The 1,153,433-nt window shown below is 36.3% G+C and overlaps 23 protein-coding genes and 1 non-coding gene across 32 annotated transcripts in view; 15 read left to right on the forward strand and 9 right to left on the reverse strand.

Moving 5' to 3' along the window:
* Positions 1-18,782, forward strand: part of LOC112048724 (ATP-binding cassette sub-family G member 1) — a 44,590-nt gene extending 25,808 nt beyond the window's left edge. For both annotated transcript variants that reach the window (XM_024086378.2, XM_052883590.1), the window contains exons 3-11: positions 3,405-3,522; positions 5,840-6,029; positions 8,408-8,553; positions 11,442-11,680; positions 13,467-13,711; positions 14,960-15,128; positions 16,096-16,352; positions 17,309-17,532; positions 18,205-18,782. In XM_024086378.2, coding sequence (XP_023942146.1) covers positions 3,405-3,522; positions 5,840-6,029; positions 8,408-8,553; positions 11,442-11,680; positions 13,467-13,711; positions 14,960-15,128; positions 16,096-16,352; positions 17,309-17,532; positions 18,205-18,397 — 1,781 coding nt within the window. In that variant the 3' untranslated portion in view covers positions 18,398-18,782. The remainder of the gene's footprint in view (positions 1-3,404; positions 3,523-5,839; positions 6,030-8,407; positions 8,554-11,441; positions 11,681-13,466; positions 13,712-14,959; positions 15,129-16,095; positions 16,353-17,308; positions 17,533-18,204) is intronic.
* A 1,958-nt stretch (positions 18,783-20,740) lies between these two features.
* Positions 20,741-118,372, reverse strand: LOC112048705 (polypeptide N-acetylgalactosaminyltransferase 2). The gene is made up of 10 exons (XM_024086354.2): positions 118,117-118,372; positions 56,047-56,276; positions 54,639-54,737; positions 53,941-54,008; positions 50,058-50,245; positions 30,167-30,280; positions 27,655-27,833; positions 26,593-26,799; positions 25,488-25,660; positions 20,741-24,111 (listed from the first exon to the last, which is right to left on the reverse strand). The coding sequence occupies exons 1-10, from the start codon at positions 118,207-118,209 to the stop codon at positions 23,837-23,839; spliced, it is 1,626 nt and encodes a 541-aa protein (XP_023942122.1). The 5' UTR covers positions 118,210-118,372; the 3' UTR covers positions 20,741-23,836.
* Positions 118,373-122,831: 4,459 nt separating this feature from the next.
* LOC112049579 (kinesin-like protein CG14535) lies at positions 122,832-535,933 on the forward strand. Of its 4 annotated transcripts, XM_052883591.1 has the most exons (10): positions 122,832-122,976; positions 163,865-163,950; positions 204,468-204,540; positions 253,050-253,429; positions 468,073-468,235; positions 517,761-517,964; positions 525,399-525,492; positions 530,039-530,236; positions 531,191-531,406; positions 532,158-535,933. In XM_052883591.1, the coding sequence occupies exons 2-10, from the start codon at positions 163,874-163,876 to the stop codon at positions 534,833-534,835; spliced, it is 4,083 nt and encodes a 1,360-aa protein (XP_052739551.1). In that variant the 5' UTR covers positions 122,832-122,976; positions 163,865-163,873; the 3' UTR covers positions 534,836-535,933. The 4 variants fall into 4 exon arrangements, with proteins under 4 accessions (XP_052739551.1, XP_052739553.1, XP_052739554.1 ...); XM_052883593.1 differs by lacking the exons at positions 122,832-122,976; positions 163,865-163,950; positions 204,468-204,540; positions 253,050-253,429 and adding exons at positions 388,487-388,607; positions 400,205-400,373; XM_052883594.1 differs by lacking the exons at positions 122,832-122,976; positions 163,865-163,950; positions 204,468-204,540; positions 253,050-253,429 and adding exons at positions 388,489-388,562; positions 400,205-400,373.
* LOC112048696 (prostaglandin reductase 1-like) lies at positions 139,492-140,545 on the reverse strand. The gene has a single exon (XM_024086342.2). It carries the CDS (start codon positions 140,539-140,541, stop codon positions 139,534-139,536), a length of 1,008 nt encoding a protein of 335 aa, XP_023942110.2. The 5' UTR covers positions 140,542-140,545; the 3' UTR covers positions 139,492-139,533.
* Trnal-cag (transfer RNA leucine (anticodon CAG)) lies at positions 181,397-181,480 on the reverse strand. The gene has a single exon. It is a non-coding gene; the product is annotated as a tRNA-Leu (tRNA).
* A 56,146-nt stretch (positions 535,934-592,079) lies between the features above and the next one.
* On the forward strand, positions 592,080-598,085 carry LOC112049575 (transmembrane protein 50A-like). Its single transcript, XM_024087518.2, has 4 exons — positions 592,080-592,326; positions 593,360-593,491; positions 593,907-594,042; positions 597,622-598,085. Exons 1-4 carry the CDS (start codon positions 592,231-592,233, stop codon positions 597,729-597,731), a joined length of 474 nt encoding a protein of 157 aa, XP_023943286.2. The 5' UTR covers positions 592,080-592,230; the 3' UTR covers positions 597,732-598,085.
* A 2,133-nt stretch (positions 598,086-600,218) lies between these two features.
* Positions 600,219-608,376, forward strand: LOC112049572 (transmembrane protein 50A-like). The gene is made up of 4 exons (XM_024087516.2): positions 600,219-600,453; positions 602,060-602,191; positions 603,171-603,306; positions 606,883-608,376. Exons 1-4 carry the CDS (start codon positions 600,358-600,360, stop codon positions 606,990-606,992), a joined length of 474 nt encoding a protein of 157 aa, XP_023943284.1. The 5' UTR covers positions 600,219-600,357; the 3' UTR covers positions 606,993-608,376.
* Positions 608,377-608,515: 139 nt separating this feature from the next.
* On the reverse strand, positions 608,516-621,766 carry LOC112049571 (nidogen). Its single transcript, XM_024087515.2, has 7 exons — positions 621,561-621,766; positions 614,395-614,891; positions 612,649-614,306; positions 611,480-612,475; positions 611,088-611,262; positions 610,355-610,639; positions 608,516-609,731 (listed from the first exon to the last, which is right to left on the reverse strand). The coding sequence occupies exons 1-7, from the start codon at positions 621,756-621,758 to the stop codon at positions 609,521-609,523; spliced, it is 4,020 nt and encodes a 1,339-aa protein (XP_023943283.2). The 5' UTR covers positions 621,759-621,766; the 3' UTR covers positions 608,516-609,520.
* Positions 621,767-623,438: 1,672 nt separating this feature from the next.
* On the forward strand, positions 623,439-628,428 carry LOC112049568 (chorion class B protein M2410-like). 2 transcript variants are annotated; one of them, XR_008251100.1, is made up of 2 exons: positions 623,439-623,859; positions 628,062-628,200. XR_008251100.1 is itself a non-coding variant. In XM_024087511.2 (2 exons), exons 1-2 carry the CDS (start codon positions 626,882-626,884, stop codon positions 628,365-628,367), a joined length of 357 nt encoding a protein of 118 aa, XP_023943279.1. In that variant the 5' UTR covers positions 626,622-626,881; the 3' UTR covers positions 628,368-628,428. The 2 variants fall into 2 exon arrangements, 1 of the variants encoding a protein (XP_023943279.1); XM_024087511.2 differs by lacking the exon at positions 623,439-623,859 and adding an exon at positions 626,622-626,932 and having other exon boundaries at positions 628,062-628,428.
* Positions 628,429-628,765: 337 nt separating this feature from the next.
* Positions 628,766-663,284, reverse strand: LOC112049569 (chitooligosaccharidolytic beta-N-acetylglucosaminidase). 2 transcript variants are annotated; one of them, XM_024087512.2, is made up of 16 exons: positions 663,145-663,284; positions 658,598-658,662; positions 655,306-655,439; positions 654,657-654,787; positions 652,913-653,018; positions 650,843-651,009; positions 645,398-645,506; positions 637,745-637,866; positions 636,673-636,807; positions 636,080-636,185; positions 634,400-634,575; positions 633,427-633,525; positions 631,412-631,532; positions 630,898-630,990; positions 629,925-630,072; positions 628,766-629,088 (listed from the first exon to the last, which is right to left on the reverse strand). In XM_024087512.2, exons 2-16 carry the CDS (start codon positions 658,651-658,653, stop codon positions 629,004-629,006), a joined length of 1,788 nt encoding a protein of 595 aa, XP_023943280.2. In that variant the 5' UTR covers positions 658,654-658,662; positions 663,145-663,284; the 3' UTR covers positions 628,766-629,003. The 2 variants fall into 2 exon arrangements, with proteins under 2 accessions (XP_023943280.2, XP_052739555.1); XM_052883595.1 differs by lacking the exon at positions 663,145-663,284 and adding an exon at positions 661,775-661,949.
* On the forward strand, positions 663,103-667,598 carry LOC112049570 (transcription initiation factor IIE subunit beta). Its single transcript, XM_024087514.2, has 6 exons — positions 663,103-663,244; positions 664,100-664,204; positions 665,458-665,620; positions 666,136-666,245; positions 666,675-666,852; positions 667,317-667,598. Exons 1-6 carry the CDS (start codon positions 663,183-663,185, stop codon positions 667,575-667,577), a joined length of 879 nt encoding a protein of 292 aa, XP_023943282.1. The 5' UTR covers positions 663,103-663,182; the 3' UTR covers positions 667,578-667,598.
* Positions 667,599-683,274: 15,676 nt separating this feature from the next.
* Positions 683,275-691,114, forward strand: LOC112049578 (uncharacterized). The gene is made up of 7 exons (XM_024087522.2): positions 683,275-683,502; positions 684,322-684,462; positions 685,331-685,462; positions 686,557-686,705; positions 688,006-688,157; positions 689,553-689,736; positions 690,580-691,114. The coding sequence occupies exons 1-7, from the start codon at positions 683,425-683,427 to the stop codon at positions 690,725-690,727; spliced, it is 984 nt and encodes a 327-aa protein (XP_023943290.2). The 5' UTR covers positions 683,275-683,424; the 3' UTR covers positions 690,728-691,114.
* A 2,517-nt stretch (positions 691,115-693,631) lies between these two features.
* LOC112049574 (spermidine synthase) lies at positions 693,632-700,642 on the reverse strand. 2 transcript variants are annotated; one of them, XM_052883442.1, is made up of 4 exons: positions 700,627-700,642; positions 699,223-699,433; positions 698,574-698,699; positions 693,632-696,624 (listed from the first exon to the last, which is right to left on the reverse strand). In XM_052883442.1, the coding sequence occupies exons 2-4, from the start codon at positions 699,424-699,426 to the stop codon at positions 696,088-696,090; spliced, it is 867 nt and encodes a 288-aa protein (XP_052739402.1). In that variant the 5' UTR covers positions 699,427-699,433; positions 700,627-700,642; the 3' UTR covers positions 693,632-696,087. The 2 variants fall into 2 exon arrangements, with proteins under 2 accessions (XP_052739402.1, XP_023943285.2); XM_024087517.2 differs by having other exon boundaries at positions 700,520-700,636.
* A 1,985-nt stretch (positions 700,643-702,627) lies between these two features.
* LOC112047642 (ubiquitin-like-conjugating enzyme ATG10) lies at positions 702,628-708,673 on the forward strand. The gene is made up of 2 exons (XM_024084818.2): positions 702,628-703,134; positions 707,903-708,673. The coding sequence occupies exons 1-2, from the start codon at positions 702,815-702,817 to the stop codon at positions 708,108-708,110; spliced, it is 528 nt and encodes a 175-aa protein (XP_023940586.1). The 5' UTR covers positions 702,628-702,814; the 3' UTR covers positions 708,111-708,673.
* Positions 708,674-714,474: 5,801 nt separating this feature from the next.
* On the forward strand, positions 714,475-715,872 carry LOC112047633 (facilitated trehalose transporter Tret1-like). Its single transcript, XM_024084805.2, has one exon. It carries the CDS (start codon positions 714,577-714,579, stop codon positions 715,786-715,788), a length of 1,212 nt encoding a protein of 403 aa, XP_023940573.2. The 5' UTR covers positions 714,475-714,576; the 3' UTR covers positions 715,789-715,872.
* A 13,381-nt stretch (positions 715,873-729,253) lies between these two features.
* LOC112047646 (phospholipid-transporting ATPase IF-like) lies at positions 729,254-746,305 on the forward strand. The gene is made up of 16 exons (XM_024084826.2): positions 729,254-729,503; positions 731,641-731,766; positions 734,453-734,674; positions 736,469-736,648; positions 737,391-737,696; positions 737,848-738,095; positions 738,295-738,711; positions 738,821-738,992; positions 739,155-739,345; positions 740,096-740,377; positions 740,958-741,094; positions 742,304-742,439; positions 743,030-743,175; positions 744,112-744,279; positions 744,917-745,072; positions 745,819-746,305. The coding sequence occupies exons 1-16, from the start codon at positions 729,254-729,256 to the stop codon at positions 746,009-746,011; spliced, it is 3,330 nt and encodes a 1,109-aa protein (XP_023940594.2). The 3' UTR covers positions 746,012-746,305.
* A 14,021-nt stretch (positions 746,306-760,326) lies between these two features.
* Positions 760,327-762,694, forward strand: LOC112047635 (facilitated trehalose transporter Tret1-like). The gene is made up of 2 exons (XM_024084807.2): positions 760,327-760,844; positions 761,208-762,694. Exons 1-2 carry the CDS (start codon positions 760,700-760,702, stop codon positions 762,473-762,475), a joined length of 1,413 nt encoding a protein of 470 aa, XP_023940575.2. The 5' UTR covers positions 760,327-760,699; the 3' UTR covers positions 762,476-762,694.
* A 545-nt stretch (positions 762,695-763,239) lies between these two features.
* On the forward strand, positions 763,240-772,696 carry LOC112047634 (retinoblastoma-binding protein 5 homolog). The gene is made up of 11 exons (XM_052883646.1): positions 763,240-763,410; positions 763,498-763,523; positions 764,195-764,389; positions 765,765-765,971; positions 766,689-766,870; positions 768,234-768,353; positions 768,772-768,965; positions 769,529-769,704; positions 770,632-770,745; positions 771,769-771,889; positions 772,568-772,696. Exons 1-11 carry the CDS (start codon positions 763,392-763,394, stop codon positions 772,642-772,644), a joined length of 1,431 nt encoding a protein of 476 aa, XP_052739606.1. The 5' UTR covers positions 763,240-763,391; the 3' UTR covers positions 772,645-772,696.
* Positions 772,697-774,352: 1,656 nt separating this feature from the next.
* Positions 774,353-798,752, reverse strand: LOC112047632 (remodeling and spacing factor 1). 2 transcript variants are annotated; one of them, XM_052883645.1, is made up of 25 exons: positions 798,391-798,752; positions 798,127-798,314; positions 797,077-797,273; positions 796,135-796,255; positions 794,451-795,928; positions 794,156-794,226; positions 792,509-792,681; positions 790,782-790,950; positions 789,604-789,702; positions 788,914-789,077; positions 787,555-787,732; positions 786,806-786,927; positions 785,779-785,898; positions 785,029-785,150; positions 784,673-784,782; positions 783,727-783,829; positions 782,827-783,055; positions 781,925-782,171; positions 781,274-781,349; positions 780,264-780,364; positions 780,098-780,141; positions 779,681-780,007; positions 778,823-778,898; positions 778,119-778,221; positions 774,353-777,844 (listed from the first exon to the last, which is right to left on the reverse strand). In XM_052883645.1, exons 1-25 carry the CDS (start codon positions 798,533-798,535, stop codon positions 775,126-775,128), a joined length of 7,482 nt encoding a protein of 2,493 aa, XP_052739605.1. In that variant the 5' UTR covers positions 798,536-798,752; the 3' UTR covers positions 774,353-775,125. The 2 variants fall into 2 exon arrangements, with proteins under 2 accessions (XP_052739605.1, XP_052739604.1); XM_052883644.1 differs by having other exon boundaries at positions 792,470-792,681.
* A 269-nt stretch (positions 798,753-799,021) lies between these two features.
* LOC112047640 (uncharacterized protein CG5902) lies at positions 799,022-815,784 on the forward strand. Its single transcript, XM_024084815.2, has 4 exons — positions 799,022-799,362; positions 800,961-801,046; positions 803,737-803,967; positions 804,852-815,784. Exons 1-4 carry the CDS (start codon positions 799,169-799,171, stop codon positions 805,004-805,006), a joined length of 666 nt encoding a protein of 221 aa, XP_023940583.2. The 5' UTR covers positions 799,022-799,168; the 3' UTR covers positions 805,007-815,784.
* A 1,121-nt stretch (positions 815,785-816,905) lies between these two features.
* On the reverse strand, positions 816,906-822,324 carry LOC112047639 (uncharacterized). The gene is made up of 4 exons (XM_024084813.2): positions 822,037-822,324; positions 820,252-820,423; positions 819,336-819,467; positions 816,906-817,696 (listed from the first exon to the last, which is right to left on the reverse strand). Exons 1-4 carry the CDS (start codon positions 822,147-822,149, stop codon positions 817,466-817,468), a joined length of 648 nt encoding a protein of 215 aa, XP_023940581.2. The 5' UTR covers positions 822,150-822,324; the 3' UTR covers positions 816,906-817,465.
* A 991-nt stretch (positions 822,325-823,315) lies between these two features.
* LOC112047638 (poly(ADP-ribose) glycohydrolase) lies at positions 823,316-834,851 on the forward strand. Its single transcript, XM_024084812.2, has 12 exons — positions 823,316-823,440; positions 824,775-825,052; positions 825,729-825,887; positions 826,592-826,701; positions 827,116-827,259; positions 827,903-827,985; positions 828,474-828,636; positions 828,800-828,930; positions 829,626-829,813; positions 830,519-830,759; positions 833,544-833,689; positions 833,996-834,851. Exons 1-12 carry the CDS (start codon positions 823,398-823,400, stop codon positions 834,773-834,775), a joined length of 2,466 nt encoding a protein of 821 aa, XP_023940580.2. The 5' UTR covers positions 823,316-823,397; the 3' UTR covers positions 834,776-834,851.
* Positions 834,852-836,516: 1,665 nt separating this feature from the next.
* On the forward strand, positions 836,517-852,125 carry LOC112047641 (poly(ADP-ribose) glycohydrolase). Its single transcript, XM_052883727.1, has 11 exons — positions 836,517-836,871; positions 843,676-843,936; positions 844,070-844,228; positions 845,017-845,126; positions 846,528-846,671; positions 847,387-847,463; positions 848,472-848,637; positions 849,010-849,140; positions 850,001-850,188; positions 850,996-851,233; positions 851,776-852,125. Exons 2-11 carry the CDS (start codon positions 843,709-843,711, stop codon positions 851,868-851,870), a joined length of 1,536 nt encoding a protein of 511 aa, XP_052739687.1. The 5' UTR covers positions 836,517-836,871; positions 843,676-843,708; the 3' UTR covers positions 851,871-852,125.
* A 14,418-nt stretch (positions 852,126-866,543) lies between these two features.
* On the reverse strand, positions 866,544-1,117,580 carry LOC112047644 (CUGBP Elav-like family member 4). The gene is made up of 10 exons (XM_052883728.1): positions 1,117,537-1,117,580; positions 1,063,774-1,063,899; positions 943,011-943,090; positions 874,383-874,553; positions 873,550-873,664; positions 871,996-872,169; positions 871,257-871,346; positions 868,861-868,938; positions 867,199-867,375; positions 866,544-866,829 (listed from the first exon to the last, which is right to left on the reverse strand). Exons 2-10 carry the CDS (start codon positions 1,063,877-1,063,879, stop codon positions 866,702-866,704), a joined length of 1,119 nt encoding a protein of 372 aa, XP_052739688.1. The 5' UTR covers positions 1,063,880-1,063,899; positions 1,117,537-1,117,580; the 3' UTR covers positions 866,544-866,701.
* Positions 1,117,581-1,153,433: the final 35,853 nt, after the last annotated feature.

Consider the following 1,153,433-nt stretch of genomic DNA (forward strand, 5'->3'; position numbering starts at 1 on the left):
CACTCGATCTTGAGTTAGTTTCAGTGTGCTCGTGGCGTTCGAGCCGTCCTCATCTCTTGTTATGTAATTCTTTATGGGTTACTTGGGACAGGCGGGGAGAGTGACTTGAGTGGAAAAGGGGAGTACCTTTAATCCTACACACATCGTTCACAAGTGCGTGACTTCACTCAAGGTCATTCTCTGCCATTCTAGGGTCTTATTTTGATTACAGTTTGATTTGTTAATTAAGTTGTCCTGACAAATGTTGTGAATCTTTGTTCGACATTAGTTTTCTTATTTTTGTAATCACCTTCGAGTCTGCTAAAACTTCCGTGTTTAAAATAAGATAAGTATTTTTTATAGGAACTGCAGTATTTACACAACGGGTCATAAGGTCCTGATATGCCAGTGTTCAATTCCACCTGTTAATAATATTTGATCGTGTTCGTGTGTGAATGCAGTGATTTTCATACAATAGCTGGGGTCAAGAGAGGTCAAACATGCTGCTCAATGATTTTTTGTTTAGCTAACATTGTTAACAATTGATTCTACGTGTAAATGCACAATAAGCAAAAACTAAATAAAATAAAAAATATCTTATACTTAATAGTATAAAGCGGAAGGTTTTATTTTATGATTCTTTATAGACGCTAATTAGCTGAGCTAAATTTAGCATTTTAATGAAGATGAATTCAGTTATAGTGAATGGATCTTAATGTTTTTTTTAACTGACTTCAAAAAAAAGAACGTTCTCAATTCGAGTGTATGTTTTTTTTTCACCGCCTTCAAACTGATCATCAGTTAGATTATAATAAGATATATAGAACTTAGTATGATGTTATTTTTCGCTTTTTAGTTTAGTCAGTATGTTTTTTTAAATAAAATTTTTGTTTAACCCCTTATTTGCTAAGTTTACTACTTAAAACTTACTGCTAAGGATATTTTACACATTGGTTCATTAGTGAGCATATATGTCTAACACCAGATACTGGGGTTCAAGTCTAACATATACTGAGTTTTTTATTTCTTCCAAGTGAAAACTCAACCAGTTGTTAGGAAGTTGGTACATCCTCGTGCTTCGGAGAGCACGTTGATTGTCATTAACCCTTAAAGGCTACAATGATTTTGTATAACACTATGACTACAATGGGTGTAAATACACCCGGTTTAAATTATTGGAATTAATTATGTAAATAAACATATTTTAATTTACTTCACTATATGTACTTAATTATTGGATCGTGTTTTTTGGTTTTTTGATGTATTGATTTAGATTTTCAAAAAAAAACAACCATATAAAATTGCCCATGAAAAATTATAGTAATTTTGAATGAGTATGAAGAAAATTCAAGTAAAAGTTAATCAAAGTAGTCATTGCCAACACTTTATACATCTTCTTCATGATTATCCACATCAACAAAGTTCACTTCTTCCGCCAACACTTCATATTTCAATGCCAGTAATACATATTCTTCCTCTCGGTACCTCAGTCGATAGATCATAAAAATAGCATATAAATGTAATTACACTGAAATAATATAATTATATAATGATGAACCTGGCATATTTTGCACACATTCTAAAAATAAAACTAAAAAATTTCATTACATACACTGTAATTCAGCACTGTACCCCACTAATCCACTATAACTACAATGGGATTAAAAACACTAGGTCGCGAGTATATCTGGAAACCAGGGTTCGCACAAAGCCTCCCTGTGTGTTCTAAGGTCACTCTTGACTTAAGACACTGCGTTAAAAACGAAAAAAAGATAAGGACACAAAACTTAGTCACCTGGGTGTAAAAACACCGTTGTAGCTTTTAAGAGTTAACATCATATTTGCCTGTATAAAAACCATGTAATTTACGAGTACTGACTTAATTTACTTGTACCGTTTCCAAATAAGCCAGTTTCTATTTTAGACTTCGTCATTGTACCGACGACCTTGAACAATCAAATACAACAATTTCAAATAATAAATTATTAATTAAGTACCCAAAAAACTAAATGGTATTTTGTTGCAAATTCTTAACATATTTTTTTTAGTGTTACATAAGTTTCATTTTAAACAGATAACCCGTTTCCGAGCGAAAAACCAAGTTCGAAACGTGATAAAAACAGCACTTTTTATTTGCTATTTAAATAAAAAAATACTTACATCTTTAATTGTTTACAGAAATATAAAACGTTTACATTGTTTTTCAGAAACTAAAGCTTTTACTGTATTTAATTTAAAATATTTGGTTCAGATAATTAGTCTAAAAATAATGTTTTTAAGAATATTTTCACGATGTATTAGGCGATAACGCAACCAAGGGTTAACTTGTTATTAAATGAAATAAATAGATAGATAGGCATATATTTTTTTTTATTATTGAGAAAGAATACAATAAGGAACTTAAGCTAAGTTATCCTAATAACTATACAAATCATGCCCACGTGGAATGATGGCAAGAATACTGGCTGCATTTCCGCGTTGGACAGCTAGGCTGATCCTTTGCGCAAAAAATGAGCCAGCCCTTCTGTCACCAACGATAATTAAAATTAAAAAAGAACCTACAAAAACTTCGATACTACGTGCTGCCTCATTCGTAGCAGTTATTTTATAGGGAAAAATCTCTTTGAACTAAAAATGTTTGCCATCAAATAAGGCCATAGCTGCATTCAATCGTAGAATGCGCCGGCTTGAGCAAGTCTAATGATTGGGTTGGACACAGGATGTAAGCTTTAATGCAATCGCGGACGCATTGCCGGATGTGTCTCTTTGGTGCTATGTTGTGCTACCGGATGTCCACAATGCTTGCGTGGAATTCCGTTTTACACAACGTGGAACCAAGATTTATTCATTTCGAATTCTATATTTTATTATTTATATTTTTGTATTCCATCTGCCTCAAGCGTGTTCTAGCAGTTCGGACACCTTGTCAGGAAAGCTCCGTCTTTCCTGACAAGGTGTCCGAACTGCTAGAACACGCTAATCTGGAAAAAATAGTTGTTACTGACAAGGAAAAAAACCGCGAGGGTGCAGCCCGGTGCGTTGGTCTGACCATGGTCTGTAGCCATATGGTACAAAGATTACTACAATCGCAACCGCTTCGAAAATTAAATAATGTATCGGAATGACATTTGGTATCGACAGGTACATTTTTTTTGCGCGCTTTGCGATTAAATAATAAGCATATTTAAACTGATATTTTAAAGAGATATGGTTTTAATTTTCATTTCTTTGTTATGACTATTCGTAACAAACAATACAAACTTCCTCCGATATCCAGATCTGAAGTTACTGGACCGATTTTAAAAATTCTTGCACCAATTCTACTTTATCAGCGAGCAATAAAACTATATTTGATCTCTCTATTTCCATGGTAATGAAAACTACGCGGGGTCTGCTATTTATCATAAAACATCGTTTTGTTTCAGTATCAAAGCTAATCCTGCGCGGAATCAATGGTGAATTCCGCTCCGGACAACTCACAGCCATTCTGGGCCCCTCGGGGGCTGGCAAGAGTACTTTACTCAACATACTAGCGGGATACAGGTGCGTACTATACTAAAGACAAATTGTATGTGGCATGTTTCGTTATCAACCCATATTCGACCCACTGCTGAGCTTGAGTCTCTTTTCAGAATGAGAGGGGTTAAGCCAATAGTCCACCACGCAGGCCCAATGCGGATTGACACACTTGTCAACATAGCTGGGCACCGTTAATCAAATAGTTAACTTCGTTATTCGTTAATCTGCTACAAAAAAAGTTAGCTTCGTTAAACGTTAAAGCGTTACATTTCGGAAGAATTAACGCAAGTTAACGTTAATTGTTAATTCGTTAATATGACTGTGTAATATTACATTTTTATATCATTGTGTGAGATCACCATTGGAAAAATAAGGACGAGCACTGGGGAAGAGTGCCATAATTTATTTTTTGTTGATTTTATCTATATTTAACATAAATATAGCAATTTGTTGATTTCTTTGAAAAAAAAAATCATTTATCATTTCTTACTTGTCTGAACCTGTTTTTCGCGTCGCGCGGTAAATAGTAGGCATTGGATTAACGATTAACGGACTTCTGCATATTAACGGAAGTTAACGTGTCCGTTAATATTTTTAAAAATTAACTTAAAAGTTAATCCGTTAATCAAAATGTTAATTTCGTTAATTAACGATTAACGGATTAACGAGTTAATGCCCAGCTATGCTTGTCACACACAGAAAGTTTCTCTGGTATGGAGGTTTCCTTCACCGTTTGAGACACATGATATTTAATGTTTATCAACAAACAAAAAGATGCAGATTCATATGGAGAATTTAATGTCCATACCAGTGTAGTTGCAGTGACTAGACCGTGGTATTCGTCAAGGTAGTTCAACCTCGCCGGATCTCTTTAATGTGTTTATGAAAGCGCACTAAAATTGGGAGACATCTCGAAAATTGTTATGAATGACGCCGCGCGGTTTCACCCGCGTGGTTCCTGTTCCCGTAGGAGTATGAGGATAATATATGGCCTATAGCCTTCCTCGATAAATGGGCTATCTAACACTGAAAGAATTTTTCAAATCGGACTAGTATTTCCTGAGATTAGCGCGTTCAATCAAACTAACAAACAAACTCTTCAGCTTTATATATTAAAAAAAAAAAGATAATATTATATGTATTTCATTTTAACCAGCTTTGAAGGTAGCTTTATAGCATCTTTTTTCTGTCAAGTAGGTATACTCAAGTAGCATTTTCGATTTCCCTGGTAACAACTAACAATAGCTTCATGAGCCTATTCCCACCATAGAGTCTGGTAGCGGAAGACAAAAACAAACACAATGTCAAGTTTTTGTATGTATGTTTTAATAATTACAACCAAGTTGTAGGTAAATCTACTTTTTATAATAAAACAACTTAGTAAATGCTTAATTAACTCTAATATTACTGCATAATAATAATTAACTTTAATAATACTTATGTTCATTTTTACTACTACACGACTACCTACTAGTTACAATACCCTCAGAGGATTCCATTGTAGTAATTATGTAATTACATTTAATTTATGACATGTATTTTTTATATAATGGAAATATAACTATAGTGATTATATATGAATAGTAGTAATGTAAAAAAAAATATCTGCTTGAAAAAAATTATGGTACTATGTTAGGGGATTCGCGTATCTTATACCTATGAGCTAAGCTTACTTTATCTACTAGCTGAAGCCGTGCGGTTTCACCCGCGATTTCCCGGTCCCGTAGCAATACGGGGATAATATAATAATATATATAGCCTATAGCCTTCTTCGATAAATGGGCTATCTAACACTGAAAGAATTTTTCAAATCGAACCAATAGTTCCTGAGATTAGCGCGTTCAACCAAACAAACAAACTCTTCAGCTTTATAATATTAGTATAGACTATTGCTTTTTATTTGGAACTAGCTGACGCCACGCGGTTTTACCTGCGTGGTTCCCGTTACCGTAGCAAAACCGGTTAATATAATAATAGAGCCTTCCTTGATAAATGGGCTATCTAAAACGGAAAGAACTTTTAAAATCGGACCAATAGTTCCTGAAATTAGCGTGTTCAACCAAAAAAACAAACTCTTCAGCTTTATAATATTAGTATAGACTATTGCTTTTTATTTGGAATCAAGAAATTACTTTTTTAAAAAGAATAGTTGCCATATCTCTTCAATATGACAAATAGTCTAATTTTTCGTCAAGATTGTTATTAGTAGGCAGGACCACAGAAAAAATTTGGTTTCAGTCTCAGTTTCGTCTATAAAATATCCTCCAATTCATCAACACATCTTCAATGTACAGATTTTTAAACCTGTTACAGTTTTATTATGTGTAAATTTTCTCCACAGAGTGAATGGCGCATCGGGTCTCATCACAACGAATGGTCAGCCGCGAGACCTCAAGCTGTTCCGGAAGCTGTCCCGCTACATCATGCAGGACGACCTCCTGCAGCCGCTCATCACGGTGCAGGAAGCCATGACCATGGCGGCTGACCTCAAGCTGGGAAATGACATGAGCACGCAGAGGAAGACTATTATTGTAAGCAAGAGTTTAACAATCATCATCATCTGATTTGCAAAATTCTCTGGTATGCAGGTTTCCTCACGATGTTTTTCTCCACCGTTTGAAACACGTGATATTTAATTTCTTAAAATGCACACAACTGAAAAGTTGGAGGTGCATGCCCCGGATCGGATTCGAACCCATAGCCTCCGGAATCGGAGGCAGAGGTCATATCCACTGGACTATCACGGCTTTATAACAATCATACTGGTAGAATGGTTTTCATCTTCATGTCATCATACTTCGTATACAAACGTAGACATCGGTCTAGGTCTGTCTGGTGGGAGGCTTCGGCCGTGGGTAGTGATCACCCTACCGGCAAAGATGTACCGTCAAGCGATTTAGCGTTCCAATACGATGTCGTGTACAAACCGACGGGCGTGGATTTTCATCCTTCTCCTAACAAGTTATCCCGCTTCCATCTTAGATTGTATCATCACTTACCATCAGGTGAGATTGTAGTCAAGGGCTAACTTACCTATAAAGAGTAAAATAAAAATTTTAATAAAAAAATACAACCGACTTCAAAACCTAAAAACGTACCCACTAAACTAAAAAGAGAAAAATAACATCATAATATGTTCTACCTGCTGATCAGTATGAAGGCGGTGCTAAGCCGGTGATGTATTAATTCGAGCCATGTGTGAGCCATGTAATGTGGTCCTGTCAGAATGGCTTAAATTAAGAAAACACCGGCTAAGCACCGCCTTCATACTGATCAGCAGGTAGAACATATTATGATGTTATTTTTCTCTTTTTAGTTTAGTGGGTACGTTTTTAGGTTTTGAAGTCGGTTGTATTTTTTTATTAAAATTTTTATTATTTTTCCATTTTTAGTGTAAAATTTCATCTCAAACGAATACATCAGACCCCTAATGACAGTCACAACCCATCTTGTTACAAAATTCACAGCAATACAAATTAATCAAGCCCAAACACAAGGTAGCTACCGTAAACCGTTAAGGGGTTCCCTTATATGACCTTGGTCTTCATCATCAGACCCCTAATAACAGACACAACTCATCTAGGTAGAAAGTTCTCAGCAATACGAATTAATCAAGGCCAAACACAAGGTAGTTACTGTAAACTGTTAAGAAGTTCCCATAATTGTCCTTGGTCTTCATCACCAAACCCCCAAATGACAGTCACAAGCTATCTATGTGGAAAGTTCTCATTAATACAAATTATTCAAGCCCAAACACAAGGTAACTGCTATAAATCGCCGAGGAGTTCCCTCGTCTGTTTTATGGCTCCATCATCAGATCGATTTTAAACCTTCATGAAATTGTAGTGCTTAAAAGTACTAAATGGAAAAGTTTACGAACACACGAGACACCCATATAATTTTCGAAAGTTCCCCTCAATTTCTCCAGGATTCCATCATCAGATCTTGACATGATGGCAATGGGACCAAATGGGGACTATACCGTTTTAAACAAAAAAAGAATTTTTGAAATCGGTCCAGGCATCTTTGAGTAATCGGTGTACATACATAAAAAAAAAAAAAAAAAAAAATACCGACCGAATTGAGAACCTCCTCCTTTTTGAAGTCGGTTAAAAAATGGAAAGCTATAGACGCATTGAATATCCGTCGTATTCTCTCAAAACAGAACAATTTATGCATGGAATCTGTCAAGAAACAATACAAGAAGATTCGATATTCAGTATCCTGACGCGTGGCTGTTTTTCCAGACCTTAAGGACAGGTTTGACAACAATTGTCAACAATTGTGTTGTTGTACAGTGACGTGCACAAGGATTTTAATTAGGGTATGCACTATACGTACAAATAGTACAAAATGGCGAATTTCTTTCTTAGTCCAGGCTCGTAAGGAGCCCTTAGGGTAGGCAGTGCACTTATGAAGTGCATGCCACTTTATACAATAAATATAAATAAGATGTATGTATAATGTAGTGTCTGTATGTGATTTCTAAATAACTGTATTTTTCCAAGAAGCGCTATTTACACGAATTGAAACATAATCAAGTTTTTCTTTAAATTTTTATCTGTTTGTTTGTCCGGGCTAATCTTTGAAAACCGCTCTTTCACTGGAAGTTAGAGAAGGTTATTGAAGAACATATAGGCTACTTTTTATTCTGGAAAATCCATGGTTCCCGCGGCATTTGAGAAAAAGTAAATTTCACGCGGACGAAGTCGCGCGTTAGTTAAGAATAAAATAATACGCATAAGCATATGAAACACTCTCCTACTGCGTTAAAAAATAAAAAACTAGTGAGATGTATGTCTGGTCATCGCATAACAAAGAGTACAAGACAAAAATATATGAATAGGTTTTTTGTGTAGGTTATGTTTACTACAATTGTGTAGGTTATGTTACTCTGTGTATATTTCAGGTAGAAGAAATAATCCAGTTGCTCCGACTGGGCAAGGCAAGGAACACGGCGAGCGAGCGACTGTCAGGTGGGGAGAGGAAGCGGCTGTCCATCGCTCTGGAGCTACTCAACAACCCGCCGGTTATCTTCCTCGATGAGCCCACCACGTGAGTATTGCCGTGTGTGTTTGTGGATATAAATAGTTTTTTCACTACTCTTGTTCAAAAAACACTGTCATATTACCACTCCACAGCGGGGCTAAATAAGCATTTCAGATTCTAGGGATTCTAAGGATTCGTAAATAGTTTAATCATGCTAAAATAATGACCTCTATAAAATTAAGGAGGTTTTATTCGTAAATAGAATTATCTTATGTGAGTACGAGTAAATTGATAAAAATTTGAAATTGGACCGAAATGTAGCGTTCTTGTCTGTGGAATGCGTATTTTTTTATTATTTTTATAGAGTAGCAATCGGAAAGTACTTATTATTACAATCAGATGAATCTTCAAAGATTAATATTTTTTTAAGAAAATCTAAAAGATAACACATGATAGACAAGGCTAATAAAATATAAACTCTAGAACTTCATTGACGTCTGAAAAGGCTGTATGGTCAACGATCTTTGACTGTCCCTATATTTTGTTGGGAATAAAAAAATTATAGAAATATTTATTATTATTATTTTATTATTGAATTATTTTATTTTCTCGCAAAAAGTATAGTGTAACATGCGGGGCTAAACCCATTATAAACTCGGTTACTATTTAGCGGTCCTCGCCTTACGGCTTGTGCCCTAAAAATATATCGTATACAATGGGTCTTTTTAGCCCCTTGTATAACAATCTACTATTTTAATAATTTGTTAATATGACCAATATTCCTATTCCCCTCCAACTAGACAGGAAAGACTGTATTACGAGTAGGAGTGGGTACGACTATAGACCAACGGGGCGGGGATAGAACCACCACCCCTCGGCGATGAGTCCGATCGCTTTACCGTTGAGCTATTGAGGCTCTGTGGATATGTGTGTCTATTTGTGACATTGTAGCTGCTAAACGGTAGAATAAGGATAAATGCCGCTTTGTAAGTCAATCTTTACTATTATTATAATGTCACGGCTAAACGAATCGATGAGGATAAATGCCGTTTTGAAAGTGCCGTTTCCAATTATAATTATAACCTATTAAAAAACTCGAGAGATTGTTGTTTGTTTGGACGCGCTCATCTCAGGAACTGATTCGAATTGAAAATATATTTTTCCATAGGTTGACGAGTTGGTTAATTTATTTAGGCTATACAACATCACGCTACGAACAATAGGAACGGAACATCAGTGACTAATGTGGCAAAAACGGTAAAAAATATTTCTCCGTAGACATTCATTTTTTACAAATGATTACTATCAATTTCGTGAGCTACTCACAAAAATTTAACTTGATAGTTATTCATCTCGACGAGACGATCAATTTTTTTATTTACGAAAATTCTTGATTCTGGTAGCTAACTGAGTTACCATCAGAAAATAAGAATTTCCGGGCGTCGGAACGAGATAATTTACCACGCAATTTGTAGGATATTGTGGCATTAAGTTGTATAACTATTAATTAATCAACAGTAAATAAATAGTGCTTAGTAACAACTTTTGATAAACTACCCTCTCTATATTTCCTAGTAACTCAGCTAGCTACCAGAATCACTGACTATTCCATTGCGTGCGCTGCGTGCCCATTTAAAAATGCAAAGAACGGAATCGATATGAGCTCCCCATTTTTGGCGTCGCTTTTGATACATAGTATCTAACTAGGCTTATTTTAAACATTATCTTAACATGAACAGATATTCATCATAATAATAACGCCGAGTCAACATAACATTATGTGAGGAAAATTATATCCGCCATAATTATATTTAGTCAGTGACATACTCGTAATGACTACCGTCTTCGTTATAATTATTCTATACAGTACCTATATATGATTGACTAGATAATATTTTAAATAAACTCAAGAGTTTTTTATACCATTAGCTGACGCAATAGCAGTAGTCTTGAGTAAAAAGCCATTGGTTATGTAACATTTTTTTTTTATTATTTACTAGTTAGCCTTTGACTGCAATCTCACCTGATGGTAAGTGATGACACCATCTAAGATGGAAGTGGGGTTACGCGCTAATCTCAGAAACTACTGGGCCGATTTGAAAAATTCTTTCAGTGTTATATAGCCCATTTATTGAGAAAGGCTATATTTTATCCCCGTATTCCTACGGAAACGGGAACCACGCGGGTGAAAATTCTAGTAGCGATATAACCTTAGAATGAGAGATACCTAATAAGCCTGACAAAATTTTAACTTCCATAAAATTACGAGTCTATACATTAGATCCTCCTATAATAAAAAGTGAGAAAAGTGAAACGTGACAGCCCAGTGTGAGAGGTGATAGACCAGTGGACGACCTCTGCCTTCGATTCCGAGGTTTGAATCGAGTCCGGGGCATGCAACTCCAACTTTTCAGTTGTGTGCATTTTAAGAAATATAACGCGTCTCAAACGATGTAGGAAAAACATCGTGAGAGAACCTGCTTAACTGAGAATTTTCTTCGTCTGGGAAGTCTACCTACCAGCATAGAGCTAGCGTGGTGGACTATTGGCCAAACCCCTTTTTTATGAGAGGAGTTCGTACTCTGCAGTGAGCCGTATATGGGTTGTAATTGTGATGATGATAATAAAAACTTAAATAGTCTAATAGCTTACGTAAAGTGTTAAACTGTGTGCGTGGCGGCACCTGAACTGGGTCCTAACTGAAAATCAGTGCTGCATACTTTTTTTATTGAAAGTATCGGCAAAATGCTGAGTTGGGGCCTTTTTCTAGATTATGCCACATATTACAAGGCATTCTTTAGTGCTCCACTGTTTGAGTGGTCAGTTAAGCCAAAATATGTTATAATAATTTAGATTTAATGTGATATGTGGCATTACTTAAAAATAAAGATCTTTTCTTTCTTTCTTTCTTGTTTAAAAAAAAAATAAACATATTTTCTAATACTAACTTCTAGTGGATTGGACGACGTCGCCTCATCGACATGCGTGTCCCTCCTCAAACGCGTCGCCCGAGGAGGTCGCACCGTCATCTGCTCCCTGCACACTCCCTCTGCGCGGCTGTTCGCAGTCTTCGACCATGTGTACGTGGTGGCTGAAGGGAAATGCGGATACCAGGGCACGGCTGCTGGAGTCATACCATTCCTGAAGGAACTGCACCTGCCTTGCCCAAAAACTTACAATCCTGCTGACTTTGGTAAGTATGTTTTGCTTACTTAGGTTTTCGTATCTATACTTATATTATAAAGCTGAACAGTTTGTTTGTTTGAATGCGCTAATCTTAGGAACTACTGGTCCGCTTTGAAAAATTCTTTCAGTAAATATTTATCGAGGAAGGCTATAGGCTATATATTATCCCCATATTCCGACGGGAACAGGCTAACGGGCTTCAGCTTGTCTCAAAAGAAAAAAACCGGAAGGCGCGAATCAGAAGGGGGTGAAACATGGTTTGAAAATTTGTATAGAAAGTCCTTATTTTTTTCAAGTTACGTTTGGACAAATTATTATGTGTATCATTTAAGATTTTCAAAATTGTACCCATAAAATGTTAAAAAGGGTTTTAAGGTTTTTTTAATAAAAGTTTTGGCTAGTGGGAGGCTTCGGCCGTGTTACCACCCTACCGGCAAAGACGTACCGCCAAGCGATTTAGCGTTCTGGTACGATGCCGTGTAGAAACCGAAAGAGATGTGGATTTTCATCCTCCTCCTAACAAGTTAGCCCGCTTCCAGCTTAGACTGCATCATCACTTACCATCAGGTGAGATTGTAGTCAAGGGCTAACTTGTACAGAATAAAAAAAAGTCGTTCATGTTTTGAGTTTAATTTTTAACCAAATTCAAAAAAACGAGGAGGTTTCTCAATTCAATCGTATATTTTTTTGTAAAATGTTTAGTGGAGTAAACTTATAACATATGCGAAAATGTAAATAGAAGGGAATGAAATAGGGGTTGAAAGTATACATAAAGTTCCACGCGGAAGTCGCGGGCGTCCGCTAGTCTATACTAATATTATAAAGAGGTAATGTTTGTGGCATTGTAGGGGGTAATCTCTGGATCTACTGAACCGATTTAGAAAATTCTTTTACCACTGGAAAGCCACGTTATTTGTGCGTGTCACAGGGTATATTTTATCCCTGTATTATCACGGGAACGGGAACTACGCGGGTGTTACCGCGGGGCGTCGGCTAATATTACATAGGCGTCGAAGTTAAGCATGTAATTACACCATCATTATCATAACATGTTTTAATTAGATTTATTGTGTTTCTGGGAACAAACAAGTTACATTGTTTTAGAATAATAATAATCATTAATTTATTTCAATTCAGGTTATTCATGTCCGTTTATAATGTATGTAGCTTTATATTATTTTAACAAGATTTTATCAAAGAATTAATTCTGTTTTTTGTGGTTCTTTATCATAACTGAAACTTATAAATGACATAATTATCTCTAAAGTACTACTAGTACACAAATGTTAATTATTATTATAATATTTGACACCCACTTATTATAATATGTACGTACAATAATTTGAATTTTAAGAACACAATAGATCTTTTTTTCCCTTTTAGATTTTATTTAAATTTAGTAGGTAATTAGTAAAATTTTTTACTTAGTCTATAGATATGTATTTAGTTTAGAGGTATTATTTAATTACTAGCGGACACCCGCGACTGCGCCCGCCCTTCATCATCATCAACCCATATTCGGCTCACTGCTGAGCTCGAGTCTCCACTCAGAATGCGAGGGGTTAGGCCAATTAGTCCACCACGCTGGCCCAATGAGGATTGGCAGACTTCACATACGCAGAGAATTAATAAAAATTCTCTGGTGTGCAGATTTCCTCACGATGTTTTCCTTCACCGTTTGAGACACGTTGGAGGTGCATGCCCCGGACCGGATTCGGACCTACGCCCTCCGGAATCGGAGGCAGAGGTCATATCCACTGGGCTCGCCCTTAAACCACTTTAATTTCTTTCAGTCATAGAAGTGTCGAGTGGTGAATACGGTTCGCACACTGATTGCATGGTAGCCGCTGCAGACAACGGGAGGAGTCAGAAATGGAGGCAATACGCGACAGAAGAGGTTTACGAGGAAATGGAAATGGAAATAGAGCAACTGAACACTGGAGTGGTGGACAAACATAGTTATAAGTATGAGAGCACGCCGTGTCAACAGTTTTCCGTGCTTTTGAAGAGGATGCTTCTGCAAACTGTGAGAAATAGGGTAAGATTAAAATCGCACTTTAGGTATCATAATCATTAACAGCTGATGGACGTCTACTGCTCGACATAGGCCTCTTACTGGACCCCTAAACACCACGGTCTCAAGCCGCCACCTACAAGCTGCTCCCTGAAATTCGTTTGATGTCTTCGATCCACATAGTGGGGGTCGACCAACACTGCGATTTCGCCATTCCTGCACCTTGCGATCCCAACCCAAAGGCTTTTAGAACTATATGCCCTGCCTATTGCCATTTCAGCTTCGCGATTTGCTGAATTTTGTCAGTATGGTTCTTCTACGCATCTCCTCATTTTTGAGTTCATCACGCAGCAAGCATATCTCGCTCCATCACCCGCTGAGTGACTTTGAACCTTCTTATGAGGCCTAGGTATAGTTAGCGACCTAGTCTCCGATCCGTAAATCATCACGCACGTTATTTAGGTAATATAAATAGAGAATAAATGCAAGTTTCTCTGGGTCCGAGATATAGATCTTTTGGATTTTAGAAATAGAAATTTTTAACTGTGTGCAAGCATGATAAAGCCTTTATTCCCGTAAGCCGTAGTTCCCGTACCCGTGATAACGTGGCAGCCGTTACACGAAATCTATTGAAAAATTGCGCCTACCTTTAAATTTGCCGCAAAGTATTATCATAATTGCAATTGCTATCTTCTCTATCATCATAAACACCTGCGTAGTTAAATATAGCCTTTGAGACTCTGAAATGACGTGGCTATCGGGACGGACGTCTAGTAAAAGAATTTTCAAAATCGGTTCAGTAGATTAACAGATTAATCTCTTTATTAAGCATAGATAATCGAATTTAGGTGGATCGTCAATGTGTTATATTGGATACATTGGGAAAACAACAAATCGATAAACACCTTGAGAGCGATATAATAAAATTAAGTTTTTTCTATAAATGCCATTGCTGATTTTTAAAATTAATTGAATCAATGTAAATTGAGATGATTTTATTGTCAATTCTGACTACCTACTCGTACAATAAATCATCATCATCATCATCGTCGTCATATAAGAGGATGGACGTCCACTGCTGGACATACGCCTTTTGTAGGGACTTCCAAACATCACGATCCTGAGCCGCCTGTATCCCTGCGAATCCGTGCGACTCGCTTGGTGTCGTCAGTACACCTGGTCGGGGTCGACCAATTTTTTTAATTTTATACAGTTGACTGAAATTATCTTAAGATATTCTGAAATTGGTAATATTTTCTGTTTTTCTTTTAGGACTACCTGTGGCTGCGAGTTTGCCTCCATCTGTTCTTGGGTGGGATCGTTGGCGCCCTGTTCAGCAGTATGGGATACGATGCTTCCAAAACTCTATTCAACTTCGGTTTTTGCTACGCTTGCATCATCGTTATGTTGTACACGACCATGATGCCTATATTGTTAGCGTGTACGTAATCATGATTTGTTTTTTTTTTTTTTTTTAAAAATACTTTACTAGTACACAATACATTTTTAATTATTTGTATGTATGTGTATTACTAATACTGTGGCTATTTTTGTTTTACGCCACCTGCTGATGTCCTTAAGTTTACCGAAAACTAAATCGAAGGTTGCCTGGAAGAAATTGCTACTTAGCGATAAGGCCGCCTTTTGTATGCTGATTTATGTTTTTATTTCAATTGCGTGTGTGCAAATAAAATACCTATATCTATCTATCTATCTATCTATCTATCTATCTATCTATCTATCTATCTATCTATCTATCTATCTATCTATCTATCTAATATATTATATGATACTCATAAATAAAATAGGTTTCTATTGGTTGGTTTTAAAAATCGGTTCATTAGAGATTGCCCCCTACAATATCACAAACTTTATTAGTACATACCTATAGTAGTTTTCTGTTTTAACACATTATTATCAACCTATTGATTATAATCTTATGTTAGTCATTTAGTATCCCTTTGAAGTTTTCTGAAAACACTAGTATTGCTTTAAAACTAAGAGGCCATAATACTGAATTTTTAATTTGTTCTAAAATTTACTACAATTAACATTGTATTGCATATTATCTGTAATAACGAACTCTTTGTCATCCAAATGTTATATTACTAGTTGCGCCCCCTTTTTCTGGTTTAAAAATAGCCTACAAATTGATCCAAGTTATAATCTACCTCCATTCCAAATTTCAGCTATTTCAGAACAATAGTCGCAGCGTGAATGAGTAACTAACATTCATACCACAAACATCACTTTTTTGCAAATCTCGAGTTTTTAAAGGGCTTAGTAGTTGCGACGTTATAGAGTAACAGACATCCAAACATCCACACAAACTTTCGCGTTTATAACATTATCCTACTTTCTAGAAGGAGTAAGGATAAGTCTAGTTTCATTTTCTTTTATCTTTCCAGACCCATCAGAAGTGCTACTAGTCAAGCGGGAGTACTTCAACCGGTGGTACGGTCTGAAGCCGTACTACGCGGCGCTGGTCGTCTCCCGCACTCCCCCCACCATCTTCTTCTGTCTCCTCTACGTGGTCATTGTGTACCCTCTCACCGCGCAGCCCATGGAGGCGGCGAGGATCCTCATGTTCATCACTATATGTATATTGACGGCGTTGATATCGGAGTCTTTGGGGACGCTGATCTCTTCTACGTTGAGTGTTGTGGTTAGTAATTGAAATGTCTTTGTTTGTGTTTTTTTAGTTTATGGTAGGCGTCTACTGACCACATCGTACGTGTCGCACGCGTCGCATCGATTTAATTTGATTTTTAATTTTATGGTAGATAAAATCCATTCGATGCGATTCGTACGGTGCAGATCAGTGGACGCACTTGTATGAGTTTCTATACAATTAATGCCTACTAATATGCGTTTGATTGGATCTGTGGACGGTTGTCGATATATGCAACTAGCAGATGCCTGCGTTTCCGTACATGTATATATCTGTTTTTTACAAATCCCGTGGGAACCATAAATTCTTCCGAGATAAAGTACCTAACTTATGTTCTGCTCCAAGGTCCACTTTATTTCTATCTCTACTAATATTATAACGCTGAAGAGTTTGTTTGTTTGCTTGAACACGCTAATCTCAGGAACAACTGGTCCGATCTGAAAAATTCTATTATCTACGTATTCTCCGAAAATATTCATTTTGCTTGGACATTTTAAAGTAATTATTCTTAAAGAATATAATCCTCGAGTTATGGGAAATACTCCCGAGCATCCTGTATAATAACTAGCAGACTCCACACGGTTTTACCCGCCCGTATCAGAACCCATTCAATGCAAACAAACAAACGATGAAAGCTTTCCCATATTAGTATACATTATGTGATTTGGATTTTCTTTGAAATACACATTTCTTAAAAATCCTATCACTGAATTACCCATGACAATAGACGTGTACAAACGTAATATATTAACGCTTACAATACCTTCTCCTTTCTCATAAACTGTCTCTCGGCAATCTGTCATGTCGTCATTGAGCCTTTCATATGCTGGTTATTAGATTGTATGAGTAGGTACATTCTATCGATCTCCTATTACGATATATTCTATTTCTTTCTTTCTTTCTTCGTTTCTTTCTTGGGTAGCTCTCTGAGTATTGATTTTAATTTTCAGAACTCCATGTTCGTGGGGCCGGTGGTCTCTGTTCCACTGATGCTGTTAGCGGTGTACGGCATCGGCAGCGGAGATGAATCTCCTCCCATCATCTGGCGGCTGGCGCGGGCCTGCTCCTTCATGAGGTACTCGCTGGAGGGCCTCGTGGTCGCGGTGTACGGACCTCCGAGGGATGACCTCAAATGCCCGAATGAGGTCGTGTATTGCGAATATAAGAATCCCAAGTAAGTTTTTTTTTTCAATCAATCAATCAATTTTTATTTCGCCAGTATATGGTATATAGGTCTTTTATATTATATTTAAACACATATCCTGCCATAATTGGCGTGCAGAAGTTAACAAATCTTACAAATTAATTTACAAATTACAAATTTACAAATAATAAAAATAAAACAAAGTTCGACTTAATTAATTAATGTTAATATAAATGTCACTATTATGGTTAATGTCCCTATTATATTTTTTCACTCATGTAATCATTGAGTAACAAACATCAAATACAAACTTTCACATTTATAATACTAGTAGGACTACTAGAATATATACTACGTATATATAATCATAAATCTATAATAACATTGTTTGTTTGAACGCGCTAATCTCAGGAACTACCGGTCCGCTTTGAAAATTTCTTTCAGTGTTAGATAGCATTTATCGAGGAAGGCTATATAATATCTCCGTATTCCCACAGGAACGGGAACCACGCGGGTGAAACCGCGTGGTGTCAGCTAGTTATGTATAAAGACACTCAGACACTGGAGAATCCATGTTCATCACACAAATGTAATAACCAATTCATAACCGCCAAGTACCTATTGATTATTGATGAAAAATTATGAATAATTGTTCAAGTATATTTATTTATTTATTTATTTATTTATTTATTTATTTTGCAGATATTTCATCAAAATGATGGGTATGTCAGGGGTATCGTTCTGGGTGGACATCGGCGTGCTGATCGGCATTCTCTTCGCGATGAACCTCGCCGCCTACTACCTGCTGAGACAGCGCCTGTCTCCCAACTACGCCTTCCGTGCTATCAAGTATATTGGCAGCTTTATCAAGAACAAAATGAGCCTAACTATGTAATTAAATAAAAAAAAAACATTATTCCTACACAAAAAATGTAGACGTACTGACAAATAGTCAATTTTGTAAATTATTTATCAAAAAAAAAATAATGTTTACATTCACAAACGATTTATATATTTCAAAATAATTGTGCCTTTTTGTCATAAAAAATGAAAATATGTTGTTAAAAATTACCTTGTGAAATCTGAATGGATAGTCTATTTTTAACCGACTGTATGTATGTTTTTTTTATGTATGTCCAGCGATATTTCCGTTATTTATGGATCGATTTTAAAAAAATCTTTTTTTGTTTAGAGGTTTTACTTCCAGGGTGGTCCTATTTTTTCATATCAGGATCTGATGATGACATCCTGGAGAAATCGAAGGGAACTTTCGAAAATCGAAGGGAACTTTCGAAAATCGAAGGGAACTTTCGAAAATCGTAGAGACGGCTAGTGCGAATGTTAGTGTTTTCAGGCTTCAGTTTTAAAGATTTAAATCGTTGCTTTATTTTTTTTATTTTAAGGATGTAAAAGTGGACTATTCAATATTATTTTTATATCTACTATTTATGAACATACTATACATACACAGTACACAGTGACATTTATTTTTAAATTATCTTTTATGAGACTAATGTACAAAAAACAGCTCTAAATGAAGCGAGCGTCAGTGATATTTTTAAATCCTAGATACAAATAATATTAATTATATTCATATATTATTAAGGAAATTGTGATATTAATAAGTGTAACATAACGGATTCATGTGTTCCATTATTTGATTTCAAAAGTAAGTGCATATACATAATATTATCGTTATGCATTGTAAAATTAATGTTCTTAGTTATACTGGTTCATTTTTGGTTCATTTTTGTAAAATATTAGCTAAAAAAGGAATTATGCTTTTATCATTTAATATTTTTATAAAAAAACAACAAATCTTAAAGCTTTTTTGCAAAAGTAGTTCGAAAAGAAGTTGTTTCGAATCTAGTACAATTTACGAAATCCTAGGGATTTAAGAATATATCTCATTTTGTAAGTACCTTATAACTATCAATAAGGCTCAATTCACACTGCCGCGAAATGGAATGGTGCGAAAGCGTCAATATTGTCTTATTTCGCTGGTTTTTTTTTTCTTTATAAGAACTTGAAGAACTAGACACCGCTACGTTGTAGAAATTCGTTGGCTGCACTGCTATATAGAATGCCCTTCCAGTTTTCGTTGTCCCTACCACTGACAGTGTGGGTATCAGTAAATAGGCATCTCTTAGGCAAGCGCGTTCTACCATAGGCTGCATCATTACTTACCATCAAGTGTGATTGCAGATAAGCGTTTGCTTATACCATTAAAATCTCGCAAATGCGTTATTTTTTGGTTCATATTTAATTTGTATATTATAATAAAACTAACATTAAGTTCGCCTTCATTTCATTCCACGGCAATGTTTGACTTGTCCCGAAAGATTCCGCGGAAAATAGTATAGACGTACTCTATAAGAATAGTTATAGCTTTATTTAGTAAATAAATTGTATAATATCCTAAACGGTGTTAAGACTGGTATTTTTTGTAAGTGGTAAAATAAATAAATATTTTCTACTTTTTTTTTCTATTTTATCCCTCCTTTGTCAATTGATATGCAACTTCTTACAGTTGAGCATATGATAATTTTATATATTGTATTAAAGTTGAGCATATGCGAAGTCACACTGAGTTGTGTAACTAATAATAACTAATAAGATTAAGGCTTTTCACCAGTGTGACTTCGCATATGCTCAACTATAAGACAATATGTAACATTATTAAAAGTAGCCCATTTACCATGCACTGGTGAAGAACCTATTCTTTTTGAATATGGAAAGTATAAAGTCACCTAGAAAGCATATGAGAACTCAGACTGATTACCTTACTCGTTTGAGATATGTAAGTATAAATGCTCATCATAAATCAACATATCAGTGGCACATAAACATGCACACCAGCAAGGCCTTGTAACCCACCCACACCGTGATAGGTTCATTCATACATTCAGCTCTCGCAAGTTGAAGCGAACAACACATGCAAGCGAGTGTATTTTTTTAGTGTGTGAGTGGAGGGGTGTGTGTATAAAAAAAACATTAAAGAAAATGTTTTATTTTAAACATGTTTTTCTTTTTTATTTTATATTATAAAAAGGAAATATTTGTATTTATGTATATACGAATAAACTCAGAAACTACTATACCGATTTGAAAAATTGTTTCACCAATAAGCTACATTATCAAGGAGTAACTTAGGCTTTTTTATCTCGGTATCCCCACGGCTACTTCATTATAAAATTAAAAAATAAAATGTCGAATAGAAATAATAATAAAAAGACTATTATTCAAATTTCGTTTATTCGTCAAATCTCACTAAATAAAATCACCATCTCGTTTTTCAAACACACAAATAAGTACTCATAAAAAAAATCTGACTAGAGTAGTCAAGTTACAAAAAAAATTTGAATTAGAATTAACAAATAAGTATGATTCAAGATCTTTTGTTTAATGAACAATCAACAAATCAAATAATTTTATTTTTGTATTGTTTTTTCTGTCTATTTCTACCATTAAACTATATTTAAATATAATATTTCACTTACTTTTCTTATGCCAGTTTAAACTAAAAAGATTCTTCTATATTTGTATACCTTTTAAAGTTTGTGGTATAAAAATTAAAGCTCCGAGATGAAAAAATGAAGTAGCGTCCTAAATACATTTTGCTTGAATTATTTTCTTAATAAAGTCAAAGATCCTTATTAGAAACGACCTTTACCCATCTAACTATTGGATGGCAAGTGTTTGAAATAAAATTTAAAGCGGAACAATGTTTTAAAGCAGATGTTAAAAATATATTAGGAGTAGGTTGCCTAAATAATTACTGGCCGAACAATCTTATAGTTATTAATTATTATCAATCCATATTCGGCTAACTGTTGGTCACGAGTTTCTTTAGTAATAATTTGACGGGTTTTTTTGGCAATTTAATAGCATTAAATTTTTTAACGATTTAATTTAAAACACTTTATTCCAATATGAAGATGGGTGATGGTCATTTTTAATCGGGAACTTAGACTAAGTAATTGTTCATAATGATTATTTACTTACATTAATTATAGGATGACGTGATTATATTAACTTAGATAATAGTATAATACATAGGACATAATTACATTTTATATATATATTTACTTACTAGGTACATTAAATCACGAATCTTATCATTATGTATGGAATGTGAATGGATTTGATAAAATTTACAATTATCTTTTCAACAATTTACTATAATTAACATAAAAACTTAACAAAATCTAACTAAATAAAGCGAAAAAAAATGTATTACAAACAAAAATGTATGGATTCAAATAATATGGTATTTTAACTAAAAATGCAAATATATGTACGTGACAGAAAGCGATAAAAGTGAATTAAATTAAGCAGAAGAGACAATAATTAACTTAATAATATGATAATAAAAAGAAATCGATGAAAAATAATCAAAAAAATAGTAACACAAATATTAATTTAAGTAAATGGAACATTGTGCAATTCAAATAAACTTATTTATTTATATTTATTTACACTTCATACTTTTGTATATTTTAAGAATAAAAGTGAAAAATAACCAAGTAAAATTAAGAATATAAAGTAAACCTTTCAGCAAGCATTAATTATAATTATATTATTATTTTTAATCCGGCAACCAGTGCCGGTCCAGTCACTGTCATGGCACTACTATCTAATGCTGAATATTTTAAGATCTTCCAGTAAATTATATTAAACAGTAAATAATACAATAGTAATCATCGTAGAGTAAATTTGCCTTTTAAAGTAACTTGATCAATCAATGATTAACAAAAAAAATTGTCATTAATTGGCAGGTACTAGGTACTCTGTTACATTGAAATGCCATTGTTACTTTAAATTACAGTAAAATTAAATTATTACTATATAATGTTTCTTATAGATAATATTCGAGAATTTGTTCGAGATTTTGTTTTTAATAAATATATAATATTTTGGGTATAATATTTTCAAAACAGTTATTTGCGTTATTCTGATAATAATCGAAATAGATCTATTGTTCATTTTAGAAAAAAAAAATGCATTTTATCGTGATATTTTATCTATTGCTTGCTACTTCTGACAGGTCATTTGATTATTTACATAAAAGTCCGCATTCCACAACCCCGGCGCTTATAAAGAAACTTAAATACTAATGTAAACTATGGTAACTAGGTTTTTCATATGTGTAGGTATCATAAAATTAAACATATCAATTATTTATCGATATTATATATATTTAGTTCTTTAGGGATATAAATAAAAATATTATATAAAAGTGACAAATATTGATAGGTATATTTTAAGTGTTAACCTGGATTTTGTTAATGAAAACTGAATACTAGGTAAATATGTATCATAAAGAAATATTACTTCAATAAACTTCGTTAATATGGGTTAAGCGACAAGCGTGTTACTGATAAACAGACAGATAAATTTAGATTATAAATATTTTTAAAGGAATAATTTGTTCACGTCAAGACTGAAAAAAATAGGTAGGTAATAAAATTCGTAATTAAAATAAGAAAAATAACACAATTAATAAACATAAAATATACTTAACTAAATTTACATCAACAACAATTACGAATACAAAAGTATACTTTTGATAATAATAAATAAAATTTAATTTAAAAAATAAACTAAAAATTCAACGATTTCGTAAAACATAACCTAATTTGTATTACTTACCTAAATTGATGGAATGTTTTTCTTAGCTAAGGAAATTTTACTATGTTTACTCATAAGTGGGTAGATATAAGATAGATTTACTTTTCATATAAAATATAGTAAGTAATATATTTATAAAATTTATAAGACGTTTTTATTCTAAGCTCAAATCTTAACTGATATTTTATTGGATATACCTACTAATTAAGCAATATCTTAAGTTATACAAATATACATATTATATTCAAGTATGTTTACAATATATATACCTACACTGTTTCAGTAAGCCTAAGCAATGAGATATTCAAGTAGTTAGAGTCACTAAAAAGACGTACATTTTCAAGTGCTCACAAGTCTTCTTGAAATTAACTATAATTAAGTAGAATTCAAATATTCGAGAAAAGTATATTCTTAGGAAGTGTATAAAACTTAGCACTTAAATTAATTACGAGTAGTTATAGCTGCCATAATTTTTACATTATGAGATTTTTACTCGAGCCAGTCCTTGTGATGATAATCATAGAAACATATCGAAAATAACATTTAATTCGAAGGTTTTTATGAATTTAAAAAATATATTTCACAGAGGAACAACCCTTACAAACCGTGTAGCGTCACCTTGTTCATCCAACAACTTATTCATATGCATCAAGCTTTAAGTCTCTAAGTGTAAACTCTATTTTTACACAAGAATAATTCAAAATTAGAACGTAAATTGTTGACTCAACTTTTCATCATCACACTGTTCCAAGTACAACGCAGGCCGATCCGTGTCTAGGCAAGCATTTAATTTCACGTGCCGGAGTTGAAGACCCCTCCGTCTCCAGAGTTGCGTATCGTCCGAGGGGTCACAGGCGACCAGAACTGCTGTGATGCGTTCGGCAGGTGACAGAGAGATGCAGAGGCTGTGGTGACGTATTAGACCATTGTCGAAACGCCACTCCTGGTTTCCACCTGTGTTGTGGCAAGGATACATGCCTGGAAGGAGAACAATATTATGTTATAGAAGACTCTGCCAAGAATAATAAGGGTGAGGCCAAATAAGCGTAATTTTGTGAGTTGTCAGTTGCGTAATTTTGATCGCAGAAATTCGTGTTTTAAACGAAACACAATTTATTTTGCGACGTCGTGTGGCAGGAACTAGACTTTTGTATGAAACCGAATGCAGCAGAAATTACGCGACACAATTATCGCGAAATTAGTCACAATCACGCTTATTTGGCCTCATCCCAAGTATTTTCTAATAATGATAAACTTTAAATACAGAATTTTATACTAGACTAGCTGACGCCGCGCGGTTTCACCCGCGTGGTTCCCGTTCCCGTAGGAATACGGGTATAATATATATGTAGCCTTCCTCGATAAATAGGCTATCTAACACTGAAAGAATTTTTTAAATTAGACCAGTAGATCCTGAGATTAGCGCGTTCAATCAAACAAACAAACAAACAAACAAACTCTTCAGCTTTATAATATTAGTATAGATTATGTACTACTAGGTACATAAGTAGAAAGTCAACTTAACTGTAGATATGTATTATGGCAAGCTACGATAAATCATTAATTTGTTGGCATCGTATTGTATTACCATGTATCTAACTAAGTTTGGGTGTAGGCGTTTGTTACCTTAGTCCAAAATGATTTGAAATTCACCGACAATCATAACCTAGAAACGTGTCATTTCTGTGACACGATACGAACGAGTAGGTTTACATACTCACATAAGTTTGCCATTCTGAGATTGATGCTCCCTAGTACACAAGTCACATTCGAGAGCAATGTTCAAGCGTGGCTGAGTGACTACGAAAAACTGACTTCAGGAGAGCTATTCTGAATCGATGCTTTGTATAGTTCGTAAGTGCGAGTTTCGAATTCAGCTTTATTTTTCTCTTTCTATAGTATTGTGTTAAACAGAGAGAGATTGAGATGAATTCGAAATTCGAATTTTCGAGTTGTACAAAACATCGTTACCGAATAGCCGCCCAGATCAATCTTAAAATTCTATCCATAAAATAAGATTCTCCCTACGAATGACGACAACTTCGCATTACGAGTAAATGAATGGAATGGTATGTTTCTATATTCTATGAAATATTATGTTTTGTGTGTAAATGCATATTCAACATAATCAAACATGGTATGGTGGTTTTCTGATGCCTAAAGCTACTACTTTTGGTTTTGACTTGCTTACAATAGTCTTAAGATGTTAAGTCTGGCACAGTTTTAAAAATAAATGATCTAATAAATATTAAGTGATTCTTGATTTTATAGACAAATGTTGCCATTTTGGTTGACTTTGCTTCCTTCCTAACCTAACCTTCTGCTTCGAAATTTAATTGAGTATGGCTACTTACCCACAGTGCCATCAACAAGATGACCCATGGTGTCCAAACACTTGGACCCTTGTCTAATGGCATATGATCCTCCTCCTAATGCTGGAACTTGTAGCTCCGGATACACATGCTCAAGGTACCATCTGAAGGGTTTGCAGTGAAGCTTCTCTCTGATTGCCACACGTTCCGAAATGCTGGAAAAATTGTGAAAAATATTGAGCATTTTTATGTTGAGGGTTGTTACTACGTAATTTATAATATTTAAATAATCTTGTTTAGTTACTCGTAACAACGCTTTCAACGCTTTAATTTTCAGTAATTTGAAGATTATTTCCCATACAAAATTATGTATAGATACCTACTTAGATTTTACCCTGAATAAGTTTTTCTAAAACTCTTTTTGTCTCAAAAACCTCTGTGTAAAAGCGAATTACCCCAAGAAAAAGTGTATCGCTGTATCCCACAGTGCGCCTTCGTTTTCATTTAGAGCAGAGGTTCCCAACTGTTTTTTCTCATAGACCACTTTCTAATTTAACTGGTTCCGGTGAATCCACTGCTAAATTTCAATCCAAAACTCGACAAAAATATGATTAGCTGAATCAACATCACAGAATAACAGTTAGTTAATAATAAAGTGATTGTGAGTGTGAATTGATTATCTGCTTAGTTATTTAATTAATTGATTGTGCTGTTTGTATGACAAAAAGTAAAACTGTCCAGGCAAAAGGTCATTTCAGCCAACTTTAATTTTTGATATCTAGTCACAGCACAAGGAAGCAATCAATTCCCCATTCTTTTATTTGAAAATTCCCCATTCGGTATGAAACCAGATATATTTTCCTGGACCCCTACTTATATATCGTGAACCCCCATTTTTATGTCACATCCACGTAGTCCCCCGCCGAGTCTTCTGTAGACCCCTTGGACCACTTTGGGAATCAATGATTTAGAGATCATCAATTTAATAGTCATCATTGCTTTTAAATGGCGGTCTCGATCCGCAACATCCAGCGGCTCCCTGCAACCCACTTGATGTCCTCCATCCATCCAGTAGAGTGTTCGACCAACACTGGGCTTTCCGGTGTGCTGCACGAAGTTATACAATACTTTTCAGCATGAAACTTACTCTCCATATTCAACCTGTTTGGCCAGAGGCTGCGACCGGTAGTACAGCTCCTTGTAGTCGTCCATCCACACCTCGGCAGCTCGCCTGGTGTTCCTCGCGAAGACGGCGCCGGAGCCCCCGGGGAAGGTGTATGGATGCCGTTTGCGGAAGACGTGCCCTACGCGCGAGCAGGGCACGATCTCGAGCGATCCGCCGCATTGCCATACCCTGGAATATTGTGATATATGTATATGAGTCACTCAATAGTCTGATTTTGTCTATTTCAAGTACCTACTTACACAAAACGTAAGACTGATAACGTAACAAATACGAGTTATTTACGAGTTATTATATTTACCAATGGTCAGCATTTGTTCTCAACTCATCAATCATTATCAGCCTATTTTAGCCATATCGTAGCTTGAATAACCTCCTTACAGGAGATGATATATGAAGCTCAGATCCACCCTCAGACTAAATACATAAGGACTAGTTTCGCACCCAAATTCACGAACAAAATTTTCTGAGGAAAACGAGCTTAGATTTCATACATATCTTATACTAAACTAGCAGTTTTTGTTAGTTTTTTACACCATTTAACTACACAAAAAGGTATTTTTACGGAGGTTTTTAACCGACGGACACGATTGTAAACTATAAAACATCGATCGACTTTGACAGAAAAATAATGCCCTGCAAGGTAGGTCTTTATCTAATTAGTCTGAGGATCCACCATTGTTGCTCCAATGCGGGTTGGTGGTTTAAGGTTTAGATTACTGTCAGGTGATAATTGGGGTGTAACACCACCAACTTGCCAACTCTGGGCTTAATGTTACTGAAAGTTTATTAGAAGAAAGAAAAGCTTATTTCACAGCTCGACCAGAGCTTGAATCATAATCCAAAGCCACACTAACGAGACAGTTCGAGGCAACTCATCAATAATCAATAATTTTAATAAATATCATCACCAAAAATGCTGGACATAGATCCCGTAGGCTGTACGAACCTCCAAACACCAAGATTCCGTTCGCCACTTTTAAATTAACTCACTCTTTTGAACACTTTGTTAGTTTTGTGCCTTACCTAAAAGATATTTCCAGATTTTCGCCACCCCATACATCCATCTTCATGTCGTATTTGCCCAGTTTGTTGAAGTAGGTGCGGTTCATACTGAACAGTCCCCCAGCGATCATGGGGGTCCGGATGACCTGAGTGGGGTCACTGAGACGAGAACTGCGCTCAGCTTGAGACAGGTATACCCACTGGAATGTAATTGTTTTCAAAATTTATGAGTTGAAGTTGAGCGTCCAACCTTAAGCTGCAGGCAAAATTCGCTTTTTCTCTTTTAGTTTTTTCGTTAAATAGCTCTTTTATTAATGGTTAGTTCATTAGTCGAAGCACTAAAACTTACTAAATCATATAAATAAGTAGAAATGTAAGCATAAATATTTTCTTTCTAGTTCTGTAAAAATATTAAACCAAAGGCATTTAGTAGGATGCTCTCCTGACTGACATTTTCTCGTAATTGGCCCAGTAAGGGTTGGCAGATTTATATGCTTGATTTATATAGCTTGGTAACTTCGTTCATAACATTCCCTATGGACCGCGGGGGCCGGGGGGCGTGTAACGATAAATGGAAAACCCACGACTGATGCTCCTCACTTCCCCGCACGCACGATTTCACACCCGCACAATAGTTCTCCCCGTCGCCCGCATATCATGGGAGTGTCATCAACGAACTTGCCAGACTATAGTAACTTGGATTACATTAAAATCTTATTCCCTAGTTTTTTTCTCTTCAGTCAGTACATGTTTTAACAACATTCAATAGAACACTTTCGTGCCATTTTCAACATCATCATTGAGCTGAGCTGAGTGCGAGTCTCCTCTTAGAATCAGAGGGATTAAGACGATAGTCCACCACGCTGGCCCAGTAAGGGTTGGCAGATTTATATGCTTGGCAGACTTATGACATTTTAATTATCATTTTCTCTTCAGACTACCATCTAAGGTAAATAATACAATTTGCAAAATACCATCTAAGGTAAAAATAAAACGTTTATAGTTGATGAGGAACAGGGCTTGCAGTGTCTTGTATCGGCTAATTTTATGGGGAGCCTCATCAGAAGTAGATTTAAAGTAACAGTGGAATTCATAGACGTTGTAGGGGAACCCCTAGGGGAACATTTACCCGCTGAGTGTCGGATTCTCAAACGCATAGAGTTTAAATTCGACACTCAGATGAACGATCCTCTTGAGGCACCCCCACAATTATGAATTCCAGTGTAAGATAAAAGTTGTATTTTGCCCAAGAGGAAATTTGAACTCAATAGCACCCAATAACAAAGCCACAGCACAGAGAGGTCAAAAGATCCGTTCACCGCAGTAACGCGATATAAAAGTCTAGGGCATTGAATGGTAAAAATAAATTCGGTCAATAATCGAGTCGATTGGAGAGGTGGTTCACCTTGAGCACTAAGTTTCAGTCCAAGCCAGCGCAGAGATCGGCCGAAGCGCCTATGTAGGTACAGGAAAGTGTCCATAGTGATGACTTCGATAACTCCGGATATTGACGGCTTCCGTGGCGCAGTGGACTTACCAGACGGAAGTCTTGGGTTCAATCGCCGGCTGGGCTGATATAGTCTGGTCTGGCTGGTGGGAGGCTTCAGCCGTGGCTAGTTACCACCCTGCCGCCAAAGACGTACCGCTAAGCGATTTAGCGGTCCGGTACGATGTCGTGTAGAAACCGAAAGGGGTGTGGATTTTATCCTCCTCCTGACAAATTAGCCCGCTGCCATCTTAGATTGCATCATCTCTTACCATCAGGGGTAGACTAGTCAAGGGCTAACTTGTAAAGAATAAAAAAAAATCTTTCGCAGTGGTGGTGATACCTCACTTGCTGTATATGGATGACCTCAAATTGTATGCTTCAAGGCGATCAGATTTGGTGTCATTGTTGAAGACCCTAGACCTAGACCCTAGACCTAGACCCTAGACCCTTATTGGTACCTTGGAATGTCAGAAGCACTTGGTATTGAGGTAGGGAATATGGAACAAAAGAAGGAACAATTTTTTAGCCGCCTGAGAAAAGTCCTAAAATGTCTGGCGTCATCGGCGTCATACTGTCATTAGGCGGTAATAAAGCGTGCCTTCAATTTCTGTGTCATGCCCTTACTCATATACACGTTTGGCAATCTAAAGTGGACGCAAACTCAACTGGATTCCCTGAACTGTAAAGTTCGCAAACTGTTGACGCCATATTGCATGCATCATTTCATCTTTGTTTTTGGTTTGAGGTTGTACCTACTATTGTTAAGATAAATTAGGTTAATAATCAGTGACGCAGCGTGACTTTGAGGGGTCCTGTATCAAGGGAAAATATTGCTTTCTTTTTGTCTATCTGCAGGTTTTTAATTAATTTTTCCGTTAAGAACCAGATCAAGTGAGATTGTGGATTACATTTTACCAATTTTCGGATTCACACTTAACTCTTTGTAATTCCCCTGCCAATCGGGGTCCCCGTATCGTTGATACGCCTGATACGGTGGTAGCTACGCATTTGTTCTTAATCGACGCAATTGGAGAGGCGATTTACCTTGAACACCAGGTTCCAGTCAAACCCGCCGCGCAGGTCGGCCGATGCGCCGATGTACTGGAAAGTGTCCATGCTGATGACGTCAATGACCGGACACACCACCCTGGTTGGATCCTGGAAAAAAGGATAACGAAATTTGAAAAACCAAGTGACAACCAAAGTCAGAAACTTAACGAAAATTATGTTATCCTTTTACTGATTGCTTATCTACGCTAATATTATAAAAGGGAAAAGATTTGATTGTTTTTTTTGTATTGAATAGACGCGGAAACCACTGACCCGATTTGAAAAATTCGTTCACCAATGGAAAGCTATCAAGTAACATAGCCTATGTTACTTATATTTTATACATTAGCAAATTACGGTTCTGGTAGTACGTAATATGATAATGAAAACATTTCATTTCAGATCAGGGACCCATAAACAAAATACAGACGTACTGTTAAAGAACTTGAAAACAGCAATAAACACTTTAGAGAAAACTATCGGATGCTCGCGGCTTCCCAACCCTATTCCGAAGTATCCTATGTCCGTCTCCTGGTTCTAAGCTACCTCTCCGCCATTTACATAACCATCAGCCATCGGTCTAGCTGTTCTTGGGTTATAAATAGTGTAACTAACATGACTTTCTTTTATATGTATATGTATATAGATTTAAGTTCAGAATCTGGTGCTACCGATATTGGCGTACAATTTCGCAGAAACCCGATAAAAAGCGATGCTATCTACTGTTGCATTTGTCTACCTGTTGTTCTTGACCATATTGCACAAGTGGCTCACGTATTTGTATAAGGTTGCCGTCGGGATGTAGGCTCGATAGCCGAGAGTACGTGCTTCAATGACTATGAATCACCGTCAAGCCATATAGGGCATCTCTCAGACGATCAATATTTATTCTTTAAGGAGCTTCACACCTGACTGTGTGAGCAAACGTTACGCAGTTTATGAGTTTACTCAGTATTTATTCTCTTACCTATTGTCAGTTTAAACTGTACAGTTTAATCATCCGTGTGTAGTATTCGTCTTTAACTGTACAGCTTTTTCTAATAATTTTAATAGAATTTTGTATTAGATAAAATTGTACAGTTAAAACTGTAGCGCCTTTTAGATCTTTCTCATTCAAATGGAGATGCCCACCGGCCCAGGGAGCCCAGGTAGACCCCCGTATAAAAGTAAATGTAGATAATAATAATATGATGTATAAATAAGTATCGGGTTAAATAATTGGCTTAATAAAAGTATGTTTTTTGAAGAAAGTACATCTATTTTATCATTGTTCTAGGGAAAAATGTTCGCCGGTATACCAAAGCTGCAAAGTGGCATTCGAAGCTGTATTGTTTTTTTCTGTAACCAACAAGCCTATCAAACAAGAAAACGAACAAATAAACCCATCATATTATCAAAAACTATCGTAAAATGCAGGCTGCATGGTCAACGATCTTAGCTTGTCCCTGTTGTGGACAAATTAAAGATGAATTAAAAATGTCATAAAACGTAGCAACAATAAAGTAATGATTTCATTATCAAAGTAGAATGATCAAGATTCTTTAGATATGAGTAAATTGCCGGGTTGTTTATGGTAGGCCTGGGCCGGGATTGGGCATTCCCTTTTATGTAAATTGTGATGGAATCAAATAGCTGATAACGATAATAACAATGCATCTCGCACTAACGAAGACGACAAACCGGTAGTAAAACCCATACAAACAGACAAACTTGACGTTGACATTGAAGCAAGAGAGCTTGTTTACTAACTAAGCCTACTTGTAGTTAACGCATAGGAATTTGTATTCGACGTAATCACATAACATAAAGCACTTAAGGGCTCCCGCACACGGGCCACCGGCCACAACCACAAAACGCCGTTACCGCCATATTTATTGTAGTTTTCATACATTTTATATGGACACGCTGCACATGGTTGACGCCGGTGGCCACCATACGCTACAATCGCCGGACCGAAGTTTATATAAAATGTATGAAGGAAATATGCCGGTAGTGGCGTTTTGTGGTTTTGGCCGGTGACCCGTGTGTGGGAGCCCTAAGCTGCGTTTAAGCGCGACGTAATGGAACAAGAGCCTGCGATAACCTGACTTTAATTTTATATAGGCTGAATGTTTATCAACCTTCTCAATTGTCGAAATATAAATTGTATTTTTTAAACCTTTACCCTTTTAAGTAAGTGTCAAGTAACATATTGGCTATCCTATTTAGGTATGGTAGAAGCTGATAAACCCTTCCTTATCTGAGTTACTATTGGCAACACTAGGCTCCAAGTCTATAAGACCCTGGTCCATTAGACTGAATAAGTTAATTACAGGTCTTACGTAACACGAATAATCTATTTCACCTTTCAACTTGTGACGTAACCTTTAATTATGGAGCATGAAACCGCCGGTGTAACTCAATATCCTAATTAGATGACACAACTGCTACAGCGGCAGCTCCCTACTGCGCAACTGATAGAAATTAGCGCAGTCTAAGCCCTCATTCGCACGAGAGTTTTTTTGACGGACGATAAAAAAGCGTTTAAATAAAACAAACATTCCCAAGCAATGATAATTTTATGCTATACTTGTAGATACTCGAAGGTTACGTCCGTACAAAATCACAGCAAAAAGTGATCCGAATTTAGCTACTCCACTGAACGCACACATGCACAATTTTGTCTTTAAATCCATTATAATTTATCTATATATAGTTTTTAAACTTCCTGAACACACAACTCGATATTGTACGTCTACAATTAATAATTAATTATTAACAAATAATTAATAAATATCGTCATATTTAGGAATTATTTGTTAAATATTGTCATATTTAGAAATTATTTGTTTAAATAACTTGCATTATTTAGCGACTAAATGAAATTAAGTGAATTTTCTACATATGCCCGCCATAGTTTTTGCGCTAGTCCCCCATCTCTAGTATAAACTATCATTGTTCCCATACGTTCATATACGACAGCGTTTTTAAAACACGACGCGTTTTTTGCGAACAGTGTTGCATTTTCAATTTTGGGTGTTGGAAATAGACCTTCATTTAACGTACTATATTTGAACGCTTTTTTGACGTCCGTTAAAAAAACTCTCGTGCGAATGAGTGCTTATCTAGACTTGTTGTTCCGTTTCAGACCTCTTGCGCAATACACGTTGTATAACGGTGACACCGTGCTAGGTAAAGAGATGGTTGTAAGATATCGTACACTTAAAAAGCACATAACACGCATGAATGGATACGCACTTATCCATTTATACGTGTTTTGTGCTTTTTAAGTATATAATAAAGTAAAAAATATGTAAAAAGTATATAAAAAGGGTATTGGTAAAAAGAACATTTTTTCGAACAGTTTGGAGTCATCAGCATTTTTTGATCTCTATTTAAAGTTGTTAATTTTTGTAGTTCCTTGTAGTTTAAATTTAAGGTTAAACGATTTGTTATTTTTAGTTAGTTTGAGGGAAATATGTGGTTCGTGCATGTAGCCATGCTTCTTTCTACAAACGCTAACGCTAACTAAGAAAATGTATGGGAATGACAGATGCGATCGATAACTAATTTATCCAATACAATAAAAATATAACGACCAATGGCTAGAAAATGACATTCCCATACATCTTTTAATTTTCGATGCGTTTGCGATTTTAGAAAGAGAATCGACGTGCCACATGGCTACAGACCCTGGCTCTATACGTGGCTCAAGACTTACAAGAATGTTGTTTAAGATTGATAGCAGTGTGATAAGTGATAATTTTTTTTTAGGATCAATAATTAGTGTCAATGCCTCCACGGCTAAGAGATGGTAACTTAGGTTAGTAACTAACAAAAAAGGCATAACTTTATATTATATGCATTAGATATTTCAACACATTCATCATTCATTTTAAAAACCAATTTGATGTCATTACCCACTCAAATTGTATAATCACTGCTATATTAATTGTACATCGTTGCTTGTTACCTGCTGGCCTATTTCCTATTTTGGTCTTTTATTTTTTGTCATCTACATACAAAATACAAATGTCATCCGGTGCTTACTGGTGGTAATATAGTATGTAGATGACATTTTGTCAATTGATTTGTTGTTTATTTTAATATGTTTGTAATAAAGACCAGAATAGTGAATAGGCTAGATCAGCATGTCATAATGACGGTGGGCTCTCACACCGAATGCCAGATCCGGTTGTCGTGACATTCGCATACGCTCGCCGTGACCTTGACACGAGCTCACACAAAGACATCTCCACTTGATTGACGGCTGCAACCTTGCCTGCGGCTTCGTTAATTGGAAAATCGATTTTGAAGCCATTCTTAAACAGGTGGAGTGTTACGTGTAATTATTATTAGTAACTAGCGGAGGATCGCGATTTTGTCACTGTGCAAAGAAAGTAATTTAGTATTAAGGTTTTCCTACAAGAAGGAATACAAAAATACATAGTCGTGTCGTTTTTTCCTGTTTAAATTTTGTTTATACTTTGTTCATCAGTTGGAAGAGGTACATCTGTTGTAAGGACTTTCAAAGGGAACTGTCCTACGCCACAGTTCTGCCTAATGTATGCAAAGAGGTTCTCGTGATGCATTCAGAGTTGGAGCACTATGGGAGTTTTTGTTGGAATGAGACCGATATGATCTTGTCACGATAGGGCATAACCACGAGGACGACTGGACTATGTTACATCATCATCATCACCATCATCATCATCACCACCATCATCATCATCATCATCATCATCATCATCATCATCATCATCATCATCATTATTAACTCATATCCGGCTCACTGCTAAACTCGAGTCTGGCCCAATGCGGATTGGCAGACTTCACACACGCAGAGAATTAAGAAAAGTTTCCTCACGATGTTTTTCTTTCACAGCTTGAGCCACTTGATATTTAATTTCTTAAAATGGACACAACTGCAAAGCTGGAGGTGCATGCTCTGACTGGATTCGAAACCTCACCCTCCGGAATCGGAGGCAGAGGTCCACTGGACTATCACGGGTCGCTTATTTGCAGTATCTACCTGCATATATGTATGTTTAATACGACAATTAGAACTGTCCAATGTCATAAAACTAACAAAAGTGTATCGGTCAAGGCTCGAAATTAAAAGTAACGTTATCTTGATGCAACCCGTTCACTTCATGTTAATTAATTAGACATTACTTATGCTAATGTTTATTTTAAACGACCACGTTTAGTGGATAGCTTACTCGGGTCATAAAGTCCAAGGTTCAAGATTTAGAATTGGCCAAATTTTTCTTGAGATTTTTTTTTATTAAACCTCACGAACTTAAAAAAAAGCATCGCATATATATTAAGAATGTATGCGATGAATCAAATCTTGTTAATGTTTTAATTACGTTGGATTTTTCCATTCTCATTTTATTGAAAAAGAAACTTAAGCTTTTTGTCTTAATAGTGCCCACGTGGAATAGCAACAAAAATACTGGCTGCATATCCGCGTTAGACAACCAGGCTGATTGATCCATTGCGCAAAAAAATATTACTAATGTCGAAATAAAAGCTAAACAATTTGACATTAAAGCTCTAATTTGTTAACACGCATAAAGGTCTTTCGTTTTTCAACTCGCAATCCATATCGCATGTAATTGAACAACTGTAACTAACGTACTGCATTACGAAATCTATCAAGTATGAACCTCTCATCAGCATAGCGTCTAGATCACGGAACATTCTCGAATAATGCCGAGGTCAAACTTGAGAACGCAAGGAGCGACAGGAGAGATGACACTTAACTTTACCAAAGTACTAGACCAAACAAAACAAAATTTTGTACACTTTGCACTTTCATATATCTAATCGTATTTTGTATTTAGGTGATAGCCTCTTTTGTCAGATTTCATGAGAAAAATTGTGTAAGAGCATTAAATTTATGGTCTGTTAAAGAGTGACAAAGAATCACAACAATAAGGTTAAATATAAAGAACGTTAGAACCTTAAGGATTGTATAACCTAAGTAGTTAGTAGTACATTAAGAACGAAAAGTATTTCGTCAAAAAGATTTGAAAATTGCAAAACACTCAGTGTCCACTTAAAGGAGAGGATTGTCGATCTCAGTCAGGAAATATAACAGATCAAAACTTTACAGTGTGTTCAAGCACCACGTCCCACTAATTGCCATGTGTCCGTCAACCAGTCGTAGATGTCAAGCGTAATGTGCTTGCAATTTGTCTACTCGTAAACGAGGTGCTCGTTTATAAACTAGAATGCGATTCCGAAACAATGATAGTGGACGTTGTAAAGTCGTTGCATGCTGAGGGTGAAGGGACGCCGATGATGCAGCTTGCGCAACGTTGCATCTTCCGTTCACTATGCTTAAGTAACTCGCTGTGCGGTACAAGGCATAAGCGGTAGCGGGGCGGTAATGTTAACAAAAGTTGTAATAATTAAAAGTTAGTTTTGTTTTCAACGTCATCCACACTGGAGGACAATTTTCAAATTTATGAAATATTATCAGAAATGTGGCCAGTTTCTCTTAGCTACGATTCCACTAACGATCGCGTCCAAATTTCTTTTTTATTTTTTTTTTCTTTACAAGTTAGCCTTTGACTACAATCTCACCTTATGGTAAGTTAAATGATAATGCAGTCTAAGATGGAAGCTAACTTGAGGAGGTCGCTGGCGTCCGCTAGTGGAAAATATGACAATATTGCAACACTTACGTAAGTCTAGTAAGTGTTGCATTATTGTCATGAACTTGTCCGCCCTTGGACCTCTTTAATCCAGCCCTTACAGTAGTATCGCTGTAAAAATGTTTCCCAACATTTCCCTTCACTGCTCTGCTGCTTTTGATCGTAGCATGATGAAAAGTATACTATAGCTTGCCCAGGAGTATGATGAATAATTGTACTAAGTTTCATTAAAATACGTCGAGTAGTTTTTGCTTCTATAACGAACATACAGACAAAAAATTTACTGATTGTATTTTTGGCATCAGTATCGATTACTTATTCTTTAGTCTATGATTTCGATCATTTATTCTTTATTCTATATTTACCACTCCATTTCCTATTAATTGCATACTTGGTTATGGTTTCGTACTATGGTGCTCGTTGTCCGTTGATTTAAAACACTTCTCATTCCATAAACTGGGTGAAACTCGTTTAGAAACAATCGAGAAATTTTGGAAGTACTTTCAGGCGGACTTAGTATATTTTAATTTTGATTTTCTATTATTTTAATCGCCTCTGAATTACGGCACCGCTGAAAACGTACTGTACAATATGTAAAGTGTGTGGCAAGCGACTTTCAAGTTTCAATCTAAATCGTTTGTGCAACAGAGCCGGTCAAGGCGCGCTCTGTGGGCGGCTCTTGTAACCAGCGCATTCCAGATATCGACAGATAAGGGCCATATTACTTAATAGGGCAGATGAATCATTAGTCGCTACTAATTACCAGTGGCGAAGGATGGAATTTTGATTAATATAATAAGCAGTCCCAAATAAAATGAAATTTATACTGCGTGATACTCCACAACTCCTGCAAACTCCCGTATCTCATACATTTTTTTTAATTTATTATGGAAAACAAAACAGCTTTACATATTACTTCAAATTAAACTTATCTAGTTGTTGACATTAAGCCAGCGAAATTTTCACATATAAATTAAGAAATAATTACAAAAGTACAAAAAAATTAAATCATCCATACATTTATAATTATATATTCATTACAACAATGAATATGTATGTATGGGTTTTAAAAAGGTAACCCGGCGGGAATGGGCAGACTCTTCGTCGCTGCTACGTATACATAAATAGAACTTGTCTTTCAAGTATCGAATGCCACGTTTGGTCCAACAATTAGGCTCTATGGCTCCAGTGCGACCAACTCATGAAGAGAAATAGACAAATTTCAACCAATGGCGGCGCAACCGGAAATACCGCAATCTTTTTCATTGCGTTGGTACGAACGATTAGGACAACTACTACGCAATTGGACGACATTTTATCTATTTTATAGTCCTGTGAAGAGAAATAGACAAATTTGCACAATAGCTGTGCAACCGTAAACACTGCTAATACCGCAATGGAATACTTACTGCGTTGCTAGTACGATCTGGGACAACGCCGATGGCATTGGACGACATTTTGTCTATTTCTCTTCACCTTTTTATACTTCTGATCATGAAATCCCGTGGTCTAGCCCTAGACCGGGCTATGAAATATTGAGGTATATTTTCCCAAGAATTTTTCGGCCAAAAATTCTGAACCTGAAGTTGGGATGCTGGGGTGGTATTACATTTTCGTACCTCGGAGCACGTTAATATCTTAGACAAGATCACTTGACCACCAACCCGGATTAGAGTAACATGGTAGCTTTAAGCTCCATTTATTCCATTTCGTATCCATGTGTGAATATCACCTTTAGAGAATAATATCATTTTCTAGGTAAATCCGGTCTAATTTAGAACATTGCTTTCCATCAGGCAAGATTTCCAAACGCAAGTTTTCCTAAACCGAAGGTTGCCTTGAAGAAATAGCTACTTAGTGATAAGGCCGCCTTTTGTATGCTAATCTCTTCTTAATATGTTTTTATTTCACTTGTATTTGTCTTTGTGGTGTGCAAATAAAATATATCTATATATTTACTTATATAAAAGAAAAACAACACTGACCTTAGTACTTCAGTACGGTTGTACAAAAGATGTAATATCAAATGAGATCTTAATGATTTGTCCACTAAGAAGCCATGCGAACACAAGTATATTGCCTTGAGTGTGGAGATCACAGTACGATTACATTGAAGTAAATGTTACATGCTAAGTGTTGATTTGACTGTCTGTTTATTACCTGCTATTGTTGTTGTAAAGTTCAGCAAACAATAATGATTGAAAGTCAATTGTTGTAATAACAACACCTTTGATCATGAACTGTTTAATAAAATAATTTTACAATAGGCGAAAGACAGAGAGAAGGTTAACAATTCATCGTGTATATATTTTTATGTCGTCGTCGTCATCAACCCATATTCGGCTCACTGCTGAGCTCGAGTCTCCTCTCAGAATGAGAGGGGTAAGGCCAATAGTCCACCACGCTGGCCCAATGCGGATAGGCAGACTTCACACACGCAGAGAATTAAGATAATTCTCTGGTATGCAGGTTTCCTCACGATGTTTTCCTTCACCGATTGAGACACGTGATATTTATTTTTTTTAAATGCACACAACTGAAAAGTTGGAGGTGCATGCCCCGGACCGGATTTGAACCCACACCCTCCGGAATCGGAGGCAGAGGTCATATCCACTGGGCTATCACGGCTTTTTTATCCACTGGGCTGGTATTTTTTATGTATGAATAGTGAATACTTGTAACTTTTTACTGAGTAGTTCGATTTTGATAACTTTTTTTACTTGAGATGTTCTGTTCTAAAAAAATAGAGTGTGTCAAAAGACACCCAAGAGAAGAAGAACTTTCGCGTCAGTCATCGAAATTGGATGTCACTTGGTCGCTAACTATGGGCCTCATAAGAATGCTCAGAGTCACGCAGCGATGGAACAAGCTATACTCGGAGTATATCTACGTGATCGCATCCGAAATGAGGAGATCCGCAGAAGATCCAAGGTCACTGACATAGCTCAACGAGTCGCGAAGGTGAAGTGGCAATTGGCAAGGCATTTAGTTCGAAGAGCCGATGGACATTGGGGTCTCAAAGTGCTGGAATGGCGACACCGCACTAGAAAGCGCAGTGTTGGTCGGCCCTCCACCAGGTGGACTGACGACATCAAGAGAGTCCCAGGAAGTCGCAGGATCGTGATGTTTGGAAGTCCCTACAAAAGGTCTATGTCCTGCAGTGGACATCTATCGATGTGTGTGTGAAGTGAAAGATTTTTAAAAATAAAAATAAATATATAACAATTGTACCTATCTACTTTTAATTTGAAATTATATTTACATCAATCATTAACAAAAATTAAGTAAATGAAAAAGAGAAGTCTATTTATTTTGATGACTTCCTTACCTTAAAATATTAATGACAGGAAGTAGCTCATATTGTATTAAATCCCTAGTATTCAAGTAACTCATAAATACTAGTAAAACAAGTTAGGATCACGACTAAATAACATTTTACTTCATTAAATACATTATTTATTATAAGTATTTCCGCGGTTAACTTTAACAGATGACGTGGGCCCAGCTAAATAGAGCATGAAACAAGTTTCGAGCGTTATGCAAAATCATGATCTATGGCGTTACATTATCTTGTTCCAACCCGGAAACTCAAACTCGATCAGAAACTTTAGCCTAAGTACAGGCCCCCGGCCATAATGTGTCCGCTCACTAAGGCTGTTTACAGACGGCGAAAGATAAACGAGCGTTTTTTGTGCGATAACGCTCTTTAAAGATCAGCTAAAATTGGCCAAGTGCTGTCATTAATGAACACATACGTTAATGATTGCAGTACTATAGTAATAAAGTTTATATTAACTCAATTACAATATCGTAAATATAGCGCAACTGCTGTTTTACTTCGTACGCACATACCTACGAAAGTACGCTACGTGTTGACGTCACACAGATGTGGGTTGTACTGTAGCGCTATTCTGTAGCGATGTTTTTGTAATTTGACCGGTGACGTTTCTTTTTTTTTTCTGTCTGAGTAGGTGCCGATAGCTCCCTGCGGAACCACTACGGCGTCACCGGGGGGTAGTGACGTTTCTGTGGTTTAATTTTAGAAGCCTATAGCAATACACAATTAGAATTGTTTTTGTTAAAAAGCTAAACTTTAGGCTATTGAATAATACATCGTTATTTGTATCTAAAATATATAATCTTGTCACAGAAATAAACCTTTATTACTAAGAGTCCTCTTCCACACTAGTAGTTACATTGAGACGGCACCATAAACTACGACGGTAACTAACAGTGGAATTCATAGACGTTGTAGGGGCACCCCCAGAGGATCATTCACCCGCTGAGTGTCAAATTCTCAAACAAATAGAGGTTAAATTCGACACTCAGCGGCTGAATGATCCCCTGGGGGTTCCGCTACAATGTCTATGAATTCCACTGTAAGACACGCGATTAGACGGCAAGTCTGTAATGACCCTATCACGCATGGCGTAACTGTTGTAAGTACAACGTCAGTGATTTATTACTGAAAAAAAATAAAACAATGATTTTTAGAAATCAAAATGTAAATAAGAAAGCTTTTGTTTAAATCGTAAAACAAAGCATTATGGTATTAAATTTAAAGAAGAAGAAGACCGATTTTTTTCATTTTATGGGAGGATTTTCTACCATATAACAATGGATCTATGGTAATCAATACGTTGGCAGATTTCCATTCGGTTCATTGAGATAGTTTTCTAATTGTATTGTTAGAAGATGAAACCTTGCATTTCCCTGACTTTTCTATTTATAGTTTTCCCTTCAACACCATGATGAATAGAAACGCGTTTTCTAATTTACATTAGTATTAAGGTACATTTAAAATGTAAACAAAGTCGTTAAATAAAATCGTCGTAAATACTGCGATAGGACGTAGGAGGGATAATAGGAATAGCATCTACAGGCAGGAGTCGAACTTATGACTTTCAACGTAAGTCCGGCCATGGAGTAATGTAAATTAAGCTACAACTTGAATCTTATTAGACAAAATAACCGTTGTTACGTTATAGTTAAGTTTTTATAACTTTAAAAGTGTTACAGAAGTGACCACATTAAAGTGAAGTGAACAACGTAAACGAAAGTGTTTAGTTAAGTAAAGTGTAATGTTGTAATGAGTCAAGGCCGAATGCACTTGCACACTTTAGTACTTATATAAAGTTTTTATACGAGTAGGTACATTAGGTAATCGATCAGTTTTTTCTGACATTAAATTGTCTACTTAACTATTTGTAGTTTATATAATTTTATTAAGTAATGATTATTTATTAGTTAATTTTAATCGAAAACGTTTTAAGTTATTTGCTTATTTCAAATTAGTTTTAATCAATATTATTAGGAAATGTTGGTTCAGCTAATGACTTCGGTTTTCAGATGGGTGACCTACTTTAGAGGTCTAAAAAGAACCTGTAAAAATGTTTAATTTCTTGGAGATCTGATTGACGATTCTTCCATGCCTAAGGAGATCTGAAAAGAGCCTAAGATGAAAATCCTCGGCGTAGTATGCGCGGTGCTTTTACAAGACGGAAGTCCTGGGTTCGCTCACCGACTGGGTCGAGTGAGGTTTTATTAATTGGTCCAGGTCTGGCTGGTTGAAGGCTTTCGGCCGTGGCTAGTCACCACCCTACCGGCAAAGACGTATCGCCAAGTGATTTGTCTTACAAGTACGATGTCGTGTAGTTTGTGATGCCTCTTCTATGCCTCTAAGGTCCAAATAAAATTTATTATGATTACTTATGCCTTTAAAGACTCTTGTATGCTTTTGAGATCCAAATTGAGATCGCTTGAGAATTATTCTTTGTTTGGGAGGTCCGATTAGACCCTTTAATACTTCATGCCTCAGAGGTCAAGGTGAACAGAGCTAATAATGATTCTTTTACACCTTTAAGTCCGAAATAAAGTGTTTCTATGATTTCCCTACAACCGGCTATACATTTAAACAATTGAAAATCTGTCCGTATCTCCACCTATACAGAATTTTAAAGCCGGATATATTCAGCAGTGGCGAAGCGTGGAATAAAGATGAAGGTAAGCCGTCCCAAAGAAAAGGAAAATTCATATTCAGCGTGATACAAACCGGTTTATCATATTATATCCATACATATTACATATCTATATTAATAAGCGTATATTATAAGGCTGAAGAGTTTGTTTGAACGCGCTAATCTCAGGAACTTCTGATTTGAAAAATTCTTTCAGTGTTAGATAGCCCATTTAACGAGGAAGTCTATAGGCTATATTTTATCTCCGTATTCTTATGGAAACGGGAACCACGCGGGTGAAACCGCGCGGCGTCTACGAGTGTATTTATATTCATTACAACGAATATGTACAGATTTTCAAACGGTAACCCGGTGGGAATCGGTTTGCTTGGCCTCTTCACCGCTGATATATTGTCATAATGTCAACGGGGAAAAGTATTCAGCCTCTGTATGTTTCCGCAAAACTCGATAGCTATTGATTGCCTTGAAACATTTACAACAGAGCATTTCTATATAAGAACGATTCTCATGGAAACAGGAAATTTCAAGCATTAATGTAATAAATAAACAAAACTAAAAAAGAATTTCTGAAATCTGTCCATAAATGACGGAATTATCGCTGGACATACATAAAAAAAACATACATACAGCCGAACGTAGAACCTCCTCTTTTTTGGAAGTCGGTTAAAAATACAAAAAATATATATAAATTAACACTATAGAGATGAGACCGGTTTACTAATTGGTATTCAAATTCCGATTGTTTTTTGTTACACTTTTATGCCATAACTATACATCGGGTATTTGTTTTCACACGCATTGTCATGGCGTACAGAAAAAGGCATTTAATACCTTTCTAGACCATAAAAAAATGTTCTGTTTCATTCCAGGTTTCATGCAGTTTCTGAGGGATTCTAAAATGACTTACAAGTTTTATTTCAATGAGTTGGGATAAAGGGACCAGCAACATTATTATGAAAACGTGTTAGGAATATAATCCTGCTATATGTATAGTGTATACCCTGTTATAAGATGAAGAAAAAACAGTACGAAATAAGCTTAGTTGAATAAACATTTATTTAATCGTGTTGAAATAGTAGATTGTTATACAAGGGGCTAAAAAGACCCATTATATACGAGGTATTTTTAGGGCCCGAGACGAAGGCGAGGGCCGTCTAAATAGAAACCGAGTTTATAATGGGTTTAGCCCCGCGTGTTACACTCTGCTTTTCACTACGATTGCGAGAAAATAAAATAGTTTAGTACAATATTCAATGATTTATTTTAATTGAAAATTAAATATACAAAGTCTACAATTTTGGATATTAAGGGAGATGCTTTTACCCGGCAACATAATTTCCGACTACTGTGAAGATGAATAATGATAATAGTTTAAAAACCTCCTTTCGTTGTTGTTTTCTCCACTTTACCTAGGTAGGTATTTAAGTAAATGCGTCTCGACTTTGATGGTAACAGATTGAAAATTTCATCCATCTCAAAATTTGGATCACCATTCTTACTAGATGAAGACAACAATAACAATTAATGTTGGACAATATATAAGTTACCGTCACAAATTTACAATAAATTTCTTAAAAAAATCAAGTGTGTATTTTCACGCCAATTGTTTTTTTAAATTCTCGCTTTTTAATTTAATTTTTTTCACATGAGAAAAAGGCAAAGGTATACACCGTAAAGGATGTCCCATGTCTTCAAATCTCGCTCTATTCGCAACTCAATAAAAATTAAATAAAAAAAAAAGCATTCCACAGACAAGAACGCTGCATTTAATTCCAATTTAAAGTTTTTTATTTTTCAAAACAATCGGGGCCTTACCAGACCTATAATGATTCCATTTTCGAATAGAACCTCCTTCGTTTTGTAGTAGGCTAGTACTTGGCTAGTACTCGTAACAGACAAGAATTAAAAAACAAAATTACTTTAGCCCCTAGAGGCTAAAATGCTTGTTTAGCCCCGCTGTGGAGTGGTAATATGACAGTGTTTTTGAGCAAGAGTAGTGAAATAGTAGTTTTATAAAGGCTAACACGTCCAGCGTCCTACGTCAATTAAATAGAATGCCGCATCGCGCCCGATCTTTTAACTTCGATATTAAACCTTGGTATTACCTACTTAAATATTATATTCAAACAATACACACATCACTACTTTATAGTGTTCAGAGAGCATGGGTACGGTGACAGTTCGTTTCACTCTTTAAAGTTTGCCGCGATTTGAAAGAAAGAAAGAAAGAAAGAAGAAAGATTTACGATAATAGTACGTATTATAAACTTCAAGGCAACTCACCATACCCATGCTATGTGAAAAACACTTTAGAAAGCGTAATGCCACGATACTGTCACATTATTACGTATATGTATGTACCTACTTACAATATAATGTTTATAACATCGATAATTGAGTACTAGGTCTCACTTTGTAAGACAGACCTATCCTATATCGATGGCTTATAAATTTCCATCTGTATATCAGTGGCTGCTAAGTAACGGTTTTTTTGTACTTAAATGGTTCTTGATGTCACATGCCTGCCTCTGTGTATCTGTAAAATCTCATTTAATTTTTTATTTCTGCAATAAAGTTTTAAAACAACAAAGAAACAAGTGCAGAATCTTATAGACACGCCAAGACGGCTTTACAGTCTTGTTTTATTTTAGGTCTAATTATAAATTAATAAGCATTCTTTCCTCCATACAAATAGAATGCGACCTTCACGTCCTTGGCTGCATACTTTTAGAGCTGCCGACTTCCGGGCTGTCTGCGGTACGTTGAGACCGTAGACAGAGTAAGAAATAGACAACGGATTGGCATGCCGTTATCAGTCAAAATATATTCGATTTAGACATCACAATACACTACACTGAAACTAACTTTTACTAATCTAATTAACAAACTATCTACTAGATAAATAATAATAAGGTAAAGGAAAGACATCATGAGGATAGCTGCATACCTGAGAATTTTCTTTATTCTCTACATGTGTGAAGTATGTCCATCCCGCATTGGGCCAGAGTGGTGGAATTTTAGCCTAACACCTCTCATTCTGACAGGAGACTCGTGCTTAACAGTGAGCCGAATATAGGTTATTAATAATGATGACCCAAAGAAACGGCACCCATCACAACACCGAATCTCAAATAGTCTTGTTTCTTTACAGAGTCCACGCATAAGTTGTTCTCTTTTTGAGGAAGTGTTAAGAATGCTATCTAATCGTCTATTCACTTCTCTGTCTACGTTTGATACACTGTCACTGACCCACGATGTGTCACATTGCACGTCTGGCATACATTAACAAGCTCCAAACAATGTCATTGTCTAAAGTATTTAAACTATTACATCGTGCATGTCATTGTCCAGTATCACTATTCTGTATAGATAGTGTTTCACCGCGACAATGTGATGTGATGCGACATCAAATACGTTATTATATCTCTCTCTAGCACAGTATTGTGATAGTTATTATGAAATAGAGACAAAACACTACAAACAAGAAATCGTGTCTTTTTACGTTGTTACTGCACAATATATTTGTAACACCTGTCGCTGACACTATTTTATAATAGTATCTGAACGCAAACACAAATTATAAACGCAAACTTTTTTTCGGAATTAAATGAAAAGAATTTTTTTCGGTGACCTGTTAAATTCCTTTTCCACGAACCACATCGCAGTTACAATACACTTTTCAAAAATATGTTTACTATCCGCTAAACTTTATTAATAACTGATGGTATACTAATTGATAATAATACGCAAAATAAAATAACTTTTCTTTATAAAAAGAAGTCAATAGGTGTGAATAAAGTAAAGCTACCATTATGTACATTTCTGCTACCAAAGGATCATTGCTTATTCACTTTAAAGGTTGTCACTGAAAATACAGCCAGTGAAATTATAATAAAGTCGGAGCTACATATAGCTTCAAACATTTGAACACTTGCGAATGAAGTTAGTAATGGGACTTTCAATCTTCGTTATATATGCGAGTAAAGAGTTCTTACACCGCCCGGCAAAGAGCGGTACTTATCGAATTTTGTGCAGGTATATCAAATCTTTCGAATGCATTGCAATGCAAAGCACTCTAGCAGGTTGCTTTACTAAGTGCATAAAGTCTGATATTTAAACGCTCAAATATTAGAAGTTATATGTAACGCCGGCTTTAGCTGCGTCAAAGGTAAAATATGCATGTAACATAGGACGGCATCGGGCGTCCATACATAATTTGTTTAAGCCACTTGTATTTCTACATCCTCAGGTGCAGGCTCAGAATACAAAAAAACACAGTATATTGCTGGGACAATTTTTTCGTTTGTTTCCTTGTGTGACGACTTCTTTTTATTATATTATATTACTTCGTCCGCGTGAAATTCGGTTTTTTATAAATCCTGCGGGAACCATGAATATTTCCGGGATAAAAAGTAGCCTATATGTAGCTTAATAACCTCCTCTATCTTCCAATTAATTTCTCATTCAAAGCCATTCCAAAGATTAGCCCTTATAAGCAGAAAAACAGACAGTTTTTTTAAAAGCTTTTGGTTTTAGCCCTATTTAGCTCTTGAGAAAGCATGTTGACAGGGGCGTAGCTACCACCGTATCAGCGTATCAATGATACGGGGCCCCCGGACTACACGGGCCCCTTACGTGTGAAAGCAAAAATTTGTAAAATGTAATCTACAATCTCACTTAATCTGGTGATTCCCGGGAATATAGGGTTTTACTTCGACCAAAATGACAAAATAGCAATAATTTTTTCCGAGTTTTAAATATTTTACAAAGTTAAAGCCACTGTCATATTAATTAAAAGTCAGCATTTTTGTTTCTTATGTATGAAATCTTTAACTAAATAAAAAAAAAATTAAAACCCAAGTTTTTGACTTATATCAAGATGGCGCCCATAGAGCAACTATGACATGACAATTGACAGCAAACGTCAAATCGACTATTGCATTGAAAAAGACATAAATCCGCCATTTATACCCACATTAGTGTTGCATTTCTTGGGAGAGAATGAATATTATTTCGAAAGAAAGTAAATTCGTAGATTTGTATAATCAAAAATAGTTAAAAAGAAATATTTTCTTTTATTTCCGCCATGGTACTATGACTGATCCTGGGCTGCATACAATTTTGGACCATCTTCGTTCAACTTGCAAGATTTAATTACACAGAGGCCACTCGGCATGGAGAAACTAAAAGCTTCTAAAAAGTTAAAATAAACAAAAGGAAGCGAGAACAAAATAACAAAATGTAAAAGCTATTGCGCAAGAGATATTGCTCTGCATAGGATTGGTTCCTGGTAGCTGTAACATTGCATAAGCAGAGGCTAATCTATGAGCTATGCAAAATGCGGATGCGACGCCGTCTGCATGCATATCATGATAAATGTACTACGTAGAACAGGAAGCTGGATACACTTGTGAGTTATGACCACATTGGAATGCACGTTTTTATGTGCCGGAAGATCGGTATTGTCTATATAATAAATAAAAACATTTTTTTACAACATTTAAGTATGTAGACAGCTAATCAAAGTAAAAATAAAAAAATATATATTTTATGTAAATTGGTACACAATGTTTAAAATGTCATTGAAGCATTTTTTTATACTTATTAAAAATTCCATCCCTAAAATGGGTTGCCTAAAAATATAAGACAGCCCACTATGACCCTGTGGATAAATGGTCAACAGTTTTAGGTAAATAAAAGAAGATAAAGTTATAAGAAGATACGTGTTGATTTGCGCAACTAGCCTACAAAATCATATTATTCATTTATAAGGTTAATCTCACTCAAACCTATCATTAAAATTTACGACCTCCATGATCAATCAATTGCTTAACAATCGTGACAGTCTAAGTTTCTCGTACACATTTGAACTTCGTAGCAGAAATTGGAATTTAATAACATGCTCGTTTCACGGACTTACCGTTAGCTAGATACCGCACGCCATCCATTATAACATACACACAAGGTTTCACCTGAAAACCAGCGCCACAGCTAGCTGTCGCATCGTGCTGAGGTGGATACCTTTTTTGTCCACGACTATCCAAGATATTCTGTTTGTTGATGGATTTATTGATTTTTGTATATTCTGTTTTTTTTTTATTACATGTGTGTGGATAAATGAAAGTATAGGTATTCTATTCTATTATATTCTATATAAATCTTACTGGAATCTAAAGATCCGCAACTGCTGGTGGAGAGGTAACGGGCCAAGGCTGACTACCTACCTTTTAACCGATTTCCAAAAACAAGGAGGTTCTATGTTCAGCTGTATGTTTTTTTAAATGAATGAGTCGAATTCATACTAAGTATTGAATGAATGAGCGGTGTCTAGCAAAATTTTACTCTGTGGTGGATTCATACAAATGGATGTTATTTCCTTTCACTATTTACTTGTGGAATTTAGCAACTTTGAGTTACACAGTTACAAAATCATATCATATCTGCATATTTAAATGGCGTTTAGAAGTCCAAGTATGTAGGCGCCTTGATCTAGAATGCGTCATTTAGCATCTCAGCCTTGGTTACAAAAACGTTACATTGTTTTCAATATTCTTGTATTTTAATCACCTACAGGGTGTTCTATTTTCAAAATTTAAAATTCTAATTCAAATTTAATTTATTTAAATTAGGCTTATTTTACAAGCACTTTTGAAACGTCAAGTTATGTCATGGTGGTAAGTAAAGCCCCGCACGCACGACTTCACACCCGCGCAGTCCTTTCCCCCGTCGCCCGCATATCATGGGAGTGTCATCAACGAACTTGCCAAGTTATAACCTAACAGAGACTCGATGCGTTCGAGATGTGGTGTTGGAATGTTACGTTTACCGTGGACTGCCAAACGTACAAATGTATCAATTCTTTCACAACTTCATATTCAAACACGTCTCTTAACCATTTGTTTACAGCAGTTACAATTAAGGAAATGCCTACCGTGCTCGATGGAGGATGGGGGTCAGAGTCAGTCGTGTCCATAGGTAGAATCGAAGTTTGGTTCCAAAACTCGATACCCTGACCGAGGTGACCCCTAGGTGGTGCTAAATGAGTGACATATCCTGGGGTCGCGGCTTAAAATACCACCCTGCGATCCAAGCCGCGTCGCCAAATGACTGAATAGACCACGCCGTAAGAGAGGCTCTTAAATTCTCCTTGTCATTAGGTCTCTTTCAGCTGGTTCATGAAGCGACGCGATACCAAATCACGAGGGACCGACTGTAGAAAGACCGTAATGAAGAAGAAAAATCCTGTTATGGAACTCCACTGACCTCCTTGATCCTCTGCAGCAGCGGCTCGAGCCAGAGCACGTTGCACTCCACGTGCGAGTCGAGGAACGTGAGCACGGGCGCCGTGGCCACGTCAGCGCCGCGTACTCGCGAGCGCATGAGGCCTTCGCGCTTGGAGTTTCTGATGACCTGGACCTTGCGTATAGCCCGCAGCGCCGCGCCGTCATCCGCTGCAAAGAGTTTTTTTTTAAACGATCATAATTATCATTTAAGTATATAAATAAATAAAAATAAAAAGCCTTTTATCTCGCACATAAGTAAATGATACATAGTGAACTTGTAGTAGATAACTAGAACTACTACAAGTTCTAGAACTAGGTTAATAAAATTGTAAGTTATAATCTATACTAATATTATAAAGCTGAAGAGTTTGTTTGTTTGATTGAACGCGCTAATCTCAGGAACTACTATAATAGGACCGATTTGAAAAATTCTTTCAGTGTTAGATAGCCCATTTGTCGAGGAAGGCTATAGGCTATATATTATCCCCGTATTCCTACGTACAATATAAAACGAAAAAAAATTAAATTTTCATTAGTACATTCTCAAGTAAGTCACTTTAATATAATATATAAAAGTTTTAAAAAAATTGTGCGAACCCCTCTATTTGAGAGTGAAGGCCTCCGCCAGAGATGACTAGTAGTCTCTATCTGTGGCTTTTTTCCTCCACTGTTTTCCAGCTATCCTTTCTATGTCGTCTGCCCATTTACTTCTAGGTCTACCTCCCGGCTCACTTTTGAGCACCCCTCTCAGAATGAGAGGGGTTAAACTAATAGTCCAACATGCACTGTGCGGATTGGCAGAAATCACACACTTAGAATGAAGAAAATTCTCGGGTATGCAGGTTTCCTCACGATGTTTTTCCTTCACCGTTTCAGACACGTGACATATAATTTGTTATAATGCACTTTACTGAAACGTTGGAGGTGCATGCCCCAGACCAGATTCGAACCTACGCCCTCTGATTCAAAAGCAGTGATCATATTCATTAAGTCAATAGTCAATATTCATTTATTTCAATTAGGCTTAGTTAACAAGCACTTTTGAAACGTAAAGAAATAATAATATTAGATAATGGTGATAACAATTAGTTGAAAACTTAAAATTAAAGTTACGAGGATTCCAAAGTGTCTATTGTCAGTCACTGATGATCACGTAAGCTCACATGCCTGCAGCATTAACGGCTTGAAGACATAAAACTGATAGTGTCTTGGTCAACACACACACGATCAGTTTTATCGGCTGATAAGCTGTGGGCTTATCGGATGGTGAATGGCTAATGTAAGCTATCACGGCTTCATGATCACATCTGATAGTGATTACACACATTTTTTTATCATCCCAAGCCTGCCTACCCGCACTGGGTGGGTCTAAGATCCATATCCCTTCTCTTATTAGGAGGCCTGACCCTGTTTTTCATAAGTAAAATCTGTTATGTAAATACTTACACAGCAAGTACATGGTCTATACAACATTGAATTCAAGAGCTGCCAAGTAATATTTGCAACAAAGTGAAATTAATTCTGTACGCCCATTGTTACATATAACAATACATGCGAATATTGCTCGCTACTCGATTATACGCCGTTTAGAAATTATAATTACGCGTTTGTTGGGAACAACATTGTTTGGATTAAGCTAGCTTTTGTGTGCATAGCTTTCCATACATATATTATTTTAATATACCTTTGGTGTAGTATGTAAGGTCCTGGGTTCGATTTTCAGAAGCAACTTATTTTTATAATGAACTGTTCTGGTCTGGTGGTCAGAAATAAATCTTTGACGGTAAGACATAATAATACTAGCCTAGCTATATACTAGACTAGCCTAATGATTATTTTATACTATAGATAGACGTGCCTACAAAATCACCGCAAAAATCACACATGCACAATTTTGTGTTTAGTTACATAACATATTTATGTATTTATAGTTTTATACTTCCTAAACACACAACTCGACATTGTAGACAATATTTAGGTATTATGTTTTTAAATAACTTTAATTGTTTTAAGCGACTAAATGAAATTAAGACAATAATTATGCACATTTGTCCGCCTCAGATAAGGGTATATCTCTAGTATACAATATCGTTGGCTATATTTATTGCCTATGTTTATCTCCAAGGTCCAATGAAAGATTAATGAAATTGGTTTAGCAGTGTCAATAAACCCATATTCGGCTCACTGCTGAGCTTGCGTCTCCTCTCAGATGAGGGGTTAGGCCAATAGTGCACCACGCTCGCCCAATGCGGATTGGCAGACTTCACACACGTAGAGAATTAAGAAAATTCTCTGGTATACAGAATTAGCATCCTTCAAAATCCGTGGCGCAGTGGCGCAGTGGTATGCGCGGTGGATTTACAAGACGTCCATAGTTCCACGGTCGGTATTCAAACCTTAGACCCATCAGAATCAAGTCCTAACCGTTGAGCTACTCGAATAGAGGTTTATTCTTTATAGGTATAAATGCAAACGATCATTCATCACAAAATCTCAAAAACCGTTTGACGGCCTCCGTGGCGCAGTGTTATGCGCGGTGGATTTACAAAACGGAGGTCCTGGGTTCGATCCCCGGCTGGACTGATTGAGGTTTTCTTAATTGGTTCAGGTCTGGCTGGTGGGAGGCTTCGGCCGTGGCTAGTTACCACCCTACCGACAAATACGTACCGCCAAGAGATTTAGCGTTCTGGTACGATGTCGTGTAGAAACCGAAAGGGGTGAGCCTCCTCCTAACAAGTTAGCCCGCTTCCATCTTAGATTGCATAATCACTTACCATCAGGTGAGATTGTAGTCAAGGGCTAACTTGTAAAGAATAAATAAAAAACATACAAATACTTATAGTATTAGTATAGCTACACAAACACTTAATCTATACTAATATTATAAAGAGGAAAACTTTGTTTGTATGTTTGTTTGTTTGTTTGATTGTAATGAATAGGCTCAAAAACTACTGGACCGATTTTAAAAATTCTTTCGCCATTCGAAAGCTACATTATCCACAAGTAACATAGGCAAAACTTAATTTTGGAAAAAATAGGGTTCCATAAGATATTGGGGGTTTTCGGACACAAGGTGTAAAAAAACAACCAGAAAAGTAGGGTAGGGGTAGGTAGGAGTAGGGTAGGGGTAGAGGTAGGCTAGGGGTAGGCTAGGGGTAGGGTAGGGGTAGGATAGGGTAGTTGAAAGTTTACATCGAGTTTCACGCGGATGAAGTCGCGGGCGTCGGCTAGTATTTCACACAAAGAGCTGAACACAATGAAGCAATACTGTTAGAAGCTAGACTTGATTTCTCAGACTGATCTACGTTTCCGTTCATTACAATGTTAATACTTTTGAATGCTGTAAGTTGTTCCTAAGTGATAATTATAATTTAATTATTACCTAGGAAAGCCTGAGTACTTTTATGATAATGTAATTAACTTTCTAATTAACCAACCTTTAACGTTTTTTTTAAAACAATATAAAGTTTACAATACTTGTGCTATTATGTATTCTGTGAAAATGGTATTTGGTCATTCTATCAGTCAATCAATTAATCAATCAATCTATCAATCAATCAATCAATGAATTTTTTTAATTGCAGATTCCAGACCTACATGTTATTTTACATGATGTTATTGTTTATTATTTACATTTACGAAGACTGTTAGCCCATACGTAATTAAAGTAGCCAATTATGGATTGTGGACGGTGGTAGCATTGGAAGGTAGCAGCTCTCAAGTGTCCAGACCCTCAAATATTCAGGTATAAAACTAATTTATTTTAATAATTTCTTCGTCATCGTTCAATGGCCTTTTGGCAAAATGCATAACAAGCTAGGAGAGCTTAGGAGAGAGATTTTATGGGAACATTTAGTACTTACGATTATCACTAAAGTCATCCACTAAGATAATTTCCTTGATTAAGTGTTCCGGACTCCGGTTCAGGACGCTGAAATAGAAAAAAAATCAAGTCTGCTATGTCTGTATAATAAAATAATTGTCTATATAAAGTCTAACTGTGATTTTAAAATATGCTATCTTATAATGCTTACACGATACTAAAACTCTGGCAATATTTGTTAACATTTTTGTCTGTGTGTCTCTTTATCTATGGGACGGCTGAACCGATTTTAATGGGACTTTCACTGGTAAATACATTTGGAAGAAGAGATTTATTCAGCAGAGATATACTTTTTATCCCAGAAAATCCATCGTGTCCGTGGGATTTGTGAATAATAACTGAATTTCACGTGGACAAAGCCGCGAGCGTCCGCTAATTTTATTATAATTACATTGCATAATGTACTAATTTATACATTTTCATTAAAATATTCTCTTTGTTTAAGTTTAAAGGTGTGAATGTTGGTCGAATTATACCTAATGCTGCAGGTTACATAGTCTGTAACAGTTATTATGTATTAGTTCGTTATCATCAATCTATCTACTAGTTCACTTATTGCTATAAAAAAAAAATAAAAAAAAAATAAAAATAAAAAAAAAATAAAAAAAAAAAACCGACCGAATTGAGAACCTCCTCCTTTTTGAAGTCGGTTAAAAAGAAAATAAAGGTATTTATTACCTGACGATGGTGCGCAGGAGCGTTGAGCGAGCTTCATTATGGAATGTGATGATTACGCTTGTCTGAGGTAGATCTTCGTCGTACTTCTTGAGACGGCACCTGAACGATACACAATGGGGATGATGACTAGGTTTGAATATATTGATTTTTATGATACATTCAGGTAAATAAGGTCAATGTTAACTAATTTATACATAAAAAGCAAAGATTGTCTGGATATTTGCAAAATAAATAAGATTATAAAATTTCAAAATCTATTAAATTTTTTTTATCGCAATTAGATGAAAATTCATAAAGTTTTAGCTTCCTTTCATTAAATGTGACATTTTTCAATAAATGAACTATAAACATAAACGCACAAATAACAAAGATATTAGTAATTTTGTTTGAACGCCCATACAAACCTAACGATCGAGCGAGCGAGCCAATGACGTCACTAAATCGCGCCATTTTGTATGGAGCGTTTTTTATGGATCCGGGGCAGCGCCGCAAATCTGACCCTTTAAATCCCTGTAGCTCCGAAAGTAATGATCGCAGATACCTTGTTACTTTTACAAAATTGCTTTGCTCTTTGCTCTGTATACTCTTAATTTATATACAATTTAAAAAACTGTCATCATCCCTATTATAGAGTTATATAGAGTTAGAGTGGATCATCCTTTTTGAAAATAAATTCGAAAAATAATGCTAAAACATGTATTCTAATCGAAGAAATTGAATTGGTCTCTTGGTTTTGAGTGATGAATAAAAAACTGATTCTTTCTAGTAATAACAGACTCTGAGTTATGTTACTCGTAATAACAACTTTATCTAATTAATTAACGACGGTATTTGTTTGCAATGATCGTGCTCCAAATACGTTTTTTAAATTGGTGCACTATAACTCTTTAAATGGAAATCGCTACTTAACGGTTATAGTTTTCCTTCTAATTGCATGATACCATATCACACTTTTGTGAATTTATTCATGGATCCATAAATAACTCGTTTAGCTGGTAGGTATTTTAGTTGGCTGGAAGACACTTGACTCTACCAAAAATTTCCACCTAAAACCTATAATATTTTACAAATCGGATCCCTGAAACGAAAAATAGTGTTTTCAGACCCACCGTATTTTTTAAAGGCCTATCTAAAAACACCCCACAATGCATAAAAAAGTAGAACAAAATTATACCCACTTTACATGTAGGTGCCTAAATTTTTTTTTCAAGATTTTATTTTCCGACTTTGAATTGAATTACTTAATGTACATTCCTTTGCAAAATTACAGCTTTTTAGTATTAAGCGTGGATACCTAAACCTTGTACAAACAGGCATACAGACAGACAGTTATGGTGAAACTGTAAGGCGTTGAATACGGAAGCCTAAAATTAATTTAATAAATTTAATTTGAATTCAATTAACTTACATAGCATTTCTAGTATCCGGCACAGCCCGGTTGCTAGGCAAGTTATCCGAGGCTGCCTGGTTGAATCGATTCCTCACGTAGGGGTCATTGTCCCTCGACCCCCCCGCCACGTAACCCGCCTCGTCAAAGTACCTCCCCGTACTTCCGGTGCCGTACTCTTCCGGTGACGTCGGACTGCTCTCCGGTTCCTCTTCGTGTTGCTTTATGAGCCGGAGTGCTATGTTCTCCTCCTGGAACAAGAGATGAGAGACTTGAGATATTTAGGTTCTACTTTCACACCATACTTCCAATCTTAATCTATACTTATAATAAAACTGGTCGAATTCTATACATTTATTCGTAATTTGAGATTTTACTTATACCATTTGTAACAACAAACGTTAGCGTGGCATAACGGACGACAGCGCCATCTAGAATCTATACTTATAATACGAATTCTGTACATTCTGTACATTGAAGATATTTTGAAAATTTTTGTTGGGACATTATATAATCGATACTGAAGCTAAAAATATTTTTTGTTGATTTTTGGTCTGTTCGTGTTTTTTGTTATTCGGGCAGCACGCTGAAACTACAGAATGAATTCAAATGAAACTTGGCACCGTTTAAGACAATAATACGGACAAGGTTATAGGATACTTTTTATTGCGAAAATAAAATGAGAAGGGGGTGAAATAGGGGTTGAAAGTTTGTATGGAAAGTCCTTCATTTCACAGTAAAAAATACGAAATATTATGTAATTCAAAAATTTTTATGTGGTGAAATAGGGCTTGAAAGATTTCATTGATTTCCACGCGGACGAAGTCGCGAGCGTCCGCTAGTATATAAATAAGAAAGGTCATTCATCACGAAATCTCGAAAACCACTTCGTAAAAAGATGAAATTTGACAGGGAGTTAGTTTAAAGATAGTAGACGTCCGCTAAGAACGGATTTTGCGACAGGGCTGGATTCAGGAGGTCTAAAGGCGAAGTCGCGGGTGTCCGCTAGTATATTATAAAGATGGCAGTCTTCAAGCGAAACTAATTAATTGTGTTTCATTATTTAAAAATATTTGTTCCAACTAACGTAGTTTCCTAAAAATATTTTTTTTTAAATCATGACCAATAGCTCCATTTTCCCTCTAATTAATTGTTATTTAAAAGTAAAGTAATTAATTTAATTAAAAAAGTGTTTTATAGTTTTTTTTGGCATATCTTTTAAATATGACCAATATTCCTATTCCCCTCCAATTAGTCGGGAAAGACTGTATTAGGAGTAGGTACGACAATAGACCAACGGAGTGGGGATCGAACCACCACCCCTCGGTGATGACTCCGACCGCTCTTACCGTTTAGCTATTGAGGCTCTATAGTGTAAATTAACGTTTATTTTTAGGTAAGATTATTTGTGGATTAGATAAAAACCGGTTAAGGTTTGCTACAAGTTGTAAGAATGCTACAATCTTATCGTCACATAACATCAGGTGAGATCCACGTCTCGATCGCTAACTTGTTTAATAAAATATACCAAAGGTGTCGATTGGACTTTAAACCAGTCTAGCCGCTACTAGATATCCATCAAACGCGCGATAAAAACGTCAGTAGTGATAGACTGAGGGCCTGTAATAGCCAGACATACTCCTATCTCATGCCCCTAACATAGATATGTACAGTAGCAAATTATAAAGTTTGGATCATCTTAGCTTTGAAAGATAGCAGGCTACAGATACTAAATTGTTTATGTGTTAAACTTAATTTTTTGACATTACAGGAAGGATATCATGAGGATGTCTAATGTTACCAGATCGTTAAATTCGTGGCTATCCTTTGCTAGAGACCATTAAAGTTTTCTTGAAAAAAAAAAGGAGTCGTTCAAGTGCGTCCACTAAATGCGATGCGTCCAATACGTCCGATGCGGGTATATGGACGCCTACGTTTAAGGACATGATTTCCCATATAATGCTGAGGAAAATATTAAATAGATATACTTAGATAGTGTAACCAGGGCTGGTAAAACCTACCATCTTCCAAATGATCCAAACCATGCTCCAAACACCATATTTGGCTGGATATGGAATGACAAACATTCAACCATCCTTAAAATAAGGTAAGTCTGGCAATCGCATGCTTTCAGTCATTTATGTTACGAGTAGTCCACGACGCAATCTATACTAATCTATACTAATCTATACTAATATTATAAAGAGGTAAAGTTTGTAAGTTTGTAAGTTTGTCACATTTTTCAAATGGGGTAATCTTCGGAACTACTGGTCCGATTTTAAAAATTCTTTCACCAGTAGAATGCTACATTATCGGGGTGTGCTATAGGCTATATTTTATATTGGTATCATATATATTAGCCGAGTTATCACAGTTTTTGTCATACAGGTCGGACTGAAAATCCTCTTAAACAGACTTATTCGCATGCGCTGCCTTAACTATTGTGTAAAATTGAAATTAATGTATGGAGACTTTATGTATCTTTAAAAGTTATACAAAAAAGTCCGCGACACCATATATCTATCTTCTATATATTAGCAGATATAGTACCTTTTGTGTTTTAAAAATTATTAATTTTATATACTTAGGTTTACGTCATTATTTATACAACTAAACTTTAATCCTTATTAAAATAAATTATTTAATAATCACAAGGATATTATGGAGATAAGATTTGCTCTTTACAGTATGTTAATTACTTAAATAGTTTCGGAGATAATACAAAATTTCTAAAAGACGCAGAAATTCCTCTATATGACGCCCGGCGCTTTCATTTACGTAGTTCCCGTTCCCGTGTGAATATGGGGATCAAACATAGCCTATGACACTCGCAAATAACGTAGCTTTCTATTGGTAAAATAATTTTCCAAATCGGTCCAGTAGATCCAGAGATTACCTCCTACAACCACACGAACACACCTCTTTATATTATTAGCATAGAAGTCTCTATTTCTCTTGGTCATACCACCACTCTCGAAGGACTGGACCGATTTTGCTAAGGGTAGAGTACGGGTAGGGAAGCGTAGGGGTAGTGTAGGGGTAGGGTAGGTTTAGGGCCGGGTTTAGGGTAGTAATAGGGTAGGGGTAGAGGCAGGATAGTGGTAGGATAGAGGTACGGGTAGGATAGGGAAGTGGTAGGGTAGGGGTAGGATAGGCGTGAAATAGGGGTACGGGTGGGATAGGGGTAGGAAAGGAATAGGGTACGGGGAGGGTAGGGGTAGGTTGGGGTTAGGGTGTAGGTAAGGTAGGGTAGGGTAGGGGTAGGGTAGGGTGGGGGTAGGGGTAGGGTAGGGTAAGGGTAGGATAGATGTAGGGGTTGGGTAGGGTAGGGTTGGGGTAGTGGTAGGGTAGGGTAGGGGTAGGGTAGGGTAGTAGTAAAGTTGACATCGAAAATTACGCGGACGAAGTCGCGGGCGTCCGCTAGTATTTTATAACTGTGTTATTTGTAAAGTTTTATGTGGGCAAATAAACGATTCATTATGACATACCTACTCGTAGTTAGGTATGCTAGATCGCCAAGCCCAATAGCCGGACAGACTAGTCTGTTTAGCCGGACATTAGGGTGAAAAGGCCTGACACTCATACCGACACATTATTGAGGGTTTTGTGTAGCTGTAGGTATAGTACGTCAAAAAAACGTATACGTAAAATAAAGGTTTTTAACTATTATATTAAACATTTAATTTATTATTAATAGTTATTAATCATTCAAATAAAGTCATTAGTAAAAATTAAGTTCTAGAAATGTAAAAAGCCTAGCAAAAGCCGGACGCCGTTTATTTTGGCCGGACACGCAATCAGAAAGCCTAATGTCCGGCATTATCCGGACGCCTGGCAACGCTACTCATAGTTAAATCTTAGATTAATTTATTTATATGTAATATTTATATGTAATGTATTATTTATATGTAATGAAGAACATAGTCCCAACATTAAAATATGGCAGTAAAGCGAAACTCATCTATAAATTGTGTTTTCCTATAAAAAATTGTTCCAATTTAGTTTCCTAAAAATAACATTCTTGATGACTTTGTCGCATGACTGAACATGATATAGATCACTCGTAGTTTGTAAATGCGAAGGTGAACGCCCACATTTGACGACCACCGGCCATGTGATGTGCTATTCGCCTTGACATATGACACCGACCCCGGATAATGTATTAATTATACAAATAGACCAGCTTTTGTATAGGATCATATTTCGCGATACACTGTTTTGTTATCTCGAATATGAAGTAAAGTTTGATTGCTTAGAAATTTCCAATATTGAACAGAAGTAGACGTTGTTTGGAGAAGTTTATTATGAAAAAAGATTAATCGATTTATTAAAAGGTTGTGCAAGAAATGTTTTATTTTTATTTATAACTATGTTCTTTACTTAAAAATTATGTTAAATTTGTAATTTGTAAATATAGAGATTTTCATTTAAAATTGACAACCTTAATACCTAATTTTAAATAATATTATGACGGTCTCCGTGGCGCAGTGGTATGCGCGGTGGATTTACAAGACGGAGGTCCTGGGTTCGTGTAGAAACCGAAAGGGGTGTGGATTTTCATCCTCCTCCTAACAAGTTACCCCGCTTCCATCTTAGACTGCATCATCACTTACCATCAGGTGAGTTGTAGTCAAGGGCTAACTTGTAAAGAATATAAAAAAAAATTGTTTTATGGTTTATCTAAATAATGCTAGCTACCCACTATACATTATGCCTATGTGCCTGCAGCGCTAACAGTAGGACTTATCGGATAGTGGGTGGTTAGCATTAGCGCTCTTTCCCTCTCTCTCTTCTTCTTCTCGCAATCTTGTAAACAGCTTTACCACAGTACTGTGGCTTTACGAAGAAAGATGAAGGCAAAGTAGTTCATAGTAGAGTATGGATTTTGGGACAAGGTCGGATTAAGGAGGTCTAAAGGTGGGTGAAGTCGCGGGCGTCCAGTAGTCTTTATATACATATTTTTGTTTCATTAAAAACAAAGTAATTTTATCCTACCACTACAATTTGTTTTTTCTTAGCAATCATACTTTATTTATGAGAATAATAAACATGTAAATTAAAATAACAGTAAAGTAATAATAAATCTTAAAAGTCCAAAGGTTATATTAAATATTTTTTTATAAATTAAGTGAAACAAGTTTGATTGACACCTGATTGTGATGAGAAGTGGTGATGCAATCTTATTAAAAACAGAATTCGATGTATATTTTTGAACAATAGCATATATTGCGAATTTTCACAATGAAAAATACAATGGTTAGGTTATTTTTTGGATTTTCTGTGCATTATGGAAAAATATCGTTGCATATTATCAGCAATTTGTCTTCGCATTTGTGGAATAATGCAAAGCATTGTCGCATCTTCTTGAAAAAACCCTCTATAAATAGTTAAATACATAATCTCTTTAACATAAAAACGGAACCAATAAAAAAAAATCAAAATTGGTTAATAAGTAAATGACGACGCGTACATTTTTTTATGAACAAAAAATAAAGTAATAAAAATATGCGTCGAATTAAAACCTCCTTTTTTTTGAGGTCGGTTAAAAAAACACCAAGTGGGTCATTAGTTTGTTTCGTCAACGTACATTTATATAAAAAATCAAGTGACTGTTGCTTAACGAAAAGCCTATCTCACATACTAAGAGTTCAAATTAAACCACAAATGGATATTACGTGCTCACAAAACTTACGTAATAATGTTTAGATTATGGTAATTACTCTTTTGTATGTTTACTAAAATTGTCTATTACGCGTAAGCTAATACAAGATCATGTTAAGATTTAAGAATTTTATTATAAACATAATACGAGTAATCTGCGTAATTTAGGATTACGAAATTACGAAGAATAAATACTTGTATTTATTTTAATGATAAAATCTTTTTTGAAAGTCAAAGTTTAACATTTTTTATTAAAAGTAGATATTTTATGGGGGTTTAAATACAACGGTAATAGTAGATTGTTATACAAGGGGCTAAAAAGACCCATTATATACGAGGTATTTTTAGGGCCCGAGACGAAGGCGAGGGCCGCCTAAATGGAAACCGAGTTTATAATGGGTTTAGCCCCACGTGTTACACTCTGCTTTTCACTACGATTGCGAGAAAATAAAATAGTTTAGTACAATAGTCAATGATTTATTTTAATTGAAAATTAAATGTACAAAGTCTACAATTTTGGATATTAAGGGAGATGCTTCTACCCGGTAACATAATTTCCGACTACTGTGAAGATGAATAATAAGTATGTAAGATAAACGTGGGAGATAATAGTTTAAAAAACTCCTTTCGTAAGTGAATTCTTTCGTTGTTGTTTTCTCCACTTATAAAATTTTTCGTAGGTAAGTAACTATTTAAGTAAATGCGTCTCGACTTTGATGGTAACAGATTGAAAATTTCATCCATCTCCAAATTAGGATCACCATTCTCACTAGATGAAGACAATAATAACAATTATTGTTTAAAAATATGTAAGTTACGGTCACAAATTGACAATAAATTTCTGAAAATAATCAAGTGTGTATTATTCACGCCAATTGTTTTTTAAATTCTCGCTTTTTAATTTTATTTTTTTCACATGAGAAAGAGGCAAAGGTATTACACCGTAAAGGATGTCCCATGTCTTCAAATCTCGCTCTATTCGCAACTCAATAAAAATTAAAAAAAAAATAAACGCATTCCACAGACAAGAACGCTGCCACCAACCAATTTAAAGTTTTTTATTTATTTTCAAAACAATCAGTGCCTTACCTATAATGATTCTATTTTCGAATAAAACCTCCTCCGTTTTATAGTAGGCTAGTACTTGGCTAGTACTCGTAACAGACAAGAATTAAAAAAACAAAATTACTTTAGCCCCTAGAGGCTAATATGCTTGTTTAGCCCCGCTGTAGAGTGGTAATATGACAGTGTTTTTGAGTTGAGACAAGAGTAGTGAAAAGTTATTTTCTATATTCTCCGCTGCACGACGTGGTATTTTATTTACAAATACGTGCGATACTTAAGTCGGTAATTTTGGGGGGATTTTTGGCGATTTTTGGGGGGCGGGGCTTATCAGGGCGTTTGCCTATAAATCTCGTTGATATCATGGACGTTCAAGTGGATAAATAAATATATAAATAAATTAATTAAAATATTTGAGGCTTGAAATTTGTAGCCACCGTGGCCAAAACTCCTTCCTACCTAACGTAGGTACTTATCTATGGTACCATTTATTCTTGCTATCGTCTAATCTACCAAATCTAATCGATTGCCATGACGCTTTAGTAACTGCAAATTTGGCATCCCGGGCTCCCCTACTATAAATAACATACAGACGAAAAAGTTTCACACAATCGAGTCTTTAGTCTTAATACCGGTTTCCTAAGAAACAATTTGTCGTGTGATACTAGATTAAGAGTTTAGAGCATATCACGAGGCTCGAGTCAATTGAGATTAAACCGCTAATTGCCGTGTTTCCCACAATTCTCTCAATTTTCGACGACGAATGAACTGAATGACACTTTGTTCTGTTTTTCTCAACCACTTTACACATTTCGACATAGAACGAGATAATTTGTTTCCATTCTGAGAGGCTATTTATACAACAGGTGATAACAAAAAACGTATCTCGTGTAGGTCGGTACTATACGTTTTTTGTTATATATTATATAATCTGTAAAGTGAAAATGCATATTGCAGCCTACCTATCATCCAGTGGCTCCATGTAACCCGCTTTATGTCCTCGGTCCACCTAGTGGGGGCTCGACCAACGCTTTCCGTTGCGGCGTCGCCATTCCAGCACCTTGGGACCCCAACGTCTATCGGCTCTTCTATCTATGTGCCCAATGCCACTTTAGCTTCGCAACTCGCTGAGCTTTGTCAGTTACTTGGATTACACCGAGAAATTCCAAGTATAACTAGCTCCATCACCTGCTGAGTGACTTTTAACCCTTGTAATAAGGCCTATAGCTAGCGATCAAGTCTCGGTTCCGTAAGTCATCACTGGCAACACGCACTGTTCGAAGGCTTTTATCTTCAGGCACTGAGGAATTTTGGACGCAAAGATGTCGCGGATTTTTCCGAACGCTGCCCGGCCGAGCTGGATTCGGCGATTCACCTCTTTCTCGAAATTGGACCAACCTAACCATTTCTCCGCTGTACAAATTAAAGAGAAACTAAAACGTCTTACAACAAGTCCAGATATTTATTACGTAAAAAAACAGTTTAAAGGTCCAATGAATCGTAAAATAACTTCGTCCGTCAGTAATATAAGTCGTTATGATACGTGTACTGTACTTACTAGTAGTAAATTGTAATGCACGCGCAGTGTTACAAGGAAGCGTGATATTGAAAGTGCAAGTAGATGCCACTATGTAGTGAACCAGTGACCGTGACGGTTACGGTGCGTGTACTATACGTAACGAAAAGAAAACTTTTGTTTGTTTATTGACGCTAAACAAAATGACTGCCTTACTGATTAGCGGTGAGACAAAACAGTGGAAAACAACTAGCGAGAGTAAAAACGTGCAAATTACTGAATACATTTATTTATTTTCAATTGCGTATTTTTTTTTAGATTTTGACGACACAGTTGGTAATGCTATTGTTTTCAATATAATAGTCCTGTGTACGATTCAAACCTCGGATTAATTTAGGATTTTATATATTTTAAACTGTCTCAGTTTAGGTCCGTTAAAACCATACCTTCAAACGATTTAGCGTTCCGTTCCGGTATGCAACGTAGAAATCGTCAGAGGTATTAAAGTTGTTGCACTTTCAAATAAGTTCGCTACCATTTTAGACTATCGCCATTTAACGTCAGGTCACAGACAAAAGCTAACTTATCAATAAAAAAAAACATATATTATACCAGAAATAACCACATGATATTTTTTTGTATGAGATTATTGAGTGTGGTCTCGTTTTATAAGTAAAATTCCTATTTATAATTATAATAATAATACATGTTTTGAAGATAACCAAATAATATGAACCACAGCTTTGGCTTTTGCGTTTTCTATAATATATTCTGTGGTTAGAACTATAGAGCTATAGGACAGGCCTTTGCGGAGACTCATACATGTATCTAATCATCATTATCAACCCATATTCGACTCACTGCTGAGTACCAGTTTCCTCTCAGAATGAGAGGGGTTAAGCCAATAGTCCACCACGCTGACCCAATGCGGATTGGCAGAGATTATTATTTACATGAAAAAAAAAATATTCAAAACGACATACGTTTTAAATCAAGCAATGTTTTCGTATAATGTAAACACAAAGATAAATTATTGCTATTGAAAAGAGTTTTTGTATTCTTTTGTGGGTGGAAAATTTTTCATGATTTTGTACATCTGTGTACGAAGGAATAAAAATAAACTTGCGTTACCGTTGAATGTAAATTATTAGTTACGTATGTTTATGTATTTCTTTTCGTTCGTAAAAAAGATTCACCCAATTTTTTTTTGTGTTTAAAATAAATTTGTTACTTTGTTTTTGCGTTCTGTCTTGAGTTTTTGTGGTTGTCGTAAATACGAAGAAAAATTTATTACAATTTTGTAATAAATTTTTCTTCGTAAAAATATGGAGGCCATTTTATCCGTATAGCTTATCTTAATTTATAATTCTTCTGTACGTGTTTTTGTCAACTAACTCCTAAAAGGCTGTTTCGATTTGGAAGAAATGTTGTGGGTATTTTTCAATGGGTTTTCAGAAGGTTTGAAAACACAATTGCACCCGGTATCACCCGGTAGCGCTGCCACATACCGGGTCCATTTGTCAGGTTAATTAAATTTCAAGGCGATGTTAATGCTAGGTCAGACATAGGAGCTAAGCGTGTTGTGCCTGTAATTTCACTGGCATGGCAACCGTACCGCAATCTTTTTTTTTATTCTTTACAAGTTAGCCCTTGACTACAATCTCACCTGATGGTAAGTGATGATGCAATCTAAGATGGAAGTGGGCTAACTTGTTAGGAGGAGGATGAATATCCACATCCCGTTCGGTTTCTATACGACATAGTACCGGAACGTTACATTGCTTGGCTGTGCCTCTTAGTCGGTAAGGTGGTAACTAGCCACGCCCGAACTCTCCCACTAGCCAGACCTGAACTTAAGAAAATCTCAATCGGCCCAGCCGGGGATTGAACCCTGGACCTCCGTCATATTAATCCACCGCGCATATCACTGCGCCACATAGGCCGTAAAAAATCCGTAATTCTGCTTGGTCGCAGAACTAAATAAGGCTGTAGGACATCCTCGAGTCATCTCATTCAATCAAATTTAAGTATTATAATTTAATTTAAAATATCATAATTTTTTTTAAGACCTTTGTATACTGAATCAGCAAAATAATCAATTTGATATTTCAACCCAAATTTCGTTCAAATCGGTCTACATAAGCCGGAAATACGTAAGTAGAAACGGATATAGGTTTTGCAGTTTGCAATATTGTTTTCGTATTATATCAATAGTTTATTACTTTAAATAGGACCTATAATTTTCAACATTAAATAATAATTGGTCCGTGCATAAACCAGTGAACACTAAAATGTAAAAGTATATCAAAGTGTGACCGAGACAATGAGAACCGGATCTAGTCTCCAAGGACACCACTTTCATAATGATTTGTTATGCAACCAAATTAGTGTGCTACTTATAAGTTAAAGACACTAATCTAAACTAGCGTTGCCCAGTGGTTAAACCGTAGACTCAGACGAATTAACCTTTCAGTAAGATCTATAGTTGAGTTGAATTTAGATTTATTTTTTTATTTTTTAAAAGTAAGCCCTTGGATACAATCTCACCTGATGGTAAGTAAGCTAACCGGAACGCTAAGTCGCTTGGCGGTACGTCTTTGCCGGTAGGGTGGTAACTAGACACGATCGATCCCTATCACCAGCCAGACCAGGACCAATTAAGAAAACCTCAATCAGCCCAGCTGGGGATCGAACCCAGGACCTCCGTTTTGTAAATCCACCGCGCATACCACTGCGCCACGGAGGCCGTTAGAAATAGAGTAACTAAGCCTATAACACTCGGGGATAGTGTAACTTCCCACCATCTCGCACTGTTGGGAAGTTTGCGAAAACTAAAATCCACGCGGACGAAGTTGCGGGCGTCCAATATTTTATCTAAAAAATGTAAATCTTGATATTTTTATCAAATTCCCTCGCGAATATAATCTCGTCTGCATTTGAACTCTGATACTTTATCTCCCCTCGCAAATATCTGTGAGATATTTTTAGAAATGCGGAGGTTGGTACTTTACAGCCTTGCAATATGAAGTTACGAGGAGTTTCATAACCTTTCGGATGGTAATTGGCTGGACGTCGCGTGGGTTGGAGAGTTTTATTTCATCGTATGACTTATGAAGGGTAGAGGTGAGTGAGGAGAACCATCGCGAAATATAAAACTAGCAGAACCTCGCGGTTTCACCAGTGTAGTGAGAGGTCTTTGAAAGATATAAGATATCTGCCAACATATTTCGATTTAGGGATCTGTTTGTAAAATATTAAACTTTTAAGAGCTAATTTTTGTTAGAGTCAAGTCCCCACCCCCTGCCGGCTAAACGGTTTTCTATAGATACGTGAAAAAGTTTACGAGAGTAGGATGTATAATGCAATTACAAGAAAAACTCTAATAGCTAAGTAGCTATCGCTATTTAAAGAATCCACTAATATAAAAAACGTAATTGTAAATCGAACACTGCATACTAATTCCGTTGTTAATTAAAAAGGTAAAGTTATCAGTAAGATACCTCAGTCTGTTAAGACTTAAAAGATGAAATTTGGTATGTGTGTGTAAATTAATTACGTATAAAAAAGTAGTGTGAAAAAAACATTTGGTCAAAACAACAAACAAACACAAAAAAAAATTTGGTCTTCCTTCCCAACATGCAAAGTGAGGATGAATTTTTTAAAGTCTAGGTATCCCATTGTGTGGGGATTATCGGTATTTTTATGCATTACATAAGGGATTAAAGTGCTAACTTAATCTACGGAATCCTACACTGCGCGTGGCTCAATACGCACAAGGCCGTTTTTTATAGTTATTGTTTTTTAAAGTTATTTTAAGGAGGTGATAAAGTGAAGTCGCAAACTTAAAATTAAGACTTTAAGGATTTCGAAGTGGTACCAAGCGGTGGTCCGAGAAGATCAATGTTTAGTTAGTTGATTCCGAGGTATCGTGTATCCACTTCCAATGAGAGGTAAAAGTTGCTTTAAACTTAGACTTAGAGTCCAAGTTTAGACCAAACTAGTAGTTTATTACTGAGGCCGACAACAAACTCCGATAGATAGTTACTAAGATTAGCTGGAGATATCTAAACTTAGAATTGAACTTTGACTGTTAGCACTACGCCCTTATTTAAGTAGGGTGTACATAAATTATATTGTTTCATTGTAACGTTCGAAATAAATGTTAAATTTTTGCTTTTCACGATTTTCTTTGTAAATATTGTTACAAACAAAACGTAAAAAATAATAAACAATTTCTATATCATTTGAAGCGCCACTTTTGTTATTCTCTGGTTTGCTATGAATGAATGTAATGGTAATGTGAATAAATTACGTTTGTCATAGTGGCGTCCACAAGCCTAATAATTAGGGTAGACACGTAGAAATGCAAATTATACAAACTGGATTTTTTTTTCTTTAGTAGGTATGGACATGTGACGCGATTTGCATAATATATTAAATGCATATGTATAACAAAATAGTAAAGTGCCCTTTATCGGCGTAGAAATTGGTTTTGTAGAATCTAAATTTGCTATATACCGGTAGGATGGCAACCAGCCACGGCTGAAGTTATTTTACTAAGACAATATAGACTTCTCAGTCACATATTATGCAATCGCGCAATGCAAAATGGTATAAAATTCAATACATTGCCTAAATATTATATTTTAGATACTTCTCCTGTGATTCTAACCTATATTTTGTGAGAATACCAGTTTATACACAGGCCGATTTTATTATATACCTAATTAATTATTATAGTCTCCACAACCGGTTGTACGAACCTGTACAGACGGGTTTCGATTTTTTTATTATACATCGCGGTCATAAAACTATAAAAGTTCGATCTGCTAGCCTATCATGTCTTTTGTTAACGAACAAAATTCCCCATTGCAAATTATAGCTATTATCGGACATGAATTGATTAAAGTAATAGAAGTTACAAAGTATGAAATAGGACTTCATTCTATTGGGTTAAATATAACAAAGGTCATATTTCCAACGAAGAATGGACTCCGTATACCATTACCTACACTGACTATTTATCTATGTTTGACTAGAGTACCATATGTATTGAAACTAACAAGTTTTATATTTAAACAAAGAGTTGAAGCCTTGAGATTTGGAAAATTCAACCTATAGTGTGAATTTCAGCTCAATGGAATATGCAACCTATACGTATAGTATGAACTTCAGCTGAATTTTTTTTAGCTTATATAAAATGACACAGGTGTGAGCCAACACAGTCTTTTAGAGGACCTTTTTGAATGGTAAACTATGAACCGTCATTCTGAAACGACGAAACCGTTCAGACGAACGGTTGATGATTTTAAAGTAGAAAGCTAAGTACTATTGGAGTACTACTATATACTCCCCCTCTCCTACAAGGAGGCTTGGCCCTGTAGGCCCCTCAAAATAGGCTTATAATGATGATTGCATGTACTATGGTTTCAAGCTAAAGCGTTTAGACTACAGCCAGAGATAAGTACCGTTGGAAAGAAGTCTAATCTAGAAGACTAAAAAGTGAGTCCTTACGATCCAAATAAATAACCTTACTCATTACAAATTAAAAAGATATTCGGGATTCAGCTATTCCAGCTTATTTACTGGTCACCCTAGCGTCAGTGGGAGCGAAGGCCAGCCAGTAATCGCTATCTCCTTATGTTTCAGACAAGCTTCCAATCCTAGGTATTCCGTAAACGTGTTGTGAAAGTTACTTTAGCTTTCCTAGTCACGATGGTGCATAGGCTGTGCTTTGTTCCCTAGACATTAAGATCGTTGCATTGTAGCAAAAAGGACAACGTTCGTTGCGAACTAAACTCATCGCTATAATATAATTTGTACTAAGTATTATATTATGCAACCAATATTTTATTAAACAAAACGTAGTACTTAATCAATAAATTTTAATATTTTTATCACTAACAAACTTAAGCTATACTCCGCGCCACAAAACAAGTCCACCAGACGCGGCGCTAATGTCTTAATGGCGGTTATTATCATTTGTGTAAGGCGCTGTCAAATTAAGTTTATGTCAGATTTTAGCCGGGGGACTTTTTTCGTAGTGCGGAGTATAACCTATCTTACCAATCATTCCCACGTGGAATTAAGAATACTGGCTATAATATCCACGTTGGGCAGCCAGCCTTTCTGTCACCAGTCGAAGTAACTAGCCTAGTAAAGAGTTTTTCTCGGATAATAGCGAATTAGATTAATTACTAACCATTGTGAATTTCTCAAAATAACGCCTGCTATTCAATATTCAAAACAAAAGTAAGCTTTTTTAGTTCAATGCAACCCATAAACAAATCGAAAGTTGTAAATAAATAATCAAAACGAGTAAATAAGAATGATTAATCACACCTCCCAACTGAACAAGATGACGGCTCAATGAGTGATCAATCTTAAGAATAAATGAATGATCGTTCTGCAAATACAGCATTACACGTATATTATAGACTAGAATGATGTGACATTGTAATTAATTGTTTCAAATGGGGGTATCTATTGAATTTGTAAGCAATATTGAACTTAAAAACTGCTTCGTTAATACAGTGATTAGCTTAAGTGGTTTTGGATCACGAGGTCCTAGGTTTATCTATCAGATACTGAGTGATAGCTTTATACTTCTTCTCAGACATTTTCAGTGAAAATTCTCAGGTCGGAGTTGGGAAGTTCATGGTTTTACATTCTCATGTCGGAGTTGGGAAGTACGTTGTTTTACATTCTCATGTCTGAGTTGGGAAGTTTTTGGTTTCACATTCTCATGTCGGAGTTGGGAAGTTCATGGTTTCACATTCTCATGTCGGAGTTGGGAAGTTCTTGGTTTCACATTCTCATGTCGGAGTTGGGAAGTTCTTGGTTTCACATGCTCATGTCGGAGTTGGAAAGTTCATGGTTTCACATTCTCATGTCGGAGTTGGGAAGTTCTTGGTTTCACATTCTCATGTCGGAGTTGGGAAGTTTTTGGTTTCACATTCTCATGTCGGAGTTGGGAAGTTCATGGTTGTACATTCTCATGTCTGAGTTGGGAAGTTCATGGTTTCACATTCTCATGTCGGAGTTGGGAAGTTCTTAGTTTCACATTCTCATGTTGGAGTTGGTAAGTTCTTGGTTTCACATTCTCATGTCGGAGTTGCCCCTCGGTTGCGCACCTTTCACTTTTCAGGCGTAAGTATTGCGACGTACGTTAGTGTTTGTGCGGGGCAACACCTATATTAGACAGTTGATCGGAAAGAGTAAACTCCATTCGTCCGTCGGAGCTGACATACACTTTTTTTTTGTCGTATAATAAACCACAACCTGGTTTAGGGATTTTCATATCCGCTCTTCTATGAGTAACGCCTGGCCATGCAGGGGACATTTAAAATAGACTGAAAATTATGAAACGCTGAACTTTCATTTTGGATAGGTTAATGGATAGGTCAATGGTTTAGTTATACAGTCGTAAATTGTTTTTATACTAAATCTAATTTAGCTTCGAGCTTGATAGCGAAGATAAAACCTAAGCACGTGTCGAAACGAACAATAGCTTTCAACATTGCTGGGGTAATAGCTAATTGTTGTACGATTATATACACTTTCAGCTTTTGTTACACAATCTAGGTAATAGATAGATTTACCTGAATCTTGAATTGAAATAAGTTTTAATTTGGTATAGCTTTGAATATGGTTTTATATTGCCTGTTTTCGTGGTTGCATTTGGAACGGGGTCCTAGTTGAAACAGCGCTGTATGCTCTTTGCTTACGGGGAGCATATAGCAATGTATGCTCCCCATAAGCAAGCTAAGCTAAGCTGGAACCTTTTTCTAGGTTATGCCACATATCGCAGGGTATTTAAATAATTGTGATGTGTGGCACAATGTAGCGATAAAGACATTTTCTTTCTTTCAAATTAAATAGGATATTTCGCGTATTATACAAGACGAGAGGAATTATTGGCATTATTTTCTATAGTTCTGTATAAGGGTAACGGAGGGGAACAGGACAAGCTTTCAACTTGTCAACGTTAAAAATGTTATCGCCGCGTTGCAACGACTTGCGGTACGGACGGCTTCAGTGTGCTCGTGGGGTTCGAGCCGTCCACATCTCTTGTTATGTAATTCATTATGGGTTACTTGGAATAGGCGGGGAGAGTGACTTGAGTGGAAAAGGGGAGTGTTTGTTAACAGTCAAAGGATCCTTTAACCCTACACACATCGTTCACAAGTGCGTGACTCCACTCAAGGTCATTCTCTGCCAATCAGGGTTTATTAATAACATTCTTAGTGGGAATTGTTAGACCTGACAGACTTTCATTCAATAATTGTGTTTGCAGACAGCCGCTTCTGATGTCAAACCCCTTTGACTCCTACAAAATCCTTTACTATATCGAGGTTTTCGGTTTACCTGATGTAAGGTTAAACTTTAACCGATAGTTCGATTTCCTAGGTCAATGCCGGTAGCAAGGTATTACGAACCGATTACCGGAACGAAAGTTGATAAGTTGATTACACATGTGATGTAAGTGACTTGTATTAGCTTATTACGCCATAAAACTAAGTAATAAATAAAAGTCAGCAGAGCAACGAAATGCTTTTATATAAAAGGAAGCGTTTTTATAGATATGATTTGATATATTATGGCTGTGAGAAATAGTCAACTGTAAATTAAGATGTGCGAATTTCGTGATTTGGTTGAAAGACTTATCTAATTTTCAAGACATTCGTTATTTTATTTACCTATCAGTCAAGTCTAGCTACTTTGTACAATGAGGTAAAATAATGGGGATGATGACTAGGTTTGAATATATTGATTTTTATGATACATTCGGGTAAATAAGGTCAATGTTAACTAATTTATACATAAAAAGCAAAGATTGTCTCTATATTTGCAAAATAAATAAGATTATAAAATTTCAAAATCTATTATTTTTTTTTTATCGTAATTAGATGAAAATTCATACAGTTTTAGCTTCCTTACATTAAATGTGACATTTTTTAATTTATGAACTATAAACATAAACGCACAAATAACATAGATATTAGTAATTTTGTTTGAACGCCCGTGCTAACCTAACGATCAGCGAGCCAACGACGTCACTAAATCGTGCCATTTTGTATGGAGCGTTTTTCAGGGATCCGCGGCAGCGCCGCAAATCTGACCCTTTAAATCCCTGTAGCTCAGAAAGTAATGATCGCAGATACCCTGTTACTTTTACAAAATTGCTTTGCTATTAGTATACTCTTAATTTATATACAATTTAAAAAACTGTCATCATCCCTATTGAAAACGTAAATCTATACTTCTATACTAATATTATAAAGCTGAAGAGTTTGTTTGCTTGATTGAACGCCGAATCTCAGGAACTACTGGTCCGATTTGTAAAATACTTTCAGTGGTAGATAGCCCATTTATCGAGGAGGGCTACGCTATATTATATTTTCAAAAAATTAGGGATGAAATTTCAATAATGTAACCCAAGATGTACAAAAGTTTTGTTTACATAGCGTGCGCTGCAAAAACTATTGAAAAATAAAGTACTGGGAATCTGGGAAATTTCATGAGACGAATTTAACGGCGTTATTTATTGTTTTTTGCCGAAATCTGCCTCACTGTTTGAGGCAAGCATAGCATTGATTACGTATTCATAAAAAACAACCCTTTTTTGCCAGATTGGTAAAAATAAAAATAAGTTATGTTGCTTTAAGTGATCAGTGTAATGGTAGTTATATTTAAATAAATCGTTTATGTCTTTGTGCATCTAATTGGGAGGACATAAGGTAAGAAAACCAGCAGGTCTGGTGTGGTCTGAGAATATCGACAAGCAATTTAGAGGTCTGAGGATATCGACAAGCAATTTAGAGTTCCGGTAGGTTGCCGCAAAGGAAAAAATCACAGGTATACAATAAATCGTAACTAATATTATAAATACAAAGGTAAGTTTTTTTGTTAGTTAAGATATCACGCCTAGAGCACTACACCGATTTGTATAAATTAATTATTCGTTGGAAAAATACATATTTAACCAAAACGCGAAATAAGTACGCTGACGAAACTAAATTATCACATAATGTAACTTATGTATTATGTATTATGACTTTATGTATGTAATAAATATGTATAATAAATACATATATAAAATAAATAAATAATGTATTACATGAGAACTTCATAATAATTCGCTGCGGAGCAATTACTGTAATGACCACTCGTAGATCAAATATGATGTGATTTAGTTACGCAAACGAATATTACGTACAGTAATTTGATTTTGCTTTGCACACTACCTAACTATTCAGTCTCAACGAAGGCCGCTTCGAAAATTCAAAAATGTATAGAAATGACGTTTGTTATCAGGACACGTTATCAAGTTGTCTATCTGATCTGTCATTCCTAGACATTTTTCTGGTTTTCGAAGCGTTAGCGATTGTAGAAAGAGAATCGATGTGCCACTTGGTTACAGGCCCAGATAACCATGAAACGTATCGCTTGAAGTAGATTTCCTCTTCATTGTAAGCGTCAGTGTCCACGGATATAAGAAGCACCGTTTAGTGTTTTATGTTTTGTGGTGTTATCTGTTTATATGTATTGTGTTCAAAGTCACAAGGTAAATACCAGCTGCTTGTTAGTGAGCCTAGAACGAAGAAAGAAGAATAATATCAAAAATAATACACATAAAAATTAATAAAGAACGTAAACTTTCTACATTTAGTTTCACGGAACCCTGTCATATACGTGTTCACACTTGACCATTCGTACAATGTTTTGTAATGTTTCTTCTTAAAAGTAGATCAAATTAATAGCGCGTTAATCTTACATTAGTCACACTATTAACACTCTTTTGTGTCTCTAATGGATCGATTATTATCTTTTAGATAAGTAGCAGAGATATACTTCGTGTCATGTAAAATGAGAACTCGAAAGAGCCTCTTACAATTTTTTAGAGTTTCATTGAAAGAAAGACTTCGTAATTGGTTTGACAGGAGAGCATTTATTTAAAAAGTAGCAAACGTCCTGCAGTTTCACGCGCGTATTTCCCGTTAACGTATAGGAATACCAGGATAAAATATACACTCACAAATAGGTACCGTGATTGGTAAAAGAATTTTCTAAATCGTTTCAGTATAACCAGATATTACCCTCTAAGATCTCACAAACTTACGTGGGAGATTCATATTTTAAACTAACATGAAAATATACATTGAACACAAATAATGTGCAATACCAAATTACTAGTAATGGCCATTTTTTTTTAAATTTACCACACACAGTTTTCAAAGAGAATAATTTCGAAGTCTAGAATGATGAGTGTGAGAAGTTTTTGAGATGAGAATCATAATTGCATCACGACGTTAGATACAAATAGGAAATGATCTAAAATAAAGATTAAATCTTTATTTAGTGCGTGAGGTTTTCTTCATATGTAAGACTATTGTGCATTATAATATTACGAAAGCACCATTGTGTTATATCGGTAGCATTGTCCGATTTTATTTTATAGACAAATTAACATTTTGCAAACTTATTGTGTAAACTTATTGTGTTAAATATCGTTAACCTACTTATCTCAGAAATATCTATGTGTTAATTACCTACTAGAAATAATTAAAATGTAAAATACGAAAAATAAAATTCAATTTATAAGTATAACTTTAGATACTAGAAAGAAAGAAAGAAAGAAAGAAAAGTTTATTCAGAATACGAAAGAAAAGAAAGAAAAGAGAGAAAAAAAACAATAAATTAAATACATTGCAACTTGCATGATGTGATCCTAAAAGGGTCACCACTCAGCATATTATCACTAGCGGATATCCGCGTACCCACAGCAGTTTCGGAGTCTATTCGTAACACACAAACAATCATATCTTACGTCTTTATAATATGTATTATTTGGATAAACACGAAAGTGTGTGACAATGTAAGGATGACATATTAATTGATTATGAAACACGGCTAAACCTCACGTGATATTAGGTCGGAGTATGCCCGACTAGTTTCGAACCCATACGGGGCCCTTAGTCATGAGCTGGTTCTTGCATCCAAACACGTTTGGATCGTGCCGCGATGAATTAATATTAATAACACTTAGATAGTTTAGATTCTAAAATAAGGATGACAGTTATATTTCTATATTTCATCCTACAAAGTTGTCGTTGACAACCTCAAAAGGAACCGGACTTATCACCGAGAGGTGGTGGTTCAATTCCCGTCGGCTGGTCTTTTGTCGTATCCACTCCTAACATAGTCATTTCCGAGTAGGAGAATGGGAATATTGGTATTTTTTAAAAGATATGGCAAATATTATTTTTTTTAATGCCCTTATATTGGCAATTAAGCCCCGAGCGCAGCAATGCTGATTGGCGGCAGTATTAAGCGGGCGAGCTCTTTCACAAAAAGCTTTACTACAAATTCTATACACATTTAACAGCCTCCGTAGCACAGTGGTATGCGCGGTGGACTTACAAGATGAAAGTCCTGGGTTTTCACCCCGAAACCGGAGCATCCTCAGGAGATGTTGCACGTTGTAGAGTCAACATCTCCTGAGGATGCTCCGGTTTCGGGGTGAAACGTACGTAGAGAGTATTTTGTCGGACCTGGGTGACGTTGTCGCATGGGTTCGCCGAATTTTCGCGGATGATAGCAAAATAAATAAATCATTATATAACCCCTTTCGGTTTCTACATGAAATCGTACCGGAACGCTAAATCGCTTGGCGGTACGTCTTTGTTGGTAGAGTGGTAACTCTAACTAGCCACGGCTGTAGCCTCCCACCAGCCAGACCTGGATCAATTTAGAAATCCTCTATCAGCCCATCCGGGGATCGAACCCAGGACTTTCATCTTGTAAGTCCACCGCGTATACCACTGTGCTACGGAGGCTGTTAAATGTGTATAGAATTTGTAGTAAAGCTTTTTGTGAAAGAGCTCGCCCGCTTAATACTGCCGCCAATCAGCATTGCTGCGCTCGGGGCTTAATTGCCAATATAAGGGCATTAAAAAAAATAATATTTGCCATATCTTTTAAAAAATACCAATATTCCCATTCTCCTACTCGGAAATGACTATGTTAGGAGTGGATACGACAAAAGGTTTTAAGTAACTAACATAGATAATAAGAAATATTGTTATTTACTAATTTTTAGGTTTAGGTATACACAATTAACATACTTATAAGAGAATTTTACTAACAAAATGAGTCTTGGTTACTTTAAATAAATGAATTATTATTATTATATTTTAAAAGACCAGCCGACGGGAATTGAACCACCACCTCTCGGTGATAAGTCCGGTTCCTTTTGAGGTTGTCAACGACAACTTTGTAGGATGAAATATAGAAATATAACTGTCATCCTTATTTTAGAATCTAAACTATCTAAGTGTTATTAATATTAATTCATCGCGGCACGATCCAAACGTGTTTGGATGCAAGAACCAGCTCATGACTAAGGGCCCCGTATGGGTTCGAAACTAGCATCCTCAGGAGATGTTGCACGTTGTAGAGTCAACATCTCCTGAGGATGCTCCGGTTTCGGGGTGAAACGTACGTAGAGAGTATTTTGTCGGACCTGGGTGACGTTGTCGCATGGGTTCGCCGAATTTTCGCGGATGATAGCAAAATAAATAAATCATTATATAATCATGATGAACTTCCGCAAAGTAACGCCTGCTTCTATCCAATACCGAAAGGGGTGTTGATTTTCATCCTACTCCTTACAAGCTAAGCCGAAAGGGGTTGTTTTTTTATGCTACTACGCACAAGCTAGTCCGCTTTCATCTTAGATTCCATCATCACTTAACATCAGGTGTGATTGTAGTCAAGGGCTAACTTGTAAAGACTAAAAATAAACATACAGGGCAAACTGAATAAAAACTTGTTTGGGCATAACAAAGTACGTTACAATACAGTTTGTTGTTAAGTGATTGCCGACACGAGAGTTGGATGATAACGCGACGGTATGTGCAGCATTACTCACAACGTTATCAGCGCAATAACTCAGCTCGAGTTCACGGCGTGATCTGTATAACTGTCCCATTGGTTCAGTCGTTATTATGTGGCTACGGACAATGAGGTACTGGGTTGGGCTAAGAAATATTGAGTGTATATTTTTGTTTGCTAGAAATTTATACTAATATTATAAAGAGGAAAACTTTGTTTGTATGTTTGTTTGTTTGTTTGATTGTAATGAATAGGCTCAAAAACTACTGGACTGATTTTAAAAATTCTTTCACCATTCTAAAGCTACATTATCCACAAGTAACATAGGCTTAATTTTATTTTGGAAAAAAATAGGGTTCCGTAAGATATTTGGGTTTTTCACAACACACATCTTGGACACAAGGTGTAAAAAATCAACCAGAAAAGTAGGGTAGGTAGGTAGGAGTAGGGAAGGGGTAGGGGTAGGCTAGGGGTTGGCTAGGGGTAGGGTGGGGGTAGGGTAGGGGTAGGATAGGGGTAGTTAAAAGTTTACATCGAGTTTCACGCTGACGAAGTCGCGTGCGTCGGCTAGTTTTCAATAAAAGGCTGGGGTTCGATATCGATAACCTTCGATTTAGTAATACCTTCTAACATGGTTACTTCTAGATCAGAGTTCCCCTAACTTTTTTGTGTCGTAGACCCCTTGCCATGTTTTTCCGTGTTGGGTAGACCCCGTTTTTACCTGATATTGATATCCTGTAAATTTCTGACTGAAGTGAATTTAGTGTTAAAAACTTAAAATAAAAACACATTTTAATTTATACATTTATTAATTGAATTTTAATTAAAATTACTCAAAATCAAATTTCGTATCTGTTATGTAAAATATACGTAACATAAAATAAACTATAAATAAAATAACATACGCAATAAGTAAATATTTTTAGTGAGAAGGATGAACCTGATGCTTTAATAATAAAGATATAAATAAAATAGTATTATTTAAGTAAATAGGTACTATCAGTGTATGTGTTGAGATCCACTGTCGTGGACCCCCGTTTTTTCGCTGACGTAGACCCCTTGCAGGTTGTCATAGACCCCTAGGGATCGATATAGACCACTTTGGGAATCACTGTTCTAGATAAATCAATCAATCATTAAATCTACATTACAACAGCGTTGTAGCTCTGAGGTTCAAAATATACCCTCCTCTTTCATTGCATATTTGAAAAGGAAACCCTTCGTTGCAAGATAAATAGGTACATACTTAGTACAGCTTGCATTTTTTCAAAATTAAATCATATTTTAAATAGCAATTCAAATCATGTATTATGTATACTTTTTATTATTTCGAGGCCTTTATTTATTTGTTCAAAATGAGGCAAATATTTCAGAGATAAAAATGATTTGAGGCTAATAATTTAGATGTAAGTATTTGCAAGTAAAACATATAGAAATTTAATCGTTTGCCACAGAGAATCGATGTTTTATGGTGTAATTAAGTAATCAAGAAATATCTTTGGTAGGCACCTACGTTCAATGAAGGTTTTGATCAATTTTGGCGCAATTACCATTCGCAAACCTGTTTTGAACTCGTGAAATCGAGCGAAAGTTTAAGATTAGAGACGTTAGAAACAATTACGCGTTTAACTGGTGTATTCATTACATAACGTATATAGCCAGAGGTATTTTTGGTACATATATTATATACTAGCCGACGTCCGCGACTTCGTCCGCGTGGAATTTAGTTCTTCACAAATCCCTCGGGAAACATGGATAAAATCTATTTCCATTCCAAATTTCAGCTAAATCGCTTCAGTAGTAGCGGCGTTATAGAGTAACAAACATCCAAACATAGATCCAAACATCCATACAAATTTTCGCGTTTATAATAAAAAAAAAATTCGTTATTAAAAAGTTATGACGTGACGAGGAGGTAACGTGTTAACCGATTTTGGTTATTTTTAACCGACTTCCAAAAAGGAGGAGGTTCTACGTTCGGCTGTATGTATGTTTTTTTTTTTTATGTATGTCCAGCGATAATTCTGTCATTTGTGGACCGATTTTGAAAATTCTTTTTTTGTTTTGAAGAGTTTGATTCCAGGGTGGTCCCATTTTTTTCATGTCAGGATCTGATGATGGCATCCTGGAGAAATCGAGAGGAACTTTCGAAAATCGTAGAGACGGCTAGTGCGTTTGTTAGTGTTTCCATAAGGTGTTTTAAACCACTACAATTTTATGAAGGTCTGGAGTTGGTCTGATGATGGAGCTGATACACAGAGTATGGAACTCGTCAACGATTTACAGCAGGTACCTTTTGTTTGGGCTTGATTTCTTTGTTTTGATGAGAACTTTCCACCTAGATAGTTTGTGACTGTATTAAGGGTCTGATGATGAAGACAAAGGACAGTGAAGAGAACTCCTCGACGGTTCACAGTAGCTACCTTGTGTTTGGACTTGATAAATTTGTATTGATGAGAACTTTCCACCTGGATAGGTTGTGACTGTATTAGAGGTCTGGTGATGAAGATGAATGAATGAATGAATGAATGAATGAATGAATGAATGAATGAATGAATGAATGAAATATACTTTATTGTACACCAAAAATAATAATAACAGGCAAGAAATTAACTTAAAAACTCATGTACAATTGGCGGCCTTATCGCTAATGAGCGATCTCTTCCAGACAACCAATCGAAAAAAGAGAAAATAAATACAAGGAATAATGCATAATGACGGGTGTACACATAAAAAGAGAAGTAGAAGATATATTACACTTAGATAATAATATATAAAATCAAAATCAATATATTTATATATATATATGAACACATACAAATATACATACATACCTACCAACAATTACATATATTCCTACATAAATAAGGATACTTACAAATAAATATATATATATATATATAACATAAGCATACATACGAAAATTTTATTTAAATGATTTTATTTAAGATGAAGGAGAGTTAAGGGAACTCCTCGACGGTTCACAGTAGCTACCTTGTGTTTGGACTTGATAAATTTTATACTGATGAGAACTTTCCACCCATATGGATTGTGACTGCATAGGGGGTCTGGTGATGAAGACGGAGGACAGTCACCTTTCACGTTTTTCTGAATATTCATATTACGTGTGGATGAAGGGGGAGTGAAATTTTGTATATGAGTTAAGGTAGTATTTTTAAAATTGGATAGAAGGACTTAGATACTTATCATAAGAAAATAACGTTTCAACTAATTGCTCATTAATTTTTTTTTCACACTCAGTTAGGTGTGCTAACACTAAAAATTAAAAAATAAAAATTTTAATAAAAAAAATTCAACCGACTTCCAACTCAAAAATTAACCTAAACTAAAAAGCAAAAAATAAAATCTTACCTATGTGCTACCTTCTGATCAGTTTGAAGGCGGTGCCAATCCAGTGTCGTGTTTTAATTAAAGCCGTTTCTGAATGAACCACAGAAATTGTGTAATTTAAACGGCTTGAATTAAAACATCACTGGCTTGGCACCGCCTTCAAACTGATCAGAAGGTAGCACATAGGTAAGATGTTATTTTTTGCTTTTTAGTTTAGTTTAATTTTTGAGTTGGAAGTCGGTTGAATTTTTTTTATTATTTAATGTTTGTTTGCCAATCTGCATTGGGCCAGCATAGTGGACTATTGACCTAAGCCTTCTCTTGATGGAGGAGACTTGTGCTGAGTAGCCTAGTACCACTGTGACTGGCGTGTAATATTGAAAAAATGTTTTTAGAAGTCTAGGTGTTACGGTGGAACATACATACATAGACTGCCAAAATCATTACCCTTCCTTTTGGTTTCGCTGTAGTCGGGTAATAAAATTGCCTAACAAAAATCGTTAAAATGTGCATAAGCATATTAACCTAGTCTTTGCTACTTGTATTATTATGAGATTACTTTTGATAATAACATTATACATATTTCATGAGTTTCGCATGATATTATACCATACTGTTGTTTAGAGAAAGTACATAAAGAATATAATGGGACATTTTGAAATCTATGCCATATGGAATAAGGACTAATATTGTAGAAGCGATAATACGGGAAACATTGTTACCGTGGTCTAACATTTATGGTGTGTTCTGGTTTGCGATAGCAAGGTAACGTGCTTTCCCACGACTGTCTAGCGCTGGCGGTGCATTGGCGATTACATTTTTAGGGTTCCGTAGATAAACCAAAAGTAAAATGCGAAACCCTTTAATGAATGAATGAATATTTATCCTCTTAATAAGCATTTTTAACCGACTTATGTACCCATTTACAACGATTATTACAAAAAACCTGAAAATGTAACCATTTATAGACCTATTCAAATATTGGAACAGTTATTCTACGATGGAAATGGACATTTTTCTTTCGAGTTTCACTTTCCATGGATGAAAATGTCACCACATTATCGACAAAAGGTAACAATTTGTAGCAATAAAACACACAAATTTTCGATTTCCATATTTGTTTCAAGCGCACTTTTTATAGCGTAAAGAATTTTGGTTAGGGCTGTCACATTATGAGTAAAATGGAATTTACTAATATTTTTTCCATAACAAAACATAACAGGTATCATTATCGTCATCATTTAGACAGCCCACTACGGGGCCAGGAAACTATCATTTAAATACTCTATCATAACCAAGAACGGCTGTCACTAGGCATCGGATGACATTTTTACATACGATCTCAATTTCATTCAATCAGCATGAAATAAATAGTCAATACGTGACTTAAGAATTAATAACTAATTGATAAGTTTAAATAAAAAAACTAGTTGATAAGTTTCGTTTAAGTTAACATACGTCAAAGATAGTGTAATTTTTTTGCACGTCATTATGTTTTACATCTGATATACCCGTAAAAGAGCCAAAAAATAATAAGTAGGCCGTTTAAATAGACCGATAACGATGAAAAAAAAGAAAAAAAATGCTCGAAATTTCAATTTCTCAGTATTTTTTTTTAATAGCACCCATAGACAGCCCTGGTCCTCATCGTGTTCTAAATGACGCTACTAACTGTTGAGCGGTTTTTGGTTCTTTATTGTGCACTCAAAAACTGTGACCCACATTTTAGAAGAGTAAAAAGTGTATTGTGTAATAAAATGACGCAGTGAAACCGAATTAAGTCATTATAACATCGTTGTAAGCGGCGTGAGTGACTTTAAATACTTTTACTAGGGTGAGAGAGATACGTGATAGCCCAGTGGATATGACCTCTGCCTTCGATTCCGGAGGATGTGGGTTTGAATCCGGTCCGGAGCATGCACGTCCAACTTTCCATAGGAGTGCATTTTAAGAAATTAAATATCACGTGTCTCAAACGGTGAAGGAAAAACATCGTGAGGAAACCTGCATACCAGAGAATTTTCTTAATTCTATGCGTGTAGTCTGCCAATCCGCATTGGGCCTGGTGGACTAAATGGCCTTACCTCTGTCTTCCGAGAGGAGATTCGACCTCAGCAGTGAGCCGAATGTGGGTTAATAACGTAACTTGGGTGAGAGAGTTTAAGGGGTTTTGTAAAATTAAACAAAATTTTAAAATGAAAAAAAAGCGGACTCCACATACCATCAATTTTAATTTGGTGGTACCTATTACCTCCGCGATGGGGTTATGACTAGATTTGAATATATTGATTTTTATTAGACATTCGAGTAAGTAAGGTCAATATTAAATAATTAATACAAAAAATAAACAATGATTGGATGTTTGTACAATAAGTACGATTAAAATTTCAAAATCAATTAAAAAATCTTTTATCGTAATTAGATGAAAATTCATACAATTCGAACTTACATTTTTACTTATAAAAGTATATATAAATGCACACATATTTTGTTATTTGTGCATTTGTATTTCTGTTTGAACGTCCACACAAATCCAACGATCTCTTATAACTATGACGTCATACCTTTGTGCCATTTAGTATGGCATGTAGTATGGTAGCCATTTAGTATGGTAACCGTGGCAAAAATTTATCTTATTGAATTATTCGATGAATTAATAGTTATTTCCGTTAGCTTACGGGGCATCAAATGCAAAAAAAACATCATAGTTTATATCCTTAAATAGGTATTTCTGGAGTTATAAATGGGGTTATTAACCCGACTTTATTTTATATAACCATAAATATAAATGTACATACTCGTACATAACAAAACAAGTGGAAATAATGTAATGAAATAAATTTTTTTTATTTAGTTTTTTTGGAGAGTAGATGAAGTAAATGGGTACTTAAGTTTACTGGCTTTAACCATTAACGGTGAAAGAAAACGTGAAGAAACCTGCATGCCTGAGAAATTTTCAAACAAATAAGAAGGACGATTAAAGAGCAAATGCGACCCCTGAATCCTTACAGATGAAAACTCTTGAAAATTAATTATATCGCTGAGTACTTTCTGTCCCTCGTGAGTAGGTACTTACTTTCCAATTAAAAGAGAACGTACAACTTCCCGGAACATTACATTAATTTTTTGTAAGTACTTTGATATTAGATATTAACGGAGTCTGGAATTTTTTGCAACTTTTTATCACTTTTCTGCTTTATATTTTTCGTTGATTAATTTTAATGGAAAAAACTTTTCGTGGCGACCCAGTTTTAGTTTGATGTTTTATTAAATTTATAACGGACTTTTAAAAGAGACTATAATAGGTATATTAATGTTAGAATCAGAATCGTTTATTTGCAAGAAACATTACATTTAGTCATACAAAGATGTTCCTATGTATTATTAAGTAATAATGTTTCACCATTAATAGGTACACAATAGGTAGGTATAGGTACAAATATTATAAAAATAAATGAAATTAAATGCTATTAAGTTAAATAGAAACAGAATTATATTTTTTTTGAACCATAAGGAAAGTACTCTTCTATGGAGTAGTAACATTTTTGTATTAAATTTTTTTAAAGAGTTAAAATAATAATTATTTTATTAAATTATTAATTTTTAAGGAGTTAAAATAAAATAGTTTGAGACACGTGATATTTATTTTTCTTTAAATGCACACAACTGAAAAGTTGGAGGTGCATGCCGCGGATCGTATTCGAACCCACACAATCCAGAATCGTAGGCAGAGGTCATATCTACTGGGCTATCACGGCTCTTTTAATATTTATAGTACAATGTAATCATAATTTAAAAAAAAAAATATATATTAAAAAATATTTGCAAAATTGTCAGTCATCAAAATAGAGAAGGCCAAGTGCTGCTTATTTTGATGATCTTTGTATGTTCGTTCGTCATGATTAGCACGCAAAAGTCAAGTATTAAACTTGAGATTGTAAAAATGTGGGTTGCAAAACGATCAGCTGTCAGTTTTGTAACTTAATGGCGTTGTGGTCACGACATACCTACTCGTTCTTTAAAATGTTCATCACCCTTAGTACAAAATTTCACTCTTAGTACAAAATTTCACTCTTAGTACAAAATTTTACTCTTCGAACAAAATTTCACTCTTAGTACAAAATTTACATACCACGAAACTAAGAGAAGTTTTTGATTCTTGGCAATACTTATCTATCAAAATGAGAGTTGAATGAATTTAAATTGCAAAACGTTTTATACAAGCGATTTGAGTCGAGTTCTATGCTTACACATTTTTGTATTTCGATAGGTAAGTCATCAACCCCCATATTCGGCTCACTGCTGAGCTCGAGTCTCCTCTCAGAATGAGAGGGGTAAGGATAGGTAAGTACCTGACTAAAAATAAAAATCCTGGATTGAGAATACCACATATTGTATTAGCAGTATGTTTGATAGGCTAATACAGAGTTTCTCAAAGTGGGGTACGCGAACCCCTAGGGGTTCGCCATTCGACGGCAGGGGGTTCGCGACAAGATTTACGTAATAGTGGTAAACGTCAGAATTAAGGTTAAAATTAATGGACTAATACAATAAATTAGTTCTTTTTTTTTCACAAGTTGGCAGCATTCTCTTGATAGTTGCCACAAAATATTGATTTTCAAAAATGTTACACTTCATAGGAATTCGTAGCAAAATTTTATTTGCGAGTAGGCATTGAAAGTGACGTGACATTTTGTTTTGACGAATACCATTTCGTACTAGGGTGAGACATGCAAAAAATATATTAAGTGGTTTTATTGGTATCTTCAGTGAAAGGTAATAAAAAGTGACCAAAAAGAAACTTAAATAATAAAATCGTTCTTGAGCTTCAACAGAGTAGTTATCAAGTATCCTGTTTCAGTTTATATCTAGCTTTTATTTGATTAAGACATAACTACAGTTCGTTACATATAGGATGGTGCGGGTGACAGTTCGTTTCAGTCTTGAAAGTTTGCCGCGATTCACGATAACGATGTTATATACGCATAGCGACCAACACACGATCAATTTTATCGGATGTCAAGCCGTTAGCGCTGCGGGCACGTGAACTTGTTGTATGGTGGCTGCATTAAACACGGTCGTACCTTCGGTAAAAGGTAAAAGAGTAGTAGAGAAATAAATAGATCAAGTAGCAAAAAATATTAGACTCCGAAATAAAACTTCTAGGTTAGGTACCAATAAGCAAGCGTCACTTTAAGTTTCCTAACTTTGTAGTACATACTGGCTTTGATAAAGCTTTATTGCTTTTTAGTTTTGTCAGCCGAGTGATCCGACCAAATCCAACTGAGTTCCTGTGCTTGTATTTGATATAATGAATTAGCCATTTTCTATTGAACTTTGGAAGATTTGACTATAATACCTGAAACAAATAAAGATCTAAAATTAATAACTGAAACTGTAGACCTACTTACTTACGGTTTAATGGTATAGAAGATCAACATTTGTGAAAACTCATTTGAGGTGTACCTACTGTCATGCTTATTTCTGAAGTCATTGCTGTATTGCTATAAATTGACTCCTGTTGAAGTCAGTTAAAATGTAGCCTAATTTACCAGATACATAATTGTAACAACAAATCGACTGACATATTATACATCTAGATATACTTGTACACTAATATTTTAAAGAGGTAAAGTTTATGGTATTGTAGGGATAATATCTGGATCTACTGGACCGATTTTGAGAATTCTTTTACCACTAGAAAGTCAGGTTATGTGCGAGTGTTAACTGCTATATTTTATCCCCATATTCTCAAGGGAATGAAAACTACACGGGTTAAACCGCGGGCTGACTGCTGCTGTCATAAATACAAACATAATGTTACATAGACTGTTAACAACCTAGGCTGTCAATACATTAGTCTATAAATACAAGCCTCGGACAAGAGGCTTGCAATTGGGTGCTACAGTAGTGCCTATAACTAAGAAGAAACAGTGTTCAACCCTGAGGAAGTAATTAACCGAGTGATCAATTGATCATCAGAGAGTACGCAAACATTACACTGCTAAGACCACAACACTTCCTTTTTGGTACGTATTTGGGTAAAAATCAATAAATGACGAAGTTGATCGTCCATTACTGGACTACAGCATAATTTATCGTGCTACAATAGGTCAAGATCGTGGCCTTATCCAACTATAATAACACGAACACTGTAATGCACTGTGATTTGTGTTTAATAACCCGAAAGCTTGCGTAATTCAGCGGATAATAACCCAACTTGATCGCTCACAATAACAGAACGCGCCGAACAATAGTTGTTAGTTCCATTACAACATACCTACAATGGAAGACATGGTATGACCTTGGCTTTATCTATCTAATAAACCATCTGGATGCTAATTACAAAAACTGTTTAATGGTTCTAATTAGATGTACCTACCAATATTTTAAGAGCAGTGATAGACCAGTGGATATGATCGCTGCCTTCGTTCCGGAGGGCGTAGGTACGAATTCGGTCCGGGGCATGCACCTCCAACTTTTCAGTTGTGTGCATAAGAAATTAAATATCAGGTGTCTCAAACGGTGAAGGAATAACATCGTGAAGAAATCTGCATACCAGAGAATTTTCTCTGAAGAATAGAAAAAGAGAAGAGAATAGAGAAAATTCACGCAGCGAAGAGGATAGAGAAAATTCTCTGGTATTCTCTGGAAAAGTCTGCCAATCCACATTGGGCCAGCGTGGTAGACTCAACAGTAAGCCGAATATGGGTTGATAATAATGATGATGATCCATATTTTAAGCGGTTCCGGATCGTTATGTTTGGAAATCCCTAAAATAGCTAAAATGGCAATGGATGCCTATCGGCTGATGGGATGACATTTTTAATGCCTGGCACAAAGTATTAAAGATTATCGTGTGTGCTGTGTGCAATGTTCTCTTAGCTCCTTTATTTTATAATAATAAATGAAAGTTAAGTAGAAAACCATCAACTTAAAAGAACAACACTTCGAAGAACATACCAGAAACGCGTCCGACTAATTCCACCCCGAATCTGCAGCAACCTGAGGCGCAATCCATTCAGACCATTCAAAACCGGTACACACCAATCCTATTCTGAGGTAGATAGATAGTAATAGAGATAGAAATAGAGAAAGAGATAGAGATAGAGACAGAGATAGATATAAAGATAGATATAGAGATAGAGAAAGAGATAGAGACAGATACATATATAAAGATATAGATACAGACACAGACACATACATATGTACACAGACACAGATAGAGATATCTAATATATGTATAAAATTCTCGTGTCGCGGTGTTCGACATTGAACTCCTCCGAAACGGCTCGACCGATTTTTGTGATCCTTAGCGTGATTGTCGGCCAGGGTGGAGAATCGACCAACATCTATTTTTCATCCCCCTAAATGTTAAGGGTAGTCCACCCCTAAATTTTTTTTTATTTTTTAGGCAAAATTTTTTGTTTTTATTTTTTTATGACACAGCATACAAAAATACATACAACCCTAAATTTTCACCCCTCTACGATCAACCCTTATATTTTATTTGTTAATTAAAAACTATAATTTTTTTGGTAAATTTTTTTTTTATTTTTTGATGACTTACAATAAAAAATCTCATAATACTTTCAATTTTTCACCCCTCTACGATCAACCCCTATTTTTTATTTGTTAATTATAAACTTTAATTTTTTGGCAAAAACCCTATAATAGCCCTTTTCTTTTTCCCATACAAATGATTTGTAACTAAAACGTAGTCAATTTGAGCTTTATTGTTATTGTATAAAGTTCATATTAATAATAATTAGAAAACGGGGTAGGGGTAGGGTAGTGTTAGGGTAGGGTAGGGGTAGGGTAGGGTAGGGGTAGGGGTAGGTTTGGGGTAGGGTAGGGTAGAGGTAGGGTAGGGGTAGGGTAGGGTAGGGGTAGGGTAGGGGTAGGGTAGGGGTAGGGTAGGGGTAGGGTAGGGTAGGGGTAGGGTAGGGGTAGGGTAGGGGTAGGGTAGGGGTAGGGTAGGGGTAGGGTAGGCGTAGGGTAGGCGTAGGGTAGGCGTAGGGAAGTGGTACGGTAGGCGTAGGGAAGTGGTACGGTAGGGGTAGGGTAGGGGTAGGGTAGGGGCAGGGTAGGGGCAGGGTAGGGGCAGGGTAGGGGCAGGGTAGGGGCATGGTAGGGGCAGGGTAGGGGCAGGGTAGGGGCTGGGTAGGGGCAGGGTAGGGGCAGGGTAGGGGTAGGGTAGGGGTAGGGTAGGGGTAGGGTAGGGGTAGGGTAGGGGTAGGGTAGGGGTAGGGTAGGGGTAGGGTAGGGGTAGGGTAGGGGTAGGGTAGGGTAGGGTAGGGGTAGGGTAGGGGTAGGGTAGGGGTAGGGTAGGGTAGGGGTAGGGTAGGGGTAGGGTAGGGGTAGGGTAGGGGTAGGGTAGGGGTAGGGTAGGGGTAGGGTAGGGGTAGGGTAGGGGTGGGGTAGGGGTAGGGTAGCGGTAGTTGAAAGTTTACATCGAGTTTCACGCGGACGAAGTCGCGGGCATCCGCTAGTAGATACATAAAAAACGACAACTCTAACGTCAAATAGTTGACGGAACGGGCGAATAAATAGCAAACAGGCATTTAAAGCGATTAGGCAAATGTAATTACTATTGTTATACTAGCTTCATTAAGAAATTATGACGTTAAGTTTAACCGTGTTAAACATTCAATAACATAAGAACTCCAATGTCAACGTGCAACTGTTAATAGTCTCGTGTGAACAATGGAGCAATTTTCCAATACAAATATTTTCCACGCACTGCAACTATACGAGTTTGCAATGTCGTGGTTAGGTACTAAATTATTGTTGCAATTTTTTGTGCAATTGAATTGTATAGGATTTTGTCAGAACTCTGTGTTGCAGATTTCTATCTCTTTGTCTATGTTTAGCAGTTTACTTTCGTAGATAATATTTAACTTTTTTAAACCTGGAATCAAAATAGTGGTATTATAAGTTTACTGTGTTTATTTGTATCTGTTCTGTAAATCCGATTAGGTAATCACACAAAAGTACGATTTTCATTTGCCATTTTTTTGATATGTAATTCATTTTAATATACCAATATTATCCTTTCTCTCTAAATAAGTATTTAGAATTGTGTATAGAGGCTTAATCTTAATCTATAATAATAATAGTAATAATAATAAAGCTTTATTTAATTCCATATAAACCTAAAACTAATACACAATCTTAAATAACATGAAGAAAAATTAAGTTGTTAATCTAAATTTAATATTTACAAGATTTTTCTTTTCTTTTTAATTAAAGTTTTATATGGACCCCCTGAGGGTAAAAGCCTCCTCCAATGATTTCCACCTTTCCCTATCTTTAGCTACATCTTGCCATTTGACTCCTGCTTGCGTCTCTATTTCATCTGCCCATCTAGCAGCTGGGCGGCCTCTCGCCCTTGTGCCTATTGGACCACCCCATTTCAGCACTCTTTCGGTCCATCTTTTGTCCGTACATCTGGCTAGGTGACCTGCCCATTGCCATTTCCTTTTGAGACAGTAAGTTAAAGCGTCTGTTACCTTCGTTTTATTACGGATATCCTCATTTCTTACCCGGTCTTTTAACTTTATGCCTAAGCAACTTCTTTCCATTCTACTCTGAGTAGTCTGGATTTTTCTTCTCGTTTTAACATCAAACGTCCAGGTTTGGCATCCGTAAGTGAGACAAGGTAGTATTTCCGAATCCATAACTATCTTTTTAGATGTTAGCGGGAGCTGTGATTTAAATATTTCTTTACGAGCCCAGTATTTGTTCCAGCTTATCGCCACTCTCCGGTCTACTTCTGCCATATTTCTCTCATTGCTGAAAGAAATCTGTTTACCTAGGTAGAAGTACTTCTCTACATATTCGAGGGGGATGTTATTTACCAAGATAGGTGTCTTGTTGTGATTCGTCATTACTTTCGTCTTGTCCAGGTTCATCTCTAGTCCAACTTTTATACTAGCCTGGTGTAAGTCTTGTATCATTTTATTTAATTGAGTTGAAGTTTCCGAAAATAGAATGATGTCATCGGCAAACCTGAGATGACTCAGAAAGTTATTGTTCATTAGAATACCTTGCTTAGACCATGGCAAATTGTTCATTATGTGTTGTAGTACAGCTATGAACAGCTTTGGAGAAATTGGGTCGCCCTGTCTCACACCTCTATTTATATTAATTTTTGGACCAACTCTATCTAATTTGACTCTACTTGTCATATTTGCATATATGTTTTTCAAGATATTTATGTATTTTTCGTTTATATTTTGTGCATTTAGTGCTTCCCAAATGCTGCAGTGGGATATAGAGTCGAAGGCTTTTTTGTAATCAATAAAAGCTAAGTATATGGGTCTACGAAATTCTAAATATTTCTCTATCACCTGGTCGACTACTTGGATATGATCTACTGTGCAGAAACCGCCTCTAAATCCAGCTTGCTCTACAGGTTGGTGAAGGTCAATGTCTGGTGAAATTCTTTCGAGTATACAAGACGCAAACAATTTGTAGAGACAAGACATAAGGCTTATCGGTCGATAGTTCCCAATGTCCGCTGGGTCACCTTTTTTATAAAGCAAAATTATTTCGGATTCCGTCCATGAATGCGGAACACACTGTTCTTTTAAAATTTTGTTCCATAGGAGAGTGATAGGGGCCAGGAGTAAACATCTGCCGAGTTTTATAAATTCATTTGTAATACCATCTGGCCCTGCGGTTTTTTCCGGTTTTAATTTCATTATTTGTTTTAGAATTTCAGGCCCTGTGAACTCATCAATTATAGAGGTATCGCTGTTTTGGGTGGTAATATTTGTTTGATTTGATATTTCCGGTTGGCTATATAGTTTTGCATAAAATTCTGTAGCTATATCTATAATTCCTAATCGTGATTTGCATTTGGTAGAGCCAGGCTGAAGTAATCCATTCCTTTGTTCTATTCAATTCTTTATAAGCTCTTTTTGCAGATCGAGATTTTCCGAGATGTTTTTTTATAGTGTTTGTTCTGTAGGTGTCGTAACATTTCTTTATTGCTTTGTCTGTCGTTTTGTAAAGTTTTTTAAGCTTTTCTTTTTCGCTTTTATTCAGTTTAAGTTTATTTTGAAGTGTATTTCTTTCTTTCATAAGATTCAGCGCTTCTTCTGAAAGAATGCTGCATTTCTTTTTCCTTTGAATATCCTTTAAACTTTTAAGCACACAGTAAATGATCTTTTGGCAATATTCGTCAATATTATAGTTTTGATGTGCTTCCATAAGTTCTGGTATACAACTATTTAGGTTTTCAAGGTATGTTTCTTGCTCTTTCAATGTTTTCAAGTTTTTAATAGTGCATGTAAAGTTGCGCCTGCTCTTTTTATTTGATTTTAAATGGAGTGTGGCTCTCAACATCCTATGATCAGATCCAAAAGGGAAGGACGAGAGCACTTCATACTTGGAGAATAAGTGGGGTGTTGAGGACATTATATAGTCAATCTCATTTTTTGTGTTTTTGTCTGGAGAGATCCATGTCCATCTGTTGTTAATTTTTAACTTAAACAAAGTGTTTATAATTTTTAGGTTGTGCTCGTGTGCATATTGGATAAGTCTCTCTCCGCGGGTGGTCCTTTTTCCAGAGCCATATTTTCCTGCAACTGTATGTTCGTGTTTTTTGGGTATCCCAATCTGTGCGTTGAAATCTCCCATACAAATTATATATTTTGTGGAAATAGAGTCATGTGCTTTCTCTAAATCGTCATAGAAATCGTCTATGTCCAGTTGGGATGAACTTTCTGTAGGTGCATATGCCTGTATTATAGCAAAAGGTAAGTTTTCAAGTTCAATTTCTAGTACGCAGACTCTTTCAGATATACCAATGAATGTTTTTATGTACTCCTTGAATTTTTTCTTGACGAGAAATCCCACGCCGTTCAGACCTTTGGTTTCGCCTAGATAGTACATGATATAATTATCTTCTTCAATAATACTCTCTCCTAATCGGCGAACTTCACTCAGTCCCAGTATATCATGGTTGATATTTTCTAGAGCTGTTTTCAATTCTATTAATTTTGTTACTGAAGATAAAGATCTGACATTAAAAGAACAAATATACAAGTTATTTTTATTTGGTGTATGTATTTTCATTGGAGGGTTATAGTCTACTATCCCCGCGGTGACCAGCCGTACTGGGGAAGGTTTATTGTAATTTTTATTGGCAATTTTGCTTTGTTCGGTGACAGTGGGGTTATTTTCGGTAAATTGGGGAGGCGATGCTAGTTGCTAGTCTTCATTTTCACTCAGGAGAGCAGCAGAAGTAGACGGGTTTTGTTTGGTATCGCTACTTTTTTGTAGATAGCGATTTATAGAGCTTTGGCTTTTTTTATGGGATTTATTTTTCTTCGCCAAGTGGTAATTTGGGGCTGGCAGAGTTTGTTGTAGATAAGGACTGCTCATTTGGCTTGGAGGGGTAGATTCTAATTCCCGCTTTCTCGAATGTTGGGTATTTTTGGCTCCCTCTACCGTATTGTAACTGCCTTTATTACCTTCATAGACCACTAGCCGGTCCTGACGAAGATATGCTATCTTACCGTCGCTACGAGCTTGTTTTAATTGATCTTGAAGTAATTTTCTTTTTTCTAAAACTAAGTGTTTGACGAATGGGAATATCATTTCTAATATTATGCCGATAAAAATATAAAAATAACATACTTTATACTTAAGCGGTTGAGGGTCTGGATCCCAAAGCCACCACGGTCCTAACTCCATAGTTGGTTACGGTACTCATCTATAGTAAGAGCATGAGCTGACAAACTTTCAGCTTTTATAAAATGACGAAGGTCTGGCGGTCGCTGGCTCTCCGTCTCTGTCCATCTTACATTGTAAGTAGAACGATATAGTTTATATATTTCATTTTAAGAAATTGCCATTTTGTTATTTTGTTAAAAAGTTTAACAGAGCGCAACCGACGGCCGTGTTTTACGTAATTTGTGCTTATTCTAAGCTTATGTAAATCATATTTATAAATGGTAGTACTTCCCCGTACGACCTACTACAATACCATAAAACAGTTTGCATCAAAATGTCATATTAGTGAGGTATAACATACGTAGTTGATTCGTATTTTTTCCTGTATAAAGGCTTCGTTTGATATTAACCTTCATTGCACTTTAAATTTTTTTGTTTTGAAATGTTACTTCGATGCTTTATACCTACTTATTATTATATATATTTATATATTACTAGCGGACGCCCTCGACTTCGTCCGCCCTTAGACCTCCTTAGTCCGGCCCTCCCGCAAAACCCGTTATTAGTGGACCTCTATCTATAAACTACCTCCATGCCGAATTTCATCTTTGTATGTCAAACGGTTTTTGAGATTTCGTGATGAATGACCTTTCGTATTTGTATATTAAGATCAATTTATCTGTCCAGGCTAATCTCTAGAACGGCTGAACCAATTTTAATTATAATATAAAGAAGGTTATGGAGCAACATATATTTGTTGTCGATTTCAAGCGAACGAAGTCGCGGGCGTTCTCTAATATTCCACTTATAGATACACTAACTAAGTGTACTTATATATAGATAATAGTTACATATACCTATATGTATAATGTATATGTAACTGTTATCTATATAATACAAGATACCGACATTTTAAAAACTAAGTTCAGTATTATTCAGTGAACCGTACCACTGTTACGACTTCTAAGTTGTTTTTCTATTAATTCTATAGAAGGCGAATATAACCGGTCGTTGACTCGCTGTTTTAACAATAGCCTCCGACCATAGAGATTAATTTACCAAGAGTGTAGAGAAGCTAAACAATTACATATGTTGTAGCGTATAAATTATAGTTTTCTTGTCTTACTTCTTTTTCATCTTCTTCTTATTATTTGTACATAAATACTATAGAACTACATATTTGGATGCTTGGTTAAAAAAAAACAAAATGGTGGCCCGAAAGCTGTCATGTTCTACATTTACAAGTTTTTACTTAAATTTTAAAACTGACTGTTACGAAAACCACTGACGATATAAATTGACAACATTGTCACTTACGATATTGGACATCTCTCTCCTTATCTGTCGTATTATCTCTAATACTCGCTCGCTTTCACAATGTAACTTTACGACGTATGTTATAATATAACCGGACTGTTTGTTGCCGAAAGCTTTCTTGTGATTGGTTGACGTGAAACTGTCAACTAGTCAAATTACTTAACGGTTACTTTGTTTATTAGTTTTATCTCACTTTAGTAGCCCTACTTTATAGTAGGACTACTTTCAAAGTTGCTATAATATAAATAATCGCGTCATTATTTATATTATTATGATTTATTAATAAAACCACAAAGCTAGTATAGTCAAAAAGAGACCAGGTCTTCGTAAAAAGTAATAAATAAATTGAAATTAAAGACGACAAAGTGGCCTCTTTTTTCATAGTATGTTTTTGTCTACCAAAAAGTTGAAATATCTTTGTACAGATACCGAGAGGAAACAGTATAAAAAGTATCTTTTAGCCTGTCTCGATGAATTTGGACCAATTCACAACAATATATTTTCAAAGGTAACAAGTAAAAAGATACTTTCGAAGAGCTCGTTATTTTTGTAAACGCAATTTAGGGACAGTTCTCGTTTGGATGTTTGCCTTGTAAATATTCAGTAGGTAGGTACCAACGGGCGCGCCGTGGTATTACTTTTTTATTTTTTTTCTCTACAAATATATAATAAACGTCTCATTGACTACAGTCTCACCTGATGGTAAGTGATGATGCAATCTAAGATGGAAGCAGGCTAATTTGTTAGGAGTAGGATGAAGATCTACACCCCTTTCGGTTTCTACACGTCACCGTGCCGGAACGCGAAATCGCATGGCGGTTAGGACCCTCTTTATATCCGAAAGTCCTGGGTTCCATTCGCAATCAAGATGCAACTTTAACAGTGACGGAAGTAACTGATTTTATCGGAGAATGCTCAACTAATTTTCATTTCCCACAGGATATTAATGTAAATAGCACCTTCATTAATTGCATAGATACTGTATGGTTTGCGTAATCAATAACATAAAAGCTGATCTGTATTTCAATGGGGATCTCCAAAAGTCCAGTAGCCTTTAATGAAGCCTTCGTGTTTTAAATTCCGTCGGAAATTGACACCAATGCGATAATCTCAATTTAAATAACTTTCGCTCTGTTTCACAAAAACCCGATTAAAAGTGCCCTGTACAATGTGGGTACATTGTATTTATTCTACTAACATTATAAATGTAAAACTTTGAATGTTTGTTTGTATAAAAGTTTTGATCATATTTAGTATTTAGGTGGAAGGCTTCGGCCGTGGCTAGTTACCACCCTACCGACAAAGACGTACCGCCAAGCGATTTAGCGTTCCGGTACGATGTCGTGTAGAAACCGAAAGGGGTGTGGATTTTCATCCTCCTCCTAACAAGTTAGCCCGCTTCCATCTTAGACTGCATCATCACTTAGCATCAGGTGTGATTGTAGTCAAGGGCTAACTTGTAATTAATAAAAAAAAAAATAGTACTTGTACAGGTCTAAGTATAATTTGAAAAATTAATTAAACTTTTGCTTTTAGTCCCTATTCGCGAAATATTTAGGAGACAAAAAGTAGCTCATATAGTTCTCTAAGGTGATAAAGGGTAACAGACAGACAGACAGCAAACTTACTTTAAGTACATTTATAATTGTGTATATGTTAAGAAAGACCGTACTAGTATAGGAAACAAAATAAATAACTCAATATATTCATCATCATCATTAGCAATCCATATTCGGCTCTCTGCTGAGCAAGAGTCTCCTTTCAGAAATAATAATCACGTGTATCTAACGGTGAAGGAATAACAACGTGAGGAATTTTTTTTGAAAAATTTTCTTAATTCTTTGCGTGTGTGAGGTCTGCCCATCCGCATTGGGCCAGCGTGGTGGACTATTGGCCTAATCCCTCTCATTCTGAGAGGAGACTCGAGCTCAGCAGTGAGCCGAATATGAGTTGATAATAATGATGATATTTTTATGCTGTAATCTGTAGCAAGGCGAATTAAAATGATGCTGGAAGTCAGCATGACTAAATAATATGACAGTTACAATGTCTAGTAACAGATTACATGTATCTAACGCGATTATAATTAGAATCGCTTATGTATCATTAACATGTTAACAAATGGTTTTATTTCCTAATAGACCTTCTAAACTTTACTATATAAGTTTACAACATAAATAAATCACGAATGACGTAAGCAAATGTAAGTAAAAGTTGACTTGTTAAGAAATAATTGGGCGGTGATTAGTTTGTGCTACAACACGAGAACTGAGACATAGGACCTCAGAACTAATCGGTTTACTCAGACCAATTATAGAAGGACCAGTCATCATCATTAACAATCTATATTTGGCTCACTGTTGAGCACGAGTCTCCTCTCAGAGGTTAGGTCTTAGGTTAGGTCCCTGTACCTCCTGGGTCTACATTACATAATTGTAATGATGAAGATGATGATGGATTTCTATACTTCGTGATTTTGAATCGTTGTTTGATTTTGGTTTTTGTGCGTACCATGTAAACAGTGTAAATATTTCTGACATATAATTTTAGATAAATTTAACTATTCAATTAAAGATTATATATAATCATACAATTAATATGCATTATTTTGCCTGAACGTTACCGATACGAGTTTAAATGGTTAAAAACCCATACAGTAATAAAATACTACCACGACGTAATCTTTATAAAATTATGCAAAATCGTATAATTAATATGTATTTTTTGCGTGCAAATTGTTGATATGTACGGTGGTTACAGTAATAAAATTAAATTAATGAAATTAAATTTATTAGGACAATATACAATTACGCATATCACTATCTAGCCTAAAGTGTGTATAGCCTCTGTTATGGGTAGGCATTAAAACACCTAATTGCATCATTTACATTAATTACATATAAATACTTCGATAATAGAGGCTCAATAGCTCACAAGTAAAGCGTTAGGACTCATCACCGAGGGCTGGTGGTTCGATACTCGCCCCGCTAGACTATTGTCATACGTCATCAACCCATATTCGGCTCACTGCTGAGCTCGAGGCTCCTCTCAGAATGAGAAGGGTAAGGCCATTAGTCCACCACGCTGGCCCAATGCGGATTGGCAGACTTCACACATGCAGAGAATTAAGATATTCACCGATTGATACACGTGATATTAAATTTCTTAAAATGCACACAACTGAAAAGTTGGAGGTGCATGCCCCGGACCAGATTCGAACCCACACCCTCCGGAATCGGAGGCAGAGGTCATATCCACTGGGCTGACTATTGTCATACCCACACTTAATATAGTCACGACTAGTTGGCGGGTAATGTGAATATTGGTCACAATTAAAAAAAAAAAAATTTGAACACACATGCTCATCACACAGATATTTTGCAGTTGCGGTAATCGAAACCACAACAAAGTTTCTACCTACTGCAAGGGTTGCCAACTTTACTGTTTTAAATAGTTTTAACTACAGTTTTTCACTAAATTATACTTTTTACTGTTGAACAAAGATAAAGTACACAAAATACTGTTTACAGCATCAAAATGCAGGCACATTATTATTTCTTTCAGTAATTAATGCTAAGTGGCGGGTGAATAGAAATAGAGGATCTATCAATTTAATAAAAAATGGGCTCCTCATTCATTTTAATTTCAGTTATAAATGTGATGAGGCGTACGAAGTTTTTAAAGAGATTGTAAATTAAAGTAAGTTGTGCGAGAAGCTCTAAAAATATGTATTTAAAACAATAAATAAATAAAATACTGTTCGTTTTTCTGTAATACTGTTTAATAATCTTCATAGACCTGAATATACTTTATTTCTTGTAAAGTTGGCAACCCTAACTGCACCAACAAAGTTCCGTTTTCCCGTTTTGAGCTGTACGGAATCCTAAAAACGCACACATACACAAAAAAGTAATAAATTAGTATTCCAATGATAATTTAACTTTGAATAATAGAAGAAAACGAAACGCTGCATACTTAGAAAGATCACCGGATTACCAATATAGTATTCCCTACACGAATATGAAAGTAATCTTAACTCCTCACTTGTATGCAAGGCACGGACGTTTGGTACGGATAATTTACGTTTCGGAATTTGGTTCTTATAATTGTAAGCATAAAGTTACTTGGTTCAAAGAAGACTTTAAACACAGGACCTACTTTTTTGACCACGATTTTTGTGTACCAGGAAGTGGATGCTAAAAGGAAAGTAGAAAATTTCGAAAAATTAAAATGTAGTGCACCAATTTGCCCCTAATTTATCAGGGTTTAACAATATACAGTCTAACTATACTAGTCTTAACAAATATTTTATAGAAATAAGACTTGATTTTTTTCAAGCTTTTTTCAAAAAGCTCCCAAAATGTAGGGCCGATTTTAATTTTTTATAAGTTAACGTAGAATACGTATCGCTTTTTCGTTACGTGAATATATCTGCCATTTCATATTAAACAACTTCGTTCCATAAGTAAACAAGATCAGACTGACTCTGGGGAGAGGTAAGGTTTGATTGTTTGTTCGTTTGTTACGAATTGGCTTGTGCTGGACCGATTTTTTTTAAGTTATCCGTTAACGTTTAACCTAAACTTTGTAAGATGAAAATTTGTGCCAGTTTTTTAATTTTTTTAATTTTTTACAAAGTTAGCCCTAAGTAAGCATTACAGAACTGAACATTAAAGAACAAAACCTGACTCTGGGAGAGATCAGGCGCCGTATCGACGAACACGTATCCTCCCCGACATTGGACATAATAAAACGTAATAAAAACAAGAAAATTCAAATAAAGAACGACAATAAAGTTTCACTCGCTGCAATAAGGCTCGATACTGCAATAAGGCCACATTTCCCTTAGCACCGGTTCCGATAAGCCACCGGATAAGCTTTAAAGGCACTTCCATATAAACCAGCTCGACATCGAGGTGTGGAATAATAAAATCAGTCACAAACACCTTTTTTATCCGCGTATAACTTGTAGTCAGTTAAATCGGCTTAGAATGTGTGGCTGGATTGAAATCGGGATGTTTTCGAATGATGAAACCTTTTTTGATTGATTTGAAGAAACCGTCATCGCGTCTTTACCTGTCGATGTTACGACCTCTTTGGCGCAGTAGTAATACTGTGGTTTAGCGACAGAGTGATACTGGATTCGATTCCCTGGTCGTCCACTGCAGGACGTAGGCCTTTTGTAGAGACTTCCAAACATCACGATCCTGAGCCACCTGCATCCAACGAATCTCTGCGACTTGCTTGATGTCGTCAGTCCACCTGGTGGGGGGGGTCGACCAACACTGCACTTTCTAGTGCGGGGTCACTCTTCGAACTATGTGCCCACCAGATTCAGTTAAAGGTCAGGTCTAGGCTAGTGATAGACATTGGCCGTGGCTACTTATTACCCTACCGGCAAAAACTTATCGCCAAGCTTTTAAGCTTTAAGAATAGATTAAGGTTAAGGGTAGAATTAACATATATACCTCTTCGGAAGTAAATCCGCTTCCATGATAGACTACTCGTACATCGTCATTTATAAATACATCACCTTTGAAAAATCTCAATTACATTTTTAATAATAAATGTTGAAGCGGCTCAAAATCAGTTTTTATTTATTTTAAATATTTACATTTAGTAGTTTAAATATTTATATTTATTTAGTTAAGTAGTAGGTAACTTTAACGCAGCCGCTGTGCATTCGTCTGTGGCAACAGCACATACTCGTAAACGTGTGAACGGACATTGAAGACGGATACCGTCTTATTTTCAATCCTTTACATTAAATGGCTATTTTCAACCGACAATTCCTTACAACATTTATCGAATTTGTATGCGTACAATATAACAGATTAAGGAGTATGTTAATCTGTTATATTGTATGCACCGCCGATTTCTTTGATGTATTCACCGCCGATTTCTACACTGTTTACTAGCCGATTTACGTACGTACAGTGCGTGTTGCCAGTGATGGCCTATGGTTCCGAGACTTGGTCGCTAATTATGGACCTCAGAAGGCTAAGAGCCACACAGCGGGCGATGGAAAGAGCTATGCTAGTATCTCTGTGTGATCGAATCAGAAATGAGGAGATCCGCAGAAGAACTAAATTCACGGTCATAGCTCAACGAGTTGCGAAGCTGAAATAGCAATGGGCGGTCTACATAGTTCGAAGAGCCGACGATAGTTGGAGTCTCGAGATGCTGGAATGGCGACCCCGCACTAGAAAGCGCAGTGTTGGTCGACCCCCCACCAGGTGGAATGACGACACCAAGCAAGTCGCAGGTATTCGCTGGATGCAGGCGGCTAAGGATCGTGATGTTTGAAAGTCCCTACAAAAGGCCAATGTCCTGCAGTGGACGTCCATCGGCTGATATGATGAAGATGATTATAAAATACTCGAAAGAAATTAAGTGTAGGTTTAGTAGGTACTTAATACAATAGATTTAATAGAGTCAGTATTGTCTTTTATTTTTTTTAAATTAAGCCTCCTCTTTTTTGGTAAATCGATTTCCAAATAGATTTGCGATAATCTGTTGCAATGTCCGTTTAAAAACCAGTCTGCTCCTCTGCATTGTAATTAAATACATATTCGTGATTGTTGGTATCCAAATAAAATAACATAAACAAATAAATGCGTTCAACGTCCCTTGCCTTCCGTTTATTTGAACGTTAAAAACCCGATAAGATAAATTTATTATTGTGTTATACCTAACAGTTGCATTTTATGGCGGTGTAATATCTTATATTTTATGGACTTCTCAAACTCATTTTTTATATAAAGCGAGCAAGATGGAATTTAAGAAGAACTTGGTAGAGTGAATAAGCGTGCTTAGCGAAAGACTTAAGCTTTCGCTAAGCAAGTCACTTGTTCTAAAGAAACTCATGTTGTAAGGATCTATCTTACACACTTAATTTTTGGATTAACATTTAATATACTTATATTAAATAAGCATGTACTTGTATAATGTATACTTAGTAGTTACTTTTAGTAATAAGGCTATTGTTTCATTTTCATTTCATTTTTTATGTGTATTTTTCTTAAATAAAGATTATTATTATTATCTTTAGAAATATTAAAGCCGTGATAGCCCAGTGGATATGACATCGGCCTCCGATTCCGGAGGGTAAGATCTATATAAATATATATAGATCTTACCACCCCTCTCTCTGATGTTATGTGACTATGCGTTCCTAGACCTTAGTAAACCGTTATAGAAATTATACAATTTGCATGTATAGTTTTAATTTAATGTAATTAAAAAAAAAACATTTTAATTTTTTCATTTTCATAGTTCCTACTGCCTACCCTACTTTAAAATCTTGTGCACGCCTCGGCATGAAAAAGGTTACGACCGAAACTGGAGCAACCGAACACATTTGAAAATATAAGTTCATATGACCACGGAACTGAATCTAAGAGCTCCCATTTATAAAGTAACGCATATACAAAGCTGAAAAGGTCATCTAAATATACATTTTAAATTAATTATTATTTTTGTATAATGTAGGTCATCTTCCATTGAATACTCAATTGTGGAGAACGTTTGACACAAATATTATTCAAATGGTTGTAAATTTACATAAATAACTATGTACCTTGGAAGATTTGGAGGTTGATTGCCTTGACATTTGACTGCTGATACGATTAACATTTAATAAGATTTAAACTAATTTAGATTTTTTATATTAACATTCCACATAGTTCGAAGAGCCGATGAATGTAGGGGTCCCAATAGCGACCGCACCGGAAAGCGCAGTTTTGGTCAACCCCCCACTAAATGGACGAGGACATCAAGCGGGTTGCAGGGAGCCGCTGGATGCTAGCGGCTCGAGATCATTGTGCTTGGAAGTCCATGCAAGAGGCCTTTGTCCAGCAGTGGACGTCCATCGGCTGATAGTGATGATGATGATTATGATCAATAAAGCCTCGTTGTTCCAATAGTTAACATTAGTAGCTTCGGATCATAAGTTCGTGGGTTTAAACCCTGGGTTATGAAAAATTTTGGATTTTTTTTTAATTTTTCGTATAAGGTTCTCAACCCAGAAATACCTGATGTTAATTTTTTACAAGCAGACGTTAATTATATGAGCAGGCGCTAGAGTATAACACTTACCTACTAAGAATTTCTGGGAAGAAAGAAAAGGTCGATATTTCATTAAGTTTTAGACTAATCATTATCAGCATTATCTTATAATATTAATTCCTTGACTTTTCGAAAGTGAATGTATACTAAGCCTAATACAAATAAATGAATATTGACTATCGATTATGGACATACCAAGGATTCGAATCCAGGACCTGAAGTCACTTAGCCCAACCACTGGACCAACGATGCAGTAGACTGCACTAATTTTATTTGAACTAAATAGTTGTAAGTTATTGAACCCAGTTAAATTACTTCTAGACTATAATTTGCTATTTGATTTCTCCACAGTCTAGAATATCTACACAAGTTAGCAGGTTTAGATTAAGTTAGTGAAACCGTATTTATTTGAATTTATTATTCCTGCTTTCTGTATCTAAGAGTCTTTTATAACATTTCTAGATATTATTATTATTAGATATTATAATAATATTATATGCATATAACATTATTATAATATCTTCGCGCTTCTTGCAAAAAATAAAATTAAAAAAAAAAAAATATATGCAGAAGGCGCCTTCGTTCGGGTGGAATTCGGCTTATTTCGAAAATGTCCTTGCCCTGTATCGCTAAAATATATTCTTTAATATAATACTAGTCTTTGCCCCGTAGTTTGCCTCGCGGTTTTAACCGCGTTTTTCTTGTTCCGTTTAATTAAACAATAAGTTTTGCTACATTTAAAAAACATTGTAGACATAATGAACAGATAGATTGGTTCAAAAACACATTTTAAAGAACACTGTTTTTATCAAAACCTTCAATTCGGTTATGCCGAAAAGAGGTCGCCGCTGCATCACCGGGGGTCGTATACCCCCGGTGATGTAGCGGCGACCTCTTAAATCAGAAATAATTTTTATTTTAACTTTATTTACAATATTTATTTACTAAGCTTCAATACGTTCCAAATTCGCATTCACTTTCCCTCCTAGCGCAACGATATTTTATACTATAGATATGTTACGTGCCTACAAAATCTCCACAAAAAGTGATCCGAATTTAGTTACTCCACTGAACGAACATATGCACAATAGGGATGATGATTAGGTTTTAATTTAATGATTTTCATGATACATTCGAGTAAATAAGGTCAATGGTAACTAATTTATACTTAAAAAGCAAAGATTGACTGGATATTAGCAAAATAAATAAGATTATAAAATTTCAAAATCTATTAAAAATCTATTACCGTAATTAGATGAAAATTCATACAGTTTTAGCTTCCTTACATTAAATGTGACATGTTTCAATATTTGAACTATAAACATAAATTCACAAACAACAAAGATATTAGTAATTTTATAACTTTTTTATATCATCCCTATTTTGTTTTTACTTACATTATATTTTATGTATATAGTTTTTACACTTCTTGAACACATAACTTAACATTGTAAACAATATTTAGGCATTATTTGTTTGAATACAAATGAAATTAAGACAATAAGCACTTTTGTTCGTTTTGTTTGCACGACACTTTTGTTCGCCTCAGTTTCGACGCGTTAGTGTCATATCTAATGGTATAAAATCTTTGTTCTAGCGAATAACTTGCAACTTTGAGCATGGATTTCGAGTTACAAAGAAAGCGTGTATGTGTAATATAACGTGACGGGCAATGATAATTTTATACTGTAGATCGGTTACGTCCTTACAAAATCACCGCAAAAAGTGTTCCGAATAATAGGCTACAACACTAAGCGCACACATGCACAATTTTGAGCGCCTCACTTTTCATGCTTTAGTAACACATCTAACAGTTTTTAATATCATTGGTGACGGGTAGCAGCGACAGTGAATGTACCATCATTGGTAGAGGATACACCTCGAGCAGGTCCCAGGACTCGTGACCTTGGGTAAAGGTTTTAGATCCCTTTAGAATTGATTACACTCACCTGCCCGACTCCTTCCCAAGTTACTGAGATGCAAAAACACATTTTTAAATTCCATTCTTTCACACATACAAGTACATTGCTCATTGTACATCAAATCAAAATTCATTTATTTCAAGTAGGCTCAAGCACTTTTGACACATCAGTTGACTATTTGTAAAGATTTTACCACCGGTTCGGAAGGCAGGTTCTGCTGAGAAGATACCGGCAAGAAACTCAACAGTTGCTCTTTTGAAATGAAAAAGTCATACAGTATTATAATTTACAATTGATAACAATTACAATTTCTTATAGTTTTACTTCCTGTGTGATGGTGGAAGCTGATCCAATGGCCTCCAAGCACCTTTATCGTTAAGGAACTCATCAATAGTGTAGTAACCTCGACTAAGTAAATGTTTTTTAACACATTGCTTAAAGTTGTGCATTGGCAAGTCCATCACAGTCTTCACATCGCTCTACACATAGAGACATTCAAACGCCTCACACAAAGTATACAGGAAAAGCAAATCAATAATTTATATGCAAGTTCCTTTGCCCAGCCCTGTTCGATACGCAATTACCTTGCGGAAATATATTAAATGGGCGTCGAAACGTGTGGCAATTTGTAGGAAAATTGATACCGATTTTTATCGGCGTTTAGTAATGCGAGCTCTTAGCTTGCTTTTAGCCATTTTGACTGACTTTCAACAGGCGGGAGTTTTCGAATTACTTTAGACCAAACATAGGATTTATTGGTTGTGGATATGACATCCGATTCCGGAGGGTGTGGGTTCGAATCCGGTTCAGAGCATGCACCTCCTTACCAAGGATTTCCAAACAACACGGTATTGAGTTGTCTACTCGTATATTTAGCGGCTGCAGATCCGGATAAATCGATTGTAATTTTTTTTTTATATCTACAAACAAAACATAGTTAATTTTACAGTTTTTGGTTTTGTAATTTTAATGTTTATTTCATTATTTACAACGGAGTGATTTAATTTTAATAATTAAGCAATCAAAATTAATAATTATAAAATCATAGACTATTTTAAAATTCGATATCTACGAATGGTTATTTCTTACAAATGTTATTTACAACCAAGCGATGGTCATAGTGTGCTAAATTGTAATATGACTGATGTCATCCTGCCAATATTACATACTTCCTACTAATATTATAAAGGCGAAAGTTTATATTGATGTATGTATGTTTGGATGTTTGTTACTCTTTAACGCTACTACTACTGAAGAGATTTGGCTGAAATTTGGAAAGAAAATAAATTTTACTCTGGATTAACACATAGGCTTTATTCCGAAAAAATCATAGATTCCCGAAATTTGCGAAAAATCTGATGATTTTGGTGGTATGAATGTTTGTTACTCTTTCAAAGGCGTTTCACCTGAAATTTGAAGTAGAGATAGATTATAATCTGGATTTACTACTTTATATCCCGGAAAAATGGTTCCCGAGGGACTTGTGAAAAACTAAGTTCCACGTGGACGAAGTTGCGTCCGCTAGTTATTTATACGTGTTTATTTTTTCAATTCCAAGTACCTACGTGAATAGTAGGTACTTGGAATTTTGCTTCATACAATATTCTGTAATATTTACATTCATTGTGACTAAATTTATTTTTAGTTCCTGACTCTCCCCTAAATAAACATCCCTTGCCATGCGGTCACTATCGATCCACAACCTTTTATTTGAAACGAAGCTACCAACTTGTATTGGTCTCTTTCTATTACATTAATCCGTTTCACCTTTTCCCCGATAAAGCTGTCTCCTTCTCGCATGAATAGTAAATTAACACGGTCAAAGAGGAAAACGATTGCTGACAACTGGTTTTAAAAAGAAAAACCGGCTTAATATAATTATTAACTATTGTTATTATTGGAGTATACCTAAACTTTGTACCTAACATCTATGGCACTAACACTATAAGAAGCCCGTTATAAAAACTTACTAATAATGTTGTAACATATTTTTTTTTTGGGGAATATACTTAGTATATTTGGAAACTTATAAAGTCAATTTTAATTTCATTCGCAGAATTAACATAAAAAAACTAAATTGCGATTTTTATAAAGTAAAAACCTCAGCTTTTTGCTAATAACTCATAACTCATTCGGAGGCGTTTAAAATATTAGTGGCAAGTTTTCCATTGATCATAAATATTTATAGATATCGCTAAGAGCGTAAACAAATAAACAGTAAAACTTCTTCAATAACCATGCAACCAGAGCTGTACCTGATATGTGTAAAAGAAAAGCTTAACCGACTTCAAAAAAAAGGAGGAGGCTGAAATTTGGAATGGAAATAGATTTTGCACTGGATTAACACATAGGCTACTTTTCATCCCGGAAAAATCCATGGTTCCCACGGGATTTGTGAAAAACTGAATTCCACGCGGACGACGTCAAAAGTTTAATTATAAATATTGTAAAGTAGGTATTTAAGATTATTGTAAGGTAATAATTCTATGTAATTTGAAATATCGCATTGTTTTGTTTTGTTTTATCCTATTCTTATATTTAATTATCTTTATTGTAATTGTATACGATATGTTTTTTTTTATCTTTATTTAAAAGGACTTTTATACAAGGTACATGTCAGCCCTATTATTACAAATCTAATTATAATTCACAAAAAACTTATAATGATCTATTTTTAATACAATTTATGTATCAATTAAATAGCATTTTAGCTAAATCAAAATTCGGTTGTATTTGCGAGTATGGTTGAAAATAATAATCATCACAATAAAAATCAGTAGTGCTCAGTGGACCTTATCTTATCATGGCCGAATGTTTTGTGGGCCATGCTTCCACTGTCGCGAGATAAGTTGGTGTGCACTTCTTATCAGTAAGGAAGCCATAAGATAGTAGTATAATCTAGATTCTTGCAGTAGTCTGTGCAATGCAAGTAAGTATATCTCTTGAAAACATAGTTTGAAAATGTAAGAAAGTAAATCATATATTTTTCGTACATTCAGTGTTCCCGTAAATGCTGTTACAGTAGATATATATCGATCTATCGTCATCAACCTTTATTCGGCTCACTGCTGAGCTCGAGTCTCCTCTCAGAATGAGAGGGGTTAGGCCAATAGTCCACCACGCTGGCCCAATGCGGATTGGCAGACTTCACACATGCAGAGAATTGAGGTAATTCTCTGATATGCAGGTTTCCTCACGATGTTTTTCCTTCACCGATTGAGACACGTGATATGTAATTTCTTAAAATGCACACAACTGAAAAGTTGGAGGTGCATGCCCCGGACCGGATTCGAACCCACACCATCTGGAATCGGAGGCAGAGGTCATATCCACTAGGCTATCACGGCTCTATCGATCTATACTTGTAATAAAACTTTAACTGGTTAATTACGGTACATTAAAGATGTTTTGATTTATTTATTTCAAGTACGTTCAGTTTACAAGCACTTTTGATACGTCAGTTTGTAAAGATTCTACCACCGGTGCGGAAGGCAGGTTCTGCTGAGAAGAAGCCGACAAGAAACTCAACAATTGTAGCTCTTTTAAAAAAAAACATGCAGTTGTAATTTATTTTATTTGACACACACAAAAAGTACACAATGATCGTGGACAATGTGTATATATGTAGTGGTATAGTATACGCCAAACTTATATTAGGGATGATGACAGTTTTCTATATTGTATATAAATTAGGAGTATGCTAACTGTAAAGCAATTTTGTAAAAGTAACAGGGTATCTGCGATCATTACTTTCGGAGCAACAGGGATTTAAAGGGTCAGATTTGCGGCGCTGCCGCGGATTACTGAAAAACGCCCCATACAAAATGGCACGAACTAATGACGTCGTAGGTACATAATGATCGTTATATTTGTAAGGGCGTTCAAACAAAATTACTAATATCTTTGTTATTTGTGCGTTTATGTTTATAGTTCATAATATATTAAAAAATGTCACATTTAATGTAAGGAAGCTAAAACTGTATGAACTTTCATCTAATTACGATAAAAGGTTTATAATAGATTTTGAAATTTTATAATCTTATTTATCTTGCAAATATCCAATCAATGTTTACTTTTTGTATATAAATTGGTTAACATTGACGTTATTTACTCGAATGTATCATAAAAATCAATATATTCAAACCTAGTCATCATCCCCATTAATACTAAACTACAAATAGGTACTGTATGACTTATACTTGAAAACTGAACAGTCAAAATGCTTTTATCTTTATCTTGCGACTATTCTGTCTATAAGAGCTGAAAAACCAATACGCGTCAACCTAATGTGAATTTCACGGACACTTTCACAATTACCACTTGTTATGTTGTTTATATAACAATTTACTCAATTTGTTATGGACAATACAAGCTAGGTAGAAAGAGAAAGAAATGACGTGCCTAAATTGTTCAGCTGGATCACCAATCCAAAAGTCACCTAATATACAAAAATTGTAATATTCTGGTTAATTTAAGATTACTTCCCAAACCTTATTTTAAGATTTTTCCTCGTATTTCAAACATGCGGATGCTCGTGACTTTTTCCGCTTGAAAATCGACGTAAACTTTCAACCTCTATTTCACCCCCTTCTATTTATATTTTCGCGTGTTATATATTAGATATATAATTTTTACAAACCATTATTTTATAAAATACAGACTTATAACATAATTAATTATATTATTGATAATTTAACCTTTAACTTCTGGCATGCTGATGTTTGATAACGGCATTACGATGCCTTTTTTTTGGTAAAGTTCGTTTTGTCCATTTTTGACAAACTCTCTGGCGTAGAAAAGTAATGTTGGTTGGTTTTTAATCGAGAGGTCCTGAGTTCGATTTACAGTTCGGGTTTTTATTAGTATTTTTTTTGTTTTAAGATATTTTTGTTATCTCATTTTGTTTTTCGTGACTTAAGACTGTATTTTCTTGGACTCATTACGAGTATAAATGAAAAAAAAATAGAAATAAAAAAAACGTGGAAAGTCGAGGCGGGTCACTAGATTGCTTTGCAATTTACAGAAACATAACTCTTTTGAAAGTTAGTGAAAAAGAAAAGTATAATATTTTACTAATTACAAAATGTTAGAAACATTGACATTGCTCGTTAGTGTGAAACGGATCTAAATTAAAACAATTACTGTCGTAATAGTAATGAATTACTGTTCGGATCGCTCGAGGAGATATTTACTTTTTTTAAATTACACACGCAACGGAACTCGACAAAAAAAGCGAAGATGATACGAAAAGTGAATGTACTCGTTGCGTGAACGTGTTACATTTATAACTGTAGGGTTGCCAGCGTACATTTTTTACATTGGTTTTTTGTTTTGATTTATTTTTTGTGCCCATTTAAAAAAAATAAACGTTGTTGTCACCACATTACCAGAACTATTATATTTAGTTTTGTAAAGTAAAATTATGCTAATATGCATATCTAAAAGTGAAATTGAGTTTACATTTTTTGTTAGATAATCTTTCTTTGTTAGAAAATAATAATGTAAATATGAGGTAAGTTTCTTTCTTACAAGTAGGTACCTATTTTCAGATTAAACAAACAACCGATCCTACAATTTACTTTTCCGAATTCAGACGAAGCCGTCTGCGCCTTTTTCAGTGTTATCATAAAGTGTTATCATGTACATTGTACAATTATTAATTATAATGATTTCACATCAGAAACAAACACAAAAATAAATGTATAAATTTTCATCCTTTACTTTTACTTTTTCAAAATATTTGTTTTACAAGACTTAATTTGTTGGGCTTTGTTACATTAAAATAAATAATGTAAGAATAAAAAACTCTATCTATACTAATATTATAAAGCTGATTTTGTTTGTTTGTTTGAACGCGCTAATCTTAGGAACTACTTGTCCGATTTGAAAAATTCTTTCAGTGTTAGATAGCCCATTTATCGAGGAAGGCTATAGGCTATATATTATCCCCGTATTCTTACGGAAACGGGAACCACGCAGGTGAAATCGCGAGGTCTCAGCTAGTAATCGATATATTTGTAAGTGGCAGCCCTAATTTAAAATCAACCTGCCAAAACCCGACACGCGATTACAAGCCGAACTTTATGAGAATAAAAATGAAAGCTGCGTGCACTGACGGACGGATACTGTGTGTGTTTGTTTTGTTGTGACTTGTGGCGCTTGCGCACTGTTGAACGAGGCTAACAATGATAAGCGCGCGCTGGAAGTGGGAGATAAATGAATGAAGTGAATGAATGAGTGACATTATGAATGAAGTTGATTTAGGTTTTTATTCAACGATAAATTAGCTTACCGGTCTTACCCGATGTTAGTGATATTTTTTTCTGTATTGGATCATTAAATATTATAAAATAAAAAGTATATTTAGATTTAAGAACCTATACAAGTTTTTACGATGGTACAGTTCGGTATAATTTTTTACAAGACTTTTTCAATTTGGTCTTAATGAAAGAAAAATAATTAATTACTATTTTTTTTTCCAAAACTTATTTCATATTTCCATAAATTTTGTCATAATACAATGATAATTTAATTCATTTTATTAATCTAGGTGTATTAACGACATCCAGCGAGTCGCATGGATTCGCTGGATGCAGTCCCTACAAAAGGCCTATGTCCTGCAGTGGACGCCCATCGGCTGATATGATGATGACGATGATGATGATGATGATGATGATTAATAAAATATACACCTTAAAAAATTCAATTACAGCAGCTACAGCGTTGAAAAATGACTTAGGAATATTTTGTAATACGAAAAATTACTCGGCAACTCTTTTTTTTTCAAATGTATCAAGATTTTTGTTTTATGTCCTTAGGTAATGATTCATATATTTATCTTCAGTTTGATTTATTATTATTTATAGCACAAGTAAGTAGTAGACTTAAGGTTATTAAGCTGGATTTTATATATTTTATATTCAACATTATAATTTTATTATGTGACTTCCAAATAGGCGTGTAAACTTGAAGTAGGCACTTAAATGTAAGCTTAACCACAGTATATCTACATCGTAGTACAACTATTAACCTACATAACTAAACCGAGAAGTGTTTGCTTTCTAGACCAGGAAAATTGTCAACTAAACTTTGTATCAAGGTAAAAGTTAGCATATTTAGCACTGAATATTATACCTACCTACTTAGTGCATATTATTCAGAGTAATTTTAAAATTCTGTTCTGTCTGTCTGTTCACGATAATCTCCAAATACTGAACACATTTAAATGGGATTGCAACGGTAACGGTAGGTAAGTAGATAGGTATATAGGTACGGAACGAAATATAGGCGTTGCTTTTTTGAAATCAGACGTAGGTTTAAAGTTTATATAAATAGATATAAATATATACAGACAATACACAACCACTACCTAGCTCACAAAGTACTAGTTAACGTAACTTATATTATATAGCTTATGTATATGCTTATAATAAACCACCGGTACTGGAAAACATCAATGGTAATCATACAAATATTTTCCAGTGGCGGGAATCGAACCTACGATCTTGTACGGCCTGTCACTGCCTAAAAAAAAAGTATCGAGTGTGCAAACCACATGACTGAAGTCAAACGTCTTATGTTCTCCCTTTCAACGTTCACATAGCGCGATCACACTTTTCGTAACGCATTCACCAGCTTACTAACGTTAAAGAAGTTTTATTTCAATAACTTTAAATAGTTTAAAAAGCTAATAAACACGCTTTTAGCACGTACTAAAAATTACAAATATTTGTTTTAAGTCACGTGACTACTTTTTTTCGTATTCCTGACAGCAGACCCTTTCATTTGATATCCATATCATGGGGGTGGATTTCAAACAGCCAGTCCGTCATCATCGGGAGGCCGTCATATTGGATTTGTAATGACGTTTCTAAGCTAGTCATGTATTGTCATCAGAACACAGAGCGTGTGCAAAATTTCATCCTACACAAGACCGGGAAGTGGGTCAAATGAAGATTCCAAGATTTGTCTTTCCTACATAGTTATATTGGGGAGGCCGCCATATTGGATTTGTCATTACAAACGTTTCTTAGCTAGTCATGTATTGTCATCAGAACACAGAGCGTGTGCAAAATTTCATCCTAATCGAAAACCGGGAAATGTGTCAAATTGAGATTCCAAGATTCTCTTACATACATAGTTACAAGTGAAGCTAATATAAAGCGTGTAAAAATGGAATTCCACAAAGTGTTATTTCCAGTTATTTAATTCGGTGTATTAAATGTACTGAACTTTTATTAATTACGCGACGCGAACGGTTAATACATTAAGCGGATTATAATCTCTCCTTATCTGTGCACGCCATCTTGCTGCGACACGCACAAAATATTTAAGTTAAATTAAGCTCAATTATTTTGTAAATCAATACAAAACACGCTCAAAATACTTATAATGTTCAACCCTATATTTAGATGCTCGTTAGTCCTTTGGTTGGCATGTGCGTCTTCGGATCTCGAGTCCAGGGGTCCTGGGTTGCTATGAACTGAGCTTTTCTGTCTTCGAAGAAATTTTTGCAGTTGAATTTTCCAGCTTGGAGTTGGTACGTTGGTCTTTAACTGTCGAATTGGTGATGAACGTTTTAAAGTCATTATGTTATAGGAATCCGCTCAAACTCGACAAAAGTGTACTTACGAGCGTCGCAGGGACGTAGATTTTATAGAAAAGATAGAAGACAAATAAATTGTTAATCGGTAATATTTTAACTTTCAGTGGGGAAAAGCTATGGATTTTTATCAATACTTCAGATTATTCAAATGGGCAAATAAATGTTAGGAATTATTTTACGATTAACATATGGAAATATAAGACGTTTTCATTACTTCAGCTTGTAGAAATCGACAGAAAATATTAGGGATTATTAGAGGGGTTTTTTTTTATTCTTTACAAGTTAGCCCTTGACTACAATCTCACCTGATGCTAAGTGATGATGCAGTCTAAGATGGAAGCGGGCTAACTTGTTGGATGAAATCCACCATCCTTTCGGTTTTTACAGGACATCGTACCGGAACGCTAAATCGTTTGGCAGTACGTCTTTGCCGATAGGGTGGTCTAGCCATGACCGAAGCCTCCCACCAGCCAGAATTTATATCCTCCAAACTAAATCATCGTCATTATCAACTCATATATGGCTCACTGCTGAGCTCGAGTCTCCTCTCAGAATGAGATGGATTAGACCAATAATAATATAATAAATACAGCAATGCTGTATTTTCTAAAATAAGGATTGTGGTACTTCCCCGAAAGAGCTCTATCATAAAAAGGTCTACTACTAGCTAACTTAACAATAAAGAAATATATTATAATTAATGTTATCATAGGTCACAGTTAATAGGTTTTTCATGAAGGCCGGGGTTTCACCGATACCAGAATAATTATGTAATTCTTGATAATGTATTATTATTATGATTTAAATCATAATTGTCAACTAATTTGAAAGGCCCAGTGGCGTGCAGAAGCAGCAGTTTTTAACAAGAGTAGGTTCGTTAGAGACTAGACTCCGCGCCACTTAACGAGTCCCGTAGACGTGGCGCTAATGTCTTAATGGCGCTTATTGCCATTTGGTAATGGCGGTCTTAATGTTATATATGTAAGGCGCTGTCAATTTTAGTTTAAGTTTTAGCCGCGGGACTTCTTTGGTGGCGCGAAGTCAAAACGTAAATCCTTCTTAAATTTGTCTTTTCATTAGTGTACTTTTGATTAATTGTTTAAGTTTACAGCGCTGATCCAATGCGGTAATGCGGTTATTATAGGATAGTAATTGATATACTTAAGTATAAGTATGTTTATAAATTTCCTCAAGAGCATGTATATACCCATATCATCATCATCTCCTTACCCTTATCCCACTTAAGTGGGGTCGGAAAAACATGTCAATCTTTTCCATTCGTCTCTATTACTCGTCAACTCATCATCCACTCCTTTTACACACATGTCCTCCTTCACACATATATTAATAATAATAAAGAAAGTTGTAAGTTTAGTGTACATTTTCTATTTTATGATCATTTCATTTAAATTTTCCTTAATTACGTTAAAAATTTCCATTTGTAATAATTAAACACCGCGAACATTGTACCTATACGAATAAAAAACTATCGTATACCTAAATATATTCAACATTAACACAATCATCACATTTATTTGTAAATTTTTCCTTCCCAAATTGTTTTTATTAGGTATTTAATGTTATTAACCCTACTGTGGAGCCGTGATAACACAGTGGATATGACATCTGCCTACCATTCTAAAGGCCGAATTCGGTCCGGGGCATGCACCTTAAACTTTTCAGTTATGTGCATTTTAAGAAAATAACAACATAACAACTGTCTCAAAGAGTGAAGGAAAAATTTGAGGAAACCTGCATTCATGCAGCAGATCCTCAAACGGGGCATGCACCTCAAATATAAAGCCTTAAACTAATAATAACCTAAACCAAACGTAAGCCACTTCTTTGACTATGTGACAGCCACTGCAGTACACAGGCCTTTCGTAGAAACAAACATCTACAATTTCGGACGAAAAGATATCGCGAAGCTTTGCGAATGCGGCCCAGCCGAATTGGATTCAGCGGTTTACCTCCTTCTCGAAATTGGACCTACCTAACTGGACGATATATCCTAGGTATATGTATTCGTCTACAATTTCGAGTCGAAATGTGAGTGATGATCTATGTGTTGTAAATCTATGTCTAAAGCATATTTTTTTTAAATATTTCTCGGGAGGTAGCAACGCCTGTTGCCTGGCTATCGGTCAAGTACCTTTTTAGGTCAGACCAGTTTACCTTAATATGAAATATAAAATTAAAATAGAATATTTGCTAATGTTAATTATTGATGTTTGAGGGAAATATTGCCGAAACAACATAATGTAATGTGGAATTCAGGAGAAACTTAAATATCTATAATTGTCCCAATATGAATAAGTCCAGTTTGGCGTCGAGACATTAGGTTCGTGGGGCAGGAGCGCCCAACCCTCTCCACAAGGATATCAGCAAACGCCTAAGGGAGGCAACAGGCGACCCTCGGGCAGGCAGCTTTCTCGCGCAACGAATTTCTATTGCAATTCAACGCGGGAATGCTACCTGTGTGATAGGCACCCAAGGGCCAAGGTTGATAAGCATGTTTAAGTATTAATTGATTATTAAACACGGCTAAAACTCACGTGATATTAGGTCGGAGTATGCCCGACTAGTTTCGAACCCATACGGGTCCCTTAGTCACGAGCTGGTTCTTGATCAATTAATATGAATAACACTCACAATAGTTTAAATTCTAAAATGTTTTTAAATTAATTTATTTAAATTTTATTACAGATTAGATATAGATTTAGTTAATTTACTTTAATATACATGTAATGTTGTTTCGATGTAAATTGTAAAATGAATTGTTAAATAGCTAATCTATGAATGTAATAAGCTCATCGAGGACAATACGTACATATGTTTTCTGTGACAATACTCAGTATTTAGTAGAGTAAAATTGCTCAGCCATTTTAAGGGTTAAAATGGAGCCCGGATAAACAAACATTTTTTATCCGGGCAAACAAATATTTTTATTGATATGTAAGTATGTACCTGGTACATACATACTTTATAATAATAGAGTAAGGAAGTAAAATCGGTGTCTAATTTACTAAGTATAAATTTTAAAAATATATACGGTCTAATTGAGAAACCTCCTCCTTTTTTGAAGTCGGTTAAAAATAAAGGTTCTGAAAGTTACCTATTAAAATGTTTATGTTTTTAGTTATTTAGTTATATATTCAGTTTAAAATCAGCGCCGTGGTAATAATACCTATGCTTTTATCTACGGCATATAACCACCCTTTCTTTTTAAGGGTTACAGGCAGGCATGCTGTCATTAGGTTAACGTACTGTCTGTATCTCATAAATTTATTTTCTTTCTCAGTTTATACAATACTATAAGTAAACTCGAAAAAATAGTAAGTAATTTTTTTATCTACTTATTGATTATGTTTGTTTGTTTATTTGGTCAAGTACTAATAGGTAAATGTGATTTTCATACAGTTGTTTCTGGTCCATTTTAACTGGTTTCAGGTTCACTGAAATCGATTGTAAGCGGATTAATAATATAACCATATTCTACCCGGACGAAATCGTATTCGCGTCACAATAAGTTAAGTTATAGGACATTTTTAATATTGTAAGTATCTACAACATAGACCTGAAATCGACAAGGTTTCATTTATGGACCTGAACTGGGTCCTAACTGAAAATCAGTGCTGCATACTTTTTTTATTGAAAGTATGCGGTAAAATGCTGAGTTGGGGCCTTTTTCTTGGTTTTGCCACATATTACAAGGCATTCTTTAGTGCTCCACTGTTTGAGTGGACAGTTAAGCCATAATATGTTATAATTTAGATTTATTGTGATATGTGGCATTACTTAAAAATAAATATCTTTTCTTTCTTCTTTCTTTTCTTTCTATGGCGCATATTTTCCGCATCAAACTCTAACCTAACCTAACTTATCCTATCGACTTTACTTAGACCTAACTTATTTACGTTCCACGACCAGAATAGCTACAACTCCTGCAGACTACGTCATGCGCAATGCAGACCTAACAGCTGATTTTATAAACAGAAAAAAAAAACTACCTTATTCGGCGTAGACTCCGGTTGCATGTAGTAGAAAAGCACAAAAATCCACGCAGCACCAAATAGGAACAAAATTTTCACGTTCCTACGCATTTTGGTATCCTTTTTTGTTGAATTTCTGTGACACTTGACACTCGCGCGTAATTTTTGCGGTGATTTTGACACTGGGATCGTTCGCAGCGCGCGACCGCGCGTTTCGCTGCGGCGTACCGACTGGTGACTACAGACTACAGTCTACAGACTACGCTACGGGTAGTGGGTACTGTACTACTGTGGTACTGTTGTCGGTCATGCGCGTAGATACTAAAATAGAACGGCGTGCATTGTAGGGTTACGGCATTGTTTCTAACCCTGATAACGCTTTTTGACAGTGAAAGTGCAGTTTTAACTTTAATTTCAATATCGAAATTAGTTTATTTGAAGTATGCTTAGTTTACAAGCACTTTTCTAACGTCGAGTTGGTTGTTTGTTGAGACTAACACCGGTTGGAAAGGCATGATTTGCTAAGAGCCAGTGGTAAACTCAACAGTTGCTCTTTTATATTCATAATATTTTAATCCAATTAGCCCCAAGCATCTTTGTCAAGCAAGACAAAGCAGCAATTTCACCCCCGTAGCTCCCGTTTGCCGTAAAAATACACGGATAAAACGCCTATGTTACTCACTGATAATGTGACTTTCTATTTATACGAAAAGCCGACGACCGTTGTCGCATGGGTTCGTCGACTTTTCGCGGATGATAGCAAAATAAATAAGATATTATCTATTTAAAATTATCACGGTTTAGTAATTTTGGTGTGAAAGCATAACAAACAGAACATTTGGACTTACAAGTTAAATATTAGGTAGGATCTTAGGCGAGATCCGGTCCGCAAAGTCGGACAGAAAACCTTACTTCGAAACCGGAGCAACCTCCAGGAGAGGTTCTACAATGTTCAAACGCAATCTACAAAGTAAAATTCTATTTAATTTAATACCTACTATTGAATAATACTTGTATTGTATTTTTTAAATTAGGCTCACATTATTAACTGTTTTGAAGCTTAAGATTGTATTTCTGACGGTTCAAAACTCTACAGAAAAGTGTCACCAAGATATATCGCAGTTGCTCTTTTAAAATAATCTCTATGTATAGTAATATTATAAAGAGTTAAAGTTTGTGGTATTGTTTGGGATGTATTTACTGAACCGATTACAACTAGAAAGCAACGTTATTTGTGTGTGTCATAGCTTATTTTATATCCGGGTTTTCATACAAAGGTGGTGAAAATGCGGGGATCGGAGACCAGCGACTTCAGCATTGTCGGAAAAATTCATTCAGCTTTCACATTTCTACGAAACAAAGGAGATTAAAGACTACCATAGAAAGATACGCATCGAATTTCCACCCTAAGTTCAATTTAGACTAACAATTCCTTAGAGATGCAAATTTTTAAGACCCAGGCAGGCTGGGCTTGGAAAATTAAAATATTAATAGTCAACCAGACCTTTTTTAAACCCCGATGCGTTAAAGAATTCCGGAAGGTGTGGGTTCGAATTCGGTCCGGGGCATGCACCTCCAACTTTTCAGTTATGTCCATTATAAGAAATTAAATATCACGTGTCTCAATCGGTGAAGGAACAACATCATGAGGAAACCTGCATACCAGAGAATTTTCTTAATTCTCTGCGCATGTGAAGTCTGCCAATCCGAATTGGGCCAGCGTGGTGGACTATTGGCCTAACGCCTTTCAGTCTGAGAAGAGACTCGAGCTCAGCAGTGAGTCGAATATGGGTTGATAATGATGACTAATCATTAAAACCGACGGTTTCAACCAGAATGCTCTCTGAAGCAAGGGTGTGATAATACAACCAACTCCCTAACTCCGGGACCTCTATTTAAAAGTAATTTCATTATTATAATCCTACTAATATTATAAACGCAAAAGTTTGTATGGATGTTTGGATGTTTGTTACTCTTTTACGCCGCAACTACTGAACCGATTTGGCTGAAATTTGGAATGGAAATAGATTTTACTCTGGATTAACACATAGGCTACTGTATGTTCCAAAAAATCCATGGATCCCGAGGGTTTTGTGAAAAAGTAAATTCCACGCGAACGAAGTCGCGGGCGTCCGCTAGTAATGAATAATTCTATAGAATAACCCGACCCAGCACTTGGTACAAGACTCGTAGCCAATGGCGTGCATAAGGTATTCAACTAGGGTATGCACTATAAGTAAAAATTGGAAAATCCTATTAAGTATTCCAACATAGGTTTGCATCGAGTCCTTAGGAATATTATAGTCGCTTCTGAAAGATTCTTATTAGAATAACTTCTAAGTAGGTACAGTACATGTAATTCTGTGTGAAAAACCGAGTCATAATAATAAAACCGTATAGTGATTATACCATAATGATAACCCGATGACCTTATTCTATCTGTAGCATAGGTATTGTAGATGCCATGTAAAAAGAGAAATGAGCTGCTATGTGACATGAAATCGTTATTAAGGAAAATAGCATGTATTTGTGGTTCTCTACAAAGAGACCCTGGGTTCAATTCCCAGTGCAGGTTCAGTTTAAGATTTTATAATATATTCCAATTTGGCTCAGCAGGCTAATTCACTAATTTTGACGTGATAATTACCATAACAAAATTGAGATTGTATGTAACAAATGTAAATGTCATCCGGTGTTTACTGACAACCCTTTGTAGATATCATACTGTAGGTAAATGACATTTCTCAATTGATTTGATGTTTATTTTAATAGGTTGATAATAAAGACTAAATTAGTGAGGTGCTAACATGCGATCAGTATAGAGAAATGTAGACAAAATTTCGTCCAATAGCGTCAAAGTTATCCCACCTCTTCCGGAGCGGTATTTTCGGTTGCACCGCCGTTGGTTGAATTTTGTCTATTTATCTTTACGACATTATCTCGCTGGTCAGCAAATATAACCTATAGTGAAAGAATTTTTCAAATCGGTTCTGTAGTTTCAGAGCCTTTTCAATGCAAGCAAATAATCAAATCTTTCCTCTATAAAATATTACCTATGCACTCATTTTAATGACGATAGTAGCGCCATCTTACTGAAATTTAAGTTACCACGATGTCACGTACACTACGTCACTCACTCAGAGTCGTTTCTCGTAGTGATTCAACAATATTACTCAAGATGGCGGTGTAATCTAAATACATTACGTTATGCGAGTTCTACACAGTACACTCGCGGTAAAATTAGACTGTTACATTAGAAGCGTTCCTGGGCTTCATCATCATACTCATCATTATCATCATCATCCTATTTTAACTTACTACAGGGCCAGACCTCCAGGCCATATCAGAGAGGAGATATGGAGCTTAGACCCGCCACGACGTTTAGAAAAATTGTTTAATTACCTTTGTTAAATTTTATTTAAAAGTTTTCTATGAACTCCTACTTTTATCAATTGATATCGATATATTTCGGACCCTTATTTCATGTACTACAAGAAAATGAAATTGTAAATAAATTTAATATGAGTCAAATAACTTAGGGATTTTTTTTTCAGAAGAATGAAAAACTAAGTAACTGGTTTCGAACCCAGGACCTCGTATACGAAATCACAAAGCCTAATCAACGTGACTAGCAAATAGCTTTTTAAAGTATTTAGATACCTATAAAATAAAGATAACATAAAATATTCTTGTGTCGCGATTCGTTAGTAATCTATACAAATATTATAAATGCGAAAATTAGTATGTCTGTCTGTTACCTTTTCACGGTTAAACGGGTGAACCGATTATGATGAATTTTGGTATAATGGTAAATGGGACCTTGTAGCAAAACATAGGGTATTTTTGTATCTAAAATAAAAATAGAAGAAGGTGAAATAGGGGTTCAAAGTTTGTATGGAAAATCCTTACTTTTTAGAGTTACAGTTTTAAAAATTTGTGCATAGATCATAAAAAAAATATATTAAATATAATGTGATTGAAGAATTATAAAAATCTACCATTATACTAATATATTTTATCAAAGAAGAAGACTTTAAAAGAGTTTGTGTAATCTTTGGATCTAATGTACCGATTTTGAAAATTATTTTACCAATAGAGAGCTAACCAACCGTCTCTTTTTTAAAAAAAACTTTTTTTTTTGTTTACTTATAGGTTACTAGTAGGTGTCTTCACAAAGCATACTGCATCTCTTGAACAAATTTGTTCAAGAGACCATAACACGACCTCTCATGTGAAACGCCTTTAGTCCATTCATTCAATCCCGAGATATCCCGGACCCGGTCCCTGAGTCAAGTCAAACTCCCCGAGTCCAGATCTACGCGGTTAAAACCGCCGGGCGTCTGCTAGTAGTAACATTTTGTTACTTGTAAAGGTGTCTTCACAAAACACACTGCAGCGCCAGATTTGTTCAGTGAGATCACTATACCACTCATGTGAAGATAGTCCATTCATTCAATTTCGATCCCGAAATATCCCGGACTTGGTCTCGGAGTCAAGATCTACGCGGGTGAAACCGCCGGGCGTCTGTTTTTTTCACTAAAAAATTAATTTAGCTTTGGTTACTTGTAAAGGTGTCTTCACAAAGCAAACTGCATCGCTAGATTTGTTCTGTGAGATCATAGTACGACCTCCAATGTGAAGCGCTTTTACTCCATTCATTCAATCCCGAGATATCCCGGACCCGGTCCCGGAGTCAAAACTCAAACTCCAGAGTACGCGCGCGGTCCGTCGGGAGCGCATGTCCCGCTCTCGGCAGCTCCCCGTAACTTATTACGATAAATCGGAGTTTAAATTTCGAACGTAGTGTTCTCAGTTTTCCATTATGTTCTGATTGGATTGGACTGGAGTACACTGTGTTTGGCGTTTACATTGGAATCGGTAAGATAAGATTTTTAAATAAGGAAGCTTTTTTAAATTGTAGAGATAGTTTTTTTTTATTTAGAACAGTTTATTGAGTGTGCCAGATTCAGGAAAAAATATTTTTATTTAGGATAGTCCATTTATATAAAAAAGTTATGGTGTTCCGTACCAATCAAATACTTCGATTAATATTAGGAGTGGAGAATAAATAAATTAGTCTAAGTTCCATCATTACAATTATAATTTGCATCTTCTTAAGTTATTATATTATTCTAGTTAATATCTAGAAAAATGTGGCAAAAAATAATCAAGGAAGAATGTAAATATATTAGAAGACGCCTGCGAGTAGTAAATCTGTGACAATTTCATTCCAACCCTAGTGGCGTTTAAAGTTTCTAACCTATACCTTCTCTAATACCGGTTCGAACCCAAGAACTCGTCAGGGTAGGAAGTGCATTTTTGTACCTATGAATTGCATGCATGTATATTGATAACTTTGACCCTTTTGTGACAGCTCCAGGGAAGTAATACTACCGTTATATTTTCTGCCGCTAACCAGCACTGCTGTCTTCTATTATTTCATCGACAACCAAGACCTTCAAATCATGTAATTAACCATGAGGCTTCGAGGGTTGAGCAGGCCCTTCGTTGCTCTGTTTTACGAGTGGATTTTCAACTTACCTTTCGTCTGATTGAGTAATATAGTAATAGTCAATAATTTGAAAATAAAAAGTTGAAATCAGATGTTCCTACCAGCACGCTTATTCACTATCTTTGACATGCTAGTTAACATAATATGAAATTGAGATTCTATGTAACCAAATGTTATCCGGTGCCTACTAGTGGATATCATAAAGATGGTAGATGTAATTTTGTCAATTGATTCGATATTTATTTTAATAGGTTGATAATAAAGACGAAATAAGTGAATAAGTTTGCTGACCAACATAGATCTATGATAATAATTGACAACAGTACAATTGACGGACAAATTAAGTCATAAACAAAAATATTTTTACAATCCAAATTAGGTAGTGCGTGTTTTCACAAACATACAAACTAACTCTTTTTTTTATTATATTGGTTAGATAGATGGATTTCTGTTTAATTAATTATAGCAACTGTAAAGATAACGAATTATTATTTTTTTCCATAAACTCGCGTGTATGTCTCTTTGAACATTTTACCCCAATTAATTTATTTTTTAAAGTGGCGCTGAAGTATACTCCGCGCGCCCTTAAAAGTACTAAACGTTGTATTTTTCCTCTGTATTATTAAAAAAAAAACATGCTGGCTGTTTTGAGGCCAATAAGATAAAAAATAAGGCATATTTAGTATGTGTTATTATTAAGTTATTAGAAAAATTAATGAAAAGAATCCATAAGATCGTCAAAATCTGAATTTAAAATCCCAGAATAATCCGATTTGGGAATCGAACCCAGTGCCCAACTGCGTCAGAGAAAATATAAATGTTCACAAATTGACGTCAAAATTGTGACTCAATTTCAATTTGATGGAAAATCAGGTAGTTATTAATTAGTAACGAAATTTTCCAGGGGTTTATTTTATAAATGTAATCACAGGAAAAGCCGTTTTCATAATTTTCCATACGCAATATAAAGGCTGTGTGTTACCGAAGGCATGTATTTAATTTTAATTATTCATGTTGATTAATATAAAATATGGTTATGAATAATCTTGCTTACCGCAACAGCGCAGCGCAGGTTTGGGTTGGATTCCATTTTGTATTATTTTAGCCATTTTTATTACATTCCTAGTTATCCTATACTAATATTATAAACACGAAAGTTTGTATGGATGTTTGTTTGATTAGGCTGAAATTTGAAATGGAAATATAATTTATTCTGTTACTTTTCATCCCGGAAATGTTCATGGTTCCCGAGGGATTTGTGAAAAACTAAATTTCACGCGAACGATGTCGCGAGCGTTCGCTAGTCTATATACCTGTCTTCGCTGATAATTCAGCACCATAATAATGATGATGTAATAAATTTAAAAAATTCAAGTTTTATTAATTAATTAATTTTAGGAACTGCCAAAGAACCTGGCTGCTACGCCACCTCCGAGATACAATTTTTTTTTTAAAGTATTTTTGTCATATTGTTTTTATAATATGACCAATATTCCCATTCCCCTCCAACTAGTCGGGAAAGACTGTGCTAGGAGTGGGTACGACAATAGACCAACGGGGCGGGGACCGAACCACCACCCCTCGGTGATAAGTCCAACCGCTCTTACCTTTGAGCTATTGAGGCTAATTACTTCTGCACCATGCAGATACCTTCAAAATAACCCGATAAATGCATTTCAATATTGTTTCAGACAATTAAACAATATTGTTTGTTTTTTATTTATTAAAAAAAAATAGTTATATTTACTTATTTAAATAAAATACATTAATCGTATCCTCCATATCCTCGAACTATGTGTTCCGACCATTGCCACTTCAGTTTCGCGGCTATATCGGCAATTTTGATTCTTCTGCGATCAAGCCTTAGATCCGTAGATCACTAGCAACCCGCACTGTAACAAAACTTAGGTACGTCTTCACTAAAAAAAATTGTAGCATGCTAAAAACGTGCTATTAAGTATGCTCCATATGAGCATGCTTATCATCAGTTTACATTAGCTAGCAATAAGCATGCTATTTATAAGTATTCTCCTGAATAAGCATGCTCAAAGCAAATATTCCAATTACACATGCTATTTTTGTATCTATCGCTCTCTGTCTATAGTATCGTGTTAGACAGGGAGAGATGAAGGTGAAGAAGATACAGAATAGCAATGCTGATCGACTAGCATACTCAATAAGCTAAGCACGCCCCCTTCCACCCGCGCAGCAAGTAGCATGCTAATAAATCGCACGACTGTTGATTCTTGAGTAAGCTCTAAATAAGCATGCTTATTATTAGCAATGTTGCGATACACATGCTAATAAGTAGCGACTGCTCAATAGTAGCATGCTTTCGTACTTGAAATGAGCATGTGTAACAGTAGCTTTACGGTTTGGTGGGGCTAAAACGGGAAAATTAATAAAATAATCATCATCTTTAACAATCCATCTTCGGTTCACTGTGGAGCACAAGTCTCCTCTCGGAATGAGAGGGTTAGGCTAATAGTCCTCCACGTTGGCCCAATGCGGATTGGCAGACTTCACACACGTAGAGATTTAAGAAAATTCTCAGGTATTATGCAAGTTTCCTAACGATATTTTTCCTTTACCGTTTGAGACACGTGATATTTAGTTTCTTAAACTTCACATAATTGTTGGGGGTGCATGACCAGATTCGAACCTACGCCCTCCGAAGCCACATCCACTGCGCTATAACGTCTCTCCAGTGACGTCACTTGAGACACGTGATAGCCCAATGATGTAATAACAAATAAGTATTCAAAGATTAGCCCGCCAACCCACATTAGAGCAGCGTGGCGGGTCCAAGCTTAACATCTCTATCCTATAAGGAGGGAGGCCAGGTCTGAAATAGACTGATAATAATGTTGATAATTACTCAATAGATTAATAATTGTTATAGGTAAAACATGATTTATTATAGACTTTTGTTTAACTTGTCTGATACTAGGTAGTAGGTATTTATAATGCCACCCTCACCCCTAAGCCGTCACGTGCATTCTCCCTCACAAAAATAAAACAACCCTTGAATTGTGCAGTACCAGCACATTCTTTGAGTACTCCTCTAAATATTCAATAGAAGGTCAATTTTTAAATAAACAATGATAACTACTAGTAAATTAAAATAGGGAACAATTATTTCTCACATTGCGTTTCTACGTACGAAATGATGGGTTCTTTATCACTATTTCAGCATCTCCCCCATATTTGCGAAGTATTAAACACACATTTATGAGCCGTGATAGCCCAGTGGATATGACCTCTGCCTCTGATTCCGGAGGGTGTGGGTTCGAATCCGGTCGGGGCATGCACCTCCAACTTTTCAGTTGTGTGCATTTTAAAAAATTAAATATCACGTGTCTCAATCGGTGAAGGAAAACATCGTGAGGAAACCTGCATACCAGAGAATTATCTTAATTCTCTGCGTGTGTGAAGTCTGCCAATCCGCATTGGGCCAGCGTGGTGGACTATTGGCCTAACCCCTCTCATTCTGAGAGGAGACTCGAGCTCAGCAGTGAGCCGAATATGGGTTGATGACGTAAACACACATTTAATCAAGTTATAAATTAGTATCTCCTTCAAGTTTGCGAAGTATTAAACACTTTAATCAAGTTGCAAGAACCAGCTCATGACTAAGGGCCCCGTATGGGTTCGAAACTAGTTCATAATAAAATAAATAAAAAATATATGATCATATTAATAACTTTAAAAGATTTATATTCTTAAATGTATATCAATAGCTGGTGGGAATGCCTAAAATGTTCAGTTTCAGGATTTTTCCTTTATGACAGTCTCATATATCCCATAGAACCTCAGTTGCAAGTTCTACATAATGATGATTTAGGAGGAGACCTCATATCAAAGTTTCCTATCAAATGACACCCCACATGGCAGTTTTGGGGAAGTTTTCTCGCTATTCCAAAATCTTTTGTGATTTATAGACTTAAGTAAAGTATCCTAATGTTTATATGATAGTACCTACTCGACATCCTAGGCGTAGTGACCCTGATTGTCTACAAGTATATGTACGTAGTATACGTACGTAGAGCCGTGATAGCCCAGTGGATATGACCTCTGCCTCCGATTCCGGAGGGTGTGGGTTCGAATCCGGTCCGGGGCATGCACCTCCCACTTTTCAGTTGTGTGCATTTTAAGAAATTAAATATCACGTTTCTCAATCGGTGAAGGAAAACATCGTGAGGAAACCTGCATACCAGAGAATTATCTTAATTCTCTGCGTGTGTGAAGTCTGCCAATCCGCATTGGGCCAGCGTGGTGGACTATTGGCCTAACCCCTCTCATTCTGAGAGGAGACTCGAGCTCAGCAGTGAGCCGGATATGGGTTGATGACGATATGTACGTACTCAAACGTACATATTCGTACTTAAACGTACGTATTTATACAAAATAATATGTACTTTAGAATATTAATCTTATTTACTAGCTGACGCCGTGCGGTTTCTCCCGCGTGGTTCTCGTTTCCGTAGGAATACGGGGATAATATATAGCCTATAGTCTTCCTCGATAAATGGGCTATCTAACACTGAAATTGTGTTACATAGCCAACGCATTTTCCAAATCGGACCAGTAAGTAGTTCCTGAGATTAGCGCGTTCAATCAAACAAAGAAACAAACTCTTCAGCTTTATAATATTGGTATAGATTAATCTGCTGCAAATCCTACTTCCTACTAATACTATAACCGCGAAAGTTTGTATGGATGTAACTCTTTAACGCCGCTACTACTGAAGCGATTTGGCTGTAATTTGGAATGTCCATGGTTCCCGTGGGAAGTCGCGGGCGTCCGTTAGTTTTGTTATATATATAGAATTTTTTACAAATTTAGAAAAAAATATGTGTAAACGTTCGTCACCACAAATTGGTAGGCAGACGCGGGTCGCATTGTGTCAATTAGTGTCGTAATTAATATTGCGTGACACTCACAATCACCGCGGCTTCATTATTTGAAGCGCCCACCGTGCGGGCGCGCTGTGGCAAATATGGCACACATTTTATTACAGTTTAATTTAATTAATATTTACAAAACTGTTTAAAACGGTTTAAAGAGCCGTCCGTGCGGGCGCGAGCTGTGACAAATATGGAACACATTTTATTAGAGTTTAATTATTTTTTACAAAAAATATCTAAAACGGCTCAATATTTGAAGCGACTACCATGCGGTCGGTGTGGCAAATGTGGCACATTTTGTTATACTTATGTTTAGTTTTAAAAAAAATATTGGTAGTTATACCTCTTAAAGTTGTCGTAATTAATATTACTCGGCAGCAAGAAGGGTTATGTTTCGTATCTTGTATGTATGTATGTAACTATGTAATAACCCAAACCGCTGAACAGATTTATTATCATTGATCGCTTCAAGTTTTCAAAAGAGCCAGTGTGTTGGTCTAAACACCAAATTCCCGTTGTGATAGTAAAGAGGTTTCATTGTAGTGAGTCATAAAAAAGATTAATGATGGTCGTGATCAAAAATCCTTAAACAGTAGTAGAATGCCTACCACGGGTAGACCTCCTTCATTTATTAGAAGCATGAAATTTATCAGCCCTTGTTCATAGATCTTCTACTTATAGATTATTTTAAGGCAGAAGACAATTATGGGCTTTGCGAGGTATACCTAAGGCTTTAAAGGTTCAAGGACAGTGTGCTTATATTTTATGTTTATAGAAAATTATGTTCGCAGTTCCAGTCATTTTGCACACGACAACTTTTCGAAAAACAATCAAGTTTCGTTACCGTACTTGCTTATGGTAAAAGCATGGGCTGGCCAACATTTATCTTTATAAAGTAAGGGAGATCTGCAGGCTAATTCACTATCTTTGACGTATGCTAGTTGACATATACGAAATTGAGATTTTATATAACAAATATCATCCGGTGCCTACTGGTGGATATCATACAGTAGGTAGATGACATTTCACAATTGATTTATTTATTTTAATAGCCTATTCACTAATTTGGTCTTTACTAAATTTAACAGCAAATCAACTGAGAAATGTTATCTAGCTACTGTATGATATTATCCACGAAGGGTTGTCAATAGTCATCGGATGACATTTGTTACATAAAACCTTAATTTCGTATATATCAACAAGCACACGTCAAAGATAGTGAATTAGGCTAGTCCATAGACGCATTGATAGAAAACAAAAATAGGTCTCTGTGCCGATTATGTCACTTTATTTTGACATATCACTTCAGTGTGGCCCTCTACAAGGAAACAGTTTAAGTGTGTCTAGATGTCACTTTACATCAAAACTTTAGATTAGGAATGTCACTTCGATCACTTTGGACTATTTTATGTGCCCACCATAGTAGATGAAATAATTTAATATGTGCATTTAATATTCCTGTGCGTATATGCTATGAGAGCCGTGATAACCTAGTGGATATGATCTCTGCCAATTCGGATGGTATAGGTTCCAATCCGATCCGGGTCATGCATCTCCACCTTTTCAGTTATGTGCATTAAAAAAGTTAAATACCAAGTGTCTCAAATGGTGAACGAAAAACATCGGAACCTGCATACCTGAGAATTTTCTTAATTCTCTACGTGTGTGAAGCTTGGCAATCCGCATTAGGCTAGCGTGGTGGACTCTTCATCCATTCAGCCTTCCCATTCTGAGAGGATATGCTCAACGCTCATAAAGTTTTAGGATTCTCAGACGATTCTTTCCCGTGGTTCTTGCAGAAACGGCTTTAATTAATACGCCACTGGCTTGGCACCGCCTTCAAAGTGATCAGAAATAATATCGTAGGTATGTGCTACTTGCATTATTTTTGTGATTTTGAAGTAGGTTGATTTTTTTTCTAAAAAAGATTTTATTAGGCTAACTGTTTGGTTGTGTGCATTTTAAGATATCATATCATGGTGAAGGAAAAACATCGCGTATATGACATATTATTTTTAAATTGTTTAGTTTTTTGTTTTTTGTAATTCAATCTACTTAGATTGAATTAGGTAGTAGTAGTAGGTCTAAAACTAATTTTTTTTTCTGTTTTTAGTGTGTCCTGGCATAGTGAACGAAAGCGCAATTTCGGGCAATTCCGTTATTTTCATTTTAATACAAAATTACTGAACCGATTTTCATAAAAATTAAATGGGACCAATCTGGAAGTATACTCTTTCAAACGAAAAAAGAACTTTGCAGAACTTATGACTTAACAAAAAGAAACATACGCGTCGAATTGAACCTTCTCCTTTTTTTGAGTCGGTTAAAAATTGGCTAACTACAAGTAAATTGCGTCAAAAAAAAGCAATTTCATGGCACCAAGCAATATATCCATGTCTGTACAGCAGTAAAGCACAGTTCCTTGTGTTTAGCGGCTGTTAACTTTATTGGTGCGGAAGCGAAGTTATTTTTACAAATGGCAACACATTACTTTGACGAATGGTGAACACCGATTCGCATGTCCTAGCCTTTAATGATACGCTTTTACACTGTTTTAGGATAATAACTTTCGTTTGAAAATCAAATTTTACTAATTTCGTAAATGCGAAAATTTTGGATGGATGGATACTTAACCAAGCCACCTTATTTCGATAATTATTGATATGATGTCATAAGGTAAAGAGTTTTATTATTTTAGCTTACTAGTGGATGCCCGCGACTTCGTCCGCATGGAATTTAGTTTTTCACAAATCCTTTGGGAACCTTGGATTTTTCCGGGATAAAAAGTAGCCTATGTGTTAATCCAGGCTATAATATATCTTAATACAAAATTCCAGCTAATTCGGTTCAGTAGTCGAGGCGTGAGTTACAAACAATCATATCATTAAAATCATCAGTTTTCGCAAATCTTGGGAAACCATGGATTTTTTTGGGATAAAATGTAGCTTATGTGTTAATCCAGAGTAAAATCCATTTCCATTCCAAATTTTAGCCAAGTCGCTTCAGTAGTAGCGGCGTTAAAGAGTAACAAACATTATTTATGTTATAGTAGTGTGTATTGTGGTCGAAATTCAACCGTCATCTATACTAGTATAATCAGCCAGGCTTCTCTTTGTAGACCTACCACGCTGTGCCTATATGGGATGGCGAGCTTAGGATTATACATGTCGGTCCCAGTGGAGTGCACTTCATACATGCATTAAAGTACTGCATACCCTAACAAATATTTTGGTTAAATTGTCTAACTAGTGCATACCCTGATCTACAACTTTATGCACGCCCCTGGTCGGTCCCGGTCATTATCCTAAATATCTGAATGTTAAATAATTTCACATTAACACTCTGAGCCCACCAACCCGGATTGAAGCAGCGTAGTAAGTCTAAGCTCTAGGTATATCCCCTCTTCTACAAAAAGGGAGGCAGGCCATGTAGTTAACCGTTAATTAACATCCTACTAATCCTACTAATATTATCAACGCGAAAGTTTATATGGATAATGGTTTATATGGTTTAAATAAGTTGTAAAAATAACTACAAATTAATGTTTGTTTACGTACAAACGTCTCTTATATGTCTTACTATGCATTTTCTTCCAAGATGTGGTCTACACGGCCAATTAACTCGCGCAAGTGGCACGCGCAAGTGGCAAGCGCGAGTGGCACGAGCAAGTGGCATGAGCAAGTGGCGTCTCGCGGGTAGTCTGCCGCGACGCAAGTGACCCTTCACAGACGTCACGCCCCGACCGTGACAAATGGGAGTAGGGATGACCAGCGTAAAGTTAATATTATTACCGTAGTTCATGCAATATCCATACTAATCCTACAACTATTCATCATCATCATCATCATATCAGCCGATGGACGTCCACTGCAGGACATAGGCCTTTTGTAGGGACTTCCAAACATCACGATACTGAGCCACCTGCATCCAGCGAATCCCTGCGACTCGCTTGAGTCCGAAATTCCTCAGTGCCTGAAGACAAAAGTCTTCGAACAGTGCGTGTTGCCAGTGATGACCTATGGTTCCTACAACTATTATAAACGCGAAAATTTGTATGGATGTATGTTACTCTTTAACGTCACCTTAATGGCTCCACGGAAGATCAGAGCGGTGTCCTCACGGACACTGCAATATGCTGAGTGGAGACTCTTTTAGGATCACATCATGCAAGTTGCAATGTATTTAATTTATTGTTTTTTTTTCTCTCTTTTCTTTTATGATGTGTATTCTGAATAAACTTTTCTTTCTTTCTTTCTTCCTTTCTAACACGAGCCGCACTAATTTTTCTGTACTTCCCTCTGGTGCGAGGTTTTTTTGACCTCATACTAGAACTTTGTGGTGTGGTACGAGGTCCATCAACCTCGTAACCCTTGAAGATGAGGTCAATTGACCTCGTACCGCAGCGAACGCGTTAACGCCGCTACTACTGAAGCGTTTTGGTTGAAATTTGGAATGGAAATAGATTTTACTTTGGATTACCACATAGGCTTTTCATCCCGGAAATCCATTGTTCCCGCGGGATTTGTGAAAAACTGAATTCCACGAGAACGAATTCGCGGTTGTCCGCTAGTAATGCTATAATCTTAGATTAATAAACATACACTGTATTCTGAGGCTATAATGTGTATAATTTTCTATGCCTCTTTCAATATTTTACTTTTTATCCTAACTATTTTAAAAAACTATTTTAAAAAAATATAAAAAAATGATGTGTGTGGTACCAAAATGGTCTCCACTCAGCATGTGCTACGCTAGTGATGGATGCACCAGCGCAGCGCTGGTCTTCCGTGGAGCCATGTGGTGACGCGGGCGGAAACAACAAGAAGAAGTGTTACTAATTAATAATTGATAATAAGAACATAATAAATAATCATATAAATATATATACCTTTATAATTATATTTTGATTTTATTAATTATAAATTAACAGTTTCATACAAACTTTCATCCCCTATTTTATCTCTTTAGGGGTAGAATTGATTAAAATCCTTTCTTAGCGGATGCCTACGTTATTACATCTCTTGCCATGCCAAATTTCAGCCCGATCCGTCAAGTGGTTTGGGCTGTGCGTTAATAAATCACTATGTCAGTGAGTCACCTTTGAGTTTTATATATTTAGATTGTATCAGAATATTTAACATAGAAATTAGCAATTAATTAGAGTATGGATCGGTTATTAAGTCTATGCTGTTTTGCTGTTTTGGTTATTAAGTCTATACTGTATTGCTGGTTTGGGCGTACTCTTCTATAATAAGATCCGCAAGACTGTGATGGACCTGCCAATGCATAGCTTTAAGCAATGTGTTAAAAACATTTACTTAGTCGAGGTTACTACAACATTGATGAGTTCTTTAATGATAAAGATGCTTGGAGGCCGTTGGATCAGCTTCCACCTTCACACGGGAAGTAAAACTATAAGAAATTGTAATTGTTATCAATTGTAAATTATAATACTGTATGACTTTTTCATTTCAAAAGAGCAACTGTTGAGTTTCTTGCCGGTATCTTCTCAGCAGAACCTGCCTTCCGAACCGGTGGTAGAATCTTTACAAATAGTCAACTGACGTGTCAAAAGTGCTTGTATACTGAGCCTACTTGAAATAAATGATTTTTGATTTTGATTTTGATTTTTTGCTGTTTTTTTCAAATTTGCTTTTTGTCAACCCTACTGACCAGTGAAACGAATTATTTTAACTCCGCAACCTATAGGCTATTATGGGCGGATAGTAAAACATCTCAAGCGTACACTACCAGTTATTGTGTTTCAGAACACTTTGAAACGTGTGAGGTCTGTAGGTAAAACATATTTTACTTGTAAATTTACCCAATACTCTTCATTAACATCGATCGTCTATTTTAACGACCAGACCCCCTCTAGGCTAAGCACGATATTAATTAATTAATTAAATTAAAAATTAACTAGGCTGATATTTTGAACTAAAGTCTCCGACATAGCTCAACGTGTCGCGAAGCTGAAGTGACAATTGGCGGATCACATAGTTCGAAGAGCCGATGGCCGTTGGGGTCCCAAGGTGCTGGAATGGCGGCCCCGCACCAGAAAGCGCAGTGTTGGTGGACCCCACACCAGGTGGACTGACGACATCAAGCGCATCGCAGGGATTCGCTGGATGCAGGCGGCTCAGTATCGTGACGTTTGGAAGTCCCTACAAAAGCCCTATGTCCTGCAGTGGACGTCCATCGGCTGACATGATGATGATGATGATGATATTTTGATAATGACTATTTAAAATATCTTCAAAATAAGTGTCTGTCAGTGATTTCAATATAACCATCTTTTCTCAAGTGCTTAATAGTTGTTCACACGTTAATAACACAAACAAGGTGTTTTATATTTTTTGTCTATCTGTCAGTTAATCTTTGTAACGGCTGAACTAATTTTGTTTGGATTTTCACTGGAAGATAGAAGAGCAACATGCTACATAATAGAGAGCACAAATAGGATACTATTAACCCGGAAAAATCCATGGTTCTAGTTCAAAAAAACTGGCGAGAACTAAAAAATTCACGTAAACGAAGTCGCAGGCGTCCGCTATACAAAATTATACAATGTAGGTCAACTAAAACAAAGAAAAGTAAAATCGTAATTTATAAAGTTGTGGTGTAATTTTCTTAATATTTCCCTCGGTGAAAATGCAGTTTGGTCCATTTTAAGGCTTTTTGTTTTGAATACGTAGTAGGATCGAATTGAGTCCTTTGAACATAATAGAGCCACAATTAAAATTATGTAAACCAGTAGGTCAACTGAGAAAATTCTTTATGGTAAAGAGTGGAAAGGGACTCCTTTGTTTTAACTATGCTGTATAAGGACTTTTTGTTTGTTCCACGAAACTCACATAACTGTTTGCTAAATTAAAAATAATTTAGAATTTTGTCATCTACTTGACTTGAGTTTGCAATAATAACGGAAATATTTTATGTACTTATGTACTTAAATTACTAGCTAATTTCATGTTTTGTAATTTCATTTAAAAATTCTAATCCTCACTCCGTGTTAGCCTAGTGGATATGACCTCTGCAGCTCTAACTTTTCAGTTGTGTGCATTTTAAGAAATTAAATATCACGTGTCTCAAACGGTGAAGGAAAAATATTGTGAGAAAACCTGTATTCCAGAGAATTTTCTTAATTCTCTGCGTGTGTAAAGTCTGCCAATCTGGATTGGGCCACCGTGGAGGACTATTGGCCTAATCCCTGTCATTCTGAGAGGAGACCCGAGCTCAGCAGTTAGCCAAATATGGGTTGACAATGATGAATCTTCACTACTTCATTAACGTGAATTTTCGGAGAATTTTATTAAAAGATTAGGTATGTTATTATTAATTGAACAAATCCATTCTTACTAACTTTATCTGTTTATTCTTCAAAAGTGTCCATAAAAAGCCTTTATAAAATTAGATTAGATTTGGTTTTCGAGTAAATGGTAAAAAAAATAAAAAAACAAAAAAAAATAATTATACGAAAAGTTTCGATTCGAAAGTACAGGGGGAAAAATAGATTTTGTCTCCCGCAGGGCCCAACGGTTATCATTATCTATGCATCAGCCAATCTACGCGTCGCCGCACCATGCATGCGGTGGACTATGGTTCTTTGCCCGACAATGGCGCCCATTGTTGCCCTCGGCACAATAGTGCCATGTCTACACTGTGTAACTTCCAAAATTTACTCAAATTGGGCGCGACAGCTTGCTCCCGTGGTTTGAATTTTTACAGTTATTTTATTTGATTTCAATGAAACTTTTTTTAGGGTTTTTTGTTCCTTGTATAATCATAAAATCAAACAATATCCTTACAGAACAATAAAACAATTTTAAAACAATTCTAAAGTTCTGTTTACTAACAATTATGAAATGTCAATTTTGACCATTTGTGATTAGTAATAAAAAGTAAATATCGGATGTTTTTATATTTACAAAAAAAAAGTTTTGTGATTGTCCTGGAAATCCATCCTATTTTTGCCATCGACAAAATACATTGAGCGATAGTTATTCACTTCCGATCAGATTGCTTACCTTCATGCTCCCTATTTAACTAGTTCTATTAAGAAAATACTTTAAAACTACAAATTTAAAATAAAACAAAACACAAACTTTAACAGTTCAGAGTACCTAGTGGACGTTTTCAATGTTTTCATACTGTGCATGTGCATGTGGAATTGAAACAGTAGTGCCACTAGATGGCGCTGTTAGAATTGATCAATTCCTTAGATATTTGCGTTTACGGTTACTTGATCGACACAGTATGAAAACATACAACTGCTACTAGACACTGATATAAAATATCGAAATTTTTCAAGTGTGCATACTCATACGAGTATCTTTGAAGAAGGTAATATTCTTGCAAAACCTCAAGACATAAATTATAATATACCTATAGTCCACAACTTTAGGTTTTTTACACAACAATAATACTACTCAAAAAGGTTCTTTTAAGCGACACTTTTCGTTTCGATTCACATACATTTTATTTTTAATAATAAGCTTTACGGCTCTGGGTTCTAGCCCTTTTGAGTCCGGATTCACATACAACAAATTAATTATCACGGACCAATTATAGAAAGACCTGCCCCGCAAGACGTTACCTCTCTGTCAAACAACCAACGATCTAACGCGTTATCGATTGTATCGATGTTTCATTGTTGTAATCGTTTTCGTCGTCTAAAAAGCTCCCTAATAATTCCGGTTTGTGTAGTAAGTAGTCAGTCAGTCAATGGCATGAAAAACGGTCAACAACTTCTAATTCACTAAAAGATGACGTGACGTTTAATTTGAAAATATTTCTATTTTATTTTTGTTATTCTTTACATGGTAGCCCTTGATTTCAGTCTCACTCAGTAACTGATGTTCAGTCAGTAACTGATGATGCAATCTAAGATCGAAGCGGGCTAACTTGTTAGGAGGAGGATGAAAATCCACACCCCTTTCAGTTTCTACACGACATCGTACCGGAACGCTAAATCGCTTGTCGGTACGCCTTCGCGGTCGAAGCCTTCTACCAGCCAGACCTGAAACAATTAAGAAAACCTCAATCGGCCCAGCCGGGAATCCAACCCAGGACCTCCGTCTTGTAAATCCACCGCGCATACCACTGCGCCACGGAGGTCGTCAAAAACATAATTATAATTAATAATAAATTAAAACAATATATAAAAGAAAAATCGATTCTATTCTTCTAACGAACGAACGAACAGCAAAACATTGATCCATTAATTGAATATTCTGTGTACAGATTATAATTATTATTTATTCTTGTTAAATTTTTTCGATGTGTGAGTTTACCTCGTCCCCCTCTAAAAACGACAGACAATTTTGTTGCTGCATTTGGGTGCGATGCATTTCCATGTCTAATTCCTCTATGTTAATTAAATAGAGTTTGCAGAAATACAACACAAACGACATAAAAAGAACCTTAAATACCCCAAGCAGACATGAGTCACAAACCATTTTGAAAAACAAAGATTGAGTTTTATGGGTGTTAATATGCATTTATAAAATTAAATAAGAGCTTTAATTAATTTTATAAATCGTATTATCGTATTATCATATCAAAAGAAGAAAGAAGTTGTAATTCAAATGATGTTTTCTTTTATTATAATGTGAATAAAATATTTTCATTTATTGCAGAATTACCTTAAACTATGATTAATTTTTTGATTTTGTATTAAGTGAAAGAAGATTTGAGATTTGACAGTTTACACTTCACAGCACAGAACACTACTTTATTTTTTGTCTGTGACTAATACTCCTACTTCACAGTATTCGTTAACTAAATCCAGTTTGTTGTGCGTATTTTCTTCCCTTATAATTTTTGTTATTTCGTTTTGTTCTCGTTTCGTTGTTATTGTTTATTATTGTTATTTGTTGTTCGTTTACTGTTTTTAATTTTATTTAGCTTAGTACGAAATTAAATTAGCACTTTAAATCTTAATATTTTACAAATAGAGGCCTAAATTGAAAAGTAGTGTCTTAACAAACTCATCAAATTCTACATAAAAACGTATATCTAACAATAACCCACACTACGAGAAAACGAGTAAAAACTACTTGTCAAGTTTTTAATTTACGCCTATAATCGCGTACATAATTTTCATAGTCAAGCTACAGTTTTCTATTAGTAATTGAGTTACAGATAGAAGGACAGACGGACATGGGTATGGGTATCTTCAAGTCAAGAGTGAATAGGCATCTTCTAGGCAAGCGCGTTCTACCAAAGGCTGCCTCATAGCTTACAATCTAGCGTACAGCTAAGCGGTGCTTGCTTATACATAATAAAAAAACAAAACTATAAGGGTTCTTTATTGACCACGGAACCCTAAATATAAGTGAAACATTATCTGTTCGATAAATAACAGTTTATAGGAACATAAAATATAAAAAAAATTGTCTATCAAAGGAAGTTTTATTTCATGACAATATTCGTGAATAATGCTTTAGTAAAATGTTGAGCACCCCTGAATCATATGTTTTTGTTTATTTACATTGTTTAAAATACCTACCCGATCTGACTATAATAACATTATCGTGTACTCTCATCCTAATCCACATTAGGGTGCTAACGCGTCAATCACCAAGGGTAGGTATTACAACAGTGGATACTCTTCAACTCTTCAAAAACAAAATTGCACCCCCTTTAAATAAACAAAGAGACTCCAATTTCGATCCTCGTCGAATCAAAGTTTGAATTTTTCATTAGTAGTTCTCCTTTGTAGCGCGCGATGTGAATCGATAATAATTGAATTTTTTAAAGCGGATTTTCGGAGCAAAAAAGCTTAATGAAACTTGTTTGTAAGTTTTATTGTTAAACTAATTCCTCTTTAGAAAAAATATGTTCCGTCAACAAGAAAAAAAATTGTGTTTCTAATGATTGATGTTAAACATTTTTTAAGCAAAACTAAGTACAACATTTTGTGGACTTATTTTCGAGTTTAGAAGAGTATATAAAAAAATCAGATATCTATGTAATGAAATATTTATTAAAATTCTAACACTTTTTTTACACTAATTATACTTTTACAACGGCTTTCCCGGTGTTGTCGCCATTCAACATTCCCAAAAACGCATCAAAAATGTTTTCAAAGCCCTCAGTTATGTGCTCTCTTGTCTTCAAATTCCCTGACTTGATCCACTTCGATATATCCGCAAATGCTTCTGGCCAACGGTCTCGCCATCGTGATACTAAGAAACCTTCTACTTTCAATTGCTTCATCACTATTGCTACTTGTAATATAGTAGCCTTCGGTAGGTTAGTTAAGTCATCATTGTAAGAACTAATACTTCCGCATACTGATACCCTGCCAAAGTCATTCATTTGGCTTATAATAATGCTACTTATTTCACCTCCAACATTATCAAAGTAACAATCAATGCCTTTGGGCGCAGCGTCCTTGAGAACCTTTTGTACATCAACAGTTTTGTAATTGAACGCTTTATCAAATCCAAGGTCCTTTTCCAACCAGTTAACTTTGTCGTCGGAGCCTGCAAAGCCGATCACTCGACAACCTTTTATCTTAGCGATTTGTCCCACTAGAGAACCTACGGCTCCTGCAGCACCAGTTACGACGACGGTCTCACCAGGTTTAGGTTGACATATTTCTAGAAATCCAAAGTAAGCTGTCGCACCTGGCATTCCCAAAGCTCCAACACCTAATGAACTCGATAATCCTTTGAAATCTGGCAACTTGTATAGCATATCAAATGGAGAATTAGCCACGTTAGCATTTATGATACTATAGTCACACCAGCCCTTGTGTGACATAACTCTTGTGCCAACCGGATACCGCGGGTCCTTCGATTCTTCCACCAATCCAACTTGAAATGAAAACTGATCAAATGGCACAGGAAACCGTGAGGTATACGCTCTTATGTATGGATCTACACTGACCCATTCGGTTTTAACTAAAATTTCACCATTCTGTATCGGCGGTAAATCACTCTCGACTATTTCGTAATCATCACGTTTAGGTGCACCCACAAAGTGTTGTTTGACAACGTATTTTCTAGCTTTGACCATTTTCTGTAATTGTTGAATCACGAATGAGTAAAATTCAACACTACGTTGATATAAAAATACCACAATTATCATAAGACTATTTGTCAGATATACATTAACTTATCAATAAGGCCAGGCGCGCACTACAAGTCTTTCGCGGCGCGGCAGAAAAATCTGCGATATATTGCTGTGCAGCAAAACAAATTAATATCAGTAAATAAATGGTCATAATATAAGTAGCTATTAGTATTAGTAGAAGCTGTATTTCTGCCGTTTTAATTAGAGCACGCAAACAGAAAAAGCAATTTTGAGTGGAATACCCTCGTCTGCTTAAACTAAAATAAATAAAGATTATTTTATAAACATCGTTTTGTATATACTTGTACAAGCAAAACGCCGTGAGGTGCTTACAGTCAAAGCTTTTATATAATATCATGTTAGATAACAATAGGAAGATGACCGCTGCAGGACTTTGTCGTTAAGTTAAAGTTTGAAGTCCCACATTTGACCGCGCGGCGGAACACGCGTGTGGTGTGTTCTCGACCTAATACTTATCTGTCGATAAAATTTGTGTCATAGTTTATTCGTAACAATAGTAATTAAAGTATTATTCTTATAATTATAAGTATTATTGCTACACAGTGTTATTAGAATTTTACTTTATTAGTAATTTTTTAAATGTTTTTTTTTTTATTTTTACGTAGAAAAAAAAACACCCTCCCTGATACCTAACTTATACACGCAACTTCATCGTTAATTTCGAATTTCCATCATTCGGTTCGTCCATTCTGGCCAAACATCTATTCATCTAATCTTTACATCATCATCATCATCATCATCAGCATCATGTCAGTCGATGGACGTCCACTGCAGGACATAGGCCTTTTGTAGGGACTTCTAAACATCACGATACTGAACCGCCTGTATCCAGCGAATACCAGCGACTCGCTTGATGTCATCAGTCCACCTGGTGGGGGGTCGACCAACACTGCGCTTTCTGGTGCGAGGCCTAAACTTTTATTTATGTTCATAACATATTAAATATTTGGTAAAGCTATATTTTTTTTCTGTAAGTCTAGAGTTTATTTCTGGAACTGGAACGTATATTATCTGGAACGTATATTTTTCTTTTTAACGCACTCCAACCATATTTTCTTTGAACTTCTTCTTTTCTTGTATACTATCAGTCTAATAAAAAAAAATAACATTTGACAAAGACTTTGAAAGATTTAAAATTTCTTGTTATTTATGTATAAAGGTATCTTTATTTTTTTATTGTAATTTTTACGCGGAAAACCGCGGGTGCCAGTAAAAATAAAATCAAAATGGTTTCTCGCTTATTGCGTCGTTTTCAGCGAATCCGCTCGTTAGGTGCATTTTGTTTTGGTTCTTGCTTACATCGGGAATTCAGGTTAAGTTGATAACTATCCTGAAAGCCGTCGGTAAACTTTGCGGTTATGGAACTACGTACGCGGAAATGGAGCTTTTATTTTTTTTTTGTATTTCTTCATTTCTCGCGTAAGGGGCAATTTGGTAACGATGCCCATCAGGTTTGGCTTACTCGTAGTTTACGGTGTTGCATTTCGCGATTCAGATTTTTTTTTATTATTATTTACAAGTTAGCCCTAGACTACAACCTCGCCTGATGGTAAGTGACGAAGCAATTTAAGATAGCGGGCTAACTTGTTAGGAGTAGAATGAAATCCGCACTCCTTTCGGTATCTACACGATATCGTACCGGAACGCTAAATCGCTTGGCGGTACGTCTTTGTCAGTAAGGTGGTAACTAGCCACGGCCGAAGCCTCCCACCAGCCAGACCTGGACCAATTAAGAATTGTCCCAGCCAGGGATCGAACCTAGGACCTCTGTCTTGTAACCGCGCATACCACTGCGCCACGGCGGCCACCATTTTATATTCCAGCCATTTGGTAGGTATTTGGAACGTTTCCCGGGTGTTTTGATAATTAGTGATTTTATAGATTTGATGTGCTATTTGTTTTTTACGATAAGCGGTCGCGACATTGCAATTCGCGACCGCGTAACTTTGACGCTCGCGCGACCAAAAACATTTATTTGATGATAAAATATTTTTTTACTTTATTAACTATAGAAAATTTTATAGTTTTAGCACTCAAGCCGAGGCTAGTCACCACACTACTGATCCAAGCTACTTAGCACTCTGGTACGATGCCATGCTGTTATGTGATTCCGCTATTTTAAACTCGTCGATGTAATATTCGCCTATAGCAAGTTTTATTAGAATTTGAACTTTATTTCTAAGGGATGCCAAAAATAAAATGTCACTAACAACGAAGTTGCCATGGTAAGGAGCGATGTCACATCGCTGTAACTTACAGAATGCCTATTAAAATACCTATTACCTATCTATACTAATATTATAAAACTGAAATGTTTGTTTGTTTCTTTGTTTGAACGCGCTAATCTCAGAAACTACTGGTCCGATTTGAAAAATTCTTTCAGTGTTAGATAGCCCATTTATCGAGGACGGCTATAGACTATTTTCTCCACGTATTCCTACGGGAACGGGAACCACGCTTGTGAAACCGCGCGGCGTTTACTAGTTATATATTATATACCTATATATTTCAGTCCTACACTCATGTTTAGTATATTTTGAGTCAACAGTACAAAGTTTTTCAAATAAATAAAAAAAAGAGATTTTTACTGCAAGTAGGTAATACGGGATAAAATGCACTGCAGTTCACGGCACTGAGTGATTACGTGTCTAAAGGTGTTGTACGAGACTGCTACTACTCGTAAACGTCTCGACGTATTATCCTTGATGCCTTACTACTTACTACTTACTACCTAGTGTAGCCTAATGTATAACGTTTTTTTTTTTTTTTTTCTGATTGTGTAAGTGCCGTAGGCTCCTTATGGGACCTCAGCGGCGTCACCGGGGGGTTTGGGCGAGCGCAGAAGCATCGCCTGATGGGGCCCGAAGGCAGAAGAAAGTAGTGGGCGGAACGACTCTCTAAGGGCGTCTCCTCTGAGACTCAGGCCTCGACTTAGAGGGCCGTTCGGGAAGGGTGTTTTGGCCTGAGTGTATCAGTCCGGGCGCCCCCGAGATCGTGAGTTAAAAAGCCCACGTCTAGGTGACGTCAGATATCGGGGACCTCGTCTTCGCCGGCGAAGACGCTGTGTAGCTTGTGTTTGTGTTGCCTGGGAAGCATTGTCGTTCGTTATGTCATCGTCAGATGTATAACGTACGATCAGGTACTTTAATGTGTGCACTATCTCTTAGACTATTGTTCTAAGAACACTCGTAAGAGACTTTTTTATGTTATACAACCTTACCTTACGTTACCAGCCGATAGACGTCCACTGCTGGACATAGGCCTCTTGCGTGGACCTCCAAGCACAACGATTTCGAGCCGCCAGCACCCGCTTGATATCCGCGGTCCACCTAGTGGGGGGTCGACCAACACTGCGCTTTCCGGTGCGGGGTCGCCATTCCAGCAACTTGGGACCCCAACGTCCATCGGCTCTTTGAACTATGTGGCCTGCCCATTTCCATGTGGTGAGTTTGAGGCGGCATGTAGTGTCAATTAAACACGTCTGACTGCGTTGAAAGAACTTTATTAACTATGACTAAATGGCTATTCATTACGATACATACAGTACAGTACTAATCTATGTGTAAGTGAGCTAAGAGCAGTGATAGCCCAGTGGATATGATCTCTGCCTCCGATTCCGGAGGGTGTGGGTTCGAATCCGGTTCGGGGCATGCACCTCCAACGTTTCAGTTGTGTGCATTTTAAGAAATTAAATATCACGTGTCTCAATCGGTGAAGGAAAACATCGTGAGGAAACCTGCATACCAGAGAATTATCTTCATTCTCTGCGTGTGTGAAGTCTGCCAATCCGCATTGGGCCAGCGTGGTGGAATATTGGCCTAACCCCTCTCAATCTGAGAGGAGACTCGAGCTCAGCAGTGAGCCGAATATGGGTTGATGACGACGAAGTGAGCTACACTACAGTCACTTCAGCTTCGCGACTCGTTGAGCTATGTCAGTGACTTTGGTTCATCTGCGGATCTCCTCATTCCTGATTCGATCACTCTCCACTCCACAGAAACTCCAAGCATAGCTCGCTCCATCACCCGCTGAGTGATTTGATCCAGGCGAGCGCTTGGCTGCAATCATACTTGACAGTTAGCGATGATGCAGCCTATGGTGGAACGCACTTGCCTAAAAGTGAAGGTAGAAAGATTCAAATCTGTATATTTGTTTTTACTTATAATACTCGTAGATCTAATCGATTACAATTTCTAGATCTACATTAGTAATTATGAAATATAAATTTTAAATTATGAAAATAATTATTCATTTAAATATTGATAGAACTAATTTATTTTCGCTCAAATCGACTTTCTTATGCAACTGTTATAGTAAGGCTGAACAAAGGAAACTAATAAAAAATTCAATTTATCGACTCAATGAAAATCCAATTACATATTGTTTATTTATTTAGAGAGGGTGCGTTTTAGTGCCAATTTTGGATTGAGATAGGGAGCGTAACAGAGTGAGTAAAACTTTTTTTTGGGCTCTACGAATAACTATTATATTATTTCATGACAGACCGTCTAAATTATAAACATACGATATCTGACAGATCAATCATATTGCTTATTAATTAGCTGTTACTTTTCAACCGATGAAAATCGGATATTTTTTATGTATGAACACGCGTAAGATTTTGCTGTCCGATTTTGATAATTTTAATAATAACTTTACCGTGACCCTACCTTCCATGATCACTTTGAAGTCACGATTTGAATTTTCAAAATTCAATATTCTTTGAAATTATTGAAGGTGTTGATATCCCTCGATCCCTCGTCTGTATTCCATCAACAGATCGATTCCAAACTTTCATTAAATTGTAGTGCTTTAAAATACTAAATGAAAAAATTTACAAACACACTGGGCACCTATATAATTTTTCAAAGTTCCCCTCAATTTCTCCAAGATTCCATCATCAGATCTTGACATGATGGCAATATGACCTTCAAAACAAAAAAAAAAAAATTGAAATCGGTCCAGGCGTCTTCGCTTCGCAGGAGTAATCGCTGTACATACATAAAAAATAAAAAAAATACCGGTCAAATTGAGAACCTCCTCTTTCTTTAAGGCGGTTAAAAATTGTAATCGATAGAAACTGCGCTATGCAATAGCAACTAAACTGTGTACCCATTTCATGTTACATTTTATTCATGTAACGGACATGAAACGTAAAATCAACTAAAAACGTGCGGCGTTCAAATAGGCGTTGACAAGCATTCAGCCTCTGGTTTTTTTTATTTTTTTAGCTTTCAGTCAAATATTTTCCAAGCATTTAGCAGCAAATATTTTTTTACCGTGAAATTCCCTAGTTTTCACCATGAACGCACTGAAGGGTACAATTTGATTATGTAATGCATTTTTTTTCATAAAAAATAAAACGTCGAATCAAAAAGGTTTTATACATTTTCTGTTTAACTATTTTTTTTGTGAAATTGAAGCATATTTAGAAAAAAATGTTAGTTTTTTTTATTCTTTACAAGTTAGCCCTTTACTACAATCTCACCTGATGGTAAGTGATGATGCAATCTAAGATGGAAGCGGGCTAACTTGTTAGGAGTAGGATGAAAATCCACACTCCTTTCGGTCTCTACACGACATCGTACCGGAACACTAAATTGATTGGCTGTACATCTTTGTCGGTACGGTGGTAACTAACCACGGCCGAAGCCTCCCACCAGCCAGACCTGGTTACTTTATTTGTTATATTAGGTATGTATAGCTAGTTGTAATTCGCAGATTGGTCCGGATTCCCATGAATATCAGGAGGCTTTACCTATGGCAAAATTCATTTAGATCCGCCCAGTCGTTTTCTATTCAGTTTTCAGAAGTAGGACGTACATTGAAAAGTTGAAATTACTTCCCTTGAAGAAACTGATGAAATTTAAAAAAATCTTTTCATGTGAATTCCGGAGGGTGTGGGTTTGAATTCGGGTTCAAATGCACTTCCAAATTCTCAGTTGTGTGCATTTTAAGAAATTAAATATCACGTGTCTCAAACGGTGAAGGAAACACCCACCGTGAGGAAACCTGCATACCAGCGAATTTTCTTAATTCTCTACGTGTGTGAAGTCTACTAATCCGCATTGGGTCAACCTCTCAATCTGACAGGAGACTCGAGCTCAGCAGTGAGCCGAATATGGGTTGATAATGATGAATGATGGATCTACTCATAAACTTAACCAACGGGGCGGGGCTCGAACCACCACCCCTCGGAGATGAGTCCGACCGCTCTTACCGTTGAGCTATTGATTGTCACGATGTATGCAGAAGGCTTAGATACTGATTGTTACACTACAGAATATGCGTTACCCATCTGGACAAGCCCATCAAATATCCATCAAACAATCTGTGTCCGCACACACCATCGGCTCTTTAGAGCGCATCGCCACAATGGACCCATAGAAACTGTACAACAATGGTGTCGGTCGAGTCTACGCTATGCAGCTTCCCAATTTCCCGACGATGGCATGGATTCGTTATAAGTATTTTTCATTGAATGAAAATAGAATTTATTTAGGCAAAGTGTTTAAGAACCGTGATAGCCCGGTAGATATGACCTCTGCCTCCGATTCCAGAGGGTGTGAGTTTGAATCCGGGGCATGCACCTCCAACTTTACAGTTGTGTGTTAAGAAATTAAATATCACGTGTCTCAAATGGTGAAGGAAAAATATCGTGAGTAAACCTGCATACCAGAGAATTTTCTTAATTCTCTGCGTGTGTGAAGTCTGCCAATCCTCGTTGGGCCAGAGGGGTGGACTATTGACCTAACCCCTCTCAATCTGAGAGGAGACTCGAGTTGAAATATGGGTTGATAAATAGCCAATGTTGGCAAAAGCAAAAACAAATGAAGCTTCATTCCCGGTTTGCTAGCCGGAGTCGATGCCTGGTCGTGGGTTTGATTTCTGCCCGTCAAGATATATTGCCCAATTCACACGATTTTCAACTTACTCGCTTTTCGACAAAAATAAATACGAATTGCATACCTTAAAATCACTTCAAAATATCAAATATCATTGTTATGTCAGGTAACAATTTTCATCGAATTCGGAAGCTAAAAATGTATGAGTTTAAAATTACATTAAAAGATTTTTAGTTAATATTGGCCTTATTTACCCAAATGTGGGATATAAATCAATATTTTCAAACCATCATCCCAATTAAATAAAATATCAGCTGTCTATTAAAAAAAACAACAAATCGGTCCATCCGGAAAATCGATAACAGCGTTTTAAGCCTAGTAATTTTGGAAAATGGGAGAAAAAGAAAGTACCTCTTTATTTTTCCCCGTTTTAATGTTAATACGTTACATACAAAATGTTTCCAACATGTACTTTGAACATACATACCCAATCAATTTAAAGTGCATCAACATACCCTGAAGCCATTGTAAATATGAACCGAGTGTTTAAAAATAATCCACCGCCAAAGCATTTTGAACCTTCGTATTACAAATATTATTGATAATTTAGTACAAAGGTTAAATTTAAAAGCGAATTGTAAATCACTCGGCCGGTATATGAATGATTTTTAATCCAATGTTTTATACTCGCCTTGCATCACTGGAATAGAATGGTAGGTATACCCACCTTGAAACTTTATTTATAACTTCATCATCATCATCATCATCATATCAGCCGATGGACGCTTACTGCAGGACATAGGCCTTTTGTAGGGACTTCCAAACATCACAATCCTGAGCCGCCTGCATCTAGCAAATCCCTGCGACTCTCTTGATGTCGTCTGTCCACCTGGTTGGGGGTCGACCAACACTGCGCTTCCTTTCTCCTTTATTACTAAATTAATAAAATAAAATTAAAGTATGTACACAGCCAAAATGTTATTTATAAATTATCATAATAAATCATAAATGTAAGCTACGAAAGTTCATTACTAAAATCCTAAATCGGAAGGAAAATTGGAATATGGCAATTTGCCAAGGCAGATTTTTGCGATCGTCCAATGTATTTCTAGAAGAACCGCGAAAATACCTAACAACAGAAGAGATTGGTTAGGTTATGGTTGTTTTGTTGTCATCAGTCATCCATCTAATAGGGGACTAACATAGCACTTTGCAGGGTTGCCACTATTTGGGACCCCAACGTCCATCGGCTTTTTGGACTATGTGCCCTTCCTATTGCCACTTCAGGTTAGCAAATCTATCTTTGCTGCTTAGCTAGCTTATGATGTGACGTTATCTTTGGTTCTTCTGTGGATTTTCTCATTTCTGATCACACAGAGATACTGTGTGCATAGCTAGTTACTTAGCCCCTATTCGCACGAGAGTTTTATAAACGGACGTTAAAAAAGCGTTCAAATACAACAAATGCATTCCCAAGTATATTATGTTCACAGGTACAACGTTTTTAAAACTTGACGGTATTTTTCGAGCACTGTTGCATTTTAAGTTTTGGGCGTTGGAAATAGACCTTCATATTATATCTTCTCATTGAATTTTGAATTTAACTATATTGTTAAATTCAAAATTCAATGATTTCAAGTAGGCTCAGTTTACAAGCACTTTTGAAACGTCAGTTGGCTATTTGTAAAGATCCTACCACCCGTTCGGAAGGTAGGTTCTGCTGAGAAGAACAGGCAAGAAACTCAACAGTTGCTATTTTAAATAAAATCATACATATTTATAATTTACAATTACAATTTCTTATAGTTTAACATCCTGTGTGAAGGTGGAAGCTGACCCAATGGCTTCCAAGCGCCTTTATCTTTGAGGAACTAATCAATGGTGTAGTAACCTCGACTAAGTTGTGATCCGAACCACATGGTCTAACCACTGGACCAATGAAGCAGTCATTTAATGTATGTAATTCGTGTTAATTCAGTTTAACGCGTGGATCAATCGCGCACCGCCCTCTATGCGCCGGCGCATTATCTAGTAGGTAAACACTATAGATGTTGGTAGGGTTGCCACCGTTGAAAGTTATCTATACTAATATTATAAAGCTGAAGAGTTTGTTTGTTTGATTGAACGCGCTAATCTCAGGTACTACTGGTCCGATTTGAAAAATTCTTTCAGTGTTAGATAGCCTATTTATCGAGGAAGGCAATAGGCTATATATTATCCCAGTATTCCTACGGGAACGGGAACCACGCGGGTGAAACCGCGCGTCGTCAGCTAGTAAGTTATACGTGTCGCCAAAGTTGTTGGAGTGACAGATCTTGATCACATGACCTGTCGATAGTAAATCTCATTCCCGTACATTTTTCTAGCGTTTGCGATCGTAGAAAGAGAATCGAAGTGCCACTTGGTTACAGGGGCAGGATCGTAGTGTTTGTTAGTCTGTACAAATGGCAGTTGTCTGTACAAATGGCAATGCAGTGAATGATCATTGATTACTAACGAAGATTGCCACTTAACATATTTCTATAAAAAAATACGTATGGCATTCGGAGACTGCAGCGGTAAAGATATTGCATAACATTTTTTATCAGCTTATGCAATTATAATTATTTATTTATTTTATTTATGCAGTATTTTTTTTTGCTTTAGAAAATAATAAAAAATAAAAGAATAAATAAATAAAAAAAATATTTAAATTGTCGTAACGTTTGAACCGACTCTGGTTTAATAAGCCTCCGGACGGCCTCCGTGGCGCATTGGAGGTCCTGGGTTCGATTCCCGGCTGGGCAGATTGAAATTTTCTTAATTGGTCCAGGTCTGGCTGGTGGGAGGCTTCGGCCGTTAGTTACCACCCTACCGGCAAAGACGTGCCGCCAAGCGATTTAGCGTTCCGGTACGATGCCGTGTAGAAACCGAAAGGGGTGTGGATTTTCATCCTCCTCCTAACAAGTTAGACCTTCCATCTAAGTCTACATCATCACTTACCATCAGGTGAGATTATTGTCAAGGGCTAACTCGTAAAGAATAAAAAAAAAAGCTTTGCCCCTTAGTTTCACACTTGTCCAGTTGAGTCGATATCCTTACCTTACCTTAACAGCCGATAGACGTCCACTGCTGGACATGAGTCGATATGATAACGTCGAAATTTGTTAACTTGATTATAAAGCTGAAGAGTTTGTTTGTTTGTTTCATTGAACGCGCTAATCTCAGGAACTACTGGTCCGATTTGAAAAATTCTGTCAGTGTCAGATAGCCCATTTATCGAGGAAGGCTATAGGCTATATATTATCCCAATATTCATACGGGAACGAATAACCATGCGGGTGAAACGCGGCGTAAGCTAGTAGCTTAATAAAAAAAACAGTTATACACTTTTGTCGTTGAATAAAATAACCTACTAAGCGAATAAACCTCCAACATAACATTAATTTACTAGTCCGTATGTAATAGTAAATTAACAAGATTTAAATTCCAACGCAACGTTTACAGAAGCCCTGCAAGTTTACATCGTTCTGTTTACAGTTTACACAAACCCTATCAAGGTGTAAGAATAACATTAGGCACAGTCGTTGAACCGCACACCTTTGTAGTTCACCGTTCTGTATATAAACAAACAAAAAAAAAAAACTAAAGGCGTTCCTGTTTATTTATGCATGGAGAAAATAAAATTTCAGTACTTGTTAGGGCGCTTTCACATTGGTGCACGAACGTTTGTGTAAACAATGATCGCGTAAATGCACTGATTAAGTAGGAGCGTTTTGACACTTGATAATAGCTCTACGAATAAAAGTAGGATCGGCATTGGATTCAATTTCTATTTGAAAGAAAGAAAAAAGAAAGAAAACATATTTATTTTTAAGTAATGCCACATATCACATTAAATCTAAATTATAACATATTATGGCTTAACTGTCCACTCAAACAGTGGAGCACTAAAGAATTCCCTGTAATATGTGGCAAAACCTAGAAAAAGGCCCCAACTCAGCATTTTGCCGCATACTTTCAATAAAAAAAGTTTGAATTTGTTATTATTCGTACAGTCTTTTCGCTAATTTGTAGAAAAAAGAAAACATTATTGTCATATTTAGCGACATGGCTATTTTCAAATTGATATTGTAAACAATCTAATACTCTAGCGCTTAATGTGTGCGGCTACGTATTACGAGAGGTTAAAGTCCTATGAAGTATTGAAATTTTCTTCCTCTAAATAACTTTTTAATAGCATCTCGGATAACGTTTCTTAACCTCGAAGAGTAACTTTGAAAACAAATGTATTTAAGTGTAAATTAAAGGCATAATAAACAATTAACGACATTTATCACTATGAACATACATGATGATTAGTTTAGCTTTAACGTTTTACATGTTTTGTGATTATTATGAACATACTAGTACCGAAGGTGACACTTAACTAGAAATACCTTACATTACGTCAAATGTAAACGCTCCTTTAGAATAGCCCTCCCAATCAAATGATTGCACCAAAATCAATACAACAGTATTTGCAACGCATTTGCAATAATATATTTTAGAGACCCCTTTTAATTTGTAACATTAAAGCAGTTTGTGCGCGTTCCGGCTCACAAATACGACCCCCTATTTATTTAGGCCCGTCAATAAGCGAGGCCCTATATGGGCCCTATTATGTTTGCTTAAAAATCAGCATTAGTGTAAGAGCCCCCGCAAGTTTCGTGCAAACAGTTTGAATGCAATATTTGTAGCACAAAACAATATTATTGCTCGCGATTTCGCTTCTTTTTAAATAAAAGGTATTATGTTCTTTGCTGTGTCTCTTACAATACGTATGTATAATTTTAGATTGATCGGTTAAGTAGTTAAGGCATGGAAGTGAAACAAACAAACGAAAGGCTCACTTTCATATTAACAAGTCTCTCATTTATTTATTTAGCTTTTTTTAATTTTTAACAATGTGAATATGAAAAATATAATACAAAACACGATTAAAAATTTATAAAAAAAATAAACCCTCCCAGTGCGGGACATTTGAGTGCCTAAGCAACCGGTGGTCAGGGCTCCAGAGTGAGGAACTTCCTCACAATACGCGCCGTCTTAAGAATCACTGCCTTTTGTATCCGACTCTTGATCCAACAGTTAAGTGAAAGCTTCTCGAGATGTTGGTCGAAGCTTTTCGCTATAAGACCATTGACTGAAACAACAGTATTATTAAGGATACATATTTATCATTAAATTATTTATTGACTGTTTATATTCGAATTTTCTCCTGTAAACATAGCTTTGAGATTTAAGCTTAATCTTCTTGTGAAAATCACTTAAAAATAGAAGTCAAAAACTACAGCACACAGTACAAAGCGAAGCTGTTAAGCCGATTACAATACCAACGATTTAGCTTCGGTTTTCATAAAATATCACAATAGCTTCGGTATTCAGACAATTTTATATGTTGTGTATGTATTAATTTTACACTAAAACCATATACATGTACACCAGTTTAACTGTGTTTCTCTTGCACGGAACTTATTAAGTTCTCTTTTAACTCATATTTTAATTTATTAAGTTGATTACTTTGTATGGTTAATGTAATTTTTCACATTTACATCTCTAAACATTTCGATGTAAACATTTTGTATAGACACACGTCTCTCACTTACTACTCCACTTTCATTTGTGAAAAGTGCGTAGGAAAAAAGCAGACATTATAAAAATCATCATACATTGTGATACGCTCCTCACTATTTCTCTGCTGGCTCTTACATAGTATTGACAATAAATAATAAGTACAAGTGTATGGAAATTTAATGTGTGAGTGCATGAATGTTTTGTGTGTGTGCATATTTATTGAGTCCGATGGGAGAAGTGTAGTGTTTTGTGATTATTAATACCTACTTGAATTCTGCAATGTTGAAATTGTCAATTCTGCAAATTACTGAAGTTTGCGAGATGCGAAGTCGATAGGAGCTGTTAGGGGCAGAATCGATCGATCGATTTTTTTATATTGTTTCTTCTGAGCAATTTTTGTAGTTCTTTGCAGGCTTCTCTCATTAGATCCTCTCTCCTCAGTAAACCAATGGGATCGAACCACCACCTCTCGGTAATGAGTCCGGTCCTTTACCACTGAGCTATTGAGGCTATACTAAGTGCTTATGACTTAGAAGTTAGTAGTCATTTATGAATCATGTTTGTTGTCGACGTGTCAATGTTCGGTTTACGTAAGCAAATACCGATGTGCAACATTATAGTGTTTCCTGTTCGGGTTTTGTTTCTTAACATAAACGTGGATACAATGTCTCTAACATACAGTGTATGTGACAACTACTGTTAGAATGAGTGTCTGCGAGAGTCAGATACACCCCATTTTATGCAAACTTTTATTCTTTACAAGTTAGCCTTGACTACTATCTCACCTGATGGTGAGTGACGATGCAATCTAAGATGGAAGCGGGCTAAATTGTTAGGAGGAGAATGGAAATCCTCACACCTTTCGGGTTCTACACGACATCGTACTTTCATGCAAAATCGCTTGGCCGTACGTCTTTGCCGGTAGGGTGGTAACTAGCCACGGCTGAAGCCATCGGCCCAATCTGGAACAATTAAGAAAACCTCAATCGGCCCAACTGGGGACATCCGTCTTGTAAATCCACTGCGCATACAATGCGCCACGGAGGCTCCTGTAAAGACTTACATTGTTCTTCTAAATCGTATTGAAGCATGGTGGGTCTTAGCACCATATCCCCTCTTCTATATAATAGCAGGTTGGGCAGTATACTGAGCCCCTTAAAATAGGCTGATTATGACGATTGATGGTGTTAGATTAAAATGAATTTATTGTACATATTATATCAAAAGGTTTAAGCAGAAATATATTTAGGTTAAGCCAGTCGAGAGCCGTGATAGCCCAGTGGATATGACCTCTGCCTCCGATTCCGGAGGGTGTGGGTTCGAATCCGGTCCGGGGCATGCACCTCCAACTTTTCAGTTGTGTGCATTTTAAGAAATTAAAAATCACATGTCTCAATCGGTGAAGGAAAACATCGTGAGGAAACCTGCATACCAGAGAATTATCTTAATTCTCGGCGTGTGTGAAGTCTGCCAATCCGCATTGGGCCAGCGTGGTGGACTATTGGCCTAACCCCTCTCATTCTGAGAGGAGACTCGAGCTCAGCAGTGAGCCGAATATGGGTTGATGACGTGACGTAAGCCAGTCGGTATTGTATAAATAAAACATACGGGAAAACCAATCGCAAAGAGGTCCATCCACTTACCTTTTTACGATTGTACGGACCCCGCTCAGACCGTGAGCTTAAATAACTAAGGTTCTAGTTAACAATTTAGCGAATTTTCGCGATGAAGGAAAATGTTGCTACAACATTTGTTGTACCTCATTTCAGGAAATTTCTTGAAATTTTCAAATCGATTTCATATACGGAGTGGGTACTGTCTGGATACTTTTATTGGTGCATTACTTTTTATTGAATTGATTAAATTTTTAAAATATTGATTCATTTCAATTGGCTTATTGAATTCATGCAAACATTATTATATCTTCGTGAGCCCAGTGGATGTGACCTCTGCCTTCGATTTGGATTAGGTGAATCCGGTCCGCGGCATGCACCTCCAACTTTTCAATTGTGTGCATTTTAAGAGATTTCATGTCACGGGTATCAAACGGTGAAGGAAAATTATCGTGAGGAAACCTGCATACCTACCTAAGAATTTTCTTAATTCTCTGTCTGTGACGACTGCCAATCCGTATTGGGTCAGCGTGGTGGACTGTTAGACTAATCCATCTCATTCTGAGACGAGACTCGTTATCAACAGTAAGCTGAATATTGTTAATGAAGAAAAGATAAGTCTACTTATTTTTTCTTCCACAAAAGGAACAAAATTATATATAACTATTTTTTAAATAATCGAAATTTGTTGCTATAAGCTTTCGCTTGTCTTTTGATTCAAGGATTATAATATCTGAGGTGGAGCGTTAAAGGATGGGATCTCAGAACATTTGTCACGATGTAAACTTGTTTATATATCTAACACAAAAAAAACTGAGCCAGCTTCGCACCAGGAGGAGTGGTGTTTTCATTATGTTTAAGTGTTTTCATATGTTTTTCTATGTAGAATTAGGCATAGCGGTGGTACATCCATCTCCGATTGATTTGTGTGAGCTAGGTACAATCTAAAGTCTGTTATACCTATACAGTACTGTATCTTTAGTGTGCCAATAACAATAAACAAAAATAATAATTAATTAATTAATTAACAAGTGTAATGTCTAAAGTAAACCTGAATAAACTTAGAAATCTTCATTAATGTAGAAAGTAATTTAAATAAGTAGAGTGAAGGTCGCCATTAACGGTCAATTATTCTCACGTTTCTGAAAAGCAAACAGCAGTACCCAAGCGGCATACTATACAAGTCATGTACATAGTGACCAACAGACGATCAATTATCGTCGTGGGTGCTACAGAAACGTGAGAATAATTGACCGTTTGTGGCTAGCATTAGACACCAGGATTCATCAGGAGGCATCAGGATTCTGTAACGATCTTTTTATCACTTCGACACTGAGCTTCGAACTCGTATATATCGCTCTCTGTCTATAGTATCGTGCTAAACAGAGGGAGATAGAGGTGTATTCGAAACTTGCTTTTGCAAAAAAACATCGTCAGAATAGCTCCCTTGCTCTTTTTTGTACGCTTTTCCATAATGACGTCACAGTGATAATGCGTGGGTTGGCTTAATTTGTTTTTTCCTCATTTAATTCGAGTGCACGCCAACTATACAACAACACTAGAGGGCGTGGAGTCGCATAATGTTTACCACTTTACACTTTTCTACTTGATTGGACATTATGAATAATGGCTGGAGGGTGTGTTGAATCAGTTTAGCTTCTTCAAGTATTAGTTAGTCCCTTAGAAACTAACTGACTCTGTAGTTTAGTGGTTGGGACTTCAAATCACAAGGTCCTGGGTTCGGGCTGTAAAACACTGAAGTTTTCTTTCTTTAAAAAAAAATCAGTAAAAATTCTCAGCTTGGAATTTAGGAAGTCGTTAAGTGGGTCTCGTGATATTGAACCCTAACCCGTATTAGGGCAGCGTGGTAGGTCTTTAGACTCAATCTGCTATCAAATCTACAACTAAACCAGACTGCGTAGAACCTAAAGAGCAAGAAAAAGAAAGAAAGAAAGTTCATCACTTTACACTTTTCTACTCGATTAGACATTATGAATAAATGGCTAGAGGGTGTGTTGAATCAGTTTAGTTTCTTCAAGTGGTTGTTTTTAAGTTTTAGCTGGTGGGAGGCTTCGGCCGTGGTAAGTTACCACCCTACCGACAAAGACGTACCGCCAAGTTCCGGTACGACGTCATGTAGAAACCGAAAGGAGTGTCGATTTTCATCCTCCTCCTAACAAGTTAGCCCGCTTCCATCTTAGATTAGGTACATCATCACTTACCATCACGTGAGATTGTAGTCAAGGGCTAACTTGCAAAGATTAAAAAAAAAGTATTCATAGATACTTGAAGAACTCTCGTAAAGACTATTATGAAGATACCATAATTTCATAAAATAATCGGTTTTATACGACTCGTATTGGGCAGAAAGTCGCAGACAAAAGCTAGCTTTGAAATAATACGAAAATCGAATAGCATTCTACTAAAGTATTTTCCTGAATTTTCCAACAAGCAACTCGGAATTCAAAATTGAAGATTAAAAATGCAAAGTATGCAAAACAAGAGGGAACCGAGTCGAAGCTACGTTCGGCATCATCGGATGCGATCGACGAAGCTGATCTTATCGCTCGGAATAGAGATGTGATGGACACAGCTCTGATATTCGAATTCAATTGAATACCTATTTCAGTTTTGTAGAGTTTGCTATTTTGCTACTGAAAACCGCTTTCAATATACAGTAAAAGCTCATTATTCGCGGGGGATACGTTTTTTTTTTATTCTTTACAACTTAGCCCTTGATTAAAACCAATTTGCAATTTAAGATGGAAGCGGATTAACTTGTTAGGAGGAGGATGAAAATCCACGCTCCTTTCGGTTTCTACACGACATCGTACCGGAACGCTAAATCGCTTGGCGGTAAGTCTTTGTCGGTAGGGTAGTAACTAGCCACGGCCAAAGCGTCCCACCAGCCAGACCTGAATCAATTAAGAAAACCTCAATCGGCCCAGCGCATACCACTGCGCCACGGAGGCCGTCAAAAGTTCTTTACATGTGCCGCGAATACAGAAACCGTGAATATAGAATGGTATTTTGTATAGAATCAGAATATAGTAAAATTTTATTCATTCAACTTCGTCCGTCTTATTCTTCATTTTAAATGCTGCCGGGTTCTACGCCGACGTTGCCAAAAACGTAGCCATGAATAATTAATCCACCAAGTATCGTACCAATCAAAATCTATCAAGTGCTATTGGAAAACGATCGAGCAAAACCGTTCGTTATAGTCCAATTGTCGAGCTGATTGTCCCCAATCGCCCGGGCACAGCCACTTTACCTATAAAATTGCAATATTGCACTTAAATAGGGTGCCGGAAATGGTATATTTCAGTCTCGCCAAGCAAGGCAATAAACATCTTATTCCTTTTCAATCTTCTGTCATTATAGCGTCAGAAATAACATAATTCATATTTATAAATTATATGCTCACTCATTATCTATACTAATATTATAAAGCTAAAGAGTTTGTTTGTTTTTTTGATTGATTGAACGCGCTAACTCTCAGGAACTACTGGTCCGATTTTAAAAATTCTTTCATTGTTACATAGCCCATTGATCGAGGAAGGCTATATATTATTTCCATATTCCTACGGGAACGGAAACCGCGCGGGTAAAATCGCGCGGCGTCAGCTAGTGATTTATAATTAACCAATTGTCAATTACCGTTAAATATAACTTAAAACATGATCGATAATTTTGTAAAGCTTTGAACTATTACCCCTTTTAACCCTTTGACAAAGCCTTGAACTATTACTTATTAACCCTGTAACCAAAGAAACTGACATAGTTCAGCGAGTTTCGAAGCTGAAGTGCCACATAATTCGACGAGTCGGTGGATGCAGGGGTTCCAAGGTGCACCAGAAAGCACAGTGTTGGTGGACCTCCCACTAGGTGGAGGACATCAATTCAATTTCAATGAAGGGTTGCCGGTGGCTTGAGACCGTTGTGTTTGAAAGTCCATGCAAGAGGCCTATGTCCAGCATTGGACGTCCATCGGCTAATAATGAACGCTTGTATGCATACAATTACATGGTATGATAATGATGATTTTTGACGCAGTAGTATGCGCGGTGGATTTACAAGACGGAGGTCCTGGGTTCGATCCGCAGCAGGGCCGATTCTTCTCAATCGTAAATGGTCCAGGTCTGGTTGGTGGGAGGCTTTAACCGTGGCTGGTTACAACCCTACTGGCAAAGACGTACCGTCAAACGATTTAGCGTCCCGGTACGATGCCGCGTAGAAACCGAAAAGGGTGTGGATTTTCATCCTACGCCTAACAAGCCCTTTTCCATCTTAGATTGCATCATCACTTACCATCAGGTGAGATTAATACCATGCAATTTTAACCAATAGCCCGCAGCCACTTTACCTATAAAATAGCAATATTGCACTTAAATAGAATTCCAGAAATGGTATATTTCAGTCTCGCCAAGTTTCAAGGCAATAAGCATCTAATTTCTTTTCAATCAGCTGTCTCCTTAACGTCGGGAACGATGATATTGGAGCGTCAGGACTTGAATATAACGAAGTATTTCTTCTTCCCAGCTGACTTTCTTTCGCTGGTAAAAATTCAAATATAATGTCTACGACTAGAGCAGATTTGAATACATTTTCTTTTTAAACTACGATAGATTTAAAGTTTTCAGTTAGTGTTGTTAGTCAGAGAAAGAAAGAGTCAGAGTCAGAGAGAGAGAAAGAGAGTCAACAGAGCCGTGATAGCCCAGTGGATATGACCTCTGCCTCCAATTCCGGAGGATTTGGGTTCGAATCTGGTCCAGGGCATGCACCTCCAACTTTTCGGTTATATGCATTTTAAGAAATTAAATATCACGTGTCTCAAACGGTGAAGGAAAAACATCGTGAAGAAACCTGCATACCAGAGAATTTTCTTAATTCTCTGCGTGTGTGAAGTCTGTCAATCCGCATTGGGCCAGCGTGGTGGACTATTGGCCTAACCCCTCTTACTCTGAGAGAAGACTCGAGCTCAGTAGTGAGCCGAATATGGGTTGATGATGATGATGGTTAGTCAGATTGCCTCGTTGGTTAGTCTTTGTGGCGTCGGGTAGCGTCACCCTAGGTCGGGCAATGAAGTACTTTTTCTTGAGTAGCTTTTTTATCTTGTAAGAAAATTTAATAAAAAACCTCAGCCCGAAATTAGGAATTTGGTGGTGGTGGTGACAAAACATTATCAGCAGCATGGTGGGTGTTTAACTTGGCATATACTCTAGTCCCGCATGTTAGCGCTTTTGTATGTAGCCCGTGACTTACAAATATTACATATATAAAGTCAATGTGAAGTATCAAATCCTATTTTACCACTTTAGGGGGTGAATTTGAAAAATTTTTGAATTACATTATATTTCGTATTTTTTTCATGATATATGAACAAATTTTTAAAACTGTAACTCTAAAAATGAAGGACTTTCCATACAAACTTTCAACACCTGTTTCACCCCCTTCTTATTTTATTTTCGCAATAAAAAGTATTATGTAACCTTCTCCTTGTAAAAAGTATTATGTTTATTATGGTCTTAAATCGTGCCAAATTTCATTTGAATTCATTCAGTAGTTTCAGCGTGATGCCCGGCCAAGAAAATCACGGACAAACAGACAGAAAAAAATCGAAAAAAAATATTTTTGCCTTCAGTATCGATTATATAATGTCCTCCAACAAAAATTTTAAAAATATTTTCAATGTACAGAATTTGACCTGTTACAGTTTTATTATAAGTATAGATAGATAGATAGATATAGATGGCAATGAGATACATAAACATGAAAGCATTTCCCGGTATCTGAGTAGAAAAACTCCAAAGAATTTCCTCAATTTAAGTTGCTCAACTTTATTTTTTGCTAGCATCTTTTATATTCATAGCACAAAACATTCCGCCAGATTCTTGAAGTTGATGAAATAATTGCAAATTGTTTCAAAGCAGTTGCGAAACTTCGAAGAAGGGAAATAAACTCGACAAAGTCCTTGCAAACGAAAACTCTGAAATATTCTCTTCTTAGAGCTGTTCATATGTGTAGCATTTCTAAAGGTTTATGATCTTTGACAATATAGAATAATAGCTGACACCACGCGGTTTCACCCGCGTGGTTCTCGTTCCCGTAGGAATACAGGGATAATATATAGCTTACAGCTTTCCTCAATAAATGGGCTACCTAACACTGAAATAATTTTTCAAATCGGACTAGCAAATCCTGAGATTAGCGCGTTCAAACAAACCAACAAACTCTTCAGCTTTATAATATTAGTAAAGATAAGATTATACATCTTTATAATATTGTTTAATTTTTGTGATGTATGTATAATAAAACATACAACTACACCGAGTTTTTTTTATTTTTTTGTTTTTTTTTATTGGTGATAGCTCTTACAATCTTACTACAAAATAATAAAGAGTAGTTTATGAAAAAGTTGTAAGAACTTACTTACAACATACATTAATAGGTATAGATATACAATATATACATGCACAAATCTATACTAATATTATAAAGCTGAAGAGTTTGTTTGTTTGTTTGATTGAACGCGCTTATCTCAGGAACTACTAGTCCGATTAGAAAAGTTCTTTCAGTGTTAGTATTCTTACGGGAACGGGAACCACGCGGGAGAAACCGCGCGGCGTCTACTAGTAGATAATGTTCATAAATATCTCAGATTTATTTATACGTATATCTATGACAAGTGCACACAACATTCACTAATAAAAATCACGTACACAGTCAAATACAAAACAAGCAACAAAATAATATAACTTACAATTTATTAATGTTTTGTGTAAATTGCTTGCAATATGACGAATATTGTTGAAAGTCCAGGGAAAAAGGAAGCCGCTTATGAGCTTATATTATTATATCCTTCGTAGTTATTTAGGCTACCTATTTATTTATAAAAGTTTTAACATTACAACTGGATTTGTCCGCTTTTGTTCAAAGCTTACTTACTTGTGAGCGTGATAATAAAGATAACTCCAAACCCGCTGAAAATATTAGAAGCAAAGTTGTTTTGACGGTTGTATTATATCTATACGTCTAGTACTTTCTGAGTGAATTCATTTTTCTATATATCTTTCCTCGTTCTGTATATATTCATATATCTAACCGTGAATAGACAGACTAACAGTCAGACACGTCAAACTTGTAACTATTAAAGGACTCAAAAGTGATTACAAATTTAAGAAAACTAATGTCAAACAAAGCTTATGATTCACAACACTTATCAGGACAACTTAAATAACAAATCATACTGTAACCAAAATTAGACCCTAGAATGGCAAAGAAGCACCTTGAGTGATGTCACGCACTTGTGAACGATATATATAGGGTTAAAGGATCCTTTGACTGATATCAAACACTCCCCTTTTCCACTCAAGTCACTCTTCCCGCCTATCCCAAGTAACTAAATAATTACACAACAAGAGATGTTGACGGCTCGAACGCCACGAGCACACTGAAGCCAACACGAGATCGAGCGACGTCATATCCGTCACAGACTACTATTTCCTACACTATTTATTAAAAACATGTAAATTTAAAAGCGGCCAACGCGGCGATAACATAACGCCCCTCTTTTTGCGTCGGGGTTTAAAAAAGTTCTATCAGGAATATTGCCAAAAGAAAAATCAACCAATAAAAGAAAACATCCCTAAAACCAGACATAGACTGTTTTCAGAACAAATTGTATGCCAAACGTCCTCAAACGTTGTATTTGTTACTCTGCAAACGTTTGGTTTGTTTTGCCGACACTATCTCTTGTTTAACGAACGAGAGAAGAGGCTCGAGGGCCTATACAATGTCGCTGACGTCACAGGTACCTCCTCTTTGATGAATATATCCCGTGCTTGTCTATTTATTTTGAACCTTATCACTACGAGCGCAAGGTTGGAAATGTGTTTATGGTTGGAATGTTGACGCCACTTCATTTATTAGTCGAGAGATGAGAATGATTGTTAGAAATCACTGCGTGGATGAATTTTTTAATTATATTTTGTTTTCGAATCCATGGTTTATTTTTTGATACCTGTACAATGTACATAAAAATGTACATAGTACACAAAAATGTACCTAAATAGGTCTGAAGAAACTGTCTACTGGCGACTAGGCAGGTTTGCACTGATCGATTTCGTTTTGATGGTGAAAACCTGCCCTAAAAAAGTAAATTAAACTATTGAATTCCCTAACTAGCTACACTTTCATCATAATCATCACAATCCATATTCGGCTCACTGCTGAGCTCTATTCTTCTCTCAGAATGAGAGGGGTTAGGCCAATAGTCCAACACGCTGGCCCAATGCAGATTGGCAGACTTCACACACGCACAGAATTAAGAAAATTAAATAAATGGTATGCAGGTTTACTCACAATGTTTTTCCTTCACCGTTTGAGACACGTGATATTTAATTTTTTTAAATGCACACAACTGAAACGTTGGAGGTGCATGTCCCCGACCGGATTTTCTGGGCTATCGACAACAACATTAAGCCTAGCCTTAACTTGCTCAGAGGTTGATATAAATGCGATTGTACAACCACATTTATATTGAATAGAAGCAGGCGTTACTTTGCGGAGGTTCATCATGATTATATTATGATTTATTTATTTTGCTATCATCCGCGAAAAGTCGACGAACCCATGCGACAACGTCACCCAGGTCCGACAAAATACTCTCTACGTACGTTTCACCCCGAAACCGGAGCATCCTCAGGAGATGTTGACTCTACAACGTGCAATTGCAAAGAACTTTGCAATTATTAATTAGAGAGTATTTTGTCGGACCTAGGTGACGTTGTCGCATTGGTTCGTCGACTTTTCGCGGATGATAGCAAAATAAATAAATCATTATATAACCACATTTATGGTTGGAACCGGAGTAGGTACCTACTTAAAAACCGGAAAAGTGTGAGTTGGACTCACGCACTGAGGGTTCTGTAAAAAAAGGAAGATTATATTTTTTTAGGAATTACATTATTTTGGTTCTTGGATTTTTTCCATTTCATAACCTTTAAGACATTGTCAGGAGAAAATTAAAATTGAAACTCAAAATATAATGCGAAATGTAATTAATATTCAAACGCGGTATGAGACGAGAGCCATTCACGACAAAGTCTTTGAAGTGTCCAAAACACTGCTTATATGAGCTCTCGTAGCTCAAACTCACAACTGAAGTACTGAATAGTGTTCTTGTTCCAGAGGACAATCATGAGCGAGAGCGGGACGAGGGGCGGGCGGCGGATCCCCACCCCAATGCCGCCGCCCAAGGTGGTGCATCCTGCCCGGTAGGTGACAATTCACGAATAAATCGTATCTTAGAATACCTGCAGGGTAAAAATACGCAATTTTTTAAATGATCTTTTACTATTTTTTAATAAAATTGGTATATTTCGGAACCTTACCTACTCCGAGTATACAGGGTGCTGGGCAGTATTTCCCATAACTCTGGGGTTATATTCTGTAACGAAAATTAACTTAAATGTTCAAGGAACATGTAGAAGTGTTTTGAAATTAATATTTTCAGGGGTAAAAAAGATTTCTTTTGTAAATAGATCTTAAAATGTGTCCCTAATACGCATCCCTTATTATTATGACGTAGCCAAACTTTGAAAATGCATGGATAGATGATGGTGATGATGATGTTATACATGCATAGTCGGAATTATTTGAATTATTTTATATGAAAACATAAAAAGCTTTTATTTTTTAGTAAAAACATACCTATTAGTTATGCAGTAGGGCTCCTATAAGTGAATTCGTCAACACCTTAAAGTTATGGAAAGTACTCCCGAGCACCCTGTATTGTTCTAATAGACGAAATTCTTATCCATACTAATATTATAAAGCTGAAGAGTTTGTTTGTTTGGTTGTTTGTTTGATTGAAAGCGCTAATCTCAGGAACTACTGGTCCGGTTCGGAAAATTTTTTCAGTGTTAGTTAGCCCATTTATCGAGAAAGGCTATAGGCTATATATTATCCCCATATTTCTACGGGAACGTGAACCACGCGGGTGAAACCGCGCGACGTCAGCTAGTTGTCTATATACGAGTCAAGCACTCTATTGTAGTACTCAACTCTATACCTTTGGCAAACAATAGTCTATGACAGGCTTGGGACAGAACAGATCCTGGTCTATTTCGAAGCACGTAACGATTGTCAATATCGTCTGTTTGTCTTGAAGCAATTCCGAGGTCTCGGTGCGCGAAGTTGTAATTCGTATTGTTTCTAATCGTCTTAGTTCAGTGTAGTGTTGGCCAGTTAATGTTTATTGTTGGCTAGTTTGTGGACTGGATTGAACGGGGAATTGGGGAATATAAATTTGTGTTTAGTGTTACATTTTTGGAAAGGACAATGGGCAAAAGCTGTATCGCTGCAATGAGTAAATCGAAGTTGTGTCAGTCAGATTTTCATGAATATAATTCATTTTTTAATTTATAAATGTTACTTTAATTTTTAAGATATCACGAAAACACCGTCATTAAAAGTAATAAAAATAAAATACTATTTTGTCTTTAATAAGGTCGCCATGTTTTGAATGTTGTCATACTTGAATGTTTACTTACATGACATATAACATGTCACTTCATATATTTTCATTTTATTATCTATATAACGGATTTGGCATCAACGTCAATGGTGAGTACATCACTCAACTACGTTTTGCCGATGATGTAGTCATTATGGCAGAGACTCTGGAGGACCTTAGTACCATGCTCAACGACCTCAGCAGGGTTTCTCAACGTGTGGGCCTAAAAATGAACATGAGCAAGACGAAGATCATGACTAATACTCATGTACCGCTCCACCCAGTTATTGTTAAGGACTCTGCGCTCGAAATTGTAGACGAATAAGTACATATACCTAGGACACACAGTCCAGTTAGGTAGGTCCAATTTTGAGAAAGAGGTGAATCGCCGAATCCAGCTCGGCTGGGCAGCGTTCGGGAAACTCCGCGACATCTTTTCGTCCGAAATTCCTCAGTGCTTGAAGACGAAAGTCTTCGATCAGTGCGTGTTGCCAGTGATGACATATGGATCCGAGACTTGGTCGCTGACTATGGGCCTTATTAGAAGGCTCAAAGTCACTCAGCGGGCGATGGTGCGAGCTATGCTTGGAGTTTCTCTGCGTGATCGAATAAGGAATGAGGAGATCCGCAGACGAACCAAAGTCACTGACATAGCTCAGCGAGTCGCGAAGCTGAAGTGGCAATGGGCGGGCCACATAGTTCGAAGAGCCGATGGACGTTGGGGCCCCAAGGTGCTGGAATGGCGACCCCGCACCGGAAAGCGTAGTGTTGGGCGACCCCCCACTAGGTGGACCGAGGATATTAAGCGGGTTGCAGGGAGCCGCTGGATGCTGGCGGCTCGAGATTGTTGTGCTTGGAGGTCCATGCAAGAGGCCTATGTCCAGCAGTGGACGTCTATCGGCTGATAAGGTAAGGTAAGGTATCTATATAATTTCTAAATAATCGACGATTTGATACCGCTATTGTCCACGTTTATTTTGACCGTGAGACAAATAAGACTCCATAATAATATTTATAATAATGCTTTTTAACCAGCGTTTTAGTTTAAACATTCTCCTGTTAAACATTACGTTTTGTGTAGGTAGGTAGGTAAAATGTGTAACTCTACACTTGCTGATTACCACGAAATGCGATGAATTATCATTGGATGGTAAATCTACTATATAAAAATAAGTTTGGTTTTCTTTCCTGACGCTATAACTCCAGAACGGACGAACCGATTTCCACGGTTTTGCATTCGTTGGACAGGTCTCGGGCTCCGTGAGGAATATTATATATAGCAAAGAAAAAGGGGTAGAGTAGGGGTAGTCATAAGTCAAAGCGAAGCTTGACCGAGTCCGCTAGTTATATATAAAAGTCTTCAAAACATACATTCAATTAAGCTTTATTACATTGTGACACAGTAAAGTTGATACCGATACAAATCTTCATAGTCACTTGGTCAATGTCCTTTTACACAAGATTACATTACATACAAAATCATCTAGTAAGCCTTACTCAATCCTAAGTTCTGCGCCTGATTGGACTTTATTAATGGATACTTATGAGAAACATTATAAAATCCCAACGGATGTCGCTATTCCGAGATCTAGACCAGACATTTTCCTTTGTCCAAACAAACTAAGCGAATAGTACTTGTAGAGCTTACTGTGCCGTGGGAGACTAACATTCCGAAGGACCACAGTATAAAAGTGAATAATATAAACAAATGAACTAATTAAAAATGGCTATGTCGTTAGTGCATCGCCTTAATACTCTATCTTAATCGGTGGTTTATTTAACATAGAAGTTCGAAGAGCCGATACACGGTTGGGGTCCCAATGTGCTAGAATGGCGACCCCGCACCGGAATGTGCCGTGTAAGTCAACCCCCCACGGGGTGGACCGAGAATATCAAGCGCGTTGCAGGGAGCTGCTGGATGCTGGCAGCTCGAGACCGATGTTCTTGGAAGTCCATGAAAGAGGCCTATGTCCAGCAGTGGACGTCTATCGGCTGCTAATGATGATGATGATGATGTTCGCCCTAATAGGCATGCTAGTTAGTTATTATTAACAACCCAGATCACTGAATCAAAAAAATTCTGTTGTATTAAAAAAAACTAAATTCAAGCGAACGAAGTCTTGGGAGTCCATTATACAATACACTGATCATCAATTTTAATTATAGTAAACGTCACGATAGACGCCGAGTTACCCAGTAAGCGATACGCTTGTAACCCGATACAAACAAAATGAGAAGTCAATCCCAATTCTCACAGTGCTATGGTTGCATCGCACTACGGGTAAACGCACGAAAAAGAATTTCAACACAAATAATTCACTACATCGAATTCATTTTATTCTTCTAACCACGGATTAACGTCCTGCAGTGGACGTCCATCGGCTGATATGATGATGATGATGACCACAGAGAACTCAATTATTATTAATGAAAGCTTGTTACTTAGTTTATTAGTATACCAAATTCAAAGTAGTGTAGTCGTTGATACTAGATAAAAATATTTAAACTATTCAAATATTTTAACAAACTGATATTATAGTACATATATGGTGTGATATTATAGTACAAAAAGTTATTTTTGTCATTGTTGAACCCGTGTTAGCCCAACCTTTTCATTTGATAATAACTGAAACTCAGCTAAGTGTGAACACACCGTAAAATTTTTGGCCTCAAAATAGAGAGTAAATTCAAGTTTCGCGGTTAATTGCCACAACTCACCGCAGCGGTAAACAGTAGTGCGCGTTATTTAAAGCCACACGTGTACGTCTCCTAGATAGTCACGTTCTTGGTAATATCGATTCAATTTACATCTCCAAATAGTTCCTTTGAATCAATTGAATGTATTATCTCCGTAGCCCGTTATCTATCGCTTATCTCAGAAAGCATGTTAAATATCCCCTATTGACGTACTGTAAGTATAGATAACTAGCCCACGTAGTTTATATTTCAGTGATAATAAAGGAAATAAAATATAGCCTATGACACTCACAAATAACGTGGCTTTCTAGTGGTAAAAGAATTTCCAAAATCGGTTCAGTAGATCTGATTGCCCACAAACTTTACCTCTATTTAATATTGGTATTGAAGTATAGATTAAATCAATATAATTTTTAGTAGCGCAAATAAATAAATAAATATTATACTACTAATATTATAAAGCTCAAGAGTTTGTTTGTTTGTTTCTTTGATTGAACGCGCTAATCTCAGGAACTAATGATCCGATTTGAAAATTTATTTCAGTGTTAGATAGCCGATTTATCGGAGTATTCATACGGGAACCGGAACCAAGCGGGTGAAACCGCGCGATGTCAGCTAGTATGGTATAAATTTCTTAGTTAAGCCATGTTTCACTTACAAACATTGTAAAGCACAAAACACTGGCAGGGTAGGGGTAGAGTAGGGGTAAGGTAGGGTAGGGTAGGGGTGGGTAGGGGTAGTTGAAAGTTTACATCGAGTTTCACGCGGACAAAGTCGGGAGCGTCCGTTAGTAATGTATAAATTGTACATGTATGCGCTTTGTGGGGTCACTAAATTCGGATCACTTTTTTGCAGGTAAAATAATATATCGGCAGAGGTTGTATCCACTGGGCTATCACGACTCTGATTTGGTACCTTATAAAGTGAAAATCGAATTGAGAATCTTCTCCGATTGTGGTAAAAAATAACATTTCGATTGTCAACTTTGGTTTTCCAATAGAAGTCGTAAAAACTTGAAACCTCTGTCAAACTTCGGCTATTGGAACTTCCGAATAGCATGTTCTGCTTAGATTTGAATTGTTATAGAGTTCTGGCTATTCTGAATTCAGGTTCTTAACTTTGTATGTACACTAAAGTTTGATAATTTGGAACAAAATATAAAGTTTTTAGAACACCGTGAAAATATTAGATATTGAACATTTTAAAGCTTTTCGCTATACTGCCTTTGACTAGAGCTGTGATAGCCTAGTGGACATGACTTTCGCCTTCGATTCGGAGGGCGTAGGTTCGAATCTAGGTCATGCACCTATAATTTTTCAGTTATGTGCATTTTATGAAATTAAATATCACGTGTCTCAAACGATAAAGGAAAAACATCGTGAGGAAACCTGCATACCTGAAAAAAAAATCTGTCGGTCTATGATTTCAATCTTGGTCTATTAATAAATAAAATACCCATAATGAACTTCCGCAAAGCATCACCTGATTCTATTCAATATTATCGTATATAGTTCGTCATACATCCACCTTACCGTGTTGTGTGAAATCGTGCACAATTTTATTAATTATGCGCATCTACTTACAATAGATAAGCACCTTACACAACAAACCTTTAACCCTTTACCCGTTGTGAATGTTAAAGTTAATAGCTCGTTAATGAAGTAAATGAAAAATAAGCCACATGAAACTTGAAGAAAGATTAAAAGTTTATAAATGTCCGCTTTTTTCTCACAACTACTGATCGGATTTGGTTCGACGATTGGACATCTTACATACACATAATCAAGTCAGTCCTTCACTTCCTTCACTTGACTGATTTAAGATAAAGATGCAATTTAAGATTGCAATTGACGTTCAAGTCAAGTACTGATTTTACCTATTCTTTCACCAATAGAAAGCTACATTACCACTGAGTAACAAAGCTTTTATTAGATCTCCGTTATCCCAAGGAATCGGGAAATACGTGGGTAAAACCGCAGGTCAGCTAGTAATACATACAAAATCTTTGTATGAAACATAAACAAAACCTTAATACCATCCATCCAATTAAATCAATTAATTCACAGCACGATCGGATTGAATTGAACGAGTGCGTGATTTTTATTGTGTCAAGCAGTCATTAGCGAACGTGAGGCACACGAGTTCGTTATTTTGAAACATTACCATTCAATACGTGTGCCCCGTTCGATTAGAAGTCACCCAATTGTGTTTAGACATAATGATGATTAAGGTAATCATAGTTTAATACGTTGTAATACAATACGTGTGGCCTGTTTGATTAGAAATAACTCACATGTGATATTAAATACTTGTTGATTCCGTTATCTTATAGACGATTAATTTAATTGGAGATTAACTTAATCAATTATTTATTCTACTCTTATTAAAAATGTATGTATGTCTATTTTCTATTTCGGGAATTATTATGTGAATAAAATTAAAAGTAACCTCAAATTAGATATTTATACAGAAAGTTTCTTGTCAAACTCACATGTTGCACAAACGCACGACTCGGCCCGAATCGGCATAAATCATTCTCTCAAATTCATATTGATGGTTACAGAAAAACGCATTATAGAATTAATTTTCCAGCACAATTCAATTACTCTATTTGCAATTGCTCAACCTCAGATGAGATCGCAGTTAACAAATTAATCAAAATTATCAAATTGTTTTTTAATAAGCAGTATCAAAGTTTTGTTACTTCTAATCAGTCACAGCATACATGTATACGAGTCTCGGAGCTCTATAATCATTAGTAATGTGCACCGCTGGATGCGTCTGGCGTGACGTGAATGCATCATCGTATTGATTGACGCGATGACGGTGACAGGATGTGTGACACAAAGCCTGCCTGCGTTGTGGGATGCGATGATTTTGCATGATGCGATCATATTTACAACCTATTGCAGGAGGGTTAAGATTTTAACCCGCGATGCAAAAAAGGAGTGTTATAAGTTTAAGTAATAGTGCTGTTTGTGACAGATCTGATTAAAGGCGAAACCCAAAATAACATAATTATTACATTATAAGGAAGAGAGACCAATATTTTCATTCTAGCTCTAAAAAAACTTCACTAAAGAGTTATATACTCTTTATTTTTAATTTTTTCATGAATTTGTGTCTAAGTATGAGTATCTGGGTGTATTTTGTCGAACCTGGGTGACGTTGTCGCATGGGTTCGCCTTATTTTCGCGGAGGATAGCAAAATAAATAAATCATTTATATTCACGACGAACTTTCGCAAAGTAACGCCTGCTTCGATCCAAGACTTCACACACGCAGAGAATTAAGAAAATTCTCTGGTATTCTCTGGTTTCCTCACGATGTTTTTCCTTCACCGTTTGATACACGTGATATTTAATTTCTTAAAATGCACACATCTGAAAAGTTGGAGGTGCATACTCCGGACCGGATTCAAACCGACAGCCTCCGGAATTGAAGGCAGAGGTCAAATCCACTGGGCTATCACGGCACAGTAATACTTAAATGTGCGATAAAATTCGTCTCAGTCGTGAAATTACTCCCCATAGAGTTTCCAACAGCAATAACTCATACAGTTACATCCAAATCTTTTATCTCGGACTCTAAAAGCAAATATTCTAAGCTTTCAAACGAAACTCGTTCTATACAACTTGTGTAACTACCAAAGTTGCACCTAGTTCAGAATATAAATTGAATAAATTATTAAAATTTACACGGGAACTCTTCAAAGCCTCTGTGTAAGTTATTAGGCACCGAGCGAAGTTATTAAATACAGTCGTACAAGTGCCGAATAGAATTACATGGAATTTCAGAGGGACTGCGAGCTTATGTGAGCTATAACTTATATTTAGGGTTGTCCCAAATAATCCAAGACAGTCAATGGTGAAATTATAGTTGTAGTTGTAAGCTAGAGATGAATGGTATCGTAGTGTTATCCAAAATTATCGATCGTTACGACAATGTATTTATAAACAACCATATAATGATGATCACAAAAACGACAATTAATCACTGCCCCCTGGTGTGATTGTTGGTTTGAATCGTACAACGAGATAGGGACTTAATTACTCAGCTGAGTTTTGCACCTGATGTTAGGTATCGATGAAGTCTAAGAGGTTATAAAGACAGGGTCAACTATTATTGTTTTCTGATTTATATGAGGAATTTTGTGATTTGTAAATTATAATTTACAGTTCAGTTAAGTACGTTCAGTTAGTACAATAATGATATCCTGTCTTGAATTCAGAAGAAAACAGAACCATTGCTTCCATGAATCTATATGTCAAGTCAACGCCTTAATGTTAAAGTAATTGTCATTAAGTCAACGCACGGTTCTCGAATGAATTGCGCGCTATTCGCGAGTGATTCAGCGAAACGCATGCCACTTGTAAATACCATAAACAAATGTGTAGACTACGCGATATTCAATCTTGGTTACGTTTTTTTGTTAATATTTGACAAGTTAGAGATATACCTAGACTGCGATCACACCCGATGATAAGTGATGATGCAGTCTAATTTAGAAGCAAGCTTACATGTAAGAGGCACAAGTTTAATCTAGCGGTGCCTATGAGACTCTGAAGGTTTTTACGCGAACGAAATCGCATGGACGGTACGTTTTTGCCAGTAAAGTACGCCTACAAGCAGTCCATTCTTGAGCCAATTTAGGAATTACAAAATTCTATACTGGCCAATACTAGCCAGCCGGTATTCGAAGGCGATCGTCGTCGTCGTTATCAACCCATATACGGCTCACTACTGAGCTCGAGTCTCCTCTCAGAATGAGAGGGGTTAGGCCAATAGTCCACCACACTGGCCCAATGCGGATTGGCAGACTTCACACACGCAGAGAATTAAGAAATTCTCTGGTGTGCAGGTTTCCTCAAGATGTTTTCCTTCACCGTTTGAGACACGTGATATTTAATTTCTTAAAATGCACACAACTGAAAAGTTGGAGGTGCATGCCCCGGACCGGATTCGAACCTACACCCTCCGGAATCGGAGGCAGAGCTATATTTATTCTATCGAAGCCAATACCTCTCTGTTAAGAATCACAACACTATACCAACAGCCAAGTTTTGACGTCCTCCGTGGCGTAGTGGTATGCGCGGTGGATTTACAAAACGGAGGCCCTGGGTTTGATCCCTGGCTGGGCAGATTGAGATTTTCTTAATTTGTCCAGGTCTGGCTGGTGGGAGGCTTCGGCCGTGGCTAGTTACCACCCTACCGACAAAGACGTACCGCCAAGCGATTTAGCGTTCCGGTACGATGCCGAAAGAGGTGTGGATTTTCATCCTCCTCCTAACAAGTTAGCCCGCTTCCACCTTAGACTGCATCATCACTTACCATCAGGTGAGATTGTAGTCAAGGGCTAACTTGTAAAAAATAAAAAAAAAAGTAAAGGTATCATTCAAATGCTACCTTTTTCTTCTATAAATAATTGTGACAACCCTGAGCTTACCGAAATCGGATATGGGTATAATAACACCGTGTATTGTGGGATATTGCGGCGTCTCCTAGTTCGGTTCCGATACACGTCCGGTATAATAACCGGCTATTGGTTTTAGTTATTAGCCACGAACATACTGCAAGATATTTTGATACAGATTAAATAATATTTATTAATGTAAGCCAGAAAAGAGCAGTGGATATGACCTCTGCCTCCGATTCTGGAGGGCGTAGGTACTAATGCACCTCTAACTTTTCAGTTTTGTGCATTTTAAGAAATTAAATATCACGTGTCTCAAACGGTGAAGGAAAAACATCATGAGAAAACCTGCATACTAGAGATTTTTCTTAATTCTCTGCGTGTGTGAAGTCTGCCAATCCGCATTGAACCTCTAACCCCTCTTATTCTGAGAGGAGACTCGAGCTCATCAGTGAGCCGAATATGGGTTACATGGCTATGAGAAACCATAATTATTTTGACGGACACATTTATGTATTGTACAAAACGTGCGTTCCCAACTGTACTTACGTGGTTTAAATAACAAATATCATTGTACTATCGCCGCAAATAGTTTATTGTGTTAAAAATAAGTTATGTGCCATTAGGAATGATAACACGGCAGTTAGCCGATAACCCCCGCTGTCTGGACAAGGTTGTGGGTGGTCCTACATAACCCATAAACTAATATTTAAGATCCTTTGTAAACTTGATGTCTGGTATTCAATAGTTCAAAGGTTACAGAAGTGTCGTATAAGTACCTACATACGTGTAGATAGATACGAGTAGGTACCTATTTTGTATATATATATTTATACAATATTTTCTTATATTCATTGCTATAATGTATGTACTTAGGTATAATACATTATAACAATGAATTCTTGCTAGTTAGTCTCATTAAAACTTAGAACGGTGATTCAAACAATTTTTTATACGCTTTGTTAATTCTATCACAGGATTGCTTTAAAAACAAAAAAATAAATGTAAGCTTGGCAACTTCGTTCGTAGCACTCCCGATGGTCCGCGCGGGCCGGGGGACGTGTAGCGATGAATGAAAAACACACAACTGATGCACCTCAGTTCCCCGCACGCATGATTTCCCACCCACGCATTCTTTCCCCCCGTCGCCCGCATATCGTGGGAGTGCCATCAACGAACTAGCTAGTCTATAGTTCGAATTCGGACCTAATTAATTAATTAATCGCAACTTTACATTCGCTACTTTAAATATTGTCAAGATCAATTTCAGTTTTTGTTTTTTTTTTAAATTGATCTTGACGCTAAATCGCGAACCTCCCAATCTTAAATTTTGACCAGCTATGACTGGAAGGTCTTTAAATATTATCATCATCATCATAATCATAATCCAATCCACCCAATAAAATTATCTAGTGGATAATTAACTTTATTAATTAATTAATTTTTTTCAGAATTTTAGCCCAAGGTAAATCTAACGGAATACTAAAATAGGCATAAACCAACCCCATTAACTCTCATAATATAATGCAATGTACAAACTTGCACCTCCATTTAAACTTTACCCGACGTCATAACGTTAAAACACTTTTAAAATTGCTATTAATTAAAGTCAGAACTATATAAATACTCCATTAAATTCATCAAAGGGTAGACATAATATTATGCTCTCACTCTAACCATAATGGCAACTAACGATAGAGATATAGGCTTGCTGAAAGAAAAAAACCCAGTCAAGCGCGAGTAGAACTCACGCAGAAGGGTTCCGCATTTGATTTGCAAATACAACCGCTTACATTGCTTACATTAGGTACGTTTATGGGGAAGAGCAGATTACATATGTAATGTAGTGTCAGCTTAAATAATACTTACGTAAAGTTGTTCTAGCTCAAATGCTAAATGTAAAGTAGTTAATTCATCTCTCCTCTTGCATGGACTTCCAAATAATACGGTCTCGAGCCGCCAGCTTCCAGCGGCTCCCTGCAACCCGCTTGATGTCATCGGTCCACCTAGTGGGGGGGTCGACCAACTGCGCTTTCCGGTGCGGGGTCGCCATTCCAGCACCTTGGGACCCCAATTATAATATACTTTGTATTTTTTTTATATTTTTCCTTTATGTTTATTTACTTATTGTTGGTCTTTACCTTTGGGTGTCCATTTCCTATTCACTTACCACAACTCATATTCTACAACTCACAATTTGTAATCATCTTCATACCTAACGTACCATGGACATTTAAAACAAAAAAAAATATTACGAAGTTATAAGAAACGTAGATCTAAACTGAAAATTTCTGTGCAATTTTATTATATAACATTACATACTTGAGTTTTTATAACAGGGTAAAAAAGCTCTTTATCATTTTACTGTTATAATAACAACATCAAGGTAGGACGGAACCCTAAAAAGTGTTTTTTTTAATGCATGCTACATTTAAAAGGGTTATTTTAACGTAAACGCTAAACGCATATGATAGTATGCCCTTGTAAATTATGTTGATAAATCAAAAGTTACGGTTATGACCCTTCGCACGTTATGTTACGTTGAAAAGTTAAACCGCAAAAGTTGGCTTTTAATAGCGTTTACAAAATAAAACTTTTAAAAGCAAGCAACATGCTAAAAAGGTTTTATTTTTAATAGTAAAATATTTGTGAAATTTAAGTAGCACGCCCCACATAGGAATATCTGGATGAGTTAAAGCACTATATAGTACGAATTGGCTTACTGATTAATGTAACAATTTCATGACATTTTTAGGACCAGCCTCGTCGGTCCAATAGTTTGTCTGTACGGCGTCCGATCGTGACATTCAAGGTTCGAGTCGTGGGCTTTGAAATTTTTTTTTCTTCCAAGGTCACCTTAAACCTCAAAATAAATCGCTTGGCGGTATGTCTTTGTTGGTAGGGTGGTAACTAGCCACGGCCGAAGCCTCCCACCAGCCAGACCTGGACAAATTAAGAAAACCTCAATCTGCCCAGCCAGGGATCGAACCCAGGACCTCCGTTTTGTAAATCCACCGCGCATACCACTGCGCCACGGAGACCGTCAGGCCGAGGTAAACAAGACTCACGACGTTGGTGGTAGGCTTTATGGCAGGGACACCAACGTTTGAAGGCAGGAGGGGTTTTTAGCCGGTGAGAGTCCGGCACTACCTGACACATGTCAATGAGGATTTTCCTCCCTACGGAAAGAAAAGGTTAGATATTGGACCATGGACGGGACCTTTAGGGCGTGTTCTCGCGTGTCCTGTGTCGCGTGAAGTGTTGTGTTGTTGTTGTTATTGTTGTTGTATAGGCGGTGGTCTTCCACTCACCATCAGGTGGGCCATCTTTTGATCTATTCACTAACTTTGAGTAACTTTAGTGGATATACACGAAATTTACTGACTACGAGTACTTAACTATTGTGAATAATTCTCAAGTCACATAATTTCGTCTTCATTGCTAACGACTCAAAATTACGAACCAGTGTGTTTGCCATTGCCTTTACGGAAAATGTGGTTGTTGTTTATTTGATGTATTAGGTGGCTAATAGACCAAAGTTAGTTAATAGGCCAGCAGTTTGCAAGTTAGAACTTTAATTATTATTATAAAAAATCATCAGGATAAATTGTAACAGACGATTTGTCACTATTCATCACACCAGATGCTCAACCATACGGGTTGAAAGTAAATATTTTAATGCAAGTGGTAACCGGTAGGTGATGCGTTTAAAAAATTAATGCATTTCATGTGAGTTGGCGGCTTAGAACCGCGGGTTTTCGATGACAGCACGATAAACAGAGGCACACGTGTTGTGGGCGGTGGGGCAAGTTACAACCAGTGGCGAGTTGAAATACTCTGGTGGACAATGGCGTGCACAGGGCTTTTAACTACAGTAGGAACAAACGCCAATATGAGAGTCAACCAAGTTTAGAAATCATCCGATTTCTTGCGCCGCAAGATCGAATAAAAGAGTAAGTTTATTTCGGAAAGCGGACCCAGTGGGACCACGAAAAGATCATCATTATCAACCCATATTCGTCTCACTGCTGAGCTCGAGTCTCCTCTCAGAATGAAAGAGATTAGGAAAATTATAGTCCACCACGCTGGCCCAATGGGGATTGGCAGATTTCACACACGCAGAGAATTTGGAAAATTCTCTGGTATGCAGGTTTCCTCACGATATTTTTCCTTCACCGTTTGAGACACGTGATATTTAATTTCTCAAAATGCACAAACTGAAAAGTGGTGAGGTGCATGCCCCGGAACGGATTCGAACTCACACCCTTCGGAATCGGAGGAAAAGATCATGTCCACTGGACTATCACGGCTCTCCCTGTTTGAAACAACGAATATCTAACTAAGCGAACTACCCAACTGGGAATTGACTTGGAGGGAGGGGAAATCAGTCATTAATAATTCCATGGCTATGGGATCAGACTCAAATCCTGGGATCATCCAAATTCTCCACCAGATACCCAACTTCATAGGATAGAGATCAGAATAAGCGTGTCTTTCCCACTAAAATCGGATTATATGTGTCCACTACTAAAACCTCGCATTAGCCACCTTCAGTGCATATTAAAGAAGGCTCCGGACCCTCAAATGACTTCCTTACCAATGCCTAAGCTAGCCCAGCTAGCTAACTCGCCTGCAGTCCGCGTTGAATTCCGTGTATCCCCGTTGAATCTAGCAATCGCTCAATCCGCTTTCCGCTTGTACCATGTACCGTAGCATCGCTACGCGCCGTCGCCTTTCTTTTTAATAATGTGTGAACACCAGAAATACATAAATTTCATTTTTTACCGCGGCTTTTACGCTATTGTGGCATTAAAAATGACTGCAATAATGCTCCCGGCAACCATAATACACTTCTCCTGCTTTATTGACTTGAGTGATTGCTCAGTGGAGATTTATTTGATTTATTTTACAATGGCATAGTTATCTATCGTCATCAACCCATATTCGGTTCACTGCTGAGCTCGAGTCTCCTCTCAGAATGAAAGGGGTTAGGCCAATAGTCCATCACGCTGGCCCAATGCGGATTGGCAGACTTCACACACGCAGAGAATTAAGATAATTCTCTGGTATGCAGGTTTCCTCACGATGTTTTCCTTCACCGATAAATTCCATAGTTAGCTACTTACATACTAATATTATAAAGGCGAAAGTTTGTGTGGAAGTGTGTACGTTTGTTACTCCTTTACGCTTTAACTACTTGACCGATTTGGCTGAAATTTGGAGATTATCTTGTAAAAAAAATAGCCGAATTGGTTGAGGAACTCATTTGGTGATTCATTTTTATGTATACAAGTAGGTTACATTATTTTATTTAATTAATATAAATATTGTTTTTTTATTATTACTTGTATAATGTAATTATTGCACGTCTGTTGTGATTGATCCACATCAATTAATCAACTATACATTACCGCATTCTGGCAATAAATGATTTTGATAGTGGATTCCCGTTGTCCGTGTTGTTGTCGTGTTTTACCTGTATAGTTACCGTTATTGTGTATAAAAAGTGGTATTATATAGTCTATGTTACTCGCTGATAATGTAGTTTTCCAAAGTTCAGAACATTATTATTTTTTAATTAGTCCAGTTGTTTCTGAGCCTATTCACTGCAAACGTACAAACAAACAAAAAATCTTACTTCTTAGTAATAGGTAATGTTAGTGCAGACCTTTGGTATTTTAATGTGTAAAAATTTGTACCTCAAGATAGTATACGTAATAAGAAATAAATTTTAAACAAGTCATAAAGCATAGGTACAGGAAAACTTAAGAAAAATGTATACCACTCTTCATTGGTGAAGTCTCTTTAAACAAAGAGCAACATCATTCCAATCTATATTAGAAGCTCGTCGTGCCTGTATCGTTTTATTGCGTCTGATAAAAGATTTCTAAAGAATATAGTCTGAGCCGTAATATAAGGCATTTTTCCATAGTCCCTCCATTATAGACGCTTCAATGGGTAATGCAAGATGAGACGCCATAAAAGGACGTAACTGGAAATGACATTAGAAGCGCATCAATATTTACGATTTACAGTATACTTTTACTATAAAAATCTATCTATACACATACTAATACTAACATATAAAGCTGAGGAGTTTGTTTGTTTGATTGAACACGCTAATCTCAGGAACTACTGGTACGATTTGAAAAATTGTTTCAGTGTTAGATAGCCCATTTATCGAGGAAGACTATAGGCTATATATAATCCCCATACTCCTACGGGAACGAGAACCACGCCGGTGAAACCGCGCGGCGTTAGCTAGTTCAAATATAAAATCGATTGTTACGTAACAATACTTACTATAAAGCTGAAGAGTTTGTTTGTTTGTTTGTTTGATTGAACGCGCTAATTTCAGGAACTACTGGCCCGATTTCAAAAATACTTTCAGTGTTAGATAGCCCATTTATCGAGGAAGGCTATGGGCTATATATTATCCCCATACTCCTACGGGAACGAGAACCACGCGGGTGAAACCGCGCGGCGTCAGCTAGTTCAAATATAAAATCGATTGTTACGTAACAGGCACTTTTCAAAAGTCGAATAAGTTCGCTGTTGATTTATAAGGCAGAATCTACTGAGAAGTGCAGAAAAGAAATTCAACATTTTGGAGATTTTGTAATCATAATTAAAGCAAGTGTAATTTTCAAAATTTTATTACCTCTTTTGTGATGGTGATGTGATTAAAACCATTAGTTTTTAGTGTTTTATGTTCTGTGATCTAATTGGCTCCAAGCATTTAATTATTTATTTTATTATCATTCTCTCTATTTCATGGTATCATGGTAACCTTGCAGCATAAGTAGTACGTAAGTACTTATCTACTATAAATTTTGAATAAACTTTATACTCAATCAACTCTTCGAATTATGTGCCCCGCCTATTACGACCTTTAACTTTGCTACTAGTTGAGCTATGCCAGTAACTTTGGTTCTTCTGCGGATCAGTTCCTTCCATCACTCACTGTGTGAGTCCCATAGTTGACAACTTCTTATAATTCGATGCACACTCAAAAAATGATGACGTCATGCGTCGTTCCCTCGCTCTAGGGTTGCCAACTTTTTTACAAGAAATAAAGTAGGTATATTCTGGTCTATGAAGATTATTAAACAGTATCTACTTTAGAAAAACGAACATTTACCTTTGAAAAATGCAACCATTCACCATCAACCATCAGTATTTTCTTATGACGTTGTCACGTTCAACTATCGTCAGTAAACCGACTTTACAGACAATTGATTTTTTTAATTAAATTAAATAAAATTTCGATTTTGCGACATCGGTTTTCTCTAAATCCACGTAAAACTTGTCGTCACTCGTGTCCCCCCAAAGCGGGCGTTTCAAAAGACCTGCAATACAGAGCCCTCGAGCCTCCAGTGGGGGGTCATTTGGATGAACTGGCGATACTTTGAAATGTTAAGCATCCGATCTTGATTACGCAGTAATGAGGTACCTATAATTCAAATTGTTCACCCTTGTGGTTGCCGAGCTTTTTAGATGTTCCTTCTTTATAAAGGGAAATTCAACTTTAATGGACATATTTTTCAATATTAAAAATTAATAAATGTTATTTTCTCTCTGTCTGCATTTACTTATATTTTATTAACCGATTTCAAAAAAAGGAGTGGTTCTGAATTTTGTGTGCGTGTGTGTAAGTATGTTTGTACCTCTTTTACGATGCGGCTACTGAAGCGATTTGGCTGAAATTTGGAATGGAAATAGATTTTACTCTGGATTAACACATAGGCTACTTTTCATCCCCGAAAAATCCATGGTTTCAGCGGGATTTGTGAAAAAGTGAATTCCACGCGGACGAAGTCGCGGGCGTCCGCTAGTAACTAATAAAAGTGTGGTAATTGTTTGTAACAAATTTTAATTAATTTCATGAAAGTATGTTTATGGTACTTTATATTAAAAAAAATCAATTAAAAAATTTTCATCTGTCTGCCTGCGCGGCTAATCTCTAAAATTGCTCTAACAATTTTGATGTAACTTTCAATAGCAGATAGCTGATATTATAACCATGTATTATCATGTTGCTGAGCATTACATATAATTTGCAAAAATAATATACCTAAATATCAAAAACTAAATTTGTCAGAAGTGGGATTCGAACCCACGCCCACAGAAGTGGACTGCGACCTGAACGCAGCGCCTTAGACCGCTCGGCCATCCTGACTATGATATTAATGACGAAATAGCTGATAGTTTGCTTAAAACTAGCTATGCCCCGTGGGTTTACCCGCAAAGACAGATTTTTGTGGCAAATAACTGGTTCCGTCCAGTTACCAGACCAATAACCAACAGTTACTAAAACCCTGTCTGTCTATCTAAAAACTGTACAAACTAAATCTTTGTCTAGCGAGAATTGTGTATTTATACCTAATGAAATACATTAGCTACTCAAACACTTAAAAAAATTTTGATAACCCAGTGGATATGACCTCTGCCTTTAACTTGAAGGGCGTAGGTTCGAATCCTATCCGGGGCATACCTCCAACTTATTAGAAATTAAATGTCACGTGTCACAAACGGTGAAGGAAAAACATCGTAAGGAAACCTGCATGCCTGAGAATTGTCTTAATTTCCTATGTGTTTCTTCCAATCCGATTTGGCCCAGCATGGTTGATTCTGAGAAGAGACTTGTGCTCAACAGTGAGCCAAACATGGGTTGTTAATGATGACTCAAACACTTACGAGTATCTATTCCTAAAACCAGTTCAAATAAACAAATCTTTCATTTGTATAATATTGCTGCAGAAGTAATTAGTGTTTTACGATAAAAACTGAACAAACAATTTACTTTCTGATAATGAAGTGTACAAAAAAGTGGGCGATCTTTCTTAAGAGTTCGTTAATATTAATTATAATTAATTGGAGTTCAAAGGGTAACTGACGGCATGCCTTTGGTAAGATAAGAGATGAGACAAAATCTTTGTTTTATGCACAAATCAATAACGACTTATATTAAATAGTCTGTGGTTTTCTGTTAGTATATATACTCGTACATAAGTACTAAGTATATGCAGTTCGCTTTAGCTAGGTTTAGCTACTAAATGAACATTATTTGGTTTTCCTTGTTCATGAAATTCTCAGTGTCTTATATACGAGCAAGTAAGTACTTCTAAGAAGTTAATCCGTTGTTCCATAAAATAATTCTATTTCAAGTTTTTTTTCTCTGAACCGGCTTCAAACTATATAGTTTTACCCTTCATTATTTCAAACGTCGTTTGACAGAGTATTTTTTGACATACTTACGAGTGGCGTAGGATGGAATTTTGACGAAGGCAAGCCGTTAAAGAAACGGAAAATCATACCGCTTATTGCAAACTCCGGATTCTCATACATCCTTACATATTATATTCATAACAATAATGAATATATTATTATGGATTTTTAAAAGGTAACTCGGTGGGAATCGGCCTGTATGGACTCTTCGCCGCTGATACCTATATATATATGAGTCGGTTAAAAATAGATAACAACTATTGCAACAAAGTGTTTTTATTGGTAACTTTTTAGTTATAGCGAAAGTTTAAAGTGTTTATTTAGGAAGAACTTTATTACGGAATAACTTTTGTTTATTGATGTTTGTTTTGTTTTAATTATTACCTATAGGTATAAAAATAATTATAGTAATGACAATATGAAAAGTTACGAGTTTCACTTCCAAACGTAGCTAGCTTTAGATACTATATGTTATTGAGTAATAACATTCCATTTTCTCCCAAGCATAGTCTGCGAGTGAAACGTTCCTACATCTAGCGACCTTTGCTCAGCATAGCTGTTTTGTTTATTGCCTGTTAATGCATGTTTCGCATAGCCCAGAGTGGGCGTTTTGCATGCCTCGCAGTTTACGCAAATCCCACGGGATTATTCAATGAATTTCTCTTTGCGTCAAACGTTTACGCAGCGACTGTGAAAACTTTGAAGTCTGATCTTTTCCTTTTTTCCACACCGCGGAAATTGTGGTTTTTTTCCCTCATACTGTTTAGGTGTGGCTTTAGCACGTTTGTTATGTCACCTCTGTGTAACTTGCGTGGTTAGGTGTAACTTAATTCGTAGTGACGCGTTTTCCCACTGACATGGCATGTTTTAAAAGGTTTCAAAAGGGACACGGAAATTGTACATGATGGTTACCTAGCGTACGGTCGACAGGGAATTTGCTTTGTATCTGCAGAGGTACACGGAGAGCATAGGTAATAAGGTGAATTGTGTGCGATCCGCTTGGAATGGCTCCAAGCTGTGGTAGTGATTTTCGTGTGAAATATTTTGTATGCATTTTTACATTAGGACAGTTTAATTTATGTAAACTCTTCACGCCGCTAGCCTCCTGGTACCTGGACGCAGAGCAAACAGACAAAAGTATTCTTTCTTCTTCTTACTGCCCCGGTGGTTCAGTGGTTAGTCTATACGTGCCATCAGATCACGAGGTCCTGGGCTCGATCCCGGGGTCTATAAAATTTTAACTTTAATAATGTTTGTAAAAATGTGGCTGCGAAGTAAAGAAACTGGCAACTGGTTATTTCACATAATATTATGCCGAGGATAATATTTAAAAATACATGGATGGTTGAAGGTTTAAACTCTACCTTTACTTTACTAAACAAGACATGTCTGAGTTCTAAGTCCTCTACCCTCCCTAAAACCAATGAGATTCAGCTAAGAATGCTACTTACTTGTTTCCTAGTGGGGAAGACAATTTCCTTCACAGCAGCCATATTTGTGTGTATTTTTTGCTGAATACGCGTTTATTGTCACGGCAATATGGCCCTGACGTCCGGCGTTCCCCTTTGATCCGCCATGTGGTTCCGGCGAACACACGTGCCAACATTGAGATGGTCAGTTATTGCTTTTCTGGCTACATCATGTTTATATCATTGCCACCGCATTAACGTGCACGGGAATTTGCACCGTGTTACTTGAAAATAAAGATGAAAACTCTATGAATGTTTAAAGCTATTGTCATCAGTGTACAACGATTTGATGTTTCAAATTTGCGCACTCTAAAATGACTCATAATGTCATATACATAAGAGCTATAAAAGAATGCACCGCGGTTCAATCATTCAGAAAGTATCCACACGTAAATTTAGACTGTATGGCTTTGGAATAGGGTCTACTTTTATATGAAGTGGTTAGTCGATTCAGTATCCATTTGGAGCCGTTTAACTATCAATGAGTTGCAGGTTATGAATGCGTCGACAAGGCAAGCCATTGAGGGAATACGTATCTCGAGACAATAAATATGGATTAGGACCTTTATCTCGAACGATGTATCGCTTCTTTTGATGTTGCGCTGATACAACAGTTAGTAACTGTTTTACTTTCAGCCTGAATACTAGCTGGCTTATTCAGTATTGTGGTCTTTCTTATCAACCTATTAAAATTAACATCAAATCAATTCACAAATTGACATTTACCTACTGCGTGATATCCACCAGTAAAAATTGGATGTCATTCTTACCTAAAATTTCAATTCCGTAAATGTCAACTAGCGTATGTCCAAGTTGAAAGTTTGTATGGAAAGTCCTTCATTTTTAGAGTTACAGTTTTAATGTTCATAAATCATAAAAAAAAATCAAAATACATATAATGTAATTCAAATTTTATTTAAATTCATCCCACTAAGTGGGGAAATAGGGCTTGAAAGTTTACAATGATTTCCACGCGTACAAAGTTGCGGGCGTCCGCTAGTCTATACTAATATTATAAAGAGGAAAACTTTGTTTGTAAGTTTGTATGCTTGTTTGTTTGATTGTAATGAATAGGCTCAAAAACTACTGGATCGATTTTAAAAATTCTTTCACCATTCGAAAGCTACATTATCCACAAGTAACATAGGCTAAATTTTATTTTGGAAAAAATAGGGTTCCGTAAGATATTTGGGTTTTTCGGACACAAGGTGTAAAAAATCAACCAGATAAGTTACTTATTTTGCGTACGCTGCCTAAACTATAAAAGATAAAACCATAAAATGTTCTAATTAATTGTAGATCTTATAAATATCTACAAAAAAGTCCGCGTTACACTATATCAATCTATGTCGAGTGAGGCACAACAACCATTTTCTTAATTAAAAATCTTAAATTTTTTTGTTTAGGGGTAGGGGTAGGGTAGGGGTAGTTAAGAGTAGGGTAGGGATAGTTGAAAATTTACATCGATTTTAACGCGGACGAAGTCGCGGGCGTCGGCTAGTATTTTATATTTTTACTGGATAACACCTAATCAATTTAGATAGCACCCCCATTTATTTGTATACATATAGTTATACCTGGGGTCCTGTGGGTCCTGAAAAAGAACTCTTGTCGCTTCTTGCAATCATTTGAGATGTGGGGATTAAGGAAAATGATGAAAATATCTTGGAATCACTTTGTCTCAAATGCTCAAGTGCTGGAGAGAACAAACTGCAAACGCGAGCTTATGACAACTATAATGAGGCGGGAGGTTGCATTTTTCGGACATCTGCAAAGAGGACCCCTCTACGAGTTTCCTAGGCTGATCCTAGAAGGCAAGATAGTCGGAAAAAGGGCACAAGGACGGCAGAGACGTAAATGGGTCTCAGACCAATTATTGTATAGGACCTGCCTCGCTAGACGTTACTTTTCTGTCAAAGTATATGATCAACGATCTAATGCGATTATAAAAACTGTCTCTATAAAATCGATGTTAAAAGTTGTAATCCTGTTCGTCGTTTAAAGAGCTCCGTAAAAATACCTTTTTGTGTAATTGAATTGTGTAAAAAACGGGCAAACACTTGAAGTTTAGTATAAAATTTATACCAAATCTAAGCTTGTTTTCCTCAGAAAATGACAGACAATTTTGTTCGTGACTATGAGTGCGATACAGGTCCTTCTATAATTGGTCTGAGAAATGGGTGGACGATATTAAGGAGTGGACCAAGAGTAATTACAGCCAGCTGTAAAATATGTCAAATGATCGGAAAAGTTTTCTCCATCTGACCGCCAAACTTCAGTTTGAAGAGGGCACCTGATGATGATGATAGTTATTTTTTTTAAATTCTTTACAAGTTAGCCCTTGACTACAATCTCACCTGATGGTAAGTGATGATGCAGTCTAAGATGGAAGCAGGCTAACTTGTTAGGAGGAGGATGTAAATCCACACCCCTTTCGGTTTCTACACGGCATCGTACGGAGGAGTTATACCTAGCTACGCCACTGGTCAACAAATAACAGAGTATAAGTTAAACAAAGTTGCTTGCTCTCACTTTAAGCGCATGACCTCATAAAGAAATCCTTAAAGCTTAATATAAATTCCATGTGCAAACAATTATGTACGTATTGTTGAAGCAATATGCGATCAAAGCGTAGGAAGCCGTCGATTGATCGAGTTGAAACTCTTTTTAATAAACATTCCCGCCAATATTTCGCCGAAACGTGTTTCCAATCGAGATCGGGAAAGCATCGAATTAATTCTCGGTAAAATGAATCGATATACGAAGCACCTGTGAAAAAGTATTTATGTATTTTCTTTTAATGATCGTCACGTATGCAGTGCGTACAGTGTGCCTAGTGGGAGTTTTCAATGTTTTCATACTGTTACTATCGCGTTGACGTAAACGTTAATTTATATGGAATTGAAACAGTTGTGCAGTAGTGCCACTAGAGCGCTGTTTCAATTCCTTAGAAATTCGCGTTTACGTCAACGCGGTCGTCACAGTATCGAACTGCCTCTAGGCCCTCAGTTCTTATATGACTAAATACTAATTTACACGACATAATATTGTACCTACCACAGAACATTTTTTTTATTCTTTACAAGTTAGCCCTTGACGATGAAAGCTGTTAGGAGGAGGATGATTTGAAAATCCACACTCCTTTCGGTTTCTACACGACATCGTACCAGAACGCTAAATCACTTGGTGATACGTCTTTGTCGGTAGGTTGGTAACTAGCCACGGCCGAAGTCTCCCACCAGCCAGTCAGCCAGCCAGCCGGGGATCAAACCCAGGACCTCCGTCTTGTAAATCCACCGCGCATACTACTGCGCCACGGAGGCCGTCAAACATTACTACTACTAAACATGGCGGTGGTCGTTTTAAGGTCGTTCAGACCTCACTTATTATTATCAGGTATTTGCGTTGCATTTTTGGGTTTGCAGAGAATCAGAGGGTAGGTAGGTACTTATTGCATTGAGATCGCAACTGCAGTTTGTCATAACCCTCTAAACAGCGAGGGTGAGTGCACTTAATCGTCTGCCAGAGCGGTCCTGTGACAATAATAGCCTGGGGTTAGAATGGGGTGCATTTGATCGCGGTTAGGGTGTATTGATAAGGTCTCAAAGAGGCATAAACTGCGATGATGTATGGGAGGTCCGACGAGCGTATAGTTCGCCCTAATCGTTTATCAGAATTCTATACGTAGATGGCATTAGTAGATAATAGTTCATATTATGTGCCGATTTACTGCAAATCATATCTACATAGTTCGTAGATACTAATGTGTAAATGCAAAACTAAGTCTATCTGACTGTTTGCTACTTTACCACTGAACCTTGAATGGAGATGGAAACAGGGACGAACTTTTCAATGTCAAGGAACATTCATGTTATTATCAGTTAATCAGCGGAAATTATCATTTAATTATTCCTTATAAAAATTATTAACTTTTCTCCTATTATTAAACTGTATAAAAAATAACACGATCATAGAAAATTTAAATTTAGTTTTGTAATAATATTAAAGTCAAAAGGGATCCAGGTAGCATTCTCCTTTGCTAGGATAAACAGCAAAACAAAGTCTACTTTTCATCACGGAAGACATCAAAGAATCAAACAGTAATCGCAAGTAGGATCAATTAGCCCCACTACACTGTAATCTTTGGCCCCGGAGTCAGACAGTTAAAATATAAATTCAAATTGGCTGTGAGCGCCATCTATGAGAGTGATTGTGCAACATGCATGGTTTTTGACGTAGTTCCATACTAGCAGGCTAGATGGCGCATTTCCCACAGTATTGTGTAGTTTTAGGTTTCGTTACAAGATGGCACTAGTTAAAAAAAGAGTTCATTTTGTTATTACAATAATAATTATTATGCTAAAGAAAATTAAAATTGGTCTCCTTTTAATGCGTTTTTGTAAGCTTTACTTGTAATTAATATTAATTTACACACAATTAACCGGATCGGACTTGAATCCGAAATGTCGAGGATTCCATCTAATGCTTAGAGTTTTCACAAAGAAAAAGGAGAGTTTTCCAAGATTTTAAAATATTTTGCAATATACATAACTAAATATAATATAGGCGCGTAAAACAATTTTATTTCAATACTAAAAAGTGAGGTTTTAGATTATCCGATAAAGGACCAAATCTCCCTTTTATTGGCAATGCGACCTAAAGTTTAGAACCACCACACTGATCCAATATGGGTTGGTGGGTTGAAATTCCTAATGACTATTCAGTACCTATTCACTCGTATTTTTTTTCTTGGTCAACTTGCTTAAACTGTTAAAGAAACAACAGATTATTCGTTTACCTTCTGTATTGTCTAATGTTGAATGCACAATATATGCACTAATTTGTTACAAAGGCTATAGTGTGCACAGAGGGAGATATATTACAATACATTGCATTGTTCTTAATACAAAAGGGATCTAGTTACAGTACGTCTTGTAACTGATTGGTATCTACTGTCGTCCATGCTAAGGTTGCATTGACATAAAGGCGATGACTTATGTCATGTCATATGTCATCACCCTTGACTACAACAATGTCACCGGATGGTAAGTGATGATGCAATCTGATGATGATGATGGATGATGAAAATCCACACTCCTTTCGGTTTCTACACGACATCGTACGGAACGCTAAATTACTTGGCGGTACGTCTTTGTCGGTAGGTACGTCTTAGTCGGATAGTTCAGTAAAGGTTGGATTGGCTTGTAGATGATGACTTATGTCATGTCATAGGCTAGTAGTTCTATAGTTACCTAGCTCACTCGGCAGTCTTTGTTAATTATGTAAACGAATATTAGGAACTATATTTTGCTTTTTGTTGGTTTTGATTTAACTTGTCAGTTAATTGACTTATTTTAAAAAAAATATCGAAAGCTATGTTTTTACCGAGTAACATATGCTATTTTATCACCTTATTAAAGAAAAAAATAAAGAATTAATAAAAAAATCTTTATTTTATAAATCTGTTATTATGCTTTCATCCTATAGTTTGGCGAGTTCGTTGATAAGACTCCCATGATATGCGGGCGACGGGGGGAAACACTGCGCGGGTGTGAAATCGTCTGTGCGGGTAAGTGAGGTGCATCAGTCGTGGGTGTTTCATTCATCGCTACACGTCCCGTCCGCGCGAACCATTGGAAGTGTTATGTTATGAACGAAGTTGCCAAGTTACCTACCTGTTTATGAAGTTTTGGATGCAAATAATTGTTTATAACTCTTAAATTACAAACACATTTCAGTTTTAACTGATAAAGTTGTAAATATATCTAAGTTCAAACAGTTTCTTCAGAGTTCGCTACATTGGTTTGCAAAGTTTTGTGTAAAACTTTGCATGTTCGGTAAACTCAACTTAGGCAATGTGTTCAATTCTATTGTGCAGACTACAGTAGATAGTTCATTTTGTGCAAACTTTTTCAACTGGAATGGAATAACAGAAGTTTAATGCCTTGTTTTGTTCATTTGTCGTCAGTAGGCACCCTTACGATTCATCTGGGTTTTCTTATCAGTAACAATTGATTATGAAACACGGCTAAAACTCCCGTGATGCAACGTCGGAGTATGCTCGACCAGTTTCGAATCCATACGGGGCCCTTAGTCATGAGCTGTTTCTTGTAACGCGGCACGATCAAAACTTTGTATCACGTGAGTTTTAGTTCAATAATCCATGAATTTAATATCTTAAAATGCACTCAACTGAAAAGGTGGTGGTGCATGCCCCAGACGGGATTCGAAGCCACGCTCTCCGGAAGCAGAGGCAGAGGTCAAATCCACTGGCTCACGCACACGGCTCTTTAAGAAATTAAATACCACGTGTCTCAAACGGTGAAGCAAAAACATCGTGAGGAAACCTGCACATCGGAGAATTTTCTTAATTCTCTGCGTGTGTGAAGTCTGTCAATCCGCATTGGATTAATGGCCTAACCCCTCTCATTCTGAGAGGAGACTCGAGCTCAGCAGTGAGCCGAATATGGGTTGATAATGATGAATCCATTAATATGAATCAGTCTTTTTTTAAGGTTTCCCTACCACATAAAATACTGCGTGGCGGCAGAAATAAGATTACCCGGGTAAACTTAGTCACAAAAAGCTTTATTTCTAAGTTCTACGCTATTCTATTCTCGTCCTATAAAACTGATCGTGTGTTGGTCGCGATGTGGATGACATCATGCTGATCGCGACCAACACACGATCAGTTTTATCAGACGTCAAGCCGTTAGCGCTGTAGGCATGTGAGTTTACTTGATTGTTAGTGGCTGACATTATATAAAAATCATGTGCACTCGTACTTATATATTTCTTGTATCTGCTGACATGGACTGAAAGCTTGCAAAGTTTCAAATCACCCCGAAGCTACAACGAAATGGCTAAGTAGACACGATAAAATAAAAATAAATGACTCGCTCGTTTCATACGGTCAACATAATACGGTCCTTAGGACCTATATAAATACATTTTTCTATAATACATATAGCATAGTGTTAAGTAGTTGGCAGATATGAATAGTAAGGTACGATATAATGAAGCATATGATTTTCTTTGTTTGTTTTGAGATTCGTGCAGATTTTTGTGACGAGTAGCCTAGTGGATAATTGGATATGACCTCTGTCTTCGATTCGGTGGGCGTAGGTTCGAATCTGGTCCATGGCATGCACCGCGGGGTGGTGGTTCGATCCTCGCGCCGTTAGTCTACTTCGCACCCACTCCTAATACAGTCTTTCCCACTAGTTGGAGGGGAATGGAAATATTGATCATATTTAAAAAAGAAATATGGCGAATATTCTTTAAAAAAAAATTAAGTGGTGTGCATTTTAAGAAATTTAATATCACGTTTCTCAAACGGTAATGAAAATACGTCGTGAAGAAACCTGCATACTTGAGAATTTTCTTAATTTTTGAAGTTTGCCAATAGCTTATTGAAACATTGTTTTAGCATTTGACAAAGAATAATTCATAAATTCTGGAAGCTGACCACCTGACTACCTAGCTGTTAAAAAAAATTCGAGATGTTGGTTAAAAGATTTATACTTTTACAAGTGAATGTGAAGGTACGGTAACATGAACTATGCGGGTGAAACCGCGTGGATTCCACTAGTATACACTAAATGTATGCATATTAAAGGAAAAGCCTTTTTATTTAAGCGAGTTCCCCAACAACAACATTGCAAATAAAACCCAAGTTAGTAAACTTCCTGACTTAAAGAAGTCGTAGATTTTAAAAAGTTGCTTTAAATACTTTAATTAAACTTGATCCCGAAGCATTCGTAAGCTTTTTTGCTTCTATCGGAATTTGGAAAAAGTAATACTTTAGTTTCATTAGTATTCGTTCGGAATACTTTGGCCTTATAAAATATCAGAACGTTGGTTTACATGTTTTTTTAATTTACCAAAGCTTTTAACCAATATTCCCAGTCTCCTGAAAGCACTCGGACATACTTTAAGAGGTGGGTAATAGTCCAATTACATAGTTGGTTTAGTGGATTTGGACAGAATTAATTCCTAGATTCGAGTCCTTGGTCCTGGATATGACATACCATGCTTTTCTTTTTTTTTAATATTATTATTATTATTATTTTTTCTTTACAAGTTTGCCCTTGACTACAATCTCACCTGACGGTAAGTGATGATGCAGTCTAAGATGGAAGCGGGCTAACTTGTTAGGAGGAGGATGCCCTTTCGGTTTCTACACGGCATCGTACCGGAACGCTAAATCGCTTGGCGGTACGTCTTAGCCGGTAGAGTGGTAACTAGCCACGGCCGAAGCCTCCCACCACCCAAAAGCCCGAAGTTGATAAGCTAGTGGTGTTACACCTCCGTGCCTTGGAGAGTAGGTACTGCCATCATCATTAACATTTGAAAGAGGAATACCCATCCCCAGCCCAACCTTCTCTAACCACACGGCAATTTACTTATACCTAAAAATATTTTGATCATCATCATCATCATCATCATCATATGAGCCGATGGACGTCCACTGCAGGACATAGGCCTTTCGTAGGGACTTCCAAACATCACGATACTGAGCCGCCTGCATCCAGCGAATCCCTGCGACTCGCTTGATGTCGTCAGTCTACTGACGACATCATATTTTGATAATTCTACTTTAATAATGAAATTATTACTTTATCGAAAAAAGTTTGCTACATTTTTTATTCATCTTTAATTTGTCCACAACGGGGACTAGCTAAGATCGTTGACCATACTGCCTGAGTTTTACGATATTTTTTGAAGACTTTTGATTGGTTTGTTTTGTTCGTTTTCTTGTTGTGTTAAGCTTTTTAGTAACCGAAAAAAAAAACAAAAAAATAGTACAGTTTCAAATCTTCGCCGCTTTGGTACACCGGCACATTTTGCCATAGAAGAGTGATAAAAGAATGTATTTTTCCTCAAGAAACATACTTTTATTAAGCCAATTATTTAACCAGATCCTTGTTTATAGATGATATTATCATATCTATATACTTGTATGGGGGTATACATAATACCTATGTTCTCTGGGCCGACGTTGTATGGGCCAGTGGGCATTCCTCTTTGGTCGTCAAAGAATTGAACGTTATCATCCTAAGCCCGTCATCTCGCATTGGAGTTGCGTGGTGGGTCTAAGCTTCATATGCCTGGGTTGGGAGTAGGGGCGTTAAATTAGGCTTATAACAATGAATTATATAAGCCCTGATAGCCCAGTATATGATATGATCTCTGCCTCCGTTTCCAGAGGGTGTGGGTTCGAATTCGGTCCGGGACATGCACCTCCAACTTTACAGTTGTGTGCATTTTAAGAAATTAAATAACACGTGTCTCAAACGGTGAAGGAAAACATTGTGAGGAAACCTGCATACCAGAGAATTTTCTTAATTTTCTGCGTGTGTCAAGTCTGCCAATCCGCATTGGGCTAGCGTGGTGGACTATTGGCCTAACTTCTCTCATTCTGAGGAGACTTGAGCTCAGTAGTGAGCTGAATATGGGTTGATAACGAATATCATCTGCCAGAAATTCACGCCATTTCTATTAACGGAATATGGAACACAGCACTGCAACTCTGAATATCAGCCCTAAATCTCGTTGACAGCTAATTTTGTGTATAAATATTCACAAACAGACCGACAAGAGAGCCAGACCGCGTTAAGTGTGGAAATATTGTGACAGATGTTGGGAGAGTTATTTTTATTGGCGAGGGTGGGAACTAACTCACAGCTTCCCTAACCACTTACTTTTACCAACGCTACTTCTGTGAGAGAGGCTTTAGGTCCCCTTTGTCAATGAACAGGACCGTTCGGTCCACAAATTACTCGTATTTAGATGGGATTTAAAAATATTTTGTTGAGTTCACAAATTATTTCCTGGGACTTAAAATATCTTGACATATTTCTGTGGTATTATAAAAAAAGCGAATATGACTTTATTTATTGCACTTACCAACTAAACACACAAACACACAAGCTTAAAATAAACTGTCACAGTTATCATATTGGAAACATATCTCGGAAATAATCTTTACTTATTAATAATCTTACGTGTTCCTCTCTCTTAAATCTTTCTATCAAGCAGTACCAGGATTTTCATCTTGACGAAATTGAATGAATTAATTTTATTCGTGGTCTGATGGACTACATCAACACAGATGATTCTGTATATCACAAACCTTATCCTTTTCGTAGACTTGTTGCTTATCGGTTTACCAGTACCAGACGTTGTGTCAATTATAATTTGCGGAGAAGAAGCAATCATTTTGACTATCACTCAAAATATTTCTATCTTAATTATTGTCGTATTTTCTCAATTTTCTCTGAAATAATTTTGGTTACGGCTACCAGCAACCTACACAGGAGTGGTAGGAGTAGAATTAAATTAGAGCTCGACCGCGTAAGTACTACTGCCATTTTTCTTTTTGGCGGGTGTAAAGCTTTTAGCATTTTCTTTGCATATCATGCAAAAAATTACTATTTTGCAGATGATATTTTTGTACTTTTTTTATTATATGGAATAAGCTCGCGTTTGACCACGATCTCACCTGATGGTAAGTGTAGATGTGGCCTAAGATGGAAAGCGCTTGCCTAGAAGATGCCTATTCACTCTCATCTTAAAGATGCCCAGGTATTAAGAATTAGGAAACACTGACTTGACAACAGTTTACTTGTTCCAATATCTATTAATTTTATTAATATTAGCTTATTTTTAACCGACTTCAAAATAAGGAGGGGGTTCTTAATTCAGGTGTTTCTGAAAGAACTTCACGAAAGAACACTGTCTGAAACCTTACCTTACCTTACCTTATCAGCTGGTAGACGTCCACTGCTGGACATAGGCCTCTTGCATGGATCTCCAAGCACAACGGTCTCGAGCCGCCAGCATCCAGCGGCTCCCTGCAACCCGCTTGATATCCTCGGTCCATCCAGTGGGAGGTCGACTAACACTGCGCACTGTCTGAAAACTCTAAATTAATTTAAACTTTATGATCTTCTTACACGGCTTAGGATCCCATCATCAGATCCTGACATGATGACAATGGAACCATTTCGGGAGTGTACCCTTTCAAACAAAAAATCGTAATCGAGTAACATACACACAAAAAAAAACATAGACTTAAATTGAGAACCTCCTCCTTTTTTTGAAGTCGGTTAATAAAAATATTTTAGCGCTTTCTAGCTTATTTTGAATGGCTTGGATTTGTTAGCAAAGGTGACAATCGGCTATATCAAAATCAACAAGACCTTAGACTATCATACCTAATTTACATCATGTAACATAATCGTAGATCACATAAGTATGTCATGTTTTCTTACGAAATGCAACACGCGGTATTCAGAGCGTGTCCTATAGAAAAAACAATGAAGAGGCATGCCCTAGTCATGTTAGAAATGTGTAACTTTCAAAATTGAGTGCAAAGTAAAGCTGACTGTTTTATTATGTAAATAAGGTTGTAAATCACGTGAAGGTACAAAGGGCATCGGAACCAAAGTCGGCGTACATGGTCTTCAAAGGTAAACATTGAACACGTGTTATATAGGGTAACCATAATTTTTTAATTTGAAATAATAAAAACAAATTATAAATAAAAAATCAACTTTTAATTGAACAACAAATTATAGTAAATTATTTTTGAAAGTATTTAAATTTTGATTTATAGTACCAGATGCCCGCAACTCTGTTCGTATAAAATTCTGGGGTATTTGTGAAAAACACATGAAATCTGTTAAATACATCCGTAAACTATTTTTAGAAAACAGTAAACTCTGGGTTTATCTTTCGAGTGACTAATCATTCTCTCGTTTTCAATCATATTAATTTAATTTGTTACTACTATGATTGGTAACTAATTAACTTAATTTAGTGGTAAGTAGCTTTTTATTGTTTAAAAATCAGTCTATAGTTTAGCCATGAAAGCGTAACAAAAACAAATAATATTCTCATGTTTACTTTTTTCATAATCATCATATCAGCTAATGGACGTCCACTACATAACACAGGCCTTTTGAAAGGACTTACAAACATCAAGATCCTGAGCCATTTGCATCCAGCGTATCCCTGCAACTCGCTTTCTAGTCCGTGGTCGCCATTTCTTGGGACCCCAACGTCGGTTCTTTAAACTATGTACCCCACTCATTGCTATTTCAGCTTTGCGAATCGTATTTAATTGCGTGTTTAATGTAGAATAGAGAGAATGTGGTAAAGTAAATAAATTACAATCTATTATTTTTTATTATAGCTGTCAGTCATATTAATAAAGTTTTAATGATTTTATTTAATTACATTACATTGCTTTATTGTTCACGCAAAATTGTGGACTATTCCTGTAGGAACAAAAATCATGCAGTCTGTAGTTATATCCGCCGGTACGGTTTTGTTTGAGGACGGACCGCGTGTCGAGCGTGTCTATGATTGGTTTGAGCACGAATCACACCAATTGTCTTATAAGCACTCTTTACATGGCTTTGTTTATGAACTTAGCTTCTTACCTTGTTTTGGCTGCTACATATTATGTACTTCAAGGTAACCTAAGAAAACGCAAGCAAAATCAAGATAATCTATACTAATATTATACTAGAGGTAAAGTTTGTGGTGGTATTGTATGGGGTATCTCTGACACCCGCGATAGCCCAGTGGACATGACCTCTGAGTCTGATTCCGGAGGGTGTGGGTTCGAATCCGGTCCGGGGCATGCACCTCCAACTTTTCAATTGTGTGCATTTTATGAAATTAGATACCACGTGTCTCAAACGGTGAAGGAGAACGGTCTGAATGAGAGGGGTTAGGCCAATAGTCCACCACGCTGGCCCAATGAGGATTGGCAGACTTCACACACGCAGACAATTTAGAAAATTCTCTGGTATGCAGGTTTCCTCGCGATGTTTTCCTTCACCGTTTGAGACACGTGATATTTTAATTTCTTAAAATGCACACAACTGAAAAGTGAACCGGACCGGATTCGAACCCACACCCTCGAAATACTAAATCGCGATAGACCAAAGTTTCATAACTTAACGGTTAAATTCTCTCTCGTATGGTAACACGTAGACTAGTTACATTAAATTACATTAAATTACTGTGAATAATTTTATTACTGGTTCGTTCCGAACTAACTATACGTTTAGGTGATAGGCAACAAATGTTTTGACGTGTAAAATTATGTGGAATTAGTAATTCGTGTAAGTGTGCTGTTAGAGCATTTGCCTGCACGAACTCAGAGCCAAATTGAAAGTGCGTTATAATTTGCTTGTTGTTAGAAAGTTCAAAGTTGCAACACGTACGATGCGGTCTAAGTTGAAATAATTAATAATAAGTTTTTTTTTATTCTCCAAAGGTTAGACCTTGACTACAATCCCACCTGATGGTAAGTGATGATGCAATCTAAGATGGCTGCGGGCTAACTTGTTAAGAGTAGGATGAAATCCACACTCCTTTCGGTTTCTACAAAACATCGTAATGGAACGCTAAATCGCTTGGCGGTACGTCTTTGTCGGTAGGGTGGTAACTAGCCACGGCTGAATCTTCCCACCAGCCAGACCTGGACCAAATAAGAAAACCTCAATCAGTCCAGCCGGGGATCGAACCCAGAACCTTCGTCTTGCATATCACCCGAGCATTGCGTACCCCTGCGCTACAAAAGCCGTCACGTTCTCTTTAGTCACAGATAATAATTAATGAATACGTATCGAGTAAAATCTATCTATACTAATATTATAAAGCTGAAGAGTTTGTTCGTTTATTTGATTGAACGCGCTAATCTCAGGAACTACTGGTCCGATTTGAAAAATTCTTTCATTGATAGATAGCCCATTTATTGAGGAAGGCTATATATTATCCCCATATTCCTACGGGAACGGGAACCACGCGGGTGAAACCGCGCGACGTCAGCTAGTACAAAATAAAACGGTTGGTATAAAGTTACCTCTAAGACCGGACCTTTTCCACCCCCTATATAAACGTCTAGAACCTTTACTTGAGAAAATTAATAAGGACACAGACAGCCTCCGGCACTGTCCCGGGCCGCGGAAACCGCTACCATTTCAACCCCGGACAAAAAACAGAGGGTTGTAAGTTTGACCGATGAGTTTGTTTCAATATCAGTATTTTGACAGTGCCAGTACCTATATGTATATACTGCAGACTATATCTTCCTACTAATTTGTTACTCTTTAACGCCGCAACTACTGCACCGATTTGGCTGAAATTTGAAATGAAAGATTTTATTCTGGATTTAACTCTTTATTTAATTTTACTCTGGATTAAATCATAGGCTACTTTTTACCCCGCAAAAATCCATGGTTCCCGAGGGATTTGTGAAAAACCAAATTTCACGCGGACAATGTCGAGGGCGTCCGCTAGTTACTAATATTTTATATTGGAAAGATATGATTGTTTGTTTGCATTGAATATGCTCCAAAACTACTGAATTGATTTGAAAAAATATTTCACTGTTGGGAAGCTACACTATCTCCGGATGCTTTAGGCTATATTTTATCCCCGTATTCCTACGGGAACGGGAACTACGTGGGTGAAACTGCATGGCGTCTGCTAGTAATATTTATGAGAACCAAAGTTAGTTGTGTAGTAGGGCGTAAACTCTGGATCTACTAAACCGATTTTAAAAATTCTTTAACCACTATAAAGCCACGTATTGTCTAGTGGTTATCCTGTGTAACTGGGGATTTCGAGGTCCTAGGTTTGATTTCTGGGTCAAAATGAAGTATTGAACTTTTCTTTCTATAAGGAAATTTTCACTTAGTTGTTAGTAGGTGCTGCGGAGGTCAGAGCAGTTTAAGCATTCGCTTCCCGCTTATTATTATCAACCCATATTCGGCTTTCTGCTGAGCACGAGTCTCCTCTCAGAATGAGAGGGGTTAGGCCTATAGTCCACCACGCTGGCCCAATGCTCAATCACACGTAGAAAATTCTCAGATATGCCGGTTTCCTCACTATGTATCCTCCTCCTCAATAATGATCGTTAAAGAGCTAAAAACTAAGGCCGCCAACCCACATTGCAGATGCGTGGTGGGTCAACATCCATATCCCCTCTCCTGTAAGGCTTAGAGCTTGGCAACTTCGTTCGTAACACTCCCGATGTTCCACGCGAGGCGGGCGGCTTGTAGAGATGAATGAAAAACCCACGACTGATGCACGTCATTTCCCCGCACGCACGATTTCACACCCGCGCAGTCTTTCCCCCTGTCGCCCTCATATCATGGGAGTGTTATTAACGATCTTGCCAGACTAAAGGCCAGTAGTGGACAGTTAAAATAGGCTAAAGATGAATTACTAGTTAAAACTAAAAGTAGTTTTTAAAATGAGTTTCCATAGTAACTTCTTATAGTAAGTCTGAACCGAAAGCCTGCAAAATTCAACTATCCTTCCCGTCTAACAAAGTTACCGCACGCCTCTTGGGGGCCCGTCTCAGTGCCTGTTAATTATGTACAATATCTTACACCGCCGGTGTTAAAATATTTACTTGTTCATAGTGTGATGAAGTTATTTTTACAAATATTCACTGTTTTTTAAGAATTTTTAAAAACATTACTATCACATGTATTGAGAAGAACTTTAATAAGTTAAGGCCCTGTAGGCTGTAGGCTTAAAATACGAAATATCCCGAGACGAGAGTAAAGTCGACCGATATCGAAAGTATCGCTGTTTTCGTTGCGTATTGCGTTGCTCCGTGGCGCTGTGGTATGCGCGGTGGATATACAAGACGGAGGTCCTAGGTTCGATCCCCGGTTGGGCAGATTGAGATTTTCTTAATTTGTCCAGGTCTGGCTGGTGGGAGGCTGCGGCCGTGGCTAGTTACCACCCTACAGGTTCCAGTACTAAGCAGCGCAGAAATAGAATAAACTTGTACGTCATCCAAATAAACCCGCTGCCATCTTACAGTAGAATTCATCGACGTTGTAGGGCCACCCCCAGGGGATTATTTAGCCGCAGAATGTCGAATTTAACTTCTATTTGTTTGAGAATTTGACACTCAGCAGATGAATGATCTCCTGGGGGTGCCCCTACAACGTCTATGAATTCCACTGTTAGACTGCATCGTCAAGTAATATCAGGTGAGATCGCAGTCAAGGGTTAAGCAGTAGTAAAACATAAAAAAACCACCGTTTCCGAATCCCGTCCCGCGATCAAATCCCGGCAAGAAAAGGAATGGAACTTGAATTCGTTAGCGCATAAGCGTCATAAATAAAACAAAGCGGGCAAACTTTGCGCTGTTCGCCTTCTGAGGTCACGGCGACCTTATTCTGGAGGAATGTTTGTGAAAACTATGCAATTTTATTTTATAGTTTCTTTTTAATATACTAGCGGATGCCCGCGACTTCGTCCGCGTGGAATTTAGTTTTTCACAAATTCCTCGGGAAACATGGATTTTTCCGGGATAAAAAGTAGCCTATGTGTTAATCCATGCTATAATATATCTCAATACCAAATTTCAGCTAATTCGGTTAAGCAGTCGATACGTGAAAGAGTAACAAACATTTATATCATTAAAATCATCAGTTTTCGCAAATCTCTGGATTTTTTCCGGATAAAAAGTAGCATATGTGTTAATCCAGAGTAAAATCCATTTCCATTCCAAATACTAGCCAAATCGCTTCGTTAGTAGTGGCGTTAAAGAGCAACAAACATCCAAACATACATCCAAACATCCATACAATCTTTCGCATTTATAACATTAGTAGAAAGTAGGATTATCAGATGCCCGCGTAGCTTTTAGCTGATAGCCCAGTGGATATGACCTCTAACTTTGATTCGGAGGGCGTAAGATCACGTAACAGTGAAGGACAAACATAGTGAAGAAACCTGCATGAGACTGCATGCATGACATGCAACCTGAAATTCTCGTCGTATGTGACGTCTGCTAACCCGAGCTAGGCCAGAGGCGTGGTAAACTAACTCCTGTAATTCTGAGAGGTGACTCGTGATCAAAAGTGAGCCGAATTTGTTGTTAATGGTTACTTTCTTATTTTTGTTATTTCTCAAGTTAACAAAGTGACGTTGAAATTAATACTTGATTAAGACTAGGTATTTAAATTTTTGCCTAAACTGTACAATAATCATTAAACTGATGGATTTCAGGATTTAAAAAAAGGTCCAAGTACTCCAGTTCTCAAGATACTTACTAGAAATTTGTCAGCTTCTTTTTTCAACTTTTGCATGGTTCGGTGCCATAGCAAAGCAGGAATCTAAATATAATCGTTTAAAAACGAAAATGATTTCATTTTATCAGTGAAACAATGTAGGACACTAACGTTTTCGCAGTGAAATATTTGATTTGAGAACAAATCCGAACCGCTCTGTAAACACAGGAAGTCCAGAATAAGTGTCCAGCGGCGCAATTTGTCGGCTGGACGTTTGGCCGCTCTCCGCAGGAAATGAGCGTATTTGTCTTACCTGGCTGAGGCGTGGCCTCACTTATAACGATTAATAATTTTCTCCTAAACAAATTGTTCAAAATGAAAATTCTTTTATATCAAATAGGCTCACTGAAATTGGACATTTTATTAATTGTATCGATTTCTACGTTATATCTTGTACATATGCTTTCTGTGGTTATAATTACGATTGAAACAGATAGCACCAAAGCTTGTTTTACAAGTAAAGATTTTTTTTAAGTAGTCTTAATTTACAAGCAATTTGAAACGTCAAAGTTCTCAACTACCAATTCTGAAGGCAGGTTCTGCTGAGAAGAGCCGGCAAGTACTCAGCAGTTGCTCAAAAAATCATACATACTATAATTTACTGTTGAAATCATTAAAATTTCTTCATTTAGTTTATCGACCCACTACAGGGCCTCCCTTCTTGTACGAGAGGGGTTATGCAGCTTATATGTATACAGCACACTGCACCAATGCGGGCAAGGCATAGGGTGCAGATAATGTATCTTTAGCAACCATTATCAAATGTTTTATATTTTTTTTAGCATAGAATGATTCATTTTATTTCAAAATGTACATTATAAACACTTAAATTAAATTATAACTAAGAATTACAAGATTAATAAAGTCTAAATTTTAAATAAATTACAATTAATATAACAAATACGCACCAAATTATCAAATGTTAAAAATAAAGACAGGCAGCAACGCATAACGTGCCTGTTAAGGCACAAGGTTGCAATACGAGTTCCATCAACTTCCCAATTCCGGGCTTTTAACTGAACATTTCTTCTTAGTATCTCATAACCTTACAGGGTTTGAATACAAAACCTTGAGGTTCGAAGGCACATAGGCTAACAATTAACCAGGACAACGGAGTTACTAAATTGATATTAATTAAAACAAATGTCGATTTGTAAATACTGTTTTATACTGCCTTTTCTTAAAGTTTACTCTTGGAAGGAGCGTTACTAAATGCCCATTTTGTACTTATAAAATTTAGATATTTATCTTCTTCAATCGCTTGCAAGCTTTCAATGACCATCAATCAAAATATTTTCAAGCAAGCTCACATCTCCTTGTGTCTCCAATATTTTTTTCTGGAGAAGTTTTTGGTCTTAGGACAATGTAATTTTGGAATGTGTTATAATGATATTTGAATGCTATGAACTCTAGCAGTCCGACCACACACTGTTCTCTCAGAACCATATTCATAAATTTAACCGCTAGCATAAGAGTGTTAATTATTAAATGGCTTATATTATATTTTAGAAGACGAATACTTATGACTCGCACTTCAACATGCAATGATTTATTGGTGTGTAAAGTATGCGGATGTTTATGTCTTATTTAAGAAACTACTTGATGGTAGGAGAGCCCATGGTCCTAAATGAGGAAAATAAATAAAAAGTCGATCATGGCTTGATAAATCATCATCATCATTAACAGCCGATGGACGTCCACTGCTGGACATAGGCCTCTTCCATCCTCCCACAAACAAAACAGTCTCGAGCCTCCAGCATCCAGCGGCTCCCTGCAATCCGCTTGATGTCTTCGGTCCACCTAGTGGGGGGTCGATCAACACTGCGCTTTTCGGTTCAGGGTCGCCATTCCAGCACCTTGTGAACCCAACGTCCATCGGCTCTTCGAACTATGTGACCCTGTGTGGCTTCAAAAATACCATGTTTTTATTTTTTACTCTCCAATTTCCTTTATTTTACGCTCTTTTTGACTTGGAATTTTCAAGAAAACTATACTACATACTTTACTTACCTTATCTGTTGTTCTGGTTGACTATTTCTGAAGTGGGTGTTTTTTTGGTTGCCCTAAACGTACCAATATATACCCACACAACAAGGTATGCTCACTTAGGTTCATCTGCCATGCTCGAATAAGTCCAATAATCCCCACATCGGCTCCCCTACTATAAGCTTATATGTGACTTATTTGTTAACTGATAATAAGTTGAAAGCTACTAACACAGTGGTGCTAAATCATATCTACCTACAAAATTCATAGAAATTTACTGAACACAACTTGAAAGGACTGTAAGAAGTAATATTATAAAAGAAGAGACATCGTATTCTATCCTAGTCAACATATTTCTAATAAATAGTTTATGATAAATAGTTTATGAAATATAAAAAAATAAATAGTTTATGAAATATACAAAACCAAATTTAAATGAGGCTTTCATTGGAAAATAGAAGAGGTTATTGAGCAACATATAAGCTACTTTTTAACCGACTTCAAAAAAAGGAGGAGGTTCTCAATTCGTATGTTTTTTTTAACGTTTGTGACCTCATAACTTCATCATTTATAAACCAATTTCAAAAATTCTTTTCTTGTTTCAAGGAGTATACTTTCAGATTGGTTCCAAAACTTTTTTATGAAAATCGGTTTCGTAATTTCGTGTTAAAATTAAAATAACTGAAATACGTCTTTGAAATAGGTTCCATTTTCATGTTAAAAAGGTTATTATCTTCGAAAATCCATGGTTACAGCGGGATTTGTGAAAAACTGAATTACACACGGACGAAGTCGCAGGCTACCGTTAGAAGTAAATAAAATAATATAGCTATAAAACTTGTATTTACTTATTTAGTAACTACAAATAACAAGCAATTAACTTTATACAAGTTAGAATAAATACGTTGAACCTGTAAAACATTGACCTGTACAAAAGCAGTTTTATAGCAACTGTTTTTCTAAGTATCTCTTTAGCCATAGTAGATATAATTTAGCAGATTTTTCATATAGTAGGTATCTACAGTTCAGTTTGAATTACTGTTGATGTTGTCTTGTTATTCGGTATTGTTTTATACTATAAAACAACTTTAGTAGACAGAGTATAATTAACAGAGTCGCAGCTAAAGTTAGCAATAACTTACAAAGTTTATTATTATTTTTAAAGAATATTTGCCATATTTTTTTTTTAAATATGACTAATATTCCCATTGTCCTTCAACTACTGAGTGGGTACGACAATAGACCAACGGGGCAGGTATCGAACCACCACTCCTTGGTGATGAGTCCGACCACTCTTACCGTTGAGCTATTGAAGCTCTATTTGATTTTGATCATGTAATCCTTAATTATATTTTTTCTTTTTCAGGTCTGCTTTACGATTGGTCGGGTCCGAGGCCTCATACAAATTAAGCCCGTATGAAATGGAGGCTCTCAATGCGGTAAGATTTGTCTGTCTGTATTTATATAATCTAAAAGCGATCTATGCTTGGAGTTTCTCTGCGTGATCGAATCAAAAATGAGGAGATCCGCAGACTAACCAAAGCCGACTTAGCTCATGGAGTCGCGAAGTTGAAGTGGCAACGGGCAGGCCACATAGTTCGAAGAGCCGATGAACGTTGGGGTCCCAAGGTGCTGGAATGGCAACCCCACACCGGAAAGCACAGTGTTGGTCGACCCCCACATTAGGTGGACCGAGGATATCAAGCGGGTTACAAGGAGTCGCTGGATGCTGGCGGCTCGAGACCGTTGTGTTTGGAGGTCCATGCAAGAGGCCTATGTCCAGCAGTGGATGTCTATCGGCTGATAAGGTAAGGTAATGTTAGATACAGACGCTGGAAAGACATTTTAATCATTAGCTGTTCCAAATAATGAAATTGGACTAAAACGTGTTTTGCTATTTGTCTGAATGTCAACCTGCTGTTCTGCGGTAAAATCGATAAGACCGTGAGGTCCTGGTTTCTGGTCCTGGGCTACGTAAAACTGAGTTTTTTAGTAAAAACTCTCAGCCCGTAGTTGGGATGTTTGGTGGTGATCATTAAAGATTTAAATATGATTGTGTTGTGCCCTCTGACACGAATAGAAGCAGTGTTGGTATAACTCCAACATTCCTTTTCTGTAAAAATCTTCAAATAGGCTGATTAGTATCAGATGACACCTGCCTTCATCATTATGAACCCATATTTTGGCTCACTGCTGAGCTCGAGTCTTCACTCAGAATGAGATGGGTTAGACCAAATAGTCCGCCACGCTGGCCCAATGCGAATTGGCAGACTTTACACACGCAGAGAATTAAGCAAATTCTCAGGTATGCAGGTGATACCTCATTATGGTTTTTCTTCACAGTTTGCAACTCGTGATTTTTAATTTCTTAAAATGCGCACAACTGATTGAAGGTGCATGACCCAGACCGGATTCGATCTCATACCTTCCGAAATCGGAGGCAAAGGTCATATCCACTAAGCTATTACACCTGCCTTATTATCAGATAATACCTATCTTACTACCGTGCTTACTCAAAGGAAGGAGATTAACATTGGACGTCATCGTTCCTTTCATTCCAATGGTCCTAATTAATTTGACGCCGACAAACTCGCGGCTAATAATAAAGATAAATAGTCTTAATGAAATATTATAAGATTGATGTATATACGTCAGGATTAGTTCAGCAGTGGGATCAAATTAGATGGAGGGCAAACATAGTTATCTCGAGGGATCCGCAGAAAACAAATAGTGTATGCTTATGAAGGGTCCGCGCGGTTACCATGCATCCTGGTATAAAGGGACCGTCCTAATTTGAGACGTTTGTAGCGGTTTCAGGGTCCGTGAATGATACTTGTAATTTATTTTTAGAATACTTGTGCTTTTGTATAAGAATTGTACTATTAAATAATGAGCACCACATCGGTTTTTTTCATATTTTCGTTTTTGCATCTAACATGTTTTATTATCATCAATTTACTTAAAATAGTGGTAGTGGTAGTAGCAGCTAGTCATGTTATTTGACCAAAATACCGTTATTTAGGTTATTTCTATATGATTATATAATTATTATATATTATATATAATTATGCTACATGATGATAACAAAAAACCACTGCCACTTGATGTAAAATGGAATGATCAAGATTAGCGCTGCAAATGCCAGTAGTTTTAAGCAATCTGTGCTCTAACAATAAAGGGCAGAGCAACCCTTCCTTCTGCAAAGTTAAAGCGATGTGACATCGCTCATTTCCATGGCAACTTCGTTATTAAAGACATTTTATTTTTGGCATCCCTTAGAAATAAAGTTCAAATTCTAATAAAACTTGCTATAGGATATAGAGCACTGATAGCTCAGTGGATATGACCTCTGTCGCCGATTCCGGAGGGTGTGGGTTCGAATCCGGTCTGAAGCATGCACCTTAAGTTGTTGTGTAACTTTTCAGTTGTGTGCATTTTAAGAAATTAAATATCAAGTGTCTCAAACGGTGAAGGAAAACATCGTGAGGAAACCTGCATACCAGAGAATTTTCTTAATTCTCTGCGTGTGTGAAGTCTGCCAATCCGCATTGGGCCAGCGTGGTGGACTAAGGCCAAACCCCTCTCATTATTAGAGGAGACTTGAGCTCAGCAGTGAGCCGAATCTGGGTTGATAACGATAGGCGAACGATCGAACGAACGAGACGAATGAACGAACGAGCATCGACGAGTATAAAAAACCAAAATCACACCCCAGAAAGTATTTAAGAAATAATATGCCCGCTAAGCTTTTAATAGGAGTCAAAATCGTATAAAATATGAACACCTAATAAGTTTAATAGTTAATTTCTGGTACTCTAAAATAACATTAGTCTTGCCTCGTTAGATATCTGTCTCAGATATGGTCTGGCGCCAGTCTCTCGGAGGTAATTCCCTTAATCGTAGACAATGGATTCACGCCCCGTATGAATCGGTTCATTGTTTAATTTGCGCGCTCCTAAGAAAGGCGATGCTAATCGTGACTCTACGAAAAGGTTTTATTCGACCATAGTAAGACCATAGTTTTGACCATAATCGGACTATACATGAAAGGAGAAGAAGAGTGTTAACATGTTATGACGGAATTGATAGATACGTTGTGACTGTATTAGGGGTCTGGTGATGAAGCCGAAGGAGAATTAAGGGACCTCCTCGACGGTTCACAGTAGCTACCTTGTGTTTGGACTTGATAAATTTGTATTGATGAGAACTTTCCACCTAGATGAGTTGTGACTGTATTAGGGGTCTGGTGATGAAGCCGAAGGAGAGTTAAGGGACCTCCTCGACGGTTCACAGTGCTACCTACACAGTACATGTGCAGTACACACCTTGTGTTTAGACTTGATATATTTTATATTGATGAGAACTTTACACCCATATGGGTTGTGACTGCATAAGCGATTTGGTGATGAAGACGGAGGACAGTCAAGACAATTCAATTTTTCTGGATATTCATATTACGTGTGGATAAAGGGGGAGTGAAATTTTGTGTATGAATTAAGAAGTATTTTCAAAATTGGGATTGTAGGACTGGTATGCAGGTTTCTTCACGATGTTTTCATTCACCGTTTGAGACACGTGATATTTAAATTCTTAAAATGCACACAACTGAAAAGTTGGAGGTGCATGCCCCGGACCGGATTCAAACCCACACCCTCCGGAATCGGAGGCAGAGGAGATATCCATTGGGCTATCACGGCTCAGTAAATATATGTACTTATTGAAAGTTTGATGGATAAGGCTATTGTTAGAGAGTCAAAAAACAAGTTAAGTATCACTAAATATCAAGGTTACTGCTACTAATTCAATCTGGCATAAGCTTTTCCTTCACAGCAAGTTTAAAAGAAAACGTCATGATGATGATCATTCATTCTGAACATAAATCATACTGCGAGTCGATTTACACTGCCGGTATATTTCTTTTTAGAGATTTTTACACCCCTTGACACCTTAGCACCCCTACTATTTGCTCGGACAAATAACAGTTATTGTTTTTTTTTTATTTTTAAAAAGTTTTCAGTGGCCACTATAATAATCAGTAGTTGACACTAATATTATAAACAGGGAAGATTTGTTCTTTTATCTGTAACGAATAAACTCACAAATCAAAAACATATACTTTATTCCCGTATTGGTATACATGGGCATTGAAACTACGTGAGTGAAACCGCGAGGTCACAGACTGAAAACCAGAGCTGTATACTCTTATTTTATTTGGAGTAGGTAGAAAATGCCAGGGCCTTTTATTAGATTGTGCGCACATTGCAGGTTATTATTTATTTTATTGTTTTTAATTTTGGATTAGCAATTCAAATATTGTGAAGTGTGCAAAACATATAAGTAAGGTTCTTCTATTATTTCTTTATTTCTTTAAGTTCTGCTTAATAAATAATAATTAGATACATTTAGGTATATCGGTACATAAGCTTCACGTCTGGTCTCATTTCTCTTGTTATCTTTATATTGTCCCGTGGGGTTCACATGTGCACATGTTTTACCCCAACACTCAGTGGAAGAAAAGCGAGTGCACCTGTGTTCGCATAAACATTCACGATTCAGAACTAACTTATTGTTCGTCCAGGGAAAGAAATTCACATTTTAGTTGTTTGTCCGTGATTATTTTTGTTGAAATCTATAAAAACCGTAGCGGTTTTTTAAACAGACACTCAAAGTGAAAGTGATAATGTTTATTTTAAATATTTATTAACATTGAATTGTTATTATACATTATTGTTATTGTGGTGATCACGTATAACTTAAAATTAACTTTACAATTGTTCTAAGCTTAAAACTCATCTCATCATCAACGTTCGATATAAGTAATATCGTGTTATATAAGAATTAAACTTCTGGAAGCAAAATAAATGAATCTTTTCGAAATTTCTCTCCTGCTGTCGAAATCTCACATAAAAGTCGATTTCAAATGTGCACTTTAGTAAGAGTGTCGAATTTATTTCCCCCTACACAAACTTCCGACACCATTTGAAATTCATTCTTTAGGAAACGTGTGATGTAATAAAAATACCGTTAGATCCGAGGTAGTGGGTGCATGATAAATTATGCACCCCTCGATTTAAAGATTGCTCGGTGCATTAGGGGCCCACTTTTGATGTATTTTTTAAAAGAAAATGGGAGTCAAACGTGTATTATGGGGTAATCGAGTGATATAATTATTCTATTAGGCAATTGAATTTGCTTAACCCTAATTATTTTTGGTTTTTAGGGTTTCATGTTACAGTTACTTTAATGTTATGTTTTTTATTTGCGATTGATTGCAATCTCACCTGATGGTAGCGCAAATTTCGTAGGAGTAGATTGCGTACCTATACCTTAAGGTAGTCAAAGCTATAAGGAAGTCAGTCTAATTTAACATTCCAAAATTGTATACATCCGTTGAAAAGGCATAGGTAACAAATGCATAACGTTGTCTGTAACTATTAAGTAACTATTTACGTAAAATGTAGATTAGTCAACCAATCTACATTTTACGTCGTTGGTTTATGTGCAAGGACAAGTCTATACGCCTTCGAATTTTGCTTCTGAAAGTGTTGGGTAAATTAGTGATTTTGCACCCCCTTATTAAGCCGACCATCACGATCTTTAACATTTGATAGTGATCTTTACCTACAATATTAAACATTTTAATTCTAAGCCCGCATTAGATGTTATCGTGTTGGATATTATACTCCTTCTCCTCAGAACCTCAGCAGTAGATCTCTACTTCTGAGGTTTTAAATGTACAGCGGGCGATTAAAATGAGATGACGCCTTTTTCTAGGTTATGCCACATAATTTATGTAATATGTGACATTTATTTATTTATTTATTTTATTAGGATAAAAGGATATTACAATTTCACATGTTAATGATTTACATTGAAATAAATATATGAGTAGTTATTGCACAGCTAATTATAGGTTAACACAGCGTACACAAATTAATATTATGTCAATACTACAGTTGTCAGAAATGAATAAATGTCAAATTAAACAATGCAAATTATTATGCAAAATATGTCAGACTACAATAAACTAAAAGCAATAAAATTAAAAAAACAAGTCACATAAAATTAAATATAAGAAACAAAAAAATGATATCTAAAAAATTACAAAAAAAAAAACAAATTACATTAATAAAGATTACAATACAATTACAATTAAAATATTATGTTATTACTATTATAACATGTCATTAATATAGGTGAATTATAATTATAATTACTCAAAAATAAAGATATTTCTTTCTTTCTTTAGGGTTATGATGACTGCCTCTATTGCATACGGTACTTACGGTACTTTAGATATTACTATGACTCAACAAAAGCCCAGTAGAGAGCCACTAAATCTTCCACTACACTTCCAAAAATGATAGACACTCGTTTTTGTTTCTCGCCTCGCCCCCCTACATTGGTATTTGCTGAATCACCGCAACCTAATAAAGTGTGAATTACGTTAAACTGGGGTCCATTCGTTTTCCTCTAATGTTTAGATTTTGCAATTTAAATTAGGGATGAGACGATGACTAGATAGTTTAGTTTCTAATTACGTAAATTTTAGGCGTCATTATCAACCCATATTCGGCTCACTGTTGAGCTCGAGTCTCCTCTCAGAATGAGGGGTCGGGCCAATAGTCCACCACGCTGGCCTAATGCGGATTGGCAGACTTCACAAACGCAGACAATTAAGAAAATTCTCTGGTATGCAGGTTTCCTCACGATGTTTTCCTTCACCGTTTGAGATACGTGATATTTAATTTCTTAAAATACACACAACTGAAAACTGTACATGCTCCGGACCGGATTCGAAATCACACCCTCCGGAAACGGAGGCAGAGGTCATATCCACTGGACTATCATGTCCTACTTAAGTTGAGATCCAATGCATCTTAGAATTTTAATGTTTAATTCTCTAGTTAAAGATGACTAATTCACACAACTGAAAAGTTGGAGGTGCATGCCCCGGACCGGATTCGAACCCACACCCTCCGGAATCGGAGGCAGAGGTCAAATCCACTGGGCTATCACTAAATTTTAGTAGTAGTAGGTATAGCCAACGACCTTTTATCGATTTAGATTCGAGTCAGCACAAAGGTTTCAGCTATTTGTTACCAGAGAATTATTTTGGTCATATTGCCCAAAACTCGCCGCCTTCCTGACAACTTGGATAAACTCATAGTGTGGTCAAATGACCACGCGGCCTATCATCTAGCCGCTGATCTGATTTTTATTTATTCATTTAAGTAAACTCAGTTTTTTGTTACGTCATAACTTCGTTATTTCTTAACAAATTTTGAAAAATCTTCTTTTGTTTGAAAGAATATACTTCCAGATTGGTAATTTTGTGTTAAAATGAACATAATGAAATTGCCCGCACTGTGGCGCTTTCGTTCACTATGCCAGGACACACTAAAACAGGAAAATAAAATCTTTTTAACGAAAAAAATCAACCGACTACAAAATCACAAAAATAATCTAAAAAGCGAAAATACCATAGTATGTATATATTTCTGATCACTTTGAAGGCGGTGCCAAGTTAGTGGCGTATTATATAAAGCCGTTTCTGAAAGAAACACCGGAAAGGACCGTCTATTACTGAGACGGGCAGCGTGACGTCAGGAATGTGTATTCAGCAATGAAAATCTTCGTATAGTTCCAACAAAGTGTATTATCACCAACAAAGATCGCGCTCGACTGACTACCAGACGACAAAATAATTACCGACTATGACTCAATCAGTTTTACAATTCAAAATGGTTTCTGTATCTTACAACTACTTTTTAATTATACAGTTTTACGGCTTAGTCTAACATTATGAAATTAATATCATTATAATATTTAAATTAATTATAAAATGTAAATAGTTTACTTTAATCTGAGTTTAAATAATAAAGCTAAAGATAGAATCTTTAGGTTTAGTCAAATCAGTATCTTATAAACGAAAAACTGTAATCATGACATTGAAGAATAATTATCAGCAAATAACAGACAATGTTTATAATAACATATAGATAGTTTAGTATATTTATAGTTTGTTAGATGGAACTCGTAGGCCCTCGTAACACGTCTGAAAATTCTAAAACTTTATGATTTAAATGGCTTGAGTTATAATACATCACTGTGTTGGCCAGCAGTTGTTTTGGCAAATTGTTTACAAACATAATTTTGCACACTTTACGTTACAAAATTCATTAACACGTTCGGTACTGATTTTTCTGTACTTTCCTCTGGTGCGGTACGAGGTTTTTTGACCTCATATTAAAACTTTGTAGTGTGGTACGAGGTCTATCGACCTCGTAACTCTTGGCGACGCTAGGTGGACGAGGTCAATTGACCTCGTACCGCAGCGAACGTGTTAAATATGTTCTACTCAGGACAGTTTTCGTCAGCCAAGGGGACATAATGTTGGAATAATCTTCCCACGTGACACCTCATTGCCCTGCTCGAGATGAGAACTAATTTACTGTGAATCGCTTCTTTTGTGCTCTTGTCTGTGGAAAACTCGTTAATTTACATTTTCCCAGAGACATTGTGTTTGATTGTCAGAGACCGATACCAGAGTAAAGATATCATGTATATGGACCAAGGCGCGTTTGGAACCCTCGTAACTTTAATTTTAAGTATTCGAATGATTATTATCACCATTATCGTATGTTTAATATTATTACCTGACGTTTCGAAAGAGCTTGTATACTAAGCCTATTTGAAATAAATGCATTTTGACTTTGACTTTGACTATACGTGCCGATACGGTGATAACAAAGTTAATGTAAGAAAATTTGTGAAAATTCTGACTTTTTTCATAATGTCTCATCGTTCTTACTAAAAATGGACCAAAGTATCACCAGAATGTACGAGTTATTATGAAGGTGCAGCTAATTAAATTAATAATGATTTAAGCAAGCGCGTGACTGCAATCACGCCTGGTGATAAGCAATGATGCAGTCTATGTTGAAAGCCACTTACCTAGAAAATGCTTATTCACTCTTGACTTAAATATATTCACGTGGTAGGTAAAACGACGAAGTACGCTTCCAATATACTTTATGCTGAGCATCGTTTTTTCTCTTTATCCTGATCCAAAACACATTATGCATAATATAAGTACATCCTGAAAGACGAAGAGGCTGTCGGGCTCTCATCTCTGGAGAGCATAATGAAACCCTTCCCAAAGATCAAAGAATAACGCAAATGTCGCATTCGGTTCTCTTCGCACTTCAAACCAATGGACCAATTACATACTTTGAATATCAAAGCATCCCATTAAGAGAGGTTCTCTCGTAAGTGTTTATAACAAAATATATTATATTAATATGAGAAATTCTTGTATATATCACTACAAAAATATACTTTCTCTATATAATCGTATCATTGGTATAAGTGTCTGTATAAGACACTATTTTTTTTATATTCTTTACAAGTTAGCCTGTTGACTAGAATCTCACCTGATGGTAAGTGATGATGCAACAATCTAAGATGGAAGCGGGCTATCTTGTTAGGAGGAGGATGAAAATTTACACCCATCGTACCGGAACACTACAACAACTACAACGGAAATCTAGCTGATATTTTGAAAAATATGAGAGATATTTTCCCACAAATCTCACTACATTTCCGATTCCTTGCGGATTGCGGAATTACCACAATTTGCGGCACATTCCTCGCTCGCAACGCACGTCCCCTAAAATCGATGTCGCATCTATCAGTATCGTAAATTTGACTATAACAACGTGCTTCCTGCGTGGCTATGGCGTGGGGAGTAAAAATTAATAAGGGGAAACGTGATTTTAACGAGTCTCAGACAAATTGATGTCGAATGTCGACCGATCGTTTGTTGTTGGAGTATACAGAGTGTGTGACAGATGTGTTTCCGTATATGCACTGCGTAAATTCTTTCCTTTTTATTAAAAGAAAAATATTTCTTCATTATCATCATTATTATTATCCCGTTCTCGTCAGAATACCAGGAAGTAGTTAGTGTCTATAATACACACAAATAACGCAACGTCTTTTGCGGCGAAGACGAGATCCCCGATATCTGACGTCACCCGGACGTGGGTTTTTTAACCCACGATCTTGGGGCACCTAGCTACGGGTAAAAGACGTAGGGGTAGACCTCTGACTACTTGGCTGACTACGGTCCAAAACGATCTAAAAGAACTGGGATTCTCTGACGAAGACGCATACCAGCGTTCGAAGTGGCGCCGATTGATTGGGAAAGCAGACCCTGGGTAACGGGAATATGCGAGGTGAAAGAAGAAGGTCTCGGGGTACCTGGACTGATGCACTCAGGCCAAAATACCCTTCTAGAACGGCCCTCTAAGCCGAGGTCCGAGTCTCAGAGGAGCTGCCCTTAGAGACTCGATCCGCCCACATCGTCTGCTTCTGCCTTCAGGCACCATCAGGCGATGCTTCTGCGCTCGCTCAAAACTCTTGGTGACGTGGTTTCTATCCGTAAAATTAAAAAAAAAACATACTTAGATAAATAGCCGAACATAGATTAGCAACTCCTCCTTTATAAATCAGTTTAGTAGATCCCTACAATACGACAAAGTCTACCTCTTTAAAATATTAGTGTAGACGATTATTCCAAACGAGATTTTTTTTGCTTTTCTCAGTAGAATCTACCGTCTGCAACGATAGAAACTAGAAACGGACAAAATTGGCGTTTCAAAAATACTCAAAATGAACCAATTTAATTTAAATATAACTAGATCAACAAGGCACTTTTATATTTATACAGATATAACTAGATACATGTAAACACTGACAAAAAGAAATAGCACCCAATACATTTATCCCATACAAATACCTATTTATAATTGGCACTCGGCAGTAGCACCTGAGCCACAATTAAGTACGAGTATCAATAAGGGCGTATTCATATTGATCAACACGTCACGAGCGAAGTGTGTGTGTGTTGTGTACACACGCCAACTATCTTGAACGGTGTTCATTGTGTGCGTGGATCATTATTTTATAGATTATATCTATCCTATTGAGCCTGTTTGGTTTCCGATCACGAGGATCGAATCCTGGGTTAAATCCTGGGTTGATACTGAGTTTTCTTTCTTCTAAGAAATTTTCAGTTATTTTAGTTAGTTAGTTATTTTGGCTGGTGGGAGGCTTTGACCGTGGCTAGTTACCACCCTACCGGCAAAGATGTACCGCCAAGCGATTTAGCGTAGCGCTACGATGTCATGTAGAAACGATAAGGGGAGTGGATTTTCATCCTCCTCCTGAAAAATTAGACCGCTTCCATCTTAGGTTGCATCATCACTTACCATCAGGTGAGATTGTAGTCAAGGGCTAACTTGTAAACAATAAAAAAAAAGTTTAATTCTAACCTCGAAGTTGTGGTCCTACCGTCCGTTAGCTCTTCGAATTACGAGTATTTGTCCTGCCCTCTTAAACATCACGACTCGTTGAGCTATGTGGGTGACTTTGGTTCTTTTGCGGATATCCTCAATTCTGATTCGATCAGAAATCTAAGCAAAGCCTGCTCCATCGTCCTATTACTTATACAGCCTAACGAGTCGCTAAGCTCAAGTGGCATTGGGCGAGAACATATTCCGTAGAGAGACGTCGGAGTTCCAAGGTGTTGAAATGATTGCATATATTGGTTGACCCTCATTATGTGGATTGACTATTAACTAGAAAGGATTCTGTGGATGCATTTGGCTCAGGGCTGTTGTGTTTGAAAATCGTTACAAAACCTGCAGAGTTCAATCGGCAGATGTGATTGTTTTGTGGTGGCTATCCTAATTTTTCTTCTGCTACATTGGTAAAACAAAATTTGATGTGAAAGAAAAATAATTTTGTCACGTTTTTTTTCGCTTGAAAGAAAACTTGTTTTAATAAAACATATGAGTTAAGGTGAATATTTAGTTGAAATATGTTTATTTATATAAATTGAATCGAAATAACATTTCCATCAGTCATTTACAAATTTTTGTATTCATACAAACACCAGGTAAGTTCCAGCAGCGAGGAGTCTACGCAACCCAATTCCTAGCGGCTTAGCTATTAAAAATCAATACATATTTGTAGATATTTAATAATTATAATTTTATTAATACGCTACAAATATACCTATATGTATCATATTACCACAACATTTCTACAATCTTTACAATAAGCCCCTTTGCGCATGACATGAAAAACACATGATCAGGTAACCTATTACAAAATTTCAGCCTTCGCTACTGGTACATAAGGTGAGATTGCTCTCTACACCGCAATCAGTGTCCAAGATTGCAAGTTCAAAGTACAGACAACTCTGGCAAGTACAGATAAGTCTTTGTTACGCGCAAGAGTTTGAAGTCATCTCGCTTGTCTTGTGTGTCAAGACGGCTTTTTGTACTTTGTCTTAGGAATGCCGCCAGACACTGTTACAACGAGCTGTACTTTGTTTGTTTTTTCGTACCTAGTGTTTTTTTTGAGCATATGATGAGAGTTTTTGATTATTTGTTGACTAGGTCTAATCATCATCATCATCTTTATCAACCCATATTCGGCTCACTGCTGAGCTCGAGTCTTCTCTCAGAATGAGAGGGGTTAGGCCAATAGACCACCACGCTGGCCCAATGCGAATTGGCAGACTTCACACACGTACAGAATTAAGAAAACTATCTGATGTGCAGGTTTCCTCACGTGATATTTAATTTCTTATAATGCACACAACTGAAAAGTTGAAGGTGCATGCCCCGGACCGGATTCGAACCTACACCTTCTGGAATCGGAGGCAGAGGTCATATCCACTGGGCTATCACGACATCAGGTCGAGGTCTAATAACAAAAGTTAATACATACACAATTATGAAGCCGAAAGTTTGTGGTATGCTTAAAATTTAAAATCATTCTAAAATAGACTTGAAAATATTTTACTAAATACAGGACCTCTCTGTAACAATTAAGGCATTTCTAGCTGCGCTAGAGACATCAAAGTAGTTAAAATTATTTAAGACCGCATTCAAACATAAAATTATCATTAAATAATAAAAATATAAAAGGAAAGAGCCTAACCTAACCTAACCATCACTGCAGAAGTAGGTACTACATTGTTCATCAGAATGTAATTATCCACGTAAACACAACTATGTAGTCGAATGCATCAAGCTTGAGGGTACTCGAGGATTTGCTTACATGCAGAGAGATTATACCTCAAACTGAAGAGGTCTCGAATAATTGAGACCGGCATCGATGTAACCACCCTCTACCATGTTGGTGAAAACCAAAACAGAGATCAAAGCGACAATGCGGGAGGGTGAATTTGTCTAGGTGATTGTCTGTAAGGGCCCTAAAGAATCTAGATGTGACTGTTTTATTTTGTTGATTATTTTTCCATACTTTTCTTAAAGTCAAAGTCAGAATTCATTTATTTAAATTAGGTTTGGTTGACAAGCCCTTTTGATACGTCAGGATAAGTTGACAAATTAAAATAGAAAGAAGAAGAAGAAAAGAGGCCCTATGGTCAGCATCAAGAAGGATATTCCTTCTAGCCTAGACAGAACTTTTAAAAATCTACTTATTTTACTTTTTGGAACGGTCATTCTCGCAAATGGAAATTTCGAAAGAATTTACAAATATTTAATAAAACTTTGTCGTATGTTTGTGATGCATTTAATTATTGTTTTTTTTAACAAAAATAAAAAAAGGTATCCAATTTTTTTTTTGTGCAGTGTAGTTCGTGAAGCTGTACAGCTTTGTAATGGTATTTTTCAGAGATGATAATACGATTTGGACAGTAAATTATTTATTTTTAAATTATTGTATTGCAACGGTGATGATTAAGGTCTTAATAATAAAATTAATCGTTATCAACCCATATTCGGCTCACTGCTGAGCAATAAAATTAATGCTGATTTTGAATGCAAACAAGATACTAATTCGCTTTTATCTTGTTCGAAATCAAATTTAACTATTTAAATGCGATACTGTACGCTTTCAGAGTAAAAACGAATCCAACGCGGGCGATGTCGCTGGCGTTCACTTGTTTGAAATAAATGTATGGTTATTTATTATTATTGCCGTATCCAGATTTCCTATATCCATCTATACCTACGCAATAATAATTGCGGAGAGTGTTACAGCGCACGTCATTAAATACGCAACAAACTGACACCCCCGATGAACGCGATTCATAACTACAACAATCAGGAGAGTATGGTAGAAAACATGAGAATTTATTTAAACTACCCGTGCATTTTATGTATTCTATATAAGGGAAAAAAACTAACCCCTATGTGATGCACTTTAATCAGACGCAAGTATGCAATACAAAAAATACACCGTAAAAGTATTGAAACATATCTAGAATTAAAGATTTTTAGTGTCCAATACGTATGTAAAAGGTTTTTAACGTGTGCCGTTGCCGCTCGGATTCATCAGGAATAAAAAATATATGGAGAGGAAAATGCTTAAAATTCATTCTCCTCTTAAGTTAGTTTCTAATTATAGACAGTTTTAATATAGCTTATAGCACTCGGGAATAGTGTAGCTTCCCAACAGTGAAAGCGTTTTTAAAATCCGTTCAGTAATTTCTGAGCCTATTCAGTGCAAAAAATCAAACTTTCCTTCAAACGAATCAAACGAAAGACGGTATTTATAAAAATATTTTTATAAACACCGTCTTTCGTTAACATTTCAGATGCATGGTAATAATAAAAATAAATAATTTGTGAATATTTTTATCATGACAGGTATCATCACAAAGCATATACGAAACCAGGAAAGCCAACAGGTTACAGGATTTTTTTTTATTGAAATAACGTCTTTCCTGCCTTATCCACATTTGTCCACTGAAAATTGGCCGTTATACGTAATAATACGTATTATCAAATTATATATTATTTTGGCACCCAGTTTCCCCGACGAGGACAGGTGTCGTAACTAGCACTCTATATTGTTTTTAATTTAGATTGTGTCTTTAAAACATCCAATTAATGATTGTGATGGAAGTTTCACTTGATTTTTTTTTAAAACGTGCTTGTCACATCCAGTAGCAGTAAGTCGGTGTATTTAATAAGTGCGGCGAGCGATACAGCGCACGTCATTACGCCGTAAAGGGCAACACGACGGCGGTGTGCTTTGTATCGAATCTTTATCGGCTTTTTATATCCCACCTTCCGTATGATGTTTGTCACTCTTTACGACTTTTTTTCCAATTTGTCAGCACGGTAGGCAAAGATCGGTGACCATAAAGCCTTATTGAAATATTTTTACATCATGCGGAGAAAAGTAAGCATTGCATTAAAATTATACATTTCACACATTGTTTTTAAGCCATTTTCCATCGATACTTTCTACTTGTTCCATGCAAACTTGTTTGACCGATGGACCTTCGGGTCTCTAGGGTCGTCTGCATCGAAATGTGACGTGATCGGTAGCAGCGAAAGTGATTGTACCATTATTTTGTTTTAGAGGAAACACCTTGAGCAGGTCCCAGGACTTGTGACCTTGGGAGTAGGTTTAAGGGATCCGTTTACCACCTTCCCTGCCCGTCATGTTCTCTATGCCCACACTAAACAATTTATGATAAACAATAATTATAACACAAAACATTTTCAATAATAAAAACACAAAATATTAATTGACTAAATCACTAACGCGACTGGCAGTGTGACGGTGTCTACGCTGAATAACAAACAACTGAGCCCTGAGCTGCCTAGCAAATTAATCAAAGTATGTTGGCTGTAGTCAAAAATAATACAGGAGTATAAATAATATCATAAACAAAATGGCGCATCGCTCTTTGTCGACAAGTTGCCGGATTCAACGCTTGATCCGACCGTGATGTAAAACAGTGACAGTCCATCATCCGGCCGCGGAGTGAATAATTGAGATAATTCCTCACTGTGCACACGCTATCAATATTATTTAACCTACTGAAATAAACAGTGGCGGGAAATGATAATGTAATCCTATTAATATCTATTATAAATATGATTTCGATGTTTGGAAATTCGTTATAATCAAGTATTAGAATTATTAATGTAATTAATGTGATTAAATACCTAGTTAAATAGTTCAACAATTCGCGAAGCTGAAGTGGTAATGGACGAGGCACATATATCGAAGAGCCGATGGTCGTTGGAATCGCAAAGATATTTTTTTTTTATTAAATGTTTTTCAGATAGCACGTGGTTAGTGACATTTTATGCTAGATACTCATGAAACAAAAAAATCAGCTATCTAACACTGAAAGAATTTTTCAAATCGGACCAGTAGTTCCTGAGATTAGCGCGTTCAATCAATCAAACAAACAATGATACAAACTCTTTAGCTTTATAATATTAAGTATAGATTAAGTTTACGACTATGTTATAGGTTATATCGTATTAAGTATGTATGTGTTTAGTGGCAGCAACAAGATCAAGGTGTGTATAGAAAAATTGTAAATTGCTCTTGCGTAATTCACACCCAACAATTGAGGACGCTCTATGTAAAATGTATATTCAAAAATATCTACAAAATATCAGTCAATGCGTAATTCGTACCCAACTATTTTGGGAGCTCGGTTGTAAAAAGTATTTTTAAAAAATATCTACAAAATATCAGTCAATGCGTAATTCGTACCCAACTATTTTGGTAGCTCGGTTGTAAAAAGTATTTTTAAAAAATATCTACAAAATATCAGTCAATGCGTAATTCGTACCCAACTATTTTGGGAGCTCGGTTATAGAATGTATTTTCAAAAATAGCTACAAAATATTAGTCAAATTTTAAAACGTCAATAGAAGCAACGTCACCTCTGGGGCCAGTTACGGGCAAATTGTTTCCGTGTTCAGCAGATGTGGAGTCTGTAAATTGCACACCTTGTTCGAAACAGGGGCGCACCATCTGGCATGATGGTCGACATGTCACCACTAGACAAAGGAAAATAATTTAGACAGAGATTAAAGAGATGATATTCTTGCTATGTTGATAAAAGGCTAGGATTCAAGTGTGTTACAATGTCAGGCTAAGTCACTATCTCCATGTTTAGCTAAGCTAAGCTAAAGATGTATAGCAACAATTTTTTTTTTAAATAGGTCGGTTTTAATATATAAATGCGAAATCATTCATCACGAAATCTCAATAACCGCTTGATGTATAAAGCTGAAATTGGACAGGGAGTTTATAGTACGGATTTTGCGATAGGGCCGGATTAAAGAGGTCTAAGGGCGTATGAAGTCGCGGGCGTCCGCTAGTGTTAAATAAACAACCTATTTCATTTGTATTTATCAAATTTAAAAACTTTGGTTTAGATGTAATTAAATGAGAATGTATTCGTTTATGAATTTGTATTCGGATTGGCTGCATCCCTGCTGTGTGTCCCCTCTATCTGCCTATTATTCTTTAATCTGTGTGTATAATATAGAACTATAAGCCTCAATAGCTCAACGGTAAGATCGGTTGGACTCATCACCGGAGGGGTGGTGGTTCAATCCCCGCCGCGTTGGTATATGTATTGTCGCACCCACTCCTAGCACAGTCTTTCCCGATTAGTTGAAGGGTAATGGGAATATTGGTCATATTTGGCAAAATTAAAAAAAAAATACTTGCTAAGTGAGGACAAGGACTTTAAACAGGTTTAGAGTGAAGTTGCTTTTGTTGCATGCCAACCGCGTATAAAACAAACATAGCTATTTTTAATTAATTAATTTGAAATGAAATGAAATGAAAATGAAATGAAAAAAATGAAAATATACTTTATTGTACACCACACAGAAACATACGATACAGAAAAATAATGGAAAGAAAGAAAAATGCACAATAGGCGGAACGGAATTTGCTAGGTTAGTTACTTTTATTAAATGATCTTTATGGATATAGCTTACTGTATCGTTTCCCATAGCACAAAAAGCTCTAATAATAGATAAAAAAATGATCCAATTATTTTTCGTAATATTAAAAAAAAATCATGACGCTTATAATCATTTCGTCTCAGCGTCTCTATAATGAAAATCCTTAAAACCCCTTTCAAATTAACCGATCACAATCGACCACATTGTCATAATGTAAAATCGAGTGCCTGTACGGTTTTACGGACGGATTGACAGAAATAAAAGCCTACCGGTGTAAACGAAACGACTGCTAATGAAAACATTTTTATTTTGTTTTTCCGTTTTTCATACGTTGATATTAGTATGGATACGCTTTCTGATTCAACGCGTATTATTATAATGAACTCTTCATTTTGTGAGGCAAGCTTTGAAATATCTATTTTTTGTATATTTTTGCCTTTTAACAAGATTATGTTAGAAATATTATCTATTAGAATATTTTTTCTATGAAACGCTTGTTAGCGAGTACGTAAATTCTTTCGTGTCAGAATTATAACGAAGCATATCAACATTAGATTTGTTCAGTGAATTTTGACAACGTATATATTTTTAAATGAATCTAACGAATAGCTGTTTTTCTACATCTTTTCTACTTATTCAGATTATTCAAATACAAAATTTGTTACTTGGTGGAATATTTTGCATAGTGTAGGTACTATTCTATTCACATTTATTTTTAATATCGTTTCTTTTAGTAGAAACACATATCCAAGTCACGTTTATTAAACTAGATAGTATTAGAAGTAGTTTCCTTCTTAATCTTGCTAACAGTGAATCTGTTTAGCAAGATTAAGAAGGTTTCTTTATCATACGTCTCCCTTTGTATCACTCTAAATAATTTATCAAAGCGTTTTGTACCGATGGTAGAGTCTCTACAAATATTCAAACTTAACGTTTCCAAAATGCTTGTAAATTGTAATTAAGCCTAAAATAACTTTAAGTTTTTTTTTTAATTTAAATTTGACAACAGCCCAGTGGGCCAGTAAAATAATAGGGCATGTCCACACTGGTGCTCGTCACGCATACGCCGCGCGTTTTCATCGCTCGTAATAATCGCTCGCACCTGTCACCCGCGCCGCGCGGCTCGCTCCGTCACTGTCCGCCGCCGCACGAAACACGAAGCGTGTAAACAAAAACATCTACGCACTTACACGTGAGAGCTAATCAATACCCACCAGTTATACATGTTGTTAAGGATTACTGGGCTTATTGTTTTGAAAGTGATAGAACAGGTAGCTATGTCTGATGTCTGCTATACTCGTTTAGCAGATGATCAATTTGCAACGTATGTAATGTACCAGCAACGTATTACTTACCTATTTTTCATCGGTAACCCTTCGACCTTTGTCGCGAAGCTGAAGTGGCAGTGGGCAGACCACATAGTTCGAAGAGCCGATGGGCGTTGGGGTCTCAAGGTGCTGAAATGGCGACCCCGCACCGGAAAGCGCAGTGTTGGTCGACCTTCCACTAGGTGGACCGAAGACATCAAGCGGGTTGCAGGGAGCCGCTGGATGCTGGCGGCTCGAGACCGTTGTGTATGGAAGTCCATGCAAGAGGCCTATGTCCAGCAGTGGACGTTCATCGGCTGACAATGATGAACCCTTCGCCCGATCCTATCAGATCCAAAAACAGCACAATGTTTAGAGGTAGAATAAGGATGGCAGTAGTAATTCTTAGGACGAACTCTGTTACAGTTACTAAAATATTACGTTTATGAAAAATTTCAAAATGGTCGATGGATTCAAATCAGGCTATGATTTCAATCCAAAAGTACCTACTCCATCGTTCTATTACTAAATAAACTCAAATTCAGGACAAAATTAGGTTCAAACTCATAATCTTCGTCTTAGGTAATAAACTTAATCGTATAATATAAAGTTACAATAATATTATAATTAATAAGTAGGTATCCAATCCAGTTTGACATAAATATACTCACTGAAATCTGTTAATACTTTTACTGCCCCAATACATTTAATATTCATAAAATATGAAAAATAATAAAACCGAAAAGATAAATACATTTTTTTTATTAACGGACAATAAAATTTTCATAACCGCCGGCCAGTGGATAAAGTCCGTCCAAAACGCCAATCTCAAACCCCGATTTACCATTCTGTTCAATTATTGGTATAATCCGGCGCTCTTTAAAAGCAATTAATATTCCATTGATCCGACCAGCCCCGCACCGTCGTGTGCCATCCATGTGCCATCCGTGTGCCACCTGAGATACGTACATTGATTTTAATACTTATCTCTCCGCATTCAATCACACCGACGTTTCCCAATCTGTATTGATAGGGGCGTGTGTTATTGAGTCGTTATGTGGCTTTATTTTTAAACGGATTTAAAAATTCAAATGAAAACATTATTAATATAGTGATCAAATAATGATGAATGATTGCATGGCAACCAATTCATATGTTATTGAGTTGTTATGTGGACATGGCTTTTTTTGTAAACGGATTTAAGAATTCAAATTAAAACATTATTATTAAAGTGATCTAATGATGATGAATGATTGAATAGCAACAAATTCATGTGGACATTATGTGGAAATGCTTTTATTTTTTACATAAAAAAAAAACCTCACTTCCCCGCACGCACGATTTCACACTCGTCGCCCGTATATCATCGACATCATATAGGAGTGTCATCAACGAACTTGCCAGACTTATAGCAACGCTTCTACAAACAACCTTAAGGTGGGTACAGATTGGTGCAATGCAACATGTAATGCAACATGCAATGCAAGAATTTGACGTCCACATTGCTGCAATGTATCACGAATGCTCGTCATTTGGACGCCTCGCGCGCACGAACTCGTGAGCGGTTCGATCCGAGATTTGTCGGTTTTTGTACGAACACAAAGGGGCGCGCAGTGTGCGCAGGACTGAGTTGACTGATTCGTAGTCAATGCGCGTACCGCGCGCGCCACACGTCCAAGGCAGCAGCGAACATGCAATGTAAGGCAGAATATTACATTACATGTTGCATTGCACCAATCTGTACCCACCTTTACAGTGTGGGTCATCAGAAAAGTTTAAATTTCGAATACCTATAGAATGTTCAAAATAAATATGAAGACAGGCGCCCAAGGCATGAGATTACAAGATATCAAATCATAGAGAGCGTTAGCAGCGCGGAGGGCGACAGATTGTATTAGTTGCCGCGGCGGCAGCGATTCTGCGTACGCGGAAGATGGATCATTTCTCACTGCACTTACTAAGAGAACACGATAAAATCTCACATGATGTTATCAACCCATATTCGGTTCATTGCTGAGCTAGAGTCTCCTCTCAGAATGAGAGGGGTTAGGCCGGATTGGCAGACTTCACACACGCAGAGAATTAAGAAAACTCTGGTATGCTGGTTTCCTCAGGATGTTTTTCCTTTACCGTTTAAAATACACACAACTGAAACGGAATCGGAGGCAGAGGTCATATCCACTGGTCTATCACGGCTATAATCTCACTTACTAACTTTGATTAGAGTTCTGAATAGAAGGTTCTATATTTAACCCTATATGTATGTATCTTTGTATGTCCAAGATTTAGGTATTATTTGCTTAACTACTCGTTGGCTTTGCGGGGATTTCATTTTCGAGCTTTGGAGACCGTTTATTTTGGTTTAAATTTAGAATAGTAGGTATGTCAAAACTTCTTTTTCGCTCAGACCAGACAACACACTAAAGTACGCAGCTACCATGCTCGGAAATGTTTTAAAAGCATCTTGCAACCTTCAGATAGCTCAGAAGTGATATCGGTTTGTAATAGCTAGATAACTTTAAAATGTTATATTATTGAAACAACAAATGCTTATTTTTCAGTGACAGTTTTGGAATATAATTTAAAAGCAGTTTGTTTAAAAAATAATAGTAGTTCTGAGCAAATAGTCCACTTAAAACACACAAATTACTCCCACAATATTTTTAAAATCGATTCAGCTATTTAGGCGTAACAAAAAACTCAAATTCTCATTTTTATAATTTTAGTTAGGATTTTGCACATACTCGTAGTTTATTGAAGGATATTTTCTTTCTCCATGGTAGGGGTAAAACAAACCCTCGAATAAATTGACTGCAGGGCGAAGAGCTGTAGACTGTGCACTCGAGTGGACCGCGATATTAACATCTAACCTATCGTGTCCCGGCGGTTTTGTCCGATAAAATGTGTTTTGTCGACCCACCATTGTGACTTTTGGCCTTTTGTTGCCCCTTTATTTAGTTGTATAATATACAGGGTGTCCCGTAATTAATGGATAAAATAAAAATTGTAGTTACACCACCTAACTATATAAAACTAATTTGAATAGTTTTGAAAAATTTTTTAGGGTAACCAAGTTATATTTATATAGATCTGATTTTTGTTATTCAAATTAGTTTTAGATAAATAAATTGTTTATCTGCCATTTGCGTTTTTTTAACGCAAACGTATTTTGCGTTTTTCATTAAATACGGGACACTCTGTGTAATGAATGTAAATAAACACAAAATAATTGTGCATGTGCGAGCTTAGTGGAGTCGCTAAATTCGGATCACTTTTTGCTGTGATTTTGTATGCACGTAACATATCTGTAGTTTAAAATAATCATTTTCCATTGGGCTATCACATCTTACGCTATTACATCTTGATAATGATGATGGTTATACTCAACAACATAACACCAGCAATCCTGTTAAAACATTGACTACTCTCTACTATCGTGAGATCACCCAGTTCGCGGAACGGGTCGGAGGGTGCTGGAACGCTAACTCGATATCGCCCCTAACACGAGAGATTTATTAATCCGTCTCCTTAACGCGCTTTAACTGGGCAAATTGAAAAATTATGTGCCGACGTCTTAATCCCCTCGTCTGATCTAGGGACTCAGTTAAACAGTTTGAAAATTTAATACAATATGCTATCCCTTAACGTATTTAACTATAATTTATATAATATACACTAAGTCGGCCGATTGGTGGAGTAGGTAATGACGGAGAGTGTGTAGGTTTTTGAGTCCAAACCATTTTTGTTTTTTGGAAAATTTGGAATAGAAATAGATTTTACTCTGGCATAACACATAATCGTAGGCCACTTTTTATCCCGAAAAAATTACGGTTCCCGTGGAATTTGTGATAAACAGAATTATTTCACGCGAACAACATCGCGGGTGTCGGCTAGTATCATAATATTTATTATCTACATAAAATTATTAATTCTACACTACTTTCTGTGTTGCCGAGCGCAATATGCAATTTCTTCCAAGCATCTTTGTCATTATTAAAATAACTCAATTGACAATAAATGTATTTAAGCTTATACCTTGCCAAGTCCATGTATACTAATATTATAAAGCTGAAGAGTTTGTTTGTTCGTTTGATTGATTGAACGCGGTTAGGAACTACTGGTCCGATTTGAAAAATCTTTCAGTGTTAGATAGCCCACTTATCGAGGAAGGCTATAGCGCTATAGGCTGTGTACTATCCCCGTATTCTTACAGGAACGGGAACCACGCGAGTAGCTAGTAAACATTTAATTTACTAGCGGACGCTCGCAACGTTGTCCGCCTTTAGACTTTCTTAATATAGGCTTCTTGCACAATATGTTCTCAGCAGACGTTTACTAACTACAAACTACCTCCCTGCCGAATTTCTTTCGAAGCGGTTTTCGAAACTTCATGAAGTAACCTTTCGCTTTTATATATAGAAATTTTGGTCAAACCCCGAGCACTAATACGCTAGTCATTACAATAATAAAGTATCTATCCGAAGAATCACACGAAATGAATTCTATATTATGATACTGCCATACTATTGATAAATGGTAAAATCCCCTGTTCCCACCAACCAGTACGAAGAATAACAAACATATTAGCGCCCCAAAGTTATCCCCCACTGCCTGCCACGTAGACTAATCCCTCGCTCGTCAATCAATTACTAATATAGTTTTTACCCCCTATACACCCTCCAGTATAGAGGTTGGATTCAAATAATATGGTTCTACTTCAAGGTTTGAGTTAGTCCCGATAAAGAGTTCTATATGGTCACTTAACATCCGATATTAATAAACACAGTCGTATTATAGTGGTAATTAAATAAAATAGCTTGGAAATGAAATGTATTACATAACTGGCTACTTACACCTATTGTTAGATGGTGATAAACTAAAATAGAAAAACTTGGCTGAGTTTGTTGTAGACCAAGGTGCGTTTAGAACGCGCGTAAATTAAGTTTTCGACTAATTATCACAATTAACTTATAACATATACCTAACGTTTCGAAAGTCCTTGTAACTAAAAACCTTTTTAACTTGGCCTTCCTCGAAAAATGGGCTATCTAACACTGAAATCATTTTTCAAATTGGATCAGTAGTTCCTGAGATTAGCGTTTTAATCAAGCAAACAAACAAACAAACATATGAACAAACAAACTCTTCAGCTTTATAATATTAGTATTGATATACTTTTCCGTAACCATGATACAGGCTATCATGGGTACAGAAAAATATATATTTTTCCTACGGAAAATTAGCAATTCATAATATAAATCACGGAATAAAATAGGGCCTTCCATATTTCCCGTGGAGAGAATAATTGTGATTCAACCTACCTAGCATGAAATCAATCAATTTAGTCAATCCAGACAAAAAGTTTTCTTTTTACACAATAGGATTATTTCTATGAGCTCAAGTTTAATACTTAAAGCTAAGTAATGAAACAGTTAGTCACAAATTAATTATCTCATTTCGTCTGATACTCGTATCTATTTATATTAATTAGTGCTCGAGATATAGGCATTAGCTAATTAATCTATCGCACTGAAGATATTAAATGTTGCCATTCATCCATTTAGTTATTCTTAGGTAAGAGATTTTGATGATTGAAATATGAAATAAATAAAGGTTAATTATAAATTAAATATAATGGTTAAGATTTGATTTTATGTTTGGTTGTTACGTTTTAACTCAAAAACTAATCAACATATTTTAAAAATTCTTTTACCTTTAGAAAGCTACATTTTTACCGAGTAACAGGCTATACTTTTTACCCGTATAGAACTGTGGGTGAAACCGCGAGGCGTCGGCTAGTATTTAGATATTTTTTGCACAATATCGAACCAAATTATTTCCAGTACAAAGTACAATATATTCTAAATCTTTTTTAACCAAATCCTTCTATCGACCAGACATATTATGGCAAGATTATAAGATCATCATCATTATCAACCCATATTAGTATAATATTAGTGATTTAACTTTAACCTAAACTTCTAATATATTATTACTATACTAAGATAATGTCCAATTACTTAATCTTAGTCTTTCACTAACTATTATGTCTTTAGGTCACTTCACGTGATCTTCCATGTAGCACTTAACACTACACTATCACTAGTCACTTACACTCTGGCTCTATTTTTTTATCTTTAAAAATGAACTGTCAAAAACAACATATCTTTTGCTTCTCAGAAAAATTGCAAAGTTTCATCATCCGCCCTTATTTTGGAGTCGATTATAAGACAAAGTCCCCCTCAACCATTACCCACCATTTATCACTTATTCCGAGTTGTTAGCGAGTTGGTTCGTTTCTTAGCAAACTATACGGACCCTCCGCTAATTACTTCGAGCAAGAAAAATATTAAGTTATTATGATTGTTCTAGGCTCCCTGCGGATTAGTGCCGCTTTATAAACTTCTACTTTTTTTTTCTCGCGGCTTCGTCCGCTTCAATGTAGATTTTGTTCTGTTTTTAGTATTATTTTAAGGTAAGAAGAAAATTGTTAAATGTTTTGATAGAATCTAAGATTAAATGAAGTAGGTAGGTACCTACAACATACATACAGAATCGATACAGTTTGCTCATTTGTTATTATCATAAAAACTCTCAGAAAAATCATCCCTCATTGGAGAGGAATAGGTGTAAATAGTAAAAATTGATTTTACTCGTATGTCATGTTTAAAAGACAACTAAAATTTTTACACAAGCATTTTTTAAATATGCTTTGAATAATTTAGAAACACCTCTACTATGTGGAGATTTTATTAAAAAAGCAGATCTTGTAAGAGGCTGGTGAAATCTGAAAGGTTGTGACGTCACAACAAATTGCCTACTTTACGGAGGTTTTATTAAAAAAGCAGATCTTGTAAGAGGCTGGTGGAATCTGAAGGGTTGTGACGTCACAACAAATCAACGTCAGACACACGCGAAGTTATAATTGGCGGACACAATCAACAAGACAAACTGGGCTTAATTAAACACTGTCGCAGTTTAAACAAAAAGAGGGCACAAAAGGGTGGCGGCTTTAGAGACACGCACACATACGACATTTTTACTCGTTTGAATTGAATATTCTTTATTGTTTTTTTTAAATTTAATTCTTAAACAAGATGATCCTCGAATGCTTTTTTTCGCTGGGAAATGCTTTTACGCATTCCGGGTCTAAAGTGTGTAGATGTGCGTAAAAGCCCGCTGATTCGAATAAAAAAATTTAAACCAATGCAAGCTACATCATCAATGAGTGACAGAGGCTATAAAATGTTGAAAGTGAACAGCTTATATAACTTGATGTTTTTTTTTTAACATTAAGGAAATATTAAAGTAATAAATAGACATTTATACAATGACAAGATACAATTATTTTGCTGTAATTATAAAAAATTAAATTAAGTAACTAATTAATTAACTAGTATTATAGAATTATGGGTAAAATAGGTGCTTGTGTGGTTCGTACAAACGAAAACAATCTGCGTGAAAAGTTATGCAAGAACTGATAAACATGCGGGCGAAGTCACGGACGTCCGCTAGTAAATAAATAAATAAAGACTACGGCTTAGTGTATGAAATGAAATCCAAAGGTTTACCTTTCTTAATATTTTTAAATCCGGCTTAAGGAGAGCCCAGACAGGAGAGCGCCCAACCCTCTCTGAAGCATTCCAACAACATTATTTCACGTGCTTTTGTGACCGCAAAGGGCAAATTGTTTACAAGCCACGACACCATTACGACAATATCGTATCGTCTTCGTTTAAAAAGTACTAATTCCATACAAAAAGTTATTTAGTTTGTTAAGATTCACGAATGAAATTTCAGACTACACTGAATAGAAAAACTTTGCCTTCGATTATAATTCAATTGAAATTAGATTTTTATGGTAGTTACATAAACCTTGTGTTACATTTTTAGTTTTTAATTCATTTCAATCAGTAAGAAAAAAGATACTTTCGGAAAAAAATATATAAATAATTTAATTGCGAAAGTGTGTTTCGATAATGACATCTTTTTAACAAAAAAACTGACTTTAAAATCACAAAAATAAACTAATAAGCGAAAAACAAAGTTGTATTTGCTACCTTCTGATCACTTTGAAGGCGGTCCCAGTGACGTATTAATTAAAGCCGTTTTCTGAAAGAACCACGGGAAAGAACTGTCTTTATATCCAAAAACTTTATGATTTAATTGGCTTTAGTTAATGCATCACTGTGTTGGTACTGTCTTCAAAGTGATAACATTCACTATAAGTTAAATTCTAACGCAGAATGAGTTTTGCTTGTTTGCAACAAGAACGAACAGAGCGAACAAGAAGAACCAGTATTGAATAAATCCATATAATCAATTTACTGCCCATTAAAAAAACTATAAATCAATAAAAGTAATTATAAACATGTACATTAAATTAACATAACTTTAATGTTTACTTAGTTGATATTAACAGGTACGATTACGACTATGCTTTACCCTAACGGAAGAATTACTGATAGTAGCCTACGGTTAGGGTCACAACACACTATGTCATTTCACCCGCTCGTTTCTTACCGCTTACTCGTTGATCCAGTGGAAAGCTTAAGTGGCTACAGATCAAAATACATGTCCTGGATCGCGAAAGAAATACAAGAAATTACTTAAAATAGTGCTTTGTTTGGGAATGGTTCTCCACTTATCTGGTGGGTCATCTGTTTGGTATGTTAATTATTACTATGAAAATTACTTGCAAGGAATCACCTGCGTTCACTAGTGTGGGGTGATTCGTTGCGCGAGTGAAAGGACTACATTTGACTCTCGCTCGCGTCGACAAATTTGGGAGCGGTGGGCTGAACAAGGAACGTGGCCATGGTGGCAACGTGGCAAGGGCAAACCCAGTGGTCAAGCCAGCATAGTGTGTTGTAGCCTTTACGAACACATTACCTTTGAAGCTATAAAACCAACGTCGGGTTTTCATGGGATTGCTCATAAATGGACAGATAAAACTGCAGATACACTCATATAACTAAGTATGACAGTATGACAGGTCCTTAAATTTGACAACAACAGCCACGGGCTGTTGTTGTCAAATTTAAAGGATGGAAGCATTATAGTGCTTGACCAGACTGGTAAGAGACACCGCATCTCGTCAATGAAAGAGATGAATGCTATCCCGACGTCCACGCAGAATGCCTCTGTGCCTATTGCTGCTCCTTCAGCCACGGGTGATGCTTCTCGGGACACCAAGGGTGTCAATGCCAGGTTGAAGAGAACGGGCAGGAGATAAGCCGTGTATAGCCGTCTTTCGTATTTCGTGAGCTATGTTTCTCATTGATCCGTTTTATTTGGTATTATGATTTAATTCACAATTTTAGTTTATGTTTAATTAGTTTGTTTCATTCAATTACTTATTACTTATTAGTTATATTTAGAAAACGCAGGTAAAACTTTAATTTTGCAATTATATTTTGACGTCTGTAATTTTAACACATCACACTGACATTGACAAGAGATAGATCTGTCAAAGATTATTAATCAAAGTCAAAATGACAGTTTGTCTAAGTTTATACCACAGATGTTGCTATATTTTTTATAAATCCTCTGAGACTAAAATAGACAATCATATTCTTACTTTAGTTTGCTGTAAATTGTAAGATTGTAGATCTGTTTGTAGTTCTTGTACTAGCTTAGTTTATTTTTATTTGTAATTTTGCTGTAACTGATTTTTTTTTTTTTTCTCTTGTACTTTAATATACTTTGTTTCTCTTTTTATTTTTGTAAATCTGTGTAAATGTATATATTTCCTGTATATCTTTATTTGGCTGCTGGCGGTTTAGGATAAATAGGTGCATTTTTTTTTAGCATTTTTAGACACTTATCATAATTTATTTATTATTATTATAACTATTTTATATATAAATATTTTTGTATTTGTTTAATATTTTTAATTATGTCATGTACCAGTTTAGATAGTGATATATTTTTGTCTATGTCGTCTAGTGATAATAGTTTCCACAGTACATCTTTCCTTCCACTCGATGAAACCCTTGATTCTCACTTCTCGGATTGCCAGAAAAACTTTAATGTTATCCACATTAATGCACAAAGTATCCCGGCTCATTATTCTGATATGCTTGCGTCTTTTGATTCCCGTAATATTCATGCCATTCTTGTTTCAGAATCGTGGCTTAAATCTTGTTTACCATCAACGTCCTACTCGTTGCCGGGTTTTAGGCTTATACGCAATGACCGCGTGGGTAAGGGTGGTGGTGGAGTGGCGATCTACTTGCGGTCTTATATTTCTTTCTCTATTGTTGATTCGTCTCCACAACCTCCTTCACCTGATGCGGCTGAGCACCTGCTGCTAGAAGTTGTCCTATCGCAAACAAAAATTCTTCTTGGCGTGTTCTATTGTCCACCATCTGTTTCTAATTACTTTTACTCATTTGAAACTTTACTGGAACAAGTAGTCCCCTTGTATAGTCACAGCATAATTCTGGGGGATTTAAATACATGCCTAATTAAAGATGACTATCGCAGTAAGAAGTTAATGACTGCAGTTGAATCATGTAGTTTATCTGTCCTGCCACTTACTGCTACACATTATTCTCCTGGTTGTACTCCATCTCTTCTTGACCTTATTATTGTGTCTTCTCCTGATTTCGTCTTCAAGCATGGTCAATGTCCAGCTGAAGCATTTTCGTATCATGATTTGATTTATCTTTCCTATAAATTACGTCCTCCTAAGGCAAAATCGAGAATACTTCTGCAGCGTAACTTTGCTGGAATTGATAAAAATCGCCTTTGTGATGATGCTACGAATTTGGATTGGTCTGTTATTGCAGATGCAGATTCAGTTGATTGCAAGGTAGACTTATTTAATACCCTAATAACTCAGCTCTATGACGTGCATGCTCCGGTAAGGCCGATTAAAATGAAACACCTACCTGCTCCTTGGCTTACTGATGATATAAAAATTTATATGAACAAAAAGAATTCTGCAAAATATAAATATAAAACAACTGACTCTGAAGCGAATCGTCTTAAATATCATAAGGCTCGGAATCGCTGTAATACATTATGTAGAGATGCACAACGACGCCACATTTTTAAATCAGTAGAAAATGGCAATTCTGCCAAAACTTGGAAATTTCTAGAATCTCTTGGAGTTGGTAAATCTTCCCCTAATAATCCTATCAATATTGATATCGAACATCTGAATAAACATTTTGCTACTTCCGATACGATTGATAGTATTGATAAAGAACGTACACTTAACATTCTTTCTTCTGCTTCAACTCCTAATCATTTGCCCTTTTTCTTTGAGTCTTTCACTGAATGTGATGTTAAGAAGAGCATTTTATCGATCGTCTCAAATGCTGTCGGTTCTGATGACGTGAGCCGTAATATGATCATTCCCATCATTGATATTGTTATCCCAGTTCTTACCTATATCCTAAATTATTCCATCCACTCCAGTAAATTTCCTGAGGCATGGAAGAGTGCTCAAATTATTCCATTACCTAAAAAAATTACCCCTAATTCCTTCTCAGACTTTCGACCTATTTCAATTTTGCCTTTTCTGTCAAAAGTCCTTGAAAAATTGGTTTTCCGACAGTTGAGTCTTTTTCTTAGCAAGCATTCCATTCTAAGTCCCTTTCAATCCGGTTTTCGCCCTGGTCATAGTACGGTCACAGCTTTAGCAAAAGTTACTGATGATATCCGCTGGGCGATGGATAATAGACAACTCACAGTCTTAGTTCTGCTAGATTTTAGTAATGCTTTTAACACTGTTGACTATGACATTTTGTTGGGTTTATTATGCTCTCTTAACATATCTCCATCGGTGGTTGACTGGTTTCGGAGTTACCTCAATGGCCGTAAACAGCGTATTCGCGTTCACGATTCTTTCTCATCTTGGTGCGATGTTTCGGCCGGGGTACCTCAGGGTGGCGTGTTATCTCCTTTACTCTTTTCCATATTCATTAATTCTATCACTCAATGTTTCACTTCTCTCTACCATATGTATGCAGATGATGTGCAAATATATTGCTCGTCAACTCTTGAGAACCTTGGCTCTGCTGTGTCTGCTATTAATAAAGATCTAAATGCAATTTCAGTATGGAGCAAACAGTATGGGCTTAAGGTTAACCCTATTAAATCAAAAACAATTATTATTGGCAGTCCTAGTCTAATCTCAAGAGTTGTTTGGGGCGACGTACCACCTATTATTTACAACGGTGTCATGATACCGTATTGTGATTCGGTTAAAAACCTTGGAGTTGTTATGGACAAGGAATTATCGTGGTGCATGCATATCAAGGAGTTGAGTAGGAGGACGTTTGCGACGTTGAGTTCGTTACGACGCCTACGTTCTCTTCTTCCAATTCCTACCAAAGTTATGTTAGCAAATTCTCTCCTACTCTCTGTTCTCGATTATGCGGACGCAAGCTATCCCAGTTTGACTGAGGACTATCTTAATAAACTTGAGCGACTTCAAAATGTTGCAATTCGGTTTATATTTAGCCTTCGCAAATATGACCATATATCTGAATTTCGTCAGAAACTCAAGTGGCTTCCTATTCGCCGTCGCCGGGATCTGCATGTACTTTCTCTTCTGTACTGTGTGCTCTTTAATCCAAAATATCCTCCTTATCTTAAGGAGAAATTCACATTTCTGGGAGTGCAATCAGAGCTAAGAACATGTCGTGCTCTTACTCTGTGTATGCCTTTCCATAGGAGTAAATTTTATAAGTGTTCATTTGTTGTTCGTGCTATTAAGCTATGGAATGCACTCCCAGTCGACATTCGGAAATCCAAATCCCTTGACATGTTTAAAAAATCCGTTAAGACATATTATCTTAGTCACTAGTTACATATTTTATTTTATTAGAATATTTATCATACGACATAATGATATATTTATATATTAGTTTATTTTATGATATTTATAATTATTATATAATTTGTGTATTATGGTTTATGTATTAGTGTGTAGTTATTTGTATGTATGTATATGTACAATATTATTACGTACACACCACCTACAGTTGTCCTAATAAGTTCCTAAGCCTAAGGTTGCCTGGAAGAGATCGCTACTAAGCGATAAGGCCGCCTTTTGTATTCTACTTTTTCTTGTGTTTCTGTTTTGCTTGTTTTCTTTTATTTTTGTGGTGTACAAATAAAGTGTATTAAATAAAAAAAAAAATAAATGACACTTCCCATCCATCCCCTACTTAGTACTTATGCATCCTATATCTAAGATAAGATAGATACCACAGAACAGAAAACGCTCTAGCTGACGGTTTGTAATGTGATTTCGTAGATACGCTCATTTCTAGAGTCATTGCTATGATCTTTTTTTTTTGTCACTCTACTATGGTAAGGATTTTCATGCGGTTTTCACTATTATGGTGAAAGTTTATAAAGGTATATCATCATATTTAGCATGATATCAAAAACTGCCTCATTGGTCCCGTGGTTAGCTAGTTCAACTACGGACAATGAGGTCCAGGGTTCGAATCCCGGGTCAGGCCAACAAAAACAAATTGGGATTTTTCTTACAAGGAAAAACTTAATAGCAGCCTGGAGTTGGGAAGTTGGCGGTGTTAGTACACCCCCGTGCCTCGGAGAGCACGTAAAGCCGTCGGTCCTACGCCTGATCTCTCACCGGTCGTGTCGGTCTGCCGTCCCATCGGATTTCGAGAGTGAGGGAAGAGAGAGTGCACCTGTGCTTGCGCATACACTTGTGCACTATAATATCTCCTGCGTACATGGCAAATCTCACCATGAGATTAGCCGCCGTGACCGAAAAAAAAAAAAAAAAGTCGGTCGGGAGCATATTATTATTATCAAAATCATTAGTTTTCGCAAATCTCGGGAAACCATGGATTTTTCGGGATAAAAAGTAGCCTATGAACAACACGAGAAGAGAACGGGGAGTGTTGATCGATCGTCAAGGAATTCCTTAACCCTACATCCTGTAGTCACAAGTTCAGGACTCTGCTCGGAGTTTTTCTCTCTACCACGCAATGGACCCGTCACCAGCACGGTGAATCCATGGAATGCTAAGATATTCGTCTCATAATCCAGTGTAAAATCTATTTCCATTCCAAATTTAAGCCAAATCGCTTCAGTAGTAGCCGCGTTAAATAGTAACAAACATCCAAACAGCCATACAAACTTTCGCGTTTATAATATAGATAGGATTTAATTTGTTGATGTTGACTTAATACCTATCAATATTGAGGGTTCATGTGGATGTACTCAATAGCATGTAAGGTTCCGCCTCTCTTCAGCACTTTAGCTATTAAAGGTAACACATCCTTATCAATTACGGATGACGATTATCTGCAAACTGAACCAAAACTAACATAAATATATGGATACCAAATTAAATGTCAGTCGATGTTGTTATTCTTTGATGGCGTCGTCCAAAGGAAGCATTAATTCAATAACCTTTCATCACGCCATAAATTTGCTCGTAAAAATGCACTTTACACTGGCTGTGGATTTTTCATATTGGTTTTTTCACGTCCGTGCTTAGTAATAAAAGAAATCACTTAAAAATTGCAGCTGGGCTCGCTGAGGGATGATTTCTTACGGCTCGGGTGACACACTGCTAGGAAGATTGGCAAGCAATACCTACTTAATTTTAGTTGGTACTCAAGTAGGTACTAGAAACAAATAAAACCACCGATGGTGAAGAGATGCCGTCAATATGAATGAGAAACTACCGCTTGGCATATGCTTGTAATTTGTGGTATCGGCAGACTTCTTGCAATCTCTTAGTGTAACCCATATCCAGGTTACAGGATCCGGGTTAGGATTTAATATGGGTCTTGTAGTTTGAAGACGATATTCCAAAAGTTGTTAGGTAATGTTAAATGGTTATACGCAATTTCGAAATTGAGTACGTGTTTCTTTAATGATAAATGGTTATTTGATTTTATATTAATTCTAAAATTAAGATGGATAATGTAATGACATGTCTTTGCTAAATAAGCTGATGGACCAAAATGAGATCCAAACCCACGTAACTTTCATTTTAAGTTTTCAACTTTTGTTATATAAAAATAATGTAAAAATAAACAATAATCACATGACTTTTATGATCACAGAACATAAAGCACATGATTGCTTTATGTTCTGTGATCATGACGACTAAAAATGAACAAAATATGTCTTGATTATTTTTATTTGAAAGTATTTAAATTTCTTCACAAAGTAGCTTTACGCTCTCGCCGTCCGTATGTCACCAAGCAATAGGGAAGAAACAACAGGGTTCCGTTGAATAAAATCTGGAGGCACACTCCAGGGGTCGCCACTCGCCGGTTCAGCGCGAGCAATAGAAGATTAATACTCGCTTCCTTTGTTACCCCTGACAAATAACGGAGGGACAGTACCCCTGACGTTGCTGCGTGATGCATCATCTTGGATTATACAACCTTTGCTTTAAACATCTTGTACCTAAACTTGTAAATAAGATAATCCGATTTAGTAAGTAGAGTTTAGGCTTGCTGTATATTGGTCAAGTGGTGATCTCAAATTAGTCTATGTGGCTTAAATTACGGGGTCCTGAGTTCGAGTCCTAGGCTGCGTTATGAATAATTATGAAAAATTCTCACCCTATTGTCATACTCACTCCTAACACACTCTATCCGACAAATTGGATTTAAAAAGTTATAGCAAATATTCTTAAAAACAAAAAAGGCTTTGAGTGTTAGAAGCTTTATTTTTTTACAAGTTAGCCCTTGACTACAATCTCATCAGATGGTAAGTGATGATGCAATCTAAGATGATATCGGGGTAACTTGTTTGGAGGGGAATGAAAATCCACACCACTTTCGGTTTCTACACGACATTGTACTAGAACGCTAAATCGCTTGACGGTACGTCTTTGCCTGTAGGGTGGTAACTAGCCACAGCCAAAGCCTCCCACCAGCCAGACCTGGACCAATTGAGAAAACCCCAATCGGCCCAGTCGGGGATCGAACCCAGGACCTCCGTCTCGTAAATCCACCATTCGAGGTCGTCGAAAATATAAAAAATCACGGACATCAAATTATACACAGAAACGAAAGAGAAACACAACCTAATTTTTTAAAATCGGTTTAACAAAAAGTATTGAACCCAAAAGAGATTTAACGAATATCATTGTCATCGCTATAAAAATACTATAAGGTAACGGTTTACGAGTTATTCTCACAGTAGAGTTATGTTCAGAATAAAGACCTCAGTCAAGTTATTAGGTACTTGATGTAAGGTGCCATTTAATTAGATTATTCATTAAAGCAATCAGCCTGTGCCGACAGAATCAACTCCGACGCGATCCGTAACCTCATTACCGTCACTTAGTAATTAGATACCTTTAGCGTGCGCCCAAGAGAGAATTATTACTATAAGACAGTAATCATGGTAATAACATTATCACTACAAGTCACTAGTGATCGGTAGTCCAGTGGATAGTTTATTCGTAGGCTTGGGACGATTTGGACTTGGGTTATATAATATTGAGATTTTTACTATCTCAGTAGCTTGAAGTTGGTCCTGGTGATATCAATAACATCTAAATGTGAACGTTACACAATTATTACCATAAGCACGCCAACTCGCATTGGATCAACGTTGTGGATCTAAAATCAAAATCTCTTTTAGATGAAAAGATGGCTCTACGATGAACCATTAAAACACTGGGCAGATGATTAAAATAAGTAACTAGAGGACTGCCTGCTTCATTGGTCTAGTGTTTTTACTTGGTTTCCAATAATGATATGCTGGTTTGTTTTCCTTACTAAACTTTTTCTTCGAAATTTTTTTTTAGTGAAAAACGCTTCTATTGGGAAGTTGGTGACTCTACACCTCTGAGTCTCAGAGAGCATTTTAAATTGTTAGTCTCTATCATCATCATCATGTAGAAATCGTTGCAAAATCAAATACTCTCGTCATTGTGCATGGAGGAATATGGTGGGTTGAAACTCCATAACCCCTCTCCAAGAGGCCTAGGGAGGTCTAGCCCTGTAGATGATTGTTAAAATAAGCTGATAATGATGATAATAATGAAACGAAGCTGGATGACTTTGTTCTCGTTTATATTAGTATGATTTCCTCGATATAACACTATGTTATATTCGTCTCCAGTATGACCTTTACAATTTGTGAGAGTGTGTCATAAAATTAATGGAAACATACGCAAGAGACAAGTGGCCAATTAAGTGTAGTCTATATTAGGTTAGCACCTAATAATTTATGTCTCGGTATTCCCTCATCTAATCATTATTCAACGTATCTAGTCCCGCCCTTACATTGTACCACTTAAGTACAGCGCCCTTCGCCTTGAGGTTAGAAGAGCTAATCTTTTCATTACGTCGCCGTCAAGGGCACTTGCCATGTGTGTTAGGGCAAGTATACACAAGTATAGTTCAGATAATTATTATATTAGGCATTTTATTTATTTATGTAAGCATTATTTTACAATTCTAATTATATAATATTTAGTACATGCTATATAGTTAAAGTTCATCTTACAGCTGGGCAAAGGCATAATAATAAATAGCACACGTTGGAAGAGGAAGGGGGAGGCCCCTTCCTCTTCCAACGTGTGCTATCCATAGCTGATCGGGTTCAGTATGTACCTTCAAAGGCAATCAGACCGTCTTTCCATCTATTAATCGGTCTGCCTCTTTTTATTTTTGCGTCTCTTGGGCACCACGATATTGTTACACTACTTCAGTCATCCCAGTTCCATTTCAACCGCTTTGTTATTTTCCCTCCGTCTTTCACTTTACTTTTTAGTCGAATATGTGTATTTGGCACTTTTTCAATATCCTACATTATATTTTTAATTTGTTTTTTACCCGACTGCAAATCGGTTAGCCGCTATGCTATCAAAAGCTGTTTCAGCATATCACGCTTTACTTCAGCTGCTTCAGATATTGTGCATATGCTTCAGAAGTAATAAAAAAAATTAAATTACATAAGAATGCGATCATCACAATTTGTAGAGCAGAAAGACTTCTATCGAATAAATTTACTTTGTCGATCAGCTTAAAAATAGTTGTAAAACTAAAGAAAATATAAAATCGCATGATGAACTATTTCCTAACCTATTAATATACAAACATGTAAATTTTGTTTGTATTTTGTCATCATCATTATCAGACTCAGACTAATTAAAGACCAGTATCGCACCCAAATTCACGAACTAAATTGTCTGTCATTTTTGAGAAAAACGAGCTTAGATTAAACTAGAAGTTGTTGACCGTTTTTTTATACCATCAACTACACAAAAAGGCTCTTTAGCCGACGAAAACGATTACAACTATTGATTCTATAGAGACAGTTTTTTATAATCGCATTAGATCGTTGATCATATACTTAGACAGAAATGCAACGTCTAGAGAGGCAGGTCTTTATGTAATTAGTCTGAATTTTCAGACGATAGACGTCTACAGCTTGACATAGCATTCATGTTAGGACTTCTAAATACCACAGACTCGAGCCGAATATATCCAGCAGCTACCTGTTAATATCTTTATGACATCGAATATACATGACGTAGTGGTGTTCTGAGCCGTGATAGCCCAGTGGATATGACCTCTGCCTCCGATTCCGGAGGGTGTTGGTTCGAATCCGGTCCGGGCATGCACCTCCAACTTTTCAGTTGTGTGCATTATAAGAAATTAAATATCACGTGTCTCAAACGGTGAAGGAAAAACATCGTGAGGAAACCTGCATACAAGAGAATTTTCTTAATTCTCTGCGTGTGTGAAGTCTGCCAATCCGCATTGGGCCAGCGTGGTGGATTATTGGCCTAACCCCACTCATTCTGAGAGGAGAATCGAGCTCGGCAGTGAGCCGAATATGGGTTGATAATGATGGTGATGGTGTTCTATGCTTGTACTACTTTTAGTTTTGACTTGCCCAAGTGATCGAGGCAAAATTTTCAATTTGAATTTAGAATAAGCCAAATATGATAATAACAGACATGTATGTGTCCAAAGCCTTACATTGTTGTGACTTATTAAAGTAATGTTACCGCTTACTTACCCTATGTTTTAAAAGTCATGAACACGATCTTAACGTAATATTATACACTTATATGAATTTCTATGAAAGTTAAAAGCCCTTTTTTCTAAGTATTTGCGCATTAGAAGGGTCGTCAAAGGTTTCAAGGGCCCGGTGAAATCTTTGACGAGTATTACGTTTCGAAAGTATGTATGTAGTATGAATATAGCCAAAGCCCTACTATTATTTAATTATAAACTACATATTATTTTAATAAAGAAGTAGAAACGGAGTGGCTACATTGAATTCAGTTTTTTTAGTGGAGTATTTTTTTGATAAACATAAAATAAAAAAGAATTGAATTCCAAACTTACAAAATTACTATTAGGTATATAAATAGTATTTTAACGGCCTCTGTGGCGCAGTGGTATGCGCGGTGGATTTACAAAACGGAGGTCTAAGGTTCGATCCCCAGATGGGCCGATTGAGATTTTCTTTATTGGTCTGGTTGGTGGGAGGCTTCGGCCATGGCTAGTTACCACCCTACCAGCAAAGACGTACCGCCAAGCGATTTAGCGCGTTCCGGTACGATGTCGTGTAGAAACCGAAAAGGGGTGTGGATTTTCATCCTCCTCCTAACAAGATAGCCCGCTTCCATCTTAGACTGCATCATCACTTACCATCAGAATTAGTTGGGGGGCTCAAATGAAGGCTTAAGATTTCTCACAAAAGAAACAAAAATGCTCGCTTAAAATAAATACGACTGTGATTTAACATAAGTAGGATAGAAAGTGACCGAGGAAAAAAAGAGATTTTTGAGTTTTATAATTTCTGAAGTGAAAACTCTGGCAGTTTTTATGATTTTTTTTTCCCAGAGAAAGAAAATTGAGATTGTGGATTACCTTTTACTAATTTTTGCTATCATACGAAAGGGGCCCATGTAGTCCGGGTAGCCCTGACACGACATTACACTACATAGGTTCCGGAAGCCCAAGTGGATAATATAAAACCTTATTTTCATACAGTAAGTACTTACATCGTTATAGATTAAATACACTTGTTAAACCTTAAACCTAATTGCACCGATTTCTAAGAACATCACGCGAAAAAATCATTAACATAATATTACAACGTCCAACGAGGGAACAAAAGGGAAGCATTATGAGCGATGTGAAGGTAATCAATTAACAGGTGCATTGCCACAGAACATTGAATCACGTAGAAATGGCAAGGTAGTAGTTACGGAGATAAGCATGAAAGTAAATACTACGTACGTTCAGAACCCTAAAAAGCAAGTAACAAATATTTTAAAACTAAAGATATTTTGTGGAAAACATTGAAGCCTCACAAAGCTGCTTGTTCAGTCACTCATAATCGTTAAAGTTTATAATGTGGATGTAATTGTTTGTTAATTATATTTACGAAATGATATCTATTTCGTAATAATGGTAAAGAATATGATGAAGAAGGAATTTGATCTAAAAATTCCTGATGGATAACGGCGTAAGGGTGGCCAGATAATCGCGATTTCCTGGCGACTCTAGTGGGAAACCGAAATAAGAACTAAATGGAAAAGTTCTCCGAGATAATTTGTTTTAACAACCAATATACTGCAACCATTCAGCGATGTTACAAAGTTTGCTAGACATCGCTTCGTTAATTGTTACCAATAAGCCTTCTAACCTTAAATTGCGATACCCTTAATTAATTATCCTTTAAATTGTGGCTCGATTTCTATCACAGTTAATTTTCAGTAAAACAGATAAACAGTCGTTTCCGTAGGGTCCCGTGTGTCAATATTTGGTGTTCCTACAAGCAGCGACAACTTCGAACAAAGATATCTTACATGGAACTGATAAATTGCGCATGCAGGTGCTTTTGATGTAAACTTTGGAACTCAAATATTTGTTAATCGTATATTGTGCATTTGTTGTGTAGATATCCGAAGTAGGGTCTGTGTTGTCTGTGTCTGAGTTTACTCGACTTAATTTGTGCTTGCCTCTTATCTACTTTTGAAGCTGCGATTGTGATTATCTTTAAAATCATATAGAAATCTAATAAGTATAAATAGTCTTAGAGTTAAACATTATCAACTTTGCTTAAATCCGCATTAGAGTCTAAGTCTCAAATTCTTCCATAAGAGAGAAGAATCGCTATAATATCGTCGTCATCAACCCATATTCGGCTCACTGCTGAGCTCGAGTCTCCTCTCAGAATGAGAGGGGTTAGGCCAATAGTCCACCACGCTGGCCCAATGCGGATTGGCAGACTTCACACACGCAGAGAATGAAGGTAATTCTCTGGTATGCAGGTTTCCTCACGATGTTTTCCTTCACCGATTGAGACACGTGATATTTAATTTCTTAAAATGCACACAACTGAAAAGTTGGAGGTGCATGCCCCGGACCGGATTCGAACCCACACCCTCCAGAATCGGAGGCAGAGGTCATATCCACTGGGCTATCACTGCTCTTATAATATACGCTATAATATACCTTGTGTTATGTATGTATATTTTTTATTGTACCTTGAGTTTATTCGTGCTTTCCTTTTACCTGTTTGTTGAAGCTGCTGTTGCGATGATTATCTTTGTCTTATAACGATTGTCACAAACTCAAACATTACCAACCTAACGGACGCATTTTAGAAACATTGTTTGAAGTCCAAGTTGAAAATTCCTATATGAGAGAAAATACCCGTACATCATCATGATCATTAATGATGATAATGACTGTAGCTGTCCAAAATGCGGTTATAACTTATAAGTGGTCAGATTGAGGGCTTTGGCTAATCTACTTAGGTATATCCTTTAGCAATCTTTTAAATATTTCTTTACCATGGACCCCAGAAGGAGTAGGTACAAAATCGAACTAGAGAAGATTTATAACCATTTATTGCATTGCTTTCCTACGATCACGCTGAATATGTTAACAGCGAGGTCGCACCCTCTATTTGACCGTTTATAAAAGCAAAATAAGGAGTATGAAACTTTTTGCAAACGGGGAAGAAAAACGACCTCGGGGCAGCCCGCTATCAAAAGTAGGGATCAGTCGACGTGCGTACCGCTGAGCGAGCTGTTAGCATTCAGAAAGACGCCGCGAGCTGCCAGATAACACCAGCAGTCACGACCAATGAATGACCAAGATTAGTCTACTTGATGACTGTTTCTTGCAATGCTCCAATGTACGTGCCGTGACACGGAGCCAAGTGACGCATGCATCCTAATGCGTTCTAATTTATATCTAAATCTATACTTCTATACTTACTAATATTATACATTCGAAAGTATTTTAAATAAGAAAGTAGTCTATCTGTCTGTCTGTTGCCCTTTCATGGCTAAACGGCTGAACCGATCAAGATGAATTTTGGTATGATAGTAAATGGGACCTTGGAGAAAAACATAGGGTACTTTTCGATCATAAAATAAAAATAGAAAGGGGTGAAATAGGGGTTGAAAGTTCGTATGGTAAGCCCTTAATTTTTAAAGTTACAGTTTTAAAAATTTGTTCGTAAATTATGAATATAACGTGATTCAAGAATTTTTAAAATCGAACTCATAAAGTGGTGAAATAGGGGTTGAATGTTTACATTGATTTCCACGCGGACGAAGTCGCGGGCGTCCGCTAGTTCAAATATATATTATATAATATATTTCAAGTAGAATTTGGAATCTTCACTACGTGATTAGTAACCTCCTCAGAAAGATGAAAATCATTCTTGAATTAATTCAATTCTAATCTAAGTTTTGTTGATGATTGTTTTTTAGGATCGTGGTATAAGAAGTTAGGCAAATTGTATCAAATTGAAATTTAGAATATAAATTCGCTTATTTATATACGCAAGTCCAAGAAGGGAGGCTTGCAAGCCTATTCACTACCTATGGCGTTAGTTGCTTAAAGTTAGTGAATAGGCCTGCTAGTTGGGCGGTTAAAAATAGGCTGATAATGAAAATTATAAAATATTAACCCTCTTCGGAGTACGTTAAAAAGGCCTACAGAACAATATACAATGGTACCTATTCATTACTCAATCATTGTTGTTAATATTGTACCAGATTTATTTTTGATTTTGTCCTCACTGTTTGCAAACAAAATGACAATGTATGCCATTTTGTATGATGTATTTGTATTAATGATAATGTAGGCGAACGAAGCGGTAACTGCGTTCCACTGTATTACGTGCTCGATGATCGATGGGCGCCGGTTAGTTAGGGGTGAATAATATTCGGTGTACTGTCCACCGGTTTCAGAAACTTTGATAATTGACAGATTTTCCTAATGATCAAAGTTCTATGATATGAAAATTAGTTGCAGACACCTGCAAAAAACTTTTACTCTTTGTAATGGTATTGCATTTTCAAATCTTTTTTTCATTTATGTTGTCATTACTAATAGGTTATTTTTTATGATAAACAGTTTATTTACTAAAGGTGACAATGATAAATGGATGATGAATAAATTTAGTACTGACGACTTTCATATTTTCTGCTATAACTGCTCGTAAATGCACATATAGGTACGTTGCACACGTTGTTACTAGCATTGTTAAAATATAATAAATAAATTATGAAAACTTTTACTAAAGGAAGAGAAACAATTCAATTACCATTTTATAAATTGTATTAAACACAGATGTTAAGGGTCAAAAACACGACCGTAGATATATGGGCGGACTGAACACCGAGGTCATGAGTTTTTCTCAGCCACTAGACTATTGCCGTACCAACTCCCAACAAAGTCTTTCAGACTAATGGAGAGAAACGAGAATATTGGTCATAGTTAAAATACATGGAAATTTAAAAAAAAAAGAAAAGAAGGCGTTACTGAACGATTATTTACATTACATTTTATTAACAAGTCTTATTAACATTGATTTAACTGTAGATTTGATCAATCTTTCTGGAGCTGGGACCAGGGGTTCTGAAATTCATCGGTAAATATAAGCTTACCACCTTTTAAATTGAGCGATATTTCGGCAATTTTTTTTGGAGATGCACTCCGTTGAGGTTTTGTTGTACATGTCTGTCCTGACGTTAATACTCGGATTTACCTCGCACCAAAATTTCGAAGCTTTTCCATGAAGGAAAGTTACTGCTTAAAACAAAAACATTATGTCTTTAAATAACATGCACCAATACTAATGCTAATTTATTACTACGCTACGGACCAAGCATAAAAATTCAAAAAATTCAAAATTCAGTTATTTCAATTAGGCTTACTTTTAGTTAGTCGAAAACTTACGAACATACTTATGGTCCAATAATGGTACCTAAGTGGAAAACACTTGCATATAAACAGAACAACTTTTTCCTTCTAGACTAGTACACAGAAATGCTATTTGGCGGCAGAAGCAAGCATGGTAGTAGTACTTCCACGGACGTGCTGTCACAAAAAGCCAGTATCTATGTGTCATTAGTAGATCACGTAAAAATTACCTACACCTTTTATCATAGGTTTCAGTTTCAAATAGTGACACATATGCTGAAGCCAGCTAATGTCGGTCATACATTCATTCATTCATCCATTCATTCGTTCATTCGTCAACGCAGCGCTGATGGTATCACAGAAGCTCGCGGCTTCTTTCTGAATGCTAACTTCGGGCCACGACTACCAATGCAATATTATATTTTAGTTCTATGCTATAAGCGTCAGCGTCGAGCGTTACACTACTAATGCATTTTTTTTATTGGAAACAAAGAGTTGCTGTTACAAATAATTTGGTACGAATAGTTTCGGTATTGTTTATTGTGATGGAAATAAACGATACTAATATATAAAGCTTAAGAGTTAGTTTGTTTGTTTGATTTATTGAACGCGCTAATCTCAGGAACTACTGGTCCGATTTGAAAAATTCTTTCAGTATTAGATCGCCAATTTATCGAGTAAGGCGATAGGCTAGGTTATATTATAACCGTAATCGTACGGGAACGAGAACCACGCGGGTGAAACCACGCGGCGTTAGCTAGTGTAAAATAAAGTTTAATAACATGGTCTCAAAAGTATACAACTAGATCGTGTACTGCAGATGTTACCAACAACAAATTCACGCTATTTTACAGCTATTTTTGACGCTCAAAAATATCGCTTTCAACAAATAAACGTCTCAAGCGTCGCGTTAGTTTTGTGACCTAAGAAGCTCGTTCTTAAAACACTCGTATAACTGATCCCTACTTTGATATCTTCATGCCCTAGGTTAGTTTACTTAGCTGTTTTATACTCTTTATTTCTGTTATTTTCATGTTTTGCAACTTATATTCCTCACGCAAGAACGTTACATTTATGTTTGAAGATGAAGGAATTTCTGACTGAATTAGGTCATACTCGTAGCTTGATATTGACACTTCCATAAACAAGAACTGTAACAAATTAAATACGAATATGTGTTTATGGCATGTGATGTGATAGCCTAATTGCCGTGATAGCCTAGTGGATATGACCTCTGCCTCCGATTACGGAGGGTGTGGGTTCGAAACCGGTCTGGGGCATGCACCTCCAACTTTTCAGTTGTGTGCATTTTAAGAAATTAAATATCACGTAGCTCAAACGGTGAAGGAAAACATCGTGAGGAAACCTGCACACCAGAAAATTTCTTAATTCTCTGCGTGTGTGAAGTCTGCCAATCCGCATTGGGCCAGCGTGGTGGACTATTGGCCTAAACCCTCTCATTCTGAGAGGAGACTCGAGCTCAGCAGTGAGCCGAATATGGGTTGATAACGACGATGTGTTTATGGAATACCTCTATTGAACAGTGGTTAGTCTATATGGCTTTGGAAAACGAGCTCCTGGGTTCGAGGCCTGGGTCGGGCTTTGAAATACTGAGCTTTTATTTCTAGTTTTCAAATTTTCATTTTCACTAAAAATTCTTAGGAGTTGGGAAGTTGGTCACATTACCGACATCACATTAAGCTTACGAATCCAGACATTATTATAATAACATCATTATCATGGTTGTCAATAGCGGCGTGCACAAGGCTTCAATTAAGGTATGCACAATACGTAATAATGTACAAAATGAAAAATTCCTTCACCAATACAGGTTCGTAATCGTGAGTCCTTGGGATAGGCATAAGAAAAGTATTTTTGCATCTATGAAGTTTACGTGTCAAAGAGTCAACCTAACAAACGAAACCCTAAAAATATAGAAGAAAATCGGGAAAAACCAATAAACGCGGCATAACTTGTGTGTCCCAAACGGTGGTATATCAAAAGTTTGCCAATCGGAAATTGGAGTCCAATGAAACGGTGCCGAAATTCTAAAAACATCACGAACGTTCCAAAACGCTTTGTAAAAGTCAATAAAACGCAGCCTTACAAAAGGCATTGTACAGCGATACAATGGTTTTTATCTGAATGCCACTGTCAATCTACCGACGGAACTGATAACTTGATTCTCTTCACAGTTGAAACATTGATAGTCTGTGTAACTGATATCTAGAAAGAACAAATTAACTATAACATAATATTGTTAACGTGGAAATATCCACCACCCCAAACAATGACACCCCAAACAATGACAGTTGTCGTCATCAACCCATATTCGGCTCACTGCTGAGCTCGAGTCTCCTCTCAGAATGAGAGGGGTTAGGCCAATAGTCTACCACGCTGGCCCAATGCGGATTGGCAGACTTCACACACGCAGAGAATTAAGATAATTCTCTGGTATGCAGGTTTCCTCACGATGTTTTCCTTCACCGATTGAGACACATGATATTCAATTTCTTAAAATGCACACAACTGAAAAGTTGGAGGTGCATGCCCCGGACCGGATTCGAACCCACACCCTCCGGAATCGGAGGCAGAGGTCATATCCACTGGGCTATCACGGCTCTTACAGTTGTACCCTAACTTTTAAAAACAAGAGTATTTTTGACCGACTTCGTATTATTTTTAAATAGGTAACGAAACATTATTGTATTATTTTTTTATAATGATCCATCCTACTATCCAATCCTACTTCCTACTAATATTATAAACGCGAAAGTTTGTATGGATGTTTGGATGTTTGTACTCTTTAACGAGTACTGAAACGATTTGGCTAAAATTTGGAATGGAAATGGATTTTACTCTGGATTAACACATAGGCTACTTTTTATTCCGAAAAAATCCATGGTTTCCCAAGATTTGCGAAAACTGATGATTTTAATGATATGAATGTTTGTTACTCTTTCACGCCTCGAGTACTAACCGAATTAGCTGAAATTTGGTATTGAGATATATTATAGCATGGATTAACACGTAGGCTACTTTTTATCCCGGGAAAATCCATGATTCCCGAATGATTTGTGAAAACTAAATTCCACGCGGACAAAGTCGCGGGCGTCCGCTAGTAAACTATAATTTGAACACTAATCGAGTCCTTTCTGGTTTTTCTCCAAAAAAATCGTTTTCACCTCAATTCGGTTGTGGTTAGTTTTTAAAGATTCAAGTCTACCGACTGATAAGACAGTTTATTTAATGAGTTATTTTTTTAAACTTTCGCATATTTATCCTTTTAGACAGTAGTTGGTTAAGAATATTGAAAATACGTTTATATTTTAATATCAGCTGAACGTTTAGGTAGATAACAGTTTTGACGGCAACGCGAGCGGAACAGTTTGGCGAAAATAAAGGAAAATTTATGGAAAAATCCAGATAAGTGTGTACGGATGGCAGCTGTCTTTGAGGAATATATCTTGGATTCCTTTGAATATTATTATAAAATGCTGGGAAAGAATAAGTTACACGCGGTTTTCCGCAATTTTTACGCAGTTACAGATGTATTGTTTTATTACTTATGGGTTGTGCTTCGAATAGCTAGGAACAATTTTGTTAATTATTAAAATAAAAATAATAAAACAAAATCTTTGCATTGCTATTGAATGTTGAAAAAATCGTGGTTTGACATCATTCTGTAGTTATATATTCAGAAACCGCATTGATACGGGTCTATTATTACCCCAAAACTTAACAAGACGTGTAGTTCTAACAAAATAATGTCATAAAAACTTATAGAGTGAGAAGTCTGGGGCATCTGGGATCTTGGACTATTACTTTAATTTATATTTGTGCATATAACTATTTAAGTAATTAGATATGCAAACGTGTCCTTAAACAGATAAACTAATAGAAATATAACATTAACGAAAGATACTCTGAAATAATTTAATCAAAAATTACGTATGTATTTACAGTCAACAAAGTAGGTACTAAGGCCTACATAAATAAAAAAAAAATCTATTTATTCAACTGCTATGAAACGAACATGCTTTATTTGCATGTTCCACTATATCTCTATCACACAAATTGCTCAAGAAACTATTATGGACTAAGATGATTTTATAAAAGTAGATGCGTCACACATTATATGCGTTCAAACAAGGTAATTACCGGTAATCAAACGGGTAAGGCTGTATCTTTGAACTATTTAAAGCACGCGGTTGGGCTTGCGGTGCACTAGATTTCGTCTTGAATACTGGATTACCGTCTAAAAATTTTCTATTCTGTCATGTAACATTTTTGCGTTCTCAAAACATGTGTATAGGACCTACTGGACATAGGCATTTCCGAGAGCGTGTCATCACACACGATCCTCTGCCTTGCTCATCCAACCACTTCCCACTACCTTCTTCATGTAGTCGGACCATCTAGCTGGTGGATGCGTCCTACACTGCGCTTGCTGGCATGTGGACTCCACTCCGGAGTACGTCTGCCCCAGCGGTCACGACAAATATGGCCTGTTTTGCGAAAAATATGGGCCGCCCACTGCCTCTTCAGTTTGCTAATTAAATAAACGTCTATTAATTTTGTTCTCCTACGGACTTCCTTTTGTCCTTCAGAGAGATTCCTAAAATAGCACTCTCCATAGCTCGTTGAGCGACTTTAAATTTGTGGATAAGGCCAATTACTGATATTCACATTTAAATATTTGTCAGTATAGAATGGACGTCCATAACTGAAAATAAGTGTGTGTCGTCGTCTTACGTAACGCTGTCAAAAAAACGTAACGCTGACATTCGTTCATCGAATTTTACTGCCCATATTTTTTTCATACCGGGGGCTCTATATGAAAAATCGATTCATAAGGAGTAAACTCCAATAATGAACTCCGTCGTATAATGCGTCTATTTATACAACGTCACAGACTACACGCATATTTTTAGTTCATACCATCTCATTCATTATATTCCCATGTTGAAAGGATAATGGCTCTCACTCGACTCTACTATGCCTCGTAGTAAGAGCAGTTAGCTCGCGACTACAAAGGTTACGAGTTTGATTACCGCACGCTAGTTGTTTCCTGCTTTCGAGTTTGTCATTTACGAATGATGTTCATTGACTGAGCTTTAAAATATTTCTGTAAGGTTTTTCGAAATTTAAAAAAGTGCTTGTCGTTGTTTTTTATACTTCGATATTTAAATGTTTATGATTTATTGGTCTTGATTTTTATAATATTTCGTAAGTCATTCTTCGTGAGTGGAAAGCTCTTCCATTCGCTTTATAATGTGCAACTGGTCGTGGTTCATTACTTGCTTTTTATTTGCTAAGTCAATGTCAAAGTCATAGTTACTTTTGGGCTATTCATAATTATTACGAGTATGTATTTTTTTTGTTCGATATTTCAGTGATCTAATTTCGTGTAACTTACCACAATTATTTACTATTACCTACTACTATTTTTATCATACTGGCGTACTGGAGATATTGTGATGTGTGGCAAAATTTCGAAATAAACACATTTTTCTTTCTTTCTTTCTTTCTTTCTTTCTTTCTTATTTATGTTCTACCATAGTTACGTGTAGCATCAGTTCCCTTAGAAAACAGAGTCTTAACAGTAGTGGACTTCCATTCGCTGATGGGACTATTATGTTGATTTTCTTATATATATTTAGTGAATATGAAAAGTCGACAATAATGTTCGTATTGTCCCCAGGTCAAAGCAACTGCCCCTAAAATGGACCGCAACGGCTACTTCTTTTACGTGACATCTACAGCGAAGAAGAAAAAGATAAGCCTGATGCAGCCTAAGCCGCCGCGGATGGCTTTCGAGGAAAAGCGTCGACCAGGGGTGGCTGAGAGGCTACACGGCTCCCCATTTTCCCACAGTGTGGCTCCAACCGCCACTGTGAACGGACGTGAGGGCTCTATGTCGCAGAGACCCGGAACGGAGGCGCCACGCGCGCGCTTGTACACGCAACTCGAAAGTTATCAACCCCGATATCATACGATACGTGAGAATAGTGATAAGAGAGTGGAGAGTGAGTGCAAACGACGGAGGAACGAGCAGCGGAGAGCTGGATACCAGAGTGTCAGGTGAGATTTTGTTGTTTGTTTGCTTCACTTGTTGATTGTTTGTGTTGTTGTTAAAGATGCTCCGATTAATAAAAATGTTGATGAATCGTGCAATAAATAATAAAAAAATCGAATGAATTTAGATGTCTGAGTTTGATCTTTTGATGCATCTGTAAAGTTAATCGACATGAATGGAAGCTCGTCGCGTTATTCTTCTTCTTAGTTTTTAAGCAGGAACCGGATCCAACATAATTCTGTTTTTTTTCATTAGGGATAAAATATGAATGATGGAATTTTTTTATAGAAATTTATTTAATCTACTATTAGATTACCTCGTTGGTTAATTTTAAAAAAAATCGTAAGTACACTTGTTAAACTAATTTGAAACCCTAAAGGTTGCCTGATTCACCACTACAACTGTGGGTTGATAAGTTTATAATTTCAAATGTCGTTGGTTAGATATGTAATAAATAACATACGAGCGTATACAGGTTGCTCGGGAGTATTTCCCATAACTCTAGGGTTACCTATTTTTTTTTAAGGAAATTTAATAAAAAATGTCTGAGGAACATGTGTTCTAAAATGAATATTTTGGGAGTAAAAAATATTTCTTATGTAAATATATATATATCTTAAATTGTGTCCCTTGATGAATATCATGAAGTTTGGTTTTCTGGAAGAAATCGCTCATTAGCGATAAGGCTGCCAATTGTACATTAGTTTTTAAGTTAATTTCCTGATTGTTACTATTCTTTTTGATACACAATAAAGTATATTTCATTCGTTCATTCATGAAGTAGTTTACTTGTGAAGTGCGAAGTGCCAGTTGTAATGTCTCGTCGATAACGACAGTCTTACCAATACGATTACATATTTTAAGGATAGATAAAGGCGTGTGTTACATGGATATTCGGAATAATTTAAATTACTTTGTATGAAAACGTACAAGTTAAGAAAAATAGTTAAGAAAAATATAGTCTGACAATTTCGTTAATGACACTTCCATGATACGCGGGCAACGGGGGAAAAGACTGTGCGGGTGTGAATCGGGAAATGAGGTGCATCAGTCGTGGATTTTTCATTCATCGCTACACGCCCCCCGGCCCGCGCGGACCATCGGGAGTGTTACGAACGAAGTTGTCAAGTTATAGTTATGCAGGTCGGATTTTATAAGTGGACTTGTTATGATGAAGTTATGGGAAAAACTCCCGAGCACCCTGTATATTTGTAATGCCGTATGACATTATATGGTATGGTCTGGCAAAGCTTTCAATTGTTAGCATTTCGTAATTTTATCGCACTCAAATTGTTCTCAAATCCATCGATGAATGTGCGCTAATCACAAACTTGATCAGCAAATGCAATTAAACATTTGATAATACAATACATACTTAATGACTAAACAGATACAATGGAATATGTATGATTGAGTAAGCTACCAATGCTACCAATTGCTAAATCTGCAGTAGCAAGACTCATTTTAAACGACCTCTCTGGTGCAGTTGGATGTGATGTGGATCTCAACAGAGAGGTCCTGAATTTGATTCCCAGTTCGGGTGAATTCATATTTCATATTTCCTAATTTGCGCTTTGCAATGGCGCCTGGTAGAAATCAGTAATGCGGTCTAAGTTAAAGCGCGCTGGCCTAGTAATTCAAGCCTTACAAGATAAAAGGGAATGCCCATCCACCCTGGCCTACCCTAACCACCCGGGAATAAGTATACAAAAAAAAAAATAAAGAAAATCATGATAATGGAATACTTTAATAATGGAATAACAAAAAAGTTTGCTACAACGTTTAACGACATTCTTAATTCATCTTTAATTTGTCCCCAACGGGGAAAAGCCGTGATAGCCCAGTGGATATGACCTCTGCCACTGATTCCGGAGGGTGTGGCTTCGAATCCGGTCCGGGGCATGCACCTCCAACTTTTCAGTTGTGTGCACTTTAAGAAATTAAATATCACGTGTCTCAATCGGTGAAGGAAAACATCGTGAGGAAACCTACATACCAGGGAATTATCTTAATTCTCTGCGTGAAGTCTGCCAATCCGCATTGGGCCAGCGTGGTGGACTATTGGCCTAACCCCTCTCATTCCGAGAGGAGACTCGAGCTCAGCAGTGAGCCGAATATGGGTTGATGACGACGGGGAAAAGCCAAGATTGTTGACCATACAGCCTGAGTTTTACGACATTTTTTGAAGACCTACGATTGTTTGTTCGTTTTCTTGTTTGTTATGCTAAGGGTTGTGGGTGTATACCTGGTTTTCAAGGGATGTCGCTGTTTTGGCTGGTAGGCATTACTCTTTGTACTATTGCATACTGATGGATTTATTTTTTGTGGATAAAACAAACGTGCACGTTTCCGGAAGCTCTATTTTTATTCTTTACAAGTTAACCCTTGACTGCAATCTCACCTGACGGTAAGTGATGATGCAATATAAGATGGAAGTGGGCTAACTTGTTAGGAGGAGGATGAATAACCACACCTCTTTCGGTTTCCACGCGACATCGTACCGGAACGCTACATCGCTTTGCGGTACGTCTTTGTCGGTAGAGGTAACTAGCCACGGCCGAAGCCTCCCACCAGCCAGACCTGGAGCAATTAAGAAAACATTAATCAGCCCAGCCGGGGATCGAACCCGGGACCTCCGTCTTGTAAATCCACCGCGCTTCCCACTGTGCCACGGAGGCCGTCAAAAGCTCGACAGATGTGATAACTTAAACATACTGCCGTATGCTTGAGAGAAAGGGAAGCACGACAGAGTGGCGCCGTAACGCGTTACGTTATGAATCGGTTTACCCTCCCTTAAGTTATGATTAAAAAAAAAAACAAAATAAATCCCGGTAGTCTAAATCCTAAATACACATTACAATATTAATTGGAATACATACGCTATTCGTACTGTAATGTTTGTATTCCGTTACAGAATACTCGGAAATCTGTAAATTGTACCTCCGCTAATCACATGGTTGTTTGTGTTTATATGCAAATGAAATTAAACATTTGATATTAGAATATGTAATGGATAAACGCTTTCAACTAGGCGGGGTATGAAATGAATATAAATTAACGTATTTGACGATACCGCTTTTAGCTTTCAGTCGGATTTTCATGTTGATGTATTTGGGTATTGGTTTAGTATTAACTTGGTTTCATGTTTAGATTTAATGGATTTGCTGGACTATAGATAAGCACAATGTGGGATAGATACTCGTAATTATCATGTTTCGTTTATTTGAGCACTATTATTATCGTAAGAGATGTGTTAATTAATTTTTATTCTCTTACTAGCGGACCCGGTCAAGCTTGGTTTTGACTCATTCTCTACCCCTATTATATTCTTCACCTACCGTACACCATACCATACTCCTAACCTACCCGTACCCTACCCCTAATGTACCCCTTCTTTTTGTCACGGGGGGGGGGGGGGGGGGGTCTTACCACTAAAACACCCTCGGTGGCATTGTGCATTGTGGAAGGTTCCGGGACCTCACTAAAACTACCGGTGCCTACGTTGCACTATGCCTCTAGGGCTTGTACCTCTACCCTAAACAAAACCCCCGTAAAAACCATAGTCGTACTTCAAGGTATGAGTATTCTAAAAAAAGAATTAGCCAAATCCGTTCAGCCGTTCTCGAGATTTGCGCAACACATTTAGCGATAGATACATTTTTATCATAGATATGTCGTACGTATTACGTAATTAACTACGTCAAAGTTTTTAGTTTATAAAAATCTCAACTAAACTCTGCTAAAAACTTAAAACTCTGAAAAGTATTTATAATAAAAATTAGGGTCTTGGGTTCACTCCCAGCCACAATTAATCGCTATTTTTTGTAACCACTCCTAGTATTTATCTTTGTCCTGTGTTTTTTCTTCATTATAGTCCGTTCGTCAGTTCTGGTCTGAAAATTTAGTTAAAAATATTTAATACTTTAAAATAACTCACCTATTTGCGGTAGTCAGTTAGCAAAATATATTCTAAATGATAGGAAAATATCTCGCAACTTGCAACGGCAAACCTATAATAACAATTCAAACTAAGTTTCGTCAACTCTGTTTTCATTCCATTTTTCCTCACACCACCGGTTTCCCTGGTTAAATCAAACGGCAAAATGAGTTTTATTCAAATTTAAACCCAACCCCATTCTAATTAGACACATGAGCGAGCTTTAAAATGACTTTTCGAAGTTGTCGCGAAACTTTCTGCCCATATAGAGTCTGTGTATTGCATTATTAATCATGTACAGTAAGCTTCAATTATAATAATATTTTGTGAAATGCCGCGACGCGAATGAAAGCTACTTAGGTACATGAGTTGCAGTGAGACTATGACTTATTTTTATATTTGACGGCCTCCGTTATGTAGTACGATAGAATTACCAGACGGTGGTCCTGGTTTCGATCCCCGGCTGGGCCTATTGAAGTTTTCTTAATTGGTCCAGGTCTGGCTGGTGGTAGGCTTCGGGCGTGGCTAGTTACCATCCTACCGGCAAAGCCAAGCGATTTAGCGTTCCATTGGACTTTAAACCTTAAGATTAAGGGGCTAGACTTATAGAAAGACTCACTAGAAGATGAAGACTCTTCAATAAGAATTAATCTTAATAGATGATTATTATTATTGTACTGTATTAAGCAAAGGTTTTTCACTTGATTGGCAGGAGAGGGAAAATTGTGGACATATGTACTATGATAAGATAAGATAATAATAAATTATTTATTAGTAAAGAAAAAACTTTTATGTAATATTCTTCAATGGCAACTGAACAAAGTGGAAATACTTTTTATCAAAACCATACAAATAAACGAATACAAACTTGTACCCGTGTTTCTGAAGGCAACTGTACATTCCCTTTTTGGTAAAGAGGATTAATAATAAAGCTCAGTACGGAAATCTTTTATCAAAGGCCAGTAGCAATTTGATATTATATCTTGATTAATCATGCCTGCTTAATACTTGAATGCACTTCACAAAATAGTTCTTATCGCACGGGATTAAGGGCGAAAGTGAAAGCTGAAACTATTCCTCTGAATAAGGCGACCTTCTTTAAAATCAATGCGTCAACAATTAATTCTGAATCAATCATCATAATCGTCATGATTCTCAACACATATTCGGCTCACTTCTGAGCACGAGTCTCCTTTCAGAATGAGAGGGGTTAGGCCAATAGTCCACCACCCTTGCCCATTGCGGATTGGCAGACTTCAAACACGCAGAGAATTGAGAAAATTCTCAGGTATGCAGGTTTTCCTCACTATTTTTTTCCTGGACCGTTTGAAACACGTGATATTTATTTTCTTAAAATGCATATAACTGAAAAGTTGGTGCATGCCCCGGACCGAATTCAAACCTACGCCCTCCGGAACCATAGGCAGAGGTCATATCCACTGGACTATCACGGGTATGTAAATCAACATACGTATATAAATAAAATTAAAATGTATGTTGTGTTTTTAAATGCTTATTTGTTATTTACATGATTACTAATGAACACAATGAAACATTTTTAAAATTTTCATCTGTCTGTCTGTTTGTCGGGGATAATCATTAGAACGGCTAGACCGATTTTCATGGAACTTTCACTGGGTGATAAACGAGGTTATTGAGCAACATATAGGCTGCTTTTTATCCTGATAAAAACTCGTGGTTTAAAATATAAGGTAAAAAAATGGTTCTCGTGGGATATTGGAATAATAGAACTTCACGCGGAAGAAGTCGCGTGCTTCCACCTAGTATATACTATAATGCTTGTTATTAAATAGCGTCACTTTAAGTGCAATTTCAAATATGAAACAGGCTCGCACTTGGCCACCATTGAGTACACCTGTATTATGTATCTCAGTGTACCATTCAAGCAATGAGCCACTACATCATTTTTCATCATATTTTTGTTTTAGTTATCCTCTAACATATTTATTTCACCGACATTACATTGACTGCGCCATTTCACATAAAGTGGTAGTGATTTTTTGTTTTTGCGATCGTCTAACATGGTTATTTCAACGAAATTACGTAAATACCAGTTTCTCGTTAAAATAAAGTTACTACTTGCTACTACCACTACTGTACTAATGCCATTGTACGTAAAACGACAATAATTGTGTCGTTTCGTTGAAAAAACAATGTTAGTTGGTTGCAAAACCGAAAATACGATGTAAAATGATGTACTGACTGATTGTTGAATGGTACACCGAGTTACATAATAACCCTGTTGATGGTAAGTGTAGATGTGGCCTCATCATCATCATCATCATCATATCAACCGATGGACATCCACTGCAGGATATAGGCCTTTTGTAAGGACTTCCAAACATCACGATACTGAGCCATCTGCATCCAGCGAATCCCTGCGACTCGCTTGACGTCGTCGTCAGACCACCTGGTTGGGGGTCGGCCAACACTGCGCTTACTAGTGCGGGGTCGTCATTCCAGCACTTTGGGACCCCAACGTCCATCGGCTCTTCGAACTATGTGCCCCGCCCATTGCCACTTCAGCTTCGCAACTCGTTGATATATGTCGGTGTCTTTGGTTCTTCTGCGGATCTCCTCATTTCTGATTCGATCACGCAGAGATACTCCTAACACAGCTCGTTCCATCGTCCGTGACTCTGAGCCTTCTTATGAGGCCCATAGTTAGCGACCAAGTCTCGGAACCATAGGTCATCACTGGCAACACGCACTGTTCGAAGACTTTTGTCTTCAGGCACTGAGGAATTTTGGACGAAAAGATGTAAAGTTTTCCGAATGCAGCCTAGCCGAGTTGGATTCGACGGTTCACCTCTTTCTCGAAATTGGACCTACCTAACTGGATCATATGCCCTAGGGTATACCTAGGGCATATGATCCAGTTAGGTAGTACGTATTCGACTACAATGTGATGATAAATAAATAAAATAATAAATAAATATACTTAAAAAATACACATCACTATCTAGCCCCAAAGTAAGCATACATAGTAGCTTGTGTTATGGGTGCTAAGATAGTTGATATTATAATATTAATATACAATTATATACTACATATAAATACTTATATATAATGTATAAATACACAGACACTGGAAAACACTCATGCTCATCACACAAATATTTTCCAGTTGTGGGAATCGAACCCACGGCCGTGGATGCAGAGAGGCAGGGTCACTACCCACTGCGCCACCCGGCCGTCAAATGATGATGCTATATATAGATGTGGCCTAAGATAACAAAACAATGTCTTGTTACGAGTACCTACTAATATTAGGACGTTATATCAAACGCTTTATGTATAAATAATACAGATAGAGATCAGTCTTCCTTTCAAAAAACTTTCTTAATTTCAAACGAGTCGACTTTCAAAAGAAATAGGTAGGGAGGTATACAAAGTATGCACAATAATGTACAAAAAATCCTCCGGCGCCCCTCATTAAACTCGTAAACTCTCGAAATACCCTCAACTTGTAGTAGATAATACAATTTAAGCTTTAAGCTTTCGTCTTTTACCAAGAAAATGTATGAATGCCGTGCTTTTTTATTAATAAACGACATATTTTGAATATCATCATCATCATCATCATCGTTATCATAATTATCAACCTATCTTATAGGATATTAGGCGAGGATCACTGACTTTTTATAGGAAAAGGGGTATGAAGCTTAGACCCACTACGCTACTACAATGCGGGTTACTCCAAAGCGCCACTTATCATCATTATCAGTTAACGGACGTCCACTGCTAAACAAAGGCATCGTGATGTGACTTCCAAGCACAACGGTCTCGAGCCGCCAGCACCCAGCTGCTCCCTGCAACCCGCTTATGTCCTCGGTACACTGCGCTTTTCAGTGCGGTCGCCATTCCAGCACCAACGTCTGGGACTCCAACGTCCATCATCATCATCATCATTAACAACTCATATTCGGCTCACGGTGCTTAGTGAGATCACACAGTAGGTAAATGACATTCGATTGCTTACTCGTCTCTTCAGAATGACGAATTGAAGTTATAGAATGGGGCGGATAAATAATGCTGGCCACTACAAAGGACCATCCCAAAAAATATAATGACATCCCAGACGGTGTTCAATAAATCGTTTTCTCATAATAAATCGCTTATAATCACAACATGAGCGCCAATTTATGTCGCCGAGAGGTCATTTTACATAATTCTTAAGATTTCACAGGGATAATTTGCCGTCCTGATGCCATAAATTTCCCGTAATAATATGTCTGCGGTCGCACTCTGGACAGAGGAGCTTGGCGGTGATTTTTAGGGATCCGCGCCTGAAATATAAAATTCAACACATTTTATTGTTAACATATTTTGTTGTTGTACTGTTGTCTTCAAACTCCAAACTCCAAACTGCAGTCGCCACGCCGTATAATGTGAGTTTGGAGAAATTAATAATAACAGGCATCACTGACGGGAAAAGACCGAGGGGCCGCTCACCAACACGATGGGCTGACCAGCTGAAGGAGGATAAAGGGACGAAGTTCTACACTATAGCAGTGATGGCCACCAACAGAAGCCGATGGAAGGCGTGGACCCGCAGGAGGCTGGCATCTTACCAGGACCACGATCTTCAGTAATGAAGCAACGACTATAGAGAGAGAGACTGTTGTCTTAAGCTCAAGTATTATTATATAGCTATATGATGGTATATATATACATATATACAGTCTATATGCAGTAGTGTGTACGGTGTGGTGACGCGTCGGCATGCGCAATCGACTGTGCGATTCTCTCCCACTGTTCTTTTCTGCATATTACTTTTACAAAATAATGTCGATGTTTCACATCTGCCAGGCGTCCCGTGACAGCTCACATTTTTTTTATTATTAAACATTACTTAATTGAGCAAAATAAATTCTCTGAAATCATTATATTACCATATCCATTAAATTATGATATTTCGTAACCAAGTTTTGAGTGTTAGCGAAAAGCTGTTATTTCTACTTTTCTATTTACAATTTGCGGTATTTAAAATATTTACTGCACAAAGATTGACAATTAAAAGTATACTATAACACTTTAGCGTTTTGAACACATAAGATACGAGTACATGGTACAGTGCTTTTTGTACTAAAAACATTTACCTACCTACAATTATTTATCATTTCTATCATTCGATCTTTTTTGTACGGAACCAACGTGAAATGTGAATGACTCGATCTTTAGCGGTGATTTTTTAAAAGATCCCGCAATTTATGAAAGCGACTGTCAAATTATATTCATACTTGGAAGGTTAATAAAGTAGAGCCCGGGAGGTTATAAGCGTTTTATTAAATTGATGCCTTATGAAGACTTAAATGTGCTCTCGTGAGATTCAAGAGGTCTTACCACGTCGCGCCCTGGCCCCGTATGATCGTTTATTGTAAGGCTGGAAACACATTTTTACACATAAATTTAGAAGAATTTGGATCTAAACTAACCAGAAAAGATGCTGTATAGGAGAAGGTTTTTTTTTATTTTTCTTTTCGTTACAGTAATTCGCTAGTTTAGCACCGAGTGTGTTTCTCATTCTGAAAGACCTACGTCGAGCTGACGGACATACGATATAATGCTATTTGAAACAATGCTTTGTTTGTAAGCTTTCGGCTTACAATCAGGTCATCGATTTTTTTCAAAAATTGTTACAAGACATAAGACATTTCATTCATTCATATAGCTTATCTTAATCAACCAATCAATGGGTAACCTTTTTAGTAATTTAAATGTTGCTAGTAAAATTTAATACAAATATAATATAAAAGCTTTCTAAATAGCAAGATCGTCCCTTCGGTATTTTACGGGATATATTACGGGAGTGTGCCCAAGAAATATTCGACCTATATCCTCTCTCACCTTTGTACAGGCCGGGTTTTGCCTCCACATTCCACGACACACGCAATAGGTACACAATTTTGATATTCTGGATGCTCCAAAGTCTCACTCAGTGGCGTGTTCTTCATACATGCATTAAAAAAGCTCTACGTACCCTAACGGTTAGGCCATAATCAATTATTTTGTTAATGTTTATCCAATGCACTTTTTCTTTCCTGTTTAAATTGTCTTACTAGTGCATACCCTGATCAACAACCTTATGCACGCCATTGGTCTTACTGCTTTCCAATAAGTCAAATCAAATCAAAAATCATTTATTTCAAGTAGGCTCAGTTTACAAGCACTTTTGACACGTCAGTTGACTATTTGTAAAGATTCTACCACCGGTTCGGAAGGCAGGTTCTGCTGAGAAGATACCGGTAAGAAACTCAACAGTTGCTCTTTTGAAAAAGTCATACAGTATTATAATTTACAATTGATAACAATTACTGTTTACATTTCTTATAGTTTTACTTCCTGTGTGAAGGTGGAAGCTGATCCAACGGCCTCCAAGCATCTTTATCATTAAGGAACTCAATGAAGAAAATTGAAAAGTGACGACAGAGGTGGGTACTAAGGCTTATGGCTCCACGGAAGACCAGCGCTGCGCTGGTAGATCCACCACTAGCGGCGCACATGCTAAGTGGTGACGATGGTGGTACCCAGCACATCTTTAGATTTTATTTAATATATTTTCATTTTATTTTAGTACTTATTATTACTTTTATAGAGTCTTTTGTTTATTGTGCGTGTCAAATGAATATTTTTGTTTGTTTCTTATTTTTATAATGGACTAGCGGACGCCCAAGACTTCATCCGCGTGGAAATCAATGTAAACTTTCAACCCCTATTTCACCACTTAGGCGTTGAATTTTAAAAATTCTTAAATCAGATTAGGTTTTCCAATTTTTTTATGATGTATGAACAAATTTTTAAAACTGTAACTCTAAAAATGAAGGACTTTCCATACAAGCTTTCAATCCCTATTTCACACCCTTCTATTTTTGTTTCAGTGTCAAAAAGTACCCTATGTTTTACTCCAAAGTCCCATTTATCTTTACATCAAAATTCATCTTGATCAGTTCAGCCGTTTAGCCGTGAAAAGGTAACATACAGACAGACAGACTTACTATTGCATTTATAATGTTAGTATAGATATAGAATACACGTCCATAGAACGACTTGTAGAGTAGGGATAAGTTGAAGGAACAAGAGCGTGTGACAGGTCATCAATATGCTGGACAGACCAGATCAAAACTGCTCTCAATGGTCCGTTTCACGAATATCTGCTAAAAGAGATGCACGTGAGGAATGGCGTCGAATAGTGATCCGACTTGCAGTGAATGAGATTCGTTTCACGAATATCTACTAAAAGAGATGCACGGGAGGAATGGCGTCGAATAGTGATCCGACTTGCAGTGAATGAGATCTCATCAGTGGATGAGACCTCATCAGTGGATGAGACCTAGACTCAAAGAGTGTAGCGCCATTAAAGAAGGTTAATAAAGTCAAGTTCTGGAGTTCTAAATGGTGTACCATTTAGAATTCCAGAATACTTGTATGGATCTGATTAAAAGCCACTAAGATAGGTATGTAATTGTAGTATTAGTTAAGCCGCAAAATTACAGTAAATTTCAAATATAATCGAGGTATGTCCATAACGTAATTAAAAAGTTAAATTGAATGGCAAACGAAATTGTGTTTAGCCGTGGAATTAATTAATCGAAAATGCTTTCTCATTGACCTCGTCCTCAGTTTACTAGACGATTACTATGACTTTACTCTTTTTTTATCGTGATGAAAACCTCCTGGATATTATCGCTCTACAGAGAGCGGTGGTACTGTCATAGGTAATTAAAAAAACTCAAAATTCTAGATTAATTTATTTCAAGTAGGCTAGTCTACAAGCACTTTTGAAACGTCAAGTTTGACTATTTGTAAAGACTACCACCGATTCGGCAGGCAAATTCTGTCAATAAGAGCCGGTACTCTTAATGGTATTCTTACTATATATTATCATCATAGTATGTCCAGTATTATGTTCAACAGTTCGAAGACAGTGCTAAGCCGATGATGTATTAATTTATTGGGTACGTCTTTAGGTTTTAAAGTCGGTTGTATTTTTTTTTATTAAAATTTTTCAAAGTGGGTAACTCTGCATACGCAAAAACTACATACTTGTGCTTAATTTAGGGTCTAGAATTTTAGGACTCAGATATATGGCGGTGGAGTACAAGCTTTAGTATATATACGCATCACCGCTAATGGAATCTGGTAGAACACACCGGATCAAGCGTTCCGTGCTAATTAATTAATTAGTCCCGTTCATGACTGTACCGTCCTTTGACTGACGTGACAATGCGTGAACAAGACATCAAATTGACTTTAGCGAATCAACCTCTCAATGTCCTATGATTTCCTGGTACCTGCAGGCTAATTCACTATCTTTGACGTACGCTAGTTGACATATACGAAGTTGAGATTCTACGTAACAAATGTCATCCAGTGCCTACTGGTTGATATCATACAGTAGGTGGATGACATTTCTCAATTGATTTGAGGTTGATAATAAAGACCAAAATAGTCAAGAGGCCAGTTGGTAACTTGTGTAGAGTGATAAACTCATTTCACCTTTCCCTTTATAAAAGTACAACATTGATTATTTTTCCAATAAATACATATTTTTTTCTAAAAATCTTGAAAATATTTATGTTGTCCAGATCATCTCAGAGGACCATCATCGTGGAAGACCAGCGCGGTGTGGATGAAGGTTGTCATTTAGGTTTGTCGATGAAATTACAGAGATGTGAGGTTTAACACCAACAAGTATTTCTTAAGTCGATTGGACGGTTTTTCTTGAATGCTCCTTATTTATAGTTAGTTAATAAAATACTATGGTGAAGTTATTGGACATTCTCTTAGTATAAAAATAGTATATTATAAAGTTAAATTACTAATTACTCAGTAAGATCATAATCTTTTAAAGTGCCGAGTTGGAAGTTTACGACAGAAAATCCAACCGTTTTTTGTTATTATGCTATGGTCTCTTAACATGTATTACTAGGAGCATTATTTATTGTTTTGCTTCTTGTTCCATCAACTAATAAAACTCTTTAACAATTTGAAAGAAAACCCGAAACCTTTAAAGACTACCAAACGTCAAACATTGCTATGAAGTTAGTAGTTATAACTTTGCCGAATTATAAAATCTCGGTTACAAAATGAATACCCAACGGGCTACCTCTAACCGACCCAATTTCATTCTCAAACCGTTGAAATATTTAGAGTTCATTAAAAGAAACTCTACAAATACTACTGTAAAATCTTGCGGAACTTATACCTACGTTGGTTTAATGCTGATCGCATATTACATTAATCGTGGATGGATTATTATCATCAAACTATCAATTGAAGTTAGGTACGTCTAAAATCTTGGTAAATAATAGGATTATTACATTAATTTAATTAAATTTAATACGTTCAATCTAAAGTGTAGAACTTTTCTCATTAAGTTTATGGTGAGTAAATAAGATTTAGTCTACATTTTAAATAACTCTGATGTCATTAATTGTAGTAAAATAGATAAAAATATATAATATATTTTTATTATATAATCGACTTCTAAACCTATAAACGTACCCACTAAACTAAAAAGCGAAAAATAACATCATTATATTCTTATGTTCTACCTGTTCATCAGTTTGAAGACGGTGCTAAGCCAGTGTCATGTTAATTTAAGCCATTTCTGAAAGAACTACATGAAATAACATTGTATAAAAACCTAAATTTTAATGTTTTTACATGGCTTGAATTAACAGACACATCTTCGTGTTAGCAACTCCTTCAAACTAATCAGCAAGTAGAACATAATATGATGTTATTTACGCTTTTTAGTTTAGTCGGTACGTTTTATATTGTCGAAGTCGGTTGAATTTTTGTTATGTTTTTTGAGATACCTTGTCTACTACGTCACGTTTTATTTTAACTTTATACAGCGTCCTAATATGCGAAGCAAATAAAACAACCATTTAATGGCTGTTGTTACGCATTGATACTCATATTTATTATGTCGTTCTCGTTTACTAGTGTCGCGTGCTACATCTTGCGGTTCGTTCTACAATGTGCGAACATCTTTTGAGTTTCCATCGCCATACATTTTGTCTTTCCCGCCTGAGGCGCCTTTTGTAATTAGTCCTAAGATTATTTGCAATTCAAAGTGAATTTCACTGTGACCTAATTTCGTTGTCGTACTATTTATCGGAATATAGAAGAGTTATGGCAGACTGCTGAAGATTATATTATGTTTTAAAATTAATCCATAGTTATTGAGTAAATGCAGGCGTTACTTTGTGAAAGTCCATTATGAATAGTGATTTTTTTTTGCTATTCATTGTAAAAGCCGACTATTTATTTAATTTATTTATTTATTTAATACACTTTATTTGTACACCACAAAAATAAAAGAAAACAAGCAAAACAGAAACACAAGAAAAAGTAGAATACAAAAGGCGGCCTTATCGCTTAGTAGCGATCTCTTCCAGGCAACCTTAGGCTTAGGAACTTATTAGGACAACTGTAGGTGGTGTGTACGTGATAATATTGTACATATACATACATACAAATAACTACACACTAATACATAAACCATAATACACAAATTATATAATAATTATAAATATCATAAAATAAACTAATATATAAATATATCATTATGTCGTATGATAAATATTCTAATAAAATAAAATATGTAACTAGTGACTAAGATAATATGTCTTAACGGATTTTTTAAACATGTCAAGGGATTTGGATTTCCGAATGTCGACTGGGAGTGCATTCCATAGCTTAATAGCACGAACAACAAATGAACACTTATAAAATTTACTCCTATGGAAAGGCATACACAGAGTAAGAGCACGACATGTTCTTAGCTCTGATTGCACTCCCAGAAATGTGAATTTCTCCTTAAGATAAGGAGGACTATGCCCTGCAAATCGGAACACAGTAATGCTGATTGGTGATACATAAGCAATTACGGCAGGACGATATGACAAACAAAAAGCTCTATAATACTGAGTACTTTTGACGGTCTCCGTGGCGCAGTGGTATGCGCGGTTGATTTACAAGACGGAGGTCCTGGGCTCGATCCCCGGTTGGCTGATTGAGGTTTTCTTCATCTGTCTAGGTCTCGCTGGTGGGAGGCTTTGGCTTTGGCTAGTTACCACCCTACCGGCAAACCGTACCGCCAAGCGATTTAGCGTTCCGGTACGATGTCATGTAGAAACCGAAAGATTTTCATCCTCCTAACAAGTTAGCCCGCTTTATTTTTTTTTTTTATTCTGTACAAGTTAGCCCTTGACTACAATCTCACCTGATGGTAAGTGATGATGCAGTCTAAGATGGAAGTGGGCTAACTTGCTAGGAGGAGGATGAAAATCCACACTCCTTTCGGTTTCTACACGACATCGTACCGGAACGCTAAATCGCTTGGCGGTACGTCTTTGTCGGTAGGGTGGTAACTAGCCACGGCCGAAGCCTCCCACCAGCCAGACCTGGACAAATTAAGAAAACCTCAATCAGCCCAGCCGGGGATCGAACCCAGGACCTCCGTCTTGTAAGTCCACTGCGCATACCACTGCGCCACGGAGGCTTCCATCTTAGATTGCATCATCACTATCAGGTGACGGTGACCAAGGGTTAACTTGTAAAGAATAAAAAAAATCCTCGGACGATCTTTGTAACACAAAGAATTCTACTATCACTAAAAACTACAGTGAGGTTGTAACTAATGTATTCTTGTAACATTGATTATGTTGAGTGATACGTCTTTCAAAGCCGGGGTCAGCTGCGGTTTTACTAAAATTAACCGTTCCAACTAAAATATTACAAAGTAACTTTGCTCTCTCGACACAAGTTGGGACGAAAACTTCACCATTCGAGTCGTGGAGTCAATTTTAAAACGAATCCCAACGTTTGTGTGTCAGGAGGATTGAAGTCCCGAAGTAGCAACTCTATCGCTGCCAATAAAACTTTCTTCTGTGATCCTATACACGAATTGCATACATTACCTTAATGTTTAGTTTTTATGATATTTTAATGGTCATGTTATCATTAACAACGTATATTGGCTCACTGTTGACCACGAGCCTACTCTCAGAATGATTGGTTACCACGGCGGCCCAATGTGGATGACTGACAGTCTTCACATACTTACGTATTCTTATTTAATTCTCAAATAAGAATTAAAATAAAAGAAAACCTGCGTATCTGAGTGCAAGTCCTTTACTTTATTAATAACTAGCTGACGCCGCGCGGTTTCACCCGCGTGGTTCCCGTTCCCGTAGTAATACTGGGATAATATAAAAAAATAAAGTAAATTAAAAAAATAATCTTGAACATTCAACAACTTTTCTATAAGCTTTCGTTTCACAAAAACTTTTAATTTTTGGTACAAATGCCAACACTGCAAAACATACGACACAAAAATTAATTAATACCGACCTAGTTATTACTTAATTTATTAATACCTTTGAAAGATTATTAGATATTTTAATATTACTGTCTCCAATCCTCAACATGGTAATTAATTCTACTATGTACCTACTATAGACGCAAGTTAGCAAAATTCAAAATTCAAAATTGGTAAAAATAAAAAACAATTAACGGAAAATGTGTGAGGAAAATGAAAAATGAAACATAAGTTTTACACATTTTCCATTCGCACTAGCAAATACAGGGATATAATGTGAAAGCATTACGAAAATAATTTTATTATAAAAGTATGAGTTATGAGAGAGCACTAGTCTATTATTACTAGATCTCATTAAGATGATGGTGAAAAATTACTTTAGTTCGTGATATACTTGTTGCATTCCTAGGATATTAATGTTATCTCGTAGGATAATTACAAAGCGGTTATTTGCTTCCAATGGTGACAGAAGGGCTGGCTCATTTTTTGCGCAAAGGCTGTCCATCGCGGAAATGCAGCCAATATTCTTGTCACCATTCCAAGTGAGCATTATTTGGAAACCTATGGAAACACTAACAAACGAACAAACGCACCAGCCGTCTCTACGATTTTCAAAAGTTCTCCTCGATTTCTCCAGGATGCCATCATCTAATCCTGAAAAAAATGGGACCACCCTGGAATCAAACCCTTCAAAACAAATAAATAATTTTCAAAATCCGTGTAAATTAAAAATATTTTCAAAATGAACACGCACGGCAAGCACGATGACACAAAGAGAACCGCGTTCTGAATTCTGCGTTCTGCGTTTCGCGTTCTTCGTATCGTTTGTAACTTTATAGCATCATCCAGATAGCAGATAGCGGAATGTAACCTGTTTTTAGCGCGTTCGTATTAAGTTACAAACGTTGGACAGAACGCAGAACTCCTTCTGTTATGGTCTTAAAGGAGAGACTTACCGGTATATTGAATTTTAACTTTTAATAAAGCACAGAGATGTTAGCATATAGACATACTTAGTTACTCCACGGTACGTGCGCCTTCTTCAAACGTACTCACCGTAATGAAAGTGCGGTGGTAAATTAAAAATATTTTCAAAATGAACACGAACGGCAAGCACGATGACAGAAAGAGATCCGCGTTCTGAATTCTGCGTTCTGCGTTTTGCGTTCTTTGTATCGTTTGTAACTTTGTAGCATCGTCCAGATAGCAGGTAGCGGAATGTAACCACCTGCTTTCAACTCGTTCATATTAAGTGACAAACGTTGGACAGAACGCAGAATTTAGAACGCAGAACTCTTTCTGTTATGGTCTTAAAGGAGAGACTTACCGGTTTATTGAATTTTAACTTTTAATAAAGCACAGAGATGTTAGCATATAGACATACTTACTTACTCCACGGTACGTGCGCCTTCTTCAAACGTACTCACCGTAATGAAAGTGCGGTGGTAAATTAAAAATATTTGCAAATTGAAACCGCGCGCCACCGACATTGTTTTCGGTGTATGCGGGTAGAAAGGAATTTATTATACTTTGACGGTGAACCCGGTCTGCGGACGTATAATTAATATGTTATTTATTTTAATTTTTTACTTTGAAGTACGTCTGATGACCGTTATGTAATTAATGCGTTTTGCTGGTAACTTGTTAAAAAAGTTCATTTTATTTTATTTTTTAATCCTGTTGTGGAAATATCACCTTTGTAGTCAGGTCTTAAGGTACTTAAGTCCCTGTCAAAGGTTAGCATTCCATGTATATAATTAAAACATTCATTAATGTAGCTTTTTATCCACAACTTGAAAGTTCCACCAATAAAACATAAACTGACGTAAAAATAAACGTTTTTCCTAAAAATAACGATTGATTCATCAAAATCGATTCAATAGCGTATACGCTATTTATTATATGGGTATTGCGGCTGGTGGGAAGCTTCGGCCGTGGTTAGTTACCACCTTACTGGTAAGACGTACCGCCAAGCGATTTAGCGTTCCGGTACGATGTCGTGTAGAAATCGAAAAGGGGTGGGGATTTACATCCTCTTCCTAACAAGTTAGCCCGCTTCCATTTTAGACTACTGCATCATCACTTACCATCAGATGAGATTGTAGTCAAGGGCCAAATACAAATTACACATTAGACATATTGGTAAAATATAAAACCCTTTTGGCTTTACGGAAGTTGGTTATAAAGGCGAAAACGAAACGAAACCAAAGAAACTAAAAGGAACAAAACCTTTTTCAGTCTCCAAGTCGAATACAAAAGTTGACCGTATTTCTTTAAAGCCTTCAAGTTAGGTAACAACAAGAAATTTGCAATTAAATGCATTGCGCGAAACTTCTGATAATTCCACTTTGGCTAAGAAACTTAAGTAATAGTGTCTTAGGAAAGAAAAACACCCAACTCAATATTGAACGTACTTACCACGGATTTATGTTTGACTAGATACCTCAAGTCAAGGTCGCTCGGAATATTAGTGTCAAGCACTCTGTGTTTTTGATAACTAGCGGACTTCTGCGACTTCCTCCGCGTGAAAATTAGTTTTTCACAAATTCCTCGAGAACTATCAATTTTTCGGGAACGAAAAGTAGCCTATATGTTAATCTAGAGTAAAATCTATTTCCATTTTAAATTTCAGCCAAATCGGTTTAGTAGTTGCGGCGTTAAATAGTAACAAACATCCATAGGTACAGACATCCATAAAAACTTTCGTGTTTATAATATTAGTAGGATAGCATTCATTTTGTCGCGGGGCTACTGAACTGTTTGATTGACCACTGACGTGGTATTAAGTGATGGGAACGGCAGTGTTGATCGACCCCAAGGTGGACCGATGACAGACAGAGAGCTGCTCAAGACCGTTATTCGGAAGTCCTTAAAGAGGCCTATGTCCAGCAGTGGACCAGTGGACGTCCATCAGCTGACAATGTCAATATTCAACATGCGAGAGCCTCCCACAGGCTGGTTATCGACCAATGAAAATAAAGTATTTATTTCTATATTTAAAGGAATTTAAGCGTCATACATACTCTGGCTGCGTTCGGGTCATAGAAGTCCTCATAAGAGGCCTATACCTATCCAGGAGCGGGACGTTTGTCGGTTGATAATGTCAATATACAGCAAAGGTGGGTTACGACCTATGAAAATTAACCTTAAGAATTCAAGCGTGATACGCGAAATGCATATTGCGGTCAACTGTGAGGTTTTGAAGTTCATAAAACAGTATATGTCCAGCAGTGGGGTGTTTATCTGCTTTTAATGACAATACTCAGCATGCAGACCCCACACAGGCGGGCGAAAGACCAATGAAATTGAATCTTTAATTTTTCATGTCCCTTCCAGACCAACTTTAGCTCCGCGATAAGCAATTTATTTGGCCTTTGCCGCCGGTTTTTCGTTTTGTGGCTAGCATGGCCGGCTCATAATGGAATATTAAATTGATGGAAAAGTGATTCCCCGAGGTTAGTCCACGGGAACTACTACATCGGTGATTATTTAACATCTGCCAGTTGTGGTGTAATTTACTGGTCGTTTGTTCCGTTGTAATGTGACCTGGATTTCTGATTAGTACATTTTGGTATGCTTGGTTGACACTTAGGTATTAACTTTAATGTTTTATGTTCAGTATTATATCGTATACTGTACATAAAACATTTATGTTGTATGTATTATGTTACCTTTTTGGGATACTTTAGTGTACAGGATTTTGATTCAATTTCAGGCAGGCATGTACTTTCTTTTTAAAGAATATTTATCATATCTTTTAATATGACCAATAAACCCATTCCCCACCATTTAGTCGGGAAAGACTGTGTTAGGAGTGGGTACGACAACCAACGGTTGACCAACGGAACGGGGATCGAACGACCACCCCTCGGTGTTGACTCCATCCGGTCTTACCGTTGAGCTATTGAGGCTCTTTAATATATAGGTACTTATTTTTTCATTACTTAACCTTCATAACTTGTCACAAAGTTAGAAAGCCTAAAACTCTATCAAAGCTCTCTACTTCTCTCATCATCATCATCATCATCATCATCATCATTATCATCATTATCATCATTATCATCATCATAATAAAAAGTCTATTTTAACGGCTCCCTACAGAACCAGGTTTCTCTCCTTATATGGTGCTTAGGCCCACCACGCTTTTTTATTGCGGGTTGGCGGAGATAATGTTAAATTCATTACCGAGCCACTGCCGACGTTAATGATAATCTGGGACTGGGACCGTTAGCTTAACGTGCTCTCCGAAGCACTAGGTTGTAACATTACTAACTTACAAACTCCGGACTACTACTGAAAATTTCACTGAAGAAAAATAACTCAATATTTTACTGCACGACGCAGGGCTCGAACCTAGGACCTCACGATCCAAAACCGCATAGTCTAACCACTGGTCCAACGGGGAATTATATATAATATGTGTATGTAATGTCTGGTTATGACAAAGTTATGTTGGACAGAAAATATGTAACGTTTAGAAAGTCTCGGAGAAACAGAATCGACCTTTTTGTGATTTATTGGCAAGTTTCCTTATAGTTCGCAAGTTTTATTATGCGGCCTAGCTGACGGAAATCCGGCGTTTTTCACTGCGAGTCAACTTTATCGTGCGTGTGAACGTGCCTTAGCTAAGGGTCTTTACACACAAACCAGTGCGATAACGCGCGGCACTGATGTTTTTTTTCTAACCGCATGCGTATAAATATGTTGTCTACATAACGTGGCATAGCTGTCTATGTCTAATCTAAAATGTGCCCTGCTAGTGCTGTTTAATTAGCCTACATAATATTTTAACCTTCCAAATCCATAAAATATTGGAAGTTCTATTTGTATTGATAAACTCATATTATGTGTTTTATTGGCATTTACTCGTAAAACTCAGTAGGTATTATTTTCTATTCTTTTCTATATTGTTTGTCTTTACGAGCAGGCGTTATTTAGTAGAAATTCATTACATGATGCAATGAGTAATGGATAAATAAATCTAAAAGAAAAGGCTCCCCAGACCCGATAGAAAGCATTTTTAATTCCTCATAAAATATTTACTGTACATTCTTTATTGTAAATTCAGTTTGTAATAAAACAATCATAAATTGTTCATATACCTTGAAAAAAAAAATAATAAAAATTTGATATTTGTGTAAAATTTCGTAATCAAGGATAATATTTATTAAATTTCACATTTTTTTCTGCAGTGTTAAAGCACCTTTAGGGTACGGACGACTTTGAGCTTCTTTGGGAAGTTTTATTAAAAAAAAGTCAGGTGAAGCTAGCCGCTAGATTTATTTTCTCCAACATAAGTTTGGAAAATTTAATTAACTTGGGACTCGTTGTGACCCAGATTATAAGATGTAAAACTTGATTTTCTTCATACACATATTTTGTAAGTTATTATCAGTTACCAAGCCTGAGTTTTTGCTACATTTTGTAAGAAGTATTCTTTCTCTACTTGGCTCAGTTGTGAATGTGGCTTTTTAATTAGGAATTCCTCTGTTCGATTCCCAGTAAGGGTAAATTTTGGTATTAATATTATATCCCAAGGTCTAAGGTACTTAAACAGTTACAAATATTCCCTAAATTTCAATAGCTCTGCTTTTAAAGAGTTGGATTCAACGGAGGGCATGGGTTCGATCCCCGACCGTTGCACTATTATCGGAGCCTTTCTTTTTTATTATTTACAGGTTAGCCTTTGATCACAATCTCACCTGATGGTAAGTGATGATGCAATCTAAGATGGGCTATGAAAATCCACACCCCTTTCGTTTTCTACACGACATCGTTCCGGAACGCTAAATCGCTTGGCAGTACGACTTTGCCGGTAGGGTGGCAACAAGCCACGAGCATTGAAGACTAATTTCCACGTTCTTCATTAACGTACATAGGTATATGGCATTTTTTTTTAAACACGCCCCTATTGCTTGCAATTTCTTCAGTTATGGGAATTCAATCCACGGCTTGGTTGCAGAAGGCTGGGTCCCTACTGCGTCTCTTGACCGACAAATCTATACTAATATTATAAAGCTGAAGAGTTTGTTTGTATGTTTGGTTGAACGCGCTAATCTCAGGAACTACTGGTCCGATTTGAAAAATTCTTTCAGTGTTAGATAGCCCATTTATCGAGGAAGGCTATCACATTGATATTATAAAGGCGAAAGTTTGTGTGTAAGTGTGAAAGTGTGTAAGTATGTTTGTTTCTCTTTTACGTAGCGATTTTTCTGAAATTTGGAATGGAACTAGATTTTACTTTAGATTAACACATAGGCTACTCTTCATCCCGGAAAAATCCATGGTTCCTGCGGGATTTGTGAAAAACTGAATTCTATGCGGACGAAGTCGCGGGTGTCCGCTAGTAGGGAATATATTATTCCCGTATTCATGCGGGAACGGGCACCACGTGGGTGAAATCGCGTGACGTTTACTAGTATTACTACATATATAGTAATTAACTATTATTACTAGCGCGCGGCGGGTGGTCGGTAAATTATCGCTTTTTGCTGATTAACTCCCGATGCGCTTGGAATTAATCAACTCGGCTACATCCTAGGTACGTTTCTAGTTCTATATAATATTATATAAAATACTAGCGGACGCCCGCGACTTCGTCCGCGTAAATTTCGATGTCAACTTTACTACTACCCCTACCTTACCGTACCCCTACCCTTCCACTACCCCAACCCTACCCAACCCCTACATCTACCCTACCCCTACCCTACCCTACCCTACCCCTACCCCCACCCTACCCTACCCCAAACCTACCCCTAACCTACCCCTACCTAACCTACACCCTACACCCATCCTACCCCTACCCTCCCCGTACCCTATCCCTTTCCTATCCCTATCCTACCCGTACCTCTACCCTACCACTACCCTACCTCTACCCCTACCCTACCACTTCCCCTAAACCCGGCCCTAAACCTACCCTACCCCTACACTACCCCTACGCTTCCCTACCCGTACCCTACCCTACCCAGTAACTTTTCTATCTTACTTACCCTTAGCAAAATCAGTCCAGTCCTTCGAGTATGACCAAGAGAAAGAAATAGAGACTTCTATGCTAATAATATAAAGAGGTAAAGTTCGTGTGGTTGTAGGAGGTAATCTCTGGATCTACTGGACCGATTTGGAAAATTGTTTTACCAATAGAAAGCTACGTTATTTGCGAGTGTCATAGGCTATGTTTGATCCCCATATTCACACGGGAACGGGAACTACGTAAATGAAAGCGCCGGGCGTCATATAGCGGAATTTCTGCGTCTTTTAGAAATTTTGTATTATCTCCGAAACTATTTAAGTAATTAACATACTGTGAAGGGCAAATCTTATCTCTATAATATCCTTGTGATTATTAAATAATTTATTTTAATAAGGATTAAAGTTTAGTTTTATAAATAATGACGTAAACCTAAGTATATATAATTAATAATTTTTAAAACACAAAAGGTACTATATCTGCTAATATATAGAAGATAGATATATGGTGTCGCGGACTTTTTTGTAGAACTTTTAAAGATACATAAAGTCTTCATACATTAATTACTATTTTACACAATAGTTAAGGCAGCGCTTGCGAATAAGTCTGTTTAAGAGGATTTTCAGTCCGACCTGTATGACAAAAACTGTGATAACTCGGCTAATATATATGATACCAATATAAAATATAGCCTATAGCACTTCCTGATAATGTAGCATTCTACTGGTGAAAGAATTTTTAAAATCGGACCAGTAGTTCCGAAGATTACCCCATTTAAAAAATGTGACAAACTTACAAACTTACAAACTTTACCTCTTTATAATATTAGTATAGATAGGCACTTCCTGATAATGTAGCATTCTACTGGTGAAAGAATTTTTAAAATCGGACCAGTAGTTCCGAAGATTACCCCATTTAAAAAATGTGACAAACTTACAAACTTACAAACTTTACCTCTTTATAATATTAGTATAGATACATAGTGGATTAAGACCTAAGATGGTTAGATCTTTGTCATTTTTTTAAAACTGTAAGAGTTTTAGCTTATATTCCCACCACATGTTAATACGGTAGGTTCAATATGTACATGCAAATTATTGGTAGCTACTATATTCAGGCACTTCGCTAAAACACAAACATTCTAGTCTTATCTATGTATTTCTAGTCATAGTGGAGCGAAATAGACAGATAAATATATAAAAAATACATCTATACTAATATTATAAAGCTGAAAAGTTCGTCTGTTTGCTTGAACGCGCTAATCTCAGGTACTACTAGTCCTATTTGAAAAATTCTTTCAGTGTTAGATAGCCTATTTATCGATGAAGACTATAGGAATGATACGGGAATATTATCCCTGTACCAATAAAAGCAAATTAATTTAATAATATTATCAGTCGAAAGTGAAAACAAAAATCAACATCGTCTTTCAAACCGGTGGTAGTATCAGTCGAAATGACGTTTCGAAGGTGCTAGTTACTTGTGTCTACTTGAAATAAACGAATTTATATTTGATTTGAACTCTAAAAGTTAGTAGTGAATCTACCGCTGGCCTATTTTCGCGTACTCGTAGGTAATAAACAAACGGAGTGACAAAAACACCTAACTTGTTTACGAGCGAGGATCAGACGTATTAATCAAATTTTGTCATAAACGAAACGTGCGTCGTGAAATATCGTTACAAAAAACGGGATGCCGAAGCCAATTTGTGGATTTATTGCGTTAAAACCATAGAGCAACGCGCGTAAGAAAGATATAGACATACGATGTAAGTGTCGATCTCGAAATTAATAACAAACTGCGAGGACGGTTGGACTTGTTGGAACTTTTTGATTTGGATAATATTTATATAGATTGTTTATGATAGAAAATTCTTTTATTTTATTTTTTTACCTAAGGATAAGTTAAGTAGTTACCCAGAACGATAATAGTATTCCGTTTCAATAATGTAAATCCCATAAATATTTAAGCAGCAGATCAGACATCTTACTTAACGTAGGCTCACTAAGTTCATTAATTATGAACGGAACAACTCAGAACGTATTGAAACAGTAAGGAATATTAATATGTATATTATAGGATCAAACATGACCAAAAATATGTTACCTAAGTGCTTTACTTCACTACTAATGTATCTCTTAGGTCATGTAACATTCGTTTATACCTTTTTAATGATTAATTTATTTGCTGTGAATTCAAAACTTTCAACAAATGTCCCTTAGATATCTTTGTATTTGACCCAATTATATAGTAAAGCACCTCGGAAGAGGCACATGGCGTGTCTCTCCCGAGGTGCTTTTCGACTGAAAATCGAAAACAGCTGTCGTCGCAAAAACTTGCCGGATTGTTAATAGCGGCCTCACCATTTGTGGTGGGGGTCAATTGAGTCATACATTACGTCAAATTAGTCCTTATTACCTTCGCTTTAGTGTCAGAACCGTGTGAATAATGTGCACAATTAGTGTTGTGTAATTATTGCACTGTTTATATAAAGCCGAGGCCGCTGTGGTTCCGATTTAAATATACGTATTGGCGAAAAACTTGCTTACATTTTTTTTGTACACATGATTTTTCCATTTTCCATTTCTTTTTTAATTTGACCTGAGCTATGAACCAAATTTAGGATTAATCTCAATTTACCTGTCAATCTGTGCCTTGCTCAAGGTTTTAGTTAAATGGCTGAATAAAATCACAGTCAAAATCGAAAGGATAAATAAATGTATTTCATGTAGGCTTAGTTTACGAGTAATTGTGAAACATCGTGTTATATTACGAGGTAATGATGATAATTTTAATTATTAATGTCTAAAACTAAGTATGTAAGAGTACCTACCTATTATTATTCGTCATTCACGTCCAAAACTCATGGACCGATTGAGGTTTTCCTAATTTGTCCTAGTCTGGCTGATGGGAGGCTTCGGCCGTGGCTAGTTACCACCCTACCGGCAAAGGCGTACCACCAAGCGATTTAGCGTTCCTGTTCAATGTAGAAACCGAAAGGGGTGTACACTTTCATCCTCCTCCTAACAAGTTAGCTTAGCGCTTTTATCTTAGATTGCATCATCACTTATCAGATGAGATTGTAATCAATGGCTAACTTGAAAAAAAATCCGGACCCTTAAACCCTTTAAATCATAGGGGATATATATAAATTAAATGGGATAAACTCCATAATTGACTACCGTCCTTACTTATGGTAGGAGGATGGACTAAAACTCCTTCAGCCTAAAGTAAAGTATGTCTGACTATTACAGATTTTGGTTTAAAACGGTTTTTAATAAAAACAAATAAAATAATGTTTTCAAACAACAGTATCTCCGAAATATTGCTTTATCTATGTTCTGTGGCAATAAAGCTCTCTCCGTCGTATTATACATTTTGTTTATAAGACAAGTTCTCAGAGGTAATTTATAGTACCGCATAGGGTCAGCCCCGATGTGCTATCTGGGTGCATCACGTATTATTCTAGTGGAGTAATTTGTCAGAATTCAAGAACAATGAGGGATTTTTAGCTCTGAGCTAAAGTATTGTCGGTAAAGACCGGTAAGTCAAGCGTTTGTGAAATTTTGTGTGGTACAATTTACAAGATAATTGCGACTGTTTCATAAACATCGCGTGCGCTGCGTCAGGCCTGTAAGAGATATAGACAAATTACAACCAAATGTTAATACCGCTATCTCTTTCATTGTGTTGCGACGAAAGAGATGGCATTGGGACAACTCCGACGCTATTGGTCGATATTTAGTCTATTTCTATTCGCTTGGTCGTTTGCTGGGCCCACTGGCAAGCGTTAAGAAATACAAAACAATGTTTGTTTGAACCAAATTTTAAAGGTAAATACTTAAAGCAACAGTAAAAAACATCTAGTTAGTAACAACTTTTGGTAAACTCTCCTCCTCCCAACTCGTATCAATAACTAGGTTATTAAAAGTTGTTACTAACCTGCTGTTTTTTTTTGCTGTTGCTTAATTAATAGTTATACAATGTCCTACAAATTGCATGTTACATTATCAGGTAAAGACGCTCAGAAAGAAATTTTTATTAAGTACGTGGAAACCCAGTTAGCTACCAGAATGAAGAATTTTCCTAAATAGAAAAGTTGAGTGTTACATCAAGATGAAGCCACTCACAGAAAATTATCTTGATAGTAATCAGATATAAAAAATAATGTGTATTTTTATTTAAAAATCGCTGTTTCTTGTAACTTGGATCGTAATCCTAAGATAGGATCATTCCGCTATCGCTAGTAACCGTCCATTGTGGTCCGATAGCGATCGTAGCTGTGACGTTCCCACGTGACACATCAGATCAGTCATCTCCGTACAGTCGCACTGAGACCCATTTGACTTATTGTTGTGAGCGGTATTTAAGCAATCGGTAATGGACGATCTCGAGTAGTGGATGGGATGAGAGGTGAGAGATTAGCGATTTATTACTGAAAGGGATGATTGGAACGAGTGAAAGTTCTTTTATTCGATGTAACGAGTTACCTCGAGGTAATTTCCACATATTAAGTGAGATCGCAGTAGAATATGCAGTCTTTTTTTTATTATTTACAAGTTAGCCCTTGACCATAACTCTAACTAATCTCACCTGATGGTAAGTGATGATGCAATCTAAGATTGAAGCGGGCTAACTTGTTAGGAGGACGATAAAAATCCACACTCTTTTCGGTTTCTACACGGCATCGTACCTGAACGCTAAATCGCTTGGCGGTAGGGTGGTAACTAGTCACGGCCGAAGCCTCCCGCCAGCTGAGTCTAAGATAGAAGCGGGCTTACTTTGAAAAGTAAAATTTTATTACTTATACCTACCTCAGACGGCTTTTACATGACATCGTACTGGAACGCTTAATCGCTTGGCAGAACGTTTTTGCTGGTAGGATGGTAACTTGCTACGGCCGATACCTACCATCATATTAGAGCTGAGTCAATTTAGAAAATAAAAAATCCTAAGCTGCCGTCTGAGATAGAACCGCCCCGCCTCCGTGGCGCAATGGTACGCGCGGTGGATTTACAAGACGGAGGTGCTGGGTTCGATCTCCGGCTGGGTCAATTGCGGTTTCATAATTGGTCCGGGTCTGCTGGTTGGAGGCTTCGGACGTGGCTAGTTACCCTACCGACAAAGACGTACCGCCAAGCGATTTAGCGTCTCGGTACGATGTCGTGTAGAAACCGAAAGGGGTGCGGATTTTCATTGTAACAAGTTTCCCGCTTCCATCTTACATTGCATCATCACTTACCATCAAATGAGATTGTAGTCAAGGGCTAACTTGTAAAGAATAAAAAAAAAACACCTAACTGAGATAGGAATCAAACTCAAGATCTTTGTGACCAAGTGATTCAAATGTCAAAATTGTTTTCCGTTCCGGACTCAAAATTCACTTCAATACCGCGTCTCTTCAAACTATCTTGTAGGTGAGTTATGTCTATGAAAATTTCTACAACTAATAATATGTTTTACTTAAAACTTTCTGTGTAATAAAAGCAATTTTATTTCATTTTCGCGACGCTACTCTCCAATGTTCTCGCAAATAACAACGTAAACTCGAATTGAGCAAATAAAGAGAAGCAGTTTCATACAACTTAATGTAGTCGGGCCCTAATAAATATCCTAACACTTGCATTGCTCGACGGTATACATTTTGCAAGCGAATGTTCTTTGTATTATTTTACGATATTTTAAAGCTCTTTGGACGTTTTAGATAACTTCAAAATATTGTAAAAAGCGGCCATATTCGCGAAATGACGATTTCATTAAAGTTTTGTATGTGAGCTAATTAAATAAACTAATTGGTTGGAATGATTATTAAACAAGCTAACTTTTGATAATAAATGTAATTGGTTTTATATAATGATTTAATTATTTTGCTATCATCCGCGAAAATTCGGCGAACCCATGCGACAACGTCACCCAGGTCCGACAAAACCGTCCAGGTCCGTTGTCGCATGGGTTCGCCGAATTTTCGCGGATGATAGCAAAATAAATAAATCATTATATAATTATGATGAACTTCCGCAAAGTAACGCCTGCTTCTATCCAGTAATTGGTTTTGACAAAATTACGTATTATTAATAAAAAGTTAAAATCAGAACGAGCGATGGTTTCCCGACTATCGCACAAAACTCGCTATAATTTAATTATATATCATTATTTCTAGATTGCTTTTTACTTCTTCTATTTTACCTTAAATAAGAAAAAAACACTCATATTGTGTAATGATTTCATCAAAATAAGCTTTTTGATAGCGCATCTGATGACAGCGCTCCTAGAGTGCGGTTTTAAAAACTGCCAGTACTAATCGTAGACGTGTTTTATAGAAGTAATGAGGTACTATATGCCATCCTTGTCCTTTTCACTACACGTAATATAAGTTAGAACGCGATAGAGACGTCTCTACAACGCAATATAGTCCAAAATATATAAAGGTACGTAGCTCAACTCAAGGAGTCGAGTCAACAGATAGGCTCAAAATGGCCCTCGACTCTAGTAGTCGAGTCAACAGATGAGTGACGAGTACTTTGCAACAATTTCTTCTTTCTTGGGATCTTGTTTTCAATTGGGCATTGAAAATTGAAATGAACATTCGAATATTTAAAAAAAAACAATTGTTTTTTTCTTTTAAATAGTTAGACAGAGTATATTAAAACATTTTGCATTGTATTTTGAATAGTTTTAACTGATTATCTTGTAACATTTGAATACAGGTGTCGGAAGACTCTTAGCACCTACATTTTCCGAGTTCATGAATTTTACAACAACGCTCTCGTATTCCCGCACCGGAGTGTGAAACAAATGCGGTATGCAGCTTGCTCGAGCTGCTTGCACGTTTGCACTGCCATTTTAACCTTACGAACCATTAGCTTCTCAACTTTAAATTTTAAAACGGTGCAATTTACCTACGTCCGTGTTAGTGGGTTTTGTAAGAAAATGCTTAACAAAACGAATGTTTAAAAGGCTTATCACAAGTGGCTTAACGTACTTTGTATACTAATATTATTAAGAGGAAAGATTTTTTTTTTATTCTTGACAAGTTAGCCCTTGAATACAATCTCACCTGATGGTAAGTGATGATGCAATCTAAAATGGAAGCGGGCTAACTTGTTAGGAGGAGGATGAAAATCCACACTCCCTTTCGGTTTCTACACGACATCGTGCCGGAACGCTAAATCGTTTGGCGGCACGTCTTTGTCGGTAGTGTGGTAACTAGCCACGGCCGAAGCCTCCCACCAGCCAGACCTGGACCAATTAAGAAAACTTCAATCGGCCCAACCGGGGACCGAACCCAGGACCTCCGTCTTGTAAATCCACTGCGGATACCACTGCGCCACGGAGGTCGTCGAAATTAGTTTGTTATTTATTAAACAATATCATCCAAATAACTAACTACGATTAAAAATGTAGAATACGTTTTTGCACATAAAAACTTTTACAGTTCACATAATAAACTTTGTACTTGTACATACGGGAAATATTTTCTGTCATGGGAAATATATTTATGGGTTTAATTGTATTAGTAAGTAATTAAGTAAGTTGTCTAATAAAATTAGCGTTAGATGCGGAATAAAAGGCGTTTTATATCGTTATTAGTAAGTCGTAACCATTAGCTTTGGCGTTCGCAGTAATTGTGTTTAGATCCACCGACGCGACTGCGATACGATTAATGATTTTATTTCCGGCTTAGCTCCTGAACAAATCATGACGAAATTTGGCAAATAATAATCAGATAGTTTTGAAACGCACTTAAAATATTAAATTAAATTGAATTATTTTTAACTAGCTGTCCGCCCTTCCTCTTTCCGGCATTATCGCAAAATCCGTTCTTAGTGGATACCTACTAACTATTAACTGCCTCCCTGACAAATTTCAGCTTTGTACATCAAGTTTTCAAAATTTCGTGATGCATTTATATATTAAAATTTATGTGCATCTCAAGCAGGTATTTGTCTGACTGATGGACCGATTTGGATCATATTTTATAATTAATTATTTGATGTTATTGAGAAAGAATACAATAAGAAACTTAAGTTACCTTCCTAACAACTATACACGTCATGCCTGCGTGGAATGGTGGCAAGAATACTGGCAGCATTTGACAGTCAGCGTTGGAGCGTTGGACAGCCAGCCTGATACTTTGTGAAAAACTTAAGCCAGCGTTTCTGTCATCATTCAGACAATTATCCGCGGGGAAATAATTCGGAAAATTTGTTTACTTCACACATACACATAAAATCACTTCACACACATAAAGTCATCAATTTTTTCTTTATTTTGACAGAATATGGTACATGTAGATAAATTTCGTACATAGGTGTTCTAAAGGACATGCCCTAGTTTTGTATGGAGGCTGGGCCTTTATTCCGAGTGTCAATTAAGCTGAACAAATTATATTTATCTTAAAAGAATAAATATAAAACACAGGACTTAAAACCTAAAGTAAAAAAAACTATGGAACCCGCATTTTTTTTAATTAATTATATAAAATGTATTTTTTTCATTAGCTGACAACATTTAATAAGAATTTTATCATGGTAACATGCTCGTAACTCATACATACCCTTACAGATTGTCAGTGATCTTTGTGTAGTCGAGTTTCATGTTTCTCTGTCTACGATTTAATGTTTCTTTTTAGCTTGTGTCATATTGACATTTGACAATATAACATGACATTGACAGTTTACACCGGATATGAATTCAATTCCTCTTTTATTGGCTGTTTTGAAAAGTTTACTGTATTGTATAATGTTTAATTTGTAGACAAGGAAGTGAAACAAAAAAATATTAACTAATTAATGCGGGTTCCAAAAATTCTGAACATTATTTTCTAAACAGAAATTTGTATGTTCTATCCGTAAAAAGAACTATAAATTGCTTATAATTGATGATGTGCAAAGCAAAATATCTAAGTATATTATGTTTTCAAATATATAAATACTCTTTTCTTCGGCCCAAGGACTATCACGTTAGATTAAATTATAAAACAGTCGCACAATACGAAAGTCCTGACAAATGACAATTCATTCTCTTTTAACATCGTATTTAATGTCGGGGCACGCATTAAAGCCCGTTTTGAGCAGTAAACCTCTGCCCCACGGCTAAATGAACGACGATAAAGTATATACTTTAAATGAACTTCTATAATTGTTTCACTTTACGACCTCTGCGCCGATGTCTCGAGAGACTTGTCAATTAAAGTAGACTTCGTTCCGATAACTTGTTCTACAGATAATGAGGTTCGGGGTTCGAAGTTCGTGTTTATTTCAAGTGTGAAAGATCAAATTTTACTATTTCTAGAGACTACCACTGGTTTGGGAAGCATGTTATGAAAGATACGGCAAGCAAACCTTTTTTCGAGATTTTAGTCCTTTCGAAAGAAAATGTTATAATTTTTATTTTAAGGGTCTCTTCTCAGCAGAGCACGCTGTAGAAGCTAAAAAAAGTATTACCCTTAAAGACACAAACTTATCACAACTATAATTATATGTAATAGAAGCGAGTAAAACATTGTTTATCGCCGATAGTTTTCTTGCGATTGGTTGAATAGAAGCTGCCGCGTAAGCGAAGCTTGACTGGGTCCGTTATTTAAAAACTTAAATCAACGTACATTTAATAATATTATAAAGAGGTGTGTGTGTGTAATCCCTAGATCAACTGAACCAAATTTAAAAACTCTTTTACCACTTTATATATTGGATAGAATGATTTTCTTCTACATTACTTAATAGGTCCCGACTGTTTTCTAATTGCTTTCTACAGTTCTGGACTGAGCTTGTTTTTTCTTTTCAGTTTTTTTATACTTTATGCAGTCGGGTTTTTTTTTATTAATTTATTATAGTAGTAAAGTTAGATAGTTAAATAAGACTAGCTACATCATCTGGGATCATACTACGGCACCATCATAGAATTCTCAAGACTCTTGCTTCTAGAATACGAAAGCATTACTCAAATTTCCTTCGTGCATGAAATATAAAATAATATCCAGGGAACGTATGATCCTGCTCTCGTGTAGAAGTGCGCTAAAAGTGTTGCTATAAAACCTAATCTAGAGCTTAGGACTTGAAGTTGTTTATGTGTGCATAAAATATGAATAAATACAATTTTTATGTCTAGCTTAAGTAAATTTAAAGAAAAGCGTATTGTAGACACTATCGTAAAATACGTGTACTTACATAACGTTTTCAAAATGGCGGTACTTTATGCTATACTAGCGGACGCCCGCGACTTCGTCCGCGTGGAAATCAATGTAAACTTTCACATTTTATCTATTTCATCACTTTAGGGGTTGAATTTTAAACATTCTTGAATCACATTATATTTCGTATTTTTTTATGATTTATTAACAAATTTTTAAAACTGAAACTCTAAATAGAAGGACGTTCCATACAAACTTTTATCCCCTATTTTATCCTCTTAGGGGTGGAATTTATCAAAATCCGTTTAGTGGTTTGGGCTGTACGTTGATAGATCATTATGTCAGTCAGATAAATATATATAGATGCTCTAAGATTTGTCACAATCCTCAGTGTTGTTACATATTTTTGATCGGATCGATCTTAAATTGGCTGTGCCAGGATTTTAGCATGACAATAGGCCCGCAAAATGGTATGGAGCTCTGTACTCCTTGACCTTGAATCCGACCTCATAACATTGAAGTTCATCATCATTATCATTATCAGCCGCTGGACGTCCACTGCTGGACAAAGGCCTCTTGCATGGACTTCCAAGCACAACGATCTCGAGTCGCCAGCATCCAGCGGCTCCCTGTAACCCGCTTGATGTGATCAGTCCATCTAGGGTAGGGGTCGACCAACACTGCGCTTTCCGGTGCTGTTCATAATGCTTCAGTACTTTTAGTTTTTGAAATATTTTTATTTACCTACAGCATCAATTGCAATAAAGAATGAAATTTTCTAACATTTTGCACAGACCACTCGAGTATTTCACGTATTTCTAATTAATAGTGTTGCTATACTTAAATAAAGCATCATCAAGACACCCAAGCACCCTCGTCCGACAGAAAAGATCGCATTACGAGAATTTTCACAAAGTTGTGCAAAAAAAATTATGAAAAGCGTTGGGCAAAAAAAAACCTTACATTTTATTAAATTTGTAAAGCGTGTAGGAGAATGTCTTTTCTGAATCATCCACGGAGTCAATTAGAGCGTGCTAGAGTTTCTCTCTATTATTTAATAATTAAATTAACATCTACTAGTGTTCTTATTAAAATTCAGGAGCCGGGCGGAATGAGACACTTTATTTAATGAGTGCTGCAGCTTGTATGGTTAAGGCTGTATTTTTAGCTGTGAACTGTTATTGTATGATTATTTTGACGAATTCTGTAACGTGTTTTGAAATGCCTTGCTTTGTAAATGAATGGTCCTGAGTGTAATTCAGACCTTGGATAAATATTAAAGAAATTATAGTTAATATAATTATTGCTTTACTTATAGATATTATCTATAAGTAAAGCAATAATTGTAGTGTCTCAGACGGTGAAGGAAAACATCGTGAGGCAACCTGCATACCAGAGAATTTTCTTAATTCTCTGCGTGTGTGAAATCAGCCAAACCGCATTGGGCCGACGTGGTGGACTAAGGCCTAACCCCTCTAATTCTGAGAGGAAACTCGAGCTCAACAGTGAGCCGAATATGGGTTGATAACGATATCGTGCGCATAGCTAACAAGACAATATGCTATGTTTGAGTATATATTCTATAATATTCAAAATATTTAATATTATGCAAAATAGTAGGGCTTTTTTTTAATTTAAAGCATTTTAAATTACAGTTTCTCTTAAAAAAATTGTTCTTTCTGCCTTAATTGCTAGCAGTTAAATTTTTGAAAATATTTATTTATTAAAATCTTATTTATTTAAATGTTTGAAAATATTTATTTTCAAAGATTTTTTTTTTCTATAACGCGTTTTTTCAGACAAAGTCTTATCTTCCCGTATAATTTCAGTTGTAAATATAATTTCATTTAAATGATGCATTTTAGATACTTTATTCAAATGCCAATTGTTACAATTAAATCCAAATTATTTCTGTTTTGATAATATTTATTTATACATATACGTATATTATAAGAATTGCTCATTTAAATTAAATATTTAGCATTGCAGAAGCTTGTAACCCATATAAAGTCTCAACACACTCGGGTAGCTAAGTTGTGATTTGCCTTTCAGGAGCACTGAAGTGAACGCATTCATATTGAATGGATTCTAGGCCCAGGGGTGAGCCTGGAACATAATTGTATACATATACCATATTATACATTTTTATAATAAATGTCAATATGGTCCATTATTTTATTTACACAAAAACATCTTGTTTTCGTGTTGTGAGAGTTCCAAAGTTTTCTGGAAATCGTCAAGTAGCTAACACCTGTATTTTTTGAAATTTTTTGGTATATATTACAGCGCCGGAGATAATGGGGGTAAAGGTCAATTTTGGACTATTTTTTATTAATAATTATAATTATTTGGAAACTTTTTATTTCAAAATTCCAAAAAAATATATATTTATGACCCTTTGATGTCATGCAGTTTAAAAAAGATTTTTTTATTTTCCATCTTGCCCCCCAAATGCCACCTTCATATTCTTAATTTGCACATACCTAACTGAATTGCAAGTGCACACCTCAGACCGGATTCGAACTTACGTCCTCCAGAACTCGGAATCGGGCAGGAGGTCATATCCACTGGGCTATCGCGGCTATATTAGGTATACTAAAACAAAATTATTCTAAGCCAGCACTAAAGCTTTTTGGCACATGAAAATATAACTCCTAAGTCGCTGTGAGTATGAAATATAAAATATTATCGTGCGCATAGCTAATGCCTGCCTCGCTCTGTTTCAGGTAAACGCTCCGAAAATTTAATCTTAAGTCTCGAGCTTCAGCTGGATTCTGGCTGTTTAGGTATTTATGCCTTTGGTACGGGTTATGTTATAATTTACGGTGTTCTAAACTTGTTTGAGTCCTGATAGACCAGTGGATATTACCTCTGCCTTCGATTCGGAAGGCGTAGGTTCGATTCCGGTTCGGGGCATGCACCTCCAACTTTTGGAGTTATGTAGTTTTATACAAATGCACAGTTATTTGCATTTTAAGAAATTAAATATCACGTGTCTCGAACAGTGAAAGAAAACATCGTGAGGAAACCTGCATACCTGAGAATTTTCTTAAATATCTACTTGTGTGAAGTTAGCCAATCTGCATTGGGTCAGCGTGGTGGACTATTGGCCTAACCCCTCTCATTCTGAGAGGAGACTCATGTGAGCCGAATATGGGTTGATAATGATGATGAAACTTGGTTTGTATTAGCTGACAGAATAAGCTTAATATTTGTAGAAAATATACTTGTATTGTCTTTTCTCTAGTCGCAAGACCTTTAATTCGTGGCATCCCTTCGCTACTGACTCTTCAATTTTTAACGTTTCAAAGCTAAGTGACTAGCTTTGCGTATTGCTGTGCCTTTGACATCCTCCGTGGCGCAGTGGTTACGCCGTGGATTTACAAGACGGAGGTCCTGGGTTCGATCCCCAGCTAGGCCAATTGAGGTTGTTTAAATTGGTCCCGGTCTAGCTGGTGGGAGGCCTCGGACGTGGCTAGTTGCCGCCCTACCAGCAATGACGTACCGCCTTTAACGCTCCGGTACGATGTCGTGTAGAAACCGAAAGCGTTGAGGAATTTCATTTTTACACACACACATATAGGTACGCGCTTTTTTGCAATAAGGACATTTTCTCTAGCTCTCCGTAAATGATTACTTTAATAAATAGACAAAGACCGTGACGTCACCGTCGTTTTCACGAGGTTAATGTTATAAACACGCCACTAAGGCGCGATTAACTCTCAAGTTCAAAGTTTTGCTTTGTACACTGCGACCGAGCAAGTTTGCCTAATGCTCTTCTCGCGTTCATTAGTTGTCGAGCACCTTATTAGAATCTGTTTAACAACTAACTAAATTATAATAATATGAATAATAGAATTATTTTGCTATTATTTATTTCATTCTGAAACAGGAGCATCCTAAGATATTAAAAATTTCACTATTTATTATGTACTTCTAATGCCTGCTTCTATTCAATAATTGAGCCGTGATAGCCCAGTGGATATGACCTCTGCCTCCGATTCCGGAGGGTGTGGGTTCTATCCGGTCCGAGGCATGCACCTCCAACTTTTCAGCTGTGTGCATTCTAAGAAATTTATCACGTGTCTCAAACGGTGAAGGAAAACATCGTGAGGAAACCTGCATACCAGAGAATTTTCTTAATTCTCTGCGTGTGTGAAGTCTGCCAATTCGCTTTGGGCCAGCGTGGTGGATTATTGGCCTAACCCTTCTCAGTCTGAGAGGAGACTTGAGTTTAGCAGTGAGCTGAATATGGGTTGATAACGTATGTAAAATAATCTCTACCTGTTCCTACCTCTTCCTATCTTCTATGATAAGATTCCTGTGATACAATGTATCTCAGTATAGAAATATGTATAAAGGTACGTACGTATCGGCATCCCCTTGAGACATAACATTTTTCCTTTTCGCCAAAGTGTAGAGGTTATGTGAGAAGCCGATTTCAGGACTTTTTGGGTCTCGAGAGCCCAATTTTACAGGCTTTTAGCCGAAATGTTCACCCACTAAGTGCCAATCGTGAGACTCGACGAAAACTGTAGTGCTGTAGCAACTTACAATTGCGATATCTACCGTTAACAACTAAACTAGTGTTGATTGGTGCAGTGGTTAAGCCCTGCCAACCGCATGCAAGGCTGTGGGTTCGATTCCCATAATATTATTTAATGTATTAAAAATGTTATAAAAAAAATACCTACAGTTGCGGGGTTTTTGAATGCCCACAAGCAACTGGTAGTCAAGAGTGAGGAACCTCCTAACGATACGTGCACTTTCAAAGATTACTGTATCCATACCTCCTTGGTCCAATATTCAGGAAAAAGCTTCTTATAAAACCCATCGACTATAACGGCTATATCGATACAACGGTTGCCTCAACTTAGCGGTAATCTCATGAACAAGGATCTTTTGATTTTTTTTTTATTCTTTACAAGGTAGCCCTTGACTACAATCTCACCTGATGGTAAGTGATGATGCAATCTAAGATGGAAGCGGGCTAACTTGTTAGGAGGAGGATGAAAATCCACACCCCTTTCGGTTTCTACACGGCATCGTACCGGAACGCTAGATCGCTTGGCGATACGTCTTTGCCGGTAGGGTGGTAACTAGCCACGGCCGAAGCCACCACCACCAGCCAGACCTGGACAAATTAAGAAAATCTCAATCTGCCCAGCCGGGGATCGAACCCAGGACCTCCGTCTTGTAAATCCATCGCGCATACCACTGCGCCACGGAGGCCGTCAAATTTTGATAGAATATTTTGTCAATAACAATTATTCTTCGGAATTTATTCGCAGTTTTATAGAAGATATTATCTTCTGGAGGCATAATTCACGCTTGGGCCTCTCCACATAAAGAAGGCCTTATTTAAAAAATAGATAGGCCGGTAACTATGGACCGTAAGAATGTAGGGCCCTCCGCATACCGTCGTATTTCAGTTTATCAATAACATGGGCCTCAATAGGTTAAGAGCTAGTGGAAAAATGCTAAAGGTTACTTAAAAATCTAATCACTGGTCTCTATTTACAGTTTACTTTACTACTGGTGCGGATTAATAACCGCTAAATTATCAAATAAAAACTGCTTAATTTTAAATTGAGTAGCAATTCTCAGTAAACAGTTCATCGGAAAACAAGAAGCTCGATTTACGGCGTGTTCTATGAATAAGCCACAATTTACAAAACTATTTTACTTCTCGGTCTTGACTTATTTTTTAGTTATCCAGAGTTCCGACTTTTTTCAGATTGTGCGTTGTCTTGGCACTTCATATTTATTTCACTAACTGGTCAGACACATCTACTGACTTTCAAATTATACTTATATGCAAAAAAAAAAATATATTTTGCATTTAAGTGTATTGACAAGGCATATCTTTTGCCACCTCAACAACAACAACAACAACTCGCCAGCTCTTAGACTATAATATCAGCCGATCGTGGGGATGTGCTGAATATTTCATTGCGGAAGGTAAAGAGGACAAAGAAATGCGAGTTAGATCGTGGCCTAAATAAACGATGCCCATTACCAATGGTTCGTGATAAAATGTTTTACGTATGAATTCATAAAATATCGAATAAAATTCTTAATTCTATCTCTGATATATTTTTTTATATTACGAATAAAGTAAGTTAAGATAAATCAAAGTATTGTATGATTTTTTCAAACAAGAAAAGTGGTTGAGGAGGTCAAGAACCACAAAGGGTTGTAGCGCCAAAGGTAATAAAGTAGAAGGTAGTAATATACCAAGAACGGTTCGGGATCACGCTATGAAATATTAACTTCATTGTCAAGTTCATAGCAGTTAGGTCTTGAAAATTTAGCGATACTACATCACTGTGCTGCAAAGAGTACCTACATCTTAATTTATTAATAAAATCTGATATTGATGGCCATGAGATAAGCTGATAATGGTTATCATCATCATTAGCAATCAATTTTCGGCTCACTGTTTAGCACGAGTCTCCTCTCAAAATGAGAGGGGTTAGGCCAACAGTCTACTACGCTGACTCAATGCGAATTAGCAGACTTTACACGCATAAAAAATTAAGAAAATTCTCAGGTATGCAGGTTTCCAATGTTTTTCCTTCATCGTTTGAGACACGTGATATTTGGAAAGTTGGTGGTGCATACATAATCCACTGGGCTATCACGACTCGATAGTGTTTATATCATAAACCAATATAATTTTCTCAAGATTTTTTGGTATTTCTATGTAAACCTGAAAAGTATCAACAATTATTAACATAGTTAAGAGCTAAGTTAAAGCACTACAGTAGAGCTTACCGTAAGAAATCAGAAGAGACTTTTGCCCAGCACTGGGACTATCGGACTCACAAATGAACCGCTAACCTTGGTAGGGGCCACGAAATACCCGAACCCGCCCGAGGCACCGACATTATTTATTTAATACACTCAAAGGCTACAGCTAGGTAATTGTTTATCTCCAATTTCGCACGGAAACACGCTGATACTTCAAAAACATCCCACTGAAGTGGATTTATAAGGATACTGGGTGATATATTTGTGTGTATACCTCTCGACGCTACGCCTTGAGAATTCCTAAGAGATAAAACTCAAAATGACGCTATGTAACCTGTATAAACACAATTCATACCATTGTCAGTTAGCTTCGTATAAACTCAAAAATAGCTCGATGATTTTGAAAAATAATTGAAAAAGAATTACAACCTCTGTTTGCAGAGATTAATCGATGAAAAGCGATATTTATGGGTGTGAAATTAGTATTTCAATCAGAATTACCAGTACCTATTAGTCAACCCCGCACTAGCTGCATTGACGGCATCTATCCGGCTGCAAGGAGTCGTTGTATGCATACCTATACGCATAAGTATCAAAACCGTGATAATATCGAATTATTTACAGAAGAGGATGTCCATCAGCGGAAGATGACGATGTGTCGAATTTACTACAAAATACATGAATTAAATCTCTAAGGGCCGATTTTATTTTATTGTACCTACTAGATATGATATAGAGAAAATGTTTTTTTTAAATAGTCCAGTGTTTTTGAAATAAAGAAACGTAAATAGGCTAGTTATTGCACCCTTTTTACGAGGAATTAGGGTTGAAGACAATTCTTTGGTCGAAATAATCTGAATGAGTATTTAATATAACAAGTATTGTATAAGGTCCAGTACTTGAAACGATGGCGAGAGATAGGTATAGAGCACTTGCACCCTAATTTCATAAGGTCAAAGGAAATATTTGGTCGAAATAATTTGAATGGGTAATTATCAGTTTAAAAAGTATTAAAGAGCATCGCCACAATGCTGCCCGCATCGAAACACATCTCGGATTGTTCTGTTCTGCGGATAATTGTGGCCTTTGTCTCTCCAACCCTCAGTGCTTATCAGCTAGGGGTGACAAAAATTACGAATTTGTAAGCCATAAATCACTAGGGAGAACAGTGAAATTATTTAAATACGTAAATTCAACTTTTTATGGTGTTTGCTGCATAGCTTTTTTTTTTAATTTTTAACTGACTTCAATTCAAAAAAAAGGAGGAGGTTCTCAATTCGTCGCGTATGTTTTTTTTTCAAAAAAAATCAACCGACTTAAAAACAAAAATAAACTAAAAAGCGATAAATACCATTGCACGTGCTACCTTCTGATCACTTTGAAGGCGGTGCTAACACAGCGATACATTACTCAAGCCGTTTAAATCATGAAGTTTCAGGATTTTCAGACAGTTCTTTTCAGTGATTCTTTCAGAAACGGCTTTAATACGTCACTGGCTTGGGTTAAATTAGGCTGATTATAATGATAATGATTGATTGGGCTTACACATTCCTATTCTGTTAGTCAAAATCATCTCCTTTTCTTAAAGTGGGGTCGGAAAAATGTCAATCTTTTGTTTTGACATATTTTTAATGGTTTTGGCTAATGATTTTATGACCTGTTGCCTGCCTGACCTCAACCCTCCTTGGAAATTCTCAGTTAGGTGGGTTTTTTTAACCGCCACCTTTGGGTTCAATGGACACCTCATTAGTAGTGGCCCTTTGACGGAATGTGGGTAACACTATTACCGATTAATGTGTTACCCACTTGCGAAGTTTTCCCTTAGTCGTCTTTTACGACATCCACGGGAAGATATCCATTCCTATCCTGTTACTCATCATCATCATCATTAAAAGCCGATGGACGTCCACTGCTGGACATAGGCCTCTTGCGTGGACTTCCAAACAAAACTGTTTCGAACCGCGAGCATCTAGCGGCTTCCTGCAACCCGCTTAATGTCTTCGGTCCACCTAGTGGGGGGTCGACCAATACTACGCTTTCCGGTGCGGGGTCGCCATTCCAGCACCTTGGGACCCCAACGTCCATCGCCTCTTCGAACTATGTGGCCTCCCCATTGCCACTTCAGCTTCGCGACTCTCTGAACTATATCAGTAACTTTGGTTCTTCTGTGGATCTTCTCAATTCTGATTCGATCACGCAGAGAAACCCCAAGCATAGCTCGCTCCATCGCCCGTTGAGTGACTTTGAGCCTTTTTATGAGGGCCACAGTTAGCGACCAGGTCTCGGATCCGTAAGTCATCACTGGCAGCACTGTTCGAAGATTTTCGTCATTAGGCACTTAGGAATTTTGGACGAAAAGATGTTGCGAAGTTTCCCGAACGCTGCCCAACCGAGTTCGGCTTACTATCCTGTTAGTACTGAGCAGAAAGTTTTGTTTAACGTATCGAATATTATAGTCATTGTTAGTTCTCTGCGTATGTTCATACTAACCTCTAATTGGCTTTACACGGAGTCGCGTTGCACTGCTAAGACTCTTAACGGATCAGGAATATGTTAACAAGCCCGAGTTCAAAAGGACCGCAGCCTGTGCACTAAGACTTTTGTCTGCAAGTATTTAAAGTTAATATTGCTTGTAACAAGTTAAACAGCTAATATACAATGAGTTTTTTTTTGCCAAAGTAATGAAATCAGTGACAGTGAAAAATTAGGTTTTTTGACAAGACAGAGGTCCTGGGTTCGATTACCGGCTGGGCTGATTGAGCTTTTCTTAATTGGTCCAGGTCTGGCTGGTGGAAGGCTTTGGCCGTGGCTAGTTACCAGCCTACCGGCAAAGACGTACTGCCAAGCGATTCAGCGTTCCGGTACGATGCCGTGTAGAAACCGAAAGGGGTGTGGACTTTCATCCTCCTCCAAACAAGTTAGCCCGTTTCCATCTTAGACTGCATCATCACTTACCATTAGGTGAGATTGTAGTCAAGGGCTAACTTGTAATGAATAAAAAAAAAAAGTTAAACAGCTAATATACAATGAATTTTTTTTGCCAAACGAATGAAATCAGTGACGATGCAGAATTTGTTTCTGATTCCAGTTCTAGGAGCAAAAATACGAAATTCGAAAATTAATATGAAAATCATACATTCGGGGGTAATCTAAAATTGTCGGGTCCACAGTAAAGGGTGAATTTTAAGCAAGCTCTATTATACAAATTTAATTATTCGTCTGGAAAATGGAGTTTGTCTTTCGTTTTCAACGCCTTTGTACCTTTGCGTGATTGTTTTGGTCTATCTTTTTGTGCCGGGGTCAAGTTTTGTGACGATGGAGATAAGGGATTTAGTTAAATAATTAATTATTTTCTAATTTAGCATTGTTTGTATCACTAATTGGAACCTTTTGTTTGGTATTATGTAGTTGTTTAATGGATAATTGTGTTTCGTGAAATATAAGTTTTGTTATTTATTATATACACACGGCACGCTATGTAGATTTTATGCGAGATCTATACTCATATTATAAAGCTAAAGAGTTTGTTTGATTAGACGCGCTAATCTCAGGAACTACTGGTGCAATTTGAAAAATTCTTTTAGTGTTAGATAGCCCATATGTCGAGGAAGGCTATAGGCTATATATTATCCCCGCATTCCTACCAGAACGGGAACCGCGCGAGTGAAACCGCGCGGCGTCATCTAGTATACAATATGTTTCAATACGTGGTATTATGAGAACTGTGATAACCCAGTGTATACAACTTTTTAGTTGTGTGCATTTTAAAAAATTTAATATCACGTGTCTCAAACGATGAAAACATCGTGAGGAAACCTTCAGAGAGTTTTCTAAATTATCAGCTGAGAGTTTTCTAAATTATCTACGTCTGTGAAGTCTACCAATCCGCATTGGTGGCCAGCGTGGTGGACTATTAGCCTAACCCTCTTGACGGCCTCCGTGGCGCAGTGGTATGCGCGGTGGATTTACAAGATGTAGGTCCTGGTTTCGATCCCCAGCTGGGCCAATTAAGGTTTTCTTAATTTGTCCAGGTCTGGCTGGTGCGAGGCTTTGGCCGTGGCTAGTTACCACCCTACCGACATAGACGTACTGCCAAGCGATTTAGCGTTCCGGTACGATGTCGTGTAGAAACCGATAAAGGTGTGTACTTTCATCCTCCTCCTATCAAGTTAGCCCGCTTCCATCTTAGATTGTATCGTCACTTACCATCAGGTGAGATTGTAATCAAGAGCTAACTTGTAAAGAATAAAAAAAACCCCTCTCATTCTGAGAGGAGACTCGTGCTCAACATTGAATACCTCGGGTCTTTGACGATACAGAATGAACAATCAGCTTATGCTTCCAAGGCAAGGCTAAAATACATTCACTACTATATTCACTATTATATACGGGTCCTCATTTAATATTACTACGAGCTGGTAGGTGGTCATATAAATAAAGGTGGAGAACAAGTGGCATGTTCGCGTGACGACGAGCGCTTGTTAATGGAAATTTGAAACATATTCCGTCCCCAGAGACACTGCCGATGCTTTTACTGGCGTTGAGGAAAAACGACAATCAACAAACGGTGCTATAAGGTATTATTAAAATGGCAGATTTGATGGTTGTATAGTCCATTCATGTCCACTGGGCTATCACGGCTATAATCCTTTGTTTCGGAAGGCGTATTATGTAGGAAGGCCGGACCAGCATGCACCTCAAACTAGGACTATTAGCCTGCTGAGCTCGAGTCTCCTCTCAGAATGAGAGGGGTTAGGCCAATAGTCCACCACGCTGGCTCAATGCGGATTGGCAGACTTCACACACACAGACAATCAAGAAAATTCTCTGGTGTTTCCTCACGATGTTTTCCTTCACCGTTTGAGACACGTGATATTTGATTTCTTAAAATGCACACAACTGAAAGGTTGGAGGTGCATGCCCCGGGCTGGAATCGAACCCACACCCTCCAGAATCTCCGGCAGAGGTCATTACGAGGCTATCACGGTTACATAGAGTGAACTTTACTTAGTACTATTAGTACTATAGCACTGTTGCCTTGTAATAAACAAGTTAAGTACTAACTAAAGTTTATATATTTATATATGAGCTCTATTACTTTCTTTACTTATACCTAATATAATCGATTGTCTCGACAAAACAAGAGATCAGTGGCAAATGGAACTTTTTCCAAAGAAATCTTTATAACTGTGTCAACAAAAAATAATTAGTAATTATATACAATAACATGTTTCTTTTTTTTCAGTCAACATCATAATTTCCAATTATGTAAGGAGTTTGTTAGTGTGTTATATTTTTACACTATAGGTGTGTTCGTATAGGGCACGCCCATGTTACGGAGTGTTCAAAACTAAAAATGACAAAAGCAAATAGGGATGATGACAGTTTTTTTAATTGTATATAAATTAAGAGTATGCTAATAGTAAAGCAGTTTTGTTAAAGCAACGGGGTATCTGCGATCATTACTTTCGGATGCTACAGGGATTTAAAGGGTCATATTTGCGGCGCTGTCGCGGATCCCTGAAAAACGCTCCATACAAAATGGCACGCGTTAGTGACGTCGTTGGCTCGCTGATCGTTAGATTTGTATGGGCATTCAAACAAAATTACTAATATAATTCATTTATTGAAAAATGTCACATTTAATGTAAGGAAGCTAAAACTGTATGAATTTTTATCGAATTACGATAAAAAAATTTATTAGATTTTGAAATTTTATAATCTTATTTATTTTGCAAATATCCAATAAATCTTTGCTTTTTATATATAAATTAGTTAACATTGACCTTATTTACTCGAATGTATTATAAAAATCAATTTATTCAAACCTAGTCATTATTCCCATTCATTATTCCGTGATTAAAACGTACAAACGAGCACCTCAGGTAGGTATGTTATCTAGATATTGTAAGGTCAGAACACAAATTTACAACATTTTATAGGTGTTGTAATTTAGTTCTAATAAAATAACACTCGCCATAAACTTGTCAGATTTAAGTGCATTTTGTACTATTAAAATTACAGTATATTATGTAGGTACTTAACGTTAGGCTCAATCCTCACTCACGGACTGTGAGTGAGGCTCTCCTATATCCGTAATTATTTATTTATATAGAGTCATTTTCGTTACAAAAATCTATAGTCAACTTTTCCTTTCTTAAATGCCCCACTGTATGTGCCCAGTGGATATGATATCTGCCTTCGATTCAGAGGGCTTAGGTACGATTCAGAAGGCGCGTTTAGAACCCTCGTAACTTTATTTAACCAAATCCTTATTTATACATAATATTATCATCTCCATATACTTTTACGGGGGGGTGAACCTGGGTTTCTTGGGCCGACGTAGTTGGGCTGGTGGACATTCCCCTTTAAACTAATTATTATCACCGTTATCGTATAAAATTTTTCGTTTCGTTTTCGTTGTAGCATGGTGCGAGTGACAGTTGCCTTATGAAGTTCATAATACGTATTATTATCGTGAATCGCGGTAAACTGTTAAGAGTGGAACGAATTGTAATTGAAATAAATGAATACTAGCGAACGCCCGCGACTTCGTTCGCGTGGAATTAAGTTTTTAACAAATCCCACGGGAACCATGATTTTTTCAGGGCTGAAAAGTAAATGTGAAAAGGGATGTTGTAATCCAAAGTAAAATCTATTTCCATTCCAAATTTCAGCCAAATCGCTTCAGTAGCCGCAGCGTAAAGGAGGAACACATACTTACACACTTACACACACACAAACTTTCGCCTTTATAATATTAGTGTGATTGACTGTTGACTTTTGAATGTAGGTTGTTACTCCACATAGTATAGGCTGGCACTACAAAAGCCATAAACAAGTGGGAGGCATATCACATTAATCATACCGGAGCTCATTAACCATCGCTATCGCTACACATTTTAATGATACTTTAAATAGGGCGTTACCTTTACCTTTCTTTAGCTTTTATCAAACTCCGTGTTTCATAGAAAGACGTAATGTGTGTCCGCACGCTACGTGATTAAAATTAATAAAATTAGTATTATTTTAGGGGCCCGTACTACAATAACAAATGAGAAACCCATATTTGAACAGATTAATGAAATTCCCATTGAATGAAAGTAGATTAATTTGCACAAGTTTTTTATTAACAATGAATAATTATTTAATTTAGTTAAAAACCCGTACACAATGCATCACCTACACACATAACATCACATACTGTCACCATTATTCATAGTGATATTGACTAAAGTCGTAAACTTAAAATAAAATTTTGTAATTTAAAATCTACAATTTTATTTATATTCTACATTTATAATATTTATTTGATGAAAACAAAATATAGTGAACTAACGGTTTTAGATTCAGCAACTATATTGGTCTAAATTACATAGGACAACGATAAAGACTCAAAAACAGAATAATTAACCACCAGTTGGTGTGTGCAAATGTTTTAACTAGGACAGGCACAAAACATACGCCTTTTACAAACTGGAAAATCTTTAATAAGGGCGTATTATGTGTCATCAGGTTATGCAGTGCATTTTTGCACATATTGAGTGCATTGCTAACCACATACGAATATACTTTGCTTTATACTTGTAATGTATAATTGAAGATTTGTTTTTAATGTACAGAACCTTCATCGCTTAGCTCTGATGCGGACTTGACCGTTATTTTTTTAGTGATTTTAGTGGCGGTATGCTGTAAATAGGCCGGTTGTCGTTATGGCGTGTTACGGGCGGTGAAATATTTTGAACAGACGTAATCATGTGAAATGTACACCATGAAAGTTATTTTTACTTCAAGTGTAGTGCTTTGTTTCTTTATGAGGAGGTCGTGGGTTTGATTTCCCGCTCAAATTTATGTATAGATTTGGGTTTTAATTTTTGAATTTTAAATGGTTGGATGGGTAGCTTTGGTCACTATGTTTAGCTACTGGTACAGACATACTGTTGAAGTATTTCAGTATGATGCCAGAAATGACTCACAGCCTTGGTTCAGTAAAAAGGCTAAATACTCGTACCTATAGGTAAAGTCATAAATTAAGGATGGGTCTCGTGTCATAGCGGAAGCTAATGAATTGTTAATCCAAGGTCCTTTAATTACCTTATTGACCTTGACAATAATGCAGACATAACAATAGTTAATTAAAAATATACAACAATAATTAATAAAAAAACATAATAATTAAAAAAACCGTGTCTGAAACATCAGTCATATCGTACACACAAAAATTGGATTTTTGAAAAATTATACGTTCAGATGTGACTAAGCCCGAAAGGTTCTAGGTTCAATTCCTCCCGCAATATTATAGTCTGATGTATATTATAAGTATATTTTTTATAAAAACTAACGATTTTTTTTTATGAAACTAATCTCTGAAACTACCAGTTGATTTTTCAAATTTTTGACTGATAGTCAATATTTAAAATTGAAGGAGATTACAGAGGGTATTCATCATCATCATCATATCAGCCGATGGACGTCCACTGCAGGACATAGGCCTTTTGTAGGGACTTCCAAACCTCAAGATACTGAGCCACCTGCATCCAGCGAATCCCTGCGACTCGCTTGATGTCGTCAGTCCACCTGGTGGGGGGTCGGCCAACACTGCGCTTACTAGTGCGGGGTCGCCATTCCAGCACTTTGGGACCCCAACGTCCATCGGCTCTTCGAACTATGTGCCCCGCCCACTTCAGCTTCGCAACTCGTTGAGCTATGTGACTTTGGTTCTTCTGCGGATCTCCTCATTTCTGATTCGATCACGCAGAGATACTCCTAATATAGCTCGTTCCATCGCCAGGGTATTTAATATAACTTAATTTTTATTTGAACAGCGGGTAAAACCACGTGTCGCAGCTAGTTATATTAAAATGCGGGTAATTAACACGCGCTGACTGAACTTATTGTGGCAGTTCGCAATAACTGCATTTTGGCGTGCGAAAAACAAACACTATAATAACTGACGGTAGGTATTCGCTCATTCCCTCATACAAATAATTCTATATTATGCTAATTTAATATGAAATATTTACGCAATGCCATAAATATAATTAGAATTCCCCTTATAAAAATCTCGTGTCATGGTGTTTGTGGTCGCATGCCTCTGAAACTGTTCGATCGGTTTTTAACCGACTAAAAAAAATTATTATTTTATGTTTGTTACCTCATAAGTTCGTCATTTATTAACCAATTTAGTTTTTTTTAGTTTGAAAGAATATACTTCCAGATCGGTCCAATTTAAGTTTTACGAAATAGTTTTACGGTTAAGTAATTTTATGTTAAAATCAACAAAATAACTGAAATGAGTGAACGAATACAAATTTGTAGCGTTTACGGTCACTATGCTAGGACACACTAAAATCAAAAATCTTTTGTATTTTCTCAAAAAGACTAAAGATCCTTTAAGTATAGCAACGCCTTTAAACGATCAAAATAAGGTAAGATGTTATTGACTTTTGGAGTAATACATCATTGAAGTCGGTTCAATTCTTACGAATGGTTCGCAGAGTATTTTATAAAAGTTTGACAGCTTAATTAGTTACTAAGTAAATAACCACAGTCAGTTATTAGTTACAGTATTTATAACTGCTGAATCTGAAATAAAAAAATAAAAAAAAATACATGTAATTTACTTATTAGTTAACTTTGTTGTACACCATAACACAGAAAAACTACAACTCATGTGATATGGAAATGAATCTGAATGGATCGGATCTAGATGATAATTGACACAAACAAAAATAACAGTCTGAATACCTCTACTATTATCTTTTATCTCAATATTCCCACGAGAACAAAATCTACGCAAGTAAAACCGCGTATTACATCTAGTAGCGAATTAAAAGCAATCGCCTACAATATTTTCCTAAAAAACAAATACTCTAAGCAGATAAGCTTTAATCGTTCATATAGTGGATGTAGTGCTCGGCCAATATTGGCACACCGCTACAAAAAGGCTATTAGTTTTATTTGAATAATGATCGACCCCTAGCCCACCCGACCTATATTGCACACCTATCGGAAATTTGTTTTCTGTTTTTCCTATATTATTAACAAGCTATTGACTGTGATTTTTATTGTTGTTGTTATTGAGTTAACCCATTCTATAAGCCAGATGTTTCATCATCACTTCAGTCGATGGACGTCCACTCCATAGGCCAGACATAGGCCTTTTTCAGGGACTGACAAACACTACAGTCCTCAGCCGTCTTCATCCAGCGATTCGCTTGATTTCGCAAGTTCACCTAGTTAAACAATACTGCGTTTTCCAGTGCGGTGCCTTTCTAGCACCTTGGGAGTCCAACGAACTATGTTTCTCGCCCATTTCCACTTCAGCTTTGCAAGTCGTTTTGTTTTAAAACTTTTACTGGTACGCTGGTTAATATTTTTTCTTGAAAAAGAAATTTCGTCATATATTTAAAATATATCCAATACTCCCGTCCCTTTCAATTAGTCGGAAATTAGGAGGGGGTACAACAATAGTCGGAAAGAAAAAAATCCTAACCAGTCAGTGTTGAGACTAGACCTTTACCAAAAGCTATTGAGCATCGATGTAATATAAGTCTCGCTAAGGATGCAAATAATGCAACAGAATTTAATGAAACAATAAAGCTCGGTATTGTTCCTTATAATCCGTATTGTCAAGTTTCAATTCTGTTTGACGTTGAACAAAAAGCTCAAATTTCATAAACCTAAGCGCGTAGACTTATTTTTAATATTTCATACGCTTTGATGGTGCAAAGGGAATACCAAAATGCATGGAAATAATTAGTTACGAAGCGAACGCAAAGTTTGGGACACACTGACATGCAAAATGACAAACAGAGGCGAGGCAAGTGAAAATATGTTCAAAATATCTAATTCTATACTCTCTGTCTACTATAAATACTCGTACATAAGTTTTCTGTGCTATAAACACTAATGCAATAAATGCAATAGTAATTCTGTCAGTGTGTTTGTTACCTTTTACAGATTTTAATTAATTTTGTTTTAGAGATACATGAAATCTTGAACAAAGTTGTGTACTTCAGGCAAAGACTTTAGATAGCGAAAAAGTAACTAACAAACGAATATAAATATAAATACTTCAATAACTGAGCCTTCATTATAAATATAATAATTAAATCTTAATTTTGTTAACTGATAGAGAGGGAGCCTGTCATTGCCAGGCTTCTGTGATTTTTAATAACTAAAAGTTTTTCAGCCCAGCCCCTTTCTTAGATAAATTCGGTAGGTAAGCAACTAACACTTTGAAGAACAAGAGAATATTGTAAAAAAAAATAACGTCTCTAATTAAAAACCTCCTCCATTTTCGTCCGTTATTTTATGTCGTGTGTTCAGATGTTCTCCGTTCAAACCGCCCGTGAATCCCAATAAAGGATGCATTTATAATGCAACGACGCGACGAGACGGGGGAAGCTGCCCACCAATCACATTAAAATATCCCCTCGGCTTAGTGCGCGTCTGTGTGCGAGCTGCTTAGACGGTGACAGCTTGAAAGCTGCAAAAACCGATAAGAGCACAGCTCGAATTAAAAGAAACGAAGTCTCGTGGATCATCAGATACTGATCGTTATAAAACCAAACATTCATCATCGCCCCATCTCCACTACCAAAAAATCCTTAGCCTAGCGTGGGAAAGCGTGGCTTAAACTCCTATATAGAGGGAGGCCTGGCTGTAGGGGCTTTCGCGACTTTTTAGGCATTCTGGTAAGTTCTTATAGCTTCGCTATTCCGGACTAACGGCCTCGTTGGACCACTGGTTAGTCTATGCAGATACGGATGACGAGGGCCTGGGTTCGAGTCCTGAACGAAACACTGAGCATCGTTTTATAAAAAAAAATTGAGTGTAATTCCTCAGCTCGGAGTTGGAAAGTAGGTGGTGTAACACCAAGACTGGACCCAGACAGCACAATTATTAACATCAGCTGTCATAGTGATCCTTGACCAGTTTATCTATCAACCTAAGCCTGCCAACCCACATTGCAACAATGTGGTAAGGTTAAACTCTAAATACACTTTTTTACAAGGAACGAAACTGATAAATAAAGGCTGATAATGATAGAATAGTAGTGAGAAAGAGTCGGTAATCTTTACAGATGAGGAATTCCAAATAAAAGACATTAAAAGTTAGATCACCACGATGTGACCACCGTAGTTGGTCACTTTAAATTCACGTCACAGTGTTCTCCGGAGTTGCACGGTTGTAGGCACGTGGCGATGCTTTGACGCTGTGTGTCACGAATCCGTCACCGAGTGAATTTTAATCGAGTTTCAAACGCACGCCGAATAAATTGACAGGACAGAAGTGACGGTGTTGTAGTGAGCGCGCAACTTAAAGGTCATAGCTCATTCGACCCACCTGGCACCTGGTCAGTATGACGCTCGGTGTCCATTTGTTATCGACAGGTAGTATGTCTCGTGTCAACCTGTGATCGTCAAGGGGTTATTAGTAAACGTCACTGACGCATCCGTCCTCGCACGTGAGCTACCTCCAAAGCACTAGAAGATTAAGTATACTTTAAGTAATTTTTAAAATTGGTTTATAAGTCTGTGAAGCAAAAAGCACTGTGTGAATATGTTGAGGTTAGTCAAAAATTCAGTTATTGCGTACTTCTTGTGTTGTAATTATGTAATGTAATAAACGTATTTCTATTTTCTTATTAATAATAAAAAAAATATTTTTTAATCATTCAAGTTGTGCTTAAAATATTTTTACGTACGTACGTACAATAATTTAAGTAAGTAGGTACTCGAACATTAACTTATATACTTATTATATTTTCTTCGTGCTATTTAGATAGTGGGCACAAACCTCAAAGTGACATGTGAAATGTTAGTTATCATGAATTCACCCCAAATTAATAAATAATAATATTGTGAATGCTATATCACGTGAATATGAAATGCACAGCGGAGTTTCGGTAATTAAGCTTGAATATTAACACTTCATTTGTGATTTTGCTTTCTCTATCTAATAATAATTAGATACATGATCCTTCAGACACAAATCAATTTAGTCGGTCAATTATTACTATTTAATATTAATTTGGCAATCAACATCAATCGCTAATTTGTTAGTTAAAAAAAAAATTACTTCTAACTTTAACTAAGACCATCGTCTAACTTTTAACTTTAACTAAGACAGTCGTAGTGAAAAACATTACTCCGAAAATGACACCGTGGCTGCCTCGACTGGTGATAGAAGGGCTAGCTCATTTACGCAAAGGATCAGCCTGGCTGTCCAGCTCGGAATTGGAGCCAGTATTCTTGCCACCTTTCCAAGTGGACATTATCTGTTGAGCTATTAGGATAAATTAGCTAAGAAAACTAATTGAGATAAAAATAAAATGGAAAATATAACTAACAGAAAATAAGATGAAAAATCGTCTACATTATTTCTAATGGTACCCTTAAAAATAATATCACAGAGATCCACCATGAAGAAACGGAAGTAGTTTTCTGTAATGGCCTTATATAAGCAACAAAGAGTTCCGATTTAGCCTATTTTCTTCTGTTATCTGTGCTCATTTAGGATTTTTCTTTGCGGAATCGAGATACTTATTTCAAAAGCGGGAAGAGAAAATCGTTAGTGAGCATAGATATAATAGGTATAGTCCGATATGCTTGAATGAAAATTTCGTTTGAAAATAATTTTATTTAGCTTAGAATGTTATTATTTATCCATAAATACCATTATCAGAAGTTGACCAAATTAATACGAATCTTTGAAGTATCTATACTAATAATATAAAGCTGAAGAGTTTGTTTGTTTGAACGCGCTAATCTCGGGAACTACTTGTCCGATTTGAAAAATTCATTCAGTGTTAGATAGCCCATTTATTGAGGAAGGATATAGGCTTAATATTTTATACCCGTATTCCTACGGGAACGGGAACCACGCGGCGTCTACTACTTTTGTATAAAAATTGCCAAGTACGAAAATACGTAGGTACTTACTCGTAAATTACCTATTAAGTCAAACGACCTAATAGGTAATTTAGTAATTATATATTTTGTAGTCGTCATTAACAACCTCAATCACTGCTGAGCACGAGTCTCCTCTCAGAATAAGAGGGGTTTAGGCCTTAGGCCACCACGCTGGCCCAATGCGGATTGGCAGACTTCACAGACGTATAGAATTAAGAAAATTCTCAGGTGTGCAAGATTTCCCACGATGGTTTTCATTCATTGTATGCGCAATATTTAATTTCTTAAAATACACGTATACTTAACTGAAAAGTTCGAGATGCGACTAAACAAAACCGGATTCAAACCTAACCTACGCCGTTCGAATCGATGACAGAGATCATATCCACTGGGCTATCACGGCTATTCTGTAATACGAATCTCTATATAAGAAAAAATATGAAACATAGATAAAATAAAATAAGGATACGCATAGTACACGCCTCAAGAGACATGAAACTATTTGGGAAAACAAAATACCATATAAAAACACGCGCAAGACGCTAAAAGTGTAGTAAAGTGAAAACTTGTACAGTTTATAAGTTTCTTACGGCAGATTGGGCGGAATTCCATCGCCACTGACTCGGTTTACTGGCTCCGGCAAAAATTTATACAATTAGACATGTCACCAACGCTTCGAAAAAGAACAAAGGTGGCTAATTGTCTTAATTTAATTTAGTCGCATAGTAAACAACGAAAGTTATTTAAACAAATAATACTTAGATATTGTCTATAATGTCGAGTTGTGTGTTCAGCCGCTGTAGCCAAGTGGCAGTTCGATTCTCTTTCTACGATCGCAAACGCTTGGAAAATTAGAAAAATGGGAATGACAAATTTTGATCACGTGACCTGTCAATAGCAAATATCATTCCTATACATTTTTCTAGTTTTCGAAGCGTTTGCAATCGTAGAAAGAGAATCGACTTGCCACTTGGCAACAGAGTGGGACGTGTAAAAACCTTATCTATACTTATAATAAATCTGTAGAGAGGTCAACTCTGTACATGAAATATATTTCCAAAATAACTATCGGTCATTAGTGACCAAAATTAGATGGCAAAAATGCAAACTGTATTTGTATGTTCGTTATAGAAACAAAAACTACTCGACGGATTTTAATGAAACTTGGTACAATTATTCTTCATACTCCTGGGCAGGTTATAGTATACCTTTCATCAGTGAAGGTAAATGTTGGCATAACGGGAGAAGTTACTCCATTTTTACAACGATACTGTAAGGGTTGGATAAAAGAGGTCTAAGGGCGAACGAAGGCGCGTTCGTATGCTAGTTTAAACATAAATTTATAATGTAAGTAAACAAAAAATTATGCATGCGCTCAGTGGAGTAGCCAAATTCGGATCACTTTTTGTGGTGATACACGTAACATATCCATAGTATAAAATATCGTTGGTCTCCGGTATGTTATGAAGGAAAGTTTGATGGGTGAACATTAATGATCTATCTAGTCTACGAACTTGGTTTTTTGAAATGGTGATATATCTATACTAATATATAAAGCTGAAGAGTTTATTTGTTTGATTGAACGCGCTAATCTCAGGAACTACTGGTCCGATTTGAAAAATTCTTTCAGTGTTAGATAGCCCATTTATGGAGGAAGGCTATAGGCTATATATTATCCCCGTTTTTCTACGGGAACGGGAACCACGTGGGTAATCAATAATGGAACACGCGGCGTCAGCTAGTCATAAATAAATTCCCCGGCAGAGTATTTTGTGGGTTTTTCTCGGACCAAGGCGCGTTTGGTAATCTCGTATTAAGTTTTCAACTTTAATGATCACCATTATCTAATAACATTACCTGACGTTTCAAAAGTGCTTGTAAATTAAACCTAATTGGGAAATGAATTAATTTTGACCATGACTTTGACTAGCTGAATAAACTCTATAATATACAGGGTGCTCGGTAATAAAGTAAGTAATTCAAATAACTCTGACTATCCATGTAACACACGCCTTTATCTATCTTTGCATTTTAAAATACGTGAAACTTGGCTACGTCTTAATTATAAGGATGCGTTTATGGGGCACATTTTAGGATCTGCTTATTTACGAAAGAAATATTTTTTACTCCGAAATTATTCATTTTAGAACACAAAATGTTTCATAGACATTTTTATTTAATTTTCCTTAAAGAATATAACCCTAGAGTTATGGGAAACACTTCCGAGCACCCTGTATAATCGCTATCTGAATATTCACGTAGGAATTCGAGAAGTTCTTGGAAAAAAGAAAGGCACCATATTTCATAGCCCGACTCAGGATTCGAACCCAGAGCCACGGAAAGGAAGCCTCGTAGGCACACTAGACAAACTAAGCAAACGCTTAATGCTGTGAAGATACTGTTCTTAGAACGAACATGTAAAATTTAATAGTTTTAATACTTATTAAATTATAAAAACTAGAATTAATGACCTTGAAAAAAGCCTACTTGTAATATTAATAAAATAATAATAATTGAGAACATTTCTGGATGTTTTTAAAGCTTAAAAAATCATACGTGTAAAACTAAAACCATAGGCGCTTAAAGCTAGCGCTAGTGAAACAATGTATGTCTAGCGCCATCTAGCGACGTACTTGGAAACCAAGTGGTTCCCGCTGGAAGAAAAGAAACTACAGGATGATGTCTCCTACATCCTTATCTAGATGGCGCTGCTCAATTAAAAAACCTACTGCCTTTTACCCGACTGCCAAGAAGTTTATGTTTTTTACATTTATGATTTCAGTGAGATTATTTTTAAGAAATTAAAATTAATTAATGTTTTATATTTATATAGCATTAGATTAATACATTGCAATAATATTGTATTGCCATCAAAACTGAAAGTCTAAAGTATAGAAGAAATACTTTTCAATTTAATCTATACCTTATAACAGGGAGAGTGAAAAGTAGGTAAACTTATACAAATAAAAGAAGAAACAAGCGCACATCCCATGCAGTTCATTTATAAAAATGCAAATAACTTGTTTTCCAACCGTTTTCAGATAGTTTCAGCGAACATGACAGCCCGTAGGCGGATGGAACGGAACGGAACGAAACGGTCGCGACGAACCGACTCGGGGCGTTCAAACTCAGGGAGTTTCAGAAAACAGTTTGATTTATGTAAACAAATGCAAATTATATTCACACTGAATCATAAATTAAAAGTTAGATCAACACACGGCTCCTACGTTCAGTTAACTACTTATTTATCCACAGCGGATGGAAGTTTTACTCCCAAGGGGTTTAAGAGGGGTTTTATAAGTTTGAAGGTTCTCTGTGTGTCTATATGTCCGTATATGATGTATGTAAATCATACCTACACACACACTTGTCTTTCTTGTCTGACTATGGCATTGTAGCTTAAGTAATGTTGTGATTACAATATGTTTATTTGTTTCAAATATGACGTGATCGGGATGGTTCTTTACTATACTTACAGCCTTTTTAATATTTTTATATAAATGTGTCGGATCTTGAAATTTCTAGCTATAAGTACCTATTTATAAAAAAAAATCAAAGTTTAACTTAAAACTTATATTACGTTACGACTATGCTATCATCTACTCATAGAAATGCGCTGAATAAAAATATATCGAATCCGGTATCTGCATATTAGTTAGAATTTAATAAAACAACGAACCACGAAACTTTTATTTTTGTTTAATGATTAACAGATTTATCTGTTATGATTTTCCAAACATAATAATAATTTTAGTTGTTCATCCTTATCAGCTGTGTGTAGCGTCCCATTCGCCATGTTTCCAGATTATGAATTTATATAGCGTGAAGTATTCACGTTATTGTTTTAGCGGAGATGGGAGAAAGCAATCTCGCGTCACTGTGACAGACAGACAGACAAACCCACTTGGATATTAAATACCGTTATTTGATGCGGCGTGCGGAGTTTTGTGAGAGGTTAAAGTTTATTTTGAGACGGGATGACGTTTGCGATGTTCTGGACGTGTAATGTGTCTAAAAGGGTAAATAGGTTCAATCCAACATTTGAATGGTTGTATATTTGTGACACGATTGCCATAAAACGGCTGAACTGAATTGTTTAATTTATCTTTAGGTTTTACAAGTTTCTTATGTACCCCTAGGGTACAAACGTTCTTTTTAGCCAAGGCCAGAGTCTCATAGACAACGTCCTTGCGGTAATATATTTAATTGCTTCACATAGTCGCAGAACATTTTTTGCTTTATTCAAACTTTTAGCCATCGATCGTAAGATAAGATGTGCGTGCACGTCTTTGGGTAATGACATAAAATTGTGCATTCTTTAATATGGAAGGCCCCATCCAAGGCCCAAAGATTTATATCCATGCTTTTAGCGATACCTTCGTCTTTACATGGTATCCTAGTTTTTTTAGCTGACATGACCTGACCTGAACCACCAACCAGGTACGATTCTGGCAGAGCTTCTGCATTGTCCCAAACTCCTTTATGACTTTAAGGTCTATAGCTGCAAATACAGTCATAAAACAATTAAATAAGATCTGCCTTTTGGTATAGTGGTTAGTGAGCCCGAGCCAGAGCTGTGATAGCCTAGTGGATATGACCTCTGCCTCCGATTCCGGAGGGTGTGGGTTCGAATCCGATCCAACTTTTCAGTTGTGTGCATTTTAAGAAATTAAATATCACGTGTCTCAAACGGTGAAGAAATAACATCATGAGGAAACCTGCATAACAGAGAAATTTCTTAATTTTCTGCGTGTGTGAAGTCTGCCAATCCGCATTGGGCCAGCGTGGTGGACTATTGTCCTAACCCCTCTCATGTTGAGAGGAGACTCGAGCTCAGCAGTGAGCCAAATATGGGTTGATAATGATCAACCATATTCCATTTCCTCACGATGTTTTTCCTTTACCGTTTGAGACATGTGATATTTAATTTCTTACAATGCACAGAACTGAAAAGTTGGAGTTGCATGCCCCAGATTCGAACCAACACCCTCTGGAATCGGAGGCAGAGATCATATCCACTGGGCTATCACGGCTCGAGTGTTTAGTAGAGCTTAAAATAATGACTTAAGAAATTCTACTGAATTTCAGATCAAGAACGACTACCACTGTAACACGAAAGATTCACGATCGAGTCTCGCCCACGAGGCAATTTGTAAATTATTTCTGGCCTCCGTTACGCCTATTAGAACATCTTGATAGCTGCCTGTCGACTTCTTTCAACGTCTATTTAAGAGCCGTTGGAAACTCGCTTCAGTCTTGCTTTCAGTTGACGAATATCTAATCCATTTTGAACTTTATGTAGTTGGAGTAGGGTGCATAGTTTTTTATTTAATGCGAACAATATTTTGGTGTATCTTCGACTATTTATGGTAACTTTGATATCCATTATTGGAAGAGCCCAGATGTGTTGCCACGCGCGTTCACTGTACAGTTTTTTTTTATAACAAGTCAACGCTTAACTACTAACTTACCTCATATTAAGCGACAATGCAGTATATCATACTCTTTTTTATTTTTATTCTTTACAAGTTATCCCTTGACTATAATCTCATCTGATGGTAAGAGATGATGCAGCAGTGTAAGTGTTATGAGGAGGATGAAAATCCACACCCCTTTCGGTTGCTACACGACATCGTACTGGAACGCTTGTCAAAAAATCTTGATTCTGGTAGCTAACAAGGTTACTAGGTAATAAAAAATTCAGACCGTAATAACGAGATAATGTACCACAAAATGTGTAGGATAATATGGCTGTTAAGTTGTATAACTATGAATTATTAAGCAACAGTAAGAAAAGCAGCTGGTTTGATGACAATTTTTGTATCAATAACGAGGTCATAATAATTTCAGTTTGATTGACATGTGCATAATCGAGATAGGGGCAAGTACAATAAAACACACACGTTTCAAAAAATATATTAACAACTGTGAATTCTAAATATTTTTGGTGATTTTGATTCATTTCAAAACCAGTGGACGCCCGCGACTTTGTCCGCCATTAGACCTCTTTAATCCAGCTCTATCGCAAAATCCGTTTATAGTGGATACCTACTAACTACCTCCCTGCTAAATTTTAGCTTTGTACATAAGCGGTTTTCGAGATTTCGTGATGAATGACCTTTCGCTTTTATATATTAAGATTGTGCATAAATCATGAAAAAAATTACGAAATATAATGTGATTTAAAAAATTTTTAAATTCAAACTCCAAACGGGGTTTGGATTTTCTATTCTATTCTATTATTAGTATCGCTAGTATGTATGGAAAGTTGATAGCGACCTCTATCGCTATCAACTTTCCATACAAACTTTCAACCCCTATTTCACTTCTATTCTCTTTTTATTTTAGGGATAAAAAGTAGCCCATGTTCTGCTCCAAGGTACCATTTATCATAATAGCAAAACTTATTATGATCGGTTTAGCCGTTTAGCCGTGAAAAGGTAAAGGACAGACAGACAGACAGACAGACAGATAGACAGACATACAGACATACTTACTTTCACATTTATAATAGGTATTGTGATAGATAAAGACGTTTATTTATTTCTGTGCTGGGTTCGTCGGTCTTCTTTTTAATTTTAAGCTGTTAACCCTAAACTGAAAGATGGATCATGTTACGCTGGTCGCTCACGTATCCCAGTAGCATTATCTTAGTGTCAGTTCAACCGCTGGTGTGGATTAACACAAACACATTTTTAAGTGTAAGATATACGGGGGCCTTATTTATAGATTTTTCGGAAGCGAACTGCCATTAACAATCTTTGGTTGATTTAATGGAGCGCCGTTGTGATGTTTGGATTAGTTTTATACGATACGGAAATGCCGCTTAAGACTAATGTGTTTTCTATCGTATTAAGAATTAATTACATCTAATTAATTTGTATGTAGTAAGGCGTGGCGTGTTTTTTGCCCTGTATCAATTTGGTTGGGAGTAAAGAAACAACCTATGTAGCAGTAGCGAAGACTGAAAGTTTTTGGTAGATAACCAGTTCATGTGTTTTTTAGTCTGAATGTGTTTTTGGCTGAGTACGTTAAATTATTTACGTCCGTGCTTTTTTGAATTTTGTAACTTCTGAAGTGAAACTCTATATAGGCAGATATATATGATTTTTGAAGTGAAACTTCTTTAGGCGCATGAGGGTAAAATTTTTACAGATGTAACGTCACGCCGGTATGCAACGGAAGTGTCGAAAAAGAGAGAGAGAGCGATCGAGACCGATTGAGAGAGAGTGGAACCGTGGAGTGAGAGTAGGGAGCAAGCATGTGAGAAAGATTGAGAGAAAAAGTGAGACATAGCGAACGTCATATCACGGACAGTGCTATGGGGTGAGAGGTGGGACAGACCTATAGTGAGAAAGATTTAACGAGAGAGAGAATACGAGATATCGAGAAATAATACACGCCATATTGGTTTTGTATTCGTTTACTAGTTAATTATTAGAACTTTAGATGGTATTTCTGTCGCATAGCGTCATTTGCAGTAAATGCAGATTTTTCATCTATTTACAATATTATTAGCCCTTATACAGTGTATAAACATAAACAAGATTTATAAATTACTTCGCCAAAGAAGTTTCACTTCTGACATGTGTACTTTGTACGCACGCATTTTTTTCCGGAAAGCACCAGATTAAGTGACATCTTGGTATAAATTTATAAAGCGAGCGAATAATTTTTTTCATCAACAAGACTGTTAATGAAACGTTCGCATAAATCGCAGATATTCGCGCGTAATGCAAAAGTCATGAGTTATTACGAGCGGGGGACAGCTTGTCGACAGCTCGCGAGGTTTGATGTATTGGTGCCTCGCCCAGGATACGCGATTTATATTTATACACTGAGTAAAATACTCTATAATTTGTATAAAATGATAACTAACTGACATAACAGTTCCCAATTGAAACTACTGAAGCTAGCAAACTGGAATTAAATGTAAATTTCAGTTTTTATGTGAGACTAACCATGATCATGGCGTTTTCCTTCTATGTCGTCTTCCAGACTTTGATGCGTTCAAACAACCGAAAAGCTTTATTATTTTAACAAAAAAAGTTAGGACCTCAGAGCCGATTTTCGCAGAACATAAAAAAACAAACTAAAAAAAAGATTTTGTTGATACTTCAATTCAATGATTATTGATCTTTATAGCGAGACATCTACTTTGTCCTTTCCAATACTAACATATTTTTTTCAACTAATCGGGAACGGATAGACGACATTATCTATGATCTATTACACATGTAAAAGTTGTGAAACTTTGGCACCCAACAATACAAATCCATATCAATTTCTCTTAATCAAGGTATTAGGACATTAATGGTGCCAATATGCCATACAGTGTACATAATATATCACTCGATTTAATTGTACTGTCTTGCGTACAATGGGTTATAGTAAATCACGCCGTGGCTATGCATGTGTGGGACTATCGGTTATATTATCATTATAGTCTATCTTTATGGGGCCCATGGGGTCGTGGTGTAAAGTACGTTTATTTCGAACGATTACGGTTTTAAAAATATCCCTGCGTAACATAAAACGCAGTTCCAGCCTGATGGTTTGCGAATGTGATCAAGTTAAAACTACTGAATAGATTTTCATACCGTTTTCACAATTTGATTATTACTAGAGATGCGCCGAATAACACTTTTGCTGAGTAACGAGTACCGAGTTTTACTCGGTTAAATTTTTTTTCCACCGAGTATTCGGCCGAGTAACTCGGTTAAATCAAATTCCCATTTCGCGCGCGTAAACAAGTATTAATTCAATTCAAAATTGTTTTTTTCAAGTAGGCTTAGCTTACACATCTCTAATTATTACTTAGTTAATTCTGTAACGGTGTTTTAATAACTCTAAACTTCAAAAGAAAGAAACTAGGACTTTTTGCAAAAAGTTGTAGGCCTGTGTCGGAGACGGGTTGAGATCAGAAGCGGATTGGAGTAAACCACAATTATTGAATGAAAGCCTATCAGGTCCAACGATTCCCACCAAAAACGTTACCAATAAACTCTCATATCCTTGAGCAAAGTCCCGGACTTGTGACCGATGGTAGTAGGGTTAAAGACATCTTATAAAACTAGTTCACACTGAGTTACTTCAAGTGGAGAAGGGGCTTCACTCGATTTACTCTTCCCGCCTATTCCAAAGTATTCCATGAAAGATATATACTGCTATAGATATATAGCTGTACCAACGCCACGACAAGAATGACTGCTAGATATAGCCAGCACTCGGCTTCCAGTACTCCCCACCTAACTCACTGAAGACTTCGTACCACCTCGGCTTGTGTCGTTACAACGTCAACGATCGAATGACTCACTTGTGTCACCTGTATATAGCATTTTTTCAAACTACCCGTGCAAATCCAGGGCGGGTAGCAAGTATAGGTATAGGTCAAAGCTCACACAGCTTGACTGGCTCATAATGCAACAAGATAAGCGTGAAATTGCGCGTGGTGTCTCGGTTAATAGACCCGATGCGCTATCAATTGCATGTCACGCCGGTGAGCCAATCACTGCCAGCAGTAACACATCCAGACAATATACTACATTATTATTATAATACTAGCGGATACCCGCGACTTTGTACACGTGAAATTAAGTTTTTCAAAAATCCCGCGATCACCAGCGATTTTTCCAAGATATAAAGTACCCTATATGTTGCTCAGTAACCTTTTCTATCTACCCTTTAAGTTATATTAGAATAGAAAGTTATATTAAAATCAGTTCAGACGTTCCAGAGATTAACCTGGACAGACAGACGAAAATTTAAAAAAATCTTGGTTGTGTTTCAACAGGTAGGAATTTTGTAAATAAATATAAGCACTGGAAAAAACATAGCTATTTTGAAATCACAGACGGATCTCTGATTATTATTATTATTATAGTACTGGAAAAAATTCGAAGCGTGAAGTTGATTTTTTGAATAATCTGGCAGAAACCATAGTTTAAATTACCATTTTTTGGGGTAAAAAGTATCCAATGTGTTAATTCCATGTCAAACATTTTCCAAGTTTCAGTCAAATCAATTTACGCTAGCGGCGTGAAGGTCTCACTAATTTACTTATATCAATAACTATGAAGAGCCGATGGAGTTGGGGTCCCAAGGTGCTGGAATGGCGACCCCGCACTAGTAAGCGCAACTATTGTAATGGTCGACCCCCCACCAGGTGGACTGACGACATCAAGCGAGTCGCAGGGATTCGCTGGATGCAGGTGGCTTAGTATCGTGATGTTTGGAAGTCCCTACAAAAGGCCTATGTCCTGCAGTGGACGTCCATCGGCTGATATGATGATGATGATGATTACCTATGAGTACTTTGTGTACCCTATAAAATGTAATAGAATAGTCGAATGCCAACGGTCCCCAACTATTGTAATAATCGAATACCATCGAGTGAGTTCGAGGGGAATTTTAAACAAGGAAGCCACCAAAAACAATAAATCAAATCGACAACGCAACAACGAAACGAAATAAACGAAACGCGAGCAAAACTTTCATTTCATTCTCGCTTGCTGAAGTGCACTTCGAAACGTCCCAAAACCGTTACCACGGGTTCTCGATTTTACATTCGATCAAAATTATATTTATATCGTTGTTAATAACTAACTTATTATTTTAAACAGACTTATTGTTTACAAATATTCTTCTTATAATTAAATAATGCTATATAATAAAATAATAGCGAAAATTATTTCTATTATTAGTGAGTGCATTTAGATTAAAAAGAAGTTGATGATGTATCGGAACGTTTATGTTGATAATAGAATTCATATATTAAAATGAAAATCTATCGGCCCCAGGTCAACAAATTAATTTGTTTCAAGCAAGGCTTGGTTTACAAGCACGTTTGAAAGTTATGATATTATAGTGATAAATAAAGTCGAAGACTCAAGGGTTCCAAACGTGCCTTGGTGACAACAAAAGTAGTAGGAGTATCACAGCAAGCTGATTGCTGCAACATAATTCAAGTCAGTTTTACTGTCAAGATAAGCCAAGTTTATAAACGAGATTCTTTAAAACGTATAGTTAATTGAAATGATATTATCGCAAACCTGTATTAGGGGTTACAGCTGTGTTTACCACGTTGGACAGCACTACATTAACCATCAGACTGCGATTGTTTTTAACACATCCTAAATGTGTTACGTCACGTGCTCTGTCCCCGCTTTGTGTTCAAACTTCCCGCTTAACAAACTGCAAACATTTTAGAAGAAATCTCACCGAGATTTTTACGCTGAAAGTTATGCTTTCAGTGTAACTAAACTTTTCTTAAAAGTAGTTCTGTAGAAGTGCCTAGTCCGTGATGTTTTTTTTTAAGAATCCATTTCCTTTTTTGGGTTAAGTACCCACTTACTAAAGTATTACTTCTTTTTACTGGATTTGCACTGTTCTACCTTTTCAATTTTGACGATTTATTTTGGAACAGAAGTAAAATCTAACTGTATTTTAAAACTAAACATACTGTAGCTATATTTGTAGATTTGCTTCATCTGTATTAAGATTTCAAACTATCACACATAAAACAGTATTTGTATCAAGTGAAAAATTAGTTTTAATTCGGAAAAATTACGTACTTGAATTTTAAGTTTTTGATTATCTGCGACTTCGTGCGCGAATTCTATTTCTTTATCCTACTATCCTACTTCCTACTAATATTATAAACGCGAAAGTTTGTATGGATGTTTGGATGTTTTTACTACTGAAGCGATTTGGATAAAATTTGGAATGGAAATGGATTTTACTCTGGATTAACACATATATGGGAATGACATGTGCTATCGGCAGGTCACGTGATCAAGATCTATCATTTCCATACATTTTTCTAATTTTCGAAGCGTTAGCGTTCGTAGAAAGAGTATCGACGTGCCACTTGGCTAGGGGGCTGAAGAGTTTGTTTGTTTGTTTGTTTGATTGAATGCGCTAATCTCAGGAACTACTGGTCCGATTTGATAAATTCTTTCAGCTTTATATAGCTTTCAGCTTTATAGATAAATGAAGGAGTTAAATGTGTACTTATACTAAAACTAAACATATAAATTCTATATTTAATGTACATGTATTATATAGTATCATTACTCTGAGAGTTCCGTAGTGATAAATTCATCATCACAATAGTGAAAAGTAAAACAAACTCCGTACGTACGCGTCGGTCTAAATTGTAAAATCTCGTTATCATGGAGCGCAATTTGCACCTCTACTCAACTAACAAGCAATTGAAAAATATTGCCGCAACCGCTTTCTACAAGAACTTATATTTTACTAGATGCCGCTTGTTCATTTTTTTTGTCAGATGTTTAACCTTTTCCTTTTATAATTGAATATTACATATTTAAAATGTACACACTAACTATTTTTAGTAATATAATTATAAAATGTTTGCTTATAAAATTATTGTAATGATGTAAATTTTAAATGATGAAATTGTCGTTTGAATAATGTTAATAACACATACTTAATAAATAATTTGCATGCCAAATTGGCAAGAAACATTTACAATTTGCATCAACCGAGCACCTGTATATATACGCATATAAATAAATAATTGATTGATTGATTGATCATTAAATTGTATGAAATCCAACTGTAACATTTTTTTGCTATCTATGATGACGTCTTTAGAGTTGCTTAGTCCTTCAGCAATTAAAATAATCATCAATATCAAATGCTATAGTGCCATAAAAAACTATTGTTGTGATATTTATAGTTTTTCATAGAGACATAGACTAGCAGATGGACAACTGCGTGAACTATAGGGTTAATTTTTTTTGTTTTAGTGATACGAAACCTAACACGTCACAAAGACAATAAGAACACAACGCAATGTAGAAAAGTAAGAAAAAGGTGTACAAATCATAAGAATATATATGTATTTTTTAATTCTTTACTAGTTAGCCCTAAGTGCTGATGCAATCTAAGTGATGATGCAATCTAAGATGGAAGCGAGCTAACTTGTTAGGAGCAGGATGAAAATCCACACTCCATTCAGTGTCTACACTTATCGGAATGCTTAATAGCGTGGCGGTACGTCTTTGCCGGTAAGATGGTAACTAGCCACGACCGAAGCTTCCCACCACCAATGTAGAAAATGTTAGTTTACAAGGTAGACTGCAACATAAAAGCTGCACACTGGAAGGTTAGCCCTCAGGGCGACCAATGCCTTTAGTTATCTTTAATATTTAGTTTAAATTTATATATCAATCTTATTTTTGTATTTACATGTCTCTATATTATGCAGTTTAATAGAAATGTATTATTATTTATTAAAGATGTGCGGTATCTAGCTAAATATACGTCCGTGACTCCATATTTTTCCTACCGTTTGTACGTTCACAGATGAAATAGGAATCCCTTTTGTCACCCGCCATATTTTGACGTCACACGGCGAATTTGCATATGAAAGCCGTAACTCGGCGACACGGAAAATTTAATCTTTTCCGTTATCAAAACAAAGGGCTGGCGGTCCGGTAACCTAATTTTACGTAGAATTTTGTGACATGTTTTAATCTAATTAAACAATGTTCTGTTTTCCAGGTAGGCCGAGTTGTATGGATGCCTAGTACTTACGGTGAATGGTAAGAAAATTACGAGTTTCTTTTTCAGCAGTATCAATAACCTGTTTATCGTTAGGTTGTTTATATTTTGACTAAATTTGACGGCCTCCGTGGCGCAGTGGTATGCGCGGTGAATTTACAAGACGTTCCTGGGTTCGATCCCCGGCTGGACAGATTGAGATTTTCTTAATTTGTCCAGGTCTGGCTGGTGGGAGGCTTCGGCCGTGGCTAGTTACCACCCTACCGACAAAGACGTACCGCCAAGCGATTAAGCGTTCCGGTACGATGTCGGGTAGAAACCGAAAGGAGTGTGGATTTTATCCTACATCCTACTCCGTATTTAAATTTTTACAACTCATAGTAAAAGGTGGATGTTATTCAAAGTTTTATTTAGTTTTGTCTTATTATAATCTATTTGCAAAACAGCATGAAAATCGGTTATATATTTACAGAAAATTAGTGTAAAAAGACAGACTATTATTTTGGTTTGTTTAATAATACACAGATAATCCCAATCATACATAGAATATCGTCCCTTCACTCTTAATAATGTCCGATTATTTATGCTAAAACAAACAAATACCTAATATTGAATACAATTGAATAGTCTGGCTTGTTAACTTAGGTTATTGACATTTTCGTCTGCGTTTATATTAACCGGTTCGTGTGAAGGAAGCGCGGAGAGAATTCCTTAAAACATTCTACTATTTTGCGAAACAATGTAGATTTTTTCGCGGTAGCATTGGGCTTTGAAGTACTAGGAAAGCATTTTACTCAGAAAAGATAAGGAGCTTCGCATCCTACAGACATAAAGCTCGCGAAGGACGGTCTTGCACTTAAAGACTTGTCTTCCCTCATGACGTCCTAGTACTTTGTACCATCATAAACATCATACGAAACTATTCTGAACTTTATTGTTATAGCAAAAAGAGTTATTTCTTCATCAAAATTTGTATTTCCAGCTGCATTTATAAATTGGTTTCCATTTGTAAAACCATTTTATTTATGCGCACAATTTTAATGAATATGAACCTTATTTTTATTATTTTTAAGAACGTGTAGGCTTACTTTTCACGTCTACTCGGGTGGTAAAGTTTATGACATATTAAAGTCCAAGTACTACTTATTTGTTCTATGATGGATTTTCGGTTGACAAAAAAGGCTGTAAATGACCATTTTATTGTCTTCAATATATTTCGTCAAAAATGACCGGCATTATGGTAATAGTAGTGATGACTTATTGCCAGCTACTGACGGCCAAGTTAGCTCACATGCTTGCAGCGCTAACGGCTTGACAGCTGATAAAACTGATCGTGTGGTTGGTCACACACGATCAGTTTTATCGGCTATAATGTATGGATTGGATTAAGAGACTGGAATAACCAGGTCTTCCTCAGCAGAGATACGGCAGGCAATTATGAAGTTTACAGATCAAGGGTCCACATCCTCAAATGTCTAAGTATAAAGGTCGTAGCTCATTAGAACCACCAGTGACCTGACCGCCTCGTCACTAGCCGTCCATCGACAGGTGGACCTCGAGTTGACGCCGCGTTGTCGACAGTGAAGCTCGCGTTGTCACCGAATTCTCGAATAACATTTGACGCGAGGCAAGCATGCCAACAGCAAGCTATCATCGAGTGGTCCACTCGCAGTCTGCGCGTGGACAGCTCGCGAGGCGACCCGATGATGGTACGGAGTTGATGTAGTGAGCGCATGCCTATACAAATCCATACGAAGAATACTAACAACTCGAGGCGAGATGGTGCGGATCGGGTCCCGGGTGACTTTAATGAGCTGCGTAAAACCTTTAACGTAATTTTTTGATATCTTCTATCAAACAGTCATTCAACTAAATTTTGTTGTTTTAGAATTTAAAATAATAATTTCAATAAGATAGGGAAAATTGTGTTTCTATCATGAACTATTGCAAAGTATCGCTTCAATTATTTTTTAATTAATTAACAAAACGTAACGGTGGCTTTAAAGTATTATAAATATAAAAAACCTCTTGAAGCTAATTAAAAGCGATCTTCTTTATCTCCCATACACCCAGAACATGTTCAGTCCATTATCCACGGAGGCTGCGGTATCGCAATATCTTTCATTAACTTAGGCTTTGTCCCGAACCTAGTGCTTATCGGCGATGTGGTTTTTTAGCTTTTTGCACTGATACTGGTTTTATAGCTATGTGATAGAAAACTGCACAATAGGGTCATCTATTTTAAGAAGATAACTAAAGATAAAAGTGTTAATTTACAATATTAGATTGCAACTAATATTGTACAATTTAAATGTGTATGTCTGTTTTTCGCGGGTAAACCACTTTAACATAAGCCAAGTTAAAACAGAAATTCATCATCATTATCAACCCAAATTCGGCCTACTGCTGAGCTCGAGTCTCCTCACAGAATGAGAGGGGTTAGGCCAATAGTCTACCAAGCTGGCCCAATGCGAATTGCACACGCAGAGATATTACCAAATTTGGCTAGGTTAGGCAAATTAGAACAATGTGAGCGGACGAGTGGAGTGTTGATCGATCGTCAAGGAATTCCTTAACCCTACATCCTGTAGTCACAAGTCCTGGACTTTGCTCGGAATTTTTCCCTCTACTTCGCGATGGACCCGGCACCCGCACGGTGAATCCACGGATTGCTAAGATATTCGTCTCCTCTCTCTCTCTCTCTTATGTATATATATAGTTTTTACTGAACACACAACTCTGCATTGTAGACAATATTTAGTTATTATTACGCTCAACTTTCGTTGTTTATCACTGGCTGTAGTACTACTATCCCAGATAGCACTTTACTAAAGCTCAAGCCGTGTGTAAAAGGCCTTAGGGAGGCAACACTTTGCAATAACGTGTTACATCTGTCCGAAAGCGATGTACAACGCTAATAACAATAACTGCGAGTAGGATCGGCTAACTGTTATTGCGAGACTTATTTCCGAAACATTACCATAACAGTTCCCATCCGACGGCTACGTCCGGAACGCGTTGTGTTAATAATATTAATAAATGTAACGATCATTTCATTTCTAACCGTAATCTATCTATGGCGTCCGTGGCGCAGTGGCATGTGCGGTGGATTTACAAGACGGAGGTCCTGGGTTCGATTGAGGTTTTCTTATTTGGTCCCGGGCTGGCTGGTAGGAGGTTTCGGCCGTGGCTAGTTACCACCCTACCGCCAAGCGATAGCGTTCCGGTACGATGTCATGTATAAACCGAAAGGGATGTGGATTTTCATCCTTGCCTTTCAGCCCTTGACTACCATCTCACCTGATGGTAAGTGATGATGCAGTCTAAGATGGAAGCGGGCTAACTTGTTAGGAGGAAGATGAAAATCCACACTCCTTTCGGTTACTACACGGCATCGTACCGGAACGCTAAATCGCTTGGCGGTACGTCTTTGCCGGTAGGGTGGTAACGAAATATCTACAACTGCTTGAAGTACAAAGATAAAATTTGGCAGGGAGGTAGTTTTTAGTCAGTAGACGTCTGATAAGAACGGATTTTGCGACATTGTCAGATTAAAGAGGTCTAAGGGCGGACGAAGATGCCGCGTCCGCTAGTTCTATTGAAATCTATTGTTCTATCTATTCCAGTACGTTCTCGACTGTTATTGACATGTAAGTGACATCGAACGGACATTATCACTGTGACAATATTTAATCAAAAATGTGTTAACTTGACACTTTCTCGTTAAGTTCGAGTAATTAACATGTACCCCACAAAGTACTGTGGCAAATTTTGCACACACACGCTAAAAATAACGTAACAGTAAGTAGAAGGAACATGGTACGTGATATGAGGTTTTGGCAATGGATTTAAATGAGGAAAATCAAGAATAACCATCACAAATATTTGAAAACAGAAACAAGGTAAAAAAAGTTTACAACTAGTAAAATTACAACTAGTAGACATTTGGACATTCATCCCCTATTATACTCGTGAATATGCAGGATGCTCGGGGGTATTTCCCATAATTTTAAGGTTGACAAGTCCACTTACAAGAGCCGAACTGAATAACTATTTTTTTTAACTAAAAAAAACTTTTTATGTTTTCATACAAAGTAATTCAAATAATTCCGACTATCCATGTAACACATGTGTAAGATGTGATAGCCCATGTGGATATGATCTTTGCCTCCGATTCCTTAGGGCGTAGGTTCGAATCCGGTCCGGGGCATGCACCTCCAACTTTTCAGTTGTGTGCATTTTAAGAAATTAAATATCACGTGTCTCAAACGGTGAAGGAAAACATCGTGGGGAAACCTGCAAACCTAATTTTCTTCATTCTCTACGTGTGTGAAGTTTACCAATCGGTATTGGGCCAACGTGGTGGACTATTGGCCTAACCCCTCTCATTCTGTAGTGAGCCGAATATGTGATAATGATGATGTAACACACGTCTTTATCTATCCTTGCATTTTAAAATACGTAATCGTGGTGGTAAGACTTTCGCTATCGACGAGATATTTCAACTGGCTCTCCGCACTGCGAGTCCCCCTGAAATTATCGATTTATCCAGAATACTAAGTAATAAAGTACTGTATATTCGGCTTCTATGTTCAATTTATCTCTGTACAAAATTTCATCCAAATCGTTTTAGTGATTTAGCTGTGAAAAATCACTTAACCGATTACTTGGGATAGGCGGGGAGAGTGACTTGAGTGGAAAAGGGGAGTGTTTGATATCAGTCAAAGGATCCTTTAACCCTACACACAACGTTCACAAGTGCGTGACTCCACTTAAGGTTATTCTCTGCCATTCTAGGGTCTTGTTTTGGTTACAGTTTGATTTGTTAATTAAGTTGTCCTGACAAGTGTTGTGAATCATAACCTTTTCCTTTGTTCGACATTAGTTTTCTTATATTTGTAATCACCTTTGAGTCCTATAATATTATTTATGTTTGTGTAGGATGGTTAATTGGTTACGTACCTAGGTAATAAAAATTTTAATAAAAAAAATTCAACCGACTTCCAACTCGAAAATTAACCTAAACTAAAAAGCAAAAAATAACATCTTACCTATATGCTACCTTCTGATCAGTTTGAAGGCGGTGCCAAGCCAGTGATGTTTTAATTTAAGCCGTTTAAATTACAAAATTTCTGTGGTCCTTTCAGAAACGGCTTTAATTAAAACATGACACTGGATTGGCACCGCCTTCAAACTGATGACAACCATGAATCCAGACCTTCATAAAATTGTAGTGGTTTAAAATACCTTATGGAAACACTAACAAACGCACTAGCTGTCCCTACAATTTTCGAAAGATCCCCTCAATTTCTCCAGGATGCCATCATCAGATCCTGACATGAAAAAAATGGGACCACCCTGGAATCAAACCCTTCAAAACAAAAAAAGAATTTTTAAAATCGGTCCACAAATGACGGAATTATCGCTGGACATACATAAAAAAAAAAAAAAAAAAAACATACATACAGTCGAACGTAGAACCTCCTCCTTTTTGGAAGTCGGTTAAAAAGCAGTGTAGCTCTGTTAACGCACTGACCCGCGCTACAAATTGAATAGACACAAAAAACACACAAACGCGTGTCCGCAGTACGGGCGAGTAAATTAATTAAAAGTCGTCGCGTGTCGTGTCGGACGCGTCGCGGTCGCGCGTGCGATAAATCAATCAAGTGACCGGTTCATTTGTTGGGCCCCATGAGTGCAGTCCCTGGACTGTTGTCTGCCTCCTGTGGTACATAGAACGAAGTGCATTTACCTACACTTTAATTAAAACTACATTATATGTAATTAAGGTGTTTTTTTCGTTTTTGTTGAAGGAAATATTAATTAAGAAGTATTTGTTGGTTTTATAATCGTATCCTGATGCTAGGTAAAATCGTGTCTTAAGTGCCAATGTCTTTGTTTAATTTCACACTAGCGGACGTAGGCGACTTCTTCCGCGTGAAATTTAGTTTTTCACAAAACCCTCAAGAACAATGGATTTTCTTGGATAAAAAGTAGCCTATGTGTTAATCCAGAGTAAAATCCATTTCCATTCCAAATTTCAGCCAAATCGCTTCAGTAGTTAAAGACTAACAAACATCCAAACATACATCCAAACATCCGTACAAACTTTCGCGTTTATAATATTAGTAGGATAGTAGGAAGTAGGATTAGTAGGATTATTTATTTACGTTTTGAATAACAGGAATCGTTTGAGGTTGTGTAATAGCAGCCGGGAACACAGTTCCTCTGAGAGCACGTAAAACCCTTGGTTTAGCGAATGATCTTTCACTGGTTGCGTCGGTCTGCTGTCTCATCGGCCTAAAAGTGAAATATTGAGTGCACTTGTTTTGCACTATACTGCGTACATGATTAATTTCAACATGAAACTGGCCGCCAACAACGCATATACATGAGCAAATGTAAAGAGAGTTAACCAACGATAAAACCTTTGGAGTTAAGTTAGTTAACAACCTACCACTATTACCAAAATCAATGACGAACTTCCTAACTTTTTGTTGTCAAATGAAATTGTATTCGAAGCAAGCATTACAAACATCGGCCAAGCGCTGGCCTTTACAGGGTAAAAATTGATAGATATTTATAGTGTTAAAAAATCTAAATATTATACATAACGTGGATAAGACTAAATTCCACTTCTGATTTTCGGAGGTATACTAAATCACACGGGCTGATATTGAATACTGCGCACTGCTATCGTAGTATGTCTCGATTAGGTTCTACGATATACGTCAGGGATGGCAAATACACAAAGTAACACTATCAATCATCACCGAATCGATCACTTAACTATCGTATGGCAAGGAGTCAGCCACCAGCGGATGTCGGACTTGTAACCGATCCAGTTGGGTTGAAGACGTCTTTTACAGTTAACTAATTCTCCCCATTCTTCGTTCGTGTTGGTCCCAGACTAACAATACAAAGGCCTTACTACTACTATTAACTTACCACTGACTCACTACCGAACCGTCTCGAACTAACTCAAATGTTCAATTGTTCAACTGAATTAACCCCTAACCGCGTCTCGCTTTCTCAGAGATCGTCAACTGACAGATGTCCACAGACAAACAACTAACAGATACGTTTCTAACAGATATCACTATTAATTTAGTACTCTAATTAATGTAAGATGGCGCTATTATTATCTAACTCTCCGACATACTAATTCACATTGTAAAAGACTATTTACAGTATTTTGACTAAATCAATAAATAAGTTGTCAAACTGTGCAGTACAGAGACAGCGGTGACACGCCGCGTTTTAATTAAAACTTAAGATTCATTGGGAGAACGTTAATTTCTTTGCCATCCGCGAACAGATGACGGCCATCTCGTCTACAATGCTGCGAACACGGATTTGTGTTTAGCTAGATGCCGCATCAGTCATTATTCAACAATGTCAAACTTTTGACACCGATGATGTCGGCTGAGTTTTTTTAATATATCCGAAAGTAATTATAACATTTGAATTGTATTATATGGGTTGGGATAGAAATTATTGACTTCATACATTTGTTAAGTAACTGCGTCTTTCGAAAATTTTCTTAATGTAATTTATTCACAAAGGTTATTCACAGTAGATATATACCTACTATTATACTTTGGTATTAGTTAGTTTCACATATTTATGGATATGATTTTGTTTTCAGAAATAATTATGTATCGTAAGCAACCAGAACTGATAATAACATTCATTCATTCATTAAAATCAGCACAATAGTTTATAGTTTCCATGACTTTACTGTAGCCGGCTTAAAAAACATCTTGATTCAAAAACTAAAATAACTCACCGTAAAAAATAAGCATTCCAAATGGGTGCGGTGCACAAATATTTTGTAAAACCCTACATGATAGCGGTATCTAGATAAATGTAGATGCGTTGCTACAAATGTGTAAAGCATGACAGAGAAATAATTTACAAGTCTGAAACCAAAAGACGAAGTTTCTGAAAGTTTTCAATTAACACAAAGACTATGTTTACCACGACCTAGTATTTGGAAGTAAACAGTGTCACAGTTTTAGACCGCCCAGACTTCTGTGCCGCCTCTTAGGCGAAGTTGAATGCAACTCCTTCAGAGTTCTTCCATATGGCAACGTTGCTGTGGTTTTAACTGACGTTTAATTTAAGGGATGTTGACGGTTTTTAAATTGCCTATAAATTAAGCTATGCTTTCTCGAGCTATGCTTGGAGTTTCTCTGCGTGATCGAATCAGAAATGAGGAGATCCACAGACGAACCTAAGTCACTGACATAGCTCAGCGAGTCGCGAAGCTGGAATGGCAATGGGCAGGCCACATAGTTCGAAGAGCCGATGAACGTTGGGGTCTCAAGGTGCTGGAATGGCGACCCCGCACTGGAAAGCGCAGCGTTGGTCAACCCCCCACTAGATGGACTGACGACATCAAGCGAGTCGCAGGGATTCGCTGGATGCAGATGGCTCAGTATTGTGATGTTTGGAAGTCCCTACAAAAGGCCTATGTCCTGTAGTGGACGTCCATCGACTGATATGATGATGATGATGATAGTTAGACAATTTTGTAGAAGTAACATTGTATCGCGTAAGGAGAGCGTTCTTCTTACGTGCTATCTAGTATGGAGCGTTATTCAACGATCCGTGGCAGCACAAATCCCTGTAGCTCCAAAAGTAACAAGGATGTTCATGTTCATTATCAACCTATATTCAGGTCACTGCTAAACTCGAGTCTCTTCTTAGAATAAGAGGGGTTAGACCAAATAGTCCTTCACGCTGGCCTTATGAGAAATGGCAGACTTCACACACGCAGAGAATTAAACAAATTCTCAGGTATACAGGTTACCTCATGATGCTTTTCTTTCACCGTTTAAAAAACGTGATATTTAATTTTTTAAACTAGACATAACTGAAAAGTTGAGGTGCATGCCCGGACCGGATTCGAATCTACACCCTCCGGAATCGGAGACAGACGTGATATCCACTGGGTTATCACGGCTCAACAATACAAATAAAGGCACTTAAAGGCAAATAAGTTAACTACCCTCTATCCAGGTGGATAACTATAGAAACTGTACGGTGGCGGACGGAAGCAAAAATTGCGGACATTTGTCAAAGTCCCCCCACGGAAATGGTGCATAAATAAAGTCCAGTTAAAAAAAATATGCGAGTCTCCTACCACCGGACAGCTAATGCGAAACTTTCGGTTATAAAAACGTCAAACATTTTATAGGTTTTGTTTTTGTGTTATAGTTTCTGCGTCTAGACGAAGGTTCGCTTTAATAGTGCTTTTTTTAACTACACTAGCAGACACCCGCGTAGATACCTCTGACCATTTTAAGTTCAAAAAAGTCTTTTCTGACAATTATTGCAATATTTCAACCAATTTTCATAAAATCATGATAAATTACACATAAACATTACTCATGAGCCACTACAAATGGTGAAATATACATATACATGAAAATCCATAAGTACATTGACATATACAAATAATATTGATTGCTATACCTAGACCGGATTTGGTAAAATTACCATAATATCAAGGCTCAGGCTTGTAAACAAAATTTCACTTAGGTAAAGAGAAAACGTAAGATACTTTATACAGCTGGTTTTGTGTTATAATTAAAATCTAATAAGACCTACTTTTGCATTTATAAAATTGGTATAGATAAGTTTTATAAAGAAGATATTAAAAAATTTAATATCACGTCTCTCAAAAAACGGTGAAGGAAAACATCGTGAGGAAACCGGCATACTACCTCATACCGGCATACCTCACTTCTTCAAAGTTTTAATTTTAAAGTTCCTATAAGATGCCCGAGAATATCGAGAAGGAAAGACTTTCTACTTCTTGGTCCCCGCCGATCAACAGTTATGGGTGCAAACTCGCTAATCTCAAGAATATCAAAATTATACAATAAGTTTTATATGTTGGACATTCATAATGGGTCCCTAGCCAATTTCAAAAAGGAAATGCGTATAGCTATTAATCTATTTTAATCATATTACATTATAATTTATATTTAATTTTTTTTTTGTTCATTTAAATGTACTCGTATTTCGATGCATGCGGTTTTTTTTCTTTTAAATTTGTATTTATATTCTTTTACCTATGTATAGCTGTAAAACTGTTTAACTTTAACTTTAATTAGTATTATTAATATAAAGATAATCTTATTATTTAGAGCATGTAGTGTTAACCTATAAGTGGCCAAACATTTTGCCTTGTTACCTATGTTATTAAAATATTATATAGCTTGTAAGAAATGTAAGGTTGTTGGTTAACCAAATAAATTAAAAAAAAAAAAAAAAAATACCAGAGAATCTTCTTAATTATCTGCGTGTGTGACGTCTGCCAATCCGCATTAGGCCAGCGTGGTGGACTATTTGGTCTGGTAGCTTTAAACCCCACCCCCTCCTCTCATTCTGAGAGGAGACTCGAACTCAGTGAGCCGAATATGGGTTGAGAATGATGAGATAAGTTTTATAAAATAAATCAGATTTGTACTGTCTACTGATTGGTTGAAGCCGATCTCAAGTGTTAGTATTTTTCACAAATTATGTTTTAGTTTTTTTAATCTTTTAACTTGGTTCCGTGGTAGGGGCAATGATCTACTGTACATTTTACAAAGTAAGCCATAAAATTGAGCGTAAAAATAGCCGGTAATAACGCTTTCTGTCTGTACGTCTGCTCTTCGATACACGATTATTTTTACCCCTCAGTTTCTGAAACGATGATCAATTAATTATTATCAGTTCAGCTAACTGACCTATTATACGAGTAGGATGAATATTTAAATTTTTTTACGCCATAATGACTCTGAAATATTTATTACATTACTAGTAGACACGGTTTCATCCACGTGGTTCCCGTTCCTTTAGAAATGCGAGGATAGAATAAGCTTATAGCCTTACTCGATAAATGGGCTATCTAACACTGAAAGAATTTTTCAAATCAGACCAGTAGTTCCTGAGCGCATTCAAACAAACTCTTCAGCTTTATAATATTATAGTATTGATACTCGTAGTCACGACTAAAAATGTTAAAACATATTTTTTAAAAAAAGTTACCTACTTGCCAAGAAATTAGTTGCAATATTTTTGTTAAATCGAAGCTTTAATTGCTTACATTATATAGGAGTAGTACTTAGAGTATGTAAGAGACCAAATGACTTTATAATGATGTTTTTTGTATTAGGTGTCTAAGTGTTTGATGTCTAACCACTACTACTAACCACTTAGCGATGTCTGTTCTGTGGTTCTGACGCATTTTTCAACGAAATATGATTTACGACAAGCAGTACAAAGACGCTGAATTTATATTTTTAAACATAGTTGATGTGTTGTTGAACAGGTTTTATCTTTCCTAATATATTATTTTTGTTTTTAATCACAAACTTACAAATAAATCTTTCTCTCGTCTTTTCAGTTTTAGCGAGATCAACGAACGATAAAATAGCGTTTGACTATAATTTGACCTGATATTAATTGATGCATAGACGAGGCGTCGCGACAAGATGCCGCCTAGAACCCAGTCAGGTGTTAGGAGCCGCATAAATTAATGAATAAATTGTTTCCCTATAAAGTTATCGTTAACATCTTGCACAACATCTCATTGTTTTATATTTAAGGCATGTGACGTAACGGGCAGCAGCGACAGTGATTGGACCATCATTTTATGGAAGAGCAACCACCTCGAGCAGGTCCCAGCCCCCCTAGCCAAATGGCATGTCGATTCTCTTTCTACGATCGCTAACGCTTCGAAAACAAGAAAGATGTATGGGAATGACATTTTGCTATCGACAGGTCACGTGATCAAGATCTGTCATTCCTATACATTTTTCAAGTTTTCGAAGCGTTAGCGATCGTAGAAAGAGAATCGACATGCCACTTAACTAGGGGGGCAGGTCTTGTGACCTTGTGTGTAGGTTTGAGGGATCTATTTAGAATGCACCAACAATCACCTCCCCTGCCTAACATGTTCTCCATGCTCGCAATAAAAAACTTATGATCAATAATTACATCATGAAACATTATTAATAACTACAACATAAAACATTGCATAAAATCACTAAAGCAACTAGCAGCGTGACGGTGTTCACGCTGTCTAACAAATAACTGAACTCAAGTCATCAAATACCCTCATAATTATAACATCACTGTTTTAACAATTTCTAAACGTATATATACCAAGTTTGTAAAACGTTGATCAAATTAACAATCAGTTAAAAAAGGTAATACTAACAAGTAAATATATAATTAAAGAATATTTTTTTCATAAACAACCCTAGACCCTTTCACCGTTTAAGCCTCCTTTACCTAAGAAAATATTTTATCATTGTTTTAAATGTTTTAAAAGTACTTACTGTGTTAATGACGCAGACACATTGATCCTAAAACATCACGACTCTCTCTCATCGGGAGTCTCTAAAATAATAAAAATTCTCTAAAATATTTTTGTACTGAAATCATTGACGTATTTTGACGTGAACTGTGTTAAATATATAAGTTATATAACTTTGGAAAGAATATTTCTTTTGCTATGTAGGTAAGGCCGGATTTTACGAAGAGCAACATGTACATTGGTAATCGTATTTGTAAGTAGTACTATTAGTACTATAATATAGGATGCGATACTTTACTTGGTTACGATACTTTCTTTGATCACATGTAAATATTCTGAACACCGCATTCAATCGCTCACTGATTGAGTTAAGTATGTTGATTGTTTTTGGATCACACTCGGTCAATTCGACATACTTAACTCACTCAGTGAGCGATTGCTACATGTGATCAAATCAGAGAAAAGGAGACCCGCAGAAGAACTAAAGTTAGCCATAGCTAACAAGTGAATATAATTAAAGATAATTTTTTTCATAAACAAAATTGTAGTCAGCAAAATAGTAAATAGTGTACTATGGCAAAGAGTAATGCGGGTTGATGCCCCGCTGTAAAAGTCAGGCGTTATTGCGGGGAAGATTAAGCGCAGGTTTTAGTGCTAAAACAATATCCAGACCAAATGAGTGGTGTTAACTCTCGTTACGGCTGCGATTGTGTAAAAAATGGAGTGCTGTTTGTAACATGACTTTAACGTTCTTGTGTTTACTTAATTAACGTTTCAGATATTTGGAAATATAAAATATTTCCAAATAAAAGCTCGTGTCAAGTATAAGCTTTATATGAAATATGCTTCAAAATCGCTTTTTTTGTGTTATTTACTCAACAAATAGCATGATATTTATTGATTACTTTTCTTCAAAAACAAATATAGCGTAATTTATGTGCGTATGGTGATAGTTGTGACGAAATAGCCTAATACTACTAATAGTCCACTATTACTTATTATCTATTTACCAAGCTCTTTCAATATGTTTTCATCATCATCATCATCATCATAATGTCAGCCGATGGACGTCCACTGCAGGACATAGGCCTTTTGTAGGGACTTCCAAACATCACGATACTGAGCCACCTGCATCCAGCGAATACCTGCGGTCGCTTGATGTCGTCAGTCCACCTGGTAGGGGGGTCGACCAACACTGCGCTTTCTAGTGCGGGGTCGCCATTCCAACACCTTGGGACTCGAACTGCCATCGGTTCTTCGAACTATGTGCCTCGCCCATTGCCACTTCAGCTTCGCGACACGTCGAGCTATGTCGGTGACTTTAGTTCTTCTGCGGATCTCCTCATTTCTGATACGATCACGCAGAAATACCGCTATATGTCTTAGGTGAATATTAATATTTAAAAGGATAACCTGTTATTAAACCAACAACAACATTTCATACACGGTTACAACAAACAAACAATCCCACTTTTAAAAAGAAAAGCAATAAAAAAGTGATAACAAATAAAACACTTCCTTGTTACACATTTAACTGGTAACACACAAAGTAACAGACAAAGTGTGCCCTGTAACTGTAGCTTTACGAATTAACGTTGAATTAACGGCGCGATAAATCATAACACTAAAAGAATAACTTTGTCGGCCTGCTCGCGAGTTATTGCACTTTAATTTGAAACAGACGGATCGACGTAATGAACGCGGCTCCCTAATTTCATTACGGTATATTTAGTATGGCGGCTTTGGTACCATAAACTTTACGACTAGTATTAGATTATTATGAGTTGCATACTATGTAGGACGTGTATGTATGTGGGTATAATGAAAATTTTTAATTAATAGTGTCGTAATCAATTGTGAAGTGTTTGTGTTGCTGAAGTGGCAATGGGCGGGGCACATAGTTCGAAAAGCCGATGGACAACGTTTTGGGATAACGACAACGGTTGTGGGGTCCCAAAGTGCTGGAATGGCGACCCTGCACTTGTAAACGCAGTTTTGGTCGACCCCCCACCGGGTTTTTTTTTAATCTTTACAAGTTAGGCCTTGATTACAATCTCACCTGTTGGTAAGTGATAATGCAATCTAAGATGGAAGCGGACTAACTTGTTAGGAGGAGAATGAAAATCCACACCCCTTTCGGTTTCTACACGACATCATACCTGTAGTATAACTTGTAGAAAAAAAATTCAAGATGAAGATGACCTTGCGAATATATTATCGTTTAACTTGAAAAATACATAATAAAACATAAATGTTGTATAAAATATATAAGGGTATATACAGTATACACAGAAGTAATTAGACCCTTTCACCCTTTATGCCTCCTTTACCTAAGAAAATATTTTGTCATTGTTTTAAATGTTTTAAAAATACTTACTGTGTTAATGACGTAGACACATTGATCCTAAAACATCACGACATTAAAGGAGTCTCTAAAATAATGAAAATTCTCTAAAATATTTTTGTACTGAAATTATTGGCGTAACTAGCGGACGCCCGCGACTTTGTCCGCGTGGAATTTAGTTTTTCACAAATCCCTCGGGAACCATGGATTTTTCCGGGATAAGAAGTAGTATATGTGTTAATCCAGGCTATAATAAATCTTGATACTAAATTTTAGCTAATTCAGTTCAGTAGTAGCGTACGTTACGTTATAGAGTAACATACATCCAAACATCCATACAAACTTTCGCGTTTATAATATTCGTAGGATATGATCTTCCGTATATTGATTTTTTTTAATCACACTAGGTCAATTCGACATACTTAACTCACTCAGTGAGCGATTGATACATGCGATCAAATCAGAAATAAGGAGACAGCAGAATCAAAGTTATTCATAGCTTAGAGAGTCGCAAAGCTAGGATACATGGTTCCAAAGAGCTGGACATAGAGTCCTAAGATGTTGGAATGGCGAACCCATATAGGAAAGCGCAGTGTGGTAAACTCCTCTTTTGGTAAAACAATTTATTGATTGATGACATCAAACTGGTTGTAGGGTCCCTTAGAGAGTCGTTCTGTCCTCTATCTTTATTTCAGCCTTCGGGTCTCATCAGGCGATGCTTCTGCGCTCGCCCAAAACCCCCCGGTGTCGCCGTAGTGGTCCCACATGGAGCCATCAGCACTTACTCAACACGAAAAAAAAACTGGATGTAAAGACTCCTTTATATTTAAAACACCTTGATCAAGAGACCTTTTGAGCAGACTAACAGACAGATAATAATGGTTATTTTCATTTATCTCACTTTGCATTAGCATAAGCTTAACCCTTCTACGGGTACATTCGACCTAAAACAACGTGATAAATACTTTTAATGAAGTATTTCCAAGGTAATAACCCTCCACACGGAAGCGCAAACAGTATGGGATAATGATGTTACCAAAGAGTTTTTGTTCTCTAAAACAATACAGGCAAATGATGTTATAGTCTCAGATTTTTATTTGTGAGTGGTTTTAATTATTATGTTTCTTTATTGTTATACTTCCTTTGTGTTATTAATATTAAAGTTCTCTTGTTTAGTAACCCCCGACGACATAGGGGTTATAAGTTTGACGTGTCTGTCTGTCTGTCTGTCTGTCTGTGGCACTATAGCTCCCAAACGGATGAAGCAATTTCAATTCAGTTTAAAATTTTTCAATTCAATTTTGTATGAAAGGTGATTTTTGGGCGAGTGTATGATGAAATAATGTATGATGAAAGTCGCTTGAGCCGTTTAAAAGTTCTGTAAAGAATAAGCGAATGTCGGCAAATACTCGAGTGGGATCTCTAATGAAAGTGCATTGAAAGAGAATATTGATGACTTGATCGAGAGTGTAATTAATAATTTTAAGACCTTCGGGGGCTTTTAAAAATTTTCAATTTTATGTTTATTTAACACTTTCAACACGTGCGTTGGTATGTTTTTTGGCTATTACATGGGTTTTATGATAGCAAAGCACTTCTTAATATGCATAAGGGCACTATCTATCCTGAACATTCATTACCTATATTGGAGAAGAAATTTCCCATTTTTAACGGACTTCGCAAAAGGAGGAGTATGTTTTTTTTGAATGTTTGTTACCTCATAACTTATTAACCATTTTTGAAAAATATTTTTTGTTTAAAAGACTATATTTCCAGATTGGTCCCATTTAATTTTAATAAAAATCGGTTTTCTAAAATTGTATTAAAATCAAAATAACTGAAATACGACTTTGAAGTCGGTTCAATTTTTATTTTTAAAAGGCTATGTACAATCTGTACCTATCTGTAATGCCTATTTTCAAAACCTTGTTCACACCACTGAAGACATCCATACCTACATACACTGTAAATACAGAACAGCTTTCGAAGTCGGTTAAAAGTAACAGCTCCGCAATATTACACCCAGTTAAAACAATCAATTGTTGCAATTAACCGTTAAGTTTGCACTTCGCAGCGCACAATTTGTACTCTCCCTATTCTACGACAATGAAAAGCCAGTAATTCGGGCTGACCTCTTTGAAATCGTTGCTTTATAAAACTTTTTCACGCCGAAACGGTATCGAGCGGCTTTCAAAATCCTGCATCATTTGCAGTTTCAAATTGAAAGGGCTTAAAATTCACAATAAAGGCATATTAACGAAGCCACGGCCGTATTTCGGGGACGGATCGCTCGCGGCGCGGGTTGGGGGCACTTTAAAATTTATCGAGTTTTCGTGTTTCCCGGCGCTAGTGACGTCGGTAGCGGTGTTTTGTCTGCCTAATTTTCAAGTTTGGTATTTACTTACGAGCAGAGAACAGGGAGTGTTGATAGATCGTCAAAGAATTCCTTAACCCTACATCCTGTAGTCACAAGTTCAGGACTCTGCTCGGAGTTCTTCGGCACCCGCACGGTGAATCCATGGAATGCTAAGATATTTGTCTCTTTAGTATTATATTGTGTGTAAGCTTCTTTAAACGACCTTTATATCAATTACATGCTAGTGTTATCAGCCTATTCTCCCCGTAAGATGCAAAAGAGTTTTGAAGGTTTATGTTTATGTTAGCAATACCCCAGGCGGTTATAGACCTCCCAATCAATCTACGACGTCGGATAAGTCGTCGTTACTATACGAATTGGAGTAATGAATTCAACAACAAGGATGCTTGGTGGTATTTTATCTATACTTCTATTAAAAGTGTTCTAAAACACTACGTTAAACTTCGAATCGGTGGACTATTTGTCCTATCCATCCCACTAGTATAACCCATACATCACATCACACTAATATTATAAAGGCGAAAGTTTGTGTGTAAGTGTGTAAATGTGCAAGTATGTTTGTTCCTCTTTTACGCTGCGGCTACTGAAGCGAAGAGGAACAGACACACTTACACACAAACTTTCGCCTTTATAATATTAGTGTGATGCAAAAGTGACTTTGTTTTGTTACGCTTTTACGCCTAAACCACTAAACCAACTTTAATAATACATTCACCAACATAAAGCTATATTATCAGGGAGTAACATGGATTATAATTTAACTCCCCACTCGGAAAGGAACGGAAACTATGCAGATAAAACCGGGGCGGCCGCTAGTATTCAGTGCGCAATTTTACAATGCATCGCGATTCTATAGTAATCAGTGACCTTTACCGCATCACTATTCCCCATAGAACGCTGTATTTCGCTCCCCTTTCATAATGTCGAACCTACGCTCACACTATCTACCTATTGGAATACCTAGTTACATACCTTTATATTGAAAACGATACTAGTCTCTCCTCCGTGGAGTTACCTGCGTATCATCATTATTAAGAGCCGATGGACGACTGTTAGACATTGGCCTGTTGCATGGACTTCCAAAGACAGTGGCCCTCTGCTACCCGATTGATATCCTCGACACCTAGTGGGGGGTCGACCAATACTGCGGTATCTGGTGCGGGGTCGCCATTCCAGCAGGTACGCACGCCACGTCAGTGACTTTGGTTCTACTTCGGATCTCCTCGTATAGATCCCTTGGAAACCGAGATATATTTTTTTACTCTTTTAGTTTCTCGTGATTTCTGCAATCTGTCATGAGAGCTGGCGTATGTTAAGGCCAAAAGGTTAGGTGCAAAATCCAGTGATTTGCCCAAATATACCTAATAATGTAGTATCTATTTCACGACATCTTGTGGTACTCGTCTCTTGAGCGTTTCGAAAGTTGTACCAGATTTCTTCATCATTAGGATCCTTGCAAGTAGATTTGGATGTTTCTGAATATTGTTTTGGTTTTTGGTATGTTTTCATTGAGTGTGCAACTTCTGCCTTCATAGTTTTAATTTTTAGTTCACGATGCAAGTGATCATTTTTGATGTACTAAGGAGCATTGGTATTGGTAAGCATGGGAAGCATTTTTGACTGAAACCGTTACAGAATTTCTTAATTTGAGTTTGATGCTGTACTCCAAAGTTGCACTCCGTACGTCCATATTGGTTTAAGTATTAGGAGAAAGACTGTATTAGAGTGGTTACGACAATAGACCAGCGGGACGGGGATCGAACCACCATCCGTCGGTGATGAATCCGACCGCTCTTACCGTTGAGCTATTGAGGTTATAATATAGAAGTTAAAATAAATGTTAACGGAGTTCTGGATAAAAAAGATCTTGAATCATCATTCATCAGGCTTCTTTCCTTATAGAAGCGGGGACTTGTTTTACACACTACCAGGCTACTCCAATGTAACGCTCTATATCGTTAAATCAGCAAATGAGTCGTACTCGTAGAAGCGTCTCGTTAACGCGGCAAATAAACTCGATTACCTAACGACGTAGGCATGTTTAACACATCCCAAATACTTTCCACTGCTGCCATTTATTGATTTTATTTCGCGTGTTTTAAATTTAGAACGTAGTGTGGCTAAAACAGTTTTTATTTTACTCGACTAGAGGTATCTCTAGTCGAATATGAGATAAGAAAGGACTATGATTTTTGTAGTCTATGTATAGTTTTATTTATATTCCACTTGCACATTCAAGTAACGTGTTAACTTGATTGATGAAATATCCACAATGAAGGCGTACTCTCGCATCTATAAAGTCATTGAAACTACAAGCAAGGTCTTCATATATTGCTCTATCAAGTTAAAATACAATGTACATTAAAGTTATGTTGTTAACTTGTTAAGCCACGATGTAAAATAAATTAATAAAGTAAGGAAATTATTTCATAAGTAACGATCATATACCTATCAGTCTAGACAATTAAGGTATGTACTCGTTTCTATGAAGTAATTGAAACTACAAGCAATCTGCATCTATCGTTCCATTAATAGATTATTTTATTAAGTATGATGAAAGGGCAACTTAAATATAGTCAGTAAAAAAAAAAACAAGAGACGGAACATAAAACATACCCAGTTGCACGCGCAAGTGATGAAAATAAAAGTCCCAATGAAGGCGTTTACTTGTATCTATGAAATCATTGAAACTATAAGGTCGGCATCAGTCCCTCCATAATAGATGAAATATGACGAAAGGGAAATTTAAGCATAGTCAGTAATAAAAATCAAGTAAGGGCACATAACACATACGCGAGGGCACGCGTTAAATTAATGAAACTCTCCCCAATGAAGGCGCTTATCTATGAAGTCATCGGAACTACAAGGTCTGCATCTATCGCTCCATTAGCAAACAAGTCACAACCGTCTGACCGTGCGGGCTTGTTAAGGCGGCAAACAAATTTGATTACCTAACGATGTAGACAGACAGACAGCGAATGTTTGTCCAGCACCGAGCACTTTATGCACAATTATGAACCGTTGGATGCTGAAACTCAGTTCCGTCTGGTGAAATGTTGCTAGTGCGAATAACTTAGTTTATTTTATATTGTGATGTTTCTTTTTTTTATACCATGTCAAGTTAACTGCTATCAAACCTATTGTGTTTTTTTTTCTTACTCTTTACAAGTTAGCCCCTGACTACAATCACACCTGATGGTAAGTGATGATGCAATCTAAGATGGAAGCAGGTTAACTTGTTAGGAGGATGAAAATCCACACCCCTTTCGGTTTCTACACGACATCGTACCGGAACGCTAAATCGCTTGGCGGTACGTCTTTGTATATAGGGTGGTAACTAGTCACGGCCTCCCACCAGCCAGACCTGGACCAATTAAGAAAACCTCAATCGGCCCAGCCGGGGATCGAACCCAGGACCTCCGTCTTGTAAGTCCACTGCACATACTACGCCACGGAGGCCGTCTAGTGTAGTGTGACGATGCAGTCTAAAAGCAAACTGACTTGGAAAAGGTGCATTCCACCTATATACGAGTACCTGATTGTCACCTCGCGGCATCATACATTCATATCGCAAAGACAAGACATATTTATGATATAAATTTGAAAATGCACTTTTGACTATTAACCTACTAACCAAACAATTTCATACAATGTAAGGCCTAGACTGATATCCCAGTGTATATGACCTTTAACTTCGATTCGGAGGGCACATGTTTGAATCCGTTCCTGGGCATGCAGCTCCAACTTTTCAATTATGTGCATTTTAAGAAATTAAATATTACGTGTCTCAAACTGTCAAAGAAAATAATCGTGACGAAACCTGCTTATCAGAGAATTTTCTTAATTCTCTACGTGTGTGAAATCTGCCAATCCGCATTGGGCCAGCGTGGTGGTGCCTAAACCCCCTCATTCTGAGACGAGACTCGCGCTCAACAGCGAGCCGAATATGGGTTATAGTGTCTATAGCCTATGCTACTATTTCTTGCATTTTTATGCCCCCAGATTGTAAACTAAAGTAATATTCACTTTTCACACACACATATTTGTCACAACTTACAATTAACAAAAACAGTGAGTATGTGTCTTTGAATACCTTTGATATGTGTGTTTTTGTTTGGGTTCACAAGTTATATATTAGAGCGCAAAATAACCTCACCAGTACTCCACATACTAATATTAGTCTTCGAAATAATTTAGCTCTGCGCAGAGGGAAATTAAATATGTATTTTCCTAACAATACCTTTACACCTGCAATCCTTTGGACGCCAAGAACAATGCCATTCAAAACGTATTAAAGTCACAATGCTCATAAAGAAATGGCCCGCAGTACTATTATAGGGAAGCATGTATGAAGTAACACGCATATTTTCTTCTGAGTTTTTTAAAGTCATACAATTATAGGCTTTATTTTCTGTATTATTAAGGCGTTGTGCTAGTTTATGGAATGATTGGTTATATTTGTACAGATGTATAGGTGCCGGAGAGGGTATAATTGTTTTTTCTTTTATTACTAATGAGGCAAAAGACTGACAATGCTGGGAACACTCTCATTTTTCACGGGAAATTCATTTTTTTTTTCATTTCCGATTAATAGGGTGTTTAAGTACACGGTGAAGTCTTTGTTTCATTGTATTTTTTATGGATGTTTAATTAAAAGACAAATGGATATGCTTTGTGAACTGTTCATTTATCAAATAAATTGACAATTGTGTTACAGTTTTTTTTTTTAATTTTTCTTTATTAGTTTATGTTGCATTGCATTGTTCATGAACAAACATACCTAAATATTTATACTAATTATTATTCAGCTTTGCCTCATTGCACAAAAACACTTGTGATACAATGGCCCCATTACATGACAGTGGCATAAATAATTAGTTCTTAATCGAAAAATTATCTATAAACACTAAAAATAATTTTTTTAAAGATCTTATCGACGCCATACCAACGGTGAACGAGAAGAAAAAAACAGGGGGTAACTAAAAAAAAATTTTGTATACACTAAGTCTTTGTGATAAATCGCGGATAAACATGGCCAAACTACAAGGATACCTTGTTGACTACGGAACCCTAAAAATCCAACTAAACAATGTACATTGTACATGTCCAGTTAATTTTCAAACTAACAAGGTGAAATTAAATCATAATAAATATTGCACAACAGTCCATAAACTTGTTTAGCATACTCTCTCAACACTTTGTATCCCGGACTGGGGACGTTAAGTTTATTATGCAGCAAATTATGAGCTATTAAAATGAATTAGCTTGCATGCAAACTAATTTATAGCTACAATATCAAGTCATAATATTTGACGTCTTTGGATCAGTTGTGTACGCGTTACTTATAACTCTGAGGTCCTTGATTAAGTTTTGCCGCAAAAGCTAAAAAATACGCTCAACAGAAGTGATAACTTAAACCTAAACGCTGCCGTATGCGTGAGAGAAAAGGAAAGCTAGATAGAGTGGCGCCGTAACGCGTTACGTTAAAAAGCGGTTTTCACTGCCATAAGAGGGTATCACTTCAAAACCTTACACGTTAGGTACAAACGACGTTAACTTAACGTTGGGATAAAAGAAAAACTAATTGTTAAATTTTGAAGTAAAACTTCTTTACACACTCTTGATTTAGGGAGTAATTTATGAATGCGTTACAGAAGGTGTAATCGGGAGAGGCGAACGAACGTTGAGAGGGAGAGCTAAAGCACTCTCTGATCAAAACTTGGAGCTTTATAATTTATTATGTTCGTAGGTTATTTCCTTTAGGCGGGCTACAACTTGAAAAATATTTAACTATATATATTTATTTAGTCCACAAGTGACTGTTATTGTTTTTACATAATTACAATCTAAAAAATACAAACACAAGTCTCTGTACAATCTTATTAAAGAACAGCGTGCTTATTCAACTATCAACTGTACAGTAGAACTGACGTTATGTGTAGGCAAAACTGAGAATTGTCCAGTTGTTTTTAATGATTTTGATTGAAATTTCGATTAGATAAAATTGTACAGATAAAACTGTGCATTTAAAATTGATGGTCTGTAGCCTGCATCAGGCTTTATCTTAATTTTTGAAAATCTCTAAGCTATTTTTAGCAAATTTGTCATATCACTACTTAAGAGAAAAGAAAATAGTTTACCGACAACAATATATCAAGTCCATAGTTGAAAGTCGGAAATATAAAGGCATGCTCGTGAAATATAGTGTGTTCTCCGTTCCCGAAAATGATGATGGCGCTAAAACCACTCCAAGCTACAGACAATAAAAGCAACTGAGGTTTGATGACATTTTCACGACATTTACCACGCGGTAACAACCGTAGGAAACGAGACTGCGAAAAAACAACCCGCGCACACAATTCTCATCTGTATTCCAACAAGCATTCGATCTATTTTCATTCGATGCTAATAACCACGAGTGGTGTTTTACATATTGCTAGGGGTACGTAAATCTGTTGACCTAAATCACGGTTCGTGTCAGATTGATTGGGAGATAAACTGAGAAGACACGCATTACATGCTTCCTCGAAATTGATAACTACTGTACGGGTTACTCTAAGACAGATTCGATCGAATTTGATGGTATATTTATTGGGCCCTTTGATTGGTGATAACTATAAATGGTGTCGAATTTACTATTGTAAATATAGGCTTATTTGCACAGGGTTTATTGGTAGTAGAAAATAAAGTGATACTTTTATATAGGCTTACTTTTTAACTAATTTTTGTCATACTTTGTAGAAGATACTTACACGACGATGAATGTTTTAAGAAAATTGCACAAAAAATTGGAAAATTTACAAAACAAAATTTGACTTAGAGCTAATACATTATAGTTGGTTACAGCATCTTGGCTACTTTTTATCCTGATATTCTCACAGAAATGGGATTTACGTGAGTGAAACTGCAGGGCACAATACATGATTACCAACCTGTGTGCCTAGTGGGAGTTTTCAATATTTTCATACTGTTACTATCACGTTGACGTAAACGCAAATTTATATGGAATTGAAACAGTTGTGCAGTAGTGCCACTAGATGGCGTTGTTTCAATTCCTTAGAAATTCGCGTTTACGTTACGTGAACAGTATCAAACTGCCACTAGGCCCTCAGTTCACAGAACCGATCGTAAATAACATGGCGTTACTGAAAAAGTTTTCTTCTTCTAATTATGTCTTGCACTGAATACATTTACCTACTTACTATTTTAAAAAAAAACACTACTACGTTTTAAAACTGTAATACACATATTACTCGTATTACAAAATTTATCACCACTCTAATCTCGTAATAGAACCTCACTTTCTGAGATGGCCTCAGTTTTAATGCCATTCTACGTCACACTAAACACGGTTACCAGGCACTCCGCAGAAGCGATCGTAAATAAAATGGCGTCGCTTAAAACGTTTTTTTCTATCGCAAGCTGTTTAAGGAATCGCGGTACTTCTCGTAAATCTTTATAATAGACATCGTATGTTGAGCAGCGCTTGTTTGGGGAAAGACCACCTACATGTATGCTAATAATAAAGTTGAATGAAGCTATCCGTACAATGTTGCTTATAAATTTCTCGAAAAATCTCCTGAAATAGATTCAGGGATATTGGACGGCTACTTCTAACTTCTTGGAAAGGTAATAAGCTTCTTTGCAAACGATAGATATGTGGTTTTATTTGATTTTTATGTCAGTGATAATATTGTATTCTTTGAATTGCTGCAGGAGTGTAAATTTGACGTGATTTTTATTTCTGATCATACGAAATCGAATGAAACGGCTTCTACTTAAAAAGGTAACCTGTGCGAACGTTATTTTGTTTGTATTTTAATGTCGGTTATTCGAAACTGAAACTCACGTAGACAAATCAATACTTTCATCATTATTATCATTATTACTTACCAAGACACGCTGCTAGGAGAGTTGTGATCTGGAACTGAGCTTATTTCACCATGCTCAATGATGAGTCAGCAGGCTTTCACAATATTATATCATCAGCTTGACATGATGCTCTTTATCAACTGCCCAAGTTTGGTCTGCTACTGAGAATTTCTCGGAAGAGATAAAGAATTCAATATCTTATTGTCAAGCCTTAACAACAGAAAATTAGCTTAACGCGCTCTCAAAGGCAAATGGGCAAATCGTCAATTATATACTTAACTCTTGACTGCTATTGGATGGAGAATTTTTCGGGAGAAAGAAAAAACTCAATATTTAAAAGCAGGACCCAGGTCTCTGTGTCTGTCTCTGTAATATAAAACGTAGTAATATCAAACAAAATTGATGGATACGCTGTTAAAAATCAATAGTAATAGATTTGGTAAGAGTACTACAGCAACAGTGAGAGAAAGTGAACGTCAATGCATCCCATTATAAAATTCATGCTAATTGCAAAGGGCGAAGTGACGCCCCATCGACGGTGTCACCCGGTAATAGCTTTTAAGAAACGTAATAAATTATTCTTCGCTCGCCGCCGTCAGGTGACGCAGGGGTACCAAGTTTGGTGGTACAAGGACAAAAAAATGCATGACTTCCCTAACATAGAGAATACATTAGGAAATTTCTATTATACTTATTTCTATTGCCTGGTAACATTGCTCTGTTTCAGAAGAATTGCGGTGTTTGAGGCACGTATTTTTAAAAAATATTTAACAAGAACTTGAGAATTATGTTACTTATATGAAAATACCGCTATCCTGCTGAAGACGACCATTGTAGAGCATTTTTTGATATTCCTAACATGGATTATCTTGTTTTGTTTTAAGAATAAAAGGATTTAATATTAAAACCGCTAACAAATTGATAATTTCAATTCATTTAAGTACTTATGAAGATTTGAAATTTTTATTCAATATTTAATCTGCCCAGCCGGGTTAGATAAAAATGATAAAAGATTTCAATAACAAAATACCGAAAGGTTTTAACAACATTCTTTATTTGTACATACAATATTTTTATTAGCATTGAAAAATTGTCTTTGGACTTTGGTCAAATTGCTTTTCCATGTGACACAAGACTCAAAGATCCCATGAAAAGAAATAGGTAGTCTTTTCAAAATCTTAAGTTTCACCACCGATGTTCTACGTGTTGTCCATGGTATTTGAAGCATCCTCTTGTCTTGTCTTGTCTTGTCTATGGGACAAGATTGTTTTTTTAATTTTTAAAGCTACAGCGTTTGTGCTCAGATCAAGTTAACTTTGTGTTACTTAGTTTCAGACCCTGATTTGGCTGTACATGACACAGCGACATATTTTTATTGTAATCCGCTATTTCACTATATTTTAAGCCAAACCCATCCGTCAGGCTCGCGACGTGTTCTCTCAGTTCCCGGAATTCATCTTTTACAAAGTATTTCACAAAAAAAACAACCTATAGAGGGAGTCACTGTTTACTTCAATCATCGGGAGCGATCCCCTACGACCACGGTTGGCACAGTTACGTTTATTTTCGTCTTGATTTTTCACATTTTGTTCTTCCGCTTGTTGGTCTTGTCACAGATCTTCAATTTTCCCGATATCAAATTAGGATTATAATAATATTGAGTACGAGGAGGTGTTACTTTACTGAATGTTGGTATGTCCTCTTGTATATAGGTTATATAAAATAATGTGTTTAATGTTTTCTTGGATTTCTCTTTCTAAGTATTTTTATTAATATTTACTAGAAGTTGGGGTAAATCTGTGACTTTAAATTTAATTATTTTTTTCAATATCATCATCTACGCTTATGTTCTACTGGATCTTTTTATAATGTCACTTTTTCGAGTATATATCGGGTATGTTCTTATTTTCAAAAGTTAATGACCTATTTTGTACTTACTTACCGGTTAAACAAGCGAAAATTTCAAGCATTCAATAGAAAGTAGGTACCTCTACTACCTCTCTCATTACATTTGCGTGAATCTTTGATCACACCAATAACCCAGCAAACGTCCAAATATATCCATTACATACCTTACTAATCCCGAATTTCACCTAAATAATGCATATTAACACCGAGATTATCCGTTGCCAAAAGTTCGCAACAACAATGAGACATGTGTGCTTCCATGTCCCCTACTATAGAAAAATACATTCAAATATCACCCCTGTTGTTATAGTAATAGGAGTTACATCTTTTTCGAAGCAGCACTCACGGGATAGCATCAATCCTCGTTAATAATTAAGAGTGTCAAGTTGCGTGTATCACAGGGACAGGTAGGAATAGTCCAGGATCCGGGAAACGTTTTTACAATTATATAATGATTTATTTATTTTTTTATGTTTTTACAATTGATTACAATCAAGTTATTTTTCCGTGAAGATTCATTATTATTTACGATATCATTCATTTTACATAATTACTAGGTAATGAACATAATTACTAGGTAATGAACATTTCTGAACGTAGGACCGGGTTAAAATACCACGCAATTTGTAAGATAATGTGACTGTTAAGTTATACTCGTGTGAATAACTTTTAATTAAGCAACAGTAAAAACAGCTGGTTAGTAACAATTTTAATGATCTTGTTGACACAAGCTGTGAGGAGTTGCGTAAGATTTTCTTGTTGTTTAATAATAATTAATAATTAATAGTTATATAATTTAACAGCCATATTATCCTTGCGTGGTGCATTATCCTGGTCCTACACTAAAAAAAATTTTATTCCCTCTGCGGCCAAAATCAAGATTTTTTTAAAGATACTTTTGAGAGTCTTCTTCTTAATGAAAAAACTACTCGGAATAAATTTGCTGTTGTCATTCTCAGCCGATGTACGTCCATAGCTGGACATGGACCTCCTATGGAGCCGTTTAATATGGATAACTATTAAGTTAATTTAACTTGATAGTTAACAATTCTAAAAATACTCCCCGGATCCTGGACTATAAGGGATAAAGTGCTTAGGGTTTTATATACTTCTGTGTTACTGTCAAATGTGTTATTAAAATCATTATGACAGATTGCCGGTGATTAGTTAGAAGGTACGCTTTAAAGAGTTGCAGTGTATAATAATGAAGATATTAATGGTTTTAATGGAGCAATGCGTTGCAGTTGATGGAACACTTTAGGTCATTTGGTAATGCGGTTCCTTTGCGGATGTGATTATTCACATATTTAATGTTGTTAAATGTGGATTATTTTATAAGGAGGAGAGAGAGAGTATTTACGAAATTGACAATGCTTGATCGACACAAATATTATGTCATGTCATTGATTGGGTATTTTTATGGTAGGACAGAGTAAATTGTTTTAGAAAGAAAGAAAGAAAGATCTTTATTTGTAAGTAATGCCACATATCACATTAAATCTAAATTATATTATGACTTAACTGTCCACTCAAACAGTGGAGCACTAAACAATTCCCTGTAATATGTGGCATAACCTATAAAAAGGCCCCAACTCAACATTTTGCATACTTTCAATAAAAAAAGGATGCAGCACTGATTTTCAGTTAATGTTAGTTACAGTGAGTTTTACAGTCAATGATGCTTAAAGGCAATTTAGTAAATTAATTTCACAGCGTGCGATGAAAAATGTTACAAAGTATCGGTTGTAATTTTTAATATTGTATTGTCGAGTGTTTTCTTTATAGACTTGTTTATACTTTTCTTTGATGTTCTAGAACTCATCATCTCACTTACTTTTAAGACATACGATAGAGATATTATTATCTTATAACGTTCTCTCTTAGACCAAGATCCCAGAGCGATCTGACACATATTCACAGATAAAACCTTAGATTTTCAGTAGCGTCTCATGTGCTTTGAATACCTGCTTCGAACCTAAGGCCTCAACTAAACCACATAGCCTAACCACGGCACCAACGGTTAGTTGAACATATAATACTAAGTACTTAATAGTGACACACAGACCGACTGGATATTAATCGGCATACTTTCCCAGAGCAGTTAATTGCAGTTGACCCATCAATGGGTTAATGAGGAGACTTGCTCATTGACATCTTGGCTGGTACCAGGTGAGAAAAATATCTAAAAGAAAGTTGAATGTATTCAACTCTTAAAAAATACGGCAAGTCAAAATCAAATCCCTTGCGCCCTTAAAAATCAACTGTTCCCTTGACTAAGGGACTCAGCGTTTCTGAATGTGAAAAATCGACATTTAATAGGAGGCCGGCCATTTCGCAAATGGATGCGGCCCTTCCCGCGGAAGGGTGATGATTTACGTTCAAACTTGGCGCTGCCTTGCAGGACCAAGGGCTGCAATTGCCCATTTTCCAACGTGAAATCACGCGGGCACATTTTTCATGTCTTTTGATTAAAATAACAGTTTAAAAATCATTAATATATAAGAAAAATAAAGTTTTACATGTTTACCTTTTAAGCCATTTTCCAGACTTTAGTAACCGATAATAAATATGCTTTTTGAAAATTGTCCGACAAGGTTTTTATCTATTGTGCAAAAATCTCTCGACTCTTGATTTAGTAACAATTTACTAGAGTTTGGCTAATAAAAGTAGAGACTGAAATCGCCCGCCAAATTAAAAAAAAAACACGCGTTTTCATAATTTATTTAATTTTTTTTTTGGTTTGTGGATACATTACAACCTATACTATATGCATTAAGCTTAGTTATTCCAATATTTACAGTATAATTTTGAGAATCCACTCCGATATTTTTTAATTTGGCGGGCGATTTCAGTCTCTTCTTTCATTAGCCAAACTCAATTACATATTATGATTGGTTGTTGGTTTGTATTAAGTAATGAATACAAGGTATATTTTGTTTCTGGACCCAAAGACTAGCAAAATGTAGTATAGATCCCGACAAGACTTTTTTTTTATTCTTTACAAGTTAGCCCTTGATTACAATCTCACCTGATGGTAAGTGATGATGCAATCTAAGATGGAAGCGGGCTAACTTGTTAGGAGGAGGAAGGAGAAAGGAGGAGGAAAATCCACACCCCTATCGGTTTCTACACGACATCGTACCGGACCGCTAAATCGCTTGGCGGTACGTCTTTGTCGGTAGGGTGGTAACTAGCCACGGTCAAAGCCTCCCACCAGCCAGATCTGGACCACTTAAGAAAACCTCAGTCGACCCAGCCGGGGATAGAACCCAGGACTTCCGTCTTGTAAATCCATCGCGCATACCACTGCGCCACGGAGGCCGTCAAAAAGTAAGTAAGTTGAACCGGTCATCTGTGTATAACTATAAACCAAATTATTAGATGCGTCCTCCGTGGTTCCCGGTACATTAAAGATGTCAAATAATAGAAAATCTCACGCGATTGTAATGGTGTCATTGCTATCGTTACTCGTTGCACTTTGCTAACAATCGAAAATGTATTACTACGCATAGTTCAACTTTTAGGCCGCGTTCTACACCTGCCTTTTATATCTTTGGCATTATTTAAAAAAAAAAGGTATAAATATAAATATACTTAAACAATACACATCACTATCTAGCTCCAAAGTAAGCATACAGAGTAGCTTGTGTTATGGGTGTTAAGATTGTTGATATTATAATATTAATATACAATTATATACTACATATAAATACTTATATAATATATAAATACACACAGACACTGGAAAACTACTATGCTCATCATTCAAATATTTTCCAGTTGTGGGAATCGAACCCACGGCCGTGGATACAGAAAGCAGGGTCACTACCCACTGCGCCACGCGGCCGTCTAACCTATTAATGTATGTATGGTCAATCTACCACAACGGTCAACAATGGTAGAAGCAGCGTTGTCCAAAGAAAGCATCAGGCCACAACAGCCTGCCACGTCTCCAGGAAGCGACGTACAGGAAGTAGAGGGAAACATTCAGTAATAGCGCGTGGTGCAAGCGGTAAGCGACAGCGGGTGAATATTTACTTTTAAATTTAGCTTTCGTTTCTTTTCATTTAAAAGATTAACATCAGTGAACTTTTATTTAGTTCATTTCAAGAATGATCAAAGAATAACGAGAATTAGGAAAAACCCTAATGAAGAAGGGAAATGAAAAAAGTGGTGAATTTGCAATTTGATAAGAAATTTACCAGGTCAAGCAAGTGCTGCGAGTATATTAAAGTTTGGCAATTTAAATCATTTTGGAATAAATTATTTGTTTTAATAGAGAAGATTTGACAGTAACTTCAGTTTAGAATAAGTTTTGTGAAACATATCAGCATATTGCTAAGTCAACGCCATTCACTGGTAAAGTAAAATTGGCCTTACACTCTGATGCATAGATAATATTAGAAGCTGTTAGTTACCGTCTTTATAATATGTACAATAGTACTTAATATCCTTTTAGTGTTTTGTGTTATATTTACCTTTTGTTTTTAAAAAACATTGATAAAAATTAAAAAAATATATAAATAAATAAATGACAGAAAAAACTACAATTGTAGGTATAAATAAGTTGTGATTACACAGAACATCTCTGATTACTGTAGCTTAATTTAACTATAATATACAATAAGCCTAGAAGAAGTACACAGACAGAGAGAACAAAACATTATTTGCTTACTGAACCGGAACTAATTTGATTTGATTTAAAAACAACAACAGAATTATAAAAAATAGGAATAACTACTATAATAAGTCAGGAATATGAAAATATTCCACGCGAACGAACTCATGAACAACAGCTATTGAATTTTATTTTTAAAACGTTCTCACTTATCGCTTGGACTGCAAAACGTTGAAGTATTACATACGCCGCCATTTTGAGATTACCCACCGACTGTGTACAGCGCGACTTAATTTATTGCCCACGAAAGTGTTTGAATTGTTAATGTTTTACTTATACTTAGAACATGGATAGTATGAGACAAAAACGTGATGAAAAAGATTCACTAAGCTCCTATGCTGCAAGTGTACCTTGTAAATGTGTTTATATTCAGTACTGTACTGCTTCCCTGTACTTGATTAGGTTAGCTTGTTTTACAGAACATAGATAAAGTGCTTAGTTATCGTGCACATATTATATCTGTAGCTAGTGTAAATATTAAATAAAATAAATTTAGATAAAGTACTTTTTTACTTACACTAACTCTTTAAACTTATTTTTTGAAAAGCAATGGTAGGTGTATAAATATACAGGTTGTCCCGTAATTAATGGATAAAACGCAAATGGTAGATACACCAGTTAATTTTATAAAATTATTTTGAATAGTTTTCCAAAAATCTCTGGCATGACCAAGTTTTCCAAAATAATTTTTGGAAAACTATTTAAATTAGTTTTAGATAATTAGGTGGTGTATCTATCATTTGCGTTTTATCCATTAATTACGGGACAACCTGTATTTTTATTCACCTACCATTGCTTTTCAAAAAATAAGTTTAAAGAGTTAGTGTAAGTAAAAAAGTACTTTATTCTCATCTACTATATATAGTATATACATATATATAGTATATACTATATATAGTACTTTATTCTCATCTACTAGATATACTCATTAATTACGGGACAGCCTGTATACTGACAATACATGCATCACTTTCTAGCCCCAAATTCAATGTTGTCTGTGTTATGGATATAATCTAGGCACATTAATTATATACTAACTACATATAAATACTTATATAAATGTATAAAAACACTCGCACACTAGAAAACATCCATGCTCATCACACAATTTTCCAGTTGTAGGAACCGAACTTACGGCCATGGTTTCAAAATGCAGGATTTATACGCCACGCGGCCGTGTATGGTTAGTACAATACTTATTTGTACTTATTTTTGCATACATTCTTCTTTCTTTTTCTTCTTTCTTTCATTCTGCACAAAATACAAAACGTTCTCTTCATAGTCAATGTATTCCACGGGTGTCGTCGTAATATTGTGTAAATACGGGAATATTTTCCCCGCAAGTCTAGACTTAGAATTTTTCACGATGACTTATTTATAATGCACGTCATAAAATATTTAAAGTGCGAGAGCGGTCTCGCCCGGCTGATTAACGGTCCGCACCGCTGTGAACTATTTAGGTAATTTCATTGTAGAATATAACTGTTATAAATCTAGATTATTCTAGATATATTATTATGATGTAAATGATTTATTCAAACAGGAAAGATCTCAATTATATGACTTACTTACTTAAACTACTTACCTTAATTACCTAAACCTCGGCCTCACTTATTATTGACTAGCTGATGTCGCGCGGTTTCACCCGCGTGGTTCTCGTTTCCGTAGAAATACGGGGATAATGTATAACTTATAGCCTTCCTCGATAAATGGGCTATCTTACACTGAAAGAATTTTTCAAATCGGACCAGCAGTTCCTGAGATTAGCGTGTTCAAACAAACAAACTCTTCAGCTACAGCAGTATAGATTAACTAGTTGAATATTGGCCATAGTAAACGGCGTCCTCACTCATTAAAAACTTACATATCATCATCATCAACAACAACAACCCATAATCGGCTCACTGTTAAGCACGACTCACATAATTTGAAGGGTTAGGCTTATATTCGACCACGCTAGCCCAATGCGGATTGGTAGACTTCACACACGTAGTTTAGAATTAAGAAAAATTTTAGTTATGCAGGTTTCCTCCCAATGTTTTTCCTTCACCGTTTGAGACATGTGACATATACCTAATTTCTTAAAATGCACACAACTGAAAACCTGGAGGTGCATGCACCAGACCGGATTTGAACCTACGCCATCCGAATCGAAGGCATGGTTCACGGGGCTATCAAAGTTTAAAAATATTCAATATCTTCAATTCATGCCTTTAGCGGCGTTTAGCCTCTAAGTTAAGGGTGCTTTTCCACCAGAGATGTGCTACGCTACGTAGCTATGGATGCGTTTGATATCCACCAATCATATTCATTGATGCACATAGCTTAGTACTGCTGGAAACGGATTCAACTGAGATATGTTTTTATGTGGAAGGATGCGTGTTAGGGATGCGATTCGTGCTAAGGATGCATGCTATGGATGCGTGTAGCTAGTAGCGCATCATCCTCGTACAGCTACATAGCAATATTAGATGCTACTAGCTTGCTTAATTACATATTTCTTTGCTTAAATTATTGCTTATTTTGAGTAGGTATACGAGTATTAAAGTATTATACATCAATTTACCCACCCCAAAATAATAGGTACGTGCTCCATCCGAAAATTGGAACATGTATAAAATATAACAGCTCTCATAATGAAATGAACGGTACGGATATTGACCGATATCCCCGAAGATTGTACAATAATTTCATACCTAATTTCCTAATGGAGATCCCGGGGGAGGCCTGCGGAATGGAAGCGTTGCGATATCCTACATTAATATACCTACTGTTTTATTATCTACCAGTAGGTACTAGCTGATGCCCGCGACTACGTTCGAAATTCTGTTTTTTTTTTTAAATCCCGAGGGAACCATGGATTTTTTCGGGATGAAAAGTTACCTCTGCTCTAAGAAACATTATAATTGTATACCAAATTTCATTAAAGCCAGTCAGATAGACAGACAGACGGACAGACTTACTTTTACATTTATAATATTTGTATGTATTGGATGTGCGAAGATGAAAATGTTTTCCTAAAGGCACTGTTAACTATTTTAATGTGTTTTTTTTGGAGTTTTAATGACACCAATAGTTAACGACTATGCCATAGCCTCCATTCGCATGAGAGTGTTTTTAACGGATGTTAAAAAAGCGTTCAAATATAGTATAAAGTTAAATGAAGGTCTATTTCCAATGCCCAAAATTTAAAATGCAACACTGCTCGAAAAAAAGCGTCGTGTTTAAAAAACGTTGTCGTGTGAACATGTACTTGGGAATGCATTTGTTTGTTTTTGAACGGTTTTTTAACGTCTGTTAAAAAAACTCTCATGCGAATGGGGGCTTAGACAGTGAGACACATATAAATCATACATATAATACTTTCATCATATGATACACTTTCATGTTTACACTTCTAATGAAGTTTTTGCCAGAAATTGCCTCTCGTACACCTACAAACATGTATTTTAAACACCGGAGAAAAAGATCGGTACGTCTGAAAGTTAGACATCTTGCGTTTAACTTCTACAACCCAATAAGTCTTCCAATACATCACATAATATAAAAGAAAGTGTTATTTGATTGACACGGGCCTCCCCCGGGCGTCTGGCCCCTAATTTGATTGCTACACGAGAATTTTCTATTCACTTTCCTTTATCCACTTTGCTGTCAAACTATTCCTATCCTCGAATGGAAACAATTTAAAGGAAAATTATATTAAGTTTGCTATTCTTAGACAGACTCTTTGTGTGTTTATTAACCTTTAACTTGCAATACAATAACCTAATATAATGAATAATACCTGATAATCATCATCAACATCATCATATCAGCCGATGGACATCCACTGCAGGACATAGGCCTTTTGTAGGGACTTCCAAACATCACGATACTGAGCCACCTGCATCCAGCAAATCCCTGTGACTCGCTTGATGTCGTCAGCTCAGAGTCGACCAACACAGCGCTTTCTAGTGCGGGATTGCCATTCCAGCACCTTGGGACCCCAACGTCCATCGGCTCTTCGAACTATGTGCCCCGAGCATTGCCACTTCAGCTTCGCAACTCGGTGAGCTATGTCGGTGACTTTGGTTCTTCTGTGGATCTCCTAATTTCTGATTCGATCACGCAGAGATACTCCTAACATAGCTCGTTCCATAGGCCACATTATGTCTGAGCTTTCTTACGAGATAATATGACCTGATAATACGTAATATAAAAAAATATTCTTTACAAGTTAGCCCTTGACTGCAATCTCATCTGATGGTAAGTTATGCTGCAATGTAAGATGGAAGCGGGCTAACTTGTTAGACGTAGTATGAAAATCCACACCCATTTCGGTTTCGCTAAATCGCTTGGCGTCTTTGCAGGTAGGGTGGTAATAAGCCACGGCCGAAGCCTTTCACCAGCCAAACCTGGACCGATTAAGAAAACCTCAATCGGCCCAGCCGGAGATCGAACCCAGGATCTCCGTCTTGTAAATCCATCGTGCATACCACTACGCCACGCAAGCCGTCATAACAACTTTATTGCATTGCAAGTGCCTACTTTGATACTGATCATCTACGTCGATATTCCAGTAGTGGTCTATGTTGCCTCGGGTAATGCGGTCCTGGGTTTGATGGCTCAAGTCCTAGTTCAGGCTGTGAAATGCTGGGTTTCTCTCTTTCTATAGACTTTCAGTAGATAACGTTTTTGAAAAACATCCTAAACTGTCAATCCCTGTCATTATCATTAAAGTCTTGTATGTTAAAGAGTTAAACAATATCATTCTAAGCCCGCCTACCCACATTGGAGCAGCATGGTGGGTATAAGTCCCATATCCTCTCCCCCTATAAGGAAGAAGGCCTGGATCGGTAGTGGACCGTACAGTATAATGATGATGATAATAAAGGTTAATACTGAGTTATCGAAACACCGATAACTTCGATAAATCAAAATCGCTGACTCATCACACGTACGTAGCGAACTTTATATTCACGTATCGAACACATTTTCTATCTGTTTGATGTATGGAAATACTCAAAAAAGATAAATGTGAAAAAATAACCAAGTTCAGTATTAAGAAGAAGCAAAGCGTCAACATTGGCATAATATTTGAGATCTAAATGCCAAATTAAATTGCACAAACCATATAAGTAAGGATTAACATATTATTTAACTCAGATTTCGCTTGGCTTGTTTTAACCAGCATTACTTTAAAAGAGTAAGATTATGTCGCCAAGCCAACTCTCATTTTGGTTGTTAACTGCCCAAATGTTAATAATAAATAAAACAATTTACATTTTATCATCATCATCATCATATCAGTCGATGGACGTCCTTTGCAGGACATAGGCTTTTGTAAGGACTTCCAAAGATCACGATCCTGAGCCACCTGCACCCTGAGACTCGCTTGATGTCGTCAGTCCACCTAGTGGAGAGGGTCGAACAACACTGCGCTTTCTAGTGCATAAATTTCATATGCTAATGTTAGAATGATTTAGGATTAATTATGAATAATAACAAGCTTCGAATGGTTCTAAATGGTTCATGTAATATGAACAAAGCTTGAGCCGCCAGTTCAGTTTTCCTGGTAGAACTTGGCTCAATACACTGCCGTGCGACTTGATGTAAATGGAAAACGTGCTGGCGTACGTAAATTGACATTCTTATCTCGTATCAGCGAAGCCGTAGCTCCGTCAACCCCCTAATTATTGTCTGTCGATCCCGATAATGAGAAATTGACATACACACAACCATAAAGAATACTTAATATTTTATATAAACTGTGTCTACACTAAATAATACGTGAATAAGAATAACTTTTCTTATTCTAAATTTTCTTCTTCTATTTTCTATTAGATATTTTAAATTAAAATTATTGATATTTTAATTTAGTACCAAAATAACGAAACAAGTTTATTGTCCTATCATAATAGAAATTGTCCTTTAATAGAACATTAGTTAGTTATTTAAGGCATACGCAGATACGTTAGTAAAAACTTATTTGGAAAATTGTAACTTCAACAAAACTAAAACAAACCAAACGCATTTTTCATTTCCTATTCAATGGTGATTGCCACATTGGATTGTTTCATTAAATGTCAATTATTGGTTCATTAGTTAACCACTACTAGTGGTCTACTGTCTTACTTCTAATACTAATAAATAAAATACAGCCTCTGATAACTGATTTAAGTATTCATTTTATTATCACCATCCCCCAATAAATACGTTGGTTAAACGCGCAGCCAGTGTGTGACTAAGAAATCGAGGAAAGGTAATTGGGGCATCGAAATTGATCGCTCTCGAATGCGGGCGGCCGCTGGAGCCGCAATCGCCTGTTGATATCGCCCGCGTCATTATTCTCAATTAAAACGCCATCTTTGATCGCGTTGACAAACAACTGTCAGGACCTTGATGTGTTCATAGATTGTTGGGCCCGCTTGTTGGAAGGCCTCTTTATTCACGCACGTGTCGTGTGAATCATTGATATTGGTTGATAACAATACGGTCGCTATTACTGTTATTATTTTAACAGTAGGGTTTGTCATCACTTCAACCTTTAGCTTCAGGCAACAGCTATCCTATAAGTACATATATGTATAACACACTATGTATAAAACCTACTTTTGTATCTTTTGAACTTGTCCCTCCTTCGTCCACCTTTATACATATAAGCTTTTTTTTGTTAATCTTTATTTTAAGGAGCTGAGTCCATTTTGGACTATGCCGCTCCGTAAGGCCGCCTTTGTAACGATGCTAATCTTATAATTTAATTAATTTGCTTAAAACTTTGCCTATAAAGCTGTACTAGCGCCCTGGCCTCCTCTGACTGAGGATGTGCCAGTGCACTATTACAGCCTCCCACCTGTCTTAGTGCAGGAAATCTTTGCAGTACTTCCCGTCACACTGCCTCGTTTGAATAGTCGCCTGAAGTGCTAACTATAGTGCCATAGGCCTCATAAGAAAGCTCAGTCTTTCAATAATCTTAATCAGAAATAATGAAATCATTTACATTTAGTTAGTTAATCACATTAAATTAAAGAGTCTAAAGCTTAATTGGGAATGAGAAGGGCACATAATTTTAAGAGCTGATGGTTATTTTCTTTGACGCAACAAAAATGTAGTATTAACCTTGTCTACTTTTTACTTGAACCGACAATAAAACAAAACAAAACCAGTAGTCTGTGTGTGTGTCTGTGTTATATATTTCTAACTATATAACACAGACAGTCTCACTTTCACTCACAGATATATCATCATCATCTCCTTGATATTCCGCTTATGTGGGGTACGCAAAACAATATGTCATTTTCACCTACTACTTATTTTACACACTTGTTCTCTTTAACACACTCCATCCATCTTTTCTTTGGCCTTCCTCTCTTCTTTATTCTCTCTTCTTGTGTCCTGTCTATTGCAATATCAACATTCTTCGTTATAGATGTCAAACAATTTACTAGCTTCTTAATTCTGTACAAACCAAAGAGCGTCTCTCTCGAAGGGTTATATCTAAGTAATGGCCCGAAGAATAGATTCCGATAGAGATACGTTGTAATTGTCATTGTTCCAACTGGCTCCACTCCAGACAAGCATAAACAACCGGCAGTGTAACTCGATGTAATAGTTTCGGATACACGAACCAAACCGTTGTGGCAGGGAGAAAATACTGCACATTAGCTGGTAACGTAACACAGTAGAGAATAAACTTTTAGGATCTTTTTAGATTAGATAAGGTGTCTTCGAGTGTATTTTGCGAGATTACGAAAATGTCACAAAAGAGTGAGGTGGTTTATATCATACATTGCATTTTTTGGATTCCGATCTGACGTACCTACGTACAAAAATATAGTTAAATATATAGTATACCGTGAAATACGCTTGTATAGAAGGTGCAAGAAATATTTAGTTTTTTACAAATCGCTGGATGTGTGATACCCGGCCTTACTCACGATTGGTTAATGATTTACTACCGAATTAGGATCTTTTTAGAAGTATGGATTCGGTTGACCCACCATGCCATTCGAATATGGAGGGCTGGGGTGATTGATTATATTTATCTAGTCTGTCTTGTAATAATCACTAATAATAACTGGGATCGAAGCAATCCTCTAAATCAGCGCCGTATGCTCTTTGCTTATGGGAAGCATATAGCAACATGCTGAGCTGGGACCTTTTTCTAGGTTATGCCTCATATCGCAGGGTATTATTCTAAAATCATTATGATGTGTGGCATAATGTAGCAATAAAGATATTTTCTTTCTTTCTTTCTTTCTTAATGTGCACTCCAAGGTACGGGACTATGGTACTTCCAAATTATTGTTTTTTACTGAAATTTTCTTGGTCAATGAAACCTTATTTAATAGCCTGGCACAGGACTTCAGTCTCATGATCCAAAGCCCCAAAGGCTAGCCACTGCACCAAGTTATAAAACAATACATTATACACAGTCACATGAAAAAAATATTTTAAAAGCAGAAAAATAAAAACAGCAAGAAATAAATACCTCCACATTTCTCACAACTAATATGAAAAGTCAACACATAAATTCTCTAATAATCTAATGAGAAATATTAAATAATTGCTGAAACCTTTTAACTGAAAAAAAACCTTTAAACTCTTTTAAACATAAACAACATTGAATTAGGTGTTTTGTTCACGCTAAAGTACTATTAAAGTGTTAACGGTGTCCACTGAATTAATGTTGAAAGGCGATTGTTTGTAGGGTTGCCACATTCTAATGTATTAATTCGGATATTTGTTTTTATTAGATTCATCATCATCATCATCATCAATCAACCGACATAGACTTTTCAAAGGGTATTCCAAACATCACGATCCAGAGCCGCCTGCATCCAGCGAGTCCCTGCGACACGCTTGATGTCGTCAGGCCACCTGGTGGGGGGTCGACCAGCACTGCGCTTTCGGAGCGGAGGATCGTGTGTGGTGGCGCGCTCTTGGAAAAGTCCATGCCCAGCAGGCTGATGATAATTATATGACAAATTATTTTTCTCAATCTATCTCTTAAGAAGGCTTAGTCACAAAGCTAGAGAGCTGCAGAAGAACGAAAACTTAACAAGTCGCGAAGTGAAAGCAATGGGTGTCCCAAGGTGCTGGAATGACAACCCCGGACCGGATAGTGCAGTGTTGGTCAACCCCACACAAGGAGGACCGAGGATAATAAGCGAGTTGCAGGGAGCCGCTAGATGCTGGCGGCACGAGACTGTTGTGTTTGGAAGTCCATGAGAGGCCTATGTCCAGCATTGAACGTCCAACGGCTGATAATGATGACTCCAATTCCTAGAAAGTAGCTGTTGTCAATTAATAACTTTAAATCCGCACAGTTGGCAACCCTGACTCCAACACTAGGTAATGTTTATAGCCTGTTGGTGTTATTTATTTTATTTCCACGACACTGTGACATCGCAAGAAAACTCTAGGTTAACCTTAACAAAAAGTTGAAATGGGACGTGAAATAGCTTTAAGCACATTGATTACTCCTTTAGATTAAACTTTCAATGTTTATTTATTATCTTGAATACATCTAGAATAAGTAATTCATTGAGGCTCTTTGAGACTTTACTTTAGAGTAAGTAATTTTTAACCGACTTCCAAAAAGGAGGAGGTTCTACGTTCGGCTGTATGTATGTTTTTTTTTTTTTTTTTTTTTTTTTTTATGTATGTCCAGCGATAATTCCGTCATTTGTAGACCGATTTTGAAAATTCTTTTTTTGTTTTGAAGGGTTTGATTCCAGGGTGGTCCCATTTTTTTCATGTCAGGATCTGATGATGGCATCCTGGAGAAATCGAGGGGAACTTTCGAAAATCGTAAAGACGGCTAGTGCGTTTGTTAGTGTTTCAATAAGGTATTTTAAACCACTACAATTTTATGAAAGTCTGGAGTTGGTCTGATGATGGAGCCGATACACAGACGATGGAACTCGTCAACGATTTACAGCAGGTACCTTTTGTTGATGAGCCGTGATAGCCTAGTGGATATGACCTCTGCCTCCGATTCCGGAGGGTGTGGGTTCGAATCCGGTCCGGGGCATGCACCTCCAACTTTTCAGTTGTGTGCATTTTAAATATCACGTGTCTCAATCGGTGAAGGAAAACACCGTGAGGAAACCTGCATACCAGAGAATTATCTTAATTCTCTGCTTGTGTGAAGTCTGCCAATCCGCATTGGGCCAGCGTGGTGGACTATTGGCCTTACCCCTCTCATTCTGAGAGGAGACTCGAGCTCAGCAGTGAGCCGAATATGGGTTGATGACGACCTTTTGTTTGGGCTTGATTTATTTGTATTGATTAAGGGTCTGATGATGAAGACGAAGGAGAGTTAAGAGATCTACTAAACGGTTCACAGTAGCTACCTTGTGTTTGGACTTGATAAATTTGTATTGATGAGAACTTTCCACCTAGATGGGTTGTGACTGTATTAGGGGTCTGGTGATGAAGACGAAGGATTGTTAAGGGAACTCCTCGACGGTTCACAGTAGCTACCTTGTGTTTTGACTTGATAATTTTGTATTGATGAGAACTTTCCACCTGGATAGATTGTGACTGTATTAGGGGTCTGGTGATGGAGATTAAGGAGAGTTAAGGGAACTCCTCGACGGTTCACAGTAGCTACCTTGTGTTTGGACTTGATAAATTTTATATTGATGAGAACTTTCCACCCATATGGATTATGACTGCACAGGGGGTCTGGTGATGAAGACGGAGGACAAACACCTTTCACATTTTTCTGAATATTCATATTACGTGTGGATAAAGGGGGAGTGAAATTTTGTATATGAGTTAAGGTAGTATTTTTAAAATTGGGATTGTAGGACTTACATACTCATCATAAGAAAATAACGTTTCAACTAATTGCTCATTAATTTTTGTTCACACTCAGTAAGTGTGCTAACACTAAAAATTAAAAAATAAAAATTTTAATAAAAAAAATTCAACCGACTTCCAACTCAAAAAATAATCTAAACTAAAAAGCAAAAAATAACATCTTACCTATGTGCTACCTTCTGATCAGTTTGAAGGCGGTGCCAATCCAGTGACATGTTTTAATTAAAGCCGTTTCTGAAAGAACCACAGAAGTTGTGTAATTTAAACGGCTTGAACACCACTGGCTTGGCACCGCCTTCAAACTGATCAGAAGGTAGCACATAGGTAAGATGTTATTTTTTGCTTTTTAGTTTAGATTATTTTTTGAGTTGGAAGTCGGTTGAATTTTTTTTATTAAAATTTTTTATAATTAGTTAATCTACTTGTCAATTAGGGTTTTGTGTTCAAAATTATGGGGAAGTACTACTACTCGTATGTTTATTTTATATATCGTTGTATGATGCACGAGGCTTCTATGTCTCACATCATCTATAAGTTTGGCATTGCAGGGCAACACATTTTAGTAGGATTAATTCCACGGTGTTACACGGTGTGGATACGACCTCTGCCTCCGATTCGGGAGGGTGTGGGTTCGAATCCGGTCCGGGGCATGCACCTCCAACTTTTCAGTTGTATACATTTTAAGAAATTAAATATCACGTGTCTCAAATGGTGAAGGAAAACATCGTGAGGAAACCTAGAGAATTTTCTTAATTCTCTGCGTGTGTCTTCCAATCCGCATTGGGCCAGCGTGGTGGACTATTGGCCTAACCCCTCTCATTCTGAGAGGAGACTCGAGCTCAGCAGTGAGCCGAATATGGGTTGATATCGACGACAAGTAAGAGACATTTACAACTAAGACTAATTATAGTGTTTTGCATGTCAAGTTTTTTGGTACAAAATATTTCGTTTCTAATTTAATTTGCTGGTTTCTCATTGATGATATCTTCAAAGAGAAGCCATGAAATGCGAATTAATTTTATTATTATTTTTCATCTATCTGTTGATTTTTTTTCTCGACTTAAACTAAATGACTAGGATTTTGTTATAGATAAATTTATTTTTATTTTTATAACTAATAAAAAATAACCGTACAGCTACTGCATTTGTATTATTTAGGTTATATTCGTAACTGTACAACTTCCGAAAAGGTTTAACTTTAATTGCATACCTATAGGTGCCAATTAGGTAGTTAATACATACGAGTAATAATCCTGGTTAGCGTTTTAACCATTAAATTAAAAATAAATTTTCCCAACATTTGCAAAATGGGTCACGAATATAAAGTTTCACATTTTCAAGTACCAGGATTGTAGGACGCGAAAGAGATTAAAAGTTAGATAAATTTTTAATAATGTTCAAAAATCTTGTTCCACATTGAAAGCGTCGCACCTCAAGGATTCTTTATCACCGGCAGGATACTTTAAAACGTCATAAATTCTTTGATAGCGCTCGGTGTTTGCATTTCGCGACTTTACCCACCTACCTAACATTATTAGGTGGCGGAGGTGAGATTTATGATTTAATAAATGATGCCCTACACCCATTATGATATAGCGTTAAGTTTTAATATCCCTATCTTCATTTCGCTTGTTCTAAATGACAGTTCTGTCGTAAAACTATATGATACCGTTCACATTCATCCCACGCTGTTTACTTGTTTTTTTTTACTGTAGACAGAGCTTCATCGTCTGAAGCCAGTCTAACCACAATATACTACCCTGAGGAGTTGAGAACTCATTATGAAACTGTATTGGAGAAGAAATTTCCATTTTGTACAGTTTATACTTAGACAAAATTACAAATTACATGAGGACTAATATCGCCCAAATTCACGATCAAAATTGTCTGTCATTTTTCAAGGAAAACAAGCAAGTAGGTAGGTCTAATATATATATATATATATTAGACCTACCTATATATATATATATATATATATATATATATATATATATATATATATGTGTATATATATATATATATATATATATATATATATCTTATACTAAACTAGAAGTTTTTGCCCGTTTTTTACACCATTCAACTACACGAAAAGGTATTTTACAGGGCTCTTTAACCGAAGAACACGATTGTAGTAATCGTGTATGAAAGATCCATACTATAGAGACAGTTTTTATAACCGCATTAGATCGTGAGTCAAATACTTTGACAGAAAACTAACGTCTAGCGAGGCAGATCCTTTTATAATTAGTCTGAAAATTCATAGTATCTATAGTGCTTACCCTAGCTAAAAACCTTGTGCACGCCACTGTACTCGTACCTTAACCTATAAAATCGTTATGCTAAAATGTGCCCTCTTTCCCCAACACCTCGTTCTTGAACGGGAAACATCGGCGTTTGTTTACACTCGCTTCCTCTAAAGATGAAAGCGCTTTGCGATAAAAGCGATGCCCCACCGGCCATTGGTCTTTGAAGAGGTGTATGAAAACTGTATCGATTAATATAGCAGGGGTCGACTAATGACATAGTAATGCTTAACGACAAAAATTTTAATATAAAAAATTGAACCGACTTTCACAAAAAAATAACCTAAACTTACCCTCTGATCAGTGTGAATTCAGTCAGTGATGTTTTTTTCAAAATTTCTGAGGTTCTTTCAGAAACGGCTATGATTAAAACACCACACTGGATTGAAAGTATACCTTTCCAAACAAAAAAAGAATTTTCAAAAATGATCTACAATAGACGAAAATATCGCTAAACATACATACAAATGTAGAACTTCCTCTTTTTTGGAAGTCGGCTATAAATGTTACTTGCAGTACTTATTAGTGTTTCTGTTTGATACAATTCTATATGTTTGATACAATACTATTTGTTGTGTTGTATACCGGTATGTAGACCAAAGATGTGCATCAAAAGCATGGTATCACTCGAGTCCAGCGAAAGACAAAATATCTACCAACAGCGGCGCGATTAGTTTTTCAAAACTTTCGCTCTTTTTGGATTGTTAAGTATTGACTTTACAGTCTCAATCTTAACATCTCATGAGCTAAATGGAAAATTTCGTTAAACTCTAACTTGTCTTTGAATAAATAACTTGATTGAGATCCAATAAAGTTTTACTCAATTTCGTTAAATTGAAATGTCATCAATATTACATGGTTTCTACTTAAATCACGTACTTCATTAAAGTCAATAAGTCGTCTAGATTATATAAAACTCGTTACGAACTTCTCTTACCATTCAAAGGATTTTTGAAATTCATCAATTTCCCAAGAGCTGAAATACTTAAAAGTCTTTATTAGAAATCGACAGGCTACGAAACTTATAGAGTAGATCGCAGACACGAGGATATTTAAATATTTATTAATGATAGATAGGACAAACAAAAATCCGTGTAACCTGTTCTTGTTCTATTACCTCCTAATAACACGGATTTATGTTTAGAATTTTAGAAATTTAATCTAATCTTTACATTTGAATAAGTATCACTCAATGACTTACGTTAAATCATTGTAGATACCAAAAGGGTTTTGCTTCCAAGAAATCTTTGAAAATATTTTTGACACTTGATGGAATAAAGAGCACCCAGGCGACGTTTCTGCTTGAACGATGTAAGAAAATTTACTAGACTCCAGTATATACATTAAACACTTAAATAAAGTAGTAGATATTTTGGCTGGCTCTTTCCAACATAAATGTTGATGTTTCTTCTCAGCAGATCTTAAGTTCTGAAGCGGTTGTAGATTAAACTACTTCAAACGGACTAAAGTTTAAAAATTGCTTTTATTACGCCTATTTGAAATAGATGAACTTAGAATTTAGAAAGAAAGCGTTTTGATACAAACGATATTAAATTCAAGGATGGAATGACGATATCCGCTCTAAGCTTCAAGTGAAGCTCTGTGCTGTAGACGCAAAGTTGCGAACTCGGGGAGGGAAATGTTATTACTCGGAACGGGACTGTCACGTTCCGCAGATAGTCCGCTGAATATTAAAAACAGTGTATTAGAAGTGGAAATACTTGTCTTGTAAAAATTGTCTGCTTTTTAATGTGTGGTTTTGTGATAAAAAAAGTTATTTCTTTATATAATAATCGCTATAAAAGTGTTTTTTTTTTTCAGAATATCGCAGCTTGTAATGTAACATTTACTTACTTAACGTAACGTTTACATAAATTTAGGAATTTTGTATTATTAAAATATATTATTTAAATATCATTGAACCTAGGAGCAGAACTAAGGCTCCCCGCAGGATTAGTGAGCATCCACTAGTACCAAGGAAGGAAGGCATCAAATCAAACAGCGGGCGATGAAACAAACTATGCTCGTGATACACTGCGTGATCGAATCAGAAATGAGGAGATCCACAGAAGAACCAAAGTCACCGACATAGCTCAACGAGTCGCGAAGCTGAAGTGGCAAATAGTTCGAAGAGCCGATGGACAGCAGGAGCAGGTTGGGGTGACAAGGTGCTAGAAACCCAAAACGCAGTGTTGGACGAACTCCACCAAATTGACTGACGACATCAAGCGAGTCGCGAGAATTCGCTTGATGCAGGCGGCTCAAGACCGTGATGTTTGGAAGTCCCAACAAAAGGCCTATGTCCTACAGTGGATCGGCTAATATGATGATGATGACTAGTACCAAACATTCCAATCGATGTTCAGGAAGTGGTTCTAACACCCAAGATTTTCCATAGATATTTATTATCAGAGAGAGGTTATTTAAACAAAATCTTGTAAAAAGGTCTTAAAAGTCTTAAAATAAACTGTTTTAAGATATCTATTTAACAGACGAGTGTCAAAACATCGAAACAAATATGACAGTGTAAATATAGCTTCTTTTTACACGTAAGGTTAAGTCGAGGGGCGTCAGGGCACATCGAGTGTGACGGACGCGGCTCGCTGCTCACTCAAATGTCATCAATTTTGACTTATTAAGGGTTCGTCATGTGACTTCGCCAACGTGAAATTTAGTTTTTTACAAATCCTACGGGAACTATAGATGTTTGATGATCCCTCAAAAAATCATAGAGCGGTTGATAAACTCTATGCCTAATCATATGAGAGCTGTCGTAGATGCCCATGGAGGTAACACACGTTTTTAAATTAAACCTTTATTTGATAAAACATGTTTTTTTTTAAAAAATCAATTGCCTTTATCAAGGCGCATACCCGATTTGTTAGGCCAATAGATGTGTCCAGAAGTTTAACAATAATAGCCTATGCACTTTCAATCTTGTCGTATCCTAGACTTTATCATTGTTTTTCATTATGCATGATTTTAGTCCAAGCCTATAGATACACTTACCCATCCAAACAAACACAAACTTTCATACTTTTGAGAGCATAACTTTTCAGTAGTTATATGTTTCATGCACTTAAATGAATAATGCCTACTTGTATTCGGTGAAGTTGCCACCCTAACGATTAAATATTTTTTATCACCGGACTGGACAAGCTTTGTCAAAACTCAATATATTTTAATGGATGCACCCGATGACAATGCGAGTATAAAGTTTCACTGTCCACTGCACTCCGGATGCGCCGGCGTCGACGCTTTAAAATAATAAATGCATCTGATTAAACAACTTAATAGCCCTTGATGCTTTACCCATAGACATACGAAAAAATGCCCATCTGAATCTTAGTGTGAATGAAATAAAGTTCAAATTGCAGTGTTTGTAGAAACAAAGGTACTGCATTAAGTTAGTAAATGAGGCTCATTGTTTTTTGTTGCACGATCACCATGAAGTATGAATGCTTTTTTAATTGACTATGTACTTGTATTTATTTGTTTGTCTAAGTACAAAAATAACTAGTATCTCGCGGTTTCACTCGTGTAGTTTCCATTCCCGTGGGAGTTCGGGGATAAAATGATACTTAACATTTGGTAAGTTGGCTAGCTTTCTGTTGGTAAATAATTTTCAAAATCAATTTTCAAAAAAATTTGTTTCGCCAAAGTTTCCATTCATCAACACTAGATTCACAGATTATCCCCTGCAACCTTTACCTTTACTTTTTTTTAATATGGATTGATTTCTCATAAGAACGAGGGATGGACCAAAAGAGTTACAGAATGAGATAGGGTCGAACAAAAAAAGAGGATAACTCTGAAAAGGAGTTGGAGAGTCTTCTCACAAACAAGCACAGTCTGGATCCGTGAAATAGTAAATTAGATAAGATTTGGGAGGCCTACGCCATAGTGGCGACTTGTGCATAGTCAAATTATTTCTTTAAATAAAAAGCTTTTTTATATATTTATTATATTTATTTAGATTAATTTCATTACTATGCAGACATGACCATTTGTAATACAATTAAAATACACATACAAATTAAAAATACATTTATTCATTTATTATTCTACAAAATACATAATATTTAAATTAAGCCTAACTATGACGCAACACAAACCATACTTTACTGTGTACTGGTTATTATTACATATACAATATTGAAAAAACACATTGATATAAAACTGTACATATAACTTTGTATACATCAATGACTATACCGTAAATATACTACGGTAGAATTTTTCTGTTAGGACGCTAGTAACTTTTGACTTTTTTCATTTTTTTTTTTTTTTTTTTTTTTTATTCTTTACAAGTTAGCCCTTGACTACAATCTCACCTGATGGTAAGTGATGATGCAGTCTAAGATGGAAGCGGGCTAACTTGTTAGGAGGAGGATGAAAATCCACACCCCTTTCGGTTTCTACACGGCATCGTACCGGAACGCTAAATCGCTTGGCGGTACGTCTTTGCCGGTAGGGTGGTAACTAGCCACGGCCGAAGCCTCCCACCAGCCAAATTATCATAAATTTAGTATACAATTAAGTTATATTCAGCCTTATTTTTACCCTGCATTCCAGGCTCCCTAGTGTTGGTAGCTATCGCCAAAAATATGGCAGTAATAGAAAAGAAATATAGCTTATTAAAAACAACTGTAAATGCATAAATATCATTACTCATACTATAAACATCTATATGCAAATCTACGTTAAACTAATCCAAGTACAATGAAATAAAGCTCGCAGACAAAGGGCCCACATTAGCTGGCACAGACAACTTTAAGCACACATCTAATTCAGATGGAGAGTTGTAGATACACTGCACAAATTACTGGGCGAAAAAAACAGCTTAATATACCTCCTTTCGGATGCAAATAGCTGTATTAAATCTGTAATTTAGACCACGACAGATGGTTTATAGAACGCCCAATTTATAAGAGAAAGCGGAATTCACAAATCGAATTAAAAAAAAGTAGAAACTGTCTGTACATTATTTACTTAGTTGCGAAAAATGAGGATGGTAGAGACTCTTTTGCAACTGTATTCCTGGTAAAAAATTATAATGATCGTCACGGAATCAAATATCATCCTAAGCTCGATAGCGTGGTGGGTCTAAGCTCCAAGACTCCAGTGGAAGAAAGCAAGCTTGTGCCGTGTAGTGGGCCATTAAATAGAAGGATAATGATGATGATCTACGGCGATTGGTTAGGACTTAGGTTTCTTCAGTTTTGCAACTTTTCATATTGTCTGTATGTACCTATACTAATGTAGTATAGTAACACGTGTTAGCACTGTTTTATCTTTTAATGATCCTGCAAAGTAAATATCTAATATGACACACAGCGATTTTTCTTTCGAACTTCATAACATGGATATCATGGGTAAGTCGACACCTGTGGTCGGTGGCTGTTACTTTTTTAACCCATACATGCAGTAACAAAATCGTGCGAGTGGCGTGTTGCGGCTTTTAGTGCGGGCCACAAGAAGCGAGAAGCGACGAGTCCATATAAAATGTGTGAAAACTACAGGAAATATACCGGTAGCGGCGTTTTTTAGTTGTGGTCGGTGGCCCGAGTGCGGGAGCTCTAAGAGCGCTTTCAGACTAGCGTTTTATACGCGTGTATGAGCTCGTTTCTGGAAGCGCATGTAGGCGCGTATACGCGCGTAATTTGGCACACGCTCAATTCGTACGAGCGTAAGAGTAAGCGGGTATGCTGAAACGACCGTATAATCGTAAAAAAATACGCTAGTGAAACCACTCTAAACATCCATCAGCAGATGTGATGATGATGACAACGATGAACACTGTTCTGTAGTAGTTTTACCTTTGAGTCGTTCTCTTATAACTTGCACCCAATAAGCAATGCTGGCAAACGCCGTGTTCAGTGCGTTCAGACAATGAAGACCTCTCCATTGTGATGTTCAGATAGGTTTCAAGCGGAGAGATATTTTTTTTAAATATATAGGAAATTGAAAAGTTAAAGTTAGCTAATCATCATCATTATTAACCCATATTCTGCATTTAATTTCCTAAAACGCATATACTTAACTTAAAGTTGAAGGTGCATGCCTTGGACTGGATGCGTACCTACAAAATGTCGTCCAATACAGCCTCAATAGCCCAACGGAAAGAGCGGTCGGACTCATCACCGAGAGGTGGTGGTTCGATCCCCGCCCCGTTGGTCTATTGTCGTACCCACTCCTAATACGGTCTATACCGACTAAATGGAGGGGAATGGGAATATTGGTCATATTTAATACATATGGCAAATATTCTCTTAAAAAAAAAATGGCGTCGTTGTCCCAGTCCCATCTCTTTCAATGAAAAAGCAACGCAATGAAAAAGATACTGGTATTACTGTTTGCGTCGCCATTGGGTGAAACTTGTCTATTTATTTTCACGAGATTATCCCGTTGGTCGCATGTTAGCGCCAATGGCCCTATAGAGCCTTTAAAATCATTTTCAGCGTTTTCATGCAGACAAAGTCACACGCGACTGCTAGTTCTTCACGCGACGCTAGTTATAAGCCCATTCTCATAAATTGCACTAATGTCTTAATGAAATGAGGTGTAAAGGTAAAAAGGTTTTCGGGGAAGGAAGTTAGTCATCGGGACAAAAGAGAAATGTTAGGACGAGGATAACCTAGCTAAGATAATATCCACTCAAGTGGACCGAGCGCGAGCGACGCCGCGGGGCGCGCTAACTGATGGGGACTTAGCGGGGATCTCTTAATTTATAGCATTGGATTGGTTGTAGTACTAGTCAAGAGCGGGAGCGATTTGATAATATTATTATTTATAACTAGTAGAAGCCCGCGACTTGGTCCGCGTAGAATTCAGTGTTTCACAAATCCCGCGGGAACCATGGATTTTACCGGGATGAAAAGTAGCTTATAAGTATGTTAATCCAGGGTAAAATCTATTTCTATTCCAAATTTCAGCCTAATCGCTTTAGTAGCCACTAGCCGCAGTTCAAAGGAGGAACAAAAATACACATTTGCACAAACTTTTACTTTTATAATATTATTGTGATAGCTACTCGTTAGATCTGTTTTTAATTTTAAATTGACAATTTCACTAAATTTATATATTACTAAATGCATACGTACATGCATTATGCGTAGTATGATATACGGTTTCATCGTAATGTAGGACATACCTAAAATTTATTTATATATTTTTTAAACTTCAAGAACGAAGAAAAAGCTCTGGCTAAACTCAAACGAAAATTAATCGCTACTAAAATTTGTAGTCGCATTGGAACACCATGGTGGCCTATAAGGAATAAAACTTTATGGAAGGCTAGCTCTACTATATGGTTAGGCCTTCCTTCTGATTTTGGCAATTAAAAATAGGCTGATAATAAAACACCCATAAGCATCTGAACTACTGAAATAATCATCCTGAAATTTGTTGGTATATAATCGCTATCGCTTATCACCTTGTACTGATGTCTGTCAAAATGTTATCTACAGACTCATAGTGGGTGAAATAATCTGATTTGTCCATTTGCCGCTCGTAGCACGGTAACAAACGGCCGCGGGTTCGATTAACAGGATTGCTTTTTGTACTATGCCTTCACAGACTAACTGAAAAAGCTCTAACACAATAAAAATAATTCTCTTAGCTCAAACATGTTTTTTGACAAAAGCCAACGTTTGAGTATTACAACACCATGGTTAATGTATTTTAACTTTTAACGGCTCACTACAAGGCTTCCATCTTAAAGGAGGGGGGATACGTACGCTGCCACCATCACCACGTTTTCCATTGTGAGTTGACAGCTCAGACTAAATACATAAGGCACCCAAATTCACCCAAAAAAAATTCACGAACAAAATTTTCTGCCATTTTCTAATGAAAACGAGCTTAGATTTCATACATATCTTATACTAAACTAGCTGTTTTTGTTCGTTTTTTACACCATTTAACTACACAAAAAGGTATTTTTACGGAGGTTTTTAACCGACGGACACGATTGTAAACTATGAAACATCGATTCTATAGAGACAGTGTTTATAATCGCATAAGATCGTTGATCATATACTTTGACAGAAAAATAATGTCGTGCGAGGCAAACCTTTATCTAATTAGTCTGAGGTTGACAGGCATAAGGATAGTTATAACAACTAAGCTAACTAACCGACACTAAGCTTTTTATTTTGGGACGAGACGACAAGTTATTCCATATATCGTTTGATACAAAATACATACTAAAGTGTCTGCATCCCGGGGACACGAACGGATTGGCGACGTGGTGATTAAACAATACCACGTCCCGTTGCCGCCCTATAGACGTTCCGACACCGTTCCTTGTGCAAGGACCTCAAGTATGTTTATTTTGAATCACATTACTTTTACGAAAGCTTTTCTTCGCAAATAGCTCCGTCTATCTTTTCCATGCGTCTGAGAATCAATTATTGCGCCGTTAATAGGTGGAGAAAACCGTCTACTTGAGATATTGAACGTTAATCTTTGTTTGCGGAATTATATTTTCTTCTCTGTGCAATTTTTATTCGTTTAGTTTGTAAGTTAATTTTGTTATTTCTTCTTTCTTATTACTTTGTAGTGAAAAAAGATGAGAGAATGTTATTGTGTTTTTCAACATATTTCTTCGTTAGTTTTCCTGATGGTCTATTAAAAGTGATTACTTCTTAGGTGCAGTAGTCAATGCGATGCTTTTATAAGTAAATGAGAATTCTTGGTTCGATAACGGAAAATTGTTATTTACCTAATATCGTTAAAATAATCATGTTAAATCATCGTAAAAACAAAAAATTCACTGCCACTTGATGTAAGTAACATTGCGTTGTTTAGGTAATTTTGTAAAACAGCTTGGCGATAAGTACTTTTCTTCTACAGAATCCCTCAAACCTTCCAACTATAGAGCAATTCAAATAAGTCACAACTCACAGCTCGTCAAACGGAACAACTAAAACGAGAACAACAAAAGCAGACGGCATTTCGATCGGCATCCTGTAACTATATTTATGAGTGTTTGCAGCACTTATCGCGTCATCCCGTCGTGTCGCAAATCTGGGGGCATTTGTAACTGCCCCCGGATTATCGGCGGCCCCGGGGGCAAAAACGGGGACCAGCCAACGCCGGACATAAATTTGCACCAATGATTCATGATTGTCGAAAGTTTTTTGCCGTGGCGCGTTAATTACGGTGACTTTTATAGCCTTAATGTATGCAAGGCGATGGATTACGTATCAGCAACTGTAATGTATGTTACATTAATTGATTAATCTTGGTGACTGAGTTTTCTTTTTTTTTTGTAAAATCGTGTCGCACTTGGTCTAATGATCTTGCAACGCCACCGCGTAGTTTTGAGACAATGTTTTGTTTTTTGACAAAAAAGCACATATACCTTGATACCTACTAAGATACAGTTAGGAAGTCATCATCATCATTATCAGCCGATGGACGTCCACTGCTGGACATAAGCCTCTTGTATGAACTTCCAAAACAATGCCAACATCCAGCGGCTTCCTACAATCCGGTAGTCGTTGGTCCACCTAGTGGGTAAATAGCTGCAAAGTCGGTTGGTCACTACTGGTCGTTTGAGAATTTATCATTATCACCTTACGCCTGCTAACCGACCCCCCCCCCCTTGCCCCTATTGGAGCACATGGTGGGTCTAAGTTCTAAATCCCCTCTCTTTTAAGGAGGCCTGGACCTGTAGTGGGCTGTTAAAATAGATTGATGATTATAATCTCGTTTTAAAGTTGGAGTGTTTGGGATAAAACTTTCTAGACTTATGCTTGTTTGAGCTCGGAACTGTGGAGCATTTGAGAATATATTTATTTTTTTATTCTTTACAAGTGAGCCCTCGGTTACAATCTCATCTGTTAGTAAGTGATGTCGCAAACTAAGATGGAAGCGGGCTAACTCGTTAGGAGGAAGATGAAAAGTCACACCACACACGACATCGTACCGGAATGTTACATCGCTTGGCGGTACGTCTTTGTCGGTAGAGTGGTAACCAGCCACGGCCGATGCCTCCCACCAGCCAGTCCTCGAGTAATTAAGAAAACCTTAATCAGGCCAACCGGGGATCGAACCCAGGACCTCTGTCTTGTAAATCATACCAGGTGAGATTGTGGTCAAGAGCTAACTTGTAAAGAGAAAAAAATACATCGCGAATTCTACTGCGTCACGAGGCCGTCAAAACATTATTAGTCTAGATCATAACACTCCAAGAGTTGACAAAATCATCAAATATTCAAAATGTGTTACCTAATATATGCCCATAGATAAGCATAACAATGTTCTTCATTTCATTTCATTGTTGAGAACTATCGTCACTACAAAAGCAAACAGCTTGCACGGTATCAAGCGCAAGCCATCTTAGAGCTTGCAATCTGGAATTAGTCCGCAAGGCTATTTGCACTTGAGGTGCGAAACGGCGTACGCAGCGTATTTTGCGCCTTCAGCCATTCAAGCGTAAATGATACTCAGAAGCTTCCATACCGAGAATTATAAAGCGTTCATTACTCAATGCTATAGGACTTACAAATAACTTAGCAATCTCTGTACTGTGTATACCTATGAATACTGTAGGCATAGTAGTAGATGGATATGACGTCACTCGTATCGTTTCCGTAAAGAGTAGAGAGTTACAGGCGGGAACAACTGGCGCTCGCCGTACAGTCTAGCTCATTCTTGTCGTGGCGATCGAGCCGTCCACACCTATTGTATGATAATCCTTCATAGGTTACTTGGAATAGGCGGAAAGTGACTTGAGTGGAAAAGGGGAGTGTTAGTTCACTGTCAAGGGATCCCTTAACCCTACATACAACGATCACAAGTTCGTGACTCCACTCAAGGTAATTCTCTTTCATTCTAGGGTCTTGTTTTGGTTACAGTTTGATTTTTTTGTGAAAACCTTTGTTCGACATTGGTTTTTCCTTTTATTTTTGTAATCCACATCTAAGTTTCGCTTAGCTAACTTATAAAATTCTGAAAAGGAGACTACAATAATACATAATCAGGCTATAGAAAGGAATTATACCAAAAATATATGACTGTTCATAACATTATATCTTAATCGAATAAGAAGAGGTTAAAATCTATACCTACTAATTTTATAGAGCTGAAGAGTTTACTTTGTTTGTTTGTTTGGACGCGCTAATCTCAGAAACTACTGGTCCGATTTGGAGAATTCTTTCAGATTCGATAAATGGGCTATCTAAGCCCATTTATCGAGGAAGGCTGTAATTTATATAATATCCCTGTATTCTTACGGAACCACGCGGGTAAAACACGCGGCGTCAGCTAGTCACAAATAAATAATTCCAAGTCGTCTTAAAAAGGAAAGAACGTATCAACTCACCCCATAAATGTAAAAGACCACTAAACAGTGTTCCAGAACCGCAAAATAAAAAGTTTTAACGTAGTTTACGTTATGGGCAATTGATATAAAAGTGAGTGCCAAAAAATGTGGTCGCACGTCGTACAAGGAGGCAATTTGAAATTACGTCCGCTTCACTTGCTACCCTCCTCCAGACTTTTGACACGAGGCATTTGCGTTGTCATTTTCCCTCTGCCGCCATTTTTATTATTTTCTTTTCCCATTTCGAGATTTCCTCCGCGCATCGCACGTGAGGCTAAAGTGATTTCTGTTGCTGGATAGTTGGGGAAATCGAATAAATTTATATAAATAGCTATTAATATTTTTATTGTATGTTGTGTACTGTGCGGCTTTGGACCATGAGAATCTTGGGGTCAGTAAAATATTGGTCCTTCTGAAATTTTCTCAATCTCTGATTGGTACGTTTATCACCCCCACACCGAGGAGATTATATGGCGGTTATCATAAACATCTAATTGTGATCCTTTAAGAGGCAACCATAGTTAGGTTGGTTATTGCCTTAAATGCTATATGGGCCTTATTAGAAGGCTCAAAGTCACTCAGCAGGCAATGGAGCGAGCTATGCTTGGAGTTTCTCTGCGTGATCGAATCAGGAATGAGGAGATCCGCAGACGAACCAAAGTCACTGACATACTTCAGCGAGTCGCGAAGCTGAAGTGGCAATGGGCAGGCCACATAGTTCGAAGAGCCGATGGACGTTGGGGTCCCAAGGTGTTGGAATTGCGACCTCGCACCGGAAAGCGCAGTGTTAGACGACCCCCCACTAGATGGATCGAGGATATCAAGCGGGTTGCAGGCAGCCGCTGGATGTTTACGGCTCGAGATCGTTGTTGGAGGTGCATGCAAGAGGCCTATGTCCAGCTGTGGACGTCTATCGGCTGATAAGATAAGGTAAGAGGCAACCATTACTATCCTAACCCACCAAGCTGCATTGGAATAGTATGATGGGTCTAAACTACAAATCCGTTCTCTTATAAAAGAGAGTTATCTTTTCTACTTTGTAATGAAAGTTTTATTTTTGTTTCAGGTAAATCTATGAATTTTGGCAGACTTTGTCAAGCTCAAAGCTCTTGTTTGTTGGAAATGGTAAGAAACTCCAATTTTATAATAACGTGTATGTGTAGGTTTTTTCATGTAACATTATTACACTAAAAAAATGTTTTTTAATTTCATTTTACAATGCTAGTTAGTAATCCATTTACATTTCCAAATGTAGCGTGTGAATGTACATTCGATCCCTGTTGCCAAATAAATTGATTGATGATTCCAAAATACTTCTATACTCTGTTATATCCACATTAGGTATGCAGATCAAATAGAAAAGCTTTTAATATGATTTATTACACAATCGTTTATTAACTCTCGATACATTAACTTTGTTTTCCAAAATTTCATATTTTAAAGGTCGATTGCGGTGTGTCGACGGTCTGGTAGTAGGTGGGTATTGGTTGACTGGGGTTATAGGGTGTCTTGCTACACAGGTTTTTAACCAGTACAAGCTCCAGTCCCCACATTATCACATTATCTAATTATAACCTAACACAATTATATTGCCTTAAGTACATATCATAATGTTAAGAAAAATAAATAAAATTTAATTTCATTTCATTTCAAAATTTTATTGACAAGACAACGCGGCATCAATTTGGATCGTGCCGCGTTGCAAGATCCAGCTCATGACTAAGGGCCCCGTATGGGTTCGAAACTTGTCGGGCATACTCGTACTACGACGTTGTATCACGTGAGTTTTAGCCGTGTTTCATAATATGTAGTAATTAGATTTCTCCAAATATAATTGTTTTAATATTTGCTTAGCGGAATAATAACAAGCGGAAAATACATACAAACACTCAATATATTTTAAAAGGCCCCTATTATCCGGTCCGGCTAAATCCGGGACGTTTTTCAACGTAATCTGGCGATCCGGGGCGGAGGAGTCAATTAAACTGATCCGGGCATACACGCGTGGACAGAGCGTGGGCTACCTAATGGGAATGTTTCTTAATATAGAATCTGTTGATTTATCTCCCCAAATATTGTTTTTTTTTTTTTTTAATATTTGCCATATGTATTAAATATGACCAATATCCCCATTTCCCTCCAACCAGTCGGGAAAGACTGTGCTAGGAGTGGGTATGACAATAGACCAACGGGGCGGGGATCGAACCACCGCCCCTCGGTGATGAGTCCGACCGCTCTGGTTTACGTTACTAAGCTACCTACAGGTCCGTGTAGGTATACTGTGGACTATTGGGTAATTGAAAACTATATGTATCTAAGGTTTTGCTATTACTATATTTTCCATTTTTTTTTTATTCTTTACAAGTTAGCCCTTGACTACAATCTCACCTGATGGTAAGTGATGATGCAGTCTAAGATGGAAGCGGGCTAACTTGTTAGGAGGAGGATGAAAATCCTCACCCCTTTCGGTTTCTATACGACATCGTAGCGGAACGCTAAATCGCTTGGCGGTTCGTCTTTGCCGGTAGGGTGGTAACTAGCCACGGTCGAAGCCTCCCACCAGCCAGACCTGGACAAATTAAGCAAATCTTAATCTGCCCAGCCGGGGATCGAACCCAGGACCTCCGTCTTGTAAATCCACCGCGCATACCACTGCGCCACGGAGGCCGTCAAATTCCTCCATGCTCCATATCGGTTTCCTGTAAAGAGGGAAGATTAGGCCTGTAGCCAGAGGCACATTGATTCTTATTCTATAATAGCAAACGCTTCGAAAATTAAAAATGTATGGGAATGACATTCATTGTCGACAGGTCACGTGATGTGGTCGATCGAATACGTCATTCGCATACATGTTTTTAGTTTTTTGAAGCGTTAGCGTTTGTAGAAAGAGAATCGACGCGCCACATAGCTACAGGCCCAGGCATTGTAGTGTCGTTAAATTAAGATGCAAAAATAATGTATGTTTTCATTATCTTCAGTGACGATGATCTAACTTAAAAGATGTATGGCTTATAATTTATAGCCACAATAGCTCGTGCTAACGGTAAAGTGGTCGGACTCATCGCCGAAGGGTTTTGACTATTGTCGTACCTACTCCTAATACAGTCTCACTCGACTAGTTGGAAGGGAATATTAATACTATTCATATTTAAAAAGATATGGCAAATATTCTTTTTTAAAAAATATATTATTTTTACTGTGAGCCTTAACAAGTTTTTAGACAGTCATCATCATCATCATCATCATATCAGCCGATGGACATAGGCGTTTTGTAGGGACTTCCAAACATCACGATACTGAGCCACCTGCATCCAGCGGATCCCCTTTTAGACAGTATCGTACTGGAAACCATCCTCTGGTGGAGCTGGGACCTCTTTTGTTAACAAACAATACAAAAACCCTCAATACTTTGAAATAACTAGTAAAATACTAGTTTAGTAATTTCGTCACAAAATTAAACAAGCATGCAAAGTTTTAAAGAACTAAACTTAGAAGAGAGGGCGCGACCATCGCGACGCATATGCGAGCTCCCGTTTATTAATTTACGAAAAATGGTTTTTTGTTCATATTTACATGTAAATCATATCAAAATATATTCATAAAGTGGTGATAGCTCAGTGATAACATTTACGATCAAAACGGTTGTGAAAAACAATAATAAATTGGCATAACAGTGACAACAGAGAAAACGTTAACAAAACTATCAAATAGTTGCGCATAAACTTTAATAAAGTGTAGCATCTGCGAAATATAATCTAATATCAAATCAATTTAGTACTTTATTGTGTGTAAAAACTTTAAAAGGACTATTTAGCAGTTAAATACAATTCAAAAGTGCCGTGTAACTGTCATATGTTTACCCGTACTCAAGGTCACGTTCAGTAGGTCAATGCCTTATTTACCATATAAATCTTAAAAGTGATTCGTGAATCTATTTAAGTGTTCAACAGAAACTGTGGGAGCACTGGAATTTTAACTACTCAACAATAGAGGGCGCTTTTATGAATATGGAAGAAATTATGAAAATTTTGATGCAAATTAGGGAAGATATGCAATGCCAAAAGCAAGATATGGCTAAAGTACAAGAAAATTTGAAAAACTTAAATGAAAATATAAACCAAAAATTTGAAAATATAGAACTGAAAACGAAAGATCTAGAACAAAAATTAGAACAGCAGCAGATACATTTAGACAGAGTCGATCAACATTTGAAGAAAAGGAATATTATAATTTTCGGTCTAGAAGAACAAGAAAATTACTACAGTCAGCTGGAAGACATAGTATTGGACTTATTAAATAACGTTATGAAGATACCATGTGATCAAAGAGACATAGAGTCGGTGAAGAGAGTGGGAAAAAAGAAGGGGTATATTAGACCTGTCGTGGTAACCGTAACTACAATGGGTTTAAAATTGAAAATTTTGCGGAGCAAGAATTTATTAAGAGATACAAGTATTTATCTAAAAGAGGATTATACACCTAAAATACTACAAAAAAGGAAAGAGTTACAGGAAGAACTCTTATCTAGAAGAGAAAAGGGGGAATATGTTGTGATAAAGTATGACAAAATCATAACGTTAAACAGAAAGAGTCCCGGAAAAAACAAAGCAAGAGTTCAAGAAGAAAGCCCAAAACAGAGAAATAATAAAAGAAAACCATCTGTCTCCCCAGATGCTCTACCAAAAACCGATCTACCTATGTCTTACCATAATAAAAAGAACAAAACCAGTATTGAATCATACATGACACCGAAACTGATTGTATCAAACACATCTTCATCCTCTCAAATTAATACTGCAAATTCTAATAAACAGACACATAGACCATAGCAACGAAAAGCCTCTCTCCAATCCGTATATGAAAATTCTGTAATAAATACAAACAATAATATCTCTCCCAAGCCGGCTGGGCCCCGTGGGAGCAGTAGCCCGACACCCTCCATCCAACACTTGTATATTGGCACGCTCAACGTGAGATCTATTGTAGGTTTAGGTCGCATGGATGAGCTAGAGCTAGCTCTACAAAATATAAAATGGGATATCTTAGGCATTTCAGAAACCAAAAAAGAAGGAACTCACATAATAGAGCACGAAGAATATATATTAATGTACACTGGAAAGAAAAGTGGAAGAAATGGTGTGGGATTCATGGTCAGAAAGAAATTCAAACATTGTATAACTGATTTTGTCTCCTTTTCAGATAGAGTCGCCAGACTGGACGTTAGTATAGAACATACCTCTTTAAGCATCATACAAGTTTATGCGCCTACGGAGAAATCATCTGAAGAGGAAATTGAACGTCTCTACAATGATATATTGTTAGCACAAGAGAAGCCCATGTCAAAAACTATTATTATAGGTGATTTTAATGCAAGAATTGGACATGCCACTCCGGAAGATAGCGCAGTAATGGGTGCCTGGGGATACGGAACTCGTAACAACAGGGGTTCTAGACTTATTAATTTCTGTCTTGAAAATGAACTCTACATCATGAATACTTTCTTTCGTAAAAAAGACAAACGGAAATGGACGTGGCGATCACCGGACGGTCGGACTCTAAATGAGATTGATTTCTTTATAACGAAAAGAAGAGACATTTCGCTTATAAAAAATTTAGAGATCATTGGTACTTCCCACCCGACTGATCACAGAATGGTGAGAGCAACATTTACCATTAATATGAAAAATAAAAAATCAAGAAAATTGTTTACTAAAACACAATCTGGATACCCACCAATTGAAAAGGAGAATTTAAAAAAATAATTTTATAGAGCTCTCAAAATCTCTTCAGAATTCAGAGAATATACAAAAATCTTATACAGATCTTATTTGCACTGTTCAAGAAAGCGTAAATAAATTGCCAAAAACGAACAGTAATAAATCGTTAAGTGCAGTAACAGATAGGGTAAGACAGTTAATAACCGAGAGAACAACACTCAAAGAAAAGTCATTCAGAACGGACTCTGAAAGAAAGCGACTTAAATACCTCTACAAGAAGATAAGAAAGTGTCTAAAAATTAACAAAGAAAGATATAAAATAAAGGTACTTGAAGAAGAAATAGAAAAACGGAGATCAGTCAAAAGAGGTCATAGACGCCTTAATACTACTAAGGAATGGATACCAACGCTAAAAAGCACAACCGGTACAGCCTCTACAAATAGAAATACTATTTTAGAAGTAGCTACCAATTTCTTTCAAAACTTGTACAGCATGTCCCAGCCAACTAAAATGGACTCGATGATTCAAGATACAAGTGTGGAAGAAATTCCAGTCTTTCTAGAAAGTGAAATAAGACATGCTATCAACTCATTGAAGCCAATGAAGAGCCCAGGTCATGATAATATAACGAACGATACTATAAAAATAATCATAGAGCCATTAACTCCCATTTTAACTGAAATATTTAATAACATTGTTATCCAAGAAAAAATACCAAGTGAATGGGAAACCGCTATTATAACTCTACTATATAAAAAGGGTAATCCACAAGATATAAATAATTACCGGCCTATTAGCTTACTACAGACAACTTATAAATTATTCACAAAAGTAATTTTGAATAGATTAAAAAGAGATTTTGACATGCAACAACCCAGAGAACAAGCCGGCTTCCGTAGCAACTACTCAACATTGGATCACATTTTCACACTAAATCAAATCATAGAGAAATATGTTGAATATGGCAAAACGCTCTACATAGCATTTATAGACTACACAAAGGCTTTTGACTCTATCTTTTATGAGGCGCTATGGCTAGCACTTAGAGAACAACACATTGGTACGAAATATATAAATATTATAAGAACAATATATTTATCAAGTAAAGCCATAGTAAAACTAGAAAAGAAAGGTAGAGCATTCAATGTGGAACGAGGAGTAAAACAAGGAGACCCAATCTCTCCGAACCTCTTCACTGCTCTATTAGAACATATATTTCGAAAACTAAATTGGCCTGGCATGGGGATAAACATTAATGGAGAATTTTTGAACCATCTTCGATTCGCTGACGATATTGTTATTTTAGCAGAAAACCACGAGAATCTGATATATATGTTAGAAACCTTAAACCTATTTAGTAGTGAGTGTGGTTTGGAAATGAACCCTGCAAAAACATGCGTAATGACAAATGGAGACCAAAAAACTATCCTAATAAAAGGTATCAACATAAAATACGTAGATGAATATGTTTATTTAGGGCAAAACATGACGTTCAAAGGACATTATGTTGAAGAAATACAAAGGAGAATCAAAAAAGCTTGGTCTTCTTATTGGTCCATGAAACATATTTTTAAATCAAAAATGGACATAAAACTTAAAAAGAAAGTAATGGATTCGGTAGTGACACCTACGTTACTCTATGGCTGTCAAACCTGGCCGATCACTAGGGAAATAATCAATAAAATACAAGTAACCCAAAGAACAATGGAAAGGAGCATGCTAGGCCTAAAGCTGAAAGATAAAATTAAAAACAAATGTATTCGACGTAAGACAAAAATAATTGACGCGGCAAAACTAGCATGTCTCCTTAAATGGCGTTGGGCAGGCCATATCGCAAGAGTTACGGATGGACGATGGACGGAAAAGCTGCTTCACTGGTACCCACGCGATAAGTGCCGACCGAGAGGCAGACCGCGGCGCCGCTGGCGCGACGACCTCACTGACACGGCGGGTATAAATTGGACTAGACTTGCGAGAGATAAAATTGAATGGAAAAGGATGGAGGAGGCCTATACCCAAAACTGGGTGCTCCAATAACAACATAAAAACACTGACATACTTATAATCGTAAATTATTAAATTGACATCATAATATAATATAGACAAAGAAAATAGAATAAAATATAATTGACGTTAATAATAATTTGATTTTATATTGACATTTGTTTATTGCATACTGACATATTTGTATCATTTGTATTGTAATTTGTATTGTAATTTGTATTATTATGTATTTGTAATTTGTAATTTGGTTATTGGAATAAAGGCTATTATTATTATTATTATTATTATTATTAAACTTAGAAGAAGTGATCCTTAGTTAGGTTTAAGCCAAAAATATGCTTCTTACATATATACTTATATACCTAGCAAGTTAAACAAAAGCTTGTAATAACAAATAGTGTAACGGTATTGTATTATTTATCTGGGTCATAATTTCATTTATGAACTGGTGCAGGAAACAGCCCACCCCGGGGAAATATGCAGCGCGCAGTTGAAAGCCTTTCACTGGGTATTCCGATACTAAACAGCGCACCTTTTAACATGTTGGCTTTTTGATCGCCGATACGAAGATTTTTATTCAATTTTAGACAAGTTGGCGCTTGACTGTGTCGTTTCCACAAATATATATTAAAACTAGCATATGCCCTGCGGTTTCACCCCCATAGTTCCCGTTTCCTTGGGAATACGGGGATAGAATATAGCCTATGTCAGTTAGGAATTACATGGCTTTCTATTGGTCAAAGAATTTTCAAAATCGGTTTAGTTGATCAAGAATCATATCCACTGGTCCATCAGAGCCGTAATAGCCCAGTGGATATGTCTGCCTCCGATTCTGGAGGGTGTGGGTTCGAATCCGGTTGAAGGCATGCAACTTTTCAGTTGTGTGCATTTTAAGAAATTAAATATCACGTGTCTCAAACGGTGAAGGAAAAACATCGTGAGCAAACCTGCATATCATAAAATTTTCTTAATTTAATCTTACTATCTTTGATTACATCACCACTTATCATCATGGGATCGAACCCAGGACCTCCGTCTTTTAGATCCACCGCGCATAAAACTGCTCCACGGAGGCCGTCATTATATTCGCCATTATTATTCTATGTTTTTAGAGACTCTGAAAACGTTTTTAAACAGATATTTTATTAAACTGGTCATCGATAGACAATATCCCTAAATCCTTCCCACGGGTATACTATCTTATTACAGGGGCAGTCACATCTTGCGTTCTGTACTCACCCCTCTTAAAACTTTACTGCGCTTGTATTCCATCCAAAAATCATAACACAGACAATTTTATACCCTATTTTTTATATGTTAAGAGATATATTACGATTTCTTAACGGTAAAAATATGTTTGTTGATATAAAAATCTGTTACAAGTGTTTGGAATGACGTGGCAGTGCATTACAGAGGTCACGTCCCTCGGCGCCGGGGATCATATTAAACGGTCCAATAGGCAGGTAAATATTCTAATGAAAACAAATTTAACTCACTTTAATGCTCACTCACTCTAACGAGCAATGATTCTTATTTGGGGGAGTGAGTTAGCAGGTGTCAAGAGAATTCATTTCAATGCCTTTTGTTTTACTTTTATTGGTGAAGCAATATTTTAACTTACTCTTGAAGGGCTTTTTATAATAAACAAGAACAATTTATAAAAAAAAAATATTCGTAGCCAAATATATACAATATCCATACGCAATGCACGGGAGATTACTGAAAATTCCTGCTAAAGTAGCTGTATATCAGCTTCGGTTTCGTTAATATACGTAGGTATGATTTATCTGCCCTAATATTATAAAGCTGAAGAGTTTGTTTGTTTTTTTGATTCAACGCGCTAATCTCAGGAACTACTGGTCCTATTTGAAACATTATTTCAGTGTTTGATAGCCCATTTATCGAGGAAGGCTATAAATTATCCCCGTATTTCTACGGGAACGGGAACCACTCGGGTGAAACCGCGCGGCGTAAGCTAATTGTTTATATGTGTAAATGTACTTATTGAAGAAAAAATGATATTTTATTCTTTACTTTAAAGAAATAATTCTTCCAATGTTAACAGAAGCCATACTTACGTATACCTTCCTACTTCTAAGCATTTACGTTACGTTATCGTATTCGATACCATCAAAGAACTTTCCGATCCAAAAGAAGAGTCGATAAAGGCTTGCAAATGAGGCAGCGTCAAATGAGTGGCCTTCTAAAGGTCCCTCTAATTAATAGAGAAAATTGTTTGTCAGAGTTTCCCGACCACCTCCCTCCAGCACTAATTACTCCGTCCTACTGAAATCTTTGTGCGAGTCAATGATATACTACACCGAAGATATACACATATGTAACGGAGTACGAAAAGTGTGTGTATCAATCATGCCGGTTTTTTTTCTTTGTTGTAAATTATCAATTTGGTACTTCATAAGATAACGACCTAGCCTACTTATGTGACTAATTAGTAATTTAACTTTTAAATAAACTTCTATTATACTAAGATATGTCCAATAAATTAATCTTAGTATTTTACTAACTATTACTTGATGTCACTTTGTTCACGTGATCAATTATTAATTTAATGACTGATTTAAATTATTTGGAGTATAAAGAAATGCTCATATCAATTAAAATGATCTTGTTGTTTTAATTGTTTCATAGGACCCTATTGCATGAACCAAAAATAAGTAATCTGTAATTCGTAAAATGGCTGAGAATATAATCTGTCTTCCTTAAAATAAATTAATTTGAATATATTTTTTAAGGCATTGTAGGCGTAAGTATAGGTGTTAATATACTCGTAATATAATCTTTTTCTACTTTGTTTTATTAACAGTCACGTTAGAATTATTCAATAAACAGTATTTTTGACTATATAAGAGTTAAAGATTTGAAGTCAGCTGAAAAACGCCAATACCTACGTTAAATTTCACTAACTTCTTGTAATACTCAATCTTCTAACAATGTTAAGCGTTCGGAGTTTTTAATACATTTCAGAAAACAGCGAATCTCTAGTTTATGTATATCATTAATTCCTACTGAATCCTTCCCTTGAAATATACAATTAGTCGAATGTTTTTAACGGAAAAGATTTCCGAGATGGGTCATAAAACTCTGCTGAAACTGCGGTTTCAGATGACTCGATTAATGAAATTGTTTCAACTTTTGAGTGTCAGTTCAATTTTGATTTTTTATAAGGTTATCGTTTTAGTTTATAAACACTTTAATATAAAATATTAACACACTAATAGAAGTCCGCGATAGTATTCCGCGTAGAAAACTTTACTTACTCATCTTTACAAATTTTCATACAAAGTTCTCATCCTTAAAGTAAGTCTAATATGCCACTTAGGAATTAGCATTTATTAACTGTCAAAAGGAATTCTATTTAAATTAAGAGTATATATCTTTAGGACAACTTGAAAACTCCTCCTTTTTGAAGTCGGTTACTAAAATAATTAATTACAAATTACTTTTCTGTAACTCTGTTTGATCGAATTTTTAATGCTTAGATTTTGAATACCGTCACTTCATACAATTATTTTTATAATTATTAAAACATACAAAATATAAAATACGAACTCAAAATGCATTGTACTGTACTTGTTACTATCGTTATCAATTAACATAAACTTAGTAAAGATTTTCAGTATCTAAAGACCAATCCGCGAAGTCGCTGGAAAAGCGGCAGTTACATTTTCCACGCAGTAGATTCGGGCCTACCAGGCGTTCATCGCACTGAAGAGCTACTATGGACGGTTATGCGAGATGCACTAGATATACTCGATCCTGAAGTTCAGGTCAGTCAGTATCGCATCGGACGCCGTGGGTGGCGCACGTATCTCGCGCCTTGAATTTCCCGGTTACGTGTGTACAGTTACGTGCAGTGCAGGGTTGATATTTTATTTTGAGTGCTTTTGAATGCATGCTTCTATGAGGTTCGTGGTTCATGATACGGTTTTAATTAAATTTGTGGGGTGTTAAAAGTTTTTTTTTTTCGTATAAAAGATTATTCTATGTTAAATTTTATGAATTAGACATAATTAAAAATGTGTGGGTCTGTATTATGTAAATGTAATTAAATCAGTATTACGTTTGGTAAGTATGATTTAAAATGGTAGAGTGCTAAGTGTTTGCTCTATAAAACGTGAATTCTGTAAATGTATTTCTATTACTTGAATTAAATATATTTATTATTTTCATACACTTTTCCTAATTGTTAATATAGTAATCGTTATTGTAAAAAAAATATTTTCAAAAATTGATTTTTAATAAGCTTTTTATGTAGATATAATTTAGAAAATTATGAACAATTATTTACATTTTCTGAATATAAATATATTCACTATATTCTGCACTTGTGATCCTACTTGTATCTATTCTTTGATATTAATTATTCAGTTATTTTTAATTTATCTCTTATTCACCTCTATTAAAATTATTTAAATTCGTTCACCCTTTTCTCTCGAAACGAATAATTCCTCTGGCATTCCTAATTTGTTTAAGTTTTTTTGACATGACAGTAGCACCAAATAGCGATAATTAAGAAAACCATAAAAAAAGCTGAGAAATCTATCATAGGTACATAAAAAACGCAAGTAATTTAGAAAACCTTCCGCTTATTTAGAAGTCCGTAGAAAATACGAGTAAATTACTTTTACGAGTAGTTTCCGTCTAAAAAGTTCACGAGCCAAAAAAGCTTAAACCAACAAATTCAGGTCTTACTCGCTGAAACGTGACGATCATTCCAAGTCAGGCTTTCTCTACATAAGCGGGATTTCAGCCTAAATTACGGTCTTTATTTCTATCTCACAAAATTGAGCTCTTTCCTACTTGATTAGTTGGCCGCTATGTTATTTATATATCTAAGGAAAGGTTTTCTGAAAAATTTACTCAAGTATGTTAATAAATATCAATGCGAACTGAGTCACTAGGATTTACTGATACAATTCGTTGGTGATCAATCATTTTGGCAATATTTTAGGAATATTGTGTTAAAATATGGTAAAGTAACGCTCAAAATGTCAATGATGACAGTGTGTCTTTTCCCTTAAGCCAAGTTATAGTCATAGACGGAAGAAACTGATTTTTTTGGTGTGGGCTACTGATTTTCTATTTTGTCGTCTAAGTAATCGCAAAATCTGCGTTAGCATTCTTTGGTGGTGTGAGACCTACCTTTTCTTTAACAATGCATTCGACAATAGTATGTATTTGTTTGCCTTTGAATCTTCAGCATTGGGTCAGCGTGGTGGTCTATTGGCATCTATTGGCAACCCCTCTCATTCTGAGAGGAGACTCGAGTTCAGCAGGGAGCCGAATATGGGTTGATAACGATTGAATCTTGGTCTTTTCGAATTTCAGTGCCCTTAAGTAATTGTACAACTATAGTGTACTAGTGTAATTACCTATCTGTCGTAATATATTATACGGAAGTTAAATTTTACGATAGACAAAATCCGGATGCGATCGGTACGATGCAGATCAGTGGACGCACTTTTATGACTTTTTAGACAAAGAATACTGAAATCAGTTTGAAACGATGCGTCCGATACGTACGATGCAGATCTGTGGACGCCTGCCATTATGGGAACATAGTCTGATCATCCGAAAGCAAGATTAGCAGCAGTGCTTTACGAGCATACGTTTTGATTTTAGCACGTTGTTGGAACATCCTCGACAACTGAATCCATGCTTGTTACTGAGAATAGTCCAAATTAGGCAACAATTAAAAGAAAAGTGCCTAATAACTTTACTAACATACATACATTCCAAAGTTCAGTAAAATCTTTTTATTTTATAGCAAGGTTTTTGCAATAGCTCAAAGCAACAGGTCTTAAGTGGTTTTTCAAGAAAGTATGACGTTATTAATGCTACTTGAGAAATATTATAGAACCCTTATTGTTTGTAATAATAATTTTAAAGTTGCCACCATAGAATTCTTGTTTCTGGTTTTGTGGTGGTGATTTTACCACCGTTCACCATTTTTTTAATACGAGTATGTAAAAAAAGGAGTCCAAAATGAACAACAGTATTAATGAATAAACAATTTTTTACTTTAGCTTTAATATTACTTGACGTTTTATGAGCTTATTTATTATTATAAGTATTGAACATTTGTTACTTTTTGACATGTTCTTCACCCTAAACCTATGAGATATCATTTCATTTGTTTACTTCTTCATTTCGTTGACTTCCGTATACTTAGATAAGTACTAACATTCACCATCCACCATATGTATAATTTTTTCTTTTGTTTATTTGTTGTCACTTGAAAAATATCAATTCCATTTATAGCTAACCTTAAACTATAATTATTATTGACTAGCGGACATTCAGTTTTTAACAAATCCCGCGGGAACCATGGATTTTTCCGGGATAAAAAGTAGCCTATGTATTAATACAGAGTAAAATCTGTTTTCATTCCAAATTTTAGCCAAATCACCGCAAAATTGACAAAGTTTCATACAAACTTTCATCTCCTATTTTTTTCCTTGAGGGGTAGAATTGATCAAAATCCTTTCTTAGCGGATGCCTACGTCATAACATCTACCTGCATGCCAAATTTCAGCCCGATCCTTCCAGTGGTTTAAGCTATGCGTTGATAGATAACTATGTCAGTCAGTCACCTTTGAGTTTTATATGATAAACCGTTTGGGCTCAATTGTTTCTACTTCCAAAATGTTGTTTTGAATACCACGAATATAAAAAAGACTTTATTGAAATGTTACAATTCAAATGTCCAGTGTAGCAAACGTAGTTTCCGCGTAGACAGCCTCTACACAGGCCCTTAGGCCTTAAGAGTGCAAGAACCGTCTGAGCTCAGATAAAAGGCATCATATGTTTTCATACGCAGAATGTCATTTTGTACATGACGAATTTTACGTTAAACTATTTGAACGTGGTTTATATTGAAAATACTTATCGAAAAAGAAAAATATTAGATTAGACACTAAATTATACCGCGGACCACATTTTTTTTTGTTATTTAAATTAGAATATATATTTTTTGATTTATTAAGAACATGCTAATCGCGAAAAGGGAGACAGATTACACAAGTGATTTGCTTCGTACTCCTTCGAAGCAAATCACTTATGTGATCCATCTTGAGTCTCGAACCCGGGTCTTCGTGATCCACATTAACACCACGTGAAGTCATGATCATTGGTTTCTTTGTTTATTGTTTTTGATATCAGTTACATGACCGCAAAAAGGAAGGATGAATATGATACAAGAAAAGAAGAATAATACCTCCTTATTAAACTACTCTAACGAAGCGGTGCTTTATGGTAGGCGTCCACTGATCCGCATCGCACTCATATTTGATTGATTAATTACATTTTGTAACACAGAACATTATGTTGGGATATACAAAAAAGGTTTTGTTTAAAGTGAAAAAAAATTAATTAATCAATATTATTAATTATTAAAACTTATACGTCTATCTCAATTCTAGCGTGATTTTGACAGTGTTGTGCATCTACTGTTATAAGATAAGGTTTCTATTGAATAAATAATAAAAGTTATTGAAACAAATAACTACAATAAAATAAATTAAATCAAACAATAAGTAAATTGAAGAAAGAAAGAAAAGTCTAAAATGGTATTATAAGTACGAGCTGTTTTGGACTTAGTAAGAGAAAGCGTAAGTCAAGTAAAAGATTTTTAATGTCTCACCAGAGGGTACGACCCCAGCCTCTCTACTAATGAGAGGGTTCGGAAGTTTAACTAGTAAGTTTCTGCCTCGATTCGACGGGACAGGTTTCTGAACTTCTAGGGACATGAGGCTTGCTCGTTTTTTTCGATATTTATAATTAAGTATCTATTTATGGCTGCATTTTGCCAATATTTACTATTCGCAGGTTTGGTCGTTATCAACCCATATTCGGCTCACTGCTAAGCTCGTGTCTCTTGAATGAGAGGGATTAAACCAATAGTCCACCACGCTGGCCCAATGCGGATTGGCAGACTTCACACACGCAGACCGTTTGAGACACGTGATATTTAATTTCTTAAAATGCACACAACTGAAAAGTTGGAGGTACATGCCCCGGACCGGAGTATATCGGCTATTTTGAGTTGATGAAACAGAATTTTGAAGCTTGCGTCGTTATTATTCGATAGCTATTCAAAGAAGCATTTGACCAATATAAATAAACTTTTGGCAGCATAATAATAAAATTTCACACCCAATTTGTTAAGTTGCCTGTAATTTTGTTAAAATAAAAACATTTGGACTAATTCTTTTATGACAGTTAAATTAATTTAACAACAATTTTGCTCTACAAGGCTTAAGGTCGGACTAGATTCCAAGAGGTCTTAATTTCGGTTTCCGCCTCACAGATATTATCGTTATGACTATTTTTAGAACTATTTTTTAATTAGAAGAGAAAGGAAGAATATTGGTCATGTGTAATAAAATAAACATGACAACTGTTCTCGACATTAAAATAATAGAAATATCATTAAATGTATTAGGTTTCGGATCCGGTGGAAAGATTTCGGAATCCAAATAAACTGTAGGTAACTGTATATTATAAAGACTTTATTATGGACTTATAAGTTAGCCACTTAGACAAACGACCCCGTAACACATAATACCTCAGAGATGTGACTGCATTTTCAAGTATCAGCGTCAAAGTCCAAGCTTTTTGCGATACTTTTAATTTAAAGTAAGCTTCTTAGTGTCGTATCGTTATGATTTAAAGTAACATCGAGGCAGCGCCGCAAAATGTCTAGAAAAATTCTCTAAGTTCAGCTTCTACGCGAGCAATGGCGGACGCAATTTATTATTATTAAATTGAAAAGCCTGTACTGCAATTATGGTGGTCGACTATAAATAATTCATTATCCTACAGTAGATTATTTCTATTTCTATATTTTTTTTATATAGTGATGAAGAATTGTTCGTTACTGACTGGTCCATCTATCCTCAGTTTACCACCCTAGTGCTATAAACTTAATAAAGTTTATTAGATTCTACAATTTAATAGCATCTATTGTAACCAATATTTTATACCTTTAATGGGGATGAAAAAAGTATAACCATAAAAGTGATATTTCAGTTTTCTATTAAGTAAGTAGTACGTTACTATGCCGTAACCCATAACGTAAGCATTTTATGGCACAGTTATTAAATAAAAGAAAGATAAACCATGAAAGCGTAACTCCGAAGTAACTTTAATAGAAGACCTGCTGACAGGAACTCACATCGTCACGTATATTGATACAGACAATATCACAATTGTTTCTATATCGCTGCCCGCGAGTATTTTATCGAAAAGCCCGTCTGCGTTGAAGAAGCCGACAGTCAGGGAATGCGGTTTTAATCTACTGTCGTGAGCCATTTAAAAAATCTTTATAATCCTCTATCGCGCGGAGCATGATACTGTGCTCGCCTATTGCCCTTAGTTTACTTTATATTTTTTTACATGTCACGTAACGGATACAATGGGCGACCGGTCGTCCATTTAGGAGTCAAGTGGTTAAAAAACTTTATTTTAATACTAGCAGACGTCCCGTGGTTTCATGGGGGTAGTTCCCGTTCGCATTAGAGTTTGGGAATAAAATATAACCTATAACACTCACAAAAAACATGGCTTTTTATTAGTGAAAGAATTTTAAAAATCGGTTTGGTACAATAAAAGTCAACTAATTATTTCGATCATTTTCATTGTAGAGTCCATCTCCATGTTTATTAGTATTTTTTTTTTTTCAAAATAAATAAAACATTTCTTACTAACTTTTTGAAATAACAGTTGAAAAACTTCCCTTTTTAAAAAATAATGTAAGTTATAACGCTACTGTGGGGTATTTTACGATGTTTTGATTAGAAACACTTTCTACCCGCCACGTATCCGGGCAGTAAACGATGGATCGCATACGCCAATGAAATTTATAATCCATAAAACGGGGGCGAGACTGTTGTTTTATAAAGTGTAATAATCATAAAACCACGTTGCTTAGACTTTCTACTCGTAACATGCATATACTCAGCGGCGTGCACAACGGTTTGAACTAGGGTATGCACTATAAAAATTGTACAAAATAGGAAATTCCTTACCCAATACAGGTGTCAGGTTCATAATGAGTATTCAGGGTAGGCAGAGCAGTTTTGGATATATGTATGTATTTATGAGTGCTCGACACTGCATATACTTTAGAAAATTTTAAAGTTTTACATGATTTTATTTAACTTGCCTGACAGTATGTTTTTGTCGAATCTTGGAAACTAAATTAAAAAGACTTTGTAATCAATTGATATCACATTTAGTTTATTTGGTGTTAGATTAAGAGCCAGACCGTAATTATTTTCTAAAAGCTAAACATCATGATTTACAATTTTATGGTGTTTATTTATAATATGTAAATCACATTTATTTCTTAACTGAGATTATTTTTTATGAAAATTCAGATGTTAAAGTTCAAAAAGTTATATACGAAATTAATTTATTGGTTTTCTCGCAGTTTGAAAATGTTATAAATAGAAGCGTTTTAAAAGGTAAACATTCAGATTTTAATCAAAAAGTTTGAATTTAAGTTTATGAAAGCAAATAGAGAGGTCAATTGAGATGTTGACACAGTTGAAAATGTTGACTTAATATTATTTTCACTCTCAAAATCTCTTGAAAACTAAATAAAATATATGAAAATACAAAATGAAATGTACATGAAAATGTTTAAATCTTTTGGGACAAGTATTATCTGTCACTTTCTGTTGGAAAATAAAGGGCATGAACACACTTTTTATCTTTTTATCAAAACAGCACCCACACATTAAATTTAAGCACTAAATTAAAATACTCGTAAATTTAATGAACAACTTGCAAGATACAAATTAAAAAAAATTACATATCTGGATATTCTTATATTCTACTGTTATATTAGTCTTCATAGGCTATTTTTGTTAGTATTATAAGGTCTTTTTATATTTATTGTAGTTCGCGTCCCGTAGGAGTACGCGGATAAAATATATTCTATGTTACTCCCTGATAATGTAACTTTCAATTGGTGAAAGAATTTTTAAAATCAGTCTAGTAGTTTTAGAGCCTATTCAATTCAAACAAAAACAAACAAAATCTTTATAGTATTATTATAGATTATAGATAAAATGTGAGTTAAATTTAATATTTTAATAAAGAGCACATCGCGTCATATAGTCATTATTAAACATTTCATTACTGAGTCATAAGTAATAATTGGATTCATAAAATGGGAAACAAAAAAGGCAACAATAATAATTGGGGAGGAAAACGGAAAAGTCGGCGTGTGTTTTATTTTAAGATTACAAACGCAAGTATTTTAGGAAAACGTCAGGAAAAGTTAGCGAAAAGGCATTCTTGAGAACTCTTTTCCCTTTGTAATTCAACTTCTGTTTGTAATTATTTTAATTATACAAATCTTTGTGTTCGTTAAATACGCACAAAGTTGTGTAAGCATTTTTTATGAACGAGTAAAATTAGGCGTGCTTTTGAATCATAACTTTCACCCCTTTCAACCCCAACTTGGTGTGAAGTAATTTACGAGACTTTTTTCGTGAGATTTTCGTATTCACATAGTGTGTATATTCTATGATCTCAATGGGACTAACCCTGTGACTTTCACATCATTATGATATTCATTATTATCATCATTATTAATATTTTATTATTACTCCATTATTATGGGTGTTATTATGTGAACACAGGTGTTATTGTTCACATCTGCAAATCAGTTTGTAAAATTTATAATGCGTGTGAAGAAATTCGCGTATGTTCACCAGAGATTTTTCTCATAGGTACCTACCTAATATCAACTACTATTGTTATATGTTTTTTTAAAACAGCTCGTCCAGAGACGTAGGTACTATCCATAGATTAATAGACTAATACTGAGTACTGTCACCATGCAGTTTTGTCTCTATTTCTGTCTTCCTGTCTGAAGTACTGTAATGAAGATGGTGGTACGATCCTCGCCCAGTTGGTCTATTGTCGTACCCATTCCCAATTTAAACAGTATTTCCCCAGTATTTCGGGGGGAATACTGTTTAAATTAATTTAATGTTTTAATTAAATATTGGTCATATTTAAAAAATATGACTAATTAAAAAATACATATTGCAGCTAAGGCTTAGCATCTACGTCTCAGGTTGATGGAAACAAGGCAGCACATTGAAGGACGTCTGCTCTGCTACTCTGCTTAAAAGTGATGGTTTTCACATATAAGACGGGATATCTAACCTTTGATACATAACTTTCACCCCTTTAAACCACAACCTTGTGTAAAAGTAATTTCACACTAAATTGGAGTTGACTAGGTCTAGTATTTGACCTAGTAAACCTTTCGTATTTGAGTTCGAATTAGCTCAAAATTCAAATTCAAAATTCGTTTATTTCACAAGTAGGCTTAGTTTACAAGCACTTTTGAAAAGTCTTTGATTATTTGTAAACTCTTCCACATGTTCTTTTTTTTCGGTTCGGAACGCAGGTTTAGAAGACTGAGCTGTTGTAAATCTTCATAAATTATGTTAATTATTTCCTAACATAATAACACCAGAGTACCCTTATTAATTCCGATAGGTCCCTCTTCGTCCGAATTCATAAATTAATTAAACTTTGTCTGACAAAGCTGCCTGTCAGTCGTAATGATAAGCGGCAACGTTGAAGCAACGTTGATATTCGCCGACGAACGCGACCATTGGGTCAAACTGATTTGTAATACGGAGGGCGTATCACTTTCTTTTGACATTCATTTCCGAAAGAATTAATTACTGCATTAATATTTTTAAATCGAAATCATCGTATGAATTCTTAAGACCTCTCTGACCAAGTTAGTAACGGAAAAGGTAAATGTTGAAGGTATTATTTTTTTTTAATTGATGTAAGACTACCTACCAGAGCATACTTTAGCCACCCGAAAGCATTCGCTGTGATTTTGATCCTGACACATTACAGACAAAGATGTAACGCCAAACGATTTAGTTAGCGTTATGCAGAGTGCCTAGTGGCAGTTTTTAATGTTATGTATGTTTCATACTGTGACTATCGCGTTTACGGTTACGCAAGACACATAATGAAAACATTGACTGCCACCAGGCACCTGTATATTACCATACTGTCTGTAACTATCTCGTAAACGTAAACGCGAATTTCTAAGGAATTGAAACAATTGTGCAGTAGTTAGTTAGTAGCCACTAGATGGCGCTGTTTTACAGTATGAAAACATTGAAAACTGCCACTAGACTGGACGTTATAGCCATTCTCATAAGAGTATCGTTGTGATGTTTTTATTTTGTAACGAGATAGAGATATATGGATTTTTAAGCACCTTAAACTGGGAATGACAACCTCGATAGGACTTTTGTTGCAAAGTAACAAAATATTGAAGTTTATATCAATTTGTAAATAAACAAATCGTACAGAAACCTGTTAATTGTAATGCTACTCTACCAAACAGAAACATTAATCAAATCAGCCAGCAGGCGACAGAAGCAGCCGGCATTTTGAAACTGGCAACAAATTGTTTAAAACTTGTTAATTTATTCAGTACTAAGCAAGACATGCTCCCACTTTAATTATTGCCGAGTCGCCCGTGACGACAATAAAAGCGGAAAGCGAAGTGAGGTCATAAATTTTTAACGTCTTCGCAAAACAGCGTTCATTTGACTCCCTTTGAGACTGCGTTATGAGTGTAATCCTGAAATGGCGTAACATCATCCAATAATGGCTACCCCGATGGGTTTAATGAAAATTTTTATATGCGAAATTTAATTTAAATACCTATCGGTTTCATTTTACAGCCTTATAAGGTTTTAATGAAAATGAATAGGTTCTTTATCGTTTACGTCGTTGGAAACTTTTTGGGTTTCTTTAATTTAAGTATCCAAATTGTAAATGTTAATTGACTTTCGCTTGGTGTGAATCTGCTCTTTATTGCGTTATTAGGTACCTACTGACAAATAAACTTGACTTTTCGAACATGATTAAATTAAAGCATTTGAATTTGAACTTCAAATCAAGAACTTTGAAATACATTTTGAACTAGTAAGTGCAAAAGGTGTGTGCCTAACTGTAACTTGAGTAACTTGCCTAGAAGACATATCTTTCTTTAGGTGTATTCATTTAAAACTTATAAATCTAAACTTGATATACTTAATAAAAACTATTACTAAGTAATACTTGTTTATTTATACCAACCCTATGAGCCTTATCTAAAAAACCTAGACCAACGAATTAAGTTATTATCCTTATTTATGCTTTAATTAAGCACATGTCTAAGTACTAGGTAATTATTCGTAACAGGCTCTCCTAATTCGCACACATGCAGGACTAATAAATTTAATTACTCATTCCGAAGGCTGTATTCACTATAACTTGTCAAATAAATCCCAGCGTATCGTTAAGTTAATGATTCAACAGTAACATTTTATTGGATCGTGAAACTGAGGACTTACGGGTAAGTTAGTACCTTGACTGGGGACTTGATTAGTATTCGATTATTTCTCTCATTTGAATTGTGTAAGAGGTACTTTATTGAATGAAACTAAGGAGGATATAAAACTCTGAATGTCGGATAAATTGACTTTACGGATAACAGCAATAAGGCAGCCTTTAAAATTTTTTTTATTAGGTCGTGAAAATGAGGACTTACGTGTAGTACCTAGTTAGTACTTTGACTGAGAACTAGATTAGTATTCGATTATTTATCTCATTTCAATCGAGTAAAAAGTACTTGACTTAATGATGGAATGACGACAAAAAATACTTTACGGATAACAGCAATGAGGGAGCCTTTGAAATATTTTTTATTAGGTCGTGAAAATGAGGACTTACGTGTAGTAGTTAGTACTTTGACTGGGATCGAGATTAGTATTCGATTATTTATCTCATTGAAATCGTGTAAAAGGTATCTACTTCACTAAATGATGGAATGTTGGATAAATTGACTTTACGGATAACAGCAATAAGGGAGCCTTTAAAACATTTTTTATTAGGTCGTGAGGACTTACGCTTAGTATTTAGTGCTTTGACTGGGAACTAGATTAGTATTCGATTATTTATCTCATTTCAATCGAGTAAAGAGTACTTGACTTAATGATGGAATGACGACAAAAAATACTTTACGGATAACAGCAATGAGGGAGCCTTTGAAATATTTTTTATTAGGTCGCGAAACTGAGGACTTTCGCGTAGTAGTTAGAACTTTGACTGGGAACTAGATTAGTATTCGATTATTTATCTCATTGAAATCGTGTAAAAGGTACTTGACTAAATGATGGAACGCTGGATAAATTGACTTTACGGATAACAGCAATAAGGGAGCCTTTAAAACATTTTTTATTAGGTCGTGAAACTGAGGACTTGAAGTTAGCAGTCAGTTCTTTGATTGGGACCCACATAGATTAGATATTCGATTTTCTCTCATTTGATTTGTGTAAGAGGTACTTAATTGATTGAAAGAAACTCAATAAGGCTATACCAGTTTTCTACTTCATTAAGAAAAATCATCCACTTACCTCATAGAGCAAGTATTAATAATTTACTACAATTTATTATTCAGTGTGTGAATAACAGTAATGTTCCTATTAAAAGTAGTTTGTAAGTAATGAGTAAAATCTGTGCTAACTAACCCTAAGTACAATGAGTGAGCAGCTGTCTACATAATCTGAAGAAATGGCCTCGTACAGTCACCAAGAGACCCAGTCCAGCCCGGCGAAGGAAGTGCCGAGGTAAGTGAAAATAAATAGACTTAACTAACTTGTTTTATAAGCTCCTACATTATGCGTTAATAAAGACATTTTCTCTTAACTACTGTCGTGCTAGTGTATTTTACGTTGTTATTACAATGGTGTTTTAACGACTTACTCAGTAGAGTTAGCGTATAAAACACTATAACGAAACTTATATTTAAAACTTAACGGATGAAACTGCTTTCAATAATTTTACGTCATCAAAATTATCATCGTTGTCATGTTTTCTTTTTTTGTAGAAATTAAGAAAAAAAATATAAATTGGCAGTTTTACCACAGAAAACATATGGTTTTACATTCAATTGCAGACATTCTTACGGTGATGTATGAAAAACATTTCAACAGAATAGCGCTACTCGCTGTATTGAAATATCATTTAAACGTCAAGTCAATAGTTAGTTCTATTATAAATTAACTTGAAACAAATTTGAAGTCATGGACAATAGTTAGTTCTAATATAAATTAACATGAAACAAATTTTGATCACAATGTAAAAACCTCAGACCAATTATTGTATAGGACCTGCCTCGCTAGATGTTACTTTTCTGTCAAAGTATATGATCAACGATCTAATGTGATTATAAAAACTGTCTATATAGAATCTATGTTAAATAGTTGTAATAGTGTTGGTCGGTTAAATAGCTCCGTAAAAATACCTTTTTGTGTAATTGAATTGTGTAAAAAACGGGCAAAAACTTATTATAAGATATATTATATATAATAGTTTATTATAAGATATATACGAAATCTAAGCTCGTTTTCCTCAGAAAATGACAAACAATTTTGTTCGTGACTATGAGCGCGATACAGGTCCTTCTATAATTGGTCTGAGGTTAAAACAAAACAAAAATAGTGAATAAACATCGAGTTCAATGAAGTTATCGTTCGTCAAAATGATTGTATCTTTCCCATTGGACACATGCCAGCCGCTGCAACTTATCTGTGAGATAAATGCGTGAAACTATTTTATTTTAACCATTCCGGACACTTGATTGACGACGGTCATTAGTTATTGACGGAAAGAGATAATTTCGTTTTTAAACGATTTAAAAGAGCGAACTCTTGCCCTGATAGCACCGTACAAGTTTGAAAATAATGAAGTACAGTGTAAACTCTATATATAACGACACTATATATAATGGGACTGTACTTACATTTTATGGCGTTATAGAGAGTGGTCGTTATGTTTAGTATTTGAAGAAATAAAGTATTAAGTCCATGACTTCTACTTATTGTCATGGTCAACAACAGTGTACACGTGCAATCCCAATTTGTAAACAAAATAATGAATTTCTTAGAAATATTTTTTTGCATGATGCCGACAGTCGAGTTTATTACGGGCTAGGATAATAAAGCGACAAAAGAATGTAGACAGCTGCAAGATTTTTACTAATTTTGGCAACTTACAAGGTACTTTTTAGTACTTAAGTGTCGTTATAGAGAGTGGGTGTAACGCTATGTTGATGTTGTATCATTGTATGAAAAACAAACTAGACCAATCAAAGCCATGTGATGTCGACGCTTTAGCGAGTTTGTCATTAAACCGAGTGACGTTACATGGAGTTTATAATCTATTTTTTTTTTCACATTACATTACTGAAATTATCTTAGAAATACCAGCTTTGTGGGTACTGATAACAATATTAGTATTTACAATATACTTTGTGTACTGAAAAATATATTATTTCTATTATAAATATTGAGAAACAGACGTCATCATCATCATTGTAAACTCATATTCGGCTCACTGCTGAGCTCGAGTCTCCTCTCAGGATCAGAGGGGTTTGGCCAATAGTACACCACACACGGTTAAACAGACAGTTAAAGTCGAAAGACACCTGAGAGCCGTGATAGCCCAGTGGATATGACCTCTGCCTCCGATTCCGGAGGGTGTGCGTTCGAACTTCGAATCCGGTCCGGAGCATGCACCTCCAACATTTCAGTTGTGTGCATTTTTTAAGAAATTAAATATCACGTGTCTCAAACGGTGAAGGAAAAACATCGTGAGGAAACCTTCACTCCAGAGAATTTTCTTAATTCTCTGTGTGTGTGAAGTCTGTCAATCCGCATTGGGCCAGCGTAGTGGACTATTGGCCTAACCCCTCTTATTCTGAGAGGAGACTCGAGCTCAGCAGTAAGCCGAATATGGGTGAGTATGATGATAAAGTCGAAAAAGTCCGTAGCTTTTAAGGTATTGAACCATGAAAATCACAATTTTCAAGTTACACGCACGGTTCATCGACTATAACTCCAAATTGATTGAAAAAACTGAAATAAAACATAGTGACACAGCAAATACAAACAGTTCGTATGTTGTCCGGTTTATGGGAACACATCATGTTGGAAGTAAATACGCGTTAAAACCGTTCGCAAATCGCCGGCCATCGGGGAGAGAAAAAAATAGTACCGCCATCGACCATTCAATGTTTGGTCAATTTGAGGCCCTTACTAACTATTCAAATGTACAAAACACTGAACAATATACAATACTATATGACGCCCGAGGCGTCATATAGTATTGTATATGACGTCAATCAATTATTATGAATATAATTAAAAAATGCCCAGATTTTATGAATTATTTACCCCTTATAACCATATAAGGGTGAAAGGAGATGCTTTAAAGTTGTATGGAGCCCAGGATCAGTCATTGTACCCTAGCAGAAATAAAAGAAGATATTCTTTTAACTATTTTTGATTATATAAATCTACGAATTTACTTTAGTTCTTTCGAAATAATATTCTTTATTTCCCAAGAAATTAACATGCAACATTATTATGGGTAATAATGATAGATGACGTTTTCAATGCATTAATCTATTTGACGTTTGCTGTCAATTGTCATGTAATAGACAGAGAACGGATTAATTAATTTTAATAAAATCCTTGTATTTGAGTGGACCTGAAATTGACCATCTCCTTTTCAAATATTCTTAAATCACATTGTGTTTTATATTGAATCTATATACCATTTTTTTTAATATAACTTTGAAAATAGATTAAAAAGTCAAACAGACTTACTTTGCAGATTTACTTTTGCTTATAAGATATTAGGTACTATCGGATGCCCACGACTCCGTCTACATAAAATTCTGTTTTTGACAAATTCCCCGAAAACTGTGTATTTTTCCAATATAAAAAAGCCTTGTTTTACTCCATGGTCCAATTTATGTCTTCACCAAATTTCATCAAAATCGGTTCAGCGGCTTTACATTTCACATCACACTAATATTATAAGGGGAAAGTTTGTTTGTAAGTGTGTATGTTTGTTCTACCTTTGCGCTGCGCCTACTGAAGGGACTTGGCTGAAATTTGCATTGGAAATAGATTTTACTTTTAATTAACACATACTCTACTTATTATCCCGGAAAAGTCCATGGTTCCCGCGGGATGTGTGAAAAACTGAATTCCACGCGGACAAAGTCGCGGGCGTCCGCTAGTTTAGGCCCAGGAGGCCAGACCTCATTCCTTTCCTTCCTTCCGTTAATTCCTTATTCCTTATAGAAGAGAGGATTTGGAGTACCCATCACGCTGCTGGATTAGCGGGCTATCATCCTATGATACTGTGCTTTAAAGTTCAGTATCACATATTAATGATAAATACAGATCGACTACTTAACGTGCTCTCAGAGGCACTATTTTAGTACGTATTCGTGTATTCGAGAACACGTAGTAGGCCGTCCATTTTTGTCTACAGGCGGATGTAAAATCAATACAATGGCTGCAGCAAACGCACATCTGATTTCGGCTCCGTTGTACTTTAAATGTTTATTTTTAATACAGCACAAAAGAGCCTGTATCTCGCTCTCTGAAAGTGTTTATTGGTGCAGTTTGTATAACGGTTTCACACTTTTTCTGTAAATAAACAAAATTGTTATAATTTCGTTTGGGTCCGCTTTTTGAAGTTCGCCGTGTTTGTCTGTTGACTCTTGTTCACGATATGGCGTTAAAGGATGTATTCATGCTTGTGTTCTCAATCAAAAAACTATATTCTAGAGCCCCTTTACACTATCGTTTATCCGGCGTTCACGATTGATGACGCATCCGTGGTCCATAATAATCGTAATGGCCTGAAGCCATTCCAGTTGCATATAAATTCTCTTTTAAACGTGAAAACGCTTAGAAAATTAATAATTATATGGTAAAGACATTCTTTATCGATAGGTCACGTGATGAACCTATCAACCGAATATCATTTCTATACATTTTCTTGCATACGATTAGCTTTTATAGAAAGAGAATCGATATAAATAGGGCTATAGAAGCCCTTTCTGTTCTGTATTTTATAAATAAACTTAACTACTTAGGAGTATTTTCAGTTATACTAACATTATAAAGAGTAAAGTTCGTGGTATTGTAGGGGGTAATCTCTAGATCTACTCAACCGATTTTCAAAATTCTTCTACCGCTATAAAGCCACGTTATTTGTGAGTGTTACAGGCTATATTTCATCCCCGTTTTCACACGGGAACAGAAACTTCGCAGGTGAAACCGCAGGGAGTCGGCTAGTAACAGATATACCTATAGGTAAGTAAAAATTTAGTTGTTGAAAAATTTTAGTGCTTCTATCAATTTTCGTACCTAAGTCCTGCGCTCATAAATTCCCATATAACACCTTTATACGAGAGTGGGCGATAAATTTACATTTTAAAACTGATCATGGACGCTAAACGAATTACAGCGATATGAATTGTTATTCTTCAGCAAGACTATAAACACAATATTTGTATAACTAACTATTATCTAGCTGGCTATTGAAGTGTTATTCTTCAGCAAGATCATAAATACAATATATGTATACCTAACCATTATAGCTAGCTATTAAAATGCCCTTTGTGTGTTTAGGAAATTTTAGTTTTTACATAATTACAGATCACGTACACAATGACGTATGAATTTGAAACTTGTAAAACGACGCTAATACATTATCTATCAGTCTTTCACTTTATACTACCTCTATAAACTGAGTGTTCAGTTTTTCAACTATTTTTATTCCGACAGGTTTGGTCAATGACAAAAATAATCAAATTATGTCTATTTATTCTGAAGAGGTATATTAATTAGGTTTTAGAGCACGCTGTATATGAAAACATAGACAAATGTTATAACAGTAACATGAAGTTGAAAATTATTACCCTCCACAGTTTTATCAGTTTAGCCTTAGCCCATTATCGTTAAGAAAAAAGTGACAGCCAAAAAATTTACTGTATAAAAATTCTGGATAATAAACTGGACAAAATTTTGAGACTGCCAAAGAATCCCACTAATATTATAAATGCGATAGTTTGTTGTTGTTGATTGGATTAACCGATTTGGCTGAAATTTCGAAGGAAAATAGATTTTACACTGGACTAGCGGACGCCCGCGACTTCGTCCGCGTGGAACTCGATGTAAACTTTCAACTATCTGTGCCCTACCCCTACCCTACCCCTACCCTACTCCTACCTACCCCTACCCTACCCGTACCCTACCACTACCCTACACCTATATAAACCTACCCGTCCCCTACCCCTACGCCTACCCCTACCCTACACCTACCCTACCCCTACCCTACGTTGAAATTTTTCCTGAATTTTCTTTACTATAAACCTCACGGAGCCTTAGACCTTTCCAACAAATGCAAAACCGTGGAAATCGGTTCATGCGTTCTGGAGTTATAGCGTCAGGAAAGAAAACCCGACTTATTTTATATAGTAGATTAACACATAGCCTTTTCATCCCAGAAAAATCCATGGTTCCCGAGGTATTTGTGGAAAACTAAATTTCACGCAGGTGAAGTCGCGGGCGTCCGCTAGTAAGACATAATCCAACAACACAAACCAAAATATATAACCCTCATAAAAGAAAACTTATCCTAGTCAAAGTAGCGTTACTAGTTCAACATATTTTGGTTTCAATGTCATGCAGCTATAAATCCCCACATTATAGCACCTTTATACGAGAGTGGGTGATAAATTTATATTTTAAAACTGATCACGGACATTATGCGAGTCACATTTTAGCGGGAATTCCACTATTATGAAATATGGCGCGATTATCGCCTCGGATGAAATATTGGAAGTATTTGAACGGAGAGTGTGTATCTACGAGTATATTATGGCACTAGACTGTCTGGCTTAATACTGTACACACATTTATTACAACTGTGTAGGTCTATGTAGCTTTGGATCATGAAGTTTCGGTTCCACTCTTGGTTTTGTCTATGTAATATTGAGCCTTTCTTTTATAATGAATCATCATCATTATCAACCCATGTTCGGCACACTGCTGAGCTCAAGTCTCCTCTCGGAATAAGTGGGATTAGGCCAATAGTCCACTACGCTGGCCCAATGCGGATTGGCAGACTTCATACACACATAGAATTAAGAAAATTCTCTAGCCACTTGACTCCTAAATGGACGACCGGTCGCCCATTGTATCCGTTACGTGACATCTAAAAAAATATAAAGTAAACTAAGTAAAAGGGCAATAGGCGAGCACAGTATCATGCACCGCGCGATAGAGGAATATAAAGATTTTTTAAATGGCTCACAACGGTAGATTAAAACCGCATTCCCTGACTGTCGGCTTCTTCAACGCAGACGGGCTTTTCGATAAAATACTCGCGGGCAGCGAATGGCTAGTATGCAGGTTTCCTCGTGATGTTTTTCTTCACCGTTTGAGACACGTGATACACAGTAGACACTGATTTATACATTTAATATATTAGGTGTATCTGTATAGCGATTATCACCCAGTGAAGTAGGCATTAGCGGCACGGGATGGCAGGGGATGTGCCACTTCACTGTATAGCTCTAGTATTGGAAACACGTTAAGTGGAGGAATAGCTCACTCGATGCGCATTATTAGTGCTCGTGTGAGGTTATTGATAGAGAAGCTTACTATACTATTGAATCGTATATCGTGTTAATTTTTATCTGTTTATTTTAACGGCTCGGGCTAGGCCTTCATAAAAGAGGGCATTCACATTTAATATATTATGAGTATCTGTATAAGATTATCACTTTCAAGCTAGGTTAGGCACTGTGTACAAATTGGAAAATAATTCGTAATGAATCTTAATGGTCCTCCAATCCTCCAAACCATAATGTATTTTTTTAAAAAGTGCAACTGTTGAGTTTCTTGCCGGCTCTTCCCAGTCAAACCTGCCTTCCGAACTCTTTGGAAATAGTCAAACTTGATATTTCCAAATGTTTGTAAAATAAGCCTACTTCAAAATTATTTGATTTTATTGTGATTATAATTATTTTGATTTTTTTTTTGATTTATTCTTTACAAGTGACCTCTCAGAATGAGAGGGGTTAGGCCAAATAGTCAAATGCAGATTGGCAGATTCTCACACGCAGAGAATTAAGGAAATTCTCAGGTATGCAGGTTTCCTCTCGATGTTTTTCTTCACTTCAGGTGATTTTAAATTTCTCAAAATGCACATAACTGAAAAGTTGGGAGGTGCATGCCCCGGACCGGATTCGATACTATACCCCCCGGAATCGGAGGCAGAGGTCATATCCGTCATATATTTGCTGATGCTTCAAAAAAATAGTATTAATTATATTTCTTTTAAACTTAATGTCATTAAATTTTAATTTAATTAATTAAACAATAAACATTTGTATACCTATTAATGGTGAAACATTGTTACCTAATACATAAGAACATCTTTGTATAACTAAATGTAATGTTTCTTACAAATAAATCATTCTTATTCTTATCCACTGGGCTCTGGTACACTGAACACTCACAGCTTATGGTACCTACTAATAGGTTATATTAAATAGCACCACTAACACATATAAAAGGTCAAGTTTGTTTGTAAGTAGTGACTCTACCGGTGTGGAAAGCAGATTCTACAGAGAACACGGCATTTATTATTAGAAAAACAGCTGTTAGTCAAGCATAACGCAAAACAATTCAGTGCGCGTATGCATAGAGCAATAACTTACGTATTCAACGGTGGAGCCAATTGGCTGTTTTCAGCTGAAGAAAATGTATTATTTGCATGCGCTCCCCCCTCCCCCGCCCGCGGCCCGGCGACATCCTCCCATCCGGCCGGGCGGGCGATGTGCGAAATATGTCGTTTTACAGCCTTGGATTTTCCATATGCAGCCTGAAGTGTAAACAGTATTTAGTTCCACTTCCTTTACAGTTATGGAGCTAACTTTGACTCGCAGATTTGGTCGCATGGGATTACTTCCTGGATTAAATAGTAGCTTAGGTGCTTTTCCAGACTACCTTACCTTTACCTTATAGACTACAAGCCCTTGAACAAAAATTACCTATGAAATGAACCAACGCTTAATAACGCTTAGAAGGCTGTTACTATATCAGAAAATAACTCTTAACACTATGCCGTTATTTCTGAGCAGTACAGTGGTGAGTACGTGAGTGCTGTTTTGGTTTGATAGAATGACAAACATCTGTCCAAATTTTAACATTTAATATTTAGACTGGTGCATTTTATACGATTGTGAATATGGAATAATGCCTAATCTTAAGAAATAAGGATTGACTTTTAAATACTTTTAGAAATTCTTTCACTTTGTTTTTAACTATAAATGAGTTTGATTAGTACATACTATAGCTCAACTGCCAGTTCAATCTATTTTAGTTATATTTTTGCAATATATTTTTAAGCGTAATAGAATTTTCCTAAAAAAATCTATCTCATCTATCTCGTACAAGTACATGAAAACTTTAAAGAGCTATCTATGTACAATTGTACATACTGAAATTAATAACTATTATTATCCTTTTTATCCAAAATTAATACTTAATATACAAGAATTACTTAGAATAGTTAATATTCAATTGATTTTTTGTTTATAAAGTCTTCATTCCAACGTATCTTTTTTATAATAAATATACTTTTTTTTATAAATATACTTAAACAATACACATCACTATATAGCCATAGCAAAGTATCATACAGAGTAGCTTGTGTTATGGGTGCTAAGATAGTTGATATTATAATATTAATATACAATTATATACAACATATAAATACTTATATAATGTATAAATATAAATACACACAAACACTGGAAAACACCCATGCTCATCAAACAAATATTTTCCAGTTGTGGGAATCGAACCCACGGCCGTGGACGCAGAAAGCAGGGTCACTACCCACTGCGCCACACGGCCGTCATTAGCATCATATCGTATCGTATCAGCATCATATCGTAGATAATATTGAAACGTTGAATTTGTCGATCATGATTCCATTACAGCACATCGGGCCGGCCATGATTAAAACGACAACTCCATCAAAACGTGCACTTGCTGCCACGTAAACAGCTGCAAACCAAATAATTGATTAACGCCTGCCAAAAATCTGCATACAAAACAATGGCGAGCCAAAATTAATGCCGAATTGTTGCGTTTTATTATAAGGCGGGTACAGACATGACGAAAGAATGCGAACGAAAGCGAAAAACATTGTTCATCAAAAAAATCGAAATACGTTTATCTCAAAAAAAGTTTATAAGCTCTGATAAAAAAGTCAATTTCGACAATATGTAGAAACTCTACCACCGATTCGGAAGGCAGGTTCTGAGAAGAACTGGCAATAAACTCAACATTTACTTAAATTGATAGAAATCGTTTTACCTCAGTAATACCGCACTTTTGTTTCCTATTCATAGTTCATATTATAGGAGTTATTGATTATTCGTACTTATTTCTCTTTCCTTTTAATAATTACTAGATGACGCCCAAGACTCTTGGTGAAATTCAGTTTTATAAATCCCCCGTGAACTACGAATTTGCCGGGATAAGATTTACTTATGTGTTAATCCAGGGTATGTTCTGTGTCCATTCCAAAGTTTAACAAAGTTTAATACATTCTGTAGTTTTTGCATAAAAGAGTAACAGTAAACTTTTGTTCGTATTTATATAGTAGAATGTTGAGTTGAAGGGTAAGTTTTATATTATGTATTGCTTAGTACTGTTTTACGTGGACGAACTCGCGGTCTTTCGCAAGAATATTGTGATAAATTAATTGTATTTAATGCGATTCGTACAAAATCGGTAAAACGAAGCGAAGATATCAATAAATCACTTAACACAATTAAGGAGCCAAAATAATTACAATCGCTCGCTGGTAATCGCATGTCTGAACCAGCATTAGCGCAAGCACGGTATCTACATAGTTTATTAATTAAACAACTCTGTAGTACTAAATGAGTTCAAATTAAACTGGTCGCTGGAAAATTTCGGGTGGAAAATCGAGTTTTTCAAGACCCGACCGCAACTCGTTCGGTTCTCCGTGTGTGGTTTGCCCCTCCAATGTTTTTCCGCATTACAAAACGTGGACCGCAGACTTATGTTTAGCTAGACCCTGCATGTTTATTCAATTGTATCAGCTAAAACAAATATTTTTAAAACCTTCCTAAACTAAACGTTATTAGAATTTTTAGAAGAATCAAAGTTTGTTCCTAATACTTTCTTTTAATAAAGGACTGTCAGGTAACGCAGAGATCTGCACTGCTACGTAGTCGATATCCCTTGAAAGCGTATTCAGCGGTATAAGTCTACATTTCCTTGCAGATATCCGGCATCTGTTTTCCTAAAAGTCACGAGTGATTAGCCATTTTATAGGCAAGCATATTACAATAAATTGTTTACCATTAGACGTGATTCAAACGCTAGTTTATCTATACTAAAAGAGGAAATATTTGATTGTTCGTTTGTTTGTATTGATAAGGCTCTAGGTAATAAACTGATTTGAAAATCAAATTCATTGTGTAGGTTCCCATTGTGCAGTTCCCAATGTCATTGTTGGGAAGCTACACTATATCAGAGTGCAATATGTTATATGTATTTAATACCAGTATTCCTACGGAAACGGGAACCCCGCGGGTAAAACCACGCGGTCGCTGCTAGTATAGTTATAAAAAAAACGCTATAGGGTTCGTGTGGTATCTAGTTAAACTTAAATCCATGGCAGGGATTTTTTGTTCGTTTACCTCCCGACTGATGAAACTGAGCCGTGGCCTATTTGCCACTGTGCATACGTTTCTCACAATTACCGGCCACGATACGTTCATTTGCTTAATTTCTCTGAAATGGAAACAGAAATACGCGAATAATAATGTTGGATTAACCCAAAAATACCAAACTGTGAAATAATAATCATTATCTTTTTTTTTATTTTCATCATTTTCAACCCATATTCGGCTCACTGCTGAACACGAGTCTCCTCTTAGAAATAAGAGGGAGAATAATAATAATAAGGGAGAAATAAATAAATAATCATTTGTATTTCAAAATAAATTACTACGTTTCACTATGTATAGATCCCATTCATACGGGGTAGTCGAGTGTAATCTCTGATAACGTTGATTTTTATTGGTCAAAAATCTTTTAAAATCGGTCCAGACGTTTCAGAATCTATTTTTCAAAACCAAAAAAACAAACATTAAACTAAAGTATTTCTCAGATAGCATAAGTACAGTGACAGTTGCCTTATGACGTTCATAATACGTACTATTATCGTGAATCGCGGCAAATTCGCGGTAGGTAATTAGATTGTATGTTTTTTTTTAATTTAGAGGTCCGTAAAAAAATTGCTGTTGAATTCTGTTTTTGTTGCGCTTTGTTGTAACAAATTGAAAAAAAAACAGTCTGATAGGAAAAAAAGTTCAACCGTTTAACGCTCGCTTCCTGTCTGTTTACATTCGCAACCGCAAAATTCACATCAAAATAATCGGTCCCGCCGACTCGCCGCAAACTGCGCCCGCAGGTTCAGTTCAGTTCAGTTTATATGAGCATTTATCACGCACTGTTACCGCCAAAAAATACCCCCACGGCCAGTTAACGGTTCATCATAATACATCGACGGGTTAGTTTTAAAATGTATATGGTGGCAGAGAATCCCACATGCATATAATGAATATACAATGTTTCATCTGTAAGTACCTAGGTACCAGAAGAGTCCATACAGGCCGATTTCCGTCGAGTTACCTTGTATCCATACATACATAAACATTATTGTAATGAATTTATCACGCACTGTTACTGCCAAAAATACCCCCACGGCCAGTTAACGGTTCATCATAATACATCGACGGGTTATTTTAAAAATGTATACCTATAGTGGCAGAGAATCTCACATGCACATAATGAAGATGCAATGTTTCATCTGTAAGTACCTAGGTACCAGAAGAGTCCATACAGGCCGATTGCCGTCGAGTTACCTTGTAAATCCATACATACATAAACATTATTGTAATGAATTTATCACGCACTGTTACTGCCAAAAATACCCCCACGGCCAGTTAACGGTTCATCATAATACATCGACGGGTTATTTTGAAAATGTATATAGTGGCAGAGAATCTCACTTGCACATAATGAAGATACTATGTTTCATCTATAAGTACCTAAACCAGAACAGTCCATACTGGCCGATTTCCGTCGAGTTACCTTAAAAAGCCATACATACATATTCATTATTGTAATGGATATATAATTATGTATGGATGTATGAGAAGCCGGAGTTTCTATCAAGCGGTATGAATTTTCATTTTCTTTCGGCTTAACTTCGTGAAAATTCCATTCTTCGCCACTGCTAGGTTCTAATATTACAAAGAGGCGAGGTTTGATTGTTTGTTTGCAATAAGTATGTGCTGAAACTACTTTCATTAATGTAATTATGTAAAAGCTACATTATCAGCAAGTAATTTATCCCCGTGTTCCAACATAACGGGATCTACGCAAGTGAAACTGCAGGAACTTCGTAATGTGATTTTTTTTCAATTAATTTAAATAGCTAAGTGAAACAATATTTTTGGTGTATTGTATGATTTGATACTCGCTAGAAGATGTATATTTACCCACATTGTTTTGAAATCATGTGATAACTATTTTAATGTATTACTTGAAAGAAAACTCTAGACTTCGCGCCACGAACGAAATCCCGCGGCTAAAACCTGAATTAAAAGGACAATGCCAGACAATGTATAGAAGTTTAACCCACTAAAAAAATTAATTTGCAACAACATATTATATATCATTTTATTGGATTTTTTGTACCATTAAACAAGTATTATCTTTGAACCCTTTATAACTAGGGGTATAAAAATAAACCTAAGCTGAAGTTTAATTTTAAGGTTAAGTATGTGCAGTTTATCAACAATAAAATAGATAAATATAAAGCGTTGTGATTGGATTTTTGTAAATACACAGGCCCTTGGCAAGCGTAAATACACACGTACTTGTTTTAATGTATTGCATTATATTACAACAAGCGTGATTTTATTATTTTCAAATTACTCCGAGGTGTCTATTACGTGTTTTGACAGTTATTTTTACATTTTGATCAGACTTCGCAGCTCTGGATTCTAGCCATTTTTATCCTAAAGTGATTAAAATGGAATAAAAACGCTTTAAAAGGCTCGAACCCAAAGTCGAAATAAGGTTTTTAAAAAATGTCTGTTACAAGGAAATACCGTAATGGATTGAATTACTTTTTTTGGCAGATTTTTATTCCGGAGTTTAACAGTAAAAATGGTTTAATAAAAAACAATTATTAAAAAATTAGATATTTTTAGTACATTTACATTTTCCGCTAAATTCCGAGTTAGGACTGGGTCAGGATCTGGCATTCTCCTTTACAGCGCCTTACAAAAATGACAAGCAGCGCCATTAAGACATTAGTGAGACTTGTTTCGTGGCGCAGAGTATAGTCATAGATCAAAACTTACACGCGCACACTTTTTTTTATTAATTTTATGGCTCTGGGTTCTAGTCTTTATGATACCGTTTCAAGGTCGGCGTGCTTCGCAGTTTACGCACTTTCCGTGTCGCATGTAGTCAAACTACCCTCAGTAATAAAACCATGCCTACCGCAACATAATTCGTCTTTATAGCTGTTTGAATCAAGGACATTTCAATACCGCATCGCGAAATACCGAAGATTCTAATCAAAGAGTACATTTACATGCGATGGAAAGCACGGAGGATACAAAATATGTAGGTATCCTCCTTAACATCGTCAAATAATGGACTATGAACCTGCAACAGCTAGACTTACTTTTACCATACCATACATATTTTTATGAAGAGTGAAACCCGTTGTTCGACAAACAAGGCGCATTTGGAACCTTCGTAATTTTAAATTTTCCACTAATTATCATCCTTATCTAAGAGCATTACTTGACGTTTCAAAAGTGCTTGTAAACTAGGCTTATCGAAATAAATGAATTTTTACTTTGACTTTGACTTAGAAAGTTTGTCAGTCTATAGGTGTTCACACCATAGATAAGTACGCCAATTCCGAAGATTGGACTGTGTTGTGCCTACTTAGAATACAGAAAACACCAGAAATCACATATATATTTTATAGCACGCTTTGTGTCCAAAAATGGTACCTGTATAGCTCGATCAGACCTTCTGGGTATTTCTGTATTCTGAGGGTGGCTAGTAGATAGGTAGTAGGTCCAAACTCTCAACCTTCTAAGTACAAAGTTGACGTTGACTTTATTACTTACTAAATGTTTCTAAGGTTCAATTGTCAAAAGAAAGTTTGTGTGACTGTCAAAGTGTATGCCTTAGCAACTTCTTTCGTAAAATGAAGGACGTCTGGGTGTTGCAGGCTCTCGTCCTATAATGTTTGCAATTGCTGTATACAAACGGAATTGAGCAATAACTCTGATCGGAAATCAGATTATTACGGTAAACGAGCAAATCTAATGGCAGAGAGTCTAAAAACAAACTTCAAAGGGATCTAAAAAGATGATAATATTAAGAAAATGTATTTTATATTTATTTTTACATATTGATATGATATTATGAAGCTAAAGAGTTTGTTTGCTTGAACGCGCTAATCTCAGGAACTATCTACTTATCCGATGTGAAAATTTATTTTAGTGTTAGATAGTCCATTTATCGAGGAAGGCTGCAGGCTAAATTTTATCTCCGTATTCCTACGGGAACGAGAACCACGTGGGTGAAACCGCGCGGTGTCAGCTAGTTGTAAATATATGAGATACGTCAACGCAGAAATCGAATATGAAAGAAACTGATTTCTGTTAGGTACATAAGTTGTTAGGGTTCTGTAATCAACAATGAATCCATCTCCGTCTATCTTTTCGTCTGTGGTTAGCTCAGAAACTATCACCAGTTTTAGTATATCTATAGCTGAAATTTTGCGTACCTAAGTAAATATTAGGTACATCGACAGTCATAAAATAAACCTACATGAAATGTGGAGATGAATTTTTTTACTAATTTATCTGTACACGTAGGTCTCAATTCATGTCATTTTAAGCTTGATACTGTATTTTAAACATTGTTGGCATCCACATAATTATTTTAATAAAAATTAAAATAATATTTCGCTTAAACTACTTTTCTGATGGAGCAAATCAAATTAAACAGTTCCGATCGTAAATCCGATCATACAGTAGTTGGGCAAATTGTCTGGCAGCTCAACGGTATATTATCGAGCCTAGCAAGACAGACTAGACCTTCCTAATCGTTTTTAACCGGCTTCCAAAAAAGGAGGTTCTATGTTCGGCTGTATGTATTTTTTTTTTGAAGTATAATAGCTTCAAGGGAGGGAAAACGCTTGGTAACGTAACGTGTTACTGCTGAAGTTGGCTCGTTTGACAGAGTGAACTTCAGACTAATTTTACGACCACAGACAAAGAAGATGGTCAAAAATTGTATGGAGCCCAGGATCAGTCATTGTACCGTAGCGGAAATAAAAGAAGATATTTTTTTAACTATTTTTGATAATACTAATCTACGAATTTACTTTAATTCTTTCGAAATAATATTCATTATATCCCATGAAATGCAACATTATTAAAGGTAATGGCGGATAGATGACGTTTTCAATGCCATGTCATGTTGGGTGCCATCTTGTTATAACTCAAAAACTTTTTATTTTATTTATTTTGATCAGGATCGTTAAATATTCAAAACATCAAAAAACAATTGTAGCAGCAGCTTGATGGGTATAGATAGCTCTAATCCAAAGACATTGAAAATTACCTAATATAGTTCACTCTTGAAAGTTTGCCACGATTCATGATAATAGTACGTATTATGAACATCATAAAGCAACTGTCACCGTACCCATGCTACCTGAAAAACACTTTAGTGATAGTACTATCATAAAAGCTCAAATATTTTCCATAACTATATATTTTAAAAGCTACGTATAAATCCATGACAAAGTACAATTAATTTTAAAACGAGACACACAACATTGTAGAGTCTACAAAATCGTACAATCTCTTTGTGTCCAGTGTTTAACTTGAAGATAAAGACGGGCTATTGTCTACCGTGCGATGAACCTCGATGATATCAAAAGAATAACAGTGGACATTAATATACCAAAACCAAGACACATTGTTACAAAACGGGCCAAAAATGGTACGAAGCTTAAATGAAATTACAGCAACTGAATAAGGTTTATTTTCATTGGTTATTGCAGAAATGATATGTGATAAAATAGTATGAAGTATTGAGGTAGGTATACATAAACGCTGTTCGTAAATATTCCTAGTCATTTTTTTCTTTTCAACAGTTCCTTAATCTGGGTACTTAATTCGATTAATCACAGATTTAAGGGTATTTATGGAAAAAAATACCTAACCGCTTTCGAACGCAGGCGACCGGCCGCCATTTCTGACTCCCGTGAATACGACGGCAAGCGGGTATCCTACGCAGTCTCAGACCAATTATAGAAAGACCTGTATTGCACTCATAGTCACGAACAAAATTGTCTGTCATTTTCTGAAGAAAACGAGCTTAGATTTGGTATATATTTTATACTAAATTAGAAGATTTTGCCCGTTTTTTACATAATTCAATTACATAAAAAGGTATTTTTACGGAGCTCTTTAACCGACGAACACGATTACAACTATTTAACATTGATTCTATAGAGACAGTTTTTATAATCGCATTAGATCGTTGATCATATACTTTGACAGAAAAGTAACGTCTAGCGAGGCTGGTCCTTTACTATAATTGGTCTGAGTAGCAAATAGACTGCTATCCAATAAAAAACCTGGAAATCAGGCGTTCTGTATGCAATTCGACACTTTGATCACTTAGATCTGGTCTGGTGGTAGGTATCGGCAATAGCTAGTTACCACCCTTCCGTCAAAGACGTACCACCAAGCGATTTATTGTTGTGTACGATGTCGTGTAGAAACCGTAATGGGTGTGGATTTTCATCATACGCCTAACAAGTTAGCCCGCTTCCATCTTAGATTACATCATCACTTCCCATCAGGTGAGATTGCAGTCACCGAGTCAAGGAATAACATGTTAAAAAATAATTAACATACAATTTCACACAAATTAATTTACTAACTTTATTTGTTAACGTACTTCTTGATTTTGTATAATATCATCGTCTATAAAATCAAAACTGCGTATTTCATTTTTTAACAATTCGAAATCCTTTGGAATATCTCCCAAGCTGAGCTTTCACAATGTGTCCAAGGATTCGATAGATCTCTTCACGCTCCGTTACACTAATGTCCTTGGTCAGCCTTTGCGGGGTTTCCCACGTTCGTTCCACCATGAACGGATCGGATCGTTTGTAACGACTGTCAGATACATTTCTCAAAACGTTTTAAAACAAAGTGTGCGTAATGTTCAGTTAGCATACAACAACAAACAAGTTGACAGCAAACTAATGTCCGGCCGCTCAGTCTTAATATCTTTTAATTACGTCTATGAGTAATAACATTAAATATTGAATAATTATACCAACTTAAAATAGAAGTATAATTTTTGGCTTAAATTATTAACAAATAGTAATAATTAACAAAATGAAAAGGTGACATTGACAGGTGTCACAAACGCAATCTCTGAGCAGCCGGACTATATCATAACTGGAAAACCATGGCTTTTGCCTTATTTGCAATGCTTTCTTAGACACATAAGCTACAATAAACTACCCTGCGCCGATATGTTATCGGTTTAGTTTAGTTTATTATTGTAGTTATCGGCGATATAATTTTAAGACCAAAACATGTACCACATTCTAGCAAATAAATGATTTGATTTGATTTGATTTGATAATATTTATAGATGTTAAGTGTCACAGAGAGTCACGGCCATCCATCTAAGACCACCAACAACAACCTATTAAAATAAACATCAAATCAAACTGAGAAATGTCATCTACCTACTGTATGATATCAACGAAAGGTTCTCAGTAGGCACCGGATGACATTAGTTACTTTTAATCTCAATTTCGTATAATGTCAACTAACATACGTCAAAATTAGTGAATCAGCCTGCAGCTGGGATCATGGTGTTTGACCACTGACTGAAGCAAGCTACTCTTTAGTTTTCTTCATTTAATAAAAATAAAATACTCTTCATAAACTGACCCTTAGTCATAAATATACACATAATGCTGCTAATACAAATAAATCCGCCGTGGATAAATGTAGATAGTCCCCTAAGAGGTCCGATCGAGTCGCATCGTATTTGGGTCAGTGTACACGGATCACGTCCGTCTATTTGTTCCGATGTATTGCCCTGGACTCGCGCACCTGGCCCCGGTTATTGCTTACGTCCAAAAGCAACGAACCATCTTGCCTTTAGAAATGAGAAGATATGCGCAATGCATTGTTATTTTCCCCTTTGCCAAAATGTAAGACCAAGTGGTCAAAATTTTTTATACCATATAGGAATGATTGGATCATTGGAGGATAAACCTTGGTTATTAATATAGGTACGTGTAAAAGATTAAATAGTCATCTCTTAATGCCTTTTAGTTACTTAATTATTATCTCTTGCCTGATTTAATATGACACGGGATGCTGGAGATTAATACTGCAAATTTTTCAGCTCCGAACTACTTTGGACTTCTTAGAACTATGATCGGTTTGTGTTGCATCATAGTCAGGCTTAATTTAAATTTGTTTTTTGTAGAATAATAAATAAAAACAAAAAAAAATGAACCTCATGTCTGTTTTATATCCCGTTCGAAAATCCATGACTGCCGTAAGAATATTGAAAGAAAGAAAACACGCAAACTGAGTCCTAGATGACTTCTATTTTCTAGTAACACTACTTGAGATTACAGCAGTGTTCAATGCTGTACGACTATGAAATACATAATCGTGTTTCGAATGACTGTAATGTCCACTCGCCGGTCGTATTGCTCGATGGTTAAGTCGGAAAACATTCGGGGGTGCATAATATTTGTCTTGGCCTTACGTTCAGACAGTACGTGTACGTGATTTCGATTTATCTAAAAGGATAGAAGCGGTTTGTTTGTTAAGCGGCTGTATCGATTTTCGGCGCAGCATCTGGAGATGTCGGGAAATGCGGTTTGGATGTGTTTCTAGTTTTTCAATTGTCCGTATTGGATTTGTTTCGAACAGTGTTGTGTGAAACTTTACTCTTTGACGCTTGTGACTTTTAACCCGACATCCGATAGAGTGTAATGATTTTGGATTTTTTATAACCCACCAACCCGCGTTAGAGCCGTAGTGTAGACCTAAGCTCTATATCTCCTATAATACATTGGGAGGCCTGGCCCTTTGTCAGCCTATTAAAATAGGCTCTTAGACTATTCCTCTGTTACTGTAGTTTTCCACATGTATTCTTCTTTTTTTCTTGTATGTGCTTTTATTTTACAGATTACACAATCTATTTTTTTGCGTGAGTAGGTGTTTGTTTTAGTCGCGTCAATGAAAACGTCATCATCAACATCATCATCATATCAGCCGATGGACGTCCACTGCAGGACATAGCCTTTTGTAGGGACTTCCAAACATCACGATACTGAGCCGCCTGCATCCAGCGAATCCCTGCGACTCGCTTGATGTCGTCAGTCCACCTGGTGGGGGGGTCGACCAACACTGCGCTTTCTAGTGCGGGGTCGCCATTCCAGCACTTTGGGACCCCAACGTCCATCGGCTCTTCGAATTATGTGCCCCGCCAATTGCCACTTCAGCTTCGCAACTCGTTGAGCTATGTCGGTGACTTTGGTTCTACGGATCTCCTCATTTCTGATTCGATCACGCAGAGATACTCCTAATATAGCTCGTTCCATCGCCCGCTGTGACTCGGAGCCTTCTTATGAGGCCCATAGTTAGCGACCAAACGTCATACGTTTACAAACAAAATTTCACATTATCCAACAAATGTTGTTCGTCAACAAAATAAAACTTATCAAAACTGCAGACAAGAACTTTCGTCAAATAAAAGCAATTTGTCGTCAACTAAAAATAAAAAGTTTGTTATAACAGTGTGTAGCTTTTTCCAGTCCAATAACCTGCAACTTGCAGACTATCCAATCTGCAGCGTGATGGATATGCCCAGTATGTCGGCCATTCGTGACAGATGCAATATTTTACTTCCTTCTGCCTGTCAGCCGTTCGCTACGATGCGATATGATTTATGTTACGCAGTCCGGATTGATACGTCTGAGGTCGGCTGAATTGGCAACTGAAGCTGAATTGGAAATTTTTGATAGCGCAGTGGTACGCGCGGTGGATTTACAAGACGGAGGTCCCGGCTGGTCCGATTGAGATTTTCTTAATTGGTCCAGGTCTGGCTGGTGGGAGGCTTCCGCCGTGGATAGTTACCACCCTACCGGCAAAGACGTACTGCCAAACGATTTAGTGTTCCGGTACGGTGCCGTGTAGAAACCGAAAGGGGTGTGGATTAAGTTAAGTTAGTTGGTAGCCCGCTTCCATCTTAGATTGCATCATCACTTACCATCAGGTGAGATTGTAGTCAAGGGCTAACTTGTAAAGAATAAAAAAAAATCGCAAGGAACAAATACACCAAATATTTCCTGTAGTAAAAAATGAAAATTATTTGTATCATTTAGCATGTATGCAATTAAGTACTACTGTTACCTACCTGAAGTAGGTTCGAATCCGGCCGGGGCATGCACCTCCAACTTTTCAGTTTTGTGCCTTTTAAGAAATTAAATATCACGTGTTTCAAACGGTGAAGAAAAACATCGTGAGGAAATCTGCACATCAGATATTTTTTTTAATTCTCTGCGTGCGTGAAGTTTGCCAATCCGCATTGGGCCAGCGTGGTGGATATTTGAACAATTTGTTTTTAAATAACTTTTTATTTCGGTTTACACCATAGAATTGAAAATTAATCTAGAAGAGTTAGTAAGATTAGTAACAATTTTCATCTTAAAAACTATGTTAGTATTGTATTGTTAGTGAACCTAAACTTATAGAGTTACATTAATCTACTTACAAATATGACCTGTGACCACCGCTACCCGCCGTACCACTATTGGCAACTTAGCCTCTCCTGTATTGACCCTAGGATGCTGTTGTGGCTATCACGAAGACGCTGCAGGAGTGAGTGCCTTCTTAGGCATGATAGCATGCATTTATGTTAGTACCTTTCTATGAAGCGAAAAACACGATGTATATAATTGTTTTAACACGTTTTTCACTGTAAAATGTAAGTTAAAATCAGTCAGTTCTCAGTGGCATCCACAGTAATTAAGCTGAAACGGTCGCATTGTGCATTAAAACTATATTTCATAATCGCGCGTCGTTAGGGCGGCCCGCGCTGAATGTTAACGAACCCGCGATCAAGACGTCATTGGCTCGGAGTATGAACTGACAGTCGTGGTTGCTAATTCGCGATTCACTTTATCATTGTATTTATCATAATATTATAACTTTTAATAAATAATCGACATATCGGATTGAATGTCTGTGTCGGTTTAATTTTAGAAGTTAAATTCATCGATCGTAGACAGTTAGATGGGCCCCGAAGCGTCGTGGAATTGTCATTTGTTTCGCAAATACTTACCCATGGAAAGTAGCATCTTTCTCTTTATTCGTGTTGCGGCTTGTGTTATTACGAAGGTATAATTAAGGTATTAAACAAGAAAATACAGTAAAATATTTTTTAAGTCCACGTCCACTCACAGCATGCGCTCGTTGTGTACTAAAATAAGATGTGCGTGCACGACTTAGTGTAATGACATACTATTGTGCGTTCTTTATTATGTAGGGGCCCATCTAACGATTTATATCGATGGTTAAATTAGACCTTATTGGCTTGGAGTGTGAAATGACAGTCGCGAATGCTAATTCGCGATTCACTATAACATTGCTATTTTCATTTAATTTAAGTTTGGACCTACGTTTATTCGATGCCTGCCCGCTGAACTATTGTCGTATCCAGTACCCACTTATAATACAGTTTTTCAGTCAAGGAGAAATGGAGAAAAAATATAAAAAAATAAAATTGATCTTACTTATTAAAAGAGGGCGTCCCGTAATAAATGGATAAAAGGCAAATGATAGATTCACCACCGAATTAACTTTAGTCTGGCAAGTTCGTTGATAACACTCCCATGATATGCGGGCAACGGGGGAAAGACTGCGCGGGTGTGAAATCGTGCGTGCGGGGACATGACGTGCATCAGTCGTGGGTTTTTCATTCATCGCTACATGCCCCCCGGCCCGCGTGCAACATCGGGAGTGTTACGAACGAAGTTGCCAAGCTACAACACTTATTTGAATAGTTTTGAAAATAATCCTAGGGTGACCAAGTTTTATTTCTTTTACAGTTTTCCCAAAATATAACTTGTCTTTAAAAAAACATGAAAAACGGAAATTAAATTAATTTATTTAAAATTCGAATTGAATTTGAATTTGGAATAGTTCTTATCTGTTTTATTTATCTATACCTACTGTTTTACATCGTAATGCGATTTGTTCACAAATTGAGACATCTTATTTCAACTCGGTCTAATTATCGCATTCGTAACACGGCCTAAAGGTATCTAATTACCTTCTGCAATACTGCTTTATGATCAAGTCGTTCTGTAACCAACTCACGTATGCACGATAAATACATTATTGGATTCACTTCATGAATACCAATTCTGTATGTCTCTCTAAACAGAACAAATTGTCAAAGGCTTTAATGAACCATTTAAGTCCATAATACGAGAAAATCTGACCTATATAATATTACAGTTGACGCCGCGCGGTTTCACCCGCGTGGTTCCCGTTACTGTAGAAATACGGGGATAATAAATAGCATACAGCCTTTTTCGATAAACGGGCTATCTAACACTGATTTTTTTTTTAAATTTGGACCAGTAGTTCCTGAGATTAGCGCGTTCAACCAAACAAACAAACTCTTCAGCTTTATAATATTATATTATTATTAAAGATTTGCAATTGAAGTACCTAATCAACTGATTCTCTTTAATTTCTTAATAATATCTATACAATCTTTTTAATCTAAATTTTTGAATTTTATATGTTTTATTGTTATTAATTTCTCATTTAGTTATAGTTACAGATTTTATTCTTAAGTACTAAATCATTTACGAAAATAAACATCAACAAAAATAGTAATTAATTTACCTACCCATCCATTATGCTAGCCACAAACGGTCAATTATTCTCACGTTTCTGTAGCACCCACGACTATAATTGATCGTGTGTTGGTCACTGCGTACATGACTTGTATAGTATGCCGCGTGGGTACTGCCGTTTGCTTTTCAGAAACGTGAGAATAATTGACCGTCAATGGCGACCTTTAGGTACCATCCAGTGAAATTGTAGTCAAACCTAGCTAATCTATACTAATATAATAAAGCTGAAGAGTTTGTTTGTTTGTTTGTTTGTTTGTTTGATTGAACGCGCTAATCTCTGGAACTACTGGTTCGATTTGAAAAATTCTTTCAGTGTTAGATAGCCCATTTATCGAGGAAGGCTATAGGTTATATATTATCCCTGTATTCCTACGGGAACGGGAACCACGCGGGTGAAACCGCGCGGCGGCAGCTAGTTAAATGATAAAAAAAACATGTTACACTAGGTTCACCATACTGCAGGCTGCTGAAAATAGCTAAGTAAACAATTAAAACCTCTTCAATGAAACGTTTAATGATTTATGCTAAAGGTTCTGTGTTGAATCCCTGCCTACAGTAATAATTATTTTTGCTTGTGCAAATACCTAAAATAAATCAAGTATAAATGATTTATTTTGTGTATAATATCATGTTTCATTTATTAAGTACCTATTAGTAGAAACTCGTTTCACTCACATAGTTCCAATTCTATGTTACTTCCTGTTAATGTAGCTTTCTACTTGTGAATAAATTTTTCAAATCGACACATTATTTTGAGTTTATTCGTTACATACAAAAATACAAATCATTCCTTTATTATATTAGTGTCGAACGTTAATCATGGCCCAAAAATGTTACACCGCATCCTTTTTGGTTACTTTAAATAAAACTCATAGTAATTTGCAAAAATGTTATTTTTATAAATAAATACTCAGCATTCCGCATACAATCTATGTAAATAATAGGAAACGTGATCAACGTCCCGCCGCTTGCAAATCAGAATGGGAGCGACGTAAATGCGTCATTTAACTTTATCTGAGCAACGATGGAAAAACGCTATAAAAAGGCCGATAAGAGGCGAAACCTTTCCCGGATACATTTGAAATTATTCGCCTGACAAACGCAGCTGCGTTCGCTGCGAGCTTTTAAATAGAAACATACTTCTTTACGCTAATCTCGAAATGTCCCCGTTCAGGGCGACGAAACGCCGCACGACCAAGTATCCGTTTAAGGAAAACCAGCCGACGGAAATGTACGGAAAATGGAAAAGACTTTTACTGTTTTATTTTCCATCGATTAATGTTGGAATCGGAATGTAGTTATCGATTTGGAATTGATGTTAACTGGGTATGTAGCCATGTGGCACGTCCATTCTCTTTCTACAAGTGTTAACGCTTCGAAAATTAAAAGTGTATGGAAATGACGTGGTCACGTGATCAAGTTGTCGATAAGGTCTGTCATTCCCGTTACACTTTTTTAGTTTTCGAAGCGTTAGCAATTGCAGAAAGAGATTTGACGTGTCACATAACTAAGGCCCTTTTGAAGAAGTACACTACACACAAATTATTTCATTTTGGTCCTTTAGATAAAAAACAAGGCAACAACCTCAACCGTTGTTCTTTTAGTTGAGACAGTTTAATTGTAATCCATCTACTGTTTTAAACTCATTTCTTCTTGTTCCAAAGATGTTATGCTACGTGTAATGTTCGCGCACACTCTGGTGATTTACTTAATCACTCGACTGATCACTTTCACTTAATGGTACAAAATCTATTATCTCCTTAGTTACCTTTGTAGACAAAACTGACCTTGAGAAGCTTGTATTTATAGACTAGTCACTGCAATAGTTGGTATATTACCATCGTGTTCGTCACTGGTATATCCACGTGTAGACTGTATCCGGCTGTCATAATATTGTTAACATCCGGTATCCTCCATGTCAACAGTCTGTAGGCTGTTGACATGCAGTCCTGACTACACTACGCACAAGCCATTTCCATCTTCACTTATCATTCTACATCCGCACAAAGATATAGATGACACGGGAGGGGAATCCGAACAATTTACATAATGTAATCAGCGACAGCGAGCGCCGATGATTTGAGCCACTTGCCCCGGCTTGTTACAGCGAATCAGGGGATTTTAATTTTGTTAAAAACTCTCCCGGAATCTATATCGCGATCTGTCCTCAGAGACCCCTGATTGATGGTCGCCCTGTAGAAAAAAATCTTTTCTGTTTTTCTACACTTTTGTGGAGAATTCCTGACCTCTTGTGTTTTCAGATTACTTGGAGATAAATGAAGATTAAATGATTTTTAACGGTTTACAATTTCGGGAGATTTTTTTTTTATTTTTACTCTAGTAGGGTAAAGTCTTCATCGCCCGAACCTAACAGCAGGTAGAACACTACCTAAGGTGTTGATGTTATTTTTCGTTTTTCAGTGTAGTCGGTACATTTTATGTTTTTAAAGTCGGTTGTTTTTTTTTATCATAATTCCCATCTAATCTACCATCATTATGCTCGGAGTGCAAAATTATTGTTCATTCATGCAATTGTTGAGGTATATTTGATAACCCTTTAAAAAAAAAGTCACAGATGCTGAGTGTTGGTAGCATTGTATGGGTAAGTACAACACTACTACACTAATAAAATCTACGTTAATGAAGGGGTAAAGTTTATTTGTTTAAACAGGCAAATTTAATAACACGTGGCAATACTGCCAGCCTTCTGGGCACTTTACCAATGAACATCGATTCGGACGAATTCTACGACGCCTGAGTCTTTAGATATTATTTAAATTTAGTATATTTCCTTTTTTCTTATTTTTATAATATGCAGTTAATATAGATAGGTACGTAATATTAAAATTATCCTTTCTAATTTAAAATATTTTTTTGCTTTTAACGGTTCAGTTAACTATAATTTACATATTAGTAATTAGTAGTATAGGATATTTTTTTATTATTTATATATATATATTAAATTTTGTTTAATTTTTTTTATGTCTTGTTAATAATTAAAATGTCTTCTAACGTCACCTACATTATAGCAGTTAATACAGACAGTAGATACAGGAGTCGTAATTAAAACCTCCCCCCTCCCTGTAATAAACCAAGACGTTTTGTTTCGGCGATCCCCCGCTAACCGGATCGCTTTGTATTCATGGAATGAAAGAAAGTTATGCCAGGTGCGTAGGGGGTACCGCCTTCCCTTTAAAAATAATTCGAGCATTTTTATATTACTGGTTAAATGCGGCCACTGAAAATGCGTTTTTAAAGAGCCGATACACATCAACTTCACACGGGTGCAAATATAAAAAAATTGAATTATTTTTGTCAACATATAAAGGAATCCTCAAATGACACCGAAATTTCATTCGGATCCTGCCCGTTTATATACTGTCGAAACACGAATAATTGTAAAGTTTGAATGACCAATTGGAGGAGAAATTAAATCATAAGTGTTAGTCTTAGGTATATCGTACACTAATTAAAATAATAATTTTTTTAAAAAACTCTTACGATTTTTATAACAGCACATTATTTTCATAGGCCTTCCACACCTATTGAAAGTAACTAAAGTTATAGCGAATACTTGCATTACGAAAAAAAATGTCTTCATTTAAACTAAACATACTTCATGTTAATTTAAAATGATTTGTAAATATTTTAAATTTCTGCGAAGAAAAATATATATTATGTTCATTGTGAAAACTATTTCTAAAATTCCATGTGCGCGAAGAAGCTATGGCTTTTTAAAAGTTTGTGAAATAAACTCGTGTTTCGCGGCCACACAATAAACTTATTGCTCATTTTATCTTAGGATATACTTTTGTTACTAGAAACAGAAAGGTTTGAATGCCCCGCCGTGTCTCCGTTATTAAGCCATAAAAGCGACAATAAGACCGTTTTGGCCGAAACGCTTTGCTGATGGAATTTTTAATTATTTTTCTTCTTGACGGCCCATTGAGACGCCGGGATGAATATTAATTTATTTTTTGTACCTTTTATAGAAATATTAATGTGGAATATGCCGTAAGGCGATATTTAATTCAATATTTTAAATAATACAGCAAGAGCAGAGCCTGTAGTCGTCAGACTTTCGTCATGTTATAAATGCTGAAAGTTTGTCCTGCCATAAATAAGTACCTACGCTAGAGTATAGACAAATACTTTGATTTCGTGAAAACTTAACGATAACGAACAACTTGTGATTGAGGACATGGCTCATAATATTCCACGAACAAAATAAAAAATAAATTACATTAAGACAAATTCTAGAAAACGTAAAAAATACGGGAAATATGAACTATAACAAGGAGTTGGACCAAGCGTAACTGCAGCCAACTGAAAAATATTTCACGAGATCGGTAGATTTTGTTCGACTTCAGTTTGAGGAAGGCACCTAAAGATAATGAGAGAAATTGTGGACCTTTGTCAATCACACTATCACACTAATATAAAGGCGAAAGTTTGTGTATAAATGTGTAACTATGTTTGTTCCTCTTTTACGCTGCGGCTACGATTTGGCTAAAATTTGGAATGAAAAAAGATTTTACTCTGGATTAACACATAGGCTTTTCATCCCGGAAAAATCCATGGTTCCCGCGGGATTTGTGAAAAACTGAATTCCACGCGACGAAGTCGCGGGCGTCCGCTAGTATCTTATAAAGGAAACATGATCCAAATTCTAACATCTTCATTGCCACTTCAGATTCGCAACTCGTTGAGCTCATTTCTGATTCGATCACGCAAAGATACTCCTAACATAGCCCGTTCCATCGTCCGCTGTGTGACTCTGAGCCTTCTTATAAGGCCTATAGTTAGCGACCAAGTCTCGGAACCATATGTCATTACTGGCAACACGCACTGTTCGAAGACTTTTGACTACTTGGTCGTTATTGTATAAAATATCATCTGCCCATCGACTTGTATTACAGCGATTGATGGATTTAAGTTTCAAACTCTACTTATTTGTTGAGTGTACAAATTTAGCCCATAAGAGTGTTATAGCAATAGACAGTGTGTTGTAGATACCGCAGTGTAAACTATTGTGGTGCAACAAAATTTCATTTTCTCGAAAAGGGCGAAGTTATGGCATGTTCTGTCAACGTTAATTACTGTAACAAACGCACCGGCGGCTTCCCGCTCGGCGGAATTAGCGTGTTGCGACATACGGACACAACTATTTATTTAATATTACCTATTTATACATAAACTAGCGGACGCCCGCGACTTCGTCCGCGTGGAATTTAGTTTTCCATAAATCCCTCGGAAACCATGGATTTTTCCGAGATAAAAAGTAGTCTATGTGTTAATCCAAGCTATAATATATCTTAATACCAAATTTCAGCTAATTCGGTTCAGTAGTTGAGGCGTGAAAGAGTAACAAACATTCATATCATCAAAATCATTAGTTCTCACAAATCTCGGAAAACCATGTTAATCCAGAGTAAAATCTATTTCCATTCCAAATTTCAGCTAAGTCGCTTCAGTAATAGCGGCGCTATAGAGTAACAAACATCCATACAAACTTTCGCGTTTATAATATTATAGTAGGAAGTGGATTACTTAAATCAAACTGCGAGATGGTGTTTAAAAAAAATCCTGACTCCGTATTTAGTTAGTTAATCAATTAGCTTGGAAACCTAATAGCTTGATTTTAAAGTTTACGGCTTAAAATATTATCACAATTAAATACTTTATCATAATGTAAAAAATAGTTTGCTGACAATGTTAAATAAAGTTCAATTCAATTCTTCTCTATGGAATGTTTAAGGTTGTATTGAGAAATATATCTTTTACATTGACTTTAAAAATAAATTATCTATTTGATTAAATAGTAACGATTAGATACGATGGAGCCGCTGGATGCTGACAGCTCGAGGCTGTGTTGTTAAGAAGTTCATGCAAGAAGCTTATGTCAAGCAGTGGACGTCCGTCGGCTGTTAATGATGAATGATGATGATGGACATTGAAGCTCTGTATCAATAATACGTCATGATCATGATACCTACCTATAAATTATTATTATTTTTACGACAAACGCGTCGTAGGCGCGGAATTCATCGGGACTTAAGAGTGGATTTTCATCCTACTCCGAATAAGTCAGCCCGCTTCCTTGAAATTCCTTCCTTGAAATTGCATCATCACTAACTATCAGACGAGATTGTGCTCAAGGGCTAAATTGTAAAAATTAATAAAATATCAATTTCAAAATTGAAGCACTTTTTAAATAAATCGCATAAAAGTCGCCCAAAAATCTTTCCTAAAAACAAAAGTAAATAATTTCCTTAACTAAAAGTTCATTTGGAACATAAAAGTCTCACGTTCTTCCTTCTCATATTACAACCACTCCAAAGTTCCACCGTTACAGTGAAACTACAAAACCATACGTAATAAAAACTCGATAACAACTAATAAACCCAAGCCATTACACATCAAGATGGCATAAATATTTATGTATACAATTACCGATGTTGGTGGAACTCGCGGGAAACTTCCAACTTAGTCGAAATATTACTGGCGTAATGAAATAAAATAGTGTTCCGTTATATTAATTATCCCGGGACACGACATTAAGTGGGGTTCGGATTACTGAAAGTAGGCCACTTGCGGGATGCCGAAGGAATTGGATTTAAAACCCCGGGTAAGGAGGGATTGTCTTGGACGTTTAGCGCATTCTTGGAAATAGAGTAACACATAATAATCTTCTCTACATGGTATAAAACAAAGTCGCTTTCTCTGTCCCTATGTATGCTTAAATCTTTAAACTACGCAACGGATTTATATGCGTTTTTTCAACAGGAGTGATTGAAGAGGACGGTTTATATGTATAATTAGCGAAAAAACTGAATTCCACACGGACGAAGTCGCGGGCGTCCGCTAGTTACATAGTATAAAATGCAGTCGCTTCCGATGTAGGTTCGCGTAAATCTTTTAAAGTACTCATCGGCTTTGAATGCAGTTTTCAGCAATAAATAGAGTGATTCAAGAGAAATGTTTGTATATGTAAAAAGTAGATACATGATAGATATAGTACAGAAAATATCACTCAGATAGTTTAGATTCATTGTCATTAACAGCTTTTCATAGAACAGTATTTATTTAGATTTCTTTTTTAATAATTTGTCTGTCTTTCTGTTTGTTTCGACGGGACTTTCACTCGCAAACAGCGTATGGTTTATGGAGTAATTTGGGCTACTTTTTATTCACCGAAAGAACAATAATAATACAAAAACAACCAAATAATTTCACTGTTAAATGCAACAAAGACATACGGAACATGGGATACAAAATAAAATCTTGTAAAATTATCCCCCAGATTACCAAAATACATGATATTTACGGAAATTCAAATGGGAATTATCACGATAGATTGACTCCTGGCCCGCAAAAGGTATTTATGGTGTCACAGTGGGTGAAGGTAATGTAGCAAAACGAAAAACGACTTTAATGTCCCCCGCTGTAACTCATGCGGTGTCTTACTAATGTTGCGTTCAGATAAAAGTTTTATCTTGCAGCTAAGGGACGCCTCTGGGCGCGACGGGAATGTGGCTGATCGAATACATGCCACATCACCCTAACGTCTTCATTTTTAGGGTTCCGAACGTCCGGTTACAAAAACGGAGCCCTTGTCTTCTTCTTAGAGTGCCTCTCCATTACTGAAGGTCTGCAGTCAGCTTTCTAAACTTTCCCTTGTCCATGCCTAGGCGGAAAAGTTCTTCGTCTGTCTTTATGCCAATCCACTCCCTTATGTTTCGTAGCCAGGACTTCTTTCTTCTTCCTCTTTTGCCTGCAATATTGCTCATCATGATGGTTTAAAGCAAACGGTATCTTTGCCCTCGTAGGATTATTTTTTTAAGAATTTTGCGGTTTTTAAAAGTGCCATAAGCTCTGCTTCGAGGTCCAATTAATCTGTATATCTTGAACACAAATTGGATCAGTGGTGAACAACCGTTAAAAGGTAACAAGACAGTCAGACACACTTACTTTCACATTTTTAATATTAAGTATCGATTAGCTATCTTCACTCTTTTTACACACATGTTTTTTTTATGCAATATAGGCCAGCGCTTGACTACTGACTTGGTAAGCAATAATGCGGTCTAAGTTGGAGCGCGCTTGCCTAGAAGATGCCTATTCACTCTTGCTTTGTGTCTTCAGTTACACACTCCAACCATAATGTCTCTGGCCTTGCTCTCCTCTTGGCCCCATTTACAATTTCAACATTCTTCTGGTAATATGACTCTCATCTCTCCGCATTCAATGTCCATACCAAGCTAACATTTTTCTCCTCAATTTTTTTATCACTGGTGTCACTTTCAGACTTCCTTTTAAATCCTCATTTCTTATTTTATCCATCCTTGTCACACCGCACATATTTCATTCGCATGCATTAATATTGATTAGTATAGAGAGTCGTGATAGCCCAGTGGATATGAACTCTGCCTTCAATTCAGAGGGCGTAGTTTCGAATCCGGTCCAGAGCATGCGCAATGTGTACATTTAGGAAATTAAATATCACGTGCCTCGAACACTGTGAAGAAACTTGCACCTGAGAAATTGCTTAATTCTCTTCTATTGTATATAGTATGTCAAGTCTGCCAATCCGCATTGGGCCAGCGTGCTGGACTATTGGCCTAACTCTTCTCATTCTGAAAGGAGACTCGTGCAGTGAGACGAAAATGGGTTGCTAATGACGATGATAATGAAATCCTTTGCAGTAAGCAAGCCTGATGCACCCCTCCAACTCCCCGATGTCCTCATCAAGATCAGTAAATATCTGCATCCGTCGCATCCCGCGCAAACAGCGTCGCTGTGATGCGAATGCAAATGGAACTTCGTTGCAGTGTTGTTTCAATCCTGACTGATTAATCTAGAAAGCCGTTTCATGGTTAATGAGTATTCAGGTCCCACATTGTTAAGTAGGTCATGTAACATACAGCGAAGCGTAAAATATACAGTAAAATTTAAAGTATCTGTACTAATATTATAAAGCTGAAGAGTTTGTTTGTTTGTTTGCTTGAACGCGCTAATTACAGAAACTATTGATCCGATTTTTAAATTCTTTCGGTGATAGATATCCCATTCATCGAGGAAGGCTATAGGCTTTATATTATCCCCGTATTCCTACGGGAACGGGAACCACGCGGGTGAAACCGCGCGGCGTCGGCTACTTTTTCTAATATAAATAACAATAGCATACGCCCAGCAATTTCTCCCGCATATGTTCCGTTCCGTGGGAATACGGGGATAAAATATAGCCTAAGATACACACAAATAACGTGGCTTTCTATTGGTAAAAAAATTTTTAAAATACTAGATCCAGATATTACCAACTACAATCATAAACTTTATAACTCTGTAATATTATTATACATTTTAACATTGAAGACTTTGTGTAGTGTTGTTGTAAAGATCAATATTTAAGGGTCTCTTGTGAAATCTTGTCTTGAAGCTATGTTACTGGGGAAATTATTTTTCATATGACCCATGTTAAGAAAAACATAACCACAATACCTACATATTTAGGGTGTGAAGAATTCGTACAATACGGTCTCGCTTGTAAAAATTCAACCAAATTCAGCGTTCTTACTTTTTTTTATTATTTACAAGTTAGCCCTTGACTACAATCTCACCTAATGGTAAGTGATGATGCAATCTAAGATGGAAGCGGGCTAACTTGTTAGGAGGAGGATGAAAATCCGCACTCCTTTCGGTTTCTACACGGCATCGTACCGGAACGCTAAATCGCTGGGCGGTACGTCTTTGCCGGTAGGGTGTTGACTAGTCACGGCCGAAGCCTCCCACCAGCCACACCTGGAATAATAAGAAAACCTCAATCGGCCCAGCCGGTGATCGAACCCGGGACCTCCGTCTTGTAAATTCACCGCGCATACCACTGCGCCACGGAGGCCATTACTATTAGAAACTTAGCTCAATGTTACTACTACTAATTAAAAAGAATGTAATTCTTCATTCTCCTGCCGAGCAATCTAGAGGAACTCCTAATACCACCACGGTTGAAACTTTGAATATAAAAGTAAGGCTTTTGTAATATTTCCTTAAGCATTACTAAAAATAAACCAACTAGAATTTAAACAATGGAGAAGCATCTAGGCAGGCAAAAGAATAAAAAACCTTCCACTTATTCCAATCGATTGTTAAGCCAGCTATAAGAAATGCCCAATAACGAAGTATTCTAATTGCAGCCAACTGCGCTGAAATGGACCTGTACTCGTACCCACATTAAGGGATCTCGCTGCCCGCGGCGAGAGTGGATGGAGTAAATACAAAAAGTGAAATAAGTAAAGCACGCCGTCTTGAGAATAATTCCCCTTATGGTTGGTGATTTCTTGCGTGGCCTAAAATGTAACAATAAGAAAACTGGAAGCGTAGAATTACATATTTTTTTCATTTACATAAAAGTTTATATCTTTTTTACCGTTTTTGTATTGTTCACTTCTAGATAAAGATGGTCTTATTTTTGGTAGAAGTATAAAATGGGTGTAAAGAATTCGTACAATGCGGTTTCGCTCATAAAAAGTCGACAAAATTCAGCGATCGCGGAACTTGGTGCTCTGAAACACTGTGTTGCTATTGCAACTATTTGAAACTAAGCACAATCTTACAATTTTATTATACCTACTAACGAGTATAATGATAATTTCTAGGTTGAAATGATCTCTACGTTAAGCATGTAAAATTATGTATCTACTTACCTAGAACGACTTAAGTTTTAACGTATATCTAAACTGTGGCATACCTTTAAAATCTATGCCACAGTTTAATAAGACCATCATACTATTGTGTTCTTGCAGCGAGAATATAAGTGGCAAAAATGCTACGACATTATACTTATTATATGCTAAATCTAATCAATGTCATATCTTATAATTTACACAGCTTTTACATTTTTTTTTTATTCTTCACAAGTTAGCCCTTGACTACAATCTTACCTGATGGTAAGTGATGATGCAATCTAAGATGGAAGCGGGGTAACTTGTTAGGAGGAGGATAAAAATTTTATATCTACGATTTTTTGTTACCAATAGTCTCGAACCATCGCGCAGTGAAATAGCTTATTAAATGCTGTTGGAACATTCAAGACGCTGAAATGTTAATATTCTTTGCCCTATTTTCCTTTAGAGCATAATGATGTAAGTACTGAGTTTTCTGGAATACTTATTTTGCTTTTTTATACTAAAAGAGGTAAAGTTTGTGGTATTGTAGGGGGAAATCTCTGAATCTACTAAGCCGATTTTAAAAATCATTATACCGCTAGAAAGCCACGTAATTTGTGGGTGTTATAGGCTATATATTATCCCTGTTTTCTCGCGGGAACGGAAACTACGCGGGTGAAACCGAGGGGCGACGGCTAGTCTAATATATCGGTGGCTAAGTGGTGGTGTTCTACATAACAAGAAGCGTCATATTTAGCGTTATCGATGTTCTGTTCTAATCTAACTAGACCTACGTTAGCTATCTTTACTAATATTGTGAAGAGGTAAAGTTTGTGAGGTTGTAGGTATCCTCTAGATCTACTGAACCGATTTTGAAAAAAAAATCCCAATCTAAAGGCACGTTATTTGTAAGTGTCATCTTTTACATCCGTATTCCCACCAGAACGGGAACTACGCAGGCTAAAACCGAAGGGCGTCTAATAGTATCATCATCATCATTAACAACCTACATTCGGCTCACTGTCAAGCACGAGTATCCTCTCAGAATGAGAAGGGTTAGGCTTTAGTCCACTACGCTAACCCAATGCGGATTCGGATGCCAAAGAACTTCACACACATAGAGAATTGAGAAAATTAGAGCTAAAAATAGAGCTAGACCGCCCGAGCGGTCTTTTATATCACCAGCACTCAGTCTCCCACTACTTCTCACCTAGCTTCGTACTATCTCTACTCATGACGACAGCCGACGGATCAAATAACTTACTCGCGCTGACAAATAAATAAGTTATGAAATGATATGCGTTTTGTACCTTCATTTCTAATTTCTTTGTTGGTAAATAGTACTCATCGAAAAAGGCTGTAAGTAGTATAGTATTGTATACCTAATTTTAAAACGAATTGAAGGGTCATAAATAGTGAGTGCATTTCATCGACACGCCCATCACTAGGAGCGGAAGTAAATAGCAACATTCTCACTGCGTCTCGCGCAGTGCAAACAGTGAAACTCTAATGTGAATGCAAATGTACCCGCACTCATTGCGGCCACGTTTGTATCACATCTGATTAAACTTGAATGCTTCCATCTAAGCCGTTGAAAGCACTTTTAGGTAGTCGAGTAGGTACCTATTTGATTTGTAAAATATAGACGCGGGAATCTATACTCTATACTTGGTAAAGAGGTAAGGTTTGTGGTGTTGTAGGCAATGATTTAGTGATAGGTTATTATTAGTATTTAATGATAGGTTGCCTACATAATCACCGCAAAAATGTTCCAAATTTAGCTACTCCACTGAGCGCACATGCACAATTTTATGTTAACTTACATTATTTATTAATAAATATAATGATGATCTTTACATTTCTTGAATACACAATTTGACATTGTAGACAATATTTAGGTATTATATGTTTAATTAACGTTGTATGCGTCTAATTGAAATTAAGACAATTAAAGTGTTTTAGAAAGCATGGGTACTGTGACAGTTGCCTTATGACGTTCATATACGTACTATTATCGTGAATCGCGGCAAACTTTCAAGAGTGAAACGAACTGTCACTTTATTTACCTTTATTTACCTCAGTTTCGACGCTCTAGTGACATATCTAATTTATAATAGCTTTAAAAAAGGGGAATTTCAAAATTCTGTAACCACTAGAAAGCTGCGTTATTTGTGAGTTTTATAGGCTATATTTTATCCCCGCATTTCACGGGTACGAGAACTACGCGGGCGTTACATCTTAAATATAGAAAGAAAGATAGGCATCTTGAAACAAAAGAAATTCAGAAGCAACGAGATTTTTACCGCCATTCGTTAAGGATTACAGTTTAATAGGTTTACGTTAATCTTGATCAACTTTCAGGATAATCGTCGCAAATCCGCCTGTCTTAGAGGCTGGTTTTTAATTTTATTGTCCATTAATATTTGTTTTTAGACGAGCTCTCTGGCACAAGTGTTAATGCTGTGATTTTTTAACAGAGAGATCCTGGCTTTGAATCAATTTAGCCAAGTCAGCTGGCCTATATATTTAATAGCTAGCTAGCTATTTAAAGTTAGTGAATAGGCCAGCTGGTATCGTGGCATTGACCGTGGGTATACCAGCACACCGGCATCGGCAGTAGCGTAGCTAGGCAATTAAGGGCCCTGGTGCAAATAATTAATGGGGCTCCACAAACTGGTTAGATTTTATCAAGTAAAAATATTTATGAATATATCATCATCATTATCAACCAATATTCGGCTCACTGCTGAGCTCAAGTCTCCTCTCACAATGATGAGAGAATTAAGAAAATTATCTGGTATGCAGGTTTCCTTACGATGTTTTTCCTTCACTGTTCGAGACTGAAAAATTAATATACACATAAAAATACTCTCTTTCGTTATCGATTTTTTTTAAGTTCGCAACTCTATCGCGATCTGGAATCCTTACTAGAAAGGTAAGGATTCGAGGCCCCCCTGAGCTTTAGAGGCCCAGGGCATAACACCGCATGTCCCTGAAAGATGTACAGCCAAGCAATTATAATACCTTGTAGGGACCGTTAGAAAAAAAGAAAGTAAATCAAATCAAATCAAAATTCATTGATTTCAAGTAGGCCTAATTTTCAAGCACTTTTGAAACGTCAAGCTATTTGGAAAGATATGCACTAATAGGTACATCTAAATTGTATAATTTGTATACAAACACTGGTAAAACAATAGCCAGTTTTGGCTGTCAGGCGAAAACAATGGTTTCACCGTGAAGTTTTCACGAGTCGAGTAAGTTTGTGTGCCACACAGCACGTTAAGCTGTCAGACAAGCGAATGTCTTATTTCATCATGATTGACTATTATTGTAGTTCTGTCGGTTTTTCACAAACTAAACAAACTCTTGTGGAAAACATGACAAAAGTACTAAATGCATTTATTTCAAGTAGGTACGCTTTGTTTACTGTTTGTTTACTTTTGAAATACCTTTTTTTTCCTTAGTAGGGAAGTTCCAGCTTTCTGAGATATAGTTTCTAACTAGTTCGGATAGCTGGGGCACTCACAAAATTTGATTGTAATCTTAATATTTTTCTATTGTATTTATGTTTCATGATTTCCTTTTTTGTGTTTTACCAAATAAAAATCTTTCTTTCTTTCTTTCTTATGGGAGAAGTCACACGGTGCGGTGTCGCTGCGACGGCCTGCATATAAATATCAATGACTAGCTGACGCCGCGCGGTTTCACCCGCGTGGTTTCCGTTTCCGTAGGAGTACAGGGATACTATATAACCTATAGCCTTCCTCGATAAATGGGCTATCTAACACTAAAAGAATTTTTTTTAATCGGACCGTTAGTTCCTGAGACAAACAAACAAGCAAACTCTTCAGCTTTATTAGTATAGATAGATAAGCCACGCAGGTGTGATTGCGGCGCAACGCCGAAGCGGTGGCTTAACTAGTTTCAGAGCCAATTCAAACAAACAAACAACTCTTTCTTCTTTATAATATTGGTATAGTTGACTAGACTAGAGCCGTGATAGCCCAGTGGATATGACCTTTGCCTCCGATTCCGGAAGGTGTGGGTTCGAATCCGGTCCGGGGCGTGCACCTCCAACTTTTCATTTGTGTGCATTTAAAAAAAATAAATCTCACGTGTTTCTAACGGTGAAGGGAAACATCGTGAGGAAACCTGCATACCAAAGCATTTTCTTAATTCTCTGCGTGTGTGCAGTTTGCCAATCCGCATTTGGGCCAATCCAGCGTGGTGGGCTTTTGGCCTAACCCCTCTCATTCTGAGAGGAGACTCGAGCTCAGCAGTGAGACGAATATGGGTTAATAACCACGACGGTAGATAACAACTTCATGAGATAACCAACATAAAAAACATACATATCGTGAGGTGTAGGTACTTCTCCTCCGTCCTCTTTTTTTTGAAGTTGATTAAAACATAGTTTTGAACGTAGACACGACGCAAGTGAAGTATTCAACAAACAGTGCACCGACCGGACCAGCACCAGCTTTGCAGTGGGAATTCAAACGTGTCTGTTAATGGTAAATACAGCTCACTAAAGTAGTTAGGGAATCGGTAGTCACTTAAGCCCACCCGCCCTTATTGAAATAGCGTGGTGGATCTAAACTTTATGTCTCATTAATTTCATTTAATTAGTGACTATATACGCATATACTAAACTAAATATTACTTTTAATAAATTAAATATCACGTGTCTCAAACGGTGAAGGAAAAACATCGTGAGGAAACCTGCGTACCAGAGAATTTTATTAGTTCTCTGCGTGTGTGAAATCTGCCAATTCGCATTGGGCCAGCGTGGTGGACTATATTGGCCTAACCCCTTTCATTCTGAGAGGAGTTAGTCCAGCAGTGAGCCGAATATGGATTGTTAATGATGATACGCTTATATTTCTAACAATTTATTATAGTTACTTGTGATACAAATACAAGTCAGTTAACTTTGTATTTCGTCTTCAATTTATAACATACCAAAAGAATACGTCATAATTTAAAAAACTGTGTGTCAGCTCCGACGCACGAATGGAGTTTATTCTTTTAGATTCTTAAGGAGTAAACTCCAAAAATATAGTTATATTTTCTTCATTGTCATATTTTGGGGTAGGTAAGGTAGTAGGAAAGATGAATTTACTCTAGGAGAATTTATTAAAAACATTCATACTTTATAGCCATATTTTGAGGTAGCTAGAATGATGACCTAGAATGATGTACTATGAGTACAACAAAATACATTACCTACAAAAATTTCTGGTATTTAATTGTGATATTCTGGGATAACTAAAATGATCACTGCTAGATACTATCGAGAAATCCATTGATAAAATAAGTGATACTTCAATTGCATATTTTGAGGTAGCTAAAATGATAACTTTACTCTTGGCAAATCCACTCAAAAATTATACTTAATTACTTTATCGTTATATTGTGGGATAACTAGAATACCAACTTTACAATCTGAAATTGCATATTTCGAGGTAGTTAAAATGATAACTTTACTCTCGAAAACTCCATTAAAAAATCATACTTCATTACTTTATCGTTATATTGTGGGATCACCGGAAATTGCATATTTCGAGGTAGCTAAAATGATATTGTGGGATAACTAGAATACCAACTTTACAATCGGAAAAAATCACTTTCATTGTCATGTTTTGCGAGATAGGTCATAAATTAAAAAAAAAGCGTGGATTATGTCAGACAGTGTTGACAAAACAAACTCGATTTGCAAGTACCGATCGAGTGATCACAAAGCATTGCATGCAGCGGCTGCTACTCGTTGCTCGTTGCTCGGCCTACGCATTGCGACAGTTTGCAGCGCGGGGCATTTATCAAAGTGTCGCCGCCGAGCGAGAAACATTCTAGTTTTACATACACGTGAGGAGCAGACTACCCACACTTTATGAAAGGTTCATCAAACGAGTGAAAAACGACCAATTTTGATCGGGCTAGCGAATTGCAAGGGAGTTGCTTTAAACGACATATTTATTTATTTATTTTATTCTTTACTAGCGGACGCCTGCGACTTCGTGGAATGCGTGGAATTCAGTTATCACAAATTCCGCGAGAACCATGGATTTTTCCGGGATGAAAAGTAGCCTATGTGTTAATCCAGATTAAAATCTATTTCCATTCCAAATTTCAGCCAAATCGCTTCAGTAGACGCAGCGTAAAAGAGGAACAAACATACTTACACACAAACTTTCGCCTTTATAACATTAGTTAGTGTGATAGTGTAACAAGTATCCCTTGACTACAATCTCACCTGATGGTAAGTGATGATGCAATCTAAGGTGGAAGCGGGCTAACCTGTTAGGAGGAGGATGAAAATCCACACCCCTTTCGGTTTCTACACGGCATCGTACCGGAACGCTAAATCGCTTGGCGGTACATCTTTGTCGGTAAGGTGGTAACTAGCCACGGCCGAAGCCTTCCACCAGCCAGACCTGGATCAATTAAGAAAATCTCAATCGGTCCAGCCGGGGATCAAACCCAGGTCTTCCGTTTTGTAAATCCACCGCGCATACCACTGCACCACGGAGGCCGTCTAAAAAATCTCTAAATCTAAAAAATCTTTGAGTAGGTACTAATTGTACAAAGAGGTAAAGTTTGTGAAGTTGTAGGAGTTAATGTCGAGATCTATTGAACCACGCTGGAATGGCAACACTGCACCGGAAAGCCCATTGGTTGTTGAAACCCCATACTAGGTGAACTGAGGACATCAAGCGGGTTGCAAAGAGCCCCTGGATGGTAGCGACTCTAGACAATTGTTTTTGGAAGTCCATGCAAGAGCGTACATCCAGCAGTGGACGTCCATCTACTGTCAACGATCATGATGAATGATGATTGATCTGATTTTGGAAAATCTTTTGCTTATAAAAAGCCACGTTATCGGTAACCTTAGGCTATATTATATCTCCGTATTCTTACGGGAGTGGAAAGTATGTGGGTAAAACAATGGTGTGTTTAGTGTACTATTGTGAATAGTCCACCATGCTCGCCCACTGCCGATTGGCAGAGTTCACACAAGTAGAAAATTAAAAAAAAACTCAGGTATGCAGGTTTCCTCACGATGTTTTTCCTTCACCGTTTGTGACACGTGATAAATAATATCTTAAAATGCACATACTTAGCTGAAAAATTTGACATGCTTGCCCCGCACTGAATTCACACCTAATTCGAAGGCAGAGGGCTTCGAATTATTTATGGCTTTTTAATTCCACTGGGCTTATACGATCTCTTGAACATGCATATACACAAAATAATGAGTATTTCGTATTAAATTAGTTTATTATATTATCTCTTCTGTGTCGTACTATAACAGCAATTTGTATCTCACCTATATAATGTATGCATGTATAGGAATGTATTTGCAGTCCCATTAAAGTTGTATGTTTATGACTCCCCCGCGAGGCGCCGAACGAACGCGATGCCGCACTGCGTAAACTATGATTGTCATCAGCAGAGACTTTCCTTCCAATTGGTAATTTCACTTCAAATACACTTTTAGTTCCACTATAGTAATTAAAGTTAAAAGGAGACACCAGTAAAGATGTCTTTATAACTCAATAGGGTTGTAGAATACAAGTCCTTGAAAAAAAATTACCTGTGAAATGAACCAACGTGAATAACGCTTAGAAGGCTGTTACTATATCAGAAAATACCTCTGAGCACTATGCCGTCACTTCTGAGCAGTACAGGTGAGTACCCGAGTGAATGGAATTTTTCGGGTACAAATGATGAATTACGACTGATTAAATTCCTTCACTCGTAAGGAATTTAATCATCAATTTATCATCATTTAATTTACATTTGCAAATGAAATTTGCATTTTTTTAGTTTTCAAAAGGTGATGAAGAGTGGATTGCAATAAGTAATGTACAAGGCACCTTCAGTATGTGGTGGGAAATGTAGAGGGCAAACGGCCACGAGGTAGATCTCCAACTCGATGGTCGGATCTCCTCAAGTCTATCTAAAGATGACTCGCCAAGATGGTCATGAGGGACTGACTGGAGAGAGAGAAGATTAAATGTTATTGAATAACGCAGTTGCTGTTAAATGCCATTATAACCAGCGAATATCCCCACATGTTACTGCAAAGGTTTCGACAACTTCAATAATACCTTTAAATAACATCTAACGTTGAAGCTAAAGCTTTTAATATTATCCAGCCATAAATGGCTTTATATCCGAGTTTGACAGTAATATCATTATTAACACCTTTAATTCGGCCGGTGGAAATTACGATAAACAAAATTATAATACACTCCCCAATACCGTATCCAATTACATACGACAGCACAATCGAGGGTTTAAATGTATTCAGTAATATCTATTTACGACACCATTATTATAATTATATTAAGAGCCATTATAATGCCGCGGTGCTATATTGGTCATATAACGGCTATACAACAGGAAGCACATTTGTGTGGACAATAAACAGTCATTGCACGATGGGGACAATATTTTCGTTGTGAAATTGAATATGAATGAATTTTGTACACGGGAATTCGTTCACGCGACAAATTGCACGGATCAAAAGTGAGATTCGCATATTCGCATGCACCTGATGCATATGCTGTAGGGAGTGTGTTAAATGCGAATTAAAAAATATTTGTCGGAAATTTATTTGTTTATTTTTTATTATGGTAAACCTGTTTAATTTTATATTGTTTGATGATTTGGTACCTCTTACATCTCAAAAAATAACTTATTGAATAAGCTTATGGTTAGAAAATAAATATATAAATAAATGGAATTACTTGTTTCAAAGACAGATAGATTAACATTAAATAAACATACTTAAGCAGCAAAATCAATTGTAATATAAGTATGAATTTTTTATCCAAGCTATCGCAATTTCCACCGTTCTACATGGGCATAATTTGTAAAGCTATCATTTCCAGTAGGTTAAGTTAGCTTAAGTTTCCTGACTTACTGTCTTATTTTTAATTTATATATATATAATTTGCTTTTTAATAAAAAAAAAATCCGTTTCGTTTAATATTAACTATGGATTAGATTAACTTTAGCTACAATTACTGCTCTAATTATGGGACTAGACTCAACAGACATCAATCAGACACACACGGCCATGGGTTCGATCCCCACCCGATCACATAATATCCACGGTTAAAACAGTCTTTACCACTAATTGAAAGAAGGTTTTTGTTCATATTATAATTATAAAAATATGACTAACATTAGAAACAAATTTACACAAACATAGACATTAAGTTAATTTCCTGATCTTTACAAACTTACTGTAACACAACCTAGTACACGGTGCATGTACAGGCAATATCGTTGAAGCCATCTGTGAAAACTGTTTTTATGCGGTGCTGATTAAAAGCTGTGTGGGCGAGCGGCACAAAGACCAAACTTTACGTCCCCGTGTGTGGCATGGGATTTTGTGAATGAAACTTTTTAAATGTCGGTATTTTTTCGGAGGTTAGCAATGCTTTGAAAATAACATCGCGAAAATTGAGTTTTATATTTTATGGTTTCTTTTTTACTTTTAGTGAATTCATCATTACTGTCATTATCAGTCGGAAAACACTGTATTAGTTTAGGTTAGACTATAGTCCAACGGGGAACCCCTCGGTGGTTAGTCCGACCACTTTTACCCTTAAGCTATTGAGGCTTTTTTGAACTATTGGACTAAGACTTATTGTAAGTACTTCCAAACAACACGGTTTTGAGCTCCCTGTATCCAGTGACTCCCCGTTACCCACTTGATGTCGTCGGTTAACCTTATGGGGGGTCCACCGACACTGTGTTTATCTGCGGGTCGCCATTTTGGACCCATAGCCCATTGGCTCTTCGAACAACGTGCCCTGCCCATTGCCGATTTATGACTCGTTGAGCTTGACTCCTACGTTGGTAACTATAAGCTTATATTATCACACTAATATTATAAAGGCGAAATTTCGTGTGTAAGTGTGTAAGTATGTTTATTCCTCTTTTACGCTACGGCTACTGAAGCGATTTGGCTGAAATTTGGAATGGAAATAGAATTTACTCTGGATTAACACATAGGCTACTTTTCATCTCGGAAAAATCCATGGTTCCCGATTTGTAAAAAACTGAATTCCACCGGACGAAGTCGCAGGCGTCCGCTAACAATAATATAATATTAGGAACATCAATGCTGTTTGGCGGCAGAAATAAGCACCTATATGCACATACATATTTAATTATCCATTAATGAATTCGATCACATCGATTGCTAAAGTATACAAGTATCAAACAGTATTTTCATAGCGTTTCGTAGTAAAGTTGGTGCGTTTGATTTATACGTTCAAATTCTGTAACCCCCGCACCTTACCCCCGAGATTTGCGCAGTAAATCTCAGCCCAGTGGCGCGACAAAAATATCATTATGTAAATTCACAAAGAAATAAAAACCGTACTCTATAAGAGTAGGCGCGAAGTTTAAGCTTCGCTTACACTAGGGTAAGTTTTTGGGGTTAGTGACTTTTTCTCATCTTGTTGATACCTTTTTCGACAACTCGTATACCTCATTTACACTCTCGCGGCGAGACGAGCTGCGAGGCGAGTGTGTAAACAGAGCGCTCGTAGTTCATCTCGCCACGCCAGAGCGTGCACGCGAGGCGAAAACGCGTCGAGGTACGAGACAATGTTCGAGACGCGAGTATAACTGAGCTAGTACGAGTTGTGTAAGCTTTTTGGATCCCAGAGTCCCTCTAAAGTCTACAAGAGACGCCCGGAGACTAACGTCCCGACCCTTTATACTCTACTCTCTAACTCTACGAAACTCTACGAAACTCTACGAAATCGTATTGTCACTTAACATAAGATGCCATTCCGGTAAACTACTAATTTTTTGTTGTTTAAAGAACAAAAACACCACTGCTTTCGTAATTGTATACGATGCTTTTTATGTTAAAAACTTCGACGGCCTGTTATTAAATTTTTGAATGTTCCTGATATTTGGGGCAATGTAAGTAGAAACAAGTAGCTCACGATTTTGTCTGATTGTAAGTTTAGATTCCAAATGAAACTCTCTGATTAATTATCTAAATTCTCTGTCTATGCATTAAGAAATATATGACAATTGTATTGTATTGTATATTTCAAGATTCTGCTTCAATATAAAACAGAAAAACAATTCTTTTTTGTTGGCAGTTAAAACATTAACGTGGTAATGTTAACCGAACTACAAGTAGTTTTACACAAAGGAAACTTATAATAAACTGATATCAAACCTTCCCTTTGTTTACTTAAATACTTCTGCAGATATTAATTTCGACTGAACGCCAATTACGTGTACTAATGTGAAACAGTCACAATACGTTACATTCAATTCAAAGTTTTGAAGTAATATAATACGTTTGGAGCATAAAATATAAATTAAGTTAGTAGTTTTAATAGATCAACTTTGTTTACACGTTTTAAAGATAAATTCAAGATTTTCAGGCTACACTTTCAATGAAATTAATAAAAAAAGATCTTTATACCTCTGGTGAATAACAATGCCTATTCTACGTTATTTAAGCACAAATAATAATCTCACGGAAAAGAACATTAGAGAGATGTTCGGTCTCCCATCTTCTCTTAAATATTTAACTCAAGTCAAGCAGAGTTTCTGAAAATAACCCATAGCCAACAGAGATGCAAGGAATAAGTCTTGCATCACCTTGAGGCGTGGATATATGCCTTTGTGCCTACAATTATACCCGCAACCAAGCTTTTCAAACTGCTACACAGTAACGCTGTTTGACGGCAGAAATAAGCAACTCTCTCACTAGGTACTCGTGTGTCTCAAAAGTACTATTAAAATTTCACATTTCTCCATTTTCCCAGTAAACCTCTGCCTATTTTTCCTCGTAAGCCTCTCCACCTAGTTACATTAATTATTATTGATCATTGATTCGTAACCCTAGAGCAGCGTGTCCTGTCTAATACAGAATCAGAATAATGTCTGAAAAATCGCTATCGCTATTAGATATGACACGTAATAGTGTCCATGAACTAGAGCCCAGTTAATCCTCGCAGATCCACAGCCACAATCTGACAAAGGACGACCGCCGCCGTACTGACTCAGTTGCGGTCAGCAGACGCACTCGCTGATATTTATGTGTATGTGTGTGACATGCACTGCTGTTACTGTTATACTATATACCGAAAACCCTTGCTATAGTACGTTTTAAATATTTTTTTTACGATTTTTAGATGCTAATATCTCATTAACTATTCGAGCTTATTAAATTTGATATTCTAGATATGCTTAAGGGATTTAATGTGTAAACCATTTCATGTTTTCATCTAAAATAGATTTTGAGCTATTAAGTAGTCAAATGATTCGTTTATAGATTTGTTGCTTTGTCAGCAGTTCTTTCTAAGTTGGCAGACGCTTTTCCGCGCGTCTCTAAGTTTAATAGGTGCAATCTAATCGAATAAATAATGGTTTTCGAGAATCAAACTTCTAAACTACATATATATAAGCCTAATGGTAATAAACCTTGAATTGATTAACGTTACAACAATCAGCGGTCTTAGCGAAAATAACGTAAAATAATAAATCAGCTTCACGTAATAAAAAACTTTACCACATGAGAATAAGGTTCATTTTACTTTTTTATATCGATACTAGAAAATTACTCTGTTCGCTAGTGAAGACAAAGCCAGCTTTGAGTCTCTGCTCTTTGTCACACTGTCACCGAGATTACGATCTTGTACCGTACGTACTTCTATCGTCTCGCAGACAGAGAAGTAAATAGACAAATCGAAACCATCTTTCGCATACCCTCTAAAAACAATTATGCACGGACTGCAAAGAAACGAGGCACAAGACGATTCAATATTCACTGAAACGACCCGTGTCATTTTTCAGGCAGTAAAAATCGTCTAAACAAGTTTGACTATAAGTCAGTTGCTAACAGATTTTTATGCTTTAAAAAATATAAAATAAACGTATTGTAAATACGAAATTATAACCTCAACTTGTTTACGAGTGACTAAATGGTTTAATTTAAATGGTGAAAAATGGTTCAATAAGGTATTCTGGGATATCAAAAGAGTATCTTTGTCTTGATTTAAAACAACAGGCCAGTCGTTAGTCTATTTTCTTCTCTGTCTGTGTCACTACGTCTGTAAAAGTGTGATTCTGATTATGTGAAACATCTTTGTGGGTTTTACAATTTAAACTATGTAGTTAAATCTGAAAATAATATTTTACAACTTAAACTTGTTTAGTTTATTCTAGAACATAGTTTTGGAAAACCTAGACGTGAAGTCTCATTGGTTAAGATGTGGTTCCTGAACTTTCTGTGGCTGCTATTACTATAGATGTATTCTCTGATGCTAGTGAAAATCTCAAACAGTTATTTAAGTTTTTCAGCAGATTAATTATTTTACAGATAATACCTACAGAAATGTGCAAAAGTGGTCTTATTACTAAACCAAAAGTTGTTACCTACTAACCAGCTATATTTAGGGTTCCGAACGTACGGCATGGAACGGAACGTAACGGAACCATTATTTTTAGTGTTGCTTAATAAATAGTTAAACAACTTAACAGCCGCAATGTTCTACAAACTGTGTAGTACATTATCTTGTTCTGACGCTTAGAAAATTTCATTACTTGGTAACACAGTTAGCTACCAGAATCAAGAATTTTCGTAAATATAAAAGTTAAGCATTTCATCAAGATGAAGCTACACATGGAAAATGAACTTGATAGTAATGAATTTTAAAAATGCTCCACGGAACCTGGGCTATATAATTATGATTGTAAAAGATGTAATTTATAACTGTCAGTGAAAATAAACAAGAATTTGCTGTTTCTGAAACCAAAATTTTATTGTTCAAAACACACAAAGTAACAAGGTTATGTAGTTAGGTACTTTTAACAAAAGGTTGGTAAACCAAAAAAACAACATTCAAAGCTTATTATTTCACTGTTATGGCCAGGTGAGTAATTTATTACAAAATTAACAAAATTTTAACCTCGGAAAAAACCGTCCCTATTACTGTTTTAAGTTTCTGTCATTTGTTACTGTCAAATGTCAAATGACTCAAACGTCATTATTCTCTAAAGGACAGACAAATACAATACCAGAAAATAAGCAGTTTTCTTTGATTTTGCTCAAAAACACCGAATAGCTATACTACCAAATAGCGATCCCTTATTTGATTTATACTCAAACCAGAATTCCATAAATTCTCACTAACGTAATTGCTTATAAATTCCACCAAGCGTGTACCATTTCTTTAATTCTATCGGCATTATGTTGGCAGCCGCGCCACCAACCCTATCCCCAGCGGGCTGGTGTTGAGCGTATGGTTTTTCTCATTTCCTTCCAGAAATTTCTCTCCTACATTTATTTTTATTTTGTATTTGTATTCGTTTCCTGTAACGCTCGTTGATATACTAAATTAGAGATACATAAAACAGTGTTATGGTTTCGGGAAAATTTTGAAAGACCGATTTAAAAGCCTGTCGTTTCAAAAAAATAAAACACTCGAAGTTGGTAAACAAAAGATATAGTCATAAATTAACAAGTATAAAAAGAAAATTTGCGTCGAATTGAGGAACTCCTTTTTCGAAGTCGGATAATTGGGGTTTTACAAATTTGATGTGACTGTGTTTGTATGTTTAACTGAGGCATCGTAATTTCTATAGTAATTGACCAATGCGATTGTTTTTATTTGAAAATTCCCGTGATTGGTCTATGCTACGAGTATATCATGATATTTTAATAAGCCAATTTGAAGATGTCAGTGTTTTTTTATCGTGATCAAAAGGCCGTAGGTCGTCAAAATCCTACTAGTATTATAAACGCGAAAGTTTGTATGGATGTTTGTTACTCTTTAACGCCGCGATTTTGCTGAAATTTGGAATGGAAAATAGATTTTACTCAGGATTAACACATAGGCTACTTGAAAAATGATATGATAGGCTACCTGAAAAATTCATGGTTTCACGATATTTACGAAAACTGATTATTTTGATGATATGAATGTTTGTTACTCTTTCACGCCTCGACTACTGAACCTGATACTGAAATTTGGTATTGAGATATATTACAGAGTGGATTAACATATAGACTACTTTTTATCCCGGAAAAATCTATGGTTCCCAAAGGATTTGTAAAAAAACTAAATTCCACGCGGACGAGATCACGGGTTTCCGCTAGTGGGCTCATAATGATGATGATGAATTACTTTATATCTTGGTATATCTTTGCTTTTAATTATATATATCAACGTAAGGGTCGTATATTTTCGCGATGTCTCCATATCGCATCCGTCAGGGGTGAGTTTCGGATGTGAGGCGCCTTTGTCGGGCGTGTATCGCGGGAAATAATTCTGTGATTTGTCCTTTTAATATTTTATTTGGACACCTTTTTGGGTGCTTATTTCGTTTGACAAACTCGAGCGTATGTTTCATGAATAATACAAGTGTTTTTATACTAATGATTGTACGTAGTATATGGATTTGATGTTGTGTGACATAATATGTAAATATTACCTGCCAACCTACCTTATGGCGTTTAATTCTGAGGGGCACAAGGTTTGATTCCGCCTGATGGACGATTGTCGAATCCGCTCCTAGCACAAGTTTTACGTTCAGTTGTAAGAAATAGGGAATAGGGATAGGGAATCAATATAACTTAACGTAATCTATGCTAATATTATAAAACTAAAGAGTTCGTTTGTTTGTTTGAACAATCTTATCTCAGGAAGTGTTGGTTCGAATTAACAATAAAAACATTTTTGTGTAGAGTATACAATGCAAGCTATAGGCTATGTAACACATATTATGTAAGCGCTATATACGTGACTTCATAGAGCAAAGGCCAAGCGGTTATTTGACCCACACTTGAAAATCCATTAAATATCCATTATCTATAATATCACCAGTTCTGTTTGGTATGTGCTTCAATAATAAATACCATAATGACAGCAACAGAGGCCAAAAACAAAACGTTTACGACCCTTTAACTTTCAGTGTAATGAGAAACATAACTGGTAGTTCAAGGACCAAGTGAAATCTTGAAATGACCTTCATTTTAAGTGAAAAAACATAATGCAGCACACGTTATAACCTAATATTGCACATTCTGTAATCAATAAAATCTAGGGTAGAATATTGAACCCCCAATATTGAAGCCAAAGTAAATCATAAGCCATCACGAGTGTAATCCCCATTTTGCCCACCATTTACCTGGCAATTCTCAACTACAAGGCCCAGTTATTTCGGTCGTTTTGAAAAGTATGCTATCTTCGTTTAAAGCTAATCCGAAATTGTCTTCGTTTTCAGCGGCACCGCCGAGGATTTGAATATTTTTCGCGTTTGTCGATCTCATAAACCGAGATCGAGCTCCCTATTCGAGACCGTTATTTATACTTTACGATTAGGGTTGACGCATGTTAGTTTTATAACCGACTTAAAAATGAAATAAAAATATGAGTATTTCCTTAACTATCGCAAAATCTATGAAATGAAATTAATTGAATGAAAAAAGATTTGGGTAAAGTTTTTGTTATTTAAACACATATTAAGTTAATTCAAGGGAATGTATATTTTGTAGACGGTTCAAACTAGATACAGTAGTTTATATCGCTTTAAATCAACACTTGACGTCACCAATTTTCATGCGAAGTGGCCAAATCACAAATACATATTAACCGGTTTTTGTAACCTTTTTGCGTTATCTTTGTATATGCTACTTTTTAGGGTTTTTCTAAACTACTATCTAGACTAGTCTATGCGAACTCTCCCAGAAAATGACTTCTCTAAGTAGACTGTTTCACTCCATAGTTTATATTCGTTGGTATTTTATACTTAAACACACTTTATGGCCAAATGTTTTAAAGATTGCTGTACTTTTACAGTATACCTAATTATTCGTAGCATAAAGATTTGCATATTATAGGCATTATGGAGTGGCAACCCTAAGTAAAATCTTTACCCTCTTGACTTTGAAGCGTTGACATTTATAAAATGGGAATAGTAATCTGCACCATACTCTAGGGTCTTGTAACGCCATAAAGAAGAATTTTCACATGTTTTACGGCTTAGTTTCGGTGGTACTTCGCTTGAGACGGCGCGAGCACGCACTTTATATAGGACAGCTTTACGAGACACGTGTTGTTCAGAGTTACGCCCCCTTTATATAATATTATATGAAGTACAATTTTATATATTGAAAAAAATATATTCTTATACTGGCAGGTGTTACCATTTGGTTGATTATAACACGTGTCGCAGGCTTGTTGACTATTGTGCTACTCTTAAGCTTGCTCTTACTTACTTATCCTTGGCTTTTCGCTTAGTTGAAAGAAAAAATTAAAAATTAACACATAATTAATTGACAAATAATGTCGAACCAGGTGTTAAATATCATAAGAAATACCCTACATTAAGGATAGGACTTACGCCGCTCGACTAAGCGAGACAAAGCTAAGGGTCATTTTTTCTCACGCGATTACCAACATGTGGAATGTTGAGTCAATTATTATTGTTCCGATAGTCGTTTCAGTCAATGGTCTTTAGCAAAAACTTCGACCAACACCCTAGGACACAGAATTGCGCGTATTGTAAGGAGGTTCCTCTCTCTGGAGCCCTGACTGCCGGTTGCTTGGGCATTTAAATGTCCTGCAGAGGGAGATTTACTTTTTTTAATACATTTTGTATCTTAAAAACATTGTTGGCATAAAAAAAAGATAAATAAATGGGGAATAATAAGTTAAGGGTCATACCATCCATAGTGCGAGTAGGATCCTTTACGATTCTTGAAACTAAACTCCCTTCACGTCAATATCCCTTTATATCTAAGTCATGTCAAAATAACGTCCTCTATGTCTATCTAAGTTTCCCCGAGTTTTAATATCCCGGCAATCTGGTGCATTATATCAGATGAATTGTTCTTTTGTTTCGGACTGATAGAATATCCTGGGGAACAAAAATCGGAACCCTTCCCCGAAACTTTTCCATCAGCGATACAAAGCGCGCATTATACACGCATCTGCAGTTTAGGGTGAAACGCTCCAAACATATTAGCGCTTCAGGGGATACGCTTAAGCGATTTAGTAGCGTTCAGTGCTCATTCAAAAATTAAAGAAAATTAAGTCAGCCGCTTATTGTAAGAAGCTTCAACCTTTAATGTATACAGACATCATTGAAATATGTTCTACTAGAGGACGCCCGCGACTTCATCTGCCTTTAAGCCTCCTTAATCTAGCCCTATCGCAAAATCTTTTCTTAGCGGACCTCTTCTAACTATAACCTATATCCCTGCCAAATTTGATATTTGTACCTCAAGCGGTTTTCGAGGTTTCTTGATGCAGTTTAGACTGAAACGTTTCAAATAGCCTTATCAGGTAAGAGCAATTAGAAAGTGTCCGCACCTAACGTATTCTTAAGGTTTTCCCCCTTTAAAAACGTAGGTAGGTAAAAATTTACTTGTATTTATGTAATATTCTGAAAGAAGTTAGGCAAGCTTTCTTAACTAGTACCTACTGATAAAAAAATTAATAGCACTGTTGTGACGTCGTAAAGTCATGATACAGCGTAACTATTATTAGTTACGGTGTGTCACGACTTTAAAAGCATCCTCTCTACTTGATTGAAAATATTATATTAATCTCTGCATGCTGAAAGATTAATAAGGCTATAAGGAATGTATTTGTAAAATATTGATTTTGAATTGGAATTGAAATTATGTTGCTGTATGTCTGCTTATAATTCACTCTGTCACTGTGACTGTGAATGTTCCAATGAACTTAGATTTAGGTACGGTGAGATAAGGAGTCTCAGATTTGTTCAGTTGTATATTGTTGTTTAAAACTTGAAAATGCATTCGCCTTTGCCTTGGACAGTAAGCAAAGAACTAAAAAAAGCTCTGATTTACTCGTAAAAGGAAAAAAAACTGCTACAAAACAATGCTATGATGTCTAATGAAGAGTTTTATACACAAAGCTACCGGCTGCTTTATTAATATCCCGTGCAGGTTTGCGTACTAAAATGTTTCTAATACTGCATAGATATGAAGGGGCTCTAAAGTTTATTTTTTGTAAAGTAATAGCCTTAATATACCGTGATAGCCCAGTGGATATGATCTCTGCCTTCCATTCGAAGGGCGTTGAACTACCAATTTTTCAGCTATTAGTATGTGAATGTTAGGTTTCATTTTTTGTTTGTTTCCTTGCACCTGCGTTTTCACCTGAAGTTAAGTGACGATACAGAATCTAGTCTAATATGAAGGCGGGCAAACTTGCAAGAGGTACAAGATTATTTTCTAACTCACGATTTTGGGGGCGTCCGGACTGATTCAGGTCATGGTTACCCCTCTAAGCCGAGGTCCGAGTCTCATAGGAGATTCGCTTAGGCTTTATTGACGGCCTCAGTGGCGCAATGGTATGGCGCGATGGATTTACAAGACGGAGGTGCTGGGTTTGATTCCCGGCAGGGCTGATTGAGGTTTTCTTAATTAGTCCAGGTCTCTGGTGGGAGGCTTCGGCCAGTAGTTAGCACCCTACCGATAAAACATACCGGCAAGCGATTTAGCATTCCGGTATGAAAAATAAAACAAGTTTATTCTTCCCATACCTTGACGGTTTCTACGCGACATCGTAGAGGAACGCTAAAATGCTTGGCGGTACGTCTTCCTACGACCAGGCCAGACCTGAGCCAATTAAAAAAATATATAACCCGTGCCGGGAATCGAACCCACAACCTGTTGAGAACATATCACTACCAAAGTCATAAAATATTTTTGTCGTTGGCTATGACGTGGTGAACATTTTTCCGCGAACATTTTGTGCACTATTTAGGAAGGATCATGAATTAAGTACACTTGTTTGGCTGAGGTAAATATAATTCTTTGACTCCGAAAATGGACAATTTTATTATCCTTTTTGGCGGTATCTTTATCCCTTTCCAGATAAGAACCTTAAAAGGGATAAAAATAAGTACGTGGTGCTTAAATGTAAGGGTCAAAGCACACTGGGGACTGTACGCTTCATTTTACTGTATTTTTCTCTTTTTGTAAGTAGTTAAAATACAGCGTTTTAGAATTGAAAATAACGTGACTTACTGTGAAAGTGGTTGTGTTGAATATATATCCTTGTAAGAATTAGGATGTAAGAATTAGGAATATCCTTCTAAGAATTAGGATGTACGAATTAGGAATATCCTTGTAAGAATTAGGAAGAACAGTCCTCGGAAGGGCATTTCATACTCTAGCTTCGCGTATTAGAAAAGATGGTCTTGTAAGATTTTCAAAGATACTACTATAAAATACCTACTTACTACTCTGTCTCCGTGATCCTGATTAGACTATGTGGCTTTGGATCATGAGCTCCTGAGTTAATTTAAATATTAAGCTTTATTTCGTTCAAGAAACTCTTGGTAACGCTTGGGCTGTAAAGTTGATGGTGTTACTCCGTAGATAAGAGAACACCACTAACGTAAGCCCTCGGTTCTATTAATTATTATAATTAAAAACATTATCAAACTTGGAGCATTTTGGTTGTATTAGAAAAGCGTATTTTAACGTATCACTAATGACCGCTGATAATAATGTTGTCAAGGATCGCATCCTTACATTCATCATCACTAGGTTAAGGTCTTATACATACACAATAACTCACACAAACGGGGGAGCAGGCGGAAGTAAAAATTCTTATTGATAACATATTGGCAATAATTATTTGTAACGTGACGGGTAGAAGTGACAGTGATTGTACCATTATTTTGTGGTAGAGGAAACACATCGAGCAGGTCCCAGGACTTGACCTTGATAGTAGGTTTAAGGGAACCCTTTAGGATGGATCGACACTCACCTTCCCTGCCCGACAAGTTCTCCATGACCACACTGAACAATTTATGATAAACAATAACTACAACACAAAATATTATTGCACAAAATCACTTACGCGACTGGCAGCGTGACGGTGCCTACGCTGTCTAACAAACAACTGAGCTCAAGTCATCAAATACCCTCTCATTTTTACCAACACTGATGCCTTCCCTCTACAATAACATAAATAACTAATCACCTGTAATCGAGGAGCTTGTAACATTTTGTCTGCGATGGACAATGGTTCCAGTAACATATTGTCGGACATGAAGTCGCTAATGTGACCTCAGTCAAGATATCGCAGCGAGCATTAGTAGAGTGCGCCGCAATTTTTCACATAAAATATTCATTGTACAGTCTATCCGATGGAGTGTGGCTGGCTTCTTTTTTCACCCTCATTTGTATAATGCTGCTGCCTGCTGGTACCTGTAAATGAAGTGAATATTATTATTTTTTTATTTCATCCAACCTTCGCGCTTTGTTCTTGTGGTGTGGCGGCCGCATCCCGGCCAAGTTTCCATTAGCAGGGAAAGAGTGGAAATATATCTGTTATAAGTTTTACAGGAACTTTATGGTACTTTGGAAAACAGGTTGTGTTTATGAGATTTAGAATTTAAAATTCACTTCATATTCGAAATACATTATTCTTCACAAGTTAGCCCTTGACCACCTGAAGGTCAGCGCTGATGGAAGCGGGATAACTTGTTGGGAGTAGGATGAAAATCCACACCTTTCGATTTTACACGACATCGAACCGGAACGTTAAATCGCTTAGCGGTACGTATTTTCCGGTAAGGTGGTAATTATCCACGGTCGAAGCCTCCCACCAGCCAGACCTGACCAATTAAGAAATCCTCAATCGGCCCAGTCGGAGATCGAACCCAAGACCTCCGTCTTATAAATCCACTGCGCCACGGATACCGTCATATCGGGAGGTCATAGACTTCTCCAATAACGGGTGTATTTGCATGGTTTCATCCCTTTCATGAGCATAGGAATTAAACAAATAATCCTATAAGTTATTACCTTAATTGAAAATCGTTGAAAATTCTATGAAAACGATATTTTAAAACTCTTTTCATTTTATAAACTGCTGTTTTTGTTCAAAAAGTCATTATTCTAAACGTCAGTCCAATATGAACATGAAACTAGACATGGCAAAAAACTAAAACGAGCTCAAACCGTCATATACCATGTATTGAAAAGCTTAAACGCGATTGGACAGTTTTGTTAAAGGCTTTCCTTTATATTTATTGCCATCATTTTCCCAAACAATGCCCGATTTACAAACTTACTTCTGTCCTTCAAAAAATGATTCATACTATTTTATATCATAAACAATAGAGTCCAATTTCGAAGTGAATTAAGTTACGAGATCGAAATATTATTTGGTACTCGCCTGGCTGGTTGCCACGTAAAGTTGGTATGGAAAAAATCGTCTAGTCTGAAATAAAGGTGTAAGAATTGTTCAAATTCAAAACTTTTGATTGCGTGCATAAGTTACCCGGACATTTAATATTATTCATGGGACAACCAAGATCAGGATATTATCTTAAACGCCATATAAATGGTAATAATATGCATCTTTATGGTAAGAATATATTTAGTTTGTAAGAAGATTTTATTTATAGCATGAAAATTATGTTATGCATTGTTCTGAATGTCTACTGTTTCCGCTAATTTATTAAGTTATTTGTTCTAACTTAAATAAAGTGTTAATAAAATACAGCCATTCTTAATCTACTGTTTACTATTGATTTATAAAATACATTTTACAAGGACCCAGGGAAAAGAAAACTTTCCCTTTTAAAGTAAAATTGATAACTTCACTTCAGGCCACTTCTTCCAGAGTTTGTAAATCTAACTATAGATAATAATATTATATAGAGGTATAGTTGTGATGAAGGAAAATATCGGGAGGAATTAAACACCTGAGAATTTTCTTAAATCTCTAGGTGTGTGAAGTCTGCCAATCCGCACTGGGCCAGCGTGGTGGACTATAGGCATAACCCCTCTCATTCTGAGAGGAGACTTGTGCTCAACAGTGAGTCAAATATAGGTTGCTAATAATTATTGTTGTGATTGTAGGGGGTAATTTCTGGATTTACTGAACCAATTTGGAAAAGTCTTTTACCACAAGAAAGTCTCTCACGTTATTTCTGAGTGTCTCAGATTGTATTTTAAACCACAGGAACTGGAACTACGCGGCTGAAACCTTGCGCTAGTGGTTGATATAGGTACAACTCGTGCGGGTTAACTTGACAGTTAATGTTTGTACCTACTGTGTTTGTATGGTTGTGTTTGGTAGCCAGGTGTCTAGTAAATGCTCACGAGTCAGACTCCTACTCTGACTGCTTGACCTCAAATATTAAACGTAATTAAATATAAACCACCAAAGGTACTATAACAACATAGTGTGAATAACAAAGCAATGTCGTTAAAATCGTTTTTCTATTAATCCTTGTAATGTCCAGAAAGAATGTGTGAACTTTGTAACGGATCGCAAAAATCCCATTATGCATTTTAAATTAGCCATAAAACAGAAATGTGACAAAGAATTTGGCGCCATAAATCATACCTTGGCTAACCCCTGAAAAATAAAACCGCGCGATTCGAATCACGGACGTAAATAAAACGTTTATACAGCTATTTAGCGCCATTACAGCGGTTTGCCGCGAGGTGGGTTTTAAAATGTAAAATAGAGGGGTTAAGGTCTTTTTGGTCATTAATTTGTGGATATAATTGACGTGCTGTGATGCATGCGATTTGTTTGCATGTGTGTTCTTTTCAAATACAAATTCGTTTTTTTTTCGAGTAGGCTTAATCTAACACTTTAGATACTTGTACGTAAAGTTTGGTTATTGGTCTAATCATCAAAATTCATTTATTTCAATTAGGCTTACTTTACGAGCACTTTTAAAACGTCAAGTTATGTCATGATTTAATTTAATGGTAGTAAGTAAAGTCGAAAATTTAAAATTTAAGTTGCGAGGATTCCATATGCGCCTTGATCCGAGTTCGATTTGGAAAACTGTTTGGAAAGCAGGTTCTGCTGAAACGACGTAGCAAGAAAATTAATAGAAAATACACAAGTAAAGATGAAAACCTGGTTGATGAAAAAAACGTTTTCATAGATTTTCTTAAATTGTTTTGTTTTCAAAAATACGTTTTGCTAACAAAAAAAGCCAAAACAGTTAAAAACTTTGCTAAAATTGATCGTAACTTTGATGATATACGAACAATAGCAGGAAATGATTGGATAAAGAAAGACAGAGAGGTCTGGAAAAAGCTGGAGGAGGCCTTTACCCGAGAAGGGGTTCCGATCAATGGTAACGAAGAAAGCGACAGCAATTAATATATTAATGCATTTTTTTTGTTTATAATATTATGTTAGTAATTAAGTATTTCTTAACTTAAGTATTTTTTAAGAAATTAAATATCACGTGTCTCAATCGGTGAAGGAAAACATCGTGAGGAAACCTGCATACCAGAGAATTATCTTAATTCTCTGCGTGTGTGAAGTCTGCCAATCCGCATTGGGCCAGCGTGGTGGACTATTGGCCTAACCCCTCTCATTGTGAGAGGAGACTCGAGCTCAGCAGTGAGCCGAATATGGGTTGATGACGTAATTAAGTATAAAAATTGCTTGTACGTTATGTTATTTTTATTTGGATTGGAAATAAACAGGCTTATTATTATTATTATTATATTATTGATCATACAAATTGATAAATTCCTATTTGTATAGGGTTGTACCTTCAAAAAATAATAAAGGATATGACAAAATGCCCGTCGACTTATTCATGGTCCGGGGAACATTCTATCAAATGTCAAGAGTCGGCCTTCCCGGGATTCCCGGGATTGTTTTCACCGGGAGCATCGGGCCGTGAAATCAACGACATCATAGGGGCATAAACATCCTTTGAAATTGCAAGATTTCTATCTCCACTTCTCATACATTTCATTCGGAGCTGAGTAGTGTATTTTGATGTTAAAGTATAAAAGATTGCGAAAATACTACTGAAATACAATAGAAGCCTGCGATAGCCACACTAGCCTCGTTTTAAGTAGGTTGAATGTTTGTCTGCCCATGCTTCTACTTTTAGTAAATACGGCAACCAATTAAAGATTTTCATTTCATGAACAATCCATATTTGGCTCACTGTTAAGCACAAATCTCCTCTCAGAATGAGAGGGGTTAGGCTAGTAGTCCACCATGCTGGCCCAATACGGGTTAGCAGACTTCACACACGTAGAGAGTTAAGAAAATTCTCAGGTATGCAGGTTTCCTCACGATGTTTTTTCTTTCACAGTTTGAGACACGTGATATTTAATTTCTTAATATACATTACTGAAAAGTTGGAGGTGTATGCCCTGGACCGGATTTGAACCTACACCCTCCGTATCGAAGGCAGAGGTCATATCCATTGGACTATCACGGCTTTATTACGGTCTAATGGTTTGAATTAGAATTTTTAAATGGCTATATGCTGCAGCTAGCTACAGCATTATTCTGAGTGGGTGACCTTTATTTGGTCAGTGCGCTTTTTTTGTAGCCTAGCTTAGTTTAAGGGTCTTACTGACCAAATAAAAATATATTTTATCTTTCTTTCTTTTTACTTGGACGTTTGAAGGGCTGGACCCCAGCAACTTGATACCTTCCAAATCCACCACAGTCAAACATCATAATTGACTACTACTTCATAAAAAATCTTAAAAGGTATGTCTAGCTATCGCATGCTCTCAGTTTGTAACCGAAATATGACAAAATGTCTGCCGAGGTCGTGGAACCGTTTAGAATGAATCGCTGTCATGACTTACGGATAAATATTCCGCTATATTCCAACTACAATATGTTTAGCGTCTGCGATATCAAATGCCATGAATATTTTTGGCATTCCCATTTGAATTTGACCTTCCTGCAAGCTTGTGATATAAGTATAATGTTTAGATATTTGATTTTGCGGAGCTACATATGTTTTGCAACGTGGCGAATACTCATCACGTTTAGAAAAGTTCTTGTATTTCTGGTTAGAAAACTTTAACTTACCTAGCTTGAACTTAGCCTATTTGTTGCTTAAGTTACAGTTATTTTATTTTGAAAATTGTATGAAATTCCTTTTAGTAGTTTTGATATTTGAAAAGAGACTGCATTGTAAGTTAATATATTAGAAACTTCATTAAATCCGTGAAGTAAAAAAAAATTGTAAATTAAGTTAGTTTATATTCTCACTCGCGATATTGTAATCTGTCGATATATTGTAAACTGGACCTACTGATTACAATTTAACGTGTTATTTTTCGGTATATTAAAATCTATCAAAGTGAAACCGTTATATTCTCAATCAGGATAAATTTACCATAGAAATACAAAAATATTACAGCGGGCTCAATAAAAATAGTAATAAATTACAAAGGACAATTCAAAGAAAAAAGAAAAAGAGAGTGAGATTATAAACTAACATATTTTACAGTTTAACGGTGACATACATATTTACATGATAATAATTTTGGTGAATTCCCGAACAGGTCTAGTTCAGTTTGTTCATAATTATAAGTTTATTCATAGAACCCAGCGTAAACATACGCAAGTTTAACTTCTTATACTTATTTCATATGTATATGGACATTTCTAAATTAATACAAATTGATCAAAGGAATGCAACCCAAATACAGAAACTAATAAATCCACTGAATAATCAATAAATAACGCAGAATGACTTGCGATTAAGAGCCTGAAATGCTCAGACTTTCCTCATTTTATTAAAACGGTCAGTTGACCCTGTTCGTACTATATACCCCTCTCATTCTGAGGAAATACTCGAGCTCAGCAGTGAGTCGAATATGGGTTGATAATGGTAATGTTAATTGAGGAGCATTACAACGTTGTTAAAAATGTTGTGTTTTATGCTTCTACTGGTTGAATTTTAGTCTTCCCTTGTTCAGGTGGTTGAGGCATCAGACACTACAATAGTGATTAGGCGTTTTTTTTCTCTTTCTATCGTGTTACTTTTATAAAGTGACGAGGGTCTAGCCACCGCAGCTTTTATAAACAAGTTCCAATTTACTAAGAGATCACGATCAGTCTCAATATGACCCTGTCAGCTTAATTGACGAATGCCCAAGTTGGGAGGACCTCTACGCAAGATTTCTCGAAGGATCTATCAATCGTGTGTCAATTAAATCACGACTTCACCTAAAGTCGGTGACCTTTCCGTAACTTAGACATCCACACGAAGACCAATATATTAAAAGCGAAAGTAACTAATTTTCGCAACAGCAACACACAAAAAAGTTGTAGAAAATACATTTCAGACTTCACACAAGAGAGTTAAGAAAATTTTCATGTATGCAGGTTTCCTCACGATGTTTTTCCTTCACCGTTTGAGACACGTGATATTTAAATTCTTATCCACTAGGCTATCACGTCACTCAGCAGTTAGTTTCATAGATAGACATAGACAGCCGATAGATGTCCACCGCTGGACATAGGCGTCTTGCATGGACCTCCAAGCACAACGATCTCGAGCCGCCAGCATCCAGCGACTCCTTACAACCCGCTTGATATCCTAGTGAGGTGTCGACCAACACTGCGCTTTCCAGTGCGGGGTCGCCATTCCAGAACTTTGGGACCCAAACGTCCATCGGCTCTTCGAACTATGTGGCCTGCCCATTGCCTCTTCAGTATTGCGACTCGCTGAGCTATGTGAGTGACTTTGGTTCGTCTGCGGATCTCCTCATTCGATCACGCAAAGAAACTCCAAGCATAGCTCGCTCCATCGCCCGCTGAGTGACTTTGAGCCTTCTAATAAGGCTCATAGTCAGCGACCAAGTCTCGGATCCGTAGGTCATCACTGGCAACACGCACGCATCAGTTTCAACCTAGAAATAGTCAAATAAGTAAGCGCGAGCTTTTGCATTACCGTTTTCTTCCAAGGTTGGTTTACAAATATTTTTTCATATCGCATGCTACTAACTGAAAACTTTATTCGTCAATAAAAACAAAAATATTCAATTACCCAAAGCAAACTTAAATGAAAGCTTTAAGTATCCATTACGAGCATAAAGATAACTATGGAACTAAGGAAGTAACAGTAAAATTTTCCTGAAATAAAATTAGCTTTTCCCCTTTTGTGTTGGGGCAGCAAATCATAGTAATGATCGCATTACCTAATCAGATCACTTGAAAGGTAACTTTGTAATTTATTTTCCAACGGGCAAAAGCCTATGTAACTAGTGAAGTATTTCTGTTAACAGTTTTAATGGTAAATGGCACGCCACACAGGTGTATGAACATTCGGCCATTTCTTTTTTGTGTTTTTGGCATAATTAATTTTGATGAATTAGCTTACGATGGCAATAATTTATAACGGTTTTGAGTATTTTTTATAAAGAATATTTTAATTTATTCTTTGTGTTGGAGTGGCATAGAAATTAGGATTTTATATACAACTAGCTGACGCCGCGCGGTTTCACCCGCGTGGTTCCCGTTCCCGTAGGAATACAGGGATTATATATAGCCTATAGCCTTCCTCGATAAATGGGCTATCTAACAGTGAAGGAATTTTTCAAATCGGACCAGTAGTTCCTGAGATTAGCGCGTTCAATCAAACAAACAAACAAACTCTTCAGCTTTATAATATTAGTATAGATAGTATAAGTAGGAGTTAACCGCAGTGAGAAGTAACATTTGCTTTATATCTATACTAATATTATAAATCTGAAGATTTTGTTTTTTTGAACGCGTTAATCTCAAGAACTATTGGTCCAATTTGAAAAATTTTTTCAGTGTTAGATAGCCCATTTATTGAGGAAGGTATATATTATACCCGTATTCCTACGGGATCGGAAACCAAACAGGTGAAATCGCGCGGCGTCAGTTAGTCAAAATATATAGTACACTATTTGATTCTTTCTATATCCGATTAAAAAAAATTTAAACCATCCATTCGATGTTTCCAAAACGCTTATACAGGGTGATTCGGACTTTAGTGCGGACATTTTTTTTCGTGGTTCTGTATCATTAATAGAACATAAATCTACAAACAGTTCGATACATTTTATGTAAATTTTTTTTTCAATTTATGTCTCAGAAATAACAAAATAATGGACACATTCCCAAACAAACTGCGCAACTGCTGGCGGCACTTTGTAAGACGCCGACAAAGAAATACCGGCAGTAGTCATATCGCTTCGGCTTCGGTTTGCGTAATAATAATCATCATTTGTATTTCATTATTCCAATCGAAAGTTCATAATTTTTATAGTCTCTGTTTTAATTTTTATTATAATTACTACGCATTATTGATGGTCCTAAGCCCAATAAAGTATGAAGGGAAAATCGATACTCAACTCAAAAGTGACGACCTTTAATTATTATAAAAAATAATAGGTACAAAAATAAATAAACGTAGAAAGGTCAACGGCCCTCAGCGCGGGCGCTCGCTAACCTAGTACCTACCAGCTGATTTTGTAGTTGCCTATTACTGTGCTATTACTTAGTACAGCGATAGGGTGACCCTCAAATTCTGTTTAAATGTTTAAACTTTAGCTAACGATAACTTTGTTATTTTTGAGTTAAAAAAAAAAAGAAAAAATACGTGATCATTAAATTTTGTTTATGTACAAAATATAAAAATATCTGTACTAAAAAAAATTTCTTCCTGTATTAGAAAATGCAATAATACTTATGTATTCTGTGATAATACAAATATGGTTAAAAGAAAACAGTAGGACAGATTTTGCCGGCGTCCGCAATTTTCCAATAATTAATTTACAAGAATGGTTTTTCGTGTGAAACAATTAACCTATCGTAACGATCATAAATTATTTTGCCAATTATTTTGTCAAACCAGATAGAAATGGTCCAAAAGAAGTTCCTCCGTTCAATGCACTACAGCAGGGCTAGCACGGGCAAGGGAGAAATTTATCCACGGGGAGAGGATAAAACGTTTATCCCCCACACTCGTTTTATCCACTCACCGCGCATGGGCACGTCGGTGGATATAATATCCCCGGTGGATAAACGGAGGGAAAGACTTGTCAACCCATTTGTATATATCTTATAAATTGGCATTAGGTATATTAATAGTCCGAAATAAACGTAAATTTGATAATATTTGGTTATTTTGTGCATATTATTTATCTGTTTTCTGTTGGCATTGTTTTGTTTGGTGATTGTTTTTTGCGGTGGTTTGTAGTAGGTATCTATAGTATCTATCATACTAGCGGACCCGGTCAAGCTTCGTTTTGACATAAGTGCACTTGTTCTCTATCCCTACTCTACCCTTCTTTACCTCTACCCCTACCCTACCCCTGCCCTACCCCTACCCTACCCCTACCCTACCCCTGCCCTACCCTACCCCTACCCTACCCCACCCCTACCGCACCCCTACCCCAACCCTATCCCACCCCTACCCCGCCCCTAACCCCCCCCGCTATTATAATTTATTCGCTGTCAATTTCTGTAAAACCAACGCTGGAAAGCGCGCGCCTGTGCGTCGACTTGTGGACACCAACAACAAGCTATTTGACGAAGTAGACGTATTTGCCTTGTTCGAACCCCAATATAAAAAGGCCATCTCAATCACTCTTCAAAAATTAAATATCCCTGTACCTGAGTAGTAATAGTGTCTTAATTCTTATTATTAGATCTCTTATTATAATTATTATTACATTTTTTTTTTCTTACCTATTTGTGTTTCGTTGTATTTTTAATTATTATTGTTATAATTCTCTCTTTTTTTTATATAGATTTATGTTTGTTTGTCTTTTTTTTTGTAATTGATTTGTTTGTGTATTTTGTGACGCCATTATTTTCGTATGTGTATTCGTGGATAGTATTGTTGTTTACATGTTTAAACTATTTTTACGTTTACTTTTAGATTTAAGAAATAATATGTAAATGTTAACTATCCCTAAGAAATAAAAATAAAAAATAAAAATGATGTAGTTACCATTATAGCTTTTTATACAATCAATTAGAATTAATAACAGATTATGAGCCGTAATAGTCCTTAGGATATGATCTCTACCTTCGATTCAGAGGGCGTAGGTTCGTATCCGGTCCGGGGCATGCACCTCCAACTTTTCAGTTGTGTGCATATTAAGAAATTAAATATCACGTGTCTCAAACGGTGAAAGACAACATCGTGAGGAAACCTGCTTACCTGAGAATTTTCTTAATTCTCAATGTGTGTGTAGTCTGCCAATCCTCATTGGGCCAGCGTGATGGACTATTGGCCTAATTGCGTATTGGACTCATTCTAAGAGGAGACTCGTGGTCAACAGTGAGCCGAATATAGGTTGCTAATGATGAACAATAGATTAGAATACTGCAGTTGATCCTCCTAACATAGCTCGTTCCATCGCTCGCTGTGTGACTCTGAGCCTTCTTATGAGGCCCATAGTTAGCGTCCAAGTCTCGGAAACATAGGTCATCACTAGCAACACGCACTGTTCGAAAACTTTTATGTTAGGAGTATCTCTGCGTGATCGAATCAGAAATGAGGAGATCCGCAGAAGAACTAAAGTCACCGACATAGCTCAACGAGTTGCGAAGCTGAAGTGGCAATGGGCGGGGCACATAGTTCGTAGAGCCGATGGACGTTGGGGTCCCAAGGTGCTGGAATGGCGACCCCGCACTAGTAGGCGCAGTGTTGGCCGACCCCCCACCAGGTGGACTGACGACATCAAGCGAATCGCAGGAATTCGCTGGATGCAGACGGCTCAGTATCGTGATGTTTGGAAGTCCCTACAAAAGGCCTATGTCCTGCAGTGGACGTCCATCGGCTGCTATGATGATGATGATGATAATGACTGCAGTTGTTTTTAATTAAGGAACTATGCCTTTAAACTGAACATGTTCCAGTATTTCCACAGTCGTGTAGGCGAGAGACAAACGCAGAATCTCAAGCTCTGTAACAGTAGAGCTATTGAGGCGTATATTACCTTAGTCGGACAGTATAAACAGGTGGAGGCATTGGACAAACACCGTGTCACAGGCTCATAGCGTGCCGCGATCGCGTGCCACCCTCAGTTTATTGTGTTTGGGACTATTAACATTCTTATAGGGGAATGTTTAGATAACTCTCGACTGGTGGCAGAAAGCCCTTCGTGTCTCGTGTGTGCCCGATATGGGCCTTGGGCCCATTGATTTACTGTGTATCGATATCTGAGCCCTGCGCGAAGGTCGCCGGTATTTGATCAATTTTGCTTTGATATTTCATTGCATATACGTATTTTAAAAAAAAAATAATTTAAAAAAAAACCTCAAAATTTAAAAATTAATACACCTTATACCTAAAAAAAAATAAGTCAGCTTTTCATAACGCTATCATAAACAACACAAGCTTCGTCTAGCGTATAAACTTGTGCCTAAACTGTGTGCGTAGGAACAGGAAGTTCTTGCTATCCGTAAGGTGTGTCTCTATTAAAAAACTATACATTGTTTTTAATACGATAATTCAGATTTTGAGTGGGCTACATTTATTTTTCAGCTGAATGTAGCCCACTCAAAATTCACAGTAGAAAGTAATTAATAAAAACATTTTCCTTTCCAATTTCAAAATGCATATCCACTGCGATAAGTCGCTGCTTAAAATTCAAACGGATATAGCGAAACGCGAGCGTCACTATTCCAATATACTGAGAGAATTTTCAATTTTAAGCCTCGAACGGGAAAGCGGGTAGAATTAAAATAAAACACGTATCGTCACCAGGAGTCACGTAAAAACCATCCATCAGCTGCCGGGCCCTTTATGCCGCGGTATTGACGCGGAGCGAATTTTTGAAAAATGCAAAAAAGGTCCGCGAGATCTCACGTAGTGTCCATTTATTCCGACTTCGGATTCTTGGGGGGTTGACAGGTCACCCCCGGGTTTCCGTTTTCAATGAACTTCGCAGTTTAATTGAGTCCGCTTCCTGTTTCCCAGTTGTCGCTTTGGTTGTCTGTTTATTGTTACGGCTGCTTTGTTAATGTTTCACAGTCCATTGGGTGTTTTGTGTCTATTGTTTTCGCTTGCAATAGTCCACAAACTACGAAATTAACTACATATAGTTCTGGCCTTTAAAATAATTTTCAGTTCCCTAACCATAATTATATCAAACAAATGGATTAGATTCCAGAGCTGTGAAGATAGTTAAAACCATAATCTTAAGATTAAAACGATTATATTGTACCTTTTAATGTCACGTTGCATCGCACGTTCAACTTAGATTTAATCTATTTCATCTAGTTCTCTATAGAACTAGATGAAATAGATTAGGATTTGAAAGTTATGTTTAATAGTCATCATCATCATCATCATATTAGACGATAGACATAGGACTGCAAGACATAGGCCTTTTGTAGGAACTTCCAAACATCACGATACTGAGCCATCCATCCCGCAAATCCCTGCGACTCGCTTGATGTCGTCAGTCCATCTGGTGGAGAGTCGACCAACACTGCGCTTTGTAGTGCGGGGTCGCCATTCCAACACCTTGGGACCCCAACGTCCATCGAACTATGTGCCCCACCCATTGCCACTTCAGCCTCGCGACTCGTTGATCTATGTCGGTGACTGGTTCTTCTGTGGATGTTTAATAGTAAAAAATAGCAATAGAATTATACTAGCTCGAAATTTATTATTTATTAGTTTTATTCGTGAGGTTAAAATTCTATACATTAGCTGGCATTTTCCTTTAGATTTTAATTGGACCTTGGAGCAAAACAAAGGCTATTTTGTATACCGGACCCATGGTACTCGCGGGATGTTTTAAAAACGGATTTTCACAAGAACGGAGTTGCGAGCATCCGCTTGTACTAAATACAATGTTTTGTTGCAGAACACCAAAATGCAGCAGCGGTTCCCCACACCGGGAGCGCAGAAGACGAGAAGAAGAGTCCAGCTCGTCAGGCTTCAGCGCCGCCCTACACCGCGCGCCGCCCCCGCCGCCGCCCGCCCTGCTGCGCCGCCTGGGGGTCAAGGAACCCACTGGTGTGGGCAAGGTTAGTCAGAAATCACACTAATATTATAAAGGCGAAAGTTTGTGTGTAAGTGTGTAAGTATGTTTGTTCCTCTTTTACGCTGCGGCTACTGAAGCGATTTCGCTGAAATGGAAATAGATTTTACTCTGGATTAACACATAGGTTAATTTTGATCCCGTAATATCCATAGTTCCCACGGTATTTGTGAAAAACTGAATTATAATTATAATAAATATATAAATGGATATTTGTTTATTCAAAGGTTAGAAATACGAAAAAGAATATTTTATTTAGTGAAGGAACTCAAGCAAGCATATCGTATATTTTTTTATGAATATTTGCCGTATCTTTTAAATATGACCAATATTCATTTCCCTCCAACTAGTCGAAAAAGACTGTGTTAGGAGTGGGTACGACAATAATCCAACGGACGGGGATCGAACCACGGACCTCTCGGAGATATAACTTAGTTCATGCCTTCACAGTAATGTAACGTTAAAATGGGCTGAAAACTATGACTAACTACAATCAAGCAAACTTATCTGTCTCGATAAATATAAAGCACCTTAACAACAATTACTGAGCGTCCGCAATGCTCAAGTACGAAGTGGCTCTTAAAATAAATTCGAACAATAATTCGCGCTAATGTGCGGATAGAACGGGCCCGAGTCACGCGGCTTAGCTAAGCTAAAACCGATTGTGGAGCGACTTACGATTGTCTGAAGCTAACTTGTAGTGGTAAACTGTGATACCACTACAACTACTACAAAAACATATGGTTTCGTACCATCCAACCAATACCTGTAAGTAGTGTATGTCTGCAAAACACAATTATTGAATGAAAGTCTGTCAGGTCTAACAATTCCCACTAAGAATCTTACAAATAAACCCTGAGTGGCACAGAATGACATTGAATGGAGTCACGCACTTTTGAACGATGTGTATAGGGTTATAGGATCCTTTGACTGTTAACAAACACTCCCCTTTTCCACTCAAGTCACTCTCCCCGCCTATCCCATAAAAACCCAAGATTATCATCCAACAAAGGTGTGGACGGATCGAACGCCTCGACAAAGTCTTAACATCTCTTAAATCGCCAGCACTCGGTCTCCCAATACTCCCCACCTAGCTTCGTACAATCTATACTCATGACGACACGAGACGACTGATCATTGCTGGATATAGGCCTATAAAACACGGTCTTTAGCCAACTCCATCCAGCGGCTCTGTCACACACTTGGTAAAGGTCCACCTGATAAGGGGTTGTTCTTTACGGTGCGGGGTCACCATTCCAGCTTATTGGGACCCCAACTTCCATTATTAGTTTAGCGTTTATTACATATTTAGCAATAAAACCCAGCTGTTATTCTTTTATTGCCCCTATATAGTTTATGGTAGCTTGTCATTCTCACTGAACTATAGTGCCAAGGTGCCAGGCGCTCTCTAATTGGTTGCGTTTAATGAGACAACTGATGATCCGGCGCTAATGAGGGTCTTTAACGACGGAGCGGAGATATAACTCTTTTATTAGCTCGGCCTTTAACAAATAGAAGCTTTATTTGATGAGATTCGAGATAAATCGTTTTAAATTTGTTTAAAAAGTGTGAAATCTCACACAATCACTTAAGCACTTTGTTAAAGTTTATAAAGCTAAAGAGATTTCTGTTTAAACGCGCTAAACTCTGGGACTATGACCATTCAGATTTATTCTAATAAAAAAAATCTATTTTGGGACGGTGAAAAGGAATGTAAGATTGTTCGAAACTTTCGTACTTATTTATAATTCATGTAAACCAGTTACACGCACTTTCATTTATTATGCTGTTTGGTAGTAAAATGCAGTAATGGTTGGTTGTAACGTCAACTGTTGCTACAAGAAAAATGATTAGTAATATGATGAGGCGCGCAGTGGTGCGGCAAATCCGCTTCACGCGCTAACAAGCAGGCGGATCAAAGTAGATGAACTTTGCTCTTTTGGTCCTTTTCCCAATAAACAAGAATAATTTTGCAAAGTATAAACCATTCGATATCAGCTTAGTAGAACAACGAAGCTATGTTGTTGCTACGGTCTGAAAAAAGCTATGCATATTAGAATTTTGGGAATTCTTATAAATTCAAATTGACGTCGCCTGCTTGCTTTTTTGTTCGTCTCTACAAGAAGACACAAGCAATACTGGGGTAGTGTCCGTTAAAAAAGGAAAAGTCAAGTAAATAGGCACAGCTGTACTTACTCTCCTTTCCTCGAAGTTTAACAGGGCAATTTCGACCACCCGTAACTTTGTCATGAATAATCCTAAAAACATACATTATCAGTCATCACGAGAGCATAACATACTTGGATATATTACCATAATGATTTATCTAAAGCAACAAATTCAAGTACTAAAAGTAATATAAAAAACACTCTAATTGGAAAAGTCTAACCTTATTTAAAGGTTCAACTTCCATTTTTCCCTTACACCTAAATTTTCAAGCCAATTGCTGACGAATAATGTGATCGTAACTTGCCATTACTAAGAATAAGGCTAAAAAGGCGATAACTGAGTTAGAACTGAATTTAATCACCAACTCAACGTCCGCTTGCGAACTGAATTCGGAATGAGCCAATTTCGACCATTAATTGGACCCGATTCGACCCAAATTGGACAATGAGTATAGCGTTGAACGATCGAAATCACATTGCTTACGTAAATACGATGTGATAATAAAAACGATTGAAAACGATTTATAAAGAAATATTTATACACAGGAAAAACACGCTCGCGAATACATTTGTGTATAATTTGGGTTATTGGTTAATTTACTGGCACTTCTATTGGTTAATTTACTGCTGGTTAATATAGATGAAAACCTGATTCCCTGTGAATTATTTCATTCCTTATTCTTTTCCAAATTCCGCATTCATTTTTCGAAATTCCTTAGTGCCTGAAGACAAAAGTCTTCGAACAGTGCGTGTTGCCAGTTGACTTGGTCGCTAACTATGGGCCTCATAAAAAGGCTCAGCTCAGAGTCACACAGCGGGCGATGGAACGAGCTGTGTTAGGAGTATCTCTGCGTGATCGAATCAAAAATGAGGAGATCCGCAGAAGAACCGTCCGTCACTGACATAGCTCAACGTGTCGCGAAGCTAAAGTGGCAATGGGCGGAGCACATAGTTCGAAGAGCCGATGGACGTTGGGGTCCCATAGTGTTGTAATAGAGACCCCGCACTAGAAAGCGCAGTGTTGGTCGACCCACCACCAGGTGAAATGACGACATCAATCGAGTCGCAGAGATTCAGGTGGCTCAGTATCATGATGTTTGGATGTCCCTACAAAAGGCCTATGTCTCCCAGTGGACGTCCATCGTCAATCATGAAAAAATAATTATCTTTATCATCATATCTGTTAATGATAATTCATTTTTCACTTGAACATTGGTAAGGTTTTAAGTAAGAAAAAGTTAAAAACAAAACTAATTCTATGTAAATAAAATCGAATTTGAAATTAAACCGCGGGTAGCGGTATCTTGTTGTAATATACAAAGCGTCCCATAAATGGGTACCACAACATTCCGAATATTTACTTGAAATATATGTAATGGCATAGACCCACTGAAATGGCCAAAAAGTGGTACAAAAAATTTTGCTAGAGCCGCAACGGCGCAAAATTTGCAATTCAGGAAATAATCTATGGCCACGATAAGGCCGTAGAACGCGGCCGCAAAAACCTAGCACATGTTGGCTTAAGATAACAGGATTCGGTGAGCGGGCCATAGGTTCGCTTTTAATCATTGTTACTTCACTTACCAATAGGCATTCCCAAATTTGACGGTGCGTGTTAAGGTCAAATATTAAAATTATGTGTTTTAAACTATGATTATTATTAACTATGTAATTTAGATTTTTAGTGAATGTAGTAGACTGTTTATTTGGTTTATTCTAAGAACCTGCCTTCCGAACTAGTGGTAGAGTGACTAATATTGACGTTTGATAATTTATAGATATAGTTGCGACAAATTTATCAGGTCATGTAGACATGTGGCACTTAGATTCTCTTTTTACGTACGCTAACGCTTCGAAAACTAAGAAAACTCTATGGTAATGACAAATCCCATGGATAACTTGATCACATGACCTGTCGAAAACAAATGACATTATCATACATTTTGTTAGCTTTCGAAACGTTAGCGTTTGTAGAAACAGAATTGACGCGCCATATAGCTTCAGGCCCTAGCCTGGTGAGGGTATCGCTAATTTTAGTATAATAAGCGGTGACTGCCGCGACGTTAGTTCCAGTTTAGGCCACCGGGTCGAAAGGTATGTGGCGCAAAAAAATTGAAATGATGACGAAAGTCATATTATCAGCAAGTAACACAGGCTTTATTTTATCCCTGTATTCCCACGGGAACGAGAACTACACGAGGCTTCACTAATAATAACATAAAGTATGTACCTATAGTAAAACAAAGGGTCCCCCTTCGTGAACGTTTAAAGTAAAGAACAAAACAAAACAACAGTTAAAGTAAAATCCGAAGCGCCTTTTGCTGTCAATTTGTACCAACCAATGAGATACTGGACGCTGCCCACGGGATTAAACTCCTTATTGATTCGACCCGTTTTTATGTACATCGGCCCGAGACAGAAGCTGAAGCGGAAACATCCGCGGAGCGAATCTTCTCTGATATTCATATTTTTTTTTCCACAATTTAACAGATAAAGTGTGGATTTATATTATCTGTGTTTCCTATTATACCTTTAATTTAAACATTTTAATAGTCGTCTCTGTTATAGTTATCTAAGTAAGTAAGGTTTTTTTTCCAAATAAGAAAAACCTGTACGTGGATGACCAACAGGTGGAGAATAAACAATAACCATAATATATAAACTATGGTTGAGGTTTTGTCATAGATTTATATAAAATAGGTTTTTATTTAGACCATTCTTACTTTTAACCGCTTTCTATAGTTCCATTGGAGGTCGTCATATATCATGCATGTTTGTAAATCCGTGAAATTCTCATAAACTAGTTCGAGTTGGTGGGCTTCTAGGATATAAATGAATATGTTTCTCGAAAATATTCAATCAATTCTTTAAAAACAATAATCGCTATTTCTTATGACGTAGACCAAAGCCTCGAGTAGGTAGTAGATGATTTATACAGTGGGGGTGCACGTTATTGATACGTATTACAGGCCTACATCTTTCTTTCTTCTTTGATGTGCACGTGCTCCGTAGAACGTATCAATTTGCCTTGTTTTCGATGTTCTTTGCAATATTTTTGCAACAATAAGGCAAAGTGAATTGATGGGCTGAACGAGTCTGAACTGAATATCTGTGTATGGTATATATTGATGGATATATGATGTATTTGTGACACATTTATGTTAGTCCATGACCGGAATCTCACCTGATAGTAAGTGATGATGCATTCTAGGATGGAAGCGAGCTAAGTTGTTAGAAGTAGGAGGAAAATCCCTTCCGGTTTCTACACGACATCGTATTTACGTACGCCTTTGCCGGTAGGGTGGTAACTAGCCATGGCCGAAGCCTCCCACCGCTAGACCTGGACAAATCAAGAAAACCTCAAACGGCAGAGGGATTGAACCCAGGACCTGGTGGCCAAAAATGTATACTTCTATTAACTGTTTTAAGAGTAGTAGAGTTTTAGTAACAGCATTCATTCGTATGGAAAAAAATCCTGTGTTCTGCTCGAACTGGGAACTACTTCCCCACCCATTTCCGCTTTAGCTTTGCAACTTTATCAACAAAGTCTGCGGCAGATCTCCTCATTTCTGTTTGAATCCCGCAGAGATTCTTCGAGTAGAACTCACTCCATCGCCCGCGGAGTGACTCTGAGTCTTCTTATGAGGCTCGTGATAGCTACAATTTTTATGAGGTTGATCGTGAGCCGTGGTAGCCCAGTATATATGATCTCTGCCTCCGATTCCGAAGGGTGTGGGTTTGAATCCGGTTCGGAGCATGCACCTCCAACTTTTCAGTTGTGTGCATTTTAAGAAATTAAATATCACATGTTTCAAACGGTGAAGGAAAACATCGTGAGAATTTTCTTAACTCTCTGCTTGTGTAAAGTCTGACAATTCGCATTGGGCCAGCGTGGTTGTCTAACTTCCTTATTCTGAGAGAAGACTCGAACTCAGCTGTGGGCCGAATATGGGTTGATAACAACTTATCTACAAGCTAGTAGGTACATCACTAGATGGAAGGTTTTATTAACAAATTCATATATTTTCGAGGGCTCTCATAGTGGGTCGTATCCAATAAATGGAAATATTCGGTGAGTTATCCGGTCAATATACATTCCTCACTTCCTCGTCCAACAATATAATGATAACGTGTACCTACCTACTGATAACGTGTACCTACCTACTGATAACGTGTACCTACCTACTGATAACGTGTACCTACCTACTGATAACGCGATACAAATACAATGTTATTGGTTTTTATTTCCCCATTGTCACTACCTTTTTTTGTTTTGGAGGGAAATCTCTTTCTGAGATAACCGACTTATCTACTGGGGACAACACGGGTTCGTCATCATTATTATCAACCCATATTCGGCTCACTCCTGAGCTCGAATCTCCTCTCAGAATGAGATTGTTTAGGATAATAGTCCACCACGCTGGCCCAATGCGAATTGGTAGACTTCACACACGCAGAGAAATTCTCAAATAGCGATAGTAAAGTAAATATCACCAAAAAGATTTATTTGAACCGGTTAACATCTTACTTCTTTGAGTCCATTATTGGATCTATTAATACTACCTATCCATATAATTAAATTTCCAAATCGAAATTCAATCCAATGAGATGGTGGATAAAATGAGATGTGGTTCAATTTCAGATTCCCAAATTTAATCATATAGCGCAAATTAAATAAAAGCTCGTAACATTAATGAAGCTTATTAGACAGAGAACTAAGTAAAAAGCCAACTTGCAAGCACAAAACTTAACAACTGCAACTGTAGGTAGTAAGGAATCGTTATTTATTTGTACGTTTACAGCAAGTTTAGCTCTACAGCGGGCGGGAGCAGTGAATATGAACGTAACAGAGCTAATAAAGCCTGTCTAAAGTTTGCCACTAACCCGTTGTTGGCGTTTTTATCAAATTACCCGCACTTGGCGGACTGCCAGTGGCTTCGCGCTCGAAATATTTAACAATGAACCTTTATTTATTGTTTGTAACGTATGTTTTATATCCAACAGTAGCTCTATTAACCTAGTGGTATGTTCATTTTATGTTTCTTGGCTGCAACCTCATGTTGTTTTCAAGGTGAAGTTGGTAACAACTTACTTTTCGTTCACTGTTTTGCAGTGAAGGAAGGCATTGCTCTCTCGAAAAAATGGCATATGGCACAATTTTTTCGCAAAATTAATTTTTGTAATATACCGTGACTTCCCGTTTAATCAGATTTTGATTGATGAAAGTTTTTACAGTAGATCTAAAAGAAACTTATGGTGTAGTTACAAAATTTGGGGTGATGTTGACATAAAAGAATGTGCGAACATACGAAAAAATTAACTGCTTATATAGATTTTGTTAATCAATTTTTATTGGTGATCTTAATCTAGCCTACATAAGAATACTATTTTCTGTATGAATAAAAAATGTAAAGAAAAACGGAATTCTACATTTTCTATAGATACTTACCCTTGCAAACTCTGTCTCTTGGTTAAGGTGTGTAAACACACAAATTTCGTGTAAACACAAAATTCGCAAAACATCGTGTACAAGTTACAAATACATACGTTAGAAACTACTTAATGAAATTATTCGCAGTCCCTCGATTTTTTTCTAGTCTCGAAAAAATTTGTTTTGCCAAAGTTTCCATTCATCAAGCTTTCTTCCCGATGTTTTCACATCTAATTAAAACTTCTCCGTGTAAGCGCAAGTCATTCACTCAACACAAACTAATGGCAGTCATTAACTTCGCCTGTTCGTTCGGTCCGAGTTTAAACCGCCCTTTGTCACTGCCCTTTGAAGTGCGCTTTGTAATAGTTTACGACTCTTCAATGTCTGATGTGGGCTGCGTGACCTATTTTTCCGATGTTTGAAAAGTTCAATCATTCGTTCGTTACAGGCTTTGTATTCCATTCTTCTAAATTGTTATCATCAGGTAATGATTTTTTAAATTGGCAAATCTAAGTTATGGAACTTGAATGAATTATATGAATGATATTTTATTCATGAAAATGTAGGTTTAACATGATGGTACATAATATAGAATTGAGCCTTTATACATTTCACCATAACTGGTTTATGAATTATCTTAAATTAAACACATTTGAACGAAGAAAGTAAATAAAACGAAATTAATACAATATCAATGTCCATAAAATATTCTTGAATGTCATAATAACTTTTTTTAATAATAAATTGTACATAATCAATGTTCATACAGATTATCATACTGAGATACAAGTTTTTTAAACTTATCTTTTTTTAACTTACCCAGCACAAGTATAAAATGACGGTAATTACACGTACGAACTCATTTTCAAAAATTGTTACCACAATTTCACAAAAACAACGTAACACTTACTCGTATTAAAAAATACTGAATCGTACGTTAGAAGAACTAGAATACGGCTTTCGAATATAAGGCGCCCCCAGCTAGGTAATTAAATCTTAAATTAGTGCTGGTTATAAAGATAAGCTCTAATTTCCTAAAAACCTAAAGACCTATGAAATTAAAGCCTCAGAAGATTTTATTTGTTTATCTACAAAGAATAATTGGTTACGAATAGGAATATAGAAACTGAACCGATTTTAAAAATTCTTTCACCAATGAAAAGCTACATTATCGAGTCACTGCTGTATCAGCTGCTAACTGTACTAATATTATAAAACGCTAAAGCTTCTCTGATTGTCCGCGCTAATATTGGTTCGAATTGAAAAAAATATTTCATTGAAAGCATAACTAGCCCTTAAATTGAAGAAAGCTAACATTGCTAAAATTTTACGCGACTGAAACTACTGCGCATAGCTAGTTTTAACGATAATTTTAATTTTATTCATTATCAACATTTAACATTTAAGTTTCATTACAAAATTTAATTAAAAATATCTCTTTTCCCACCTCCCCTATTACAGCTTGTTATTATACGTACAGTTTAATATGAATTAGTTTGGAAAACAAAACCCAGGCGAGATGGCCGGTTAATTAATTCTACGCTACACACAAACAAAGGATATTTTAAATGTTAATTAGGTATTGTTTAGTTTCATAGTCCATTCCCGGAGGTTAAACGGTGTTTCAGCGTTTAGCCACTCCGCTGCGCTAATGTAATCAGTGTACACAACGGGTCCAGATTCTGAGATAGGTCACTTTAATACTGATGTATATTATGTTACGTACCAAGTTAACAGTAGAGCAATTTTTATAATACCCTGACGTTTTCATTGTCTATTCACGGAGGTTAAACGGTGTTTCAGCGTTTAGCCACTCCGCTGCGCTAATGTCATCAGTGCACACAACGGGTCCAGATTCTGAGATAGGTCACTTTAATACTGATGTACATTGTGTTACGTTCCAAGTTAACAGTGGAGCAATTTTATAATACCCTAATGTTGTCATTGTCCATTCCCGGAGGTTAAACGGTGTTTCAGCGTTTAGCCACTCCGCTGCGCTAATGTAATCAGTGTACACAACGGGTCCAGATTCTGAGATAGGTCACTTTAATACTGATTTACACTGTGTTACGTACCAAGTTAAAAGTGGAGCAATTTTCAAAATGCCATTTTTTTCCTCGGTCCGTCTATATTATCGCCTCTTTGCTTCAATTATGTGATATTTTGAAAATATTACTATTTTAAAGAGGGTATTGTATTAACTTTTGAAATTTTTTAGATAGATAAAAAATAGCCTCCTGTAAAATTTTGTTATACGTTAACGTTACTCCATTTCTGTTTTGTTGAAACTGAATAATTATCCTGAATAATTCTATACTGTTTTGTTTGCATAAATACTAGCTATAGAGGTACGTAGTAGCTACTATAGGAAAAGAAGCTAACTGTGACAGCTTGGAATAATTGAATAATTATTGTTATGAAATATTTTTGATAATGTTTTAAAAAAAAAACATGCATTGTTGTGTCTATTTTTTGTGTCATAATCCATCTCAAGTATGGCTCGACTAAAAAGCTTTTTAACACGAAAAGCTTTTTAGGGACATGCAACTTTTAAGTTTACTTTTTTCAAATGCAAACTGTTTTGAGAATTTAAAATTTTGAGAGAATCTAATATAAAAGATGAAATAAAATGTAAGTTGATTGAATACCTTTTACCATTATAATAATAGGTATATTTAATCTCCTCTATCTATACTACAGCCTTTCTTGAAGAGTACTCACTAGTCATTTCACATATAATAATAATTAACTTGTTCTTAAATTAATGAAAATAAATTTGATAAATCAGTTAATATATTTTATATACCATTTTATTAACAAACCATACATAATTTAAAATAAATATTATATGAAATGACATGCGTTTTCTACCTTCATTTCTAATTTCTTTGTCGGTAAACAGTATTAATTAAGATAAGCTGTAGTATAGGTAGTTTACCTACAACAACTTTTATAGAATTTGAATTGGATTGGACCTAAGCCATAAAACAAAAAAATATATTTCTACCAATTGTAGCTTAAATGGTGTGAATACAGTTATGAACGATGATTCAAAATAAATAAATAAGAATTAATTTAAAATAAGAACGTGGCACCTGTCAGATCTAAACTACTATCAGTGTATCAACGTCACATCCCTAAAAGTTTTGTATTGACTTTTTTTCACAGTCATGTTTTTGAAGCGATACTGGCTCAAAGAGGAAAAAGCAGTGAAACATTTGAGCGGTGACAAAGTGACATAACTCAGTTCATGCGAGTTCGCATCCCGCGCGGGCGAATTTAATGTGAACGTATTTGTTACGGAGCTATATCGTTTACACGTACGGACGAAAAAGTGGATATTTGTTACGATGTCAATAGAGAATATGCAGTACAGACTGGTTTCACTCGATTTTATTATAAGGCAAATTTTCATTCACATTCAATTGAAAATTTCAAGTTAATATTTACTCGTATTTACTGGCACTTCTGGAAATACCTCAATCTACTTGAGACTCTGTTTATAAGTTATTCTATAAAAAAAACTTACTCTACAGATTTTTCTAATAAAATCTTAATTTACATTACTCAACTACACTCATGATTTATTGGAGCAATCCAAAGTTGAGCGTAGGTATTTTTCACGATTCTCAGAAACAGGTTACAAAATATTACGGGATTTTGCACTGCTGGCATAATTGACGGTCAATGGCTGACTTAAATGCAGACAGACCACAAAGCCGAGGTCTTCAGGAGACGCCCTACAGAGACTAAAAAAAAATCAGACTAGGCTATTTATCGTGGCATGTTAGGTCTACAGATGATAAAGACGCTACATTATTATACTTACACTTGAGAATACGTCATTGATTTTATACTTAAACATTCACATTCAACGTTAACGCAAATAAAACGCAAAACTTATTGAGCGAGAGAGTTGAAACGCAAAGTAGTAAAATTTAATGAAGAGCGGCAAGGTCAAAAGCCGCCGTTAATCAATTACGCGCTTGTTTTCACTCGAATTATCGCCAGCTTCCTTTCATGTGCCGTGCGGTTATGAAACTTGCGGATTTTTGTTTTGGATCTAGTGAACGTTTTATTAACTTGTTGACGCAATTGTTTAGGTGTTTCAAAATCTATCTTCACTTCAAATTTCAAGTGATTCGGTTCAGTAGCCGAGGCGTGAAAGAGTAACAAACATTCATACCATCAAAATAATCAGTTATTTTACAAACCTTGGGAACCAATAGTTCTTTTCGAGACAAAGAGTACCTAGCCTATGTGTTAATGCAGAGTAAAGTCTATTTCCATTCCAAATTTCAGCCAAATGGGTAGTTACGGCTTTAAAGAGTAACAAACATCCAAACATAGAAACTTTCGTGTTTATTATTTTAGTAGGAGTTAGGCTCAAGTTTAGTGGAAAACTTTGACAACATCATAAGAACTTAGTGGCGCAAAATAATTGTCTTCCGACTATTTCTTTTTATTTGTTATAACCAACAACCAACCATTAGACAACCAACTAACAAACAACCAATGGACGTCCATTGCAGTATGTGCTGCGTAATCTGTAAGAACAGTGATATGTCAAGCCTGTATCCACCGGCTCTCTGCAACTCATTTGAATTGCAGAGAGCCGATTAGTCGGTTTGATCGAAGGGGGTGGAAAAACACTGGGTTATTTGGTACGAGTTCCACAGGTACCTTAGGTCCATTGACTCTTCAGACTATGCTTTCACAGTATAATATAAATAATATTCCTATACCTCGTAGAAATCACTCCGGAGTGATTTTATTTAAATGGGTGCCAATACTAGATTTAATTAGTTCTTAATAATTATCTATAATACCTTACATAGGATGTTGAACCGTGTGCGTGGCGGCACCTGAACTGGGTCCTAACTAAAAATCAGTGCTTCATCCTTTTTTTGTGGAAAGTATGCGGCAAAATGCTGAGTTGGGGCCTTTTTGTAGGTTATGCCTTATTACAGGGAATTCTTTAGGCTCCACTGTTTGAGTGGACAGTTAAGCCATAATATAATTTAGATTTTATGTGATAAGTGGATATTAGGTACGTAACAGTACGCAGTTGATAGCAAAACTTTAATTTAATTACAATGTACATTTGCAATTTGACGTCTGCCTTCGAACAATGTCGTTCAAAAACGTAACTTTCAGGGCCCGAAGTTCATTCGATCGGCTTTCCGATTCCACTCAGTTTGTTTTTTATTGTAATTATCGCTTGATTGAGCCTCGCTCCCACTTCCGATGGCATCCGTCCGAGTTCATCAATATTCAATTGTGAATGTGTTTTCACTTGGTGATATTTTATTTGTCGGTAAGTCACACAAAACCTAAGTGGAGTAACTCTTATAATCATGGATAGATCAGAAATACGATTATAAGAGTTTTGAGGTATAGTTATTAAAATGTTATTGAAAGACCATTTGTATTGTATTGAATGAAGTAGTTAACGATTTTGTGCGTGTAACATACAGGAGTGTCAACACAGCAGAAATATTAGATTTTCCCCTTTAACATTCCGTCCACCTTCCGCATATGTATACAATTAATCCGTGTATAAATTATTAACTTTAATTCTAATTTTAATTAAATAATTTAAGCAGGTATGCTATGCTATTAGCATAGTATTAAAAAGTAGTCATAAAAATTTTAGTCAAAGTAGAGTAGTTACTTTCGAATTTAAATTCGACTTAGGTACCTACTCTTGTTTTAACTATATTTTTATGACTACTATTTTTTTTGTCGGTCTTTTAGTTTGACCAACGCTTTACATCGACTCTATATAACATTTTAGTATGTAGCCATGAAAGAGAAACTTTGACATTAGTATACTATAATATAATCTCGATATATTTAGTTTAAAGTAGCAAATTAATTAATCACATCACTAACCTCCACAAGCTAAACGCAGCACTCTAAATTACCCCGAATGCAAATACTTGGTGACAATTTATAGCTGTTTCCAGCTAATAATTCAGCCAAGCAACCTACGAGAATCTGTGTTAGAATTAATATTGATTTTCTACACTAGACTACCTGTAAGGGCTTTGCCACGACTGCCTTACAATTACAGTAGAACTCGATTTCTCGCATAATACGTAATTTTACGCCAGTCCCTACAACTTGAGACATGTTTTCATACATTTCCTAACGCTTAATACGATCGTCATCCCGTTTAATACGCCTACTTGTCACATGCGTGTAATAGGGATGATGACAGTTTTTTAAATTGTATATAAATTAAGAGTATGCTAATAGTAAAGCAATTTTGTAAAAGGAACAGGGTATCTGCGATCATTACTTTCGGAGCTACAGGGATTTAAATCTCCATACAAAATGGCACGAACTAATGACGTCGTAGGCAATGCAATGATCTTTAGATTTCTATGTGCGTACAAACAATATTACTAATATCTTTGTTATTTGTGTGTTTATGTTTATAGTTTATATAATAAAAAATGTCACATTTAATGTAAGGAAGCTAAAACTGTATGAATTTTCATCTAATTACGATAAAAGATTTTTAATAGATATTGAAATTTTATAATCTCATTTATTTTGCAAATATCCAGACAATCTTTGCTAATTTGCTTTGTATGTATAAATTAGTTAACATTGACCCGAATGTATCACAAAAATCAATATATTCAAACCTAGTCATCATCCCCATTCCAAATGCGACAAATAAATTAAACAGATAGACATCATAAAGGTCCATAAACAAGGTTGCAGGACAAGACCGATAGATAATATCATAAAGAACTGAAAGACCCAAACGACCCTTGATATGATGCGATTCTACACTGAAAATTTTGAAAACGCACTGCAAAAGTAAAATTTAATTGAAAATTTCGCAATTGCTAATGCATCAAAATCTTTTTGTCATACCAGAATAAATGATTACTTTAAGTAGCATAATTAGGTAGTCTTTTTTAGAATTTAAACTATCGTGAGTGTTATTCATAATAATTGATTATGAAACACGGCTAAAACTCACGTGATATTAGGTCGGAGTATGCCCGACTAGTTTCGAACCCATACGGGGCCCTTAGTCATGAGCTGGTTCTTGCTTCGCGGCACGATCCAAACTGCCTTTACACCATATACACTAATTGTTATAACTATGTAGGTGTACATTAGTCGTTATATTTTTCACTATCCCCCACCCACATCCCGTTTAAAACGATATCCCGTCTACGCGTTTTTAGTTGGGTCCCTGCGAAATCGTCTTAAACGGGTTCTCCTGTAGTTGAGCTTTTTAATGCAACTGGTCCGGAGAAGTACCATCGCCATACGGTGACATGCACTTTATAGATGCACAAATGCACTGCCTACCCTAAGGACTCAATACAAACCTATAATGGACCACGGAATACATAGTTCGACAAGGAATTTCCCAATTTTTACTTATAGTGCATACCCTAGTTAAAAACCTTATGCAAGCTACTGCCCATACAAATTTAACGATCATTATGACCTACGACGTCATTATTTCGTACTAATTTGGGGCGTTTTTCAGGGATCCGTAGCAGCGCCGCAAATGTGACCCTATAAATCCCTGTAGCTCCGAAAGAGATGATCGCAGATACCCATACTTTTATAAAATTGCTTTACAATTAGCATACTCCTAATTTATATACAATTTAAAAAACAGTCATCATCCCTATTGTGTTCCGACCCTCCAGTGCGTGCACTTTCTTATATAAAGATGAAAAAAATTAAATTAAATTTGATTATTTTTTGTTTTTTTTATTTGTTTAGGTTCAAGGTTTAGGTTCAAAATCAACATGCACTTTTCAATCTAGGCATATCATCATATCAGCCGATAGACGTCCACTGCAGGACATAGGCCTTTAGTAGGGACTTCCAAACATCACGATACTGAGCCACCTGCATCCAGCGAATCCCTGCGACTCGCTTGATGTCGTCAGTCCACCTGGTGGGGGGTCGGCCAACACTGCGCTTACTAGTGCGAGGTCGCCATTCCAGCACTTTGGGACCCCAACGTCCATCGGCTCTTCGAACTATGTGCCCCGCCCATTGCCACTTCAGCTTCGCAACTCGTTGAGCTATGTCGGTGACTTTGGTTCTCGTTTCTAGGCATATGAATATGAAAATTTATTGACTGTAAAATGACAATGTTAATACCAAACAATTGAGTTTCATAGTAAACATAAATCAAGCTGACTTTGGAACAATACGAAACATTATCGTTTAATTAATCGGGAGCCATTTGTAAAAACAACAGCCACGCTCGTAAATCCTTTCGTTTTTACACTTTAAATTACTTATTGCACGTAAAATTGTCACCGTGTGTTTGTTGTTATTATAGTGCTAACGTGACATAGAAATTTATAACTGTTTTCAGTTTTAGGGTTCCGTACGTCTAAAGGAAAAAGAACCCATATATTAGTCATATTTTGTTGGCCCACCATTTGTCTGTCAAGTCACTTTATTTACATCGGAAGCGCGTGGAGGTACAAAGTTCCTTGAAGCTATGAAAAAATCAAACTTCTAAGATGATGAATAAAATATCCAGACATATACCTATATTAGCCCTGATAGCCCAGTGGATATGACCTCCGCCTGCAATTCCGGAGTGTGTGCGTTCGAATTTGGCTTGGGGTATGCACCTCCAAATTTTCAGTTGTGTGCATTTTAAGAAATAAAATGTCACGTGTCTCAAATGGTGAAGGAAAAACATCGTGAGGAAATTACCATACATACCACAGTATTTTCTTAATTCTTTTCATCAATACACAATGTTTTCCCGGCTGTTTACTGATGTTGCAGAAGTTTTAAAGTTACCATATAGTTAAAACTTTTCATTTTGAGTTTTTATTTTTTCATTTTAATACCAAAGAGTTGTCACTTGTCATCAGGTGCGATTCTAGACAGTTTATTACTTGTTAAAAAATATTTTCAAAAAATTAATAAATGACGAAATTATGAGGTAACAAACATCAAACACATACGCGTCGAATTTAGAACCTCCTTTTTCTGAAGTCGGTTAAAACACCCTAACGTAGGTACATACTTTTATTTCATACAATGCATGCCACAAAGAGAGCCTTGATTTGACCTCTGCCTCCGATATCGGAGGGTGTGGGTTCGAATCCAATCCGGGGCATGCACCTCCAACATTTCAGTTGTGTGCATTTTAAGAAATTAAATAACGTGACTCAAACGGTGAAGAAAAACATCGTGAGGAAACCTGCATACTAGAGATTTTTTTATTCTCTGCGTGTGTGTAATCTGCCAATCCGCATTAGGCCAGCGTGGTGGACTATTGGCCTAACCCCTCTCATTCTGAGAGGAGACTCGATCTCAGCAGTGAGCCGAAAATGGGTTGCAAATTATGATGACTTAAAAAAATTTTAGTAATCCGCTCTATCGCTTTCTCTCAAAACTTAACACACAAAATAAGCCCCAGTGGCGTAGCGGGTCTATAAGACCCGATACTAATTAATTTGAGCCGTTTGCGGCGGTAATAAGCTTATCAAACGTACATTTATGGACAATGGGGCCATCCGATACGAATATGAAGCCAATTATCGCAATAATATCGGTCGTTTTGTATCGTTTATGTACTTTGGGGATATATAGAGATTTTATGACAAGGGGTCGCTAATTACTTGCCCTTTATGTTGAGGGTTATCTGTTTGTTTTATGAAAATATTATCTTTAATGAATATCTTGTTTTATTTCATTTTGTTACTGCCTTATTTCTCTTGTATATTTATATATAACTTTCTAAAATTTTTAACAATAAATCATACAATCGGTTGGTTAACTCTAGTTTCCATAAATCAATAATCTCGTGAACAAGGACTTGATACTTTTGATATTTTGCAATAAGTATTTTGATGCTTTCCTTTTGGACTTTCATCAAATTTTCGCAACGTGAAACAGTAGTAAGCAACTCTTTATTCTTAGCCTTGACATTCAAAGGCTGCACATTGTCGAAGGCTGTAATATAGCCAATATCATAATAAAATGTACCATTACATAACATAATGAAACTTAACATAGCCTCAATATCATAATACAGTGAGTGCATAAGTGTGTTTTTTTTTTTGGTATCTCTACAAATTAGCCCTTGACTACACTCTCACCTGATGGTAAGTGATGATGTAATCGAAGATGGAAGCGGGCTAAATTGTTAAAAGTAGTATTAAATCCACACTTTCGGTTTCTACACGACACGAGTTGTTCGTTATGCTTTTCACGCCTTACCTACTCAACCAGTCATCATTTTTCTTATTATTAATTAAAAAAAATTGCAACAACGAGATTGACATAAAGCAATAACGGATCATTTACAAACCACGTAACAGTAATAGTTTTATTTATAATATGACTCTTACCGCAATGTTTTTAATGTAGTAGGTATTATATTCCTTACATCATTTTATATTTTCCTCCCTTTCTTACGACAGTGCATTTCCATAAGCCAAGAAAGAATAAAAAAAGACTATTTTAATCTCGAATCGTTTCCCCAGGCAAAATAAAAGTCGCCTACCATTTCCCGCAAATGGCGTTAAGCTTGGTACATACTTTGAAATAAATGTTTAATTATTTTATCCTACCTACCATAAATAATTCTAGTAAACGTTATGGTAAAATTCGGTTTATTTTTCTATCAAAACCTCTTAAAAGCTAAGTAAACTTACTGAGATAGAAGCGGTATATACAATCTATATTTAATAAAACTCCTTCAAATTTAATCAGCCATATTTATAGATAATTGAATAGAAGTCTTCTTTTTTTTTCTTTTTACAATCTTTCAACATCTTAGCCCAGCATCCGTGGATCATTTTTACAATTGATTTCTATCAAATTATTTTTCCGTGAGTAGCTTCATCTTAACGAGACGCTCAGTATTTTTATTTACGAAAATTCTTGATTCTGGTTGCTAACTGGGTTACCAGGTAATAAAATTTCTGAGCGTTGGAACGAGATATTGTGCCACGCAATTTTAGGACATTATGGCTGTTAAGTTGTCGTATTAACTATTAATTAAGAAACAGTAAGTAAAAAATCAGCTTGTTAGTAACAACTTTTAATAACCTTTATTGATACAAGTTGGGGCAGTCGGCAGTTTACCAAAAATTCCAGTACAGAAGTTTTACCAGAATCAAGAATTATCGAGATGAATTTATTATAGAGATGAAGCTACTCACGGAAAAATTAACTTTATTGCAATCAATTATAAAAATTCTTCACGGATCCTAGACTATAATAATCTCGTGGAACGCACAACACATGAACTGACGACATCAAGCGAGTCGTAGGGATTCGCTTGATGCAGGTGGCTCAGTATCGTAAAGTTTGGAAGTCCCTACAAAAGATCTATGTTCTGCAGTGGACGCCCATTGGCTAATATGATCATCATCATCATCATCATCATCATCGTCATCATCATCATATCAGCCGATGGACGTCCACTGCAGGACTGCCTTTTGTAGGGACTTCCAAACATCACGATACTGAGCCACCTGCATCCAGCGAATCCCTGCGACTCGCTAGATGTCGTCAGTCCACCTGGTGGGGGGTCGGCCAACACTGCGCTTACTAGTGCGGGGTCGCCATTCCAGCACTTTGGGACCCCAACGTCCATCGGCTCTTCGAACTATGTGCCCCGCCCATTGCCACTTCAGCTTAGCAACTCGTTGAGCTATGTCGGTGACTTTGGTTCTTCTGCGGATATGATGATATGATATGATGGCAGAACACATTTATTTAGACGCTGGCTGCACATTGTGGCTGTCCCTTTACAAAGCGTGCCGACATGCACTAACCTTTAGCCGGCTGAAGTACGGCGGATTCGCGTTTTAAAATATTGTACATCACACAATATACGATTATTGTAATGGTATATAAAGAATACTTTATTGTTAATTGAAGTAACGCGCCGCGGTCACGTGACTGCCGCGCCCGCCCCAGCACGGAATAAATAGGAAGCCTAATGGGTCACAGGATTCCTTATCAATTCCTTAAAGTACATAGACACGGCTCCTTGGAAACTACTGCTAACACAATTATAAGTTTTTTTTTTAATACTCTTTATTTGTAGCGATCTCTTCCAGGCAACCTTAGGCTTAGGAACTTATTAAGATAACTGTAGGTGGTGTGTACGTAATAATAATGTATATTATACATACATACAAATAACTACACACTAATACATAAACCATAATACACAAATTATATAATAATTATAAATATCATAAAATAAACTAATATATATAATATATCATTATGTCGTATGTTAAATATTCTAATAAAATAAAATATGTCACAAGTGACTAAGATAATATGTCTTAACGGATTTTTTAAATATGTCAAGGGATTTGGATTTCCGAATGTCGACTGGGAGTGCATTCCATAGCTTAATACGTACGTACGTAGAAGTTTATGTAATAGGGTAGGTAACTAATATCAAATTTATTATAAACTATATTAATTTCGTGTACTCGTAGTACATGGAATACGGATCCGAAATATATCGATATTAATTATTATAATTTTAAGATTTTTTATGAAACTTAATTTATCTTGTATTTTTTTTCAAATTTTCCAAACGTAGTAAACCCTGTCGTCCATTTTGTGACGTCACAATGTTACTTGATGTACTAAACTTTGAAATTCTTTTGTCAAACACTCCGTTTGTAATAGATTAGTCAACGTGACGTCATAACACAGTTGAAATATAAACCATCAAGCCCGACAGACGTTTTGGATCGTATTGTCAAAAAATATTTAAAAATAAAAATTTTCATGTCTTAAAAAATAAGTTTTTTTTTTAATCTAATAGAACGATAATGAACAATTAAAGACCATTTAAAAAAGTGTCAACTAGCCTATTATAATTATAGATGTGAATATGCTAAAGGTAAGGTAAAATTAATACGTGAAATTGTACGTTCATAGTGAATACGTCTTTCAATTGACTTGGGAGGTAATTCCAAAAAAAATCCATATTTTATTATTGATAAAAAATGCCAATTTGGCGACTAGGGACATAATTACACCTATTAAATAACAATATTAAATAGTAATATTATTTATATCTTACTGACCTGCTGAGATTACTGAAACTTACAAACTGCAATATTTACAGTGTTTTCCCTACCGCGAATTTTTCGTGATTTATTCTTTCGTTTTTGCATTATGCCGTATAAGAATTCTTTAAGACCTTTGCGTCTCTTGTTTAATAAGCAAATAGTACAGATATGCACTAATATAGGATTAAATTTTAAGGAAGAAATTTTTGATGTGGCTGTATTCCACCCGTTTAAAATATTAGTATGGGTACAGAAGATAATCGTGTCGCGACCTATAAAGAACCTCACCCACATACTAAACGCTCGTTACGAGCCGACTGGAGAGTTCTTGACATAATAGCACAAAAAGGATTCATAGAGATGCCTTTAAGTTTTCTATTTATATTGGTAGCGTCATAGAGTTTTCAAGTATAGAAACGCAGTCAGTGCACGTTAAGTAAGTAGTCAAGTTAACGAAGATTTAAGGCAATGTACAGTAAGAGGTCATATACATTACGCTGTTTTCACGATCGCGTTTCTGTGAGTGATAATTCTATGGAGACCGTCATGTTTATTTAATGCATGAATATTATACAAACATTGAGCAAAACTGTTGCGAGGGATGCTAATCCACTTGTACAACACGTTCAGCGAATTGCTTGTGAAGTTGTGTTTGTGTTTTATTTTATCTGAGATTGTGTTTTTGTAGTGTTTGATGTTTGTAGTTTATCTCTCTTCAACAAGAGCCTGTGATAACTAGATCTTATTTTATAAAAGCTGTAACTTTGTCAAAACCTCTATCTCGTATCATAAGTACTTATTAAGTTTGGATTGTGGTGGTTTCGGAAGTTAACAGTCCAGACCAACGATTTAATACTATTAGATATGTTAGGTGCCTAAAAAATCACCGCAAAAAATGATCCGAATTTAGCTACTGCACTTAGCGCAATTACAACTTAAAATTTTGTGTTTACTTACATTAATCAAATATATAGTAGCTTTTACACTTCCTGAATATAACTCGGCATTGTTGACAATATTTAGGATATTATTTGTTTAGATAACTTTCGTTGTTTACTATGCGACTCAATTAAATTAAAGCAATTAACCGCTTTTGTTGGCCTCAGTTTTGAAGCACTAGTGACATATATCTAATACTAGCTGACACCGCGCGGTTTCACCAGCGTGGCTCCTGTTTCCGTGGGAATACGGGGATAATATATAGCTTTCCTCGATAAATGGGCTATCTAACACTGACAGAATTTTTCAAATTGGACCAGTAGTTCCTGAGATTAGCGCGTTCAATTAAACAAACTCTTCAGCTTTATAATATTAGTATATATAAAATCTTTGATAGAAGCACGAACTGATAAACTTTCAGTTTTTATAAAATGAAGGAAGTCTCACCATTACAGGCTCTATGTAAATAGACAGACAGTATTTAAATTCAATGACTCACAACACAAACGCTTACATTTCAAAATACGATAACCAACATCAACTTGCACGTAAAATCAACTGAGTAAACACCGAACAGTTGAGCTACCTGAAATTTGAGTACTTTACATCAACAAAAGCAAACTACTACAGCGATAACAAACAACTAGATGGCCGGTGAGTAATTATGCACAATGTTTCGTTTCAACTCTCCCAACTACAGTACAGTTTTAGCGTTACAAAGAGGTGAAGTTTTAAAGTTTGAATGTAGGAGGCTCAGACCAATTATAGAAGGACCTGTATCACACTCATAGTCACAAGCAATATTGTCTGTCATTTTCTGAGGAAAACGAGCTTCGATTTGGTATATATCTTACTCTTAAACTAGAAGTTTTTGCCCGTTTTTTACACCCCCTTCAACTTCACAAAAACATTTTTCACAACAAGCAGCTCTTTAATCGACGAACACAATTACAACTATTTAACATCGATTCTATAGAGACAGATTTTGTAATCGCATTAGATCGTTGATCATATACTTTGACAAAAAAGTAACGTCTAGCGAAGCAGGTCCAATACAATAATTGGTCTGAGGTAGGAGGTCATCTGTGAAATGTTTCTCTGTCTATTTATAGGTACATGTGTTTGTTTTTTTTTAAATTTTATGTAAGTTAGATCTTGACTACAATCTCAAATGATGTGATGATGCAATCTAAGATGGAAGCGGGCTAACTTGTTAGGTGTAGGAGGAAATTCCACACCCTTGTGTTCCTTTTTTACCCACGACGATATGGATGTGCGTTTGGGATGAGAGGAAGTTTTTGCTAACCTATGATGCCATTAATCTCCAAAACTACTATTCCGAATTTTTCTTATGACGTTCAGAATTTTCTGTAAGTAAAATCATTGTTAATAAATACAAAAATATAAAAAAATGTGTCCAAGTAGTGATGGGTCGACCAACACTGCGCTTTCCATTCCAACACCTTGAAACCAACGCCCATCGACTCTTCGAACTATTTGGCCTGCCCATTGCCACCTCAGCTTCCCTTCGTTTCCCAGCGTCATTTACCACCAGATAATATTCAATTCTAACGCTAGCTTATAATTTATTTATTAGGTTTATTAACAATCACTTACACTAACTATATATAACTAAATAAGTGTAGTGATTATTTACAAAAAAACACAGCATGAAATAAAGAAGAAAAGTAAATAAAAGATAACTTAAATATCACAAATAAAGATCACACACACTCGTATTATTAACTTAATAAGAAAAAAAAATTAAAAAAAAAAATGAAATAAGGTGAGCACATTTTAGTTATAAGAGTACCAAGTGGAGTTGTTTTTTTTTTTTTCAAAAACTATGTATAGACTCAGAGTAAATGTTTACTTTAGAACTGATATTATTAAAGATCTTACATAATCTAAGAATAGGAGAATTGGCACCAAGGACAGTTCTACGTAGCGGAGAATGTAAAGGAGTGATTGGTTTTCGTGGATATTTAAAGGGAATCCTAGATGTAATCATATTATAATTAAAAGGTAGATAAAATCACAAGTGTGAATCCTACAATGCAACTATCCCTGGAGGCTGTACAGGGAGTATGAAAGCGCGCAATAAATTTGAATAAAGCATAGTTACGGAGTTCTCGTGTCGGCCGCTGTGTTACTGTAAATAATAGCGTTGTTTACCGTTGTGCATTGTTTACTATTTGCATCTTCGAGATAAATAATTGTTGTACCAAAGTAATGGAACTCCAGTAGCTCGGTATGAGAGTGGACTAAAATACAAGATGACTTACGTTGCATTGCATTATTTTCCTTGATTTTTTGGTATCAGTAAGAAGTATTATTATAATAAATTTAGAGAATATTTTGATTTAAGAAGTAAAGAAAAAGGAATTTGGTATAGAACTATACAATAATTAAATTAAGCAGAAAATACATAGTGTTAGCTCACAGGCTGCGTTCTGGATATTATCCGTCTAAGAAATTCGCATTTTTAATGAAAAAGGTTCCTTCCGCCATATGTGAAATTTGTGATACGATAGATGATGTCCAGCACATAATAATGGAATGTGGCAAGTAGAAGAAAGAGAAGAATTTATTTAGAAATATTGTGTTAGTAAGCTCGATGTTGGAGCCCTGGTGAGCTTTCTTTGTCAATCAACATCAGAAAGTTTCAAATCTTTTATTGAGATATTTCTGAATAAATAATCTTTTGAGTACTCCAACTCATGGTTATAATTAAGAAAAAATTTCATTTTAATTAAGATTAGAAATATTAGTTTGTTTTTTTTATATATCAACTGAAGATTACGTCATCAACCCATATTCGGCTCACTGCTGAGCTCGAGTCTCCTCTCAGAATGAGAGGGGTTAGGCCAATAGTCCACCACGCTGGCCCAATGCGGATTGGCAGACTTCACACATGCAGAGAATTAAGATAATTCTCTGGTATGCAGGTTTCCTCACGATGTTTTCCTTCACCGATTGAGACACGTGATATTTAATTTATTAAAATTTGTCACCTGAAGATTGTTGTAATTAATTTAAGTAGCTTTGTTTTTATCATGGTCATAGTCATTGTTCATTAGGTTACGATGGGACTGACATGTTATTTATAATAAAGGTCCCTTAAAACTTATAGAATAATAAAAAGGAGTATTATTTAGGACCGATGTTTTAGAAACTTGATAGTGTGAGTGTCGAATTAGTCTGTCTCTCTCTATTTATAGTATGATGTTAGTCAGTGAGATAGAGACAAATGCGAATCTCACACTATTGAGTTGTAAAAACATCATTACTGAATAGCGTCATAGTAGCGCTATTTTGAACCGAAGTTCTTAAATTCAAATTCAAAATTCATTTATTTCAATTCAGCACTTTTGAAACGTTAAGGTATGTTTTGATTTAATTTAGTGGTTGTGAGTAAAGTCGAAAAAAAATTCAACCTACTTTTAAAACATAAAACGTACCAACTAAACTAAAAAGCTAAAAATAACATCATATTACGTTCTACCTGCTGATCACTTTGAAGGCGGCGGTATCAGCACTTGGACAGTTTAAAGAAAACATTGTAAGTAGTTGAAATAGCTTGTACTAGTATACGCAGTTGACAAGAGCCACGGGCCGCGGAGAGGAGTTCTGCATAAAACATCTCTTGTCTGCGGAGTATCGATTGCGTACGTACAGGACGTAATTGCCTGCCCTTCCTGCTTATTGACGGCGGAATGCCTTTCAGAGACGCTCGCGTTCAAGACGTATGGACCACATTGTAAACAACGCTGAATTAAGAGCGCGCAACGCGTCGGTACGATATGGATAAAATTCAAAGCGCGAACGAGACGCCGAATTAAGACTTTCACGTGAGTGAAAAGCACGGAGCGATTGACGCGCAACGCAAATTTTATGACGTGAGCGCCAAATCCATTTTTACCTAATTGCAAGTAAATTAAACAACGTAACGAATAACAAATTGGCCATGTTCAAGATATATACCTAATTTTCTATACAAAACAAAAAATTAAGAAAATAAGTTTGCTTTTCCTGAGATTGAAAGCAAAATGTGAGCAAAACATGTATTTTTCAAAAAAATAAACTATCGAAAAAAGTTTTACAAATTGTGTATTTTGTATAGTCATAACGAAGCTAATACTTTGAAATATCATTTGCCCAAATATCAAGCTCCTAACTTTTCCAGAATCTGAGATCCAGAACCAAATTACATATTGCACACTCTTAAAATTTTCTATTGCTTTTAAAAAGCAAACGACAAGTTTGACGAACTCCGTGCAGTGGTGTGCGCGGTGAATTTACAAGACGGAGCTCCTGGGTTCGATCCCCGGCTGGGCAGATTAAGATTTTCTTAATTAGTCCAGGTCTGACTGGTGGGAGGCTTCGGCAGTTTTTAAATATCAAGTATGTTGTTTGGCATTACTCTACCACCTTCTTTCGAATTCGTACCTAAGTACAAAAGCAAATCTAAAGAGATTAGTATTTGAATATTTGTGAGGCTCTAGGAATCACCTGAACCGATTTTGAAAATTCTTTTAACAATAGCAAGGCTACATTTTATCTCCGTATTCCCACAGGAACTACGTGGGTGAAACCGCAAAGCGTCGACTAGTACTAAATTAAAAAGACAAAAAAACATTAGCAAAAAGTATCCAGCAATTTTTATTGCCGTATTGTTTACCTTCAACAATAAAGCAATTTCTGAGCACGTGGAAGGAAAGATACAACAAATGCTAAGCGATGATCAAAAACTACGTCGCTTCACAAAACAAAGACAATATTTCCCTGCCAGTTTTATTGTCGCTTCAAACGTCGATAACTTTTGTCTTGCCTAGCTCGCGCACTTTTTGTTCGTTGGAAAACTTTTATTTTCAGAATAAAAAGACGGTTATAGGTAAATGGGGAACCCGTAAATGGGTCAACGGACTACAATAGTTTTTGTATTTTACTTTAAAACTTAACTTTTGAAAACGGATGCCCGTTAGCTACTTTCTGGGTGGAAGGTTTTAAAATATCTCCAGCGTTGCTATTGTTATTTCCTGGTAGGAAAGTTGTAGGTCTCTTGAAAATTTAAATTGATTTCTAGCTTTTGACAAGCGGTTTAATTTTTGGAAGAATTTCTATTTTCCAAGCCATACTCTAATTTGTAAGCGCAATGTTGGTCGACCAGGTGGACTGACGACATCAAGCGAGTCGCAGCAATTCGCTGGATGCAGGTGGCTCAGTATCGTGATGTTTGGAAGTCCCTACTAAAGGCCTATGTCCTGCAGTGGACGTCCATCGGCTGATATGATGTTGATGATGACTCTAATTTACTATTTTTATCTAATCTATTGGTTTGGTTTTGAATGTAGTAGTATTTTGCTCTGTCTGTGTAAACTAAAGGAACGCGCCTTTCAAACGCGCCTTTCAAACGCGCCTTTCAAACGCGCCTTTCAAACGCGCCTTTCAAACGCATGTTTAGATATCTTATTAGTACAGTAAACTCTAACTAATATCTTAATTACGGCGTGGCCGAAACCTAACAAACCCTCAATCAAATAAATTCACCCAAATTCCAATTGGTATCCAATTTTTGTTTAGAAATCTCTTGAAAACATAACGACACGTTTTCGCATTAGATTAGGTACAAATATAATTTTTATTTTTGTATATTAGCCAAGCGATTTAGGGTTCCGGTACGATGTCGTGTAGAAACCAAAAGGGGTGGGGATTTTCATCCTCCTCCAGACAAGTTAGCCCGCTTCCATCTTAGATTGCATCATCACTAACTATTATCAGGTGAGATTGCAGTCAAAGACCAACTTGTAAAGAATAACAAAAAAATATATCCCCTCTCCTTTAATGCGGGAGGCCTCAAAATGGTCATTTAAAACAATTTGATAATGATAATGATGATGCCCAAAAACCATTTACCACAAACAACTAGCTAATACGTGAACTCCCTACCATCTTGTAAATAACTAAACTTTGCTCTTTACGGTACAGTTAACATAAGATATGTTGGATAATTACCCCATAATTCTAAGTAAACCCATTGCAATGTCACTCGTTACTCGTTAGTCAGAAATTTGTCCCCGAAGAGTCATGTGACAAGTTGTGTCATTTGTACAGCAATAGTTCTTGACTGCTCGAGCTCTCGTGGTCAATATTTAAAGACTATTCACATTTGTACAGTGCCTGGACTTAATCATTCAGTGATGGAAAAATAACATGCATTCTGCTGTATTCGATTGGCAACTCAGGTAAATTTAGATTTTTTTTTCTAATTTGGCTGAGATCTGCTTTAGTGTTAGGCATCAAATTCAAATTCATCATGATTGCAAGATGCACGTAAAAAGATGTTACACACATTACCATGTTGCATGAATGGCAGTACACAAACCAGTGTACTGACATTCATGCAACAGCAGAAGAAAAATTAAACTTTAGTCTAGTAAATTATGTTGTCAACATAGAAATCAATTCATTATCTTAGTTTGAGCTAGTTACCACACACCCGATAATATACGTACCTACCACCTAGCGATTTAGCGTTCCGATACGATGCTGCATAGAAATGGTATATAATATAAGTACTACTCTATTAAGTTAACCCGCTTCCATCTCAGACTACACCATCATTTAACATCAGATGAAATCGCAGTCAGTACTTACCTTGTTATTGACTAAAAAAATTGGATGGATTCGATCGAGTACACTATCAGCAAGTAGCAAGCAGTGAACTGATGTAAACTAACCTTAATGACACTAAACGTTCCCTCCCCCAGTGAGTGACCATTCAAACTTAAAGTGTGCTTGGTCACGATATTTACTACCGTGCGGTGTTGTAATTTGTCACCTTTTATTTATGACCACTTCACATGTAATGTAACAGTGTCCCCGTTCAATTCGGCGTTACTAAACGGCGAAAGGTTGTGGACCGGATGCTTCTTAATGTTAACGATAGGGGTGGATTGAAATGTGAAAGCACAGCTATTGTTGTTGTAGCTGATTTTTTATTTCCTACTAGCGGTTTACGTGGTTCCCGTTCCCGTAAAAATAATGGGATAAAATATAGACTAACTGGAATAACACTATAATCTCGATAATTCGCATTATTGATCTGCGTGGGTAAATCCGTAGGGCACAACTAATTACATGTGTCATATGTCACATAGCTACACACACACACCCCCTTTATTACTGATACGGTGGCACATGCACCCCGCATGTTACTCGACGAACTGCGCGATATACGACCAAACTTGTTAACGACCCAACTTGACGCGACGCATATCTGGCAAGTGTTCCCACCTTAATGCTATTAGCCGTGTGTGCGAGGATTTTATTGTTATTAATATTTTAGAAGTTATAACATTTTACAAAAAGAAATTAAAATTTTATTTATTGAATAACATGTCATTGTAACACATGCCGCATCCAGTAAGCTATAATCTTTGTTTTATTAAAACTAGTCAAGTATACTACGTAAGAAGCCGGTTACAAACATGTAATTTAAAATCTACCCGCATTTTTTTAGCAATTATTTATTTTGATTTTTTGTATGTAGGATTTAAGTCTAACTAGTATGTACACACGTGAATAATTACCTTAGTGAGTTAATTGTATTTCTCATATAAGCGAATTTAATGCAATACTTTTGAGAAAATCGTCGTCGTCATCAACCCATATTCGGCTCACTGCTGAGCTCGAGTCTCCTCTCAGAATGAGAGGGGTTAGGCCAATAGTCCACCACGCTGGCCCAATGCGGATTGGCAGACTTCACACACGCAGAGAATTTAGATAATTCTCCGGTATGCAGGTTTCCTCACGATGTTTTCCTTCACCGATTGAGACACGTGATATTTAATTTCTTAAAATGCACACAACTGAGGAAAAGTTGGAGGTGCATCCCCCGGACCGGATTCGAACCCACACCCTCCGGATTCGGAGGCAGAGGTCATATCCACTGGGCTATCACGGCTCCTTGAGAAAATAAAGATCTTAAACCAGAACTTTTTAATCGTTACTCCAGTGACTGCTGCCCCCGCATTCTGTAATTCATTACAACGCTGTGACAGAGTCGGTTTTTAAGGAAACTTCGTTGTCATGACATTGTGTTTTTGGCATAATAGAAATAAAGTTCAAATTCTAATAAAACTTGTTATAGGCGAATATGACATCGACGAACATAAAATAGTGGAAGCACATCCCTGATCTTGAGGTATTGGGGTTAAGCCCTCGGTTTACATATTATGAAAGCTAGCAGACGCTCGCTACTTCGTCTGCCCTCTCCTCTGCAAAATCCGTTCTTAAAACTTGTACAGTAAAGTATAAAGTAAGTGTACTAACTATGATGTACCTCCATGTCTAATTTCAACTTAGTACGTCAATCGATTTTCGAGATATCTTGATAAATGACCTTTTGCTTTTGATATACTTTGTTTGGTCCTTTCTAATTATACAAATATCTGTATAAATCGTATAAATAGGCTATATTTTATCTCCTTACTCCCACGGAAATGGGCTCTACCGCGAGGTCCTGTTTTCTTAAAATTCTTATAAACAGCCTGGAGTTCAGAATTCGGTGGTGTTATACCACTGTACCACCTCAACATGTCATGAATCATCATGAATATATATCGACAGTGATCATAAGGGTCACGAACAAGGGGCCGAATCTTCAGTAGGTACAAAGACTTTTGCACATGAGATTGCGGAAATAGGTACATATAGACCGTAGGTAAATACAGACAGTAACCGTACATTAATTTCAATAAAGTTCTACATAACCATTTGGATTAGCGTTTATACTAACTAACTAACTAACTAGTGTGTATAACTAAGGTACGATATAATAATACTGAGTTCGATCATAAGTAACAACAGTAAAACATTTTGTATTTTTTTTTTTCTTTTGCGGAAATAATGTTGCTGCTTGTTCAACGTTTTCATATATGTAAATTCACTTCTTCTTCTTGAAGTAGCTATATATTCTTTGGTCACGAACAATATCACCCTAAAGCCCACCATCAAACCCGTAGTGGAGCAACATGGTGCTCCAAATGCTTTAAATCCCTTCTCCTATAAAGAGAGAGAGAAAGAGTTTTCGCTTGCGTTAGGCTATTATATAGAAATAAAGACTGTAGAAGAATTCGTACAAAAGAAAATAAACTAAAACAATTGACTAAACTTACTTAACTACAATATAAAAAAACGTGTAAATAAATTCAGAAAAACCTGCTCGTTAGCCATTATCCCAACTTGATTTACCCATAACTCGTGTGGCAAGTTTGTTGCCCAAAAAAGAGAACTTTAAGCCGAATTTTTGCACCGCGAAGTTTAAATTCGTTACCCTAATTTACCCCAACTGTATTGTCAGTCGCGGCACGTACCAGCCCGTAACTCCAGTACGCACAATGTACGGGCAAGTTGCCTCAACTTGGAAAATTATAACGAAGTGGTTCCCGGGTTATTTGTGCAACTAACTAACAAAAATATTGTTGTTATAAGTTTGCCAGTTTACTTGCGGCGCCTTATCTCAATGGGTTTTTATTGAAAAATGTTTCCCTCTGTGTTATGTTTGTAATCTAGTTTTATTAACTACTAGCGTACGCTCGCGACTTCGGCCGCATGAAGTTCAGTTTTTCACAAATCCCTCGGGAAGCGTGGATTTTTCCGGGATGAAAAGTAGCCTATGTGTTAATACAAAGTAAAATCTATTTCCATTCCAAATTTCAGCCACATTGGTTCAGTAGTTGCGGCGTTAATTTCAGTTTAATCAGTCGAAAATCTAAGAAGATTTATATAAATTCTCATCCCCTATTTTACCCCATTGGGGGTAGAATTGGTTAAAATCCTTTCTTAGCGGATGCCTACGTCATAACATCTACCTGCATACCAAATTTAGCCCGATCCGTCTGATCTTGATCACTATGTCAGTCACCTTTGAGTTATACAGGTTGCTGGGCAGTATGTCCCATAACTCTGGGGCTATAATCTTTACTGAAAATTAATTAAAAATGTTCCAGGAACATGTGTTCTAAATTTATTATTTTAAGTGTAAATAATATGACTTTTGTAAAATGTGTCCCATATACGCATTCTTACAATAATGACGTAGCCAAGTTTTACGTATTATAAAATGCAAGGATAGTTAAAGGCGTGTGTTACATGGATAGTTGGAATTAGATGAATTACTTACTTTGTATGTAAACAGAAAGTTTTTATTTTTTAGTTAAAAAAGTTAGTTAGTATTAGATATGCAGTTCGGCTCCTATAAGTGGACTCGTCAACATCTTGAAGTTATGTAAATAGTCCCGAGCACCCTCTATATATTTAGATTATTAAACGTATTGCAAAATTGAGAAAATAGAAATAGAGTAACACAGATCTTAAACTAATACTAAAAGTGACGTGTCAAAAGTGCTTGTAAACTGAGCCTACTTGAAATAAATGAATTTTGAATTTTTTTTGAATACCCACATAATAAAATTAGCCCAGATTTTTGAAACTATTGAAAGTTATAAAAAATATTGATGTTTTATCAGTCAGTTTAAATTCTGAATATTTACGAGCACTCATCGAAAAATATAAAACTTTTTCAGGAGGATTACACAACTTGTAATTATATTCCAAAACACGCAACGAAATAAAAAACAAAACCATTTTTCGGAATCAAATAAAAACGGTCACGTCATTCTGACAAACGGAACCTAATCAACCCAAATAGAAACGCTAAACATATCCGAATCACAAAATAAAACAGTATCAAAGGCGAAACTCAACTAATTATTGAGTTTGCCAAACCGTGGCGTACACTCGCGTAGAATTTCAGAACTTGTTTAATTTGTGGTAGAAGAAGTGGGCCCCGTTCGCGTTTAGGCACGTAATCGCTCTTAAAACTTGTAACAATCGTTAGGGGGCGCTGGAGTGAGTACTAGATATAACTAGTGGAAATCGCTGATGCCATCTGAAAAAAAAAATACGCCAAAAGCAATTCAGCCGATCAGTAATGTCACTGGGTACGTGACGTAATTCGAATGCAATTCTCGTTAGACTATGGCCGGAAACAGACCTCAATACAAGCTGAATTACATTCTCTAGTCTATGATTTCTGATTCTCTATGATATTGACGTTCGTGTCAGTAATTGCAATTTGTAGCGTCAGTAATGGCATCTTTTACGTGATCAATTCTACAGTCTTCTGTTAAATTTATTTCTTTACTTTAAACTTATATGCTTACCTAACACAGGTTAATTCTATCTTGTCATAATGATCTATACAAAATGAACTCATTCATCAACCCATATTCGGGTCACTGCTGAATTCGAGTGTCCTCTCAGAATGAAATGAGAAGGGGTTAGGCTAATAGCCAACCACGCTGGCCCAATAATTAAGAAAATTCTCCGGAATGCAGGTTTCCTCACGATGTTTTTTCTTCACCGTTTGAGATACGTGATATTAATTTTTGCACGCCCCGTACCGGATTCGAACCAACACCCTGCGGAGGCAGGCAGGCAGTCTCTTACAAAATGAACACTACACATAAAACTTATCTAATTAAGTACTATGTTTTGAAATTTGGTTTCGCTAAATTACATTGATTAATTTTGAATTTTATTTCAACTCTCAAATCAGCCGAAAAGCTTTACCTCTACGCGAATGAGGAAAGCACTCACTTGTACAAGTTGAAGTTCAATAAACTTGTTACGGATTTCAGTAATGATGTACATGAAACGTGTTAAGACTTTTCGACTTGTTGGAACTTGAAAATCAGTCAAGATGTTCCCATTTTGCGTATAGAGAGTTACATCAATAAGGTGTGCTAATGAGTTGTCTGTCTCAAGCTCACGAACTGCGTTAAGGGCCATCATCCTTAATGAGTCTCTTTGCCCCCCGTGATTAAATATTTTGCCTTGCCACCTTTTAATAGCGGGAAATTATCGTGATTTTGTTTTTTCATGATCTAATGACCGTCAAAAAAACAAATTTAATGATGCGACGGCTTTTATAATTTAGGCTAGACGAAATTTAGGCAACGGAAAATATAAAAAATACAAATGAAATGTTTTTTTCATCGTCGATATAATTAATCCAATGATTGTTTCTACTAAGCAATTGAACTATTTTATTTCTTTTCTATATATTGGCTGGTTTTTATGATGATACATATTTTATTACCTACATAGTTGTCTTTTCGAAAATGTTTGCAATACATCAAAGCCTGCTTGAAATAAGTAGGTACTCGTAGGTTGAAATTGATATTATAAATCGAATTTGAAACGCTTATAGTGCAAGTTGTACTTGTAGTTGTCTGTGTTTGCAATAATTTCCTCAAAGTTCCTAATACTCACAAGTTGCAGAAACTACATCTATCAGCAACATTATGGTCGATTTCGAAACGCCAATATTACTTCTATAAATGCAAATCGTATTGCCAGTGTCAAACTAGCCCGTATACGAGTAATCCAATTTGCTGCGAGTCCCTCAAACTTGCAACTTGCAAGTTGCCGCAAGTCGCAACTTGCGAGACTTAGTGATTTAAATTTACAACTTCGTCCGCCGCTCGCACTTGCAATTTTAACGATCAGCCAACTTAACTTAAAATCAGATCTTACTTTTAAGGGCCAACCTAAAGAATTTTGGAAACCTATATTTTGATAAATGGAATCTTTGTTTTTTTTTTTATCTTACAATACTAAATCTATGTAATATGTACCTATAGATTATTACAGACTAACATTGGTTATGTTTGAAAATTACTGAATATATACTGAATATATATTAATATTTGTTTGACTTACTTATTCTAACTGATAAAGATTTAGTTTTTAAACAAAGTGACTACATCTATCATGGGTCATAGTACGCGTTGCTTCCTCTATAAATCGTTTCTTACTTTTTGCCTTCTAATTTTGTTAATTTTTTTTTAATATCATGCACGCAACTGAATAATACTTCACATTCATGTCAAGGAGGGACCTTAAGATCAATAGTCTTGCTCTTTTGAAATTTTAAACTTGAAGTTTTCCAAGTAGTCGTAAGTTTTACAGTTCTTTGTATTTCCCTCAATTTAAAAATCACGATAACTTAATATAAGTTCAAGTTTCAACTGAAATGGTGTCACTCTCAAACTTTCTGAGCATCTGGCAGCTAGTTACATGTTTAAAGAAGTTTTTTAAAAAGAAATCCCCTTGACATCATTTAGTATCGGACTGTTTTAACGACCTACTAGAATATGGTCAGGCACTTTCCTTATATGGTGGATATGTAGCTTAGGCCAACACTGCTGCTATAATGCGGGTTGGCGGGTGTAAGCAGATGGTTTTTTCATCATCATCATCATATCAGCCGATGAACGTCTACTGAAGGACATTGACCTTTTGTAGGAACTTCCAAACATCACGATACTGAGCCACCTGCATCCAGCGACTCAATAATCCTAGCGACACAATCCCTGCGACTCGCTTGATCTCGTCAGTCCAACTGGTAGGACGTCGTATTCCAATTTCTTCCAAATGGTAATGATGGCAAGGTGTAAGACCTCCTTCCAATTCCAGGCTTAACATTTTTCCCTGAGAATTTCCTAAAAGAAAGCAAAAGCAGCCCCGGATTCCAACGCAAGGCTTCGTGATCCAAACACACATAGACTAACCACTGGACCATAAAATCACTCATCATCATACCTTAAGCATAAACTCCAAGCGTTTACGCAGGCTCTATACAAACGGTGATAATATTAAATATTTTTTACCTTATCGGTCGTAAACAGAGTTGTAAAGTCATGATGGCACTTCGGTATAATTTAGTCCGCGTGCCTTTTTATTTTTCCCGACTTTATGAGATCGTTTGTGGCGATTCTGCCTCCCCTTCAAATTTATTACTATTACTATCCATTGTCGCGAATGGCTTAAGATGTTTAAACCAAAATGTAACTCTATTAACTTTGAGAATGACAAAAAGATTCTTTAATTTTTTAATAGAATCATAGAAAACCAAATAGTATTCTAAAATTTGCTTGTTTCGATTTTTCTGATCTGTGGATTTCCCAACTTTTTAAAATAAAGAACATGTAAGGCGGTCTACGAAAGTGGATCAAACTATACTACACAAGGGTATATAGCTTAGTCGAAGCTCTGTAGTCTGTTGAGTCTTTAGTTAGTCTGGTTAGTCTGAAAACAACAGCAACAACACCTAACTAGTGTACAGTTTAATACCTGTCGTGGTATTTCAATTGAGTCAAATCCTAAGCATTCGCTACAATATCGTGTAATTTCAGCTGGATTAAATTCAATGCAATTACTTAAGCAAATGGTAATTGAGTTTAACCCTTTTAGGGAATTCCTCGGCCGGTGTTTTATTTTATTAGTGAATTAAGTCTCCTTCCGTACCGGTGGGCTTGAAGTTTTTATTGCACCTACAATGATTGAGTTAGCGCGGTTGTGCATTACATCCGACATGAATCCGACAAAACATACGAAGAAAGTAACAATATTTGGATGAAGGTAACAAAATCTGATTTGAAAGTAGACTAAAATTATAGCGATATAAAATTTTTAGTTTGTTTACAGATTTTGTTTTTGATTGAACGATGTTAAGAAGAAACAAAAAACAGTTACTAATTAATGTTTTTTCATTATTATTAATAATTCTTTGATTAGCTTTTAGTCGTTACTATTTCGAGTAACTATGTCTAACATCGTCCGGCGAAATTACCTTCATTCTTTTTGCGGTCAGCAATAACTTTTTAATTTGAAGATTTTTCATATAAATGTCAGACATTTGTAGCTTAAGGCGCAAATTCAAGGAATTTGTATGATCGCATATTTGTTCCATAAAAAACCAAACCCATTACAAAATAATTAAAATCAATCGAATGTAATTCACTGAACTGTTTGTTTTACAAACTAATAATGGAACATCGTCACAAAGTTGGTATGTTGATTTTCTCGTATCCAGTACCGGATGTACTGCACAAGCTTACAGTTTATTAGTACTCCTGTGGAATTAAGACAGTAAAGGCAAATTGGAATTCGTTTTTTAGTGTTAAAGTTTATATTACGGCCTGTCTTACGACTCTGAACTATTTTATTTGCGTGTCTTGTTAATGAAGAAAACTATTTTTATTGCGTTGGCATAAATACAACATCAATTTGTTACGAGAAAAATAGCTTTATTGCGATACTGACTAGACATAATTCGATTTTATGTGTAAAACTAAGCTTTGTCGCTGTCGAAATTTACCATAAATCCGATTTTACGCAGTCTCACCTCTAATTACTGTAACTATTAATTTTAGTACTACTAAACTATGCCACGGTATATTTTGTCACCTAACAACATATTTATTGTCTAAGACACTATGTGTGTTAGCCAGACTTGTCTCCATTATCATTATCATTACAAGTAGTGTGCAGCCATAGGCGTATATAGAGGGGGTATGAAACGTAATGTTTTTATATTTTCTACGGTATATCATGAGAAATCAAGTCTTACACAGATTCAGATACACATGATATATACACCCGTACGGTGAATTAGTTACGCAGTTCGGCTTCTTTAAGTGGACTTGTCAATCCCTTCAATTTATGGGAAATACTTCGCAACACCCTGTATAAAAAATACACTTATAAGACTATGTCACCAAGCCACCACGAAACGACAAAGCATTATATGCTGCTACAGAACCAAATGTACAATAAACTAAAGACGAGTCAAATACTCTGCTATAATGAAAACTAGAAATGTCACAGAGCGCGTTGCCGAGCTCATAATATTTTATAGTCTAGCGGAGATAACCCACCATTTATATACAGGAGCAGACAAGAGTCGTAACTCTGTAACCGATGTTGGTTTAAATCTGGCACAGTGGCGCCCCCTTTTGATAATTTTCACCTGAGAGCTGCGCCCCGCGGCGCGCCCTCTTCAAATTTATGTTGCCAGAGATACCATCTTCATTGTAAGAATTCGAATCAAGAGATACATTGTGCGCTAGAAGAGACTAATGTTGTGTTCTCTTTATTTATGAGACGGATGTTGGTGCATTTTGCACTCTATTAATTTAGCTGGCGGTTTTTATGTTCATTTCACGTGTTTGTGCTGACTATCGTTGTAACATCTCGAAGTTATTACTCTTTGTTTTACAATGGTGAAAATCTTAAGTTTTTGCAAGAATCTCGGTTTATTTACAAGTCCTTTTTCACGTCGATTAGGTCCTCCCTAGTGGCAGCGTGATACCTATTTTATTTATCAATTTTTAAGTACTTAATGTGTAGTTCAACTATTATTTTAAGTTTCTTAGAATTATATTCTTTGATACAAATTGCTGAATTGTTAGTTTAATTCCTAGTTAATTTAATTGAAGCTGTTACAAAGACATCTCTTACACAACCTACATAACTTCAACGGTTCCAACATTCTTCTAAGTCAAGACTTTTTTGAGACCTAGCGCTTAAGTGCTCGGCCAAACCACCTGATAACATTTCATTTTGGAGACTTCACTTATAACTCAAATGGGAATTGTTAATGTTATTTTAATATTAGAAATATTTTGGAAAACTACGGTATTGTCGCTTCCAGATCAGCAAGATTTCTTTTGCTCCAAGACGGAGGGTTGTACGTTAAAGTGTCGCTTACAATATTAGGATGTTAACCGCTGCAGACGATTTACATTATTCATTCAGGGCGTGGCGGATCAGTGTGTGCTTTGATTTAATGTACACCAAACGTTAATTGGGCCTTTTGATCTGTACCTGCGTGTTTAACTTCGCTAAGTGATATTAGCTCTGTGGCTGAATTAATTACAAACATTAGAAACAGTGTTAGTGTGTAACAAGACAAAAATTGAATTGTGTATTTCCAGCTGGCCTATTCACTAATTTGGTCTTTATTAAAATAAACATCAAATCAACCTACTGTGCGATAGCCACGAAGGGATGTCAGTAGATAGATGACATTTGTTACAAAGAATCTGAATTTCATACATACGTCAAAGTTGGCGAAATAGCCTTCAGGCTGCTATGTATGGATGTAAATCACGATAAACAAGTTTTATATAACAAAAGAGCCGTGATAGCCCAGTGGATATGACCTCTGCCTCCGATTTCGGAGGGTGTGGGTTCGAATTCGGTCCGGGGCATGCACCTCCAACTTTTCAGTTGTGTGCATTTTAAGAAATTAAATATCACGTGTCTCAATCGGTGAAGGAAAACATCGTGAGGAAACCTGCATACCAGAGAATTTCTTAATTCTCTGCGTGTGTAAGTCTGCCAATCCGCGTTGGGCCAGCGTGGTGGACTATTGGCCTAACCCCTCTCATTCTGAGAGGAGACTTGAGCTCAGCAGTGAGCCGAATATGGGTTGATAACGACGACGACGACGATATAACAAAAAAAAAATTTAAATGTGAATGTTACGAGTGTTGTATGTTGTTGATTTTTTTATTCGATGCTTTAAATTTTTTCTGAAATTCGCATCTCATACAGTTTGGAATTTAGTCTCTAACTATGTGTCTTAAGAAGGTTCAGAGTCAGCCAGTGGGAGAAGGAGCAAACTGTGCTTAGAATATTTCTGCATGATCGAATCAGAAATGAAGAGATCCGCAGAAGCTTTAACCAAAATCACTGACATACTCGTAGCTCAACGAGTCATGAAGCTGAAATAGCATTTCATGAATTTTCATGAAAAAACGATAGACGTAGGGATCCCAAGGTGTAGAAATGGCGACCCCGCATTGAAACACAATGTTGAACGACCCCCGATTATAGGTCCACCGAAGACATCCACCATGAATTTTGGAGGATCTTACAAGAGAGAGGCCTATGAGTTGAAATTGATTCTAAATATTTTGGTTTGCATTACCTACTTTAATTTTTATTGCTCTCCCATCTTTAGGATTACTTTATTTTATCATTCTAGTGGAAATGCATTTATTTTTCCAGCATTTTAGGTCGGCAAGACAAAGCCAGTGGGTCCCAACACCTTCGTTTGTGTAGGCGAGTGGCGTGAAGCCTCAATTATGGCCGCACTCGCTTTGTAGCTTGCATTTCTTGCACTAACACAGGGTTTCTCAAACTTTCGGATCCACGAACCCCTGTTAAAATTTCCAAGTGACATCGGACCCCCTACTAACTAATGAACCACCCCCCCCCCCTCCAAAGAAAAAAAAAATGATTGTTGCAGAAAAATAAGGTTTTCATTTGAATAAAAGGTAGCACATAAAGTACCAAAATAAATGTCTTTGTAATGTCAATGTAATGGGTGTGCTTGTTTCTTGGCGCAAATGTTTTCAATGTTAGGAGTAATTTTGGACAATTTTAACCTTAATTCTGATTTGGTATCGGTTATCAAGCCACCATTACGTAAATCTTGTCATGAACCCCCTACCGTGGCGAACCCCTTCGCGTACCCCACTTTGAGAAACCTAGCACTAACACTAACACGGATTTCATAAAACGAGAGCTCTGAGATAAATTGATATTATTGCTGCTGTAACTAATATTTTGAGTTATTTTCTTCAGTAATTTAAATTTATCAATAAGTATGCTATTGGGGATTATATAATGATTTATTTATTTTGCTATCAACCGCGAAAAGCCGACGAACCCATGCGACAACGTCACCCAGGTCCGACAAAATACTCTCTACGTACGTTTCACCCCGAAACCGGAGCATCCTCAGGAGATGTTGACACTACAACGTTCAAAGTTTTGTAGAGTCAACTTCTCCTGAGGATGCTTTGGTTTTCTGCTATGTCTGGACGCAAAGTAAAGCCTGCTTCTATCCAATATTGGGCATTAGTTTTTTTTTTTTTTTTCATATAGGTAACACTACTCTTGTCTGGGGGTGTTAGCCAAATATAGTCAACTTTTTTTAGCACTTCAAAGCCATTTTTGTGAAAGTGTGTAATAATCTTCATCATCATATCAACCCATATTCGGATCACTGCTGAGCTCGAGTCTCCTCTCAGAATTATAAAGGATAGGCCACGCTAGCCCAATGCGGATTGGTCGACATCACACACGAAGAGAATTAAAAAAATTCACAGGTATGCAAGTTTCCTCACAACGATTTTCCTTCACCGTTTGAGAGACGTGATATTTACTAAAAATAAAGATATTTCTTTCTTTCTATTTAATATCATATACTGCACATAACTCAAAAGTTGAAGGTGCATGCCCCGGACCGCATTCGAATCCACGTCCACCGAATACAAAACCTACTTCTAAGCCACTAAGAGAAGAATTATTTGTGAGATTTTCTTACCAGTTCAGTCCATCCGTTTGGAAGATACTATGAGGTCAACAGGAATATTCATACAAATCGGGTCATATTATTCGTCCATACAAAAAGATTCAGCAATAAAGCTTGTGTTTTTTTTTTCATATTACATTATTCTGCTCTGGGGGTGTTAGCTAAAAATAGACTACATTTTATGGCACTTCAAAGCGACTATTGTGAAAGTGTGTAATAATAGAACATTCAAAAGTGGGGGTGAATTTATTACCCACCACATACGGCCTTTAATTCCATCCCGCCCAGTGTGCTGATATTGTCTTCATGAATATTTCATTGCTACTATTTACTAAGACTTCGCTGCAAGTCGGCTAAGATTTAGTTTATTTTACACCATACGGTTTCACCCGCGTAGTTCCCGTTCCCGTTAGCCTTCGGCTTCGTATGAGGTCCTGGGTGACGTAGTAGAGGTTAAAAAGCTTTTTCTTCTAGGAAATTTTTGATAAAAAGTTTTTGCTCCTCTCATTTCATAATCTACTTAATCGTCGTTATCAACCCATATTCGGCTCACTGCTGAGCTCGACTCTCTTCTCAGAATGAGAGGGGTTAGGCCTTAGTCCACCACGCAGACTTCACACACGCAGAGAATTAAGAAAATTCTATGGTATGCAGGTTTCCACACAATATTTTCCTTCACCGTTTGAGACACGTGATATTAAATTTCTAAAAATGCACACAACTTCAAAAGTTTTCAAGTTGTGTTCAAAAATACAGATTCCCAACTCGGAGTTGGGAAGTTAATGCTTCTAAAACCCTTGGAGTCGTTTAACATCAGATCGTGATCGTTACCAAAGCAAACACCCGCGTTGGTATACTGCACTGGAGCAACATGGTGGGTCTAAGCTCCATATCGTTTTAGATGTAGGTAGCCTATATTGAGGCGTTACAATGGGTTGTTAATGGTGATCATGTATTCATGATGAAGTAACTTTTGTGAGCCAATATAAAATATTCACCCCCGAGTTTTGAATATGTTCCGTTATAACGTTTTCACAGCACTCGGCTTGTTTTATCAAGCGGTCGAACGTAAACGCGTGCTGCGGTACACTCGATCCGTTGCTTTATGGCGTAGCTACAGGGATTTTTAACACTACGGGAAGTTTTTACGTGTAAGGGAAAGAAGTATGCTCATACAACGTCGACCCAGGGAACCCAAGTAAAAGTATATTGATATGATAATATGATCACGCAAATTTAAAAAAAAAAGATTAAAGAATTTTAGCATAGACAAGGAAGAATATAGACACATTGATGTATTCTCATGAAAAAAACAGAACAACTTATTCATAGGCTCTGTAAAGAAACGAACATAACTATTCGATATTTGTAGACATTGAGGTCTAATAAGTTCCAAATGGTTCAGTATAAGTCAAAGTCAAAATTCATTTATTTAATTATTTATAAGCACTTTCGAAACGTCAGATAATAACGTCATATAATGTGTTGTGCTGTGGAAATTACGTGAAAAGTATGTCATAATCGAATATCTTTTGGGTGACAACACTTTGTTGATGACACTCCCATGATACGCGGGCGACGGGAGGGGAAGGACTGCACGGGAATGAAATCGTGCGCGCGGGACATCGCTACCCGCCTCCCGGCCCCCGCGGTCCGGGAATGTTACGAACGAATTTGCCAAGCTATGATCAGTTGTCTATTTATACTTTGTCTACTGATATAGTAAGCGCCAGTTTATTAACCACACAGCAGTGCGCAAAGAACCTAAAGCAGTCAAGTCAAACAATATAAACAAGTCAATGTGCAAGCTGTCGATAACACGTCACGATGACAGCAAATTTCAAATTTGTTTACCAAAATCACCCATAAAGAATATCTGAATAATAAGACCCCACGCTCCGATTGATTAGGCTGCTCGTAAAATATTTATGAGTTCCCATCGTTTTTCTATAATGCAAGTTTTTTTTCAATATTATACTTACCTTAGGTGTAATGTTTTACCACATATTCTTCCCTTTCAATATATTGCGGGAATCGGTAATATGTTAGCTAATTTCAATCCATGTTATGAAGAGAATGTTTTGTATTAAATTTTTTTTCTATGCAAAAAGTGCGCTTAATTGAAATAAGTAGTATTACAATTAACATATAAATATGTAGATATTTGCCTTAAAACTGTGAACTTTCGCATAATAAAGACAGTAAAATCATTTTTCTTATCTTTCAAAAACTATAAAAATTTTAAGCTGCTTGCTAAGGTTACGGGTCGACTTAAAATATTGAAAAAAAAAAAACGTTTTGTTTTTTATTGGTTTGCACAGCTCTGGGATCTAAGTCTTTTGTGTCGTAAATACGGTGTATATAAATGATTTTATATGGTCATTGTTTATATCGTTAAAGTGTGAACAAAAAAATTGCTCGAACTTAGGGCCATAAAGAAGTTAAAAAAAGAAATGATTTTATCTGTCAATAACAACAAAACGATAATTATACGAGCGAATTATACCTACAATATATTCATTAATTTATTCATGTTTCAAAAAACTTTTTGTATTTTCACAACCATTCACCCGTATACCTCGGCCCCCATAGCAAATAGCTACCCGTTTATTACTCAAATATCTCAGCTTAGCACATGGAAGGTTTCATTACCCGCCTTTAATTTTATGCATGGATGCGTGCATCGTCGCCGTAGAACATCTTGCTTAAACTTTACAGCGCGGGAATATTTGACGTGGGGAGGAAACCGCGGGAATGGTTTTTTTTTTAATAAATCGTTTTATAGGCAAAGGTAGTATAATCATACAGCATTGCTATTCCAGCTGTATCATATACGATCTTTGCCTATATACTTACATATCAGAAGATCCTTTGTGAAATTACCTTAAAATGTTATAGACATCTGAATGAATATATTTTTTATTTGCTGTGTACAAACATTATAATATGTAATTGTTTTTATGTAAATAAACATGAAATATTCTAAATTTCCGATTACAAACGGAACTTAAGTATTATCTTTACGATTTAATACCTATAGATATATTACTTACTCTATGTCCTGCAGACATCGCGGTTTTTCTTCTGTATAGCACAGTAAATTGCATTCAAAGTAATACACTTGTTGAACAGAATACTTTCCATAAAAATATACTCATTCCCATATTTTCCTTAATATATTTTTCCTTTTCATTCGTCTTTAATTTTATGCATGAGCGCTGGCATTGTATTCGTTGAAAGTTGACTCAAAATATAGGGAAAGTCGTGAAAACTTTTTTCTTTGGTTTATTTCTAATTTGGAGAGAGTAAAGGTGGTCTGCGAAAGCATTTGACGTTTATATATCATCGTATATTTGGAAAAAAAACAATAGTTGACTACTATAATGGAATGAATTTGCTGTCATTGGATCAATTACTCAATTATCCACCAGAAATCTAAAGCAATTGGATTTACTTTAATTGTATTTATCAATAAATAAAAAACATAACATTCGAGGCCATTACAAAATTCAATAAAATAATTTAAACCCATGTCACGAATCACAAAAGCGTGGCGTATTATTTTTTTCGTTATTATTTACGTGAACTGAACAAAAAACAAGAATCTTGTCGCAGCCATTTCGTGTTGACAACGAGATTTGTTTGCCTCCTTCGCCCTATCATGCCGGAGTATTAGGGTAACGCTATTTTCGGTTCGTGTTATGTCAGATTTCAGCTAATTTCAAAGGAAGAAATTCGTGCCTTTAACATTGTTTATATTTGATGAATGTTGTTACTTTGACACAGTTCGGTTGTCTTGTCTCTCTTTTTGAAGATCTTCTATTTAGCTCTATATAGTACCTACTAGATCGTGCATCTGAAATCTCATCTGTTAGTTATTTGGGATAAGAAAGAAATGAAAGAACCAAATAGAACATATTCACATTGAGACAATGGTTACCTAGTTAAATTGTATATAAAAATATAGAATAATATAAAATGATTATTTTATTATTATTTTTAATAAAGGTTAATTAAAAAAAAATCGCAATAGAATATACCCAAAATAATTGAAAAAGTAAAGGTTGCCTGCCTTCTTACCGCAACTGTCGTCCATTTTGTGACGTCACGATGTTACTTGACGTCACTAAAGGTATTAACGTCAAACTATACTAATATTATAAAGCTGAAGAGTTTATTTGTTTGTTTAGTTGAACGCGCTAATCTCAGGAACTACTGGTCCGATCTGAAAAATTCTTTCAGTGTTAGATAGCCCATCGAGGAAGGCTATAGGTTATATATTATCCCCATATTCCTACGGGAACGGGAACCACGCGGGTGAAACCGCGCGGCGCCAGCTAGTGCTTTATAACTCACCACTCAACTAACTAAGAGAGACAACCTGCCGTAATTAATTCCATGTAATTACATTGTGATTTGCGATACGCTCGTAGAATTATGTAACTAATCACATCTCGCGGCAACTGCTTCCTATAATGGCTCTAGTTTATATGAAATACGCTGAGCAGTCTCGGAGTTTAACTATAAAAATATGTAAATGGTAATTATTACCTTAATATTCAAATTAAAGTCACTGACATAGCTCAGCGAGTCGCGAAGTTGAAGTGGCAATGGGCAGGCCACATAGTTTGAAGAGCCGATGGACGTTGGGGTCTCAAGGTACTGAAATGGCGACCCTGCACCGGAAAGCGCGGTGTTGGTTGACCCCCCACTAGGTGGACTGAGGATATCAAGCGGGTTGCAGGTCGCCGCTGGATGCTGTCGGCTCGAAACTCAAACGGTGAAGGAAAACATCGTAAGGAAACCTGCATACCAGAGCATTTTCTTAGTTCTCTGCGTGTGAAGTCTGCCAATACGCATTGGGCCAGCGTGGTGGACTATTGGCCTAACCCCTCTCATTCTGAGAGGAGACTCGAGCTCAGCAGTGAGCCGAATATGGGTTGATAATGATGATGATGAACATCGTACCAGCTGTACTTTCTACTAATCCTTTGCCTACCAAAATATTCTGTTTATTGATTTAGCTTTATTTTGTATTTGAAATAAACTCTTTCACACAATAAAACAATTTAATAATAATTACGGACGAGTTTATGAGGTACAAAATATAAAATACACACACGTCGAATTTTTTGAAGTCGGTAAAAAAAACACATTTTCTTTTAAATCTCATTCGTAATCAGCTAATAGGCGTAGCTCATCAAAAACAGGGTGCCTATTATAAGCACGTACTACAAAAGCTGCGAGGGACACATACATGAGCAAAATATGTAGATTGCCGCCATATTGCCACTCACAAACGAGGGTAAACAGTTCACTCTTTTCGTAATCAGCTAATAGTAGTTATTCGGTCCGCGATAAGCCATTGTGTGCGACGTGTCTAGTTTGCTTGATCACTGCTGAATGCCATTAGAGGATTACTCCAGACATGTCACGCTAATTTGAGAATGCTGCGCAGTGAATTATAAGTGGGATCGTATTCTAGATACACTTCAAACGACACGACTTTATAAAGATGAAGGCGGTGTTGGTATGAAAGTGTATACATGTATATTCGTATGAGTGCATCAAAATATGGTATCTGATTTATCTATAACACAGAATAGACATCGCTAAAAACTAACGCTTATAGAATAATATTTAAATAGAGATGTCGTCTATATTTACGCGTAACTTTTGGCTATTCAGCGTTTTTTTATACAACAGATTAGTAATTGTTCGGTCCAGGATAAGCCATTGTGTGCGACGTGTCTAGTTTGCTTGATCACTGCTGAATGCCATTAGAGGATTACTCCAGACATGTCACGCTAATTTGCGAATGCTGCGCAGTGAATTATAAGTGGGATCGTATTCTAGATACACTTCAAACGACACGACTTTATAAAGATGAAGGCGGTGTTGGTATGAAAGTGTATACATGTATATTCGTATGAGTGCATCAAAATATGGTATCTGATTTATCTATAACACAGAACAGACATCGCTAAAAGCTAACGCTTATAAAATAATATTTAAATAGAGATTTTTTCTATATTTACGCGCCTATTTATTGGCTATTCAGCATAGTTTTTTTATACAACAGATTAGTAATTGTTCGGTCCAGGGTAAGCCATTGTGTGCGACGGGTCTAGTTTGCTTGATCACTGCTGAATGCCATTAGAGGATTACTCCAGACATGTCACGGTAATTTGCGAATGCTGCGCAGTGAATTATAAGTGGGATCGTATTCTAGATGTACTTCAAAAAGCACGACTTTACGAAGATGAAGGCGGTGTTGGTGTGAAAGTGTATGTAATTATGAGTACCTACATAAGAATATGGTATCTGGTTTATCTTTAAATAGGCAATTCTTCTGTCATCATCATCATTAACAATACATATTCGGCTCACTGTTGAGCACGAGTCTCCTCTCAGGATGAGAGTGGACAGGCTAATAATCCACCACGCTAGCCCAATGCGGATTAGCAGACTTCACACACGTACAGAATTAAGAAAATTCTCAGGTATTCAGATTTCCTAACCATGTTGTTCGTTCACCGTTTGAGACACGTGATATTTAATTTCTTAAAAAGGAAAAAACTGAAAAGTTGGAGGAGCATGCTCCGGTCTGGATTCGAACCTACGCCGTTTAATCCGAATGGAAGGCAGAAGTCATATCCGAAAACCGGGAAGTAGGTCAAATTAAGATTCCAAGATTTTCTTACATACATAGTTACAAGTGAAGCTAATTTTTGCGTGCCAAAAAGACAAACCTAAGATTTAATAAATTCTAGTAAAGTAAGTAATTTAAAATGAACAAACTTGAATATTCTCTGATGAATAAAATCTAGGACCATAAATGTCATGAATCAATTGAAAGAATTACACAAGTAAAAAGCAAAACATAAAAGCTCAAAGTAAACTAAGCCACGGAATCCTCACATATGGCTGCAGCTGCAATATGCTGATAAGGCTTAAGCCGCAAAGTCAACGCATCCTACCACTTCACAATACCGGATTACGACTGATTAGTTATTGGCGCTATCGCTCGCAAAGCGTTGTTATGCTAATGACGTCATTAATGCAATTGTTTCGGATGAATTGAGAAGATCATCAAAACGTATAGCAACTTGCTAGTAGATAAATATTACATAGACACACACATACACTTCAACTATCTATTAGTAGGGGAGATTTTTGCAGTTACTCGAGCACGAACAGATGAACATAAGGGACTAGACCTTGCACGTTGTTGAGTACCTCCACCTTGATATTGGTGGGTACGTTTAGGGCAACCAAGGCCAGATACCTTATCGGATATATAGTAGGTTAGTTAATTACTAGAAGGTGTGCATTTCGAAAATCTAACGATTTGAGTAATGTAACGGAATGGGAGGGTCCCAAAGTTACAAAATAAAACTTTTGTATTTTAGTTCTCGAGTGACGTTCTCGATTAATTTTTTACTTATTTTGAAGGAAATAATCTCTTATTTTATACCTAAGTTTTCTGATAATTTCAGTAAACCAAAGTAATAAAAATTGCTTTTAAAGTCTGTAGTTTTTTCTTCCACCGCTAAAAGCGAAAAAAGTAAATAACCATTTATTCTTACGTTATCAAACCATATTCGGCTCACTGCTGAGCTCGAGTTTCCTCAGAATGAGAGGGGTTAGGCCAATAGTCCACCGCGCTGGCCCAATGCGTGTTGGCAGACTTCACACACGCAGCGAATTAAGAAAATTCTCTGAGTATATGAGTATTGGAGAGTTTTCTATATTATATAGGCATATAACTTACGAGTATATTTAAGGGGATCATTATTTATGAAAAATTTAGTAATTATTATTTAAAAAAATAAAGTAAGTACAATATATTTTTGGAAAATAAGTCAATAATAAAACCTCGTTAAAACATAATTCGGTTCACCTATTACGTGACATAGTTATCTGCAATCAAAAAGACGGGATAATAATATAATTCCCTATGACGAGTTAGTTAAACTGAGTCGGCCGACGAGTTAATCCCGCAAGCCTGGTTAACTGACGTCAGATAGCGTGCCTCAGACAGACAGATGCGCTCGCAGTGTAGGCCCGACAGCTTCTGTAGCTGTTTATATAGTGAGTTTTAACTTTTAAATTGAGTTAAGTAAAGAATTCAATAAGCTGACATGACCTATTTGCGGTAGGTACATAGGGACACCTACAGTTTTTCAGTTGTGTGCATTTTAAGAGATTAAGTATCACGTGTCTCAAACGGTGAAGGAAAAACATCGTGAGGAAACCTGCATACCAGAGAATTTTCTTAATTCTCTGCGTGTGTGAAGTCTGCCAATCCGCATTGGGCCAGCGTGGTGGACTATTGGCCTAACCCCTCTCATTCTAAGAGGTGACTTGAGCTCAGCAGTGGCCTCAATATGGCTTGATAATGACGATAATGATGACATAGGGGCAAAATTCAAATGTAAAATATATTGCAAATATTGTGTCGCACCAATTTTATCAACTTCTTTTCTTCAATCATAATCCCACGAAGTCCACTGCCGAACATGCCGGTATATGCTTCTTTGTTTACATTTTCAAGAATGTCCTCCTTCCTGATTCAATCAAGCAGAGATACTAAGCATAGACTCCGTCGCCTGCTGAGATACTTGCTTTGTATAGATAAATAATTATTATATGCATTGTTCCAGGTGAAAGTAATGCTGCGAGTGGGCGCGTCCGGCGAGGGCCCCTTCACCAGCGGCACACAGACCTTCTCGCTGGACAAGCGCAAGAAGCAGGTGACACTATGCGAGGCTGCGCCAGCCGCCAGCGCTCCCGAGGACAGGAAGGTGGGCGTCGCCGCGCCTAAGATGTTCGCCTTCGATGCTATATTCTCACAGGATGACTCGCAGGTAATTGTCTCTCGCTGGAATGGCGACCCCGCACTAGTAAGCGCAGTGTTGGTCGACCCACCAGGTGGACTGACGACATCAAGCGAGTCGCAGGAATTCGCTGGATGCAGGTGGCTCAGTATCGTGATGTTTGGAAGTCCCTACAAAAGGCCTATGTCCTGCAGTGGATGTCCGTCAGCTGATATGATGATGATGATGTCTCTCGCTCGACGAGCGCAAGAAGCAGGTGACTTGTTTATAGTAGACTAGACAAAACCTAGCCATTCCGTCTGTTATGAACTAAAAAATTCTGTTCCCTAGTAAACTTCGAAATAAAAAGAATAGGCAGGCAAGCAGGTGCAATTAGTTCAAGGCAGTAGAGATTGTACCTTGCAAAGTGGATATAGAACTAATAGGCGACCATATGTGCGATCGCGATACAAAGTGCGATTGTTTTTAACTACATATTTGTAAATGAAATAAACCTCGTGCCATAAATTCTTCATAATGGTTTGTTCTTTCACATTCATCAATTATTACACGAATATCAAACACATTCTTCTATAGCAGCTATGCAGGGATCAGCAACACATAACCTAAATTAACGTGAAAGCGTGCAGACATCTGATATTCCGGGGACACGGTGTTTGCCGGCAACTTGCTCCGATCCCTGGCCGACGGAGGAAATGTGTACTACATGAAACTTTCAAGTTTAACTCTTGGTCCAAGTTAAAGTGCTAATCCGTATTTTTATTCCGTTTAGAGTGACATTACACATTTTAAAGTCTGTAACTGATACGAAGAATTGTCGGATTTCTGTCGTGTTTTAGATAAAATCATTAATCTATTAATTTTTATTGCTTTATATCAACATCAAATGTGAATCTAAATGATTCACTTCTACTTATAGAAATTAACCATGACATAATGTCTTATTGTTTATGGCTTACAGGGCCAGGCATACCTCCTTATTATCCCTCCTAGGAGAGCTTATGTAGCTCAGATGCTCACTATGCTGATGTGGTTTGGTAGGCTTAGGATGATATTGTATGAAACGATCACTATCAGATTTTAATGGTGATATCCAGGACCGACGGCTTAACGTGATCTCCGAGGCACGGAGGTGTAAAAACTTCCCCACTCCAGCATGTTTTTTTTTTTCAATAAAGACTTTCCGGAATAAATAAAAGCTTAGTATTTCATAGTCTGACCTTAGACTAGAACTCTTAATCCTAAGCCACGTGTAACCGCTGGATCAGAAGGTTACTCATCATGAAGACTCGAAAACCGTTTGACGTAGAAAAATTAAAATAATTTAGCAAGGGTTACTCGTAGTGACGATAATATTACTCTTATTACAGACGTGCGCAAAGAACGGATTTTTTTACAGGGTTAGAGTACCGATGTACAACGGCCAACCTTTAAGGGTGAGGCCATACGAGCGTAATTTTGGCGGTTTCATACAAAAGTCCAGTTCCTGCCAAACCGGCGTCACAAAATGAGTTATGTTCCAACTATAAACGCGAATTTTGCGACTAAAATTACGCGACTGACAACTCACAAAATTACCCTCGTTTGGCCTCACCCTTAGTGGCCAAGTGCGAAAAAAAACCCAGAAAAGAAGAAGAGAAGGGTCAGAACTCAGAGTAAGCCAGGGAGTGAAGCGGACGAAATCACGGGCGTCCGCTAGTTTTATGTAAAACTTATTGCTCCTTTTTGCTTCGTGAATAAAAAAAGACAAAAATCCCCTATCTCGTAACTTGCATCGCTCACAACCGATCTCGCGACCTTTCTATGCTTTTCAAAATTCATGCGCAAAAATTTCTCGCCGAATTTCATGTTTAAATTGTTGAAAGGCCCGGTGTCGCTAGCTACTCTGAAAATTTCGCATTTTTGCGAACATGGAGAGTTTAGAATATCTGAGAAAGTTAGTTCCTACCTATAAGTTTGATCTTTTTGAGACATTTTAGCAGAATGCACTGTATGAAACTAATCATGTTCTGTTTTTTTTCTGTTTCTCCTTTGTGAATTGTGTGTGGTATTTCTCTGATATAGTAAGAAGAAAGAAAAGAGAAGAAAACTCTGTGAGTGCCAGAACTTTCTCATTTTATTAAAGCTGAACTTTTATCAGTCCATGCATTACTATCTAAGTATCTACGGTAGGCATCTAGATCGTGGTGGCTCTGGGAAGTAGCAGGTTTAAAGAGTCCAGCAGACCCTTAATCGTCAAGTAAAAAGCCTGTTTTTAATTGTTTTGCTAAAACTCAAATTGGCTATATTTTGGATTTTTGAAAAAAAATTGAATATAAAAACTAAAAAAAAGGCGAAACATTGAAAATTGAAATATCACTGATACAAGAATTAAAAATATTTCATCATCATCATCGTGTTTTAATGGTTCACTACAATGCCAGACCGAGATTCCTAAAGATTATAAAACTTAGACCCTTAGGTAGACTTTGCTTCATTTTTACTGCAGCAGTTTGGTGGGCTTGAAAATATTTAAAATAAATATTACATGGTTAAATGGATCGTACTCGTCTTGTACGTAAATAATTTAAACCTATTTCTAACACATAACTAATTTAAACTGCCTTCAATATGCCACAAACATGTTTGCTTCAGTTTCAAAGTGCCATCAAAATATTTCATTGTATTCGCTAAAACACAACGAAGCATCCGCCATAACACTGTAAACATTACATCACCCAAGTAAACCTCAAAACAGTTGGTACGAGGCTGGTTACTCATAAATATAGACTACAGAGTCTGCAAGTAAACATGGCTGCGGCAAAACCAACAATCCTTAGTATTTGAATTAAATGGAACATAATTAGAACACTCTAAAGCTTTACACAGATCTACGGAAATTGTTTAAATGATATGACTAATTGTGTGAATTCTAATCACGTAGTTAATATAAGGTTCTTCTATTGTATGAACAAAAATTTCTTATGCAGTTGCAATAACGGGAAGTCACTATTCAATTCTCCGTGTACCTATAGCTAAATGGAGTATATGCTCCCATTTGTTATAAACCAAGGAATACTTTCGCTTTGCTATCTTTTTGATTGCATAATTTCCTAATAATAAGTTGAAGCAAACACTTGACACCTACCATGACGCTAGGTGTGACGTATACAAAATCTATTTTACTTGATCCTACGATATGCGAGATACGAGAATAACTCGGGCGAAGTCAAAGCAAAAGTTTTAGACAATTTGAGTAGATAAATGTGTATCCTTTCCTACGTAAACCATTCTTAGGATTTCGAAACAGCGTATTAAGGAGACGAATGGAACAAACAAACGTATATATCTAACTAGGCGTGTAACACCACAGTGTATATTTTACGCGCGGGCAGTAAATCAGTGCGACAACAACGCGCATCGCCATTAATATCGCGTAATCCCTTTATATCCGCATTCGCTGCATTACGCACTTACTAAAGCTTAATTTGTAGACGCGTACATTCCCGCGGTATATTCTAATTGTGTTAATTTTTCTTTCATGACTAATGTTTTAGGTATTTATGTAAATAATAAAAAAATATATTAACTTTTTTTAATATTACAGCACAAGTTTTAAACTTATTTAAACAGATAACTGAGTACCCTTTCTTAAGTTAGCAATTCCTTTGATAATAGTATAACAGTGTATTAGGGATTCCTTGTATTTCGCAACAGTGTATTAAGGAGATGAATGGAACAAACAAACGTATACATCTAACTAGGTGTGTAACACCACAGTGTATATTTTACGCGCGGGCAGTAAATCAGTGCGACAACAACGCGCATCGCCATTAATATCGCGTAATCCCTTTATATCCGCATTCGCTGCATTACGCACTTACCAAAGCTTAATTTGTAGACGCGTACATTCCCGCAGTATATTCTTATTGTGTTAATTTTTTCTTTCATGACTAATTTGTTTAGGTATTTATGAAAATGATAAGAAAACTACATATCATACAGAGTATAAATACGCTCGGCATATCATCCAAGGCCAATATGGTGGCGCCCATAGTTTCACTTTCATTGTGGTGTTTATAATTTTGAATCTAACAATTTCTCCTAAAATACTGCTGTCTACAAATCACGAAATATTTATAGGCTAAGCCTTCATTCGCACGAGAGTTTTTTGACGGTCGTTAAAAAAGCGTTCAAATCCGACAAAAATGTAAATATATGTTTACACGACCACGATAGACCATAATTTAACTTCATACTATTTTTGAACCCTCATTCGCACGAGAGCTTTTTTAACGGACGAAACGGAACGAACGGAAAAAGCTCTCGTGCGAATGAGGGCTAAGGTAGGTCGGGTATAGACGAACGAACCTACCTAAACATAGCTCATACAGTTAGAGCTTAGAGGCTTACGCGCGCCGCTGGCTTGCCAACCGTCTGTGAATTCTGTGATTGTAATGAGATTTTGCTCGAGTGAATTTTGAGCTGAGAACTGATAATAAGTTGTTTATCTTCTAACAGTTGTTACATCAATGACCTAATAATTTGTGCATGTATGTATGTTTTTTACACAAAAAAGCCCGTATTTTTTTATAATAAAAATAGACTAGTGGACTTCATGAAGTCGCCCACGCGAAATTTAGCTTCTTTTTTACAAATCCCGCAGGAATTATGGATTATTTTCAAGACTTTAAATAGGCTTTCAGTTGCTTAATAACCATCCAGCCTTTAACACTCACAAATAACGTGGTATATATTATATATATAGAATTTATACACTCTGTTTAGTAGATCCAGAGTTTACCCCTACAACTATACAAACTCTACCTCTTTAATATAATATTCCTATAGATAACTACTAACTTTCATCATATCGTTTATAGTAACAGTACAAATATGAGTAAACAATCGAAACTAAACTCAATAACAAAAGGGTTTTAAGGGCAGTCGGACACGAGTACAATCCTAATTGTTACGATAATTTGATAACTACCCCCGGTATTAATTCCGACCCATTTCAGGCAGGTACGGGGGATGCTCATTAAAATTTTCACTCAAAACAATTTCAATATTATTCCATCCTTACCTTTATAAATAGGCCCCAAAGTAGGGTAACCATTCGTAAACAATACCGGTTTAATTTAAATTAAAACGTTCAATTGAGTGAATAATGTATAATTTCATTTTATAATCATACTTGTCCTTTAATATTATAAAGAGATAATATTTGATTGTTTGTTTGTTTATTTATTACGAATAGGGTTCAAAACTGCTGGATCGATTTTAATTTCAATAGCTCGACGATTAAGAAGTAGGTACCATAACTTTGATTGTTGGTTCGATCCCTACTAATTGGACCATTCTCGTACCTAAGGACATGGTAAAAAACCAAAAAACATGCGAGTATTTTTGTTTAAAAAAAAAGAAAGTCACAAAATTATATTAGTACGTTACAATCAGAACAATGCATTTAAATGAATCAATCCATTTATCGAGAAGCGATTTAATTTTCAAGTTTTACGATTTCAAAGCGAGCGACTACGTGACTTTAGGTGATTTTATAGTTACCTCATCTAACTGCCATTTCCATAAAAAGTATAAGTTCATCATTATCTCATAAGGGATGTCTTTATCTATGTCCTTTGTCTGTGGTTCAGTTTAAAATAATGTAAAAGTAGTTTTTAATGTTGTCATCGAATTATTATCAACCGATGGACGTCCACTGCTGGTCTTGAGCCACTTGCATTCAGCTGTTCACCATAAACCCGTTGATGACATCGATCTGCTCTCTGAGGTTCCATTAAGAAGCCTAAGCTATCTAAGCAAGTTTGTTGATGACACTCTCATGATATGCGGGTGACGGAAGGGGAAAAACTGCGCGGGTATGAAGTCGTGCGCGTGGGGCATCGCCACGCCCCTCCCGGCCCCCGCTGGCCATCGGGAGTGTTACGAACGAATTTGCTAAGCTATGCAGTACTTACACAATCAGAACAAAACGATCCACTTGTTACTAGGTCGACTGTATGCTTCACCGAGAGGAGTCGCAATGCCAGCAACTTGGAACCCCCAACATCCATCGGTTTTTCGTTCAATAAACTGCAAAGTCATCATATGCCTCGGTATTTTCTGTTTTCCCTACCACCAACAATATGGGTATCTATAAGCCAAGAGTTAATAGGCATCCTCTAGCTAAGCGCGTTCCACCATAGGCTGCACCATTGCATTCAATCATGTGTGACTGCAGACAAGCGCTTAGAACTGGTTCCATCGCCCACTGAGTAACTCTGAGCATCCTTTAGGTCCATAGTTAGTTGTCCATCGCCCACTGAGCACTCATAAGAGGTTAATAGTTAATTAGTTATGACTTTGTGAACTAAATACTTATTTGTAACGTTCAGAACGTTAAAGTAATAAAAAATTAACAAAATAGGTTCTAGGTGTCATTTAGTTTATTAAAAGTACTTTAACAATAAAATGAAAGTTAATATTTTGTAATAAAAATATCAACAAGAAACAAAATGGCAGAATAACAGTCACCCTACCATGTAATCTCTAAGCTTTACCGTAAGTCCTTTTAATTATCTGGCAACCCTCTGCAGCAAAGAAAACACTGGAAACACTCTAAGCCGGGGAAAGCCGCGGTATACACTGGATGATTTACTTGAAATATTCACAACATTTTATGATTTACCCTTCGTGTACTTATGAGTACTTACATCTGCTTATAAAAGTAGTTAATGTTAGTACTATTGTATCAAAAATACTTCTTATATAATAGGTAGTTTCCCATAAACATAATATTTAATAAATCATGTCTATTATCTCGAAAAAAGTGTGCCAATCTGCATTGGGTTAGTGTGGTGGACTATTGGCCTAACCCCTCTCATTCTGAGAGGAGACTCGAGCTCAGCAGTGAGCCGAATATGGTGAGTTGATAATGAAATGAAATGATCTCGAAGAAAATTAAAAAATACGCTTTGTACTTAATCACTTCCTGCTTTTCATTGATAGTATGATCTCGAAGTTCAAAATTCATTTCTTTAAAGTAGGCTCAGTTTACAAGCACTTTTGATACGTCAGTAGGCGATTTGTAACAACTCTACTACCGGTTCGGAAGGCAGATTCTGCTGAGAAGAGCGGTAAGAAACTCTAACCTCTAAAGCTCTTTTAAAAAATCATACAGTATCGAAATTTAAAATTTGTAATTTCAACATTACAATTTCTTAAATATTAAAGGCTCAGACAATTAAATTAAGCGCGAGTGTTACAATGGCTAATTACGAGCAGTGGCATACAATACTTTTTCTACGACCTTAATAAAATAAATAAAAGAATTAACAAAAAATGGTAAATATTCCAATTGGCGTTATGCATAGCCTCCTCGATTTTGCATCATCGTGGCCTCGTGACTGATTACGAAATGGGAGTGGAAAAAGAATGTTTATGTAATTGTGTGACAGCAAAATAAACTCAGCTTTGTTCCAGACGGAGATTTGTTCGAGCGCACTGACTGACGTCATCCACGCGGTCATCAACGGTACGGACGGTTGCCTCTTCTGCTTCGGACACGCAGGACTAGGTAACTGACATTATTATTTTTGTTACAAAATAACGAATTCAGGGTAATTTTATCGGGATTGTTATGTGTTGCTATTGTTATTCATAATTCAACCAATACATTTCTAATACACTTTCTGCAACATTTTATAATGTATAGTTATACACCACCAACAATAATAATAGTTTTGGAATTGGAATTCTTAAGAAATTCTTTCTGATTATGTATTTGCTGTAGGCTTGCGGAACCACTGGACGTTATTCGGTAGTGGCTAGCTAGTGTCGTAAAGAAATGATAATAACTTATAAATAACTAAGTTTGTAGTAATTCAGCTACGGCTTACATTCTTCACTATATTGAACAAGAACAGCGGAAAAATCACTGCGCATATGTATTTATAATTTGTAGCAAAATGGGAATCAAATTTTCTGAAGAAGAAAAAAAACACTGCTTACGGAATTGAGAACAACTACTATAAAGTAATTCAGCCTATGTTTCCCTCCCTCTCTGGAACAATAACTTAACAAGAACAATGTAGAAATCACTGCACATAAAATCGTATCGAATTGAAAATCACTTTTATAGAGTCGTATTCTCGAAGCCAAGTTTGTTCTCGTAATAATTCAGGCACCGCTTACCTCTCCCCGCAATAAGCGGTGTACTGCAGGCTTCGCGGGAGCCGGCATCCGCTCCTGAGGCTTTCATTCAATTTGCATTAAAACCTTAATCCCCGACGCTGAGTAAGACTTACACAATGTGGGCTTAACTCGCTAATAATATCTTCTTGTTTATTAACGACATTTAATAGGTATTTCGTAATTAATGCGTAGATTTTCAAAATTCAAAATTCAAAATTCATTTATTTCAAGTAGGCTCAGTTTACAAGCACTTTTAACACGTCAGTTGACTATTTGTAAAGATTCTACCACCGGTTCGGAAGGCAGGTTCTGCTGCGAAGCTACCGGCAAGAAACTCAACAGTTGCTCTTTTGAAAAAGTCATACAGTATTATAATTTACAATTGATAACAATTACAATTTCTTATAGTTTTATTTCCTGTGTGAAGGTGGAAGCTGATCCAATGGCCTCCAAGCACCTTTATCGTTAAGGAACTCATGAATAGTGTAGTAACCTTGACCAAGTAAATGTTTTTTAACACATTGCTTAAAGTTGTGCATTGGCAAGTCCATCACAGTCTTAGGGATCTTGTTATTTTACTTTTTTAATATGATGACATAATGATCATTAATGGTGATTAAGTTTATTTATTGACTGGGGTATTACAGAACATGACAAGTGACCGAAATCTTTGACAGATGAAAGAACATTGACCACAGACAGACATCTTCTGCAGATGAAAGAGTAACTGTTGAGCTTATTGCTGGCTCTTAGCAGAACCTGCCTTCCGAACCGGTAGTAGAGTCTCCACTAATAGTCAGACTACACGTGTGAATCTAGACCTACCTTGAATTAAACAAATTTTGAATTTTAAAAAATCGAGCACCTAAAAAACTAATGCACCATTTTAATAAAGGCTTACCTAATAACAACGCCCATATCTTGTTATTGAAAAGGCCATAAACTTTATCAAAACGTGATAAAAGATAAATGCGAGATTACAAAAAGAATGTTTTTAAAGCTTCTGTCTGTTTTAAAGGATAGAATGGGTAAGGGAACTTTGTGGGAAAGTCTGTTCTTAGGATCAGAACGCGCTAGGTAGTTTTCTTTGAAAAAACCAAGGGCTTTCCACACGGACAACGTCACTGTCGTCTACTAGTTGTGTGGGTAAGGGAACCTTGTGGGAAAGTCTGTTCTTAGGATCAGATCGTGGTAAAAAAATAAGGGGTTTTCACACAGACAACGTCACTGTCGTCTGCTAGTTGTGTAGATAAAGAAACATTTCCTATACTATCCCATGTAAAGGAAACTTAAGCGCGTCTGCCGGAATCAAGTTTAAATATTCAGCTACAGCCGCACAGCGCAGTGTTTATTAAACTACCGCCGCCGCAGAGCTGTACCCGTAGCAAGGGCTTTGCATCCGGAGACGAGAACACTTCGCTGAAACTTTAATATAGAACATGAGCTGATTGGATGCTAGCACACTTTTGGCAACGCTTAATGTTCTTAATTGATCCAGGTCTGGCTGGTCAGAGGCTTCAGCCGTGGCTAGTTACCATCCTACCGGCAAAGACAAACGATTTAACGTCCCGGTACTATGACGTGTAGAAACCGAAAGTGGGTGGATTTTCATCCTCCTCATAACAAGTTAGCCCACTTACATCTTGTAGACTGCATCATCACTTACCATGTGCCTGAAGTTTGAATAGTCTTCAAACAGTGCGTGTCGTCATGACCTATGGTTTCGAGACTTGGTTGCTAACTATGGGCCTTATAAGACGGCTCAGAATCACGCAGTGGGCGAGCTATCCTCGGAGTAGCTTTGCGTGATCGAATCAAAAGGAGATCTGCAGAAGAACCACAGTCACGGATATAGCTCAACGAAGCTGAAGTTGCAATGGGCGGAGTTCATAATAAATGGCGTATTGATGACATCTCGCAAGGGATTCGCTGGATACAGGCGGCTCAGGATAGTGATGTTTGGAAGTCCCTACAAAAGGCCTATCCCGCAGTAGACTTCCATCGGCTGATATGACGATTTTGATGTTGAAACAGCAGATGCTAATTGCGGCTCAATTTAGACTAAGTGAACTTTATTTATTTCAAATTGTACTTGAACAATAATAAGACAACATCATTAAAAACACACTAATTTTGTTGATTTAACAATATTTAGTACAATTTCACCATTAGATATTCAGCGGAGGCTTTATTGGCGCACTATTTATTAGGCAACCACAGAACCGCATAACCGCACAGCCGCAGAACCGCAGAGCGGAACTCATAGTAGCGGATTTGCAGCTAAATAGACCCCTTGTGTAGAGAACGTTCAATATTGTTTATTGTCGAAACAATGTTTCTTGTTCTCTGTCGAGATAAAACTATTAAACGGTTAGAAATAAAATAGCATTAGCCTGTTTTAGGCAGTACTAACTAAATATAAAACCTACCACTGTATTAGACATCTAAAGGGGTTTCAGAAATTATAAATTCCATTATCTGTAAATCTAAAATCTAAACTAGCTACGCCTCGCGTTATTACTTGCGAACAGTAAGTATTTACACGTAATTTAATTTTAACTACCGATTTCAAAAAATGGCGGTGCTTCTCATTTCAACTCGTAGGTTTCTTTTTTTTCATTAGTGTTTAAAACATGGATTTTTGTAGATAAATGGCATATGTGTTAATCCAGGTTATAATCTATCTTCATTCCAAATTTCAGCTAATTCGGTTCAGTATTCGCGGCGTGGATAAGTAACAAATATTCATACCATCATAACTTGTCTAACTATCAGTTAATGTAAAATCTCGGTAAACCATGGATTTTTTCGGGACACAGCCTAACCTATACAGCATATAATGTTAATCCAGGGTATTATCTATCTTCATTTTAAATTTCAGCCTAATAGTTTTAGTACGAGTAGTTGCGGCGTTAAAGAGAAACAAACATCCATAACAATTTTCGGCTTTATATATTATAAACATACTAATATTAGTAGGCTTAGTTTAGTTTTAGTTAGGTTTAGACTATCAAACGTCTGCGACTTTTTCCGCCCTCCTTAATCCGGCCCTGGCGCAAAATACATTTTAAGGTCCCGTACTGTAGTGACTGATATCGACTAGAACGTGATCGTTGTGTGGAAATCAATCCTCAATTCATCTGCTAATTTCACTGTCAAATTAATTTGGCACTTAGCTGTTGACACAGGATTAAGGCTTCGAATGCAAATTGGACGAATCGATTGGATCTGTCAGGGTTGTGTTTAAATATTCAGTCACAGCCTTAGTCGGATCGGATACCACTATGGGGCGACGTCTTCGAGTAGTCATGAGTTGTAACTACTGTATGGAAGATACTGTATTGCCGATATTATAGATAGAAACTTTGTTTAAATGTAAGTTTGAATGTTCGTCACATAATACACTTTGTGTATTAGCAAATAACTGTGTTGGAACTAACGAAACAAAAAAATATAAGAAATATTCAAAATTAAAATTCATTTATTTCAAGTAGGCTCACTTTACAAGCACTTTTAATTAAGTCAGTTGACTGTTTGTAAAGATTCTACCACCGCTTCGGAAGGCAGGTTCTGCTGAGAAGATACCGGAAAAAAACTCAACAGTTGCTCTTTTTTTAAAAAATACATACAGTATTATAATTTGCAATTGATGACAACATTACAATTTACACCTAAACCTACAAATGATTTTTTTACTCTTTGGAGACGACATTCAGTAATTCAAATAAGTTAAGTACCTAGATTTTGAGTTTTAACAAAACAAACAAATGACAATTTATCATACTCATCTCCATTTCTAAATGCCACAAGTCGTCACCGACATAGCTCAACGTGTCGCAAAGCTGAAGTGGCAATGGGCGGGGCACATAGTTCGAAAAGCCGATGGCATTCCGCATTTTCAGTATAAGAATGATTTTGTATCTGTGCAGGAAAGTCGTATACCATGCTGGGGCGACCGGACGCAGCCGCGTCTCTGGGCGCCGTCCCCTGCGCCATCTCCTGGCTGTTCCGCGGCATTGCGGAGCAGAAGCATAAGTGCGGCACGCGCTTCTCCGTGCGCGTCTCCGCCGTCGAGCTGTGCACCAACACCAACCAAATTAGAGATCTGCTCGCGCCATATCAAAATGGTACGTCGTAGGATCATGAGGTCCTGAGGCTAAGACTAATTACATATGGACCAGCACCCAAAATTCACGAACAAAATTGGCTGTAATTTTTAGAGGAAAACGACCTTCGTCGTCATCAACCCATATTCGGCTCACTGCTGAGCTCGAGTCTCCTCTCAGAATGAGAGGGGTTAGGCCAATAGTCCACCACGCTGGCCCAATGCGGATTGGCATACTTCACACACGCAGAGAATTAGGATAATTCTCTGGTATGCAGGTTTCCTCACGATGTTTTCCTTCACCGATTGAGACAAGTGATATTTAATTTCTTAAAATGCACACAACTGAAAAGTTGGAGGTGCATGCCCCGGACCGGATTCGAACCCACACCCTCCGGAATCGGAGGCAGAGGTCATATCCACTGGGCTATCACGGCTCTACGAGCTTAGATTAGGTATATTATACATCGTATACTAAACCAGAAGTTGTTGACCGTTTTTTACACCTATCAGAGTTCAACTACACAAAAATACCTTTTTGTGTAGGTAGTTGAACCCTTTAACCGACGAACACGATCACAACTATGAAACATCGAATCTAGAGACAGATTTTATAATCGCAATCCGCATTAGATCGTTGATCATTTACTTTGACAGAAAAGTAATGTCTGGCGAGGATGTAATTAATCTAAGTCCTGAAGCTATGAAATATCCCTAACCCAGAACCTCTACAAATATGAAATGACTAGCGGACGGAGACTTCGCATGAAACTCTGTTTTTTAGAAATCTCCGGATCTTCCGGGATAGAATAAGTATAGCTACAATAGCTTAAGAAAGGAGCCGGACTTACCACCACTCGTCACTCCTAACACTCTCACTCTTTTCCTATTAGTTGGAGGGCAATAAGTCTATATCCTGCTCCAATGTATCTCTTTGTCAAACGTCTTGTAATCATTTGATTATTTCTCCCAATAGATACAGAGCAGTCACCAGGCGTATACCTCCGAGATGATCCATTATTCGGCACACATCTACAAAACCAATCGGAACTGCGGGTGCATAGTGCGGAAAAGGCCGCTTTCTACCTCGACGCGGCGCTGGCTACGCGGGGTGCGAGGGAGGAGGGGAAAGACAGCCATCTCCTTTACACCTTACATGTCTACCAGTACAGCGTGGGAGGAAAAGGAGCTGGTGAGTACATCAAAGCCTTTAAATTCGCTAAAGCTGTTTCTATGTACATTGCACACTAACTATACTGTTCCTGAAACTTCATATGGTATGTTAGTCGTGCTAGGTGGGTTATTAGGGTCTGTAGGATATAGAAATGCCTATCTTTATCTTGAATGACAGTGATCCTTACAAAGTCAATAGGACCAACTGCTTAACGGCCTACATATACCTGTAAAATGTATACTGTTAGTATTTTTAAATTCACATAATATTCATCATTATCAGCATATTTTGACTGCCCACTAGAGGGGGGCCCTCTTTATAAGTGAGGGAACATGGATCCACCACGCTGTTCCGTGCAGGTTGGCAGGCTGGAGTGATAATGTGTGGTTTGTGACGATCACTATCAGGTGTTCATGATAATGACCAGGACTATCAGCTCAACGAGACACGACTTGTAACACTTCCATCTTCCCAAAACCAATTAATAAAAATCCTAGAAAGAACGAAACCTAGTTTTTCATAGTATTATTTCATAATTATTAAACCACATTCAACTTTGTTACGAGTAGTTTTTATGTTACCTACTATAATAATTTCACTGACATACATCTTTACACACTAAAATTTCAATATGGTTATTTGAAGCGCAATGTTGATTCTACAAGTTCAATAAAACTGAATGTTTGATTATTATTCTCCCGTAGAAACGTCTAGAACTCGCGCTCTGTGCAGTTGAATTTAAAATAACAATACGTTTCTTTATTTGCAGTTGCCGGAGGCCGCAGCCGTTTGCACTTGATAGACTTAGGAAACTCTGAGCGAGGAAAAACCAACGGCGGAATACCTCTCTCGGGATTAGGAAATATACTTCTTGCAATATTCAACGGACAAAGGCATTTGCCGTATAGAGACCACAACCTTACGCACGTTCTAAAGGAATGTCTGGGATCCCTAACGTGCCACACTGCAATGATAGTCCACGTTTCTCCAAACCTCCAAAATTATTCGGACACTCTTACAACCTTGCAACTTGCATCGCGAATACATAGGCTACGAAGAAGAAAAGTCAAATATAGTTCAAATAATAACGCTGGCTCTGGAGGCAGTTCCGGTGAAGATGCTTCCAAACCAAGTAGCAGTGAACCCGACCCTTCGAGTAGTGATTTATCTGCTGACACTGTAATTTATGTTGGACCTTTAGACGATGCAACAGATGGTGAACATCCACCTGTTTATATACCGAATATAAATTCCGGTGACAACAGATGCGCTTTAAGCAAAGCCTTAAGAGGTTCATTAGCAGACCAAAAGCTTAAATCTTCGTTATCAAAAGTTGTCGAAGAAAAGAGCCCTATACATAAATTACATTCATCACCCAAGCCATCTCCATTGAAAAATGTAACACAGCCAGTCCACACGCCCAAATCTTCTCCAGTTCATTCTGCTACGTCAAAAGCAGCACCTGTAAAGAAACAAGTGACTAAACACAGCGAAGAAGGAAAAAGTACTAGTGATGAACAATGGATCGATGGCCCAAGAATATCTAAATCAAAATTGGTTGAAGTCCGACACATAATAAAAGAAACACAAAGTCATAAGAGAGAGACTTGGATTGACGGTCCAATGCAAGAGCCTAAAAATCCTATTCAATTCGAGTCTATGCCAATACCGTCATCTAATTCAATACCATTGCAAGTTGGTGTTCTAAATTCATATGGAGGTGAAAGTCTTGGATATGGATATATGGATAGTCATAAGAAAAATATGATAAAGAAATGGGTAGAAAATCAAACGTTTCAAATTCATAAATCTAGACACAATTCACCAAGTCATAAAAGTCAAACTATGCCTAAAGATAGTCAAAGATTACCTGATGAACTGGAAACGACACATAGAATGGAAATGAAAGAAGCTACCAAACGAATACATGTCGAAGAATCAACGATTAGGACTGGTCTAAAAGCGGGTTCAAAGGGTATGTCCATCGAAGAAGAAAATTTAGGCCCTCCAAACCCACTAACGAAATCAGCTAGCACAACATCATCGATCAAAAATGATCCAGATGAAGATGATGATAGCGAAGAATTAGCTGAAATTCCGCCTGCACTTCCTTTATTACAGCCAAGTAGTTTAAGTAGCAGAGAAGTATCTATGGAAAGCTTAGATAGGAAATATAAAGAAAGAATGAGAATGGATGACGAGTTGGTCTCTACTCATAGTCGAGACATTGATCTCCATGGGATGAGTAAAGGACCAGCTGACGATGAAGACGAAATTTTAGAAATAATAGAAGTTGAAGAACCGTTAGAATTAGTTCCTATGCAAGATTGTTGTCTTCAAGTTACTGAAGAAGATATCGCGTATTGTATGGGGTATTCAGATAATTTTTTTGGAGACCACGAAGATGGTGAAGATCATCCGCTTAGAATATTAAGTCAAGAAAATCTAACTGCAGCATCGACATTTACAGATACACTCTCTTTATATAGTGAAGTAGAAAGACAAATTAGGAATGAAGCATATCTTAGACAAACAATAGGTTTCTATACGCAAGGTTATGGAGAGCATGCGACAGATATACATCCACATGAGAGTTTACCCTCGTCAAGGTCGCGGTTAGAAGACCTTATGGGCTTGACAGAGTTGTACGGCTCACGAAGAATATTAGATAGCAACAACTTAGCTGCCTCTAGAAATGCTCCACAGTTTCAATCATTATCCATGTGTAATGTAAGAGATACTGAAGAATTTCATGGTGATGGATCCGTTTATAGTGAACCTGCATATCGACCGAGTGATAAAATTTGTGATAGCTGCAAGAGGTCTATGTCTAGACCGGGCAGTGCAGTAGGAGAATGTGATGCATATCACGACTTTGATGTAGCGCACAACGACTCATACGGCCCTTTTGAACGATATCGGGCTAATGATATAACAGATGCCCGAATAGCATCATTGAGGCATCCAGACGGTGCTTCAGACCCAAATTTAAGGGAAGAAAACCGTATACCTGGTAGCGGTGCACCGTCTAGTACATTTCGGGAACTTAAATCAAATTTGCATCTTGAAGTAACGCCGCCAGTAGTTACCACGGAACCACGATCGGAAAAATGTGAAAAAGGAGATAAAAATGTCGCAAGAGTTGTGGGCAGCTGTAAACCTGATGGGTATGATAGTGGTCACGAATCAACACCAAGAACTGGCAAGCATAGCCCTGCGGCAACGTCTAGGAGAGCAGAATCCGGATATGATTCAGTTCCCAGAGATTCAGACGCATCTTCGTTAGACTCGTATCCCACGCGTAGGGCGGCTGTGGCCAGAGCGCACGCTAAGAAACACACCACTGCCAAATATAAACAACACAGTGATAGATCGTTTTGCTCGTGGTTAAGAAACCCTTTCACATGCAAATACGCGGACACAGATCCCGAAATTAGTGACTTTTAACATTAAAGCAAACTAAAAACTATATGTAAACAGTACAAAGTCGTACTTATACTTAGCGTTTAACTCTAAATAGCTCGTATCATTAAGCTACGTTACCGAATTTAATCTGGAGACTGCTTTTGTACTCTAGAAATACTCGTATTTATACAACAAAAGCTTTGGCACTGATCCAATGAGGTTACAACTGTATTTTTCTAAACCTTACGAAGCTTCTAGCTCTGCTCCGAAATATATTTTTAAAGACGTACTTAGTGAGTTTATTGGATCGTATTATAAAATGTATCTAACACTTTTGTAAATATTGAAATACAAGACGTGTTATGCAACGAAAATCAATCGACCCACATAGCGTTACTATTTCTGCTCATTTTTATACTTTTATATAGTCTTCTACGTCTTATTTTGTTTGTACGTTTATAATAGCGACTATTAAAGCTTTTTATAACAGTTTTTTTTTATTAAGAGTAGGATACAAAGTCTTCCTCGATATTCTTTGGAATCTAAATAATATTGTATTTAGAAGGAACTGCAATACTGTATACATAATATGTTTGCTACCACTGAATTTTGTAAATGTTCTTGACGCATTTCTTCCAATCACTTAATAACGAACGTTATTTTTCAAAATAGCCTTTTTTAAACTTTTAAATTTCGATTATCTGGTTGTGTTGTTTGAAAAATTTATTAAAAATAAGTAGGTATGTCTACATAACAAATAGAGTATTTTATATTATCATTAAAACCTTCAGTTTTTTTGATTATGCAATTTATATTGTTACTTTTATTAAGTGAATGGATCAAATGTTGTTATATTATATTTATATATGAAAAATTATCTAGTGATAAGACTGTTGTCTCATGGCCATGTTCTAAATAGCTTTAATATTGATTAATTGAACTCCAAAACACGGCGAGTCCGTCTGTACATACTCGATTGCAATCTCTATGGCTTTATGAAATGTTGGTAAACTTAGTTATCGCTTTATTGTCAATGTTCTGTTATAAACCATTTAATATTATATTAAAATATTATATATTATCGTAAATTCTACTATGCGTTCGTATTAGTTTAAAATAAAATGTTCTACCTGAACCGATTCTGATTCGTTTCATTTTATCTACACTCCCTTAATATAAATAAATAAATATACTTATACAGTACACACGTCACTATCTAGCACTTAAGTCATTATCAACCCATAATCGGCTCACTGCTGAGCTCGTGACTCCTCTCAGAATGAGAGGGGTTAGACCAATATTCCACCACGCTGGCCTAATGCGGATTGGCAGACTGACAGACACACGCAGAGAATTAAGGATATTATATCTAAAGTAAGTATTTTATAAGTAACTGATTTTATATTATCATATAATAATGTGCTTATTAGCTACATATAAATAGTTATCTATACTGATATCATAAAGCTGAAGGGTTTGTTTATTTGTTTGCGTGAATGCGCTAATCTCAGGAACTAGTCGTCTGATTTGAAAAATTCTTTCAGTGTTAGATAGATAGCCCATTTATCGAAAAAGGTTACATGCTTTATACTATCCCCGTATTTCTACGGGAACGGGAACCACGTGGCCACTGCGCCACGCGGCTGTCATATCGTACTCTGCGTCTTGAATGTTTTTAACCGACTTCAAAAAGGAGGAGGTTCTCAATTCGGTCGGTATTTTTTTAACCGACTTCAAAAAGGAGGAGGTTCTCTTTTTTTTTTTTTATGTATGTACACCGATTACTCAAAGACGCGTGGACCGATTTCAAAAATTCTTTTTTTGTTTGAAACGGTATAGTCCCCATTTGGTCCCATTGGTGTCTAGTATGTTCGTAAACTTCTCAATTTAGTACTTTTAAGCACTACAATTTCATGAAGGTTTAAAATCGATCTGATGATGGAGCCATAAAACAGACGAGGGAACTCCTCGGCGATTTACAGCAGTTACCTTGTGTTTGGGCTTGATTTATTTGTATTAATGAGAACTTTCTACATAGCTAGGTTGTGACTGTCATTTAAGACCAAGGACAATTAAGGGAACTCTTTAACAGTTTACAGTAACTACCTTGTGTTTGGCTTTGATTAATTCGTGTTGCTGAGAACTTTCTACCTAGATGAGTTGTGTCTGTTATTAGGGGTCTGATGATGAAGACCAAGGTCAATTAAGGAAACCCCTTAACGGTTTACGGTATCTACCTTGTTCTTGGGCTTGATTAATTTGTATTGCTGAGAATTTTGTACCAAGATGAGTTGTGACTGTTATTAGGCGTCTGATGTATTCGTTTGAGATGAAATTTTACACTAAAAATGGAAAAATAATAAAAATTTTAATAAAAAAAATACAACCGACTTCAAAACCTAAACTAAAAAGCGAAAAATAACATCATAATATATTCTACCTGCTGATCGGTATGAAGGCGGTGCTTAGCCGGTGTTGTCTTAATTTAAGCCATTTCTGACAGGACCACATCACATGGCTCACACATGGCTTTTTAGTTTAGGTTTTGAAGTCGGTTGTATTTTTTTTATTAAATTTTTTATTATTCACATTAGTCATGCTTGAATAGCTGAAAACAAATCCATGTTATGTTTTCACACTATAGAACATCATCATCATTGACAGTAAATCTCAGTAAGGCTCGCTGCTGAGCACTAATCTCCTCTCAGAAATAACATACCATACCAGAGAATTTTTTCAAATCTCTGCGTGTGTGAAGTCTGCCAATCCTCATTGGGGCAGCGTGGTGGACTAACTTAACCCTAACCCTCATTCTGAGAGGAGACTCGTGTTCAACAGTGAGTCGAATATGGGTTTTTAATAATGACGATAACCCATAAATATATTAAACCTATAAATATATTTACCCATAAATACAATAATCTCGAAAGCGGCTAAAATGATTTTCATGAAATTTTGTACAAAATTAACCCAAGTTCAATCGAAATATAAAATCGATTTTCGAAATTAGAAAATCGAGTCCAATAACTTACCTCTTGACCACAGTTTAATTATGTATGTATAGGTAGTTATTCCTGTTTATTTGTAAAATTTCGGAATTATTGTCCAGAGTATTCAACGAAAACTGACCAAAATATTGCCTCAAAAAGAAACCTCAACAACTTTCATAGAACACAACCTTCCAAGTAAACCGAGGTAAGTATCTTTTACAACGACATCACGTAATGATCAGACATTTAATAACGCCGGCACTGTCATGGTACATAATACCACAATAAGAACAAAACGGGAAGAATAACGGAGGATAAAGGCGGTACACGCGTCGCGCGGGGAGTCGAACCCGGAACGTGACGCGAACGCCAAACACGACATATCGGAACTTCGTCTACGAATGAAACCAAGCGATATTCAACCTTAACCCCTTCCCATAAAGAGGCATCATGAGTTTATATTTATGTGAAAATATTAGGACGTGACGCGCAAAGAAAACTGTTCGGAAATAATATAGTATGTACATGTTGCAGGGAAATTATGATATCAGTGATCTTGCAAAATTTCTAGATGCATACAAAATTGTTAGAAGTTTTTGGTAATTTCTTTACTGACAAAAGATGCTCATATACATTTATTTTTACCTAAAACCTATATAGGTACATTCACTCTATATTGTCTAAGTGCCATAACGCTGTAAGGCGCTTGGGTACCTAACGCTATAACTAGCCGTTTTTCCAGTTTAATATGTGGCGGTTTTAAGTGCGTACAATCGAAAGCGGTTGCATGTCAAACTGGAAAAGCGACTAGCCGCGCGGTTAACCGCTAATGCCTTATTACAGCACTAAGTTGCATTTGTGATATAGCACTAAAGTGAAACTTAAAATGATAATCATGATCACCATCATTAACAATTCGTGTTCGGCTCATTATTGAACATGAGTCTTTTCTTAGACTTAGAGGGGTTAGCCCAATTCCGATTGGCAGACTTCACTTAGGTACGTTGAGAGTTAAGAAAATTCTTAGGTTTCCTCACGATGTTATTCTTTTACCTTTAATTTCTTAAAATATACATACTCAACTGAAAAGTTGCAGGTGCATGCCCCGGACCGGATTCGAACCTACGCCTTCCGGATCAAAGTCAGAGATCACATCCTCTAGCCTAGGCTATCATGGCTCTTGGAAAATTCTTATGTTGCTTATGTACTCGCTCATCAAACGTTTCCTTTTAAATTAAAATAATATAACAAAGGATAAAATAAGAAGGTGTATAGAATATCATTTTAAATAGGAAAATTCATAAAAATGCCGAATTTTATATCTCCCTGCAACATACTCATAGATACGGGTAGTTATGTGGGTATTGCTAATAACGTTAAACCGTTCCGATACCCAGTTGCACTAATCACGGGAGTTAAGCAATCATAATTTGGTTCCTCTTGATACTTCTTCGTGTGAATAAAGCATCTTTATATACGTGTATTAATATGAAATAGTTATCTCATTTAAAACTACGCAATAGTAATATACGCTCCGAACTATAAAGATTAGTAACTTGGCTCTAGAGTGTAGAGTGTACTAAATGTACAAAGTTGTACATGTGATAATTATTAAATAAATAAAATAAAAAAAATAAAAATAAAAACAAAAAAAAGCCTTTTATTTCATAAATAGATTTTACAATCTGGTACGTTATTTTAAATAAAGATTTTTTTAAACAGACAAAGAAAGGATAATATTTACAATGTACCACTTTTAACTTATTTATATTTATACTATCAGGAACCCCTCTCAGGTGAAGGCCTCTTCCAAGGATTGCTATTTTTAATAACTTTGTTTCCATTGCGGTTCCAGCGTATGTAGGGTCTACCCATACCACGGCACGGTGATAATTATTAGGGGCAGATAACCTATGCCTCGATAGATGGTCTCAGGACAAGCATTGTAGGACGTGGTCCTGGCGAATGTCCCCTGTACTAATAGTTCGGGATCCGTAGATCATTTTTTACACCTGATTACTAACAAGTTGATTTTTCGTGTAATATAACCACGGAATTTGTAAGACATTGTGGCTGTTAAGTCGTATAACTATTAATTAATCAACAGTAAAAAAACATCCGGTTTAGTAACAACTTTTGATACCCTACTCTCCTCCAAATTTGTATCAATAACGAGATTAGTAAAAAGTTGTTACACATTGTCCTACAAATTGCGTAGTATATTATCACGATCCGACGCTCAGAAATTTTCATTTCCTGGTTACTCAGTTAGCTACCAGAATCAAGAATTTTCGTAACTAAAAAAGTTGATCGTCTCATCGAAATGTAGCTACTCCACCAGCCAGACCTGAACCAATTAAGAAAGCTTCAATCGGCCAAGCCGGGGATCGAACCCAGGACCTCATTCTAAGCCCACCGCCCATACCACTGCGCCACGGAGGCTGTTGAAGTAATAGATAGATAATGAATATTCTTTATATTGTCCCGATAACTTTGCATAACAGACATCATATAGACCAATGATAATTTTATACTATAGATCGGTTACGTCCCTAAAATAAAATCACTGCAAAAAATGATCTGAATAATAGGCTACAAAACTGAGCGCATGAGACATGCACAATTTCGTTTTTAATTCCATTATTTGTTTATGTAGATATGGTTTTTACTCTTCCTGAACACACAACTCGACATTTTTAGTAATATAATTATAAAATGTTTACTTATAAAATTATTGTAAAGATGTAAATTTTAAATGTTGAAATTGCCATTTGAATCATTAAATACTTAATAAATAATTTGCATGCCTAATTGGCAAGATACATTTACCATCTACATCTACCGACCACCTGTATATATAATGCATGTATCTGCAAATAAATAAATTGATTCATTGATTGATTGACATTGTGCAGTGTAGACGATATTTAGGTATTATTAGGTAAATTAACGCTCATTGTGGACCACAACTGACATTGAGATGTGGAAATTTTCTCTTTTGAGCGCCTTATTTCATGACCTAGTAACACATCTAACAGTATTTATCATCATTGATATAGACCATCTATTTATCTCGAACGATCCACATCCAATTTACAGACGCGTAAGGTGTCGTTGTCAACCCCCGCGTATTCTCACCACGTACGATACGTAACGTGCCTGATGTTCTTACACAATACTACGCAACTCCTGGTAATATAATTAACTAGACGCTGCGCGGTTTCACTCGCGTGGTTCCCGTTCCCGTATGAATACGAGGATAAAATATAGCCTATAGCCTTCCTCGGTAAATGGGTTATCTAACACTTGAAAGAATTTTCCAAATCGTACCAGTAGTTCCTGAGATTAGCGCGTTCAAGCAAACTAACAAACTCTTCAGCTTTATAATATCAATATAGATAAGTAACTCATTTTATTAAATTATTTAATGACTAGGCATTTGCAAAATTATTGAACATGTCAATGAAATTATATGAAACTAGTGGACCTTCAGGACTTCGTCCACCATTAGACCTCTTTAATCTGACCCTGTCGCGAATTGTGTTTTTAGCGGACGTCAACCAACTATAATCTACATCCCTGCCAAATGTTATCTTATTAAACCTAGCGGTTTTCAATATTTCGTGATGACCTTTCGCTTTTATATTTATTTAAATTCAGTGAAATTAATGATGATGATGACATTATCTACGCCCACTTTCATAAATTCTTTATTTAAATAAATTAGTTTAGTAACAGGGCAATAAGACCAATGCGTTCGAATAGATAAAAATTTAGTTCACTTTATTCAACGTATCTTGACTAGACGAGGCAACTTTACCGTTATCATGAAGCCTACTATAATTTAAAATCAAACTAATTAAAAAATTATAAAATAATTAAGCGACCCAAGATCGAAATCCTGCATCACATTCAGAACTCGCATTTACAATAAATTAATCTGATTTACTAATTTTACAATATATATAAATTAGCTATACCAAAATTAGCTCATTACCACATTAAACAAATATCATTGCATCAAACTATATATATCAGCGTATTTATAACATTGTGTAATAATTATCTATAGCAATACGGCATATTCTAAAATATATTTACTTAACTGTCTGTAAAATAATTTGAAAAAAAAAAATAATTACCATGTATTAGGTACCAGGTATTTTAACTTATTTTCAACTACGGCGGAAAACATATGTACTTTAAATATAGGTTTTTTAACAGAATATCAGGAACTAGACCAATATTATCATTCCCCTTCCAACAAAGTGAAAGACATATGTTAATTATACATTTGTCTTTAGTTGTAAAGAAAATTGGACAAGACTATAAAACAAATCTGATCTGTGTCACATCAAAATACGCTACAATACGCAGATTTAAATTATATTATATAAATCAGCTCCGTCGTAAAAAGTAATTTGGGAAGAAATAAACATTTTAAACTGAGCGAACCGAGTCGAAATCTCGGAGCCCATGAATAAATAAAATAAAACTCGAGCCCGAAAGTTACCAACGCCCTTGGGGTAATTCGAAAATCTTATAGGGTACAAAGTTTTCCCTGCAAAAAAACTTTTTAAGGGGAATGCCTATTATCTTTCATTTCGCCTGTAATTTAACATTCTCCTTACGCCTCGGGAAAATCATGCTATCAAACACTACGTTTACCCTCAGAGCTAGGGTGACAACTTTACCACAGCTTCCAAGAAAGTAGATAAGAGCAAAAATGAAGATTTCAAAATATTAACACAAAAGACGCTATAAACAAAAACCTAAGTCTTTATGCAACACGTGTAAAGCAATGACAGTATAAACTTATATGCTTATTCAAATCATATCGGTTAAAAAAGTTTTTATAATTTTGTTATTAAAGTAGCATCAAGAGTTGATTTAAATTAATAATTACTATAAAAATATAATTCGAATAGTTTTCACAGACGTGCAATTTTGCGTGCATGGTATTTTAGAATATTGTATTGACATATTAATAAAACGAATAAACTCAAAATCGATTTTTTATTGAATTAAAAGGTATTTTAATTAAAGTATTAAATACATTTTGAGGATTTCAATAATTTAATAAAGTATAATATTCTTATATTTAGTAAATTATTCGCTTTAAATAAATGGTCGTCTCGCAATTGTCTAAAAATTACTTAGCAGAGTTTAGTTTAAGAGCTACAGAACTTTTTCTTGAAAATCTCCCAATAATTTGCCAAAGTGGCAGATGCTTAGCCCATAACGATTATCGGGCGCTAAAAAGATTTTGCCGTTATGTTTAAGAATTGAGATTGAGGGGGAAAACCAATATCATTAGGAAAACAGCTTCCGTAAGCGCACCTATTTAGTTTAGCTCAATATTTCAGGGATTTTTCCAGGATTATTTTGGAAGATGCAACTTTTAGTGGTAAAGTCCCTTGCAAGTTCCGCAACAAAGAAGGAGACTACGATTACTACGATTTGTATTTTATGGTTAAAAATTAATAGAATAATGGAAATCTTTTTAAGTTAACGTTAAGTCAAACTATTATTGTTTTTTTTTTAAGTTATTATGTGTTATTAAAATTTAATGAAAATTAAAAAAATTAAATTCTTTAAGCCCCAACAGAAATTACCGATAAAAACACACAAAAATGTCGCCGTGATAGCCCAGTGGATATGACCTCTGCCTCCAATTCCGTAGGGTTCGAATCCGGTCCAACTTTTCAGTTGTGTGCATTTTAAGAAATTAAATATCACGTGTCTCAAACAGTGAAGGAAAACATCGCGAGGAAACCTGCATAACAGAGAATTTACTTAATTATCTGCGTGTGTCAAGTCTGCGAATCCGCATCGGGCCAGTGTGGTGAACTATTGGCCTAACCTCTCTCATTCTGAGACGAGATTCAAGCTCAGCTGTGAGCCGAGTATAGGTTGATAACGAATTGTACTAGCAAGCTAATGTACTAAAAAAATCCAAGAATATTTGCAAAAAGTTCATTTTATATTATAGTTAACTTCATGTCTGCATGGCGATAATACTTCCTTGAATAAACTCTTTAATAAAATGCTCTAGTAAAACATAAAACTACAAAGTTACAATTATTTCAGTGTCATATTATCTATGACATTGTAGTCATCACATATTTTGGTTAGACAGAATAGCGAAACCAGTTTATCCGTTTGTTAAATCCGAAATAAAAAATATATATCGGACCGCAAACCTCCATTCAAAACCAGAAATTCATATAGGCTTTGGTTTAAATCGGAAATAGAAAAGGTAATCCGATTTAAGCTAGTCGACACATTTTGTTTTTCTGTACGAATATTTTTTTTATAATCTACTTGTTTTGAACTGATTTTTTATATCAAAGCTTGCATCAGTCAGTCTATCCCACAATACATTATTAGCCGTTAAGGATGACGACAGTTTTTTAAATTGTATATAAATTAAGAGTATGCTAAATTGCTAATAGTAAAGCAATTTTGTAAAAGTAACAGGGTATCTGCTATAATTACTTTCGGAGCTACAGGGATTTAAAGTGTCAGATTTGCGGCGCTGCCGCGGATCCCTGAAAAACGCCCCATACAAATTGGTACGAACTTATGACGTCGTAGGCAATTTATGATCGTTAGATTTGTATGGGCGTTTAAACAAAATTACTAATATGTTTGTTATTTCTGCGTTTATGTTTATAGTTCATATATTAAAAAATGTCACATTTAATGTAAGTAAGCTAAAACTGTATAAATAAAATTGATAAAATATTTTTAAAAGATTTTGAAATTTTATAATCTTATTTATTTTGCAAATATCCAGTCTATCTTTGCTTTTTATGTATAAATTAGTTAACATTGACCTTATTTACCCGAATGTATCATTAAAATCAATATATTTAAACCTAATCATCATCCCCATTACCTTATACTAATAGCATTAACAACTGAGTCTTAGGGCCATAAATCATTTCTCTATATCTATCTCGCTTGCACTTATGGGTCTTATGGAGCCGTCTAGTGAAGGGTGTAACAATGAAAGACATATTATCGATAAGTAAAGTTTATTATCGTATCTTGTTCACAAAATTAAAAAAAATAACAATATTTGATTTAATATAATACATATTTCATATTATATAATTATTAACTAAATAAAATTAATCTTCATCTGAGTCTTCATCATCAGAATCTTCGTCTTCTGCCAAATTTATTATATATTAGTATCCATAGTGCGCAACGAGTAACACATGAATGTATTTATTTAATTGCAGTAAACACATTTATAGCAAAAAAAATACGCAATGCAATTACATTAGAAACCGACCAATCAGAATCGTCCAAATCATTATTGACTCATCATTAGCACGTGCGCAGGTAGCCGTTTATCGATAATTAGGGTGCGCAGGTAGGCGCGCTGCACATTCCTATCTTTTTTGACTTTTATGACCGGACGACTCAGATGATAATGCGCATACTATAGTTACCTAGTTAGGCCTTAGTCCACCACGCTGGCCCAATGCGGATTGGCAGACTTTACACACTTAGAATTAAGAAAATTCTTTGGTATGCAGGTCTCCTCACGACGTTTTTCCTTCACCGTTGAGGCACGGCATTGAGCAATGAGTATTCGTCCCCCGAAGAAGAATTACTTCTCTATCGATAACTCTTACGGAATCCTAAATTGTAAAACTGGTGGGAATCTTTTATTAGGTGCCTAATGGTACACGAGATTGCCATCTATGAGTTGGTACTCTCGGCTTGGATTCTGCTATATTTTTCACCGCGTCAAACCCCGCGGTCTGAAATCGAATTTGTCTCCTCAGAGTTGAGCCGAATCAATCTGCATTATCCCAGTGAAGACAACATACTGCCCAAGGTTATAAGCTCAGCGTTTTGTATCTTAAGAGAATCTTAATAAGATTCTGTTTTGAAGTGTAAACTAGGTATACATACAAAGCGTAGTATTATTTTGTTTTATAGAAATCTCAATGAAAACTTTTACTGAAATTCGAAATTACTTCAAAAATCATTTAAAGATTTCAATACATAATGATTGATTGATGATGAAATTACTTCTGTGTAATAATATAATTAATAGTAATGTACCTACATGTATTATCATAATTGCTTGCAACAAAAGGGCGCTTAGCAGTGGTAGGTTGGTACCAGCATGTCTTAAGTTAATAATAGTTTGTTACTTTGTAAATTATGTCCTAATATTTTTCCTGCCATTATTCTAAATGTTTATAAAGGTGTGTAAGCCTGTACAAACAAATGACCATAGCATGTTAGCAATAAGAAATATTTATAAGTCTATTGTTCTAACAACACTGTTACAATATATTATATAATAAAGACATTTAAAAATCAAAAATCAAAATCAATACACATGATGGAATTGTACTAAATAAACTTTGAAGAGTTTCAATAACAAATCTTTTTACCAGTCTCTTTTGATATTTCGATCTCGGAGAATATAACACTGAGTCTAGAATTTATAAAGAAAACAGCCCCTGTAGCCAAGTCACGACGATTCTCTTTCTACGATCACAAACGCTTCGAAAACTAGAAAAATGTATGTACGTAATTACATTTGCTATCGACAGGTCATGTGATCAAGATCTGTCATACCCATACATTTTTCTAGGTTTCGTAGCGTTTGCGATCATAGAAAGAAAATCGATGTGCCACTTGGCTATAAGTGTCAATAACTTTTGACGACTACTATCGAATGATAACTGTCACATAACAGTTATCATTCGATTTTATGATAACTGTCACATAACAGTTATCATTCGATTTCAGTCCTTGGTGTCCAATATTTTTCTTTAATAGTTATAAAAGGAGAACTAGTGACTGCCAAAATATATTTAAAAAATTTAATTCCAAAGTTACTGAACGGTAAATAGCACGATATAAGTGCGATATAATTTATTAATACAAAAATCTCTACATCTTTAGACTTGCGCCACACTCTAAAACGTGTTGAAAGCCGTCTGTAGCCGGCGCGATTTCTCAGGATTTGAGAGACGTCGACGGCGGCTCAAAGTTAAAGCACGCACTTTGCAATGTTTACACTCGACTCCTCGAGATACCGGGAATCTGATGTTTGGTAACTGCTGAAAAATAGGCACAACCTCGAGACTCTATCTTCAAATTGATGGAATAAAAATAGCCATGATTCAGAAGGAATCTTCAGCTTGGAAATTAAATGAAAAATTATGTGACTGGGTACTTAAACATTGTTAAATGGCGATAAAAAAGCTCTGAGTTTGTTGTGTGATCTTCTCGATTCAAGGCATTTTGGAGACCCTGGCTGAGTTTGTAATAGGCTCTTCTTGGACTATGGGGTATTTGGATCCCCCATAACTTCAATTTTAAGTTTTCGACTAACTATCACATTACCTGCCAAGATTTTAACACAATAATATCTAACATGACAATGTGGTGTTTGATGCTTTTGCTACTTGAGTTTTGGTCTTGGTTGGAGGTTTTTTTTTTATTCTTTACAAGTTACCCTTGACTTCAATGTCACATGATGGCAAGTGATGATGCAATCTAACTTGTTAGCTGTAGGATGACCCATTTCGGTTTCTACACGACACCGTACCAGAACGCTAAATCGCTTGGCGGTACGTCTTTGGGTGGTAACTAGCCACCACCGAAGCCTCCAACTAGCCAGACCTGGACCAATTAAGAATCAGCTCAGCCAGGGATTGAACCTAGGACCTACTACTGGGTAAAGTCGGATGCAATCTTTGTGACGTCTCGAATATCAGCTGCGGATGTCGCTACGCGCAGGTGGGCGCGGTGATACCCTGCTGCCGCCCCACGTTACCGCTGACATCTAAAATCTTGTATTGAGCAGCCTCACACACGATGTTCCAAAACGTCAAAACGTTAGCATACATTAGATTTTCATTTGTAGGTAATACTTACGTACTTACATAGAAAACAAACAAATGCAAATGTATGTATTTTAATTTCTCCAAGCAGGTAAGTTATAAACAGAATTTACAACTAATGCAAACATAAAATCTGCTGTGATTGTAAGTCCCCGTAAACAAGTGTAAGCGATTTATCTACATAAGACTCTCGTGGCGAATTAGTGAGTTTTACCCCTACCATTTGCATCTAACAAAAACTGACAATTTTATTAGACATTCCTTATGTGTAACAAAATTGTTATATTCCTTATATTAAACTACGAGTGCAACGGTGGTGAGCCGTGATAGCCTAGTGAATATGACATCTGCCTTCGATTCTGGAGGGTGTGGGTTCGAATCCGGTCCGGGGCATGCACCTCCAACTTTTCAGTTGTGTGCATTTTACGAAATTAAATATCACGTGTCTCAAACAGTGAAGGAAAACATCGTGAGGAAACCTGCATACCAGAGAATTTTCTTAATTCTCTGCGTGTGTGAAGTCTGCCAATCCGCTTTGGGCAGCGTGGTGGACTATAGGCCTAACCCCTCTCATTCTGAGAGGAGACTCGTGCTCAACAGTGAGCCGAATATGGGTTGATAATGAAGATGATGACAAAGATGTGGAATGCCCTGCCACTGCCGGCTTATGTTTTCCCTACAATATGGGTATCTCTTAAGTAAAGAGTGAATAGGCTATCTTTTAAGTAAGCGCATTCCTGCATAGTCAGCATAATTGATGACGATCAGAAATGATTTTGGTCAAGCAAGCGCGTGATTTCTGATAAAAAAAAAGTGTTTTTGTCCAAGATATAACTTTTCAAGTTTATTCAATGAGGCAATGCTGCCAGTAGGTACCTACGACACTACTCTGCGGTCGAAATATTTGGTGTTGATAAAGTTTATTTAAGATACTATAAACAAATATATGTATTTGAAATAATGATTTTTTATTCACTTTACGCACTTGCTCTGATTTTTGAGCCAGAGTTTGAAGCGCGTCTGCCAAATCTTCGACTTTTAGTCTAAAATAAAATGAAATCTCAAGGATAGGACATGATAATAGGTAATTATGTAGATACGTATGTTTAACGTCACTTAATTTTCACATTGATCTTTTTAATTAACTTATTTTTCGAGTGAAATCCAAGTAACTTTCGTACCAATAGTATAGAACAAAAACATTTACTAGCATTAGCGCGACTTTTTATTACGTATTTCGCAATTTATAAAGATTCCGCACACTCCACCGATGTAATCGCGTTATTTCTCGGATTGTTCGCAAATCCGATCCGCGGTAATGCCTTTAATACTAATTTAGGTCTCTAATAATGGTAATATGGACAATTCTTACCGGAGATTAAATGAATATAGAATTTATGAAATAAACACAGCTACGAATACATTCCCAGTTATGTGCATTTTAAGAAATTAAATATCACGTGTCTCAAACGGTGAAGGAAAAACATCGTGAGGAAACCATGCATACCAGAGAATTTTCTTAATTATCTTTCCCCTTCTTTATTCTTAGTAGCCTGCCAATCCGCATTTGGCCGGCTGGTGGACTAAGGACTAACCCCACTGATTCTGAGAGGAGACTCGTCCTATACCTATAGCTATGTACCCTTCACGTTCAGGCCTGAATACATACCTAGATGTTACTTTAAGGCAGAAGAGTAATTCTTCCTCGGACCATTACAATCATACTTAGCATACTTGGTATTTATAATCTATTCAATTATATAAAAATTCTAACGACTTAAAAATATTTGGATGAAAATCTCAAATATGTTTTTTTTTTTAATTTATTTGGTTTACCAACAACCTTACATTTCTTACAGCTATATAATATTTTAAAAACATAGGTAACAAGGCAAAATGTTTGGCCACTTATAGGTTAACACTACATGCTCTAAATAATAAGATTATCTTTATAATTATAATACTAATTAAAGTTAAACATTTTTACAGCTATACATAGGTAAAAGAATATAGATAAAATTTAAAAGAAAAAAACCGCATGCATTGAAATACGAGTACATTTAAATCAACAAAAAAAATATAAATATAAATTATAATGCAATGTGATTTTCTTCTATTCCAGTCTTATTTTAGAAAAATGTTGCAAACAATATCTTCCAAATATCTCTGTTACCCGTATTTTACGCATCACAATCAAAATTTTGATGGGGAATTTATGATAAAGCCTACATAAGGTTTTATACACCGGGCACATTCGTTATTCTATTCGGAGCTCATCATTCGCTTTTTATTAGACACCCCCTTATTGTCTTCAATAAAAAATTCTAGGGGATTGCCTATAAAATTTAACGTGGGCTGCTGTAAAATTCTACCCTTAATAAATTCTGTTGTAAATCAGAGATTTGATATACCGATAAGGGTTGTGTAATGCAAGTATATAAAACGGGCGTGTATTTCAAAAGTTTCGTGAACTTTTTTGTATCTATACTTACACTACCAACTAATATTAAAAATATACTTAATAGACAAATTAAGTATATCCTAGTGGGTTTGACATCTGCCTTCGATTCGGAGGGCGTAGGTTCGAATCCCGTCCGGGGCATGCACTTCCAAGTTTTCAGTTGTATGCATTTTAAGAAATTAGAGGAAAAACATCGTGAGGAAACCTGCATAATCGAGAATTTTCTCAGTTCTCTACGTGTGCGAATTCTGCCAATCCGCATTGGGCCAGCGTGATGGACTAGGTCTAACCCCTCTCATTTTGAGAGAAGACTCAACAGTGACCCGAATATGGCTTGTTAGTGGTAATTTAGACAAATAAATGTCACCTGTGTGTGACCACAAATAGAATAACCAACGCCTATAACTATGAAATAGTCTTTTTACTTACTTTTCCACTTTTTTTTCTACGTTTTTATTAAAAAATTTCAGCCCTGAGTGATGGTGTTACACCTTACACTCCCGTGTCTCGCAATGCAGTTAAGCTCGTTATCATTAACATCTGATAGTGATTGTAATAAATTACTAATTAATTGTAATTAATTACAGAATCATTTCACCGCGGCTAGTTGCCTCGACTGGTGACAGAAGGGCTGGATCATTTTTTGCGCAAAGGATCAGCCTGGCTGTCCAGCGCGGAGATGCAGTCAGTATTCTTGCCATCATTCCACGTGGGCACGATTTGTATAGTTATTAGGATAAGTTAGCTTAATTTCCTTATTGTATTCTTTCTCAATAATAACAAAAAAAGAAATCGTAATGATGATGTAAAGATTTATGTGTGTATGATATACTCCTATGTGTATATATAGGTGTAGGTACTCTTAGATTTAAAATAAGGCTACTATCCATAAGATTATAGTTCAAATACCAGTACAAAATTTATTTAAAGTATTATCGTGCAATAGTATTGCAGACAAACATATTGTAACGTTATATTGGGCTTATTGGTTGGGTGATATTTTATCCGGAACCAATCGATGCGTCCCGGTTTGGGGACAAGTTTAATGACCCGCAATATCCCGAACGCTTTCCAGCACTAAATTTAGGTTTAGCCAATTTGGACACCAAATTATTGCGCCTATAAATGGAAAACTAATAGCTTTAATGTTAGTACAACATGTGCTAAACAATGATTTGCCTGGACTTTATTGTTCACCACAGCAATACTCATTTCTCAAAACACAAACAGTGATTGAGTTATATTTAATTCTACGGGAACATTTGTACGAATATATAACGAAGCTGACATATCCCATTGAATCCATTGAAGTAGACGTGTAGTCCATTTATCATCAAGACAATTATCAAATTGTTTCAAAATATCAAATTGGTTTGTTTGCATTGAAAAGGTTCTAAAATTACTTGACCGATTTGAAAAATTCTTTCATCAACGCAAAGCTACATTTAAAGTGTTGCATAGGCTATATTTTATGCCCTAATTCCTATGGAATATTCCTATTTTTTTTTTATTCTTTACAAGTTAGCTCTTGACTACATCTCACTTGATGGTAATTGATGATGCAACCTTAGATGAAAACGGGCTAACTTGTTAGGCGGAGGATGAAAATCCTCACCCCTTTCGTACCGGAACGCTAAATCGCTTGGCGGTATGTCTTTATTGGTAAGGTGGTAACTAGCCACGGCCAAACAAAAACTGCGTGGGAGAACCCTCCAAGTTCTGCTAGTTTATTATATTGTTCTAATAAATAAGTGAAATCAACTCTAGATGGTACAACGTACCCCGAGTCAACCCGTAAAAACAAATCATTGAATTCCAATCACATATAAAAGTTGCCTTCAAAAGGATCCAGAGCTATTCTGTTCCTTGTTAAAAATGTACTTTATATTTACAAGATTTTGCATTTTAACAATAGATACACATGTGCCCAAGAAGTTTACAAACATGTCCCTGTCCTGTCCCCAAGAGCGGGGACGCACACAATGCCCCTTCCGTGTGAGCATACAGCTGTGGCCCCAATCTTGTCCTGCCATACAATGTGGGCACATTTCTTTTTAAATACATACTTACCAATATTGTAAAGTACGATTTCTCTTACAAGAAAAATCGCAATTTACCCAATAACGTATTTCTTTGTTAGCCTAACCCTTTTTCGGTAATACCGTGATAGTCCAGTGGATATGACCTCTGCCTCCGATTCCGGAGAGTGTGGTTCGAATCCGGCCCGGGGCATGCACCTCCAACTTTTCAGTTGTGTGCATGTTAAGAATTTAAATATCATGTGTCTCATACGGTGAAGGAAAACATCGTGAGGAATTTTCTCAATTCTATGCGTGTGTTTCTGTCAATCCGCATTGGGCCAGCGAGGTGGACTATTGGCCTAACCCTTCTCATTCTGAAAGGAGACTCGAGCTCAGCATTGAGCCGAATATGGCTTCATAATAATGATGATGAAAAATTCAATATATGGACGAAAAATTCAATTGGAAGAATATAAATATAATAATATATATTTTAAAATTTTGCAATTGCTACGTTAGGCCAATGGTGGCTATGTGAATAAGATCCTGAGCTGCAGGATGCAAGTCTTGTGATTAAGAAATATGGGGTAAGTTTTCAATATTTCTCAGTTGCAACATAGTTAGAAAGTTGGTATAGGCAATTTTTTTTCTTAAACAATGATTTAATATATTCAATATTCCACTTCCCTTACGATTTGTCGGAAAAACCGTGTAAGGATTTTGTACTTTACCACGGAATACATATAAGTACCTACTAATGATAGTTACTAAATAACTAGTGTTAATGGTAAAATACTTCTGGTGGGGATAAAACTCATGACCTCTCGGTGAGTCCGATTATAACCTGGCAAGTTGATGATATTCCCATGACATTCGGGACTGGGGGGATGGACTGCGCGGGTGTAAAGTCGTGCGCCCGGGGCATCGGTAGTGTAACAAACGGATTTGCCAAGCTATATTTAGTTAGTTAGATAGTAAATCTTTCAAAAATAATTCTAAATATATTACATCATATACAAGAAATCATTTTGAGGCCTGGGACTTATCATAATTTTGGTAATGTATTAATAATAGCGAAAGGAAAGTCACAAAATAAATTATTCATCAAAGAATTTTCATCTCCTGAAAGTTGCTGAATACATAAGTAGGTAACTTTGCTGCTTAAAAGATACTTTTTTAAAAGTATCTGATAAGTTTTGGGCAGGCTATTATTAACAATGTTCATTCAATTTTATGTAAAGTAAATCACTTTTTTGTACTAAAATAAAAACTGTAAAAGGTATGCAACAAAAATATTCTTATTTAAGGATTATTTAAGTATCTTTTAAGGTTATCTAAAAAAAGTGAATTACATGGACCTTTTTTTGTTTTTTTGACAGCCAGAAGCCAGAAAGACGTCATTTTGTAAAAGCTGAAAGATAGTCAGCTTAATATGCTTTTACCTACTAGGTATAGATGAGTACCGTAACCAATTATGGAGTTTGGACGAGTTCGTCAAACGTTTGGTTAGACTCTAGAGAAAAGAAAGAATTAAATTAGGTGAAAAAATACTTTAAAATATCTAGCATCTCCAAACTAGACATCCCGTTATTTGGCGGTCAGTCTCTTTTATCTGTAACATGTCATTCCGGGAATTTACCACCGTCAAGCATTGCTGATGTTGTCTAAAGGAACGCGTTTTAACTGAAGATAAATACATTCTAAATAAATCAAAATCGAAAATCGAATCCAAGAGCTCTCAAAATTAAACATTAAATTATGTTTTTTCTAAGAAAATCGAATCGCATTCAAATTAAACAAGATCAACAATGATCGAGAAAACCTCGCACATACATACAATTCAAAATCCTCCTTTTGAAGGCTGTTAAAAAGAAACTCATACGATCCACAGTATCGACACAACCTACTTAACTGCTTAGTAGGTACCTAATTTATGAATACACCTACCTGTAGTACATAGAACATTGGCACATAAACAGTCCATTCACCTAACAGTACTCTTAGATCAACTATGATCGAGAAAACGAACCTCCGATTCTGGAGGGTGTGAGTTCGAATCCGGTCCGGGGCGTGCACAGCCAACTTTTCAGTTGTGTGCATTTAAAGAAATTAAATATCACGTATCTCAAACGGTGAAGGAAATGCAGAGAATTATCTTGATTCTCTGCGTGTGTGGTCTGCCAATCCGCATCGGGCCAGCGTGGTGGACTATTGGCCTAACCCCTCTCATTCTGAGAGGAGACTTGAGCTCAGCAGTGAGCCGAATATGGGTCGATAAAGACGACCTACTAACACATATACAAGGTTTCGACTTATTTGTGTCTGTTAAAAAGAAAGTCAAATTATCGACACAACCTACGAGTACATACATGCAACTGCTTAGTACCAAATTCATGATATACTACATAGAACATACGCACATAAACAGTCTATTCACCGTATATTTCAAAATTGCCGTTCAAAGATTGCGAATGCAAACCCTTTAGGAAAAAATCTAAATAAATCCGCGTCTCCGAAGTAAATCGATACGCAAATCAGTGATAACAGGGTCCCGAACTCTTACAGTGTACATCCCCTGCTTATCGCGCCGATCAACAAATCCAATTTCCTAAAATAGGGATCGATCCGACAAATCATTTGGCCAACTCTATTATCCCCCCGGATATCGGCGGCTTGCTCACACTCGGATAGACCGGACTGCAATATCTTGGAGACAGTGAACTGGGGTATTAAATTGTAATTGAGTATTTACGTCATAATCTATACTTATAATAAATCTGTAGAGAGGTCAATTCTGTACATGAAATATATTTCCAAAATAACTATCAGGGGGTGATTAGTGATCGATACTGACGCCAAAAATGCAATCAATAAAATTTTTGTCTGTCTGTCTGTCTGTATGATCTTTATAGAAACAAAAACTACTGGACGGATTTTAACGAAACTACGTACAATTATTCTACATACTCCTGGGCAGGTTACAGTATACTTTTCATCACTCTACGACCAATAGGAGCAGAGCAGTGAAGAGAAATGTTGAGAAAACGGGAGAAGTTACTCCATTTTTTAAGCTTCCGTCGCGTGTACATCCTTAATGGTTAAGGCTACATAGAATTCATGTATGACGGAAATGTTCTCCTTAAACTTATATAAAAAAAAACACGATAGCATATATATTTCTATATTTTATGGTTGACTCACAATAACACGTGTAACTCCCGATAGCTTAGCGGTTTGAAACTTTCTAATTATATTTGTCTACTCTTATGTTTATAGGGAGTTTCTAGGGTAGGGGTAGGGTAGTGGTAGGGTAGGGATAGGGTAGGGTAGGGGTAGGGTAGTCGATGTAAAGTTTACATCGACTTTCACGCGGACGAAGTCGCGGGCGTCCGCTAGTAGGGAATATTATTGTGATTTGAATAAGACAGATTTTCTTTGTATTCCATTAATTGGTACATACCAAAAATGTTCTTACTCACAGTAATATTTTTTTATTTACTTAGTTTAAATATTGTTCCGTTCGATAGGTGACATAATTTTCCTGGTATTATTAGAAAATTTGTGTGTTTTGTATTTTGTGACCTCACTTTCGCAAAGCGCGTTAAGATCGTGTGTTTTTAAATTCTTAGAACATGTCAGCTATTTTAAGAAAGTAAACAGTTGCTCTGTTAAAATCATCATTCTTTACAATATCCAATAACAATATACTAATATAAGCATAATATTATTAATTCTACTTCTAAATGTGAAGAGGAAAGACATAAATCATCACATTAATTAGTATACATACATATTTTTAACAAAGTGTAAGATATTAGTATGATTCTCAAAAGAGAAAGTTCTTTCGGCTAAACAGAGACTTGAGAACTTCATATTAATTCTCGTCGAAATCTCCTCGAACAAAGCGCAAACTATCGAGGGGATAGTTAAAAATTTCCATCATAAAGTCTTAATTCCACTTGTTGAGAGTTAGTTCGCTAGTCGGGTCTTATTATCTCAATACTTCTTCAAGTTATATATAAATTGACGTTAATTGTCGTTTAATTTCTGTTAGGGTTGAAAAATTATTATACTTAGTACAAATACAGGGTGCATTTACAAATTTCGCTAAAGTTATAGAGAATCTTTGTAACTCTTTAACCGAGTTGTAAAAGCGATTTTCAATTCGATAAGTATTATTTTTCCTCATCTTTTATTCCAATTTCCCTCAGTGATGGGAGCTACGCGTATGAAACCGCGGGTCACAGTTTTAACATTCAAAGGCTTAATGTTAATACTTGGGAAATGACAAATTTATTTGAATACGTGACCTAGACCTAGACTTCTTGGGCCTAAACAGCATGTATATGTGAGACATTCATGACAAGTCGGACCGCGAACCATGGCGTTATCTTTCCAAGCCATCTTCTAGACTTTGGTGCATACAATCACAAAAATGCCCTCTGAAGATTATCCGACAAGATCACTACTTGATTTTATACACTATTTTCTAGAAAATTTATCAAAAATCGACTCTGAGGTTGTATGCTTTTTAAATTTTGGTAACCAACCCAACCGTTTTTATTAAAATAAGGGTTCCGATTCGTGTTAACGTGAACGCAGCCATCATCTGACATTTGGAACGCTCATGTCATGTGTCACTGTCAAATGTAATGTCTATTGCTTTTCTCACTTCTGCCATCGCATCGGACGGGTTCCATTCCAAATCGCATCTCTGTTTTGTTATACTAAATTACTAATCATAATTCCGCTGATTAAAGTGTTTATTCATACATCTTTTGTATTTATTTCACAAATAGTTCTCATTCATTCGGAACGCTAAAACAGGTCATGAATAAGTTTGGAAGGACTAATACCACAGGTAGCTCAAAACAAAAAAGCGGATAAGAAACAATTCTCCACAAAAACTCGAAAGTGGACGTAAATTTTCGCTCAGTTTTCCGCCCGGGTAGTTTTAAAAGACCATTAAAACAATAGCAGCCGGTTTGTCTTCGGATCACGTACGTAAGTAATTTTAAAGGAGATCGCCGCCCCGGGAATAGGTGCATTACGATAGATTTCGGGACCGCAGCAGATGCGATTGTTTGGGGGCCCGCACGGAATAAAATACTATAGGAAATGAGTGGTCTGAGAAGGATATGACGTCACTCGACTATGACTCGTGCTGTCGCTAGGTGGTGCGACTAGTTTCATAAAGAGTAGGGGTAGCGATCGGTTAACGGGAACGACTTGCAATATGGCGTTCATCGCACGGTCGGCTTCAGTTGCAGAGATGCGGTGTGCTCGTGGCGTTCGAGCCGTCCACATCTCTTGTTGTATAATTCTTTATGGATTACTTTGAGTTAGGCAGGGAGAATCTCTGTCTGTTGTAAACTCTGTTGTATTTTAGTTACAGTTACAGTTTAATTGGATTTGTTAATTAAGTTATCCTGACAAGTGTTGTGAATTATAACCATTGTTTAACATTGGTGTTTACTTTTATTTTTATATCCACTTCTGAGTTTCCCTACAATACATTTAGCAGACTCAGAAGTGGATTTAAAAATAAGAAAACCTATGTTGAACAAAGGTTATTCACAATATTTGTCACGACAAAGTATTTATCAAATGTAACCAAAACAAACTCTTGAATGGCAGAGAATAACGTTGAGCAGTTCCAGAAGCTTGCGTCTCTGGGTGCAGGTTTAAGGGTACTTTGAGCATGCCAACACTCACCGTACAGCTCAAGCTCAGCTATTCTCCCTTATATAACCAGTCACTCCCACCCAATAGCTCCTACTCTCTAAACTACCCATCTGTTTAATGGATGAAAAGTTCTTTTGGGAAATTTCACATGTTTTTCATTATATATTTTGACACATACACCATACGTATGTAGGTACATAGACTGTACAAACAATAATTCATATCGCACTACGTTTTGTGGTTTAAAAAGAATTGTTTAGAAACAAAACGTTTTATGCGATGTTTTATTCCAAACCCGCAGTTAAAATGAAAGCTAATTAACTTTTTAACTCACCCTCGCCCCTCCCCTGGACCCGGGGGGGTAATTAAACAGAAACAAAAGTCAACTAAGCGCTGCCCCGCGGATTTGTATATGCGTTTTCCTTTTACACTTAAATATAATGGATGGGAATTAAAGCTCAAGTTTCCTGTTCTATTTTCAGTTCACCCCCAAAAGTACGGTTTTCTTTTTGTACTTTTTATCAGAATAATAAAACAATTTTTGAAATTACAGTTAAATTCAAGTTATCTCATTAAATATTGAATGTATTAATTTTTTTTTTAATCTTAATTAATTTACTGGCTTGCTACTTATCGTTTTACAATAGTAATAAACATTATTATTAATATAACAAACAATATTATTCAATCGTATTAGCTTGAATATTGTTTTACGTTTAATTTTTTTTTTACAAAAGAAATATTTTACGAAAGAGAATTATATTATTTTTATGTTATACGAAATAATATTATAACCTGGTACCTACTTCTTAATAAGGTTATAAAAAAACTTCGGTAAGCGTAGTTACGATAAAAGTTCATGTTCAAATCTATACTAATATTATAACGAGGAAAGATTTGATTATTTGTTTGTTTGCATTAAATAGGCTCTGAACGTACTCGGGTGGAACTGCGCGGCGTCGGCTATACTACGATTATTAATTCCAGACAGTAAAATGACAAGTGTAACTGTCACTGTCAGTGAAATGACATTTCAGTGACAGTTGCACTTGTCATTTTACTGACTGGAATTAATCCTGCGACTATATTAAGTATAACGGGGCATCGACCATATTCCACTTCTGATATCGGCGGAGCCGTACTAAATACTAATTCTGATAACGGAGAAGCCGTAGCCTCAGGGCAGGTTCTAAGCTTTATGTGTCAAGGATGGCAAGATACACAAAGTAACACTATCGGTCATTATTGGAACGACCATTTAACTAGCTAATACAGTTCTACCCTCTATATTGATCAAGTTCAGCGCTGATACTATCACATGTAAACCAGGGTTGTCTATGATAGAGCAAGGAGTCAGCCACCAGCTGATGTCAGACTTGTAACTGATCCAGTTGGGATATACGACTTTTACAGTATACAAACACTCCCCATTCTCAGCGACAAGTACATAAAATTAAGAAATTTCACGAGAAATTTAATAATTAATTGTACAAAATTCATCCACAATGAATGCTATACTCGTACAAAACATATGCAAGGATACAAGGGTAAAACATTATCTGAAGTGCTCGAACTGGTCCGATTACCGCCATTAATGAACATTCTCACCCTTAGCCGGAGGGCTTTTTGTTTTCGAGTTTGGCGCGGCGGTATTGTATATTAGCTGTATCGTATATTGAGTTGATATATACTTATAATTTTTAGATGGATGGATGGATTTGCAGAGTTACAGAGATTCAAAGTTCGCGCGGGATCTGAAAAAAAAACGCGCATAAGCTAGTGTTTTTTAATTTTTTTACAAGTTCGCCCTTGACCACAATCTCTCCTGATGGTTAATCTGAAGTGATTGCATCATCATTCATCACTTACCACCAGGTAAGATTGTAGTTAAGGGCTAAGAGCTAACTGGCATACTTGTTAGGAGGGGGACAAAAATCCTCATCCCATTAGGTTTCTACACGACATCGTATGGGAGGGCTTATTCGCTTGGCGGTACGTCTTTGTCGATAGGGTGGTAACTAGACACGGCCGAAAACTTCCCACCAGCCAGACTTGGACTAATTAAGAAAACCTCAATCGGCCAGCCGGGGATCGAAACCAGGACCTCCATCTTGCAAATCCACCGCGCATACCTCTGCGCTACGAAGGCCGTCAGTACCAAATAAATAGAGTATTTCTATCAAAAATACAGACTCTTTATTTATATTCCAAAAGTACAGACTCTATGGTCCAGTGGTTAGCCCATGTGACTTCGGGTCGTGACGTCCTGTGTTTATATCCTAGGTCGGGATTTAAAACTAAGCTTTTCTTTCTTCTAGGTATAATTTTTTAACCCGGTATTGGGAAATTAGTCGTATCACATTTATTTTATTTTTTTAATAATAATAAAACTATTATTACTAATATTATTAAGGGATTAGTCGTCGATTCAATTCATTATTGTTACCATCCGATAGTTAAGCTCAGACTAATTACGTAGGGACCTCGGTAGACGTTACTTTTCTGTCAAAGTATATGATCAATGATCTAATGCTATTATAAAAACTGTCTCATAGGTATTATATATCTATAGAACCGATGGTTTATAGTTGTAATCATGTTCGTCGGTTAAAGAGCTCCGTAAAAATACCTTCTTGTGTAGATGAATGGTGAAAAAAACGTACAACAACTTCTAGTTTAGTAAGATATTATATTTAATCTGAGCTCGTTGAAAAATTACGTCACAACTTTGTTCGTGAGTTTGGGTGCGATAATAGTTCATAAGTAATGAAGTCTGAGTGAAATCATTGAAACAGCGTGGTGGATCTAAGGTCCATATCTCCCCTCCACTAAAAGAACACTGACCATGTAGAGGGCCGTTAAAATTTAAATCCAAACATCCTAGATAAAAAAACTCGAAAAACAAAATCATTCGGTTAAAAACAACTTACTCCACTCTGTGCCTCGAAGTAAACTATCGTCGAGTACCCTCGGTGCTACAAAATTTAAAATTCAAAGAACTTTCCGCCATTGTTTACATAAAGCAATCTCAGGGAGGCACCAGATGGCGGGTGACAATAAATTTTATTGCCACGTATACTGCTCCCGAGCTACAAATCGTAAGCTCGGATTTGAGATCTGATCGTTAGTATAATAAAATATGAGTGCGTATACATTTGATAGGTGGTAACAAACCTGGGTTGTGTTTGGGAATTTTTCGAGGGATATTAGGGTGCTTTTCCACCAGAGATGTGCTATGTGTGCGTTTGAATAATATTGTAGGTTATGTACCTACAAGATTATTCAAACGCATTCATAGCATCTCTGGTTTTGATTTTTTTTAATTGATCATTTTTATCTTCACGTACATAGTGGTTGAGTTTAAAAAACTATCTCCAAACTTCAAATGACTGTCTGATTCTGAGTTGATGAATCAGTCAGTCAATCAAAACAAAAAACTGTACTTGTATATTCTACAGCTTTCTTGATGAGTTCTGTTTCCAACAAAGAAATTAGAAATGACGGTAGAAAAGGCATGTCATTTCATTCATCAAGTTACTTATTTAAAATTATGTGCGGTTTGCTTATAAAATGTTATATAAAATATATTAACCATATCTAAGTGTTCTAAGCTTATTAATTAAATTTATTTTCATTAATTTAAGAACAAGTTAATTATAATTATTACAAGGTGTGAAATGACTAGTGATTTATACCGTCATTTTTAATTTGTTTGTTGGTAAACAGTACTCATTAAGAAAGTTAAATTATTAAGTATATATGTATATATATATATATATACATATATATATAGGTATAAATCTATACCTTTAGTATAGGTATAGATTTCACTCAAATTACAGAGGAATTCAATGCACTCTGCGTGCACAAAGTATCTTTAAAGCCCTTGTCCACACATCCGGCCCATTAAGTATCGGGATTCAAAGCTCACCACGTCTCAAATATCAAAGCGCGTTAGTTTCAAACGTGTTTGGTCAGACCTTCAGCCAATGTTGACCGCAAATCCCGCCCCACTGACTGGTGACGTCGTCCGAATATACTGTAACGTTCGTATCAAGTATGAATATTACCAAACGGAAATGTTGCCAGAAATGAAAACGGAATCTTTTGTATGAGCACTTTTATATTTTCGTGTCTTCAATGATTGTATTGCTACATTTATTTTTAAGCTATCTAAGCTTTTCGTGGGCTTTGAGTGCGGCGACCGAATCAAGGAATTCCGTAACGCATAATTTATGAAATAATACTATGCAAACGCTTTACCACGGCAGACGCCAAGTGTCACACTTTTTTATAAAAACCAAACGAGATCGTAAAAAAAAACCGGAAGTAAAAATGCGAATTATTTACAATTGCAGTTAATTACGATGCTTGCTAATCACGAGGTCTTGGGTTCCAGACTGGGGCCTGTCTAAGCTTAGCTTTATATCTTTATTTCAATTCAATATTTTAAAATTTCTAAAAAGCCTGATATCTATAGAACGTTGGTGGTTACACACCCCTGTGCCTTAGGGAGCAATGTAAGACATAGGACACGGTCATTATAATTAATATTTTAATAATGATCATTATAGAGTCAAAGGATATGGACCCTGTCACCCACTTTGGAGTTGCATCGTGGGTCAATATTCATATGTCATCTCAATATTTAAATGTGGTCATTCATCACAAAATCTCGAAAGCCGCTTGACGTAGATAGGGGGGTAGACCATAGTTAGTAGGTATCCGCTAAGAATGGATTTTGCGACAGGGCCGGATTAAAGAGGTCTAAGAGCGGACTAAGTCCGCTAGTTTCTTATAAGTAAGGAGGCTCTGTAATACGTCCTCAAAATATGCTGATAAAGATGAAATATGTGCTGCAATATAAAAGAAAATTTTTACTTTTTTTACTTTCTTTCTTTTAAATCGTAAGAGCGCACTGGAACCTCGCTATTTACATAACAAAACAAGGGTGGGGCTCCTGGCAACCGCACGCACGTTGAACTGTCGACTTAAATTCCTCCTAGCGCCTTAAACTGCTATCCAAATACTTTACAAAACCATAAAAAACATAGACGAGACTATTCCTTTTTTAAACGGCACATTCTGCGGAAGCAAGCACCTCCATTTCCGGTTAAAAATACAAAACTGTCTTCTGTAGCATGGTATGGTGTGCTAATTTTTCTTAAATATATTTTTATCATTTCTTGTAGAATATATATTGTTATATGATAATACTAACAGATGCATATAACTTCGTCTTCTTTTAATATATTTAAAAAAATCCGTTTCAGCTCTACAGTCTACATCCTGTTTGAGAAATATTTTTGAGTGTGTATATATATATCTATGAATACTGGGATATACGAGTACTATATTTTGCTATACTATATCCCATTATTCCCGGGTACGCGAGTAAAACTGCGGGGTGTCTGTGTTTCGAATATAAGACACTGGTCTCTTACATTCTAAACTAGCAGACGCCCGCGACTTCGTCCGCGTGAAAATCGATGTAAACTTTGACCCGTTCGCCCCTTCTATTTATATTTTAGTATGTTTTATACATATATAATAAATACAATGTACAAAGTTTGACCTGTTACAGTTTTATTATAAGTATAGATAGATTATTATCTGATACATGGCGTTGAAAATCGGCGGCTTTCGTCAGGAAAATGTTCGGCTCACTGCTGAGCTCGTGTCTCCTCTCAGAATGAGAGGGGTTAGGTCAATAGTCCATCACGCTGGCCCAAAGCGGATTGGCTGACTTCACACACGCAGAGAATTAAGAAAATTATCTGATATGCAGGTTTCCTTACGATGTTTGTCAGGTCAAGCTTACATTCGTCATTGTTTCACTAAATATATAGTAATTCAATTTTTAATTGTACCTACATTAAAAACTTTTGCAAAATTACGCCTACTTCTAATACGAGTATCAACTAATTCGCTTAAGTACAAGCAAATACCTGCATTAAAATAATAATAGTTGAGTAAAAACAGTCACCTTCAAGTAACAATACGAAGGAAGGCGGAGGTGCCTGATCTAAGGACCCTTATCTAAATCAAATGCCCTCGGCGCCCTGAAAGGCATTTTAAAAGGATTTGCCTCCGAATAAATATAGCGTAAGTACATTGGGCGAAGGCCTGCATTTTATTTGAAGGGCTCTAACATTGTTCTCATATTATAAAAGTTTCTATAAAACTTAACTGCGTGAATTTATTATGAAAATTTGCTACTGTTTGGTAAAGTATGTATTTTTAACACTTAACTTATAAATATTAAAATTATATATGTCTAACTCAATTTTGTATTCTACGTCACATTCAATTCAATATTTTTTTGTTTATCTTTGTCGCATAATATTATTGCAAAGAAAAAGATACTCGGCGCTGTATTTCGCGCGGTGGATATGACCTCTGCCTCCGATGCCGGAGGGTGTGGGTTCGAATCCGGTCCGGGGCATGCACCTCCAACTTTTCAGTTGTGTGAATTTTAGGAAATTAAATATCACGTATCTCAAACGGTGAAGGAAAACATCGTGAAGAAACCTGCATACCAGAGAATTTCCTCAATTCTCTTCGTGTGTGAAGTCTGTCAATCCACATTGGGCCAGCGTGGTGGACTATTGGCCTAAACCCTCTCATTCTGAGAGGAGACTCGAGCTCAGCAGTGAGCCGAATATGGGTTGATAATGATAATGATATTTCCCTTTGCAATAATGTTTTTTGTGGATCTAATGAAAACAAAACTACAAAATCCGGATAAGTAGTTTATAGAAACTAGTTCATCAACAAACTTCTCAAAGTCAGAAGACAATAATTTATATAAATAAATATGTTTCAGCTGTGCTAACGCTCCAAATAGCACATTTTTTGAGTTTCACACTCAAAAGTACATGCCAAACACCTGTTACTTTAAAATAAATTAATTTTGAAGTATCTACATTAATTTTTAAGTAGCGCGAGATTCTAAATTCGAATATCGTCTATGGGCCCAAGATTTAGCTTTTAGCGATGAGTAATCTGTGTTTAATATAATACATAGCTCGCTTTATGACTATGGGGGTAAAAAACAATTTAAAAGTAAAAAGTAAAAAGCTCTGAGAGTAGATAAGACATCAAGTGTATATAAACTGTGTAAACAGTCCAAAGAATTGTAAATACTCTATGTAAATACGACAAAGGGAGGTAGTTTTTCCTTTCCCCTCTATCTATTGTTAACTTCCAAGAATAAGTAAGACCTACATCGTGTAAAGTTAAATAAGCTAGGTTTTCCTAGTTCTGACCGCAGAGCGAAGTAAAACCAGGCTGTTACATGATTCTACAATGAGGTTACTACATTTACTTTGAAAAAGAACATTTTATTTTATCTTATAAATGGTGGTCATTTTGCTAAAGAGTGACTTTGGCCACGATAGCCAATATGACATGGGTTCGATGCCCGTCAATTCTGATGTCTTATACGGTTTTAGCTGACGCTGACGCCACGCGGTTTCACCCGCGTGGTTCCCGTTCCCGTAGGAATACGGCAAAGACGTACCGCTAAGCGACTTAGCGTTCCGGTACGATACCGTGTAGAAACCGAAAGGGATGTGAATCTTCATCCTCCTAACAAGTTAGCCCGCTTCCATCTTAGATTGCATCATCACTTAACATCAGGTGAGATTGTAGTCAAGCGCTAACTTGTAAAGAATAAAAAACAAAATACGTAACGAGTCCATCTAGACAAACAAATTGACACGTAATTTATATACATTTTAAAAATTAATAATAATAATTTAAAAAAAAATTAGTGGAAGCAGTGACCGCCAACACTTCTAAGCTGAACTTTACGTAATCGTGGATATATCCCAATAATAAAAAAAAATCCAATTTTAATATGAAAGGAAGTAAAGGAAATATACATTAGGTATATTTTAACAATTTATGACGTCATACTCGTAAAAATGCGATAAAAATTTGCTTTACGATGCCGATCAGATACTCACACACATTTAATATTTACACAAACTTATCTCGCAGGGAAAACGACCCATGTCACAAAGCGACCAAAATATGTTAAATTTCCACAATAAAGTAATATTACTGCTGTGGTAGACATTTTCCTGCTAGCTTTCGATATTTTTGTAGCGGCAACAAAGTTAAACAGGTAAAAAAGCTGAAAGAAAATACATTTAACCAAGATAAGGAGATCTGTGTATCTTTAGCAACGTGGCGTCAGTTTTCAATAGAAATGTTGGATTCAAATTCTTACTAGAAATCTCGTGTAGGCAAAGTTTACAATCACTTTTGTTTACAAGATTTTAAAAGAGTAACTCAACAATTTCTCTTTTGAAAATTACATATTTTGTTATTGTTGTCTTCATCTAGTGAGAATGGTGACCCTAATTTGGAGATGGATGAAATTTTGAATCTGTTACCGTTACGAAAGTTGAGACGCGTTTACTTAAATACCTCCCTACGAAAAATTTAATAAGTGAAGAAAAGAACAACGAATTGATTCACTTACGAAAGGAGTTTTTCAGACTATTATCTCTCACATTTACCTCACGAACTCATAATTCATCTTCACAGCAGTCGGAAATTATGTTACCAGGTAAAAGTATCTCCCATAACATCCAAAATTGTAGAGTTTTGTACAAATGATTTTTAATTAAAATATTAAATGAACTGAATTATTTTATTTTCTCGCAATCGTAGTGAAAAGTATAGTGTAGCACGCGGGGCTAAACCCATTATATACTCGGTTTCTGTTTAGTGGCTCTCGCCTTACGGCTCGTGCCCTAAGAATACCTCGTTTATAATGGGTTTTTTTATAACAAACTACTATTTTGGATAACGATACAAATTTTTTTAGGTATAGATTAGACTGAAATTTTATCTTGGCCTTTAACTTTGAATTATTTTTATGCAAGTAAAAGTATACCAAGTATTAAATTAGGTACCCCTAATTTAATCAAGGGGGGACAAGAGTGCCGTGATATCCCAGTGGATATGACCTCTGCCTTTATTCTATAATATCTAATAGTTTATAATCGTTGCTAATATGTACTAGTCTATTCGGCTAATTGGGGGGAAAATTATAACAAAAACAGAATATCGTATTGTATACAGTTTCAACGCTTGACTTCCATAAAAAACATAGCGAGGTCCTCTAACAGGCACTTTTGTGGCGAGTCAAGTTTGAGTGACGTTTTAATGGAGTCGCTGGAATTTATTCAGGAGCACTGCCACGGACGCGCGCCGGCCGCGGATAAAGTGATCTTTCTCTGGACCCACAGGGGAAGGAATAGAGATTGAGTCATATTAAATTTTCTACAAAAAGTATTTTCTCTAATATATTTGGAAATCAGAGCATTATTTTGACAACATTCTTCGTGATAAAAACTTGTTGTACTGGTCGAGCAGCGGCCGGCAATAGTTGTATGAAAATCCATATCTGTCGTGTTTACCGGCCAAATAAATTACTGTGTAAAATCATATTTGTCGTCTAATTTAAAAATGGAACGATCTTCTACTCGTGGCGCAACATGGCGACCAAATAGGTAACTTTTTAAAGGTTTAATTTAAATTTCGAACTTGCTTGCTGTTTAGTTCTTTGACGCGTTAAAAAGCCATTGCTATAACAGTGCTCGCCACGGATCTTTATGTTTGTGAAGTTAGTTGTGGAATGAGTTTCCGCATTCGTACAGACGCGAATACTGCCGCCCGCGCCGTTTGTACCGTTATTGATTCATTGCGCAGTCATTTGTTGCTAACTTCACAAACACGACAGCGTATTCGAGCATTGTTGCAGTTTTAATTTTGGGCGTTGGAAAACTTGATTTAACTTCATACTTTACTAGCTGACGCCACATGGTTTCACTCGCATGGTCCCCCTAAGGAAAATATAAATTCCTCAATAAATGAGCTATCTAACACTGAAAGAGTTTTTCAAATCGGAGCAGTAGTTCCTGAGATAAGCGGGTTCAATCAACATCAGTGACATATTTGATTGTCATTATTAGTATAAAAAACGCTCCACACATTTCTCTGTGCGACAAAAAACACAAGTTTCCACATGAAAACCGCTGATAAAGATAAACCTTAGTTTGAGGAGGGTTCCTGTTCAAAATGTATGAGCTGCAAGACGTCTGCTAATGGTTACTAAATGCTACAGCCGGGGTATCGCAAACCTGCTATTGTTTCACTTCACCTTTATTTTGACTTTTGGACAGACAGACATACAAATAAAATTCATTTATAATTAATATCAGCTTACAAGGGCTTATGAAACGACTAGTATACTAGAACAGAAAACGCGAATGTCAGGCACTGACGATCAAGTAAGCTCACATGCCTGCAGCGCTATCGGCTGACAGCCAATCGTATTTTAGTCGCGGTGTGCACGATATCATGTCGTTAGCGACCAACACATCAAGCCATCATCACCATCATCATCGGACATCAAGCCGTTAGCGCTGCATCATGTGAGGCGATCCAACCTAGGACCTCTCTTTTGAGGTACCTCTCAATCAAAGCGCCAAAGAGGTTGTCAAAAAAAGTTAGTTGGAAAAGGCTTTTCTTATATCGGACGGAATGAAACAACTTTCAAAGATACGTTTTTAAAGAGTTTACATACGTACCTATTCGCGCGAACAAAGTCGTAAATATTCGGTAGTATTACTAATAAAATAGAATTTCAGTTCTCAAATAAAGCAGCCGTAAAGTTTATATGTCGCTGTATTAATATAATAATATTATCGAAACTGTCCAACTCTCGTCATATCTGATCAAAAACTTGGCCCCTAAATGTTAAGCCCCTGTTTACATCGTACGCAAACCAAAAATGTATTTTTTCTTATACAAGAGCAAATTGAAACCGAGTTTTTGCAAATTTAATTATTTAATGTGTATCCGGCAAAAGTTCAAGTTAAGCCTGGCCTTATTGAAATCTTGAGCTATTTGAATTACTTAAAGTCAAATAGCTCATGAATAGTTCAATTTAATTTGAATTCAAATGACCTTGAATTAGTAATGACAAACATAGATAACAAACTAATTGTATCAGCATTGTTTATGGACCTAAGTAAAGCTTTTGATAATGTTGATCACAAGATACTATTGACGAAGTTAAGTAAATATGGAGTTAGAGGCAATGCACTAAATTTATTGAAAACATACCTCATAAATAGGACACAAATAACACTAATAGATAGAATCGACATGAATACGCGAACTGAGACTAAATATTTATCTAAAGAGAAAACTGTTACTCGCGGCGTACCTCAAGGAAGTGTATTAGGTCCACTACTCTTCCTGATATATATAAATGATCTACCGAATTCAACAAATCATCCCATGGTGCTATTTGCGGATGATTGCACTGTGATCTATATAAATAGGAACATTACTGAACACGAGAATTCTATAAATGACAGTCTGTTAGATATAATGAATTGGTTGGACGATAATACGCTTACGTTAAACTTTAATAAAACAAAACTAATGAATTTTCAGAATATAAGGAGCCATATCACATATGATTTAAACATTAAATATTTCGACAAAGTAATTGACGAAACTTATGAAACAAAATTTTTAGGATTAAATATTGACAAACATTTTTCATGGAAAACGCATACTGAATATGTGTGTTCTAGGTTAAATCAGCTTTCTTACATGTTATTTATGCTTTCCAAGAAAGTTGATAATAAAACCTTACTTGTGGCATATCATGCCCAAGTTGCTTCGATTCTGAGGTATGGGATAGTTTTCTGGGGTAACGCTAGCTACATTACAAATGTCTTTGTTGCACAAAAAAGATGCATAAGAGCAATATGTGGATTGCAGAAAAGGGAAAGTTGTAGACCCTATTTTAAAAAATTAAAGATATTTACTGTGACATCCCTATATATATTTGAAATCGCATTATTTCTGAGAACGAACGACAGATTATTTCAAAGGCATAATCGTGAGCGTTGCAGAGATAGATTTCGGTTTCCTCCCCACCACACTGCTTTCCTAAATAAGAGCATCTGCATGATGATTATTAGAATATATAATAAATTACCAAAGCGTATAAGACAGGAGAACAATTTAATTAGTTTTAAAAATAATCTGCGTAGGTTTCTCCTGGACAATGCGTTTTATGACATAAATGAATTTTTAACTTTGACATTTTAATATAAATTTATTCTTTTGACAATATGATGTAAATTGATTTTTGATTCATTTATTTTTTATTTGTATTTTCTTTTTTTTTCAAATTAATTAATATTGTTCTTCTATTCATTATTAAAAGTAATTTCTGGAATGACATAATATTTACTGTAAATGTAACTAATATTTTGCATGCCAATCGGGCGTGATACAGAACAGATTATATTTATTTGTTAAGACCTTGTAAACTGTATCAGCAAATAAAGGATTGTATTTGTATTTGTATTGTATTGTATTTTGTATTTGCAAAATTATTTGAATGTTTCATTGAGAACGGATATTGATAAAAATTAACGAATTCCATCGAATCCATTCTTGAAGAGGATAAATGTCGTATAGATTGTTGGTGACGAAAGTAGACAGTCTTTAGCTTACTACATCCCAGACAACACAATCAGAAGCTACACAGCGTCATCGTCTTCGCAAGAATGCCTCGACTTTCCTCGTCATCCAGACGTGGGTTTCCTTCACGTCACGGGTGTGTGAATCACGGGGCCTTGTCTGATTCATCTAAATGTATCTACAAATCCATTCGAGAAGGGTGTTTAGGCTAATGTCTAAACACCCTAAGACACCACGCCGTCTAAGCCGAGGTCCAAGCCTTAGAGTAGATCCCTTTGAGTGTCGTACCACACATCTCTTCATTCATCTTCTGCGTTCCGGCCCCACCAGGCGATGCTTCTCATGCACTTTAAACCCGTTTTAACGCCGCTGAGTTCCTAGTAAGGTCCTAATAACGAGAAATAATATTTTTTAAAAGTTATTTGGAAATCCATCAGACCATCAAATTGAGTATCTCGGAAGCAACAAGCTGTGCCAAATTTTTACAATATCACTTCAAAGTTAAGCCAGACAACAAACTTACTATCGCATTAATAATGTTAGTATGATGAAAGTAATATGTGCAATTTTAGAATTCTGCATAAAATCCACTTGGGAGAAATGGCAACCGAAAACTGTTATCGGCACGTCGGTAGCTAGTGGCAACCGCAAACTAGTTTATCCACTACTCATTTTAAATATCGAAGTGTCCGGGGACGTGTTCCGCCGCCATCTTTGCCGTTACGGTCTCCAATCGGCAGTTCCGCCGTACAAAATGGCCGTAGAGCACTGCCGGAGGAAAGTTTATGTTTAAAATTTCGCAGGATAAGCCTTTATCGATTAACTAAGAGTGTACTAAAATAATACGGTGCTGTGTCTCCTACGTTCGTCCAGCGATTTTTTTGTACCCAACGTCATGGTTATTCTATCAAGTAGATAATCTTGCTTCGATTACTGATAACTGTAATTAGAATTTGTCTTATTTATTGTGCTACGAGTAATCTCGTAGCAATTGTGCTACGAGATGTGCTCGTGTAAATACAACAAATTGCGAAACAAGAACAAACAAAAATTAAGATTAAATAAACAAAAAGAAAATTGTAATTACGTACGCGTAAATCTACATTGTACCTATAAGAAATGTATGAATAATAAATAAAAGCAAGTGGTGCATACGTAAGTTATTTAATTATGTACAATAAACATTTTTATCTTTCAACGCATGTTACACTCTAAGACAATGTACATTTTCAAAGATTTTGACTTTAAAATTGATTATATTTGAAGCCTCCAGAAAATGTAATCAAGGCAAGTGTGCCACCTTCTTAACAATTCATCTACCTCATTTTATCTGCCATAAACTTGATGGTCGGTTTCATTAAATAGTTTAAAACGTAGGAAACTAGTTCCAATGGACGTCTCAGAGGTAATTTTACGGCAACTTCGTCCCAGCGGTGATGCCGATCAAACAACTTGTTGTTTTTTAGCTTCGAAACTTAAATGAAATTGATATTGGACGCAAGGAGGTACATAAAACTTGTTTGCAAAACTTTATTAAATAAATTAATAAATAATCACATGACGCAGAGGGTAGTGACACTGCTTTCCCATCAGCCTCGTACAACTGGAAATTTTTCGTGTGATAAGCATGGGTATTTCTGCAGTGCTGACGTTCCTAAGTTTACTCACGCTTGTGCTGTTAATTTACTACATCCAATTCCAAATAGACTTCCTCAGATATAATTAACTATATCAACTAGTAGCATATCAAACACCCCCTTTACTAGACTAGGTACCATTCTTTAATGTGCAAGTTAGTCATCAGGAGTATCTCTGAGGAGATCCATAGATGAACCAAAGTCACAGACATAGCTCAACGAGTCACAAAGCTGTAGTGTTAATGGGCGGGGCACACAGTTCGAAAAGCTTGTCTACTTCGGAGTCCCAAGGTGTTGGAATAGCGACTCCGCGCTAAAAAGTGCAGTGCTGTTGACTGACGACATCAGGCGAGTCGCAGGGATGCGCTGGATGCAGGTGGCTCAGTATCGTGATGTTTGGAAGTTCCTACAAAAACCTATGTCCTGTAATGGACGTCCATCGGCTGATATGATGATGATGATGATGAAGTCATCTGGTACTAAACGATGGTAAGTTCGACGGCCGTGGCTAGTTACCACCCTACCAACAAAGACGTACCGCCAAGCGATTTAGCGTTCCAGTACGATGTCGTGTAGAAACCGAAAGGGCTGTGAATTTTCATCCATTCATCCTCAAGTTAGCCCGCTTCCATCTTAGATTGCATCATAACTTACCATCAGGTGAGATTAGGTAGGTACCCAAAGCATTTGCAGCCTACATTTCCGTAGATTAATGCTACCCCTTACGTGATAAAAAGAACGTAAAAAGCAAACGGTGCTTGAGTTAATCAAAAGCCGGGCGTGAGACCTAAGTCGTGACAATTGACGGGTAAATTAGATTTGTTAGCGTGAACTGGCCGCACCTGATCTGCGCTGGTATTTCAGTTCACTCGATCACGTAGGAAACTCCATTTTGTTGTTGTCTTGTTGAGCCTGCAACAACCAGACATATTATGAATCTCGTCTAAATCTTATTTATCAATTGGTACATATTATGAGCCGTGGTAGCCCAGTGGATATGATCTCGGCCTCCGATACGTAGGTTTGAATCTGGTTCGGGGCGTGCACCTCTAACTTTTTAGTTGTGTGCATTGTAAGAAATTTTATATCACGTGTCTCAAACGGTGAAGGAAAAACATCGTGAGGAAACTTGCATACTAGAGAATTTTCTTAATTCTCTGCGTGTGTGAAGTCTGCCAATCCGCATTGGGCCAACGTGGTGGATTATTGGTCTAGCCCCTTTCACTCTGAGGGGATACTCAAGCTCAGCAGTGGGCCGAATAGTGGTTGATAATGATAATGATAATTTTATTTCAAACTGACTGTGCTTTACACGTAACTAAAACGCGAACTTTTTTAAATATATGTATGTCTGTTTGTCAGAATTGTCTGGAGCGGTTTCACTGATTTTATATGGACTTTTATTGGAAGATAGAGGACGTTGTTGAACAATAGACTACTTTTATCACGGAAAAATTCATGGTAGGTATGAAATAACTAAATTTCACGTGGATGAAGTCACGGACATCCATCATCATAGTATTATTAGCATCATGTATAAGTGGATTTTTACAAGGAATGCTTCCTGCAGTACAAATTATGGTTCTCACGGAATACACTTCACCAAAATTTCGAGGAATATTTCTAACATTCAAGGCTACGCCATTGTACTGGGGTATTTGGATCATAAACGTCATTGGAACTTTTTCCCATTGGAAAAATATTTCAGTATTAATATTTGTTTGCTGCATCTACAATATCAGTAAGTTTACTCGTCTATTGAGGTCAGCCTCGAGGACTTTTACGTAATAAGATCTGACAAAAGATGTAGAGAATTAAATCCACTCGGACGAAATTTGATATTATTAAACACATTTACAAGAACATAATTTCAATTTATTATTTTAACTCTCGATCTCATAATTGTATTAATGTCCATTCGATTCCAACAAAGTTTCCCAATAATCGTAGAAAAATTTGTATTAATTCAAAAAAATGCAACCCGAAAGTGTCGTTAATAAAAAACTTTGTAATACCCTCTATTTTTAAGCTCTCTGTCGCATGATAAATATAGGCGGCTGCAGGCTCGTAAGTATTGATTCGGACGGACTTATTCCGGCTCTGTTTGTTGTGCACTAACCAGACTAGAATAGATGATCTCTCTCGTTGTATATACAATATACTTGTACAATATAATATATCTATCCTAATATTATAAAGCTAAGGAATTTATTGTTTGCTTGCTTGAACGCGCTAATCTCAGGAACTACTGATCCGATTTGAAAAATTCTTTTAGTGTTAGATAGCCCATTTTCACCTCTCTAACTCAAAAATGATGTGTTTGCTCTACGGAACCAGTGAAGAAAAGTCGTGTTTGCTCACTCAGTGAAATGAATATATTCTGTCTGCTTTTGTTTTTGTACATAGATAAGCGCTATAAATTTTAGTTGTTTGAAGAATGTACAAAGGAGGTTGTTATTAAAAAAATGAGAATGTTATTAAATAAATAATAAATAGAAATTAAATACGGTTTTAATTATTGTAATTAATAATAATTTATTTATACTAATAATAATTTCAAATAGGGGAATGGACGTTTGTTTTTTTTTTCAATTTGTTCCAGCAGTTTGGCAAAGATGTGTAACCATTCTGCAGCCAGGGACCGTACACCGATTATTTTGAATTAAGAACACTATGGAACGCGGGTTCCGGAATTCCTTGTGATAATAATTAATTTGTTTCATATCGATTTTTTTTGAATTTAGAACATACTTAGACGTGATTATTATTCTTAGTTATTATTAGGAAATGATTGGATACTTTGTACATATATTATTGTAGCTACGTAAAATTTTTGAATGGCCTATAAGTTATGCTTTTTCATTGGTTTTATTTGTTTTTAAGACTTATTTAGGTACATTTTGTAAAACCATTTAAAACTTATAAGAAAATTAAACCTTTTTTACATAGTTATATATTTTATAAATGATGCAAAAAATATCTGAACGCATAGCTGGAAAAACAAAGCAATCTTTTTTTTCACTAAATTTTGTAATACGCAGTTGTTGTAAAAGTAAAAAAGGTTAAAATAATGAGTGATACGAGTGAAAATTTAACTCCGATTGAATTAAAACAACAAGTAATTGACAGAGAATTGGACTTTTTACCGGCATAGTCTAGAGAAAAATACCTGAAAGCTTTAGATTACACATCTTATATTTTTTTGTTATTGAGGTGTAAGTAAGTAAGTAAAGTTGTATGTATCACACGAGAGCAAAGTATTGTGCCTCTTGTGCCTTTGAATCCCTCAATACGCTCAGGATTCTAACCTAGAATCACTCGCTACGCTCGTGATTCAATTTTGGAATCCTTCGCTTGTTCGGGATTCAAACTGAACTGAAGAAATAACTATTTGAACATTTCGGTCTGTCTGTCCGTTTGTCTGTTTGTCCGAGCTCTTGAACGACCGATGGACCAATTTTATTAAGATGTTCACTGAAAGATAGAAGAGATTAGGTATAGAGCAACATTAACTTTTTATCCCAGAAAAATACATACTTTTCAAAGGAATCGAGAAAAACTGAATTCACGCGGACAGAATCGCGGGCGTCCGCTAGTTATCTATAGAGCCTTAAAAGGCAGATGCTATATAATTTCTCTATTTAACAACAGGTACCAGGGCAACATGTCACGGAGTAGGTGTGCCGCCGCCGACGACAGTTTATCCGACTGTCAATTAGAGGTGTTCAGATGTTAGTGGGAAGTTTGCCCTGCTTGCGTGCTCATAATGTACTGTACTGAAAAAATTAGTAGTTTGAAAGTGCCATCTATAAATATAAAATACAAAGGGTGGCTTACTGACAAAAAGTACCCACGTTGTTTGTCTAACTTCGAAAGAACTTTTATAAGAAACGTATATAAGAGTATCTATGATCGTAGTCAGCGAAGCTCTTTGGGTCAATTTGTAAATGTAAAATATCAGTTACTTATTAAACTACTTATTAGTGTGATCATATGATCTTTAATATTGTTTATTATCAATTAATGTTTAATATGTAAACTTATGAGTTATAGCTTCCACTTCTCAGATCATGAGTCCAAAGGTTTGAGTATTGAGATATTATTTGACTATATATCGTATATTATTATGATATATACGATATTTTTATGACAGTAATTTTAGAAGGGTTAATTTTTTTTTTTTGATGATATAAAAGTAACAACTGTTAAATTTTTAAATGCTAACACTTCTCAGCAGCACCTTCCTTAACGGGGGTAAAGTCTTTACAAATACGCAAAATATCGTGTCGCAACACCCATCACCTAGCTTCGCCACTGCTTGTATAATTGCAAAACTAAACCACAAGGCCTTGCAAGGCCATGGACGAGAGCCCGCTTCGCCCGCATTTAGCTCCGCCACTGCTTGGATAATTGCAAAACTGTCCCGCAACGTCTTGCAAGGACATGGGCGAGAACGTGCTTCGCCAAAATCTAGCTCCGCCACTGCTTGGATAATTGCAAAACTGCCCCGCAAGGACTTGGGCGAGAACCCGCTTCGTCAACCTCTAGCTCCGCCACTGCTTGGGTAATTGCAAAACTGCCTCGCAAGGCCTTGCAAGGCCATGGGCGAGAGCCCGCTTCGCCCGCATCTAGCTCCGCCACTGCTTGGATAACTGTGTATGACAAGTTTTAAAAGAGTATCATCTAAAGAGGAGTTAATGTGAAAGCTGGGTTGATGAGTAATGAGATTTGAATGAGGCTTTGTGATGCTCTCGACTGAATTTCCTTTCTCTGAAAAAATAGCCCGCTTTTTTGAAGATACAACTTAAAAGGCATATTTTATCATCGTTACATACAAACTATCATCGTTAAAGTAAATAATTTAACTAATAATTACTTTATAAAGTTTAAAAAACTAAAGAACACGCTTTTAGCGAGCACTAAAAATTACAAATATTGGATTTAAGTCACGTGACTATTTTTTTCGAATGCAGGTAGGTTTCAAACAGCCAGTCCGCCATTTTGGGGAGACCGCCATATTGGATTTGTAATGACGTTTCTTAGCTAGTCATGTATTGTTTATTGTCTAACCGAAGATCGGGAAGTGGGGCAAATTAAGATTCCAAGATTTGATTTTCTTTCATAGTAGTTACAAGTGAAGCTAATTGATATACGCGTGTTAAAAATAGTTTAAAATTGCAAAAAACAGATCGAATAATTGGTCTTAGATATATTAGATTGGTAATTGGTGCAGTGGTTATGTGGCCCCTATGTGGCTAGGTGCTGGGTTCGAATCCTTGGTCGGGCTATGAAATATTAAACTTTCTTTATTCTAAGAAATTTTTAGGGAAGTTGGTAGCTTTACTCTCCTGTGTGAACTCATTACGCTAATTATCCCGGTTACATTAACAATTGATAGTGTTCGATAAATAATGTAATATTAACCCTAAGCCCACCAACCTGCAGTACAGGAGCATGGTGGGTATAAACTACATATTCCCTTGCCTATAAGGACGGAGACTTAGCCTTTTAGTAACCCAGTAAAACAGGCAGTTAATAATGGTTTAACGAAATACTTTTAATCATTATTAAAAATCATAAAAAAAGGGAATTAAATTGTATCGCAGACGAAGTCAGGCATCCGTTCCTTACGTCTAATATTATAAAGTAACTAAAATTTTACTGCCAAGACCTTGTAATAAATCAAAATTCGTCATCAAGGCCGACTCTTGTCAGCAAGATTATGATTACTCAGCAATAAACGCCGTCACGACCACTCTGGGCTATATCGCGCCGGCAATAAAGCCGGCAACTATTTTACATGCCGAATTACTGAATTTACGCACACGAACAGTCTTGTGTACTATATTTGACGTATAACATATTTTTGGTAGGGCTTAAATGATAAGCGTAAGCAAGTTCTTCGTTGTGCCACATTTGTTTTGATGATTGTCATTTGCTGTAGGTAGGCATCGGCCGTGGCTAGTTAGCACCCTACCGATAAAGACGTACCGCCAAGCGATTTAGCGTTCCGGTACGATGTCGTGTAGAAATCTAAAAGGGGTGTGGATTTTCATCCTCCTCCTAACAAGTTAGCCCGCTTCCAACTTTGACCGCATCATCACTTACCATCAGGTGAGATTTTATTTTCTTAACAGATGCTCAGTGAATTTTAATCATTCCTTTAAATTATCAGATAAGTACTTTCGTCTATTTCTATGTCACACTAATATTTATTAGCTTAAAACAAAGTATCTACAGTAATTCACTCGCAATCTTATACTTATAACGGAAAGTATTCTTTAACAATTTTTTTTGTATTTTTAGCAATTAGGTATAGAGAAAATCTTTCTAAACGAGAGCGAATTCGCTAGGCGTAATTAATCTTAGCGTGCCCGCGCCATGCGAAGAGTCGCATGAAGTACTGTTTTTTAATCCCGCAGGAACTATGGATTTTTCCGAGATAGTAGCACCTGCTCTAAGGTCCAATTAATTTCTATCCTAAATTTCAAGCAAATCGGTTAAGCGGTTTATCTGTGAAAAACAGACTTAATTTCGCATTTTAATATTAGTATGGATAGATCCGCTTCTACCCTTACCTTGTACCACGCCCAATCCGCCCAGATATAAGGGTCAGTGCTTATTCGTCATTAAGTTGGTCACCCGAGTCGGAACCGACATAAATGTGGTATCAAACTGTTTTATTGCCGCCGAGCATGATTTAATGAAATCTTTAATATTGAAGATAAGCTTCGTAAATTACACAAGTTTGGTAATGGAGCTAATAAAGCTGGGTATACACTAGTAAACATTTGATTGACAACATTTGATGCTCGTCTTATCTAACACAACGATCTCGAGCCGCTGGATGCTGGCGGCTCGAGATCTTTGTGTTTGGAGGTCCATGCAAGAGGCCTATGTCCAGCAGTGGACGTCTATGGGCTGATAAGGCTAAGGATAAGGCTTATCTACCTACATCATATGGTATTATATGATACATTGATATGTATTATAGTGAGATACAGACAGTTCTTCTTCTTCTCCTAAGAATTCTGATCTGATCGGTAATTTTGTTTAAAAAAATTATAGCCATATGCAAAATGAACCTTTAGTCAACTACCTATTGTTTTTGATAGAGTCAAAAGTAATGATTCATCAACCCGCACTGGTATAACGTGGTAGTTCTATGTTCTAGATCCCTCTTTCTTATACTGTGCTGAGTTATTAATAAAAAAAATCATTTATTTATTTTATTATGTTTTCTGAGAACATAACGTTTTTGGCGTACAACAATTTATACATAGGTAAATACATCCTATAAAATAGGAATGAATTACAAATTATTAAATTAAAGTTAATGTTTACCTCTTATACTTATATCATACTGTACTGAACTATAGAGAAATATAAGAAAATCATGACTAAAACTAATGTCCCCAGCTTTTCTTAGCATCTAATATAGGTATTATACGCAAAAATTATAGTATAAATTTAACAAACGGTAACTTACAGTATTTTATCGTCTGAGATTTCCAACATTCTTAAACGTCAAAGTATGTTTCAGAAGGCCACCTATTTACAAGTTAATTATATAATTTATTAATTTTCCGTAAGTAATTTAAGCTGTCATTCGCACGAGAGTTTTTTAACGGACGTTGAAAAAGGTTCAAATACAACAAGTGTATTCCAAATTATATGTTCACACGACAGCGTTTTTAAAACACAACGCTTTTTTCGAGCAGTGTTGAATTTTCAATTTTGAGCGTTAGAAATAGACCTTCATTTAACTTTATACTATATTTTAATTTTTAACGCTTTTAAAACGTCCGTTAAAAAAACTCTCGTGCGAATGAGGGCTTAGTATTATAAAGATCTATAGGTTTATTCATGTCAATGAGCATATTTTCCTTTAATGTCTCCAGCAATAATACCCTCTCGACTTTTCCAAGGGACCTTTTTTGTGATATTAAAATTTAATTTTCCTCCTTTTTCGGCGTTCGCTTTTTAATTGAATAAAATAAAGATAAAATACTTTACGACTCACTTATTAGAGGAGGGTACCTACCTACGGGGAGGTTGTAAAAAATATATTGCGTTCTTTACGTTCCTTTTAAATAAATTAAAGAACAGTGAATAATTGATTTTTTTTGCTATGAAAAGTTTCAGTATTTGCTGCCACCTTCAAGGTGAACAGGCACTTTCTAGGCAAGCGCGTCCTACCCTAAATCTCGTCCTCATCGTCCTCATTACCTAGACCTTATTGCTTTCCATCAGACATAATATAGTCAAACGCAAGCCAATTGGGCGTAAAAAAGTAACTTCTCAATTAAGTAAACATAGTGGGGTCATACATCTTTATCATATGAGGATGCTCACGCTGCTCAATCAGGGCTTGGCGGATTTAGGTTGATAAATATTACCTATTTGACTATGAATATAATAATAATTTATTTTATTCATTAGTAAGCAGGTTTACTATTAAAGATAATGACCGGGATCGACAGATCATCGTAGGGATCGGGATGTAAATTTAGGCTGGTGAGAGGCTTCAGCTGTGCGTACTGCCAAGCGATTCGACGTTCCGATACGATACAATGTCGTGTAGAAACCGAAAGGATTTTCATCCTATTCCTAACAAGTTAGCCCACTTCCATCATCAACTACCATCAGGTGAGGTAGTAGTCTAAGGCTAACTTGTAAATAATAAAAAAAAAACTTTCCAATTCAGGGCTTCGAATTTCCTCGCGGTGCGATGTGTCAAACGACTACAAAATGACGAGGAAATTCGTCACGGCCAAAGTCCCGTGGCCAGGGGCTGGGATAAATAAATCGAATTAACGTATTCACGTGATCCCGTATTCATTAGGGCGCGGCCACACCGCAGCAATAGGAACTAATTATAAATAGCGTTGCGTTTATGAGGGATAGCAATCGCAGCCCGTCTGCGGTCGTAAAGAGCGTGATCCGCCCGACGGGACTCTGGCCCGTCCGCTGCGGTCCAAGGGAAGCGCGGAGCGATCTAGCGACTTACTTATTCGGCTCACTGCTGATTTCGAGTCTCCTCTCAGACTGAGAGGGGTAAGGCCAATAGTCCACCACGCTGGCCCAATGCGGATTGGCGGACTTCACACGCGCAGAGAATTAAGAAAATGCCCTGGTATACAGGTTTCCTTACGATGTTTTCCTTCATCGTTTAATACACGTGATGTTTAATTTCTTAAAATGCACACAACTGTAAATTTGGAGGTGCATGCCACGGACCGGATTCGAGCACCCTCTGGAATCGGAAGCAGATGTCATGTCCACTGGGCTATTACGACTCATATTCAAATTTAATACTCGGACCAATTACCTTTGGACTTGTATGGCACTCGAATTCACCAGCAAAATTGTCTGTCGTTTTTTTTAAAGGGGACGAGGTAAACTCACACATCGAAAATATTTAACACCAATACTAATAGTAGTGTGTGGGTCAATAGAATAATTTCTTGGAAAATTGAGTACATGCTGCGGGAACAAAAAAATGGGACCTAATACAAAAATTAAATTAATTAATTAATACAAAAAGGCTAGTCGAAATCGGAAGAAAAAATATTATGATTTGATTGAATATATATTTTGATTAGTTTTCGAGATACATACAACAATAATTTATACAGAAATTTCTTCAATTTTACGTTTGGGCTTAAGTTACAGCTTTTCCTCAAGAAACCCTATTCCTAAACCAACTTCTTTTAAATAAATTCAAAAAATTATAATTTTGCTTAAATTAATTAGAAAGATAAATTTTTTCAGTTACAGATTAATACATTTATTTGTCGATTCAAGTATCGTGAAATTCAAATTAAAAACACTAATGACTCTAGTTTGCCTAGATAATCTTGAATGATATAATATATCGCAATGTCTTATGACTTGCACCTCACACAACTATTTGCATACCGTATATAATATAGGCACCGTCCCTTCGTCCTTCCAAGGGCTGAGCCTGAGCCAAATGTCACAGCGCCTCGACTGTAACACAATCAGGCTTATTGCAGTATTGCTGTTATTGCTGTGTGGACGACGCTTTAGTCTCAAAGCTATTTGTAATACCGTATGAGATTGTCCCAAACTGGATTTATGTTGTGATACAATAACTGAGTTATACAATATCTTACGTAAGGGGCTGTAGTATATCATATAAGGGGTTGTTCTATTGACGAATTTCTTGGTAATAAAGATGCCAATCTATGATGGTTAATGATATTTAAGAAATCATTATGCCCGCCAACTCGCATTGGAGTAGTTTGGTGGGTCCAAAAGGAAGGTGAGGTAAGAAGGTGTTAAAATAGGCGGATGACGACGATGATGATGATGATGATGATGATGATGATGATGATGATGATGATGATGATGATGATGATGATGATGACAATGATGGTAAAAATTATGTTTGGATGCCGCGTAGAAGACAATTATTAAGATAACTTTCAATTTGACTGATTTTTATGAATCATATAGGGAGGTAGCTTCGTCGACAGAATGTATGTCGGTGAGAATTTAATTATAACGACCTCAACCATCAACAAACCTGCATTCACAAAATTTACCTAAATTGACCCTAACTAACTCGTATCCGTCTCATTTATAAAGTAACGCAATCCTATTTGCACCATAGTAGATAAAGGAAGCGTTTGTCAATCGAAGGAGGAACCCAGTCTCCGTACAAACTCGGGCCTAATTTATACAAATGATACAGAGATGGAAATTGGCCATAAATTAGGACAATTAAGGAGAACTCGTGAGGTAAACTTTCAAAAAAATCTATATTCGCCTAATCAGTTAAATTACTTGTATGTAACAAGTAATTTAAATGAGCAATATTTCGTATCCCTTTGACATACAATTCATTGCATTAACGGTGTCTAACTGACAGATGACAGTTTTAATAAGGATTTGACACTAACTTGACACATCTAAACAAACGTATGTTATTATTAATTATAATTGAAAATGACGTCTTATTCATTGATTGACTTTGACATTGACAGCTCGCGTTCGCAAAGACGCGACATGATTGCCAGTAGACAATCAGTGACGCATTAAAGAGTATAAATTACAACAATCTGTGTGAAAATAATTATATTAGCTTATTTTCCCTGTTGGCGAATATGATTTCGACTCAAATTGTAATGGAGTAATCTAATAAAATATACAAGATATTTAGTACATTTTTCATTTCTTTATCGTTCTGAAAAGTGGGCCTAATTTCGGATATCTCCTTTGAATGGACTCGAACCCAGAACCACGTTATTGAAACCCAGAATCTCATAATCGGAAAACCTTAGGTTAGCCACTACACCCTCAAGTGGTTAGCATACACTATCGCAAATGAAAATTCGTGGCATCAAAAATATCCCCACCTCCCCAACATTAATTAATATACACAGTAGCTCAAGACGGGCTCCAGTAATATTTATACGTGTACCTAATTTGGGACCTCATGGTCCAAACCCAGACCCTTATAATCCAAAGCCCTCATAGGCCAACCGATAGACCAACGAAAGGTTACCATACACTATCGCAAATGAAACTTCGTGCCATCAAAAATATCCCCAACATTAATTAATACACAGCACAATCCCTCCATCCCTCAGGGCTCTTTAGCTCAAGACGGACTCCGGTAATAATTATAAACACACCCCCGGGGTTACCTTTCCGTTTGGGTTCGGGACCCGATTATTTTAGGAAGGGATGGTATAAACTGTTAGTTTTATTGCGCAAGGTGTGAAATTCGTATTTGCATTATGTCAAATATTTGCACGCCTCGTGAAAGACTGCAGATTGTGTGTTCTCATCAAATTGGGTTAGAAAATTTAGGTGGTGAAAGGCTGGGTCCGAATTTATGCTAATCTATACTAATATTATAAAGATGTAGAGTTTGTGGTGTTGTAAGGAGTAATATGAGTCAGGGATCTGTAGAACATTTTGTATAACTAATTACTAACGAGTTAGTTTTCGTGAGTAGCTTCATCTCGATTAAACGATAAACTTTTTTATTTACGAAAAATCTTGATTAAGTTTTCGATTAAGTAATTATTATCACCATTATTTTAGAATATTAATTAATTAAATGTTTCAATTCAATTAATTCTTAAAATAATTACCTGACGTTCCGAAAGTGCTTCAAACTCAGCATACTTAAAATTAATTAATATTGACTATATTGACATACGATTAGAAGATTATTTTATATAAATTAATTTGCCATTATTTTATTTCGTGGATGTGGCCACATGGATATTACGAATATCAATGGAAATCAACTCGGGGAGAAAATCTTAAGCGACCTACGTAAATAAAGTGGGAAGAAAATGCTCCTTTTAAAACTTAGCTAAAGTATTTTTAGTTCAACGTTAATTTGTCTTATTAAGAAAAAAGAAATATTATGTTGGCGCAATAAGAATCAATTTCAATATAAATTCCAATTTGAGGCAAAACGACCAAAACAGAATCTGATTAAATTCATACAAAAGACCGCAGTCGGCTAGTAAGGTACACGCGACGATCTCTATTTTAGAAGATCATAGAGCAAGACACTGAAAGAAGCTCACTTTTAATGAATTAGGTATCAAACTATTATTTAAATTGATAATTAATAAAGAAATTGACAAAGAATATTTCAGTGTAACTACGATTAGACTTGGAATCTAAATCAAATTTCAATTAGTAAGAGCTCTATTATATTATAAGCCCAAGACAATATATTATCCGGAAAGCATAGCAAATTTAAAAATTATTTTAATTATATTAAGAACAATCTAGCACAGTAAAATATGGGACAGTATTGAGTTTTCTTTAAGGACACGTTTTAGAAGAAAGTTGTTTAACCTTAAACGGGTCATTTTTAAAATTATAAAAGTAACTAATAGAAATATTTTACATGAAATTTTAGCATACCTAATAGGTAAATTTTTCATGACTTAAACTTAATTAAATATTAATTAAATTAAAAAGGAAGAAAACCTAGTGATTAATTAATTTAGTTATCAAAATAATACAAACAGTTTAATCCCATCTACTCCGTTGACCAAATATTTAGTCGTAGGTATAACTAATTAACGAAAGAAATGAACCTACAACTGATATTTTATAATCTATGCTGAAACCTCAGTCGCGCCACTCAATGCGAAGGTATTTTCCAATTACTCTCGAATCCTTCCATTTTCCCCTCGTTGAGAATTTTATTACATCTGTCTTACTCTTGCGGTATATCCAATTTGGGTTGTCGGAAAGGGACGGAAGAGGTTTGGAGCGATCTCACGGGTTAATTTTCATTCGCTCAAGGCAAGTCTCAACTGGTGCTTTCATACGTAAATTGAAAAGGTGATTCCAACTATTTGATAGTTCGATTGTGTTAATTACTTTTTCATTTCTCATACTCGGAAATTAGTGTTGTTTTGATCTGAGTATTGGATGGAAAATGCTGCTTCCCTCCATAGGGAGCGAAAATCTCATATAAATTACATCCCACCTAAGAGCCGGAATGAACTTGAAAATTAGAATTGCTGTCATTAGCTGTGAAGAATTTTATGTTTTTTTTTTTTAATTTGTCCCCAACTAAGTTCGGGGACAGGCAAAGATCGTTGACCATACAGCCTGTTCAGACGTCAATGAAGATCTTCAGGAAGAGTTTGAGGTATACTTAATCAATTCCTACTCGGACTATAGCAGCCCTTGCTACGCTCGTGCCTCTAAATAAATCGGGAATTGATTCTTTCCACCCTGGGTTAACAATGTACTATTGTATATTTATCGTATCCATACTAATATTTAAAATGCCAAAAAGTAATTCTGTCTTTGACCGATTTAGACGATTTTTGGTACAATGATGGGTGAGACTTTGGAAAAGAACTAGGCTACTTTTTATCCCGGGAAAATTATTTATAGACAATGGTTTTCTACTTCATCATAATCAACCCATATTCGGCTTACTGCTGAGCACGAGTCTCCCCTCAGTATGAGAGGGGTTTGGCCAATAGTCCACCACGCTGGCCCAATGTGGATTGGCAGACTACACACTCCGAGAATTAAGAATTTCTCTAGTATGCAGGTTTCCTCACGATGTTTTTCCTTCACCGTTTGAGACACGTGATATTTAATTTCTTAAAATGCACACAACTGAAAAGTCGGAGTTGAAAGTTGCATGCCCGGGACTGGAGTCGAACCTACGCCCTCCGGAATTGGGGGCTGAGATCATAATGCTTAGTTCGTGAATAATTCAATAAATATAATTGCATAGGTACACGTTGGTCTTTTTGATAGGTTAGGGTTCAGTTTAGTCGACTGCAGTCGTCCTCGTGTAAATGAACCCTTACAGAAAAAAAATATCTAACCCAAAGAAAATCAAAATTAAAAAAAAAGCTGTTCCCGCAAAATTTAAAAATATGTTTATACTTGCCGAAGCCATACAGAAAATAAATCGTGCCTTAAGCCTATACCTACTTCAAAAAGCTTGTCCCAAGAAATACCTAAATTAAATATGGCGGATACTCCAAAAACGGCCATTTTCTTAAACGGGTCCCACAGCATCCCTTATTCTCTTAAGTCCACCTTCGCAGTTACTAAGACATAGTTAATTGAAACGGGGGTAGGTTGATATTAAATTTTACTCAGCGGTCAGCGAGCAAACGCATCAGTAGGGAGCCTTTAGGCCGATCTTTATGAAGGTTTCTACTTACGTCTTATGTAGATGCGAGGGGAAGGAACGTGAATTGGATGTGTTAGTAGAGTTTAGGAAAATACAATCAAGAATAACCGTTAGATACACATTTAAATGCCGTGATGCCGTGTAGCCCAGTGGGTATGACCTCTGCATTCGATTCCGGGGCATGCACCTTCAACTTTTCAGTTGTGTGTATTTTTAAGAAATTAAATATCACGTGTCTCAAACGGTGAAGGAAAAACAATAGGGAATTTTCTTAATTCTCTGCGTGTGTGAAGTCTGCCAATCCGCATTGGACCAGCGTGGTGGACTATTTGGCCTAGCCCCTCTTATTTTGAGAGGAGACTCGAGCTCAGCAGTGAGCCGAATATGAGTTGATATTTTTTTATTTTTTTCATTATTATTATTTACAAGTTAGCCCTTGACTACAATTTCACCTGATGGTAAGTGATGATGTAGTCTAAGATGGAAGCGGGCTAACTTGTTAGGAGGAGGATGAAAATCCACACACCTTTTCGGTTTCTACACGACATCGTACCGGAACGCTAAGCCGCTTGGCGGTACGTCTTTGTTGGTAGGGTGGTAACTAGCCACGGCCGAAGCCACCCACCAGCCAGACCTGGACCAATTAAGAAAATCTCAATCGGCCCAGCCGGGGATCGAACCGTTTCTCCGTTTTGTAAATCCACCGCGCATACCACTGCGCCACGGAGGCCGTCAAAAATGATGATGATGATGCACATTGAATCCGTAGGTATTATACTATAGATACCCCGCGGTTTCACCTGTTTCCGGTGTAGGGTCGCTGTTCCAGTACCTAGGGACGTTATATATATGCCCCGCCCATTGCCACTTCAGCATTGCGATTTGCTAATGTTGGTAACTTTGGATATTCTGCTTTCGCCACAAGCAAAGAACAGTGACAATATAATCAGTAATTAATTACTTAGGTATTTTCTTTTACATTTAAAAGGGTAGCCTTTAATCTATATTACCAGACATTTTTAGCCGAAATCCCACAGTTTTACCTGCGTAGGTTTTACCTATAAAATTCATAATTAACGTAACTTTCTAGAGGTAAAAGAATTTTCAAAATCGGTTTAGTAAATCCCGAAATTACCATCCACCTCAAAAACTCCCAAAATTTACCTATTTGTATGTAAATATAAAATACTAGCCGCGGACTCCCGCAACTTCGGCTGCGTAGAAATCAATGTAAATTTATAACCCCTATTTCACCACTTTAGGGGTTAAATTTTTTAAATTCTTGAATCACAATATATTTCATATTTTTTCATGATTTATTAACAAATGTTTAAAACTGTAACTTTGAAAATGGACGACTTTCCATACAAACTTTCAACCCCTACTACACCACTTCTCTTTTTATTTTAGGGATAAAAAGTAGCCTATATTCTGCTCCAAGGTTCCATTTATCACAAAACCAAAATTCATCTAAATTAGTTCAGACGTTTAGCAGTGAAAAGGTACTAACATACAGACAGACTTACTTTCGCTTTTATAATATTAGTATAAATAATAACGCAAAATAAAATAAAAAATAAATATATTTTTATGATAGGGACATTTTTAACTACATAAGTAACTTTTTGGCAAACAAGTGAAAGTTTATAAAAGTTGGTTGTAGGTATACGTTTCAGGGACCGTCCTATGTCACAATTAGCTGAACAGACACTCACGTACGAAGCGAAGGATACTATTCGCTCATCCCTGGAGATATTCATTATCTCGCCCTCTTCATTATATCCCTTTTCTTACTATTTATATAGAATAGTAAGATTATACTCGGACTAAACTAGTACGGAATGTTAATTTCCCTCCAGAGTTGAAACTCTTTCGTACTGCAACGGTAACATTTTGAGAAAATGTAGAAAACAGACTTTTGTTTTGTGACCTGGAAACACAGAGTAAAGATGGTGCAGAGTGTTTTCACAAGCAGCGTGGTGAAGCTGGTGAAACACATAAAAAAACAAACGTCACGCGTCTCCTTGACATCCGCTTATACAAACTTTTTTCACAAATGCCACGAAAATTATCGCGTTGTGTGTGGCCAAGGCATAATTTATGGTAGTAATAAGTTTCTACACCGATAACCATTTTCAAAAAAAAAGATTTATTTTTAAAAAATATGCCTACCTACTTCGAATATGCTGATGATAAATCTAATCTCTATGGTCGACACATTACACAAACCGTAAAACACAAATCGCATTAGCAAAGGGTTGGGCGAACGCTTTGACAACCTTTCATAAAATGCGGGTGTGGTGCGAGTGATAGCTGGGCAATGCAAATAAATAAAATGAAACTTATTTACACAATGTACCTATAACGTAATAAGCTTCACGGACCTTAAGACCAGAGTCATACATCGGACCTACATATGTATTTTTATATTTTTAATAAAGGATTATGAGAGATTTATGTTTTTAAATAATATAGATAAAAAATAATGGTATAAAGAGGTAAGATTTTGTTTGTTTTTTTTTTATGGTTTAACTCAATAACTACTTGACTGATTTAGAAACATTATTTCACAGTTAGAAAGCTACATCTTGGCCTAGTAACGTAGGCTATATCGTATTACTACACGAACATTTTGATTTGATTTTAGCTAGGAGCGGAGAGATAACCGTAGCTGATAATATAAAAAAATGTTTATTATTCGTATAAATACCTGTATCACAATTCACAACTTGTTTGTATAATTATTTCAAATAACCGTATTCCATTGATAAAAACACCCCATATAGGTTCCGTATCTATGTACTAATTGGCATTAGACCATACTATAATACATGTTTCATTTAGCTTCGAGCACAGAACACATGACATTACAGGCACGAGATGGTAATGAATGAACTGTCGCTACCGCTTCAAAATTGGGCCAATCGCTCAGTGGTCGCTCGTAAACAGTTTACGAGGAGCCGCCGGTGGCGCAGATTACAATCATGCATTTATTTTATAATGTCATTATGGCTCCGTCGCCCGGGGCTGTTACTGCACTGTTATTTGCTTTAACATAAGAAGTACATACTCATAAGTGTAAATTGTAAATCGTTATCAACTATTCTTCCTGCCTGAGTTTAAATTAATGGTGATATCTTCATTATCAACCCATATTCGGCCACTGCCGGGCTCGAGTCTCCTCTCAGAAAGAGGGATTAGGCTAATAGTCCGCCAAGCTGGCCCAATGAGGATTGGCAGACTTAAAGGTGATATAAACAGAGTTATTAGTGATCAATATTACTAATTTATACACTTATCTTCATCAAGCAAATGATTACAGAAAATACTTTGTCTAAAACGCGCATCTTCATAAATCCAATTGTATTAACGCAGTAATTTAATAAACATCCATCAAGGATGTTTATTACACTAAATACGCAAAAAACCATTACCGAATGTTTATTAGCTAAATACCACTACTACTAAATATTAATTAATTATATAAAACTACATACCTCCTTTTTACTAGTAGGTATATAATTTTTACTCTTAAACATCAATTTTGAAACTGCGGTTTTAAGCGACCTTAAACGACCTTTGTCGTGTAATAAAATCCGCAGTTATAAACTTAACAAAATCTATATTAACACAATAATAGTAATTGTTGCAAATATTCGCACACCCACAAAAGTAACATGCAATATTTTAATCAGCGTTCTCTGACACTAACATCCGCTCCGCTACCCGCTGTCAGATGGACCACAACGAATAACTCTAGTGATATTTGATACGGCACTCAAGGCCTGTGACTTTGATGATCCTAGCAATAAAGACTTTACTGCCGATACTGAGCGGCGAGTACTCATACTGTCCCATATACGCGTATTGTGCGCCCAAAGTACCCGTAGTGTTTGAATCTAAGTATTTTTTTTTTTATTCAACTAAGTAGTAGAGTAGTAGACGCATGTGTCGGAAACGGGTTTAAAAGGCAATACACTATCTATACCAAATCTGTAGAGCGATCAAATATTCTGTACATTAATTATATTTACAAAATAAGTAACTATCAGGGGGTGATTAGTGATCGATACTGCCCAGTAGTAGTAGTAGTGATGCCAAAATGCAATCATTAAAATTTTTGTCTGTCTGTCTGTCTGTATGTTCGTTATAGAAAAAAACTACTAACGGATCTTAACGAAACTTGGTACTATTATTCTTCATTCTCCTGGGCAGGTTAAAGTATACTTTTCATCACGCTACGATCAATAAGATCAGAGCAGTGAAGGGAAATGTTGGGAAAACACTACTATTAACAGAAAGTATTAAAATAAACAAGATGACGAAACATTCAAGAACTTTTATTAACCGAATCCTGACAACACTAATAATCCTAACACAAACGAATTTGTATATCTTATAGTCCACGGTTAAATTGAAGCAAAAGGTATAAACGAAATTATAAATGTCATCCTACCTACATGTATTGGGTCACGTAGAGCCGGCGAGCTAGACTATATGAATTCCACGCGGGATCGTTTATCAGGATCGTGGTCTGCGTTAGTTTATTCTTCGTAAGTGTTGAGGTAAGACTCTTACCTCAACACTTACGGATAATAAAGCTTGAATTATCTTACCGTAAGAGAATTCAAGCTATAAGAATACCTAGCTATTAGTATATTATACTTACCTCCATCGATACCTTGACTTTTTGTTAGATTAATTTAATAAAATGAGAAATTATCTTGACAATTTATCAATTGATCAATAAATCCATAAGAATAAGGAAGTTCGCGCCGAACAAAATAATTGCTCAATGCGCAAATTCCAAGTTAATTATTAGTTTGTAACCGTTAACAGAAACAGGCGTTAATTTGCAGAAGTTTATCATAATTTATTTATTTCTTTTTTAATATCCGCGAAAATCCGATGTTTTCAAGGCACATTATATCACGCCGATCCAACAGAAAATCCTGCACTTTTCACTCCGACACCGGAGAATCCTCAGATGTTGACTCTACAATGTTCTGACGTTTGTATCAGAACATGTCGGGTGATTCGGCTTCGGGATGGGTGACGTGACCCAGGATTCGACCCCAGGGCCTGCTGATCCTGAATCCAAAACTAGACAAACGAGGCAATAAAGGCAAAATATAAAGCTTAATATGAATACACCCGTGCGGCTAAGGCTGCGATCAACAACTGTCAACACTCAACTGATATTTAAATATATAGCCAGCAAGAAAACTCATGTCCTTATTTTTTTCTTACGTGTTTGTATTATTACTCCTTGTGATATTTGAAACTTGCCGCCACTGGCCTAATTCTACTCTGTGATTATGATTATGAAAGCAAGATATTGAATCTGTGGTAAAGTTTAATCTGTGAGTGAAGTCAAGTCAATGTCACTCTTCTTTATAATGTTTTGTTTTTGTTGTCTGTGAAGTGTGATTATTATTTTTATTTACAAATACAACATAGTGTTTGTGTTTTGTAATTTGTAATCTTGTGAAAGTTAGTAAGGTATTTAGGTCGAAAAAGATTAAGGAAATTGTTCGACGTGAATCTGAAATAATAATCCAACATGAGCTGTTTCGAGAACATCACCATGCCAAGTTGTGTTTGGTTTGAGAGCGGAGAAAAACGAAACATATACGCGTCCATATCCTCTGGACTCTTGGTTTGTTCATGATTCATTATTTTTATTTCGGTTTACTATAATTTTGATTAGATTCCAAGTAAAAAATGTTAAGTTCCTTTGTTCTGTAATACTAAAATTAAGCATATTTAGAATATTCCTGTAAACTTCTACATTACTAAAATTTTCTTTACCTACCTCAACTAAGCCTAAAAACTAGAAATTAATGCGAGGTTTCAGTAAGAATATAATGTCTTCGACCGCTAAATCTTCAGATAACCTATGATTTAAAAAGCTATTTTGCATAATGCACCTCTAAAATCTTCCTCATAAGAGTCTTTATCACATAAGTAGGTCGCCATTTTATGTGCCTCTCTAATGATCATTACCATAATCAGTTTACTGAACAGACTATTGGGGGCAGCCAGGATTCTTTCTACGGGGGGGCTGCTATACTTAAATTGAGTATTTCACATTACAAATTGATAGTGTCCGACTAGTTATACAGTCAAGACCAAAACATCCACATAAGGTCACTTTTTCGTTTCAAAGAAACAAACTTAGTTAAATCTTTGAATATCTTAAAATTTGGTATAAAGCCCCATAGAACGACCACTCAGTTAGGGAGGGGCAGCTGCCCCCCCTACCTACCTCACTACGCCTATGACCAGATTTTTTATTTATTTATTAGATTTATTTACAATTACTTACATTAACTAAAACAATAATATTTAACTAAATTATAAATCAATAGAAGTTTAGTAATTATTTACAAAAAAAAACATAGCATGGAATAATGAAAAGTAAATAAACGATAATTTAAATGAAAAAAAAATTAAATGCATCTGCTTATAGTTTTGAACTGTCACACAGTAAACCTGTGTTACACAGTAGTTGCACGTATTTTTGCACAGCAGTGTTCACAAGATTACGCACAATACATTACAGATTCAACGGAATCTTCAAGACAGTGCATTGTAGCACCTATGAAGTAAACTCTAAAAAATGCACTCTACTGCTTGTGCACAATAGCCTGTGTAGAGGAACACTAATCTTTGATTGTATCAAATTTCAGTTCTTTGCGGGCTGGTGGTTCATCATTGATACCATATCAGTGTACCCCGGGGAGTTGCCCAACGCAGCCCACGTGTGCGGAGTGATGGCCACACTGTCACTCCTCATGATCAACTCAGTGTCTAATGCAGAGGTAATATAATATATTATATATAACTTTAATACTATATAATATTTGAAGGAAAAGTATAACCAAAAAGAACATTTAAATATGATTGCCCTGAAAACAGACTAAAGTTTGGTGTTATTGACGGTCTTGGACATATACAGGCCAGAGAAGCCGCAGCCTCATGACAAACATGAGAGAACAATGAGGAAGACAATTACAATTTTGGGAATCAAATCAAGGCTAGGCTTAGTTTTTTAAAACATCTTAGTTTACTTAGTTTTTAGTTTAGTTTACTTGGTTTTTACGTCACGCGTCATGCGTTGAGCCAGTGTGGTGGAATATTGGCCTAAACCCTCTCATTCTGAGAGGAAACTCGAGCTCAGAAGTGAGCCGAATATGGGTTGATAATAATTATTAAAACATGGAAAACAATTTGCAGGTCCGAGGAGAGACATACACAGGAGGATGCATGGGTCCCCGCGGCGCTAAAGTGTGGCTGTTCATCGGTTTTGTAGTGGCGTTCGCCTCGCTCATCGCTTCATCTGGGTTCCTGTTCGCTAACTATTTTAGCGCAGGTACTTATCATTTGTCTATTCTTGGAATGTAGCCAAGTGGTAGGTCGATTCTCTTTCTATATACGCTAACGCTTCGAAAACTAGAAAAATGTATGGGAACAACAGATCCAATCGACAACATGATCACCTGACCTGTCGATACCAAATGCCATTCCTATACATTTTTGAAAATTCAAAAAATTCAAAATTCAAAATTCATTTATTTCAAGTAGGCTCAGTTTACAAGCACTTTTGACACGTCAGTTGACTATTTGTAAAGATTCTACCACCGGTTCGGAAGGCAGGTTCTGCTGAGAAGATACCGGCAAGAAACTCAACAGTTGCTCTTTTGAAAAAAGTCATACAGTATTACAATTTACATTTGATAACAATTAAATTACAATTTCTTATAGTTTTATTTCCTGTGTGAAGGTGGAAGCTGATCCAACGGCCTCCAAGCACCTTTGTCGTTAAGGAACTCATCAATAGTGTAGTAACCTCGACTAAGTAAATGTTTTTTAACACATTGCTTAAAGTTGTGCATTGGCAAGTCCATCACAGTCTTGGGGATCTTGTTATAGAAGAGTACACCCAAACCCACAAAAGATTTTTTAACTCTTTGGAGACGATATGCAGAAATAACTAACTTATGCCCGTGTCTAGTAAGACGTGGGTTTAGATCTCCTTTTCGTTTGTACAAATTAATATTTTGTCTCACATAAACTATACTGTTATATATATACTGACAGGCTACTGTTAAAATGCCTATTTCTTTAAACTTTTGACGAAGGGACTCGCGTGATTTTAGTTGATATATTGCTCGAATTGCTCTTTTTTGAAGTACAAATATAGAATGTATATCAGCAGCCTTGCCCCACAACAAAATACCGTAAGACATTACGCTGTGAAAGTACGCAAAATAAACAAGTCTAGCTGTATCAACATCAGTAAACTGTCTTATTTTTCTCACTGCAAAAGCAGCTGAGCTGAGTTTACCTGACAGTTTTTCTATATGAGCACCCCACTGAAGTTTAGAATCCAAGGTCACTCCCAGGAAAACTGTGGAATTCTCTATTTCTAGTGTTTCACCATTGATCATTATAGACTTATCTAATTTTATAACATTTGGTAATGAAAACTCAATACATTTAGTTTTCTTTGCATTTAAAAGTAAGTTGTTAACAGTGAACCAATGCGACACATGCGATATGGCACGGTTTACATCGTCGGAATTATCTTTACTTCTGTCACTCTTAAAAATTAGGGATGTGTCGTCAGCAAACAGTACTATCTCACAGATGCCGCTAACATGGTGTGGTAAATCGTTTATGTACACTAGGAATAGAAAAGGACCCAGAATTGAACCCTGTGGGACGCCCATTGTGTTAGAAAAACCGCGAGACTTTGAATCATTTATGCATACCTTTTGTGTTCTATCACTAAGATAAGAGGCGATGAGATCAAGTGCAACACTTTTTATACCATAGTGGCTTAACTTAAGTAAAAGAATGTTATGGTCAACACAATCGAATGCTTTGGACAAATCACAAAATACACCAATAGCATTCTTAGCATTTTCCCATGCATCATATATATGTTTTAAAAGTTTAGCACCTGCATCAGTTGTACTGCGACCTTTAGTAAAACCATACTGTTCAGGGTGAAATAAATTATTTAAATTAAAATGACTTAAAAGTTGATTTAAAATGATTTTTTCAAAAACCTTACTAAGTGTTGGCAGTATTGTAATTGGTCTATAATTATTAACATCAGTTTTGTCACCTGATTTAAAAAGTGGTAACAGTTTGCCATGTTTCATTAGGTTCGGAAAGATACCCAAATCCACGCATTCATTAAAAATAATGGCTAAGTGGGGAGCAATTACATCAATTATATTAGATATTACTTTCACTGACATGCCCCACAGATCTCCGGTTCTTTTTAATTTTAACAAATTGAAAGATTTTTTAATGTCTGATACAGTTATGTGGTGAAATTCAAAAAGAACGTTGCACTCTTTAACATTGCCTCTTAATAGTCTCTGGGCTTCCGTAGCAGACGAATCTAGTGAATCAGTTAACAAGATAGGAACATTCTGGAAAAAATCTTCAAAGGCATTAACAACCTCGATATCAGTGTTTACCTTTTTGTCATTGACAATTAATTCAAAACTGATATCCCGCGGTTTGATTTTTCCTGATTCTCTATTAATTATATTCCAGGTGGTTTGTATCTTGTTCTCAGACTCAATTATTTTCTGTTTGATGTGTAACGATTTCGCAAGAATACAAACACGTTTGAAAATTTTTGAGTAACTTTTGACATAATCTAAATAAGTTCGCGTTTGAGTATATTGTTTTTGCTCGTACAACTCGTACAGTTTGTCTCTACTTTTGTAAATGCCTACAGTAGCCCATTCGCTAAACTTTAATTTTTGGCTAGCATTAATGCGTTTAAAGTTAAAAATTTTACTAAACTCTCTGTCTATTGTCTTGAAAAGTGTACCAAAGAGCATGTCTGGATGATTATTTTCAAATGCAAGACTTGGAATTTTAGAAATAATTGTGGTTTTGAATCGCTTTAATTTACTTTCAGTTATTGGCCTACACTTTACCCATTGATTGCTATTGGTTTTATTATTTAAGATAGTAATTATTTGACCACTATGATCAGAGCTTAATTTATTTATTATCTTCTTTCTCTCAAGCACACAATTATAAAATATATTATCCAGACAGGTACCTGAAGTTGCGGTTATTTTAGGTTTAGGTAATTAGGTTGAATTTTCGAAGCGTTTGCGATCTTAGAAAGAGAGTCGACGTGCCACTTGGCTACAGCCCCTGATTAGTTACCTACCGGACGCCCGCATTTAAACCGCGTGGAAATCTATGTAAACTTTCAACCCCTGTTTGTCCGTATTTTTTTTGTTGACCGGGCATCACGCCGAAACTACTGAATGAATTAAAAATTTAACTTGGCACGATTTTAGACCATAATACGAAGAAGGTTTACAGGATACTTTTTGTCGCGAAAATTAAATCAGAAGAGGGTCCGACGACCTTCTGATTTAATTATCTACATTCTACACTAATATTATAATGAAGAGTTTGTTTGGTTGAACGCGGTATTCTCAGGAACTGCTGGTCTGATTTGAAAAATTCTTTCAGTGTCAGATAACCCATTTATCGAGGAAGGCTATAGGCTATATTATCCCCGTACTCCTTTGGGAACGGGAACCCCGTGAGTGTAACAGCACAGCGTCAGATGTAAGTATAGATAACAGACGCCACGCGGAATCAGGCACGTAATTCCTGTTCCCGTGGTAATACAGGGATAAAATATGCCTTAAGGTCATCAGGAATAATGTAGAATTCTAATGGTGAAATAATGAAAGAATACCTCAATTTCAAGCCGACGTCTCGACCAAATAGTATTCCATGTAAATATTTTATCCCTATATTTTTTGTATTAGATACAGCCTTTTAAACTTGCAGGATGTTGAGTTGTGTTGTGCTTGGATTTTCCAGTATTAAATCAATATTTTTATCATTATCTTGTTAAAATAATGAAAAAATTATATATATTTCTTATATATTCCAGGTAGTACAAAACACACTTGGCCGGGAGTGAGTCTGTTTATGCAGACTGCCTTCATATTCGCAGGTTCATTGGTATATAAATTCGGACGCTCGGAAGATGTATGGGGCTAAGTTGATGTTAGGGTCTTCACTGACTTTGCGTTAAGCACCGTCGCAACTCAACATAGTACTGGACAAAAGAATATTGAATCAATTGCAATACAATTGAGACAACGACCTCATAATGTACCAATACATTATGGTATATAGACCCGATGATCACTGTCAATCGCTCGTCCTACGGAAGATTAAGCTACAACATCCAAAACCCGAAGACAAACGATCGCATCTCGTCCGGAGACCTGAGACCAGGGGCGGACTTTGATGTATTACAGAAATAAAATTAGTAAATAAAGAATTATTTAATTAAACCATGCTAAATAATCATTATACACCTATAAATAAAATTTAATAGTACTTGCTCAAGGGTTATTTTATTTTTCAAAATCATAAATTTCTTATTGAATTGAAAATTTAATAATGCAGAAATCGCTTCGTGTCATACTGACTCGAGAGTGTATTCGTTTTTTATTTTGTATTTGGAGCGGCTATTGGGTGACATTAAGTTATGTCGTACATAATGTCACCCAATAGCGGCGGAGTTGAAAGAAATATCGCTCTCTCCTTCGTACCAAGTTTATTCTACTTCGCCTTAATTATGCACCCATGCTTGGCAGCCATTAGCAGCTTTATTTAAAATAGCAGCAGTATTTAAAATACCTAAATAAATAGCCAGCATGAAAACTTATGTTATGTCCTTATTTTTTTCTTACGTGTATAAATTAATAGAGTTTGGTTAATGAAATCAGAGACTTAAATCGCTCGGCAAATTCCAAAAATAACTAAATTCTTAAAATTATAGTGCAAAAATTGGAATAACTAAGTTTAATACTTAAAGTATTGTAAGTAATGTATTCACAAACAAAAAAATGATTTAAACGAATTATAAAACGTATGTTTATTGAATGATTTTTTAAATTTGGCGGACGATTTCAGTCTACTTTCATTAGCCAAACTCTACTCCTTGTGATTTTAAAATGTGCCGCCACTGACCAAATTCTACTCTGTGAAGATGAAAGCATGCTATAGAATCTGTGGTGAAGTTTAATCTGTGAATGAAGTCAATGTCATCTATAATCTGTATTATCTGTATTTCTGTCTTTATTTTTCTTCTTGTCATGTCATGTCATTTTTATTTACAACAAAATCGCGTTTGTACTAGGGATGTTCGATATTTGAAAATCATCGATGTCATAATCGAAAGCTCAACATCGATGTTCGATATTCATTACAAACCGAACATTAATTTTGGATAACATCGATAATTTAGAACTGATAATTATCAACACAATAAAATACAGATTTATTTATTTACTAGCGGACCCAGCCAAGCTTTGCCTTGACGTATGTTCGCTTAATACCCTAAAAAAACAAAAAAGTGTTCTTGTGCCGCCGTTAGAAAAAGCACTTTATTTCTATCTTGGTATCATTTCTTATTACTTCAGATTCAAGACTACTTCAATACCTTAATTAAACTTTTTTAATTATTCAATTCGGACAGTCTATTCGAAAGATGTTAAAAGTTTAAAAATGTAAGTATTAGAAATAAAAAATCGGATAAGTGTGAGTTGAACTCGACTGAATCGGTGACGAGGGTTCCGAACGATGTTTTAATATCATGGTTTTTGGTATCTGGCATAAATTCATGTCATAAAATATTTATGCTAATTTTTTCGCTAAATATTTTTGTATGTCAATGGAAATGTACTTGCATTATACATAATTATACGTCATTGCATACAATACTTATGAAGGTTTAGAGGATGGAGGAGGAGAACCTTTGGAGGGTGTATGTTCACTGGTCCGGTAAAATGATTTTTAAATCTGATAGCAGTGTCAACGATAAGGCGCCCAGCGTTCGCACCGTGACAGTGTGGGTGTAGAGCACGCATAAAGATTTATATGTGCCTACTTAACTACCTTTTGTTAATATTAATTACAATTTTAGTCTTTTTTATTGCTTAACTCGGAAACTACCTATTTCAAAATTGCAAAACACAAAATTTTTGATCCTCATAACTAGCTCTTTTATTCGATAAATATGTCTCACGTTACAGATTGATTTATTTTATAATTTTTAATGTTCGTTCCCCCCCCCCCCCCCAAATTAAGGGATTCTTAAGAGATCAGAAAAAATTGGTTGCCTGTAAAGTCGGTATACGGGCGAAAGTTTTACGTGACAACGACTGAGTGGTAAAATAAATAATTTTAATGTGAATATTCATTCGTATAGTAGGAAGAAGGATGAAATAATAGTAACAATTTAAAACATTTATTTATACAAAGAATTATATTTAAAACATTAATTTATACAACGACCGAACCGCTAGTAGATGAATAAACCTGTACCTACTTCTGATTGCGTAATGCGTTCATAGAATACGTAATTTGTTTCGTACGTTGCCTTGGTCGTGCGTGAGGCCGTGAGTGACTTCGATGATCGATTATCGATTCCGTTAACATCGATATTTCGTATAGCAACATCGATGTTTTTCCTTTCAACTCAACATCGATGATCATCGAGCATCCCTAATTTATTTGTATTCTATATTTTTGTGAAAGATTTTTACAAGTTTGCAATTTCGATCGCAAAAGATTAAGAAAATTGTTTGACGTGAATCTGAAATAATAATCCAAGATGAGCTGTTTCGAGAACATCACGATGCCAAGTTGTGTTTGGTTTGAGAGCGGAGAAAAACGAAACATATACGCGTCCATATTCTCTGGACTCTTGGTTTGTTGATGATTCATTATTTTCACATAATTGGGTTTACCATTTACCTTATTTTTGATTGGAATTCAAGTAAAAAATGTTAAGTTTATTTGTTCTGTAGTACTATATCTAAGCGTACATGTAATATTAATTATATATTAACGTAATTAACCAGTAGAATTACCTTTACTTTCATGAAGCGGTAATACTAGAAATTTGTGCGAAAGGGGAATGTCCCATCTCTGGCCCAGGCATACCCGAACCACCTTTCAATTTACTTAAATTTTTTATTTTGATTTTGATTTTGAAACCACCACTTTCATTAAGATTTAGAAAGCTATTATGCTCAATGCACCTTTAAAATCTTCCTCTTAAATATCTTTACCCATCTTTACCTGTCTTTGTTAACTTACCTAGAGTGCCATTTTTTGTGCCCTCAAACAACAATATTTTATAATTATAGATATGTTACATCCCTACAAAATCACTGCAAAAAGTGATCTGAATTATACTACTCCACTGAGCGCACACATGAACAATTTTGTGTTTACTTACATTATATATTTAATTATATATAATTTGTACACTTCCTTATCACACAAATCAATATTGTAGACTATATTAATGGCCGTGATAGCCCAGTGGATATGACCTCTACCTCCGATTCCGGAGGGTGTGGGTTCGAATCCGGTCCGAGGCATGCACCTCCAACTTTACAGTTGTGTGCATTTTAAAAAAATTAAATATCACGTGTCTCAATCGGTGAAGGAAAACATCGTGAGGAAACCTGCATACCAGAGAATTATCTTAATTCTCTGCGTATGTGAAGTCTGCCAATCCGCATTGGGCCAGTGTGGTGGACTATTGGCCTTACCCCTCTCATTCTGAGAGGAGACTCGAGCTCAGCAGTGAGCCGAATATGGGTTGATGACGAGACTGTGTTTTGGTATTATGTGTTTAAGTAACTTTTGTTGTTTATTAAGCGACTAAATGAAATTAAGACAATTATGTACATTTGTCCGCCTCAGCTTGGATGTGTTAGTGCCCTGTCTCTAGTATAAAATATTGTTGCCCTCAAAGGTATTATCATAATCATCATCATCAGTTTACTGCCTACTGCATGGCCAGACCTCTTTCCTTCAATATGGACCTAATGTTGAAAATCTAAAAATGGTAGTGTTTAAATCTTTAACCCATAACCAAAATCACAATTTTATTCATCATTATCATTCCTCATTATCAACCCACATTCAGCTCACTGCTGAGCTCGAGATTCCTCTCAAAATGAGACGGGTTAGGTCCATAGTCCACCACGCTGGTCCAAGAGATGAATTTGTTGTTGACGGGTGCAGGGTCCATCACGTGGTAGAGAGAAAAACTACAAGCAAAGTCCAGGACTTGTGAGCTGGGTGTAGGGCTATGGAATTCCTTGATGATCAATCAACGCTCCCCTCCTCTTGTGTTGTTCTCCCTGCCTTCCCAAATTAGCAGACTTTAGGGCGTAGGTTCGAATCCGGACCTGGGCACACACCTCCAACTTTCCAGTTGTTGCAACTATAAACATACACTGCACTCTACTAAATTGTAGGTTGTGTAGAGGTGAAACTTTGATTGTATGAATTTTCAGTTCTTTGCGGGCTGGTGGTTCATCATTGATGCAGCGTCAGTGTACCCCGGGGAGCTGCCCAACGCAGCTCACGTGTGCGGAGTGATGGCCACACTGTCACTTATTATGGTCAACTCGGTGTCTAATGCACAGGTAATGTGTAATTTGTTTTTGTTTACTTATATATTTATTTACAGATATGTTCTGTAAATATGCAGTGAAGACAGAAACCTAGAATGTGGAATTGTGTTTTAGTCATATACTATAGGATTATTTAAAAAATTAAATATCACATGGCTCAAACAGTGAAGGAAAACATCGTGAGGAAACCTGCATACCCAAGAATTTTCTTAATTATCTGGTATGCAGATTGGCAGCATGGTGGACATTCTGAGAGGAGACTCGAGCTCAGCAGTGAGCTGAATATGGGTTGATTATGATGATGATGATGATTATAGGGGATGAGTTTTTGGGTGACAAAATTAACAACAAATAATACTTATCTGAAAAAAACAATTGAAGTTTTTAAACTTCAGACTGATATTTAGCTGTGGCATTCTTAAACTTTCATATATAATACGTCATATACGTCTATTCCATTGTTTTTTTTTATTCAATTTGCAATTTCAAAAATTTGCAGACTTTTCATTTTCGGGAGTCAGATTTGTGAATAAAGGAATTGGTTCGCAATTAATCTGTGATTAGTGATAATGCATATAAAGGAATCATGAATAAGGACCTTTTAACTAAATGATGATTATGAATACATTGAATAACCTGTAGGAACTAATTTGTTGAGCTGTATATTTTTGCCTGTGACTATCACAGGCAAAAATATACAGCTCAACAAATTAGTTCCTACAGGTTATTCAATGTATTCATAGTAGTGATTATTGCTTTATTCTGTGGTATCTTGATGAAAAAGATCAATGTGATAAACAGTTTAAAATAAATCAATGGATAACCTTCGATGTAATATGTTTGTTTGATAAAGTTATAAAACAAGTTTTCAACCGACATGTGGAATACAGATTTAATTCAGTCTACCTGTCTTTTATTTCGCTTTACTATTATTTACAACAAAATGTGTATTTTTATTTTGTAATATTAGAACCTGGAAAACAATTTGCAGGTCCGAGGAGAGACGTACACAGGAGGCTGCATGGGTCCCCGCGGCGCTCGGCTGTGGCTCTTCCTCGGCTTCGTGGTTGGGTTCGCCTCGCTCATCGCAGCTTGCTGGATCCTGTTCGCTAACTATGTTAATGCTGGTACTTAACATTTGTTATTTTTTTTAGTTAATACATACTTGACGGCCTCCGTGACGCAGTGGTTTGCGCGGTGGATTCACATAACGGAGGTCCTGGGTTCGATCCCCGGCTGGGCAGATTGAGATTTTCTTCATTTGTCCAGGTCTGGCTGGTGGGAGGCTTTGGCCGTGGCTAGTTACCACCCTACCGGCAAAGACGTACCGCCAAGCGATTTAGCGTTCCGGTACGATGCCGTGTAGAAACCGAAAGGGGTGTGGATTTTCATCCTCCTCCTAACAAGTTAGCCCGCTTCCATCTTAGACTGCATCATCACTTAATATCAGGTGAGATTGTAGTCAAGGGCTAACTTGTAAAGAATAAAAAAAAAAAAAAAATACTTACTACTACTAGCATAATACTTCTTACTTAGTACTATAATTACAGACGCCACTTTTTTTTATTCTGTGAAGTTTCCATTCTCGTGGGAATACGATAAAATATTAGAAGTAGATCATTTCTCATCAGAGATAATGTAGAATTTTAATGGTGGAAGAATTTTTCAAATTGGCCCAGTAATTGCAGAGCATATTCAATGAAAACAAACATTTCCTGTGAGCCGTGATAGCCCAGTGGAGATGACATCTGCCTTAGACTCGGAGGGCGTAGGTTCAAATCCGATCCAAGGCATGCAAATTGAAATTTTCAGTTATATGCATTTTAAGAAATTAAATATCACGTGTCTCATATGGTGAAGTGAAAACATTGTAAGAAAACCTGCATACCTGAGAATTTTCTTAATTCTCTGTGTATGTAAAGTCTACCAATATTATTTTCTCACATTTTCTCATAAAGTATTCACATCGTTAGTCGTTAGTCTTATTTCACCAATTTAATATTGTAATGTATCTTATTGCGCACATGTGCCGTAATGTAATGTAAAACGCACATGAGTCGTAATTTAATGTAAAACGTTTATCATCCATCTATAAGCGAATGATACTTTATTAAATCTTAGCAAAGAGGTTTTATGACAAAAAAGTGCTCAACATTTTATGAACAAAATTAACTTATGTGTGTGAGATAAATTTCATTTTAATAATTTTGACAATAAATGACAACCATTTATCTGTAACAGAAACACAAAAATATTCATTGACTTTATTAGTAATACTTGCTGTTTTTGATACATTTGCCTAAAAAAAAACGCTGGCACTTCGCAATCTGTGAAAACGTATAAATTATTCCGCGCGCTTTTTCTTTTCGCTATAATTCGTTGATTTTAAAATATCAAGTAGTGAGGAATTTAATAATTCCACACCGTTAGAAGTTCAAAAAGTAGGTTACTCTAAGCCTCGTGACCGAAAAATCGACCGATAAATACTTATAAGCGTATCAAAATGTCATCCTAAGGAAAACATGCAAAGATGCAAATTCATTGTCAGAAAGTGTGTTCAAATTGTGTTTCCACGCAAATCTATACTAATCTATACTAATCTATACTAATATTATAAAGAGGTAAAGTTTGTAAGTTTGTCACATTTTTTAAATGGGGTAATCTTCGGAACTACTGGTCCGATTTTAAAAATTCTTTCACCAGTAGAATGCTACATTATCGGGGAGTGCTATAGGCTATATTTTATATTGGCATCATATATATTAGCCGAGTTATCACAGTTTTGGTCATACAGGTCGGACTGAAAATCCTCTTAAACAGACTTATTCGCATGCGCTGCCTTAACTATTGTGTAAAATTTAAATTAATGTATGGAGACTTTATGTATCTTTAAAAGTTCTACAAAAAAGTCCGCGACACCATATATCTATCTTCTATATATTAGCACATATAGTACCTTTTGTGTTTTAAAAATTATTTATTTTATATACTTAGGTTTACGTCATTATTTATACAACTAAACTTTAATCCTTATTAAAATAAATTATTTAATAATCACAAGGATATTATGGAGATAAGATTTGCCCTTTACAGTATGTTAATTACTTAAATAGTTTCGGAGATAATACAAAATTTCTAAAAGACGCAGAAATTCCGCTATATGACGCCCGGCGCTTTCATTTACGTAGTTCCCGTTCCCGTGTGAATATGGCGATCAAACATAGCCTATGACACTCGCAAATAACGTAACTTTCTATTGGTAAAACAATTTTCCAAATCGGTCCAGTAGATCCAGAGATTACCTCCTACAACCACACGAACTTTACCTCTTTATATTATTAGCATAGAAGTTTCTATTTCTCTTGGTCATACCACCACTCTCGAAGGACTGGAATGATTTTGCTAAGAGTAAGATAGAGAAGTTACAGGGTAGGGTAGGGTACGGGTAGGGAAGCGTAGAGGTAGTGTAGGGGTAGGGTAGGTTTAGGGCCGGGTTTAGGGTAGTGTTAGGGTAGTGGTAGGGTAGGGGTAGATGTAGTTTAGTGGTAGGGTAGAGGTACGGGTAGGATAGGGAAGTGGTAGGGTAGGCGTAGGATAGGCGTGAGATAGGGGTACGGGTGGGATAGGGGTAGGAAAGGGATAGGGTACGGGGAGGGTAGGGGTAGGATGGGGGTAGGGTGTAGGTAAGGTAGGGGTAGGGTAGGAGTAGGTTTGGGGTAGGGTAGGGGTAGAGTGGGGGTAGGGGTATGGTAGGGTAGGGTAGGGTATGGTAGATGTAGGGGTTGGGTAGGGTTGGGGTAGTGGTAGGGTAGGGGTAGTAGTAAAGTTGACATCGAAATTTACGCGGACGAAGTCGCGGGCGTCCGCTAGTGTGTTATAAAACGTCGTATGACATATTTGCGCTTTGATAATTACAGCCTCTGCTTACTTCTAACCCTCGCCTACGGCTCAGGCCAGCAATCGCCTCAGCTGTAATTTTCAACTTGCCGCATTTATATCATTATGTACTTGTACAGGTAGAATGGTTGCTAAGGAACGGTTTTGTAATAAAAAGGTTTCAATGTCACATCTCCCTGTCTGACAATAAGTCAATTGGTCTTCCGCAAATAAAAGAATGGGGATGATGACTAGGTTTGAATATATTGATTTTTTTGATACATTCGTGTAAATAAGGTCAATGTTAACTAATTTATAAATAAAAAGCAAAGATTGTCTGGATATTTGCAAAATAAATAAGATTATAAAATTTCAAAATCTATTGTTTTTTTTTTATCGTAATTAGATGAAAATTCATACCGTTTTAGCTTCCTTTCATTAAATGTGACATTTTTAATAAAGAGACTATAGACATAAACGCACAAATAACAAAGATATTAGCGATTTTGTTTGATACGCCCATACAAATCTAACGATCAGCAAGCCAACGACGTCACTTATTCATGCCATTTTGTATGGAGAGTTTTTCAGGGATCCGCGGCAGCGCCGCAAATCTGACTCTTTAAATCCTTGTAGCTCCTAAAGTAATGATCGCAGATATCCTGTTACTTTAACAAAACTGCTTTACTATTGGCATACTCTTAAATTATATACAATTTAAAAAACTGTCATCATCCCTATTATACAGTAGTTTTCCAGTATTAAATCAATATGTTTACCTTGTTAAGATATTATTAAATATAATGTATATTTCTTATATATTCCAGGTAGCTCAAAACACACTTGGCCGGGAGTGAGCCTGTTTATGCAGAATGCCTTCATATTCGCAGGTTCGTTGGTATTCAAATTCGGACGTTCGGAAGATGTGTGGGGCTAAGTTGATGTTTACAGGTCTTCACTGACTTACACATTAAGCACCACACAACATAACACTGGTCACAAAAGAACATTGTATCAAATGCAATACATTTGAGAACTGTTTTGTTTCTGTAAAAGAAGTTAATAAATATTATTTATTTTTCAGAAATTTGCAAGTTCAGATTAGAATTGACAATTAAAACCCACCTTTGTTTGAATTAGTTTCGTTTGTTATTTGACTATTGAATTAATAAAAATCAAATACAATTAATAATATATTCTATTGAGTACTTAGTAAAATGTGTATCACAGTAGGTAAAAAACAGAATTAATTGTACTGTTATTGTTTGATTTATTTACATAAATGTATCATATTTTTAGTGATAAAGTCAGTGATGGCCTTTTTTTTATTGTGAAAAAATGTGAAAAAGCGTCATTTTGTTGGCATCGATTTAACAGCTTTGTTCTTTTTTATTCGAATTAGTTTATTGTAGTGTTATTTGTATTATAGTTGATTAATATTATTTTTATTAGCATTCCTTTTTCAAAATCAGTTTATATGCAATAACAATGTAAGCTTCTAGAGTTGTGAACCCTAAATTAAATCTATAAATTTTGATTATCTTGCAAATATCAAAATATGTCGTAAACAGTAGACAGAAAAGTAAATAGATGATAGCAAGCATCCATCCATCCAACCATCATTAGAAATTAAATATCACATGCCTGAAATGGTGAAGGAGAAATATCGTATTACCTGTATACATGAGGATTTTCTTAATTCTCTATGTGTGTGAAGTCTGCCAACTGGGCCAGCGTGGTGAGCTAAGGCCTAACCCATTCTGAGAGGAGACTCGTGCTCAACAATGAACTGAATATGGATCACTGAGCACGATGATGATGATGATGATGACGATGACGATGCTGATGATGATGAAGCATCCATTGCATTTCCTTAAAAGAGAACAATTTATGTGGACCCTGCGATGTGATGTCATAACTAAAATAAACGTGTGACCACAAAATTACAGCCTCAACTTGGTAACAAATTATAAGTAAAATATATTAGTGAAAAAATCGTATTTTTATCTGACAATGGTAAGCCAATCAGTTGTCTATTAGCTTTTGTGTCTACGGACATACATTCTATTGGTTGTCTATTGGTGTATCAATATATTAATTAAGTTCTGAAGTTACATTTGATTAAGCTAGTCACATTATGCTTGACAATGCACCTTACATATAATGTAAAATGCTCGAGTAAACTATGTTCTCAAAAAATATTTTTTTTAAGATAATATATAATAATTAAATTGATTTATTATTTTAAAATGTAATAGGTATTCCTAAAATATCTAATCACGTATGTTATATAAAAAAATAAATGGTACTTTCTCTAACAAGTATTATTTTATTTTTCCAAAATTGAAAATGTGTGAATTGAAAAATTAGTAAGCATTCTCAATTAAAAATGTAGTTCACAACAATGCAGAATTCAGTTTCAAGTACCCGTGAATGATATTTAAAGGTGATACATTAAAATAAATAAAAGGACAAAGATATTTATTTAAAAAAATATTTACATATTAAATACATTTTTAGACCTATTGAATTTATTGGCTTTATGCAAAATTGTTAAAGTTCAGTTTCACAAATGCATATTTCCTTAAATTATAAAGAAATAATAACACCTCTAACAATCATAGACAATTTTTTTAGTTTTTTTTTTCAAAACTTAATTATGGTCTTAAAAATAAATATAAAAGTAATGAATAAATAACTATTGCTTTGGTATTTCAATTAAAACTAAGATCTTATTGTAAACTGAGTATTATTGTGTTCTGGAAAATCTGGTTTTTGGTAATTTGTACTTTTGTTATGTACATTTTAAGATTTTGACCAATAAATTTTTAATTTTCACTTATTACAGTTCTCAATGGATTTTGAATGACACAAACAGATAGGTTAACCCTTTTAAACCATCAGTAATTTAACTATCAAAAGTAGACAAATTGTGTACACCTATTATAACTAATTATATTTATATCTAGGTTTACCAGTAGGACTATTCTGTAACGATGTTTTGTATAACTCGAAAGTGCGAGTTACGAATTCACCTCTATCTTTCTCATTCTACAGTATCGTGTTAGACTGAGAGAGGTAGACGTGAATTCAAAACTCGCACTAGCAAATTATAAAAGCATCGTTACGTTATCGTAGAAAATTAAAAAACCTCACCAAGTTGCATTAAATTAACTTAACTTTCTTCTACTAGCGTAGAAACTAAGATTGCTATGAAATTTGTGGGAAAATGATTGTGGGCTTTAGCAAGGCTTTTATATTACTGTAGGCCTAGCATAAGTCAGCCATCAACGACATACCTCGTAAAGAAAATTAAACATATTGTCGAGCAATCACGGCGGAGTTGAAATATCGCTCTCTCCTTCGTCCCAAAGAAACGAAAGAGAGAACGCTATTTTGCGCAACCATTGACTGACATTTGTCTCGAGATATATCGAGGCACGCATCTCAGTTCAGGGTTTAATTTTAATCGCCGTATACACAAGTCCTGCTTCCCTGACCGTTCGGTAAGCATATCTGATCGGACGCGCAGTTGCCGTTTCTGATTTCGCAAACGTTCCGCTGGTCAGGGCAACGGTCCGGCGCCACCGCCACACCGTACAGTCTCCTGGACGCTATCGCCACAGGAACCTGACCTTTGACTTGCGTCGATTGATTGATGTACTCGATCTTTCGCCTGGAAATATATATTTTGTTTAGAATATGAAGAAGGTTACACCAAAAGGATCTATGGACAAGAAATAGGAACCCACAAAACATTGTGATACAATGCTGATATCTGGAACTGTATCATGTAAATAACAGTTTGCGGCTATAAAATACGCAATTACACACGCAAAATGAAAAGAAGAAAATTTTTATAATTACAAACCTACAACCAGAATACAGAAAACACCAGAATCCACGTCCAACCGTCATTATAAAGCACGGCATACACAGAGTGACAAATCGCTTGTGCGTGAAATTACACCAAAAAAGAGTAGTTTAAACGGCTTCATTCCTACGCGCGAACACACCTGGAATTTCTGTATTCTTAGTTTACAACATCAGAATGTTAAATAAAATCTACCAATTTGGACAACTAGTAGGCAAACTGATTAAAGAAATAATTCAAAAGTTTTGTCAGCTGTATATCAAAGATCAAATCCAATGTCTGGTAAGTGATGCTTTTTAGGCCTACCGTAGGTATTTAGTTAAAAAAGTTTTCCATTTTCCACAAAGATGTGGTACAGTAGATATATCTGTGAAATACGAACAAATATGTCAGCGTCTTGCATCAATAAAGTATGTATTACTCACGTTTTCCAATCTGTCCAATAGAAGGTGTCACCATTGATAGCAAGTCCGAAAGGATATGAACAATTCTCTGCGATGGTCACTCGTTCCATCGAGTGGATGCCGACGCATTTGATGGCGTGAAGTCCAGCGTCGCTGTAGCAGAGCCTGTCCCTCGCCCAATCGATGGCCAACGAGTTGGGCAGTTGGACGTCCAACTGGTTAAGGAACACCCCACGTTGGGTGCCGTCCATGTTCGCCCATTCGATCTTCGGCCCCAACCGATTCCAGTCAGACCAGAAAATTTTTCTGTAAGTATACAACAAGATTTTGAATTAGATATTTAACATGACTTTTATCGCAATACTATTTTTTATTCTTCACAAGTTAGCCCTTTACTACAATCTCAGCTGATGGTCATTGGTCAGTAATCATGTGCTGCAAAATAAATATTTGTTATATTTATAGCTTTCCAACACCGCCGTTTTAGCTAGCACGATCACATTAAACTAACGACTTCGAGAAATGGTTGCTATAACTTTATAATGTTACATCACTTTTCGAACGGACCATTGATGTTTGCCTCTGATGGTTCCAATCATGTGAATGATAGTGACCGGGACATTTCAAACTCACTTAGCACCGTCTTTCAAAACAATCAGTAGGTAGCACAGACGATCTTATTTTCGCTTTCGCTTTTGGGTTTAGTAGGTACAATTTTGTAATTTTGAAGTCGGTTCAATTATTATTAACTTACCCGATTCCTGGATGCACCGCAATACCTCGAGGGTTCAATATGCCATCTCTGTTGAACAACACCTTTCTCACTTTAGTATCAATATTGATGACTTCGATTGTTAACTTTTTGGAATCTGTCCAAAATATATTTCTGGCTTCCCAATCAACTGCTAATCCCTCTGGTGACTGGACGCCTGCAAAATATTTTTTTAAAGAATTAGCTCAACATGTAACTAGTCTGTATACCTACTTATTTGATAAATAGAAGAGAAAAGTTTAAATAATTTTTCCTGGCCTATCTAGACCCAGAATACGAGTAACCTTGCATAATTCAATCGCAATCGCCACGCTAAATCCAGGATGTAGGACTGCCTCCTAAGTTATGATAGATAGGTTGATATACAAACTTACCATTCGACAAGAACTCTTCAAATCCAGAACCATCATAAGACGTCCGTTTAATGGAATTAGCGCCAACGTCTCCCCAATAAACATTTCCCGCAAGGCAGTCGACATCTATTGCAACTGCAATTTGGTAAACAGCACTATTCAATGGGGTAACAAAATCTCTCGGCGACACTGTGAATGGCACGCGGTAAACTGACGCTCCCTCGCTCGTGACGAGGAAGTTGCCAGCTTCCCTCGAAACGAGATCGCAGTAGTCCCCACTGCCGTGGTACCCGTTGTTACATTGACATTCGTATGCATCCATCGTCTTTACACAAGTGGCGTGGATATCACACAGATTAATGTTGGTCCTGCAATCTGGTGTGCACGTGTAACCGTCTCCGATGTAGCCCTCGAGACAAGAGCAGGCGTAAGAATCGTTCTTGAGGACACATGCCGCGTTGACGCCGCACTCGTGGGTGACTTCGCACGTCAGCTGTCGCGGTTCACACTTCTCAATGCCCATACCTTCGTAGCCATCGTCGCATTGGCAGTAGCTCACTTGAATAGTCTCGTCGTACAAGCAGGTCGCGTGCTCCACGCATTTGGCGCCGCTGCACAGCTGAGCGTCAGGGACACACGCATCGCTCTGATCTTTAATGTATCCTTCGATGCATCTACACGTGTAATCCCCCGTGTTGGGATCGGGTTGGCATTCAGCGTTATTCTCGCAATCGGAATTGTTCGTACAACCGAATGTTACCGGCCTGCAAACGTAACCGTCTCCTTGGTAACCGAAGTCACACACACATAACAATTCGCCGGTGGCTGTGTCGATGCAATGTGCGCTCGGGCCACAGGCGCAACTCGGTCCAGTGCGCTCGATACACTCGTAGGCATCGCCTTCATAGCCCTCGGGGCAAACACACTGCCCTTGCCCCTGATCATTGGATAAGTAGGATTCCGGTGAGAATGAACAAATCGCATTTGGTGGACAATCTGTATCACTGTCGCACGTAACTGAAAGATGGTAAAAACATTTTAAATTATTAATTTAGGTACCTAATAACAAATATCTAAAGGTAAACTATATTCATCATTATATAAATAATGTCAATGCAGAGTCGTTCAGAGAAGAAATATGTCAGATATTCAAGAATGCATATTTCAGAAATAACTTAAGTTATACTCACTCGAATTGTCTTTCTTTTCCTCATTGTTATCGCCATTGTAATTGTCGATACGGCATAGATCATTGTCTCTATGTTTAAAACTGGAATATCCTGGAGGACATTGACACCCATAAGCATTGCAATTTGGCAGAACATAATCTTCATTATATTCGTTTTCAGTTGGAATTGGCGTGGTGGATTGTAAAGGTAATATGTCATAAGGTTCAGTCACATCAGCCACTGTCGTTGTATCGATAAAGGTTTCAGTGGTTGAATAAACGTATATGCAAGTATACCCGTCACCTACGAAGCCAGGGTTACATTGGCACCGAAGATTATTGGAGCCATCAGCTGATCCACAATAAGCGTACGGTGAACAATTGCTGCACGCGTTATCATAACATCTTTGTCCATCTCCAGTAAACCCAGGATTACACAAACATATAGCTTCTTCTGCAGGATTATCGATACATTGTGCGTTTGGGTCACAAACCTTGTTTCTACACCGAGACACTTGATTGCAACTGACGCCGTTCCCTTCGTATCCGCTTTTACATTTACATTCAAAAGTGCCATCGTGGTTATAGCAATCAGCGTTGGTATCACAATTGTGTGTTCCAGCTTCACATTCATCAATATCTACACACATGCTTACTTTGCCGTAGTAGATGCTAGTGTAACCCGATTGACAGACACATGTAAAAGTATCCCCTTGTGCGACACATGTGCTGTGGGGAGAACACTCTTCATTCCCTGCTATACATGGATCTTCCCGTCCAATATCTCGAATTTTGTTACTGGTTCCATATCTTATAATGTTCTCTCTGGGTTCGTAGCCTAGATAATTCTTAAAAACTTTCAATGTCATTGGTGGATCTTCTGATGGCGGAGCAAATTTACAAGGGTTGTATGCAAAAGTTTGTGTTACTCTCTGTACGTACTTTTGACCTGTAGTTCTATCAGAAAATGTACGATCTGATGCGCTGTTTAATTGACCAGGTTCAATTATAGTGTACTGCTCTTCATATTCTAATATTTCAAGTCTGGATCCGGGACTAATACGTGGTAAGGTCCCACGTATATCTGTATCCAAAGCAATCTGATCGAATACATCTTGGCCAATGTATTCTTGAGTAATAGTTATTCTATCATTGGTTTCGGGGAAATATATTTGTGCTGTATGATTGAAGACTCCTCCTGTCAATTGGTATCCATTTTTGGCAGAGCCAGATGGTTTCGCGAAAAGCCATCCTGGTACTCCACCTAGAACATTTAAAAGTTGCAAGCTGCCACCCAAACTGCTCGGTGCTTGAGATAGAGCCGTGTATGATCTGCCATCGGCGACGACAACATATGCTTGTATGTCGACATCATTCAAGCTCTCGTTGTTAATGACTCCATTAAGTTTTCCGTGCACTCTTATCGGTAGGTCGTTTTTGATACAAGTTTTTCCGTTTCCATAAAAGCCCTCGTTGCATTGACAGCAGATGCCAGCTTGGTAGTCGACGCATCTCGCTTGCAGGTGACACACGCTGGGGCCGCTTTGTGCGCAAGTTTTAGATTCTTCCTCCACTTCAACTTCATATTGATCGTACTGATCGGGTACTGCTATGAGGCCCTCCCTTGGTATGTTTCCTACCCGAAATACGTATTTTCCAGGTTCATGAGTATTCGACCAACTGTGAAGGAAAACATACTAGATTATTCATGATAATTAATTAATTAAAATATATAATGAAATATCTTAACTCGGGTTTAAATACTTACGAAACTATGTTTCTAATTTGATGACTTCCAGAACCTCTTAGGGTAAAAAGACGACCGTCTTCAGCTACAAAGCCAGCCTGGGCTTTCGCATCAGGCAACTCTCCTGGGGGCGTCTCTCGCTGAATCCACTGAATTTCTCTCTCCGGATATAAGATCTCTACAAAACTCTCTGTGCCGTTGCTAATTACGGCAACTTGGAAAGTATTTTTCTTGTCATACCACTGTTGCTGTTTGTAAGAATACGTCACTTCAACCCAGCTGGCTATAAAAACGCTGATCGGTTTGAAATCGTAGTATTCGTGAAAGTTGTTTTGTATACTCTCTTCTGCTTTTCGTAGGACGTAAGATTCGTTTGTTTCCCGGAAGTACACCGCACCTGACTCTGAAGTGTCGACATTGGTGTAGAAGGCAGCTATCGAGGGGTATGGCAGAGGGAACTCTGCGTTGAGGAAAGTGGGTATATCAGACCTGAATGATAGCACTCCGTAATTGTTGACCTGAAAGCCACGGAGAGAACAAATGTTATATTAGAAGAGTAGAAAATATGGAGCAGTAATTAATATTAAAAATAATACTATAGAGTTGAGGGAACAAGCTAATGATTCACGCGCGTGATCATCACGGATAACGCATCTGATAACTTTAATTAGATGACCATTTCCCATAATAGAGCAACATAAAGGTATCATCATCAGCGGCCTACTCCAGGCCTCTCTCCTTATGTGAGATGGGATATAGGTTAGTCCCACTAGGCTGCCTGCACTTAGGCCTGTTAATAGTGACCGGGATGGGACCAACGGCTTTCTTTATACCAATCTCCACGGAACGTTGTTTGTGAGGGTCATAGGCTATATTATATTTCGGTATTCCCACAGAAACGGAAACTACGCTTTTGAAACCACGGGGTGTGTGCAGTAAAGAATATATTGTGTTTGTAATACAATTCATATGAATGTGCTTAATCGGCATTTCGATACGTTTCTTACGTAACACACTATAATAATTATATTACATAGTGTTTTATCTTTGACGATTAGACACTTGTAGGTACGCCGTCGCCTATGACCCGAGACTGATAACAATAGGTACCAGTAGGTATGCTTGTATTGCTTAGAAGTAACCTCACACAGAGGTTCAACATTTTAGTGATAAGATGGGACCAATTTTACTGAATGTGCGATGTTCGGTAATAGTTTCTTTTACTTTCATTAAGCCGTGATAGCCCAGCGGGCATGACCTCTGCCTCCAATTCCGGAGGGTGTGGGTTCGAATCCGGTTCGGGCCATGCACCTAAATAACATCGAAAAGGAAAAACATCGTGAGGAAACCTGCATACTAGAGGATTTTCCTTATTCTTTGCGTGTGTGAAGTTTGCCAATCCGCATTGGGCCACCGTAGTGGACTATTGGCCTAACCTCTCTGATTCTGAGAGGAGACTCGAGCTCAGCAGTGAGCCGAATATGGGTAGATAATGATGATGATCATGATGACTTTCATTAAGTACTTAATGATTGTTACCGATTAAACTAATATTAGGTACTAGCAGATGCCCTCGACTGCGTACGCGTGAACCAATTATTATTTTTCGGGATAATAAGAAGAGTTGTCAAAACCTCTATCTTCCAGTGAAAGTCCCATTAAAATCGGTTCACTTGTTCCAGAGTTGACCGTGACAAACAGAAAGAGACAGACAGAATTTTTAAAAAAAGCTTGATTATGTAATATACTTAGTATTGCGTAATAAAAATGCACTTGAAAAAACACAGTTATCTTGAAATCGCAGACAAACACTTCAATTTTCGTTATACGCTATACCTAGTTAAAAGTAAATTCATCAAATCTGGGCCCAGAAATGTATAAACATGGTCGGTCTTTTTCTCGGAACTAATAATATTTTATAGCCTGACTGAGGATTGAACCCAGAACTTTAGAATCCGAAGCCCCATAGACCAACCACTGTATTACACTTATTAATCTTATATGAATGATATGCAATGGGCAATGGGCGGGGCACATAGTTCGAAGAGCCGATGGACGTTGCGGTCCGAAACTGGAATGGCGACCCCGCACTAGTAAGCGTAGTGTTGGCCGACCTCCCACCAGGTGGACTGACGACATCAAGCGAGTCGCAGAGATTCGCTGGATGCAGGCGGCTCAGTATCGTGATGTTTGGAAGTCCCTAGTCCCTACAAAAGGCCTATGTCCTGCAGTGGACTTCCATCGGCTGATATGATGATGATGATGATGATGATAATTGAATAAAATATTATTAAGAGGTCGTAGAACTTATTCAGCGCTTACACGTGTTGAATGAATCGTAAGTTAAAATCCGGCTAACCTATCGAACTGGGGCACTGACCGAAACTTAAAACAATATCTATTGTTTTCACTAAATTAGGTAAACAAGAATTAGGTAGGTACAGTAATTAATATGATAATAGAACTCGACCGCGAGCCAGTGGCGGATTTACGAACATGCCGCCAGTAGGCTGTTAAATTTTTGTCTCCTACTGACCTCTGAAATTCGCTTCCCTACTCCGATTTTTTATATACGTATATATAGACAAGAGTATTTAGGTTAGAACAGTTTAGTACTAATTGTAGTATCTATACTAATATTATAATATTATTGTATGTTTGGATGAACGCGCTAATCTCAGGAACTACTGGTCCGATTTGAAAAATTATTTCAGTGTTAGATAGCCCATTTATCGAGGAAGGTTATAGGCTATATGTTATTACCGTATTCTTATGGGAACGGGAACCACGCGGGTGAAATCGCGCGGCGTCAGCTAGTTTTACTATATGTACCTATACTATGAAAAAATACGTACAGTACTTGAAGAATATTAGTAAAATTTTCAACACTCTAAGTATAATTAAAGAGTGTTTTCTTTATTTCTGTAAGATAAAATGTTTTGGGCCAAATTTGCCGCCCCACAAAATCTGCCGTCATAGGCTTCACCCTACTCAGCCTACTCAGCCTACTGCTAAATCCGCCACTGTCGCGAGCCAAGTAACGCGGCACATCAGCACAGAATAAAGCATCAGTCTATCAGTCTATCAGTCATCAGTCTATCAGTCATCTACGTACTCGCAAAATTGTAAAACATTATTTAGGTACTAGCGGAAACCCGTGACTTCGTCCGCGTGGAATTTAGATTTACAGTTTGTGTTTTGCTCACCAGCTCTCCTCTATCTTCTAGTGATAGTCAAATCGATTCAGCATTTTCAAAGAATAAACACAGACAGACAATCTCCGACCGACTTTTTATGAGGACCACTGTTAGCGACCGAGCCTTGGTCGCTAACTGTGGGCTGCGGCCCTTATAATACAAATACAACCTTTAAGTTTGACATGTCTATTGTACCCTAAAAGCGTAAGCTTTTAGGGTTGTCTGTTCTGTGATTGCACCTACCTATGTTTGTTATTAGTGGTTAGATTTTAAACGAATATTTTTCTTTGAAAGCTGACGTGGTATGTTCATTTATCGTGGTGTTAAGCACATAACATAAAGCACTTAAGCTACACTTAGGCGGATGATAAGTAGGAAACTTAAAGTTAAAATTACAAGGGTCCCAACTAGGGTTGCCAGGCAATAAAATGCAAAGGCCGGACTTCGCACTATATAAGGCCGGACATTTTGCCCTAAAAGCCGGACATGTTTTTTTTATTGCCAAACTTATTGTTTTTACAGCTGGGCTGTTGAAAAAAGTATTTATACGTGATGTAATGTGTGTAAAAGATGGAGTGTGCCAGATATATGCATATTCGATATTTATTAAAAGATGGACATAATATTTATAATAAAAAAATTTGGTTACGAATTTGAAATGTTTATTAAGTTACCGAGAATCGCCACTCTGACAAAAAGCCGGACAAAAGCCGGACAGGCCGAACATGTACATATTTGGCCGGACGCGACCGCAAAAAGCCAAACATGTCCGGCTAAAGCTGGCTGGTCCTGGCAAGCCTAGTCCCAACACTTCAGGGTTGAGTTATCCATCGATTCGTAAGTTAAAAATCTAACATCCCCAGTTTACTAACAACAGCGTCAGAGAGATAACGAGAGAGATAAGAGAGAGAGCCGAAAAATTAATCGCAAATTGCACATTTTTGCAATGCGTGCGAGCTGCGATAGTGTATTTGGTGCAGCGGACGGAAGAGCTGTGGGCGGGCAAGGCGTATCGGTCACTGACTGTTCAATCCTCGAAAACAACAGATTACCTATCGCCTAAACGTACACAGCTGCACAGTTGAGATAAAACAACTTTGCTGAGCCAGCAACTTTACAGAAGTTCACCAAATACAGCAGGGGCGTAGCTACCACCGTATTAATGACTAGCTGAAGCCGCGCGGTTTCCCGTTTCAGTGGGAATACGGGAATAATATGTAGCCTATAACCTTCCTCGATAAACGGGCTATCTAACACTGAAAAAATCTTTCAAATCGGACCAGTAGTTCTTGAGATTAGCGCGTTCAACCAAACTAAAAACAAACAAATTCTTCAGCTTCATAATATTAGTACGTATACGGGGTCCGCCTGACGGGGCCCCTTAGGTGTGAAAGGAAAAATTTGTAAAGTGTTATCCACAATCTCACCTAATCTGGTGTTTCCCGGAGAATGTCATAAAGAAGTGTAAAGTTCACTTCAGAAATGATAAAAGTAAAAAAACCCGTTTTTTCTCGAGACTTGCACCCAAAAGTTGGAAACATCATCTATACTTATAACAAATCTGTAGAGAGGTCAATTCTGTACATGAAATATATTTCCAAAATAACTATCAAGGGTGATTAGTCGTCGATACTAATGCCAAAACTGCAATCAGTAAAAAATTGTCTGTCTGTCAGTCTGTATGTTCGTTATAGAAACATTAACTACCCGACGGATTTTAACGAAACCTGGTACCTACAATTATTCTTCATACTCCTGGGCAGGTTATAGTATACTTTTCATCATGCTGCGATCAATAGGAGCAGTGAAGGGAAATTATAGTAAAAAGGGGAAAAGTTACTCGATTTTTACAGCGATACTACTGGAAGGACTGGATTAAAGAGGTCTAAAGGCGGACGAAGTCGCAGGCGTCCGCTAGTCATACATAAAATTCACATGTTTATCTTAAACGAGCATTATTTTGTGAGAATTCTTTACCCTTCATTTGGGGCCCACAAGCAATTTCGATACAGGTCATGTGATCAAGATCTGTCATTCCCATACATTTTTCTAGTTTTCGAAGCGTTAGCGATCGTAGAAAGAGAATCGACGTGCCACTTGGCTAGGATGCCAGGGTCCCTCCAAGGCACGCTACGACACTTTTTATCAGCAAAACTTTACAGTACCTAGTCCTAGTAGGTATGCGTCAATATCTCTTGAAAGTAAAAGACATTCCGCATTTTGACGACTAGTAGCTCAGACGAATTATATAGGGATCTGCCTCGCTCGACGTTACCCCTCTGTCGAAGTATAAGATCAATGATCTAACTCGTTTATAAAGATTGTTTCTATAGATTCGATGTTTCATTGTTGTAATCGTTTTTGTCATGTATAGAGCTCCCTAAAAACAAGCACAACACAGCTACTTTGGGACTAGATAGATCCTAATAAATAGGTATTTATTTGTTACAAGATAACTACTTCAAATATAATATTAATTAAAATATTAAAGAAAAAATTTAAACATAAAAATACTCCAAAGATGTAAGAATGAAATGGGTGCAGAACATATTTAGTTCTTTGGTACAATGGCACCAAAAATAAAATGCAATAATTTTGTCAGTACTTGCGTAGGAATTTCCCAAAATAATTTCGTTGTTGATGTCCGTTGATGCATTCTGTTGTGCTGCACAGTGCCAATTTTAAAATAGTCACATTCATATTTACTACCCAGTACCCACACCCATATCATTAGAGTGTATTTTTTTTTATTCTTTACAAGTTGGCCCTTGACTACAATCTCACCTGATAGTAAGTGATAATGTAATCTAAGATGGAAGCGGGCTAACTTGTTAGGAGGAGAATGAAAACCTACACTCCTTTCGGTTTCTACACGACATCGTATCGGAACGCTAAATCGCTTGGCGGTACGTCTTTGTCGGTAGGGTGGTAACTAGCCACAGCCGAAGCCTCCCACCAGCTAGACCTGAACCAATTAAGAAAACCTCAATCGGTCCAGCTGGGGATCGAACCCAGGACCTCCGTCATTGAATCAACCGCGCATACCACTACGCCACGGAGGCCGTCAAAAATTCAATGTATTCAGAAAAGCTTTACTTTTATAGGTAGATAGGTTTTCCAAGCGATCCCCTTCTTCCATTAAGAGGGCTCCCTGGCTTTTAATTAGACCATCTGGCCTATTCACTAATTAGGTCTAAACAACCTACAGTTCTACTACTGTATGATATCTACCAGCAGGCTAATTCACTATCTTTGACGTATGCTATAAACACCGCAGTGCCGCAGTTTAACGCCATCAATGCCAAAAAATGCTGGTCTTTGCTTGATCGACTACAACTTTTTCTAAGCGTAAATTTTGATTTATATATAGATATGTATAAAAATGAGCTGAGATAACCCAGTGGACATGACCTCTACCTCGGATTCCGCAGGGTGTGGGTTCGAATCCGGTCCGGGGCATGCACCTCCAACTTTTCAGTTGTGTGCATTAAATATCATGTGTCTCAAACGGTGAAGGAAAAACTTCGTGAGAAACCTGCATACCAGAGAATTTTCTTAATTCTCTGCGTGTGTGAAGTATGCCAATCCGCATTGAGCTAGCTTGGTGGACTATTCGCCTAACTCTTCTCATTATGAGAGGAAACGCGAGCTCAGCAGTGAGCCATATATGGGTTGATAATGATGATGACAAAAATTTGCATTTTGAACTCGAAAACACTTCGATTCAGGGATTGAGATATACGAACAGATTTTCGATTAGACCAATCATAAGACTTTACACTGTGGGATAAACGATTAAAAAAATACTTCCCACTTTACTTGTAGTAGAGAAAGTAACGTCAAAAAAAAAAAAAATTCTTCAAGCTTAACAGTTTATATAGCTACTTGTGCTAATATAGATAGGTACAGTTTAGTAGTCTTTGAGATAAACCGCGTACAGATAAATGGTTCCTTGTTCCTACGGAACCCCAAAAACTAATAAGTACTCACGTAAATGGACTCGTACGTCTCCCCGAAGAACACAATGGGTACTTTGAGTGGTATCTCGGGGGAGGAGACTTCAGCGCCACGCGGAAGCCTCTGGTCCACACCCTGTCCATGGGGGTAGAACTGGTCGCGCGTCACCGCGACGCAGCCACTTAGCAGCAAAAGCACTGCGCCGCCCGTCCACATCGCTACACGTCCCATATCGCACTACACCACCCAGCACCCGATAACACTTGCCCGGTTCACACAGAGCACTTTTTTGTAGACGCTCCCGAACCGAAATTCCCAGATAAGTGTTTAACAAACAGTGAAAAAAAAAACAATTCGATGTTGCTAATAGGTAATTACGAGAAGTTGTTTCAATAGATATTTATTTGTAAGTACAAAAAAAAATGAAGATTTTTGCTTATTTTTTGGAGAGTCGTGCTATCACATTCACTACGTATTTAAATGGACGGACGTTTAGTTGCCTTTTTGGGCAAAATAAAATAATAACTAACTAAGTAATTAGATGTTTATTGTAATTATGTAATTACTTAGTACCTATGTAGCGTTAAATAGATGTTTTGATTCGGTTTACTTTGTTTAAACTCATTAGTTAAATGTACTCATTAACCTTTTATTGATGGATCTAACGAGGTATTATCTAGAAATATTTTGTAGGAGACGGAAAGAATTAAAGTGAAGAAGAAATGCTTTATTGCTCACAAAAAATACAATTATAAATAAAACATTAAAAATGAGTAATTCAAACTTTGCATGCAAAGGCGGCCTTAGTACTGCAATCTCTACGAGGCAACTTCTGACGAGAGGACTTGTGAGAAAAAAGTGTATAGTGGTTTTGGGTCGATCCCTAGAACCATTCTTATAGTCATAAATACTAATAACACTGACTTTAGGGTGGGAAAGGGAAATTTAGTCAGGTTTTTTCCCTATACCAACATAAGCTGGACATCTAATAATGGTACGAAACAAAACATTATCTCCCTGAGCCCGCCAACCCGATCATTGTACCTACTAGATCATCATTATACAAAATCATTGTATAGACATAGCTTGGCAACTTCGTTCGAAACACTCCCATAGTCCGCGCGGGCCGGGGGGCGTATAGCGATGACTGAAAAACACACGATTGATGCACTTTTGACGGCCTCCGTGGCGCAGCGGTGTGCGCGGTGGATTTACAAAACGGAGGTCCTGGGTTCGATCCCCGGCTGGGCAGATTGAGATTTTCTTAATTTGTCTAGGTATGACTGGTGGGAGGCTTCGGCCGTGGCTAGTTACCACCCTACCGGCAAAGACATACCGCCAAGCGATTTAGCGTTCCGGTTTAGCGTAGAAACCTGGGCGTGGATTTTCATTCTCCTCCTAATAAGTTAGCCACCGCTACCTACGCTACCTTATTAGGAGGAGGATGAAAAAAATAAAAAAACTTTTCCGCAGTCACGATTTCACACCCGCGCAGTCTTTCCCCCCGTCGCCCGCATATCATGGGAGTGTCATCAACGAACTTGCCAGCCTATACCTACTAATATCTAGCACTTTAGAATGTTATTATAATGTCCTGCTAGTCTATTCACTAAAAGCCTACGTATAGCCTAGCAAACAAAGTCACATTCACATTTATAAAATTACTTAGTTGGGATATTATTAGATGACTAGCTGACGCCGCGCGGTTTTACCCGCGTGGTTCCCATTCCCGTAGGAATACGGGGATAATATATACCTTATAGCCTTCCCCGATAAATGAGCTATCTAACACTGAAAGAATTTTTCAAATCGGACCAGTAGTTCATGAGATTAGCGCGTTCAAACCAACAAACTCTTCAGCTTTATAGTATTAAGTATTGATTTACCTATTGACACTGCAATTGCAGTGATTTTCCGTAAGTTATTTGTAGCATGTTTAAGAATATTTTTTTTTGTTCTAGGGGACGTTATTTAAAAAAAAACGTATAAAGGTATAACTCTGGTGTTTAATTACTCTGTCAATAAAGGGCTGTAAAACAGTTTAAAATTAAACTCGAAACCCTATCTCAAAGAACGGTTAACAGTTACGGTTACAACAGTTCAGTTAAATGTGATTTGGGTTAATATCTTTTTGCGGCGACTTTGAGACCGTTTCAGTCTGTTTGAAAGGGAAAAATTTACGCCTTCGCGGAGTGCTATAAACTGGCAGTTAGATTTAACACATTTGCTTTGGATTGCGACATTCATGGTTTTAATTTGATGGCTAGATAAATCTATTCTTTTTTAGGGTCATAATAAATAGGCTTGCATTTAACCACGATCTCACCTAATGGTAAGTGTAGACTGTAGATGTAGCCAAAAATATGGATAGAGGTATTGGGATCCTAAGAGTCTTTATGGCAGAAATTTAAAGAAATGCCACATGAAGGCACGTCTCTCAATGAGTAGGTACAAAGTTTTGATAATTTTGTAAAATGTTGATAAGCAAAAAAGCTTAGGGTTCTTCTTCTCGGACCAAGGCAATTTTAAGATTTCGACTTAAATTATCGCCATTAAATCATAACTTGACATTTCAAAAGTGCTTGTAAACTAAGCTTAATTGAAATAATGAATTTTGAGTTTGAAAGTAAATTACGCTTGCCTAAAAGATTTAAAGATGCCTATTAACTCTTGGCTTAAGGATGCCCAAGTTGTAAGAATCAGGAAAAGGACTTCGGAAGAGAGTTCAATACCTAGCCCACTAGCCATGCGTACCTAACTAACTAAACCTAAAAAAAAGAAAAAACAGTGGTAAGCTAACCATCAGTAGATTCAATATGAACGGTTCATTAACGGTTTTAAAATAGACTTCATTCAAATGAACAATTATTTTTAGTTTGTTTTAAAGAATTGATAATGTTAATTATGTAGTTAACAAAAACAGTATCAAATTTGAGGGAAATTAGCGAGTCGTTATCTGTAGCGGTTCACAAGTCAGAGTAATGACCAGCATGCACATAAAGGAGGTGTTTCATTGTTATGTGCGCATGGCCATGTTACTCGATATTTTTTTTATTCTTTACAAGTTAGCCCTTGACTACAATCTCACCTGATGGTAAGTGATGATGCAATCTAAGATGGAAGCGGGCTAACTTAGGAGGAGGATGAAAATGCACACCCTGTGTGAACCTAGTAGGTAGTAAAAGTCGGTCAACACTATGCTTTCCGGTGAGGGTTTACCATTCCAGCTGTTGTATTGTGTACGCCCTAAATTATTGCTCCTATTAAATGTGACAACACTGTTTACTTTTTGCACTCTGGCAACTCTCTGTCGAGATGTCACTCTCTCTTTTTTACCTGTAAGTCATCGCCATGTCTTAGCTAATATTTTTCTCCAAATTATAAATTACATTAATTGTTATATTTTATAAATGTTAAATATTATTACATAAATGTGATTCAAGGTCAACAAGAAGTTTTATTGTCTATCTGCCCCCGTGCCAAATTAGAACACCAGCACCATGGGTCACCAACGTCCATCGGCTCTTCTAATTATGTTCATCTAATGTGAACAATGTGAACCAAAAAACACCAATTCAATGCATAGGACAGCGATCATGGTATTTTGAATTGTTATGCGTAATTTTAACCAATAGGTACAATCGAAAATCGCGGTATCGATTTCGAGCAACAGGGAAACGACGTGAAAATAGACTTACACCAAAAAATCGACCAAATATGGCAATTTACATATCACAAAAAGTCCACGTTGGTGCTAAACCAGCGACCAACGTACAGTGGCTCTGCAATGTAATACCGCCTTTACAAATATTATGTCTCGTATCTTGGTGATACGATTTTCCTTATAGAAATATCAATACAATAATTAGAAATTTAATTTGTGTTTCGTTGTGCTAATACACAACGAGCGTGTAGTTCGTTGTGTAATTGTATGCCCGTTAACTTAGGTGTTAAAAGCCTCCACCATAACCTTTAGTCCAGACCACGGCAATATCGCTTGGCGGTAGAAATAAACGTAGTAGGGCTTGTACATATGTTTTCTGTGGTAGGTCTGCCCCGGACGAGTTTTGTCATTGTCACAAATAAGTCCAGGTAGAGTTTTAGGAAAGAAGTCCCGCGGCTAAAACCTGAACTAAAATAGACAGCGCCTTACTTAAATGACAATAAGACCGCGATTACCAAATGACAATGAGCGCCATTTAGACAGTCGCTCCTCGTCTGGAGGACTTCTTTCATGAAAAGGACTTTACCTACTTACTACAAATATAAAAAGAAAAAGTTTAAAAAATCCAACTACGTAATAAATGTACCTATTTAAAACCCAAGCTAAAAAATGAGGAAAAAATCAAAAAAAAAGAATGAAAGACCCGTGATTCCGGCGGGCGTGGGTTCGAATCCGGTCCGGGCATATATCTCCAACTTTTCAGTTGTGTGAATTTTAAGAAATTAAATATCATGTGTCTCAAACTGTGAAGGAAAACATCGTGAGGAAACCTGCATACCAGAGAATTTTCTTAATTCTCTGCGTGTGTGAAGTCTGATACATATTTCACGTGCAAAAATATCTGCCTAAATCCGTGAATTTATATTGCAAAGAATGCAAGTGTCCCTGGCATCTTGCCCTCGCGATAATGCGAACAAATCTTTTAATACTAGCAAACGCCCCGCAGTTTTACTCTCATAGGTACGGCAAAGACGTGCTGCCAAACGATTTAGCGTTCCGGTACGATGTGGTGTAGAAACCGAAAGGGGTGTGGACTATCATCCTCCTCCTAACAAGTTACCCTGCTTCCATCTTAGATTGGATTAACACCAGGTGAGATTGTAGTCAAGGGCTAACTTGTAAAGAATAAAACAATGTATGTAAGTACATGTTCCTATATTTTTTATCAAAGTTTGCTTCAAACTATTTTTAAGAATTGCTGGAAAATTAATGGAATGGAAAAATGGAAAAGCAGTTTCCTGGATAGTGACTTTAACCCTCGCTAACTCTGAACGAGGCAGTCGGTGTAGGCATCAATTAATAATCATATCATAACCTCTGTATATAATAAGAGATAAATTAAAAAAAAAACTATAGCGTAAGTAAAACAAAGCAATTTCGTGACCTTTACGCGATATCGCTATCACGGACGGCATTACAATTCGTAACAATGCTGACATATCAAAATTATTTTAATAGAAATTATGCATTTGTAACAAAGTACCTACATACTTACGTATTGTGATGTAAGTTTACAAATAAGCAATATTGAATAATGATAATATAATCGATATAAATAGGACAGTAGGTTAGCAGGGGTATCATACCACAACTTTAACTTTAAACCAATAACGTACGAAAATTTGGAGCAATGGCATCTAAGGTCATATTTGTGTTCTGCCTGCAATTGGCAATAATGAAGGTATGTATAATATTAATTATTTTTTATCCATTACAGACAGTAACAAGTAGGTTTGACTAAACGAAACTTTCAGAGTTCTGTAGGTATCTAAAAAGTTACAAACCTCAAAAGTATAATAGTTAATTGACTAACAGCTAAACCACGCGGCTTCATTAGTGGACTAACAATAAATATTACCGGAATACCAACCCCAAGTTTCTCTATAAGCTTAGACGACCTACTGGCATACTCACTATTTTGGTCAACCAAATCAACTAGATGAACTTGAAACCCATCCATCCATATGTTATCCATCGACCAGTATGTGTATGTTATCCACCAGTAGATAACATACACACACAGATATTTGTAACATATAATTTCAATTTCCAATAAGTCAATTAGCATACGTCAAAGATAGTGAATTAGCCTGCTGGGTGTTTATGGCACGGTGACAGTAGACGGCTCTATGCCATTCATTGGCACTGTGAGCCTTGCTGGAGTAATACCGGCCGCCGGTACAGGCACAGTTATGTACAACTGTTGCAATAGTGACCGCTGCCAGATCTTCCTCGATTTCTATGAGTATGTTTGTTTGTCTTCCCATACTAACTTAATTAGATATGAGACGTGGGTGGTAGCCGGTTTCAAGAGTACAGATCCTCAATTATTTTAGATTTTATCCAAGTAAAAACATTTTATTTATATATTTTGTAATGGATCTCATGAGAAATACTTCGCGAGTTTCATGGCAACAATTTGCAAGGGACCTTTAAAGTTTGATTAATATAATTGGACTAATAATTTTTTTTTTCAAAGCCCAGGGAAAATAAAAAAAAATGCTTGGACAGTTGCGGATCTGGAATTTTGAAAACTGCTACCTATCTTCTAAAAAAAATCTTTGTTATTTCTTTCAATTCACCACGGTCAAATCTCTATAATTGCCTAACGTACCTTGGGCTGACAAACTTACAGCTTTAATAAAATGTAGAAGTTTATCATAGATTCTAACCAAAATCTTGACAAAATCGATCCTACTATTTTTTCTCATCTCTTAATAAAATTATACCAAAAGTTATAAAGCTGGTTAAAACTAAATTACGAATTATAAACTTATTTATTTGTAACATGTAATTAATTTTTTTTACAGTATACTCTCGCTCAATGTATCCCCATGGCCACCGTGCCAGAACCGTGCGGCTTTACAAGTGGACTGACAATGAACATGCCCTGGATACCATCCCCGAGCTTCTCTATAAGCTCTGACGACCTGGGTGTTTGCGGCACGGTGACAGTATGCGGCTCTATGCCATTCCTTGGCACGGTCAGCCTTGCTGGAGAAATACCGGCCGCCGGTCAAGGCACGGTTATGTACAACTGTGGCAATGGTGACGTTGGCATTGTGAGCGAAACAATACATTCTGGCATGGCTGCCCCGATGGGCATTTGTTTCTGATCTGCGTAATTTTTAATTATTTATATTGTTTTGAGTTAAATAAAACTTCTAACGTTTAAAATGGTTTTTTATTGTGTTTCAAGTTGCCAAACAAATATGATGATAGTATTTCTTGGAAGTTTTAAATATCATAAATCGGCTGTTCATAACAGTAAGGCACAAATAATTTTGCATTGCAATCATGTTATAGTTTTAAATATATACAAAATAAATAAACAAACAATAAAAATCAAGTTTCAATCTTTGAGCTAGTATTATCATTTTATAATATATACTACTGTCACAAGATTTTCGTTCTTAATTCTACGAGAAAGGGAATGTTAGCCGTTTTCTAAATGATATTTTTTAAAACTGTTAATTTAAAAATGTTTATTTTTTATTGCAATGAAACAAATATGTAATACCCAAATTATTTATTAGGTACAAGTCTCAAAATAAAACAATAAAATGAAAATATACTTACTTAATAAAGTATGACATTCAAAACAAAAATAATAAATTGAGTAATAAAGTATGACATTTAGAGAAGATGCAACAAGAGTATCAGTATGCCAGTATGCCAGTATGAGCTGCATACCGGTTGGAGTATTGTAGTAAGGCGGTGAAGGACGGTAAGATACGGGCAACGTTTACGTTTTACGCATAACAATTGCCATCATTCTGGTAACACCATTCAGGCTCGATGGATTCAGCCTTGATTCCCATACGAACTAGACGCTCCCTGCGAACAAATCGTGCTAAGGTCATCATCATAGTATTTAACATCAACTTATTTTAATGGCTAATGCAAGGCACAGGCTTACATAATATCTAAATAGAAATTAACATGATTCGGTTTTTTGTCTGCTAAATTAGGAACATACAGCAGATATACTACGTTAAAACGCTGCCAGAGGTCAGGAACTCCGTTCGTGTGAAAGTCTGGTTTCACAAATCCCGAGAGTACTAGGGATTTCTTCATTAAAAATTCAAGTAAAATCGGTTAGGTAGTTACGGCCTGAAGTGACAAACTTATTACAAACACACTTTCGCCTTTATATTACTAGTGTGATGTTAATACGATCGAGATTTAAAAACCTAATAGGGTTGTCTCCTATCAGAAATATGAACAATATTAATTTCGTGTAGTACATGGATCAAGGGTAAGAAATATATCGATATCAATTAATAAAAGTTAATGATTTCTTATAAAACATAATTAAAATATCATGAATTTTTCAAATTTTCAAAGCGGTTAAAACGCTATCCTCCATTTTGTGACGTCACAAACACACTTGATGTTCTAAACGTCAAACAAAATTTGTTACTTAATATTTTTGTCAAAAGCTTCTTTTGGTTATTGATTAGTTAACGTAACGGCATGAAACAGTTGAAATATAGACCGTCATCGTCACCGTCAATAAATATTTAAAAATTTGAAATTTTCATGTAATCACGTTTCGTAAAATTTGATATTTTTTTTTCAATCTAGTAGAACGATAATGATCAATTTAAGACCAAAAAAGTCTCAACAGCTAGCCTATTGTGAAAATATTATAATCTACAATTGTCATTCACCTGGCATGTAGCATCCGTTTCTCAGCGTCCTGCCAGCCGGTTGGCAGCTCTGCCCAGAGCCGCTCTGCCAGTGCGGCGGCGCGCGGCCACAGGCGCCCGTCCAGTGTGGCCGAGTCCGACTGCTCCGACCATAGAGCAGCTTCGCCTCCTGGGTATTCGAAATTCAAATTCCATTTATTTCAAATACGTCATTTGATACGTCAAGTTCAACTAGGAATTTTTAGACCCTACAACCACGCGAATGGCAGAGTCTACAAGGAAGAGTCCGCTTGAAAATCAACAGTGTACTTTAGGTACTAAAATACTGATTTATTATTCATAAAAATTAAACTCTAAATTTTCTTATGTGATGATGACATGAACCAGTTCTACTACTAGTTGAAACTCAGTCCTGGATTAGCCTATAAGCTATTTAAGCTTAGAGCATCCCGCCTAAGGGGGCACCAGAAATGACCGACAAAAACAAAAAGAGCACACGAAAGTTAGGGAAATTACAAAATCTGTGTGTTACATATTCTAGCAGTAACAGTAGGTTAGTATTTTGCTTAGGGCAATAATAATTTTATACTATAGATCGGTTACGTCTCTACAAAAGCACCTCAAAAAGTGATCCGAATAATATAGGCTACAACACTGAGCGCACACATGCACAATTTTGTCTTTAGTTCCATTATATTTTAATGTATATATAGTTTTTACACTTCCTGAACACACAACTGGACATTGTAGACGATATTTAGGTATTATTTGTTTAATAACGTTCATTGTTGACCACAACTAACATTGAGTTGACTATAAGTTTCCTCTTTTGAGCGCTTCATTTTTCATGCGCTAGTAACACATCTGGCAGTATTTAATATCATTGGCATAGGACATTAAGTTCCCTTAATCCGGCACTGTTGAAACTTTCGACTTTCCAAGTAAGCTAGAGATTAAAACTTGAAGGGTTTATAAAACATGAGCATGATCTTACCGAGGATCTGGTCGTAGTACTCCTGAGCGATCACCTTGGGGCTGTTCTCGTACACCTTCTGCCAGCCGATGTAGGGCGAGCACCAGTTGTTGCCTGATCAAGGCAAATGTGATTAATAAAATACTACTAAAGGAAACAGTAACAACTATGTTCATAATAATTTATAGCCTCAACAGCTCAGTGGTAAAGGGGCTGGACTCACTGAGAGAGAGAGAGAGGTGATGGATTTTTTTTTAAATCTTTACAAGTTAGCCCTTGACCACAATCTCACCTGATGGTAAGTGATGATGCAATCTAAGATGGAAGCGGGCTAACTTGTTAGGAGGAGGATGAAAATCCACACCCCTTTCGGTTTCTACACGACATCGTAACGGAACGCTCGCTTGACGGTACGTCTTACGGTAAGTAGCCACGGCCGAAGCCTCCTACCAGCCAGACCGGGACCAATTAACATGTTAAGTCTACAGGTATATCATTTAATTTATTCTAGTGATGTACTATGTAGACAACTCACCGCTGCCCACCCAGGCACCGAACCCGCAGTCGAAGTAGAGCGCGTCGTAGTTGGACAGGATGAGTCGGTAGCCCTTCTTGAGCAGCCCCTGCACTTGGGGGTCTGCGCCGGTGGTCCACACCTAAAATGATCATTATTGAGTCATCATTATCAACCCATATTCGACTCACTACTGAGCTCGAGTCTTCTCTCAGAATGAGAGGGGTTAGACCAATAGTCCACCACGCTGGCCCAATGGATTGGCAGACTTCACACACGGAGAGAATTAAGAAAATTCTCTGGTATGCAGGTTTCCTCACGATGTTTTCCCTTCACCGTTTGAGACACGTGATATTTAATTTCTTAAAATGCACACAACTGAAAATTTTGAGGTGCATGCCTCGGACCGGATTAGAATCCATACCCTCCGGAATCGGAGGCAGAGGTCAAATCCACTAGGCTATTACGGCTCATTATTAAGTACTCAAAGTGTGTGTGAAACATATAAATTGAGAATTCCCAGCGTGGTAAGTAAATAAAATCTATTTCAAACTTTTTACAACCATTCATTAATTCATATTTTGGCTCAATAAAATTTATGATAGCGAAACTTGGACCTCGGCTCTACTTTGAAGAGACGTTTGGGCCTTTGGGTGTTCCGAACTGAGTTCTGACGTTCCCTAACTTGCTTACAATCTTCAATCTACGTCCTGGATGATGTAAGAAATGGAAGGCCTCGTCTTCACAGGCACAGGGACTAAAGGTGGATGATTGCGTTGTTGTGGTTCAGTAGGTTTCCGGATCGTAAAAGTTAGTGTTCATTTGCGTGGTCTCATCGTCAGCAGTCGTCGGTAGAGTTGTCGCTCGTGTAAATGAACCCTTATTCTTTCGGCATCTATCAGGTAATAGGGTCAGGGGTGTAAGATATAAGTAAGCTAGAAAGCTGCTTAAAATACTGAGCTATTGTTGGGAGATCGAGCTATCGATCTACGTAAGCGGAAGTCATTGTGAGATGGATGCAGGTCTTAGACTGTCTTAGAATGCCCTTGGAAGCTTGGAACGCAGGTAGGTACATTTTGCGCTTAAGAAATATCGTGAGATAGAGGCGAGTCACGACATAAGTGACGTTTGCATCCATTTCTATGTAAGGTGGTGAGCCTTTGTCTCTGTTTGTGTACATCCGTAAAGGGTGTATCTTTAGGGTGGTGAGAGGGACATTTAACTGTAAATAGTACATATATAATAGCAAAAGACGTTATGCGCTACTATTCTCCTGAGGAGAAACCAACACAGCTCACTGAAGGCGATTCTTTTTTATTCTCTACAAGTTAGCCCTTGACTACAACCTCACCTGATGGTAAGTAATGATGCAATCTAAAATGAAAGCGAAATTACTTGTTAGAATCAGGATGAAAACCCACACCCCTTTCGTGCCTTTTCAAATGTTATAGTGCCGTGTCTTTTGCAAATTTTTCGACGTGCACATGTGGAAATGTCACTCATAAAAAGCAGATCCAAAGTGCTAGTGCTAGAGCTAGTGCAAGTGCACAAAAATTGTCAGTTAACCCTGTATTTCATAAGAAATCCAAACACATATGTTAAATATCATTTTACTAGAGAATGTGTATCTAATAAATTAGTGAAGTTATATTATTTGTCAACAGCTGATATGCCAGCAGACCTGCTGACAAAAAGTTTATGTATTAAGAAGCATTATGATTTTATGAAGCTGTTAGGTGTTGTTAAATGTTGAGATTATTAGATATAGTGGGGGTATTCTAATTTAATATCTAAATAATCTATTTTAGGGATATAATATTTACTATTTATAACTAGCAATAATATTTATTTAATCTGTAATTTTGTATCTGTGTAACAATGTGTGTCAAAGACAAATGAAGTTTAGTTCTCTTCCGGTGCAACATAAGTCGTTTTATTATAGTGCGAAGATGGGAATGGTCTATGGGAAGAATGCATACCAACAGCAAAGCGCGCCCTGGGTGGTGGTGGTGCCTACCACATGTGCTGGTACTCACCTGAATGACATAGTCGTCCTTGTTGAGGTATCTGTCGGCGTGCACGTAGTTGGTCAGCGTGCTCGTCCACATGATCAGCGGCAACCTCTTGCCGAACGCCTGCGGGATGCAAATAGACAATATTCAAAATCATTTATGAAACAAGCATTTTTGGAAAATATTTGTGTGTTTGTAGTGACTTCAGAAGGCAGATTTTACTAAAAACGAGACAATTAGACTTAAGTACGTTCTTCTTGTTTCAGAATTTTATTACGGATTAAATTGCGGAGTCATTATGTAGTTAGTCTGTACGCCGTAGAAGTAGGTGCGAGAGGATTACCAGCAAAATCTCTTTATAACTTGCTTAAAGACCTTGGCCTCTCTAAAAGTGCAGCTACCTATATTAGAACGAGTATCCAAAGCTGCTCTAATAGGATCTTACCAAATTTGGCGGCAGAAAGAATAACACGAGCAGAGAACGAGGAGTGTTGATCGATCGTCAAGGAATTCCTTAACCCTACATCCTAGTCACAAGTTCAGGACTATGCTCGGAGTTCTTCTCTCTACCATGCGATGGACCCGGCACCCGCACGGTGAATCCATGGAATGCTAAGATATTCGTCTCAATCGGACTTCGCATTAATACATAAGTAAACATTGTAATACCCTCACTCCAGATCATCATCATCATATCAGCCGATGGACGTCCACTGCAGGACATAGGCCTTTTGTAGGGACTTCCAAACATCACGATACTGAGCCACCTGCATCCAGCGAATCCCTGCGACTCGCTTGATGTCGTCAGTCCATCTGGTGGGGGGTCAACCAACACTGCGCTTACTAGTGCGGGGTCGCCATTCCAGCACTTTGGGATAAGTGACTCACTCCAGATAACTGTGCCGATTTTCTGGATAAAAGTGTCTTATATGACCGTATGACGATCTTCATAGTTTTAAGAATTGATAACACGTCGGTTAATTAGGGTAATTGTTACCTTGTAAACTTTGTCTTGAGCTTTGGTCTGGAAGTAGTTCCAGAGGTTGAGGAAGCCCTCGTTGTCCAGCTGCCAGCGGTTCTGCTGCATGAACTGCTGGATCTCCACCGACGTGTTCCAGCATTTCTCGCTCACTTCATCGCCTCCCATGTGGAATATGTCCGTCGGGAACACCTCTGGTAGAAATTGCATTATATAAGAATTGATTTTTTTAGCATATCTCTCGTCGTCGTCGTCATCAACCCATATTTGGCTCACTGCTGAGCTCGAGTCTCCTCTCAGAATGAGAGGGGTTAGGCCAATAGTCCACCACGCTGGCCCAATGCGGATTGGCAGACTTCACACACGCAGAGAATTAAGATAATTCTCTGGTATGCAGGTTTCCTCACGATGTTTTCCTTCACCGATTGAGACACGTGATATTTAATTTCTTAAAATGCACACAACTGAAAAGTTGGAGGTGCATGCCCCGGACCGGATTCGAACCCACACCCTCCGGAATCGGAGGCAGAGGTCATATCCACTGGGCTATCACGGCTTTTATATCTCTCATGATGAGATAATTATAAGACAAGGTCAATCCACCACCCGCTATACCACCCTCCTACCGCTGCCATGGTGAAACTGGTCATTATTAAAATGTGAACCCGGTAGACACTTGGTCGTGGATTCCAAAGGCCTAGGATAGATAAAAGCTAACTAATGAAGAGAAAAAGACATCTTTATTTTCTTAACTATTTATAAGCGAATCACGAAATCCGCTCGAACTAAGATGAAATTTGACAAGGAAGTAGTATAAAGTTAGTAACCCTCCGCAAAAAACGGATTTAGCGATACGGATTAAAGAAGTTTAATGGCATCCGCTATTACGTTATAGAGGTAACAATAAAAAAAAAGATTAAGATATCGCTCTGTCTCTCTCTCTGTTCCCATTGCAACAAAAGAGAGAGCAATCAACAATACTAATAATGTGTAATAGTGTAATAGTGCTATTACACGGTGAATGACTACTTGAATGACAAATAAAAACAAAAAATAAAATCGGTCTCCCTATCACTCACTCGACAAAAGGCTACGCCCAAACTGGGTATCCATAACTTGCATTATGTAATAAAATGTAACTTGTAATTATTATTATTATATTGTATAATGTAATGTATGGTATTGCTTGATATTAAATAAATAAATAAATAAATAAATCAACAATATGTCTCTTTCTCTTCTCGTCGCTGACATCAGACGAATTAGATTTACCTGCAATGTATAATAGTGTCCTTTTCATGAAAGAAGTACCGCGACAAAAACCTGAAGTAAAATTGACAGCGCCTTGCACAAACGACTATAGGACCGCCATTACCAAATAACAATGAGAGCCATTAAGACAATATAGCTCCGCGTCTAGGGGACTTCTTTCATGAAAAGGACTTTAGGTGTATACATGTTGTAAAGTTACAGCTCTGGGACGTTCGTTATAGGCGAAAAGTTCGTCGACGAGTGTAAATACCGGAATACCGGATTTGGAATCCGTGACGAAATCAAGTAAAGTTGTAATTTTTTGCAATGATAGATTATAATTATTTTAGATTCGTAGTTGAGCATGACCACTCGGCTAGGGGTCCCTTCAAGCCCTGGGCTAGTGGCATTTTCCCAGATAGTTATTCCAATTCCTGATACACATACCTGCCATGTCGGAATAGATGTCCTCCAGGTATTCGTACAGCTCGTCTCTGACGGGGTTGAGTTGACCGCAAGGAGGCTCCACACAGAACGACTGCCACGGCTGAGCCTGATAATAACAATCAGTTATAGATTATGCGTCAAAAAGCCAAGTCCTATTATAGAATCCTTTTTTGAAGTGAAACTTCTTTAGGCGCATGAGGGTAAAATTGTCATTAAAATATAAAAAGTGTTGAAAATTAATGTAAATTATAAATTAAATTTTTTCAATTTATTTCTTTAATATTTACATTGCGCGATTTCTCTCTCTCGTTCAATCTTTCTCACTATAGCTCTCTCCCACCTCACTATAGCTCACTCCATAGCACTGTGCGTGATACGACGTTCGCTCTGTCTCACTTTTTCTCTCAGTCTTTCTCACTTGCTTGCTCCCTACTCTCACTTCACGGCTAGTTGCTTCATGCTACGTTCGATCTGTCTTACTCTCTCTTAATCGGTCTCGATCGCTCTCTCTCTTTTTCGACACTTCCGTTGCATACCGGCGTGACGTTACATCTGTAAAAGTTTTACTTCAATAAAATGACATAAGCACTTACATTGAAGCACACAGTGAGGTTGGTGTCCTGCCAGCCCTCGCCGACGTGCGCGGGCGCGTCGAACTCCGGCAGCACTCGGATCCCTCTCTCCAGAGCGTAGTCCACCACCGCGCGGATGTTGTCCTTTGTGTAGATCTGGGGGACAACATAAGTACATTATGCATATATAGAGACGTGATATCCCAGTGGATATGACCTTTGCCTTCGATTCGGAAGGCGTAGGTACGAATCCAGTTAGAGGCACCTCCAACGTTTCAATTATGTGTTTAGCGATAGTCTTAATGCTTGCTTTAATACTTTTACTTGGGACTAAGACGCCCTTAGGTTATAATATACCACTAATTAATAGTACATAAGTAATGGAGACGGTGAAATTATAATTCAGACTGTTCTCTCTCTCCCAAGAGAACTTAATAAGTAATGGCCGGCCCGATCCACTTCTGTGTTCTAAATTCAAAACTCGCGATGAGACAGCCAGTCTCATGAAAAGTGAATTCCTTGGCTCACCACATGTGTACCGTACCTACTATAAGAAATTAAATATTACGTCTTTCAAACGGTGAAGAAAAAATGTCTTTGATTGATTTTCTTAATTCTCTTCGTGTGTGTAATTTGCCAGTCTGCATTGGCAATTAACATAGTGGACTATTAGCCTAACCCCTGTCATTCAGAGAGGGAGACTTGCTCAACAATGAGCTGAATATGGTTTGGTAATTAATGAAAGAAGATGAGATGAGGGTAAATTATTTGATGAATTTTTGTAGAGTGACGTAGCGTGCCTTAGAGAGCCCCAGTATTAAAATTAGTTGTGGGGGTTCAAATGAAAGGCAAAGATTTCTCACAAAAGAAACAAAAATGCTCGCTTAAAAGAAATACGACAGTGTCTTAACCTATGTAGGATGTTTTCAACTATTGGGTCATAACAAGAAAACAAGTATGGAAAAAAAGAGATTGTGGATTACCTGCATTTTACTAACTTTTGCTTTCGCACGTAAGGGGTCTCCGTAGTCAGGGGGCCCAGTGTCATCGATACGGCGTAGCTACGCCCCTGGTGCGGGGTCACAATACTGACCTTGGCAGGGCTGTAAGCGCCATATTTGGTCAGATCCGGCCTCTTCGTCGACTGGAAGGGGAAGCTCTGGCTGTCCGTGATGTGCCAGTGGAATGTGTTCAACTTCACCGCGGCCATTGCATCTGTAACGTATGTTTGAATGAATGAATGAATGAAGGAATGAATGAATGAATGATATTTTATTCATGAAAATATAACCGTTTTCCCCCCAAAGGGCAGAAAACGATTATTTAGGTTTCAGCCGAAGCTTGATCCACTTACGAGATTACCCTCCAAATTTTGCCCGTTTGCAGTGTTCCTACCCTACATTTCATTGGGTAAATGAGGTTGTGACATAACATCACGCCGTCATCCGCCGGCATGTCGCTTGACAGTTGTCAATGTCAATCAGTACTCTCGTAAGCCGGCAAGGCAAGAAATTTTAGTGGATCAAGCTTCGGCTGAAACCTAAATAATCGTTTTCTGCCCTTTGGGGGGAAAACGGTTATATTTAGGTGTTCGAGCCTTCAGCTTGATCCACTTACGAGATGTGTTTATATTCTGCCGGCGATGGCAAGGCGTACTGTGCCATTTTTTATGATAGTAAAAGAAATGATAATCATTATACATGTAAATTAATGATCAACGACGTTTAAATTATCAGTATATAAATCAGTATATTATCAGTGATTATCATAGAGACAAAATATTTTTCTCATCTCTGAAGTAATTAACTAGATATCAAATTTAATTGATATTAAAATTATTGTCATTTAATTAATCACAGTTATTAATGTAGATTTCACCCAAAAGTAACACACATATTTTTATTAATTGATATTTTATTTAATGGTAAAAACAAAACCTATACAACCCATATATTCATTTAAATTGGTGTAAATATGCTGCACTTAATGCTGTAAAGTAGTAAAGTAAACCTCAAAACATCTGAGGAACTTCTTCAAGACAGCGTAGATATATTGACTACCTACTTTAAATCCTATGCTATGCTTTTAAAATTATCTGAGAAAGCTGAAAACGTGCTAATTTCAATAAGCTTCGCAGTTATACCGAAATGACTGCGAGCAGCTACTTTAATCTTTGTCTTCTGCTAGACATAATAAACAAACGAGATTCATTGACATGTCCAATAATTTCTTTACCCAAATATAACAAATTTGTAATATCTGTTTGTACTAATAGATACATATACCCTCTGACTACATAAAGTTAACCAAACCAATGTTTGATCTGTATTTTGTCAGAACCGTACTGTGTATAGTCAAAACATGAACTCTCCACTCAAGATAAAGACAAGGAGTCATGACATGCTACTTAAAATTAGATATCAGTTGAGTATTTAACTTTGACTTGACTTTGACTCATAGGTGACCAACCATGTTAGAGGTTTTGGTTTTAAAATTGGTTTCAATGCTAGTCTAACTTTAGGTTGATCAAGTACCTAGGTAATTATCTACTCGATAATTTTTGGGTTTATAAACCTATTTGACTAAGGATTTCTAAAGATCATTAGTTCTGAGTACGAGTTCTGATTTATTTATTAAGTATTTGCTAAAATGAAGTCCTACCGAAGTAGGATCTAACTGTTAACCCATTCCAACATATCCAGGCTTGATTACACGTATTAATTGTGAATTTACGCCTAGCTGTTTCTAAAATATTCTGTCCTCTGTTGCCAAGGACCTTAGTAGTACAGCAAGCACATACAATATGTTACTGAATGTGACCTGTTGGTACTCGCGAAAGAAATGTTAGATTGTTAATTGTAAATGGTTGGCTCTTGGTTCTCTGGTACAATGGAGACCTGGAGAAGAGGAATATCATAAACTTTCTCTCCTATCTGGAGCTACCAGAAGATAGGTTCTCAAGCAGTGATTAAGATGTCTCGAATTGAAGGTACTAGCGTTGAAGATGGAAATAAGCTAGGGCCACCACAGCCTTTAGTAAGTAAGTTTAAGTCTTTGCTGAAGACGTCGACGAATGGGCAATACTAGAAAAGCAATCATATTTTAGATTGGTTAGATCACTGCCCTTGTACTGGTAAACAAGTCTACTTCTGGTTTTTCTATCACCTTGAATGTTGTCTGAAGAGCTTCGTAACTTTAGAATTTAATCTAGCAATTCTAATAATCGGTATAGACCCGTCTATAATCCCAGAAAAGTACCTGGCTTAGGTATATTTGAAAATGGTTAGCTAAATCTAGAATTTACTGCTTAATGCAAAGAGGTATAGATTTATATATTTGTTATCTTCTTGAAATATTGCATACAGTTTTTTCTATCTAAGGTCCTTTCTCACTCTCTCATAGAAAATCCAATACAATCCATAATATCTCTTTAAGCTTGTGTCAAACATGTTGCCGTTCATTTTAGAAACTGTTTATGAATATTAAGTTTCTTATAGTTCTCTACTGAATCCTACTGCATCTGATGTTATAAAATTTCAAGTAGATGGTCTTCTCTAATACGTATGCAGATATATTGTATAATGTATACTGAATGAGGCGAGGAGCATGCATAATTTATAAATATTATACAATGCTATAACAGTTGCAAGCCACCATGCCCACCAGCGAAATTTCTTTATGAGTAAGTAGCATTTCTTGACTGTTCTTTTGTACTGTCTTTGGTGACATACAGGCGATTTTCCTATTTGTGTTGACATGAGATTGAATTTTCGATAGTTTATATAGATACCACCCAATATTGGCACCCAATAGTAGCTGTATCTACCACCTATATGATGAATAGAGGCAGTATGCTTGAATCGTTGGTAAAAAGAATATTATCTATAAGTTAAGTAACTAAGTATAAGTAGGATGAAATCTGAATTACTTAGCTAAATATATATCCATTCACAAATCTATACAGAGTTATCATTCTACAAAGTAGACATTTTTCAAAAGTTTAAGAACAGAAACCGTCTATGAGGCAGGAAAAGATGTGGCTTATGATACCTTTGCCTGTACATTCAAGATATATAAAGCGACGGAATGATTGTATCGGCAAATCAAATAAGCTTTTGTGGGCAACAGTAATTAATTAATACGGCCATATTTTCCCCTTGAAGGAGAAGGAAATATTTATTCGTTCCTAACTCTCTTAATTTCCCCACAATATATGTATTATATGAAAAAAATTCTATAGATTAATTTTAAATCTATCATATATGACAGATTGACAAACTTAGAGAAGAAATGCAAACAAAGTGTAATTTTAGATCCAGGCACAAGCCATAAAGAAGAATTGAATTGAATAGATCCAGGCACACTTAATTAAGTGCATGAATATTTTGAGCACTAAGATCTTTTCTGACTTCAAATATAATTTATTTATTTTTCCTTCTCATATTTAGTTCGTGGACATTTTCTCGAGCCAGAGCTTCTATGGAGTGACCTGTTTTAATTGGGTCTGGTACCGGGAATCGAACCCGAGCCTTTATGTGTGAGCCAAGTATCTAGCCAATAATGACTAACCCATACCGGAAAATATTTATTTATTACATCTTGCATTTTAATATGATAAAGCCAGTTGACTTTCGGTGGCTAAATGGGTGTTGTACAGTGAAATACATTGGAAAAGATTGTGGAATCTCTTATTTGAGGCTTTATATATAGGTCTCAGGCATTGTATGATTTCCACCCTTTTTGTATCTAAAGTGCAGTCATGTATCACGAGTATCTGAAGTGCAACATTTACTGTCACTGTCACTGCATTATGAAGTGATTGTCTGTGAACGCGGGGTCATCTTTGCTAATGCACTATTTAGTATTATCTTCAGTCAAGTAAAGACTGGACTGTTGTTGTATATTCGAATATTCGCGAAACTTCTGGGATATCATTCCCAGAAGCTTCGCGAATATTCGCGAATATTCCTTGCTTGGCTAGGAATTTTTACTGCATGTCCCATTTTGCTTTAAGATAAAGTATTTATCAAAATAAAAAGATTAGTTTCCTGGTCTTGCTAAGATAATCTTCTAACTGAACGGGAGCAATACAACAACATTCAGTATTTATATACTCTAATAACATTGTATGATGCTTGGTTCTAAGATTTTATTACGTTGCTCCAATAAACTTTCTGTGCAAAGTAAATTTTTCTTCCAATACAGTCAAGACGAGGCAACTTCGTCCATAAGGAAGGCCATCAACTGGATCTCTTAAAATATACAAAGCCTCTCAAAATAGAGGAAGGGCAGTAAGGACAAAGAGCATCCGTTTTAAAGAATCTATTATCGTATGCATCGATCAGAAACATTTGTTTCATTGTTGAAAGTAGGAAATAAATCAGGACTCACAGCAGTAGTTAAATAATTATGTTAGCTTCAAATGATAAGTATGCTTTTGCGTTCTCTAAGCCCATGCGAGCTTTAGACACTATAAACATGCGGTAGATGGAGAGTATGTATAGTGAAACGCAGTAAACGCGTAATTTTCATATTCCACTGAAATCTTTTCTTCGAACACATCCAGGTTTGATGTGTTACCAAGGAGCTTCAATATTTATAATAAAAATTCATCAAGCATTTATAACTTTCTTAAAGACTCCCAATCAACTTGAGTTTACATACGTTATGTATTCCATGATCTATAAAGATCGTCATTAAGCTGATTACTGACGTTCAGGGACCCTGGTAATTGAAGAGTACCCAAATACGCGCCTTAGACTTCAGGCGCGCAGCCGACAGGGCAGCTGTCAGAGGTCACTTAAAGGACAAGCAAATAGCAAATAGCTGACAAATAGGCATCGTAAACGCCGGCCGTCTCAGCCAAAGCATCGACGGACAACTCAGATGACGTCTCAGTTAGCGAATCAGCCGTGCAGCCGACATTCCAGGCGACGCGTTGGTCAACATCCCAGACGACGCGTCAGCCGATATTTTAGACAACGTCTTAATCAGCAAATCAGCCGACATCTCAGATGAAATCCCATTAAACGACACCTCAGCCAACGTCTGAGCAGCCGACGTCTGTGCGGCCGACGTCTGCACAGCCGACGTCTCAGCCGACGTCTGTACAGCCGACGTCTCAGCCGACGTCTGTACACCCGACGTCTCAGCCGACGTCTGTACAGCCGACGTCACAGCCGACGTCTGAGCAGCCGACGTCTCAGCCGACGTCTGATCAGCCGACGTCTCACCCGACGTCTCAGCCGACATCTCGGCTGACGTCTCAGCCGACGTTTGAGCAGCCGACGTCTCAGCTGACGTCTGCGCAACCGACATCTCGGCCGACGTCTCAGCCGACGTCTGAGCAGCCGACGTCTGAGCAGCCGACGTCTCAGCTGACGTCTGCGCAGCCGACATCTCGGCCGACGTCTCAGCCGTAGTCTGAGCAGCCGACGTCTCAGACGACGTCCCAGGTGGGACGTCATCTGCTCATCATTCAGTAGGACTATACAGCGAGTTTGCCGTCCGAAGAGCGGGCATTCGCTAAGATGAAAAAGAGAAAAACTCTCATTCAGTATAGATCTACATAGCAAGTCTGCCGTCCGAAGAGCGGGCATTCGCTAAGATGAAAAAGCTTGTAGAGAGTCACGTGGACACTCGACAGCGAACAATACACATCGGTCGTACAAGATGGCTACGATTTTTTCGTTACTGTCTTCATTTGGTAACTAGGTCTATCCAGCGAGTCTACCGTCCGGAGAGCGGGTATTCGCTTAGAATTGAGAATAATCTCTCATCTAACTAGACTGTTGACAAAAATATTCTCCAACAAATTTCACTGTGCACTATCACTATTTATTAATATTCACATTTAACACTGCTCACTTAACAAAATTTGAAGACGTACTGATTGACATTGACAACTGTCAAGCGACATGCCGGCGGATGACGGCGTGATGTTATGTCACAACCTCATTTACCCAATGAAATGTAGGGTAGGAACACTGCAAACGGGCAAAATTTGGAGGGTAATCTCGTAAGTGGATCAAGCTGAAGGCTCGAACACCTAAATGTAGGTTTAACATGATGGTACATTTATAGAATTGAGCCTTTATACATTTTACCATAACTGGTGTATGAATTATCTTAAATAATTAAATACATTTGAACGAAAAAATAAAACTAAAATAATACAATGTCAGAATTACAAAATAATAAGTTACAAAATGTCCATGTCCATAAAATAATCTTGAATGTCATAATAGCTTTTTTTAGTAATAAATTATAAATTTTACATTTAAATATTGACCAGGGCTTCTCTTTTAGACTGTTAGGAAGTTTATTATATATTTTTATTGCCATACAAAAAGAACTCTTGGCATATATTGTCAATTTGTGTTGCAGATTGCGACGAACATTTTTGAATTGATGGAAGAGCTCTATTGTACGAGGAAAACACATTACCTACACTCAGTAGTTCTTGAGCAATACTGTTTACCAACAAACAAATTAAAAATGAGGGTACAAATCACTAGTCATTTCACACCTAATAATAATTTTAATTAACTTGTTCTAAAATTAATGAAAATAAATTTGATTAATAAGCTTAGAACAATTAAATATGGTTAATAAATTTTGAATAACATTTTATAAACAAACCATACATAATTTAAAATAAATAAGTTATGAAATGAGATGCGTTTTCTACCTTCATGTTCAATTTCTTTATTGGTAAACAGTATTCATCAAGAAAGGCTGTAGTATAGAAGACCCGAGCAACAATGAACAATGTGGTGGAAACGGGAAAAGGGGACAGACATTTTTTCTTACATTGCTGAGGCCAATGACGAAAATAATAATATCAGCCCATGTAACCAAATAGCACGTCGATTCTCTTTTTTTTATATTCTTTAAAAGTTAGCCCTTGACTACAATCTCACCTGATGGTAGGTGACGATGCAGTCTAAGATGGAAGCGGACTAAATTGTTAGGACTTAGGAGGAGGATGAAAATCCACACCCCTTTCGGTTTCTACACGGCATCGTACCGGAATGCTAAATCGCTTGGCGGTACGTCTTTGCCGGTAGGGTGGTAACTAGCCACGGCCGAAGCCTTCACACCAGCCAGACCTGGACAAATTAAGAAAATCTCAGTCTGCCCAGCCGGGGATCGAACCCAGGACCTCCGTTTTGTAAATCCACCGCGCATACCACTGCGCCACAGAGGCCGTCAACGTCTTTCTACGATCGCAAACGCTTCGAAAATTAGAAAGTCGACACACAGAATCGACGTGCCACTTAGCTAGGCGGGCAGTTTTATTACTCTACTTGATACTTTACTTTTTTAAAATGGTCTTAAATTGCTCATTATAGTTTTACTAGATTGTAAAAAAAATCATATTTTTTTCTGAGACGTGATTACATAAAAATTTCAATTTATAAATATTATTTTGACATTACGAGCCAAAACGCCTGTCGGCCATGATTATCTATATTTCAACTGTTTCATGACGTCACTATAACAAATCCCTTACAAATACTCTAACAAATGCTATTTCAACAAAAAACACGCATTTCAAAAAAATATTTACAACTGTGACTTCTAATTATTTTTTGTAATTTTTTTTTGTAACGTGCTGGGCCAAAATGGCTGAATGGCTGGAACCATGACCTTTAAAATAAAATAAAAGATTTCCAACGAAGTTGCGGGGGTCCACAATATTAAAAATAAAATTAAGTATAGTTTAATTGTACTAGTATATTACCAATGGTAGCCATAATAGACTCAAGGGAGTAGTAATTCCTGGCAGTGTCCAGCAGGATACCCCTGTAAGGGTAGGCAGGCTTGTCATCTATGGTGACATCTCTCGCTATCTGAAACATTAAGTAACTAGTATCAGTACCGATGATGTCTAGTATAAATCTCCTTTAAATTATTGTGATTGAAGAGCTAGAATATTATTTTTAATAATTGTAAAATGTAATTTGCTTAATTTCGAAAAAGGCTTCGAAGATTTTGTAGTGCAGGATCCGGGGAGCATTTTTAACATTGATTAATATCAAGTTAGTTTTCCGTAAGGCTTAGTTCGGACTAATTTAGTATTTTAGTCGAGTACGAACTATTTTTGGATTTACAGCCCAAAAATCGTTTGTACTCGACTAAAATACTAAAGTAGGCATAAGTAGCTTCATCTTGATGACACGCTCAACTTTTATATTTACGAAAATTCTTGATTCTAGTAGTTAGCGCTAGGGTTACCTACTAAGTAATGAACATTTGAGAATGTAGGAATTTGTAACAGTAAAAAAACAGCTGGTTAGTAACAATTTGTGATGACCTCGTTAATGATACATGTTTTGAGGAGGGGAGATCATCAAAAATAGTTACTAACCAGCTGTTTTTTTTTTACTGTTGCTTAAATAACAGTTATACATCTTAACAGGCTCACATTATGTCGATAGAGTACTTATAGTAGAGTACAATATGTGGATGATCTAAAAAGGATTCAATATGTCGCAATATTTTCGAAAAAAAAAACAGCTAAATGGCGGCTGGTCACCGACCATATTATAAACATTGAACCCCTTTCACGTTAAGTTTTATTTACATAAAATTGTTCTTTATCTTTTTATCAGAGGTTAAAAAACTTCTAAAACTGTTTCATTTCATGTTAGTTCATGTAAGTCGCGTCAAATAAAAATAGCGCTGGCTGCTTTCATGTACCTATCATGTTTCATATAATATTTTGATTAGAAAATAATTTTTTTTCCAGACATCTAAGTATTATTATTGTTATTATACCTAGTAACATTCTTCAACCGCTCCTTCCCACAGTCCGAAAGCTCCCCCTAATTCCTCAACGTTGTAGTAGACACAAGGTTTATATTTATAACCAGCCTACGTACAGATAATAAAAAATCGATAATTCTTTCTTCATTAAAGGTAATGAGGCCATGAGTACATACACATACACATAGTACACATGTCTTTGCATCTATGTCTTTATTACCACTGTGTGGTAGTGAGCACAAGTTTTTATATCGTATTCATACACCACAATTAGTTTCAGCGATCAATTTACGTGACTCCTTTTATACATTTATCTAAATAATGTGTTTTTTCATCAAACCTTTACGCTCAAATGTAATTTACATAAATTTAGCACGCCTTTAACTTATAAGGTGGCTATGTTAATATCTATATGACCGATGAATCAGATCGTCATTGTGATTCTATTTAAATCAGCTTACAAATAAAAAGGTTCTTCATCTTGACATTTGAATGCGACATCAATATTTTATAATTACCATTAGGCTTTGACCTTATTTGCATGATCATAAAATTGATGATCTTTGAGCAATGACTAATATGCATTCGAGTTGATTTTTTCAAGTCGAATGCATATTCATACTCGAATCGACTTTGTCAAAGTGACGTTTTGATTCCTAAATAGCTGCCTTTTTTATGGGTTTCAAGTTAATTATGCGTTGCGCAGCCATACGCTTCATGTTCAGAGAGGACTAGATATTTGGCGCGTACTATAGGTACGCATAAATACTTATATTTAATGGTATCTAATCTAAGTAAGTAAGCACTTTGATTAATAACAATGTTCAACGACAAAAGATTACGCGCACAAAAATAACATCGAAATAACCAGGCGGTTGGTGCCCTACTTTTTAGCCTTTGATTATTTTTAATGCATTTTTACCTATCATAGCGGATAGGTAGGTACTTGTATTTTTTTGTTCATCGCATAAATGTGTTTGAAAATACAAACAGACTTGACTTTTTAAAAGGTAAACATTTTTCAGCTGCCCCTGGTAGAGTTGAGGAATTAACCTCGAAGATAATGTTTTAATTTACCTATTATTATATTATCCTATATTATTTTTATTTATATTTTTCTTTCTCCTAGGCTTGGATTAACTTTTGACTTGAGATTAAAGAAGTACAAACGCATCAGTGTGTCCAAGGCTTTAGAAAACAATAAAAATGTCACGATATGATCTCCCCCATAACTGGAAGTGGTTATGCAAATAGGCGAGGAGTCAACGGTCGCGAACCGGTTTCGAAATGTTTAAAGGACATGATTTGTTCTTGAAATCGGTTTGCGATAAAAATAGATAACAAATGATATCTTATCCATATTTGTTGTTGTCTACAAAGCTGAAATATCCATATTTGTATCATAAAATCAAAATCTTGATTCATTTATTACATGCACTTTTGTAACATCAAGTTATTTGTAAAGACTATCACCGCTTCGGAAGGCAGGTTCTGCTGAGAAGAAAATGGCAATAAAATATTTCCTATAGGTACCTAATCTTACTTATAATAAATCTGTAGAGAGGTCAATTCTGTACATGAAACATATTTCCAAAATAACTATCAGGGGGGGATTAGTGGTCGATACTGATGCCAAAAATGCAATCAGTAAAATTTTTGTCTGTCTGTCTGTCTGTCTGTCTGTATGTTCTCTATAGAAACAAAAACTACTCGACGGATTTTAGCGAAACTTGGTACAATTATTCTTCATACTCCTGGGCAGGTTATAGTATACTTTTCATCACGCTACGATCAATAGGAGCAGAGCAGTGAAGGGAAATGTTGGGAAAACGGGAGAAGTTACTACATTTTTTAAGGTTTCGCCGCGTGGTATGTTCGTTATTGAAACAAAAACTACTCGACGGATTTTAACGAAACTTGGTACAATTATTTTTCATACTCCTGCGCAGGTTATAGTATACTTTTCATCACGTTACGATCAATAGAAACAGAGCAGTGAAGGGAAACGTTGGGAAAACGGGAGAAGCTTCCGTCGCGTGTGCAGCCTTAATGGGTAGGGTAGGGGAAGGGTAGGGTAGGGTAGGGAAGGAGTAGGATAGGGCAGGGTAGGGGTAGGGTAGGGGTAGTTAAAAGTTTACATCTACCTTCACGCGGACGAAGTCGCGGGCGTCCACTAGTAAATAATAATTGTGCCTTAAAATAATACGATGAATTGATCCTATTGAGTTTCTCTATTGACAAATACGAAAACGTTCTAACATTTGCATCCATTAATACAAGTAGCTGACAGGTAGGGGACAATTGAATACATCTATCAGTGAAATTCATAGACGTTGTAGAGGCACCCCCAGGGGATCATTTACCCACTGAGTGTCAAATTCTCAAACAAATAGAGGTTAAATTCGAATGATTTATTGGTATATGTACCAATTCAGTTGCCCCCTATAAGATTTTATAGGTGTTTATGATAGTAATAATTATATTATACTAACGGACCCAGTCAAGCTTCGCTTTGACATTTATACACTTCACTATCCCTACCCTACTCCTATCCTACTCCTACCCTACCCCTACCCCTACCCTAAGCGTACCCTACCCTACCCTAAAAAAACTCCGTAGGAACCATCCTCGTACTTCAAGTATTCTAAAAAAAAAAATTAACGAAATAGGTTCAGCCGTTCTCGAGATTTTCGCTAAGCAACAGATTTAACGACTAATTTTTATATTATAAGATATTTATTTTTTTACCGTAATAATCTTACCGAGATATACTAGGTAATACATATTAATGTGTAAATTATAATGATCAATACAGAAACAGAGATATTAACCGCGTTCGGCGTTAATATTCAAGGAAAATGATGTAGATACTATATTCCAACAACAAAGTAGAACCTGGTATGGATATGTAAAGGTTAAAGTGAAACTTAACAGTATCTGAACGAGACAGGCCTAAGGACATTTGTAATTTAAGGAAAAGGCGTTCAAAAGCTAAGGATAAAATATAATAATTGGATTCGTGTGAAGTGAAACCCAAAAATGTTTTATACTTTGTAAAATATTGTCATTGGGTTACAGAAAATATTGTGGTCAATATATTTTAAGAAAAGTTTATGAATCATTATCAACATTTGGTTTACTTAATTTTGTAACATAATCTGTATGAAGTAAACCCAATAAAAATACCATGATAAGAATATGTTACACGATTCAATTAGCATAATTTCTATTCCTTTTAAAATGATACAAGCTAAATGTCGAATGATATAATAATAGGTCGACAAAGGACATTCGAAATTTATTGCTCAGATATCAAAATAGAAAAAAAAAACACTTCAAAAAGATGCACTGATTTACATCAGAAAGAAAGAAATAAATTAGAAGAGATAAAGGTCATGATAATAAAACGGATATTAATACAAAATAAACAAAGCGTGTTTTAAAAGATTATGCTAATTTAAAATGCAATTATGCATAGGTATAATCATTTAGGGAGTTTTTTTTTTGAACATTATTAAGAATAGACTAAATAACAAATATGCGACATAAACATAATTAAAGCAAAATAAAAAAAATCTACAATATAAATTGGAATTTAATATAATCTACCGATTTCAGATGATCTCAATGTTTGGAACATTAACAACAAGATAAAAAAAGAAACACCTTTTATTCTTAGGAACCTGTAAATGCCCATAACATATAATAATATTCTCTTATAATGGGAAATTTAATAAAATAATATAACCACACATATTTAGAATTCACATATCGAGAATCAAATTGCCTCCTCATGTTGCTAAACGGAATTTCTTCTATCAGTATGTTAAAATACATGTGGCGCCTCAAACCGAGGTTTTTTATGTTTCTCAAAGTCAGTCAGTCAAACGTTATTATATCTAGGTATGCCAATATTATGAAACGGAAAGATTTGTATTTTTATATGCAACTAAAAAACTACTGGAACGCTTTGAAAGATTCTTCAACACAGCGCATACAGTATCTCCATTCGCCGCCCGCGAGTATTTTATCGGTGAGCCCGTCTGCGTTGAAGAAGCCGACAGTCAGGGTGCGGTTTTAATCTACCGTTGTGAGCTATTTAAAAAATCTTTATATTCTTCTATCGCGCGGAGCATAATACTGTGCTCGCCTATTGCCCTTAGTGGGTTTACTTTATATTTCTTACATGTCACGTAACGGATACGATGGACGACCGGTCGTTCATTTAGGAGTCAAATCTATGTGTATGTATTTTATCGTCGTATTACCATTAGGTATGGGAACTACGGTTGAAACTGCGAGGTTCAGCTAGTTGTAAAATAAATAGGCATAAGTAGAACAACAATTTGATAGAAGATATTCTTAAAAATGAAAAAACATTAAATAATTAACGAACGAATTAAATTGTTAACATGCTCACCAGTAAGTGGTTCTTGATGTCATCAAACACAATGAGCTGCGACAGAGTCTCCAGTCCGTGTCGGATGCCGAAGAAGTTGTTCGCGAAGATGGTGGCGTTGATCCTCTCGTTGGACTCCGGAGATACTCGCAGACTGTAGCTCTCGTCAGTGTCGCTCAGGGTGAACTCTATGGGCAGATATTCATCTTTATCAGCATTGGCTTTTCTAGGATTATTTCCTAGGGTGGACCTGGCCCCTGACATGACGCTGAGCAGAGTCGACACTCAATATAGAAATTTCGTTTACAATATTTATGGACGCTGGCCTTCTGTAACGATTTGACTGGTTCTATTGATTTTTCTTTGTATACTTTGTATTTTGGCGTTCAACATAAATGTATAAATCGGAATCCCATTCTATATACGCCTATGTTTATCAGTCTACTACCTCGTGCCCGCGACTTCGTCTACGTAAAATTATGGTTTCCACAATTTTTTCTAAATAACAGCCAAATCCACATTTTACATTAATTCCTTTATCCAAAGATTGTCAGATATTGCCATGAGCAATAAGACCGCCTTGATAGCCCAGTGGATATGACCTCTGCCTCCGATTCCGGAGGGTGTGGGTTCGAATCCTGTCCGGGGCATGCACCTCCAACTTTTCAGTTGTGTGCATTTTAAGAAATTAAATATCACGTGTCTCAATCGGTGACGGAAAACATCGTGAGGAAACCTGCATACCAGAGAATTATCTTAATTCTCTGCGTGTGTTAAGTCTGCCAATCCGCATTGGGCCAGCGTGGTGGACTATTGGCCTTATCACTCTCATTCTGAGAGGAGACTCGAGCTCAGCAGTGAGCCGAATATGGGTTGATGACGACGAATAAGACCGCCTTTTGCACATATTTGTTCACTGTTTTCTTCTATTGTCTTTGTTCATTGTTTTTTCTTTTGTGTAATAAAGTTTAGGTATATAAATAAAAAACCCAGTCAGTAGTTTTTGCGTTAAAGAATTCATACCATCATTACAATCAGTTTTTCGCAAATCTCGCAGGAACCAAGGTTTCTTTCGGGATTACTTATGTGTTAATCTAAGGTAGGTATAATCTTTCTTCGTTTTAAATTTCAGCCAAATCGGCTTAGTAGTTTCGGCGTTAAAGAGTAACAAACATCCATACAAACTTTCGCGTTTGTAATATTAGTAGCGCACTACGGCCGCGTGGCGCAGTGGGTAGTGACCCTGCTTTCTGCATCCACGGCCGTGGGTTCGATTCCCACAACTGGAAAATATTTGTGTGATGAGCATGAGTGTTTTCCAGTGTCTGTGTGTATTTATACATTATATAAGTATTTATATGTAGTATATAATTGTATATTAATATTATAATATCAACTATCTTAGCACCCATAACACAAGCTACTCTGTATGTTTACTTTGGGACTAGATAGTGATGTGTATTGTTTAAGTATATTTATTTATTTTATTTATTTTATTTAGATTTAAATGGCCAGTGGTAGAGTTTTTGGTGTTATTACAGGTTATTTCATGATTAAAGATGTACATGTTATGAGAATAAAGATTTATTTTCAGTAAATAAATCATTTCCTAATATACCTAAAGCACCTACGTACGCAAAATTCTACGGTATTATTCTATTATTTACAATTAGTTTCGGTACTGTGTCGTTTTCCATAACAGGTGCTGTTAAGGAAATTACACAAAGATGTTCTTTTTAATTTGTTTTCTATATAAATACCTACTAGCAAACGCCCACGACTTCGTCCGCGTAATATTTTAGTTTTTCATAAATCTCACGGGAACCATGAATTCTTCCGGAATTAAATGTGCTAATCCACAGTAAAATCTATTTCCATTCGAAACTTCCGCTAAATTGGTTCAGTAGTTCCGGCATAGTAGTAACAAACATCCATACAAAGTTTCGCGTTTATAATATTAGTAGGATTTTCGGTTTTTTAACGTTTCGTTTCCTTGAACAATCATTACAACAACATCGATTGTAAAAAACATACATACATCCGAACGTAGAACCTCCTCCTTTTTGGAAGTCGGTTAAAAAGTAAATTTACCTTTGACATCAGGGTTTTCGTTGACTAGATACACGTATACTGCCTTGCCAGTTTGTTTGGGTGTCAGACCTAAAGGAACTGCCAATCCCACCAGACCTTTGAATCTCTAGAAAAATAATAAATTATTTATTACAGTAACCACGTACCTATAAGTATTTATTGAATCACATCAATGATAATATGTAAAGGTTATAACAATATCAATAATGAAACAATGCAGACTAAATAACCATTAAATATTGCTCAACTTGCTCAATAAGCTACCTATAGGTAAGTTATATAAATAAAATATCGTAGTAAGTATAAGGGAAGTCTGAAATTGGCGTCAGTGATGAAAAAGTTTGAGAGTAAAAGGATCACTTGGTATAGACATTTTTTTTTATTCTGTATAACTTAGCCCTTGACTACAATCTCACCTGATGGTAAGTGATGATGCAATCTAAGATGGAAGCAGGCTAACTTGTTAGGAGGAGGATGAAAATCCACACCCCTTTCAGTTTCTACACGACATAGTACCGGAACGCTAGATCGTTTGGCGGTACGTCTTTGTCGGTGGTGTGGTAACTAGCCACGGCCGAAGCCTCCCACCAGCCAGACCTGGAGCAATTTAGAAAACCTCAATCGGCCCAGCCGGGGATCGAACCCAGGACCTCCGTCTTGTAAATCCACCGCGCATACCACTGCGCCAGGGAGGCCGTCAATGTCAAATACACAAGAGGAGAGAAGTCTGTGAAAGAGATTATGTATGTACCTATGAAAAAGGAGTAGATGATAAGTTGACAAATATTGATAAGTTGGTAAATAGAAGCAAATGGAAGAGATCGACGTATTTTTTCGAGTTGGTACACTTAAGTGAGATAAGGAAAAGGAGATGAAGATTGTAATATTATTATTACGTTATTTTGAAAAAATTTAAATTAAAATTATTTTGGACTATTTTTGATTATTTTGACAAAATAAGTTACTGGGAATATAATATATATTAATTAAATTATGACTATCTTTGAACTTAGAAAAAGAAGGAAAGAATAATTAGAAAAGATGCAAAACTATATAAATGAAAACAGGTATGTTAAAGAAATAAATTAGATTTAAAATAGGTATGTATCCTGTGATACAAAGACGCTTAAAAAAGATAAAGCTACTAATAAAGTAATAACTAGTAAGATGTTAGAAAAGTAAGTACGTGTATGTAGATGTAAAGAAGGAGTAATAAGTACAAAGAAGTAGTTTCATAGTATCTAAAGTGTACAAACAATATGCGTTATCAATTTATCACAATTGCGTCATATACAGGGTGTTCCGTAATTAATGCATAATATGCAAATGATATATATAGAATCCTTAGGATGACCAAGTTAGGTATATTTTTTTTCGGATAATTTCCAAAGAAATGCCAATTCCAAAGAATTTCTTTTTATTCGTACAAAGAAAAACTTGAAAAACCCAAAAAAAATTTAACTTGATCACCCTAGGGATTTTTGGAAAACTATTCAAATTAGTTTTAGATAATTAGGTGGTGTATCTACCATTTGCATACTATCCATTAATTACAGGACGGCCTGTATATAGTGTTTTTCAGATAGCATGGGTACGGCGACAATTCGTTTCACTCTTGAAAAATTGCCGCGATTCACGATACTGGCACGTATTATGAACGTCATAAGGCAACTGTCACCGTACCTATGATATTATCTGAAAAAACACTACTAATATGATGATTAAAATTAGTAAAATAACTCACGCGTCCAGCAGCTTGCATTAAATCGTCGGATTTTCCTCGCTTTAGTATTTGTATTTCAATGTTGTTGATATTTATTTTGGACAGGAAACGACCCAAATCCGTTTCCCCTGTCGGGGCTGGCCAGAGCATACCTGAGTACAGTAAAAGAATGCATTCAATTAATCAATTAATGTTTTGACTAAAAAAGTCAATGTTATGCCTAAAACATTAATTGATTAATAATTATTTATGTAACAAATTACAAATATTGAGCGTTTTCATTATTAAAAATAAATAAAGGAAATAATAGATAATCAATAGAAAAGTCAATGCGTTAAAAATCATTAAATACCTACGAGATCAAAAAACTAAATAAATTCAATATTCACGAATCAACACGCCTAAAGATGCATTTTGAAATCAGAGGTTTTCTTTTTCCCCAACGTTTTATAACAAACTTACATAGGTTGGTTTTAAAACTCACTTGTCTCTTTTATAAAACTTTTTTGTCTTTTTTTTTGTCTTTTTTATAAAACGTTTTATAAAATGCAGAGTTTTTAAAACCTGTGGGGGTTTTTAAAACATAATAGGGGTTTTCAGTTCTATACCTACCCCACGAGAACCGTTTCATAATCGATTATTATTGGCAGGTTGATTTCATGGAACATACCGTATTCATTGCAGAACATCTTGCAGGCCTCCAGTGAGAGAGCCGGCTCGGAGCTCTTTGGGTCATGCTTAGACTTGACGCATTTGCCATCGCCGCAAGACCAATGCCACGCTGGCTGCTCTTCTGTGCTTACACTGCGATCATAATATTAGAACCTTAGTACATTTCATCGTTGATGATCGTGATCTCAGACCAATTATTGTATAGGACCTGCCTCGCTAGACGTTACTTTTCTGTCAAATTATATGATCAACGATCTAATGCGATTATAAAAACTGTCTCGATGTTAAATAGTTGTAATCGTGTTCGTCGGTTAAAGAGCTCCGTAAAAATTCCTTTTTGTAAAAAGCTTTTGCCCGTTTTTTACACAATTCAATTACGAATTGTGTAAAAAACGGGCAAAAGCTTCTAGTTTAGTATAAGATACATACCAAATCTAAGCTCGTTTTCCTCAGAAAATGACAGACAATTTTGTTCGTGACTGTGAGTGCGATACAGGTCCTTCTATAATTGGTCTGATATCGTGATGGACTATGAGGTACCAAGATATTGGAGAAGCGACCCCCCACCGGAAAGCGGATTGTTGGTCGACTCCCCACTATGTGGAATGACGACATAAGGCGGTTTAGGTACGGGGAGCCGAAGGATGCAAGCGGCTCAAAACCGTGTTGATTGAAAGTGTTAGTACTTCCAAACAACACTGTTTTGAGCCGCTTATAGCCGCTATGTCCTGCTATGGACGTCCTTTGGCTAACAATGAAGATTATGACACTTCATCGTCTTTAGTCATCACCTATTTTAATGTATCACTACAGAGGCTGCCATCCTCGAGGCTCTATCTAGGATATGAAGTTATGATTTGCTTCAATGCTGGTTGTCCTAGGGTGTTCATGATCGGCTCTTTAACAATCATTATCAGATGTTAATGATAATGAATGGGATCGAAAGCCGTGACCGAGGCACAAGGGTGTAAACTGCAACTTCCCAATTCCGAGCTGATTGGAGAAAGAAAATCCATCTACTTAGCAGCCCGAACCAGGATTTGAATCTTTGTGATCCGAAGCCTCTTAATCTTTTATATTTTTTTTATTTCTTCACGTTAACGTCGAGGTAATCCACAATCACAATACAGGACATTCAGTGAGAAGACTCAGTAAAAGTCTTTGGGTATAGTGCAGTAATTAAAAAAAAACAAATACAAAAGTAAATTTAGTACAATGGATAAGAACAATAACATAAATTAGAACATTATACCTATCTACCTATTACAGGTACCTGTATACAAAGCTATAACTCGATTAATCCGTACAATTGCTAAACGGACTAATCCCAGATTTGTGTAAGGTTTCCATTAACAAGTGACAATGCTCTATTTAGAAGTTCATAAGTCAGAAGCAGTACTAGTAGATACCTATTATATACGATACGACTGACGACCTCTCTATCGTAATTATGAAAACGATGTTTATAATTGGAATGTTCTGAATTGGATTAAGAACCTCCGGAGCAGAAATAAGACTCTTTCTAAAATTCATGTCTAATCTATAAGACTTCGCTCGTGGCTAGGCTACCAACTAAGATGAATCAGTATTTTACGTACCTACTGTTACAATGGTGATAAATTTATAAAACCATTCAGGTTAGTCAGGGGCGTAGCTAGGTAACCAAGGGCCCTGGTGCAAATAAATATGGGGCCCCACTACTATCTAAACTGGTTAGGTTTTATGAAGTAAATATTAATTATATACAAATAGTAAATACATAAAAAAGCTAAACTACTTTATCATCAGCTCTTTTTCGGTTTCGAAATTTTGTAAGTTCAGTTTGATCGCGATTTTCTGGTAAGGATTCGAGGGCCCCTGAGCTTGAGTGCCCGGAGCATTGCACTGCCTAGCCTCTGAGTAGCTACGCCATTGAGGCTAGTATGATACTATGTCATCATGACCGAAGTCAAGCTCTCAATTGTTTAATTTAAAAAATAAGTAAGTAAAATATGGGTAAGTATCTATTATGAGGCATCTGAGTCCAATAGTTATTAATAATAATAATAATAATAATAATAATAATTTATTTATTCATGAGAAAGTACAGAAGGTTAGGAAGGTAGTTGTATTGTATTGCAGAATTTATCTTACAGTAATCGTAGATACTACAACCATTAGGTGAGTTTGTAGTCAAGTGTAGAGAATTATTCATGTTTCAACTGATTTAGATTAAAAATCTAGTGTATGAAATTAATAGTAGAGTAGCTCAAGATACAGCTAGGTACAATTATACATACCTAAACATTAATTAGATACTTTACTGTACTGTATTTAATAGAAATTTTATTTTAAAACATTAGGTACAATAAGAAATTATGTAATGACTAACAAGTAAATTAGAAGTGATCACAATAGTGACTTGTACTTAGTTAATTTAAATTATTTGACTGCGACCTTAACAACTTTCATATTCCGTTCGCATTTAGAACAACTTCTATTCGTAACTATGTAGGTGTACCTACCTACCTATAGAATAGAAGGTTGAGAAAGTCATTTTAGTGACTATTGCCTTAACAAGTTTATTAAAAACAATTACAATTACCTACTAGATAGGTTGTTCTTTTATAATGGATAGGCTCGTGTTTGACCAGAATATAACATGGAGGTAAGTGGGGTCTAATGTTAGCCTGTAATTCCTGTAATCGCAGGCGCATGCCGTTAATACGGTCAGGGTGTTGGGTTGGCTAATTTTTGACGCACCCATGGTCTCTCGTTGTCAAGTCCGTCCTACAACTGTTGAACTGTTGACGATAACTTTATAAGCCTTAGTTATCTGCGTTCGTCCGTGCTGTGTAAGACAGAGGAGGACCAAATTGCGAGCAGTTGGCAGGACGAGTGACATTGTCACATTATACGTCTCTGTCTCTTACCCTCGTAACCTCCTATGCCTATTTATCTATCTATCGGACACCCCTGTATTGTGCAGGTGAAGACTTACTTATGCAAATTGTCTTATACAATAAATTAACGAATTTCTATTATTTCGGTATTTTCATGAAATAAAAAGCATGTGTCACATGTCCTAAATATGCTATGTTTTGACAGCCTCCGTGGCGCAGTGGTATGCGCGGTGGATTTACAAAAGGAAGGTCCTGGGTTTGATCCCCAGCTGGGCCGATTGAGGTTTCCTTATTTGGTCCAGTTCTCCGAAAGGGGAGTGGATTTTGATCCTACTCCTAACAAGTTAACCCGCTGCCATCTTAGACTACGTACCTATTAATAAAATAAAATAAAAATAGATCACTTACCATTGCAATACAAATAATAAGTTGACAACGCAGAACACAATACTGTGACGCCACATGTTGTGAACCTGAAAGAAAAGAAAATAAATATTAATGAATTTTATTAATTTGCCAAAATACACGTGACCTTGACCAATATGGATTTATGTGTGTTTGTATATGTGTAATTCGTATACTTCTTTAAAAAAAAACTTGAGAAATTTCAACGTTGCCAGTTCCTGTTTTTTTTTTATTCTCTAGTAGGCATTTTTTTCATTCTAGGTGGGCAACTGCTCATATTATGTAGAACGCAAGGGTTAATTAATGATGCAAAAATTATTCTAGAGATTTGATTATGATAACAGAAAACACTGACTACTCATGGCTACTCTATACGAGTATATTCATTGTCAACAAAAATGCTCATACAAAAAGTTCAATGTGGTTCGAATGGAGAACAAAAAAAAATCGAACGTTCTTGACTTCTCGCTGTCCAATAGAAGATAGAAGGGGTATACCTAGATTGTAGAGTTCCTAAACTATCCATACTTAGTATGGATAGTTAGACAAACTAAGTACCTAAGTTAGGAAGATATTAAAAAATTATAAAAGTGACTATTTACATTTGTTTATTTTAATTCGTACGGTTTACGTACGACTAGTTTCTTCCAAAAGTCACAGATACAGTGTCGTAACTGTAGATTATTAATAGATACCGTGAAATCCGAATTCATTGAATGGGACCCCAGAGAAATACATTTTTTTTAATGGTCTCATCGCCCGGTCCGGGAGCCTCTTTGATCCGTGGGCACTTGGCATTCTGACTGCCAATGAAGCAACTTACCGGTTTAATCGTTATTTCTGATGACAACGAACCCTAAACCTACGAGCTTGTATGAAAGGATTGAAGAAAATAGGATAAGCAAGGGATATATGCAAAGAATTTTAGCAAGTGAGAGACTTGGTTTCTGCTAACGGGAATGAGACGTGATAGTATGTACCTATCTGATGACAAAGATAGCAGGTACCTATGACGGCCTTTGTAATCATTTTCTCGGCAGAAAAGTTATTGTGGGACACAAGAATAGATAAAAGCGAAAAAAAATTACAGAACAAAATCTTAATTACAGGATCCTTTACTAAAGCATCAAAATCAGACTAGTATTTTTGGAGATGGCAACATTGGTTTGTACAAACATCCTCAACCGCATTAAAACCGCCTTATGCGATGTAGACACTAATAGATAAATTACACCAAAAAGCAAAAAAAATATATCTGATCGGTTTGAAGACGGTGCCAAGCTAGATCTGTTTCATCTTTTCCGAAGATTACTTACTCGTACAAGAGAAGTTATCTTATCACAGCGGATAAATTGTTTGATGATAAAACAACATCAAAACCTATTTAGATAATACTAACGGACGCCCGAGACTTCGTCCGAATGAAAAACAATGTTTTCCTAAGTATAAAACTTCCTTTTGAATTACTTAATCCATTAATAAAAACCGCATTACAATACGTTGCGATTTTACAGCGACTTTGTCTTATACTATGTATACCTATCTTAAGAACTACGCCTGTTTTAACTGCCAACTAAAGGGCCAAGCCATCCTCCTTGCAGGCGGGATAATGCAGGTTGACGATAATATTTGACTTTTCACGATCATTATCAAATGATAATGATGGGGTCGGCTAACATGGTATCCCAGGCATGGAGTCCAAAATCTCAACTTCGAGCTGAACTTTTTATTACTAAAATTTTAGGTAAGTAAGTAGATGACGTTCGTGGCAGGACAAACTCGGATTAGCGACTTTTACATAAAACAGGTGTCAATAAAATATTAATGACAATTTAATGAATCACCCATTTAAAATGGTCTACCCATTAAAACGAGGTCGATAAACTCTTTGAAGTCTCTAATCACAAGGCTTATTATCTAATCCAAATACGTACCTAACTATTTTTTTTTCTTTACTAGTTTGCCCTTGACTACAACCTCACCCGGTGGCAAGTGAAGATGCAATCTAGGATGGAAGCGGGCTAAATTGTTAGAAATTCGGTTTCTACACGGCATCGTACCGAAACGCTAAATCGTTTGGCGATACGTTATTGTCGGTAGGGTGGTAACAAGCCACGGCCGAAGTCTCCCACCAGCTAGATTGATTTTAATAAGGTGTTGCAATAATCTAGACCAAATAGTATTTTACTTCATAGATAATTTAATAGGTATAATAGTAGGTTATTTATATTTCAATATAGAAACAAATCAAATTCTTTCATACTGCACTTTCGTGGTGGATTCAGGAAATTCAGCCCCCTGCCCATAACTAGACTTCCTTCAAACAGCCAATTTTGTAATAGGCAAATGAAGCCTTTTTATTTAATATCCCACTCGGGGATGTTCGCTAAAGAAAATAATTCATCATCAAAACAACTAAGTAAATTAAAATCGATTCAGCTCATCCTTTCGAGAGCTACAATAGAATCCGAAGACAAATAAACAGAGTTACGACAAACTTTTAACAAAATACAAATTAATCAGAGTACGTACCAGACAGTGGCGTAGCTAGATAACGAAGGGCCCTGGTGCAAATAAACAAATGGGGCCTCACTGGATAGGTTTTATCAAGTAAAAATATTAAATATAAACAATTAAACAAATATAAAAGTGCCAAGCTACTCAGCTCTTTTTTTTTCAAGTTGAGTTAAATTGCGATTTTCTGGTAAGGATTTGAAGGCCCCGGGACATTGTACCGCTACGCCATTGGTACCATAGGCACTAGAGTACCAACAAACTAGAGTAGGTACCTATTACACAACAAGAATAAAAAGTTTATAAAACTGTAATTCGAGTACAGTAGATAGATAGATTGAATTTTTTTTAAGGAAGTGGGATTTACAATGTAAAATCGTCTAACATTATATTGTAGAAGAAATTAAAAATAATATCTATGTCACTCGGGGCTTAAAAAACGAATCGATAGTCAATATAGATATAAAAACCTACAACGTATTCTTCTAAATCGGATGAAAAAACGACGAGTTTCGGCGTTATAGAGGAACATACACACATATTGCTAAAATCTTCTGCCTACCCTTCCTTTTCGATTCGCCGTAGTCGGGTAATAACCAACTGGGCATCCTTCATCGGTTTCTTATAAAAAAAATCCTAATTTAGTAAATAAAACTTAATACATACCTCAGGAATTTAGAGCGTCCACGCTCTCCCACGAATATCGACACAGTGACGAGTGAAGTTGAAGAACAAAACAAATATAATTTTCCCGCCTAACTAGCGTCCAAGTTTGTAAACAAGTTCTGCAGACGATATTTTTTTTTGCCTGTTATTAATGATCAGTTATGCAAATGTGCCGTTCTTTAACTGTTGTCAGATTTAAATTGGTCTTAAAGCAAAAGAATGATACAATTATAATAATTATTGAATGGGGATGATGACTAGGTTGGAATATATTGATTTTTATGATACATTTGGATAAATAGGGTCAATATTAACTAATTTATAAATAAAAAGCAAAGATTGTCTGGATATTTGCAAAATAAATGAGATTATAAAATTTCAAAAACTATTAAATTTTTTTTATCGTAATTAGATAAAAATTTATACAGTTTTAGCTTCCTTACATTAAATGTGACATTTTTTAATAAATGAACTATAAACATAAACGCACAAATAACAAAGATATTAGTAATTTTGTTTGAACGCGCATACAAATCTAACGATCATTACATTGCCTATGACGTCATTTTTTCGAGCCATTTTGTATGGAGCGTTTTTCAGGGATCCGCGGCAGCGCCGCAAATCTGACTCTTTAAATCCCTGTAGCTCCGAAAGTAATGATCGCAGACACCCTGTTCCTTTTACAAAATTGCTTTACTATTACTATACTCTTAATTTATATACAATTTAAAAAACTGTCATCATCCCTATTATTTTTCAAACAGTGGTCACCATAGATTTACGATTTGGTACAAGTACCTATAATTCTATGGTGGTCACTTACTTTCTAATTTATTTCTAGGACTTATCTACTTTAGGTAATGTTGATAATTTCACTAAAGTAACCAAAAAACAATAAACAATTTATTTTATTTTATTCTATTTTAATTTTTAAATCAATTGAGTAGTTATAAATAAAGTTAATAACAGTTAGAGAGTCCAATTTCTTATCGGATCCACATTGAGGTGAGGCCTTTGATTTGATATCAAAAGATAAACTATTTGAACGATATCCAAGGTTTTTTTTATTAGAGTGTTACTGTAACTAAATTAGAGTGTAAAAGTATTTAATACTATTATATAAAGTACCTCATACCGTTACAACTAATAAAATATATCAAAAAACTAGAATGCTTTAAAAAAAAAGACTACAAAGCCTGGTATTCGAATCTTCTCATACAAAATAAAAAAAACAAAATGACAACTGCTTAAAATGACATTGACAACGACATTCGGTTTGATTTTGACTTTGACATGAGAAGAGAAGTATTACTTATCCCATAAATGTTTGTACTTTGTAATTTGTATTTTGTAAACAAAATCTCACTTACCTTAGTGTATAAGTGTAATTTAAATTCACTAGTAAAAAATGGATCCCGCACTGCTCCGAGAACGCGAAGCGTTTAGGAAAAAGGCACTCGCGACTCCGAGGTATGTCACATATTTGTTAGACACTTGTGTGGAACCGATCAACCGACTGAACGTGGACTAGCCCCTTCACTAGCTTTAGCAATTACCAATTACTTTCCCTCCTCTCGCTCCCTCCCGCGGTATCGCGGATACCGTGATATCCTTATTAAGGGCCCGCCTACGATTATTATCTTATATTTAGATCGTAAAATGGATATTTTCAAGCATTTGTATTTACTTGCAAGAAAAAAATTAATGTATGAGCAGTATGTGCTCACATTACGGAAATAATTATAGTTATGTCCATTGTGCAATATGTAAACAAACTCACGAATTTGTTATTAGTATATTAATTAAGACACAATAATATACGAAACATAGACTAGATAGTTAAAAATTGGATTTAATTAGATATAACTATTTTCAAGGTCTGTTTACATTTAAAGTTTTTCATATAACCAATTACTGTTGGTACCTGTAAAATAATACTTCTCAAATAAAGAATGCATTTCTTTCAATATATTTATTTATATAATAAATATAAATATAACTTGCTTATAGACCTTGGCCTCTCTAGAAGTGCAACTAGTGCTATATTGGAATGAGGATCCAAAGCTGCTCTAATAGGATCTTTTGGCTATGTGAGGCGAACAACACAAGCAGACAAGGGGAGTGTTGATCAATTGTCAAGGAATTCCTTAACCCTACATCCAGTAGTCACAAGTCCTGGACTTTGACCTGCACTATGAATCTGTGGAATGCTAAGATATTTGTCTCAATTAAATAAAGTAATTAAAGTCATAAAATCAATAACATTTCTAAAACTCATCATATTTCATTTAAACTAAAACTTTACTTTATTATGTTTAATTGCAGTGTTGAAAAGAAAAAGAAAGATGAGTCGCCTTACAAAGATGACAGCAAGAAGAAATCCAAATCCACTAGCTCAAGCAGCGCTGCACCAAAACTTGATGCATCCAGGTGAGGGAGAGAACTGGCAAAATCACAGCTGTTACTAGCATTGCCAACCGTGCTATAATATATAATATTGTACTATTGTACTATATTATATTATTATAATTATTACTATACAGGAAGAAAATTTTTTTAGTGCGGATATTTTTATATTTTGTACATAAACAAAATTTAATGATCACGTATTTTTTCTTTTTTTTTTAACTCAAAAATAACAAAATTATCGTTAGCTAAAGTTATTTACTTTTGAACAGAATTTTAGGGTCACCCTATTGTGCGTTTATTTTATTTTCGTTTGATACCTAAAGAACGTCACCAGATCACTTTTAAGCTGAATATATCATGTTTAGTAATAATATGTACATTATTTTGTTATTTTAGAGACATAAATTAAAAAAAAAATTACATAAAATGTATCGAACTGTTTGTAGATTTATATTCTATTAATGATACAAAACCACGAAAAAAAATATCCGCACTAAAGACCGAATCACCCTGTATATCAGGTCTGTGTACTATACACTGTTGAAGAAATATATAGTACACAAAAATACTATACTTTCAACACTGAAATGTAACCAACATAATTTTTATTTTAAAACTTTATGTACATTAGTTTTTGACATGCAATAGCATCAAGCCTGTCCAAACTTGTCCATCTTACTGAGTTCCAAAATTAACTAATTAGAAAAACAATTGCAATGAAAAGGGGACAATCTTATTTTAGACAAATAAATCTTGAAAAATGCAACAAGATACCTACATTGTTTTTTTTTTAAATAAATGTTGATTTTTTGCTTATTACATAAAACACTATATTTTATTTAAGTGTACCATATTTTTTTATAGCTAAATCTGAAAAATACTTTTTTTTCTGAAAAAATGTTGGCAACCATAGCTGTAACTCCAAAGTTGAGGTCCCATTGCTTTCCTTTAGCATGATTGTATTAAAATCTATCTATGTTCTATATTTTAAAGAAGAAAGATTTGTTTGAATTGAATAGGCTTTGAAAGTACTGGAGCTATTTGAAAATCTATTTCACTATTAGAATCTTACATTAAGTTTCCCTGATGAACATAGGTTATATTTTAGTTTTACCTTGTATAGGCCTGATAGCCCAGTGGAAATTATGTCTGCCTCCAATTCCGGAGGGTGTGGGTTTGAATCATCCACCTCCAACTTTTCAGTTGTGTGCATTTTAAGTAATTGAATATCACGTGTCAGACGATGAAGTTTCTGAGTTTTATTTAATTTTCAGTTACAAAACCATGGCGGGCAGTTCCTCCTACCGCTTTGGAGTGCTCGCCCGCATCGTCAGGCACATGAGGTCGAGGCATCAGGATGGAGACGACCACCCCCTGAGCCTCGACGACATTCTGGATGAAACTAACCAGCTGGATGTCGGCAGTAAAATTAAACAGGTTAATTTTATCAAAATCTTTATGGACAAAATATTCAGAAAGTTCTGTAGTTTAGAACATAGATCCAAAATTTAGTTACTACATTTAATCCACTGATTGGTTATGCTTATTTATTCATATATTTATTTAAAATAAAACATACATAAAATAAAGTAAAGGGTTGGTAAAACCACTCTGCAGAGAGGCCCAAGATGGGCAACAAGAAATATTGAGATAATATTGACTACATATACGATATATTATAAATATTTTATTTCGTCCCATCGCAACAGAGATAGTTGTGTTGTCTCTTTAGTTGGGATAGAATGACAGAAAAAATTATACATAAGCTAAATTCTTGAGCCCTTAGACTTTTAGAATGCTCAATGATGTAGTAGTTATTTATTGTAAATTGCAGATAGAACCATAATTTGTCTGAGCAAAGCAGCATTATGTTTTATTAAAAAAGAAGAAATTATTTCACTTGAATGTCTATTTGCCCGGGCTAATTATTAACCAAATGGTGTATTTTTCAGTGGTTACAGACAGAAGCGTTACAAAATAATCCTAAAATAGAATGCACAATGGACGGAAAGTACATATTCAAGCCTGTATACAAAATCAAAGATAAGAAATCATTACTAAGGTATGTCAAATTTGGCAATCAATAATTAATTTTTTATTAAGTAGCATGAAGAGTTATAGCCAAACCACGACGTCCGGTGGCGATCAGCGGGCTTATTACGTACGTCAAAATTCAAAAAATTCAAAATTCATTTATTTCAAGTAGGCTCAGTTTAAAAGCATTTTCGAAAGGTCAGTTTGTCAGTGTAACATTCAAATAAATGACTCATCATTAAATGGATTTTCATTGTATTTTCGTTTCTGTGATGATCTGTTGTAGTTATTACAACGAAATAACCTTGACTACTCCAGTTTACATCAAGTGGCAATGATATTTCAACGAAATTACGTAAATACCAGTTTTAAATGTTGCTACTACTACTATACTAATTCCACTTTACATAAAAATACGAATAATTCTTAATCTGAATGTTTTTTTTTTCCATTACAGGCTTCTCAAACAGCAGGATTTAAAAGGTCTGGGAGGGATATTTCTAGAAGACGTCCAAGAGTCACTGCCACACTGTGAAAGAGCACTCAAAAACTTAGCACAAGAAATACTTTACATCACGAGGCCTACAGACAAGAAGAAGATATTGTTCTACAACGACAAAACTGCCACTCTTGATGTGAGTTGAATCAAACTTCAAGGATATGTTCGAGATTGGGCCCACTTTTCAGAATGATACAGCAATGAAAAATGTACTAAAAATTTTATATAACTTACTAGATTACTCCATTAGAATCTTAGCTGAAATAATATTCACCAACAGGGAAAAAAGCTGATTTCATTATTTTCATTTTAAAAATGCAGTCCTGTAGTCACAAGTTCAGGACTCTGCTCGGACTTTTTCTCTGTACCATGCGATGGACCCGGCATCCGCACGGTGAATCCGTGGAATGCTAAGATATTTGTCTCTCTATTTAACTAGATCCTTATTTATACATCGTAATATTATCATCTCCATATACTTTTATACCAGGGATCCCTTTTAGTAAAATCCTACTAGAGCAGCTATAGATATCCAATCTACCATAAAACTTGCTGCATTTCTACTGAGGCCAAGGTGAAGTTTGATTTTAATTTCCGTAGGTCGATGATGAATTCGTGAAACTATGGCGAGCCACTGCGGTGGATGCGATGGACGACGCCAAAATTGAGGAGTATCTGGAGAAGCAAGGCATCAAGTCGATGCAGGACCACGGGCCCAAGAAACCCATCGCACCCAAACGGAAGAAGGTCTCGCAGAAACGACGCACTTTCAAGAAACCAAGAGACAACGAACATTTGGCAGATGTGCTGGAAACGTATGAGGATAATACGTTGACTCAGAAAGGTGTTAGCATTAAGTGAAATATATTAGCTGAGTAAGTCCATCTTTTGTTTTAGTATATCAGACTTGCGGACGTCCGCGACTTAGTCCGCGTGAAGCTCGATGTATACTTTCAACTACCTTTACCCTACCCCTACACCTACCCTACCCTTACCTTAAAAAATCGAATAACTTCGTGTAAAATTTTGCTAATTGCATTTTTTGCATTGCATCAGTATCGATCACTAATCACCCCCTGATAGTTATTTTAAATATATCGCATGTACAGAATTGACCTCTCTACAGATTTATTATAAGTAAAGATTATCGCCTGCCAAAAAAAGCCAAGAATTGTTTGTGTATGTAAACAATAATATTATGCTTATGGCTGTTTTGGACCTGACAGCGCATATATTAAAAGCATTGCATGACCCCCGAAAGCCATGAAATTATCTAGAATAAAGACCATTATGCCAGAAATTCTTTCTATCATCATTATGTGAACTGGATCAATGAAAATTGTTTATTTTTATTCCAATATAAACAATCGGATTTACATGTCTCAATTTTCCCACCACAAATTTCCTCATTAAACAAAGTTAAGAACGCTCGATTAAGTCTTCAATATTCTCTTTCACGCTTTCATTTGTGACCCACTTTCACCCCCAGAACTTTTAAATGGTTTAACCGATTTTCATCAAACATATCTAGGAACACTCGCTCATAAGTCACCTTTAATAAAAAAAAAACTAAATTGAAATCGCTTTATCCTTTCGGGAGCACAGACAGACAGAAAGACACGTATCTCTTTTTGCGTCGGGGGTTAATAATAAACAGGCAATTTTGGATCTGCCACTTACGTATGAAATATTATCGCCTACAGAAAACATTACTGCAATTCTTAATCAATACAATACTTAGAATTATTCTGTAGTAACTCATTAGTTTCCCAAAATATTAATTTATACTCTAAATGAGAATTTTAAAAAGCCAGTTATAATTTAAATAAAAATTTTATGAGTGTTGATTCTACTTTTATCGTCGCACTTTCAGTTTTAGTTCAACAGTTAAGTTGCAACAGTAAGCAACAGTTGATAAAGACTTTTCAAGTTACAGTAGGTACTGTAACTTGAAAAGTCTTTATCAACATATTCCTAAATACTTCTGATACTTAATTAAAATTACTTAATAATAATAATATAATAAGTATACAAAAAATATTATGTTAATCTTAGATTTAATAGTAACTAAAGTCTTTCGAGACTGAATTGTTATCGCCGCGTTGGCCGCTTTTAAATTTACATGATTTTAAAAAATAGTGTAGGAAATAGTAGTCTGTGACGGATATGACGTCGCTTGATCTCGTGTTGGCTTCAGTTCAGTGGCGTTCGAGCCGTCCACATCTCTTGTTGTGTAATTCTTTATGGGTTACTTGGAATAGGCGGGGAGAATGACTTGAGTGGAAAAGAGGAGTGTTTGTTAACAGTCAAAGGTACCTTTAAGCCAACACACAACGTTCACAAGTGCGTGACTTCACTCAAGGTCATTCTCTGCCATTCTGGGGTCTTATTTTGATCACAGTTTGATTTGTTAATTAAGTTGTCCTGACATTTGTCAGGACAACTTAGTTATGCATCATAAACTTTGTTCAACATAAGTTTTCTTATTTTTGTAATCACCTTTGAGTCTGCTAAAAGAATGCAGAGAACGGCAGACAACGTAACAGACAATGTGTACTCAAGTGTTTTAATAAGAAGTAGATAATACTTTAATCAATTTGATATTATGCTATAAACAATAAACATATGAGCGAACATCAGCATGTACGAGTATACTTCATAATTACAGTAATATCAACTTTAAATGAGCTCTTTTACGTGTTCCTCAGTACTCAACACTTCGTCAACATCGAAATTATTTGTTTTAAAATACACTTCTATCTCATGAAGAGTCTTACCCTTCGTTTCCGGCATACGTACATAAAAGAAGGCGAGACAGATGCACATGATGACTACATTTAGTAGAAACAATCCGTGATACCCCATCCAGCCGACTAAATAAGGAAATATCAGCAAATACAAAAATACAATGCCAATTATAGGTGACGCTACTAAAAAGCAATACAACTTTAGTTCCAGTGGAAACATTTCTCCTAACAATATGTCCATAACGGGGTATGGGCCGGCGTGTGTCACAATGAAATACAGAGCCAGTAGAATCACGATGATCCATTGAAAATAAGACTCGCCGTTTTTGTAATAGAGACACGCGCTCAGAGTTATCAATATCGCGTTAGCCGCCAACCCCGACGAGAACAGCAACACGCGAATCGGCATCTTCCTTATTAAAAAGCAAGAAATGCACGTTCCTAAAAAAATGAAACCGTCCACCACACAAGTGAACAGCAAAACGTCGGATGTTCCCGTCACTTCCTCTAGCACAACAGTTGCTAAGTTGCTGAAAACCACTTTCCCAGCCGCCGTGTAGAATGTGTATATGACACCAGTCATCAATATCAATTCCCAAAAATATCTTTTCTTGAATGCCAAAAAGAGTTTCTGAAATATGTGATTCGTGTTCATCTCGCTGGCTACTTTCTGTTTGTTGATCTCTATTTTTATCAACAGTTGGAGCTCATGTTCAGCACTTGCGTCGGATCCGTTGAGTTTTCTGAATGAGCGCTCACATTCCTCGAATCGGCCTTTTGAGGCCAACCAATGAGGGCTTTCCACCCAAAAGTACGGTAGCACCATGTGAACAGTGGATAAAACCACTCCCACTAAAGCTAAAGTTCTCCAATGGAACAGTACTCCAAGTACGTGACCCAATCCTATACCAAATGTCGGTGTTAACATCAGTACCACGCTGAGATGAAATCCCCTTGATTTATATGACGTATATTCTGCAGCAGCTACTATACACAGTATAAATAACGGTCCACATCCAAGGCCACTGATGAACTTAGCCCACATGAAGGCTGCAAATGTCTTCGCATAGTATAAAATGGTCCAACTTATAACCAGTGGTATTGAACAAATGATGAAGCACCACCTCCGACCCAGTTTGTCGCCCAATACGGGAAGGTACAGGAGTCCAAATGTAGAAGAAAGTGTCAAGAAGGCAGCTGAAAAGAAAATTAAGTTGTTGAAAAACAGTTTAACACATCTAACAAGCTACCATCTTTTTCGTGCCTTCTCTAGCATTTAAATGGGATACCAACCGATAAATACATAAAACATTTTAAGGAGAATTAGAAAAATAAGAAACTTTCATCTGCTATTTTCATCTCCAAGATTTACTTACAAGAATAGTAATTTAGGAGCTTATACAAAAAACTTGAGAGGTGTGAAGGGAACACAGAACGAAGTTCGCTATCGCTGTCGCGATAGCTGTCATCGCTACAATACTAACCGGCATTTTTACCCTCCTTACGCAGTCGGGTAAAAAATGCCGGTTCAACTTTTGATCTACATTTTTTTGTGTCTAGCCCTCTTTCGCAACACGCGATAAGGAACTTTTGTACCAAAACTCTTTATAGAATCTTCAAAGTTCAGCGATTTAGCCTTGAAAAGGCAGCTTTAATTTCTTATTTAAAATAGTATCTATTGATTGTAGGTATATGGATAGACTAATGCGTAAGTAGTAAGTACCTATTCCAAACATAAGTTTCGTTTTGTTGGTTGGGCAAAAAACTGTCAGAAGCGTATAAAAATTAATAAATATTATATTTTGATAACAAACACACCTATTAAAAATATTTGCCCTTCACTGAGTATGATGCCTTCATCATGTTTCTGCAAAGCGCCGACCATGCCGGCTGTGTGACCCTGCGTAAAACCCCATGACAGAGTCGTCCAATTCAGTGTTACCATCGCTAGGAGCTGAAACATTGTGTCGTCATCATCACCATCACCATCATCACCGTCATCATCACCGTCATCATCACCATCATCATCATCATCATCATCATCATGTCGTCATCATCATTATCATTATTAGCTGATGGACGTCCACTGCTGAAATAGGCACAGAATACATACATATGTATACGACATAATAGGCCTTTTATAAGAATTTCCAAATACGAGTAGCACTTTCCGTAAGTATCATATTTTAACCGACTTCAGAAAAGGAGGAGGTTTCTAAATTCGAGTCTTTTTTTATATTTTGAATAATTCTTCTTTTGTTTCAAAGGGTATACTCCTGAAATGCTCCCATTGTCATCATGTGAGGATCTGATGATGGGATCCTAGAGAAATTGAGGGGAACTTTCAAAAATCGTAAGAGTACATAGTACACACAACGTAACAGGCGTTCAATATTTTTTCCACTTAGCACTTTAAAGCACTACAATTCAATGAAGGTCTGGAGTCGACCTGACGATGGATCTAAACACAGACTTTGTATTGATGAGGACTTTCCACCTAGATGGGTTGTGACTATCATTAGGGTTCTGAACACGAATGACAGGTAAAGGAACTCCTCAGCGGTTTAAAGTAGCTACCTTGTGTTTGACCTAATCGATTTGTATTCATTTTTTTTTTATTCTTTACAAGTTAGCCCTTGAGTACAGTCTCACCTGATGGTAAGTGATGACGCAATCTAAGATGGAAGCGGGCTAACTTGTTAGGAGGAGGATGAAAATCCACACCCCTTTCGGTTTCTACACGGCATCGTACCGGAACGCTAAATCGCTTGGCGGTACGTCTTTGCCGGTAGGATGGTAACTAGCCACGGCGGAAGCCTCTTACCAGCAAGACCTAGACCAATTAAGAAAATCTCAATCGGCCCAGCCGGGGATCGTACCCAGGAACTCCGTCTTGTAAATCCACCGCGCATACCACTGCGCCACGGAGGCCGTCAAAATTCGTTTTTATTGATGAGAACTTTCCACGTAGGTGGGTTGTGACTGTCATTATGGGTCTGTTGATGAAAAGGAAGGAAGCTAAAGGAACTACTCAACGGTTTACAGCAACTACTTACCATGTGATTGGGCTTGATTAATTTGTATTTATGAGAACTTTCCTAGATGGATTGTGACTGTCATTAGGAGTCTGATGATGAAGACGAAGGTCAGGTATTGGAACTCTTCAACGGCTTAGAGTATCTACCTTTTCCATTCTTTTTTTTTAATACCATTCTTACATGGCTTGCATTTAATACATCACCGGGTTAGCACCGCCCTCAAAGTGATCAGCAGGTAGTGATATGATGTTATTTTTTGCTTTTTAGTTGGTACGATTTATATTTTGAAATCGGTTGTAAATGTTTTTAAATTATTGTTGTGTGTGATAACTTTCGGGGGCGAAAGAAAAACCAGCAAAATCTCTATAACTATAAACTGTTTAGTGACGGAAGTCGTACAAGTTTACCCATCATCATCATTCACCATTATCAACCACCCATATTCGGCTCACTGCTGAGCTCGAGTCTCCTCTCAGAATGAGAGGGTTTAGGCCATTATTAGACCGCCACGCTGGCCCAATGCGGATTGGCAGACTTCACACACGCAGAGAATTGAGAAAATTCTCTGGTATGCAGATTTCGTCACGATGGTTTTTCTTTACCGTTTGAGACACGTGATATTAAATATTTTTTTATAAATTATTATAGTTCAATATTCTTTACAAAATAACTTTCTATAAGAGGGATAATTTTGAATTATAGATTCCTGTAACTTACCTTGGACCACATTTTTCGTTGATTGATCACCCTTACAATTTAAACAGGTGAACGTGCGAAATAAACTGCACTAACTGAAAACGAAAATATCAATAAACATAATTATAGCGTGTAAGTAATATAAATAATATGTAATTATTAAATGTTTACATATATAAACCGGCCAAGTGCGTGTCGGGCCACGCGCAGGGTAGGGTTCCGTAGATTAAGTTAACACTTTAATCCCTTTTGTACAAAAATATTGATAACCATACCCCACACTATGGGATAGACTATAAAAAATTCATCCTCACTTTGCATGTAAGGAAATTTTATAGACGAAATTTCGTCTTTCTGATCCCATACCTATATGGGTTTTAACAAATTCTGAGTTATCTGTATAGTTACTGACAACTTTATCTTTTTAATTAACAACGGAATTAGTACGGAACGGATTATTTTCGATTACCAACGTTTTTAAGTTGGTCGACTATTACTCTTTAAATAGCAATTGCTAATTAGCCGCTATAGTTTTCCTTATAGTTTCATTATATATCCTACTTTTGTAAATTTTTTTGTGTCTACTACCTATCCATAAATAACCGTTTGGCCGGTAGATGGTGGGGACCCTTGACTCTTAACAAAAAGTAGCTCATATAGGTACCTAAGCTTAATATTTTACAAACGGATCCCTAAATCGAAAAATATTGGGACAAGACCCCTTATATCTTTTAAGGACATATCCAACGATATCCCATACTAAATAAACTGAAATAAACGAGTAAAAAATAATTCATCCCAACTTTACACGTATAAAAAAATATTTTTCTAGATTTTTTTTACGACTGTTCACTTTTTTAATGTACCTTGGGACCCCAGAGAAGAAGTAAATGCACTTAAGTCTGAGAATCCGAATCCGAATGTAAATATGTATATTTAAAAATAACTGGCAAATATAAAACTTTCACCTCTCTAGCTTGCGACAATGCGACAACAATGGTGCGTTTGCTGCATAAAACCAGAGATTAATTTATACATTGGTTTCTTTTTATTCAGTGTATATTAGACTAAATGATAAAAGAAAACAATGCTTTGTCTTCATTCGACTTTCTTCGTCGCTGCAATTCATCACCTACTGCATAAACTGAATTTTAAAATATGAGAATGATTAATTTAATGATTAAGAATGATTTTTATAATTTACAAATCATAAAAATCATAAGAATTTAAACCATACTCAGGTCTACACTACAACTTTGGATTTTGTGAAAAAAATACACGATACCACCAAAACATATAATTGCATAAAACATTTCCACTTCACAGAAATTAAAACATACATTTTTACATCATAACAAATATCGTCTTGTTAAAAAGTACTTAATCATATTATTTTATCAAAAACCGAGGCTAATCGTAAATTCGTAAAAATGGCGTAAAATAATTTTTAAAAGCTACGCTTATTTTCCTATTGCATTTCTTTACATGTTCGTAATACACTATTTTGTAATCCTCATGATCAACCCTTTAATTTGATACCCATATTGCAGTATTATTATTTTTTTTACATCAGTCTTTAGCGTCTCACAGACGTCGTGTTTGTTTTTTAAACGTAACCTATCTAAGAATAATTGAGTTATCACGACAAATCCAACAATATCTTAATTGTATAAATTCGTTCAGCGGTTTGGAAGATCTGATAGGTATAAATAAAAGAATATTACAGACATACAAAATACGCGCAACAAACATAACCCTTCTTGGCAGAGTACCTAATAACGAGATAACGAGCGACGGACAACTTAACAAACAATGTGATATAAATAAGCAATTGATAATATTTGATATTATACTTTAAATACATCAGCGGATCATAACAACTACAACATAACAACTTTAAATAAGCGACTTTACGTGTTCCTCAGTACTTAACACTTCGTCAACATCGAAATTATTTGTTTTAAAATACACTTCTATCTCATGAAGAGTCTTACCCTTCGTTTCCGGCATACGTACATAAAAGAAGGCGAGACAGATGCACATGATGACTACATTTAGTAGAAACAATCCGTGATACCCCATCCAGCCGACTAAATACGGCAATATCAACAAACTCAAAAATACGGTGCCAATTAATATGGGTGATGCTAATAAAAAGCAATACAACTTTAGTTCCAGTGGAAACATTTCTCCTAACAATATGTCCATAACGGGGTATGGGCCGGCGTGTGTCACAATGAAATACAGAGCCAGTAGAATCACGATGATCCATTGAAAATAAGTTTCGCCGTTTTTGTAATAGAGACACGCGCTCAGAGTTATCAATATCGCGTTAGCCGCCAACCCCGACGAGAACAGCAACACGCGAATCGGTATTTTCCTTATTAAAAAGCAAGAAATGCACGTTCCTAAAAAAATAAAACCGTCCACGACACACGTAAACAGCAGAACGTCGGATGTTCCCGTCACTTCCTCCAGCACAACAGTTGCTAAGTTGCTGAAAACCACTTTCCCAGCCGCCGTGTAGTATGTATATATGACGAAAGACATCAATATCAGTTCCCAAAAATATCTTCTCTTGAATGCCCACAAGAGTTTCTGCAATATATGATTCGTGTTCATCTCGCTGGCTGCTTTCTGTTTGTTGATCTCTATTTTTATCAACAGTTGGAGCTCATGTTCAGCACTTGCGTCGGTTCCGTTGAGTTTTCTGAATGAGCGCTCACATTCCTCGAATCGGCCTTTTGAGGCCAACCAATGAGGGCTTTCCACCCAAAAGTACGGTAGCACCATGTGAACAGTGGATAAAACAACTCCCACAAAAGTTAGAGTTCTCCAATGGAACAGTACTCCAAGTACGTGACCCAGTGCTATACCAAAGGTCGGCGTTAACATTACTACCACGCTGAGATGAAATCCCCTTGATTTATATGACGTATATTCTGCAGTAACTATTATATACAGTACAAATAATGGTCCACATCCAAGGCCACAGACAAACCTCGCCCACATGAAGGCAGCAAATGTCTTTGCATAGTACAAAATGATCCAACTTATAACAAGTGGCATTGAACAAATTATGACGCACCATCTCCGACCCACTTTGTCACCCAGTAGAGGAAGGTACAGGAGTCCAAATGTAGAAGAAAGTGTCAAGAAGGCAGCTGAAAAGAAAATTAGGTTGTTGAAAAACAGTTTAACACATCTAACAAGTTACCATCTTTTTCGTGCCTTCTCTAGCATTTAAATGGGATACCAACCGATAAATACATAAAACATTTTAAGGAGAATTAGAAAAATAAGAAACTTTCATCTGCTATTTTCATCTCCAAGGTTTACTTACAAGAATAAGTAATTTAGGAGCTTATACAAAAAACTTGAGAGGTGTGAAGGGAACACAGAACGAAGTTCGCTCACAGAAGAATACGTGCGTTCCACATACAGAAGAAAGTGTCAAGAAGGCAGCTGAAAATAAAATAAAATTGTTGTAAAACAGTTTTTTACAGTAAGTAAGTACCTAGGTAATGGATAGCCCTGTATGCGCAGCATAAGTGCTCCTTGATCTGTTGATAACCCAATAAGTTTCGCTTCTTTGGTATGGCAAGGAAAGTAGCATATTAAAATATAATAAATAATATAAGTATAGTATATATTATTTTTAAAACAAACATACTTACCTATTAAAAATATTTGCCCCTCACTGAGTACGATGCCTTCATCATGTTTCTGCAAAGCGCCGACCATGCCGGCTGTGTAACCATGCGTAAAGCCCCATGACATAGCCGTCCAATTCAGTGTTACCATCGCTAGGAGCTGAAATATTAAATCATCATCATTATCATCATCACCATCATCATCATCATCATCATCATCATCATCATCATCATCGTCATCGTTATTCGCTGATGGACCTAGAAAATGTCTATTCACTCTTGCCTTGAAGGTGCACAATTTTTACGAGTCAGGAAACAGACGCCGGAAGGGCATGCCATACCTTAGCAGTTCTAATTAGAAACGTTGATGGAAAACAACAAAGGGATGTCATTTTTCACGGCGTCCCGCTGTTGTGTGGTAGAATGGGGATAGGAGTAACTAGATTGTAAAGTTCCTGGGAACACTCCAAGGTATATCCGGTAAAAGACCGACACACAGGCGACGTAGCGTGGTATTGTAAACATTGCAGTTTCTACAAATCAACCGAGTCTTATGCAGCTAGCTGGTACTGGTAGGAATGGATATATTTTGAAAAGTGGGAGGTAAGGTGAAAGGGCTCCTTAGCAGAGAAAAGACCCGCCTGAGTTTTTGCTGCGTTAAACTGATCCAAATTGGTGCGCTCAGGGTTCCTCTAAGCTCAAGTATGTCAGCACCGCTGGCTCTTGAGCTGGACATCTACCTCTCCGTTAATAATAATAATAATAATAATAATAATAATAATTTATTTGCCAAATTGTGGGTTACAAATAGATCTTACAATAATGGTATGATTTCCAACACAATTTACCGAGTAAATCAGCGTGCAAATTTTTAGCAATATTTTACAATAGTACTTATGTTATACACATTATTTAAAAATTATTCACAAGAAAAAATATTTAATCCAAAAATTAGATATAAAGAATGAAAATAGCGACTGAGGAAAATATAAAATAAATGTCAAAATGTCAATAAGTCAATTTGCAGTAGTAATTATTATCGATAATACATTGAAGAACATATGTAATCTGATTTATCAGTAATTCAGCTAAAATTTAAAAAATCTTTCGTAGAGTAAAAACAATGAAATAATAACCACTCATGTAATTTACGTTTAAATGCAGGAAAAGTCAATTCTGTGATCGAACTTGGAACTTTATTATATATTTGAATTGCCATACAAAAGGCATTTCTTTTAAACAGAACGAGGCTCATTCTTGGCGCAAGTAGTCTATTTTTGTGTCTTGGTTCAGTATGAGATATTAATTGACCACGAGTTCTAAAATATTCAGGTTACTGTACTGTCATTTGCGTACCCAAAGATATCGGGATTCAGTAGATCGCAAGAATAGTGTAGCGGAGAGAAAAGAAGCCTGAGATACACCGGCATTAACAGCCATTAGATCAGATGAGCATCCGTCATTACTAATCGAAATGACCGTTCCCTCAGAAAATCAGATATCCACCTAACACAGAACACCACAAAAGCCAGAGGATATTCCATACGCCGAAAGCTTGCTAAGAAGACTAGCATGTCATACCCGGTCGTAAGCCTTGGAAATATCGACTAAAACAGCGAGAGCTTCGCCTTGGTTCTCAGTGCATGAATTTCTGTACCTATTGTAAAAATGCAATAAATCTGTGTGTACTATTATCTTGTATGTGCTTGCACGTAACCTTGTGACGCCCACGAGATAGAATAATGTCTAGGAAATGTACCAGCGATGTCTAGGAAAATCTGGAAAGGTAGAATTTTCTCCGACATACATATATTTATAATTTAGATTTTTGTTGATAGAGATAATTACTGTCTGTTTGTCTGTCTATATGTATGTTCGTTATAGAAACAAAAACTACTCGACGGATTTTAATGAAACTTGGTACCTACAATTATTCTTCATACTCCTGGGCAGGTTATAGTATACTTTTCATCACGCTACAATTAATAGGAACAGAGCAGTGAAGGGAAATGTTGGGAAAATGGGAGAAGTTACTCCATTTTTATAGCGATACTACTGTAAGGACGGATTAATGACGTCTAAGGACGGATGGAGTCGCGGGCGCCCGCTAGTTATTAATATTATTCAATAATTATTTTCTAGATAGAAGAGAGAATATTTCAAAATATGAGTATTATCATTACATACCTTGGACCACATTTTTCGTTGATTTAGTTATTACCTATACAATTTACAGTGCTTTAAGTTCTGGTATAAACCCGTAACATAGCGGGCGAACGCGCGAACACTAACGAAGTTCGTTGGCACTAACTCAAAACGAAAATGTCATTAGACTTAATTCTAGCTTATAACTTTTGAGTGGGTTAGGTTTATTGACAATTTCATTTACATAATATTGATATTACTTGGATGGTATAAGTAATAATAATAATACTGCGGGATTCAGGGCTAGGCTTTCGCCTTCGCAGGGGTGGTGAGCTCATATCTCACTTGCTTTACATGGATGACCTCAAGCTGTATGCATCAAAGCGTACAGACCTAGTGTCATTGCTGAAGATTACTCAAACCTTTAGCAATGACATAAGGATGGAATTTGGTGTAGACAAGTGTGCGGTCATCAATGTAGAGCGAGGAAGGATAGTGAGCTCCGAGAATATAGTTATTTCAGAAACTATCATTCTTAGATCACTCCTTGAAGGCGAGACCTATAAATACCTTGGAATGACAGAAGCACTTGGTATTGAGACAGGGAATATGAAACAGGTAGTGAAGGAACGCTTCTTTGGCCGCCTGAAAAAAGTCCTAAAAAGTCTTTTATCAGGCGGTAACAAGGTGCGTGCCTTCAATAGCTGGGTCATGCCCTTACTCATATACACTTTTGGCATTCTAAAGTGGACTCAAACCGAACTGGATTCCCTGGACTGTAAAGTCCGCAAACTGCTGACGTCATACCGGATGCATCTGTAATGAGATTGTACATCCCACGCAAGTGTGGAATACGTGGCTTCTTAAACGCCAAGAACCTCCATAATCGTGAGGTGTGCAATCTCAGAGATCATTTTCTCAAGATGAATGTGAGTATGTTTCAGGATGTCGTTGCAGTGGATAAGGGACTTACCCCGCTATCCCTAGGCAAACAGAACTGGCGCAAGCCTATAGTAATTAGTAACTCAGATCGTGTGGCAATATGGAAGAGCAAGGAGTTGCATGGACGATTCTACAAGGCCCTTACTGGGCCGGATGTAGATCAAATAACATCTGTATCTTGGTTGCAATTCGGTGACCTCTTTGGGGAAACCGAGGGTTTTGTCTGTGCAATTATGGACGAAGTTATAAAGACGAGAAACTACCGGAAACACATTATGAAAGATGGCACTCTAGACATCTGTCGAGCGTGTCATCGTCCTGGGGAGTCCCTCAGGCATATTGTGTCCGGGTGTTCTCACCTTGCTAACGGCGAATACTTGCACAGACATAATCAAGTAGCCAAGATAATCCACCAACAGCTTGCTCTTCAATATGACCTTATCGATTTTGAGATGCCTTACTATAGGTACGACCCAGCGTCAGTTCTTGAAAATAGCAGTGCATTGCTCTACTGGGACCGAACGATTATCACTGACAGGTATATTGTAGCCAATAGACCTGATATAGTGCTAGTCGATCGGTCAGTGCGTCGTGCAATAATTGTTGATATTACAGTTCCACATGACGATAATCTGGTTAAAGCCGAAAAGGAAAAAGTATCAAAATACTTGGACCTAGCTCACGAGATTACCGCCATGTGGAATGTTGAGTCAACTATTATTGTTCCGATAGTTGTTTCAGTCAACGGTCTTATAGCGAAAAGCTTCGACCAACACCTTAAGAAGCTTTCGCTTAACTGTTGGATCAAGAGTCGGATACAAAAGGCAGTGATTCTTGAGACGGCGCGTATTGTGAGGAGGTTTCTCACTCTGGAGCCCTGACCACCGGTTGCTTGGGCACTCAAATGTCCCGCAGCGGGAGGGTGATTTTTTTTTATAAATTTTTAATAATGTTTTGTATTTTATACTTATATTGTTAAAAATTTAAAAAAAAAAGAAGTAATAAATAAATGAGAGAATAATAATGTGTATTGTTAAATTTATAATGACGTGTTACCGGCAATCTGTATATTATAGTCAGTTATCCTATCTACGAGTAACGAGTATACTATACTTTAAGGACCAATCTCATTTCGAAACTTTCGTAGATATTATATTTAAAAAGACACTAATTGGTCTAGGCAGTAAAATCGACTTTTGCTTGCTAATTTGGCTGAGCAAAAGTTACTTTTCCGAGCACGTGTGATGAAAAAACTAATATAGATCTTCTTCGCCACGTTTTTTTTTCATTATTTTTTACAAGTTAGCCCTTGACTGCAATCTCACCTGACGGTAAGTGATGATGCAATCTGAGGTGGATGCAGACTAATTTGATAAGTGGAGGATGAAAATCTAGTCCCCTTTCGGTTTCTACACGACATCGTACCGGAACGCTAAATCGCTTGGCGGTACTACTTTGTCGGTAGGGTGGTACCACGGTCGAAACCTCCCACCTGACAGACCTGGACCAATAATTAAGAAAACCTCAATCGGTCAAGCCAGGGAGCAAACCCAGGACATCCATCTTGTAAATCCACCGCGTGTACCACTGCGCCACGGAGGTCGTACTCGTAGGCAGGTATAAAAAACACAAACTTCGGATGTTAATTTTTTTTTTTTTAATTTTTAATTTAATCATATTTTTTTTTAATCAGCTTAAAGTTATTATAAAGACTCCATATATTGAGTCCTCTAAAACCGTGAAATTATGCATAGATATTACTGGGCATCTTAGACCATTAATAACAATGGTCTAAGCTGGGCATCTAATGGAAACGACTGTGTACGGAAATCCGTTGAAACAAAGCAGGTACTCGACACTCGTACATTCTTAATTCTTAGCAATGTCGAAGAGCAGTCCGGAAGGTTTTATAGTGGTAAAAAATTACTATATTCAGTATTTTTTGTAATTTATGTTAATTTTTAGGGTTCCGAACGTACGTAGTACAAAAAACCCTTATAATCTCACTTGCGCACATTATAATGTCCGTCTGTTTTCTCCGAATGCACTGGACCGAGCCAGTTGAATTTTGGTAGGTACACATATTTAGTGACCCAAAGACAGGGATGTATCGTGAATAAGGAATACCTTGTATATGGGGGGCATTTATGGGGGGTAAGATGGAAAGTTGAAAAAAAAAGCTTTTACAAACTTCATCGTCTTAGACCATTAATAACTTCTTATCTATACTTATGATAAATCTGTAGAGATGTCAATTCTGTACATTAAATATATTTCCAAAATAACTATCAGGGGGAGATTAGTGGTCGATACTGATGCCAAAAATGCAATCAGTAAAATTTTCGTCTGTCTGTCTGTCTGTATGTTCTTTATAGAAACAAAAACTACTCGACGGAGTTTAACGAAACTTGGTACAATTATTCTTCATACTCCTGGGCAGGTTATAGTATACTTTTTATCACCCTATGATTAATAGGAGCAGAGCAGTGAAGGGAAATGTTGGGAAAACGGGAGAAGTTACTCAATTTTTTAAGCTTCCGTCGCGTGGTATATTTGTTATAGAAACAAAAACTACTCGACGGATTTTAACAAAACTTGGTACAATTATTCTACACACTCCTGGGCAGGTTATAGTATACTTTTCATCATGCTACAATCAATAGGAGCAGAGCAATGAAGGGAAATGTTGAGAAAACGGGAGAAGTTACTGCATTTTTTAAGCTTTCGTCGCCGTCGCGTGGTAGGGTAGGGTTAGGGTAGGGGTAGGGTAGTGGTAGGGTAAGGATAGGGTAGGTTAGGGGTAGGATAGGGGTAGGGTAGGGTAGGATCGGGGTAGGGGTAGTAGTAGGGTTTCACGCGGACGAAGTCGCGGGCGTCCGCTAGTTAATGGTCTAAGACTGTATCTAAAATTTTGAACAAAATACAAAAATTAGCTTTTTACTTGAAGATTTCCGGAAAATTATGAAACTTTGAAATTTTTGCACATGAAGGTCATTTTTGGGGGCAGATGGAAAATTCAAAATGAAATTTTTTTATATTGCATCATGTGACATATCAAATGAAAGGTCTTGATGAGAGGATTAATAATCATTCCTCTTTACGCAACTTGGCTAAACTACTAAAGTAGTCCGCACAAGCCTAGCGACTCAGTATACAGTTTACAGAAGATACTCTCAGTCGTCTCGATATTCTGCTTTGAATAAAGAGTTTCCTTGGTCCAAAGCCTTGGTCGTACTCGGAGCCGTGTAGTAAGTAGTAAGCCGTAGAATAAGGAGCAGCACAGACTTGAAAAGAGGAGCAGTCTGTAAGTTGATTTGACAGTTGACGTTTGTGGTTGACACTTGAAGACAGTTGATTCTTTAAACGTCTTTGTTTGTTTTGCGGTGATGATTTGAATACGAAAGTTTGTTTTGAAAAAGGTACATCGTATTGAGGATATTAAAACAGAAAACAACATATTGAAAATTGCTGATAACACGACATTACTATGTCTCAGTCTCAATATTCCTTATCTTGGGAAGACCACCCAAAAAACATTTGTAATGGGCTAAGCTACTTACAGCAGGTAAGTTTACTAAATGCAAATAGTATATTGAAATTTAACTTATTCCCATATAAATATGTATTAAACTTCCGTCTTACCTACTTAATGTATTTAAACATCATAAATACTAAAACTCATTCATACTTTAAATGAAAAAATGTAACAAAATAAAATTCATATTTTGCTATTGAAAAGTAAAGGCTTTTTACAAGATGCTTATTGAATGAAGGTGTAAATATAAAACATAAGTTTTTACAGTAATTAAGAAAATTTCACCTCTAGGGTTGAAAGGGGTGATTTTTCGCAAAAAAATCAACAATTCGCTTAAAAATCAGTCATCAATTAGTATTGCAGAATATATTTACAGAAATTGGTACTTAATGATTATTGTTGAGTGATTTGAATTGTAATAGGATTTTCAAGGTATATGTCAGTCTTATTCAAACAAAAAACTAATTCTAATCTATTTTGAATACAGCTTCTAAAGAACTTAAATAGCATCTTTGGGTCGGCATTATACTGAATTCCCCTTAATTGAAAGAAGATAATGGTACCAGAAGATACTGTAGAGTCGTGTGATAAAGTGTGTAATGTGTGATAAAAATCATGCTGTAGGGGCAGCATGATTTTACCAGAGGAAACTGATAGTTTTTTTTTATATCGAAATAAAAACAATGACTTTTTAGGTTACATAGCTAAGAAACGCACATAAGTCAAAGTGAAACTTGACCAGGTCCACTAGTAAGAAATGAAAATTAATGACCACCAGCAATTAATATTGAATAATATTTGTTACCTATGATTGAATTTGCATACCTCCTTATAAGTGTGTGTTTTCAGAATGGAGAGTTTGTAGATATGACACTGGCAGCGGACGGGCACTTTGTGAAAGTACACCAAGTTATTATGGCACTCAGCAGTCCCTTCATCAAAGATCTCATTGCCTCAGCCAATTGTCCACATCCAGTTATAGTATTAAATGTATGTATCTTTTATTACTTCCATTTTCTGGTTTCATGATGACTTTCTGGCTAAAGGTTCAATGTGGAAAGGCTTGTGTGTTTATGTAGTTCATAGTTTTGGATTAACTAACAATATCATCATGTTAATGAAGATGACAGAGACCAAGAGTTTAACATCACTATCTTTTCCCATTCCAGACTATGAATTCAACCTTTGACACAACGCCACACAGGCTAGTGTAGCCACATCTTTATAAATTTTTTAATTTTTTACAAGTTAGCCCTTGACTACAATCCCAACTGATAGTAAGTGATCTAATCTAATATGGAAGCAGGCTAACTTGTTGGGAGGAGGATGAAAATCCACACCCTTTTTGGTTTCTACACAACATTGAACCGGAATACTAAATCGCTTGGCAGTACGCCTTTGTTGGTAGGGTGGTACCAGCCAGACCTGGACCAATTAAGAAAACCTCAATCGGCCCAGCCGGGGGTCGAACCTAGGAATTCCGTCTTGTAAATCCACTGAGCCCACGACTGTGCCACGGAGGCCATCAAGACATATAACATAACATAGTAGGCACTGTTCCAATGAGGCAATTATATGACAACATGCTTTAATATTATTCATGTATAGTTTTTTATTAAACTTGGTTAAATTTAGTTCGGTACAAAGTGGTCTAAGGCAAGATAAGGCCAGACCAGTACTGTTAAGACTACTAGTATATACAATAAAGTGTATCAATTTTAGTCAGCTATGACCTCTTGCATGAACTTCCAAACATCAGGAGTCGCCAGCATTCAGCAGCTCACAGCTACCTGCTTGATGTCATTGGTCCACCCAGTGCAGCGTCAATCAAAATTAATTTACCACATGTGTTTTATAGAAAATATCTCAATCAACTTTGCTATCAATATTGGAGTATATCTACACTGGTGAGGTGATGGTGGCAATAGAGAACATCAGGGATCTGATAGACGCTGCTAAGGAACTCCACATCAAAGGATTACAGGAAATGGTAACATCATTCTATCAAAGACCTTAAGTAGGAGAGCCAGTGAACCCCAGACCTTCGTCATTTTATAAAATGTTATATTTTTAAATGTTAGCTTTCTGTTATCTCATTTGAAAATAAAAAATACTTGTGAAAGAATTATTTCTATACGTTAATTAATTTCCGAGATATAGAATCTTAAAAGACCGTGCGGTGATCAGCTCGCGTTTAATACCGTGACGTCATCAAACAATATTTGCTCGCCCGTTACAGGCAGTTTCGTACTTCTGCCTTACCTACTGACGAACTAATGGTTAGAATTGAAAATTATTTTTGTGTTGAAAAGCCCGTTTATCGAGGCTATAAGCTACATAACATCACGCTACAATCAATGGGAGCAAAGCACCGATCAAAAATGTCGCCAAAACGGGTAAAATAATGTTCAGTCGTCGGCTAGTCTTCTTAAATGCGAAAAGTCATTCTCACGAAATTTCGAATCGAAAACCGCTTGGCGTACAAAGATGAAATTTGGCAGGGAGGTAGTCTATAGTTAGTAGGTATCTGCTAATAATGGATTTTCAACAGGGCCGGATTAAAGAGGTCTAGAGGGTCTCACAAGTTTGTATGAAAGTCTTTAATTTATTATGCTACAAACTTGAAATTTAGCGTACCTAGTAACATTCCCCATTGCCTACCTTACTTACTTATGGTAGGAGCATGAGCTGACAGACTTTCAGCTTTTATAAAATGACTAAGGTCTGGGGTTCACGGGCTCTTAGTGTATAACACTATTCGCCTGCATATAATCTAACTATTGATTGCAGAACAAAAAAGAAAACTTTTAGCAGTCTTTTATTGATTGACAGTTTGAATATAAAACTAGTTTAACTTTATAGCATCAACTAGCACAGTGTCCATAGGAGCACAGGTATAAAATATAGCCTATGCACTCAGGGATAGTGTAGCTTCCCAACAGTGAAAGAATTTTTCAAATCGGTTCAGCAGTTTCAGAGCCTATTCAATGCAAACAAATAAACAAAAAAATCTTTCCCATTTATAATATTTGTTTTTTCAGTTTAAATGTCCCAAATAAATAAAATAAAGTATCTTTTTTTCAGAATCTATCTGTACCAAGGACAGAGTATCAACATGCAGATCATGAATCACTGTCCACAGACACGACTTGTTTACACATCGAGGAGGATGATATCCCCTACTGTGAGATACAAAAACAGACTGATAAAATCAACTGTCATGATATGGAAGTGTGAGTGTTATTCATATTTATATACATATAAAAGTAGTGCTTACATACATATAAACACATTATGTGTTAAAGCTTGCTAAAGGGATTAGGCGGCATTCTCTACTAGCATCTTTCATGCTAGTGCAGGTGTCTTTAACTACAGCTTTCTTAAATCTGGCCAGACCATTACGGCATATGTCTCTTGTCAGCTTAACCCTACTCCCAGTATTCACTAGTCCTGGACTTTGCTTGGTGTTTTTCTCTCTACCACGCGATGGTAGAGAGATAGATACGAACGAAGATATTAGTCTCATATATGGTACTGCAAAGTGCAAACCATGATGGAAAAGCTAGCTGCTTAACAATCTAGGCTGGTCAATCGCTATAGGCCACTGCTGGTTCAGGACAACACTAGACCACACACTGCACGACAGACAGACGGCTACCAAATTAGAGGAGCTTCAATTGGAATGTCTAAGACATCCACCATACTGTCTGGACTTTGCTCCAATAGATTACCATTGCTTTTCAAAATTTGAACAATTTCTAAATAAGCTAAAACTACTAATAAAATCAAGAATAATTATCCTGGAAATTATTATACATATATGCAGTCTGATATAAATATAACGTCATATCAACCCATATTCGGCTCACTGCTGAGCTCGAGTCTTCTCTCAGAATGAGGGGTTAGGCCAATAGTCCACCACGATGGCCCAATGCGGATTGGCAGAATTCACACACGCAGAGAATTAAGAAAATTCTCTGGTTTGCAGGTTTCCTCACAACGTTTTTCCTTCACCGTTTGAGACACGTGATATTTAATTTCTTAAATGCACATAACTGAAAAGTTGGGAGGTGCATGCCCCGGACCGGATTCGAACCCACACCCTCAGGAATCGGAGGTAGAGGTCATATCCACTGGGCTATCACGGCTTCACGGCTGATATAAATATATATGAATCCAAATATGGCTTTTTATGCATTAGAGGAGGTACTTACATATGTAACTTTTTTATGACATGTCTAAGTATGTGAACCTTATTTCTAGTAATTTTTTCTTAAGTATAATTTACCATGCTTAGACTTTGACCTTCCTTTCGTCGTGTCTGTCACAATGCCAATACGCTAACTTTAGGGCTAAATATTGATGTGTATATTGTGTAAGTAAATTTATTTATATAAAATCACGAGCGTCTTGTAGTTATTTATACATCTATCTACAGAAAATATAATTATTTTACTAACTACTGATAGTAATTGTAGTGTGTATTGGTTATACTCGTAATAAGCTACTTTCTTTAACTTGTTTTTGTTTTAGAGTGGCAACCGGGCCTATAAACATGGGCGTGATCCAAAATTCTAGCGACCACGGTGGTCTTAACGAGTTGCGCTTTTCGGAAGGCAGAACTGTCGCGTTACAACCAGAGACTGATAAGAGATCTATGGTGTTGCCAGATATGGAACCAAAGAGTAAGTCGAACATTGCATTGATGATAGTGAATGTTACATAATGCCTAGTCATCATAATTATTAGCATATTTTAATGGACACCGACTTGTAGAGCATCATCATCATCATTATCAGCCGATGGATGTCTATTGCTGGACATAGGCCTTTTGTATGGACTTCCAAACAAAACGGTCTCGAGCCGCCAGCATCCAGCGGCTACTTGCAACCCGCTAGATGTAATCAATCCACCTAGTGGGGGGTCCACCAACACTGCGGTTTCCAATGTCGCCACTTAGGGACCCCAAGTCCATCGGCTCTTCGAACTATGTGGCCTGCCCATTGCCACTTCAGCTTCGCGACTCGCTGAGCTATGTCAGCGACTGGTTTATCTGCCAGAATGCCTGTAGAGCATTGGAGGTATGAAATGTCATGAGTTTCCTACCTTAATATTTTTAAGTCCTGGTCTCCATGATACAGGTCACCTGGAGCCCACAGGAAATCGACTAATATTGTAACAATTTCTACACTAATCTTATAATATTATGAACATATAATGTTTGTTTGTTTGCATTGAATAAGCTCTGAACCTAATGAACCGATTTCAAAAATTTTTACACTGTTGGGAAGGCACGCTATCCACGAGTGCTATAGGCTTTATTTTATCGGATCGGGACCCACGCGGCGTCTGCCAGTTCTAAAATAAAGATAATTGTTTTCATTGCATTTGGGTTTACTATAGGTAAATGGCATGCACCTCCAACTTTTCAGTTGTGTGCATTTTAAGAAAATTAAATATCACGTGTCTCTAACGGTGAAGGAAAACATCGTGAAGAAACCTGCATACCAGAGAATTTTCTGTCTCTGCGTGTGTAAAGTCTGCCAATCCGCATTGAGCCAGCGTGATGGACTATTGGCCTAACCCCTCTCATTATGAGAGGAGACTCGAGCTCAGCAGTGAGCCGAATATGGGTTGATAATGATGATGATAGATAAATGCAGATTTTTGCAGCTGATTTTCAGATATTTTCTCGTTTTCCCAGAAACAAATGCCCTGCAATACACAGTGTCGGCGCAGGGCTCCCTGCAGCTGATCCTGGTAAAGAAAATTATACCTAAAGGCCTTTAAATATAGTCCAATATTCAATACAATCCCAAACTCAGAGCAAATTCATCCTTAAGGGTTGAGTTTAAGGTTGAATTTGCAATTGCGACTACTTGAATTGAGTGCCAAGAAGTTGTGTTTGGCACGCTTTTTGGTCGCTGATTGTGGATCCACTTTTTAATAGGAAATCGATAATGTCAATTAAGTTATGTATACTACATTACGCATTTCCTTTATAGGAGGGATAATGATCATGATGATAGATAAATACAGATTTTTGCAGCCAGTTTTCAGATATTTTTTCGTTTTCCCAGAAACAAATACCCTGCAATACACAGTGTCGGCGCAGGGCTCCCTGCAGCTGATCCTCAACCGGTTCCTGTACTACCTGAAGTACACCAAGCAGGACCACACGCGACAGTGGCGCTGCGTGGACTACCTGACGCGGACGAAGTGTCCCGCCGTCGTCATCACCAAGGGCAACATGGTCCTGCAAAGGTTGGTGGTTTTTTCAACCGATTTCAAAAAAAAGAGGAGGTTATCAATTCGTCGGAATATTTTTTTTTATTTAGTTGACGTCCACTGCAGGACATAGGCCTTTTGTAGGGACTTATTTCCAAACATCACGATACTGAGTACCTGCGTCCAGCGAATCACTCTGACTTGCTTGATGTCGTCAGTCCACCTGGTGGGGGGTCGACCAACAGTGCGCTTTCTAGTACGGGGTCGCCATTCCAGCACTTTGGGACCCCAAAGTCCATCGACTCTTCGAACTATGTGCCCCGCCCATTGCCACTTCAGCTTCGCAACTCGTTGTCGTTTTTTTAATTAGACATTATATATATCGTGTTTTTGAGACTTGATTGGTATCAATATTAATTTTATATTTAACTTTTGACATAAACGGTGAAAACGCTGTTCGCCTTGATGGTCTTTAAATTATCTATGTCATTCATTGACCTCTTAAAATAAAAGGACGCACAATCATGTAGAAAATTTCACTTAAAAACTGGCCAATTTTGCTTCGACAGTTTTAGAATTATTGGTAAAGAAAATTATACCTAAAGGCCTTTAATATTCAATACAATCCCAAATTCAGAGTAAATTCAACCTTATGGGTTGAGTTTAAGGTTGAATTTGCAAATGCGACTACTTGAATTGAGTGCCAAGAAGTTTTGATTGGCACGTTTTTTGGTCGCTGATTGTGCATCCACTTTTTAATAGGAAATCGATGATGTCAATAGATACTTACGTCAATTAAGTTATGTATACTACATTACGCATTTCCTTTATAGGAGGGATATATTAAAATAGGTTGATAATGATTTTTTTTAATTCTAGGATATTAGCCCACAAACACTTGTTCCACGATAAGAAGATATTAAAAAAAGTGATGGCAAACAACGTGTTCACTGCTTTCGACGACGCCGAACAGACCGGCCTTAAACTGAAAGACAAACAGACAGAGAGCAACCCTGATAGCGAGTGACCATCACCCAGCACGCTAGGCCAAAAAGGACCGGCGGACATGTAGTACTGATCGTTTTTATGTCAAAAATATAGATGAAAACAACCCAGTCTCCATATAAACATGGGCCCAAAATATTCAAACAATACAAAGCTGAAAATTGGTCATAAATCAGGCCAAGTATAAGGAGATCTCATGAGGCCAATTTTCAGAAAAATCTACATTGGCTAAATTAGCTAAATTACTTGTTAAAGTTGCATTTGCGCCACTTGATCAGATATGTATATGATATCAAATTTGTCATTTATTATTTGTGTCAAACTGACAGTTTTTCTAGGGATTTGACATTAATGTGAAACCTTTTTTCAAAATGTCTAGGAAATCTGCCAATATAACAAAGATAATACATAGACTCCGCGCTACGAAAAAAGCTCAGCGCATTAAACCATTAGCGCCGCGTCTGCGGGACTTGTTTCTTGGCGCGAAGTATAGAATGAATTTACTGTCAAATGTATCAGATGACATTGACGTTCACATTTTCAAAGACAACTAATGTCAGTTGTTCCAGATCCAGATTTATAAATACGCATTTATGAAGCTGGATCAGTATGAAAATAATAAAATCACCTTATTTTCTATGTTGGCCAATATTATTTCGTCTAAGATACAAATGGTGTAAAAACACCATTTTTAGTACATATTATCATTTTTGTATCGTTCTGAAGAGTGGGCCCAATTCCAGTCTTTTCTTTTGTATTGATTGGCGATAACGGCCACATACAATCGCACCTGATGGTAAGTGATGATGCAATCTAAGATGGAAGCGGGCTAACTTGGTAGGAGAAGGATGAAAATTCACACCACTTTCGGTTTCTATACGACATTGTAGCGAAACGCTAAATTGCTTGGCGGTATCTAGCCACGGCCGAAGACTCCCATCAGCCAGACCTGGACCAATTAAGAAAACCAATTAAGAATTGAAAAATTCAGTGGAATGCGCGGTGGATATAAAAGACGTGGACCATCAATTTCAACATATTTCACGAGATGGTCCTTTGGTCGCGTGTAAGGCCCACTGTTAGTAAGAGACATTATGTAAGATGGACAATTTTGACGTGTATTCTCGCTTACACTAAAATATCAATAGTTTTCTTAAAAAATAAGAAATTAAAACAAAATGTTGTATAAAAAAATAAAATTTATTGTCCCAGATTTGTAACATGTAATATGAATATAATGAAATAACATTTTCCAAAAAAAATATCTATATCTCAATAATGTTTCCTAGACACGGACTTATATTAACCTAGACCCCACATTCATTATACCATTTATTATATATAAAAACTTTTGCTAAGATAAACGATGACGTCATAAAATATATTTAATGGTGGTAATATCTAATAGTTAACAGTAATTTCAATAGCCTCATTATGGTTCATTATGATAACGCATCATTATGGTTGATCGATAATAAAAAAAATAGATATAGTCCATAAAATAGAGGTCAAAAAAGTCGTGGTCGAGGTGGAATCCAGACTGCGTAATTTTGTATATCGTAGCAACTCCTCGCACGCCCAACATAACTGACGCATAAATTCATTTTGGAGCGACGCGTCTACAGCCTAACATACCCGACGCATAAGTTGTTTAGAGCCTTTCACCAATCTTTCGCTTCAGTCGCTAGTATGGGTATCTAATCAAACCAAATCAATCAAAAATCATTTATTATTTGAAGTAAGCTCAGTTTACAAGCACTTTTGACACGTCAGTTGACTATTTGTAAAGATTCTACCACCGGTTCGGAAGGCAGGTTCTGCTGAGAAGATACCGGCATGAAACTCAACAGTTGCTCTTTTGAAAAAGTCATACAGTATTATAATTTACAATTGATAACAATTACTGTTTACCTACATTTCTTATAGTTTTACTTCCTGTGTGAAGGTGGAAGCTGATCCAACGGCCTCCAAGCATCTTTATCATTAAGGAACTCATCAATGTTGTAGTAACCTCGACTAAGTAAATCTAGTTAAATATAAGTCCGTGTTATTACATCAATTACTAATTTATTATTATAAATGCAACACATACCTAATTCATTTATTCATAAGAAATTCATTAAGTGACGATGCAGTCTAATATTACGAGCTAACTTAACAAATCCATTCAATTGATACCCGTATCATAGGAGTGCATGAAAAACAATTGGTCTGTTTGAATGACGTCGCTAATTCTAATAAAGAGGAATGCCCACCGGCCAATACAACCTCGGCCCCGGGAACTCAGGTACATTACGTTATCAACCCATATACGGCTCACTGCTGAGCTCGAGTCTCCTCTCAGAATGAGAGGGGTAAGGCCAATAGTCCACCACGCTGGCCCAATGCAGATTGGCAGACTTTACACACGCAGAGAAATAAGAAATTCTCTGGTATGCAGGTTTCCTCACGATGTTTTTCCTTCACCGTTTGAGACACGTGATATTTAATTTCTTAAAATGCACACAACTGAAAAGTTGGAGGTCCATGCCCCGGACCGAATTCGAACCCACACCCCCCGGAATCGGAGGCAGAGGTCATATCCACTGGGCTATCACGACTCTTATAACATTATATGGAGATAATAATATGATGTTAAAATAAGGATCTGTTTAAATGATTGGTTTAATAAAAGTATGTTTCTTGAAGAAAAAACCTTTTTTTATCACTCTTTTTGCTCAAAAGTACCAAAGTGCCGAGGTAATTTTTTTTTTTAATAAAAATTTGTATCCATTATTTTTTCTGTTACCAACAATCATAAAATGAAAAATTTCGATAAACTCAACGTATGGTCAACAATCTTTGCTTGTCCCCATTGGGGACACAAAGATGAATTAAAAATGTCGTAAAATGTTGTAGCATTTTCATTTCTAAAGTAGAATTATCAAGATTTTTTTAGATATAAGTAAATTGCTGGGCTATTAGGGTTGGCCTGGGTCGGAGATGGGCATTCCTTTTTCAGTCTAGTCAATATTAATAAAATCAGCTACCAATATATCTTAGTGGAATGTATAAAAGAAAGATAACAAATTACCCGATAAAGTCACAGAGTGTTGTTCAGTCTGATAATTTATAAAAATAGTAATTTGTATATTATTATTAAAAACACTTATGCCTAAATTCGAGTGGAGGGGCATGTTATTACTACGAAAACATAAATGCACATTTAAGTACGCGAGTACCTTTTACAAATATAATATTAATAACAAAATATCGTAAATGCGTATAGATCTATAACTCAAATAATTATATAGTATACCCGTGGTATATAGATTTGTGTATTAAATATAAATTGACACAAAACCGTTCAGTATCAATATTTTTTTTTAAATTTAGTTTTACAGCTCTTAAGTTCCAACCCTTTTGAGTGTCAGTATATTGCTATCCACTGTATAATATTTATTTTAGTAGTATCAATAAATAAATAAAACTGTAAACAGCTTTAATAATAATTATGGTCTAAAATCCGGCATTAGAAATATATACCCTCATCTGTTATCTATTACTGATAAGAAATAAATGATATATAATATTCAGTGACACATTGCAAATAGGTTGCCTAGTTAAATTGCGGCCAAACACATTTTTCATACAAAATCTAGGACACCATAAGGCAACTTTATACAGTGAAATAAAGCATAAAATGAGCTTCCTTTTGACATATTAAACGACTAAATAACTGATGTTGGTATTTGTAAAACATTAATGAACTGTTTATATCTGGCAATCCCACAGTTGCAGTTTGAAAGCAGGCAACCTTTACATGGTTTAATTTTTATTAATTAAGCAAAGATTTCATATATTTCAAGATTCAATATGTTTAATCATATAATACTCACGGAGCGCAATTTTATTAGGCAACCTATTTGCAATGTGTGTGAATATTTTCTATCATCAATATTTCTTATCCCAAATAAATAACAGATGAGGGTATAAATTCCTTATGCCGACCAGTGGCTGACAACTATTTATATCATGTGGAATTCCATTGTTAAAAATAATAATTTTAATTAATGACGAATTTGTATATTAAGCATAATTTTAAATTAATCATGGCACACACTATTTATGATCTGAGATTTACTGAGAAGATATTGTATACACGTACAGGCATATGTAAATAGTATAAAAATATCGGAATGTATATTAAAAGTGTAAAAATATAATTTTACTAGATCAATTGGTTGGTTTACAAAAACGGCCTGTAAGCTGCAAACTGTCTTTATAGTAGTGATTATATAAACTATATCTGATATTTAAAATTGTCGTGTAGCGGAACTATGGCAAAACAAAGTTTTTTTTGTTTATTTTATTCTTTTACAAGTTAGCCCTTCTACTAACTACGACTACAATCTCACCTGTTGGTAAGTGATGATGCAGTCTAAGATTGAAGCGGACTAACTTGTTAGGAGGAGGATGAAAATCCACACCCCTTTCGGTTTCTACACGGCATCGTACCGGAACGCTAAATCGCTTGGCTGTACGTCTTTGCCGGTAGGGTGGTAACTAGCCACGGCCGAAGCCTCCCACCAGCCAGACCTGGACAAATTAAGAAAATCTCAATCTGCCCAGCCGGGGATCGAACCCAGGACCTCCGTTTAGTAAATCCACCGCGCATACCACTGCGACACGGAGGCCGTTTGCCAGGTCAGCTAGTAATACTATTAGGTTTGCCTAAAATTTTGTTAAACGCTCTATTTCACTGGAAGCTAGAAGAATAGGCTAGTTGACATTTTTTTTTAAATGATCTTAAATAGTTCATTATCGTTCTACTAGACTGATTTTTTTTTTCATTATTTTTGGGATGTGGTTACATGATAATTTGAGTTTTTAAATATGTTTTTGACAATACGAGCCAAAACGCCTGTCGACCATGACAGTTAATATTTCAACTGTTTCATGACGTCACTATAATAAATTCCATGCATATTAACAAAAATATTAATTAACAATTAGTTCGACGTTTAGTACATCAAGTGTGTTAGTGACGTCACAAAATGGACAACAGCATTTTGACGTTTGAAAAATTTGAAAAAATACGTGATATTTAAAGTTTTTTTAGGAAGCCCTTAACTATTAATTGATTTCGGTATATTTCGGACCCTTATTCCATGTACTTCACGAAATTAATATTGTTTATATTAAATTTGATATGAGTCAACTACCCTATTTGGAGGAATTTCAACTTTCTAACAAAGTCAATTAAGTCCATTTTATGTCTCTGTCATATAAAGCCAAAATACAAAGATAAAAGTTTCTCGGCAGTTTCTATAGTGTATTAAAAGTGCAGTTAGCTCACAGACCGCTTTATAAACCATGTAAAAAATATACTTATTATTTATTCTAAGAATCTATTTCATATTGAACAAAGGCAGGCAACGAAAACGCCGCTTTATGCACGTCTGTGTTATAGTACTTTAAGCCCATATTCTTCACTTCGTCAAGTGTGAATTCCAATACCGGATTTTTCAAATCGGTGTTGCTATCCAGTGAGCCGATAACGAAACCGATTTGCCCGCAAGGATACGTAGGTACTGAGGTAGTGGCGTACGCGGCTACAGGGAATTGATTTTTACAAAATCTGAGGGTATTTTTAACTAAATTCATGCTATCCCAATATGTTCCTGCTTGGGAGCATACTATACCGTTGGGTTTTAAGGCACTTTTCATAAGGGCAAAGTAGTTTTCTTGGAAAAGGTTGACAGCCGGTCCGACGGGGTCACTGCTGTCAGTTATTATGACATCAAACTCGTGGCTGTGGTTCTTCATGAATTCGAACCCGTCACCTACGTGCAGTGTCAGCTTTTTGCTTTCGAAGCCTACGGCCATAAATGGGAGGTACTTTTTCGATACTTCGATAACTTTTGCGTCGATTTCCACCTGAAATTACATAAATAAATTACATTATTTTTAATAATATGTCTTTTATTTCTTGTGTTGAAATCAATTCAGTTTGATACCGCTTTTTTTTTATTCTTTACAAGTTAGCCCTTGACCACAATGTTACCTGATAATAAGTGATGATGTAATCTAAGATGGAAGCGGGCTAACTTGTTAAGAGTAAGATGAAACTCCACACCCCTTTCGGTTTCTACATATCGTACCGGAACGCTTAATCACTTGGCGGCCCAGACGGGGATCGAACCCAGGACCTCCGTCTTGTAAATTCACCGCGCATACCACTGCGCCGTCACTAAAAAATACCACTACATTTATGAATGTATAAAATTATGTCAGAAGACAAATCTTCTAACTTAAAAAAATATTTTTTTTTTCAATCGGTTAAATAGACTTAATAGACACAAACACAAGCAACTGATAAAACTAAAATTGACCTTCCTCTTCACTGTGTCATGATAACGTCTGCCTTATCAGTGTGGTCTGGGACTTTATGAATCAAAGAACTATTCATATTTCAATTTAAATAGATTATTATTTTTATCATTCAGGCAGAACCAACACAAATATTTGTTTAACTAGATAGTTAGCCTACATAGCCTGGATCGTGATGACCTTTGAGTCTTGCGTTGGACTATAAAATATGAGCTTATCTTCTAAGAACTCAGCTTGGAGTAGTGAAATTGGTAGTGTTACATATCAGAGAGCAAACTTAGACATCGGTCATTATCATTAACATTGGTTGATAAAGAAATTAACCACCCTTAGCCCACCAGCCCACATAGGAGTAGTAGTGTGGGTCTCTATACCCATTTTATAAGAAGAGAGGCCTAGCCCTGTAATGGGTTTTAATAGGCTGATAATGATGACATTAAAATTATGTTTTAACACCAATTAATAGTTAAGTCTGCCAGTCAGACGAATTCTGAAGGCAAATTAGTGATACCACTACACTATATGGTTAATAGAAAATATATTAACCATATCTAATTGTATACATAATTTTAAATAAATAAGTTATGAAATGACATGTGTACTGTGTTGTGTGTGTGATGTGTTTTCTACCTTCATTCCTAAATTCTTTGTTCTCTCATCAAGAAAGGCTGTTATAGTTCCTTGACAAGGCTGCTATATAAATAATTAAACAACATATTTTATTACCTGTCATCCAATAGCAGCTACATAACAAAAGAATAGTATTTTAAAAACCATTTAACTTGAATTTTACAGATAATAGATAGGGTTAGGGGTGGGGTAGGGGGGAGTAGGGGTAGGGGGGTGGGGGGTTAGGGGGTAGGGGTGGGGTAGGGTTGGGTATAGGGGTGGGGTAGGGGTGGGGTAGGGTAGAGGTAGGGTAGGGGTGGGGTAGGGGTGAGGTGGGGTAGGGGTAGGGTAGGGGTGGGGTAGGGGTGGGGTAGTGGTGAGGTAGGGTAGGGGTAGGGTAGGGCAGGGGTAGGGCAGGGGTAGGGCAGGGGTAGGGCAGGGGTAGGGTAGGGGTAGAGGTAAAGAAGGGTAGAGTAGGGATAGAGAATAAGTGCACTTATGTCACAACGAAGCTTGACCGGGTCCGCTAGTATGATAGATACTATAGATACCTACTACAAACCACCGCAAAAAACAATCACCAAACAAAACAATGCCAACAGAAAACAGATAAATAATATGCACAAAATAACCAAATATTATCAAATTTACGTTTATTTCGGACTATTAATATACCTAATGCCAATTTATAAGATATATACAAATGGGTTGACAAGTCTTTCCCTCCGTTTATCCACCGGGGATATTATATCCACCGGCGTGCCCATGCGCGGTGAGTGGATAAAACGAGTGTGGGGGATAAACGTTTTATCCTCTCCCCGTGGATAAATTTCTCCCTTGCCCGTGCTAGCCCTGCTGGGGCACTATACAATAGATAAACATTTTACCTGTACTATTTCTTTAACTCGTGGATGTTTCGCCACATCTCTCGCGACACCGCCATCCCCTCCTCCTACTATTAGCACTTTCTCAGGGTTAGGATGACAGCAGAGTGGTAGGAATGATATCATCTCCTATAATAATAGGGAAAACAAAATACAAATGTAAATATTACAAATAATTTTTTATGCTAATATAAGTTAGTTGAATTTTTGGTTACACTGACCCTGCTCTTAGTCATTAGACATTAAAATAATATACATTAAACCAAAAAGTTAATTAAACCACCATAACTATCCACTGAATTTCCCCGAGGAAAACATTCAAGATATGAATTATCATTGAATTAAAAATGAATATCATTCAACAACGCACTCCTCTCTGTTTTACCGAACCTAATTTCATACATGCTTAGGAAATCACCACAAAAAGTGACCTGAATTTAGATTTAAAAAATCTTTGGTTTTACCCACATAATTTCAATTCCTTTGGCAATATAGGGATAAAATATAACATATGTTACTCGCTGATAATGTAGCTTTTCAGTGATAAAATAATTTTTAAAATTGGTCCAGTAGTTTTGGAGCATTTTCATATCAAACAAACAAAAAACAGATCTTACCTCTTTAAAATATTAGTTTAGAAACAATATTTTACCTGGTAAGAGAATTCATCTTTTTGTGTGCACTGTATAATCCCATCCAGCACTAGCACCTTCCCCAAGCTGGTGGTGTCAAACACTTGGATGAACTGGTACGGTGACCTCTCCTCGTGGAGTACTTCCTTCACTTCAAACGAGAATGTACTGCCAGGCCAAAGTTCACATGATTCAGAGAACCAATTTTTTTTTAATGTGTCCATAATTTATCTGCAAAATAGTAATGATGGTAAGTGATAACAAAAACATATTTTAAACAACAACTATTTTCTTTTTTAGAATTTGAATTATTGTCTTTTTTTTTTTTTATTCTGTACAAGTTAGCTCTTGACTACAATCTCACCTGATGGTAAGTGATGATGCAGTCTAAGATGGAAGTGGGCTAACTTGTTTGGAGGAGGATGAAAATCCACACTCCTTTCGGTTTCTACACGACATCGTACCGGAACGCTAAATCGCTTGGCGGTACGTCTTTGTCGGTAGGGTGGTAACTAGCCACGGCCGAAGCCTCCCACCAGCCAAAAACCATATTAATTTATTATGAAACCAACTAACTATGAAACTCATGTGATAGAATGTCAGAGTATGCAGTTTGGATTGTGCCATATTGCTAGAACCAGCTCATGGCTAAGGGCCCCATATGGGTTCAAAACTAGTAAGGCATACTCTGACATTGTATCACTTGAGTTTTAGCTGTGTTTCATAATAAATTAAGAACTTTTTTGATCCTTTTTAAGTGTTCTAACTAGACTTTGTGGTATAGAGATAACCCAGTATTTTATGCTATGTGCTATTTTGCATGTTCCTGTAATTATACTGTTAACCATAGCCTTCAGACTGGAACACAGCAAATCGTGGTCAAGGGAAATATTGGTCATATTCAAATGATTTGGCTGATATTGTTTAGAAAAGGAAAAAAAGAATACTTACAGTTATATGATATTGAAACCTGTTTTATCTTACAGCTATTTCCCACTTATTTCATGTGTTAATGTAGATAAGTAAGTAGGTTACTGAAGTTTCAATCGTTTTGCCATGTATACCCTGATTTATTATCACAAATCAAGAATTTAGGTACAATTGTGTATATAAAAAATCTACCAGAGGGCTGACCTCTGCCCCTTAAAGATGATAACACGAACAACGGAGTGATTTACTAACTCGCACTCGCAGAGTACATTATACTGCATTATTAAAGAATAATGCTATGGTACTTAAATTAATTGATCTATGCTCGCATCAATTAGGGCAAGGTACTCTTAAAACTCTTCATTGACTAAGTTAATAAAAACTTACTTTTTAAAGAAGCCTTGTCACTCCAAACAAACCAACTGCTAATGCTAAACACTTATTAATGAACAGAACACTGATTTATTAAATAATCTACAGTACTATTGCCGTACCCAATTAATTAATTAATTCTTAAAATTATTTTTCCAATTTTCCAAGTTCCAACTGAGAAAAATATGTCTGACGTCACTCAGCGGCACCGGTCGGAGTCGATTTCGGTCGGTCAATGACATGGACATCACAATGACAAACGTCAAATGAAGATGACATCATGTATCAATGCAATTATCATGATCATGAGCAAGCATGACTTTGACATTGAATTTGTATGACAATTGACATTTTTATAATCGTCGACATTTCGTCTGACATTTCGTTGACTTGGCAAGGACCTTCATTTTTCGTTTTTGAATTAAATTGACCTTCTTTTGACGTTTGTGACAAAGGACTACTATTTTGGGTATTTTGATCTGTGCATCTCTCTTACGATTAGGTGCTTATAGCTTGGCAAATTCATTTGTAATACTCCCGATCTTAGATACATATCTATGTGTTTATTTGTATTAGGTGTCAAAGCTCCCGATGGTCCACGAGGGCCGGGGGCAAAGAGTAGAGCGGGGGCCGTGTAGCTATGAATAAAAAACCCACGACTAAAGCACCTCATATCCCCGCACGCACGATTTCACACCTGCGCAGTCTTACCCCCCGTCGCTCACTTAACATGGGAGTGTCATCAACGAAACTTGCCAAGCTAAACAATTATCTTAGCTAAATCTTCTTCTTTTTTAATTTTCAATTATTTTAATTTATGGCCTCAGAATACAGAAAACCACCAGAAGGAGTGATAGCGCAAAGAAGTGAAGCCATTTAAACTACACATTTTACGATTACTCACTCTGTGTTTGTCGTGTTGTTTGACGTGCTATACAGGTGACAAATTTAATTAAATTAAGCCGTCTTGTGCTATTCCTTCGTGTAAAAATGGCGTTGGTAAAAAAAAGAAACTGAATAGGATCACATTTCACGTGTAAGTAGCACAAATAAATATTCTTATGTTAAAATAATGAATAATTTTTACGTGAATTTAGTTGTCATAGAAACCGATGACTTCATTTTGTAAGTGTTGCCAATGTAATTGTTTTGATTTTCCCTACTTTTAATTTCAATTCAAGGATTTATTATTTATGTAAAATATTAATCAACTAAATAGGTAGGCATAGGTTCCGGCAAGTAAGTTGAAATAAAATTGTGGTAATCAACGCAGATAAAGAAAGTGTAAAATAATCTTAAAGCTTTAAAATTTTACAAATAACAATGGCGTGCTATATTATAATAAGTTCGTTCGTTCTTGTCTGTTTGTGTGTTTGTTTGCACATTTGTTTGTTTTCGTGTGCTTGTTTGGTCTTTTGTTTGTTTGTGTACCTACTTGTTTGCTTGTTTGTTTGAGCAAGAGGATTAAATAAAATATTTTTATCTTCAAAACACATTCTTAAAAGATATTAAACCAATTCAATGGCCTTATTTATACTTGAATTTTAAGAGACATAAAAATTAGAGAAATAAGACGAGATAATAATAACTGTGCACACGATTGAAATACATATTTATAATAATAATATAATATAATTATATGGAATATATAAAATTATTATTGTAAATATGTATTTCTTTAGTTTGTTAGTTGATAAGTTTTATAATAACCGTCTTATTATATCTATTATTTATTTGTCCTTGTCTTAAATTTTTTAGAGTTCATTTTCTTGCTTACTCTTAGCAATCACTAGAAAACTGGTCCCACTGTTTTTATTATTTACCATACAAGTTAACATTCAATGTGATGAACTGTACACTTATTGTTTTCCTTTTAACATTATAAATTTTTACCACAAAATAGGGAAAAATTTAACAGCCTCATGTACTAGCAACATTACGCGGGTGAGAATTGCGACGAGTGCAGGCTGTTGTGTACAATTTTTGGACACACTGCGCACTATAGAATGACATCTAAACGTGGCTTCTGGTGGTTTTCTGTATTCTGAGTTTATGGCTTTCTATAATTTATGTGTGGCATACATGTCAATGTCAAAGTCAATTTAATACAAAACAATTAACAATGTCTGAATGTCAATACTCAATTGTTTTAATTTAATAATTTAATTTCGGCTTTCGCAGATACTATATGATGATTTATTGTTGGAAGATATTATACTTTCAAACAGTTTAAAATGGCGATAACAGTATAGATTAAAATCCTAGCCATTATCCAGTAACAATATTCAATGTACTTTATGGCCAGAAATCATGCCTTCATCAAATTCACAGACTACTTGTATAACTCTGGAAACATACCTTTGCGCGGCAAAAGATTTCATTGAATTATCAGCCAAGTTTATGGACGAGTGGACTATACACCAGGATCACAGTGAAAGATTGTATACACATTTGAAAAAAGAGGACTTTATAACTCATGTAGATGATACTGGAAAAGAAACTTTGTTTCGAGCAGAATATGCAATATTTTATAACCTTAGCTATGGAGTGCCATCTTTCAGTTTCAATGTGTGGGACTGTACAGGAAAGCTGTTGACTTTGGAGGAAGTTAGAGGAATATCACCAATGAAGTAAATATAAGTTATGTTTTTACATGTTAGCCCTTGAGTAGGTTCTCACCTTAACTACATTGTAAGTGATGATGCAATTTAATATGGAAGCGGGCTAACTTGTTAGGAGTACGATAAAAATTTACACTTCTTTTGGCTTCTACACATCATAATCTATACTAATATTATAAAGAGGTAAAGTTTGTAAGTTTGTAAGTTTGTAACAATTCTTTGAAATGGGGTAATCTTCGGAACTACTGGTCCGATTTTAATTTTTTGGTTTTGGAAAATTCTTTCACCAGTAGAATGCTACGTTATCGGGGAGTGCTATAGGCTATATTTTATATTTCTATCATATATAACTACTGAGTTATCGCGGGTTTTCTCTTACAGGTCGGACCGAAAAACTTACTTATTCGCATGCGCTGCCTCAACCATTGCGTATAACTGAAATAAATGTATGGAGGCTTTTTGAACTTTTAAAAGTTCTACAAAAAAGTCCGCGACACCATATATCTATCTTTTATATTTTAGCAGATATAGTACCTTTAGTACTTTAATAAATTATTTAAATTTTAAACTAAGGGTTACGTCATTATTTACACAAGTAAACTTAAATTCTTATCAAAATAAATTATTTAATAATCACAAGGATATTATAGAGATAAGATTTGCCCTTTACAGTATGTTAATTGGTTATATAGTTTCGGAGATAATACAAAATTTCTGAAAGTCGCAAAAATGCCGCTATATGACGCCCCGCGGTTTCAATTACGTGGTTCCCGTTCCCGTGTGAATATGAGGACCAAACATAGCCTATGACACTCGCAAATAATGTAGCTTTCTATTGGTAAAAGAATTTTCCAAATCGGTCCAGTAGATCCAGAGATTACCCCGACAACCACACAAACTTTACCTCTTTATAGTATTAGCATATAAGTCGCTTGGGAAATTATAGTCTTTTGGTCATTGCACCACCACAAAAGGCTGGACCAATTTTGCTGAGGGTAGAGATATGATAGGGGTAATTTAGGGAAAGTGTAGGGTAGGGTAGAGTAGGGTACGGATAAGGTAGGGGTAGTGTAGGATAGGGGCAAGGTAGAGGTAGGGGAAGGATATGGAACGTATAGGGTAGTGGAGGTGTAGGATAGGGTTAGTGGTAGGGTAGGAGTAAGGTAGGGGTAGGGTAGGGGTAGATTAGGGGTAGGGTAGGATAGGGTATGGATAGGTTACGGGTAGGGTTAGGGTAGGGGTAAGGTGGGGGGAGGGTAGGGTTAGCGTTAGCGGTAGGGTAGGAGTAAGTTAGGGGTAGGGTAGGTTAGGGTTGGGTAGGTTTACGAGCAGGGTAAGGTAGAGGTAGAGAAGTTTACATCAATTTTTACGCGGACGAAGTCGCGGGCGTCCGCTAGTGATAGATATAAATACATCAATAAACACTCTTAAAGTGTTTTTCAGATAGCATGGGTTATGACAGTTGCCTTATGACGTTCATAATACGTACTATTATCGTGAATCGCGACAAACTTTCAAGAGTGAAACGAACTGTCACCGTACCGTACACCGTACATATCTGAAAAACACTATAAAGAAGAATATTATTTTGTCTGCCACGGCACGTGTCTGGTGTATGATAAATGTCTGTAGATATAAACGGACCTTAATGTGTGATATGATGCACAAGACACTGCAGGCTGAGATTTTCACTGAAAAAATATAAAACGAAAGAAAACCTAGTGGTAGGCGTCCACTGATCTACCACGTCCATATACGTATCGGACGCATCGCATCAAACGGATTTTTAATTTTACCATGGATAAAATCTGTTCGATGCAATCCGTAGGATGCAGATCAGTAGACGCACTTGAATACAAAGAATACTAAAATCCGTTTAATGCGATGGACGCACCGATGCGTACCATAATACTTCAAAGCCCGACTCAGGATTTGAACCCTGAACTTTGTAATCCAAAGCTTGCTAACAACTGCGCCAACGAGGTAGTTTTTTGTACGATGTTATGTTTGCTTATTATATAATAATGTTTTTATTTTACCTACTGTAAACTTTTTGCTAAACTTTTTAATGATTAACAAAAACAACGATCTCTAGAGAATTCCTTTTACTCGTATTCATCGCTTTTTAATTAAAGCAGTTCTATTTTTGTTTAATTATTATTTAAATTATACATTTTTTTATACCACGTTTTTTTATTTACTTAACTTTACGTAATCTTAGAAGTTTAACATCTCAATGTTAATTTATAACCAACGAATCAGAAACAACAAATTATAATTTTTTTTTAATTCTATTCAATTATCATTATCTAGCACTAAGATTTTATCTTGATTATATAATAATAAAAATATTTTATTACACCAAAATTTTACAAATTAAATTAAATGGAAAACAAGTAACAGGTATGGTGTAAAGGCGGCCTTATCTCTAAAGTGATATCTTCCAAGCAACCGTTAATCGTAAAGAGTTTCGCTTTGACTTATGTACACTTTTTCTCTACCCCTACCCTACTTCTACCCTACCTTACCTCTTCCCTATCCCTTCCCTACCCCTAGTGAGTGCATAGCCTATATTTTATCCCCGTATTGTCAAGGGAACGGTAATTACGCGAGTGAAACCGCGGGGCGTCGGCTAGTATGTAGTATGTTGGTACAGTATTGCTGGTAGGGTGGTAACTAGCCATGGCCAAAGCAGATAAAGTATAGCAGTTATACAAGCAAGTACTTTATCACAGCTATAACATCATTATTAGTTATTTGTTAATAGCTTACTGCAGGGACAGGCCTATTTAAGTTATAAAAGAGGGATGGTGGGCCTAGAGTGATAATATATAGACAAAAGGCTCTGAATTATCTATCTATATCTATACTAATATTATAAAGAGGTAAAGTTTGTAAGTTTGTAACAATTTTTTGAAATGGGGTAATCTTCGGAACTACTGGACCGATTTTAAAAATTCTTTCACCAATAGAATGCTACGTTATCGGGGAGTGCTATAGGCTATATTTTATATTTCTATCATATATAACTACTGAGATATCGCGGGTTTTCTCTTACAGGTCAGACCGAAAAACTTACTTATTCGCATGCGCTGCCTCAACCATTGCGTATAACTGAAATAAATGTATGGAGGCTTTTTGAACCTTTAAAAGTTCTACAAAAAAGTCCGCGACGCCATATATCTATCTTTTATATTTCAGCAGATATAGTACCTTTAGTACTTTAATAAATTATTTAAATTTTAAACTAAGGTTTACGTCATTATTTACACAACTAAACTTAAATCCTTATCAAAATAAATGATTTAATAATCACAAGGATATTATAGAGATAAGATTTGTCCTTTACAGTATGTTAATTAGTTATATAGTTTCGGAGATAATACAAAATTTCTGAAAGTCGCAGAAATGCCGCTATATGACGCCCCGCGGTTTCAATTACGAGGTTCCCGTTCCCGTGTGAATATGAGGACCAAACATAGCCTATGACACTCGCAAATAATGTAGCTTTCTATTGGTAAAAGAATTTTCCAAATCGGTCCAGTAGATCCTGAGATTACCCCCGACAACCTATACCTCTTTATAGTATTAGCATAGAAGTCGCTTGGGAAATTATAGTCTTTTGGTCATTGCACCACGCACAAAAGGCTGGACCAATTTTGCTGAGGGTAGGGATAGGATAGAGGTAGGGAAGGGGTAGGATAGAGGTAGGGTAGGGGTAATTTAGGGAAAGTATAGGGTAGGGTAGGGTAGGGTAGGGTACGGATAAGGTAGGGGTAGTGTAGGGTAGGGGCAAGGTAGAGGTAGGGGAAGGATATGGAACGTATAGGGTAGGGGAGGAGTAGGATAGGGGTAGGGTAGGGTAGGGGTAGGGTACGGGTAGGGTAGGGTTAGGGTAGGGATAAGGTAGGGGTAGGGAAGGGTTAGGGTTAGCGGTAGGGTAGGGGTAGGGTAGGGGTAGATTAGGGGTAGGGTAGGATAGGGTATGGATAGGTTACGGGTAGGGTTAGGGTAGGGTAAGGTGGGGGGAGGGAAGGGTTAGCGTTAGCGGTAGGGTAGGAGTAAGGTAGGGGTAGGGTAGGGTAGGGTAGGGTTGGGTAGGTTTACGAGCAGGGTAAGGTAGAGGTAGAGAAGTTTACATCAATTTTTACGCGGACGAAGTCGCGGGCGTCCGCTAGTAGTAATATAATAAAGCTGAAGAGTTTGTTTGTTTGTTTGTTTGATTGAACGCGCTAATCTCAGGAACTACTGGTCCGATTTAAAAAATTCTTTCTGTGCTAGATAGCCCATTTATCGAGGAAGGCTATGGGCTATATATTATCCCCATATTCCTACGGGAACGGGAACCACGCGGGTAAAACCGCGCGGCGTCAGCTAGTCATAAGATAAAGCACCTCAAGCTGTCCAGCTCTCTGAGGTACTGACATGTAACACAATCAACTTCCCATATCTAGACTTTTACAGAGAATTAACTGATAATCCAGAACTTAAGGGGTTATTTGTGGGGTAAATGAGCCAAGTGAAACTGAAATGGAATGGCAATTCATAGGGGATATGTTTAAAGTTTGAATTTGCGGATTATAGTTTTTTCGGCGGGAATACAGGTATCTTTAGCTCATAAAGGTTGCAAATTTTTAATCAGTGAATAGTGAAAACTTGAATAAACAGCTACTGTATAATATGGTATACAGGTTGCATTTTTCTTTTGCATGGGATAATAATTATTTTGGCCATGTCCTGAAACCAGAAATGTAATGGTACCTGTTTTTTTTTTCAGTATAAGCACCAAAGATTTCTACTCTGTGGTAACACAGCAGGAGCATCCTGTGTTTCATCGGCCATACTTTATAATTCACCCGTGCCACACTGCCGAACTACTGTCCATGTTCAAGAAATCCAGCAAGAATATCATCATTACATTTCTAAGCCTTATAACACCTTTAATTCAGTTAAAATTGCCATTGGAGTATGGGCTGTCATCATAAAAATTTTAATGGCAATAGCCTCAATTTCACCAATACAACAAAATAAACTGGGCTCACTACTGGTCTCTTAGAGAGATTCTGCCACTCCAATGCCAAACAAATGCAAAGTATACAACATGTGTCTCCTCCCAATACTAACTTATGCATGTCAAACCTGTTGAATGACAAAAGGCCACCAACAAAAGCTAAAGGTATGCTAACATGGGATAGGAAGGAGCATGTAGCATACAGTTAAAAAAAGTGAAGTACAAAGAAAATGTCAAAAGCTGCTAATGTAATTTGTAACGGAAGCTGAAGTGGTGCTGGATGGGACATGTGATCAGATCCTTAAAAGAGAAATGGTCAAAGTGGTCATTCAGTAGAAAATTCAGAGATGGAATAGGAGGCAAAGATAACCTCACAAAATATGGGAAGATGTCTTGCCGAAAGGATGCCAAAGAGAAGTTAGAGACTGAGAGTGGCAAAGTCTGGAGGAGGCCTGTGTCAAAAGACAACCTGACTGCTTTGGTGTAATATAAATTAAGTAATAGTTTTAAGTATAATATATGTAATTACCAATCAGAGCTATTTTTATTTATTTTATAGTCCACAAGGAACCAGACGGATGCACGGACAGAAAGACATGGCGAAACTATAAGTTACGTAACTACGTCCTTCCGTCCCTACGTCCGTCCGTCCGTCCTCGGTTTAGTGCATAGACTATTACTACTCGAAAGCTGAAAATTAGCATGAGTATGTGTATGTACGCACATTAAAAATGTAAACAAAATCACATATGATAAGTATACCTATATAAAATGTAAAGTGGGGATGAGTGTAGGGTATTTGAAAGATATGAGGGGGTATTCTACCAATACTTTTCGATTAAGGTCTGTTTGTAAAATATTAAGCTTTTATGAGCTAAAACTATAACAGTTAAGTAGCAATTGCTATTTAAAGAGTAATAGTTGACCAACTTAACTTAAGAAGTTAAGTTGGAAGACTCGCGGGCGTCTGCTAGTTTACCTAATATATTTACGTACGTACAACAATAGATAAATCGATTTTTATGACTTCGAATTCGCCTAGGAATGGTCTAATTATTTAATTAAATTAATAAAGATTTTATTGCTGATTGTTAATCGTAATATTCTCCCACGATCGCTGACGAAATTTGCATTGGAGTAATTTTAAATTTCCGTTATTGAAATGTTTTGACGGCCTGCGTGGCGCAGTGGATTTACGAATCGGAGCTCCTGGGTTCGATCCCCGGCTGGGCTGATTGAGGTTTTCTTAATTGGTCCAGGTCTGGCTAGTGGGAGGGAGGAGACTTTTCAGTTGCGTGCATTTTAAGAAATTAAATATCACGTGTCTCAAACGGTCCTTACGATGTTTTTCTTTCAAAACATCGTGAATAAACCTGCATAACAGAAAATTTTCTGCGTGTGTGAAGTCTGCCAATCCGCATTGGGCCAGCGTGGTGGACTGTTGGCCTAGCCCTTCTCATTCTGAGATGAGACTCGAGTCGAATATGGGTTGATAATGATGATGATGATGCCAAAGCTAGTGACAATTACTGATTGAAACATTAGGACTCATGCTCGCCACGCCAACCCTCATTGCAGCAGCGTGGTGATAAATCTGTCAAGTTTATCTGGATCTCTAGCAGGGAAGCCTATTAAAACGCCTATTACTAAGACTGTTGTCCGTCCGTCTGTCACCGTAATAATTAGACAGATTTGTTTTACAAATGATGTATGTAGGTATTACTTAGGTACTAAATGTACTATATCAGTAATACTACCTACTTTAGTAATACATAATCTGCGAAAACAGAATAAAATAAATATCTAAGACGGCTGCCACACAATTAACGTTTTTTGTTTGGCGTTTTTAGCGTTCCTTAGTCCACAAGGAACCCTTTGAGAAAATGATGTCTTTGGAGTCCCCCTACATGCAAAGTGAAGATGTTTTACTACTAGTCTATCCCATAGCGTGACGTTCGACTATCGGTATTTTTGTGGAATGTCTTTTTAGGCTTTAAAGTGCTAATTTAATCTACGGAACCCTACACTGCGCGTGACCTGACACGCACTTCGCTGATTTTTAGTGGTGCGGAAAATTTGTGGATACATCTTAATTTTCTGTAAATTAGGATGTTATTTTATGAAAATAAGAAAACCTTTAGGCTTTAGGTAAGTAGGCTTATTTTAAGTAATTAATATTGTAGGTAGGTACTTAAACCTATATTTTATCAATCATTTGAAAATAATGCAATGCAATTGCAAATAAATAATTATTTTTCATTACCTATTTTATAATAATAAAAGAAATTGGAAAACTATTGAATTTCAAATTAAAATAATCAAGATATTCGATTGTATTAATTAGGTAGGTACTTACCTACCGAATAGAGTCAAGTTAACACTTACAACACGGAACGCTACGAAAGCACTAATGAAGTAGAATGTATGAATTTAGTCTACTTGGTTGACAAAAAAACACATACTACTAATAGCCCGCGATAAAAGCTACGCAAAAGCATAAAAATTCGTATGTACCTAGAGTACCTACAAAGAAAGCTGCTTTTGAATAAATAAAAAATACTATAGAATTTTACTAATTCTCTGCGTGTGTGAAGTCTGCCAATCCGCATTGGGCCAGCGTGGTCGTCTGTTGGCCGAACCCCTCTCATTTTAAGACTCGAGCTCAGCAGTGAGTCAAATATGGGATGATAATGATGAATTCAACCTACAGTTTCATATCATCTGTTGACACAGCTGGAGCCTGAGAGAGAAGAGGATTTTGAGCTGAAGATATTATCTATCTTGGCAGGAAAGTGATTTAGGACAAATTAAAAACCTTAATAAATAGCCGACTTTGTAATAGAACTTCGTATAATAAGTCACTATCATTAAAATGTAATGTAATGAGATATAAATAATAATATGGTGTATAAATAAAGATCTGGTTAAATAATTGTCAAATTTTTTATCACTTTTCTAGAGCTAAATGTTCGCCAGTGCGGCGAAGTAACGTTTGAAGCTGTATGTTTTCTGTGGCTGTGTCATATTTTTTTTTATTATTTTTTTCTTTTAACATACTTAACAAGCTTAACAAACAAGAAAACTATCAAACAAACTAATCATAAGTCTTTAAAAATATAGTGATACTCAGGCTGTATGGTTAAAGATCTTAGCTTGTCCCAGTTGTGGACTAATTAAAGATGAATTATAAATGTCGTAAAATGTTGTAGCAATTTTTTTTGATATAGTAATGATTTCATTAAGAAAGTAAAATTATCAAGATTTTTTTAGATATAATTACGAGTAAATTGCTGGGTGGTTAAGGTAGGCCTGGGCCGGGGAAGGGTACTTATTCGCTTTTGGTTTTTTTTACTGTAAAATTACGATCCGTACTCATGACACGCATAGCAATAGAACTGCCCAACCCGTTCATACAAAGTCTAGTCTATATAATCAAAGGGCTGAAGAAAATAAACGCGGCGTGGCGGGTTGTAAGTGTGTTTCCGACATGTCTGTTTTATATTTATAAATACCTAAATCGTGGTTAATAAATATACAGATTTAACTTTTTTTTTCATTTCCTCTTTGAAGTTTCAGTTAAAGTGCTCTCTTAGAAACTGTAAATTTAATTAAAATTCTATTTTAAATAATCAATTTAGATTTCTCTCATAGAACATAGAACTCATCATAACTAAAATGAAATTGAATCGGAAAATATAAGTGATTTTTTATCGGACCAATTTTCTATAAACTGAATATATGGAATGAGTGGTGTATGGAACGTTCTAAAATAAGCCTGGGATACGTTCTAAAATAAAACTGGGATTACTCGTATTTACCTCTATCGCTTTCGGCGTAAATATTAAGGAAATGTATTGTAAGGTAAGTAAGATCAAATAACTACCATACTGGCAATATACTCAGAGGCGCATATGACGTGAGTATATTAAAATGGGCGGATAATTGTGCCTCGGGGTATATTATATGCTGTTAATGATAATCTAATGAGGAGATCCGCAGACGAACCAAAGCCACTGACATAGCTCAGCGAGTCGCAAAGCTGAAATGCAATGAGCAGGCCACATAGTTCGAAGAGCCGATGGACGTTGGGTTCCCAAAGTGTTGGAATGGCGACCCCGCACCGGAAAGCGCAGTGTTGCTCGACCACCCCACTTGGTGGACTGAGGACATCAGGCGGGTTGCAGGTAGCCGCTAGATGCTGATGCATCGAGACCATTATGTTTGGAAGTCTATGCAATAGGCCTATGTCCAGCAATGGACGCCCATTGGCTGATAATGATGATGATAATCCGTAGACTCAAATAATTTCTCAGAAGTAAGACCAGACCACAAATATTAATTCAGAACTTAGGTAGGTACTATAGAGAGAAAAGAGATTTTCGGGATTCGTTGCTCGTGTATTGGTCCCCCAACCAATTTTGCCAAAGGGCCCTTTTAAAGCACACTACGCCACTGGTGTGATTGTGAAAATGATAGATAATAATAATAATTATAGATTAATTTACTGTATTTAAATAGTTTTGACACCCTGCGTGGAGCAGTGGTATGCGCGGTGGATTTACAAGACGGAGGTCCTGATTTCCTCGCTGGCCCGATTGAGGTTTTCTAAATTGGTCCAGGGTCTGGCTGGTGGGAGGTTTCAGCCGTGGCTAGTTACCACCCTACCGGCAAAAACATACCGCCAAGCGATTAAGCGTTTCGTTTACGATGTCGTGTACAAACCGAAAGGAGTGTGGTTTTTCATCCTCCTAATTCGCCCGCTTCCATCTATTCTCATCACTTACCATCAGGTGAGATTGTAGTCAAGGGATTGTAAAGAATAAAAAAAACAGTATTTTTGCTATTCTGAAAACTGATGGCACCATTGAGTATCACTTTCATGACCATTGGCTTTGCTCCCATCCTATAACTATTATAATGCCTATTGCCTTACACTTACTTACCCTTACAAATTATGTTTCAGGTTGTTGCTATAGGGACATTATTTTGGACAGCTTTGTCATGGGGGTTTATGCAGGGACACACGGCGGGTATGATCAGAGCATTGCAGAAACACGATGAAGACATAACACTTACTGAAGGCCAAATATTTCTTATAGGTACGTACCCCTAAACAATTAGGTACGAATATGGAATACATTTATAACATTTTGCTAAGTCGGTTAGGTTTTAGCCTGAGCAGGATCTTTGTGATTTTCTAAAAATTGTCAGTACTACAGCTCACGCTTAAACATAAGTACAGTATGTTAGGTACTTATGGGGTTACCATGGTGTGTTTGGGAGGTGGAGGCGTGATAGCCCAGTGGATATGACCTCTGCCTCTGATTCCGGAGGATGTGGGTTCGAATCCGGTCGGGGCATGCACCTCCAACTTTTCAGTTGTGTGCATTTTAAGAAATTAAATATCACGTGTCTCAATCGAAAACATCGTGAGGAAACCTGCATACCAGATAATTATCTAAATCCTCTGGGTGTGTGAAGTCTGCCAATCCGCATTGGGCCAGCGTGGTGGACTATTGGCCTAACCCCTCTCATTCTGAGAGGAGACTCGAGCTCAGCAGTGAGCCGAATATGAGTTGATGACGTGTTTGGGAGGTAGAAATTTTCAAGGGTGCAGACTGTCAGAAGCTTTCAACTGTTCAAGTATAAAGCGTATTTTTTCTATTTTCTTGAGAGCTGTGTCCAGATATTTGGCTTAAACTGGAGACATAATAAGGTATGATGTAGCGCAAAAAAATGTATTTACTTGAACACTTGAAACCTCTTACAAGACATCACGGTCCAAACTCCCTATGGAGCATGAGTTAATAAACTTTACGCTTTTTATGTAATGATGAAGGCTTGTAATAAATAAATATACTTTAACAATACACACATTATCACTACCTAGCCCCAATGTAAGCGTAGCTTATTTTATGGGTAGGTACCGGGGGTGATGGTTCCTAACACGAACCATCGGGTTACCTTGTAAACGCCAATACAGACATAATAATAAATGTATTTTTTACGCTTGAATTAGGTATATAATACAACAGCATTTCTACAATTTGTACAATAAACGCCTCAGCGCCACTAAAAAGCAGTATTAATTAAAATTAATAATATCTGTATGAACATAGACATAGTACGTATGTGAAATTGGCTTTGTCATTCAGATATAAAACACATGAACGAGTTACCTACTAGAAAATTTCAGCCTTCGCTACTGGAAGGTACTAAGATAGCAAAAAGATAGTATAAACACAATATTCAGACTCTGGAAAACACCCATGTTCGTCTTACAAATATTTTCTAGTTCTGGGAATCAAAATTCGTGGATGCAGAAAATAGGGCTACCCACTTCGCTTCGCGACCGTCCTTTACGTTAAATATGTTTTTTTTTTGTTTCAGCTGCTTTAACAAGCCTTTGCAATATACTTGGAATCTCATATATCACTGTGATGGGCGAGAAACTCGGAAGAAGATGGTGCTACATAGCAGGGTCTCTACCGCTATTTATAAATTGGATAATACTGAACTTTGCGAGAACATTCACGGCCTTTATGCTTTCGAGATTTCTTGCTGGTATTTCTTCTGGATCATTATGGATGCTGAATGCGATTGCTACACCAGAGTATACGTTAACTGAATCAAGAGGACTGTTTATTAGCATTGTATTAGTAGTGATACCAGCATTTGGCATAGCATTGGGTCATATACTTGGAGTATTGTTTCATTGGAGAACTTTAGCTCTGGCAGGAGTAATTGCAACGACGGTCAACGTTTTTCTGCCATACTTTTGTGTGGAGAGCCCGCATTGGTTGGCATCGAGGGGTCGCTTTGAAGAGTGCGAGAATTCATTCAGAAAACTTCACGGAAAAGATACCACTAGATACAATCATGAGTTGCAACTTTTAATAAAATTAGAGTACAGTAAACAGAAAGCTGCCAATGAAATTAATTCTAATAACACATTACGGAAACTTATGCTGGCGTTTAAGAAACGATATTTTTGGCAATTGATGTTGATGTCTACCGTCGTTTACATATATTATTCAGCAGCTGGGAAAGTGGTTTTCAGCAATTTGGCAACTGTTATTCTAGAGGATATCACTGGCACATCAGATGTTCTATTGTTCACGTTTGTAGTGGACGGTTTCATTTTTGCAGGAACGTGTGTTTCTTGCGTTTTGATCAAGAAGTTGCCAATCCGTGTGTTGCTTTTCTCGTCAGGGTTGACGGCTGTCGGGATATTGATAACTCTGAGCGCGTGTCTCTATTTCAAGGTTTACTTTGAATGGATTAACGTAATGCTGTTGGCCCTGTATTTCATCGTGACACACGCTGGTCCGTACCCCGTAATGAATGTTATGTTGAGCGAAATATTCCCGCTAGAATTGAAGTTGTATTGCATTTTAATATCATCAACAATAGGAATGATTTCAGTTTTTTTGTGTGTGCTAATTTTACCCAACATAGTCAGTGTAATGGGATACTACGGTTTCTTTTTGTTAAACTCAGGCATCATGCTCGCCTGTCTCGCCTACCTTTACATATGCATGCCAGAAACGAAAGGGAAGACGCTGCAGGAAATAGAAGTTTACTTTAAAACAAACACTTTTGAAGTCGAGGAAGTATTAAGTACAAATGAACAGATAAAGGCCCTTATTTAAACTTTGTTGTGACTCTTATTGTGATTATGCAATGGATCCGTTATAGAAAGCTGTTAATCCGGTCAGTTATATTTATCGTTATCAATAAAAATATAGTAGTTAAGTATTTGTTTTTTTTTTTTTATGTAACTGTTATAAGTATAACATCCACAGTTTCTTTGTCTTTTTACAATTGAATTTGAATAGCGATTTTTGTACCAATAATTTGTTCAGGAGTAACCCAGGGGTAGCTTCTGGCGCCCGTGGTCTTAAATTGATAGAAAAAATAGTGATGACAGTTTAAACATTAGTAGCCATCACATTCAATGTTTTTTTTTTAATTTTGCTCATTGTTATCTATTCTTCTATACTAATACTATAAAGAGGTTGGAGATTGTAGGAGGTAATCTCTGGATATACTGATTCTAATTTAAAATTTCTTGTACCAATAGAAAGCCACGTTATAGGCTAAGTTTTATCCCTGCATTCTTACGGGGACGAGAAATGCGTGCGTGAAACGCGGGGCGTATGCTGGTTGTTCTGTATAATTACATCATTATTTTTGTTGCAATAAAGGTATATATTAACCTAAAACTAGAAAGCTATCTTTACAGGAATAGTAATCTGAAGGTAATAACGTGCACGATAAACCAGGATAACCCTGAAACTTTTGCGTTGAAAAGTCAATATTTAAACAAAGATATTGGCTTCAAAATGAAAGGTCTAGGACCCGCCACAATCAGTTGAGTTGACGCATTTTTATTGATATCTATTGGCTTGATATTGATAAGATTACTGGGTGCTCCAGTCGCCCATTAGTCCGTTGTTCAGTTTGTATAATTTTCGCTGCGTATAATGTTGTAGTGTATAATGTGTGGTGGACAGTGCTGCTTAAAATACAATGAGGGAGTGCGGTGTGATGGTGTACAATTTCTATGAACGTCTCAGGGATTGCCTGGGTTCCGTCTTTCTTCTAATATGTTGGTGGCGGGTAAGACGTTTATCTAAATTACTACTTATAGATCTCTTTGTGACAAGACTCCGGTCACTGTTAAGAAGCATCGCAGTATTCTATTATGAAGGTTCTGGAAGCCGGTTAATGTTAGATTAGTTAGCCGATTTAACAGGGAGGTAGTATATAGTTGGTAGACATTCGCTAAGAACGGATTTTGCGAGAGAGCCAGATTAACTAGGTCTAAGGGCGGACGAAGTCGCGAGCGTCCGCTAGTATGTTGTAAATGCAAAAGTCCACCTGTCTGCATTTTACGGCTGAACTATTGAAATAATTTTGACAAAGTTTTGCATTTTTGACCTCGAGCTGCTTTTTATGTCAGAAAAGTTCATGGTTCTTATAAAGTTTCTATATCTATATGAAATCCTTTGGTCCATCTACAATGATTAGCTTTATAGGTATTTACATGCAAGTGATAAACTAAACCGAACGTGTATTGTGTTCATTGCTAGACGTACTATATTTACGAGAATCTAAACGGACGCTGGTTAGACGCTACAGGCCTTCGCTTTGGACTTTCGCGTTTCCGTAATAGTGTATTTATTCATCTGATACCAAGCGAAGCGAAGTACCAATGTAGGTACCTACCTACATCACATAACTTTACCTATGAGTACGTAAATGATTATTAAATAATAATAAAAAGAAAGAAAAGTTCATTTTATTTTGGATATACATCACCTAATTGCCTTAGAGTATTACTCTAAGCACATGACACAGAAGAAAGATTAAGAAACAACTTGAGAACCTCCTCCTTTTGAAGTTAATAAATAAGTTAAGAAGTTAATTACAATAAGTTTCAACTTGTGTGATCATAAAAGAGTTCTCAACTCAAGTTCTTAACTCAGCGTTTTGTTGTGTTTTTTTTTTTTTTTTTTTCTTTACAAGTTAGCCCTTGACTACAATCTCACCTGATGGTAAGTAATGATGCAGTCTAAGATGGAAGCGGGCTAACTTGTTAGGAGGAGGATGAAAATCCACACCCCTTTCGGTTTCTACACGGCATCGTACCGGAACGCTAAATCGCTTGGCGGTACGTCTTTACCAGTAGGGTTGTGGCGGTTGTGTCCGCCAAAAACCGCGCGTTTAATAGCATTACCACAGAAAACATATGGCATTACCCAAATCAAAATCATGACATATTTTTATATAATTGTGTTACAAATAGTTAAACCTTATTTTAGCTCGCAATATTCTAACTATTGAAAACATTTTAATTTCGTTAAAGCCAGTATAAAAAACCTACAAAGAAATATTAAGATAGAGCTGTAAGTATTTCAAATGTCTGAGGGCCGGTTTTACCATCTCCTGATAAGTGTCGGATAGTCTAATCATAAGTTTTGTCACTTTCTTACATTATCTCTAGTGACAAAACTTGTAAATACGTTATCAGACACTTAAATATGTGGAAGGTGATGAAACTGTCCTTTACCCTTTGGAATTTCCGGAAATCCGGATGTAATTTATAACATAGGAATCCCAGATAAGGTAGGAAATTCTTTCATCTTCTCTAAACAGTTTCGACTATCTATATTTGTAAAGACATTCAACAGATGGTTACTAGGTACCATCTGGAGCAGCAGGATGGAATTTTGACGAAGGTAAGCCGTCCCAAACAAAAGGAAATTCATACCCCGTGAATATATCTAAGTCATGGGAAATTTGAAACTCATTCGGTTTCTCATATAATATCCATACACAGGTATTCATTACAATAATGTATATGTACCTATGTATGGATTTTCAATAGGTAACCTGGAGGGAATCGGCCTGTATGGTTTTTTTGCCGCTGGTACATAATGGTATTTGGATGCAAATAAACAAAACATTTATTGTTCCAACAATCTTTAAAAATTTTCCGGATGCGGTAAAGAATCTTCTAAAAGATACTAATATACTTACGAACGTACATAAGCGAAAAAGGAATACTTTTTGGGACAGCCTGTGTAGCGTCGCAGCAGCGGTTCACTCACACTTTAACTATATTTATTTAACTACTCGATAATAATTATTCTTTGTTTTTATCCTCTTCTGTTTGTTAATTACTTTTGTTCCTAAATATTGTGTTATGTAATAATAACCAGTGCACAGTAAAACCAACTGTGGTTTGTGTTGCACTATGGTTAGGCTTAATTGAAATGTGTTTTTTGTTGAATAATAAATAAACAAAAATAAATAAATAAATAATTTACCTACGACAATTCCTTAAAAGACACAAGTGTACAGTGCGTCGAAGCTAGGTTTGTTTTAAATATTTGAGTCATACTTTCAGGAAATGCCATCGCTGTTGTAAGTATTCTTTACTGAACCTGAATTACCTACCCATTACTTGGAATGTTAGATTTTAATATTGTAGCCAGCGCCGGACCGAGGTAAATTTTAGAATGGAGCGAGATCCAATTATGGCGCCTTTCGCGCACGTAAATTCATCACATAAATTTCTTTTCGATCTTGTCTTTACCATTTCGGCGCCCCCTAGGATTTGGCGCCTGGAGCGACCGCTCCTTTCGCCGTATGGACGGTCCGGCCCTGATTGTAGCTATATTCAAAACGTATACCTAGGTACTTATTTAGTTACTATCGAAATTCAATACATCCTTGCAACATTCCAGAAAATAATTACAAATTAACTCTAAAATCTTGATAAAAAAGGAAACCTTCGGCAGGATGCATTGCTACGGTCGGTTTCTTTCTTAGGGTAATTTACTTTATGCAAAGTGTCAAAGTGGAAGAAAATAAATTTCTTCGACATACTTTCAATAATAAATGAAGTGAAAAGCGTCAAGGTGTGAGTGAATTGTTTAAATGCCCCACAATGTCATGGGAAATTAGAACGTTTCTTTTCCATTGTCAACGAAGGATATTTTATTTATGAATGTACCGCATGCACTATAGGTTTTGAGAATAACTTCTTACATATATTAAGATAAATGAATATTTTTCTGTTTTCTTTAATAATTGTTTCCACAGATGATATTACCAAGCTCTGCGTAAATAAATACTGACAAGTCAGTTGATGAAAAAATATTTATACGTAAAAATAAAAAACCGAATTTTGGCAAGTGTTGACAAAGTAATAGACTTAGATAAAATTGAGAAAACTCGAATGAAAGCAAATTTTTATAGCTTTTGTTAAGCTTAATTGACAAAAGCCTAGATATAACAATAAAATCATAAATTAAAAAATGAAATTTTACCGAAAATAAATCATCATTGTATTTTCAATTTCATGTATGTCCATTACCATTTTATTCGCCGTACAGTCTAACTGGAATACAGTATAGTAAGCGCAAGGGATGATGAATTATGCGCACCGACCGGAAGATTTAGAACCAGAATAAAATGGTAACTGATTTTATCAATTAAATTTTGTGTACCGGAAGACAATTGTATGGCTGTTTACCGTACTAAGAAGTAGGAATATATTATTGTAATATTATATTACTATTTTATTCTCTGTATACCTGCATGCCAGTGACTATACCTTGAAATGCTATTGTAATACTTTGTAACTTCGTTAATAAGTGCATAAAAATTACGAAAAAATTGAGGAGTTGTATTAATACCTATAAGAGCCGTGATAGCCCAGTGGATATGACCTCTGCCTCCGATTCCGGAGGGTGTGGGTTCGAATCTGGTCCGGGGCATGCACCTCCAACTTTTCAGTTGTGTGCATTTTAAGAAATTAAATATCACGTGTCTCAAACGGTGAAGGAAAACATCGCGAGGAAACCTGCATACCAGAGAATTTTCTTAATTCTCTGCGTGTGTGAAGTCTGCTAATCCGCATTGGGCCAGCGTGGTGGACTATTGGCCTAACCCCTCTCATTCTGAGAGGAGACTCGAGCTCAGCAGTGAGCCGTATATGGGTTGATAACGACGACGATTAATACCTATAAATCCCAAAAATAAAATAATACTAAAACACGTGTAATGGCAGTTACCATTTTATTCTCCGGGAATGGCGCTATGATAGACCGGTAAAGGAGGAACGAGATGGACAAATGAGAACCTTAGCTTTTTTATTATTTTTGTTTATTGAGAAAATACAATAAGGAACTTAAGCTAACTTATCTTAATAACTAATAACTATACAAATCATGCCCACGTAGAATAGATATAATTAACTTGTGGATATTTCTACCTTTTTAACATAAAAACACAACTGATCATTCAATAAAAAAATCTTAGTAAAGTTTTTTTTTAGATAAGCTAAATTGAACCAAATGGGTTGAATTTCTCTGTCTTATTCTCATGTAAAAAATATTGTCAGCTATAAACTTAATATTTAATCTGAATATTTAATCGCATTTAGTAGGTATTTTTTAGGTCGTTTTCAACCCATATTCGGCTCACTGTTGAGCTCGAGTCTCCTCTCAGAATGAGAGAGATTAGGCCTCAGTCCACCACGCTGGCTTAATGCGGATTGGCAGACTTAACACACGCAGAGAATTAAGAAAATTCTCTGGTATGCAGGTTTCCTCGCGATGTTTTCCTTCACCGTTTGAGACACGTGATATTTAATTTTTTAAAATGCACACAACTGAAAAGTTGGAGGTGCATGCCCGGGACCGGATTCGAACCCACACCCTCCGGAATCGGAGGCAGAGGTCATATCCACTGGGCTATCACGATTTTTTAGGTCATCATTTTAGAATTTAAACTATCGTCAGTGTAATTCATATTAATTTATTACGAAACACGGCTAAAACGCACGTGATGCAACGTACGTATGCTCGACTACTTTCAAACCCATACGGGGCCCTTAATCATGAGCTGGTTCTTGCAACGCGGCTCGATTCAAAATGCGACGCGGCGGCACGTGCCGGGTTCGAAACTAGTCGGGTTTACTCCGACATTGTATTACGTGAGTTTTAGCCGTGTTATTTGTGGATGTAGGCTATAATATGTTTTATTCCCGTATTCCCACGGGAATGGGAACTATGTGGGTGATGCCGCGTCTGCTAATATTAATTTATAGGGAAAAATTTACACGGTATATCAAATGTACAGTCATGCCGACGCTAAGGTGGGGCGTACAAACAAACATACTGTACTGCAGTAGTTGAGTAACTGGAAATTACTGTGCACACTCAACAATAACGTCGTGAGGACATAAGTAATATCGATAAGGTTTTAAATATTAATAATCTACTTGTGTGGGAAACCCCTGATGTGTTAAAACCAAGATACGCTATGACAATGTACTCGTATAGGAATTTTAATTTTTCAAAAGCTATCGCTTAAGCAAATAACTCTATTAAGTAAATTCGTTCAGTGGTAAGCCAATGCACCTTCAATAGGCTCAATATTATCTCCAAAACTCACTTAGAACCTTATGATCTGAATCATATTTCTTTTTTTTTTCCTAATTGTGTAAGTGCCATAGACTCCTTAATGGCACCTCAGCGGCATCATCGAGGATTTGGGCGAGAACAGAAGCATCGCCTGATGGTGCCTGAAGGCGGAAACATAATGTATGAGCGAAACAACTCTCTAAGGGCGTCTCCTCTGAGACTCGGACCTCGGCTTAGACCGTTCGGGAAGGGTGTTTTGGTCTGAGTGTAGGTATCATTTCGGCGACCCAAGATCATGAGTTAAAAAGCTAAAGTCCCGCTTCCATCTTTCACTGCATCCATTTCATGACATAAAATTATAAAAGTATTAGCGTGCTTTACACCATCATCATCATCATCATATCAGCCGATGGACGTCCACTGCAGGACATAAGCCTTTTGTAGGGACTTTAAAACAGTACTATACTGAGCCACCTGCATCCAGCGAATCCCTGTAACTCGCTTGATGTCGTCAGTCCATCTGGTGGGGGGTCGACCAACACTGCGCTTACTAATGCGGGGTCGCCATTCCAGCACTTTACACCATACGACTGAAGTAATACTTCTCTCTCTAGCTCATACAGTAACATCCGAAACTGCGACACGCGAGCGTGACAACTAATTTGTCACGCTCGCGTGTCGCTGCTGCCCGACACCGGCCTGTGCCATTTAATAATCTAGACCATAGTTTCCCAACGTGTGGAGTATGTGATTGGGGGCGGTGTTATACGGACCATACATAAATGCTAATGTCTCGTAATCGCTACGCTTACTGCACTGATTTCAGATTACAACTTATTAGAAACGTCAACCCAAATATCACTGATTTAGTTGCAAAAAAGCAACACCATCCTTTACATTAAATTTTTTTCATATTTTTCATAATAAACAGTTATAAGTACCTATTTTGATCTGTAATAACTAAAGTACCTAATCGTTTTTTTTTGCTGTTTATCTTATTTAGGGGGTACTAAAACTGTGCTTGATTTCCTAGGGGTCCGTGGCTGATAAAGGTTGGTAAACGCTGATCTAGATTGTAGGAATAGCTCATGAATCATTAATAACCTACCGCCATATGGACAGGGATTCGCGGGTTGCAGGCGGCTCAGAATCGTGATATTTGGAAGTCCCTACAAACGGCCTGTCCTGCAGTGGACGACCATCGGCTGATTATGATGATGATGAAATAAAAAGATGATTAACTCAACACCCCTCTTTGTATCGGGGGTTAAAGTAGTATATCAACGAGGGAAAGCGATCATTTGCGAATGTCAGTTGCGTAGTATCTCACGCTACGGCAGCGGACATCACTCGGCGCTGACATTGGCCGAGCGCGCGCTTGAGTCGCCCTGCGCCGCAGGTGTCGCACCAGCTGTAGCGAGCTACACACATGCGGGTGACTATTGTAGTCTCTCATTTTTTTTTTAAATTTAATGTTCATCACAAAATAGGTACAAAATATCGCAATAATAGCCTTTATCCTATCCTACTGATATTATTTTTTTTTTTTTTTTTTTTTATTCTTTACAAGTTAGCCCTTGACTACAATCTCACCTGATGGTAAGTGATGATGCAGTCTAAGATGGAAGCGGGCTAACTTGTTAGGAGGAGGATGAAAATCCACACCCCTTTCGGTTTCTACACGGCATCGTACCGGAACGCTAAATCGCTTGGCGGTACGTCTTTGCCGGTAGGGTGGTAACTAGCCACGGCCGAAGCCTCCCACCAGCCAAAAAACGCGAAAGTTTGTTTGGATGTTTGCTACTCTTTAAAGCCGCTACTACTGAAGCGATTTAGCTAAAATTTGGAATGGAAATGGATTTTACTCTGGATTAACACATAGGCTAGTTTTTATCCCGAAAATATCCATGGTCTCCCGAGATTTGCGAAAACTGATGATTTTAATGATATGAATGTTTGTTACTCTTTCACGCCTCGACTATTTAACCGAATTAGCTGAAATTTGGTATTGAGATATATTATAGCATGGATTAACACGTAGGCTATTTTTTTCCCGCAAAAATCCATGGTTCCCGAGGACGAAGTCGCGGGCGTCCGCTAGTCTTACATATTAAAAAAAATCTAGTTATAAGATGACACCAGCAACTTCGTCTGTATAGCAACTGTTTGCTATACAGACGAAGCTGTATAAAAAATGTTTATGTCCAGCAGTGGATGATTTTTTTTTATGCAATAGGTATAGGCCAGCGCTTGACTACAATTAAGCCTGATGGTAAGCATTAATGCGGTCTAAGTTGGAGCGCGCTTACCTAGATGATGCCTATTCACTCTTGCTTTGAAGGTGTTCAAACGATGATGAGGATGATGATGAAATCCTGTTCTCCCATGCGGAGTTTCATTGAGGTATCCAGAGAATTTTGTTACAATACGCACCGTCTTTTATTATATCCAACATTGGACCAACAGTCCAACAGTCAAGCGAAAGTTTTCCAATAGCCAAGCGAAAGTTTCTTGAGATTTTGGCTGAAGCTTTTCGCTATCGGAACTACATAACACGGTTAGAGATAAATAGATTAGAGGTCTTTACTCAGCTACAATTATGTCTGATGGAAAGCATTGATAAGGTCCAAGTCGGTACACGCTTGCCTAAACGATATCTAATCAGACTTTTAGGTGTTCGTGAATGAATGCCCTCCTGGCGTCCGTTTCCTGCTACATAGCTATTTCTAGTAAGTGCCGTAAATGGCCTTTTCCGCTCCCTGTGCGAGCTTCTATAACTGCGCCCTATTTAAGTAGACCCTTTGCCTATCCACCCACTGTGTCTCACTCACTAAAACTCAAACGCAGGTTCACTAGTGAAATGCGTTGCCCATTCTGATGCTTAATTCTGTCTATTCTTGCGCCCCCGAGAGTTTATGCCCTGTGCCTTGGCACGGTGGCACCGCCCTATTTACGCCACTGTTTCTAGTAAGCAATTTACCGTTTTAGCGCTAATCTCAGTAACTATTGTTTAATGTAGGAAGTAATGTGCTTAGTAACTAAGTATAAAATACGATTCAGTTGACCACTTATTACGCAAGTGTGATAGTTTTGCATCTGCAAGAACCCAGAAGATGTTCGTAGTTATTATAGTGGTACTTTATGGACAGAGGCAGGAATAGAACGACTATATTGGCTTTTGTCTATGAATTGCCACCGTATTATTTTTTTTTCGTTCTATTATGTTATTTGTTTTATATTCTTGCTTATAGTCTTGTTGCCAACTCCCTAAATTCTGCATGTATGATTTTTTTATGGAAACTTAATTGGCCTAACAATTTCTTTATTGTTTTTATCTTAATGCTGTTTGTTTCCTAAATAAATAAAATAATAAATAAATAAAAATGGATAACAATGGTAGTGTCCAATAAACAAACCAATAACAGTAGATACACCATACTTACTCATTTTTATTATCGCCTCATTAATTAAGTTTATATCCGGGCTTACCTTACTCGTCCGAGCTGATACCTCTTATCAATTTCCAATGTAATCCCTGAATACCTACATTTTTTCTACAACAAAAAGTTATTTCTGGTATGCGATAACACATGATGCTTTTTTTCCGGTTGTGTTAGTGCCGTAGGCTCTTTAATAGGACCTTAGCGGCGTCACCGGGGTTTGGGGGAGCGCAGAAGCATCGACTGATGGGGCTCGAAGGCAGAAACAGAAGATGTGGGCGGAACTCCTCTGAGACTAGGACTAGGACATCGGCTTAGAGGGCCGTTCTGGAAGGATGTTTTCTGAATCCGGAAGTCCGTACGCCCCCGAGATCGTGGGCTAAGAAACCCACATCTGGGTGACGTCATATATCGGGGATCTAGTCTTCGCCGACAAAGACGCTGTGTAGCTTTTGTTTGTGATGCCTGAGAATTCAAAAATTCAAAATTCATTTATTTCAATTAGGCTCAGTTTACAAGCACTTTTGATACGTGCTACGACTATTTGTAAAGATTCTACCACCGGTTCGGAAGGCTGGTTCTGCTGAGAAGAAACCGACAAGAAACTCAACAGTTGCTCTTTTAAAAAAATTAAAGCATTGTCGGCCGTTATGTCATCATCAGGATGACCGTTTTTTGGGCGTCGAGATCTACAATCGGCGTTAGGATCGGGGGTGTTGCAAGTTGCAAGTCTCCATCACTAGTTGATTGCGGTGGGTGGCGGCTCTCTCAAAATAAGTTTTCCAGAGCTGTTTCATATAATGGATTACTAGCAGACGCCCGCGCCTTAGTCCGCGTGGACTTTAGTTTTTCACAAATCCCTCGGGAACCATGGACTTTTCTGGGATAAAATGTAGCCTATATGTTAATCCAGAGTAAAATCTATTTCCATCGTAAAGGAGGAACAAACATACACACTTACACACACACACGCTGACGCTTACGCACACGCGTTCGCCTTTATAATATTAGTGTTATTATTGTTGTCTGTTTGCCTGCTGTCTGTTCGAATCTCCGAAATTACATCAGATTTTCGTGCGTAAACCATTATTCAGTCATTTCGAATGGTGATCAAGTTGCGCTCTCACTGTTGTGACAGAAGATGGACCCTTGAAGCTACTCTACTAAGCTCTATATGTACATACCACAGAACAGACAACGCTTAAAGCCGACGCTTTTAGCAATAGAAGTAGCAAGGGGGCGTGGCCCGCGTACACCCGACCCGGGTGTGCGGAACATCGCAAGCGTCCGCGCATGTACTAGCAGTCTTGTTTTGTTCTGTGACAAAAGGAATAAATAATATTCAACTCTAAAGTAAGGGTGACATATTTCATTTTTCACTAAATATTAAACAGCCATTTAGGCCACGCCCCTGGGTACGCTGGTTTCAATATAAAGAATTGACACTTTATAAATCTAGTTACCTCTTATATCTGTGGTACATACACTACAGACATCATAAGTAAAAAGTTTTGCACACGAGGATATGTATATCGATTGCTTCATTGATGGACGTAGAAAAATATTAATCGTTTAGACCTTGAGTTCACACTTTTCTTCGCATGGTATGGTATCAGGGTTAAACATTAATTGTATCTACCAAACCTACCAATGAATAAGTGAACTTAATTATAGCTTGGCAACTTCGTTCGTAACACTCCTGATAGCGCGGACCAGGGGGCGTGTAGCGATGAAAGAAAAACCCACGACTGATACATCTCACTTCCCCGCACGCACGATTTCACATCCGCGCAGTCTTTCCCCCTCGTCACCCGCATTTCATGGGAGTGTCATTAACAAACTTGCCATACTATAAAGTTTTCATCATTATTACCCTCAGCCGATGAAAGTCCACTGTTTTACAAATAGCTCTTTTAAGAATTTCCAAGCACCATGGTCATCCAGCGACTTCCAGCAATTTCCTGCAACCCATGTATTGGCGTCGACCACTGCCGTGCTGCGTTTTCCGATGCGAACAGCTTAACCCCAATATGTGTATAGATAGGTTAATCGCGTGACATACCGCGAATAATTTCCTTATATACAGAATGCTTGAGAGTATTTCTCATAACTTCAAGGTGTTGACAAGTCCAATTAAAGGAGCCGAACTGCCTTTTATGTTTTCAAACAAAGCAATTCAAAGAATTCCGAATATCCATGTAACACACGCCTTTATCTATCCTTGCCTCAGACTAAATACATAAGGACTAGTATCGCACCCAAATTCTCGAACAAAATTTTCTGCCATTTTCTAAGGAAAACGACCTTAGATTTCATACATATCTTATACTAAACTAGCAGTTTTGTTCGTTTTTTACACCATTTAACTACACAAAAAGGTATTTTTACGGAGGTTTTTAACCGACGGACACGATTGTAAACTATGAAACAACGATTCTATAGAGACAGTATTTATAATCGCATAAGATCGTTGATCATATACTTTGACAGAATAATAATGTCTTGCCAGGCAGGTCTTTATCTAATTAGTCTGAGATCCTTGCATTTTAAAATACGTCAAACTTAGCTACGTCATAATTATAAGGATATGGGGCATTTTAAGATCTATATTACAAAAGAAATTTTATTTAATCCGAAAATATGAATTAACACATGTTTCTTGATCATATTTATTTAACTTTTTATATTTTATATTATATATTTTTTTATATTTTATTTGACATGTTTGATGAAAATCGGTTGAGCCGTTTAAAAGTTCTGGGGGTTGAAAGTGGGGAAGAATAATCGAATGTCTGCAAACATACTCGAGTGGGGTCTCAAAGATAATATTGATGACTTGATCGAGAGTGTAATTAATAATAATTTAATGACCTTCGGGGGATTTTCAAAATTATACATTTTATGTTAACAACATTAAATCGTTAGGTACAGTTATTATCAGATGCCTATTATTAGATAATGGTCGGGAAATTATGCTGTCTAAAACATTAGGTACAACATAACACCACTCAATTACAACCGATAACATGAAAACGTAATGCCATTTTCACGTATTGATAACTAAACAATTATATGTTTATTTACGTTCCATTCGCAATTTTTATAATAAGAGAATTTTATATATTAGATAATCATAAAACGTGTGTGTTCGATAAGTGTTAGTTCTTAGCCATATCTCACATGCGAGTAGATCGATATATTTTACCTAAATTAACATATTAACACATACTTATTAACATATATGGCGTATTAGCCTCGTTGATTAAAGCAGAGTAAAGATGTGGCTTTGGAATTTTGGATCTAGAGGCGTGGGTTTCTTCATCGATCTGGGTCTTTACATTTGATTTACTCGCTTGAAACTTCGACGCTGGCACAGCGCGGAATTTCGCGAAATCGTGATCTAGTCCGCTAGATTTAACATCAACTAAACACAAAGTCACATCGTCCATCGACCTGTGAGAAACGCCTTAGTTTCTTTTGTTTACAAGTTAGCCCTTGATCACAATCTCACCAGATGGGAAGTGATGATGCAATCTTTGATGGAAGCGGGCTAACTTGTTAAGAGTAGAATGAAAATCCACACTCATTTCGGTTTCTACACGACAACGTACCGGAACGCTAAATCGCTTGGCGGTACGTCTTTGTCGGGTGGTAACTAGTCTGACCTGGATCAAATAAGAAAACCTCAATCGGGAATCGAACACAGGACTACCGTTGTATATCTACCGCTTAAACCAATGCGCCACGGAGGCCTTCAAGGTTCCGGAATCAACTGTATTTCTGTCCCGCAGTCGAACAAAGTATCAGCGGCATCGCAGACGCGGCAGATCGAGGTGGGCGTGGCTGAGGAGGGCAAGCGCAAGCACAACAAGATCAAGACCTCCAAGTACACGCTGCTCATGTTCCTGCCCAAGAACCTCTCCGAGCAGTTCCGGAGGGTCGTCAACTTCTACTTCTTGATCGTCACGGTCATTGCTATCGTTATTGGTAAGTTGGTAGTTTTTAGGCCGGGTTTCCACTACACTGGTTTGCCTGAACCGGTGTAATGGGAAGACTGAAAGCTTCATAGTATTGTCCCTTACCCTTTCGGCAGCTTTACCGGAGGTAATTGACTAGGACATTCGGAACCCTAAAGCCGGGGTTGAGTATGTGTGTGGGTCATTACATTGGTACGTAACAGCCGAGACTGGGACCACCCCGCCGTTATTGGTCGCATAAATATCTTTTACCTTCACGAGATGTTGTTGACGCACATGTCGGCGCGAGTGAACCATAGATCGGTCGGCATTTGTCTTCACGTGAATGAAGTGTTTTGTGAGTTAGGTGGGGAGTAGAGTTCAGGCTATTTAAATAGGCGACTAACTAGTTCTTTGTGTGACGTTCGATCCGTTCACACCTTTTGTTGGATAATCCTTCATGGATTATTTTGGAATAGGCGGGGATTTATTTATTTTATTATTCAGGATTTCAGTGGAGAAGGGGAGTGTTAACTAGTTTTAAAAGACGTCTTTAACCCTACATACAACTGTCACGAGTACGGGACTTCAGTCAAGGTTACTCTCTGCCACTCTTGTATTGGTAACATTCGTGCAATTGTTAGACCTGATAGGTTCCCATTCAATAATCGTGTTAATTGCTCTTTAATACCGCTTCTGATGTCAACTTATTTTTGGACCGAATACCTATGTTAAGGCGGCTGTCACGAAAATCGCACGAAATATGCAATGTTCACTATACTAAAACGACATTATAGACACGCTTTAAGATTTAAAAAAATATATAAAACTTGGTTACACTTCACTTATCAATTTCTGTGACAAAAAGTTTCGTCTAAATTAAAGAAATAAGTTTAATAACAGAAACCCTGTGTTTTAATAACAGAAATTAACTTTTTTAAGCACTTAGGAATCAAATGATTTCATTGTATGTATATTAAGGAAATACCCTGAAAGTTTTATAAAAAGTACACCACATGGTTGGCACTTGGCAATCAATACGTAGATGTATTGAAATTGTTCTGTGCTCTGTAATTTCATTGTTCATTGTATTGTGCCTTTACTTTCATGTATTTTTATTAGTAGACTTATAGCCACCACTCAGCTTTACAATGTAGGCTTTTATAGAGTTGTTTTTCAGTTTTTTATTCAGATATTATGACAGGAGTACAGTTAATTGGAATTAATTGGAATGGTGATAATAATTAGTCGAAAACTTAAAATTAAAATTACGAGAGTTTCAAACGCACCTTGGCCCGAGAAGAGCTTACAACAATCTTAGGCCGTATTAGGTAAATTATGGCAATGTGTCAAGTGTAAGCCATTGCCTTATTCTACCGCCAGGCATTTCCAGCCCAGCATGGCTGCTTTTTAACCGACTTTAAAAAAGGAAGTTTCTCAATTTGACTGTATTTTTTTTTGTATGTGTGTTCGCGCATAACTTCGTCGTTTGTGTTCCAATTCTGATAATTCTTTTTTGGTCTGAATGTTTGGCGGAATTAAAGACTTGCTTAATCAATATCTTTGATTATCGCAGGGCAACGCAATCTCGGAAGTGAAGACTATATAAGTTACGCTAAAGCTCTTTCACGACAGCAACCGATCACAAATAAGCTATCGACGACAGAGTTTTTAGCCGCTTACTATATACACTAGCTGGTTCCGCGCTGATTCATCCGCGTGGTTCCCGTTCCCGTCAGAATAAGGTGATAATATATAACCTATAGCCTTCCTCGATAAATGGGCTATCTAACACTGAAATAATTTCAAATCGGACCAGGAGTTCCTAAGATTAGCGCGTTCAAGCTACAAAGCAAGCAAACAAACAAACAAACTCTTCAGCTTTATAATATTATCGGACGCCCGCAATCCCATTCGAGTGAAATTTTGTTTTTAATAATCTCGCGGGAACTGTGATTAAAAGTTGTTCTGTTCCAAGTTCTAATTTATCTCTTTAGCAAATTTCATCCACTTCAGTTCAGTGGATTACTTAGTCTTAAAAGGTAATAGATAGAGTGACAGACAGACTTACTTTCGCATTTATAATATTAGTAATTTAGAATGGATACCACCAAGTACCGTGTAATGTTAATGACTTCTCATATTATAACCAAGACATTATTTTACAGATAGTCCAGTGTCTCCATTCACAAGCATAGCACCGCTGAGCTTCATGGTGCTGGTGACGGCGGTCAAGCAAGGCTACGAGGACTGGCTGAGGCACAAGGCCGACAACAAAGTCAACAACCAGATCGGTAACATTCTGTCTTTTGTACATACTTTCCTTGCCCACCCCAGGATCAAAATATTAATGACCTTTGTGGCTTCAATAAGGTAATTTGTGTACACCCCCCTCCTAACAAGTTAGCCCTCTATAGCTTGGCATTGGAGGGGAAGAAATGCGCGGGTATGAAGTCGTTCTCGCGGGGCAGAGGGAAGGACTGCGCGGGTATGAAGTTGTGCGCGCGGTGCATCGCATCCTGGATCCCTGCGGACCATCGGGATCGGATTTTGCCTATAGATTGCATCATCATTTACCAGCAGGTGAGAACAAGGTCAAGGGCTAACTTGAAAAGAATAAAATAAAATAAAAAAACAAAAAAAACCGCAGTGCGTCTACGAGTCTTGTATGAAAACGTGCTATTATCAAACATGATAAAAACGTAATCGATGTCGAGCTGTTTCATTCATCCGAAGACTAAAATGTCAAAGTATCTAAATACTCCAATCCAATGATTTATTATAACATCGATTAAATTACTAATTATAAAGCAAAAGAATGATATATCAATAATAATAAAAAAACTGGACAAGTGCGTGTTGGACTCGCCTACTGAGGGTTCCTACGTATTATAAATAGTTCCTGGGGTGCGATTCCGCTATTTTACATTCGTCGATGAAGTGTTCGCCTATAACATGAATCTTCGATTTCGAACTTTATTATTATAGGATGACAAAATGAAAATGTCACTAACAACAAAGTTGCCATGGAAACGAGCTATGTCACAGCGCTGTAACTTTACAGAATGCAGGAGCTGGCATCGAATTGCGCAGTTTTTCTCGGATTTCAGGCCCACGGTTTAAATTTGAACTTGATACCTCTACCATCTACGCATTAGCGATATTTATTAATTATGTTTCATAATATTAATTATTATTATAGTACTTAACACTTTATAAGTATCTTCCTATTGTCGTTTCCTCCCGCGTCACCACACATGGCTCCACAGAAGACCAGCGCTGCGCTGGTGGATTTTTTTTATTCTTTACAAGTTAGCCCTTGATTACAATCTCACCTGATGGTAAGTGATGATGCAATCTAAGATAAAAGCGGGCACCACAAGCGTAGCACATGCTGAGTGGTGACCATTTTGGTTTCACACACATCATCGTTAGCTTTAGTTAACATCTTTTAATTTTAGTTTTTTTTTCATTTTAAACATCTTTTTTCTTGTATTCTGTGTATTGTATGTGTGTCCAATAAACAATTTTCTTTTTTCCATATAGAGGGTCTTGACCAAGAAATTATAGGTTTTGTTTTTTGATTAAGCTCCTCAAGAACGGAATCCTAAAATGTAACAAAAGATTCTGTAGGAAAAAATCACCTTTTATAAGTCCAACATTAAAATGACATTAGTGATTATTTTCTATATTTAGCATTTATAAACTAAAGCAATTTTTCTGCAAATTAGTGCCATAAATCTGTAGGTATCTAAATACTAGATACCCAATACATAGATGCATAGGTAGATAGACGCCAAGGAAAACTCTAGTTCACTGATTAGATTACGGTTTCAGGAAGATGTTTATTTTAGCAGGTAATAGGTTTATCTACCCAGCGTAGTTTATTATCTTGTTGACTTATCAGGACGAGTGAATATTTTACATTAGTTACATGACAGATACATTTCAATGACTGACTATTGACCAATTCGAAGAATTTTCACGTCACGTATGTAAAGAGACGTTATAATTAACCTTGAATTCATCCGTGGCGCAGTGGTATGCGCGGTGGATTTACAAGACAGAGGTCCTGGGTTCTGTTAGGCTAGGTTGGGCCGATTCAGGTTTTCCTTATTGGTCCAGGTCTGGCTGGTGGGAGGCTTCAGCCGTGGCTAGTTACCACCCTACCCTCAAAAACGTATAGCAATTTAGCGTTCCGGTACGATGTCGATATTAACCGAAATGTGTGTGGATTTTCATCCTACGCCTAACAAGTCAGCCCGCTTCCATCTTAGATTGCATCATCACTTAATCAGTTCAGAAACCCTATTGGGGGAAAGTCTTTGGATATCTAGCTATACATAGAATTAATCTGAAGACAGTTCAATTCTGTACATGAATTATACTTCCAAAATAACTATCAGGGGGTCGATCATACTGATGCCAAAAATGCAATCAGTAAAATAATTCTTCATACTCCTGAGCAGGTTATAGTATACTTTTCATCACGCTATGATCAATAGCAGAGTAGTGAAGGGAAATATTGGGAAAACGGGAGAAGTTACTCCATTTTTACAGCGATACTACTGTAAGGACCGGATTAAAGTGGTGTAAGGGCGGACGAAGTCGCGGGCGTCCGCTAGTAGTAAATAAAGTGCTTTTGGACTTTGATGCGTAATCTCAAGAATAATTTAGTAGATATAAGTAATTAATATAGGTATTTAATAGGTATAATATATCTCCACTTCTGCTGATATGTGAAACCTTAGTGGGATTACTTTCACTTTACTTCCACCGTCATCTTAGCTTCCTATTTTTTTAGGTGTTTAAAGTATCGACAAAATCTGTTTTATAGTTTGTCCAGCATTGTTATTTGCTTGAATGAAAAGTGGCATTACCAAATGTTGGCTAACCAGTCAGCTGATAAATAATGAGATAGGTAAATATCAAACTATCTTGATTCTTTGCTCAATACATTTTATGTACATTTATTTACAGTTGAAATAGTCCATAAAGGAGTCATTAAACAAGTGAAGAACTCGTCCATCTCACCGGGTACACTGGTCAGGGTGAAACGTGGGAGAGAGGTGCCTGCTGACTTGGTGCTGCTATGCGCGGAAGGAGCAAAGGGAAAATGTTACATAACCACGGCTAACTTGGACGGTGAGACCAACCTGAAGAGTCTAAGGGTTCCTCCACCGTTAGTAGGATATACTGCAGGTAAGTCATTTTTATCATTTATTATTATCGGCCGATAGACGCCTCTTGCATGGACCTCCAAGGACAACGGTATCGAGCCGCCAGCATCCTGCGGCTCTTAAAAACTGCTTTATGTCCTCGGTCCACCTAGTAGGGGATCGACCAACACTGCGTTTTCAGGTGCGTGGTTTTCCCACCATTCCAGCCCATTAGGACCCCAACGTCCATCGGCTCTTCGAACTATGTGGCCTGCCCATTGCCACTTCAGCTTCGCGACCTGCAGATAAGTAATTATCAAGAATTTATTTTTTTATCAAACATGCCCGTGATTTTGTCCGCTTGGATAGCAATATAGAACTGTACGAACAATACCTCTTTAGTCACTCTGTCTATTACTGAAAACTGTATCGTATTCCGTTGCACAGTTTAACAAATGTAATTGTAACTACAGAGGCAGATTTATTTCGTAATATGTAAAGAAGATTAAAATATGGTAAACATGGTAGTCAAAGTGACCATGACCAAGTGAGAATTATCACGATATAGTTATCATATCATAAAGAATCATATCACATACAGAAGAAGAAGAATTGATATCGAATGAGTAAGAAATTACGCTGTAGCGTGTAGACTAGAATTAATTAAACGTGTAATTTAGCTGTTAGTGAATGTAATAAAAACCGGCAAAGTGGTAACCCCGATGGCAAAACGCTATATAAAAGTACACGCATACAAACACAGGGTTTAATCAAAGATAGATGACAATCTAAAGCGAGTAATCGCAAAATAGAATTACCAACTTGTCTCTTTTTCGCTATTTCATTTAGTCTATTGTGCAATAGTTCCGACGTTGAATGAGCCCATAAGGTCTGTTATGATTTTCGACGATATGACGAAATTCAGTGTAAGGAACAACATATCTTCAGCAAAATATCGCTGTAACCTTAAAGAGAGGAAAGCTGATATACTTACCTAATAGATGGTCAAAGATAAAAATCACTTGAGCTTGAACTAGATATGAGGAAAACGGTATCAATGGATGAGCAAAGATAAATTATTTTACGCTATATAAAACATCAGGGGAATATAGATCCGAGAAACATTTTTACAATTGATTTGCTAATTAATGTACATTGAATCCAAGATGTAGGAGCGTTAGCAACGCAGAAACATATCATTAAATTACTTCTTATTATCTGGCTTTGAGTGGTTTTAAAGTAACAGATTTTTGATGAGTAAACATGTTTCTATGTTGACGACCTCTGTGGCGCAGTGGTATGCGCAGTGGACTTACAAGACGGAGGTCCTGGGTTCGATCCCCGGCTGGGCTGATTGAGGTTTTCTTAATTTGTCCAGGTCTGGCTGGTGGGAGGCTTCGGCCGTGGCTAGTTACCACCCTACCGACAAAGACGTACCGTAGCGATTTAGCGTTCCGGTAAATCGCTTGGCGGTAAGAAAGAAACCGTGTGGATTGTCATCCTATTTCTAACAAGTTAGCCCGCTTCTATCTAAGATTGCATCATCACTTACCATCAGGTGAGACTGTAGTCAACTTGTACAGAATTAAAAAAAATGTTTGTATGTCATACTTCATAATTATTTAGTTATTTACAAGGGGAGGCCTTGTATCAAACTAAACAATTGAGTACATTTCTTTTGCGCTAACGTTCCTTTAGTTTACACACAGAGACGCTTCTTCACTTGTACTATTATGTAATGTATTTTGTGGTAAAACTACAATAACAAACAAAGCAAATCATCATCTTGAAATAGTATACACCTTCCCTAAAATTTCCATTTATTTGAATCTTTCAGACATAATTCCGCAAGGGATACGAATCGAGGTTCCGGAGCCAGTGGCAGATCTATACACGTTTTATGGACGCCTTGAGATCCCCGGCATGGAGAGCCTGGCACTGTCCACTGAGAACATCATGCTGCGAGGGTCACGCGTTAAAAATACAGAATGGGCCATCGGATGTGCCGTGTACACGGGTGAGAGTTATTGAACTTTCTTTGTTCAGATGAGATTATGCATAAAGAAAGAAAGAAAGGTATTTATTTTTAAGTAATGCCACATATCACCTTAAATCTAAATTCTATTATATCTATTATGGCTTAACTGTCCACTCAAACAGTGGAGTATTAAAGAATTCCCTGTAATATGTGGCACAACCTAGAAAATAAAAGAAGGATGCAGCACTGATTTTCAGTTACAGTTATAAAAATAATGTTATTCATAGGAAAAAGACAATACTAACCTATCTAGCCTGAAAATCCAATAACAAGTCGCCACAATAATTTGATTACATACTGGGTGTTAAACAAAACAAAACATACACACAAAACCTTTATCTATAGAACGATACATTTATTCTAAAGCATTGCATTAAAACAATACTGTTTGGGTGGCTCTGTGAGCTGAGTTCCTAGTACCACAGTCACAGGATACCCTTAGAGATTATTTTCGACTTCAGGCAATCCGGCAGAAAATCTGCGTTCGCCCAGATCCCCCAATAACATTACTAAAGTTCCATTTATGAACCTTTAGTATATAAGGCAATTAATCAGAAATCAGAATAATACAAATATGTTAGATGCTTCTGTAACAAAGTGAAAAAGAAATATGCACAAAAAATACAGAAAATGAAATATTAGAAATGAAGTTTACACTTAAATAAATAACACTGTATGCTAATACTGCAACTACAAGAGTAACCTAATTTAAATATTTCAGGAGAGGAAACAAAATTGGCCCTCAACTCAAAATATGCAGGCAACAAATTTTCTTCTAGCGAAACTGTAGTCAATAATTACCTAATGTTCTTTATATACCTCCTCATCCTTGAGATGACTGGTTCGTACGTGGCGAAAATGATACTGGAACACTGGCATCCTCAGCACGAATTGTATTTAGGACCATGGGAAAAAGATCCGTTTCACGTCAAGAATATATTTCAGGATTTATTCTCGTTCCTGCTTCTATACTATTACATAATTCCGATGTCGTTGTACGTCACCATTGAATTGTATAAGTTTATTGGTAAGTTCAATTAATCACAATATTATGTAAAAAAGTTTATAATATACTTAAATTTTCAAAAAATTTATTCATCTTTCGATGACGTACTCCATTTCATAGCTAAAATATTTTTACTTTAACAAAGTTGTGTTTCTCTTGTCTCCTATTAAAGGCGCTTTCTTCATCGGATGGGATCAAGACCTGCGTTGTGATGAAACAGGCAGACCAGCGATTGCTAATACTTCAGATCTAAATGAAGAGCTGGGACAAGTGGAAGTATTGTTTTCTGATAAAACTGGAACTCTAACAAAGAACCTCATGGTATTCAAGGCATGCTCTATTAAAGGCCAAATTTATGAAGAGAGAGATTCCAAACTTTACGATTTAGAAAGATTCGATGAAGCCGTAGACATTTTTCAGGTCAGTATTTGTTTTAAGTAGGCAAGCAGTTTAACGCAATCAGTTGTATTGTGATAATACTTTAACCGGGTTTTTTTGGTATCAGTTTCACACGAAGTACTATTATTTAGTTATTGTTCTTTGTTCTAGATGCATATTTAATACTTAGCTGCTTTAAGAAAACGTACCAATTTTGGTAATCTATTAATTTATATTTTAGACAGACATCAAATTTTTCTTTACAATACTCGCTTTATGCCACTCGGTACAAGTTTCCAGTGAAGACCAGAAAAAGCTGAGTGCACGATTTTCTGCGAGTGAAAGCTTGCAACTCATGAATATCTTTCGCCGAAAAAAACAAAGCAAAGCGAATGAAAATGATACTGAGGAAAATGGAACTTGGAACAGAATTGTTGATGGGACAGCGAGTAAAGTGGATTATCAAGGAAGCAGTCCGGATGAAAAAGCATTAGTTGAAGCTGCTGATAGAAATGGAGTTACATTTTTGGGCGAAGAAGGCAACAATTTAATACTCAAAATTGATGATAATACAGAGATGTATGAAAGATTGCAGGTGATTGAGTTCACTTCTGAGAGAAAACGAATGTCGGTTATCGTTAAAGATAAGAATGGCAAGGTCAGTTAGATAAAAGTCAAAAGTTAAGAGCTTGGTATTGATAGCTGTTATACAAAATAACTGGCATTATTTAAACTTTTTGAACATTCAAAGATAAACTTCCTTTCAGATATGGCTGTTCTGCAAAGGTGCAGAGTCATCGGTGTTTACAATTTGCAAAGATAGTATATATATTGAAGAAACAGACAAGGACATTAACGTTTTCGCAAACAAAGGATTGAGAACATTAGCAATAGCGTATAGAGAAATACCAGTAGATGAATATGAACGAATATCTGAATGTAAGAATTGTTGCACTTAAAATATGCTTCTTTATTATCTTATCGTTACTTATCTCAACAAAATTTTATCAAACCCAGATGTATTTTCTATTAATCTTCTCAAATCTGTTACTAAATATTATGATGGATTAAATAAACATTTTAATTTATTATTATCCACAGTAATAAAAAGACTAGATGGGAGTAGTCCAGAAGCATTAAAGCAAGTGACCCAACAATATAGAGTTTTAGAACAAGAGCTGACACTGATTGGTGCCACGGCTGTTGAGGACTGCCTTCAAGATGGAGTGGCAGATACACTTGCATCTTTACGCAGAGCTGGTATTCAAACATGGGTACTTACTGGCGATAAGGTAGTTTAAATAAATCCCTAATGATGACGTAAATATAAATACGCATTCATAGTCGGTGGCAGTTAAATATATTGTTAAAGTTTCAAAAACAATTTCATGTTAGCTAGTAAATCATTTACACCTATCAATTACAATGCAAAAAAATGGGTTACACTTATATTATGTTATGTTGTGTTCTATCTATAGGTATAGAAATTTAATCATCTAAAAAAAAAAATAATAAAATAAACAAAACCTTTAACAAACACATTTACGTATGTTGAGTTATTAGAGATTATCTGATACAAAGCTAATTAGAATCACAATAAAACACACACACACACAAACACACACACAGGTTTATCAAACTTAAATCAGGGTCCTCAGCACCATTGTAAAAGGACTGACTGACTGACTATTGATTTTAACAATAAATTTCATTTCATTTCATTCATCTATCTTATATTATGTTGCTTAGGGCAGAAGGGCCACTATTTTCAGGACGTTGCGTACGTCCTCAAAACATACAGTCCAGCAAGATGTTTTATATCTCGACAGTGTGAGTATGGAATAAACTCTCAGTCTAACACGATACTAAAGACAGAAATAGATAGAGACGAATTTGAAATTCACACTATCAAATAATAAAACATCGTTAGAATAGTGGCAAGTTTGCTTGAAAATGCTACCTATATTAAAACTGGGATGAAGAATTATTTAACCACAAAGTTTAAAAAATTCTTATTCTTTAGTTTTGCATTACTTCTTCAGGTAGAAACAGCAATCAACGTATCGCAATCTTGTTCACACATATCAGAAAACGACAAGCGAATGTACTTAGTAGGCATTCAAAACGAAGAAGCCTTAGAAGCTCACCTAGATATATGCAAGAGAACACTAGATGAGCCTAGTTACAGAGACATGACACTGATAGTGGATGGCATGAGCATGAGCCATGTATTGGACACTCCAGCTGCTGAAGTATTTGTGGATATATCAATGAAATTTCATGCTGTATTATGTTGTCGACTATCACCTATCCAGAAAGCTAAAGTAAGTTTTTTACTTAACGACAAGTTAACCCTTCTCTGTAAAAAAAAACAAATATTTTTAATTTTTTCTTAATAATCATCAACAACAGGATTAAGCTTTATTTGTAATATGATATAACTTAGCTCATCTGATATGCCATGAACGAAGATTGTACTTGAATAAGGTACAAAGTTATTACTCTTAGCCTTGACTAATTTCTGTGAGGTATTGCAAGCATAGAAGTCTTAGATTGCAACAGAATGCTAATTCGCCTTGCCACCAGCCAAACCCGAGCTAATTCAAAAAACATTAAATTTGAATTTGACAAGAGTTAGCAATCGAATTCAGACGTGATACATAGACCAAGAGTACCTTAAATCGACGAATGTAAGTATGAAAGGATTGATGCAATGTAAGAAGTAAGGAAGTCCATGCAAGAGCCCTTTAATCAGCAGTACACGTTCATCGGCTGGTAATTATGATGATGATGATAACGATGGAACAAGGGAGATATACAACGATCATCGGAAGTCAAAGGACGTAATCTCTGCATACCCTTGCGGTAAATTGGCGTGGTAATAATATGTATTTTTTATTTCAGATAGTAAAATTAATAAAAAACAGTCCCACGCGACCGATAACAGCCGCGATTGGGGACGGCGCGAATGACATATCAATGATACAAGAGGCACATGTCGGCTTCGGTATCTATGGTAAAGAAGGATATCAAGCAGCGAGGTTGGTATCTGATTACGCTCTCATCGCAATAAGATTCCACTAATATATTCCACACTTAATCTGGTCTCATATTGGTCGACATTAGAGCAGTAACTATTATTACGTTGGGGACGGTTATTTAATTAATTGTATCTATGAAATTTTGATGAAAAATGACAAAATATTTCTTCGTTGGTGTGAAGAACACCAATGAGAGAATATTTTGTCGTTTTTCTGAATCTCTTTGATGTTTCAAAGATAAATTTATCTGAAATGCTGCATACAATTTTAAGTAAAATTCATTCGTTTCTTTCGAATTACATCTTTGTAATGTTCGAGAGGGTAAATTACTCCTTTCCTAGTACCTAGTCAATGCACAAGCTTTTATAGGCATCATCACGTTATTTCGTTATATTATTTTAGAAACGTTTACAACATAATTACAACGATTACGAGTAGGTACTTACAGTGCATTTTTGGTTGGTGAAAAATGTTATGAAAATTTAAAATAATGTTAAAATACGAAAACTGTGCAGTTTCATTCACGTAAAAAAATGTGCATTCATCAATCGTATAGATTGGATACTATCTAATCTTACTGTTTATACTGCTACCAGTCGGATCAGAATTATTATTATCGCAGTAATCCATATAAATGTTATAAATGTTATAGGTAATATGTTCAAAACCTTCCATCTTACCTTTAGAACTATTATTTTTTGAAGCCCTAAAACATCTGATTGATATCTATGCACAGTACTTGTTTTGCTAAGACAGCATTGAAGTTTTTTAGACAATCAATCTAAGCCTTAGGTACTTCTAAGTTCATGGAAACCTAGTTAGCTATTAATTGGCCATGTATTTTGCGTGTACATAAATAACTAACTGAATTGATAAAATAAATATGTATTAATTTTATACGGCATACGTGGCGCAGTGGTATGCGCGGTGGATTTACTAGACGGAGGTCCTGGGTTCGATCCCCGGTAGGGCCGATTGAGGTTCTATTGATCGAGGTCTGGCTGGTGGGAGGCTTCGGCCGTGCGATTGTTTGATTCAAGCGATTTAGCGTTCCAGTACGATGTCGTGTAGAAACTGAAAGGAGTGTGGATTTTTAGTCCGCTTCCATCTTAGATTTCATCATCACTTACCATCAGGTGAGATTGTATTGTAGTCAAGGGCTAACTTGTAAAGAATTAAAAAAAATATCTGGATATTTTTAATTTTCAGATCAGCAGATTTTGCTTTCACAAAATTTTCGATGATCAAAAAGGTGTTACTGGTTCTAGGCCACTGGTACTACCAGCGGCTAGCGACTCTGATACATTTCTTTTTCTACAAGAATCTAGTCCTTGGTAATATTATGGTAAGCTTACTATATCAATAAATATCAATAATCATACATATATGTCAATAATTATTGCTACTACTATACTATTGAGTCAATAGTCTGATAAACATAATGAAATACTCGATATCTACTAATATTATAAAGCTGAAAGGTTGAACGCGCTAATCTCAGGAATTGGTTCGAATTGAAAAAGTAATGAATTTCTGTGTTAGATAGCCTGTTAGATTAAATTAGCTATTGCTTTTTTTACTAAGTTGTCTATACTATAAATGGTACTATTATTATGGATAAAATATCATGTGATTCAAATATTTTTCATATTTTTCAAAACAAAAACGTTACGTAAATGTAAATTAAAAAACAATGTTCGATAAGATTTTTTAAGATTTTATCTCAATGGGGTAATTTAAATAGTTACCCCTATTTTAATTACCACATTGGGATAAAATCTTAAAAAGAGATTTCCTAATTGTAATCTGTAATATTCAAAGAAATTTTGAAAGAAATTCCAAGTTCCAATTTCATAGAAATTGGTACTGTGACGTCGTAAATAGGTTATGCTAAATTTTTATTTTTTAAATAAATAAATATTGCCTTTGTTTCAGTTCATATTTCAAATAAATTCGATGTTCTCCACTCAGTCGATATTCGACTCAATGTACCTGACATTCTACAACCTGTTCTTCACCTCCGTCCCCTGCTTGATACTCTCTGTGACCGACCAGAGGTGGCCGGCTAGTCTTCTGTTACAGTAAGCTTATCCACTTTAGAAACATTGAATAACATCTTTAGCCTGGACAAACATAACAGTTCCATAACAACCCATATTCGGTTAATTGCTGAGCTCGAATTTCCTCTCAGAAATAGGCCAATAGTCCACCACGCTGGCCCAATGCGGATTGGCAGACTTCACACACGCAGAGAATTAAGAAAATTCTCTGGTATGCAGGTTTCCTCACAATGTTTTCCTTCATCGTTTGAGACACGTGATATTTAATTTATAATAACAGTACGGTATGAAATATAACGTTATAAACCGTTGCTTAGCAACCATACACAAGCAGATGATAATTTTATAATTTATTTTGCATTGTTAAGTGCTGATGCTCCTTCATTGTAAAAAGAAACTTTTTTACTGTCTTGCCGTGTTTTTTTGTTATTCGGGCATCACGAATGAATTCAAATGAAACTTGGCACGGTTTAAGACCATAATACGGAGAAGATTACATACTTTTTATTGCGAAAATAAAATGATAAGAGGTTGAAATAGGGGCTGAAAGTGTGTATGGAAAGTCCTTCATTTTTAGAGTTACAGTTTTAAACATTTTGTCATAAATCATAAAAAAATACGAAATATAATGTAATTCAAAAATTTTTAAAATTCAACCCCTAAAGTGGTAAAATAGGGCTTGAAAGTTTATATTGATTTCCACGCGGACGAAGTCACGCGCGTCCGCTTGTGATAAATAAAATAACTATAAGAAATATACATCACCAATTGTTCACCCATATAGGCAAGGAACCCAATACGCTGGCGCTATTACCTCTCTGGATGGCGAGACTTTTGGGCCTTATAAGCACCAGCTCTTGGATCACCTGACGCTCAACATAACTGCTATTTTGAATTCACAGACAGACACTTCAATTTTACTTATATGTATTGATAGCTACAATTAATTAATTTCAGAAATCCCACATTATATAGGGGACTAAAGAAAAACAGTCTCCTGGGCTGGCAATACTTCGTAGCGTGGTTCGTCGCCGCTTTCTACCACACATTCATCATCTACTATTTCACTTTTGTATTGTTCGAGCCGTCGGTCATCAACATGGACGCGAAAAACACAGATTTGTGGTGAGTTAACATCATCATCAATCAAAGCAACATAGAAAGAAATCGATTCCGCTATTATTATAACATTATTTATTTTGATCACGTGATAATAATAATAATTTCGTTAACGTATATAATTATGTATACTATGCCTACTAGGTTATGGTTTATTTTTAACCAGCTCAACTTAAAAACAATATTAGCAATTGCAAAGCTCTTGCTATGTACCACTAATATTATAAAGTCGATAGATTTGAATTTTTGTATGTACGTACGAATTTGTTTGGAAGTCCATCGGCATCGACGTCCATGACGATGATGATGGACCTATTAAAAAATGTAGATGAAAATCATTCTATTCAATATAATACCCGACTGTTTTCTAATTGCTTTCTACACTTCTGGACTGAGCTTGTTTTTTTTTATTTTTAGTTTTTGTATCATGTATGTCAGTCGGGTTTTTTATTTGTTTAATTATTTTAAAGTTATGATTTCATTATTTGAATTTATATTGTAAATTATCAAGATTTTTTAGTAGTATAAGTAAGATAGTATAAGTAATGTGCCGGGTGGTTAGGGTAGTGTAATGCCTGTGCCGGGGATTGGGCATTCGCAAAACAATCCTGAGCGTGACGAGGGATCCAATGCTGTGTCGCAGGTCGTTCGGCGCCGTGCTGTTCCACATGACGCTGCTGGTGGTGAGCCTCAAGCTGTGGCTGCAGGCCGGCTACCACACGCTCATCTTCGTGGCCTCCACCGTGCTCTCCTTCCTGATCTACGTCGCTTTCAACTCCCTCTACGCCTCATATGATTTGTGAGTGACGAATTATATCTGGGGGCACGCACTAACTCGTGCAATAACGCGGCACGGCCGTACCTCGTAACGTGTACTTACGTACGTACCTATGTATACTTAGAGTTACATACGTACCTACGTATACTTTTGGAAGCAATTCAAGCCATTTTTTGTTTATTATCTAAAATTATTTAATTTCGTTATTTAATTTCTAAAAAATGCACACAACTGAAAAGTTGGAGGTGCATGCTCCGGACCGGATTCGAGCCCAGACCCTCCGGAGTCGGAGGCAGAGGTCATATCCAGTGGGCTATCACGGCTCTAAAATTATATTATAGAGGTAAGATTGCATTTTTTTTGTTTGTTAGGATTTAATTCAAAAACTAGTCGACCGCTATTGAAAATTCTTTCACCATTAGAAAACTACATCTTCGACATAGCCTATATAAGTAACTAGCGACCCGCCCCGGCTTCGCACGGGCGCTGATTCTAACGTGCTATTTTTATGCACCGCCGCCGCCGAGAGACAGATCTTTTAATAATTTCCAATTTCATTTTGCATTTATAATAATAGTAATATGCACCATCTAATTATTCGTCCATACGCAAATCACCAAATACGCTGGCGCTGTAACCCCTCTATCCTTTTAATAAATATACTTTTATTTACTAACTGTATATTGATCATATTGTAAAAAAAATAATAATAATAACAGCAAGGGAACTTGTGATTTAAAAAACATATATATTCTTTTTGTTTACAGCCAAGTCGACGGTGATGTCCTGGGAACCTACATCAGGCTGCTACACTCGCCGACGTTTGGTTTCCTGAACCTACTGATAGTGGTCGCTTCGCTTTGCCCTGACTACTGCGTCCGACTCATTTCAGACAGGCGAGGAGCAAAGCATATTCGCTCTGACAACCATGAAGCTGGAATCTTCACGACTAGACTATAAAATATAAATAATTATAACCTGACTAGAAAAATAAAAACCTAGCCGTATTCATAGATTAAAGATGATTATTAGATTAGGCAGATAGAGCGCACGGAACACTGCGGTCGAATTTTTAATAATCGCTGGACATACATAAAAAAAAATTACATTCAGCCGAACGTAGAACCTCCTCCTTTCTGGAAGTCGGTTAAAAACTAATAAATATATTCTCGTGTAAGGTCGTCGCATCAGTAATTTTCAATATTATTCAAGAAAAGACGACATCAAGAAGGTAGTGGGAAGTGGCTGGATGAGGAAGGCGGAGATCGTGTGTGGTGGCGCGCTCTCGGAAAGGCCTATGTCCAGCTGTGGACAAATACAGGCTGTTTATTGATTGATTGATTGATACAAGAAAAATGACGTCTTACGTTTTTAAACATGGAACTCAAAAGTAAGGTGGAGTATTCATTTTAATTTACGTAATTGTTGTTAGTGAAAAGTATGAAAAAAGTTTGTATATGGGTAGTTAGCAAAATTATGCGAATGTCAAGGAAACGCATGCGTGACGATTGTTTTTGTATGGGTTTCACCGACTTCACTGCTCGGCTTGCTACGACTCATTTTGTATCATTCTCTATTCCGTGTCCATGTTGTTGTTGTTCTACCAAATCTCTTTTCAGTAATCTGTGCCAAGGCTTTTCAAAAATGCAGTTTTCTAACTACAATTGGCCAGTGTGTTATGTTACTTTAGATAATAGGTAGGTAATTATAATTTTTACGGCATTTATTAAGTAGTCTGTCACCTTATACATATGTTTTCTGTGCCCTTATCCAAGTTTTTCGTTAGGTCATTTTATTTTTTAAAAATTGTGTAAGTACTTAATTTTAATTTCATTGGACGATGAAAAAAAACAATATGGATGATGACAGTTTTTTAAATTGTATATAGGTAAATAATTAGGAGTAGACTGATAATAGTAAAGCAATTTTGTAAATGAAACAGGGTATCTGCGATCATTACTTTCGGAGCTACAGGGATTTAAAGGGTCAGATTTGCGGCACTGCTATGGATCCCTGAAAAACGCCCTGTACGAAATGACACGAATTAATGACATCGTAGATCATAATGATCATTAGATTTGTATGGGCGGTTAAACAAAATTACTAATATGTCCTTGATATTTGTGCGTTTATGTTTTTAGTTCAAATATTGAAAAATGTCACGTTTAACTAAAGCTAAAACTTTATGAATTTTCATCTTATTACGATAAAAGATTTTTAATAGATTTTTAAATTTTATGATATTATTTATTTTGCAAACATCCAGACAATCTTTGCTTTTTATGTATAAATTAGTTCATTGACTTTATTTACCCGAATGTCTGTTTAATTATAAAGCTGAAGAATTTTTTTGTTTGTTCACGCGCTAATCTCAGGAACTACTGGTTCGATTTGAAAAATTCTCTCAGTGTTAGATAGCCCATTTATCGAGGAAGGCTATATATTATCCCCTTATTCCAAAAGGGAAGGGAACCACGCGGTGAATGCGAGCGGCGTCAGCTAGTGTCTCATAAAAATCAATATTCAAATCTAGTCATCATCCCCATTGTGGCACCCCCAGACATAATTTTATACATATAAGTATACGGTCCAGATGTATACGAGTAAAACTAACTATGCATAATAATAAAACACTAATCTAATATACTTAACCTATTTGATTTAATTACTTATGTCTAATTATTAGATTAAGTTTTCGATTGTGATTGTAATGGTTAAAAATGTAATTTTGTGAGCAGGGTAATTTATGAAGCAAAGCTTCTTGGAATTCATTATGGCATGATATTGATATTTACATAGTTATACTATCAACTTGTTTACGCTTTTTTTGCTGCAACAGCGTTAAAAAAGAGGTTAATTTCTCGACTAAATATGCTTACAGACCAATTCCTTTGGACTTATATCGTACTCAAAATCACCAATAAAATTGCCTGTCGTTTTTTGAGGGGGACGAGGTGAACTCACACATCGAAATTATTTAACACCTATAAATTAATATATCCTGTGTCCTTACACTACACACAACTGTAGATCGTAATACAGACGCTGTAATTTTAACACAATGAAACGTCGATTTTATAGACGCAGTTTGTATAAATACGTTAGATCGTGATCATATACCTACTTATGACAGACGGGTAACGCCTAGCGTGGCAGGTCCTATAGTAATTGGTCTGGGGATTTCAGTTACGTCAGATAACACTGTCGCGAGAAGGTTCTACTTTGTGGTGAAATTATGAAAAAAAAAAAGTTTAATTATCTATATATTTTTTAATTACCAATTATTTATGAACCTTAGCAATTGACATCAGTTTACTAATTCAGGAACAAAAAAATTATCAGGGTTGATAAGGTATATAGGTAATGTTAATAGATATTTGTTATGTAGATAGAAAATGAAGGTTTATTGTTTAAGTCTGTGTTAACTTAAGTAATAAATAATAATATATTTTATAGTTGTTACTTATTTCGTTTAAATTGAATTATTTTGTTATTTCTAACTACTAAGTACGTACTAATTATCTAGTCAAGTAAGAATAAACATCGACATCGTTTTTAGACGTCAGTAGTTTGCGTTTAAAGTGGTTTTAATTTAAATAAAAAATTATTGATACGTTAACATCCGATTTGTCTATATCTTTATGGAAATAAAAGGTAGCATGAAAGCCTAAAATAGAATAAATATATAGAATAGAACTACATTTTACAATTGGCATACAGGTATGATGCTCCAAGAATATTTTATTGTTTATTTTATGAATATTTAATATTTATTAAAATTATTTTTCATGTTTGAAAACCATAATTGTAGTTGTAAGCATTTCTTGATCAACGTAAAATGACATTAAAATATTAAAAATATGTTGTTGGACTCTGCTATGGATCAGAAGACGCCTTTTGGATAAAATTATTTTCAATGGATAGACACTCTGTTTGTACTGTTACTAATGTCTACGGAGTTCACAGGGTTGTAACTAATAACATTGTTAAAATATAAAAAATAAAAATATGGAAGTTAAAAGTTTTTATATTCTTTTTATATAAATAACTACCCATCTAGATGTAAAGTTATCATCAATACAAATTAATCACGTTCAAACCCAAGGTGGCTACTGTGAAAAACAGCTCCTATTGTTTCGATCTATTTTTTTTTGATATTACCCTTTGCTGAGGTCATTTAGCATGGTACTTAGGTTATCCAGAGTCTTGTGCTCTGACCACAACATTGTCGGCAAATCGTAGTTGAGTGATGTACTCGCCATTGATGTTGATGCCAAATCCGTTCCAACCCAGAAGCTTAAAGACGTCTTCCAATGCAGCGGTAAATAGCTTCGGGGAGATAACATCTCCCTGTCGCACTCCTGCTCCTGCATAGTCGCTGCAATTGGATTGGCCTCGTAGTCTGATCCTGTATACGGACTGACATAGTAGCGTTTTCGTACAAACACTTCAACACTTTAATGTACCGATAGTCAATTCGGCATCTCTGTAAAGACCTCAGTACAGCCCAGGTTTCCACCGAATCAAAGGCTTTCTCATAGTCCACAAACGCTAATAACCTGCCGCAGCGTATGAATGTGGTAGGTATATGGTACTAAAGCCTACCGTCAAACCTACGAGCGAGACGATTCGTGATGACTCTAGAGAACAACTTGTAGACATGGCTCTACAACGAGATGGGTCTGTCATTCTGCAATAGGGTGTTATCACCCTTTTTGAAACAGAACCACTAAGCTCCTGCGCCCATGTAGCCATCTCAGGTGTAGTGCGCGCATGAACGACAGAATTGAATTATCGCTGAAGGACCTTAAGTATCGGTTTTCCACTTGCTTTCAGGAGTTCTGCTGTGATTGTCTTCACCTGGTGCCTTGTTGTTCTTGAGTTATTTGAAAGCCATACTAATCTCCTATAGGAATGACGTCCGGTATATCTTCGGTATAGTGTATGTAACTGTTCGTAGAAATTTTAGACCTCACTGAAGATATCTGGCTTGGAAGAAATGAGATTGCCCTGCTCGGTCTTTAAACGCATCAACTGTTTTCGCCTGATAGACAGATCTCTCGCGAACACTTTCGAGCCTCGGTAATTCTCTATTGCGGTGTTGATTCGCTTGGTGTAGAAGCGCCGCAAATCGCTTGCCTGTGACTTAGAGATCTGTCTATTTATCTGTCGGTATGTCTTCCGGGCATGCGTTGAGTACGAAGACTGCAATCTCATTTCTTGACGTTCTTCCATGACTTAAAGTGTTTTGTCAGAGAACTTCTTGGGTTTTTTAGTACGGTGAGTTTTGTAAAAGTTAGACCCAACCCAACCGTATGAACAGTTTCCAGGAGCCAAGTAATTTCAAAGACTTGGTATTATTTATACTTATTACAGAAGCAAGGTCAAGGATATACGGATTAATACAAAGTAACAAAGAATCTTTTTAATTTATTTAGACAGATAAGGAATAAATATTCGCGCCATTATCTCTTTGTATTCTGTATAAGGCTGATCGCATATCTACTACTTAACACCTTTACTCAACTTCCGGGTAGGTAAACTCTATCAAACTCAGGTTTACCACCATGCAAATCTGAGTTATTAGAACAATTTCCCCTCTCTCTAAAAATTGGAATTATGCTAATCAAAAACAACCTACCATATTCACACTTGAAAACAACGGATGGACTTTAGACGAAAACCAATAACGCTTTCATTGGTTTGATGGTGACCAATTACCAAGAGACGTTAGTGAAACCCTTCAAGAATCAGGTACTGTACTTAGACCAAGTTTAGCATTTTTCATATTTACAGATGTATGTTTTATAATTTTGTGATCTATTTTTTACAGAAGAAGCTGCCAGCGACAAGAATATAGCGAATGATGGTGAAGATGATGACTTTTGACTTTTGACGAAGGGACTCGCGTGATTTTAATTGGTATATTGCACGAATTGCTCTTTTTTGAAGTACAAATATAGAATGTATGTATATCAGCAGCCTTGCCCCACAACCGTAATACATTGCGCTGTGAAAGTACGCAAATTAAACAGGCCTAGCTGTATCAACATCAGTAATTAAACTGTCTTAATTTTCTCACTGCAAATGCAAGTGAGCTAAGTTTACCAGACCGTTTTTCTAAATATATATTAATTTACTCTTTGCTGTATACTTAACCAGTGGTCTCGATGGTGCGTTAAGGAGGGGAACCGAATTACCCTCCCTATACGTCTCACTCGCGCTGAAGCGCATGCAGTGTTATCGCGTTCATACTCCAGTCTGAATAATTTTCGTGTTTAGGGGATGTTATGTCGCATACAATTTGTCTGACTGATGAAATATAACAGAGTAATAGTTACCTTGATGAGAGAGAGAGAATTTTTCATCATTGTTTTAATATTTGCCATAAATAATGGGAGAAATTAGAAAATTATTGATTCAAATTACCTACTTAGTGTTTAATCCTAATATCCTTGACTTTGTTTACTACGGCTAGCCATTCGATTACCTCGATAAAATTATTAATTGACTCATTGGATGTCTAGGCAGGTAGGTCTTAGGTAGGTACATACTTAAGTATACAAACGCTATTCAAATGGCAAACGAAGCGCGTTCCATAGTCAACAATGAACCCATAAGTTTCGCTATGGCCGTCTGTCCGTCCGCGAAATAGCTCAGACACCAGACAGAATATATACATATGTATGTACCATGTATGTAGGTAGAAAAGGTCGTAAAACAAAACCTCGAGTTTTTTAGAACCTTCCCTTCATGTTAAATGGGTGTATTTTTTTAATCGTTAATCCTACATATATGTAGGAACGTAGCGTCGTTCGATAGGTGTTTAAAAATATTGTAGGTACCTATAATGTGTGTGTTAGCATTTGGGAGGGAAATAAATACTAACTGTGACGTCCTGCTTGTCACCAAGGTAAGGCTTATAAAGAAACACAAAATGATTTATTTGACAACCTCGTGTGTGCACGTCCGCTCGGCTTGGCGGTAAGTTCCTGTCCCCCCGCGCCCCCCGCCTCGCGCCGTGCCTCCACGACTTTATCGTTTATTCAATAGTCATCACACCTCTCCTTTTTTGACAAATTGAAATATTTAAATATAATTCATATACAATAATAATTTACTGTAAATATATTTATAAACAAAACAAAACTAAACATCTTTAATGCATTCGCATTAATAGAAATTATTTATTCGCTGTTAACATCACTTATTTTATCCGAATCATCTTTATCATCTCCTAAAACTCCCCATTGATCTCAATTCGTGAATACTATTTCTCATTAACTCCTGTCCTGTCTTATCGTTTCATATATTATACTCAGGGCCTTTGTGGTTTAAGACCGTATGTGTTGTTGACATATACCTTCTCTCCAAAACCAGTATCTATATCTTGTGCTTTTTTTCTCCTGTCTCCGTATTCTTTCCCTTTTTCTTTCATTATTTTGTCTTTATCTTTAATTTGTGAAATTTATACGTTTTCTAAATCAATTTGATTTCTCAGATTGACTAATTTTAAGACTTTTCGTCAGCAGGTGTTATCGTTTAATTTCTTTTTATTTGCTATAGTAATCAACTGTAACTAAAAGATGATGTCCGCTAGGCAAGTTAATCGACTGCAACGTCAATCCAAGGATTAGATGGCAGCTCACGACGTTTCATTGGTATTGGAGGATTTGGTGCAGAAACCAAAGTGCAACCCTTACAACTTTTTACAAATCTCTCAGCATCACTGTCTATTTTGGGTCACCATACTTTGGTTCGTAAGCGTGCTTTCATTGTACCAATTCCTGGATGTTCTTTGTGGTTGCCTCCAAAACCTGGTGTCGTACTTTAGGTATGACAATTTTAGTTCCTCTCCACAAAAGGCCTTCATATGTCCAGAGTTCGGCTAGAAATATTCTATAAATATTTATTGATGGATCCCAGTTATTGGATCACAGAGCTTCTTTAACTACTCGAATTTTATTATAATCTAAAGACAATTCTGTCAATGTTTTCATCTCTAATGCACACGGTCTAGCGAATTGAATCAAACGGCTGGGGGTTATTTGTGGCACATAATCGAGATAGGCGATATTTGTTTTGCCTGGTTTACATAGCACCTTAAAATTATAAGCTTGAAGATGAAGTACCTAACGCTCAATTCGGGCACATGTTTTTTGATCGGCTACCAAATATAACCTCCAGTGGTTTATAATCGGTTTCTAAATCGAACGTATCTTTGCCGAATACATATATATCGAAATGCTCAACTGTCCAAACTAATGCAAGTGCTTCCTTTTATATCTGACAGTAACGTTTTTCAACGTCAGTTAGGCCTTTATTGCCGTAAGATACGAGATCCGTTACTATATGAATAAACACTGCAATTAACCCTACCGGACTTGCATCGGTGCGCATGCAACCGATTTGTGCATTTTTCCTAATTTAAGGGATTTAGTAAGCTTAACCCCTTGTATTGATAACTCATGGCCGAGAAATTTATTACTTTTGCAACAAAAATACACTTATTTGTGTTTAGAAGCTTTTTATAAATATTGCTTTCTTTTAAAGTAGCTAAAAGTTATCTAGCATTATGTTCAGCTTTATTTTCTTCATAAACTACAATATATATCTGAAGTTTACCACACCCTCACATGACAAAAGGATTCTTTAAAGTATTTTCTGGAACTGCTCTGGAGCACATGAAATGCAAAACATCAATCTTTTATAGCGACATAAAATTGTACCTGATCTGCTACTTGAATATCAGTATCAATAGATCCAGTAACTATATGAGGTATATCGCTACTATAAGCAATAAATATATTATTTGGCTTAGCAATTTGATTTCGAACTTCAACTTTTGGTCATCGCTTGACATCTTAATTCTTATTTTTTCTTCAAGAATTCAAAAAATTCTAAATTCATTTATTTCAATTAGGCTTAGTTTACAAGCACTTTTGAAATGTCAGGATTATGTCATATTTTAATTTAATCTAATGGTGGTAATAATACTCGAAAACTTGAAATTAAAGTTACAAGGGTTCTGAATGCGCCTTGGTCCGAGAAGAGCCCACAATAAACTCAGCCAAGGTTTAAATATTTATTTATTTATTATCATTATTATTATTATTTTTTATATATTTTTTTACCACCATTTTACAAACTTATCGAAAACTAAACAAACAGTCGTATAATACAGTTTAACACCAAGCTTTTCTATTATTATATTATTAACACTATAATAAGACTTTCCTAAAAGCTTGCGTCTAATAAATGCGTCGTCACTTTGAACTTTTTGAGAGATATTCCAGTGGTTTCATGTGGTAGTTTATTTATTATAAAAACGTATGCAATTTCTCTTAAAAGAATTACTACTTTTTTTTTTTTTTTTTGTTATTTTATTTTTATTTCTGACATTAATGTTATTGCAATCACACCTTTAATTTTTTTTTTCTCCATTCTTTTAAAATTGCCTATTTTTTTTTGTACATATACTAAATTCGCAATAGTATATTGACTATGCACAGTCATTACTTTAATTTCTTTAATTTTTTTTTTTAGATTTTAACGATTCTCTAGGCCCCATTTTATATATCGCACGAACAGCTCTCTTCTGCAGAATAAATATACTATCAATATCAGCAGCATTACCCCATAGTAAAATACCAAAGTCAAAGTAGCTTCGAATATTCATCTGCTGCCTTTAAAATAGAACTATTCCTTTTGCTAGATTGAGTGCGATATATATTTCTTAAATGCCTATAAACCCACATTTTAGACAGTGGTTCTTTGCCGGGCATATAATACTATCTGCTGTATTTCGCACACTACCACACCGACAACATTCTCAATTTTCAGATCAATTGTATTTTGTGTCAATTTTATATATAACAGATGTTTTAGATACTTGACCGAAATCATCGAGTTGCCGTTCAACGGCCTCAATACATTTACCTGGGCATCATCACCCAGTATAAGTATTTTTTCTTTAGATCTTTCGAATTACATTTCTCTACTATCTGATCAATAATGTTATCCTCATTATTAGAAAATTTGTATTTACTACTTTGATAACACAATCACACTAAAAATTCATGAAATCATTCATTTTGTTTTTGAAATTATTCATTTCAGTCTTACATAAATTTTATTTTGCATCGGAGAGAAACAAAACATCTAGTTTCTTTATTGCAAAGTCATATTCATTACCATCGCGATCAGTGTCTTGGTCGCTCGGTAAATTATAATATATTTCTTGTAACGCCAACCCTCCCAAGTGGAGCAAGTTACCCTAGCGTTTTTTTTTTTTTTTGTCTTTTTCGATGCTGTTAGAAATATTTCTAATGTTTCCATTTTTTCGCAAACCTACGGATGCAAGATCGCCATCGTCATCGTAATCGAATATTTCTAGGGATGGTGTATTATCCAGTTTGTTACTGATTTTTTAGTACCAACCGACATCCTTGTCAGTTTACTACTGTTTTTTTAGCACCAACTGGATTATCCAGTTTGCTACTGATTGTTTTAGTACCAACCGACATCCTTGTCAGTTTACTACTGTTTTTCTAGCACCAACTGGATTATCCAGTTTGCTACTGATTGTTTTAGTACCAACCGACGTCCTTGCCAGTTTACTACTGTTTTGCTAGCACCAACTGGATTATCCAGTTTGCTACTGATTGTTTTAGTACCAACCGACGTCCTTGCCAGTTTACTACTGTTTTGCTAGCACCAACTGGATTATCCAGTTTGCTACTGATTGTTTTAGTATCTACCATTATTTTAGGGGAAAATTAAGTTGTATTTCTTCTCTTTGACTGGCTATAAACCATAAACTATTTCATTTTTATAAGATATTAAAACAATTTTAACAGTCATCATTCTTCCGTATCTGAATCAATCTAATTTTAACTGCTTGTGCACAAAGCCCATTTGTAAATGCCCATAAAAATAAACTAAATTTTATTTTAGTATTATTACTAATTTCCAAACGACTCTAATCGTGGTTACAATTTAATTTAGATAGAATCACTCATACTGATTAAAAAAGAATATACTCCACGGTGTGATACCTTTGCCTCTTCGAATTGAAATTCGAAATTAAAAAAAATAAAGAAAAAATAAATTATTCAAAAAAATCTTAATTAAACTTAATCTTTTATAAATTATTTACTAAATTGGAATGTTTTTTGGTTACGATAAATTAATTATTATTTTATTAACATTTTATCTACTAGAATACACGCTACTGAGACGGCATTCGTTTATGCAAGTTGCCACCTGTACCCAATGGCGTCGGTGCGTTTTGTTGGGTACTTACTCACTATTTTATTTTATTCACTGTTCTTTTTCCTTTTTTTCCACATTTATTTCTAGCGCTTACCCTTTAGGACTCGTCGCCAGTTGTGACGTCCTGCTTGTCACCAAGGTAAGGCTTATAAAGAAACACAAAATGATTTATTTGACAACCTCGTGTGTGCACGTCCGCTCGGCTTGGCGGTAAGTTCCTGTCCCCCCGCGCCCCCCGCCTCGCGCCGTGCCTCCACGACTTTATCGTTTATTCAATAGTCATCACACTATACTAATAGCATTAACAACTGAGTCTTAGGGCCATAAATCATTTCTCTATATCTATCTCGCTTGCACTTATGGGTCTTATGGAGCCGTCTAGTGAAGGGTGTAACAATGAAAGACATATTATCGATAAGTAAAGTTTATTATCGTATCTTGTTCACAAAATTAAAAAAATTAACAATATTTGATTTAATATAATACATATTTCATATTATATAATTATTAACTAAATAAAATTAATCTTCATCTGAGTCTTCATCATCAGAATCTTCGTCTTCTGCCAAATTTATTATATATTAGTATCCATAGTGCGCAACGAGTAACACATGAATGTATTTATTTAATTGCAGTAAACACATTTATAGCAAAAAAAATACGCAATGCAATTACATTAGAAACCGACCAATCAGAATCGTCCAAATCATTATTGACTCATCATTAGCACGTGCGCAGGTAGCCGTTTATCGATAATTAGGGTGCGCAGGTAGGCGCGCTGCACATTCCTATCTTTTTTGACTTTTATGACCGGACGACTCAGATGATAATGCGCATACTATAACTACTAAAGTTACCTAGTCATTGATTTTAAGGGTTAAGTGCTAATTTTGCTTACAGACAATTATTGTCTCCACCTTATCCAGCAGGGTTAGAACTCAGGCGTGGCGTCTTTTAAGTGTGCTTCAACTGTATCTGTTTCGTTTTATGTAAACACCTAAATAATGGGAAGTAATTGAATCAAGATTTTATTTCCCCTTTGCATTTTCATTTAGTCTCTGAGATCGCTACCCTGTGTTTAAAAGTTTAAATCAACTTATTTTCTAAAATACATATTTATAACTTTTTACATATTACATAAAGTTTTATTTATTAAACAATTGAAATTAAACTTAAATTAAATTTATTCTATTAATACATATCAAAATTGGTTTTTCACGAGAACATTATTGGAAAATCTTTCAAAAAACAACATAGACCATAATTTTACTTTTTATTACGTCGAATTTAATAAAATGTATTGTAAGGTAAGATTTTTTAAAAAGTTTTTATTTCAGTTTTGTATTATAATAACACTAGCGGACGCCCGCGACTTCGTCCGCGTAAAAATCGATGTTAATTTTCAACCCCTATTTCTTTTCACATTCTATTTTGCAAGTTTTATAACTTATACCTAATAAATAGTCCACTTATCGTTTTACATTTACAAATGTACCTAGAAAAATTAAGGACTTTCCGTACAAACTTTCTACCCCTACTTCACCCATTTCTGATTTTGTTTTCGCGACAAAAAGTATCTTATTATCCTTCTACGTATTATGGTACGTATGGTATTATTACGTCTTAAGTATCATTTGAATTCATTCTGTAGTTTCAGCGTGATGCCCGGTCAAAAAAATCGTAATCTTCCCTTTCCCTACCCCTACCCTACCTGTACCCTACCCTACCCTACCCTATACCTTCCCTACATTACCCCTACCCTTAGCAAAATCAGTGCAGCCCTATGAGCGTGGTGCGATGACAAAGGAAAATAGAGATTTCTATGCTAAAATTATAATCTTTGGATCTACTGGACCGATTTGAAAGATACGTAATTTGCGTGTGTCATAGGCTATGTTTGATTCCCATATTCACACAGGAACGGGAACTACGTAATTGAAAGCGCGGGGCGTCATGTAGCGGAATTTCTGCGTCTTTTAGAAATTTTGTATTATCTCCGAAACTATTTAACTAATTAACATACTATAAAGGGCAAATCTTATCTCCATAATATCCTTGTGATTATTAAATAATTTATTTTGATAAGGATTTGAGTTAAGTAGCAAATAATAACGCAAACCTAAGTATATAAAATTAATAATTTTTAAAACACAAAAGGTACTATATCTGCTGATAAATAGAAGATAGATATATGGTGTCGCGGACTTTTATAGATACATAAAGCCTCCATACATTAATTTCAATTATACACAATGGTTAAGGCAGCGCATGCGAATAAGTCTGCTTAAGAGGATTTTTGGTCCGACCTGTATGACAAAAACTGTGTTAACTCGGCAAATATATATAATACTAATATAAAATATAGCCTATACTGGTGAAAGAATTTTTGAAATCGGACCAGTAGTTCCGAAGATTACCTCATTTAAAAAATGTAACAAACTTACAAACTTACAAACTTTACCTCTTTATAATATTAGTATAGATATAGATTGTTAGATTAAAGAATAGTGGCCAAGTGTGTGCCAGGCCATGCGCAGTGTAGGGTTCCGTAGATTAAATTAACACTTTAAGCCCATAATATGCACAAAAATACTGATAATAATAAAAACACCAAAAAAATCACTTTATAGACGTAATTAATATAACTACACACCCATGCCAAATCTCAGCTTTCTAGTTCTAACAGAGTGTGAGTATATAATATATTATAGGTTCAAAGGAATTTGTATGTATATGTATTGAATTATCGTGCGCCGAGTATGTTTTTTAAGTTGATTGGTTGAATCTTTAAATGACAATTGCTACTTAGCTATTATCGCTTACTTAGCTATCGCTTTCCTTCTAATTTCATTATGTATCCTACTTTTGTGAATTTTTTCACGTATCCATAAACAACAGTTTAACTGGTAGAGGGGGGGTCACTTGACTCTGACAAAAATAAATTCTTTCGCAAAAAGTGATCCGAGTAACAGGCTACAAAACTGAGCGCACACATGCACAATTTTGTCTTAATTTCCATTATTTATTTATCTATATCTATACTAATCTATATCTATACTAATCTATATCTATACTAATATTATAAAGAGGAAAAGTTTGTAAGTTTGTAAGTTTGTAACAATTTTTTGAAATGGGGTAATCTTCGGAACTACTGGACTGATTTTAAAAATTCTTTCACCAGTAGAATGCTACGTTATCGGGGAGTGCTATAGGCTATATTTTATATTTCTATCATATATAACTACTGACATATCACGGGTTTTCTCTTACAGGTCAGACCGAAAAACTTACTTATTCGCATGCGCTGCCTCAACCATTGCGTATAACTGAAATAAATGTATGGAGGCTTTTTGAACCTTTAAAAGTTCTACAAAAAAGTCCGCGACACAATATATAGATTATACAAAAGATAGATATAATCTTTTATATTTTAGCAGATATAACTTAAAACCTTATCAAAATAAATGATTTAATAATCACAAGGATATTATAGAGATAAGATTTGCCCTTTACAGTATGTTAATTAGTTATATAGTTTCGGAGATAATACAAAATTTCTGGAAGTCGCAGAAATGCCGCTATATGACGCCCCGCGGTTTCAATTACGTGGTTCCCATTTCCGTGTAAATACGAGGACCAAACATAGCCTATGACACTCGCAAATAATGTAGCTTTCTATTGGTAAAAGAATTTTCCAAATCGGTCCAGTAGATCCAGAGATTACCCCCAACAACCACACAAACTTTACCTCTTTATAGTATTAGCATAGAAGTCGCTTGGGAAATTATAGTCTTTTGGTCATTGCACCACGCTCAAAAGGCTGGACCAATTTTGCTGAGGGTAGGGCTATCCCTACCCTCAGCAAAATTGGTCCAGCCTGCTGGATAGGGGTAGGGAAGGGGTAGGGTAGGGGTAATCTAGGGAAAGTGTAGGGTAGGGTAGGGTACGGATACGGTAGGGGTAGTGTAGGGTAGGGTAAGGTAGGGTAGGGGTAGGGTACGGGTAGGGTTAGGGTAGGGGTAAGGTGGGGGGAGGGTAGGGTTAGCGTTAGCGGTAGGGTAGGAGTAAGGTAGGGGTAGGGTAGGGTAGGGTTAGGTAGGTTTACGAGCAGGGTAAGGTAGAGGTAGAAAAGTTTACATAAATTTTTACGCGGACGAAGTCGCGGGCGTCCGCTAGTGTAAGTATATACTCGTGCTAAATTACATCTTTCTAGTAGTAATAGTCTCTGCGCTAAACCGCGGACAGACAGTCAAAGCGAAAATACAAGGGTTCCTTGTAGGCTTCGGAACCCTAACTAGTGACGCCCGTGAGATCCCATTAAGGAGCCAACAGCTTTTACACAATCTGAAAAAAGATATACGAGTATATACTATTATGTTTCAGGTACTTGTAATATTTACACTGTTCTGGACCGCTCTAACATGGGGGTTTCAACAAGGACAAATAACGGGCATGATCTCAGCTTTGCAGAAACATGACGAAAGCATTACATTCAATGAGGGACAAATATTTTTAATAGGTAAGATGATTTATGACTTGTAATAAAGTTTTCCGGTAAGAAGATAGCTAAAGGTGAATCACTCAATCAATCAAAATATCTACCTTAGGTAAGTTCAAAAAAAATAAAGCTAAAATGAATATCACAAAAACTTTAGTGTCTGATTAACTTAACTCTTGTATAAACTGTAAATAACAACACTGTAATGTAATCCGTTTGACGTGAAATTTACACCTGGAAATAGGTTACAATGTTGGTAACAGTTAGTTACTCTTTAGTTTTGAATAATTGTAACTTCCATGAATCAAAAACTCGCAATCCACGGTTCCCTTCATCATAATTATGCCTAGGCGAATTTACCAAATTCAATTAATTTATTTTCAGTGGCATTACCGTCCCTTTGCTGTGTATTTGGAATCTTATATGTCGCTGTGTTGGACGAAAAACTTGGAAGAAGATGGTGTCTGATAGCGGGATGTACACCATCTTTCGTAAATTGGTTAATACTTTACTATGCGAGTACATTCACTTCCTTCGTGTTATCGAGATTTCTGGCTGGTATTTCTTCGGGATCATTGTGGCTATTAACTATGTCTGCCACAACAGAATATACGTTAACTAAATCTAGAGGATTGTTTCTCAGTATTGTATTAGTACTATTACCAGCATTTGGTACAGCATTGGGTCATATACTTGGAATATTGTATCACTGGAGAACTTTAGCCCTTGTGGGAATAATTACAACGGCGATCACTGTTATTATGCCATACTTCTGCGTGGAAAGTCCGCATTGGCTGGCTTCGAGAGGCCGGTTCGAGGAATGTGAGCGTTCGTTTAGAAAACTTCACGGTAGTGACGCCAGCACTGAACATGAGCTTCAACTGTTAATAAAGTTAGAGTACAACAAACAGCAAGCAGCCGACAAAATGAATTCAAAGCACGTGTTACAGAAACTTATGTTGGCGGCTAAGGAAAAATATTTTTGGAAATTGATGTTTATGTCTATCGTCGTATACATTTACTATTCGGCGGCTGGGAAAGTCGTATTTAGCAATTTAGCAACTGTTATGCTGGGGGAAATCACCGGCACATCTGATGTTTTAATATACACGCTCGTAGTGGACGGTTTCATTTTTATAGGAACGTGTATTTCGTGCGTATTAATTAAGAAGATGCCGATTCGTGTGTTGCTGTTCTCGTCAGGGTTGGCTGCTAATGTGATATTGATAACTTTGAGCGCGTGTCTCTATTTCAAAAGCACTGAAGGCTACTTTCAATGGATCAACGTAATACTACTGGCGCTGTATTTCATCGTGACAAACGCTGGCCCCTACCCTGTTATGGAGGTCCTCTTAGGAGAAATGTTTCCCGTGGAACTGAAATTGTATTGCTTTTTGTTATCATCACCAATAGGAGTAATTGGGACTTTTGTTTGTATAATAACATTGCCCGGCATAGTCGGTGTTATGGGGTATTACGGTTTGTTTTTATTGAACTCAGCCGTCATGTTCGGCTGTCTTGCTTACCTTTATGTATACATGCCAGAAACAAAAGGGAGGACGATGCAGGAGATAGAAATATACTTTAAGACAAACAGTTTTGAGATCGATAAAATATTGAATACTAATGAACAGAATAAGGTCCTTATCTAATGCTCAATAATTCGTTGTGACACGCAAAAGTTAAGTGACCAGTGTAGTAGTTACGATTATTAAGTTTTATTTATGGATGAATCAATAAAAACGTCTATTATTACCTATGCATATGATTTTTTCTATATTATTATCTACCTTTCTTTCCTTTCCGGCTGGATAAATAATAATCATTTATAAATATATATATTTAGAAACCTTATATATTTAAACTTGAACTTTATTAAAAAGTTACGTATTATGGCTTAATAAATACGGAACCCTAAAAAGTCAATACGAAGATACTGCTGCCCTCTATCAAAAAAATGAAAGTGCTTAATGTGTATTGCAAAGATTACTGGTGTATTGTACTGTGGTAATAGGTGGTAATAGTCAGGAACTCAGGGTGTATTCAGTCGGTACATTTCGACCTCAGTACAAAATTGTACCTGCCTCCTTGGTTCGGTGCTCTATAGATAGCGCTTTATGACACTCGCCAGCAGGTTCATACGTAAACTTACTCAAAACGATAAGAACCCTGTAAAGCCAGATATTAAAAAAAGTTTTTATTTACTTGTGGTTTGTTTTGTTTTGTTGCGTTTGCCGTTCTTTTATAATTCGTTAACTTTAGCCCTTTGTAATGTGCATAATTATGTGATCGAATACAGTGGTAGGTCGAACTATGCTCACAGGATGGCGTTAAACGGAGATTGGAGCTGAGGACTCTAAACCTTAAATACAATGTACTCTATGGTAATAGCATTTGACATTGACGTTTGTAATACGTTGTCTGTGGGTTGGAATTGTTTATTTTAGCGATATTTTATTTATCAACAGAAAGCAAAACAGGATTTATAATTAGAATATCACTACTAATAATTATGTTCGACTTGATTTCTACACTGTTTAATTAAGAAAACATAAAACAAAAACAATTATGAATCTAGAGTTACTTGGTACGTAAACTTTGGTTATATTTTTTGTAATAAAATTTCAACATTTTAAAATCATATTTAGTTGTACGTTACTTGTTTTCTTTACAGAATCGTTCGGCCAGAATTATCCAGAGGTACGTTTATTTTGTTTCTAAAAACAAGCACAATTTACAAATTAGATTGACTTTGATTTGACTCCGACCTCTTACCATGAAGCCGTTGAGGCTTCATTAATATTATTATCAACTAGCGGACGCCGGCGCGGGCGTCCGCGTGGGATTTAGTTTTTCTTAAATCCCTCGGGAACCGTGGATTTTTCCGGGATGAAAAGTATCCTAGGTGTTAACCCAGAGTAAAATCTGTTTCCATTTCAGCCGAATCAGTTCAGTAGTTGCGCCGTTAAAGAGTAACAAACAAACATCCAAAATACTTTCGCGTTTATAATATTGGTTGGATTTTGACCACTGTATCTAGAAAAAACACACCACACCACCACCACCATACCACAATAGTCTAGAATCCATATTAGAAACGACCTTCACCATTATATATTGCAAGTAGGTTGCCTAAAAATCTCTTGGCCAAACTATTATTCGCCATTATTTGCTATCATTAATGATAGTTTAGCAAGGAGTTTTTTAATCAACCTACTCGCAACATATTTTTAATGTACTTAATTTAATATGATACTCTTGTCATCTATTAAACAGATGGACTAATTCAGATCTCCCACTATATGCAATATGGCAGAAAATAAACTTAGCAATCCTTTATTGACAGCTCAGCTTAAAAATTTGTATTTCAGGAATTTGATGGAGCCCTAGACTCCATATCTCTGGCAGCAACATGTGCCTTCAACAGGCGAGGCACACTGTTAGCTGTGGGATGCAACGACGGCAGGATATTTATATGGGACTTCCTCACCCGGGGCATTGCCAAGTCAATTTCAGCCCACGTGTTCCCTGTTTGCAGCTTGAGTTGGTCAAGAAACTGTAAAAAGGTAAATAAAACTATCCACAATGTAATGTGGTTAAAGTCTGGCTGCTCTGTGATTGTGTTTCTGACACTGTCAATTACAATACAAAACAAAAACAAACAGTTGACATAACCTTCAAACAGAACAACCCAACCACCTCCCATGGCCCACCTGACTTCACAGTGATACGGGCCAAATCAGTAGGAGGGCGGGCCCGGTACTTGCTCTTCTCAAGTTCCCAGGAGGCCTTCTTGACTCCCTACAAATTTTTTATTCTTCGTCCTTTGTCGTTGTGTGAGAGGCATCTCAAAATCGGTCTATAACCTTGGCTTTACTAGAGCTGCAGCAAATTCTATATTAGATGGGTATCCAAAGCTGATCTAGTAGCTATTGAGCAAGGAGAGCAATTAAAGCATCAAGGAAGTTTTTCTCTCTGCCTCAAGGTGGACCCAACTCTTGCACTGCACCTATTAAATATTATAAAGTTATTGTAATTTTATTTTCGTTCTGTTACTTAATACAGAGATAGAAAGCACAATTAAAAAATATTACCATTAACCAAAAGCAGTAATACATACTTTTGGATAACTTAAAAGATTATGTTCATGGTCAATCTCAGTTCCACCTTGCTAGACGTTTCCCCTCTGTCAAAGTATAAGATCACCAATCTAATGCATTTAAAAAAACTATTTTTAGAGAATCTATGTTCCAAAACTATTACATCATTTTCATTGTGAAAAGAGCTCCCTGAAAATTCCAGTTAGTGTAGTTAAATAGTATAAAAAACTGTCAACAACTTCTAGTTCACTAAAAGATAAAGTTCACTATAGAAGTCAGTATTTCTTACTTAATTATATCAAATTTGTGATAAAAAGCGATATTTAAAAATAATGGATTCTGATTGAACAGCAAAACATCTATCAAGTTATCAAATATTCTGCATAATGAATGCAAGAGATTCATAATTCATAATTCTTTATTTGCAAAATTGTTAAATGCTGATCTTGATACAATAAATGTTGGCATACAATTTGCTACAAAATAGCATGCAAATTTTTAAAAATAATCTTATAACTAAATAACATTGTTTTTAATAGTTAGTTGTAAAAACCAATGTAATTTAGTTATAAGAATCTCTTGCATTCATTATGTACTATAATTATGAAATATCACGTTAGTCTGTGTAAAATATACATGTGTGTGTATTGTGAATCAAATTTATAGTTGTGGTTAGTGTAAGGACACAATATATTTATTGGTGTTAAGTATTTTGTATGTGTGAGTTTACCTTGTCCACCTCTAAAAACAACAGACATATTTGTTGCAGTGTTCAATTTCATCTCCAATGTTAAGAAGTTCATCCATTTAGTATTAACATATACAATTGTATCTATTTCAGTTGTTATCTGCATCCACAGACCACAATGTGTGCATATGGGACGTGCTGTCAGGAGAATGTGAGCAACGCTACAGGTTCCCCACAGCCATACTGAGGGTGCAGTTTGATCCACGGAACGACAAACGGTTTCTCGTATGCCCCATGAGACATGCAGCTTTGCTGGTCGACACTGACGGTGACCATAAGATATTACCCATAGATGATGATGTAAGTGGTTTGTTTTGTAAGTAGCTGCAGTGTCAAACAATCTAGAGCAAATATAAAAATTATAGCAAAAAAACATACCTCTTCTAATTAGTCTTAGGAGTGAGTATGTCAATAGTCCTGTAGGCAAGGATCAAACCCATGACCTCTTGGTATTAAGTCCAGTCCCGTTACTGAGGCTTTCGGTAAGGTTAGCATAGGGTTAGCCAAATCAGTCAGCCAGATAGTCAGGATTGCTGATTTTACATGGAATCCTTACCAGAAAATCACGATCGAACTAGAACTTGGAAAATTTCGAAAACAAAACAGACCTGGTGATAAACTAGCTTAGCATTTTTATGTGTTTGTATAATATTTTTACTTGATTAAACCAGCTTAGATAGTAGTGGGTCCCTATATTTTTATTTGCACCAGGGCTCTTGGTTATCTAGTAACGCCACAGGGGGTTAAAAAATAACGAAATTCGTGTCATAACAATAATAAGCACAATCTGACCTTAATTTGTTCGTGTACATAAACAGAATGTCGTTCAAAGTTTCGAAGTTTGCATGAAAACGGATGCTTATGCAAGATATCGAAATACAACAGCTCAACCTGCTTTCTGCTTTCATATTCCACTTCATTTTATGTCTTGGGTTTAGGTTTCATACTTTGGTGTTTGTTGTCTTCTATTATGTCTCCAATGGTAATGCATGCTTTTATCGATGATCCATCCTGCAGGGCGACATAAATGTGATAGCGTCGTTCGACCGGCGCGGCGACCACGTGTACACAGGCAACGCTAAGGGCAAGATCCTGATCCTGGACCCGCACACGCTGGCGCTGAAGGCCAGCTTCAAGATCACCGTCGGCACCTCCAGCACCACCGGCATCAAGAGCATCGAGTTTGCGCGCCGGGGAGAGTGAGTTCATTTCATTAAATCTAAGTATAGACCCCAGCAAGTAAGTTGAACTAAAATGGCAGTCATCTATGTAATTGTAAACAAATGTACAATTATAAACAGAAGTGTTAGACGTATGCTCGTTGCGCGTGGTCTCTATAGTATTTTATTATTAGAGTATTACTAGACTAAAGAATAATAAGTAAATAAGAGCCGTGATAGCCCAGTGGATATGACCTCTGCCTCCGATTCCGGAGGGTGTGGGTTCGAATCCGGTCCGGGGCATGCACCTCCAACTTTTCAGTTGTGTGCATTTTAAGAAATTAAATATCACGTGTCTCAATCGGTGAAGGAAAACATCGTGAGGAAGCCTGCATACCAGAGAATTGTCTTAGTTCTCTGCGTGTGTGAAGTCTGCCAATCCGCATTGGGCCAGCGTGGTGGACTATTGGCCTAACCCCTCTCATTCTGAGAGGAGACTCGAGCTCAGCAGTGAGCCGAATATGGGTTGATGACGACGAAAAGAATAATAATAATTTTACTGTACCTAATGAAAAATCGACGAATCCAAGCAACATTGCTCAAATTTTGGAGATTCTTCACTCTAGTGTCAAATCTCGTGTCTCTGAACATTTTCGGTCTAATCTATATTTTTAGGCAACCTACTTGCAATATATAATGGTGAAGGTCGTTTCTAATATGGATTCTAGACTATTGTGGTATCAAGGGTTTGATGTAGCACTGAAGATAAATAAACCGACATGTTTTTTCTATAGTATTTTATTATTAGAGTATTACTAGTACTACTAAAGAATAATAATAATTTTACTGTACCTAATGAAAAATCGACGAATCCAAGCAACATTGCTCAAATTTTGGAGATTCTTCACTCTAGTGTCAATTCTTGGTCTCTGAACATTTTCGGTCTAATCTAGATACTGTTATTTGGATTCGTCGGTATTTCGCGGAGAGCAAAATAGACAATTACGATTGAGAAAGAAAATAACATACAATCTTTATTACTTAATATGCCACACATCACGAATAATAATAATACCTAGAAAAAGGTCCCAGCTCAGCATATTGACATGAACTCTTTAAATGCAAACTGCATAGACCACTTCTGTGCTGCCATCTACAGGCATAGTGAAACAGTATTTGTTATTTTAATAAGACTACCAATAGACGTTCTTAGAGAACTTCGAAACAAACCCTGTTTTTACACCTCAAGAACCTGTTGCGAAGCAGTTATGCCTGAGGCTCATAGATAGTGCTTTTTTTATTTTTTTAAATAAGTTTTCCTCCAGTTGTGTGGTCTAAAACACACTTTTTTTCCTTTCTTTCATTTGTTGCTTGTTAGTAAGATATGTTTGTGTGTGGGCAGCTGTTTCCTGGTGAATACATCTGACCGCGTCATCCGCGTTTACGACAGTCGCACCGTGCTGCGCAGCGGACTCAACGGGGAGCCCGAGCCCATACAAAAGCTTCAGGACCTCGTCAACAAGTGAGTGGTGTTCCATGTAAACTTTCAACCCTTATGTCACCATTTACGAAAAAAATACTTTTTTTAATTAAGAACTTATTTGGCGCTCATGTGATCGATGGGGTCTCTTGGCACTTTATTTGTGCAGTAGTTAGATCTTCCATCAGGTGAAATCGCAGTCAAGGGGTAATTTGACATTTATACTTCAATACTAATATTAAGAAGAGGTAAAATTTGTGACATCGTAGGGTGTAATCTATGAATTTACTGAACCTATTTTAAAAACTCTTTTACCAACAGAAAGCTGCGTTATATGTAAGTGTCATAGGCTATGACTTAACCTCGTGTTCCCACGGAACGAGAACGGGAACTACGCGGGTGAAACCGCAGGGCGTCGTTAGTTGCATAATAAAAAAAACTGACACTCTTTCTCTTTCAGGACGACGTGGAAGAAGTGTTGCTTCTCCGGCGACGGCGAGTACATCTGCGCGGGCTCGGCGCGCCAGCACGCGCTGTACATCTGGGAGAAGTCCATCGGCAACCTGGTGAAGATCTTACACGGCACCAAGGGGGAGTTGCTGCTGGACGTGGTGTGGCATCCCGTGCGCCCCATCATAGCCAGCATCAGCGCCGGTCAGTATGTCGCTTCAGCATAGCTTGGGCCCATTGCAGGAATTCGCTGAACGCTCAGGACGTTTAGAAGCAACCAGGACGTTTACAATGACTCCGCCATCGGCTGACGAACTGATGATGAAAATCCTTCTTTCCGAAAGACGAAATCATCATCATCATTATCTACCCATATTCGACTCACTGCTGAGCTCGAGACTCCTCTCAGAATGAGAGGGGTTAGGCCAATAGTCCACCACGCTGGCCCAATGCGGATTGACAGACTTCACACACGCAGAGAATTAAGAAAATTCACTGGTATGCAGGTTTCCTCACGATGTTTTCCTTCACCGTTTGAGACACGTGATATTCAGTTTCTTAAAATGCACACAACTCAAAAGTTGGAGGTGCGCGCTCCGGACCGGATTCGAACCCTCACCCTCCGGAATCGGAGGCAGAGGTCATATTCACTGGGCTATCACGACTCACAAAGACGACGAAAGGAAGAAGACGAAATCGAAAGATATATTTTATTTTAAGGACCTCGCTACAAAGGTAATACCAGAAGAGAAATTTGTTAATTCCAGGCGTGGTGTCGATCTGGGCGCAGAACCAGGTGGAGAACTGGTCGGCGTTCGCGCCCGACTTCAAGGAGCTGGACGAGAACGTGGAGTACGAGGAGCGCGAGAGCGAGTTCGACGTCGAGGACGAGGACCGTTCCGTGGACCAGGCCGGCGAGAGCAAGGACGACGAGGAGGTCGAGGTGCGCTACTAGCACATCGTGTACTGTTGGTGCTGACGAGAGCGGGGAGGACGAGGTGACATACTCGTCTAAAAATAGTACCTCCGTCCTCCATGTCTATTTCTGCTTTCCGTCAAAAATTCCTATATATTTTGTGTAATGTGAAGAGTGATAATATGCATGGGGCATTTCTTTGGGCACTGTTGATCTTATACCTAAGCTAGTTAGCTTCCATTAGTTTACGCTTATACGAGTAATTCGATTTAACTCAAGTTTGAAGTAAAACTTCTTTATGCACGCTCGACACGGGGAGTAAGCTGGTGAACGTGTTACGAAAAGTACAATCGGGCGAAGCTTTTTAAGGTGCGTGCTGCCATCTACTGACACAGTGAAACAGTGTTTGTTATTTTAAACTACCAATAGATGGCGTTGTTAGAGTACTTTGAAACAAACCCTTTTCGTACACTTCAAAAACCTGTTGCGATGCAGTTATGCCGGAGGCTCATAGATGGCGCTGTTTATTTATGAATGGAAGCTCCAATACTCCTCAACCAGATCTCCAGTTTTGGGTTAGGTTAATAAGGCAGCTGTGCAAAATAAATCAGTTTGCTTCAAAATTTGGCTGGTAGAAGGCTTCGGCCGTGGCTAGTTACCACCCTACCGATATAGACGTACCGCCAAGCGATTTAGCGTTCCGGTACGATGCCGTCTAGAAATCGAAAGGAGTGTGGATTTTCATCCTCCTCGTAACGTTAGCTCGCTTCCATCTTAGATTGCATCATCACTTACCATCAGGTGAGATTGTAAACAAGGGTTAACTTGTAAAGAATAAAAAAACAAATTTTGAAAAAAAAAATTTTGTTGTTTTTTTTAAATTCTTCCCTACTTCAAATATGTACCCAGATGTACCAGGTTTCGGAGCATTTAGCTGAGTGGTGTGTTCTGCAGGTGGACGTGACGACGTGCGAGGCGGTGGCCGCCTTCTGCAGCTCGGACGAGGAGGGCGAGGACGAGAACATGCTCTCCTTCCTGCCCATCGCGCCCGAGATCGAGGACCCGGAGGTGACTGCCCATGCGTTCACACAAGTGTACCAGGAGCTTGTCCAATACACGCTCAACACTTTTACAAATAGTAGGGGAGCCGAAGAGGGGATTTTTGCAGTTACTCGAGTGCGGCAGATGAACAAAAAAGGATTATACCTTGCACGTTGTTCAGTACCTCCACCAAGTATGAGCCCGATTGGCCGGGTCTTCCCTTTTTCGGTACAGGTTGTACATTGGCAATCTTCCAGCCTTTCGGAACCTGAGCAGACTTGAGAGAACTCAGGGGCACAGGTTTTCAGTACCATTGCTGGTATACCGTCAGGACCACTAGCCTTGTTCACATCTAACCTACGAAGTACTGTAAAAACCTCACTTTGGCTGATATGTATCTCTGACATCACAGAGTCGCAAGGTGTTAGAGCCGGTGGTGAGGCACTTCCAGTGTCTAGATGTTTTGCCAAGAGATTGGCCTTGTCGTTAGCGGAAAAGGCCAGCGATCCATTGGGTTTAAGCAGAGGTGGTAACGATGAACGGTAGAAGTTCGTTTCGACAGATTTCGCGAGGGACCAACGTGGATAAGTAGCTAGTTTAGCCACAATGCGGTTTGTACGGTTGGAACGAGCCTTCTTAAGAGCCCTTTTGTAGGACTTGGCAGCTATACTAGAGGCTTCTTGATAATTACTGTTTACCAACAAACAAATTTAAAATGAGGGTATAAATCACTAGTTACTTTACATCTAATAATAATTAGAATTAACTTGTTCATTAATGAAAATAATTTTTTTGAATTAAATATGAAAATAATAATTAAATATGATTAACATATTTTATAGGACAGTTTACAAACAAACCATTCATAATTTAAAATAAATAAGTTATGAAATGACATGCATTTTCTACCTACTATTAATAATAATAATGATAAAGATGATGAGGTGGTGTAACTCCCACTTACGTTACATCCAACAAAAACGGGACACCCTGTATAGCTCACTCACTAGATAGTATCAAAATACATTTTCATAAATTTCCCCGTGACAGGACGGCTGGGCGGCCACGCAAGAGACGGTGACGCCGAGCGAGACGCCCGAGGTGACGGAGCCGGCGGCGAAGCGCCCCAAGAGCAAAACTTACGAGATCTCACTCAAACTCACACCCACTGGTGAGATTCATTGAGATTTATTTAATATCTAAATTGACGTTTTTTTTAAGAAGGTGAATTGTGAAAATACCACAACTTTAAAAGGTTCAAGTCCAATTCTGTAATCCAAAATTTTAACTTTTAGTCGGAAGAGTTTCGGGACACTTGACTTTTAAACCCACACTATGAGGTGACACTATAAGACAATCCCAATTTTACATGTTTTGTTTTTTGTTTAAAAAATGTTTTTCAAGATTTTATTGTACAACTTTTAATGTACATACTATACTCATGCTATTTTACAGCATTGAAGTAGTAAGTCTCTCCGCTAAACCGCGGACGGACAGACATGGCAAAACTTATGAACTACGGAACCCTAAAAACACTAGTTTTTAAGGTTCCGTAGTTCACAAGTTTGCAAGCTTTGTATATGTAACCTATACAAGTTACAAGATATTAAAGAAAATCCATAAAATGGAGAAACTCGTCGCCAGAAGAAATATTGTTTGAGGCATTTAAGTGTTTTCAGATAGCATGGGTACGGTGACAGTCGCTTGTATGACGTTCATAATACGTACTATTATCGCTTTTTGATCTTTTAGAATTCAAGAGTGAAACGAACTGTCACCCGCACCATCCTACGTGAAACGAACTGTAGTGATTATGTCTCAAGTGTGAAGATTCTTTTTTTTCTTTCAGAACACACACTACCATTTGGAGGAAAGAATAAACAGACGGCGGGAAATAAGAAAGTCGCCGGCCGACCTAGGAAGTAGATCGTAAAATAATAATCAGTGATTTTCTATGTATAATATATATTTAATTATATTTTTTATCGTTTTATTGCCAAGATAAATAAAAAATATATTATGTTAATAGTTAACACGATCTACGTGATGTACACTACTAGTTTATAAAATCCATCTAATATTGATTTTAAATAGCGATCAATGTCAATCTAACAATATACAAAATACGAGAATAAGCAAAACAATATATACCCTCAACTGGGATAAGAAATAAATGATAGAAAATATTCACATTGACACATTGCAAATAGGTTGCCTAGTGAGTTTCTTTATTCACATTGGCACATTGCAAATAGGTTGCCTAGCGAGTGTCTTTATTCACATTGACACATTGCAAATATTACCATTGCAGGTTGCCTGGTGAGTTTCTTTATTCACATTGACACATTTGCAAATAGGTTGCCTACTGAGTTTCTTTATTTACATTGACACATTGTAAAGAGGTTGCCTAGTGAGTTCCTTTATTCACATTGACACATTGCAAATAGGTTGCCTAGTGAGTTTCTTTATTCACATTGGCACATTGCAAATAGGTTGCCTAGCGAGTGTCTTTATTCACATTGACACATTGCAAATATTACCATTGCAGGTTGCCTGGTGAGTTTCTTTATTCACATTGACACATTTGCAAATAGGTTGCCTACTGAGTTTCTTTATTTACATTGACACATTGTAAAGAGGTTGCCTAGTGAGTTCCTTTATTCACATTGACCCATTGCAAATAGGTTGCCTAGTGAGTTTCTTTATTCACATTGGCACATTGCAAATAGGTTGCCTAGCGAGTGTCTTTATTCACATTGACACATTGCAAATATTACCATTGCAGGTTGCCTGGTGAGTTTCTTTATTCACATTGACACATTTGCAAATAGGTTGCCTACTGAGTTTCTTTATTTACATTGACACATTGTAAAGAGGTTGCCTAGTGAGTTCCTTTATTCACATTGACACATTGCAAATAGGTTGCCTAGTGAGTTTCTTTATTCACATTGGCACATTGCAAATAGTTTGCCTAGTGAGTTTCTTTATTCACATTGGCACATTGCAAATAGGTTGCCTAGTGAGTTTATTCACATTGACACATTTCAAATAGGTTGCCTAGAGAGTGCCGGTTTCTTCTCAGCAGAACCTGCCTTTCGAACCGGTGGTAGAATCTTTACAAATAGTCAACTGACATATCAAAAGTGCCTACTTGAAATAAATGAATTTTGAATTTTGAGTATTAAATGATTTTTTTTAGTTATTTAATCTAATCTCTTTGCTTAATTAATACACTAGTTAAAAGGATATACCCAACATATTTGAAAAAGTAGAGGTTGCCTGATTTCAAACTGCAACTGTGGAGTTGCCAGATATAAACAGTTAATAATTGTTATACTTAGATACATAGATTATACAAATACCCTTACCAGTTCTTTAGTCGTCTAATATGTCAAATGAAAGCTTATTTTAGGCTTAATTTAACTGTATTGCCTTTGATCTAGTTAATGGTTTCCTAAATTTTGTATGAAAAGTGTGTGTGACCGCAATTTAACTAGGCAACCTATTTGTATTATTTTTATCATTTATTTCGTATCCCAAATAAATAACAGATGAGGGTATATATTCCTTATGCCGGATCTTAGACCAAAAGTGACATATCTCGCGAACGCAGGAGCAACAATGAAAGCGAACGTTTCAGAGAAAACATTTATTTGCAAAATGAAATAATCGATCTATATTAGAATTCATATTTAGAGTATACTGTGTAAGTACTTATCGTTTTTTTTTGTATATAAATAAATCTCGCTTAAAATAAACAAAATAATAATAATACATCGTTTCTATTCGAGACCAAAAAGACTCATCATTAAAACATCGGGAACCTAATCGTCAACGTCATAAAATATCATACATAGCGTACGTCACTAGCGCCGACGGCGTATAAATAAAATGATCTATTAGTAGACAATCCCCTTATAGGACGACCTTCATCGAGCTGGTTATAGGATGACGAGTTTTTTATGTCAAACTAAATGTCAATAAATTAGTTGATTTACAATTTTTTTATAACTAATTTTTGGTAGACATCCCTATACAGCCGTGTTCAAAATGAAATAATTTTTATTTTAACCAATTTATTAGTATCGATTTACGTATATATATTTATACTTTCCTGCGTTTCTAAGAGTTGTGATGCAAAAAAGTCAACCTTACGTTTGCGTAATTTATAGGCTTCACTTTCGATTGTGATGATTCAATTTAAGTGGAGTATATTTATTTAACCAAATCTGTGAAATGTTAAAAAAAATATTTGTCAAACATATTAATCAGAAATCATTTGCAATGATGCATCAATTAAATGACATATTTAATTTGACATAAAAAACTCTTGATCCAATAAGCAGGTCGTTGAAGGTCGCTTTATAGAGGGACTTAGACTATAAGTGTATGTATGTACACGCGGCGCTACGCGTCCAGGTCGTCCTCGCGCTGCGACGAGAAGTAGCTGACGAGTCCGCCGAACACGCCGCCCTCCTCCTTGATGCGCGGCTTCACGTCCGGCGGGGACTCGGGCGGCGCCGGCAGCTTCTCGATGCGGTGCAGCTCCTGGTACGGCGCGTAGGGGGCCCGCATGTACGGGTAGTGCGGAGGTAGCTCGTGGCCCATCAGTCTTTCGGGGGGCGGCGCGCGCATCATGTCGGGGCCGGGGGGCCGCGCGCCCGGCGCGTCCGGGGGTCTCAGCGTGTGTACCGGCCGCTCGCCGCTGGGCGGCCGCGGCATGTGGACGTGACGCTCGCCGCTGGGAGGTGTCGGCATGTCGTGAATCGGACGCTCGCCGCTGGGGGGCCGCGTCAAGTCGTGAGCGGGGCGATCTCCGCTCGGGGGCCGCGACAAGTCGTGCAGCGGGCGATCGTCGCTCAGGGGCCGCGACATGTCGTGCATGGGCTGGTCTCCGCTGGGGAGCCGCGCTATATCGTGCACAGGGCGGTCTGCGCTAGAGGGCCGCGCTATATCGTGCAAGGGGCGGTCTCCGCTGGGAGGCCTGGCCATATCGTGCAGAGGACGATCTCCACTGGGAGGCCTGGCCATATCGTGCAGAGGGCGATCTCCACTGGGAGGCCTGGCCATATCGTGCAGAGGGCGATCTCCACTGGGAGGCCTGGCCATATCGTGCAGAGGGCGATCTCCACTGGGAGGCCTAGCCATATCGTGCAGAGGGCGATCTCCACTGGGAGGCCTGGCCATATCGTGCAGAGGGCGATCTCCACTGGGAGGCCTGGCCATATCGTGCAGAGGGCGATCTCCACTGGGAGGCCTGGCCATATCGTGCAGAGGGCGATCTCCGCTGGAGGGCCGAGCCATATCATGCAAGGGGCGATCTGCGCTGGGGGGCCGTTCCATATCATGTAATGGGCGGTCTCCGCTAGGGGGCCTAGTCATATCCTGCGGAGGGCGGTCTCCGCTGGGGGGCCGCGCCATATCATGTATGCGGCGGTCTCCGCTGGGGACCCTGGCCATATCGTGGAGGGGGCGATCTCCGCTGGGAGGCCTTGCCATATCGTGCACAGAGCGGTTTCCGCTGGGGATCCTACCCATGTCGTGCAGAGGGCGGTCTCCGCTGGGGATCCTGGTCATATCGTGAAGCGAGCGGTCTCCGCTGGAGACTCTGGACATATCCTGGAGGGAGCGGTCTCCGCTAGGGATCCTGGACATATCGTGGAGGGGGCGGTCTCCGCTGGGGACTCTGGACATATCCTGGAGGGAGCGGTCTCCGCTGGGGATCCTGGACATATCGTGGAGGGGGCGGTCTCCGCTGGGGACTCTGGACATATCCTGGAGGGAGCGGTCTCCGCTGGGGATCCTGGACATATCGTGGAGGGGGCGGTCTCCGCTGGGGACTCTGGACATATCCTGAAGGGGGCGGTCTCCGCTGGGGACTTTAGACATATCCTGGAGGGGGCGGTCTCCGCTGGGGATCCTGGCCATATCGTGGAGGGGGCGGTCTCCGATGGGGAGCCGCGCCATATCGTGCAGGGGGCGCTCTCCGCTGGGGGGCCTCGACATGTTGTGTATCGTCCTGTCATGAATTTGTCGATCGCCACTGGGCGGCCGCAACATGTCGTGCATCCCGGGCGGTCGCATCAAGTTGTGCAGCGGCCGGCCCGGGCCGGGGGGCCGCGGCATGTCGTGCACGGCGGGCCTGTCGCCGGCCTGCAGTCTGGATATGTCGTGTACGGACAATCGGTTAGGCGGTCCGGGTTGATTCATATCGTGCATCATCCGGTCGGGGCCCGGAGGCCTGGGCGCACCGTGCGCGAGCGGCCGGTCGGGCCTCGACATGTCGTGCATGACGGGCCGGTCGGGCGGGTGCGGCCGGGGCACGTCGTGCATCGGACGGTCGGGGCCGAGGCGCGACAGGTCTTGCATTATGGAGCGGTCGGGGTGCGGCGGTCGCATCATGTCGTGTAGCAGGGGGCGGTCGGGGTGCGGGGGCGGGGCGCGCGGCGCCGGCAGGCCGAGCGGCGCGTCGGGCTGCGCGCCGGGCGCGTAAGGCCCGTAGGGGCCGTAGTGCGGCGCGTAGGGCCCGAGCGGGAAGCGCGGCCTCCCGTCCTTGTTCTCCGTGTGCTTGATCTTGAGGTGCGGCTTGGGCGGCTCGGGCGAGCGCTGCGCGGGCGAGCCCGGCGGCGACTGGTACTCGGGCTCGGTCTTCACTTCTGCTTTGATCTTGATCGGCGGCTCCGAGTCGCCGTCGTCCGCGCCCGCGCTCGGCGGGGGAGTCTTGCGAGGCGCGGGGGACGAGGAGGCGGGCGGGGGGCCGAGCGCGCGCATCATGCCGGGCGGCGCGAGGCGCACGGCGTGCGGCAGCGGCTGCGGGTGCGGGTGCGGGTGCGTCGGCCGCATGTGCGGGGGCGGCGCGCGGTGCGGCGCGGGCGGGTAGGCGGGCGGCGCGTGCGGCGAGGCGGGGCGGTGCGGCGCGCGGTAGGCGCCCTGCAGGTGCGGGTAGTACTGGTAGTTGTGCCGCGGCGCGCCGAGCGCGGGGTGCTGCGGGTGCGGCGGGTGCTGCGGGTGCTGCGGGTGCTGTGGGTGCGGCGGGTGCTGTGGGTGCGGCGGGTGCGCCGGGTGCATCTGGTACATGCCCTGCCCGCGGAAAGGCGGGTTGCCCGGCGAGTACATCATTGAACCCCTGTAATGTGAACACAGAATGTTTTTAGAAAATAACATCAGCATCATCGTCATCATCATATCAGCCGATGGGCGTCCATAGACTACATAGGCCTTTTGTCGGGACTTCCAAACACCATGATCCTGAGCCGCCTGCATCTAGCGAATCTCTGTGACTCGCTTGATACCGTCAGTCCCCCTGGTCGACCAACACTGCGCTTTCTAGTGGGTGGTCGCCATTCCAGCTCCTTGGGACCCCAACGTCTATCGGCTCTCCGAACTATTTGGTATTGTACCTGTATTGCTGATTGATCATGTTGTGCGGCATCCTGGTGATGATGCTGGGCTCCTCTGCCACGGGCTTGAATGGCTGAGGTGAGCCAGCCACCGACAGAGTCCCTGAAATATTCATTATATTATTATAAATTACTGACTGCCTGCGTAGTAAGTCCGTGCTATAAAGCCTCTTATGCTCCTTTACGAGAGAAGAGACGGAGTCTAAGCTTTGAAAGCCTAAAACCTTCTCGCCTATACGATAGACTTGTGTCGTGCCCTGCAGTAGGCTGTCACAAGAAGCTGCTGATGACGTCATCATCACGTTTCATTCTCATAGGGATAAGCAGATACTATGTCTTTCTACTTCTTCCCTGCTCCTTCTATTATCATCAATTCAATCATCTAAGTTGAATCGTTTTAGGTGGCCTTTAATAAAAATGTATTGGATTTGGTCCAGTGGCGCTAACATGCGGCCAACCAGATATCTTGTGTAGAAAAATAAGAGAAAGTTTAACCAATAGCGGTGCGACCGAAAATAACGCTATCTCTTTCATCGCGTTGGTACGAAAGAGATGGGACAAATCCTCCGCCATTGGACGACATTTTGTCTATTTTTTTTACACTTGGGCGCATGTTAGCGTCACTGGAGTGTACACCTTGGTCTGGGATCCAAAATTTCCATTGACCCTCACTACGTGGGCGTTCGTGAGTCGTACATTCGTACCTTCTCGCATGGCGGGATGAAGGTGGTCCGGACGGCGCTCGTCCGCTGTGGCGATGCCTCGCAGCTCAGCTCGGACCTGGTCACAACAAAAAAAAAATCTTGGCATTCCATGGATTGACCGTGCGAGTAAATCTCCGAGTAGAGCCCGGACTTGTTAAAGATGGGTGTAGGGTTAAGGACGTCCTTGACAGTTAACTAACACTCACCTTCTCCGCTCGTGTATTAATTATTATCGTACTTATTGTACGATACTATATGAATATGATAAATACTGCCTCTATAATCCAGTGATTCCGGACCACGAGGTTTCTTTTTCTGTTCTGTTCTTTTAGGCGAGCGTAGAAGCATCGCCTGATGGGGCAGAAGGCAGAAGCAGAGTAAATGTGCGGAACGACTTTCTGAGGCTCGAACCTCGGCTTAGAGGGCCGATGGAAGGATGCCGAGGGAAGGAAGCCCACGTCCGGGTGTCTGGTGGGTTAGGTTATATTGAAAGAATGAGCTATTCTATGCTATCTAGCTTTTTTATGAAATATTCAGTAAGAACTCTCAGGCCAGAGTTGAAATGTCAAGTCTTGGAGATAACATCTGATCGTCAAAGAGTATATGTACGTATACATTACCACCTTAAAAAGAGATATCAAATCTTATCTAAGAGATTTTATTTCGATCATGCCTTTCTATACTAATATTATAAAGTGGAAATATTTAATTGTTTGTATGTTTGTTGCATAGGCTCTGAAACTACTGAACCAATTTGAAAAATTCTTTCCCTGTTGGGAAGCTACACTATTCACGAGTGCTGTAGGCTATATTTTATCTCCACACTCCTACGGGAACCTATACCAAAGGAAGTTATACCTGTAACCGAGGTGTTGCCGGGAACCGTTGTTCCTGATAGTCTCCCGGATGGCGAGGCCCCATGGGTCCGGGCCCGTAAGGCCTATCAGGCTGCATCGGCCTCATCGGAGGCCCGTAACCCATAGGCCCCATAAACTCCGGCTTCTCCTTCTTTATCTTCTTGCTTTCCTGCAATGCCAGTCTCGCGAGCCGTTTCTCCTCCCGTTCTTTGGCCTTTTGTTCTTTCAGTTTGTCTTTCTCTTCCTTCTTTTGTATCCTCTCCAGTTTCCGTGCCTCTTTCTCGGCTAGTTTCGCTTCGCGTTCTTGCCTTTTCTTTTCTCTTTCGATCTGAAATAAGAGAGTAATGTTGAAGAACCACCTTGCTTGCAAATTTAACACAAAATAACCAAATTTTTAATCAAAATAACTAATAGTTACCTGGTCAGGTCGCAGCGGACCTGGCTCGCCGTCAGCTTTGAGATCTGAAAAAATAATTACATGATTTGTTTAAGAATTAATGTTTTCTTCTAGAAAATGTAATTTTTCGAGGAGACTCGAGCTCAGCAGTGAGATGAATATGGGTTGATAATAATGATGACCTCACCTTTGATCTTGACGCCGACGAGCTTGGCGAGCGCGTCGTCGCTGGACTGCGGCGCGCCCAGCGAGCCGCTGCGGCCGCCGCGCCCGCCGCCGCGCGGCCCTCTGCGGTCACACAACGATCATTGTACACACAAGTGATGCCATACGAAGGTTTATGTGTATCTTGTTTGTCTTTACATAGTATGAATTAAAAGTCGCTTCCCTATTGCGCTTAGATAATAATATTATAGATTTTTTTTCGTCTCATTTTGATTTGTTTCTTACTTTTTTCAATGTGTATAGATATTGAAAAAAACGCATATCTATAATAATATAACAATTAATCGTTAATGTGTTGCTAATCACGGGAACAGCTGAACCGAATTTGATTATTCTATTTTTAAAACATTCTTCGAAGTACTAGGACGGTTCTTAGGAGAGAAAAATTTTAAAAATTGCCTGAAAATGTCAAAAAAGAAAAACTTTTCTATACTACCGTCACGTAAACGTCAATTTGATCTCTAATACTGAACCATAAAGTTCCAAGTGTTAATGGAGAGGTTCCGAGAAGGCAAAACCATTGAGTGATGTTAGCTGTGGGTAGGATAGGGATAGGGTATGGTAGGATAAGAGTAGGGTAGGGGTAGGGTTGGGTTTTCGCCAGTTATTATTACGATATTTAATTAACCTATTGTTAGACATATTTATGCCGGGAACTCAGAGCCAACCAAAAAGATATAAGAGAAATAATGTAAATGATTAGTTATGGTTTGTGGTGTAATATGGCTAGTCGTGTTTTCACTTTGTTGAATAATTAATTGCAAATCAATTAATTATTCAACAAAGTGAAAACAAATGAACATGAAAATGAATAAAATGAATAGATTTTGAATTATTAACGTATTCTTGTGTTTTTTTTAATTATTATTACATTACTTCTGTATTGTAATACTATAATAATATACATCCTCGTAAATTATAATATCCAGTTATAAATTAACACATAATTATTTTTTTAGCTATAGCACTCACCGACTGCCTCGCCCACCCCTACTGCCTCTACCTCGCAGAGGTCTCGGCGTGGTCGTTACTTGATTTTCTTGACTTTCTGAAATACAATAAAAACATTTTTATATAAATTAAATATAAATACTATATAAAGGAGAATGGCGAGATTACATGTATTGTGGGACTAGCAGATAGAAGTAGCGTATATAACGGAAACCTATTAATAGTGGTTTATCGTGATTAAATTAAGAAAAAAGAAAATGGTAAGCAGTCTTGAAAAGCAGGGAGAAAAAAGATATACCTTAAAAATTGTAGGTACCCTATCTACAATAAATGTGAGAGACACCGCCGCTGACTTACAACTGCGTAATTGCTTGATAGCAACAAGGCGTTTTGGTTGTAGGCAACAAGTAGAACAATTTTACTATGCTAAGTATAGAAGTGATCTTGATTCCCGTTCTATAAAATCTCAATATTTTTTTTACAAGCATCTTATAAATTAATAGTTTTAATTAATACAAATGTATGAGTGTACCACACTTCAGAGAATGACTCCCACTTTCGCCATCCTCCTTCCACTATAAATTTTAATTTTATTTGTTTAGTTGATGAAGCCCTACGTCGCTTTCGTTCTCATCTCACTCCTATTGGTCGAAGAACATTACAAGCACTCACCAGGGGGCGTCTCGGTGGTCTCGGTTTTGATGGAAGTGACCCCATCGGGCAGCTTGGTGAGCGGCACCACCGCAGTCTTCTTGATGAGGTCCGACATGGCCTTCTTCTTCATCTCGTTCTCCGTCTCCTCCTCGTCGCGGCGTCGCTTGGCGCGCTCGCAGTCGGAGTCGGACGTGACGTCAGAGTCGTCTATTTTGAACTCGTCCGAACTGTCCGGCATGTGCTTCCCGCTCGACTTGTGCATCTCCTGGGACATTCATATTAATAATATTAAATATCAGCAAGGTCACAATAGGGTAGTTGAGTCACATCAAAGGACATGTTCCTATTTTGTATGGAGGCTGGGTCTTTATTCCGAGTGTAACTAAGCAGAACAAATTAATTTATCTTGAAAAAACATAGGGTTTTAGCCATAATAAAAAAATATAGGAACCCGCATTTTTTTTTATTTAATTAAATAAAATGCATTTTTTTCATTAGCTGACAACATTAATTAAGAATTTTTATCATGGCAACATGCTTGTAACTAATCTTGACAGATTGTCTGATCTTCGCGTAGTAGCGTTCGTATATGGCGTTTTTAAAGCAATTTAAGGATTTTTTTTAATGCATCTCTGTCTACGATTTAATGTTTCATATTAACATTTGACAACATTATATGACAGTGTTATTTTCCCAACAGCAATTTGTATCTTCTATCCGTAAAAAATACTATCAACCTGCTTATAAATTATAAATTAAAGGCCCATTTTGGGACATGTCCTTTAATATAAACGCAGGGATTCGCTGGATGCAGGTAGCTCAGTATCGTGATGTTTGGAAGTCACATCATCATCACTTACCATCAAGTGAGATTGTAGTCAAGGGGTAACTTGGAAAGAATAACAAAAAAAAAAGCTCACATCCTCAGACTCAGTGTTGGGCATCTCGGTGTAGTTGATCTTCTTCTGGCGCGTGCGGTGCTTGGGCGACCAGTCGTTGGCGTCGTCGTCGCTCAGCCCGCCGTACGTGACGCGCGCGCGGATCACGTTCCCCTCCGCGTCGTACTGCGTCAGCCCGCTGCGTTTGCGGGACTTCTTCGACTTGTCCCGCTTGTCCCGCTTCTTCGACGGCCGGGACTTTGATTTGGATCTGGAAATTGGCTCATCGTTACCGCCCGTCTTGAAACACAGAAAATGGAACGCAGTGGAAGGAACAAGGGGGCGTGGCCTGCGTGTCCTCATATATGAGGAGGTACGCTTATGTGTTTGTGTTATAGAAGAAATGTACTTTAATAACGATAGAGCACACTTAAGTACAAAAAAACAATAATAAGTGTTGTAAAGAATAAAGAACTATAAACTCTAAATTATGGTTATTAATAAATTAAGGAAGTTCTTTTTAAAACCTTGAAAAATAACATATTTCCTATTTTCAGTCAACATCCTAATGTCCAATCATGTAAGGAGTTTACAAATGTTCAGAACTAAAAATGACAGCAGCATTTTTTTAAATGAATATTTGCCATATTTTTTATAATATGACCAATATTCCCATTTCCCCCAAATAGTCGGGAAAGACTGTCAAGTATTCATTTTAATTTAATCACAAACCGATGCCTTGTAGCGAATGACGTCACAGTTTATGATTGGCGTTTGCGGTGACGCGAAAAAAATACAATTTTGTTTTATAAAAATATTACAATTACGAGATTATTTTCACAAATAAAAATGTGATTAGAGTTTCTAGACATCTAAACTGCCTCTAGGCAAAAAATCTTCTTAGTTTTGTACAGCAGGCGAGTAGTAAGATTGTTTACTCACTTGTTCGACCATTCCTTGGCGCCGGCAGACTCGCTGGAGCTATCTTCAAACACTCCCTTCTTCTTCTTCACTTCTGGAGATGACTCTATCATCTTTTGGCGATCTAATAATTAAAAAATATTTATATTACATCAAACTGATATTATAAAGTCGAATGTGTGTATGTAAGTATTCTTTACGCTGCTTCTTGCAAACTGATATGGACTTGTGTCACACCTAAAATGTCTGCCATTTTTTGAGAAAAGCGATGTAAACTCACACTTCGAAAAAATTTAACACCAATAAATATATTTTACTAGCCGACGCCGCGCGGTTTCACCCGCATGGTTCCCATTCTCGTAGGAATATGGGGATAATATATAGCCTATAGCCTTCTTCGATAAATGGGCTATCTAACACTGAAAGAATTTTTCAAATCAGACCAGTAGTTTCTGAGATTAGCGAGTTCAACCAAACAAACAAATAAACTCTTCAGCTTTATAATATTAGTATAGTCCTTACACTACACACTAGAAATACACACATGTGTAATTTGTACACCGACTAGCAAACACATCGCTTAAACTATCTACAGAATATTCAATTAATTGATTGATGTTTTGCTTTCAGAAGAATCGATTATTTTTAAATATTGTTTTTATTATAAATTTGACAAAATTAAGTTAGAAATACTTAAAAATTAAACTAACTTAAACGTAACTACAAATTGTTTATCGTTTTTTGTAGTTTTAAACTACACAAACCGGCATATTTGAGGAGAACACAACGAAAACGATTACAACAATGAACTGTATGAAATGAACGATTAGAACTTTGAACTTAACGTCTAGCGAGGCAAGTCCATATGTAATTCGTCTAAGTTGATCAGAGCTTCAAAACCCCTCTCCTATAAGAAGGGAGCACTGACCCAGTAGTGTGTTGCTAGCTGATAATGTAGACATTATACCTTTTTTCTTCTCAGGTCGGCAAGTGCGCCGTATAGGTTGGTCGGACGAGTTGGATCCCGAGCTGTCACGTTCTGCTGAAGACGATATATCCTCTGATGAAGATTCCATCCTGGAAACAAGCGAAAATGCACCTTATTGCACAGGAATTAAAGTCACAATAAGAGCCACATTTGAATTTTGATGTCTGTCTGTAATCTAATGTGATAAAGTTAGTGAGGTTGTAGAGGGTAATCTCTGGATCTACTGGACCAATTTGAAAATTTATTTATCTATAGAAAGCTAAGTTATTTATGAGTGAGAGTATATTTTATCCCCGTATTCCCACGGGAACGGTAAGTTAGTCGTATTGACATACCCTGTATCCTTAAAGTCCTCATCAGTTTCGTCATCATCCTCCGAAGGCACCTCCAGTGAGTTCAGCTTTCTTGGCTTCCTGCGTTGTTTTTTCTTCAACTTCTTCACCTCTACAGGTTTGCCCTGAAATTTTATATTTAATGTTAAAATAGAAAGTTTGTGTGTATGTTAGTTATTCTCTCAACTAAGTACTGAACTAATTTTGCTCAAATATAGAATGGACAGAGATCATAGCCTGAAATAACACAGGCATCTATTTTATCCCACACATACAGAACAAATAAGATATCATACAAAAACGCCCCCTTACACCAATATAATAATATTCTATTACACCAATATAATAATTGTCGAAGCAGGCTCAATATGCAATAAGCCCTAGTAATTCCTAGGTTCTGCACTTGATTAGACTTAATTAATAGATACCTATGAAAACCATTATAAAATTCCAGAGGTTATCGCTATTTATTTAGCTATTGAGATCTAGACCAGACATTTTCCATTTTTCTAAACAAAGTAAGCATATTTAGTAAAAGTACTTGTAGGGCTTACTGGAGCAAGTTCTATATTAGTCCAAAGTCTCTAGAACACAAGCGCATAAGGCGGTTGTTAGTTAATTGTCAAGGACATCCTTAACCCTACACCACATACATGCAAGTCCGGGACACTGCTCGATGTGTTTCCCGAACAATGGACCCAGCACCTGCATGGAAAATCACAGAATACTATTACGAGTGTACGTCTCCATTACCTGTTCGATAGCCTCCCGTTCGGCCTTCAGTTTCTCTTCCTCGGCGGCTTCGATGATGGTGGATATGTCCTTGCCGCGGCCTTGGTTGCCGGCGCTGGTCGTCGGTTCCACATATTCTTCCTGTCAAATATATTTTCAAAATATGAACTCTTTGGCTGGTGGGAGGCTTCGGCCATGGCTAGTTACTACCTTAGCGACAAAGGCGTACCGCCAAGCGATTTAGCGTTCTGGTATGGTTGTGTAGAAACTGAAAGGGGTGTGGATTTTCATCCTCCTCCTAACAAGTTAGCCCGCTTTCATCTTAGATTGCATCATCACTTACCATCTGGTGAGATTGTAATCGAGGGCTAACTTGTAAAGAATAAAAAAAAATCTTCCTGGCTTAGATTGTTGAGCTCTTCTCGGACGAAGGCGCGTTTGGAAGCCTCGTAATTTTAAGGTTTAATATATAAACGCGAAAGGTCGTTCATCACGAAATCTCTAAAACCGCTGGATATACAAAAATTAAACTTGGCAGGGAGGTAGTTCACAGATAGTAGAGGTCCACTAAGAGAGGGCTGGATGAGGAGGTCTAAAAGCGGAAGTCGCGGGTAATATAAAATTTAAAAAAAATATTTCGCAACACAGCCCTAATTTGACTAACAATAGCCCGAACTTAGGTGACTCTACCTTACTGCAGCTTAAAATAATGTAATCTTCGTTCGTGAAGAGATGGTAGTTGTAACACAAAATCTTTTATTTATAAATATTATAAAGCTGAATAGTTTGTTTGTTTGTTTGATTGAACGCGCTAATAATCTCAGGAACTACTGGTCCTATTTGATAAATTGATTCAGTGTTAGATAGCCCATTTATCGAGGAAGGCTATAGGCTATATTTTATTCCCGTACTCCAATGGGAACGGGAACCACGCAAGCATAAAGCACAACTGCCTTTTCAACCTATATTAATTAGTATGAAAAATGTTTTTTGCTCAATAAATCATTTTTTTTAGTCGGTTAAAAAAAATGTAGCCAGAAGCTCCGACCTTGATGGCCGAGCTGATGAGGCGGTCGTACTCCTGCGCGCGGTACGACACGGGCAGCTGCTTGCGCGCGCGCAGCCGGTACACCGCCTCCTCCGACGACCAGCCGCTGCTGCCCGACGAGCCTGCAGGGAACGACACACTTGATGGTAATCTAATGTTTTTTTACATCATTATCGGCGCCTAAAAGACCTTCCGGGTCAATAAATATTAAAAAAAAAATTGTAGCTGTAATCACGCCATTCAACTGCCTACACACAGTGTATCAGTTTAATCATGTTTTGTTCCTTGTGTGATATTTGACTGTTTACATGTTTCAGAATTTAATCAGATGTGCCTCACATCACATCTGATTAAAGTTGCAAAACTGATTAAATTGGAACAAAATAAAAAAAATCAACCCATTTTCGGCTCTGCTGAGCTCAGCGGTTAGGCCAATAGTCCACCACGCTGGCCCAAGGCAGATTGGCAGACTTCACACACACAGAGAATTAGGAAAAATCTCTGGTATGCAAGTTTCCTCAGGATGTTTTTCCTTCATCATTTGAGACACGTGATATTTAATTTGTTAAAATGCACACAACTGAAAAGTTGGTGCATGTCCCGGACTAGATTCGAACTCACATCCTCCGGAATCGGAGGCAAAGGTCATATCAACTGGGCTATAACGGCTCTTTTATTCTGATAGGAGACTCGTGTTCAACAGTGAGCTGAATACCCAAAGCCAGATTATGATTAATATACAAACATACCTGAGTCATCAGCAGAGTCGTCATCCTCTCCCTTCTTCTTCTCTTCCCCAGAAGGCTTCTCATCTTCGCTCTCCTGTTTTGGTGCTTCTAACTTTTTCCGTTCTCTCTCAGCTTCTACAGTAGCCAGCAACTCGTCGTACTTTGTCAATTCTTTTTCCAGTGCTGATATTAGCCTCTCCTGGTAAGGAAACAGTAATAGCAAAACACTTTATCGATACATTTTACTAATATTAGAAATAAGAAAGTTTGTCATCATCATTATTAACCCATATTCGGTTCACTGCTGAGCTTGAGTCTCCTCTCAGAATGAGAGGGGTTAGGCCAATAGTCCACCACGCCCAATGTGGATTGGCAGACTTCACACACGCAGAGAATTAAGAAAATTCTCTGGTATGCAGGTTTCCTCACAATGTTTTCCTTCACCACTTGAGACACGTGATATTTAAATTATCAAAATGCCCACAACTTCATTTTATCATAAATGGAAACTCTTATATTGTTTGTATGTGTACATACATACAAACAATATAAGAGTTTCCATTCTTATATAATTTCATGATTACTTGACTATTGTTGAGTAATAAATGAAATAAATTCAGGCAGCAACCATCATTGATCCCGATTAAAATGCATCCCATCCCAAGAACCAGCTCATGACTAAGGGCCCCGTATGGGTTCAAAACTAGTCGGGCACACTCCGACGTTTTATCACGTGATTTTTAGCCGTGTTTTATAATGAATTAATATGAATAACACACACGATAGTTTAAATTAGTTAGATAGTGTGAATAAGTTAGCCCGCTTCCATCTTAGATTGCATCATCACTTACCATCAGGTGAGATTGCAATCAAGGGCTAACTTGTAAGGAATTAAAAAAAAATCCTATGATTTGAGATGATATGAGATCTCAGACCAATTATTGTATAGGACCTGCCTCGCTAGACGTTACTTTTCTGTCAAAGTATATTATAATTGAATTATTTATTTTAAAGTAATTTACAAAAATTAAATAATGCAACCATAAATATATCACATTATTTAAGACTTACCACATAAACACATTTTTTAGGCTGGCACGCCATTTAAAAATATTTAAGCGACGTATGTCAAAGTATATGATCAACGATTTAATGCAATTATAAAAACTGTCCCTATAGAAACAATGTTAAATAAATAAAAATACCTTTTTGTGTAATTGAATTGTGTAAAAAACGGGCAAAAACTTCTAGTTTAGTATCAGAAATATACCCAATCTAAGCTCGTTTTCTTCAGAAAATGACAGACAATTTTGTTTGTGACTATGAGTGTGATACAGGTCCTTTTATAATTGGTCTGAGTATGAGATACATGAGACTCACGTGGTTGCACGGCGGGCAGTACCAGTCTCCCTCGGGCACCACGAACAGCATGGGCTTGAGGCAGCTGGCGTGGTAACCCTCGTTGCACACGTCACACAGCAGGATCCACTCCGGCTGTTCCGCGCTGCCGCAGCGCTTGCAGAACCCATCGTCCTTGGCAGCACCTGATGAAGTTCAACCTCTTGTATCATCATCAGCTCCTTAGGTGCGACCAATGAACAGAAATATAGATACAATTTCGACCAATGTCGTCAGAGTTGTCCCAGATCCATCTCTTTCGTACCAACGCAATAAAAGAGATAGCAGTATTTCCGGTTTCGCAGTCATTGGTTGAAATTTCTCTTACGAGATTACCTCATTGGTCGACAAAATATGTTAATCTCTTCCATTCGCTTCTATCATTCGTCAGTTTATCTACACAGACATTATCTTTGACACACTCTAACCATTTCTTTTGACTTTCCTCTCTTCTTGTATACTACACTTGCAAATTCATCATTCTTCAGTTAATATGATCTTATTCACTGAGACATAAATCATAAAGAAAATTTACACATACATGTAACATTATGAGCAATGGTAATTAATAATCTTAACTTCAGAACTGAGAGTGATCAACAAAAAAAAAAAACAAGGAAGATATTGATCCATTACAAACAATTTTTAATAAAAAAAACTGTTGTTACTCACCTTCCCGCAATGTCCTTGCTAGTTTCAAAGGCGCCGCCGAATCCTCAGCCTCTAAGTCGGATTCGGGAGAAAACTCGTGGTCAGATTTATTGAACTCCACTGTGGACAACAAATGACTTAAATGAGTAGGTTTATGCAGATTTTTAGAATGTCTCATCTCAGGAAAGCCTACCAAAAACTTATAGCAACCAAGAAGCATTTTATTCTTGTCCTCTGAAAGGCTCATTGCATTGGATATTACATGCATTTAATTTATAATTTGACATAAACATGTCAAATTATAAATTAAAAAATTAATTGGAGCCAACCTTTTGCCAGGGGTGCCTATCATGAAATTAGTCATTCATGCAGGAGATTACAGTATATGCACTAATACAGATAACACTGGTCTACAAAATTTTACTTTTTGTGTGCCTTTCAATAACGGAACACTATATTTTTACATTGCTTTAGAGTTACTGAATACGAAAACACAAATATATTTTTTTTAATTAGCTCTGTTTTTGAAAATATACTTAACATAGAATATTTGTCTTTTGGTAACGTGGTAAAGTACAAAACAATTTATTTAAAAAAAAAAAAAACTATATTTATATAATAATTTCATTTTTAATTTTTTATGTTTTATATAAAATTTGGACCTAAATAAATGTATTTAAAACTGTTCAATGAAGACTTTCTCTTATTTTCGCTTGTTTATTGTAATTGCTTTAGTATATTTCTTCTCAAAATCCAGCATTGTCTATTCCGCTAATATATTCGTGTTATATCTACCCTGATATTTCTTTTCCACTGTCGAGATTTCTTGGTAGAATCATTTACTTTGTTTGTCACTTACATAACTGCAGCATCTTCCTGAGTATGAAGTAGTAAACAGACAAGTTACAGTCATGTTCAATCTCAAAGTTGTCAAAGAGATGCTCCTCCGAGTCTCTCTCCAGCTCGGGGCTGGTGGAGTCAGCTGCGTGCCACAATTCAGGAGCACTCATCCTGAGTATGGAACCGTAGTAAAATGACAGTTCACAGTTGTGCTCGGTCTCCAAGTTGTCGAAGATAAGCTCCTCTGAGTCACTGTCCAGCTCATTGCTGGTGGAGTGGGCTGCATGACACCCTACTGGAGCACTTTTCCTGAGTATAGAACCGTAGGTACTTAAGTAGTTAGTAAAAAGATAACTCACAGTCATGTTCAATCTCCAAGTTGTCGAAGAGATGCTCCTCTGAGTCGCTGTCCTGGTCGGGGCCGGTGGAGTCGGCTGCATGCCACCCTTCTGGAGCGCTCTTCTTACGTTTCTTCACCTCGGAGTCAGAGCTGCAGCTCGCACGCCACTCCTCTTCATCATCCTTTGACTGGTAACATCAATACATATAAATACAATTGAAGTGACCGTCTGTCTGTGATTTATAACTGGGTTTATTATAACTAAATAATATTATATAAAAAAAGAATAATTAAAACTATAAATTAGCATGCATAGGCGGCCTTATTGCTTTATGCAATCTCTTACAGGCAACCCCTGATGACAGGTTTGCAGAGAAATAGCAGGGAGGTGCAATATAAATAATTATAATATTAAATATACATATTATGCGGTTATAGTAATTTACGCAATACAATAACACAAACAAGCTTTTTAAAAGTTTTTGACTGTCTAGCTGTCTGGGCTAATGTTTGGAACGGCTGACGAGATTTGAATGGGACTTTCACTGGAATACAATGGAGATTATTGAGGATATAGGCTACTTTTTATCGCCCGTTAGTAACCAACGAAATCCATTGGCCAGTACAAAGCATGCGGGGTGTGGAATCCCACACCATTCTAAAGTGTTTCTTAAACCAGAATGGACTATTCAAAATAGACGATGGAAACATAGTTTCCGCATAATAGTAGAGAAGCCGAAGAGGGGATTTTTGCAGTTACTCGAGCGCGGCAGATAAACATAAGGGACTATACCTTACACTTTGTCGAGTACCTCCACCGAGTATGAGCCCTTAATATTGGTGGGTACGTTTAGGGCAACCAAAAAAAAACTAACTTCATAAATACTCAACCAGCACGTCAGATTAAGATAAGGTAGGTGAGTTGATAGCTAAAAACTGCACATTTCGAAAATCTGACGATTTGAGCGTAACGTAATGGAATGGGAGGGTTTCAAAGTTACAAAATTAAACCCTTATATTTTAGTGCTCGAGGTACGAGTGCGATTAATTTTTTACTTATTTTTAAGGAAATAATCTCCTAATTAATCGCTAAAATTTTCTTACAATTTCAGTAAGCCAAAGTAATAAAAATTGTTTTTAAAGTCTGTAGTTTTTTTTTGCCACCGCTAAAATCGGAAAAAGTAAATAACCATTTATTCTTCCTATAATTTAATCTACCAAATGTAATCGGTCTCAATGACGCTCGAGTAACTGCAAATTTAGCATCCCGGGCTCCCCTACTATAAAGACTCTATGACATTCTTAGTAGAAAATCTCCCACACCCTGCATGCGGGTCCTATCAACCAATGAATATGAGACAGTATACATTTCTAACAAATCATGAATTGATAATTATTTCTAATTTAATATTTAATATATTTCAGTCTTAGTTTTGTTATTAATTTGGCAAAACAGTTTTCTATTATATCAAAATTAGAGCACCATGTATCATTTACTTTGTCATGATCAAGTTTTTAACAGAATTTTACACAAACAGGGTCATCATAATACATGGTCCTCTAAATCCAAACCAACACTTACTGAATAACTTGAAACGAAATAATTCAGAATTATTTTGTTTCAAGTTTTACTCTCTGTAAAATTAATATTCTTTGTCAACCAACTAAAATAAATACACGACAAAATAATCTCAACTGTGTGTGTACTTTTTTTTTGTGTATCATTTTTAGTTCCCGCAAAGCCACCTCCTCCAAGTGCCGCCTGTCGGCTTCCTCCTTGATCTTCATCTGCGCGATGCGACGCGACTGTCGCACGGGCGTGTCGGCGTCGTCGGCTAGCGGGGGCTGCTTACATTTCAGTTTCTGCTTATCTTTGTTCTTAGGTTTCTTTTTCAGATTCTTCTTTGCTGATCTTTTGCCTACAAATATTACAAACAAAAAGTAAGCATTTCTATTCATTAATGAAGGAAAAAATGCACTACATCTATATCTATACTAATATTATAAAGAGGTAAAGTTTGTAAGTTTGTAAGTTTGTCACATTTTTTAAATGGGGTAATCTTCGGAACTACTGGTCCGATTTTAAAAATTCTTTCACCAGTAGAATGCTACATTATCGGGGAGTGCTATAGGCTATATTTTATATTGGTATCATATATATTAGCCGAGTTAACACAGTTTTTGTCATACATTTCGGACTGAAAATCCTCTTAAACAGACTTATTCGCATGCGCTGCCTTAACTATTGTGTAAAATTGAAATTAATGTATGAAGACTTTATGTATCTTTAAAAGTTCTACAAAAAAGTCCGCGACACCATATATCTATCTTCTATATATTAGCAAATATAGTACCTTTTGTGTTTTAAAAATTATTAATTTTATATACTTAGGTTTATGTCATTATTTATACAACTAAACTTTAATCCTTATTAAAATAAATTATTTAATAATCACAAGGATATTATGGAGATAAGATTTGCCCTTTACAGTATGTTAATTACTTAAATAGTTTCGGAGATAATACAAGATTTCTAAAAGACGCAGAAATTCCGCTATATGACGCCCGGCGCTTTCATTTACGTAGTTCCCGTTCCCGTGTGAATATGGGGATCAAACATAGCCTATGACACTCGCAAATAACGTAGCTTTCTATTGGTAAAACAATTTTCCAAATCGGTCCAGTAGATCCAGAGATTACCTCCTACAACCACACGAACTTTACCTCTTTATATTATTAGCATAGAGGTCTCTATTTCTCTTGGTCATACCACCACTCTCGAAGGTCTGAACCGATTTTGCTAAGGGTAGGAGTAAGATAGAGAAGTGACAGGGTAGGGTAGGGTACGGGTAGGGAAGCGTAGGGGTAGGGTAGGTTTAGGGCCGGGTTTAGGGTAGTGGTAGGGTAGGGGTAGAGGTAGGGTAGTGGTAGGGTAGAGGTACGGGTAGGATAGGGAAGTGGTAGGGTAGAGGTAGGATAGGCGTGAGATAGGGGTACGGGTGGGATAGGGGTAGGAAAGGGATAGGGTACGGGGAGGGTAGGGGTAGGATGGGGTAGGGTGTATGTAAGGTACGGGTAGGGTAGGGGTAGGGTGGGGGTAGGGGTAGGGTATACGTAGGGGTTGGATAGGGTAGGGGTAGGGTAGGGTAGGGGTAGTAGTAAAGTTGACATCGAAATTTACGCGGACGAAGTCGCAGGCGTCCGCTAGTTATATATAATTTGATTATAAACTAAAACCCTGAAAAATATCCAAATACAACGAAAATTTAATTAGTTTTAACAAAATCGCACATACACGTAAATGCTGACACTTGTGATTTGTGTTTGACAAGCTTTTCATGATAGACAAAGTTTTGGTTAAATTTAAAAACACAGTTAAAATAAGCAATATACCTAAATTATGAAGAGTCTCTTCTTCAGATTCACTTGAACCCTTGGCCATATGTTTTGCTTCCACCTTTTTCCTGCACAAAAAATAATCAAATTACTACACCTAAAATCGAAAATATCGTTGTCTTTTGTTGCTACGGGATAAACAGTGATAGTCAATATTTATTTATTTCCATTATCTTATAATATCAAATGTAAGGTATTGATATTATAAGATAATGGTAATAATAATAATTAGCAGATTTACAATAAAATTAATATTGCAGGATAATAGCCCACAATATCAAGTCATATTTACCTGCTTGATGTGTTTATTTTCTTAGGTTTGATTTTCAATCTTTTTCCAACCGTTACTGGTTCTTCGTCTTCACTTTCACTTTGAGATTCACTTTTGTCACTTGCATTAGAGTTTAACAGAGACCTTTTCACAGCTTTACTAGATTTCTTGACGTCACTAACTCTATCGTTCTTACCTTCACTGGACTGTACTAATCTTTTCTTTTTAAATTTCCCTTTTCTTGCTTTGATTTTCTTCCTACTAGACAAAGGGTCTGTTAAGACGTTTGTGTTTGAATTGTAATTTTCGTTATTCTCATTTGAGTTAGTGTCGTCTTTATGGTCAGACGAGTCATTGGAATGTTGTACGTTTACAAATTCAGATGTGGGTGCTAATCGTAGCTTCTTAGTAGGCAAATCATCTTCTGGCTTCACTACTTTATCTGGACGTTTCTCTTTTTCATTTTCACTGTTTTCTTCACTATGCTCTGAAGAGAGACTGCTTTTTCTCTTCTCTATAATACTGTTCTTATTATTCTGACAATTGTCAGATTCTGACACTGAGTTTAATGGATCTTTACTTGAGTTCCTCTTAACTTTCTGGGTGACTTGTTTTTTCTTTAGTTTGCTTCTGAGTTTCTTTTTTCTGTTCTTATTTACATTTTTACAATCTGTGGTACTTTTTTCGTTTATGCTACTATCCCTTTTTGTATCATCGTGAGAATTGGAATTAGATCCGTTAGATTTCTCTAAATCTCGTATACAATGTTTTTTGCAATCAGTTTTTAAATTTTCTGTGGAATCGTTAGGCTTTTTCTTTAGAGAGCGTTTGTTAGCTGACATCTTATTTTTTAATTTAACGCTTTTTAGCTTTGTTTTTTTATTAGATACAGTTACATCATGGATGTCACCATTGCATTCCTCAGGAGGGTTTTCATCTTCATCCTTAGTATCATTAGTATCTTGCTTTATAATGTCAACATTACCAGTATCATTTTCTAGTCCATAACCATCTCCATAAAAAAACATCACAGGTTCAGATATCTCTTCACTAAAGAAGTTTGCACTTTCGCAATCTGCACCATTACCTTCTCCTTTTACAACCATGACAGGTTCTTCTATTGCTTCACCTACAGTTTCTTTTTCTGCATCTTCATTTGTGGTTTTAGTCTGATCTTTCTGTTCTTCTTCTGTTTCTTTGTTTTCAGATTCTCCTACAGTGGTTTCGTCAGCTTTTTCTTCTGATTGAATATTTACACTATCACTACAGTCAATTTCATTTATGTCTTCATTATTCTTATTTTCTACATTGCTATTATTATCAGTACAATCTACATCACTGTTTTCTTTTAATACTACAGATTCAGAATTGTCATTGCTATCTGAAGGCTTGTCTACTTTGCCTTGTTCTTTATGATCATCACTTTCATTTTCAGATTCAGATTCAGGGCTTAGGAACTCTTCTTCATTTTCTTCATCAACATCTGACGATTTTGGTGGCTGAAACATGTCAAAGTTTTAATTTTGATTTTTTTATTGGGCCAATAGCATTCTTACAATATAACAGGGTTAACTAATTATTTTAAAAGCATATTCTAGTGGTCTAGATAACAATGAATTTTCGTTTAAGTACATGTATTAAGTGAACTTGTTTTGACCAGTGTCTGCTTTACTGCTATAGTTATTAGTTGTAGTATTGTCAGTACCTCTGTTGGAGGATGCACTTCTGCACTACAGGAGTCCTCATTGTTATTAGAAACACTAGATGGTGTTATTTCTTCACCATTCTTTAGTTGCCCAATTATTTTTACCAACTCTTCCCGGTTGCTGTAAACAAAATAATAAATTATGACATAACACACATTATTTAAAAGTCGTGATAACCCAGTGGATATGACCTCTGCCTTCGATTCGGAGGGCGTAGGTTTGTATCCGCTCCACTCATGGCACACACCTCCAACATGTATTTTATGAAATTTTATATCACATCTTAGAGTGTGAACGAAAGACATTGCAAGGAAACCTGCATTCCTGAGAATTTTCATGATCAATTTTATGATGATAATTTAAAAATATTTGTAATAAGAATTACTTTAAACATAGATACAGAAAAGGTAAAATTGCCTGGGAAATTTTAGATGGATGAGGTTTAATAACAATACCTTAGATTAGCAAGCACATGTCCTGTGCTTGTTAACCTGAGTTATTGTTATTGTATACATAAACAGTCCCATAAATCTCACAAAAAATGCTGCTCTGTTATAGGCAAATAATATTTTACCTGATCCTGCTTGATCTATCAACTTTTACTTTTTTTTAACATAATACAAAGTCTTCCACCATGTCAGTATGTCTGTGTGTCGATCGGTTTGTCCGTGTTAATTCAAAAATTACTGAACAAATACTTATGCATTTTTCAGCCATAGATACAGAGATTCATGAGGAAGGTTAAGAATATAATTTGCCAAGTTTTGGTTTTGTGTAAATTGATTGCAAAATTACAATAATTGCTGGAATTATCAAGTCACCTGGCAGAAGATATAACAAAACAATGAATGGTGGGATATTCCACTTTTATAGAAAGGTTCCACTCAGATTAAGTTGTGAGCATCTTAGTTTTAAATAAAATTGTAACAATGGTGACATACTTAGCAATAAGCTGCCATGTCTCTTCATCCTGGTCTTCCTTGTAGAGGCACAGGTTTGCCTCATGGTCCACTTGCAGCCAATACACACAACCATTCTTATCTCTCCCCACAGGGTCCAGCCGCAGATCTTTGCATGATACAGAAGTAACTGCTGCTTTGAACTTTGGGTAACATGAAAACTGATGCTCAAGTAAAATCTGGAATATTACAAACAGGATTGTATACATTAAATTAATATCAGATCACCAATGGTTTCACCTGTGTAGTGCCCATTCCTGTGGGATAAAATATAGCTTATGTTAAGCACCAACAACATTCTATTCTATAGACATGTTACATGCCTACTAAATCACCAAAAAAAAAAATGAGTCAAATTTAGATACTCAACTGAGTACACATGGAACAATTTTGTGTTAAATTCCATTATATATTTATATGTATTATGCAGTTTTTAAAGTTCCTAAACACACAACTCAACAGAATTATTTTCATTAATTTAAGACCAAGTTAATTATAATTATTATTATGTGTGAAATGACTGGTGATTTACACCCTCATTTTTAATTTGATTGTATGTAAACAGTATTCATCAAGAAAGGCTGTAGTACAGGTTTGATTTTTTACTTGGTCAGTTAATATTTTCTAAATTGCCTCAAGTCTAGCCTGGAGGTAGCCATCCACCACCAATGTCAATAAAGATATAATAAAACTTTCTTTAAAAAAATCACAAATTAAATTTATGCAGCCCAATAGGACCTTTATATGTAAGATTCAGCTCCTAGCTAAGAAGTCATATTACAATTTTATTATAATTATTATAAACAAATAGATTATTGGATTAAGAAGTAATAAACATTTAAAATATGATGAAGATGAATATCAGTAAACTGGTCAATAAACTCCTAAAATATATAATATTTTGTAAGAACTAGAAAGTTCATTTTACCTTAGATTTATAAAAAGAGAAATTCCTAATAAGATCATAATCATAAAACTCATATAACAGCTAATAGATTGCTAATAATGTATAAAAAACACTGAGTCACTCACTTTCAATATGCGCAACTTTACTTGAGTGCTAGCTTTCTTGTAAGAAAACCTTTCTATTTCCCAAGCTTCCTGGTGATACCGTTGCTGGTGACAAAACTTGATGAGGCTATTCTCCCATTTATTGCTCGGCACTGACTTCAACGCGCGGCGCAACAATCTCAAGTGGATATCTTTCAACGGTTCAAGCACTAAAAAGACAAAACTCGTAACATGTTTGCCTAGTTTGTTTATGTTGTATTAGACAGTTGGACGTGGCTAGCTCACCTTCCTGAGTGTTCTCTATCAATTCTTGCAGTTTATCTATCGCAGGGACTTCTAGAGGGTATAATTTACCAAACACTTTCAAGAAAGAGTAGATAACGGCGAAATTAGGATCATTCATACACGAAATCTCTCCGTCAGACGCCATCGTCGTCAATTATTAAGCCTTTTTACTTATCATCGCTAAGTGATTTTCACTACCGGTATGTTATACTTACACTTACTACTACTAGATTATTAGAAAACATGTACATGATTCACGAAAATATCATTACAATCACTGAAAGCTTTCTTTTCCCTATTTTCCTAAAATAATAAAATAAAACTCGATGACAGCCATCGCTGCCGTAGACAACTTTGTTTTTTTTTCAAACTTGCTGAACCATAGAATATACATACAAAACAGAGTACTAATAACAGAATAGAGAAGTAAAGTGCTCAAGAAAAAAGAGGTATTGGTTATTTCTTGAACCCGCTTTAGTTAAGAAAATAAAACACCCATCCCTTTGACAGATCGCAACTTAAGTAGGGAATAACTTAATTAAAAAAATAACTACATGAAAAATCCATCGCAACGCAATATTTTATATCTGTAGATGTCATATGTCTCTGTGGTCAATAGCTTTCCATTTACGTAGTATAGAAGAGAGGTTATTCGTCTGTGAAAATCAGAAAAAAATCAGCTGAAGTAGCGTGTGTGTTCATTATTTCGTTTACTTTGTGTAATTGCTTTGTTTCTTATTGTTAGTCGTATATTAGTATTAAATTGGTACCAGCCATCATGTCTTCAGTATGTTGTGGAACTAAAAAACAAAAGCTGAACAATTCATTCAGCAACCACATCGAGCGACCTATAAATGGTTACCAAGACCCAGTTGCAATACCCGATATGTGTTACTTTTGTTTCGATGTCTTGTACTGTCAGCTGCACAGTATGGACCCACCACAAACGCCAATGTTCACCAATGATGCATAGTGAGTTAAACCATTTATAATTATAACTTGCCAAATTAGGGAGCTGTCATGATAAGTTGGTTTTAGTTTTAAACGTGTCTAATGCTAATGTCCAAACAAATTAAGGTCTCAATGATGAACTTTCTTTGTTCCACATTCGTGCTGTAATTATAGAGTAGCATAGACAAGGAGTTACCATTTATAATTTCATTAAAATATTCAGTTTACAAAGAGTCAAGAGATGTTGAGACTGCTATGCTATTCCTGTCAGGCTTTGTTCTATATAGCTTGATACATTTAACAACTTTACTGATAATTGCTTTGTATTCAAATTAAACAAAAATATATGTCTATGTATTGAATAAAAGGAGGTGTTACTTTGCAGAAGTTCATTATGTATAGGGAATAATAATGATTTATTTTGCTATTCACTGTGTAAAACTGTTAAATGCAAGCAACAGTAAAGTGGAACCTCAATTGAACAACTAAACAACAGTCAAAATCTTTTGAGGACGCTCATTTAGAATGACAATAAAGAGGGGTTTTCTGATGGATATGGGTGACATTGTTCCTTGGATTTGTCTGTATATAACTGATAAACAAAGATTTATAATAGAGATCTGTCACTCGCCAATAATGAGGCAAACAAAAGTAGCTAATTGTCTTAATTTCATTTTAGTCTGTAGATTATTCCAAAATAAAAGTAGCTTATGTTCTGCTCCAAGGTGCACTTTATCTCTACATAATTATGTATAAATTTCCTTAAAATTGGTTCAGCGTGAAAAGGTAACAGACAGACTAACTTTCACATTTATAATGTTAATAGTTAGTTAGTTAGTAGACGTCCACTAGTTAGATAACTAGCGGACGTCTGTGACTTCTTTTGTGCGGAGATCAATGTAACGTTTCATTCCCTATTTTACCACTTTGGGGGTTGAATTTAAAAATTCTTGAATCACTATTTATATTACATATTGTTTTCATGATTTATGAACAAATTTTTATAACTGTAACTCTAAAAATTAAGGACCTATTTCACCCTTTCTTTCCATTTCTATTTTAGGGTCAAAAAGTACCCTATGCTTTGCTCCAAGGTCCCATTTAACATTTTACCAAAATTTATTTTGATTGGTTCAGCCGTTTTGCCATAAAAAGTTAACAGACAGACAGACTTAATGACAGACCTGCATTTATAGCCTGTCCAATATATGGACAGGCTATAAATATATATGATTGTTTTTTTTTATTCTTTACAAGTTAGCCCTTGACTACAATCTTACCTGATGGTAAGTGATGATGCAATCTAAGATGAAAGCGGGCTAACTGATTAGGAGGAGGATGAAAATCCACACCCCTTTCGGTTTCTACATGATACTGGAACGCTAGCTTGCCGGCACATCTTTGTCGGAAGCGTGGTAATTAGCCACGGCTGAAGCCTCCCACAAGTCATGTTATCTGTAGGCAACGTGATGGAGATATCCAAGACCTCTTAGGTTCAAGACTAACCTCTTTACTGTAGAGCTATAAGAGGGATCAAGAAGTTGTTTTAGTCGTTGTAGCCTTTCTTTACTACAACCATGTTGATTTTGAGTTTTTTTTATTTTAGTGTCTGTTTACAGTCCTCTTTTTGTTACGTGGAAGATTGGGAAAGAGCATCGGCTTCGTGGATGCATTGGAACTTTTAATGCTATGCATTTGCATTCAGGTATTAATTTTTTTTATTCAACTCTTTATTAATACTTGACAGTCACTCTATGTAGGTCTGAGATGGATGGAATGGTACTTTATATGGCTAGCTGACACAGCGCTGTTTCACCCTCGCGGTTCCCGTTCCATAGGAATATGGGCCTTCCTTGGTAAATGGGCTATAATAACACTGAAATAATATTTCAAATCAGATCAGTAGTTCCCGAGATTAGCAAGTTCAAATAAACAAATTCAAGCTTTATAATATAAGTATAGATTCCCTAAAGTCCCATATAAAATACCATTCCATATTGGTGGCATTTTATTAATATAAAATAGTTTAGGTACCTCTGGTTTAGAAGATAGACAACCCACAACGTACATTTCTCTATACTAATGCGATGTGCACTGTTTACCAGTTGCGTGCACTTCATAGATGCACTGCAGACCCTGAAGACTCATTCCGACCTTTTAGCGCCAATCTGCAACAATGATTTTATAACTCGAATTCACCTCTATCTCTCTCTTGTCTAACACGATGCTATAGAATGAGAAAGATAGAGGTAAATTCGTAACTCTCACTACGTTTGCTAGTTTCAAAAACATTGTTACAAAATAGCGCTACTATACTATTAGAGGTGTTTTCAATTTAGTACAGTACTAAAGTGCCTACCCTAGTTAAAAATAGATATACCTTACGTGAAAAGTTGGAGGTGCATGCCCCGGACCGGATTCGAACCCACACCCTCCAGAATCGGAGGCAGAGGTCATATCCACTGGTCTATCACGGCTCATGAGGAAACCTGCATACCAGAGAATTATTTTAATTCTCTGCGTATGTGGAGTCTGCCAATCCGCATTGGGCCAGCGTGGTGGACTATTGGCCTTACCCCTCTCATTCTGAGAGGACACTCGAGCTCAGCAGTGAGCCAAATATGGGTTGATGATGTATACCTTACCTACTTTCGATTTTTTTGTTATTAGAGCAATTGCCTTATATAGAGCCTGTCTATACTAAAGCCATACTAGATGTGCACTGTTTACTAACAAACAAATTAGACATGAAATGATGACATTCCCATGATATGCGGGCGACGGGGAAGGAAGGAGTGCGCGGGTGTGAAGTCAAGCGCGCGGGGTATCGCTAACCCCCTCCCGGGTCCCACGGACCATCGGGAGTGTTACGAACGAATTTGCTAAGATATAGCATAGCTATTGCGATAACCTCATTTTTTTAGCTTTAGTATAGACAGGCTGTTTGTAAGGCAATTGCTCTAATAACAAAAAAAATCGAAAGTAGGTAAGGTACATTTATTTCCCTGCTTTCAATATTATATGTTAGCTGACAGCTCATTTCCTGTGAACCGAGGCCCTGTGTTAACTGGCTCAGAGCCAACTAAATTGTTGATGTATATTTATTATTTCCACTTACCATTGCTTTCAATGCAGTATATCAAAGGATATTGTATGTTGTCTAAAAATAAGACCTACTAAATGTTTATTAACTTGTGCTACTGCTCAGAAACTTGAAGATTTTTACAACTTACAAACAGATTTTTAAACTTGGTAACACATTTGAATAATAATTACAGGACTATTCAAAAGTTAATATATCTTATCAATAAAATATTGCAATTTATATTTATCTACTGAGTAACGCGATAGCCTAGTGGATTTGACCTGTGCATTCGATTCGGAAGCGTAGGATCGAATCTGGACCGGGGCATGGCGCCTACAATTTTTCAGTTGTGTGCATTTTAAGAAATTAAATATCACGTGTCTCAAACATTGAGTGAAAAACATCGTGAATGAAGTCGGCCGATTCGCATTTGGCCAGCGTGGTGGACTAAGCCACCCTGACCCTCTCATTCTGAGAGGAGATTCGTGCTCAACAGTGAGCAGAATAAGTGTTGTAATGATGATATATCTACTAAAAATTTTAAATGTGTGCTATTTTAGCAATACTTTTACAGACTTACTCAAGTTATTTAACACAAGAATAAATTCAAATTGTAATAATATGATTATCTTGCAAATAATACCTGCCTGCCTGTCACAGCACTCACACACACAGCTATGTACCTGTCGCTGTCCATATAGAAGACCTAACATTCATGTATGAAGAGGTTCTATCATTTATAGTAGTCATTTCTCTTATATTGTGACTCGGCAATCTATCAAAAATTCAGCCGTTCATCAGTTGGTTAGATTGTATGTGTCATCAGAAGGAATACACCCTTTAACGAATCTACTATTACTAGTAGCAGTAAAATCTATAACTTCCTTAAAAACCTTGGCCTCATTAGAATTGTAGCAAGTTTTATATTACAATGGGTATCCAAAGCTGCTCTAGTAGGCTAAGCAGGGAGAACAACACGAGCGGAGAAGGAGAGTGTTAATAGTTTTAATCGATACGTCCTCTGTCCAGGGCTCTGCTCGGAGATTATCTCTTTGCTACGATGGACCCGGCACCCACACGGTGAATCCATGGAATGTTAAGATATTCGTCTCCGCTGTATTCTAGCTTTCTAATCTATCTAAATCTAGCCAAGATTTCCAGTCAACCTGCAAAATAGCAGGCTGCCATCTCCCAGATGGTTTGCCAAATCGATATGTATCTACTGCTAGTCGCTCCAGATATTTGATACTGTAGCACTGTTTCCTCTCAGACTAGTAATTTATAGTAGTAAATAAACAAACGGTTGGCAGGCCTCCGAGAGTACGCTATAACGAGCGCGCTGAAGGACTCGCGCTTCACGCCGATCACGCGCGAGGAGGTGCCGCGCCTCACCGTGTCGGTGTCCATCCTGCAGCACTTCGAGGAGGCCGAGCACTACCTGGACTGGAAGCTGGGCAAGCACGGCATCCGCATCGAGTTCGTGAGCGAGCGCGGCTCCAAGCGCACTGCAACCTACTTACCTCAAGTTGCTACTGAGCAAGGTGAGACGCCATACGACATAGCTCAACGAGTTGCGAAGCTGAAGTGGCAATGGGCGGGGCACATAGTTCGAAGAACCGATGGACGTTGGGGTCCCAAGGTGCTGGAATGGCGACCCCGCACTAGTAAGCGCAGTGTTGGCCGACCCCCCACCAGGTGGACTGACGAAATCAAGCGAGTCGCAAGGATTCGCTGGATGCAGGTGGCTCTGTATCGTGATGTTTGGAAGTCCCTACAAAAGGCCTATGTCCTGCAGTGGACGTCCATCGGCTGATATGATGATGTTGAAGGTGAAACGCCTCTGTTACTAACAATAAAATCAAATATACACATTAGGCGCTCAGCACTGCGGGCGTTGGTAGCGTACATACACCACGCTCGGCAAGGCGGTTTAGGAGCACTGTCAAGGCAGACCTCAAGTCCCAAGCAAGCATTCAGCAATCTATGGAACAGGCTTAGCAACCCTGATTTTGTGGATCAGCTATGTTTCCGCTGCATATGTCATCACAGGTAAGTCATATTGTTGAAGGTTCTAGTCTCTAATCTAAAATACAGAGCGCAGTACCTACATTTTTTGTAATTTTGGTGTCTAAAATTCTACACAAAACTTTCGACACAATAGCGCTGTACAATGAATAATTAATATTGGTTTAGAAATTATTTATGCCTTTTAAAAAATACACTATCTCCAATCTTATTTGTAATCTTTGAAAGATGACCAATATTCAGAATATTGGTCAACATTCAAAGAGTCAAGAGTGCTTACAACAATAGTCCAGCGGGCGGGTATCGAACTGCCTCTCAGTGTTAAGTCATGTCCCTTCACTATTGTGGCTATATAATTCTACAGAAACGTCTTTTAAAACCAATGGGTCCCCATTTCCAGGTTGGGACCAAATACAAACAATCGACTCCCTCCTCCGGAAGGGGGGCTACAAGGCGGCGATCACGTCTGACATGCGGCGCAGCATCAAACTCACTAGATACCAGTCGGAGGAGATATCCGCCAACTACAACGATTACATCAACCAGCGCTGCTAGCAGAGAGCCCCCCCTGGGTACGAGCACTACACGACCGGGCGGGCGTATCGGACCCATTGGATGTATTGGACGCACGCGAGTGACTATTGTGTTAACAATCTAGTATATAAGTATACCGCATCTAGTGTGCCGTGGCGCCAAGCGGGCACGGGTCAGGATTATGCTCAAAGTGACTCCATATGCAGGTCTGTCTTCATCGACATGGTGTGAGGTTAATGTAACACTGCCAACCACATTCCCCAGGGCCAGTCGTCGTGTGAAGTTGTGACAGTTTGAGGGTACTTGGCCATTTTGTTGCTATGGTCGTATGGGGGATTGCGGTAAATAGAACCTTCGTTCGTTAAAATACATTAAATTAAGGAGTGTAAGTTCTTAAATAGAACTAAGTTTAAAACATGGGATTATATTGGGTTGGTAATTTTGCTCATCGACCTTTTAAAATAACAATATGAGCTTAGAAATAACTAAAATAATCCTTAGAAAACTAGAGAAAAGAAAAAATACTTAGAGAACCAACTTGTTCATTGTAGATTAGGAAAGAGAAAAGTAAGATTTTATTTTAAAGTTCTAATCCACTTAATTAAATAATTAAAACGAACCTGCTTCACACTATTGTTAAAAAGCAATGCATCATTTACCCATTACATTTACTAGCGCCATCTGGTCGGATTTTGAACTAAATATGTTGCTAACTACCCACATAAAATGGCTCATCTTAGTTAATTTGCGTCGAGCAAAATCCTTTCCAGGGAAGCTGAAAGCTTGGCTAATTAGATTAAGCAGCTAAACACTTGAAAAAGTTAATAAAACTTTTTAAAAGTTAAATATGTATTTGTTAACCTTAGCAGGTTTAGTGACCAGGGTAAGCACGAATGGCTTACCCTGGTCACTAAACGGCTATTGTTCACGCCACTGCTTCGATGGATAGCTCCATATTTAAGATACTATGAGATAGATTAGGGGATTTTAAATGGAATGTCTAAGCAAATAAGAGTTACACCAATCTAGGAAATAAAATCGATAATATTATAAGTGATAGATATATAATAAATATGCAATATATCTTGCGCTAGTGTTCTAGAAATATCTGGGCTACTACTTAGTTTCGCTAAATCTTTCATTATTCAATGACCTATAAGATTTAGGTATATTTGTTAGCCTGAAAATGGATTCCACAAATGGGTAATTTGAATATGATGTGTTCTTTAATTTTATTTGATTAAAAAAATATATAATTTAAAAGTTGTTGAAAGTAAACCACGGCATGGTAACAAAATGACCTGAAGTACCTTGTAAAGTAGGAACAAATTATTATCGACTTCAATAACCAGATCTTTCGCTATCAAATATAAAGGTAAAGAATTTGTAAAAATTTCAGTAAAAAATGTACAAGAATTGCATTAAAAAAGATCCACATTTCGTAACTTTAAAACGTCATAATGATTAGATTTTTCGAAATGGATTTTTGACGTTAAGGTTATAGAAAGTCGTTGCATGACATGAATATGGTTAATAATTTGTTCCCAACATTTACATTATCCCGCTTTGAATAGCATACTTCTCTTGTAATGCTTCGTTACTCGAATTAATATATAACTGGTGTGGATATTTTTAGTAATACTAGATGAGTACGTAAATATAGACCTTAGTATGTTCTACACAGAGTTCATAGTTGTTTGTGGCTCGTATGAAAGTTTGTATAGAGTATAAAATCAGTACTAATACTTACACCGTGCGAAGGCCCTGTATGTGACAGTCTACCATCTTATTAACCATTTTTATTGATAAAATTCGCTAGATGTATAGAATTTAAAATTTTATTTCTTATCATAATTCCATCGGGGTGTTCACTTAGATCATAATTTTGACTCTATATCTTAATAATTGTTGCGTAAAGTTTTTTCCGTGTGAATTGTTCTTGTAGATTGGAGTGCGCGAATCTCTGTAATACAGGAATGTATGGAAGATAAGGCCTGATAACAGAAGCGCGTGGTGTCTCTCGCACTTCGCTTCCCTCTGTCGTTCTACTCCTCGCCCGTGTATTGCGCTGATGACGACTCGGCTATTTGATTATATATTGGGCTTTTGGCGTTCTTTACCTATACAATTGTGTAGCAGTCATCAAAGCCTGGCGTGTTAGAAAACATTTTACTTGTGTGTTTTACTACTAGTCATGGATTCTAACCACGGTCATGGGGACGTCAAAACTGATCTCACTCAGCCCATAAAATCCCATTGTTCCCAAACCGAGCTCACAGAAGAATGTTTGAGAGACATCATCTCCAATTTTCCGCCAGCCGTCGCACTCGAGTCTGGCAGAATTTCTGCATTGACCCAAACTTCTCCACGATGCTCTGCGGCTCCATTAAGAAGCCTATGACAGGTTATGACAAAGGTATGAGGTATGACATAGAGCAGAGAATGGTTTGTGCTAGACAAGAATAGTTGGCTGATGTTATCTTCCATACCTGCCTGACTTAATCAAATAAGATTGATTAACAATTAATTTAATGGCAGCTGCAAACTACAATATACTCCAACCTCGACCTATCTTAAATCAATTCTTACTATTTATGAAATTCTGCTGTTTTCCATGGAAAACAAAGTAATCTTATTTTTAACGCTACCCATTCCATACCTTTAAAATTTCGGCACCGAAACAGCTTCAGAGTCAGTCAACATTGCTGCTTGTATTCATTGGCGGCCAAAAAACGGCGAAATAAATCAAAAAGCTGTTCCTAATAAATTTCTGTAAAGCAAGACATTGTTCTATACAATATTCAGTTTGTATAAAACCATGGTGCAGTATTACTTGTAGTTTGCATTTGCTATCGTAATCACACCAGGATGTGGACACTGAAGTATTGATTGCTATTCTATTGCACAGGAAGGTCTGTAGATTCAATCGTGTATTATTCTACCGAGGAGATTATGTTTATGGGCTATTTTAGTACTTGAGCTGATATTGCTCTCCGTCCAAACCGCTTGCTGTGTTGAATTTTCGGAAATTATCATTTATGCCGAAATGGAACGAATGAACTCCTATGATATCTATTGGCCTCCTGTGTAATATTCCTAAGATTGACCGAAAATTGCCGCGTACGTAAAGAAATTGTCTACTTTAGCAAATCTGTTTGACTTACTGGTAAACGAGGGTTAGACAGCTGAGAGACAGCACATTGGTGAGCAAAACTAAAGGCACGTTTTTTAACGAAATTACTTACAGTTTATACACACAAACACGTTTGGTTTGTCATTTTAACCTAAAATTCAAACCCAAACGTAGCATCCCGGAAAAGGGTCACTATAACTGTAAAAATTTTATAGTGTCGCATAGTGTCATGACAAAATATTGGAGTTAGACATTAGTTTACCATTAAAAACTACATAGTAGTTTGATTTAAACTCAATAAAACTTGATTTATGAGTTTTGCTATACTTTTTAATGATCACCAATAAGCCATAAATTACATAAGGCTCAGATTCACGGGCACAAGAGCATATAAAGACAATATGTCGCCACAGTGTGCTCTTTTCAAGGTAATATGCTGTTTTAGACAATGGGTTTCCGCTGAAGATTTGCTTGTTTCGTCAATTATTATTTGATACCATTACATTAATGTTTCAATACTTCAGTGTGTAATGAGATAGGAGATATCGTGTACTCGTGAGTCGCAAATTATTGTAATAATAAACAATCAAAGATTTAAATCGTAGATGTGTCCATCTAGGTGTAGCACTATATTTAGGAAGTCTCCACGGACGGGAGATCAAACAGGTTGGCCATCTGCTTGATCCGTTATCTATAACTGTAATACGTATTAGATTTGACGGTATAGCAGCGAGACGCTCATAGAGTTGATAGAGTTGGAAGTGGTTTTCCTGAGGTCTTATGTGAAATTTTGGTAACGCAACACGTCTTCGATCTACATCTTTGATATTAATAATTATAAAGTCAGTAGAAAACAAAATAAATGCCGAATTATTGAAATAAGAACTGAGCGGTGTTTATTGTTCACGTGTGTGTTTGACGGTTTATGATTTTGTGTCTATAATAATAATTCAAATGTAAGAGCATGGTTCTAAATATATGAGAATATAGATTATAAAATTAATAATTAATATGTGAAATTGTTAAGTTTACGTTTAAGGTAAGCTTATTTGCTGGGACTAATGCTAGCAAAACCTGTGGATGTCAAAGTTGAAACTGCAAAATAATGCATCTGCAACTTTCATGGGATGTATGCCGCATGTCAATCAACTTTGTCTTATTGGAATAAGATCTATATTTAATTAGTAAATAACATAAAATTCGACTTCATGAATTTAATGCCAGGAACTAGCTGAATAAGCTTTCCATTTGTTGTTACATTTAAGGCTTCACTTCCATCAATGGTGCTCTTAACGGTGAAGTACACGAAAATGTATCACTATTCTGTAACCAATGCTTTTGTAATTTGACAGTGTGAGTTTCTAATTCGTCTCTACCTATCTCTATCTATAGTATCATGTAGATTGAGATATATATAACACCGTAAAATTGTAAATATCGTTTATAATCTATCTCGCGAGATTGTAAACTGTCGGAAGATTGTGAACCGCAACATACTGCTTACAATTTAACGCGTTTATTCGGTAGATTGTTAGGAAGGAAGAACCAACAAATGAAAAAATACCTAACCTAACCATTGGTTTCTGAGCCACTCAAGTTGCGGTTCTGTGGAGTATGTCGCGGTTCATAATCTTTCGACATTTTACAATCTCGCGAGATAGATTATAAACGGTATTTACAATTTTACGGTGTTATATATACAGACTTACACTATATAACTGAGTTATATAAACCATGGTTACAGAATAGCACTACTGTTCTTATAAAACGCACATAAGGAAATAGCTTAAGCAAGTTTTAAGAACGATATACAAGGGCTGATTATAAAGAATATATATATATATATATATTGAATTGAATTAAGGCTTATCCTTTCTTCCTCTAGAAAAGTATCAGAGCGCATAAAGTGTTTGCTTGTAGTTATTAGTCCTAGTGGGTGTGTTACCTTATTTTGATGAGTTTGAGGTGGTTTTTCACATAAGCTTGATCTCTAAAGCGTGATTTACACCTGTTGTTAAGTCGGCATCCACGGTTCTTTAAAAATTTGCGTCAATGGCCAAGTGCCAGTTTATGCACGCTTCTGTTCGAAGTTCGTACTTAGGTGGACGCAAAGGGGGTACAACAACATATTATATAAAAGGACTCTCATTATGTGTTGCGTGACTATCATTCAGTTTTGGTTGATGATAATAATGAAAGAAATGAAGAAAAAAAATGCTAAAGCATACAGCAACAGCTGCAGGGTTAATATGTAACTCGGTGTACCATTCAAATAATAGCTCAATCGTTTTTCATCGTATTTTCGTAGTCGTGATTATCAAACATGATTATTTTAACGGAAATACACCATATCGATATTTCGTTGAAGTTATCTTACTAGGTACTTACTACGGCCACTTCTACATATATATGTATTACTGCCACTTTACGTAAAATGAAGACACTTAAGTCATTGCGTTGAAAATACGATGATAGATTATTCCATAGACGAAAATATGATGAAAGACGATGTAGTCACTCATTTGAATGGTACACCGAAATGTATAACAACCCTGCTGATGATGATGATGAATTAATGACCAGGGTTTCCACCCTTGTCATCAATTCATCACTTATTTTACTGCTTTTGTACTAGATATCTAAAAGGAACTCTACAAACCAGTTCTCTAACTGATATCCAGTTGCCAATCCAAAAACGTTTTGTATCGACGTTATTGATTCCAACAGCTACGAGTACCTACGTTTGTTATGGAATGTATTATAATATTATTGTTCTAATATACTTAATTAACATTAACAAAATGTTACTTTTTATCCGACCGACGTCCAATTTTCGGTCTAGGAATTTTAATGTTGTCTAGATCAGTATTGAATGTATGACTTGTAAAATTGTATAATTATGCTCAAAAACAAATTCTTGCAATGTGTTGAGCATATCCAGAAGTATGTGTTCCCAGCTTAACATAGTACACTCCTCAAGTTTGTGTGAAAATGCCTAACGAACGTTTAAATAGAAACTAAGGTCATGGTGATTTCTTTAGTTATTACTTAGATATAGTATGGAATATACTTTTTTACGTTTTACAATTTTAACATGGCAGATCGGCACGCACTGAGTACATCCACTTTTAAGCGGAATTTATGCTGATTGCACATTGTCGAGTCTCGAGGAGTCTCAATGTTTCACACACATCATGTGATTTCATGAATTAGAGTTTCGGATTTCAGTAAAAATAGGTATGTAAATAGGTTGTAATGTGCAGTCAGCATTTCGCGTTACCACTGCGAGAGGATTTGTAAAAAGTTCTGATGACCCACAGGTAATTGACCTTTGGGTCATCAGAACATCCCAATGACCTCAATGGGTCAGAACGTCCCAACCACCTGAATAGCGAACCTGAATGGTGAATTGAAACACTGTACTGCTGTGAGATCGAATAAGGCCACGAAATCGATGCGAAATGTAGAGATATTTGCTGTAAGCGGACTGGTAACATTAATTTCAAATACCTACTCACCAGAGGCGATGGTTCCTAACAACCCAATTCCTATCGGGACGGACGTAAATAATTGAACGTACTCAGACTAAAAAACCACATGAACGGGTTACCTTATCAGCCGATAGACGTCCACAGCTGGACATAAGCCTCTTGCATGGACCTCTAAGCACAACGATCTCGAGCTGCCAGCATCCAGCGGCTCCCTGCAACCCGCTTGATATATAGCCTGCAGAGTGATCGACGAGGCTCTGGCGACCGATCAATGGCGGTATAACCATTACTAACAGGCTGGATTTCATAAATGGCACAGGCCGGTGTCGGGCAGCAGCGACACCGGTGCGGAAAATCCAGCCCTGCGAATGACCAACCCGCATGCCCAGTGTGGTCATTTTACGGGCATTAACCTTTATGCCAAAAACAAACAGCCCCTAGTCCCCGGTGGCCCCGCTATTACCGGCTCCGGCAGCGGTTGTGGTAACGGCGGGGCAAGGGGTGTCAACAATCTCCAGGGAAGATTGCGCTGCCAACCCAGATGACTGGACCTGGCACCATTTAACTCACGCACTCAACGGACCGACGAAAAGATGATCGAGTTGAACGGGTTACCTACTATAAAATTTTAGTCTTCGCTACTGCTACTTACCCAAGTTATAATACGAGTATAATAACGTTAGTAAGCTTGGGTAGAGGACGATCCAAACTTTATGATGTTTCGGATCATCGTGCGTTTAGCTGCGCAATACAAGATTTTAGATATCAGCGGTAGAGTAGGGACGCGGCAGCAGGTTTGCATCCGAGTACACCTACCTAAAGACGGACTTATATTTGTCTGACGTGTTGTGTCGTGACGCATCAGGACACGAAACGTCAGACAAATATATTTCCGCCTTAAGCTATAACTACAAGCACTTCTGAAAAGTCGACACTTTGCGACTGTAAACTCATTATGTTTATGTACATTCATATTTCGTGGCCTTATTTCTAACCTATAAAACCCTAGAGCGGAGGGATAGTTTCGTAGCCCTATACTATGTGCGCTGTAGCATGGTGCGGGTGACAGTTTCCTTATGACGTTCATAATACGAATGTACTATTATTGTAAATCGCGGTATACTTTCAAGCGAACTGTCACCCGCACCATGCTATAGCGCACGAACTGTAGTGTCAGATTCAGTGGTAACGCATGTGCGGGACACTTTTATTGTCAAAAGTTTCGATTGATACTGAAGTTTACTCAATCATACCTGTTTACGTGAACTTATTGCTGCAATTGTGTACCTACCTCCTACAGCATACTTCGGGGACTATTTAGTCTTAAAGTAATTTATCTATGTTTTTACGTAAGCAAATTAGTCCAGTTATTTTGATGTCATATTTTGGAACTACTACCATTTTGGAAATCGTTATATTGGCATCAAAAATGTCAGAACTCATATTGGCATTTCGATATAGCTAATGGAATTTTGCCTGTTAATAAAATTTAATCTAAACAGCTGAAAAAATTTTAATAAAAAAAATTCAACCGACTTCCAACTAAAAAATTAACCTAAACTAAAAAGCAAAAAATAACATCTTACTTATGTGCTACCTTCTGATCAGTTTGAAGGCGGTGCCAATCCAGTGTCATGTTTTAATTTAAGCCGTTTAAATTACAAAATTTCTGTGGTTCTTTCAGAAACGGCTTTAATTAAAACATGACACTGGATTGGCACCGCCTTCAAACTGATCAGAAGGTAGCACATAAGTAAGATGTTATTTTTTGCTTTTTAGTTTAGGTTAATTTTTTAGTTGGAAGTCGGTTGAATTTTTTTTATTAAAATTTTTATTTTTTAATTTTTAGTGTTAGCACACCCACTGAGTGTGAACAAAAATTAATAAGCAATTAGTTGAAACGTTATTTTCTTATGATAAGTATCTAAGTCCTACAATCCCAATTTTAAAAATACTACCTTAACTCATATACAAAATTTCACTCCCCCTTTATCCACACGTAATATGAATATTCATAAAGTCGTGAAAGGTGACTGTCCTCCGTCTTCATCACCAGACCCCCTATGCAGTCACATTCTCATCAATATAAAATTTATCAAGTCCAAACACAAGGTAGCTACTGTGAACCGTCGAGGAGTTCCCTTAACTCTCCTTCATCTTCGTCACCAGACCTCTAATACAGTCACAACCCATCTAGGTGGAAAGTTCTCATCAATACAAAATGATCAAGTCAAAACACAAGGTAGCTACTGTGAACCGTTGAGGAGTTCCCTTAACTATCCTTCGTCTTCATCACCAGACCCCTAATACAGTCACAACCCATCTAGGTGGAAAGTTCTCATCAATACAAATTTATCAAGTCCAAACACAGGGTAGCTACTGTGAACCGTTGAGGAGTTCTCTTAACTGTCATTCGTCTTCATCATCAGACCCTTAATACAGTCACAACCCATCTAGGTGGCAAGTTCTCATCAATACAAATAAATCAAGCCCAAACAAAAGGTACCTGCTGTAAATCGTTGACGAGTTCCATCGTCTGTGTTTCGGCTCCATCATCAGACCAACTCCAAACCTTCATAAAAGTGTAGTGGTTTAAAATACCTTATGGAAACACTAACAAACGCACTAGCCGTCCCTACAATTTTCGAAAGTTCCCCTCGATTTCTCCAGGATACCATCATCAGATCCTGACATGAAAAAAATGGGACCACCCTGGAATGAAACCCTTCAAAACAAAAAAAGAATTTTCAAAATCGGTCCACAAATGACGGAATTATCGCTGGACATACATAAAAAAAAAAAAAAAAAAAAAAAACATACATACAGCCGAACGTAGAACCTCCTCCTTTTTGGAAGTCGGTTAACAAGGAGAACAACGGAACATGGATTGAAATATGGGAAGAACAATGATATTTTATACTAGCGCATCAAAACTGAGGGGGACAAAATGTGCTTAATAGTCTTACTCGTAATTTCGTTTAGTCGCCTATTAAACAACGAAAGTTATTTAATAGGCGACACCATGATACTTACATAAATATTATCTATAATGTCGAGATGTGCGTTTAGGAAGTGTAAAAACTATTTATTATATTATATACATAAATATGTCTATTATATACATAAATATGTATATTATATGTATAAATTCGGATCACCTTTTGCGGTGACAATACGTCACCGCAAAAGGTGCGGTGTTAGCGACTCCACTAAGCGCACACATGCATAATTTTGTGTTTACTTACATTATATATATTTATGTATTTAAAGCCGTGATAGCCCAGTGGATATGACCTCTGTCTCCGATTCTGGAGGGTGTGCGTTCGAATCCATTCCGGGGTAATGCACCTCGTGTGTGCATTTTAAGAAATTAAATATCATGCGATTCCAACGGTGAAGGAAAACATCGTAAGGAAACCTGCATACCAGAGAATTTTCTTAATTCTCTGCGTGTGTGAAGTCTGCCAATCCGCATTGGGCCAGCGTGGTGGACTATTGGCCTAACCCCTCTCATTCTGAGATGAGACTCGAGCTCAGCAGTGAGCCGAATATGGGTTGATAACGAACGAGTATAAAATAATCATTGGAGAAGAAAGTGTTTAGCTACCTAGTATCGTAATTTCTTGAGAATTTTAGACTAATAGAGCATATTATGACTTATCAAATCAAATCAAATCAAAATTCATTTGTTTCAAGTAGGCTCAGTTTACAAGCACTTTTGACACGTCAGTTGACTATTTGTAAAGATTCTGCTGTTCAGGTTCTGCTGAGAAGATACCGGCAAGAAACTCGAACAGTTGCTCTTTTGAATTGACTTGATTTTCCTGCGGGTTTTAATAGTAGTCACAGTTCACAATACGCGTGCGTTGACAATGGAAGTGGACCCATATACCGTTCATAATTATGTTAGGCCTAGGGTATTAGATAACACTTGTTATAATTTCCTAAGTCAAAGAGAAAAAATTCTAAAAAAAAAAATTAAATACACGTGAAAAATATATCGAAAAATAATACGTTTAAAAATAAGGTTTATTTGTTGTAGCACGTAAGTGGCCGTCTTACTTTGTCGATATTTTTAATACAGATTGTTGTTATTATATCGATGCTTATTTTGTTAAAAGATCGAAAAAATGTCTCTGACTTGATAAATAAAATATCTGCCAAAAGTCACAAAATGTGTATTTTATTTTTAGCTTTTTATTGCTGGCGTAGGTACCCACTATTTGTATTGGTTGGCGGCATATTAATTAAGTCGATTAAAAATTTAAGTAGGCATAGGTTAGACCTATAAATTTGATTTTGCGCAGAAACTTTTCAGATGTTAGCCACTTACGTACGAATAACCATAGCAGCACCTTCACGACATTACAATAGCGTACATTTTCAATTATTTGACATATTACGGTTGCCTGTCCACCAAAGCGGAGCGAGGGAGCGTTGCGGAGAAACAGACTAATGCGTAGCGGAGTTGCATATTATGTTAAACTAGCGGAAGCCCGCGACTTTGTTCGCGTGGAATTCAGTTTTTCACAAATCCCGCGGGAACCATGGATTTTTCCGGGATAAAGTAAGTATAATATATAACCTATGTGTTAATCCATAGTAAAATCTATCTCCATTCCAAATTTCAGCCAAATTGCAACAACACGCAAACTTTCGCCTTTATAATATTAGTGTGATAGTGTGATAAATAAATGTAAAATTCAATATTTAACCCCGCTTCGTTTCCAGCTCCGCTTACCGGTTTCATATAAATTTTTAAACTAGCTCGCAAGGCCCTGTTAACTTAAGTGGAGATTGCAATCCTATTGGTTAATATTTCTCCGTTTCTCCGCTGCCTCGCTCCGCTTCGGTAGACTGGCAGCCTTAGGCTGGGTTCCCACTAACGCCTGACAGTCAAATTCAACTGAGGTGAGTACTAGACTAAACGATTTTCTTGTAGGATTCAGATCCATATCCCGGCCTTAATGACTGGCCATATAAATGTAATAAATAATATATATATATCCGCCATTTTGGATTAACTTACTTGCCGGAATCTATACTTGAAAAAAAATCCAAGATGACGAAACGTCTCACTAAACCATTTGACGGATATCAACAGTATGAGGTCATAAAATTTGTTTGGTGTCAGTTGCGAATTTGCTATAGATAGATACCAAGGTTTTATTTTCACTCATTAGTAGGCTCATTAAAAAAGACTATTTGGAAACTTTCAAATTGTCTGGATTCTTGTTAATTTTTCCTTGTTTAAGACAACCCTACCTCAGGAAAATATAGAAGGAAAACAATAATGTCATTAAGTTCAACAAGTCTTGTATTTACAATCTATCTATTTCAAATACTACTTGTATATCTAAGTACAGTCTTGTAAAATATCTATCTATAATTACAACTACTAAGGTCTTTAACGAATTTATCATCAATACATATAAATAAAATTGAAGTGTCTATCTGTGAATTTAAGATAACTATGTTTTCAAGTGATAAGTCATTTACATGATACCAAAACACAATCAACTTCTTTTAATTTTGTCTGTCTAGGCTAATCTTTGGGATCTGCTGAACCAATTTTAATAGGCTACATTTTATTCTGAAAACCAGAATTTCACGTAGATAAAGTCACGGTCATTAGCTAGTGAATGAAATTACAGTCGAATGTTTTTCAGACAGCATGGGTATGGTGACAGTTCGTTTCACTCTTGAAAGTTTGCCGCAATTCACGATAACAGTACGTATTATGAACGTCATAAGGCAACTCTCACCGTACCCATGCTATCTGAAAACCACTTTAATTGCAACCCCTGCACATGCATATAGACAGATATTTCACATCTACGTATGTCTCAAATTAAATCACGTTAAACTACTGTCCATTTTCTTTTCGATTTCAATTAATTTGTGTTTTAAAGTAATATTATTCCTCATTTCGTAGTAGGTGACTATCGCCGATGCAGCCATTTGCAATGCAACCAAGTATGTAAGGGTCCCAGTGAATGGTTTTGTGTGGCTCCTTAAAAACTTAAACATTACCATTGGACCTTCTCTTAAGTGGGGCACCCTGAATGATGAGTATCTATTGGCGAACTGAAACAAAAATTAACATTGTATATTTGACGGCCTCCGCGGCGCAGTGGTATGCGCGGTGGACTTACAAGAAGGAGGTCCTGGGTTCTATTTCCAGCTGGGCAGATTGAGATTTTCTTAATTGGTCCAGGTCTGGCTGGAGGGAGGCTTTGGCCGTGGCTACTTACCACCAACCGCTTACCGCCAAGCGATTTAGCGTTCCGGTACGATGCCATGTAGAAACCGGAAGGAGTGTGGATTTTCATCCTCCTCCTAACAAGTTAGCCCCCTTCCAAGTCAAGTCAGTCACTGTAGTCAAGGGCTAACTTGTAAAGAATAAAAAATATATATAAAGCTTGTAAGTATAAGCGGATGTCAAGGAGACTCGTGACATTTAATTTTTATGGGTTTCACTGTCTGCTTGTAAAAGACTCATGCTGGATATTCTTTATTCTGTGCATATACCCAATTAATTTTTTGCGAAGTTGGTTGATTTTGGTAAAGGTTACTTAGTAAAAAAAAATATATTAAAGTGGGTAAAGGTACCTACTGGGTTTGACTAGAGAGCTCAGGTCAAATTACGGATTCTATATTTTTTCAATTGGTTTATGTCTGGTCTGGTGGTGGCATTGGATGTGGCTAAATATTACCCTACCGACACAGAAATACGGCCAAATGATTAGTTAGTGCACTGTAGCATGGTGCGGGAGACAGTTTGTTTCACTCTTGAAAGTTTGCCGCGATTCACGATAATGGTATTCGACGAACGAACGTCATACAGGCGACTGTCACCAGAACTATGCTACAGAGCACATACTATAAGTATTCTGGTATGATAAAATGTAGGTTATAATAATTGTTTTTGCGACTGTATCATCATAAAAAACCAATTTAACAGGTAATTAAGTACATACATAATTGACTTATGTATTTTGCTATTGATCTGACAGAAAGGTAAATGATATTGTCACTTGGATTTGTTGGTTTTTTGAAGTTAACAACCAATGAAATTAATTAATCGACTGTTTTTTAATTGCTTTCTACACTTCTGGACTGAGCTTGTTTTTTTTCTTTTCAGTTTTTGTATAATTTATGCAGTCGGGTTTTTGTTAATGTTTAATTAATTTATTTATTTCACACCTTTTTAGTTACGATAGATGGTGAATTTCGGATTTATTTGTTGGATACATGTTACAAAGTACGATAATGTATACCTACGTCCAACCGAGGTTAAGTAAATATTCAAAAAGATCTACGGAACCCTCGGTGGGCGAATCTGACTCGCACTTGTCCGATTTTTATAATGAATATATTTAGTTTAGTATATTTTAGGTGTTATATAACTTCACTTCATAAACCTCGCACCTTATAGTCATGAAGAAGAAGAAGAGGCGATGGCCGTTGGGGTCCCAGGGTGCTGGAATGGGGACCCCGCACTAGAAAGCGCAGTGTTAGTCGACCCCCCACCAGGTAGACTGACAACATCAAGCGAGTCGCAGGTATTCGCTGGATGCAGGTGGCTCAATATTGTGATGTTTGGAAGTCCCTACAAAAGGCCTATTTCCTGCAGTGGATGTCCATCGGCTGACATGATGATGATGATTGGTATGAATTCAAGTTGTAAAACATACAGTCATTGGTCATATTACAAAAGACTTACCATTAAAGCTGAAGTTGGGCCCAACACCATTGGGTAAGCTAGCCCAAAGCCCAATTGCACAGCACTTGACCTAACTTCATGACATATGGGGCATGCTTCATTCTTCATTAAAAGTATGTTGGTTGACACTAACTGAAACAGGTTGGAAAACAAGATTGCTTATGTATTGCTTTAATAATTACTAACACTATATGGGTCAATGGCCTGATATAAACTGATTTTATTTATTTATTTATTTATTTTAATACTTTGTATGTAGTACAGTCAATCTGTCTTTTTTTTATAAAGTCACGGCATAGAGGGATATTTTCATTTCTTTTGCTTAAAAATTATGTTACTGAACTACCCTGTAAGTGGGCCAGTTGTACCAGATGCCATTTGTTTTGAAAAACTAAAAACTTGTGAATAAAACACTATGTGACTTTATCAAATTGGTTCAAATTCCGACAGATTGACTGGACTAACAGATCCTTTTCTGTGACAGGAGTGTAAACTACTGCAAAGATACTCAAAGTATTAAGAGAGGTATTGGTTATACGGAACTTGATAAGAGCTAAAACCTCCTTGGTGGCCATTCACAGTACTTTTTAGGAAACACAAGAGTCTATTGAAAATGCGCCAACTTAGTATTTCTTACTTACATTGCAATATGGCTGTAAGGCTAAAAAAATTGTATATAGATATTTTCCTTGTGTGCCCTTTGAAGTGTTGTTATATGGATACTTTCTATGTAACATCATATGGTAAATTTGTTAACTTTCAATCAGTGACAAGACACACAAGCACAAGATTTGTAACTAGGGTAGGCACTATATATACAAATTGTACAAAATGGATGAAGTATTCAGGGTATGCAGTGTGTTATTGCATCTATGAAGTGCTCACTGCTTTCAATGAACTTTTTTGTTAAACTTACTTGTTTGTGAAACAGCAGAGTAAGGAGGCCTGGCAGAACCACAATAGGTATGGTTGAGGACATCTGTCCGTATGGGCCCAGTTTAAACCTCCATCTATAGTGCTTGTTGATGAGTAGGCCAGTAAATGAGTTGACTGCACCCAATGCCACTGGCCCATACTTTAAAGCCCATCTGTAAACATGTAAAAAATAGCTAACACCTTGACATATCATCAGCTGGGGTTTCAACTGCCTCAGCCTATAGGAAACCTACTAATATTATAAATGTTAAAGTATGCATGGATGTTTGGATGTTTGTTACTCTGTAATGCTGCAACTACTAAATTGATTTGCTTGAAATTCAAGATGTGGATAGATAATACCCTAGATTAACAAAAAAATCCATGGTCTTTACGAGATTGGGGAAAAACTGATAGTAATGAGTTTGCTTTACACATTGTGATTAATGAACCAAATTAGCTGAAATTAAGAATTGAAATTGATTATTGCCTGGATAACACATAGGCTATTTTTTATCCTGGAAAAATTATATACTTAATTTTCTCAAGTAAAACCGCAGGGTGCAGCTAGAATGGGAATAAAATATAGCACATTTATTGTAGCTTTCTATTGGTAAAACAATCATCAAATCACTTCAGTAAATCCAGACCCCTTATGTCCTCACAAACATTACCTCCATAAAATATTAATACTGATTATTGAAACTATTATTAATGTGAATGTGAGTGTGTTTGTTACACTTTCAGCCTTCAACCACTAAACCAAATTTAAAAATTCTTTCACCACTAAAATGCTACTTACATTATCATTGAGTAAAATAGGATTCAATCCCAAATTCACATATAGAGCTAGTAATAGCAAGTGATAAAATGTAATAATAATTTTTGTACAGACATAATCAAGTAGCCAAGATAATCCACCAACAGCTTGCTTTTCAGTATGGCCTTATCGATTTTAATATGCCTTACTATAGGTACAAACCACCGACAGTTCTTGAAAATAGCAGTGCATTGCTCTACTGGGACCGAACAATTATCACTGACAGGTATATTGTAGCCAATAGACCTGATATATTGCTAGTCGATCGGTCAGTGCGTTGTGCGGTAATTGTTGACATTGCTGGTCCACATGACTATAATCTGGTTAAAGCCGAAAAGGAAAAAATATCAAAATACATGGACCTTGCTCACGAGATTACTGCTATGTGGAATGTTGAGTCAACTATTATTGTTCCGATAGTTGTTTCAGTCAATGGTCTTATAGCGAAAAGCTTCGACCAAGACCTTAAGAAGCTTTTGCTTAACTGTTGGATGAAGATTCAGATACAAAACGCAGCGATTCTTAAGACGGTGCATATTGTGAGGAGGTTACTCACTCTGGAGCACTGACCACCGGTTGCTTGGCCACTCAAATGTCCCGCAAAGGGAGGGTTGATTTTTTTTATAAATTTCGAAGTGTTTTGTATTTTATATTTATATTGACATTGATAACGCCTGTGTTATTAAAAATAAAAAAAATACTGTGAACATAAAGAGGGTGTTACATCACAGGCATTTAGACTTGTAGAGATCAGAGTTTTTTGAACTTATTGTTTATGAGTGTGTAAGTTTAAAACTAATCAATTATGAAGTATAATATACTCCATGTTCATTTAATTATATCTGTTTAAATTATATCTATTTGCAAGGGTATAGGTTATGTTTAGTGTACTTGTTTTTAGTACATATTAGAGAGGATTATTGTTCAAAGAAGTTTCTTAATATTACTAATAATAATGAATATTACATGTCTGAGAGAGAGTCCCAGTCGGACACAATATTCCAAATATAAAGGGTAGCATCAAGCTCGTTCAAAACTACCGCATCTTTAGGAATTTCTCCAGATTTCATAAGAGCCATCTTGTAAGTTTTTAAAATTAAAATTACAAAACGCTTTAATTTCACTATTTAATAAGTATTTTTCATTTGAACGTTTAGTAATTTAATATTTGTTTGCACTTTTTCGGTACAATTTCTATTTTGTATTTTCTTCTTCAGTCTTCTTGCCAATTTTGAAGTATGATTTGACAGTTGACTAGAGTAGGAATTCAAGGAATGCCCAGTTGCCCAAATGCAAAATTGCCCAAATGCCCAATTACCCCATTGCCCATGGTCATCTATTTGTTACAAAAAATGTAAACTTAACTTAAATGACACTAAAAGAAATTAAAAAGTACAATAACAAAAAATCGAATTATACGTTTTTTACATAATATTATAAATTAACAATTTACTTTATAGGCATAGCTGGGCACCGTTAATCAAATAGTTAACTTCGTTAATCGTTAATCCGCTACAGAAAAGTTAGCTTCGTTAAACGTTAAACCGTTACATTCCGGAAGAATTAACGAAAGTTACCGTTAATCGTTAATCCGTTGACATGACTGTGTTACATTTTTATATCATTGTATGAGATCACCATTGGAAAAATAAGGATGAGCATCGGGGAAAAGTGCCATAATTTGTTTTTTGTTGATTTTATCTATATTTAACATAAATATAGTAATTTGTTGATTTCTTTGAAGAAAAAAAACATTCATCATTTCTTACTTGTTTGAACCTGTATTTTGCGTCGCGCGGTAAATAGTAGGCATTGGATTAATGATTAACGGACTTCTGCATATTAACGGAAGTTAACGTGTCCGTTAACATTTTTAAAAATTAACTTAAAAGTTAATCCGTTAATCAAAATGTTAACTTCGTTAATTAACGATTAACAGATTAACGAGTTAACGCCCAGCTATGTTTATAGGTACTATCCAATGATTAATATTTTGCGAAAAATACTTTTCATTGTAATTGAATTACAAATATATTTTTCTGAATGCATTGATAAAATCGTGAATTAGTTAAATATTTTCATAGATAATAATTATTACAATAAATGAAAATTATTTTATATTTTTTGGTCCATATCTGACTAATCGATACTAAGCAATCATTTAACTCCTTAATATCGATTTTGTGACGTCCCTATCCCTATCATATAATAATCTGGCAACACATGAAACGTCATTTTTGTCTCTGTAGAGAAAAAACACACTTTATTTGTGATTGCATTTTTGTTTTGTATCCTCATTACAATAAAACCATTCTTTTTGTGTTTACATGTATAAATGTAGACATTTTATTAGAGCGCTACTAGTAAATCGTAAGTATTTTTAGTACATATACAGAATTACAGAATCAAAGGCAAAACTTATAAACACATAACAAACATTGAGACACTCTGGGTCTCACACTCACCATTACTGCGTTCTGGGCCGGTTCCGTTCCGTTTAACTGCGGCGATATCGCCGCACTTTATAATCTCTTGCGAGTTTAATATGTTGAGCGAAACGTATTAATATGGTGTCTTACAAATTTATCCATGCGTCAGGTGCCTTAACAGCTGGTGCTTTCCATATAGAAGGGTAATAGCGTCTGCGTATACCCTGCGGGTACCCTGCGTAAGGGTGAACAATTATAAAATGCGTATTTCTTGTAAACATTTTCATTTCTAAGTTCGTTTTCATTTCATAAGTTTTCTAAATTTATTTACAATCCATTTAGTTTTATCATGTTCATAGACTGTTAATAGATACTCCTGTATATTAATATTTCTAGAACTTCACTAATAAGGATATGTTTTCAATATAAGTACATTATAGTGTTTGTATTTGTATTTGTAGTGCGCAGCATGTTTGAATAGTATCATCATATCAGCCGATAGACGACCATTGTAGAACATAAGCCTTTTGTAGGGACTTCCAAATATCACAATTGCCATTCATTCAAAGTTTTGCCCAATACTGACCACACCTGGCATGCTAGTTGGTCAGCACAGAGCAAGATTTCTCACACAAGTGTAGCTGCTGCCTGATACCGGCTTGAGACATTTTATAATCTAGCCTGTGGGAATGGATATACTGCAATTTTTTGGTCATCAAAGCGTCATTAATCCATCTGCAGGTACACTGACTGGTACTAGCCTCCCCTTAAACCCCTAAATAGTATGGGTATGGACTTAATTAATGTTTTTGCTGTTTTTAGGTTGACACATAATTTTTTTTGGTATTTAATTATAGTCACATTGTAAGATAACACTCTTCTATGCTGCAATATCTCAGGAACTACTGGTCCGATTTGAAAAATTCTTTCAGTGTTAGATAGCCCATTTATCGAGGAAGGCTATAGGCTATATTTTATCCCCGCATTCCTAAGGGAACGGGAACAACGCGGGTGAAACTGTGCACGTTCAGCTAGTAAGTTAATAAAGTACAGGGTTAATATATATTTCAGTGATTCAATTAAAACAGTTCAAAGGGGGCCTCCAGATATTGGAACTCAGATAATTTAAACATTATTACAGTTAGTGTATTAAAATGATTTTGCTCAAACTCCTAAGCAAAATCCACAAATATTATTTTATTAAAGAAATCTACATACTATATAGTAACTGTTAAAAGGTGTTTCTGATTGATTTTGAGAATTTGTTACTTTTAGGTAAAATATTCCAGAGTGTCTTACCATGCTCGACTATGGCCGCTGACCATGACTGCAAAGGGGTTCCTATGTCCCATATCATAGGGTCTCAGTCCCCCTGGGGTGCTCCGGAGTTCCCTCTCATTCAACCTGGTTTTGACCATGCGGTCCTGTACCATATACCGGGGAGTGGTACACAGTTGGACAGACCACCAAAGCCTCAGATTGGCAAGGAAAAGTGGGACCATGAGCATGTGAGGATGCCATTTTCCAAACACAGCTTGTATCCTGTCCCAAATGTAAGTGTTTTTGCCTGAAGTTGATGTAAACAATAAACTATAAATTAAGTAGTCTTGTTAATTGATATTTGTATAAAATAGGCTAGATGAAACTTTTTTAAATGTTTATAAATAGTTCATTATTGTTCTACTAGATTTAAAAAAATATTTTTTCATATATTTTTGAGACATGATTACATGAAAATTTTAGTTTTTAAATATGATTTTGACAATACGAGCCAAAATGGCTGTCGGCCATGACATTATATGTCAACTGTTTCATGACGTCACTAATAACAAATGGAGCATTTGAGCAACATTAGTTAACAATTACTTTGACTAGTACATCTAGTGTGTTAGTGAAGTCACAAAATGGACGACATCGTTTTTGATGTTTGGACAATTTAAAAAAATATGACATATTTAAATAAAGTATCACTAGAAATCCTTAACTTTTATTAATTGATATCAATATATTTTGGACCGTTATTCTATGTACTACATGAAATTAATATTGTTTATATAAAATTTGATATAAGTCAGGTACCCTATTGTGCACCTAGCATGTGGTAAGGTAACCCTGGTGTATTTAATATATATTGCATTTATTTTAAAAATAATTATTGAATGAATAAAGTTAGGATTACTTTAAAGTTACAGTTTAGTAAAGTTAGGATGACTTTAATGTTTTTTACAGGATGCTGGTAAAAGTGACTTGAGGAGCCGATGGGAGATGATAAAGGATGCTCTCAACAAGCCCATAAGAAATAGTACTGAGTTAGAAGAAGCTATACTCAGTTACAATACGCAGTTCAAGGATAGATGGCATTTTCAAGCGTTGCATAAGTTGTTTGATGTAATTATTATTGACAATTCATTCATATGACCCACCTAACTTCATTATATAACCATTGCTTATAATAGAACACCACATAAACTAACTGACTCTCACTACTTTGTAAGCGTGAAATTCAGTTTTTTACAAATCTTGTGGATTTTTTATTTTTGGGGATAAAAAGTAGCTTATATGTTACTCAATAATCTCCTCTATCTTCCAGTGAAAGTCTAGTTAAAATCGGTTCAGCTGATCTAAAGATTAACTTAGACAATCCGAAAGACAGACAATTTGAATTAATCTTGAAATCACATAAAGACTCTTTAATTTTATTTATTTGTATTGACATATTGATAAGCATGGTTGCAATACTTCTATTCTTACATATTTGCTATTACTATAAATAGTGATTTGTCTTTTATTCTTTAAATATTACAAATGGTTTTTTAAACAAGACCAAAATTTCCATATCCCATTTAACTGAGCTTATACTCGTAGGTACGAATTTGTAGCTGTCTGTAGTTAGCTCAGCAGCATCAAGCAATGTGTTACTGCAATACTTGGTTTCTATGTATTTCTATGAACACCTTCTGTGACTTGAAGGTATTTCATAGAAATATTTATTTATAGATCAAAAAGTTAGATGTGATGATATTGTGATTAATTAATATGTAGTTAATTTGTTGCATAATTTATTATAAAAATTTATAACTTATTATTTATAGACCCTGGATGAAGAGGAGTCTCAATATTTCTTTGATGTCACTTTGCCGGAAATCGTCAAGCTGGCTTTGGCATTGCCAAAGTTGATACAATCACCTATACCTTTGTTAAAGTGAGTATATTTTTTTGTCAAAAAAACACCTGACATTGAAGTTTTTTCGTTTAAGTATTTTATCATACACAAGGCCCAAGATAATTTTTCTTAGTTACTAAGTGTGGATGCAATTATTATTATTAAATACCTACTTAGCTGACCTGGTGAACTTTGTATCACCCGATAAAACAAATGTTACAAATACAAAACATGTACAAAATAACCAAGTGATTAATTAGATATATCCCATACAGACATAAATAAAATAGAAATCAAGTGTGTAAGTGCACAAATTTCTACTTAAAGAATTGTATATTTAAAAAAAAACTTAAATTTTTTTCGCATTTTACTGCAATTTTACTTTATATAAACTTAAATACTTAAGGCAAAAGAAAATCTAAACTGATGTAATTTTTCATCTGATGATTGCAGACAACACAAGAATCGCTCAGTGTCTCTATCACAGCAGCAGATATCGTCGCTGTTAGCGAATGCATTCTTCTGCACCTTCCCTCGCAGGAATACGTACAAGAAAGATGCAGAGTACTCTAAGTACCCTCACATTAATTTTAATGTGTAAGTTATGAACATACTTGCTTATCATTAGAATAAAAATTAATTTACTGTATATTTATAAACATACTAGCGGACGACCGCGACTTCGTCTATCCCTAGATTACCTTGATCTGGTCCTCTAGTAAAACCCGTTTTTAGTGGACGTCTACTAACTAAGAGCTAGCTTGCTGCCAAATTACAACTTTTTATGTCAAGTGGTTTATGAGATGTTGTGATGAGATCTTTTGCTTTTACACAGGTTGCTCGGGAGTAATTCCCATAACTTCAAGGTGTTCAAATCCACATATAGTATAACTAATATTTTTTAACTATAAATTAATGTATTTTTTCATCCTTTAATATAAAGTAATTCAAATATTTTGACTATCCATGTAACACACGCCTTTATTTACCGTTGCATTTTAAAATACGTAAAACTTGGCTGCGTCATAATTTTAAGGAAGCGTATAAGGGACACATTTTAGGATGTATTTACAAAAAAAACATTGATTTTAGAATACATGTGTCTTGAACATTTTCAAACTAATTTTCGGTAAAGAAAAAAACCCCAGAGGAAAAGCTCCCCAGCACCTTGTATCACGATGTTTAATCGAAATTTATGCTTATTTCTTTTTGGAGTCAACTAAATATGTACTTTTTTCAGATTGTACAATACCAAACCATCATCAGACGTCTTGGAAAAATTGAAATGCATATGTCATTATTTTAGGCGCGTTTGTCAAAAAGGTAATATTCTGATACTTTAATAATATGTTTTTGTAAAGGTGTAACCGCGTCCTGAGTGAATCAGTCCGGGACGCCCCCGAGATCGTGAATTAGAAAACCCACGTCCGGGTGACGTTAGATATCGAGGACCTCTGTTGCTTGTGATTGTGTTGCCCGGGAAGCATTGTCGGTCGTCGTGTCATCGTCTGGATCGTAAAGGATGTTTTTGGGACGCCTCTGCTTGAAGTTAGCGTTAAGGTTGGGAGTGTAGTTGCAGGCCTCAACCATTAGTTGGGATGGATGCCAGCTCTGTCGAAATAGTTTCGAAAGAGCTGTTTCATGTAACTAGCTATTGAAGGTAAATCTAAGTCTGTATGGAGATCGTTATTGCGTACAAACCACGGTGCGCCCGTGATTTGCAATGCCAGCAATGCCCCTGTAGACCCCGGGAGAATAACAACAATAACAATGCTAATGTAGTGACGCGCTGGCGACACATTCCAGTACAGTGCCAGTGGGCGTGCTGACCTTCGCCCGCCGCTCGGTGGCGCCGCGCGCGCAGCCGCACTGGCCGGCCAGCGACAGGCCGCTCTCGACGCTGCCCTTGCACGTGGACCCCGAGAATACCATCGAGGATGCCCATGGACTGATACAAGTTGATTTTGCTAACAAGTGAGTTGCGTTTTGTTTTTGCTGCATATCTGAAAGCAGTGTCTCGGTGGGGTAGATTTAACGCAAAAGCTTAAAGAACTAGAAAAACTAGTTTGTTTGTGAAGAAAGTTTGTGGACTGTATATGGGCGAATAAATGATCTTGAACTAGCTTCCTTTTTATAGATTTCTCGGTGGTGGAGTGCTGGGTTATGGCAGTGTTCAAGAAGAGATAAGGTTCGTGATATGCCCCGAACTGTTAATATCAATGCTCTTCACTGAATGTCTCAGGCCAAATGAAGCATTGATGATGATTGGTAAGTGAACTCTGTCATTACAAGGTTCAATTGAAGATTGAGTGTGACTACAGATTTTGTTAAAAACCGCACAAGCAAGCGTGCCTGATTAACCTGTGTCACATTGTAGCATCTTGTGAATAGTTCAGTTTATGATAGCTTGGAAACATTTCAGTTTATTGCAGAATATTTTAGTTTAAGATATAATAAATTCAGTTTATTATAGGCTTCTATAATATATATTTAATGAATAGCCTAATAATGAGCCGTGATAGCCCAAAATCCAGTCCGGGGCATGCACCTCCAACTTTTAAGTTGTGTGCATTTTAAGAAATTAAATATCACGTGTCTCTAACGGTGAAGAAAAACATCGTGAGGAAACCTGCATACCAAAGAATTTTCTTAATTCTCTGTGTGTGTGAAGTCTGCCAATCTGCATTGGGCCAGCATGGTGGACTATTGGCCTAACCCCTCTCATTCTGAGAGGAGACTCGAGCTCAGCAGTGACCCGATTATGGATTGATAACAACAAACGACGAATAGCCTAAATCATATTATATTCTGTGTATAATTCAGTTTTTGACAGCTTGTGAATAATTAAGTTTATTGCAGCTTTTGAACAATTTAGTTTATTGCAGCTTGTGAACAATTAAGTTTATTGCCGCATGTGAAAAATTCAGTTTATTGCAGCTTGTGAACAATTCAGTATATTGCAGGCTGTGAACAGTTCAGCACGTACACCGGCTACGGGCACAGTTTCCAGTGGGCGGGGGACTTCGCAGACGAGACGCCGTACGACTCGTCGGGCAGGCGACGGTGCGCCGTGCTGGCGATAGACGCCATGCCCTTCCACAGCAAACTGCAGGAGTATCGCAAGGAAGCCGTCAATAGAGAACTGAACAAGGTGTGTATTGTAGTTGTAGTAAATTAATTTTTTCATCAAATAAGCCTATTTTTTAAGCCAGGGCAAGGCCTCCTTTATAGGAGAGGGGATGTGCAATCCGGGTTGGCGGGTTTAGGGTATGTTAAATTAATTAATGATCACAATCAGATTTGACGACCATAACCAGGACCGCCAGCTTAACGTGCTCAACTGTTCACGGGGGTGATACTGATACCACCATCTCAGTACCTCCTGATGTTTACCTTAAATGAAATAACATACATTATTGTCCGAACCAGGACCTCGTCATCCGACGTCAAACGGTGACATGGTTAACCACTAAACCAATTAGGCAGTTTTATATAATATTGCAATAATTTCTCGGCAGTTTTAACGTTATATTGCACTAATCTCTCTCTGCAATTTTTCTTACGTGCAATGCCGTGGTACATAACATGATTTCTCATATTATGAAGGACCTTCCAAAGCAACCATGGTTCCAAATCCCATAGTTAGCTTTGGAGCCCGGCCATGTTGCACATCCGTTCTTATCGGTTAGTAGACGCCTTCTAACCATAAACTACGTCCCTGTCAAATGTCATCTTTGTACGTCACGCAGTTTTCGATTACGATCGTGATGAGTATCAGAGAGATCTTTTGCTATAAAGGTATAATTAAGACGTAAATGAGTTTTACTCGTAGTTGATGTTCAAAATTTCCTCCCAGGCTTGGGTGGGGTTCTCGTTCTACACCCCAGACGACCCCGGGCCGCATTACCCCGGCGTGGCCACTGGGAACTGGGGCTGCGGAGCTTTTGGGGGCACAGCGGCGCTCAAAACACTTATACAGATGATGGCGTTGACGCAGGCGGGCAGGCCCATGGCATACTATACCTTCGGCGACACAGCACTCAGGGACAGTATGGTACAAGTGTACAACTTGCTGGTGAAGCATGGTGTTACTGTTGGTAAGTGTCAAGATGGATATTTCCACATTCGTGCGTTGTCGTAACGCAAGTATGACATTCTGAATTGATCCGATGCGACGCGATTGTTTTGTTTGAAAAGCACAAATTGAAAACAATTTATAAAATTGAGTAATAAATCATCTGTCATTTACAGGAAATATTTTACTTATTCTATACAGTAATCCAGAAAAAGAGCTGCTTATGTGAGTCGTCTTGACCCTCTGAAATGAGCTGAAAAAAAATTATTCCTCCATTTCAAGGAAAAAATTATTCCTCCACTGTATAAGACAATAATGATCTTGAAACACTTGTGTAGTGGCCCACCGCCCAAATGCGAGTTTTAAATCCCTCTAGATCCTTCAGAACCGAATCAACGTCCGGCCACGGGAGCCCCGTGGTTTGTAAGCAATAAGCCCAATATATAAAACAGATCTCGAAAACTTATTTTGAGAGACCCGCCACTCACCCCAAACCAACTAGTGGTCGAGGCTTGCAATTACACCCCTGATTCCAACGCCGATTGTAGATCTAGATACTCGAAAAACGATCCTGATGATGACATGACGACCGACAACGCTTCCCAGATAACACAAACACAAGCTAAACAGCGTCAAAATCAAAATCAAAAATCATTTATTTCAAGTAGGCTCAGTTTACAAGCACTTTTGACACGTCAGTTGACTATTTGTAAAGATTCTACCACCGGTTCGGAAGGCAGGTTCTGCTGAGAAGATACCGGCAAGAAACTCAACAGTTGCTCTTTTGAAAAGTCATACAGTATTATAATTTACAATTGATAACAATTACAATTTCTTATAGTTTTATTTCCTGTGTGAAGGTGGAAGCTGATCCAATGGCCTCCAAGCGCTTTTATCTTTAAGGAACTCATCAATGTTGTAGTAACCTCGACTAAGTTTTACAAAAGGTTTTACAAAAGGTCGCAATACAACTGATGCAGGGGCTAAACTTTTAAAACATATTTATGAAGCATGGGAAAGTTCTAAGAATGCTATGTGTGTTCTGTGATCTGTTCAAGGCGTTCGATTGTGTTGACCATAACACTCTTTTACTCAAGTTAAGCCACTATGGCATCAAAAGTGTTGCGCTTGATCTCATTGCCTCTTATCTCAGTGATAGAACACAAAAGGTATGCATAAATGATATAAAGTCGCACGGTTCCACTACCATAATGGGCGTCCCACAGGGTTCAATTCTGGGTCCTTTTCTATTTTTAGTGTACATAAACGATTTACCATACCATGTCAGCGACATATGTGAGATTGTACTGTTTGCTGATGACACATCCTTAGTTTTTAAGTCCAACAGAAATAAAGATAACTCTGACGACGTAAACCGTGCCATATCGCATGTGTCGCATTGGTTCACTGCAAATAATCTACTTTTGAATGCCAAGAAAACTAAATGTATTGAGTTTTCATTGCCAAATGTTATAAAACTAGATAAGTCTATAATGATCGATGGTGAAACACTAGAAATGGAGAGTTCCACAGTTTTCCTGGGAGTGACCTTGGATTGTAAACTTCAGTGGGGTGCTCATATAGAAAAACTGTCTGGTAAACTTAGCTCAGCGGCATTTGCCGTGAGAAAAATAAGACAGTTTACTGATGTCGATACAGCTAGGCTTGTTTATTTTGCGTACTTTCACAGCGTAATGTCTTACGGTATTTTATTGTGGGGCAAGGCTGCCGATATACAATCTATATTTGTACTTCAAAAAAGAGCAATTCGAGCAATATATCAATTAAAATCACGCGAGTCCCTTCGTCAAAAGTTTAAAGAAATAGGTATACTAACAGTAGCCTGTCAATATATATATAACAGTATAATATATGTAAGACAAAATATTAATTTGTACAAACGAAAAGGAGATCTAAACCCACGTCTTACTAGACACGGGCATAAGTTAGTTATTTCTGCATATCGTCTCCAAAGAGTAAAAAAATCTTCTGTGGGTTTGGGTGTGGTGTACTCTTCTATAACAAGATCCCCAAGACTGTGATGGACTTGCCAATGCACAACTTTAAGCAATGTGTTAAAAACATTTACTTAGTCGGGTTTACTACACTATTGATGAGTTCCTTAACGACAAAGGTGCTTGGAGGCCATTGGATCAGCTTCCACCTTCACACAGGAAATAAAACTATAAGAAATTGTAATTGTTATCAATTGTAAATTATAATACTGTATGACTTTTTCAAAAGAGCAACTGTTGAGTTTCTTGCCGGTATCTTCTCAGCAGAACCTGCCTTCCGAACCGGTGGTAGAATCTTTACAAATAGTCAACTGACGTGTCAAAAGTGCTTGTAAACTGAGCCTACTTGAAATAAATGATTTTTGATTTTGATTTTGAAGTAAATGTTTTTTAACACATTGCTTAAAGCTATGCATTGGACGTCTTTGCCGGCGAATGTGAAGTCACCGATATCTAAATTCACCAGGATGTGGGCTTTTTAACTCGCAATCTCGGGGGTGCCCGGACTGATACGCTCATGCCAAAACACCCTTTTAAAACGGCCCAGTCTCGGAGGTGTTAAAAAGTCGTTCCGCCCATCCTTCTACTTCTACCTTCCGGTCACTTCAGCAGCGAGCGCAGAAGCATCGTTTAAACTCCCGGTGACGCCGCTGAGGTCTCATTAAGGAGTCTACGGCACACAATCCAAGAAAAAGGACATTTAAAAACAAATCAAGTGAACGGGAGCCAGTTACGTCACTTCCGCTTAAAGTACTCAGATAACTTTAGATTAATGTAAGTGTTTCTTTCAGGGGGCCTGTACGGATTGATTCTGGAGTTTTGTAAAACTGATGTATTGAAGACTAATGTGTACAGGTTTTTGGAAAAAGTTTTGGATGGTGCTGAGTCATCGAACAATAGTCAATCTGTGAAAACAAAAACTGAGTCTATGAATTTGGTAAGTGATAGACACATAGTTCAGCTTACGAATTTGATGAAAAACTGTAAATAATCAAAATAATTATTGTTCCAAAAAACGAGCTTTGTATCTTGTAATCTTAATTATTTAGGATTACCGAATAAAATTACAAAATGCAAAACTCTCTCAATGTTAATGGACTCGATCGCGAGTTCCTGGATTCCAATCCAGAATCGGGCTAAAAATATTGAGATTTTCAGTAAAATAATAGTGTGTGTTTCAGTGTCTTTGTCTAAAAAGAACTCTTTTTTTTTACAATAAGTGACAGTCAAATATTTTTTTCAGAATACTGAAACCGAGCAATACAGTTTGCCCCTCTCAGTAGAGTTAGCTCTCGACAGATCGCCCGACATGTTCGATGACGTTGATTTCCACTTTGATGACTTTGACATCACACTTGCCAAACTCAAAGTTAAGAATAAAATTCAAAAAACTTTTAATAACGTTGATGATATTGGTAAAAATGAGGTCAAAATAGAGATGTCGCGTAGTTTAATCGAAGTAGGAAATCAACACAATATGTCTACTAGTCCAGAGAAAATTGTAGATAACGATCATAAAATGTCGACTAGTTCAAATTCAATTGGGGATAGCAACCTCAAAATGTCGACTGGTTCACATAAAATTGGAGACAGCGACTACAAAATGTCAACTTGTTCAAATAAAATGGCGGACCCCAGATTGTTAATAAGTCCAGATAAAAAGGTGGAAAACATGAAAACACCTAACCAAACTTCCCGATTATTCCAAGAAATGGAGAAACTAGACGAAAACAGTGGAAAGTTGAATCTAAAAAGTCCACATAGCTCTGTTTTTGGACAAAAAGCCAAGCAAAAAGAAACTGCGGAAAATAGCAAAATATCTACGCCTAAAGTGAGACTATTCAATGAAGGGGAGAAAGTAGAGGATAACAGTCGAAAGTCTGACTTTGAAAGTCCACAAAAATCGCATCAAAAACATTCGGCTATGGATGTCGATGATAAAATCCTAACGGAGGTGTCTCCTGATGTAAAGAAGAAATTAACTAGAAAAATTACAGATTATTTTTCAAAAAAACCTATTTAATGTTTTAATGGAATAGTATATTCACAGGTTGATGTATTTATTTTTATGTAATAAAAATTGCAAATATTAAAAAATATATGTTTTTGTTTTTTTATTACCATTATTGTGTAAAAGTCTACGATGATCTGTCTTTTACACCGTAGTAATCGTTTTATAAAGCCTATCGGTTTTTGCTCCTACAATAGTTGACAGCAACTAGGGGGTTTTTACTGTGATAGTTAGTTTTGAAGGTCCTCCTACCTAGATACCTATCTTGAAAACATCATGTAACCCAGTAGCCAGACACTATGGTAGCCCTACGCTAGAGATACTCGTACTTACTCAAAGTTTGTTTTAATAACAGTGTATTTCAGATTGTTTAGACCCTTGAAACATGGTAGGTACTTCCCAAAGCAACGGCCTACCATACTTACCTTATAGCATTGTTTAACTTTCAGTTTTTATAAAATCACGAAGGCTATAATATATATAGGCCTAATAGATTGAGTTGACATACCTATAGGTATGTCAACTCAATCTATTAGGAATAGTAGATAATTGTAGGTACTGTTGTCAATCTTGTATGGCAGTCATTTTTGATTATCACATCTATTCTATACTTATAATAAATCTGTAGAGAGGTCAATTCTGTACATGAATATATTTCCAAAATAACTATTAGGGGGTGATTAGTGATCGATACAACACAGGCAGGTAACACTTTCTTACGGGCAAAGAATGAAATACCAATGTTTGTGACCGCATGCGGCAACATAAAGAATTTAGTCAGACCTTTAAACAGATACTAGCTGACGCCGCGCGGTTTCACCCGTGTGGTTCCCGTTCCCGTAGAAATATGGAGATAATAAATAGCCTATAGCCTTCCTCAATGAATGGGCTATCTAACACTGAAAGAATTTTTCAAATCGGATCAGTAGTTCCTGAGATTAGCGCGTTCAATCAAACAAACAAACAAAAACTCTTCAGCTTTATAATATTAGTATAGATTGTGATACCAACTTGTTTTTCTCTTTTCAGTTCATTAAGCAGTCGGGATTTTTGTTTTATAATAATATTTTTTTTAAAGCGATAGGTACTACTGTAAGGGATGGATTAAAGAAGTCTAAGGGCAGACGAAGTCGCGGGCGTCCGCTAGTTTATATTATTAGTATGGATAAGAGGAAATGGTTACTGCGATGTTTTATGATGCTACTCGTAAATGATGTCTAAATCGGTATCGCAGTAACTTCGAAAGGGTACAGTACAGTTTATTCAACCTATAACCTTGACCGATTAGGTATGCGATATCGCAGTTGCCTGTAGGGTGGTAACTGGCAGGTGCCAGCACTATTTGAAAAATAAAGAAAATAAAAGAAAGAAAAAAATCCTTAAAAATAACACGGTCACGGTTACACCTTCCCGAATGGCCCTCTAAGCCAAGGTCCGAGTCTCATAGGAGACGCCCTTAGAGAGCCGTTCCGTCCTCTTCAGCCTTCGGGTCTCATTAGGCGATGCTTCTGCGCTCGCCCAAAACCCCCGGTGACGCCGTAGTGGTCCCACATCCCACATGGAGCCATCGGCACTTACTCAACATGAAAAAAAAAAATGTTTCCGTTTCAATTTATTTCGCAATCCGACGCCATCTATGACGTAATTTACCATATCTCCGTAGGTATAACGTGGCGCAACATTTCATTAATACTTTACAATAGTTATGAATATAAATCTATATCAAAAATAACAATCTACCGGCAGAACAAGATCATTTCAATATTTCTTCTATCTATTAATCAATTGTTGATAACTTCGGTATTAAAGGTACTTACCTAGCTGTCAGTTATCTAGATACTCCTATATATTCAAAAGCGAAACTCTGATTTGTTATTTTCCTCAGTAGCCGCATGTGTGACACACGTGAACGAATAGTGCAGGTGTAAATAAAGAAACAATTTAATTATTATCACTGTGTACCTTAAATTCTTTGAGTCCTTCGGGTGAATTTCAAAATTCAAATCAATGTAAGTACAATCTCATAGTGTTGACTAAATTCACTTTATTGTATCAAGCTATCAAGATTTAAGTGATTACGGATACCGATTAATGTAACAACTTACAAGGTAAACCACTTACTAGAGTACGAACTAATAAGTAGGTATCAGTATTTTGTTTATTGTATGTAACGAGTATATGGTTATAGTGACCTTGACCATCATTGAATGAAATAATGAATCAGATCAGAGTGGTTTGATATGGAATGAATGAAATAGAGGAAATAGTAATGTTATGAGTGTTATTACATAAGTCAGCTACATAGACTATAGGAAATATGTATGCTATGTTATGTATGGTAAAATCTGTAAGGTAAGTAGGTACACTTATACCGATTTATTTAGACTACTAAAATCAGTATTATTGATTTTTTTGATGGACCCACTTCAATAACGGAAAATATCATGGTATTTTTACATGGTATATTCAGTAATGACTCCGAAATTGTTGACCGATTTTGATAATGCATCTTTGAAAGTTATATGACAAGAAGGTGACAGAATAATGCGTTTTATAAAATCGGTTGAATATTGCGTGGATTTAGATACAACACGGAGGTTATGGGTTCAATTCCCGGCTGGGTCAATTGAAGTTTTTTTAATTGTTCCAGGTCTGACTGGACTTGGAGACTTCGGCCAAAGTCAAAGTCAAAATTCATTTATTTCAAATACCTAGTCTTAGTTTACAAGCTTTTTCGAAACAGCAAAGCTAGTCTTTCTATCCTACCGGCAAAGACGTACCGCCAAAGCGATTTAGCGTTCCTGTAGGATGTCGTGCAAAAATCGAAAGGGGCGTGGATTTTCATCCTCCTCCTAACAAGTTACCCCGCTTCCATCTTAGATTGCATCACTTACCATCAAGTGAGATTGTAGTTAAGTTAAAAAATAGGTACCTAATACTTATTACGAGTTTATTAATGATAAAACGAACTTACCTGTACGTGAAGTTCTATCATAATTATGCGAGCTGCTCAATTCGAAGCGATTAATATTTACTTGTAGTACTGGTTCGTATTTCTCGGCCATTTCCACGAATTGTTTAAAGAAAATCTAAAAAAAAGATCCTAAAACACTATAACACAACAAAGTGAACAGTTTCCGCTCAGTAGCGCCCCCATGTCGGTAATGGCGCGCGCGCTCATACGTCAAAACCTTCATTAAGTTCAAAGCTAGGTATCCTGAAAAATATAATGTAGAGCACAGGTATTTTTGCACAGTGGGTGGGATCTAGGGCGGGTGATAGTATTAATCGCTTCGAATTGAGCAGCTCGCATAATTATGATAGAACTTCACGTACAGGTAAGTTCGTTTTATCATTAATTATGCTTCGCTGCTCAATTCTCGCGATTAATATTTACTTGTAGATGTTTAAAGCTAGAGTGCAAAAACTGTGCTCTATCAGGGTTAATAAGTATAAGGATAAGTTAAGGATTATTTTACTAATGGTTAATAATAGATACAATCTCGAATACAAATTAAGATATATATCTAGCAATGTAAGTAGTATTACAATTAATATACTAGAAGTATATCTATAAACGAGATATATAAAATAATAAAGATCTAACAAGATAAATCAGTAACTTATTAAGTATGAAAAACTGAACAACCAAAAGAATCATTAGAATTTGAGACAATTTCTCTACTACGAGTATAATACAACTCGCAAAGACTGTTGAAGTCGTGCTCCGCCCAGCGGTTTTAGGTATTAAGTCTACGTTAACTCGCATCTTTCGCTTTGGAAGCATGGCGTGTGTGAGCTAAACACGCTAGTGTCTACAACACTCTTGTAGACCACGTCTTTTATCCAGTGACTTAAGGTTTAACTAGTAACATTTGTATAAGGCTTCCTGTAACTAAGAAAAAGATTATCACTTCCAGGTTTCCTAAGAGAAATAGTCTTATCTTTATAAGAACATAAAGTACACGCTGGACATATTTCAGGGTTTTCATTAAAAATGGTAATTTTAACAATGGATTTTGAAGGTATTAGGCCTTCATGTTTAAATTTAATCTGAAATTTTAATGGTTATGTAATCAGATTGAAATATAATATTTTTCAATTGATTTTTTGAAAACGTTTGAGCTGTCACTACAGCTAATAAACATATCATTTTAAATGACAAACTAAAAATTTCATTAGAATATATAGTTTGTATAAAATATCTACAATCCAAAGGAAATCGTATTTAGGTTTAGGAGGACGGGATTTAAATACACCATTCATAAACCTCGCTATTTTATCGACGTCTATAAATTGTTTCCCAAAACGAAATATAAAGCTGATTTACAACAGTTAAGGCTACCATATTGATAACCTATATTAAAACGCTTTGTAAAAAAATACAAAACATTTGGACTAGAAATAAATATAAATATTTTGAATGTTGCAAAATTTATACTCCACTTTAAAATAACAATCATAATGTTTTACACTGCTGGGGGGGCGGAACACTGATGTGTATACGTGTAATTAAGAAGATTCTTAATAAAGTTTGCCTTATAAGGTCGCAGCCGCCAGGATAAGGCTTTTTTGAAGTTTGTGTTACAACCCATAGCATTGTCTGTAATAATTTTATTCAAAGTTTTTAATAATATAACAAAAGGAGGGAAAGCATAAAAGAAAAATTTACCAATCAGTTGTGAAAGCTGATGATGATGTGAGGGCATAAGAATCAGCTTTCCAAGAAATATATTTATCGCATTTAGAATTATATCTACTAGCAAAAATATCTATTTTAGGCATCCTAAAATGTTAATAATTTTAGAAAAACATAAGAGTTCCAGTTCACACTCTGTATGAGTTTTATTTTTATAGATTTAAAACCAACCATAGTATTTTCTGATGACTTAATTAAAATAGGAAGCAAATATAAATAATTTTCATTCCTCGCAAAAGTATTTCATGCGGGACTTTGTTCAAAAGTGGGAATTGCACGCTTCCTATGCGATTGATACAGGCGATAGCAGTTGTGTTGTCTATTCGTATAATATTTGGACATTATGTAAAACTTGCAAAGATCTTCAACAAAAAAGAGCAGCAAGAAGCTAAAAGTATTAATATGAAGCTCTTCTTCTTCGCTTGTCTAAAAATCATTAGCTTGTTGACTACCGCAAAAGACGCTCCAACTAGTCGTTGAATCATAAGCAAAGATTTCAAAAATATAAAAAGTATTGCGAATACGACTGGATGTTATTATCCCACCGAGTAAGCTCGTCAATGAGAATATTTTTGTGTAATTTCAAAATCTTGTTGTTCAAATTTTTTTTTTTTTTTTTTTGTCTGTCCGACTTCAGTGTAACCCCCAACCATATTCTACAACAGGACAAATTGAAATTAATAAACCAATGAATTTAGGAAAGTCTCTTATTTCACACCTGTCTATAGAATTTAATTATTTCAATTTCAAGTTTGACTCGTTCAATTTTTTCACTTCACTTGCTAGCTTTATACAGAACCTTTTTTGTCTAAATTAAACCCTAGAACAATTTCATAATACGTATTATAACCCCAGATCAATCAACAAGCGAACTGTAGAATCAATGCTTTGATACAGGCAATAGCAGACATTCTGTTAGACTGGTGACATTCAGAATAAGTTTTAGAAATAAGCAAAATATCCTCCAAGAATATATTAGACAAAATTATGTAAACGTAAATGTTCTACTACTGGTAGCTTTACTTTAGTAAAGACTAAAGGTGCTGTATTTACCCAGAAGGTAAACAATTAAATTCATAACAATTATGTTGAAATTCAAATCGTAAATACTTTTTATAATCTGGTTGTATTAGTATTAAAAAATAGGCGTCTTTTAAATCGGCAAAAGCTAAAAAACATCCAGGAGAGACGAGCTTATTGGCGGTTCTGAGATCCTCCATTTTAAAATGTGGAGTTTTAATATATTTAAATGTGGAGTTTTAATGAATAATAAATTTATTCAAAAAAATTGTATTAATAATAAATTAACAGTTTAAGTTTAATATGAACCTTTTTTCGCCATTAGGTTTGGGGACTAAAAAATCACCCTCCTCTCTATAGCATGGCGAGATAGCGACTTTTTAAATAAGATTAGCTATTTTAATTTAAAAATCTTGAAGCTTAATCTTAATAGGTTATTATTATTATTTTTGGATAACCGGTAAACTAGAAAACGGAACTTTATATCCCTTTATACAAGATAAAACAATACGATCAAACGTCAGCTTGCGCCATACATACAAGAAAAGTTGTAACCTGCCAGTCACCTGGGGAACTAGTATCCCCTCTGTTTGTAGAGGGCATTGTGCCTGGTCGCACACGATGGCGGCGCCTTTTGCGCTGTACCCACAGTTCGATGATGCATCGTCTCTGTTGATCTGCTGGTCTTCGATTCACAGTCTGCGTGGTCGACTGTGGGTGCTTCCAGTTTAAATTATTTTGTGGCGTAGAGGGTGTGACATTCTTTGTAACGACTGGCTTGGGTTTAGGCACTCTTGACTCCATTTGGTAACAGCTTTCTTAGCTCTTAGTTTCTCAAAAAATACTATATTCAGACAGATACGTGCCTCTTTTGGATTCCTCTAGAGCGAATAGCTTGTAGTTTATTAGTCAATGTATAAATTAAAAAAATTCACCTAATTTTTGTGTCTATGCAATGAGTAACACATACTTAATAAGCGTGCTGCGGTACTGAAATGCTTCAGTAGGTTGTGATTGATCTCTGATTTCTCTGATGCTAAAGAAATATCTATAGCAGTCATGGTAGTTAAAGCTGCCAATGCTACACCAATTTTGCCTTGTCGAGTTGTCAAGGAACTATCTTTCTTATAAAGTAAAACGGAAACCGCAGCTTTGACCTTATCATTTAAAAAAGGTGGCTTTAACATAGAGCAATTAGCCCAAAATGGGTATTTATCTTTAAATTCTTTAAATTTAAACCATTAAGAAAGTACCTCTCAGTCGTGGCGCCATGTCTTTATGCACATCTTTTCCTGATAGAGGATCATCTTCAGGAGCGTCACCTGTACATCGTTGTTGTTGAGTACATCATCGTTCAAGTGGATAATATAGTCTGCACTACTCTCATCCTCTGGTGGTGTAGCTGTAGCTGATGTGGATGGTTGTTGAGAAAGGTTTGAAACTGGCGATGGCTCAGTCATGTAATCACTAAAGTTGCCATAGGTCTCTGACTGTGGTCAGGTTGGTTGTGACAATCTAGCTCATTTTCAGAGTTATTTATTTCACATTTCACTAAGGTAACTCGTCTTGGAGATTTTGTAACAGTAAAGGTAATGGTCCCGAAAACCATTCGCATCACAATCAGAGATATCTCGTACTATTATTGGCCAGTGAAAGTAATGATCCCGTAAACCATTTGCATCACAAACAGAGATATCTAGTAAGTACTATTATTGGCCAGTGAAGGTAATGATCCCGAAAACCATTCGCATCACAAACAGAGATATCTAGTAAGTACTATTATTGGCCAGTGAAGGTAATGATCCCGAAAACCATTCGCATCACAAACAGATATATCTAGTACTATTATTAGCCAGTGATCGAAAAACCAATCGCATCACAACAATGGTATCAAATACTATTAATAGCCAGTGAAGGTAATGATCCCGAAAACCATTCGCATCACAAACAGTGAAGGTAACAGTCCCAAAACATGTACTGTTCGCATCACAAACCGTGAAGGTAACAGTCCCAAAACATGTACTGTTCGCATCACTTAATTTGATACCTAACATATTACAATGAAAACCAATAGATTTGTTTGCATCTCAAAGCATTGCATGTTCCTTGTTATGAAGGTACTTCGACGAGAGTTTGAACGTGTATACTCATATCAAACTCTTTTTATTGTTTGTATCACTTTTATTTTAACATTACTTCTCATTGCTTGATTGCACATTCACGATAAAAGGTCAAAGGTACCCACAGAAGTTATAACATGAAGGTAACAAATCCCATTGTATTGTCCGCATCATTTCTATTTTTCCATATGATGTGAATACTCATACCAATGCCATTGTATTATTTGTATCACTTTTATTTTACCATAATTCGTCTAATTATGCACATTCAAGATAAAAATTCAAAAGTACCCACAAAAAGTCAAATTACAATTACAATACTTTGCCAATTAAAAAACACTAATTATAACAATACCCTTGATTACTACTCGTATTGTAGGCATTAAATTTGCAAGTTTAGCTAAGATATGAAAAAACTAAATTCTAACTGCAGAGAGAAGGTATGTAGGTAGGTAAGTGACTTTTTATGTGATTAACTTGGGATTTGAAGCACGTAATTGCTGATTAAGAATAGGGTATATTATAATTTTACTGATTACGATTACTAATCAGAAAGGACTAACCAGATCGCAAATAACGGCATGTAGATGTAGATCGTGAGTATGTTTTACGTCATCGCTTTCGTAATTTTGCCTCCAATTTCTCAATCCGGCGTAATAAATACTCGCTATTATCACTGCCCCTGTGCTTACGCCTTTTTCCCATGTTTAGAGCTGAAAAACACTAAGAAACGCACTAAAAGAAACTTAATATTTAAGAAAGTAAAATACGAGGAGTGGCCGGTACTGCACGAAAACAGATAATGAAGGTTTTGACGTATGAGCGCGCGCGCCATTACCGACATGGGGGCGCTACTGAGCGGAAACTGTTCACTTTGTTGTGTTATAGTGTTTTAGGATCTTTTTTTTAGATTTTCTTTAAACAATTCGTGGAAATGGCCGAGAAATACGAACCAGTACTACAAGTAAATATTAATCGCGAGAATTGAGCAGCGAAGCATAATTACTTCCAATGTTACCAATAACACTAACTAATACTAATTATGAAAGCTATTATTATCTTATTTATTACAGTTTCAAAGAACTTTATCTACGTAGATATACCTAATGACTGAAATAAATAAACAAGAATTTGCAAATGCAATGTTCGGGTCTCAAGGACCCTGGCAATGCCCGGAGTTCCCTGTTGTGGAAGCAGGAGATGATCACACAGTTCTGTACGAGATACCTAGCGACGGGGCACAGGGGTCGTACAGACCCACGGTAGGCGAGGACAAGTGGGACTTGGATCATGTCAAAATGCCGTGCTCGGATCATAATTTGTATTTTATAGACGTAAGTACTTACTTTTTTTTAGATTATAGTTTAATTTTTTTTTTAATATGACCTCTCCTATTGTATTGTATTAATCGGAAAGGAATGGGTAGGTACGAATTGTAGTAGTCTGATAAATATTTTTTTTTTATAGGATAAAGAAGGCAATGTTGGCAAGAGATGGGATTTGATAGTGGAATCACTTTCGAAACCGATGCATAACAGCAAAGATATGATGGATGCAGTATTGACTTATCAGGCCCAATTCAAGGGAATTTGGACTTTTAAGGCGTTGCATAAGTTTTTCAATGAGGTTAGTTTCGTTAGCTTTTCTATTCGATGATTATTTTTTATTGCTTTCGTGTTGAGAAGTGCCGATGGCTCCATGTGGGACCACTACGGCGACACCGGGGGGTTTGGGCGAGCGCAAAAGCATCGCCTGATGAGACCCGAAGGCTGAAATAAAGATAGAGGACGGAACGACTCTCTAAGGGCGTCTCCTATGAGACTCTGACTTCGGCTTAGAGGGCCATTCGGGAAGGGGTAACCGTGACCTGAGTGAATTATTCCGGACGCCTCCAAGATCGTGAGTTAGAAAACCCACGTCCGGGTGACGTTAGATATCGGGGACTTCGTCTTCGCCGGCGACGACGCTGTGTAGCTTGTGATTGTGTTGCCCGGGAAGCATTGTCGGTCTACATCGATGACTATTAAGTAAGCAGAATAGATAGATATACTTTATTTGCACACCACAAGGACAAATACAAGTAAAAGTTAAAAACAAATTAGGAAGATATCAGCATACAAAAGGCGGCCTTATCGCTAAGTAGCGATTTCTTCCAGGCAACCTTCGGTTTAGGAAAACTTAAGGACATCAGCAGGTGGCGTAAAACGAAACAACAGAATAGGTACTTATTCAAAATATTCTTTGACGGATTTATTGAATAAATATCAACTTTTGAATTGGACCTTAAAATAATTCATAATCTTTATGTGTACCTACTTACTTGCATAAAGTAAAGACGTACATATTAGTTACATTGTAATCTGCGAATTTAACCAATGCCATTTAAAATTAATGAAAATCGTATTTGTTTTCAGTATTTGGACGAGTCTGAAAGTAAGAAGTTTTTTGAAGAAACGCTACCCGAAGTGGCGAAAATAGCTTTGACTTTGCCAGACTTAGTAAAATCCCCCATACCGATGTTAAAGTAAGTATAGGTACTCTCTACAATAAGAAATATAATGTTTTCCTGTCTACACTAATATTATAAACCTGACGAGTTTGTTTGTTTATTTGAACGCACTAATCTCAGGAACTACTGGTCCGATTTAAAAAAATATTTCAGTGTTAGGTAGCCCATTTATAGGAAGGCTATAGGCTATATTTTATCCCCGTATTCCTACGGGGCGTCTACTAGTTTCAAAATGAAAATAATTATATGTAGGTACTTAAATAGGTATCTTTTTGCAAATTCTTGTCAAAATACATAAAAAGTGATCGGATTTGTATAGTTTAGGGAAGTGGGAACGCCATGCAAAAATGCACTGCCTGGAGGTATACCTATTCAATGCATTATTAGTATTAGATACTCGTTACCTATGTACTTGTATTGGAGAAGGAATTTCAGATTTTGTACAACTTCTATTCTAGTGTCTACCTTAGTTAAAAGTGCACGATACTGGGCACGATATATATATGATATTATATCGTTATCAACCCATATTCGGCTCACTGCTGAGCTCGAGTCTCCTCTCATAACGAGAGGGATTAGGCCAATAGTCCGCCAAGCTGGCCCAATGCGGATTAGCAGACTTCGCACACGCAGAGAATTGAGAAAATTCTCTGGTATGCAGGTTTCCTCACGATGTTTTCCTTCACCGTTTGAGACACGTGATATTTAATTTCTTAAAGTGCACACAACTGAAGAGTTGAGGTGCATGCCCCGGACTGGATTCGAACCCACACCCTCCGGAATCGGAGGCAGAGGTCATATCCACTGAGCTATCACGGCTCTACATAATATTACATTGATATTATATACCTATTGTTAAATGTATTACTAGCGCATGAAAAATGAGGTCCCCAAAAGAGGAAATTTATACACAACTCAATGTTAGTTGTGGTCAACAACGAACGTTATTTAAGCAAATAATACCTAAATATCGTCTACAATATCGAGTTGTGTGTTCAGGAAGTGTAAATACTATATATACATTGTATTGTATATAATGGAATTACAGACAAAATTGTGCATGTGTGCGCTCAGTGTTGTAGCCTATAATTCGGATACATTCGGATCACTTTTTGCGGTGATTTTGTAGTTACGTAACCGGTCTATAGTATAAAATCATTATGGGTAGTAGGTATATTTTATTAACTACTAGTGGCTAGTTAGGCACCCTACCGGCAAAGACGTACCGCCAAGCGATTTAGCGTTCCGGTACGATGCCGTGTAGAAACCGAAAGGTGTGTGGATTTTCATCCTCCTCCTAACAAGTTAGCCCGCTTCCATCTTAGACTGCATCATCACTTACCATCAGGTGAGATTGTAGTCAAGGGCTAACTTGTAAAGAATTAAAAAAAAAAAAATCTACCTATTTGTTTTCAGAAAGGGCCAAAACAAATCGGTGTCACTAACGCAATGGCAGCTCGCTAGTTTGCTGGCCAACGCATTTTTCTGCACATTCCCTGAGAGAAACAACAAACGAAGTGAATCGGATTATAGAACATATCCACCTGCGAATTTTAACTCGTACGTAGTTTTTGCTAATTTGCACCTTGACTGCATTGGTCCATAACGTCAGGTAAAATTTAGGCGAGACAGTCAATAGAAACTGAGTTATGGGTCTTTGATACCCTATTTTTCTCTAACATTGCGAGAAAATGGAGTAATCCAATTATCATTAACAACCCATATTCGGCCTGTTGAGCAGTCTCTTCTTAGAATGAAAGGGTTTAGTCCACCACGCTGGCCAAATGCGGATTGGCATTACACACGTAGAGAATTAAGAAAATTCTCAGGTATGCAGGTTTCCTCACGATGATTTTTCTTATACCGTTAGAGACACAATTTAATTTATTAAAACGCATATAACTGAAAAGTTGGAGGTGCATGCCTTGGAGGTGCGTGCAGATTCGAACCTACGCTCTATCGAATGTCTTATGAACTGGGCTATCACGGCTTGCTACAATACAATTCAAATAGTTTATTTTATTAAAAATTAAAAGTACAATTTATATCAATACGGACATTTGGCAATATTATTTGGCAATAGACAAAAAGCAAACCATTGTTTTTTCCCTAGATAGATAGCTAAAATGCTATTTATCAACATTCTGGTATGATAGGTACAATGAAGGAATTTTTGAGCAAGAGAAGAAAAATTAAAATTATGGAAATTGAAGTGCCTAATTATTTCCAGTGCTGAGTGAAATCAACTTTTGAAATGAACTTCGATGTGTTTCAGCTTATATGACAGCGGTGGCCCAAAAGTGATGGAAAAGTTGAAATGCATTTGTCATTACTTCTCCAGGATTTGTAAAGGTATACCTACTCCTAACTAGCTAATTAATATAAGATGATATTGTGGGCTACTCTCGCCCATATCATATTAGCCGTATAAAACCTTTGTCTTTAATATTACTTCCGTATTTGTGAACTCTTGTGTTTGTGAACTTTTATACTATATCCGTGCCTGTGCAATAAACTCTTTTATCGTGCCTACCGCTATCATTTCTCGCTCCTTCTTAACTTCTACTGGACTTTCTCTCCAACCTATTTAATAGGGCGACACATCTTCCCTATAATATATTAATAATTTAGTATAACCATTATCAGCCGATAGACGTCCAATACTGTATAGGCCAGATGATATAAGATAACCAGCGAATGCCCAAGACTTTGTCCGCCCTTAGAGGCCCGCGGCCTTCTAGCAAAATCTGTTGGAGGTCTACAAATTATAAACTACCTCCCTGCCTTTGTACGATAAGCGGTTTTCGATATATGGTTAGATGTGACCTTTATAGCAGCAGGTTGTGGGATTATAAAATACTAGCGGACGCCCGCGACTTCGTCCACGTGGAAATCAATGTAAAGTTTTAACCCCTATTCACTTTAGAGGTTATATTTTAAAAATTCTTGAATCACATTATATTTCGTATTTTTTTCATGATTTACAGACAAATTTTTATAGTTATATTTAGTATAACTCTAAAAATGAACGATTTTCCATACAAACTTTCAAACCCCTATTTCACCCCCTCTTATTTTTACTTTAGGAAAGGAGTGTGGATTTCATCCTCCTAACATTTTAGCCTGTTTCCATCTTAGATAGCATCTTCACTTACCATCAGGTGAGATTAAAATTAGTCAAGGGCTAACTTGTAGAGAATAAAAAAAAAGTACCCTATGTTTTGCTCCATTTACCATTATACCAACTTGATCGGTTCAGCAGTTTTGTCGTGAAAAGGTAACAGACAGACAGACTTACTTTAGCATTTGTAATATTAGTATAGATTATGCTACCATTTAAAAAATCCTTTCCTTCTTCAGAGCAACCGACTGGGGTGGTGACATTTTCTCGTCGCCACATATCCGCAGAGGATTGTCCCGATTGGTCGAACTGTTCATTGCCAATATCAACAGTTCCTCTATTTGTGGATGCTGAAACTCTGATCGAGGATGCCGAAGGATGTATACAAGTGGATTTTGCTAACAAGTAAGCTATTTAAAATAAATAATAAAATTATTAAATTATTGTTAGTGTTAACTTATTGCATAATACAACGGAATTTATTTAACGGAGATTAAATTATTCCTCATCAAGATATGACTTTGAGTACAACAGAGGAAACCAGACACCATATTGTGGAAAAGAAAAAATCATCATGTTGAAGATCTATGTAAATTGGGGTATTATTCAATCATTAATTATTAGGCTTCCTTAACCAAATTTCTTAAATTTCTTTCTCGCCAAATCCGTTATTAGAAGTCTTGCGAGTAGTTTTAGGTATAAACTACTTCACTACCAAATTTCATCTTTGTTCTTCAAGCGGTTTTCGATATTGACCTTTCGGTGTGTATATTTTAGATTCATCGGAGGCGGAGTGTTGCGTCGCGGTGCGGTTCAGGAGGAGATCAGATTTGTTAGTAACCCTGAACTGATCGCGTCTCTGTTGTTCACCGAAGTCATGGAGCCGACCGAGACTGTCTGCATCATAGGTAGACCTTGTTTCGTTAATAAAAAGCCCATCATACAATAGGTATGGGTGTGTATTCGTTTATGTATGTTCACAGAGGCTCACAAAGGCCTCACAAAGGCTCAGCCAAAGCTTTGAAGCCAGTTAATAAAAAAAATATGTAGGTATGTAAGTTTTTATAGCATAACCAGAAAACAAAACCTCAGCATGTTGTGAAAAAAAGAAACTAATTTCTTCAAATCTATCTAATTTTATAGTTCTAAATTAGGATCAGCTTATATGCATTCATTCTTTTAAGTTCGTAGCACTGCTTCTCTTGGTCATATATTATTTTTGGTAACCATAAAATCCTTTAGCTATCCAGTGATGTAATAAAACACCAAACTGATTTATACCAAGGTAATTGAACCCCGATTTTATTACCACTGGTTTTTTGAATTGCCTTCCACAATTAAATTAGGCAAGGGATTAGGGACGGATATATTAAAAAATATGAAAATTACATTAGTTTTAAAAACGAAGCAATTTCAAATAAGTGTTGACGTCAAAAAAATGAAAGTTACGTTTGCTCTAAAAACGAAGCAAATTAAAATAAGAGTTGACGTCAAAAAATATAGTTACGTTAGCTCTAAAAACGAAGCAATTTTAAATAAGTGTTTACGTCAAATAATATGAAAATTACATTAGCTTTAAACACGAAGCAAATTTAAATAAGTGTTTACGTCAAAAAATATGAAAATTACGTTAGCTTTAAAAACGAAGCAATTTTAAATAAGTGTTGACGTCAAAAAATATAGTTACGTTAGCTCTAAAAACGAAGCAATTTTAAATAAGTGTTTAGTCAAAAAATATTAAAGTTACATTATCTATTTTTTAAACCAGGTAGTGAACGCTTCAGTACGCATACGGGTTACAGTATGAGCTTCAAATGGTCGGGAAGCTATAAAGACGAAACCCCGCGCGATTCCCCCAACAGACGGCGTTGTGCTGTGTTGGCTATGGACGCTCGGAGGTTTCCTAGACCAGAGGAACAGTACACCAAGGAAATGGTTGACAGGGAACTTAACAAGGTATACACCTATCACAGAAATACAAAAATGTACTTTTATGTTCTCTTTATTAACCCCCGACGCAAAAAGAGAGGAGTTAGAAATTTGAGTCTGTCTGTCTGTATGTATGCCTGTCTGTCAGTCTGTCTCTGGCACCATAGCTCCCGAACGGATGAAGCGATTTCAATTAAGTTGACGGCCTCCGTGGCGCAGTGGTATGCGCGGTGGATTTACAAGACGGAGGTCCTGGGTTCGACTCAAGGCTGGGCCGATTGAGTTTCAGCCAGGTCAGGCTGGTGGGAGGCTTCGGCCGTGCCTAGTTACCACCCTACCGACAAAGACGTGCCGCCAAGCGATTTAGCGTTCCGGTACGATGTAGTGTAGAAACCGAAAGGGGTGTGGATTTTTATCCTCCTCCTAACAAGTTAGCCCGCTTACATCTTACATTGCATCATCACTTACCATCAGGTGGAATTGTAGTCAAGGGCTAACTTGTAAAGAATAAAAAAAAAGTTTTTTTTGTATCAAAGGTGCGGTACGGGCGAGTGTTCTTAGACATATTTGATGAAAATCGGTTGAGCCGTTTAAAAGTTGTGGGGGGTGAAAGTGGGGAAGGACAACCGAATGTCTGCAAATACCGAGTGGGGTCTCAAATGAAAGCGCACTGAAAGAAAATATTGACGACTTCATCGAGAGTGTAACTAATAATTTCATGAAATTCGAGGGTTTTTCAAAATTTTCAATTTTGTTATTATAGCTCTAAGCGCGAATTCCTTTAAATATTACTCGCGCGTTGAAATTTACTTAAAATGTACTTTCATATTTCAGGCATATGTCGGTTTTTCATTCTACAGTAGGCAAGAAGGCATGAATTACCCCGGGGTAGCGACGGGTAATTGGGGTTGTGGGGCTTTCGGGGGTAATGCGCGATTGAAATCGTTACTGCAACTGATGTCGTGTGTCGTCGCAGCCAGGCCGATAAGTTACTACACCTTCGGAGATGAGGAGTTGAGGGTCGATATTGTCAGGGTTTATAACATGTTGGTGGAAAATAACGTTACTGTGGGTAAGTTTATTGGTTTTTTTTTAATTCCCATTCCCCTCCAGTTAGTAGGGGAAAGACTTGTTACTAGTGGGTACTACAATAGACCAACGGGGCGGGGATCGAACCACAACCTCGGTGATGAGTCCGACCGCTCTTACCGTTGAGCTATTGAGGCTACTGATTGTTGTTGTTGATTTCGATATTTTTAATAATATTTTTTCATTACTACCAGCATATTTCATTGGTCCATATGGAGAGGCCGCCCTCTTTATCGGGGAGAGGATTTTACCTCTTGACATCTGCATTACGTTTCCTCACGATGTTTTTCCTTCTCTCAAAATGAGGGGGGTTAGGCCTTAGTCCACCACGCTGGCCTAATGCGGAATGGTAGACTTCACACACGTAGAGAATTAAGAAAATTCTCTGGTATGCAGGTTTCCTCATGATATTTTTCCTTCACCGTTTGAGACACGTTATATTTAATTTCTTAAAATGCACATAATTGAAAAGTTGGAGGTGCATGTTTATTTATTTGTGTTTAATATAATATTATTTTGTTCCAGGTGATCTGTATAAATATATTCTTCAATTTTGTGAATCCGATGTTGAAAGAACTACCTTGTATGGATATTTAGAGGACAGAATACAAAACAGATGATATTTATCGTGTACGACGCTATGTAAGTTTTACATAAATTGTTATGTAGAAAGAAAGTTAAAATAAAACACATACCTAATATAATTAAAATTATTTATTATCCTTCCTCATATTTCTAGCATACTAAACGTAATAAGTGTATAATAATAAATAATTGAATAGTAATTTAGTTTTGAAATATTTCAGCCATATACATATTAACTTCATAATAGGTATTAACTAAATTAGACATGCAAAGTAGGCAAATCATTATTGTATTAGTTTCATATAAACGTGGTTCTATTATGCAGTCAATTTGCTACAGAATTTTGCTAGACTAATGCGGGCTCCACACGGTCACACATGTTCGACGTGTTAACTTCTTAGAGAATAGTAGGTACATTCATACATTCAGTTTCATGTAATTAAATCAATAAATAAAAATACAGAAACAAAGAAAGAAGAAAGAATTATCTTTAATAATATAATACACTTTGTTACACACTACAGTATCGTGCCCCACCACGGGGGTGAGTATTACCCTGACGCCTCTACCACTTGAACACTTAATAAAATACACAAGTAACAGAGTCACTAGAGTCATAGTGTTTAGAGTCAGCGTCGACGGAATAAAAAAATATATAAATTCAACCTAAAGTTTAAGTAAATAAAATAATAATAATATAAAATCACGCTTTAACAGCGCGTTATCATTTTTTCTATAGCGTGGCTTGTCGGTTTTTTATTTAAATTACGTGGTTTCAGAAATTGGAGGAAATGTATCGATGACTACTTAGTGTGTATTATGACACTAAAACTGCTGCAGACACTTCGTCCGTCGGCGTTGACTTTTATGCATATATTACAATTTATACATCACTACCCCTGCCACTCAAAGTAGGCATATACATCAGATTTAATATTTTATGTACAACATTCATTTAGTAGCATACACATTATTCTGTATGTCTAATATCCATATAAACATGCACAATAATAATAATAATACCAAATAATACGTTTGTTCTTGGTTGAAAATTATACTGTCGAGCATGTGCGAGCGTGTAGTCCCTGCATTTTAAATAAACAGTTAAACAATATATTACCTAGCGACATTTTAAAATAATTGTTTAAAACTCTCTTAATTACAAACTTTGGCGAAATATAACAATATACTATGAACCATTAGAACAGCCTAGCTATCAAATGCACTGCTGGTAACTTTCAATTTGTTTGTAACATTTTGTTCGTCCACATTTATATAAAATGGATTGTGTTGTAAAGCGCAAAATATACCATAAACAAAGCTAATCTTACAATTCTCTTTTATGGAAAACTTATTAAATAAACCGATAGTTCCATAATATATTACCGCCTGTTTCTAGCTTCAAAATGTAATATTCCAAAACCCTTAAACGTCATTATTTATTTATAACGCATAGAGATAACCTATTTTTTCCTGTGTCTATCAATCAATCACATTTTACCCTCAATTTACCCATAATAAAAGTGAATATTCAAAATCCTTGAACTTTGAAATCATATGGGTGTTTATGCTCGGTAGCCGAAATTTGAAATTATTTCATTTATTACTTTAGTATATTTTTGCCCATCAGAAACTTTCCAGAACTCTTCAATTCCTAGTTTAGGATATGTCACACAGTATTTTTTTCCGTTTTTTTGTATATCTATATATTCTATGAATTTATAGGTATACAAAAATATGTATTTGCTAATGATAAATCCTATTATTTGTAGTGGGAGTTCTATAGCCAGTTAGTTTAGATTAGCTTTGTTTATGTTTATTCTGTAGAATAATATATATTTATGATCTAAAAAACTTTTTGGTAACAGACGCGTCCGCGGTTTCTTTTTATAAAAGCAGCAAATACGACGTCTCTATGGTAAGGTAACTTGATCATGTTACTTTATCATAGACAATTCATTTTGATTTTATATAGTTTAGTACTTAGTTTTACGTTTTAAGTACATACTAAATGTGCGTTATACAAAAAAATATTTTTGTGTCGTATCTAACATTACTAAAAAATGACGTATTTACTCTTTTATAAAAAAAAAACGCCAAATAAATATGTATAAACAAAAGTACGATAGAATAGATGCGATGACTAGAAGTTGTTAAATACATCAATAACTATCAACGTATGTAAATTTAATTTTTGTTAATCAATACTTGTTAAAAAACTAATTTGTACATTAAATCAATATTGAAACCTATATTTTGTTAAATCTTATTTTACTTACTAAAGCGTAATGATTAATATACAGGGGAGAGGGATAGTATTTGCGAAATGCATTGAGATCAAAAATTAGTAATTTTACTACAATTTGTTATAATAATTAAAAAAGAACAACTAACAAATTTGAATGATAAAATTAAGCAATTATACAAAAATAAACCACTGTAAAATTTTTTAGTATCTAAGTAATTAATACTAAAAGACAATCCATTTTATATGTCATATTAGAATTCTTTGGTACTTTTATATGTGGACTTGTTTTTTGCTGTAGTGCGACAGTTGTGCGACAGTCTTGCGACGGTCGTGTGGTATTTGTGCGACAGTCGTTTGTGCCATAGCGACAGCTGCTACATATATTGGTGTATCATTTCATAATCATAATACGATGCGGCAGAAGGTTAAAATATGTGCATAATGCACGACAATTCACTGGAAAACGTAACAGCTTTTATTTCAATGTAACATTTATCACTCAACACTAATTAGTCATTCTTTTTTATATAAATTAAAATTTAAACAAACATTCCCTATTTTTACAACAACTTCGTCCAACAAATAAGATAAATTATGATACCAATCACTTGTCGTTTGCAAAAGTGTTTTTACCAGTTACATTGAAATAAAATACTGTAATAGCTGGTAAAATTTTCAAGAACAAATATAATGCTATTTCACATTTTTTTTTAAATAATGTATCAATATATAAGTAACTTCTCGAGATTTCAGATACACTAAGTTTGGTCTTGAAAATCGAACAAGCGAGCATCTAGCTAATATGCCTTCTGTAAAATTAGTTCAATAGGAACTCAACCTCTTTTAGTGTAGGTAGATGCCAAGTATATTGAAATAACTAGACAGATGGTTTGTACTCATAAAGGTGTTTGCCGAGTGAGAAACATATCATTAAGTTAGACTACCAATTAACAATTTTCAATTACCCACAGTTGCAAAATAATGCATTACTCTCTTACATTAAAATAGGAAAAAACTTAGTCCATTAGAAGGTAATATAGTCCAGTAGCTTATATAAACAACGTATTCGTAGATATAGTTCCATTTTGTTCACTTCCGCAAACAGCATGTCTTCAATATTTATAATAATATATTCCATTCATTTATGTTACAAGTGACAAAATCCACATATATTCATTAAACAAATAGCTTAACGCTGTCCTATTTCAATTCTCTTATATTACATTGTAGCAAATCTAGGGTATATAAAACTATATATGTAATTTCAAACGAAAGGCATCCTGATAAAAGCGGCTATCTGAGATTTTATTAAAAATGATTTTACAATTTCCTTACCGTAGATCGCTATTCATTTTGTTCTATATTTAAATTGAAAAATTACTTTTATGTGTAAAATACACTTGAATAAGATGTCAAATGTACAATTTGTCTTATTATAATAATAATTATTTTTCTTTACTCGAGCAAAACGGAACGGTTATGGGAGAGATAGTGAATTATATAAAGGGGTTGAATGGACGATCTTTACAAGCGTATATCACAGACACCTGTAGAGGTATCCCTTTGCTAAGCTATAAGTAAACAGCCTGTGCTCCATTTTTACTATGTAAACAAAAAAAAATATATACTGAAGTATGAATTGCTACAAAACCAAAGGTTTTAGGTTATGACACTTTGGTGGTAAACAACTTGCTAATAAAAACATCAATGACTTGAAAGTAACAGAGCAGGCTGTTCACACCTAAACTATCCCGATATAAGTTATCCAGAACAATGTGTGGGACATCCAGTGTAGTGGTATCGTCAAACTGTGCAAGCGATAATGATCCTAAATGATTGACTATACAGTGACCAAAATTGCGTGCACATGTTTAATCGATAGAGTGTCATTTTACTTAACTAAATTTTACGCTTTGTGCCTTTATGGTCTTGAGATGTCTAAGCATGACTGAATTTGTATTAACTTTCCAGTTCACAAAATAAATAAATTAACTAAAATAAATAACGGATGTTCGTCTTGAACCTCAATTAGTAGGTTTATGACTCGCTATATTCTTAAGTCAGCCACTGACGATCAATTATTCTCATGATTTTGCAGCGCTAACGGCAGTGAAGACGTTTCATAAGTCGAGCCGACATGCACGCAGTGACTAATACACGATCAGTTATAGTCGTGGGTGCTGCAGAAATCTGAGAATAATTGATCGTCGATGGCGTGCATTATGCCACTCACCTTCCGATAAGCCCAAATGCCTACTGACAATTATTTACGTAATAATAGATTACTTGAGCCAAAAATATACGACTACACCAATTTTATTGTCTTTAGATTTTTTTTGGTTCGATGTAATGACATGCTTAAAAGCTACTATATTAAATAAGTATGTTTAATCTTAGCTCAAAAGTATCAAAATAATTAAGAAGTTTTCTAAATTGTTCAGTTTCATTATTCAAGTTTTTATATTGAAATAAGTAGTGATACTTATAGTATAAAATAATAGTGTAATAAAGCCCTGCTTAGACGTCCCAACCTCGGCGTATTGTATCTAATTAATGAATGATTACGAATTATCTTAGCATAAACACAGCGACACCCTGTCACCCGCCCGAGAGGTCCCGGGGCAAAACGCTAGTAAGCTCCTAAATTAGATATGACGTCATATATGTATTTACATTTTGGAAGTTGATGGAAAATCTCCATTTTAAACTCATTTGTGTGTACAATTTCTTGTCATGAAAGCTAGAGATTTGGATACGAAATTAAGTAATTAGTTTAGTCGAAACTATCTGTTAATTTAATACATTATATTTAAAAGATTTAAGTCAATAAATAATATATTTTATTAATAATGAAATGAATATCATGCAACACAATTCATCCTTAAGCAAGCATACCAACGCCTTTTTAACTTGTACAGTTAAATCAAGACATTATCCTGCGATGTGTTTCCTGCCTATTGAAAATTTTCAATGTCAATATAGCAAATTGTTTATATCTTTATGGGAGTGACATCATTGAAATTTATTTGTTTTTAAATATGCTAAAAAAATTTCTTTCACACCAATGTCTTCAAATAATATGAAAATTGCTCGAATACTAAAATTGCTTTAACAATAGGATCTAGGAAATTATTAGTTTAATATGATTATTATATACGGATAGCAGAAAAATTAATCAGTTTATACAATAGAATATACCTTCAGAAGCTTTTATATAATACTTTCATAAGCTGGATCTGTACATAGTTTATTTAAAACCTGTGATCGTAACGGACGGCGCGTATATTTTGTTTCTAATCCGCTGACGCTACACCGCTCCCACGAGACCGATGTACCGTCAGCAACAAACTTTGGCAGAACTATTATGTTAGTTCCCTCTACCTATCTTTAATTTTCTCTAAGGTACTTTAAACCCCTAACTTAACCAAACGGTTATACCATTCATACTACCACACTATACCGTTAAATTATATTAATACATTTTGTAAACCTTATTAAAATCTAAAGGTCTATGAAGAAAGAGAAATGAAACGTTCAGATGAAACAATATTCTGGATAACTTATTATTTACCACTTTAATCATTAATATATTTGAAAGGTTAGGCGTTTTATTAACTCGTAGATAGACGAAATGTTGGTTCGTATTTTTTTAATTAATTTAATAGATAGCTACAGAAAACAGTGGTTAACAGCGCATATCGTTAAACGCTCACCACACCTCCCGACTTTATAGACGTCGGATAAAGTCGGATAGAATTAAATGTCATAGGTTTGTTACCTATATTGCAAGATGTGGAAAAACGTTTATCTCTTTTTGCTAATGCTGAAGCCATACAGCTGATATGATCACAATGTTTTACAGTTCAAAATAAAAGAACTGTTAAATTTGACATCAATAATCATGGAAATAATATAATAAACCTCCATGACTTCAGACTCATTAGCCTGCAAGAAACATTGCGTTGCTTTCACCGCGTTTCAAAATAAAACTCTAGGTATATGATGACGTAAGCACTTAAGAAAAGAAATAAATTATTAAAAAATAGAGTCAAGGAAGTGCTTGAAGCTAAACTATGCTAAGCGATAGTAAAAATAAATAAACGAAGAAGATATGACTAGATCTTTTGTGTTTCATTCCTAGAATCTACAATTCATAAAAGCACTATGCGCATTTCTCCGTATCTTTAATATAATATAAATAGATATATTATGCTTAATAATTCAGAAATCCTAATTTTTTTTACATCTGGGCCTCAATACTCTACGACACTGTAATCGCTATCATAATGAATTTAAAGAACTGCATAATATCACAAAAACTGCAGGACACTGTCAGTAACTTTCGTATGATTTTTTAATAAAGTGTGTTGTTTTGGGCTAAACTGTTTTTGTTGAAAGTTTTATAGATGTGTTGATTGTACTGTAATGTGTGTCATACGGTATCATACAGTCTCATGGCCCTGATTTCAATATTGGCAATCACCTTACTTACTAACATCGAACGGTGCTTATTACAATGAGGTATATTTCGGTGTGGGAGTTTCACAGGGCGACGTTTGTGGCATGTCGTCGAAATTCACTATAGGCACAACTCACAAGCCAAATCTCATCTCTGTAACGGGTGATTATTGTTTTCATACTATATTACTTGATAACAAACTAAAGTCTGCTAATGATGATGAACTGCATTGCAGTAAATTGTTATACCTTCCACAACTACAAATGCAGTAATGTGCGAGTACATATTTTAATTTCCCCAAATTCCTAATACTAATTCAAGTAATTCAGTATATTTCAAACCTAATTTAAATAACATATCTACTATAAAGTGATTGCAAACTTTTCCACAAAATTGTGAAAAGGAAGGCTTTGTTTTTCTGTCACTTTACTTTGTAGATTTACTGATATCAGAACATCTACTAATCCCATTAATAAAACTAAAAGTGCACCCGTTACTGCACATTCATTATTCTTAAATACATGCATGATACATTCGTCGCAATTCACTTTGTTCAAGAAGATTTCGACGAAATCGCTCTGTGAAACTCACCCACAGGAGACTTTAAACGCGTCGACACGACTGAGCATAAATATCGTCACACCGATGTCGTTTGGAGTGTAGAACTCGTGTTGCATAACATTAGGTACTACGAAATGTTACAGAGCATCAGAAAACAATGCGGATTATATTCATTAAAAACGTCATCACATTAAAATTGCATTATTATCGAATTGTAATATATGATATGATGTTCCATATTTTTTTGTACGGCTTGCGAAATATCTTGAATTTAATATTATATATATTTAATTTTCTAGAAATAAATTATATAGGTAATTAGATCTATACTACGTGCCCAGTTGCTCTGTAAGACTTGGCAGCAAATAATGTTTATAACACGGTTGTAGGTAACTCGTGCCGTGTAGTCCACCGTTCGACGATCTACCTATTTCGCCTAAAATCCACATTCGTTTTCACTTTATATTTTACAAACTTCCCAACTGTTTCAAGGCTACGCGAGCGCTACGACGAAGTAATTGCGAACGATATAAATATTTTATAAAATTTTAAAAGTTAAATAGTATTCTTTTTAATCAAATTCGATTTCGTAATACTAAGATGTAATGCGATCGAGTTTAGTTTATGTTACCGTTGCGCATGTGCAATTAAGGAAATCGAATTTATAAAAATAACAACTAAGTCAATTACGATTTGATTATGATCTGTTATAACATCACAGTTGATTCACTCAAAAGTTGTCCGTGATTCACAGAAGGACATATGCAGTTACGTTGTATTTTCGTTCTATTAATTAATGCGTGCAAGGTTTTAAAGTTGTTATGCCTTTTTAGCAAGCAAACTTTGACGGTAGAATACCGCAACGGTCAAAATACCTCGATCTGATCAGTTACGACTAAGATGATAAGTGAATGAGGATACTTAGCGAACGCAATTTAATAATTGTAGTATGAGGGTGCGGGGCTATAACGAACTAAACCGCGAAGCTATGTAGAGTCGCGAGTGACATGACAATGTGAGATTGTTTACGCTACGATAGTGATGAGAGAGTATAAAAATCGCGACAGACTACAGTGGACCCGAGAGTGAAGCGGCGCCGGGGGCCGATGCGCGAGCGCTCGTCCGTGCCGTCCCCTGACTCTTTCGCGGCAACTCGACCGGGAAACAGTCAGCGAAAGGGTGACGAGTAGAGACTTCGGCAACTTCTGCCTACGTGAAAAACATTTAGATACATTTAAACAATTGCAAAGCATACCCTGTATCCTAGAATCACTTTGTGGGCGATCGTTTTTATACATTCAGTGAGGATAATTTTTTTTTATTCTATTTAAAACTTCGACTCGCGTCTATGCAATATCGTTTAGGGAAACCTTTTTAATTTTAATCAGTATAAAGATATACATAAGTACTTTATAAGATAATCGCCCGAACGCCACCGCGGTGCGTCCAGGTATCGAGCGTTACTTCTACTTTACCCACGAGGTGATATAATCGTTAATCCATATATACTAAGTATACGTGTTCCGCTTTGGCATCGATTTGTTCTGTAACCTAAGGAGGCGGCTGGCACAGGGCGGCGCCTGTCCCGCCGCCGTCGGCGTCCTCCGCCCATCAACCCGCTCAGGCAGGCACAATCACACCGCGAACACCTTCTTAGCGAAGGTGTTAAGGCATCAACTAAACTTTACACTTACGCATTATCTGTGCCGATTTCAATGCAACAGTAAACGCAACAGTCGCCACCGACTCTCCTGATACAGAGAGCCGCGCTAACGCGACGCGTCTGCGACATCCATCAGCGATGAGCGGGGACAATTGTACCGATTCACTCACGCGTTTCCCTCCCCGTCATTGTCCCTCGCTCGCCGCAATCGCACGACCGTGGCGCATCGAGTCGTGTCCGTTGGGTATAAAACGACCTCGCGCATTCATTCACAACGGCCGACGTTTCTTTAGTAATTTATATAGGCAACACAAAAAGTGTCAATAAATAAATAAAATAACTTTAAGTACATCGTAAATAAGTAAGTACGCTAAACAATTTAAAAAAGCGTAATAGTATTGCACGAACATGAGTTAAAAGGAGAAAAAACTAAGTACCTACGCTTTGAACGATACCGGTACAATATTTTTTTAAATTTAAAATTACCGCTTATTCATATTAAATCATAAACGCCTAAAACTAGAATACTATATCAATATAATATAATTATTTGTGTAAATATAAAATTCTATGTCTTGTGATGAGAGTAATATTTGACTAGAGGCGGGCGGTGGCCGTAGTAAGTATGTTCGCTACCGCGCGGTAAGCTGGGTTGGTCGTACTAACAGACGTGCCAATTTTGCTGCTGTGATTATCGCCATAGCTATACAGACTATACAACGCATTTGGTCTGACGGATACAATTTGTATAAGTATCGTGATTTGACAATACTTGGAACAAAAAAAATATAGTAAAAATATGCAATCAATTACATAAACAGTGATTACAATATTCGTGTTAAAATGAAATTAATGAAATTTAAGTCTAATAGTCTAAACAACGAGCTAAATGGACGACCTGTTAGTACTTCTTAACGATACCTGCACACAGAATTATGCGGAATTTATTTATATTTCAAGCTATTCACACAAGTTAGTATAAAAATTTTGTTCCTCACAACGCCATATGTTTACGTTCTAAGTTGTTGCGTTGTAAACTTAACATGCTTTATATTAACTACTTAATAGTGAAAATATACCTTTTGATTGTCTATCATTCCTGTGTACAAGTCAGTTAATAACATAGATGCCTCTTATTCATAAAATTTGCATTTAAAGACGTGACAACTATCGTAATATATAACGTAAGTCTTTACTTATTTTGGTTCAGCTTTGTTGATTAGTAACCAGACTTAATTTGTTATTAACATTATTTTAATAGTCGGTGGCCGACTAGTTGGCACGTCTATATATGCTTAAATACAAGGAGTCATATGGTTATAGAATTAAGATTATTTTTATTTCTGTGTGCGGTCACGCGACCTCTTGGCACTCTATGCTTGGAGTTAATGCAGAACTTTATCTTTTTTCATAATTTAGAAATGGATTCTTGTTTTTGACCGGATTTATTGAACGGACGGAGATTTTCGGCTGTGAAATTTTGAAATGGTGGAACATTAGAATAGCGACTGTTTTAATTTAAAGAACATATTTGCCCTAAGTCTCTATGAATCATTAGGAATGAAGCATCAGGATAATTGAATATTAATTAAATACCATGTGTTACTTCTGCATTATACTCAGATAGCGTAGAGGCCGAAGATTCTGTTGATGTATTTTTATAAATAGTGTTCTTTTAGCTTAAGCTACGAAAAGTGGTTTTTGCACGAGAAGGAAAGGGACATGCCGTTTGTATATCACTGTCTCCTTTACGCGAAAAATATGTAAGCCTCGTAACACTTTTTATAAAAACAAATAATTCATTAAAAGTTCGCGCCAAAAACGTTTACGCCGATTTACGTGTAACATGCTTCTAGGTAAGTAAATGGCACATACATTTTTGACAGACGTTATTCTTAAAGCTGTTATTATTTACAGCGTCTTCACACTGGAGTTCAGTAGACGTGCGTCGGTCACATTCGCAACGTCGATGTCGCGATACGCGATAACGCAGCAAAGAATAAAATTAAAAATAAAATTGACCGCTGAAATGTCACTCACGCCACGGGCAGCATTTGTGACCAATCACTAAGGCCGGGTCAAGACGTGCGTAATGTGTACTGTGCGTGTGTGTGTAATGTACTTAACGTGAAATGTAACATGTGTCGTCCTAAGCGCTCAACGCGAAATGGACACAGCGCCTATGTGTTCGCATTAAAAACTGAGAGCCGATGGGTCGGCGCAAGGGGTAATGCTAAAAACTGACCCACTATTCGCATTTCATTTCATGTTACATAACACACTTTACGCATGTCTAGACTCGGCTTTAAGCGACGCGATTGTCGCGCGCTATCGCGACGTCTGCGCTCTTCTTGTGCTAACGAACGCTAGAGACGCACCATTGTGAAGGTGCTGCAACACGTCACACTGGGTCCAGACACCCGCCAGCGCGCACGCATTATCACCTAAGGTATCTCAATATTATATTTTTATAGTTGGTACGTTTTGATTATGAATCTATTTATTTTCTGTAGAAATTACACTAGTATTTTTTTATTTGTAACCCCTCGTCGCCACTGTTGGCTCCCCGGACGTGTCTCACTCCATTAACACCTTAACATGTATAGATTTATATATGTTTATATAGACACACATACACACACGTGAAATAAATACACAGGGATGCGCTCCGTGAGAATTGACTTCGCTTTTAACCGCGACTACCGCCCGCACGCGCGAAACATCACCGAGCGTTATTTTGCAAGTGAGTAATCGTCTTGTTACGCATCCAGTACGCTTACATGCTTATACTTATAGGAAAGTTATCGCCATATATAATATGTCTCTATGAGGTAATTTCCTGTGCTACATTATCCACAATGGAGACTTTTAGAAATATTATCTACGAGTTTTTGAATTGTCCTATCTACAACTGTAGGAAAGTGTTTTATTTGCTATGTAGGCATACAGAGAGCGTAAAGAGAGAATACGCGTCAATTAAGCAACGCTACAGGGAAAGTATCGCAACACTTTAACGAAGTATGGTTGGAGAGCGTTTACATACTTTTTGGAACAGTGTTTTTAGAAGACAGATTGGCTTGCGCGGGATACATCCCCAAAATCTAAGATTATTTATTTTGACTAAAACATTGAGGACTATCTACAAATCTTCTATAACAAGTTAGGGATTCCGGCGCGCCAATTTTACTCTAATGAGGTCAAATTATTGTCTTTAATTCATACTGGCTGTTAGGAAATAATCCTAGCCATAGGAAAATAGAGGCAGCATAGAACAACAAAATCGAGCATTTTTCCCAAGAAATAATAAATATGCACCTTATCCAATTGACATAAATTTCTAAATTCTACGAAATATTTTTAGATTTTTGTTTCATTTCGCTGTTTGTGAAATTTCATCTCGCATACTATTTACAACTCTATTTAAATGGGATAAGGATGATATTTGTAAAAGGGTAAAGTGATCGAATCTGCACTGAGCCTCCAATGTTCGCATCCACCAAACGGAGCTGAGACAGATGACGTGATAAATTTATTACGTCATAATAAAATAACGTGATTGGTCAATCCGTGTGCGTCTTCGATCCGCAAGGTGTAAAGGCGTTTTAATTCAAAGAAAAGTTATTTAAGTAGGTAGTGTTTTCGGAAAGTGCGGGCGGCATAGAAGAGCGCAACAACTAATACGCATAGACGGTCTGTACAATCCTTTATTTAGGTTTATATTTTTTATATCACAGCCCATTTTGGAATTTACAACGAATCAAAAACAATAATAATTAAAGCCGCGTATTCATTAGCATACATTTTGTGTATATATACAAGTTCCAGATACGATATTAATGTTAAATAAATCAGACACATGTTTCGGTTCTGGAACTTAGGTACTACCACATGGCATATACATTTAAAAGTTACGCCATAAATGTAGTAACGTCCATTAAACGCTGGTTGATTGAATTGGACGGAAAGTCCTTGATAAGTCTTAGGAATATCCAAGTGAATATTTGAGAATATTTCGGAACATTTTAATAGGTACTTCATCATCATATCATTACAGGGATAATTCAACTATAAAAAAAATCGTCAAGATAGCAAGTCAAAATATCGCCATCGATTGTTTTGTGCTAGTTCCCGGGCATTGTTAATAGATGGCACTAGGTATTTTATACAATGGCAAACGCGTCAATCGCTAGTGTAGCAGGTATATTTGTATCTGAAACATTTATGTAGCAGTGAATGCGCGGCTTAATTACTTTAAAATCAAAGGCCTTAAGTATCTCGGTAATATTTGAAGTGCACTTCGATTTGTACACAGCGTTTTATGAACATTTAATTTAATAACATCGTGTTTATTTAATTTTACTAACATGTAGGTTGGGGCGCTGAGCCGGCCGGGGAACTCCTTTTTACAAGAAGTCGGTTAAAATACAGTTTTGTACAAAATTGTACTTTGTCTTGTAGGTTAAAATACAGAGAGTTATACGGATAACTGAGCTGTTGAGTTAAATACTTGCTCTGATATTTTTGGCCCCGATCTAATAAAGCTTGATAGGGATTTTAACGATTGTTTGTTTGTCTGATGAGTGCTGATTAGTTTATATATTCACTAAAACATTATCCCTAAAATTAGTCATTTCTAGTGCCAATATTGCGAATTAGAATACTGCTCTGTGAAATGTAAGTCGCTTTGTTCATCTTTTTTCCAATTGTAGTAGGTGTGAATTGGTGTTTACGTTGATAATCTTCGTTCCACTCGGCCCAGCTCAGCATAATAGCTTACAGACACACACACCAATAAAATTTAACAAAATATAGGCTACTCCGATAGTGATATATACCGCAGTACTTATATTATGTGCGATGCACAGCGCAGGGGGCAACAGTGGCGCGAGACGCCGCGGCGGCGCCGTCTTGGCCTCTACCTAACAACTCAACGTCGACGCTCAAATCAGCGCCATCTATACTACAAACGGAACAACAGAACGCGAAGACGCGCGCCACGCCGCGGCGATACAATTTACGCAATATACAATAATTAAAATACATTTTTCTTATTCTCAACTTACTTAATAAATTCAGTTTGGCTTAGTTCAAGCAAATAACTAGTATAATAAATTTTATGTTAAAAGTTTTTTTCAGTTAAACGTTAAGTACTTAGAAGTTAGAAGTAATGATTACGAATGACAAAATTTTTATAACGTGTCATTTAATAATAATAATAATAATTTAATCAAAGTTAATAAATTGTATATATAATAATATAATAGAGTAATTTAATGATTAATCGATAATTATAAGAATGAAGCATTCCTACGCGCCGATCAATTAATTACTTTAACTAATATAGTATACGCGCCGCGTGGGCTGGCATATATCTTTAGGTAAGTAATGTAGTTAATGATATTTACTATACAATAAATGTTTCTTGAATTCCTCAGAATTTTTGATAATACGCTAACAAGCCCACCGCGGGTAAACGGAATTTGCCGGCAACCTGAAACAAAAGAAAATTGGAACGTTAGAGAAACGTTTCCACTGAAAAAGAGAGAGACAGGTCGAAGTGTGAGAGTGATGGGACTACGTTCGGATTCACTGAACTTTAAAGCGATGAGATTTAGTTTTCAATATTCAAATACTGAATACGGCGTCATGGGTTAGTAAGGCCGGTGTGCGTCCTTGGGCCGTTTCAGCTGCACCTTTAGCCGCTTCATGCCGATCTGGAACCCGTTCATCGCACGGATGCAAGGCATGTATTACCTTGGGCATTGCGTGCGCGCGCGGGGACGGCGTCATGGGTTAGTAAGGCCGGTGTGCGTCCTTGGGCCGCTTCAGCTGCACCTTCAGCCGCTTCATGCCGATCTGGAACCCGTTGATCGCCTGGATGTAAGGCATGTATTACCTTGGGCATTGCGTGCGCGCGCGGGGACGGCGTCATGGGTTAGTAAGGCCGGTGTGCGTCCTTGGGCCGCTTCAGCTGCACCTTTAGCCGCTTCATGCCGATCTGGAACCCGTTCATCGCCTGGATTGCCGCCTGGGCCGACGCCGGGTTGTCGAACGACACGAAGCCTGCAAAAGAAGAAAAAAGTATATTCTTGAAAATGGCTAAAATACGGCAAATTAATCGGTGAACGATTCTTATACTCGTATGTATCGTTTCTGTAATATTCTATAGGTGTATAGTATGTCCTCAAGTAGCGGCAAGATCACGCGTATTTACACTACATTTTTAATATGTACAAACTTAACTAATTCGTGACCTATAGATCCAATGACACTCAATCATTAATATTTTTAATTTTATTAGTCTCGAAATGTATATATATATTTATTGTTATTAAATACACAACAACAACGATATGGAACAAATGATGTTATTGTAAGTCACAAATTTGCCAAATTAAATTTTGGAATTTTAAAAATATATTGTTATCATACCAAAACATTTGCTCTGGTTAGTGGCGCGATCGATGAAGACCTTGCTACTGATCACGTTTCCGAAAGGGAGGAACATCTGCATCAGCTCCGCGTCGCCGAATTCCTGCGGTAAATGGTAAATGAAGAGGTTGCAGCCCTCGGGGCCGGAGATGGAGCAGCCTGGAAACACGAGAAAATCTTTAAAGAACTCACAAATCTGCTCTTTAACACCAACATTCAGGTTAATATAACTAAAACTATTTGCGTAGTTAATCAGTGTAAACGTATTGAATATATACATAAAGAAGTATTATATTAAGTGTCTAGAAGTAAGTACATCCATACAAATAAAGCATAGGAACATTGAAACATTGACACATTAGAAATTAAATATAATACGATAATTTGGGCGCCAATCGCAAAGCTTTCTATGCTGTGACTGTACAAAGCTCTGATTCTGTGTGACATTCAAATTGTAACTGTGTATAGTGACACAAACATTACTGACCGGTGGTCAAAAGAGGCACTAACGTCGCGGCGGTCGACATTATGCAAAAGGTAAAAAATCAATGACACGCTCTATGACCAGATATGTTAGTGGCACTATATTAAGGGAAATGCAATTTGTGATGTTACTGCCAAGATTAATATCACAAACTGCACTTTAATATTTGAATGTCTATAGATTCAAGTTTAGGTCGTGCTATCCCAATCAGACGACCATCATACATAAACATAAAAAAGAACCGTTTTCCAAACAGGAATAGTTAACGGTTAACAATTTGGTTTAATGAATTACGAAAGGTGAATTTTGAAGCTTCTGAATAAAATACCAGTTTAAAAATTAAAGTCGGCATTTGCTCCAACTTTATTTTAAAAACGTAAAGCTATATAAAGCGATGCATGCATAGCTGAAGGAGCTGTAGAAAGAAACTTGGACAGTATTAAGTTATTAATCATAAGTCCAATTAGATACGATCTTGCTTATTGGAAAACAGTTAAGTAGAACAGAACAATTTATGATTTATTGGAGAGTAACTTGGTAAGTTGGCAATTTGGGACTTATAATAAGATTACTGGTGTCTTCTTTGTGACTTAAGGACTATTAATTTGAAATGAAATGCTTTTTCGTTATTAATTGTTTCAAATGCAATTTAGTAAGATCTTGCTAAAAAATTTGAAGTCGTATTGTTGATTTAACAGCTCAGGTTTAATAGGTTTAGTGCTCAGGTTTCGTGGTATAACTAAAGTAACTCATATCCTTTATGAGTTAGGGACTATTAATTTTGAATTGTTTTTTTTTTTCATTAAATTTATTTCTTTTTTTACCAGCATTCTATCAAATCGACTACTATTTTACTACTTATTTTAAAATTGTTTTCTTTTTCATTAAATTAATGTTTATAGTATTATCACATGATGTTTTGAAGTTTCTCAGCGTTCTATCGAAATAAAATGACCTATGAAGTTTTGCAAATGTCAGATCTTCAGATTGTGTGCTACATATCTGTATTGATTGCAACTTTCAAAAATTTCATTACATTGATGTTTAAATTGTTTTGGGGTCGTCTTGATGGCTTATCATCTACTAAGGATCTTTTGTCGGATTTGTAACCAGGCGAAGAGGGATAGAGTCCATTGGCGAGAAAGTCATCTAGATGTCCAGCTCGAGGCTCCACTTACCTTCTCTCTGTGCCGGCGCTATGGTCGGCATCGGTGGTGGGATCGGCTGCGGAAACTGCCCATAAACCGCTGGGTAAGCTGTCGAACATTAATTTGCATATTTTTCACAATGAACATTGAACACCGATTGTATTGCGTGTATGTCATGCATTTCTAAATCACCGACGTAATTAGACATTTCCCAAAACACTTAATGGGAAGAGATCTATGAGTTTGTGAGGACCTTCGTTATTTTATTAAAGCTGACAGATTATTAGTCAATGCTCTGACTGAATAATCTACCAGAACTAGATGTGGAATTTGAACTATAGTGCATTTCTGAGGTAGCAGATAGCAAAGCTCCAAGTTTCTGGTCAGGATGAAATGTCTTTGGTTAGGTTTCAGACATGAAGTGATCATCGCAGACTTTCACACTCTAACTTTTTAACTTTAAAGATCTCCCCTTATTACGTCTTATTACGTCGGTAGCGTAATGTCTACACATGAAATACATCAATAATTAAAGCTTACAAATCCAATTAATTAACATTAATAACCTGGAATGATGTAAAACAAGAAATCAAATTATAATTAATTGTAAATTAAATGCGCATAACTATATGGTCTGGCACATATATTTACAAACATTTCTCTGAAGCTGCTACACTAAATTGGTTCCACGAATCCGAATTATTGGAAGATGATTTAATATCATCTTTCAGTAATCTAATTCGTGGAACCTACATCAATGTGCGTCCGAATACACTGAGCGTTGTATAAGGATGTATTATTCCTACGTTTTCTTTTTATTTCGTTCTGTTTGTATTGGTGTTGATGTCTTTACCATTACAGTAGTCCGGATTAGAAGTATTTTAGTAATTGTGAGTATAATGTGATGTATTATAAAAAATAACCAAACGCATAATCGTGACATTTAAACAGATTTTAAGCATCTACTAATGAATGTCTCAGCACAAAACACCATCAGCTACAGATAATTAATACAGTTAACTTGTAGGTATTGTATATTCCAAAATAGCAAATTAAAACTACGATATAATTCATTAAATACTTAAACATTTGAGGTGAGTTAATTTAATTCAAAGGATAGTTCAATTAATTTTTAATTTAACATTAGTGTTATTAACGCAATAAACAGTATTTTTGTTCAGGATTGTTGCAATCTCAACACCTATGAATTTTAAAACAAGTAGGTACCACTTATATATAAGCACGGCCATGAATTTTACAGAGTATAAAAACTGAATTCGCAATATTTTGTTTAATTTGTCAGCTGTCAGATGAGGATTTAGCTTTGTTTCGAAACTTCCTCGAGAACACCTGGCTTGTTTAAGACATTCTTTTTAATGCATAATTTTCCTTAAATTTATGGCCTGATTAAGTTGCAGCTTTGCTGCTTAACTAATTTTATATCGATGTTAATTAAATTATAGACACAAAAATTGTTTAGTTACCTAGTTGAACATTTTAAATGGAAAAGAGAATTTTCGTAACTTTTGCTTTGCTCCTTCACGGTAAAATCATACACAAAAGTTGTATGAAGTCGAAACAATTTACTACCTACCAAAAATTAAGTCTAGATTTTCATTATTATGAAGAAAATTTATCTCAATGTCAAGCCCCAATTTGCGAAGTAGGCTTGTTTGAGTAGTTAACGAATCTGTGATATGAAGTAGGTACGTCGTCCCTATCAAAATATTTCCTGTATTATACTAACAGACAGACCTAGCTATCTTCTGCTTTTATCTATGTATAATATGTAGAGTGGTTTACAGATTTTTACAATAAATATATTAAGTTAATTAATTAAAGGTGAGTGACTCATATTATGAAATCTCTATTTTGAGATGTGTGAGTAGTGAATGGAACCATGAATGATAATTTGATATTCTGTCATTTTGACACAATACAAACCCCTTTTTGACTAAAAAAAAACACACTCAGGGCTCGGTTAAATAGCACTAAGAGTAAGTGATATAATTTGAATCTTTATTATAGACAATATTATTACAAATTATTCAAGGCTATATAGAAGAGCTATAGGCACTATGTTTTTTTACTTTTGGTGCTATTTATCGGGCACTAACACATTCTAAATACACGTTGTTCGTCTAAAACACGGAAAGGCGGAGGATTAAGGCAGAATCAACCCTGTTGCAACTATGGGGAGAAAGGAACACTCCTTCCAAAAATCTTTTAACTACCATTGAAATGATGTATGGGTATAATCATCAGTGCAACTGACATGTGGAGACAATGATGCCACATGCACCACTAACTCGATCCATTGCTAATAGTGTTGTTCTAACTTTTGTTATCGATAAAGTCGTCCCCAACGTTGCAGTAGCGTTGCGTTCGGCATTCACGCAAGCGGTCGCGTGGTAAGCGCCACTCACCGACTCCGGGGAAGGGCGGCATGCCGGGGTAGGCGGCGTGTTGCAGCGCTGCCTCGCCGTTGGGGATGCCCTGCGCTGTCACTGGCACCGCTGGAAAATACATCGATAATAATGAAAAAAAAGAAATGGCACATTTTTCATGTGACGACAATAGTCCAACCCACCATCGGGTTTACTTTATGCGATTAGCTTGTAAAAAAATGCGTTTCCATGTTCACTTTTGACGTTGTAATTAAAAGTTTTTTCAATTAATGAAAGAATATAAAACGTTTAGCACGTTTTCTTGGATACATGATAAGAGTAGATTTCTGAGATTCATCGGGGTACAATGGCAAAAGGCGAGGGGTGATCAACAATAATACTCTGCAGAAGAAGGAAATACTAATAAATACTTTTTATACTAAGAAATATCAACATATAAAATACGATACATATACCATATAATACATATTGTATATTTACAATATTTATTGTACATTTAGTTATCTGTCTATGTTGTTAGGTAAATTACAAAAGTGAGTTATAGTTCGATTGAGGTTGGGGTTCCAAGGTGTTGGACTACCCTACACCGTAAAGCACAGTGTTAGTACCTCTCGGTGTACCTAAGTGAGTTGGAGGGAGTTGCTGGAAACATGCAGCTCTTATCCGTGGTCTTCATAAGTCCCTCAAATACGTCTATGTCCTGTAGATGTTTATTGGATGATGTGACGAGTTAGTAGATACGTTGGTAGTAACTCACGTCCAGTGAAGGTCTGGTGTATGCCGTTGGTGTAGACGGCCTCTTGCGGCGGTGGCTGACCGTTGGCGGTCTGAGCCGCCATGTTGAAGCCCGGCATAGTGGGCGACGGCAGCGACGGCAGAGCGCCGTTCAGAGGCTGGGCGCCTGTGCCTATCGCCAGCCCGGTAAAGTTGTCTATATCCCCAAAAGTATATTTTAAATAATCAATCGGGTGATCGGAATCTGATGACAAGCAAATAGGGTTAAATAAATAACGTTATATTGGTGACTATTCTTATTCTATATTAAAAGTACTAGGAGGAGGAGGTTAGAAGTATATCGTTGGTGTGTTTAATTTTTTATAAAACACAATTTCTATTCTCTTGATTCTACATAGACAGTTATGCAAGTTCTGGATACGTCGGTTGGTAGGATGGTACCAAGATAGATGAAATTCTACCAGATCTGCGAGCTAATTTAAATTGTAAGCTTTGGAATAAGAATTCATGAATTTAGAAGTCAATAGGCAAAAATTTCAGTGTTAAGAGCTTACGTTTCAGATATAGTACTGTGTGTTAATTAACATAATTAAGAAAAATCATAAGTTATGCTACATGAATTCTGCCGAATATTGGACATGCTTTAAAATATCTTCGATACTTGTCCTAACTATCCTGTAACTTCTTTCACACCCTGTTTTATAATATATTCTGTGTAAAAGAAGTTGTACCCCTTCTTATAAGTAGGGGTGAAGTTATTGCAGTAAATTGGAAGCTTAATTCTAAATTCTATAGTATAAACTTAATTCTTAAGTCTAGGTTAATTTAAATCAATATCTCGCTCAAGGTGAATAAAATTGTCGATCACATTTTCTACATGAACTCTGTACCAACATCACTACTCGATAACATAAGTACAAGAGAGCGTGCCATATTCTTCACCTTGCTCACACTATTCATTAAAGCATCTTCAGTGAGATTTTGTTTTTAGGTTATGAAATCTTAGTATATATCAAAGCAATAGAAATGGCGACTGGCGTGTGAATTTTTTTCCCAAGTTGACATAGGTACCGAGAAAACTGCATTGTAAATTATAATATTATGTTTACGTTCGAATATGTGGGAGTATATCTTTACTATATAAAAATAAGTCGGGTTTCCTTCCTGACGCTATAACTCGAGAACGCACGAACCGATTTTCACGGTTTTGCATTCGTTGGAAAGGTCTCGGGCTCCTTGAGGTTTATAGCAAAGAAAATTAGAGGTAGGGTAGGGGTAGGGCAGGGATAAGCAAAAAAAATCAGGAAAAATTTCAACGTAGGGTAGGGGTAGGGTATGGTAGGGGTAGGGTAGAGGTAGTTGAAAGTTTACATTGAGTTTCACGCGGACGAAGTCGCGGGCGTCCGCTAGTCGTTGAATAAATATGTCTCAAACGACACAGCGTTTTGGCGTTTTGACCATTTCAATCCAAGTTATCCCCCATCGACACTGTACACACGCCATTTCTATAGTTTTATTATTACTATAGTACATAGTATCGGTTCATGGGTAATAGATATATGCAAGTGATATTCACCAGAGGTCGGTGGTACGACGGAGTTGGCCATTCCGTTTAGGGCATGGGACGCCAGCGCTGTCATGGGACTGATGTAGCCTTGCGCAGTCGCCGCTACCATCAGCGCTGCCTGTTGCTGGAACAATTCATTCATTCATTTAGTTATCTGTCTATTGGAAAGGCGCACTACAGGGCTAGCCTAACGGGAGATGAGATACGAGCATGTTAGACCTACCATGTTGCACCAATGCGGTGGGCAATTAGAAAAAAATGTCAGCGATATTTATATTGGCAATGCTTCACTTTTGCTAGGATATGCCACACATTGCATTTATTTTCTGCTTCTCTGTTTAAGTGGATAGTCTTGCTACCGATCCATTATCACACTAATATTATAACTTCTACTGCTGCTTAATATGCAAGTATATAAGGCATAGGCTATGAACTCATAAAATTAAATATATCTGGCTATAGTAAAAAGCTCAGACCTTCTATTTGCCTTGTATCGCAGTTAAATTTACCATCAAAGTCTGTCGTTTTTTGAGGGGGACGAGTTAAACTCACACTTCGAAAATATTTAACACCAATAAATATATCCTGTGCCCTTACCCTAATTATATCCTGTGTCGTTACCCTACACACAACTATAAATTTTAAATCGTTATACACACACGTGTAATTTTAACACAATGAAACATCGATTCTATAGACGCCGTTTGTACGAACTCATTTGATCATGATCAAATAGTTTTGACAGAGGGATAAGCTCTACCGAGGCAGGTCCTATATAAGGTCAAATGGGTCTGAGGTTGATCTAAGGTGTTTCGTAGTTGATAATAGCCAGTTGCAGTTACCTGTAAGTCAACTTGTTCGGTGATGACCTGCGCATAAGTGCCGTACGCGCCGAACTGGTTAAACACGAAGGGGTTGAGCAGACTCATGTTGCCGGCCATCTGCTGCATGCGTCGAAGTTGTCGCTCCTTCTCCGTGTCCGCGAACTTTACTACCAGGCTCGAGGACGCGCCCTGGAACAAGCGACAATCATCATCAGCTTCTTATATAACGGCCTACTAGAGACACAGGGCAAGGAACAAGGAACTAAGACTTGGTCGTTAATTATGGGCAGAAAACACACGCACACAGAACAGCGAGACGCCGTGAAAAATGGCATCATTTTGTTGTCAAAGTGCAATCAACCCGCACGAAAGGTTTTGCGTCAACGTTCCTAATAAGAACTGCCAAAATGTGGAATGCCCTTCCGGCGTCTGTGTTTCCTGACACGTATAATTTGTGCACCTTCAAGGCAAGAGTGAATAGACATCTTCTAGGCAAGCGCGCTTCATCTTAGACCCCATCATTGCTTTCCAGCAGGCTTGATTGTGGTCAAGCGTAAGCCTATAGTACATAAAAAAAAAGACTCAGAGTCCCTGTTAAGGCGCTGGTAACGGGCTCCGCTGAAAAACCAAAGTCACCGACAGCTCGACAAGTCGCAAAGTTGAAGTGGCAATGAAGAACCAAAGTCACCAACTCAACAAGGTATGTACTAGACTACGACGTTTCCAACCAGCAGGGTGTTGAAACCGAATTGAAATAGGTCTTGTAGGTATATCGAATAGTTGAATTAAATTATAAGAGGAGAAAAGGATGTTCTCTTATCTTAATATAAATATTCTTGACATAAATGATAATGATGCAGCATAGGGTGCAACGCGCTTGATTTGAAGGTTATAATATCTTTCAGTCAAAGATGACTACAACGCCTAATATAGGCATACTTACAAACACCAATTTAGTTACCAAAATATCGATTAACATGCTAACATTGTAAGCTTGTTCTAAAATCGACCGGTTGTACAGAGTTTGTGCTAAGATTAGATCACAAATATTATTAGACGCTGGCTCCAGGATAGTGTTTCTCGCGTTAACCGCAAGGCTTTTGACATCGAAACGCTACGAAAGCACAACATACACACGAAATACAGACAGCCTTCACAAAAGTTTAAACTATATAAACTATTGAGTCAATATAAACTAATATTGTAAAGAGGTAAGATTTAACAATCAAATCCTCTACCTCTTTACAATATCAGTTTCGTAACAAACTAACAATTTATACGATACGAACTCAAAAACTACGTCCGATTTTAATTTTGTTTCACCATTAACACATTCTACATACTACTTCTACATATTTAGAGCTATTTTATATATTTTCCTAATAAAGTCATTATTAATATCTGATAGTGATTCGTCATATCTGATAGGGATCGTTACAAATCCAAACATTATCGCCCTAAGTTCACCATTTTGCTTATTTAACTAAACTAAAGTTTTGATTTAGAGAAGATATTTATACGATTCAGCTTCATCTGTACCCTTAACTAAACCGTTTTCAGCCGCAAGTCGTGAAATATAAATGAGCCCATCATTAGCAAAACACACAAACGCCTCACAGAATGAGGCCTCGGCTCGGCGTCCTTAAAAATGCAAGCGTCGGCCCGGAGCGGCCCGCGCCACAATACGCCAACTGCGGGTAGGACGTTCATTATGTATTTGCCAACTGCGGGGAAAAATCCCGCTACGAGTAAACGTTGCTAAGTCACATACGGCCGATTTTGAGTTTATCAAATCTTTTACTTTCAAGTAGGTTTCAATACCAATGTCATTGAGAAGCGACTTACCGCTGGTTCGAATTTTTTTATCGAGAAGAACCGGCAATTCAGTAGCTACTCTTAAATGCACTGTTGAATTTGAAATAACAATTTGTAGTTCTGAATTTTACAGTTCATGTCAGTATGAAGAATGCTCCCATGATTCTTTGTCCTGGTTACAAATAAGATCATACTTACGTGATTTGTGGTTTGACTCCCATTGAGAATAAAGAATAAGCGATGTAGTTTAATGTACTGTATAGCATGTACAGTATGCTACAATTAGATCTACCCAAGGGCTAAGGACTCACGGAAATATTTGAACAGTTTGACTTTGTTATTTATGCTTTCCTTGCCATATAAAAATACTTCTGTCTTCAACATTATATCTGAAAATTTACAATGCTTTGTAGTTCTACTCTGTAGGACGTCCAGCGACTACGGCCGTGAATTCAATTATTTTCTGGTAATTTTTCTTCCCTACGTTCAGATTAAATTAGATAGTCGTCTGGCATCCAACGTGCGTCTGCCAATCCAATCAATCCAACCTGAAGTTAATTTGGTATCTTTGTAGTCACACAGCTTAAGATTTCACCGTATCGAGGGATTTCTTAAAGTCTACGATCCCTAACATAACTGGCCTAGCTGGTTACATTTTGAATTTTTTATAAAACCTACAGAGCTTACTTATACAGACTACCATTTGGTCAGTTTCGATTCCTAGATCGTGTAAAACTCATCTGCACCTTATTTTTACATATATTTGATTCTCAGAGATTTTGTCGATTTTTTCGGTCAAAAAAGTTAGCTGCGTTTAAGTGGACTGCAAAAACATCGCCCCATAGGCTCGGGCACGCAACAGGTTTCCCTCCCCGATGCAACAAGTACTGGGCCGCCGTCCAAAAATGCACCGCCGCAGAACTTGCCCGGCTAATAGTTTCCTTCACTTCGGCTAATTGACTGTGCTTTGAATGTTAAGTGAGGCTTTTTGCGACGCGCTTCGGGACAAGGCTTTCTTGTGATACCTAATCTTTTTTATTTTCATTTTGTTTTTGTTTCCTGCTCCACACACAAAACTCCACACATAACGTGTGGAGTTTTTTGAATTCTGCCTATTCGTTTCAATTTAAATTCTTTATGTTTGTGTTAAGGTTTAATTATATTTATTTTTTATTTTGATAAGATAGTTAGATAGGCGAAGAGACAGAATTCAGTTAAAAAGGATAATCATTAAAAAAAAATTACAACTGACTTCAAAACATAAACGTACCCACGAAACTAAAAAGTGAAAAATAACATTATAATATTTATTACCTACTGATCACTTTAAAGGAGGTGCCAAGTCAAAGAATATCTCATGACTGATGACTCTCAGACATTCTTGTTTCTTTCAGTAAGGACTAAAATCTACTCCACACGGGCTTGGCACTATAATTTATTCCCTTATTCCCAACTAATATTTATTCCCTTTTATCCAGGCGCGGAAGAAATATTTTCGAGTATCATTCAGATGTTAAATTTAAGCCTCAATCGCTTAGCGGTTACAGGGCCGGACTCAACCCCATGAGGTCATGGATGTAATTTAATGCCCATTCGTTGGACTATTGTCGTACCCACAAATAATATCTACGTAAATCATAATGTGCTGCCTTTTGCGCACTAATTTGAGGCTTGAAGCTCTATGCCTGTAAAGCCTGCAGCGCGTAGGGATATGGGCAGTGAAAATATCAAAACTCTAAACCACACCAATAAATATATTTTTCGCCTATAGCCGTTTATCGGTGTTTACTTGACCGTGTGTGGTTGGCTTAATTTAAATGGGTAAATTAATTCAATGTTCTATGTACACCTTTCTTTAATAAGTAGGATACATGTACCTACTATCTCTACGGTCTTTTAATTATGTATTTAAAAAAAATATTTTCACTACTCTTGCTCAAAAACACTGTCATATTACCACTCAACAGCGGGGCTAAACAAGCATTTTAGCCTCTAGGGGCTAAAGTAATTTTGTTTTTTTTAATTCTTGTCTGTTACGAGTACTAGCCAAGTAATAGCCTACTATAAAACGGAGGAGGTTTTATTCGAAAATGGAATCATTATAGGTAAGGCCCCGATTGTTTTGAAAAATAAATAAAAAACTTTAAATTGGAATGAAATGCAGCGTTTGTCTGTGGAATGCGTTTATTTTTTTATTTATTTTTTATTGAGTTGCGAATAGAGTGAGATTTGAAGACATCCTTTACGGTGTAATACCTTTGCCTTTATCTCATGTGAAAAAAATGAAATTAAAAAGCGAGAATTTAAAAAACAATTGTCGTGAATAATACACACTTGATTTTTTTAAGAAATTAATTGTAAATTTGTGACGGTAACTTATATATTGTCCAACATTAATTGTTATTGTTGTCTTCATCTAGTAAGAATTGTGATCCTAATTTGGAGATGGATGAAATTTTCAATCTGTTACCATCAAAGTCGAGACGCATTTACTTAAATACCTACCTAGGTAAAGTGGAGAAAACAACAACGAATGGATTCACTTACGAAAGGAGTTTTTTAAACTATTATCATTATTCATCTTCACAGTAGTCGGAAATTATGTTGCCGGGTAAAAGCATCTCCGTTAATATCCAAAATTGTAGACTTTGTACATTTAATTTTCAATTAAAATAAATCATTGAATATTGTAATAAACTATTTTATTTTCTCGCAATCGTAGTGAATAGCAGAGTGTAACACGTGGGGCTAAACCCATTATAAACTCGGTTTCTATTTAGGCGGCCCTCGCCTTCGTCTCGGGCCCTAAAAATACCTCGGGTCTTTTTAGCCCCTTGTATAACAATCTACTATTGTTTTATTACAGAAAAATGTTACCATTATTCCGTATCCGTATTTCTTGTCGCCGAAGGCTCCTTCAGTCTACAACTCTACATTGTCGTGTACTATCTGGTATTAACGTAAAAATTACGTACATTTTCGGTGGGGAGATGAAAAATAAACTTTATTCCCATTTAAATAAAATCCAATTTTATTTCCCCCGACAGTAAAACAAACCACTCTCCTCGGTACGTGGCGCCGCATCGGAATATGGAATAACTCGTGGATTATTTATTCCGAGTGCGATTCAATTGTTTGCATTACAAATGTTTACAGTCAATATTTGGGGGTGCGATGTTGCTGTTTTAATTCCGAAAGTAAATTCCATTTCTTTACTGAAGCGGTTTTGGAATTAATTGAACGTTAACAGCGCTTGCAAAGGACGTTCTACACAGAACGGTGAATCGAAAATTATCAGGAACTAGCTGACGCCGCGCAGTTTCACCCGCGTGGTTCCCGTTCCCGTAGGAATACGGGGATAAAATAAAGCCTATAGCCTTCCTCGATCAATGGACCATCTAACTCTGAAAGAATTTTTCAAATCAGACTAGTAGTTCCTGATATTAACGCGTTCAATCAAACAAACTCTTCAGCTTTATAATATTAGTATAGATAATTCGTACCTACGTAGCAGTGGCGTAGCGTGCCTTGGTGCCCTGTATCAAAATTACTTGGGGGGCCCAATATGAAGGGTAAAGATTTCTTAAAACAGAAAGATTTTTGAAGAACCTTTGAATATACGGAAATTCATAGGTTCTTCAAACCAAAGGAGGTTGAGGATTACATTTTATTAATTTTAGTTTTCACACGTAAAGGGGCTCCAATTATTGATATGGCTGATACGGCGCTAGCTACGTAGCAAATATAATGAAAATGATGATGATGATGATGATGATGATGATGATGATGATGATGATGATGATGATGATGATGATGATGATGATGACGATTATGATGATGATGATGAGCCCGATTTAATATCGTCCAGTATTTTAGCTTCGTTTAAAAAGATAATTACTAATTCAAAAATATTAATGTCAAACCACAGTAAGTCATTACAAAACGCCTATGTCCTGCAGTGGACATCCATCGGCTGACATGATGATGATGAATGTCATACTTGGAACATTTTATCCATTGAAGTTTAGAAAAAAAAAAGGTTTTAGAATGATAAAAGAATACCTATTGTAGGTAGGCAAAGGCAAAAGTAAGAGAATAAAATAATGTTGTGAATCAAAATCGATTTCAATGGTTTTTATTTAATAATGGAGATGGTCCAAAATTGTATGGAGCCCAGGATCAGTCATTGTGCCCTGACGGAAATAAAAGAAAATATTTTTGATTATACAAATCTACGAATTTACTTTAATTCTTTTGAAATAATATTAATTCTCTCCCAAGAAATGCAACACTACTAGGGGTATTAATGGCGAATTGATGACGTTTTCAATGCAGTAGTCGATTTGACGTTTTCTGTCAATTTTCATGTCATGATTGCTTTAGGGGCGCCATCTTGAAACTTGGGTTTTTTTTTATTTATTTCTTTTTATTTAGTTAATTATTCACTTATTTAGATTTTATAATAAAATCCTTGTATTTTTTTTTAATTTCAATGTTACGGGGTACAAGAGTGGACCTGAACTGCACCATCTTTTTACAATAACGTAGGTTCAGTAAAGTACTCTATTTATATCAATAAAATATATCTGATATGATTTATACTAAGCGAACACTGCAAGAATTACTCGCACTAAATCCTGTTTCAGAACTAAATTAAGATATAAACATTATTACAACAATAGTGGGGTTTTTATGACGTCATCGCGCCGAAGCCGCGCCCCCCGTAACGAGGCCGAGCGCCGTTCGTTACAGCGCGCAATTAACAAGAACTGTAACTCCGCTAACTGTTGTTGCATAATTTCACTTTCAATGAAATTACTCAGTCGTTTATGTCGAGAATTATACGTAAGTATTTAGCTTGTGAGTTAACTTGTCGCGTTGCGGGCCATGGATTTTGTCGGCGCGACTAGCGACAGGTATTCAAATCGCAGATTGAAACCGTGCCGAGTGAGTTGTAAGTGCGATGAAAAATATCGTTTACTAGCTGACACCGCGCGGTTTCACCCGCATGGTTCTCGTTCCCGTAGGAATATAGGGATAATATATATAGCCTATAGCCTTTCTCGGTTAATAGGCTATTTAACACTGAAATAATTTTTCAAATCGGACCCGTAGTTCCTCAGATTAGCGCGTTTAATTTAACAAACTCTTCAGCTTTATATATTAGTATAGATTTCAAGAATTATTTATAAGTTTAAGTTCGTTCGAAAGTTATACTTAGGTATTTATCTTGTAAGTAACTTGTCGCGTTTCGGGCCATGGATTTTGTCGACGCGACTAACGATAAGTATTCAAATGGCAAATCTATCCTAAATAGCTATCGTTTAGTTTATTAGTATTTAGTTAGTTCAATTGTGGCGTTGCGACGCGACAATAATGACTATGATTATGATAAGTTGTATTTGACATGAAAAAATATAATAGACTAGCGGACGCCCGCGACTTCGTCCGCGTGAAACTCGATGTGAACTTTCAACTACCCCTACCCTACCCTACCTTACCCTACCTTTTCCTGAAATTTCTTTGTTATAAACCTCACAGAGCCCGAGACCATTCCAACGAATGCAAAACCGTGGAAATCGGTTCGTGCGTTCTGGAGTTATAGCGTCAGGAAGGAAAACGCGACTTATTTTTGTATATAGTAGATTACAAGTTGTTTAGTCAGTCATCTGTCATGAAGTCAGAATGATGATGATGATGAATCATGAAGTCGAATCAATTTGCATTATATCGCGCGACATAATATTACGACTTTTGTTAAATAGTTATGTTTATGTATTTTTTTTAGTCGCTTGTAGTACAAACAACAAGGACGTGGCCCTGAGTTAATTGGAGTAACTTAGTTCAAGTCGGCATTGTCTGCAAAGGCGGCACATAGTTAAAATTACAAAATACTCGTTAAATGGATTTGATGAGTAACTTTAAGCAAAGTTCCTTAGGACTAAATTTGTATAATCTCAATATTCAAATTCAATTCAAAATTAAGTTAATTACGTAGGTAATACCCAGGTAAAGTTTTCTTGTATTGTATCGGGAGTATAAAGAAAGATAAACTTTTTTATAATTTCTTTCGGTAATGATTTTTCAATGAGCTAAACAAAACTTATATGTTGTAAACATCAGTAGGTATACCGCTGAATAATCTCATCATGGTTAGATAGTAGCATAGTCTATTATACTTATTACACTGGAACATAAAAGTAAAAGGGAGAAAATACAGGTGTTTATATGCTTTAACTTTATCAATGCGCCAACAACGAAGCAGCGTGGTAGGTCTCGGCTTCAAATATACAGGGAGGTCTACCTCTTAGTGGGCTATAGAGGACTAGGCTGATGCGAATGATGCTTACATACTCAGCCCCCCTAGCCAAGTGGCACGTCGATTCTCTTTCTACGATCGCTAACGCTTCGGAAACTAGAAAGATGTATGGGAATGACAGATCTTGATCACGTGACCTGTCGATAGCAAAAATCATTTCCATATTGCACGTCGATGTACTTGCTTTACTTGCGAAGCTGCGGAGTATTCTATTGTCTCTAAATAATAAGAAGTTTTCTAACATCAAGAGTGCCATTTGCTTATTCTGTTAACTATTCATCAACATTAACCCACACTCGGCTCACTTTTGAGCACGAGTTTATCAGGAATCAGCAAAATTATCAAATATGAGATTTCCTACGAAGTTTTTCCATTATCGTTTTTGACACGTTATATCAACTATTAGGAACTACTTATAAAAACAATGTAGTGTTCTGCCCGCTTCCATTTTAGACTGCATCGTCACTTAATACATCAGCCCCGCTAGTCAAGTGGCACGTCGATTCTCTTTCTACGATCGCTAACGCTTCAAAAACTAGAAAGATGTATGGGAATTATATTTGCTATCGACAGGTCATGTGATCAAGATCTGTCAATCCCATACATTTTTCTAATTTGCGAAGCGTTAGCGATCGTAGAAACAGAATCGACGTGCAACTTGGCTAGGAGGGTAGGCGAGATCGCAGCAACGATCATTGCATGAAAAAATAAACAGTGTCCTAAACTCAAAAAACATAAAAAGTAAGTGATTTCAAACAAAGAGCTTCCTTTTAAGGTAAAGTTTTAATTGTATTTTGTAAGACGAGCCGGTGACGCGCGGGACCAACTCCGAAGTACGAGTTGAAGAATTTAATTTTGCTTTGAGGACGGAGAGTGGACATTGCATCAATGTCTGTTACATACAACCTTGAGGCAATGCTTAAACGTTTGCCCAAACATTTGTCGATGTAAACAAAGATATCACCAAAGTTACTATAAATTAAATTATAAGTTGTATTTTTAATTTCGTGGCGTTCAGATATACTTTTATAATATTTGATGTTTCATTTACCTAAATCATTGTCGTGTGCGATTTTTGTTTCATTTAATTAAAATAAAAATAAAATGTCAGTAAATTTGGTCATACCACGGTATATTTACTTATTACTTGGATTAAATATTTTATCTATAACTAATGTTATAAAATGTCTGAGTTTTTCCAATTGTGATGTTGTAGGTGGAGAATAATACTTCATTTTTGCATAAAAAGTTTGATACATTTGCGGTCTGGCCTAGTTGCTGATATATTTTCCCCATGTCATCATCATTAACAACCCATATTCAGTTCACTGTTGAGCACGAGTCTCCTCTCAAAATGAGAGGGGTTAGGCCACCACGCTGGCCAAAATGCGGATTGGTAGACTTCACACACGTAGAGAATTAAGAGAATTCTCATGTATGCAGGTTTTCTCGCGATGTTTTCTTTCATCGTTTGAGACACGTCATATTTAATTTCTTACAATGCACATACTTGAAAATTGGAGGTGCATGCCCCGGATCGGTTTCGAACCTGCGCCCTCCGAATCGAAGGCAGAGGTCATATCCACTGGGCTATCACGATTATGACTATTCTAAATGTCACTTCTATCGAATTTGAAAATGTATTACTTAAAATTAATTTAACGACGTAATTTTTAATAAATTTAGGTTTGAGCTATAGAATCCAAACAATACTTTCTTATAATTAAAGCGTGACCTTCAACAAATGACCAACCTTCAAACATTGCTTAATTTTAACCACACTCACTTTATAATTTGTAATGTTAGTATGTAGAAATAACTAATATTTCAGTTGTATTCAATGGAATTGACCATTGTTTCTCAGTCTGAACATTACCTCGAGTGGCTGATGAACAGCCGCTGTCTGGTAGACTGTTTAAATTGGCAGGCAGTCTAATTCAATAGAGACGTAATCCATCTCTGTCAATTCTCAATGAATGCCAGAAGACGGGAGGGTCAAACAAGGGAGCGGTTTATGCAGTCAGACGTCACGGCTTGGCTATAAATCTAGAGCTAAATGACTCCGTCATTGTTTAAACGATACTGATCCAGGAGTAACTAATTAACCCTGTAGTTAAATGGAATTGAGGATTCTTGGATGAGGAAAGAAAATAGTATTATAATCAAAACATAATAACATGAAACATTGTTGTGTGCATTTTAAGAAATTAAATATCACGTGTCTCAAACGGTGAAGAATAAACATCGTGAGGAAACCTGCATACCAGAGAATTTTCTTAATTCTCTGCGTGTGTGAAGTCTGACTATCCGCATTGCGCCAGCGTGGTGGACTATTGGCCTAACCCCTCCCATTCTAAGAGGAGACTCAAGCTCAGCAGTGAGCCGTATATGGGTTGATAATGATGATGATGATATTATAAAACAAATTCGTCCGTCGCGACGTATCTGTTTCCGATAGGTAAACCGATAGATAGAGTGATTTATGAGGAAGGTTTAGATGTATAATTTTTTAAGGTTTTATATAAATTAATTAAAATATGACAAATGATGTTGGAAATGTCAGAGTTTAAAAAGAAAGATCTTCACGCCAGGGAATTTGCGGGTTTGGCGGCATGTTTAAGGGTTAAGAACTCGAAACCAAAAGTATGCTATACAATAAGTATGGTGTGAATTGACCCCACACACACATCATCTGAATTATTGCTTAATCAATACAGAGACAATAAATGTATTGACAAGGAATAAAAATAAAAATAAAAGTTGTCTTTAAAACTAAAATGGTGAAAATTGTCTTTACAATCTGTAGTATTTTTCCCGCCACCGAAAACATAAATAGCAGCTAGGTATATAACCATTTATTCTTCCTATCATCTAATCTACCAAATCTAATAGGTTCCTGCGATGATGAAACCTTGGCGGAATTTGTTGTGGGCTCTTCTCGGAACAAGGCGCTTTGGAACCCTCGTAATATTTAATTTTAAGTTTTCGACTTCACTTACCACCATAATATAATTAAATCTATACTTACTATTTTATAGTTGAAGAGTTTGTTTGTTTGATTGAACGCGCTAATCTCAGGAACTACTGTGAAAAATTCTTTCAGTAGTAGATAGCCCATTTATAGAGGAAGGTCATAGGCTATATATTATCCCCGTATTCCCACGGAAACAGGAACCACGCGGGTGAAACCGCGCGGCGGCAGGTAGTCATGACATAACTTGACTTTTCAAAAGTGCTTGTTAACTAAGCCTAATTAAAATAAATATTTTTATGAATTTTGATTGAGAATCTATACATTAAGCATAAGCAAAGCAACTAAAAGATGATTAAATGTTTAAATTACAACCATTTTCAATCAATCAATCAATTTATTTCTTTGCAGATACATGCATTATTTATACAGGTGGTCGGTAGATGTAGATGGTATCTTGCCAATTAGGCATGCAAATTATTTATTAAGTATTTAATGATTCAAATGACAATTTCACCATTTAAAATTTACATCTTTACAATTAAAATATGTATGAAAATAACAATAATATTAACTTAAATACTCATTTACACTGTAGAATGCCTGTTGAGTTAGGTATTTATATAAATTATTTTTATAGCAATTTATATTCTTTTCTTTTCAGTTTTCATCAAGATAAATTAGATGTAATACACATAAGCAGGCTATAATTCACTGTTTCCATTGGCCATTGTGCGCCGAGGTCGCACACGTCCGTTATTTACCGCTAATCTCGAGCCGTCCGTCCGTCCGTCCGTACATCTGTCGCATAAACCAGCGCTGTTTGTATCCCGTCTTGCACTATTCACTATTCATCGAGTGAGGGAGCTCGGGGTTATGAATGTCTTTGCGATTACATCTCCGTAATGAATCTTACTAACTCGGAGGAAGCTTATTTTGTTAGACATCTAAGAGTTGTTTTAAAGTTTTGTTTGAATGAAATGTACACATCAGAAGTACAATTACATGTACATCAAATATTTTTGAAAAAATTTTGCAGTATTGCTTAATAACTGCTGTCATAAAATTATTAATTACACTGTCGATCAAGTCATCAGTATTCTCTTTCAGTGCGCTTTCATTTGAGACCCCACTCGAGTATATTTGTAGACATTCGGTTATTTTCCCCACTTTCACATTTCGCATTTTTTTTTTCTTCACTTTCACACACAACCCAGAACTTTTAAACGGCTCAACCGATTTTCATCAAACAATCTAAGAACACTCGCACAAAAGTCACATTTCATACAACATAAAATTGAAAAAACTTCATCCGTTCGGGAGCTATGGTGCCAAGACAGACACGACAAACTATACACTCTTCTCACTCACTCCTCTTTTTGCGTCGGGGGTTAAAAATAAAAGAACTCTCTCTCTCCAAACTCTGTGATGATCTCAGTATTATCCGTAGAGTTTACACTAGTTTTTGAAGAGTAAATTTATTCCCCCAGTCCCAGCGGAGCGGAGTAGTTCGCGCCTCATCAGCTCATCCGCGCGAAATACAATTAAAACTTTGCCGTGAAAGAAAATAACTTTCCGGTCAAAAGTCACTTGGACGAAAAACATTATTTTCCAGTGACGTCGTCGACTTTATGTAAAATACTCTCACTGGGGTACAAACTAGTGAAAAGTTGCGCTGAGACTAAAGTATGTTGATGCTGATAATCTGAGGCGAGATTTTTTATCCTGCTACGGCGAAGTCAAAGGGTTATGACTTATGATTTTAACAATCTAAGCGTGTATATTTATCTTTTAGTATATTCCTCTGCGACGTGATTTATACGATGTAGTGAAGTGATAGCCCTAGTAGTGAAGTGATAGTGGATATAATCTCTGCCTACGATTCGGAGGGTGTATTCGAATCCGGTCCGGGGCATGCACTTCCGATATCACGTGTCTCTAAAGAAGGAAAAACATCGTGACGAAACCTGCATATCTGAGAATTTTTTCAATTCTCTACGTGTGTGAAGTATGCCAATGCATTTGGCCAGGCCTAACCCATATTCAGCTCAACAGTAAGCCGAATAAGGGACGTTAATGATGATGATGATGATGATGATGATGATGATGATGATATTCCTCTGGATTTATTAAGAATAAGATGTTAATCGACTCCTATTATCGCCGTGTAACTTAGACTACATTTTACCGGACTGAAACAATTTAACTTTTTTTACTTAAGTTTTATTTCCGCAGTCGGCTTACAGATATTTACACTTTTTTCCATGTCATAAAATACTGAGCTTTTCTTCTAAGAAATTTTCAGTAAAAATTCGCAGCCTGGAGTTGGGAAGTAGGTGAAGACCTCCGTGCTTCACAGAGTACGTTAAGTCGTCGGTCAGTATGCCTCGGATTGGAGCAGAGATCCATATTTTGAAAGTTTTAATTGTATATCTCCTAAAGAATTGAAATAAGGCGCCGCAGTGGGGTGGCTTTAGGCTGATATGTCGAATGATAGTGACCATTAAGACTCAAACATTACCACTCTAAAACCGCCAACTTACACTGGAACAGCATGGTGGTTCAAAGCTCTATAGCCCCTCTCCTATAAGAAGTCCTCGCCCTGTCGTGAGCCTCTAAAATACTCTGATAATCATTAAAGAACAACGGTACACTACATTAAGACATAATTGAACGTGCAGCTTAATAAAATACGTAGATAGTTACGTTAATGAAGCTAGTATGCAAATTAACTGAAGAGTGTTTCGCAGTGTCTTTACAAATTCCGTCACCTCGTCTTCACACGCCTATTGGCTGTGTCGCTCGACTGTGCGCGCAGATATGTTCAACATAATGTTACACGGTGTCTGTAGTGGCAATACAGTATGCATGTGCTGCTGCTAGGGTGACCATGTCTCTGTGGATTTCGACAACATAAAAAAATATTCAATATTTCTTTTACTCTCCAAGTAAGAGGAAAGATCCGCTCTTTTTTATTTTGTAAAAGCAAGCGCTTAGCTGCAATCACGTCTGATAGTAAGCGATGATGCAGGCTATGGTGGAACGCCTATTTACTCTTGACTTGAGCTACCCATATTGTAGGTGGTGTGGAAATCCTTTGCCTCTTCTTTGTGAGCACTGTGCTGTGTGCAAGTGAGTAAACTTAGTACAGATATTTGTTATTAAATCATCTTAGCTTAGCTTAAACTCATAAATACATTTTTTTTTAAATATTATACGAGAGTAAAACCTTAATCGTAAGAGTAAGTAGTACTAGTAGTACGGTCAGAGCCCGTGGTCCTGGAGAATTGACGCGCGACACTGTATGAGATAAAGAAACGACCAAAAATTCGCTGCACCGAAGATTAGTAGGTTTTAGAAGCAAGAGAAGTATTTAGTATTAAGTGTGATCGTAAGCTCGTCGCTTCTTTAATGGATACAAACCAAGTGACCCAGTAGGAACTTTGTGGGATACAGAAAGGAGTAGTATCGTTGGAGCTTGTACAGATATCTAAAAAAAGCTTTTTGCATTGTTTCAAAAATCATTTATTTCAAGTAGGCTCAGTTTACAAGCACTTTTGACACGTCAGTTGACTATTTGTATAGATTCTACCACCGGGTCGGAAGGCAGGTTCTGCTGAGAAGAAACCGGCAAGTAACTCAACAGTTGCTCTTTTAAAAAAAATCATACAGTATTATAATTTACAATTTATGACAACATTACAATTTCTTATAGTTTTACTTATTTGTGTGCAGGTGGAAGCTGATCCAATGGCCTCCAAGCGTTTTCAAGTATACGTGGTAGTGTGTGTGTCTGTGCGTATGCGTGTGTCCTGAGTTTGGTCCCGCCAAGCTGGCCAGCCTAGCTGTGGTGTCAGTTGATAGCCACAAGCCTTGTCCCCTGCATATTAGGCCGCATTGTGTGTGATTTGTCCACCGTGAAATTCTACACGGGCTCTAGTTAGAGCACATTGTTGTGTGCTTAATTATAGTGCGGAAATTAATTTCGGGGAAATTGTTAACAATGTTTGGCTTGAATTCGTGTTAATTACCGCCGCCCGTATGTTACGCGCGTCGGACTGTAAACATATGCAGCGGGGGACAAGATTGTTAACATTGTTATTCTTTCAAGGGGTTAAACAGTTTTCTACTGCAAGTGTACCTAAATATTCTGAGCTTTGATCATTGTAGGTCGTCGGAAACAACGCTTAGTTGAAACCAACGAGAATAGGATATGCAGGTATCTCTAGCATCTCTCTAAATAATACCTGCCTGATAATAATATAATTTGTCGGTGAAAATTGTAGGCACACGCAACTCCTGAATTATATTCGCAATTATACGGAAGGCCACTGAAGTTAAACAATGAGATTATAGTTTGATATTCTGATTAATGTAATCACGGAGGCAAGACCGCAGATTCGCTGCCACTTAATTGAAACACAAATAGTGAGGTGCGATCGGTCGGCAGTATTAAACCGGCTCAAAATGTTTCAGAGACAAAGGGTGGAAATTGCGAAGTATTGGTTAGGGAATAGGGTGCGAAGATAGTTTGCTATCACCCTATTGTGAGAAGGTACTTTATAACTGCTCTCAAAATATTTCATTGATCAATTTTTTTTAGTATTTCATCTAAATCTTCTAAATATACAAAACTCAAAGGTGACTGACTGACATGATCTATATGTAAGTCAGTCACCTTTGCACAGCCCAAACCACTGGACGGATCGGGCTGAAATTTTGCATGCAGGTAGAAGTTATGACGTAGGCATTCGCTAAGAAAGAATTATGATCAATTCTACCCCCAAGGGGATAAAATAGGGGATGAAAGTTTGTATGAAACTTTGGCAATTTTGCACCGATTTGGCTGAAATTTAGAATTAACACATAGGCTACTTTTCATCCCAGAAATATCAATGATTCCCGCGAGATTTGTGAAAAACTGAAATCCACGCGGGCGAAGTCGCGAATGCCCGCTAGTTTGGTAACAAGGCAATATCGAGCGGAATAAAAAAATACATATTTTTTAGAATTCACATAAATATCTAGTTTAGCAGCTACGGAAGATCATACGGAAATACATATATCGTAATCCTTCTTTTTGACTTCAGCGTAGATGGTTAAAAAGTACCTCAAAATTAATTAAGTATGTTTGTTGAGTATGTAGGTATTTACTAGATAATATCCAGACTTAGTTTGCCTATGGAAGCTACAAGTTTAATACAATTGAAGTACCGGACCGGGTGTTGTTTGGTGCGTCTTGAGACTGGCCTCAAAGCTGGGGAAGGCTTTCAAGCAACAATGCTTTCTAATCGCCGCTTTCGCCAGCGCCCGCCATTTATACGAAGGTATTAGATGGGCCCGGCGGTTCGGCGCTACGGAACAGAGTAAAGGAGCCTTTACACTTGTCGTAAGCCCGTCGAATGTGTGTCAATCCTATGCAGTTTCCTGCTTTTCACATCTTCTTTAGCTCATCGACCTTAGCTATAAATACCGCGAGCGAAGCCAAGATTATAGATTAGTAATCGAATCGAAGTTTTAGTTTTGAATTTTTATACTGAAAATCCACATCTTATGTCGCGTGGCGATTGACATAATTTTAATATTAAATAACACTTGTGTTGTGGCGTCACTGTGAGCTGAATTAATAATCGTCTGTGGATCGTTTGTGCGACCATTAGATGATTTGTCTCTTTACATTCACACTTCTAGGGCTATAAATGATACGATACCTCCTGTTCTTTGCTCTTTTAGAAAGTTTTTTTTTACGTACCTATAGGTAGGTACGTCTAAACTTTTACTATATATTATTATATATAACGTCTAACGTATTTTGCAGTTATACGTCGTGTGAACGGTTCTATTGTTTATTGGTTAAAGACGTATACGTAAATCATGAAAAAAAAACATGTCAATCAAATTGAGAACCTCCTCCTTTTTGAAGTCGGTTAAAAGCGTGCAGGACAATGATGTGTGTCAGGTCTTACAGTCTGAGTTTACGTCAAGTGTAAAGGCTCCCTAAAGCTGCAATTACACAGAGGCGGTTTCGGCCAACCGTTAACTCCCGGAGAGGTTTTTCGACAAATCTGGCGCAGTAAAATCTGTTTCGCGTCATTAAAGCCCTTCGGCGCTGGAACGACGCGGACGGATGTTCATATGAAGTTAGTTTTGTTAGGCTTTTTTTAATGAGTGCACTTATGTTTGACCATGATTTTAGCAATGAAAACAAGACTATTCGGTTGTTCTTTCTACAGAGTGATTCTTATTTCATCGACGTTGGAAAGTTTGATGCATTACATCCTCTTTGGATGCTTTAGATAGCCCGGCCATTCGAATTCGAAATCGTTTATTTTAAGGAGGAACTTCTGTAATGTGATGTCTGTCAGTCACTTTACTCCGGTAGTAAAGTGACTGACAGACATCACATTACCAAAAAGTTTTTAACGAAAAGAGTCGGGAGGAAATTCGGAACTTGTTCTTTCATTTTTTTTTATTAAAAATATTTGCCATATCTTTTTTTTATATATACGACTAATATTCCAATTACCCTCCAACTAGTCGGGAAAGACTGTATTAGAGTACGACAATAGACCAACCAGGCGGGGATCGAACCAACACTCCTCGGTGATGAGTCCGATCGCTTTACCGTTGAGCTTTTGAGGCTCTTGTTTTACAGTCACACTAACTACATCAATCTGTATTGGAACAGTATGGTGGGCCTAAGATTTAAGTATCTCTCTACAGGGAGTGGGCCATTAAAAATAGATGATGATGATGAGAATATAATTGAAATCAATCTTTATCCGTATCATCATAAAGTGCTTATTCCAAAGATTCTGATATTAAGCACAGCATGAATTTATTCCCCATTCAAAGGAATACAGCAACGCAAGCCTTTGTGTATCGCATGCAGGTCTTTGTACCCTAGTGTCTAGATATAGCTTTTCTGTGTTAATTGGTATCTTTTAAACTTTAGTGCCGCAATAAAGGCGAGTAGTTAGGTCTAAGGCTCGGGGCTTGCGACATATCCGCTTTTACTACTCGGCTTATGCGAGTTTTGCTTCCTTAATTAAGGTATAAACCTCGTTCTTTTAGATCTTATTAACCCCTTTCCTACCTAACGTGCTGTTGTGCTAGTTTGCCAGGTTGTGTAGCTTGATTTAATAAGCTTATAGGGAAATATAATGGAAAAGTATGTTGAACTTTACAGCGAAATTCCTTTTATTTATATCTATACCTTTATACATGACTGCAAGGGTTATTTATCAATGACAGTTTAGCCCTCTACTGCGATCTCACCTGATCGTAGACTGCATCGTCATCATGCAGTCAAAGATGCATGATTTTTGACAATCTCCGTGGCGCAGTGGTATACGCAATGGATTTACAAGACGGAGGTTCTGGGTTCGATCCCCGGCTGGGCCGATTGAGGTTTTCATAATTGGTCCAGGTCTGGCTGGTGGGAGGCTTCGGCCATGGCTGGTTACCACCCTACCGACAAAGACGTACCGCCAAGCGATTTAGCATTCCGGTACGATGTCGTGTAGAAACCAAAAGAGGTGTGGATTTCATCCTACTCTTAACAAGTTAGTCCGGTTCTATCTTAGATTGCATCATCACTTACCATCAGGTGGGATTGGAAGCGGGTCTACTTGAAAGAAGTACAACTTAGATCTACCCTTGCTTCTAACGGTTTCTACGCGACATCGCACCGGAACACTAAATCGCTTGGCGATATGTCTATGCTGTTAAAGACCGATGCCTACCACCAGAATAACCGGCGTCGGCTAGTCTTAAAATAAATCTCCTCAGACTTTTAGTTCACTCTGAAGACGAGGCGTATAGCAGACAGGTGGATATACGAGTACATATAACGAAATCTGTTTTTTAGTTTGAAGTAAGGAACCAAAAAAAACTTTTTACTTCAATCAATTCAGGTACACTTTTCCTTCAAACATTTTCGTAAAGTAAAGTATAACTGTTGTTTACTGACAAAGCTGCCTTTTGTATTATACTTTTTTCTTTGCTATTGTAACAAACTCAAAGAAATTAATCAATGAACAAATAAATAACAAGTCAAATTGAAATCACATTACAGGGCCTACCGAAATCGGTTGGATACCCGTCAAAAGCGTCCAAAAACACCGCACATAATAGGGGCCCGTCTACAATAAGTGCACGTTTGATCTCGTATTTAATAATGAGAATAGGTATGGAGGTGGAATCAATTGTCGAAGTAAACAAGCCCACTCGAGTCCCGAAGCCCGGCAGCGGAAGAAACAGAAAACTCCTTTTACTATAATTGGCCGATGAATAATACAAGAGGCAGTTATTGCGGCCGAATTTAGAATAAACGAACGCTCGAAACGGCCTCTCATGCTGTATTGCTTATTTCGTATACAGTGTGAGAATTGAATTAAAGTTATATACATATTATACAATAAAGTCGTACGTAACGTCTGTCGGTTTGTCTGTTCACGATAGCATTGAAAAGTAGTAAATGAGTTTTCATGCGATTTTCTCCAATAAATAGAATGATTCACGAATGAGACGAATACTTAGCATTCCATGAATTTCAAACAAAGGAGATGGTCCAAAATTGTACGGAGTCCAGGATCAGTTATTATTATATATTATTCCTATTACCCTGGCGGGAGTAAACGTAAATTTTTTTTTAAACTATTTTTGATAATACAAATCTACGAATTTACTTTAATTCTTTCGAAATAATATTCATTCTCTTCCAAGAAATGCAACACTATTAAGGGTAATAATTGCGGATTGATGACGTTTTCAATGCAGTAGTCGATTTGATGTTTACTGTCAATTGTCATGTCATAATTGCTTTATGGGCGCCATCTTGATAGAACTCAAATACTTAGGTTTAAATTTTATTTAGTTAGATTTATTCACTTTGATAAATTTTAATAAAATCCTTGTATTTTTTAAATTTTAATGATACGGGGTACAAGAGTGAACCTGAAATGGACCATCTCCTTTGATAATATGCTACTAGAGCATTTAATTTCAAAGGTTTTATGTAGGTAATCGAAATATGACGATCCAAAAAAGTCAGACCGCTAGGGAGTTATCATCGAAAAGTTACCTTTAAGATATAACAAAACACGTTATAGAAATATCACATACGGAAGGTTAGGATAGGTTTCTTAGCGTCTGCTTCCAGTTCTACTAGAATTATCAGTTACACTATCAATTCATCAAGTGCAACTGGTATTGCTTGGAGAGTCTTGCGTCAACATAGGCAAAGTCGCGGATGTCTGATAGCTTAGTTTTAAAACAAATATCTGAAATTGGATAAAGAAGCATTTTATTCAGTTCAGATACAGATCGAGTCAAACTATATATAAAAATATGGCTTGAAAGTTTCACATTTTCAACAGACAAAGCCAGAAAATTAAGTTGAGTTTTTCGTCTTTATTAGCCAGATGGAAAATCATAGCTTACTAATCAATGAGCTAAAGTTATGTGTAGGAAGAAATTGTTGAGTTTCTATACATTAATTGCTAAATACGCGAGTTTTAGTTGCCCAATTTAATCTTGTTTTAATTTCAGCAGTCAAGCTTCAAGCCAGAAGTGAAACGAAAGCCTTACATAAAGCCTCCCGTGAAATTGAGTTTCGTCTTCATTAGCTCTCGCTAGACGGGGATTTAAAAAAAAACTTCTTCATAAGGAGTTTAGGGCTGAGTTAAGTTTTCCATCAACGAAATTAAGGTGCGTGCTTAATATCCAAACTTTCCCCTAATGGATTTGAAATTTTACATTTATTAAGGAGCCTCCATTCGGGCTAATCAATTTATATTATGACAAACGTCTTGAATACGGAGGCGTTTTGACGCGAGGACTGAGCGAGGCACTCCGGAAGGGATATTAATTAATTAGGCCTTAACTTTGAGTTCGTGGACTTTCCTTTTTGGAGTAAAACGACGGAGAGTTATGTTTTTCGAGATCCCGTTGGAAAATGCATAATATTATCTTTCTCCTTTCTCTCCTCTCAGTTATAGATTTAATCATCTCATTACTGTCTTCAATAAGCAGTTCTGAAGATTTGAAGAGGCATCACATTGAAAAGCGCTGTGTTAGACAATCCCATTGAAAAATACGTCCCATCGAGTCGCTAGATGAAGATGCCTCGGAACTGTGGTTTTTGAAACCCCTATAATGTGCTTAGTCAGAGCCGTGTACACGGCGTAATGTTGATTGATAAGTAAATCTATCTATACTTATAATAAAACTGGTCGAATTCTATACATTTACTCGTTATTTGAGATTTTACTTATACCATTTGTAACACCAAACGTTACCGTGGCATAGAGTACTACTAGCGCCATCTAGAATCTACATTTATCTGTACATTTTGTACATTCTATAACATTGAAGATATTTTGAAAATTTTTGTTGGGGGGCATTATATAATTGATACTGAAGCCAAAAATATTTTTTTTCGATTTTTTGTCAGTCTGTCTGTCTGTCCGTGTTTTTTTGTTATTCTGGCATCACGCTAAAACTACTTAATGAATTCAAATGAAACTTGGCAACGTTTAAGACCATAATTCGGAGAAGGTTATAGGATACTTTTTATAGCGAAAATAAAATAAGAAGGGGGAGAAATACGGGTTGAAAGTGTGTATCGCGTGGAAATCAATGTAAACACATGGATTTCCACGCGGACGAAGTCGCGGGCGTCCGCTAGTAAGTAAATATATATGCTTGATCCTTCGTTTTCTCTCTAGAGGAGACTTAACTCTCTGGTTGAAGTGTTTGAAGTATTAATAAATCAGACATTTTAGGGGAATCCGTTTACATTTTTAAGACGCTCAAAAGGTTTTTAATATTTAAATATGCATCAAATATTCCGCGTCAAAATTTTATGATAATGCTTGCGTATACGAGCTTACTTTGTTCTTTATTATATACTTATGTATGAGCATACTTAGTACGTAAGTATATGTTAATGAAAGTACAGTTTTTGATTCGATATCATCATCATCATCATCAACCCTTATTAGTAATAATAAGACGTAATATCACGTGAGTTTTAGCCGTGTTTCATAATCATTTAACCCTTATTAGGCTCACTGTTGAGCACGTGTCTTTCTCAGAATGAGATGAGTTAGGCCTTAGCCCACCAATCTGCCCCAATGCGGATTGGCAGACTTCACACACGATATACTACTACATTATTACTTGGCAACAGTAGCTAAAGTTCAATTTTACTCTTGGCTAACAATGGCCTGGAAATATTGTGCATCCTTTAAATTTTTGTAATATAGCAGACTTACATTGGATTGGATTCGATTTGATACGTTAGTTAAAATTTTGGATACATTAACTTTATATCTAAAAGTGGTGACTTTTAGATACAAAAATAATGATGTATCTAGGTATTTGCATTTTATTGAAGTTAAATAAAGGGCAAATTAAATACGACTCAAGTAACGCAATATATAGGTACTTATTAAATAAAAATATCCGAATTAAACTAGAATCAAACCTAATTTCCCTGGTTGTCACATTTTTAACCTAACTTTGTATAGGTATATATATTTTCTTAAAAGCAAATGTTAAAAACACATGTAAACTATGTGAACACGCCCTAACCTTGTACAAATGAAACATTAGGCTCAGTTTGCATAATAAATCAAAAGCTACGCTCGTAAATCGAATCTTATAAAAGCAAAGCCACACTATAATCCAATATTCATAACTTCGATATGTAAAGAGCTTCTTAACTCAACCATCGTTCGTATTAGAGGCCGAATGATAAGGGATAAAAAACTACTTCCAGTTTGTGAATAAAACATCATGCATAAGCCCTCTTCTTTTTAATTGGGGCTTAAAAGGCCTCCCTAATCCGGGAACAGAGTTCGTACACAATATGTTGTCATCGCTGATAGAAGATAGACTCTATTTTATTGAATATTAGGTCTACATTTGAATGGATGAATTGTACGTAATTTAGACAATTATATTATGTAATATATTGGACATCGTAAATACGGTGCTTTAATAATGTCGACCGCACGCGGTATGCCTCCATTTTCTTAGTTGAATACGTTTGCATTGTTATCGTATGAACAAATTGTTAATAATCGATATTATTAGGTAAGACAAATAGTTGAAATTGAGAGTCCCCACAAAAAGCAATCCTCCTAAGTTCCTATCTCAAGCATATAAGGGCCCGTTACTCCAACATCAGATAAGATGTCGAATAGCCTAAACCCCTAAAAGCAAGTCGTGGAATTTTCTTACTGTATGTCAAAAGACAAAGGCAAAAGTAATCTTAAGTTTGTCATAAAAATGGAACCGACTTCAAAGACGCATTTTAGTTATTTTGATTTTAACAAAAAATTACTTAACCGATTTTGATGAAAATAAAATGGAACCAATCTGGAACTAGCTAACTACTATACTCTTTCTTCTTTATCTAAGCACTTACTATATTATTTGGTTAATAAATGACGAAGTTATGAGGTAACAATACATTAAAAAAAAGAAATCATTTATGACTCGGATTGAGAACTTCCTTCTTTGTTTTAAAGTTGGTTTAAAACTTGTAAATATCCGACACCGATTAATTGTTTAAAAATTTTACATTGAAGCTTATATTTTTTTTATAAAAAAGTAAATATAAATCATCATAGTTTTACATGTTTCAGTAGTCTGTCAGATTATAAGGGTGTAGAACAATAATCGTACCCCGGTTATCTCCGCAAATTCAAATGATTCATCCCCAAATGAAAGCATGTAGACTTGTATTAAATAAATGTTGAATAAAGTGGCCCACAGAAGCCGCGGGCGAGTCAGGCCCAAAGAATAATCATGGCAAAATGTTACGTATTTTGCTAAATCTCGGATGACGGCCTCAGGATTATTATTATATCTTTTATCCCGATTGCGCCGTAGTAGAAATAATAGGTGGCGTATTTCTCCTTTCTTCCCCAGAGCCTGGGTGAGCGATGGGCGCTCGTTTCGTCAAGTTTTTTATGCGACTACCGCCAATCTACGGAACTTTAAATAACGGGGGATTCTTTTATCGCTTGGCGTCTGATTTTGTACACGCGATATGTTTTTTGATTAAAATTGTAAAGTTGTCATTATTTACGATACGAAATGATGCGCTGTTGTTGAGGTCTAAAATTCAGTCTATTTTTTTTTAAACTACACTAGTTAGCTCTTGACTACAATCTGATGGTAAGTGATGATGCAATCTAAGATGGAAGTGGGCTACCTTGTTAGGAGGAAGATGAAAATCCATCGAATCTCGTGCAGTGTCATCGATGGCGAAATTTGAATGTTAATGGGCGTAACGGAACACATGTTTTCATGCAAGTATTCATAGGTGATAAATAGGAATGGCTTTCGCCAATATGTAGGCGTGTCTTGGAGATCGGGTTATGATTTCGTTTTGGTTAGTTTTTACCAGTAAAACAAGTCCACGCGGCTAATATTCCTACTTTAACGCTGTTTAAGTATTATGCTGTTTATGATTTTATGAACTGTAATACAACTAACTTGGTAAAAACACGTTTAGTGGCTTCAACCACTTCTTCCCGGACCAAGGTACGTTTGGAACCCTCGTAACTTTAGTTTTAAGTTTTCGACTATTATTACCACCATTAGATTAAATTAAATTATGACATAATCTTGACCTTTCAAAAGTGCTTGTAAACTAAGCCTAATCGAAATAAATGAATTTTGACTTGACTCTTAACAACGAGAAGAGAGATTCTAGATATAAACAACCCAACCGACAGGTCATTCGCTTAAGCAGGGCTGTGTAACCTTTTTTACTTACACAAAATTTTCAATTATTTAAGTTTTGGCATTGCATTTTAGATGCATTGCATTATCAAGTTCCAAGTGATCCACTTTTAATTATAATGGACTGAGACCTTACTTACCTATGGAGTACCTATGTGCTGGGAAACAATAGATAGACAAAACTTCCTATTTATCTATAGTTAGAGTAAGTGTTGAAAAAAAATTCAGCCTTGACAAAGTAAGGTATTTAGGCCGTTACGCAATGGACCCAGAGGAGGTTAAACACATCCCAGAAACTGCTGCACCTGGCAGCAATTAGTATTGGAGGGGAAATCTAGTCAGTGACGATCACAATAGATCGGTAACGGTCAACGTGATACAGGGACCTCAAGAAGATCTGCAGAGCCGCGACATCAAGAAGAAACATCAAAAGTATTTCCGATCAGTCCGTGAGCTCACCCTGGGGTCATGCCTGAAAATCAGCACTACAGCTCTCAACTGTAGTATCGAGCTGAGGCAGCGCACCATTCAGCTGAATTTCTTTATTATATTATTATACTAAGTACAGACAGAACTTTAGTTTGTAAGCTCTGTTAGTATTAGTTAGTAATTTCTTCTTGATCTTTTAATTTGTTTTTTTTTTAGCTGAATAAAGGATTTTATTATTATTATTATTATTATTATTAAGAAATAAGGTATTTCTGGCTACTGCAGGCTAAGCGATATTTAAAAACCGAAACGAAGCAATGCTGAATAATAGCCGAGTCCGCTCACTCAGGCGGCCGGTGTAAGCGATTACCTCCATCCATCGCACCTCCACAAAAAACTACAACCATCAAACGACATTAACCGCTTAGTTTCGTCCGCTCTTAGCTCATTAATTTTCATCTCTTGCCGGCACATAATTTATCCTTGAGCGCTCCCATACTCTTGATAAGGGTACCTTTAAGGTGGCGCTCCACCGGCTTTTGTTCAATATTTATGAAAACGAGATTCATGAATTTACAACGAATAGTCAAGGGCTAACTTAAAGAATATCTAAAAAAAATTTTACAAATAGGTAGGTAGTAAAAATATAGTTATTATTGCACTACATAGATCAAAATGTAAATAAAATAATTGGGAGAAAAGAAATACGAAAATAAATATTGAGAAATGTTTTAATATCGGCTACATTATGACGTTTATTTTTTATTATTACATTTGTTTTCATTATGCTGAGAAAATAGTGTCGAGTGACACAATTTTATATTGTTTGGTAGAACTTTAAAGATAATAAACATTACGAACTATTATTTTAAGCAGTAACAATTTATTATACAGGAAATCAACAGAAAGTATTGTTTATTTCAAAATGTTAAATGATTTAGTTTACTAAAATTTCAAGGTCCGAGCCATGCGCCTCCAACTTTTCAGTTATGTGCATTTTAAGAATCCTAATATCACGTGCCTCAAACGATGAAAGAAAAACATCGTGAGGAAACCTGCATACCAGAGAATTTTCTTAATTATCTACGTGTGTAAGTCTGCCAATCCGCATTGGGCCAGCGTGGTGGACAGTCCACCACGCTGGCCCACGCTAACCTAACCCCCTCTCATAATTAGAGGAGACTCGTGCTCAACAGTGAGCTGAATATGGACTGTTAAAGATGATGATGATGATGACATGCCAAAAGTATGTGAAAAGTATAATTAAATAAATAAAACTTTTGATTTTGAGTTTGAATTTCATAACCAGCAAAAAGAATAGCCTGTGGGAATGCACCCTACAGCGGGCACCAGCTACACGGGGGTTTTTATTAAATCCAGAGCGAGTCGCTGGAGTGTCTACGACTGATAGCGGCTGTTTATTTATAAAACAGCGCTTTTTACGCTTAAAGTGTTACGATTTTTTCACGGGCCGCGACACCCGTTGTATTGTCTTCCCTTCAAAGGGCTTTTACGCCTACAGATTTTAATTTAGGGGATTTCGGAGTAAATACACCTTTTAATTTTGCTTCCATAGGGGCACGAAATTCAGAAACTGATAATAACAAAATTGGAGGACGCATTTGATGAGTTACATTTGCGAGAATCTACTTATATATAGGCAATGATATTGAATACTGTTAGATGTGTTACTAGAGCATGACAAATTAAGCGCTCAAAAGAGGAAATTTATAGTCAACTCATGGTCCGAATAAGCATGTCCAACTTTAAGTCATGTGCATTTTATGAAATTTAACTCCACGTAAAAAAGTGGCGTATTAAAAACATCGTAATTCTCTCCGTGTGTGAATTCTACCAATCCGCATTGGGCTAGCGTGATGAAGAGGATACTCGTGCTCAACAGTGAGCCAAATACGGGTTATTATTGTATGTAATAGAAGTATGAAACAGTGTTTTCAATCGTAATTTGCCCCGTGATTGGAAACCCAGAACGCAAAGACTTCATAGCACTTGTTATTCTATGCTAATGTCCATAGACTGAAAGTGTAAAGGTGTGTTCACACTCACCGCTCATCAGGCGTCACCCCGAGCTGTAACAGCCTTTGGGAGAGATTTTCCGAAAGCAGAACCGTGTTTTGGAAAGTTGACAATTCACTTTTATTGTACTAAGCGTGGCTGTAGTAAAAGTTTATTAATTCTTTAAGGTTCATAAAGTCAGTGAAAGTCGGCTAATTTGTACAAATTTAATAAATGTGAAAGTTTAAATTATAATTTAATATTTTAGGCTTAACCTAGAGCATCTTTAAAAGATTTTAATGTTACCTAGTAAGAATGCTCTGGTTTCGGAATTAGTGGACATTTTAGTCTGTCAAGGAAATGTCCGAAATTGGGCCGATACAGAAATGAAAAATGTACTAAAAATCTTATATATTTTACTAGATTACTCCATTAGAATCTTAGTCAAAATAATATTCGCCAACAGGGAAAATAAGCTGATTTCATTATTTTCACACCGATTCAGCTTTGCAAATACTAAAATAGTGATTTATAAATCCTCTTTGATGCGTATTTCACTAATTGCGAGTTGTCTTTGCAAATGCGCGCTCTCAATGTCAAACAATCAATGAAGGAGAAAGAGTCATTGTGTACCATTATTATTATTATTTGATTAGATATGTAAATTTAGTGTCAAATCCATATTAAAACTGTCGCCTGTCAGTTAGACAAAGATAATACAATGAATTTTACTTCAAAGGGATACGAATTATTGCCCATCTGTTGTGTTGGTAATTGATTACGCAAATATAGATTTCTTTAAAAATAGGTTTCATGAGTTCTCCTTAATTGTCCTAATTTATGGCCAATTTTCAGCTCTGTATTATCATTTAGATAATTTTGGTATGGGTGTCAAAACCATTGGCAACAAAAAACATGTCGGCCCGGGTAGTAGAATCTTGTGAAGCCGGGTTAAGTCACTAGTCTTCATTTTAAGTTTATTTGTTTTCATTTGGTGCAGTAATGCTCTTTGGCTAGAGAGAGATAAGTGAACTGTGCGAGTGAGTGAGCGACTGATTAATGGTTCGTGCCACTCATAAACTTATGGATACGAAACTATGGTCGCGAGAAGAGGTAGGACTTACGAGCTAGACGACGCTTGGTTATTCAAATGAAATCCATATTATTGCTATACTCAACTGACTTAAAAGTCTTAATACGAGTATTTTATTCCCGAAATCTTTACCAATTTTCCGTTCAATTGTTGACAACTTTTTTAAAACCTAAACCAATTGCCACGCATCAGTAAACACTGGGATTGCGTGAAAATAATTTGTTGCAACATACAAAATCGCTTGCACAATATTTTTAATTCTACAATTTTTCAATACTCTTTATTTATACACCACAATAATAAGACAACAAGTGTAACAGAAACATAATGAAGCTAATATAACGCGTGTAAAAAGAAGTAGATACAAAAGGCAGCCTTATCGCTTAGTAGCGATATCTACCAGGCAACTTTTGGCTTAGGAACTTATCTTAGGACATTAATCTGTAGGTGGTAACTTAGGTGGACATAAGCAAAGAACATATTATACTCCAAGGAGAAGAAGTGAAGGTACATATACGAAATCGTTAGACATAGCAGCGCTACTACTATTTTCGAAAACTAAAACAGCGGCAATTTTAAATTGAGATTTAAGTCAATCTTGAAAACAAAATTCTAAATTGATCAGAGCTGAGAATCAATCCCAGAATATTTCTGTTGACCAACTGTGCTAGAGGAACACGACAAAATATTATTATCTCTTTTCTATATTTTCCGTCGAATATTATTCAAAAGCGTTAATATAAAATGGTTTCATAAATCTCAAAGCAACAGATCCCGCCTTGAAAACGCCTTTTTCCCGGATTTTTTATTCGGAGACCCGGGTTTTTATGCAAACAAACTTAAGTTGTTCAAGTGTACGCCTTCGTGGAACTTGCATACAAAACTGGTTAAATGCAGACATTATGCCGGCAGTTCGCCCGTACGTACCTGAATTTGTATTTTTAACCAACACAGTTAAAAAGTAAACGTTGCGCATTTGAGATTGCGCGCTACGGCACGGGTGGGTAATGACCTTTATTTGTTTTTTAAATTAGGGTTCTCAACTTGCAATAAACTGTGGATTGCGCTTCTAAACTGTGCTACTCTTGGTTATTAGATCCAGATGATTATTGGTTGGGAGAATCACTTAGTGTGAGGTAACGTAGCCAAGTTTGACGTACTTTAAAATGCAAGGATAGATAAAGACGTGTGTTACACTGATAGTCGGAATTATTTGAATTACTTTGTATAAAAGCATAAAGAGTTTCTAAAAAAAATTGTATACAGCGAACTGTATACAAATTCGACTCCTATAGGTGTTACAAATCCACTTAGAGGAGCCGAAGCTACTATATGTGGATTTGTAACACCTTGAAGTTGTGGGAAATACTCCTGAGCACCCTGTATAATAAACGTGAAGGAGAGTTTGTTTGTTTGTTACGCTTTCATGCCTTAACGATCATAATGATTTTTGTAATAAATATTGAGAAATGTATAAATGTTTACCTTTATCTAGCACGGATTCATCTAAGAGGGAGGATCTCCGGGAAATCTCGAGGAATAGAAAGAATCGTTTTTATGGCTATGACTAGTACATACATTATAACAAGGAAGTCTCTGTATGTTTAATATTCGGTTGGAAATGTTAGAGATGCTCTTTGTCTCAGAACTTGTTCAAATAAGTAGTACTTTTTTGAACAAGGTCTGAGTAAATTGACTATTCTTAAAAAAAATATATAGATTCATTATTTTAAATTTAAAAAAATCAACTAAAAATCTCATGTCGATTTTGACAATTAATTGGCCACTTTATTCCAACTTGAGATGAAATATTTTTTTTTATATAAATTTATGTGGGTGGGTGGTGTAGAGGCAGTGTAAAGTGATACTTGTTTTGGTTTAAATAAAGTTTCTAATTGGTAGGCTAGTTCGTTATATGATTAGAATAAAATAGAATAGAAAATACTTTATTTGTTAACACAACACATTGAAGACTTAAAACTAATACACGTCTTGATATTTATAACTATTATTTATAGAATTAAATGTGTTGTGCTAATAAAATTTAGGTAATTATCACTGAATGTGACGTCACCCGGTTCTCAGCTGAAAATCAGCGCTGGGCATTGCTTTTCTGCGATGAACGGCTAATGCTGAGCTGTAAACCCTTTCTGTTTGGTGTCACAGACAATCATATAACATCTTAGATTATTTTCTTTTCTTTTTTCATTCTAATAAATTAATTATATGGATTATAATCATAGTTCGACAACCCTGTCTTTGAGGCCTCGGTTTTTCTACAGAGGCCGGGTATATCTGGACTTCACAATTAGGGTTGTCATTTCGCTCTCAGCGGGCCCAATTTCCGCAGCCCGGCGGAATTAAAATAGCGGAGATGAATGAAGCTGCGGCGCTGGAGGATATTCGCAGAATATTCCGGTATCGAACAGTCTGAGAATTTTGTTGCTGGTTTATTTGTCATCCAATTGCTTTATGGCACAATTCTCTCGTGATTGGAGGTAAAGACAAATTTTATTTGACTAGTGGAATTCAGTTTTTCACAAATCCCGCGGGAACCATAGATTTTTCCGGGATGAAAAGTAGCTTATGTGTTAATCCAGAGTAAAATCTATTTCCATTCCATATTTCAGCCAAATCGCCTCAGTAGCCGCAGCGTAAAAAAGGAACAAACATACTTATACACTTACACACAAACTTTCACCTTTATAATATTAGTAATAAGTAATATTAGTGTGATGTTTCTGCTAGTTGGTACAGTCTGTGCCGTTATTGATCATGAGAGCGATGAATAGGACCTTTAAGCTGAATATAGGCTACTTTTTAACCCGGGAAAAAAATTCACGCAGAGTTGCGGGCGTTCGCTAGTGTTGTGTGACGTCAAATGAGCTTAAAGTTTCATATATCATCTAAACGTAACAAAAATCTTTGTATAAAATATTCGTATACAACGTGTCCCAAAATTCAACGATAAGCGGGCGCCAAAAGATTGACCTGCTCATGAGCACTTAAGGAAAAATAATAAAAAAAATATACCTAAATTTTTTTTTTAGTTACAAAATAAATTTTAAAATTCTTTGAAAATTTACACCTTGTATGATATTTTGAACTACCGCAGCTACAATTTCTTAAATATGCTTAAGATTTTTTTTGTATCGGAACCTAAGTAGTACTACTATTCACCACAACTCTTAAAAACACCACAATGCCCGCAGTTTTTACACAAAAAAATATCAAAATATTTTTTTTCCCTCAAATTTTTAAAGATTTTTACTTTCAGTCTACTTTGACTCATGGTCTTGCAAAAAAAAGTATGAACACCGCTATGGCAAGTTATTTTCAAAGTTGACGCAACTAATCAAGATTTCAAAATAGTATAATACCCTAGGATAACTAGTCGCAAAAAAAAAATATGCGTACCATTTGTAAACAAGAACTAAATTTCTAAAATGTTTTTGCTCCTAGAAATCACTTTTACTTTATGCACAAAATGATGTGAGTCATACGTTGCAATTTCCTAGAATTTTAATGGAACGAACGATAACATTTAAAAATAAGAGAGAGAGAGAGAGAGAAAGATAGCGATAAGTATACGTTAGAGAGGGATAGACAGATGTTCTTTGTTGAATGACAATGATGCAGGTAAAGAAAATCCTGTTCCCAGCAAGTCAGTACGCTCTGCTCCTTTGTTTACTGCGCAACTTTCCGTATTCAATTGACGTGGCTCTCGTACTAACGACTTTTGGCTTTGCATTTTGGACTGGACTTAAGTGATCTGCAAACTGAACTGACCTGGCATTATTTTGGACTGTGCCTGTGTTTTGTGAATTGGACTTTTGGTGTATTTTGGACTGTTTAGCGTTATCATGCCGCAACCATACACGCCGATGGAATACGCTAACATGCATCTCATTTATGGAGAATGTCGGTGCAATGCTAACGCTGCTAGCAGATTGTATCGAGAAAGGTACCCAAACGCTCAAAGATATCCAGATTATCGGGTATTTATGAATGTGCATCAAGCGTTTTCGGAGGGTCGTTTGCCGTCAGCTAGAAGAAACGCTGGAAGACCTAGATCGGAATGCGATGAAGAAGTTCTCAATGAAATAAACATTGATTCAACTACCTCAGTGCGTGCCATAGAAGCAGCTACGGGAATCCCAAAAAGTTCAGCACATCGAATACTAAAACGTCATCGGCTACACCCATATCATTACAGACGTGTACAAACGTTACTATCACGGGACTATCCACTGCGGATCGCATTTTGCCGAGTGATGCTTCAAAAGCATCGGGAAGATCCTCAGTTCTTGGATAAAGTACTATGGTCGGATGAAACAACCTGCAAGAAAGATGGCTATTTAAATCTTCACAACCTACACAGCTGGAGCAATGAGAATCCGCACCTGATGAGAGAAGACAAATCCCAATATCAATTTAAGGTCAACTTATGGACGGGCATTTTAAATGGAAAAGTGATTGGGCCTTTTGAATTACAAGGAAACTTAGATGGGGACAGTTATTTGAACTTTTTACAAAATGATTTGCAAGAATTACTAGAAGACGTCCCCCTAAGCGACCTTCAAAATATGTGGTATCAAAATGATGGTTGCCCAGCTCACTACGCTCGTCCTGTGAGACAATACCTAGACCACGAGTATCCGGGGCGTTGGATCGGGCGACTTGGTCCTATCCTATGGCCACCCCGATCACCCGACCTAAACCCCCTGGATTTCTTTTATTGGGGTTGTCTCAAAGACAGGATCTACGCAAAACCGATTACGACATTGGACGAGCTTCGGCAAAAAATCACTCAGGCTGCGGCACATATCAATGCTAGAAGATATGCGCGAAAAATAAAACGGTCGTTTTTAAGGCGATGTCGTGCCTGTATTAATGCCGGTGGAAAACAATTCGAACATTTACTTTAATGTTGTGTAATTAAAATAACAAACACATTTTTGGAACATAGTAAAATTTATTACTAACAACAAGAACAATTAAGAAATTTGGTTCTTGTTTACAAATGGTACGCATATTTTTTTTTGTGACTAGTTATCCTAGGGTATTATACTATTTTGAAATCTTGATTAGTTGCGTCAACTTTGAAAATAACTTGCCATAGCGGTGTTCATACTTTTTTTTGCAAGACCATGAGTCAAAGTAGACTGAAAGTAAAAATCTTTAAAAATTTGAGGGAAAAAAAATATTTTGATTTTTTTTTGTGTAAAAACTGCGGGCATTGTGGTGTTTTTAAGAGTTGTGGTGAATAGTAGTACTACTTAGGTTCCGATACAAAAAAAATCTTAAGCATATTTAAGAAATTGTAGCTGCGGTAGTTCAAAATATCATACAAGGTGTAAATTTTCAAAGAATTTTAAAATTTATTTTGTAACTAAAAAAAAAATTTAGGTATATTTTTTTTATTATTTTTCCTTAAGTTCTCATGAGCAGGTCAATCTTTTGGCGCCCGCTTATCGTTGAATTTTGGGACACGTTGTATACAGGGTGATTCGGTCTTTAGTGCGGATATTTTTTTTCGTGGTTCTGTATCATTAATAGAATATAAATCTACAAACAGTTCGATACATTTAATGTAATTTTTTTTTTAATTTATGTCTCTAAAATAACAAAATAATGTACATATTATTACTAAACAAGATATATTCGGCTTAAAAGTGATCTGGTGACGTCCTTTAGGTATCAAACGAAAATAAAATAAACGCACAATAGGGTGACCCTAAAATTCTGTTCAAAAGTAAATAACTTTAGCTAACGATAATTTTGTTATTTTTGAGTTAAAAAAAAAAAGAAAAAATACGTGATCATTAAATTTTGTTTATGTACAAAATATAAAAATATCCGCACTAAAAAAATTTTCTTCCTGTATAATGAACTCAAAAGAACTTAAAGGTGGATTCCAACGCCGACAACCATTCCAACTTTACCGTTGGCCAAACTAGACATGTAAAGTAGGTTTGCCGAGGTACTACGATTCGTCTCACAGCCCAACGTTGGCTTTGAGCCAACGTTCCTTGAGTCCCGCCTCACACAACTTCACTCGATCTCGCAAACAAACAAGGGGTCGTTACACTTTCACGACGATGTTTTGTCTCTTTTATGCTAGTTACCTTGTTTTTATGTTCCGTGCTGTTTTATACTAGCGGAAGGTTTGCGGTTTCACCCGCGTAGGAAAAATTAAAACTCAAGTTACTGGCTGATAACGTAACTTTCTATCGGTGTAAGAATAGTTATCGCCGCGTTGGCTGCTTTTAAATTTACAAGTTTTTAATAAATAGTGTAGGAAATAGTAGTCTGTGACGGATATGACGTCGCTCGATCTCGTGTTGGCTTCAGTGTGCTCGAGCCGTCCACATCTCTTGTTGTGTAATTCTTTATGGGTTACTTGGGATAGGCGGGGAGAGTGACTTGAGTGGAAAAGGGGAGTGTTTGATATCAATTAAAGGATCCTTTAACCCTACACACATCGTTCACAAGTGCGTGATTCCACTCAAGGTCATTCTCTGCCATTCTAGGGTCTTATTTTGGTTACAGTTTGATTTGTTAATTAAGTTGTCCTGACAAATGTTGTGAATCATAACCTTTGTTCGACATTAGTTTTCTTATATTTGAAAATTTTTTGAGTCCTATAATAGAATTTTTAAAATTGGGTTTGTGTTTAGGGTTGAAAGCGTAACAAAGGCAGTTGCATTTATCGTGTCAGTAAATCCATTAAATGTCAAAAAAGTATAGAATGGGAAATGTTAGTCATATTTAAATTAGGCAAAAATACGACTCAATAGGTAAAGCTAACTCACTTGGTGGTACGTTTTTGTTGGCATAGTTATAACTAACCATCTAAGCCACTAAACATGATCTAAGCTAATTAAGAGCCCGTAAAGAAAGCGAATAAGAGCTCATTCCACCTCAGGCCACATCTTCACTTACCATCAAGTGAGATCGTGGTCAAGCGCGAGCCTATTCCATTAAAAAAAATACACTCGAAAAAGAAAGAAGTAAAAGCCATCCCTGTTATAAAACATATGAACCACTGAGTCGGAAGAAAACTAAATGATTCATTTATTTTTGAATTTACCCACTTTTGAATTAAACTACCTACAAATATATGTACTTTATATACCCTACCCTCACATACCTTATATACCCTACGAATGTTCGCGAGTAATTTTTTGTCCCTTAACGAAGTGTTTGACAAACATTTCCCGTTCCTCATTTCCTTGAGACATTTTCGTTACGTTGGTAATAAAAGTAGGCTATTAAACCGAGTAAACAATTAAGTCCCTATAGCTCAAAGATACATAGAGTGAAATGAAATCGGATAGATCGTAGGATCAATCTTTGTTCAGTATTATTAAAAAAATCTATAAATATATAACCATATTCAATTAATATAACCATAAGAACATTAAAACAAATGTTTTATATTGATAGAACATTAAGTTAACGTTCTAACAATAGAACACATTTGTTTTAGTGTTTTTAAGGTTGTAATATCACTATGCTAGCTCACATGCTAATTCTTTTTCCCAGGAAAATGTAAAAATATTTTTTTTAGGAAAAACGAAAAGACAAAGTAAAACCTATCCAAATTAGTAATGCAGTGTTTAAGAAAACTGCACACAAACAAACATAAACACATTTATATATTACCTTAACAACCTTCTTCTTTTTTATACAAGTAAGTTAATAGTGAGACTATACCTTTTCGTACTACTAAAATTTACTCCACAAAAAACCATCGCAAGTTTGTCCGGCGCTTGAAGTAAGAGAGGATGAATTGATATCAGTAACGTCGACCCTCTTAGACGGGGGTCTGTGACAGCCAGACTTCCTTCATTTTAGGAAAGCTGAAAAATTGTCAGCCTAGAAGCATAGGCTGATATTTTTTCAGTTTTATAGTAAATAAAACTAATATCAGGGTAAGTATGGTAGCCAATAATAGAGTTTGCTATGGATATTATTATAATAGAGTTTGCTATTTATGGCTGTGGTGGCTTTGGAAGGAAAAAACAGCGCACTTTTTTATACTTTCGTCGGCATAATATCCCAATAGCCAATCACTTACTCGTAGTTTTACGGAAACTCATGGAAAAACACCGGTAAAGATTTTTTGAAATAATTTTAAGCTAGCCTTACCTTACAAGGGTGAGAGTGCCAGACCCTTTAGTTAACTAGACTGGCGGGATGATTCCTCATGATATAAAAAATATATATTTTAAACTTGAATAACTGAAGATTTGAAATCACTTTTTCAAAGCCACAACAGCCCAAACTCCACAATTGACTTCATTACTTACCTGTAGTAGCACCACAGTCTTCCTAAAATAAAATTTTGAACAACCCCCGAAGGTCATGAAATTATTAATTATTACACTCTCGATCAAGTCATCAATATTCACTTTCAATGCGCTTACATTTGAAACCCCATTCGAGTATATTTGCAGACATTCGGTTATTCTTCCCCACTTTCACTCCCAGTACTTTTAAACGGCTTAACCGATATTCATCAAGCATGTATAAAAACATTCGTACATAAGTCACCGTTCATACAAAACAAACTAAATTGAAATCGCTTCATCCGTTCGGGAGCTATGGTGCTACAGACAGACTGACAGACAGTGAAACTTATAACACCCCTCTTTTTGCGTCAGGTGTATATATAAGGTAAGTCTAACTACTGCAGGCTCTCGGCCCATCTCTCTGTTTCATCACAGACGCGGCTCCAATCCACTTTGTTTTGGCGCGGATGTTTTATCTCCACACCTTGTCGGGCTGATTAGATTCATGCGAGTCTCGGGGCGTGCTCTAGGGGACCTTTTAAGCTTTGCTGTATACGGGTCGCAATTTTGATTTCATATATTATGATCCTTTTTAAAAAACTAGCAGACGCCTGCGACTTCGTCCACGTGGAATTTAGTTTTTCATAAATCCCGCAGGAACCATGGATTTTTCTATGTATTAAACTAGGGTATTATCTATCTCCTTTTTAAATTTCAGCCAAATCGGTTCAGTAGTTGCGACGTTAAAGAGTAACAAACATCCAAACAAACATTAATACAAACTTTCGCGTTTATAATATTAATAGAAGTAATAAATGCCATACATTTTTAAATATGACCTACTTCCAGTTCAGTTCAGAGTGGGTACTGCAACAGTGGGCGGGTCGAACCCAAGCACTGTTGAGTGTAGTAGTCATTTCGTGATTACACCCGCGTATTTCCCACTTCCGTTACAATATGTAGCTTTCTATTGGTGATAGATACAATAGATAAGTTGTTTTTGTGACAGAACTGGACCGGTGAAGTACTACTAGCCAATAAACTTTACTATTTTACTAGTAATATCTTACTAGTAATACTAATTTACTCTGTCGTTAAATTAGACTGATGACGATGATTTAACAAAGACAGTAAATCGTCGATTAAAACACGTTAAAGGTATTTAATCATAACTTTATTCGCAATGAACGTAAAACGATTTCGCACCAACCCGTGCCGAATACGTATAAAATTATAGATTCCTCCGATACAAACAATTGCTGACACGCTTTCCGGGTTAATGGGATATATCCGGGAACGAAAAGAATATAAAGCGCTTATCAAGATAAACTGGTCATGAGCGAGAGTAGCTAAGAGGGTTCCGTATGTCATGATGCTAGTTATGATATTTAATACTATACTATTATATTATAGCTAATGTCAACACGCCCGTCCGAGAACTTTGAAGAAGAGGGGAAGAATGCAGAATCGTTAATCATCATCATCATTATCAACCCATATTCGGCTCATTGCTGAGCTCGAGTTTCCTTTCAGAATGAGAGGGGTTAGGCCAATAGTCCACCACGCTGGCCCAATGCGGATTGGCAGACTTCACATACGCAGAGAATTAAGAAAATTCTCTGGTATGCAGGTTTCCTCACGATGTTTTTCTTCACCGTTTGAGACACGTGATATTTAATTTCATAAAATGCACACAACTGCAAAGTTGCAGATGCATACCCACACCCACTGGAATCGGAGGCAGAGGTCATATCCACTGGGCTATCACGGTTCGATTGAATCGTTAATACAGTAAGTTAAAAAATGTGCTATAGTATAAAATCGTTGTGGTGCAGTGCTTTTTTTCTTATAAAAGAGTATTTGCCAAGTATAATTAACAAATTCGTAATTTTATTAAAAAAATATGGAAAATATTCTTTTACATTTCACCATCGAAAACAAGAGATCGAATAAAAAATTAAAAACAATATTATTCTTTTCAAAGGAACCCTAAAAAAGATGGAAAAAACGGTATAAATGTAGATTTATGCGAGAGTGCGGTCCAAGGCGCATTCGAAATTGGCCACTAAGCGGGCTTGATCCCATAGTATAGATTGGTAACGAGTGAATAATTACACAATGATCCCCATTAGGAATGCAAAAATGGGGACCCATGATGCATTTATAATGGTGCCTCTTAGCACGGCGCAAGCGAGGAGATATTGCGAATTTATTTAACAGCTATTTCTTAAAATATACCTTTTTATTTCTGTTTTTAGCTTCACTTATGACTATGTATGTAAGAAAATCAAATCGTGGAATCTTAATTTGGCCCACTTCCCGATTCTTTTTCTTCGATTAGGTTGAAATTTTGCACACGCTCTGAGTTTTGATGAAAATACATGACTAGCTAAGAAACGTCATTATAAATCCAATATGGCGGCCTCCCCAAGATGGCTGACAGGCTGTTTGCAATCCACCCCCATGTTATGTCAGAAATACGAAAAAATATTCACGTGACTTAAATTCAATATTTGTAATTTTTAGTGCGTGCTAAAAGCGTGTTTTTAAGTTTTTTAAACTATTTAAAGTTATGTAATTGCGCTACTATTGGTTGACATTTGTCTAAGTATTTCTCTTTCTCTTCACGAGCAACGTCTATTGGTCGTAGGTATATTAGGCCTACTGGAACATGAAACCTTTTTGACCAGGTTTTCTGTGTAAGCCACTTTGGTACGGTAAATGAATATACTTCCAAATTAGATTACATCATCAAGTAAAATAGCAAAGCTTTCATTTGTCGCTTTATAAAATAACAAACTCAAATTCGCGTTTATCATATTATAATTGCAAAAAGTTATGTCACTTATACCATATACCAGACCTACGTTTTGCAGTAATGACTGGACAAACAGATATTTGCATATTCGCCGAGCACTCGATTCGAGTGCATCTCAATTTGGTTGATCAAAAAAATGGACCACAATCAAGACGTCGATTTGCCCTTTTTCAAGAGATTTTTAAAGGTTCAATTATTTTCACTGTGCGCCGAAAATTTTAAATTGAGTTTTCATGTACGAACTTCATTAGAATGTCACTATTAATAGTTTTATTTCTATCTCTTCTTCTTTAAGTCGACATAAATTGATTTACTGGAGTTTTGACTATGTTTTACTGCTTTTGATTATTTACTATTTCATATTCCAAACTAAATTCCATTATGAAATTCATAATTGTTTCAGAGATAAAGGAATATGCAGCCTGGATAATAGATTCATTTGTATGTCAAAATGATGTTTGTTTGTCATAATATATTTTGTATATCTAAAGAAATCAAAAAACACTTTTATGATAAATAATATACAAACTTTAAACGGGCGGCAAAAGTAATGTACTTATGTTAAATTTTATTTAGCGCTCTGCACAACGTACTCGTAAGTAATATAATAATGAGGAGAACAAACAGCCAAGTCCATATTGTTCATAATGACTTTAGTAGGAATGAGGTTATTGTTGGCGTATTTGGTTTGTTTTCGCTATAACTGGAAGTAGTTGATGACCCCATGCGCGTGTAAAAACGACGAGACGAGTAGTATTTTCAGTTTAGAAGTTCCCACTTTCAACTAATAGTCAAGAAAAGAAGCAAGTCTATGGTAGAGATAGATATGTGTAATCGGTATTTTATAAAAGCAGAAAAATTGTCAGTTCTTTGCTTTTACCATAAATAATTATGGTAGACTAAGTCAGAGTTTAACTCTGCTTTGGGCGTAGATTTCAAGAGACCAGAACCCCTATGGTGCAAGTAAAAAATTCATTTTTAAAATATCTTCTACAGGATTTCGTAAGATACGTCTATGCTCCCTGTCCCCAAATATTTCGTTTCGTGTTAACGTTTTGTGGCTTTTAATGAAGGTCACATATTCAGAACTTCTTGCCGCTGTCTCAAGCACAACAACAAACAAGAGAAGCAGTCAACAGTTCTGAATATACGGCCTCTTTGAGAATCGACACTTTCACAACATATCCTTAAGGTTAACGTAACGTTTAACGACAATATTAGTACAAGATTTCAACTGAATTAAAATCAACCACACCAAGATATGGGTTTAAGTTTCTTATTCATAGTTATTTAGGCTACAAATTATTATTAGCGTTTGTTAAAAGTTTTAGAGGAAATAATACAATTTGTTCCCCTAATTATTACCTGCAGTGTGCAGTGGGGTTAGTCCCCCCACTAAGCAAGTTCGCTGATTTAATGCGGAGGTGCCAGGATAATTTTATGCGCGGCGCAGGCATCCTACAAAACCGGAAGCTAATTACCCTTTGTTATTTTATGTTAATAAATTTCATCCCGATTACTGGCGGGCGTTTAGTCCGCTTCGTGTTACGGGCTGCTTCGTTTTGTTTCACCCGGTTTTGATTTCGAGCCGCTTGTGGAAGTAATTCAATGTTTTTTTAAGAGTCAAGCGCGAGTCGAATGTTTAACCGTATGTAGTTGCATTGTTTATAACCTTTAATTAACCTTGAGCTGAGCAGAGACCTTGCTGTTTGAAATCTTTACAGAAGGTCATCAATAGGCCTAACGAGCATATTAGGTCTATTTGACCTATTTGACATGGTCTTCTGTAAGGTATTAATCACGATATGTCTAGAGAATAAAGTAAGACATGTGTCTACCTTATCCAGAAAATCAAAAACCAATAAGTTGAAAAAAAAATACTACAACCAATTTGACAAGGTAACAATCAGCTAATTATTTTAATTAAAAATTCATATAGAATTCGCTGTACAGAAATCGTAACACATTTTTCAAGTAACACATTTTTTATGGTCCGCGATTCGCAGCAATAAATCCGACCATCTACACACAACATCGCCTACAATTTATACAATAGCGCAAATTTCTGTATGTCCTCCAGTAGTGTTGCCAGCTCCAGTGACTTCAATTTCGGAACAATATTTCAAAACAATCAGAATTTTTTAAATCTGGAAAGCTACAACAATTTGAAAAGTTTCAACAAAACAGGTTTTTAGAATTTTTTGTTGTTAGCACATACCAATTCTGAAGGGAATCGTCACCGTATCTTGGTTGTCCCGAGGTGAGATGATTGAGTATGTTGCGATTTCGATTAGTGTGAGTTGCTGTGAAGAGTTTGAAATAATAATGGACGGCTTAAGCTGGTCCTTTGACGATAGCTTTTTAATTTGTTTATTTTTATTTCATTTATTTCTAGTAGGCTCAGTTTACAAGCACTTTTGATACGTCAGTTGACTATTTATAAAGATTCTGTCACCGGTTCGGAAGGCAGGTTCTGCTGTGAAGAAACCGGCAAGAGACTCAACAGTTTCTTAGTTAATATGTTTGCTATGACCGTTTTATTTTCTACCTAGATCATCATGGGCACGTATACAAAACAGCACAGGTTCCACATAACTGTTATTTTACGTGATTAAACAATTATACGATGATCTGTTTTAAAATAAAATATTATAAGTGGAAGTGAAGTTTGGATTCGTTATTTCAGTCAAAATTATTGATTAAATTTTTGACTAAGGGGCTAATGCGAAATTGTGACATTTGAGTGTATAGAGACGCCCAAGTCCCTAAAAATCGGGAAATCTCGCGGTGATCCAAAATCCTGGCAACACTAGCCGATACGTACGCAACGTACCTCGCCCCTTATTGAAAACATTTACATATCTATGCGGCCCTCAGCGGCCGACTCGGGCGACAATGGATAAAGAAAAATACGAGCGAAAATGTTCACTATCTTTTATGTTGGGGAATGAAGTGCGGTAATCGATTTATGGAAGGATTCCTGGAGGACGATTCGAGGTGAGTGTTGTGGCTAGCAGTCTGCTAGCGGCAGAGATATCTAATGAAAAAATCTCGAGGTGGTTAAATGTATTTTCATCAATTTTCTTTAGTCTTGGTTATGTGCTCGTATAATGTTTCGGCATCAAGAATGAGCACTTGTAAGGTAAGTGATGATGCAATATAAGATGGAAGCGGGCTAACTTGTTAGGAGGAGAATAAAAAACCAAACACCCCTTTCGGTCTCTACACGGCATCGTACCGGTACACGAATCGCTTGGCGGTACGTCTTTGCCGGTAGGGTGGTAACTATCCACAGCCGAAGCCTCTCACCAGCCATACCTGGACCAATTACAAAAATCTCAATCGGCCCAGCCGGGGATCGTACCAAGGACCTCCGTTTTGTAAATCCACCGCGCATACCACTGCGCCACGGAGGCAGTCGAGTTTTCTCTTGGCTACAATCGTGCATGATATGAAGCAATGATGAGGTCTAAGGGCACGCTTGCCTAGAGGGTGCCTATTTGTTTTTGCCTCATATATTTTATACGTGGCAGGATGCATCGATACAGATTTTGAAGATGAATTTTGTGCAGCAAATTGGATCATTCGTTAGAATATTGTAACTGTAAATTTTACGACCTCCGTGGCGCAGTGGTATGCGCGGTGAATTTACAAAACGGAGGTCCTGGGTTCGATCCCCGGCTGGGCAGATTGAGATTTTCTTAATTTGTCCAGGTCTGGCTGGTGGAAGGCTTCGGCCGTGGCTAGTTACCACCCTACCGGCAAAGACGTACCGCCAAGCGATTTAGCGTTCCGGTACGATGCAGTGTAGAAACCGAAAGGGGTGTGGACTTTCATCCTCCTCCTTTCAAGTTAGCCCGCTTCCATCTAAGACTACATCATCACTTACCATCAGGTGAGATTGTAGTCAAGGACTAACTTGTAAACAATAAAAAAAAAAACTGTAATAAGTTAGCAAAAATAATTGCATGTTTAGTTAGGTGCTAGCAGTTTAATGCAGAATAAATTCAGCTGTAGGCGAGCGTTCGTACAATAACAGCTGCTCTGAGTGCCGCCATGTGTTACCTCGTAGACGAGAGCCTGCGAGAGCTAGATATACCACATTATATATAGGCTGAAAGACAAATTTCACTGCCTATGCTCCTAGCATAGGTAAGTAGCCAGTTATAGAGTTTGGGTGGTACTGAATTTGGAAGGAAGAAGAAGGATGAAGGTTATAGGGGTCCAGATTCCAAAGTATAAAATGTAATTTTTTATATTCTCTACGGGATATCATGTAAATAAAAATGAAATTTATTGCTCAAATAAGTATCTTTAAAATACTGTTGAAAACCCTGAATTAAGTTTGAAAATCTTGTATCTTAGGATCGTCGCTCTGCAGGTAGAATCAGGATAAAACTGCTAAACAGTAAAATGATAATTACGGTTATGATAATTACATAACATTATAACTATTATTTTTTATCATCAATATATTTATATTATCATTATAACTTAATTCATTAGTTTCGAAGCAACCTTTCGCTAGAGACCTTTAAAGTTCTCTTAATAAAATTAATTAGCGTTGTTTTTCGAAGGGTTGCCGCAAAGCTAAGTGACTGGCATTTGTAGACATGATTTCTTATATTTTATATTATGTCGAGGTATATATAATAAAAAATATGCTTTATACTTTTGAAGGTTGAGGATCCCTTGAAAGCTACTTTCTTCCAAAAACATCACAGTTCAAAATCCATGTTGACTACCGTACTTACCTATAGATAGAAGCATATGGAGTCAAACTTTTAAAATTCCTAAAATGAAGTAAGTCTGGCAATGACAAGCCCTCCATAGAACACCGCGTTTATGTCCAGCGCGCGTTCAATTTATTCTTTACAATAATTTTTACTGCCTCCCGTATTATTACGACATTTGTAAATTTTTTTATTTTACAGTATTTTTTTATGATTTTTCTATACCATAAAAGTGTAGTATATTTTTACAAAAGAGCACCGTATCCGTATATTATAAATTTTATATGAAAAGTTCAATTTAAAAGCAAATATAACACAATTAAAAATTGCAAATCATACTAATATTATAAATGCGAAAGTTTGTATGTGAGTAAGTGTGTATGTTTGTTCTTCCTTTGCGCTGCACCTACTAAAGTGATTTGGAATGGAAATAGATTTAACTCTGAATTAACCCATAGGCTACATCTCACCTGATGGTAAGTGATTATACAATCTAAGATGGAGCGGGCTAACTTGTTAGGAGGAGGATGAAAATCCACACCCCTTTCGGTTTCTACACGACAGTGTACTGGAACGCTAAATCGCATGACGGTCTTTGCCGGTAAGGTGGTAACTAGCTACGGCCGAAGCGTCTCACCAGCCAGACCAATTAAGAAAACCTCAGACCAGCCGAGGATCGAACCCAGGACCTCTGTTATGTAAAGCTATACGCATATCTCTGCGCCACGGCGGCCGTCAAACATTATGCGAATACATTTAATGACATCAAGGCATCAAGCGAGTCACAGGGATTCGCTGGATGCAGGTGGCTCAGTATCGTGATGTTTGGTCTCTACAAAAGGCATATGTCCTGCTGTGGACGTCCATCGGCTGATATGATGATGATATGATGACATTTAATGAGTTCATAGATTTGATGACTTCAAGGATTTGATGAGTTTGATTCATAATTTTCCAGGGAAACCTATTAGGTCGATCACAATACGCAATAGGCACTAATAAAGTTTACAGCTCGGTTCTGTAATTCGCAACATATTTTATTAGCACTAACTTTTTTACACAAAAAGGCATATCCGCGAGGGCTATTTTGTGTTATTGGAAACGGGAATTGATGTCGGTCAAGATTGCTATTGGCTATCGGAATGGATTGCGCCGGTTAACCTGTACACCTTTCCGTGTAAAATATGGCTGCCAAGTGTGGAAGTGTTTATAATTTATGGCATTTCTTAATATAAATATGCAACTTTTATGGCTCTGTTACTCTCTCTTATTCTTTTTACTACATAAACAGATATAAAGAAATTAGAAACAAGACCGGTAGACCTTTTTCATCCTATTAATCCTACTAATTATAAACGCGAAAGTTTGTATGGATGAATTTCAGCCAAATCTCTTTAGTAGCATAAAGAGATTTGGCTGAAATTTGGAATGGAAATAGATTTTACATTGTACTTTGACACATAAGCTACTTTTTATCCCGAAAAAGTCCATGGTTTGTCCAAGATTTGCAAAAACTGATGATTTTGATTATATGAATGTTTGTTACTCTTTGACGCTTCGACTACGGAACCGAATTAGCTGAAATTTTGTATTTAGATATATTATAGCCTGAATTAACACATAGGCTTTATCCCGGAAAAAGGCAAGTTCCCGAGAGATTTGTGAAAAACTAAATTCCACGCGGACGAAGTCGCGGGCGTCCGCTAATAAAATTATGCCATGTTTTAGGCTTAAGTCATGATTGCTTGAGACTGGGTCAAGAAAATCGCAGTTTTTAATTAAAAATTTAAACGAACCATTGTGATATTCTGGCTCAGACTTATTGTTTTTATTATTTCTTCGATGGTTTATACTAAGAACAACTACTTAAGATGTGGAATGTCTTTCGGCATCAATGTACCTGACTCGTAAGATTTATGCACCTTCAAATCAACACTAAATAAGTAGATATATAAGCAAACGTGTTTCTGCCTACACTTCAACATTGCTTCTCAGGCATGATTATAGTTAAGCGTAAGCCTATCTATCATCGATACAAATCGTTAGATGGGCCCCTCCATATTAAAGAACGCACAATTTTACGTCATTACCCAAAGACGTGCACGCACATCTTATACGTAACAAGCGCACGCTGTGAGTGGACGTGGACTTGAAAAAACTTTTTTACTGTTTTTTCTTATTTTAATCACTTAATTATGCCATCATATTCATTTTGGAAGTGTAAAAACACAAACCACAACATGATTAAAGAGAAATGTGTTACGAGTGACGACGTACTCAATGTGTAAAACCAATGACAATTCCGCGACGCTTTGAGGCCCATCTAACGATCTACGATCGATGCTATCTAGTATAAAAAAATGTATAAACACGGAAACACACCGCCTTTATTCAATGCGTAATTTTTGGGCTTATCCTAAAATAGCTAACTCTGTAAGGATATCCAGGATAGTATGCCAATAAAAGTTGATCCCGGCGAATCCGTCCGGTGCCTTCACGTAAAGAAATTGACCCAAATTGGCCCCATTCACAACTTGCAAGATCAACACGCCACCGTCCTGTTTGCTAGCGATCGGGCGGGCGGGGCCGGGAACGAACGCGATATTGATATTGTAGTTTGAACTTTTAAATCAACTATTGTTGACTGTGTGATTTGTTTTCGTTGAAATGTTCAAACTCTCGTTTGCTGTGAAAGACAATGAGAGATGGGGGAAGAGTTTTGTTGGTTGAACAGTTTAATTGGTCGGGTTTTATGGAACTGGCTGAAAAGTGTTTTACTTTTTCATATTTTCGTTTCATATTCTATGGGTAAGTAAAGAAAGTAAGAGAGTTTTATATGCAACTGTCAAACACAGTAATTACATTTTAAGAACCAGTATTATAATTATAATCAACATTATAACGCTATAGGGACTGGAATCATCACCAAGAGGTTTTGGCTCGATCTCTGCCCGTAGGGCTATTCAAAGTCAAAAGTCAAAATTCATTTATTTCAATTAGGCTTAGTTTACAAGCACTTTTGAAAGGTCAAGATTATGTTATAATTTAATTTAATTTAATGGTGGTAATAATAGTCGAAAACTTAAAACTAAAGTTACGAGGGTTCCAAACGCGCCTTGGTCCGAGAAGAGCCCACAACAAACTCAGCCAAGGTTTTTTTTTTATTGTTTTTATTGTCTTACTTATCACACACACTTCTAACACAGGCGACTTATTGGAGGAGAATGTGAACACACAGATACTCGTAGACATTATTAAACATTTTCAACTTATATTACCTGTATTTTGTAGTTAAAAAGAGCCTTTTAGTACCCGCGTAACAAATCCCTTTTCAAAACCCAATTAAATATAAGACAACGTTTTCGCATGAACTCAAAATCATCCACTTAGTCGTCGCATGTAAACAGATGAGCTCGTAAACTACGCACACACGCCCCTCGCACTTTATAAAGTGATTACAGCACGTACTCTGATTCCTAAACAAATATACAGCTTTATTACGGCGTCTTCATTTTAAAATGGCGCCCAACGTGGGACCGTTTTCGTTTCTACCCGCACTGTAAGCTTCATTTTGTACAGATTCGCACAAGTGTATAAGAATCCATTTGTAATTTACTATGGTCAAAATTAAGCTGTAGATCTTTTTAATAATTCTTCAAACTTTTAAGCAATACTTATGGTCTAAGATCCAAATTAAAAATGATCGTCATAACTTATTTTATATCTAATATGTTAAAAATTAAAAATATACTGCAAGTTTTATTAACCATTATTGACTTTATCAATGATAGTTTGGACAGAAGATTTTTAGGCGGCTTACACGAAATACTTTTTCAAATCACAAAATTAGATATAAAACACTTGATCGTGATTACGGCACGCATGATTCCTAAACAAATATACAGCTTTATTACGGAGTGTACATTTTAAAATGGCGCCCAACGTGGGACCGTTTTCATTTCTACCCGCACTGTAGCTTCATTTTGTACAGAAGAAGAATTTAAGAATCCATTTGTAATTTATGATGCTTGAAATTCAGCTGTGGGTAATTTTTGTTTATTAATTCTTCAAAAATTCTGCTCAAACAGATCGATTGACAGTTTGTAGAATTGTGCTAAATTAATTATGAATAACACATTGCATATTTCACAAAAAAAAGATTAATTAAACAAACGTATCGATAAAAACAAACAACACGGCGATTAAGGAGAATCGATCTTTACACATTGGACTATTGTCGTAGCTGACTGAGTATATTAAAGTCATTATTATTTTATAAAAATATAAGTCACATTTTAAAGATAATATTACTAATATTACTAAAAAACAACAAACATTAGCATACGGAGGCACCTAAATATTGTATTTGTCGTATTCATTTTCTGCTTATATATACTCCCTCCTGCATATAAGTTTCAACTTAAATCTACAAATAACCATAAAAAAAAATATTCGAAGCTTCCGGTTCACGAATAAATAACTATAAGTAATAGTGTCTACACAGATTTAATGAACTAATTCCTCTTCATTAACTATACGCGACGCACATTTTAAAATCCAGTTCCTGCTTAATTCTCTTGCTAACAGAGAAACAAAACGGAACGAGGTAAATAACGTATGCATGCAGTATTCAGAACACGTAAAATATAACTCTTGTTGCAAAAAAAAATGTATAAGTTTAAAAAATATTTGCTGTCACAGAGCTCGGGGATGCACATTTTTGATATAAACAAAAAAAGGAAATTTACACATTCTAAGGGACTTTTAATTAGCAGCTGAAAACATTTCCGAGAGACATATTTTTCGCTGTTTATTTGACTGGGATGTTGATGCGTGGTGCCCGTCGCCGTTTTAATGAAAGTCCTTTCACAATGTTTCACAGTGTTCGCAGGGTTCGCAGAAATCTCTCGATTTCAGGGTGCGCTGCGCTTCTAACTTTCTTTGAATTTTGTATGCACGAGTAATTTAAAATTTCAAATGTGTTTTGACGACCTCCCGTCCTAGCGGTGGGACGAAAAATTTTACGTGGGCATTGAGTTACTATGTACTACTGAGACGTGATGGACACGTAATAGCCCAGTGGATATGTCCTGTGTCTCCGATTCTGGAGGGTGTGTGTTTGAATCCGGTCCGGGGCATGCACCTCCAACTTTTCAGTTGTGTGCATTTTAAGAAATTAAATATCACGTGTCTCAAACGGTGAAGGAAAACATCGTGAGGAAACCTGCATACCAGAGAATTTTCTTAATTCTCTGCGTGTGTGAAGTCTGCCAATCCGCATTGGGCCAGCGTGGAGGACTATTGGCCCAACCCCTCTCATTCTGAGATAAGACTCGCGCTCAGCAGTGATACGAATATGGGTTGATAACGATACGTGGATTACTGAGAACTATACGTAGGAGTTTTTTTATTCTCTACAAGTTAGCCCTTGACTATAATCTTACCTTATTGATGATGCCTTAGTGATGATGCGATCTAAGTCGGAAGCGGGCTAACTTGTTAGGAGTAGGAAAATCCACACCACTTTCGGTTTCTACACGACATCGTTGCGGAAAGTCGCTTGGCGGTACGTTCCTTGCCAGTAGGGTGATAACTAGCCACCAGCCAGGTAGGTAACATTTTGAGAAACCTTCTAGTAGAGCATAAAAATAGATATAAGTATTTTTAAATTAAAAAATCTTTAATTTATAAATCTTCCTTATGAAAATACTTTTGGGAATAAAGACTGAATGAGTTCCTACCAAAGCAGTTAAATAAATTTTGAGAAAATCTCTAATATAAAACATGCGTGTTTTTACCTAAGGGTTGAATACAGAAACAACTTTTAATAAATATTTGTCTGAAGACAGACTCTGTCTGTCCGGGTGAACCGATTTCAATGGGTCTTCAACTGAAATATACAGGAAGTTATTGAACCTAAATAAATAAGCTACCTATATTCTCGGAATTTTTGAAAAACTGATATTGATGACGTCGCGAATTATATGTACCTATGCGTTATAGTAACAGTAACAAAGAAAACAAGAGGATAGTTAAATAGGTCAAGCCGAATTTGACTATATTCATATATAGGTACCTAAAAGATATATTTATGTATGTTATGATTGTATCTTTCATTGTAACGTTAATATGACTATTCGTGTTACAGACACTCGCGGTGCCCATTTGAGGTCTAATACGGGTCGTTAGACCCTTTTGGTACTGAAGCTGAGAATCTCTTAATTTGATCCCCCTCCCCTGCAAGCTCTAAATATTACCCCGCCCTTGCAGGCAGATGAAATTGTGAACGACCTTGTGGGTAATTCTGACAAGCTTCTAACGATATAACTGACATTTTTTAGTGTAATTTCCCCCTGTTTTTATGGATGTACGACAGAGTCGATCGATATCAACCCATATACGGCTCACTGCTGAGCTCGAGTCTCCTCTCAGAATGAGAGGGGTTAGGCCAATAGTCCACCACGCTGGCCCAATGCGGATTGGCAGACTTCACACACGCAAAGAATTAAGAAATTCTCTGGTGTACAGGTTTCCTCACGATGTTTTCCTTCACCGATTGAGACACGTGATATTTAATTTTTTAAAATGCACACAACTGAAAAGTTGGAGGTGCATGCCCCGGACCGGATTCGAACCCACACCCTCCGGAATCGGAGGCAAAGGTCATATCCACTGGGCTATCACGGTATCACGGGGCTGGGGTACGACAGAGTAACGGATGCTAAACTTTGTTTTCTTAATAATTTAAAGAAACACTAATATTTTATCACAAGACTTAAGAATTTACATGCGGTTGAAGTCGTGGGTCCGATTATCACCTTATTTTACGGACCACTATCAGGCAATGCCTCCCTCTTTGTAGAAGGATACGAGATAGACCCACCACGCTGCTACAATGCGGATTGGCGGGCTTAGGGTGTTAATGTTAAACATGATAATGACCGGGGCTGACGGCTTAACGTGCTCTCTGAGACACAGAGGGTGTGGCACTAGACACTGAAGCTGAGGGCTGAGAAATTATACACAAAATAACAGTTCAGTCTTTCATAGCCTCGTCTTTCGTGGCCTCGAACTTAGGACGTCGTGAGCCGAAGTCACATAATATAAGCACTAAACTAACGAGGTATTTATGTCGTTAAAGGATTGACTTTTAGTAGTAGTAGCCCTTTTAAATTACGAGATAGAAACAAAAAACTGATAAACAATCTTAAATAGAATGTTCCCGAGAATGAGACGAACTACATAAAAGCTTAGAATGTTAACCTACTATCTACTATTTGGATGTATGTTTGGATGTTTGTTTGGATGTTTGTTACTCTTTAACGCCGCTACTACTGAAGCGGTTTGGCTGAAATTTGGAATGAAAATCGATTTTACTCTCGATTAACACATAGGCTAAAAAATCCATGGTTTCCCGAGATTTGCGAAAACTGATGATTTTGATGATATGAATGTTTGTTACTCTTTCACGCCTTGACTACGCTGAAATTTGGTATTGAGATATATTATAGCCTGGATTAACACATAGGCTACTTTTTATCCGGAAAAAATCCATGGTTCCCGAGGGATTTGTGAAAAACTAAATTCCGCGGACGAAGTCGCGGGCGTCCGCTAGTTAGAACATAATTTGAATTTTTGTTAAATATTTTTCCCTTGAACTTTAAATCTTCCACTAATTAAATAGAGCTTAGAATCTATAAGACAGCGTTAAAACTAATAACCGTCTAAAACTATTAGCGAACTCTATATTAACAAAAGATAATTTAGTTCGTAATGAACGGAACAGGTAAGAGGCTGGGAGTGCCCTAGAGTTTATAATTGGTTGGCGAGGGCCATACATTTATCATTAGATACGACGCTATATCCTCCTTGATGACTCGGGACGGGCTTCTACGTGCTTCAGTGTCACTGTGTAGGGTGAGATTACGAGATGGCATAGTGAAAAACTGAAACTTAACTAAAGCTTAGGTTGTCTGGTAAACGATGATTAAAGTTATACATAATAATATACTTTTTAGAATATATTAAACAACTAGCTGATGCCGCGCGGTTTCACTTGCGTGGTTCCCGTTCCCGTAGGAATACGGGGATAATATATAGCCTATAGCCTTTCTCAGTAAATGGGCTATCTAACACTGAAATAATTTTTCAAATCGGACCAGTAGTTCCTGAGATTAGCGCGTTCAATCAAACAAACAAACAAACAAACTCTTCAGCTTTATAATATTAGTATAGATAAACAAATGTGTACATTGACATAATTATATGTTAAAGTATACACTTTTGTTTATTGTTTAATTTTTAATAAGAGATAAGATCCTTCTATGTTGGCTTGTATGTTGATTCAGGCGTTGTTTTGCGTGCTTTATTTGATGAACTTTTATGATGTTGTCTAAGATTGATAATTTTTTATGCTATTTTTTGAGAAACCTGATTAAAATAATGTAACGCTACCAATATCACACAGTGTCAGGAAAGCTTGTTTTAATTTGACACTATATGACCTATAATAATATGAACATGGCTTCGATTCAATAATAAAGTATTTTCTATTCTATTCTAATAATTAAATTTAAGTATTTTATGACATCTATTTATAAGTAGATACATTATTTAGAGAGGGCGCTAGTGCTCACAGTGAACAAGTTCGTCTCTGTATTTTTATTCATTTTAAATTGTTTAAAGTAAATTTATAGTCATAAAAAGTGTTCAAACGTGTGCAATACAAGGCGATACATATGTGAAATTGTTGGCCAGCTTCAATTATCAAGAATATCCACAAAAATCACGAAAACATAGTGCAACGGCTATTGTTGAATCAGACGTGTAAAAATCAGTAAGAAACCAGAAACAGCTAAAATTACACATTCAGAACGAAAAACAACCTGGTAGAAGCCAACTGGAAACACGAAACAGTAAGAGAAAAAAGATATTTATGCAAACATAACCTAACTTTAAAAAATAATTAGTCATCCAACAACATTATCAAATTCGTCTGCGCAGTCAGCGCCATCTAGTGTCGAGTAGCTGAATACAACAACTTAGATACGAACCACTAAATATTTCCAAGGAACTTAAAAATAAGATTACAGCCTTCATGAGACAAAGAAACGATTCCGAGGGTTCCAAAGGAACTTATACTTCTACATCTAGCTCCTAGCAACTAATAGAGGCCCCTCTACCATTCCAAAACCCAAAACGGCTGGTCACCGTGGGGGAGAAGAAAACAAGTGCTTCTTCTCTTGACTACAACCCTCCAATACAACAAATAAATACTTTGAAGAATAAGAAAAATAAAATCAAACTCTACATCGGCACTTTTAACGTGAGATCTTTAGCAAGCCCGTCTAAACTCATAGAACTAACAAATGCGCTTAAAAACATTAAATACGACATCATTGGATTGTCAGAAATGAGAAGAGTAGGATACGGGATAGACGAGTACGACGATTTTGTACTATGTTACAACGGACAGACAAAAGGAAAATACGGAATCGGCTTCATTATAAAAAAATATTTAAGAATTTGTATCAAAAGCTTCGTAGGCCTATCTGACCGTGTAGCGCTATTAGACATAGACATAAACGATTTCCCAATCACTATTATCCAAGTATACGCGCCTACTGAAGAGTCTGAGGAAGCGGATATCGAATCGTTCTATAGAACTCTCCATAAAGCTCACGAAAACTCGAGTAAAAATACTATAGTGATGGGAGACTTCAATGCCAAAGTAGGTCAGAAGGTCACAGAAGAAAACAAACTTCTTGGAAATTTTGGTTTCGGCAAAAGGAGTCCTAGAGGTCAAATTCTAATCCAATACGCTCAAGAATATAATCTATTTATAATGAACACCTTTTTCAAGAAAAAACCTAGTCGTAAATGGACATGGAAATCACCGGATCAGAAAACTAAAAATGAATTAGATTATATACTTACAAATTTTCCCAACAGATTCGAAGATGTACATGTTCTAAATAACATCAAGTTTTCATCCGATCACAGAATGGTGAGATCAAAAATTTCATTTCATCCGTTCAAGAAAAGCCGAGCTAAGTACAAATGCTCTACTTATACCTTAAAAAATGAAAGTGAAGCAAGTAGCTACCTTGAAAAGTTGGAAAAAAATATAACGCTTATGGAATTAAATGACGCATTTACAAGCCAATCTCAGTACAATAAACTTGAAGAATGTTTACTGAATAGCTTAAAAACAAAAAACAAGAAACAAACTGAAAAACCTAAACTAAACAAAATTTTTACCAAGGATACACTAAGTCTCATTGAATTACGTCACAAACTACAAACTTCAAAACCAAAAAGTCGTGAAGATAAGATTAAATTGAGCTCTATTTACAAAACTACCAACAAAAGCATTAGAAAAGACTACAAGAATCACAGGTTAAAAATTATAGAAAAACACTTGACGACTAGTGGAAGCTGTAAACGTGCAAATAAAGAACTACGTATACACAAAACATGGATACCAAGCCTTTTAGAAAACTCTACCCCTTCTTACAAAAGAGAAAGTATTCTAAAAATAGCGACGAATTTTTACGCAAAGCTCTACGACCAGAAAGATCATGGAAATTCCGAAATTATAACTTTTGACCATCAAAGTAAAACAAACATCGAATGGAACGAAATAGAGATAGGTCGAGAATTAAATAGGCTCAAATCCGACAAGAGTCCAGGGCCAGACGGTATACCAAACGAGGCACTTAAATTGGGTCGAACTCTACTAACGCCTATAATAACCTTTATATTCAATAACATAATTAAAGACGAGAGAGTCCCCGAGCAATGGACGAAATCAAATATAATATTATTATATAAAAAAGGCGATCCTAACGACATCGGAAATTATCGTCCGATCAGCTTACTACCGAGTCTCTACAAACTATTTTCACAATGTATTCTAAGTCGAATATCCTCAGAAATTGACAAAAATCAACCAGTAGAGCAAGCCGGTTTTCGCAGAGGATTCTCTACCATCGACCATATTCAAACCCTAGAGAGCATAATAGAGAAATACAAGGAATTCCAAAGACCTATCTACTTAGCTTTTATTGACTACCAGAAGGCATTCGACTCTATTTCACACAACTCAATATGGAAAGCTTTGAAAATGAACAACATAGACATCGCATATTGTAATATTATAAAAGATATATATGAGCGTAGTACGAGCAGAATCAGCCTCGAAACTAGTGGTCCTGAAATAAAAATCAAAAGAGGAGTAAAACAAGGTGACCCGTTATCCCCAAAGCTTTTTGTAGCAGTGTTAGAGATGATATTCAAGAACCTCGAATGGCAAAATCGTGGTATATTAATAAATAATGACCATCTTAACCATCTGCGCTTTGCCGATGACATAATCTTGTTTTCAGAAACATTCCCACAACTGGAAGTTATGATGCAACAACTACAGGCAGAAAGCGCACGCGTGGGATTAGAAATGAACCTGACAAAAACTAAACTGATGACCAACTCCTTAAAATCACCAATAAAGCTAGGAAACGAAAGTCTGGAATATGTAGACACCTACATATACTTAGGTAAACAAGTTTCACTTCATCATAATAACAACATAGAAGAAATTTGTAGAAGAATACACATAACTTGGCAAAAATACTGGGCTCACAGGGAAATAATGAAAGGAGATATGCCGCTTTCATTGAAAAAGAAAGTTATGGATAGTAACATCTTGCCCTGTCTAACATATGGCTCACAGACCTGGACATTTACTAAACAAGCCAAAGAAAAAATTAGAATATGTCAAGCGTCAATGGAACGATCCATATTAGGGATACGAAAGAGAGATAGAGTACGCCACACGAAAATAAGACAAAGAACAAAACAAATAGATTTCTTACTTCACTCTATGAAACTGAAATGGAAATGGACAGGCCATGTCGTTAGAACGAAGGACGCTCGGTGGACGAAGCGTGTCGTCCTATGGAAGGGCCCTAGGGGTAAACGGAAAAGAGGCAGGCCTTACAGAAGATGGGTTGACGACATCAAAGATATTGTAGGAGAGGAGTGGCAATCAAAAGCAAACGATAGGGAAATGTGGAAAAATCTGGAGGAGGCCTTTACCCTACAGAGGGGTTCCCATTTAAAAAGTTAAGGAAATATATATATAATATATAGAGAAAAAGAAAGAAAAATAAATAGATACAAGTAACATAAAAAATATTAATAAAAAGATAAAATGCAAAAAAATGTACTAAGTATAAAAGTGTTACCTACTTTGTTCTGTTTAAAAATTATTAGAATAATTATTGTATCTTATACCTTATGTAAATGGGAAATAATAAAAGGCTTTTTTATTTTTTATTTTTATTTATTTTTTTTTTTACATTATTTATAACTTCTTATTTTAAAGCCAACTGAAAATAGTTAAAATAACGCATCACTGGGCCATCTTAAAGACTCACCCCGTACACTATTTAATCTGCCCTCGTTATGGATATGAAATACTGCGGCCGGAGTGGATATGGCCTCCTTGGAACAATATAATCAAGCTGTAATAGAAAATTAAACTTGTCTAGACAATATTATGTCTATAGTGGCAATCACATGTGAATATTTTTATAAAATAGATAAGAGATAAAATAGTTTAACTTCCGTTAAACTCTCCGACATATTTATTATTTGTGTAAATATACGCGTAAAATAAAAATATTCACATGTGATTGCCACTATAGACATAATATTGTCTAGACAAGTTTAATTTTCTTCTTCACTCCCCAGCACTCAACCCCTCTCCCAGCGCGCGATGCGAGCAGCTGCGCGTCGCGCCGCCGCTTCACAGTTTGGATCGTGCCGCGTTGCAAGAACCAGCTCATGTCTAAGGGTCTCGTATGGGTTCGAAACTAGTCGGGCATACTCCGATCTAATATCACGTGAGTTTTAGCACTGTTTCAAAATCAATTAATAATTAATTCCTCATTCGCATGAGAGTTAAAAAGCGATACGTTAAAACTCAGCGTTGGCGCTTTTAGTAATGATCTTAATTAAAATCATGGTCTATTTCCAACGTCCAAAATTAAAAATGCAACACTGCTCGATAAAATAGCGTTGTGTTTTAAAAACGCTGTCGTTTGAACATATACCTATTCGGGAATGAATTTGTTATATTTGAACGCTTTTTAACATCCGTTAAAAAAACTCTCGTGCGAATGAGACGTAAAAGTATTTTTTTGACTACATTCTTACTATATAAGCTGTCTGTATGTTTGTTAGGACTCCTATCAGTGTTACATTACTTGGAATCTCTATCAGTCAGGGATATGTTTTCTATTAAGTTAAACCTCGTTAGCATACTACAATCTTAGATTAAGTCATCGTCACTTAACATCATGTGAAATAGTAATCATATTCATTCTATTAAGTTTTGAAAGCTTTAACATTCATTTTTAAATTACGCCCAACATTAAAAAGTTAATAAGTATAATATAAATTCAAATGAAAATGTAACAAGAACTAATTATATCGTTTTTATACTCAAAAGAGTAAAAGTTGTAAAACCGATTCGCCAAAGTACCACAGTACTTTATATTATTTAAAACGTTAAGTGGCTTTAAAGGAGCGAACTTATCTCCCGAGATTTTTTCGCATTCACGGATAATTGCCGGCACTCGAATAGAATAAAGTTTATAAAATTGAATCGCTGGAAGTTACCTGATAAGTGAAAAAAAAAGGTATCGACTTTAAATCTCTTCCAATCTTCGGATCCATCTCGGAGCCTTTCATAGCTGTCAATTTATGTAAAAAAAGCGAAAGTTTTGCAAGGATTACTTTGGCTTTCGAGTTTTAGCAAAAATGGAATCCAATTATTTCGGACGTTTCAGACGTTTTAACATTGTCTTAGTTAACTAAATTTATTCAGGCCTACACAGGTCTGAAAGATGGAAGATTGAAGGGGCTTTTTCATTTAAAATGAAAATGGAAACTTTTTTATTAACGGCACAATTATAATTTACAATGTACTGGCCGCGGATTAGTCTGCGTCGAATATTGCGAAAATTACAAGTATTAATTACGTACGTTTTAAACGTATTAGGTGCGGAATGACTAGCGATTTACACCATCATTTTTAATTTGTTTGTTGGTAAACAGTGCACATCGAGAATGGCTTTAGCATAGTATTTGTCGGCGCGAGTAAGTTATTTGATCAGTCGGCTCGTGTCGTCATGAATCGAGATAGTAAGAAGCTAGGCTGAGAGTAGTGGGAGACCGAGTGCTGGTGAAATAAGAGACCGATTGGGCGATCTAGCTCACTCTTGTCGTGGCGTTTGATCCGTCCACACCTTTGTTGGTTAATAATTCTGGGTTGTAATGGGATAGGCGGGGAGAGTGACTTGAGTGGTAAAGGGGAGTGTTAGATATCTGTCAAAGGCGCCTTTAACCCTACACACATCGTTCACAAGTGCGTGACTCCACTCAGGGTTTATTTGTAACATTCTTAGTGGGAATTGTTAGACCTGACAGACTTTCATTCAATAATTTTGTTTTGCAGACAGCCGCTTCTGATGTGAAATCCGTTTTTCGCCGACATATTTTTATCAATTTTCAAAAATTTCATTTAATGTACAGACACTAGGTTTTTACTATTCGTATTACACTAGTACGTTTACAAAATGAGCCATCAAACTAATTGATTGGGATCGATCGTAGTAATAAACTGCCTCGCCAGGACCAAGGGTTGAGTTTGTCAATCTCGCAATAAACGGCAAAGGTCACTGGAGAGCGGCCAAGAGTCGGCAAAGACTGCCCGGCGCCTCATTACACCTGTCATAACCGAGCACTAAACTTGATCGATAAATTGCAAATTGCCTATGTAAACAACTTTGAGATACTGTAATATAAGCCTATCTAAACTAATATTATATAGCTGTTTGTTTGCTTGAACCCATTTATCGAGGAAGACTATAGGCTATGTATTATCCCCGTATTCTTACGGCGACGGGAACCACGCGGGTGAAACCGCGCGACGTTAGCTAGTTAAATATAATTTGAAATATTAATTATAATTTCTAAGAACGTCCCATATATTTCAATCGTCGATCCTCGGAAAACACGCGAGTCTAATCTGGTTGCCTCATAAAAAGTCCTTCACGGAGGCATGTTATTAAACGAAATAAGTTTATAGTTTCCATAAAATATCCCCAACAATGCGCCTGATATAAGGCCCGGTGGATTGTTGACGAGAATCCGTGACCCCTTTCAGAGGGGAGACGGCGGATATTTGGAGAACGTACTTTACTACACAAAGAAATGTTTACTTTACTTTATAAAACGCCCTTTGCAGTGAAGAAAGAAAATATTCAAAATAATAATGCACCTAATAAAATTAACATACTTAGTAGGTACCTAAAAAATTTTAAAAGTGTGTAGGATTTTTTTTCATTCTTTAAAAGTTAGCCCTTGACTACAATCTCACCTGATGGTAAATGATGATGCAATCTAAGATGGAAGCGGGCTAACTTGTTAGGAGGAGGATGAAAATCTACACTCCTTTCGGTTTCTACACGGCATCGTACCGGAACGCTAAATCGCTTGGCGATACGTCTTTGCCGGTAGGGTGATAACTAGCCGCGTCCGAAGCCTCCCACCAGCCAGCGCGTACTAGTGGAGGCCCGGGACTCCGTTCGCGTTTTTTCACAAATTCAGAGGCAATACACTTTTTTCAGGGTAAAAAGTAGCTTACGTGTTAAAACAGTAATCTATTTCCATTCTGCATTTTAATTTTGATCAATATAATGGCAACTCTGGGGCGTGTAGCTCAAGTATCTTGGTAGATTGTTAAACAGGCCCTGCAAATCTGCCTCGGGCACTGAGAAACTCTTTTAATAAGGCACGCGAAACGGCCCTGAGTACCCAATTATTAAAAACAGTAAATCAGTACTATCGTCCTTAAGGTATTTTACTGTTGTGGATGATGTTGTACCTATAACTTTATGTAGAATTTTATGTGTTAAATAAATAAATAAATGTAAAGTTCATAAGGCCTAAAACACATAAATAAATAGAAAGAAAGAAAATAAAGAAAGAAAAGTGTCACAGACAGTACGTACCTACCCTAGTGACAATCTTGTCTGTAAAGATAACAGCTCAGCATTATACAATGCATATGCAACAAGTACATGGCGCTGATTTTCAGTCGAGGCCTACGTGACGTCTGAGCTAATAAATATAAAGTTAAATACAAACGTCAAGCACCAAATAATAAAACCGAATTCGGCTATCAATTGTTTTATTTTTGGCCTCGATAATGACGTACGTACTGTAGTTTTTGTACTTTGCCTTCTTAATGAAATACCCCCCTACAATTCCTTCAGGAGAGTGACCATTGTTAGCAACAATTAACCGCCGAAAATCTTTGAACCTCTCCAAATCGAAATGTTATTTGTCGACAAAGCGGCGAACCGAAGGCAGGATTGTGAGCGAAGAGCCTCCGATAATTCCTTTAACAGTGTCAATACAAAGCGCCCTCTGCATTTGCTCTCTACTCCACTAGATGAAGTTTTTGTTTGGCCCACCCTTACATCGCTCTAATCTTCTATTTAACCAAAATATTGATTAGTCAGGATGTACATACTTTTGGTACAGTAGTTTATCTGTCTATACGACCTCTGGCGTAGTTGGTAGTGTGTTCTCAGCAGAGAGGCCCTGGATTCGATCCTCAGCTTGGTTCAGCTTAGAATTTTATATTTTCTAAATTGGCATCGGCCGTGACTATTTACCACCCTACCGGGAAATACGTGAAGCCGCTAAAGCTAAAGTGGCAATGGGCGCGGCATATACTTCGAAGAGCCGATGGACGTTAAGGTCTTAAGTGTTAGTCAGCATATGGATTGACGACATCAAGCGAGTCTCAGGGATTCGTTGGATGCAGGCGGCTCAGGATCGTGATGTTTGGAAGTTCCTACAAAAGGCCTATGTCCTGCAGTAGACGTCCATCGGCTGATATGTTTATAACGATGATGATACTAATGAATATTATTATTTCCTACCGTGTACTGACGTATTGTAATGTAAGATTATCCAAATAAAATAGAGAGAATTGTATTTTTGGAACATTTTCCTTACAGAAAGAACTTTTTAAATGGTCAGCTTTGTCTGGTCGCAATTATATAAAGTCACCCTTTAAGAGAATTAATGTCGGGCTCCTGTAGGCAAGGAGAAAAGGAAAAAATATGACGAACAAGCAGATACGGTATTGGGATTAACTTCGTTAATGGATTATTGATTTATAACCGCCAATAATGTGATTTAGTGGATGGGGATTTTTAATAAGGAAATGGTTTGAGTAATTAAAGTGGGAAAATGGTCTTTGCTTCTTTGTTGTTGGATGGATTTACTGATTTATACGTGAAATAGTAAATATTACGAGTACTCTGTAGCTTTTCATCATTTATTTCATTTGAAATTAGTTCTTTGTGAGAAAATTTTCATTTATTTACTGATACTGTCGTCCTTGCTCATACAGTCATAATTAATCGTGTAGAAAAATAAACTTTTTTTAAACAATTTATACTAAATTTTAGATTATTAGAATCTATTTTGAGAATAATTAATGATTTTTTAAAGAATTAATATACACCATCCAATAAAGTTAAACGTATTTTTGCTAGTATTTAATAAGTTAATCAATTTGCAGAATAATCTGTGATAAATGATCTAAAATAATAATTTTCATAATCGTCATTAGCCTATTTTAAATGGCCATTTGGAGCCAATTTCTTCAATTTGGAGCTTACGCTGTTTAAATGAGCATTGGTGGGCCTAAGAAAATAATGTTCATATGTTGTTTCTGAAAAAATCATATCACGGTAATGATATGACACAGACGTGTAGCATCACCAACTTCTCAACTCCGGGCATCTAACAGATATCTAAAATCTTTACGAATCAAAACTTAACAACTTGTTACAATAATACTTGACGATTTACAAAGATATTAGACGGCCTCCGTGGCGCAGTGGTATGCGCGGTGGATTTACTTGACGGAGGTTTTAGATCCCCGGCTGGGCCGATTGAGGTTTTCTTAATTGGTCCAGGTCTGGCTGGTGGGAGCCTTCAGCCGTGACTAGTCACCACCCTACCAACAAAGAAAGACGTACCCCCAAGCGATTTAGCTTTCCGGTACGCTGTAGCTACCGAAAGGGGTGTGAATTTTCATCCTCCTCCTAACAAAGCCCGCTTCCATCTTAGATTGCATCGTCACTTACCATCAGGTGAGATTGTAGTCAAGGGCTAACTTGTAGAGAATAAAAAAAATTAGGTACATTGCTACCCACGAGTGTAGGAGAATGCCTGTTTTTCCAGTTCCAGGGATTGGGGAAATCGTTCGCCGAGCGAATAGCGATACATAGTCTGTCGGCGCGTGGAGCAGCGCCGCTAATTAAAACTTAAGCGGCTGCCCCGGACAGTCCATTTTAGGACTTTTTGCCCAACTTCCCCGAATGTGTACTTACTTGTGCTACATGTACAGTCGACCGCGGAGGTTTACCGCTTCATTAAGCCTTATGGCATTGTGATTGAAATAGTTGTAAGCTAAACGATAAAGAACCAATAAGTATATCTGGATATATCGGTTTTTTTCATTTTGATGGAAAGAATTTGACATAATAGTTATAAGTTTTAATTTGGTTAAGCTTTGATTATAGGTTTATGTTGCCTGCTTTCGTGGTGGCACTTGGAACTGGGTCCTGGCTGAAAATCAGCGCTGTATGTTCTGGGGAGCATATAGCAATATGCTGAGCTAGGACCTTTTTCTAGGTTATGCCACATATCGCAGGGTATTATTATTCTTAAATAATTGTGATGTGTGGCATAATGTAGTAATAAACATATTTTCTTTCTTTCTTACATAATATTCTAGCTAAATTCAGGACTGCCCGGGTTTTTTTTAATTTTTTATTAGAACTTGCTTCTTTCAAAGAATAACTTTAATTATTATTGAAAATAATCGACAGTTAGATCTTTCGATTTTTCAACTAATGTAAGTTTTATAAACTTTGTTTTCTTGTAGACATAAATAGTTGCAATAAATCCTACCAATTATTATAAACGCGAAAGTCTGTATGGATGTTTGTTACTCTTTAAAGCCGCTACTACTGAAGCGATTTGGCTGAAATTTGGAATGGAAATAGATATAACTCTGGATTAACACATAGGCTTTTTATCCCGAAAAAATCCATGGTTTAACGAGATTTGCGAAAACTGATGATTTTTATGATATGAATGTTTGTTACTCTTTCACGCCTCGACTACTGAACCGAATTAGCTGAAATTTGGTATTGACATATATTATAGCCTGGATTAACACAAAGGTTACTTTTTATCCCGGAAAAATCCATGGTTCCCGAGGGATTTGTGAAAAACTAAATTCCACGCGGACGAAGTCGCGGGCGTCCGCTAGTAATATTGTATTTTGAAAATAAGATGAAGATAATTATAATATGTGATGCAACTTTGGTTGCCAGTTGTACGCCCTCGTATGTTAACAACGCTGCAATTTGTTTGCAAGCCGAAAGCTTTTTGTTCGGTATCAAAGTTAAGGACTTTTTGGAAAAACGTTGATAAACATCTGTAGTGAAAATAAATTAGAGAAGAAAACGTGTATGTAGGAAAAACAAGTGTGAATGTTAAATGTATGTTAATAAGGAAGCAAGCTTAGTATACCTATTCATCATCATCATTAACAATCCATATTATTCGGCTCTCTGTTGAGCACCACGCTGGCCCAATGTGGAATGGCAGACTTCACACACGTAGAGAATTAAGAAAATTCTCAGGTTGCAGTGAATTTTCTGAATTCTTCACGTGGTTTTCTCACGCTGTTATTATATTAATTGGACTTAACCATAGTTTATGGAAGTAAGATTAAGTCAGACCAGCCCATCCGGACGGTGTAGATGGAATTCCTTTTATGTCGTGGTTTCGTTCTAAAAATAGAGGGCGTTATGTATTGAAACTACTACCATTATAGAAATAATAGAGATCACACAGAGAAGAGACGTCTCTCAGTAATATAATCAACAAATATATATTTTTTTAATTTTAAACGCAGTCGTATACCCGTAGAAGGATAGTTAGATAGCAGCGGATAATGTCGAACAAATATATGTTTTTTTTTAAAGAATGCCAGCATTGGTTTTTTTGGATTATCCAATATCACTACACTCATTATGTGTAGCTCATTAGATTTCAATGAACCATATATTTGAGATACGAGTGCCTATTATGGCTCAAACGACAGAAATAGCAAATATTTTTTTTTATATCCTGTGCTTTTGTAGTAGAGCTGCATTACTTACTGATTAAAATCTAAATAAAATTCAAAATTCTGCAAAAATATAATCAATAATTTTCGGTGACAATTTTAATATAACAAAATGTAAACACAGAAAATAATTTCATACCCGCGCGAACGAAGTCAAATAGTACAGTACAGCTGCAACATGGTAATGTGCATGACATTTTAATGAATATCCCAGAAACATAAATAAAAACCTAAATAAATAAACTAAAATATTTAGTACAATTCTAAAACAAAATTCAGCTTGTCCAAAGTGCAGTTTTATTCGCTCTATTGTACTGTACTCGTTATTTTTGATACTTGCATCAGTCTGTTAGTTGGCTAGAATGTTTTTGTTTTTAGTTCACAGTTATAAAATTATTTAGATTTTGTATTCACTTGCGTCTTTGTTTGTTTATTTTGTGTTTGTATGTATTTGCGGTAAGTCAGTCTATGTGAACAATTTATTTTAACATGTTTTAATTGGTGAAATTTTGATACTGATAATAATAATATATACTGAAAATAATAATAAAAAACAGTAAACATAAATAAACTAAACAAAAAAGCTGATAAATATATAAAAATGAAAAAGAAAGGACTAGGCTATTTTTACTTTCAAACATAAATGTTAGGATAATTAAAAATAAATTAATAAAAAATTACATAATATACATATCAAAAGTATGTACACTTGCAGAACCTCGTGGTTTTACCCTCGTGGTTACCATTCCCGTCTGAATATGAATAGCCTATGTTACTCCCTGATTACTTTCTATTAGTGCAATACAATTTTAAATCGGTCCAGTAGTTATTGAGTTTATTAAATACAAAGATTACATAGTTACATACAAGGTGCTGGAATAGCGACCTCGCACCAGAAAGCGCAGTGTTGATCGACCCCCCACTAGGTGGACCGAGGACATCAAGCGGGTTGCAGGGAGCCGTTGGATGCTGGTGGCTCGAGACCGTTGTGTTTGGAAGTCCATACAAAAGGCCTATGTCCAGCAATAGACATCCATCGACTGATAAAATGATAGTGATGATGATTATACAAAACTACAAATCTTTCTTCTATAAAATATAAGTGTAGATAAGTTGTAGGTATCTGTGAAATCATTCAGCTTATTGTCAGTTCAAATTGAGGTTAATAAACAAGTACTTGTGGAGGTACACACAGGAATGTTTGTACAAACATAATGTTCGCAGGAAATATTATGTATGTTCTCTGTGTGTGCCAGCAAATTAATGGTTCATTCAGACGGCAGAGCGGTTATAATTCCATTTCACTAGTGGCAAATATTAATGCAAAATACAATCTACCTTTTACCTTACAAACATTATTTAACAATTTTTATTTTGCGAATTTGAAAATCTTTTCCACTCCGGTTACATCCGTGTAGTACCCGTTTCGTAGAATACAGCGCTAAAATATAGCTTTTATTACTCGCTGATGATGCAGCGTTACATCAGTGAAAGAATTTTTAAAATCGGTCTAGTGGTTTCTTAGATTATTTGTTACAAATAAAAAATACAATTTATTCTTATTAATGCAAACTATTATTATCTGTGGATGCTCTGGCATTAGAGTGAAACGTGCGTTGTGAGTATCTTGTAGGATCATTGCAGTGTTGTCAAATGGATTTCTCAAGTTTTCACGGTAAATAGCGCATTAAATTAATTATTGTTATTTATTATATTTAACGCACACCTGTGTGGATTTGGATCGCTTTCGAATCACAGAGGTTACAGTTTCTAGGTCAGACTATGAGATATTGAGTTGTCTTTTTTAAAAAGAGAATGTTAAGCCTTAGGCCCTGGTTATTATAATTAACTTTAAAACAATATCACCCTAAACACCATCATTAGTATTGGAGCAACATATTGGGACTAAGCTCTATATTCCCTCTCTAATAAAGAGAAGGCCAGATCCAGAAGTGGGCAATTAAAATTAAAATTATGATGATAGTATTTTTTACTGTATAGTATTACTGTTCTTTATTTTTTCACTAGCGGACACCCGCGACTGCGTCTGCGTGGAAATCAATGTAAACTTTCAACCCCTCCTTCACCACTTTAGAGTTTGAATTTAAAAATTTTTGAATCCCATTATATTTCGTAGTTTTTTAACCGACTTCAAAAAGGAGGAGGTTCTCAATTCGGTTGGTATTTTTTTTCTTTTTTTTTTTATGTATGTACACCGATTACTCAAAGACGCCTGGACCGATTTCAAAAATTCTTTTTTTGTTTGAAACGATATAGTCCCCATTTGGTCCCATTGCCATCATGTCAAGATCAGATGATGGAATCTTGGAGAAATTGAGGGGAACTTTCGAAAATTATATAGCTGTCTAGTGTGATCGTATACTTTTCCATTTAGTACTTTTAAGCACTACAATTTTATGAAGGTTTAAAATCGATCTGATGATGGAGCCATAAAACAGACGAGGGAACTCCTCGGCGATTTACAGCAGTTACCTTGTGTTTGGGCTTGATTAATTTGTATTAATGAGAACTTTCCACATAGATAGGTTGTGACTGTCATTTAGGGGTTTGGTGATGAAGACCAAGGACAATTAAGGGAACTCCTTAACAGTTTACAGTAACTACCTTGTGTTTGGTCTTGATTTATTCGTATTGCTGAGAACTTTTGACCTAGATGAGTTGTGTCTGTTATTAGGGGTCTGATGATGAAGACCAAGGTCAATTAAGGGTACCCCTTAACGGTTTACGGTAGCTACCTTGTGCTTGGGCTTGATTAATTTGTATTGCTGAGAATTTTATACCAAGATGGGTTGTGACTGGCAGTAGGGGTCTGATGTATTCGTTTGAGATGAAATTTTACACTAAAAACGGAAAAATAATAAAAATTTTAATAAAAAAAATACAACCGACTTCAAAACCTAAAAACGTACCCACTAAACTAAAAAGTGAAAAATAACATCATAATATTTTCTACCTGCTGATCAGTATGAAGGCGAAATAACTAGTAAGTTTATAAGTTTAGGATAATCTTCTGCAAAGTAATTTTGTTTTCAATATTAGAAAATGTATACAATTTAGTTGCCATACGAATGTGAATGAACTGTTCATTTACTTTCCACTCTAACGGTAAAATTTACAAATACTAAATAGTTCATTTACTTGCACCATTTGTTACCGTTGAACTAAAACTTGGCTATTAAACGTGACACTGGCGGCATAAAACAAGATAGAAACAACTAGTTTGAATGCTCTGAACCCCGTATAAACTCGTTTTCCACATTAAGACCACGATTTAGCTCAGTTTAGGGTTTTCAACTTTCTGATTTTAAGTATTTAAGTAATACTAGTGGACGCTTGCGACTTCGTCCATTTTTTACTCCTAAACTGGAGTTTAAAGATAATGAAAATGTTTAAAAAAACAGAATCCCTTATTTTAACTATTTGGTCTCAAAGTTCAGGTACCAATGTGGAAAAAATGTGAAATATATTGTATTAATACACTGTAGAAATCATGACCTTTCCTTTGGATTTACCATAGTCCGATTTGAAGATACTTGTAAAATTTACCTAACTAAAGAATGAGAAAAAGTCCATTAAGAATCATAATAAATATCTATTATTTTGTTTTGAGTAAACAATATTGTCATTTTATCATTCCATACACCGAAAATACAAAAAAATATTTTACCAAAATATAGAAGTAAAAAGACCGTTCTTTTAAAATAATTATGTTTGCGTCTAAGGTCCTATAACACACTCTTAAAATTTTATGGATTTATAATTTGAATCGCAATTTCTAAAATATTTGATACGCTGTAAAACTCATAAAATAGTGTTACCTCTATCTATCTAGGTAACCAGATATGGCCGCTGTTATACATGACGTTGTTATCAGTTTTAATTTTACGATTGTACGACTAATAGCACTGAAGATAGAGACTTTGATGTAGAAAAATAAATATAACTTAAAATTTTATTTCGTTATTTTAGTAGGCCTTGATATCAGTTATCACCCTGTTGTGTGTATCGTACTATTTACGAGACAACCTGTATAATAAGTATCATGAAGTAAGTGTTCAGCAGTAAATAGCAAGCACTTACTGGCATAGTCTGACTCCCGTGCAGGCTTGTGATGGCTGCTTGCGCTTCCTGGTGTGAACTGAACTTGACGAACGCGCAACCTGCGGACAAACAAACAGCACGTGTTAGATTTCATCGAACAGATCAAGACTTAGCGGTCGTACTATTCTCAATCACAGATATACGAAGTATAAGTATTTTATTTATTTATATACCAACAATGACAAAAAGGAACATTAATAATCTAAACATAGGTAAACTTAAAAGTTCTAGTGCTAAACGAAGCCATCTTTTTAAGGTATATACAGCATTGTTGTTTGTTGTCCGGTTAAACTTAAAAACATTTTCGTCAAGTGTCCTATTGAATAAATTGTTAAATAATTACAATGAGAAATAATAATCTATATTAATGAATTATAAAATTATACATATTAATTACACAAAAAAAGAAAAAAAGGAAATTGAATATATCTACAGAAATAAGTCATAAGCAATAAAATCGTACCAATAAATTTAAATGTCAATAAATATCAAATAAATGTCATTAGAATGTCAAATAAATTCAAAATGAATGTAAAATGTATTTGAAATTAAGTACCAATTTAAATAATTTTAAACAATAGTTATAGCGAATACTTTTTTTTTTTGAAGATTTGAAGAGAATCCCCGAAGATGAATATCTAAGATTTTATCTATGTTATGTATTCTTGTTAATGTTCGAGTCTTTTATAGCTCAAGCCGAATATGGGTTGATTATGATGATGATAATGAATATACAAACAATAGCTAACACCGCACCAATATTAATTAATCATTTTATTATTGTAAAACCTACCTTCGTTCGGTTTATAAGTTACATTCGATTTATAAAACTCTTATTTTATAGTTCTTTTATAATTTATGTACAATTTCGATTATAAAGGTCGTTGACCTATATACTCGTACGTCCAAAACAATTACTAGGGCCTACAAAGATGAAGCAGAGTGTAATTTCATCCGATGTAACACAATAATTATAATGAATGAAGTTACGCGATGTCCTGACATAAGACGTAAGAATAATTAATTCCTATTACGTACGCAAATCGTGTTAATGTCACATGACAGTTTCAACGCCGAACACAATCATTATGTCGGTTCGAAGGTTAGTTTTAGCAAAATCAGTAGTTCGGAGCTTTGCAAGCGTTATTGTATTTTTTTGTAAATTAAAGTTAATTTAAACCTTTTGACGGCCTCAGTGGCGCAGTGGTATGCGCGGAGGATTTACGGAGGTCCTGGGTTCGATCCCCGGCAGATTGAGATTTTCTTAAGTAGTCCAGGTCTGGCTGGTGGGAGGCTTCGGCCGTGGCTAGTTACCACCGGACCGCCAAGCGATTTAGCCGGTACGATATCGTCTAGAAACCGTAAGGGGTGTGGTTTTTAATCCTCCTCCTAACAAGCTAGTTCGCTTTCATCTTAGATAGCATCATCACTTACCATCAGGTGAGATTGTTGTCAAGGGCTAACTTGTAAAGAAAAAAAAACTGCAGTTATAAAAGTTCTTATTATTTTATCATGTTTGATATTTCGCTGAAGCTTATAATTGACATGAAACTGATAGGTAGGATCCGCTACTACTACCTAACTACCTTTACTTGTTCTAAACATACTGCCCTTCGAGATTCAGTTTTCCCCGCCAACATAAATATGGGAAGGTATCTTGAAGTAACAGTGAAATCTTCTAAAAAAGAATAACTTGGGTTATTCTTTTGTATAAATAGATAGATAGATAAATTATAGATTAAAAATAGTTTGTTATCAACCCATATTCGGCTCACTGATGAGTTCGAGTCTCCTCTCAGAATGAGAGGGCTTAGGCCAATAGTCTACCACGCTGACCCAATGCGGATTGGCAGACTTCACACACGCAGATAATTAAGATTTCTCTGGTAGGCAGGTTTCCTCACGATGTTTTTCTTCACCGTTTGAGACACGTGATATTTAATTTCTTAAAATAAACACAACTGAAATGTTAGATGTGCCCGGACCGGATTCAAACCTACACCCCCCTGAATCGGAGGCAGAGGACTATCATGGCTCTTTAAAAATAGTATTAAATTTCTATGAATGTCGTATTAAAAACGCTAGTATGAAAGCACTAATTCATGACATGTTACACGGAGTGTTCCTTGAAGCCGGGCGAGCTGTCGCGGCGATATGTCGCCTGCTACAGAAAACGTCACATCATGTTACTGTAATTTGCATACAAGCGAATTGTAAGAACGGGAATTAATTATGACGAAGGTTCATGTGTGACTGTGCTTGTTCAGATACTATGTGTTGTAACGAAATATGTAAACTGGTCAACTTTATGCGAGAGTCTCTAATCTTCGTCGCTTTATAAAAGCTGAAAGTTTGTAAGAATTGCAGCTATTATTTTAGATAATTACTGTAATGCTAGACACTGAGACACTGACGATCAAGTAATCTTACATGCCTGCAGCGCTAATGGCTTGACAGCCGATAAAAGTGATCGTGTGTTGGCCGCAATAAAAGCTGAAAGCTTGTATAAAAATTTAGCTATTATATTTTTGGTTAAGTATTGTAATGCTAGCCACTGTCGATCAAGTAAACTCACATGCCTGCAGCACTAACGACTTGACAGCCGATAAACTGACCGTGAGTTGACCGAAATCAGCTCAGGACGTTTAGTGTTTGGTTCGTAGTGCATTTAGGAGGTAGTAAGTATCAAAATCTCTAGACCCTTAAGCACCCAAACTGTGTGATTTATACTAATATTATTATTATAAAGAGGTAAAGTGAATTTGTGTATGTTTGTAAGGTTGTAGGGGTAATCTCTGGATCTACTAAAACGAATTTTGATAATTCTTTTATCAAAATTCGTTTTAGTCGATCATTTAGGTATGTAGATAATTTTTTGATAGAAAAGTAAACGGCTTGAGTTGATGCATGCATGTTGGCACCGCCTTCAAAGTAATCAGAAGGTAGCATATGATGTTATTTTTCGTTTTTAAGTTTATTTTTGTAATTTTGAAAATTACAAAAATAAACTCAAAAGCGAAAAATAAAGTCGGTTGAATTTTTTTTGTTAAAAAGATTTTATTGTATATAGATTTTTTTAAGGATTTTGTTAAGTAACGCACAATAGTTTACGCTGGCAGTAGAGAATGGGAATTAATTATCATGACAAAGGTTTTCATGTGTAAGTAAGGGCGGCAAGGATCATCCCGCTTGACACTCTGTAATTTGCATGCGTAATTTCATTTGAGGAAACAATGAAGTTACGCTATCGAGGAAACTATTTGGTTGATGTTTCAGTTTTAATGTATAGTCAAAAAAATCCTCGACCATGTGGTAGGACGATTCTCTTTCTACAATCGCAAACGCTTGGAAAATTAAAAAATGTATGGAAATTACATTTGATATCGACAGGTCACGTAATTAAGTTATCGATCGTATCTGTCATTCCTCATTTAGCTATTTTTAGCGTTAGTGTTTGTAGAAAGGGAATCGTCATGCCACATCGCTACAGGTCATGGTTGGGTCATGATTTCTATAGATATCCTACTCGTATACTAGCGGCATCACACTAATGCTAGCCATTGACGGTCAATTATTCTCACGTTTCATCCGTCTCTATGTACATGACGTCTCGACTTGACGCAAAATATATTTTTAGTTTTTCTGCCTACGAGTTTGATTGACCGTCTGTTGGGGACGTAATATTATAAGGGCGAAAGTATGTGTGTGTGTATTGTTTGTTCCTTCTTAGCGCTGCGGCTACTAAAGCGATTTGGTTGAAATTTGAAAAAAAAAAAACTGTTTATAAAAAAATAAGATAGAGTATTTTTTATTGGTTAATATAATTATTGGTTATTATATTAACTTACGTAATTGTTGTTAGTGTTAAATTTTGAAGTACAAATAATGAAAAAAGTATGTATATGCGAGACGACGAGGAGACGCGTGACGTTTTTTTTTTTTATTGGTTTTAGCGGCTTCACTACGCTGCTAGACTCACTCGGTATGATATTTACTATGTGGTTAAATATCATTATCATCCTAAGCCCGCTAACTCACATTGGAGTAGCGAGGTGGGTCTAAGCTCGATATCACCTCTCCCACGAGGATGAAAGCTTGGCCTTGTAGCAGACGCTCCGCGCTTTCATCCGCGTAGTTCTCGTTCCCGTGAGAGAATAAATTGACTTTCTAGAGGTACAAGAACTTTCGAAATAGGTTCAGTAAATCCTGGGATAATCCTCTACAATACCACATCGTAATATTAGTATAGATGAATAAAGAAAGAAATGTAAAACAAGGAAGGTTTACTTCGCTCTCCCAAGCCCTTTTGAAGTCTCAAATACAAATCCAATATCCAACTGTTTGCGGAATTTCCATTCGTCAATTACGTATCCTCACGAAAAATATTCACAAGCGAAAAACAAAAACAAAAAAAAAATCTTAAACAAGAACGCAGCGGGATTATCGCTCAATTTTTCAATAATAAGCTGTCAGAGCCCAGTGTGGCGCGGGCCTTATCAATCTTGCTTCCCACAGGTGCGACGAGCGAGGCGAAACATACAAAAAGGTGTGTAAAAGAAAGAGATGGAGCACATGTCCGGGTAATGACGACTGATGGATCCGCAGGTTATGAACATATAGGATTAGAACACAAAGTAACACCAAAATGCTTTGATTCTATGTTATATCCCTTTTAAGATTTAATTTTATATATTTTACAGCCTTTTATACTTTTTGCAAGCTTTTATTTAATTATTAATGTTTGTTAATTGTATATTATAATAACCAAGTTTTAGATAACTAACTGCTTTAAAATTAAGTTATAATTCAGCAATTGAACTAAACTTTGTATACCTACACGTAGAGTTTGTATACTATAAAAGTTCGCTAAATCCACCACCACCACATCCACATATCGCCCTTTTTTCGTTTTATGGCAACGAAAACGATAGCATACATATCGCTTTCGTATGTAGCGATTTCATGAAAGTATCGACATGTAATTATCTTTTCGGCCGCTTCTTACCTAAGCAGAAAAAAAACATAGCAGGATTAATTCCCTGATGATGCTGATTCTCAAAGAGCCTTATTCGCTACTATTATTTTTATTACTCGGAATAAAAAAAAAAGTAGAAACGTATCACAAATGCAAATATAATAAAAGATGGCGGTAAAATATTGCGCGGTGTGGGTAAGATTTCACATCGGATTACAGGGGAGAGGATAAAGGAAATTGTAAATGCGGAAAACTCCATCGATTCTAATTTCTCTGTAACAAAAAACTACTTGACATCAATACATAATATACCTAGATGTAATTGAAGCGTATGTCTGTGATGTCTTAACTCAAATGAACTGTGTTTTCTCAAATGCTTATGGATGTTTTCACGATACAAATATAGCCTATCATTATCATCTTTATCACATATTCGGCTCACTGCTGAGCTCGAGTTTCCTCTCAGAATGAGAGGGGTTAGGCCAATAGTCCACCACGCTGGTCCAATGCGCATTGACAGACTTCACACACGCAGAGAATTGAGAAAATTCTCTGGTATGAAGGTTTGCTCATGATGGTTTTCCTTCACCGTTTGAGACGCGTGATATTTAATTTCTTAAAATGCACACAACTGAAAAGTAGAAGGTGCATGCCCCAGACTGGATTCCGCACCCTCCGGAATCGAAGGGAGAGGTCCAGAGGGCTATCACGATAGCCTATAACATTTACAAATAACGTGTTTTTTCAAAATCAATTCAGTAGATCCAGAGAATACTACCTACAACCTACAAACTTTGCCTTTATAGCATAGATTAAAGAATTCTGGTATGTGAGTTTTACATACATGCAGGTAGGATTTCCATAAATTGTTTACTTAATTAATTATACAAAAACAACATTACCATAAAAACTATTTCCCAGCAACTTCTGTACAGAAGTTTTCCGAGTTATTAACTTCCAAATGGTTAAGTAAATGAGCGACATCTTATTGAATCAGCCTCAGCGGATTCTTGCGGGGACGTAAAAGGTGTAGCAAAAGAGATTGCGACTTTTATCTTTTGTGGGGAATCTTCAAAGGAATTATGCCTGATTGGTTTCATTCGTTACGACTCGGACGCGGTTCATTTCGTTCTGTTAAATTTTTTTGGGGTCATTTTTCTTTCGAACGCCAGGAAGGATGTCCAGGTGATAGACGGTCGACCTAGATAGAGATGAGAGGATTGGTGTAATGATGTCCTTACCGAATTTCTTCGCGGCCAATCTCATCAGTATAACTATCATGCGACTAACGACATTTCTCGCGACGAGAAATAGACAAAATGTCAACCAATGGCGACGGAATAGTCCCAGAACCATATCTTTCGTTCCAACGCCACGACAGAGATAGCCATATTTAACAGTTGCGCTGTTATTAGTTGACATTTAACTAGTTCTCTACACGAGACAGGTCGTTTGACCATATATATCTTTTTGGAGACGATATTTTGTCTATTATTATTTTCACTTCGTTGCACATTAGCACTACTAAAGAATAGTCATCTACGCAGGAGATATTAAAATACACAAGTACGTGCAAACACAGATGCATATTACTATACTTATATTACTATACTGCCTCATTGGTCAAGTGGTTAGTTTATGTGGTTTCGGACGAGGTCCTGGATCAAGTCCTGTCGAGTCTGGTCCAGTACTATAAAACTTTTCATCCTTCTAAGAAAAAATCTCATGTATTAGTAGTCGTCAGAGAATTTTACATTATTGCAAGTCAAAGTCGAAGTCAAAAATCACTTAGTTCATTTAGGCTTCGTATTCTTAACACTTTCGAAACTTCAGGTTATATTATTAGATAAAGGTGAGTATAAGCCCACCAACCTGCATAGGAGCCGCGTGGTGGACCTACGCACTATTTACCTTCTCCTGTAAGAAGGGAGGGCTAATACTGGTAAGTTATTTGAAACAAAAAACACTTACATATCTAAACTAATAGTTTTAAAAATTTCTCTAAATATTTGTAGACTAGCTGACACCGTGCGGTTTCACCCGCGTGGTTCCCGTTCCCGTAGGAATACGGGGATAATATATACCCTATAGCCTTCCTCGATCAATGGGCTATCTAACACTGAAATAATTTTTCAAATCGGACCAGTAGTTTCTGAGATTAACGCGTTCAATCAAACAAACAAACACTTCAGCTTTAGCTAGATTAGTATAGATTGCCAACATGAATTCATTTCATTCATTCAGTCTAGTGAGATGAGACGTCAAATCATCTGTGAACATTACCTTCTCCGAGTTTCCTAATTCCCACAGATAAAATATTATAACCCAAAGTTGGGTGCACATAAAAATTTGTAGAATCTACAGAAACTTGAGCGAAACTAATAATGACGGAAGCTATTTTACGTTTGACAATTGCTACTTGCTAGACGACTTGACGGCGCCGGCGCTACGGGGGCCCATCGGAAGGAATGGACTCGCTAAGGTATATTTGGGTCTATAAAACATCAGGGGACAAATACATTGTTTACAATGTTAAACGCATTCGTACTATAGCTTGCCAACTTCGTTCGTAACACTCCTGATATTCCGCGGGGATCAGGAGGAGTGTAGCGATAAACAAAAACCCACGACTGATGCTTGTCACCTCCCCGCACGCACGATTTCACACTCGCATATCATGGTAGTGTCATCAACGAATTTGCCAGACTATAGTTCGTCAGATTGTGTTGTTTAACCGGTCGGATTGCAAAAGTATAGGTATGTGTAAAGTCAAAGTCAAAATTCATTTATTTCCAATAGGCTTAGTTTACAAGCTCTTTCGAAACGTCAGATAATAATATTAAACTCATGATAATGGTGATAATAATCATTCGAAAACTTAAAATTAAAGTTACGAGGTTTCCTATAATAATGTGTATAATTTGAAGTCGTCGAAAGAATGACGTCGGCGCTGAGTTTGTTAGATCTGTATGGGCGTTCAGACTTGCAAATATATACAGGAAGAAATTTTTTAGTATTTTTTTTTTTTTTTTACCTAAGTAATAGGTACAAGTAGATTCACCTAAACCTGTAGTTATTCGAAAACTAAAAAAATGTATGGGAATGACAGATCCAATCACTTGATCTTGATCACAACATGATCACGTGACCTGTTGATAGCAAATGTAATTTCCATTTGTCATTAGTTTTCGCAGCGTTAGCATTTGTAGAAATAGAATCGACGTACCACATGACTACAGGCTCTGATTTTAAAAAAGAAAACTGTAGCCTATACAAGTAATAGTAGATCTTTTTGCAGGGCGTAACTATAATCCTTATTTTTAAACAGTAGTAGTAGTAAATACGAGACGATTTTCCAACTACCACCAGGGTTACAATAAAATCTATACTAATATTATAAAGCTGAAGAGTTCGTTTGTTTGATTGAACGCGCTAATCTCAGGAACTACTGGTCCGATTTGAAAAATTCTTTCAGTGTTCGATAGCCCATTTAGCGAGGAAGGTCATTAGCTATATACTATTCCCGTATCTACGAGAACGGGAACCACGCGGGTGAAACCGCGCGGTATTAGCTAGTTATTTCATAATAAAACACGAAAATCGAACCAATAAATATTGTTTCAAAATTGAGTTGCTAATCTCGTAAACGAGATTCAAGTATTTGATATATTTTCTTTATATCGTTCTTATTATTCTACAATTAATGATACAGCGCAGGTATCCAAGCCATTTATAAAATATATCACAGTAAAACAGGATGAAATATTTTTATTCGCGCGTCTGGTTTTTATTACACGGGGATGTTTAGCGCATCTGTATTTGTGATATATAGCGAACGTATCCGAATTATTATTTTCGCTAAATCAGGTGCGATTTATTCCTTTTTAATATTACCTGGCGGTGTTAACTTTATTTCACACTGTGAAGATAAATAAACCTATGTACATTTATTATTATCAAAGTCCTCTCAGACTTTCCGTTTATCTAAAACCGGCTAATTGCGAGTCACATTCGTGCATGGGAGGTTCCGTACCATAATCTATAAACGTTAAATAGTAATAAATATTTTTTTTATAAAATGTTTCGTTTGTTTGTTTCATATGTTTTATTTCATATAATAATCATCATCATTGACTACTCATATTCGGCTCACTGTTCAGCACGAGTCTCCTTTCAGAATGGGTTAGGCTAATATTCTAATAAACTGGCCCGATGCAGATTGCCAGACTTCACACACGTAGCGAAATAAGAAATTTCTCAGGTACGCTGCTTTCATTATGATTCTTTCCCTTTACCGTTTGTCTTCCCTTTGTTTCGCATTGGGCCAGTGTGGTGGACTATTGGCCTAACCCCTCTCAATCTGAGAGGAGACTCGAGTTCAGCAGTGAGTGGATTATGGGTTGATCAAATCAATGTGTTTAGTGAACAGTAGAATATTTTTGATTCTTTTTGTTCGTTTCATACCTTCTATTTCTTATGTTCTACAGATAATTTATACAGACAAACGCCTATAATGCACGCAGCGCAGACACAGGGGTGTCGTGCAGGAGGCAGAGCAGGTAAACTGGCAAGTGTCCAAGGATCTGTTTTCCTCCGAACTTGCAGATCAGTTTTTATCGTCCGAAAGGCCTTTATTGTCGTCCGATACCGCCCAAAATGTTTTCGCGTCGCCGCCGAACAAATACTCGATGGTTTTATGTATCGGAAACATTATATTTTTAAAAGTTTGGCACTCGAACGCCGCTCTCAAAGCTGGCGTCAGATATAAAATAGTTTATTGCTTAATGGCGACTTTATCTAAAGACGTTATTATTCGCCGTCACGTACTCTTCGCGCTGTTTCAATTGTTTTTGTCGTGAAACTTTCGTGTTTCGAGTGTAAATTCCAGTGAAATATAGTTATGTGCTTAGGTACTATTTTTTTAATATGTACGTCATTTTACTGTTGTTTTTTCCAAGTAGCAAGTACTCAGATGCGAGCTACGTAACTAAAGTACCTCTACCTACGTACCAGTACTGTGCAGTCATCTATACCAATACTTATAATAAAACTGGTCAAATTCTATACATTAATTCGCAATTTGAGATTTTACTTAAGCCATTTGTAACACCAAACGTTACCTTGGCATAATGTACTACTAGCGTCATCTAAATTCTATATATTCAGTACATTGATGCTATTTTAAAAATTGTTGTTGTATTATTTATGTATAATTGATTCTGAAGCTAAAAATATTTTTTTTCGATTTTTTTTGTTCTGTTCGTGTTTTTTTTGTTATTCGGTCATCACACTGAAATAACTGAATGAATTCAAATGAAACAGAGAAGGTTATAGGATACTTTTTATTGTGAAAATAAAATGAGAAGGGGGTGAGATAGGGGTTGAAAGTTTTTATGGAAAGTACTTAATTTTTACAGTTTCAAAAATTTGTTCATAAAATGAAAATAGGGCTTCAAAATTTACATTTCCACGCCGACGAAGTCGCAGGCGTCCGCTAGTTACATAATATTATAAAAATAAAAAAGCAAGTATATTTAATTTAAATTATACCTAAAGACTTATGCGTCAAAGAATTCATCCGAATCGATGTTCATTGGTAATGTGCCCAGAAGGCTGGCAGTATAGCCACGTTGTATAACCAAAAAATCGGTTAATCTTTCTGTAATTTCATCAAGCATGAAAATAGATTCGGGAGTCCCATTCCACCGCTCCGGCCTCGATATGATTGAATTATATGAGTAAACAGGTTTGCAAATTATCCGCGGGTAGACCGCAAAAATTCCTGCGAACACATACTTTTCCTGGCACCGGCGGCGGCGGAATTATTTGCGTATGGAATAGGTATTCCTCGAGTTACTAAACTCGCATCAAAATGTAGATGAGAGGGAATTACATAGTCATGACATTTTTGTACGTGTCTCAGAATACGTATAATGGTACCTACTTTGTGATTACGGCGTGTTTTATTCCAGTTTTTCAATGAGAACCCTGTTTCAGTAATGTTTAAATTTTCATAAGTTTCTTGTGAGATTTTTTCTTTGAAAAAGTAAGAAAGTCGAATCTTTTCTATCACAAGATTTTTCGTAATAGTATACTTACAATTATAGACTTTTTATGATTAATTCTTAATATTTTCAATTGTTTTTTGTTGAATAAAGGAATAAAAAAACATTTTCGTGCATAACAAATATTCAATCCAATTTAATCTATATATATTTTTTTTATTCTAAAAGTGAAATTGATTTCGTTTAATAAGAATCTGTTACAGATGTTTAAGAAATAAAATTTATATCACCTATGAAAAGCTACATTATTAGCGAGTAACGTATCTATATTTTATTCCTATTTTCCCACACAAATAATAACTATGCGGATGAAACAGTGGGGCGTACCATATACAATAAATTATTAAAAATATGGCCGAAATGAGTAAGTCAAGTGGAAACCTGAAGATTAAAAAAACATAAATTGCCATCTTGTTTTAAGTGTATTGGTTCTTATGCCAACGCAAGATAAGGGCCTTTAAGAACATGTCATCCCTGGGGAGGTTTTTGCGTAATAGATTTCGTGTTTAAGGGATTCCCCTTACATTATTTCGTTGAATAAAATATGCCGTGATGTATTTTTGATTTCGAACTCGGAAAAAAAGAACGTACGCCTCTGAACAAGGTGTGCCTACCTATCTACTTTTAGTAAATCGTTTATTTTAGAGCACAATATGTATATTGTTAACTTCTTAGTACAACAATTAGCATCTATCAAATCAGTTTTCAGCTAGGCCATCATCAACGAGCACGCACGAGCACGAGTCTCCTTTCTGTATGAGAGGAGTAAGGCTCCATCGCTGTCCATCACGCTGGCTCAATGCGGATTGGCATACTTCACACACGTAGAGAATTGAGAAATTTTTCAGGTAAGCAGGTTCCTCACGATGGTTTTCCTTCACCGTTTGAGATACGTGATATTTACGAGTAACTACTTAAAATGCACATAACTAAAAAGTGCCTATCCTGGACCAGTTTTTATGGCCATATCTACTGGGCTATCACGGTTACTTCTAGATACAAAACATTTTTTTTACTAAATGTACGCTTAGTAGCAGAATATCTCCAGCGTAGATAGCAATTTTAGAAATAGGTTAATGTGGTCGAAATTTGGTCAAGAAGACGTAATAAATGATAATTTTTATTTTACTTAAATAGATAATATAAAATAGTTTTATATAATTTGTCGTCTCATGTCTGCAAACAAACAACAATAGCGATACCTACATATAAAATGTGGAAAGAAAAAAAGAAAACGGACAATAGAATTATTTTTTAAAAATCCGTGCAAACTTCCCCCGTAACTTTACATGCAAGAAGAACGTACATAAAAGGTGTTCTAGTTGGAAATTCAATAATGTTACAAGCCTCCCCCATCCTTCATTTTAAACTTCCCGCAAAGTTCCCCACTCCGTGTTTTCGAATGTGTAAACAAAATCTATGCGCACTGGCGCGGTATGAACGATCTTTAATTTTACTGTTTGCTGCCTTCACAATTGCTTTATACGAATTTCGCATTCGTAACGAGACTTTCAGTTTATCCCAATACGTTATGAAAGTGTAGATTTTATACGCGGATGTATATTTGTGGAGTTGTGTATGTTAATTCGACAAATTCGTCGAAATTTCGTCGCTTGTCGAATGCGGCGTGGCTTGATTGTGAGTATAATGTAACAAGACCCCTTACGCTGGATAAAAACTCACTCACTTTATAAAATAAGGGGCCGTGCTCAAATGTATAGGTTTAGTTTTGGTTAAAAACTAATTTAAATTGCCCTAACTTTGATCCTAGAATTTGGCTACTGGAAGTAGAGTTTGAAATCTTTATATCTAAATTAGCCAGGCTAATTTAACAAAAATTAAAAAAGGGAAGAAACGCATAGGTATGGGTTAAAAAATTACTACCTAAAAATATATAAAAAAAAATTACAAATATCAACCGAGTTTTTTAATATTTGGAATGGTCTCCGATTTATTTTTATATATATTTTTTTAAACTATACAATATTTTCGTATAAAGATTGACTCGGTAAAGATCAGATATTAGTAAAAAAAAACCTAATATTCCCTGGCCCCATCAGATAATCGGCCCCAGTAATCCATGATAAACACTAGACCAACGAGTCAGTTAATAAATAAAGTAAAGCTGTTATTTTGATTTTACTTATCACCTAAATTTTACTTATAAATATAATATCAGGATTATGAAACATGCAAAAACATAATGCTTCGTGGGAGCAGCTTGAACGCCCCCTTATAAATCTCCAGGCAACGGTATTTAATTAACTATCTCCTTACACGATCCTAAAGCGAAAGAATCGAGTGTAACAAGATATTTTAAGACACTTAAAGACTAATTGATAAGCTAATATTCCGGTATAACGTTAATTGCGCTCCGAGGGCGTAAGCGATGCCGGTATTACGTATTTAGGGACGAAGTTTCGACGTATTTCGAAACGAAATTTCGACGTATTTAGAGAGATCTTAAGATTTGTGTGAATTTTATTCAGACTGCGTGAAGTTTGTTGCGTAAATGTTTAATAATTTAATTATATTTTTATATTACAGGATGACTGAACATTATGGTTAGGTAAGTAGGTACTGGGTGAATAAAAACAATCAAAACAAATATGTAAATTAAAATAATAAAACAAGGCAGCGTCTTCTCTTAACATGTAGTACCGCCATGGCCGTGGAAATTACATAACGAGGCAAAAAAGTAGCGTGTATGCAACATTATGTTGCCAGCAAGTGACGTATCCACTTCGAAAACTAAATAACCATAATCCTTGTAAGTAGACAATCTGACAATATTGAAACTTTCAACTACATTGATTTTTGCGTTCTATAACGCCTTGTTATATTGTTGTAAAAAAGAAAAATGTATGTCTCACAGTGCGTTGTGTACGTGCTATTGTATAGTCAGGATTAGGTAATATCACCAACTTTTAAACTCTGGGTTTATTAATTTTTTACTAAATTTCTGAGAAGAAAGAAAAGGTCAATGAGGTTTTTGGTCTACATTATTATAGGATATCTATACTAATATAATAAAGCTAAAGAGTTTGTTTGTTTGTTCGTTTATTTTTTTAATTGAACGCGCTAATCTCAGGAACTACTGGTCCGATTTGAAAAATTCTTTCACTGTTAGATAGCCCATTTATCGAGGAAGGCTATAGGCCCATATTCCCTTTAATAAGATATATTATCCCCCATATTCCTACGGGAACGGGAACCACGCGGGTGAAACCGCGCGGCGTCAGTTAGTGCTAAATAATAGCTAGTAAAATAAGCGATTGATGATTATCCTAACATAACTCTCAAGTGGCAAAAATTTGGCAATATTTCAATACGCTGATAGCGAGAGAGAAGTTGGTGTTTCATTGCAGTTGTTATCAGTTGGCCAGTTGCGCGACTTGCGGGGATGTGAATAGACTCCCGATTGCCAATCCAAATCGGGTTTAGAGTTTGCGCGTATATCTGTGGAATACCGCTTGGGAATTACAACTTTTGGCAAAAAACAGCCAAGGTATATTTTCGAGGATAAAAGCACAAAATTATACAGTTAAGAATTTAATTTCCCAACTGTATGATTTCATGCCAAAAATCGTTTGTTTAAATATACATAGAATAATAATTAAATTAAAAATAAATTATGTCTCTGGCTAAAACAAAGAATGCCTTTATTATGAGTAGACTTAAACTGTAGTAGGGCATTTTGTAACAGAGATCGCCCGGATAAAAGCTACAATGTATGCTTATATAATCTTAATCGTGTACTTAAAAATATGGTAATTATACCGGCTTCTCATCTCTGTTAACTCTGTTTATTTACGGATACACTATAGACTAGGTTAATACAGTTTTAAATAGTTATCGATATAGGTTATGTACATACATAGACTTACGGCCGTTTTCAATAACCTACCCAAGATTACCGATAGATAGCTATCCTCGATTATCAGTAACAGTCAAACCATTTTTACATAGTCAAACTATCTGTCAGTAGGTTATTGAAAAGCAAATAAGAACAGAAAGATAGATTTTCTTAACTTTAGTAACCGAAAAGCGGATAGATAGGTTATTGAAAATGGCCGTTAATCTATATCACTAGCCTCCAGAGTATTCGTAACAGATTTGTGTAAATACAAAGCACCTATATTGTACTCGTAGCTGGGAGTCAAACCCAGTTTCGACTCACACAAATTAGGTGATTTATAAGTTAGCAAAACTGTTAACAAAACTAAAGCATTATCAACTGCGTTAGAAACATTACCAAATTGTCCCAATTCACATGCGTTTCGCCGCGCGACGCGTTTAACGTATGCTTCCAGCCTAATTCGCTTCACGGTTCACCGACCTGTCGTATCCGACCGAACATCAAAGATACCTGTAAAGTTGTTATCTGGCTCAACACACGCCGCGCGAACGTTATCCCGTATTTATGGACGAGATGTTGCAGTTAGCCTAACTTGTAACTGCAGTAAATCCACTGTTATCTCGCTTACATGATTTTAGATTTGCGTGAACTCTCAAAATATGGCGCGAGTATATACGAACGAATGTGCGAGAATCTCACGTAGAGGCTACAAAGTTCTCCTCAAGTTTATAGTTTATATTAATTGATTTGTTTATTACGAGTCGAGGTAGCTAGAAATATGTGGTGTTAACGTTACTATTTGTAGTACTTCAGAGAATTCGATGTTTGAATTTAGTTGGAACTGCTCAACTATCACGCAAGCATTTTGCAAGCATGTTGTCATTGGTACTATAAGAACATATAATATTTAATATATAGCGGGCGATGGAGCGAGCTATGCTTGGAGTTTCTCTGCGTGATCGAATCAGGAATGAGTAAATCCGCAGACGAACCAAAGTCACTGACATAGCTTAGCGAGTCGCGAAGCGGAAGTGGCAATGGGTATGCACATAGTTCGAAGGTCCTGGAATAGCAACCCCGCACCGTAAGCGCAGTGTTGGCCGACCCCCCACTAGGTGGACCGAGGATATCAAGCGGGTTTCAGGGACGCCGCTGGATGCTGGCGGCTCGAGATCGTTGTGCTTGGAGGTCCATGCAAAAGGCCTATGTCCAGCAGTGGATGTCTATTGGCTGATAAGTTAAGGTAAGATAATATTTCGTAGCTTTTCTGATCTGAAGCTATATACGCTAACCATTGAACCAACAAAAAAATTTAAATATGTGTGTGACCATATAAAAATCGTTTTCTTCCTACTTCACTAATTCGTGAACTAATTAGACGCAAGCAACCTTGCGGACGACAAGCGCAATTCCATCAATTTGAAGCCCACAAACACCTGAATGAAAGAAAGTCCCATTGTTTCATCTAGAGCGCCGTTATGGGACAAAGACGCGAAGTCCCGGCCCTTTGTACCGTCTGAGTTAATAAGTGCGAGTGAAACGGTTAGTGTGACAACGAAGTAGAAAAGGCGGGAAGAAGCGAGCAGCTAAATTAATTTGGTAGTTAGGTACTTTGTGCCCGAGCAAGTGTAGACTATTTTTAACACCCCGACGTTAAAAATGTGGGAGTTATAAGTTTGATGTGTCATCATTATCAGCCTATCAGTCCTCTTTCCTTACAGATGTGATATGGAGCTTAGACCCACGATGCCATGGATTGGCGGGTTTGTTCGATAATTATCGTGACCGTGATGACTGTAATAGCCCAGTGGATATGACCTCTGCCTCCGATTTCGGAGGGCGTAGGTTCGAATCCGGTCCAGGGCATGCACCTCCAATTTTTCAGTTGTGTGCATACCAGAGAGTTTTCTTAATTCTCTGCGTGTGTGAAGTCTGCCAATTCGCATTTGGCCAGCGTGGTGGACTATTGGCCTAACCCTTCTGAGAGGAGATTCGAGCTCAGCAGTGAACCGAATATGAGTTGATAATGATGATGTATGCAGGTATGCAGGTTTCCTCAGGATGTTTTTGTCTTGTCTCATACACCGTTTGAGACACGTGTTATTTAATTTCTTAAAATACACATAATTGAAAAGTTGGAGGTACATACCCGGACTAGATTCGAACCTACGCCCTCCGGAATCGTAGGCAGAGGTAAAATTCACACCTAACCTAAGATTAACCGGTTATAAAACAAGCTGCCCAACTCGTGAAAAACGATTTGTATAAAACAGAAGCTTAAAAACTGTTTGGAATGATACCTGTGCCTATCACTTAAAGAGCCAGTCTATCAGGCTATCAGGTTTCATGGCCTCGCGTGACCGGCGCCCGTGGCCCTTATCACTAGCGCCTCGGCTTCTATGTACACCAGTCAACACGACAACTGCTCAAACACTTCACAGGATAAACATCCTTATTAATACTCTAACTATGTCGTTTTTCCCTTACGCACAATTATGCTCTCACAACTACAAATACTCCAATTATCCAGCGTGCTATTATGTTACTAATTACATTGACAGAAGGATGGTTTTTGCGTGATAGTTTTGGATGTGTAAACGCGTTGAAATAGTAACACCTTTATCTTGTATCGGCAATTATGTTCTGTTCCGTGGATTGAGTTTTCAAGACATCAGCAACTCGCATTAGGTTAATGTTCCATTGATAACGGATGAAATAACTTGTTATATTGTATGAACCTTCCCTACGTGTAAAGTAAACAATTTTGAATAAAATTTACCACCCATATGGTAGTAAAAAAAAGTTTAAAAATATAATCTGACTAAAAAAGGGGTCTAAAAAGGACGAAACAAGAATAAATTTCAGATATACATTTCTATAGTCTATCTGAAATTTATTCTTGTTTCGTCCTTTTGGGTAGTGCGTAGGTAAAAAAATAGCCAAAGTAAAGAAAGATAGTCTTTCCACGGATATGATAATAATAAAGCATGAGTACATACCTACCTTATTTGTTTTTTTTACGTAGGGAAATCATCATGGATACCTACTCGGGTAGGTAAGAAGGTTATGTCGGACTTCAACCGACTAAAATCCCACGGTGTTCCGACTTGTCTGACGACTGGGCTACTGGAATGTATGTAAGCTACGACAACCCAGCCGCACTCGAGCATCAAGCTCTCCTCTAGTGTTGTTAAAAGCTCGAAGACAAATCTCCGGTGGGTGACAGATTATTGGTACCCTAGCCTAGCTATAGATTGACTAGTTCGTTGACACTTGTCATATGCGGGCGAGGGAGGGGATAGACAGTGCAGGTGTGAAGTCGTGCGCGCGGGGCATCGCTACCTGGCCCCCGCGGTCCATCAGGAGTGTTACAAACGAATTGTTCAAGCTAGAAAATCCTTATTCACGCTACTGTGCAAGGTTTAGGGTGTATGTGTGTGTTCTGACACGTCATGACATCGCGTCACGTCACCACGTCACGTCACCGTCACGTCTCCCGCTCGGGCCGCTCATTATTTTTCCGGTCGTCAGCTCGCTCATCGAGAGGACTGCGAAATACGGACCATGTACACTGCAATATACGAGTAAAATCTCGCATGTAATGTTTTTGTTTCTTTTTTTGTTTTGTTTTTATTTATTTTTCCTAATTTAAAACTTAACTTAATAATTAACTTAACTTAATTCTCTGTTAAGTAATGATGCAGTGTACGTAGTTGGCTTATTTGAAAGAGCTAGATTATTCTCTGACAGTTTCTATGTGGCAACATACCGCAACATTGAATGTAAATGTTTGGCGGCCTTGATGGCTCACTAATATATGCGATGGATTTACAACACGGAGGTCTTGGGTTGGTTCCCCGGCTGGGCCTTATAACCACCCTACCGGCAAAGATGTAGCGATTCAGCGTTCCGGTATGATGTCGTGTAGAAACTAACAGGAGTGTAGAGAACTTGTTAAGATGAGGATTTAGATCCTCTTCCTAACAAGTAAGCCGCTTCCATCTTAGATGGCATCATCACTTACCATTAGGTGTGGTCAAGGGCTAACTTGTGAAGAATAAAAAAAAAATTTGGTACGGTAATTTACCTGTAATAACACTTGCAATCATACCCATCAGACAAGAATACAGAAATGCTTCTTTGCGGTAAAAAGAAAATTACATTTCAAATTACAGTGCTAATAGTGACCAACAATGTTATGGTGTGAATGCACTGCAACCAAAACAAAATAAAACTTAAAGGGAATTTATAATATTTCGGTCTACATCAAAAATCAATACCAAACTACCTATTTTTCTCGGTACCGCTTTCAAACCGATCACTATTTAGTACATAGATACAAATTTTTGCTTTTAAAGTAGATACTCGTAGTACAACTACTTTTTTGAAGTCGGATGTTTTTTTTTAAATATTTTGTTTTTAATAGTAGTGAGAGCAGTGTACGCTAACTCATTGTTGGTGTGGGTTGGATCGTGTAAATTCGAATGACTTGAGGCGCTTTCCTTTCCCTGGTAATCGGCACTAGATTTACGGAAAATTCGCTCCAATCGATAAACTGAAAATGCTTTTTATAGACATTTTATTAAGTAGGTAAAAAAAATGGCGTCTACGCATGAATTTTAAAAGTAAACGTGTTATTCTTAGACAGTTGCGGATTTGGATTCTCGAAACCTGCTGAAACCACACCACACCACAAACCTTTGACTTTCTAATTTGCTAACCTAGTAGGAGCCTATTAATTTTCATTAAAAAGGTATCTATATATGTCTATTTATATGAGGTATCTGACTATCTATAATCTATATAAGGTATTTGTCTATCTATATAAGGTATCTGTCTATCTATATCTGTCTATTATAGGTTCAGTCCTCAAGAGACTCAAAAGTAGAGAAACTGCGATGAACGATTCTCGTCCAAATTTTATAAATATATATATATATAATTACAATAATTTATGCTTACTAAATTAAAAGTAACTTTTTTAACAACATTGTTACTCGTTAATTTAAAGTTCAAGTTGTATATTGAAATTTAAATCCTAAAACAAATGAGAATCGTGTATCTTAGAATTAGTTACATTGCGTGTCTACTACGGTGTGGTATAAGTTGTAAAATTATAGCGTCTGCTATTTAGTTGTACAAACTTATGTGGACAGTCAGACACAGATGTTGGATTGGACGAGAGATCATCCACGCAGACACTCACGGGTATTGGGGTTACCGTTTTGACGGTAGCCTCTTTTGGTAGCTTCAAGCGCTTCACTACGCCTCTATACATACCAAAACACTACGCGAGCCTACGGTGCTACGCCCATAATCATACCACATTACTACGACAGCCTACATCGCTACGCCAATGAACATGTCAGACCATGACGGGAGCTTATAGCGCTTCTTCAATAGACATACGACATTCCTACGCGGGCCTACTGCGCTACGCCTATAAATACACCACAACACTACGCAGGCCTACGGCGCTACGCCTATAAATACACCACAACACTACGCAGGCCTACGGCGCTACGCCTATAAAGATACCACGTTACTACGCAGGCCTACAGCGCTACGCCTATAAACATACTACATCACTACGCTGGCCTACGAAGCTACGCTTATATACAACAACACCACTACGCGGGCCTACGGTACTAAGAACTATGCCATAAATTGAGCTCGCTCATCGTCTATCACAAAATTCCGTACCTTCCAAATATAACTACTATCGTAAACAATTAAACCACAAGCACAGTAGATATATTACAAGCAGTAGTTGGACTTCATACTAAAGGTCGAAACGCGAGCTATACCTACGCACCTCGTACGTGGGGTGATCGTGGGGTGAAGACCGTTGCGACTGTGCCGCGGTGACGAACGCAGTGTATTGGATTTTTTAATTATGACGACTAGGAAAAAAGTTATTATTTTTATAAAGTTTGATTAATATTTTGTATTCTAAAGGCATAATTTAATAAATATATATATAAATAAATGCTTAAATGATAAAATTGTGTAAATAGGTAAATGACGTAAACGTTAATATAATATTATTAAATAATTATTTATTAACTTCTTCATTTAGGTTGTTTTCTTTGATTATTATGTAATACATAGATTTAAATCTTATGACATGTATGTTTTGTATACCTGTATTTTAATGTAATAAAGAAGTTACGTAAAGAAGTTGTTTGAATTTAACAACATTATTGTGTTGCTCATACTTTAATGTATTTGAATAAAAAAAGTAAAGAGCCAGCTGATATCAATATACCTATCCAGATTTTTTTATTAAACTACTAGCGAACCCGGTCAATCTCAATTTATTTTTTGTAGTTCCTTCCCTGCATGCCAAGTCAGGGTCAATTTTTTATCGTCTATTCTATAGTGTGGGGGTATCGTTATCGGTATTTTTGTACATTACATAAGGGATTAAAGTGCTAACATAATCTACGGAACCCTACACTGCGCCTGGCCCGACACGCACTTGACCGATTTTTTATTATTTGGTCACCTAGTGTGGTGGTAATAGATAGATGGCATCACCAAAATAAATATATGAAGGTCCTTCAAGATCATTGATTAGTATCAGCCTTATTTAAATCTACCAATCAAAAAACAACACGCATTTTATTGATCACTTCCTATTTTACTACAATTTACAAAGTATTTTATTTGTTTATTTAAAAAAAAGTATATTTACAATCACATAACTAAATGGAAACACAAAGTTGGCAAATGTAATTAAAATGCTGGAGCCGGGCAGCCCTATCACATGTTTACGGAGCGCGTGGCTGTAGGTATTTATTTCAAAAATACGGCCGAGTTATTATACTGCTTGTAATATATCTACTGTGCCACAAGTCTATGCGTTTCTTTATCAGTGCGTAGAGATACCGCGTCAGGGAGCGACGTACCATTTGTTTGACAAAAAACGTTCGCGTGCGCCTCACTCGGACAGGTGAAAAGACATTAATGTTTTTACCTTGTTCTTTGGAAGGGAAATTATACGTTTTTAAGATATTTAGTAGCTTCTTTCTTCGAGTTGTTATCACGCTCGCTTTTAAGGTCACTCGTTTTATTGTGTTGAAGTTCGCGTTCGTCGTTGAGTTCGTCGATGAATTGAAACTAAAAATAATTCGGTGGTGGTTCATAAAACTGTGAAGTGTAAAGACTTTTATTTCAAAAAATATTAAGTATTTTCTATTTAATAATAAAAAGTAAATGTAAAACTCAAATACTTTTAACACAAAAATTGATAGTGCGATTAAAATATGCTAAGATCAGATTAGATAGATAAAAAAATAAGTTATCTGAAAAAAAATTATCTTATTTACTAAAGTATTATTAATGAGGGAAGTTAATACAATAAAAACAACATGGGCTTCGATAATCCCTTTCCTAGTTTACTTGCATTTAAAGTAATAGTTGAAGTCAAAATTCATTTATTTAAAATAGGGTTGTTTTACAAACACTTTTGAAACGTCAGAAAGACGAAAACTTAAAATTAAAGTTACGAGGGTTCTAAACGCGCTTTAGTAAAAAAGTTGTTTTTCTTCGTAGTTGTGTCAGCGTTGACAATAAGTTGGTGCCATTATAGAATAGGGCCCGATGTTAAAAGATATATAAGCGTCTAGATACTCACTGTTTTATTCGTCTACGAAAAAGATTTAGTTACTCATCCTTGAATACTATTGTACGCGGTGCCTTCAACGATAATCTTTTCCAGCCGACAGTAAATTCTAATAAAATATAGACACGTAACGATAATATGTGGGTCAGCGAGGGCTTTGTTTCGTTTTCTTTTTATTTTGGCAAATTGTACGTATTTACTATGACGTCTACTAATATGACTAGCGGAAGCCCGCGACTTTTTACACGTAAACATTTTTTTTTTTATTCTTTACAAGTTAGCTCTTGACTACAATCTCACCTGATGGTAAGTGGAGAAGGATGAAAGTCCACACCCCTTTCGGTTTCTACACGGCATCGTACCGGAACGCTAAATCGCTTGGCGGTACGTCTTTGCCAGTAGGGTGGTAACTAGCCACGGCCGAAGCCTCCCACCAGCCAGATCTGGACCAATTAACAAAATTTCAATCCGCCCAGCCGGGGATCGAACCCAGGACCTCCGTTTTGTAAATCCACCGCGCATACCATTGCGCCACGGAGGCCGTCAAAAAAAGATAAGTTAATCGTCTTTCTAAATGACTAGATGTGCCCCACGGTTTTGGGTAATATTGTAATAAAATGACACGTCTGTATCTTCTGTTGTATGTACTACAGACTTACCTATCTGATTAAGTTAATTTTTAATTTAAAATACATTATTAAAAAAATCAAGATTTTTTTCATATGTCAACAAACATCAACCATTGCCCATAGCAGACCTCTACAAGCATGCTGCAACAAGCAACAAGCAGCAAGCAAGCTGGAAACATGTCCTATGTTAGGTACGTCTACATTAGGTTGCCTGATAGAGAGTTATTATTCTACAGCCTTTCTTGATGAGTACATACTGTTTACCAACAATAAAATTAATTTAAAAGCCTGTCATTTCATAATTTATTTATTTTTAATTATGTATGGTTTGTTATATAAAATACATTTATAATTGTTTAAGCATAATAATCAAATTTATTGTCATTAATTTACGAACATGTTAATTTTAGTTATTATTAGGTGTGTGACTAGTGATTTATACCCTCATTTTTAATTTGTTTGTTAGAAAACAGTACTCATCAAAAATTGTAGTACGGCAATAAACTTGTAACGGTTTGCATGCTAATTCTTAGTTTAAATTATTATTTTTTTTATTTATTCTTGTAACCAATTAAGTATTTTTTCTCCTTCTGCCTCCCGCTGCGCCTTTAATATGATAAAATTTACCTAAACAGGTAACTGAGTCCAGAACTTTGCTGTAGCATCAACATACGAAAAACACCACCAGATATGCCGTACATTTACACTCAAACATTAACAACAGTACATAAATAAACATAGTAGTGGTACTTCCCCGGACGAGCTATACAACAAAAGCCCGGCTTGTTGTGTGTGTGTGTGTGCTGTCATACACATCACTCGTTATCGACATCGCACACACCGTTATGAGCGGCTCACCTTTGATGTTGCCTTATTTAAATATGGCGGTCTCATTTTTATTGGATCTCTCTAGATTGGTAATATCAGGGACTCAATATAGAAGGGAAGCATCAAAAGCTTTTTTTCATAAAGGTAAAACCAATACAAATAATAGGTATAATATATCGGACTAGTATTTGCGTTCATTTTTTTTATTAATGACACCTAATAAGTAGGAGATTGGCCACAATTTGTTTTATGTTATAACGTCCCATGGTTTCACCAGTATGACGTAACAAATACGGGGATAACATATTTCTAATGCTGAAAGTATTTTTAAAATCGGTTTATTTTAGATTACCCAACAACCTTACAAATTCACAAACTTTACTAACAAGTAGCTTTCTAATGATAAAATAATTTAAAAAATCAGTCGAGTAGTTTTTGAGTAAAATCTTAACAAACAAACAGAAATAACATCTTGCCTCTTATCTTTATAATAATATTATAAGAAATACGAAAACCATTTCCTATAATAGGACATAACTATTATTCCCTTGTATATTCCCTTGTATTAGAATGGTCACTTCTCTGGAATTCCAAGAAGAACCCTTTGTATTTCCTCAAGGTATAAGACAGGTCACTTTTCTGGCAGTCTAGGAAAACCCTATGCACATTCTCATTGTATAAGACAGGTCATTTCTCTGGCAGTATAAGAAAAACCCTGTGCAAATTCTCATTGTATAAGACAGGTCACTTCTTTGGCAGTCTAAGAAGATCCCTGTGCACATTCTCATTGTATAAGATAGGTCACTTCCCTGGCAGTCTAAGAAGAACCATATGCACATTCTCATTGTATAAGACAGATCACTTCTCTGGCAGTCTAAGAAGAACCCTGTGCACATTCTCATTGTATAGGACAGATCACTTCTCTGGCAGTCTAGAAAAGAAGCCTTTGTACATTCTCAGGGTATCTCAGTTCCCTGGCTCAGCACAGGGTTGTATAGAGAGATCTTTATTGAGCGAAATATCATAAGCCTTTGATGTCGCTTGTTCAAACACTGGCGTCTTTATGCCGCCCCGGAATATTGCCCGTTATATGTTTAAAAAAACTCTATTGGAATATTCTCGGGGAGTTTTTTATGTTTTTACGTTTACTGCTTGTTTGTTGTTGTTTCTCGGCATAATGAGCTGCTGCCGTCAAAGACTGTTTGCTGAGAGAGGTTTGCTGTGACACAACGAAATGATAAGGCAGCTTTTTCTACCAACTATAATAAGTATTTCCTAAACTATGTAGTAACTAGCTAGATCTGTGTGATAACAACCGATATATTTTTTTGTATAAGAAAGATTTGCTTTGACACGACAAAATGGTAAGGCCGCTTTTCAATCTAAGATGTTAAGAAACTAAGAATGTGTGTTATTAACTAAGTGTGTGTGTTATCGCCATCAAAAACAATATTTTACTGTCATAGTTGAGAAAAAATTGTTTTGATACGACTAAATTTTAAGGCTGCCTTTCAACCAGAGAATTCTAATCTGTATAATCTTAGGATGTGTGTGAATTTGTATGTGTGTATCTGTAAAAAAAAATATATTGTTATAGCTTAGCTGGCAGAGGAGTATAAAAATATCAATAAGTAAGTATGCAAAATGAAGTCTACGTTACGTATATGTCGATAATGATTTTTTACCAAATCGGTGATCGTGCCACCTTGGTGACTTCTACATAATTTCCATTCGAATAGCCACATTTCTACGCGATCCTTTCAGGTAAAACCATCAAGGCGAACAGGATGAAGACCTTAATAGGCTCCTGATATTTTAACGAGTGCATATACTCAAATCGCACGTCCACAAAAACGTCTAACGTTGCCCCACTATGTTGCTTTTAGGACCACTTTATAAGCACTTTGCAGTCTCGAGCGGTCGTGACGCGTTCACATTTTCACGGACCGATTTTTATAGCGACAATTACTGTCGTATACGCAGCACTTCCATTAATGTTAACGGCCTACGGTCTTCTGTAGATCGTTTACGCACCGTATACTTATGGATTCGAAAGTTTCTTCAAGCTAAAGTGGGATTTTATACGATCAAAGATGATGATCTAAAATTAGTAGAAATAGTTGACGCTGGCTAAATGTTGATTTAAATTCAGAGTTAAAATTTCGTTGTCATACCACTAAATGTAAAAATGCGTACCGTAATAAACCATACCGTAAGAAAAAAAGTAAAATCTGTTTACTTTTCTTCTGTTAATACAGAGTGTAATCTAAAGTAAAATATCTATATCAATTTAAAATTTTTAATCGGTTCATATGTAACGATGAAAAAAGTAGCAAACGCCCACATTTAGGTACATACACCCAAATATTCGACTTTATAATATGAGTATGTTAAGAATCGCTGTAAAAAGATCAGGTTAAGACAGAATGTAAACGTGATATTATTAAGACGGTGAAAGATATAAAAAGATATAGCCCGGCTATAGCGGGCCGTGCGCTGAATACGAATCCCGCGAAAATGGACCGTTTAGATGGACAGAGTTATTGCGGTTTTTATACACAGCGCACTTATTGCAAGTGGGCGATTGTTCCGCGCCCAGCGATCTACGCGGCATATTGATATTGAGCTGAGATAGCTTACTGCTTACCCGATAGATATGATGTTTACTTAAACTTTTACTTAATTTTAAGTAAAACGAGCATTTTGCTTACTTTTAATTTTTTGAAGGTACTTACTTACTTAAAACAGGTTTTTCCTATTCTTATTTAAACAGAAAATAATGGTCATATTATATTTCGAATAGCGCCAAATATATGAGTCCAGACAGTGACAGGGCGTACTATGCAACATATCATTGCATCTTGGTTAGGCTCAATTTAAATATGTATTTTGTATATACGAGTTAAAAAACCGATTTACCCAAGTTAAAATAGATCGCGAGAAGTCGAACTTAATTTTGTAAAAGTAAGCATTAAATGTTATCCAAATCGGTACCGAACAGTTACACTTATGCAAAACTAGGGAACCCGGTCGAGCTTTGCTTTGACTTTGTGCACTTCTTCCCCACCCCTACCCCTACCTTATTCTACTCCTACCCCTGCCCTAGTCCTACCCCTACCCTAAAAAAACTCTCCCTAAGAACCATCCTAGTACTTCAAGGGGTATTCTAAAAAATTAATTAGCGAAATCGGTTTAGTCGTTCTCGAGATTTGCGCTTAGGAAGAATCACGATTCATTTTTGTATATATGGATACATAAAACAATATTCATATTTATGTTAATAATATATCAGAGTATATAATATATTCATTGTCATAACAATATATCTCTCGTAATAATATATCGATGCGAAACAAATATGATATGATCGGAAAAGATACACTGTAGCAAAATCAACTGCAAGTATAAATAACAGGGGAGCCAGAATCCTCCTTGCAAGGAGTTCTATCAATAAATAATCAATAGAACACCATAATATATCAACACAATGAACGGTAATAAGGAGTAGTGACCTATTTTGTGAGGGGAGTAAAGCTGGGGTTACACTTATTACAAGATTCCAAGTTCACGGGAAGTGGAATCTATTCATATTATAGAATCTATGATAATATGAGAAATAGATCAAGGTTTTCTTTTTTTTCGTGAGTTGCGAGTTTTAAAATATGCAGCTTAAGTTGCTGTTTTTTTTATTGCGTTGACATATAAGTTTAATTTTGTTACAACCTAAAGGTATCATAGACCTAAGTATTTTATATGAATTTCAATTTAATACCACGCATTCATGAGGAAAAGGGAAAAGTGTAATTTTTTTGATTCTTTTATTATATATATTATGATGTAACTAAAAATTTATGCTTTTCGCAATTTTTTCCTTATCTGTGCTATAAGACGTTTCTTTGTACAAAATTTCAAGATTCTGAGTTCATCAGGATCCTGTTGGTTTTCATGTGAGTGTTGAAAATTTGCAGCATAAACGGATGTATCTCTTGATTGCATTGGCTTAGAAGCTCGATTTTTTTTACAGCTCTAAGAGACAGTAGACTTAGAGTAGTAGAGAGTTATTAGTAGAAATTTTAGCTTGGTTTCGTTCCTTCCTTTTGAGGTACGGAAGCCTGAAAAGCAATATTGTTAAGCAATTTCCTAACATATTACAGTTACGAGTAGCTAGGTTATTGGAAACGCCCTCAAGATGGTGTCACTAGTGTGTTCACCGCCTTGCGCGCAGATAGTTTCGTATTAAGAAGCTCTGGCGAGAGAGATAACAGGGGCGGTGCCTAGTGGAGCGACTAATTGTCTAGATAGATGCCGACCCGCTCCGCAGCTGCCGTGTTCCCCATTTGACGTCCCATACTATGTTACGTGAAGGGTTCTTGACATAATATACGCATAGCACATACAGCTACTATGTTGAACTGTATAACGAAGAAAATTTGGCTTTAGAGTTGTAGTAAGTTGATGGAACAAACGCGTTTGTGTGTGTTCAATTATGACTAAGAACATTGTAGTTGTAGAGTCAAGAGCTCTCTGAGAGACGTCGATTCTCTTTTTACGATCGCAAACACTTCGAAAACTAGAAAAATGTATGGGAATGACATTTGCTATCGACAGGTCACGTGTCAACATCTGTCATTCCCATACATTCTTCTTGTTGTTGAAGCGTTTGCGATCGTAGAAAGAGAATCTACATGAAACTTGGCTACAGAGGCTGAGCCTGTTCTGGGCCTAGAATGAAACGAATAGAGATTTTTTTGTAGGATTTAAGTGACGTTCTCACTCGTATTAGTTCGTTTAATAAAATGTCCTATTCACTATAAGCAAAATAAAAGATAACGATATAAGATTTATCAACATCCGACATCATTTACGTATTACAGTTTTCATATTACGTATTACAGTAAAGTTAATCTCTTTTTGAAAATCGGTTTTTCTTTGTATACCTATTACCTGCATGTGTTCGTCTCTAAAACTGTAAGAAAGTCAGAAATGGAGAAACATGTTTATAAATTATCATCGGATAATAAATGGCTGCTAAACAACGATTAGTTGGTAAACCGGTTTCTATACCACACGCCTCGAAGCAAGAGCATAGGTTGACAAACGTTCAGTCTTCAATGAAATCACTAAGTTCTTACTATCAGAGGTACAAGTACTTACTACAGGTAAAAACTCATACTTTAGAAACGTCTAAAGTTATTCAGTAGTTGATTAAAAACTATAAAAGAAAATGCACAAACGTTTTTTCCCACTCAACGCCGTTTGTGTTCTAGCACAATTAAGGCGAAGACTACGCTTTAAAACAATGAAAAGACATAGGAGCTTCATTACTCCGTTTGCAGTTTAATTAATTAGTGTAAGTGCCGGTGAGACTCTAGAGATTGGTCATTAATTACCGGCTCTTTGCCGATCGATCTGGAAGCAAACAATACACTTTATTACTTTTATTACAGCAGTCGATGTCGCTGTTGCTAACGGCTGCTTTGTGGATATTAATGATAGTTCTTTGACGGTTATTGAGGTGTTTTAATGCATCGTGTTTAGTTTTTTTTTTTATTCTTTAGAAGTTAGCCCTTGACAATCTCACCTGATGGTAAGTGATGATGCAGTCTAAGATGGAAGCGGGCTAACTTGTTAGGAGGAGGATGAAAATCCACACCCCTTTCGGTTTCTACACGGCATCGTACCGGAACGCTAAATCGATTCGAAAAAAATCGACGATTTCAAGCCACAACGTCATTCAGAAATGACAAAAAATCCCATCTCTCATTTCGACAAGGAGAATTCTTAGATGTTGTTAATTCTACCATGCCTCATCTGGTGACAGAAGGGCTGGCTCATTTTATGCGCAAAGGATCAGCCTGGCTATCCAGCGCGAAATGCAGCCAGTATTCTTGCCACCATTCCACGTGGGCATGATTTGTATAGTTATTGGGATAAGTTAGATTATGTTCCATAATGTATTCTTAGGCCTGGCCTGGCCTGGTCGTAGACGTACATCTTGGCTCAAGAACTTACGCCAATGGTTTAATATGAGCACCAAATCACTCTTTCGGGCAGCAGTGAACAAAGTTAAATTAGCCTTAATGATTGCTGACCTCCGATATGAGATGGCACTATAAGAAGAAGAATGTATTCTTTCTCAATTAAAAAAACAATTGTAATAATTTTTAATAATGTTTTGTATTTTATACTTATATTGTTAAAAATTTAAAAAAAAAGAAGTAATAAATAAATGAGAGATAAATTGTAAAATATTTGATTTCGACTTAGACTTAGATGCCTATTACATTTAAACAACCACTAGTAATTACAACTATTGCTGTCAAAGCCAAGTCAACTTCCAGAAACAGAAAGTCCATACCTCTATAGAAAGTATATTAATTCTGAAACACAAAGTAAAAGTAGCTTAGCCCAAACCAATTACGCATCAGCGATATGAAGACACATAGATGGGGTATAATGAAAGAGGCTTCGAGGGAATAGTTAGAGGTCGTTGGGAGGCAGAGGGTGTAATCTTGGAGGATAAGCCGAAATCAATGAGACGTGCAGCTAGTATGTTTGTGTTGCTGGTTCATGGACGTTAGTGGGTAGTGCATAGTGGGTAGAGGGTAGAGGGTAGAGGGTAGAGGCTGCCCTTGTAGACTTAGGCCTTGGTTTTGCATAAAAGGGGATTTGCAAGCAGTTGGAAGTTTTTTTATGGAAGGGTAAGTGGTAAGTACTATTTTTTGGACTGGCAGTTGCTTATAGCTCAGCTGAAGCTATGCTGAATACATATTTTCATTGGTTCTGCAAACAGTTACGCTGATACAAAATGTATGTACCTACTCTTTTATTTGTAATGTTTGTAACATTAAATAAGAATAAACGCATTTTGCATTTTTAATGTCGATTTAAAATTTAACTCAATTCAATAGAATAGTTATGAGAACATATTAAGCTAAATGTAATGATGATGTAGAGTTGTTTTTCTGTCACAAACGCCTTACTGTAGTTTATAAAATAAATATATAAATAAAATGATTACAAAAACTCACAAATTTTAGTGATTTTTGTGTAAGTGTTTGTTACGATTAGGCTCCCAAACAACTGGACCGAAAAAGAACTCTTTCATCAATGGAAAGTTACATTATCAGCGAGTAACATGTAATATATTTTATCAACATGTTCCCTCGGGAATATGTAAGAGGGTAAAACCATAGATATGAACTACTTAGATAGACGGCCGCGTGGCGCAGTGGGTGGTGACCCTGCTTTCTGCATCCACGGCCATGGGTTTTTTCCAGTGTCTGTGTGTATTTATACATTATATAAGTATTTATGTGTAGTATATAAATATTATAATATCAACTATCTTAGTACTCATAACACAAGCTGCTCTGTATGCTTACTTTTGCTAAGGCCAAAACAATCCAACCTGAACCCCAATATCTGAATGTAACTGGGCAAAAATAATTACGTTCTATCGGGAAGCATAATTAAGTGGTCACGGGCCTCGTGAACAAACTCTCCGGGCGAGCAAACAGCGGGAGTGTCGCGCAGGGTGCGGGGGGGACGGGAAAAATAAACACGCATACAGTCCAGCGTGACCGCGCAAATACACATTCCCTACGTAATGTGTTTGCTGTGCTGCGCCGCTCCTCGCGACGGACGTGAGTCGTGTGTAGGACTCTTTAAATATTGCCCACTTTGTTAGTACCGTTCATACCTATCGATCGATGTATTTGAATTAAGTGTACGTTAAAAAAAATAAAAAAAAAATCTCCCATACCACCAGGATTGTTTGAATAAAGTGAAATTTAATTTGGTCTTTTTAATGTACGTAAATTTAGGTTATATAAGGTGACCTGTGCTAGCCCAGTGGATATGACCTCTGCCTCTGATTCTGGAGGGTGTGGGTTCGAATCCGGTCCAGGCCATGCCTCCAACTTTTCAGTTGTGTGCATTTTAAGAAATTAATAATAATAATAATTTATTTGCCAAATTGTGGGTTACAAATAGATCTTACAATAATGGTATGATTTCCAACACAATTTACCGAGTAAATCAGCGTGCAAATTTTTAGCAATATTTTACAATAGTACTTATATTATACACATTAATTAAAAATTATTCACAAGAAAAAATATTTAATTCAAAAATTAGATATAAAGAATGAAAATAGCGACTGAGGAAAATATAAAATAAATGTCAAAATGTCAATAAGTCAATTTGCAGTAGTAATTATTATCCATAATACATTGAAGAACATATGTAATTTGATTTATCAGTAATTCAGCTAAAATTAAAAAAATCTTTCGTAGAGTAAAAACAATGAAATAATAACCACTCATGTAATTTACGTTTAAATGCAGGAAAAGTCAATTCTGTGATCGAACTTGGAACTTTATTATATATTTGAATTGCCATACAAAAGGCATTTCTTTTAAACAGAACGAGTCTCATTCTTGGCGCAAGTAGTCTATTTTTGTGTCTTGGTTCAGTATGAGATACTAATTGACCACGAGTTCTAAAATATTCAGGATTTTTTTTCACAAATATACAAATCTCTTTAATGTATATACAAGGTAGCGGTAGCAACTTAAGCTTCTTAAACAGTGGTTTACAGCTATCTAAAAAATGTGCTTTACATATTGCTCGAATGCATTTTTTTTGAATTCTGAAAATTCTATCTATATCTACCGAGTTACCCCAAATAATTATTCCATATCTAAGTATAGATGACACGTATCCATGATATGCACTTAAAACTGCCTCTCTAGTTGACACTTGTCCTAGTCGTTTAATGGCATACACAAACTTGTTTACTCTACTGCATAGATCTTCGACGTGTTCCTTCCAGTCGCAATGACAGTCCAATGTTATACCTAAAAATTTAATTGTGTTAACTTCTTCGATGTTTGAGTTGTTAATTAAATATCACGTGTCTCAAACGGTGAAGGAAAACATTGTGAGGAAACCTGAGTACCAGAGAATTTTCCTAATTCTCTGCGTGTGTGAAGTCTGCCAATCGCTGTGGGCCATTGTGGTGGACTATTGGCCTAACCCCTCTCATCTTGAGAGGACACTCGAACTTAGCAGTGACCCGAATATAGGTTGATAACGAAGTTTAGGTTTTGTATGGTTCTAATACAAAACCGTGGTACACTTATTTGTGCTGCAACGTGAAAGCATGGGGCAAGAAAATAGTATAAATATGCATACAATCCAGCGTGACCGCGCAATCATTTCGTACGTAGTGTTTGCAGTGCCTGGCCACTCCTTGAAATGGGCGTGAGTGTGTACAAGCTTCATTAAATAATGCCTACTTTGCTGGTGCCTTTATTATATAAGTAATTTTATATAATGTTATACGAGTATATAGGCAATTCACAATTATTACCACCTTGATTATTTAAGCCTAAATTATGTATTTTATTTATTTAATTATATAGTATATTTAATTTATTTTTGTATGTATGTATTTATGTAGTATATTTAATTTATTTTTGCCCAGAAATCGTTCGTAAAATATTTGAAATGCTAAAAACAAGTTTGTGATGCGTCGTGAGACACAGAAAGTAAGAAAATTTCAATATGCATACAATACAGCGTGACCATGCAAATACACATTCCGTACGATATGCGTTTGCTGCGGTGTTGTGCTAATCCTTGCGATGAATCGTGTGCAGGACTTTCTAAATATAGTCCACTTTGCTTTCAATCATCTCAGCTAAAAGGTTAGTTTTGATAGCCTCATTAAAAATGGATTTTCTGTAACTCCAACTTCAAGGGGGATATGAGAGGGTACAGTGTATCTAAATTTGTCAATTGAAGTTAAAAAAGACAGATATTTTCACGCGGAAGGAAACGCAGGCGTACGCTAGTATGATACAAATAAATTGAAAGCCTTTCAGATTTACTGCTACAAATCCACGAATCCACGAATTTAATTCCACGTCTGACGTGTTTGAATCAATTTGATTCAATTAAGAACTGTTTTGTGTCGGCGCCTATCTGTGTGCCCCGTAGTCCGTGCCCCGCGCCTATACACGAGTGCTTACAGCTAAATCCGAGTGGGGCACATTTACATAGCCCTAGATAGCGGCCGACAAAGCGGCTTGTTTATTTTGGCCGTCACCGGACCTGACGCCGAATTGGACATAATTAACTTTGTACTAAAAGTTGTGTGTGCGTGCGTAAATTAAGGCAATGTATTCAAATTAATGAATGTGCCTATGCGAGGCTGGGTAGCTCGTAGCTTCGTAATATATCTCGATACTGTAGGCTGAAATCTAGGAAGCTTTAACCCTACAGTGGTCGCGTACCAAAAACTAACGTAAGTGGTCGCGTGGACTACATATGTAATCCATCACACTTTTCGGAGCCCCTGTGACACAATCATTGGTGACTGGTGCTTGTGCGACTCTGAACGTGCCTCTCTAACGTTCTTTTGAAATTACCTATAAGTGCAATAAGCTAACCGCTAAGAAAGGCTAACCGTTTTTCAGATGTTTTACATTTTGGATGGGTGAACTACAAACGTAATCCACGCGACCACTCCAGGGTTAACATAGTGATCGTGTAAGGTGAATGACTGGTGAATGGTCTACTGTTTATATAAACATATATGCCCAGTGGGCATAACTTAATATACGTACAAATACGTACACACCACCTACAGTTGTCCTAACAAGTTCCTAAGCCTAAGGTTACCTGGAAGAGATCGCGATAAGGCCGCCTTTTGTACTCTACTTCTTCTTATGTTTCTGTTTTGCTTGTTGTTTTTTAATTATTGTGGTGTACAAATAAAAATAAAAATGGAAGAAACTAACAATTCATACTAAAGTTATTAATAAGTATGAAAATAGTCTTCGGAGACTATTAGGTTCAAACACGGCACTCGGCCACGTAATTACTTACTATGTAAGCATAAATGAAAAAGACAATGACGTAAGCGGGTTTTTTACGACTCAATATCTCATTTGGCGTTGGGCGAACCTGTTAGACGACCTAACTTTACGGTCGCATAAAGCTACTGAAGGCACACGCCCTAAGCGTATAAGTCGGCCGTTACCTACACTATAACTCGTGTTTAGAGGGACAGGCGCACCTCTTCTTTACAATGTCGGTAAATTTGCGTCGCGTCACTTTAACGTGGTCTCATTCGTGCCCCCATTTTGCATAGGAATTATTTGTAATTGGGCAATTTGTCTATTGAGGTTGAGGGATCTGTTTGACAGTGCCGCCCTCCCCGCCCGCGTCGTATTCTTGCCTGATGACTTCATTTCGTTGATCGATTGCCCGTTTCTGTGACTGCTTAATAAATGTTTGCGCTTTCTGTGATTTATTTGTAGGGCCTTAATTGCATTCTGACTGACTCGGGCGCAGTCGTTAATGTCTAGTTTTATATTTTAATCATCCTGGGTTTGCAGTTGGTTTTCCTGAATAATCAATTATTTATTTAATTATTCAGGAAAACCAACAGCTAGTACATTAAGTTAATGCTTACACTTACGTACATTATTAGATTAAGTGAATGCTTAGCTTCTAAGAGATTTTCACAACGTTCACAATTTTTAATCTACGTCAATAAATTTGCTAGCTATAACTACTAATTACTTAAGTCTGGTCCAAACCCCAATTTGTTTTTGTTTAATGATTTCTATTTGAAAGTAAGCGATGTGTATTTGCATAAGTGCTGCATATAAATGTCAATTTTATTAAAACTTTCTGATTTTGTTAAAAAGATTCGATGCCAAAAAGTGTAACGACAAACAAAATATCTTGTAAACAAGATAAAGTATATAGGATGTGCACACTAAAACTTGGATCTTCAGGCTACATAGTCACCCAACGCCCCAATGCCGCAAACTTACCCACATTTCATAGATCGCTAAACAAGTGTATTTGCCGAGATATTCCAATTTAACCAGTGGTGTTATTCTTTGAACGCGCAGTAATACAACGCTGACGCATCGATGAGGACTACAAATTCATAAATTGATTATTCATGTGTTCGTGTGCTATGGAATCGACTTTAAAAAGTAAAATGTTTGTGTCAGTTTTATCAATTAAAGAAACAATTTATTTTATGAAATAGACAACTTACAAAACCTTATGACCATATCATGCAAAATATCTATACTTATCCTTATATTGTCATGAATATATTTCCGTGTTGTATGTAGCGTCTCTTGGGTTCAATTAACGTCAAAAGGGAAAATTCTACGTGGTCTTAATAGCATTTTGTATACATGCCCTATTAAATACTATGAAATGGCAAGATAAGCAAGATTATTATTAGTAATTTGAACACTAAACTAACGTAACTACATTTTTTAAAGCATTATCAGATAGCCTAACTGATAGAAGAGTGTATGATAAAAGAGTAGCACCGCTAAACTTAACTCTATAGGTATTATTTTATGGTTTATAATTATGTATTCGCGCATACGCAAAGCAGCCAACCAACACCAACGACGATCTCAACGTTGAAACAAACATCGTCGTACAGAATAACACCGGCATTTCTCGCTACGTAAAATTTTGCCCTGTTTGTTTGTTTATTCACGGATCCCACTTCACTTTCCATTCCGGCCCAGATTCGCTCACGTTTTGGCACGGGCGCCTGGCTCCAGTGTAAACAAGTGGATAGGCCAACTCGCTAACTTTCACTGCTGGCCACAAGCCAAGCCCATCGGGGTGAAGCCACATTGGCAAGGATTTACATTTAACACGATTCAATAAATTTTTATTTTATACCTACTGGAAGACCTCTTACACCGCAAAATTAGAAGATTACATTTTTTATACAAAAAAAGAAGAGAGTTGGTTCAGGCAGTTCAGGTTTTAGGTTGTTTAATAATAATGTCTTTATTTGTGCAACAAAAATAACAAATTCAGTATTTGAGTAATTCCAGCATAATAATTTAAAAACGCCTGAACACATTTGGGAGTATATTTTCAATCCTTACATCATCCCAAGTGGCAGTTCAATTTTTGGTCGTGCTTTTTTAAAATAATTATGTTAATAGTCTTCTCTGTGTACTCGTATTTGTAAATATTCTTTATGATTTAACTAAAACTTCAAAAAAAGCTTATTTTTTATAAACTTGTAAATTTTTTTCAAAGCCCTTTTTTAAGTTTATTCTTTTTACCCAACAAAGTAAGACGTTTCAAACGTTTATTTGACTACGGATTTCGCGATCTCCTGTATAGCCTCCAATAGACATTCGAACTTGCGCAAGAGAGATGTTCGCTTCGCATGATACAAATCATCCGCCTACGTAAAGCGAGGTATGAACATTCTAATTGAGAAACTTAACCAAATGCAAAACATGAACGTATGTCTGCACTTTGTAAAATCACTGAGCGTCTCAAAATATGTTCAAAGATGCTCACACCTGAGAGATTTCGTGTCACACAGTCGAGTGAAAACACTTATTTTTTTTGGAAAATCGGTCAGCTATAAAAATTTGATATACAATCTGCACACACTGTAAATTATGTGAGCATCCAAAGCTTATTTACAGATGTGTAGAAAGTAGAGTTTTCGTATCATGTAGAGTATTTTTTTTTTACTTGGTTATAGCCAAGCGACATATAAACACCATTTGTAAAATTCTTGTGTGACCCGAAACATGCTTAATGTTTATAGATATGTAAAACGCTTGAAAGGTATCGTAAAATGTCAAGTGAAACTATTTTTGTTTTGTAAAATCGGTCAGTTAGAAAAACGAACGTACCTACTCGTGTCTACAGTGCGCACTCTGTTGGTAAAATTCCTGTTCGACCCAAAACATGTTCAAAGATGTGTAGAACGCTTGAGAGGTTTCGTATCACGTTGTCGAGTGAAAATACTTTTTTTTTTGGAAAATCGGTCGGCTATCGCAAATTGGATGTACAGTCCGTTTGCATCTCTTTATCACTCGAGTGTTTGGCTCGAGATTGAGTTTTTTCGTATTCATTGTACCGGGATAGGTTTAGGAGCGTATTTTGTTACGTTCAGATTAAAATTCATATAAGTGCTTTGGTAAATTGAAATGCAATTTTCCTTTGCCAATATTTGCGTTGTGCGATGAGAATTTTTGTGTGAAAGAGATTTTTTCAGCGATGAACGTTTTGAGGTATTTTTTTTCATAGTATCCGATAACTGGGATTTGAACGTATAAAACTTTTGAATACTGTATTTCTTAATACAATATTTGATTTCACAAGATAAGCATTTTATGATTATGGCTATTTAATGCGCAAGTAACCTATTTAAAATTACTATAAATGGTCAAATTACTATAAATGGTTTAAAATTACTATATATTGTTAGCGTAGGTACCTAATCAATTCATAATTTATAATGTTACACAAAATTAATTGCATTTTTATAGACTTTTGATTTTCATCAGGGGGCCATTAAAATAAGTATGCTGATTATGTATGATTCACATTGCTAATATTTTAAGGTAAATAGCAAATAGCATGTTTTATTTTTTTTTCTACCTTTGCCTTTGCCAAACGGTCATTATCATTAAACATCTGATAGTGATTGTTACTAGTCAACTTGTGCCTTAACTTGCCAACCCGTATTGGAGAAGCGTGGTGGGCTTTAGCTCCATATCATCTCTTCTATAAGAAACCTTGCACTGTAGTAGTATGATGAAGCTCTGTAGTAGGCCATTAATGATGAGGTTTGATTTGTAGTCGGTAAACATGATTATCAGTTTCCTCTTCAAATAGCGCACAAATCGGTCGGAGGAGGGAGGGGAGGGAAGTGTACATCATAATCCCGGAATGATGATTAGTAAACAGTTGGTAATCCCGTAACGCGCTCCATCGCGGCGCAGGCACGTCCGGTGAGTTCCACTGTAGTTGTTGCTACAACTGTTTGTTTAATATCTACTACTATATACAACATAATCTCTATATAGCTTTAAATAAATATACTCAGAGGCACAATTATCCGCCCTCTTTAATATGACGCGAGTATATTAAAGTGGGCAGCCTGCCTTTTGCCTTTTGCCTTTTTATCGGTCGGCTAATGACGACACCCTTAGAACTCCTTAATCCGGCCCTGTCGCAATATCCGTTGTTAGCGTCCTCCCTGCCAAATTTTATCTTTCTGGTTATTCCAAGCCACCTCTGTTAATCTCTGGACTAAAGACGTAGGCAGTAAAATAAAACTGGAATTTAATCTTATTTCGGTATACATATAAAAGCGAAACTCGAAAATTGGTGTTCTCGAAAAGGTGGAAATTTTGCAGGGAGGTGGCTTATAGTTAGAGTTCCACTGTTCTACTTAGAATGGATTTTGTGACAGGGCCGGATAAAGGAGGTCAAGGGTAGAGACGAAATCGCTAGCATCCGCTAGTTAATAATATAAGCGTGTTCTTTATTTTACAACGAAAATTACTTGTATTGAATAAAGGCCACCTAACTAAAATAACCATAGATATTATATGGAACGTAATAGAGGTATTATCGAAACTATAACAATGTAATTACAATACACACGACACGGGTTCAAGTTTAAACATAAGCCTCACTAATCCCGGTATTACGATTAATAAACAAGCCATGAGCCAGTGCCGCCCTCGATCACTCCGCTGTCATAACCATTCCTCAGCTTTACGAGTATTACTGACTAGCAAAACCTCGCCGTTTCACTCGCATAGTTCCCTTGGGAATACGGTGATATAATATAGTCTATGTTACTCCCTGATAATGTGGCTTTCTATTGGTGAAAGATTTTATTTTCTATTTTTTGAAGGAAGAAGAAATTCTAAGAGAAGAAGAAATTGGTGAGCCAAATTGATTCATGATAGGATAGTCATCATTTCGGCACCCGGGCGATTTCGTAGCATCTAATATAGTCGTCGTTATCAACTCATATTCGGCGAACTGCTGAGCTCGAGTCTCCTCTCAGAATGAGAAGGGTTAGGCCAATAGTCCACCACGCTGGCCCAATGCGGATTGGCAGACTTCACACACGCAGAGAATTAAGAAAATTCTCTGGAATGCAGGTTTCCTCACGACGTTTTCCTTCACCGTTTAAGACACGTAATATTTAATTTCTTAAAATGCACACAACTGTAAAGTTGAAGGTGCATGCCCCGGATCGTATTCGAACCCACACGCTTCGGAATCAGAGGCAGAGACCTAATAAAGTAAACGACTTTATTACTATTCTTTGAGTTTTTTCTATTTATTACCCAATCAAACAGAAATTAATTAAATCGATGTACTTGCCAAAATATAATATATTCACACAAAATTTGGGCGTCTTTTAGTTCTAGCATTAAAATTAAGACAACGGAATAGTAAACAATGAGGCGGTGATAAATTCGCACACGCATTTAAACGTCATACACGCATGTGAAGCCGTAAACTAAAGTGGTATTATTAACTTAGCTATAAAACACACGCACCACGATTATAAATTGTCATTGTTTTAGTTATTTTATTTAAGAGCGCGCTACGCGTCGGTACGATATGGAAAAAATTCGAAGCGCAAACGAGACGCCGAATTATGACTTTCACGTGAGTGAAAAGCACGGAGCGATTGACGCGCGACGCAAATGTTATGACGTGAGCGCCAAAACCATTTTTACCTAATTGCAAGTAAATTAAACAACATAACGAAAAGCAAAATGGCCATGTTCAAGATACCTAATTTTCTATACACAACAAAAATTCAAGAAAATAAGTTTGCTTTTCCTGATATTGAAAGCAAAATGTGAGCAAAACATGTATTTTTCAAAAAAATAAACTATCGAGAAAAGTTTTACAAATTGTGTATTTTGTATAGTCATAACGAAGCTAACACTTTGAAATATCATTTACTTCTAACTTTTCCAGAATCTGAGATCCAGAACCATTTGTAACCACCAAATTACATATTGCACACTCTTAATAATATGCTCCCGACCGACTTATCGGTCACGGGGGCTAATCTCATGGTGAGATTAACCATGTACACAGGATATATTGTAGTGCATAAGTGTATGCGCAAGCACAGGTGCACTCTCTCTTCCCTCACTCTCGAAATCCATGGGACGGCAGACCGACACAACCGGTTAGAGATCAGGCACAGGACCCAGTGCTCCATGCTTTACGTGCTCTCCGAGGCACAGGGGTGTACTAACACCGCTAACTTTCCAACTCCAAGCTGTTATTAAAGTTTTCCTTGTTAGAAAAATCCCAATAACCCATTTTTTATGTTGGCTTGACAAAGAAATTAAATATCACGTGTCTCAAACGGTGAAGGAAAAACATCGTGAGGAAACCTAGATACCAGAGAATTTTCTTAATTCTCTGCGTGTATGAAGTCTGCCAATCCGCATTAGGCCAGCGTGGTGGGCTACTGACCAAAACCCACTCATTCTGAGACAAGATTCGAGCTCAGCAGTTAGCCGAATATGGGTTGATGATGATGATGCAAAGGCGGCCTTATTGCTATAAGCAATCTCTACCAGTCAACCCCTGAGAGGACTTCTGAGTACATTAGCACTAGATAAACATAATCGTGTACATACTACACAGCATAAAGCGAACAAAGATTTCATTACGGCATAAAAATGTATAGGGTACAGTAACCTGCTAAAGATGCACATATCAGATAGACGTTCCCATAAAAGCTTTTATAGTAAACATGAAACTTGGCATTTTCCATGCAAATTCCATTTAGATCTTACGTAAAGACTTGCATGTACGCTCTGAATGGAAAGAGCCAATAACAACTTAATTCGTTCACTTCAGATTCGTTTCTTTATAAAGGTGAATGCATACTAATGGAATGTCTCCTCTAATACCTACTATCTATACTTTAATAAAACTGTGTTACCAGTACTTTAGATATTTTAAACATTTCCTGTTTTTTGGATTTTTAGGTTTTTTATTGTTTTTTTTCGTTTCGGATGATTTAAAAGAAAAAGTGGCAGTTGGTTGGCTGCTGGTTGTAATTTGTAAACAATCTCAAACACAAATATATCAGTCAAATACAAGGACACAATATTAATTTTCAAGTAATTTATTTAAAAAAGAATACATAAACTTTATAACGAAGAAAATTATTTAATATTAAAAATTCCCTTAATATTATGTAAAATAGTTTTGTTCAAATTTTTAACTACCTTACAAAATATAAAGTAGGCCTTAAAATGTGAAATCTACAAAAAGTCAAGAAAATCTTTAAAAAAGACGTAAAAGAAACGGCGTGTGAACACCTCAAGAACCTTATTATAATATTAAATTCGCTTATCACTAAGCCACTGAAATAGCTGATGGCAGTTCTCTGTCTTCGATCAAATTATACGGCAGGCTCACGCATTTTCATGATAAATGTATACGCAAATGCGCATCAAGCGAGACAGAATTATGTTTATCTGACAGGAGAAAGAGAGACGGGGAACAGGGTTGCCACTTTACTAATTTTGGTGTCCTATATATTGTATACTTTTTCTACAGACGCACAGCTTTTGACGTAGGAGGTTTTATTTAAATATTCGTTGCATCAATAATACTACGTAAATTATTATGAGTCTTCCACAATTTGTCAACGCCTATCAAACACCTAAAAAAACACAAAATATTTACTTTTTAGCTAGCGGCAAGACAAGATTTCAGATGACTAGGTGAGATCTTTATTATCATGCATAATGACAAAAACTCCATCATAAAATATAATTTAATTTTTACCTAGATTTTATTTTTAGCATTTTCTTACCATTGTGTTTCTTACATTGAGCGATAAGTTAGCGCTTCAGTGCAATCTCACCGAAAGTTACCAACATCAACAGTATCCAAGCTTTAAATCATATATTAGTATCCAAGCTGGAAATATAATGCAGAACTTTTCAGTTACAAAGTAACTCATAACAAACAATAATCATCATAACATCATTCACTCATTCATTCAATAACAAACCAAATAAAAGAAAACTGCCAACCCTATTAGGGAACACGAAATTCGTTTCCCGCGTAAAGTTAAGTGAGTTAAATCTCCAAATAAAAGGTAGGCAGCCGAGTCAGCAGTGAGTTGCTGACTGGCTTGCTATGCTAATGAAGTTGCCAACCCCCTCTACCTACAAAACACTCGTTATCTGTACCGGTGATCTAAATGTAAGGGGTGATTACCGCCGCCTCCGGACATTCGATCGCTCACCACGATAACTGAGTAGAACCTGGCTTTCTATGACATTGGAGTCGTGACTGCACTTGGAGTGTATTTCGTGACCCCAAACTTTACACCTTATGCTAGCCACTTACCATCCGATAAGCCCACGTGTCTGCAGCGCTAACGGCTTGTCGTCCGATAAAACTGATCGTGTGTTGGTTGCGATCGGCATGTGAGCTTATTAGATTGTCAGTGGCGGACTTTATAAAGTGGTGATACCTAAAATATGTCTCTTCCACAAATGAGACAAAACGTATGTAACCCAATACGTTAAAATGGCGTCCGAAAAATCAAAAAAATACGATCGCTCGAAAAACACGACTATCTTTCCGCAGTCGGATAAAAATTAATAACAAGGTAACTAGGTTAGCTGAGAGATTATTAAGCAGAAGATAAGTACTCGTAAACTGTTCTAGAAAAGAGGCCATTAAGTTTTACAAGAGATCCTATCTTTATTTGATGATGAGTTTGCAAAAGTTTCAGCTTTGATATCGAGCTACTCATTCCAGTTAGAAAATTATAAATTACATTTGCCTCTTAGATTTTGCATCAAACTTCTGTACTCAGACTTTGGTGTTTATTATTGAGTTGTTGGTAAAATTATTAAGGTAACAAGTTTTGTATTTGTCTTTATACATAAAAATCTGTTTTAGTTATGGAGTGGAAATGGACTGTGGAGGTCTTGGAAGGTAAAATGTGTCAAGGGTCCAGAACCTTAACTTTTCATTAATAGATCGTATTTTTACTACAGGGTGTAGGGTCCTTAACCCTTCATCCTGTAGTCACAAGTCCAGGACTCTTCTCAGAGTTTTTCTCTCTACCACGCGATGCACCCGGCACCTGCTCGGTGAATCCATGGAATGCTAAGCTATTCGTCTCTCTTGTGTATGATTTCATTAGTTATGGAGTAGGAATGGTCTGTGGTTGCCTTGGAAGTTAGAATGTGTCAAAGATCCAGAATCTCAACTTTTACATAATAGATCGTATATTCTTTTCAATAAGATATTTATTTAATTTTTTGCCAATATCAAATGAGGTAGTGTCTAACGCCATCTCTCGTTCTATTAAAATAAAATTTATTAACATATAAAATATGTATCAAATTTTCGTCCTTTTTATCAAACACACAATTTAATTTGTTTGTTATCAAATAACAATTTTACTACAATAATAAAACAAGTAACAAGCGTGATCGTAAAGCCACCCTTGTACAGCCAAGAGTTGGTGTATCAGAATAATTAAACCAGTTTCTAATTATTTACGATTATTATGCCAAGTAATGAGAACTAAGTGGGGGCGTGGGGGTGTTAACATAATTACTGTTAATATCTGACACTTCAGGCAAAAATGAGTGTTAATAATGTGATAATAGTGCTCATTTTATCGTTTAAGGGCCCTCGGGGAAGTAATCTCAGCTGACAGGCGCAGTAAATAGAACCTTCGTAGGTAGCTACGGATAGCAAAAAGACTACAGTCAACTGCGCTTTGATAAGTGTTCCATTTTTTTTAAATAAGGATCTTTTAAGACAGTCGCAGGTCCGGTACAAAATGGTGATTTTGTCGCCGAAAGGCGCAGTCTGTTTATTGTTTTAGTAGTGGTAGAGTTTTTTGGGGAAGTATTAGCATTTCTGTGTTCAGGGCCTCGTCAGAACGAGATAATGTACCACGCAATTTGTAAGAAATTGTGGCTGTTAAGTTGTATAAATATTAATTAAGCAACAGTAAAATAACGTTCGGTGCTCAGAAATTTTTACATTCTGGTATTTATATATCCTGCCAGAATCAAAAATTTTCGTAAATAAAAAAGTTGATCGTTTTATCGAGATGACGCTATTCATAAAAAATTAACTTGATAGTAATCAGTTGTAAAAAGTGTTCTACGGATCCTGAACTATTTTAAAAGTGAGTCATTATAAATGGTTAACTAATTTTTAGCAGAGCTTCAGCACTTGTTTAATTCAAAAATTAATTTAAAGCAAAAATACAATCAGAAAAACAAACTAATTTGGGGGTAAGTTGTGAACAACTGTTATTTGTTTTATTTTATAGGTGTTCACCTACAAACAATTTGTAGTAAAGTTGTAGTAAGGTTGTAGTAAACTCGGCGGTAACTACAAAACCGTCATTGAGGGTTTTTCTTTTTCAATTATTTAGCCGAGTCAACGACTGTGGGTTACGACTGGGGTGTGACTTAGCCTTAAATCGTTTACTTTACTGTTTACGCATGTTGTTTCCGTTTTATCTGATGCGATAACGCCTTCACCGGAGGGCGAACGGTATATAAAATTCGTTTATAGACAAATGATTGTCTTTCTGAGAGTCTATAGATTGAAGAATTGAATTGATTGTATAAAGTCATGAGTAATGAATTAAAAATCTATTTTAAAATCATTTTGTACAGCTTTAAACCTGCTTTTTGTAGTAGAGTAATTGCGAACACCATTGATTCCAAAATTGGATCGGCTTATCTTGTTTAGTTTAAGAGTTAAGAGTAGGTTTTCGATAATTTAAGCCTTAATAGCTACGTGGTAAAGAGACCAGACTCATCATCGAGAGGTGGTGGTTCGATCCTCACCCACTTGGCTATTGTCGTACCCACTCCTAACACAGTCTTTTCCGACTAGTCAAAGGGGATCGGAAATATTTAAAATATATGACAAATATTCTTAAAAAAATTCGAGCGAACACGCCGAAATATGCCTAATTACGCGAGTCCGGTTTTATGAAGTGCGTAATGTAGCGCGCGTGTAAGCGCGTATGCTGAAACGAACGTAAACGCGCAAAAAATACGCTAGTCTGTGATCACCCTTAAACGTCAAATCACGAATAGGTACCTCTTTTTTTACAAGTTATACATATTTACAGTTTTATCAGTCAAGTCATATGTTAGTTCGGTGAACTAAACTATAAAATAATTTGTGCACAGTATTGTCGTGTGTGTGTGTGCCGTCGGTGACAAAATCACTATTAAACTAAAGGCCAATTAGTCCGACCGACTCCCTCTCTGTGCGACTACGGTGCTAACTTTTTGTGTTGTGATCCAAAACGTAAGAATTAGCGGCAATATGAGTTTTTAAGGCCATTATCTAAAAGCTTTATCTAGGTTCCTTGGTTTAGGCACTCTTCCTACGTAAGTACTCTCATCAGGGGTTACCTGGTAGAGATTGCTTATTAATAAAGCCGCCTTTGCATGTTAAGTTTAAATTTTTAATGTTTTTGTTTAATATTGTATTTTTTGTGTGCAATTAAGTATTTATTCTTCTTCTAGATGCTATTGTAAAAGTAAATTAAAGTTTTTTTTTAATCTATACTAATATTATAAAGAGGTAAAGTTTATGGTGTTCTATAGAGGTTATCTCTGGATCTTCTGAACTTATTTTGAAAATTCTTTTATCACTAGAAAGCCACGTTATATGTGAGTGTCACATGCTTTATCCCTGTATTTTAATGGGAATGGGTACTACGCAGTTGAAACCGCAGGGTGTGTGTACATAGTAAAATATTTCTTAGTAGCGAATATTCGCTACCTTCATTCGCGTGGTAAAAAAATCATGTACTCGTATTAAAATGTTTTCCATTTAAAGGTAATATTCATTTAATATTTTGAATGTTTACTGTCGATTTTTTTTCTTTTAATGATGCATTATATCTGAATCTACTCTTTTCTTTATACGTTTGCCATTAGATAAATTTTAGTATAGCGCAAAAGTCAACAAACATAAAAAAATATTATAAAGACGTATCACGTTTTTGTTTTATTTTTAGTTCCGCCATAACCTATCCTGTGACTTTGCGCACTGCTATCTTTTACGACGCTATGAAGCGCACACACGAATACCACATAAGGCAAGACAGCAGTGAACGTAAACCTTAAAACATTACGCTCCTTTTTATGCAAACCCATAAGAGTATGATAATATGAAAATCGTGAAACTTTTAAACACTATTAAAAATATTATAGAGATGTAGTCTGTATATCACTGCTTGTGTAGACTGAAATGTTTTATATGCTACTAGTACCTTTAGCGTACTAAAACAAATAATAAATGAAAATTTATACTATAATTTTATATAGCAAGATTTGTCTATTTTTCAAGGTAAATATCCGGTTATAATCATAACAAATGTTAGTGATTGTTAAAGTTAATAAAACATTATTAACCTAAGCTCGATAACTCGCATTTAAGCGTGGCGGTTCTATGCTTCATATCCCCTGACCTGGCCCTGATGATGATGATGATAACCTCGAAAACTACTACAGTTAGTTAGCTAATTGATGAATTATGGTGCAGAGAGAGAGGAAGTAAACGAAGAAGAAATACAAACTAAGCAGGGGCCTTAACCAAGTGGCGCGTCGATTTTCTTTCTACAAACACTAACGCTTCAAAATCTATCAAATTGTATGGGAATGACATATCAGATCGACAACTTGACCACGTGATCTGTCGATATGTCTATGAATGTGAATATGAATATGAATGTATTCTGATACATTTTTTAATTTTCGTTAGCGTTAGCGATTGTAGAAAGAGAATCGTCGTGCCACATGACTACAGGCCCAGGTAAAACGTAACTCAGCTATGACATTCATTGATTAAAAATGCGACGATAAATTATTGAGAACGGAAGAAAACAACGCAACAGAAGTTAATTAAAAGTATACCACACAAGATTTCTAAATTCGATATGAATATAGACAGTATGCGATAATTCCGTTCACAAGTTCCGAAAGAGTCATTAGTATAAGCCTGCAATCGAAGCCAACTTATAAAAGTTATGGAGCCCGTGTGATAAACTATAAAAGTTTGATCGTGTTTCGAATAGGCGAATTTGATTTAGGCTTACGTGTTACTTTGTTCATCGACGTTGTTTGTATTGAGTTACTGTTCGTTTCTTCAATATTATAAGAAATACACTAATGGTACAAACAGGTTAGAACTTGTATAATAAGAAAAATATTGTCTTAATCTACAATTTGGAAGTGAAGTTCAAGGATCTTTATACAAGAAACATATTAAGCTAGATGCAGAAAAGATGGGCGGAACGGCTTTCTATGGGCGTCTCTACTGAGACTCGAACCTTGGATTAGACCGCCGTTCGGGTATTAAGCTAGAAGCATGTGACAACCTTGTTGGTTCAGTGGTTAGCCTATGTGGCTTTGTATTCACAAAATGGATTCAACTCTTGAGCGTCTAAAACATTGCATCGGAGAGCCGGGTTCAAACCCCAGATCTCTCGGTTTGTGTTCGGGCCCTTAATCATAGACCTATTGAGGTTGAAATTTCTTAACAAAATTAGAACTTAATCTTAAGTAGGATACATGTATTTGGATTAAAAAAATAAAAAAGCCCAAATTATTTGTAGTAATTAGGTGATAGTAGTATTTTAACGTAACTGTTAGGTGGTGATAACTTAACCGAAATTATTATAAAACTATTATTTTTAAAATATTCTTGATTTTATTGATACTATGTTAGGGCAAATATTATTATAGAGGTATGTCCCTAACGCGTCAAAACTGACGCAAACAAAAGCGGCTATTTGACCGCATTTCATTGAGTCGTATAGTAAACAACGAAAGTTATCTAAACAAATAATACCTAAATATGCATATACAATGTCGAATTTTGTGTTTAGGAATTTTAAAAACTGTATATAAAAAAATATGTAATGAAATTGAACTCAAAATTGTTGAGTGGAGTAGCTAAATTCGGTGATTTTGCGCATAAAATGTCTACAGTGTAAAATATCGTATTAGGGTACATGATATAAATATAAATGGCTGGGAATAGAAATATATTTAACTCCTAAGTTGTCAATAGAAAGCGCTCAACATTCTATTTGAACAGGATCGCGCACCACTCGTACTTTGCACCAAGCGAGCGTAGTTTCAATGTTCTGCAGGCAAATTGGTTCCTTTCATGTCAATTTCCGGAATGTCTTACATTACAATCGGTTCTGTTTGTTGGCTAACAGAACTTGTAGATAATTAAGCTATCCAGGAAGAACACTGATCGGGACATTCGCTGAGGCGCTTAAAGGGGGAACGTTTTAGGTATTTTGTAATTAGATCACTAAAGCGTTAAACTGTCGATGGAGTTGAATTTGCAACGAAATAATGTATGTGTATTGGATGTTTTTGACTTCCGACGTAAAAATGTGATTGACGAATTTATCTGTCTGTGGCATAAAATAAAGGACAAATTAGATTGCTGCACGTGATTATGATGGTTTTTGACGACCTCCGTGGCGCAGTGGTATGCGCGGTGGATTTAATGACGGAGGTCCTGGGTTCGATCCCCGGCGGGGCCGATTGAGGTTTTCTTAATTGGTCCAGGTCTAGCTGGTGGGAGGCATCGGCCGTGGCTAGTTACCACCCTACTGACAAAGACGTACCGCCAAGCGATTTAGCGTTCCGGTACGATGTCGTGTAGAAACCGAAAGAAGTGTGGATTTTCTTCCTTACTCCTAACAAGTTAGCCCGCTTCCATCTTAGATTACATCATCACTTCAGCTGAGATTGTATTCCAGGGTTAACTTGTAGAGAATAAAAAAATATGGTTCTTAGTTATCTATTTATGTATATACGACAAAGATCAGGTGGGTCAAAGAAGCCGTTTTATTCTAATGATGCAAGGCATTTCTGGCATAAAAGAAAAATGTAAATCATTAGGTATTCAAGTGATTTTAAAACCTATGATGGCAAGACCTTTATCCTTTTAAAAAAATCAAAAAATTGATAACTCATGCACCTATCATAAGTAAACACGAATTACTACTATGGTGTTTGAACCGTGGAAGTAACAATCAATTATGCAGAATCTTAATATTACCTAGCTTAGTTTATATAGTAAAATATTTCAACATCCTTTTTGATTTGTAGGTAGACATAACCCAACCTAAACCGTCAATACTGAATGAAGCATAATATTTAGTTGAAGTGAAATCTAGTTTCCGAGACAAATATGGCATAATGTGAAAAATCTGTCATAAAACGGGTGTACGAAGACTGTCTTATTATGACTGGAGATACTACAAGTACTACCTCGCTATCTTATTTCAATTTCAACGCTCCATTGATTGCAGATGTCGGGAGCGGTCTTCTTTTGCAGCCGCGAGCGAGTGGGACGGCAAAACGTCACACCGTGCAGGTGGGAATGGGACAGGTGATATTTTTCTATGGGGAGACGAAAATATTGAAAAAAGTTATCGCATCAAAGTCTCTGCGCCCGTAAAGGTCTCATTAAAAGTGCTTTTGTGAAAGAATTCGCTCCAATTTATAAAGCAGTAAGCGGTAGATTGGTCGGAAAGTAAATAACGACATTCCCGTTGTTTAATGCGGTATACACATCATGTAGTTTTAACTGTGCGACTAATATAAGTTTTTGAAATAAACGAATGTTTACAACTGACTTTAATATCTAAGAAGTTGTCGAATTACGGAATTTTGTCACCACCAATAAATTATTTTTTGTGTGTTTTATAAAACAAATTTGCTTTACTATTAAACTTAAAAACAATTATAAGAAGTCATTATTACGACAATTAAAAGCAAACAACGTAATTACAATATGTGTGTGTTATTCAAAACATTGAATTTACCGATTTGTGTTATCCGTTACCAAAATCATGTAAGTAAAGACCACTCATGATTCAATTAGGAAATATATATTTTTATTGATGCTACACTTATTTAGAACATTTTCATTCGTTATTTTGTTTTGGTAGATGAATTGTTAATTCAGAGTTATTTTTTTTTTGTAATATATTACAAACTTTAATATAACAGCTTAAAAAACCGCACGGCTAAATCCATAAGTGAGTAATCCGCCTAAGCGAACTCGACGTTCGCCGGGTTAGGTTGTACACTTGTTAGTGCCAAGTCTGCCAGCCTCGTCCATATCGTATTTATTATTGGGAAAGGAGGAAAGGTATCGAATTTTCTGGAATTTTTGAAACACGGACAATTGGAGTTTCCTTCGGAACAGACACGATTGTTGTATTCTTTATTGTTACCTTTGGCTTTTTTGGGATTTCCTTTTAAGGTTGGCATGTAATGAAAAATACGAGTAAAACATATTACTAATAGTGGACGCCCTTAGATCTCCTTAATTCGGCTCTGTCACAGAATCCGTACTTAGCGGACACCTGCCAACTATCTTTGTCAATCGGTTTTTGAGATTTCGCTTTTATTATTTAGTAAATGATTGATTAAAAACATAAAGCCACAAACGAACAAACATGTTCTGAGATTTTAAATGAGTTAGAATCAATTATGCTGATTCAGATTATTAATAAGCTAATAGTAAAGGCGAAAATGTTAGTTACTTTTCACGTTACTGAATCGAATTTTTCGTTCGTCACGAACTGAATCGATTAGGCTGTAATGTGAAGATAGATTATACCCTGAATAAATTAGCACTTACACTAGGCTTTAGGCTTTCGTATTGGGCAAAATTTTCAATATTATCGCAGAAATAGTTACCGCGGGATTTGTGAATTAACAAAAAATATATTTGCTTGAATTTGTTTTTAAGATGATCCTGTATAAAATAAGTAAGCTTGACTAGCTGAATTAACTAAGTTATCAATGTAGAACGTAAAATACTAAGTCTGGTAAACTGGTATTTGAATTGTAGGTTTATTTTTCTTAAGTTCATACATACAAGTCTGTCGGTTGTGTTTGCCGTATAGCTATGAACGTACGCGTACATTTCCGGCTACCCGTCAATATGAAAAGTCCAGCCAGGTAAAAAGAGGTAAAAAAGGTCGCATTTCAAATTGAGCCATGCCATTGACAGCCACCGAAACTCCATCTTAAGTTCTGAAAGGAATTTACATTTTTCACTTTTCCTAACATCTGCGGACCAAAAATTTTTGGTCGAAAAGTAGTTGGCGTTGCCGTGAAGTTAAATAAAATTTCGTCTTGGCTATTCAGTGTGAACTTTCCGACGTCTTATAAACTTGCTCGAGCTGTTAAGGCATTCGTCATTTTCTGAGCCTTTCGTGGAATGTAAGTACGTCGGTGTCGAGTTCAAGGTGTATTTTATAAGTCTGGGTACAGAATCTTTTCTAAAAGTAGTTTTTATCAAATCAATTGGTGTTTTCTTGAAAATTTTTGATGCCTTCAATATCAAATGAATAATATTTTGACCGTATTAAAAAAAAGAAAATAAACTTATCATTATAATTTTTGTTTATATCAAGTTTTGCTTATTTTGTTGAATTTTACATGCTCAAATATCCGGATAAATCGTCCACTTATTATAGGACTCAAAAGTAATTACAAATATAAGAAAACTAATGTCGAACAAAGGTTAAGTTTCACAACACTTGTCAGGACAACTTAATTAACAAATCAAACTGTAACCAAAATAAGACCCTAGAATGGCAGAGAATGACCTTGAGTGTTAGTCACGTACTTGTGAACGATGTGTGTAGGGTTAAAGGTACCTTTGATAGTCGACGAACACTCCCCTTTTCCACTCAAGTCACTCTCCCCGCCTATCCCAAGTAACCCATAAAGAATTACACAACAAGAGATGTGGACGGCTCGAACGCCTCGAGCACACGGAAGCCAACACGAGATCGAGCGACGTCATATCCGTCACAGACTACTATTTCCAACACTAAACGGGGATAACACACTATACATAAATGATAACCGTCTTACAATTAAATCTCATCATACACTAAGGCCATAATTATAAACACGAATTAAGATTTAAACCTCAAATTTCTTCAAAGTATTTGAATTTAAAATAGTAGTCATTAGGTCCATTTTACTTTGAACAAAATTGAGGTTTAAATCTCAATACGTCTATGAATATGGGAGCGACTGCCTAGAATAATCGCGCTTATTAATTCTACTTAAATCACATCTATACTAATATATAAAGCTGAAGAGTGTGTTTGTTTGTTGAACGCGCTAATCTCAGTAACTACTGATCCGATTTGAAAAATTCTTTTAGTATTATATAGCCCATTTATCGAGGAAGGCTATATATTATCCCCGTATTCCTACGGGAACGGGAATCACGCGGGTGAAGCCACGAGGCGTCGGCTAGTAATACATAATGGTCGTAAGTTTTATAGCAAAAAACTCAAGGGCCCTAGTATCAGTGTTTTCACACGACTACGAAAGACCAGCTCGCGTAGCAAATGCTGAATCCTTTTTGATACCACGCACATTATCTTCAATTTTGTTTACATTATTTAGTTTTAGTTTCGCCTCGCGAAGGATAGAGACGAGTTCAAGAAACTGACTGCCAACCTTCGCTAGTCGGAGAGGCACCTTAAGAAGAAGAAGAAGAAGTTTTAGTTTTATTCTTTTACCTTGTAAAACGTGATTCTTTTTCTGAATAAATTGCGCGTGTCAAATAATTTTATTGTTCTTTTCTTTTTATTACATGATCTCTACCTGTGTTTTTGCACAATCTGTCAAGTCAGTGCCATTCTATTTACAGACGGGAACATGCACTAAGAACATGACATTTTTTATTACGAGCGACGAGCAAAAATGTACTTATTTCTCGCTCCGTTGGTCTGAAAATGTGACATCGCGCGGAGGCGTCGCCGCGGCCTATGCCAGTGAGGGTATATCGCCATATTTACGAGGTGCTGCGCCCGATATCTCAACCTCTTCATATTACGGTCACTGGGTTTTATTTGGGGAATAAAAACAACGGAGCTGTCACTTCAAAATATTACGCGAGCTTTCTGCCGCTCCTACATTGCGAAGAATGAATTTTCTTTTTAATAAAAGCTGATTGCGTGTATGTTTGAAAAAAGGCCTTCTTGGTAGTGGAGTGACTACAAACAGAAATACTTGATAAAAAAAAATGTTTCGTATTTAAGTTTGATGATGACTAAAATTAATGAATGAGTCCAAACCGTATAGTAATCGCTTTTCCTAAAAAAAAAATCTTATAAAAATCCGCTTAGTTATTTGAGATAATACAACCGTAAACTAGACAAACGGAAACAAAATTAGTTTTGTATTACTCTTGTTCAATACCATAATTTTTTTTTATAATTATATTCAATTCTTAGACGCTCTATTTCCACTATCTTTTTTTTACAAGTTAGTTCTCGACTACAATATCACCTGATAGTAAGTGATGATGCAGTTTAAGATGGAAGCGGGCTAACTTGTTAGGAGGAGGATGAAAATCCACACTCCTTTCGGTTTCTACACTACATCGTGCCGGAACGCTTAATCACTTGGCGGTACGTCTTTGCCGGTAGGGTGGTAACTAGCCACGGCCGAAGCCTCAAACCAGCCAGACCTGGACCAATTAAGAAAATCTCAATCTGCCCAGCCGGGCGGGGATCGAACCCACGACCAACGCGCATACCACTGCGCCACGGAGGCCGTCATAATATATATTTTTGATACGTTTGTTTTGGAAGGCTAAAAATACTCTGGCAAATTCTAAAACATCATTTGTGAAGCTACTGACGAATTGGAAGGCAGAAACCATTGCTTCACACGTAACTTCGGAGTAGAAGGGCAAATTATATTACACCGTAATTCCCAACCTTTAATCAACACATTTCCGTCAACGCGTCACGGAATTAGTCACAGCCTAACGAGGCGCAGCGTTGTTAGCTGAAAAACGGTTATATGATGCTCAGGTGACAAAGCGCTTAATGACGTACGACAGAACATGGCCGCCGTAACCCTATACCGCTGAGGAGCCTGCCTGGAATTACACAAAATCGTATACGGATTTTCAAAATGAGGCCGAAACTGTGGCCATTTTATTGGGCGACAATTTTGATAACCAACTACGAAAAGCATGGAATTAAATAAAATAAAAATCTTCGTCAATTAAATATTTTTTTTCTGATTATGATGATTTTTTTTGGAGACACTTCTAAGCTAGTATAGACTAATATATTATAGCAGGGTTTCTCAAACTTTCGGTTGCACGAACCCCTGTTAAAATTTCCAAGTGACAGCGAATTCCTTACTAACTAATGGGGAAACCCCCAAAGAAAAAAAAATTGGCTGTTGAAGAAAATAAGGTTTTTATTTGAATAAAAGGTAACACATAAAGTACCAAAAGAAATTTCTTTGTAATATTAATGTGATGGGTGTGCTTGTTTCTTGTCGCAAATGGATTCAATGTTAGGAGTAATTTTGGACAATTTTAACCTTAATTCTGAATCGGTATCGGTAACCCCTAGAGGTTCGCTAACCCCACTTTGAGAAACCCTGTATTATAGTATATTACGTGAATACGTCTTTAACGACTGGCGTCTACAGATCTGCATAGTACGTATCGAACACATCGCATCAAACGGATTTTAGTATTGTTTTATAGAAAGTCATACAAGTGCGTCGACTGATCCCGCGGTTCGATTTTTCTACCTTAAAATTAAAAACCGTTTGTTGCCCTGCGTCCGATACGTACGATGCGGATCAGTGGACGCCTACCATAAGGCGTTTTAAACGATGATAACGACAACAGAAAGGGGCCATTGTCATCATCATTGCTTAATTGTATACATAGTGCATCTTTTATAATTGCCACTCACAAATAATGTGGTTTTCTATGGGTTAAATATTTTTTTTAATTGCCTTAGTAGATCCAGAGATTATCCCATACAAGCTCACAAAATCTTTACCTATTAGTAAAAATCAATAAAAATAATATTATAAATAAATCTATATATTCCTAGGTGTTTGAAATTTGCTCTACTAAACTAAATTAATATATCACTCAGGTTTCAAAGAGGAATATAATGAAGGCGTCACTCGCTGAAATATTAGAACGCTGACTTAAGTCTACTTCGTTAATTATGTTAGTCAAACTAAACTGAGGTAACTTTTTTGGTAAAACATTTGTGGAGATACTCAAGTCTTAACGTGTAAGGTATAGTCTCTTATGTTTATCTGCCGCGCTGCTTTTATGTTTATATAACTGCAAAAATCCCTTCTTTGGCTCCCCTACTAGTAGGGGGTAGAATAAACTCGCACGGTAGAATAAAGAGCTCACTAACCTTTTACCGGTTATTGCAATCTTAGAATGCATCGTTACTTATCATAACACTATCACACAATATTATAAAGGCGAAAGTTTGTGTGTAGGTGTGAAAGTGTGTAAGTATGTTTGTAAGTATGTTTTTCTACTGTCGCATACTACTACTGAAGCGATTTGGCTGAAATTTGGAATGGAAATAGATTTTAATCTGGATTAACACATAGGTTACTTTTCATCCCGCAAAAATCCATGGTTCCAGTGGAAAAAACTGAATTCCACGAGGAAAAGTCACGGGCGTCCGGTAGTCAGGTGATAAATTCAAAAATTTCAAAAACAAAATTAATTTATTTCAATCAGGCTTAAATTACAACCATTTTTGAAACATTGGAGTTATGTCATGATTTAAAGGTGGTAAGCAAAATCGAAAACTTAAAATCAAAGTAAAGAGGGTATCGTGTTTATTCATCAAGATCATTATCAACCTATATTCGGCTGGCTGTTGAGCTCGAGTCTGCTCAGAATGAGAGGGGTTAGGCCAATAGTCCACCACGCTGGCCCAATGAGGATTGGCAGACTTTACACACGCAAAGATTTGAATAATGTATAAACATCTATTATATTATATATAATAATATATAATATAATATATATTATATATATAATAATATATAATATAATAGATGTTTTCCCTTCACCGTTTTGAGAGAAGTAATATTTAATTTCTTAAAATGCACACAACTGAAAAATTGGAGGTACATGCCCCGGAGGCAGAGGTCATATCCACAGCTCATCGTATTTATTACATCAATCGATTAATCTTTACGATTATTTTAGTAAAACTGAACCAGAAAATTCCGCAACTGTGTCTTGTTGGGTTCCCTTTGAACACCTGAATTTGGCGCCTATATTTACCGCCCGCCCCCCCCCCCCCCCCCCGCGCTTGTTGGCCGCGCGTCCGTGCGTGAAAAGGTCGCCCCACTGCGACCGCAGGCTTCGCTGTGAAGTACTCGAAAATAGAAATCGAAATGTAGGTGACAACCAACGACCTCGAATACGTATGAGGTGTATAGTCATATATACGTAAGTGCTTAGAGTAAGTATAGATAAGCGTTAGATAAACAAATTAAGTAGACTAGCGAACTCAGTCAAACTTTGCTTTGACTTATGTGCGCTTCTTGCCTATCCCTAGGTAAGGGTTACCTACCTACTAAGTATGTGTGCTATTGCAGACTCATACTAATCACACTAATATTATAAAGGCGAAAGTTTACGTGTAAGTATGTTTGTTCCTCTGCGGCAGCTTAACCGATTTGGCTAAAATTTGGAATGGAAATAGATTTTACTCTGGATTAACAAATAGGCTACTTTTCATCCCGGCTCCCGTAGGATTTGTAATAAACAGAATTTCACACGAACGGAGTCGCGGACGTCCTCTAGTACTTAGTTTATATAAAAATCTCTTAAACAGAGAAAGCATGAAATTAAATCTCTATTCAGCCCTCATTCGCACGAGTGTTTTTAACGGATGTTAAAAAAGCGTTCAAATATAATATGAAGCTAAATGAAGGTCTATTTCCAACGCCAAAAATTTTAAATGCAACACTGCTCCAAAAAAGCGTCGTGTCTTAAAAACGCTGTCGTGAACATATACTTGGGAATGCATTTGTTGTATTTGAACGCTTTTTTAACGTCAAAAAACTCTCGTGCGAATGTGGGTTAAAGGTCTCATTTGTGCTAAGCTCGGCGCCTACATTGACTTGCTTGTTGACGCGCGCGGCCGTGCGTGGCGAGGTGACACCGCAACCGCACACAGCTCGCTGTAACTACGAAATACTAAACGCGTTCGCCTGGATATATGTAAATTATTTCCAGCTAGCACCTCTATACATTCACACACAACGCTGGAGTTTATCTTGTGGCGTGGTACTGAAAAATGGCTGAAAGTGACATCTCGTTATATTTCATTATCAGTATTTTTTAACCTTATAAATAACAAACGGACAACCGCGGATTCTTCCGCGTGGAATTCAGTTTTTTACAAATCCCGCTGGAATCATGGATTTTTCCGGGATGAAAAGTAGCCTATGTGTTAATCCAGAGTAAAATCTATTTCCATTCCAAATTTCAGCCAAATCACTTCAGTCGCCGCAGCGTAAAAGAGGAGTGGTGGGTGGAGTGGAGTTTCATACAAAGAATACTCAGGGCTATACGGAGCAAGAAGTGTCCGAGGCGTTATGTGAGCATTATTCATTAGGCTGCTTTCACTGCTTTAGTGCTAACGACCTTGAGCAGTAATTTGGCTATTAATTTGTCAGATAAAGTATATTGCAGTTCAACTTTAATAAAACTCTTAACATGCTCTTTGAAGCACAAGACCGGCTCAAATGTAAGGGTAGATGGTATAATTTTGAATGTAAGAGTAACAAACCATTGTCCATTTGCCTATGCACCCCTCGAGTGTGCCGAAATGGTAACTTTAACAGAATGCCATTGTACGAAACAGGCTTTCGAAGCACTAAGACCTTGTTTGTCGACCAAGACAAGCTTGGAGGCCCTCACTAGTTCAGCACAGACAGAATTCATCACGTAATCGAATGCACGGCACTCCCCAAGGGCTCGCGCCTCGAAGGCAATTTGCATCGACTGGGGTACACGCCGTTCAATATTTTACGTGGATGGGAGGTATAGTCAGGTATCTATATGGAAAATGGTTTTCTTTGCAAACGAGACGATCCTGAAATGCGACGTTGCGAAGATACAATGTATAAAAACAAAACAACGTAGGATAAAATAGAAGCTGCGGAAGTCCGCAAGTTTATGTTTTCAAGCAAACTTCGATTTTTCACAAATTCATGGGATTTTTTCCAACGCAAAAAGTAGCCTATGTATCCAGGATAGCTTATGTGTAAATCTATCTCCACTCTGAAAGAGACTTACCATTTTGGATCCAGCACGTAACAAAAAATGCCTAAATATCCTTTATTTTAAAAATAAATCATAATCACCGTTTACACCATAGTTTTAAAATGTATTTTTTTTTTATAATCTTGCAATTAATAAAGACTAAACTTAGGAGCATAGCTAGGCTGTACCAAAGATTAATATCATTTCAGGCGGTCGATCCGTAATTAAATTAAAATGATGAAAAAATATCATCAAGTTTTTTTATTAATATGAAAAAAAAACATACATACAGCCGAACGTAGAACCTCCTCCTTTTTGGAAGTCGGTTAAAAAATAAAAGAAAAGCAATAATTTTCCATAGTTTAGTAAATAGTATCATTATATTCAACAATAACATAATATTCCCTAGAGTTCTCATTATCTCTAATACTTCGAAAGTATTAACCTATCAAATAAAACGGAAAGACGACCACAGAAATGCGATCAGGGTCAGACCACCTGGTACCTATAGACTGTCTTAAAGGTCTTAAACAGTATTACAAGTTGAACGGCCTAGTAATATATTATTATACTTTAAGGTTTTATATAAGCCAAATGAAAATATTACAATATTGGAATCAGCTGTTAAAAAAAAATGTATTTTCCAAAGTATTTTATTTCGCAGAATGTGCCAAGGATACAATATAGGCTTTTACAAGCACTTTTGTAACGTTAAGTATGACCATTTAGTAGATAACACCAGCTTGCAAGGCAGGTTCTGAGAAGAGCATGCAAGTAACTCAACAGTTGCTTTTAAAAAAAATTTACTACACCCACGATTACCAGGAATCACACTAATGCACCCTTACGTAGTTAAGTTAAAATTAAGAGTAAAAAAACTGAATAGACCGTTGTCGGAGTGAAAGCAAAAATATCTTAAAGTCAAGTTGAAAAATATTTAATCTTGGACATAAGTTATTTAAAATATAATTTCAAAAAATATAAGTTACAAAAATATATTCAGCGCACGAATTTTCTTTGAGAAAACCGTCACACCAAGAACACGGTAAAAACTAATTTAATTAAAAAAGATTAACTTCAAGTACAGGAAGTGACATTATTACGTCGTAAAAGACGTCACAATGATTTGAATGAGAGGGGGACTGGGGAGGGGGAGGCGGGGCGGAGGTCTTTGTGTCAAAACGTCAACTTTATTAAGAGCGGGGAAATTTATAATTGCCGACAGAACAATGTGATTTTTAAGACTCCGACACACTTTTAATATTTCAGGTTATTTCTGTACACAAGACATTGTATCATTTTTTAACCGACTTCAAAAAGGAGGAGGTTCTCAATTCGGTCGGTATTTTTTTTTTATGTATGTACACCGATTACTCGAAGACGCCTGGGCCGATTTCATTAAAATATTTTTTTTTTAAATTTTTGAGTTTTATTTATGCTTTTCTTCACACAAGACCAGTGTACCATTTTCTTAAAACATAATTTACTGATTATTTTGCATATTCTTTAGATTTTTTTTCTGATTTTGTACGTGCCTTAGAGGCTTCTAAATTGGACCTCAGCGGCGTCACTGGAAGGTTAATTTATTTGGTAGAAGCTGCTTTGCAAACCGGTGGATAAGTCACTACTTACATGACTTACATGTACTATGTAGAATACATAAGACCGCGTTTTGTATTATTTCTTAAATAATAGGCTAGTTGACACTTTTTTAAGTGGTTTTAAATTGTTCATGAATAGATTTAATTTTTTTTTCATATTATTTCCTTATCATGTCTCTGTACTATGTTGTTTTTATGTGATGTACAAAAAAAGAATACATTAAATAATCTACTGATATACTTTTTAAGTGTTTGTATTTAAGCTTAGGTACTTGAAATTGTTGACTTTCATTTCCCTTGGAACCGCAGTAACTCTTTATTAAGATTCGAACGAAATGTCCTAAGATGTTCCTTATCTATCCTATTGTCGTACTTGTGCATACATGCTTAAATAAAAGCGAAAAGGTAAATAATACACCTGTTTTCTTGATTCTTTGATTGCTTTGTATAATGTGTCAAAAAGAAATCTTCTTTTGTACAATGAACATTACTGAGCTAGAAAATAACAGAAAATAAATAATATTATAATGCTAGTATGATAATCATTACAAGCTATCTCCTCATAATGTAAATTTTTTGGCAGAATTCGGATTCTACCGAGAAATTAATTAATAATTATATTCTGCTACATAGCCGATTTGTGTAATCCAAATAAAAAACTTATGCCCTCTAAAAAATGAATTTGAATGTGAGTGTACCAAGACTCTAAAAGGAATATTATAATTGCTGACAACAATGCGACTCTTAAAGAAGTAACAAAAAACGGGCCCATCTGAACCGGGGACCCCAGAATTTACGCTCCGTTGATTTATGTAACGGACAGTCTATTCATCATTTATGATATATTTATAGTATATTTTATTTTGCGTAAAAGGCCATGACGGTTTGACCTCCGGAATTTGTGTAAAGCCAACCGTTTTGTAAGCTTTGTTTGCTTAGGGCTGACTATTTTGTAGGATATCTATCGGATATTGTTCTACAAGTTACATAAGAATACTAAATAAATAAATAGTTTTTAAATCTCACTAGTGGACTTATTCGGTGATTGATTAGGCTTATAAATGTGACTTTTTGTTATTCTTATTTTGTAACTTTTTAAAGGGTTATTAGGTCTAAGGTAATCGACACAGAAAAGTCATATTTTTGTTCGATCCTCGCCTGTTCACAGTTCCTAACACAGTTTTTCGTCACTAGTTAGTAGAGGAATAAGAATATCGTACACTTTTTATTGTCTAATACAAAAAAAAAATTGAATGATTTGCTTGCCAGGACACACTATATTAAAGTAGGTACAATAAATATTAAAAGAGATACCCAGTTGCCATACTTATTTGATAATGACGTGTCATTCATTTATTGACTTTGACATTGACAGCCCGCGTTTGCAAAGACAACTGATAATAATCAGTGGAATACGCATTAAAGAGGATATATAACTCTACGATATGCATTTGTATCTTTGCATTATATTTGTCTTTATAACTTTAAAAAAATATCATTTTTTTTATGAAGCTTGCTCTTGACGACAAAAACGCTTCAGTGAAAGCAACATTGCAGTATGAGGTTTAATTAAAAATAAAAATAATAAATTGGTCTGATAACTCGTTCCACGAAAATTTCATCAAAGTAACAAAACTAACATAAAAAGTTATTGAAAAGAAATATAATATAAAAAAAATAGTTAATAGAAAAATAATTTTTGGTAAAGATATCACGAATTACTCATATATTCCGGCAATATGAATTGATATAAACATGAAGAATATGGCCTTTAGAAATTGTAACAAAGATTTATATCATGCGTACAGTATATGATCCAATGAATTGAACTACAATAGACATCTGATGGCCGGGAAAGGAATCGTACATCGAAAATAAAATCTATTCGGAAAGCGAAAGTAAGATTGATCTCGAAAGTTGTACGAAGTTTAGTGTACGGCGTCTTCGAGTAGGGGATATTGTAATGAGATAGGTAAGGGTATGTTTGAACTTTATTGGCTATATACTCAGTGGCGTGCACTTCATAGAGGCTTATGAGATCTGCTTACCCTGTGATGTCACTCTTCTCGAAGTAACGCTTAAGCATTTCCCTTGAACTGAAAATGTTAGATTAAAACTTGAAATTTTATTTTTTATTTTATTAAAAAAAAAATGTGTTTGTATGGCATCGTAGCTTCTAAACGAATGGACCGATAATGACGTGGTTTTGTTTGTTTTAAAGCTGTCGTGATCGATTGAAGAAACATTTATGTTTGATGAAGATTCAATAATTCAAAGGTTTCGAGACTTTTAGCAAAGTTTTTTGAATTTATCAATTTCCAGGAAATTTAAAAATTTTTCAAAAGCAATTCGTAAATTTTAGTGACGACTTAATTTTGACTTGTTAACTTTTGCGAATTATATAACGCTTTTACTAAATACTTATGAGAGTAAACAAAACTAGTTGATGAAGCGAACAACAAAGCGACGTCGAAATAGAGGAACGGCCGCAAAATCAGTAAATTTCGTCGAAACTTGTCGAATTTCACGGTGTATGGTTGCCAACGGATAAGTTTTTAGTCGAAGCGTGCGATGTGCGCACAATATATACCCGATCGCGTCCGCATGAGCGAGGTCTCGCACAGATTGATATTTGATCCCGAATCCAAGCGATCCGCGCCTCGAGCGAAACACAGACTAACCTGCGCGCAGAGATAGCAAGCAGGCTTTGTAAAGTCGATGGGAATAAGGCCATGAACGCACCTTCATTTTCATGTACAAAATTTTTTTATTTATTACACTATGCCGGTTTCTATATAATAGCCAATGGTAAGCGAAGCGGTAGAACCATGATAGCCAAGTGGATATGACCCCTGCTACCGATTCCGGAGGGTGTGGGTTCGAATCCGGTCCGGGGCATGCACTCCAACTTTTCTGTTGTGTTTATTTTAAGAAATTAGTTATCACGTGTCTCAAACGGTGAAGGAAAACATCTTGAGGAAACCTGCATACCAGCGAATTATTAATTCTCTGCGTCTGTGAAGTTTGCCAATCCGCATTGGGCCAGCGTGGTGGACTATTGGCCTAACCACTCTCATTCTGAAGTGAGACTCGAGCTCAGCAGTGAGCCAAATATGGGTTGATAACGAATACCAGCCTCTGGTATAGTGGGTTTGAGAAAAAAGAAATATTGACTTGAGTTTTGACTTGTCTTGAAGATACCCAAGTTGTAATGTATGTAGGGGAGATGGAGGCTGGGGTTCTGTAACTTCACAGTGTGAATAGGAAGGATGGAAAGCTTATATTTTACTATAATAACTATATCTAAATATATAAAAGCGATGAAATTTATATAATATATATTGAAATTTATCAGAGAGGTAGTCTATAGTTAGTAAACGTCCTCTAAGACAGATTGTGCGAGGGGGCCCGATTAAGGAGGTCTAAGGGGGACGAAGTCGCGGGCGTACGCTAGTCTTGTATATGCTACATACAATCATATTATGACAGTTAGTATGTCAGTAGGTCAAACTTTAGTCAGTTTTATGCAGTATCGTAACGGAACGCTAAATTGCTTAGCAATTTTATATACTCTTTTGGGAAAAACGTGGATAATTAGATCCGGGAATTAAACTTTATGCCACTTATAAAAGGTTATAAGACTGAACATTTATAACTGGAACAAAGATGCTGTCAGAAATTTGAAAATTTAACTAATTCAATAATTTGTATCCTTTACTTTAACCAAATAAAATTATAGCCCTAGTTTCTAAAACTAATTAGGTGGGACTATTCAGTAGGGCCTTAATTGACATTGTTGATTGTTGAGGCGTAACTAATGTGCCTACACGTGTAACAAAAATTATTATGAAAACAGGTAATTCCGCCCAACACGCGCTAAAACAGTTAATTGAATGTTAAACATGTACAAAGTACCCTTTTTCCGAATTGGTCAGCTGTCACCTACTTTAGGTTACACGTACCTGAAACAAACACCAATTTTATTAGAAAATTATGCTAAATATAAGAACAAGATAAAAAAAAACATTTGACAGTAATACAGTGGAATAAAATAACGCAAACTAATATTATTTATATACTTCAATTGTTGAAGAGTGTGGTATAATAATTATGCAGTAAAAAGGTACCTTTTCAAGGTCTTTATTTTGAAAAATGATGTAGGGCATGCTACTTCTTTTCAAAGTATGAACTTTAAGAGGATTAAATGCAATGGCAACAGCTAGTCATTTATTATAATTATCAACCCATATTCGACTCACTGATGAGCTCGAGTCGCTTCTCAGAATGAGAGAGGTTAGGACAATAGTTCACCACGCTGGCCCAATGAGGATTGGCAGACTTTACACACGTAGCCGTGATAAGCCGTGATAGCCCAGTGGATATGATGTCTGCCTCCGATTCCGAAGGGTGTGGGCTCGTATCCGGTCCGAGGTACCTCCAATTTTTCAGTTGTGTGCACTTTAAGAAATTCAATATCACGTGTTTCAAACGGTAAAGGAAAATCATCGAGAGGAAACCAGCATACCTGGGAATTTTCTAAACTGCTAGTAGGTACTCGATAATAAGTATTTTAAGAAAATATTGTAATATAATTACGTAAGTAAGAGGCAGTAAAAAGAAGGCTTTTACCGATATTATAATAAAAATCTTTACAACGTCGGTAATTTTACCGTAAACTTTTACGATAGAATGATGTTAGGAACTTTACTGGGACCTCTAATCATAATTACTGTTAAGCCTGATTAGGTTGTTCACGAAGAAATAATTTTCTAATTACTAAAATACTGCAACCTTTTCAGAGTGGAGTTTGTCGCATATTTACTACACTCCCACTTTACTTACTTATTCACTTAATATTTTCACCCCTTTCCTGGGTAATTTCTTAAATTCACTAAGAATTATAGAGGACGAATATTTAAAATCGCTTTAGTAGATCAAGAGATTGCCTTGCACCCTCACACACTACGATGTCGTGTAGAAACCGAAAGGGGTGTGGATTTTCATCCTCCTCCTAACAAGTTAGCCCGCTTCCATCTTAGATTGCATCATCACTTACCATCAGGTGAGTTGTAGTCAAGGGCTAACTTGTAAAGAATAAAAAGAAAAAAAAATACTTGACCTTATAATATTAGTATGGATTAAAAAAAGGAAGTTTTTTAAGAATCGTGTAAGAATTTAAATTTGATCGTAATTTACGAGTAATATTACTCGTATAATGTCGTTTTAATATGATGACGATGATGTAATAATTTCGATTATACTCGTATAGAGAAGCCTTAAGTATTTATATAGCCTATTATTTTGTAAGTTAACGTTTATAACTACGTCAGATACATAATTGTTTATAAACTGTAATAGTTTTTATAAAAAAAGTTAAATGTTTCAAGAGAAAACCTCTATAAACACGCCTAGGCAGATTCTGAAGTTAATATTTTACAGTTATTGACTTTGAACGTAATTCAAGACTTCCCTCTTAACTCGCCGCCTGTCTATAAAACTCACCCTTTTACAACGCTTTTATTGAATATCATTTTAACGATCCAAAAAAGTTTACCTCTCCGCGTTCCAGGCTGCGGATCGAGTGTAAATTTACCCGAATTTTATAAAAAAACATAACAGTCATAAACTTTGGAGGTCAGGTTATCGATTTACATCGAATATAAATTTGAATTTCTCTTTGGGGGAGACGTTATAGAAATGCAAGGTGTTGCGCAAAGGAGTCATAGTACAGGACCGCTGGGTCGAAATAATTATTTAAATATTTATATTCACTTGGTAAATGTACTTTTCAGTATGGCTGAGGAACCTTTTTAAAATTTAAAATAAATTTTATACTTGTTTAATGTTATAATTTTGCATTATTATGGATAAATACAGTGCACAAAATTAAAGACAGTAGGTAATATCACAAGTGAAGATTGCTTAGGGCAATACTATTTATTTATTATAAATAAATAATTAGTATTGCCCTATTCATTCATGTAAGTATACTACATAACTAAAACATAGGTAGTTTTAATGTTAATAGTATAAGGCCCCATCAGGGCATTGCTAATGCCTAATAATATAATTTCTATTCACACAATATACTAGGTTATACTAAATTCAGGTAACATTTAAATTAAATTGATTGGAAATTTTATTATAACTAAGATTCCTATTAACAGTAGGAATAAATAAAAATGAGCATCTACGAACGCAAAAGTTCTAATATTCGATTGCTAATGCAAGCGGCTTAAGATCTTTTTCTGTTCTAGAACACTGTATGTCTTCTTGTAGTCGTAACGCGTTGCTCTACGGTTTTACGAGAGTATATTTTTACACCGGCCCTTAGAGCCTCATCAGTGGAGAATTGTTAGCTCTTTTTTCACAACTTTTTCCATTTACTTTCTTTCTCAAAGGCTTAGCTATTGGAAAAATGGGGAAAACACTTTTCGGGAACGCAATTTTTTCGCTAAAACAATATAGTGTTCGATTATAAGTATATTTTGGTACCTTATTAATTTATCAACATAATGATATTTTTTTCTAAAGTCAGTTATACTATTTATGAATTGGCGTATAATGTTTTCCTCTGTTTTATTTTTTAAAACTGACCTCTACGTCAAATAACGCATTAATTAAGGGGCCAACGGTTAAGCTGGTAGTTTATTATTCATTAATTTCAACGCCTCAATCACTTGATAGTTAATTAAGTTGTTGAGCAAACTTTGGCGCTTTTTATTATATTAATATATATATAATATTTATTTGCCATATCCTTTTTTTAATATTACCAATATTCCCATTCCCCACCAACTAGTCGGGAAATACTGTATTAGGAGTGTGTACGACAATCGACCAACGGGGCGAACTACCAACCTTTGGTGATGAGTCTCGCTCTTACTGTTGAGGCTCTCTCTCTCTCTTTTTTTTTAAATTAATTATCAAGTAATGAGTGAGTATTCACATACATCTTGTATACGTACACGTAGAATGAGTAGAGATGACTAGAGAACGGCAACTTCGTGGGTGAAAACGCAAGTAATTAAAAAAATAGCCGAGTCTTATTTTTTTATAACACAAATTGTGTTATAAAAAAATAAGACTTGATTTTACGGGTATTTCAAAATAGCAGACAAATTATTTAGTACAAAATCGTACATTCGAGTAATTCCCGTTTGCATAGATTTCGAAATATCTAAGCATTTGTGGTTGATGCATGTCGTCTTAGCGGCGAAGTTTGCGGTTCCCGAGATCGCATCAGGTTGAATGTGCCCCGACTGTTTAGAAACGTAATATTAGTGTGTACGCTACGGTTTTGTTGGCGTATCTTAATTGAAGTGCTCCGGTCGAAGTTTACGGCTTACAGTTTAGAGGCTGTATTGCTAAGCGACTTAGCGTTCCGGTACGATGGCGTGGAGCTTTGAGCCAATTAGAGATTAGCTGCGTACAAAGGGTATGCCTGTATACATCGTTACTGTATGGTGTATAGCTAAATAATATGCATTACATGTATTGATTAGATGCATTTACTGATTTAATTGAAGTAATTTTCTGATTTAGCTAATGTGTAATTTAGTTCATTAGTTGCAACTTTCCTTCTTTAACTGGTTGATTGGGTATAAAAATATTAGATTCTGCTTTCCATGATGTCTCAAAAATTGGGGGAGAAAAGTCAGTCTGACCCCATTCGTAAATTTGAAGGCAAAAAAGAAACATTTATTTATTAAACATACTATCACCGAGAAGAAAGAAAAATAGACAGTATTCAAATGAGTATTTTCTTGATCGGTGAACTCAGACTATCATTTGGTAGTCTGAGTTCACCGATAGTTTTTTAATGGCCCAAGCCTCCCTCCGCATAAGAGAGGGGATAGAAACGTAGCTGCCATTCTGCTTCAATGCGGGTTGGTGGGCTTAGGTTGATAATTTTAAATTCTTTAATTGAAACAAAACGCTGTCGACCATAATGGTCTATATTTTTTCGTTTAATGACGTCACGTAAACCCTAACCCTAACAAACCCTAAACAAACGGTTTAATGTTTGTCAAAATTATTAGTTATTTGACTTGGACGTTTATTAGTAGGTACATAAACATTGTGACGTCACAAAACGGACGACAGCGATTTTGAAAATTTAAAAAATACATAAATTTTAAATTAAGATTGAAATCCTTAAGTTTTATTAATTCACATAAATATATTTCGGACCTATATTCCATAGTAAATTAATATTGTTTATATTAAATTTGATATGAGTCAACTATTCAATTATGCAACTGTGTATTACGTGGTACAAATTTTAAAGCTATGCGAACGTTTTAAAAACATTCATTAATTTCAGCGTTGTAATGGAAAACGGTTAATTACTTAATGCAACCGAATACTTGTTAATAACGGCACTTGGTCGTGTCATCGCGTCAAATGTCGCGTTTACGTTTAATTACTTCCCGCGCGGAGTCGCGTGCGAGCGCTATGTTGTTACGTTTTGGTCGCGCTCTACAGTTTTTATACAGGGTTGCCAACTTGCCAAGATATATTATTTTATTATACAAAAATTTGAAGACTAGAAATATCATTTTGAAAATAACACTAATAAGGCAAAAGTTTGTGTGTATTTAAGTGTGAATGTTTGGTACACTTTCACCCCGCAAATACTAAACCGATTTGGCTGAAAATTGCAATGGAAATAGTTTAATCACTGAAGTAATATTTTTCCGGAAAAATCATGATAGTAAAGAAACCCTCTAACTTATACTTATATATATATCTGTATAAGTTAGAGGGTTTATATATATATATATATATATATATATATATATATATATATATATATATATATATATATACAGATGACAAGATGACAGACAGACAATCGCTGAATTTTATTTATATGTATTTATGAGAGAGACATGGCACCGTAAGACTGGCATGCTATCAGCGGTATATTATTTAGTAAAGAGAAATAGACAAAATGTCGACGACGACGAAATGTCCCATAGTTGTCCCAGTCCCACCTCTTTCGTCCCAACACAATGAAATAGCGAAATTGTCTATTTCTCTACCCGAGATAAATCGTTGGCCGCATGAAAGAACTACTTAAGTTGTTCATTGAAACACAAGCGGTGTACCTTTTATTTCACACAGAATTCCAAGGTAATGTAAAGTGACAACCTTGGTAAACTAATTGAACGGCGAGCTTCAATGGCGTACTATCAGTTGCATATTATTTATTAAAGAGAAAAAGACAAAATGTCGACCAATGGTGGTGCAGTTATCCCAGTCCCTATTTCGTCCTAACGTAATAAAAGCGATATTTCCGGTTGCGCCGCTATTGGTTGACATTTGTCTTTTTCTCTACCCGAGATATATCGTTGGCCGCATGTTAGATCTACTAAAGTTGTTTATTAAAATAGGCTGTAGGCGTTGTACGTTTTATTTCACACAGAATTCCTACGTAATGTAAAGTGACAACCTTGGTAAACTAATTAAACAGCGAGCTTCGATGGCGTGCCTCTAAATTATTGCGACAATGCATCAATTAACTTTTAATTGCCCTATAAAGTACACTTCGAAAACATCACGTGTCGCAGAACTTCTGATCGGTACTACTAGACACTATAAATTAACTAATACTAATACGTAACACGTGATAGCCCAGTGGATATGACCTCTGCCTTCGATTCAGGCGTTGGTTTGAAACCGGTCCGGGGCATGCACCTCTAACTTTTCAGTTATGTGCATTTTAAGAAATTAAATAACACGTATCTCAAACGGTGAAGGAAAAACATCGTGAGGAAACCTACATACCAGAGAATTTTCTTAATTATCTTCGTATTTAAAATCTGCCAATCCGCATTGGGCCATCGTGGCGGAATATTGGCCTAACCCTTTTCATTCTGAGAGGAGACTCGTGCTCAACCGTGAGCCCAATATATGGGTCGTTAATGATGATATATTGTCGACATATACACTTTCTAATAAAAAAAGAATTATCAAAATCTGATACAGTAAAAAAATACGCGTCGAATCAATAACCTTCTATTTTTTTGTTGGTAGAAAAACAAAATGGATTCTAAAATTATATTAAACAGAGTTTTTTTAGAAATATAAATATAAGTTTTTTATGATAGAAATAGAAAACTAAGCTATACTAGTCAAATTACGTACAAAATGTCTACAATTCCAACTGCCACCATTTGAAAGAAAAAACACAAAAGAGCGTGTCACATTGGAAGATATCAATTCTTCACTAACAAAAACCTGCTACAAATCTTCGCGTCAATATTCCTACAACTTATTAGATTACATCCAACTAGTGATGTGTATACTGTTCAAAGATCGATATTATGTAATAAAAATTAAATTACCGATGCCATCTATATTTTATAAGGAATAATAAATAGCACATTGTTGGTAATCTTTTTCCTTTACTACTGTGAACCGCGTCTTCCTTTAGTGTAGCATTTCCAATTTCCTTTTGAAAGGATGTAATGGGATAATTACTACTACTAACAAAATATACTTACTTATGCGAAACCTTACGTAAGTAGGTAACTTTGTACACAGATTTATGTAGTACCTAACTGAATTTGAAAATTCTTATACATATTTATATTTTTGAATGTTATTATTGTCTGTGTGTCATTCCGGTGATTAATTATAACAAACTCAGTAAGCCAGCTAAAAGTTAAAAAACAGCTATTGAAATTTATAAAATATGGTATAGCTATAGATCTTATATGGATGTTATTTGTTTACAGCTGCTTTAAACTAGCTAAAAATTGAATACAAGGAAAAAACTAATGATGAAATATACATTTTCAGAAAAGTACGTAACAGAGAATAAATACAACAAAATGTTGCAGTGTTAGGTAAAAGGTTTGAATAAACAAGTTTAAGCATAAAAGGTTTACAGTGGGTAAAGCTAAAATCTTTCAAAAACCTTATAGGTAAATAAAATATTCACACATCCCAAAAAGGAGATTCACACTGGATGAACTAGTATAAAACTTTCTTTAAACAAAATCTATCGATGTCGATATATCCCCGCACTACCGGTGAACATCTCATAGGAGCATGCATAACTCTCCAGTAACCACGCACTCCATCTTTTCGTGTCGCCCGAAATGTAAAGGGATACGTGAAAATTTGTCTTCCGCGTCGTTAGAGCGAATAATGTTCCCAACTATTTATTTTGCTCGCTTTTGAGAGCAGCCTTTGCATAGGGCGACATTATTATGACCGCGACTGTATCAGGTTTACAGCTTACTTTGTCTGGGACTGTCAAGTTTACAGCTCATTTAGTATGAAACTGTTGTTTACAGCTTATTTTGTTCGTAATTGTCAAACTTATAACTTATTTGGCAACAGTGAAGTTTATTTTTTATTCTTTACAAGTTACTAGACTACAATCTCACCGATGGTACTCTACATCTCTCTACATACAGATGGTAAGTGATATGATCTAAGATGGAAGCGGGCTAACTTGTTAGGAGGAGGATGAAAATCCACATCCCTTTTGGTTTCTACACGACATCGTACCGGAACGCTAACTCGCTTGGCGGTACGTCTTTGTCTGTTGACAGTCAAGTATACCTACAGCTTATTTTGACTGCTACTGTCAAGTTTGAATTATATTTAATACTAGCGGACGCCTGCAGATTCCATCGCGTTCCCAAGATTTTATGGGGATGAACTATGCCCATGACACTCACAAATAATGCGGCTTTCTATTTGTAAAAGAATTTCTAAAATCGGTTAAGTAGATCCAGAGATTATCCTCTACAGACATACAAACTTTACAACAAACAAAATAAATATTAATTTTGTAGAGTAATAGACAAAGATATACTTTTAACTTCAACTTGATCAACTTTTTATAACAATTAAGAATTGTTCATAGTTCGCCACTTTTTCGGAAATGGATGTAATGGTTAAACGCTTGTTTAATATACTGCCGGGAAACCTGACTACATGCGATCGATACGTCACGGCTCGGCTTGTTCGATAATCACTTTTTCACGATAGCAGTGGTTTCGGAAAAATCTGCAGCCACAAAATCGTGGAAAACCGAGCATGTTCACGGTTTTGTAACATGTCACATATTCAATAATGGTTTGGTAAAAAGCACTGTGAAACTAAGTGTAAAACAAAAAAAACATTATTATTATATTTTTATAATAAACCGGTTATAATAATATGGATATACTCTTCCATAAGATTGATTTCTTATTATAAAAAATACAATGAAATAAATAGTTATTATTCAAATTAACTAGTTAACTTAAGTAAAAGACTTTAGGCAAGAGTATACATTCAATGACAAATGACTAAATGTTATTATGTGGACTTAAGCTCATGACAATTTATATATTAATTGAGTTCTTTCAGTGGTAAAATTAATTAAAATCCTGCTTTTCAGGAGTAGTAGGAATCTAGATTTAAGCTAAGCAGATATTTTTCTATAGGGTTATTTAAAAAACCCTGTCTACTCACTATTCCTTTCGTAACTGGCTGATAATAACTTTTCAAAAACTCTAGTCTTTACGTAGAATGTAATAATTAAATTCCAATAAACTGTTAAAATTTCATTTAATTTCAATAAAGCAAATTAAATGAAATGAGGAGATCCGCAGAAGAACCAAAGTCACCGACATAGCTCAACGAGTCGCGAAGCTTAAATGGCAATAGGCGGGGCACACAGTTCGTAGAGCCGATGGAAGTTGGGGTCTCAAGGTGCTCCCACCAGGTGGACTGACGTCGCAGGGATTTGCTGGATGCAGGCGGCTCAGTATTGTGACGTTTGGAAGTCTCTAAAAAGGCTTATGTCCTGCAGTGGACGTCCATCGGCTGATATGATGAAAGCAAATTAAGTATTAATAAAATTAGTTCTATTTTTTTAAATTATTATTATTTCAAATTTGACCAGATTGTTAGCCTACCGTTATATTAATTTTTCATAATTTTGGAAGTAATAAAATATTCAAAATATCGTAGAGGGTCCAAAATAAAAACCTAATGCCGGCCGAGAATAAATAATACGGGATTTCCACTTAGCCGGCCCACTTCGCAGAAAACAAGTTAAGTAGACCCAAGGTGAGATCACATAAGTGGTATGTCACTCGTTTATACATTCAGAGGTCTGCCTTTGCATATTTAAAACGACTGGACGCTGATTTACTCACTCCATTCCGCGCCACGGCCTGAGCGCTTTCATGAACTTTCATACATAATAACTGGGGATTCGGTTTCTCGCCTTCGTAAAGTATAACATTTCTACTGCTGTGCTTTAAAGTATCTTTCTTATTTTTGAAAAAAAACCTTGTTTGGTTTTGATTTCTCAAGTCAATTTTAGTTTGGTAATGGTTACAGACCTTCAGTTTTAGTTATACAGTCGATCCATTCAGTTAAATCGTCCGTGATTAGGCAAAACTAACAAATGTGCAGTTTAACTGTACAGTTTTGTCCAATTGAAATTTCCATTACATAAAAGTGCACAGTTAAAACTGAAGGTCTGTAGCATCATAAAAACTTGGAGTTTAGCACTAGACGAAGCTTGTATACCTTCCTTACATGGCGCGCCACAAGGCGGAATGGGTGTCACGGGCGTCGCAAAGACACTCACAGGTGTCCCTTCTTCGGGGAGACTTCTAGCTTTCGAGCTTTGCCAACTATATGTTCGACAGCGAAGAAGGATGGTCTCACGTTGCCTCCGTTTGTGAGACCATTATCGGACTAAAGGAGGCATCAAAGCAGCAGAGAGAGCGGGCGCCTGACGCTGACGTACTCCGCAGAAGAAGGACACACGGTAGAAGGCATTGATATGCGCACCTCCTTCCACCTTTGAAGACACCACTGAGTGCAAAGATAAGCGCGTCAGGATGCAAGAGTGCCTGCTTTCGCGATCCTTTCGCATTCCAATAGGATGCAGGTGGCTTTTGGGTTTTAGTGGGTATTCTGATGTCAGTGAGTTCCACATACCCGTAGAATGCCAGATCTCACTCTACAATCGGGATGCGTTAAAGCATTTCCTTGTCAATTTGTCATCGTCAAAAAAAAAGGAGAACTTATATCTACTCAACGTCACCTATGGCGCACTAAACTAATAATACTTGGATGCCTAAACTTATACAAACGAAAGCTCAATCTCAATGAAAGACTATCAAATTGAAATCGAACAAATTCAAGTATTACATCGTTCTATCAAACGTTGATTTATTAGCGGAGAAATATTAATTGGCACAATCCGCACTTTAAAACAAATAGAGGATTCATCACGTTAAAATAACTAGGTATTCGCCAAAGTAGCAATACTATTTAATGCTCGAAACACTAATGAGTTTGTTTGAAGTGGAACGGTGCGCGGAGTCTGCGGTGCGGCGCTGAGAAGGCGAAATCTCATTTGTATGAAATTAGTTTTCGAAATACGCGGCGATACTTTCAGTACTATTTTGTTTGAGATCAAGCGTTTTTTATGCGCGATACACTATCAAATCCAATGAAATTTAATTATTTTGTTTATTAAAAACTTGAAATTACTCCTTTTGCTAACTGTGGATCAAATTCAAATTTAATTTTTTTTCAATTAGGCTTAGTTTACAAGCACATTTAAATGTCAAGTTATCTCATGATTTTATGGTGGTAATTAAAGACGGCAACTTAAAATTAAAGTTACGAGAGTTCCAAACGGGCCTCGGTCTGAGAAGAGCCCACAACAAACTTAACCAAGGTTTATTTTTTTTGTTTAACTCCATTTTACAAACTTACTTAGAACTAAGTACACAATCATATAGTGCAGTTCAACACCAAGCCGTTTTATCATCTATATTTTCCTTAACACTATAATAAGACTAAGACGTTGGGTTTAACATGCTTGTAGCTTCATGTGGTAGTTTATTAAAAAAAACGAATGCAATTACCTTTAAAAGAGATACTAATTTTCTGCATTGATGAAGCTTTTTCTATACTAATATTATAAAGAAGTAAAGTTAAGGGGAAATCTCTGGATCTACTTAACCGATTTTAAACATTATTTTACCACTAGAAAGTCACGTTCTTTGTGAAAGCCATAGGCTACATTATATTCCCCTATATTTACGGGAACGGGAACTATGAGGAAGACACCGCAATGCGTTGTGTAGTCAGTCAAATGCTTGTCTAATGTCTATACTTACTAGCACATCTAAAGCCAACCCGTCTTTCTGAAATAGAATGTAGCACATATCACAAAACTCAGCGCACAGCGTAAAACAAGCTGTAGTATATTGTATTGTCGTATGGAGAAAATATTGTAAAGCTGTCTCGGGTCTCAATATCGCGGCACGTTCGGAGACAAAACGGATCAGTTTGTATCTCGCGCGCAGATCAGCTGTTCCCATGGATGTATCTTCGCTGGATATGTTATAAAATCTTTTATAAAAAAACAATTAAACCTTAGTTTTACTTTATTTTACATCATTTTACACTTTCACACAAATAAAATTTGTTATATTGAGAATCTCCTCCTTTTTGAATTCTGTTAAAAATGTTGAGTAAGTAATTAAAATATAAACACCAGGTAAGTAACTAAACTTTGGAGCTTCGCAGAACAATTTGTCGAATTTTTGGAGTTTTTTTCCAAAAAATAATTCCTGTCTCAAACGACATATCTTTAAGTTACTATAATGTGTTGTATTTTAATTAGGTACCAATTTGGCACGTTCACGTTTAAGAAATATTTTGTGATGCCTTCGCAAGCACTTCGCTTTCAGAGATTACTAGTAGTGTATCTGACCTAAAAAACCCTACCTACCTAAAAAAGCAGAACTTTTCAGTGTTTAGTAGGATCACTTGTAATATAAGGTAGGTGTAAATATTTTAAATATTAGTAAAATATATAAAATACAATCAAAATTTAGAAACAAAGCTCAGCCACGCGAGGGACCGCACGGTGAATCCATGGAATGTTAAGATATTCGTCTCTTCTAATTTAATATTTGCCACATCCAGAACAATAGCTCGATGTACCACAAAGTTGGCAAAGCCGGCGAGAACAATTGCAAGGACCTTATTTTTCGCACATTACACTTTGCAATTGTTCCAAATATGTTGTAGCCGTCATTGCAGGGCGCGTGGCGCTTGTTCTAACATGTTTAGTTTTAAAACAGATCACATGTTCATTGAAATGAATGTTGTACTATTTCCGTTTTGTTTTTACAACTCAGATGTAAAAGAGAGTAATTAATATAAATTTAAAGTTTAGGTACCTATACATAATATACGAGTATGCATTGATGTATCGGAGCCCATTGGAATTTGAGAAGAAAACCATTGCTTATGACTATATAAATAAGCATGGCGATGTAGTACCTCCCCGTGAGAGCCAGTCAGAAAGGTTGATTGAGACTCTTTATAGAGTCAAATAATAGGCTAGTTGACACATATTATAAAATGGTTATATATTGTTCATTATCTATTATTAAAGACTGAAATATTTTCAAAATATCAATTTTAAATTATACATTTGATTAAACATCCGAAAACGCTGTCTGCCATAATGAGCTAATTTATCTGTGCCATTACATCAAGCAAGTTTTGTTTACTAGTTTCGCCTTTGAGTTTTTTTATTAAAAACTATGTTTTTTAATATTTACACCAAAAGCATAGTAATAATTCTCATTTCTGTATTCATCTCTGTATTTGACGAGATTCTGGGAAAACTGTGAGTTGAAGCATTTAAATCGGTTCAAAGCGAAAAATCCTTTAGTATGACGTGTACACTGTACATATTTACTAAAACTATGACGTCAAAATGGACGCCAGTGTTTTAGGTATTTCAAATAAAATCTTTTTAACAAAAAAATTCAACCATCTTCAACATCACAAAACTAAAAAGCGAAAAATAACATCGTATGTGCTACCTTCTGATCACTTTAAAGGCGGTGTCAAGCTAGTGACGTATTAAAGCCGTTTCTGAAAGAACCACGGGAAAGAACTGTCTTTATATCCTATAACTTAATGATTTAATCGGCTTAAGTTAATGCATCACTGTTGTTGTTGGCACCGCCCTCAAAGTGATCAGAAGGTTATTTTTCGTTTTGGGATTTTGTTATTTTTTTTTTGTTAAATAAGATTTTATTTTTTTGTTAAAAAGATTTTATTTTAGTTTAAGTGTGTCCTAGCATAGTGAACGATAGCGCCTCAGTATGGATTTCGTTATTTTCATTTTAAAACAGAATTGCTGAACCGATTTTCATTAAAATTAAATGGGACCAATCTAAAACTTTTTTGACGGCCTCCGTGGCGCAGTGGTGTGCGCGGTGGATTTACAAGACGGAGGTCCTGGGTTCGATCCCCAGCTGGGCCGATTGAGGTTTTCTTAATTGGTCCAGGTCTGGCTGGTGGGAGGCTTTGGCCGTGGCTAGTTACCGCCCTACTTTCAAAGACGTACCGCAAAGCGATTTAGCGTTCCGGTACGATGTCGTGTAGAAACCGAAAGGGGTGTGGATTTTCGTCCTCCTCCTAACAAGTTAGCCCGCTTTCATCTTAGGTTGCATCATCACTTACCACCAGGTGAGATTGTAATCAAGGGCTAACTTGAAAAGAATAAAAAAAAACTGTACTTTTTTAAACAAAAAAAGAATTTTTAAAATTGGTTAAGAAATGAGTTAACATTAAAAAAAAAAAAATTATTTATATTAAATTTTACATGAGTCAACTAGACTATTGTAGGTGAGATTATAGAATCGGCGTGTGATCGATCGTATTTTCAGGATAGAGGCAAATCGATACGAACGTGTAGCAAATAGCGCTGTTGACTCGCGATGAGGCCGCGATATGCAGATGTTTAGGCAATTCCTAATCAGCCCGCATTACAGTTAAACGCGATTGAGTGCCGATGGAAAATACACGGCTTTTCAATGGCGGGAAAATGAGGAATACATTGATTGCCTGACTCTATTACTCGTATTTATTACAAGCTTTTATTTTACTTGTCCTGTAAACGTTCAATAACATAAATACATAAACATACAGGTCAAGGTTACTGATGTTGATAAACGAAATAATACCTAAGGTCCTACTGCGGGGTACGACTATATACAATGTTACTTGACATAATATATTCAATAATGTTGTCTGTGAGACCTTTAGAAATAAACTAAAACCTTCCAATTTCTAACGTTCAATTGAACTCTTTGATATACTTTCATATATTAGGAAACATCAAGCTGATTATGATAGATATTTTACAAGTAAGTATTTATTGAATTGCCTCGTTATTACAGTGTTAAGCCCATGTGGTTTCAGTTTACCAGCCCCTGCATTCTGTAAAGTTACAGTGTTGTGACATCTTTTGTTTGCTTAAGCGTCAGCTTTATCGTTTACCATGTCTATGGTATGTGTCCATGGCAACTTGTTAGTGACATTTTATTTTATGGCATCCTATGAACACATCAAATTCAATTAAGACGTGATAAAGTTGCCGAAAAGTTCTTCGACGAGTGTAAAATATCACACCTCAGGATCTGGGCTGTAAATTTCTTTAAAATTTTTTTTTAGTATGAATTTTCATCTGGGAGTTGGTAAGTTGGAGGTTAATAATAATCTCATGATAAACTCAAGTATTTAAGGAATAGCAGTAACAAACAGTTTCACAATCGCATTTGTAACATTAGTTTGTATTTCCTGAAGCTGGAAAGCGAAGGCTTCATCTGGAAATTATCAAGTGAACCGATTTAGTTAAAAAACAGACTCGTCGGCGGTTTCCGGTCGGGTTGAGTATTTGAGCAACAAAGATCTGAGGGATCAGTACAAACTCGGTAGAACATGTTAACGCTTTGTCGTGTGGTACAAACCACAGAACTTAGCGTTGCTAATACATTTTATAGATGACGACGCGCGGTTTCCCCGCGTGGTTCCCGTTGCCGTAGGAATACGGGGATAATATATAGCCTTCTTCGATAAATGGCCACAAATGGACTATCTAACATTGAAAGAATTTTTCAAATCGGACCCGTAGTTCCTGAGATTAGCGCGTTCAATCAAACAAACAAACTCTTCAGCTTTGTAATATTAGTATAGATTAAATTGTAATTTTGCGAAAGTTTCACCAGGAACGTCAACGTGGTTAACTCCGAAACCGACCATCCTCGGAGGATTAGTCCACAATGATCGATTGCTAAGAAACTTATTTTATTTAAGCTTAAAAAATTCAAGCGCAGCACATACTAGTGCAACCGCCAGAATACAAGCACAAAGTGCCATGGACCATACTTTAGAAAATTATTTTTTATGTAAAAGCTGAAATTAAACTTAAAATAACCTCTTTTATTAAAACGAATTTACTAATCAATTAATCATAAACAATTATTATGAACATTGCGTTGCGATTATCAACCCTCAAAAACGCTTATCTCGGTCCCTTGTACCACGCCTGAGAGTGTCATTTTATTAAGTCTAAGATAAAATCTCGATCGGGGGTAGATTGCTGACGTGTGCCGGGTACGTGTGGAACCTTCGGAACTCTATCAAATGCTCCCTTTAAAGTTCCCTTTAAAGTGCCTTAAAAAGAGTTTCATGTGCGTTTAATACTCTCTCTTCAGCATCGTGAGATGAGCAGAATACGAATCTGTCTTATGGAAAATGTGAGGGAAATGGATTTTCAATATTAACTACAGCGGTGTGACGTGAATACCTTGAAATCAAGTGGTTATAAATTATGAACGAATGTAAATAACTTGGGTTTATTTATATATATATTAAGGATGTAAAAATATGAAATATCTTCTTGGAAAACAAAAAACCGGAATGGAATAATTATACTTCTTAATGTGAATAAAATAAAATTGCCCATTTTTAATGAGCCTAATTATAAAATAAATAATAACTGAAAGAACCATTTTCATTGTACAAAAATAAAGTAGAAAGTTAAGTCAAAACTTGAACAATGAGTAATTTTCCAAAAAAAAAAAAAAAAACAAACAGTAACATTTGAATTAAACAAGCCGGTTAAAGTAACAAAGCCTTTACTTATTATTGGTATAGTATTATCAGTTCACAATACTCTTCAAGTCGCAAAATCGAATTTACCCCCGATTCGCTTTCACGAACAGAACACCGAAAAAAACACTGCTTAAATATGTATTTTAGAACAAGACGTAACGTAGCTCCAAAACAAAAGGAAACAAAAGAATCTTTTAAACCGGCGTTGAAATTCTAAGACGCGAGCTTAAGAGAACGTTTGGAGTGAAATACGAAATTTTCTAACGTAATAAGAGAGCGGTGAATAGAAAAATGTTCCTTTTAAAAAATCAATGTTCAGGTGAGACTTTATCGTTCGCGCATGCATTCAGCAGATTGAGGGTTAAGATTTCCTCATTTGTATTCAAGGCGCGATGCGGTACGAGGTACCTCGGGCCATCGCTATAGGTTTTCAGCCTCAACGGATCTTAAATGCCTCCCGAGTTTCTATTAGCGTTTTGTTTTCCGTCTATGTATTTAATTTGGAGGGTAAACGTAATAATATTTTATACGATAATAGATAGTAAAAAGATATTATTGCTCAAACGCTTAGGATATTTAACAAACAGCTATTATAATTTATAATCTATGAATAAATATACTCGTACCTCTAAACTAATCTTAAGATTAACTTTTACGGGTAAATCAAAATAGGTAAAGACATAAAGCTGTTGTATAGCTAGTGACATGAAAATACTACTATTGCTATTCCAATAGGGATGATGACAGTTTTTTAAATTGTATATAAATTAAGAGTATACTAATAGTAAAGCAATTTTGTAAAAGTAACAGGGTATCTACGATCATTACTTTCGGAGCTACAGGGATTTAAAGGGTCATATCTGCGGCGCTGCCGCGGATCCCTGAAAAACGCCCCATACAAAATGGCTCGAAAAAATGACGTCATAGGCAATGTAATGATCGTTAGATTTGTACGCGCGTTCAAACAAAATTACTAATATCTTTATTATTTGTGCGTTTATCTTTATAGTTCATATATTAAAAAATGTGACATTTAATGTAAGGAAGCTAAAACTGCATGAATTTTCATCTAATTACGATAAAATATTTTAGTAGTTTTTGAAATTTTATAATCTCATTTATTTTGCAAATATCCAGACAATCTTTGCTTTTTATGTATAAATTAGTTAACATTGACCCTATTTACCCGAATGTATCATAAAAATCAATATATTCAAACCTAGTCATCATCCCCATTGTTTGTTGCACTAGAAAGCGCAGGTTGGTCGAACCTTCACCAGGTAGAGTGACTGAAGTGAGTCTCGCAGGAATTCGCTGGATGCAGGCGGCTCAGGACCTTGATTTTTGGAAGTCAATATAAAAGGCCTATGTCCTGCAGTGGACTCCATCACTGATATGATTATGATGATGATGATGATGATGATGATGATGATGATGATGATGATGATATCATAAATGTTTCATTCAAAAAAAAGAATAATCAAATATAATATCACATTAAACATGACGTATTGAATAGGAAGTTAGATTGTGTTCTTGGTTATAAACTTTAAGGTAAGACTAGTGATCTGTTGGAATTAATTGATCAAATAGGGTAGCATATAATAAATTACATTAGAATATGTCCAATAAATTAATACATCGTATTGACATTGAATGCCAATAACTAATATCTGACTAGTAATATGGAGTTTCCAAGAATAGTTGTATTCCTTCTTGAATCATTTAATGAGAAACTGGAACTATTGCCATTCGGTACAACTTGGCAAGTTTGTAATTAGATCCATCCTATTTGTATTACAACTAATACGGCTCAGCAATAAGCAATGGTCCGTACGTCTGTAGTTCGGCTCATATTGATTGAGTAACCTTTAACAACTATGACAGGCTAAAACTTGTATCAATCGCATTTTTAGCTGCAATACGCCGTTGTAAATAATGCAAGCAACGCTCTAGAATACTCTCAATGGCACTTCATAGATTCATAAACACAATGCATACCCTGAGGAATCATTACGTACTTGCATCGGTGGAGGATTTTCTATTTTGTACAGTTACATATAGAGCCTACCATATGTATAGTTTAAATCTTGTGCACACCACTTAATTCGTTGCTCTGAGCCCGTTAATCAAAAACTTTACTTTAATTTACTTATTTTACATAATACAAAATCCTGATAAGAGTGTTCCAGACCCTAGCAATATGTATTCTTAAATAGAATAACTTGCGAATATAACCTCTTGTCTTTCTTACGAAATTGTCATCGTAATATAGCAGTATGAAGTTTAGGTTTTAGGACATTGGTGTAATAACAAAGTTGTTCCTCAAATCTGAGAGATTTGAAGTAAAAGTATCTTAGTATGAACTGATGAAGGATGACAGATGCAAGAGGAATAAATCAAAGGTAACAGAGCACAATAACCCATATATTTGCTCCTGTCAAAGAATCGCTTACTTCGAGATCAACTACGCATAAAGACACGACAACGATGCGACATCGATAGCTTTTCTCTTTTCACTAAACGTAATAATTTTAAACTACAATATAAAATGTAGGTTAATATAATATGTAAGTAAGTACTGGGCCACGGGAAATGCGCGATTTTTCAAGCGGTGCGAGCGGCGAAGTGTCAGGCGACTAAAACAAATGTATATCAATATCGCGGAAATTCGCCGCGACGAATGTCCCGCCGAATTGACTTGGATGGTTTTGAATATCAAATTAGAAATCAGAGTAAATAAATTGCCTTGCTTTACTAATGTGTCATCATTATCAACCCATATCCGACGCACCGCTGAGCACGAGTCTCCTCTCATAATGAAAGAGGACTTAGGCTTTTGTCCACTACGTCGGCCCGATGCGGTTTGGCATACTTCACACACGTAGAGAATTAAGAAAAATCTCAGGTATACAGGTTTCCTCACAATGTTTTACTTCACTGTCTGACACACGTGATATTTATTTTTTTAAAAACTCTACTAATCTGTAATAATATTAAAATTAACTCAAACCTTAGCACATGATCTTTATTTTATTGAGAGTTACTTACACTTATTATTGTGCTAGATGATAAATCTTATTTTGTAGGCTAACAAATCTATGTCATAAATTCATAATACCATATTGAGACTTCGTGTCATTGATCTTGCAGTTTTCGTACATTTTAAATTATTGTTTCATGCACTATTTCCATTTATTTGATGATGTAAATATCATTTTATTGTAGCTGCTATTCGGTTAGCTGTACCTAAAACAGAGCCAGAGAGTAAAATTTTCAAAAGCAACTATTAGTTACGTTACAAATTCTATTTCACTGTCAAATATCGTACGACATAATATCTTACGATATAAAAGCTCTCGTTGACGATGTATTCGCCTCTTTTCCGCCTGAACTCGTCCTAATTTCCCCTTCGTAAACTTGATAATAATTTCGGAAACAAAAGTTGAGTATATACATAACAATCTTTTATTGAGTTTCGAGTGTAGGATAGATACAAATTTATGTGAGGTAAGTTATTACCAATTTTTCATTTATTTTTATACACGAGCTACACTTTAGACTCACATACACAGAACAAAAGACAAGTTCAAAAGACAAGACTAATAATTGAAAAAATATGTTTTCACGTTAAAGTATATAAATTACATACTCGTACGCGTACAAGGGAATTTTAAAAGTCGAGTGAATTTTATTAATATATACTTTACTTTTATTAATAAATAAATGGCCATCGTATCACATGGGTCATCTGGGTAAGAAGTACAATTTATTATTAATTTAAATTTTTATAACATTACGACTTTTTTTCTACATTGATTTAAAACGAAAGTTGACATAAGAGAAAATGAAAGAGTTCACTTCAGTTCAGGAGATGTGAGAGAGAGAAAGTTCCGATATTTTAAACTCGTCGAAGTAATATTCGCCTATGACAAGTTATTAGAATTAAAATAAAATTATTAGAATTTAAATAAAAAAAATCGCTGACTACGAAGTTTCCATGGAAACCAACGACGTCAGAGCGCTGTAACTTTACAGAATTCGGGGACTGTTCAGTTTGTTTCATGATTGTGTCGTCGGTTTTTTAATAATTATTTCTCTAACATGCTTATAAAAGGTTTCGGTCACCTAAATTCGTTGGGCAAACAAAAGCGAAACGTCACCCAGAAATGAATAATTAAAACATAATGTGACGTGTGTGACAAGAATACAAAACAGCCACGAACGGGCACAATAGGCAAGGGAGCGTCAATTTTGCCCAATTTCCGTGCATCTAGACATCACACAACCATTGTAAAGGCTTAATGCCGCGTGCCATTATGACCTCTATTCCATTTGTCATAGAGTCCACGTAATTGTAAGCGAGGAGGCCCCTGTCCACGACTAATCCATTAGCAATGCTACTCTTACAATGGTTGATGTGAAACCCCAAAACTGTCCTTTGTGCTTTATCATTGCGTCACAGAAATATCGAATATAGGGACGCAATAAGCGTCGTTTTGATGACTTTGGATGTTTTAGCCAAAAGATCGGGATAACTAAAGAATATTTAACTTTTAGTTAGCATAAGCTTTAGATTTTAATGTGCACCCCCCCCCCCCCCTGACTTCGAGATTTAAATCATACTATGATTTTTTTTTAAATTCCCTCTCAAAAAAAAAGGACACAGGTCTAAGGCCTAGCCAAGTAGCACGCCGATCAATCTTAATTATGCATTTAATAGCATTTGAAAAAACTGCCTAATAAAGTGAAGTCGATCAAACAACTCCAGCGACTTCATACATAATTTTAAGTTACGGGCCCCTAAAAAAACTTGTACGTAAAAAAAAGACGCCAAAGTAAATACAAGCGGCCATATTCCAAGGAGTAATCAACTCCAAATACACTGAGACTCACGTACGAATCAGCGCGAAGGCGAAATAAAGTTTTGATGTAAAAACTTCTCTTTTTATACGACGTCCCCGAACTTGCATGGGTTTAGAAGTAAACGATCAGTTACCACTAATCTATTAATATTAGTAGACCATATTTCTACTTGTTTGGACCGTGGTAGTCAGGTTGATGTACTCTACTTTGATTTTCGCAAGGCCTTTGATAGGGTCAACAATGACATACTCTTAATTAAGCTAAGTAAAATAGGATTTGCTCCTAATATCTTACATTTGATGGCTAATTATTTACGGGATCGGAAGCAATTCGTACGTCTCGGTATTTATGAGTCTGAATCATATCACACTCGTTCCGGTGTCAGTCAAGGTTCTATATTGGGGCCTCTACTTTTTCTAATTATGATCAATGATCTTCCTTCAGTTCTTAGTAGAGCAAAGTGTCTCTTATATGCGGATGACTTGAAATTATATCTAGAAGTAAAATCGGAGAATGATTGTGTTGTTCTGCAGAGAGAACTTGATGCCGTATTGGATTGGAGTCTGAATAATAAAATGGATTTCAATCCAACAAAGTGCTCAGTCATGACATTTGCACGGATAAAGCAACCCGTGTTCTTCTCTTATAACATGGGTAAAGTTCTTCTCCCCAGAGTAACGTATATTAAAGATTTGGGAGTTATCTTCGACCCCAAATTAACTTTTCATGACCACATTTTAGCAACCGCTTCTGATTCATCAAAACGATTAGGATTCATTATGCGAAATACTCGGGACTTTCAAAACAGTCTCACAATAAAACTTTTATACAATTCTCTAGTTCGTAGTAAACTGGAAACTAGCGCCTGTATTTGGAATCCCTATGAATGCACCTATTCGTTAGTATTGGAGAAAGTTCAAAAAGCTTTTCTTAGATATTTGTACAAGCGTCTCCAAGGTTATTATCCCTTTCTGTACCCCACAAAGTTCCTATTGGGTCACTTAGGTTATAACTCGTTGGAGACGAGGCGAGCTTACGATCAATTAATTACTATATGCAAAGTTTTTAGGGGCAGAATAGACTGTCCGGAGCTTCTTAATGACATGTGTCGAATATTTGCTCCTAAAAACAACCTGAATCCTCGCCGCCGAAAATTGATGGTCGTTCCTTTTTCTCGGACAGTATCACGCGCCAATTCCCCAGTACCACGCACACTAACCGCATTAAATGACCTGTTGTCGGAGTTTCCTGACTGTGACATTTTTGCAGATAATTGGGCCAAATTGTGCAGGGATATCTTGCAATTTTGCGAGAGGATGTAATTTAAATATATTTTTTTTTTTTATTTGATAATTATTGTAATTGATATTTTAGTTAAGATAGTCAATAAGCTTTCTGTACATCAGTTTTTATGTTTCATTTTTCTTATTTTTGTCTATTTTTACTGTGGTGTTTTGTTCTTTTTAATTTTTATGTACATTTCTTTTAATTAGTGTAACTGGATTTATCCGTGCTAATTAATAATAAATAAATAAATAAATAAAATAAATAAATAAATAAATTGTCGGCTGCTGTGTTACGTATGTAAGGAACTAGGTTATTATATATACGCGTGTATACGGGATGCTGGGATATCGATTGTGTCGTCCCTTTTGCGCGCCGTTGCGTGCAAATGAAGTGTGACAGTGACAGGGTTATTATGAGGTTGTATAAAAATAAAAATGAATGTTTAAAAGGCAGCAACGGCAGACTGCTATAACCAGAAATTTTAGCGTAAGGTCCTGCTATAGGTAAGTATGGAAGCGAAGTATGGAGTTTGGACTGTGGAGGTTTTGGAAGGTAGCCGGTTCAGACCCTCAATGACTCCATTATGAAGTTTCTAATATGAGGAACATCGGGCTATCGAAGTCTCTCATCATATCAGCCGATGGACGTCCACTACAGGACATAGGCCTTTTGAAGGGACTTCCAAACATCACATTCCTGAGCCGCCTGCATCCAGTGAATCCCTGCGATTCGCTTGACGTCTTCAGTCCACCTGGTCTCTCACTTAACGAAATTCAATAATATTTATGTATGTAAAAACAAAACTAATAGTTTTAGTATAAATAGATTACTTATCCGTAAAACTTGAATCATTTTCTACTCAACGTATTCAAAAAAGGAGGTTCTATGTTAGAATGTATGTTAATCAATAAAGTGAAATGCAAGTTGTTTTAGGTTTCTTTTCGAACCCATTCCTGATGAAAGATTTATTCTTCATATGAAGTTTAAGAAAAATTAAATAAGGTTTGGCTTATAATTGTTTTTCCTTTGACATAAAACTAAAAATTCATCAAACCCTAATACTAATGTAAACTATAGTAAACATCACACATAGACTGTGAGGTATCATAAAATAATATTTGACGGTAGTTCGGTAATTAGTTGTGGCTGCGTTAAAGCTTGTTTAATGATGTATTTTATTTTTGTCTTAATGAGCACTTTCGCAAAAAGCCCTTTATTGTGGTATCGGTGGGAAGCGTCAAATGGATTTTGTATGAACCATTTACCGAGCTTCGTATTTGTTACATTTATTGCTATTAATTAGTGACGCATTAACTGTACGGAAAAACAACTCCGTAACTTCCTACATAAAGTCTGCGTTAAAGGAGAAATTGGGCCCACTCTTCAGAACGATACAGAAATGAAAAATGAACTAAAAATCTTGTAATTTTTACTAGATTACTCCATTTGAATCTTAGACGAAATAATATTGGCCAACAGGGAAAATAAGCTGATTTCATTATATTCATACAGATCCAGCTTTATAAATGCGTATTAAATATGACATTGGTCGTCAGATGTCTTTGAAAATGGCCAGAAAAGGTTCCAGACCCTCAAACTTCCGTTTCAAAGTATAAAGCGTATTTTTTAAATAATATTTTCCACGACATATGAGAAATCATTTCCTGCCATTTATCTTTGCAGAAACCCTTCGTTGTTTCAAGGACTGAGAATAATTTTAAGAGTTCATGTTTCCATGAAGCTGAGCGTCTGGTGATTAAAGGTATGATCTTCCTCATGACATCCCCTTGAAAGTATCAAATAATTAAGTTTTATATTTAGACAATTGAGGGCCAGAACTCTTGAATCTATCTTTCTGCTAGAGCCACTACGGTCCAAACTTAATATTTTGCAGGAGCATGGTGATCTATTACCTACAATAACAAAATATACAGAAAATGGTGTGAATGTGAAAAAAAGTATCAACGATTTGTCACATCTATTCGAAAGTAGACCCAAAGTTCTGACATTGTTATCAGAGAGTTCCTAATTGGCAAAAGTTTTTCGTTCAGCGCCGGTAAGACGAAGCGAAAGGGGTGATATAATATAAACTTGACAACCTTTATTGCCCAGTTGTGTATGCGTTGGTTTAATGTGAAGTTTTGGGTTTGATGCCTAGTTAGATCTACTCTGGTTTGATTTTGGCTGTAGATTATAAGCTATGAAATCGTTATCAGGTCAACTAGAAGTATCAATTGAGCAAACCTTTCACGTTTGAAATACCGTGCTACTTATACTGTGCATTGTCAGTTATAACCAAACCTGACCTGACTTATGGTCATTTAGATGTCACCTATTGACTATACCTGTACTCGTACTAAAACAATAACAGCGTAATCAGAAAGGTGTAACACTTTAATGGCAGCGCAGTTTCATCTCAACAATGATATCTGGTGGAACAATAAAACCGGGACGCAACGAGATACGTCCGAAAAATTCCTCGCAACGGAAAACGTACCCTTGCTCTCATTAGCCTCTAATTACGGCCCACCAGTCCCGACGTCGGAAATTCAAATTTAAATTTCATACAACCCACCCGATGTATCTAGAACGAGCCGAAAGCGTTCACGCTAACGTGCTTCTTATTTCAACCACAAAAAGTCTACAATCCCGAGCGCAAAAACAGCGGTATCGCAATATAATCTATACCCTTTCACGAAGATGCGTGCCATCTGTTCAACTACCTATATTAATTCGACGCATTAACAAGAGTGAAGAGTAAAGATTCAGAAGCGATCCAGATGGCCCACCGACTTCTCCACACAGATTGCGATTCTCGACCAATAAAAACGCGGTTCCGATGCTAATTTTAAACGGTTATTGTTTGCTTTTTACGATAATGCCTCACATTGAAATTTGGAACGCAGATATTGACGCCGATCGCGTAACTTCGGTAACGATCGCGCGGGATTGAGTCGTAGAGCGGTTTTATTGCTGTTATTCCCTTTGTTGTTTGTCGTAACGAGCCTTGATTGTTTTTCTTTTCCGTGTCCGAGCAACCCGTCTTGTAGCCTCCCTAATTTCGCGCGGGCTGTCGGCAAAAAAGGTAATAATCCCTCTTCTGGCGCGCTTCATTAAGATGGCATCGCGCTCGACGAGGCCGATACGTAGCCCGGCAACACCATGTTAAATCCCAAAATATTTTGCACCGGCCCATTTCTGACCGAGGGCGGGCGGCTACATAATTATCGCCCCTCGTCGCTTGCCGGCCTGGATACCGTATTTTTTAATTTCTTCTGGAAATTCGGGGTGTAAAGAATTAAAGCGAAAAGGACCGTTTCTTCTTATTAGAGCCCCTAACAACCTCTCGCGCTTAAATAACAGTCGTGTAGTATACAAATTAACGTACAAAAAAGCGGAGGACGCCGGGGCACAAAGGACCCAGAGACTCGTCAGGATGACTCGGGATAAAGCCGGGCATTCGCGTGCCGTTTGAAAGGAGTTAGGCGTCGCTCATAGACCGCTACCGGGCCGTGAATGCCGACGGAACTGGGAACATTAAAATATTCCGCGCGCTCGCCCGCCACGCCATGCGTGAGACTCATCGGACCATATTTTAAAACTGAGTTTTGTTTATAAAGCGCCATGTCTCGGTTTTATTCGCGGCGTATCCCATTTCCGGGGTGCCTTTTTTTCGCGTGCCCCCAGCGTCGTGTGTTGGAGTGTCGTTTCGTAAATCAGGGGACGCCATTAAAAATAATGAAGCGAAATTTTACATGTGAAATTGTCGGGGTGTAGTGTTTTACTCTTTATTGTACTATAATGCGAGATGAAAATGACCGTTTACCGGCCGTGCGCGGCGGGACACGGTTGTTAAATCATCGTTTCAAATTTACACATGTCATTCTGCTCCCGCGGACCGGGTGCGGCGTTTCGTATCAAAAGGGTCATTATTTTTACATCACCAAATTAAAATGTTAACACAATGGTTCAACTTGTCAATATATATCTGAACGATTGAATACTTAATCCACTAAGGTGCTATTGAGCGTATTTTCGCTTTCGTGATCATAAAACATAATTTTCAATTCAAATATTCAAATATGATAAAATTACCGTCATTTTACGTAATTGCATTTGTATAGTAGAGAGACCTACTAGCAAGTTTTAACTTCATTTTAATAGAAAACGGTTAAATTAACATTTTAGATGACCCTTAAAAATCACTGAAATCTTATAATGTGAGCAGCAAGTTCATTTATTTACTATTCAGGGGTGTGATTTCTCTATTTTAGACTCGTCGATTCACTTATAACCAGTTTTATTAGTTTGAATTTTATTTCTATGGGATGCCAAAAATGTCACTTATAACGAAGTTTCCATGCTACAGAACTATATAAAGATTCTTTTAACATGATAATATAGAATGAGAGTAACGAATTCGAATCTGGCACTTGTAAGTTATACAATAGTACATTATGATATAAGCGGGGTAAGTTGAAAATTACAGCCGAGGTGATATTGCAGCTCGAGTCAAAGGCGAGAGCTATAGTAAGGAAGCAGAGGCTGTAATTATCAAAGCGCACGTATGTCATACGACGTTTTATACCACATTTGCGAGGAAACACACTTTGAACACACATTCTGAAAACTAATTTGCATCTTTGCCTGTTTTCCTTATGATGACATTTTGATACGCAAGTGCACCAAAAACAGCCAGTGTTACTCATAAAATAAATTAATGATTTTGTGTTTCTGTTAATTATAAATGGCTGTCGTTTATTGTCAAAATAATTAAAATGAAAGAACTAAATTTTTATTTATTATATTTTATTTCACAAAGTTAATTTTATTTTTAAAGTTAATTTTACTCATAAAATGTTGAACACTTTTCTGACATAAAAACTCTTTGCCAAGATTTAAAAAAGTACCGTTCGTTTTTAGACGGATGACAAAGGTTTTATATTACATTACGGCACCTGTGCATTTTACTTTACATTACGATATTGAAATTGGTGAAAAAAGCGATACTTTACGAGCAAATGTGTTATAAAACATCAACACACAGCAGCTGCACTATAGACTATAGGTACAGTCTCTCCTTTACAATAATAGGTAACAGCGCAAGACAATAAGATCACGGAAGGGTAAACGCCCAAATACATTTCGGATTTTCTTTCCCATCGCGTTCTTTACCAACAAAAGTACCTTTAAGTGTGAAAACTTTAGTAATAATCTCCTTAAAGTCGAACAATACTTCAACCTACAATACATCCGAGTCCCGAATATTTCCATTCCATGAAGTTTCGCCGGCGCGGGACGTTAGGTAACGACCCAATACACACAGTGGATGTTAAAAGATTACGTTTGAACGCACTTCGAAAAAGTTTCGAGCATTCCCTTTTGGTATAATGTGCCGCGGAGTTGAAGATTACCTTTCTTAATGCGGATACACACTTATTACGCGTGGATCGACTAGCACTTCCCTTAAGACGGAGACGTACTTATTAAAGTACCGACAAACATTTTAAAGGTTGCTTTATTCCGCGGTTTCAATAGTTTAAATCGTTCATGTTGGAATAGTGGCATAAATGCCTATGTGCAATCCCAAACTATATAACTAATATCTATAGTAAAGCTGAACAGTTTGTTTGATTGCACACGCTAATCTCAGGAACTACTGGTCCGATTTGAAAAAATATTTCTGTGTTTGATAGCCCATTCATCGACGAAGGCTATATATTGTCCCCGTATTCCTACGGGAACGGGAACCACGCGAGTGAAAGCGCGCGGCGTCAGCTAGTATACGTATAAATGTGCATAATTCTATCTAGACTCATTCAGCAGACGGGAAAGAACAATAAATATCAAAATTTTCTCCTATCAAGATAAACATATCTAAATATCATTGTCAGGCTATATTATTATATCAAATGGTAATGTTTCTAATTTTTTTTGGAAACACTGAATTTTCAACAATTCGGTGAATTTGTTATGAGTTTATACCGATTTAGAACAATTTAATTATGTATGTTATTTTCATTAGTAATTTTTAGTGCCAGTACCTAGTCCATTAATAATAGCCACCAATAACTGTGATAGCCCAGTGGATATGACCTCTGCCTTCGATTCCGGAGGCTGTGGGTTCGAATCCGGCCCGGGGCATACATCTCCAACTTTTCAGTTGAGTGAATTTTAAGAAATTAAATATCACGTGTCTCAATCGGTGAAGGAAAACATCGTGAGGAAACCTGCATACTAGAGAATTATCTTAATTCTCTGCGTGTATGAAGTCTGCCAATCCGCATTGGGCCAGTGTGGTGGACTATTGGCCTTACCTCTCTAATTCTGAGAGGAGACTCGAGCTCAGCAGTGAGCCGTATATGGGTTGATGACGACAACCTAGTCCATTCGGTCCACTAGTACAAAACAATATCAATCACAAGTAGAAACATACGCCAAAAACTATTAATACAAATTATGAAACCCGAACAAATATAACAAAATATGGTAACAAAAACTTAATAGGTTATGTGTTTGTTTGCGAATGTTGTTATAATCATAAATCTCGTCTCAGGTAAACAGATCGATTGCTCTGTTTTCTGCTAAGTTTCCTGCTGGAGTTCGTGCCAAAACGGTGTACTCGTATATGTAGAAAACTCGGGGATATCTCGTTACTGGCCTTGATATTAATCTAATAAGTTTAAACGCTTTCCTTGTACAGATATTGTGTTTATATCTGAAAGTGTTCTTAAGATTTGTGTATTGGTAGGCGTCCACATATCTGCGTCGTACGTATCGGATGCATGGCATCAAACGGATTTTAACCGACTTAAAAAAAGGAGGAGGTTCTCAGTTTGACGCGTATGTTTTTCAGCTATTCGTCGTTATCAACCCATATTTGTCTCACTGCTGAGCTCGAGTCTCCTCTTAGAATGAGAGGGGTTAGGCCAATTATAGTCCACCACGCTGGCCCAATGCGGATTGGCAGACTTCACCTACGCAGAGAACTAAGGATATTTTCTGATATGCAGGTTTCCTCACGATGTTTTCCTTCACCGTTTGAGACACTTTATCTCATTAAAATGCACACAACTGAAAAGTTGGAGGTGGATGCCCCGTATCGGATTCGAACCCATCACCCTCCGGAATCGGAGGAAGAGGTCATATCCACTGGGCTATCACGTATCTCTAAGCTTAAGCTATTGCATAGCTATTATGGCGGACTGTGAGCGCGGCGACCGAATTAAGAAATTTCGTAACCAAAATAAACCTAACACCCAAGCTGTGAATCAAGTTCACACATTTCAACGTTATCATTATATTTTTAGTTCATCCGTACAAGAGTCTCTTTCTACACATGGTGTTTACACATTTGAGTTATAGGTTGAATCTAATGATCTAACTGGCGTGTTGTATAAAACTGCTATTGCTATAGCTTTTAGATTTTATAATTGTTTTTTTTTATATAATGTAAGATCGTTTATTTACTAGAGCACAATATTAAATAACATATCTGGTAAAAATTAATGAAATTATAAATAAAATTAAATTCGTTTATTTCCCCTACTATGCCCATTTTACTTTAGAAATTTGTTAGTTTTTAGTAAATCTATGACCTATGAGAAACAGGAGCAATAAGAAAAATACTGTTATAGACATAAAAAAAAAATTTTAATAAAAAAAATACAACCGACTTCAAAACCTAAAAACGTACCCACTAAACTAAAAAGCGAAAAATAACATCATAATATGTTCTACCTGCTGATCAGTATGAAGGCGGTGCTAAGCCGGTGATGTATTAATTCAAGCCATGTGAGCATATCTTATAGATTTAGATTTTGCAGACAGTGTTGTTTCATGAGGTCCTGTCAGAAATGGCTTAAATTAAGACAACACCGGCTAAGCACCGACTTCATACTGATCAGCAGGTAGAACATATTATGATGTTATTTTTCGCTTTTTAGTTTAGTGGGTACGTTTTTAGGTTTTGAAGTCGGTTGTATTTTTTTTATTAAAATTTTTATTATTTTTCCATTTTTAGTGTAAAATTTCATCTCAAACGAATACATCAGACCCCTAATGACAGTCACAACCCATCTTGGTACAAAATTCTCAGCAATACAAATTAATCAAGCCCAAGCACAAGGTAGCTACCGTAATCCGTCAAGGGGTTCCCTTCATTGACCTTGGTCTTCATCATCAGACCCCTAATAACAGACACAACTCATCTAGGTAGAAAGTTCTCAGCAATACGAATTAATCAAGGCCAAACACAAGGTAGTTACTGTAAACTGTTAAGGAGTTCCCTTAATTGTCCTTGTTCTTCATCACCAAACCCCTAAATGACAGTCACAACCTATCTATGTGGAAAGTTCTCATTAATACAAATTAATCAAGCCCAAACACAAGGTAACTGCTGTAAATCGCCAAGGAGTTCCCTCGTCTGTTTTATGACTCCATCATCAGATCGATTTTAAACCTTCATAATTTTGTATTTCTTAAAGGTACTAAATGGAAAAGTTTACGAACACACTAGACACCCATATAATTTTCGAAAGTTCCCCTCAATTTCTCCAGGATTCCAACATCAGATCTTGTCATGATGGCAATGGGACCAAATGGGGACTATACCGTTTCAAACAAAAAAAGAATTTTTGAAATCGGTCCAGGCGTCTTTGAGTAATCGGTGTACATACATAAAAAAAAAAAAAAAAAAAAAAAAAATACCGACCGAATTGAGAACCTCCTCCTTTTTGAAGTCGGTTAATAATACAAAAACCATTGTAACTCAGTCTCATTTAAAAAAATATTATATTTAATGCGGCCTAAGTATCCGCAGTAAACAAAGCCGACCCCACCTAATCTCTAGTTAAAAACAGCGTCACAAATCCTCCACAGCGGCCCTTAAATTCAGTCGTTAGAACATAATACTCTCAGCGTGGCTTAAATAATTAATACCCGACCGGCGAGCGTGACAAACGAGATATGCGAGTCTCGCTGGACTGAACAATCATTACGCTGTGCGATGCATCGCTAATGATCTCGTCTGATGACTGATGTCTTCGCTGACCCGACGCACCCACAAGGGTGTCATGTCACCTGACGCCCCTCGCTCATCGTGTTCTATATTCGTTTCGCAATAGTAACTCATGCTTGTAATATACTGTTCAATGTCCGTGACTTGAGTTTTATCATGAGTTATGACTTATGAGTAGCGCCAACGATACTTTATACTAGAGATTGGGCACTATGCATCAAAAATGAGGCGGACAAATATGCATAATTGTCTTGATCTCATTTAGTCGAAAGTTTTATAAACAAATAATACCTAAATATTGTCTACAATGTCGAGTTGTGTGTTCAGGAAGTGTTAAAACTATTTATAATAAATATTGTACGTAACAGAAAATTGTGCATGTGTGTGTTGCTGAATTCGGATCACATTTTGCGGTGATTTTGTTGGCACGTTAAATATCTATAGTATAAAATATCATTGAGTAAGTCTTTTGTAACAAGGTTCGGCAGGAGAAGTTTTCTAATAATAATAAGTTAACATAATTATTAACATAATAATCCGTAACTTAGATAAACTTTCTATATTCGTTTCGCAATAGAAACTCTTAAATAATATGTATTTAAGTAAGAAAAACCCAACTAAATTAAAAACCCTGCTTAAATTAACATAGGCAATTGTAGTTTCTAATATTGTATCACATATGGCCTGACAAGCTTTAGCCGTGTACGAGTAAAAATTACCTACACAATAACATTTTAAAATTCTTGAACAAAATATCAATGCACACTTTACAATATTTTAAAACAGACAAAACAGTTCCTCAGTGAGTCCCATTAATGATATTGTAATTTGAATCTCAGCAGGAATCACGTTCCAATGCATCCGGCGAGAGGGCGCGCGCCTAATTATCATATTGTTGTATAAAATTGTCATTAAAACTCAACAGAAGTCGATAACGTTCAACTTGGACCATTGTAAAAACAGGCCTCGGGAGGAGAGGCCTCGTTCAGGCCTCGTTCACGCCGCGCGAAATACTCGCACGAGTAACTAATTGAAAGTTTCAAGGCCGCAAACTTTTAACGACTTTCAAGTATTCCAACAGTTTCCCCGTAGCACTGCAGTCTATAACTACAATGACCGCACACACAATGGATGTTTTTGTTTAGTTAATTTTTATTACGAAAAACTCACATTTTATAAACTTTCGCATTGTTAAAGTTTGAAAATGTATTTATAGAATGTTTATGTGTAAAAACTGTTATCAAAATTTTAATTTATTGTCCTTTTTTACAATAACCTAGTTAAGTTGTTTGTTATATTTAAGTATAATACTTTACACAGTTATATCTTGTTAAAACATTGTACCGTTACAAAAAGCGTACTCGACAACAAAACATTCTCTTAAATATATTGATTATAGTTTCATGTTGTAATTATATTTAAATTGTATTATAGGTAATTTTAAGAGTTTTATATTATTTATTTAATAAAATATATTTCTGTTGAAGAATTTATTTTATAAGATAAATAACTAAAGAAAAATTTTAGATACCGTCAAACATCCGAAAGTATACACAGTTTTTAAAGTATGAATTAGTCCATAAAAAAGGAAAGAAGAAGATTTTCATAATTACTTCATGAATATTGAATCTTTATCATTATATCGAGGTGTCCAAAAGCACAACATAAGTTTCATGTGTCTTATAAATACGACAAATAAAATACCAACATGTACAATGTACATCAACTGTGTTATATTGTGCCCAGTTGACTGACTCGAGTGCCCAATTTAATGCAAAGGGTACCCAATATTTTGCGAGGACAAAAAATCTTCAGTTAGATCACGTACTTACTAATTCGCTCCCCGGGGCGGAGGTTGAAATCATGCCGGGAATTCACTATATTATTCGGTCAGTATAATTTTCTGAGATGAGCCCTTTGCATATTTATTTAAAAATTTACTTGAGGTAGTCAGAGTTTATCGGAGGGAACTAATATAGTTACAATGAATGGCACGAGAATGCCTTTCCTAGTAATTTTGGTAACCAAAGCCAAATTTTGGTAACCTCTTGCGGGAAGCTAATCTAATACATAATATATTATAATATCGATATAACTTGTGTCAGTAATCATGCCTCCTGTTTGTTTGTGTTACACTTCTCCCAAACGGCTTGAAGAATTTCAATGATATTTTTTTGGAAATTTGGTTCACGTTACGCTGATCAAACTAGCTTAAATCATCAAAGACTGAAACAAGTGTTTCTTGTAATAAATTTGATCTGTTCTTCATTTTCTTAAATATTTTTCTTGAAATCTCTCTCATAAATTCAAAAGTTAGCGTATTCAAGTCAGGCATATCACTGAATATTTCATGACAAGGTCTATGACTTCCACATCTTCATTAATTACTTCCTTCGGGTTAGACTTAATTACAGATTCCTGGACAGTTTGTACAATTTCTACATTATTGTTTTCCACATTTCCATCGATTTTTTATGAGTCCAATCATATTTTTGTTTGGAACTTCGGATAACCTCATAAGAATGGTGGATTTAATTTGTTATTTTTCTGGTTTATTCGCTACTTACGACTTTAGATTTTGATCTTTATTTTTTGGATCAACCTGAAGGCAGATTAGTGACGAGATGGTAAATGATTTGTTGTATAAGATTTTATTTTGTCATCATATTATATACATATCATACAGGTAAAGGCATAAGTAGCATGATACTTAACTCTTATTTAGATAATGTTAAAGATAACTATTATAAAAGAGTTTTCAGAAAGTCTTCACGTCTAAGCCAAAAGTACACGATATATATAGGAGATTTGTTTATTGAAATACCCTCTACGACAGCAAAGTAGTTCGCTCCGTCCAAATTTATAGCGGCGCACAGAAATTCAATCAAATATCCGTAACTTTTAGTGTATCCCTACACCAGTCATACCAAATCGATACAATGATCCTTCCAAACAAACTACAGGCCACATAAACCCAGGATCGGGTTCCAACAAGTTACCCATAAAAACAAATAAATAGATCTGATTCGTGCTCTCGCGTTTTATTTCTGTTCCACTGGTCGACGGGATTGCTGCTGCCCATCAATGTTTACGTGACCCTGCTTTATTAAAATTCCTACTTTCACCCGCCATTTTTCCTCCTTATTTGAGCTTTATGGTAAACTTAATTAATTTCCACTACGCTACGCTCTCCTAAGCTTTGTGTTTTGCTAAGCATTTTGCTTTCGCGCAACTGTAGTTTATTTAAATTAATTTATTTAATGCCTAGTAAATTTTGGCGGAATTTGCTTTTGAAATTGTTACAAGCATCTATTTAACTTGCTCTGTTATTATAAATATGTGGGGTTTATTTCCATGATTTGTCATGGAAGTAAAATTATAAGAACTTTGGACTCAAATCTGGTGACTGTTTGCGTATTTTTGTCGTAAAAACGGTAGCATTGAAATGTAATATCATCATCATCATCACCATCAACCCATATTCGGCTCACTGCTGAGCCCTAGTCTCCTTTCAGAATGTGATGCCCAATGCGGATTGGCAGACTTCACACACGCAGAGAATTGAGAAAATTCTCTGCGTTCAGGTTTCAGTTCAGGTTGACACGATGTTTTTCTTTCACCGTTCTAATGTAATATGATAGCATGGAAATTGATAAATACCTACCGAGTTTAGGCTCATTTGTCTTTGCAAACACTCTATGAGTACAATATGTTAAAGCATTTCTATAAATCAGGATCAAGATTAAGCCATTAAGTCATCTCAACTCTGGGTATCTAAGAAATTTTGAGAAGAAAAAATCTCAATATTTCATGATCGATACAGGACTCGAACCCAGGACCTTACGATCCGAAGCCGCATAGACTAACCACTGAACCAGCGAATCAACGGTTAAATGATATGTATAGATTTGATCGAAAAATTGAGGAAGCATCTGCCTTTACGTAAAATGTCCTTTAAAAATGTATACAGTGCCGTGTTTAGTAGTGGCCCTTAGGGAAAAGTTCAGGAGAGTTTATTGAACGATTAAAAAGATACGGAGCCCGACTCTCCCGCCCTTGGGGACAAATTTACTTACTATTTATATAATGAGTTTCTTTGTAGAGCTTTATTGGAGATATTTTTACTTACTAAACGAACAAACGACAAATAGAATTAGTTTTGTTTTTTTTTTTAATCAAGAGGGTTATTGTGCAAGTAAAACAAAGGTAGTTCTGAAAGTTAGGTAAACCTGATTTTACTTTTAAATTTTTTGGTATTATTTTATGTTATACTTGCTAAGGGAACAAGTTGGTCTATTGGACATGGTTAATTCAACCACCAGGTGGACTAACCACATTTAACGAGTCGCAGGTATTCGCTGGATGTAGGCGGCTCAGTATCGTGATGTTTGGAAGTCCCTACAAAAGGCATATGTCCTGCAGTGCTGACATGATGATAGTGTCGAATTTATATCGCGTTGTCGCATATGTTTGGCATATTTTGCTTTAACTAAAAAAATAAAGCCGTATAAAAATAGAGCCGTGATAGCCCAGTGGATATGACCTCTGCCTCCGATTCCGGAGGGTGTGGATTCGAATCCGGTCCGGGACATGCACCACCAACTTTTCAGTTGTGTGCATTTTAAGAAATTAAATATCACGTGTCTCAATCGGTGAAGGAAAACATCGTGAGGAAACCATACGTGCATACCAGAGAATTATCTTAATTCTCTGCGTATGTGAAGTCTGCCAATCCGCATTGGGCCAGCGTGGTGGACTATTGGCCTAACCCCTCTAATTCTGAGAGGAGACTCGAGCTCAGCAGTGAGCCGAATATGGGTTGATGACGACGATAAAAATAATCGTTGAGAGATTTTACCAAGTAAAGTACCAAGTAGTAAGTAGACAACTTTACCTAGAAAAGTAACCGTAGGTTAACATAATTTAACACCCAACATTGATGCTTTCGGTGAGATATTATTTACTTGGAATATTAAAGGGGTAATAAAAATTCTTCTGCCCTTCTTGCTAACATTTAACATTGTCATAACTCACCCTTACCCGTCCCCGGCGGCCTGTTAGCGCTTGCCGTTTACCCGTATATCGTCATTCCCTATATCCTTTACCTTTCGCTTAGCGGACTGACTTTCAAATTCACCAACACAACCTTACCCTACCACATGTAGTTATTGTATTCGGTTTTCTTTGTAACGGTTCCTGGGTCGGCTTTGAAAAAGTGAGCTTTTCTTCATTTTATGAAATTCTCTACAGTAAATAACTAAATCTTCTGACTTATTGTATTTAGTTTTCTTTACTTTTCATCGCGTCCTGGCTCTGGATTTAAAAAGATTATAAAGAAGATTTCAACTTTTATTTTTTCCAACAAAATTTTCACTAGTAGACATATGTTTTCTGTGCTAGAAGTCAGAAGTCAGTATGTGGGCTTCAATCAACCTCAGCGAAGTGGATTTTAGCTTCTAATTCCTTCTCCTTTAATAAGGGAGGCCCTTCAGTGGGGCATTCAAATAGGTGGATTACAAAGATAAGATGGCTCTTTTCTGGCAGGTCATTGATATATTTCTTATCTCATGAAACTCTTAGATCTGATCACTCCGTCGCTGATCGCTGATAGCCCGCTCTAACGACTATATACCGAACTGACGGCAGGGGGTTTTCCCATCTAGCCCTCAATAATTGCAGGCGTCGACATTATTAGAAGGACCAACGCCCAGACCCCAAATACCTCGCAAGCAAAGCCGTGGCGAGGTTCATAAGTTGCCGAGAACGATCCAGGGGAATGAGAAGACCAGTACCGTCATTATTCCTTAACCTTATACACAATTCACTCTCTATATGCAGATTTTCTGTATGCCACACTGAGGACCAGGTAGCCGTTGGGTGAATCCATGTAATGCTAAGATATTTGTCTCTTATTAACATTATAATATACTACAATATGGGTAAATAAAGGGCTAAGGTGAACCGGGGTTGATTACAGCACAGCCTTATAGCCGAAGGGTGCGAAATGACAGCGTTCATTAACAACGACGGTGGCGACGTGACAGTCGCGTCACGCCGCTGAGGTGTTGCGGACGTGACACAACCGTGACACGAATTGTTATCAAATATAATTATTATTTTTCATCTCTTTCTTACAAAAACTTAAAAACCTAGTACGCAGTAGAAAATTACTCGGTAGTTGTTACGCAGTAGTAAGTTGAAAACATTGATATTTTCAAGATTTTTTCAAGTTCCAAATGTGTTTGAGTACGGAATTTACATACGTTTAACTTTGATAGCAAATTATCTTATTTTTAAATAATTAATGCAGTAAAAAAATCTTGTTTTAAAGCAAATCTATTTTATATAATGATTTATTTATTTTGCAATCATCCGCGAAAATTCGGCGAACCCATGCGACAACGTCACCCAGGTCCGACAAAATACTCTCTACGTACGTTTCACCCCGAAACCTGACTCCGTTGACTCTACAACGTGCAATTGCACGTTGTAGAGTCAACATCTCCTGAGGATGCTCCGGTTTCGGGGTGAAACGTACGTAGAGAGTATTTTGTCGGACCTGGGTGACGTTGTCGCATGGGTTCGCCGAATTTTCGCGGATGATTGCAAAATAAATAAATCATTATATAATCATGATGAACTTCCGCAAAGTAACGCCTGCTTCTATCCAAATCTATTTTGTTATTATTATGGTCTATATTATGTCCTATCGTTTTTATTTTCAATACGTTTTTTGTGCTTTTAAAATACTATTTTTGAACCTTGGTTTTTAGTTTTATATTAAATAGAAGCAGGCGTTACTTTGCGGAAGTTCATCATGAATATATAATAATTTATTTATTTTGCTATTATCCGCAAAAAGCCGACGAACCCATGCGACAACGTCACCCAGGTGACATGCTGTACGTTGTAGAGTCAACATCTCCTAAGGATGCTCCGGTTTCGGGGTGAAACGTATGTAGAGAGTATTTTATCGGACCTGGGTGACGTTGTCGCATGGGTTCGTCGGCTTTTCGCGGATAATAGCAAAATAAATAAATTATTATATATTTTTAGTTTCAGTTTAATAATCTTAATAAACATTTTACTGTGATATATTTGACGGTTTCAAACCTATGTAAATTATTGAAAATCAGGTATAAGTAACATTTTTTTAACATTGAACGTATTTTTTTAAAAGTGCTTACAAAACGAATTTGATTTGTTTTGCAATACAATTTCAGACAAGAACTAAGTGAAGCTCTCTTAGATATTTCAACTAATTAACTAGTAAGCTGAATGAGACTGTTATTGTTCTCAGCTTACATTTACAGCTAAGTTTTAGTGTCAAATGGTCCCGCAGGACCGTTGTAAGATGCTAGTAATATTCTGCTAAGTAGTCTATTTACAAGTGTTAAATACTTTTTTGATGGTTTGTTAAGTTATTTAAAACGCAATTTTCTAACTGACTGTGTAATTTTCTACACTTCAAAAAAAGGAGGAGATTCTCAATTCAACGCGTATGTTCTTTTTTATGTTTGTTACTTTATAACTTCGTCATTTATTAACCAATTTAAAAAATCTTTTTTTGTTTGAAAGAGTATACTTCCAGTGGTTCTTTCAGAAACAGCTTTAATTAATACGTGACTGGCTTGGCACCGCCTTCAAAGTGATCAGAAGGTAGCACACATGATGTTATTTAGTTTATTTTTGTGATTTTGAAGTCGGTTAAATTTTTTCTTAAAAAGATTTTATGTAAATTTTGGATGGACGGGTAGGTATGATCTGTTTAAACTTTTCTGGAAGAATCACACTAAGTGTGTAAGTATGTTTGTTCTCCTCTTTTACGCTGCGGCTACTGAAGCGATTTGGCTGAAATTTGGAATGGAAATAGATTTCACTCTGGATTAACGCTTAGGCTACTTTTCATCCCGGAAAAATCCATGGTTCCCGCGGGATTTGTGAAAAACTGAATTCCATGCGGACGAAGTCGCGGGCGTCCGCTAGTAATTGATAAAGATATAGATTATAGTCTGGTATACTTGGCACATAATCAAGCTATTTTTATCCCAATATACCACAACAACCAGGGGGGTTATTTCTATTGGGCACAGTTGGTTACAACTGAGAGAGAGAGAGAGGTATACGTCATTTGTTGAATTCCTAGTTTAGATATTTTTTTTAATTGGCTGTAGGAGGTTTTGGTTGATGCTAGTTTAGAACCGACAAAGACTTTAGCTAAAAGACTTTTTTTTTATTTACTCCTAATTTAACACGTTTATCTTAGACAGGACCAGATGCGATTAGAGTCAACCGTTAGATTGGCAATAGATAAAAAGAAAAATAAGATGATAAAAAAAAAAAAAAATAGGGTGACGAAAAACCCATCTATGTAAATAAATTTATTCCGAAAGTGACTTTATCTACGTATTCAGTCACTTCCGTCCCCACGTTCACTCAAGGCTCCCATTTAACTCATTACCTACTTCAAGTGTCTCCCGGTTTCATTTATTCATTAAACGTGGGCCATTTTATTGCTGCATAGTCGAGTGGATGTTTATCCCCTTGGGGCTACGAAATTGCAAAAAAGATTGTCGCTACCCTAGACTGTTTTGTTAAAAGAAAACCATTTTAATGAGATTTGCGTAAGTTATAATAATTATTATTATTGGTTCTATATATCCGAGAGTAACTTTTTTCCTTCTTTTTTTGATGTTTTTTTTATATTAATATAGTTCGAAATCGGAAGACTATCTAGTCAACCACTCGCTAGCTGGTCCCATTTAAAATTTGATTGGTTACAGGTGGTTTAGGACTGTTGTATTTGGGATGGATGATGAAACCGTTGATGGACATTCATCATCATTAAATGATGAAATAAACATAAGTACATTCAAACTCTTATACTAAATATGACAGTGAGACTAGCTTTGCCGGCGAACTTCGTACACTTTAGAATTTGTCCGACATGAAAAAAAATAATTTGGGATGGACCACCCTTATCACTTAGGGGTATGAAAAATTTAAGAATTTAAACCTATTTATGGACTTATCGAATATTTAACTTTATGAGCCTGTAGGGCATAGCACCGCCTTGAAACCGATCAAAGAAAAGGATATAGGTACGATGTTAGTTTTCGATTTTTAGTGTAATGCATTTGAAGTCGGTTAAATTTTTTTACTAAAAATTTTTTGATATACAACGAGGTGTTGACGAGTTCACTTATAGAAGCCGAACTGCATAACTAATATTTTTTTAAATAAAAAATAAAAACTATTTGTTTTAATAAAAAAGTATTTCATATATAGTAAGTATTCTATTATGTAAAACTTGTCCACGTCATAATTATAAGGAGCATATTTTAAGATCTATTTACAAAAGAAATATTATTTACCCCGAAAATATTATTTTTAGGACACGTTCATTGAACATTCTTAATTAACTTTTCGGTAAAGAAAATAATCCCAGAATTATGGGAAGCACCATGTATAGAAGTATATTGTGTTGTCTAGATCTACCAGACTTCTACCCAGCAGTACCAGTGTTTAGAAAACAAGCTTCAAAACAACACAATCGTTTGTAGGGCAACGCAAGTGGCTATTAATTCCAGCAAAACTACCATGTCACGGTGAGCCGGCGTGACTGTCGAGTTACAAGCCAAGTCATTGTGATGAGACGTTCGCTCTGGTATCGATGCTAAACGATTTATTTGCTGAATCACTTTATTGAGCTTTTGGGGGTGTTTCCCGTCAATATTACCGATACTTGTTTGACGTAATTTGATTATATTGCTCTTTAAGAACATGTTTTTTTATAGTAAGTATCTATATCGTTGTCAGCCTATTTTAACGAAACCCTATAGAGTCAGACCTCCCACCTTAAAGAAGAGGAGATATGGAGGTTAGACCTACCACGCACCAATGCAGGTTGGTGGCCAGGGTGATAATATTTGATTATTTTATTATCACTATTAGATGGCCGGCTTAATATGCTCCCCAAGGCACAGGAGCGTGATGCCGTTAATTTCCAGGCTGAGAGTTCTTAATGAAAATTTCTAAGAAGAGAGAAAACTCAGTATAACACACCTCCTCGACCTCAGTCGACCTCAGTCCAGAGCTTGAACTCGTTTTCGCGATCCTTTTACATTTCAATAGAGTAGGGTTTTAGTGGGTATTCTGTGCAGTCAGCGAGTCCCACGTATCCGGCCGTAAATTGCACAGACAGAGCTGTGCAGACTCCGGGTGGGATACGTAAAAACCATTTCCCAGAGACAAAAAAAGGGCTCGAACTCGTGATCCAATGCCATATGGGTCACCAACAATTAACAATCATGCACTTCATAACGGAAAACAACATGCTGCATGCTGTGTGGATGCTTTATTAAAAATATCCAAGGCAAGAACGGCAAAACAGTGACGTTGACCCCAATATATGAAGTGCGAAACTTAGACTCTATTAAAACGTAATCCACCTGGATCCATAGTGAAATAATTCCTATGACGCAGACAACGGGGCGATTTATTATCTGTCATTACTACGGCAATATCGCGGTAATGACGCGAGCCCCTAGATGGGGGGTTTCCCTAGAAGGATGGGTATTTAGTCCCTCCACCCGTGTAATAATAAGCCGCCGCCTTCGGGACTTCGGACTTGATAGCGAACAACGTCGTAACAGTAAACAACACGCTGTTGTGATTAAGAACTACCCTCAACAAAATAAGCCTACCTGGGAAACAAAATATGGCAATAAGGGCCAAGAGAAATTAACTTTGTTGTTCACAACATTATAGTACAGACATGGTTATACTTTATGGATGTTGTGTGAAAAATAATGCAAAGAATGCTTTATTGCTTTGAGAATATTTTACTTGTACAAACAATTTCGACAATAGAAACTATAAAATGGTATACTAGAATAACTATTGATACTGTAATAGAATTAAAAAACTTTAAAAAATAAAAAAGAACCGGTCTGCGTAAAACTACTCGTAACTATAAAGTAAAGTTAATATGCGAAAACAAGATGTAAATCAAACTGAATAATTGACTCTTTGTTTAAGTATTGCAACACGCAGACGCAAATGGGAATTTAAATATAAATAGATAGACCGGTTTTAATACTATTTTTAATAACCTATTGTAGGTAGATGGTTTATAGTTAATAAATAAAATTTCTGACACAAAATATTGGGGTGATTTCAAAATTATATATTTTTATTTCAAATACTTGCTTACTTAAGCCGCAATTGCTATCAAAGTTAAATTTAATACGTATTTCTAATATTTATAAGCAGTATGTAACTGGAATGAATCATGTAAATGTAATATTCTGGATATGCAACGTTATGCAACGGCCATATGCAATTTCGGAGCAGGCACTTAATGCACTTAATTAATATGCCGTAACGAGATATTGCATTATGTCATGGCAAAATAATATAATTTGCAACTGACACGCTGGCCTACATTGTTGTATTGCATTAAATGACACTTTTTGATAAACTTTTAAATATACTTAAAGCAGGTATCCTACTTCTAATAAGTATCCGAAAGAAACAAACAACAAATATAGGAAAAATTAGATAACAAGGCAGCCAACAATATTTTACATATTTCTTTACGTGTCATCATCATCATCATATCAGCCGATAGACGTCCACTGCATGACATAAGCCTTTTGTCACGCCATCTTGAGCCGCCTGCATCCAGCGAATCCCTGCGACTCGCATGATGTCGTTAGTCCATCCGGTGTGGGGTCTACCAGCACCTTGGGACCCCTACTTGTACCCCACCCATTGCTACTTCGTCTTTGCGTCTCGTTGAGCTATGTCGGTGACTTTGGTTTTTCTGCGGATCACCTCATTTCTAATTCGGTTACGCAGAAATACTCCGAGGATAGTTCGTTAGATCGCCCGCTGTGTGTATGTGAGTCTTCGAGTTTTTTACGTGTTGGTAACCAGCTAAAAATAATCAAGAAATATTGGATAGAAGCAGGCGTTACTTTGCGGAAGTTCATCATGATTATTTAATGATTTATTTATTTTGGTATCATCCGCGAAAAGCCGACGAACCCATGCGACAACGTCAACCAGGTCCGACAAAATACTCTCTACGTACGGCAAAGTCTTTGCAATTGCACGTTGTAAAGTCAACATCTCCTGAGGATGCTCCGGTTTCGGGGTGAAACGTACTAGTATTTTGTCGGACCTGGGTTCGTCGGCTTTTTGCGGATGATAGCAAAATAAATAAATCATTATATAATCAATAAATAATTACATATCACGACAAAGTCATGACTGTTGTGTAAACGGATAACCTACAAGCATATTTTACCATTGACTGATCACAAAACTAACTTTTTGCCAAGTCACAGTAATGACGTAAACAGAAACACGCCAGCGCCGTATTTATATACAGTTCGGCATTCAACAAGTTGTGTTGATATTACGGCGTCGAGTGAAAAACATTCCTCTCGCTTTTTTGTGTGAAAATACATGAATGAACCTTTTTAAGTTCATCTGTTTTTTAACTTCATTATGTAAGTTTTGCATGATGTTTGAATACCTGAATATTTATAAAACACCATAAATTGATGTAAATGTTTATGGCTATAGCGTCATTAGTGATCTATATAATAATTATTTATGGATAGGTGCTACCTACTAGTAACAAGCTCGAGAGCTCTCGGAAATTACCTGACACTAACAGGCATTGAGTATGTATTATTTGCAATCTATAATAATTTATTTATTTTGCTATTATCCGCGAAAAGCCGACGAAACCATGCGACATCATCACCCAGGTCCGACAAAATACTCTACGCACGTTTCACCCCGAAACCGGAGCATCCGCAGGAGATGTTGACTCTACAACGTGCAATTGTCGCATGGGTTCGTCGGCTTTATAATAGCAAAATAAATAAATTATTATATATTCATGATGAACTTCCGCAGAGTAACGCCTGCCTCTATCTAATTATTTACAATCATTAATTTTAATCTTTATGGGTTAAACTGTGGAAAATGTTACACCATACATCGTAATACAACGACAATAAGACAGGCACTAACCACTATAAAACGACGAGATTTTTTGTGATTGATATAACACTTCGAGTCCCTTCGTGGTCAAGGTGCATGCAACTTGATCGATATAATATGAATCATAAGTAAGCCTAGCTCTTTCATTACGGTACGTACTCGTATAATTATTATATTAGTACATAAAACTAATTCAATGAAACGAAACATTTTGTAACTACTTTCACCTGTAAAATTCACGCTCGAACGTAGTTATTAATTAATTAAAAATTTTACACAAAATGTCTTACCAAACCTTAGTATCTTTGTAAACCTTTTTTGTATAGTTTAATTAATGAAATAAATGTTCTACCGGTACACGTTTATGGTTGCATAAACCTATTTGACGTTAAATTATATGTCACGGAAAACCGGCTGCTAAATTATGGCGACCGTTGACGTAACGAGACGATGACGTGTTACCGGCCACGATTAGGTACAGTACTATATTACCTTGTAACCGTAGATACAGATTGCCGTCACTAGGGTTACAAAGTTAGTTATAGAGGTACAGAGTATAATAGACATGAGATAAATACGAGCCCGTGTGAACTTGTCGCCTTTTACTCGTTCATTATAAAAATTCAAGAAAAACGCAATCTCAGTGATTGACTGTATCTATTTTATAATTTAAGGTGATCTAATAAATGTCCATCAGTGACAATGATGACTTGCAGTGGCTAACGTCATTTCTATTGGATTGTTATTTAGATTTCTATGGTTTTTCCGGAGTTTTTGAAAATATTTTTGTTCTTATGGACAGAAAGTAAGTTAAATTCTAATGAATTCCTTTTCATAGAAAAAATAAAAAACCATAGTATTTAGTATAAAGATAAATTGTAATAAAAACATTAGTTGTAACAAAAACAAATGAAAAAAATAATCGTAAGGAATTTCTTTGTAATCAAGTCTCGTGTTCTCGTAGTATACTCAAGTAGTTTGTCTATTTAGATACAGTAGTACAAGGGCTGTGCGGTTTAATACGATTAAAATACAATTACAACAATAAACAGTGCGAAGTTTGAGTAGCACCGAACCGCAGGCTAGGCCTTTTCAACATGCCGGTATAATTATATGTCAGGGAAGCCGGTGCGGTTGATTTGCGGCGAGCGCCGGCGTTGTAACGTGACGCGACGCTGGCGGGCGGAACTGACAGCTGTGGAATTGCCGGCAACCGGGTAACGAGCAAAGACTTTCAGGTTCCCTCTAATACTGTGTATTTGTTACGACAAGAAAACTGTACAACTTTGTGTGTATTTATCTTTTTATCTTGTCTATTTATTAATGAGTTTATTAATTCTATAAAAATATATGATGTGACGCTGGTTGACAGAACTGACAGCTGTGGAATTGCCGGCAACCGGGTAACGAGCAAAGACTTTCAGGTTCCCTCTAATACTGTGTATTTGTTACGACAAGAAAACTGTACAGCTTAGTGTGTATTTATCTTTTTATCTGGTCTATTTATTAATGCTTTTATTAATCCTATAAAAATATATGATGTGACGCTTACGGGCGAAACTGACGGCTGTGGAATTGCCGGCAACTGGGTAACGAGCAAAGACTTCCTAATACTGTGTATTTGTTACGACAAGATTTACAAAATTGTGTTTATTTATTTATTGGCTTATGAACTAAGAAAAAATATAATATTTAAGAAAAAATATATATTATTGAATATGACATTGATTGACTTAATTGATAGCTGTGGAATTGCTTGCTACCGGCAACCGGGTAACGAGAAAAGACTTTCGTTTCCCTATAACCCTCTGTATTTGTTAAGACAAGAAAACTGTACAACTTTGTGTTTATTTTATTTCTTGCTTTTTAAAGTTATACTAATTATTTTTCACTTTTTACTCAAATAGGTGCATATATCCCGTAATTCAATGCGGTACGGGGTCTTCTAGACCCCATCTTTTTCCTATACTCTAAACGATTAAACGAGATAGAATATGGTAACAATAAAGTACTGCGAGTCATAGGATCATGGCGTCACGACGTTACAACGTCACGGGGTCACGGGGTCACAGTTCAGGGGGTCAGGGCGTCACGGTCGGGCGATCCTTCCCACCCAATGAGGATTCAATTTTACCACTCCACAATATATTCAGCTCTTCTTTTTTGCATATTATGCTACACACGGCAGTGTAAAATGAAAAAAAATCATCTTTACGAAATAAAACTTACTAACTTAGTGTTCATTTACACGAGTAGCACGTTGCCAACGGCAACGGCGACGGCAACGGCGTTGACTGCAGTCGTCGGTAGCAGTTGCTGCTCGTGTAAATGAACCCTTAGTGAAAACGTATGATTGGATATGATTGATTGATTTTTACATTTTAATCATTATTGTAAATTCTTCGTAAATTTTCTTAGATTTAAGTTTAGTTTAATCTTATTCTTTAAGTTTTTAACCGGACTCTGCAGTGCTGTGAATGCATGTAAAAGATGGCTGCAGTGGTCCAAGAATTTTGTAACTGATATTTTATGTTTTGCTGCTGTCATTGTTGGCATTTCCAACAAATAAATATGTAAACAAGGTTTTAAAAATGCAAATAAATTAAATAGTACGAGTACCAAGATTTAAATTATTTCGGAAAAATAAATATCAAAATCAAATCAGTTCTAAAAATAGTATAAGAACTCAGATACACTGTTCTTTTGTCTATTAAATTGTGTCTACAATAATAATTTTCGAAATTTAAAAATATAGTATTAATTTAAAAGCTATAATAGTTTAATAAAGGTAATCAAAGTTTGGCATAATTGGAAACTCTACACGTATAGCGCAGTCAGCCAGTAAAAAATATTTTAAAGTAACAAATGACTATAAAATGCTAACAAAACAAAAAATACTCGTAAACCAGTTTTGCGCTAGCAATGCCTTTCAACAACATTTACCATTAAACGCAATCATAAAAGCATGATAACAGGGTTTTTAGAATTTTCGTGCCGGTAACTGAAAAATAAATGTATTTGTTGTTGAATATTTACAGTGATTTTTCAAGATTTTTTTCAAGTTTTAGATATATGATGTGGCGTTTGAGGCGATGTTACGTATACTGTGGACTGCCAAACGCACAAATGTATCAATTCTTTCACAGCTTTAAATTAAAACACGTCCCTCAATCATCTGTCTACAGCGCATCTCAGTTATTTTTGGCATGTCACACGCCGTGGTAATGACAACTTTGAAAAAAATATTGTGATGGGACATGTGGAAGGCAAAGGACCACGAGGTAGATCTCCAACTTGATGGTTGGATCTTCTCAAGGAAACAGGAGTCCGCACCTTTTACAGTGCCGTCCACATGGTCAGCGACTGCACTCGATGAAGGAGCATTAAATACCGAAAAATGACTCGCCAAGTTGGTCACGATCCTCAGTCATGAGGTAATGGAGAGAAAGAGATATTTGATCAATGTTTTGTTTTAGTGTCTTTTATAAATGACTTATCATAATGATTAAAAAGTAATAATTAAGCATTTAGGAAGACCTTTAGTTAATCTGTAAGTAATAGAAGGATTTACACCTATGGGCTATGGATTAAATTAAACATTGCTAAGTGGAGAAAGCTTTTAGTTTTGCATGTACCTTCGTGTTGTTATCTCAAATAACCTTTTTGTGCTAGAATTAGCTAATTGCCTTTGTGTTATAGCAACTCTTTTCCAGACAATTAATTATCTTTCAAAGTACTTAGTGTTCCTTGAATATTTGAAAGATTTGCTCTTTCACGCAAAATCTGTTGCACGTCTACTTACTACTAACGTTACTTAACGCTACGTTATGTAACGTTACTTACGTACTTCTAAGTAAGCTCATGAAAATTTTTTTTCATCAGTCCTTGGTATAAAAACCAAGGACTGATGAAAACAATTTATTATTATCTTAACCGATAGATGAACACAACTGGACGTAGGTCTTAAATCCTGTCTAAACATTATCTGACGTTTCAAAAGTGCTTATTAACTAAGCCTGATTGAAATATGAAATAAACGAACTTTGACTAAAGGGCTATGTCCAGTTGGTGAATAATTCGGACTGTAACTGAATTCATTCAACGATTCTCTGCGTGATGTGATTTGTTAACCCGCTAATTTGGAGTAGCATAGCGCATCCAAGCTTCAAACTCCCTAAAAATAAATTTAAAATAATTTTATTGAGGTTAACAGATACGCTGTACGTCTATGCTTCAATAGGCATTAAGATTGATAATAATAATGGACTTTATTTTTTTTTGTTATACAAATAAATAGAGCTTTTTATCCTTCACAACAGTATGTGTCGCGTAGGTGGGACACATTTGCCCGTGGCCTCGCTCCGCATTCGTTTTCCCTTACAAAGGACAATAATAAATGTGGGTATTCCCTCCCAGCGATTATGTTGCTTCGTATCGCAGTTCCGGATCGTGGAGTTTTCACTCTATAGTCTAAGAGCTACACGTAAGATTTATTTTATATCCCACATTTCAAAAATATAAAAAAATACGTTACTTTTAACAGAGAGCCGATTTATAACAAGGTTAAATTATAAATTAATGGAACGATTTTAAATTATAAAATTCTTCCAGTTCAGCTTACCGCCCTACCCTCAAAAACGCTACTAAACATAATAAAAGGGAATTTAACAAAAAAAAATTTGCTTACTTCTGTAATGGATACTATACTTTTTCTGTCTTATTACTAGTATTTGTTTTTTCTTACGTTGTGGTGTACAAATAAAATATAAATAAATAAAAAATGCATTTTCATAAGATACAAAATGGACAATATTGCTTTGTTCAAAATAAAATCAAAACAAATGTCAACAGGCATTGTACCCAACTTATTCTTCGTAAGTATATTTTGCTTTCAGTCAGACATGGTCAATGGTATGTCCATTCAAGCACATACCAACATACAATGATATTATCCTTCTATATTCTCTTTATTAGCATTGACATTAATGATTTTGAGTAGAAGTTAGTACTTATATAAAAAATTGTTATAATTTGGTTATTGAAAACTTAACACCATCTCTTGGTCTACAGCTGACATTGCCAGATACGGGTTGATACTGTAACATTAGAATACCATTTGTTTTTAAATCGACTGCAAAGAGATGCGGATCGCGTCGCTTGTAATATGGGACCACTAATTTTAACTCCCCGAGCAATCACAAAGAGCATTGTATAATATAGCTATAATGAATAATGAATTTATATTGCTATTTTGCACAAACATCTGAAATACGTTTTTATGTTAATCCTACCTATAGATCCGATATGATCAATTACGAAGAGTAGACATGAGAGAGAGGAGTATTATTGTGTATTGTATTTTATACTTTTAAATGTCTCTGACTAATGAAGTTGCTTCGTACACATTTTTTTAAAAAAATTTGAAATTTTCTGTGTTTTTGAAAACAGAAAAGTGAAAATGTTTTATTCTTATCTTAAAAGTATTTATCAATCGGTATGAATCCATATTCGGCTCACTGCAGAGCTCGAGTCTTCTCTCAGAGTGAGAGGGGTTAGGCCAATAGTCCACCATGCTGGCCCAATGCGGATTGGCGGAGTTCACATACGCAGAGAATTAAAAAAAAAACTGGTATACAGGTTTGAGACACGTGATATTTTAATTTCTACAAAAGCACATAACGGAAAAGTTGGCTTTGCATGCCCCGGACCAGATTCTAACCCACACCCTCCGGAATCGGAGGCAGAGGTCATATCCACTGGGCTATCACGGCTATTTCTCAATACTATATAATATTTTTTTTCAAGAGCTGACATTGTAAAATTTTCTATTAGCATACGTACCAATAAAGTTCAAACGAATATTACTTAATCTGTAACATCTTTAAATTATTTAACGACGTAAACAGTCAGCCTTTTAGCAGTAGTTATTTCCTGTTATCCGTGGATTAAGTCCATTTTGATATTTTGCTTCTTATATGTCGCAACAACCATACATTCGTTCCATTATCATAAGTTATTTCCGTGGGCAAGCCACGTCAGAGCAGCTCGTGAGGCGTCGCTAAGTGTGAAGTAAATTGGTGATATTTTACGAGCTGGCCGTTACCGGAGGCTGTAAAGAGAGCTAGTTTGCGGCAATTTTACGACGGTTATACGCTGCGACCTGCGCCCTTATTACGGTCTGACGAAACGATAACAAGACGTAACGTGGATGGATGCTGGCTTAGATTTTCGGTGTTGTTTTTAAAAATAAAACTCGCACAAGAATTACAAAGGTTCGCGGCGGACGCTTTGCCGGCACTCGTAGGTCGGAATTGAAATAACAAAATTTCGCAATCCAAATTTAGTTTGGACTTTTGCGAAAGTTACAATTTTGTCGACCGCTGGAGTGGCGTTTCTCGGGAAAAGTATTGAATCATTCATAATTTTAATTCGTTCATTAGTGGAAACAGAAGTCTTATTGGGTTTAGGGATGTTTTTATTCTTTAAAAGAAGCAGTTTAGGTAGGTATATTAGTGAGAAATTTGTGTGAAATACAAAAAAAACTAGTTAAATGGTTTAAGTATATATTTTTTTAATATTTATAAGTTGTCTGTTGTTAAAAATTCCTATTGAAAATCTCGTTAGTGTTGTCCTTAGAAGTTCAGCAATGGATTATGAAGTTTCGGCTCGAGTCCTGCTTGTAATAATAAAAAAATTTAGGAATTGTATCGTCTGCGAGCTATACACCAGAATAGAGAAAATTGGATAAAATAAATATTTAATTCAATTACTTGGTTATAAACTAAATATTAATAAATATATTCTAAGTCGTATCTAAATTTGTGTAATCAACGTAGCTTTTGAAATAATATTATGGTGGAACTAATTAAGATCAGTAAGAATCTGAAAGAATTACAACAGAAAACGTAAATTTGAATTGATGAGAGAATTGTATACGTTATAGTGCCGAGTATTAAAGCTTTAACCATTTGTAATTTAAATCAAAACAGCGGATATGATACTCTAAGGAGGAAAATATAAAGAGCTATGCGCGAGCGCATTTTTAAAGTTATCTTGCAATGAAAGTCCTTTTTTTCTGCTAAAGTGTTCGACCCAAGAAGTTTATTACAATAAGATCTTTTATTTTACTTCTTATAGGTGTTAACCTAATTTTGGACAAATCGATATTTTCACCAACGACCGCGTTGCGAGTGGCGGTGATAACGGCAGAAATAGCAGATTAAAGAGAGTTTTATTGACCGTTACCGGGTACTGTAACTCGGCGAAAGTGATTCCGTTCCGGTTTAATTGTAAAGGTAAAATACGCGGGTACTTTGCGGCGCAATTCACGGCGAGTTATGTGCGCCGCTGATATACGGGGATTAATGTTTAAGACTTGTAAGAGGCTGCTTGTGAAAACTAGGTACGTACAAAGTGGGGCGTTTAGAAGTTACATCTTAAATTATGTTGGTCTCCGCTTAGCGGGGCCCTTTGCGTAGGCGTAGTCACGCAGATCGGGACACTGACAGTTTTACCCTCTATTGGCTATGTTATTTGGCTTCTAAGAAATCTTTTTATACTAAATAAATAGAGTGAAAGCAAATAAAAGTAAAAATAATTGAATAAACTTGCCAAACCTTATGATTTTGATGGTATGAGTGTTTTTTACTCTTTCACGCCTCGGCTACTGAACCGAATCGCCTGAAATTTGAAGTGGAGATAGATTATAGTCTGTATTAACACATAGACTACTTTTTATCTCGAAAAAATCCATGGATCCCGAGGGATTTGTGAAAAAGTAAATTTCACGCGGACGAAGTCGCGGGCCTCCGCTAGTAGGGAAATAAAAGTGAGTTAAGTGTTTGTCTGCTAACTAATCCATTAAACGAATTTTCACGCGATTTTAACAATTAAATAAAGCAAAGTCTGGCTATCGTAAGGAAAATATGTAGTTACATTCTCGACGTTGAACCTACAAAAACATTTGAACTTTTAACTTAAAACTATGCGTAAATCACAAAGAAATATAAATCAAAAAGCTTATTAAACTATGTCTAATTCCACTTTTGATTATATAATCATTTATTAAAAAATATTTTAGATAAAAATAAAAATAATAGGATAAGCCTCATTTTTGTAATCTCCATTTAACCTTGGAGCGCAAAAAATATGAAATTAAAATTAGAAAAGTTTTCTTTAAATCTAAAACTAAAAGACCACCCGACGAGCTCTTTAGTTATTAAAAAATTAAACGCACACCTTCGTGAAATTGTAATTAAATGTGGATTAAATGGGAGACTTTGCACGAATAAATTCAAAATCATTCTCCTAGATCTGATAGCTGTAGCTTGAAAACATTAGGAAGAGTTCACACCTCTGTTTTTGTTTACACTACCACTAAGCCAGAGGCCCATCCATTATGCTGGAGTGACTTCAGCAGAAACCAGCACCAAAAGGACCTACGTACATACCAAACCTCAGTGGCCAAGTGCGGAAAAGGCCCAGGAAAAAAAAGATGAAGAAGGGCTCGCCCAGGATAATTCAGTATGTGTGGATAAGCGGTGCTTTTAGTAAACCTTTACGTTGATTTTGACAAAAAATCTTTTAGCGAAACAGTGATATTGGATTGTATCATCGTCATCATCATTAACAACCCATATTCGGCTCATTGTTGAGCACGAGTCTCTTCTCAGAAAAAAAGGGGTTTGGCCTTAGTCCACCACGCTGGAATTAAGAAAATTCTCAGGTAGGTTTCCTTAAATAACCATTGCTGTAGTCCCTGAAGAGCTATATCGCACAATGTCTTACTATACTCTGCGCCACGAAACAAGTCCCGTTGACGGAGCGCTTCAGTATCATTTGGTAATGGCGGTCTTATTGTCATTTGCCTTAGGCGCTGTCAAATTTAGTTCAAGTTTTAGCCGTGGGACTTCTTTCGTGGCGCGGAGTATATGACACTATTTTTAAATGAGAGTCCAGTTGGTTCATACATGTGCGACTCTTTACTATAATTTTATGTCGAACAACCACGAAATAAGTTTAAAATAATTAGAACTATTAGTATTGAATGGTCTATTAGACAAATTGACATAATTTTCAGTAGCGTATTTTTAATAGCTCACAGGCTGCTTTTCTTGAATAAGTGGGGGAGTATATTTTCTCTACAAGTTAGCCCTTGACTACAATCTCACCGGATTGATGATGTAATCTAAGATGGAAGCGGGCTAACTTGTTAGAAGTAGGGTGAAATCCACACTAATTTCGGTTTCTACACGACATCGTACCGGAACGCTAAATTGCTTGGCGGTACGTCTTTGCCGGTAGGCTGGTAACTAGCCACGTTACTTTTACGTTTGGAGCTACTACGCCGCCCTAGCAGCGGGATGAGTCACGCAAATACAAGGATTGAAATTATCTTGCGGGATTGCATTCTGTACATAACGTACATAAAGACAGCACCAGTTAGGCGGCTAACAAACCGCGCGGCGTTACCCCGAGTTTACGAGCGCAAACTCAATTAAAATCCGGCGGAATTCAGCGGGAACAAAATGAAATTAAAGTTGCGTAACGCCGAGACGGGCTGTCGCTGGCGCGATGACGTACTACGCGGTCGCGCCTGCGACGAGAGCGCGATGACGTATAACGTGGTCGCGTTTGCGACGAGGGCGCAACTGTATGCCTTACCAGCGACACATATAACAGTCGTGAACGCCGGTTTTGTTGCTCTTTATAATAAAAGCGATTTGATTTCATCTCAGTTAATGCAAGTAATTAAATATGGACTATTTCTACAATTTCATGAATACAAAACTGTACTTTAATATGTGATTTATAATCTCTCTGGACTCCTACAGTAAAGAGTAACTTGCTTATTGCAACTAAAGAATTATTACGAAATCAAAGTGACCGAGACGCGCTGTAGCAATGACGTCTCACATAGTCGCGCCAACCCAGTACGTGGTGCGAGGTTTCAGTCACTCGTATTACGACGTGATAAATTGTTTTTTCCACGCTTGTCGCATGAATTTACCAAATAATTGTTTTATTGTCAAAAAATAAGGTTAGTTTAAAATAAAGAAGAGGAAGCAGAAACGAATTTGAGACTCATAATGCAGAGTTATAAAACATCGTTACAGAATAGCGATGCTGGAACGTATGTTTAAGTAGCTACAACTAATATATTGATATATGCCTGTCCCTATATCACACGGAAAGATGTTCATAATAAACCTACACCTATGTTTCCCTATTTTAAAACTTGTTGTCAAGGTTATAAGAATGGATTTAGTAAACTTTCAAACACAAGTCTTTGCCTTGGCTACGATTGATGATCATTACAGAATATGAAATTGCTTTACATTATACCAGTATTCCAATTTACAGTTTTATTTAACAATAAAATAAAGCCAGCGGCACATTCAAATTACGCACGCTACGCCGAATCCGCGCTTCTGTCATGATACGCGTTCTTATATTGACCTTACCGTCTTTATTAGGCGCGCTTTCCATTTTGTGTCAGAGTAAATTGGGTTTTCAATTTTCGCGAGCGTACAAGGACAACAGAATTGGCGCGCGAGTGAAATTTATCGTATCAACTTCTTACGTCTGATTGCATCCCATACGTGCGAATATTTCTCTTCAGCATGCGATGTACGTGCGGAAAATATTACATCATCCAGATATTATGCCCGGATATGAAACTAGCGTTTTGTCAAAAACGTTCTTTGTTAAAACCTTTGTTCTTAAAATGTGGTATTAAATTATAAATTTTTAATATTATTTTGATATAACAATTCTATTATCTATTATGTATCAAAGATACTGCTGGACACGAGTCTTTGTTTGTAGTAATAGTAGGTGTGTGTTCTTAGGACAGCTTATAGTTGATCTCATTTGGGGAAATACTATTTAGAGAGATAGTATATATCTCTAAGATATAATCTGTTTTTAATATACGAGAACAAAGTGATAGGGAAATAATTTAGGGAGATTTACATGAGATTTATTACTTATGCCTCAGGTAAAGAGTTTACAGTAAAACATCGTAGAACGTATTCCGAGAACAACATCAGCAAGCAGTGCATAGCAGTATACCTACATATAAAAATAATGTCAAAATCTTCCCAATAATAAACTGAAAAGTAATTATTTTTAAGATGGACAACTTACAAACAATACATTTATAGTTATACCTTTATTGCATACGAAAAGAAGAGAAATTCTATAATATGTAGGTATAGCAGATAATATTTTATTTATTTGCTTTCGTCTTCGTATCCTTAAATTGTATTACAGAATAGAACTTTCAAACAATTGTCGTCAATAAAAGACGAATATCCAGCAACGTCGTCTCATTTACAGATTTATTTAACATAAAATAAAGCTCTCGGCTCACTGAAATTACACATGTTTCGCTGATTTCGCCTCTGTCATGATACGCGTTCTTATATTGACCTTACAGTCTTTATTAGGTGCGTATTCTATTTTGCGTCAAAGTAAATTGGGTCTTCAAATTCCGTGAGCTCTCATGCCTAAAAGGAAGAGCTTTGAAACGTATACTTATGAACTTCCGCTCGATTTGTTCATGTACATTTGACTTTAAATTACATCCTTGTGTATCTAGTATCACTTAATTACACACATTACATTAAACCTATCTTCATGTTATACGTTAAGCAGTTGGTCATTATTATCTTTATTAACTCATAGCGATCGGAATATTGGTACCTGCGTAATAAGAGAACCTGCGGCTCTGTGGTCTTTTCCCTTCCATTTTGCCAGTGACTATGAGTTTTTTCGAGTCACTGTTTTTGATAGCAATGTGTCCAAAGCTCTCAAGGATTTACTAGAGATAGAGGGTAGAGAGTCTAATTTTGGTTTTGATTAACTATATATACGTTCATACAAAATGCAGTCTAAGAGACCTGGAAGCACTTTATTATGATACACTTCACCTTTGAGCAGTAACCAGTAATACGGACTTACCTTTACTGGAGCCGTCGGGGCCACGGAGTATGGAGCACTCCTCTATAGTGCCGAAGGGCGTGAACAGCTGACGCACATCCTCCTCCGTCTGCTGTTTGCTGAGCATGCCCACGAACAGCTTCCGATCTGCGGCGAAAGCGGAACATTACTCGCCATACATTACTATGTAAAGTTTGATCAAGTTTGAACCAGTTTGAACAAGTTTTAAACAGTTTGAACCAGTGTTAAACAACCTTTTTTATATTATGCGTTCCTTTTATTAACAATCGCGCTTGACTAATAACTTCAACTGACGGTAGGGACTGGGGCAGCACGTGTTTTTCTAGAAGATGCTTATTTTAAACTTGCCTTATTGAATTTCACAAATGAAAAAGTCAGATAACACATTCCAGTAACTGTTATACTAAAAGTACGATTATATCAGTATTTTTTTTGCAACATTGTAATGAGATGTCTTGACAAATACTTAAAAAAAAAGGATTATTATTCTTGCTGAAATTGCGTTTTTTTTGGAGATGCAAATTAATGATTTATAGTTTACCTAGTGCCCAAAAGAGACGCTATAAAAAAATTGAAAAACACTGGTTTGAAGGATCGCAAATAGTATGAGTATGACGCAATAAATTAATGTAATAACTCACGAGAGTTCTTTACGCCCTATTTTTGACCTCGCACAATTTGTTGGCCGCGCTTTGTATGAGAGCAGGACCTAACAACATAGGGACTTTTTTCTGGCCTACAGTCAGGTATAAGTGCAGCCCTCAAGCCGTTCTTACCGGAGCTTTACCCTTATCCTTATCCTTACGTCTAATATTCTTTGAAAAAAAAAATATGGGTACTTGGCGTAATTCACACCTTGAAATGAAGTGTATGTGTGAATGTAGAGACAATAGTTTTTTTTATTCTATTACAAGTTATTGTTACGATATCACTTGATGTTAGGAGAAGATGTAGAGTAAGATGGAAGCAGACTTACTACGAAGAGAACAAGTTTATTATACCGGAACGCTAAATCGCTTGGCGATACTTCTTTTCGTGTTACGAGTTCCCCGAGTACGGATCATATTAACATTTATTATTTCGAACCTCCTCCTTTTTTGAAGGTGTTTTAAAAGAGTATTTGTACGAATATGTTGCAACAGTAATGGTATTTGATGACTTGAATTCAGTTCTTTATTAGGCAGCGTAAACACCGTCACGCTGCTAGTCGCGTTAGTGATTTTGTGCAATAATGTTTTGTGTTGTAATTATTGATCATAAATTGTTAAGTATGAGGACATAGAGGAGCATAGAGGACATGTCGGCAGGGTCTTAGTTCATTCTAAGGGGATCCCTTAAACCTACACCTTTTTATGTTCTGGGACTTGCTCGAGGTATTTCCTCTACCACAACATGATGGTACAAACACTGTCGCTGCTAACCGACACGTTATACATGTTAGGAATCGAGTGAGAACCCAACATGAGGATGTCTGAGGTCCGAGGGCATAATGTTAGAGACATTCTCGGTGTCTCGTCGCACGCAAAACTCGGCCAACAAGTTATGCAAAGACTCACAACTAGACGGGCATATTCCGACGAAGTCATGTTCGTTGATCCGTTAATTTATTTCATCTTTAAATCAGTTCTTTTAACACGGTACAATTTAGTTGTCTTATAAACTAATTTCGACGTTTCGTTTAATTTGTTTAATATTTTTTTAAATCAACAAACAATTTTTGTATATTATGAGTATATACAAGAATTGCTTTATTAGTATAATACTAATGTTGTTTTATTAAAGTACATAATATCATAATATTTTTATACAATTGGTAGAATCTGCACTGTGCATTTAGATACACTGAGAGATTTTCTTAATAAGTGATATTTCATGTTGGCAAAATCCATTTTCCGCTTACTCTTATAGCGTCAATATTCAATACATTCAAACAAATTATCTTATGAAATCATTCTAATATAACGGTAGGTGTACGCGACCTTTTATATTCTGGAACAGATCACTTTGATAATCCAAAGTTTTTGCTGATCCAAAAATCAATAACGATTAACATTATTGATTTTTTGATCGTTGTATGTATATAAAAAGATTCACGAATAAATATATATCTATAATTTTGTATTGACGCTAACAAAGGTGATCAACTAGCGCGAATAATCAGAATTGATGGTAAAGTCAGACACCTGTAAAGTTAGCCATCTATGATCCAGTGTTACACAGTTTACTGGTTGTTGAAAAATCAAACAACTGACCAGAATTGTCTTTAGAACCAGGTAATGGGCCTAAGATGCGCGCCACGAGATAACTATATTTTCAAAGGTTTTATTACAACAAAAGATATGGCGACATCTTTGTAAATATCGCTCTTTAATACAATATTATAATTATAATTAACGTTGAAAGTTATCTTTTGGCGAGCATCTTAAAATATGACATATTACACATCTAATTAGTCGAAATTAAGAGTGGATACGACAATAGTCCAGCGGGCGGTAATCGACCCTCGACCTCTTGGTGGTGAGTCAGACCTCTTTACCGTTGAACTATTGTGGTGAGTGTGATGACTGTCGTTGATTTTTCGTGCTAGTTGTGCGGAAAATGTCTACCATCGCTTGAACACAGGCACGCCACAAAAGCCCAGCGGCGGTGCGGGGAGCGGCGGCTGTAACGTGCCAATTGGTACCCTACGGGACTGATCGACTGCTGCGCGCACGGGCAGGGGACTGACGCGTGACGCCGTGACGTTGGCTCGTGGGCGTGTAAAGGTGGGTACAGATTGGTGCAATGCAACATGTAATGTAATATTCTGCCTTACATTGCATGTTCCCTGCTGCCTTGGACGTGTGGCGCGCGCATTGCCTACGAATCAGTCGGCTCAGTCCTGCGCACACTGCGCGCCCCTTTGTGTTCGTACCAAAAACCGACAAATCTCGGATCGAACCGCGCACGAGTTGTAACGCTCGGAGCGTGCGCGACCCAGGCGCAGTTCGTGCGCGCGAGGCGTCCAAACCACGAGCATTCGTGATACATTGCAGCAATGTGGACGTCAAATTCTTGCATTGCATGTTGCATTACATGTTGCATTGCACCAATCTGTACCCACCTTAACGAATGACCACAAGTCATTGCTTCAGTGTTCACTTTTTGCAAATGTTTTAAAATTTGTACAATATTAATGTTTATGTCTCAATCTGCCAACTCGTGAATTTACATTGTATTTTCACGGGTTATTATTTTGACTTTGAAATTATCACTAATAATAACCGTGACCGGGATCTTAACATACTTTTCGACAAACCTTGAAAAAGAAGTTTTTATTTACACGTTAAAAATAATGTGTTTTAAAGCGTATGTTCAAATACCTATAAAGATCAGTATTATTGATCTATGCAATATAATTTTTTTTTCATAAATTTGAAAATGACAAAAATACCAGAATTCCATTAAATGGTCTTATAATAACTTCAAAATAAGTCTTGTAACAAAAAGTGAACATTTTAGCAATAATCTAATAATTTCGATAACCATAAAGGACAGTTACTTCAGTGAAGTCTGCCTATTTTTGGACAGAAACAGTTCTTTATTTAGGTTATTTGCATGAATAAATGGAGATACAAATAAATTTTGATTTCGCCGTGAAATTGCACAAGGTTTTGTACGTAGTAAGTGACAATTTATTATTATTGTATTTTTGATATAATAAAAATAATTTCGTTATCAGATTAAAAAACTGATTGTAAAAAAAATATTGTTTTTGGGAAAAAACGTCAATGCAAGTCGGATTTAATGTTTTTTGTTTTTGTTTAAAAGTCATACATTTTGTATTTACTAAACTGTTTTATTTAACAAAATTTTCACCAAAGGTGTTGGTCGCAGATGTACTCACGAATTTTCTCAAAATATGGTCATTACGTCTATTAAACTTTGGCAGTATAGTATTTCGATGCTCAAAATAATTTTCAAAAATTCCAAAATAATATAATGTCGGATTTTTTTTTTAAAGAAATCGTCTTACCAAAACCTTGCGTTAAACTCAGATTACAGTATCGTGTTGTGTTTTGAATGCATGAGAAGACTGAAGCCATATATATGATTTACATGAAGGCATGCACACTTGACTTCAATAGATCATGACTAATGAGTCTATATGAAGGTATGCACACTTGGCATGAGTGTGCGCGCCTTCATACAAAATTTGTATGCTACAATCGGCCTCCTTATACATAGTGACACAACAAGATACTCAATCGTGAAGTCGGCTATATTTTTGCCTCGACCGCCGCCCCGGCACTCTGCCCCGCGCTTCACCGTTATCAAGACACAAAAAACAACCACAGCGTCTATAAAACACATATAACACACAGTTTTAGTCAAAATGAAACAACGAACAAAATCCAAATCCAGACCAACACATAATTAGCACATTACACTAAAATGGTGACTCATTATCAAACGCAGAGGGTTCCGTAGGTGAATTAGACAAATATATGTTTCTAAGGGAAGTGGGCAGGGGCGTACTTAGGCATGATTTGAATAACCACATTATTCTACGGAAACCTCGAATCATTATCAATTTAGTTAGGGATTTTAATTGCACGACCAAAGAGCGTTTGTCTGTCTGATTGAAGCGCGGCACCCAATACGTTCTTTTTTTTCCTCAAACAACTAACTAAACTAGCGGCATTTTCGGGCTTTTAGCATGGGGCTTTATACAGAAATTAACGCCATTTGAACAAACCAACGACAAATTAACAATAATACACTAATTACGTCTCGAAATTAATACGAAAATAAAATACGTCTTACAGCACGACGATTACTAAGTGCAGAGTGAGCGTTGCTTTTGTTAAGGAATGTCGAATCTACGCGAGACCATAGCGAGTGCGCCATTTTTATTATAATACTAAAATACAAGAAAGATGTACGAAAACAGTGTTCCCATTTTACACAATTTTACTTAAACATTTTATGGGAATCGAAATTGTTCCTGATTCTATGAAATGGACAAAAACAAGTACGCCATGTTTATTTATCGCATCTAAATGTGACTGAAAAAGGAATATCAAGTGATTAGCATGATTTAATAATTACCTTTAAACAGGAATAGCAATTGAAAATTGCAAGTTAATTACTTATGTTATTAAAAATGTTAAAAGATACTTTTTTTCAAAAGGTATTATGTAAAACACTGTTATCGCACATGTTTAACAAGGATCTCACATCAGTGTGTCATGACGTACCGTGATGCATAATAAAGGCCGAGCGAAGTCATGCCATTTGTATGAAGGCGTGAACACTCACGATTGCATATGAGTGTGCACTGTGCACGTCTTCATTCAAAATGTATGACTCAGGTCAACCTCCTGTTATATCACGATAACACAACACTCGAATGTGTATCCGATGTTAGTTGTACATTTATGTACATAAACAATAAGTAAAAAGAAAATATTAAACGTTGAAAATCCAAAACAACAGAAATAATAAACGGCAAATTTCACCACAAACTTCACTTCAAGTAGCCTGTTAAGGCTTTGACGCGCATAATTAATTTTATTAATGTCGTTTAAATTGAATCCGCGGACAGAGGTCCATTATCATAAAAAGTACAGTCGTCCGTCTACGCAGAGCGTTAGGTCGTTAAACGAATTACATTAATGCCATATTATTACCATAATAATTTTATACATATAAATTTTGCTTCCCCAATTTCTTTTGAAACAATTTCTTTTCGCAAATCCACGGGTTGGCATACTCTACAATATTGAAATTGTCATCTATTTTATTTTCTTTCTTTTATTCATTCACAAGTTAAAGCTTGATGGCGGACTCGTTATTCTACATCAAAATAATGTGAATTTTATGTCGATCAGGTTAATTTACACCAATTACAAATTAAACTGTGTAGTAACATTTTTGGCAAGACTTTAAACTAGCATAAACGTTACAAAATAACCTACTGTACGCAAATACGTAGACAGCTATGGAGTTTGGACCGTGGTAAATTTGGAAGGTAACAGGTTTCAAGGGTCAAGATCCTCAGTAGTTCAAGTTTAAAACGTATTTTATTGACATTTTTACGAGATATTATGAGGTCTTCAGTCACTATTCACTTAGCTTTGTGGCAACTCTTTACTAGAAACCCTAAAATTTTGATGTTTAACGGTATTTACGAAGAGTTGCCGCAAAGCTATATGACTAGCAACTGGGGACATGATACGTCATATTATGTCGAGAAAATATTAAAAAAAATACGCTTTATACGTTCTTGCTATCGCAGTATAAGATCACTTTCATCTAATATTATATATTCTTATAGAAATCCAGAATTCTGTTTGTTTATTTGTAAACTAAATTCTTAAGATCCAGTCATATTCATAATAAAAATACTATATTTATAATAAATATTGATTAATGTCATGTTATATTGTGATTACTATGTATTCTGTAGGATTAATAAATACATAGGTAAGAAGGACAGTTTATTCTGTCCGCATCCATGATGGGTTTCTACGCGGTGTCATACCGGATCTTTTAACGGTAATATACATTCTAACTATACACTAAATTTATATGAAGGCAAGGCAAACTCATGACAAAGTTATGACATGTTATGTCATGATTTTGTCATGACATATATGTGTACTTAATACAAATTTTACCTTCATATGCATCACGACACGACATTTTATTGGAAATTTGCGTAATAAAAATGACGCACAACAATAAAATAAACTGACGCAGTACTAACGCACAGAAACGCAAATAACTCGTTAAACAATTGTTAACGTATGTATGACCCATTTTCAAAATGTTGTATTAAGTGACAACATTAACACTTGACAATCTTATTTAATAATGAATAACTCATATTGATTCTAACTATTAAAAAAGTGAAGATGACGACATTATTGTAAATTTTCTTTGTAATTTGTTGATATTGGCTCTGATTTTCACAATCGCCGGATCAGTTACGAATAAAAAAAAAAACAATTGTCAAATAAAAATAGACATATTAGGTCTCCTTTTAAAGTTCATTTTATAGTACAATTTTCGAGTTAGTTCACGAAATTAAGAGTATTGAAATAATTAAAGTTTTATCAACTTGTGAAATTAGTCAATTTTTCTTTGCAACAAAAATATTTCGGCACTAGAAAAGTATTTCGGAGTCAATTTTTGTTCCATACTTTTTGAGTCCAATTATTTTGAGTTGTGCTCTGTGCGCTAGCGGTGCACCAGCCAGTGGCCGTCACATTCCTCAAGCGTTCAAAATACTACGTGGTGAAACAGCCTTTTACATAAAAAAAAAACAAAAAAAAAATAAAAACATCGAGTTAGGAATCAAAATAATAAGCAAGGCTCCTGTAGATTCGACGTGGAACGCTCTCACTTAGCGCGCTATTTGACAGACAGTGATAACAGTACAGCCTAGGGCACGCACAACAGAACGCTACCTTTGTCCGCCTACGCGCGCCGCCTTCCCTCGCCCCCTGTAACACAAAAACAAGCTACACACGCTTACTCCACCGCTAGGCTTCTTAGGTACACCAGCTCTCAGTCGTGATAGATCCGTTCGTTCTATCACACTGAAATGACGGATCGTGATGAATTCACTTTCATAACTATGCTGAAATGACGGATCGTGATGAATTAATTATCATAATCATGCTGAAATGACAGATCGTGATGAATTAACTGTCTTAATCATGCTGAAATGACAGATCGTGATGAATTAATTGTCTTGATCATGCTAAAATGACAGATCGTGACGATTTAATTGTCTTAATCATGCTGAAATGACGGATCGTGATGATTAAACTGTCATATCGTGCTCAAATGACGGATCGTGATGAATTAACTTTCATAATTGTGCTGAAATGACGGATCGTGTTGGATCCATTGTTATAATCATGATGAAATGACGGGTAGTGAATCCGCCGATTTCATTACTCTCAAACAACGGATATTTATGAATCCGCCGTTTCAAACATACATAATCATCGTAAATCTGTTGTATCAGTGATGAATCCGTCTTTTTATTTACCTTCAAACGCCATACATTCACGATTCCACCGTTTCAAGCACTTCCAAAAAAGGAATCGTTGTGAATCTGCCATTTCAAACATTCGTAATTAAATTATGTTGAATCCGTCATTTCAATCATCCTGAAATGACGGATTGCGTCGCTTTGAATCGCTGCAAAAGCTATTCATCTAATCCACCGTTTCAAGCATTCTCAAATGATGGTTGGGTTTGACAGTGTGGATGGATACTACATACTATGGATGATCAATCGTGATGAATCCATCGTTTCGAATTTCTGAAATGATTCATCTGTGATGAAAGTGGAGTGATGAAAACACGTACTTACAATGCCATTAATTAAAATTATGTAATTAATTATTGAAATTTTTATTTCTCTGTTTTTGGTTGTTTAATCACCTCAATCACTTTGAAACGACAGATTATGGTGATAAAATGTTTCCCATACTTACTTTTAAATGATACCTGTGTAAATTAAAAAATCCTTCATCCTTCCTTAGTGTTTAGTAAAGTAATTTATTCTATATATTTCTATAATTTAATCCAATACATTACCTTTTATGCTTCTGCTATTTTTAAGAGCCTCATCATACATCGTTTAGACTTTTGGCCAACGTATACACAGGGTACGCAGGCTACACACGGTCAAAAATACAGCTGTGTCTGCAGCGCGCTGCCCACTGCCCACGTCACTATGACGTGGGCAGTGAAAAAATGTATTCATGCTTGATCGTGTGTGACCGGTGTTAGTAGTCGCGAACTTAGCATTGAACACACTTTAGTGTGATTAATATATACTATCAAATATTGCATTTCAAGAAACTGCTTCCTTTAAGAATGTATAGACATACATTATTAAAAGAGGCAGTTTCTTCTAATGTTCCACGTGTGCGTTTGCGCTGCGTATACGTGCGACCAACCATTATGCTAAAATACTAGTGTGTTACTTTTATTGTGTTAATATTTGAAATATTGTTAGTGTAACCCTTCCGTAGAACACGTCTAAATACTTCCGTGAAGCTTATGTTATTCATAAAACTCCATCAAAATCGGACTTAATCCATTTCGCACTCGGAACCAAAATTACAAAGCGTTACAATTCAAAAGATAAATAATTCACGATTTATCGTGGTCGGCGCAAAAAGCCCACTGTTCCGATGAATTTTTATGTTTATTAAAGATTCTGATGATCCATTTATCCGGATTTGCCCGGATAAAAACTCGTAACAGGGATGATCGTTACAAACACAGCGAAACAAAAAGGATGAAAAGAAAAATCTGCCGCCCCCTCGGTAAAACGCGCCAAGTACAAAAATCGAGATTGTGGTAATAACGGAAATCTTTGAACCGTCAATGGAAGTTAAATATAAATATTTATTTATTATAGATAACAGTTTCAGAACCAAGTTTTTTTAAAGAAAAATCTATTAATAATAATATTGTAACAGCTCTTTAAAATAACCGTAATAATTTTCCACTACAGTCTCTAAATGATATGGAAGAATTTAACTATAGATATAAAAAATTTGCAGCTTTTCGTTTTGATTCACATAATATAATGTGTCAAGAGTAGATTTGATTTTGATTCTTGTTTGAAATTAAATGACAAATCAACGTCTAAAACTTAATAATGAATTTAAATAAATCATAAGGACATTAGAATAAATTGATCTTCTAGAAGTAGTGATTTGCTAGATTCGACCGGTGGTGGAGTGTTTGGAAGTACTTACAAAAACCCTATGACGGCTAATATGACATGAATATGAATATGAACAAGTTCATTATAATTTTATCCTCAGTGAAAATCTAAAATGGATTGTTTATGAGTTATCTACGTTTTAGTAGTTGAAGGTTGAAAAAAATATGGTTCCACTGAACCCTATGGTAAAGTTTTTGAAACGGTTCGGCTTGGTGCGGCGCGACTGGATGTAACTTTGAATGTGTAGCAATTTTTTTTAATCTGTCTCCCGACGTTACAGGTTTTAGTCGTGTGGTTTTATTTTTTAACCAACTGACAGTACGGGAATTCTGTCCACATTTATAAACCTTTTATACTCAATGATGGCCTACCTGATCTTAAGTGAAAATCCGTCGGATTTTATAGGCGATCACTCTATTTAGAGTCACATTTAGTATGCATACAAAGGCTGCACTCTGTTCATCAATCTGAGGCGTAGATTTGTCTCATTTGCCTGTTATTACACCATCAATCTTGCCCTTCAGGCCAACACACAGCATTGCTGCTTGGCGAAAAAAAAGCCTCGACGGTAAAGGAGCTCGGTGAGGACATCATCGAGAGGTCATGGATGGAATACGAATATTGGGTTTATTTAAGAAAATAAATGAATAGGCATATTCTAGGCGAGCGCGTTCCACCAATAGGCCACATCTACATTTTCCTATATATATATATCGATAAGGTGAAATTTTGGTCAAGCGCGAGCATATTCCTTAAAACAAAAATGCCAAATATTCTTTTGTTTTTTTAAAGAGAACGTCTTTAATGTTTATTATTGTTATTATTTTACTAAAATCAACCACCGAAATAATGACGGTAATTACACGTAACAATTATTTTTATTAACATTAATTATTATCATAAAAGGAGTTCAAATATCAATCTTCATCAAAAAATAAAGTTCTTTGACCTCTTGATAAGAACGAGCAGCAGATTCATTACCAATGGACAGGCTTTGTCAATTCTAAAGGTCTATCCAATTACTGATGCTATAGAGATTGCTTCGTATCTATTGCTTTTGACATTGCATGCTAGGTCCTCAGTCTTCAGCCTATTTATAAAGTGCCTCTAGGCTCTAAGAGAACTCGACTCCACAGTTTAGAGATGCTAGCCTATCAAAAGAATTTTCGAATATGGATTCAAATAGTATGAACCATTTTGGAATTAACTTTGCTTTCAAATTTGTTAATTTTAAGTTCACCAAATCCTGCTAATATTATAAACGCGAAAGTTTGTATGGATGTTTGTTACTCTTTAACGCCGCAACTACTGAACCGCTAATACCCTGGATTAACACATAGGCTACTTTTCGCCCCGGAAAAATCAATTGTTCTCATGGGATTTGTGAAAAACTTAATTCCACGCGGACGAAGTCGCGGGCGTCTGCGAGTGGTTTGAATATATTTAATTCTGTAATCGTCTAAAGAGGTTTTGACAAGAGAGTTTTGGTTATAGAGAGGTGCTTGTTTCGATTACTAATTGGAGTAAATTTAGGCTTAGGCGTAGCCTGAGGTCGTGACCTTACTCTTGCTTATTTAATGATGACACTTAAAATTTCATCGTTAGTGAAAAACTTCGTGTTTTTAATTACATTCTTAATGTCATATATGACATTTTGAATTCTTTAAATACTTAAAATTAGCAGGAAGTATTATATAAGTAATATTAGATGTCTGGAATATCAATTTAATTGGCACAAGCATTCTTTATCATACAGGAGATGGGGGTTTTTAACCATATGCTGCCTCAATACGGTCTGAATATATAATAATTTATTTATTTTGCTATCCTCCGCGAAAATCCGACGAACCCATGCGACGACGTCACCCAGGTCCGACAAAATACTCTCTGAGTACGTTTCACCCCGAAACCGGAGCATCCTTAGAAGATGTTGACTCTACAACGTGCAATTGCAATTGAATTGGGTTCGTCGAATTTTCGCAGATGATAGCAAAATAAATAAATTATTATATATTCATGATGAACTTCCGCAAAGTAACGCCTGCTTCTATCCAATATTCAATAAGGCGATAGGCGATAAAGTTTGACTGTGGGTTTGGCGGGAAAAACGTAGGTAACACGTTATATCGAATATGTTTTTTTTTTTTATTCTTTACAAGTTAGCCCTTGACTACAATCTCACCTGATGGTAAGTGATGATGCAGTCTAAGATGGAATCGGGCTAACTTGTTAGGAGGAGGATGAAAATCCACACCCCTTTCGGTTTCTACACGGCATCGTACCGGAACGCTAAATCGCTTGGCGGTACGTCTTTGCCGGTAGGGTGGTAACTAGCCACGGCCGAAGCCTCCCACCAGCCAGACCTGGACAAATTAAGAAAATCTCGATCGGCCCAGCCAGGTATCGAACCCAGGACCTCCGTCTTGTAAATCCACCGCGCATACCACTGCGCCACGGAGGCCGTCAAAAATGTGTATGGAATATGTATGTATGTATTGTTGAAATGCTTGTATTTACGAGTGGACCGGCCCAGCGTGGAGCGGCGTCACATTACTTACTAAATACTAACTCCAGTGTGAAATGATCACAATTTAGCCGGTCATTAGCACGGTCGCGCGGGAGAGATATCCCGGCCGGGTATAAATCTGAATTTAATGACCACCGGTTCTGATATTAGCGAACAATGTTTTGGAACACGTCCGAGTACGTGCCCCCTCGTGGACCGTTCCTTGTTAGACCTTTGTTTCTTCCCATTGTTGGAATCCTTCGGGTGATATGAAAACTTTTTGTTCGCGAGTTGTGCGGTGTTTCGTTGGATGCTATTTATAGTGGGCTGGCAACGTTGGCAATCATTTGTGTACAAATTTTATTGTTTGTAGTAATTGCAATAGTTTTAGAAGAGGTGTGTTTATATAAAACCGCGAGTATCTGAGTCTGTGTGTAACATCTTATATAACGGATTTGATATGATTGATTGTGAGAAGAAACTTTTTAGTTATAATTATCAATCAATAATCATCGATATTTGAACGCCTATTTTAACAGCTTGTTTAAAAAAAAATTAGAACGGGAGTTTAAACTCATCACACTGCTTTAATGCGGATTGGTGGGCTTACGTTCGATGTGTTGATGATATTGGATGTCAAGGAAATTGACCGAGACCGATAGCTTATCGTGATTTTCGAGGGACGGGGGATATGGACTGCAAAACTAGAACCAGAGTAGTAAAATACTAAAGATATCATCTTCTCAAATAGGCGGATAGCATTGTTCTTTCGGAGTGAATCGATTTTTTTTTATTCTTTACAAGTTAGCCCTTGACTACAATCTCACCTCATCGTAAGTGATGATGCAGTCCATGATGGAAGCAGGCTAACTTTTTGGAGGAGGGTGAAAATCCACACCCTTTTCGGTTTCTACACGTCAACGCTAAATCGCTTGGCGGTACGTCTTTGCCGGTAGGGTGGTAACTAAACACGGCCGAAGCCCCCCACTAGCGAGACCTGGACCAATTAAGAAAATCTCAATAGGTCCAGCCGAGGATCGAACCCAGGACCTCTGTTATGTAAATCCACCGCGCGTACCACTGCGCCACGGAAGCCCTCAAAAATATACTCGTAAATCTTAAAAGCTAAGCTTTCTAAGTTCAAAAACTAAGTAGGTACTAGATATAAATGTAATCTTTTAACAATGGTTTATGAAGTATAACAACACTGCCCCCTCCCCCAAATCAACGTGAATAAATAAGCACCACCCACTTGAAGTAATTGACAGGTGAGGTCGGGGTAAAATGCTAGCTGTCATGTCGAAGCTGACCTTTATAGACAGACGGCTTTATACTATTTTCAAGTGTAATTTACGTCAGTTTCAATCAGAACGGAACTTAAAGGTCAGTATTAATCCAATTATTTTCGTCCGTTTTCATCGTTAATAAACTATCATCAATCTACGGATTCAATAAGGCTACAGTTTATGAAATTAAACCACAATAACCCAACGCTAAAGGGGAAATTAATACTGAGAGGTTATGGTTCGATCTCCGTTGCTAGACTATAGTCTACATTGTCCCACTCCTAATAGTCTTTCAGACTAACTAAAGAGCTTTGGAAATATTTGCAAGTATTCCATAAAAATCACATTCCAAAAGTTGTTTATTGGAGATTGCTTTAGAAATAAGGTCGCCTTTGGTGTTTTTCTTGGTATAAATTTCGTAGTCTTTCTAATAAGTAATTAAGAAAAATTAAATGAGTTATTGTATAAAATAAATATTTTTTACGTTACAACATAATAATTATAAGTATTTTTTGGCAGACACGCATAGTATAAATAGCATGTCCCACAATACGTCGGTCATTTAAAATACTATAACTTTATTAGAATTAAAAATCTGTAAACGCCGTAACAATTTAATTCTTTTTTTAAAATTATTCTTTACAAGTTAGCGCTTGATTACAATCTTACCTGACGGTAAGTGGTGATGCAATCTAAGATGTAAGCGGGTTAACTTGTAAGGAGGAGGATGAAAATCCACACCCCTTTCAGTTTCTACACGACATCGTACCGTAAAGCTAAATCGCATTGTCGGTAGGGTGGTAACTAGCTACGACCGGAGCCTCCCACCAGACCAGACCTGGACCAATTAAGAAAATCTTAATCGTTCCAGTCGGGGATCGAATCCAGGACCTCCGTCTTGTAAATCCATCGCACATACCGCTGCGCCACGAAGGCCGTCAAAAACAAAAATATAAAATTATATTAATAGGTATTATGTTTAAATCGCACAACTGAAAGTCGCTCTTGAATTAGATTTCACATAGAAATTAGTACTTTCGAAATATCTAAATCTAATTAGACGGCGAACTATGAATTAGTTCGAATCGGATCATACCTCCGGTTCTCTTTGGCAGCGTAACTTCACGGCAAATCAGACAAAGCTTAACTATGTAACTCCGCTGTGGGTTTAGCCTAATCCGTGTCGGTCCCGTCGCGTCCCCGTCCCGCAAACCGTCCGGTCTTATTAGCCTCCTGTCCTGTTAAGCTCGTACTACACTATCGTACAATCCAGTTGAAGTCATTCTCTAAGTACAAGCTAATTAGGTGTCGATTGTCAATGAAATATTTAAAAAAATTTAGAAAAATATTAAAAAGATAAAAGTTTCCTGATAGTTAGTTAGTCATGTTTACTGTACGCGCTTCTTAGTAATAATAAACACGCGAAAGTTTGTATGGATGTATGTTTGTTTGAATGTTTGTTACTCTTTAACGTTACTACTACAGAGGGGATTTTTTTTTTATTCTTTACAAGTTAGCCCTTGACTACAATCTCACGTGATGGTAAGTGATGATGCAGTCTAAGATGGAAGCGGGCTAACTTGTTAGGAGGAGGATGAAAATCCACACCCCTTTCGGTTTCTACACGGCATCGTACCGGAACGCTAAATCGCTTGGCGGTAAATCGCACGGCCGAAGCCTCCCACCAGCCAGACCTGGACCAATTAAGAAAATCTCAATCTGCCCAGCCGGGGATCGAACCCAGGACCTCCGTTTTGTAAATCCACCGCGCATACCACTGCGCCACGGAGGCCGTCTAAAGGATTTGGCTGAAATTTGGAATAGAAACAGTTTTTATTTTGGATTAACAAATAGGCTACATTTTTATCCGAAAAAATCATAGATTCCCGAGATTTTCGAAAACCTGATGATTTTGATGGTATGAGTGTTTGTTACATTTTCACGCCTCGGCTACTGAACCGAATCACCTGAAATTTGTAGCAGAGATAGGTTATAGTCTGGATTAACACATAGGCTACTTTTCATCCCGGAAAAGTCCATGGATCCCGCGGGATTTGCGAAAAACTGAATTCCACGCGGACGAAGTCGTGGGCGTCCGCTAGTTGTCAGTAAAATATTTGATAATATTAATATTTTTAATAAATATTAAAGTCTTCCCTTAGGTCTGTGTTTACTGTACACGCAAAGACTTATAATTAATCAGAAACTACTCTACATTATCAGATTCTGAAATAAAGATAATATCATTAAACTAGTTCAGGGAGTTATAGGCTTTTAATTTAATTTGAATCATAAATTAATTTAATTTTAGAAAACTGGCCTTGAAAACTGACTTAAAACCTCCTTATATGCAAATTATTTAAACATACAATATTGAGTTCAGTTCATCTAGAAGTCTGTATAGGAAACTATATTATGTCCAGTTTCTATCTGAGACGATGATAAGAATTATTAGGTAAATAAAAATGTACGGTGCACTCTTGGAAAAATACTTTAATATTAGTTGAATCGAACAGTATTGCAACCGGAACGTGTAGAGAGAACTTTATTCTCCAATCCCTTTAATAGTGATAAAATTATCGTTGAGCCGGACTTCCCGGCGGTCGGATAGTTTCTCGCAAACAGCGGGCTCGTATAAAGTTTTGTACTTAAAGTACGTATTGGACTTTATAGAGGTGAGTCTGACTATGTAGCATGTTATATTACTTTAGTTCACATTGTGAGTGACTTTGGCATTCGAAATAAGTGACTGATCGAGATTGCTTATCACCAACACAAACACCAACATAAACAAAATTCTGAGCATTTGAGTTTCAATCATTCTTTTTAATGTAAAACATCTTACGTATCTGGGCGACTGTTGGAAATCACCACATCTGCCCCTGCATTCTAATATAGTTTCAGCGATGTGACATCGCTCATTTCCATGAGAACTTCGTTCTTAGTGACTTAATTTTTGGCATCACATACAAATAAAGGTCTAATTCTAATAAAATTCGTTACAAGCGAATATTACATCCACTTATTTTCTTGTATATTATTATTATCTTGTATACATCTGTCAGATTTATTTTTTGAAAAATCGTGTTTTATCGCTATTATTGTAGCTTCATCTCGTATATTCTGTTATTTATGACCTACTATCAAATGCAATATTTGCGCAATGTGTTTTTTTTTACTACAAAATATTAAAATACTAATAATTATGTACATTTATGATCAAAATATATCAGATTCTGGTAGATAAAAATCACTTTATTAGATTTGATGTTTTCGCTAAAGCTGAGTCATTTTGTAGTGCAAAATTTAATTTATTTTTGTGGGAAACTAAATGCACCGACAATTTCTCTACGAAGTCACATTGAATAAGATCTCAAGGGACAAATGCTCGTAGCTTGCAGGGGCGGCCACGGGCTGCAGTAAATATTATTAGAATCATACAGTATTATTTGTTTGTATACAAATATAAAGTCTGAATAAGGTTCATAGAAATAACAAAAACTTTATATACAAGAATTTTGCCTTAAATGTAATCGATCCAAAAATATATAAATGACCTAATTGGTACGAAAAGATCGCAATATGGTAGGATTCATCACCTCGTCATTCACTGTTTAAGGGGTGAAAAGTTATTTAAACAAAACTGAATATAAGTCAAAGTCAAAATTAATTTATTTCAAGTAGACTTACTTTACAAGCATTTTCAAAACCATAAGTTATATTGTTATAGTTCTATGTAAAGGAGTTGAACAGCTACAACTACTTGTACTTGACGGCCTCCGCCGACGGCGCAGTGGTATGCGCAGTGGAATTACAAGACGGAGGTCTGGGTTCGATCCCCAGCTGGGCTGATCGAGGTTTTCTTAATTGGTCCAGGTCTGGCTGGTGGGAGGCTTCGGACGTGGCTAGTTACCAAATTACCGGCAAAAGATGTGCCACCAAGTGATTTAGAGTTCCGGTACGATGTCGTATAGAAACCGAAATGGGTGTGGATTTTCATTCTCCGCCTAACAAGTTAGCCCGCTTCCATCTTAAAATGCATCATCACTTACCTTACTGCTTACTAAAAATCAGGTGAGATTGCAGTCAAGGGCTAACTTGTAAACAATAAAAAAAAACGTAAAGTCGGTTTACTGACGATAGTTGAACGTGACAGCGTCATAAGAAAATACTCATGGAATGGTTGCATTTTTCAAAAGAAAATGTTCGTTTTCTAAAATACTGTTTAATAATCTTGTTAGACCAGAATATACTTTATTTCTTGTAAAAAAAGATGGCAACCCTAGAGCGAGGGAACGACGCATGACGTCATCTTATTTCGAGCGTGCAGCTGGCTTCATCGAATTATAAGACGTCACGTCAAAATGTTTTTTGACATATTTAGATTTAAGACACTTTTCATCCTATACACAGATAGGTGATGGGCGTTTCTAATTCGTATCTTCCTCTATAATACATTATCGTAAACAACTTACATCTCGAGGGCATCAGTCATCACGACTTTTTGCAAATGGATTTTCCAACGCACCTGATTGAACGTAGCGAAAGCGGACGCCTCGGGCACAGCGCCGCCGATCAATCATAACATATTGTTGGCTGCACGGATAACACCGCATCAGTTCTAACGCAAATTTATGAGGGTACCCGCGATTATTGATGAATTTCAAGCAACATTAGCGAGTGGATTTGTCGAGTTGGCGTAAAAAAATCGCTCCCAATTTTTTTTAAACTCCACCTGGAGATTGATGATGAATGGGAGAATAATAAATGCTATGGCAGCCTTTTTGGGGTGGGGGTGTTTTGTTTTTATTAAATTGGAGTGTTTCTCGGCGCACGGCTGTGTTGTGATCTTGTAAAGGTTCTTGGTTCTCTTTTCTGCTAAAGTTTATACAGTTAGTAGCCGTTTTTGGCGGCTTTTACTAAACAAATTATATTTTTAAAAATAAAAACCATTCGTTATTATCATACCTAGAGCGTTTATGGATTTTTTAGATTTTTCCGATTTTCAAAGTTTAAATTCAAATTTTGATTTTTCATTGTTATATTATTAAACTAGCGGACACCCGTGACTTCGTCCGCGTGAAATTTAGTTTTCCACAAAACCCTCGGGGACCATGGATAGCTAATGTGGTAATCCAGAGTAATATCTATTTCCATTCCAAATTTCAGCCAAATCAGTAGTTGCGGCGTTAAAGAGTAACAAACATCCAAACAAATTTTCGCGTTTATAATATTAGTAAGGTTTTCCACGTGGGCTTAATTTGTATAGGTTATGTTGAATTTCAAGAATTTCAACTTATTTAAGTAACAATGGTGTAATGTTTAATAAGAAACTTCAAACGTCTTACAAAACTTATTGAATGACTCGTGATTATATGGGTCATATTTTTGACTAAGTATTTAAATAAAGAATAAAATAATGGTTAAGTTTATAAACTAGTTACTCAGAGCATTTACGGAAATTCTCAGAAGAACGGATGTTAACGAATTATTTTCACGTTTCACATCTTAGGAAATGGAGTCTTTTTAGTTCTTTTTACACAGAGTAAACTAAAAGCTATTCAAGCTGCAACCATTCCACACAAATTCACTTGAAATTGCTTCAGACTGCTGAAGTGAAAATTTCAATGTTCAGTTGATTCTATTAATTAACGATGCCGTGCTCGCCCCATCGCGCCAACTTTGAATAGCCAATTACATTGATAATTGGAGGTCGCGCAGGTGTCTTGGGGACAAAGACGAATGGGTGCTTGGTCCAAGTTACCAGAAACACGACTTCCTTCCTATGAATTCTTATAAATATACGTGAATTGTATGGATGTTCAGATCAGGAGTTATAATTTTATTCATATGTGGCTACAAAAAATCTAAGATTCATATACATACTGAGCATGTGTCTTCTCTCAGAATAAGAATGGTTAATAACTTCGTGTTCAATACTGATAGGATAAAAATTAAAGAACTTTGAAATCCTTAAATTGAGTAATAAAATTATGTATTTAACGCGTTAAACTTTAACAAACTAGTCGACTTTGGTAATTTGAGTACGTAACTATACCATCTGAAGTCGGTGGTGAATTAATTGGAAAATAAATCCGAGAAAAGTCATCACTATTTTTTTAATTTAAGTTTATTTCGGCTTCGGGTGCTGGGGTGTCTTCAAGCCTTGGGTTCGTGGTAGTCGGTTGGTCAGTGCGTGTGTTTGGATTAAAACACAATCACATTTGTCAGGCAAAGTTTCCGCTGTACGCTTGTGAACTGAGCCACAGTTGTTTGCGAGACGTGAGTTTAGTTATGTTTTATCCGCTCCGTACACAGAACGCAATGTTCGGCGTCGGCGTCGGTATCACAATGAAGTTATTACGGCCAACGTAACAAGGGTCGCAAAATTGTTTGTTGAGATATCTATATTAACCTGCGTCAGGCGAGGGTGAATACGTGCGGACTTCATACCACTTAAAATGCCGGTACACCCTGTATATAGGACGTATATTTAATTGTATGAACCAGTCTAACAGCCTGTGTTGCCATACCTTCTTTATTTTATAAAAGCTGTTTTAACCGACTTCAAAAAACGGAGGAGGTTCTCAATTCGTCGGAATCATTGTTTTTTTTTCTAACAGAGAACACGGAAGAGCTTGGCATTTCATCGTGCTAACTGTAGATGTTTTCTCTTTCCTTTTTGTCTTCCTTTTCTCTTTCTTGTTCTCAGCATTTTTTTTCTAGAGCATTTTTCCGTATGTCTCGTATGTATGTCGTTTTCAAAAAGGCTCCCAAAGTTTCTGAGAAACTTTTTTTATTTTTTACTAGCAGATGCTCGTGACCTTCGTCTGCGTGGTATTTAGTTTTTCACAAATCCCTCGGGAACCTTGGATATTTTCGGGATAAGTAGTCGCGGTGTGAAAGAGTAACAAACATTCATACCATTAAAATCATCAGTTTTTTGCAAATCTCGGGAAACTAAAGATTTTTTCGGGGTAAAAACTCTGTTTCCATTCCAAATTTCAGCCAGTTCGGGTCAGTAGTTGCGGCGTTAAAGAGTAACAAACATCCAAAGATACAAACTTTCGCGTTTATAATATTAGTAAGATTCGTTGCCAGTTAGCCCTTGACTACAATCTCAGGTGATGATAAGTGATGAAATAAGATGGAAGCGGGCTAACTTGTTAAGAGAAGAATAAAAATTAAAAAAAAATATAATGTTATGGGGCCCTATCCAACGAATTTGCCACGGGGTTCGTAGAGTTAATTCATTGACAGGACCCTCTCTCAGTTACGTCAAAAGCTTGACCCTAGGGCGTCAGTGGCGAATGCATACATTTTTTTCACAATACCATTCTCTCCACGTCATAAGTCCGCCCGGGGCCGGTCCGTGCGACCGACAGCATGTCTAGCTCGCTGGCAGTGACAAGCTCTGAAACGCACCTCCGGTCCGGTCCGGATTAATTCCCGGCATTAATTAAACGCTGTATATCGGAGCGGTGCATTACCAAATGAAACTACCGACCTTTTTACTACTTATACGTATACGTAAACGTACGTACGTATATTAATATGATAATACTGTTGTGATGTTAAAATACTGCGTCAAATTTTCGAACGAATTCCTTGTTCAATTAATTTTCACTTATGTTCATGTCAACTCTTTGTTATTTTTTTAATAGAGTAGATACGTAAAATCAAAATTGAAAATTTTTCTGTAGATAACATTTTATTTTTGCATGAAATTAAGGAAATATATTATTTGTGCTTGTAAAAATTAATTGCTTGTTGTGTTTCTCATAAGTTAAACTTGTTGGCAATAATTTATTTTGATTTTATGAATTTGCTTTACTTTTTCATCATACATATCCTTATAATTACAGAAAATTTAATATTTTTATCATAATAAGCCTTTTTTATTTTAAATAAACAATCGAAAATTATTTAATTATTCAAATTATTGCTAAGCTTTGACTTGTGTGCACTTCTTTCTTTCCTATTGGCTGGTATAATTACACAAGCAACCAATAAGTTATCGACATATACGTGTAGACTCTATTGACGGAATTTTTGTCGCAAAATATGGATATATTTTTTTGTCTTGAATCCCAGTAGGCAGAGATACTAATTTTCCAAGTAATTTTACAGTCACCCACATAAAAGTGCCAGCACTCTTGCTAATGGTATTTCCATCATTAAGCGGTTATCTGATTAGTGGACCCCAAAGTGTGGTCAGAACGAAGCAAGGTGGGGGTTAAAGGGGCCAAAAAGGGGGGGATGGACATTAAAACGTTGTTAACCGAGTCGTTAGGCCTAATAAATGTACTGAAGATAACATTACAGTATGGTTATAATCCAGGTTACCTTGCTGCTCTACTGAAATGTGTAAAAAGATTTTTATCTCATTATTATACAGCCGTTATTTTTAATCATAAATTGAAAAAATTAAGTACACTTTGTGCCTTTATGTGATTTATTACAACTATACATATTTGAAGTCAAACGAGGCAAGCAGTTACTGTTTTCATAAAAATATTTCAATTATCATAAATTTAAACCTAATTTAGTTTTTTTGTTTGAAACACTATTTTATCGGGAGTTTTCGTTTAATATTTTAACAATTGTACAAAGGCGAAATAAAATGCACTAAAGCATTACTTGCTTTATAGGTACGATACAATAAAAATATATTTAATTTTGGTTTCTTTTATTTAAAATCAGCAAATTTTCTGAAACAGAGAGGTGTGAGGAATTCGTTTCTTTCTAGAACGTTTATTCTTATTGTAGATAAGAAATTAACACCTTTAAAAGGATAAGTCTGTTTTAGGATAACTTTACTACAAATTTAGAAGGTAGATTTAACCGCAAAGGACCTCTTAATCTTATGTTTTGATACGACCTTCATTCATCATTAAGTAATTTATCAATCGTGCTATTGCCTCGATTTAATAAAAGAAGAGAGTTATCAAAATAACTAACTTTAAAGCAATAAATTCGTGCCAAGAGTTTGGCCACATAGTCAATCAACTCTTCCACTGCACGCAACACTGACGTAATATTCAGCCCAGTGCGGTCTAAAATGCCACACTCTCATATGTAGTCGAAACCTCATTTAATAATCATAATTTGAGGCGTGATAGACATTAATTAACCAGAACATTTGATAAGTATCTATTTAATTTATAAAGTTTATATTACCCATTGTGTACTGATCTAGAAAAGGACTCTACAATTATTTGAAATTAAAAGTCAACTAGGACAATAAACCTCAATATTTAAATGTGAAATTTTGAACAAACGACCTAAATAATGTTTAACAATTCAATAATCTAAATAATATAAAAATACGTAAATTCTCTAAACATTTTATCACGGCATACAATTTGGGATGTTATCCTGAAGCATACTGTAATTTTGAACTATAACGGCAAGGATATAAAAACTAAAGCAACAATGCTAGGTACTTGACATTAATTGATTATGAAACACGGCTAAAACTCACGTGATATTAGGTCGGAGTATGCCCGACTAGTTTCGAACCCATACGGGTCCCTTAGTCATGAGCTGGTTCATGCATCGCGGCAAACTGATCGTTTGGATCGTGCTGCGATTTAATAAATTAATATGAATAACAGTCACGATAGTTTAAATTCTAAAATACTTGACATTAAAAAATAAATACGCCGAAATTACTTTCACAAAAGAAAAAATTTAATAACCAATTGTTTTAATTATTGAAAACAATGTATCAAAAGCACACTTCACGTTCGTAAAATGTAGAGTTCTCGACGGCTAGTGGTTAAAGCAAAACGCATTTGTATTAATATGAAAACAATATGTCTGGCCGCATTGTCAATCAAACCCTCCACTGCACGCGATCCTCGCGTTACATTAAACGCGGTGAGGTCGGAAATGCCACACGCCTGTGTGTAGTGGCAACTTCATTTAATAGTCATAATTGGCGGCGTGCGCGGTTTGATTCTGTAAAGCTCGGATGCAATTAATTTATCGAAATGATATACCTGTTATATAATATGGTCTAGCTTACTGTTGTGGCGGTTAGGTACCCTATATGTTTAAACAATAATACCTTTTATGCGTGAAAATTAAAATTATGTTTAAAGTTACTTTTGTATTTTTTATATAGGTATCTCATATGAGAGTTTTTTCCAAACTGTTGTGTGTAATTATTTTTAAATAATTGTAAAAAATACGATATCAATTATCAATATTTTTAACCGGATTTACATTTTGTACAGGATATTCGGACTTACTTTCATTATTTATTTTTAAATAATCTAGAAATTATTCAGTATCGGAAATACTCCTGATGAACAACTGCAGTTTATCGCCTACTTCTAAAGAGTGTTGAAAAGCATGTGTTTGAAAATCATAAAAATATTACCAAAAATTATCAAGTGGTCAAAAAGCGGATCTGCGATGCTATCATCCATCATCATCATCCTCATCATATCAGCTGCCTGCATCTAGTGAGTCGCAGGGAGTCGGTTAATGTTGTCAGTCCATCTGGCGAAGGGTCGATTAACACAACGCTTTTTAGTGCGGGGTCGCTATTCCAAAATACCGAAACCTATCGGCTCTTTGAAATATGTACCCTACCCATTACAAAGCGTCACGAGCATTACGTAGATTGTAACTTGAAAATGCGATAGTTATGAAAATATTATAATGATTGCATTAAAATTGGTGATTTTTTTAAAAACCAATTTTTTGCATTACTCCGAACGCTTCGCCCGAACGTCGGAATCAGGGCTTTCATGCCATCCGAAGTGCTCATTCAATTTATTATTCACTCACCGCAAACAGGGAAGGGTTGATAAGATTTAAACCGCTTTCAGTTCCAACCACGGCGCGACTCGGATAGCATTAAAATGCACAAAACAAACTAAAACCTCACAGAGCGGAATTATTACGCCGCTTTGTCTCCAACAAGCCTCAAACTTTTAATTGTTTACAATAAAAACTTTTATTATCATACACGGGACAAGCGTTTTTCCTGTTACGCCGAGCACATTTCGCTTTTTGTTGCAATGCGAATAGAATTTACGTTTTTAATGTGCGAGAACAATCCTTATTAAAAGACAAAGGGAATTTATTTGTTAAAACTGGGCTATTTTCGTTTCGTTACGTGCATTCCACTGAATCACTATTGTGCACGAACATTTACTGCATGGAAATAACTTAATGATTTTACTAAAGAATACAACTAGAGTTAAAAAAGTAGATCTAACGGTTTCATAATTAAAATTATTAACTTATGAGTATATTAATAAAACAAATGAATTGAGTTGAGGCACGACAGCTTAAATACCAATAATCACAGAATATATAATCATCATTCATTCATTATCAACCCATATGCGGCACACTGCTGAGCTCGAGACTCTTCTCAGAATTTATTTATTTTATTTATTTATTTAAATATAAACAAAATAAACATTTGGCATAACTTTGTAATAACGTAGGTAATAAAGGTTTAAAAACATACCTTTCTAATTAATTTACATAATAATTTTAGCCCAAAATTTATACGTATATTGTAAGTTAGCATAATTATTCAATTTTAATGTTATTACTCATTATTAAGGTCAATATAAAATATTTCAAATTTTACTGTAAATTATGTCGCCCATTCGATCACAAGACCAGACTTTAGCTTAAAGTATTATGTATTCAAGAGCCACGATAGTCCAGTGGATATATCTCTGCCTCCGATTTCCGAGAGTGTGGGTTCGAATCCGGTCCGGGGCATGTACCTTCAACTTTTCAGTTGTGACAAATGGTGCATCAAACGGTGAAGAAAAACATCGTGAGGAAACCTAAACCAGAGAATTTTCTTAATTCTCTACATATGTGAAGTCTGTCAATCGGCATTGGGCCAGCGTGGTGGACTATTGGCCTAACTCCTTTCATTCTGAGAGGAGACTCGAGCACAGCAGTGAGCCGAATATGGGTTGATAATAAAACGTAGGTACAATGTATCTCGTTTATTGTAGGTTTATTTTTAATGGCAGGGCACAGCTCCTCTATTCTATAAAAGTGATATGGCACGCCACACTGCTCCAATCTAAAACAAATTGGCAGATTTACCTGCATGCTAACCCCTACATCATGTGAATTAATCAAGCAAAACAAGACCGTTAAAAGTCGCTACGAAGTTCCTTCAATGACGCGATACTCAACGAAAATTGTCCGGAATGATGACAGTAAATTATACCTACTTATCTCTTTGAAATGAGTCGACGTTCACTGACGTGGAACTATGAAGCCTGTCTTCTGATTCTGAGCAATCTTATGCCAATTTATTGTGACTGGATTCTTAATAGTGTTCTTATAGTACTTAATGTTCTGAATGACATGAACAAAGAATGAATTACATTTTATTTTCTGTTGTCTTCTGTTAGGTGGTTAAAGCCTAATGTGCCAGTAATAAATTTTAATCCATAATAGGCTTATCATAATAATAGTTAAGTTAGGACCCTAATGTTTGTTAAATACCAAGCTACCAAGACATCTAAATGAAAAAAAAAAACCTCATTTGGTCTAGATAAACGTCCCCTTTATAAAATACTAGCTGACGCTGTCCACGTCGAATTCAGTTTTCACAAATCCTGCAGGAGCCATGGATTTTTTCGGGATGAAAAGTATCCTATGTAATAATCCTGAGTAAAATCTGTTTCCATTTCAAATTTCAGCCAAATCGCTTCAGTAGCGCGTAAAGAAAGATCAAACATACACACACACACACAAACATTCGCCTTTATAATATTAATGTGATGTGAAAGTGTGATGTGATGTAGCCTTCACCAGTCAGAGAAGAAGATAAAAATCATCGTAAATATTAGTCACATTCCATAATTGCAGCGAACGTTTTCGGCTCGGCTTCGTCTAACTGTCAACGTGAGCAATTTTCATTATTGCGTCGTTAAAGAAAGTTCGCAGCGCCCGTCCCCGTCCGTTGTCTCGCTTGATTAATTTACTGGGGGCTCTCTAATACACCTTGCTACATAGACGTTGGCTCAATGGAAGCGCCTCGTGAAGATCTCATCTCACCAAAACCAAAACGTTTTCATCACACTAATATTATAAAGGCGAGTATGTTTGTTCCTCTTTTACGCTGCGGCTACTGAAGGGATTTGGCTGAAATTTGGAATGGAAATAGATTTTACTCTGGATTAACACATAGGCTTTTCATCCCGGAAAAATCCATGGTTCCCGAGAGATTTGTGAAAAACTGAATTCCACGCAGACGAAGTCGCGGCCATCGCTAGTGTAAAATAATGCCAAAACGAGTACATAATAATTGCACTGTAAAAAAGTCAGATCTCATACACAGCCGAGCTACTCTACGCGCTCTAACCTAAATTTATTTATCTATACTAATATTATAAAGCTAAGAGGTTGTTTGTTTGTTTGATTGAACGCGCTAATCTCAGGAACTACTGGTCCGATTTAAAAAATTCTTTCAGTGTTAGATAGCCTATTTTTTCGAGAAAGGCTATAGGCTATATTATCCCCATATTCTTACGGGAACAAGAACTATGCAGGTAAAACTACGCGGAGTTAGCTAGTTTTCCTGTGATGTGTTAATCCTAGTCTTATTGAAAATGTGTTTTTTGGCCGTTGTTCTAACTTAACCTATTTGTAAACCACTTTTTTGTGTTTTTGTATTCCCAATAATCAAATAAAAATTGTTTTTAAGAACAGTTGCTGAGGTAATCTTTACCTTTTCTCTGTTGAACCTATGCGTCTCGTGATGATAAATAAATCATAATGGAAAAGAAATAAAAAACAACTGCCGAGTCCATTTTAAAATCCTTTGAAGAACTGAGTAAGATTACCTAATGTTTACAATCTGGTTGAGCAAAGTCTGACTTTGATCTTGATTCTTTTTAAAAAATAGTTTACCAATCTTTGTCACATCCATACCCTCTGAGTCCACGTAAAGAGGGACAGAGACGGAGCGTGACCACGTAGCGAGCTGTTGTTTTATTTAAACCCCGCGAGCGTATTTAAGTGGACGTTCGTTTAATTTACAGATGTTTAGTTTGTACCAGACTTTGGAACCGATTCCGTCGATCACCTAATTATCTAAAGAAGTATTTTTTACAGTACATTTTACAGCTGATTACTGTGATTTTGGTCCGCTCGTATTTTTACTATCTAACTAAGCTTTAGTTTTACAGGATAAAAGTAGTATATGCGCTATAAGTCACATTACGAGTATAATCTACTCGTATCAATGGGCCAAATTTCATCAAAATCTAAAGAATAGCAAATATTATTAAATGACTGAGTATGTTTTGAGAGCAGTAATAGCCCAGTGGATATGACCTCTGCCTCCGATTCCGGAGGGTGTGGGTTCGAATCCTGTCCGGGGCATGCACCTCCAACTTTTCAGTTGTGTGCATTTTAAGAAATTAAATATCACGTGTCTCAATCGGTGAAGGAAAAACATCGTGAGGAAACCTGCATACCAGAGAATTATCTTCATTCTCTGCGTGTGTGAAGTCTGCCAATCCGCATTGGGCCAGCGTGGTAGACTATTGGCCTAACCCCTCTCATTCTGAGAGGAGACTCGAGCTCAGCAGTGAGCCGAATATGGGTTGATGACGACGAGTATGTTTATTAAGAAAACGGTAATAGCCTTAGGAGTTGCGATATGTGTTACTTTTCATCCAGGAGGTTCAGGACTTTTAATAAATATGAACGGCAATCAGTGAACGGCGATGACCAAGTGAAAAGTGTTTCAGAATCCATATGAAATTCACAATCTTGAATTTTTCAGTGATCTTTTATGTTATTGTCCAATTTTCTCTATTTTTATTAGAGCTAAAACGAAAACTTTGAAAAATTCTCAAGCCGTTATAGAATTTTAGCAATACTAACGAATTACGATGAGATGATTAATTTACATTTGAGCCGTGATATGACCTCTGCCTCGGAATCCGGAGGGTGTGGGTTCGAATCTGGTCCGGGGCATGCACTTTTAATTTTTAAGTTGTGTGCATTTTAAGAAATTAAATATCATGTATCTCAAACCGTGAAGGAAAACATCGTGAGGAATCCTGCATACCAGAGATGCCAATCCGCATTAGGCCAGCATGGTGGACTATTGGCCTAACCCCTAAATTCTGAGAGGAGACTTTGCCTTAGCAGTGAGCTGAATATGGGTTGGTAATGAATGAATGAATGATTAATTTATAATTTCAAAAATGCACATTTCTTTAAAATTTTCTTTACCTCAATGCTCGCAGATGCACAATAAGGCGTTATAATAATTACGTTTCATTTAGAGAACTTGCCTCTCGCAAAACTTGCCAAGCTCCGACATTACTTCGTGTAAACTTAACAAACTGACGTTGCAGCGATAAATATTGATTACTACTCTAACTTTGAAAACAATAAGTAACTAATCTTCAAGATAGAACTTTAAATATACCTCTTGCTAAATAATTATAGCTTAGCCATTCGTAATATCCTTCATACCAGCTCCTTAAGTTCTTTCAATAATCATACTAATATTATAAACGCGATAGTTTGTAATTCTAATTGTGAATATTTGTTTGGATGTTTGTTACTCTTTAACGCCGCAACTACTGAACCGATTTGGTTAAAATTTGGAATGGAAATAGATTTTAATCTGGATTAACATAGGTTACTATTCATCTCGGAAAAATCCATGGTTCCCGAGGGATTTGTGAAAAACTAATCCACATTGGAGTAATGTACAATATTCACGGCACGTCGATTCTCTTTCTACAAACGCTAACGCTTCAAATGAATGGGAATGAGAGTTCCGATCGATAACTTGATCACGTGGTCGTCGATAAGGAATGTCATTCCCATATATTATATTATTTTAAATTTTCGTAGCGTTTGCGATTGTAGCAAGAGAATTGCTCTGCCACGTGGCTACAGACCTTGGCCCTGTAGATTGTAGTAGGCATGCAAACGTAGACAGTAAGCAACACAAATTAATTTTATAATTTTCGTTTTTTAGCAAATTATTTCTGCCGAATTAACTAATTACATAAAAGTCATTATACATTATGCGTTTAGATAATAAATATTTATTTATTATTTTATTTATTATCTAAACACATAATAAAATATGTTTTAACATAAAGCTCATTCTATATAATATTGCATTGTACTTCTCTTTCTATAAAACGGGTAGAATTGAAACAAAATCGGGATTTGACTCTGCCACCACTAACAACAAACTGCCACCATAATTGTTTAAAGAAACGACAATAATAAAATTATAACTTATATAATAAACAAATCAAATTGCTCAAGTACGAAAAATGCAAATTAATCTTAACTAAAGACTCCAAATTAAACGGGCGTTTACTTAATTACACCCCCAACCCTCAGGTAACGTGTTACATAAAACATCGAGTGGCATTCGGGGTGGCACGAGACAGAGACACGTGGTTGCTTAAGCCACACCCTTCTACGAAGATATACGTATTTTAAGCTAGGTGTACTATTTAATTATATTTGCTTTTTTGCGGCAATTGTACCTACCTGAGGGGTTAGATTAAAACATTAGATCTTTACTTCCAAGAACTCCTTGGTAAAACATCGTGAGGATACCTGAATACCAAAGAATTTTCTTAATTTCCGCCGTGTGTGAAATCTGCTAGTGTGGTGGACTATTGGCCTACCTCCTTTCATTCTGAAAGGAGACTCGAGTTCAGCAGTGAGCCGAATATGGGTTGATAATGATGATGATTACTTAGAAGCAGTCGAAATCGTTTTGTGTTACGAATGTATAGGCAAAGGTTTTATAGTAAACACATCTTATCTCTGAAACGGCTAAACCAATTTAAATAAGACTTTCACTTATCGCTAAAGGAGGTACTATTAAGCCACATAAAGGTTACGTTTTATCCCAAAATCTCCATGGTTTCCACTGGATTTGTAAAAAACTGAACACGACGACGAAGTCACGTACGTCGGCTAGCAGTAACTAATGATGCAGCCTATGGTCGGATGTGTTTGTCTAAAAGATGCTTTTACAGTCTTCATTATTCCACACTTTTTTTAGGAAAAAGGGACAGTGAAAGCTAGATGGACTTTAACATGTTTTTTTTATTATTTGCAAGTTAGCCGAAGCGAAAGCGGGCCAACTTCTTAGGAGTAGGATGAAAATCCACACGTCTTTATCGGTAGAGTTGTACCTAGCCTCGGCCGAACCACCGGCCAAAATAGGCTGACAATGATTTTAAAAACGTGAAAAGGATATATTGATTAATAATCTAAGAATGTGAATTAACAGATTGGAATGTAGGTTACTTTAGCCGAAAACATTATTAGAACGGGCAGCGCCATTATTAAATCCAATAGTGAAACAACACGTCGGTTTTCCCATTAAATTAATAATGAAGTCCCCGGACAAATCACGCCAGGGAGTGTGAGCCCATTATGACGAGCGGGATCCGACCCGGCCGATTAGATCGCGTCATTGATTGTTTAATGACGCCCAGATTGCAATCAGCGCCCTGTTCTCGAGTTTAATTACTTTATTTGTCGGCGTGATTGTTTTCGTGCGGTTTCTTGGGACGCTGCGTCCGCCGGGCAGTGGATTTTTCATTTTGTACCTAACGAAGATTTAATCAATATCATAATTGTAGAGTTTAAACCGAACTGCACTTTGCAAACAATTACCAATATGTACAGTAGGTGATGTTCTGAGTTTCTTTACTCATTTAATTTATTAAAAATCTGCATAGATTTTAACAGAAAATTTAAATATAATAAATGGACGGATGATTCATAGAAGTCCATCAAACGCGAAAAAAACGCGATGCTTATTAGCCTGTGATAAAATCTTGCTATCTCAATCGTCTAAATATAGTTAACAAAATATCACGTCATAAGTCATATACTATAATATAATAAGTTTATTGGAACTCTTCGAAAAACACAGTCAAAGAAAGAGACAAATAGAAAGAAATAAAGCTTTGTTTAGAATACACAACACACAAAAGAAATAGAGAAAAAAAAACAATACCTAAAATAGTTTACAACATAATTATATATCCAAATAACTAATTTGCTGAAGACATACTCGTAAATATCCCCAAAAGTTAAAGAAACAACATTAAAAATATTTAAAAATATTTGGAGAAACACAGTGATATAGGCCACAGTGGACGAAATTCGACGAAAAAATTGATTCCCAAATATGTTAATATTGAAATCGGTTGGGTTTTCAGATATCAGCAAATAATTTTTGTATATTATGAAAAGTTGGTAATATAGTGGGAAAAATGTTATGAAAGCATTCAAGAAATGTCGAATATTTTGACAAAGGTCACTATATTCCATTTATTATTACTGTAAATGTCTAGTATATAAATAAGAGGTTTCCAGTGAATTAGTTATAAAAGTTAACCACCTCAACAATATCCTCTGCCAAGTTATATTTTGTTTTGATTCCCCTTGGACCTTTATACTATCGATACACAAAAATACCAAATTTCTTTTATCTTTTATTGCCTTCGTCAAAAGAAACTAAAGTCAAGTTTTTGAACAATCTTTCCTAAATATAACTTCCATAAAAACTATAATTTATTGTTTTACCCATTCAGGCATTAAAAAAATCTAATTCATAATAAATAAAATAAATGTTTGTCTGTATTAATTCTGCTTTGTTATCTTCATTATACTAGTAATATAACCCATCTTTAGGTACTGTTGTAATACTATAGGGACAGACTATTAAGAAACTTGGCAGTCTGTAATATATCGGCGAAGATCAAGGATTTATAGCTCGAATATCTGATGCCTGACAAAGTCTTAAAACTTGAGCTGCCCAACATTAGGTTATTAAACTCCTCGTAAGACGGTCTATGAATAGGGTTGCCACTTTAACAGGTTCAAGTTTTGATTAAAACCTTAAAAAAACCAAAGTTATAAGAGGGCTGTTATAAGTTCATGTGTGAGTTTTTGTTTGTGTCACCGTAACCCCTAATCGAGTAGAATTATTTTGAAGTGGTTTTTAATACAGTATGTACCTATAGCGTAAGCCTAAAACTGTGTTTTTCATACTTAATCAAACTAATATTCACTTAAATTTTAATCGTTTAGAGATCGCTCATTAGCGATAAGACCGCCAATTGTGTATTAATATTTAAGTTAACTTCGTGCTTATAATTTTTATAGTTGATGTACAATAAAGTATATTTCATTTATTTATTAATTTTTTTATTAATCTATTTGGTAAGAAAGTCAATAGGCAATACCAATTTACAATAAAAAATTATAAATTAATTTAGTTAAAACCTATAAAACACTATTTTCGTACTACTGAATAATGTCGAATGAAATTGAATCAATCTGGAAAACAATTTCCGATTTCACAACCGATTATTCGATTAACCATGCCAACCCTACTTACATTACGTCACTTCAAACATAACACTCCAGATTTATCGTCACCATTAACATGGAAATAATAATTTTATACTTTATTGTCTATAAAACGGTTTGATATCCGCGCATTTGATAAATAATTCAATTTTGACCGATATTCGCGGCATTATTGCTTTGGGGATATCATACGTTGAATAGCTTATTGCATTCCAAAATCTGGATATCGCGATCAAATCCTTTAAATTATGGTTGGAAATTTCCAATAATAGAAATTCCGATTCGCTCATTTTTATTATGCCTACTGAATCGGATTATATATTTTTTCGTCGGCGATTTGTTTTTGGTTTTGGTTGAGTGAGTGATTTTTATATATGATGGAATAGGCAGACTCACCAGATGTTGAGAAGAGACTTATTGTCTTTAATAAAGCAACAGGAAAGCTAGGAATACACTGTTATAACTGCCCAGCTATATTCAACTCATATGCCTATGATTTGAAAACAAAAAAACAGTAACCTAATCATAAGACTGATAACCCAGCGGATATGACCTCTGCCTCCGATTCCGGAAGGTGTGGGTTTAAATCCGGTCCGGGGCATGCCCCTCCAACATTTCAGCTGTGTGCGTTTTAAAAAATTAAACATTACGTGTCTCAAACGGTGAAGGAAAAACATCGTGAGGAAATCTGCATACCAGAGAATTTTCTTAATTCTCTGCGTGTGTGAAATCCGCATTGGACCTGCGTGGTGGACTATTGGCCTAACCCCTCTAATTTGGAAAGGAGACTCAAGCTCAGCAGTGCGTCGAGTATGGGTTGGTATGGGATAATGATAAATCATAAGACAGTTACACTCCTGTCTGGAGATAATTTACTTAATTATTTATCTACTATATCGGTAATGATGGGTATGATATATTTATGATTGTGAGTGGAGCTGATTTTAGCTGCTGTGGACTGTAACTTTTCGACTTCCGTTTTCCCTACTAGGCATGTTCCACCATAGGCTGCATAGGCTTACTCTCAGAATGAGTGGGTGAAACAAATAAAGATATTGAAGATTCTCGAGTAGGTTGATATGTAATTCTGATTCTGGGAAACGGTTGGTTTTGGTTTTCTTCTGTGGACTTATATCAGTTGCGTCAGCGGAGGGAGATACACCATTTCCATGGGGTTTTAATCAGTAAGCATCCAACATTACCGTTACAATGCAGATGGTATTCGTACACCAGGGCTTAAGTGATATTCATGATGATTTAGACAAGTTATCTGTATGCAAAATTTTATCTAAATCCGTTCAGCCGTATAGCGCAGTTGAATTACGAATATCCAAATATCCAAACACAAGCTTCCAGATTTATAAAATTAGTAGGATTAGTGGGATTATCAATTTAGGGGCACTTTATTTAACCGATGCGGTATTACTAAACGGGAAATTACCACAACATTTAACATTGCGTGAACGGCCACAATAACAATAACTTCCTAATAAACACTTCCTGTAATTCGTGTCTGTGGTTGCCAGACAATCCTCATTTTATGAATGCTGAAAATTTTTAGACATAGGCTCGCAAAGTACGGTAGGCAACAATGGAGTTTAGAACGTGGTGGATTTGGGCGGTAGCAGGTTTCAAGGGCCCAGAAATTCAACTGTCCAAATATAGGACTATTATACTTATAGTCCTATATTTGGACACATATATACATATAAAATATTTTTTACAAAAAAAAATCTTGAAAAGTTTGAAGTCGCTGCCAAAAAAGAAAATAAACTTAAAGAGCCTATTTGCTACACCGCCTTTAAACCAATCAATAGAAAGGACATACTCGTAGGTTTTATTTTTTTAAATTTTAGAGTAATGCATTTTTGTAAAAAAAAAAAATTTTTTAGTCTGTCTTAGCATAACTTTAAGTATTGTAATGAAACGTCCAGAAATAAAAGTAATATTTAAAACAAAAACTGTTTTAAGGTTACATTAACTCAATAGGAAACTAGGTAAATTTCAATTTAATAGAAAACCAGGAAGCGACAAATTTACAATAAAATTCAAAATATTAAAAATGGGTTTTATTCTTAGAAAATTGAGTGTTTGCTACCAAGTTCTCTATAGTTTCCCACCGTACTTACGTAGCTATTGGCCATTAACTTTACACATTGAATGACTATCTTTCAGCTTTTATAAAAAGAGGAAAGTGTGGCCACTACAGGCCCTCAGTCCATAATAAACACTTCCCGTAACAAATGAGCCATTCCACCGAATGACATTGCACGCTGCGTTGTTTACAAAAAGAAATTGTTTACGACCGAATGGTGGCAAAAACCGAAGCGAAATGATGAAAACGTGTAAAAACGGTAAACATCTTTAGCGGAGCGGGTATTTGTGTTTTGTAAGGGAACAAAATTAGAAAAGAAAAGTAAAACGACGAAGCTGCAGTGTTATTGTCCTGACAACTCTCCTAGTACTGTGACTTTTTGTAACAACAATGCCATGCTTTGGGCCGATTTCACCACTTTCTAAAAAGTGTTGGATACTTGGAAAGTCTATCAGTAAGTTTTGTCACTTCCTTACCTCATCTCATATTACAAAGATAAAACTTGTGAAGAAAGTATCACACAGTTATCAGAACGCAGTAAATAGTAGCAAACAAAAACATAACTTTAGAAACAATCTAGAATTAAATACCTAATTAAAAAAATCCTAAAAGTAGGTTCCAAATTCGCATGTATTTATGTCATCTTAGAAACTGACATAAAAGATTTTTGTTTATTTTAAATTAAAGTAACCCGAAAACTAATCTTCAACAAAAAATAATTAGGACTCCAAATGATATTAATAAAAAACATTAATTTAACCTCCAGAACCTAACTCCAATCTAACGGTATAAGGAAATCAAATGGGATCAAAATAGACTACAATTCACCTCTGTAGGTAACACGTAGAAACAATAACCGACCACATATCTCCGCGACCAACAAATATAAATCAGACAGCGAGAAAACCAAGTAACAGTGTGCGGGGAGCACAAGGCACCGCTGGCTCCCATAATTTATTAACTAGTCATAAGTGCTAAAGTGTGTACATTCATAAGTCCAGTGGAACGTGTGTTGGGCTTGGCCTATAAATAATTCAGTGTATCAGGGCGTCGGGAGCATTCCCTCCCGAGGTTTCGATTGTACACGTCTTTTACTTGCGCGGGAAATAAAGTTAATAATAATGGTGGCCGGGGAATTGCTGAGTATCATTTCGACTGTCTATTCGGTTGTAACGTAAAATAACATACACTTTGGCTCCGACCGTAAAGTTGAATATAATTTTGTGCCATGGGAGTTGGCAACGGGAACAATCTTTTGAAGGAATACGGAAAAGTTTTTTTTTTCTGCTCGTTTACGCTTTCGTTAAAATGAAAGTTAACGGTGTGAACTTTAACTCGCTAAATGGTTTGTTTATAATATTATCTGAGATATTTTTTAAGATGTCAGAGGTCAATGTTAGTCGATGTATCAGGTTGCTCACAATCTTTAGTATGAAAGCTAGTATTTCAACCAATTAAAGATTTTTTCTTGGGCTAACTTGTTAGGAGGAGGATGAAAATCCACATCCCGTTTTCTATACGACATCGTACCGGAACGCTAAGTCGCATGGCGGTACGTCTTTACCGGTATGCTAAGTACGGTGCCCAATTATAGAGTTTAGTTTGACTGTGGTTTATTTTTTTTATGTGGTGATTACAATTTTTAATGATCAGAAAACATTATTCCGGAATTCTTTATTACAGTATTTTTGGATTTATTTTTATTATATATTTTTTTAGAACATAACGTAGGCTTCCACGTAATCATAGCGAAATCTATAGTAACAGAGGTTTAAAATATTTAACAATGTAACTTTAAGAATGTTTAAATGATTTAAAATATAAGTTACTAGCCGACGCCCGCGACTTCGTCCGCGTGAAACTCGATGTAAACTTTCAATTACTACCCCTATCCTACCCCTACCCTAGCCTACCCCTAGCCTACTCCTAGCCTACTCCTACCTACCCCTACCCTACTTTTCTGGTTGATTTTTTACACCTTGTGTCCGAAAATCTCAAATATCTTACGGAACCCTATTTTTTCCAAAATAAAATTTAGCCTATGTTACTTGTGGATAAAGTAGCTTTCGAATGATGAAAGAATTTTTAAAATCGGTCCAGTAGTTTTTGAGCCTATTCATTACAAACAAACATACAAACAAAGTTTTCCTCTTTATAATATTAGTATAGATGATAATGGACGACAACTGGGCGACCACTAGTCAGTATAAAATGTGTACAATTCACAATATTTGTAAGCAGTAGTAGATATCAACAAAAATCACGACAAAGGTAGGTAAGCTCAATGTTCCAAATAAGATTTCAAAACCCCGACCACTCAAAATGGATTTGACCGAAGATAAAACGGACCCCCGTAATACCACCGTAATAAAAGTTTCTAGGGTAAGCAAAACCTTATGAAATGCTTTTAACTAAAAAGCGTTATGAACTTTAACGCATTGTACATAATCCACAATAACTATAATTGTACAGTAGAATCGACAGTAAATGCTATTAATAAGTCACATTTATATTTAAACCGATTGTTAGTATAATTATACTGTAACTAAAGAGTTATTAAATATCTTTTTAGAAAAAAATGTTTGCTGTACTTATTTTATTACATTTTATAATTATTCATTTCTTTCCAATAATTAGTTTGGATTTTTAATTATGGTTTTTCTATACTATAAAGCTAAAGAGTTTGTTTGTTTGTTTGTTTGATTGAACGCGCTAATCTCAGGAAGTAGTAGTCCGATTTGAAAAATTCTTACAGTGTTAGATAACCCATTTATCGAGGAAGGCTATATATTATTCCCTATTCCTTCGGGAACGGGAACCACGCGAGTGAAACCGCGCGGCATCAGCTAGTGTAAAATATTGTCTGCAGTAAATTTTCTTTGTACGTATTTACGCTAGTTATATTTATTTTCAAGTCAGTTTTAATGGAAATTTGAATATTAAAATGTGCAGAGATGTCACGTGTAAAAGCTAGTCCTTCACAAGTATGTACAATCGAGCGGAAATAAATGATTTATGATTTAAAGTACCGAGTCTGGTCGGGCCCTAAGAGCCTTGCGAAATTGAATCACAAACCGTCCCTTACTAAGCCATTTACGAGTGGATAACAAGACTCCCAGTTGGGTCCAGGTTTGGACCAAATAAAATTATAATTGGGGTATAATATGTGTACGGGATTACTGACTCACGATGCCATTGCATTGCTTTTCCACAAAACCCTTTTAGGACTTAACCCAAATTATCGAGCCTAAAATTGTGTTATTGCCCACTGTAATGTTTTTGTACAAAACATTTTGAAGGTAGCTACGTTTTAATCATTAGAACATCGAAATTATAATTCTATGGCAATGTTAAATATTGTTGTATATATTTCTGCGTTTATTTCATTATAGATATATGTTTTGTTGCAATAAATATATTTAAATAAATAGATGACCTAATTATACTTTGTCCAAGGATTAACGCCACCTATTGAAAATATTCCGAAGTGGCGATTCTCATACAACATTAACGATTTAAAATTTCTCAAAAGTTCATCTGTTCCTATACGTTTTCTAAAAATTTTAAACATATCGGTTAAGTTTTCGAGAGAGAGAACGAGTATGTACTCGTATGTAACAAACGTAACAAAGGTGCTGCTGATTAATGCTGTTTCGTTGTCAGAATGTATATTGTGGGATTTTTTTTCAAAAATAACATTTCATCAATATTTAGATTTTCTAGATTGGGATTTGGTTTTTAAAATGAATTATAACAATTATAATTTACACAAAGTATAAAAACTGCTTTGGGTTTTTATACTAGGTAAAGTAGGGTGTAGGGTGTGTCCAAAGCAGTTTCTATTGTAGTTGAAAATATTGTATATTACACAAACAATTTCTATTTCTTCTCATTCGAACTTATATTATTATCTTATACTCTGAAAATTAACAAAATTGTACACCATCAGATAGAGGTTATGCCACGCTGGAGCTTAAGATAAGATGTTAGCAAGTTCATTGCTTTTAAAAACGTGTTAAAACAAGACAAGCCCGTTGCCGAACGAAGATAAAAGGAGTACTTGTACGTGGGGCGGTAACTTAGTTCAGCGTACGCGCCTGAATCCGGGACTGTGACAAAAGGCTGCCTGTCCCTCGGGAACACCGAGAAATGCATTGTTGGAAAACAAACGAGTACCATCCCGACGCAGTTTGTCAATCCTACAGTATAGCTTCCGTACATAATACGTTTAATTTAGTAGTAGTAGAGCTTATTGTGATAGAGCTCGTCCGGAGAAGTATTTATTCATCAGCCAAGCAGTATTGTTGTTAATGTACCTGACGGATGTGTACAGGTAACTATTAAAATGATATTTACAACTTCTGTTCATGATTGAGTCGTGTATGTATAGAAAAAGTTATTGATATAATAGATCAGAAGATAGATTGTTATAAGACTTTAAGTATAATTTGTTAATTTACGGAGTTCTTACACACAATAATATATCAAACATATCTAAAACACTCGCTAGCGAACGACTTTTTTGCACATCCTTCTTACTTTTATATTATTTAATATAATTTTAAATATTATTATGTTTAAATAAATAAGAATAGTTAATTATACAATAATGTCACTTGTTTTGTATTTCAATCTATTTTAATTACGAGTATTGAAAATTTAAATAAGTTTAGCAGAATTCCGCACAAGTACGAGTACCTGCGTACAATTCAGAACTGTACGAGAGCTAAGCAGTGATCCTGGTATCCCATCCCAAACTTTTATATTTGAAGTTCGGACATAGTGTCGACGGGGTTATTTTGTCGCGCTGGCCACTAAGTTTCCCTCAGAAGCGTCAACACTCGGTGTCACTTTTCTTCTGGAAGTTACTTTAAAATATTTACGACTGTAACTTCAGCGGTAGAAGAAAATTTCGACGAGTGGAGTCCTACGGCAAATTTATAGCTGCCCGATAGAAACGCCGCGAACTTTCGTATAAGAGATACGTTATCTTTCGCCCCGCTGTCATTTTGTGATTTATTTGTATTTGAAATGATTTGGGATCTTTTGTAGGACTTTCGGTATTGTTGTTTTGTTTTATCGCTGCTTATACGACGCCCTACTTTGTTGTCTGGTGTTTTGCTAAGTTGGTAACGTTGCGAGCTGGAATTGGGCACCCACTTCTTAACTTTCCGTTCTTCACGTTTATTTCTTCTATAAATTAGGAGTTAATCTACAACTACACAACATAATAGGGTTGAAAATACATTTTCCAACATTATTTTTTGATTGAAACTGTTATGTTTTATTACAAAAGGTCCAGGTTACAAAAGGAAAGGCTCCTGGCCGTTCGTATCGTAAACACCTTTTGGTTTAGTTTTATGGAATAAAAAAAAATTATTTATAATAACACACTATTGAGTTAAATTATGCTTCATTTAAAGTGTTTGTATATATAAAAATATGTATTAATTTAAAAAATATGTAGCTTGTGAAAAAATTTTTACATTTATAGGACTGTTTTATTCATTTATTTATTAAAACCAATTTATTGCAATATAAGAAAGATACATAATTATAAAACATAAAATGAAACCTTATCCCCAACAGATCTCTAACAAGTAATAATAAAGAGGTAATTGTTTCTTACTGACATAATGTTTTTATGTATTTTATAAAACATGCATTATAAATTAAAATTTTGCTTCAAATAATGGTCGAAGTACTTTGTTTTCTAATAGTATTAAAAAGCTGTTGAAGCTTTGCATATTTTAATCAATAAACTCAAATGACTTTGAAACTAGTTTGCCCATTAAACAATCGATTAATTTGAATTTGTAATCGTCTACATTATAATATTTACAGACTGCTCGAGGATTTTGAATAGGTATTATATTTTCTAAATACATATTTATTAAAATTTCAACATTATTATTACTATATTTTTAAAATTTTCATGTAGGTTAAAATAGTTTTTTTTATAGCGTCGATATATATTTATTAAAAGCACAACTGTTTTAAAACAAAGTGGTAAACGGATTTGCAAGGTTTATGATATTGTTTTGTTATCTAACATATTAAAATTTTCTGTAATTAGTAAAACAGCTTATTAACAAACGACATTACTCTGCAGAAGTTTATTATGAGCATTAAATTATTTGTTTATTTTCATATTTTTCGTAAAAAACGACAAATCCATACGGCAACACCCAGACCCGATGAATATATTTATATAATCGCTAAGAAAACGTTGTTTTTTCATTAAGTAAATAAAATATAATAAAATTATAAATGTTCATTCATTGTATACCTAATATAAACAATTAAAAATACAGAAGACATAACTTTGTAATCTAAATCCAAGTTTATAAACTCGCCAGTAATTCGCACGTGAATCCTTCCCTGGGAAACTCATCAGATAAAACAATATTGGCTCTCTCAACTCGACTGTCATTCCAAAATTATTCCACCATCAAGCATAGTAAAATCTAATTTATTGTTATTAATGTTGTTCAAAACTTTATTTGATTTGGCAAAATACTCTCGGAATTGAAAGGCTAAAACTTTCGCCTTTGAATTTTCGTCCGTAAATATTTACCAAATAAATACATTAACCGTTCGCGAGTACTGATTCTGTATTTTCATAACATTTCGGAGTAGATAATCTTTTGTCAACGCCTAATATAATTAAACTAGCTGACGCCGCGCGGTTTCACCCGCGTGGTTCCCGTTCCCGTAGGAATACGGGGATAATATATAGCCTATAGCCTTCCTCGATAAATTGTCTATCTAACACTGAAAGAATTTTTCAAATCGGACCAGTAGTTCCTGAGATTAGCGCGTTCAATCAAACAAACAAACAAACAAACAAACTCTTCAGCTTTATTATATTAGTATAGATGGATGCGGCACTTTAGAGTTTAGCGCGGCGTTGTGTACACTGATGCCGAGTTAGTGGCATTTGATTATATAATTAAACAATCTTTGTATATGATTAATTTAAACATGAATTAGATTAATTAATTATTTAATAGATATGCCGTTCTGCGGGTTTATTATGTATCTCAGTGTACCATTCAAACAATGAGTCACTACATCGATTTTCGTCGTATTTTCGTTTTTGTGATCATCTTATATAGTTCTTTCTACGAAATTACCTGACTACGTCATTTTACATCAAGTGGCAATGATGTTTTGTTTTAACAATCGTCTAAAATGAATATTTCAACAAAATAACGTAAATATCAGTTTTTCGTTAAAATAACGTTACTACTTGCTACTACCAATAATAGACTAATGTTACTTTACGTAAAATTACGATTATTGTGTCATTTCGTTGAAAACACAATGTAAGACGTAGAAGTAAGTTCGTAATGTCTTCCTAATAACATAACTGAGTCTATACTTTACCCGGGCCAGTCATTTGTAACTGCAGATCGATTTTTAAACAACATTGCGCCAAAGACTCATAAATATCTTGAAAATTAAAGTTCCAAAATATTTTCCCAATAATATAATTGAGTCTATACTTTACCCGGGCCAGTCATTTGTAACTGCAGATCGATTTATCAGCGGACCACATGCGGGTATTCCGCTCAACACCTCCGCGGACAATGAAATAAAAGATCCGCATCCGCCGGGACAGATGTATGGGGACACATCCAGGGGAAGGAAGGAGTCGATTTATGAACTTGCACCCCCAATGGTATCGCGTGACAATTGGGAGGAGAGAAACAAAGGACTACCGGGCCCATTGTGCGAATTCTATTAAAAGTGACCCGGAAAAAATCGCAAATTTTTGACTGTGTTCAACGGTCTGTTAAAATTCGTCCTAATGGTTATTTTTGACGTGTCGCCCTTTTTTGCTGACAGTTGGACGCGGTTTAGAAATCTGATAATAATAAAGTCGGGGTACATAATACGGGATACATATTAAAGCCTCAATAGCTCAACGGTAAGAGCGGTCGGACTTATCACCGAGGGTTGGTGGTTTGATCCCCGCCCCGTTGGGCTATTGTTGTACCCACTCCTAATACAGTCTTTTCTGACTAGTTGGAGGGGAATGGGAATATTGGTCATATTAAAAAAATAAAATATGGCAAATATTCTTAAAAAAAAAACGTAACTACTTATACAATTTGGTGTAATTAGAGTTAACATTATTTTATCTTCATTTAAAAGTTTTACGACCCCCAGTTAAAGAATTGCGTATAGAGCACAATTTTTTTTTAAATCAAGTTTTGCCATTTATCTTTTAAATAATTATAGTATTGTTTAGCTATGACCTCCCTCCAATTAGTCAGAAAAGGCTGTGTTAAGAGTGGACAGGGATCAAACTCACTACCCTCTCGATGTTGATTTCGGCCATTTTACCGTGGGACTATTAATGCTAACATGCTGTTAATATTAAACAAAAAATACATTATTAAACTTCTAAATTCACAAGAAGAAGTGAAAGCTACATCTGTGTCAAATATATAAACAATAAATATTATATATAGACGCCGCGTGGCGCAGTGGGTAGTGACCCTACTTCCTGCATCCACGGCCGTGGGTTCGATTCCCACAACTGGAAAATATTTGTGTGATGAGCATGGGTGTTTTCCAGTGTCTGTGTGTATTTATACATTATATAAGTATTTATATGTAGTATATAATTGTATATTAATATTATAATATCAACTATCTTAGCACCCATAACACAAGCTACTCTGTATGCTTACTTTGGGGCTAGATAGTGATGTGTATTGTTTAAGTATATTTATTTATTTTATTTTATTTTAAATATAGTTACAAGTGGTAGTCATTTTACAATTCTATAACTAAACTTGGAATAAATAATATTTACGGGTTCATATTATACAATTGCGAATTATTTCGAGTACTGTACGTACTCATGAGAAATATCTTTGTTCTCGTCAAATTTATCATATTCGGCGTTGTGCTGTAGTCTACAAACGTAGCAATCTTTGACGTATCTTTGAAGTTAAGCCCTAAGGAACCGCAGGCTGACGTGACTGGCTGTGTACTGTGTATGTATACGAGATATGTACTGAACACTCAGTTATAAGCGTTGAACGTATTTATTTTCTCTTATTAAGTTTATTTCTTTAAAGTTTTTTTACCGCCTGCTCGGGAGTTCGTTGGCAAAAAATTGGGTTTTTCAGAATTTCTGCGGGATACTATACCTGTATTCTAAATGAAATTTAAGTTTCTCTGCGTGATCGAATCAGAAATGGTTGATTGACCCCCTCTAGGTGGACCGAGGATATTAAGCGGATTGCAGAGAGCCGCTGAATGCTGGCGGCTCGAGACCGTTGTGCTTGTCCATGCAAGAGGCCCATGTCCAGCAGTGGACGTCCATTGGCTGGTAATAATGATGATGATGATTCTAAATTTAAACCAAACCGATTGAGAATTTGCAGCGTGGACGATTTACAAACATAATATGCGTACACAACACTTTCGCTTTTAGAATATTACTGTGATAACATTTATATTGGAACTAACAGATGACTCGTCTTATCTAAACTGTATCCTTTAGAACTATTTGGACGATAATATACTGAAATACATTAAACCAAATTCAAATAAATTACTTTTGAATCAATAAGCTGAAAACGAGGACGGTGAGATGGATATTGGTTTTAACGCATCTACACGATGGCGTGGATGTGTCTCTGAGTATATTGTATTATTAAACTTACTTTATCTTAATAAAAACAATATAAATACACGTCTCTCTTTCTAAACAGCAGTATTTACAACGTGCTCGAAGTAATCAGACTAATTCGTAAGTGAACCTTAACGATGCGAAGCACGCGAGCTACAAATAGTTGTCGTTACAAAATCATTTGTTACGCTGATGCTTCGTAATTTATTCATGCTTCGGGCTCTGAATGAATTGGGTGTATTCCGAAGCGCAGGTGGAAAGTTGAGACGATAATAGAACAGAATCATGTTTTATTTTACTAAATTTGTTAGAATAATGTTTTCTACTGATTTTAAGAACAATGTTATATTTTATTTGCTTTTTACAACGGTTATCATGTATTTACCGTGCCGGTACCGGTTCCATCGTGTAGCAGAGAGGAAAACCCGAGCAGATCCCGGACTTGTGACCGATGGTGTAGGGTTAAGGACGTTCTTGACACTTAACTAACACGTCCCTTCTCCGCTCGTGTTATCATACATTGAAATACATATTTTTCCTGAATTCAATATATTTACATTAATATCCAATATATTTTATTTTTCTGAATTTCTTATGCGTTGTTTGTTTTGTTTTGTTTTTTTTAATTACCTCAAATATTTTCTCAAACAGAGAGAGATAGAAATTAATTAAAAATTCATACGTTATCGAGTTATAAAATTATTGTTACAGAATAACGGTCTTGTACTAACATAAGTACTACTCTGGTAGGTATTTACTGATTTCCTCCATTTTTAAGCTCTCAAATAAAACAGTAACAGGGCATTATTCCAAAACAGAATCCAATCTAAAACGCAACCCTTAAAGGGTTAACGCTTCAATGGCACCAAATGAAAAAAGGGGTATCTTTTAAACAGTCCCCAATCAGAATAATTTTATTCCGGCAAAATGATTGATCACGCTCCAATCCGTTATTTACGCACGGTCCAGTAATTAGGTTCCAAATAAAATCTGTTTGATTGATCGATCCATTTCACAGAAAATTCAAAGAAAACTGTTATCTACACTAAGAGGAATTAATTATTTGAAAGAAAGAAAGAAAGATATACCACACAGCACAATTTGCTCTTCTAATCGTCAGGACAAAATCCTGCGATGTGTGGCATAACCCAATAAAGGGCCCCAACTCCCCCAGCATAATGCTACATATAAAAAGATTAAATTAGATAAAAAGAGCATTTGATATATGCATTCTGGCTCTGAAACTGGATCGATTTGAAATATTCTTTCAATATTCAAATTATACATTATTCTTAATGAATATAGAATATATTTTATCCTCGTATTCCCGACGGGAACGAGAACTACGAAGTTATTTATAAATCTCGCTTTTCTTATTTTAATTTAGTCATTATTAAACCAATTACTTTAGTATGTAAAACACATATCTAAGTACATATTTGATAAGATATGTCTAAAGAATGAGAGTTTAAAGTTAAATGCAACATTTCATAACATACAGAAATATACAAATGCGATATTACTCTATAACGTAGGCCATGGGATAAATACAAAATCACTCGTCCCGAATACACTATAACCAATATTCATTAAGATCAAGTGTTGAATTTAAATAACTATTTAGCAAGGCAATAATGGCCCAACACTCTACAAAGCTGTTACAACATTCAAATACCTCTCGCGCTAAAATAGCCTTTATTACGAATACAATAAATGTTAATATCGGGTGTTAAAATTCACTGTTCTTGTCGCTATCTTAGTTGTACGTGCAGATGGTGATAGCTTGCAGCAATTTAATAACCATGCCTAGTTGAATACGGAGTTGGCACCGAGACGATTAGGTCACGATCACACGATCGACGTAACGTCACGCGATGTACGATTTTCTTATTCAATTCCCGTTCTTTATACCCTCTGAATGTCTACGGGAACACGCCTTTCTACTTCTTCTAGTATTTTAATGATGTTCGCGACGTTTCAGGAATTGGAATTTTCTTTTCAGTCCAGCGCTCGCTGGGGATGTTTTCTTGTGTTCGCGCTTTTCACATTTTTGTTTCCTTTCGTAATGCTGGAATGCTAAACTGTTTGGACGGCTTTTATTATTGATCATTAACTGATGAAAACTTTTTTTAAGCTACCTGCAGAATTGATACTAACAATGAATTATTACTGTATACTTTTAAATGGCGTCAATCGGTAATAAATTTTGTCATATATTATAGGACGGTTTGCTGTTTATTTGGAGAGAGATCAAGGCCACAAAAAGGTGTAAAAATTATTATTTTCTCTTTTAATAGCGATACTGCATATATAATTTCATTTTTTAGCCATAAAGATTATATTAAGCCAAATAATATAATCTTTATGGCTACATATGATTTTTTTCAACCTCAATACTAAATATACACAACTTAAAGAACTACAAATAGAATTTTTAGTTTTCTTTACATTTATTTTTCATGGAAGCCGAACGATATTTTGAATTAATTTTTGTATAGGTTAATTAAAAATACAGAAGCCATGTTATCATACAGTACTTAATTCTGTGTTGAAATTGACGTTAAAAAGGTTAATTACACGCTCTCTGTGTATGCATAATTAACAATAATTAGCTTTTATTTAAATCGCTTTATGACATGATATTGATGGGCTTTCTTTTTACCTCGTGTGTTAGTAGTTGATATTGATACTAAATATATTTTTTAATATAATTATAATATGAAAAAATGCACATTATGGTATATATCAAGTCAAGGATATCAGGTTAGATGTCTAATAAAGATAATATTGTATTGACGTTCCATAATGAATGTCTGTTACTGAGTTAACTTTAACTAAATTAAATAATGACGTATAACAATACTGTAATGGTTTTTTTATAATAATAATAATAGGTATAAAAATGTTATCAGCTGTTTTACATTCAATGAATTTTGAATTTGAATTATATAAACTAAACGCAATCATACACATACTTTCTAGTCAGTGTGCTAACAAATGTTTATGAAAGATGTGAATTGGGGTTTTCAAAATAATTTTAATAAATAACTAAAAATATAAAGCTCAAACTACTACTAAAAGTAATAAACCCAGCATAAAGTTAAGCAAACAGCAAACTAATTTTCAGTGGGAGCATTTAGAAGCACGAGTATGTAATGTAAGCATAAATGTTGTTTTAGTCAGTATATATATGAAAAAGAGTTTCCAAGTAGGTCTTAATGATCCTTAAGCTAAGCAAACTTCAAAACTAATTTTCAGTGGGATACTGTGATGGCACGTGTATATGTGTAATGACGTCACGTGTCGTCACTGGTCGTCGCCCAATGTGACCGGAACCTTATTCGCAACCGCAGCGCCAACTTCCGCCTGGCAACCGCAGTAATTCCCTTCCGATCTTGTTCCAATACATCCCATCCACTTTCACACTCCACATTAGCAATATGAGTTGTGTAACATAAGTGCTTCTATTTTGAGCAACTATGAACATATCTATAACTCAAATTCAGTTTATTTAGGCGTTGTTCGTTTTGCGTTTTCATTTAGATGATTTATTTTTCTATGCAATATGATTTGTTTTAAATTTGTATGTAAGTGTCAACCGAGGATATTCCGGTTTATTGTAGGATTGTTTATTGCCTTTGCCTTGGTTTTGTCAGTTAAATAATTTGATCATCATCTTTTCGCATTGATTTTTGATTTTCATTATTGTGATACAATACCTTCGTATTTAAAACTAGTCTTCGTAGTCGAGTAAACTACTAAAAAGCCTATTAAAACCAACTCCACGACATAATTAATTCACGAAAGTATTTCGGAGGGTTGCGTGCACAATGTTTACAGGGCAATTGTAATGGTTGCTAACATCAATTAGTTGTATTTGCCGAGTAAACTGAGGTGGCGGGCAAATTATGTTTGTGTCGGTGCTCGTGTAAAAACACCTTGTTGTGTTGTTGTTGTGACTACAACTTCAGATTGTGCTGTGTCATGCCTATTATTTATTTTTTCACGGGCGTGTTTGTTAAGCTTTTTACAGACTTTTATTTAACCGAGCCTGTTATTATGTTTGGGTGTATTTTGAATGCTATATTTTGAAGTGTTTTGATTGTATTCTTACACATCTTATAGGTGATAAATATGGGGAGATGATGATGATGATGCCGCCGAAGTAGCTAGTATAGACTAAACAAATCAAGAAAGGCTTCGACTTCGGTATTTTATTTTTGTTGAATTTTTAGGCGCTATCTACATGATAAATCACCTCTTAAATAGCTTTTTTTTCTAGATGCTTTATTCAAGGTACTTTGTGTCAAAATATTACATAATTAATAAAATATTACATTATTAATTTATGCCTTGACAAAACTTATAAGCTCATTTAGGCCTAATTTTATAATGCTACTCTAATACATACATTCCATTTGGCTAAACTGACGACTCATTGGCACGTAAATACACTATGGTGTCAAAAGAAATACATTTCGTTTTGTTATGTAAAAACAAATTAAATCAATCCATAACACCAACTAAATGTTAAGCAAAGACCAGCAATTTTGTCCGTCCAAATTGAAATATGCATCAGCCCCAAAATCCACCAGATCCAAATTTAGGTTTTCAATTAAGAGACATGAATAACCTAAACATAAAACGAATTCCAGCGCGTAATATTTGGGGGATAAAAGAATAAGCATCAATCGTGACAGGACGACATAAAACGAATAAAATTCGGGCGAAATGGTCCAGTACAGCCTAGCCTTTATGGTTGTATTTTTCATAAAAATAAAGCGAAGCCATCCAAAAATTTTAGGCGAAATTTTCCATCACCGAAGCCACGGAAGGCCGGCCGATAATTAAATTCGACTCATCAAAAGCCTTTTAGTGACGTGCCCATATCCACCAGTAACTATCGATGACGGTTGATATGTACATTTTGTTAATTAAAATACTTCAGTGAAACACTTTCTAAAAATAATTCGCGTCAAATGTTTGTGACTTTATAAAGGTTGGTTTACACACTATCCGGAATAAAAACTATTTGATACAGGATGATAACTATTTTATAATAATTATATGACCTCAACAGCACCAGGCTCATAAGAAATGTACGAGTGTTTTAGTTCAATGGTGAATAACTTTAAAAAGGCTACATCAAAATAACACTTCTTGTCTAAAAACTTATGCCATAACATAAAACTTTTAGGTAGAGTTTTTGCAAAGTTTAAATCAATAGTATGGAATTACATATGTTTTATACATGACTATTTATGTTCGCGCTATGGATATTATCTTACTCTTTGTGTTAAAAATCAGGCAAAGCGTAAATGAGGCAAGTCTAGTGTTAAGACAAATAAGAATTCGTATGTTTTAGTGAGGTTACAAAGGATTGCAATTGCATTGCTGTGTTGCAGAGTCGACATCTTCTCTGGTAAAGAAAAAGAAGTTTGAAAATAAATTTCGAAAATATTTTCATGAGTGTATTTAATTGGATAAAAATAAAGCTGTTAAATAAAATTATTCATTATACATAATTAACATTTGGTTATATTTTATATGCGATATAACTGAATAGTCCTTAAGGATAAACGTACCTTTAAGGATTTTATTACAAGTATGTTGACAAGACATATTTCCCGATGCTCTGTTTCAACAGAAGCGAAGGGTTCGGTATCATCGAGTGAATTATATAGATTTGTCGATGATGCCCGCGCCTGCTCCCAGAGATGATTGGATCGGGTGGAAGGCCATTACAAGTTGAAGAGTGCAATTTGTCGTGTCAGCCGTTTTGGTTTGGGCTTGATTTCTTTCTGCACGTAAATGGGGTATCAATATTGATGGGGCATTGATTTCTTTGGAAAATTATCCCCATTTCAGATACTAGCATGAACCGTGTTGATGGATTATTATTCATGTAGTCCTCAGTTTTATTTAAGTTTTTAAATAGAATACCTATATTATAAAATACCTATAATTATATAAAGACTTCAACATACGATACTATTACCTATAATATAGTCGTTTGTGCGTGGGAGTCTAAGCTTTAAATTAAGATCTTTAGTGGGCTATTAAATTTAGGTTTTTGTTGATGATGGTAATTCTTTATATTGTGTGCCATAAATGTAGTTCCATTTAAAATACTAACTATATACGTTATACTCACAGATTAAACATATAGAGCGCACGAAACATGACGGTGTCGTAGCCGCTCCAAATACAAAATTTAAAAACGAATACATTCTCGAGTCAGTACGACACGAAGCGTTGCATTAGTAATATTCAATGTTATTCAAGAAAAATGATGTCTTGTGTTTTTCAATATTTTAAAATCTAAAAAAATGATGGAGTATTGTTTTATTAGTAATTGTTGATTATTACATTCATGTACGTAATTGATGTTAGTGTTAAATTTTGAAATACAAATTATGAAAACAGTTTGTATATGCAGATGTCAAGAAGATGCGTGACGTTTGGGGTTTTTATGGGTTTCACCGGCTTCACCACGCTGCTTGTAAAGACTCACTCTGGATCATTCTTTACTCTGTGGTTATACTGTACAATTAATATCATACCGGCAAAGTCAGGTGACTTTACCCACGTAGAAAAAGATTCCGACGAACTGATAACTTCCTCCTTTTTTTGAAGTCGTTTAAAAATATACTGTTATTCCAGATTATGACTTGACCCACGTAAATCCTGATCGCGATTAGTTATAAATTTAAAAATTGTAGATTTTTCCAGACTCATTAACTAATAGCCTTTAGAGTTATAAATAGAATAAAGGTTGACATTTATACTAAGTAGTCAGACTTTACGGATGGATTTCATTCTTTAACAAAAATAACGTTTTAAAACAATATATATTAATTTTTGTCAAAATAGACAAAAATAATTGACATTTTATTAGTAAAACGACATTGAAAAATACCAAGAAAAAATAACAATTACGTATGTTTCATTTATCATTTAATAGATGTTAGTGTGTAAACGGTTATAATACACGAAAGCCTAAAACGCGTTAACATAATCCCACTTAACGACGTGTCGAAATAATCGCGCCAGTCACGCGACTACGAGCAAGTAAATAAAACTTCAGTTTTACGAATCCGCGAAACTCATAAGGAAACCTGTTGCTTAATAAAGTATTAACGATGATTGATGGATTCTTGGCCAGAACTTTATTTGCCGGCGAGTCGTTCGTACGTTCGTTTCCTAAGTAACTTAGTTTTGATTTTATCGTGAAAAAGTTTTCAATCCGCCAGCAGGTACCTACGTCGATAGAGGAAAATGCAATCGGTGGAAAGTGCAACGCTATTGCATTTTTCTACTTAAAGACAAAAAATAATATTTGTTAGCAAAACATTTTATTTTTGTAATCAAGAAAATTAAAACTTAACAATACACGACATTCATGATTCGCTGAGTATTCTTATAGGTATTTTACGATATTATTATGTAACAACTTTTATTTAGCATTGATTGCCTTTTTTTGTAAAGTTCCAAATTATCAACCCATATTCGACTCACTGTCTGGTTTAGGCCAATAGTTCACCCACGCTGGTCCATTGCGGCTTGGCAGACTTCACACGCGCAGATAATTAAAAAAATTCTCAGGTATGCAGGATTGTTTTCCTTCACCGTTCGAGACACGTGATAATTAATTTCTTATAATTTGGAGGATTCGAACCCACGCCCTCCGGAATCAGAGGCAGAGGTCATATAGACTGTTATAGTCAAATTCCAACTTATTTATATATTTTTTTTAATAAATCAATATAATACAAAACCATATTTAGAACAAAGCATTATAAACAATTAAGGTTTTTCTGTTAACAGGTACTTCTGAAATATTTAGTTGATATATTTTAGAAGTCAGTTTATTATAGTTTACAACAGTAAATGAGACAATACCCTAATTTAGGACATATTTATTAAGCAAATACGTTTATTGGTCAGTTTTTAAAAATTAATAAATATATCTAAAGACAGTCGTCCGTTGAATATTAACTTTAGTCGCGTTAATTTTTTTCATTTTCTTTCTAATAGTTACCGAACCGGTAAAAGTTTTAATCACTCTTGTCCCATCACTATTACAAGTTATTCCGTTTAAGTTTCTATAATTTCCTCGGGGGTTAACTTGGGGTATATATTGGACCGCGAATTACTTTACCCTTCCGGACGCGAGGGTCACTTTATGTATTGAGTGGAAATAATCCGTCGTGGACTTTCACAAATAAAACATGCCACAAGAAAATATTCGAACTAAATTGTAATTATATAGTATCCAATAAATTCAATATCCAGATATCCATATTGATATTAAATGTTTAAACAAAGTTTTACGTAATAAATCACCAATAAATTTGGAAATTTTTATTGTTGATTGATGATGAATGAACGCCGCAGTACCGAGTAAACAATTTAATATCTAAAACATAATTTGACAAAAGGTTTTGTGCGCAGAATGATTGTCAAAATGAACCCAATCAATAGTGAAGTGGCCAGCCCCTCGTCATATCGTGACGTTTTCGAAAATTGCCCGCGGAAAATTATAGAAATAATTTGATTTGTGAAGGCAATATCAATATTTAACCAGCCACCGGTCACGTTGGGTACTCGAGGCCCCCGATAAATTGCTATAAAATTTTTACTTACTCACAAAAGATTTTTCGTCCGGGTCGAGTGGACTCCGGCCCCTTTATTTTGAGAGGGTAGACGTGTTCTATTACGGAAGGAAACATCCAGTAAAATGGCAATATAACAAGTTTACTGAAAGATATTTCGGACAAGCTTACGGGGACAAATTTTAATTAATGGCCTTACCCTTTACGATGCCCCTGAATTGTAAGGTCACTATGTAGCTTGGAAAATCCCTATGTATCGTGTTATAATGTTTGTATATGTACTTATTTTACTACGCCATTAAATTATACTTTCATTTATGATCTGTAAATGTGAGTCGTATATGTACATACATTACTATTGTTGTGTAAATGACTACGAAGCTTAAAATTAGACTATAACTTTTTGGTTAGAACTAAATATTAAAATAACTCTAAATAAATATTTTCTTATTCAGATAATAATTATTTATGTTACGCTTACCTCCTCTATTTTCGCTGTCCGCTGGTTTCACCTGTATTGCCCGGTTCATCTGCAAAAGAAAATTTACACGTAAATTTACGTAACACCTTTTTATAAATTCAAATCCTTTAATGTGTTTGCATTAGCTGCTTAGAAACTTAGTAAATATTTTATTATATAGACGATTACATCAGAGCTTAGTTGATTCAATAATTCAATAGTGGCACACGTATTTTTGATGACGACTAAGAGGCATAACAAAACAAACTCGCAGTCAAATTAAAAATGTAACGATTATATAAATCACGTTTAAAAATACGTCCTTATTTTCGATAATAAAATATTGTGACAACTAATGCCTAATGTACCAACAAAGTTGTGCATAGGGTTAAACGTTCCTCTGAATTCCGATCGTAGTTAATTTTCAACGGTTAATTTATTCTAAAACGCAGTGCGCATTCTACACTGTCTACATAATTAACCAGGGAAATATTTGCGTCAATATTGTTTTATGCTATTATCATGTTGTTTCAATTGATGGGCTGCTACAATGTTAAATTTTATACAATTTTCGAATGGTTTATTACATTTTTAAAATAAAAGTTAACTATTAGGGTCATAGAAACATGACTTTGATTATAAGATTAGAAGAAAAAAGTTAGTAAAAGTTTAAAAATTCAAAAACAAATCTTTACACGACTTTTCAGATTAATATCTCTCATTTTGAGGTACTCACATTTATTACACATTATTTGATATTGAAAATGGCGGCATTTGTTACCTATGTATATACGTTGATTTTCTTACAAACAGCTGAGTCGATTTGTATGAGGTTTTCGTTATATAAATGTTTGCATGAAACAAAATTGTTACTACTCAGCCTTACCGCTACAAAATTACGTAAGTAAAATGCTGTCATGAATTTAGATTGCTTGCCAAGTTAGACTGCATTAAATAACATTTTAGACAACATTACATTGTTATACATTGATACTTAAATTCAGGATGGATAGAAGATTTAACGTTGAATAAAAAAACGACCGAACATTAGACCGAGTAATGTTAGACCGCTACTCAATACATTTCATTACGATCAAATTGAGTCTATTAATGATAGCGATTCCTAGGCTTCACAGTGGAGTCTACAGATTATATGGAGTGATATAAATTACCTGTTTCATTTATTTCTGCAGTGATAAAAAGAGATGGCATATATGCGGTCGTGGGCGGAGCCTTAGTCTTTCAGCGTTAGGTACAAAGTATAAATATTTAGTACATAGAGTAATATACGTTGTGATGAAATATTGAAAAGGTCGGCTTTTAGTAAATATGCTATTTTAGATGTTTATAGCGTAATACGATTTTCTTTTACATTTGTAATACCTTTTTTGCGCGTTAGTAGTAGCAGTTTATTTTTTAGCGAACATTAGTCGCGGTTGATGGCTACAGTACCTATATGATGATGATCAGTAGATATCACAATGTGTCGCTTGCTTATACAGCACATTGTTGCAATGTTCTAATATTTTTTTTGTTTTTATTCTCTACAAGTAAGCCCTTGACTACAATTTCACCTGACGGTAAGTGATGATGCAATCTAAGATGGAAGCGGGCTAACTTGTTAGTTAGTTAGGAGGATGAAAATCCACACCCCTTTCGGTTTCTACATTACATCGTACGCTAAATCGCTTGACGGTACTTCTTTATTGGTAGGGTGGTAACTAGCCACGGCCGAAGCCTCCCACTAGCCAGACCTGGACCAATTAAGAAAACCTAAATCAGTCCAGCCGGGAATCGAACCCAGGACCTCCGTCAAGTAAATCCACCGCGCATACCACTGCGCCACGGAGGCCGTCGAAAAATAGTGTATGGTTTTCCACTTAATATCAAGTGGTCATCTGTTTGTAACACATTACATTGGACAGCAGGCTATCCATTCCTTTGCGCATAAACTGAGGCGGAGAAATAATTCAAAAAAAAATTCGCATTGACCACGTTTAAACAAACAGACATGTAACTTGTTCCCTTAATTATTATTAAAATAAAAAAATAATAAATTGAATTGAAATTTCTAATTACGGTCTCAGCATCAAGCGACGCGCGTCACTTTTTCAAGACGTCAGACGCGTGCGCTGCGAAAATGTACTGAGCGCGGTCGATTTTACATCACGAGACCGTTTGAGGGTTGAAAGGAAAGGAGCATATAATTACTCGAACCTGCATAGGAGCAGCGTGGTGGGTCTAAGCTCCATATCCCCTCTCCTATAGGGAGTCCTGGTAGCCAGTAAAATGGGCTGATATTAATTATTGTAATTTAAGCTTGAAAAAGGTTTTCTACACTAAAAGAAGATTTGTAGAATTATTTTGTTTTATGTATGTTATGTAAGAGCGATAGCCCAGTGGATATGACCTCTGCTTCCGATTCAGGAGGGTGTGAGTTCGAATCCGCTCCTGGGCATGCACCTCCAACTTTTCAGTTGTATGCATTTTAAGAAATTAAATATCACATGTCTCAAACAGTGAAGGAAAAACATCGTGGAAACCTGCGTACCAGAGAATTTTCCCAATTCTCTGCGTATGTAAAGTCTGCCAATCCGCATTGGTCCAGCGTGGCGGACTATTGGCCTTACTCATCTCATTTTGAGAGGATACTCGAGCTCAGCAGTGAGCCGAATATGGGTTGATAACGAATGTATGTTATGTAAGAGCAATAACCCTGTGGATATGACCTCTGCCTTCGATACGGAAGGCGTAGGTAGATACGTACGTAGGTTCGAATCCGGTCTGGGGCATGCACCTCCAACTAATTATTTAATTTCTTGAAAGGTGAAGGAAAAACTAGCATACGTGGGAATCACCTCAATTCTCTATGTGTGAACCGGTATTAAAGACAGTTTTAATTGTGAAACCTGACGTTTCAATAGCGCATGACCTACCTACTTGAAATAAATGATTTTTGAATTTTAACGTTGAAAAAAAGTAATTATTGGACGACTATAAAAGAGTGTACCTGTAGGTACAACTTTAGTTGATTTATACGAGAAATTATCATACACGCCGTATGTAATAAAATATGACTACTAATTCACCTACCTTTATGACTTTTATGACCGTCATACAACCAGCACAAACCTTCTACAGTAATGAAATAAAGTAAACATTTGATTATCGTCCCTACGCACTACAACTTAAATACCATATTGTTTTGTGGTTTTATGAAATGGTAAGGTAAACATTTGTAACACACAAACCAATGTATATAGATATTGTGGTGTAAAAGCCCGGATAACATCTTTATTGACGAAATACATTAGTAATAGGTATTAAAGATGGAGTTTAGTGACATTATTTTTACTACAATTTGTAGTAAAGCTATTTTGAGGCCATAAACAATATTATAGATTTATATCTAATTTTGTAGCAAAGTGTCACATCAATATGAGTCAACGTAAATTTTGGGGTATTTCCTATTCGATTTTCAGTAGTTTATCATTGCAGAACTGGTTAATTCTACGAGGTACTGGGGATTTGAAACTAAGACTCACCACGCTACTATACTCAGAGGCATAATTATCCGCCCACTTTAATATGACGCAAGTATATTAAAGTCTATGATAATATAATTATTATGAACTAGCGGACGCCCGCGACTTCGTCCGCCCTTAGACCTCTTTAATCCAGCCCTTACAGTAGTATCGCTGTAAAAATGGAGTAACTTCTCCCGTTTTCCCAACATTTCCCTTCACTGCTCTGCTCCTATTGATCTAACCTATCCAGGAGTATGAAGAATAATTGTACCAAGTTTCGTTAAAATCCGTCCAGTATATATAGCGAACATACAGACAGACAGACAAAAAATTTCGTCGTCATTAACCCATATTCGGCTCACTGAGCCCGAGTCTCCTCTCAGAATAAGAGGGGTTAGGCCAATAGTCCACCACGCTGGCTGAATGCGGATTGGCAGACATCACACACGTAGAGAATTAAGATAATTCTCTGGTATGCAGGTTTCCTCACGATGTTTTCCTTCAACGATTGAGACACGTGATATTTAATTTCTTAAAATGCACACAACTGAAAAGTTGGAGGTGCATGCCCCGGACCGGATTCGAACCCACCCCCTCCGGAATCGGAGGCAGAGGTCATATCCACTGGGCTATCACGGCTCTTACAAACGTCATTACAATTCCGATATACAAAAAAATTACTGATTGCATTTTTGACATCAGTATCGATCACTAATCACCTCCTGATAGTTATTTTGGATATATATTTCATGTACAGAATTGACCTCTCTACAGATTTATTATAAGTATTGTGTTGATAATAACACCACCCATACTTGAGGAACTCGAAACAGTATTTCCTCGAGAAATCAAGAATTGAATTCATCTTCATGTATCGAACTTTAGTACAATAAACTTGTAACTTGTAAGTTGTACTGTCTCAAAACTAACGGATCGAAGTTTTCAATTAGCGAATGAGATAGGGCGTGACGACGTTATCGTGGCGTTGTACTTATCTATTGAATTTGTAGACAATTTCCATACACAGCCTATGTGAATATACACCCTTACTGCGTTATATGTACATTTAGTTGGAAATTTGAGGCAAAGTTGAAGTGGTTTGTTCACAGTAAGACTTGGCTTGGTTTTGGTTGCTTGGGATTACGAGGAGTCAAGTCCTGGAGACATAAAATTATAGAGCGTTACAAGTAATTAGAGAGGCCGCCATATTGGATTTGTAATGACGCTTCTTAGCTAGTCATATTGTCATCAGAACTCAGAGCGTGTCCAAAATTTCATCCTAATCGAAGACCGGGAAGTGGGTCAATTAAGATTCCAAGATTTGATTTTCTTACATACTTATTCTCATATAAGTGACAAGTGAGAACAGTAGTTGGCCTCATAACTGGTCACTGCCCGCTAAACAAACACCTTTCAATTCTAGGTATGACTGACAGCCCTCTGTGCAGAGCCTGCATGGAAAACGAGACACTCCATGAGGCTATCGGCGACTTGGGCGTCCTGCTAAGCTTCTGGAGCGAGCTCGGCTGGATGGAATAAATCCAGCGGAAACCTACACCGAGGGACCCACGCACAACGGTCAATCACATGGCTAAGTGCGGAAACGGCCCAGAAGAAAGAAGAAGAAGAAGCTAATTTAAGCGTGTTAAATAAACTAATTCATACGTTTTACGTATAAATAGTCACTTCCCATTGCCAATGCCTTTTGTTCTTGAAAATTATTGTATTATGTCCTCTGATTAAACCATCTGTTACATAAAAATATTACTTTGTAACAGTTTTGTCAATTAATGAATGAGTTTATTTGCGTCCGTTTTGTATAGGAAGCCGATCAAAGACTCCCCGTCAATGGAGTATTTAGCTGGTTCCCACAGTCAGTATTAAAGCTTTAATATGAAGCAATTACTTGTGCTATTTCTGTCCGATATTTAGTGCTTTAATGGTTATTCAGACTAAAAATTGTAATTAATTTTAGGAAGAAATCCCAAAGGTTCGCATTTCATAAATTCATTAGGTAATAGCTTAAAAATAATAATATATGCCAGTCTTCTAGGCTTTTACCAAAATTGAAATCGATTCGGAGAAACTCTACGACGCCTGAGTCGTATTATTTTAAATTTAGTATACGTATACATATAATAAGTGTATTTATTTTTGTTTTATATACTCGTAATTATTATATAAGTAGTTAATTTATGTAGTTTTAATATTATACATACTTATGTAATGAAATAAAAAAATACCTAATACTGGTAATAATTTAAAAAGTCAAACAAAGCATAAAAGGCTCGTTTCTCGTGCGTAAAATGTTTCTCGTTTTATTCAAGAAAAAATTATTTACGTCATAAATACAGGTTATTTTTTATTGAGTATCTTATTACTACTAAGAGCCGTGATAGCCCAATAAATATGACCTCTGCCTCCGATTCCGGAAGGTGTGGGTTCAAATCCAGTCTCAGTTGTGTGCATTTTAAGAAATTAAATAGCGAGTGTCTCAAATGGTGGTGGTGAGGAAACCTGCATACCAGAAAATTTTCTAAATTCTCTGAATGTGTGAAGTATGCCAATCTGCATTGGGCCAACGTGGTGGACTATTGGCCTAGCCCCTCTCATTCTGAGAGGAGGAGGAAGAGGTCTTTAATAATGATGATGATATAGATAATATTTACTTAAATCAATAAACTTCGAGCTCTGTCTACTATTGAAGCAGAACTACTATTTAAAGTAGTACATGTATATACAATAGTACAACTATTAGGCTAATGTCATCAAAATCTCACTCGCTAATTGGAAACTTTATCCCTATTAGTTCTGAAGTAACGATACTAGTTTATTACGTCATGGAGATGTAGTTCGATGTGTATTTGACGGCCTAAGCACGGTTGTATGTGCGCTGCTTATAGCAGAGAGGTTCATGATTTAATTTTCAACTGTATATTAATGTAAAAATTAAAATATTTCTCAAATTAGCATTTACCACTTGACAGCAACCAGGTAAATAAACATATTTATTTATTTATTTAAACAGGACACCGAATCGAAGGCAAAGCTCATATGTACTATGGCAAGGCTATCACAGTTCACAGCACAGTTTAGGTACCTGTACCTAACGAATATGTAACTCAATTATTATGAAAAAGCGGCATTAAAAATACACGAACATTCAAAGAAACCACAAGTTATGCATTAAACATAATTCAAGTATACAAAAACTACGTAGAGAAACGAAAGTAAATAATACAGACGAAAAAAAAGTCCCACAAAATAATACTAAATTCATCCGAAGTTTATTTACGTTCAGGCTTAAATGTTCTTATCGCTTCTTTGCCAAATTGAATTTTTTTCCGTTACAAAGGAATACCTAAGGCAGGAGCGTAAGCAATCAATAAGGAAGATCAAAAGACCTAAGCCGCCTTCGAACACAATGAGTGTTTGAGTTGCTTATTCGGTATAGGTAAAACTTTATCTCTTAGGAAAACATTAGAGCGAAAATCCGCTTACAATTATTTAGTTTTTCTTCTTTTTTCTATCCCATGATAAGTTAGTCCTTGACTGCGTCTCACCTAGTGACTATTCAGTCCAAGATGTAAGAAGGCTTACTTGGAAGAGGTAAAAGTTTATTCTACGCATACTTCTGACGGTTTCTACGCGGCATCATACCGGAACGCTAAATCGCTAGGTACGTCTAAAGGTCCTTTTACATCTACAGACATTTAACGTGCCAGGCACACGTCGTGTCAGACAAAATAATATTTTTCTATACAGTGTTTACTAACGTATACGTGGCCGCGCAGACGATGACAGACACGGGCCGCGCCCGGCCAGTATTCGCGGAGAGAATATTTTGTCTGTACTCTGTGAAGAACCACAACACAACTGTGCCAGAGAGGTCGTCAAAAGGATTACTTTTACCAATATTACAAAGAGGTAAGATTTGATTGTTTTTTTTTTTGCATTGAGTAGGCTCTGAAACTACTTTTATTTTTTATTTTATAGATTTATTTGTAATCAACAGCGTAACAGTAGGTACATAATTATTAGATTACATAAGCTTAAAACTAAGGCCAAGGCTACTGAACCGATTTGCAAAATTCTTTCACTGATGGGAAGCTACACTATCCCCGAGTGCTATAGGCTATATTTTATCCCTGTATTCCTACGGGAACGGGAACTACGTGGGTGAAACCGCGCGGCATCTGCTATTTTTGTTATTTACTCTAAGTTTAATACGTTATCAAACCGAAAAATGTTTTATGAATATAGCACCACAATAATCTTGAAAAAACATAACAAATTATTTTGTGAAATGCGTTTTACTATATTTCGTTAAATAAAGTATTTACAGAATAAACTTTTGAAAGTGAACTATCTGCTACTGACGAATTCTTGGAATTTGAAGAGAGCTCAATATTACTTGAGCATCGACTCAGGAATCGAACCAATGTTCTGAAGCCATGCGCGTTAACCACTGGACCTACGAGCAGTTTATGTGATACAAAAAATTAAAACACAAAAACAAAACGGTAATGGTCGGTCATCCATCATATCACTTGCAGTTCGTACGTTTTTGTAATATTTTTTCTAGGTAACAAATAAACCCAACCGAAATAAATATACACGTTGGTAATATTTCATGTAATGTGTGTAAAAAATATGTATTTTTTAAATAATTATCTGGTTTTGTCATTATTGTAATTCATTGGTATATCTATTACAATGTGTTCGTGTTTTTGATAGTTTCTATCGGTTTTTACTCCCTTTAATACATATGCTTATTCATATTCAACATTCTACAAGCAAATAAAAATAAATCATTAACACATTGTTTGAATAAAAAATGCTCTATTATCTACTTACAAATATGTATGCATATAATAAGGTAAAACCCCACAAGCTCGATACATCTATCTACATAAAAAGTAAAAGAAAAAATGTTCGTTATAAATACTCCTAAAGATAATAATAGCTATAAAACGTTTAGTCCATTTCCCAAAATACAAAAGGTAGTCCAATTTGGGCGATATCCATTACGTGACTACCTCATAGCTTTGTCCGTTTAATAGCCACGGATGTTATAATATAATTTTCCAGTTGCATTATTATTAAAAACGTATTTATCAACGCGACCTGTCATCAAAATAAACACTATCTGAACATATTATCGTTGGGAAATAAAATGGCGTGAAATAACACTGCCCCAACATATCCTCGGGGCTGGCCTGTCAGGTTAAATAAACTGAAGGCGCGCGGCAAAGCCGTGTAATTGACAATTGTATGTCATCGTTGCTAGGCAACCGAACGACCAACATGTCAAAATGAATTATGTAAGTTTTGATCGTCAATTAATTGTCTATATTCATTTGTTTCCGGCGTCTATCCATAAATCCCAATTTTGACATAAAACCACTTCGTGTTTTTTTAGTGGACGTGTATACGTCAGTATACAGTTACGTCAGTTAAGTGTAAACACTAATAACGTGATTGGTCAGATTTGATTACAGCGCGCCTGTACTTTGAGATACGTACGTTTTAACTAATAAAATATCACTCTTTGTTACGGTAAACGAAAACGTCGTTAGGGAACCTGAGCCCGAGAGTAGTCCATAATATTTTCAAAGCCATGTAAAATCTATCAGTTTCATTATGGTAAGCCTGATGGGCTCAAACCTTTATGATTGTGAGAAAAAAGTTGTGCACAGTATAGGCCAATAACGGGATGATGCTGATTTAAAAACCTTTTCAAAAATATTTAATGTTTATGATACAATTTAACAGTGAACAAATAATGCCTCTATTTCAAACTCTCTTTTTCTCTTTCAATATATATTGCACAATTGTGTGCGTAAGCACAGGTGCAGTCTCTTTTCTCTCACTCTCACAGTCATATAGAATGGCACAATCAGTGAAAGACCGGCTCTCCTCACAAAATAAAACCTAGGCTTGTAAATCTTGTTATCTTGTTACTACGTTTTCTGGTTCCATCATAAGTTCGATAGTAACAAATTTCAAGCAGGCATTTTAAAGTCCAAAAAAAAGGAAAACAAATGAAAATACGAAATGGAAATTCTTGTAGGGCAATATACGATAAGCGGAAAAGGAACATTTTTCGTAAAAAAATGAATATTAATAAAAATAATAAATTTCCTTGTCTGTATTGTTTAAGGTTCATGTTGACACAGTAAACTCTGCTAACTTTCCTGCAGGGAATTATCTGGGTAATGGACCCTAAATTCTGTTACAATGAAAAAATCGTCTGTAGAACAACATTTGATTTTCAACCTACTTTATAAGGAATCTTTCAATAATATTATATATTTTGTCAGTTTGTATTTCATCTTAGATCTATGTGATATTATTATTATCGTATACTTAGTTATAAATATTTTCTCTGTTGAACTTATGTCTCATTTATTTATTAATTACAGTTACGATTATACTGATGATCAAGATAAGATGATGATTCAAGAAACAAAATATTAAACTCTCATAACAGAGGTTTACTTCCTGCATGTATAGATATGAAATTATAAGCTTGGCAAGTTCGTTCGTAACACTCCCGATGTTCCGCGCGAGCCGGGGGGCGTGTAGCGATGAATGAAAAACCCACGATTGATGGACCTCACTTGCTCGCACGCACGATTTCACGCAGTCTTTCACCCCGTCGCCCGCATATCATGGGAGTGTCATTAACGAACTTGCCAAGTTATAAAATTAAAGAACTCTGATGAACAATTTTTACTAATATTTTATAAAAAAATGGCAAATTTGCGTATACCTACCAAGCTGTCCTATATTATCTATGTCCAATATCTACTGCTTGACTTGGCTTTCATTAAAGGCATATCTTTTAATTTGTCGAGGTTTTAAAAAGGTTTTCTAATAACAACTATATTTAAAAAAAAGTAACGCTACTTTATTCATCTAAACCAAATAATTAATTTGAAACTGTTTGGGAAAATTTGCATGAGTTAGGTAGGTAATATCTTCAACTTTTATAATAATTTAATCTACAACTTTTATTTATTGTTGTTTTGCTTAGAAGAGGGTTAATTCCATACAATCAAAACATCGTAATTATAAAATCGCTGCTTACCTTTAATATTATCTTAATTTGGTGGCCCTAAGTGTTCGATGTAACTTTGCCGTGCCCAAAAGTCAAACATGCAAAATTAGGACATAATATTAAATTAATAAAGTTCAAAAAGCCGATGCGGTTACAGCGGGGGAATTTCAAAAACAAATTATTAGCTTTTGTTGGGAAGTAAAACCGATCATAAATTACGAGTGCGGCCAATCCTGAACCTAAACAAAATTTATTAAGTAATTTGATAGAATAATCGCGCTGCGGCCAGAGGGTAGCTTCGAAACTGCAAAAATGTAATACTGGAGGAATTTGTCCTCCCTTACACTCAGTACATTCCGTCCATAAAGTTTTGTACGTGCCCCTACATAAGCTATTCGCGATCTAAGAAACTTTGTTCACGAATACTTATACGAGTAGGTATAGAATACACATTAAAACGTGTTTTGATTTCGTCCAACTTGCGTTATTATCAGCTCGGGAATATCAAAGTTATTTTAGTCTAGTTACACCTTTTAGCGGAACATTTTTTTATTCTCTACTTATTTTAAAAATCTATATTTTGCTGGAACACCCCTCAGGTAAAGGCCTCCTCCAAAGATTTCTATTTTTCCCGGTCTTAAGCGATTTGAAGCCATTGTGGGCCTGCATTTTTTTTAATATCATCGTCCCATCTAGAGCATGGTCTATCTCTGTAGCGTTTGCCCGCTGGGGCTTTCCATGATGTCACGGTTTTTGTCCATCTTTTGAGTCTGGCTATATGCCCAGCCCATTCCCTTTTTAATTTTTGGCTGTGTGTTACAGTATCTAAGGATTTGATCGCAGATCTTATTTTAGTGTGATTTATTTTTTGCATTTTCTTAATGTTAAACAAAATACAAACATACATTGTTTATACTTTCCAAATCAAATGCTTTACCTGCTGTATCTACTATGGTGACCTGATAAGCACTCCACATCTAGGTCAGTTGGCAGGATAGCCAAGAATTAATCTAATAAAAATATCTCGTCTCCTTTCAATGTTAAACTGACATTTACATTTGCCGTTTAATTCTATTAGTAGAATGAAAAAATAATACAATTCACCCAACTCACTTGTAGATTGGGTACATTCAACGAGTAATAAATATCGATGGGTTTATTGGAAAGAGGAACGTTTAAGTCGACACAACATACTATTGTGATCTTATCCAGAACAGAATTTATGCCACCGTATGATTGTGAATAATGTGTTATCAGAACTGTCAAAATTTTTGAACTGTTAAGTTAAGGTTAGATTTTACAATTTGCACTTCACCTTTGCGAAGTCTCATGTGTTAGATTAGGTTAAACCTTAACCTAAACTAAATAAAAAATACCACTGTCAAGTTACTTTTTAAGATAAATTAAAAACCAAAGGTTTAATCGTAACTTTTAGAAGTTTGTGCATTTAAAAATTTCCGCCACTTTATTATCGGATACGCACAATCTTATGACGTTTACAACATCACATAAAAAATATATAGACAGAGTCTATGCAACAAATGCTTAATTAAGAAAACTAAAATAAAAGAGACATGTTGAGAACAAGGAATCATACCACTTTCGAGGAATACACGTCCGAAGAGTATTAATTTTGCAATAGTTTAATCTACGCAACACGTAGCGGTCCTATGGTAAGTGTGAAGTGAGGGAATCTAACTTGAAGATTCTACGCGAAATAGAAAAAGAAAAGTAATTAACTGAGAGATTTTACGATATAAAACCATCAATACATAATACCAACAATACTCAAATTACTTTGGGGCTAGACAGTCATGTGTATATTGTCCGCATATATTTACTTATGCCTTTTCGGAGTAAGAAGTAATTTCGCAAATAAACAAAGTGACCTTTCAAGGACGGTTAAGCTGAAATAATGGCTGTTCAAGTGTGACAAGTTCTCGTAAAACTGTCGCCATGTGCAAAAGCCCCAATCCCAATACACCCTAAAACAGTAAACAGTCCTTTACAACTTTGCAAGTTGCGAACCCCCTAAATTAAGAAAACCTGCTACCTAACTCGTTCCCGGAAAGTTAGTTTGTCTATCATCACCACACACTAACCCGAAAAACTTATAAAAAATGAAGTTAACCCAACTCTCCGGAGTAATGGGGCGTGGAAGGGACATTCTTTCAGAACTTTCTGCCGTCCACCCGGTCTGGTTAGGGCATGATAAAAGTTTTTATGTAGTGCTTACGACTGACCCGACAGTTTAGAAATCCATAACGCATTATGATATCTTGTACAGGCTATTTGAGGACCGGCGTGGGCTCAACGATGCCAAGTTATGAAATTGCTGTATAAGTACTTTCTGTAGACCATTTTTCAGTATTCTCTAACATATTTTAGCGTAGTGGGTCCATATTTGAAAAAGAGAAGATATGTATATTCGTTAGTATATGTATGTATCTATATTATGTATGCTAAGTATAACGAATAAAAGAATAATATTTTTCATTAAAATTAATTCCCAAAACTATATAAAGGTACACTTAATTGCATTAGGTTACCTTAAAGTCTAATTCTAATCATAATCAAATTCACTTAAAATCTGTTCATACAGCCTGTATCTTTAAATAAAATAAAGTAATGTTTAACTTACTCATGCCATATTAAGGTGATTTATTGAGTTATGTCGTATTACACCCAATAAACGAATATAACCTAGTTAGAAATTAAGATAAATTGATATTGATCATCATCTACTTTCGTTCACTAATGATTGCAGACTTCATCCGTGCGGAATTTCTGCTATTCTATTCTGCTACAATTTTATCTTTGTGTCACATGATATATTTGTTAATTTGGAAAAAGAACATAAAAATTTAACATAACATAGTCAAGTTTTAATGGGGGCATCCATAAGCAAGGCATCAAGCTTCAATTTATTATGTGTAGGTATTTAAAAAAACATCGAAGATGATTTTGATGTTTTGTAAAAGCTCAATTATCTAACCGAAAAATATACCTACTATATTTTTTTTCAGAGCGTGAGTTGAAATTCACCATAATATATTTTACTGCTAGCGGGTACCTGTCACTAAGGACCATAGATAGTGGACTAAGCTAATGAGAAAACGAAGATTATTTGCAAACAAGATCGCGGTCAAAACTACATAATTAATTGAAAATGTACAAAACTGCACGATATTTAGTGATAACCCATTTCCAAACATCTAAAGCCCCTTGACCTAGAAAAATAAAATTGTGTGAAGGGATGGAGAGTGAAGGGTGAATCGATGACGGATTAATTTATATGCACCATAACTATAACAATGATATAAAGAACTAAATCATTTAAATGTATAAAATAACAGTTCGTTTAGATAAATATAAACAAAAAAACAACAATAATAATTGTTTCAAAGTTCTTGTTAAACGCCATGCAATAGATAGATAGATTGAAAGATAGAATCTTTATTACACAAGATATAAAGTAACAAAACAAAAGTAAAATGCACAGAGGCGATGTTATCGCTCAAACGATCTCCTCCAGAAAATCTGCAGTGAAGTATATAAAGTAAGGGAAAACGGATATTCGAGTTTATAAAGGTGTAGTTAGAATTCCTTTAAGTATTTTTATTATGAAAATAATAAAAAAATATTTGAGTATATTATTGTACCTATATTTATATAAATTATTTTAAAATACAAACTATCATCACGGTAATAACGAAACGAAACACCTAACCGAAGAGCAACATAAAAGCAACACTGTTCAAAGTGGATTTATTTCTGTCGTCCACACTCTTAACACTATGTTGTCTTCACTTTATTTTTCGCAATTAATACAATAATGAAACTGCATTCCTGCCTATGAAGTTAGCAAGTTCTTGTAAATAAGAAAAACATTTTTTATTTTTAATGGTAACTTTAAAAAACAACAACTGAAGTAACAAATGCATTAGTTAAATAAATACATGGAAATGTTTAGAAGTTCGAGTTTCCACTTAAGAACACTTTAAAAATAAAGTTTGAATCGAAAAGCCTAAAGTGTAGATGTGCCAAGTTGCAGTAAAGAAATAAAATGCACAAATTATTAATAAAGGCAATATATAAAATACTTTACGTCTAGAAATTAAAAAGGTCAATAAAATCAAACAAAACAAAATTAATGAAAAAAATATTTATTTGCTTAACAAAACAATTTTTTTTATTAAAATAAGAATTATACATTACTGGGTTATTTAAATAAATAAATTACTTACTTTTAATCGTAAATGATTTAAAACTACTTTAATGTAATTTTAAATTCAAAACGAATTGTTACTATTTCAATAAATTATCTCAAAATACCTGCAAGTACAATTTTTATATGTTATATTCTTTTTAATTTATACAACAAATTACTAAGGTGTATTTTTCACTTTAGGTGAAACTTAAACTAGTTTTTAAATTTTCTTCGAAGGCTCAAAGTATTTACATTTTCAGTTGACAAAGTTCTTGAAATGTAAACAACGCGTGAGGTGAAATAAACAGTAATCATGTGTCTGTAACATCTTCACCAATGCTGTCACTTGATTGTGAATCCAAACAAAACAAAGTTAAAACATCACTTCTCTGAAAACAAAAAAAATATATAAAACAAAGTTAAACTTGCAAAATAAACAAATAAAAAAATGTTGTATTATTTACAATTGAAACTTTACTTACAATAATAGGCGGCGGATATTCAACTTTCGCCGAACGCAAAATATCTACGAGATGAACCATATGGACAGATAAATTAGTTCCAATTTAAACAAAACTGTTAAATTACTAAGTCGACGGGAGGTTAACGCGTACGTGCGTCAGTTGGGGCGGAGCGGTACGTGCTACTCGCGCGGCGGCCGGACGTTGACTGAGAGGCGCGCGAAGGCACACGCACGCGGGAGAGGGGGTACGCACTCACGCAGCCGTGACAGCCAATCGCGTGCGTGAGTCGCGCGCACCCCCGCTCCTCAGGCCCCGCCCCGCGCTCTCCGTCACCTCACAATCGATGCCCTATATTGCATTAATTATTTAGGAAACACGCAATGAGATAACACGAGGTGGCAGATAAGGGATCTACAGACTTTAAATAAATCATCAAGATTTAGTCTTTTTTTAGTTCAGTGGGTTGAAAGTTGAGAGCCCAGTAGCTTGTTGACGCATTATTCATGATGTCACGTCGTTTCCTATCGCCGTGATTGTTTTTTTTTTATTATTTAGTTGAAGTAGAACTTTGCTTATAGTAAACATGTTTTGCGTTACCGCGGAATATTATAGGTAAAGTTTATTGGTTTTAGGTGTTATGGGGGAAGTAAGTTAGTTAATACCGTTTTTCTTGAAAGATGCGTAATAAAGATAGTAAATGGCCTACTCGTTAACGTTAATTACTGGCTACAATGAGTTTCTTAGTACTTTTCGCAGTAAAAGAGGAGTTATTATAGTGAAGTAACGTCGAAGCAGAATCGTTTTAATTTTGTCTGCTAATTATTTTCATAAAAAGGTGTAGGTAGTTAATTTTTTATGACAGTACTTTAACATTGGTATCTTGTCATAGAATGTTTCCAAGATATTTGTTTATATTGAATGTTTTGTGACAAAATACATTTATACCTACACAATAGTAGGTATAAAGGTTGGTATTTCTTACGTAGGAGTGTCTTCATCTTAGTGTCAAGGTCATGTCTAGAGCAAGTCTACGATACAAATTATAGGCGTAGGTAGGTGAGTACTCTACAAGGTGGTATGGTGTTTATGTATTTAAGTAATTTTTATGGTGTAAAGGTACGTTACACTGTAGTAAAAATCATAGTGAACAACATTTATTTGTATTTTCGGAAAATATAATAATAAATAATATACTTGTACAACGTGCCTTGTGCAAAAGCTTGTTTTTTTAATTCTATAATCGTGTTTCTAAAACATGAATTCACCTATTTCTGTTCTCTACAATTAAGAGGATATTCTTTGAGAAGTATGTATGACTCTACATAAATGTGAGTTTGTCATTGAACCTTGGACCTCATGAATTTTATTCCACCCTCTAACTGCTTAGCTATTGGGGCCTAAAATTGTTTGTTGATAGGTTTGTCTATACTTTTTTTATTTATCTATCATTTAAATAATAATAAAAATTAAGTTTGAACAGGATAGTATGTACATGTATTCTAACCGTAGGCGACTTTGTCTGCATTTTTTTTCATTTTGAATAATTAAATTTTTAATTCTAAAGTATTTCACAGCCTCAGTAGCTCAACGGTTAAGCTGGCGGGCTCGAAGCCTAGAAGACTAAGGTTCGAACCCGCTCGGTAGGGCTAATGTCATACCCACCCTTAACACTTGCTTTTCGTTCAGTTGAAGGGAAACAGATAAGGCTTATTTTATAATTTTCAGTATTATACCGCATAGTAGATATTTTTTTAAATACTTTTCTCCGTAGAAAACCTACCTACCCGCACAACTATGGTAAAAGTAGGCACGGGGGGAATCGAACCCATGACCTCTCGGTGCTGAACCCGTCACTTAATTATTAACCTATTTAAACGGCCCACTATAGTATATCCATTATTATAGGAGAGGGGATATGGAACTTAGTTCCACCACGCTGTTGCAATGCAGGTTGGCGGACTTAGTCTCGACTATTTAACGGTCACAACCCAGAACCCCGTGATCTGTTGCTACCTAAGATAACCATTGAGCCAACGAGGTAAACTGTGTAGTTTAATATTAACCCTAGATTACTAAACCTATTTTTCGACTTCGTTTTTCGTTTAATACTAACCTTCGTCGTTTCGACTTCGGTATTATATAATAGGGGTTAAAGGGTATTCTATAAAATGTGTACACGTTTGATATTATTATTAAAATAAAGTAATTATTTATAATATTTGTTATATTTAAAGTAAATAATATGTAACATTTATAAACAACCAGAGCCGGGATATCCCAGTGAGAGCCGTTATAGCGCAGTGGATATGACCTCTGCCTCCGATTCTAGAGTGCGTGGGTTTGAATCCGGTTCGGGGCATGCACCTCCAACTTTTATCCACTGGGCTATCACGGCTCTCTGTCCCCCCTAAGGCTTCCTTAATCCAGCCCTGTTGCAAAATACGTTTTTAGCGAATGTCTACTAACTACCTCCCTGGCCAATGTCACCTTTGTACATCAAGAGTTTTTTGATATTTCGTGATGAGTCACTTTTTGCTTTTATATCCATATAAAGATTTTTAAATCCGCGTCGTTGAATCGACGAATAGAGAGTTGGTAATATAGGGTTAATAAATAATAAATAAAATATTTCTTGCATTTGTTATAATTTTTCTCATAAAAAATAAGTCTTTGAAGAATGGGTGAGCAATTCGTAATTTCCTTTTTTCCCCGACGTAACCTGATGATAGACAGTGACAAAAAAAGGTCGTCTTGCTGATTTTTGGGAACAAGCTTTGTCTCTTACAGTAGACACGTCTAAATGGACGTGTAGGTATATCACCTTGGAATGAGTACAATTTGTAGGAATACCCGTACGAATATACTGTTTTTTTAACCTGGCTCATAATATTGGCTCTATACGTATTTCTTATACAAACAACTGTGGAGAGTAAAGATATACGATGAACGTTATTGGACGATTTATTAGTTTATAACACTGTTGCTCGTAAAGTATCTCTTATTGCACCAATTTCAATATCGTAATGTATCTCATTACGTAGGTACATGTGCCGTAATGTGATATAAAAACTTTACCATCCGTCTAAAAACGAACGGTATATTTTTGCATCTTAGCAAAAAGTTTTAATGTCAGAAAACTGCTCAACATTTTAATTATAAAATTAACTTTGTGAGATAAAATATATTAAATAAACGTTTAATTCTTTCATTTTAATAATTTACTTTATTAGTATTACTGGGTGTTTCGGTGTATTTGCCTAAAAAAAAACCACACGCACTTCGCTATCTGTGTAAAAATGACTAAACATATCAAAATGGCGTCATATGGAAAACAGACGATTAATGTAATGTGGCGATCTCTTTTCCTTTTTCTTGTCCTAGGATACTACTTAGGCAACTTATCTCTTTTATTCCGCACTTTTCAGTTGTGTGCATTTTTAGAAATTAAATATCACGTGTCTCAAACGGTGAAGGAAAACATCGTCAGGAAACCCATACCAGAAAATTTTCTCAATTCTCTACGTGTGTGAAGTCTGCCAATCCCCATTGGGCCAGCGTGGTGGACTAAGGCCAAACTCCTCTCATTCTGAGAGAAGACTGGTGCTCAACAGTGAGCCAAATATGGGTTGTAGTGATTTCCTTCACCATTTGAGACACGTGATATTTAATTTCTTAAAATGCACATAACTGAAAGTTGGAGGTGCATACCGGACGGGATTCGAACCTACGCCCTCCGAATCTAAGGCAGAGGTCATATGCACTAGGCTATCACGTCTTTTACTATAACTGATTCTTCTTTGTCGCTACACTCTTGACAGAGTGGTCGTGGTCTTCATTTGGGTGTGGTGGCAAGCCTCACTATCCGTCGCCATTCCTCCCGTAGTGTGGCTCTCCTAGCACATTCGTGGAGCAAGCCATGGAGAGCGGTTTATTATAACTTATGGTAGACTAATATTCATAACAAGTAGTAGTAGGTAACATATAGAGAGCCTCGCAAGCAATGCACAGGCGTGTATCAGACGGTGGGATCATGTCCGTCTTAATGTCTGAGCACACATCAAGATTCAGCCGCCGTCCACCTGCGCGGTGCCGTGTTGCGAATAACAAACATGCATCACTGACACCTACTGGACTAAAAGCCTGCAATACCCTGACCTACCTCTACAAAGGCTGAAAATTAGCTAATCTTTTTTCCTACCATAGGTAATGGCGGTAGTCAATAATAAGGTCTGTGGTGACTTTGGTTCTCTTCATCCATGACTTTGGTCCAAGTGCTGCCTAGGTGTTAAGTGTATTTTTTTTTAATATTTTCCTTGGAATAATATGAGAAATCATGCCCCCAGTTGCTAATCACTTAGTTTTGCGACAGCCCTTCGCAAAACATCTTTAAATATCAAATTTTAAGGGTCTATATGAACCTACGGCTCTTGTGATTGGAGATGTAATTTCTCATAATATACCGTAGGAAATATAAGAAATAATACGTTTGATACTTGGGCAATTAAGGTACTGGACCCTTAAAATCACAAAAACACCATGGTCCAAACTCCATAATTGGTTACCTTACTTACCTAAAAAAAAAATTTAAGAAATTAAATATCACGTGTCTCAAACGGTGAAGGAAAACATCGTAAGGAAACCTGCATGCGAGAGAATTTTCTTAATTCTCTGCGTGTGTGAAGTCTGCCAATCCGCATTGGGCTAGCGTAGTGGACTATTGGCCTAACCCCTCTCATTCTGAGAGGAGACTCGAAGTGAGCCGAATATGACTACGGTATTCGTAGGAGCATCGGCAAACTTTTAGTCTTCATAAAATGAAGGAAGTCTGGCTCGCACTGGTTCTCTGTCCATCAGTGTCACCTAGAGTACGTACGGGGATACGTGTGCTGCAATTAGCTGTATAATTGCTGTACAATGTATTGCAGATAAGTTCCCGTGCCTCGGATAGCAAGTTATGCCACCTTCCTTTACTAATATTAAAAAGTTTGTGATATTATAAGGAGTATTCTCTGGATCTACTTAACCGATTTTAAAAATTATTTTATCACTAAAAACGTTTTTTGTGAGTGTCATAGTCATATATGGCTATATTTTATCTCTTGACATTGGCTAGTATAATGAACGATTCGCTCACAACTTTATCCGCATGGAAAACACTTACCCTTCGATATTCATACAAAGATTTTCCATCCGTCCCCCCTCTTATGAAAGCATGTGTCACTGTTTTTTTACAGAATATATTTTGCCATATTTTTGAAATCTAACCAATATTTCCGTTTCCTATTAGTACTGTCGGAATTACTGTGTTAGGTTAGGATGGGTACGATAATAGTCCGGTGGGCGATGATCGAATCCATGACCTTTCAGAGTGAGTCCAGCCCATTTACTGCTGAGCTATTGGGGCTTCAGTCGGGCTATTATGATATAGTATTTTTTACTCTAATTTCGTACTCTACTTAATATAAAACCTCAAACATCACAATGCATTATTTTTTAATGGCCGTAGAAAAAGTATTGTATGCCATGCACGCAATTAGCTATTGTAGCACCCGTGCTTCTACTATGCAATTCGACTTCGCTCTATTGCACAAAAATCACTCATGCTACAATGGCCCTCGTTACGTGACAATGACATGCCTCTGCCTCCTAAGACTCAGCTCGCCCCCTTTGGAATGCATCCAACTCCCGCCCTTCTAGCAATGGAGAGGGGAAGGGGTTTCTGTTTGTTTGTCCCAGTGCCTTTACCTTTCTAATAGTAAAAGTTGTAACAATGGTATCAAAGTTTACCATCTTATTATAAAGAGAATTAGTGTTAGTGTAAATGAAGATGGTTAAAAAAATTAGGTTTTGAGTAAACAATTAATGTCTATTGATTTTAACATGACTATTTCGAAGGTTATACTAAGTGGTTGATTTATTATTAGCACAATTCTATGGGTTTGATTAGCTAATAAAGCTCCATTTTGCAATATTATTTAAAACTAGCGGGCGCCCGCGATTTTGCCCGGCCGACATTGTTTGTTTCGAAACGCACGCTATATATGAAAACCAACATAATATTGGCGTAAATATTGGCCAGAGTACTTGGCAAATGTGTTGGCCATTAAGAATGGCGGGCATCAGCCGAAGTTCAAGCGAAATTTATACGTAACTGCATGTTTCACTGATGCTGTTTAGAAGTTAAGCCATAGAAGACTTTTACATTAATATATTCAACGTTTTGAACCAATATACCACGAACTACTTCGATAAGTGAAGTTAAATCGTATTGGAGGATTGTGAGCATTGACCATAAGAGGGGTTGGTAATCCCTTACAGAAGCCTTCAGAGTACCAAACTCAGAGTTATTCGTTTATGCATACGTTGCTCATATATTGGACTAAAAACCTGTCATGGCCAGACATACCTTATTTAAAAATAAGTTAATAATCTTAATATAGAAATGCGAAAGGACACTCATAATGAAATCTCAAAAACCACTTGTCGTAGTGAGTGATAAAGAAGGTCTAAGGGCGAACGAAGTCGCGGGCGTCCGCTAGTAAATTATCGGACCGTAGCCATAGCCTGTGTGTACTAAGATAGCTGATTTCATCATGTAGGTACATTTATATACTACATTTAAATACTTATTTCATATTTAAACACACCTAGACACTAGAAAACACCCATGTTATCACGCAAATATTTTTCAGTGGTGGTAATCAAACCAGACCAGAATACAGAAAGCATGGTCACTACCCACTGCACCTCGGTACCGTCAAATAATGGTTGATAGTTTTTCAGCCTATTCTGTAAGTACGGTAGCCAATTATTTCAAGGGCCCAGACCCTCATCCGTCCATATATAAAGCTTATTCTTTCTGGTATTTTCCCCAGAATTATATCTATACTAATATTATAAAGCTGAAGAGTTTGTTAGTTTGGTTGAACGCATTAATCTCAGGAACTACTGGTTCGATTCGAAAAATTCTTTCAGTGTTAGATAGCCCATTTATTGAGGAAGGTATGGGCTATATATTATACCCGTATTATACCGAAAACGGAATCCACGTGGGTGAAACTGTGCGGCGTTAGCTTCGCGCCCTTTGAAAAACACCGCCTAAATTCAAACTTTAAGGATCTCTAGCAAAGCGTTGCCATAAAGTTAATGAAAATAAGACTTCTCTTGATTTTCCAAAGTATCCAAAAACTACATTTTATATTCGTTCAACTGATGACCCTTCAAACCTGCTACCTTTCAAAGCCACCACGCTCTCAACTCCATAATTGACAACCGTACATTCTTACCAATGGTACGAACATGAGAAAACAACTTTCAACTTTCATAAAATGTGGTAAGTGTGGTTATCGCAGACTTAGGTTCTATATGAAATTTTTCGGCCATGAACGAATTTAGGCTCTCTCTGCACTCCATTCAATCCGACACTGTTCGGATTCAGAAAATTCATACCAAATAGTTTCTGAATCTGAAACAATCGTAATGTTTCTGACATCTGAAATGGTACGCTGCTAAATGACTAGACATGCCTACCTATTAACGTTTTGAAATATATTTCTGTTACTGTTTGTTTTGATTATTTTCCATCTAAAGATAAACAATTTTAAGCGAAAGAACGTTTCGCTTAGAAAGAATTTATAAAAAAATATATTATTAGTATTTCTTTAGATGCTTAAGTAATTCATCCGCACCAAGCAGATGAAACCCAAACCCAAACCCATCACTTAAAAACTGCAAATCTCAATTAATGAACTGTGAGAACATAAATAATAAGCCTTGTTAAAGTGTCGAATGAACATTGAACATAAATAATAAGGAACTCACCTTAATAATAATATTATTATAATTGAGTGAGTTCCTATAGGGAGGCCTATACTCACTTAAGTCAAAGTTAAAATATCAAAAGTCGTATCGGAGCCGTCTCGTGTGAGCTAAACAAACACGACAGTCGCTTCGAAAGCAATATTTTATTCATTACTTGATCAAATGAAAAGCAATGTGATCGAGTTTCAAAATCTAAAGTTGAACTTAATTGATCGCTCTGAATTATTCAGCCGTTCGCGTTCGCTTGATTTATTTTAAGGTCATTTTATTACATTTGTTAGTGGGATTTTACGGGAATTTGTTTTGACTGGCGCATGTTACGGCCAGGGTATGTTTGCAAATTGTTTCTGACATCCGAGATTCGGAAATGCGTACTGCAAAATGCTTCAGGCGCGCCTACTATTGATATGTTGAAACTGTAAATTGGAAATCATTTATTCCATAATTATTTCAGAAACCTGATGTTTCCATTTTCAAATTTTAGCGGACTCAGAAGTGATTACAAAAGCAAGAAAATTATTGTCGAACAAAGGTTATGATTCACAACATTTGTCAGGACAACTTAATTAACAAATCAAACTGTAACCAAAATAAGACCCTAGAGTAGAATGACCTTGAGTGAAGTCACGCACTTGTGAACGGTGTGTGTAGGGTTAAAGGCGCCTTTGACTGTTAACAAACACTCAAGTCACTCTGCCCGCCTATCCCAAGTAACCAATAAAGAATTACTCAACAAGAGATGTGAACGGCTCGAACGCCACGAGCAGTGAGCACACTGAAGCCGTCCGTACCATAAGTCGTTGCAACGCGGCGATAACGCACATTAGGGAACTTTTGTTTTATTTTTACAGCTAAATAATATTTTTAATTTTTAGGATACAAGCAGATAGCAGACAATTTTTAATAATATACTTTCATTGAATACTTTAAATGTCGTCAGCTTTTGTCACTGGTTGAAGTAGATTTACCTACTCTTTTAATTAATAAATTAAATTAATGTAAGAATCTGTACCTAACATCGCTTGAAAATACATCAAACCAATGACGTGATGAGTTTTCTAATACTAAAAAACTAAAATATTGTTATGTTTATGTTTGAGATAAAATTATGATTGTGATAAAGTAAGCTGGTAAAGATAGGTATAGCACCTTTCGTTCTATTGAATAGACATGTTCCTGGCCTTGCTGTTGATAGGTGTTGTGTTGCTAATTACTTTGTGTCATATGATCGGTTTACTCATATTACTACCTTTATGTTGTTATCATACTTTGTTGTTGTGTCTCATCTAATATACGAGTGACCTTTTAGATATTGGAAGTGACATCAACTTAATGTATCTTTTGTATTCATTCTAACCATTCATTTAATCCTTTAGAGCTTTGTCATTGTGTTGGTTGTCTGGTGTTATATTACTAATTAATTAGCATCATGTGACACGTTTACTTAAGTTACTGTTCTATTATATAGAAAAACATTCTCAGAGTTGAAAATTATACTAATAATGTATTATTCGTTCGTATTATGAGACATGTTTACTCATATTACCTTTGTCCATCTAAGTAGACGGACCGATCAAGCGAGTGATACTTTAATGTATCTTTTGTAATATGGATTATATTATCTTTTAATATGGTAGATATCTTTAAGGTTTTGTTTTGCTAATAGATATTGCTATCATGTTACCGGTTGTCTCTTATTACTACCTAATGTTATTGTCAATCGACTTTCATAAAGGAATATCGAGTGTTATTAAAACTCTTTTATGCATGCATGCATAAGGTTCCTTAAGGATTTTGTTATGACACGTAATGTTTGGAAGTCCCTACAAAAGGCCTATGTCCTGAGGTAGACGTATACTTCTTAAATGATGATGATGATGATGATGATGATGATGATGATGATGATGATGATGATGATGATGATGATGATAATAATATTTTAAGTGTATCTATGCTAATTAATAACAGTAATTTAAAAAAAAACCTTATAGAAAGTGCTTCAAATAAAGGAATTTGTGTAACTGAGAACCGAACTCCCGACCTAAAGAGGTCACAATGTAATAACACGTCACGACATAACTAAGTGGATGGGTGTTACTAATTACTTAGTATCAGTCGCCTGACCCGCGGCTCGTCTTACCAGGCGACCTAATTAAGCGGCAAAAATAGAAATAGGAACTAGGTCACCTGTGTTTCATTATGAGAAATTGAACGTAATGGATATTAAACAGAGCCACACAACAGGTGTTAGGAGTAGCTCTTGTATTCCCAGAGAGTTACGAAATATATTTGCCGCTGTAATTACTAGAATGGCTTTTTGGAAAAAAAGTTCTATTATACGGCTTAACGTATCGTACACCACTTTATATATCGTATTTACATGTACATAAAGTTTAAGTATTTTACATCACTTTACGTGTGGTAATTACATTACTTTCTACAGGGTCAGGCCTACAGGAAGGGAATATGGAGTTTAGAATCACCACGCTTATTCAATAAGGATTAGCGAGCTTAGGGTGATAATGTTAAATTCATTAACGGTCGCTACCGGATCTTATTTATTCTCTCACTGATTTAATTATTTACTTTTTACAAAGGTTCTTTTTTTTTTAATTCTATACAAATAGTAAAGACATAAACTTTTAATATGTTTTATATTTACATTTTTTCGAAAGAATCTGCAATGCCGAATATGTTACAATCTTAGAATAAGAAACTCTACAGTTGTATGTTAAGAGTATGCAATACTTTTACTTATATATGGTGTGCACGTAAGAAGAGGCACCTTATTTATTGATAGCGTATTATGTGCTTATAAATTTTAATAAAGCCCAAGTTACGGAGGACTATAAAAAGGTAGGAACAGGCAAAAAATGATAGGCATTACTCACAGGACGGCGCGCGGGCTTAATACGGGGCTCCCTTTAATATTGGTGCAAGGAAAGGAGCGTAACTCAGGACCCTAATTTGAGGGGCCTTTCTACCCTCAGGTTTTACAATTTGATCGAGTATTATTTTTTAAATAACGATTTCCTTTAATGTCTCTAATGAGTACTTTATTTAGCGATTAGCATTTAGCTGTAAAAGATGTTGTACTTTTAATCTGTCAGTATCCCGAAAATATACAGAATGAAAGAAGTCTTCAAGACATAGGCCTTATTTTCTTGTCTTTTCTTTGATAGGCTGGGAACCTGTCAGACCTGCCAGATAAACCATAAATGAGAATTGCACAAGGTTTATAGTTTCCAATATTAATTATAATAATACTTTTTAAATTACATATTTTTATAATTTACTATAACTACATAAAATTACCTTTATTTAATAAAATATTATGTCAATAACGTTAGTCGCATCCAATCATGCCCAGTTGGCCTATTCTCTGATTGGGCCCATAATAACAATCTATTAAAATAAACATCACGTCATCAATAGAGAAAATGTCATGTACCTATTGTGTAATATCCACGAAGGATAGCCAGTAAGCACCGGATGGCATTTGTTACATATAATATCAATTTCGTATACGCCAACTAACATACGTCAAAGTTAGTGAATTACCCTGCTGGACTTCCCATTATTACAAAGCAAGATATGCTCAAATATTTTAGGGTATCGATGCATTGGTATTACTTCTCTTTTGTTTGATAATTATTTTTGTTCTTAAATATCGTATTGTGTAATAATAACCAGTGCACAGTAAAACCAACTGTGGTTTGTGTTTCACTATAGTTAGACTTAATTGAAATGTGTTTTTTGTTGAATAATAAATAAATAAAAATAATAATAATTGCGCAATGAGTACAAAGAATTCACTTACCTGTGAATCCAATTCCACGTGAACAAAAATTAAGGCAATATCTAAAACATAATACTATACTTACGTAATATTTATATCAGACAATTTCACGAAAAATCTCACCATTTCAAATACAAACGCGGAACATCCATACTCGTTAACAGTCCCCTGTCGATCATAGAGCTTGTTAAAAGTTGCACGAATAGAAAAAAGTTATAAGGACATCGCGATCAAAGCACAAATTTAACTTTTCTGTGTTGAACTATTTTTATCTGCTGGCCTATTCACTATTTTGTTCTTTATTATTAACCTATGAAAATAAAATTCAAATCAATCGGCAAAATGGATTTAGTTTTTTTAACGGACGTTAAATAAGGCGTTCAAATTAAGTATAAAGGTAGTTGAAGGTCTACTCCCAACGCACAAAATTGAAAATGCAATACTGCTCGAAAGAAAGCATATTGTTTTAAAACGCTTTTTTAACGTCCGTTAAAAAAACTCTTGTGCAAATGAGGGCTTATACTACGATGCTGCTTAGTGATAGAGTTAAGCATACTGCGCTGAAGCTTAAAAAAATCTTTTAAAATATTTATAAACCTAGAACATCCAATGACACGCAAGGGTCGTCAGATAACCTTTAAGAACAAAACTAACTGACTTTAAAATTTTGTGACTTTACTAAAAGAATTTCAGATCCCTGCGAAAGTGGATAAGAAAAACACAAGACAGCTGAGTACTTACTATAATTATTATATCGAGCAAACTTTGCCGATGACGAAGAAGTTTAAATTGGTTTGTTTTATACAAGTGGAGGTATCGATTCGAAAGTTTGCACATAGGTTAATTAGGTTCGGGAATTTTCGGGGCTTTGCTTTGAAAAATATTTGCTTAATCCTACTAAAATAATATTAGAAAATGAACCCTGATATTTACAAGCCAAAGTTCTGAGAAGGTTATACGAAATTAATTTAAACCGGAACAGAGTTGAGGGGCTGGTACATTACGTCTAAAAGGTTCCGGTAATGTTTTAATTTTTAGATATAACTTTATACTTTGCTAGCCGCTGTGTTGTCCGGAGCTTTTGTTTTTAGAACTAAGAATCCGTTTACTCTAGTGTGAATGAGGGCTTATGGCGTCTTATCCGCACCGTAAGCCCTCATTCGCACGGGAGCTTTTTTAACGGACGAACAGTGTTGAATTTTTAATTTTGGTTGTTGGAAGTAGACCTTCAATTTACTAGTTTATTATTAGTTCTACTTTATTTGAAAGCCGTTTTTAACGCCTGTTAAAAAAACTCTCGTGCGAATGAGGGCTAAATATCTGACGCATCGCATCAAACGGATCGTAGTATTAGCAATCCGATTACTATTGCGTCGGCAGATCCAATCGATACTGTGGACGTATTGAAAAAAAACCGTTTAATGCGATGTGTCCGATACTTACGATACGTATATGTGGACGCCTGTCCTTTTATGTACGCATTGTTCTGCATGTTGGTTGGTAACCAAAAAGTTGTGCATTGTTATAGGCGATGGATTTCAGGTGGAATCTTCTAGATAGATAACTCCCTAGAATACAGCTTTTAAGCTAACCGTGACAACTCGAATATATGTATTTTTTTTTGCTTACCAGAGGAATCGAACCTAGAATTTTTAAATTGGTAGGTAAACAACTTAGCCACTAGACCATAAAATACGTGGAAAGCAGTTGACGTGAAAAGGAAAAACGCTATCTACTTATTTAAGAGAGCTCTCAAGCTGTACAATACCGTAAAAGTTTCAATGTATCAAAAGATATTCCAAGACAAATTCACCTGTTAATAAGAAAACCGTGTCTACATATTGTTGGTAACCGGAACAAAATTGCCTGCCTCATAAAATATTGCGACATCAACTTTCTATGAAGAGTGAATATGAAATTTATTACTAACTCTATACCGACCGGCAAATTGGCTTTCGCCTCGGTATTGGGTAATGTTGAATAGTTTTTTTTTAGACCGACTGCCAAAATGATGACGTTTTCGATTTGATGTGAATCATAATAATAATTTGGAAAGCGCAGTGTTGAGGCCTATGTCCAGCAGTGGACGTCCGTCGGCAGTTAATGATGATGGTGATGATGATGAAGGGTTCACTGCAATCAACTGCAGTCGTCGGTAACAGCTGCCACTCGTGTAGATTTATTCATTTATTTATACTTTAACAAACACAAAACAATAACAAACAAAACAAAGGAAAACATAGAAAACAAGTATGTGCAAAGGCGGTCTTATTGCAATATCTACCAGACAACCTTTGGAAAAAGGAATTAAAGTAGATGAACACTTAATCTCTGTAAAATTATAGTGTCTTTATTTTTTATAAAGTTTGTCACATGCCAGCAAATAAATCAAGCTGCTAAAGAACTTTGCCAGTTTACACTGGAAATTCATGTAAGTTTATGCTTGTTTTTAATGAAATGATGTAAAGGTATTAAAATAATGTCTTTATACAAATTCTCTATGCACAGATCAAATCTTTTTGCTTGACATTTACCTTTTTCCCCCTTAAAAATGGCGTCTGCGAGCCCGAGACCCCGTGTCTAGTTGCTTTTGAAGAATCGAGCAACTTATTACTGGGACGTTTACGAATGTTCAGCTCTGTTTTTGCCTGGAATTTTTGCGGCGTCTCGTTAAATTTTGAATATATGCAACTGGCATTTTAAATTTTACACCTCAGAGTTTAGGTGTCAAATTTGAACGTACACCCTTTCGTAGAATACAAGCAATCATTATGTTTTTTAAATTGGTTCCTAGCTCACAAAGGAAATGGGGGAACGCAGTTAGTATGTAAGCCAGAAAAATTGCAGGAATCAGGTTTAAAACAAAAGATATTTTCCTGAAATTAAACAAGTCTGCTGAGTCAAGTATTCTCGGTACATTATAATTATAAAGCGCTTCTATTACTGCCAAATTTTTTTATTATATTTATATTCATCACTCTAGTATTGTTAAATATGATAACACGATTGTACGAGTATATTATAGTGCTGTTAGAAAAATGTATAAAAAAGATATTCTATAAACTTTTCTTTTTTATTTATTGATCGCTCATAAGATGATTTAGATTCTTATTTGGACTCATCAGGTGGCACTGTAATCGATGGTCAATTTATTTATTTTGATGCCAAGACTTTTTTCCAAGTTTATTTTAAGTGTTTTGCAGAAATTGCTTCTGCAGAGCAGAATATGCGTTTTGAAACGCTACGGTTCAAACGAGAAAGTCCCACACCAAAAAAAATGCAAAAAGCATAGAAGGAACTTTGTGAACAAATAAGGTGCTTAACTCATTCATTTGTTAAAAGTAGCAGTATAAATCTACAAGTAAAGGTCGTTCATTAAAGCTAACAGATAAATCGATGACAAACATTCACAGAACACCTTTTACCAAACGGGAACATCCCAAGCCACTGATAGTATTACCGGATACCGAAAGATATTCCACTGTAACCGAATACCGTGCTGCTAATTAAATCTCTCTTTATGCTCTGACGGATTAATTTCCAACTCGGGATTAATCGTTGCCATGGCGACCTTTGCCGTATTAGCTGTTTCAAGATAATGCACTTGTTGTCCGGAATATGGTTCGTGAAACACAAGGGGAGAGTTGTTATTGCTTCGGAAATTTTAAGCCTCCTGTACGTTTCTGTGATCCTAGTACTTTATTTAGCAGTAGGCTAAATAATATCATAAACTGCTACCATTCACCTATACTCGTATCGACAGTAGCTTTATTCTATAACAATCTATACTAATATTATAAAGCTGAAGAGTTTGTTTGTTTGTTTGATTGAATGCGCTAATCTCAGGAACTACTGGTCCGATTTGAAAAATTCTTTCAGTGTTAGATAGCCCATTTATTGAGGAAGGCTATAGGCTATAAATATTATTCCCGTATTCCTACGGCAACGGGAACCACGCGGGTGAAACTGCGTGGCTAGTGCTTTATATAATTCGAAAATGTGAGCCTCGAAGCCTCAAGGGATTAAAGAATCTTTACGTTCTTTTAAATTATTATTTGGTTGGTACTTTCATTGTTTACAGAGAAACATTAATAAAAATTACTTGTAATTAAAGTAAAAAACAAAAAAAAACACGAAATTTTTCTAGCAAATTGGTATAAAATAAAGTACTGAATTAAAAATATAAGCAAACCGAATTGAGAACTCATCGTTTTGGAAGCCGATTAAAAGGAACAAAAGCTATCCCAAAACTACAGATATCGCCAAAAAAAATTCGCAAGCCACGTCATTTAGTCCTAAAAGTACGGGTATCATTACATTTCGAATGTACCCTCGTTTTTACGTATCTCGTCTTTATGACATTGGCGTAAGGTTCATAATGAGGTTTTAGTGCGACCGTATTAGCAAAGTCCGGTATGTCACACTGGACCGGACCTGTTCACTTGAAAATGAAACCAATTACGGGTACGGTGCAATGTATAGACCAGAGCGATAATATTATTTATCTCCCTTTAATAATATGTAATGAAATTGAAAAAAATGTGATGTTAAAGTCCGGTAAATTCAGTAAAATATAAATACTGTTTAAAAGTAGGGAAAATAGACATTTGCAATAATTCTTAAGAAAATTTACAAGAAAGTCTCCCTATAAAATATTTTTTTTTTACTTTTTTATAATAGTTCAATGAGCTTCGAGGCTGGATTAATGGTTAATTTTAAGAAGTTTCACTTTTATATAGTTGTTACATAATTATCTATGAAAATCATGACTAAAATTCTAAAGAAATACGCATATATTTCAAATTTAGAAAATGATCGCCACTAAAATTTTGTCTTACTTAATCACGTAAGTAGTTTTTTTCAATCAATTAGTAGTTGTTTTCTTTTGGTAATAAGTTAATTAAAGATGAGCCAGGGGAAGTACTAACGTCATTAATTCTGTCGCCAAGTAGAATTGCATTAAATATATTGTTAAAATACAGGCTTAAGATGTAATAGTATTTATGCAGGTTGATAGTCGCATTTTTGCTGGCATGCCAACTATTACTGCTATAATAATTGTAAGAAATACTGACTTAATCTAAGTGGCAACTCTCTAGAAAAAACGAAACATCCTACATACATGTTATTTGGAAAAAAGAGCACATCAGAAGATTTTGACTATTTAATTTCTATTACAATTGACAAATAAATCTCAAGCGGTATGCTTGATCATTATTCAACAGATCGATCCAATCCAAGCAATTTCTGCTTCCTTGAAATTTATTTCAGTAAATAACTAATGGTTTTGCTGCGCTGGAAAAGTCACCCATTTCGACTTAAATTGTTGTAAAAGGCAGTAAAGTAAAGTCAAAATAAATATTGAATGTAAACAATAAATCGCCCTCAACTTGCACCGTTATTCTTTCTTTGCAGTCACTTCCCGACGACGTCCGACTTCGACCGTTACTATTGATTCCGCTTCTTATACCGACAACTGCAATATCTTAATAGAAAATAAGTATAAATAGATTGTTAAAAGAAGTAGATTTTTTACTGTACTTAAATAAATGATTCAACTTACATGATTATTGCTTACATTAATATGCTTAAATAGTGTCAAATACAACCCAAAATACTTACGTAAACTGTTTTGTTTAAGTCCGTAGCAAAACCCATGGCTAAGAACATGTTATGGGATAATAACTAGGCATATATGCTCCCAACAATGATCTCTTAATAATTGTGTGTATTTTAACCACTCACCAGCGTGAATCTTGAATTCGTCTCTATTTCTCATTTACTGACACGATATTGAAGAGAGATGAATCACAATCAAATTAAATTGTCAAATTATAAAAACATCATAACATAATAACATCTCAGTGATTTTGTAAGTCATCAAACACTGCTGTGTTTTAATATAGTGAAAATAGCAGGGAAAATTAATCAGCACAATGATTTGAAATGAGGTTTCAGTCGATAGTTTATACGACTTTGTATCGTGAACACTTTGCTTCGAGTCCTATTAGGTTGGGTTTTAAATAAATGGGTTTCTTAGTCTAAACAATACTTTCTAGTAGCCCGGAGTTCGGAACATAATGATGTTATTCTCCCGAGCATAAAATAATTCGCTGAGTCTTATAGAAATCGATACAGAATTAAAAAGTTAACAATAAAACCAAATCAAAAACTGCAACACCATGGTGAGTATGAGCTACAGATCCAAAAATATTAAACAAGGATGCCTTGACCTTAATAATTTTGACGATGACTTTTTCTGAGTTATATTCAGGTCCGTCATTTTTCACCACTTGTATTTCAAACAATGTTTCGTAAAAAGCCATATATATTTTCGTTGAACAGTGCACGGAAAGCATAGTTAATTTAACTAACAATGCTTTTAGGTTTTTACGGGGACACGCGGCGTATTTTCTCTATTTAACTTTTCAACGCAAAATCGAATTTTCACGGGATAGCGAACATTCCGTGCTCCCATTCAGCACGCTCACATACGGACGACTTTTTGTCTAGAGTGATACACTGTTGCATAACAAAATATGTAATAAATTGAACATTGTACAAACAGCAAAAGAGACTATTCCTAACGCTTAGTAAAAAGTAAGTTCATAAAAAATATTATCCATATTTTAATGTTTGACATGGTATAATCATTAATCATATTCTTTATAAAATTACAATAAATGGAAAACAATGTAAGAGTAACGGGTAAGGATTAAATCCAAGATCTCTTAGATTTAGATCTTTCTTCTCCTCAGTACTTCAGGTTTAAGATCAGCCTAATAAAGGTTATTTATTAAGGTTGTTAATTCTACTATCAAAATATTAGAGAATATCTAAATAAGTTACACATCAACATAAAAAGTAATTTGATATTTTCTGTTTGCCCGTTTATTCATAACTAGCTGACGCCGTGTGGTTTCACTTGCGTGGTTCCCGTTCCCGTAAGAATATGGGGATAATATATAGCCTATAGCCTTCCTCGGTAAATGGGCTATCTAACACCGAAATATTTTTTCAAATCGGACCAGTAGTTCCTGAGATTAGCGCGTTCAATCAAACAAACAAACTCTTTAGTTTTATAATATTAATTATAGATAATCTCCGAAATCTTAACAAATCTCTTTCACATGTAATTTGAGCCTAGTTCTGAGGAATATAAAGGTTTTAACTGAACATAGGACGTATAGTTACTTTATAGAGCGACAATTTATCGTAAAGCTTTTCGAATCGTTGGTTTGCTCTGTGCTTTTTGAAAAAGAAGTTAAGCGCGAAACAATGCACTCGTCACGTGGGGCTTGAACGAAATCCTATTAAATTAGAAATAGAATGGAGAATTTGGCGTCGTCTCTGCTATTCTGTAAACAGACTTTATTGTTTCGAACGTTTTCAGTCATATTGTTGTGAACCGCGGGAACAATGATAAAATTGCTTTAATTTGCACTCATTTGTACAGAATACTACCGTTTATTCACTCTTTATTTGGACTCAACTCAGTTTTATACAAAAGGTTGTTTAATGTTGGAAATCAACAATCCCAGTCTGTATTTTACTATAATTAATATGCGAAATAATCACTTCACTATATACCGACTTCTAAAAATTAAATTCAAGTTTTTTTTTGTAATTTTGTAATTTTTAATAGGATAAGTAATTATATTTTGATTATATTGCTTTTAGAATTCTTTTATTTTTAATATAATGTTAAAATAATATTTCAAATTTTCAGTAATATAATAATAACTAAAAAAAATCATGAAATCAAATAATAATAATTAAGTCTGAACAGCTTAACATGGAATGAAATTAAAGTCGAAGAGACACTAACGGCATCCCGCTACGTGAATCTACGATTGTAGCACTCGTAGAGGATCTACGAGCTACGAGAAAGCCGACATAGTACTGTAAAGGCAAATGAAATAGTAATATTTTATCAATTTATTTGATATTAAATATTTTCTTATTCATAAGTTTAGAAATAACTTAAAAGATTAGTTGGAGAATTTTAATTTGGAACAATCAAAAAAGCTGTAATTATTTAATATTTTGTGAGTTTAATTTTTAGAACAACAGTATTTTACGAGTACTTTAATTAGTGAAGTACATTATTTTAAAGGGTTTGCTTCCTTTATTATTATATTGAAGAAGTTTAGTTTCCTACTTTTTGTATTGTAGACTGACCTCGACCGCGTAAAAATACCATCGATTTTTAAAGTAAGAAAATTTCTTATAAGTATTCTAACGCCCCTTCCCCGTTCAAAATAAGTTTATGTCACTTCTTATGAGTCATCATACACAATAATAATTTAATACAAATGTTCCCACCTATTTTCTTCTCCCCTAAAATGGCAAACCAGTGTCACGTTACGTACATTGATACGTTAAAACAAACATATAAACAAACTATTCCACTTGATTAAAATAATGATAATTGCAATAATTCACATAGAATCCGCATCGTTCTGGTTATAAACAAACAAGCCGACGTTTCTATATTCGGTACATTCAGTCTCTCATTAGGTCGGAACTCACGGACGCTAGGTTGCACATTGATGGAGGCTTCAGCTAATCCCCACACGCAGTCGGTAGGCACGTACTAGCGGTGTATTCTTCGATTGTCCATTTATAGCTGGAGCGTTTTAGTTATTAGTGTTCAAATATTTGTATTATTTTCTTTCGTTTACTCTCTGCATTGACCACTCTGTTGTGTTTGTTTATTATTTTTATTAAGGTCACCGTAAGAACGAAATAATACAAAATATAAGACGCCCGCGACTTCATCTGGGTGATATTCAGTTTTCACAAATTCATGGTTTTTTCGGAGATATGGATAAAAAGTAGTTGTTGTAATTATAAAGAGTTTTTGTGTAAAAGAGATCGAACTTCGCGTTTATAATATAGTAAGTAAATAGAGTGAGTAGTATAAATTGCGGGAAACCGAGCAAGCGGTTCACCTGGTGTTAAATCATTACCGCCAAATCATCATCTTTTTATCAATGAAGTTTTAGAATTGAATTGCTCGAGATATGAAATG

This window comes from Bicyclus anynana, chromosome 9 (assembly GCF_947172395.1).
Source record: "Bicyclus anynana chromosome 9, ilBicAnyn1.1, whole genome shotgun sequence".
Taxonomy (NCBI): Eukaryota; Metazoa; Arthropoda; class Insecta; order Lepidoptera; family Nymphalidae; genus Bicyclus; species Bicyclus anynana.

What these genes read in the sequence shown, in the direction of transcription:
- LOC112048705 (XM_024086354.2), bottom strand. Translation starts at nt 118,209, where the DNA reads ATGCGTAGGAACGTGAAAATTTTGTTCCTATTTGGTGCTGCGTGGATT. An exon ending in ACTGGAACCTGGTGTTCAAG is followed by an intron (nt 27,834 to 30,166) that starts GTAAATCGCCTC and finishes ATTACATTCCAG; the next exon opens with TGGGTATACCTGTCTCAAGC. An exon ending in AAACAGGTTGAATATGGAGA is followed by an intron (nt 25,661 to 26,592) that starts GTAAGTTTCATG and finishes CAATTTTTCCAG; the next exon opens with CATTTCGGAACGTGTGGCAA.
- LOC112048696 (XM_024086342.2), bottom strand. Translation starts at nt 140,541, where the DNA reads ATGGTCAAAGCTAGAAAATACGTTGTCAAACAACACTTTGTGGGTGCA.
- LOC112049579 (XM_052883591.1), top strand. Translation starts at nt 163,874, where the DNA reads ATGAGCGAGAGCGGGACGAGGGGCGGGCGGCGGATCCCCACCCCAATG. An exon ending in AAGGTGGTGCATCCTGCCCG is followed by an intron (nt 163,951 to 204,467) that starts GTAGGTGACAAT and finishes TTTCTTTTTCAG; the next exon opens with GTCTGCTTTACGATTGGTCG. An exon ending in TCTCACAGGATGACTCGCAG is followed by an intron (nt 517,965 to 525,398) that starts GTAATTGTCTCT and finishes GCTTTGTTCCAG; the next exon opens with ACGGAGATTTGTTCGAGCGC.
- LOC112049575 (XM_024087518.2), top strand. Translation starts at nt 592,231, where the DNA reads ATGAGCTGTTTCGAGAACATCACCATGCCAAGTTGTGTTTGGTTTGAG. An exon ending in ACTCAGTGTCTAATGCAGAG is followed by an intron (nt 593,492 to 593,906) that starts GTAATATAATAT and finishes AACAATTTGCAG; the next exon opens with GTCCGAGGAGAGACATACAC. An exon ending in CGCTAACTATTTTAGCGCAG is followed by an intron (nt 594,043 to 597,621) that starts GTACTTATCATT and finishes TATATATTCCAG; the next exon opens with GTAGTACAAAACACACTTGG.
- LOC112049572 (XM_024087516.2), top strand. Translation starts at nt 600,358, where the DNA reads ATGAGCTGTTTCGAGAACATCACGATGCCAAGTTGTGTTTGGTTTGAG. An exon ending in CCATATTCTCTGGACTCTTG is followed by an intron (nt 600,454 to 602,059) that starts GTTTGTTGATGA and finishes ATGAATTTTCAG; the next exon opens with TTCTTTGCGGGCTGGTGGTT. An exon ending in ACTCGGTGTCTAATGCACAG is followed by an intron (nt 602,192 to 603,170) that starts GTAATGTGTAAT and finishes AACAATTTGCAG; the next exon opens with GTCCGAGGAGAGACGTACAC.
- LOC112049571 (XM_024087515.2), bottom strand. Translation starts at nt 621,758, where the DNA reads ATGGGACGTGTAGCGATGTGGACGGGCGGCGCAGTGCTTTTGCTGCTA. An exon ending in AGACGTACGAGTCCATTTAC is followed by an intron (nt 614,892 to 621,560) that starts GTGAGTACTTAT and finishes CGTGGCTTTCAG; the next exon opens with GTCAACAATTACGGAGTGCT. An exon ending in GCGGTGCATCCAGGAATCGG is followed by an intron (nt 610,640 to 611,087) that starts GTAAGTTAATAA and finishes GTATACTTACAG; the next exon opens with AAAAATTTTCTGGTCTGACT.
- LOC112049568 (XM_024087511.2), top strand. Translation starts at nt 626,882, where the DNA reads ATGGCATCTAAGGTCATATTTGTGTTCTGCCTGCAATTGGCAATAATG. An exon ending in TGCAATTGGCAATAATGAAG is followed by an intron (nt 626,933 to 628,061) that starts GTATGTATAATA and finishes TTTTTTTTACAG; the next exon opens with TATACTCTCGCTCAATGTAT.
- LOC112049569 (XM_024087512.2), bottom strand. Translation starts at nt 658,653, where the DNA reads ATGTGGCGTCACAGTATTGTGTTCTGCGTTGTCAACTTATTATTTGTA. An exon ending in ACATCAAGAACCACTTACTG is followed by an intron (nt 645,507 to 650,842) that starts GTGAGCATGTTA and finishes TTAATGTTTCAG; the next exon opens with ATAGCGAGAGATGTCACCAT. An exon ending in CATCTATTCCGACATGGCAG is followed by an intron (nt 634,576 to 636,079) that starts GTATGTGTATCA and finishes AATTTCTACCAG; the next exon opens with AGGTGTTCCCGACGGACATA.
- LOC112049570 (XM_024087514.2), top strand. Translation starts at nt 663,183, where the DNA reads ATGGATCCCGCACTGCTCCGAGAACGCGAAGCGTTTAGGAAAAAGGCA. An exon ending in GATAAGAAATCATTACTAAG is followed by an intron (nt 666,246 to 666,674) that starts GTATGTCAAATT and finishes TTTCCATTACAG; the next exon opens with GCTTCTCAAACAGCAGGATT. An exon ending in ACAAAACTGCCACTCTTGAT is followed by an intron (nt 666,853 to 667,316) that starts GTGAGTTGAATC and finishes TAATTTCCGTAG; the next exon opens with GTCGATGATGAATTCGTGAA.
- LOC112049578 (XM_024087522.2), top strand. Translation starts at nt 683,425, where the DNA reads ATGTCTCAGTCTCAATATTCCTTATCTTGGGAAGACCACCCAAAAAAC. An exon ending in GGCTAAGCTACTTACAGCAG is followed by an intron (nt 683,503 to 684,321) that starts GTAAGTTTACTA and finishes GTGTGTTTTCAG; the next exon opens with AATGGAGAGTTTGTAGATAT. An exon ending in TCAAAGGATTACAGGAAATG is followed by an intron (nt 685,463 to 686,556) that starts GTAACATCATTC and finishes TCTTTTTTTCAG; the next exon opens with AATCTATCTGTACCAAGGAC.
- LOC112049574 (XM_052883442.1), bottom strand. Translation starts at nt 699,426, where the DNA reads ATGGACACATTAAAAAAAAATTGGTTCTCTGAATCATGTGAACTTTGG. An exon ending in AAGATGAATTCTCTTACCAG is followed by an intron (nt 698,700 to 699,222) that starts GTAAAATATTGT and finishes CTATTATTATAG; the next exon opens with GAGATGATATCATTCCTACC. An exon ending in GAGTTAAAGAAATAGTACAG is followed by an intron (nt 696,625 to 698,573) that starts GTAAAATGTTTA and finishes ATGTAATTTCAG; the next exon opens with GTGGAAATCGACGCAAAAGT.
- LOC112047642 (XM_024084818.2), top strand. Translation starts at nt 702,815, where the DNA reads ATGCCTTCATCAAATTCACAGACTACTTGTATAACTCTGGAAACATAC. An exon ending in AGAGGAATATCACCAATGAA is followed by an intron (nt 703,135 to 707,902) that starts GTAAATATAAGT and finishes TTTTTTTTTCAG; the next exon opens with TATAAGCACCAAAGATTTCT.
- LOC112047633 (XM_024084805.2), top strand. Translation starts at nt 714,577, where the DNA reads ATGGGCGAGAAACTCGGAAGAAGATGGTGCTACATAGCAGGGTCTCTA.
- LOC112047646 (XM_024084826.2), top strand. Translation starts at nt 729,254, where the DNA reads ATGCGCCACGGAGGCCTTCAAGGTTCCGGAATCAACTGTATTTCTGTC. An exon ending in AAGCCGTAGACATTTTTCAG is followed by an intron (nt 738,096 to 738,294) that starts GTCAGTATTTGT and finishes TTTATATTTTAG; the next exon opens with ACAGACATCAAATTTTTCTT. An exon ending in CACCTATCCAGAAAGCTAAA is followed by an intron (nt 740,378 to 740,957) that starts GTAAGTTTTTTA and finishes TTTTTATTTCAG; the next exon opens with ATAGTAAAATTAATAAAAAA.
- LOC112047635 (XM_024084807.2), top strand. Translation starts at nt 760,700, where the DNA reads ATGTTTCAGGTACTTGTAATATTTACACTGTTCTGGACCGCTCTAACA. An exon ending in GGGACAAATATTTTTAATAG is followed by an intron (nt 760,845 to 761,207) that starts GTAAGATGATTT and finishes ATTTATTTTCAG; the next exon opens with TGGCATTACCGTCCCTTTGC.
- LOC112047634 (XM_052883646.1), top strand. An exon ending in CTTCAGGACCTCGTCAACAA is followed by an intron (nt 768,354 to 768,771) that starts GTGAGTGGTGTT and finishes TTTCTCTTTCAG; the next exon opens with GACGACGTGGAAGAAGTGTT. An exon ending in CATAGCCAGCATCAGCGCCG is followed by an intron (nt 768,966 to 769,528) that starts GTCAGTATGTCG and finishes TGTTAATTCCAG; the next exon opens with GCGTGGTGTCGATCTGGGCG.
- LOC112047632 (XM_052883644.1), bottom strand. Translation starts at nt 798,535, where the DNA reads ATGGCGTCTGACGGAGAGATTTCGTGTATGAATGATCCTAATTTCGCC. An exon ending in AACGGGAGGCTATCGAACAG is followed by an intron (nt 785,151 to 785,778) that starts GTAATGGAGACG and finishes ATAAAATTTCAG; the next exon opens with GGCAAACCTGTAGAGGTGAA. An exon ending in CCAACACTGAGTCTGAGGAT is followed by an intron (nt 782,172 to 782,826) that starts GTGAGCTTTTTT and finishes TGAATGTCCCAG; the next exon opens with GAGATGCACAAGTCGAGCGG.
- LOC112047640 (XM_024084815.2), top strand. Translation starts at nt 799,169, where the DNA reads ATGTCTTCAGTATGTTGTGGAACTAAAAAACAAAAGCTGAACAATTCA. An exon ending in ATGTTCACCAATGATGCATA is followed by an intron (nt 799,363 to 800,960) that starts GTGAGTTAAACC and finishes GTCTGTTTACAG; the next exon opens with TCCTCTTTTTGTTACGTGGA. An exon ending in TCAAGTTGCTACTGAGCAAG is followed by an intron (nt 803,968 to 804,851) that starts GTGAGACGCCAT and finishes CCCCATTTCCAG; the next exon opens with GTTGGGACCAAATACAAACA.
- LOC112047639 (XM_024084813.2), bottom strand. Translation starts at nt 822,149, where the DNA reads ATGGCTCTTATGAAATCTGGAGAAATTCCTAAAGATGCGGTAGTTTTG. An exon ending in CTCTGCTGTTTCACAAACAA is followed by an intron (nt 819,468 to 820,251) that starts GTAAGTTTAACA and finishes AACCTGTTTCAG; the next exon opens with TTAGTGTCAACCAACATACT. An exon ending in GCCCAACTTCAGCTTTAATG is followed by an intron (nt 817,697 to 819,335) that starts GTAAGTCTTTTG and finishes TTTTTGTTTCAG; the next exon opens with TTCGCCAATAGATACTCATC.
- LOC112047638 (XM_024084812.2), top strand. Translation starts at nt 823,398, where the DNA reads ATGTATAAATGTAGACATTTTATTAGAGCGCTACTAGTAAATC. An exon ending in GCTTGTATCCTGTCCCAAAT is followed by an intron (nt 825,053 to 825,728) that starts GTAAGTGTTTTT and finishes TGTTTTTTACAG; the next exon opens with GATGCTGGTAAAAGTGACTT. An exon ending in TAGGCGCGTTTGTCAAAAAG is followed by an intron (nt 827,986 to 828,473) that starts GTAATATTCTGA and finishes ATTCCAGTACAG; the next exon opens with TGCCAGTGGGCGTGCTGACC.
- LOC112047641 (XM_052883727.1), top strand. Translation starts at nt 843,709, where the DNA reads ATGACTGAAATAAATAAACAAGAATTTGCAAATGCAATGTTCGGGTCT. An exon ending in ATAATTTGTATTTTATAGAC is followed by an intron (nt 843,937 to 844,069) that starts GTAAGTACTTAC and finishes TTTTTTTTATAG; the next exon opens with GATAAAGAAGGCAATGTTGG. An exon ending in CTTCTCCAGGATTTGTAAAG is followed by an intron (nt 847,464 to 848,471) that starts GTATACCTACTC and finishes TTCCTTCTTCAG; the next exon opens with AGCAACCGACTGGGGTGGTG.
- LOC112047644 (XM_052883728.1), bottom strand. Translation starts at nt 1,063,879, where the DNA reads ATGCTCAGCAAACAGCAGACGGAGGAGGATGTGCGTCAGCTGTTCACG. An exon ending in ACGGGAGTCAGACTATGCCA is followed by an intron (nt 874,554 to 943,010) that starts GTAAGTGCTTGC and finishes CGCTTGTTCCAG; the next exon opens with GGCGCGTCCTCGAGCCTGGT. An exon ending in AGCGCCGGCACAGAGAGAAG is followed by an intron (nt 867,376 to 868,860) that starts GTAAGTGGAGCC and finishes AGTTCTTTAAAG; the next exon opens with ATTTTCTCGTGTTTCCAGGC.